Source organism: Bufo bufo, chromosome 6 (genome assembly GCF_905171765.1).
Source record: "Bufo bufo chromosome 6, aBufBuf1.1, whole genome shotgun sequence".
Lineage (NCBI taxonomy): Eukaryota > Metazoa > Chordata > Amphibia > Anura > Bufonidae > Bufo > Bufo bufo.
Window position 1 is genome coordinate 222293249 of NC_053394.1, and position 1153433 is coordinate 223446681.

Here is a 1153433-nt window from a genome sequence, read left to right on the forward strand (position 1 = left end):
GGTGATCAGGGAGTCTATATGGGGTGATCACCACAGTCATTGATCACGCCCCTGTAAGGCTTCATTCAGACGTCCGGATGCGTTTTGCGGATCCGATCCATCTATCAGTGCATCCGTAAAAATCATGCGGACATCTGAATGGAGCTTTACAGGGGGTGATCAATGACAGGGGTGTAATGAATGACAGGGGGGGTGATCAGGGAGTCTATATGGGGTGATCACCACAGTCATTGATCATGCCCCTGTAAGGCTTCATTCAGACGTCCGGATGCGTTTTGCGGATCCGATCCATCTATCAGTGCATCCGTAAAAATCATGCGGACATCTGAATGGAGCTTTACAGGGGGGTGATCAGGGAGTCTATATGGGGTGATCACCACAGTCATTGATCATGCCCCTGTAAGGCTTCATTCAGACGTCCGGATGCGTTTTGCGGATCCGATCCATCTATCAGTGGATCCGTAAAAATCATGCGGACGTCTGAATGGAGCTTTACAGGGGGGTAATCAATGACAGGGGGGTAATCAATGACAGGGGGGTGATCAGGGAGTCTATATGGGGTGATCACCACAGTCATTGATCACGCTCCTGTAAGGCTTCATTCAGACGTCCGGATGCGTTTTGCGGATCCGATCCATCTATCAGTGGATCCGTAAAAATCATGCGGACGTCTGAATGGAGCTTTACAGGGGGGTGATCAATGACAGGGGGGTGATCAATGACAGGGGGGTAATCAATGACAGGGGGGGTGATCAGGGAGTCTATATGGGGTTATCACCACAGTCATTGATCATGCCCCTGTAAGGCTTCATTCAGACGTCCGGATGCGTTTTGCGGATCCGATCCATCTATCAGTGCATCCGTAAAAATCATGCGGACATCTGAATGGAGCTTTACAGGGGGGTGATCAGGGAGTCTATATGGGGTGATCACCACAGTCATTGATCATGCCCCTGTAAGGCTTCATTCAGACGTCCGGATGCGTTTTGCGGATCCGATCCATCTATCAGTGGATCCGTAAAAATCATGCGGACGTCTGAATGGAGCTTTACAGGGGGGTAATCAATGACAGGGGGGTAATCAATGACAGGGGGGTGATCAGGGAGTCTATATGGGGTGATCACCACAGTCATTGATCACGCTCCTGTAAGGCTTCATTCAGACGTCCGGATGCGTTTTGCGGATCCGATCCATTTATCAGTGGATCCGTAAAAATCATGCGGACGTCTGAATGGAGCTTTACAGGGGGGTGATCAATGACAGGGGGGTGATCAATGACAGGGGGGTAATCAATGACAGGGGGGTGATCAGGGAGTCTATATGGGGTGATCAGGGGCTAATAAGGGGTTAATAAGTGACGGGGGGGGGGGGGGGGTGTAGTGTAGTGTAGTGGTGCTTGGTGCTACTTTACTGAGCTACCTGTGTCCTCTGGTGGTCGATCCAAACAAAGGGGACCACCAGAGGACCAGGTAGCAGGTATATTAGACGCTGTTATCAAAACAGCGTCTAATATACCTGTTAGGGGTTAAAAAAAACACATCTCCAGCCTGCCAGCGAACGATCGCCGCTGGCAGGCTGGAGATCAACTCTCTTACCGTCCGTTCCTGTGAGCGCGCGCGCCTGTGTGCGCGCGTTCACAGGAAATCTCGGCCATCGCGAGAGGACACGCCGGCGCGTCCACTCGGAATGAATCAACCACCTCCAGGACGCGTCTGTGCGTACAGCGGTCCGGAGGTGGTTAAACACTCCTCCAACCTTCTAGCCATCTTTCTCCCCAGCACAGCTGCCCCTTCCCCATTGAGGTGCAGCCCGTTCCTACGATAGAGCCTGTAGCCGATAGAAAAGTCGGCCCAGTTCTCCAGGAACCCAAACCCCTCCTTCCTACACCAGTTCTTGAGCCACTTGTTAATCTCCCTAATCTCCTGCTGTCTTTCTTGTGTGGCTCGTGGTACAGGCATTATTTCGGTAAATACTACCTTTGAGGTCCTTGCCCTAAGCTTTTGACCTAAATCCCTGAAATCATTTTTAAGGACTCTCCACCTACCTCTAATTTTGTCATTGGTTCCGATATGGACCATGACTACTGGATCTTCTCCAGCCCCTCCCAGTAATCTTTCAACCCGATCCGCGATGTGTCGAACTCGGGAGCTTTGGGATGATCTGGTTCAAAATTGGATCCCTTTTTAGTATATGCCAATGTTTCTCTAAGATGGCTTTAATAGACATGTGATTTTGATTATATGTAGTAATAAAATTATAACTATATCTATCACTATTACTGTATTTTTTTTTTCTACTGGCTGTAATAAGGCAATCGTCTTGGGTGAGCTTGGTGGCTTTGGATCATGCGCCAGATATAATGTTAAGAGGATAACCTTTTTGGCTAAAAAAACTGTTGGATAAAATCTTCTTCAAGGGTACAGTTTCGCCTCAGTCACTTGAATTGGCTGAATGGGATATTTGATTTCCATTTTCTGTAGTGTGTACTCTTAAAGTCCAAGTAGCTATTACTATCAACTTTTTTGAAGAATGTACTGGTATTAATTTTATTGTTCTGAATAAATAATAAATAATTTTAGGGTCTAAAAACTCAATTTTTGTCTTGTCATATGTTCGAGTAAAGGAGATTCCCCAATCATTGTTATTGAGATCTAAAATGAATTTTTCAATTGATGATGGGTTCCCATTCCAAATGAAGATTAAATCATCAATATACCTACGAAAGCAGATGATGTTCTTATCAGCCCAGAAGCTTGAACCATTAATGAACTCCTCCTCAAAAGCTCCCATGAATAAATTAGCAAAACTGGGCGCAAAACGCGTCCCCATAGCGGTCCCTCGTATTTGCTTGTAGATTCCATCTTGGAACATGAAAACATTATGTGTAAGAATAAACTCAATTCCCTTCATAATGAAAGCCTTTTGTGGGGCAGGCATTTTTTCATCTTTGTCTAGGAAACTAGATGTACATTTCATACCTAGATTATGGGAGATGTTTGTATAAAGTGCCGAAACATCCAAGGTCACCCAATAGAAGCTATCTTGCCATACTATATCTTTCAAAAGAGTGATAAGAGAAGTTGAGTCTCTGAGATAAGATTTGAGATTGACAACATATTTCTGCAGGTAAATGTCAATGTAGTGTGATAGATTACGAGTAAGGGAGGACACCCCCGAAATGATAGGTCTGCCCGGCGGATTCTGGATGGTTGAAAAGTTGATATTCCACCTGGGGTGAGTAGTGGGGTCTGGAATACCGAGATAGGGGACTCCAGCAAATGAGTAGGTGTATCCAGATTGTGCACGTTATTGCAAGGGGGTCTAACGATGGGTGTGAGGCAGACCTCATGATGTGCATTCTTGTAGGTAGGTCTAATGATAGGTGTATGACAGACACTATTAGAGGTGTAGGGGATGGGCAATAGGGGATCTGGATGGGTGGTGATAACATTGTTAGTTGTTTTATGGTAGTATTGGGATTTATGTTGTCTTTGTGGTCCTACATGATTATTGTGTTTATTGAATCTATTGGAATATGACACCCAGGGTCTATGTGGTATGTTATTTTTGTGGTTGTACTTGTGAATAGAAGAAAGGCGTGTCCGGGTTACGCCATTATCATTGTATAGCGTGGCCGGATCAATAGTGCTATTGTTGTCTATAGTGTTGGCCTCTGTATTGGTGTTCCCAGGGCAGGGATTCTTCTGGTGTTCTATTCCGAGCCTGGGGTTTCTAGTTTTCTGCCAAAACTTGATGTTATTAGTGGCAAAATCGTGTCTATCTCTCTTGAGCTTGTTACTTTTTTTTATATAGTGTTTCTTTTTTGACTGATAGAATTTCCAAATCGTAGTCTAAGACCACGTGGAACAATTTGTTCTTCTAGATAAATTTCTAGGAAGTTTGCATCTAATTGATGCTGTATTTCGTCCGACATAAGTTTTTCTTTCCCCCACTCTCTTTATTATTAATAACAAATACTTCTAATAGGGGCGATCCTTTTTACCCACTATTTCAGACCAGCAGAGTACATCCTTCACATCAGGCTCGGCATTTACGCACTCAGGCGTCTGGGTTGCCATGGACACAGTCATGTAACCACTAAGTTGCGATCACATGACTCTTTTACTGCCGGATATCTGTGGATAGCCGGAGCGCATGCGTCAGCGCTCCATTGCCAGGGATCCTTTGAGCCGGCCCGCCCCTATCACGTGACTACAGAGAGGCGGTCATGTGACCCTCTCTTGCGATTTACAAATACATTTATTATCCACATTTTCATATCGTTTCAACTAAGGGATGAGTTTATTAAACTAGTGGGACAACAAGATCCTTCCTTTTGTTTAAAATTGTGTGTTTTTTTATGTAATACCAGCACACCTGGGACTAGCCCCTCCTATGTGTGTCCTCCCTTACTCGTAATCTATCACACTATATTGACATTTACCTGCAGAAATATGTTGTCAATCTCAAATCTTATCTCACAGACTCAACTTCTCTTATCACTCTTTTGAAAGATATAGTATGGCAAGATAGCTTCTATTGGGTGACCTTGGATGTTTCGGCACTTTATACAAACATCTCCCATAATCTAGGTATGAAATGTACATCTAGTTTCCTAGACAAAGATGAAAAAATGCCTGCCCCACAAAAGGCTTTCATTATGAAGGGAATTGAGTTTATTCTTACACATAATGTTTTCATGTTCCAAGATGGAATCTACAAGCAAATACGAGGGACCGCTATGGGGACGCGTTTTGCGCCCAGTTTTGCTAATTTATTCATGGGAGCTTTTGAGGAGGAGTTCATTTATGGTTTAAGCTTCTGGGCTGATAAGAACATCATCTGCTTTCGTAGGTATATTGATGATTTAATCTTCATTTGGAATGGGGACCCATCATCAATTGAAAAATTCATTTTAGATCTCAATAACAATGATTGGGGAATCTCCTTTACTCGAACATATGACAAGACAAAATTGAGTTTTTAGACCTCAAAATTTTTATTCAGAACAATAAAATTAATACCCGTACATTCTTCAAAAAAGTTGATAGTAATAGCTACTTGGACTTTAAGAGTACACACTACAGAAAATGGAAATCAAATATCCCATTCAGCCAATTCAAGCGACTGAGGCGACACTGTACCCTTGAAGAAGATTTTATCCAACAGTGTGATGTGTTAGTCTCCAGGTTTAGCCAAAAAGGTTATCCTCTTAACATTATATCTGGCGCAAGATCCAAAGCCACCAAGCTCACCCAAGACGATTGCCTTATTACAGCCCCTAGAAAAGAAAAATACAGTAATAGTGATAAATATAGTTATAATTGTATTACTACATATAATCAAAATCACATGTCTATTAAAGCCATCTTAGAGAAACATTGGCATATACTAAAAAGGGATCCAATTTTAAACCAGATCATCCCAAAGCTCCTGAAACTAACATATAGAAGAGCACGTACCCTAAAAAATATCCTTGCACCAAGTAAGCTAAACTCAGTTGTACCTCGTTCACAAGGCCATGATGGGGAGCTCAAAATGTTTTCACAAAAATGCTTATGCTGCTCATAGATATGCCAGAAATCATTTTTTTGTAGTCATGTTAGCGGAGAGTCCTTCTCTATTCTAAGTAGTCTCAACTGTGAATCCAACTTTGTTATATATCTTCTGGAATGTCCATGCCACCTACAATATGTTGGGCGGACTATCCAAACACTACAAAACAGGCTCAACAAACATAGGTCGAACATTAAGAAAAAGTACCTAAAACATAGTGTATCTAGACACGCGACAGAATATCACGAGGGGAGCTCAGTTGGGTTTATTGTGACACAAATCGAACATATCCCAATCCATTTACAAAAGGACATCCAGTACATTAGACGTAGGGAAATGTACTGGATTTTTTAATTAAATAGTTTGACCCCTTATGGTCTAAATGAAGCATTTGAGATGAATTTATAAGGATTTTTCTTTTTTTATTTCTATTTTTATATATACATTTCCCTGTCTAGACAAAAAAAATATTTGCGTGATCCAACAGTTAGGCTATAAAATACAATGGATTTCCTTTTCTTATATTCTCATCACTGTAAAGTAATTTTATTACTATTATTTCAATGTATAATACCATATTAATTAGGTCTTACATGTGTGTTTTATTAATTAATTTATATATTTTTTTTATGTATTTGTTTATGTATAATTTATCATCATGATTTCATTTTTTGTGTTTTACACATTTTTATATATTTATATATATTTTATATATTTATAGTTATTATATGTACCTATTTAATTATCTATTACATATGAACTTTTATTTTGTGGCTCCTGTAATATTAATGGATGTTAATCTCACCCATTTTTATGTATTTCATTTTTTTCTCCCTTCCCCCTTATACCATATAGGGGACTGTTAGAGTTTAGTTTCCCCTGCTCCTCATTAACATACCATATCATATTATTATTCATTGAGACCAAACCCCCATTAGTATCACTATATTCCTTTTCCTATAAATATAGGACAACTTCCCCTTTCCATCCCCCCTCCCCCTCTCTCCCCCCTCCCCTCCTTCTAATATGCCCATCACTACATATAGTTTTATAATATTTATAACATTGATTACATTTGCATGGAGGTCACCTTTTTTACATGCATGATTTATCATCCTCTCCTCCCTTATTTCATTTTATTTCCTAATAACAAATACTTCTAATAGGGGCGATCCTATTTCCCCACTATTTCAGACCAGCCGAGTACATCCTTCACATCAGGCTCGGCATTTACGCACTCAGGCGTCTGGGTTGCCATGGACACAGTCATGTGACCGCTAAGTTGCGATCACATGACTCTTTTACTGCCGGATCTCTGTGGATAGCCGGAGCGCATGCGTCAGCGCTCCATTGCCAGGGATCCTTTGAGCCGGCCCGCCCCTATCACGTGACTACAGAGAGGCGGTCATGTGACCCTCTCTTGCGATTTATAAATACATTTATTATCCACATTTTCATATCGTTTCAACTAAGGGATGAGTTTATTAAACTAGTGGGACAACAAGATCCTTCCTTTTGTTTAAAATTGTGTGTTTTTTTAATGTAATACCAGCACACCTGGGACTAGCCCCTCCTATGTGTGGGCAGTCTCCAGGTATGCTGTTTTTTGGTGTTTTTTTTCTATTTATATAAATATCTGACTGCTATCTGTTAAACTATTACCTATTAACCTGATGAAGGGGACACTTGGAGACCCGAAACGCGTTGTTCTTTGTACACATCCATGGTATTCATGCAATAAAGAAGATTTATTTACATAAAGACCAACTCTACCAGTGATTTGCGCCTGATCAGAACCTCCTACTCTACTTTGTATAATGTGGTTGAGGGGCTCTGACAATAAAATCTTTCAGTCCTCTTCCAGGACGGACCCCTTCTGAGTTTGGGCTGCTTCCCCTTCTTTCACTATAGCTACGCCCATGGCTTGTATTTTAATGGAGAAATAAAGAGAAGATCTTTTTTATGGCGAGTGCCTCATTCTTTGGAATTTTTTTTGTTACACATAAAAATGCACACACTTTAACATTAAGAGCAGGAAAAAATACTACAGTGCTCCTATAGCAGAGGAGAGTACGGAGTAGCTCCTCTGTCCTTTAGGTTGGTTACAGTCCTCATAGCACAGGCTGGATATTATACTTTTTAATTTATAAATTATACTGAGCATCTTTGCATGGATGTGCATTTGGCAAATTGTGCATACTGCATTCATTTCATAAGGGGAACCCATTACCTTGAAAATCCAAGGTCTGGGGCAGACTGGTCATAGACCCTACAGGAAAATTTCCCGGTGGGCGGATGCCCAGTGGGCTGCCCAAGTCTTCCTCCGAAAACATAGTGATCTGATGCTCTCGGCACTAATTGATGCTAGAAGCATCTAGTACTTATGCCGCTTTTAGATTTTTTTTCTAGAGCCACTTTAAGTTCCTAGCAGTGGCGGACTGACCATTCGGGCACTCGGGCATGGACCAAGGGCCCGCAGCCACTAGGGGGCCCCGTGAGACTCAGAGGCTCCTCCTGCATGGTCTACTAACTGTACTGTACTACTCACGAGTCGCTTCACTAAAACTATCAAAGTAGCGCAGCACTAGCAGGCAGGCCTGGCCAGACGGCAGCGTAAGCGGTAACGTCACTCACTTGTCACATGCGCCTGCTCCGCCTGCTTCATTAATAAAGTGGGAGGAGCAGGCGCATGACGTAGCGAGTGACATTAGGCTGCCGTCCGGCCGGCTTGCTGCTACTCACAACGCTAGTACTGAGAGTGAGTAGGGTATATTTAATGTCAATGTCGAATTCATTATTAAATCATTCAAAACGGGTCAAAAACCTCTTTCACCAGGCGGTGTGTGACAATACATGAGCGCTGACCATGCTCCCGGACAGGAGATGGCACAGGTGGATAGTGGATTGGATATGTATTAGCCCTAGTATTAAACATCACATAACTGCTTCTTCAATGCACAAGCCTCATATAGGGTGACATGTTCTATAGTTAACTGATGGTGCTGCTGCTACACTTAGACATTTTGTAGAGCAGCGCCAGCTTTCCATCTTTGAAATAGGGCTGCAGCTGCAGTCCGTGACCCCATTAGTAATCCTGCTACCCCCACTAGTGACCGTGCTCCCCCCTTCTTCTCCTCCTCCTCCTGTCACCCCACTAGTGACCCTGCTCCCCACTCCTCCTGTCAGCCCACTGGTGATTCTGCTCCTCCCACCTTCTGTCACACCACTAGTGACCCTGCTTTCCCCTCCTCCTATCACCCCACTAGTAACCCTGCTCTCTCTCACTAGTGACCCTGCTCCCCCTCCTCCTGTCACCCTACGAGTGACCCTGCTCCCCCCTCCTCCTGTCATCCCACTAGTGACCATGCTCCCCCCTCCTCCTGTCATCCCACTAGTGACCCTGATCCCCCCTCATCCTGTTGCCCCACTAGTGATCCTGCTCCCCCTCCTCCTGTCACTCCAGTAGTAACCCTGCTCCCCCCCACTAGTGACCCTGTGTGTTCCTGTACAGAGAGGAGCCTGGCTGGAGTATGATGAGGCCTAGCTGTGTGTCTGTTCCTCTGTGTGTATGTGTCTGTCCCTGTGTGTGGGTGTCTGTCCCTGTGTGTGTGGGTGTCTGTCCCTGTGTGTGTGGGTGTCTGTCCTTGTGTGGGTGTCTGTCCCTGTGTGTGTGTGTCTGTCCATGTGTGTGTGTTTCTTCCTGTGTGTGTCACCATCACCATGCCCACAGTGTTCCTATGTCTTGACGCAGCTGCATCAGGACGTTCTGTGCGGGGCAAGAAGAAGATGGAAGAGGCGGCAGCGCCGCCAGCATGGAGTCTGTGGGAGAGACACAGGGAGGCACACTAAGGACGTAGGTAACACTACCAAATGATCTACACTAGTGTTATCTGTGGTTTTACAGAAGACTGCCGGTAACGCTACCACATTATCATGACTAGTGTTATCTGTGTTTTTACATAGGACTGCAGGTAACACTACATCATTATCAGGACTAGTGTTATCTGTGTTTTTACATAGTACTGCAGGTAACACTACCACATTATCAGCACTAGTGTTATCTGTGGTTTTACATAGGACTGCAGGTAATACTACCACATTTTCTGTACTCAGATAGCCATCACTGTGTTATCTGTGTTGTTACATAGGACTGCAGGGGACATCTACTATATTATCTGTACTCAGAGAGTTATCAATGTATAGGGGGGCCCACTGAGACTTTATCGCCCAAGGGCCCACATGAGCCTGGAGCCGACGCGGAGCGATATGTGTGTGGGGCTGTGTGTGGGTGTGGCTTTAGGGTAGGCGGGACACAGGGGCCCCATAATCTCCTATTGCCCGGGGCCCCATGAGTTGTCAGTTCGCCCCTGGTTCCCAGTCCATTCAAGGTTATACAACAGGAGATGATAAACTATTGATACATAGTTTTGTAGAAAAAGATTCTAGGAAGGCGAGTTTCATGCATCTTTGCTGTTTTCTTCTGGACGATTCCTGGCATATTTGAGGAATGTGGCCGGATCTCCGCCGGACCCCATTATAGTTAATGGGGCTGGACAGAGACTTAAAAGCTCACGGCAATGCCGGAATGCAGAGCAAGCCGGCAGGCTGTTCCCTACCAAAAAAACCTGCCGGATTGCTAGCTCTAGTGTGAAACTAACCTTACTAGTAATTGTAGAGTGAGAATGCTGGTCCTGCTTTGCAGCAAAGTGCAGCTATACCACAATTCAATAGCCAAACTCCATGCCAACACTGAAGTCAAAAACTGTACTATTAAACTTTTAAACAAAAAAATAAAAGAAAACAAGGCTGCACCCCAAAATTTAGGAAAATGTAAATTTGCAATTAGTGTTAAGCAAACCAGAACTTTAAAGTTCGGGTCCGTATCAAACTTTGCTAGTTCGGGTACCTGGACCCGAATCCGAACTTTGCCGGAAAAGTTGGAGTTCGGTGTTTGGGCATTTAATAAAGTTTTTGAAAGGCTGCAGGGCAGCCAATCAGCAAGCTTTTAAGCTGTGGGCACTTAGAAGCCATCACAGTCATGCCTAGTAATGACATGGCTGTGATTGGCAAGTGCATCATGTGACCCAGCCTCTATACAAGCACCGCCCATCAGTAGTGCAGGGACAGGAAGCAGGCAGCTGAAGCGAGGGAGAGTGTTAGAAATCTGGCTATTTGTTTTGTTGGTGACCTTTTAATGATTTTTTGTGGGTGCAATACACCAGCTTTGCACCTCTGACACAGAAATATAATAATAAATCTGGCTATTAATTCTGTGGGTGCAATGTACGCCGACACAAAAATATAATAGTTAATCCGTCTGTTAGTTTGGCCGGTGACATATACGCATTTTTGGTGTGAGGTATACCTGCACTGCATATGTGACAGGTAGTGTTGATCGAGCAACAAAGTGCTCAGGTGCTCGAGTAGAACACCTCGGGATGCTTGGGTGCTACCGAGCACCCAAGCACAATGGAAGTCAATAAGAGAGCCCGACCATTAAACCAGGCACCCCCTGCTCTGAAGAGGGGAGGGTATCTGGTTCACATGAAAAGGTCAGAAATTGATGGAAATGCAGTGGCCAGGTACGAGTTGTTTGATATTCTGTATTTGTCAATACGCCAATTACCCCAGGGCCCTTCCAAGGTGTTTTAACTCCCAGATTAGGAGTGCCTGAGTGGTGTAATGGCTTATAATGTCCCTATAGGTGGTGATAATTGTGTCAACGGTGTCTCCTAAATGGGTACAGCTGGACTCCTGGCTCCTAGCTCACTTACAATAAATTTGAGTGCAGTGATAGGAGGAGTAATAGAGGAATTTTGCAGCAGAAATGATGTCCAGATCTTTAGATGAAGTTCAAACTTTTCTTTACTGAAGATAACTTGTATCCAAACAGTATGCAGCTTTGGTCTTTGGTCCCAGCAGGTTTTGGCAATGGTTGGCAGGGATAAATGCTTCTGCTTTGAACTGTACCTTCTGCTTGGTGGGGAACGACTAGCTGAGGAGGACTGGCTTCTCCTAGGTCTCTGGACTTGACTCATAGATATATTCTCAGGGGATGCTTTCTTCCTGGGACTGGAGGTTGTCTGTAACTTTCTGCTTTCTTTTCATCCAGTTGAGCTGCATGTCACGGCGGATGTGCACTCAGTATAAACGATAACACACCAACCAGGCTCTGGACGAGAGACAGGGGAAGGGTCACCTCCTAGTTTCTCCCTGACCTCTTTCCCTGCACTGCTCAGCCCACAGGCAGACCTTGAAGGTAGGTGTGCTGTGTCCACCAGCCTGGACTGACAAAACCCTGAACTCCCTGAGATGGTGAAGTGGGGAGAAAGGAGCAGCCTGCTCGCACAGAACCTGGATGGGCTAGATGACACAAACAACCAAACTAGAAATGCCACTTATCTCTGAGAGCAGGAACTGACAGCCAACCTTTCCTCCAAACTTCCCAGACCCAAAATGATCAGTATAATCCGCTCAGAGCACTTAGCTGGAGGCCATTTAAACTAATGACTCCACCCAGTGCACCTGATGAGAGGCGGATCCAGCACAACACCAAAACAAATACTAAACTCGTGCTGCTATCCTGGCCGACCTCCGCACATCGTCAGAGTGGGGCATGACACTGCAGAGCTCAGACTGGGAATTTTATCAAGTCTCAGAACGAGACTTGGTCCTTGCTGTCTTCCCTATGCAGGGGAAACTAGAACTGGATCTAACAGTTTTTTTCCCTCCCTTGCTGCAGGAAGCCGGAAACCTCCACTTCTCTTCAGCACGGGGGCAGAATAGAACAGGATTGGTCCACTCTGAACGGCCATAACATTAAGACTATCTCTACCAATGATGCTGCCACCTGCTGGTATACCAGGAAAATGACAGGAAACAATTACATTTAACATGCAGGTTTATGCACATTTGTGGAGGCATAATATAACTTATATCTGATGACTATATACAGGCTCTTAACAGATAGTAGCAGGGTAGAGGCTTGTAGTAACACAACTCTGGGGTGTTACAGAAACACCACTGAAATGGTTCGGGAACAGCATGGGGAGGATGTCTGGATGAATCTTGGACTCCCAGGTCGCTGCTGGGAACGATGTTGTCCAAGTAGTACGCCGATTTTACAGACTGACAATAATGTGCACAAAACCAAAGATAAAATCAATTTTAGAGGAAAAATTGTTAGGAAACATTCTTTCCTGTATATTTACTTGTATATAAACTGCAGGTGCTGCCAAAAATTACAAGGCACTCTGATACAACCTGGATATCACATAAAGGAGGGACTCATTCACATTGTGGTACAATTGTTCAGGGAGTGGGACTCCTACACTCATAAAGCCTATGCACTAAGTGAAAGGGCTGCCAAAACTTACAAGGAACCGGCACTCCAAAACACCCTTTATTACACATAAAGGAGGGCATCATAAACACCCTTGAAAAATTATGTTTTATGGCCTGTTGGTGACCCTCAAAAACATTTGGAGCAAGGGCCTGCTGGTGACCCTCTAAAACAGTGGCCCCCAACTGCCGGGCCGTGGCCCAGGATCGGGGCCTGCAAGACTGTTTGCTGGGCCGCGGTAGTACAGAGGAGCGGAGATGCCAGGCGGCCGTACAGCGGGAAGGAAGGAGAGCGTTCCTTTCTTTCAACTGTGATCCCGGCCAGCCACTGCCACCAATGAGGAGAGACTGGGCGGAGGAGGGGAGGAACTGTGGCCACTGTGCCACCAATGATAATTAACCAGAGGACCTTTCATGGGTCCGGACTTTATTAACTAAGTAGTAGGGTATGTAGAGCGGCACCAAGGTATCTCCCTGCACTTACTATTATTCCTGGGCGCCGCTCCGTTCACCCGCTGTGGCCCCCTTTACCGTCTCCCGTACTGTATGCTAATTACTACTATGGGAACATCAGGGAGGAGACATCAGCTTCTCTCCATGGGTGTTCCTTCTCCCTGGCTGTAGCGCTGTCCAATCACTGCACATAGCGTCACAGCCAGGGAGGAAAAAAAACTCACCTTCTCCCTGGCTTTGACGCTTTGCGCTGCGATTGAAAAAAAATTTCCCTGTCACATGTGCAGTGCACGTGTATCTCACTCCAAAAATGGGTATATGTCACCCACCGAACTAACAGACAGATTAACTATATTAATTTCCCTGTCACATATGCAGTGCAGGTGTACCTCACACCAAAAATGGGAATATGTCACCCACTGCGCAGAGCATCACAGCATCCATGCATCAGCTGTGACTCTCCAGACTTGATAAAGGGGTCTTGTACCCTGAAACGCGTTGTCTTTGAATAAACCAAAACCCGTTTTGATACCTGGTTGTGATATTGCGCTCCGTGTTGTCTATAAGTCCGCTTGATTCCCATGGTCTAGCGCTCCTACAGTACCTTTGTTTACCTGAGTGGCGGTTTGGCTCCCGCCTAAGGTGATTGGACAAGTCCGGCTGCACCAACCAACAATTACCTCTATCCAGGTATTCATTGTGGTTGCACCCAAATAGGTGAGCAAACCATCTCTCCTGTGTGAGGCAATATTACCTAACTTATTTACCCTATGAGAGCCTTTCTCTTCTTTTTGCCACTATTTGCTCCAGAAGTGGAAGAGATTGAGTGCACAGATGCCCAACCACTTTTGTTTTAGGATGTGGACATGGGAGGACAACCGCAGCAAGTCTCTGATGATGATGACGAAACACAGGTGCCAACTGCTGCGGCTTTCTTCTGCGTGCAGACCGGCAAGGGGCGCAGGGGTGAAGATTGAGTGGAAGATGATATGGAGGATGATGAGGTCCTAGACCCCACATGGAATCAAGGTCATGCAAGTGATGTGTGCAGTTCGGAGGAAGAGGTGGTGGTCGCACAGCGCCAGCCGCACAGCTAAAGAGGGAGCAGGTTGCAAAAGCAGAGTGGCCATCCCTTAGCCAGTATGCCTGCTACTGCCACCGCACCCAGGGACTGATCACACCAAAGCCAGCTCCATGGAGTTCCCTGGTGTGGCAGTTCTTCAGATAATGTGCTGACAACAAGACACAAGTGGTTTGCATGCTGTGCAATCAGAGCCTGAAGCGAGTCATAAATATTCTAAACCTGAGCACCACCTGCATGACCAGGCATCTAAATACAAAGCACGAGCAGTGGCGGCTGGGCCTAAGGCAGATAGCAGTGTGGCACATGTCCTACCACCACTGAGGATTGCAGGGCATTTCTCGTTGCCTCCTGTTGCCTCCTCCTCCTACTCCGCTTCCTCCTCTACCGCCTCCTTATCCGGTCAGCATAATACCTTCACCACCAACTTCAGCAGAGCCAGGTGGAAACGACAGCAGGCTGTTTTGAAACTCATGTATTTGGGGGGGAAACCCCACACCGCGCAGGAGCTATGGACGGGCATGGAACAACAGACCGATGAGTGGTTGGTGCCGCTGAGCCTCAAGCCTGGCCTGGTGGTGTGCAATAAGGGTCAAAATCTCGTAGCAGCTCTGGGGCTAGCCGGTTTGACGCACATCTCTTGACTGGCACATGTGCTGAATTTGGTGGTGCAGAGGTTCCTGAAAAATTACCGCAATATGTCAGAGCTGCAGCATGATTTCGGCCTTCCCGCTCATCGCCTCATATGAGACGTACCCACAAGGTGGTACTACACCTTGTGCAGCAGAGGCGCAGCACGCACTGTTTTAAGATGAGATAAGTATTGGTTGTCGTGATGCCAGTTGCAATGAAACAACAAGGGCACAGGGCCCCTTTTAGTTATGTAGTATATGGTATCCAGGTGTAGGAATGCCAGAGTGGTGTAGGGTAGCCTACAATGTCCCTTAAGGTGTTGTGCATGTGTCACGGTGCTCCTACCTGGATACACTGGAACCCCAGACGTTGGCTCTGAAGCAGACAAAGGGAGTAACTGAATTGTGGGATGAAGAAATAAATTGAGTCCAGACCTTGTGATGAAGTTGATAACAGCTTTACTCTCAATAAACGTTTCTATAAACGATTTACAGGCTTTATCTTGGTTTCCAGCAGGCTTTGGCATTAACTGTGGCAGGCAAACTCCTCTCTGCTACATCTGCAGCTCTATGGCTCTGCTCTACTGACAGGCTGGCTATAGAACTCAGCTTCTTCTTTAGGTTGTACTTCACTTTGTAATGTGCTCTGTCTCTGACTTTGTCCAGAGAACACTTTACTCCTGCTCTCTGAGGCTTCCAGCTTCTGCCTCCATGTCCAGCTGAGCTGAAGGTGCTCCAGCTGGCCTAGATAGTTCATCCAACAGGGACGTGTACCTGCTGCCTTCCCCTATCAGGGGGTAAAACTCGACCTTCCCCTAGCAGGGGGTAAACTGAACTCACTCCTAACTAGAACTCCACACTTCCTGCAGCAAGTGGAACATGCACACCACACCACAGAGGGGGGGTGGGGGGGGGGGGGGTTAGAATGGAAAGGAAAGCTCCATTCTATTTACCTGTAGCTCTGCCATTTATGCTGCCACCTGCTGGCGAACCAGGAATATTACACGGGAACAGTTACAAAATAAGAAATAGGAATACACATTTTGCAGGACCTGAAAATAAATACGTGGGATAACGTGTGGTTAACCATAGGAAATAGTGGCAAGGTTCAAAGGTGGTAACGGCACTCTGGGGCGTTGTATACCCCTTTACTTAAAAGTCAAGCCGCCCTCGGCTTGTGCTTAGGGTATATATATATATATATATATATATATATATATACACACACACTCACCTAAAGAATTATTAGGAACACCATACTAATACGGTGTTGGACCCCCTTTTGCCTTCAGAACTGCCTTAATTCTATGTGGCATTGATTCAACAAGGTGCTGATAGCATTCTTTAGAAATGTTGGCCCATATTGATAGGATAGCATCTTGCATTTGATGGAGATTTGAGGGATGCACATCCAGGGCACCAAGCTCCCGTTCCACCACATCCCAAAGATGCTCTATTGGGTTGAGATCTGGTGACTGTGGGGGTCATTTTAGTACAGTGAACTCATTGTCATGTTCAAGAAACCAATTTGAAATGATTCGAGCTTTGTAACATGGTGCATTATCCTGCTGGAAGTAGCCATCAGAGGATGGATACATGTTCTCATTCTGTTTACGCCAAATTCGGACTCTACCATTTGAATGTCTCAACAGAAATCGAGACTCATTAGACCAGGCAACATTTTTCCAGTCTTCAACAGTCCAATTTTGGTGAGCTCATGCAAATTGTAGCCTCTTTTTCCTATTTGTAGTGGAGATGAGTGGTACCCGGTGGGGTCTTCTGCTGTTGTAGCCCATCCGCCTCAAGGTTGTGCGTGTTGTGGCTTCACAAATGCTTTGCTGCATACCTCGGTTGTAACGAGTGGTTATTTCAGTCAACGTTGCTCTTCTATCAGCTTGAATCAGTCCTCTAGCATCCACAAGGCATTTTTGCCCACAGGACTGCCGCATACTGGATGTTTTTCCCTTTTCACACCATTCTTTTAAACCCTAGAAATGGTTGTGCGTGAAAATCCCAGTAACTGAGCAGATTGTGAAATACTCAGACAGGCCCGTCTGGCACCAACAACAATGCCACGCTCAAAATTGCTTAAATCACCTTTCTTTCCCATTCTGACATTCAGTTTGGAGTTCAGGAGATTGTCTTGACCAGGACCACATCCCTAAATGCATTGAAACAACTGCCATGTGATTGGTTGACTAGATAATTGCATTAATGAGAAATAGAACAGGTGTTCCTAATAATTCTTTAGGTGAATGTATATATATATATATGCTCTAAGGGTACCTGGGAAAATGTTAAGTACTGCATGAAAATACACATACATAGAAGACAGCTACCTATGGGTTCCTGCCTAAGTAGGATGTCTAACCACGTTTTTCTCTCTCGCAGCAAACCGATAAACCAAATATACTACACTAAGCGCTCACTACTCCACGATGTGGCCATAGTCGTATATGAAGCATGGGGGTGTGATATACTGTAATCCCTCAACATGTCATGATACGCCCGCAAACAGAAGGGTGGCTTCATCCTGTATTCCCTTCCAAGCACCAAGGTCTTAAAATGCTTTACGCTTCATCACCTTGATGACTGACCAGGTAGCTAAATATTTTCCTCTGGCTTGGCTAGGCACAAGATCCAGGGATATAAACAACTTTGGCTAAGCACAAGGCCTTAAAACATATAACAATTAGGAGGATAAGGCCAAGCTCTCTAATCTTTCCAGACACAAATTAGCAGCGGGTTACCCTTGACGATCTTAGATCTGCCTGTGACTTACCACTTGGTTCCTTGTGTAGCAATACTACTAACACAAGGTCACATAAGAACCATTAGTATTTAATGTCCTTAGAGGCAGTCAATAATGAGCAATAGTGATGTAAGACTTGCTTGTGACGTACCAGACGTCCTCAGAGGCAGTCCATAATAAAGTAGTAAGGTGCTAACCATCTGGCTAACTATGTAAAGTCCATATAAAAAGTGCATATGATCAGCAAGGGAGGGGGCCCATCCCAGTGCCAGCAGAGGCGTTTTTGTTTATCTTATCATATTTTTCATGCCAACAGGGTAACCTGGGCACCTTGGTGTGGAGGTCGGGAGGGGGTTGAGTTTGGGGGTGCTGATTAGCACTTACTGCTAATCTGCTGTCCATTTGTGTCTACTGTACACTCCATAGCTGAAGGACCTTCGATGACATCATAGTCATGTGATCTTTTCAGCAGTGGAAGTGGAGGTGGGACCTGTGATGAGGTCACTGTCATGTGACCAGTGCAGAAAGAGGCAGCGCTCAGCAGTGGAGACCTGTGATGCCATGGAATGAATGTAAGTGCCAGAGAAATGCTGGGAGACGCGGTTCTCCCCATTATACCTCTGTTGGTTGTGCACTCCTGATTAACCTGTTTGCCCTATAGGCTGATTTTAATTAGTATAGCTATAAAGCTGTAGCCAACTTTCCCTGTATGTATTGGAGGCCATTTGGCACCAGGTAAGGTGGAATACAGAGTGGGCTCAGCATGCTAGTGGAATCTGCATTCCTTGAACAAAATGGAGGCCGGCACCAAAGAGGTATTATATAGTGTGGGCTCGGCATGCATGTGGAACCTGCATTCCCTGAATGTAATGGAGGCCAGCATAGCACCAGTTTACTGAGATCGCCTTGACGTTTGGCAGACGGGCCGAAATAATTTTGTACAAAATGATTTGCCAAGCATCTCAAATTTGCATTTGCACCAGAATACTTTCTATCATTGTGGCATTATTGTACTTTATTTAGTTTTGCAGAGTGCTGAGGCATTGTATTTTTTTTGCCTTTGTGCTTTCAGCCATGGCAACGCGCACCTGCACACTGGATGTGCTGACTGACCCCCAATTTTTTTTGTAGTCCCCATTATACCTCCTCCCTGCTTAGTAGGAGGGAAATATGTAATTTAACTGGGACACTATGTTAGAGGGGCTGAAGGGAGGGGAGGGGTGTCAGTCACATAGGACTGTATGTTATAGAAGACTATAAGAAAGATATGTTTTTTACATGGGACTGAATGTTATAGAAGATTAGAGGGAGATGAATGTTGTTATTTACATGGGACTGGATATTTTAGAAGACTGAAGGGTAAGGAGTGATGTTATTTATATGGGACTATGTGTTGGATGGGGTTGAAGGAGGGGATTTAAGTTATTTACATGGGACTGTAGGGAGAGGACTTGTGTTATTTACATGGGACTGCATGATATAGAAGACTGAAGGGAGAGGAGTGAAGTTATTTATATGGGACTGCATGGTATAGAAGACTGTAAGGAAGATAGGTTATTTACACGGGACTGCATGGTATAGAAGACTGGAGGGAGAGGTCGGGCATTATAATTTATGGGGGCACTACATAGAAGATTATAACTCCGGGGGTACGGCAGGAGGTATTATAATTACAGGGGGCACTACAGAGAACATTATAAATACTGTGGGCAGTGGTGGAGGACATTACTACTACTGAGGGCTCTATAGAAGTGCCTTATAGATTATAAGAGGTTCCCTACAGGGAGGCCTTATTAGTACTGAGGGCACTGTAGGGAGCCTTATTACCACTGGGGACGTAGGCATGTGCAGCCTATTGCATTAGGGTGTTCACCTTAAAGCACAAACACAATCCGCGTGTGTGTGTGTATGTGTATGTGTGTGTATGTATGTATGTATGTATGTATATATATATATATATATATATATTATATACACATACACACACACATATATATATATACATATATATATATATATATATATATATATATATATACACACAAATACACTAATGGGTATCAGGGTACATTATTTTACAGGGGTAATATAACTAAGGGGTATCAGGGTAAATTATACAGGAGTAATATAACTTATATTATATAAGTTATATTACCCCTTTATCATGTCCCCTGAAATAGCCCTCCTCAGTTATAATACCCCTGTATAATAATGTACCGTGAAACCCCTTAGTTTTACCCCCTGTATAATTTACCCTGATCCCTCAGTTATATTACCCCTGTAAAATGTCCCCGATAGCCCTCCTCAGTTACATTACCCCCTGTAATTTACCCTGATACCCCTCAGTTATACGGTATCATATAACTGAGGGGTATCGGGGTACATTAAACAGGGGTATAAATGAGGAGGGGTAGCAAGCAGCAGGGAACATATTTTATGCGTTAACTTAACGTTATATGACTAACATATATGGGGGTAACTCTCAGCCAGGGCAGAGTTCCAGTGGTGTAGCGTGGGTTGCCAGCTCCCGGGGCAAGCCAAGTATTGCCCCCCCCCCCCAACCTGTGGACATGCCCCTTTTTACAAATACTGTAGTGCATGTCACCTACAGTCCTATGTAACACCACAGATAACTCAGTGATAACTCTGAGTATAGATAATGTAGGATATATTACCTGCAGTCCTATGTAACACCACAGATAACAGTGATAACTGAGTACAGATAATGTAGGATATATTATTACCTGCAGTCCTATGTAACACCACAGATGACAGTGATAACTGAGAAGAGATAATGTAGTAGATGTCACCTGCAGTCCTATGTAACACCACAGATAACAGTGATAACTTACTGAGTACAGATAATGTAGTAGATATCTCCTGCAGTCCTATGTAACACCACAGATAACACAGTGATAACTCTCTGAGTACAGATAATGTAGTAGATGGGTGTGAGGCCCCAGAATTCAGAACACGTACAGTGTGACCTGAAGTCTGGAGCCAGGCTTCGGCAGTGTGGGCTAAATCCTATAGCCATCCTCCCGCCAAACAGATATGTGGATGGACATTACATATAATGGTAAACACTATACAGTAGAATACAGCAGCACATACCTGTTACATCCAGTGACGTCTCCTGTGATGTAGTTTTTCCTCAACGTCTTCATCCGGAGATAAGACCGCCATGATACCTTCTTTCAGCCGCGTCTCTGCAGAGTTTCACAGATTTTTTTTTAGATTTATCACTTTACTATCATCCTCAGATAACAGACCTCCCCTCCACCCATAGTGCCCATGAGGGTGCGGGTGCCGACCCATGCATTTTCTATGGGGATAGAATGGATGCGGAAAGCACACAGTGTGCTCTTCACATCCGCATTTCCGGAGCGGCCTGCCAAACTTCCGGTCCGCGGCTCTGGAAAAAAATAGAACATGTCCTATTCTTGTCCACAGCTGCGGACAAGAATAGGCTGTTCTATGGGGGTGCCGGCTGGGTGTATTGCGGACCCGCAAAACACCACGAACATGTGAATGGACCCTAATAGTAATAATTATGGCGCCCTTCAGCCCCTCTAGCATACAGTCCCATGTAAAAATACATCACTCCCTGCCTTCAGCCCCTCCAACATACAGTCCCATGTAAAATACAAAACTCCCCCTGCCTTCAGCCCCTCCAGCATACAGTCCGATGTAAATAATATCACCCTTCCTCTCTTTGCCGCCTGCCTTCAGCCCCTTCAGCAGACAGTCCCATGTAAAATACATCACTCCCCACCTTCAGCCCCTCCAACATACAGTCCCATGTAAAATACAAAACTCCCCCTGCCTTCAGCCCTTCCAGCATACAGTCCCCAAGTAAAATAATATCACCCCTCCTGCCTTCATCCCCTCCAGCATACAGTCCCATGTAAAATACATCACTCTCTCTGCCTTCAGCCCTCCAGCATACAGCCCCCATGTAAATAATATCACTTCACCCCCCTCTCTTAAGACCCCGCTAACATACAGTCTCAAGTACAATGATTATTCCTCCTCCCTTCAGCCCCTGCAAAAAGCCCCCCAAGTACACATAACAGTCAATCTTCTCCTCCACATACTGACCTGCAGCTTCAGCTCCTCTCTCCAACAACATGCTCTGTTGAATCTCCTGCACATCTTGAGGCCCGCCCCCTGTATGATAAGACTCCGCCTCTTCCTCTGACATCATACCTCCCTGGAGCAACTCCATTCTAGTGCTCTACTGTCTCATAGGCTTCAGACACTGAAGCCTATGTGTAGAGTTGGCAGAAGGCAGTGCAGCATGGAGGCGATGATTAGGGTGTGCCCCAACGAATGGGCATCCATTCGGGACGTGTGTGCCGTGTTGCGCTGTTTTGAGTACTCCACCAACATGGCCAGTGCCGATGAAGCAGTCCTCAGCGTTAACATCCCATTTCTATGGAGGAAGAGGGATTATTTCCACGGTTATCAGGCCAGTCATTCACAAGTGGCTTGGAGGGTGGGTTCCTGCATTAACAGAGGCCAGGTACACAACTTTCCAGCCAGGGCACAGTTCTAGAGGCTGAGGAGAGTGATGATGAGGAGGAAACGTGTTCACAGAAGGGTGGCACCCAAAGCAGCTTATGGGCATCAATGGAGCATGGCTGGAGAGATTCAGAGGACACCGATGATACACCTCGCACAGCGGACAGCTTGTCGTTGCCTCTGGGAAGCCTGGGACACATAAGAGACTACATGCTGCAGTGCCTGCGCAACAATCGCTGAGTTGCCCACATTCTAACCGGTGCTGATTATTGGATGGCTACCCTGCTGGATCCCCGCTACAAGGACAACATGCTGTCTTTAATTCTGTCATTAGAGCTTGATCAGAAGATGCGAGAGTACAAGCGCACGCTGGTAGATGTGCTGCTGATGGCATTCACACCATACAGTGGAGGCTCAGTGGCACTATTTCAGCACCATGGTGGAACAGTACTGGGTCTCCAAATTGGACACATGGCCTAAGCTTGCCCTTTACCCCTTGGAGGTGCTGTCCTGCAGCAAATGTATTGTCCAAACGTGTATTTAGCACGGCAAGGGGGTAATCACAGACAAGCGCAGCTGCCTGTCCACAGCCAACGTGGACAAGCTAACATTTATTAAAATTAACCAGGCATGGGTCCCACAGGACTTGTCCGTACCTTGTGTTGAGTAGACAAGTTTACCGGCCACACCCAGGCATTGTTATACTCCAGCACACTTTCTCTTTGCATTCTCTTTTCTATTTCCCAATGTTTTGGGGTCTTCCCAAATGTATAAAAATAAATAAATAAATAAATAAAAGGAAAATAAAAATAAATAAAAAACAACAAAAACAGTGTTGGCTACTTCCTCCTCCTTCTCCACCGCCTCTTCCACCTACACCGCCATGTCCATCGACTCCTCAAATTCCTACTCCATTTTGACCTCTGCCTTCTAGTTCAAGATTAATATTTATTTATTCCTAAATTTACTTATTCCTACATCAGCCATAACTAATATATGTAATTCAATATCAATAAGATGGGAGCCTTTATTATTCCGATGCCAGCGTGCCAACCAATACCATCCAGTCTGCACCCCTTAGAGGTGCCAGGTCTTAATGATGACCATCCTCATCTTTTAATGACTTTACTTCTCCAAATAATCCTTCAAAGTCTCCATGTCCTAGAAAAACCAGCAAGATGCAGAGAGAGGAGGAGCTGAATGTTCCTGATGACATATTCTCATTGATATTAGATGATGTGGAAAAGGAGGAAAAGCAGATGTCAAAAGAAGGGCTCCCCCCTGTAGGGCAGGAGAGCGCTGGGGTTGGAGAAATGGGTACGCCAGAACTGGTTAATATTCTGTGTTTACTATCAAATAACCTGCAGGAGATTACAGGCAAGAACAGCAATATGCATAGTGTCCCCCCCTCCTAACCAGCCAAACCCCATACCAGCAACAGCCCCTGTTTTAAAGGTGTCGCACGGCCATTAACAATGAAGAAGGGCTATACAGTGCAGTTTTTTTTATTAAATGAAAGTCTGCTGCGGGCTAAATGCCCGGGTGGTTATTCACCACGACATGGCCACAACTTGCCCACAGCATGGCCACTCCACGTGCCCGTACCCTAAGGCTACTTTCACACCTGCGTTCGGGGCTCCGCTTGTGAGCTCCGTTTGAAGGGTCTCACAAGCGGCCCCGAACGCATCCGTACTGCCCTAATGCATTCTGAGTGGATGCGGATCCGCTCAGAATGCATCAGTCTGGCAGCGTTCAGCCTCCGCTCCGCAAGCGGACACCCGAACGCTGCTCGCCTGGTAATGCGGAGGCAAGCGGATCCGTCCAGACTTACAATGTAAGTCAATGGGGACGGATCCGTTTGAAGTTGACACAGTATGGCTCCGTCTGAACTACTTTCACACTTAGAATTTTTTTTAAACTATAATGCAGACGGATCTGTTCTGAACGGATCCAAACGTCTGCATTATAGGAGCGGATCCGTCTGTGCAGACATCAGACAGACCCGCTCTGAACGCAAGTGTGAAAGTAGCCTAAGGCAGAGTGGCCTGGGTATGTCTGATTTATAGAGATTCTTGGTTAACTTGGGCGAAGTTGCTGAATAGAATAAAAAAAAAAAAAGGTATCCCAACAGAAACTTAAAAGGGTTTATCTGTCCATCTCTATCGATGGCCTATGTTCAGAATAGGTCATCACTATCTCATCAACGGAAGTCCGACACCTCACACCTTCCAGCAATCAGCTGTAAATCAATGAAGGAACTATAGCTCCATCCATTGTACTGCAGTGTTGCTCCCATTGAAGAGATTGCCCTGCAGTAAGCAGCTCCATTACATTTAATAGCTAATACAGCTGCCTATGAATAGATGATGATTTTTTTTGTCATTACATATACTCCTGCAATCTTAATCCTGCTTTTTCATTTGCATATAATTTGGCCTTCATGCTTTGTGTAGAACTGTATAGCGTGTCCTAGTAATACATGGCCATGGTTACTGATCAAATGAACACATTACCCAGATTACTGAATCTCACATCATTTTAATAAAATGATTCTGTCGGCATTTCCTGGATTTATCACATGGAGTCAGTGTGACTTTCCAATAAAATAGCAGACTCTAAAAATGTATCTTTCTCCCTGTAAATGCAGTCTGTACTGGGTTAATATCTGTTATATGTATCATCCTTTTCTAACAAGCATACACTAAGTTAGCTTCATTATTATTGAAAGAAGATGGAATTTTATATTTATTCTATGAAAAGATCTGTATCAAAAAATAATTAATGAGACATGAAAAAAGGCATCCCGAGTATACAAAAAGAAGCAAAGTCAATTAATTGCTGCCTTGCGTCAATCAAAAATTAATTATACATGGAACATTTTGCTATGCTATTGCATTGTATTTACTAATTATTTTCTGTTCAGTAGCAGCCTCAGAAGATGAAGGCAGACATTAATATCTGTGCTCTCCTCCTCTGTCATGACATTTTTCTGAGAGGTTTACCACTTTTCTCTTGTAACATATACTTTCAAGAGCTGTACTCTGTTGACTAGGTCAAGCTGTACTCTGGTCACAAATTGGTGCCACAAAGTTATGGAGGAGAAATGATTATAACAGAGTTTATTTATGTGTATGTGATGGGGGGTGTAATGAAAAGGCAGTTCCATAAGCAGAAATATAAATAATTGTTAGACTGTTTTTGAGTAAATGTAGTCTTATTAGAGTGCTGTATTTCATAAGCTCGTAACATTGAATAAAATTAATTTGAGGTCCGATTCTAACAAATAGGTAAAAAAATGTGATTCGGTTTGGTGTCAATTCCACCAGAATCAAAAGTGTGCCAACTGCACTGAAAAAAGGGGTATAGTACTCACTGGACTGGATATTTTGTTCTCTTTTGTCTTTTTTTCTTTTTTCAAATTATTTTCTCTTCCCCAACCCCCCTGTCTTGACAACAACAGTAAATAATGTGTCAAACTGACATATATATCTAATGATAAAACCTGACTTTCTACCTATTAATTCAATCTACTAAACTAAATATATCACAACACTGTCCCTGTAAGACCCTAAGATAGCTGGCTTGTGTCTGTCACAGACATCACAGACACATCTTCTCTCATCAGTAGCTGAGCTCACAGTGGTTTCTGTGCTTGACAGCTAGAGACTATAATAACCCAGCCAATATCCTCCCTCCTGATTGGCTGTCAGGCTGCCTGCAAAGCACGGTGCCCCACCTGGGATCAGGTGATCCTCCATCCTTATCCTCCCTGCCCCATTTCTCTCGCTAGTGTACCAAATTTAAAAAATCAAATTGGAGAGCACAGTTTTCTATAGGTTAGTTTGTCATAATAAATTTTTTTTGCTAAATTTGTGATGAACTTGATTAGGTTAGAATCAATTTACTCATCTCTAGTACAGATATAATTACTAGGACGATACATCATAATCAAGTATAGACGTACTCAAAAGTTCTATCATCTTTTTCTGTCAAGAAATGAAAATGGAGGAAATAGGTAAACAGTTCGTAGACCAAATTTTTGAATTTGAAAGAATATTTCCAGGGAATATTATGGCTTGTTATACAATTCTATGACCTATGTTCTTATGAATTATGTAAAAGCATACTGCCAGTATTATTTCTGGGCACCTGATATGTAGGGAACTACAATACCACTACTTTCACTTGACCATCACAACTACTACAACTACTCCTCAGCTTTTTGTGTATATGGTCATCACAGTGAGGTTCCCTAATTGTCACACATATAGTTTGTTAAAAAAAAATATTCTGTCACAACTTTTGGAGTAGAAACTGGTCTAAAATTTCTATATAGGATATATACTCATCCTTTTACTTACTCTAAAGAATAGAATACTAGATTCTCTGAGCATATGAAAATAATTGTGCTGCACATCTGTTGCAGAAACTGGGAATAGGATAGACCTTATGCGCCTATGGTGGATTAGAGATGGACATACAGTACCAGTAAAAAATGTCTCTCCTCTTTTCAGCTCTGTCGATGCTCCCCCTGATTCATAAATGTCGCCAAAAAATGGACCATAACTTTCACAATTATGAAAATCGAAAAGCTTTATTAATGATATATAATAAATACATACATGATAAAAGGCAGCACAAAGGTGGAACACACAGATCCCCGGAAGAAGCCAGGTTACTGGCAAAACGGCGTTGGGTCAGGAGGCGGCTGAGAGATCGACACACCATTCAGGGTATGCTCATTCTGTTTATTCACCAAGTCTTATTGCCTCACATTTGCCTCCATTGTAGCTTGTTTGGGGCTCATTGTCCAGAGGTGCCTTGGTGTTTTTCATTTACTTTTTACATTTCTTCCCTGTTTTCTGGTGTGCTGACCTCTCGACCCCTCCTTGGGTCCTGTTCCTCATCTATGTGTTCCACCTTTGTGCTGCCTTTTATCATGTATGTATTTATTATATATCATTAATAAAGCTTTTCGATTTTCATAATTGTGAAAGTTATGGTCCATTTTTTGGCGACATTTATGGCTCCTTGTGGGTCGTTTTTTTTTCGAGATTATTTCTGTCCGGTATCAATGGGTGACCCTGATTCATAAACTAACAGTCTCTCAGAATTTCCTGCTAATTCTGTCTTGTGAAACCAGGACGGGATGTTGGCTCACTGTAAGATCAGACTACAATCTCCCATAAAAGTCTATCGAAAGTTGAGTGGAATGTAGAGTTAGCTTCAGAGAGGCAAAGACTGGGATGCTGCAGGAACTAATAGCTCTAACCCTCTATTCACATCAGTACTGTTTAGTTCTTCTCTATAATATCTGAGTGCTAGAGAGTTAGGAAGTAGAATGTCCTGTCACTATGTGTATTCTATGAGCAGACATCAAGCAGCTAGTCTCCACCTACCAGCCCAGGGACAACTGAGCATTAGCGATGGAAACTGAAGCGGGGAACTGCTAAAGAATAAGCAATATAATTAGAGATGAGAGAATTGAAGCTGACGAAGTGGAATTCGATCTGAATTTCAGGAAAAATTTGATTTGCAACGAATGCGAATTTCCTTGCACTTCGTGGAAATTGCAATTTTTCCTAAAATAACGGCTACACATGTGAGGACATGGGGAAAGGAACTCTGGGAAGGCGGGATGACCTATAATGCCATGCATGCAGCCAATCAGCAGCCAGCCAGCCTTGTGATGCCACAGCCCAAAAAATACGGTGGCCATCTTGGATTCAGACATTTTCCAGCGTTCTGAGTGCAGAGACAGACGTGAGGAGGCGCTAGGGACAGCAATAGGAAAAACCTCATTGTGAAAAAAAAACTGAAAAAACTATTTATAAGTGCAGGAAAAGGATAAGGAGGAATCATTTTACAGCATTAGAGTTGAGCGGACACCTGGATGTTCGGGTTCGATGGGGGTGGCCGAACTTCACAAAAAAGTTTGCGTTCGGGACCCGAACTTGACCCCGAACCCAATCCCCATTGAAGTCAAAGGGGACCCGAACTTTTGAGCACTAAAATGGCTGTAAAAAAGTCATGGAAAGATCTAGAGGGCTGCAAATGGCAGCAAAATGTGGTTAAGAGCATGGCAAGTGCTCTGAAAACAAATGTGGATAGAGAAATGACTTAAAATAACAAAATACGTAAAAATTAAAAATAATAATCTTAATCTTGGAGGAAGAGGTCCATATGGAGTAGGAGGTTGAGAGGTGGATGTGGCGGTGTAGGTGGAAGCGGCGGTGGAGGATGAGGAGGTAGCCTACACTGATTTTTAGTTTTATTTGTTATTTTTTATATCTTTTTGTTTAAATTAGGGTACACCCCAAAACATTGGGAAATATAACCTGTGATAACCCCCTCCAGCCGTGCTAAACAAACGTTCAGACAATACACTGGCTGCAGGGCAGGCCAGCACCTCCAATGCGTAAAGGGCAAGCTCAGACCATATGCCCAATTTGTAGACCCACAAGTTGAAGGGGGCGACCCATCAGTCAGTAGGTGTAGGTGTGTGCACACATACTGCTCCACCATGTCGCACGTCTCCGTGATGTCCACGATCCAATTGAATATCTGCTCTATCAACTTTCGATGTTCTTTTCTGCGCCTACCATGTTGATCACGGTTAGCGGCGAATCAGGGTTCCATGCCGGAGAGGGAGCGTGAGAAAGGGATATACATCCAAGGGAGGTCAATGTATGAAATTAAATGTGATTGAGCGTAAATGTGGGAGAAGTTATCAAAGCAGAAGGATCAAATAAAAGGAGGGGGCACACGGCAATTGCCCACTCCCGACTCGGGGAGGTAGTGACGATAAACAACAATACAGGACTCTTAAGATGCCCTGTTATTGGAATGATTAATAAAACATTATAGGGAATGTCACTGGGGTATTTTGGATTTGGAAGCTTTAGACAGGAGAGGCCCTGCTGCCGCTTTGTTGACTCTAGATAACTTCTGCCTGATCGCATGTCCCCGTGACATCCACGATCCAATTGGATATCTTCTCTATCAACTTTAGATGTTCTTTTCTGCGCCTACCATGTTGATCATGGTTAGCGGCGAATCAGGGTTCCACGCTGGAGAGGGAGCGTGAGAAAGGGAGACCACATCCAAGGGAGGTCAATGGCTGCAATGTGATCGAGCGGAAATGTGGGACAAGTTATTAAAGCATGAAAGGGCCAATTAAAGATGAATTTTAGAAATTTAAGTCCCTGTCACCTATGCAGAGCAAGGGTTTTTCATCGCCAGAAATGGGTTAATGTCACCCACCAATGGAACAGAGGATTTTTAAAAATTTTGGTCCCTGCCACCTATGCAGAGCAGGGGTTTATTCACGGCAAAAATGGAAAAATGTCACCCAAGAATAAAACATAATGAGTATATTTAGGACAAAACCTGGGTAAGGTATTATAATAACTAAATTAACTAATGCCAACCAAGGCAATGAGACCTATCTTGACCCAGGTGTTACTTAAAACTTCACTTTTATTTCTGAGTATACTAAAACCTAAATCGCAATAGGTGAATGAAAAAAATGCTTATCTTTATTAATTTTCTACAAATCAAAAGCCTAATGTTAAAATTACAGTCTCAACTTCACAGGAATGGACTTGATGATTGAGGAGAACCGGGAGAGTGCACTATCTCCCACCTTCTCACTGATAGATCACAGTGTCGCCGTCTGCAGGGCTGATATTAGCTCTATACTGCTGTCCGTGGCAATGTAAAGCAGAGGGGACTTAAGCGACGTCAACCCTCTATAAAGGGAGAACGATGACTCCCATACACACAGCTGATCAGCTAAAAATTAAACAGCCAAAAGCACCACAGTTCCGGCAACCACTCTTAGATGTGTATCAAAATTGATTGATTGATAACTGTGCTAGTATGCTAGTCCTTTCGGACAGCCACAGTTTAAACATTATGAGGAAGGAGACTGCACATTAAAACAGGGGGCAGTTTCCTGTTTTAATGTGCGGTCTCCTTCCTCATAGTGTTTAAACTGTGGCTGTCCGAAAATACGTACAAATAATAAAAAAAATATCTTAATGTATGAGGTGGAGGTCCATATGGAGTAGGAGGTTAAGGAGGCGGTGGACTTAGCGGTGTAGGTGGAAGCGGCGGTGGAGGAGGACGAGGTAGCCAACACTGGTTTTAGTTTGAATTTATTTTTTTGTTTAAATTAGGGTACACCCCAAAAGAGTGGGAAATATAAAAAATACAACAATGAGCAATTGCGCTGTAGTATAACAATGGCTGGGTAAGGCCGGTACATGTCTATTCTGCACAAGGTACGGACAAGTCCTGTGGGATCCATGCATGGTTCATTTTAATAAACGTGAGCTTCTCCACATTGGCTGTGGACAGGTGGCTGCGCTTGTCTGTGATAACGCCCCCTGCTGCGCTAAACACACGTTCAGATAATACACTGGCTGCAGGGCAGGCCAGCACCTCCAAAGCGTAAAGGGCAAGCTCAGGCCATGTGCCCAATTTGGAGACCCAAAAGTTGAAGGGGGCAGACCCGTCTAGGCGTGTGCACACATACTGCTCCACCATGTTGCTGAAATGCTGCCTCCTGCTAAGACGTTCCATATCAGCTGGTGGTGATGGCTGTTGTGGTGTGCTGACAAAGCTTTTTCACATTTCAGCCATGCTAACCCTGCCTTCTGAGGTGCTAGTTGTGCCCCAGCTGTGTTGGCGACCTCTTCCTCCTCCTCTGCCTTCGCCTTGTGCTTCCACTGTTCCCCCACTGTCAGATGGGAATGCCACCAGCAGCGCCTCTACCAGCGTGCGCTTGTACTCGCGCATCTTACGATCACGCTCGAGTGACGAATTGAGGACGGTACGTTGTCCTTGTAACTGGGATGCAGCAGCGTGGCCACCCAGTAATCAGCACAAGTTAGAATGTGGGCAACTCGGCAGTCATTGCAGAGACACTGCAGCATGTAATCGCTCATTTGTGCCAGGCAGTGGTGTATCTTGGTTTTGTGCTGCCCTAGGCGACACTAAACTCGGGCACCCCCCCTAATATAAATTTGACCCACCCCTTCCTGTCATGGCCAAACTCCTTCCTTTGTAAACCCCACCCCTTCCTCTTTAGGCTCCACCCTTTCCTGTTTTGCATAACAATATTAAGAAATTTATTGCGATAACGATATATATCGCGATAAATACCTGTTTAAAAGAAAAAAAACACAAGGAGAGATTATACTGTATGGGGCAGCCTCAAGGAGACGTTATACTGTATGGGGCAGCCTCAAGGAGACGTTATACTGTATGGGGCAGCCACAAGGAGATGTTGTACTTCATGAAGCATCCTCAAGGAGACGTTGTACTGCATGGGGCAGCCTCAAGGAGACCTTATACCGTATGGTGGCAGCCTCAATGAGATGTTATACTGTATGGGGCAGCCTCAAGGAGACCTTATACTGTATGGGGCAGCCTCAAGGAGACCTTATACTGTATGGGGCAGCCTCAAGGAGACCTTATACTGTATGGGGAAGCCTCAGGGAGACATTATACCGTATGGGGCAGCCTCAAGGAGACGTTATACCGTATGGGGGCAGCCTCAACGAGACGTTATACTGTATGGGGCACTGGGGCAGCCACAAGGAGACATTATACTGTATGGGGGGCGGGGGCAGCCACAAGGAGACACTAAACTGTATGGGGGATTGGGGGCTGCCCGGCTGCGGGAGGGAGGAGGTAAGTGGTAAGTCACTCCTTCACTATGCGGCGCCGGCGATGCTGCCGCTCGCAGCGGCATAGTGAAGGATCGGATCGAGTATTTGTGTACGTTAACTAACTAGGCAAACAAGGCATTTTGCCGCCCCATTGGCAAGTGCCGCCCCAGGCAAATGCCTTGTTTGCCTCGCGATAGATACGCCTCTGGTGCCAGGCTGCCCAGAGGCAACGACAAGCTGTCCTCTGTGGGAGGTGTATCGTCTGTGTTCTCTGTATCCCCCCAGTCACGCACTAGTGATGATGGCCATGAGCTGGTTTGGGTGCCACCCTGCTGTGAACACGGGTCCTCCTCCTCATCCTCCACCTCATCATCCTCCAGAACTGTGCCCTTGCTGGACAAATTTTGTACCTGGCGTTTGTGGGTGCAGGAACCCACCCTGGCAGCCACCTGTTAATGACTGGCCGGAAACCCTATGAAATGATCCCTCTTCCTCCTCCTCCTCCTCCTGTGCCACATCCTCTTCCATCATCGCCAGAAGCAATTTTTCAAGGAGGCATATAAGTGGGAACACTGAGAATGGCGTTATCGGCACTGGCCATGTTGGTGGAGTACTCGAAACAGCGCAACAAGGAACACAGATCTTGCATGGAGGCCCAGTCATTGGTGGTGAAGTGGTGATGTTCCGCCGAGCGACTCACCCGTGCGTGCTGCAGCTTAAACTCCACTATCGCCTGCTGCTGCTCGCACAGTCTGGCCAGCATGTGCAAGGTGGAGTTCCACCTTGTGGGCACATCGCATATGAGGCGGTGAGCGGAAAGGCCGAAGTTACGCTGCAGCGCTGACAGGCGAGCAGCAGCAGGGTGAGAACGCCGAAAGCGCGCACAGACGGCCCGCACTTTCTGCAGCAGCTCTGACATATCGGGGTAATTTTTAAGGAACCTCTGCACCACGAAATTCAGCACATGCGCCAGGCAAGGGATGTGCGTCAAACCGGCTAGTCCCAGAGCTGCTACGAGATTTCGCCCATTATGGCATACCACCAGTCCGGGATTGAGGCTCACTGGCACCAACCACTCATCAGTCTGTTGTTCCATGCCCATCCACAGCTCCTGCGTGGTGTGGGGTTAGTCCCCCAAACAGATAAGTTTTAAAACTACCTGCTGTCGTTTACCCCTGGCTGTGCTGAAGTTGATGGTGAAGGTGTTACGCTGACCGGATGAGAAGGCGGTAGAGGATGAGGAAGCGGAGTAGGAGGTGCAAGCAACAGAAGTCAAAATGAAGCACCCTGCAATCCTCGGTGGTGGAAGGACATGCGGCAAACTGCTATCCGCCTCAGGCCCAGCCGCCACTGCATTTACCCAGTGTGCTGTTATGGAGATATAACGTCCCTGACCATGCTTACTGGTCCACGTATCCGTAGTAATGTGGACCTTGCCACAGATGGTGTTGCGCAATGCACACCTGATTTTGTCCCCACTTGGTTGTGCAGGGAAGGGATGGCTCACCTCGAAAAGTAGTGGCGACTGGGCACAACGTACTGTGAGACAGCCACCGCCATAAGGCTTTTAAAACTCTCTGTCTCCACCAGACGGAATGACAGCATTTCAAAAGCCAGTAATTTTGAAATGCTGGCATTCAGGGCCAGGGATCGCGGGTGGGTAGGGGGGTACTTCCTCTTCCTCTCCAGTGTTTGGGAGATGCAGAGCTGAACGCTTCCATGGGACATTGTGGAGATGCTTGGTGACCCAGGTGGTGGTGTTTCTGGCAGATCCTCTGTTTGCAGGGTGGCAGGTGCCACTGTCACTCCAGAGGTGGAGGAAGACGTGGTTCAAGGGGAGTAATGACTGGGATATATCAATACCAGGGTTCTCTCTATACAGGAAAGACAGAGAAGGCAAGAAGGGGGGAGGGGTGGCCCTGTATGTGAAAGATAACATAAAATCTAATTTGATACAAGTTAGCGAGAACAATTTAGAGCCAGTTTGGGTTGCCGTGCAGCTTGATAATCATAAGGTAACTCGTGTAGGTGTGATATATAGACCACCTAGCCAAGTCAAAGAATTAGATGATCTACTAGTTGAGGAAATAGCTAAAATGACATTGAAGGGGGAAGTTATCATTATGGGAGACTTCAATCTTCCAGATGTAAACTGGAAAACCAAAATAGCTAGTTCTGTCAGGAGTACAGATATTCTAAATTCCCTACTGGGATTATCTCTACAGCAAATAGTGGAGGAGCCAACCCGGAAGGAGGCCATTTTAGATTTAGTATTCACAAATGGGAATTTGGTATCTGATTTTACTGTAGGGGAAAGCTTGGGATCTAGTGATCACCAGTCAGTGTGGTTTACTATAAGTACAGTGACTGAGTCACACCACACAAAAACAAAAGTTTTAGATTTTAGAAAAACAGACTTTTCTAAAATTAGATTAGTGGTATATAAGTCCCTATCAGACTGGAACAGTTTCATTGGAGTCCAGGAGAAATGGGACTACTTAAAAGTGGCACTATTGAAGGCAACAGAAAATTGCATTAGGCTTGTCAGTAAAAGCAAAAAAAGGAAGAGACCACTGTGGTACTCAGCAGAAGTGGCCAAAATCATTAAAAACAAAAAGATAGCATTTAGAAATTATAAAAAAAAACAAAAAAACGAGGATGACAGACAAATTTATAAGATTAGGCAGAGAGAGGCCAAACAAGTTATAAGAGCTTCCAGAGCACAGGCAGAAGAGAAATTAGCTCAGTCAGGGAAAAAAGGCGAGAAGGCATTCTTCAGATACATAAATGAAACAAGGAAACTAAAGCAAGGAATTACAAAATTAAAAACAAAAGAAGGAAGGTATATGGAAGAACATAAAGAACTAGCTGACTGCCTCAATGAATATTTCTGTTCAGTTTTTACAAAGGAAAATGAAGGAGAAGGACCTCAGTTAGGAAAGAAGACTAATGAATCTTTTGATGCATGTGTCTTTACAGAGGAAGAGGTTCTAAGTCAGCTGTCTAAAATTAATACAAATAAGTCACAGGGGCCTGATGGGATACACCCAAAGCTATTAAAAGAGCTCAGCGGTGAACTAGCAAAACCATTAACAGATTTATTTAACCAATCACTGGCAACAGGAGTCGTCCCAGAAGATTGGAAATTAGCAAATGTTGTGCCCATTCACAAGAAAGGTAGTAGGGAGGAATCGGGCAACTATAGGCCAGTAAGCCTGACATCAATAGTGGGGAAATTAATGGAAACCATACTTAAGGAGAGGATTGTGGAACATCTAAAATCCCATGGATTGAAAGATGAAAAACAGCATGGGTTTACTTCAGGGAGATCATGTCAAACTAATCTTATTGATTTTTTTGATTGGGTGACTAAAATAATAGATGGAGGAGGTGCAGTAGACATCGCTTATCTAGACTTTAGTAAGGCTTTCGATACTGTCCCACATAGAAAGCTTATCAATAAAGTGCAGTCTTTGGGCTTGGACTCCCATATTGTTGAATGGATTAGGCAGTGGCTGAGGGACAGGCAACAGAGGGTTGTAGTCAATGGAGTATATTCAGACCAAGGTCTTGTTACCAGTGGGGTATCTCAGGGATCTGTTCTGGGACCCATATTGTTTAATATCTTTATCAGCGAAATTGCAGAAGGCCTCGATGGTAAGGTGTGTCTTTTTGCTGATGACACAAAGATTTGTAACAGGGTTGATGTTCCTGGAGGGATACACCAAATGGAAAAGGACTTAGGAAAACTAGAGGAATGGTCAAAAATATGGCAACTAAAATTTAATGTTGATAAGTGCAAGATAATGCACCTGGGACGTAAAAACCCAAGAGCAGAATATAAAATCAGTGATACAGTCCTAACCTTAGTATCTGAGGAAAGGGATTTAGGGGTCATTATTTCAGAAGACTTAAAGGTAGGCAGACAATGTCACAGAGCAGCAGGAAATGCTAGCAGAATGCTTGGGTGTATAGCAAGAGGAATTACCAGTAGAAAGAGGGAGGTGCTCATGCCGCTCTACAGAGCACTAGTGAGACCTCATTTGGAGTATTGTGCTCAGTACTGGAGACCATATCTCCAGAAGGATATTGATACTTTGAAGAGAGTTCAGAGAAGAGCTACTAAACTGGTACATGGATTGCAGGATAAAACTTACCAGGAAAGATTAAAGGACCTTAACATGTATAGCTTGGAAGAAAGACGAGACAGAGGGAATATGATAGAAACTTTTAAATACATAAAGGGAATCAACAAGGTAAAAGAGGAGAGAATATTTAAAAGAAGAAAAACTGCTACAAGAGGACATAGTTTTAAATTAGAGGGGCAAAGGTTTAAAAGTAATTTCAGGAAGTATTACTTTACTGAGAGAGTAGTGGATGCATGGAATAGCCTTCCTGCAGAAGTGGTAGCTGCAAATACAGTGGAGGAGTTTAAGCATGCATGGGATAGGCATAAGGCCATCCTTCATATAAGATAGGGCCAGGGGCTATCCATAGTATTTAGTATATTGGGCAGACTAGATGTGCCAAATGGTTCTTATCTGCCGACACATTCTATCTGTTTCTATGTTTCTATGTCTCAAAAGTGTAAAATAGCCGAAACACCAAAAAACATGGATTACAAGACCTCTTTTATCACAACTTTTAACCCTAACCATGAAATTCTAAGAACGATTTTATCAAAGCACTGGCACATACTCAAATGTGATCCATATCTAAAAGATACCATACCTAAAAAAGCGTGCATCATCTTCAGGAAAGCAAAATCCCTGAAGAACACGCTTGCACCAAGCAAATTGAAGAAAAAGAAGAAGAGCACTAACATAATTTCAACTGGTGCAATAGGCCATTTAAAAATCACAGGCACCTACAAATGTAATCATAAACTATGCAAATGCTGTAATAACATCTCAAATCGGAGACAGTCATTTAAGAGCAACGTGACGGGGGAGGAATACCCAATTAAAAGCCTTCTGAATTGCTCATCTTCCTATGTTATCTATGTGATGGAGTGCGAGTGTGGTTTACAATATGTAGGCCGCACCATCCAGTCGCTTAGAGAAAGACTAAATAAACACCACTGGAACATCTCACGGGGCTACCTTAAACACAGTGTGTCCCGCCATTTCCTCACCTCTCATAATAAAGACCCATCCGGATTGACAATTACACCCATCAAAACCATTGCAGAAACAACGTCGGATAGATTTAGGACCTTACAGAAGAGAGAGATGTTTTGGATTTTTAAATTACAAACCCTTGAACCCCATGGACTCAATGAGTCCTTGGAGAGCAAATGTTTCTGAACAGCTCTCCTCCAAGCATTCAGATGGAAGGAGATTTTTTCCTCTCAATTTATTATTTTTTTTTAAAATTATTTATTTATAATAATTTTTTCTTTCTCCGCACTTTTTTGAGCTATGGCCTGCAAGTATAGTCAGGACATCCGTCTCCACCTGTGAGACCCTCTTCACTCCTTTCTGATGGTTCTCCATCGTATGACCCCCCCTCCTCCCCACTACAACCATTTTTCCAGCTCCCATCCATCTGTATACTCCTTACATCCAATTGTCGCTTTTCGGCATCTTCATTCAAAAGACAGCCACATTCCGGTCCCATCATATGTATTTTTCGATCCCCCCAACATCAATATCCTTATATACATCAGTGATGTCCCCTATACCCCTAAAGGCGCTTCACTTTCCTTGCACATCAATTTAGGTCAATAATACTCAATCACCATCTACACCCATCCAAACATCATTATCATGAGTCATATACATCTCCATATATATACATTTATACATATTTAGTCTCCCATCCTTCTCCGATATGATGACTGCAGCCCCCTAATTCCCCCGTGCAATGTAATTCTGCCTCCATCCCTTCCAACAGTTCTCAGTCCTTTCCCCAAGCGCTACACCTAACCACGCCCCCATATGAACTCGCTGCCCACTAACTCAGATCGATATGCCTTCTCTCTGGGTCCGTCCCTCACAAGCCGACTGCAGCCCCGGCCCTCCATGCGTTTTAGCTTCGCCCCATTTCTTTTCACCATCCCCGATACTCTCCAGACACTCCCTTCTACCACGCCTCCATACGAGCTCCCCACCCGTGCACCAGGAAAAGACCTCCTTATCACCGCCCTCCCCAAGCTCCGTTTGCGTTCCCCAACCACACCCCCGCATGGAGGCCACTCCTATGGACCCGGCCAGCTCCTCCCACCCACTCCCCTTTTTTCTTCAGCAGCGCGGGCACTCAAGAGGTCAGCGTCTAACACGCGCCTCTCCAGACGAGCAGTGACACTCTCCTAGTCTCCCGGCTCAGGTAAGATGCCCTAAGGCTGAAAGACTACATGTCTTCCTTTTCTTGCAAACCACATCATTAACATCCACTGTCGGCTAATAGATAATACACCCCCCAACACTCTTCCAGTAGACACATCACATCTGCTAACCACATCTGTTAGTGCTCTTTCAACCATATGTTTTTTTTTTGTTTTTTTTTTAGGTCACCTGCAACTATATTTAAGAGTCTGGTCCCGGATTTGTTTTTTAGTTACTGCAGTATTGTGGCTAATATAATATCAAGCCCGTTTTTATAACAGATATTTTATTATAAATACAGCAGCATAGATAAAACATGGTTTTAAACTAGAGACCGAGAGATTAATTGCCAAAGAGAGTAAAACTAACCCTAAAATGTTCTTCAATTATATAAATGTTAAAAAGTATAAATCTGAAGGTGTCGGCCCTTTAAAGAGTAATGAGGGGGGAGTCGCAGAGAGTGACGAGGAGAAAGCAAAGCTGTTAAATATTTTTTTCTCCAATGTATTCACTGAGGAAAATAAACTGTCAGATGAAATGCTGAATGCTGAAATAAATTCGCCATTAAAAGTGTCCTGTCTGACCCAGGAAGAAGTACAACAGCGACTTAAAAATATCAAAATAGACAAATCGCCAGGACCGGATGGCATACACCCCCGTATCCTAAGGGAATTAAGTAATGTCATAGCCAGACCCTTATTTCTGATATTTGCGGACTCTGTACTGACGGGGAATGTCCCACAGGATTGGCGCATGGCAAATGTGGTGCCAATATTCAAAAAGGGTCCAAAAACAGAGCCTGGAAACTATAGGCCGGTAAGTTTAACATCTGTTGTGGGTAAACTGTTTGAAGGTTTTCTGAGAGATGCTATGTTAGAGCATCTTAACGGAAATAAGCAAATAACGCCATATCAGCATGGCTTCGTGAGGGATCGGTCATGTCAAACTAATTTAATCAGTTTCTATGAGGAGGTAAGTACTAGACTTGACAGCGGCGAATCAATGGATGTCGTGTATCTGGACTTCTCCAAAGCATTTGACACTGTACCTCATAAAAGGTTAGTATATAAAATGAGAATGCTCGGACTCGGAGAAAACGTCTGTAAGTGGGTAAGTAACTGGCTCAATGATAGAAAACAGAGGGTGGTTATTAACGGTACATACTCAGATTGGGTCACTGTCACTAGTGGAGTACCTCAGGGGTCAGTATTGGGCCCTATTCTCTTCAATATATTTATTAATGATCTTGTAGAAGGCTTGCATAGTAAAATATCAATTTTCGCAGATGACACTAAACTATGTAATGTAATTAACACTGAAGAGGACAGTATACTACTGCAGAGGGATCTGGATAGATTGGAGGCTTGGGCAGATAAGTGGCAGATGAGGTTTAACACTGACAAATGTAAAGTTATGCACATGGGAAGGAATAATGCAAGTCACCCGTACATACTAAATGGTAAAACACTCGGTAACACTGACATGGAAAAGGATCTAGGAATTTTAATAAACAGCAAACTAAGCTGCAAAAAACAGTGTCAGGCAGCTGCTGCCAAGGGCAACAAGATAATGGGTTGCATCAAAAGGGGCATAGATGCCCGTGATGAGAACATATTCCTACTACTTTACAAATCACTGGTCAGACCACACATGGAGTACTGTGTACAGTTCTGGGCTCCTGTAAACAAGGCAGACATAGCAGAGCTGGAGAGGGTCCAGAGGAGGGCAACTAAAGTAATAACTGGAATGGGGCAACTACAGTACCCTGAAAGATTATCAAAATTAGGGTTATTCACGTTAGAAAAAAGACGACTGAGGGGAGATCTAATTACTATGTATAAATATATCAGGGGGCAGTACAGAGATCTATCCCATCATCTATTTATCCCCAGGACTGTGACTGTGACGAGGGGACATCCTCTGCGTTTGGAGGAAAGAAGGTTTGTACACAAACATAGAAAAGGATTCTTTACGGTAAGAGTAGTGAAACTATGGAACTCTCTGCCTGAGGAGGTGGTGATGGTGAGTACAATAAAGGAATTCAAGAGGGGCCTGGATGTATTTCTGGAGTGTAATAATATTACAGGCTATAGCTACTAGAGAGGGGTCGTTGATCCAGGGAGTTATTCTGATTGCCTGATTGGAGTCGGGAAGGAATTTTTATTCCCCTAAAGTGAGGAAAATTGGCTTCTACCTCACAGGGGTTTTTTTTTGCCTTCCTCTGGATCAACTTGTAGGATGACAGGCCGAACTGGATGGACAAATGTCTTTTTTCGGCCTTATGTACTATGTTACTATGTTACTTATTTATCTTATCATTCATGATTATTATTATTTATTTCTATATATACTTTTAATCCTCTCTGTTTGTGCACTTTTGTGAGACCCACCATTTTATCAGTATATACTTTGGTATCTATATTTACAGCTATCCATACCTATTTATTTCTTTATTTATTTATTCATTCATTCTGTTTGTTATACAGAATTACCATAGGGAAGCACAAAATTTATGTTTCCATACATATGTTTTTCCTTTCTTACCTAACTTTTCTTTTAGACTTGATAAAGGGGACTTTAGCACCCCGAAACGCGTTGTCTTACCAATAAATGGAACATTACTGAAACTAAAATACTGTCTTTGATCGGTTGTTTCGTGCGCCCCCAGCAGTCCACACGCTCCACTTAAGGTTCAGCGTACTCTCTTCAATTTTACTACCCTAGTGGCAGGGTGGCTCCTGCCCAAGGCGTTAGGACGAATCTTGGCTGCACCAACCATCTCTTATCTATACTCGATCTCCATTGCAGTTGCATCCAAGATAAATTTCTTTAAATTTCTTTTATTAGAAATTTGTTTTGTTGAATTTACTTACCCTATGAGCGCATTCTCTATCCCATTGGCCATTATCTGATGAACAGAGTAGTGGCAGAGGCCTAAATGTTTTTGGTGCAGGCACAGGTCGCAGCAGAGTAAGGGGGCGTGGCAGCAGGAGTCACAGCGAGATCCTTGAGCTGCCGGTGTCATCTACTGGTCGTGTCTCGAAGCAGCAACCCAGTGGTTCTTGATTGGTTAACTCGGTCAACCACTTAATCCCAAGTGACATCAGACACCCGCATCCAACAGTTTTTCAGACACAACCCTTAGTTGGCATGGCCTGGGAGCAGGCCCTGTGCCCTCATCTGTCCTCAACCTGCCTCTGTCCTTTGCTGTTCCCTCAGTCACAGAAGTATTGTATGCTGTGGGCTCAGCTCCACTATTCAGCGAGGACGAGCTACTAGAAGACAGTCAGCAGCTACTGCCCAGCTAAGATCTGGAGGAGACATCCGCAGCTTCCTCCGCTAGGCGGGCAAGTAGTGATGAGGAGAGTGGCATGCGAGGTGGTGTTGCAAGTGGTCAGGCTCCTGATCTACAGACCGTTGAGGGGGACATCAGTGACGTGCAGACACTACTCGATGATGATGAAGCTGATCGCACTTGGGAGCTGGATGCAGAAGGGGCTTCATCATCATCAGGAGAAGAGGGTGACAGCTGGCCAGTGAGGCAGCGGCTGAGCCAGCAAGGTGGTAGCATGGCTGTGAGTCAGAAGGGTGGCAGCAGTGGGAGGTCGGGAGCCAAACGTGCCCTGGGTAGACCACCTGCTTCGCAGCAGTCTACCTGCCTGGGAAGTAGTGTTTCAGGAGTTCACGGAGGCAGCGGCGGTAGCAGTGAGTCAGTTGCGGACTGTTGGGGGGGAAAATCACCTACTCAGCGGTGTGGAAGTTTTTTATTAAGCCGCCGGAGGAGGTTAACATGGCCATTTGTAGAATATATGAGCAGAAGGTGAAGCGTGGCCAGGGTGCCAATGTTGGCACCAAGGCCCTGCCTCAACATATGCAGCGTCACCATAAAGTGGCCTGGGAGAACCGTGGCTCCGATGTTGTGGTCCAGCCTGCAGCAGCAACTGCTCCATCACCCAGTGGCACGCACGCGGTTTCAGGCAGTCAAGGCTCCACCACCTGAGCCGAACGGAGCTTTCTGCCATTCCCATCTTCTGCTGGTCCAGATGCTCCGAAGCGATTGCCAAGAGACAACAGTATGCGTGCACTCATCTGACGGCGCAGAAGTTGAATGTGCTCCTGGCCAAGTTGCTGGTGCTGCAGTCCCTCCCTTTCCAAGTGCTGGACTCTGCACCTTTCAGAGAATTGATGGCTTGTGCCTAGCCTAGGTGGAGAGTCATAAGCCGTCATTTATTTGCGAAAAAGGCAGTACCAGCCCTGCACAAATATGTAGAACAGATGGTGGGCCAGTCCTTGAGTCTGTCGTTGTCTGCCAAAGTGCACAGCAGCGCCGACATGTGGAGCTGTAACTACGGTCAGGGACAATACATGTCCTTTACGGCCACATTGGTGATTAATAGACGTAAACCTGAGTAACGTAACAGGCAACAGACATTGGTAATGAATAAACGTAAGCCTGAGTAACGTAACAGGCAACAGACATTAGTGATTAATAACGTAAGCCTGAAACGTAACAGGCAACAGACATTAGTGATAAATAACATAAGCCAGAAACGTAACAGGCAACAGACATTAGCAATCAATGAACGTGAGCTTGAATGACATAACAGGCGACAGACATTAGTAATTAATAAACATAAGCCTGAAACGTAACAGGCAACAGATATTAGTAATTAATAAACGTAAGCCTAAATGACGTGATAGGCAACCGACCCTAGTAGTTCAGAACTTGTTATTATTTTTTATTTTTATTTTTTTTGTTGATATGTCATTCACCTATCAAAAAAAATAAAATAATAAAAAAAAAATTATTGCTGATTGGCGGCTGTACTTACTCTTTTTGGACTGGAACCGCCGAACAACTGACCCTGGTGGTCGGCACTGGCAGTGGAGTTAGTGGCCGGTCCCCCTGATAAGGCTTTTGACTGCCTCCTGCCTAGATACCTGACTTGGTCTACCCAATTGACAATAATCAGACTGAACGGAACCCCCTAAATCGGGAAGGGGGGTGAACCTGAAGCCTGAAAAAGACAATTGGGTGTTAAGCAGCCCGGGCCGAGTTTGAGCAGAGCAAAGGAACATGGTTTTTTTTTTATATTTTTTTTTTTGTGCATCGGTCATGCTGATTCGTATAAGTGCGTTTAAGTTTTTCTCCCTCCCCTTGAGCATGGTGAATGACAAATTTGAGCCGGTGCAGAGGATCTTATGGCGCAAAACACACCGCCACACCGGCAGACGGACACGTGCCACAGAAGCACAGCCCATGCACAGCAACGACCGGACCCCCCGACATGCGTGGTGCACCAGGAGGACACCCTCTGTTATGCCGCCCGTAACACCCCTGCACATGCACAGCGGCGGCACCCAGCACATCAGTCTCCAGTCCTCAGCAAACACTGCCCCGCGGGGCCCACCACCACGGTGCGTGCGATGTGGATCCGGCCACGAGCCTGTCCTCCCACACCGATAGCACGCGGCAGCAATGACAGACCCCATAGCGCACTTACGCAACAGCACAAGACGCCCTGCAGAGGGAGCCCCCATGCAACAGCCGCCCCAGGCAACATAGAAAGAGGCCAGAGCCCGCAAGGAGCAAGACGGCCAGAAGCAGGAAAGCCGAATCCAGCCCCCAACCCCATGTGGGCTGCGTTGGCCCGTGCAGCCCGAAAACACTCCGCCACGCTGGCTGACAGAACTGAGAGGGAGCAGCCGTGGAGGGCGAGCTCATGCCGTCCTGGTTGTGGGAAGAGCACCGGCCGGCTTTAGAGAGCTGCAGCCCGTTAGTACTTACGTGACCCGCGCGTGCCTCGGTATCGCTGCTGCCGGCATCGAGGATGATGACACGCTTGATCCTCCGGAGTGAAAAGGTGGTAGGAAAACTCCCGCCAATGATGTGGAGCTCCTGCACCTGCAACCAAGAAACGCGCCCCCCCCCCCCAGACACCTGGAGCGCACAGGTGACAGGTGAGGCCGTGCGTCCGTATTTATGAGGCCTTTGCCCCTCCCACAAATGCAGGCTGACTTATCAGCCTTACCTATATACAGTATATAGCAGCGAAATAGTGGCAGGACGGACCTGACAGGGTGAATGGCCTGTCGGATCTGTCCTGCCGCAAGTGTGAAAGTACCCTTAGTACTGCCCTTCACTGTAATGCAGTAGCCATGTTGGTTACTGGCATTACAGTGATTGGCTGGCCGGAACGCGTCATCGGGTGCTATATAGCACCCGATGACACGTGTTCAGCTCAGCGTTAGTGAGGGAGAGCTGTGCTGAGGAAGGGAAAGATAGTGTAGGGAGTGAAAAAATATATTTCTGTAGAAAAACTTGTCAGAGACCCCAAAAGTCCTTTTAAGACTATTGTTGTGTGTGGCAGCAGCAATATATATTTTTAACACAACATGCGCTAAGTTGCTAAAATTTTACAGGCCCAAAAGTCCTTTTAAGGACTATTGTTGTGTGTGGCAGCAGCAATATATATTTTTAGCGCATCCTGCACTAAATAGCGTGCAATAGTTAGGCCGCTGCAGACAGCGACATTATCTGTGCTAAATCTCCTGTGTAACATGTGTGCATCCCAAAAATATCTGTGACATCGACTGTACTTTTTCCGTAGATGGTGTCCGCTGCGGACAGTGACATTAGTTGCGCTACATCTCCTGTGTAAAGTGTGCAAATTCAATAAATATCAGTGACATCCAGTGTACTTTTTCCGTAGACGGTGTCCGCTGCGGACAGTGACATTACGTGGGGTACATCTCCTGTGTAACGTTCCCACAACCCAAATACCTGTGAAATTCCCTATAATTTTATATTAGCCGCTACGGACATCAGCGACATTATCTTCGGTATTTCTCCTGTGTAACGTGTGCGCATCCCAAAATATCAGTGACATTCCGTGTACTTTTTCTGTAGAGGATGTCCGTTGCGGACAGTGACAGCTGCGCTACATCTCCTGTGTAACGTGTGCACATCCAAAAAATATCAGAGACATCCAGTGTACTTTTTCCGTAGATGGTGTTCGCTGTGGACAGTAACATTACCTGGGGCACATCTCCTGTGTAACGTGTGCACATCCAAAATACCTGTGACATTCCCTGTATTTTATATTAGCCGCTGCTGACATCAGCTACATTATCAGCGGTATTTCTCCTGTGTAACGTGTGCGCATTCCAAAAATATCAGTGACATCTAGTGTACTTTTTTCGTAGGCGGTGTCGGCTGCGGACAGTGACATTAGCTGCGCTGCATCTCCTGTGTAACATGTGCACAACTGCACATCCAAAAAATATCAGTGCCATCCAGTGTACTTTTTCCGTAGACAGTGTCCACTGCGGACAGTGACATTACCTGGGGTACATCTGCTGTGTAACATTTCCACATCCCAAATACCTGTGACATTCCCTGTAATTTTATATTAGCCGCTGCTGACATCAGTGACATTATCTGCGGTATTTCTCCTGTGTAACGTGTGCGCATCCCAAATACCTTTTTTTAATTTTTTTGCGCATACACTTGCAAATCCTACGCTACTGTACATGTGACATACTTTCAAGCATAGATAACATTTATTATGAAGAAGGCGAGCAGTAAGGGACAGGGAAGTGGCCGTGATGCTGATGGTGCACGCAGAGGCTGTGGCCCTGGGCGCGTTGAAACTGTGCCTGCTGCCAGAACACAAGAAAAACAATCATCCACCATACCTAGCTTCATGTCCCAGTTTGCAGGACGGCACAGGACAACGCTCTCAAAGTCAGACTAGTGTAACCAGGTGGTCGGTTGGATTGCAGCAGATAATGCTTCCAGTCGGTTAAGCACCACCCTGTCTTCCACCAACTCCAGTGTCAGTAGCCTGGTCAACAGAATCCTCACCCTGATCCTCCTTCTTCCCACCATGGAGAGTCTTGCCAAACAAGTGATCCCACACTCTGATATCCCGAGGAGCTCTTTTCAGCGCCATTCCTTCATATGGGCCCAAACTCTTGAGCATCCACTCAAGCTGGAAGCTGGTAGCTGGAAGCAGTGTAGTACTGCAGTGGGGAAGAGTCAACAGGCCGTGCTTAAGCTGATCTGCTTAGGTGACAAAAAGCACACCGCCGCAGAGCTGTGGCAGGGGATAAGAGACCAGAATGAGCTGTGGCTCTCGCCACTCAGCCTACAACCAGGCATGGTTGTGTCTGATAATGGCTGTAACTTGGTGGCGGCTTTGGAGCTTGGCAAGCTCACACACATCCCATGCCTAGCCCACGTCTTCAACTTAGTGGTTCAGCGGTTTCTAAAAATCTACCCTAATTTGCCTGAGCTACTGGTGAAGGTGCGCCGTATGTGTGCTCATTTCTGCAATTCAACTTCCAATATAGCTTCCGCCGGTCTGTCAACGCTGCAGCAGCGCTTACAATTGTCAGCTCACCGACTGTTGTGCGACGTGAGCACGCGCTCTGACTCCACGTTCCACATGTTGGCCAGGCTTTGTGAGCAGCAGAGGGCAGTAGTGAAATAGCGCTACAACATGGTCGGCGCCATTCCAGTCAGCTTCCACTCTTCACAAGTGAGGAGTGGGCATGGATGTCTGACCACTGTGAGGTTTAAAGAAACTTTGAGGAATCAACACAGATGGTGAGCGGCGATAACACTATTATTAGCGTCATCATTCCACTTCTGTGTCTACTCAAATGCTCGCTGCTCACAATTAAGGCGGATGCTTTGCATGTGGAAGAGGTGTAAATGGGGGAAGACATTACACAGAGTGATAGCCAGACCACCGTCAGTTTGTCTTCTCAGCACAAACTCGATGATGATGACGACGAGGAGCAGGAGTAGCAGGAGATGGTTGCCTCCGCTACAGAGGGTAGTTTAATTCCATCTGTTCAGCTTGGATGGGCAGAAGAGGAGGAAGAGGATGAGGAGATTGAGAGTCATCCTTCTGATGACGACAGCAAAGTCTTGCCTGTTGGGACTCTGGCACACATGGCTGACATAGCAGTTCCAACAGAGACAGGGCAACACTCTCCAAAGCCTGGGACAGTTTCATGACACCCCACCAGCACCCTCACCCTGATGCGCGGCGTAGTGTAACAAGGAGGGAAAATTTTTGGAAGATGGTGAAGGAGTACATATAATACAGTGTCAGCATCCTCAATGATCCCTCAGTGCCTTACAACTACTGGGTGTCCAAGCAGGACACGTGGCACGAACTTGCGCTCTACGCCTTGGAGGTGCTGGCCTGCCCTGCTACCAGCATTTTGTCAGAGTGGGTATTTAGTGCTGCTGGGGGCATAATAATTGATAAGAACATCCACCTGTCAACTGAAAATGCTGATAGGTTGACTCTTATAAAAATGAACAAGGCCTGGATTGCCCCTGACTTCTCTACTCCACCAGAGGAAAGCAGCTGAACATAAAGGCACTTTAAATGGGTTTTTTTTTATAATTACTGAATAGTGATGATCGAGCACCAAAGTATTCGGGTGTTCGAACACATTGCTATATTCGTGTGCTCGACTGAGCACCTGAGTATAATGGAAGTCAATAGGAGACAACCAGGCACCCCCTGCTCTGATGAGGGGAGGGTGCCTGGTCCATTGGAAAAGGTCAGAAAGTGACAGAAACACTACCGAAATGGATCGGGAACAGCATGTTGACAATGTCTGGATGCATCTTGGACTCCCAGGTCGCTGCTGGGAACCATGTTGTCCGAGTTGTACGCCACTTTTACAGACTGACAAAAATACGCACAAAACCCCCCAAAAAATTTCAAGGAAGCAGCACTACAATACACCCTTTATTACACATAAAGGAGGGCATCAAACACACCCTTAAAAAATTATGATTGGTGGCCTGCCGTTTGGAGCAAGGGCTTGCTGATCTGACCATCCAAAACATGAGGGGCGAGGGCCTGCTGCTGAGCTTACCCTTTAAAACATTAGGGACGAGGGCCTGCTGGTGAGCTGATGCTTAAAACATTATATGCGAGTGCCTGTTGGTGAGCTGACGCTCTAAAACATTATATGCGAGTGCCTTCAGGTGAGCTGATGCTGTAAAACATTATATGCGAGTGCATGCTGTTCAAATGATGCTCTAAAACATTATACGGTATGCGAGTGCATGCTGTACAACTGACGTTCTAAAACTTTATTTTCAAGTGCATGTTGTTCAGCTGATGCTCTAAAACATTATTTGCGAGTGCCTTCAGGTGAGCTGACGCTCTAAAACATTATATGCGAGTGCATGCTGTTCAAATGACGCTCTAAAAAATTATATGCGAGTGCATGCTGTTCAGCTGATGCTCTAAAACATTATATGCAAGTGCATGCTGTTCAGCTGACGATCTAAAACATTATATGCGAGTGCATGCTGTTCAAATGACGCTCTAAAACATTATATGCGAGTGCATGCTGTTCAAATGACGCTCTAAAACATTATATGCGAGTGCATTCTGTACAGCTGATGCTTTAAAACATTATATGTGAGTGCATTCTGTACAGCTGATGCTCTAAAACATTATATGCAAGTGCATGCTGTTCAAATGACGCTCTAAAAAATTATATGCAAGTGCATGCTGCTCAGATGACGCTCTAAAACATTATATGCAAGTGCATGCTGTTCAGCTGACGATCTAAAACATCATATGCGAGTGCATGCTGTTCAAATGACGCTCTAAAACATCATATGCGAGTGCATTCTGTACAGCTGACGCTCTAAAACATTATATGCGAGTGCATGCTGTTCAGCTGACCCTATAAAAAAATTTGAGTTGAGGGCCTGCAGTTGAGATGAACCTATAAAAAAATTGGGAATATATACAAAATGGATGAGGAGTAGGAGGAGGCGGAGAAAACAAGATTCAACCATATACTCTTTTTTTTGCGATGGAAAAGGTGCATGGGAATACACTACAGTAGACTTAGTACGTTATAAATGATAGATTGAAATTGCCTTTATGTTCATCATCAGCTCAGCTTTCCTCTGGTGAAGTTGAGAAGTCAGGGGCAATCCAGGCTTCGTTCATTTTTATCTCAGTCAACCTGTCAGCATTGCCAGTAGACAAGCGGATACGCTTATATGTTATAATGCCACCAGCAGCACTAAATACACGCTCAGACAAAACGCTGGCGGCAGGGCAGGCCAGAACCTCCAAGGTGTAGAGCGCAAGTTCGTGCCACATATCCAGCTTGGACACCCAGTAGTTGTAAGGCACTGAGGGATCATTTAGGATGCTGACATGGTATGCTATGTATTCCTTCACCATCTTCCAAAACTTTTCCCTCCTTGTACAACTAGGCCACGCTTCAGTGTCAGGTTGCTGGCAGGTGTCATGAAAGTGTCCCATGCCTTGGAGAGTGTTGCCCTGCCTTTGTTGGAACTGCTATGTCATCCCCTTGTCTACCCTCCTTTGTTGCCTAAGGAAGTACGGACTCTGCCGGCCGCGTTGTCAGATGGAAAATTTTGGAGCAATATCTTACAAGTACCTTCTGGTATTGCACCGTTTTACTTGTCCTCTACACCACAGGAATAAGAGATGAGAAGTTCTCTTTGTAGCGAGGATGTTATCTAAAATGCGTATAACGCGAGGGTCGCAGGAAAGGCAGCCTAACATGAAGTCAGCCATGTGTGCCAGAGTACGAACAGGCAAGACGTTGATGTCGACATCAGGATGACTCTCCATCTCCTCATCCTCCTCCTCTTCTGCCCATCCACGCTGAACAGATGGAATTAAAGTTCAATGCGTACTACCCTCTGTAGCAGAGGCAACTCTCTCCAGCTCCTCCTCCCTCTTCATGGTCCAATTTGCGCTTAGAATACGAACTGTGGGTGGTCTGGCTATCACCCTGTATAATGTCCTCCCCCATTTCCTCATCTGCCACATTCAGAGCGTTGTCCTTAATTGTGAGCAGCGATCGTTTGAGTAGACACAGCAGTGGGATGGTTACGCTGATAATAGCGTTATCGCCACTAACCATCTGTGTGGATTCATCAAAGCTTTTTAAATCCTCACTGAGGTCTGACATCAATGCCCACTTCTCGCTTGTGAATAGTGGCAGTTGAATCGAAAGGCAATGACCATGTTGCAGATAATATTCCACAATTGCTCTCTGCTGCTCACAAAGCCTGGCCAACATGTAGAACGTAGAGTTCCAGTGCGTGCTCACGTCGCACAACAGTCGGTGAGCTGGCAATTGCAAGCGCTGCTGCAGCGTTGACACACTTGCTGAAGCTGTGGACGACTTGCGGAAATGGGCACACATGCGACGCACCTTCACTAGCAGCTCTGGCAAATTGGGGTAGGTTTTGATAAACCGCTGAACCACTAAGTTTAAGACGTGGGCTAGGCATGGGATGTGTGTCAGGTTGCCGAGCTCCTAAGCCTCCACCAAGTTAAAGCCATTGTCAGACACAACCATACCTGGTTGTAGGTTGAGTGGCGAGAGCCACAGCTCGGTCTGTTCCCTTATACCCAGCCACAGCTCTGCAGCGGTGTGCTGTTTGTCCCCTAAGTAGATCATCTTCAGCATGGCCTGTTGACGCTTACCCACAGCAGTGCTACACTGATTCCAGCTAGCTACTGATGGCTGACTGCTGCTGTAGGTGGAAGTGGAGGAGGAGGTGGCGGTGGAGGAGAAGTAGGGGTTGGAGCCAATAACATAGGTGCTGGCGAAGACCCTGATGAAAGTAGGGCCTGCAATTCTTGGCATGGGTAGCACCTGTGCCATCCCAGGGTACGACTCACTCCCGGCCTCCACAACATTCACCCAGTGTGCGGTCAGGGAAATATAGCGTCCCTGGCCACCAGCACTTGTCCATGTGTCCGTGGTGAGGTGGACCTTCCCAGTAAGTGCGTTGAACAGGGCAAGGGTGATGGTTTGGGACACATGCTGGTGTAAAGCGGGCACGGCACTTGGTGAAAAATAGTGGCGGCTGGGGACTGCATACCGAGGGACGGCCGCCGACATCAGGCTGCGGAAGGCCTCAGTGTCCACAAGCCTAAATGCCAACATTTCAAGGGCCAGTAATTTCGAAAGTTGCGCATTTAGTGCTATCGCCTGTATGGGTATTTGCGCTTGCGTTCAAATGACTGTGTTATGGACATTTGGACGCTGTGCTGGGACAGGGAAGTGGATGTTGTTGATGATGGTTCATGCGAAGGTCCAGGTGCAGGGCGAGGGGCATCTGGGCCTGCGCCTTCGACAGGGAATTGGCCAGCAGTGCGTAACACAGGGGAAGAAGAGGCAGTGGTGTGATCCGCAGACCCAGATTGTGGACCCAGGCATTCGGCCCACTTATTAGGGTGCTTGAATGCCATGTGGCGGATCATGCTGGTGGTGGTGAGGTTGCTAGTGTTCACGCCCCTGCTCATTTTGGTACAGCACAGGTTGCAAACTACCACTCATTTTGGAGGAAAGTGCACACGACAAAAGTGCCATACTGCGGAACACCTACCCCTTGGCAAGGTAGATTCACGCATGGTGGTGCTCGGTGTAATGGTTGCGGGCCTGTTTGGTGTGGGATGACTTCTCCCTTTTGCAACCCCACTGCCTCTTCCAGCCTGTTGCGGTGCTGCGGATCTCTCCCCCTCTGTACTGCTGTCCTCGCTTGGCTTTTCATCTTCTCATGTTGGGTCAGTGACCGCATCATCCACCACCTCCTCTTCCACTTCCTCACTCTGCTCATCCTCCTGACTTGAACCACAACCTCAGTGATTGACAACTGTGTCTCATCAACCACCTCGTGAATGAATGATTGCCATTCACCACCGTCATCTTCTTTGGACTGTGAAGACTCAAGAGGTTGGGAATCAGGGCACAATATCTCAGGTCCCTCTTCAAGCGTGCTGGGCGCAAGGGCCAAATGTAATAGTGGCGCTGGAAAGAGCTCCTCAGAATATCCGAGGTGGGATCACTCATTTGGCAAGCCTGTCCATGGTAGGAGGAAGGATGATCAGAGTGAGGATTCGCTTGACCAGACTCTTGGCTACAGAGTGGTGCGTAACCGACTGGAAGCATTATCTTCAGCAATCCAACCGACCAACTGTACGAACTGGTCCGACTTGGACAGTGTTGTCCTGTGCCGCCCAGCTAAGTTGGACATGAAGCTGGGTACAGTGGATGTTTTTTTTTTTTCTGGTGCACTGGCAGCAAACACAGTTTCATTGCGCCCAGGGCCACGGCCTCTGCGTGCACCATCAGCATTACGCCCACTTCCCCGTCCCTTAGTGCTCGCCTTCTTCATATTAATGGTTTTGTCACTAGATGTGGCGCATATTGTTTTACTGTCCGCTAAAGACACAGTTTTCGAATGCAGGACAGTATATGTCACAGAAACTCCCAGAATATGGACACTATATTAGGCCCAGATTATTGAAATTCGCAATACAGACACTGTTTTCTGATGTAGTACAGTATTGGTTACAGAACACCACAGATTATGGATAGGGATGAGCGAACCCGAACTGTATAGTTCGGGTTCGTACCGAATTTTGGGGTGTCCGTGACACGGACCCGAACCCAAACATTTTCGTAAAAGTCCGGGTTCGGGTTCGGTGTTCGGCGCTTTCTTGGCGCTTTTTGAAAGGCTGCAAAGCAGCCAATCAACAAGCGTCATACTACTTGCCCCAAGAGGCCATCACAGCCTTGCCTACTATTGGCATGGCTGTGATTGGCCAGTGCAGCATGTGACCCAGCCTCTATATAAGCTTGGGTCACGTAGCGCTGCACGTCACTCTGCTGATTCAAGCATAGGGAGAGGTTGCTGCTGCGACGTTAGGGCGAGATTAGGCAGATTAACTCCTCCAAAAGACTTCATTCTGTGATCGATCTCCAGCTGTGGATCATTGAAGTGCTAATATCGAATTGCTCACTTTTTTTAGGCTGCCCAGAGCGTTTTTATATCACTTTTTTCTGGGGTGATCGGCGGCCATTTTGTGGCTTGTGGTGCGCCAGCACAAGCTACCACCAAGTGCTTTTAACCATCAATAGTGTGGTTATTTTTTGCTATATCCTACATCAGCTGCAGGCTGAGCCTGTGTCACCGAAGTGCATTTAACCATCAACAGTGTGGTTATTTTTTGGCCATATACTACATCAGGTGCAGGCTGAGCCTGTGTCACCCAAGTGCATTTAACCATCAACAGTCTGGTTATTTTTTGGCCATATACTACATCAGCTGCAGGCTGAGTCTGTGTCACCCAAGTGCATTTAACCATCAACAGTGTGGTTAATTTTTGGCCATTTACTACATCAGGTGCAGGCTGAGCCTGTGTCACCCAAGTGCATTTAACCATCAACAGTGTGGTTAATTTTTGGCCATATACTACATCAGGTGCAGGCTGAGCCTATGTCACCCAAGTGCATTTAACCATCAATAGTGTGGTTATTTTTTGGCCATATACTACATCAGGGGCAAGTTGAGCCTGTCACCCAGCGCCTAAAAAATAGACCTGACATTTATATTCCTCCAAATCAGTACTGTTTTAGCTGGTCAAGTTATTTGTAGTGACCGTAAAAGCACCGTTTTTGTTCTGGGTTGAAAAACTATTCCCAAATTTGCCATTCTCAAAATTAGTAGTTTCTGCTATATCAGGCCTACTTTAAATCTATCCCAAAAAGGATATCTTAGATTCAAGGTGCTGATAGTGTCATTCAGAAAAACGTAACACACACGCTACCGTGCAGATACAAGTCTAATTCTGTGATTAAAGGTATATCTGTCACACAGCGCAAAAAAAATAGGCCTCACATTTCTATTCAACCAAATCTGTACTGTTTTAGCTGGTCAAATTATTTGTAGTGACCGTAAAAGCACAGTTTTTGTTCTGGGTTGAAAAACTATTCCCAAATTTGCCATTCTCAAAATAAGTAGTTTCTGCTATATCAGGCCTACTTTAAATCTATCCCAAAAAGGATATCTTAGATTCAAGGTGCTGATAGTGTCATTCTGAAAAAATTAACACACACGCTACTGTGCAGATACAAGTCTAATTCTGTGATTAAAGGTATATCTGTCACACAGCGCAAAAAAAATAGGCCTCACATTTCTATTCAACCAAATCTGTACTGTTTTAGCTGGTCAAATTATTTGTAGTGACCGTAAAAGCACAGTTTTTGTTCTGGTTTGAAAGACTATTCCCAAATTTGCCATTTTCAAAATTGTGGTGAACGGGAACAATGAGGAAAACATCTAATAAGGGAAGCGGACGCGGACGTGGACATGGTCGTGGTGGTGTTAGTGGACCCTCTGGTGCTGGTAGAGGACGTGGCCGTTCTGCCACAGCCACACGTCCTAGTGAACCAACTACCTCAGGTCCCAGTAGCCAGCAGAATTTACAGCGATATTTGGTGGGGCCCAATGTCGTTCTAAGGATGGTAAGGCCTGAGCAGGTACAGGCATTAGTCAATTGGGTGGCCGACAGTGCATCCAGCACGTTCACATTATCTCCCACCCAGTCTTCTGCAGAAAGCGCACAGATGGCGCATGAAAACCAAGCCCATCAGTCTGTCACATCACCCCCATGCATATCAGGGAAACTGTCTGAGCCTCAAGTTATGCAGCAGTCTCTTATGCTGTTTGAAGACTCTGCTGCCAGGGTTTCCCAAGGGCATCCACCTAGCCCTTCCCCAGGGGTGGAAGAGATAGAATGCACTAACGCACAACCACTTATGTTTCCTGATGATGAGGACATGGGAATACCACCTCAGCACGTCTCTGATGATGACGAAACACAGGTGCCAACTGCTGCGTCTTTCTGCAGTGTGCAGACTGAACAGGAGGTCAGGGATCAAGACTGGGTGGAAGACGATGCAGGGGACGATGAGGTCCTAGACCCCACATGGAATGAAGGTCGTGCCACTGACTTTCACAGTTCGGAGGAAGAGGCAGTGGTGAGACCGAGCCAACAGCGTAGCAAAAGAGGGAGCAGTGGGCAAAATCAGAACACCCGCCGCCAAGAGATTCCGCCTGCTACTGACCGCCGCCATCTGGGACCGAGCACCCCAAAGGCAGCTTCAAGGAGTTCCCTGGCATGGCACTTCTTTAAACAATGTGCTGACGACAAGACCCGAGTGGTTTGCACGCTGTGCCATCAGAGCCTGAAGCGAGGCATTAACGTTCTGAACCTTAGCACAACCTGCATGACCAGGCACCTGCATGCAAAGCATGAACTGCAGTGGAGTAAACACCTTAAAAACAAAGAAGTCACTCAGGCTCCCCCTGCTACCTCTTCTGCTGCTGCCGCCTCGGCCTCTTCTGCTGCTGCCGCCGCCTCGGCCTCTTCCTCCGCCTCTGGAGGAACGTTGGCACCTGCCGCCCAGCAAACATGGGATGTACCACCAACACCACCACCTGCGTCACCAAGCATCTCAACCATGTCACACGGCAGCGTTCAGCTCTCCATCTCACAAACATTTGAGAGAAAGCGTAAATTCCCACCTAGCCACCCTCGATTCCTGGCCCTGAATGCCAGCATTTCTAAACTACTGGCCTATGAAATGCTGTCATTTAGGCTGGTGGACACAGACAGCTTCAAACAGCTCATGTCGCTTGCTGTCCCACAGTATGTTGTTCCCAGCCGCCACTACTTCTCCAAGAGAGCCGTGCCTTCCCTGCACAACCAAGTGTCCGATAAAATCAAGTGTGCACTGCGCAACGCCATCTGTGGCAAGGTCCACCTAACCACAGATACGTGGACCAGTAAGCACGGCCAGGGACGCTATATCTCCCTAACTGCACACTGGGTAAATGTAGTGGCGGCTGGGCCCCAGGCGGAGAGCTGTTTGGCGCACGTCCTTCCGCCGCCAAGGATCGCAGGGCAACATTCTTTCCCTCCTGTCTCCTCCTCCTCCTACTCAGCTTCCTCCTCCTCTTCTTCCACCTGCTCATCCAGTCAGCCACACACCTTCACCACCAACTTCAGCACAGCCCGGGGTAAACGTCAGCAGGCCGTTCTGAAACTCACATGTTTGGGGGACAGGCCCCACACCGCACAGGAGTTGTGGCGGGGTATAGAACAACAGACCGACGAGTGGTTTTTGCCGGTGAGCCTCAAGTCCGGCCTGGTGGTGTGCGATAATGGGCGAAATCTCGTTGCAGCTCTGGGACTAGCCACTTTGACGCACATCCCTTGCCTGGCGCATGTGCTGAATTTGGTGGTGCAGAAGTTCATTCGCAACTACCCCGACATGTCAGAGCGTAACTTCGGCCTTCCCGCTCACCGCCTCATATGCGATGTGCCCACCAGGTGGAACTCCACCTTGCACATGCTGGACAGACTGTGCGAGCAGCAGCAGGCCATAGTGGAGTTTCAGCTGCAGCACGCACGGGTCAGTCACACTGTGGAACAGCACCACTTCACCACCAATGACTGGGCCTCCATGCGAGACCTGTGTGCCCTGTTGAGTTGTTTCGAGTACTCCACCATCATGGCCAGTGGCGATGACGCCGTTATCAGCTTTACAATACCACTTCTATGTCTCCTTGAGAAAACACTTAGGGCGATGATGGAAGAGGAGATGGCCCAGGAGGAAGAGGAGGAAGAGGGGTCATTTTTAGCACTTTCAGGCCAGTCTCTTCGAAGTGACTCAGAGGGAGGTTTTTTGCAACAGCAGAGGCCAGGTACAAATGTGGCCAGACAGGGCCCACTACTGGAGGACGAGGAGGACGAGGATGAGGAGGAGGTGGAGGAGGATGAGGATGAAGCATGTTCACAGCGGGGTGGCACCCAAAGCAGCTCGGGCCCATCACTGGTGCGTGGCTGGGGGGAAACACAGGACGATGACGATACGCCTCCCACAGAGGACAGCTTGTCCTTACCTCTGGGCAGCCTGGCACACATGAGCGACTACATGCTGCAGTGCCTGCGCAACGACAGCAGAGTTGCCCACATTTTAACGTGTGCGGACTACTGGGTTGCCACCCTGCTGGATCCCCGGTACAAAGACAATGTGCCCACCTTACTTCCTACACTGGAGCGTGATAGGAAGATGCGCGAGTACAAGCGCACGTTGGTAGACGCGCTACTGAGAGCATTCCTAAATGTCACAGAGGAACCAGTGGAAGCCCAAGGCGAAGGCAGAGGAGGAGCAAGAGGTCGTTAACGCAGCTGTGTCACGGCCAGCTCCTCTGAGGGCAGGGTTAGCATGGCAGAGATGTGGAAAAGTTTTGTCACCACGCCACAGCTAACTGCACCACCACCTGATACGGAACGTGTTAGCAGGAGGCAACATTTCACTAACATGGTGGAACAGTACCTGTGCACACCCCTCCACGTACTGACTGATGGTTCGGCCCCATTCAACTTCTGGGTCTCCAAATTGTCCACGTGGCCAGAGCTAGCCTCTTCCAGTGGTGGGTGACGTGAAGCCTGATTCTCTGCTATGACATGAAGACTGATTCTGTGCTGACATGAAGCCAGATTCTCTGTTACGGGACCTCTCTCCTCTGTCTGGGTGTCGGGGCCTAAATATGTGACAGTGGCCTGTTCCAGTGGCGGGTGACGTGAAGCCTGATTCTCTGCTATGACATGAAGACTGATTCTCTGCTGACATGAAGCCTGAATCTCTGTTACGGGACCTCTCTCCTCTGCCTGGGTGCCTGGGCCTAAATGTGTGACAGTGGCCTCTTTCAGTGGTGAGTGACGTGAAGCCTGATTCTCTGCTATGACATGAAGACTGATTCTGTGCTGACATGAAGCCAGATTCTCTGTTACGGGACCTCTCTCCTCTGCCTGGGTGCCTGGGCCTAAATATGTGACAGTGGCCTGTTCCAGTGGTGGGTGACGTGAAGCCTGATTCTCTGCTATGACATGAAGACTGATTCTCTGCTGACATGAAGCCTGAATCTCTGTTACGGGACCTCTCTCCTCTGCCTGGGTGCCTGGGCCTAAATGTGTGACAGTGGCCTGTTCCAGTGGTGGGTGACGTGAAGCCTGATTCTCTGCTATGACATGAAGACTGATTCTCTGCTGACATGAAGCCTGAATCTCTGTTATGGGACCTCTCTCCTCTGTCTGGGTGCCGGGGCCTAAATATGTGACAGTGGCCTGTTCCAGTGGTGGGTGACGTGAAGCCTGATTCTCTGCTATGACATGAAGACTGATTCTCTGCTGACATGAAGCCTGAATCTCTGTTACGGGACCTCTCTCCTCTGCCTGGGTGCCTGGGCCTAAATGTGTGACAGTGGCCTCTTCCAGTGGTGGGTGACGTGAAGCCTGATTCTCTGCTATGACATGAAGACTGATTCTGTGCTGACATGAAGCCAGATTCTCTGTTACGGGACCTCTCTCCTCTGTCTGGGTGCCGGGGCCTAAATATGTGACAGTGGCCTGTTCCTGTGGTGGGTGACATGAAGCCTGATTCTCTGCTATGACATGAAGACTGATTCTGTGCTCACATGAAGCCTGAATCTCTGTTATGGGACCTCTCTCCTCTGCCTGGGTGCCGGGGCCTAAATATGTGACAGTGGCCTGTTTCAGTGGTGGGTGACGTGAAGCCTGATTCTCTGCTATGACATGAAGACTGATTCTCTGCTGACATGAAGCCTGAATCTCTGTTACGGGACCTCTCTCCTCTCCCTTGGTGCCTGCGCCTAAATATGTGACAGTGGCCTGTTCCAGTGGTGGGTGACGTGAAGTCTGATTCTCTGCTATGACATGAAGACTGATTCTGTGCTGACATGAAGCCTGAATCTCTGTTACGGGACCTCTCTCCTCTGTCTGGGTGCCGGGGCCTAAATATGTGACAGTGGCCTGTTCCAGTGGTGGGTGACGTGAAGCCTGATTCTCTGTTATGACATGAAGACTGATTCTCTGCTGACATGAAGCCTGAATCTCTGTTATGGGACCTCTCTCCTCTGCCTGGGTGCCTGGGCCTAAATATGTGACAGTGGCCTGTTCCAGTGGTGGGTGACGTGAAGCCTGATTCTCTGCTATGACATGAAGACTGATTCTCTGCTGACATGACGCCTGAATCTCTGTTATGGGACCTTTCTCCTCTGTCTGGGTGCCGGGGCCTAAATATGTGACAGTGGCCTGTTCCAGTAGTGGGTGACGTGAAGCCTGATTCTCTGCTATGACATGAAGACTGATTCTCTGCTGACATGAAGCCTGAATCTCTGTTACGGGACCTCTCTCCTCTGCCTGGGTGCCTGGGCCTAAATATGTGACAGTGGCCTGTTCCAGTGGTGGGTGACGTGAAGCCTGATTCTCTGCTATGACATGAAGACTGATTCTCTGCTGACATGAAGCCTGAATCTCTGTTACGGGACCTCTCTCCTCTGTCTGGGTGCCTGGGCCTAAATGTGTGACAGTGGCCTCTTCCAGTGATGGGTGACGTGAACCCTGATTCTCTGCTATGACATGAAGACTGATTCTGTGCTGACATGAAGCCAGATTCTCTGTTACGGGACCTCTCTCCTCTGTCTGGGTGCCGGGGCCTAAATATGTGACAGTGGCCTGTTTCAGTGGTGGGTGACGTGAAGCCTGATTCTCTGCTATGACATGAAGAGACTGATTCTCTGCTGACATGAAGCCAGATTCTCTGCTATGGCATGAAGAGACTGATTCTCTGCTGACATGAAGCCAGATTCTCTGCTATGGCATGAAGAGACTGATTCTCTGCTGACGTGAAGCCTGATTCTCTGCTATGGGACCTCTGTCCAATTGATATTGGTTAATTTTTTATTTTTTATTTTTTTTTAAATTCATTTCCCTATCCACATTTGTTTGCAGGGGATTTACCTACATGTTGCTGCCTTTTGCAGCCCTCTATCTCTTTCCTGGGCTGTTTTACAGCCTTTTTAGTGCCGAAAAGTTCGGGTTCCCATTGACTTCAATGGGGTTCGGGTTCGGGTTCGGGACGAAGTTCGGGTCGGGTTCGGATCCCGAACCCGAACATTTCCGGGAAGTTCGGCCGAACTTCTCGAACCCGAACATCCAGGTGTTCGCTCAACTCTAATTATGGACACTATATTAGGCCCACATTATTGGAATTTGCAATAAAGACACAATTTTCTGATGTAGTACAGTATTGGTTACAGAACTCCACAGATTATGGACACTATATTAGGCCCAGATTATTGGAATTTGCAATACAGAGGCAGGGTGACGTGAAGCCTGATTCTCTGCTGACATGAAGCCTGAATCTCTGTTACGGGACCTCTCTCCTCTGCCTTGGTGCCTGGGCCTAAATGTGTGACAGTGGCCTCTTCCAGTGGTGGGTGACGTGAAGCCTGATTCTCTGCTATGACATGAAGACTGATTCTGTGCTGACATGAAGCCAGATTCTCTGTTACGGGACCTCTCTCCTCTGTCTGGGTGCCGGGGCCTAAATATGTGACAGTGGCCTGTTCCTGTGGTGGGTGACATGAAGCCTGATTCTCTGCTATGACATGAAGACTGATTCTGTGCTCACATGAAGCCTGAATCTCTGTTATGGGACCTCTTTCCTCTGCCTGGGTGCCGGGGCCTAAATATGTGACAGTGGCCTGTTTCAGTGGTGGGTGACGTGAAGCCTGATTCTCTGCTATGACATGAAGAGACTGATTCTCTGCTGACATGAAGCCAGATTCTCTGCTATGGCATGAAGAGACTGATTCTCTGCTGACATGAAGCCAGATTCTCTGCTATGGCATGAAGAGACTGTTTCTCTGCTGACGTGAAGCCTGATTCTCTGCTATGGGACCTCTGTCCAAATGATATTGGTTAATTTTTAATTTTTAATTTTTTTTTAAATTCATTTCCCTATCCACATTTGTTTGCAGGGGATTTACCTACATGTTGCTGCCTTTTGCAGCCCTCTAGCTCTTTCCTGGGCTGTTTTACAGCCTTTTTAGTGCCGAAAAGTTCGGGTTCCCATTGACTTTAATGGGGTTCGGGTTCGGGACGAAGTTCGGGTCGGGTTCGGATCCCGAACCCGAACATTTCCGGGAGGTTCGGCCGAACTTGTCGAACCCGAACATCCAGGTGTTCGCTCAACTCTAATTATGGACACTATATTAGGCCCACATTATTGGAATTTGCAATAAAGACACAATTTTCTGATGTAGTACAGTATTGGTTACAGAACTCCACAGATTATGGACACTATATTAGGCCCAGATTTATGGAATTTGCAATACAGAGGCAGGGTGACGTGAAGCCTGATTCTCTGCTGACATGAAGCCTGAATCTCTGTTACGGGACCTCTCTCCTCTGCCTTGGTGCCTGGGCCTAAATGTGTGACAGTGGCCTCTTCCAGTGGTGGGTGACGTGAAGCCTGATTCTCTGCTATGACATGAAGACTGATTCTCTGCTGACATGAAGCCTGAATCTCTGTTACGGGACCTCTCTCCTCTGTCTGGGTGCCGGGGCCTAAATATGTGACAGTGGCCTGTTCCAGTGGTGGGTGACGTGAAGCCTGATTCTCTGCTATTACATGAAGACTCATTCTGTGCTGACATGAAGCCAGATTCTCTGTTACAGGACCTCTCTACTCTGTCTGGGTGTCGGGGCCTAAATATGTGACAGTGGCCTGTTCCTGTGGTGGGTGACATGAAGCCTGATTCTCTGCTATGACATGAAGACTGATTCTGTGCTCACATGAAGCCTGAATCTCTGTTATGGGACCTCTCTCCTCTGCCGGGGCCTAAATATGTGACAGTGGCCCATTTCAGTGGTGGGTGACGTGAAGCCTGATTCTCTGCTATGACATGAAGACTGATTCTCTGCTGACATGAAGCCTGAATCTCTGTTACGGGACCTCTCTCCTCTGCCTGGGTGCCTGGGCCTAAATATGTGACAGTGGCCTGTTCCAGTGGTGGGTGACGTGAAGCCTGATTCTCTGCTATGACATGAAGACTGATTCTCTGCTGACATGAAGCCTGAATCTCTGTTATGGGACCTCTCTCCTCTGCCTGGGTGCCTGGGCCTAAATATGTGACAGTGGCCTGTTCCAGTGGTGGGTGAGGTGAAGCCTGATTCTCTGCTATGACATGAAGACTGATTCTCTGCTGACATGAAGCCTGAATCTCTGTTATGGGACCTTTCTCCTCTGTCTGGGTGCCGGGGCCTAAATATGTGACAGTGGCCTGTTCCAGTAGTGGGTGACGTGAAGCCTGATTCTCTGCTATGACATGAAGACTGATTCTCTGCTGACATGAAGCCTGAATCTCTGTTATGGGACCTTTCTCCTCTGTCTGGGTGCCGGGGCCTAAATATGTGACAGTGGCCTGTTCCAGTAGTGGGTGACGTGAAGCCTGATTTTCTGCTATGACACGAAGACTGATTCTCTGCTGACATGAAGCCTGAATCTCTGTTACGGGACCTCTCTCCTCTGCCTGGGTGCCTGGGCCTAAATATGTGACAGTGGCCTGTTCCAGTGGTGGGTGACGTGAAGCCTGATTCTCTGCTATGACATGAAGACTGATTCTCTGCTGACATGAAGCCTGAATCTCTGTTACGGGACCTCTGTCCAATTGATATTGGTTAATTTTTTATTTTTTATTTTTTTTTAAATTCATTTCCCTATCCACATTTGTTTGCAGGGGATTTACCTACATGTTGCTGCCTTTTGCAGCCCTCTATCTCTTTCCTGGGCTGTTTTACAGCCTTTTTAGTGCCGAAAAGTTCGGGTTCCCATTGACTTCAATGGGGTTCGGGTTCGGGACGAAGTTCGGGTCGGGTTCGGATCCCGAACCCGAACATTTCCGGGAAGTTCGGCCGAACTTCTCGAACCCGAACATCCAGGTGTTCGCTCAACTCTAATTATGGACACTATATTAGGCCCACATTATTGGAATTTGCAATAAAGACACAATTTTCTGATGTAGTACAGTATTGGTTACAGAACTCCACAGATTATGGACACTATATTAGGCCCAGATTTATGGAATTTGCAATACAGAGGCAGGGTGACGTGAAGCCTGATTCTCTGCTGACATGAAGCCTGAATCTCTGTTACGGGACCTCTCTCCTCTGCCTTGGTGCCTGGGCCTAAATGTGTGACAGTGGCCTCTTCCAGTGGTGGGTGACGTGAAGCCTGATTCTCTGCTATGACATGAAGACTGATTCTGTGCTGACATGAAGCCTGAATCTCTGTTATGGGACCTTTCTCCTCTGTCTGGGTGCCGGGGCCTAAATATGTGACAGTGGCCTGTTCCAGTAGTGGGTGACGTGAAGCCTGATTCTCTGCTATGACATGAAGACTGATTCTCTGCTGACATGAAGCCTGAATCTCTGTTATGGGACCTCTCTCCTCTGCCTGGGTGCCTGGGCCTAAATATGTGACAGTGGCCTGTTCCAGTGGTGGGTGACGTGAAGCCTGATTCTCTGCTATGACATGAAGACTGATTCTCTGCTGACATGAAGCCTGAATCTCTGTTACGGGACCTCTGTCCAATTGATATTGGTTAATTTTTTATTTTTTATTTTTTTTTAAATTCATTTCCCTATCCACATTTGTTTGCAGGGGATTTACCTACATGTTGCTGCCTTTTGCAGCCCTCTAGCTCTTTCCTGGGCTGTTTTACAGCCTTTTTAGTGCCGAAAAGTTCGGGTTCCCATTGACTTCAATGGGGTTCGGGTTCGGGACGAAGTTCGGGTCGGGTTCGGATCCCGAACCCGAACATTTCCGGGAAGTTCGGCCGAACTTTTCGAACCCGAACATCCAGGTGTTCGCTCAACTCTAATTATGGACACTATATTAGGCCCACATTATTGGAATTTGCAATAAAGACACAATTTTCTGATGTAGTACAGTATTGGTTACAGAACTCCACAGATTATGGACACTATATTAGGCCCAGATTATTGGAATTTGCAATACAGAGGCAGTTTTCGGATGCAGGACAGTATATGTCACAGAAACCCACAGAATATCGACACTATATTAGGCCCAGATTATTGGAATTTGCAATACAGACACTGTTTTCTGAGGTAGTACAGTATTGGTTACAGAACACCACAGATTATGGACACTATATTAGGCCCAGTTTATTGGAATTTGCAATACAGATACAGTTTTCGGATGCAGAACAGTATATGTCACAGAACACCACAGATTTTGGACACTATATTAGGCCCACATTATTGGAATTTGCAATAAAGACACCGTTTTCGGATGCAGGACAGTATATGTCACAGAAACCCACAGAATATGGACACTATATTGGGCCCAGATTTTTGAAATCTGCAATACAGACACTGTTTTCTGAGGTAGTTCAGTATTGGTTACAGAACACCACAGATTATGGACACTATAATAGGCCCAAATTATTGGAATTTGTAATACAGACACTGTTTGCAGATGTAGTTCAGTATTTTTTTTACACAAAGCCACACACTGTGGACACTAGATGTAACCCAGATTATTAAAGACACAGTCTGCGGATGATGTACAGTATATGTCACTAATAGGTATAAAATAAAAATATCTTGCTGCTGTCAAACACACACAGTGGTCCATAAAATGACTTTGGGGTCTTTAAAAAGCTTTTGGTAGTAAAAACAGCAAATTTCTCTCCCTGCACTATGTGTCCCTTCCTCAGCACTGTCCCTGAGACTGCAGGTAAATAGATTGCTCGCTCATCACTAGTACTGAATACACTGTATTCCCATGCACCCCTTCCACCACAAAAAAGAGTATATGGTTCAATCTCCCTTTTCTCGCCCTCCTCCACTTCCATCATATCAACATGCTTATTAGTCTGCCCTCGCTCCTAATGTTGTAGAGGGTCAGCTCACCTGCAGGCCCTCGCATGTAATGTTTTAGAGCAACTGTCCCCAACCGCCGGGCCGCGGCCCAGGACCGGGCCGTGGAGGATTGCTAGCCGGGCCGTGGCGATCAGGGCAGTCTTTAACTCTGTACTAATGAAGCGCTTCCATTATGGAAGCGCTTCATTAGTACAGAAGGACCAGGGAGCGGTGAAGGATCTGTACTCACCGCTTCCTGGTCCTCGGCTCGGCTATCGGCTGTGCAGGGCTGCGCACAGCGTGAGGTCTCTCTGTGACCTCACACTGTGCGCCGCTATACACAGCCAGCCGACAGCAGAATGAAAAGGATCGCGATGGTGACCAGGAGCAGGAGAGGTAAGTGGTTGACATGAGGGGCTAATGGGGGCTTATGGCTGACATGAGGGGCTAATGGGGGGCTTATGGTTGACATGAGGGGCTAATGGGGGGCTTATGGCTGACATGAGGGGCTAATGGGGGGCTTATGGCTGACATGAGGGGCTAATGGGGGGCTTATGGCTGACATGAAGGGCTAATGGGGGGCTTATGGCTGACATGAGGGGCTAATGGGTGGCTTATGGCTGACATGAGGGGCTAATGGGTGGTTTATGTCTGACATGAGGGGCTAATGGGTGGCTTATGGCTGACATGAGGGGCTAATGGGGGGCTTATGGCTGACATGAGGGGCTAATGGGGGGCTTATGGCTGACATGAGGGGCTAATGGGGGGCTTATGGCTGACATGAGAGGCTAATGGGGGGCTTATGGCTGACATTGGGGGGCTTATGGCTGACATTGGGGGGGTTTATGGCTGACATTGGGGGGGGTTTATGGCTGACATTGGGGGGTTTATGGCTGACATTGGGGGGTTTATAGCTGACATTGGGAGGGTTTATGGCTGACATTGGGGGCTGATAGATGGCTAAAGGTTTGGGGGTTGATCTGAGCCATTGTGGGTCTGATCTGAGGTCTGATTAACATTGGGGGTCTGATTGCTGGTCTGACCTGAGGTGTAATGAAATTTTTTTTTCTTATTGTTCTCCTCTAAAACTAGGTGCATCTTATAGGGCGAAAAATACGGTACAGTGCAGCAGAGACCAGTGCAGCAGAGACCAGTGCAGCAGAGACCATAGTCAGTTTATATAGTCATTATATAGTGTTATATATTTTAATATGCACCTTGTGTTTTGTTATGCACGTGAATCAGTCAGCCCCCCCACCCCCTAAGCCCCGCCCCAGAACCCCCGCCCCCTTCCCCCCCCACCCGGTCCCTGGGAAAATTGTCTTGCATGAAACCGGTCCTTGGTGCAAAAAAGGTTGGGGACCACTGTTTTAGAGGGTCAGCTCATTAGCAGGCCCTCAACCATAATGTTTTACAGGATCAGCTCACCAGCAGGCCCTCACCTACAATCTTTTAGAGGGTCAGCTCACCTGCAAGCCCTCAAATATAATGTTTTAGAGCAGGGGTGTCCAAACTATTTTCGAGGAGGGCCAGATTTGATAAAGTGAACATGTGCGAGGGCCGACCATTTTGCCCAACATTCTTTGAACCATTAAAATTACATGCAAATTAACTATTTTATGCAAATTTTATTGCAAACGGCATACCTTTCATTTTGTGACTTGGATGACAAATCTAAACAGGTGTTAAATCCCTCTGCCTTCAATATAAAAAACAGGAGGCAGAACTATGTACATTACAAGGTTGTCTGTTAACTTTTACATTTCAAAAATGTGAACAGGAACATAACACCAAGTATACACATATGTTCAAATATATTTATAACTGATTGACCAACTGACATTGAAGGGAACCTGTTATCAACTTTATTCCGCCCATACTATACTAAAGGCAGAATAAAGTAGAGACAGGTGAGTTGATTTCAGCGGTCTGTCAAGTTAAAAGTAAGTGGTTGCCGAGAACCAACATCACAATCATGGCAGACTGGGCCTGGAAAAGAGTCACGGCCTCCTGAGAAGAGTCCTGGTTATTCATGAATTCCTGCTCTCCTGCCCACCTGCTGATGACTGAGTCTTCTACCTAGTTTTCTCCCTTTCTCACTAGGAGAGAACTGCCAATCATCAGCAGATGGACGGGGAGAGCAGGAGATTATGAATAACCAGGACTCTTCTCAGGTAGATTTGACTCTTTTCAAGGCCTGGGCTGCAATGATTATGTTGGTGGTTCACAGCAACCACTTACTTTTAGCTCATGAGGGGCACACCGCTGAGATCATCATTTCTGTCACTAATTTAGGCTACTTTCACACCTGCGTTAGGTGCGGATCCGTCTGGTATCTGCACAGACGGATCCGCACCTATAATGCAAACGCTTAGATCCGTTCAGAACGGATCCGTTTGCATTAACATGAACAAAAAACAAAAAAACTAAAATCTTTTTTTTTTTGTTCATGATAATCCAAACGGATCCGTTTTGACTTTACATTGAAAGTCAATCGGGGACGGATCCGTTTGAAAATTGAGCCATATTGTGTCAACTTCAAACGGATCCGTCCCCATTGACTTAGGCTACTTTCACACTAGCGTTCGGAGCGGATCCGTCTGATGTTTCATCAGACGGATCCGCTCCGATAATGCAGACGTTTGCATCCGTTCAGAACGGATCCATCTGCATTATTACTTAGAAAATTTTCTAAGTCTGAAAGTAGCCTGAGCGGATCCGTTCAGACTTTACATTGAAAGTCAATGGGGAACGGATCCGCTTGAAGATTGAGCCATATAGTGTCATCTTCAAGCGGATCCGTCCCCATTGACTTACATTGTAAGTGTGGACGGATCCGCTCGCCTCCGCACGGCCAGGCGGACACCCGAACGCTGCAAGCAGCGTTCAGGTGTCCGCTCACTGAGCGGAGCGGAGGCTGAGCGGAGGCTGAGCGGAGGCTGAGCGCTGGCAGGCGGATGCATTCTCAGTGGATCCGCCTCCACTGAGAATGCATTGGGGCCAGACGGATGCGTTCGGGGCCGCTCGTGAGCCCCTTCAAACGGAGCGCACGAGCGGACACCCGAACGCTAGTGTGAAAGTAGCCTTACATTGTAAGTCTGGACGGATCCGTTTGCCTCCGCATGGCCAGGCGGACACCCGAACGCTGCAAGCTGCGTTCAGGGGTCCGCCTGCTGAGCGGAGCGGAGGACAAACGGTGCCAGACTGATGCATTCTGAGCGGATCCGCCTCCACTCAGAATGCATTAGGGCTGGACGGATCCGTTCGGGGCCGCTTGTGAGAGCCTTCAAACGGAACTCACAAGCGGAGCCCCGAACGCTAGTGTGAAAGTAGCCTAATGCTGCCCTCAGTGAGGTCAGCATAAAGTTGATGACAGGTTCCCTTTAACTGAGATTTTACAATGTATTCATCTCAACTGAAAAAAATCTTGCCTGCACTAATGTGAAGGGTGAAACTGAGATCTGGACTGCAGCAGATAGGCTAGATCTGGTTCAAAGGCTGTGGTTTTGATGCGCAAAATATCACGCAAGTGAGAGTCACTTAGTCTTGTCCGCATGCGATTCTTGTTAAGGTTCATAACAGAGAATGTCTTCTCACACAAATATGTTGAGCCAAACAAGCTCAGCATTTTCTTTGCCAATGTTAGAATCTCTTTAAAACGGCTCTTATCCAGTTGGCTGTAAAATTTCACAAGAGAGAGCTGTTGGTGCCGACTGCGTAACTCACTGTCACAATGCAGGTCAATGAGCTCGAGCTGCAGCTGATCTGGAGCATTGTCGGGGTCAACAGAGAATGGAGAGGAGAAAAGGGTGATCTCCTTTTCAATAGCTGCAAAATCTTGGAAGCGCCGTCTAAACTCCCCAGCAAGAGATACGATGTCTGCTGCATACCTGCTAGTTTGCACACTGATATCATCCTGTGGAAAACTGTTCATTATTTCCTGCAACGCTGAAAAATGAATGGTATTGGGCGGTGTTTGTGACAAATGCTTTTGGAAAAGTTGCAGCTTTGTTCCAAAGGCTTTGAGGTGTGAAAAAGCTGGTTCACCGCTGCATCTTTGCCCTGAAGACTCGTGTTCAGTACATTCAGATGCTTTGTTATGTCGACTAGAAACCCTAAATCAGCCAGCCAAATAGGATCAGATAGTTCTCGCATCGGTTGTCCCTTTGTTTCCAAGAATTCTCCAATTTATTTTCTGAGAGAGTAGAAACGCTGCAGTGCAGACCCTCGAATGATACAATGCAGTTTAATAGCTTTGCCTCCTTCTTCGATCACCTTGTTACAGATTAGGGTTGATAATCCACTTCGTTCACCAGCCATGGCAGGTGCCCCATCAGTAATTATCCCAGTAACTTTGTTCCAAGGCAGTTTCATGTCATCTATGGCAGAACTAACAGAAACAAATAAATCTGTTCCTCTTGTTTGGTCCTTAAGGCTCTGGAGGTCAAGTAGCTCTTCAGTCACATTCATTTCATCGTCCACCCCTCTCAGAAAAATCAGCAACTGAGCTGTGTCGGAGAGGTCCTATGCTTTCATCACAGGCTATTGAAAAGAAGTCAAAATCAACTCCTTTTGACGTTAACTGTCTCTTAATATCTGATGAAATTTCTTCTACTCTCCGTGCTACAGTGTTACGAGCCAGGCAAATTTTGGAAAACTCGGACTTCTTCTCGGGACAGATATTCTGCACCATTTTCATAACGCAGTCTTTAATAAAGTCACCCTCAGCAAAAGATTTGCAATTTTTAGCAATTAATGTTGCTACCTCATAGCTAGCCCTTGTGGCATTTTCATTTGACTCACGGGCTCTTGTAAAAAATCGCTGTTGAGACATTAAAACAGCTTCAAGTTGCTTCACCTTGTCACTGCGGTCGCGCCCTGGTAGCTTGACGTATATGCTGTGTCTCGACTGGTAGTGTCTCTCGACATTAAATTCCTTATTAACAGCCACAGTCTCTTGGCATATTAGACAAACACAGTGATTCCGTATTTCAGTGAAAAAATGTTCCACTTTCCACCTGTCCTGGAAGCGGCGTCCCTCACTGTCAACTTTTCGTTTCTTATTTGTAGTTGCCATTATAAAAATTGGCCAGATGGGGAGAAGTTATTTGTAGAGAGTGCTAGGAGCACAATCAGATAATCAGATTATAGCCCAGTGACGTACAGTGAGGGGTTAATGAAGGGTATGACAGCTTGCTACCACTGATTCGGATTATGCCCCCTTTTCTGCTTTAGTTCACAGCCCAGCCTGCAAGTGTGTGTTTTTTTCCCTCAATAGACTCAAATAGGCTCAATAGCCCTTATGGTCGCTCTGGCCTTGTGGCTGTAAGTGTGGAGGCGCAGGGAGAAGGAAAGGCGACGTTAATTGGTGATGATTTTGATTATTATGTTTGGACCTGGAACTCAGCTCTAGAACGCAGCCAGAAATGTTTTAATAATTTTTTTCTTCTACATTTGGGACCTTCACACTGTATAAATGTCCTCTGGGGGTAATGTGACCGTGGAGGTAGGAGACCTCAACAAACTGCAACTTAATCGATCACAATTATATGTTATGTGCAGTATGACCGATATTCTGGCCTTACAAGAGTAGAAAAGCCGAGATCTCGCGATGTCCGAGATCTCGTGACGTCAGAGATCTCGTGACATCTGAGATTTGGACTTTCCTTCTCCCTGAGCCCAAATCCCGCGAGATCTCGGACGTTGTGAGATCTCGGCTTTCCTTCTCTGTGAAGGCAAAGACCAAATCTCGCGTGATCTCGGACGTCGCCGCGAGATTTGGCCTTTGCTGATGCAGCCTCTTCCTGTAAAGCTGGCGGTGACTGGTGAGAGGGGCCGGGGGCCGGAATACCCACAATTTAATCAAACCTCTGGGGGGCCGTTTTACTCCGGACCGCGGGCCGGACTTTGGACATGCCTGTTTTAGAGGGTCAGCTCACCAGCAGGCCCCCATCTACAATCTTTTAGATGGCCAGCTGACCTGCAGGCCCTCGCATATAATGTTTTAGAGGGTCAGCTCACTAGCAGGCCCTCACCTAAAATCTTTTAGAGGATCAGCTCGCCTGAAGGCCCTCACATATAATGTTTTAGAGGGTCAGCTCACCAGCAGGCCCTCACCTACAATCTTTTAGAGGGCCAGCTCACCTGCAGGACCTCACATGTAATGTTTTAGAGGGTCAGCTCACCAGCAGGCCTACAACCATAATGTTTTACAGGGTCAGCTCACCAGTTGGCCCTCACCTACAATCTTTTAGGCCCTCACCTACAATCTTTTAGAGGGCCAGCTCACCTGCAGGCCCTCGCATGTAATGTTTTAGAGGGTCAGCTCACCAGCAGGCCCTCACCTACTATCTTGTAGAGGGTCATCTCACCTGCAGGCCCTAACATGTAATGTTTTAGAGGGTCAGCAAACCAGAGGGCCCTCACCTACAATCTTTTAGAGGGTCAGCTCACCTGTAGGCCCTCGCTTATAATGTTTTTGAGGGTCAGCTCACCAGCATGCACTCGCCCATAATGTTTTACAGGGTCAGCTCACCTGCAGGCCCTCGCCCATAATTTTTTTAATGGATAGCTAAGCAGCAGGCACTCACCCATAATTTTTTCGATGCTCAGCTCTGCAGCAGACCCTCACCCCTAATGTTTTAGATAGTTAGCTCAGCAGCAGGCCCTTGCTCCTAATATATATATGAAAGAATGTTCCTAACAATTTTTCCTCTAAAATCGATTTTATCTTCGGTTTTGTGCGCATTATTGTCAGTCTATAAAAGTGGCGTACTACTAGGACATCATCGTTACCAGAAGCGACCTGGGAGTCCAAGATGCATCCAGACATCCTCCCCATGCTGTTCCTAAACCATTTCGGTGGTGTTTCCATCAATTTCTGACCTTTTCATATGAACCAGACACCCTCCCCTTTTCAGAGCCGAGGGTGCCTGGTTTAATGCTCAGGTTCTCCCAATGACTCCCACTATGCTTTTGTGCTCGTTAGAGCACCCGAGCATCCCGAGGTGTTTGACCCGAGCTCCCGAACACCCGAGCACTTTGGTGCTCAATCAACACTAGTGTTCATCGCAGATCAGCTGATGTAGAGTGCCAGACTACACTGTGTGATGAATGTGCTTAACATTATTCAATAGCGGCCAACTGCATACGTGTTGAGACATTAAAACAGCTTCAAGTTGCTTCACCTTGTCACTGCGGTCGCGCCCTGGTAGCTTGACGTATATGCTGTGTCTCGACTGGTAGTGTCTCTCGACATTAAATTCCTTATTAACAGCCACAGTCTCTTGGCATATTAGACAAACACAGTGATTCCGTATTTCAGTGAAAAAATGTTCCACTTTCCACCTGTCCTGGAAGCGGCGTCCCTCACTGTCAACTTTTCGTTTCTTATTTGTAGTTGCCATTATAAAAATTGGCCAGATGGGGAGAAGTTATTTGTAGAGAGTGCTAGGAGCACAATCAGATAATCAGATTATAGCCCAGTGACGTACAGTGAGGGGTTAATAAAGGGTATGACAGCTTGCTACCACTGATTCGGATTATGCCCCCTTTTCTGCTTTAGTTCACAGCCCAGCCTGCAAGTGTGTGTTTTTTTCCCTCAATAGACTCAAATAGGCTCAATAGCCCTTATGGTCGCTCTGGCCTTGTGGCTGTAAGTGTGGAGGCGCAGGGAGAAGGAAAGGCGACGTTAATTGGTGATGATTTTGATTATTATGTTTGGACCTGGAACTCAGCTCTAGAACGCAGCCAGAAATGTTTTAATAATTTTTTTCTTCTACATTTGGGACCTTCACACTGTATAAATGTCCTCTGGGGGTAATGTGACCGTGGAGGTAGGAGACCTCAACAAACTGCAACTTAATCGATCACAATTATATGTTATGTGCAGTATGACCGATATTCTGGCCTTACAAGAGAAGAAAAGCCGAGATCTCGCGATGTCCGAGATCTCGTGACGTCAGAGATCTCGTGACATCTGAGATTTGGACTTTCCTTCTCCCTGAGCCCAAATCCCGCGAGATCTCGGACGTTGTGAGATCTCGGCTTTCCTTCTCTGTGAAGGCAAAGACCAAATCTCGCGTGATCTCGGACGTCGCCGCGAGATTTGGCCTTTGCTGATGCAGCCTCTTCCTGTAAAGCTGGCGGTGACTGGTGAGAGGGGCCGGGGGCCGGAATACCCACAATTTAATCAAACCTCTGGGGGGCCGTTTTACTCCGGACCGCGGGCCGGACTTTGGACATGCCTGTTTTAGAGGGTCAGCTCACCAGCAGGCCCCCATCTACAATCTTTTAGATGGCCAGCTGACCTGCAGGCCCTCGCATATAATGTTTTAGAGGGTCAGCTCACTAGCAGGCCCTCACCTAAAATCTTTTAGAGGATCAGCTCGCCTGAAGGCCCTCGCATATAATGTTTTAGAGGGTCAGCTCACCAGCAGGCCCTCACCTACAATCTTTTAGAGGGCCAGCTCACCTGCAGGACCTCACATGTAATGTTTTAGAGGGTCAGCTCACCAGCAGGCCTACAACCATAATGTTTTACAGGGTCAGCTCACCAGTTGGCCCTCACCTACAATCTTTTAGAGGGTCAGCTCACCTGTAGGCCCTCGCATATAATGTTTTAGAGTGTCAGCTCACCAGCAGGCCCTCACCTACAATCTTTTAGAGGGTCAGCTCACCTGCAGGCCCTTGCATATAATGTTTTAGAGGGTCAGCTCACCAGCAGGCCCTCACCTACAATCTTTTAGAGGGCCAGCTCACCTGCAGGACCTCACATGTAATGTTTTAGAGGGTCAGTTCACCAGCAGGCCCTCAACCATAATGTTTTACAGGGTCAGCTCACCTGCAGGCCCTCACATATAATGTTTTAGAGGGTCAACTCACCAGCAGGCCCTCACCTACAATCTTTTAGAGGGCCAGCTCACCTGCAGGCCCTCGCATGTAATGTTTTAGAGGGTCAGCTCACCAGCAGGCCCTCACCTACTATCTTGTAGAGGGTCATCTCACCTGCAGGCCCTAACATGTAATGTTTTAGAGGGTCAGCAAACCAGAGGGCCCTCACCTACAATCTTTTAGAGGGTCAGCTCACCTGTAGGCCCTCGCTTATAATGTTTTTGAGGGTCAGCTCACCAGCATGCACTCGCCCATAATGTTTTACAGGGTCAGCTCACCTGCAGGCCCTCGCCCATAATTTTTTTAATGGATAGCTAAGCAGCAGGCACTCACCCATAATTTTTTCGATGCTCAGCTCTGCAGCAGACCCTCACCCCTAATGTTTTAGATAGTTAGCTCAGCAGCAGGCCCTTGCTCCTAATGTTTTCGAGGGTCACCAGCAGGCCATCAATCATAATTTTTCAAGGCTGTATGATGCACTACTTTATGTGTAATAAAGGGTGTATTGGAGTGCCGGTTCCTTGTAATTTTTGGAAGCCCTTTCACTTAGTGCATAGGCTTTATGAGTGTTGGAGTCCCACTCCCTGAACAATTGTACCACAATGTGAATGAGGCCCTCCATTATGTTATATACAGGTTGTATCAGAGTGCCTGTTGAGTGTTATTTTTGGCAGCACTTGCACTTTATATACAAGTATATATATATGAAAGAATGTTCCTAACAATTTTTCCTCTAAAATCGATTTTATCTTCGGTTTTGTGCGCATTATTGTCAGTCTATAAAAGTGGCGTACTACTAGGACATCATCGTTCCCAGAAGCGACCTGGGAGTCCAAGATGCATCCAGACATCCTCCCCATGCTGTTCCCAAACCATTTCGGTGGTGTTTCCATCAATTTCTGACCTTTTCATATGAACCAGACACCCTCCCCTTTTCAGAGCAGAGGGTGCCTGGTTTAATGCTCAGGTTCTCCCAATGACTCCCACTATGCTTTTGTGCTCATTAGAGCACCCGAGCATCCCGAGGTGTTTGACCCGAGCTCCCGAACACCCGAGTACTTTGGTGCTCAATCAACACTAGTGTTCATCGCAGATCAGCTGATGTAGAGTGCCAGACTACACTGTGTGATGAATGTGCTTAACATTATTCAATAGCGGCCAACTGCATACGTGTTCCTTCAAGGTCCCCAGGTGCAGACACGCAAAACATTTGAATATACTAATATATTTTGAATCATTAAATCTAAAAAAAAAAATAACAAAGTTTTTTCCTCCAGGGGGTAAAATGTTCATAATAAGAGAAGCCTTTTTTTTTTTTAGATGCATAAAAGTTAATTGTACTAGCCCAAGACTTCAGTGCAGATGTTGAATTAATTCTGTTTATAGATGCTATATTAAAAACTATAAGAAAAACTTTACAGTCTATTATATATAACTACTGCCATCTGGAAGAATCTGGAAGAAAGAACTTCTGAGTGACCTTAAGTTATCTCAGTATCACTCATGCCTTGCAGTGATATGAGTGACAAATTCAACTGTCATCCTGCGCTATATATTTTAATCACAAGATGTTTCATTTGTTTGAGTCATGATGGGGACACTTTCAGAACGCAGAAAAAAATCGACTTTGTAATATTAATTCTTATTTTAAGACCATACAATTTCTCAAATTACAAAACCTCTATTTTGCATGTTTTTTTAACCTTCCAATGAAACCTTGAAAATGCAAAATAACAGGAAATGGAGGATAATTGTGAAGGGTCTGTTCAACAATAAAGGAGTTGTCCTTGTTCAAGTAGCCTATTCCATATTACCTAATATTATTTTATTTATTTATTTTACTCACTTTTATAGTACTACTATATTCAGCAGCACTTTACAGATATTAGCATCACACTGTCCCCAATGGGGCTCATAATCTAAGTTCCTTATCAGTATGTCTTTGGAGTGTGGGAGAACATGCAAACCTCACGCAGATGTTGTCCTTAGGAGTTTAGCGGGGGTAGGAGGAGCAGGGTTTTGACATGCCAGGCTAGGACTATTGTACCAGATAAAAAAATAAAATAAAAATGTGCAGTATATTCAGTTATATTTCTTGCAAACCAAAATAGCTCAAAAGAGCAATAAATAATAAAACATTGTAAGATTTAATGTGAAAATGTTTGTTTTTATATGCCATCACTGCCTACTGTATTCACATTGTGCAAAAAATACAATGGACTCTAGAAAACTCTTCATGGTCATTTATTTTTTATTTTTCTTGAAACAGTAAAATTAAGTGATATAAATTATAACAAACTGGGTTTATTATGAATTTCACAAATATGTACACGTATCTGTCAAACGGACTGGAAGCTCTTCAGGTTCGCATCGGGTGAACCCAGTAAAACAGCAAGCAGCGCCATTTTACTGAACATGTTGTCAAACAAAACCATCATGGATGAAGAAGGATGCTTACATGACCCTTGTAGGAATTGGAGACAGGGCTGCCTTGATTGTCTTAGAGGTTGAAAAACAGCCTCATCAGCCAATCAAAAGTTTCTGCTTAGGATTTCACTAGCTTATTGCCCGCACAGCACCTCAATAGTATTCTGCTGCAGAGCAACTGAATTTTTTTTTGCAAATTATTTTCTTTTTAAACACGTTGCATTACAGCAAAAGCTTTTTTATGGTAATAACACCATTTTTATACCAGCGAAATTAAGTGTAAATTACACTATAGGCTGAAATATAACTGCCTTTCCTGCATCATTATAGGTTAACTACTGACTAAATATTTGTTACTGTAGCTAACAATTTTCAACCCTAACCCCTTTATTAGCATGGATGGTCCAGCCAGACAAAAAATCAGCTATCAATCATCACTGTCATAACAGGGGGAACAAATGAACGCTGGGCACTAGTTAAGGTTGCCACCTTGCTGGTAAACCACCAACCCGGCTGGTATTAAGAGCAGGAGGCTGTTACTTATATTTCATTTATTCATTATTTGAAGGTAAATTACAGTAGCCTAGGTTGTATAAGATACCTAAGTTCTACTAACGACTATATCTTAGAATATTTAGCAAATCTAGTTATGAGCTTGGTCATATTGCAAATAGGGATGAGCGAACCCGAACTGTATAGTTCGGGTTCGTACCGAATTTTGGGGTGTCCGTGACACGGACCCGAACCCGAACATTTTCGTAAAAGTCCGGGTTCGGGTTCGGTGTTCGGCTCATTCTTGGCGTTTTTGAAAGGCTGCAAAGCAGCCAATCAACAAGCGTCATACTACTTGCCCCAAGAGGCCATCACAGCCATGCCTACTATTAGCATGGCTGTGATTGGCCAGTGCAGCATGTGACCCAGCCTCTATTTAAGCTGGAGTCACGTAGCGCCGCACGTCACTCTGCTATGATCAGTATAGGGAGAGGTTGCAGCTGCGACGTTAGGGCGAGATTAGGCAGATTAACTCCTCCAAAAGACTTCATTCTGTGATCGATCTGCAGCTGTAAATCATTGTAGTGCTATTATTGACTTGCTCACTTTTTTGAGGCTGCCCAGAGTGTTTTTAGATCACTTTTTTTCTGGGGTGATCGGCGGCCATTTTGTGACTTGTGGTGCGCCAGCACAAGCTATCACCAAGTGTATTGTCACGGAACCATGAACCAGACGTACAACAAGAGATAAGTGAAAATAAGAAGGCTTTATTGAAAATAAAGCTGTAAAGCAAAAGTCCAAACGGATGGTGAAACCGAGCAGAGTCTTTGCGAAGCCAGAGGTCAGGAACCAGAAGGGTAGTCAGACGAAGCCAGGATCAGGAACCAGCAGGGTAGTCAGACGAAGCCAGGATCAGGAACCAGCAGGGTAGTCAGACGAAGCCAGGATCAGGAACCAGAAGCAGCAGCAGTCTTAGAAGCATGTGAACACAAGAGGACCAAGCAAGGAACTGAAGCCACAGACCTCCTATATATATGAGCTAGGCATCCAGCTCCTCCCAGGGGAAGGAGGAGCCGCAGGGTGGAAGGCTACAAGAAACCCAGAAACCAAGATGGCCGCCAGCACATGTCAAACGAAGGAGAGCAGCAAGCAGGTAAGACCATGACAGTACCTCCCCCTCAAGGGCCCCTCCTCCGCGGAGCACAAAACGGTTTCTGAGGGAAGCGTGCGTGGAAGGCTCGGAGCAAGGCAGGAGCATGGACATCTGCGGAGGGAACCCAGGAACGCTCCTCTGGACCATAACCACGCCAATGGACCAAAAACTGCAACCGACCGCGGACCAGGCGTGAGTCCAGGATATTGCTCACCTCATATTCCTCACGATTGCCCACTTGGACCGGACGAGGCCGAGGAACCGAGGAAGTGAAACGATTACACACCAGTGGCTTCAACAGGGAGACATGAAACACGTTGGAGATCCGCATGCCAGGAGGAAGCGCAAGGGCATAGGCTACCGGGTTTACCCTGCAAAGCACTCGGAAGGGACCAACAAAGCGAGGCGCCAGCTTGGGAGTGGGCACTCGAAGGTTGAGGTTGCGGGTGGACAACCATACACGGTCTCCGACCTGGTAGGAAGGAGCAGGCGCTCGTCTGCGATCAGCCTGGAGTCTCTGGCGCTGCGCAGAGACCTCAAGAGACTTCTGGATCTGTACCCAAGAAGCACGTAGGACGGAAAGGTGATCCTCCACAGCCGGAATATCCTGGGGAGAGAATACCTCCGGTAACACGGCAGGTTGGAACCCATAATTGGCCATGAAGGGAGACGTCCCAGAGGAAGAGTTCACCGCCGTGTTCCTGGCAAACTCAGCCCAAGGCAGGAGGTCAACCCAATTGTCTTGGTGATCGGAGACATAGCAACGAAGGAATTGCTCCAAGGCCTGATTGGATCGTTCTGCGGCCCCATTGGACTGAGGGTGGTAGGCCGAGGAGAAGGAGAGATGAATCCCCAACTGGGAGCAAAAGGCGCGCCAGAACCTGGACACAAACTGACTCCCCCGATCCGACACAATCTCCTTAGGCAAACCGTGCAACCGGAAGACCTCCCTGGCAAAAATCGTGGCCAACTCTTGTGCAGAGGGTAACTTCTTGAGAGGAACACAGTGGCACATTTTGGAAAACCGATCCACAATCATGAGAATGACCGTATGGCCTCGGGATGCAGGGAGGTCCACAATGAAATCCATCCCCAGGTGTGACCATGGGCGCTCCCCGGTGGCTATGGGTTGCAGAAGGCCCAACGGAAGGTGCCGAGGGGACTTACTCTGGGCACAAACGGAGCATGCCACTACATATGCGGCGATGTCGGAACGTAGGGAAGGCCACCAGAACAGACGTGAAACAGCCCAGGACAGCTGATTCTTTCCAGGATGCCCCGCGGTCTTGGAGTTATGGTAGGTTCGCAACAACCGAGTGCGCAACTCCTCAGGCACAAAACATCTGCCGTTGGGTCTCCCAGAGGGAGCACCAGATTGAGCCGCCAAAATCTGCTCACCCAGGGGAGAGGTCAGGCTGGTGCGAATGGCGGCCAGGATCTGATTCGGAGGTATGACCGAAGTCGGAATCGACTCCTCCCTGGACAGCTCGGAGTACTGCCGTGATAAGGCATCCGCCCTGATGTTCTTGGAACCGGGTAGGTAGGAGACCACGTAATTAAAACGTGACAAGAACAGGGCCCATCTGGCCTGACGTGGTGTCAATCTCTTGGCCTTTAGAAAGGTAGGTCAGATTCTTGTGGTCCGTCAGGATGAGAACCGGAACCACCGAACCCTCGAGCAAGTGCCTCCATTCTTTAAGGGCCTGCACGATGGCCAATAACTCCCTGTCACCAATCTGATAGTTGCACTCCGCGGAAGACAGTTTCCGGGAGTAAAACCCACAAGGAAGCAGAGGACCCTCTGGTGTTCTACGCTGAGACAGAAGGGCGCCTACTCCCGTCTCAGACGCGTCCACCTCGAGGACAAAGGGCAACCCAGGGTTGGGATGCGACAGAATCGGAGCCGACACAAAGGCGGACTTTAGGGCCTCAAAAGCTCGGATGGCCTCGAGCGGCCAGACCTGGGAATTACTGCCCTTCCTGGTCAGATCCGTGAGAGGCTTGGCCAGCATGGAAAAGTCCCTGATGAACTTCCGATAATAATTGGCGAAGCCCAAAAAGCGCTGCAGGGAACGAAGACCACTGGGCTGGGGCCACTGTAAGACAGCCGAAACCTTCTCAGGATCCATGGAGAACCCCTCAGCGGAAATAATGTAACCTAAGAAGGTTACCTGGGATCGGTGAAATTCGCATTTCTCAAGCTTACCGAACAGCTTGTTCTCTCGTAACCGTTGCAACACTCGTCTGACATCCAGAATGTGGGCCTCCATGGATTCAGAATATACCAAGATGTCATCCAAATAGACTACCACACACTGCTGCAACAGGTCACGGAAAACATCGTTGATGAATTCCTGAAAGACTGCGGGCGCATTGCACAACCCAAAGGGCATAACCAAGGATTCGTAATGACCGGTCCTGGTGTTAAACGCGGTCTTCCACTCATCGCCCGCCTTGATCCTTACCAGGTTATATGCCGCCCTCAGGTCGAGTTTGGTAAAGACCGTGGCCCCTTTAAGGCGATCGAACAGCTCGGAAATCAAGGGTATCGGGTAAGCGTTCTTGATCGTGATGCGATTAAGACACCTGTAATCGATGCAAGGCCTCAACTCACCGCCCTTCTTTTTCACAAAGAAAAATCCAGCCCCTGCCGGGGACGAAGATTTGCGAATGTGTCCGCGTGAAAGCGCCTCCCTCACGTACTCCTCCATGGCCTCATTCTCCGCTACCGACAGTGGATAGACTTTGCCACGAGGAGGAACGGCACCAGATTGTAACTCTATGGCACAATCGTATGGGCGGTGCGGAGGTAGGGCAACCGCGCGCACCTTATCGAATACATCCCGGTACTCCTCGTATTCAGGAGGCAACAGAGAGTCCGAGGAAGTACACAGCAACTTGACAGACCCATGGATGCAACTAGCCCCACACTGCGGTGACCACGAGAGGATCTCGACCGATCTCCAATCGAAAGTCGGATTATGCTTCTGGAGCCAGGGGTACCCCAAGACCACCGAGTAGTGTGGAGACGAAATAACCTGGAGGCAGACCGACTCTCTGTGAACGGCACCAATGGCTATCCCCACTGGAAGGGTCTCATGAGTCACGTGTGGCGGCAGAAGGGGTCTGCCGTCTATCGCCTCAAGAGCCAGTGGGGAACCTCGAGCCTGCAGAGGAATGGAATTGGCGGCAGCGAACACACTATCAATGAACAAACCACCAGCACCAGAGTCCACCAACGCCTGGGTCGTCACCGAGCCCCCGACCCAGGAGAGGACAACAGTGATCAGTGGTTTGTCAACACGGGAAACCGGGGACGAGGAGACTCCACCCAAGATCTGCCCCCGACAGGATCTCAGGGTACGAGCGTTTCCCGGACGGTTCGGACATGCCAACCGAAAATGCCCACCGAGACCACAGTACATGCATCGGCCCTCGCGTCTCCGGAGTGCCCTCTCCCCCTCGGACAGGCGAGCAAACCCTAGCTGCATGGGTTCACCCCCAGACAAGTCATCCCCAGGAGGCGTGGGAGGAGAGGGAGGCACGGGTGGGACAGCAAACGTAGGCACCAATCTGTTAGAAGACCTCCGCAGGTTCTCCTTAAAGGAAGGTCTCTCCCTGAGTCTGGTGTCAATCAAAATCAGGAAAGAAATAAGAGACTCAAGCTCAACTGGTAGGTCCTTAGCTGCAACCTCATCCTTCAAGGCATCCGAGAGACCATGAGAGAAAGCAGCGACCAGAGCCTCATTATTCCAGCCCACCTCTGCTGCCAGGGTACGAAACTCAATGGCGTATTCAGCTACGGATCGTGAACCCTGTCTGATGGACATAAGGAGCTTCGCAGCAGAGGCAGCACGAGCCGGCACATCGAATACCTTCCGAAGAGAAGCAACAAAACCGGAAAACTCGGCAACCACCGGATTGTTGTTCTCCCATAAAGGGCTGGCCCAGGCCAAGGCCTTGTCCGAGAGCAGCGAGATCAAGAAGCCCACCTTTGATCTCTCAGTAGGAAAGGCATGTGGCAGCAACTCGAAATAAATGCCCACCTGGTTAAGGAAACCTCGGCACTGAGTTGGCTCTCCCCCAAAGCGCTGTGGAAGAGGGGCAGAACCGGTCATACCCCGAAACACCGCAGGCGCAACAACAGGTGTCGGGGTAGACTCTGGCGCAACAACCGGAGCGGCAGTAGGAGCGAGCCCAGGAGCGACAACCGACCCATCGGCAACGGGAGCGAAATGAGCCGTGCGTTCAAGCAGGGTTTGCAACGCCACAGCGAACCGACCCAACAGGTGATCCTGCTGATCAAGTCTGGCAACCAGCGTGGGTAGCGAGGATGGCCCTGTACCGTCAGAATTCATGGCTTGGTCCTAATGTCACGGAACCATGAACCAGACGTACAACAAGAGATAAGTGAAAATAAGAAGGCTTTATTGAAAATAAAGCTGTAAAGCAAAAGTCCAAACGGATGGTGAAACCGAGCAGAGTCTTTGCGAAGCCAGAGGTCAGGAACCAGAAGGGTAGTCAGACGAAGCCAGGATCAGGAACCAGCAGGGTAGTCAGACGAAGCCAGGATCAGGAACCAGCAGGGTAGTCAGACGAAGCCAGGATCAGGAACCAGAAGCAGCAGCAGTCTTAGAAGCATGTGAACACAAGAGGACCAAGCAAGGAACTGAAGCCACAGACCTCCTATATATATGAGCTAGGCATCCAGCTCCTCCCAGGGGAAGGAGGAGCCGCAGGGTGGAAGGCTACAAGAAACCCAGAAACCAAGATGGCCGCCAGCACATGTCAAACGAAGGAGAGCAGCAAGCAGGTAAGACCATGACATGTATTTAACCATCGATAGTGTGGTTATTTTGTGCTATATCCTACATCAGCTGCAGGCTGAGCCTGTGTCACCGAAGTGCATTTAACCATCAACAGTCTGGTTATTTTTTGGCCATATACTACATCAGCTGCAGGCTGAGCCTGTGTCACCGAAGTGCATTTAACCATCGACAGTCTGATTATTTTTTGGCCATATACCACATCTGGTGCAGGCTGAGCCTGTGTCACCCAAGTGCATTTAACCATCAACAGTGTGGTTATTTTTTGGCCATATATTACATCAGGGGCAAGTTGAGCCTGTCACCCAGCGCCTAAAAAATAGACCTGACATTTCTATTCAACCAAATCTGTTCTGTTTTAGCTGGTCAAGTTGATTGTAGTGACCGTAAAAGCACACTTTTTTTTCTGGGTTGAAAAACCATTCCCAAATTTGCCATTCTCAAAATAACTAGTTTCTGGTATTTGAGGCCTACTTGAAATCTATCCCAAAAAGAATATCTTACATTGAAGCTAGTGATGGTGTCATTCAGAAAAACCTAAGACACACGCTAGCGTGCTGATAGAAGTCTGATTCTGTGATTGAACCTATACCTGTCACACAGCGCAAAAAAAAAACAGGCCTCACATCTCAATTTAACCTAATCTGTACTGTTTTAGCTGGTCAAGTTATTTGTAGTGACCGTAAAAGCACACTTTTTCTTCTGGGTTGAAAAACCATTCCCAAATTTGCCATTCTCAAAATAACTAGTTTCTGGTATTTAAGGCCTACTTGAAATCTATCCCAAAAAGAATATCTTACATTGAAGCTAGTGATAGTGTCATTCAGAAAAACCTAAGACACACGCTAGCGTGCTGATAGAAATCTGATTCTGTGATTAAACCTATACCTGTCACACAGCGCAAAAAAAAACAGGCCTCACATCTCTATTTAACCAAATCTGTACTGTTTTAGCTGGTCAAGTTATTTGTAGTGACCGTAAAAGCACACTTTTTTTTCTGGGTTGAAAAACCATTCCCAAATTTGCCATTCTCAAAATAACTAGTTTCTGGTATTTGAGGCCTACTTGAAATCTATCCCAAAAAGAATATCTTACATTGAAGCTAGTGATAGTGTCATTCAGAAAAACCTAAGACACACGCTAGCGTGCTGATAGAAATCTGATTCGGTGATTAAACCTATACCTGTCACACAGCGCAAAAAAAAAACAGGCCTCACATCTCTATTTAACCAAATCTGTACTGTTTTAGCTGGTCAAGTTATTTGTAGTGACCGTAAAAGCACACTTTTTTTTCTGGGTTGAAAAACCATTCCCAAATTTGCCATTCTCAAAATAACTAGTTTCTGGTATTTGAGGCCTACTTGAAATCTATCCCAAAAAGAATATCTTACATTGAAGGTACTGATAGTGTCATTCAGAAAAACCTAAGACACACGCTAGCGTGCTGATAGAAATCTGATTCTGTGATTAAACCTATACCTGTCACACAGCGCAAAAAAAAACAGGCCTCACATCTCTATTTAACCAAATCTGTACTGTTTTAGCTGGTCAAGTTATTTGTAGTGACCGTAAAAGCACCCTTTTTTTTCTTTATTGAAAAACTATTCCCAAATTTGCCATTCTCAAAATAACTAGTTTCTGGTATTTGAGGCCTACTTGAAATCTATCCCAAAAAGGATATCTTACATTGAAGGTATTGATAGTGTCATTCAGAAAAACCTAAGACACATGCTACCGTGCAGATAGAAGTCTGATTCTGAGATTAAACCTTAACCTGTCACACAGTGCAAAAAAAAACAGGTCTCACATTTCTATTCAAGCAAATCTGTACTGTTTTAGCTGCTCAAGTTATTTGTAGTGACCGTAAAAGCACACTTTTTTTTCTGGGTTGAAAAACTATTCCCAAATTTGCCATTCTCAAAATAACTAGTTTCTGGTATTTGAGGCCTACTTGAAATCTATCCCAAAAAGGATATCTTACATTGAAGGTATTGATAGTGTCATTCAGAAAAACCTAAGACACACGCTACCGTGCAGATAGAAGTCTGATTCTGAGATTAAACCTTAACCTGTCACACAGTGCAAAAAAAAAACAGGTCTCACATTTCTATTCAAGCAAATCTGTACTGTTTTAGCTGCTCAAGTTATTTGTAGTGACCGTAAAAGCACACTTTTTTTTATGGGTTGAAAAACTATTCCCAAATTTGCCATTCTCCAAATAACTAGTTTCTGGTATTTGAGGCCTACTTGAAATCTATCCCAAAAAGGATATCTTACATTGAAGGTATTGATAGTGTCATTCAGAAAAACCTAAAACACACGCTACCGTGCAGATAGAAGTCTGATTCTGAGATTAAACCTTAACCTGTCACACAGTGCAAAAAAAAAACAGGTCTCACATTTCTATTCAAGCAAATCTGTACTGTTTTAGCTGCTAAAGTTATTTGTAGTGACCGTAAAAGCACACTTTTTTTTCTGGGTTGAAAAACTATTCCCAAATTTGCCATTCTCCAAATAACTAGTTTCTGGTATTTGAGGCCTACTTGAAATCTATCCCAAAAAGAATATCTTACATTGAAGGTATTGATAGTGTCATTCAGAAAAACCTAAGACACACGCTAGCGTGCTGATAGAAATCTGATTCTGTGATTAAACCTATACCTGTCACACAGCGCAAAAAAAAACATCCCTCACATCTCTATTTAACCAAATCTGTACTGTTTTAGCTGGTCAAGTTATTTGTAGTGACCGTAAAAAGCACACTTTTTTTTCTGGGTTGAAAAACCATTCCCAAATTTGCCATTCTCAAAATAACTAGTTTCTGGTATTTGAGGCCTACTTGAAATCTATCCCAAAAAGAATATCTTACATTGAAGCTAGTGATAGTGTCATTCAGAAAAACCTAAGACACACGCTAGCGTGCTGATAGAAATCTGATTCTGTGATTAAACCTATACCTGTCACACAGCGCAAAAAAAAACAGGCCTCACATCTCTATTTAACCAAATCTGTACTGTTTTAGCTGGTCAAGTTATTTGTAGTGACCGTAAAAGCACACTTTTTTTTTCTGGGTTGAAAAACCATTCCCAAATTTGCCATTCTCAAAATAACTAGTTTCTGGTATTTGAGGCCTACTTGAAATCTATCCCAAAAAGGATATCTTACATTGAAGGTATTGATAGTGTCATTCAGAAAAACCTAAAACACACGCTACCGTGCAGATAGAAGTCTGATTCTGAGATTAAACCTTAACCTGTCACACAGTGCAAAAAAAAACAGGTCTCACATTTCTATTCAAGCAAATCTGTACTGTTTTAGCTGCTAAAGTTATTTGTAGTGACCGTAAAAGCACACTTTTTTTTCTGGGTTGAAAAACTATTCCCAAATTTGCCATTCTCCAAATAACTAGTTTCTGGTATTTGAGGCCTACTTGAAATCTATCCCAAAAAGAATATCTTACATTGAAGGTATTGATAGTGTCATTCAGAAAAACCTAAGACACACGCTAGCGTGCTGATAGAAATCTGATTCTGTGATTAAACCTATACCTGTCACACAGCGCAAAAAAAAACATGCCTCACATCTCTATTTAACCAAATCTGTACTGTTTTAGCTGGTCAAGTTCTTTGTAGTGACCGTAAAAGCACACTTTTTTTTCTGGGTTGAAAAACCATTCCCAAATTTGCCATTCTCAAAATAACTAGTTTCTGGTATTTGAGGCCTACTTGAAATCTATCCCAAAAAGAATATCTTACATTGAAGCTAGTGATAGTGTCATTCAGAAAAACCTAAGACACACGCTAGCGTGCTGATAGAAATCTGATTCTGTGATTAAACCTATACCTGTCACACAGCGCAAAAAAAAACAGGCCTCACATCTCTATTTAACCAAATCTGTACTGTTTTAGCTGGTCAAGTTATTTGTAGTGACCGTAAAAGCACACTTTTTTTTTCTGGGTTGAAAAACCATTCCCAAATTTGCCATTCTCAAAATAACTAGTTTCTGGTATTTGAGGCCTACTTGAAATCTATCCCAAAAAGAATATCTTACATTGAAGCTAGTGATAGTGTCATTCAGAAAAACCTAAGACACACGCTAGCGTGCTGATAGAAATCTGATTCTGTGATTAAACCTATACCTGTCACACAGCGCAAAAAAAAAACAGGCCTCACATCTCTATTTAACCAAATCTGTACTGTTTTAGCTGGTCAAGTTATTTGTAGTGACCGTAAAAGCACACTTTTTTTCTGGGTTGAAAAACCATTCCCAAATTTGCCATTCTCCAAATAACTAGTTTCTGGTATTTGAGGCCTACTTGAAATCTATCCCAAAAAGAATATCTTACATTGAAGCTAGTGATAGTGTCATTCAGAAAAACCTAAGACACACGCTAGCGTGCTGATAGAAGTCTGATTCTGTGATTAAACCTATACCTGTCACACAGCGCAAAAAAAAACAGGCCTCACATCTCTATTTAACCAAATCTGTACTGTTTTAGCTGGTCAAGTTATTTGTAGTGACCGTAAAAGCACCCTTTTTTTTCTTTGTTGAAAAACTATTCCCAAATTTGCCATTCTCAAAATAACTAGTTTCTGGTATTTGAGGCCTACTTTAAATCTATCCCAAAAAGAATATCTTACATTGAAGGTACTGATAGTGTCATTCAGAAAAACCTAAGACACACGCTAGCGTGCTGATAGAAATCTGATTCTGTGATTAAACCTATACCTGTCACACAGCGCAAAAAAAAACAGGCCTCACATCTCTATTCAAGCAAATCTGTACTGTTTTAGCTGCTCAAGTTATTTGTAGTGACCGTAAAAGCACACTTTTTTTTCTGGGTTGAAAAACTATTCCCAAATTTGCCATTCTCAAAATAACTAGTTTCTGGTATTTGAGGCCTACTTGAAATCTATCCCAAAAAGGATATCTTACATTGAAGGTATTGATAGTGTCATTCAGAAAAACCTAAGACACACGCTACCGTGCAGATAGAAGTCTGATTCTGAGATTAAACCTTAACCTGTCACACAGTGCAAAAAAAAAAAAGGTCTCACATTTCTATTCAAGCAAATCTGTACTGTTTTAGCTGCTCAAGTTATTTGTAGTGACCGTAAAAGCACACTTTTTTTTCTGGGTTGAAAAACTATTCCCAAATTTGCCATTCTCCAAATAACTAGTTTCTGGTATTTGAGGCCTACTTGAAATCTATCCCAAAAAGGATATCTTACATTGAAGGTATTGATAGTGTCATTCAGAAAAACCTAAAACACACGCTACCGTGCAGATAGAAGTCTGATTCTGAGATTAAACCTTAACCTTTCACACAGTGCAAAAAAAAACAAGTCTCACATTTCTATTCAAGCAAATCTGTACTGTTTTAGCTGCTCAAGTTATTTGTAGTGACCGTAAAAGCACACTTTTTTTTCTGGGTTGAAAAACTATTCCCAAATTTGCCATTCTCCAAATAACTAGTTTCTGGTATTTGAGGCCTACTTGAAATCTATCCCAAAAAGAATATCTTACATTGAAGGTATTGATAGTGTCATTCAGAAAAACCTAAGACACACGCTAGCGTGCTGATAGAAATCTGATTCTGTGATTAAACCTATACCTGTCACACAGCGCAAAAAAAAACAGGCCTCACATCTCTATTTAACCAAATCTGTACTGTTTTAGCTGGTCAAGTTCTTTGTAGTGACCGTAAAAGCACACTTTTTTTTCTGGGTTGAAAAACCATTCCCAAATTTGCCATTCTCAAAATAACTAGTTTCTGGTATTTGAGGCCTACTTGAAATCTATCCCAAAAAGAATATCTTACATTGAAGGTATTGATAGTGTCATTCAGAAAAACCTAAAACACACGCTACCGTGCAGATAGAAGTCTGATTCTGAGATTAAACCTTAACCTTTCACACAGTGCAAAAAAAAACAGGTCTCACATTTCGATTCAAGCAAATCTGTACTGTTTTAGCTGCTCAAGTTATTTGTAGTGACCGTAAAAGCACACTTTTTTTTCTGGGTTGAAAAACTATTCCCAAATTTGCCATTCTCCAAATAACTAGTTTCTGGTATTTGAGGCCTACTTGAAATCTATCCCAAAAAGAATATCTTACATTGAAGGTATTGATAGTGTCATTCAGAAAAACCTAAGACACACGCTAGCGTGCTGATAGAAATCTGATTCTGTGATTAAACCTATACCTGTCACACAGCGCAAAAAAAAACAGGCCTCACATCTCTATTTAACCAAATCTGTACTGTTTTAGCTGGTCAAGTTCTTTGTAGTGACCGTAAAAGCACACTTTTTTTTCTGGGTTGAAAAACCATTCCCAAATTTGCCATTCTCAAAATAACTAGTTTCTGGTATTTGAGGCCTACTTGAAATCTATCCCAAAAAGAATATCTTACATTGAAGCTAGTGATAGTGTCATTCAGAAAAACCTAAGACACACGCTAGCGTGCTGATAGAAATCTGATTCTGTGAATAAACCTATACCTGTCACACAGCGCAAAAAAAAAACAGGCCTCACATCTCTATTTAACCAAATCTGTACTGTTTTAGCTGGTCAAGTTATTTGTAGTGACCGTAAAAGCACACTTTTTTTTCTGGGTTGAAAAACCATTCCCAAATTTGCCATTCTCAAATTAACTAGTTTCTGGTATTTGAGGCCTACTTGAAATCTATCCCAAAAAGAATATCTTACATTGAAGCTAGTGATAGTGTCATTCAGAAAAACCTAAGATACACGCTAGCGTGCTGATAGAAGTCTGATTCTGTGATTAAACCTATACCTGTCACACAGCGCAAAAAAAAAACAGGCCTCACATCTCTATTTAACCAAATCTGTACTGTTTTAGCTGGTCAAGTTATTTGTAGTGACCGTAAAAGCACACCTTTTTTTTCTGGGTTGAAAAACCATTCCCAAATTTGCCATTCTCAAAATAACTAGTTTCTGGTATTTGAGGCCTACTTGAAATCTATCCCAAAAAGAATATCTTACATTGAAGGTACTGATAGTGTCATTCAGAAAAACCTAAGACACACGCTAGCGTGCTGATAGAAATCTGATTCTGTGATTAAACCTATACCTGTCACACAGCGCAAAAAAAAACAGGCCTCACATCTCTATTTAACCAAATCTGTACTGTTTTAGCTGGTCAAGTTATTTGTAGTGACCGTAAAAGCACCCTTTTTTTTCTTTGTTGAAAAACTATTCCCAAATTTGCCATTCTCAAAAAAACTAGTTTCTGGTATTTGAGGCCTACTTGAAATCTATCCCAAAAAGAATATCTTACATTGAAGGTACTGATAGTGTCATTCAGAAAAACCTAAGACACACGCTAGCGTGCTGATAGAAATCTGATTCTGTGATTAAACCTATACCTGTCACACAGCGCAAAAAAAAAACAGGCCTCACATCTCTATTCAAGCAAATCTGTACTGTTTTAGCTGCTCAAGTTATTTGTAGTGACCGTAAAAGCACACTTTTTTTTCTGGGTTGAAAAACTATTCCCAAATTTGCCATTCTCAAAATAACTAGTTTCTGGTATTTGAGGCCTACTTGAAATCTATCCCAAAAAGGATATCTTACATTGAAGGTATTGATAGTGTCATTCAGAAAAACCTAAGACACACGCTACCGTGCAGATAGAAGTCTGATTCTGAGATTAAACCTTAACCTGTCACACAGTGCAAAAAAAAAACAGGTCTCACATTTCTATTCAAGCAAATCTGTACTGTTTTAGCTGCTCAAGTTATTTGTAGTGACCGTAAAAGCACACTTTTTTTTCTGGGTTGAAAAACTATTCCCAAATTTGCCATTCTCCAAATAACTAGTTTCTGGTATTTGAGGCCTACTTGAAATCTATCCCAAAAAGGATATCTTACATTGAAGGTATTGATAGTGTCATTCAGAAAAACCTAAGACACACGCTAGCGTGCTGATAGAAATCTGATTCTGTGATTAAACCTATACCTGTCACACAGCGCAAAAAAAAACAGGCCTCACATCTCTATTTAACCAAATCTGTACTGTTTTAGCTGGTCAAGTTCTATGTAGTGACCGTAAAAGCACACTTTTTTTTCTGGGTTGAAAAACCATTCCCAAATTTGCCATTCTCAAAATAACTAGTTTCTGGTATTTGAGGCCTACTTGAAATCTATCCCAAAAAGATATCTTACATTGAAGCTAGTGATAGTGTCATTCAGAAAAACCTAAGACACACGCTAGCGTGCTGATAGAAATCTGATTCTGTGATTAAACCTATACCTGTCACACAGCGCAAAAAAAAACAGGCCTCACATCTCTATTTAACCAAATCTGTACTGTTTTAGCTGGTCAAGTTATTTGTAGTGACCGTAAAAGCACACTTTTTTTTCTGGGTTGAAAAACCATTCCCAAATTTGCCATTCTCCAAATAACTAGTTTCTGGTATTTGAGGCCTACTCGAAATCTATCCCAAAAAGAATATCTTACATTGAAGGTATTGATAGTGTCATTCAGAAAAACCTAAGACACACGCTAGCGTGCTGATAGAAATCTGATTCTGTGATTAAACCTATACCTGTCACACAGCGCAAAAAAAAACAGGCCTCACATCTCTATTTAACCAAATCTGTACTGTTTTAGCTGGTCAAGTTATTTGTAGTAACCGTAAAAGCACACTTTTTTTTCTGGGTTGAAAAACCATTCCCAAATTTGCCATTCTCAAAATAACTAGTTTCTGGTATTTGAGGCCTACTTGAAATCTATCCCAAAAAGAATATCTTACATTGAAGCTAGTGATAGTGTCATTCAGAAAAACCTAAGACACACGCTAGCGTGCTGATAGAAATCTGATTCTGTGATTAAACCTATACCTGTCACTCAGCGCAAAAAAAAACAGGCCTCACATCTCTATTTAACCAAATCTGTACTGTTTTAGCTGGTCAAGTTATTTGTAGTGACCGTAAAAGCACCTTTTTTTTTCTGGGTTGAAAAACTATTCCCAAATTTGCCATTCTCAAAATAACTAGTTTCTGGTATTTGAGGCCTACTTGAAATCTATCCCAAAAAGGATATCTTACATTGAAGGTATTGATAGTGTCATTCAGAAAAACCTAAGACACACGCTACCGTGCAGATAGAAGTCTGATTCTGAGATTAAACCTTAACCTGTCACACAGTGCAAAAAAAAACAGGTCTCACATTTCTATTCAAGCAAATCTGTACTGTTTTAGCTGGTCAAGTTATTTGTAGTGACCGTAAAAGCACCCTTTTTTTCTGGGTTGAAAAACTATTCCCAAATTTGCCATTCTCCAAATAACTAGTTTCTGGTATTTGAGGCCTACTTGAAATCTATCCCAAAAAGAATATCTTACATTGAAGGTATTGATAGTGTCATTCAGAAAAACCTAAAACACACGCTACCGTGCAGATAGAAGTCTGATTCTGAGATTAAACCTTAACCTTTCACACAGTGCAAAAAAAAAACAGGTCTCACATTTCGATTCAAGCAAATCTGTACTGTTTTAGCTGCTCAAGTTATTTGTAGTGACCGTAAAAGCACACTTTTTTTTCTGGGTTGAAAAACTATTCCCAAATTTGCCATTCTCCAAATAACTAGTTTCTGGTATTTGAGGCCTACTTGAAATCTATCCCAAAAAGGATATCTTACATTGAAGGTATTGATAGTGTCATTCAGAAAAACCTAAGACACACGCTAGCGTGCTGATAGAAGTCTGATTCTGTGATTAAACCTATACCTGTCACACAGCGCAAAAAAAAACCAGGCCTCACATCTCTATTTAACCAAATCTGTACTGTTTTAGCTGGTCAAGTTCTTTGTAGTGACCGTAAAAGCACACTTTTTTTTCTGGGTTGAAAAACCATTCCCAAATTTGCCATTCTCAAAATAACTAGTTTCTGGTATTTGAGGCCTACTTGAAATCTATCCCAAAAAGAATATCTTACATTGAAGCTAGTGATAGTGTCATTCAGAAAAACCTAAGACACACGCTAGCGTGCTGATAGAAATCTGATTCTGTGAATAAACCTATACCTGTCACACAGCGCAAAAAAAAACAGGCCTCACATCTCTATTTAACCAAATCTGTACTGTTTTAGCTGGTCAAGTTATTTGTAGTGACCGTAAAAGCACACTTTTTTTTCTGGGTTGAAAAACCATTCCCAAATTTGCCATTCTCAAAAAAACTAGTTTCTGGTATTTGAGGCCTACTTGAAATCTATCCCAAAAAGAATATCTTACATTGAAGCTAGTGATAGTGTCATTCAGAAAAAACTAAGATACACGCTAGCGTGCTGATAGAAGTCTGATTCTGTGATTAAACCTATACCTGTCACACAGCGCAAAAAAAAACCAGGCCTCACATCTCTATTTAACCAAATCTGTACTGTTTTAGCTGGTCAAGTTATTTGTAGTGACCGTAAAAGCACACCTTTTTTTTCTGGGTTGAAAAACCATTCCCAAATTTGCCATTCTCAAAATAACTAGTTTCTGGTATTTGAGGCCTACTTGAAATCTATCCCAAAAAGAATATCTTACATTGAAGGTACTGATAGTGTCATTCAGAAAAACCTAAGACACACGCTAGCGTGCTGATAGAAATCTGATTCTGTGATTAAACCTATACCTGTCACACAGCGCAAAAAAAAACAGGCCTCACATCTCTATTTAACCAAATCTGTACTGTTTTAGCTGGTCAAGTTATTTGTAGTGACCGTAAAAGCACCCTTTTTTTTCTTTGTTGAAAAACTATTCCCAAATTTGCCATTCTCAAAAAAACTAGTTTCTGGTATTTGAGGCCTACTTGAAATCTATCCCAAAAAGAATATCTTACATTGAAGGTACTGATAGTGTCATTCAGAAAAACCTAAGACACACGCTAGCGTGCTGATAGAAATCTGATTCTGTGATTAAACCTATACCTGTCACACAGCGCAAAAAAAAAACAGGCCTCACATCTCTATTCAAGCAAATCTGTACTGTTTTAGCTGCTCAAGTTATTTGTAGTGACCGTAAAAGCACACTTTTTTTTCTGGGTTGAAAAACTATTCCCAAATTTGCCATTCTCAAAATAACTAGTTTCTGGTATTTGAGGCCTACTTGAAATCTATCCCAAAAAGGATATCTTACATTGAAGGTATTGATAGTCTCATTCAGAAAAACCTAAGACACACGCTACCGTGCAGATAGAAGTCTGATTCTGAGATTAAACCTTAACCTGTCACACAGTGCAAAAAAAAAACAGGTCTCACATTTCTATTCAAGCAAATCTGTACTGTTTTAGCTGCTCAAGTTATTTGTAGTGACCGTAAAAGCACACTTTTTTTTCTGGGTTGAAAAACTATTCCCAAATTTGCCATTCTCCAAATAACTAGTTTCTGGTATTTGAGGCCTACTTGAAATCTATCCCAAAAAGGATATCTTACATTGAAGGTATTGATAGTGTCATTCAGAAAAACCTAAGACACACGCTAGCGTGCTGATAGAAATCTGATTCTGTGATTAAACCTATACCTGTCACACAGCGCAAAAAAAAACAGGCCTCACATCTCTATTTAACCAAATCTGTACTGTTTTAGCTGGTCAAGTTCTATGTAGAGACCGTAAAAGCACACTTTTTTTTCTGGGTTGAAAAACCATTCCCAAATTTGCCATTCTCAAAATAACTAGTTTCTGGTATTTGAGGCCTACTTGAAATCTATCCCAAAAAGAATATCTTACATTGAAGCTAGTGATAGTGTCATTCAGAAAAACCTAAGACACACGCTAGCGTGCTGATAGAAATCTGATTCTGTGATTAAACCTATACCTGTCACACAGCGCAAAAAAAAACAGGCCTCACATCTCTATTTAACCAAATCTGTACTGTTTTAGCTGGTCAAGTTATTTGTAGTGACCGTAAAAGCACACTTTTTTTTCTGGGTTGAAAAACCATTCCCAAATTTGCCATTCTCCAAATAACTAGTTTCTGGTATTTGAGGCCTACTTGAAATCTATCCCAAAAAGAATATCTTACATTGAAGGTATTGATAGTGTCATTCAGAAAAACCTAAGACACACGCTAGCGTGCTGATAGAAATCTGATTCTGTGATTAAACCTATACCTGTCACACAGCGCAAAAAAAAACAGGCCTCACATCTCTATTTAACCAAATCTGTACTGTTTTAGCTGGTCAAGTTATTTGTAGTGACTGTAAAAGCACACTTTTTTTTCTGGGTTGAAAAACCATTCCCAAATTTGCCATTCTCAAAATAACTAGTTTCTGGTATTTGAGGCCTACTTGAAATCTATCCCAAAAAGAATATCTTACATTGAAGCTAGTGATAGTGTCATTCAGAAAAACCTAAGACACACGCTAGCGTGCTGATAGAAATCTGATTCTGTGATTAAACCTATACCTGTCACTCAGCGCAAAAAAAAACAGGCCTCACATCTCTATTTAACCAAATCTGTACTGTTTTAGCTGGTCAAGTTATTTGTAGTGACCGTAAAAGCACCTTTTTTTTTCTGGGTTGAAAAACTATTCCCAAATTTGCCATTCTCAAAATAACTAGTTTCTGGTATTTGAGGCCTACTTGAAATCTATCCCAAAAAGGATATCTTACATTGAAGGTATTGATAGTGTCATTCAGAAAAACCTAAGACACACGCTACCGTGCAGATAGAAGTCTTATTCTGAGATTAAACCTTAACCTGTCACACAGTGCAAAAAAAAACAGGTCTCACATTTCTATTCAAGCAAATCTGTACTGTTTTAGCTGGTCAAGTTATTTGTAGTGACCGTAAAAGCACCCTTTTTTTCTGGGTTGAAAAACTATTCCCAAATTTGCCATTCTCCAAATAACTAGTTTCTGGTATTTGAGGCCTACTTGAAATCTATCCCAAAAGGATATCTTACATTGAAGGTATTGATAGTGTCATTCAGAAAAACCTAAGACACACGCTACCGTGCAGATAGAAGTCTGATTCTGAGATTAAACCTTAACCAGTCACACAGTGCAAAAAAGAAACAGGTCTCACATTTCTATTCAAGCAAATCTGTACTGTTTTAGCTGCTCAAGTTATTTGTAGTGACCGTAAAAGCACACTTTTTTTTCTGGGTTGAAAAACTATTCCCAAATTTGCCATTCTCCAAATAACTAGTTTCTGGTATTTGAGGCCTACTTGAAATCTATCCCAAAAAGGATATCTTACATTGAAGGTATTGATAGTGTCATTCAGAAAAACCTAAGACACACGATACCGTGCAGATAGAAGTCTGATTCTGAGATTAAACCTTAACCTGTCACACAGTGCAAAAAAAAACAGGCCTCACATCTCTATTTAACCAAATCTGTACTGTTTTAGCTGGTCAAGTTATTTGTAGTGACCGTAAAAGCACCTTTTTTTTTCTGGGTTGAAAAACTATTCCCAAATTTGCCATTCTCAAAATAACTAGTTTCTGGTATTTGAGGCCTACTTGAAATCTATCCCAAAAAGGATATCTTACATTGAAGGTATTGATAGTGTCATTCAGAAAAACCTAAGACACACGCTACCGTGCAGATAGAAGTCTGATTCTGAGATTAAACCTTAACCTGTCACACAGTGCAAAAAAAAACAGGTCTCACATTTCTATTCAAGCAAATCTGTACTGTTTTAGCTGGTCAAGTTATTTGTAGTGACCGTAAAAGCACCCTTTTTTTCTAGGTTAAAAAACTATTCCCAAATTTGCCATTCTCCAAATAACTAGTTTCTGGTATTTGAGGCCTACTTGAAATCTATCCCAAAAGGATATCTTACATTCAAGGTATTGATAGTGTCATTCAGAAAAACCTAAGACACACGCTACCGTGCAGATAGAAGTCTGATTCTGAGATTAAACCTTAACCTGTCACACAGTGCAAAAAAAAACAGGTCTCACATTTCTATTCAAGCAAATCTGTACTGTTTTAGCTGCTCAAGTTATTTGTAGTGACCGTAAAAGCACACTTTTTTTTCTGGGTTGAAAAACTATTCCCAAATTTGCCATTCTCCAAATAACTAGTTTCTGGTATTTGAGGCCTACTTGAAATCTATCCCAAAAAGGATATCTTACATTGAAGGTATTGATAGTGTCATTCAGAAAAACCTAAGACACACGCTACCGTGCAGATAGAAGTCTGATTCTGAGATTAAACCTTAACCTGTCACACAGTGCAAAAAAAAAAACAGGTCTTACATTTCTATTCAAGCAAATCTGTACTGTTTTAGCTGCTCAAGTTATTTGTAGTGACCGTAAAAGCACACTTTTTTTTCTGGGTTGAAAAACTATTCCCAAATTTGCCATTCTCCAAATAACTAGTTTCTGGTATTTGAGGCCTACTTGAAATCTATCCCAAAAAGGATATCTTACATTGAAGGTATTGATAGTGTCATTCAGAAAAACCTAAGACACACGCTACCGTGCAGATAGAAGTCTGATTCCGAGATTAAACCTTAACCTGTCACACAGTGCAAAAAAAAAACAGGTCTCACATTTCTATTCAAGCAAATCTGTACTGTTTTAGCTGCTCAAGTTATTTGTAGTGACCGTAAAAGCACACTTTTTTTTCTGGGTTGAAAAACTATTCCCAAATTTGCCATTCTCAAAATTGTGGTGAACGGGAACAATGAGGAAAACATCTAATAAGGGACGCGGACGTGGACATGGACATGGTCGTGGTGGTGTTAGTGGACCCTCTGGTGCTGGGAGAGGACGTGGCCGTTCTGCCACAGCCACACGTCCTAGTGTACCAACTACCTCAGGTCCCAGTAGCCGCCAGAATTTACAGGGATATTTGGTGGGGCCCAATGCCGTTCTAAGGATGGTAAGGCCTGAGCAGGTACAGGCAGTCAATTGGGTGGCCGACAGTACATCCAGCTCGTTCACATTATCTCCCACCCAGTCTTCTGCAGAAAGCGCACAGAAGGCGCATGAAAACCAAGCCCATCAGTCTGTCACATCACCCCCATGCATATCAGGGAAACTGTCTGAGCCTCAAGTTATGCAGCAGTCTCTTATGCTGTTTGAAGACTCTGCTGCCAGGGTTTCCCAAGGGCATCCACCTAGCTCTTCACCAGGGGTGGAAGAGATAGAATGCACTAACGCACAACCACTTATGTTTCCTGATGATGAGGACATGGGAATACCACCTCAGCACGTCTCTGATGATGACGAACCACAGGTGCCAACTGCTGCGTCTTTCTGCAGTGTGCAGACTGAACAGGAGTTCAGGGGTCAAGACTGGGTGGAAGACGATGCAGGGGACGATGAGGTCCTAGACCCCACATGGAATGAAGTTTGTGCCACTGACTTTCACAGTTCGGAGCAAGAGCCAGTGGTGAGACCGAGCCAACAGCGCAGCAAAAGAGGGAGCAGTGGGCAAAATCAGAACACCCGCCGCCAAGAGACTCTGCCTGCTACTGACCGCATTAACGTTCTGAACCTTAGCACAACCTGCATGACCAGGCACCTGCATGCAAAGCATGAACTGCAGTGGAGTAAACACCTAAAAAACAAGGAAGTCACTCAGGCTCCCCCTGCTACCTCTTCTGCTGCTGCCGCCTCGGCCTCTTCTGCTGCTGCCGCCGCCTCGGCCTCTTCTGCTGCTGCTGCCGCCGCCTCGGCCTCTTCCTCTGCCTCTGGAGGAACGTTGGCACCTGCCGCCCAGCAAACATGGGATGTACCACCAACACCACCACCTGCGTCACCAAGCATCTCAACCATGTCACACGGCAGCGTTCAGCTCTCCATCTCACAAACATTTGAGAGAAAGCGTAAATTCCCACCTAGCCACCATCGATCCCTGGCCCTCAATGCCAGCATTTCTAAACTACTGGCCTATGAAATGCTGTCATTTAGGCTGGTGGACACACACAGCTTCAAACAGCTCATGTCACTTGCTGTCCCACAGTATGTTGTTCCCAGCCGCCACTACTTCTCCAAGAGAGCAGTGCCTTCCCTGCACAAACAAGTGTCCGATAAAATCAAGTGTGCACTGCGCAACGCCATCTGTGGCAAGGTCCACCTAACCACAGATACGTGGACCAGTAAGCACGGCCAGGGACGCTATATCTCCCTAACTGCACACTGGGTAAATGTAGTGGCGGCTGGGCCCCAGGCGGAGAGCTGTTTGGCGCACTTCCTTCCGCCGCCAAGGATCGCAGGGCAACATTCTTTGCCTCCTGTCTCCTCCTCCTCCTACTCAGCTTCCTCCTCCTCTTCTTCCACCTGCTCATCCAGTCAGCCACACACCTTCACCACCAACTTCAGCACAGCACGGGGTAAACGTCAGCAGGCCATTCTGAAACTCATATGTTTGGGGGACAGGCCCCACACCGCACAGGAGTTGTGGCGGGGTATAGAACAACAGACCGACGAGTGGTTGCTGCCGGTGAGCCTCAAGCCCGGCCTGGTGGTGTGCGATAATGGGCGAAATCTTGTTGCAGCTCTGGGACTAGCCGGTTTGACGCACATCCGTTGCCTGGCGCATGTGCTGAATTTGGTGGTGCAGAAGTTCATTCGCAACTACCCCGACATGTCAGAGCTGCTGCATAAAGTGCGGGCCGTCTGTGCGCGCTTCCGGCGTTCACACCCTGCCGCTGCTCGCCTGTCTGCGCTACAGCGTAACTTCGGCCTTCCCGCTCACCGCCTCATATGCGACGTACCCACCAGGTGGAACTCCACCTTGCATATGCTGGACAGACTGTGCGAGCAGCAGCAGGCCATAGTGGAGTTTCAGCTGCAGCACGCACGGGTCAGTCGCACTGCGGATCAGACACACTTCACCACCAATGACTGGGCCTCCATGCGAGACCTGTGTGCCCTGTTGCGCTGTTTCGAGTACTCCACCAACATGGCCAGTGGCGATGACGCCGTTATCAGCGTTACAATACCACTTCTATGTCTCCTTGAGAAAACACTTAGGGCGATGATGGAAGAGGAGGTGGCCCAGGAGGAAGAGGAGGAAGAGGGGTCATTTTTAGCACTTTCAGGCCAGTCTCTTCAAAGTGACTCAGAGGGAGGTTTTTTGCAACACCAGAGGCCAGGTACAAATGTGGCCAGACAGGGCCCACTACTGGAGGACGAGGAGGACGAGGATGAGGAGGAGGTGGAGGAGGATGAGGATGAAGCATGTTCACAGCGGGGTGGCACCCAAAGCAGCTCGGGCCCATCACTGGTGCGTGGCTGGGGGGAAACACAGGACGATGACGATACGCCTCCCACAGAGGACAGCTTGTCCTTACCTCTGGGCAGCCTGGCACACATGAGCGACTACATGCTGCAGTGCCTGTGCAACGACAGCAGAGTTGCCCACATTTTAACGTGTGCGGACTACTGGGTTGCCACCCTGCTGGATTCCCGGTACAAAGACAATGTGCCCACCTTACTTCCTACACTGGAGCATGATAGGAAGATGCGCGAGTACAAGCGCACGTTGGTAGTCGCGCTACTGAGAGCATTCCCAAATGTCACAGGGGAACCAGTGGAAGCCCAAGGCGAAGGCAGAGGAGGAGCAAGAGGTCGCCAACGCAGCTGTGTCACGGCCAGCTCCTCTGAGGGCAGGGTTAGCATGGCAGAGATGTGGAAAAGTTTTGTCACCACGCCACAGCTAACTGCACCACCACCTGATACGGAACGTGTTAGCAGGAGGCAACATTTCACTAACATGGTGGAACAGTACCTGTGCACACCCCTCCACGTACTGACTGATGGTTCGGCCCCATTTAACTTCTGGGTCTCCAAATTGTCCACGTGGCCAGAGCTAGCCTTTTATGCCTTGGAGGTGCTGGCCTGCCCGGCGGCCAGCATTTTGTCTGAACGTGTATTCAGCACGGCAGGGGGCGTCAATACAGACAAACGCAGCCGCCTGTCTACAGCCAATGTGGACAAGCTGACGTTCATAAAAATGAACCAGGCATGGAACCCACAGGACCTGTCCATCCCTTGTGCAGATTAGATATTAACTACCTCCCCTTAACAATATATTATTGTACTCCAGGGCACTTCCTCATTCAATACTATTTTTAATTTCATTTTACCATTATATTGCGGGGCAACCCAAAGTTGAATGAACCTCTCCTCTGCCTGGGTGCCTGGGCCTAAATATGTGACAGTGGCCTGTTCCAGTGGTGGGTGACGTGAAGCCTGATTCTCTGCTATGACATGAATACAGATTCTGCGCTGACATAAGGCCAGATTCTCTGTTACGGGACCTCTCTCCTCTGCCTGGGTCCCTGGGCCTAAATATGTGACAGTGGCCTGTTCCAGTGGTGGGTGACGTGAAGCCTGATTCTCTGCTATGACATGAAGACAGATTCTGCGCTGACATAAGGCCAGATTCTCTGTTACGGGACCGCTCTCCTCTGTCTGGGTGCCGGGGCCTAAATGTGTGACAGTGGCCTGTTCCAGTGGTGGGTGACGTGAAGCCTGATTCTCTGCTATGACATGAATACAGATTCTGCGCTGACATAAGGCCAGATTCTCTGTTACGGGACCTCTCTCCTCTGCCTGGGTGCCTGGGCCTAAATGTGTGACAGTGGCCTGTTCCAGTGGTGGGTGACGTGAAGCCTGATTCTCTGCTATGACATGAATACAGATTCTGCGCTGACATAAGGCCAGATTCTCTGTTACGGGACCTCTCTCCTCTGCCTGGGTGCCTGGGCCTAAATGTGTGACAGTGGCCTGTTCCAGTGGTGGGTGACGTGAAGCCTGATTCTCTGCTATGACATGAAGACAGATTCTGCGCTGACATAAGGCCAGATTCTCTGTTACGGGACCTCTCTCCTTTGCCTGGGTGCCTGGGCCTAAATGTGTGACAGTGGCCTGTTCCAGTGGTGGGTGACGTGAAGCCTGATTCTCTGCTATGACATGAATACAGATTCTGCGCTGACATAAGGCCAGATTCTCTGTTACGGGACCTCTCTCCTCTGCCTGGGTGCCTGGGCCTAAATGTGTGACAGTGGCCTGTTCCAGTGGTCGGTGACGTGAAGCCTGATTCTCTGCTATGACATGAAGACAGATTCTGCGCTGACATAAGGCCAGATTCTCTGTTACGGGACCTCTCTCCTCTGCCTGGGTGCCTAGGCCTAAATGTGTGACAGTGGCCTTTTCCAGTAGTGGGTGACATGAAGCCTGATTCTCTGCTATGACATGAAGACAGATTCTGCGCTGACATAAGGCCAGATTCTCTGTTACGGGACCGCTCTCCTCTGTCTGGGTGCCGGGGCCTAAATGTGTGACAGTGGCCTGTTCCAGTGGTGGGTGACGTGAAGCCTGATTCTCTGCTATGACATGAAGACAGATTCTGTGCTGACATCAGGCCAGATTCTCTGTTACGGGACCTCTCTCCTCTTCCTGGGTGCCGGGGCCTAAATGTGTGACAGTGGCCTGTTCCAGTGGTGGGTGACGTGAAGCCTGATTCTCTGCTATGACATGAAGACTGATTCTGCGCTGACATGAAGCCAGATTCTCTGCTATGGCATGAAGAGACTGATTCTCTGCTGACATGAAGCCAGATTCTTTGCTATGGCCTGAAGAGACTGATTCTCTGCTGACGTGAAGCCAGATTCTCTGCTATGGGACCTCTGTCCAATTGATATTGGTTCATTTTTATTTTTTAAATTTTTATTTTAATTCATTTCCCTATCCACATTTGTTTGCAGGGGATTTACCTACATGTTGCTGCTTTTTGCAGCCCTCTAGCTCTTTCCTGGGCTGTTTTACAGCCTTTTTAGTGCCCAAATGTTCGGGTCCCCATTGACTTCAATGGGGTTCGGGACGAAGTTCGGATCGGGTTCGGATCCCGAACATTTCCGGGAAGTTCGGCCGAACTTCTCGAACCCGAACATCCAGGTGTTCGCTCAACTCTAATTGTAAACCTATGAATATAAGGATAGCAGGATTGTGGTGCTTACCAGTATACATATATAAACTTAAGAATCTGTGTCAACAGTTAGATCTATCTCTGGTTGTATAGCTTATCTCTGATGCAGATGTAAATTAATCAATCCACCCCATCAATAAGAGAACTCTTGCTCTCTGATTGTCACATATGGGGGTCTTTCTTTCTAAAAGTAATGAGTAGATGAATGCTTGCCATCTAATCACCGTTCTGCTCTGAATAAGGCTGTTTATTTATGCCAGAAACCTAAATATTTAACAGCAGCCAAATTACACCATCAAATTAGTTGCACTGAGCACTTGTACCACACACAAACATCAATAATATTTAGATTTGACACTGTGTCTATACCTAGTCTTTAGCCTAAAACATGCAGACTGCTTTTATAACGATACCTCTTACATGCTGCAGTAATAGTGATTACAATTTATCACTAGTATTATTACTAGAGTTAACACTAAAGATGAATAGTCAGAAGATAAATTTTCTATCACTGAATATCACCATAAATGATCATTTTCACTTAATTTTACAAAACAAACCTGACAATATGACACACCTGAGCAAACTAGACTCCTGTTTAGAGGCAAAACTGAAATAATTTTATTAAATTTTTTCCCCTTGTTTTCTTGATTATTTGATTCGCCCAAAGGAGCTCATTCTGTTATACCCTTTAACTGTCACTGCCAGTTCTGTGAGAAGGTCTGACAGACGTTCTTCTCTACCTCTTGTATGACGTTCTTTGTTTTGGTTTCACTTTGTCATCTCCTTTCCTTCTGCCAGGTGTCGCTTATTTAGATTAATTGTCTTCCTTCATATTCCCTCCCATACTGCCTCACTTTGCGGTTTATACTACTTCCTGGATGAAGTGTTCACTGCTGGAGGCTGCTGCTGTTGTTTGCTCAGATAAGTCTTTTCCTTTATTGTGTTTCCTTGCTGGCTTGATTCTATGTGACCCTAACTCCGCCCGTATTAAGTGCAGGGAGCCGGTGGTCGTGTCCCCTCACTATTATAGGGTTTTCAGGTGTCACACAGTCTTAGGTATGTGGGCAAGCAATCGTCTACCATTGAGACCCTTGCATGTGCTTAGCAATCAGGGAGAGCTCTTAGGGTTTTATAGGGCTCACCTATATGCTCCTTAGTTTGGGATCAAGCCAGTCGGTCGTTTATTTATAAGTTCCAGCTATCTGCAACTTCACCCGTTACATTAACACAAGATGCTTCTGTATAACTTTTGACAGGATTTTAATTAAAACACAATAGGAAAAAAATAGTTTAAAAAAATGCCACAGAATTCTAAAAATGATCATTTTCCATGTTAAGCCACATCCCTAAAACCACACCCTCTTTTAACCCATGTAAGGGCTCTTTCACACTTGCGTTGTTCTGTTCCGGTATAGAGTTCCGTCGTCGGGGCTCTATGCCGGAAGAATCCTGATCAGGATTATTCCCATGCATTCTGAATGGAGAGAAATCCGTTCAGGATGCATCAGGATGTCTTCAGTTCCGGACCGGAAAGTTTTTTGGCTGGAGAAAATACCGCAGCATGCTGCGCTTTTTGCTCCGGTCAAAAATCCTGAACACTTGCCGCAAGGCCGATCCGGAATTAATGCCCATTGAAAGGCATTAATCCGGATCCGGCCTTAAGCTAAACGTCGTTTCGGCGAATTACCGGATCCGACGTTTGGCTTTTTCTGAATGGTTACCATGGCTGCCAGGACGCTAAAGTCCTGTTTGCCATGGTAAAGTGTAGTGGGGAGCGGGGGAGCAGTATACTTACCGTCTGTGCGGCTCCCGGGGCCGATCCGTCTTCAAAATGCGTTCAGTGTTACTATGGCAGCCAGGACGCTATTAAAGTCCTGGTTGCCATAGTAGTAGTGGGGAGCGGGGGAGCAGTATACTTACCATCCGTGCGGCTCCCGGGGCGCTTCAGAGTGACGTCAGGGCGCCCCACGTGCATGGATGACGTGATCGCATGGATCACGTCATCCATGCGCATGGGGCGCTCTGACGTCACAATGTCCACTTGCATAGATTTTTTTAAATATATTTTACTTGTTACTTGTCATTTTTTTCCATCTGAAGTGAACACTGTTCACTTCAGATGGAAAAAAATGACAAATATTCTAAAATATGAATATAGGTGGGGTGGAGCAAGATGCACGCCTGAAGCACGGCTCTGCAACCAGCGTTTCCCTGATAGCCTGGTAAATACAGCTAACCGGACCCAGCATAGTCAAAATCTGAGGATCTAAGCCTGCAGAACCTTCTGGTCACACCTCAACTCTGAATCAACCTGGAGAGATGGAGAAGTTCATCAAAACAGCAGTGCAAAGCTATGTGGCCAGAGAAGCCAAGATGGCACCCGGAACACCACGAGCGGCAGGTCACAAGCAGAAGGAGGAGAAAGGCGCAGAGAAGGTGAGAGAGGATCCCCAAGGGGTAGACAACCTTCCCATATCCAGAACCTACCTTAAAGGGATTCTGTCATGAGATTTTACCCCTATAACCTAAACATATGCTCATGTACGCAGTAATAAGAATAATCCTAGGCTGGCCTTATTAAACTTCACTGTGGCTCTATTTGCCCAAAAAACTGATTTTTATAACCTGTCAATCAATCACTTAAGGTGCCCAAGGGGAGGTCCGTTAATACAGGGTGCCCGGCCGCACCCCTCGCCTTCCGGTGCCCAGCGCTGCCTTCGCTGTCTTCTGCGCCACCTTCTACAGCTCACCGCCGCCTCTGCAATCCTACCCGTCCCTCTGCCAGATCCCGCTCCTGCGCATTAGGCTCAGCCTGATGCGCTGCCGACTCCTGGCAGCGGCTTCGTTGAGCAAAGTGCGCATGCGCCAGCCTGATGCGCATGCCCCCTATCTCCCCTTTTATTTGTTCTTGTTATGGAAACCCTTCTCCAAGCAATTAGAAAGCAAAATCAGATTAAAGGCTTCTAACTAGGGGCCCAAGATCATAAAGTCGCAGCATTTGCAGATGACCTACTTATAAAGTCTACTAACCCAACCACAGCCCTCCATTTTATCTACAAAATATTAGAACAACTTAGCACCATGTCCAACTTTAAAATAAATATCAGTAAATCTCATATACTTAGTGTTGGCCTCACAGAACAAACCAAGAGGGACTTGATGCCTGTCTCTCCTCTTAACTGGAATGCCCCCTATATTACATATCTGTCACGGTGGAGAGTAGGGGAAACTCCCCACCGTATAGTGGGAACTGTTACTAGGCCAGACTACAGTGAAGGGAGCAGGCGACAACCGCTCTAATCCTGACCCTGATCTCCTGACCGCATGAGCAAACCCTGAAGGTGGGAGGGCTCATGCACTGGAACCTGGATCCTGCTGACCCTGACGGTCCCTGGCATAGGGGTCAGGAATAGGAGACAACCGGTTCCTCAGGGACTCAGACGAACCAGAGTCTCCAGCTGCCTAGTAACAGGTGGAAGGGAAAAGACCATATGCAGCAACTGAATCGGCAGGTAAGAACACCGGAAAACTCACTTACCTGCCGCTGCCATCTGTGCATACGAACCGGAGCCCACACACCAAACAGGGCACAACACAAACAACACATACAGGACACCAGCATACCAGTTACTGCCTGGACCCCCATGCAGCAAGATGCACGGCAGCTCCAGATTGCGCTGCATACAGGCTTATGGTTCACCCCTCTGGGAAACCAGCCCCCTCACAGAGGTACAACATACAACAGGGGAATATCTAGCAGACATGCTGGAAATAACATAAACAGACCAGTCACAACCAGTGTTCCCTCTAAGCTGCGCGGGTGGGCGGCCGCGCAGCAATTATTGTGGCCCCGCTCACAATTTTATAACGCCCGCTCACTCAGCTGTGCCGGCCCCCAGCTGATTCCCCTGTCTGTTTTGCAGGCTGACACCGCCCGCCGCACGGTCAGTTCATTTACAATACCTGACTGTGGGCTGCCGGTGGGCGGTGGCTAGTATTCAAATAGGGGGGCGGAGTCCCGGACCCGGTGGAGGCAGAGAGGGAGTGCGTGCTGTGCGGCGCAGGCTATGTTGACGTCACGTCACGTCACGTCGCATCTGATCTGAGTACCCTGCGCACCTGGCCGTCTGCTAGCTGGTGAGGTGAGGGCATATAAAAAAAGAAGTATGTACCCCCCCTGTCCCACAGTGCTACGAATCCTCTGTTGTCCCCTGTATTACCCTGATACCCCTCAGTTATATAATATATCTGAGGGGTATCAGGGTAAATTATACAGGGGGTAATATAACTAGGGGTATCAGGGTACATGAGGGGTAATATAACTGAGGAGGGCTAGACTACTATCAGACATTATACAGGGGTAATATAACTTATCTTACCCCTCACCCCTGTATTATGTCCCTGATAGCCCTCCTCACTTATATTACCCCTGTATAATGTACCCTGATAGATACCCCTTAGTTATATTACCCCTGTATAATGTACCCTGATAGATACCCCTTAGTTATATTACCCCTGTATAATGTACCCTGATAGATACCCCTTAGTTATATTACCCCTGTATAATGTACCCTGATAGATACCCCTTAGTTATATTACCCCTGTATAATGTACCCTGATAGATACCCCTTAGTTATATTACCCCTGTATAATGTACCCTGATACCCCTCAGTTATATAATCTAACTGAGGGGTATCAGGTTAAATTATACAGGGCGGGGTAATATAACTAAGGGGTATCAGTGTACATTATTATACAGGGGTAATATAACTAAGGGGTATCAGTGTACATTATTATACAGGGGTAATATAACTAAGGGGTATCAGGGGACATTATTATACAGGGGTAATATAACTTAGGAGGGCTATCAGGGGACATTATACAGAGGTAATATAACTTATATTACCCCTGTATAATGTACCCTGATACCCCTTAGTTATATTACCCCCTGTATAATTTACCTGATACCCCTCAGTTATATTACCCCTGTATAATGTCCCCCATAACAGTGTGTCCTCCACAGGTCCCCCATAACAGTGTGTCCTCCACAGGTCCCCCATAACAGTGTGTCCTCCACAGGTCCCCCATAACAGTGTGTCCTCCACAGGTCCCCCATAACAGTGTGTCCTCCACAGGTCCCCCATAACAGTGTGTCCTCCACAGGTCCCCCATAACAGTGTGTCCTCCACAGGTCCCCCATAACAGTGTGTCCTCCACAGGTCCCCCATAACAGTGTGTCCTCCACAGGTCCCCCATAACAGTGTGTCCTCCACAGGTCCCCCATAACAATACCCAAAGGAAAAAAACTATTTTAAAAACCTGCTGTTTCTCTAGATGGCCTTATGTTTATGGTAGTGGTAATAGAGTCTCAAGGGTCTATAAAAGCAGCTACACTATTTTTACAGACCTTTGAGACTCTATTAACACTACTATTAACATAAGGTCATCTAGAGGAAAAGCAGGTTTTTAAAATTCTTTTTTTTTCCCCCTTTAGGTGTTAGAGCAATCTAATGAAAGTTATGTTTTAACACCTAAAGAGATGAAAAAATAAATAAAAACCTACGGTTTCTCTAGATGACCTTATGTTGATAGTAGTGTTAATAGAGTTTCAATGGTTTGTAAAAATAGTTGCTTTTATAGACCCTTGAGACTATTACCACTACTATCAACATAATGTCATCTAGAGAAACAGCAGCTTTTTTAAATTATTTTTTTCCTTATTAAAGCAATCAAATGAAAGTTATGTTTTAACATAAGGGTCAGAAACTGGGTTTTGTTTAGCCTCTTGGTTATTAGTTTTTCTATGTAAGTTCTCTGGATCAAAGATTTTTTTTCCCTGTATGGTTTATATATGGAGAGCAATGTCCAGTGATAACACAGAGGACTATACTGTATTGTACGGGATGGTGCAGGGGTTTGTATGCTCTTTGAAGTGACAATTATCTTAGGTTTTCCTATCGCCCACCTTTGATGGCGCTGTGCCCAGCTCTGAGCCGATCCCGCTCAGCAGCTGCGAAGGCTTAGAGGGAACACTGGTCACAACACCAGTCATAATACACCACGGTGATAAACCATGTGATTGGACCATGTGATCTGACGTCACCACAGGTCCTTTAGCCGGCAGCTCATGATTAAAGAAGTAAGAAGAGACCGGCCGCTACGCGATCAAGAGGAAAAGGTGAGTTAATTATTATTATTTTTTTAACCCTCAATTGACCACCTACTAAGCATTCTGTATTAAAGAATGCTATTATTTTCCCTTATAACCATGTTATAAGGGAAAATAATAACATCTACACAACACCGAACCCAAACCTGAACTTCTGTGAAGAAGTTCGGGTCTGGGTACCACAGTCAGTTTTTTTATCACGCGCGTGTAAAACGCACTGCACCCGCGCGATAAAAACTAAACAACAGAACGCAATCGCAGTCAAAACTGACTGCAATTGGGTACCTAATCACGCGGGTTTGCCGCAACCTATCCGGACCTTATCCGGACACGCTCGTGTGAACTTAGCCTAATACAGGTTATATTAATCGCATTGCGAATTCAACTTAGAGCTGGGTTCCTAAGCTGCATACAGGCTTATGGTTCACCCCTCTGGGAAACCAGCCCCCTCACAGAGGTACAACATACAACAGGGGAATATCTAGCAGACATGCTGGAATTAACATAAACAGACCAGTCACAACACCAGTCATAATACACCACGGTGATGAACCATGTGATTGGACCATGTGATCTGACGTCACCACAGGTCCTTTAGCCGGCAGCTCATGATTAAAGAAGTAAGAAGAGACCGGCCGCTACGCGATCAAGAGGAAAAGGTGAGTTAATTATTATTATTTTTTTAACCCTCAATTGACCACCTACTAAGCATTCTGTATTAAAGAATGCTATTATTTTCCCTTATAACCATGTTATAAGGAAAAATAATAACATCTACACAACACCGAACCCAAACCTGAACTTCTGTGAAGAAGTTCGGGTCTGGGTACCACAGTCAGTTTTTTATCACGCGCGTGTAAAACGCACTGCACCCGCGCGATAAAAACTAAACAACAGAACGCAATCGCAGTCAAAACTGACTGCAATTGGGTACCTAATCACGCGGGTTTGCCGCAACCTATCCGGACCTTATCCGGACACGCTCGCGTGAACTTAGCCTAATACAGGTTATATTAATCGCATTGCGAATTCAACTTAGAGCTGGGTTCCTAATGGTTGCATTGCTAGAATATAATGAAGATTGAGAATATAGTGCTATATTCGTTATATTTGTCAATTCTAGCAATACAACCATTAGGAACTTAGCTCTAAGTTGAATTTGCAATGCAATTAATGCAGGTTATATTAATCGCATTGCAAATTCAACTTACCACACTCTGCGTCAACTACGTAATTTTCCATGGGAGTTTTTCCATGGATCCCCCTCCGGCATGCCACAGTCCAGGTGTTAGTCCCCTTGAAACAACTTTTCCATCACTATTGTGGCCAGAAAGAGTCCCTGTGGGTTTTAAAATTCACCTGCCTATTGAAGTCTATGGCGGTTTGCCCATTCGCGAACATTTGCGGAAATTCGCGTTCGCCGTTCGCGAACGGAAAATTTTATGTTCGCGACATCTCTACTGCTCATGAGACCCTGCTGTCGTTTCAAGAACTGGTTCACATTTCCCATCTTCAAGAATGCCGCACTGTGATTGATTCTTTGCCTGTTAATAATTTTTCTCATAACTTTGTAACCCACAATCGTGATTTCTATCCCGTACAGTCTCGTTCCCCGGCTATTGACCAGCTTCAGGAGTTGGTTAAGCGAGATCTGTTTTTGAAGGATACGTGCAATATAGCTGCTAAATTCACTTCTCATTGCAATTTATCTATTGCTCTTAAGGAGCTTGAGAACATGAAAGATGTCATTATAAAGCAGGCGGATAAAGGGGGTTTGGTGGTGGTCATTGACCGCTCTATATATGCGTCCCAAAATCTTCTCATGCTAGGGGATTTGGACACATATCTGGAGCTGTCGCATGACCCCATCCCGCAATACCAAAGTGTTTTACTTTCCTTGTTGTCCTTGGGAGTTAAGAGTGGTTTTATAGATCAAAAGCAAGCTGACTTTATTTAGGTTCCGCATCCCATTATCCCAATATTCCGCTCTTTTCCCAAGATCCACAAGGTTGGTTTCCCTCCGTCTATGCGGCCCATAGTGGCCGGCATAGGTTCTTTCACGGAGCGGCTATCTGCATGGGTTGACAGTCTATTGCAACCACTGGTCCAGACTATTCCGGGTTTCCTTTTAGATACTAGAACTGTATTACAGTCTTTTTACAGGTTCCCGTGGAAACGAGAATATGCCTGGATCACTGCGGATGTGACATCTTTATATATTGTCATCCCTCACGATCTAGCCATTTCCTCTTTGCGATGGTTCCTGAGCATTTATGTGGATTACAGCATTGAATTTCAGGACTTCATCTGTGATGTTGTCTATTTTTTATTAGAGCATAATGTGTTCATGTCTAACCATCGCTTTTTTCTACAACGCACTGGTGTTTCCATGGGGGTGAAATTTTTGCCCTCTATGGCAAACATCTACATGGCGTGATGGGAACATCACCATCGCTTTTCTGAAAACAACATATGGGCATCTTCCCTACAGTGGTACGGTCGTTATATTGATGACTTATTGTTTATCTGGTCGGTTGACCATGCTGCCCTGACAGTTTCTGAATGACAACTCTATGAATTTGAAATTTACTATCTACTTTCACCCTACATCTATTCCATTTCTGGACCTTACCTTAACGGGTAATGTCATTGAATCCACTATTGTCACATATACTTACCGCAAAGAGACTGCTGGCAACAGCACTCTTTTTGCCTCATCATGTCATCCTGCTCATGTTGTCCACAACATTCCTAGAGGCAAATTCATACGCCTCAAAATAAATTGCTCTAGTGACGAGGGTTTTCAGAAAGAACTAAACATAGCCGCAGACCGTCTTGCCATCCCCGGTTATAGTGACAACCTTCTGAAACAAGCTGGGGCATCAGTTAAAACCAAATCACGGCCAGATTTAGTTTTTCTCAGATTGTTGAGAAAGATGCAGATGGAAAGTTATCTGTAGAGCTGTACGACGGTAACCTGCAGATTAATGCAGCCCTCAAATGCAAGTTGGGTTTGTCGGTTCCAAAACCTAAATTTGATTGTGGGGCAGGTGATCAGTCCAAGACCTTCAAGCAGCAGCAGCATGATGATAAAAATGAGTGGCAAGGTGACATAGTGTGCAGATGGCAGCATGAGGAGGCCACTTAGTGGCATGGTGACAGTGTTGAGATGGCAGCAACAGCAGCAGCATGATACCACAGAGTGGCAAGGTGACATAGTGTGGAGATAGCAGCAACAGCAGCAGCATGATACCACAGAGTGGCAAGGTGACATAGTGTGGAGATGGCAGCAACAGCAGGAGCATGATACTACAGAGTGCAAGGTGACATAATGTTGAGATGACAACAACAGCAGCAGCATGATACCACAGAGTGGGAAGGTGACATAGTGTGGAGATGGCAACAACAGCAGCAGCATGATACCACAGAGTGGCAAGATGACAGTGTGGATATGGCAGAAACAGCAGCAGCATGATACCACAGAGTGTCAAGGTGACATAGTGTGGAGATGGCAGCAACAGCAGCAGCATGATACCACAGAGTGGCACAGTGACATAGCATGGAGATGACAGCAATAGCAGCAGCATGATACCACAGAGTGGCATAGTGACATAGCGTGGAGATGGCAGCAACAGCAGCAGCATGATACCACAGAGTGGCAAGGTGACATAGTGTGGAGATGGCAGCATAAGCAGCAGCATGATACCACAGAGTGGCAAGGTGACATAGTGTGGAGATTGCAGCAACAGCAGAAGCATGATACCACAGAGTGGTATGGTGACAGTGTGGAGATGGAAGCATCAGGAGGGCACAGAGTGGCATGGTGACATGGTGTGGAGATGGATGATCTAATCTGCTGCCTCAGGCATCGGTGGGTGGAAATCCTTGTCGATCCACGCCTGATTCATCTTGACAAAAGTAATTCTCTTCACATTTTGGGTGGACAGGCGAGTTCTTCTTGGGGTAACTATGGCCCCTGCCGCACAAAACACCCGCTCTGACAGGCGAGTTCTTCTTGGGGTAACTATCGCCCCTGCCGCACAAAACACTCTGCCAGTTGCAGCCACAAATCCAGTTTGGCTACCCAGTAGTCCAGCGGATCTTCAATGTGGGGTGGCAGGGTGCTGTCCAAGTATGCCACCACCTGCTGGTTCAGGTCCTGCTCCAGGTTTTCCTGCTGCTGCTGGTGAGTAGTTTCTTCGCTATGCGGGTGAAGAAAGCTGCTCATCATGGACTCTAGACTCAGGCTGCTGCTGTTGGAGGTGTTACTGTTCCTGCCACTGCACCCCTCCCCAGTAGCCATGGCAGTGGAATGTGAGCGCAGAGGGCCCCTCCGGTCAGATCTGCGAGAGGATGGATGATGGCGCAGATAGGCAGAGGCCAACTGACTACATAAGATGTCTCTGTAGTACTTCGGTTTGTCCTCCCTCTCAATGGGTCTAAAAAAGGCCCCCATTTTAGAACGGTAGCGAGGGTCCAACATGGTGGAGAGACAGAAGTCGTCCCTCTGCCGAATAGTGACAATTCTGCTGTCGTTACGCAAACAGGCAGCGGGCCATTTGTGCAAGTGACTCTGAGGGATTCCCTGCATCCATCTCCACTTCATACTGCCACGGTGTGTCTGGGTCCCCTGTGTCGTCTTCCTCATCGCCCTCTTGCTCCTCCAGCTGCTCCTGCTCCTCCTCTCCTGTCACCACAGTAGAAAAACCACTCAATTGGCTACATATTGCCTGTGCTCCAATGTCCTCCTCCCCTCCTCCTCTTCCAGTTCAGCCCCCACAGGGCTCACGTGGCCGTGAGATCTAGGCTCCACGTCTCCAGTCCCCTGACAAGCCATATTCACCAGCATCTGTTCCAGGAAATGAAGCAGTGGAATGACGGCGTTCATCCCGTAGTCAGGCAACTGACAAATAATGTGGCCTCCTCAAAGGGCTTGAGCAAATGGCAGGTGTCATGCATGAGCTGCCTCTGGCTGACATCGAAGTTAGAAAGGTGAGTACTCCTATCCGTTTGGATCATCAAGAAATCGTTGATGGCCTTTCTCTGTTCGTACAGTCGGTCCAACATATGGAGGGTGGAATTTCATGGAGGGTGGAAATGTCGCATATCAGACTATGTTGGGGGATGCCGTTCTGCCACTGCAGCTCAAGGAGGGTGTGCTTTGCGGTGTATGAGTGGCTGAAGTGCATGCAAAGTTTCCTGGCCATTTTTAGGATGTCTTGCAGATGGGTGGAAGACTTCAGGAACCGCTTGACAACCAGATTGAACACGTGTGCCATGCAGGGCGCATGGCTCAACCTTCCTTGACGCAGCGCCGACAACATGTTTTTCCCGTTGTTTGTCACCATGGTTCCGATTTTCAGTTGTCGCGGAGAAAGCCAGCAGTCGATTCCTTTCTGAAGGACATGGAGCAGTTCCTCCCCTGTGTGACTATGTTCGCTCAGACAAACCAGGTGCAGAACCGCGTGACACTGCCGTGCCCTGCACATGTGGAATGCTGGAGGGGCACCGTGACATGTCCCTGCAGTGGAGGCTGAGGACATGGTGGAGGATGAGGAGGCAGAGGTGTACATTGTCGCAGGACAAATGGTGTGACAATGTCGAGGCGGAAGCGGCGTCACCTGGCCAAGTTGCTGATGTGGCTGTGCAGAACCTCATTTACCCAGTGGGCCATAAAGGACATGTATTGTCCCTGACCGTAGTTACAGCTCCACACGTTTGCGCTACCGTGCACTTTGGCAGACACAGACAGGCTCAAGGACTGGCCCACCTTCTGTTCTACATACAGTTGTGTTCAAAATAATAGCAGTCAGACATCACTAATCGGATCAATCACTGTTTTTGGTAGAAATGATATTTCTACATGGCAAATAATTTACTAGCAGGTGTAGTAGAGTAATAGAAACCCAACAGACCCAACAGTCATGACATGCATGATGCTGATTCTCTATAATTCAATCACTTATTGAAAGAAGCATGTTCAAAATAATAGCAGTGTGGAGTTCAATGAGTGAGGTCATTCATTCTTTGAAAAACAGGTGGCAATTATTGCCCTTATTTATGGAAGGAAGGCAGCAAATGTTGTGCATGCTGGTTACAGTGCATTTCTCTCTGAAATTCTGAGGAAAAGGGGTCATTCCAGACATTGTTCAGAAGAACAGTGTACTTTGATTAAAAAGTTGATTGGAAAGGGGAAAACATATAATGAAGTGCAGAAAATGATAGGCTGATCAGCTAAAATGATAGCAAATGCTTTAAAATGGCAACCAAAACCTGAAAGACGTGGAAGAAAGCGAAAAACTACCATTCGAATGGATAGAAGAATAGCCAAAATGGCAAGGACTCAGCCAACAATCAGCTCCAGGAAGATCAAAGAAGGTCTAAAGTTACCTGTGAGTACTGTTACAATTAGAAGAAGCCTATGTGAAGCCAAGCTATCTGCAAGAAGCCCCCGCAAAGTCCCACTGTTGAAAAAAAGACATGCTGAAGAGCTTACAATTTGCCAAAGAGCACATTGACTGGCTAAAGAGACATTTTGTGGACTGATGAAAGTAAGATTGTTCTTTTTGGGTCTAGTGCCCGGAGACAGTTTGTCAGATGACCCCCAAACACTGAATTCAAGCCACAGTACATTGTGAAGACAGTGAAGCATGGTGGCGCAAGCAATCATGATATGGGGATGTTTCTCATACTAAGGTGTTGGGCCTATTTATCGCTTACCAGGGATCATGGATCAGTTTGAATACATCAGAATACTTGAAGAGGTCATGCTGCCTTATGCTGAAGATGAAATGCCCTTGAAATGGGTGTTCAAACAAGACAACGACACCAAACACACCAGTAAACGTGCAACATCTTGGTTCCAGACCAACAAGATTGATGTTATGGAGTGGCCAGCCCATTCCCCGGATCTTAATCAAATAGAAAACTTGTGGGGTGACATAAAAAATGCAGTTTCTGAGGCAAAAACAAGAAATAGAGGGATCGCATGGCTTCATGAGGGATTGGTCATATCAAGCTAATTTAATCAGTTTCTATGAGGAGGTAAGTTCTAGACTTTAGCAGCGGCGAATCAATGGATGTCGTGTATCTGGACTTCTCCAAAGCATTTGACACTGTACCACATAAGGTTAATATATAAAATGAGAATGCTCGGACTGGGAGAAAACGTCTGTAAGTGGGTAAGTAACTGGCTCAGTGATAGAAAACAGAGTGTGGTTATTAGTGGTACACACTCAGATTGGGTCACTGTCACTAGTGGGGTACCTCAGGGGTCAGTATTGGGCCCTATTCTCTTCAATATATTTATTAATGATCTTGTAGAAGGCTTGCATAGTAAAGTATCAATTTTCGCAGATGACACTAAACTGTGTAAAGTAATTAACACTGAAGAGGACAGTATACTACTACAGAGGGATCTGGATAGATTGGAGGCTTGGGCAGATAAGTGGCAGACAGGGCCGATGCAAGGATTTTTGCCGCCCTAGGCAAAGATCCATTTTGACGCCCCCTCATGTCACTCACTCACTGACAGACACACACACACACACTGACAGACAGACACGCACTCAGACACTCACTGAATGACGTACACAGAAACTCACTGACAGACATACTCACTGACAGACACACATACACTCACTGACAGACACTCACTGACAGACATACACCTACCCACTGAAACACACACACACACGTAAACTTACTGACAGACACTCACTCACTGGCAGACAAACACACACATATACACTCACACAGACACTCACTGACAAACACACACACACACACACACACACGTAAACTTACTGACAGACATTCACTCACTGGCAGACAAACACACACATATACTCACTGACAAACATACACATACTCACTGACAAACACACAGACACTTACTGACCGACAGACATCCACACTCACTGACATACACTCACTCACTGACATACACACACAGACACTCAATGACAGACACACATACATTTACTGACAGAAAGACAGACATACATACACTCACTCACTGACATAAATACACAGGCAGACCCTCACTCAGTCAAACACTTAAACACTCACCTCCCTGGGGTCCAGTGTGGTGCAGCTCCTCAGTCCTCCAGCGCGCTGTTTAGCATGCCGGGGCAAGGAATGACGTCATATTCCGACATCACAGAGGGCGCACGAGGGAGGAGTGGGAAGCTGCTAGAACAGCCTCCCTTGCCGCCCACCTCCTCTCTTCCGGTAATTTACTGGCAGAGCAGATACCTGCTATTAGGGTAAGCAGATGCCTGCTCTGCCATATTTAAGAAGGACCTCCACCTCCTGACCCCCCTGTAACGGCACTGGGGGCGGCTCAAGAGCCGCTCACCCAGGGCTGCAGCCCCAATCAGGGGGGGCCCACCAGGGCTAGTTCGCCTATATGGTTGCGCCGGCCCTGGTGGCAGATGAGGTTTAACACTGTCAAATGTAAAGTTATGCACATGGGAGGGAATAATGCAAGTCACCTGTACATACTAAATGGTAAAACACTCCGTAACACTGACAAGGAAAAGGATCTAGGAATTTTAATAAACAGCAAACTAAGCTGCAAAAACCAGTGTCAGGAAGCTGCTGCCAAGGCCAATAAGATAATGGGTTGAATCACAAGGGGCATAGATGCCTGTGATGAGAACATAGTCCTACCACTTTACAAATTATTAGTCAGACCACACATGGAGTACTGTGTACAGTTCTGGGCTCCTGTGAACAAGGCAGACATAGCAGAGCTGGAGAGGGTCCAGAGGAGGGCAACTAAAGTAATACCTGGAATGGGCAACTACAGTATCCTGAAAGATTATCAAAATTAGGGTTATTCACATTAGAAAAAAAGACGACTGAGGGGAGATCTAATTACTATGTATAAATATATCAGGGGTCAGTACAGAGATCTATCCCATCATCTATTTATCCCCAGGACTGTGACTGTGACGAGGGGACATCCTCTGCGTCTGGAGGAAAGAAGGTTTGTACATAAACATAGAAGAGGATTCTTTACGGTAAGAGCTGTGAGACTATGGAACTCTCTGCCTGAGGAGGTGGTGATGGTGAGTACAATAAAGGAACTCAAGAGGGGTCTGGATGTATTTCTGGAGTGTAATAATATTACAGGATATAGCTACTAGAGAGGGGTCGTTGATCCAGGGAGTTATCTGATTGCCTGATTGGAGTTGGGAAGGAATTTTTTATTCCCCTAAAGTGAGGAAATTTGGCTTCTACCTCACAGGTTTTTTTTTGCCTTTCTCTGGATCAACTTGCAGGATAACAGGCCGAACTGGATGGACAAATGTCTTTTTTCGGCCTTATGTACTATGTTACTATGTAACTGTGGAATGTAGTCCAATCATCCTGGGCTGAAATACCTGTTCACAGGTGCCAGAAGTTGGCTGACTCCATGCAACATAGATGTACAGCAGTTCTCAGAAACAGTCGTTATACAACTAAATATTAGTTAAGTGATTCAAAGGAAAGCAAAATCTTCAAACATTTTTCAGTTTATATAGTGAATGTTTGAGTTTGTAAAGAAGAATACAAACACTGCAATTTTTTTTAACAATCTAATATTCACTTTTCTTTTTTTTTTTGAGGAACAACACAAATTTGATATATTTTTCTTCATATTTTGATTTGGAATAGAATGTGTAGTGTTCCCAATGCATTTGTCTATATGGAAATAAAAGGATTTTGAGCTTTATTAACTTTTTTTAAACGCACTGCTATTATTTTGAACACAACTGTATGTGTACAGGGCTGGTACTGCCTTTTGTGAAAAAAAAATGATGACTTGAGACTCTCCACCTCGGCTCGGCACAAGACATCAGTTTTATCAAAGGTGCAGAGTCCACCACTTGGAAATGGAGGGACTGCAGCACCAGCAACTTGGCCAGGAGCACGTTCAGCTTCTGCGCCGTTGGATGCGTGCATGCATACTGCTGTCTCTTGGCAATTGCTTCAGTAATTGACTGCTGGCGAAATAACTGATGAGTAGTAGAAGGAGTAGGAGCAGGAGCTTCCGGACCAGCAGACGATGGGACAGACAGACAGCTCCCTTCTGCTGAGCCGGTGGAGCATTGACTGCCTGCAATGGGGTGCGTGCCACTAGGTGATGCAGCGGTGGCTGTGGCAGGCTGGACCACCACATCAGAGCCACGATTGTCCCAGGCCACTTCATGGTGTCGCTGCATATGTTGTCGCAGGGTAGTGGTGCCAACATTGGCCCCCTGGCCACGCCTCACCTTCTGCTCATAGATTTGACATATGTCCATGCTCACCTCCTCTGGAGTCTTGACTAAAAACTGCCACACCCCCGAGTAACTGATTTTCCCCCAACACTCTGCACTGACTGACTGTTGCCGCTGCTTGCCTGAGACTCGTGCACCACTCCTTTCCGGGCAGCTAGGCTGCTGCGAAGCGGGTGGTCTACCCCGTGCCTGTTTGGCTGCCGACCTCCCACTGCTGCCACCCTGCTGACTCCCAGCCAGGCTACCATGTTGCTGGCTTAGCCGCTGCCTCTCCCGATGATGATGAAGCCCCTTCTTCACCCAGCGATCGGCTTCATCATCATCGAGTAGTATCTGCAAGTCACTGGTGTCCTCCTCAACGCTCTCTGGGTCAGGAGCCTGACCGCTCACAACAGCACCTCCCACGCCACTCTCCTCATCACTACATGCCCGCCTAGCGGAGGAAGCAGCGGATGTCTCCTCCAAATATTGGCTGGGCATTAGCTGCTGACTGTCCTTAACCACTTCAGCCCCCAGTGCTTAAACACCCTGAAAGACCAGGCCACTTTTTACACTTCTGACTTACACTACTTTCACCATTTATTGCTCGGTCATGCAACTTACCACCCAAATGAATTTTACCTCCTTTTCTTCTCACTAATAGAGTTTTCATTTGGTGGTATTTCTTTGCTGCTGACATTTTTACTTTTTTTGTTATTAATCGAAATTTAACGATTGTTTTGCAAAAAAATGTCATTTTTCACTTTCAGTTGTCAAATTTTGCAAAAAAAACTACATCCATATATAAATTTTGCTCTAAATTTATTGTTCTACATGTCTTTGATAAAAAAAAAATGTTTAGGTAAAAAAAAAATGGTTTGGGTAAAAGTTATAGCGTTTACAAACTATGGTACAAAAATGTGAATTTCCGCTTTTTGAAGCAGCTCTGACTTTCTGAGCACCTGTCATGTTTCCTGAGGTTCTACAATGCCCAGACAGTACAAACACCCCACAAATGACCCCATTTCGGAAAGTACACACCCTAAGGTATTCGCTGATGGGCATAGTGAGTTCATAGAACTTTTTATTTTTTGTCACAAGTTAGCGGAAAATGATGATTTTTTTTTTTTTTTTCTTACAAAGTCTCATATTCCACTAACTTGTGACGAAAAATAAAAACTTCCATGAACTCACTATGCCCATCAGCGAATAACTTGGGGTCTCTTCTTTCCAAAATGGGGTCACTTGTGGGGTAGTTATACTGCCCTGGCATTCTAGGGGCCCAAATGTGTGGTAAGGAGTTTGAAATCAAATTCAGTAAAAAATGACCTGTGAAATCCGAAAGGTGCTCTTTGGAATGTGGGCCCCTTTGCCCACCTAGGCTGCAAAAAAGTGTCACACATCTGGTATCCCCGTACTCAGGAGAAGTTGAGGAATGTGTTTTGGGGTGTCTTTTTACATATACCCATGCTGGGTGAGAGAAATATCTTGGTCAAATGCCAACTTTGTATAAAAAAATGGGAAAAGTTGTCTTTTGCCAAGATATTTCTCTCACCCAAATGGGTATATATAAAATGACACCGCAAAACATATTCCCCAAATTCTCCTGAGTACGGAGATACCAGATGTGTGACACTTTTTTGCAGCCTAGGTGGGCAAAGGGGCCCATATTCCAAAGAGCACCTTTCGGATTTCACAGGTCATTTTTTACAGAATTTGATTTCAAACTCCTTACCACACATTTGGGCCCCTAGAATGCCAGGGCAGTATAACTACCCCACAAATGACCCCATTTTGGAAAGAAGACACCCCAAGGTATTCCGTGAGGGGCATGGCGAGTTCCTAGAATTTTTTATTTTATGTCACAAGTTAGTGGAAAATGATGATTTTTTTTTTTTTCATACAAAGTCTCATCTTCCACTAACTTGTGACAAAAAATAAAAACTTCCATGAACTCACTATGCCCATCGGCGAATACCTTGGGGTCTCTTCTTTCCAAAATGGGGTCACTTGTGGGGTAGTTATACTGCCCTGGCATTCTAGGGGCCCAAATGTGTGGTAAGGAGTTTGAAATCAAATTCAGTAAAAAATGACCTGTGAAATCCGAAAGGTGCTCTTTGGAATGTGGGCCCCTTTGCCCACCTAGGCTGCAAAAAAGTGTCACACATCTGGTATCCCCGTACTCAGGAGAAGTTGAGGAATGTGTTTTGGGGTGTCTTTTTACATATACCCATGCTGGGTGAGAGAAATATCTTGGTCAAATGCCAACTTTGTATAAAAAAATGGGAAAAGTTGTCTTTTGCCAAGATATTTCTCTCACCCAGTATGGGTATATATAAAATGACACCCCAAAACACATTCTTCACCTTCTCCTGAGTACGGAGATACCAGATGTGTGACACTTTTTTGCAGCCTAGGTGGGCAAAGGGGCCCATATTCCAAAGAGCACCTTTCGGATTTCACAGGTCATTTTTTACAGAATTTGATTTCAAACTCCTTACCACACATTTGGGCCCCTAGAATGCCAGGGCAGTATAACTACCCCACAAGTGACCCCATTTTGGAAAGAAGACACCCCAAGGTATTCCGTGAGGGGCATGGCGAGTTCCTAGAATTTTTCTATTTTTTGTCACAAGTTAGTGGAAAATGATGATTTTTTTTTTTTTCATACAAAGTCTCATCTTCCACTAACTTGTGACAAAAAATAAAAACTTCCATGAACTCACTATGCCCATCGGCGAATACCTTGGGGTCTCTTCTTTCCAAAATGGGGTCACTTGTGGGGTAGTTATACTGCCCTGGCATTCTAGGGGCCCAAATGTGTGGTAAGGAGTTTGAAATCAAATTCAGTAAAAAATGACCTGTGAAATCCGAAAGGTGCTCTTTGGAATGTGGGCCCCTTTGCCCACCTAGGCTGCAAAAAAGTGTCACACATCTGGTATCCCCGTACTCAGGAGAAGTTGAGGAATGTGTTTTGGGGTGTCTTTTTACATATACCCATGCTGGGTGAGAGAAATATCTTGGTCAAATGCCAACTTTGTATAGAAAAAGGGGAAAAGTTGTCTTTTGCCAAGATATTTCTCTCACCCAGTATGGGTATATATAAAATGACACCCCAAAACACATTCCCCACCTTCTCCTGAGTACGGAGATACCAGATGTGTGACACTTTTTTGCAGCCTAGGTGGGCAAAGGGGCCCATATTCCAAAGAGCACCTTTCGGATTTCACAGGTCATTTTTTACAGAATTTGATTTCAAACTCCTTACCACACATTTGGGCCCCTAGAATGCCAGGGCAGTATAACTACCCCACAAGTGACCCCATTTTGGAAAGAAGACACCCCAAGGTATTCCGTGAGGGGCATGGCGAGTTCCTAGAATTTTTTATTTTTTGTCACAAGTTAGTGGAAAATGATGATTTATTTTTTTTTTCATACAAAGTCTCATCTTCCACTAACTTGTGACAAAAAATAAAAACTTCCATGAACTCACTATGCCCATCGGCGAATACCTTGGGGTCTCTTCTTTCCAAAATGGGGTCACTTGTGGGGTAGTTATACTGCCCTGGCATTCTAGGGGCCCAAATGTGTGGTAAGGAGTTTGAAATCAAATTCAGTAAAAAATGACCTGTGAAATCCGAAAGGTGCTCTTTGGAATGTGGGCCCCTTTGCCCACCTAGGCTGCAAAAAAGTGTCACACATCTGGTATCCCCGTACTCAGGAGAAGTTGAGGAATGTGTTTTGGGGTGTCTTTTTACATATACCCATGCTGGGTGAGATAAATATCTTGGTCAAATGCCAACTTTGTATAAAAAAATGGGAAAAGTTGTCTTTTGCCAAGATATTTCTCTCACCCAGTATGGGTATATATAAAATGACACCCCAAAACACATTCCCCACCTTCTCCTGAGTACGGAGATATCAGATGTGTGACACTTTTTTGCAGCCTAGGTGGGCAAAGGGGCCCATATTCCAAAGAGCACCTTTCGGATTTCACAGGTCATTTTTTACAGAATTTGATTTCAAACTCCTTACCACACATTTGGGCCCCTAGAATGCCAGGGCAGTATAACTACCCCACAAGTGACCCCATTTTGGAAAGAAGACACCCCAAGGTATTCCGTGAGGGGCATGGCGAGTTCCTAGAATTTTTTATTTTTTGTCACAAGTTAGTGGAAAATGATGTTTTTTTTTTTTGTTTTTTTTTTTCATACAAAGTCTCATATTCCACTAACTTGTGACAAAAAATAAAAACTTCCATGAACTCACTATGCCCATCAGCGAATACCTTGGGGTCTCTTCTTTCCAAAATGGGGTCACTTGTGGGGTAGTTATACTGCCCTGGCATTCTAGGGGCCCAAATGTGTGGTAAGGAGTTTGAAATCAAATTCAGTAAAAAATGACCTGTGAAATCCGAAAGGTGCTCTTTGGAATGTGGGCCCCTTTGCCCACCTAGGCTGCAAAAAAGTGTCACACATCTGGTATCCCCGTACTCAGGAGAAGTTGAGGAATGTGTTTTGGGGTGTCTTTTTACATATACCCATGCTGGGTGAGAGAAATATCTTGGTCAAATGCCAACTTTGTATAAAAAAATTGGAAAAGTTGTCTTTTGCCAAGATATTTCTCTCACCCAGCATGGGTATATGTAAAATGACACCCCAAAACACATTCCCCACCTTCTCCTGAGTACGGAGATACCAGAAGTGTGACACTTTTTTGCAGCCTATGTGGGCAAAGGGGCCCATATTCCAAAGAGCACCTTTCGGATTTCACAGGTCATTTTTTACAGAATTTGATTTCAAACTCCTTACCACACATTTGGGCCCCTAGAATGCCAGGGCAGTATAACTACCCCACAAGTGACCCCATTTTGGAAAGAAGAGACCCCAAGGTATTCGCTTATGGGAATAGTGAGTTCATGGAAATTTTTATTTTTTGTCACAAGTTAGTGGAATATGAGACTTTGTATGAAAAAAAAAATAAATAAAAATCATCATTTTCCACTAACTTGTAACAAAAAATAAAAAATTTGAGGAACTCGCCATGCCCCTCACGGAATACCTTGGGGTGTCTTCTTTCCGAAATGGGGTCACTTGTGGGGTAGTTATACTGCCCTGGAATTTTCCAGGGGCCCTAATGTCTGGTAAGTAGGTAAATGACCTGTGAAATCCGAAAGGTGCTCTTTGGAATGTGGGCCCCTTTGCCCACCTAGGCTGCAAAAAAGTGTCACACATCTGGTATCTCCGTACTCAGGAGAAGGTGGGGAATGTGTTTTGGGGTGTCATTTTACATATACCCATGCTGGATGAGAGAAATATCTTGGCAAAAGACAACTTTTCCCATTTTTTTTATACTAAGTTGGCATTTGACCAAGATATTTATCTCACCCAGCATGGGTATATGTAAAATGACACCCCAAAACATATTCCCCAACTTCTGCTGAATACGGAGATACCACATGTGTGACACTTTTTTGCAGCCTAGGTGGGCAAAGGTGCCCAAATTCCTTTTAGGAGGGCATTTTTAGACATTTGGATACCAGACTTCTTCTCACGCTTTGGGCCTCTAAAATGCCAGGGCAGTATAAATACCCCACATGTGACCCCATTTTGGAAAGAAGACACCCCAAGGTATTCAATGAGGGGCATGGCGAGTTCATTGAAAAAAAAAAATTTTGGCACAAGTTAGCGGAAATTGATTTTTTTGATTTTGTTCTCACAAAGTCTCCCTTTCCGCTAACTTGGGACAAAAATTTCAATCTTTCATGGACTCAATAAGCCCCTCAGCGAATACCTTGGGGTGTCTTCTTTCCAAAATGGTGTTATTTGTGGGGTGTTTGTACTGCCCTGGCATTTGAGGGTCTCCGCAATCATTACATGTATGCCCAGCATTAGGAGTTTCTGCTATTCTCCTTATATTGAGCATACGGGTAATGAGATTTTTTTTTTTCGTTCAGCCTCTGGGCTGAAAGAAAAAAATGAACGGCACAGATTTCTTCATTCGCATCGATCAATGTGGATGAAAAAATCTCTGCCAAAAAAAGAAAAAGGAGGGGAAAGGCGTCTGCCAGGACATAGGAGCTCCGCCCAACATCCATACCCACTTAGCTCGTATGCCCTGGCAAACCCGATTTCTCCATTCACATCAATCGATGTGGATGAATAAATCATTGCCGGGATTTTTTTTTTTATATATACAAAGTGTTAGCCAAAGTATATGAACACCGCCACCTCCTCAGCTCATATGCCTCGGCAAACGTATCTTTTACTGCAGAGGAGAAATCTCGTCTTGCAGCGCCGCATACACCGACTTGCGTGTAATCTGACAGCAGCGCAATGCTTCTGTCCGAATGCACATCAGTGCTGCAGCTGGTCGATCGGTTGGTCCACCTGAAAGGTAAAAAAAACAAAACAAAAAAGAAAAAACCAGGCCGCAAAGCAATAACTTTATTAACTGTTGAACAGAACATAGAAACTTTTTTTAAACTTTTTTAACTGAACGTTTAACTTTTTTACTTACCGGTATTTTTTTTTTTGTTTAGTTTTTTTTACCTTTATAGAACAAACCTCTCCTTCCCCATGGGACAATGTGCAAAGCGCAAATCGCCCAAAGATGTGGCGAAGTACGTTATGCACTTTATCCCAGGTGAAAGGAGAGGTTTGCAGCAGCTGTGAGTGAATGGGCCCTAATAGCCCTGTGTGCCTGTCCTGGTGAGATGTGATCCCTATGCTAGGTGTACCTGTGTGTGGTACTTCCGGAAACACTCTCCATAGCATAGGGCAGGGTGGTCAGCACAGTCAGGACAGAAATAGCGGGTGTCACGCCTTATTCCACTCCTGCTACAGACACAACATCTTTTTCGGGGTGACGGTTGGGTTGAGGTACCAGGAACGACACTGGGGAAATGTCGCTCGTGTAGACGGCTAACTACACTGGTGGATGGGGCCACGGAACCTCCTGGGTAAAGGAGGTTCTCGATGATCTCTTCCTGGAATTTGAGGAAGGATCCTGTTCTCCCAGCCTTACTGTAGAGAACAAAACTATTGTAGAGCGCCAATTGAATTAAATATACAGACACCTTCTTATACCAGCGTCTGGTTCTGCGGGAAACTAAATACGGAGACAACATCTGGTCATTGAAGTCCACCCCTCCCATGAGCGCATTATAGTCGTGGACACAGAGGGGCTTTTCAATGACACGGGTTGCTCGCTCAATTTGGATTGTCGTGTCTGCGTGAATGGAGGAGAGCATGTAAATGTCACGCTTGTCTCTCCATTTCACCGCGAGCAGTTCTTCGTTACACAAGGCAGCCCTCTGCCCCCTTGCAAGACGGGTGGTTACAAGCCGTTGGGGGAATCCCACGCGACTAGTTCGCGCGGTGCCACAGGCGCAAATCCGTTCTAGAAACAAATGCCTAAAGAGGGCCACACTTGTGTAGAAATTGTCCACATAAAGATGGTACCCCTTGCCGAATAAGGGTGACACCAAGTCCCAGACTGTCTTCCCACTGCTCCCCAGGTAGTCAGGGCAACCGACCGGCTCCAGGGTCTGATCTTTTCCCTCATAGATCCGAAATTTGTGGGTATAGCCTGTGGCCCTTTCACAGAGCTTATACAATTTGACCCCATACCGGGCACGCTTGCTTGGGATGTATTGTTTGAAGCCAAGGCGCCCGGTAAAATGTATTAGGGACTCGTCTACGCAGATGTTTTGCTCGGGGGTATACAAATCTGCAAATTTCAGGTTGAAATGGTCTATGAGGGGCCGAATTTTGTGGAGCCGGTCAAAAGCAGGGTGGCCTCTGGGACGGGAGGTGGTGTTGTCGCTAAAATGCAGAAAACGGAGGATGGTCTCAAATCGTGTCCTGGACATAGCAGCAGAGAACATGGGCATGTGATTAATTGGGTGCGTTGACCAATATGACCGCAATTCATGCTTTTTTGTCAGGCCCATGTTGAGGAGAAGGCCCAAAAAAATTTTAAGTTCGGAAACTTGGACTGGTTTCCACCGGAAAGGCTGGGCATAATAGCTTCCCGGGTTAGCGGTTATAAATTGTGTGGCATACTGGTTGGTCTCTGCCACGACTAAGTCCAAGAGCTCCGCAGTCAAGAACAGCTCAAAAAATCCCAGGGCCGAACCGATTTGAGCCGTCTCAACCCGAACTCCAGACTGGGCGGTGAAAGGGGGAACTACTGGTGCGGCTGAAGTTGGTGACTGCCAATCAGGATTTGCCAGCACCTCAGGGACTCTAGGGGCTCTACGGGCCTGTCTGTGCGGTGGCTGCGACGGGGTAACTATTGCACGTGCCACCGTACCAGCTTCAACTGCCCTTCTGGTGCTCGCTACTTCACCAGGTTGTACGGCAGTGCTGGTACTAGGTCCAGGAAGGGCTGCGCTGCTGGTGTATGCCTCACCACGTGATCCGGCAGCGACAGCCCCACTCTGCTGCTCTTGAAGCGGATCCTGCGTAACCTGTGGTCTAGCGACATGGGGCCGGGTACGTCTGGTGCTGCCAGGGACCTCCACCTCCTCGTCCGAACTTTGGGTCAGAGAGCCACTGCTTTCCACAGGTTCATATTCTGACCCGCTAGATTCGTCAGATGAGGGTTCCCACTCCTCATCCGACTGGGTCAGAATCCTGTAGGCCTCTTCAGAAGAATACCCCCTGTTTGACATTTTGGACTACTAAATTTAGGGGTATTCCCTGAGACTACCCAAGAAAAAAAGCAAACCTGTCTTACAAAGGGGAGGCTAGCGAAGTACCGGAGGCCGCTGCGGTTGATAAAAAATATCAAAACTGATTTTTTTATCGCCGCAGTGCGTGTAAAATGAATGTGCAGTGATCAAAAAATATATATTTTTTGTCACTGCGGTGGGGCGGGCGTGGGTGAACGCACGTGTGGGCGACCGATCAGGCCTGATCGGGCAAACACTGCGTTTTGGGTGGAGGGCGAACTAAAGTGACACTAATACTATTATAGATCTGACCGTGATCAGTTTTGATCACTTACAGATACTATAAAAGTACAAATGCTGATTAGCGATACGCTAAACAGCGAATAAAAGTGACTGCGGTGCGGTGGGGTGGGCGCTAACTGACGCTAACTACCTAACCAAGGGGCCTAAACTATCCCTAAAACCTAACAGCCAATACCAGTGGAAAAAAAAAAGTGACAGTTTACACTGATCACTTTTTTTCCTTTCACTAGTGATTGACAGGGGCGATCAAAGGGGTGATCAAAGGGTTAATTGGGGTGCAGGTGGGTGATCTGGGGCTAAGGTGTAGTGTTGGTGCTACTCACAGTTCAGTCTGCTCCTGTGCTGGATCCAACCGACGAAAAGGACCAGCACAGGAGCAGACAAGCCATATAACAGATCATATTTACTAATATGATCTTTTATATGACTTTGGATTGGATTTTTTGAAAATCGCCAGCCTGCCAGCCAATGATCGTTGCTGGCAGGCTGGTGACGAAATACTTCTTTTAATTTTGCCGGCCCGCGATGCGCATGCGCGGGCCGGCTTTGAGCGAAATCTCGCGTCTCGCGAGATGACGCGTATATGCGTGACTCTGCGCAGCGCTGCCACCTCCGGAACGCAATCCTGCGTTAGGCGGTCCGGAGGTGGTTAAGTAGCTCATCTTCGCTGAATAGTAGAGTTGAGCCCACAGCAGATAGTACTTCTGTGTCTGAGGGAACAGCAAAGGACAGAGGCAGTTTGAGGACAGGTGAGGGCACAGGGCCTGATCCCGGGGCATGCCAACTAAGGGTTGTGTCTGACGAACCCACGAGTGTTGGCTGGGGGTGTCTGATGTCACTTGGGATGAATTGTATGACCGAGTTAACCAATCAATAACCGCTGGGTTGCTGGTCAAGACACGACCAGTAGATGACACCTGGAGCTCAGGCGTCTCGCTGCGACTCCTGCTGCCACAACCCCTTAATCTGCTGCAACCTCTGCATGCGCCAGAAACATTGCAGCGTCCCACTAGTGTACGTGGGCACTGCAAAAGCTTGTCATGTCATATGTTGTATCATGCTGTATTTTATTCTTATGTGAAATCCCTGTTACCAGACTGCCAGGTGCACTACACACATTCCACCACTAGATGGGGATTGCACCACAGTATATATATCACAGTTCAGGCCTAGTTAGGGTAGTTTTTAGAGTGTGGGAGTTGAAGAAGGAGATGGAGTAAGGAGCAAGGAGGAAAGAGAGGACCCCTCTCCTCTCAGCTCTCTCTTGGGCTCAACGGCCCAGAGGAGCCAATTAATATCTCAGTGTCAAGCCAGGAAAATAGGCAGAGGTGGTCTGTATTCTACCGTCTACTCTTCCGGAGTGTCAAGTGGATTTTGCTAAGTTGATTGTGGAAAAAACAAAAGATGGACAATAGCCATTATTCTAGTCTCTAGGCGCCTTTGTATCCAGGTGAAGGACTAATTAGCTTCTGGCAGCCTCACCGTTATTTTAAGGAGAGATAAAATATCTGTTACATCACTTGTGTGTAGAAGATAAAGACTTGAACTACCTCTACTGAGACTGAAGCAAGGCAAAGTGCTGAAAATCTGTGAGTACATAACTACCTACGATAACTTGAGACATAACTACATGTACAGCCTGTTACTGGGATTCACCACATCCCATCTGCATGTTTATAAGAGACTGTTTCATAACTGGATGTAAACTGTTGTCAAGATCCTGGTTACAGTAAAGTTCTTAGTTGGATTCAACCCTGCCTCATTCTTCTATCTCCATATCACCACTACTCTCATCATTTTGCACCATCAAGGTGCTGGCGTCACGACATTACATAAGTCAGGGGCCCAGCCGCGCAAGCACTCAGAAACCCAATCACCATCAAGGGCACCTCGATCACTCACCACCTGGCCGGTGTCCCCTGTAATAGAGTGTGCCCTGGAGAATTTGATGCTGTTCTCGCCTTCACTGCACTGCTGACCCAGAGAGGCATCTGCTAACCGAGTACCCGGTGAACCTGCGGACCAGCACGTTGCAACATTTATGCCTTTGCCACTCCTCTGTGCATGTCCTGGCACTTCTCTGTCTGACATACTTTTAGCTGAACTAAAATAATTAAAAGCAAATTAAAACAACCCTAAAAGCCCAGAATATATTTCTCTTTTTGGACAGAAATAGGCCATTTACCACTTTTAGCATAAATACAGGTAAACGTGAACTGCCTATATATTTCTCGTTTTGGACTGAAATAGGCCACTAAATTATTATAGCGGAAATAAATTTGACTGAAAAGGGCCAATAAATTATTTTAGTGTAAATAACAGGGAAAGTTAACTGCGTATATTTTTCACTTTTGTTTCTTACATATGGCAATAAATGCTTTTAGCGCAAATAACACCAAAATGTGAACTGCGTATATTTTTCTCTTATTGTACTGAACTGGCAATAAATGGTTTGAACGCAAATAATACCAAATGTCAACTGTGTGTATAAAATACCTGCAGAAGTGACCTGAGTAAAAATATTTCCTGTTGAACTGAAATAGGCCACTATACGCTTTCACCAGAAATTACTGCAACAGTCTAGTGGGTATATATTTTTCTTGTATTACTGATATAAGGCCACTATACACTTTTTCCAGAAATAACTGCAGAAGTGCCCTGAGAAAATATATTTCTTGTTAGACTGAAATAGGCCACTATACGCTTTCACTAGAAATAACTGCAACAGTGTTTCTGTACTGAAATACGTCCCTCTACGCTTTCAACGCAAATAAATGCAACAGTGCAGTGCGCATCTATTTTTCTTTCTGTACTGAAATACGTCCCTCTACGCTTTCAACACAAATAACTGCAACAGTGCAGTGCGTATCTATTTTTCTTTGTTTGCTGAAATACGTCCCTCTACGCTTTCAACAGAAATAACTGCAGAAGTGACCTGAAAAAGAATTTTTCGTGTTGGACTGAAATAGGCCACTATACGCTTTTACCAGCAGTGCGTATATATATATATATATATATATATATATTTTTTTTTTATGAAATAAGCCCCTATACTTTTTCACCAGAAATGAATGCAACGGTGCAGTGCGTTTAAATGTTTTGTGTATTACTGAAATACCGCCCTATACTCTTTCACCAGAAATGATTTTAGCATAAATAACAACAAAAGTTACCTGCGTATATATTTCTTGTATTGTATTGAAATAGGCCACTAAATAATATCAGCGCAGTTAACAGCAAAAGTGACCTGCGTATATATTTATTTTTTCCTCAGATAGAAGCCACTAAAGGCTTTTCAACATAGCAGTTGTGCCCCAGTAGCTAATTGCTGGAATAACAGAGGTATTATGAGACTATCTGGATCCACATGTAATGTTTCCCTGCACTTGTAAATCGATTGTTTTCACTAGGGTTGTCCCGATACCACTTTTTTAGGACCGAGTACAAGTACCGATACTTTTTTTCAAGTAGTCACCGATACCGAATACCGATACTTTTTTAAAATGTCATGTGACCGTTTTGGGGGATCTGTGGATCTGTGGATGACGCACTGTCATGTGGGGGATCTGTGGATGGCACTGTTATGGGGGACCTGTGGATGGCACTGTTATGGGGGATCTGTGGATGGCACTGTTATGGGGGATCTGTGGATGGCACTGTTATGGGGGATCTGTGGATGGCACTGTTATGGGGATCTGTGGATGGCACTGTTATGGGGGATCTGTGGATGGCACTGTTATGGGGGATCTGTGGATGGCACTGTTATGGGGGATCTGTGGATGGCACTGTTATGGGGGATCTGTGGATGGCACTGTTATGGGGGATTTGTGGATGGCGCTGTTATGGGGATCTGTGGATGGCGCTGTTATGGGGGATCTGTGGATGGCACTGTTATGGGGGATCTGTGGATGGCACTGTTATGGGGGATCTGTGGATGGCACTGTTATGGGGATCTGTGGATGGCACTGTTATGGGGGATCTGTGGATGGCACTGTTATGGGGGATCTGTGGATGGCACTGTTATGGGGATCTGTGGATGGCGCTGTTATGGGGATCTGTGGATGGCACTGTTATGGGGATCTGTGGATGGCGCTGTTATGGGGATCTGTGGATGGCGCTGTTATGGGGGATCTGTGGATGGCACTGTTATGGGGATCTGTGGATGGCACTGTTATGGGGATCTGTGGATGGCACTGTTATGGGGATCTGTGGATGGCACTGTTATGGGGGATCTGTGGATGGCGCTGTTATGGGGATCTGTGGATGGCACTGTTATGGGGGATCTGTGGATGGCACTGTTATGGGGATCTGTGGATGGTACTGCTATGGGGTGGGATATCTGTGGATGGCATTGTTATGGGGTGGGGGGATCTGAGGATGGCATTATTTGGTGGGGGATCTGTGGATGGTGCTGTTATAGGGGATCTGTGGATGGAACTGTTATGGGGAGGATCTGTGGATGACACTGCTATATGTCATCCACAGATCCCCCTCATAACAGTGTCCCCCAATACACCGGGCCCCGCCGCTCACCGAAGTATTTATAAACGTGAATCCTTATCCTGTTATTAAGTTGAACTAACGCTGCCCTCTCCCATGTTCCCCTGTATCCCCCTGTATCCCCACAGCACTTACTTAAGCTTCCATAGCAGGCAGAGCGGACGGCACCAGTAACGTCACTCACTGACGTCGCGCGTCTGCTCCGCCTGCTTCACTCATAAAGTGGGCGGAGCAGGCGCTCTACGTCAGTGAGTGACGTTACTGGTGCCGTCCGCTCTGCCTGCTATGGAAGCTTAAGTAAGTGCTGTGGGGATACAGGGGGGACATGGGAACATGGGAGAGGGCAGCGTTAGTTCAACTTAACAACAGGATAAGGATTCACGTTTATAAATACTTCGGTGAGCGGCGGGGCCCGGTGTAAGAGTACAGTGACTGCACCGGGCCCCGCCCATAGTTACGCCCATAGTATTCTATTTATGTATCGGGGCGGGGTATCGGCGGCTGAGTACCGCCGAGAAAACTCGGAATCGGTCCCGATACCGATACTAGTATCGGTATCGGGACAACCCTAGTTTTCACAATAAGGATTTTACTATAACTTTCCCTAGCATCTGCACACGTCTCTCTCTGCCTGTGAAATGATTCCTCTCACTATCCTTTCAATGCACTAGTAAATCGCTTATTTCCTTTTTTTTTTTAACAAATAGTTTTCCTTTCACTCTCCCTAGCGTCTGCATACACGTCTGTCCCTGACCAATTTACGATGGTGAATGGCAGCATCTAAGATGGCCGCCGTATTTATAGGGCTGGCTGGCTGCTGATTGGATGTATGCATGGCATTATGGGTCATCCCGCCTTCCCAGAGTTCTTTGACCCATGTCCTCACATGTGCAGCTGCCATTTTAGACGCCCGACATTGTAGGACATAATGCGATTCGTTACCAAGACGCATGAGGAAATTTGCATTCGTTCAGTGTCAAATTTTTCCTTAAATTTGGAACTAAATCGATTTTGTCAACTTCGACATCTCTAATTATAGACAACACATTTATAGTGCCTTTGTGTTTAGACGCTTTCCTCTGGTGGAGTCGAGAAGTCATGGTCAATCCAGGCATTGTTCATTTTGATAAGGGTCAACCTGTCAGCATTTTCAGTTGACAGGCAGATACACTTATCTTTTATAATGCCACCAGCAGCACTAAATACCCGCTTAGACAAAACGCTGGCAACAGGGCAGGCCAACACCTCCAAGGCGTGGAGCGCCAGTTCGTGCCATGTGTCCAGCTTGGACACCCAGTAGTTGTAAGGCACTGAGGGATCATTGAGAACACTGACACCGTCTGCTATGTACTCCTTCACCATCTTCCAAAATGTTTCCCTCATTGTGACACTAGGCCGCGCATCAGGGTGAGGGTGCTGGCAAGGTGTGTGGGGATAGGCAGGTTAGCGGACGCAGATTTGAGGCACCAACCAGTTTTTAAACCAAAAGTTCAGTGTTTATTCACACATTAGAAACTTCACAGAACAAAAAAAACTCTTTCAAGCAAAAATTTTACCTTGCAGTATTGGTGTCAGTTCACACAATGCGGCCTGTTCTGCCAACAAGAGTCCAACAGCAGGCTTTAGTCAGCCTGTTTCCCCTCACATGGGTCTCAGCCCTCCACAAGCCTCAGATCCCAATACAGAGAGCCCCTCTGCATGAACCCAGCTGTCTTTTAACGGCAGCTAGGTGTTAACAAAAACTCGGACCGGCACCTGCTACCCAGTCCGGTGTTTGACCTTACCTGACTGCTAATTAGTCCAGTAGCACACACTGGCAGGAAAATACCTGTCTCCACATACTGTACAATTTCCTTTACTGTGTCACATACCCCCCCTTTGTTCAACCTTGAGGGGGTGAACACATGCATAAACAGTGCACTCGGGACAGTGCCTCCACGTTTCCCTACAACCGGCCTGCTTTGTGCTCCACCATGAACTCAATGTTCTGCAGTGACCAGAGCCATCTGGTGACTCGGGACTTCCTCTCTTTGTCCAGGTAGTGGCAGGCACGGCCAACCCCGTATCGCTCCTTCAGAGACCGTTTGTCGCCGAGCCACAGGCACCCGATACGGCTTTAACCAGACTTTTGCCTGGGGCTCAGTGACAATATCACGGTAGGGTACGTACGGAAGGGCGTTCAGGGAGGTCAGAGAACATAGATGACACAGTGTGAGAGAGGCTGTCCGACAGCCGATCTAATTACTCAGTAGTCTCAACAATTTTTACATAATAAACTGAGTGTACCTTTGTGAGAATGAATAATACGTAACTATTATTATTCCCGTTAAAATAAATGAGACAAAGTTAATAAAATTTCTTGTAAACGCACTGCTGGGCGTACTGCTTTTGGAAGGAGATGGGAATTGAATGGTCTATTGCCCTACTTAGGGCGAAGGTAATGGTTTATGGTGGGGGTAGCTTCTCCACGTAAGTATTGTGTGGTGTGCTCCCTACTTGCTTCTCAGCTATGCCTAATTGTTTCTGACCTTCATACTCTAATCTAGAATGGGGAGAAAGGCTAACTGGCTGTAGTCTGAGCACTCGCCCTGAAAAGAGCGACCCCCAGCAGCAGGAAACTCGGGCCTGACCTAGTCGTCCCTCTCCTTCAGCTGCCTACAAGCACCATCCGACGCGTTTCGCCATAATACAATGGCTCATCAGGGAGCGATTTGAACCTTGCAGAGCGTCTGTGCAGTGGCAAAGTTTCTTTATGAATAATGGCAGTGGCAGCTTTCTAATAGAATATGTCTCTTTTTATGATCAAAACTCTGCCCACCTAGATCAACGCTCACCAATCCCTAGGGAGCAAAGGAGGGCCAGAGGGCAGGGATTGTTGCCATGGGGATCTGGAAGCGCATCCCCGGCCGTGAACCTCGCCGCTCACTTCCTGTTTATGCCGGCGCTTTCAACCTCCTGACACTGCAAGTAGCAATTAATACTTATTTACAGTTCCAATGCTGCTTAATCATTTGTATGCGGTATTCATTACGATCAGTAGTGTGTAAGATTGATGTATACAGTGACTATATTGTCTTCTGATTTTCCTTGATCATCACTATATGGGGACATACTTATAAACTAGTATTGACTAATTGGGATTGCTTAATCAGACCTATTTCTTTTAGAGGGGATGAAACATATTTATTAGCCCTTAGATATTAATCAGGCTAGATAATTGAGCATTCTTCTGTGAACATGTCTCTTCTGCCAATAAATAGCATATCTGTTACATATGCATATAGTATAAATGTGGCAGCCCCTACCGTATAGTATCGCAGTAACATCTGAGTGACACTAGATGCTTAATAGTTAATTCTTCTTCATGTACACAACAATTATTCTGCCTATAAACAGAATATCTATGGTAAAATGTGACAGCCCTTGCAGTTTAATGGCACAATTAAGTGTGAGTGACAGACGATGGCATTCCACAGAATAACAGAACGGGAGGGTTTAATTTTGGGGCATTTTGCAACTTTAGTATTTTAAAAATATTCCACATCCGAACGCTCAGAAGTCAGATTTTAATTCCTCCCTGAATCGGGGGCGGATCCCTGTAATTAATCGTAGGTAGAGCCAGATGGTATACACCCTAGGCTTCACCTCTGGACAAGGGGTTCGTCACCAGGAGATAAGTCCTCTATTGTAGAAATGGCTTGAATGAGAGATATTCATTCAAGCCATTTGGCGTGACCGATTTCTATTTAAAAATCCATTTTGCCTCCACCTTCAGGATCTTGTTATCCTAGTCAGCCCCTCTTTTGGTTGAGGAATGTATTGAATGCCTACAAATTTAAGGCAAGATGCATCACCCCTATGCACTTGGATTACGTGTCTTGCCTCTGAGGTGTCCTTTTCATTGGCAATGTCATTATAATGGTCTCTCATGTGACATCTACCCTCTTTGTTTTTCCCACATAGTCTAGAGGGCAGCTACATTGTGCCAGGTATACTATTCCCGCAGTTATACAGTTTATAAAATCACAGATATCATACTCCACACCTGTGTGGGAGCTCCTGAATTTTTTAGTAGTATTTACCTGGCTACAGGACGTGCATTTTCAGCATCTAAACATTCCCAGTGGCCTTCTATCCAACCAATTCCCCGTTGGTTGTAGGGGTTGGAAGTGGCTGTTTACAAGCCTGTCCCTTAGACTCTGCCCCTTTCTATAAGTAATTAGTGATGTCGCGAACATCAAATTTTCCGTTCGCGAACGTGAATTTCTGCAAATGTTCGCGAACGGGCGAACCGGGCGAACCGCCATAGACTTCAATATGCAGGCGAATTTTAAAACCCACAGGGACTCTTTCTAGCCACAGTAGTGATGGAAAAGTTGTTTCAAGGGGACTAACACCTGGACTGTGGCATGCCGGAGGGGGATCCATGGCAAAACTCCCATGGAAAATTATGTAGTTGACGCAGAGTTGGATTTTAATCCATAAAGGGCATAAATCACCTAACAATCCCAATTTTTTTTTGAACAACGTGGTTTAAAACATCCAGTGTGTGTATACGATCAGGTATGATGTTGTATCGATCAGGTAGTGTAAGGGTTACGCACGCTTCACAGACATTGACAGACCAAACTCCCCTTTTAATGCACCGCAAACAACCGCAAACAGTCCATTTGCCCAACCGCAAACTCCCCATTTGTTCAAGGTTGGATACCAAGCTAGCCATGTCCCGTTGATGTCATTGAAGGTTTCTTCCTCCACCCAGCCACGTACAACACCAAGGGTCCCCGAAAGGTGAATTGAATTGATTTTTCGAACGGGGAGATGGTTAAAAAAACGCTGGCTCCCCTTTGTTTGAATCCACGGTCACTGCGTCTGCGCCGTGCAATTTACTGCCCCACCCGATATGAGTGGTATTTTCTGTAGTTCTCTCTTCTCATCAGTTTAATCGCTGTTACGTCCCCAATCTCAATCTGGGGTCAATTTATTAAATAGATTTTTCGAACGGTAGATGGTTAAAGAAATGCTGGCTCCCTCCCCTTTGTTTGAATCCACGCCACGGTCACTGCGTCCTGGCCGTGCAATTTACTGCCCCACCCGATATGAGTGGTATTTTCTGTAGTTCTCTCTTCTCATCAGTTTAATCCCTGTTACGTCCCCAATCTGGGGTCCATTTATTAAATAGATTTTTCGAACGGGGAGATGGTTAAAAAAATGCTGGCTCCCTCCTCTTTGTTTGAATCCACGTCACGGTCACTGCTTCTGCGCCGTGCAATTTACTGTCACACCCGATATGAGTGCTATTTTCTGTAGTACTATTCTCATCAGTTTAATCCCTGTTACGTCCCATATCAGGGTGAAAAATTTAGGCCGGGTACCTTCGACTGCCTTCACAGTGACAGACCAAACTCTGATACACCAAAATGAATTGATTTTAGGAACCGGGAGATGGAAAAAGCAGCTTGGTCGGTCCTCTTACTCCCAAGTTGGGGCACTGCACGTGCGTGGAGCAATGTGCTGTGACACCCTATATGAGTGGTGTCTTAACTAGTACTATTCCTATCAGTTTAATCCCTGTTACGTCCCCTATCCGGGGACGTGTGTCGAATTGATTAACCATTGTCGAATTAACGAACCATTACGACATCCTGGAATAATTTTGTTCTGAGCTTTGTACTTGCTTTGTATTGGAATTGATGGGGATTTTTTAAATTGTCTGCATTATTTCTAATAAACTATTAAGAGACTTTATTATGATTTTTTTATTTTATGTATTAAAAACCCACCCATACAACTTAAAAAAAATATAAAAAAATGTATGTTTATTCTATGAAAAATTATCCAGCCGATCGCTTTTGGTCTGATCATAATGAAGCAATGGCCTTATCATCTGGGGTGTGGCAACATTGCCAACACACTCATAGAGGTGATATGCAAGCCCCTTCACCACAACAAGGTAACGATCACGAAGGGGAATTGACACTTGTATGTGCCTTTTTGTTTTGTTTTTGCAGCCACAGTGCAGCACCAGAGGCCAGAAAAATTAGGCATGTACACATGCCTGAAAAATAATGTTATTGTTGCAGCCGCTGTTGTAGCAGCGGACGGAAAAATTGATGTTGAAAATTGAAAGGTGACTAAAACATTGCGTTTTGAACCCTAGTTGGTGGCGGAGAATTCACGAAAGTCATCCGGTATGCAGACATTAAATACAGCAGCGTGGGGACCATTTTGAGGCCAAGGCATGTCATCAGGCCCTTTGTTAGTCAAACGTATCCCCCACTGTCAGTCCCTTGGGGATCCATGCCTCATTCATCTTAATGAAGGTGAGGTAATCAACACTTTTTTGACCGAGGCGACTTCTTTTGTCAGTGACAATGCCTCCTGCTGCACTGAAGGTCCTTTCTGACAGGACACTTGAAGCGGGGCAGGTCAGAAGTTCTATCGCAAACTGGGATAGCTCAGGCCACAGGTCAAGCCTGCACACCCAGTAGTCATCTGGGTTCATCGCTCCTCAGAGTGTCGATATCTGCAGTTAAGGCGAGGTAGTCTGCTACCTGTCGGTCGAGTCGTTCTCTAAGGCTGGATCCCGAAGGGCTGTGGCGATGTGTAGGACTGAAAAAGCTCTGCATGTCCTCCATCAACAACACATCTGTAAAGCGTCCTATCCTTGCCGCCGTGGTCGTGGTAGGAGGAGGATTACTTTCACCTCTTCCCCTGTTAGATTCCCGTTGTGCTGTGACATCCCCCTTATAAGCTGTGTAAAGCATATTTTTAGTTTTGTTTCGAACTGCTGCATCCTTTCTGACTTTCGGTAAGTTGGTAACATTTCCGCCACTTTCTGCTTATACCGGGGGTCTAGTAGCGTGGCCACCCAGTACAGGTCGTTCTCCTTCATCCTTTTTATACGAGGGTCCCTCAACAGACATGACAATGAAAGACCCCATTTGCACAAGGTTGGATGCCGAGCTACTCATTTCCCGTTCCTCGTCCTCACTGATGTCATTGACGGTCTGTTCTTCACCCCAGCCACATACAACACCACGGGTCCCAGATAGGTGACAACAACGAGCACCCTGGGATGCCTGCTGTGGTTGGTCTTCCTCCTCCTCAAAGCCACATTCCTCCTCTGACTCCTCTTCCTCAGACTCCTCTTCCAGCGTTGCCGCAGGTCCAGCAAGCGATGATGACAAGGTTGTTTCTGGTGGTGATGGTGACCACAACTCTTCCTCTTCACGCTCATCTACAGCCTGATCCAGCACTCTTCGCAGGGCACGCTCCAGGAAGAAAACAAATGGGATGAGGTCACCGATGATGCCTTCGGTGCGACTGACTAGGTTTGTCACCTCCTCAAAAGGACGCATGAGCCTACAGGCATTGCGCATGAGCGTCCAGTAACGTGGCAAAAAAATTCCCAGCTCTGCAGAGGCTGTCCTAGCACCCCGGTCATACAAATACTCGTTGACGGATTTTTCTTGTTGGAGCGGTCGAACATTAGCAGTGTTGAATTCCAACGTGTCGGGCTGTCGCAAATCAAGCGCCTCACTGGCATGTTGTTTCGGCGCTGAATGTCTGAAAAGTGCGCCATGGCTGTGTAGTAACGCCTGAAATGGCCACACACCTTCCTGGCCTGCTTGAGGACGTCCTGTAAGCCTGGGTACTTAGACACAAAGTGTTGTACGATGAGATTCAACACATGTGCCATGCACGGCACATGTGACAACTTGCCCAAATTCAATGCCGCCAACAAATTGCTTCCATTGTCACACACCACTTTGCCGATCTCCAGTTGGTGCGGGGTCAGCCACTGATCCACCTTTACGTTCAGGGCGGACAGGAGTGCTGGTCCGGTGTGGCTCTCTGCTTTCAGGCAAGTCAATCCCAAGACAGCGTGACACTGTCGTATCCGGGATGTGGAATAGCCCCTGGGGAGCTGGGGGATTCAGTTGATGTGCAGCCAGACGCCGCAGCAGAAGAGGACTCAGCCGAGGAGGTTATGGAAGAGGATGGAGTAGGAGGAGTAGAGGAGGTGGCAGTAGGCCTGTCTGCAAGTCGTGGCGGTGTCACCAACTCCGCTGCAGAGACACGCATTCCATGCTTGTCAGCCATCAGCAGGTTGACCCAATGCGCTGTGTAGGTGATATACCTGCCCTGACCGTGCTTTGAAGACCAGGTATCAGTGGTCAGATGGACCCTTGCCCAAACACTGTATGCCAGACATGCCATGACTGTGGGATGAGATGATGAGATGGAACTGCTGAAGGTGAGAGGCAGAGTGGCGGGTGGTTGAGAGGGGGCAAGGAGGACAGCAGTGGTTGATGTGGCTGAAGATGCTGGACCAGGAGGAGGATGGTGGCTTTGAGCTTCTGTGCTGCTTCTACTCGTCATCATGTGTTGATCCCATAGGCGTTTGTGATGTGCGATCATGTGCCTTCGCAAAGCAGTTGTACCTAGGTGGGTGTTGGATTTCCCACGACTCAGTTTCTTTTGGCACAGGCAGACACACAAAAAAAATGCCACACTGCTGAGCTTTGCAATGATGGCATTCTGGTGGTGGCAGCAGCATGTGTTGATTGGCGTGCTGTCTGGCTGACCCCGGGTGCCGATACATGCTGTCTGACTGTGCCACTAGCTCCTTGCGACGACCTCCCCCTGCTTCCAACTCGTCTCCTCCTTCTCTCTGTCTCCCCTTCTGAACTTTCCCCCTCTTCTTCTTCTCTTCGAGCATGCACCCACGTGGCATCTACGGACACATCGTCATCATCAACCAGCAGGTACAACATCATCATCATCATCATCATCACACTGTACGTCCATGTGTGTAATGCTGCCTGACTGAGACATATCCCTGTTATCTACATCCTCTGGCAATAATGGTTGCGTATCACTAATTTCATCCAAATGATGTGTAAATTATTCCTCTGAGGGATCAAGTGAAGCGGCTGTGGTGGGTGTGGTGGGTGTGGTGGTAGTGGCGGTGGTGGCGGTGGGCGGGAGAGTTGTAACTTGAGAGCAGGTGACCAAAGCTGAGCTGGAGGAGGATGGTGCGTCAAGGTTCTTAGCAGAAGCTGTTGAAGATTGGGTGTCCTGTGTAAGCCAGTCAACTATTTTCTCAGAATTTTTTGGGTTCAGGGTACGTGGCCTCTTAACACTGGGCATTATTCCAGGGCCAGTGGAAATCACAGCACCACGAACACGACAGCCCCTGCGGCGTGGCCTGCCTCTGCCTGTCATTTTTTATTAGATAAGTGTTACTATGCGTGCAAGGTACTGTGCCACCCTATATAAGTGGTGGGCAGTGGGCACAGTACAGTCTGTGTGGGCCTGACACACACTGGCTTGCAACTGTGATTATATCAAAGAAAAATATTAAATAGATTTTTTTTTTATCTGCGTGGTATTTGTGAGTAAATGACACCCTGTAACAGTATAAGTGGAAGTCTAGCCACTAGCCAGTGGCCACAATACAGTCTGTGTGGGCCTGACACACACGGGCTTGAAAATGGGATTAGATCTCAGAAAAAAAATTAAATACAATTTTTATTTATCTGCGAGGTATTTGTGAGTGAATGACACCCTGTAACAGTATAAGTGGAAGTCTAGCCACTAGCCAGCGGACACAATACAGTCTGTGTGGGCCTGACACACACGGGCTTGCAACTGTGATTAGATCACAGAAAAAAAAAAAAATATCATTTTATTTTCTTCTGCGAGGTATTTGTGAGTGAGTGACACCCTGTAACGGTATAAGTGGCGGTCTAGCCACTAGCCAGCGGACACAATACAGTCTGTGTGGGCCTGACACACACGGGCTTGCAACTGTGATTAGATCACAGAAAAAAAAAATATCATTTTTTTTTTTTCTGCGAGGTATTTGTGAGTGAGTGACACCCTGTAACGGTATAAGTGGCGGTCTAGCCACTAGCCAGTGGCCACAATACAGTCTGTGTGGGCCTGACACACACGGGCTTGCAAATGGGATTAGATCACAGAAAAAAATTAAATACAATTTTTATTTATCTGCGAGGTATTTGTGAGTGAATGACACCCTGTAACAGTATAAGTGGAAGTCTAGCCACTAGCCAGCGGACACAATACAGTCTGTGTGGGCCTGACACACACGGGATTGCAACTGTGATTATATCACAGAAAAATATTAAATATAATTTTTTTTTATCTGCGGGGTATTTGTGAGTGAATGACACCCTGTAACGGTATAAGTGGAGGTCTAGCCACTAGCCAGTGGCCACAATACAGTCTGTGTGGGCCTGACAAACACGGGCTTGCAAATGGGATTAGATCACAGAAAAATATTAAATAGAATTTTTTTTATCTGCGAGGTATTTTCTGTCACACCCTGTATGAATGGTGTGCACACAGTGCTGTCTGTGACTGAGCCTGCAGCCTCTCGCACATGGGTAGGCAACTGCAATATATGTATATATAAAATAAAATAAAAAAAGCAGACTGATGTACCAGCCCTGAAAAGGGCTTTTTGGGGTGCTGTCAGGACGCTGTCCTTACAGCAGATGAGTCTGTGGACACAGAACACTGCCCTAGCTAACGCTTTCCCTATTGAATCAGCAGCACTTTCCCTCCTCTCACTGAGAATGCAGATTCCGAATGAATCTAAAATGGATGCTGTCCAGGAGGTGGGAGGGTCTGGGAGGGAGGGTCTGCTGCTGATTGGCTGAAATGTGTCTGCTGACTGTGAGGTACAGGGTCAAAGTTTACTCAATGATGATGTATAGGGGGCGGACCGAACATCGCATATGTTCGCCCGCCGCGGCGAACGCGAACAGGCTATGTTTGCCGGGAACTATTCGCCGGCTAACTATTCGGGCCATCTCTATAAGTAATCTGTGGGTATGCCCCAATTACCTCTTCAAGGTCTGGATCAGCACAGAGAATGTCCCAATATTTGGTAAGTGTTTGTCTGATTTGTAAATGTGCATTGTCATATGTACCAATAATTCGGATCTAACTATTAGATGATGGTTCAGTATCTACTTTTTTTGGATACCAAAAGCATCTCTCTTTTCGCTCTGCAGGCTGCTTCGAACGCAGATCTGAGGATACCACCAGGATAACCTCTGTCCCTGAATCTGGTTCTTAGGTCATTCGCTTGCATTTTGAATTTATTCATGCTGGAACAATTGCGATGTAGCCTCAAATATTGGCCTTTCAGTATGCCTTTACGCAGGGAATAGGGGTGTGCACTCTCCCAGCGAAGTAGGCTATTCGTCGCAGTTGTTTTGCGAAAGACTGATGTCCTGATGTTATTATCAAGGCCCCTCTCAATTAATACATCCAAAAAGGAAAGGGATCTAGGGTCACATACAGAGGTGAATCTCAGTCCTACATCATTAATATTAATACTTTTTACAAACTCAGTAAAAAGACTGTTCTGTTCCCATCCATAGTAAGAAAACATTATCTATGAATCTATACCATAGAGCTATACTTTCATGCCACTGATTTAGATGTTCTGACCAGATGTAATTGGCCTCCCACCAGCCCAGGAGTAAATTTGGGTAAGATGGCGTGCAGGGACTTCCTATCGCGGTACCCCTGAGCTGATGGTAGTAGTGGTCATTGAAAGTAAAATAGTTCCTGGTTAGACAAAATTGTAGAAGATCCAGTATGAATGCATTATGTGATGCTAGTCTTGTATCCCTAGTGGATAGGTAGCTTCCCACAGATCTCAGGCCTAGATGATGGTGATAATTGAGCTGTAGAGAGCTTCCACATCTATGGAAGCAAAGATAATTGTCTAATCAATACATATGCCATTCAATCGCAGGAGCAAGTCTGCTGTATCTTGAATGTATGACGGGTGAGCTTCCACAAATGGTCTAATCATTTTGTCCACATAAATGCCCACATAAACTCCCTACTCCTGACACAATAGGGCGTCCCTTAAATGGTGGTGTACCCCTATGTATTTTGGGCAGGGAGTAAAAGGTAGATATAGATATAATCTGGTTTTCGGGCAAAAGGAAATCGTATTCTGATTTATCAATCAGTTTACTTTTAAATCTGTCCTCCAAGATGTTTTTTTAACTCCTTCAGGAAGACTGGACCTGGGTCATTTGTGAAAATCGTATATGACTGTTTATCGTTGAAGATGTCTAGGCACATTCTTTTATACGTCACATGGTCCATTAGGACTACATTGCCCCCTTTATCAGAGGGCTTTATGACCACATTTCAGTCCCTTTCCAGCTTTTTTAGGGACAGATATTCATCCTTGCTCAAGTTGTTAACCCCTTTAATTTTTAGGCTTATCTGTTCCAGATGTCTAGAGACCAATTTGTGGAAGATGGATATATGTGAGTCAGGGAGAGGGGGAGGCATTTGTGTACTTTTTTATTTTAATGTGGTGAAGGGACCCTTTGCTCTATTTCTTTCTCCTTCTCCATCAGTCCTACCAGGGTTCTCATTGCTGTTAGATCACTAACATCCATATTTAATTAATCACATTTTTTCTTATCTTGCAGTCTGAAGTGTTTGTGCCACTGTAGTTTACGTATAAAGAGGGCAATATTTTTTCTCCAGTCAAAGCAGTCATATTGGACAGTGGGAACATATGATAGTCCTTTATTTAGAAGTGAATCATCTTTATCGTGATTTCATCATAAGACGATAAGTTAATTATTTTAAATTTGTTCTCAGTAGTCATTAGGTCTCTAAACCTCCCTGGGTCTTGTTTCTCAGCTGATAGGGTGCTATCGTGGGTGCCTGAGCTAAAAAAGACGAGGCAGAGGAGGAAGACGCTGTTGTATGGGTAGATGTGGCATCTCCCATGCCTAAAGTATGCAAGACTGCAGCCAAAGACAAAAAGGAGAAGGTGAGGATTGATAGTAAGCAGCTGTTGGTGGGCGATTCCATCATAAGAGGTGTGAAGCTTGAGGAGAATGGTGTTGTAAGATGTCTCCCTGGTGCTACCGCTAGCAGGGATAGACGACGGATCCTTAATATTGTTAGGCAAGCAAAACAGGAAAGGGAAGTGGATGTTATTGTCCATCTGGGGACAAACGATCTGGCTTGCAATGAGGTTTCAAAGGTGAAAGAAGCTTTTCACACACTTGGAAAGGATATACGGGAGGTTGCATCAACTGTTTCATTCTCTGCAGTTTTGCCTGTGCATAACCTTCAGCATGACAGGAAGATGCGCATTAAGGAATTCAATGTATGGCTTGGAGAATGGTGTCGGAACCAAGGGTTTGGCTTTGTATCTCATGTTAGCTCTTGTTGGAATGGAAAAGAACTGTACAAGAAAGATGGTTTGCATCTTTCTCTCAAAGGAACGAATGTCCTCGGTGAACAGTTCCAAGTATTTGCTAAGGAGCATTTAAACTAGGAAAGGGGGGCAAAAGAGTTATAATCCAGCAGTCAGACTGCCCCCCGGAACAACGCCAGAAGATGCCAGTAGCATAAAGGTTAAGAAATGACAAGCTCAGATTCTTATCTACAAATGCTCGCAGTTTAGGGAATAAGATCAATGAACTTGAGGCTATAATGGCATCTGAGAATATAGATGTAGTGGCTGTTACTGAGACGTGGTTCAAGGGGAGTAATGACTGGGATATATCAATACCAGGGTTCTCTCTATACAGGAAAGACAGGGAAGGCATGAAGGGGGGAGGGGTGGCCCTGTATGTGAAAGACAGCATAAAATCTAATTTGATACAAGTTAGCGAGAACAATTTAGAGTCAGTTTGGGTTACCTTGCAGCTTGATAATCATAAGGTAACTCGTGTAGGTGTGATATATAGACCACCTAGCCAAGTCAAAGAATTAGATGATCTACTAGTTGAGGAAATAGCTAAAATGACATTGAAGGGGGAAGTTATCATTATGGGAGACTTCAATCTTCCTGATGTAAACTGGAAAACCAAAATAGCTAGTTCTGCCAGGAGTACAGATATTCTAAATTCCCTACTGGGATTATCTCTACAGCAAGTAGTTGAGGAGCCAACCCGGAAGGAGGCCATTTTAGATTTAGTATTCACAAATGAGAATTTGGTATATGATATTACTGTAGGGGAAAGCTTGGGATCTAGTGATCACCAGTCAGTGTGGTTTACTATAAGCACAGTGACTGAGTCACAACACACAAAAACAAAAGTTTTAGATTTTAGAAAAACAGACTTTTCTAAAATTAGATTAGTGGTATACAAGTCCCTATCAGATTGGAACAGTTTCATTGGAGTCCAGGAGAAATGGGACTACTTAAAAGAGGCACTATTGAAGGCAACAGAAAATTGCATTAGGCTTGTCAGTAAAAGCAAAAAAAGGAAAAGACCACTGTGGTACTCAGCAGAAGTGGCCAAAATCATTAAAAACAAAAAGATAGCATTTAGGAATTATAAAAAAAAAAAAAACGAGGATGACAGGCTAATTTACAAGATTAGGCAGAGAGAGGCCAAACAAGTTATAAGAGCTTCTAAAGCACAGGCAGAAGAGAAATTAGCTCAGTCAGGGAAAAAAGGCGATAAGGCATTCTTCAGATACATAAATGAAAAAAGGAAACTAAAACAAGGAATTACAAAATTAAAAACAAAAGAAGGAAGGTATATGGAAGAAGATAAAGAACTAGCTGACTGCCTCAATGAATACTTCTGTTCAGTCTTTACGAAGGAAAATGAAGGAAATGGACCTCAGTTAGGAAAGAAGACTAAGGCTACTTTCACACTAGCGTTTGGGTGTCCGCTTGTGAGCTCCGTTTGAAGGCTCTCACAAGCGGCCCCAAACGGATCCGTCCAGTCCTAATGCATTCTGAGTGGAGGCGAATCCGCTCAGAATGCATCAGTCTGGCAGCGTTTGTCCTCCGCTCCGCTCAGCAGACGGACACCTGAACGCTGTTCATGGTAATGCAAACGGATCCGTTCTGAACAAATCTAAGCGTTTGCAGTGTAGGAGCGGATCCGTCTGTGCAGATACCAGACGGACCCGCTCTGAACGCAAGTGTGAAAGTAGCCTAATGAATCTTTTGATGCATGTGTCTTTACAGAGGAAGAGGTCCTAAGTCAGCTGTCTAAAATCAATACAAATAAGTCACAGGGGCCTGATGGGATACACCCAAAGCTATTAAAAGTGCTCAGCGGTGAACTAGCAAAACCATTAACAGATTTATTTAACCAATCACTGGCAACAGGAGTCGTCCCAGAAGATTGGAAATTAGCAAATGTTGTGCCGATTCACAAGAAAGGTAGTAGGGAGGAATCGGGCAACTATAGGCCAGTAAGCCTGACATCAATAGTGGGGAAATTTATGGAAACCATACTTAAGGAGAGGATTGTGGAACATCTAAAATCCCATGGATTTTTTTGATTGGGTGACTAACAATAGATGGCGGAGGTGCAGTAGACATCGCTTATCTAGACTTCAGTAAGGCTTTCGATACTGTCCCACACAGAAGGCTTATCAATAAATTGCAGTCTTTGGGCTTGGACTCCCATATTGTTGAATGGATTAGGCAGTGGCTGAGGGACAGGCAACAGAGGGTTGTAGTCAATGGAGTATATTCAGACCAAGGTCTTGTTACCAGTGGGGTACCTCAGGGATCTGTTCTGGGACCCATATTGTTTAATATCTTTATCAGCGAAATTGCAGAAGGCCTTGATGGTAAGGTGTGTCTTTTTGCTGATGACACAAAGATTTGTAACAGGGTTGATGTTCCTGGAGGGATACACCAAATGGAAAAGGATTAAGGAAAACTAGAGGAATGGTCAAAAATCTGGGAACTAAAATTTAATGTGGATAAGTGCAAAATAATGCACCTGGGGCGTAAAAACCCAAGAGCAGAATATAAAATCAGTGATACAGTCCTAACCTCAGTATCTGAGGAAAGGGATTTAGGGGTCATTATTTCAGAAGACTTAAAGGTAGGCAGACAATGTCATAGAGCAGCAGAAAATGCTAGCAGAATGCTTGGGTGTATAGGGAGAGGATTTACCAGTAGAAAGAGGGAAGTGCTCATGCCGCTCTACAGAGCACTAGTGAGACCTCATTTGGAGTATTGTGCTCAGTACTGGAGACCATATCTCCAGAAGGATATTGATACTTTGGAGAGAGTTCAGAGAAGAGCTACTAAACTGGTACATGGATTGCAGGATAAAACTTACCAGGAAAGATTAAAGGACCTTAACATGAATAGCTTGGAAGAAAGACGAGACAGAGGGGATATGATAGAAACTTTTAAATACATAAAGGGAATCAACAAGGTAAAAGAGGAGAGAATATTTAAAAGAAGAAAAACTGCTACAAGAGGACATAGTTTTAAATTAGAGGGGCAAAGGTTTAAAAGTAATATCAGGAAGTATTACTTTACTGAGAGAGTAGTGGATGCATGGAATAGCCTTCCTGCAGAAGTGGTAGCTGCAAATACAGTGAAGGAGTTTAAGCATGCATGGGATAGGCATAAGGCCATCCTTCATATAAGATAGGGCCAGAGGGTATCCATAGTACTCAGTATATTGGGCAGACTAGATGGGCCAAATGGTTCTTATCTGCCGACACATTCTATGTTTCTATGTTGAGTACCCTGTGTTACTATCAGTCCTATTTGAGCTGGTTCTGTTGTAGTGACCTCTTCCTGCTCTCCCTCTACCTCTGCGTCCTCTCCCTCTGCTTCTCCCACCTCCCTATTTCGCTGTCTGACCCCTCTGCTTCGGAGGAGGAAATTTCACTCTGTGCCTCCTTCTGTTGTGTTTTATGTAAAAATAGGTAAGCTCTATTTTCCTTGAATTCTATGGAGTCCCTCACATATTGCTGGGGTTTACGCTCACGGACAGTGTACTGAAATCGATAGATCGAGTTCTATAAGAGCTTTTCTTTTTTCAAGAACCGAGTTCCAAGCCTGTTGAGAGTTTAAAGCCTGTTCTCTCAGATTATTGACCCATTTCTGTTTATGTTCAAAGGTCAGCTTTTCTTCTTTTAAGAGTAGGCAGATAAATCTTTGGGAGCTCATGGTCGCTTCTTCTTTCCACTTTTTGATTAAACTAATGTTCCTCAGTCTATCTGCTGGAGTTAGATTGATCCTCAAGCCTTTGGGCACAATTTTCTCTCTTAGGTAATGTTCAAGTGACTTGATTTCCCACCAGGATATAATCAGATCTTTATTTGCTACTGTAAGATCTTTAAACACGTTTTTAATACTGTTTGATTAAACTGTTTGAGTATATTCGCTTTCAGAAAATATGCCCCTGGCCTCATTGGCCCAGGATTCTAGATTTGGAGCTACGGAGAGGAATCCTGCCATTTGCGCTCACAATTATGAAATAGGATATAGATGACAGAGAGTGAGAGAGGCTGTTGGATCTGACAGACTAATTACTCAGTAGTCTCAACAATTTTTATATAATAAACTGACTGTACCTTTGTGAGAACTAATAATATGTAACTTTTATTATTCCCGTTAAAATAAATGAGACAAAGTTAACAAAATTTCTTCTAAACGCACTGCTTTTGGAAGGAGATGGGAATTGAATGGTCTATTGCCCTACTTAGAAGGTAATGGTTTATGGTGGGGGTAGCTTCTCCACGTAAGTATTGCGTGGTGTGCTCCCTACTTGCTTCTCAGCTATGCCTAATTGTTTCTGACCCTCATACTCTAGTCTAGAATGGGGAGAAAGGCTAACTGGCTGTAGTCGGAGCACTCTCTCGGAAAAGAGCGACCCCCAGCCGCAGGAACCTCGGGCCTGACCTAGTCATCCCTCTCCTTCAGCTGCCTACAAGCACCATCCGACGCGTTTTGCCATAATACAATGGCTCATCAGGGAGCGATCTGTGCCTTGCAGAGCATCTGTGCAGTGGCAAAGTTTTTTCATGAAAAGCGGCAGTGGCATCTTTCTAATGGAATCTGTCTCCTTTTATGATCAAAACTCTGCCCACCTAAATCGACCAGCCCTGCCTTCTGGGTGTGACACACGCTAGGCGGTGGGATTATTGCCATGGGGTTCTGTTATTCTGTGGAATTCCATTGCGTGGCATTATTTGTCACTCAGACTTAAATTGTGCCATTAAACTGCAAGGACTGTCATATTTTAACCATAGATATGCTGTTTATAGGCAGAATAATTGTTGTGTACATGAATAATTAACTATTCAGCATCTAGTGCCACTCAGATGTTACTGCGCTACTATACGGTAGGGGCTGCCACATTTATACTATATGTATATGTAACAGATATGCTATTTATTGGCAGAAAAGGGGACATGTTTACAGAAGAAGGCTCAATTATCTATCCCGATTAATATCTAAAAGCTAATAAATATGTTTCAACCTGTCTAAAACAAATAGGTCTGATCAAGCAAGGGTTAATAAATGTGTCTCAACCCCTCTAAAAGAAATAGGTCTGATTAATCAATCCCAATTAGTCAATACTAGTTTATAAGTATGTCCCCATATAGTAATGATCAAGGAAATCAGAAGACAATATAGTCACTGTATACATCAATCTTACACACTACTGATCGTAATGAATACTGCATACAAATGATTAAACAGCATTAGAACTGTAAATGAGTATTGATTGCTACTTGCAGTGTCAGAAGGTTGACAACGCCGGCATAAACAGGAAGTGAGCGGCGAGGTTCATGGTCGGGGATACGCTTCCAGATCCCAGAAGGCAGGACTGGGCGGGCCAGGGCAGCAGAGCGCTGCCCTCTGGCCCTCCTTTGCTCCCTAGGGATTGGTGAGCGTCGATCTAGGTGGGCGGAGTTTTGATCATAAAAGGAGAAAGATTCCAATAGAAAGCTGCCACTTCCCTTTTTTTTATATAAAGAAACTTTGCCACTGCATAGATGTTCTGCAAGGCACAAATCACTCCCTGATGAGCCATTGTATTATTGTGAAATGCGTTGGATGGTGCTTGTAGGCAGCTGAAGGAGAGGGACGACTAGGTCAGACCCAAGGTTCCTGCGGCTGGGGGTCACTCTTTTCAGGGAGAGTGCTATGACTACAGCTAGTTAGCCTTTTTCCCCATTCTAGACTAGAGTATGAGGGTCAGAAACAATTAGGCATAGCTGAGAAGCATGAGTAGGGCAATAGACCATTCAATTCCCATCTCCTTCCAAAAGCAATACACACAGCAGTGCGTTTGGAAGAAATTTTATTAACTTTGTCTCATTTATTTTAACGGAAATAATAAAAGTTAGGTATTATTAGTCCTCACAAAGATACACGCGGTTTATTATATAAAAAAAAAATCTTTGTTCTGAATAACCTGAGTCTGTTTAGCGGAAAAGGCTGTCAGTAATCTTTTCTGTGGCAGCCGCTTCCCCTGTAGCAGAGGTACCGGAATCTCTTCCCCTAGATAAACCGGCTGTGGGCTGTTCTCAGTACAGGTCTCCCTAACCTTCCAAGGTTTTAGTAAATTGACATGGTAGACCTGCTTCAGCTTTTGCCGATGTGGCTGGCATATCTTGTAATTTGTGTCTCAAACTTTTTGTGATGTTTTGTAGGGCCCCTGCCACCTAGTGAGGAACTTACTGTCGACAGGAGGCCCAAAAACCAAAATCGGATCTCCCCTTCTACAGTTATGGATCCCAGATGCTCAATTATAGGCCCGATTTTTGGTTGGCTGAGCTATCTTCCTATGCTCCCTACCTATCCTATTCAGTGGGATTGTCTCCCCCTCACCCACCGCCTACCGTGGGCCCCTCCGCCTTGGGTTTCTGGTGTTCTAATGTAAGGGTCAGCCCCTAGAATACTGTTCTTTGCACAGATATCTACAATATGGTGCTACATAGACTGTAATGACTTATTTCAGCCACTAGAGGAAACTGTGGCTCTGAGAAAGAGGAAGCTGAACTGTTTCTGAGATACACAAGAGGTAGGAGGAGCCAGAAGTTCCCGGGGTTTGAGTCCTGGCTAGAGGTGGGAGTGCCCTGAGAGCTGGGAGAGGATGGCTGCCATGTTAGGAGCCAAGTAAAGGCTAGTGATGGGACATGGAGCCTGACTGATGGAGTCCTGAGAAGCTGGCTGTGCTGGAGACAGTCCAAGATAGAATCTGAACTGAAGTGCTGCAGCTGTGACCCAGAGAAAGAGACTGCACAGTGTGTTAGAGAGGAGTGGGCTGCATCTGCTGTAACCAGAGAGAGAAAGACAGACAAGCAATCAACCGGACCTGGAGCCTGTCATGGTCTTACCTGCTTGCTGCTCTCCTTTGTTTGACATGTGCTGGCGGCCATCTTGGTTTCTTGTAGCCTTCCACCCTGCGGCTCCTCCTTCCCCTGGGAGGAGCTGGATGCCTAGCTCCTATATAGAGGAGGTCTGTGGCTTCAGTTCCTTGCTTGGTCCTCTTGTGTTCACATGCTTCTAAGACTGCTGCTGCTTCTGGTTCCTGATCCTGGCTTCGTCTGACTACCCTGCTGGTTCCTGATCCTGGCTTCGTCTGACTACCCTGCTGGTTCCTGATCCTGGCTTCGTCTGACTACCCTGCTGGTTCCTGATCCTGGCTTCGTCTGACTACCCTTCTGGTTCCTGACCTCTGGCTTCGCAAAGACTCGGCTCGGTTTCACCATCCGTTTGGACTTTTGCTTTACAGCTTTATTTTCAATAAAGCCTTCTTATTTTCACTTATCTCTTGTTGTACGTCTGGTTCATGGTTCCGTGACATTAGGACCAAGCCATGAATTCTGACGGTACAGGGCCATCCTCGCTACCCACGCTGGTTGCCAGACTTGATCAGCAGGATCACCTGTTGGGTCGGTTCGCTGTGGCGTTGCAAACCCTGCTTGAACGCACAGCTCATTTCGCTCCCGTTGCCGATGGGTCGGTTGTCGCTCCTGGGCTCGCTCCTACTGCCGCTCCGGTTGTTGCGCCAGAGTCTACCCCGACACCTGTTGTTGCGCCTGCGGTGTTTCGGGGTATGACCGGTTCTGCCCCTCTTCCACAGCGCTTTGGGGGAGAGCCAACTCAGTGCCGAGGTTTCCTTAACCAGGTGGGCATTTATTTCGAGTTGCTGCCACATGCCTTTCCTACTGAGAGATCAAAGGTGGGCTTCTTGATCTCGCTGCTCTCGGACAAGGCCTTGGCCTGGGCCAGCCCTTTATGGGAGAACAACAATCCGGTGGTTGCCGAGTTTTCCGGTTTTGTTGCTTCTCTTCGGAAGGTATTCGATGTGCCGGCTCGTGCTGCCTCTGCTGCGAAGCTCCTTATGTCCATCAGACAGGGTTCACGATCCGTAGCTGAATACGCCATTGAGTTTCGTACCCTGGCAGCAGAGGTGGGCTGGAATAATGAGGCTCTGGTCGCTGCTTTCTCTCATGGTCTCTCGGATGCCTTGAAGGATGAGGTTGCAGCTAAGGACCTACCAGTTGAGCTCGAGTCTCTTATTTCTTTCCTGATTTTGATTGACACCAGACTCAGGGAGAGACCTTCCTTTAAGGAGAACCTGCGGAGGTCTTCTAACAGATTGGTGCCTACGTTTGCTGTCCCACCCGTGCCTCCCTCTCCTCCCACGCCTCCTGGGGATGACTTGTCTGGGGGTGAACCCATGCAGCTGGGGTTTGCTCGCCTGTCCGAGGGGGAGAGGGCACTCCGGAGACGCGAGGGCCGATGCATGTACTGTGGTCTCGGTGGGCATTTTCGGTTGGCATGTCCGAACCGTCCGGGAAACGCTCATACCCTGAGATCCTGTCGGGGGCAGATCTTGGGTGGAGTCTCCTCGTCCCCGGTTTCCCGTGTTGACAAACCACTGATCACTGTTGTCCTCTCCTGGGTCGGGGGCTCGGTGACGACCCAGGCGTTGGTGGACTCTGGTGCTGGTGGTTTGTTCATTGATAGTGTGTTCGCTGCCGCCAATTCCATTCCTCTGCAGGCTCGAGGTTCCCCACTGGCTCTTGAGGCGATAGACGGCAGACCCCTTCTGCCGCCACACGTGACTCATGAGACCCTTCCAGTGGGGATAGCCATTGGTGCCGTTCATAGAGAGTCGGTCTGCCTCCAGGTTATTTCGTCTCCACACTACTCGGTGGTCTTGGGGTACCCCTGGCTCCAGAAGCATAATCCGACTTTCGATTGGAGATCGGTCGAGATCCTCTCGTGGTCACCGCAGTGTGGGGCTAGTTGCATCCATGGGTCTGTCAAGTTGCTGTGTACTTCCTCGGACTCTCTGTTGCCTCCTGAATACGAGGAGTACCGGGATGTATTCGATAAGGTGCGCGCGGTTGCCCTACCTCCGCACCGCCCATACGATTGTGCCATAGAGTTGCAATCTGGTGCCGTTCCTCCTCGTGGCAAAGTCTATCCACTGTCGGTAGCGGAGAATGAGGCCATGGAGGAGTACGTGAGGGAGGCGCTTTCACGCGGACACATTCGCAAATCTTCGTCCCCGGCAGGGGCTGGATTTTTCTTTGTGAAAAAGAAGGGCGGTGAGTTGAGGCCTTGCATCGATTACAGGGGTCTCAATCGCATCACGATCAAGAACGCTTACCCGATACCCTTGATTTCCGAGCTGTTCGATCGCCTTAAAGGGGCCACGGTCTTTACCAAACTCGACCTGAGGGCGGCATATAACCTGGTAAGGATCAAGGCGGGCGATGAGTGGAAGACCGCGTTTAACACCAGGACCGGTCATTATGAATCCTTGGTTATGCCCTTTGGGTTGTGCAATGCGCCCGCAGTCTTTCAGGAATTCATCAACGATGTTTTCCGTGACCTGTTGCAGCAGTGTGTGGTAGTCTATTTGGATGACATCTTGGTATATTCTGAATCCATGGAGGCCCACATTCTGGATGTCAGACGAGTGTTGCAACGGTTACGAGAGAACAAGCTGTTCGGTAAGCTTGAGAAATGCGAATTTCACCGATCCCAGGTAACCTTCTTAGGTTACATCATTTCCGCTGAGGGGTTCTCCATGGATCCTGAGAAGGTTTCGGCTGTCTTACAGTGGCCCCAGCCCAGTGGTCTTCGTTCCCTGCAGCGCTTTTTGGGCTTCGCCAATTATTATCGGAAGTTCATCAGGGACTTTTCCATGCTGGCCAAGCCTCTCACGGATCTGACCAGGAAGGGCAGTAATTCCCAGGTCTGGCCGCTCGAGGCCATCCGAGCTTTTGAGGCCCTAAAGTCCGCCTTTGTGTCGGCTCCGATTCTGTCGCATCCCAACCCTGGGTTGCCCTTTGTCCTCGAGGTGGACGCGTCTGAGACGGGAGTAGGCGCCCTTCTGTCTCAGCGTAGAACACCAGAGGGTCCTCTGCTTCCTTGTGGGTTTTACTCCCGGAAACTGTCTTCCGCGGAGTGCAACTATCAGATTGGTGACAGGGAGTTATTGGCCATCGTGCAGGCCCTTAAAGAATGGAGGCACTTGCTCGAGGGTTCGGTGGTTCCGGTTCTCATCCTGACGGACCACAAGAATCTGACCTACCTTTCTGAGGCCAAGAGATTGACACCACGTCAGGCCAGATGGGCTCTGTTCTTGTCACGTTTTAATTACGTGGTCTCCTACCTACCCGGTTCCAAGAACATCAGGGCGGATGCCTTATCACGGCAGTACTCCGAGCTGTCCAGGGAGGAGTCGATTCCGACTTCGGTCATACCTCCGAATCAGATCCTGGCCGCCATTCGCACCAGCCTGACCTCTCCCCTGGGTGAGCAGATTTTGGCGGCTCAATCTGGTGCTCCCTCTGGGAGACCCAACGGCAGATGTTTTGTGCCTGAGGAGTTGCGCACTCGGTTGTTGCGAACCTACCATAACTCCAAGACCGCGGGGCATCCTGGAAAGAATCAGCTGTCCTGGGCTGTTTCACGTCTGTTCTGGTGGCCTTCCCTACGTTCCGACATCGCCGCATATGTAGCGGCATGCTCCGTTTGTGCCCAGAGTAAGTCCCCTCGGCACCTTCCGTTGGGCCTTCTGCAACCCATAGCCACCGGGGAGCGCCCATGGTCACACCTGGGGATGGATTTCATTGTGGACCTCCCTGCATCCCGAGGCCATACGGTCATTCTCATGATTGTGGATCGGTTTTCCAAAATGTGCCACTGTGTTCCTCTCAAGAAGTTACCCTCTGCACAAGAGTTGGCCACGATTTTTGCCAGGGAGGTCTTCCGGTTGCACGGTTTGCCTAAGGAGATTGTGTCGGATCGGGGGAGTCAGTTTGTGTCCAGGTTCTGGCGCGCCTTTTGCTCCCAGTTGGGGATTCATCTCTCCTTCTCCTCGGCCTACCACCCTCAGTCCAATGGGGCCGCAGAACGATCCAATCAGGCCTTGGAGCAATTCCTTCGTTGCTATGTCTCCGATCACCAAGACAATTGGGTTGACCTCCTGCCTTGGGCTGAGTTTGCCAGGAACACGGCGGTGAACTCTTCCTCTGGGACGTCTCCCTTCATGGCCAATTATGGGTTCCAACCTGCCGTGTTACCGGAGGTATTCTCTCCCCAGGATATTCCGGCTGTGGAGGATCACCTTTCCGTCCTACGTGCTTCTTGGGTACAGATCCAGAAGTCCCTTGAGGTCTCTGCGCAGCGCCAGAGACTCCAGGCTGATCGCAGACGAGCGCCTGCTCCTTCCTACCAGGTCGGAGACCGTGTATGGTTGTCCACCCGCAACCTCAACCTTCGAGTGCCCACTCCCAAGCTGGCGCCTCGCTTTGTTGGTCCCTTCCGAGTGCTTCGCAGGGTAAACCCGGTAGCCTATGCCCTTGCGCTTCCTCCTGGCATGCGGATCTCCAACGTGTTTCATGTCTCCCTGTTGAAGCCACTGGTGTGTAATCGTTTCACTTCCTCGGTTCCTCGGCCTCGTCCGGTCCAAGTGGGCAATCGTGAGGAATATGAGGTGAGCAATATCCTGGACTCACGCCTGGTCCGCGGTCGGTTGCAGTTTTTGGTCCATTGGCGTGGTTATGGTCCAGAGGAGCGTTCCTGGGTTCCCTCCGCAGATGTCCATGCTCCTGCCTTGCTCCGAGCCTTCCACGCACGCTTCCCTCAGAAACCGTTTTGTGCTCCGCGGAGGAGGGGCCCTTGAGGGGGAGGTACTGTCATGGTCTTACCTGCTTGCTGCTCTCCTTTGTTTGACATGTGCTGGCGGCCATCTTGGTTTCTTGTAGCCTTCCACCCTGCGGCTCCTCCTTCCCCTGGGAGGAGCTGGATGCCTAGCTCCTATATAGAGGAGGTCTGTGGCTTCAGTTCCTTGCTTGGTCCTCTTGTGTTCACATGCTTCTAAGACTGCTGCTGCTTCTGGTTCCTGATCCTGGCTTCGTCTGACTACCCTGCTGGTTCCTGATCCTGGCTTCGTCTGACTACCCTGCTGGTTCCTGATCCTGGCTTCGTCTGACTACCCTGCTGGTTCCTGATCCTGGCTTCGTCTGACTACCCTTCTGGTTCCTGACCTCTGGCTTCGCAAAGACTCGGCTCGGTTTCACCATCCGTTTGGACTTTTGCTTTACAGCTTTATTTTCAATAAAGCCTTCTTATTTTCACTTATCTCTTGTTGTACGTCTGGTTCATGGTTCCGTGACAGAGCCAGACTGCATTTTATGGGATCCAGGAGAATCTGCAGAACTGTGAGTGGCACCGGTGCTGATCTGTGATAGGTTATAGAGTCAGGGACTTAGTCAGTGAGCTGCAGAAGCGTCCCCTGGGTAGCAGGGCTAGATAGGAGTATACTAGCTGAGTGTAGCCTGGACTCTGATGTGTATACTGTGGAACGCATTTATTCTAACTCGTGTTCATGTAATCTGTGTAAACCTGTTTATACTGTTAATCCGATTTTCCGGCAGTTACATCTGGTTCTTTAATAAAGCCGGTTTTTGCTTCAGTCTCCTTGTCTGCTGTACTGTACTTGAATCCTGCTTTGCGGCCTCTCCCTCCTCTGACCGCTACAAGTGGCGCTGCGAGCAGGGTACAGTCACAGAGATGGAGGCGGCTGAAGGCAATGTGCATAATGCTAATGTGAGCACCTCAGGCAATGGTGGAACCCCTGCAAGGGCCCTCCCTATGGGCACGTTTAACTTGCTACCCAAATTTGATGGCCAGAATATGTCACTGTCGGACTGGGTGATAAGATTACGGAGCGCTGCTAGGATTTACAATGTCGGCCCAGAACTCCAGGTGGAAATCGCGTTGGCCGCCTTAGAGGGTAAGGCCCGGAAGACTGTTTTCCTACAACCAGAAGCCACCTGTAGAACATTAGAAGAGATTGTGCAATTTCTAGAAGAAATATACGGTGAGACGACTAGTGCGGGGCACCTCCGGGCAACGTTCTTTTACCGGATTCAGCGAGAAGAGGAAGGGGTCTCACAATATGCGATGGCGTTACAGGGAATATTGGCCGAGATACAGAAAAAAGAGGCAGATGGAGTAACCGGCCTGGGGCCCGTAGACCGGATACTGCGGGAACAATTCATTCTGGGACTCTACAGCACTCCCCTGAGACAGGCCCTGCGGGAACGAGTCAGGATGGACCCTGCCCTAACCTTTTGGCAAATATTGACAGAGGCTGTGGCACGGAGTAAAGAGGAAAGTTATGCGTCCGGAGTGATACGGACCCAGACCGTCACACCGCACGGGGTTACAAAGAACGAAGAGGTCCTAGTCAGAGTGGTACAAGACTTACAGAGCGCTCTGAGTGCTATGCACGAAAAGTTGATGCACCTGGAAAAACGGATGGAGTCGTGCTATCTCCCTGAGGCGGCCTGTCCGGCCCAACAACAAGCCTATCAGGCGACCCTGCAGGTTCCTACACCAGATCGTCCTCACCTTAAGTTGCCTCCCCATCAAGTTCTAGGGGCACCTCCCGCACGCAGGCGGAAAGGGGGCCGTCAAAGGGCACAGTGTTGGCGGTGTGGAAATATAGGACATTTCGCCAGAGAGTGTTGGAGTAAGCCGTCTGGACAACCAGAACCTCTGGATTATTGGGAGCGAGCCACTCCACACAAACCTACCCAGACAGCATTTCAACAGCGGATCCGATTTTGTGGGACCCGGAAGAGAGTCCCAGCACACCAATCTGTGGTAATTCCGCGAGAGAAACATCCCAGAGGCGATTTGAGCGAGTGTTGGAAGGTACGGCCATACAAAGTGAGCAAGGGAGTGTATCCCGATGGTCCGGCTTACAAAGTGCAGGTTGAAAAGGAGGAGTTTGCCTCACGGACTCTACATAGGAATATGCCACGGCCATGCCAGTCTGAAGAACCCGCAACCACATCCAGATCTCCTGTCCAGGAAGAACCCAGGTTAACAGCTACCAGTGGAGAAAGTCAGGTCCTAGCAGATAGTCAAGACCTCCAGAGATCCAGTAGGTCTACTGCAGGGGTTCCACCAAACAGGTACACTGCTGATGAGTTCATTTGGTCTGCCTGTAGGTATGGTGGACAATGTTGTACTGCCGTTTAAATGTTCCATTAACCCCTTTGTATTCCATGGACTATATAGCGAGGCCGAGGACGGCCGCCTTTAAATTGGGGGGGCATGTAAGGGTCAGCCCCTAGAATACTGTTCTTTGCACAGATATCTACAATATGGAGCTGCATAGACTGTAATGACTTATTTCAGCCACTAGAGGCCACTGTGGCTCTGAGAAAGAGGAAGCTGAACTGTTTCTGAGATACAAAAGAGGTAGGAGGAGCCAGAAGTTCCCGGGGTTTGAGTCCTGGCTAGAGGTGGGAGTGCCCTGAGAGCTGGGAGAGGATGTCATGTTAGGAGCCAAGTAAAGGCTAGTGATGGGACATGGAGCCTGACTGATGGAGTCCTGAGAAGCTGGCTGTGCTGGAGACAGTCCAAGATAGACTCTGAACTGAAGTGCTGCAGCTGTGACCAGAGAAAGAGACTGCACAGTGTGTTACAGAGGAGTGGGCTGCATCTGCTGTAACCAGAAAGAGAAAGAAATTATAATACTGGGGTCTCGCTGGCTCAGCCAGATTAAACTCCCACTGATGCACCCGCTGGGCCCGGACCAACACATTCACCCCAGTAGTTTGCCGCTTACTCCTCCGGTAAATCAAAGTAAACCTGTTGGGGTCCTGATGCCAGGAACGGAGCGATGACCTCAGCCCACTGGTCTCGGAGTAGACTCTCCCTCACGGCCACCTTCTCGAACACCGCCAGGTAGGTTTCGACGTCATCCGTCGGTGCCATCTTGGGGATACTCCTGTCTTCTCTAAGCCCATCACGTTTTGCAGCAGCTGCTGGTTCGTTTCTTGCTGTCGCTGATTAGCCTCTAGCAGTTGACTGTTAGTCTCCTGCTGCTTCTCCATGGCCTGTTGTTGTGTTAAGTTGGCCTGCACCAGCTGCTTCATTATCTCCTCCATCTTGTCCCGTGATGCTGGTTGCAACTCAGCAGATGAATCCAGGACATACAACAGAGCCCGAAAGAAATGTGACAAAAATATTTCGGCTTTACTCCAGCCTCACTTTGATTGCCCTCTCCCAGCCACCAAATGTAGGGATTCGCTTTGATAGGCAGGTTAGCGGGCGCAGTATAGAGGCACCAACCAGTTTTTAAACCAAAAGTTCAGTGTTTATTACCACTTTAGAGTTCACAGAACAAAAAAACACTTTCAATCAAAAAAGTCACCTTGCAGTATTGGTGTCAGTTCACACCATGTGGCCTGTTCTGGTAACAAGAGTCCAACAGCAGGCTTCAGTCAGTGTAATGACCGGCGTCACACAAAGGGTGGGAAATGGGAAGGCCCTGTTCAAGGGAGAGGGAAAGGTGGTGACCCCTGACTCACCTTGCGGCTGGCACCTGACTGCCCTGACGTCCCTAGACGGGTTCCTCACCCGTACGCCGATCACGTGCCTAAACCCTGGCTTTCCCTAAGATGAGCCCTATGTAGTGAATGGGGCGGTGGGATCACTAGTCCGCACCACTGACACTAAGAGGAAAACACCAAGGAGAGGACAGACAATACAGACAAACATATAATCCCAGGTGGGCGACAACAGCAGACCACCAAGGCCCAACAGGGATCTGGAGGGTAACGTTCTGGAACAACAACCAGGGAACACAGCTACACAGCTCCAGTGGGTCAGTATAGAAGTCCAGGCAGGAAGCTCTATATCTGGCAACCAGAGAAGTGAGAGATGGGAATATAAGGAGGTTAGAAGTGCTGGACAAGAAACAGCTGAGGAGAAGAAGCTACGGATCCCTGAGTGAGCCAAAAAGGGTTGCAAGGCAAACCCAGAAAGCTACCATTACGAAACAGCACTGTCTTTGTACATAGAACGCGCAGCCACCCGCTGCGACTTCCTGACCCCGGGTATAACGGAGTCAGACGTGGCTCTTGACACCCTCGTGACAGTCAGCCCGTTTCCCCTCACATAGGTCTTAGCCCTCCAAAAGCCTCAGATCCCAATACAGAGAGCCCCTGTGCATGAACCCAGTTATGTTTTAAATGCAGCTAGGTGTTAACAAAAACCCGGACCGGCACCTGCGATCCAATCAGGTGTTTGACCTTACCTGACTTCTAATTAGTCCAGAAGCACACCATGGGAGGAAAATACCTGCCTCCACATACAATTACCTTTATTGTTTCACAGGTGTCATGAAACTGTCCCAGGCTTTGGAGTGTTGCCTTGCCTCTGTTGTTAGTGCTGTGTGTTCTCCTTGTCTCCCCTCCTCGGTTGGCTCAGGAACTATGGACTCTGCAACCAGCGTTGTCAGCTGGAAATTTTCGGAACAATTTTCCAACAAAGATCTTTTGGTATTGCACAGTTTTGCTCATCCTATCCACCAGAGAAATGAGAGATGAGAAGTTCTCTTTGTAGCGGGGGTCGAGAAGGGTGAGCAACCAGTAATCCGTGTTTTCTAAAATGTGGGAAAGGCAGCCTAACATGAACGGCCGCGGAACACGGCTGTGTGCATGAGGCCTCAATCTCCACATACACATCCTCCTCTTCTGCCCATCCACGCTGAAAATATGGAATAAACCTGCTATGGGTACTACCCTCTGTAGCAGAGGCAACCGTCTCTTGCTCCTCCTCCTCATCATCATCCAATTCGCGCTGAGAAGACGAACAGAGGGGGGCCTGCCTATCACCCTGTGTACTGTCTTCCACCATTTCCACCCCTTCCACATGCAAAGCGTCCGCTTTCATTTTGATCAGTGAGCGTTTCAGTAGACACAGAAGTGGGATGGTTACGTAATAGCGGCATCCCCGCTGACCATCTGTGTTGATTCCTCAAAGTTGCGTAAAACCTCACAGAGGTCAGACATCCATGCCCACTCATCGCTTGTGAAGAGCTGAAGCTGACTGGAAAGGCGACAACCATGTTGCAGCTTTTATTCCACTACTGCCCTCTGCTGCTCACAAAGCCTGGCCAACATGTGCTCACATCGCACAACAGTCGGTGAGCTGGCAATGTTGCCAGACCGGCGGCAGCTGTAGATGACTTTCGGAAATGGGCACACGGGCCCACCTTTGCCAGTAGCTCAGGCAAATTGGGGTAGGTTTTGAGAAACCGCTGAACCACTAAGTTTAACATGTGGGCTAGGCATGGTATGTGTGTGAGCTTGGTGAGCTCCAAAGCCGCCACCAAGTAATGGCCATTATCAGACAGAACCATGCCTGGTTGTAGGTTGAGTGGCGAGAGCCACAGCTCAGTCAGGTCCCTTATACCCTGCCACAACTCTGCAGCGGTGTTTTCACCTAAGCATATCAGCTTCAGCACGGCTTGTTGCCACTTTCCCACTGCAGTGCTAAACTTCTTCCAGTTACCGAATGATGGCTGACTGGTGGATAGAGGATAATTCTGAGGTGGAAGTGGAGGAGGAGAAGTAAGGGTTGGAGCCACTAACGTAGGTGGTGGGGGAAACCCTGATAGACGTAGGGCCAGCAATCCTTGGCGTCGGTAGCACCTGTGCCATCCAAGGGTACGACTGGCTCCCGGCCTCCACAACGTTCACCCAGTGTGCTGTCAGGGAAATGTAGCGTCCCTGGCCGAATGCACTTATCCATGTGTCCGTGGTTAAGTGGACCTTCCCAGTAACTGCGTTGGTCAGGGCACGGATGATGTTACTGAACACATGTTGGTGTAAGGCAGGCATGGAACACCATGAAAAATAGTGGCGGCTAGGGACTGTGTAACCGAGTCCTCCCGGTTCCTTATGATCTCCTGCATCAGGCCGTGATCAAGGTCCTAATAGGACTGAAACGTTACGTTGGCCAATTGCAATATATAAACAAGATCCTTTTGGGATGGACAACAAATAAATGAATTGAATTTTGAAAAACGACTTATCGAGTGCCGTGGTTTCTATATTTATTTTTATTGACCCCTTCCACTGAGCACCGCACATCATACCCAGGAGTGCCATCCACTATAATTAACACATATACTGTGTAATGAGGGACGGCTGCCGACATGAGGCTGCGGAAGGCCTCAGTTTCTACAAGCCTAAATGGCAACATTTCCAGGGCCGGTAATTTGGAAAGTTGCACATTTAATGCTATGGCCTGTGGGTGGGTGGCTGGGTATTTGTGCTTGCGTTCAAATGCCTTGGGTAAGGACATTTGTACGCTGCACTGGGACACGGAAGTGGATGTGGTCGCTGATGGTGCTTGCAAAGGTTTAGATGCAGGGCGAGATGATTCCGGGCCTGCGCCTTCGACAGGGGATTGGCCAGCACATAACACAGGAGAAGAGGAGGCAGTGGTGTGACCCTCAGACACAGATTGTGGACCCAGGTGTTCGTCCCTCTTTTTACGGTGCTTAGATGGCATGTGGCGGATAATGCTCGTGGTGGTGAGGTTGCTAGTGTTAACACCCCGGCTCATTTTCGTATGGCACAGATTTTAAACTTCTATTCTTTTGTCGTCCGCACTTTCCTAAAAGAAGCGCCATACTGCGGAACATCTACCCCTTGGCAAGGGAGATTTCTGCGAGGGGTTGCTCCATAGAACATTTGCGGGCCTGTGTTGTGTGGCCCACCATCTCCCTTTTGCCACCCCACTGCCTCTTCCAGCCTGTTGCGGTGAAGAAGATCCCTTCCCCTCTGTACTGCTATCCTCGCTCGGATTTCCACCTTCCCAGGTTGGGTCAGTTACCTCATCGGCCACCACCTCCTCTTCCACTTCCTCACTCTGATCATCCTCCTGATTTGTTGACCTAACCACAACCTCAGTGATTGACAAATGTGTCTCATCCTCTCCATCAACCTCTTGAGACAGTAATTGCGGTTGACTCATTGGCAACTGTGTCTTATCATCATCCACCTCATTAAACACTAATTGCCGTTCCCCACCATCATGTTCTTGTGACTGTGGATGTTCAAGAGGTTGGGAATCAGGGCACAAGATCTCATGTCCCTCTTCAAGCGTGCTTGGCGAGGGGGCCAAATCAAGTAATGCCGATGAAAAGAGGTCCTCGGAATATCCAAGTGTGGGATCACTTGTTTGGCCAGACTGTAAATAGTTGGAGGAAGGAGGATCAGGGTGAGGATTGTGTTGACCAGACTCCTGGCTACTGAGACTGGACTTGGTGGAAGACAGGGTGGTGCTTAAACGACTGAAAGAATTATCTGCTGCAATACGACCGATCACCTGGTCGCACTGGTCTGACTTCAAGAGTAGTGTCCTGCGCCAACCTGCAAACTAGGACATGTATTTTGGTGATTGTTTTTCTTGTGCTCTGGCAGCAGGCACTGTTTCTCTGTGCCCAGGGCCACGCCTCTGCGTGCACCATCAGCATCACGGCCACTTCTCCGTCCCTTACTACTCGCCTTCTTCATTTTAAATGTTATATATGCTTGAAAGTATGTCATATGTACAGTAGCGTAGGATTTGGAAGTGTATGTGCAAAAAAATTCACAAAGATATTTGTGATGAGGAAACATTATACAGGACAGGTACCACAGGTAATGTCACAGTTCGCAGTGTCTGCAGAAAAAGTTCACTGGATGTCACTGATATTTTAGGGATGCGCACACTTTAAACAGGAGATGTGACACCGATAATTTAACTGTTCGCAGCGGACACCATCGACAGAAAAAGTGCACTGGATGTCACTGATATTTAAGGGCTCTTTCACACTTGCGTTGTCCGGATCCGGCGTGTACTCCACTTGCCGGAATTACACTCCGGATCCGTAAAAACGCAAGTGTACTGAAAGCATTTGAAGACGGAACCGTCTTCAAAATGCTTTCAGTGTTACTATGGCACCCAGGATGCTATTAAAGTCCTGGTTGCCATAGTAGGAGCGGGGAGCGGGGGAGCGGTATACTTACAGTCCGTGCGGCTCCCAAGGAGCTCCAGAATGACGTCAGGGCGCCCCATGCGCATGGATGACGTGTCCAATGCGATCACATGATCCATGCGCTTGGGGCGCCCTGACGTCACTCTGGAGCGCCCGGGGAGCCGCACGGACGATAAGTATACTGCTCCCCGCTCCCCACTACACTTTACCATGGCTGCCAGGACTTTAGCGTCCCGGCAGCCATGGTAACCATTCAGAAAAAGCTAAATGTCGGCTCCGGCAATGCGCCGAAACGACGTTTAGCTTAAGGCCGGATCCGAATCAATGCCTTTCAATGGGCATTAATTCCGGATCCGGCCTTGCTGCAAGTGTTCCGGGTTTTTGGCCGGAGCAAAAAGTGCAGCATGCTGCGGTATTTTCTCCGGCCAAAAAACGTTCCGTTCCGGAACTGAAGACATCCTGATGCATCCTGAACGGATTTCACTCCATTCAGAATGCATGGGGATAATCCTGATCAGGATTCTTCCGGCATAGAGCCCCGACGACGGAACTCTATGCCGGAAGAAAAGAACGCAGGTGTGAAAGAGCCCTAAGGGATGCGCACACTTTAGCTGCGCAACATCTCCATTTTAAAGTGTGCGCATCCCTAAAATATCATTGATATCAAGTACACTTTTTCCATAAACTGTGTCTGCTGTGGACAGTTTTATTATCCGTGCCACATCTCCAGTTTAAAGTGTGCGCATCCCTAAAATATTAGTGACATCCAGTGTATTTTTTCAATAGACGGTGTCCGCTATGGACAGTGAGATTAGCTGCGCAACATCTCCAATGTAATCTCACTGTCCATAGCGGACACCGTCTATTGGAAAAATACACTGGATGTCACTAATATTTTAGGGATGCGCACACTTTAAACTGGAGATGTGGCACGGATAATAAAACTGTCCACAGCGGACACAGTTTACGGAAAAAGTGTACTTGATATCACTGATATTTTAGGGATGCGCACACTTTAAAATGGAGATGTGGCGCAGATAATTTTACTGTTCGCAGAGGACACCATTGAAGAAAAAACTGCACTGTATGTCACTGATATTTAAGGGATGCGCACAATTTACACAGAAGATGTGGCGCAAATAATTTAACTGTCCGCAGAGGCCTATTACACTGTATTTTGCGCAGGATGCGCTAACAATATATATTGCTGCTGTCACACACAATAGTCCATACAAGGACATTTGGGTCTATGAAATGTTTTTGTAGAAAAATGTAATTCAATTACACTCCCTACACTCTCTGTCCCTTCCTTTGCTCAGCTCTCTCTGACTTAAATGAGCCGAACATGCGTCATCAGGTGCTATAATAGCACCCGATGATGGGTTCCGGCCAGCCAATCACTGCAATGCCAGTAGCCAACATGGATACTGGCATTACAGTGAGGGCAGTACTTACCTGCACGTTTATTGGCTGCTTAGCAGCCGCGAAACGTGTGGGGAGGAAACTCGAGCATTGCCATGTGCCAAGCATAGCGATGCTCGAGCCGAACTGGTATTTGGCCGAAAATGCTCTCTCCACACTAATTCTAGGCCATATGTTTCCCTCAATCTTACAACCTGATAAAGTAAATTTGTTGACTTTTCCATTTGATCATTTCTACTACTTACCAGTATTGATGAAGAACTGCTTGTGTCTTGAAAATTCTGTTATGTTCTTATATGTCAAAATTATGTTCTCTTGATATTTCTGCATTAGAATTACTGCATACACAATGTTGGGTCATGTATGGAGCTATTTGCTCCTAATACTTCCATACATAAAAGACATCAGATAAAACATACCAGAAAACAAACGTTGTATTCTTCTATATAAAATTAGAGGCGTACAACAGTCCAAAAAAAAACACAAGAAACTCTATTGGGGCCCTATTAAGGCTTTTATACAAAACAAAGCTGTAATATGGCCATGTGCATGGAGCCTATGGAATTTATCACTGTATGTAGATAGTTGATGAATAAACAATGAATAAGCAATAATGCATACCTATCAATGTTAAAGTTATTTTCCTTTGTGCAGTCTTAAGTATTTGACCTATATTTGTGGTCTGTGGCAAGGTTGCATAAATTAGTTAAAAAATTCCTCTTAGAACAGGAATCAGCAACCCTCGGCACTCCAGCTACTGTGAAACTACAGCTCCCAGCTAGCAAACATGCTCGGCTGTTCTTTTAACTCCCATTGAAGTGAATGAAGCATTCTGGAAGTTGTAGTTTCTGAACAGCTGGAGTGCCAGAGGTTGCTGATCCCTGTCTTATAATATGTATGATGTGTGCATAGCCCAGCACGCTATTGCTAATTGGATATTCATATATTCATAATGTGGCATGAGTTACATGAGTAGCATGAAAGAGTCAGACCAGTACCAAAAAGTAGTAAATGAATGAGTGGTTGGCTCTACACCTAGTGGCTATGACGAGTGCTGCTAGCTCAAAATCGGGTGCCCGACCCAATAAAAATAGATAATGGGAAGCAAGGGAGTGAGCACTCACAACACCTGGACCATAGGGTGCAATATTGATATTTATTCAGATAGGACCTACCAAGTCCAATAAGTATTAAAATATAACAATCACATACAATATAAAATATGACAATCACAAATCACATACAATATAAAATGGTACCAATAAACTGAGGTATAAGCCGTGTTAATACATCCTAAACAGGAATAAGACACTTGAAAAAACCGCATGCAATGGTAGTAGTATCAAAATCTGCAGTCCATAATGTTATCTAATTTCTAGAAATGGACGGTCACAAGCAATGTAGGCACTAATAATGTTCATTATGCCACACACCGCAACTTGTTTTGAAATGTCTCAGTGATATGTGTCATAAATCACTCCAAGTACTGGTTTAAATGGTGACCAGTTTCGGCATCAAAGTATAATAAATCACTCCAGAATGTAATCCTCTTCTTATCATTAGTATAACCGCCCTGAGCGGAGAATTCACTGATATTCAGATTTAACAGTCCAGGTTCCTACCTGAATCCTGGCACCGCGTCCTGCTGTCAAACCTCCCAGCGCTTCCACGAGGTGCGTACAATGTTTGTCGCTTTCGGTGTCCCGCCTTGCACGTCTCAGGCGGATGACGTCACGTTATCGCGGGGCTGGATATGCAGGATCGGTGCTTTGTACAGTGATGTCCGTACTTGTATACCAGGGCGGTATGTTAAAGCGGTAGTCGTACCTAAGGAGTCTTCTATCGCATGGCCATGCAATTTAGTAATAGATGTTGAATGAGCGCTTCTTCCTGACCCCAGACGCGTTTCGGGGCGTCTACACCCCTTCCTCAGTGGTTGAAGCGCTCTACATCCCACTCCTCCTTTTATACTGCATTCAGTAATCTGGAATTTCCGGATTCTGGATCATTTCAACATAATTAATTCCATTGCGGTTTTAGTGCGGTATAGTTGCGGTTTTTCCGATTTAGATGCGTTTTTATTAAAAATGTAGCCAACATACTATAAAACTATGCCCTACTTGATTTTGGACATGAAAAACATTTTATTACATGTATATTTAAAAGAATATAATATAAAAGTCACAATATAAAAATATAAATAAATAAATATATTGGAACACACGGATCCCTTCTGTGGGCCGAAGGTCTTTAAAAATCACAAAGGGAAACTGCAGAAATATGGAGAAGGGTAAATAAATATATAGACCAGTACCAGTATGTATGAAAAGGGAGTTCAGGTGCATTGTACATTTGCTTTGTATATTTGGGTGAGTGACTTCCCCTATATAGATTGTGCATTCCCACCCAACTGTTAAGTGCTTTTAATCAGAGTATCACATAGCTCGATTCTATATTGCCTTAAATTTTGTAGGTCAAAATCCTAAGAGAGCCAAGTCTTTTAGTGTAAGTCCAATCTATTAGAAGCCACCTTGTCAACTGGTAAATGGGCCTGACACAGTTTTGCGCTAATAGCTTCTAATTTTCATATAGTAAATATAGCAGTAATACAGTTTACATTTATAAATGTTTTCCATGTTTGCATGTGTCTTTGTGCATGAAGCAGTGTGTTGCAACATGTAGTCCTTGTTTGCTTATCTGGAATATTTTTATTTACAGCCAGCTTCTCTACCTAGGTTTGCATAGTTATTTGGCAACAATAACAGTTCCCAGTTCACCATAATAAAGAAAAACAGAGACCAAAGAATGTAAAATTCCAGTTTACAGATCCAACATATTAACTTTCAACATTGTTTCTCCCAAACATATATAACTAAGGTTGAGCTTCACATTGATATATTCAGGACTTAAATTACAATTGCTTGAGGAAACATGAAGAAAAAGTATGAACTATTATTCCAAGTGACTACAGTGTAAGGACTGTGCATGACAGTAACACCAGTGAAATAATCACAGTTCCATGCTCTATCTACTTGGACACCCCCCACCCCCACTTTTCTCTTTGTTTAGTATTAATTGTGCTTGTTTTTTGTAACATCACTTTCTAAAACAGACCATTGACCTTTACTGACCACCAGTCAACAGGTGACTATGTGACTTGACCACCTTATTGAATATCTCCAATGCCTACTGCTGCTACATCATCTACCACTTTGCGATTTATTAAAGGTAATTATGATAATGATCTGTAAAATCAAACCTTTCTTCCTCACAGTGTATATCAGATTGCATCATTTGACATGTCTTTCATTTCAGAAGATCCAGTAAAATATTTGTGTTTAAAAACCCTTGTGAAATTGTCTTAGTATTTTGAGCTAATAGGGATGATTTCTTGATCAAGCCCACCTCTTTCTTGGTTAAAGATATGGCTTATTTTATATTGAAAGATCAAGATCTGCCCTAGACAGTGGCCCACAGCGGCGCACAACTGGTTGGCAGTCCCTTCCTGAATAAGTGCAGTAATCTTTATGGGAGGGAAGACCAGGAGGAAAATAAACTAGTGATAGATTGGTTGCCACAAGAACAGGAGTATGACGGAAGCAGACAAGCAGGGTCTAAACTGAAAGAGAAAACTAAACTGAATCAGAAACTGTATATCAGAGTCAGAACTGCACCAAAGTCAATGCCAGGAAAACAGGGAAAACCAGGAAATAGACAAACCAGATACAATACAAAGCCAGGGTCAAAACCAGGAAAAAATGGCAGGGTCCAAATTGTTAGGTCAAGGTTAGGGTCCAAATCAGACATCAAGGAATGTGGAGATCTAGGAAGAAGAACATCAACCACAGGCAACCTCTGGCTAGCAGTTTGCCTGCTTAAATGGGCCATGCCTTCTAGTCACATGATGTAACAGTGATGTCAGTGCGCCGGCTTAGATTCTCATTGGCTGACACTCTAGCCAGGGAGTGCCCAGCCTGGTTACCATGCTAACTGGACGCTGCTGACGCTGCCTGCAGAGGAGAATGCCTGCCGGCCCCGTAGCGGGCATTACATTTTCTTTACATCTGTCACTATATTTCACCTGCTATTTGGCTAATGGGGCAGTGGGGTGGTTTTGTCTAGGCGGAGAATTTGGTACATGGATCTAAGAGCCCCTAACTAGCTGTATGACAATAGGTTTTAATGAAAATAATCTCACTTACACTTAATATGTTTTAGAATAAGTATTTATGGTAATTACAGAAGAACAATCATGGAATACAGGAAAGCTAAGCAAGGGGAAAAAAATAGCAATTTTCAGATAGTTGATCCTTCTTCCAGGGATTATCTCCCGAAAATGTATTATTTAAAATATTCAGCTATATTTGCAATGGAATATTACACTATTATGTGCAATGCTGTTTGTTTTCTTGATTTACTTATGGTACACAGTATACTGGTCCTATCCCTTTTGTACTGTCTATGGCATGTGTAACAACATAACTTCCTCTAGAGGGCACCAAAGACTATGTAATGTTTCTTGCAGACCTCACAAGGAAAAAAGCAAAATGTGCTGCTTCTCCATCAACAAAAGAAGGTTAATTTTGCCCTTGGTGTATCCCTGCTTGCATTTTGTATTGTGCTTTAGCAGGATACAAAATATGTCATAGAGAAGAAGCTAAACCGTCAGTGATTGTGCCAGACCTCGCAGCATTATAACCTGCTTTGACTTTTGATTTTTTATATTTTTTTTTGTTGTTGTTCCTAAGCAAGTCCAATAATAGCTGGGTGCACAAATTAGTGTCCTCTTGTCACAGTTTACTAGCTGTATTTTTATATAACATATCTTGTGTTTGTAAAATGTGTGTTTAATGGCAGAGCTTGGGAATTGCTCAGCTCTACAGAAGAACTTGACACTCATAAATATGCTTTAAAATGGACCTTGGTAGTGTACTGCAGGTGCATCATTTTGTCACCTAGTTTCATTTCGTCGCCTTGAATGTGATAAAAGTAGTCTAGAGTCTTTGTGTTTACGATTGTTATGGTTTGCAGATCAAGAGACAAATTTATCAATGTGCAAAATATGCACCTTTGCTTTTAATATGCTATGGCAGGGGCGTAACTATAGGCTCATGGGCCCTGGTGCAAGAGTTCCGACCCTTAATAACCGTTTCCTAACACCACCAGACCCCTGCACGCCCACCATGCCAAATGGCAGAACTAAATTCTCACTGGGAAAATACATTTTAATCCAATGAGTGCATAATAATAAGGATGCCATCTATATACTATCATACTCTGCAAAAAAGAGGACAGAACTAGTATGTTATTAACCCTTCTGTGCCCATCATAAGAGCATGAGCATAAGACCCCCTGCCCCCAGGAGATGGTGCTGCCGCTTCACAGCTCAGCAGCTGGGCAATAGCTGCCGTACCAGTGCCCTACCATGCCAATAAACACTGCCACCAGCCTGCTGCCAGATACAGGTCACCCCTGACCTGCCATACTGAGGGGGGGGGGTCCTCAGCTCTGAAGCCTGGGCACTGAGGACTGGCATGCCAGCCACCCATCAACAAAGGCGCCAGCCTGCTGCCAGATCCGGATCAACTGCCAGGCACCAGCTCCTACCCTCTGAGGTGGGCACCGATCACCTGGTCTGTGCCCACCCACAACTAGCCCTGCAGTATGCACAGCAGTACAGAGGCTGGCCTGGTACCCACCAGCAGAGAGGGTAAGGGAGGAGCTGGGCACCTGCGCCTGAACGAATACACGCTCTGCCTCTGCCCCCACCCTACGTGAACTTACTTAGCCGCCCGCAGCCAGTATTGTAAATCACTCAGGCTTTACTCAGTCTCTGACTTAGGCACCTGGTCGCAATTGCGACCGCTGCAACCCACTGATTCAGGACAGTAATGTGCAAAGTACAGTATACACAGCAAAAGTCAACGACTTCTGAAAATTTAACAAAGATGCCCTCTCTCTTTGGCACTAAGCATGGAGGGGCATTGTGTTTTTTTTTTTATGAATACTGTAACTTGACAGCCCCCTTGTAGCAAGTGTCATATGTATTTAACTTAATCTGTGCATAAAAATTAGACAATTGTTGGCATATCTCACTAATGGCAATAATTTAATGTGTATGAGGGCAGCACCATTGTCTGTTGCTGGGGAAAACCAGGTCAGCATGTTGGATTTTAACATACTCAGTCCATTGATTAACTATGAGATAAGCTGAGCTTATAACCATAAAAATGCAGTTAGGTCTGCAGATGGACATAACTTCTCCAAACATGCAAAATAGAGCTTTGAAGCTTAGCAATAAAATCTGCATAATCACTTCAAATTCTCATATCTTGCTACTGGGGCCATTTTTTTCATGAAATATGCCCCCACTGGGAAGTTTTGGAAAGTGGGGTGATGACTGTTTTGAAGTTATCATGAGTTTTGTAACTAGAACAACAAGCAGAATGTTTAGCAACTCAAGGACATTAGTGAATGACATTAGTATAGTTTACAGGGAGAGGCAGAGCCTCAAGAATATGCACTATTTGTTTGAAAGTTAAAAACCTGCTGGCTGAGGATATACCACATGTTATTGGACCTTTTTGCTGAGGGGGCCACCTCCAATTTAAAAGGAGTATCAGAGGCAAAGGGAAATTAGCGATCACTGTGTACGATTGAAGGGGAGAGAGATCCTGAGCTTGTAGGAAGCAATGATGGATGTGTATAATATGTGTAAGCTGGTCTAAAGCTAGTGGTCCCAGCATTATTGAAGGGGGCTGTTGCATGGCACCAAAACTACGATTATTATATTTGTAATCTGTACATAACAAAATACCCATTTCTCACCGCTGATCCTTGGCCATTACTCACTGTCCCCTATTCCATGGCTGGGTTCCTGCAGGTGGATGCTGTCCTGTTCTCCTGCCTCATTGGGCGATTGTGTAGCCTTTTTTATTCTTACCCATTAGCTTATCCAGTTCTGAGCAGTGCGGCCATTCCAGACAACAACCTTTCTGTTCCCAGAAGTCCCTGCATCAGGTTGCCTGGCAGGGTGATGTTGGCTGACCTGTCAGGTAGTTTTAAGTATTGTCTTACATCTAGAACTAGTTGGTGTTTACGGTAAAAAATGTTATAGCCTCCTGGATGGGAGCATATGTTGTTCTAGAACCTGAATATATTTTTCTGCATTGATGGTGCCTTTCCAGACATGCAAGCTGCCCATGCCACACGCACTCATGCAACCCCATACCATCAGAGATGCAGGCTTCTGAACTGAGCGTTGATAACAACTTGGGTTGTCCTTGTCCTCTTTGGTCCGGATGACATGGCGTCCCAGATTTCCAAAAAGAACTTTGAATCGTGACTGGTCTGACCACAGAACAGTCTTCCATTTTGCCACACTCCATTTTAAATGATCCCTGGCCCAGTGAAAACGCCTGAGCTTGTGGATCTTGCTTAGAAATGGCTTCTTCTTTGCCTTGTAGAGTTTCAGCTGGCAACGGCGGATGGCACGGTGGATTGTGTTCACTGACAATGGTTTCTGGAAGTATTCCTGAGCCCATTCTGTGATTTCCTTTACAGTAGCATTCCTGTTTGTGGTGCAGTGTCGTTTAAGGGCCCGGAGATCATGGGCATCCAGTATGGTTTTACGGCCTTGACCCTTACGCACAGAGATTGTTCCAGATTCTCTGAATCTTGGATGATGTTATGCACAGTTGATGATGATAGATGCAAAGTCTATTGCTCCACTATATTTCTGCGCAACATTGTGGGAATTGGTGATCCTCTACCCATCTTGGCTTCTGAGAGACACTGCCACTCTGAGAAGCTCTTTTTATACCCAATCATGTTGCCAATTGACCTAATTAGTGTTAATTGGTCTTCCAGCTCTTCATTATGCTCAAATTTACTTTTTCCAGCCTCTTATTGCTACTTGTCCCAACTTTTTGGGGATTTGTTGACACCGTGAAATTTTGAATCAACGTATTTTTCCTTTAAAATGATACATTTACTCGGATTAAACGTTTGATCTGTCATCTACGTTCTATTACAAATAAAATATTGACATTTGCCATCTCCACATCATTGCATTCAGTTTTTATTCACAATTTGTTTAGTGTCCCAACTTTTTTGGAATCCGGTTTGTACTTATAGTAATTCCTGAATTTTGTTAGTCTGAAAAAAAGACATATGTCTACCTAGTTCAGCATATTACCCTTCAAAGTTTATCCAGAGGAAGGCAAGAAACCCATGAGGTAGAGGCCAATTTTCTTTAATCTTTGGGGAAAAAAATCTCCCAAACTCCAAATCTGGACATTAGAATTACTCCCTGGATCTCTTCTCCTTAAATCTAATAGCTGCTGTACGGCTTGAAAAACTGTTACTGCAGTGCCTCAGATCAGATGGTTTCTGCAAATAGTTTTTTCACTTTTTTTATAATTTTATGTGGATGGCGAAATGTAATTTTATGTGGATGGCGCAACGAGAGGTAATACTCCTGTTTCAGTCCTTTGCAGGAACTTGGGTGTGGATCCATGATCTGCCTCCAGCTCAGTTAGTCAATCTAGACTGCAGTTGTGAAAGAGAGGAAACTGTTGTCTCATGCACATTCTTCTTAGGCCCAGAAAGCTTCAGAGACTAACACTTCTTTTCAAGACCTACAGAAAGAGAGAAAAAAAGGAGAGAAAGAGAGGAAGATATAGGAGAACTTACAATCTGCATGGCCAAACATAGGAGTCAGCTAGGTAACCTGCTAGGTAACTCTTTGCTGCAGTGCAGAACACTGTGAAGACACCCTTCACACCTGGACATGACCTGGCCAGTTATTCTTCTACCTGTTGCCTAATTTTCTGACATTTACATCTTGGCCACTCCAACTACCATTAGGCAGGAGCCCCAGAACCAGGGTGTGCAGTTGTAGAAGATAGATTGCACCCTCCATTCACTGCATGGCATTATGGACTAATGGTGTGAACACCTACCACTCCTATCCTCCACTTTGGCTCCACCTAGGCTTGCTGCATTACACTCTTTTAGTGAGTTTACCATCACGTGATCCTCTAACAGAGTTCCATAGTCTCACTGCTCTTACAGTAAAGTATCCATTTTATTTTGGTGTAAAAACTGTCTTATTGTAGTCTGTAGCATGATTCCAAAATTGTTTGTGTCTATGCTGTTTGACGTGTCAAGGTGTGAAAATTTTTATTCAACCATCCTCACTATGTAAATTGAGGTCTTGAAGTCAAGGGGACAGCAGCTTTCTTGCTTGAATTCAAGCTTGTCGCGCCACTTTTCCTGCCCCTTAACGTTTAATTGATATCATTCCGTTAATGCAGGATCCCAGAACATAGTGTCGCGATTGCTCCATGTCCCCACGATTCTTGCACCGTATTGATCCCCGCCACTGTGAGCTACTTTTCAGCGACTGAACGCGCAGGCTCAGTATCGAATGCGAGAGCACGCCTCTAAATATTAAAGCTGGGTCCTGTCTCAGAAGAGGCATCCTCATTATGTATGGGCATAAAATGATTTTGTTCAAAATATATATGCTAAGTACCATATACATATTCCATATGCTAAGTACCATATACCATGTACATATTCATTTATATAGTGGGCAGCACAGTGGCTCAGTGGTTAGCACTGGTGCCTTTGTATGTTCTCCCCCTGTTTGCATAGGTTTCAAGGTTTCCTCCCACACTCCAAAGACATACTGATAGAGAATTTAGATTGTGAGCTCTACTGGGGGAAGCTTGATGCTAATGTCTGTAAAGGATTTGGGAGAAATACTGCAGCACTCAATGTCTTCAATGCAATTCCTAATTTATATACCAAGAATGCAACGTTTCGACTACAATGAGTCTTTTTCAGCATCGAGTCCTGCAGTATTTCTCCCAAATCCTTGATTATCAGTAGCCTGCTGGGTTAAGGCATAACACTGCTGGCACCGCCAGTTCATGGACTGTCTAATTATTGCTGCTTAACTTTGGATACTACCGCTAATGTCTGTAAATCGCTGCAGAATATAGCAGCTCTCTATAAGTGCATAAAATAAATAAATAGTGAATATAGCATTAAAATCCATATATTTAATGTTTGCAGAGTACTATTGCATTGTGTTTGTTGCCTCTGGGCTTGACTTTGACAAATCTTAAAAAATGCTTTTGTATTATCCCTTGGCCTGATTCACCCCGCCTGCCTTACTGGTTATAAACCCCAGTTCTGTTCCTGGCCATGCCATTCAGTCTATAGCATTACTGTCCTTAACCACTTCCCGCAACTGTAACACCGAAAGGAGTCATTGCTGCGGCTCTCCCAGGCTATGCTAACGCCGATTGGCGTCATCTCGCGTGAGCCGAGATTTCCTGTGAACGCGCGCACACAGGCGCGCGCGCTCACAGGATCGGAAGGTAAGCGAGTGGATCTCCAGCCTGCCAGCGGCGATCGTTCGCTGGCAGGCTGGAGATGTGATTTTTTTAACCCCTAACAGGTATATTAAATGCTGTTTTGATAACAGCGTCTAATATACCTGCTACCTGGTCCTCTGGTGGTCCCTTTTGTTTGGATCGACCACCAGAGGACACAGGCAGCTCAGTAAAGTAGCACCAAACACCACTACACTACACTACACCCCCCCCTGTCACTTATTAACCCCTTATGAACCACTGATCACCCCATATAGACTCCCTGATCACCCCCCTGTCATTGATCACCCCCCTGTCATTGATCACCCCCCTGTAAGGCTCCATTCAGAGGTCCGTATGATTTTTACGGATCCACTGATACATGGATTGGATCCGCAAAACACATACGGACGTCTGAATGGAGCCTTACAGTGGGGTGATCAATGACGGGGGTGATCACCCCATATAGACTCCCTGATCACCCCCCTGTCATTGATCACCCCCCTGTCATTGATCACTCCCCTGTAAGGCTCCATTCAGACGTCCGTATGTTTTTTACGGATCCACGATTTACATGGATCGGATCCGCAAAACACATACGGACATCTGAATAGAGTCTTACAGGGGGGTGATCACCCCATATAGACTCCCTGATCACCCCCCTGTCATTGATCACCCCCCTGTAAGGCTGCATTCAGATGTCCGTATGTTTTTTACGGATCCACGGATACATGGATCGGATCCGCAAAACACATACAGACGTCTGAATGGAGCCTTACAGGGGGGTGATCACCCCATATAGACTCCCTGATCACCCCCCTGTCATTGATCACCCCCCTGTAAGGCTCCATTCAGATGTCCGTATGTTTTTTACGGATCCACGGATACATGGATCGGATCCGCAAAACACATACGGACATCTGAATGGAGCCTTATAGGGGGGTGATCAATGACAGGGGGGTGATCACCCCATATAGACTCCCTGATCACCCCCCTGTCATTGATCACCCCCCTTTCATTGATTTTTTTTTATTACAAAGTCTCATATTCCACTAACTTGTGTCAAAAAATAAAATCTCACATGAACTCACCATAAATTTTTAGACATGCTGGGTGAGAGAAATATCTTGGCAAAAGGCAACTTTTCCCATTTTTTTTATACAAAGTTGGCATTTGACCGAGATATTTATCTCACCCAGCATGGGTATATGTAAAATGACACCCCAAAACACATTGCCCAACTTCTCCTGAGTACGGCAATACCAGATGTGTGACACTTTTTTGCAGCCTAGGTGGGCAAAGGGGCCCACATTCCAAAGAGCACCTTTCGGATTTCACCGGCCATTTTTTACAGATTTTGATTTCAAACTACTTTGCACGCATTTGGGCCCCTAAAATGCCAGGGCAGTATAACTACCCCACAAGTGACCCCATTTTGGAAAGAAGACACCCCAAGGTATTTCGTGATGGGCATAGTGAGTTCATGGAAGTTTCTATTTTTTTGTCACAAGTTAGTGGAATATAAGACTTTGTAAGAAAAAAAAAAATCATCATTTTCCGCTAACTTGTGACAAAAAATAAAAAGTTCTATGAACTCACTATGCCCATCAGCGAATACCTTAGGGTGTCTACTTTCCGAAATGGGGTCATTTGTGGGGTGTTTGTACTGTTTGGCCATTGTAGAACCTCAGGAAACATGACAGGTGCTCAGAAAGTCAGAGCTGCTTCAAAAAGCGGAAATTCACATTTTTGTACCATAGTTTGTAAACGCTATAACTTTTACCCAAACCATTTTTTTTTTACCCAAACATTTTTTTTTTATCAAAGACATGTAGAACAATAAATTTAGAGAAAAATTTATATATGGATGTCGTTTTTTTTGCAAAATTTTACAACTGAAAGTGAAAAATGTCATTTTTTTGCAAAAAAATCATTAAATTTCGATTTAACAAAAAAAGTAAAAATGTCAGCAGCAATGAAATACCACCAAATGAAAGCTCTATTAGTGAGAAGAAAAGGAGGTAAAATTCATTTGGGTGGTAAGTTGCATGACCGAGCAATAAACCGCTAAAGTTGTGAAGTGCCGATTTGTAAAAAAGGGCCTGGTCACTAGGGGGGTATAAACCTGTGGTCCTTAAGTGGTTAAAGGAGTTGTCTTCATTCATCAAAAGGCATTTATTATGTAGACAAAGTTAATACAATGCACTTACTATTGTATTTGTATTGTATTGTCCATATTGTCTCCTTTGCCGGGTTGATTCATTTCATCCATCACATTACACACTGCTAGTATCCAATACAAACACCCTGTAATTCAGCAGCGGTGACCGTGATTGCACACTATAGGAAAAAGTGCAGGTCTATGCACACCTATAGTGTGCAAGCACGGCCATCAGTTCTGGATTACAGGGTGGTTGCAACCATGGAAATAAGCAATGTATAATGTGATGGAAAAATGAATCAAGCCAGCAAAGGAAGCAATATGGACAATCAGAAAACATAAGTGTACTAACCTTTGTCTACATGATAATTATCATTTGATCAAGCGAGACGACCCCTGTAACCGAGACTACTCTGGGAGTTACAATCTGAGGATTTCTTGCAGTGAGGTTCATATCCCTGTATTGGCATTAAAGGGTGAATACCGGCGAATGCCTTACACTCCACTTTGCGCATCCATGGGTCCACTTTTCTAAATTTTCTGCGTGAACAACAAAATTGACATAAATTAATATAAAAACAATAAACCAGAGATTTGTCAAAAATATTAGCATACTGCTACTACACTATGACCATACACACCAAAAATTATATAATATCTAAGATATAAAATAAGCCAAGAGGAATCCCCGGAAGAAGCCAGGTGTGGCGAAACAGCATTGGGAGGAGGATGCTGCAGGGTTGGTTTGTCTCTCGGCTTATTTTATATCTTACATCTAAGATTGGTTGGTCCTTTTTACTTAATTCACTGGGGTTATTTATTCCCATATGCATATTCTGTTATGATGTCTGACCTCCATATTTCTACTAGTAGATATTGTGGCTGAGATGGCTGTCTGGCTCTGCTGCACCCTCTATATCATCTCTTTGGGGTATCCACTTGCTGCTAGTTCTGATAATCCATATGTCAATTGTGTTTTTTTTTTATATGTCTAAATAAAGTATATACACTATAACCACCAAAGGTATACAAACAAAATAATATTGGATGTTGACCATTTAACAAAAGCATGATTAGTTATTTTAAAATAATCTCATATTTTCTGTCTTATCTACTTCTCTGTGCATTTATCATAATATACTAATCATTGGCAGATGTATCATCTCTCTTTACTTGAAGTTTTTTTTTTAATTTTTACAACATTTGGATATAGGTTTGTATTTTAATCTGTTGAAAACTTTCGATTTTAAGTTTGTGTGTGGGATATTTTATTGCCACATATTCTTGCAATCTTTATTGCTAAAAGCTTGTAGGTGTTTTTTAAGACAAGTCTGAGTCTGATAACTAACAATAAGACATTCCAAAATATACAACCCCTCGTCCAAAGGGCATGAACTTACAACCCATGATATTAGAGCATGGTATCTTGATAACATTAAGTACAGCTTGCTCGGCTTTGTTACAGCACATTATGGGTAACTTCAGCCAAAACCTTCTTAACTGATTCCCCAGAAACTTCACCAGCTGTCAGTGTGTAGCTACCTACTTGTGAGGAGTATCAAATGCTGACTGACAGCACTATTACCCACAATGATGGCTCCTTAGGAAACATAAGATTAATGTGCACTGTCTGATCCTGACTTATCTCTCCAATGACTCGTATGTTCCTGGCTTTGCTGTACTAATGATATTTCCTGTTTTACTCAACTGGCTCTTTACAGGTAGTAAACATATTTTATAATATTTGTAGTTGAAACAGTAAATTGGCTTTCTAGACTACCAAAGAAAATAGTTAATCTATGTAGGGTTTCATTTATTCTTTTTTGGATTATGGTGACAGTAAATAGGCTTATACAATTGTTAATAGTCTGATCAGGTGGCCAGTCGAGAATAATGGTGTTTCAGGGAAAGGGGTGAAACTAGCACCTAAATATAGATCCCTCTTTATTCCTAGTGACAGACAGAAAAAATTGCAGTGCCAGCAGCAAGAATTAAATAACACCATGTGCTATGTTGGAGGGTCGAAAATCGTACTCAAAATACCCATCTATTAGCAAGACGAAAATTATATGCTGCTGGCATAATTGTTGGAGCACTACTAGAGCAGGTGCCCAGATGTAGGGCCTTTACATTTGGTTAGCACCATTGTAAGGAGACTGTGCCAGCCAGGAAACTAACAATTCAGCTTCTTAAAATCATAGTAAAAGCTCCTGCAGATGGATGAGCAATAAGGTACGAGTGTGTGGATATTACTGTTAAAATAAAGTCTATTTAAAATGGGATCAGTTTTGACAGATTAATCTCACCACTACACGGGTGATGCTCAGTCTCTCCTCCTGATAAGCCGGTCTGCAGTCACTTCGGCAGTCCAGTCGTCTTTATAGCTTATTCCTTTTGTGCATTCAGTGTGGTAATCCACCCTCGTCAGTTATGCAAACTCTAAGATGACGTCACTTATGGTTATTTTCCGGACCCTTGTGCAAAAGTGGCAACTCAGAAGAAGAAATGAAGAGAAAACACCTTGTGCAGGACATAACAGTAAAATAATTAGTTTTATTTGGTTATACTCACAAAGTTAAAACTTTTAAGAAACATATCATGATAGAAAGGCAGATCCCTCTGCCCGACCTGTGTCGCCAGTAGCGGCTTTCTCAAGGGCTGTTTGCAATCCAGTAAAACCCTCCCCCCCCCCTTTTATCCAAAAACACTCACAGGAAACAATTCAAATCTAGCTCCACATTTAACCCATTGGGGACAGGGAATTGAGGTTAAATATATATTCTGTTTCTTTTTGGGAAATGGACTTTATCACATCCTCCCCTCTTAAATTCCTTTGGCGTTGATACACAGCTAAAACCTTCACAGCTCTTGGATTGCAATGATGCAATATCGAAAAGTGTGAAGACAAACTGTGTATTCAGGCCTTTTTTGATGTTCCTAATGTGCTCGCCCAGTTTGACCTTTAATTTCCTCCCTGTCCTTCCCACATATTGTTGTCCACCAGGATATTGTATCAGATAGACAACATTTGACTAATCATAGGTGATGAGCTGTTTTATATCATATATTTTCCGTCTTTGTAATAAAAATGATCCTGCTTCAGCATTTTGACAGTTTTGCAGGCTATAGATTTTTCTATTCTTTTTTGCGCATGATTTTCTCCTCCAATGTGGCCGTGGACAAATCCAATCCTTTATCGTCCTTGCTCTCCTAGGCACTATTTTTGGGGTAATATTCTACCTAAAATGGGGTCAGATTTTAAAATCAGTCCGTTTTTTGTAGGGATCTTTTAATCCATTTTAAATCCCTTGAAAAACCAGTAATAAAAGCAGGGAGGTTTTGTTCTTCACCAATTTTTACTTCAGTTTTTTTTTTTTTTATTGTGCTCTCTCTAATCCCTTTATCGCTTCTATTACTCCATCTAATTCTACCGGATCATCAACTCCTTGAGAGTCCCCGCTTGTTCCATATATTTCTCACATTCAGTGCAATTCTTTTTTAATCTCATAAATTTTCCCTTTAGGACATTTTCTAAACATGTAGAAAAATGACAGCTGCTTTTTTCTATGTAGCTGTTCACATCAGTAGGTTTAAAATATTTTTGGTGTGAAATCTGTTTTTTCCTTTGTAAATAATACGATCCAAAAATTAATACTGCATATTGGGGCAATATCTCAAGTTAAACTTATGCCCCAATCATTCTGATTTAAATAGGTAAGGACATTTTCTAGATTCCCCACCCTTGAACCTCTCCATAGCAAGAGACAGTCATCTATATAACGCCATCATTTATCTAGACCCTTAGGTGGCGCCATATAGATGAGTGTCCATTCCCATAGGGCCATATACATATTTGCATAACTAGGTGCAAATTTTACCCCTATGTCCACGCCTGTCTCCTGTAGGCAAAAATTATCATTCTACCAGAAATGGTTATGGTAAAGGACATAACGTATACGTTCCAAAATATAGATCCTCTGCATCTTTCCAGGTCTCTAGAAAACAGTTCAGACACTGCATCAATTCCTCTCTCGTTTGGTATACTTGTGTATAGTTAGGAGACGTCAGCTGTGCACAAAAGCATCTGTTCACAGCCTTCAATCTCCTCTAGTTTCAGTATCACCTGAGTGGAGTCTTTAATATAAGAGGGCATGGTTTAACATGTTTTTGTAAATAAAAATCAATGCATTGTCCAATTTTAGCATGCAAGGAACCTAGCACTGAGGCTATAGGTCTGGGTGTGGGATCCTATTTATCTTTATGGACTTGGGTAAAAAATATATTACATGGATTTTTGGGTTCTTGTTCTCTAAGAATCCATATTCTTCATCATCCAATATTTTTAGATCCTTCCCTTTTAAAAAAAATATATATTTTTTTAAATATATTAAGTTGTTGCATATACTTCTCAGTGGAATTGTTTTTCTCTTTCTGGTATGTTTTTCTATCTCCAAACATTTTGCCCATTTTTTATTTATTTATACCATCCTGCCCCCATCACTAACACCCCCCTTCCCCAGCCCTTATCAGTAGGTTTCAAAACCAATTTATTTTTATTTTCCTATATTTATCAATGACTCTTTCGTTTTGTAATCAGATTACATTCAATGTTTTTTTTCTCCTATCTTTGCAGATCTTTTAATGGCATGCCTTTCAATACTTCAAAGGCAGGAGATTTAGCCTAAGGAATTAAAACTGGATGGTTTCTTCAATCCAGTGTGAATATACTCCAATCTTCTGGGCTGTATTTCAGCTATAGGAGAGACTCCTGCAAAATGTCTTTCAATATATCAATAAATGTTTCAAATGTATTCAGTCTTGTACCTGGGGCATATTTTATTTCCTTCCTAACCAGATCTATAAACTTTGCGTTAAGTTCCCCACCGGATAGATTCAAAACTGGAGTTTTTTCATCTTTATTCTGTTCTTTCAATTCTGGGCTATTTTGTGTCTTGTTTTAGTTTTTTTTGTTTTTTGGGGGGAAGGTTCCTATGTCTCCCTCTTCTTCTTCTTCTTCTTCTTCTTCTTCTTCTTCTTCTCCTTTTTGGGCTCTTTTCCTCTTTACCCTTTCTATCGTCTCCATATTTGTCGCTGTTGTTTGGTTCCTTCTGCAAATCTTCCGGGAGGTTCTCTAATACAGAAAATCTATTTGTGTTAGGAATTTCTGTTATTTCTTTACATTTTTCTACTGTAACTCTCCAGGGTTCCTTGTCTTGTTCTTTGGTGGCTACTTCTGTAATAGGGGGAAAAAAATCCCTACTATTGTCTCTAGCCAGCACTTTAAAGTGAGCTGTACTACTAGATCTCACTATGTTTGATCTTTTTACCAATTTTATATTTTATTTTTGTGTTATTGGGTAAGAATTAAAGTATCCATATTGTCTAAAACCTTGTATATCATCCTGTGTTCTGGCCCTCACATTAGTTCTCTGTTTTTCTTTGCCAGGGGTAAAATATTGTTTGGTAATCTCAGGGGTATATTTATGGTGGATTTCATTATTTAGTGGTGATATTACCCTATGGTTTAATTCGTGTTGTTTTGTACATGCTCTTTGTGTGGCTGTGGAAATAGAGGATGTATATGCATCTTGTATTCCTATAAAATTTGGTTGCCATTTGTACACTACCGATCTATTGAAATCTCCCTTGTCTCTCAAATATTTCCCATGTTTTGTTAATAATGTCCTTTTCTTATTTCTCTAGTCTCTCCACTGCTTCCATGGAAAGCTTTTTATATGTGTCATGATGATTGCTTTCACGTTTTCCAGTTTTCTATTTCTTCTATTTTACTATAAAAAAAATGTCATCTTATTTCATCTGGCTAACAGAATTAATTTCATAGCCCATGGATACATTATAGATCCATTTTGTACAGAGCAATAATAGGACATTAAAGTGTACAGGCATTTTGCCTATATTTACTTCTGATTTTATATGTAGTTTTCCCTGTTGGATGCCATACTAGTCTAACAGAATAAAAAGTGTCATGCTCCATTGGACTCTGTATGTACAGAGTAGAGATGAAGGAATCTATTTGTCTCATCGTCAGACAGCTACTCCATCTGTTAGTGGCTGTCCTTACAGGTAAAGAAGTGCCCAATTGCTGCTAGATTGGCAAGGCTGAACAGTTAGCCTGTCCCTGGCAACTTCCTGTCCCGCTGCTCCAATTGGTAGCCAAGGCTTTGCTTCTGCTTTGGAGCAACATCTGCCCTGTTGATGAAACAATTTATCCATCTCTTGTACAGAGCCTTTACTCCCCTAAAAGCAACAGCAGTATATGGAGGTGGCACTGCCATACAGACTCAGTGTGGACAGCCCCCAAGGCTAAATAGTTCTATGCCATGGTGCTGTTGCTAACTCGGCTGCTGATTTTTATGCCATAGTAATAGATGATGAGACCTGCACTCAATGACCTGTTGTGGGTGCTCATAGAGGACTTGGTAGTAAGATTCTAAGACATTGAAGTAATTTCACAATGCTTTATTAAATCCTATATAATGCAAATATACAGGAAGAGTTACATCCAGGATATATACATGCAACAGAGCCAGTTTTGATAATCCAGATGTTTAACGTTGTACCTGTGGCATCATGAGATAAGAGAAGGGCTGGATATCCATGTAATATATTGGATTAAATAAAGCATTGTGAAATTACTTCATGTGGGAGTGCCATAGATTCTTCACATCTTATTTTTTCTGCCATGGCTAAGTCTATTAGAAAAGCAAAGTCAATGAGTTTTATAAACCTAAAAAAGAAGGCAAAACGTAAGCAAATTAGTCTGACAATAAATGGTCTTATTGATTAACGCCAGCATCTCTGCTATGATTTAGTAGCTAAATAATAGACTTTCCTCCTCTACAAATGCATCTGACCTTAATTCAAACACACAGTATTGTGCCTGTTTAACCTAACTAGATTTCTAGTAGTAAAAAAAAAAAATCTACTTAATCAAGAGGAAAAAGAAGCAAAGGGCAGCCTATTCTGTGGAGAGCACATTAATCGGTGTGAGGAGACTTATAGGCCAGTGATGGCGAACCTATGGCACGGGTGCCAGAGGCGGCACTCAGAGCCCTCTCTGTGGGCACCCACACCCTGGAGAAAGTCTATGGTGTACCAATATGCCTTAGACTTTTCCTGCCATTCATCAGTACAGGACATGCTATGAACAGCACTGGCAGCGCACTGAATGTAGGCAGGTTATTATAGCTAAATGATAAAGTACATGGAAGATATATGATATTGGTGTTCAGGTTAAATTGCCGTGTTGGCACTTTGCGATAAATAAGTGGGTTTTGCGTTGCAGTTTGGGCACTCGGTCTCTCAGAGGTTCACCATCACTGTTATAGGCCATTCATGCTTCTCTTGAATTCCGGGAAGAAGGGATGCCTCTAATGCCACCAGATGTAAGGCAGCTATCCTTTAAATCAATGTTTGACTCTTTAAATAGGCCTTGAGACATGACATATCCTCTTCCCAAAATACATATAGGAATGTACAGTACATTGCATATCCAGCAAGCCCCTGAGGAGCTGGTGCAAAGAATGGAAGTGATAGTGGCCCTGATGAGATGTTGTGTCATGGTGTATCCCTTCAGACCCTGGGATTGACATTGTTCGTGCCAACCATACCCCCTAGCTGGTGAACAGGGCATAAACATAACATAAACATGACATGATGCAGTGTCCCACTCTGTAATAGTAGTGGTGCCCTGTAAACATAAGGGTATTTGCAGAATGTCATTTTATAACATATATGTATATTGCTGTAATTCCTTCTAACAGGCTGGTGTTCTTATATTTAGACACACCCTGTCACCCCTAGGTGTTGCTGGCTAGGGCTGGACCTGCTGAACCAAGAAGTAAAGGAGAGCTGACAAGTAACCTCTCTGTGGTGTGTGCCGACCAAGGGTAGGACTCAAGAGAGGAATAACAGAGGAGTGTTGAGCAGTATAAGGAGAATAGTGGAAACGAGAATGTTACCTCTGCCTATAGACTCCATTATCACCCAATGTGAGACAGGAATTAGCCTATGGTGCCTGTTCACAGTCTACAGTGAAGTACAAGCTGTAGGGAGAGCCGCATTCGTCTATGGACGGTGTAAACATATTATTGAAAATTGTGAGTAAGCCAGGAAGGCAAGATATATGTTCTGGCCGTGTGAGAGAAGTTATTGATGTATACTCCACACCTGCAAGATAGACAGTCAGTCATAAGTTACAATAGCCTGAGTGTGACCAGAGTCAGTACCTCACCAATAGCCTATTAGGATTACAGATTCAACTAACTTGTGATGTCCTTGGAATAGATTATAACTTCCGCTTTGAATTGCAATAGTCTGTATATCTACCTCAAGGCAAGTGATTCTCAGTAAGTGTTACATTTATTTATTCGAAAGGAGTCCTTGTAATTTTACCACCTCATTTGCACTAAAGAGTGCTGGCGTCAAGACATCAGGGACCCTGCCTTCCCTGCACCTTAAACCCTATACCATCAAGGGCACCTCAACCAACACCAGACTGTGCCCCAAAGGAATCCGGTGCCTTCCTTCTCATCACTGCACGCCAGCCCAGGGAGCTTTTCAAAACCAACTACTACACCCATTAGGCCACCACACTCACACTTGCCCCCAGCTCAGTCACTGCAATAGCATTAATAATGCTTATAAAGCAATTGCAGATACCCCCAGGTCTCGAGTACTGTACATAGTGTTAGAAATTTAAGCAAACTTGTCAGCTGACTTCTACTTCCTTATCTGAGAGTAGGCATGATAGGACAGAAGCTGAATTGTGATATATAGGCTTATGTTTAGGTTTACATTTGTTTTAAGGTTCCCAAAAATTAATTTTCCAAGTGAAGCCAAAGGAGGTCATTTACCATTTGAGGTTATTTTTGTGTCAATTTTAAGTATGGCTATGCTTTGTGTGCCTACACCAAATTTATGAAATGGTGCACCTTAATAATATATCTGGTGTGAGTGCAATGTGGTTTATACCTTTATGTGTAAAAGTAGCCCAGGTGGTTTCCTGGCATAGATTGCAACATTTTGGTCATTTTTGCAAAAGTTGCCATAATCCAGGTCTAATATCACTTTTATTTCTTAAACACTGTAAAAAGTGGCAAGGATCACAAAATTCTCAAATTGAACCAACTGTTGCAGAAAATGTCACAGTTTCCATAAGTTGAGACTTTTATAGACTACAAAACTGACATATCTGATTTGCTCAGTGTCCCTCAAAGTTAGTATGAATTGCTCAAAATGGCGCTTGCCATTTTACATATCATGGTACAGATGTGAGTGCAGCAGGGCAGAGAAGATAAAGATGGCACTATGGCATATGCTCTATGATCTCAAACAAGGAAACTATGCAATTGCATTCTTGGACATTGATGAGGCAGGACTTCTCTGCCACACATAAGTCATCTTTAGACACACAACCAATATAACCAGTTCAGGGTTTCCTAGGGAAAGATTTAGGAATTTAATTAGATTGATTTTATTGAAATAGAGAGAGCAAGAGAGATTTTAGCTAGGGACAGGACGACAAGGGTCATTTAGTGTATTTTGTGTTACTTTTCTGCAGCTAGCCATTAACAATCTTGTGTTGCATTGCTATTTAATGATACAGTACTCTTTTTTTCAAGCATGCAGGAGCTAGATAGCTAGCAGACCATTTATTGGCTGCTGATTTTTTTAAAATCAAATTTGCATGGTTTTTCAAAACCTTTGTTGCAAAGTTTCTTCAATTGTCTTCAGTTTTGCATTGTCCAAGTGTTGAAAATATTATCATAAAAATTCCATTCAACACAGACAATTTACCACCTAACATATTTTTCTGCATCATAGCTACTGTATATTGTAGTGGACTTTGTCCAATTGACAATTTTTTTCTAAAACAAATTGTTGACATTCCTTCCCCTCTTTGTCTTTCCTTCCCCCCCTTCTCTTCCTTCCCCTCTCCCCCCCTCCTTCCCTTTCCCTTCCTTCCTTCCCCCCTCCCCCTTTCCCCCCTCCCCCTTTCCCCCCCCTTTCCTCCCCCCTCTTGCCTTTATGTACCTTGTCACCATATTCTCTTTATTGTCACTTCGGTGACTATATATATATATATATATACCTACCCTATGGTGTTATCGTCGCACTGCTCAATCTTAGACTGATGTATACACCGTATACTTTATGTAATTTGTCTCTTGCACTTTGCACTTTATAAATCATGGATTCATTGGTTTCACTATAGTATTGTATGTGTATGTCTTCTAAATTTCACCAGTACTGTATGTTGTCATTACTACAATCATGGATTTAATTATCACTGTGATTATATATACACTGCTCAAAAAAATAAAGGGAACACTTAAACAACACAATGTAACTCCAAGTCAATCACACTTCTGTGAAATCAAACTGTCCACTTAGGAAGCAACACTGAGTGACAATCAATTTCACATGCTGTTGTGCAAATGGGATAGACAACAGGTGGAAATTATAGGCAATTAGCAAGACACCCCCAATAAAGGAGTGGTTCTGCAGGTGGTGACCACAGACCACTTCTCAGTTCCTATGCTTCCTGGCTGATGTTTTGGTCACTTTTGAGTGCTGGCGGTGCTTTCACTCTAGTGGTAGCATGAGACGGAGTCTACAACCCACACAAGTGGCTCAGGTAGTGCAGCTTATCCAGGATGGCACATCAATGCGAGCTGTGGCAAGAAGGTTTGCTGTGTCTATCAGAGTAGTGTCCAGAGCATGGAGGCGCTACCAGGAGACAGGCCAGTACATCAGGAGACGTGGAGGAGGCCGTAGGAGGGCAACAACCCAGCAGCAGGAGCGCTACCTGTGCCTTTGTGCAAGGAGGAACAGGAGGAGCACTGCCAGAGCCCTGCAAAATGACCTCCAGCAGGTCACAAATGTGCATGTGTCTGCTCAAACGGTCAGAAACAGACTCCATGAGGGTGATATGAGGGCCCGACGTCCACAGGTGGGGGTTGTGCTTACAGCCCAACACCGTGCAGGACGTTTGGCATTTGCCAGAGAACACCAAGATTGGCAAATTCGCCACTGGCGCCCTGTGCTCTTCACAGATGAAAGCAGGTTCACACTGTGCACATGTTACAGACGTGACAGAGTCTTGAGACGCCGTGGAGAACGTTCTGCTGCCTGCAACATCCTCCAGCATGACCGGTTTGGCATTGGGTCAGTAATGGTGTGGGGTGGCATTTCTTTGGAGGGCCGCACAGCCCACCATGTGCTCACCAGAGGTAGCCTGACTGCCATTAGGTACCGAGATGAGATCCTCAGACCCCTTGTGAGAGCATATGCTGGTGCGGTTAGCCCTGGGTTCCTCCTAATGCAAGACAATGCTAGACCTTATGTGGCTGGAGTGTGTCAGCAGTTCCTGCAAGACGAAGGCATTGATGCTATGGACTGGCCCGCCCGTTCCCCAGACCTGAATCCAATTGAGCACATCTGGGACATCATGTCTCGCTCTATCCACCAACGTCACGTTGCACCACAGACTGTCCAGGAGTTGGCAGATGCTTTAGTCCAGGTCTGGGAGGAGATCCCTCATCAGGAGCATGCACAGGCATTTTAGGGAGGTAATACAGGCACGTGGAGGCCACACACACTACTGAGCCTCATTTTGTCTTGTTTTAAGGACATTACATCAAAGTTGGATCAGCCTGTAGTGGGTTTTTCCACTTTAATTTTAAGTGTGACTCCAAATCCAGACCTCCATGGGTTGAAAAATTTGATTTCCATTTTTAATTTTTGTGTGATTTTGTTGTCAGCACATTCAACTAGGTAAAGAACAAAGTATTTCAGAAGAATATTTAATTAATTCAGATCTAGGATGTGTTATTTTTGTGTTCCCTTTATTTTTTTGAGCAGTGTATTTATTTATTTTATTTTTTGATGTGTATATTATATTGTATAACAACTAGTGCCTCTAACACAATCATGGATTCTATATAGGTGCGCATTATGCTGTATGTATGTTACGCTGTATTGCTACATGTATATATGATGGTTCCCGGCGGAGACAATCAGGTCTTTTGATGGGAGGAACATTGTTACGTTGATGCCCTGGTTCTCCTCCTTTTTTTGTGATGTGTGCGCGCGTCATCCAGCACCGCCTCCGGCACCTCGCGCCCGAGCGTCCTTACGCCGCAGCCGTCCGTTCATGTGACTTCGTCACGTGATGGGGGCGTGCCGGCGGGATGCCGGCCGCGGGGCAGCTGGATGCGTCTGTGCTGGATTCTCGCGCGCCAACCAACATACACATCTGGGGACGAGTGAGTATTTATCTCCTATTGGCTGAGAGAGGCCATAAATATCAGATTCACAGTGATGGCGTTACCCCCTGACGAAGGCACGCCGAAACACGCGTTGGGGTAGCGCCATCCTGGGTTGTTCAGCACACAGTCCTTTTCAGCTGAGACTTAGTCTTTGCTATTACCTCCACGGTATTTTGACTTCGGTGTCTCACTACACCGGGCCTCTATTTTTTGGTTTGTTGCTTACTTTTTATCTTTGCATTTGCTATACAAACCATGCTCTATTGCCGTGTGGGGTCCCTTGCTGACTATTGACTCACCCATGCACTTTAACCTGTACTTGGTTCATAGGCTGGTCATTGTACTGAGTATTCTTTTATGATCCATATGTAATGTTGTACTATTGACCTGTGTGCTTACCCCAGGGTGGCTCTTTTTCTCTTCTTTCCTCTGCCCTTATTTGCTTTGTCAATTTCATCACATTTACTGGCTTCTTTATTTATGTATTTTTAATCATGTCTCAATAAAATATATATTTTTATTCTTTGGTACTATGAGCTCTACTTTCTTGTTTTTCTGCTATTGTATATTGTAGTGGACTTTGTCCAATTGACAATTTTTTTCTAAAACTAATTGTTGAAATTTTTTTTAGAAAGGCTTTTATGTTTTAAAGAACTTTGTTATACAGACTAATGTACTACCTGACTTATTTTCCTGCGTGACAGTTGCCATATTTTGTAGTCCCTGTCCTATTGACCATTTTACAGACTAGCATAGACTAGTATATTACCTGATGTATTTTCCTGTGTCAGTCACCATATATTATAGAGGACTATATCCAATTGCACATTTTTTCTAAAAATAAATAAATTAATTAAACATGATAAAAATGGCATTTAGCACAGGTTACTGTACTACCTTATATATTCTCCTGTGTTATAGCTACTGTATATTGTAGTGGACTGTGTCCAATTGACCATTTGTTTCTACAAAACTGTTACTCATGAGCCAGGTGGTGTCCTCAAATTGTCCTCCACAAGTATGATAAACATTAAATGTGTGAAGGAATCATGCAAGGATGCCAATGAACAGGTTTGCCATTACTGACCGTGTCTATCACCAGCCTAATGATGCCAGTACTACTGTCTGCCTGTCCATCATGTTACATACTGTACTGTTGCTGCAGCTACTACTACCTCTACTGCCACTACAACTACATAGTCACACATCCCATATTAGATTCCATACTGTACTGCTGCGGTTACTGCTTCTGCTAGTACTAGATCTAAATAGTAGCACATATCCTACCTTGTCTGTCAGGTTCCATACTGCGGGGCTGGTGCCATGGCTACTACTGCCACTTCTGCTATCCTAACACAGCTACACATTTCCTGCCTTTTCCGCCAGGTTCCTTATTGTACCATACCATCCCAAAAAGAGAACATTTTTGGACAACTTGTTAAGGACTGATTTTTTCCGATACTGCTGTGCATGAATAAACACGGGCAGCCATCTGCCCCCATTCAAAGAGGATTTTTGGACCACTTGTTCCAAACAAGCCTTTACTTTTTTCGATATCACTACGTGTATAAACACTGGAAAGCAGATGCCCCCAAAACAGATGATTTTTAGAATGTTTTTATTTTATAAAGCTTAAAAAAAAATCTGTGCAGTGTGTTTTAAACAGGCTGTTTGGTACCAATGGAAAACATGAGGGCCATTTATTAAGCTGAAATATGCCTTAGGCGTATTTCATCTGCAGATTGTGGCACAACAGCTAGTTGCACCACAATCTGCAGCTTTTTCCTGGTCATGCCAGGTCTAAATAAGTGGGCGTGGTGCAGGCAGGGAAGGGCTGGTAGGCCCATCTCATTTACCATTTTCTACACCTGTTTCAGGCATCGAAAAAAGTATAAATGTAGGACAGCTAGGAAGCGGTCTTACATTTTAACACTGGCACCTTTTCAAAACTTCGGTGGAACCACCACCAGCTAAGGCGTTTATTAAGACCAGTGTCTAAAATATCAGTCTTAATAAATGGGCCCCCATGTGTTTGGTCACAGCCATATATGTCACTGTTACTTTGAAATTACATACTAATGCTGTCTTTGCTTTAAAGAGCTTGGAATGGGTTGGATACCCTGCTAGGAGACCTGAGAGTATCATACACAACTTAAGAACTTATGAGCACTTTTAGTTTTGTTTGAATTTATTTGTACCTGAATCAGATCTGATATATGATTATTTGGAATCGAACCCAAAATCTATTTAAATAAATTAATCTTTAGTAAAAAAAAAAAGAAGCATAGTACCCTACCCATGCAGCGTCCCACTACGTGTGTGTGGGCACTGCTTAAAAACACTTTTTATCTTCACAATTGTATTGTGCAGTATTGTATGACTTTGTATTAATGTATCTGCAAAATCCCTGTTACCAGGCAGATTAGGTGTAATTTATACATCCCACCACTAGATGGGGATAAAACTTAGGTTCCATATATACCTAGGTCAGGCCTTGTGAGAGGAGGAGGAGATCAGACCAGAGTGGAGTTCAGGGTTGAGAATGGATGCAGATCTTAGGAGATCAGATTAGATTAGTGGGAGAGAATGTAGAGTGAAGACTCCATGACACAGATTAGTGAGTGGAGCCAACTTCGATATGAGGTGATACTAAGATGTGAGCCGCAGAAGAGCGTTTTCCTTCTGTGGCCGGACTATACACTTGCATCCCTGACCAGTAGGAGAGAGTTTGCCTCCCTGGAACAGAAACAAGCTTCCTAAGGAATCATCGGTGATAAGAGCAATTATTGAGGGCCAGACACCTTTGCGCATGGGGGAGGACTTATAGCTTCTGGCAGCCACACCATTCTTCTGAGAGACAGATGAGTTTACCTGTCCCAATGTTCAGCTTGTAGAGAAAGGACAAGGAATAGGACTGAGCACATCAATAGGAACAAGGTACACCTTACCCACAGCTCCAAGTCAAGCCTAAAAAGCCTAGAAACAGTGGATTTGCAGAATCAACTCTGTTAACATCAAGAGACTGTATTTTTGTACTGCTGCAACCAAAGTCATCAACAGTAAAAGTTGTGAGTTGCATCTTACCGCTGTCTACCTCAATATTACCACTATTGGTTGTACCACCATTAACGGTACTGGCGTCACGACAAAAACCATCAAGGGACTCAGCCGTAACAATCACCCTAAGCACTCCTAACATCAAGGGCACCTCAACCACCATCTTTTTTTTTTTTTTAAACATGAAAATTTTTATTACGTTTTTTTCCAAATATTTAAGGAATAATGACATCGGTACAAATCAAGCATTGATTACATACAAAGTCATGAGAGAGTTTTTGGAGGGAAGAAGTGGGAGGGGGGTAGATAAGGGAAAGGAAGGGAGGTAATGGAGGGGATAAAAATGTAGGATAAGGGAAAAGGGGGAGGAAGAAGGGGAGGAAGAAGGGGAGGAAGAAGGGGAGGAAGAAGGGGGGAAGGGGGGGGGAGAGTGAGGGAGAGGAGGAGGGGCATAGGATAATAAAATAATACAGAATGAACGAACCAGATATACTGATAATACCTATTGTAAAAAGTACAATTTCACATAAGAGATCAGTATTTTAGTGGTAATACTAAAAACAAGATTGAGTAAATACAATAACGTAAGGTAATGTAAAGTGGTACATTAATGTGGATATTCACAGGTATTTATTATATCTCAAGTGTGACAATTGCAAAATAATATAAACAGGCTGTGAAATCTTGTTGTGAACCAGTTAGAGACTAGTTATATGGGTAGTGAATTTGCTATATTGGAATTGGCGTGAAAACTGCTCTTCAACCATATACCCCATTGTTTATAAAATTTTCCTTTTTTTAAAGAGAGCGGAAGCAGCTACACCTTCATACCAACAGTTTTCTTCGACCATTTTAATAACATCAAGGTTGTTGGGAATCTGATTAGATTTTCAATGGGCGGCAATAAAGTGGCGTGTTGCAATACATATTTGACCAAAAACAGTTCTAAAATCAAAATGAATTGTCTCAATACCTATAAAAAGAAGTGCCAATTGTGGTGAGGGTGCAATTGGAAATTGACAAAGATACTAAATGATCTCTGCCAGAGGGAATTAATCGGGGGGCAATCCCACCAGCAATGAAGGAAAGATCCTTGTAGGTGACCACATGTCCAACATTCCGAGGATGTATCTGGGAATATTCTATTTAGTTTCATCGGGTGATAATACCATCTGTATAGAATTTTCCTAGATGTCTCTAAATGAGATGCATCTTGAAATATTAAATATTGCATCAAGTGCAGATGACCACTGTTCTGTAGGTAAATCAATGGAGGGGTCTTGAGACTTTTGGACTTAATCATTTGTAGAGGGTCTTCTGATGGTATGATAAGAACCTTGTATGATTTAGATATCCCTTTACTATTAGCGTTATGGTTTAAAAGCCATTTTGTGAAAGGAATTGAGGAAGGGTTGTCATTATTACGTCTAAGAGGTTGTGTAAAAATGGTATTAGCAATAGCGTGTCTGATTTGGAGATATTTATAGAAATCTCTTGTAGGGAGACCGTAACACTGTGAAAGTTCCAAAAAGGGTTTAAGAATGTTATTTGTGAGGAGATCATTAATATAACATAGACAATTCTTTCTCCAAGCGGAGATGTCTAAATCTGGGATATAATATTCTAGAATTGAGATGCTGTAATCTTGAAGGGGTATAGCAAATAGGTGACGTGTGGTGGCAACAACGTCCCAAATGTTGAAGATGGCTTTAATGGTGGCCAAAGTGCTGTTCAGAATAAACTTGAAAAGAGACATGGCTGTAAGGAGATCCTTTAAAGAATGTTTCCCAAGAGAAAAATTTTCTATATGAGACCATTCTTTTTGTTGGTCACTATGCCATAAATGTTTTAGTTGGTCTAGGATTGCAGCTCTATAATTTTACAGTTTAAACCGCCTTCTTTTTTGGGAAGATATAGTATATCTGCTTTTATTCTATGATATTTGCCTCCCCATATAAAATGTAAGAGGGGTTTTTGCAGATCCTTGAGGTATTTGATGGGTATTGGAATAGGTAGGTTTCTGAAATAATATAAAATTTTAGGCAGGATACTCATTTTTATAACAGCGATTTTGCCTAACCAGGAAATGCCTTGTGTTTTGAAGCTAGCCAGTTTAGACTTGACGTCTTGAAATAAAGGGATATAGTTAAGGGTGAACGTTTCACTCGGAATTGCTGTTAGGTAGGGGATTGATTTTTTAACCCAGTTAAATTGAAAGGCTAGTTTTAGGGACTTTACAGTTTTTTCCGGAATTCCCAGGTTTAGGATTTGAGATTTTGTAGTATTAATTTTGTAATAGGATGCCTTCGTAAAAGATGAAAGTATATTACAAGTGTGAGTAAAAGAGGTGGCTGGGTTAGATAGTAATAAAAGAACGTCATCCGCAAATAAACCTATGCGGTGGTCTTTTCCTAAAGTTGAGATACCAGTAATGTGGGGGGATGATCTAATATGGGTAGCAAGTGGTTCCATTATTAGGGCGAAGATTAAAGGGGATAGGGGGCAACCCTGTCTAGTGCCGTTTGAAATGGGAAAAAAGTGGGATTTAAATCCAGAAGAGTAAACAAAAGCTTGGGGGGAGGAATATAAGTTTAAAATACCAGATAATAAGGGGCCGTTAAATCCAAATTTTTCCAGAACAGAACGAAGAAATCCCCAGGGAACCCTGTCGAACGCCTTCTCCGCATCCAGTGAAAGGAGCATGGAAGGCGCTCGACGGGTATGGGCTATTTCAATCAGGTCCAAGAAACGTCTTGTCCCGTCTGATGTTTGTCGGTGTTTGACAAAGCCTACCTGGTCAGAGTCTATCAGACTTGGTAGTATGTCTGTCAGACGGTTAGCTAAGATTTTGGGAAAAAAAATAAAATCAGTATTTAAAAGGAATATCGGTCTAAAATTAGCTGGTGTGTTGGGGGCCTTTCCAGGTTTGGGTAAGGTAATTATTATTGCTTGGAGCATTTCTGTGGGAATACCCTTATCAAGCATCATATGATGAAAGCAAGACAATAGATGGGGAGTTAAAATATAGGAGAAGGATTTATAATATTAATTTATAAAACCGTCCGGACCCGGGGATTTATTTTTTTTAAGAGTAGAGATTGTATCAAGTATTTCTTGTGGAGAAATGGGTTTGTTTAAAAGAGAAAGTTGAGCTGGGGATAAGAGGGAGAGTGATATGTTGTTCAAAAATGAGTTGATGTCTTCTGCGGTTGGTTGGTGAGAATTTGGGTCATTTTTGAAGTTATAAAGGGAGTGATAATATTTGGCGAATTCCTCAGCAATTTTAAGGGGGTTTATTATTTTGTTCTTATTGGTGGACCACAGGAAGGGAATTCGGGTGTTTGCTGCTTTAGTTTATTGGCTAACATTTTGGACGCTCTATTTCCTTGCCTGTAGAATTGTGCCTTGGATTGTCTAAGGTGTCTTTCAAAATTATTTTGCATCAGGAGATATATTTCATGTCTAGTGCTGATAATTTTTTGAGAGATATGGGGAGTTGGGTATTTTTGGTTTTCTATTTCCAAGGTTCTGAGTTTTTTGTGTAGTTCTTCTAACTTAAGTATTCTTTTCTTTTTTTCTTCTGAGGAATATTTAATAAAGAGACCTCTGATTACCGCTTTGTGAGCGCACCATAGTGTTGTTGGATTAATCTCTGGGTTAGTGTTGAGTTGGAAATATTCTGTTAGTGCCTTTGATATTAATTCCTTGTAGTGTTTATTCGATAATAAAAGGTTATTTAACCTCCATGGAGAAGAGTGTTTGAGGTTGAAAATCTCTTGAATGGATATTGTAATAGGGGCATGATCGGACCAAGTAATCAGGCCTATCTTGGAGTCCACCACTTTTTGAAGTAACCATTTGTCAACCAAAAAGAAATCTATCCGGGAATATGAGTTGTGTGGATTAGAAAAAAAAGAGTAGTCTGTTTCAGAGGCATGAAGCGACCTCCATGCGTCAAACAGCTCTTCTTTGTGGCATAAATCTTTAAGTTTATAGTTATCTTTTTTACTTACAGGAGAGGATTTGTCAATACGAGGGTCCATTACCAGGTTAAAATCTCCACAGATGATGGTGGAACCTTTCTTTTGGGTTGAAACAGACTCCAAGATAGACCTAATAAAACTTAAAGTTCTAGAGTTAGGGGCATATAAAGACACTATAGTATACGGTGAATTATTAACCAGACATGTAACAATAATAAATCTACCCATAGGATCTATATCAAGAGATAAATTTTGGAAGGCGATAGATTTTTTTATAGCGATTAAAGGCATGTGAAAAAAGGATAGTGGGAAAGTCCTTATGGCTGACTCTGGAGCTGTCTGCTTCATTTAGATGCGTTTCTTGAACGCAGAGTATATCACATCCCAGTCTGTGGGCTTCCTTCCATAAAAAAGAGCATTTGGCTGGGCTATTAAGGCCCTTAACATTTAAGTAGGCAATTCGTAGAACCATAGTGCATTAGAGGAAAGAAGTGCGCAGAGGGGATATAATATAGAGTATACCTGCAATGGTGAAATATTCCATAGACTACCAATGTACCACAAACAAGTAGTTTTAAACAGAACATTAAAATAAAGTAAAACCAAAAACATAAAGAATTTAAAAGTGATAAAGTAAAGTCCGGTTCTAAGTGAACCAATGCGACCCCAGGTCGCTAGCATGACATGGGAGGTGGTGGTAAAAATTAGAATGATAATCTACTTCTAACATTATCACACCAGTCTGATACTATTTGGGTCAGACTGAAAACAGAACCACTATCTAGGTACTAGCCAGTATTGAAGTAGTTGTTTATCTGGGAGAGGTATTAGCTTTAGGAGAGCCTACTACTGTCCATTCATGGGCAAGTGTGTGGTGTTTTTTCTTTGGAGGGCTTCTTGGTTCTTCTGAATCCTTGATGAGAGCGTTCTTAGATAGGAAGTTCATAGCTTCTTTAGGAGAAATTAACACCGCAGTGCGACCATTGTAGTAAACCATGAGTTTGACTGGGAAACCCCACTTGTAGAGGATTTTTTGCTCTCCTAATATTTGTGTGATTTTAATGAATTCCCTGCGTCTGGCAAGAGTAGCAGGTGAAAGATCTGTGAAAAGTGAGATTTCTTGAAACCGTTCAGGGAGATCCGGCTTTTTGGCTGCAGCTTTAAGAATCGAATCTTTGATGTGATAGTAATGGATCCTTGCTATAGTGTACCTGGGCAGGGAAGCTGGGATAGATTTAGGTTTAGGAAGTCTGTGGACTCTGTCTATTCGTAGGTCTGTATTAGAAGCTTGAGGTAACAGAGCTGAAAACAGGTCAATCAAATAGTCCTGCAGTTGTTCGTCCTGTACTGTTTCTGGTATATTCCTAAATCGGATATTGTTCCTTCTGGATCTATCCTCAATGTCTGCCAATTTTAGCTTAATAGCAGCTATGTCATCCTCAGCAGAGTTATGAGCGTCCACAAGACAGTTATGAGCATTTGTAAACTCCTCCATTTTCTCTTCTAGATGGGCTGTGCGGTCACCTATGGCAGTAATGTCTGCCTTTAATGAAGAGAGAGCTGTCTTAAGGTCATTGTTAAATGAAGATTTTAGATCAGACAGTAGCTCTTTCATAGCTTCAAACGTTATAGGATCCGCATTAGGAGTTTTCCCTGCGCCCATAAGATCTGGGTGTACAGGGGATGGAGAGGAGAAATGCGACTTGCCTTGTGATTTGTCCGATGTACAGGATGGTGAACTGTCGGCTGGTGAATTGTGAAGAGATCCGAAGGCAGGAGCAGCTTCCTCACGCACAGGAGATGTAGGTTCCCGCGCACCGGCGCCATTATGGAGCGATGCCGGACGGAAGAAACTGGTGAGTTTAGCTGGGGTTCCTGGTCTTCTTTTGCCCCTCGGCATCTTGAGCATGATGGTTCAAGCCTTTAGATGTTAGAGAAGAAGTTAGGCTAGTAAAAACTTCTGTAAAGGAGTCCTATGAGCCGCTTTGAGACTGTGAGTAGCGGAGCTACAGAGACATGCGTCCGCTCTGGTGCACTCCAAGCCATGCCCCCCCCCCACCATCTTGACTGATGCTTCCCTACACAGAGCGTGCCCCGGAGGATTTCGTGCTGTCCACCTCAACACTGTGCTGCCAGCCCAGGGAGGCTTTCTGCTAACCGTGAGTAAACTGATAAACTGTGTGTTATAATTTGGCCCCTCATCGGTCCACCGTGTACCTCACGTGTTGCCCCTGCGCTACTGGCTGGCTGCATCCATGTACAGTGATTGACAACAATCTGTGTGCACACATTGATTAAGGGAACATTGTCGATCACGATTTAATAATATACCATTAATTCACTCTGCTCTTTATACATTATTTCCCATATATTTGGAGTAATAGTTGAGAATTTATGAAGCAATCTAGGAGTCACATAAAGCCGATGTAAAATCATGAACTGAGTAGCTCTTTGAGAAGGAATTCTCAAGTATTTACTCACTAACCAAAAACTCTTCCATTGCTCCTCCGTTAAGGGACCTATATCGGACTTACTATTGCACTTCATCTCTTTGCTTATTGTTTCCCTTATTTTTATATATAAAGTTGGCACTAACCTATGACTACCCTTCCACCATATAATATAATTCAACACTTCATGGGAACATAGTGGCAAAACAATCTTATTGTTGACTCCTTTCAAAATTGCAGATAATTGATTATATCTAAAAAAAAATTACCCCATCATCCCCTAAATTCCCTAGTAACTCTTCCATTGATTTGAATTCCCCCATCCTTAATACTGTATTGTACTATAAACCACAATCCCTTTCTAATCCAATACCTAGCTTCCCCCAAAAAAGTGAATACCCCCTGTGACCTATTATACCATAAGGGAGTCATGTTTCCACCAACATCTTAACCATGGAGAGTCTATATACCGTACTCCCTTACTATACAGTTGTTCTGATTCAAGCAGTGCAACACTGTATGAAATCCACCTGCTCCCAGTTCATTATTAATGCTAAATTAGCCGACAGATAGTATAATTTCATGTCCGGCACTTCCAAGCCGCCATGTTCATAGGCCCTAGTGAACAAAGATAGCTTTTTCCTAACTCTTACCAACCCATATTAACTCATTCAACAGTTTCTCCATTTCTTTAAAAACGGTATTACCAAATAAAATAGGGCAATTCTAAATAACATGTAGTAATTGAGGTAGCAAAAACATTTTTATCAAAGCTATCCTGTCCGCTTTACTTATGGGAAGCGTATTCCATTTCGTAATTCTCTCCTTAATCTTACAAAACAACGGAACCAAATTTAACTCAATAAATCTAGAGGGATCTTTCACTATTTCTATTTCCAGATATTTAAAACTATCCTGAGGACACAGTATCCTTAAAGGGGTTGTCCGGGTTCAGATCTGAACCCAGACATACCCATATTTTCACCCAGGCAGCCCCCCCGATGTTGGCATCGGAGCATGTTATGCTCCGATGCGCTACCTTGCCCTGCGCTGGATTGTGCAGGGCAAGGGCTTTTTATTTACAATAATACACTTCTGGATCAAAGCTTCCGCCCAGCAGTGTGTTTAGTGATGTCACCGGCTCTGATAGGCTGGCTTTAGCGCTGCTCTAGCCATTTTACAGGCTAGGACAGCGCTAAAGCCCGCCCATCACTGCCGGTGATGTTACCAGACACACTGCTGGGCAGAAGCCTCTGCCTGGCAGCCCTAAGGAGAACCCGGTACGTCACCAGATCTCCTGAAAATGCCTTTGCCCTGTGATTTATTGCAGGGCAAAGGAGAGCATCGGAGCATGAAATGCTCCAATGCTCTTGTCAGGGGGGGGTGAAAATATGCTCTGAACCCGGACAACTTCTTTCAGTTATTATCCTCCTCCGTTACTTTCTCACTCGACAGAAGTAAGATTGATTTGCTCCAATTAATTACTATACCTGAAAAGTTACCGAATTCCCCTAATACTGACATAACATACCCCAGATCCCTATTAGTGTCACCTAAAAAAAAAGATCATCTACATAAAGTGATATTATGCACTAATTTCGGAATTACCCCTTTTAGTCTCTTTGCCAGGATTCTAGCCAGTACTTTACAATCATTGTTAATTAAAGATATCGGACGATAAAACCCCAGGTCCATACTGTCCTTGCCTACCTTTGGAATTAATATAATCGTTGCTTCCCCCATAGACGTAGGTAAACGACCCACTTGGTTTGAGTATGAGAAAACCTCCATTAATCTTTTCGCCCAGAACTCTTTATCTCTTTTATAAAATACTGCAGGCAAACCATCTGGGCCTGAGGCTTTACCAGGTGGAGTTTCATCTATTGCCGCTATCACCTCCTTCATTGAAATAGGACGATCTAACTCTACCTGTTGGGTAGAGCTAAGTTTAGGAAAATTAATATCCTGCAAAAAACCTAAACAAACAGTCATAATCTAATAAATCTGTGAGGAGTACAAATGCTTATAGTATTCCCTAAACACTCCTAATATCTCATCTGGATCATTGTGAATTATACCCTCATTATCACGACTCATGGGAATATTTACAACGGCACGCATATTTTTAATATTCCTGGACAGGTATTTACTTGGTCCACCTCCTTCCCAATATCTTCTAGAATTAACAAATAGGTCCGTTTGCTGTGCTGTTCCCCTAAGATAATTATTATACTTATTGGTCACCAGCAACCAGGCTTCTCTTGATTCCTTCCTTCTTTGTTTACTCATCCTTTGCTCCATATTTGTCAATTCTAACATTAAATCTTGCTCCGTTCTCTTAATACCTTTTTTTAACTGAATAATCTTTTTTTTTTTTTTTAACAGTTCTCTTACATAGGCCTTGGCTGCATCCCAGACCATATTCACTTCCGCTAAGTCCTGGTTTATTTAAAAAAAGAGAATAAACTCTTTCAAGTTCTCCTCATGCTCCATTAGGTCAAGCCAAACAGGGTTAACCAAATAGGGCATAGGAGCAACCCTCTCTTCTTCTATACTAGACATACCTTATATAAAACTGGGGAATTATCTGAGATGCACCTCGGCTCATACGAGACTGTCCCTTTCTTCTGAAGTCGCGTGGTTATTGATTGCCAAATCGATCCTGGAAAAGGAACCACAGTTTTTTATTGTAGCGTGAAAATTGCTTCATTAACCGGTTCCATATATCCCACCAACCAAATTCTTGCATCAGCCTCTTTATTTTTCTCCCTATTTTTCAATCTCGCCTTGTTAGCCTACCTAAACCCTCATCCACAGTACAGCAAAAATACCCCAACAAAAGCAATGGGCAATTAGATTTGTCCTGAAGAAACTCATATAATCTTAACAACAACTCATGCTAGTAAGGTGGAAGGTTATATTAAACCCCTGCTACTACACATCTTATATTCTCAAATTCTCAAATTGTCCATACAGAAAGACGTATCGTCCCTCTGCATCCACCTTATGGGAAACTATGGAACAGAGTACATCCCTATGTATTAGGATGCTAACCCCTCTGCTGTACCCACTATGAACAGAGTGGAACTGATAGGCTATCCATTTCCTTTAAAGATACCTAGTCTCTCGCTTAACATATGATCTCCAACAAACAAACTATTGCTTGGAGATATTTACCAACAACTCTAAATACAGCAAAGTTCTTTACCTTATCTCCCAAACCCTCTTAAGTTCCATGATACTAACTTAATTATTGTTAACCTTTGTTTTTAGGTGCACAGCAGAAATGGATAGAAGAAGAAAACAACAACTCTTTATTAAGATATCTTGCTCCAAATCATATGAACCTATACACTTCAGTGCTCAACTTTTCTCCTTCTATCATATACAGAATCTCACAAAAGTGAATGCACCCCGCACATTTTTACTAATATTTTATTATATCTTTTTATGGGACAACACTGAAGATATGACACTTTGATACAATGTAAAGTAGTCAGTGTACAGTTTGTATAACTGTAAATTGGTGTTCCCTCAAAATAACTTAATACATAGCCGTTATTGTCTAAACTTCTGGCAACAAAAATGAGTACACCCCTAAGTGAAAATGGCCAAATTGTGTCCAATTAGCCATTTTCCCTCCCCGGTGTCATGTGACTCGTTATTGTTACAAGGTCTCGGGTGTGAATGGGGAGCAGGTGTGTTAAATTTGGTGTTATCGCTCTCACCCTACAGCTTAATATGACCTCACAGCACATGTCGACGTTTACTATATTAGTGAACTAACCAGTGGTGGTCCAACCGGACTTATCTACGTCTTTTGTCATGTGCTGTTGTGTTTCAATAAAACATCACTTTATTTATCATTTCCCTTTAAAAACACGCATAAGTTAATACTGATCAAACTAAGACAGATTAAAACTATCAGTGGCCTGGGTCGCTCCCTCATTTCCTCTGTATACCAATATTGTTACTGTTACTTTACAGCAAGTGAATTGTATCAATGTCAACTGCAGGCTAGTGTCACACCTTGTAGTTATCTTACTTCTTAATCCTATACTGACTGTAATTCACTCCTATTATGGAGTTCCCTCACTGCCACTGAGCCTAAAACACAGACACTCATACACCCTGCATCCCGACATGTTTTGCTGGTCACCCAGCGTCTTCAGGGGATCGTGCAGGTATTAGTGTTGGGGGGCGGGGACCATCTCTTAAAGACTCGTATTCCAGTTGACGTAATTCGGACTGCCTATACTATAATATTTCATCATGCGTTCCTCCCCTTGTACCACGCTTCCCTCATTTCTATAGGTTTGCGTGTACTGGGAGTCACTCCTCCGGGATCGTCTCAAGTCTTGCGATATGTCATGCGAGTTCACGCATGCGCACCATCTTGGGAAAAATTCTCTCCCCTCGGTACATGTTCAGAGGTAAGATTGCACAAGCTTGCGGACTTAGAGAATTTTTCATTCCTATAAGATGTCAGAGCGCATGTATTTCCACTTAGGAATTCTTTCTATCATCCTTCGGAGTGTGCAGGCGCAGCAACTTAGAAATATTATTTATCTGCCTTCAATAGGGTGAGGAGCATGCGCGATAACTTAGAAAATATACATGTTTAATGACATTCTGATGAAGTTTGGGTATTTCATAATGGATGGATGTGGAAATTTGTATCTAACTTCATTAGGTATACACTTAACCATATGTAAGCTTTGTATCCTCCAACTCAGTCAGTGAAGATCGGAAGTTATCTCTGTGATTAAACGTTATTATTATCTATAAATTTCATATCTCTATCCTGCCTATTCTCTAGATCTATCCCACCGAGATGCACCGCAAATCCCACCCACACAGGGAGAAAACGCACAGCCACCGCCATGGTAAGTATTATATTTTTTCTCACTGTATTCCATGTTATCATATTGTATCATTTTTATATATATATGTTTTTTCCTTTTAATTTTCTTTTTTTTTTTTTGTCTTAACCTTATCACTTATTGTCGCAATGGTCCTTTATCTGTCTATATTAGTTGTGAATATCAATTATTTCCTATTATGTTCATTTTATTTTTATATTATGTCATTTATTATTATGTAGATTGAAGAATTGCTGTTCTGTTATCTTACAAAAATGGCGAAAAGGTAAAACCTTCATTTATTCCAGTTGGTGACTTTAGGCGATAGATCCATTTAGTCTCCTCCTGCTGCAATTTCTTGTCAATAGCTACCTGTCTCGGGCCTACTCTTACTTTCTGTATACCCCAGATTTTAAGGCCTGCGGGACTGCCTCTGTGGTACTTGTTTATGTGTTTTGACAGAGGTGTTTCTTCTTTTGTATTCAGGTTACTGAGATGTTTGGAGATTCTCCTTCTCAATTCCTGAATTGTCTTCCCAACATAAATGTTTGGGCATTCGCATTGGATCGCATATACTACTCCAGTTGTTTTACAGTTGATATAATCCTTTATGGTGAACATCTTCCCATCAGTTGGATTGTCAAATTCATTTTTAGAAGACATACATTTACAAAATGTGGACCCTCCACAGGGAAATGAGCCCTGTGTTCTTAACCAGGTTTTTGTAATATAAAATCTGAAAATGACTATGTAACATGATCTCTTTTAGGTTTTTCCCCTCCTATAGGTTATTGATTGATTGATGGGTACCACTTCTCTAAGGTCCTTATCCGATCTCAAGATATGCCAGTGTCTTTTAAGAATTCCATGTACTCTTTGATATTGGGAGTCATAGGTTCCTATACATCTTATTATTTTTTCATTTTTCAGTTCTTTCCTCCAAAATAGACTATCTCTCTCTGTGTTTTTTGCTCTGTTATACGCCTTATATAGCGTATTTCTAGGATAGCCTCTAGCCAGGAAGCTTTGATACAGTAATCTACTTTCCTCCTAAAATGCTGATTCGTTTGTACTATTTCTTTTGGCTCTCAAATACTGGGCTACTAGTATACCTTTTTTGAGGTGCTGTGGATGACAACTCTCCCAGTGGAGAAAATTGTTAGTTGCCGTTGGTTTCCTATATATCTCAGTATTTACTCTGCCATCAGATCCTAGATTTATTTTTAAATCAAGAAAATTCAGACTTTTCTTCTGGATCTCTGCTGTGAATGATAGGCCTATAGCATTCATGTAGAGGTTATCAGTGAACTGAACAAAATCAGATTCCGTGCAATCCCCAAAAATTTAAATGTCATCTATGTACCTTCCCCAATATAAAATGTGATCTGTATACTGTGAATAGTGCTCGGCGAAAACAAATTTATCTTCCCACCACCCTAAAAATAAATTTGCAAAACTTGGTGCACAAACCATCCCCATTGCAGTACCTTTTGTCTGTAAATAAAATTGTCCATCAAACATAAAAAAGTTGTGAGTGAGTAGAAATCGCAAAAGTGCGATAACAAAATTATTGTGTTTGTAAAATTGAGTGCCCTTGGTGTAGCGGTAGGATTCTACCGCTTTAATACCTAAATCATGGTGTATAATGCCTCAACCTATAGGCTGCCTATGAGAGTGTTCTCATTGACATGTATGTCCTGTAACTTAAGAACAGTGTCACTGGTTTCTTTAAGAAAAGATGGAAGAGTCTGTACAAATGATCTGATGATGGCATCTACATAAGTTATTGTTTCCTGAGATGATCGGCCTTCCTGGTATGGGTTCTTGTTTTTTGTGGATTTTCAGCAAAGCATAAAATGTCGCGATGGTTTGATGTAATCTATACAGAACTTTATATTCTTCTTTAGTAATGAGTTCTCTCTCTTTTGCCTCTGTCAGTATATTTTTTAGTTCTTTATTATATTTCTCGGTTGGATTACTCTCTAATTTTTTATAGGTAGTTTTATCATCCAGTAATCTCACCATCATCCTACATAGTCATCTCTGTTCATCAGAACTACGTTACCTCCTTTATCAGAGGGTTTTATTATAAGAGCATATCTCACAGTGAGTTCATCAATAGCTCTCCTCTCATCAGGGGAGAGATTTTCACCCACCTCATTTTCCTTCCTTTTTATTTTTTCAAGGTCATCTGTCACTAGGTTCACGACCGTTTGTATGTTCGCAAACCTTGAAAAGGGAGGAGTATACTTGGATTTCGGACTTATGTTACTAAACAGGGCTTTTGGTCTTAGAGTTTTACCTGCTCCTTCTCTAGATAGCTCCTCTAGAGTCTCTAGGGCTACTCTTTCTTTATTATCTGTTTCGCCATATCGATAGTCTTTGATCTTAAAGTCTTTATGTAACACACAAGGAAAAGAGTGAGCGACCCAGGCCCCTGATAGTACTGATCAAACTAAGACAGATTAAAACTAACTTGTGTGTTTTTAAAGGGAAATGATAAATAAAAGTGATGTTTTATTGAAACACAACAACACATGACAAAAGACGTAGATAGGTCCGGTTGGACCACCACTGGTTAGTTATCTAATATCACTCTCACACTCTCTCATACTTTTCACAGGATGTTCAACATGGCAACTAATGGCAAAGAACTCTCTGAGGATCTGAAAAAAAGAATTGTTGCTCTATATAAAGATGGCCTAGGCTATAAGAATATTGCAAACACCCTAAAACTGAGCTGCAGCACGGTGGCCAAGATCATACAGCGGTTTAAGAAGACAGGTTCCACTCAGAACAGGCCTAACCATGGTCGACCAAAGAAGTTGAGTGCACGTGCTCAGCGTCATAGCCAGAGGTTGTCTTTTCAAAATACATGTATGAGTGCTGCCATCATTGCTGCAGAGGTTAAAGGGGTGGGGGTCAGCTTGTCATTGCTCAGGCCATACGCCGCACACTGCATCAAATTGGTCTGCATAGCCTTCGTCCCAGAAGGAACCCTTTTCGAAAGATAATGCACAAGAAAGCCCGCAAACAATTTATTGAAGAAAAGCAGACTAAGGACATGGATTACTGGAACCATGTCCTGTGGTCTGATGAGACCAAGATAAACTTATTTGGTTCAGATGGTGTCAAGCATGTTTGGGGGCAACCAGATAAGGAGTACAAAGACAAGTGTGTCTTGCCTACAGTCAAGCATGGTGGTGGCAGTATCATGGTTTGAGGCTGCATGAGTGCTGCCGGCTGTGGGGAGCTACAGTTCATTGAGGGAACCATGAATGCCAACATGTGCTGTGACATACTGAAGCAGCGCATGATCCCCTCCCTTCGGAAACTGGGCTGCAGGGCAGTATTCCAACATGATAATGACCCCAAACACACCTCCATGACGACCGCTACCTTGCTAAAGAAACTGAGGGCAAAGGTGCTAGACTGGCCAAGCATGTCTCCAAACCTAAACCCTATTGAGCATCTGTGGGGGATTTTCAAATGGAAGGTGGAGAAGCGCAAGGTCTCTAACATCCACCAACTCCTTGATGTCGTCATGGAGGAGTGGAAGAGGATTCCAGTGGCAACCTATGAAGCTCTAGTGAACTTCCTGCCCAAGAGAGTTAAGGCAGTGCTGGAAAATAATAGTGGCCACATAGGCCACATAAAATATTGACACTTTGGGCACAATTTGGCCATTTTCACATAGGGGTGTACAACACTTTTGTTGCCAGCGGTTTAGACATTAATTGCTTTGTGTTGAGTTATAGTGATGGACGAACATCTGCCGGGACGGTTCGCGAACGCGATCGCGCGAACACGATAATATGTTCGTGAACCGCAAGTTTGCGGCGGGTCCCATTTATTTTAATGGCAGGCGAACCTGAAAAACCTTCAGCTTATATTTGCAGCCAAGAAATAATTACTAGAAGTGCACAAATAGTCCCACAACATGGACAGTGACATACCAGATGTATTATTCAAATTTGCGATCTCCATTCATTATTTTTTTCAATGAAAAATATCGGCAATATAATTTTCGCGTACGCACATGCACAAATCACTATACAGTACCCAAATGCACTATAAAGAAAGTATATTGGTATATAATACCCCGCTTCAAGACGTTTTTTTGTGGGGTGACTGATATATCACACATAGTAGAAATTATTAGTTCCAATAACGCTTGTCCCTCTTTATACCTGCAGTATCGCAGCAGAACCGCACACAACTGCCGCACAATACAAATGCACTATAATATACTTTCTAACATATATAAGTATATTATAACATTGTACACGGAAGGCAATCCATTAGAATATACATAAAGATAAAACGTAACCTTTAATAATGTTACTATGAGGGTCCATTCACACGTCTGTAAGTGTTTTGCGGATCCGCAAAACACGGACACCGGCAATGTGCATTCTGCAATTTGCGGACCGCACATCGCCAGCACTATTATAGAAAATGCCTAATCTTGTCTCCAATTGCGGACAAGAATAGGACATGTTCTATTTTTTTTGCGGAAACGGAAGCACGGATGTGGAAGTGCGGATTTGCAAATGCGGATGCGGATCCGCAAATGCGGTTGCGGACAGCACATTCCAGCCCTATTGCAGAACGGATGCGGACCCATTTTGCGGACGTGTGAATGGAAAAGATATCCCTCAAAATGAAAATAAATTTAATCATTAAAGTTAAGGAAAAAGCATAGATGTGATAGGCAATAACAAGTGCTCAGCGGCACTAAATCAGGTGCTCGGCGGCACCAAATCAGAAACCATATGTCCTCCCACAATCCTGGGGGTTCCAGTGCACATCCATGAATCCCGGAGCGAAAGCAAACACCACCTGGGCTAGATGATGATGTGGTATTGAAGGACAGGGTGGGCAAAGAACTTTCCCTGATATTGCCCTACAGGGGAGTGCTATTCTGGCCCTGATAGCCTAACCACAGACAACCTGCCCTGATAAGAGCGACCCCGTCCGGAACATTACCCTATATAAAAATTGCCCTAGTAAGCCCATAGTCCCTAGGCCCCTGACTTCCAGGTGATCACTATATAGACCTATGTGTTTTTGACTCATTATAAAACTATATTATAAGTATATTTCACCCCTCTGTGTATCACACCTCTCGATAGCACACCTATACCAGTCCTTAAAAGGACTTTTGTGGCCCTATTAGCTAGCGTTTGGTGTCCCTAACAGCCTGTCCGTGCTCCACACAGCAACCTCTTCCTACACTGGCAAAACACTGAATGTAATATGGCAGCCAGATCAGGTTTATTTATAAGGTAGGGGGTTTATCTATGTGCTGAAACGTCTCAATTGGCTGCCCTGTACCACCTGATGAATGTGTAATGGGTCAAAGTTCTTCACAATGTAAAAGAATATGGCGGGCGCGAATATCTCCATATGTTCGTATGTTCTGCGAATAGCGAACACACAAAGTTCGCCAAGAAACGACCGCCGGGCGAAACGCAAGGCCATCTCTATTGAGTTATTTTGAGGGCACAACAAATTTACATTGTTATACTTTACATTGTATCAAAGTGTCATATCTTCAGTGTTGTCCCATGAAAAGATATATTAAAATCTTTACAAAAATGTGAGGCATGTACTCACTTTTGCGAGATTCTGTGCTTCTATCAGAGAGGGACATATAAATTACCTGATAGATTGGCATTCGATAATTTAATTAATTTGGTTAGAAAAAAATACTTGATATATGAAGTTGAGTAGTGTTGATCGAGCACCGTAGTGCTTGGGTGTTCGGGCCGAACACATCGGGATGTTCGGGTGCTCGACCGAGCATCTGAGTACAATGGAAGTCAATGGGAGAACCCGAGCATTAAACCAGGTACCCCCTGCTCTGAAGAAGGGAGGGTGCCTGGTTCATAGGAAAATGTCAGAAATTGATGGAAACACCACCAAAATGGTTCTGGAACAGCATGGGGAGGATGTCTGAATGCATCTTGTACTCGGAGGTTGCTGCTGGGAACGATGTTGTCGGAATAGTACGCCACTTTTACAGACTGACAATAATATGCACAAAACCGAAGAAAAAAAATCGATTTTAGAGAAAAATTTATAGGAAACATTCTTTCCTGTATATATACTTGTATATAACGTGCAAGTGCTGCCAAAAATTACAAGGAAGAGGCACTCCGATACAACCTTTATATCAAATAAAGGAGGGCCTCATTCACATTGTGGTACAATTGTTCATGTAGTGGGACTCCTACACTCATAAAGCCTATGCACTAAGTGAAAGGGCTGCCAAAAATTACAAGGAACCAACACTCCAATACACCCTTTGTTACACATAAAGGAGGGCATCATACACAGCCTTGAAAAATTATGATTGATGGCCTTCTGGTGACCCTCAAAAACATTTGGAGCAAGGGCCTGCTGATCTGACCATCTAAAACATTATGGGCGAGGGCCTGCTGCCGCTTTGGTGACTCTAGATAACCTGGGGATAATTGCACGTCCCCGTGACAGCGACAATCCATTCGGATGTCTGCCCTATTAACTTCCGATGTTATTTTCAGCCCAAACCATCTAGACCATGGGTAACGGGGGAATCATGGTTCGATTCTGGAGAGGGAGCCTGAGAAACAGCTACGGCTACCACATCCAAGCAAGGCAGCATGCGTGCAAATTACCTATTAGGTATGATTACTGTAGGTGCCTGCTGGTGAGCTGACCCTGTAAAAGATTGTAGGTGAAGGCCTGCTGGTGAGCTGACCCTGTAAAAGATTGTAGGTGAAGGCCTGCTGGTCAACTGACCCTGTAAAACATTAAATGCGAGGGCCTTCAGGTGAGCTGTCCATGTAAAACATTATATGCGAGGGCATGCAGGTGAAATGACCCTCTAATAAATTAAATTAGAGGGCCTTCAGGTGAGCTGACCCTGTAAAAGATTTGAGGTGCGGGCCTGCTGGTGAGCTGACCCTGTAAAAGATTTGAGGTGCGGGACTGCAGGTGAGCTGACCCTCTAAAAAATTAAATGCAAGGGCCTTCAGGACAGCTGAGCCTGTAAAAGATTTAAAGTGCGGACCTGCTGGTGAGCTGACCCTGTAAAAGATTGTAGATGAAGGCCTGCTGGTGAGCTGACCCTCTAAAAGATTACATGCGAGTGCCTGAAGGTGAGCTGACCCTGTAAAAGATTGTAGGTGAGAGTCTGCTGGTGAGCTGACCCTCTAAAAAATTATATGCAAGTGCCTGCAGCTCAGCTGACCCTCTAAAAAGTTATATGCGAGGGCCTGCAGCTGAGCTGACCCTCTAAAAAATGATATGTGAGGGCCTGCATGTGAACTGACCCTGTAAAACATTATATGCGACGGGCATATATGCGAGGGCATTATATGTGACGAATAAGCATGTTGCTATGATGGAAGAGGAGGAGGAGGATGAGAAAAGGAAGATTCAATCATATACCCTTGTTTGTGGCGAAAGGGGTGCATGAAAATTTAGTGTATTCAGTACATTATAAACAACACATTTAAAGTGCCTTTATGTTCAGCCGCTTTCCTCTGGTCGAGTCGAAGTCGTAGTCAATCCAGCCCTTGTTCATTTTTATAAGAGTTAACCTGTCAGCATTTTCAGTGGACAGGCAGATACGCTTATCTGTTATAATGCCACCAGCAGCACTAAATACCCGCTCAGACAAAATTCTGGCAACAGGGCAGGCCAGCACCTCCAAGGAGTAGAGCAGCAGTTTGTGCCACGTGTCCAAAATTTTCGGAGCAATTTTTTAACAAGGATCTTCTGGTATTGCACCATTTTGCTCATCCTCTCCACCAGAGAAATGAGAGATGAGAAGTTCTCTTTGTAGCGGGGGTCGAGAAGGGTGAACAATCAGTAATCCGTGTTGTCTAAAATGCGTATAATGCGCGGGTCGCGGGAAAGACAGCCTAACATGAAGTCAGCCATGTGTGCCAGAGTACCAACAGGCAAGACTTTGCTGTCATCATTAGGAGAATCGCTCTCAATCTCCTCAACCTCTTCCTCCTCTTCTGCCCACCCACACTGAACAGATGGAATTAAACTTTCATAGGTACTACCCTTTGTAGCGGAGGCAACCGTCTCCTGCTCCTCCTCCTCCTCTTCATTGTCCAATTTGCGCTAGGAAGACAAACTGAGGGTGGTCTGGCTTTCACCCTGTGTAATGTCTTCACCCATTTCCACCTTTTCCACATGCAAAGCGTCGTCCTTAATTGTGAGCATCGAGCGTTTGATTAGACACAGAAGTGGGATGGTTATGCTGATAATAGCGTTATCGCCGCTTACCATTTGTGTTGGTTCCTTAAAGTTTATAAAAACCACACAGAGGTCAGACATCCATGCCCACTCCTCGCTTGTGAATAGCGGAAGCTGACTGGAAAGGTGACGACCATGTTGCAGCTGGTATTCCACTACTGTCCTCTGCTATTCACAAAGCCTGGCCAACATGTGGAACGTCGAGTTCCAGCGCGTACTCATGTCGACCAACAGCTGATGAGCTGGCAATTTCAAGCGCTGCTGCAGCGCTGACAGATCGGCTGAAGCTGTCGGTGACTTGCAGAAATGTGCACACACGCGGCGCACCTTCACCAGTAGCTCAGGCAAATTGGGGTAAGTTTTGAGAAGCCTCTGAACCACAAGGTTGAACACGTGGGTAAGGCATGGGATGTGTGTGAGCTTGGCGAGCTCAAAAGCCACCACCAAGTTGCGGCCATTATCAGACACAACCATGCCTGGTTCGAGGTTGAGTGGCGAGAGCGACAGCTCAGTCTGCTCTCTTACCTCCTGCAACAGCTCTGCGGCGGTGTGCTGTTTGTTCCCTAAGCATATCAGCTTCAGCTCGGCCTGTTGCCGCTTCCCCACTGCAGTGCTACCAACTGATGACTGACTGGTGCTGCAAGAGGATAATTTGGAGGTGGAAGTGGAGGAGGAGGCGGAGGAGGAGAAGTGGGGGTTGGAGCCACTAACGTAGGTGCTGGCGGAAATCCTGATTGACGTAGGCCCCGCAATCCTTGACGTCAGTAGCAACTGTGCCATCCCAGGGTACGACTCGCTCCCGGCCTCCACAACGTTCACCCAATGTGCCGTCAGGGAAATGTAGCGTCCCTGGACGAATGCACTAATTACTGGGAAGTGGACCTTCCCAGTAATTGCATTGTTCAGGGCACGTGTGATGTTACGGGACACATGTTGGTGTAAGGGGACACGGCACACCGTGAAAAATAGTGGTGGTTGGGGACTGCGTAACGAGGGAAGGCCGCCGACCTCAGACTGCGGAAGGCCTTACTGTCCACAAGCCTAAATTGCAAGATTTCCAGGGCCAGTAATTTGGAAAGTTGCGCATTTATTGCTATGGCCTGTGGGTGGGTGACTGGGTACTTGCACTTGCGTTCAAATGCTTGGGGTAAGGACATTTGTACGCTGCGCTGGGACACAGAAGTGGATGTGGTCGTTGATGGTGCTTGCAAAGGTCCAGGTGCAGGGCGGGATGCATCCTGGCCTGCGCCTTTGACAGGGGATTGGCCAGCATGTAACACAGGGGAAGAGGAGGCAGTGATGTGACCCACAGGCACAGATTGTGGACCCAGGTGTTCATCCCACTTATTACAGTGCTTGGATGCCATGTGGCGGATCATGCTGGTGGTGGTGAGGTTTCTAGTGTTCACGCCCCGGCTCATTTTCATATGGCACAGGTTGCAATTGACAATTCTTTTATCGTCCGCAATTTCCTCAAAAAAGCACCATACTGCGGAACATCTACCCCTTGGCAAGGGGTTGCTCCATGGAACAGTTGTGGGCTTGTGTAGTGTGGCCTACCATCTCCCTTTTGCAACCCTACTGCCTTTTCCAGACAGTTGCGTTGCTGCAGATCCCTCCCCTTCTGTACTGTTGTCCTCACTCAGCTTTCCACCTTCCCAGGTTAGCTCAGTGACCTGATCGTCCACCACCTCCTCTTCCACTTCCTCACTCTGATCATCCTCCTGATTTGTTGACCTAACCACAACCTCAGTGATTGTCAACTGTGTCTCATCCTTTTTATCAACCTCTTGAGACAGTAATTGCGGTCGACTCATTGGCAACTGTGTCTTATCATCATCCACCTCATTAAACACTAATTGCCATTTCCCACCGTCATGTTCTTGTGACTGTGGATGTTCAAGAGTTTGGGAATCAGGGCACAAGTTCTCATGTCCCTCTTCAAGCGTACCCGGCGAGAGGGCCAAATCAAGTAATGGCGATGAAAAGAGGTCCTCGGAATATCCAAGTGTGGGATCACTTGTTTGGCCAGACTGTAAATGGTGGGAGGAAGGAGGATCAGGGTAAGGATTGTGTTGACCAGACTCCTGGCTACTGATACTGGACTTGGTGGAAGACAGGGTGGTGCTTAACCGACTGAAAGCATTATCTGCTTCAATCCAACCGACCACCTGGTCGCACTGGTCTGACTTCAAGAGTGGTGTCCTGCACCGCCCTGCAAACTGGGACATGAAGCTAGGTATCTTGGATGATTGTTTTTCTTGTGCTCTGGCAGCAGGCACTGTTTCTCCACGCCCAGGGCCACGGCGTCTGCTTGCACCATTAGCATCACGGCCACTTCTCCGTCCCTTACTGCTCGCCTTCTTCATTTTAAATGTAATATATGCTTGAAAGTATGTCACACGTACAGTAGCGTAGGATTTGGAAGTGTATGTGCAAAAAAATCTACAAAGGTATTTGTGGTGAGGAAACATTATACAGGACAGGTACCACAGGTAATGTCACAGTTCGCAGTGTCTACGGAAAAAGTGTACTGAATGTCACTGATATTTTAGGGATGCGCACACTTTAAACAGGAGATGTGGCGCGGATAATTTAACTGTCCGCAGCGGCCCATTACACTGTATTTTGCGCAGGATGCCCTAAAAATATATATTGCTACTGTCACACACAATAGGACTTTTGGGTCTCTGAAAACTTTTTTGTATAAAAATCTTCATATTACACTCCGTACACTGTCTGACCCCTTCCTTTGCACAGCTCTCCCTAACACTGAGCAATTTAGCGCAGGTTGCGCTACAAACATATATTGCTGCGTCACACACAATAGTCCTTACAAGGACTTTTGGGTCTATGAAAAGTTTTTGTAGAAAAATTCTATTCAATTACACTCCCTACACTCTGTTTCTTCCTATGCCTAGCTGTCCCGCCCTGCCCTGTGGGTGTTCTGACGAGATCTGTCAGAGTTGCTGCACGTGACTCGATCTGACAGTTTGTTTTGTTGTGGGTTTGAGCAGAATCCCACCTCCTCCCAGGTGTTGCTCTTTAGGTAATTGGTGAGGCTATTTATTCCTCCCTCTCCCTATAGCCTTTGCGGGTTATAGTTCTGCCTTGTGTGAGCTCTGGAAGTTTGGTGGATCGTCTGCTCCAACACATCTCTAGATAAGTCCTTTTCCCTTGTTCCTTCTGTGTCTGTTTTAACTAGGCCTCTAAGGTGACGCTAGCTCCTTCGGTTGTTGAAGGAGCTGGGTGCCTCTTTTCCTCTTCCCTACAGCTGATGGTTTGGTTCAGTGTGTTATAGCTATAGGTACGTGGGCATGTGCATATCTACCATCGAGATGTTTTAGGGATTGCTAGGAGGTGACCCCTTTGTTCCCTAGCATTTGGGGCCTAGTCAGTTGTTTTGTTTGCTTTGCCGTGTTCTGTTTCCTTCCCTTATCTTACCTACCATGACACCAGCTCTCCTTGACTTAGAATGAGCTGAACATACGTCATCGGGTGCTATATAGCACCCGATGACTCGTTCCGGCCAACCAATCACTGTAATGCCAGTAGCCAACATGGCTACTGGCATTACAGTGAAGGCAGTACTTACCTGCATGTTTATTGGCTGCTTAGCAACCGCAAAAAATGCGGGGAGGAGACTTGAGCATTGCGCTCGAGCACATGCGGTACTCGGCCGAGTACCGCCATGTGCCAAGCATAGCAATGATCGAGCCAAACTGGTATTCGGACGAGCATGCTCGCTCAACACTAAAGGTGAGCACATATCCCACTAACCAAGCTAAACTGATGCACCGGGGCATTTAGACAAGTCTGTTTAGTAATGCTTATGGCTGTACATCTTAGTCATTAATGCAGAGTTTGACAAAATCTCTGTCACAACATATATTCTTTTGAGAACCATGAACAAAAAAAGGAGGTATCCAAGTTGTCCTACAGAATATGAGAAAGTTAGAGATGAGCAAATTTCTCAAAAATTAGATTCTGCCGATTCGCCGAAATGTCCGAAAAAATTTGGATCAATCCGAATTTATTTGCGGCAAATCGTGTTAAAAAAAACGTCTATTTCCTGGCTGCAGAGAGCCTTTATAGTGGTGTAGAGCACTGTGCCTTGAAGTAACATGCATAGGGAGTCTTCTGTGGTGGTGAAACAATACTATGAGTCAGTATGACATGCAGATGACAGGCCTTGCTCTTAGAATCACTGGACAATTCACTAATTTGGGCAGTTACAGGGCCCAAAACTGACCAAATATTTTAAGTGCGAACTCAGCCTTACAGGTCAATGATGGCATCAAGAAGAAGTGCACTTGTTTTACACCGTTGGCAGCAGATTCCACATAGATGTCTACAGAACCTGTTCTATTAACCACTTATACAAGTAGAGCGCCCTTGACAGAGTGGAGAGGGTGTCAACAGTAAATTTTGATATTACAGATTATTTTTTCCCTTCCTCTGATCCGTCAGAACTAGGGATGAGTGAATCGACTTCAGATGAAACATCCAAAGTCGATTTGCATAATAGTTTGTTTGAATACTGTACAGAGCGAGTGCTCCTTAAAGTATTATAATTTATTGGCTCCTATGAGCCGAAGTTATTACTTTGCGAAGTCTCGCGAGACTTTGCATAATAATTAAAAATAAAAATTTCTACTCAAAAAAAACATTTCCTGAACTCGGATTCGGTTCCCACGTACCACTAGGAACCGAACCAAAGTTCAGGAAATGTTTTTCTTTACAGTAGAAATTGATTTTTGAAGTTATTATGTGAAATCTCGTGAGATTTCACGAAGTAATAACTTCGGCTCATAGGAGCTAATACATTCTAATATTGTACGGAGCGCTCGCTCTGTACAGTATTCAAACAAAGTATTATGCAAATGGACTTTGGATGTTTCATCCGAAGTCGATTTGCTCATCCCTAGTCAGAACAATAACCCACAAAAAACTGATCCTGTCTGTGGAGCATCCGCCTTCACTTGGTCAGCATTTGGTCAGTGATCCATCAGTATTGCTAAAGCCAAAAAAACTGGAGTGGATCCAAAACAGAGATGGCATGTGAATGGAATATTTGTCTTCTGTGTTTTGTACCCACTCTTGCTCTTGGCTATCAAATCATAAGCCAATTCTGATGCAAATAAATGATGATGTCAGCCAGGCCGAAAGGAAAAATAGTGGCCCAGTCATAAAGTGGTGAGGTGGAAGAAGCATTGGGGGACCACAGAGTGGGCCAATGACAGAGTCTGGAGGTGGCAGCAGCACCAGGAGGAGGCCACAAAGTGGCACAATGATAGTGTGGATGTGGCAGCAGCAGCATCAGGAGTAGAAATGAGCGAATCGAATCAGACGAAGTGGAAATCGATCTTAAGTTCTGGAAAAATTTGATTCGCAACGAATTAGAATTTTCTCGCGCTTTGTGATAACGAATCGCAATTTTTCCTAAAATGGCAGCTACAATGGCGGCTTACACATGTGAGGACATGAGGAAGGAACTCTGGGAAGGCGGGCTGACCCATAATGCCATGCATGCAGCCAATCAGTAGCCAGCCAGCCCTGTGATATTACAGCCCTATAAATATGGCAGCCATCTTAGAGTCAGACATTTTCAAGCGTTCTGAATGCAGTTACAGACGTGAGAAGGCACTAGGGACAGCAATTGGAAAAACGTCATTGTGCAAAAAAAAAAAAAAACTGAAAAAACGATTTATAAGTAGAGTAGAGAAAGAAAAAATATACGCACTTCACTGGTGCGCTTATTTGTGGCAAAAGGGTTTAGTGGCCTATTTCAGTACAGAAAGAAAAAAATATATGCACTTCACTGGTGCACTTATTTGTGGCAAAAGCGTTTAGTGGCCTATTTCATTATAGAAAGAAAAAAATATACGCACTTCACTGGGGCAGTTATTTCTGCTAAAACCGTTTACTGGCCTATTTCAGCACAAAAAGAAAAATATATTCTCAGTTCACTTCTGCAGTTATATGTCTTGGAAGCATTTACTGGCCTATTTCAGTACAGAAAGAAAAATATATATGCATTTCACTGGTGCATTTATTTCTGCTGAAAGCGTTTCCTGGCCTATTTCAGTTAAAAAAGAAAAATATATTCTAATTTAACTTCTGCAGTTATGTGTTGAAAGCGTACAGAAATAGAAAAATATATATGCACTTCACTGGTGCACATATTTGTGGCAAAAGCGTTTAGTGGCCTATAGTGATGGACAAACATCGGCTGGGATGTTTTTCGAACGCGCGTTTGCGATCAAATGGCCCCATTGACTTTAATGGCAGGCGAACCTGAAAAACCTTCAGGTCATATTTGCAGTCACCAAATACTTACTAGAAGTGCACAAATAGTCCCACAACATGGACAGTGACATACCAGAGGGGGATCATTGGCAAAAATTCCCACAAATAATATGTACTTTAATCAGGGGCCATTTTTATGCGTCTTTAAGGGAAACTCTCAAAAATGTGCCCTGCTGGAGCCTACAATTTTATTTTAGGCCACGGGAGTACAAGCCCCAAAAATTAGGCATTCACCTGACAGAAAAGAACTTGTGATTATGTGGTTGAAGGTACATTAGGCGGCCACTGGCTAAAAATGTTACTGCAGGCCAGTACAGGCCCAAAAAATTAGGCATTCACCTGACAGAAAAGAACTTGCGATGATGTGGCTGGAGGTACATTATGCGGTCACTGTATAAAAATTTTACTTTAGGCCACTGGAGTATAGGCCCCAAAAATTAGGCATTCACCTGACAGAAAAGAACTTGTGATTAGAGTTGAGTGAACCCGAACTGTAAAGTTCGGGTTCGTATCGAACTTACATTTCAGTAAAAGTTCGGGTTCGGTGTTCAGCGATTTCTTAGCGCTTTTTGAAAGGCTGCAGGGCAGCCAATCAACAAGCATTTAACTGTCTGACCTTAGTAGCCATCACAGCCATGCCTACTAATGGCATGGCTGTGATTGGCCAGTGCAGCATGTGACCCAGCCTCTATATAAGCTTGAGTCACGTAGCGCTGCACGTCACTCTGCTGTTACTAGTGTAGGGAGAGGATGCTGCTGGTGATTTCAGTGAGAGAATAGGAGAGAATCTGTGATCAGAACTCAAATCTAACTCAGCGATCTACATAAATTTAGTTGTGTGGGTGCAGGGCACAATCTTTTTACCCTGCCCTGAGCCCAGTGACAGAGAAAAAGAACTTTTATCAGTCTGCTAGTTAGGTGGGCGGCGGCGGCCATTTTATGCAAGCTCAGTGCACCAGCACTGCATCTGAGCTTTTGTGACATTCAAATCCAAGCTTGAATTACTGCACTAATAATCTGGTTTTAAAAAATCACCCTTTTTTGTCAATATACAACATCTGGTGCATTTGCAGGATTAGTCAGTGTGCAATTTAATCTAGAAATACAGCCATAATGTTCAGGGTTTTTCAAAACACACTTTTTTTGCCAAAATACACAATTTTACAGCCCTTGCAGCATCAGCACGTGTAAAATTCAAGGGTTATATACAGCTTTTATATTCTTTTAGTAAAAAAACACACTTTTTTGGCAATATCCAACATCTGGATTAGTCAGTGTGCAATTTAAGCTAGAAATATAGCCATAATTTTTTGGGTTTTTAAAAACACCCTTTTTTGGCAAAATCCAATATTTTATAGATCTGCACATGTGAAATTCAAGTTTAATATATACAGCTTTCATATTCTGTTACTAAAAAAAAAACACACTTTTTTGGCAATATACAACATCTGGATTAGTCAGTGTGCTATTTAAGCTAGAAATACAGCCATAATTTTCTGGGTTTTTAAAAACACACTTTTTTGCCAAAATACACTATTTTACAGCCCTTGCAGCATCAGCACGTGTGAAATTCAAGGGTTATATACAGCTTTCATATTCAGTTAGTAAAAAAAAAACACATTTTTTTGGCAATATCCAACATCTGGATTAGTCAGTGTGCAATTTAAGCTAGAAATACAGCCATAATTTTCTGGGTTTTTAAAACACACTTTTTTGCTAAGATACCCAATTTTTACAGCCCTTGCAGCATCAGCATGTGTGAAATTCAATGGTTATATACTGCTGTCATATTCAGTTATTAAACAAACATCCGTTTTGGGCAAAAAAAGTTTATTTTGCAGCCTTTGCTGCATATGTCATTGTGAGATACACCCTTTACATACTGTGGTTCTATTCAGTTATTTGAAATACAGCCATTTGGGGCAAACAAATTTAATTGCGGCCTAGTCTGGATCAGTTGGTGTGAGATACACCATTTATATACTGTGGTTATATTCTTCTATTAATAAAACAACCTTTTTTTGGCAAAATACAAAATTTTTCTGGCCTTGCAGCATCAGCACGTGTGAAATTCAAGGGTTATATACTGCTGTCATATTCAGTCATTAAACAAACACCAGTTTTGGGCAAAAAAGTTTAATTGTGGCCTAGTCTGGATCAGGGCTTGTGAGATACACCATTTACATACTGTGTTTCTATTCAGTTATTTAAAATACAGCCCTTTTGGGCACAAATCTTTAATTGCGGTCTAGTCTGGATCAGGGCGTGTGAGATACACCCTCTACATACTGTGGTTCTATTCTGCTATTAATTAAACACCCATTTAGGGCAAGATCCTAAATTTGAGAAATATGAGGAGAGCTTCAAATAAGGGACGTGGCCCAGGTCGTGGTGTTGCTGGTGGAGCTCCTGTTGCAGGGAGAGGATGTCGATCTGTGCCAGCTATATGCACAAGTGAAACCCCTTCCTCAGGTGCGAGTAGGCGACAGAAACTGCAGCGGTATTTGGTCGGGCCTAATGCGGCTTTACGAATTGTGAGGCCTGAACAAGTACAGGCGATAATAGATTAGGTTGCTGACAATGCCTCCAGTTCCTTCACATTGTCTCCCACCCAGTCTCCTGCTGAAAGATCAGAGTTGCCACTTGCAGCCGATGTCCATCAGTCTTTCACCTCGCCCACTTGCAAATCAGCCAAGCAGTCTGAGCCCCAAGTCATGCAGCAGTCTCTTCTGCCTTTTGATGACTCTGTTAGCAGGGTCTCCCAGCGCCATCCACCTATCCCTGCCCCAGAAGTGGAATAGATTGAGTGCACCAATGCCCAACCACTTATGTTTCAAGATGAGTACATGGGAGGACCATCACAGCATGTCTCGGATGATGACGAAGCATAGGTGCCAACTGCTGGGGCTTTTGAAAGTGTGCAGACCGAAAAGGAGGGCAGGGGTGAAGACTGGGTGGAAGATGATGTGAAGGACGATGAGGTGCTCGCCCCCACATGGAATCAAGGTCACGCGAGTGACCTATGTAGTTCGGAGGAAGAGGTGGTGGTCGCACAGAGTCACCAGCACAACAGAAGAGGGAGCAGGGTGCAAAAGCGGAGCGGCCGTCCTCTAGACAGTACGTCTGCTACTGCCCACTGCAGCAAGGGACCGAGCACACCAAAGCCAGCTTCAAGGAGTTCCCTGGCGTGGCAGTTCTTCAGACAATGTGCTGACGACAAGACACGAGTGGTTTGCACACTGTGCAATCAGAGCCTGAAGCGAGGCATAAACGTTCTCAACCTGAGCACAACCTGCATGACTGAGCACGAGTTGCAGTGGAGTAGACACCTCAAAAAACAAGAAATGTCTCTGCCTCCTCCTGCTTCCTCTTCTGCTGCAGTCTCGGCCTCTTCATCCACCTCTGGAGTGACAGTGCCACCTGCCACCCCGAAAAACAGAGGATCTGGCAGCAACACCACCACCTGGGTCACCAAGCATCTCCACAATGTCCCACGGAAGCGTTCAGCTCTCCATCTCCCTAAAACTGGAGAGGAAGAGGAAGTACCTCCCTACCCACCCGCGATCCCTGGCCCTGAATGCCAGCATTTCTAAATTACTGGCCTTTGAAATGCTGTCATTTCGTCTGGTGGAGACTGATAGTTTTAAAGGCCTTATGGCGGTGGCTGTCCCACAGTACATCGTGCCCAGCCGCCACTACTTTTCCAGGCGAGCCATCCCTTCCCTGCACAACCAAGTGGGGGACAAAATCAGGTGTGCACTGCGCAAGGTGCACCTCACTACAGATACGTGGACCAGTAAGCACGGTCAGGGACGTTATATCTCCATAACAGCACACTGGGTAAATGCAGTGGCGGCTAGGCCTGAGGCGGATAGCAGTTTGGCGCATGTCCCTCCACCACCGAGGATTGCAGAGCGCTTCAGTTTGCCTCCTGTTGCTTCCTCCTCCTACTCCGCTTCCTCATCCTCTACCGAATCCTCATCCGGTCAGCGTAACACCTTCACCACCAACTTCAGCACAGCCAGGGGTAAACGACAGCAGGCAGTTTTAAAACGTATCTGTTTGGGGGGCAAACTCCACACCGCGCAGGAGCTGTGGACGGGCCTTGAACAACAGACCGATGAGTGGTTGGTGCCAGTGAGCCTCAAGCCCGAACTGGTGGCGTGCGATAATGGGAAAAATCTCGTAGCAGCTCTAGGACTAGCCGGTTTGACGCACATCCCTTGCTTTGCGCATGTGCTGAATTTGGTGGTGCAGAGATTCCTTAAAAATCACCCCGATATGACAGAGCTGCTGCATAAAGTGCAGGCCGTCTGTGCGCGCTTTCGAACGTTCTCACCCTGCTGCTGCTCGCCTGTCAGCGCTGCAGCATAACTTCGGCCTTCCCGCTCACCGCCTCATATGCGACGTGCCCACAAGGTGGAACTCCACCTTGCACATGCTGGCCAGACTGTAGGGGATAGTGGAGTTTCAGCTGCAGCACGCATGGGTGAGTTGCTCTGGGGAACAGCACCACTTCACCACCAATGTTTGGGCCTCCATAAGAGACCTGTGTTCCTTGTTTTGAGTACTCCCCAACATGGCCAGTGCCGATAACGCCGTTCTCAGCGTAACTATCCCACTTCTATGCCTCCTTGAAAAAACGCTGCTGGCGATGATGGAAGAGGATGTGGCAGAGGAGGAAGAGGGATCATTTCGTAGGGGTTCAGGCCAGTCATTCACAAGTGGCTCCGAGGGTTGGTTCCTGCACCCACAAACGCCAGGTACACTATTGTCCAGCCAGGGCACAGTTCTGGAGGATGACGAGGTGGAGGATAAGGAGGAGGAGATGGAGGAGGAGGAACCATGTTCACAGCAGGGTGGCACCCAGACCAGCTCATGGCCATCACTGGTGCATGGCTGGGGGGATACAGAGGACACAGACGATACACCTCCCACAGAGGACAGCTTTTAGTTGCCTCTGGGCAGCCTGGCACATATGAGCGATTTACATGCTGCAGTGTCTCCGCAACGACCACCGAGTTGCCCACATTCTAACTTGTGCTGATTACTGGGTGGCCACGCTGCTGTATCCCCGTTAGAAGGAAAACGTACCATCCTTAATTCCTTCACTGGAGCGTGATCGTAAGATGCGCGAGTACAAACGTACGCTGGTAGACGCGCTGCTGGTGGCATTCCCATCTGACAGCGGGGCACAGTGGAAGCACAAGGCGAAGGAAGAGGTCGCCAATGCAGCTGGGGCACCGCCAGCACCTCAGAAGGCAGGGTTAGCATGGCCAAAATGTGGAAAAGCTTTGTCAGCACGCCACAACAACCAGCACTTTCACCAACATGGTGGAGCAGTATGTGTGCACACGCCTACACGTACTGAATGACGGGTCTGCCCCCTTCAACTTCTGGGTCTCCAAATTGAGCACATAGCCTGAGCTTGCCCTTTACGCCTTAGAGGTGCTGGCCTGCCTTGCAGCCATTGTATCTGAATGTGTGTTTAGCAAGGCAGGAGGCGTCATCACAGACAAGCGCAGCCGCCTGTCCACAGCCAATGTGGACAAGCTCACATTCATTTAAATGAACCAGGCATGGATCCCACAGGGCTTGTCTGTACTTTGTGCAGAATAGACATGTATACCGGCCTTAACCAGCCATTGTTATACTACAGCGCAATTGCTCATTTTTGTATTTTGAATATTTCACACTCTTTTAGAGTGTACCCTAATTAAAAATAAATATATTAATTAAAACCAAAAACCAGTGTTGGCTACCTCGTCCTCCTCCACCGCCGCTTCCACCTACACCGTAGCGTCCACCGCCTCCTCAAACTCCTACTCCATATGGTACTCCACCTCATAAATAAAAAATAATAATTTATTTGTACGTATTTTATGTCATTTCACTACTTTGTCTGTTACATGTTCGGGTGATATTCACTAATTTTTGGGTGTGATGTACCACTGCTGTACCTAGTAGACAGGTTTAAAAAAATAAAATAAATTGTCTGTTACATTTTCAGGTGAAATTCGCCTATTTTTGGGTGTATAGTACCACTGCTATACCTAGTAGACAGGTTTAAAAAAAAAAAAAATTTGTCTTGTCCCACATTTGCGCTTTACTAATTTGTCCCACATTTGCGATTCAATAATTTGTCCCACATTTGCGCTTCAATAATTTTTCCCACATTTTCGCTCCATCCAAAAAATATAATTTTTTTTATTTATCTCCGTTGGATGTTGTCTCTCTTTCTCACGCTCCCTCTCCAGCGTGGAACCCTGATTCGCCGATAACCGTGATCAACATGGTAGGCTCAGAATAGAACATCTCGAGTTGATAGAGAAGATATCCAGGCAGAAGTTAGCTAGAGTCAACAAAGCGGCAGCAGGGCCTGTCCTGGCTAACGTTTACAAATTAAAAATACCACAGTGACATTCCCTATATTTTTTTATTAATCATTCCAATAACAGGGCATCTTAAGAGTCCTGTATTATTATTTATCGTCACTACCTCCCAGAGTAGGGAGTGGGTAATTGCTGTGCGCCCCCTCCTTAACTTGGAAGCTTATGCTTCAATACTTTGTCCCAGATTTTTGCTCGGTTACATTTAATTTCATCCATTGACCTCCCTTGCATGTGGTATCCTTTTCTCATGCTCCCTCTCCGGCCTGGAACCCTGATTCCCCGCCACTAGAGATGTCGCGAACATAAAATTTTCAGTTTGCGAACGGCGAACACGAATTTCCGCAATTTCGCGAACGGGCAAACCGCCATAGACTTCAATAGGCAGGTGAATTTTAAAACCCACAGGGACTCTTTCTGGCCACAATCGTGATGGAAAAGTTGTTTCAAGGGGACTAACACCTGGACTGTGGCATGCCGAAGGGGGATCCATGGCAAAACTCCAGTGGAAAATTACGTAGTTGACGCAGAGTCAGAATCACCTAACATTCCTAAATTGTTTGGAATAACGTGCTTTAAAACATCAGGTATGATGTTGTATTGATCAGGTAGTGTAAGGGTTATGCCCGCTTCACAGTGACAGACCAAACTCCCTGTTTAACGCACCGCAAAGAACCGCAAACAGTCCATTTGTACAACCGCAAACTCCCCATTTGCACAAGGTTGGATACCAAGCTAGCCATGTCCCGTTCCTTGTCCTCACTGACGTCATTGAAGGTCTCTTCCTCCACCCAGCCACGTACAACACCAAGGGTCCCCGAAAGGTGACAACAAGCCCCCTTGGATGCCTGCTGTGGTTGGTCTTCCACCTCCTCAAAGCCACCTTCCTCCTCTGACTCCTCTTCTTCAGACTCCTCTCTCTGCGTTGCCGCAGGTCCAGCAATCGACGATGACAAGGCTGCTTCTGGTGGTGATGGTGACCACAACTCTGCCTCTTCATGCTCATCTACGGCCTGATCCAGCACTCTTCGCAGGACACGCTCCAGAAAAAAACGCATATGGGATGAGGTCGATGATGTTGCCTTGGGTTTGACTGACCAGGTTTGTCACCTCCGCAAAAGGCCGCATGAGCCTACAGCCATTGTGCATAAGAGTTCAGTAACGCGGCCAAAAAATACCCAGCTCCGCAGAGCCTGTCCTCTTTTTTTTTTTTTTTATTAAAAAAATGTATTCTTACCAGTTTAATCTCTGTTTTGTCCCCTATCAGGGGCCGGTGTATGGAATAGATTTTAGGAACCGGGAGATGGAAAAAGATGCTTGGTCGGTCCTCTTACTTCCAATTTGGGGCACTGCGCGTGCGCCGTGCAATGTACTGTGCTACCCTATATGAGTGGTATGTTAAGTAGTACTATTCCTATCAGTTTAATCCCTCTTACATCTGCTATCAGGGGCCGGTGTATGGAATAAATTTTAGAAACCGGGAGACGGAAAAAGATGCTTGGTCGGTCCTCTTACTTCCAATTTGGGGCACTGCGCGCGCGCCGTGCAATGTACTGTGCCACCCTATATGAGTGGTATGTTAAGTAGTACTATTCTTATCAGTTTAATCTCTGTTACGTCCCCTATCAAGGGACGTGTATGGAATAGAGTTTAGACAACCGCAAAGAGTTGTAAATAGTTGACACACTCATGACATAAATTTTATTTCTCTATGCGTCAATCTTGGTGTAGTGATGACTGTGCTCGTGCGCACGTTTGGGAGATTGCAGGCGATGGCGGTTTTTCAAAGCCAATGCTCGTGCTGAGGCAGTTCAGTGACAGTTAAGTGACCCAGAAAACAATGATTCTGCAGTGTGGGCCCATTGTTGGCCTAGTAGGCTTTAATGATCACCTTAGATGATCACAAAGAAAATTTATGTTTTTTCTTTGCAAAATATCCAGCCGATCGCTTTTGGTCTGTTCACAATGAAGCAACGACCTTATCATCTGGGGTGTGCCAACATTGCCATTGCCAACACACTCATAGAGGTGATCGCTTTATTGTGATACGCAAGCCCCTTCACCACAACAAGGTAACGATCACGAAGGGGAATTGACACATGTATGTGCCTTTTTTGGGGTTTTGTTTTTGCAGCCACAGTGCAGCACCAGAGGCCAGAAAAATTAGGCATGTACACATGCCTGAAAAATTTGGTATTGTTGCATCCGCTGCTGTAGCAGAGGCCGGAAAAAATTGATGTTTTCCAGGCAGAAAGTGCACTAAAACATTGCAGCTTGAACCCTAGTTGGTAGCGGAGAAGTCACGCAAGTCACCCGGCATGCAGAGATTAAATACAGCAGCGTGTGGACCATTTTTAGCCCAAGGCATCTCATCAGGCCTCTTTTAGTCAAATGCATCCCCCACTGTCAGTCCCTTCGGGATCCATGCCTCATTCATCTTAACAAAGGTGAGGTAATCTAGACTTTTTTGACCTAGGCGACTTCTCTTCTCAGTGACAATACCTCCTGCTGCGCTGAAGGTCCTTTCTGACAGGACACTTGAAGCGGGGCAGGCCAGTTCTATCACAAATTGGGATAGCTCGGGCCACAGGTCAAGCCTGCACACCCAGTAGTCAAGGGGTTCATCGCTCCTCAGAGTGATGCAAAGCGTCTGCAAAGCGTCCTGTCCTTGCCGGCGTGGTCGTGGTAGGAGGAGGATTACTTTCACCTCTTCCCCTGTTAGATTCCCATTGTGCTGTGACATCACCCTTATACGCTGTGTAAAGCATACTTTTTAACATGTTTTGGAACTGCTGCATCCTTTCCGACTTTTGTTAATTCAGTAACATTTCAGCCACTTTCTGCTTATACCGGGGGTCTAGTAGCGTGGCCACCCAGTACAGGTCGTTCTTCTTCAGCCTTTTTATACGAGGGTCCCTCAACAGGCATGACAGCATGAAAGACCCCATTTGCACAAGGTTGGATGCCGAGCTACTCATGTCCCGTTCCTCTTCCTCACTGATTTCATTGAAGGTCTGTTTTTCCCCCCAGCCACGTACAACACCACGGGTACCAGATAGGTGACAACGAGCACCCTGGGATGCCTGCTGTGGTTGGTCTTCCTCCTCCTCAAAGCCACATTCCTCCCCTTCCTCAGACTCCTCTTCCAGCGTAGCCGCAGGTCCAGCAAGCGATGCTGATAAGGCTGTTTCTGGTGGTGATGGTGACCACAACTCTTCCTCTTCCTCTTCACGCTCATCTACGGCCTGATCCAGCACTCTTCACAGGGCACACTCCAGGAAGAAAACAAATGGTATGATGTCGCTGATGGTGCCTTCGGTGCGACTGACTAGGTTTGTCACCTCCTCAAAAGGATGCATGAGCCTACAGGCATTGCGCATGAGCGTCTAGTAACGTGGCAAAAAAATACCCAGCTCCGCAGAGGCTGTCCTAGCACCCCGGTCATACAAATACTCGTTGACGGCTTTTTCTTGTTGGAGCAGGCGGTCGAACATTAGAAGTGTTGAATTCCAATGTGTCGGGCTGTCGCAAATCAAGCGCCTCACTGGCATGTTGTTTCGCCACTAAATATCGGAAAAGCGCGCCATGGCCGCGTAGGAACGCCTGAAATGGCCACACACCTTCCTGACCTGCTTGAGGACGTCCTGTAAGCCTGGGTACTTATGCACTAAGCGTCGTACGATCAGATTCAACATGTGCCATGCACGGCACATGTGTCAACTTATCCAAACTCAATGCCGCCAACAAATAGCTTCTGTTGTCACACACCACTTTGCCGATCTCCAGTTGGTGCGGGGTCAGCCACTGATCCACCTGTGCGTTCAGGGCGGAGATGGGTGCTGGTCCGGTGTGACTCTCTGCTTTCAGGCAAGTCAACCCCAAGATGGCGTGACACTGTCGTATCCGGGATATGGAATAGCTCCTTGGGAGCTGGGGGGGTGCAGTTGATGTGGAGCAAGACGCAGCAGCAGAAGAGGACTCAGCCGAGGAGGTTGGAGAAGAGGATGGACTAGGAGGAGTAAAGGAGGTGGCAGCAGGCCTGCCTGCAAGTCGTGGCGGTGTCACCAACTCCTCTGCAGAGCCACTCATTCCATGCTTGGCAGCCGTCAGCAGGTTTACCCAATGCGCAGTGTACGTGATATGCCTGCCCTGACCGTGCTTTGCAGACCAGGTATCAGTGGTCAGATGGACCCTTGCCCCAACACTGTGTGCCAGACATGCCATGACTTCTTTTTCCACAATAGAGTACAGGTTGGGGATCGCCTTTTGTGAGAAAAAAATTCGGCCGGGTACCTTCCACTGCCATGTCCCAATAGCTAAAAATGTTTTGAAGGCCTCAGACTCTACCAGCTTGTATGGTAAAAGCTGGCGGGCTAAGAGTTCCGACAAGCCAGCTGTCAGACGCCGGGCAAGGGGGTGACTCTGTGACATTGGCTTCTTACGCTCAAACATTTCCTTGACAGACACCTGACTGTGGGCAGATGAGCAGGAACTGCTGAAGGTGAGAGGCGGAGTGGCGGGTGGTTGAGAGGGGGCAAGGAGGACAGCAGTGGTTGACGTGGCTGAAGATGCTGGACCAGGAGGAGGATGGTGGCTTTGAGTTTGTGTGCTGCTTGTACTCATCATGTGTTGATCCCATAGGCGTTTGTGATGTGAGATCATGTGCCTTCGCAAAGCAGTTGTACCTAGGTGGGTGTTGGACTTCCCACGACTCGGTTTCTTTTGGCACAGGTTGCAAATGGCATCGCGGTTATCAGAGGCAGTCACACAAAAAAAAATGCCACACTGCTGAGCTTTGCAATGACGGCATTCTGGTGGTGGCAACAGCATGAGTTGATTGGCGTGCTGTCTGGCTGACCCCGGGTGCCGATACATGCTGTCTGACTGTGCCACTAGCTCCTTGCGACGACCTCCCCCTGCTTCCAACTAGTCTCCTCCTCCTCTCTGTCTCTTCATCTGAACTTTCCCACTGTTCTGCTTCTCTTTGAGCGAGCACCCACATGACATCCACGGAAACATCGTCATCATCAATCGCTTCACTTGTATCTGACAACTCAGCAAAGGAAGCAGCAGCGAGTACAACATCATCATCATCACATCGTACGTCCATGTGTGTAATGCTGCCTGACTGAGACTTATCCCTGTTATCTACATCCTCTGGCAATAATGGTTGCGCATCACTCATTTCTTCCAACTGATGTGTAAATAACTCCTCTGACACATCAAGTGAAGCGGCTGCGGTGCTAGTGTTGGTGGTGGCGACAGGGGGGCGAGTGGTAACTTGAGAGGTGCCCGAAGCTGAGCTGGAGGTGGATGGTGCGTCAAGGTTCCGAGCAGGAGCTGTAAAAGATTGGGTGTCCTGTGTTAGCCAGTCAACTATGTCCTCAGAACTTTTCGAGTTCAGGGTACGTGGCCTCTGAACACTGGGCATTATTATAGGGCCAAAGGAAATCACAGAACCATGACCACGATGGCCCCTGCGGGGTGGCCTGCCTCTGTCTGTCATTTTTTTTTAGATTAGTGGTACTATGCGTGCAAGGTTCTGTGCCACCCGATATGAGTGGTGGGCAGTGGGCACAGTACACTCTGTGGGCCTGACACACACTGGCAGAAAACTGCAATTATATTACAGAGAAAAAATTGTTTTACTGTTTTAACTGCAAGCTACTGTGCCACCAGATATGAGTGGTGGGCACTGGCAGTGGGCACAGTACACTCTGTGGGCCTGACACACACTGGCAGGCAACTGCAATTATATTACAGAGAAAAAATTGTTTTACTGTTTTAAATGCAAGCTACTGTGCCACCAGATATGAGTGGTGGGCACTAGCAGTGGGCACAGTACATTCTGTGGGCCTGACACACACTGGCAGGCAACTGCAATTATATTACAGAGAAAAAATTGTTTTACTGTTTTAAATGCAAGCTACTGTGCCACCAGATATGAGTGGTGGGCACTGGCAGTGGGCACAGTACACTCTGTGGGCCTGACACACACTGGCAGGCAACTGCAATTATATTACAGAGAAAAAATTGTTTTACTGTTTTAAATGCAAGCTACTGTGCCACCAGATATGAGTGGTGGGCACTAGCAGTGGGCACAGTACATTCTGTGGGCCTGACACACACTGGCAGGCAACTGCAATTATATCACAGAGAATTTTTTTTTTACTGTTTTAAATGCAAGCTACTGTGCCACCAGATATGAGTGGTGGGCACTGGCAGTAGTGGGCACAGTACACTCTGTGGGCCTGACACACACTGGCAGGCCAGACAACTGCAATTATATTACAGAGAAAAATTGTTTTACTGTTTTAAATGCAAGCTACTGTGCCACCAGATATGAGTGGTGGGCACTGGCAGTGGGCACAGTACACTCTGTGGGCCTGACACACACTGGCAGGCCAGGCAACTGCAATTATATAACAGAGAAAAAATTGTTTTACTGTTTTAAATGCAAGCTACTGTGCCACCAGATATGAGTGGTGGGCACTGGCAGTGGGCACAGTACACTCTGTGGGCCTGACACACACTGGCAGGCAACTGCAATTATATTACAGAGAAAAAAATGTTTTACTGTTTTAAATGCAAGCTACTGTGCCACCAGATATGAGTGGTGGGCACTGGCAGTGGGCACAGTACACTTTGTAGGCCTGACACACAATGGCAGGCCAGGCAACTGCAATTATATTACAGAGATTTTTTTTTTTACTGTTTTAAATGCAAGCTACTGTGCCACCAGATATGAGTGGTGGGCACTGGCAGTGAGCACAGTACACTCTGTGGGCCTGACACACACTGGCAGGCAACTGCAATTATATTACAGAGAAAAAATTGTTTTACTGTTTTAAATGCAAGCTACTGTGCCACCAGATATGAGTGGTGGGCACTGGCAGTGGGCACAGTACACTCTGTGGGCCTGACACACACTGGCAGGCAACTGCAATTATATTACAGAGAAAAAATTGTTTTACTGTTTTAAATGCAAGCTACTGTGCCACCAGATATGAGTGGTGGGCACTAGCAGTGGGCAGTACACTCTGTAGGCCTGACACACGCTGGCAGGCAACTGCAATTATATTACAGAGAAAGAAAAAAAAAAAAGCAGACTGATGTACTAGCCCTAAAAAGGGCTTTTTAAGGTGCTGTCAGGATGCTGTCCTTACAGCAGATCAGATGAGTCGTTGAGGACTGCAGTGGACACAGAATACACTGGCCTAACTATCGATTTCCCTATTAATACAGCAGCAGCAGCACTGTCCCTGCTCTCACTAACACTGCAGTTTCAGAATGAATCTAAGATGGATGCTGTCCTTGCTTTTTGATAGGAGGCGGGAGGGTCTGGGAGGGAGGGTATGCTGCTGATTGGCTGGAATGTTTCTGCTGACTGAGGTACACGGTCAAAGTTTGCTCAATGATGACGAATAGGGGGCAGACCGAACATCGCATATGTTAGCCCGCCGCGGCGAACAAGCGATGTTCGCCGGGAACTGTTCGCCGGCGAATAGTTCGGGACATCTCTACCCGCCACCCGTGATCACCATGGTAGGCGCATAAAAGAACATCGAAAGTTGATAGAGCAGATATCAAATTGGATCGTGAACATCACGGGGACGTGCAACATGGTGGGGCAATAAGTGTGCACACGCCTACACGAACTGACTGACAGGGGTCAGCCCCTGCAACTTCTGGTTCTCCAAATTGAGCACATGGCCTGAGCTTGCCCTTTACCACTTGAAGGTGCTGGCCTGCCCTGCAGACAGTGTATTGTCTGAACGTGTGTTTAGCACGACTGGAGGGGGTGTAGAGGGAAGTCAGATGGGCGTATGTATATGGATATACATACGCCTTTATATGGCCAATAGGGATATATATTTCCTGTATGGCCGTGTATATATTGGCTCTGTATGGCAAGTGGGGACATATGTATGTCCCCTGTATGTGATGCCCCAGGTATATGCGAGTGTATGTGTGTATGTGGATACATCTGTGGATATATATATATATATATATATATATATATGTATATATAAAAATATATATACAGTACACACCTTCTCATTCAAAGAGTTTTCTTTATTTTCATGACTATGAAAATTGTAGATTCACACTGAAGGCATCAAAACTATGAATTAACACATGTGGAATTATATACATAACAAACAAGTGTGAAACAACTGAAAATATGTCATATTCTAGGTTCTTCAAAGTAGCCACCTTTTGCTTTGATTACTGCTTTGCACACTCTTGGCATTCTCTTGATGAGCTTCAAGAGGTAGTCCCCTGAAATGGTTTTCACTTCACAGGTGTGCCCTGTCAGGTTTAATAAGTGGGATTTCTTGCCTTATTAATGGGGTTGGGACCATCAGTTGCGTTGAGGAGAAGTCAGGTGGATACACAGCTGATAGTCCTACTGAATAGACTGTTAGAATTTGTATTATGGTAAGAAAAAAGCAGCTAAGTAAAGAAAAATGAGTGGCCATCATTACTTTAAGAAATGAAGGTCAGTCAGTCAGCCGAAAAATTGGGAAAACTTTGAAAGTAAGGGCTATTTGACCATGAAGGAGAGTGATGGGGTGCTGCGCCAGATGACCTGGCCTCCACAGTCACCGGACCTGAACCCAATCGAGATGGTTTGGGGTGAGCTGGACCGCAGAGTGAAGGCAAAAGGGCCAACAAGTGCTAAGCATCTCTGGGAACTCCTTCAAGACTGTTGGAAGACCATTTCAGGGGACTACCTCTTGAAGCTCATCAAGAGAATGCCAAGAGTGTGCAAAGCAGTAATCAAAGCAAAAGGTGGCTACTTTGAAGAACCTAGAATATGACATATTTTCAGTTGTTCCACACTTGTTTGTTATGTATATAATTCCACGTGTTAATTGAATGATTTTCCTAAAATATGACGTAAAGTCATGATTTTATGAAAGACACGGAGGCGAGTATTGCTTAACCCTTTCTTTACTTTACACAATAGCAGCAAAGAATTAAACAACAAAATCCACCAATGGGCATACAGCCCTCCCCCTAGTCACAGTATAAAGGGAACATCCCATAAGTCCTTCCTCCTCTTTCTTTGTCTTTATAACTTCACCAACGAACCAAACTGTAACCGGAACCAGGAGAACTCTAACCGGAAGACCAACATGTCTTGAACCACCGACTTGCGGAAAAAACGGCAAACAGAAATTGAAGAAGATCCTCTCCATTCCTCAACGAATCTGATGAGATCAACCTTAAAAAGAGATAGAAAAACAAACAGATAATCTCCAGCAACGTCAAAGCGTTAATCCTATTGATGTGACATAGCGTCAGACAAGGTAAGAAAAGTTAATAATTCAACAATATCCACAATCGTCATAAATAACAATAATGACAGAAAACATTTATAAAAGAAATATATACATAGCAAATAAACCCCAGGGAGGGACAATACATGGGAGGGGCAATACTCGCCTCCGTGTCTTTCATAAAATCATGACTTTACGTCATATTTTAGGAAAATCATTCAATTTTATTTCAAGACACGGAGGCTTCATATTGCTAGTTTAAAGTCGATTCACAATAGAAGCGAAAACATGTGAATCTGGCCTAAAATAAAATTCCCTAAACGTGGAGACACGCGACCAGTCTGCCAGCTTCATGACGTCCTCAAGGCGCGCACCGGACAGAGTTAATGAAGTTGCGGAAGCGCCGCGAACAGAATGTGCCGTAAAAATGGAAGTATCTATACCAGAGAGAGACAAAATCCACTTCACCCAACGCGACAGAGTTACCGCGGCAACCGGAGCAAAGGGCCTACGGAAAGAAATAAACAACTGGGAAGCAGAGGATGACCTTAAAGACCGAGTTCTGGACTCGTACTCCTTCAGACATGTAACTGGACAGACCGCCACAGCAGAAGGAAAAGAGGGATAAGATACCGAAGTGATATTTGTTTTTGTACGTCGGGAAATATTGAATGTTACCCCTTCAGGAGTAAAGGACCGGGCGTCATGATCTAATGCCCGGACGTCCGAAACCCTTTTACAAGAGATTAGGCAAAAAAGAGTAACCAATTTAGCCGATAACTGGCGCAGGGATAAATCTTCATTGGAATGCCAAGATGACAGGAAAGATAAAACGGACGACACGTCCCACGAGCTAGAAAACCGAGGCCTGGGAGGACGCGCAAAACGGGAACCCTTAAGTAACCGGCACACCAAAGGGTGACGTCCCGCAGAACAACCGTCAAAGCCCCTATGTCCGGAAGAAATAGCCGATCGAAAAACATTTATAGTCCGATAAGCTTTACCTTCTTCATAAAGAGAACTAAGAAATTGAACCAGATTGCCTACAGCGGCCGTAGTGGGATCCAAGTTCCGAAGGCTGCACCAACCAGCCCAGGATCGCCAAGCTGTCCGATAGGCTCTTCTGGTCCCTGGGGCCCATGCGCTCTCCAATAGGAAAATAGCTGTCTCCGAAAGTCCCTCGGTCTGCCAGGACAACCCGACACTCTGCACGCCAGAAGACGTAGGGACCCCTCCAGTACCAGCGGATGAGGATGGTTCAGCGGATCCAGCAGTAGCGATGACCGGAGAGGAAGTAACCTGGGGATCTCCACCAGAATTTCCAACAGTTGCGGAAACCACGACTGTGTGCTCCAGAAAGGAAGGATCAGCACCAGCTCCGAAGATTGAAGACGTATCTTGGCCAAAGTCCGAGGAATCATCGAGAACGGTGGAAATGCATACATCACGTCCTCCGACCAATGTTGGAGAAAAGCATCCACTGCCTCCGCGGACCGGTCCGGTCTCCAACTGAAGTATCTGGGCAGTTGGGCGTTCCAGCGTGATGCAAAGAGGTCGATCGAAAACGGGCCCCAGAGAGATTCGATGATAGAAAATATCTCCATGTCTAACCTCCAGTCGCTGGCGTCTGAGATGTAGCGAGAGTTCCAATCGGCCAGCGTGTTGTGTAGTCCCGGCAGGTACTCCGCCACTACCGAAACTCCATTGGACAGGCAATAATCCCAGAACTCCTTGGCCAGGTGTGTCAACATCCTCGAACGGGTACCTCCCATGGAATTGATGTACCGGACTGCTGAGATATTGTCCATGCGAAGGCGAATACAGGCCTTGGCCCTCCCACCGGTGAAGCTGCGGATGGCAAAAGAACCCGCCAGAAGCTCCAGAGCATTGATGTGCAAGTGGGACTCTACTGTGGACCAAGGACCTCCTGTGGAAACACCCTCGCAATGGGCACCCCAACCGTGAAGGCTGGCGTCCGACTCTATCACCATATCCGGGTGAGGGCCGAAGAGGGCCCTGCCATTCCAGGCAGAGAGGTTGGCAATCCACCATTCCAACTCGTCTCTCGTTTCCTGATCTAGAGAGATCAGGTCCGCATAAGAAGCACCGGCATGCAGGTGCGCGATTTTGAGGCGCTGCAGGGCCCGATAATGGAGGGGAGCCGGAAAGATAGCCTGAATGGAGGATGACAGTAGACCTATCACTCTGGCCAAATGACGTAGAGACATCTGCGGGAGGGATAGAGTGCGACGCAACTCCTTGCGGATCGAACGCACCTTCGAATTGGGAAGACTGAGGGTCAAGGACAGAGAGTCCAGTTGGAATCCGAGAAACTCCATGGACTGAGAAGGAATTAGGCAAGACTTCTCTCGGTTGATAATGAAGCCCAGAGCTGAAAGAAGATGAATTGACATCTGCAGGTGGGACAGCAGAGAGGGACGGTCCTCCGCCATAATCAGAATATCGTCCAGATAGATTATGAGTCTCACCCCCCGATAGCGGAGCCATGCCACTACCGGACGCATCAGTTTGGTGAAACACCAGGGGGCGGACGAGAGACCGAAGGGGAGGCACGAGAAGCGCCAAACCGTCCCCTGCCAATGGAAACGTAGCAGATCCCTGGAAGGAGGAGAAATCGGAACCGTCAAGTAAGCATCTTTGAGATCTAACTTGGCCATCCAGTCCCCGGGCAGTAGCATGTCCCTTAGAAGATGGATGCCCTCCATCTTGAAATGTCTGTACCTGACGAATACATTCAGTGCCTTGAGATTGATAACGGGACGGAACTGGCCTCCTTTTTTCTCCACCAGAAAAATACTGCTGATTACCCCTTCGTGATCGAGAGGGGCCGGTTCTACTGCCCCCTTGAGATACAAAGCCCGTAGCTCCACATTTATAAGGTTTTGGGATTTCTGTGAACGGACTGTGGGATACAGTGGGGATGGAAGCATCGGCGGAGCGACTAGCTCTATGTGGAACCCCTGAACCGTGGACAATACCCAGGGGTCGTTGGTAATGAGCGCCCAAGCATGAATAAAATGTTGGAGTCTGCCCCCTACACAGTTTTCCGAAAAAGGAAGAAGGGGAGGTAGACTTACCGAATGGGCGTCTGAGGTTTGGGTTTCCTCTGTAAGGTCTTCCCCGTCCGGAAGCACCACGGGAAGGGAAGAAGGACGGTTGATGTCTCTGTTCATGGGTAGGCGGTCGGTATGACGAGAAGGAGCCTCGACCCGAACCTCGGGTCTGGAAAGAGGAACGGCCGGACAGGCGGCCCCTGATACTGCCGGCCCTGGTGGAAACCCTACCACTGAAAACCCTTCGCATCGATGTTTGGGCTTTATCCAATGCGGTAAAGGTCCCTACGAACTTTCCTAGTTCCTTAATAAAGGGATCCCCAAAGAGGAAACCCTGGGCATCCTTGCCGGACTCCGACAAAGCCATATTGGTCAATTTTGGCTCAATTTTTAACAAAATGGCTTTACGCCGTTCAATACTGAGGGAGGTGTTTGCATTACCTGCCATGCAAATGGCTCTTTGGGCCCAACCACGGAGTTCGTCCGGGTCGACCATTTGGCCTTCAGCCTTGGCGGATTCCGCCAAATCAAAAATCTTTGTTAAGGGCCCCATAATATCAAGTAGCTTGTCCTGGCAAGCTTTTAGGGCCGAGTCTAGGCCTCTTTTGGGGCTAAATCCTGTTTTGGACAGGAATTGGACCATCTTTGGGTCCACGACCGGCGTTTCGCATACCTTATTGGGTATCGCTGGGCGAGGGCATTCTGCCCGGAGCTTGTTCCGTGCCTCCTTGCTGAGGGGCTTACGGACCATAGACTCTAAGTAATTAGAGATGTGGGGGGCTGGAAGCCACTCTGCGGACCTGGGGTGGTGTAAGGAGTCCGGGTCAAAAAGAGCCTCCCCTGCCGGATCCATAAGGGAAACGGAATGGGTCGGGTCCGCCGGGTCGACCTCTACCGGTCGCCGAGGCAAGGATGAAAAGGAGACAGATGTCCCCTGAGCAGGTGACACATCATCATCAAATTCCTCTGAATCATTATAGGATTCAATCAAAGCCTCCTCCTCAGATTCACCGTTGGAATCAGAATCTAGCTCGGGGTGGGACCGAGCAGACTTCCAATGCCGTGCTTTTTCTGCCTGGCGCGGACAGGCTCTTTTGCGCGGCCGAGGCGCGCTGTCATTGGATGGAACCAGGCCATCAGTCATAACAGTTCTGGAGGCATTAGGGGCCGGTATAGGCATGGGATTAGGGGCCACCGAAGATGAGGTATTGGCTATTAGGACCTGGGATATAGAGTGTGTTAACACTGATGACATAGAGCCCATGGCAGAGATAATGGCCTCAGAGATGGATCTCTGCAGAGTCAGGGCCTGCGGGTCAGATGGTACCGGAGTAGCTACCCCTGTACATGGGATAATCCCCATGTTCTGTGGGAGACCAGGTGAGTCCCCATGAGAGGGGGTCCCAAGGGCCGCAGGTGGAGCCTTCTGGGCTGACATAATTCTGCACAGTAAACAGGGGATAATGGTCCAGGGAAAAACTACCTGAAACTAACTAAAATAACCTAACCAAAGGGGCTGACCAGGAGAATGCTCAGAGTTAGTCACCCTGTAGCAGGAGGAGCCGCCGTTCCGGACTGCTGAAGGAGAGGAGAGACCGCAAGCCGAAAGAATGCAGCAGTGCGGCTCACCTCAGAAGACGTCCGAAATCCCGCTTAAAGTAACGCGAGATCTCGGACGTAGCAGCCGGAGTGGCGGGAACGAGCGGTAGGAGAAGAAGAGATGGCGGCCGAGATCCCGCGAGACGCCGCGAGATCTCGGACGCGACAGAGCGGCGGAGGATAAGGTAACCGCCGGTATAGAGTAAAGGAGGAAACACACCGAAATTAGTCACAACAAACCCCCCGATCCTAAGGGGAGGGAAAGGAGGGGGGAAAAAGGGGGGGGAAACAGATCGGAGCCTGTAAGGAAAAATGGCAAGACAAAAACCTGCGCAGCAAACAGTCAGGACAGACAATAAACCATAAGGGGCAATAAATCACCCTATAATGTAATAACCAGTAGAATTATATATATAACCGTAATACCACCACCCCTGCAAGCAGGAGGGTGGAATACTTATCTTGTGCAGCAGCAAAGAAAGAGGAGGAAGGACTTATGGGATGTTCCCTTTATACTGTGACTAGGGGGAGGGCTGTATGCCCATTGGTGGATTTTGTTGTTTAATTCTTTGCTGCTATTGTGTAAAGTAAAGAAAGGGTTAAGCAATATGAAGCCTCCGTGTCTTGAAATAAAATTCATAGTTTTGATGCCTTCATAGTCATGAAAATAAAGAAAACTCTTTGAATGAGAAGGTGTGTCCAAACTTTTGGTCTGTACTGTATATGTAGAGGGAAGTGGTATAATTGTGCATACGTGTGTATATGTATATATATGTCTAATATATATATATATATATATATATATATATATATATATATATATATATTTTGGCCCTGTATGGCCAGAGGGGGGAAGGTCATAGTGTTATGTGTGTATATGTGGATATGTCTGTATGCCCCTGTATTTACACACATGTCCATATATACTTACATTAGAGTTGGGTATATATAATATACACTGACCTAAAGAATTATTAGGAACACCTGTTCTATTTCTCATTAATGCAATTATCTAGTCAACCAATCACATGGCAGTTGCTTCAATGCATTTAGGGGTGTGGTCCTGGTCAAGACAATCTCCTGAACTCCAAACTGAATGTCAGAATGGGAAAGAAAGGTGATTTAAGCAATTTTGAGCGTGGCATGGTTGTTGGTGCCAGACGGGCCGGTCTGAGTATTTCACATTCTGCTCAGTTATTGGGATTTTCACGCACAACCATTTCTAGGGTTTACAAAGAATCGTGTGAAAAGGGAAAAACATCCAGTATGCGGCAGTCCTGTGGGCAAAAATGCCTTGTGGATGCTAGAGGTCAGAGAAGAATGGGCCGACTGATTCAAGCTGATAGAAGAGCAACATTGACTGAAATAACCACTCGTTACAACCAAGGTATGCAGCAAAGCATTTGTGAAGCCACAACACGCACAACCTTGAGGCAGATGGGCTACAACAGCAGAAGACCACACCGGGTACCACTCATCTCCACTACAAATAGGAAAAAGAGGCTACAATTTGCACAAGCTCACCAAAATTGGACTGTTGAAGACTGGAAAAATGTTGCCTGGTCTGATGAGTCTCGATTTCTGTTGAGACATTCAAATGGTAGAGTCCGAATTTGGCGTAAACAGAATGAGAACATGTATCCATCCTCTGATGGCTACTTCCAGCAGGATAATGCCCCATGTCACAAAGCTCGAATCATTTCAAATTGGTTTCTTGAACATGACAATGAGTTCACTGTACTAAAATGGCCCCCACAGTCACCAGATCTCAACCCAATAGAGCATCTTTGGGATGTGGTGGAACGGGAGCTTCGTGCCCTGGATGTGCATCCCTCAAATCTCCATCAACTAGAAGATGCTATCCTATCAATATGGGCCAACATTTCTAAAGAATGCTATCAGCACCTTGTTGAATCAATGCCACGTAGAATTAAGGCAGTTCTGAAGGCAAAAGGGGGTCCAACACCTTATTAGTATGGTGTTCCTAATAATTCTTTAGGTGAGTGTATATACAGTCAGGTCCATAAATATTGGGACATCAACACAATTGTCCGCTTAAATTTGAGGGTATTTACATGCAAATCAGGTGAACGGTGTAGGAATTACTACAGTTTGCATATGTGCCTCCCACTTGCTAAGGAACCAGAAGTAATGGGACTATTGGCTTGTCAGCTGTTCCATAGCCCGGTGTGTGTTATTCCCTCATTATGCCAATTACAATGAGCAGGTAAAAGGTCCAGAATTCATTTCAAGTGTGCTATTTGCATTTGGAATCTGTTGCGGTCAACTCTCAAGATGAGATCCAAAGAGCTGTCACTATAAATGAAGCAAGCCATCATTAGGCTGAAAAAAAACAAAACAAACCCATCAGAGAGATAGCAAAAACATTAGGCATGGCCAAAACAACTGTTTGGAACATTCTTGAAAAGAAGGAATGCACCGGTGAGCTCAGCAACACCAAAAGACCCGGAAGACTACGGAAAACATCTGTGGTGGATGACCGAAGAATTCTTTCCCTGGTGAAGAAAACACCCTTCACAACAGTTGGCCAGATTCAAGAACACTCTCCAGGAGGTAGGTGTATGTATGTCAAAGTCAACAATCAAGAGAAGACTTCACCATAGTGAATACAGAAGGTTCACCACAAGATGTAAACCATTGGTGAGCCTCAAAAACAGGAAGGCCAGATTAGAGTTTGCCAAACGACATCTAAAAAAGCCTTCACAGTTCTGGAACAACAACCTATGGACAGATAAGACCAAGATTAACTTGTACCAGAGTGATGGGAAGAGAAAAGTATGGAGAAGGAAAGGAATTGCTCATGATCCTAAGCATACCACCTCATCAGTGAAGCATGGTGGTGGTAGTGTCATGGCGTGGGCATGTATGGCTGCCAGTGGATCTGGTTCTCTTGTATTTATTGATGATGTGACTGCTTACAAAAGCAGCAGGATAAATTCTGAAGTGTTTCGGGCAATATTATCTGCTCATATTCAACCAAATGCTTCAGAACTCATTGGACGGCGCTTCACAGTGCAGATGGACAATGACCCAAAGCATACTGCAAAAGCAACCAAAGAGGGAAAAAAGTGGAATGTTATGCAATGGCCAAGCCAATCACCTGACCTGAATCCGATTGAGCATGCATTTCACTTGCTGAAGATAAAACTGAAGGGAAAATGCCCCAAGAACAAACAGGAACTGAAGACAGTTGCAGTAGAGGCCTGGCAGAGCATCACCAGGGATGAAACCCAGCGTCTGGTGATGTCTATGCGTTCCAGACTTCAGGCTGTAATTGACTGCAAAGGATTTGCAACAAAGTATTAAAAAGTGAAAGTATGATTATTATTCTGTCCCATTACTATTGGTTCCTTAACAAGTGGGGGGCACATATGCAAACTGTTGTAATTCTTACACCGTTCACCTGATTGGATGTAAATGCCCTCAAATTAAAGCTGACAGTCTGCAGCTAAAGCACATCTTGTTAGTTTCATTTCAAACCATTGTGGTGGTGTATAGAGCCCAAAATGTTAGAATTGTGTTGATGTCCCAATATTTATTGACCTGACTGTAGATATGCCCCAATTGTCTTAGATGTACTCATACATGTGGCCAGTTATGTCCCCCCCCCCCCACGCCTCCTCCTGCATACCTGCGGGTGATGGCACCAGATGGCTAGATTGTCCAGCTTCTGGTCACTTCAGAAGATCAATAGATCCTTTTGAAACATCCCCAGCAGGGCTCCCCACCTTCTGTTTAAGGGACTGATTATGACATGGGTGTGTGTGTGGTGCCATGGTGTCTTTGGCTGTACAGATTCTGAGCCTCAGGGGGCCAGTCAGTTATCTGCTGCAGTCTGAGTGCATGCATTCCGTCACACGCACACGATGATGTCATATCCCTGCTCCTTGGATGGGGGAAGGGGGGGAGTGAGGGTGACTTATATATCAGTCCAAGACAAATGGAAGATCTGTTGGAACTGAACTACAAGGAGAGACACATGGGAGAGAGCAGCTTCATGACGTGCCCCTGGAGAAGGCCTAGTAACCCTGAAAGGGCTAAGTATACCTCTGCAGCAGTAACCCTTTCACTGCTGCCCTGATTAACCCCTACCTGTCTAGCCCCTACCTACCCCTCACATCCCCCCTATATCCCCAACAATAGTAACCCCTTCCCTGCCACCAACACATCAATCCCTATCCCTGCAGGCCCTGTCCTACATTACATCTTTTACCCCTGCTGCTGACCTCCTGCAGCATTAATCTCAGCCCTGTCTGCCTCTGCCCATATCCTTAACTCCTGCATTCCCGGTGTGCAGCCCCAGCATACCCTTGCTGGCCTGTAATATCCTGGTCCCCTGTAATAGCCCCAATACCCCTGACCCAGGTAACCCTGGGTTTACCCCTTTATGTCCATCATCCCCTGCACTGTGATTATCCCTACATTGCAGTGATTGTGTGGTTTACAGCCCAGCTTTAACCCTTGCAATGCTGGGCTGTATTAACCATGTATTCCCTAAACCTGTACCCCTGCCTATATTTACCCTTACAACCTTGTGTCCGTGGCCTGCATTCACCCCTGCAGTGCCACCGTTCCCTGTAGGGATAGTTTTTAGTCCAGGTTGGGTGGGCTGCTAATGTATGTGTGTGTGTACTGTATAGTTAGTTTGTGGGTGGAACTTGGGATTGAATAGTATATTCAGTGCTGTATTTATGGTGCTGTATTGTGTGTATTGTGCATTGTAAGTTGATAAATATATTGTATTATTTGTATTATACCTATCGTGCTACGTGTGTTTATTAGCGGTGGCTAGCTCAGTTAGGCGCTTGCTGCTAGTTTAGTGATTAGCGTAAGGCAAGGTGAAAGTGTTATTAATATAAAGGTATAAATAGGCGGAGTCATCGGTAGACGGCTCCTTCTATTTATGAATATTAATTATTGATATTTGTATAAATATTGGTAATTAATATTCCCACTTTACAGGGGGATATCACAGGTTATAGTTCCCAATGTTTTGGGGTGTACCCTAATTTTAAAAAATAAAAATAAATTTAAAACCAAAAAGCAGTGTAGGCTACCTCCTCCTCCACCGCCGCTTCCACATACACCGCCACATCCACACCCTCCTCAACCTCCTATTCCATATGGACCTCATCCTCCTAGTTCAAGATTATTATTTATTTATTTTTTACGTATTTTATGTAATTTTTAAGTCATTTACCTATCCACATTTGTTTGAAGAGCACTTGCCATGCTCTTAACCACATTTTGATGCTTTTGCAGCCCTCTAGCCCTTTCCACTACATTTTTACAGCCATTTTAGTGCTCAAAAGTTCGGGTCCCCATTGACTTCGGGTCCCGAACTCAAACTTTTTTGTGAAGTTCAGCCGAACCCATCAAACCCGAACATCCAGGTGTCTGCTCAACTCTACTTGTGATGATGTGGCTGGAGGTACATTAGGCGGTTACTGGATACAAATTTTACTGTCGGCCAGTACAGGCCCCAAAAATTAGGAATTCCCCTGACGGAAAAGGTCTTTTATGCCGCTGTATATACATAAGACAAGGACCATTCTTTGTCCTGGCTTGTGGCGGATATGTGTGGGCTGGCATGAGGAAATTCAATTTCACGTGGTCGTCACAGGTGTTGAATTTCTCAGAGATCCATGCCTCATTCATTTTTAGAAATGTGTGGTAGTCCACACTGTCGTAAGCTAGGCGAGTGTGCTTCTCCTTCAGTATCCCCCCTGCTGCGCTTAACGTCCTTTCGGACGGGACACTCAACGAGGGGCAAGCCAAGAGTTCCATGAAAAATTGTGCCAGCTCTGGCCACAGGTCAAGCCTGCACACCCAGTAGTCCAGGAGTTCCTCGCTTCTCAGAGCATCCACATCGGCCGTTAACCCGATGTAGTTGGACACCTGTCGGTCTAGGCATTCCCTGAGGCTGGATCCAGAGGGCGGCTGTGGATGGGTTGGCTGAAAGAATGATCTCCAAAGTTGTTCCAAAGTGAACACCACATCTTCAAACTGCCCTCTTCTTGCAGCCGCGGTAGGATTGGTACCCGCACCTGTTTCACTGTGGGTGGAAATTCCTTTGCCAGCGCCCACAACAGAAAAATGCAGCATCTCTTGCAGCAAGGCCTAGAAATGCTTCATTCTGCCAGCCCACTGTGATGCTGGTAACATATCCACCATTTTGTGTTTGTACCGGGGGTCTAAGTACATTCCCACCCAGTACTAGTCCTTGCCCTTTATGCTTTTTATACGGGGGTCCGTATAAAAATTGCACTAAATTGGAAGCAATGGAGCGCCCTTGCTCATCGCCCAGGAGAATGTCGTCCTCGGTCTCCTCCCCCCACCCACGGACAACACCAGGGATCCCCGAAAAGTTTAAAGTCCCCCTCAAAGCCTGCTCTTCTTGCTCCTACTCCTCCCCCCAGCCACCATCCTCCTCTGACTCCTCTTCAGACTCCTGCTGACTTGTCTAAGATGGAGTAGCCCCCCTGGGAATACATTCAGCATTGCGACTTCCTCATCTTCCAGCTCCTGCTCCTCAACAGCTTGATCAATGACACGATGCAATGCACGCTCCAGAAAGAAGGCGTTCGGTACGATGTCACTGATGGCGCCCTGGCTTCGACTGACTAGTTTAGTAATCTCATCAAATGGCTGCAGAAGTCTGCATGCGTCGCGCATGAGCAGCCACTGGCGCGGTGAAAAGAAACCAAGCTCCCCAGAACCTGTCCTGCTGCTGAGTTTGTACAGGTAGTCGTTAATGGCATGTTGCTGCTGGAGCAGCCTATCAAGCATATACAAGGTGGAGTTCCAGCCCATCTGGCTGTCACAAATCAGACGTCTGATGGGCAGGTGGTGTCGCCGCTGAACGTCAGCAAAGCGAGCCGTGGCCCTGTAAGATTATCTAAAATGGCCAGAGATTTTCCTGGCCTGCCGCAAGACGTTCTGGACCCCAGGGTATTTGGCAATGAATCGCTGCACGTGTGCCATGCACGGCACGTGTGTCAGTTTGCCCTGTATCAGCACGCTCAGCAGATTGGCACCGTTGTTGCACACCAATTTACCAACTGTCAAATTGAGCGGGGTTAGCCACTGATCTTCCTGTGACCGCAGAGCTGAAAGCTGTGCAGGACCGGTGTGGCTCTTGGTTTCCAGGCAGAACAGCCGCAGCACAGCATGGCATAGTTTCACCTGGCACGTCAAATAGGTCTTGGGGGGTGCAGAGGAAGAGGCGGTAGCAGTGGAAAAGGAGGAATCAGCCGAAGAGTAGAGGGAGGATGGAGTAGGACGAGAAGAAGAAAACGCAGGCCTGCATGCAATCCGTGGTGGGAACACCAAATCCACACGGGAGCCTCGGGTTGCATCCTTGATGGCCATCAGAAGGTTCACCCAGTGGGCAGTAAAGGTTATGTACCTTCCCTGCCCGTGTTTGCTAGACCACATGCTTGTGGTCAGATGTATCTTTGCACCGACACTGTGTGCCAGAGATATATTCACTTGCCGCTGAACGTGGCCATATAGCTCTGGCATGCCCTTCTTGGAGAAATAATTCCTTCCGGGTACCTTCCATTGTCCACCAGTTTATATGGCAGTAGTTGGCGGGCTAGCAGCTCCGACAATCCAGCGGTCAGCCATTGGGCAAGAGAGCTTTCCGGCGTCATAAACTTTATACGCTCGAACATTTGGGCCTGCATTCTGCCAGATGAACGCGACGACAGCACGGTGGAAGGTAGAGTGGAGGAGAAATGGGAGGAGAGAGGAGAAGAGTCAGGATGTGGAGCACCGGGAGTGTGGCTTTGTGGGTTCTGACAGCATTGCTCCCACTCGGCTTGGTGATGGGAGGCCAGGTGCCTTCTTAAGGCGGTCATCCCTAGGTGAGTTTAGGGCTTACTGCGACTTATGCGTTGACAGCACAGGCTGCAGATGGCAACACTATTGTCAGCAGCTGACACATTAAAAAAGCCCACACTGCGGAGCCATGTGCCGGCATCCTGGGAGCACCAGATATGAGCGTTCATGGTGGATGGCTCGCTCCAGATACATTTGCAGTCTGCTTTTTGCCTCCTGTGTTCTGCAAGCTCTGCCTGTTTCTCCTCCTTCTCCTCCCTCTCTGCTGCTCTGTATCTCCCTCTGAACTCCCCTCCTCTTCCTCTCTTGTGGGCACCCATGTGACGTCCATCACCTTCACCTTCACCTCCACTGACATTTGGGATCTCGGAGTAAGCAGCAACAGTGGGGACCTCTCTCCTTGGGATGATCTGGGTACCGTCGTTAGACTGCTGGGTGGTGGCCGTTGCTTCCTCCTCTTCCTCATCCGATGTCAAGAATGGCTGCGCATCGGTAAGGTCTGGGAATGGATGGGAAAATAATTCCTCTGACTCGAGTGGAGGGGCTATGGTGGTGATGGTGGTGGTGGTGTCTTTGGGAGTGCACATAGAAGAGAGTGTTCCAATAGTGCTTGTCCCTCTATATAACTGCGGTGTCGCAGCAGAACCGCATAAAACTGCTGCACAATACAAATGCACTATATACTTTCTATGTTAGAAAGTATATTATAGGTATATCACACCCCTCAATCAGTTTTTTTTGGGGGGCAACAGGTATATCACACGCGTTGCAATTAGTTTTTCCAATAGCGCTTGTTGTTATTGCAGCAGAACCACACTCAACTGCTGCACTGTCACGGCTCGTCAGACCGCTGGGTGGCTGCCGTTGCTTCCTCCTCTTCCTCATCCGATGTCAAGAATGGCTGCTCATCGGTAAGGTCTGGGAATGGATAGGAAAGTAATTCCTCTGACTCGAGTTGAGGGGCTATGATGGTGGTAGTGGTGTCTTTGGGGGTGCAACATAGCAGAGAGTGAGGAGGGTGCAGATACAGAGGATGAGGAGGGTGTAGAAGCGGAAGGCTGAATGAGCCACTCAACGAACTCTCTGTATAGTTCGGGTTCGTACCGAATTTTGGGGTGTCCGTGACACGGACCCGAACCCGAACATTTTCGTAAAAGTCCGTGTTCGGGTTCGGTATTCGGCGCTTTCTTGGCGCTTTTTGAATGGCTGCAAAGCAGCCAATCAACAAGCGTCATACTACTTGGCCCAAGAGGCCATCACAGCCATGCCTACTATTGGCATGGCTGTGATTGGCCAGTGCAGCATGTGACCCAGCCTCTATTTAAGCGGGAGTCACGTAGCGCCGCACGTCACTCTGCTATGATCAGTGTAGGGAGAGGTTGCAGCTGCGACGTTAGGGCGAGATTAGGCAGATTAACTCCTCCAAAAGACTTCATTCCGTGATCGATCTGCAGCTGTGGATCATTGAAGTGCTATTATTGACTTGCTCACTTTTTTGAGGCTGCCCAGAGCGTTTTTAGATCACTTTTTTTCTGGGGTGATCGGCGGCCATTTTGTGACTTGTGGTGCGCCAGCACAAGCTATCACCAAGTGTATTTAACCATCGATAGTGTGGTTATTTTGTGCTATATCCTACATCAGCTGCAGGCTGAGCCTGTGTCACCGAAGTGCATTTAACCATCAACAGTCTGGTTATTTTTTGGCCATATACTACATCAGCTGCAGGCTGAGCCTGTGTCACCCAAGTGCATTTAACCATCAACAGTTTGATTATTTTTTGGCCATATACTACATCTGGTGCAGGCTGAGCCTGTGTCACCCAAGTGCATTTAACCATCAACAGTGTGGTTATTTTTTGGCCATATATTACATCAGGGGCAAGTTGAGCCTGTCACCCAGGGCCTAAAAAATAGACCTGACATTTCTATTCAACCAAATCTGTACTGTTTTAGCTGGTCAAGTTATTTGTAGTGACCGTAAAAGCACACTTTTTTTTCTGGGTTGAAAAACTATTCCCAAATTTGCCATTCTCAAAATAACTAGTTTCTGGTATTTGAGGCCTACTTGAAATCTATCCCAAAAAGGATATCTTACATTGAAGGTACTGATAGTGTCATTCAGAAAAACCTAAGACACACGCTAGCGTGCAGATAGAAGTCTGATTCTGAGATTAAACCTTAACCTGTCACACAGTGCAAAAAAAAACAGGTCTCCCATTTCTATTCAAGCAAATCTGTACTGTTTTATCTGGTCAAGTTATTTGTAGCGACCGTAAAAGCCCTATTTTTTTTCTGGGTTGAAAAACTATTCCCAAATGTGCCATTCTCAAAATAACTAGTTTCTGGTATTTGAGGCCTACTTGAAATCTATCCCAAAAAGGATATCTTACATTGAAGGTACTGAAAGTGTCATTCAGAAAAACCTAAGACACACGCTAGCGTGCAGATAGAAGTCTGATTCTGAGATTAAACCTTAACCTGTCACGCAGTGCAAAAAAAAAACAGGTCTCACATTTCTATTCAATGGTCTGCCGGGTGTTCACTCCAAGGTCATGGAAGTCACGCCTGCGGCCACCCCGTTCTCCGAGGGATATGTCCTGAAATCCAGCTGAAAGCTGCAGAACATCAGTCGGAGGTCTCTCCACTACTGGCGGGCCTCTCTGGCGCCCTCTTCCCACAAGCAAAGGCTCGGCTGGTGGCTGCTGGGGTCTTTCAATGCGTCTAGGTTCTTGAGCCTCTTGCTCCTGTCCAGGCTGTCCTTGGCTGGGCTGCCCCCTGGCACGTGCTCTTCCGCGGGCTCTGGCTCGTCCACTCATCTTCTATTCCTGAGAGGATATAAACCGCTAATAAGGTCAATCTGCCGCCTAGCAGCTCCGCCGTGGCACAATCACCTCAGAACTCGCACACTGGTGACTTTAGGTATCTTCACTGGTCACTTTGAGCAGAATGATGACATCCAAGTCACGGCACCAAATGTAACCCTCTTTTCCTTGCACCATCTGCGACACCTCCAGCTTTCACACTCACTCGGTCACCAGCTCCTCCAGGCATAAACTCTAAGTGGACTCTAAGGGACGACACTCAGGTCTTCTGTGGTTTAAAGCTTTATTGAGGTGGAGTGCACTTGGCTGGAGCCTGTAATACAACAGGGAAACACTGCCACTATGTGGTATACAGCCAGGTCACCAGCCCACCTATATCATAACAGGCAGTCATTATATTACATTCCCACATACATGTTACAGGATATAACAAAGCATACAGAAAAATGAACAAGAGAAAATCATTTACAAAGATATTGCAGCAGGGTGACCTGGAATACAGCATGTCTTGCAGCCATTTTAGGAAGAACACATGTCTCTTTAACTGTACATCATCTACTCAGCCTAGCATGTGCTGCAGGGTTTAAAGGCTGCTAAAAAAACATACAGTCACCTCTTTACATTCTACAGAACTATTATGGGTATATATTATAACTTTTTACAATAGATAAATGAACTTTAGCTTTAGAGAACTTAGACAGAGATCCTACCTCCTTCAAAGTAAATGTCTGCACTGAGGAGACCAAACCAAGTAGCAGAATACACAGAAGGCTTTCTGGAAGAGTCCACTGCAAAGACTCTGTCTGTTAAAACTTTCCTCAGTTATCTAATAGCACATTTGAAGAGGTTTATTTAGCATGTCCTGACTCTCTGCTAACAGCCTATGAATATATGGAACTATATTTAACAAGTGATCATTGCTGCAGCTCCTGTATATTGGTATGACCCTATTGCAAACCTGCAGACTGGATATTTGGTGAAACTTCATGTGGTTCATATCGACTGTACTACACCACTGACTTGGTGCCTGGGCCTAAATATGTGACAGTGGTCTGTTCCAGTGGTGGGTGACGTGATGCCTGATCTCTGCTATGACATGAAGACAGATTCTGTGCTGACATAAGGCCAGATTCTCTGTTACGGGACCTCTCTCCTCTGCCTGGGCCTAAATGTGTGACAGTGGCCTGTTCCAGTGGTGGGTGACGTGATGCCTGATTCTCTGCTATGACATGAAGACAGATTCTGTGCTGACATAAGGCCAGATTCTCTGTTACAGGACCTCTCTCCTCTGTCTGGGTGCCGGGGCCTAAATGTGTGACAGTGGCCTGTTCCAGTGGTGGGTGACGTGAAGCCTGATTCTCTGCTATGACATGAAGACTGATTCTGCGCTGACATAGGGCCAGATTCTCTGTTACGGGACCTCTCTCCTCTGCCTGGGTGCCTGGGCCTAAATGTGTGACAGTGGCCTGTTCCAGTGGTGGGTGACGTGAAGCCTGATTCTCTGCTATGACATGAAGACTGATTCTGCGCTGACATGAGGCCAGATTCTCTGTTACAGGACCTCTCTCCTCTGTCTGGGTGCCAAAGCCTAAATGTGTGACAGTGGCCTGTTCCAGTGGTGGGTGACGTGAAGCCTGATTCTCTGCTATGACATGAAGACTGATTCTGCGCTGACATAAGGCCAGATTCTCTGTTACAGGACCTCTCTCCTCTGCCTGGGTGCCTGGGCCTAAATGTGTGACAGTGGCCTGTTCCAGTGGTGGGTGACGTGATGCCTGATTCTCTGCTATGACATGAAGACAGATTCTGTGCTGACATAAGGCCAGATTCTCTGTTACAGGACCTCTCTCCTCTGTCTGGGTGCCGGGGCCTAAGTGTGTGACAGTGGCCTGTTCCAGTGGTGGGTGACATGAAGCCTGATTCTCTGCTATGACATGAAGACTGATTCTGTGCTGACATGAAGCCAGATTCTGTGCTATGGCATGAAGAGACTGATTCTGTGCTGACATGAAGCCAGATTCTTTGCTATGGCATGAAGAGACTGATTCTCTGCTGACGTGAAGCCAGATTCTCTGCTATGGGACCTCTGTCCAATTGATATTGGTTCATTTTTATTTTTTTAATTTTTATTTTTATTCATTTCCCTATCCACATTTGTTTGCAGGGGATTTACCTACATGTTGCTGCCTTTTGCAGCCCTCTAGCTCTTTCCTGGGCTGTTTTACAGCCTTTTTAGTGCCCAAAAGTTCGGGTCCCCATTGACTTCAATGGGGTTCGGGTTCGGGACGAAGTTCGGGTCGGGTTCGGATCCCGAACCCGAACATTTCCGGGAAGTTCGGCCGAACTTCTCGAACCCGAACATCCAGGTGTTCGCTCAACTCTACTCATCAGTATTTGGTGGAAACAGGTATATGCAACCCCTTAATCAGCACTTTGTGGAAGCAGGTATATTGCAGGCTTCAATCAATATTTTGTGGAAGCAGGTATATCCAACCCCTTAATCAGTATTTTGCGGAAGCAGATATCTAGCAGGCCTCATTTAATATTTTGTGGAAGTAGGTATATCAATCCCCATAATCAGTATTTTGAGGAAGCAGGTATCTCTCAGGCCTAAATAAGTATTTTGTGGAAGCAGGTATATCAATCCCCTTAATCAGTATTTTGTGGAAGCAGGTATATTGCAGGCCTCAATCAATATTTTGTGGAAGCAGGTATATCAATTCCCTTAATCAGTATTTTTTGGAAGCAGGTATATCACAGCCCTGAATCAGTATTTTGTGGAAGAAGGTATATCAATCCCCTTAATCAGTATTTTGTGGAAGCAGATATATCACACCCCTCAATTATTATTTTTTACCACAACAGTTATATCACAGCAACCTGTTTATTTGTGACAACAGGTATATCACAGCCCTCAATCTGTATTTTGTGGAGGAAGGTATATCACACCCCTCAATCAGTTTTTTTGGGGGCAACAGATATATCACACGCATTGCAAATAGTTGTTCCAATAGCGCTTGTCCCTCTATAGAGCTGCGGTATCGCAGCAGAACCGCACACAACTGCTGCACTGTCACGGGTAATGTGGATAACACCAGATAAACAGAGAGCATAGGATAACAGTGTAGGCCTAGAAGCTAGTGAGGGAGAGATGGTTACTTCCTAGCAATCCCTGAGTCTCTCCCTGATGGTGGAGAGTCGAACACATACACATGTACCTAGACCTTGCTAATATTGTAGTAAACCCTAGATTAGGGAACGGGGAATTAGACTGCCGATACCTTCCACAGTGAAGGGTCCAGCGTCTCCTTGAGACCTAGACTGACACAAACAATACAGAGCACCTTAGCTTGGGAAGAGTGAGAAACAAGGGATCCACAAACAAACAGCAGGTACTCCAGAAGGAAATATCAACCACATGGTGAGAAGTCAGAGGCACACTAAAATAGAGCCTCTAACTAGCAAACGAGCTGAACCTGTGGAGATGTGGGATCCCATCCACAACAACAAACTGAAAGGAAACAGCTAGAACCTGTCAGACTCACGTGCAGCAAGTCTATCTGATCTCCTCAGATCTTTCACAGGGCCGGCAGTGACAGTACCCCCCCCCCCCTTCTACGGGTGACCTCCAGGCACCCAGGCCCGACCTTATGGGTCCTGTGAAAGTCCTTAAGAAGGCAACTGGCACTGACATCATTCGCTGGAACCCACTTTCTTTCCTCTTGTCCGCAAACCTTCCAATGTACGAGGTACTGAAGGGACCCCCGAAGAACATGTGAGTTAATTATTCTGGAGATTTCAAACTCCAGATTACCATCCACCAAGACAGGAGGAGGTGGCAAGGGAGATGGTTTAGCATGTTCAACATAGTTTTTCAACAACTACCTGTGGAATACATTATGGATTTTCCAAGTCTGCGGAAGTTTCGAGACAAAATGCAACAGGATTAACAATGGCAGAGATTATGTAAGGACCAATAAATCTTGGGCCTAACTTCCAGGAGGGTACCTTCAACCTAATGTGGACAACCACACCAAATCACCCACACAACGACCAAACATACGTTTATATCTTTCGCCCATTTTTTTCAAATTGGTTTGAATCTTCCGCTAGATAGATGACAAAGAGGAAGAGAATCTTTCCTCTTCAGGTATACCAGAGGACTCAGTCCCCGAAAAAGTACCAAACTGAGGGTGAAACCCATATGCACCATAAAATGGTGACTTATCAGTGGACTCCTGTCTACGGTTATTTAAAGCAAACAAAATGAAGACCACTCCTCCTGATTCTCGGAGACAAAACACCTCAAATAAGTCTCCAGGTTCTGGTTAGTGCGTTCAGTTTGTCCGTTCGACCGGGGATGGAAAGCCGAAGAGAAGGACAACTGAACTCACAGACGAAAAGAGAATGCCCTCCAGAACCTGAAAACAAAAATGCGTCCCACTATCCGACACCACATCAGAGGGAATGCCATGCAATTTCACAATGCTATCATTAAACACTTGTGCGAGAGTTTTGGCATTAAACAAAGCTAATAAAGGTATAAAATGCGCCATCTTACGGAAACGATCCACCACCACCAAAATCACTGTCTTCCCAGAAGAACTAGGAAGATCAGTGATGAAGTCCATGGACAAATGCATCCAAAGATGGGATGGAATGGGATCGACAAACGAAGAAGAGATTCTGAAGGCCGAGTATGAGTCACCTTGGCACGTGCGCAGGTCTCACAAGGTGCCACATAGCCCTCCACACTTTTACGTAACCTTGGCCAACAGAATCTCCGGGAAATAAGATCCACTGTGCATCTACTCCCAGAGTGTTCTGCAAGGACGGTGTCATGATGTTCCTTGAACACTTTGCGCCGTAGCCCAGAAGGAACAGATAACCTCCCTGGGGGACAGGAATCAGGTGCCTCACCTTGAGCATCCAACACCTTAGCCTCAAGTTCAGGATACAGAGCTGACACCACCACCTCATCAGCCAAAATCGGAGCAGGATCCTCCAAATCTTTCCCCCCAGTGAAGCTACGCGACAAAGCATCCGCCTTGACGTTTTGGCCCCAGGGCGATAAGTGACCACAAAATTAAATCTGGTAAAAAACAATGACCATCTGGCCTGCTTTGGATTAAGACACTTTGCCGATTACAGGTAAGCCAGATTCTCATGATCAGTATATACACTAATGGGATGGATCGCTCCTTCCAACCAATGGCGCCACTCTTCAAAAGACAATTTAATGGCCAGCAACTCTTTATTACCACCAACATAATTTCTTTCAGCAGAAGAGTTTTTTAGAAAAGAAGGGCGCCATTTGCTAGGAGAGGGACCCTGCGACAAAACTGCTCGGACTCCCCCTTCTGGCGCATCCACCTCCACAATGAAAGGTTGAGACACATCAGGTTGCACCAGAATAGGAGCCGCAGTGAAACACTTCTTTATAGTAGAAAAGGCATGCAATGCCTCATGAGACCAGACTGGGAAATCAACACCTTTCTTGGTCAAATCGGTCAAAGGCTTAACTACAGTAGAATAATTCTGGTTACATTTTCTGTAGTAATTGGTAAACCCCAAAAACCGCATCAATGCTTTCTGATTCTCAGGTCGATCCCAGTCCAATACTGCATGGACCTTTTCTGGATCCATACGAAAACCTGAGGAAGAAAGCAGGTAACCCAGGAACTGCGGCTCCTGGACTGCAAACACACATTTTTCCAACTTGGCATATAACTTATTCTCCAGGAGGATCAATAATACTTGTCTTAAATAATCCTGATGAGTCTCCATATCGGGTGAGTAAATTAGTATGTCATAAAGGTATATAACAACAAACCTCCCCACCAAGTGATGAAAAATGTCATTAATAAAGTGCTGAAAGAGCGCCGGAGCATTCATCAACCCAAAAGGCATTACCAAGTTTTCGAAGTGACCCTCAGGTGTATTAAATGCCGTCTTCCATTCATTTTCTTCCCTGATTCTTATCAGATTATAAGCCCCTCTTAAATCCAATTTGGAGAACACCTTGGCTCCGACAATCTGATCAAACAAGTCCGGAATCAAGGGAAGGGGGTATGGATCACTGAAAGTGGTAAGATTGAGCTCACAAAAGTCTAAACATGGTCTAAGGTTCCCATCTTTTTTTTTTCTATGAAAAAGAAGCCTGCAGCCACCGGTGACTTAGAAGGTCTTATATGTCCTTTTGTCAAACTCTCAGCAATATACTCTCGCATAGCTACTCTTTCAGGTTGAGAAAGATCATACAACCGAGACTTTGGCAATTTAGCTCTGGGAATCAAGTTGACCGGACAAGCATACTCTCGGTGAGGGGTTAACACCTGATCTCCACCCTCAGAGAATACATCAGCAAAATCATTAAAAAAGGGGGGTAACACGTTAGTGGATATCAGAGAAAATGATGCACCAAGACAGTTGTCAATACAGAAATCATTCCAATTACTGATCTGTCTTGTTTGCCAATCTATGGTAGGATTATGTCTGGTCAACCATGGTAAACCCAGCACTAGGGAAGCAGGCAGACCCTTCAGAACAAAACAAGAAATGGACTCAAAATGGGAATCACCCACCCTCAAATAAATATCATGCACCATATGAGTCAGACACTTTTGTAAAAGGGGGGCAGAATCAATAGCAAACACAGATATCATCTTGCTTAATGCACTAGTTTTAAAACCATGATTCTGAACGAATTGATAATCCACAAGGTTCACCCCTGCCCCACTGTCAATAAATACTTCCAAATCAATATTTTCTGAGTCTAGCCCCACCATGGCAGGCAGGAGAAATTGTGTACTACAGGCAAACAACAAAATAATTTCTCTGGTTCTCCACCCACACTGCCAAGAGTAAGAGCGCTAAACCCCTTAGTTACAACCCCTTTTTCACCCTGAGTTTTAATATAAGGACATACATTAACACAATGTCCTTTACCGCAAAAGAAACAAAGTCTTCTCAGGACCTTGAGTTTCCTATTATCAGGGCAAGAAGAGATCTGTCCTAATTGAATAGGTTCATCACCTGACACAAACTCTGATGTCTCTGAACCCCTAGGAACAGAAGAGGCAGTCTCTCCATATGATAATGCATCCAGAGTGAGGGGAACCTTGCACCTCTCTCTCAGGCGTCAATCAATCCAAACGGCCAGGGACATAGGGCATCTTTTAGTCTCACAGACAACCCTTGACAGAATTGACTGCGGAGTGCTTGATCATTCCACTTCGAAACAGTCGCCCATTTCCTAAATTCAGAGCAGTATGACTGCAGAACGTTCTCCCTGGCTCAAGCTACACAGCTTAGATTCGGCTAAAGAAACCCGATCTGAATCATCATAAATCAGGCCCAGGGCTCTGAAAAATTCATCCACCGATCGGAGTGATTGAGAGCCGATCGGTAGAGAAAAAGCCCATGACTGATCATCACCTTTTAGCAGAAACATAATAATCTCCACTCTTTGATTTTCATTCCCCGAAGAGAACGGACGCAGACGAAAATACAGTTTGCAAGATTCTCTGAACCGAACAAAATTATCTCTCCCTCCAGAAAACCTATCTGGGAGAGCAACTTTAGGTTCAAGGCTAACCTGGTTCCCACTGACCGAACCAGACGCCAGAGAATTCTGAAACTGAGCAACAGATCCACGGAGGTCAGCTACCTCCAAAGATAATCCCTGCATGCAAACCACCAATGCTTCAACAGTATTCATATCTGCACACAGCAAGGAAAATAATGACGGTGTTGGCGGTTGATAATGTCACGGGGTAATGTGGATGACAGGTACACCAGATAAACAGATAGCATAGGATAACAGTCTAGGCCTAGAAGCTAGTGAGGGAGAGATAGTTACCTCCTAGCAATCCCTGAGTCTCTCCCTGACTCCTGACAGTATGTGCAAGCCCTGTTGGTGGACGAACACATACACTCATACCTAGACCCTGCTAATACTGTAGCAAACCCTAGATTAGGGAACGGGGAATGAGACTCCCGATACCTTTCACAGTGAAGGGGCCAGCGTCTTCCTGAGACCTAGACTGACACAAACAATACAGAGCAAAAGCGGAACTTAGCTTGGGAAGAGTGAGGAACAAGGGATCCACAAACAACCAGCAGGAACTCCAGAAGAAAATATCAACCGCATGGTGAGAAGTCAGAGGCAGACTAAAATAGAGCCTCTAACCAGTAAACGAGCTGAACCTGTGGAGAGGTGGGATCCTGCCCACAACAACAAACTGAAAGTAAACACCTAGAACCTGTCAGACTCACGTGCACCAAGTCTATCTGATCTCCTCAGATCTCTCACAGGGCCGGCAGTGACATGCACAATACAAATGCGCTATATACTTTCTATGTTAGAAAGTATATTATAGGTATATCACACCCCTCAATCAGTTGTTTTGGGGGCACCAGGTATATCACACCCGCTGCAATTAGTTGTTCCAATAGCATTTGTCCCTCTGTATAGTTGCTGTATCGCACACAACTGCTGCACAATTCAAGTGCACTATAATATACTTTCTATGTTAGAAAGTATATTATAAGTATATTACACCCCTTAGTATATCACACGTATCGATAGGACACCTATACAGTCCGTAAAAGGACTTTTGTGCCCCTATTAGCTAGTGTTTGGTGTCCCTAACAGCCTGTTCCTGCTCCACACAGCAACCTCTCCCTTCACTGGCAAAACACTGAATATAAAATGGCGGCCAGATCAGGTTCTGTGATAGGGTGGGGGTGTGTCCAATTTGCTGTCCTTTCCCACCTGATCAAAGTTCGGAGCAATGCAAAAGAATATGGCGCCGGTGCACATCGCCGTATGGTTTGCCACGAAAAGGCGGGCAAACCGCAAGGCCATCTCTACTGGCCTACTGTATTTCATTATAGAAATAAAAAAATATACGCACTTCACTTGTGCACTTATTTGTGGCAAAAGGGTTTAGTGGCCTATTTCAGTACAGAAAGAAAAATATATACGCACTTCACTGGTGCATTTATTTCTGCTAAAGGCATTTACTGGCCTATTTCACTACAAAAAGAAAATATATTCTCAGTTGACTTCTGCAGTTATATGTCTTGAAAGCGTTTACTGGCCTATTTCAGTACAAAAACAAAAATATATTCTCAGTTTGCTTCTGCAGTTATGTGTTGAAAGCGTACAGAAAGAAAAAAATATACACACTTCACTGGTGCACTTTTTTGTGGCAAAAGTGTTTAGTGGCCTATTTCACTATAGAAAGAAAAAAATATACGCACTTCACTGGTGCAGTTATTTGTGGCGAAAGGGTTTAGTGGCCTATTTCAGTACAGAAAGAAAAATATATTCTCAGTTCACGTCGGCGGTGATATGTGTTGAAAGCTTGGCTGGGAGTCAGCAGGGTGGCAGCAGTAAGTCTGGAGGGTGGCAGCAGTGGGAGGTCGGGAGCCAAACATGCCCGGGGTAGACCACCTGCTTTGCAGCAGCCTACCTACCCGGGAAGTAGTGGTGCAGGGGTTCACGGAAGTAGTGGTGGTAGCAGTCAGTCAGTGCGGAGGTTATATGTGTTATTTTGTATTTCAGTACAAAAAGAAAAATATATTCTCAGTTCACTTTGGTGTTTATTTGTGTTTGAAAGCGTTTAGTAGCCTATTTCAGTACAAAAAGAAAAATACATTCTCAGTTCACGTAGGCGGCAGTTATATGTCTTGAAAATATTTAGTGGCCTATTTCAGTACAGAAAGAAACATATTCTCAGTTTACATTGGCGGCGTTTATATGTCTTGAAAGCTTTTAGTAGCCTATTTTAGTACAAAAATAAAAATATATTCTTAATTCACGTCAGCAGTTATGTGTGTTGAAAGTATGGCTAGGAGTCAGCAGGGTGGCAGCAGTGAGGCAGCAGGGTGGGAGGTCGGGAGCCAAAAGTGCCCGGGGCAGACCACCTGCTTCGCAGCAGCCTACCTACCCAGGAAGTAAGGGTGGAGGTGTTCACGGAAGTAGCATCGGTAGCAGTCAGTCAGTGCGATGGTTATATGCGTTATTTTGTATTTCAGTACAAAAAGAAAAATATATTCTTTGTTCACTTCGGCGGTAATTTGTGTTGAAAGCGTTTAGTCGGAAAACCTGTGCTTTCCCTTAGTGCTGGATGCAGTGTTTTTTTACAAAAATAATAACTACTGATGTCCAGAGGACTAATATACACTTATTAATCCAGCACCTATTCCAAGTTACCTAATACTTAACTTTTATTTGTATATTAGTAAAACGAATTGCTACCTTAACTATATCTTAAAATTGCAGTGCGTTACAGTCCTCACTTATCTATTAGAGTGCTATAGTGTTGTGCAGCATCCCCTTAGTGTGGGATACAGGACACTCCTAATCACCACTGATGCTGCTGGCTGCGCGCTGCCAGCATGCTCAACATTCAGTGTGCGATTCCCCTTATGCTGTTTGGGGCTGTAAACTGCACTGTATTAAAACTAGAGCCTCACGCTGCCCCCCAACATGTTTCGCCGTTACCGGCGTCTTCAGGGGTTAGGGCAGAGTGTGCGCGTGTCTCCTCCCGGATGGTTTATAAGACCTTTGTTGATGATGTCATCAATGTGTGTTTCACTTGTGGGCGTGATTGAAACCTCTGATGCGGCTCTGTTAGGTGTATTGCCGGACCTACTTCCTTCCGGTGACTCCTCCCATCCACATTTGACCCGTGATTCGCATGTCATCATCTCAGCGCGCCGCGTCTGTGCTAGGGGCCAGGGTTTCCCACTGCGCATGCCCGTGGACTTAGTTCGCGGCATCTAAGGTACAGCATGGCGCATGCTCAAGAACATAGAAAGTTAGTGGAGCCTGTTTAACTGCGCATGTCCGTCGGTTTCATACATCGGCGCTCCGCTTCCGCCTACTATACTTGCCACGGCGCATGCTCAGGGACTTAGAATTATGTTGAGTCCACCCTATTGTTTTGGTTATGGTTGCGCTTGTCACGGTGGATGCTTGGGGACTTGGTCATCGGCGTTATGGATCCTGCTTTGCTCATCTATCCTGGCCAACCTACTATGTAAGTCAAGACCCCTGTCGTTTTTCCTGCTATGGCCCTATATATTACCTTATATTCACACTCTCCTGATGCTGATCCAATTCCCTTCTATGTTTTTTAGCCCATCCTACGTTGGCACTTCTCACCATACTCATCCCGATACTTTAACCTTCAGGATGGTGATATTGTGGTTCATGTCCCAGTCATCAATGACATTCATCTATTATTTTATATTTTATTTATTTAGTATATGCTCATTGAGAAGTTCTGCCCGGTGGTAGTGGGTTCGCGTTTAATTGTATAGTTTGCCAATCGCAGTCATTATTCTACGGTCTGGTGGGTGGACGTTTATACTGGTGAGCTATGTGTTTCCCAGCCTCCATTGGGTTCGTCCCTCTACCCATACTCACCTCCTAACTTGTACGCTAGATACATAGTGTTGGTGGCCAATCACTATTTGGCCTCTCTCAAAGTCATGTTATAGCCCATCAGTTGCTCTAGGTTTTTGCCTCCCTAGAGGCCCCCTTATTTTTGTTTAATACTATTATTTAATGATTTCTAGGTCTTCCATCCGGTGGGTTGCTCCATTCGCTTTTATATATTTTTCTTCTAACTTGGTACATGTATAATTTGGATTTTAATTTATTTGTTTATCATTTTTTTCTAGGTCGGTTCCTATCTACAGGAAGGACGAGTACGTGAACCCTTCGTTGAGGCCTTTAGGAGCCAGGCTGTCAAGCAGGTAAATCCACTTTGTCTCCTCCTGTTGGAGTTTTTTGTCTATATCTCCTTTTCTTGGGCCTGATTTCACTCTCATCAGTCCCCAGAATTTAAAGTCTGTACTTTTACCTCTGTGTTTCTCTCTCATGTGTCTGGCTAGGCTGGTGTCTTCTCCACTATTGATGCTGCTCAGGTGTCTCGAGATACGTCTTCTTAATTCCTGAGTTGTCTTCCCAACATATAGTTTGGGGCATTCGCATTTGATAACATACACCACTCCTTTTGTTTTGCAATTGATGTAGTCTCTTATTTCATAGTTTTTTCCATTCGTTGGATTTGTGAAAGTTTTTGTCACTTTCATCCGACCGCAAAAAGTACAGTCTCCACATGGATATGATCCCTTGTGGTTCAACCAGGTGGTTTTGGTAGCTGTTCTATTGGATTGATAGTGGCTGTGGACTAACATCTCTCTCAGGTTGCGTCCTCTTCTATATGTTACTGCTGGATATTCTGGTATCACTTGTTTTAGATCAGTGTCAGCTTGCAGAATGTGCCAGTGTCGTCTCAGGATTTGTTGTATGACTCGATGTTCCGTATCATAGGTTCCTATGCAGCGTATGATCTTCTCACCTTGTTGTTGGGATTTCCCTGCCAATAGGTCTAGCCTAGCTATCTTTTTTGCCTTATTATATGCTCTATGCAGGCATTTCTTGGAATATCCTCTGTCATAGAACCTTGAGTATAATACCCTGCATTCTTTTTCAAATGCCTCCTCTGTGGAGCAGTTCCGCCTGGCTCTGAGGTACTGCCCCACAGGGATTCCTTTCTTCAGGGGTTCCGGATGAAAGCTTTGCCAGTGTAGCAGGTTATTTGTCGACGTCGGTTTGCGATATATTTCCGTTTGGATACTGCCGTCAGGTTGCAACGTGAGTTTGAGATCCAAGAAGTTCAAAGTGCTCGTGTGAATTTCAGCTGTAAATTTCATACCAATTTGGTTGTCATTGAGTTGACTAACAAATTGGTGAAATTGTGTTGCAGTGCCATCCCAAAAAATTAAAATGTCGTCTATGTAACGACCCCAAAATAATATGTGTTGTGTATAGTGTTCCATAGTGTCCGTGAATACTACTCTGTCCTCCCACCACCCTAAGAACAGATTAGCAAAGCTAGGTGCACAGGTCGTGCCCATAGCGGTCCCAGTGATCTGTAAATAATATTTACCATTGAACATAAAATAATTGTGCTCCAACAAAAACTTTAGTAGTGAAATAACAAACTCATTGTGCTCATAAAACTGTGTGCCTTTAGTGTTGAGATAGTGTTGAACTGCTTGTATTCCCAGATGGTGTTGGATACTCGTATATAATGCCTCTACATCGAGACTAGCAATAAACGTACGTGGACCCACTTGGATCTCTTGCAGCCTGACGACAGTATCCTTGGTGTCTCTGAGGTACGACGGCAAAGTCCTCACAAAGGGTGAAATGACCTGTTCTACATATTCGCTGATATTTTCGCATAGGCTTTGATTACCAGAGACTATGGGTCTCCCAGGGATAGGTTCCCTTTGCTTGTGAATTTTTGGGATAGCATAGAAGGTAGCTATAGTGGGCTGTAATCTTAACATAACCTTAAATTCTTCTTTTGTGATTAGATTCCTATCCTTGGCATTTTTTAAGAGTTTCTTTAGTTCCAGCACATATTTTACTGTGGGATCTGTACTCAGTTCTTTATATGTGCCTTTCTCATTAAGCAATTTCATTATCATCTGTTCATAATATTTTCTCTCTAGGAGGACAATATTCCCTCCTTTGTCCGAAGGTTTGATGACAAGGTTGTCATTGTCTATTAGATCCCTCATTGCTTCCTGTTCTTCTATAGAGAGATTGCTATGCATATTTCTTTTTGATGCTTTGATCTTTTTTATATCCCTAGTGACCACGTCTACAAAGGTTTGTATGTTTGCATACTTCCCGAATGGGGGGGTGAATTTAGATCTAGGTGTCAGGGTACTAAAAGGTGGCGTGGGGGCTATTAGTTCGCCTTCCCCTTCTCTCATTAGTGACTCAAGGGTGTCAACTGCTGCTCTTTTACATCTCTGCATTCTTTCAGTTGCATGCTCACTGGAATTAAATTCCTTGTGCAGGGCTAGTTTGCGGGCGAACAAATTAATGTCTTTGATCCATAGAAAACAGTTGAAATATGGTGCTGGGGTGAATGACAGCCCCTTTTGTATAAGACTTATGTGTGCTGGTTTCAATACCAGCTCAGTTTTATTAATGATCTGCATAGCTCCCTCACTGTTGGTACTCGATGTTGAATTGACACCCAGATCTCCATCCTCCAACTCAGCTATTATTACATTTAGATTTTCTGATTGTAACCCCATTTCTCTCTGTCTCTCAGTTGGACTCCCATTCCTAAAAAACCATCTGATGTTAAATTTTGGGGTGGTTGAGTGATACTTGTGGACGTGGTCAATGAGGATAATTGCGGAAACTGTGAGTAGTATACTGGCAAATGTGACGCCTGTTCTTGATTCACAGGACATGTTGGATTCAGAGTGTTACTGGGATTTGTATTGCTGTTGGAGACAGGGTTTTTTGAGGGATTTTTCCTCTGTGAGTATGTTGGTCTACTTTTAGGTTTCCTCTTTGTATTGGTTTTGGCTTGTATATAATTCCCTTCTGCTTCAGAAGCCTCTGACTCCGATATGTCTGTATACTCTCTCCAATTGTCCCTTTGCTTATATGGGACCCGTCCCCCTTGTTTTTTGGGGTAGATATTCCCAGTATCAAAGTCTTTCTTGTCTCTATTGTATTTCCTATGCTTACGTTCTTTAATTTCTCCTTGGAGACTCTCTACATTTTTTTGCAATCTCTGTTCGAACTCGGTAAATTCGGGTTTGTTCCTGAATATTTGGATCTCTTGGATCTCCTTTTGTAATTGTGATGTTATCCGTGCCAAGGATTGTTGTTCGTACTCTAATAGGTACGCTTGCATCCGCAAGGAATTTTCGGTAAGAAGAGTTTCCCACCCCTTTATAAATTCACTATCTTCTTGGTGGGAATTAGGTGTTATGTTAATTCTCATCCCCCTGTATACAATTTTTTGTTGGATATATGTATCCAGACTGGCTGTTTCCCAAATTCCTCTGATATATCGCTTATATGTTTTATTAATTTCTTGAAATGCCTGCACAACATCTAGACAGTCTACTGGTAAACTGGCAGTGGAGAACACCTTGCCTGCCTCAGCCAGAAACATTTGCGTCGTAGTTGGATTAGAGAGAAATCCTGCCATCTAGGTGGTAGGTACAGGTAAGTGGGTGACTGTGTTATTCGCCTTCCTGTAGATATTCCCCTGAATAGTGGGAAACTAATGGGATTGTTATCCCTCTTTTAAACGGAAAACCTGTGCTTTCCCTTAGTGCTGGATGCAGTGTTTTTTTACAAAAATAATAACTACTGATGTCCAGAGGACTAATATACACTTATTAATCCAGCACCTATTCCAAGTTACCTAATACTTAACTTTTATTTGTATATTAGTAAAACGAATTGCTACCTTAACTATATCTTAAAATTGCAGTGCGTTACAGTCCTCACTTATCTATTAGAGTGCTATAGTGTTGTGCAGCATCCCCTTAGTGTGGGATACAGGACACTCCTAATCACCACTGATGCTGCTGGCTGCGCGCTGCCAGCATGCTCAACATTCAGTGTGCGATTCCCCTTATGCTGTTTGGGGCTGTAAACTGCACTGTATTAAAACTAGAGCCTCACGCTGCCCCCCAACATGTTTCGCCGTTACCGGCGTCTTCAGGGGTTAGGGCAGAGTGTGCGCGTGTCTCCTCCCGGATGGTTTATAAGACCTTTGTTGATGATGTCATCAATGTGTGTTTCACTTGTGGGCGTGATTGAAACCTCTGATGCGGCTCTGTTAGGTGTATTGCCGGACCTACTTCCTTCCGGTGACTCCTCCCATCCACATTTGACCCGTGATTCGCATGTCATCATCTCAGCGCGCCGCGTCTGTGCTAGGGGCCAGGGTTTCCCACTGCGCATGCCCGTGGACTTAGTTCGCGGCATCTAAGGTACAGCATGGCGCATGCTCAAGAACATAGAAAGTTAGTGGAGCCTGTTTAACTGCGCATGTCCGTCGGTTTCATACATCGGCGCTCCGCTTCCGCCTACTATACTTGCCACGGCGCATGCTCAGGGACTTAGAATTATGTTGAGTCCACCCTATTGTTTTGGTTATGGTTGCGCTTGTCACGGTGGATGCTTGGGGACTTGGTCATCGGCGTTATGGATCCTGCTTTGCTCATCTATCCTGGCCAACCTACTATGTAAGTCAAGACCCCTGTCGTTTTTCCTGCTATGGCCCTATATATTACCTTATATTCACACTCTCCTGATGCTGATCCAATTCCCTTCTATGTTTTTTAGCCCATCCTACGTTGGCACTTCTCACCATACTCATCCCGATACTTTAACCTTCAGGATGGTGATATTGTGGTTCATGTCCCAGTCATCAATGACATTCATCTATTATTTTATATTTTATTTATTTAGTATATGCTCATTGAGAAGTTCTGCCCGGTGGTAGTGGGTTCGCGTTTAATTGTATAGTTTGCCAATCGCAGTCATTATTCTACGGTCTGGTGGGTGGACGTTTATACTGGTGAGCTATGTGTTTCCCAGCCTCCATTGGGTTCGTCCCTCTACCCATACTCACCTCCTAACTTGTACGCTAGATACATAGTGTTGGTGGCCAATCACTATTTGGCCTCTCTCAAAGTCATGTTATAGCCCATCAGTTGCTCTAGGTTTTTGCCTCCCTAGAGGCCCCCTTATTTTTGTTTAATACTATTATTTAATGATTTCTAGGTCTTCCATCCGGTGGGTTGCTCCATTCGCTTTTATATATTTTTCTTCTAACTTGGTACATGTATAATTTGGATTTTAATTTATTTGTTTATCATTTTTTTCTAGGTCGGTTCCTATCTACAGGAAGGACGAGTACGTGAACCCTTCGTTGAGGCCTTTAGGAGCCAGGCTGTCAAGCAGGTAAATCCACTTTGTCTCCTCCTGTTGGAGTTTTTTGTCTATATCTCCTTTTCTTGGGCCTGATTTCACTCTCATCAGTCCCCAGAATTTAAAGTCTGTACTTTTACCTCTGTGTTTCTCTCTCATGTGTCTGGCTAGGCTGGTGTCTTCTCCACTATTGATGCTGCTCAGGTGTCTCGAGATACGTCTTCTTAATTCCTGAGTTGTCTTCCCAACATATAGTTTGGGGCATTCGCATTTGATAACATACACCACTCCTTTTGTTTTGCAATTGATGTAGTCTCTTATTTCATAGTTTTTTCCATTCGTTGGATTTGTGAAAGTTTTTGTCACTTTCATCCGACCGCAAAAAGTACAGTCTCCACATGGATATGATCCCTTGTGGTTCAACCAGGTGGTTTTGGTAGCTGTTCTATTGGATTGATAGTGGCTGTGGACTAACATCTCTCTCAGGTTGCGTCCTCTTCTATATGTTACTGCTGGATATTCTGGTATCACTTGTTTTAGATCAGTGTCAGCTTGCAGAATGTGCCAGTGTCGTCTCAGGATTTGTTGTATGACTCGATGTTCCGTATCATAGGTTCCTATGCAGCGTATGATCTTCTCACCTTGTTGTTGGGATTTCCCTGCCAATAGGTCTAGCCTAGCTATCTTTTTTGCCTTATTATATGCTCTATGCAGGCATTTCTTGGAATATCCTCTGTCATAGAACCTTGAGTATAATACCCTGCATTCTTTTTCAAATGCCTCCTCTGTGGAGCAGTTCCGCCTGGCTCTGAGGTACTGCCCCACAGGGATTCCTTTCTTCAGGGGTTCCGGATGAAAGCTTTGCCAGTGTAGCAGGTTATTTGTCGACGTCGGTTTGCGATATATTTCCGTTTGGATACTGCCGTCAGGTTGCAACGTGAGTTTGAGATCCAAGAAGTTCAAAGTGCTCGTGTGAATTTCAGCTGTAAATTTCATACCAATTTGGTTGTCATTGAGTTGACTAACAAATTGGTGAAATTGTGTTGCAGTGCCATCCCAAAAAATTAAAATGTCGTCTATGTAACGACCCCAAAATAATATGTGTTGTGTATAGTGTTCCATAGTGTCCGTGAATACTACTCTGTCCTCCCACCACCCTAAGAACAGATTAGCAAAGCTAGGTGCACAGGTCGTGCCCATAGCGGTCCCAGTGATCTGTAAATAATATTTACCATTGAACATAAAATAATTGTGCTCCAACAAAAACTTTAGTAGTGAAATAACAAACTCATTGTGCTCATAAAACTGTGTGCCTTTAGTGTTGAGATAGTGTTGAACTGCTTGTATTCCCAGATGGTGTTGGATACTCGTATATAATGCCTCTACATCGAGACTAGCAATAAACGTACGTGGACCCACTTGGATCTCTTGCAGCCTGACGACAGTATCCTTGGTGTCTCTGAGGTACGACGGCAAAGTCCTCACAAAGGGTGAAATGACCTGTTCTACATATTCGCTGATATTTTCGCATAGGCTTTGATTACCAGAGACTATGGGTCTCCCAGGGATAGGTTCCCTTTGCTTGTGAATTTTTGGGATAGCATAGAAGGTAGCTATAGTGGGCTGTAATCTTAACATAACCTTAAATTCTTCTTTTGTGATTAGATTCCTATCCTTGGCATTTTTTAAGAGTTTCTTTAGTTCCAGCACATATTTTACTGTGGGATCTGTACTCAGTTCTTTATATGTGCCTTTCTCATTAAGCAATTTCATTATCATCTGTTCATAATATTTTCTCTCTAGGAGGACAATATTCCCTCCTTTGTCCGAAGGTTTGATGACAAGGTTGTCATTGTCTATTAGATCCCTCATTGCTTCCTGTTCTTCTATAGAGAGATTGCTATGCATATTTCTTTTTGATGCTTTGATCTTTTTTATATCCCTAGTGACCACGTCTACAAAGGTTTGTATGTTTGCATACTTCCCGAATGGGGGGGTGAATTTAGATCTAGGTGTCAGGGTACTAAAAGGTGGCGTGGGGGCTATTAGTTCGCCTTCCCCTTCTCTCATTAGTGACTCAAGGGTGTCAACTGCTGCTCTTTCACATCTCTGCATTCTTTCAGTTGCATGCTCACTGGAATTAAATTCCTTGTGCAGGGCTAGTTTGCGGGCGAACAAATTAATGTCTTTGATCCATAGAAAACAGTTGAAATATGGTGCTGGGGTGAATGACAGCCCCTTTTGTATAAGACTTATGTGTGCTGGTTTCAATACCAGCTCAGTTTTATTAATGATCTGCATAGCTCCCTCACTGTTGGTACTCGATGTTGAATTGACACCCAGATCTCCATCCTCCAACTCAGCTATTATTACATTTAGATTTTCTGATTGTAACCCCATTTCTCTCTGTCTCTCAGTTGGACTCCCATTCCTAAAAAACCATCTGATGTTAAATTTTGGGGTGGTTGAGTGATACTTGTGGACGTGGTCAATGAGGATAATTGCGGAAACTGTGAGTAGTATACTGGCAAATGTGACGCCTGTTCTTGATTCACAGGACATGTTGGATTCAGAGTGTTACTGGGATTTGTATTGCTGTTGGAGACAGGGTTTTTTGAGGGATTTTTCCTCTGTGAGTATGTTGGTCTACTTTTAGGTTTCCTCTTTGTATTGGTTTTGGCTTGTATATAATTCCCTTCTGCTTCAGAAGCCTCTGACTCCGATATGTCTGTATACTCTCTCCAATTGTCCCTTTGCTTATATGGGACCCGTCCCCCTTGTTTTTTGGGGTAGATATTCCCAGTATCAAAGTCTTTCTTGTCTCTATTGTATTTCCTATGCTTACGTTCTTTAATTTCTCCTTGGAGACTCTCTACATTTTTTTGCAATCTCTGTTCGAACTCGGTAAATTCGGGTTTGTTCCTGAATATTTGGATCTCTTGGATCTCCTTTTGTAATTGTGATGTTATCCGTGCCAAGGATTGTTGTTCGTACTCTAATAGGTACGCTTGCATCCGCAAGGAATTTTCGGTAAGAAGAGTTTCCCACCCCTTTATAAATTCACTATCTTCTTGGTGGGAATTAGGTGTTATGTTAATTCTCATCCCCCTGTATACAATTTTTTGTTGGATATATGTATCCAGACTGGCTGTTTCCCAAATTCCTCTGATATATCGCTTATATGTTTTATTAATTTCTTGAAATGCCTGCACAACATCTAGACAGTCTACTGGTAAACTGGCAGTGGAGAACACCTTGCCTGCCTCAGCCAGAAACATTTGCGTCGTAGTTGGATTAGAGAGAAATCCTGCCATCTAGGTGGTAGGTACAGGTAAGTGGGTGACTGTGTTATTCGCCTTCCTGTAGATATTCCCCTGAATAGTGGGAAACTAATGGGATTGTTATCCCTCTTTTAAACGGAAAACCTGTGCTTTCCCTTAGTGCTGGATGCAGTGTTTTTTTACAAAAATAATAACTACTGATGTCCAGAGGACTAATATACACTTATTAATCCAGCACCTATTCCAAGTTACCTAATACTTAACTTTTATTTGTATATTAGTAAAACGAATTGCTACCTTAACTATATCTTAAAATTGCAGTGCGTTACAGTCCTCACTTATCTATTAGAGTGCTATAGTGTTGTGCAGCATCCCCTTAGTGTGGGATACAGGACACTCCTAATCACCACTGATGCTGCTGGCTGCGCGCTGCCAGCATGCTCAACATTCAGTGTGCGATTCCCCTTATGCTGTTTGGGGCTGTAAACTGCACTGTATTAAAACTAGAGCCTCACGCTGCCCCCCAACATGTTTCGCCGTTACCGGCGTCTTCAGGGGTTAGGGCAGAGTGTGCGCGTGTCTCCTCCCGGATGGTTTATAAGACCTTTGTTGATGATGTCATCAATGTGTGTTTCACTTGTGGGCGTGATTGAAACCTCTGATGCGGCTCTGTTAGGTGTATTGCCGGACCTACTTCCTTCCGGTGACTCCTCCCATCCACATTTGACCCGTGATTCGCATGTCATCATCTCAGCGCGCCGCGTCTGTGCTAGGGGCCAGGGTTTCCCACTGCGCATGCCCGTGGACTTAGTTCGCGGCATCTAAGGTACAGCATGGCGCATGCTCAAGAACATAGAAAGTTAGTGGAGCCTGTTTAACTGCGCATGTCCGTCGGTTTCATACATCGGCGCTCCGCTTCCGCCTACTATACTTGCCACGGCGCATGCTCAGGGACTTAGAATTATGTTGAGTCCACCCTATTGTTTTGGTTATGGTTGCGCTTGTCACGGTGGATGCTTGGGGACTTGGTCATCGGCGTTATGGATCCTGCTTTGCTCATCTATCCTGGCCAACCTACTATGTAAGTCAAGACCCCTGTCGTTTTTCCTGCTATGGCCCTATATATTACCTTATATTCACACTCTCCTGATGCTGATCCAATTCCCTTCTATGTTTTTTAGCCCATCCTACGTTGGCACTTCTCACCATACTCATCCCGATACTTTAACCTTCAGGATGGTGATATTGTGGTTCATGTCCCAGTCATCAATGACATTCATCTATTATTTTATATTTTATTTATTTAGTATATGCTCATTGAGAAGTTCTGCCCGGTGGTAGTGGGTTCGCGTTTAATTGTATAGTTTGCCAATCGCAGTCATTATTCTACGGTCTGGTGGGTGGACGTTTATACTGGTGAGCTATGTGTTTCCCAGCCTCCATTGGGTTCGTCCCTCTACCCATACTCACCTCCTAACTTGTACGCTAGATACATAGTGTTGGTGGCCAATCACTATTTGGCCTCTCTCAAAGTCATGTTATAGCCCATCAGTTGCTCTAGGTTTTTGCCTCCCTAGAGGCCCCCTTATTTTTGTTTAATACTATTATTTAATGATTTCTAGGTCTTCCATCCGGTGGGTTGCTCCATTCGCTTTTATATATTTTTCTTCTAACTTGGTACATGTATAATTTGGATTTTAATTTATTTGTTTATCATTTTTTTCTAGGTCGGTTCCTATCTACAGGAAGGACGAGTACGTGAACCCTTCGTTGAGGCCTTTAGGAGCCAGGCTGTCAAGCAGGTAAATCCACTTTGTCTCCTCCTGTTGGAGTTTTTTGTCTATATCTCCTTTTCTTGGGCCTGATTTCACTCTCATCAGTCCCCAGAATTTAAAGTCTGTACTTTTACCTCTGTGTTTCTCTCTCATGTGTCTGGCTAGGCTGGTGTCTTCTCCACTATTGATGCTGCTCAGGTGTCTCGAGATACGTCTTCTTAATTCCTGAGTTGTCTTCCCAACATATAGTTTGGGGCATTCGCATTTGATAACATACACCACTCCTTTTGTTTTGCAATTGATGTAGTCTCTTATTTCATAGTTTTTTCCATTCGTTGGATTTGTGAAAGTTTTTGTCACTTTCATCCGACCGCAAAAAGTACAGTCTCCACATGGATATGATCCCTTGTGGTTCAACCAGGTGGTTTTGGTAGCTGTTCTATTGGATTGATAGTGGCTGTGGACTAACATCTCTCTCAGGTTGCGTCCTCTTCTATATGTTACTGCTGGATATTCTGGTATCACTTGTTTTAGATCAGTGTCAGCTTGCAGAATGTGCCAGTGTCGTCTCAGGATTTGTTGTATGACTCGATGTTCCGTATCATAGGTTCCTATGCAGCGTATGATCTTCTCACCTTGTTGTTGGGATTTCCCTGCCAATAGGTCTAGCCTAGCTATCTTTTTTGCCTTATTATATGCTCTATGCAGGCATTTCTTGGAATATCCTCTGTCATAGAACCTTGAGTATAATACCCTGCATTCTTTTTCAAATGCCTCCTCTGTGGAGCAGTTCCGCCTGGCTCTGAGGTACTGCCCCACAGGGATTCCTTTCTTCAGGGGTTCCGGATGAAAGCTTTGCCAGTGTAGCAGGTTATTTGTCGACGTCGGTTTGCGATATATTTCCGTTTGGATACTGCCGTCAGGTTGCAACGTGAGTTTGAGATCCAAGAAGTTCAAAGTGCTCGTGTGAATTTCAGCTGTAAATTTCATACCAATTTGGTTGTCATTGAGTTGACTAACAAATTGGTGAAATTGTGTTGCAGTGCCATCCCAAAAAATTAAAATGTCGTCTATGTAACGACCCCAAAATAATATGTGTTGTGTATAGTGTTCCATAGTGTCCGTGAATACTACTCTGTCCTCCCACCACCCTAAGAACAGATTAGCAAAGCTAGGTGCACAGGTCGTGCCCATAGCGGTCCCAGTGATCTGTAAATAATATTTACCATTGAACATAAAATAATTGTGCTCCAACAAAAACTTTAGTAGTGAAATAACAAACTCATTGTGCTCATAAAACTGTGTGCCTTTAGTGTTGAGATAGTGTTGAACTGCTTGTATTCCCAGATGGTGTTGGATACTCGTATATAATGCCTCTACATCGAGACTAGCAATAAACGTACGTGGACCCACTTGGATCTCTTGCAGCCTGACGACAGTATCCTTGGTGTCTCTGAGGTACGACGGCAAAGTCCTCACAAAGGGTGAAATGACCTGTTCTACATATTCGCTGATATTTTCGCATAGGCTTTGATTACCAGAGACTATGGGTCTCCCAGGGATAGGTTCCCTTTGCTTGTGAATTTTTGGGATAGCATAGAAGGTAGCTATAGTGGGCTGTAATCTTAACATAACCTTAAATTCTTCTTTTGTGATTAGATTCCTATCCTTGGCATTTTTTAAGAGTTTCTTTAGTTCCAGCACATATTTTACTGTGGGATCTGTACTCAGTTCTTTATATGTGCCTTTCTCATTAAGCAATTTCATTATCATCTGTTCATAATATTTTCTCTCTAGGAGGACAATATTCCCTCCTTTGTCCGAAGGTTTGATGACAAGGTTGTCATTGTCTATTAGATCCCTCATTGCTTCCTGTTCTTCTATAGAGAGATTGCTATGCATATTTCTTTTTGATGCTTTGATCTTTTTTATATCCCTAGTGACCACGTCTACAAAGGTTTGTATGTTTGCATACTTCCCGAATGGGGGGGTGAATTTAGATCTAGGTGTCAGGGTACTAAAAGGTGGCGTGGGGGCTATTAGTTCGCCTTCCCCTTCTCTCATTAGTGACTCAAGGGTGTCAACTGCTGCTCTTTCACATCTCTGCATTCTTTCAGTTGCATGCTCACTGGAATTAAATTCCTTGTGCAGGGCTAGTTTGCGGGCGAACAAATTAATGTCTTTGATCCATAGAAAACAGTTGAAATATGGTGCTGGGGTGAATGACAGCCCCTTTTGTATAAGACTTATGTGTGCTGGTTTCAATACCAGCTCAGTTTTATTAATGATCTGCATAGCTCCCTCACTGTTGGTACTCGATGTTGAATTGACACCCAGATCTCCATCCTCCAACTCAGCTATTATTACATTTAGATTTTCTGATTGTAACCCCATTTCTCTCTGTCTCTCAGTTGGACTCCCATTCCTAAAAAACCATCTGATGTTAAATTTTGGGGTGGTTGAGTGATACTTGTGGACGTGGTCAATGAGGATAATTGCGGAAACTGTGAGTAGTATACTGGCAAATGTGACGCCTGTTCTTGATTCACAGGACATGTTGGATTCAGAGTGTTACTGGGATTTGTATTGCTGTTGGAGACAGGGTTTTTTGAGGGATTTTTCCTCTGTGAGTATGTTGGTCTACTTTTAGGTTTCCTCTTTGTATTGGTTTTGGCTTGTATATAATTCCCTTCTGCTTCAGAAGCCTCTGACTCCGATATGTCTGTATACTCTCTCCAATTGTCCCTTTGCTTATATGGGACCCGTCCCCCTTGTTTTTTGGGGTAGATATTCCCAGTATCAAAGTCTTTCTTGTCTCTATTGTATTTCCTATGCTTACGTTCTTTAATTTCTCCTTGGAGACTCTCTACATTTTTTTGCAATCTCTGTTCGAACTCGGTAAATTCGGGTTTGTTCCTGAATATTTGGATCTCTTGGATCTCCTTTTGTAATTGTGATGTTATCCGTGCCAAGGATTGTTGTTCGTACTCTAATAGGTACGCTTGCATCCGCAAGGAATTTTCGGTAAGAAGAGTTTCCCACCCCTTTATAAATTCACTATCTTCTTGGTGGGAATTAGGTGTTATGTTAATTCTCATCCCCCTGTATACAATTTTTTGTTGGATATATGTATCCAGACTGGCTGTTTCCCAAATTCCTCTGATATATCGCTTATATGTTTTATTAATTTCTTGAAATGCCTGCACAACATCTAGACAGTCTACTGGTAAACTGGCAGTGGAGAACACCTTGCCTGCCTCAGCCAGAAACATTTGCGTCGTAGTTGGATTAGAGAGAAATCCTGCCATCTAGGTGGTAGGTACAGGTAAGTGGGTGACTGTGTTATTCGCCTTCCTGTAGATATTCCCCTGAATAGTGGGAAACTAATGGGATTGTTATCCCTCTTTTAAACGGAAAACCTGTGCTTTCCCTTAGTGCTGGATGCAGTGTTTTTTTACAAAAATAATAACTACTGATGTCCAGAGGACTAATATACACTTATTAATCCAGCACCTATTCCAAGTTACCTAATACTTAACTTTTATTTGTATATTAGTAAAACGAATTGCTACCTTAACTATATCTTAAAATTGCAGTGCGTTACAGTCCTCACTTATCTATTAGAGTGCTATAGTGTTGTGCAGCATCCCCTTAGTGTGGGATACAGGACACTCCTAATCACCACTGATGCTGCTGGCTGCGCGCTGCCAGCATGCTCAACATTCAGTGTGCGATTCCCCTTATGCTGTTTGGGGCTGTAAACTGCACTGTATTAAAACTAGAGCCTCACGCTGCCCCCCAACATGTTTCGCCGTTACCGGCGTCTTCAGGGGTTAGGGCAGAGTGTGCGCGTGTCTCCTCCCGGATGGTTTATAAGACCTTTGTTGATGATGTCATCAATGTGTGTTTCACTTGTGGGCGTGATTGAAACCTCTGATGCGGCTCTGTTAGGTGTATTGCCGGACCTACTTCCTTCCGGTGACTCCTCCCATCCACATTTGACCCGTGATTCGCATGTCATCATCTCAGCGCGCCGCGTCTGTGCTAGGGGCCAGGGTTTCCCACTGCGCATGCCCGTGGACTTAGTTCGCGGCATCTAAGGTACAGCATGGCGCATGCTCAAGAACATAGAAAGTTAGTGGAGCCTGTTTAACTGCGCATGTCCGTCGGTTTCATACATCGGCGCTCCGCTTCCGCCTACTATACTTGCCACGGCGCATGCTCAGGGACTTAGAATTATGTTGAGTCCACCCTATTGTTTTGGTTATGGTTGCGCTTGTCACGGTGGATGCTTGGGGACTTGGTCATCGGCGTTATGGATCCTGCTTTGCTCATCTATCCTGGCCAACCTACTATGTAAGTCAAGACCCCTGTCGTTTTTCCTGCTATGGCCCTATATATTACCTTATATTCACACTCTCCTGATGCTGATCCAATTCCCTTCTATGTTTTTTAGCCCATCCTACGTTGGCACTTCTCACCATACTCATCCCGATACTTTAACCTTCAGGATGGTGATATTGTGGTTCATGTCCCAGTCATCAATGACATTCATCTATTATTTTATATTTTATTTATTTAGTATATGCTCATTGAGAAGTTCTGCCCGGTGGTAGTGGGTTCGCGTTTAATTGTATAGTTTGCCAATCGCAGTCATTATTCTACGGTCTGGTGGGTGGACGTTTATACTGGTGAGCTATGTGTTTCCCAGCCTCCATTGGGTTCGTCCCTCTACCCATACTCACCTCCTAACTTGTACGCTAGATACATAGTGTTGGTGGCCAATCACTATTTGGCCTCTCTCAAAGTCATGTTATAGCCCATCAGTTGCTCTAGGTTTTTGCCTCCCTAGAGGCCCCCTTATTTTTGTTTAATACTATTATTTAATGATTTCTAGGTCTTCCATCCGGTGGGTTGCTCCATTCGCTTTTATATATTTTTCTTCTAACTTGGTACATGTATAATTTGGATTTTAATTTATTTGTTTATCATTTTTTTCTAGGTCGGTTCCTATCTACAGGAAGGACGAGTACGTGAACCCTTCGTTGAGGCCTTTAGGAGCCAGGCTGTCAAGCAGGTAAATCCACTTTGTCTCCTCCTGTTGGAGTTTTTTGTCTATATCTCCTTTTCTTGGGCCTGATTTCACTCTCATCAGTCCCCAGAATTTAAAGTCTGTACTTTTACCTCTGTGTTTCTCTCTCATGTGTCTGGCTAGGCTGGTGTCTTCTCCACTATTGATGCTGCTCAGGTGTCTCGAGATACGTCTTCTTAATTCCTGAGTTGTCTTCCCAACATATAGTTTGGGGCATTCGCATTTGATAACATACACCACTCCTTTTGTTTTGCAATTGATGTAGTCTCTTATTTCATAGTTTTTTCCATTCGTTGGATTTGTGAAAGTTTTTGTCACTTTCATCCGACCGCAAAAAGTACAGTCTCCACATGGATATGATCCCTTGTGGTTCAACCAGGTGGTTTTGGTAGCTGTTCTATTGGATTGATAGTGGCTGTGGACTAACATCTCTCTCAGGTTGCGTCCTCTTCTATATGTTACTGCTGGATATTCTGGTATCACTTGTTTTAGATCAGTGTCAGCTTGCAGAATGTGCCAGTGTCGTCTCAGGATTTGTTGTATGACTCGATGTTCCGTATCATAGGTTCCTATGCAGCGTATGATCTTCTCACCTTGTTGTTGGGATTTCCCTGCCAATAGGTCTAGCCTAGCTATCTTTTTTGCCTTATTATATGCTCTATGCAGGCATTTCTTGGAATATCCTCTGTCATAGAACCTTGAGTATAATACCCTGCATTCTTTTTCAAATGCCTCCTCTGTGGAGCAGTTCCGCCTGGCTCTGAGGTACTGCCCCACAGGGATTCCTTTCTTCAGGGGTTCCGGATGAAAGCTTTGCCAGTGTAGCAGGTTATTTGTCGACGTCGGTTTGCGATATATTTCCGTTTGGATACTGCCGTCAGGTTGCAACGTGAGTTTGAGATCCAAGAAGTTCAAAGTGCTCGTGTGAATTTCAGCTGTAAATTTCATACCAATTTGGTTGTCATTGAGTTGACTAACAAATTGGTGAAATTGTGTTGCAGTGCCATCCCAAAAAATTAAAATGTCGTCTATGTAACGACCCCAAAATAATATGTGTTGTGTATAGTGTTCCATAGTGTCCGTGAATACTACTCTGTCCTCCCACCACCCTAAGAACAGATTAGCAAAGCTAGGTGCACAGGTCGTGCCCATAGCGGTCCCAGTGATCTGTAAATAATATTTACCATTGAACATAAAATAATTGTGCTCCAACAAAAACTTTAGTAGTGAAATAACAAACTCATTGTGCTCATAAAACTGTGTGCCTTTAGTGTTGAGATAGTGTTGAACTGCTTGTATTCCCAGATGGTGTTGGATACTCGTATATAATGCCTCTACATCGAGACTAGCAATAAACGTACGTGGACCCACTTGGATCTCTTGCAGCCTGACGACAGTATCCTTGGTGTCTCTGAGGTACGACGGCAAAGTCCTCACAAAGGGTGAAATGACCTGTTCTACATATTCGCTGATATTTTCGCATAGGCTTTGATTACCAGAGACTATGGGTCTCCCAGGGATAGGTTCCCTTTGCTTGTGAATTTTTGGGATAGCATAGAAGGTAGCTATAGTGGGCTGTAATCTTAACATAACCTTAAATTCTTCTTTTGTGATTAGATTCCTATCCTTGGCATTTTTTAAGAGTTTCTTTAGTTCCAGCACATATTTTACTGTGGGATCTGTACTCAGTTCTTTATATGTGCCTTTCTCATTAAGCAATTTCATTATCATCTGTTCATAATATTTTCTCTCTAGGAGGACAATATTCCCTCCTTTGTCCGAAGGTTTGATGACAAGGTTGTCATTGTCTATTAGATCCCTCATTGCTTCCTGTTCTTCTATAGAGAGATTGCTATGCATATTTCTTTTTGATGCTTTGATCTTTTTTATATCCCTAGTGACCACGTCTACAAAGGTTTGTATGTTTGCATACTTCCCGAATGGGGGGGTGAATTTAGATCTAGGTGTCAGGGTACTAAAAGGTGGCGTGGGGGCTATTAGTTCGCCTTCCCCTTCTCTCATTAGTGACTCAAGGGTGTCAACTGCTGCTCTTTCACATCTCTGCATTCTTTCAGTTGCATGCTCACTGGAATTAAATTCCTTGTGCAGGGCTAGTTTGCGGGCGAACAAATTAATGTCTTTGATCCATAGAAAACAGTTGAAATATGGTGCTGGGGTGAATGACAGCCCCTTTTGTATAAGACTTATGTGTGCTGGTTTCAATACCAGCTCAGTTTTATTAATGATCTGCATCGCTCCCTCACTGTTGGTACTCGATGTTGAATTGACACCCAGATCTCCATCCTCCAACTCAGCTATTATTACATTTAGATTTTCTGATTGTAACCCCATTTCTCTCTGTCTCTCAGTTGGACTCCCATTCCTAAAAAACCATCTGATGTTAAATTTTGGGGTGGTTGAGTGATACTTGTGGACGTGGTCAATGAGGATAATTGCGGAAACTGTGAGTAGTATACTGGCAAATGTGACGCCTGTTCTTGATTCACAGGACATGTTGGATTCAGAGTGTTACTGGGATTTGTATTGCTGTTGGAGACAGGGTTTTTTGAGGGATTTTTCCTCTGTGAGTATGTTGGTCTACTTTTAGGTTTCCTCTTTGTATTGGTTTTGGCTTGTATATAGTTCCCTTCTGCTTCAGAAGCCTCTGACTCCGATATGTCTGTATACTCTCTCCAATTGTCCCTTTGCTTATATGGGACCCGTCCCCCTTGTTTTTTGGGGTAGATATTCCCAGTATCAAAGTCTTTCTTGTCTCTATTGTATTTCCTATGCTTACGTTCTTTAATTTCTCCTTGGAGACTCTCTACATTTTTTTGCAATCTCTGTTCGAACTCGGTAAATTCGGGTTTGTTCCTGAATATTTGGATCTCTTGGATCTCCTTTTGTAATTGTGATGTTATCCGTGCCAAGGATTGTTGTTCGTACTCTAATAGGTACGCTTGCATCCGCAAGGAATTTTCGGTAAGAAGAGTTTCCCACCCCTTTATAAATTCACTATCTTCTTGGTGGGAATTAGGTGTTATGTTAATTCTCATCCCCCTGTATACAATTTTTTGTTGGATATATGTATCCAGACTGGCTGTTTCCCAGCGGAGAAGACACCAGCCTCCTAGCCAGACACATGAGAGAGAAACACAGAGGTAAAAGTACAGACTTTAAATTCTGGGGACTGATGAGAGTGAAATCAGGCCCAAGAAAAGGAGATATAGACAAAAAACTCCAACAGGAGGAGACAAAGTGGATTTACCTGCTTGACAGCCTGGCTCCTAAAGGCCTCAACGAAGGGTTCACGTACTCGTCCTTCCTGTAGATAGGAACCGACCTAGAAAAAAATGATAAACAAATAAATTAAAATCCAAATTATACATGTACCAAGTTAGAAGAAAAATATATAAAAGCGAATGGAGCAACCCACCGGATGGAAGACCTAGAAATCATTAAATAATAGTATTAAACAAAAATAAGGGGGCCTCTAGGGAGGCAAAAACCTAGAGCAACTGATGGGCTATAACATGACTTTGAGAGAGGCCAAATAGTGATTGGCCACCAACACTATGTATCTAGCGTACAAGTTAGGAGGTGAGTATGGGTAGAGGGACGAACCCAATGGAGGCTGGGAAACACATAGCTCACCAGTATAAACGTCCACCCACCAGACCGTAGAATAATGACTGCGATTGGCAAACTATACAATTAAACGCGAACCCACTACCACCGGGCAGAACTTCTCAATGAGCATATACTAAATAAATAAAATATAAAATAATAGATGAATGTCATTGATGACTGGGACATGAACCACAATATCACCATCCTGAAGGTTAAAGTATCGGGATGAGTATGGTGAGAAGTGCCAACGTAGGATGGGCTAAAAAACATAGAAGGGAATTGGATCAGCATCAGGAGAGTGTGAATATAAGGTAATATATAGGGCCATAGCAGGAAAAACGACAGGGGTCTTGACTTACATAGTAGGTTGGCCAGGATAGATGAGCAAAGCAGGATCCATAACGCCGATGACCAAGTCCCCAAGCATCCACCGTGACAAGCGCAACCATAACCAAAACAATAGGGTGGACTCAACATAATTCTAAGTCCCTGAGCATGCGCCGTGGCAAGTATAGTAGGCGGAAGCGGAGCGCCGATGTATGAAACCGACGGACATGCGCAGTTAAACAGGCTCCACTAACTTTCTATGTTCTTGAGCATGCGCCATGCTGTACCTTAGATGCCGCGAACTAAGTCCACGGGCATGCGCAGTGGGAAACCCTGGCCCCTAGCACAGACGCGGCGCGCTGAGATGATGACATGCGAATCACGGGTCAAATGTGGATGGGAGGAGTCACCGGAAGGAAGTAGGTCCGGCAATACACCTAACAGAGCCGCATCAGAGGTTTCAATCACGCCCACAAGTGAAACACACATTGATGACATCATCAACAAAGGTCTTATAAACCATCCGGGAGGAGACACGCGCACACTCTGCCCTAACCCCTGAAGACGCCGGTAACGGCGAAACATGTTGGGGGGCAGCGTGAGGCTCTAGTTTTAATACAGTGCAGTTTACAGCCCCAAACAGCATAAGGGGAATCGCACACTGAATGTTGAGCATGCTGGCAGCGCGCAGCCAGCAGCATCAGTGGTGATTAGGAGTGTCCTGTATCCCACACTAAGGGGATGCTGCACAACACTATAGCACTCTAATAGATAAGTGAGGACTGTAACGCACTGCAATTTTAAGATATAGTTAAGGTAGCAATTCGTTTTACTAATATACAAATAAAAGTTAAGTATTAGGTAACTTGGAATAGGTGCTGGATTAATAAGTGTATATTAGTCCTCTGGACATCAGTAGTTATTATTTTTGTAAAAAAACACTGCATCCAGCACTAAGGGAAAGCACAGGTTTTCCGTTTAAAAGAGGGATAACAATCCCATTAGTTTCCCACTATTCAGGGGAATATCTACAGGAAGGCGAATAACACAGTCACCCACTTACCTGTACCTACCACCTAGATGGCAGGATTTCTCTCTAATCCAACTACGACGCAAATGTTTCTGGCTGAGGCAGGCAAGGTGTTCTCCACTGCCAGTTTACCAGTAGACTGTCTAGATGTTGTGCAGGCATTTCAAGAAATTAATAAAACATATAAGCGATATATCAGAGGAATTTGGGAAACAGCCAGTCTGGATACATATATCCAACAAAAAATTGTATACAGGGGGATGAGAATTAACATAACACCTAATTCCCACCAAGAAGATAGTGAATTTATAAAGGGGTGGGAAACTCTTCTTACCGAAAATTCCTTGCGGATGCAAGCGTACCTATTAGAGTACGAACAACAATCCTTGGCACGGATAACATCACAATTACAAAAGGAGATCCAAGAGATCCAAATATTCAGGAACAAACCCGAATTTACCGAGTTCGAACAGAGATTGCAAAAAAATGTAGAGAGTCTCCAAGGAGAAATTAAAGAACGTAAGCATAGGAAATACAATAGAGACAAGAAAGACTTTGATACTGGGAATATCTACCCCAAAAAACAAGGGGGACGGGTCCCATATAAGCAAAGGGACAATTGGAGAGAGTATACAGACATATCGGAGTCAGAGGCTTCTGAAGCAGAAGGGAATTATATACAAGCCAAAACCAATACAAAGAGGAAACCTAAAAGTAGACCAACATACTCACAGAGGAAAAATCCCTCAAAAAACCCTGTCTCCAACAGCAATACAAATCCCAGTAACACTCTGAATCCAACATGTCCTGTGAATCAAGAACAGGCGTCACATTTGCCAGTATACTACTCACAGTTTCCGCAATTATCCTCATTGACCACGTCCACAAGTATCACTCAACCACCCCAAAATTTAACATCAGATGGTTTTTTAGGAATGGGAGTCCAACTGAGAGACAGAGAGAAATGGGGTTACAATCAGAAAATCTAAATGTAATAATAGCTGAGTTGGAGGATGGAGATCTGGGTGTCAATTCAACATCGAGTACCAACAGTGAGGGAGCTATGCAGATCATTAATAAAACTGAGCTGGTATTGAAACCAGCACACATAAGTCTTATACAAAAGGGGCTGTCATTCACCCCAGCACCATATTTCAACTGTTTTCTATGCATCAAAGACATTAATTTGTTCGCCCGCAAACTAGCCCTGCACAAGGAATTTAATTCCAGTGAGCATGCAACTGAAAGAATGCAGAGATGTGAAAGAGCAGCAGTTGACACCCTTGAGTCACTAATGAGAGAAGGGGAAGGCGAACTAATAGCCCCCACGCCACCTTTTAGTACCCTGACACCTAGATCTAAATTCACCCCCCCATTCGGGAAGTATGCAAACATACAAACCTTTGTAGACGTGGTCACTAGGGATATAAAAAAGATCAAAGCATCAAAAAGAAATATGCATAGCAATCTCTCTATAGAAGAACAGGAAGCAATGAGGGATCTAATAGACAATGACAACCTTGTCATCAAACCTTCGGACAAAGGAGGGAATATTGTCCTCCTAGAGAGAAAATATTATGAACAGATGATAATGAAATTGCTTAATGAGAAAGGCACATATAAAGAACTGAGTACAGATCCCACAGTAAAATATGTGCTGGAACTAAAGAAACTCTTAAAAAATGCCAAGGATAGGAATCTAATCACAAAAGAAGAATTTAAGGTTATGTTAAGATTACAGCCCACTATAGCTACCTTCTATGCTATCCCAAAAATTCACAAGCAAAGGGAACCTATCCCTGGGAGACCCATAGTCTCTGGTAATCAAAGCCTATGCGAAAATATCAGCGAATATGTAGAACAGGTCATTTCACCCTTTGTGAGGACTTTGCCGTCGTACCTCAGAGACACCAAGGATACTGTCGTCAGGCTGCAAGAGATCCAAGTGGGTCCACGTACGTTTATTGCTAGTCTCGATGTAGAGGCATTATATACGAGTATCCAACACCATCTGGGAATACAAGCAGTTCAACACTATCTCAACACTAAAGGCACACAGTTTTATGAGCACAATGAGTTTGTTATTTCACTACTAAAGTTTTTGTTGGAGCACAATTATTTTATGTTCAATGGTAAATATTATTTACAGATCACTGGGACCGCTATGGGCACGACCTGTGCACCTAGCTTTGCTAATCTGTTCTTAGGGTGGTGGGAGGACAGAGTAGTATTCACGGACACTATGGAACACTATACACAACACATATTATTTTGGGGTCGTTACATAGACGACATTTTAATTTTTTGGGATGGCACTGCAACACAATTTCACCAATTTGTTAGTCAACTCAATGACAACCAAATTGGTATGAAATTTACAGCTGAAATTCACACGAGCACTTTGAACTTCTTGGATCTCAAACTCACGTTGCAACCTGACGGCAGTATCCAAACGGAAATATATCGCAAACCGACGTCGACAAATAACCTGCTACACTGGCAAAGCTTTCATCCGGAACCCCTGAAGAAAGGAATCCCTGTGGGGCAGTACCTCAGAGCCAGGCGGAACTGCTCCACAGAGGAGGCATTTGAAAAAGAATGCAGGGTATTATACTCAAGGTTCTATGACAGAGGATATTCCAAGAAATGCCTGCATAGAGCATATAATAAGGCAAAAAAGATAGCTAGGCTAGACCTATTGGCAGGGAAATCCCAACAACAAGGTGAGAAGATCATACGCTGCATAGGAACCTATGATACGGAACATCGAGTCATACAACAAATCCTGAGACGACACTGGCACATTCTGCAAGCTGACACTGATCTAAAACAAGTGATACCAGAATATCCAGCAGTAACATATAGAAGAGGACGCAACCTGAGAGAGATGTTAGTCCACAGCCACTATCAATCCAATAGAACAGCTACCAAAACCACCTGGTTGAACCACAAGGGATCATATCCATGTGGAGACTGTACTTTTTGCGGTCGGATGAAAGTGACAAAAACTTTCACAAATCCAACGAATGGAAAAAACTATGAAATAAGAGACTACATCAATTGCAAAACAAAAGGAGTGGTGTATGTTATCAAATGCGAATGCCCCAAACTATATGTTGGGAAGACAACTCAGGAATTAAGAAGACGTATCTCGAGACACCTGAGCAGCATCAATAGTGGAGAAGACACCAGCCTAGCCAGACACATGAGAGAGAAACACAGAGGTAAAAGTACAGACTTTAAATTCTGGGGACTGATGAGAGTGAAATCAGGCCCAAGAAAAGGAGATATAGACAAAAAACTCCAACAGGAGGAGACAAAGTGGATTTACCTGCTTGACAGCCTGGCTCCTAAAGGCCTCAACGAAGGGTTCACGTACTCGTCCTTCCTGTAGATAGGAACCGACCTAGAAAAAAATGATAAACAAATAAATTAAAATCCAAATTATACATGTACCAAGTTAGAAGAAAAATATATAAAAGCGAATGGAGCAACCCACCGGATGGAAGACCTAGAAATCATTAAATAATAGTATTAAACAAAAATAAGGGGGCCTCTAGGGAGGCAAAAACCTAGAGCAACTGATGGGCTATAACATGACTTTGAGAGAGGCCAAATAGTGATTGGCCACCAACACTATGTATCTAGCGTACAAGTTAGGAGGTGAGTATGGGTAGAGGGACGAACCCAATGGAGGCTGGGAAACACATAGCTCACCAGTATAAACGTCCACCCACCAGACCGTAGAATAATGACTGCGATTGGCAAACTATACAATTAAACGCGAACCCACTACCACCGGGCAGAACTTCTCAATGAGCATATACTAAATAAATAAAATATAAAATAATAGATGAATGTCATTGATGACTGGGACATGAACCACAATATCACCATCCTGAAGGTTAAAGTATCGGGATGAGTATGGTGAGAAGTGCCAACGTAGGATGGGCTAAAAAACATAGAAGGGAATTGGATCAGCATCAGGAGAGTGTGAATATAAGGTAATATATAGGGCCATAGCAGGAAAAACGACAGGGGTCTTGACTTACATAGTAGGTTGGCCAGGATAGATGAGCAAAGCAGGATCCATAACGCCGATGACCAAGTCCCCAAGCATCCACCGTGACAAGCGCAACCATAACCAAAACAATAGGGTGGACTCAACATAATTCTAAGTCCCTGAGCATGCGCCGTGGCAAGTATAGTAGGCGGAAGCGGAGCGCCGATGTATGAAACCGACGGACATGCGCAGTTAAACAGGCTCCACTAACTTTCTATGTTCTTGAGCATGCGCCATGCTGTACCTTAGATGCCGCGAACTAAGTCCACGGGCATGCGCAGTGGGAAACCCTGGCCCCTAGCACAGACGCGGCGCGCTGAGATGATGACATGCGAATCACGGGTCAAATGTGGATGGGAGGAGTCACCGGAAGGAAGTAGGTCCGGCAATACACCTAACAGAGCCGCATCAGAGGTTTCAATCACGCCCACAAGTGAAACACACATTGATGACATCATCAACAAAGGTCTTATAAACCATCCGGGAGGAGACACGCGCACACTCTGCCCTAACCCCTGAAGACGCCGGTAACGGCGAAACATGTTGGGGGGCAGCGTGAGGCTCTAGTTTTAATACAGTGCAGTTTACAGCCCCAAACAGCATAAGGGGAATCGCACACTGAATGTTGAGCATGCTGGCAGCGCGCAGCCAGCAGCATCAGTGGTGATTAGGAGTGTCCTGTATCCCACACTAAGGGGATGCTGCACAACACTATAGCACTCTAATAGATAAGTGAGGACTGTAACGCACTGCAATTTTAAGATATAGTTAAGGTAGCAATTCGTTTTACTAATATACAAATAAAAGTTAAGTATTAGGTAACTTGGAATAGGTGCTGGATTAATAAGTGTATATTAGTCCTCTGGACATCAGTAGTTATTATGAAAGCGTTTAGTGGCCTATGAAAGCGTTTAGAGCTGCTCACCGACTTGTGATTTTCCCTCCAGGGAACCCAGAAACCCCCTTCCGGAGTGGTTTATTTCAGTACAAAAAGAAAAATTATATTCTCAGTTCATGTCGGCGGCGGTTATATGTCTTGAAAGCATTTAGTGGCCTATTTCAGTACAAAAAGAAAAATATAATCTCAGTTCACGTCAGCGGTTATATGTGTTGAAAGCATAGCTGGGAGTCAGCAGGGTGGCAGTAATGAGTCAGCAGGGTGGCAGCAGTGAGAGGTTGGGAGCCAAACGTGCCCAGGGTAGACCATCTGCTTGGCAGCAGCCTACCTGCCCGTGAAGTAGTGGTGCAGAGGTTTACGGAAGTAGGGGCGGTAGCAGTCAGTCAGTAAGGTTGGTTATATGTGTTATTTTGTATTTCAGTACAAAAATTAAAATATAGTCTCATTCACTTTGGCGGTTATTTGTGTTGAAAGCTTTTAGTGGCCTATTTCAGTACAAAAAGAAAAATATATTCTCAGTTCATGTTGGCAGTTATATGAAAGCATGGCTGGGATTCAGCAGGGTGGTAGCAGTGCCAAGGAAGAAGTGGTGCAGAGGTTCACAGAAGCAGCAGCAATAGCAGTCAGTCAGTTCGGACTGTTGGGGGGAAAATCACCTACTCAGCGGTGTGACAGTTTTTTGTTAAGCCGCCGGAGGAGGTTAACATGGCCATATTTAGAATATATGGGCAGAAGGTGAAGCGTGGCCAGGGTGCCAATGTTGGCACCACAGCCCTGCGTCAACATATGCAGCATCACCATATGTGGTATCCTGATGCTGCTGCTGCTACTGCCATCTTCACACTATGTCACTTTGCCACTCTGTGGTTTCCTCCTGATGCTACTGCTGCTGTCGCCATCTCCACACTATGTCACCTTGCCACTCTGTGGTATCCTCCTGATGCTGCTACTGTCATCTCCACACTATGTCCCCTTTCCACTCTGTGGTATCCTGATGCTGCTACTGCCATCTGCACACTATCTCACCTTGCCACTCTGTGTTATCCTCCTGATGCTGCTGCTGATACTGCCATCTCCATACTATGTCACCTTGCCACTCTCTGGTATCCTCTGGATGCTGCTGCTACTGCTACTGCCATCTACACATTATGCCACCTGGCCTCTCTGTGGTATCCTCCTGATGCTGATGCTGCTGCTGCTACTGCCATCTCCACACTATGTTACCTTGTCTGACCCAGGAAGAAGTACAGCTGTGTCTTAAAAATATTCAAATAGACAAATTGCCAGGACCGGATGGCACACCCCCCGTATCCTAAGAGAATTTAGTAATGTCATAGCCAGACCCTTATTTCTGATATTTAAGGACTCTATACAGAGACAGAGAGTGTTCCACAGGATTGGCGCATAGCAAAAGTGGTGGCAATATATTTAAAAAGGGTCCAATAACAGAGCCTGGAAACTATAGGCCGGTAAGTTTAACATCTGTCGTGGGTAAACTGTTTGAAGGTTTTCTAATAGATGCTATCTTGGAGTACCTCAATGAGAATTAAATAAGCAAATAACGCCATATCAGCATGGCTTCATGGGATCGGTCATTTTCAAAATAATTTAATCAGTTTCTTTGAGGAAGTAAGTTCTAGACTTGACAGCGGCGAATCAATGGATGTCGTATATCTGGACTTCTCCAAAGCATTTGACACTGTACCGCATAAAAAGTTAGTATATAAAATGAGAATGCTTAGACTGGGAGAAAACGTCTGTATGTGGGTAAGTAACTGGCTGAGGGATAGAAAACAGAGGGTGGTTATTAAAGAGGTTGTCCGAGTTATTTTTTTATTCTATGTTTCTGTACACCAGATGTCACTGTGCTGGCCACGCCCCCCTGCACTGCTGGCTGCTGCTTATTGCTCTCTCCCAGGATTCTTAACCCCTTCAGCTACACAGACTCAGGGTTGAAGTGTTTACTGTGTAGCTGCAGGCAGTGAGACAAATGCTGGGCACAGGAGCTGAAAGAGAAGTTCTGCAGAGCATTGCAGGTAGGGGGAAGATCCTGTGTGTATTAGCAGTGTCATTGTACAGCTAGGACTTGTAGTTCTACACATACAACATGCTGCTGAGTCTTCCAGCAGGCAGACATGTCACTCAGGACAGCACTTGTATTAATTTAGGAGTGCAGGGGGAGGGGCAGAGATTGTTTTTATTGCAAGTAAACAAAGGGCCAGAAGAAAACCAGGGAAATTTTGCCTAAAACTTGCTTTGCTTAGTTATATATCGCTGACCATCAGATTTAGGCATGAACACCGACCGTGGGGCAGCCACAACGGATCACGGACCCATTCACTTTAATGAGTCCGCGATCCGCCCGTTCCGCAAAAAGATAGGACATGTTCTATCTTTTTGCAGAACGGAAGTACGGGACGAAAACCCATGGAAGCACTCCGGAGTGCTTCTGTGGGTTTCCGTTCCGTGCTTTCATTCCGCACAATTCCGCATCTCCGGATTTGCAGACCCATTAAAGTGAATAGGTCCACATCCGTGATGCGGAATGTCCACGGAACGGTACCGGTGTATTGCTGATCTGCTAATGCTTCGTTCATGTGCAGGAGGCCTCACAGTGCTATATCTTTTTTTTTCCATAACTTGGACAACCCCTTTGGGTCACTGTCACTAGTGGACTACCTCAGGGGTCAGTACTGGGCCCTATCCTCTTCAATATATTTATTAATGATCTTGTAGAAGGCTTGCACAGTAAAATATAAATTTTTACAGATGACACTAAACTGTGTAAGTAATTGACATGGAAGAGGACAGTATACGGCTACAAATGGATCTGGATAGATTGGAGGCTTGGGCAGAGAAGTGGAAGATGAGGTTTAACACTGACAAATGTAAGGTTATGCACATGGGTAGGAATAATACAAGTCACCCGTACATATTAAATGGTAAAACACTGGGTAACACTGACATGGAAAAGGACCTAGGAATTTTAGTGATCAGCAAACTAAGCAGTAAAAAACAGTGTCAGGCAGCTGCTGCCAAGGCCAATAAGATAATGGGTTGCATCAAAAGGATGAGAACATAATCCTACCACTGTACAAATCACTGGTCAGACCACACATGGAGTACTGTGTACAGTTTTGGGCTCTTATGAACAAGGCAGACATAGTAGAGCTGGAGAGGGTTCAGAGGAGGGCAACTAAAGTAATTATGGGAATGAGGGAATTACAGTACCCTGAAAGATTATCAAAATTGAGGTTATTTAATTTAGAAAAAAGACGATTGAGGGGGCATTTAATTACTATGTATAAATATATCAGCTGTCAGTACAGAGATTTCTTCAATCATCTATTTATCCCCAGGACTGTGACTGTGACAAGGGGACATCCTCTGCGCCTCGAGGAAAGAAGGATTGTACAGTCGTGGCCAAAAGTTTTGAGAATGACACAAATATTAGTTTTCACAAAGTTTGCTGCTAAGTGGTAGGCAATTAAGAGTGCCGCATTTGTGTGAGGGGAGGCGGGGCGTTCAATATTTAAACCTGGCCCTCCTCCCCCCACTTGTCGGTTCGAACGATTTCGAATCGGCTTGTGGGTTGGTGCCAGAGAAGGGCATGCGTCACTGGAGGATCGGGGGATCGGCTGCGTCGAGCTCGTCGCTACGGTGATTAGGTAGGCAGGGTGGCTTGCACACCCGTCTCGCTATGTATAACATGTGGGGCTGCCGAGCGTGCCGCCGGTCCCCAGCTGCGCTGGAGACTGCCCGCACTCCCGATCGCTTCCGGCACCCCGAGACAGGCACCCCGATCCGCTCCTGGCCCTGCGCTAAGCACCCCCGCTCCCACATGCAGCGCCCCCCAGGCAGGCACCCCTCACCTGTGGCTCAGCAGCGACGGGTCACGACGTCCGCTCGCATACCCTGAGCATCGGTCACGCCGGCCGTCGGCTCCACGACGCAGCGTTATATATCACTCACTCCCGTATCAGAACGTTCCGCCGTAGAGGAAAACGCCGTCCGCTCACACAGGGATCTATTCATTAGCTGCAATCAGTAAGCGGAGGTCCAGCTGCAGGATCAGGGGACGGAAGCCGAAACCTATAGGCGATTAATACGCCGTGGCTTTCCCTGTACAAATAGTCGATAGCGGTGGGCACGGGATGCAATGTTCCACATGGCGGAGCGCAAATCCCTCGCAGCCGATCCTGATGCACGTTCTCCTGGTAATTACAATTAGCGAGGCTGTGAAGGTGGACATGCTTATGTGACTTTCAGTCATGTCTAGGAATCCGCTGCAGAATAAACTCGTCTTCTTTACTGCGCCAAACTCAGGCAAGACGAGATAAGCAGATACTCAGACATGTGCACTGTATAACAAGTTATGATTTCAATGGTTAATTCTAACCTAGAAGGGAATCACTGGCTTGCTGCGCTCCAGCAGGTCCTGGCTTGAGAGAGGGCGGGGGATGGTCGACACCTACAGGCCCATACTGGTACTGCAGTCCAGGTGCAGGGCTCCTCTGCTCAGGCACAGTGGCTAGGTACTAAGGCAGGAGTATAAAAAAATAAAAAAAAATATTTAAATAAAATTTGGAATATGTTCAAGGATCAAATATAAAGAGGGCTTCAAGGAGGGGGGCTGGCCACGTCACTTTGCGCACGCAGCCGGGCCGCCCGTAAGCCTATACGGTCAGTCAGGGGGTTGGTTCGGGCGCAGTCACAATAATCCGGTGGTTAGCTAGGGAGCGGTGGCATGAGTGAAGTGTCGCCCAGCTGGCGTGCGCTCACTCACACGTCTGTTCTTGGTTGTTCAGGTCCACAGGTGGTGGGCTAACTTACGATACTGTGGGGTTCGTGGCTGTCATGGCCGCCAGGTGAGTCAGGGGTGGTGCATGCGGGGGCCAACCCCCTCTTTTCTTCTGCATAGGCTTGGGGGACGGGGGATGGTGGACTATTATGTCCAGGCCTCTGGCGCATCTCTTACAGGGTGGCGCCTACAGTCGTGGCCTTTGGTGGGGGGGAAAAGAAAAAAAAAAAGAAAAGAAAAAATAATAATAATGGTATAGATAGGAATGTTGCTTTGCCAGGTCTGTCACGACTACAGACTCATTATAAAGCCCTGCCACGATTGCAGGCATCAGTCTGTCACGACTACAGACCCGCTCTAAAGCCCTGCCACGACTGCAGGCAACAGTCTGTCACGACTACAGACCCGTTATAAAGCCCTGCCACGACTGCAGGCATCAGTCTGTCACGACTACAGACTCGTTATAAAGTCCTGCCACGACTGCAGGCATCAGTCTGTCACGACTACAGACCCGTTATAAAGCCCTGCCACGACTGCAGGCATCAGTCTGTCACGACTACAGACTCGTTATAAAGTCCTGCCACGACTGCAGGCATCAGTCTGTCACGACTACAGACCCGCTCTAAAGCCCTGCCACGACTGCAGGCACAAATCCGTTACGACTACAGACTCATTATTAAGACCGGCCACGACTGCAGGCATTAGTCTCATGTCAACAGACTCATGAGGTAATACTACCACGTCTACAGGCGATGGTCCGTTACCGCTACTCTCGATGTAGGGTCCCCTCACGACTACAGGGGCTAGTCGGTCACATCCACAGACTCGGTCGCACTCCCGTTAACTACAGGCACTGGGTGGGCATCTACGGGTAGTTGCGTCACAACTACGCACGTGGGTCAGCCACGGCCTGGGAGGTCAGCCTTCACGGTCACAGGTAGGTCCAGTTAGGCTTCAGTCTCCCAGCGGGTTCCAGTCACAATAACCAGCCCCTAGGTGAGGGGGGGCACTCCCGCACCGGCGCACAATGCCAGGGAGCTGTGCGGCTCCTCACGCGGCACACGGTTCAAACCAGAGGGGGCCGGGGCCCACGGTAAAGGAAGGGCTCCCTCTGATCCGGTGCACATTGCCAGGGAGTGGCGCTGCTCCCCACGCGGTACGAGTGTCCAGCCGGCGGTGGGTCGGCCCTAGCTGAGGAGGGGGGCTCCCCCGCACTGGTGCATTCTGCCAGGGAGCAGCGTGAGCTCCCCACGCGGCTGGGGGGTAAGGCTCCTCATCTTCAATAAAGTCTGGCACGGGCCGCCGTGCCGTTAGGTAGGCAGGGATCAGGGGAAGGAGTACTAGGCTCGGTCAGGGGGAGCAGATCATAGGCGGTGGCTGGCTTCCTGCTGCCGGCCGTACATTAGGTTCCAAGGGGGTTATTTAGGCACAGGATGTTAGTTAGTCCGTGCAGGTGATCTGCGTTATACCATGCTCTTCATGCTCATACTCAGAGCTGTGCCCATACGAGAGCTGCTTAAGTGGTTGATAGTGAAAAAAAAAAATACATTTTTGAGTCTCTCACGCATGGCTTCTCCGTTTTAGGTTTACACATATGACTCCGCCATCTGAGTCTCTCACGCATGGCTTCTCCGTTTTAGGCTACACATATGACTCCGCCATTAGAGTCTCTCACGCATGGCTTCCCCGTTTTAGGTTTACACTTATGACTCCGCCATTAGAGTCTCTCACGCATGGCTTCTCCGTTTTAGGTTACACATATGAATCCGCCATTAGAGTCTCTCACGCATGGCTTCCCCGTTTTAGGTTACACATATGACTCCGCCATTAGAGTCTCACGCATGGCTTCTCCATGTGAGTTTTACACATACGACTCCGCCATTAGTCTCTCACGCCTGGCTTCTCCGTTTTAGGTTGGCACATATGACTCCGCCATTAGAGTCTCTCACGCATGGCTTCTCCGTTTAGGTTCACACATATGACTCCGCCATCTGAGTCTCACGCATGGCTTCTCCGTTTTAGGTTTACACATATGACTCCGCCATTAGAGTCTCTCACGCATGGCTTCTCCGTTTTAGGTTACACATATGACTCCGCCATTAGAGTCTCTCACGCATGGCTTCTCCGTTTTAGGTTGGCACATGTGACTCCGTCATTAGAATCTCTCACGCATGGCTGCTCCGTTTTAGGTTTACACATATGACTCCGCCATTAGAGTCTCTCATGCATGGCTTCTCCGTTTTAGGTTACACAAATGACTCCGCCATCTGAGTCTCTCACGCATGGCTTCTCCGTTTTAGTTTTACACATATGACTCCGCCATTAGAGTCCCTCACGCAGAGCTTCTCCGTTTTAGTTTTACACATATGACTCCGCCATTAGTCTCTCACGCATGGCTCCGCCATTAGTCTCTCATGCATGGCTTCTCCGCTTTAGGTTTACACACAGGACTCCGCCATTAGAGTCTCTCACGCATGGAGATTAAAAAAAAAAAAAAAAAAGGGGGCCTATCACTCACCTATTGGGCTTTGTCAGGGTTTTTGCCACTCTCAATTAAACTTGTCCTATAGCATTGTTAACTATACATGGCAGGTATTCAGCACCATTGGTACAGGCTACATCCGGACCTACCGTCACTCTTCTCCGCCCACCCGATCAAAGCGGCGTTGAAGGGTTTGCGCAAGATGTCTGTTGTGAAACGACATGGGCGTCAGCCGTTTACCGGTAGCTTGTTCAGGCCGTGACAGGCAAACTGCAGGGGCAAACCGTTCGGGCCACAGGTTAGCGCTCTGGTAGAAACAGCCTTGTACCTGGCCTTCCATGGATTCCTCAGGTCAGGCGAGCTCATGGGCACCAATACGCTGGCTGGGTGCCTGCGGAAAGGTCAGCTCATCCGGCGCGGGTCCATCTATGTCCTCACCTTGGCCTCGTCCAAGACGTCACGGCCGGGGCAACCAGTGGCGGTCAGATACTTTCCCACGGACAGCAGATGGTGTCCGGTGCAGGCCTTGTCCGGTGCAGGTTAGTTGACAGGTTCAGGGGTCGGTCCTCGCTGGATCACAGGACATTCCTTCCGCATGGGCGCGGCAGCAACGGCGTCCATGCATTAGGTGCCAGTACATGTCATCAAACGGTTGGGTCATCGCAGTTCCGCGTGTTCCATGCGTAATATCCCGGATCCTTATACGAAATATCATTGGCTTTCGAGTTTTGGTCTGTAGTTTCTGTTATCAAGTTTTCTAACTCCTATGCATGGTTCTTTTGGCCCCTTTAGGCTACCCTTCGATAAGCAGTACCGGCATAACTCTGCTGCTTCTAGGTTGGGGGGGTGGAGTATAGGCTTAGGTAGGGTACCCTCTCAGCATGAGCCGATCCGAGCACAAGTGGTAGGCAATTAAGAGTGCCGCATTTGTGTGAGGGGAGGCGGGGCGTTCAATATTTAAACCTGGCCCTCCTCCCCCCACTTGTCGGTTCGAACGATTTCAACCCACCCAGGAGCCCTCCCTTCTTTCAGGTCTCATCATTGGGGTAGCCCCCTTTAGGCTACCCTTCGATAAGCAGTACCGGCATAACTCTGCTGCTTCTAGGTTGGGGGGGTGGAGTATAGGCTTAGGTAGGGTACCCTCTCAGCATGAGCCGATCCGAGCACAAACTGCTTTTAGATCTTTGTTTCAGTTGTTTCTTTGATGTAGTGAAATATAATTACACGCACTTCATACGTTTCAAAGGCTTTTATCGACAATTACATGACATTTGTGCAAAGAGTCAGTATTTGAAGTGTTGGCCCTTCTTTTTCAGGACCTCTGCAATTCGACTGGGCATGCTCGCAATCAACTTCTGGGCCAATTCCTGACTGATAGCAACCCATTCTTTCATAATCACTTCTTGGAGTTTGTCAGAATTAGTGGGTTTTTGTTTGTCCACCCGCCTCTTGAGGATTGACCACAAGTTCTCAATGGGATTAAGATCTGCAGAGTTTCCAGGCCATGGACCCAAAATGTCAACGTTTTAGTCCCCGAGCCACTTAGTTATCACTTTTGCCTTATGGCACGGTGCTCAATCGTGCTGGAAAATGCATTGTTCTTCACCAAACTGTTGTTGGATTGTTGGAAGAAGTTGCTGTTGGAGGGTGTTTTGGTACCATTTTTTATTCATGGCTGTGTTTTTGGGCAAAATTGCGAATGAGCCTACACCTTTGGATGAGAAGCAACCCCACACATGAATGGTCTCAGGATGCTTTACTGTTGGCATGACACAGGACTGATGGTAGCACTCACCTTTTCTTCTCCGGACAAGCCTTTTTCCAGATGCCCCAAACAATTGGAAAGAGGCTTCATCGGAGAATATGACTTTTCCCCAGTCCTCAGCAGTCCATTCACCATACTTTCTGCAGAAGATTAATCTGTCCCTGATGTTTTTTTTGTAGAGAAGTGGCTTCTTTGCTGCCCTTCTTGACACCAGGCCATCTTCCAAAAGTCTTCGCCTCACTGTGCGTGCAGATGCGCTCACAACTGCCTGCTGCCATTCCTGAGCAAGCTCTGCACTGGTGGCACTCCGATCCCGCAGCTGAATCCTCTTTAGGAGATGATCCTGGCACTTGCTGGACTTTCTTGGACGCCCTGAAGCCTTCGTAACAAGAATTGAACCTCTTTCCTTGAAGTTCTTGATGATCCTATAAATTGTTGATTGAGGTGCAATCTTAGTAGCCACAATATCCTTGCCTGTGAAGCCATTTTTATGCAACGCAATGATGGCTGCACGCGTTTCTTTGCAGGTCACCATGGTTAACAATGGAAGAACAATGATTTCAAGCATCACCCTCCTTTTAACATGTCAAGTCTGCCATTTTAACCCAATCAGCCTGACATAATGATCTCGAGCCTTGTGCTCGTCAACATTCTCACCTGAGTTAACAGGACGATTACTGAAATGATCTCAGCAGGTCCTTTAATGACAGCAATGAAATGCAGTGGAAAGTTTTTTTTGGGATTAAGTTAATTTTCATGGCAAAGAAGGACTATGCAATTCATCTGATCACTCTTCATAACATTCTGGAGTATATGCAAATTGCTATTATAAAAATTTAAGCAGCAACTTTTCCAATATTTATGTAATTCTCAAAACTTTTGGCCACGACTGTACACAAACATAGAAGAGGATTCTTTTCAGTAAGAGCAGTAAGACTATGGAACTCTCTGCCTGTGGAGGTGGTGATGGTAAGTTCACTAAAAGAGTTCAAGCTGGGCCTAGATGAATTTCTGGAGTGTAATAATATTACAGGCTATAGCTCGTAGAGAGGGATCATTGATCCAGGGAGTTATCTGATTGCCTGAATGGAGTCGGGAAGGAATTTTTTTCCCCTTAAGTGAAGAAAATTGTCTTCTACCTCACAGTTTTTTTTTTTTGCCTTCCTCTGGATCAACTTGCAGGATAACAGGCTGAACTGGATGGACAAATGTATTTTTTCAGCCTTATATACTATGTTACTCTGTGGTATCCTCCTGATGCTGCTGCTGTCGCTACCACCAGACTCTGTCATTGTGCCACTCTATGGCCTCATCTTGATGATGCTGGTGCCGCCACCTTCACACTCTGTCAATGTGCCACTCTGTTGCCTCCTCATACTGCTGCCAATTCCAGACTCGGTCATTGTGCCACTCAGTGGTCTCCTCATACTGCTGTCAACTCCAGACTCCGTCAGTGTGCCACTCTGTGGCCTCCTCATGCTGCTACCTCCTCCAGACTCAGTCATTGTGCCACTTGGTGGCCTCCTCCTAATGCTGCGGCTGTCGCCACCTCCAGACTCTGTCATTGTTCCACTCTGTGGCCTCCTCATACTGCTGCCAACTCCAGACTCGGTCATTGTGCCACTCTGTGGCCTCCTGATGCTGCCGCCACCTCCACAATCTCTCGTTGTCGTGCTACTCTGGCCTACTCATGCTGCTGACACCTCCACACTTTGTCTTCATGCCACTCTGTGGCCTCCTCATGCTGCTGACACCTCCAGACTCGGTCATTGTGCCACTCAGTGGCCTCCTCATACTGCTGCCAACTCCAGACTTGGTCATTGTACCACTCGATGGCCTCCTCATACTGCTGCCAACTCCAATCTCTCGTCGTCGTGCTACTCTGGCCTACTCATGCTGCTGACACCTCCACACTTTGTCTTCATGCCACTCTGTGACCTCCTCATGCTGCTGACACCTCCACAATCTCTCGTCTTCATGCTACTCTGGCCTCCTCATGCTGTTGACACCTCAACACTTTGTCTTTGTGCCACTCTGTGGCCTCCTGATGCTGCCGCCACCTCCACAGTCTATCATTGTCGTGCCACTCTGGCCTCCTGATGCTGCCACCACCTCCAGACTCTGTCATTAGGCCACTCTATGGTCTCCTCATGCTGCTTCTACCTCACCACTATGTCATAGGTCCACTCAGTGGACTTCTTATGCTGTTCCCACCCTCCCCACTTCATGACTGGACCACTATTTTGCCTTTCGGCCTGGCTGACATCATGATTTATTTGACCTTTCTTCTGATCTGTCAGAAGGAATGAAAAATGAGACGCACAGCGGATCCTGTCTGTGTAGCAGCTGTAAGGCCTGTATGGTCCCATCAGAATTGGCTTAGGATTTGGTAGCCAAAAGCAGGAGTGGGTACAAAACAAAAAAGACATGCAAATATTCCATTCACGTGTTTTCTCTGTTTTAGATCCACTGCAGTTTTTTTTTTTACATTAGCTATACTGATGGATTATTGAGCAAATGACAGGCTCTGTTTTTTTGTGGGTTATTGTTCTAACAGATCAAAGGAAGGGCAAATGAATCAGTAACGTCAACACAAACTTACTGATGACACCCTCTCCACTCTGTCCGGGGTTCTGTAGACATCTATGTGGGATCAGCTAGCGACGGTGTAAAATAAGTGTGCTTCTTCTTGGTGCTAACATCGACCTGTAAGGCATACTTGATGTTTTTGGTCAGTTTTGGCCTTGTGACTGCCCTAATAAGTGAAGTGTGCAGGGATTCTAAGAGCGATGCCTGTCATCTGCATGTCATACGGACTCACAGTATTATTTCACTACCTAAGCAGACTCCCTATACATGTTACTACAAGGCACAGTTTACTACACCACTATAATGCTCTCAGCAGTCAGGAAATAGATGTTTTTAACGTAATTTACCACAAATATATTTGGATCGAACCACATTTTTCCCAGGGTGGCACAATGGCAATGTGGAGGTGGCAGCAGTTGCATCAGGAGGCCACAGAGTGGCACAATTACCACCACATCGGAGTCATGATTCTCCCAGGCCACTTTATGGTGACACTGCATATGTTGACGCAGGGCCGTGGTGCCAACATTGGCCACGCTTCACCTTCTACAAATGGCCATGTTCACCTCCTCCGGTAGCTTAACCATAAACTGCCACATCACCGAGTAGGTGATTTTAACCCCAACACTCCTCATTGACTGACTGCTACTGCCACTGCTTCCATGAACCCCTGCACCACTACTTTCCAGGCAGGTAGGCTCCTGCGAAACAGGTGGTCTACCCCGGGCATGTTTGGCTACCGACCTCCCACTGCTGCCACCCTGCTGACTCCCGGCCACGCTAGCAACTCGCTGGCTCCGCTGCTGCCTCACGGGCAAGCTGCCACCCTCTTCTTCTGATGATGATGAAGCCCCTAATACACCCGGCTCCCAAGTGAGATTCGATGCATCATCATCGAGTACTGTCTGCACGTCACTGATGTCCTTCTCAATGGTCTCTGGGCCAGGAGCCTAACCACTCGCAACACCAACTCCCACGTTACTCTCCTCTTCACTACTTGCCTGCCTACCGAAGGAAGCGCGGATGTCTCCTCCAGATCTTGGCTGGCCAGTAGTTGCTGACTATCCTCTTGTAGCTCGTCCTCACTGTATAGTGGAACTGAACCTACAGCATATAATACTTCTCTATCTGAGGGAACAGAAAAGGACAGAGGCAGGTTAATGACAGGTGAGTGCACAGGGCCTGCTCCCGGGCCATTCCAACTAAGGGTTGTGTCTGACAAACCCACTGACTCTTGGCTGGGGGTGCCTGATGTCACTTGGGACGAAGTGCATGACCGAGTCAACCATTCAAGAACTGCTGGGTTGCTGGTCAAGACACGACCACTAGATAACACCGGGAGCTTAGGCCTCTCGCTGAGACTCCTGCTGCCACACCCCTTTACTCTGCTGCGAGCTGTGCCTGCACCAGAAACATTTAGGCCTCTGCCACGCCCCTGTGCAGGGCCTAGCACTTCTCTGTCTGACATACTGTTAGATCAAATAAATAAATAAAAAGGAAATTAAAACACCCCAAAAAAGTCTGTAAAGTCTGTAAAACACCCCCAAAAAGTCTGTTTTCTCATTTCACCACACAGCGGCTAATAAGCCCTTTTTTTCCACTAATACACACCAAAAAGGGCTTTACAACATTTAGCTGCACCGCTGAACGGCAAATAGGCCCTTATTTTTTTTCCACTTATACACACCACAAAAGGCTTTATAACAGTAAAGGGAATTGTATGTGGAGGCAGGTATTTTTCTCACAGTGTGTGCTGCTGGACTAATTAGCAGTCAGGTAAGTTCAAATACCGGACTGGATCGCCGGTGCCGGTCTGGGTTTTTGTTAACACCTGTAAATAAACACTGAACTTTTGGTTTACAAACTGGTTGGTGCCTCTATACTGCGTCCGCTTATCCTGTTTACCAGAGCAAATCCCAACAGAACATATAACTGCACCACTGAACAGCATATATATATATATATATTTTTTTTTGTCACTAATACACACCAGAAAGGGCTTTAGAACATAACTGAACTGCTGAACGGCAAATAAAATATATTTTTTTGCCACTAATACATGCCAAAAAGGACTTTAGAACATATAACTGCACCGCTGAACGGCAAATATATATATTTTTGCTGATAATACACGCCAAAAAGGGCTGTAATTTTCTTACTGTACTTCACCACACAACGGCAAATACTTTTTTGTGCCACTAATACACGGAAGAAAAGGGCTTTAGAACATATAACTGCACCGCTGAATGGCAAATATATATTTTTTGCCACTAATAAACGCCAAAAAGAGCTGTAATTTTCTAACTTCACCACACAATGGCAAATACTTTTTTTGTGCCACTAATGCACGCCTAAAAAGGGCTTTAGAACATATAACTGCACCGCTGAACGGTAAATAGGACCTTACTTTTTTCCACTTGTACACTCCACAAAAGGCTTTAGAACATATAACTGCACCGCTGAACGGCAAATAAAATATATTTTTTGCCACTAATACATGCCAAAAAGGGCTGAAATTTTCTCACTCCACCACACAACGGCTAATAAGTCCTTTTTTTCCACTAATACAAGCCAAAAAATACTTTAGAACATATAACTGAACAGTTTGCTGGAAATACAGAGCTGTATAATGGCAATTTGGATCCGCAGTCAATGCAGCAAGGTGTAATAGGATTATTCCTATTACCAGTGGCGTTGCGAGGGGGGTGCGGCGGGTGCGGACCGCACCGGGTAACACCAGTGATGAGGTGACACCAGTGACTCTGAATTTTATACTGGGACACATTATGGTGGTTACTATGGGGAAGTGGGGAGAGTAGTACTATGGGGTCATCTACGGGGGCACTAAGAAGGGGTATTTTATACTTGCAAATTATGGGGGACACTAAGGGCATCTACTGGGACACTATATATGGGGCATTTTACATTATGGGGGCATTAGGAGGAAGGGGGAGAGGAGCACTATGGGGGCATTTACTGGGGGCACTATATAGGGGTATTTTCTAGTGGCACATTATGGGGACATTAGCTCAACTGGGGACATTAGCTCAACTGCCCCTTCTCCAAATCCTTATTATGAAATCTTTCTCATTAGGATGAAAACACAACATCAGCTCCACGCCAAAATGTTGAAGTGTTGCAGTGGTGTCCGAGATCCCCAAGGGCCAAGCCAAGTAATTGTAAGATTTCATGTGAAATATGTTTATTTTATATACATATAGCATACACTGTGCCACACACTATACAGTATACCTCTACGGCAGTAGCACCCCCCATAGCCCCCATATATGGCTAAAAAATTATTGCTTCGGGGGGGTGACACTATTTTCTACCGCATGGGTGACACCAGCCCTAGCAATGCCACTGCCTATTACCCAGGCTGTAAACTCCCCTACTGAACCCTGTTCTGCTTCAATACTGTGGAATGATTCCTCCCTATCCTTTCGGTGAACTTCTGTACAGCAAAATAAGTTTGAAAGTCTTTTCTACCTAGCACCTGCAGATGTCTTTCCCTGCACTAAGCACACTAGAAAAAGGCTGAATCCAAGATGGCTGAGGCTTTTTATAGGGCTGTGACATGACAGGGCTGGCTGCTGATTGGCTGCATGAATGACATTGTGGGTGATCCCTCATTCCCAGAGTTCTTTGTTCCATATCCTAACATGTGCAGCAGCCATTTTAGAAAAAAAAATATTTTGTTACCACGAAGCGTGAGGAAATTCTGATTCGGTGCAAATCGATTTTTTGGTGAAATTCTGATCAAATTCCACTTCTTCAACTTCGATTCACTCATCTCTAGAGAGAGAGATAAGTGTTATTGCCCTTTTACATGTTCCTACGAATTCTAGTTCCCGATAAGTTCACGATGGCTCGTGTAAATGTAAAAAAAAATCTGCATTTGTCAGCAGCAGTTCTCCCTGTATAAAAAGGGATGAATTGGAATGGGAATGAAGTAAAGATCGTTCATTTCCATACAGAGGTAATGATCTGCATATAAATGCAGCTTTATGTAGATTTAACAAGCTGGCAGTGATTGGGAATGAATGGTTCACTCCCGATCAATGCCTGAATATCTGGCTATGTAAATGGCAAGCCAATTCCCACCACAATTTTTTTCACAAATCGGCAATGAATCTGCAAAGCTGAATAACCTGTTAGCGACATCAAGCCTACTGCAACATCTAGCACCTTGCTCAGATGCTGAATTTTCACACAAACGAAACACTAAACCCTTTATATTTCTGTTTTTAGCTCATATCTTTTGGTAGTGAGGAGCTTTTACTACTATTAAATGTGTTGCATCACATTTCCCAGGTAACCAGTAACATCTAAGATGAGATCATTTATATTACATAGATTTTGATGCATGGTAGCTCACATAATAATCTACATTTTTTTGGGCATTACAACGGTTAATCAATAAAGAGTGAAACCTTATACCTTAGTGCCTAGCACCAAGCTGCCCTGTGCTGTAATCGAATGGCACTCAGAACAAAACCAAGCTTTCCTGTCTGTCACCAGAGATCAGTTCTCAAAGGCCGAACAGCCTTGACATAGATATTGCTGGTGTAGCTGTTACTTTTAACCATGACATCACTCAAAACATTGTTATCCTGAGCACACATTGCTTCAAAGCCAGGAGAAAATCAACCATAGCAAAGGGTGTGATACTCGGTGTGCTGCTCTGCTGCATCTTTACATGTCTTTTCCTGTTAAGTTGAGTGCATATTTATTCAGCATTTGCTACATGTAGGCACTGCTAAAGATTATTGACCCGTATGTTGTTTCCTGCAACTTTTATCTTCTTGCAACTCTTTTATGTTCTGACCATGTTTATTCCAGACATATTGTATACCCCCTTTACAAAGCAATGAAAGGAGTTTGGTAGAATTTATTATTTTGTCTGATCTATCAAAAAAAGAGGATCGAAAGTCAACATGTTGCAACAGATTCTAAGGGACATGTACATTGATCCCGACCTTCTTGCAGAGCTCAATGAGGAGCAGAAACAAATTCTCTTTTACAAGATGAGGGAAGAGCAAATCAGACGCTGGGCTGAGTGGGACGGAAATCTAGACAAGGAGGAATCCAAAATGAAAATCAAAGCCAAGTTCCAACACAGTAAGTGCCAATAGAAAATGACTATGAGACTAAAACTAAGTAACTGAACTATGCATATTTATTGGCTATATGGAGTCATCTTATTTTTACTTGTCTGAATATTATAAAGCTACTCTGTGTTGTAAAGCTTGTCAATAATACTAAGTTTGCAGGAGTGGAACTTAAATAGTCTTAGAATGGCAGATCTCACCTAACAGAAATGCTTCAAACTTGTGTAGATAATAGCATTTACCGTAATCAATACTTTCATTGGTCAATGCTTTTGACTCTTAAATGAGTACATGGTTTTCTAAATACAGCAAAACATCTCCAAAATAATCACCTCTTTGAGATCACCCCTTTATCCGGATGAAAATGGTCAGCACCACCGTATATTGTATACTTGCCATATTCTTTGAGCTAAGCAATTTTGACAAACTAAAAAAAATATATATATATATTTTCAAATGGAAGAAATGTAGCCTTAAGAGGGCTTGTTTTTGTAGGACAAATTGTATAGATGTAATGATTGTAGACTTGAGTGTGATATCATGTCTCATCATAATATCTTATTGATTCATTTCTATTAACTTTTTTGGAGTGTAAATCGGAAAAAAAACAATTCCGGCGTATTTTGCAATTTACTTTTATCATATTCACTGTGCGGCATTTTATTTTTTTTAACTGGTCATTATTGTAGCCTTATAAAATATATATAGCTTTATGTGTTTTAACAACTTTTTCACAATAATAGAATATCTCATGCAAAGTTTTGTGTTATTTTAATAGTTTTTGATTGTTGTAGCCGTAGGTTGGCTTGTTTTTTGTGTGGAATATACCGTATTTTTCGCCCTATAAGACGCACGGCCTATAAGACGCACCTAGGTTTTAGATTAGGACAATACGAAAAATATATTTTTTATTAGACCTCAGATCAGACCTCAGCTAACAGCCCCAATTAGACCCCCAATGTTAATAAGACCCCAGATCAAACCCACAATCAGACCTCAGCTCAGACCCCAATGTGAATGACCCCCAATCAGACATCAGACCTCATATCTGCCCCCACTGCCTCCATATTAGCCCCCAGCAGATCCCATTGCATTTTATTAGCCCTCTGTAGCCCCTATTGCCTTTCATTTTGGCCCCCAGCAGCCCCGATTGCTTTATATCAGCCCTCTGTAGCCCCCATTGCCTCTCATTTTGGCCCCCAGCAGCCCTGATTGCTTTATATCAGCCCTCTGTTGCCCCCATTGCCTCTCATTTTGGCCTGTCATGTTAGCCCCCATTCTCTCAGATCAGCCCCCAGCCTCATGTTCTCTCAGATCAGCACCCAGCCTCATGTTTGATAAAATAAATAAATCACTTACCTCTCCTGCTCCTGGATGCCGCAGCTTCTCATGGCCCGCATTCTGTCTTCCTCCTCCGTCGGCTGTGCTGTGAAGCGGCACGCAGCGTGAGGTCACAGAGCGCCCTCAAGCTGTACGCAGCCACTGCACAGCTGACAGCCGAGGACCAGGATGCGGTGAGTACAGAGCCTTCGCTGCTTCCTGGTCCTCCGGTAGTAATGAGCGCTTCCATAATGGGGGAAAAAAATGCGTCTTATGGGGCGAAAAACACAGTACTTTCTATTTTGGGGTAAATGAAACTTAATGATTAAAATCAAATTTTTTTTTGGGAGGAGGGGTTCCATAGTTTTTTTGCATTTTTTAAAACTTGTTTTACTTTACATTTATAATTTCATATACAATGCATTACAGACTATTAGGCTATTTCTGTGGTACAGCTTAATCGTCATACAAACATGGCAAACTAGCTGCCATGGCAACATGTTGTCCCCCTAAAAAAAAAAGAAAAAAAAACAACAAAAAAACAACAAATGGAAATGACATCATATAGCAGAATAAAATATTCTTCCATCTAGAAAGTAATGAAGCAGCAGAATGCAGGGGGAGGGACATCATCCTACTGAGGCTGGAGAGGATGGGAGTCATGGCAGCAGCGGGTTATGGAGATGATAGTACCCATGGAGGCTATTACTCCTCACTCTAGCATTCCCTGGGCTGTGCAGTGAGAGGAGGGCAAACACTTTTTTCCATGAGGCACACCCTGGACCCTTGGGCTAGCTTGGCTGCTGGTGGTTAGGGTGCACTTAATGGTGGGTGATTAGAAGAGTGTAAGACAGGAAAGTAGGTGACTAGCTGGAATGCTGGCGAATAATGGATGGAGTCCATGACAAAGACCATTTGGTTACAATAAAGTCTCTACTATTTAGATGATGGGCGTTGCATTACATATAGTATAGCAGAAAAAGGCACAGTTTTGAAGTATATCACAGATTACGCTTTTCCCAATAGCTGTGTATAGGCAATAGCAATGATGGTAGTAGTCAGCTGAGTCTTTCTCAGTACACTTTACAGTCTTCCAAAATAAACACAAGTGTGGTGGGGCCAAAACAATATACCCTTTACACAGCAGTCAAGTCTTTTGCTAGGTTAAACAGGCTACACTGATACACTACACTGGACCAAAATAATTTGATTATTCAATTTTTAGAAGACCACTTTTCAGTGCAGATTTAGGTGGTCATGTCATAGATGTTTCACAGTATAAGGTGCTAGTAATTGGGGTTTGCATGTAGAGATGTCCCGAACTATTTGCCGGCGAACAGTTCCCGGCGAACATAGCTTGTTCGCGTTCGCCGCGGCGGGCGAACATATGCGATGTTCGGTCCGCCCCCTATACATCATCATTGAGCAAACTTTGACCCTGTACCTCACAGTCAGCAGACGCATTCCAGCCAATCAGCATACCCTCCCTCCCAGACCCTCCCACCTCCTATCAAAAAGCAAGGACAGCATCCATCTTAGATTCATTCTGAAGCTGCAGTGTCAAAAATTTGATTAAGTTGTAATCGCAATGCGATTAATGCAGGTTATATTAATCGCATTGCGAATTCAACTTAGAGCTGGGTTCCTAATGGTTGTATTGCTAGAATATAACGAAGATTGAGAATATAGTGCTATATTCGTTATATTCGTCAATTCTAACAATACAACCATTAGGAACTTAGCTCTAAGTTGAATTTGCAATGCGATTAATGCAGGTTATATTAATCGCATTGCGAATTCAACTTACCACACTCTGCGTCAACTACGTAATTTTTCATGGGAGTTTTGCCATGGATCCCCCTCCGGCATGCCACAGTCCAGGTGTTAGTCCCCTTCAAACAACTTTTCCATCACTATTGTGGCCAGAAAGAGTCCCTGTTCGCCCGTACGCGAACATTTTATGTTCGCGACATATCTATTTGCATGCTGTTTTCACCTCTCAGTATATAATATATGCTAAGATTTGGTCTCTAAAGGCTGATATTGATAAACATTGCTAAAAGTTGGCAGTGCTTAACCCTATTTAGGCTTGAGCGAATCAAGCATCGGATCATAGATCCAAAGTCAATTTGCTGAAAAAATTTGTTTGCAACGCTGCATTAAAAAGTATGGGCTCAGTGTAGCAATTAAAAGTCGGATTTGATACTGAGGTACTAGCCAGTACCAAAGCCGACTTCAGATTCCTAGTTTTAAAATGTTTTTAAATACGCAGATAAGAATACCAAAGTCATTCACAGATGTCTTGCGCAACTTTGAAGATGAGACAAAGTTTTGCTACATACAGCCCAAACATTTTAATGCTATATGGAAACAGCATTACAAACTAAGTTTTTTTACTAATCAACTTTGGATCTATGATCCGAAGCTCGATTCGTTCAAGCCTAACCATATCCCACATTTCTTATGCATTGAAATTACCTTCTATGTTTCACAAATAACCATGTAGTGCACAGCTCATAGTATGTGCTGGCAAATGCATTATTGCAGTAAAATGCGAGCACTTGTCCAAAGACTTAACTTTTTTGCTTCTAGTCATCTCACTCACATTCTCTTAAATTTCACTTGAGTTTATGATGTCATTGTTTCACATATGTTAAGTCATATAGCTTATTTGGCAGTAGCAAAACTCATGTACAGTCAGGTCTATGAATATTGGGACAGCAACACAATTCTAACATTTTTGGCTCTATACACCACCACAATGGATTTGAAATAAAACTAACAATATGTGCTTTAACTGACTGTCAGACTGTCAGCTTTAATTTGAGGGTATTTACATCCAAATCAAGTGAACGGTGTAGGAATTACAACAGTTTGCATATGTGCCTCCCACTTGTGCCTCCCATATGTGCCTCCTGGCTGCTAAGAGCCTTTATAGAGGTGTAGAACACTGTGTCTTGTAGTAACACGCATAGGGAGTCTGCTTTGGTAGTGAAAAAATACTGTGAGTCCGTATGACATGCAGATGACAGGCGTCACTCTTAGGATCACTGCACACTTCACTTATTAGGGCAGTCACAAGGCCAAAACTGACCAAATAAACCTTACAGGTTGATGTTAGTGCCAAGAAGAAGTGCACTCCTTTTACACCGTTGCCAGCTGATTCCACATAGATGTCTACAGAACTTGTTCTATTAAATGCATATATAAGTAGAGCCCCCCGCACAGAGTGGAGAGAGTGTCAGCAGTAAGTTTGTGTTGACGTCACTGATTAATTTGCCCTTCTTCTGATCCGTCAGAACAATTACCCACAAAAAATGGATCCTGTCTGTGGAGCATATGCCTTCACTCGGTCAGCATTTGCTAAAAAATTCATCAGTATTGCTAATGCCCAAAAAAAACAAGAGTGGATCTAAAACAGAATTTTTTGGGAATTTTTGCATGTCTTCTTTGTTTTGTACCCACGCCTGCTTTTGGCTGCCAAATCATAAACCAATTCTGATGGGACCATACAGGCCTTACAGTTGCTACACAAACAGGATATATTGTTCATCTCATTTTTCCTTCCTTCCATCTGACAGATCAGAAGAAAGGTCAAATAAATGTGATGTCAGCGAGGCCGAAAGGCTAAATAGTGGCCCAGTCATGAAGTGGGGATGGTGGGAACAGCATGAGAAGTCCACAGAATTAGGAGGCCACAGAGTTGCACAATGACAGAGTCTGTATGTGCAGAAGCATGAAGATAACACACAGCGGCAAGGTGGCATAGTGTGGAGATGGCAACAGCAGAAACAGGATACCACAGATTGGCAAGGTGACATAGTGTGGAGATGGTGGCGGCAGCAACATCAGGATACCACAGAGTGGCAAGGTTACATAGTGTGGAGATGGCAGCAGCAGCAAAATACCACAGAGTGGCAAGGTGACATAGTGTGGAGATGGCAGAAGCATCAGGATACCACAGAGTGGCAAGGTGACATAGTGTGGAGATGGCAGCAGCAGGATACCACAGAGTGGCAAGGTGACATAGTGTGGAGATGGCAGCAGCAGCATCAGGATACCACACAGTGGCAAGATGACATAGTGTGGATATGGCAGCAGCAGCATTAGGATGCCACAGAGTGCCAAGGTGACATAGCGTGGAGATGGCAGCAGCAGCATCAGGACACCACAAAGTGACCCGGTGACAGAGTGGGGCAGTGGGTGGTAATCCCAGTACCCGCTGAAGAAGTTGGGTGAATGAAGGAGCACTTGGCATCAGACTGGTGAGAGCATCAGAGTAGTGTTGGTGTGGAACCATAGATGATCGTCTGATGCATCAGGAATTGGTTGGAAATCCTGGCTGATCCACGCCTCGCCTCTTGACACAGGTCAATCTCTCCAAATTTTGAGCGGACAGTTCTCCTTGGGTAAACTATGGCCCCCAGCCGCACTTAACAAACGCACTGATGCCACACTACTTACTACTGGACAGGCAGGAAAGCTTTTCCGGGGCAAACTCTCCCAGTAGACCAGTGGATCTTCAATGTGGGGTGGCAGGGTGCTGTCCAAGTATGCCACCACCTGCTGGTTCAGGTCCTGCTCCAGGTCTACCTGCTGCCGCTGGTGAGTAGTTTATTCACTATGCAGGTGAAGAAAGCTGCTCATCAGCGACTGTAGACTCAGGCTGCTGCTGATGGAGCTGGTACTGCTCCTGCCACCCCACCCCTCCCCAGCAGCCATGGCAGTGGAATGTGCACAGAGGGCCCCCCTGGTCAGACCTGCAAGAGGACGGACGATGGCGCAGATAGGCAGCGGCCAACTGACTACATAGGATGTCTCTGTAGTAGTTCAGTTTCAATTTAATTTTCGACCACGGGAGTACAGGCCCCAAACATTAGGCATTCACCGGACAGAAAGCATCAAGTGATTATGTGGCTGGAGGTATATTAGACAGTCATTGGATATCAATTTTACTGCAGGTCAGAACAAATACATGTCAAATATATATGTTTAAAAGAACTAAAAATATAAAATTGGATTGAAAACATGACTAACGAAATCCCCCCTCTTGAATAAACCCCAAATGATAATAGGTGAAATTCGATAACACGTGGTCGTCATAGGTGTTGAATTCCTCTGAGGCACCAACAATTAGGCATTCACCATACATAAAAGATCAAGTGATTATGTGGCTGGAGGTAGTGTATATCAGATGGTCAATGGATATCATTTTCACTGCAGGCCAGTGGACTATAGGCCCCAAAAATTATTAATTCACTGTACAGAAAAGATCAAGTGATTATGTGGCTGGAGGTATATTAGATGGTCAATGGATATCAATTTTACTGCAGGCCAGTGGACTACAGGCCGCAAAAATTATTCATTCACCGTACAAAAAAGAACAATTGATAATGTGGCTGGAGGTACATTAGGCAGTCACCATATAATAATTTTACTGTTGGCCAGTTAGATTAGAGGCCCCAAAAATTATTTATTCACCGTACAGAAAAGAACAGGTGATTATGTGGCTGGAGGTATATTAGGCGGTCATTGGATATCAATTTTACTGCAGCTCAGAGCAAATACATGTCAAATACATTTGATTAAATTAAATAAAAAATATAAAATTGGATTAAAAACATGGCTAACGGAATCCCCCCTCTTGAAAAAACCCAAATTGATAATAGTTGAAATTCGATAACACGTGGTCGTCACATGTGTTGAATTACTCAACCCAAACATTAGGCATTCACCGGACAGAAAAGGCCTTTTATGCCGCTGTTTTTACATAAGACAGGGACCATTCTTTGTTCTGGGTGGCGGCAGATATGTGTGTGGGCTGGCATGAGGAAATTAAATTAAACGTGGTCGTCATAGGTGTTGAATTCCTCCGAGATCCATGCCTCATTCATTTTTAAAAATGTTAGGTATTTCACACTGTTGTGAGCTAGGCAAGTGCGCTTATCTGTCACGATCCCCCCTGCTTTGCTGAAAGTCCTTTCAGACAGGACACTAGACGAGGGGCAAGCCAAGAGTTTCATGGCAAATTGTGCCAGCTCTTGCCACAGGTCAAGCCTGCACATCCAGTAGTCCAGGGGTTCCTCGCTTCTCAGAGCATCCACATCAGCCGTTAACCTAATGTAGTCGGACACCTGTCAGTCTAGGCATTCCCTGAGGCTGGATCCGGCGGGTGGCTGTCGATGGGTTGGCTGCAAGAATGATCTTATATCCGAAGTGACCAACACATCTTGAAACCACCCTCTTCTTGCATGCTCTGTAGGATTGGTACCCGCAACTGTTTCTCTGTGGGTGTAAATTCCTCTGTCAGCGCCCGACACAGCAGAATGCAGCATCTCTCGAAGCAAGGCCTGGAAATGCTGCATTCTGACAGCCCTCTGTGATGGTGGTAGCATGTCCGCCATTTTATGTTTGTGCCAGGGGTCTAAGTACGTTGCAACCGAGTACTTGTCTTTGCCCTTTATGCTTTTTATATGGGGGTCCCTCTTCAAACACTGGAGCATGAAGGCCCCCATTTGCACTAAATTGGAAGTGGTGGAGCGGCCTGGCTCCTGCTCATCGCCCAGAAGAATGTCATCCTCGGTCTCCTCCCCCCATCCACGGACAACACCAGGGATCCCAGAAAAGTTTAAAGCCTGTTCTTCTTGCTTCTCCTCCTTCTACTCCCCCCAGGCACCATCCTCCTCTGACTCCTATTCAGACTCCTGCTGACTTGTCTCAGATGGAGTAGCCCCTCCTGGGAATTAATTCAGCATTGCGACTTCCTCAGCTTCCTGCTCCTGCTCCTCGACAGCTTGATCAACGACACAACACAATGCACGCTCCAGAAAGAAGGCGTAAGATACGATATCGACTGACCAGCTTGGTGATCTCATCAAATGGCTGCCATGTCTACATGCGTCGCACATGAGCAGCCACAGGCGCGGTGAAAAAAAAAACAAGCTCCCTAGAACCTGTCCTGTCACAGAGTTCGTACAGTTAGTCGTTAATCGCACATTTCTGCTGGAGCAGCCTACCAAACATATGCAAGGTGGAGTTCCTGCACATCGGGTAGTCACAAATCAAACGTCTGACGGGCAAGTGGTGTCGCCGCTGAACGTCAGCAAGGCGAGCCATGGCCATGTAAGATCTTCTAAAATGGCCAGAGATTTTCCTGGCCTGCCGCAAGAAGTCCTGGACCCTGGGGTATTTGGCAACGAATCGCAGCATGACTAAGTTCAAGATGTGTGTCATGCACTGCATGTGTGTCATTTCACCCTGCTTCAGCGCGCTCAGCAGATTGACACAGTTTTCGCACACCACTTTACCAACTGTCAAATTGAGCGGGGTTGGCCACTGATCGGCCTATGACTGCAGAACTTAAAGCAGTGCAGGACCAGTATGGCTCTTGGCTTCCAGGCACGACAGCCGAAGCACAGCATGGCAACATCTCACCTGACAAGTCGAATAGGTTCTGGGGAGCTGGGGGGAGGGTGCAGCGGAAGAGCCAGTAGCAGTGGAAAAGGAGGAGTCAGCTGAGGAGGAGACAGAGGATGGAGTAGGAGGAGGGGAAGAAGAGGCAGGCCTGCATGCAATCCGTGGTGGTAACGCCAAATCCACACGGGAGCCAAGGGTTACATGCTCGACAGGTTCACCCAGTGGGCAGTAAAATGATGTACCTTTCCCTGATGTCTGTAGTCAGATGTATCTTGGCACCGACACTGTGTGCCAGAAATACATTCACTTGCCGCTGAACATGACCATATAGCTCTGGGATGCCCTTCTGGGAGAAATATTTCCTTCCGGGGACCTTCCATTGTGGTGTGCCAATGGCCACAAATTTTCTAAAGGCCTCCGAATCCACCAGTTTATATGGCAGTAGTTGGCGGGCTAGCAGTTCCGACAAGTCGGCGGTCAGCCGTTGGGCAAGAGGGTTATCTGGCGTCATCAACTTTTTACATTCGAACATTTGGGCCACGGAAGCCTGCCTTTTGCCAGATGAACTCGACGACGGCACGGTGGATGGTGGAGTGGAGGACAAATGGGAGGAGAAAGAGAAGGAAAAGAGGCAGGATGTGGAGCGTCGGGAGTGTGGCTTTGTGGGTTCTGACGGTGTTGCTTCCACTGGGCTCGGTGATGGGAGGCCAGTTGCCTTCTTAAGGCGGTCATCCCTAGGTGAGTGTTGGGCTTACCACGACTTATACATTGACAGCACAGCCTGCAGATGGCAACACTATTGTCAGCAGCTGACACGTTAAAAAAAGCCCACACTGTGGAGCCATGTGCCGGCGTCCTGGGAGCGCCAGATGTGACTGTGCATGGTGGATGGCGTGCTCCAGATCAATTTGCAGTCTGTTTTTTGCCTCCTGTTCACTGCGAGTTCTGCCTGCTTCTCCTCCTTATCTGCTTATCAGTCTCTCCCTCTGAACTCCCCTCCTCTTCCTCTCTTGTGGGCACCCACGTGACGTCTATCAACACGTCATCATTGTCACCTTCACCACCACTGACATTAGAGATCTCGGGGTAGGCAGCAACAGCGGGGACCACATTCCTTGTGCTGATCTGGGTACTATCATCAGATCGCTGGGTGGTGGCCGTTGCTGCCTCCTCTTCCTCATCCGATGCCAAGAATGGCATCGATAAGGTCTGGGAATGGATAGGAAAATAATTCCTATGACTCGAGTGGAGGGGCTAAGGTGGTGGTGTCTTTGGGGGTGCATACAGCAGAGAGTGAGGAGGGCGCTGATACAGAGGATGAGGAGGGTGCAGAAGCGGAAGGCTGAGTGAGCAACTCAACCAACTCTGGTGCGTCCTTTGATGTAATCGCACGCACCTTCTCCAAGTTCCCGCTTATGTTCCGGCCTGCTGCACCTGCCCGACCACTACCACCCCTGCGGAATGGCCTGCCTCTTCCTCTGCCTGTCATTTTCAAAATAACCCTGTGACAAAAGTCCCTATAGAAAAGCAGAATTTGTGGGAAGCTGGTGTATCGCAGGCCTCAATCAATATTTTTTGGAAGCTGGTATATCAATACATTCTATCATTATTTTGTGGAAACAGGTATATAGAACCCAATAATGAGTATTTGCTGGAAGCGGTAAATCTAACCCCTTAATCAATATATGGTGAAAGCCGGTAGGTGTTTCGCAGGCCTCAATCAATATTTGGTGGAAGCCGGTATATCAATACCCTCTATCAGTATTTTGTGGAAACAGGTATATAGAACCCAATAATGAGTATTTGCTGGAAGCTGTTATATCAAACTCCTTAATCAATATTTTGTAGAAGCTGGTGTATCACACCCCTCAATAAGTATTTTGTGGAAGCAGATATATCGCACCCATTAATCAGTTTTTGGGGGGCAACAGGTATATCACACCAGTTGCAATTACTTATTCCAATAGCGTTTGTCCCTCTATCTAGCTGTGGCATCTCTGCAGAACCGCACACAACTGCTGCACAATACAAATGCACTATAATATACTTTCTATGTTAGAAGGTATATTATATGTATATCACACCCCTCAATCAGTTTTTTTTGGGGGGCAACAGGTATATCACACCAGTAGAAATTATTTGTTCCATTAGCGTTTTTCCTTTTTGTACTGAAATAGGCTACTAAACTCTTTCACCACAAATAAATGCAATAGTGTATTGCGTATATTTTTTTTCCTTTTTCCACAGATATAAGCCTTTTCAACATAAGGCTTTGCAACATAGCACTTGCACCCCAATAACAAGAACAAATTGCTGGAAAGCCAGAGCTGTATAATGGCTATTTGGATCCCCAAATAATATTTCCCTGCACTTGTAAAACGCTTTTTTTTTTCACAATGAACTTTTTCTAGCACTGTCCCTAGTGACTTCAGATGTCTCTTCCTGCACTAAGATGCTGTGTAATTATTCCTCCCTATCCTCTCCCTGCACTTACAGTATTAATCATTTTTTTCATTATTTGTTTTTTTTCACATTGCGGTTTTTCCTATTGCTGTCCCTAGCGCCTTCTCACGTGTGTCCCTGCACTCAGAACTCTGGAAAATGCCTGACTCTAAGATAGCCGTCGTATTTATAGGGCTTTGACATCACAGGGCTGGCTGGCTGCTGATTGGCTGAATGCATGGCAATATGGGTCAGTCCCCCTTCCCAGAGTTCCTTGCCCCATGTCCTCACACGTGTAGGCGCCATTGTAGCCACAATTTTAGGAAATGCGAGGAAATTTGCATTCGTTGCAAATAGAATTTTTCCCGAAATTCGGATCGAATTCCCCTTCGTCTGATTCGATACGCTCATCTCTAATCACAAGTATCCAATATTGCTCCTTATCACATAGATTTTTCCAGATTCTTATGATATTATGTACAGTAGATGGTAAGATATTCAAAGTCTTGGCAATATTACGTTGAACAACATTTTTCTGAAATTGTTGCACAATATTTACTGTATATGCGATTTTTAGCAGATTGGTGAACCTCTGCCATTTTTTGACTCTGCCTCTATAATATGCTCTTTTTCAAATCTAGTCATGGGACCTAGTATCAAATTATTCTAGCAGTTTGTTTTATTAGTAGTACTTACTTTTCCTGCCTTTTGTTGCCCTGTTCCAACTATTTTTTAGATATATTGCTCCCATCAAGTTCTAAATGAGTTTTTTATTTATTAAATAGCAACATATCTTACATCCAACATCTGATATGTGTTCTATTTTAAATAAAACACATGTATAAGATTTGCAAATTGTAGCATTTTGTTTTTATTCACATGTATTTACATTTATACACTGCACCGACTATTTTGGAACTGGTGTTGTACTTGATGTGTCTTTCAAGCTTCTTCTCATCGTCCTTCTACCTTCAAAAAATCCTTTAAAAAAATCTTTAAAAAAATCTCACTCACATTACTCAGGTAACATGATAGACCCACTGACTCTTTGTTAAGAAGATGTGGATACACTGTGTCTACTAAACAGATTTGGCTTGGGTCTACTGGCAAAGGCATTATCTATGCCGGCAACCTGGTTTTAACTCTTTAACCCTTATACAAGGATCTCAACTCTGCTGCAGGGCAACCACCATGCCACTACTTCTTGAAATAGTCTCTGTTCAACAGACTGCTGACCCACTGGGTTCTAGACACATAGTAATGGTGCAAAACACTGAGGGGCAGTCAAAACTGTAGTCATGCACAAGCCTATGTCAAAGCAGGCAGATTATATGTAAACTAAAGTCAGTTCAAGGGGTCAGAGAAGGAAAATCAGGATCAATAAGGAAACCAAGTAGAGGTCAGGTAAGGCAGTGAAGGGTCAAATCCAGAGATGGGCAAGAGTAAAGCAAAATAAGACAAGTAGGGAACCTTACCAGTAAACTAATACTTCACACATACCGGAAGGGCACAGCTGCGGGATGGAAAGGTAAGTATTCTCTTCTTCCCAAAAAGCACTCTCTCCCCTCTCCAGAACCTCCATTGCCATCAATGATTTTATACAGATATCCCACAGCATATTGTCAAAATCATACATTCCTAAAGGAATTCATGATTTTGATAAGACACTGACACCAATGACTGCATATAACGTATTAAAGCTGGACCACCAATGATTTTTGCGAGTCACAGCACAGACACCATTAGCAAGTGCTATTAGCCATGTCAATCAGAGGGGAGGGGGAGTGTAATGAGTAATAAGGGAGTAGTTATAGTGCTACTTGAAGCGCTACAGCCCACATCTGCTTCAACTGCCTGATTTGCATAAAGATAAATATTTTCATATGTTCACACAGCTGGGAGCTACAATGATAAATTATGATATTGTTTTAATCAGCATGATCAACCCTAAAAGACAATATGCAGACAGAGCCTCTTTAATTATTGTCATTAGACTGTCAGATTGACTAAAGTCTGCAACTTCAAAGCCTTCAAAATATAGAACATGTCCTCATGCTTCATTCTTTTTAAATACTGTTATTCTCAGAGGTAAAAATACTACGGGTGAAATTTGTTATTTTTGCTGGAGTCTGCATTGGCATACTTTTCTTCAAATGTATCAAATGGTGCATGCGGTTTAATAAATTTGGTATATCTGGAGTAACTTTGTGGCTCTTTTTAAAAAAAATAAGTCACAGTGATAATCTAAAATAAAACTCATTAACATAGCTAAACCACAAACACTTTCCCACCTGCTTTCCAAAAAAAAAGAAAAAAGTAACCCTAAAAATATTGCAAAAAAATAAAATAAAAAAATAAAGAGATGAATATAAAACGAATGCTGAACTATGATTGGTTACTGTGGGCAACAAAGAACGTTTTCATTTTAGGCAGTTTAATCAATCTCCCCCATAAAATAAATATATTAAAAGTAATTACTTAAAGGGAACCTGTCACCTGGATTTAGTGCATAGAGCTGGGGACATGGGCTGCTAGATGGCCACTAGCACATCTGCAATACCCAGTCCCCATAGCTCTCTGCGCTTTTATTGTGTTAAAAAACAGTTTTGATCCATATGCAAATGACCTGATATGAGTCCTGTGTCCGGAGATGAGTCAAGCGGAAAGGATCCCAGCACCGCCCCGCGTCCTCCGAATCTCCTCCTTGCTGGCTGACGTCACAGAGCTGGAGCGCTGAAATCTCGCGATGCGCGAGCTAGCGCATGCGTAGTTCGTTCCCTGTGCTGATGCCAGTACAGGGAATGAACATGATGCCGACACTGCATGCGTCAGCCAGCAAGGAGGAGATTCGGAGGACGCGGGGCGGTGCTGGGCTCCTTTCCGCTTGACTCATCTCCGGACACAGGACTCATATCAGGTCATTTGCATATGGATTAAAACTGTTTAACACAATAAAAGCACACAGAGCTATGGGGACTGGGTATTGCAGATGTGCTAGTGGCCATCTAGCAGCCCATGTCCCCAGCTCTGTGCACTAAATCCTGGTGACAGGTTCTCTTTAAGTCATATTTATTGAGGGCCTTGATACTTTTACCAACACAAACAGTCCTATTTGGCTGATTCATTAAAGTTTCCTTTACCAGATGCTGCTGCCATTGTTGCAGCGCCACTGATTAGATTAGCGTTAGAAAATAAACATATGTTGAAAAATAAAAAATTTGAGTATGGACTTGGGAAATTGGTATTCTGATATTTAGACTTTATACACCAAAGTACATTCTACTGCCATGTTCTACCTTTCAGAACCATAGACAGCACCATTTTTTCAGAGACTGCATGCAGTAGCAGAAGTGTTAGCAGATTGTCATTGTAGAGTATACACATAATTTCATTTAGGAGAGGTATTTTTAATTACCTTGGTGGTCCAGAAGAAATCAAGCTTCATAAAAGCAACGAGCCATTAATTTTAATTGTATTGAGTTACAATTTATTTCCAAAGACAAAAATCAGCAATTAAGAGCTCAGAATGTGAGAAAAACAATCTTTTTCAATTCCTTTACAGTTCTCCTGGCACTTCTTTATATTACTTTCTGATTGAATTCTGCGCACATTTTGTTAGGTGAATCTTTACTTTAACTTGCCTATTATCTTGACAGCCAAACTGCAGTTTAAAATCACCCCACCTTACCCTACAATTTTCTCTACAATGAGGTTTTGCCTTTAATAGCGCTAATGAGCTTCAATTCTGTGAATGAAAATGCCGCAATCAAATCAATGACTAACAGTATCATTGTTTTCAAAAGTGAGCCCCAGCTTACAATGACATGATTGGAAAATTGGCCACAGACAAGCCATAGGGATTTCCTACAGGACATATACATGGAATAAGATTTGCAAGAATAACATGGTTAAATGAAATTAGCACTTAAAATGCTAATGTTAGATTTAAATTATGCCACACTGAGTATGTCATTCCAGCCAAGCCTATTAGTGTCAAGAATGGAATGGGAAAGTACATAGAGACCACATTAGTACAATGTAAAATGAATAGTGTTGAGCGAACCTGAGCAGCAAAGTTCGTGTCCGTACTAAACTTAGCAGAAAAAGTTTGAGTTTGGTGTTCGGGCATTTAATAAAGCTTGTTGAAAGGCTGCAGGGCAGCAAATTAACAAGCTTTTAAGCTGTGGGTACTTAGAAGCCATCACAGCCATGTCTAGTAATGGCATGGCTATGATTGGCTGGTGCATCTTGTTATCCAGCCTCTAAACAAGCACCGCCCATCAGTAGTGCAGGGACAGGAAGCAGCCAGCTGAAGTGAATGAGAGTGTTAGGAATTTCATATGGCTATTTATTCTGTGGGTGACCTATAGTGATTATTTTTTGGGGGTGCTATACACCAGCTTTGCACCCCTGGCACAGAAATATAATAATTAATCTGGCTATTTATTCTGTGGGTGACCTATAGCGATTTTTTTTGGGTGCAATGCACCATCTTTGCACCCCGACACAGAAATCGAATAATTAAAGGGAGTCTGTCACCACATTTGAACATTATAGACCGCTTACATAGCGTTCTGGAATAATTTTTGATTAATTAAATGGTACCTTTGTTGCGTTCTTCTGCTGTTCACCTGCGTCAAAAACGGGCTTTTATTCATATGTAAATGAGGGCTCGCAAGAGCCCAGGGGCGGCGTTAACTTTTTTGGAGCCCAGGCTGCTCATCCTATTTGGTTAATATCCCCGCCCCAGCCTCTGCCTCTGCCCACCCTTCTCTTCCCTTGCGTCCTCCTCCTCTCCCAGCAAAATCCCGCGCCTGCGCTCTGCCTCACTTGGCCGGGGAATGCACACTGCGATGCCCACTGTGGGCACGGCATCGCTGTAGCTACTGTGCTTGCTACAGCCAAGCCATGCCCACTGTGGGCATCGCAGTGCACATGCCCCGGCCAAGCGAGGCAGAGTTTTTTTTGTGTGAGGTACACCTTCACTGCATCCGTGACAGTGAAATTAATATAGTTAATCCCTCTGTTACTTCAGTGTGTGACATATACCCATTTTTTGTGTTAGGTACACCTGTACTGCATATGTGACAGGGAAATTAATATAGTTAATCCGTCTGTTAGTTCTATTAGATTGGTGGTTGACATATACCCATTTTTTGTGTGAGGTACACCTGCACTGCATACTTGACAGGGAAATTAATATAGTTAATCCGTCTGTTAGATCGGTGGGTGACATATACCCATTTTTTGCTGCGTGAGGTACACCTGCACTACATCCATGACAGTGAAATTAATATAGTTAATCCTCCTGTTACTTCAGTGCGTGACATATACACATTTTTTGTGTGAGGTACACCTCAACTACATACGTGACAGGGAAATTAATATAGTTAATCCGTCTGTTAGTTCGGTGGGTGACATATACCCATTTTTTGTGTGAGGTATACCTGCACTGCGTCTGTGACATGGAAATTAATATAGTTAATCCATCTGTTAGATCGGTGGGTTACATATACCCACTTTTTGTGTGAGGTACACCTGCACTGCATACGTGACAGATAGTGTTGAGCGAGTATGCTCGGCTGAACACCAGTTCGGCTCGAGCATCGAGATACTCGGCACATCGCGGTGTTCCCCCGATTACCGCGTGTGCTCGAGCGCGATGCTCGAGTCTCCTCCCCGCATGTTTTTTGGCTGCTACGTAGCCAATACACGTACAGGTAAGTACTGCCACTCACTGTAAATCCATAGTCATGTTGGTTACTGGCATTACAGTGATTGGCTTACCGGATTGTGTCATCAGGTGCTATAAAGCACCCGATGACACGTCATTCGGATCAGTCTTAGTCAGGGAGAGCTGTGCTGTAGAAAGGACAGATAGTGAAGGGAATTGACTGTAATTTATTTGCGCATACACTTTAAAAAACTGTGCTACTATACGTGTGACATACTTGCAAGCATATATACCATTTAATATGATGAAGGCGAGCAGTAAGGGACGGGGAAGTTGCAAAGACTGTGGCCCAGGGAGAGGTGAAACTGTGCCTGCTAGTAAAGCACAAGAAACAAACTCAACCACGATACCTAGCTTCATGTCCCAGTTTGCAGGGTGCCTCAGGACGCCACTCTCGATGTCAGACCAGTGCGAGCAGGTGGTCGGTTGGATTGCAGCAGATAATGCTTCCAGTCGGTTAAGTACCAACTTGTCTTCCGCAAAGTCCAGTCTCAGTAGCCAAGAGTCTCATCAACAGAGTCCTTGCCCTGATTCTCCTTCCTCCCACCATGGAGAGTCTTTGCAAACAAGTAATCCCACACTCGGATATTCCGAGGAGCTCTTTTCAGCACCATTCCTTAATTTGGGCCTCTCGCCAAACCTGTTTGAAGAGGGACTTGAGGAGATGCTGTGCCCTGATTCCCAAACTCTTGAGCATCCACAGTCAGAGGAAGATGGCGGTGGGGAATGGCAATTAGTGTTTCATGAGGTGGATGATTATGATGAGACACAGTTGTCAATAAGTCAATGGCAATTAGTGTCTCAAGAGGTTGATGATGAAGATGAGATACAGTTGTCAATAATTTAGGTTGTTGTTAGGTCAACAAGTTAGGAGTAGTGTTGAGCGAACAGTTCGAGCATAGTTCGGGTCCGTACCGAATTTTGGGGTGTTCGTGACACGGACCCGAACCCAAACTTTTTCGTAAAAGTTCGGGTTCGGGTTCGTCGTTCGGCATGTATTTTGGCGCATTTTGAAAGGCTGCAAAGCAGCCAATCAACATGCATCATACTACTTGCCCTAAGATGCCATCGCAGCCATGCCTACTATTGGCAAGGCTGTGATTGGCCAAGTGCAGCATGTGACTCAGCCTCTTTATAAGCTTGTGCGCACGTCGGGACGTGCTCACTCCCGATGTGAATAGAACAGGGATAGACGCAGCTGATGCTAGGGCGAGAATAGGCAGGGATAATTGAATAACTGGAAGCAAATTTCTCTCCTCCACCTGTGATTCATCTGAACAACTGCAGCTGAGCTGCTTTTTTGATAGGGATTGGCTATTTTTAGAGTGGCCAGAGTGATTTTTCCATCCACATGTACCTGGGCTGACCGCCGGCCGCCATTTTGCGACTTGTAGTGCTGCAGCAGAAGCTGCCACAGTGTGCATTCCAAAGCTCCAAACAAGTCAGACATCTACACCTGGGATTCAGACCAATAGCGATTTAGCAGCACAGTCCAAGGCTATTTTTTTTAAAGGTTGTGCAGACCATTTTGTGGCACATGTTACTGGGCTGATAGGCGGCGGCCATCTTGGGACTAGTGCTGCAGCACAATCTCTCCCAACGTCCATTAATCACTTGTAATAGTGGTCTGTGCCATAGAAATCCTACATCAGGGACTTGGGTGTGCTTGTGTCACCCCTACTAATACCAGTCCACCTGTAATCCATACAGTGAAAAGCCATAAAGTATTCCAGTGAGGGAATTTTTTTTTTATTTAAAAAAGGCCAAGTTAGTTTATCTGGCGTTCAATATACTAGATACAGTTAGGCCTGCGTTTCATACATCTGGAATTAGCAAACTAATGTGCTGGGGTTGGGAAAACATATATGTACCCATACTAGAATCTGTCAAAGAAAGCGGTACTCACATATAACAGTCATTCCATCTGTAATCCATACAGTCAAAAGACTGAAAGTATTCCAGTGAGGGAATTTTTTTTATTTAAAAAAGGCCAAGTTAGTTTATCTGGCGTTCAATATACTAGATACAGTTAGGCCTGCGTTTCATACATCTGGAATTAGCAAACTAATGTGCTGGGGTTGGGAAAACATATATGTACCCATACTAGAATCTGTCAAAGAAAGCGGTACTCACATATAACAGTCATTCCATCTGTAATCCATACAGTCAAAAGACTGAAAGTATTCCAGTGAGGGAATTTTTTTTATTTAAAAAAGGCCAAGTTAGTTTATCTGGCGTTCAATATACTAGATACAGTTAGGCCTGCGTTTCATACATCTGGAATTAGCAAACTAATGTGCTGGGGTTGGGAAAACATATATGTACCCATACTAGAATCTGTCAAAGAAAGCGGTACTCACATATAACAGTCATTCCATCTGTAATCCATACAGTCAAAAGACTGAAAGTATTCCAGTGAGGGGATTTTGCTTATAAAAAATAATATATTTCATTGTGGTGCGAGTTGAATCGCAACAATGAAGAAAAATACTATTAAGGGACGAGGACGCGGTCGTGGTGGTGTCCGTGGAGCCTCTGTTGCTGGTAGAGGACGTGGCCGTTCGGCCCCAGGCGCACACAGTAGGGAACAAACTCCCTCAACTAGCCGGCAGAATGTACCGCAATATCTCGTGGGGCCCAATGACGCTCTTAGGATGGTAAGGCCTGAGCAGGTACAGGCATTAATCGATTGGGTGGCCGACAGTGCTTCCAGCACGTTCACCACATGGTCTTCCACCCAGTCTTCTGCGGAAAGCGCACAGGTGGCACCTGAAAACCAAGCCCATCAGTCTGTCACATCACCCCCAAGCATATCAGGGAAACGGTCTGAGCCACAAGTTATGCAGCAGTCTCTTCTTCTGTTTGAATACTCTGCTTCCAGGGTTTCCCAGGGGCGTCCACCTAGCCCTTCCCCAGTGGAGGAAGACATACCATGCACTGACGCACAACCACTTATGTCTCCAGATGAAGAGGACATGGGAATACCACCACAGCAGAGTCACCGACTCTCTGATGATGACGAAACACAGGTGCCCACTGCCGCGTCTTTTTGCAGTGTGCAGACTGAACAGGAGGAGGTCAGGGAGGGAGACTGGGTGGAAGACGATGCAGAGGACGATGAGGTCTTAGACCCCACATGGACTGAAGGTCGTGGCGATGACTTTCACAGTTCAGAGGAAGAGGTAGTGGTGAGACCGAGACAACAGCGAAGCCAAAGAGGGAGCAGGGGGCCAAAGCAGACGAGCCGCCGCCCCCAGAGTTCGCCTGCTACTGGACATCGCCAACAGGGACCCAGCCCCACAAAGGCAGCTTCAAAGAGTTCCCTGGCATGGCACTTCTTTAAACAATGTCCTACCGACAAGACCCGAGTGACTTGCACGCTCTGCCATCAGAGCCTGAGGCGAGGCATTAACGTTCTGAACCTCAGCACAACCTGCATGACCAGGCATCTACATGCAAAGCATGAACTGCAGTGGGGTACACACCTTAAAAACCAGGCACTCGCTGAGGCTCCCCCTGCTCCCTCTACCGCTGCTGCCTCGGCTTCCGCCTCGAGAGGAATGTTGCCACCTGCCGAGCAGCAAACAGAGGATGTGCCACCGACACCACCACCACCGCCACCGTCAACTAGCGTCTCCACTATATCACACAGCAGCGTTCAGCTCTCAATATCTCAAACCTTAGAGAGGAAGCGCAAATTCCCCCCGAGTCACCCTCGAGCCCTTGGCCTGAACGCCAGCATTTCTAAACTGCTGGCCTTTGAAATGCTGTCATTCCGGCTGGTGGACACAGACAGCTTCAAACAGCTGATGGCCATGGCTGTCCCGCAGTATGTGGTTCCCAGCCGCCACTACTTCTCCAAGACAGCCGTGCCTTCCCTGCACATGCAAGTGTCCGATAAAATCAAGTGTGCACTGCGCAACGCCATTTGTGGCAAGGTCCACCTAACCACAGATACGTGGACCAGTAAGCACGGCCAGGGACGCTATATCTCACTAACTGCACACTGGATGAATGTAGTGGCGGCTGGGCCCCCGGCGGACAGTTCCTTGGCGCACGTCCTTCCGCCCCCTAGGATCGCAGGGCATCATTCTCTGCCTCCTTTAGCCTCCTCCTCCTACTCGGCTTCCTCCTCCACTGCTTCCACCAGCTCATCCGGTCAGCCACACACCTTCACCACCAACTTCAGCACAGCCCGGGGTAAACGTCAGCAGGCCATTCTGAAACTCATATGTTTGGGGGACAGGCCCCACACCGCACAGGAGTTGTGGCGGGGTATTGAACAACAGACCGACGAGTGGTTTCTGCCGGTGGGCCTCAAGCCAGGCCTGGTGGTATGCGATAATGGGCGAAATCTCGTGGCAGCTCTGGGACTAGCCGGTTTGACGCACATCCCTTGCCTGGCGCATGTGCTGAACTTGGTGGTGCAGAGGTTCATTCACCACTACCCCAACATGTCAGAGTTGCTGCATAAAGTGCGGGCCGTCTGTGCGCGCTTCCGCCGTTCACATCCTGCCGCTGCTCGCCTGTCTGCGCTACAGCGGAACTTCGGCCTTCCCGCTCACCGCCTCATATGCGACGTGCCCACCCGGTGGAACTCCACCTTGCACATGCTGGAGAGACTGTGCGAGCAGCAGCAGGCCATAGTGGAGTTTCAGCTGCAGCACGCTCGCGTCAGTCGTACTGCCGAACAGCACCACTTCACCACCAATGATTGGGCCTCCATGCGAGACCTGTGTGCCCTGCTGCGCTGTTTCGAGTACTCCACCAACATGGCCAGTGGCGATGACACTGTTATCAGCGTTACAATACCACTTCTATGTCTCCTTGAGAAAACACTTAGGGCAATGATGTTAGAGGAGGTGGCCCAGGTGGAGGAGGAGGAGGAGGATGAGGGCTCGTTTCTAACACTTTCGGGCCAGTCTGTTCGAAGTGGCTCAGAGGGAGGTTTGTTTAAGCAGCAGAGGACAGGTTCACAAGTCGCCAGCCAAGGCACTGTACTGGAGGACGAGGAGGAGGAGGAGGTGGAGGGGGACGAGGATGACGCAAGTTCACAGCGGGGTGGCAGCCCAGGCCCATCACTGGTGCGTGGCTGGGGGGATACGGTGGACGATGACGATACGCCTCCCACAGAGGACAGCTTGTCCTTACCCATGGGTAGCCTGGCCCACATGAGCGAATATATGCTCCAATGCCTGCGCAACGACAGCAGAGTTGCCCACGTTTTAACGTGTGCAGACTACTGGGTGGCCACCCTGCTGGATCCCCGGTATAAAGACAATGTGCCCACTTTAATTCCTGAACTGGAGCGCGACCGTAAGATGCGCGAGTACAAGCGCACGCTGATAGAGGCGCTCTTGAGAGCATTCCCAAATGTCACAGGGGAACAGGTGGAAGGTGAAGGCAGAGGAGTGGCAAGAGGTCGCCAACGCAGCTGTGTCACGGCCAGCTCATCTGAGGGCAGGGTTAGCATGGCAGAAATGTGGAAAAGTTTTGTCTCCACGCCACACCTATCTGCACCGACACCTGATACGGAACGTGTTAGCAGGAGGCAGCATTTCACTAACATGGTTGAACAGTATGTCTGCACACCCCTCCACATCCTGACGGATGGTTCGGCCCCATTCAACTACTGGGTTTCGAAATTGTCCACGTGGCCAGAGTTAGCATGTTATGCCTTGGAGGTGCTTTCCTGCCCGGCGGCCAGCGTTTTATCTGAACGCGTATTCAGCACGGCAGGGGGCGTCATTACTGACAAGCGCAGCCGCCTGTCCACAGCCAACGTGGACAAGCTGACCTTCATAAAGATGAACCAGGCATGGATCCCACAGGACCTGTCCCTCCCTTGTGCAGAGTAGTCCTTATTAACTGCCTAAAACATGTCTTGTTGTGCTACGGGCCACTTCTTTATTTGATACAAATTTTATGAAACCCACAGTTGAATGAAACTCTTCTCTGTCTGGGCGCCGGGGCCTAACCAGATGAAAGTGGCCGGTTAAACTAACGGGTGACATGAAGCCATAACCTCTGCCATGCTACCTCTGTCTTCTGTCTGGGTGCTGAGGCCTAAGTCAAATAAAGCTGTCTTCTGCTGTGCTGGGGGATATGAAGCTAATCTCTGACCTCTCTCCTCTGTCTGGGTCCAAAGGCCTAAATCACTGAAAGAGGCCTTCTCCTGTGGTGTGTGATATGATGCCAGAATATGTGCTGTGGGGCCTCTCTCCTCTTCCTGGGTGCAGGGGTCAAATAAACTAAATTGTGGCCTACTCCTGTGGTGGTTGATATGATGCCTGATTCTCTGATGTGGAACCTCTCTCCTCTGTTTGGGTGAAGGGGTCAAAGTAACTAAATGGTGGCTTCTCCTGTAGTGGCTGATATGATGCCAGAATATGTGCTGTGGTGCCTCTCTCCTCTTCCTGGGTGCGGGGGTCAAAGTAACTCAATGGTGGCTTCTCCTGTGGTGGCTGATATGATGCCAGAATATGTGCTGTGGTGCCTCTCTCCTCTTCCTGGGTGCGGGGGTCAAAGTAACTCAATGGTGGCTTCTCCTGTGGTGGCTGATATGATGCCAGAATATGTGCTGTGGTGCCTCTCTCCTCTTCCTGGGTGCAGGGGTCAAAGTAACTAAATGGTGGCTTCTCCTGTGGTGGTTGATATGATGCCTGATTCTCTGCTGTGAAACCTCTCTCCTCCATCTGGGTGTAGGGGTCAAAGTCTTTCAAAGTCGCCTTCTCCTGTGCTGATTGATATAAAGCTGATGGTTGTGCCATCTGACATGGTTGCCAGGGTCTGATTCAATGGGGGCCTACTCCTGTGGTGGGTGATCTAAATGCCTGATTCTCTGCTGTGAAACCTCTCTCCTCCGTCTGGGTGTAGGGGTCAAAGTCTTTCAAAGTCGCCTTCTCCTGTGCTGATTGATATGAAGCTGATGGTTGTGCCATCTGACATGGTTGCCGGGGTCCCATTAAATTGGGGCCTACTCCTGTGGTGGGTGATCTAAATGCCTGATTCTCTGCTTTGAAACCTCTCTCCTCCGTCCGGGTGTAGGGGTCAAAGTCTGTCAAAGTCGCCTTCTCCTGTGCTGATTGATATAAAGCTTATGCTTGTGCCATCTGACATGGTTGCCGGGGTCTGATTCAATGGTGGCCTACTCCTGTGGTGGGTGATCTAAATGCCTGATTCTCTGCTGTGTAACCTCTCTCCTCCGTCTGGGTGTAGGGGTCAAAGTAACTAAATGGTGGCCTACTCCTGTGGTGGGTGATATGATGCCTGGTTCTCTGCTGTGGGACCTCTCTCCTTTGTCTGGGTGCTGTGGTCAAAATAATATTAAGTGACCTTCTCCATTGGTGGGTGACTTGAAGCCTGATTCTGTGCTATGGGACCTCACTCCAATTAATATTGTTTAATTTTTATTTATTTTATGTTAACTCATCATTTCCCTATCTACATTTGTTTGCAGGGGATTTAACTACATTTTGCTGCCTTTTGCAGCCCTCTAGCCCTTTCCGGGTGTGTTTTACAGCCTTTTTAGTGCCCAAAAGTTCGGGTCCCCATTGACTTCTATGGGGTTCGGGTTCGGGATGAAGTTCGGGTCGAGTTCGGATCCCGAACCCGAACATTTTTCGAAAGTTCGGCCGAACTCGTCGAACCCGAACATCCAGGTGTTCGCTCAACTCTAGTTAGGAGGATGACCAGAGTGAGGAAATGGAAGAGAAGGTGGTGGACGATAAAATCACTGACCCAACCTGGGAAAGAGGCGAGCCGAGCGAGGACAGCAGTACAGAGGGGGAGGGATCCGCAGCACCGCATCAAGCTGGAAGAAGTAGTGGGGTGGCAAAAGGGAGAAGGTGGGCCACACCTAACAGGCCTGCAACTGTTCCCCGGAGCACCCCCTTGCGGAAATCTCCTTTGTTAAAGGGGTAGGTGTTCCGCAGTCTGGCGCTTTTTGATGAAAGTGCGGACAATAAAAGAATTGTCATTTGCAACCTGTGCCGTACCAAAATGAGCAGGGGTGTAAACACTAGCAACCTCACCACCACCAGCATGATCCGCCACATGGCATCAAAGCACCCTAATAGGTGGTCCGAACGCCTGGGTCCACAATCACTGTCTGCGGGTCACACCACTTCCTCCTCTTCCCCTGTGTTATGTGCTGGCCAATTCCCTGTCCAAGACGCAGGCCCGGATGCCTCCCACCCTGAAGCTGGACTTTTGCCAGCACCATCAGCTAGCACATCCACTTCTTTGTCCCAGCACAGCGTACAGATGTCCATACCCCAGGCCTTTGAAGGAAAGCGCAAATACCCAGCCACGCACCCACAGGCCATAGCACTAAATACGCACCTTTCCATTGGTAATGTAACCATTTAGGCTTGTGTACACTGAGGCTTTCTGCAGCCTGATGCCGGTGGCTGTCCCTTGTTACTCAATCCCCAGCTTCCACTATTATTCCTGGTGTGCCGTCCCTGCCTGACACCAGCATGTGTCCCAAAACATCACCCATGCTCTGACCAACACATTTATTCGGAACGTCCACTTAACGACTGACATATGGACAAGTGCTTTTGGATGCTACATTTCCCTGACAGCACACTGGGTGAACGTTGTGGAGGCCGGGAGGAAGTTGAATCCTGGGAAGACACAGGTGCTACCGACGGCAAGGATTGCGGGCCCTACTTCCATCAGGATTTCTGCTACCACCTATATTAGTGACTGCAACCCCCCCCCCCCCTTCTCCTCCTCCACTTCCACCTCTGAATTGTCATCTTGCAGCACCAGTCAGCCATCAGTCAGTAGCTGGATGCAGTGTAGCACTGCAGTGGGGAAGCTGCAACAGGCTGTGCTGAAACATCTTTGCTTAGGTGACAAACCGCAAACCACAGCAGAGCTGTGGCAGGGTATTAGGGACCAGACTGAGCTGTGGCTCTCGCCACTCAACCTACAACCAGGCATGGTTGTGTCTGATAATGGCTGTAACTTGCTGGCGGCTTTGGAGCTCGGCAAGCTTACACACCTACCATGCATAGCTCATGTGTTAAACTTCTTGGTTCAGAGGTTTCTCAAAACCTACCCCAATTTTCCTGAGCTACTGGTGAAGGTGCACCGCATGTGTGCCCATTTCTGAAAGTCGTTTACAGCTGTCGCCGGTCTGGCAGCACTGCATCAGTGCTTGCAATTGCCAGCTCACCGACTGTTGTGCAACGTGAGCACGTGCTAGAACTCCAAGTTCCACATGTTAGCCAGGCTTTGTGAGCAGCAGAGGGCAGTAGTGAAATACGAGCTGCAACATGGTCATCGCCTTTCCAGTCAGCTTCCGCTCTTCACAAGCGATTAATGGGCATGGATGTCTGACCTCTGTGAAGTTTTACGCAACTTTGAGGAATCAACACAGATGGTGAGCAGCGATGCCGCTATTATCAGCGTAACCCATCCCACTTCTGTGTCTACTGAAATGCTCGCTGCTCACAATGAAGGTGGACACTTTGCATGTGAAAGTTGTGGAAATGGGGGAAGACAGTACACAGGGTGATAGCCAGACCACCCTCAATTCGTCCTCTCAGTGCCAATTGGATGATGATGATGATGAGGAGGAGGAGCAGGAGACGGTTGCCTCAGCTATAGAGGGTAGTACCCATAGCAGGTTTATTCCATCTGTTCAGCATGGATGGGTCGAAGAGGAGGAAGAGAATGAGGAAATTGAGAGTCATCCTCCTGATGAGGACAACCAAGTCTTGTCTGTTGGGACTCTGGCACACATGGCTGACTTTATGTTAGGCTGCCTTTCCAGTGACCCTCGCGTTATATGCATTTTGGCAAACACAGATTACTGGTTGTTCACCCTTCTCGACCCCCGCTACAAAGAGACTGTCTCATCTCTCATTCCTGTGGTGGAGAGGACTAGCAAAATAGTGCAATACTAAAAGGTCCTTGTGGAAAAATTGCTCCAAAAATTTCCAGCTGAAAACGTTGGCGACAGAGTACGTAGTTCCTTGGGCAACCAAGGAGAGGAGACGAGGGGAACACACAGCAGTTCCAACAGAGGCCAGGCAACACTCTGCAAGGCCTGATACAGTTTCATGACACCCCGCCAGCACCCTCACCCTGATTCGTGGCCTACTGTCACAAGGAGGGAAACATTTTGGAAGATGGTGAAGGAGTATGTAGCAGACCATAACTGCGTCCTCAATGAACCCTCTGTGGCTTACAAATATTGGGTGTCCAAGCTGGACACGTGGCACGAACTGGCGCTCTATGCCTAGGAGGTGCTGGTCTGCCCTGCCTCCAGCGTTTTGTCAGAGAAGGTATTTAGTGCTGCTGGGGGCATAATAACTGATAAGTGAATCTGCCTGTCAACTGAAAATGCTGACCGGTTGACTGTTATCAAAATGAAGAAGACCTGGATTGCGCTTGACTTCTATACTCCACCAGAGGAAAGCGGCTAAACATAAAGGCACTTTAAATGTGTCTTTTATGGTGTATTGAATACACTGTATTCCCATGCACCCCTTTCACCACTAAAAAGGATATATGTTTCAATCTTCCTTTTCTCGTCATCGTCCTCCTCCTCCATTATATCAACATGCTTATAAGCCTGCCTCGCTCCTCATGTTTTATAGGGTCAGCTGAGCAGCAGGCCCTCAACCATAAGGTTTTAAATGGTCAGCTCGGCAGCAGGCCCTTGCCCATAATGTTTTAGATTGTCAGCTCAACAGCAGGCCCTCGCTCATAATCTTTTCCATGATCATATCAGCAGCAGACCCACGCCCATAATGTTTTAGATGGTCAGATCAGCAGCAGACCCTTACCCCTAATGTTTTAGATGGTCAGCTCAGCAGCAGGCCCTCGCGCATAAAGTATTATTGTCAGTCTGTAAAATTGGCGTACTACTCGGACAACATAGCTCTCAGCAGCGACCTGGGAGTCCAAGATGCATCTAGGACATCCTCCCCATGCTGTTCCCGAACCATTTTAGTGCTGTTTCCATCAATTTCTGACCTTTTCATGTGAATCAGACACCCTCCCCTCTTCAGAGCAGGGGGTGTCTGGTTTAATGCTCAGGTTCTCCCATTGAACACCCGAGCACTTTGGTGCTCGATCAACACTAGTGACAGGGAAATGAATATAGTTAATCCATCTGCTAGTTCGGTGGGTGACATATACCCATTTTTTGTGTGAGTTACACCTGCACTGCATCCTTGACAGAGAAATTAATATAGTTAATCCATCTGTTAGTTTGGTGGGTGACATATACCAATTGTTTTTGTGAGGTACATCTGCACTGCATCTGTAAGAGGAAAATTGATATAGTTAATCCATCTGTTAGTTTGGTGGGTGACATATGAAATGGAATCCACGCAAGAGTTTAAGTAATCCGAAAACAGTGGTATGGCCGCCACATCACCAGACCATACAAACAGCAGGTCATCGATGTATGACCATACCACTGTATCAGACCACTAAAAGGGTGGGTGTCAATGAGGAGAAAGCATCCCTCCCACCACGCCATGAAAATATTGGCTATGGAGGGTGAGAACTTAGCCCCCATCGACACCCCAGCAATCTGAAGGTAAAAAACTGAATCAAACATGAAAAAACTGTGTTGGAGGAGGAACTCTATCACCACACCCATGTACTCTTGTAGTTTATCTGAATAGTTACTATATTTCTTTAAGAATCAATGCAGCAATATCAAGGCCAAATTGTGGGGAATACTGGTGCATAAGGCAGTTACATCTGCCGTCACCCAGGTATATTCACATTTCCATTCAAAGAGCGAAAAGGCCTGCAAAATAGACCTTGTGTCTGTTAGGAAGCCTGGAATCTGGGGAATCAAGGGTTGGTGTAGTGTATCAATCCACTCAGACAGCCTTTCCGAAAAGGAGCCAATTTCTGCTACAATTGGTCGTAGTGGGGGAGGGAAAACCCCCTTGTGAACTTTATGGAGTGCATGGAAAATACACTGCGTGCAGAATTATTAGGCAAATGAGTATTTTGACCACATGATCCTCTTTATGCATGTTGTCTTACTCCAAGCTGTATAGGCTCGAAAGCCTACTACCAATTAAGCATATTACGTGATGTGCATCTCTGTAATGAGAAGGGGTGTGGTCTAATGACATCAACACCCTATATTAGGTGTGCATAATTATTAGGCAACTTCCTTTCCTTTGGCAAAATGGGTCAAAAGAAGGACTTGACAGGCTCAGAAAAGTCAAAAATAGTGAGATATCTTGCAGAGGGATGCAGCACTCTTAAAATTGCAAAGCTTCTGAAGCGTGATCATCGAACAATCAAGCGTTTCATTCAAAATAGTCAACAGGGTCGCAAGAAGCGTGTGGAAAAACCAAGGCGCAAAATAACTGCCCATGAACTGAGAAAAGTCAAGCGTGCAGCTGCCAAGATGCCACTTGCCACCAGTTTGGCCATATTCCAGAGCTGCAACATCACTGGAGTGCCCAAAAGCACAAGGTGTGCAATACTCAGAGACATGGCCAAGGTAAGAAAGGCTGAAAGACGACCACCACTGAACAAGACACACAAGCTGAAACGTCAAGACTGGGCCAAGAAATATCTCAAGACTGATTTTTCTAAGGTTTTATGGACTGATGAAATGAGAGTGAGTCTTGATGGGCCAGATGGATGGGCCCGTGGCTGGATTGGTAAAGGGCAGAGAGCTCCAGTCCGACTCAGACGCCAGCAAGGTGGAGGTGGAGTACTGGTTTGGGCTGGTATCATCAAAGATGAGCTTGTGGGGCCTTTTCGGGTTGAGGATGGAGTCAAGATCAACTCCCAGTCCTACTGCCAGTTTCTGGAAGACACCTTCTTCAAGCAGTGGTACAGGAAGAAGTCTGCATCCTTCAAGAAAAACATGATTTTCATGCAGGACAATGCTCCATCACACGCGTCCAAGTACTCCACAGCGTGGCTGGCAAGAAAGGGTATAAAAGAAGAAAATCTAATGACATGGCCTCCTTGTTCACCTGATCTGAACCCCATTGAGAACCTGTGGTCCATCATCAAATGTGAGATTTACAAGGAGGGAAAACAGTACATCTCTCTGAACAGTGTCTGGGAGGCTGTGGTTGCTGCTGCACGCAATGTTGATGGTGAACAGATCAAAACACTGACAGAATCCATGGATGGCAGGCTTTTGAGTGTCCTTGCAAAGAAAGGTGGCTATATTGGTCACTGATTTGTTTTTGTTTTGTTTTTGAATGTCAGAAATGTATATTTGTGAATGTTGAGATGTTATATTGGTTTCACTGGTAAAAATAAATAATTGAAATGGGTATATATTTGTTTTTTGTTAAGTTGCCTAATAATTATGCACAGTAATAGTCACCTGCACACACAGATATCCCCCTAAAATAGCTAAAACTAAAAACAAACTAAAAACTACTTCCAAAAATATTCAGCTTTGATATTAATGAGTTTTTTGGGTTCATTGAGAACATGGTTGTTCAATAATAAAATTAATCCTCAAAAATACAACTTGCCTAATAATTCTGCACTCCCTGTAGTGCTATAATCTTTTTTTATAGTTGTAATTTTTTTCCAATCTGAACTTCAGATGAGAAAAAAATTACAACTATTAGACAAAAAAGATTATAGCACTATATTAGCTAAATTGCTCTATATTCGTTTTTTTCGAATATTCACTATATTGCTATATATTCTTGTTTTAGAATATTATGAATATTCGAAAAAACGAAGTTATAGCAATATAGCGAATATTCAAAAAAAAAAAGAATATAGAGCAATTTAGCTAATATAGTGCTATAGTCTTCTTTGTCTAATAGTTGTAATTCGCATATTACACGATCATTACCTTGCTGATTTTTCGAGTAAAAAAATCATAGAATATAACGAATATTCGAATTTGCGAATATTTGACGAATATTCTACAAAATATTCGCGAAATATCGCGAATTCGAATATGACCCCTGCCGCTCATCACTAGAAATGAGCACAATTTCTCTGGAAGGGTGCTGGTATAGCAAATAAACTGTCCTAATTAACTATTTTAAATTAATGGTATGGAGAGTCAGCATTAACGAAAATTGCTTTTTACAGGACATAACTGATCATAATGTATGAATAAGTCTAGGATGTCTGTTGATCAGTGGTCTAACTAAGATCATAAGTTCCCAGAGCACGTTCAGAAATGATCTCCTACCTTGTTGCTAACACAATAAATTGTAGTGATAGAAACAGGAGCCATAGCTGGGTATAGTATGGGTATAGTAAATCCATAGTTTTACTTGGGTAGTCAGCAAAGAATATTAGTGGTGCATACACTCCTTAACATTGAAATTGCAACACCAAGAAGGACAAGCCATAAGGTTAAACAAATCGAGTAAGTAACAATTGTAACTAAAGTATAAAGATGAGCAAATTTTCAAAACCTACCTCCAATTTGTGGCATGGAGATGCATAAAGCCAGATTTAAAGCAAAATCTTTTAGCCACTTAAAACCTCAAAAATCAAATCAAGTCATGTTGGATGATTCTGCAATGCCTCCAATTCGTAGACATGCCAGTTGTCACCACTTATCACAAACTGAGAAGGACAGAATCCTTGAACTGTGAGTCTTTGGTTTAGCACTGTGGCAGATCGCTATGCAACGGAGCATGTCATCACTGTTCTATGTTGCATGTGCAGTGTCCTGAAATACATGGCAAAGCACTGGAAGTGTTAAGATCACTGTATTTGATGTATTATGTGTATATAATACATATCCCATAAGGTTGTATAGAGAGATGGAAGTCCAAAGTGGCTAGTCAGGGCTGGCTCCACCTTTCCTTGCTAGAAAGACGTTTCTGGTGTCTATGGCTGTCTGCTGAGAAGTGAACACCTCAGAGCAGCAAGGACTAGATCCTCTGGAGAGATTCAACTCCCTTACAGACTACTAGCAGTTTATGTGCCTGCCATTAGAATGGGAAAGATCGACAGAAGTTTATATAACACAAAAATATTTCAGACTACTTTTGAAAAGAAGGTAAGCTGCGCCAACCTGGCTATAGCCTCCTATGCATTTGGTAGGAACACTATAAGCTACAAGCTGCCCACCATAACAGGACAGGAAGGGCCCCATGTTCAGAGACTTTATTTCTTTGGGGATACTGTGGATAATATATATATATATACACTGCTCAAAAAAATAAAGGGAACACAAAAATAACATATCCTAGATCTGAATTAATTAAATATTCTTCTGAAATACTTTGTTCTTTACATAGTTCAATGTGCTGACAACAAAATCACAAAAAAAAAAAAAAATGGAAATCAAATTTTTCAACCCATGGAGGTCTGGATTTGGAGTCACACTCAAAATTAAAGTGGAAAAACACACTACAGGCTGATCCAACTTTGATGTAATGTCCTTAAAACAAGTCAAAATGAGGCTCAGTAGTGTGTGTGGCCTCCACGTGCCCGTATGACCTCCCTACAACGCCTGTGCATGCTCCTGATGAGGTGGCGGATGGTCTCCTGAGGGATCTCCTCCCAGACCTGGACTAAAGCATCTGCCAACTCCTGGACAGTCTGCGGTGCAACGTGACGTTGGCGGATAGAGCAAGAAATGATGTCCCAGATGTGCTCAATTGGATTCAGGTCTGGGGAACGGGCGGGCCAGTCCATAGCATCAATGCCTTCGTCTTGCAGGAACTGCTGACACACTCCAGCCACATGAGGTCTAGCATTGTCTTGCATTAGGAGGAACCCAGGGCCAACCGCACCAGCATATGGTCTCACAAGGTGTCTGAGGATCTCATCTCGGTACCTAATGGCAGTCAGGCTACTTCTGGCGAGCACATGGAGGGCTGTGCGGCCCTCCAAAGAAATGCCACCCCACACCATTACTGACACAATGCCAAACCGGTTATGCTGGAGGATGTTGCAGGCAGCAGAACGTTCTCCACAGCGTCTCAAGACTCTGTCACGTCTGTCACATGTGCTCAGTGTGAACCTGCTTTCATCTGAGAAGAGCACAGGGCGCCAGTGGCGAATTTGCCAATCTTGGTGTTCTCTGGCAAATGCCAAACGTCCTGCACGGTGTTGGGCTGTAATCACAACCCCCACCTATGGACGTCGGGCCCTCATATCACCCTCATGGAGTCTGTTTCTGACCGTTTGAGCAGACACATGCACATTTGTGGCCTGCTGGAGGTCATTTTGCAGGGCTCTGGCAGTGCTCCTCCTGTTCCTGCTTGCACAAAGGTGGAGGTAGCGGTCCTGCTGCTGGGTTGTTGCCCTCCTACGGCCTCCTCCACGTCTCCTGATGTACTGGCCTGTCTCCTGGTAGCGCCTCCATGCTCTGGACACTATGCTGACAGACACAGCAAACCTTCTTGCCACAGCTCGCATTGATGTGCCATCCTGGATAAGCTGCACTATCTTAGCCACTTGTGTGGGTTGTAGACTCCGACTCATGCTACCACTAGAGTGAAAGCACCGCCAGCATTCAAAAGTGACCAAAACATCAGCCAGGAAGCATAGGAACTGAGAAGTGGTCTGTGGTCACCACATGCAGAACCACTCCTTTATTGCGGGTGTCTTGCTAATTGCCTATAATTTCCACCTGTTGTCTATCCCATTTTCATAACAGCATGTGAAATTGATTGTCACTCAGTGTTGCTTCCTAAGTGGACAGTTTGATTTCACAGAAGTGTGATTGACTTGGAGTTACATTGTGTTGTTTAAGTGTTCCCTTTATTTTTTTGAGCAGTGTATATATATATATATATATATATATATATATACATATATATATATATATATATATATATATATATAATGATAGAGAAAGTGTTTCCTTTTAGACCAGAAAAAGGAAATCTGGACAGTCTGATTGTAAGAGATAGACAAGCTAGGCTCTGTAGGGATTTGCTCTGGTAGGCATGGTAAGCGGACGCAGAACAGAGGCAAGAACACAGTAATAAAGCAAAAGTTCAGTGTTTATTCACACAAAAAGCAACAAAGCAAAAACACTGTGCAGAGTCCTGGTGTTAATTCATACCACATAAAGTCCACACCACAAACGTGTCACCTGGCGGACTGTTTTGTCCAGGGCAATCCTCATCCGTCCACCGCAGGCTTTAGGGCACCTGATTTTCAGCGTGCGGCTCTCCAGCACGCTACCGAACTGGTTAGAACCCAAACACCTCAGTGCTTCACAGATCCACTATGAAATTGCAGGGTAATCCACACACAGCTGTGACTGCTGGCTGGGTTTTTATTCCCAGCCCAAAACTTGTCCTGGACGTGGGGAACAGCCACCCACCCTGCTCTTTGGCTGCTCCCAATAAGAACCGGCCCAGATTGGCTTAACAGCCACACTGTCACTACCAGAGCTTTGAGACGTTCTCACAGCTCTGTTTCTCCACCCCTGTGATGATGTCACTACTAGAGCTTGGAGGAGTTCCCTCTGCTCTGTTTCTCCGCCCCTGTGTTGAGGTCTTTACTTCCTCCCAGCTGTCCCTCCTGTGTTTGATTTCTCTGCCTTTAAATCACCCCTCCTCCTTTGTAGGGTGTGGATTATACTTTTCATTTGAGCTGTATCTCTCGCTTGAGTATCTTCACTTGTGTGTTATCTTTCTATGGACCTAAGTTCTGCTGAAGCAAGTACTTCGGATAGTGTCTGCTGACTTTGGATCTGTCTTCACTGCTGCTGCAGCTGCTTCAGTTAAGTGTGCAGACATTGTGTGTTTCTGTTTGCTTTCTGACTGGATCCGAGGCGACCCCGGTTCCGTCCATATTCTGAGCAGGGCACCGGTGGCCGTGCCCCTTCCACTATTGTAGGGGTTACAGTGGTCATCAGCCTTAGGTACACGGGCATGTCTCGATCCACCATTTGGATCTGGACATGTGCTTAGCAGCATAGGGAGAGCTTTTAGGGTCTGACAGGGGTCACCCTTTATCCTCCCTAGTTTGGGTCCGGTCAGTAGCTTATTCACTGTGTATGCTCTTGTTGCTCACATACAGACGTGACACACGCTAAGTAAAACAGTGTCCACGAGCACTAGCTCCCGCTGACACACAAAATTACCGGTTCTTATCTCACCGAGGCCAGGGACCTTGGTGACACGTAACTTCCGTCAATGACGGATCCTTGCGCCTTCCTACATACCTCCCCCTTTGTTTAACCCTGAGGGGGTGAATACATGCCAGACAGTGTACAGTCGTGGCCAAAAGTTTTGAGAATTACATAAATATTGGAAATTGAAAAAGTTGCTGCTTAAGTTTTTATAATAACAATTTGCATATACTCCATAATGTTATGAAGAGTGATCAGATGAATTGCATAGTCCTTCTTTGCCATGAAAATTAACTTAATCCCAAAAAAAACTTTCCACTGCATTTCATTGCGGTCATTAAAGGACCTGCTGAGATCATTTCAGTAATCGTCTTGTTAACTTAGGTGAGAATGTTGACGAGCACAAGGCTGGAGATCATTATGTCAGGCTGATTGGGTTAAAATGGCAGACTTGACATGTTAAAAGGAGAGTGATGCTTGAAATCATTGTTCTTCCATTGTTAACCATAGTGACCTGCCAAGAAACGCGTGCAGCCATCATTGCGTTGCATAAAAATGGCTTCACAGGCAAGGATATTGTGGCTACTAAGATTGCACCTCAATCAACAATTTATAGGATCATCAAGAACTTCAAGGAAAGAGGTTCAATTCTTGTTAAGAAGGCTTCAGGGCGTCAAAGAAAGTCCAGCAAGCACCAGGATCGTCTCCTAAAGAGGTTTCAGCTGCGGGATCGGAGTGCCACCAGTGCAGAGCTTGCTCAGGAATGGCAGCAGGCAGGTGTGAGGGCATCTGCACGCACAGTGAGGCGAAGACTTTTGGAAGATGGCCTGGTGTCAAGAAGGGCAGCAAAGAAGCCACTTCTCTCCAAAAAAAACAGGGACAGATTGATCTTCTTCAGAAAGTTTGGTGAATGGACTGCTGAGGACTGGGGCAAAGTCATATTCTCAGATGAAGCCTCTTTCCGATTGTTTGGGGCATCTGGAAAAAGGCTTGTCCGGAGAAGAAAAGATGAGCGCTACCATCAGTCCTGTGTCATGCCAACAGTAAAGCATCCTGAGACCATTTATGTGTGGGGTTGCTTCTCATCCAAGGGAGTGGGCTCATTCACAATTTAGCCCAAAAAACAGCCATGAATAATGAATGGTACCAAAACACCCTCCAACAGTAACAATGCATTTTCCAGCACGATGGAGCACCGTGCCATAAGGCAAAAGTGATAACTATGTGGCTCGGGAACCAAAACATTGACATTTTGGGTCCATGGCCTGGAAACTCCCCAGATCTTAATCACATTAGGAACATGTGGTCAATCCTCAAGAGGCGGGTGGACAAACAAAAACCCACTAATTCTGACAAACTCCAAGAAGTGATTATGAAAGAATGGGTTGCTATCAGTCAGGAATTGGCCCAGAAGTTGATTGAGAGCATGCCCAGTCGAATTGCAGAAGTCCTGAAAAAGTAGGTCCAACACTGCAAATACTGACTCTTTGCTTAAATGTCATGTAATTGTCGATAAAAGCCTTTGAAACGTATGAAGTGCGTGTAATTATATTTTACTACATCACAGAAACAACTGAAACAAAGATCTAAAAGCAGTTTAGCAGCAAACTTTGTGAAAACTAATATTTGTGTCATTCTCAAAACTTTTGGCCACGACTGTACTCGGGACAGGGTATCCGCGTTTCCCTGTAACTGGCCTGCCCTGTGTTCTACTATAAACTCAAAGTTTTGTAGAGACAAGAACCACCTGGTGACCCAAGCATTCCTCTCTTTGGCCTGGCTCATCCATTTGAGAGGGGAGTGGTCGATCACCAGACGGAACTTTTTCCCCAACAGATAATAGCGGAGAGAGTCGAGTGCCCACTTGATGGCCAGGCATTCTCTCTCCACTATACTGTACCGGGTCTCCGCTGGAGTGAGCTTACAGCTGAGGAAGACAACAGGATGCTCCTCCCCGTTGACTTCCTGAGAAGGTACCGCACCGATACCTACTTCGGAGGCATCGGTCTGTACCACATATTTCCTTTTGAAGTCTGGCGTCACCAAAACCGGGGACCCACACAGGGCCAACTTCAAAGCGTGTTCCGCCTGGTCATTCCAGCGGACTATCCCAGACTTCCGTCCCTTTAAGAGCCCCGTCAATGGAGCCGCTAAAGTAGCAAAAAGGGGGACAAACCTCATATAATAGCCCACTATTCCCAGGAACGACTTTACTTGTCTAGAGGTGGCAGGTCGGGGCCAATTCCGTATCGCCTCTATTTTGTTTATTTGGGGTTTGATGACACCGCGCCCAATGACATACCCAAGGTATTTAGTCTCCTCTAACCCTATCGCACATTTCTTTGGGTTAGCTGTTAGACCAGCCTTTCGAAGAGAGTCCACTACGGCCTGTTCTTTGGGCAGGTGACTTTCCCAGTCGGTACTGTAAATGATAATATCGTCCAGGTAAGCCGAGGCGTACCGCCGATGTGGACGAAGAACAATATCCATTAGACGTTGAAAGTTGGCGGGGGCGCCATGCAGGCCAAAGGGTAACACCAGGGGCGTAACTAGAAGTGACTGGGCCCCACAGCAAATATTTGTAAGGGCCCCTCCAGTGCGCTTCGCACCTCCCTCCTCCTGTGTAAACCCTACTCCTTTGGCACAGTGTAGCGGTATACTGTATCTTGTGTGGCACAGTGGATGCTATATGTGTATAACATAAACATATTTCATATGAAAACGTAGTTACTTGACCCTTGGGGATCTCGGACACCACTTCAACACTTGGCCGGGGGCTCGGCGGAGCTGATGTTGTGCTTTATCCTAATGAGAAAGATTTCATAATAAGGATTTGGAGAAGGGGCAGAGGGATAGCAGAGCAGGGAGAGGCTGGTGCTGCTACTAGGGGGTCATACCATGGGGAGTAATAAAGCCCACTATAATGCCCCCCCCCAGTAGTAATAATTCTCCTTATAAAGTCCTGAAACACTCTACATATTGCTCTCAATTTTATCCTTAGTCTAGTATTCTTTGACGTGGTAAGACAGTATAGACTTAAACATAAACAACTCACGGAGGAGACTAATATCCTCCAAAAACAAAATAAACATAACAATTATCACAGGTTGTTCCCAGTACAGCTCTTCAAAGGTTGATAAAATGTAATTTGTATTCATTGGATGTCACCGTAAACTCCCGTATAGAAGTACGCGTGGTCATGATTGGATTCCGGAGGTGAATATATCATATACGTTTACCAGTCATGGCTATGGCTTATTTATATTTGTTCTTTCCCATTGCAATACTAAGCATGTTTCGGAGTGAGAGGTTACCCTATAAATTTGCTGGTAGTAAGGTACTCACAGATATACAGTTGCAAGAAAAAGTATGTGAACCCTTTGGAATGATATGGATTTCTGCACAAATTGGTCATAAAATGTGATCTGATCTTCATCTAAGTCACAACAATAGACAATCACAGTCTGCTTAAACTAATAACACACAAAGAATTAAATGTTACCATGATTTTATTGAACACACCATGTAAACATTCACAGTGCAGGTGGAAAAAGTATGTGAACCCTTGGATTTAATAACTGGTTGAACCTCCTTTGGCAGCAATAACTTCAACCAAACGTTTCCTGTAGTTGCAGATCAGACTGCACAACGGTCAGGAGTAATTCTTGACCATTCCTCTTTACAGAACTGTTTCAGTTCAGCAATATTCTTGGGATGTCTGGTGTGAATCGCTTTCTTGAGGTCATGCCACAGCATCTCAATCGGGTTGAGGTCAGGACTCTGACTGGGCCACTCCAGAAGGCGTATTTTCTTCTGTTTAAGCCATTCTGTTGTTGATTTACTTCTATGCTTTGGGTCGTTGTCCTGTTGCAACACCCATCTTCAGTTGAGCTTCAGCTGGTGGACGGATGGCCTTAAGTTCTCCTGCAAAATGTCTTGATAAACTTGGAAATTCATTTTTCCTTTGATGATAGCAATCCGTCCAGGCTCTTTTTCTCCACACCTAGTGTTGTGTTTCTTCCAAACAACTCAACTTTGGTTTCATCTGTCCACAGAATATTTTGCCAGTACTGCTGTGGAACATCCAGGTGCTCTTGTGCAAACTGTAAACGTGCAGCAATGTTTTTTTGGACAGCAGTGGCTTCCTCTGTGGTATCCTCCCATGAAATCCATTCTTGCTTAGTGTTTTACGTATCGTAGATTCGCTAACAGGGATGTTAGCATATGCCAGAGACTTTTGTAAGTCTTTAGCTGACACTCTAGGATTCTTCTTCACCTCATTGAGCAGTCTGCGCTGTGCTCTTGCAGTCATCTATACAGGACGGCCACTCCTAGGGAGAGTAGCAGCAGTGCTGAACTGTCTCCATTTATAGACAATTTGTCTTACCGTGGACTGATGAACAGCAAGGCTTTTGGAGATACTTTCATAACCCTTTCCAGCTTTATGCAAGTCAACAATTCTTAATCGTAGGTTTTCTGAAAGCTCTTTTGTGCGAGGCATCATTCACATCAGACAATGCTTCTTGTGAAAAGAAAACCCAGAACTGGTGTGTGTTTTTTATAGGGCAGGGCAGCTGTAACCAACACCTCCAATCTCATCTTATTGATTGGACTCCAGTTGGCTGACACTTCACTCCAATTAGCTCTTGGAGATGCCATTAGTCTAGGGGTTCACATACTTTTTCCACCTGCACTGTGAATGTTTACATGGTGTGTTCAATAAAAACATGGTAACATTTAATTCTTTGTGTGTTATTAGTTTAAGCAGACTGTGATTGTCTATTGTTGTGACTTAGATGAAGATCAGATCACATTTTATGACCAATTTGTGCAGAAATCCATATCATTCCAAAGGGTTCACATACTTTTTCTTGCAACTGTATGTGTATAAAGGAAAGGGTGGAAGTGGGTATAAGTGTAGGACCCAGAAACTCACTATAAGTTTATGTTTTTCTATATTCCTTCCATGGGCTCCATAGTTGTAGGAATTTGGAATGTGATCGGTTAGCCCAGCTGCTGAGTTCTTCCATGAGGTATAGTTGGTCGACTTTCACCTTCCATTGGATGATGGAAGGAGGATCTGGGTCAAGCCAATGCAGTGGGATAAGACACCTAGCTGCTTGAACAAGCCATGTGGGAAGGTCAAAAGGTTTAGGGGACCAGCCCTTGGAGGGCAACCACAATAGTACCGAGACAGAAGTAAGCTGGAGGGAGGTGCTACATATTTGATTTATTTCTGTTTCAATATGAGACCAAAAATTGGTGATTAACGGGCAAAACCAAAATATGTGGCCTAGAGTACCTTTTCCCTGAGAGCAGCGCCAGCATACATTTGTTTTTGATAAACCCATTTTGTGGAGTTTGCTGGGATCATTATACCATCTGACCATCATTTTGTAGGAATGTTCCTGTATTTTTACGCATCTAGAGAATCCATGAGATCTTAGATGTATTTGGTCTATATCTGCTGCACTGAATGATACCCCCAGATCCACCTCCCATTGGGTGATGTAGGCCGGTTTGTTCTTTTTCAATGAACCTTGCAGGTTCCTGTAAATAATGGAGATTGCTCGTTTAAGTGTCATTTGTCCCTGTACCATTTTTTCAAACCAGGTAGCTTCTTTAACTGCTGTGTATTTGTCATGTAGTTTAGAACACGTGTCTTTGAAGACTTTTATGTCTAAGAAATTAGCCTGTTTCAGGCAATGGGAACATATTGTGTTTACTGCTATTGTTGTGTTTGTAAGAGTTAGTAGTTCCTTAATATTTAAATCCTTGAATAGGTTCCAGAAATCTGATGGGTTGGTGACACTAGGATAAATTAGGTATGGACTTAGTGAAGAAGGCAGGAGTCTTGGGGGATCGGAAAGTAAGTGTGTATAGTTGGATATGGAGGTGAATACCGAATAAATCCCTTTGGATAATCCTTCTATTGGGGGGTGAGGTTTTCTAATGCCCCATAAACCCGCTAGTTGGCAATTAGTTAAGGTAAGTAGCTCTATATCAGAGCCTAAAATTCTGAGGTGAGGGATGCATAATTGCAACCACCTTTTTAATTGGATCGCCTTGTAGTAGGTCTGGGCATCAGGAAGTCCCATGCCTCCTTGTGAATGGTCTCTGATCAGTTTGTCATATGCTATATGGGATTTTTTGCCTTTCCAAAGGAAGGATGCAAATAGTGAGCGGGTGGTAGTAAAGAAGGATTGTGGTAGATGGATAGGAACCATTTGGATGAGGTATAGGAGTTTAGGCATGATATACAGGGAGTGCAGAATTATTAGGCAAGTTGTATTTTTGAGGATTAATTTTATTATTGAACAACAACCATGTTCTCAATGAACCCAAAAAACTGATTAATATCAAAGCTGAATATTTTTGGAAGTAGTTTTTAGTTTGTTTTTAGTTTTAGCTATTTTAGGGGGATATCTGTGTGTGCAGGTGACTATTATTGTGCATAATTATTAGGCAACTTAACAAAAAACAAATATATACCCATTTCAATGATTTATTTTTACCAATGAAAACCAATATAACATCTCAACATTCACAAATATACATTTCTGACATTCAAAAACAAAACAAAAACAAATCAGTGACCAATATAGCCACCTTTCTTTGCAAGGACACTCAAAAGCCTGCCATCCATGGATTCTGTCAGTGTTTTGATCTGTTCACCATCAACATTGCGTGCAGCAGCAACCACAGCCTCCCAGACACTGTTCAGAGAGGTGCACAGTTTTCCCTCCTTGTAAATCTCACATTTGATGATGGACCACAGGTTCTCAATGGGGTTCAGATCAGGTGAACAAGGAGGCCATGTCATTAGATTTTCTTCTTTTACACCCTTTCTTGCCAGCCACGCTGTGGAGTACTTGGACGCGTGTGATGGAGCATTGTCCTGCATGAAAATCATGATTTTCTTGAAGGATGCAGACTACTTCCTGTACCACTGCTTGAAGAAGGTGTCTTCCAGAAACTGGCAGTAGGACTGGGAGTTGAGCTTGACTCCATCCTCAACCCGAAAAGGCCCCACAAGCTCATCTTTGATGATACCAGCCCAAACCAGTACTCCACCTCCACCTTGCTGGCGTCTGAGTCGGACTGGAGCTCTCTGCCCTTTACCAATCCAGCCACGGGCCCATCCATCTGGCCCATCAAGACTCACTCTCATTTCATCAGTCCATAAAACCTTAGAAAAATCAGTCTTGAGATATTTCTTGGCCCAGTCTTGATGTTTCAGCTTGTGTGTCTTGTTCAGTGGTGGTCGTCTTTCAGCCTTTCTTACCTTGGCCATGTCTCTGAGTATTGCACACCTTGTGCTTTTGGGCACTCCAGTGATGTTGCAGCTCTGAAATATGGCCAAACTGGTGGCAAGTGGCATCTTGGCAGCTGCACGCTTGACTTTTCTCAGTTCATGGGCAGTTATTTTGCGCCTTGGTTTTTCCACACGCTTCTTGCGACCCTGTTGACTATTTTGAATGAAACGCTTGATTGTTCGATGATCACGCTTCAGAAGCTTTGCAATTTTAAGAGTGCTGCATCCCTCTGCAAGATATCTCACTATTTTTGACTTTTCTGAGCCTGTCAAGTCCTTCTTTTGACCCATTTTGCCAAAGGAAAGGAAGTTGCCTAATAATTATGCACACCTGATATAGGGTGTTGATGTCATTAGACCACACCCCTTCTCATTACAGAGATGCACATCACCTAATATGCTTAATTGGTAGTAGGCTTTCGAGCCTATACAGCTTGGAGTAAGACAACATGCATAAAGAGGATGATGTGGTCAAAATACTCATTTGCCTAATAATTCTGTACAGGGTGTATGTTTGTAGAAGGTTTTTTCTACCCAGCCATGAGACGAAGGGGAAAGATAATGAATTTAGTTGGTCTCAGATTTTTTTCAGTAGGAGTATATAGTTCATGGAATACAGACTCGACGGTGTGTTTGTTAGGAAAATACCCAGGTACTTATTTTTTTCCTGTTGCCATGTAAAAGGATAGGAAGAGCGTAGAATATGGTTTGAGGTGTTGGGACAGAGATGTTAAGCTCTTCAGATTTAGAGTAGTTAATTTAAAAATTTGATAGAGTTCCAAATTGTTCAAATAATGCCATTAGCGGTGGGAATGCCTGGATGGGATTTGTGATCAGGAGTAAGAGGTCGTCCGCAAAGGTGGCACATTTATGCTCTGTTTGGTTAGTTTTCAGTCCCTTAATCATTGGATTGTCTCTTATTGCCTGTAGTAGGGTTTCCATGGTGATAATCAAAAGAGTGGGGGACAGCGGGCAACCCTGGCGTGTGCCATTGCTTATGTTGAAGGGGTTAGATAATGTGCCGTTGACTCTCACTCTAGCACTAGGATGATGGTAGAGGGACATGATCGCAGTGATGAAGGGAGAGGGTATACCAAACCTATGCAGAGCCCTCTGCATATACGACCAATTGACACGGTCAAACGCCTTCTCAGCATCCGTACTAATGAGGGTGAGAGGGTGTTTCTTATCTTTTGCCAGTTTGATCGCATGCATAACCCTGCCGGAGTGAAAATTGCCTTCTCTGCCTGTCACAAATCCAGCTTGGTCGGGGTGGATTATTTTTGGGATAATTTTATTTAGTCTATTTGCTAACTTTCTGCATGACCATTGTAAATATTGACGGAGAAGGTGCTTAGTGAGAAGTCATGGTATCACTGTAACATAATACACTTTACGCATGTCTTATATAACTGGGTATGCAAGTATGTAAAGACACCCAAAGGTTTGTTGCTAATGATACGTATACAAACTGCAACCAGTGGATCCAGTTCGTATCCACAGGGTGCATTCATATCGATCATGTAGCTTTTTGCCATAGGAATGTGTTTGATCAATGGCAAGATAGGAGATAACAATTATAGGTAAGAAAAATAGGACTCAGATAATAGCAGGAGAACATGAGAATAGCGTTGGAAGCGGTAAAATATAAAATATATATGGGGAGGGGGTGGAGAGGTAGAAGTAAGATCCCATAAATGTGAGAGGGAGAGGAGGTAAGAAGTGGGGACATAAAAAGAGAGAGAAATGAAAAATGAGAGATGAGAGTAAGAGCATGATACACAGGCAATACGGCTGGCAATACGGCTTATGATTCCCAGAAGGAAGAGGGAGATCAGAAGCACATAGATGAGTAACTTCCCGATTCAGAAGCACAATACAGTTTCTTGATAGGTAAGTGTTTCCTCCTGGATCTGGATCTCGCACTCATCTTCTATTTGATCTGGAATGTTTGTTCCTTGCAGGAGTCGACCACGGTTCCATACGTGGTAGTGGGGGTAGCTGCTTGGTGGAGCTGTCTAAAGGCATCCAAGGATCAGTGTTGAAGTGGTTCCAGACTTCTGGTAAGTCCGATGGGGTTCGGATCGTGCAGCGTCTGCCATCTTTGCTGAATGTGAGACCGAAAGGGAAAAGCCACCTATATAAAATTTTCTGGTCCCGTAAATAGTCGGTCAATGGTTTCATAATCCTCCTTTTATATAGTGTACACGGAGCGATGTCCTGATACAAGGAGATTCTCATACCTTCGTACCGTAGCTCCTTCCTCTCTCTCATCGCTTGAAGTAGGGCTGCAGTGCTTCTAAAGCTAAGTAGGCCGCATATACAGTGGGATGCGAAAGTTTGGGCAACCTTGTTAATCGTCATGATTTTCCTGTATAAATCGTTGGTTGTTACGATAAAAAATGTCAGTTAAATATATCATATAGGAGACACACACAGTGATATTTGAGAAGTGAAATGAAGTTCATTGGATTTACAGAAAGTGTGCTATAATTGTTTAAACAAAATTAGGCAGGTGCATAAATTTGGGCACTGTTGTCATTTTATTGATTCCAAAAACTTTAGAACTAATTATTGGAACTCAAATTGGCTTGGTAAGCTCAGTGACCCCTGACTTACATACACAGGTGAATCCAATTATGAGAAAGAGTATTTAAGGGGGTCAATTGTAAGTTTCCCTCCTCTTTTAATTTTCTCTGAAGAGTAGCAACATGGGGGTCTCAAAACAACTCTCAAATGACCTGAAGACAAAGATTGTTCACCATCAGGGTTTAGGGGAAGGATACAGAAAGCTGTCTCAGAGATTTCAGCTGTCTGTTTCCACAGTTAGGAACATATTGAGGAAATGGAAGACCACAGGCTCAGTTCAAGTTAAGGCTCGAAGTGGCAGACCAAGAAAAATCTCGGATAGACAGAAGCGACGAATGGTGAGAACAGTCAGAGTCAACCCACAGACCAGCACCAAAGACCTACAACATCATCTTGCTGCAGATGGAGTCACTGTGCATCGTTCAACCATTCGGCGCACTTTACACAAGGAGATGCTGTATGCGAGAGTGATGCAGAGGAAGCCTTTTCTCCGCCCACAGCACAAAAAGTGCCGCTTGAGGTGGGCTAAAGCACATTTGGACAAGCCAGCTTCATTTTGGAATAAGGTGCTGTGGACTGATGAAACTAAAATTGAGTTATTTGGCCATAACAAGGGGCGTTATGCATGGAGGAAAAAGAACACAGCATTCCAAGAAAAACACCTGCTACCTAGAGTAAAATATGGTGGTGGTTCCATCATGCTGTGGGGCTGGGAATCTTGTCAAAGTTGAGGGACGCATGAATTCCACTTAGTATCAGCAGATTCTGGAGACCAATGTCCAGGAATCAGTGACAAAGCTGAAGCTGTGCCGGGGCTGGATCTTTCAACAAGACAACGACCCTAAACACTGCTCAAAATCCACTAAGGCATTTATGCAGAGGAACAAGTACAACGTTCTGGAATGGCCATCTCAGTCCCCAGACCTGAATATAATTGAAAATCTGTGGTGTGACTTAAAGAGAGCTGTCCATGCTCGGAAGCCATCAAACCTGAATGAACTAAAGATGTTTTGTAAAGAGGAATGGTCCAAAATACCTTCAACCAGAATCCAGACTCTCATTGGAACCTACAGGAAGCGTTTAGAGGCTGTAATTTCTGCAAAAGGAGGATCTACAAAATATTGATTTCATTTCTTTTTTGTGGTGCCCAAATTTATGCACCTGCCTAATTTTGTTTAAGCAATTATAGCACACTTTCTGTAAATCCAATAAACTTCATTTCACTTCTCAAATATTACTGTGTGTGTCTCCTATATGATATATTTAACTGACATTTTTTATCGTAACAACCAACGATTTATACAGGAAAATCATGACGATTAACAAGGTTGCCCAAAATTTCGCATCCCACTGTATATTAGGCGGTAACTGTATAACAATTTTATTGTTGGCCAGTTAGATTACAGGCCCCCAAAAATTATGCATTCACCGTAAAGAAAAGATTAAGTGATTATGTGGCTGGAGATTTATTAGACGGTCATTGGATAACAATTTTACTATTGGCCAGTACAAATATATGTCAAATACATATGTTTAAAATAACTAAAAATATAAAATTGGATTAAAAACATTGCTAACGAAATCCTTCCTCTTGAATAAACCCCAAATGATAATAGGTGATATTCAATAACACGTGGTCCCCAACAATTAGTCATTCACCATACAGAAAAGATCAATTGATTATGTGGCTGGAGGTATATTAGACGGTCATTGGATATCAATTTTACTGCAGGCCAGTGGAGTATAGGCCCCAAACATTAGGCATTCATGGGACAGAAAAGGCCATTTATGCCGCTGTATTTACATAAGACAGGGACCATTCTTTGTTCTGGGTGGCGGATATGTGTGGGCTGGCATAAGGAAATTCAATTAAACGTGGTGGTCACAGGTGTTGAATTCCTCCGAGATCTATGCCACATTCGTTTTTAGAAATGTGAGGTAGTTCAAACTGTCGTGAGCTAGGCGAGTGAGCTTATCGGTCACGATCCCCCCTGCTGCGCTGAAAGTCCTTTCGGACAGGACACTCGACGAGGGACTATGTTCTATGGAAAATTGTGCCAGCTCTGGCCACAGGTCAAGCCTGCACATTCAGTAGTCCAGTGGTTTCTCGCTTCTCAGAGCGTCCACATTGGCCGTTAACCCAATGTAGTCGGACACCTGACGGTCTAGGCATTCCCTAAAGCTGGGTCCGATGAGTTGGCTGCAAGAATTATCTCATATCCGAATTGACCAACACATCTTCAAACCGCCCTCTTCTTGCATACGCGGCAGGATTGGTACCCCCAACTGTTTCTCTGCGGGTGGAAATTCCTCTGCCATCATCCACAACAGCAGAATGCAGCATCTCTCACAGCAAGGCCTGAAAATGCTGCAGCCCTCTGTGATGCTGTTAACATGTACGCCATTTTGTGTTTGTACCGGGGGTATAAGTACGTTGCCACCCAGTACTGGTCCTTGCCCTTTATGCTTTTATACGGGGGTCCCTCTTCAAACACTGGAGCATGAAGGCCCCCATTTGCACTTAATTGGAAGCGGTGGAGCGCCCTGGCGGCTGCTCATTGCCCAGGATAATGTAGTCACCTGTCTCCTCCCCCATCAACGGACAACACTAGGGATCCCCGAAATGTTTAAAGCCTGCTCTTCCTGCTCCTCCTCCCCCAGGGACCATCCTCCTCTGACTCCTCTTCAGACTCCTGCTGACTTGTCTCGGATGAAGTAGCCCCCCTGGGAATTCATTCAGCATTGCGACTTCCTCATCTTCCAGCTCCTTCTACTCGACAGCTTGATCAATGAAACAACGCAATGCATGCTCCAGAAAGAAGGCGTGAGTTACAATGTCACCGATGGCGCCCTGACTGCGACTGACCTGTTTGGTGATCTCACCAAATGGCCACAGAAGTCTGCATGCGTCACGCATGAGTAGCCACTGGCACGTTCAAAAGAAACCAAGCTCCCCAGAACCTGTGCCTGCTGTAGTTCATACAGGTAGTCGTTAATGGCACATTTCTGCTGGAGCAGCCTATCAAGCATATACAAGGTGGAGTTCCAGCGTGTCGGGCTGTCACAAATCAGACATCTGATGAGCAGGTGGTGTCGCCGCTGAACATCAGCAAGGCGAACCATGGGCATGTAAGATCTTCTAAAATGGCCAGAGATTTTCCTGGATTGCCACAAGACGTCCTGGACCCAGGGGTATTTGGCAACGAATCGCTGCATGACTACGTTCAAGACGTGTGCCATGCACGGCACATGTGTCATTTTGCCCTGTTTCAGTGAGCTCAACAGATTGGCACCGTTGTCGCACACCACTTTACCAACTGTCAAATTGAGTGGGGTGAGCAACTGATCAACCTGTGACCGCAGAGCTACAAGCACTGCAGGATCGTTGTTGCTTTTGGCTTCCAGGCACAACAGCCGTAGCACAGCATGGCTACGCCTCACCTGGGACGTCGAATAGGTTCTGGGGAGCTTGGTGGTCGCAGCGGAAGAGGCGGTAGCAGTGAAAAATGAGGAGTCAGCCGAGGAGGAGACGGAGAATGGAGTAGGAGGAGAAGAGGCAGGCCTGCATGCAATCCGTGGCGGTAACACGAAATCCACATTGGAGCCACGGGTTACATGCTTGACGGCCGTCAGAAGGTTCACCCAGTGGGCAGTAAAAGTTATGCACCTTTCCTGCCCTTGTTTGCTAGACCACGTGTCTGTGGTCAGATGTATCTTGGAACCGACCTTGTGTGCCAGAAATATATTCACTTGCCGCTGAATGTGGCCATATAGCTCGGGGATGCCGTTCTGGGAGAAATATTTCCTTCCGGGGAACTTTCATTGCCAATGGCAACAAATTTTCGAAAGGCCTCCGAGTCCACCAGTTTATATGGCAAGTTGGCGGGCTAGCAGTTCCGACAAGCCAGCGGTCAGCCATTGGGTAAGAGAGTTATCTGGCGTCATCAACTTTTTACGCTCGAACATTTGGGCCACAGATGCCTGCCTTCTGCCAGAAGAACGCGACGACAGCACGGTGGAAGGTGGAGTGAAGGACAAATGGGAGGAGAGAGGAGAAGAGGCAAAACATGGAGCGTCGGAGTGTTGTTTTGTGGGTTCTGACAGCGTTGCTCCCACTGGGCTCGGTGATGGGAGGCCAGGTGCCTTCTCAAGGTCATCCCTAGGTGAGTGTTGGGCTTACTGTGACTTATGCGTTGACAGCACAGGCTGCAGATGGCAACACTATTGTCAGCAGCTGACACGTTAAAAAAAAAATCGCATACTACGGAGCCATGTGCCGGCGTCCTGGGAGCGCCAGAAGTGACTCTGCATAATGGATGGCTCGCTCCAGGTACATTTGGAGTCTGCTTTTGTCTCCTTTGCCCTGCGAGCTCTGCCTGCTTCTCCTCCTTCTCCTCTCTCTCTGTGCTCCGTCTCTCCCTCTGAACTCCCCTCCTCTTCCTCTCTTTTGGCACCCACATGACCTCAATCGACACATCATCATCGTTACCTTCACCACCACTGACATTTGAGATCTCTGAGTAGGCAGCAACAGCGAGGACCACTCTCTTTGGGCTGATCTGGGTACTATTGTCAGACTGCTGGGTGGCGACCTTTGCTTCCTCCTCTTCCTCATCCGATGTTAATAATGGCTGTGCATCGGTAAGGGAATGGATGGGAAAATAATTCCTCTGACTTGAGTGGACTGGTGGTGGTGGTGTCTTTGGGGGTGCACACAGCAGAGAGTGAGGAGGGCGCAGATACAGACGATGCACTAAAATAAAAATTAAAAGTATATGTACTGTGTCCATATGTCCACCAATGGGAGTAAGGCGTGAATGATGACAAATAAAATATAAAGTAAAAAATTAAATATATAAAAAATAAATAATAAAAAGGGGAGATGATTCATATCATTTTGAGGGGGGCCGGCGGAAGGTTGCGTTACACATTGGTGTATTAATTTCAGCGACGTGTCAAGCATTCCTGCCGCCGGTCCCATCATAGGAAACCAAAAATTTCCATCTCCGAATTCAATCCCAAAGGTGCCAAGGATCCAAATTCATACATCATTTTAGATTCACGTCTTGACGTTTTTTATGTAAAATCTCCTCCTCTCAAATCTCTCTTCTCTGACTGGAGTGCTGCAAATTTCAACCTGGCTGGACTACTGGCTACATGCAATTTAAAGAGGACCTTTTATCGGTCCACATTGCAAGATAATTATCAGGCTACATAGAGAGGCGCCCAGGAAGCTCACTGCACTTACTATTATCCCTGGGTGCCGCTCCGTTCGTCCGCTGTGTCCTCCAGTATCTTCACTGAATTGGTCTGCCCTGTTTCACCCTGGGTGTTCCTTCTCTTAGGCTGTAGCACTGTCCAATCGCAGTGCAGATCTCACAGCCTGGGAGATTTTTTTTTTCTCCCTGGCTGTGAGCTCTGCGCTGTGATTGTACACTAAAACATGATTTTTTTTGTTTCAAAAATAAAATCATTGTGTAAAACTTACATAAAAAAAATAAAAATAGTATACATATTAGGTATCGCCGCGTCCGTGACAACCTGGTCTATAAAAATACCACATGATCTAACCTGTCAGATGAATGTTGTAAATAAAAAATAAAATGGTGCCATTTCTTGTTACCTTGCCTCATAAAAAGTGTAATATAGAGCAAACAAAAATCATATGTACCCTAAACTAGTACCAACAAAATTGCCACCCTATCCCGTAGTTTCTAAAATGGGGTCACTTTTTTGGAGTTTCTACTCTAGGGGTGCATCAGGGGGGCTTCAAATGTGACATGGTGTAAAAAAAACTGTCCAGCAAAATCTGCCTTCCAAAAACCATATGGCATTCCTTTCCTTCTGCGCCCTGCCATGTGCCCGTACAGCGGTTTACGACCACATATGGGGTGTTTCTGTAAACTACAGAATCAGAGCCATAAATATTGAGTTTTGTTTTGCTGTTAACCCTTGCTTTGTAACTGGAAAAAAAATATTAAAATGGAAAATCTGCCAAAAAAGTGAAATTTTTAAATTGTATCTTTATTTTCTATTAACTCTTGTGGAACACCTTAAGGGTTTGTAAAATCAGTTTTGAATACCTTGAGGTGTGTAGTTTCTAGAATCGGGTCATTTTTGGGTGGTTTCTATTATGTAAGCCTAAAGTGATTTCAGACCTGAACTGGTCCTTAAAAAGTGGGTTTTTGAAAATTCCAGAAAAATTTCAAGATTTGCTTATAAACTTCTAAGCCTTGTAACATCCCCAAAATTTTTTATATCATTCCCAAAAGGATCCAAACATGAAGTAGACATATGAGGAATGTGACTATTTTTGTAGGTATTACTATGTGACTATGTGACTATTTTTGTAGGTATTACTATGTATTATAGAAGTAGAGAAATTGAAACTTGGAAATTTGCTAATTTTTCCACATTTTTGGCAAATTTGTTATTTTTTTTATAAATAAAAATGAATTTTTTTTTACTCCATTTTACCAGTGCCGTGAAGTACAATACGTGACGAGAAAACAATCTCAGAATGGCCTGAATAAGTCAAAGCGTTTTAAAGTTATCACCACATAAAGTGACACTGGTCAGATTTGCAAAAAATGGCCTGGTCCTTGAGGTGAAAATGAGCCCGGTCCCTAAGGGTTTAATATCATGTTAACACTCCCAGCTAAATTGTTTCCGTACCCTGTGTACTGGTGTACTGATCACCTATACACTGCGTGCAGAATTATTAGGCAAATGAGTATTTTGACCACATCATCCTCTTTATGCATGTTGTCTTACTCCAAGCTGTATAGGCTCGAAAGCCTACTACCAATTAAGCATATTAGGTGATGTGCATCTCTGTAATGAGAAGAGGTGTGGTCTAATGACATCAACACCCTATATTAGGTGTGCATAATTATTAGGCAACTTCCTTTCCTTTGGCAAAATGGGTCAAAAGAAGGACTTGACAGGCTCAGAAAAGTCAAAAATAGTGAGATATCTTGCAGAGGGATGCAGCACTCTTAAAATTGCAAAGCTTCTGAAGCGTGATCATCGAACAATCAAGCGTTTCATTCAAAATAGTCAACAGGGTCGCAAGAAGCGTGTGGAAAAACCAAGGCGCAAAATAACTGCCCATGAACTGAGAAAAGTCAAGCGTGCAGCTGCCAAGATGCCACTTGCCACCAGTTTGGCCATATTTCAGAGCTGCAACATCACTGGAGTGCCCAAAAGCACAAGGTGTGCAATACTCAGAGACATGGCCAAGGTAAGAAAGGCTGAAAGACGACCACCACTGAACAAGACACACAAGCTGAAACGTCAAGACTGGGCCAAGAAATATCTCAAGACTGATTTTTCTAAGGTTTTATGGACTGATGAAATGAGAGTGAGTCTTGATGGGCCAGATGGATGTGCCCGTGGCTGGATTGGTAAAGGGCAGAGAGCTCCAGTCCGACTCAGACGCCAGCAAGGTGGAGGTGGAGTACTGGTTTGGGCTGGTATCATCAAAGATGAGCTTGTGGGGCCTTTTCGGGTTGAGGATGGAGTCAAGCTCAACTCCCAGTCCTACTGCCAGTTTCTGGAAGACACCTTCTTCAAGCAGTGGTACAGGAAGAAGTCTGCATCCTTCAAGAAAAACATGATTTTCATGCAGGACAATGCTCCATCACACGCGTCCAAGTACTCCACAGCGTGGCTGGCAAGAAAGGGTATAAAAGAAGAAAATCTAATGACATGGCCTCCTTGTTCACCTGATCTGAACCCCATTGAGAACCTGTGGTCCATCATCAAATGTGAGATTTACAAGGAGGGAAAACAGTTCACCTCTCTGAACAGTGTCTGGGAGGCTGTGGTTGCTGCTGCACGCAATGTTGATGGTGAACAGATCAAAACACTGACAGAATCCATGGATGGCAGGCTTTTGAGTGTCCTTGCAAAGAAAGGTGGCTATATTGGTCACTGATTTGTTTTTGTTTTGTTTTTGAATGTCAGAAATGTATATTTGTGAATGTTGAGATGTTATATTGGTTTCACTGTTAAAAATAAATAATTGAAATGTGTATATATTTGTTTTTTGTTAAGTTGCCTAATAATTATGCACAGTAATAGTCACCTGCACACACAGATATCCCCCTAAAATAGCTAAAACTAAAAACAAACTAAAAACTACTTCCAAAAATATTCAGCTTTGATATTAATGAGTTTTTTGGGTTCATTGAGAACATGGTTGTTGTTCAATAATAAAATTAATCCTCAAAAATATAACTTGCCTAATAATTCTGCACTCCCTGTATACTGGTTTAATTAAATTGAACAAGTCCTAAAAATTTAAATTGCAACCTTGTGGAAACTGAATAAAAGTAAACGAACAATTGAGGCTTGCATTTGAATTTCCAGTCCTACCTTTTATCTTATATATATCCTATTTTTCGCTTTATAAGACGCACCTGATGATAAGACGTACCTAGGTTTTTGAGGAGGAAAATAAGAAAATAGTTTTGAACCAAAAGGTGTGCTTTTGGTAGGTTTTGGTCTGTGGATGACGCACTGTTATGGGGGGATCTGTGGATGACGCACTGCTATGGGGGATCTGTGGATGACGCACTGTTATGAGGAATCTGTGGATGACGCACTGTTATGGGGGGATCTGTGGATGATGCACTGTTATGGGGGGATCTGTGGATGACACTGATGGGGGATCTGTGGATGACACTGATGGGGGATCTGTGGATGACACTGATGGGGGATCTGTGGATGACACTGATGGGGGATCTGTGGATGATGTCATCCACAGATCCCCATAAGTGTCCTCTACAAATCCCCCATCAGATGCATCAGTGTGGAGGGAGGAGGCGGAGACACTTATGGCAGGGCCCGGTGCAGTGACTCTACTCTAATACACCGGGCCCAGCAACTGTTAAATACATTCAATCCGATTTATATCTACAGTAAATGTATATTCTCTGTTCGGTACTTACTGTAGTACCGTAAGTATAGCATTAAGACGGCGCAGACCGGCAGCTCCCTCGGTCATGTGCCGCATGCGCCGCCTGCCGCAGCTCCCTCCTCATGCGCCGCCTGCCCCAGCTCCCTCGGTCATGCGCCGCCTGCCCCAGCTCCCTTCTCATGCGCCGCCTGCCTGCTTATCTCACTTTATGAATAAACAGGCAGGTGGCGCATGACAGAGGGAGCTGGGGCAGGTGGCGCATGACAGAGGGAGCTGGGGCAGGCGGTGCATGACAGAGGGAGCTGCGGCAGGCAGTAAGTACCGAACAGAGCGTATACATTTAGATATAGATCAGATTGAATGTATTTAACAGTTGCATGAGTGTCCCCGCCTCCTCCCTCCACACTGATACTTCGCTGGCCACGCTGTGCAGCATAGCGGCCAGTGAAGTATCCGCTTTATAAGACGCATGGCCATTTTCCCCCCACTTTTGGGGGGGGGGGGGAGTGCGTCTTATAAAGCGAAAAATACGGTATATATACTGATTAAATTTAATTGAACAACCCTCCCAAAAATTTAATTCCAACTGTGTGTAAATGCAATTCACATAAACGGACGATTGAGGCTTGACACTCAATTTCAAGTTAACACAGTTAGATTGCTGCTATACCATGTGTTTTGCTGTAGTAATCATGTAATCACCAAATACAATTTTTATTGCAACCATGTGGAAATTAAATTCACATAAATGGACGATTGAAGCTTGATGTTCAATTTCACGTTACCACTCACAGGTAGATTGCTGTTATATCTTTTTTAATGCTGCAGTAATCACATATATGTATACTGCTTAATTAAATTGAACCCCATAATAAAAGGATTTCTGTGAAAATCGGGCAGAAAAATTCCTTGAAGTTAGCTGCTTTTGAGGTCTATACTGCAGCAGCTGTAATTCTGCTAGGTGGCATAGCCAGCAACAGCTCCTGTTTTCTCTCTCCCTCGGTCTCAACTGGTTAGCTCCTCCTTAATTTAAACAAAATTGAGACAAAACCATTGCACATTTTTATAAATTTGTGCAGAACCACATTATTTTTAGAAACAGTTATTTCTAAATTGTAGCAAGTCACATGGCAAAAAAGTTCCTGGAGGGAGGATGTGAGAAAGTGGTGAAAGGGAACAATAGGTTACAAAGGTGGGTGGTATAACCATGAGAAGCAGTATGTGAGAAAAGAGGGGGGAGGGTGTCATCTTTGGGCAAAATATGTGAGAAAAGGAGGGGACCATATAAAAAAGTGTGTGAAAAAGGTAGGTGGAACCTTGGAGAGCATTATGTGACTAAGGGGGGCCTGGGGAGCATGTTTTTTCTAGGACATGGGGAGCATGTTTGTGACGGGGCATGGGAAGATGACAAGAGGAAGGGATGATAAGCAGTCTTTATTATGAGTGATGTGGGAGTGCACTGGAGGCACATGGCAGTTGTGGGATGCTTGCCAACAGTGTGTTGTAAGGAGTGTATGAGTGTAGTATGTGCATCTGTTTTTTATGTAGTATAGTGAATATTTAATGTACTGTAGTGCATTGTCTTTGTACAGTAGTAATTAAGGGGTCTAGGATCAGTTTTTTTATTTGTTTAGATCCCATCTGGGATCTAAATTTGTTTAGGGGTTCTGGTCTGAGGTCGGAGTACTAAGGGGCATAATCAGATAAATGTTAATTTGTCATAGTTTGTCTTATGCACCACTATTGAGTAGGGGTTATATTGTGATGTGGGCGGCAAGGGATATTGTATGTGGGCTGGTGAGGTCAATGCATTTTAATCACAGTCTGGCCCTGGCTGCCTGTATCACCTGTATGAAGCCATAAAGTGGCCTGCAGCCTATTAGAGTGAATGGCTAAAAGGCTCCCTTCTCTACTGTAATATTCAACTATGTTCACGGTTACAGTTGAATGTGACATTTGCCCAGGAATCCAGGGCACGGAGCCAAGAGGCTTGTAAGACAAGCTGTGGTCACTATAACAATACACTTCTTGTTTTTCCTTTATAAAAAGCATCTGTTTGCTGTACTGTGTATATGTAGTACAAGTCCCCTTGTGTGCTGTTTACCCTCATAGATGGCCATGCTTCATATTTTTTACCTTTCACAATATTATTTGGCAAAATCCAGATGTATGTGAATGTGGTGATCTCTGGTGTAAGTTATTATCAGCTCCAATTAACAACAATCGATCTGAATGCAAACAGATGTTGAGTTTGAGAATGAACGTCTTATAACTGTTCTTGTAAAAATCTTTTTATTGAGTTTTTTCATTTTAAAAGCATCACAATTATAACATGGAAAAGGGGAAAAATATATTTTTCACAACAGTAAGTATATAATGTGCAAAAAGAAGTTATTCATACATTTTCAGCATTATTGATGAAAGTCATATATATAGCATGGGTTCTAGCTAAAAATTTAAGTTTTATTAACGTTGTGTAATCATAACTATGCTGAGAGTAGCAACATCATTGTTTAGATATATGGTATCAAATATTATAACAGTAATTAAATCAGTGGCTTGGCTTTATTAAAAGTGTGATTTTTATTAACATAGTGTATTAGATAACAACGTTTCACAGTATAGTAGTGTTTCTCAGATCATCTATATCAAATAATCAATTGTATTGATAAGCTTACTCTTAGTTATGTATGAAACATATTTTTAAAATTGCCATTATAGTTAGTACTGAAAAGTTGGTAAAGTGTGATTGTAATAGAGTAACAGAAAAAATTGTAGTAACAGTAAAATAACACATAACAGTGCAGGTTTGTCCCTTGAACACTCAAAGCTGAGAACGATAGAAAGTGCTGTCCATCCATTTATCCCATCTATAGTGGAAGGAAGGGTTTCTATTCTTTACTCGGGCAATTACCCTTTCAAATAAGCAGGTGTTGTTAACAATTTGCCAGACTTCTTGTATGTGGGGAGTATCTTTGCATTTCCAATGTCTGGTTATTACCAATTTGGTACCCATAACTATGTGTGCTATAATTGATCTATGATCCTCTGGGAAATCGTTTAATCCTATCAGGAGTAGTGCAAGTTGTGGGAATAAATTTATTTGGTATCCTAGGATGGATCTTAGCAGTGTTTTTGTAGCATCCCAGAGAGGTTTTATTGCTACGCAATCCCAAAGGGTGTGTAATAGTGTGCCCTTTTTCCTACATTGTCTCCAGCAACTGTCTGTAGTGTTTGGGAAGATTAAATGCAGTTTACTAGGTGTGTAGTACCATCTAAGGTAGGTTTTGATCAGGGCTTCTCTGTGTGTAGTACTACTGAAGTATTTGTAAGTATTCAAAAATGCAATGTGCCAATCTTGTAAATCTATTTTCAGCTGTAGGTCTTCCCTCCATTTCTCCATATAAGTGTTGTGGTTCTGCTAGTTCGTTATAAAATATTGTAATTCCTCTAGATTTTTTAAACAGGATAGAGGTCGGGGTCATGCATGGTAATTTTTTCCTTTCAGAAATCTTGTGTTTGGTTATAACTTCTCTTATGTTTAAGAACTTATAGAAATCATCTTTTCCCAGATTGAACTTAGCTTTGAAATCTGTAAAAGAGGTGAGTATGCCCCCCTCAAAAAAATCTTGGAGGGAGTTGATACCCAAGTCTTTCCATTCTGTCAAGGAAACATTAGCGACCTGATCCTGTAGAAATTCCAATGTGGAATCAGACAGGGGGGAGTGAATCTTCCCCTTTCTCTGTTTGAGGAACCATTGCGTCATCAGATATTTTTATTACATTAATTGGGGGAGAAGGAGGAGAAAAACCCCAGATATATGCCAGTAGTCTAGTTCTCTTTGAAGTTAGACCACATAAATTCTTTTCTATTTGGACCCATAATTTATTGGGGTTTTCAGACCACCAGTGTGAAGGTTGGTCTAATATTGCAGAGAAGTGATAATTTTGTAGATGTGGGGCTCCCAGGCCTCCCTTTTTGTGATGTCCTGTGATAATTCTAAAGGCAATTCTGGGTTTTTTGTCACTCCAGATAAATGACTTAAATCTTGTATTCACAGATGAAAAATAGGATTTTGGTATTTCAATTGGTAGTGATCTGAAAAGGTACAGTAGTTTCGGCAAAAGCAACATTTTATATGCCGCTATTCTGTCTAGCCAAGAATCATATTTTTGGAGAACTCAGCTATGTCTTTTGCAATTTCAGTGGCTATTTTGGGGAAGTTTGACTCAAAAAGTTTCGAGGAAGGATGCGACACCTGGATGCCCAAATATGAGATTTCTGTTTGTTGCCAGTCTAAATTGTGTTCCGATTGAAGCCTTTTTAGGAGGGTTGGGTTCAGGTTTAGTGGTAAGGCTTGTGATTTATCTTGGTTAATTTTGTAATAAGATAAGTTGCTAAAAGCTAAGGTGGTCTCATAGAAGGCCTTCAGTGAAGATTGTGGGTTTGTGAGGGTTAGGATACTATCATCTGCGAACAGAGCTAATTTATACTCATGATGGCCTAATTCTATCCCTTTGATATCTGGGTTTTGTCTAATAGCTGTCGCTAGGGGTTCCATAGATAATATGAAGAGCAAGGGGGAGAAAGGGCATCCTTGGCGGGTGCCATTTGAAATGTCAAAGCTTTCCGATAGGGAGCTATTGACATACACATTTGCAGAGGGGTTGCTATACAATGATTCAATGCCTGAATGAATGTCGCCCACTATACCAAATTCATCCAATACTTTAAAGACATATCTCCAATTGATACAGTCAAATGCTTTTTCTGAATCAATTGTTAGGAAGATGGATGGGGTTTTTGTTCTTTCACAGTTTTGAAGTAATGAGATGATTCTTCTGGTGTTATCTGGGCCTTGTCTGCCTTTTAAAAAGCCTACTTGGTCCTTACCTATCAGGTCTGGTAGTATGTTGTGGAATCTACTGGCTATTATTTTGGCATATATCTTAACGTCTACATTTAATAAAGATATTGCCCTATAGTTTTTTACTTCTGAGTCATCTTTACCAGGCTTAGGGATGGTTACAATCATTGCTCTTAACATGTCTTTGGGGAAGTTACCTGTTGTAAATGCTAGGTTATATATTTTGTGGAGGTATGGGAGTAGTATTTGGGAGAATTATTTATAATATTCAGTAGTGAACCCATCAGGGCCAGGGGATTTTTGGTTAGGGGATGAACATATAGCTTTGGTTATCTCAATTGGGGAAATTGGAAGATTTGATTCTTTGAGGTGTTTGTTTTGAATTTTTGGTAAATAGAGTTTTTTTTAGGAATTCTGAGATTTCTGATTGGTTCGGGAGTGTTGTCAAATCAGAGGCCAGGTTATATAGCTTTTCATAATAATCTTTGAATGTATTTGCAATATCTCTCGGGGCGAGTTTGACTTGTTTTGTGACAGGGTGGGTGATTTTTCTGATTTTAGTTTTTTGTATTTTGGCTTTTAATCTTCTAGCAAGTAATGCTCCTGACTTATTGTCTTGAGAATAGTAGTTAATTTTAGTTTTCCTCAATGATTTTTCATATTTATGTAGAAGTAAGTTGTACATCTGGAACCTTGCTTTTTGTAATTCTACTGTTGTGTGATAAGATGGGCTTGTTTTATTTTTGGATTCTAGGTGTTAAATTTTTTTGAGAGTGTCGTTTATGTCTTTTTCTCTCTGTTTTTTGATATAACAGCCTAATGACATGAACGAGCCTCTTATTTTAGCCTTATGGGCACTCAGGACAATGAAAGGATCCATATCCGGGGTGTCATTTATTTCAAAATATTCCTTCAGATCTTTCTCAATTGACTCTCTTAGATTGTTGTTAGTTAAAATATATGGGTTTACTCTCCATATGTAGTCATTAACCTGATGTTGGGATATTGACAGTGTAAGGTTGATTGGAGCATGGTCTGACCATACAGGGAGTGCAGAATTATTAGGCAAGTTGTATTTTTGAGGATTAATTTTATTATTGAACAACAACCATGTTCTCAATGAACCCAAAAAACTCATTAATATCAAAGCTGAATATTTTTGGAAGTAGTCTTTAGTTTGTTTTTAGTTTTAGCTATTTTAGGGGGATATCTGTGTGTGCAGGTGACTATTACTGTGCATAATTATTAGGCAACTTAACAAAAAACTAATATATACCCATTTCATTTATTTATTTTTACCAGTGAAACCAATATAACATCTCAACATTCACAAATATACATTTCTGACTTTCAAAAACAAAACAAAAACAAATCAGTGACCAATATAGCCACCTTTCTTTGCAAGGACACTCAAAAGCCTGCCATCCATGGATTCTGTCAGTGTTTTGATCTGTTCACCATCAACATTGCGTGCAGCAGCAACCACAGCCTCCCAGACACTGTTCAGAGAGGTGTACTGTTTTCCCTCCTTGTAAATCTCACATTTGATGATGGACCACAGGTTCTCAATGGGGTTCAGATCAGGTGAACAAGGAGGCCGTGTCATTAGATTTTCTTCTTTTATACCCTTTCTTGCCAGCCACGCTGTGGAGTACTTGGACGCGTGTGATGGAGCATTGTCCTGCATGAAAATCATGTTTTTCTTGAAGGATGCAGACTTCTTCCTGTACCACTGCTTGAAAAAGGTGTATTCCAGAAACTGGCAGTAGGACTGGGAGTTGAGCTTGACTCCATCCTCAACCCGAAAAGGCCCCACAAGCTCATCTTTGATGATACCAGCCCAAACCAGTACTCCACCTCCACCTTGCTGGCGTCTGAGTCGGACTGGAGCTCTCTGCCCTTTACCAATCCAGCCACGGGCCCATCCATCTGGCCCATCAACACTCACTCTCATTTCATCAGTCCATAAAACCTTAGAAAAATCAGTCTTGAGATATTTCTTGGCCCAGTCTTGACGTTTCAGCTTGTGTGTCTTGTTCAGTGGTGGTCGTCTTTCAGCCTTTCTTACCTTGGCCATGTCTCTGAGTATTGCACTTCTTGTGCTTTTGGGCACTCCAGTGATGTTGCAGCTCTGAAATATGGCCAAACTGGTGGCAAGTGGCATCTTGGCAGCTGCACGCTTGACTTTTCTCAGTTCATGGGCAGTTATTTTGCGCCTTGGTTTTTCCACACGCTTCTTGCGACCCTGTTGACTATTTTGAATGAAACGCTTGATTGTTCGATGATCACGCTTCAGAAGCTTTGCAATTTTAAGAGTGCTGCATCCCTCTGCAAGATATCTCACTATTTTTGACATTTCTGAGCCTGTCAAGTCCTTCCTTTGACCCATTTTGCCAAAGGAAAGGAAGTTGCCTAATAATTATGCACACCTAATATAGGGTGTTGATGTCATTAGACCACACCCCTTCTCATTACAGAGATGCACATCACCTAATATGCTTAATTGGTAGTAGGCTTTCGAGCCTATACAGCTTGGAGTAAGACAACATGCATAAAGAGGATGATGTGGTCAAAATACTCATTTGCCTAATAATTCTGCACGCAGTGTATAATGTTTCCAATTTTAGTTTCTGATATTGAATCTATTAGTGGCCTCTCTATTAGGAAAAAATCTATACGTGAGTATGAGTTATGTCTATTTTAGAGATGTGTGTAATCTCTTTCTGTAGCATGTTGTAGTCTCCATATATCATAGAGACCGTTTTGTTCCACTAGCTTTTGGAAGGCAGAATCTCTGTATCTACCACTATGTGTGGTGTCCAAGGTGGAGTAAAGGACTGTGTTAAAGTCTCCTCCTAATATGAGATGACCTTTTTTCATTGTGTTAATTTTCTTGATTGTTTTTCTCCGAAATTTGGTTTGGCCTGAGTTAGGAGCGTATACATTGGCTAAAGTGAGAAGTTTATTCTTCACTAAGGCCACAATGATTATAAACCGTCCTCCAGGATCAATATATTGGTCCTGGATTTCAACTGAAATGGAGTCTCTAAATGCTATCAGCACTCCTCTCTTTTTCTTTATATAGGTGGAGTATATTGTTTTGGGGAATTTTTTGTGTTGGAGTCTAGGAGTATTATCTTTGGAGATGTGTGTTTCTTGGGCAAATAGGATGTCACATTTTTGGGTCAAAGCTTCCTTCCATAATTGGCTTCTTTTGAATGGGGAATTTAAGCCCCTGACATTGATTGACATTACACTAATAGCCATTGTGTGGTGTTAGACAAAGCTGTGTACCTTTTTATCTCCAGATCACCAGTCAATTCATACTGAGGGTGGGATACATCATTCTTCTCGGATAGTTGGATGGGTTTGGGTAGATGGGTGTGGTCAAGCATCTTTGGGTATTGAGGGACTCCAGCAAAAAGGATAATTAATGAACAGTCAAATAATAAAACAATAACATTAAGTAGTAACGGTAGGGTAAGTAGCCAAGTATGAAACAAGGCAGAACTAAGTTGATGAACCGGTGTCATCAATGAGGTGGTGGGGTGGGTATTTCTGGCAAACGTGAAGTTTGCTTTGCATCCTCCACATTAATCTAAGCTCCCTGTAGATTGTTCAGGTATTGCCTCTAGTTTTGGGTGTCTTCATTTGTTCTTTGGACTGGTACGGTCTCTCTGGGTGTCGTCTCTCTTGTGGTCCTTTAGGGAATCTGTTTTGGTAGGTTTGAGGTTGTTCAATTTGAAGGTTCCAGTCCTTGAGTGTTTCCAAAGCAGATTCTGGTGTTTTGAGTACATGTAGAGTCCCATCTTTAGTAGCCAGGATTTTGACTGGGAAGCCCCATCTGTAGTTAAGATTATTAAGTCTCAATGTTCTTGTGACCACAGAGAAGTCCTTTCTGGCTTTGATGGTAGCAGCTGAGAGGTCTGTGAATAATTGTAATCCAGTATATTGTTCTGGTAGTGTGGGTTCTTTTATCATCTCCTTGAGCATTTGTTCCTTGATATGGAAAAATGTGAACCTGGCTAGAACATCTCTGGGAATGTCTTTAGGTAGATTTGAAGGTTTTGCCACTCTATGTGCCCTATCAATACTCAATTCAAAATCTCTGGCTTGTGGAACCAGGAACCTGATCAGATCGGTGATATATGGTGTAAGGACATTGTTTGTGACAGTATCAGGGATGCCTCTGAATTTGATATTATTCCCTATGCTTCGATAATTTTAGCTTGCATAGTTTCGATTTGATCCTCCATATGATTGTGTCGATCTATAACTTCATTTTGAGAAGCTGCAAATTCGCTCATTTTGTTTTCTATATGCGATACTCTATCTCCGATATCTTCGATGACTTGCTGAAATGACATGATGGATTGTTTAAAATCCGCATTAATCGAGCTACGCAGTGCTAGCAACATGTCTTTAATTAGGTTGGCAGACAGTTCTTTATCTCTTGCTTGAAAATCGGCAAAATTGTCGAATGCATTAATATTCGAATGCTCTGTACTCACTGTGTCCTGTGCTGGATCATGTGAGAGTTTGTTCTTTTGCTTCTGAGTACTCGCTGTCGGCGTATCATCCTCTTGGTGCTATGGGTTCTGAGTATTCTCCCCTTGTCTGTACTCAGTATCTTTGAGTTTTATCGAAGATTGGGGATGCGATTTGTTATTCAGCACTTTTGCGCATTCTCCCGCCCTTTTGTTAGCTTTCTCAGACGGGTTACTTAATGTCTCAAAATTGCAGTCAAGCTGCTTCTGATAAGTGCATGCAGGTCTCCCCTTCTTCACCGGGTTGTTAGGAGGCAGATGGTGTGTTTTTTCATCTGAATTAATCGGGGCAATCGGTGCCGCTTCTCTGTCTGACATGCAGGAAGGCTGGTAGCTGGAGCATGAGGAAGCGTCCGAGAGCGCTCCGGCGCCATCTTGATTTTCATGCATATGTGTCGAAAGAGACCGAAATCTTCGATTTGAGCGCTCGGTTTCTTTCAATCTTCTGGATCTCGATTGTCTGTGCCTTCTTGGACCGAAAAAGTTGTCCATCTTGAGATTTAGTCGAGTAGAAGTTGCTTTTGGAGCTATAGTGCAGAGGAGCTTCTACTTCACGCGGCCATCACAGTCTGCAGCCAAGCCACACCCCCGTCTTATAACTGTTCTTAATGCAATAATTAAGCTTTGTTTACATGCCACCAGAATTCCCCTTTAATTTGGCATTATAAGCATGCTTTGCTGTTACAAAGAGCTGTTTAAAATTAATTCTTCTCATGTGTTGGATGATTTATTAATTTTTGGATTAATTCAATGCAGCATGTAACACCCATAAAACTCAGTTTGGCGGCTGAATCAGTCATATCCATCAATTATACTTTCCTTCCGGAGAGCAGAAGTTTAGCTTTTTACTTATCTCGTAGTTTTATCTTTTTAACATTATCCTGCTCAGTACCAGAATAGACAACCATGCACACAGAAAAAACTGCCCACAGCCATAATTATATCTGGTTGTATAACTTGATCACATTTACGTAGAATGAAGTTGAACTAAGCAAAAATACTGACCTCAACTGCTCTAAGCAGTGACAGTTTTTCTATATATTTGGATGTGAATCTCGACAAGGTTTTCTATTTCGTTACATTACTCTTAAATGACCTTCTTACATCTATTGGTGCCAGCAATGGAAGATTCTTGATATTTCTTCACGTCCAAATGATCGAAAAGACAGAATAAAAAGCTGTGCATTAATAGATGTGGACAATGTAGTTGAATAAACAGCAGACAACTGTTGAATACATTAGAGTCACACTGTGTTTAATATGGTCTGTGTACAGAGAGTAGATGTGGGTATATACAGTTACATACATTCTTCATGGACCTTACACATTTTTTACAGCTATATTAGGGTAGAACCACACAGCACAGCCGTGATCCGGTCAGGTTGCAATGAAGACTGCACTGCCACGTGGTATTGAAGTAGCTATTAACAATGATGACCAACTAAATAGTATGATCTTTATTCGTTAAATGTAAGTCAGCTGTGGGCTAATTGGCCGTGCGGTTCTTGACTGTGGCACGGCTGCAACCCGAACAGTTCACGACCTCGCTGTGAACTTCCAAGCTTCTCACCATTTAGATGCTGTGGTCCCGCCTGACCACAGTATCTAAAGAGTTAAATGCCTGCTATCAGCATTGTTGCAAATCGGACATTAGCCGTGGGCCTCTGCTTTTTGAAACAACCAAGACCTGCAGGCTATGATGCCCGCTGCGCGCAAGGGTTAAAAGAAGAGTCCATTGAATTTATTACCCCCAAAATGGTACCAATAAAATCTATAGCTCACCCTACAAAAATCAAGCCCTACATAGCTCTATAAATGGGGATGCATAAAAGAAATGTATCTTCTTTTTCAACAGTAGTTACATAGTTAATTAGTTACATAGTTAATACGGTTGAAAAAAGACAAAATGAAAAAACGTCTATCAAGTTCAACCAAGGGATAGGTGAGGACGCGAATCCCAGAAGGAAGTGAGATTTCTACACGTTTTCATAAGCATTAATGTTTTTTACTTTCACAAATTCGTCTTTGAAACTGTCCACTGTTCCTGCTGTGACCGGTATTCGTATTCCAGATAAGGCCGCACCAGCGCATTGTAAAGTGGTAGTATTACATCTCTGCCCCGCGAGATGCCTCTTATCCTGGAGGCCTTAGAAGCAGTTGACTGACATTGTGTGCTGTAATTTAATCTACCATCCACAAGGACACCCAAATCCTTCTCTATAAGTGACTCTCCCAGTGCTACATCACCTAGGACATATGAAGCACAGAGATTATTACTACCAAGATGCACAACTTTACATTTGTCCACATTGAACCTCATTTGCCAAGTTGATGCCCAATCACTCAGAGTGTTTAAAGAGGACCTTTCACTACAATATAAAATCTAAACTAAGCATACAGACATGGAGAGCGGTGCCCAGGGATCTCCCTGCACTTACTATTATCCCTGGGCGCTGCTCCGTTCTCCCGGTATAGGCTCCGGTATCTTCATATTTTCGGCTCAACTGGGTGGAGCCTGCCAGCGTCTCCTTCTCCCAGGCTGGAGTGCTGGCCAATCGCAGCGCTCAGCTCATAGCCTGAGAGAAAAAAAAACCTCTCAGGCTATGAGCTGAGCGAATAAACATAAAAGTCCAGCTCACCTGCATCAGCAGTTTCAAGAGTGCATGGATGGGATGAGACCCAAACAAATGAACTTGAAGGAAAAGAAAATCCAGCACCTTGTTTTTCTTGCTTGATGGTGTTTATTCCACAAACCAAGTGTACAGCGGTAACGGAACCCTCAATGTATAAGCCCCAATGCGGTCTACATGTTTCGAACCAGATGGTTCTTAATCATGACCTCCACAATAAATTTCCAACACAGTGTATATATAGACGTGAGCATAGAAATCTCTCCCCCATTAAACTGGCAGGGCGGTGCTGGTCATCCCAGGTGTTGTAATTAGAAGTGCTGACAGAAATTTAAGTGCACAGAAACACATTAAAATTTAAAGTTAAAATCCAAAATAAGCCATTATGAACAGACATTCCATAGTATAAAATCCAGCCGGTAGGGAGGAGAAACAAAAAGAAAAGACAGCCGCGGGACATAAATAAATAAATAAATAGATATAATTGGATCCACAATTATATAAAATATTAAGGGGAGGACACAGGGTGGTATCCAAGAGACCTGCGTCTTTGGCTGCCTCCCTGTCTCCTTCTTTTTTCAGTTCAAAATCAGTGGGAAAATCACAGATTTGCTGGTTGCGATATACAGGCTTCTCACGATGTGGCAGCTCCCCATGTAGAGCCTGCAATTATGTTACCCCAAAAAAACAATTCCAAGATTCTGACGGGATTAATAAATATTATATCAAAACTTACATTAATTGCAACACATCAGGAATTATATACATTATTGAATGTGAGGAATGCCGGCTAATATATGTGGGTTGTTCAACCAGAAAATTTAAAGTGAGGTTGTTGGAGCACATTAACTATATAATAAACCCCGCATATGTTAACATCTCAAGTGCGGCAAAACACTTTATCATGGCTCATAATAGAAGTTTATCTTCATTTACAGCTTATGCCATAGAACAAGTGTTTTTGCCCACAAGAGGTGGAGACTTCAAAAAGCTTGTATACCAGAGAGAAGCTTTCTGGATTCTTAAATTGAATTCCAGAAGCCCTGCAGGATTAAATCAGAGAAAAGAACTCATGTATATCTACTAATAGCATTAAATCATACCATGTTGCAACTTTGAAGAAAAAAATATTATATAGCCTAATTGAACTGGAATGGATTGTAGCCAGCAGATATAGAGGAGTATTCAGACGGAGCGGTTTTTTTCTACAGGATATTTAAATACATTTATATCTATTTATTTATTTATTTATGTCCTGCGGCTGTCTTTTCTCTTTGTTTCTCCTCCCTACCTGCTGGATTTTATACTATGGAATGTCTGTTCATAATGGCTTATTTTTAAATTTTAATGTGTTTCTGTGCACTTAAATTTCTGTCAGCACTTCTAATTACAACACCTGGGATGACCAGCACCGCCCTGCCAGTTTAATGGGGGAGAGATTTCTATGCTCACGTCTATATATACACTGTGTTGGAAATTTATTGTGAACCATCTGGTTCGAAACATGTAGACCACATTGGGGCTTATACATTGAGGGTTCCGTTACCGCTGTACACTTGGTTTGTGGAATAAACACCGTCAAGCAAGAAAAACAAGGTGCTGGATTTTCTTTTCCTTCAAGTTTATGAGCTGAGCGCTGTGATTGGCCAGCGCTACAGCCTGGGAGAAGGAGACGCTGTCAGGCTCCACCCAGTTGAGCCGAAAATCTGAAGATACCGGAGCCTATACTGGGAGAACGGAGCTGCGCCCAGGGATAATAGTAAGTGCAGGGAGATCCCTGGGCGCCGCTCTCCATGTCTGTATGCTTAGTTTAGATTTTTTATTGTAGTGAAAGTTCCTCTTTAAGTCAGCTTGTAGTTTGTGGACATCTTCCATAGACCGTACAGTTCTACACAGCTTAGTGTCATCTGAAAAAATAGATATGGTGCTATTAATCCCATACTCAATATCATTAATAAATAAATTAAATAATAAGGGGCCGAGCACTGAACCTTGGGGTACACCACTTATAACCTGGGACCATTCTGAATAGGAATCATTGACGACAACTCTCTGGACGCGGTCCTTCAGCCAGTTTTCAATCCAATTGCAAACTATACTTTCCAAGCCAATAGACTTTACTTTACTTATTAAGCTTCTATGAGGGACAGTATCAAAAGCCTTTGCTAAATCCAGAAACACTACATCCACAGCCGCCCCTCTTTCCAGGCTACTACTCACCTCCTCATAAAAACAAATCAGGTTAGTCTGACAACTTCTGTCCTTGGTAAACCCATTCTGGTTATCACTTATAATATTATTTATAGTCACATACTCCTGTATATAGTCCCTTAAGATTCCTTCAAACATTTTTCCCACAACAGAAGTTAAACTAACTGGTCTATAATTACCTGTGGAGGACCTTGATCCTTTTTTGAATATGGGCACCACGTTTGGCTTGCGCCAATCACTTGGCACTGTATTTAACTTCTCTTGGACCATATCTACAGTTAGCTAATTGAGTATTTCACTGGATGTACTAACAACCCCGGCGCCACAGATAACATCTCCTTTTTCTTCTAAAAAATCTATTTATGAGCTAAAAAAACTATTTAGGAACTCTGCCTTTTCCTTATCTTCAGTGACTACCCCCCCTTTACCATTATTTAGGTGGCCTACCTGCTCAGACCTAGGTTTTTTATCATTTATATATTTTTTAAAAAATTGCGGATGTTTTGCTTTCTTTTGCTCCCTGCTGTTCGTTTTGTATCTTTGATAATTTTATCTCCTTTTTGCAGATTTTATTAATCCCTTTGTAATCTTCAAACGCTACAGCTGACCCCTCAGATTTGTATTTTTTTAAATGCCCTCTCTTTGTCTTTTATTGCTCTTTTTACACTAGCTGTAAGCCATCGGGGGTTTAATTTTAGCCGTTTATAAATTGTGCAATTACTCAATGTGGATTTTAAGCTCTCCCATTTATTCTCTGTATTATTATGTGAGAGTAGCTGCTCCCAGTATATGCCCTGAAATGCTGCCCTCAACCCAGGAAAAATTTGCCTTTTTGAAATTCTGTGTCTTTTCTCTGCCTGACAGAGTTTGCTTTTTATAGTTTAGCGGGAATATAATTATATTGTGGTCACTATTACCTAGTGTTTCTTGAACAGTAAAATTACCAACAAGCTCTGCATCATTAGAAATTACCAGATCCAACAGAGCATCGACCCTAGTGGGAGCTTCTACAAACTGGCCCATAAAGTGGTCCCGCAGCAAGTTGAGGAATTTTCTCCCCTTTGCAGTTGAGGCAGAACCAAGACCCCAGTCAATGTCTGGGAAGGTAAAATCTCCCATTATGACTACTGTACCAGCCTGTGCCGCCCGCTCTATTCGGTTATACAGTTGCGTTTCTATCTCTTCTGTGATGTTAGGGGGTCTATAGATTGCACCAAGTATAATATCAGCTAAAGAGGCATATTTACTAGGGTGTTCCAGCTCCAGCTCAGGACTAGCCTCCCTAGTAAACATAAAAAAATATGTTTGGTATAATAGCCAAACTGCCATATTTACTAGGGCGTTCCAGCTCAGGACTAGCCTCCCTAGTAGACATAAAAAAATATGTTTGGTATAATAGCATAAATGTTGTAATTTTTTAATGCCATGAAAACAAAATAAATCAAAATAATGGGTTTTCACCCCACAAGGAATCTTTTTCCCTAATTCCAATATACTTACAGCCTGCTTGGGGTCTGGGTCTCACAGGCTTCCATGGAAGGCAGCCCAATGCCTTTTGAAGGCATCGGACTGCCTTTAAAATCATCCGATCCATGTTATTGCAGTGCGGGGACCCGATGGGGATAGGGACCTTTCACAGACATCGCACGTGCCACGGTCAGCGTTGACTGCAGTACAGCTAGGGTTAATGCGCTGGCATCTGTATTTTCACTGATGTCGATGCATACAGCAGGGGCATGGCTAACAGGAACAGCTGGACCTCTGCAGATGAAAGCTCCTGCACCCGCCCAATCAGCCCACGTAGCTGTATGGTAGTGGGATTTAAGTCACAGTCCGCAGTGCTGAAAAGTTACGGAGGTGGTATCCTCTGGGTTAAACTTATGATATTCTCATAAACCCCTTTAAGAGTTTAAATATATGTATATATGCAACTTAATAAATTAGAATATCATCAAAAAGTTCATTTATTTCAGTAATTCAATTCAAAAAGTGAAACTTATGTATAATATAGATTAATTATACACAGAGTGATCTATTTCAAGTGTTTATTTATTTTAATGTTTATGATAATGGCTTACAGCTAATGGAAACCCAAAAGTCAGTATCTCAGAAAATTTGTATTATATATATATATATATATATATATATATATATACACACAGTGCTGCCCATAATTATTCATACCCCTGGCAAATTTTGACTTAAAGTTACTTTTATTCAACCAGCAAGTAATTTTTTGACAGGAAATGACATAGGTGTCTCCCAAAAGATAATAAGACGATGTACAAGAGGCATTATTGTGGGAAAAAAAACATTTCTCAGCTTTTATTTACATTTGAGCAAAAAGTGTCCAGTCCAAAATTATTTATACCCTTCTCAATAAGCAATAGAAAAGCCTTTATTGGCTATTACAGCAATCAAACGCTTCCTATAATTGCAGACCATCTTTTTGCATGTAACCACAGGTATTTTTGCCCATTCATCTTTAGCAAGGAGCTCCAAATCTTTCAGGTTGGAGGGTCTTCTTGCCATCACCCTGATCTTTAGCTTCCTCCACAGATTCTCAATGGATTCAAGTTTGGACTCTGGCTGAGACACTCCAAAACGTTAATGTTGTTGTCTGCTAACCATTTCTTCACCACTTTTGCTGTGTGTTTTGGGTCATTGTCATGCTGAAATGTCCACTGGTGCCCAAGGCCAAGTTTCTCTGCAGACTGCCTGATGTTGTCGTTGAGAATCCTCATGTATTGCTCTTTTTTCATGGTGCCGTTTACTGTGATTAGGTTCCCTGGTCCATTGGCTGAAAAACAAACCCAAAGCATTAGGTTCCCACCACCATGTTTGACAGTGGGGATGGTGTTCTTTGGGTTGAAGGCTTCTCCTTTTTTACTCCAAATGAAGGAAACATCATTGTGACCAAACAATTCAATTTTTGTTTCTTCTGACCATAACACAGAAGACCAGAAGTCTTCTTCTTTGTCCAGATGAGCTTTTGCAAAGGCCAAGCAAGCTTTTGTGTGCCTTATCTGGAGAAGTGGCGTCCTCCTTTGTCTGCATTGTGCAGTGTCCGTTGGATTGTCTGCCTTGAGACATTGCCACCAGCAATGGTGGTGATCCTTGGATTCTTTTTCACCTCTCTAACTATCCTCCTGGCCAGCACAGGTGTCACTTTTGGCTTCCGACCACGTCCTCTGAGTTTTTCCACAGTGCGGAACATCTTGTATTTTTTGCTGAGAAATTTGTTTTTTTTCCACAATAATGCCTGTTGTACATCGTCTTATTATCTTTTGGGAGACACCTATGTCATTTCCCGTCAAAAAATTGCTTGCTGGTTGAATAAAAGTAACTTTAAGTCAAAATTTGCCAGGGGTATGAATAATTATGAGCAGCACTGTATATATATATATATATATATATATATATATATACACTCACCTAAAGAATTATTAGGAACACCTTACTAATACGGTGTTGGACCCCCTTTTGCCTTCAGAACTGCCTTAATTCTACGTGGCATTGATTCAACAAGGTGCTGATACCATTCTTTAGAAATGTTGGCCCATATTGATAGGATAGCATCTTGCAGTTGATGCAGATTTGAGGGATGCACATCCAGGGCACCAAGCTCCAGTTCCACCACATCCCAAAGATGCTCTATTGGGTTGAGATCTGGTGACTGTGGGGGCCATTTTAGTACAGTGAACTCATTGTCATGTTCAAGAAACCAATTTGAAATGATTCGAGCTTTGTGACATGGTGCATTATCCTGCTGGAAGTAGCCATCAGAGGATGGATACATGTTTTCATTCTGTTTACACCAAATTCGGACTCTACCATTTCAATGTCTCAACAGAAATCGAGACTCATCAGACCAGGCAACATTTTTCCAGTCTTCAACAGTCCAATTTTGGTGAGCTCGTGCAAATTGTAGCCTCTTTTTCCTATTTGTAGTGGAGATGAGTGGTACCCGGTGGGGTCTTCTGCTGTTGTAGCCCATCCGCCTCAAGGTTGTGCGTGTTGTGGCTTCACAAATGCTTTGCTGCATACCTCGGTTGTAACGAGTGGTTATTTCAGTCAACGTTGCTCTTCTATCAGCTTGAATAAGTCGGCCCATTCTCCTCTGACCTCTAGCATCCACAAGGCATTTTTGCCCACAGGACTGCCGCATACTGGATGTTTTTCCCTTTTCACACCATTCTTTGTAAACCCTAGAAATGGTTGTGCGTGAAAATCCCAGTAACTGAGCAGATTGTGAAATACTCAGACCAGCCCGTCTGGCACCAACAACCATGCCACGCTCAAAATTGCTTAAATCACCTTTCTTTCCCATTCTGACATTCAGTTTGGAGTTCAGGAGATTGTCTTGACCAGGACCACACCCCTAAATGCATTGAAGCAACTGCCATGTGATTGGTTGACTAGATAATTGCATTAATGAGAAATAGAACAGGTGTTCCTAATAATTCTTTATGTGAGTGTGTATATATATATATATATATATATACTAGACATTGAGCCCGTTACAATAACGGGCGTTAGAAGTAGAACAGTAGTGCTGGCACTGTGATGGGGGATCTGTGGATGGCACTGTTATGGGGGGATCTGTGGATGGCACTGTTATGGGGATCTGTGGATGGCACTGTTATGGGGGGATCTGTGGATGGCACTGTTATGGGGGATCTGTGGATGACACTGTTATGGGGGGGATCTGTGAATGGTACTGTTATGGGGGGATCTGTGGATGGCACTGTTATGTTATGGGGGATCTGTGGATGGCACTGTTATGGGGGGATCTGTGGATGGCACTGTTATGGGGGGATCTGTGGATGGCACTGTTATGGGGGGATCTGTGGATGGCACTGTTATGGGGGGATCTGTGGATGGCACTGTTAAGGGGGGATCTGTGGATGACACTGTTATGGGGGATCTGTGGATGACACTGTTATGGGGGGGATCTGTGAATGGTACTGTTATGGGGGGATCTGTGGATGGCACTGTTATGTTATGGGGGATCTGTGGATGGCACTGTTATGGGGGGATCTGTGGATGGCACTGTTATGGGGGGATCTGTGGATGGCACTGTTATGGGGGGATCTGTGGATGGCACTGTTATGGGGGGATCTGTGGATGGCACTGTTAAGGGGGGATCTGTGGATGACACTGTTATGGGGGATCTGTGGATGACACTGTTATGGGGGATCTGTGGATGACACTGTTATGGGGGATCTGTGGATTGCACTGTTATGGGGGATCTGTGGATGGCACTGTTATGGGGGGGATCTGTGGATGACACTGTTATGGACGAACCGTGCAGTCACTGTATTGCACCGGCCCCGCTCAGAGTAGTAATACTTTGAATAACTGTAATAATAATAACGATCTTCACTTCTTCACTTACTACATGGTGAGGCAGGAGGCCGGGCGGGCGGCCAGGCACTGGCAGCGTAACTCACTACGTCATGCGCCTGCGCCGACTGCTTCATTCATGCAATGGGCGGAGCAGGGGCGTCACTTAGTGAGTTACGCTACCAGTGCATGGCCGCCCGCCAGGCCTCCTGCCTCACCATGTAGTAAGTGAGCGGGGCCTGTGCAATACAGTGACCGCCCCCCGCTGCCATTAGAATAGTATGCTGCACATGTAGTGTCCGTGGAGTGTGTGCCGATGGAGCGGCGTCTGGCCGCACTGCGCGTGTTGGGAAGCGGGCGCATGCGCAGTGCTGCATAATGAGTAAGATAGCCGGCTCTCAGTGTGGACGGCTCCCTGGGATCTGTGACGGCTACGCTGTCCCGTGTGCTCCGGGCAGAGTATAACTCTGAAAGCCGCTGTGCTCGGCTCCCAGCGTCCTCCTCCCTGAGCGCCGCTGTCCCACCGCTGTGCCGCCGAGCTCGGTTCTGCGACCTGGATTGGTCTGTGTGTGTGTGTGTCCGTCCGCTGCGCATGCGCACTTCTATAATCGGCACACACGCACGGACACCAGCCCTGAGCACGTACACAGGGCTTTTATTAGTATAGATAATATTTTCTCTTACTGTAATACTGACTTATATGTAGCTGTAATATGCGTCACTGGCACTCACTTTTGGTTGAGACTGCAGGCACTGTGACTGGTGGCTGATATGACTGCCACTGACAGGTGGTGCTGAGACCACTTGCACTGTGACTGGTGACTGATACAGCTGTCACTGACTGGTGGTGCTGAGACCACTGGCACTGTGACTGGTGGCTAATACGGCTGGCACTGACTGGTGGTGCTGAGACCACTGGCACTGTGACTGGTGGCTGATATGGCTGGCACTGACTGGTGGTGCTGAGAGCACTGGCACTGTGACTGGTGGCTGATACTGCTGGCACTGACTGGTAGTGCTGAGACCACTTGCACTGTGACTGGTGACTGATACAGCTGTCACTGACTGGTGGTGCTGAGACCACTGGCACTGTGACTGGTGGCTGATACGGCTGGCAGTGACTGGTGGTGCTGAGAGCACTGGCACTGTGACTGGTGGCTGATACTGCTGGCACTGATTGCTGGCACTGACTGCTGGCACTGACTGGTGGTGAGAGCACTGGCACTGTGACTGGTGGCTAATACGCTTGGCACTGACTGGTGGTGCTGAGACTGCTGTCACTGTGACTGGTGGCTGATACAGCTGGCACTGACTGCTAGGACTGACTGGTGGTGCTGAGACTGTGGGCACTGTGACTGGTGCCTGAGATGGCTGGCACGAACTGCTGGCACTGACTGGTGGTGCTGAGACTGCAGCTGATGGCTGAAACAGCTGGCGCTGACTGGTGGCTGAGACGACTGGCAGTGCCACGTGGTGCTGAGACTGCTGGCAGTGCCACGTGGTGCTGAGACTGCTGGCGCATTTTGGTGTCCGCCTGGCGGTGCGGAGCCGAACGGATCCGTCCTGACTTACAATGTAAGTCAATGGGGACGGATCCGTTTACATTGACACAATATTGGTGCAATTGTAAACGGATCTGTCCCCCATTGACTTTCAATGTAAAGTCAGGAGTCCCTATTTTAGGCTACTTTCACACCTGCGCTAGGTGCGGATCCGTCTGGTATCTGCACAGACGGATCCGCACCTATAAATGCAAACAATGGTATCCGTTCAGTGCGGATCCGTCTGCATAACCCCTCAGGTGCCACATTGGTGGCCAGTGCGGATCTGTCTGCATAACCCCTCAGGTGCCACATTGGTGGCCAGTGCAGCCCCCCCTCCCTCCCCAGTATAAAAAGCATTGGTGGCCAGTGCGGCCCCCTCCCTCCCCAGTATAAAAAGCAATATGTGGCCAGTGCGGCCCCCCCTCCCTCCCTGCCCAGTATAAAAAGCATTGGTGGCCAGTGCGGCCCCCCTCCCTCCCCAGTATAAAAAGCATTGGTGGCCAGTGCGGCCCCCCTCCCTCCCCAGTATTAAAAGCAATATTCGGCCAGTGCGGCCCCCCCCTCCCTCCCCAGTATAAAAAGCATTGGTGGCCAGTGCGGCCCCCCCTCCCTCCCTCCCTCCCCAGTATTAAAAGCAATATGTGGCCAGTGCGGCCTCCCCCCCCTCTAATTAAAATCCCCCCCATCATTGGTGGCCAGTGCGGACCCCCCCTCCCTCCCCAGTATAAAAAGCAATATGTGACCAGTGTGGCCCCCCCCCCCCCCCTCTAATTAAAATCCCCCCCCATCATTGGTGGCAGCGGAGAGTTCCGATCGGGGTCCCAGTTTAATCGCTGGGGCTCCGATCGGTTACCATGTAAGCCAGGACGCTACTGCAGTCCTGGCTGCCATGGATCCGTCTGGTATCTGCACAGACGGATCCGCACCTATAAATGCAAACGATGGTATCCGTTCAGTGCGGATCCGTCTGCATAACCCCTCAGGTGCCACATTGGTGGCCAGTGCGGATCTGTCTGCATAACCCCTCAGGTGCCACATTGGTGGCCAGTGCAGCCCCCCCTCCCTCCCCAGTATAAAAAGCATTGGTGGCCAGTGCGGCCCCCTCCCTCCCCAGTATAAAAAGCAATATGTGGCCAGTGCGGCCCCCCCCCTCCCTCCCTGCCCAGTATAAAAAGCATTGGTGGCCAGTGCGGCCCCCCTCCCTCCCTCCCCAGTATAAAAAGCATTGGTGGCCAGTGCGGCCCCCCTCCCTCCCCAGTATTAAAAGCAATATTCGGCCAGTGCGGCCCCCCCCCTCCCTCCCCAGTATAAAAAGCTTTGGTGGCCAGTGCGGCCCCCCCTCCCTCCCTCCCCAGTATTAAAAGCAATATGTGGCCAGTGCGGCCTCCCCCCCCTCTAATTAAAATCCCCCCCATCATTGGTGGCCAGTGCGGACCCCCCCTCCCTCCCCAGTATAAAAAGCAATATGTGACCAGTGCGGCCTCCCCCCCCCCTCTAATTAAAATCCCCCCCCATAATTGGTGGCAGCGGAGAGTTCCGATCGGGGTCCCAGTTTAATCGCTGGGGCTCCGATCGGTTACCATGTAAGCCAGGACGCTACTGCAGTCCTGGCTGCCATGGTTACTTAGCAATTTTAGAAGCATTATACTTACCTGTGCACAGTGGCGTTGCTAGGGCCGGTGTCACCCGGTGCGGTAGAAAATTGTGTCACCCCCCTATGGTGGTGCTATGGTGGTGCTACTGCCATAGGGGGCATCTGTTAGCTCAGCAGACCCCCCCTAGCAGTCAGAGCCTGGTCTCGGGAGGGGCACTTCCAGATTATTTTCTGTCCGCCGCCACAAAACAATGGTATACTGTATATTGTGTGGCACAGTGTAGAGGTATACTGTATATTGTGTGGCACAGTGTAGCGGTGTACTGTACTTACAATTACTTGGCTTGGCCCTTGGGGATCTCGGACGCCACTTCCACACTTTGGCCGGGGGCTCGGTGGGGCGGATGTTGTGTTTTATCCTAATGAGAAAGATTTCATAATAAGGATTTGGAGATGGGGCAGAGGGATAGCAGAGCAGGGAGAGGCTGGTGCTGCTACTCGGGGGTCATACCATGGGGGAGTAATAAAGCCCACCATAATGCCCCCCCAGTAGAAATAATTCTCCTTTTTAATGTGACAGTGCAAAAAATACCCCTTGTAATGCCCCCAGTTGAGCTAATGTCCCCATAATGTCCCAGTATAAAATACCCCTATATAGTGCGCCCAGTAAATTCCCCTATAGTGCTCCTCTCCCCCCTTCCTGCTAGTGCCCCCCATAATGTACCAGTATAAAATGCCCCATATATAGTGCCCCAGTAGATGCCCTCAGTGTCCGGCCTCTGATAGGCTGCCGGCCTAGTGTCCCCCATAGATGCCCCCCCCATCATGTGCCAGTATCAAGTGCCTCTCTCCTTCCCACCCATGTGCCAGTATCATAGTGCCAAACCCCCCCATGTGCCAGTATCAAGTGCCTCTCTCTTCGCCCCCCATGTCCCAGTATCATAGTGCCACCCCCCCAAAAAAAGTGCCAGTATCATAGTGCCTCCCTTCCCCCCCATGTGCCAGTATCATAGTGCCAAACCCACCCATGTGCCAGTATCATAGTTCCAAACCCACCCATGTGCCAGTATCATAGTGCCAAACCCACCCATGTGCCAGTATCATAGTGCCAAACCCACCCCCCATGTGCCAGTATCAAGTGCCTCTCTACTCCCCCCCCATGTCCCAGTATCATAGTGCCATCTCCCCCCCCCCCAAAAGTGCCAGTATCAAATGCCTCTCTCCTTCCCCCCCATGTCCCAGTATCATAGTGCCATCTCCCCCCCCAAAAAAAGTGCCAGTATCAAGTTCCTCTCTCCTCCCTCCCCCATGTGCCAGTATCAAGTGCCTCTCTCCTTCCCCCCATGTGCCAGTATCATAGTGCCAACCCCCCCCCCATGTGCCAGTATCAGGTGCCAACCCCCCTCACCCCCATGTGCCAGTATCAGGTGCCTCTCTCCTTCCCCCCATGTGCCAGTATCATAGTGCCAACCCCCCCATGTGCCAGTATCAGGTGCCAACCCCCCTCCCCCCATGTGCCAGTATAAAGTGCCTCCTGCTCCCCCCATAGCAGTAACAGTCGGGTATAAAAAAAAGCAAAAAACACTTATACTTACCTCCATGTCAGCGATGCGATGCAGCCTCTTCCTGTATGTCCATATATGGAGTCAGTGCTTGTGTATTCTAATTTAGCCTGTATTTCAGAAAAGTTTCTGCCAGGATTCGAACCCACGACCTTCTGTATCAGAGGCAAAGCACTTACCCACACAGCCATAAGAGCTGCATTGCCACTGACTGAAAAAATATGAGACTTCTACTGTTATAGCTGGCTAAGTGTACATCTATATGCATGACAGCTGCCCCAACACACCCAGCACTGCTATATCTCTATATGACAGCTGTCCCAGCACACTGAGCTCTGCTATATCTCTATATATGATAGCTCTCCCAGCACACCCAGCTCTGCTATATTTAATACACATGACAGCTGCACCAGCACACTCAGCTCTACTATATCTCTATATATGACTGCTGCCCAAGCACACCCAGATCTGCTACATCTATATATCTCTAAGTATTGCTATACAGTAGAAAGATATATAGTCATGTGTATTAGATGTAGTAGAGCTGAGTGTGCTGGGGCAGCTGTCATGTGTATAGATGTAGCAGGGCTGGGTTTGCTGGGACAGCTGTCATATATAGAGATAAAGTAGAGCTGAGTGTGCTGGTGCAGCTGTCATGTGTATTAGATGTAGCAGAGCTGGGTGTGCTGGGGCAGCTATCATATATAGATATATAGTAGAGCTGAGTGTGCTGGGACAGCTGTCATATAGAGATATAGCAGTGCTGGGTGTGTTGGGGCAGCTGTCATGTGTATAGATGTACACTTAGCCAGCTATAACAGTGGCAATGCAGCTCTTATGGCCGTGTGGGTAAGTGCTTTGCCTCTGATTCAGAAGGTTGTGGGTTCGAATCCCAGACACATCTCTCCCTCTCCTGAGGACGGCAATACAAATGACTATGCCTGGGATTTGTAAATGCCGGCCCTGCTGGTGTCACCCGGTGCGGCCCACAACGCCGCTGTCTGTGGCCGGCCAGGTGCTCCTCCTACTGGTAAGTGAAAGGTCTGTGCGGCGCATTGCTTATAGCACAGACCTTTCACTTACCAGTAAGAGGAGCGCCCGGCCAGCCACAGACATCGCAGGTAAGTATAATGCTTATAAAATTGCTAAGTAACCATGGCAGCCAGGATTGCAGTAACGTCTTGGCTGCCATGGTAACTGATCGGAGCCCCAGCGATTAAACTGGGACTCCGATCAGAACTCTCCGCTGCCACCTATGATGGGGGGGAGAGGGGAGGCCGCACTGACCACCAATGAATTTAAAACTGGGGAGGGAGGGGGGTCTGCTGCCTGGCAGCACCTGATCTCTTACAGGGGGCTATGATACACACCTGAGGGGTTAATTGTGCGGATCACAGCCCCCTGTAAGAGATCGGGTGCTGCCAGGCAGCAGGGGGCAGTTATGTACACAGTTCTTAGTACATTCTAACTTGAAGCGTCCCCATCACCATGGGAACGCCTCTGTGTTAGAATATACTGTCGGATCTGAGTTTCACGATCTAACTCAAATCCGATGGTATATTCTAACATAGAGGCATGGTGATGGGGACGCTTCAAGTTAAAATATACCATCGGATTGGAGAAAACTCTGATCAGATGGTATATAATCGGCACACACTCACCCTGCTGTGTGTGTGGAGTGTGTGCTGATTGGTTTGTGCGCTGCGTGTGTGCTGATTGGTTTGTCCGCTGCGCATGCGCACTTCACAAATCGGCACGCACGGACAACAGCCCTGAGCACGTACACAGGGCTTTTATTAGTATATATATATATATATATATATATACAGGGAGTGCAGAATTATTAGGCAAGTTGTATTTTTGAGGATTAATTTTATTATTGAACAACAACCATGTTCTCAATGAACCCAAAAAACTCATTAATATCAAAGCTGAATATTTTTGGAAGTAGTTTTTAGTTTGTTTTTAGTTTTAGCTATTTTACGGGGATATCTGTGTGTGCAGGTAACTATTACTGTGCATAATTATTAGGCAACTTAACAAAAAACAAATATATACCCATTTCAATTATTTATTTTTACCAGTAAAACCAATATAACATCTCAACATTCACAAATATACATTTCTGACATTCAAAAACAAAACAAAAACAGATCAGTGACCAATATAGCCACCTTTCTTTGCAAGAACACTCAAAAGCATGCCATCCATGGATTCTGTCAGTGTTTTGATTTGTTCACCATCAACATTGCGTGCAGCAGCAACCACAGCCTCCCAGACACTGTTCAGAGAGGTGTACTGTTTTCCCTCCTTGTAAATCTCACATTTGATGATGGACCACAGGTTCTCAATGGGGTTCAGATCAGGTGAACAAGGAGGCCATGTCATTAGATTTTCTTCTTTTATACCCTTTCTTGCCAGCCACGCTGTGGAGTACTTGGACGCGTGTGATGGAGCATTGTCCTGCATGAAAATCATGTTTTTCTTGAAGGATGCAGACTTCTTCCTGTACCACTGCTTGAAGAAGGTGTATTCCAGAAACTGGCAGTAGGACTGGGAGTTGAGCTTGACTCCATCCTCAACCCGAAAAGGCCCCACAAGCTCATCTTTGATGATACCAGCCCAAATCAGTACTCCACCTCCACCTTGCTGGCGTCTGAGTCGGACTGGAGCTCTCTGCCCTTTACCAATCCAGCCACGGGCCCATCCATCTGGCCCATCAAGACTCACTCTCATTTCATCAGTCCATAAAACCTTAGAAAAATCAATCTTGAGATATTTCTTGGCCCAGTCTTGACGTTTCAGCTTGTGTGTCTTGTTCAGTGGTGGTCGTCTTTCAGCCTTTCTTACCTTGGCCATGTCTCTGAGTATTGCACACCTTGTGCTTTTGGGCACTCCAGTGATGTTGCAGCTCTGAAATATGGCCAAACTGGTGGCAAGTGGCATCTTGGCAGCTGCACGCTTGACTTTTCTCAGTTCATGGGCAGTTATTTTGCGCCTTGGTTTTTCCACACGCTTCTTGCGACCCTGTTGACTATTTTGAATGAAACGCTTGATTGTTCGATGATCACGCTTCAGAAGCTTTGCAATTTTAAGAGTGCTGCATCCCTCTGCAAGATATCTCACTATTTTTGACTTTTCTGAGCCTGTCAAGTCCTTCTTTTGACCCATTTTGCCAAAGGAAAGGAAGTTGCCTAATAATTATGCACACCTAATATAGGGTGTTGATGTCATTAGACCACACCCCTTCTCATTACAGAGATGCACATCACCTAATATGCTTAATTGGTAGTAGGCTTTCGAGCCTATACAGCTTGGAGTAAGACAACATGCATAAAGAGGATGATGTGGTCAAAATACTCATTTGCCTAATAATTCTGCACTCCCTGTATATATATATATACACACACACAGTATGCAGAATGGGACAAACACTGAGCACTGAGCCATATTTTATACTGCAGGGGCTGGTTTTAGTTAAGTGTGTATAAAAAAATCCCATAAATGTCACTGGTGTCTAAGATATAATTTTTATGTCATGCTCTTCATAATAAATATCGCTAATACAACAGACCTTTATAAAACCAAATCAGCTCTGACCTGTCATGCCTGTGTTCAAGGGCATACATACCATAAAGATATCCCATGTGTCTGTTATATGAGCCATACAGACAAGCCTGGCCTTCCTTGATCAAATTCTTTCTGTTATCGAGTGGTTTGAACATGTGCAGCTCCTTAATTTCCGAGGACTTGAAATGTTAGAGTATGGCTACTACGGTGACACAAAAGTGTATGGCAGCATTGCGACACTTGTTGCGCGACATGAATTTTGTGCAACATTTCATATCATTTATCTCAATGGAGTCGCAATGCAACATCCGATGTGCAGAAGCTTTAACGCAACAGTCACAAGGAATCCAAGTCGGATTTTTGTATGCATAACCCATGTTGCTGTGTATCTGAACTCTTAACAAAGAAGATGGCAATTAATTAGAATTGACAGGGAAGCAGGTATCAAGCCCTTCTATCAAAACAAGCCATCAAAATGGCAGGCCCAGTTTTATCTTTATTATGGGACATGTTAATATGTCTTAAATATGCTACTGGGAAATCATATAACTGTTTGGCTATTATACCAAACATATTTTTTTATGTTTACTAGGGAGGCTAGCAGGGCCGGCGTCATAACCCGGCATCCCCGGGCAAGTGCCGGGGCCCAATGCTCCTGGGGGGGCCCACTGAGCTGCTATGAGCACTTCCATCAATACAGATGGGAGCTCTCACTGCTGTCATTTCACATAGGCAGTACCCCTCTGGTGGGCCCTCTGAGCTGCAGAGACTCAGGACACGCCCCCTCTACACAGGACACGCCCCCTCTACACAGGACACACGCTGCCTGAGGAGACTGGAGAGAGACCGCACGGCTGGAGCTGGAGCAGAGAAGTGTGGAGACAGTCTGTGAGTGAGTCTGCACTGTGACTGGCTCTTCTCTGTGGGACAGAAGGAAAGGGGGGGACACTGCTGCTTCATTCTATTTAGTTGTGTTACTGTTTTATTAAGCTGATTGTCTCCATGACACCTGCCCCCCCCCCCCCCCCCCCCCCATATCCTGTCCTATATCACCCTTATGGAGCCCCTGCTGTCTCCTTTCCTCCCTCATGTATCCAGGGCTCCTGTCCCACCCTCCTATCTCCTATTGCTGCCCTGCACAGACCTCCTGCCCCCACTACTTGTATGAATCCCCCTCAGAGCCCCTTCAACCTACTTGCTGTGTCCACCCCTCCTGTCCATCCAGGGCCCCGGGCCCCTGTCTCACTCCTCTGCCTCTCATTATGGTGGCATCTGAACCGCATTCACCATAAGGACCTTCTAACATCACAGGGTCATGTGACTGTGCCCCCCACCCCGTACTGTGCCCCTTTATACCCTGCATTGTGCCCTCTTACCACACTCTGTGCAGTGCCCATAGTCATTCCCTGTACTATGCCCTCTTATACCCTTTTATCCGGTCACTGTATGGTGGTTTTATCCTTGTATGGCGGTGTTATCACTATATGGCGGTGTTATCACTATATGGCGGTGGTATCCAATAACTGCATGGCCATAACTGTATCCCCTTCCCTGCCCACACCACTTTTTTTAGACCTGGCATGAGCGGGAAAAGATACAGATTGCGGTGTTAAGGACCTTTGCGCCACATCTGTGTCAGAAATACGCCTAATATAGACGTATTTCTATATAATAAATGACCCCCTAATCGTATGATTATTCGGGGGGTAGGGCTAATATCTGTATATTATATAGATTCTAGTGTACTATACTGTGCCCTGTATTTTCCAGTAGAAAATGATCCTTGGGAAACACAGTCCCCATCCCTGACCACCAGGACCAGTTAGCGCTCTGTCAGTACATGGCGGCCTCCTCTCTCCGCCATGCTGCTCCGCTGAGTACTGGGGCTTATTCTGACACTAGGGCTGGGTTCACATCACATTTTTGCCATCCATTTAATGCATACTGAAAATGTATGCATTGACAGATGCCTCAGACTGATGCCGTACAGTGGCGTCCGTTCACCATACAGTTCCATGGTAAAAAAACATATACGTTAACGTATGCATTTTTTACTTGACTCTGCAGGATACAAAAACGTGGAGTGCTGCACATTTGTATACATCAAACCGATAGGAAAAACGTAATGTGAACCCACATTGGGGGGGAGGGGGACGTACTTAATTTCGCTGTGGGGCCCAGTCAGTTCTAGCTCCATCACTGCACATCTCCTTCTCTCCTCCAGGCCTGGCTCACTGCTGCAGCGGGCCGCCGTAGAGAAGGAGCGCAGGGAGCTGCGGTTAGTGAATGACAGGACCACCAGCTCCCCTGCAATGATAGGTATGTGAGGGGGCCACTGGGGGGTCATTCATCACACTGTGAGGGTCCCTTACACAGTATAATGACTCCCAGTGCCCCCCATTTAGTATAATGATCCCCATTGACCCTCCATTTAGCATAATGACCACCAGATCCCCCATTAAATATAATAACCCCTCGTGCCCCCTCCATACAGTATAACCCCCAGTGTGGGGGCGACTGGGGGTCATTATTCTGAATGGAGGGTCACTGTGGGGTCATTATACTGTGAGGGCCCTTTACATAGTATAATGACCCCCAGTGTCCCCCATTTAGTATAATGATCACCAATGACCCTCCATTCAGTATAATGACCCCCAGAGCCCCCTCCATACAGTATTCCCCCCGTGTGGGGGCTACTGGGGGTCATTCAGGGCCAGCTCCAGGTTCATGTGGGGAGCTGGGAGCTGCGGTTAGTGAATGACAGGACCACCAGCTCCCCTGCAATGATAGGTATGTGAGGGGGCCACTGGGGGGTCATTCATCACACTGTGAGGGTCCCTTACACAGTATAATGACTCCCAGTGCCCCCCATTTAGTATAATGATCCCCATTGACCCTCCATTTAGCATAATGACCACCAGAGCCCCCATTAAATATAATAACCTTTCGTGCCCCCTCCATACAGTATAACCCCCAGTGTGGGGGCGACTGGGGGTCATTATTCTGAATGGAGGGCCACTGTGGGGTCATTATACTGTGAGGGCCCTTTACATAGTATAATGACCCCCAGTGTCCCCCATTTAGTAATGATCACCAATGACCCTCCATTCAGTATAAATACCCCCAGAGCCCCCTCCATACAGTATTCCCCCAGTGTGGGGGCTACTGGGGGTCATTATTCTAAATGGGGGCGACTGGGGGTTATTATTCTGAATGCAGGGCCACAGGTGGTCATTATACGGGGGGGGGGGGGGGGAATTGGGGGTTCATTATACTGTGTGAAGGGCCACTAGTAGTCATTATACTGTATAGGGGCCACTAGTAGTCATTATACCGTGTAGGAGCCACAGGGGGACATGTCAATGTAAAAAAATGCCTCATGGGGGCCCACTGGGATATATCGCCCAAGGGCCCACATGAACCTGGAGCCGGCCCTGGAGGCTAGTCCTGAGCTGGAGCTGGAACACCCTCGTAAATATGCCTGTTTGGCTGATATTAGGGATGAAAGCCCAGGGCCAGCAACACTGCAGCAGGGCATTTCTCCTAGCAACCAGAAGAATGACCACTGCAGGAAGGATGGGAAAAGGAGAGCAGCAAAGGTCAGACAGATGCTGGTGGAAGGGGATTCTATTATTAGGTGGACAGACAGGGTCATCTGTCGCCGAGACCGTGAATGCCGAACAGTGTGTTGTTTGCCGGGTGCTTGGGTTTGGCATATTGCGGATCGGATTGACAGATTGCTGGGTGGGGCTGGGGAAGACCCGGCGGTCATGGTACAGATTGGCACAAATGACAAAGTCAGTGGGAGATGGAAGGTCCTTAAAAATTATTTTAAGGAGCTAGGTGAGAAGCTGAAGTCCAGTACCTCCAAGGTAGTGTTTTCAGAAATATTAACAGTGCCACGAGCGTCACTAGAGAGACAACGAGAGCTTAGGGAGTTAAATAAGTGGCTCAGAAGCTGGTGCAAGAAGGAAAGGTTTGGGTTCATGCAGAACTGTGCCGATTTCTACAAATCCTACAAATATCCACCACTGACCCATATTCAGGAACTGTGAAGTATGGCTCCTGCAGAATTCTGTGGTTCCATATAGTGTTGATCGAGCACCAAAGTGCTTGTGTGCTTGGGTGCTCTGGCTGAGCACATTTGTATGCTCGTGTGCTCTACCGAGAACCTGAGCACAATGGAAGTCAATAGGAGAACCCCAGGCACCCCCTGCTCAGAAGAGAAGAGGGTATCTGGTTCACAAAAAAAAGGTTAGAAATTGATGGAAACCCCATCAAAATGGTTTGGAAACAGCATTAAGAGGATAGCTAGATGCGTCTTGGACTCCTATTATCTATGACATACAATAGACAACCACACAAAGGCTATATGCCAAAAGCCAGGTATGTGAAAGCCATCAATCTGTCCATGAGACAGATAACAGGCTTAGTCAGCATACCTTACAATGGCAGCCTTGTGCACTATAAGACATTCCAAACGAGTTCTCCTCTGACTCAGAGCCAGTAAGCCTCAAAGTTACTTCAGATCAGTTGGATGGCTTGGGTGGACCTGCACACCTAGATCAATATCATTAGGGAGACAAAAAGTTTTCTGATTGTCCTAACAAAATATTCAATAACCTTTCTATACAGTTTTTTCATGTAAAAACTAATTTGCATAAACATGGACATATGGGAAAGAGATGCAAATGAGCAGAATCTGCCTTGTTTTTCAGCTAAAAAACCATTTGCATGGAAAATTAGCGATCTACACTACTTATGAACAGCACCATCTATTGGTTTCATAGTCTTATGACAGGAGTAATATTTTTGTCATAAGAATATGAAACCAATAGATGGTGCTGTTCATGAGTCATGAACAGCACCATCTATTGGTTTCATAGTCTTATGACAAGACTATTAGTGTAACCTTTTGCATGGAAAATTTGCAATAAAAATTCACGATTAGAATATTTGCGATCTACACTACTCATGAACAGAATCATCTATTGGATTCATAGTCTAGTCATAAGACTATGAAATCAATAGATGGCGCTGTTCATGAGTCATTACAAGCAGGGCAATAGATACACCCTAGCAAGCTTATATTACCGCAGAAAAAAGGGCTAGAAGGTGTGTGAATGATAGCAGCAATCCGATATACACTTCAGTGTTAGCGCAGGCTATTAAAGGCTAAGTGTTACACAGTGTGTGGACTTTGTTGAGCAGTGTGCACCACTTACTAGCACCCCAACAATATGAACAGTGCCATCTATTGGTTTCATAGTCTTATGACAAGACTATGACTCTTGTCATAAGACTATGAAACCAATAGATGGCGCTGTTTGTGAGTAGTGTGATTGCAAATTTTCCATGTAAATGGTTTTTCAGCTGAAAAACAAGGCAGATCCTGCGATTTGCATGTCATTCCCATATGCCCATGTTAATGCAAATTAGTTTTTATATGACAAAACTGTATAGAAAGGTTATTGAATATTATGTTAGGACAATCAGAAAACTTTTTGTCTCCATAATGATATTGATCTAGGTGCGCAGATCCACCCAAGCCATCCAACAGATATGAAGTAACTTTGAGGCTTACTGGCTCTCAGTCAGATGAGAGCTGGTTTGGAATGTGCACAAGTCTGCCATTGTATGCTGACTAAGCCTGTCATCTGTCTCATAGATAGATAGATTGATGGCTTGCATATACTTGGCTTTTGGCATATAGCTAGGGTTGAGTGGACACCTGGATGTTCGGGTTCGGCCGAACTTCACAAAAAAGTTTGAGTTCGGGACCTGAATTGACCCCTAACCTATTGAAGTCAATGGGGACCCGTACTTTTGAGCACTAAAATTGCTCTAAAAATGTCATGGAATGGGCTACAGGGCTGAAAATGCCAGCAAAATGTGGTTAAGAGCATGGCAAGTGCTCTGCAAACAAATGTGGATAGGGAAATGACTTCAAATAACATAAAATACGTAAAAAAAATATTATGATCTTGATCTAGGAGGACAAGGTCCATATGGAGTAGGAGGTTGAGGAGGCAGTAGATGCGGCGGTGTAGGTGGAAGCGGTGGTGAAGGAGGTAGCCTACACTGGTTTTTGGTTTTAAATTATTATTATAATTTTTTAATTAGAGTACACCCCAAAAAATTGGGAAATATAACCTGTGATAACCCCCTCCAGTCGTGCTAAACAAACGTTCAGACAATAAACTGGCTGCAGGGCAGGCAAGCACCTCCAAGGCGAAAAGGGAAAGCTCAGGCCATGTGCCCAATTTGGAGACCCAGAAGTTGAAGGGGCCAGACCCCTCATTCAGTACGTGCTCCACCATGTTGCTTAAATGCTGCCTCCTGCTAAGACGCTCCATATCAGCTGGTGGTGCTGGTTGTTGTGGCGTGCTGACAAAGCTTTTCCACATTTCGGCCATGATAACCCTGCCTTCTGAGGTGCTGGTGGTGCCCCAGCTGCATTGGCGACCTCTTCCTTGTCCTCTGCCTTCACCTTGTGCTTCCAGTGTGCCCCCGCTGTTAGGTTTGAATGCCACCAGCACCATCTTATGATCACGCTCCAGTTGTCCTTGTAACTAGGATTCAGCGGCGTGGCCACCCAGTAATCAGCACAAGTTAGAATGTGGGCAACTTGGCAGTCGCAGCGGAGACACTGCAGCATGTAATCGCTCATGGGAGGCTGCCCAGAGGCAACTAAAAGCTGTCCTCTGTATTCCCCCAGCCACGCACCAGTGATGGCCATGAGCTGGTTTGGGTGCCACCCTGCTGTGAACATGGTTCCTCCTCCTCAATCTCCTCCTCCTCATCATCCTCCAGAACTGTGCCCTGTCTGGACAATTGAAATTATCCCTCTTCCTCCTCCTCCTCCTGTGCCACATCCTCTTCCATCATTGCCAGAAGCGTTTTTTCAAAGCGGCATAGAAATGGGATAGTATAGCTGAGAACAGCGTTATCGGCACTGGCCATGTTGGTGGAGTACTCGAAAAAGCACAACAAGTAACACAGGTCTCGCATGGAGGCCCAGTCATTGGTGGTGAAGTGGTGCTGTTCCGCAGAGGAACTCACCCGTGCGTGCTGCAGCTGAAACTCCACTATCGCCTGCTGCTGCTTGCACAGTCTGACCAGCATGTGCAAGGTGGAGTTCCACCTTGTGGGCACGTCGCATATGAGGCGGTGAGCTGGAAGGCCATAGTTACGCTGCAGTGCTGACAGGCAAACAGCAGCAGGGTGAGCACGCAAAAAGCGCGCACAGATGGCCCGTACTTTATGCAGCAGCTCTAACATATCGGGGTAATTTTTAAGGAACCTCTGCACCACCAAATTCAGCATATGCGCCAGGCAAGGGATGTGCGTCAAACTGGCTAGTCCCAGAGCTGCTTCGAGATTTCGCCCATTAACGCAAACCACCAGGCCGGGCTTGAGGCTCACTGGTACCAACCACTCATCGGTCTGTTGTTCAAGGTCTGCCCACAGCTCCTGCGCGGTGTGGGGTTTGTCCCCCAAACAGATAAGTTTTAAAACTGCCTGCTGTCGTTTACCCCTTGTATTCAGTATATTTACCTCCATAGTATTCAGTATATTGGGCAGACTAGATGGGCCAAATGGTTCTTATCTGCCGACACATTCTATGTTTCTATGTTTCTATGTGTGCTGAAGTTGGTGGTGAAGGTGTTACGCTGACCGGATGAGGAGCCGGTAGAGGATGAGGAAGCAGAGTAGGAGGAGGAAGCAACAGGAGGCAAACTGAAGCGCCCTACAATCCTCGTGGTGGAAGGACATGCGCCAAACTGCTATCCGCCTCAGGCCCAGCCGCCACTGCATTTACCCAGTGTGCTGTTAGGGAGATATAACATCCCTGACCGTGCTTACTGGTCCACGTATCCGTAGTTAGGTGGACCTAGCCACAGATGGCGTTGCGCAGTGCACCCCTGATTTTGTCCCCCACTTGGTTGTGCAGGGAAGGGATGGCTCGCCTGGAAAAGTAGTGAAGGCTAGGCACGACATGCTGTGGGACAGCCACCGCCATAAGGCTTTTAAAACTCTCCGTCTTCACCAGACGGAATGACAGCATTTCAAAGGCCAGTAATTTTGAAATGCTGGCATTCAGGACCAGGGATCGTGGGTGGGTAGGGGGGTACTTCCTCTTCCGCTCCAGTGTTTGGGAGATAGAGAGCTGAACGCTTCCGTGGGACAGTGTGGAGATGCTTGGTGACCCAAGTGGTGGTGATTCTGGCAGATCCTCTGTTTGCGGGATGACAGGTGGCACTGTCACTCCAGAGGTGGCTGAAAAGGCAGAGACTGCAGTAGAAGAGGAACAGGAGGAGCCAGAGACCTTTCTTGGTTTTTGAGGTGTCAACTCCACTGCACACTGTCTGCACACTTTCGAAAGCCCCAGCTGTTAGGACCTGTGTTTCGTCATCATCCGAGACGTGCTGCGATGGTCCTCCTATTTACTCATCCTGAAACATAAGTGGTTGGGCATCATCAAAAAGCAGAAGAGACTGCTGCATGACTTGGGGCTCAGACTGCTTGGTTGATTTGCAAGGGGGTGAGGTGAAAGACTGATGGACATCGGCTGCAGGTGCCAACTCTGATCTTTAAGCAGGAGACTGGGTGGGAGATAATGACAATGTAAAGTAACTGAAGGCACTGTCAGCAACCCAATCTACTAACGCCTGTACTTGTTCTGGCCTCACCATTCGTAGACATGCATTAGGCCTGACCAAATACCGCTGAAGGTTCTGTTGCCTACTCGCACTTGAGGAAGGTGTTTCACTTGTGCGTGTAGCTGGCACAGATCGACCACGTCCTCTCCCTGCAACAGGAGCTCCACCAGCAGCACCACGACCGGGGCCACCTCCCTTATTTGACGCTCTCCTCATATTTCTCAAATTTAGGATCTTTTTTAATAACAGAATATAACAGCAGTATCTAACGCGTGTATCTCACACTGACAGATGCAGCAAAGGTTGCAAATTTAGTTTTTTGCCCAAAATAGGTGTTTTTTTAAACCCAGAAAATTATTGAAGAATGTCAAGCTTTTCTTTCACACTAACAAATGCTGTAAATGCACCAGATGTAGGATATTGCAAAAAATGGATGTTTTTTTAAACCCAGATTATTATTGTAGTATTTCAAGCTTGTATTTCACACAGAAAAATGCACCATAGGCCCCAGATGTAGGATCTTGCAAAAAATGGGTGATTTTTTTAAACAAGACAAAAACACAGAAATATAGTGGCAATTCTGGCATGTGGACCGCAGCAAACGACTTTAACCAGCAAAAAATGCATACGGTGGAGGATGTCAGCGCGGTCCACATGCACCACAAGGACATCCTACACAAAACGGAGCATTGTGCGGATGTAAATACAATCATATAGCAAAAAAATGCACCACACGGATATGCCACTGACTATACTGGCCAGTCATAAATGCAGATATTAAAAGCTGAGACTTTCGCCAATATATTCCTGTCAGAAAAATATCGGAGCCCTTCATGCACCACGTCACGGTCACTCAGCATGGCAAAGGGTCCTACCACTACGCTAACTATGGAGTGAACACGGTCTGAAGGTGATGTAATCCAGCTCACAGCCAGGCTTCCACACAACCGCCTAGCAGGACAGCCAGTGCAATGTGAACAAAGCCAGACTGTGAACCACACCCATATCAGACCATGTGATGGAGGTCACCAGGTGCACAAAAGTGTTAGAATGCCAGGTAAAGGCATATACACTACATATAAAACAAGACAAAAACACAGAAATATAGTGGCAATTCTGGAGGAGCTGCTCAGCCCCTAACACTGTAGCGTGTTTTTCATTGGGGGAGCAGCCCCACCGCATGTGGACCGCAGCAAACGACTATCCCCAGCAAAAAATGCATACAGTGGAGGATGTCGGCGCGGTCCACATGCACCACAAGGACATCCTACACAAAACGGAGCATTGTGCGGATGTAAATACAATCATATAGCAAAAAAATGCACCACACGGATATGCCACTGACTATACTGGCCAGTCATAAATGCAGATATTAAAAGCTGAGACTTTCGCCAATATATTCCTGTCAGGAAAATATCGGAGCCCTTCATGCACCACGTCACGGTCACTCAGCATGGCAAAGGGTCCTACCACTACGCAAACTATGGTGTGAACACGGTCTGAAGGTGATGTAATCCAGCTCACAGCCAGGCTTCCACACAACCGCCTAGCAGGACAGCCAGTGCAATGTGAACAAAGCCAGACTGTGAACCACACCCATATCAGACCATGTGATGGAGGTCACCAGGTGCACAAAAGTGTTAGAATGCCAGGTAAAGGCATATACACTACATATAAAACAAGACAAAAACACAGAAATATAGTGGCAATTCTGGAGGAGCTGCTCAGCCCCTAACACTGTAGCGTGTTTTTCATTGGGGGAGCAGCCCCACCGCATGTGGACCGCAGCAAACGACTATCCCCAGCAAAAATGCATACGGTGGAGGATGTCGGCGCGGTCCACATGCACCACAAGGACATCCTACACAAAACGGAGCATTGTGCGGATGTAAATACAATCATATAGCAAAAAAATGCACCACACGGATATGCCACTGACTATACTGGCCAGTCATAAATGCAGATATTAAAAGCTGAGACTTTCGCCAATATATTCCTGTCAGGAAAATATCGGAGCCCTTCATGCACCACGTCACGGTCACTCAGCATGGCAAAGGGTCCTACCACTACGCAAACTATGGTGTGAACACGGTCTGAAGGTGATGTAATCCAGCTCACAGCCAGGCTTCCACACAACCGCCTAGCAGGACAGCCAGTGCAATGTGAACAAAGCCAGACTGTGAACCACACCCATATCAGACCATGTGATGGAGGTCACCAGGTGCACAAAAGGGCTCCGATATTTTCCTGACAGGAATATATTGGCGAAAGTCTCAGCTTTTAATATCTGCATTTATGACTGGCCAGTATAGTCAGTGGCATATCCGTGTGGTGCATTTTTTTGCTATATGATTTTTTTAAACCCAGAAATTTATTGAAGTATTGCAAGCTTCTGTTTCACACTGACAAATGCTGCAAATGCACCAGATGTAGGATATTGCCAAAAATGGGTGTTTTTTTAAACCCAGATTATTATTGCAGTATTTCAAGCTTGGATTTCATTGTTACAAAAGCACATATGCTGTGCTAGTGCACTGAGCTTGCATAAAATGGCCGCCGCCGCCCACCTAACTGACAGATGGATTAAAAGTTATTTTTCTGTGTCACTGGGCTCAGGACAGGGTAAAAAGATTGTGCACTGCACCCACAAAACAAAATCTAGGTAGGTTGCTGAGTTAACAAGCACTTCTGATTAAAGATTCTTTCCTATTCTCTCCCTCACAGCAGCAGCATCCTCTCCCAAACTAGTAACAGCAGAGTGACGTGCAGCGCTACGTGACCCAAGCTTATATAAAGGCTGGGTCACATGCTACACTGGCCAATCACAGCCATGCTATTAGTAGGCATGGCTGTGATGGGTTCTAAGGGCACAGAGTAAAACGCTTGTTGATTTGCTGCTCTGCAGCCTTTCAAATAGTGCCATAAAATAGCCGAACACCGATCCCAAACTTTTACTGAAAAGTTTGGGTTCGGGCCCGATTCCAAAAATCCTAAAGTTCGGTATGAACCTGAATTTTACAGTTCGGGTTCGCTCAACCCTACATATAGCCTCCTTTATGTGGTTATCTATTGTATGTTGTAGATAATAGGCGTCCAAGACGCCTCCAGCCATCCTATTAATGCTGTTTCCAAACCATTTTGATGGGGTTTCCATCAATTTCTAACCTTTTTTTGTGAACCAGACACCCTCTCTTCTTAAGAGCAGGGGGTGCCTGTTTTGATGCTCGGGTCTCCCATTGACTTTCATTGTATAAAATTGTACTCGAGCACCCGCAGTATTCGGGCCGAGCACTCGGATCTGCCGAGCATAGCTATGCTCGAGCCGAACAGCAGTTCGGCCGGGCATGCTCGCTCAACACTAGTTCCATACTATACCGTACCTCAATTTTCCTGATTTTAAATAGAGGCATACAAAAGATTTGAGTTTCTCAAGGAATTGTTGTGTACATCAAGCAGGGCTGTTTTAAACCTACCATGAAAATGGCAATCAGCAGGAAGTCTCCTGTGCATAAATCTGTGTCTATGAGCATAATACGAGTTTGCAGTTTTGCTGAAAACCACTATATAGAATGATAACCACAAACACAGATGTATGCAGGAGCCTCTTCTCTCTCTCTCTTGAGCCTTGATGTTCCTGTTGCTTAAAGGGGTTGTCTCACCTCAACATTTTATGTATTATGTACAAGCGTAATACAAGTCTCTGACCAATGTAAATACTTTATCAATAATGCCTCCTTTTGCTTGTCTGTAGGTATTACTGCCACAGCTGCCACTAAAACGAAGAATGCCAGCCTTTTTCAGTTATGAATATGGCAGTGGTCTTGATGAGTTGATGTTGTGTTGTGTCAAATGCTCCCTGGGGTTTGGTGCAGTGAATAAGTGATGTGAAGGTACCAGACAGATTATAGATCCAAGAATGTCTTTCTTTACTAAGTGCAAAAATAAATAGCAGCATATGCATGATCAGTTTGCACAAGTGCAATTTCTCTTCCCAGATAATGGAGTATGGTGGCTGGCAATGTTGCAGAAAATGCAGAAGCTTGCTAGCTGACATTGTCTCTCTCCTGATGACCTTTCCTATAGCAGTACTCTGACACCTATGTCTGTAGGTGTCCACTGTGTGATGTAAGCTTCTAGCAATGCCTGTCCTGAACTGCGGTGGTGGTGTCTTAACATGATTCTCCTCACCTTGCAGAAGAGTCTGTATAGCTTGATTGCTTGATCACTCTGATGATAAGAATATGCTGTAGTTTACAGAGCTTCTATAGCTTGGGACCCTGCAGGCTCTCTTGAATAGTGGTCCTTCCAGATGACCTGACTTTGTTATCTTTAAGGCCCAGAGAAGAGGAGACTGGATCACATGCTCCCTAACTGCTCACTGTCTTCCTCATTTTTCTCTAACTATCTCTGCCCCTCCTTTGGCAGGAAGTTGCACCAGCCAACTCTGACCAAGAGGGGATGAATGGTATAGTAAGTCCCATTATTGTTACCAACCACTGCCACCCATACCACATCTCCTGGAGTACAAAGTGTACTGTATAGCATGAATTGTGACATAACATGAACATTACAAAAGCATTACATTACAAATGATTGCAGCTACCTCCCAGGTCTGAGGTACTGCACAGGCAAGGGGCGGAATTACATTATCTTAGCTCCTCTTGCCTGAACCATCATCCAAAACAAGAGTCACCTCCCCCTGCAGCTCAGAAAGGACATCTAGAGAGCTGCATGGAAGAGCTGCAATTAGGAGGTTAGATAAGCCTTTAATGACCTGGTAAAAGTCATATGAGTATACCAAATCACATAACATGTCACAGGTCCTAAAGAAGTCACTGGAACAAAAATAGCCCATGCGGGAGGAGAAAAAGCTGCAAAAGATCTGTTTAAGGCCAATTTCACACTTAAAGGGGTATTCCCATCTGAGACAATGGGGCATATCACTAGGATATGTCCCCATTGTCTGATAGATTCGGGTACCACCTCTGGGACCAGTGCTCAGCTATTTTTTGCTGCCCCATAGAAATGAATGGAGGTAAGTGGCAAATGTTTGGTGTGCCCTCCGGGACTTTGCAGCTTGCCTTTATGAGATAGGTGCAGGTCCTAGCGGTGGAACTTGCACCTATCAGACAATGGGGGCAGATCCTAGCGATATGCCCCCAGTGTCTGAGATTGGAGTACCCCTTTAATTTATTTGGTCAGTTATTTCCATCAGTTATCGTGAGCCAAAACCAGTAGTGAAGCCGACTCAGAGAGAGGTATAATGGAAAGATTTGCGCCTGTTTGGTGTTTTTGACTCTCAACTGGTTTTGACCAAGTAACTGGAGAGTGAACTTGGTCTAAATCCTATAAATGAGAGAATGTGTGTGAAAGTGTGTGCGTTCACTGTATTTATATGTATTGTATATATGCATAGTTGTTGACTATATGCTGCTGTTCTGTATGCATAGGTTTAGAACAGCACTACTTCTGTTGTGTATACAGTTCTTGTAAAGTACTGTCCTTACTTTATAAACTGTATATATGGACACTGCACAGTACCACTTCTCCTGTCCTGTATACTAGGTGTAATTCTCAGTATCTGCTCTAATTCTGTAAATTTGAACACTGCACAGTACCACTTCTTCTGTCCTGCATACTAGGTGTAATTATCAGTATCTGCTCTTATTCTGTATATATGGACACTGCACAGTACCACTTCTCCTGTCCTGTATACTGCGTGTAATTAGAGATGGCCTTGTGGTTTGCCCGGCGGTCGGTTAGCGGCGAACTTTTCCCGTTCGCGATTCGCCGAACATGCGAACATATGGAGGTATTCGCATCCGCCAAATTCTTTTACATTGTGAAGAACTTTGACCCATGACACATACATCAGGTGGTACAGGACAGCCAATTGAGACATTTCAGCCCATGGACATACCCCCTACCTTATAAATAGACCCGATCTGGGCGCCATTTTACATTCAGTGTTTTGTCAGTGTAGGGAGAGGTTGCTGTGTGGAGCAGAGACAGGCTGTTAGGGACACCAAACATTAGCTAATAGGGCCACAAAAGTCATTTTAAGGACTGTATAGGTGTGTTATTAATAGGTGTGACTTACTGAGGGGTGTGATATACTTATAATATACTTTCTAACATAGAAAGTATATTCTAACATAGAAAGCACATTATAGTGGATTTGTATTGTGCAGCAGTGGTGAGCGGTTCTGCAGCTACACAGAGTGACAAACGCAATTAGAAAAAATTATTATAAATGTTGTGATATACCAGTCGCCCCCCCAAAAACTGATTGAAGCGGGGCGCTATATACCAATATACTTTCTTTATAGTGCATTTGGGTACTGTATAGTGCATTTGCACATGCGCGTACGCAAAAATTATATTGTCAATATTTTGCATTGAAAAAATAAATTATGGAGATCACAAATTCGAATAATACATCTGGTATGTCACTGTCCATGTTGTAGGACTATTTGTGCACTTCTAGTAAATATTTCTTGGCTGCAAATAAGAGCTGAAGGTTTTTCAGGTTCGCCTGCCATTAAAATGAATATTACCCGCCGCGAACTTGCGGTTCGCGAACATTTGATCGCGTTCGGGAACCGTCCAGGCAGATGTTCGTCCATCATTAGGTGTAATTATCAGTATCTGTTTTTATTCTGTATACCGTATGTGGACAGTGCACAGTACCACTTCTGCTGTCCTGTATACTGGGTGTAATTATCAGTATCTGCTCTTATTCTGTACATATGGACACTGCACAGTACCACTTCTCCTGTCCTGTATACTGGGTGTAATTCTCAGTATCTGATCTCATTCTGTATGTATGGACACTGTACAGTACCACTTCTCCTGTCCTCTATACTGAATATAATTATCAGTATCTGTTCTTATTTTGTACATATGGACACTGCACAGTACCACTTCTCCTGTCCTGTATACTGGGTGTAATTCTCAGTATCTGATCTCATTCTGTATGTATGGACACTGTACAGTACCACTTCTCCTGTCCTCTATACTGAATATAATTATCAGTATCTGTTCTTATTTTGTACATATGGACACTGCACAGTACCACTTCTCCTGTCCTGTATACTGGGTGTAATTCTCAGTATCTGCTCTTATTCTGTACATATGGACACTGCACAGTACCACTTCTCCTGTCCTGTGTACTGGGTATAATTCTCAGTATCTGCTCTTATTCTGTACATATGGACACTGCACAGTACCACTTCTGCTGTCCTGTATACTGAGTGTAATTCTCAGTATCTGCTCTTATTCTGTATATATGGACACTGCACAGTACCACTTCTCCTGTCCTGTATACTTGGTGTAATTCTCAGTATCTGCTCTTATTCTGTACATATGAACACTGCACAGTACCACTTCTCCTGTCCTGTGTACTGGGTGTAATTCTCAGTATCTGCTCTTATTCTGTATATATGAACACTGCACAGTACCATTTCTCTTGTCCTGTATACTGGTGTAATTCTAAGTATCTGATCTCATTCTGTATATATGGACACTGCACAGAACCACTTGTGTTGTTCTGTAAACTGGGTGTAATTCTCAGTATCTGCTCTTATTCTGTATATATGGTCACTGCACAGTGCCATTTCTCTTGTCCTACATGCTTGGTGTAATTATCAGTATCTGCTCTTAGTCTATATACAGTATATGGACACTGCACAGTACTACTTCTTCTCCTGTCCTGTATACTGGGTGTAACTCTCAGTATCTGCTCTTATTCTGTACATATGGACACTGCACAGTATCACTTCTCCTGTCCTGTATACTGAGTGTAATTCTCAGTATCTGCTCCTCTTCTGTATATATGAACACTGGATACTGCATAGTACCATTTACTTTTCCTGTATGCGGCACAGCATTTTATAGTAAAATACAGCTGTTTGTTACCAGGCAGATTGATAGGATTTCATGCTGTCTGTGGTTCAGCTAGCATGAAGCTCCCGACAGGTTACATTCAAGTGACTGTGAAGACATCAGAAGAAATGAACAATATTTGGGGTGGGGGCCTACTCATGAATCCTTTTGCACTGGACCCACCAATGAATTAAAATGTCCCTGACTCCACGCATCCCATAGTACGTAATTGTTTTCCACTAAATGCAAATCCTAGGAGATACAGAATACTGAGAACCTACTGTATGAGTTCTGGTATCAGAGACATACAAATAGGGTGTGCAGAGGTTGCAAAAGTAATGGGTCTAGGAATATGGCGATGCAAATTATGTTTTTAAGAAAAGCTTTTTTATTATTTAAAAAGTTGTAAAACAAAAACTATATAAAACTATGCTGGCCCTCTCAATAAAGTACAAATGCTATCCAATGAAACAAAACAAAAATATATGTGCCTCATAATAAATACAGACCTGAGATCAGCCCTTCAAAATTTATACAGACCAAGAGCAGACCATGTAAAAAAAAAATACAGACCCAGATCCTCTAAACAAATACAGACTCCCCTAAAAAAAGACACCCGAAACGAACCACACCCTAAAACAAATACGTAACCCAGATCAGACCCCAAATATGTACATGGCTGTTCCTCTCTCCTCCTTTTTCAAAGTTTGCAGCTCTGTTCAGTGGCTTGAGGACCTGCAAAGATCTTGTCATATGACCTTATTTGGCAAGTCCTTCAACAACACCTTATTAAAGAAAAGAATATTGCTCTTTCTTTTTCTCAGCCATGCAGATTGCGCCTGTCACGGCCACGGTTTTGGCCGTGACTCCTTGGGAGCCGCATACAGTTGCCCGCGGTTTGGGTTGTTGTTTCAACCGCAGCTTGAGGCTTGATGTTGTTTGCCTCAAGTGCGGTTGCCGCGGACAACAGGTATGTGTGCGGTCCCTTTGGAGTTTGTGTGTGTGTATGTATGCACTGTCGTTTGTCTGTGTGCACGGACACCTTTCCTGCACTGTGGTTGCCAGTGGCAACGTTTGTCGTTGTGTACATGTGGTGGCAGTGTCCCGGCCTTGGGGCTGACTCCCAGGACACGGTTGCCACCCATGTCGTTGCCTGCGGCAACAACCACAGTGTGTTTGTCGTGTTGGACACTTTCCCTTTTAGTTGGTGTTTTCCCTTTCCTGTGGTGCTGGAAGGGTTAACTCCCTTCCCAGTGTGTGTGATGTCACTGGGTGTGTCTGACCGTTGGTGTGGCCTCTTAGGCCTATAAAGCCTCTCACTTTGGCATGGCTCAGGAGGTTGCTTCAGTCATGCTTTGCTGTAGCAGCCTCCTGTGATTTCCATCTTCTTGTAAGGGCCACCCTTCCGGTCATAAGTTCTAATACCGTGATGTGTTGTTGATGTCTTGTGTCTTTGGTTTTTGTGTGTCTTCATGTGTGTGCTGTTTACCTATGTCTGTGTGGACAGCCTTTCCTTTGCACGGGTTCCAGTTAGCAAGGCTGAGACAGGTTTGTGTGGAACTGTTTGGTTCACCTGTCTTATCCATAGTCCTGTTTATGTACCCCCCTTCTTCATGCTGCTTGGCCAGTGAGACTCCTGCTCCTCCGTGCCTAGGAGGAGTGGGTTGTCTTACCCTGCTCCTGAGCCCAGGGACCGGTCGGAGGGTAAGTCAGGGATCCGAGGTTCCTGCGCATGGGTCCTCCTACCATCAAGGTCGGCCCATGCAGGTAGGAGACAGGGTCAGCGTTAGGGATGCAACAGGAGGTGACCTGCTCCCTGATTCTGTGTTCCTGGCGAGTAGCGACTGGACATCTTCCGTCACCGCACAGCTGAGGATTTCCCCCATCCTCAGCCGTGACAGTATGACCGGAAAGGCTCCTTGCTTGGAGGTTCCCTCGAAAGAGGGGGCAGCATGTACCGCCATCTACGGATGGGGTGCATGCGCGTTCTCCGGAGGGAGAGCGGTATAGGGGTATCACCGGTTACGGCGCGGTGAGTGGCATTCCCCACCATTCCTTTCTCACCGTGTCCGTGTTGGTGTCTCCTTGTTTGTCATTCCCCTCCCCCCCTCCCATTGTTTTTTGTGCCTCAACAACCTTCCCCTTTTGTTGTTGGGAGGGGCTTTGAGGGGTGGGAGTATCCGGCCCTCGAAAGAGGGTGAAGCATGTACCGCCGTCTGCCGAAGGGGTACATGTGCGCTCTTCGGAGGGAGAGCGTTCTGGGGGTTTCGCCTCTGACGGCGCAGTGAGTGGCGTTTCCCCGCCATCCCTTCACGGTTGCCTCGTTTGGCGTCCCCCTGATTTTATGGCACCGGTGTGTTTGTTTGGTGTGCGGGTGCACACCTTCGAAAGAGGGTGTAGCATGCAGTGCCATCCTCTTGTGGCCTGCATGCGCGTTCTCCGGAGGGAGAGCGTTCCGGGGGGATCTCCGTTAATGGCACGGTTGGTGGCTTTTCCCCGCTGCCTTACCTTCCGTGTCCGTGTTGGGGATCCCTCGTCCCTCTCCATGTTCCCATCTCTGGTCGTTTGCTGGCAGCACTCCATAAGTGGTCCGGCTGCGTGCTGGTTAGGAGTGTCTGCTGGCAGCGACTGGAGTGGGGACGTGTGTGGAGAGTCCCCTCGTTCATCTCTTTGTGGTTCTCCCCCTTGTGTCACTGGTGCGGGCTGCAGGCCTCGTCGGACTGGCTGAGTTGTGTGCTGGGAGAGGAAGCAGCTGACAGCGACTTTTTGGGAACCCTGTCTGAGAGTGGACGTCCCCTTCTCCCATCCCCTTGTGTGAGTCCCTCACGTGTTTTTTTTTTTTGGTGGGGGGGCTTTGAGGGGTGGGAGTGTCACGGCCACGGTTTTGGCCGTGACTCCTTGGGAGCCGCATACAGTTGCCCGCGGTTTGGGTTGTTGTTTCAACCGCAGCTTGAGGCTTGATGTTGTTTGCCTCAAGTGCGGTTGCCGCGGACAACAGGTATGTGTGCGGTCCCTTTGGAGTTTGTGTGTGTGTATGTATGCACTGTCGTTTGTCTGTGTGCACTCTGTGTAGTGTGTGGTGTGCACGGACACCTTTCCTGCACTGTGGTTGCCCGTGGCAACGTTTGTCGTTGTGTACATGTGGTGGCAGTGTCCCGGCCTTGGGGATGACTCCCAGGACACGGTTGCCACCCATGTCGTTGCCTGCGGCAACAACCACAGTGTGTTTGTCGTGTTGGACACTTTCCCTTTTAGTTGGTGTTTTCCCTTTCCTGTGGTGCTGGAAGGGTTAACTCCCTTCCCAGTGTGTGTGATGTCACTGGGTGTGTCTGACCGTTGGTGTGGCCTCTTAGGCCTATAAAGCCTCTCACTTTGGCATGGCTCAGTAGGTTGCTTCAGTCATGCTTTGCTGTAGCAGCCTCCTGTGATTTCCATCTTCTTGTAAGGGCCACCCTTCCAGTCATAAGTTCTAATACCGTGATGTGTTGTTGATGTCTTGTGTCTTTGGTTTTTGTGCAGCTATGGATGTCCTGGTCCCTGTGTGTCTTCATGTGTGTGCTGTTTACCTTTGTCTGTGTGGACAGCCTTTCCTTTGCACGGGTTCCAGTCAGCAAGGCTGAGACAGGTTTGTGAGGAACTGTTTGGTTCACCTGTCTTATCCATAGTCCTGTTTATGTACCCCCCTTCTTCATGCTGCTTGGCCAGTGAGACTCCTGCTCCTTCGTGCCTAGGAGGAGTGGGTTGTCTTACCCTGCTCCTTAGCCCAGGGACCGGTCGGAGGGTAAGTCAGGGATCCGAGGTTCCTGCGCATGGGTCCTCCTACCATCAAGGTCGGCCCATGCAGGTAGGAGACAGGGTCAGCGTTAGGGATGTAACAGGAGGTGACCTGCTCCCTGATTCTGTGTTCCTAGCGAGTAGCGACTGGACATCTTCCATCACCGCACGGCTGAGGATTTCCCCCATCCTCAGCCGTGACAGCGCCCATCCATACAGAGTATATTCAACATGAGGCAGGGAAGGGTGTGCTAGGGCACTTTTCAACTGTATCTTCAGAGGATGCAAATAAAAATTAGAAAATGGCACCACTGCCAGGGGACCCAGTGCAGGTAATCTTTTTGCCATAAGGATAATGTGGCCCTTCTAAGAGATATTTTAGACTACAGTATGTCTGTAACACTACAATTACTGGAACAGTTGTCTAGCAGGACTGTAAGTATATCCTCTAACAATTCATATGGCACTTGATTTCATGAGATCTTGTTTCTTCTATCTGAGAAATAACTGACTGCTCGTAATTAAGTGGTACATGTAGTCCTAGCCCGAAGTTAGGTAAGAGAATGTAATTTCTTACTGCAGAAGATTGCTGTTTGCTGAAAAGTATGCTGGAATCCGACTATTTATAAATATGCAGTTTGAGAATGTAATTTCTTTAGATTACAATTTTCAGTGTCTTTTTAGGTTTTGAGTTATTGCTGTGATAATTACACAAATATGTCAATTTTGAAAAATAGAAGCAAGCTGAGTAATTCTTTAAAGGTATTCTCATGTGTTAACAGGTTACACTTTTTCATGACACAAGAGAGAAAATGGACCATATACCTTAAAAGGGACTGTGCAGTTTATTTTTTTAATGTCCCCCAACTTCAGGTCCTTTGGAGAAATCCAAACCTGGTCCCGCTGCTCAGTTCCATGTCCTGGGTTGTCTTCACTGGATTTCCATCCACTGTCTGTCAACTTCCTGAATGATCAAGGTCACGTGCACCACTACAGCCAATGATTTGGCTCAGATGTGACATGTCCCTTGTGCTAGTTCTTGAACCGCTTGGGGACACATCTCCACTGACATTTAAAAAAAAAAGTGGACAACTCCGTTAAAGAATGTAAGTGTTCAGTTTGCAATATTAACTTTTACCTTTAATCGTTTAGTGAAGTTTATCTGAAGTCGTCTGGCAAATCTAAAGCCTAATTCACACGTTCATGTTTCGGGCCGTGTTATGCTATTAATGATGGTTAGTCAAAACCAGGTGCGGTACAAAAACACAGATTAGGCGCAGGTCTTTCTATAATAAAACAGCTGTGGTTCTGCCTACTGTCTGCCTTCTGTCTACTGAACAGATCTGACTTAGGCCTATGCCTAAAGGCATTATCTTGGGAACCATCAGACTACCTCTTGAAATAGTCTCTTTTCGATAGCCTGCATGGAGGTCAAGAATAACTCATGTAGAACACCAAGGGATAATGCAAACTGTTGTCAGGGACAGGCTGAGGTCAGGGTAGGCAGAGGTTTCTGCAAACCAATAAACAATCTGAGGGTCAGAGTGGGAAGAGCTGGGTCAGAGTATAAGCAAAGGTACATTCAGGCAGATAAGAGCCAAATCGTGAGTTTTATGAATGCCAACCTGATGAAGGGGACCATAGTTCCCCCGAAACGTGTTGTTTTTACTTTGTATGCATTTTTATAAAATAAAGAAGATCTTAAACTCAAGACTGAGTTTTGAAGCACCGGAGCAGGATTCTGTATTCTCTCTCAAATCTGGAGATCAGTGGATATACAAGAAAAAGTGGAGCGCCAAAGTGTAGGAAATAGATAAAAGAGTGACAAGAGGCGACGTCAACAACGGTCACTACATTTAGGTTTTAGGGAGCTTAAGGTGCACTGCCACCCTACAATTCATCCAGACGAAAAGTGCGCGTGGAGAGGCGTTAAGGACGTTAAGGACAAATCAATTAAGGATGTAGGTGTGGTATAAAGCCACATGAATAGAGAATATATAAAATTATATAAAAATAATTAGCACACCCTTTGTAATGGTGAATTTAATATAGAACAACTGCTGTGGTCTTCATTAAAATAAAATACACACAAACTTGTGTGCTGCTTGTGTCACCAGGGAGGGTGTTGCAAGATAAGCTCAAGACAGTTGACACCGGATTCTCCCTCGCCGAGGTCACCTGCAGAATGGTAGTCCCTTCAACATTCTATTGATAGATGACCCAGAAGACTTCTCAAGTAATACAAGGTGACTTTCATTAAAAAATAGCGTGACACGTTTTGGAGCTGTCATAAACCCCTTCTTCAGGAGAAAAGCATAGTGCACATACATTCACAGTTTTTTTTATACATACCCAACACATGAAAACTATTAGGTTCAGGTGGTGGGAGGCTAACTTCAGGAACCGGAAGTGAGTTCCACCCTAGGGAAACTCATACACTCAAATTTAATTAAAATACATCTAGGTATTATTGGGGGGATTATTTGTAGTCCAATATAAACTAATACGAGTACAATATAATACAAATAAATAATTTATAGGGCCGGTGTTCTGCCAGATTCCTATACCTTGGCAGAATGCTATACCCGGAAGTGACGCGCCTCACCGGAATCAGCTGGAGGAGGGTGTGTGTGGATCTGCGCACTGGATTTGTAAAAATAATTGCACCGCCGCGGGAGAAGCACCTACTTCATTTGCATGTGCGAAACCGCACCTACTTCATTTGCATGCTCGAAACCGTACACCGAGCGTGCACACTCAGAGACTGCGCGTGCGCACTCAGGGGTAGGTAGATTATTAAGTGCAAAATGTTCCATCAGATCTCCCTACCCCTGAGTGCACACATAGCAGAGCTGAGTGCAGGATATTGGGGACACCGCAGAGCTGAGTGCAGGATATTGGGGACACCACATAGCAGAGCTGAGTGCAGGATATTGGGGTCACCACATAGCAGAGCTGAGTTCGGGATATTGGGGACACCACATAGCAGAGCTGTTAAGTACTTGGGGGACATCACATAGCAGAGCTGAGTGCAGGATATTGGGGTCACCACATAGCAGAGCTGTTATGTACATAGGGGACACCACATAGCAGAGCTGAGTGCAGGATATTTTGGACACCCCATAGCAGAGCTGAGTGCAGGATATTGTGGTCACCACATAGCAGAGCTGTTAAGTACTTGGGGGCACCACATAGCAGAGCTGTTAAGTACTTGGGGGACACCACATAGCAGAGCTGAGTGCAAGATATTGGGGTCACCACATAGCTGAGCTGAGTGTGGGATATTGGGGTCACCACATGGGGGTTACCCATAACCACATGGCAAGAGGCTGGTAAGCAGACCTCTGCAACTCCCAGTGACGAAGGTGCTTTCATCACACAAAGTCTCCCCACAAAGTTCTGCACAGCCCCCCAATATAATAATGCAAAGTTTCCCCCAAAGCTCTGCACAGCCCTCCAATATAATGATGCAAAATTTCCCCCCCAGTACTGTACTCAGGGGCGGACATACTGCCTGTGCAGCCGGTTCGGCTGCACAGGGAACCAGTGCACTAGGGGGGGCCCGTGAGAGGTTCCGTGGCAATGCAGGGAGAGATGAGCGCTTCCATTGTGGAAGCGTTCATCTCTATATTCATCTATATCGCTGTCCTCAGGACAGTGATACAGATGGATGCTGCAGCGGGGCAGGGGAGAGGTGTTTCACTTACCCATTCCTCTGATAGGCTGCAGGCCTAGTGCCCGCAGCCTATCAGAGGCCGGTGCAGGCGGCACGCTGATGTCATCTCGCCGCCAGAGCCGTACAGAGCGGGACACAGGCTGGAAGTGGCCTTCACTGAGAGTGTCATGGAGATAAGTATGAGAGTTAATTATTTAATTTTTTTAACACTATGCTGTTGCCCAGAATGGGGAAGGGAGGAGAGGAGCACTATGGGGGCATCTACAAGGGGGCATTATTTACTGGCACGCATGGGAGGGAGGAGCACTATGGGAGCATCTACTAGGGGGCATTATTTGATGGCACACATGGGGGAGAGGAGCACTAAGGGGGCATCTACTGGGACCCCTATATATTAAAATACTGTCACATATGGGGGGCATTATGAATAAGTGGGGGAGAGGAGCACTATTGGGGTATCTGCTGGGGGGAATTATATAGGGGCATTTTATACTGGCACAAACTATATGTGCAATATGGTGGTGGGGATGAGTACTATAGCGGCATTTTATACTGGCATACATTATATGGGCACTATGGGAAAGGAGGGAGTGGAACATTATCGGGGTATCTACTTGGGGCATTCTACAGTCCCTGACAAAAGTCTTGTCGCTTGTTTACAAATTGACCTGAAGTGCAGCTAAAATATATTTCTAATCAAGATTTTGTTACAAGAAATGGGTCATTTTAATCCCAACAGCTTTTGTAATAATGTTTCAGTGCAAAACGAAACTGACAAAAAGTATTCTAATATTCACAGCTTGGTATTGAGTCAATTTTTGCCAAGACATAAGTGTTTTCGCCTTGTCATATGAGCTATTGAGCTTCACCTGTGACTAATAATGGATCAAATAGGTCTCAGGTGTTTTTTAAAAAGAACCCCAGTACACTAGACCTTCACATCAACTGCAAATAGACCTCTGCAAACATGCCTAAGATTCACCCGGAGACTAAAGTGTTGATTATCAAGAGGCTGAAGACCAGATCCACTGCTGATGTGGCAGACACCTTCAATGTGTCTCAGCATCAAGTTCAGAGGATAAAAAAAAGATTTGAAGAGACTGGAGACTTTTTCGATAAGGCCAGGTCAGGCCGACTCCTCAAGACAACTGCTCGAGAGGACCGTTTGTTGGCTCGAAAATCCAAGGCCAGCCCATTTTCCACTGCAGAAGAGCTCATCGAGACCTGGTCACCTGAAGTCCCTGTGTCAACCAGAACAGTTTGTCGGATTCTGTCTTGAAATGGCCTCCATGGTCGAATCAGTGCCCATAAGCCAGCCCTAAACAAAAGACAATTGAAAAACCGTGTGCCATTTGCCAAGGCCCACAGCCTGCTAAATGGATGGATGCTGGAAAAGTGGCAGAAGGTGGATTTTTCAGATGAATCTTCTGTTGGATTACACCACAGTCGCTGCAAATATTGCAGGAGACCTACTGGAACCCGCATGGAGCCGAGATTTACCCAGAAAACAGTGAAGTTTGGTGGAGGCAAAATCATGGTCTGGGGTTACATCCAGTATGGGGGTGTGCGAGGGATCTGCAGGGTGGAAGGCAACATCAATAGTCTAAAATACCAAGAAATCTTAGCTACCTCTTATATTCACAACCATAAAAAAGGCCAAATTCTGCAGCAGGATGGTGCTCCATCGCATACTTCCATCTCCACATCAAAGTTCCTTAAGGCGAAAAAGATCAAGATGCTCCAGGATTGGCCAGCCCAGTCACCAGACATGAACATCATTGAGCATATGTGGTGTAGGATGAAAGAGGAAGCATGGAAGACGAAACCAAAGAATATTGATGAACTCTGGGAGGCATGCAAGACTGTTTTCTTTGCTATTCTTGATGACTTCATCAATAAATTGTATGAATCCTTGCCAAACCGCATGGATGCTGTCCTTCAAGCTCATGGAAGTAATACAAGATATTACATTTGGATCTCACAGCACCACTACTTAATTTGCTGACATATTTTTGGATTTGCAGTAAAGTTGTTCAATTTCTGTATAGGTGACAAAACTTTTGTCTTGCCAAAATTTGACCTTTCTGTTTTGATTAAATAATAAATCTTTTTTCAGTGAAACTAATTTATTTCAGTGCATTAAACATCATTTGGGAGGGCTTTAGCTTTTCATATGAGCTATATCTAACACCAATTGATTAATTAAAAGTCAGGTTAATAGAAGGAGTTTCTACAAAATAGAGAAGCGACAAGACTTTTGTCAGGGACTGTATAGGGGCATTTTATACTGACACATTATGTCAGACACCATGGAACGGGGGGAGGAGCACTATATAGGAGTATTTTATACTGGTGCAAAATGATGGGGCACTATGGGGACATTAGCTCAACTGGAGGCACTAAGAGTTTTTTGGGGGGGCACACAGTAGGGGGCATTGGCACACATTATGAGGGCACTATAGAGACACTGGCTCTACTAGGGGCACTACGAGGATTTTTTTTTTTTTTTACTGCCACACAACAGGGAATTTTTTTGTATCATTATTTTTGGGGAACATTATGTTTATTAGTGTCAGGGACACTATTTGTTAGGCGCAGTTATTTTTTAGGGCACTGTGTGCCAATAATTATTGAAGGGGCACTATCTGTTACTGTTGTGAAAGTAGCCTTACCTTGTATGCTTTGTATTGCTGTATGTAATATTAGGAGGGAATAGGTTAAGAATTTGGCATGTGGGGTAGAGGGGCCCAGGCACATTCTTTGCACAGGGGCCCTCTGCTGTCTGTGTCCGCCCCTGACTGTACTATAAGGAAATTTAGACTAGAACACTTAGAATCACAGGTGTATGTATATTGGTGTGCAGCCATTTTTTTTTTATCAACCATGTTTGCTTAATGGATATGCACCTGTGATTCTGAATGTTCAAGTCTAAATTTTATTGCAGTATATATTGAGGGTAGCGCCTCTTTGTATAGTGCTATATATTCATTTTTTTGAATATTCGTCATTTTTTTCCATCTGAAGTCATGATTCCTACATGCTGAAGTTGCTTGTGGGCCAATGACTCATTGGCCCACAAGCAAGAAGCAGGGAGGAATCATGTGTTCAGATGGAAAAAATGACGAATATTTGATATAACGAATATATAGCATTATTTTCGAAATATTTGCAAATTCTCAAAGTGACAATATTTGAGATAAAAATTAGCTTTTAGAATATTCGTGCTCAACACTTATGTAGGGAGGATCTCCTAGACCATTATGATATCGTCTTTTACAAAAGATTTATCGATGATATCATCTTTATTTGGATGGGGGAGCCCGCCACCCTGTCCGCACTCATCCATAAATTGAATTGCAATGACTGGAATCTATCATTCACTGCCCACTCCGATCCAACCTCCATAGTCTTCTTGGATCTCCATCTTCAGGCCCAAGGAGGCAAAATTATAACAAGCACACACTTTAAGGAAGTGGATGTGAACAGCTACTTGGATTTCAGTAGCTGTCATTTCCACAAATGGAAAAAGAACATTCCCTACGGACAAATGAAACAGGTCCGGAGGAACTGCTCGAATAACAAGGTTCTAGCTAAACAATTAGCAGTACTACAGGAGATATTCATAGATAAGGGGTACCCTAAAGATTTAATACGAGACTCCAGATCCCAAAATCTGAAAGAGAGTCAGGACATCTGTTTGAAACCCAGATCAACCACTCCAAAAAATGAACCACTAGATGTACAGTACAATTTCTCTACTAAGTATAACTCTCTCCATAACTCCATTAAATCGATCCTTCAAAAACATTAGTCTATCCTTTGTCAAGATCCAATCATTGGCAAAACACTCCCCACTAAACCCAGTATTACCTATAGATGGGCCCAAACCCTGGAAAATATACTAGCACCCTCCTGCCCTAAACACACTGGCCACAATTTGGGTTCCCTGAATAGTGATCTCAATGCATTACCTAAAGGCTCCTTCCGGTGTGGCTCCAGACGCTGTATGTGTTGTCTCAGTATCTCGGACCATGTAGACACAGTCGTTGTTTCCAACACGGGTGAATCCATTCCACTTAAACACAATATGAATTGCAATTCCAGGTACGTTGTGTATATGTTGGAGTGCCCATGTGGGTTACAATATATTGGCCGTACTACCCAAACAGTGAGGGAGAGACTTAACCAACATCGTTCTAACATCCAGCGAGAATATTTAAAGCATGGGGTGTCAAAACACTTTGCTGAGGATATGGGGCCAACCCTTTTGTCCTAAAACTGACCCCCATAGATTCGGTTCCCTAATCCTACTCCCAGCTTTGCAAAATAGAAATGTACTGGATATATAGGTTTAACACGCTTACCCCTTTTGGCCTCAACAAAACTTTTGAGTATAGCCACTATTAAATGGAGTAGAAATAAAATGCCTTATTTCAACCAGACATCTATTCATGCTATCAGATGGGATAAACTTGTGGTGTTGACCCAACAGACCCAACAATATATTATTTCTACAATTCATTATCCCATTTCTGTTGTGATTTTCCACATGATTAATATGATGCCAATTACCATTTAATCCCCCGATTGTCATTCCCAACAAGTTCCCATTACGGAGTGAGAAATACGGGGCAAAGGTAGGAGTAAGAAATGGGATAGATGAAGGGGTAACCAGGAATTACATGAACCCCTCCCACACTGTTTTACACCCCTACTTCAATCCATTTCTCTAAGGGGCCCTTAATTAATTAACCACCATCATTTATTTATTTATTGATTTATTTTATCCATCAGTTGGACAAATACTTATATACGGTCCGATCTATGTACCAATGTTGGTAGAACCTCCCTCGCTTCCCATTGTGGAACGCAAACATTTACACTATTTGGATGATATCCTCCATGCGTTTCATTTTAATTCCCCTTTCCCCATTCCCCCTCCCCACTCCCAGCAGCCATTAAGTTTGACCATAAAATATGTATATTCATATTTATATTCACTGATATATTAGTTTTTTATATTTGATATTTAGATCTTTTTATATGGACCCACTCTGTGTTTTTACCCAAATAATTTTAATATATACTTTTTCATATGTGTCAATCTTACAGTGGGGCAAAAAAGTATTTAGTCAGCCACCAATTGTGCAAGTTCTCCCACTTAAAAAGATGACAGAGGCCAGTAATGTTCATTATAAGTACACTTCAACTATGAGAGACAGAATGGGGGAAAAGAATACAGGAAATCACATTGTAGGATTTCTAATGAATTAATTGGTAAATTCCTTGGTAAAATAAGTATTTGGTCACCTACAAACAAGCAAGATTTCTGGCTCTCACAGACCTGTAACCTCTTCTTTAAGAGGCTCCTCTGTCCTCCACTCATTATCTGTATTATGGCACCTGATTGAAATTGTTATCAGTATAAAAGACACCTGTCCACAACCTCAAACAGTCACATTCCAAACTCCACTATGGCTAAGATCAAAAAGCTGTCGAGGGACACCAGAAACAAAATTGTATACCTACACCAGGCTGGGAAGACTGAATCTGCAATAGGCAATCAGCTTGGTGTGAAGAAAATCAACTGAGCAATTATTAGAAAATGGAAGACATACAAGACCACTGATAATCTCTCTTGATCTGGGGCTCCATGCAAGATCTCACCCTGTGGGGTCAAAATTATCACAAGAACGGTGAGCAAAAATCCCAGAACCACACGGGAGGACCTAGTAAATGACCTGCAGACTACCCCGCCAGGGACTCACTCAAATCTTGCAGTGCCAGACCTGTCCCCTTGCTTAAGCCAGTACATGTCCGGGCCCGTCTGAAGTTTGCTAGAGAGCATTTGTATGATCCAGAAGAGGATTGGGAGAATGTCATATGGTCAGATGAAACCAAAGTAGAACTTTTTGATAAAAACTTAACTCGTCATGTGTGGAGGAGAAAGAATGCTGAGTTGCATCCAAAGAACACCATACCTACTGTGAGGCATGGGGGTGGAAACATCATGCTTTGGGGCTGTTTTTATGCAAAGGGACCAGGACGACTGATCCATGTAAAGGAAAGAATGAATGGGGCCATGTATCATGAGATTTTGAGTGAAAACCTCCTTCCATCAGCAAGGGCATTGAAGATGAAATGTGGCTGGGTCTTTCAGCATGACAATGATCCCAAACACACCGCCCGGGCAATGAAGGAGTGGCTTCATAAGAAACCTTTCAAGGTCCTGGAAAGGCCTAGCCAGTCTATAGATTTCAACCCCATAGAAAACCTTTGGAGGGAGTTGAAAGTCTGTGTTGCCCAGCGACAGCCCCAAAACATCACTGCTCTAGAGGAGATCTGCATGGAGGAATGGGCCAAAATACCAGCAACAGTGTGTGAAAACCTTGTGAAGACTTACAGAAAACGTTTGACCTCTGTCATTGCCAACAAAGGGTATAGTATTGAGATGAACTTTTGTTATTGACCAAATACTTATTTTCCAGCATAATTTGCAAATAAATTCTTTAAAATCAGACAATGTGATTTTCTGGATTTTTTTTTCTCATTATGTCTCTCATAGTTGAGGTATACCTATGATGAAAATTACAGGCCTCTCTCATCTTATTAAGTGGAGAACTTTTACAATTAGTGGATGACTAAATACTTTTTTGCCCCACTATATGTGGCTCAACTTGAATGCAAAACACATATTTATGCATATTTGTATTCAATAGTTTCATTTATGATTTATCATTTCCTATATATATTTGATACAGCGCCAGTGTGGGTCTTTAAATGACCCCAGCACTATCCTGGCCGTGGTTCACTCCGCTTGTTGAGCACACTGATTACATTGAAAATCTGGGACCCTCCTGATTGGTTCCGACGCCCATGGTGCATTCCATCGGTGGAACGCATATCCAGTTTCTAGCACCACATGGCTGGAACCCGGGCGGACTTAACAATACCTCGTCCACAGTGCGTTCCACCAGTGGAACGCACTTCGGGCTTCCTGTATCATGTGACCGGAAGTACATGTATGAGGCGCTGCTCCAAGCTCCGGCCCTATAAATTATTTATTTGTATTATATTGTACTTGTATTTGTTTATATTGGACTACAACTAATCCCCCCCAATAATCCCTGGATGTATTTTAATTTCATTTGAGTGTATGAGTTTCCCTAGGGTGGAACTCACTTCCGGTTCCTGAAGTTAGCCTCCCACCACCTGAACCAAATTGTTTTCATGTGTTGGGTACCGGTATGTATAAAACACTGTGAATGTATGTGCACTATGCTTTGCTCCAGAGGAAGGGGTTTATGACGTGTCGAGCTAATTTTTTTAATAAAAAGTCACCTTGTATTACTTGAGAATTCCTCTGGGTCATCTATCAATAGGACGTTGAAGGGACTACCATTCTACAGGAGACCTCGGCGAGGGAGGGTCCGGTGTCAAGAGTCTTGAGCTTATCTTGCAACACCCTCCCTGGTGACATGAGCGGGACACAAGTTTGTGTGTATTTTATTTTAATGAAGACCACAACAGTTGTTCTTTATTGAATTCACCATTACAAAGGGTGTGCTAATTCTTTTTATATAATTTTATATATTCTCTATTCATGTGGCTTTATACCACACCTACATCCTTTAATTGATTTATCCTTAACGCCTCTCCACACGCACTTTTCGTCTGGATGAATTGTGTGGTTGCACCTTAAGCTTCCTAAAAGTAGTGACGGTTGTTGTTGACGTCACCTCTTGTCACTCTTTTATCTATCTATTCCGTACACTTTGGCACTCCACTTGTCTCCTTTTTCTTGTATATCCACTGCTATTGCGACCTGCGAGTCAGGCCGACTTGGACCACCAGTTCCAATTAGTGTGAGCAGCCTCACCCATCTCCACTTCCTCTTGGTCTTTTTCTTGTAGGTAGACCTTGGCGCCCTATTCTTCCCTTCCCCACCCACCTTCCGTTCCCACCACCCCATCGTCTCTTTTCACCTCTTCTTTTCTTCTCCTTTCCTCCCCCCCTACCTTTGGCCTAGCCAGCCTCCTTCTCTTTTACTCTGACCATCCCCACTTACTCTCCTCTTTTTCTGTTTTTTTTATGTAAATCTGGATATCAGACTGAAGTCATTCCACAGACAGACACATGTGAAACAACACACCTTTTCTGGATGCTGGAGCATGAGAACCTGTTGCTCATGCACCTTTCCAAAGGGGAATGTGCCTTAAGTACCCCTGAGTGGTGTGCCATTGGCTGCAGAGGGTTAAGGAGCACATGCTGTTCCTTTTAAGAGCCCTTGGGGAACGTATGCATGCACTATGGGTAGAGATAAGCGAAGTTTTGAAAAATTAGACTCAGGCGATTCGCTGAAGTTCACCAAGAGATCTTATTTGTTATGGAAAAACTCATCACAATCATTATAAATCAGGTATACTCTGCCTAATCATATTATTCCCACTTGGTGGCCCAATCTCAGTGAAAAGGCTTGGAAGTTAACCCTTTCCCGACCGTCAACAGTAAATTTACAATGTGGTTGTAATTAGTTAATTCAAGTTAGCTGTGGCTCTTTTGGCCACACAGATTGCACCCATATCCCAAACGCAGCACGGTCACTCTGATTGATCGTACCTTAGACTTAAATATGCATCAAATTAAACATTGTGTGTTCTCCTAAGGATAAATCTCCTCCTTAGTTTTTGATACTCTACCATAGTGTGTAAAACTCAAGATGTTACTCTATAACAGAGGTCAGCAACCTCCTGCACTCCAGCTATTGTGAAACTAAGACTCCCAGCAGTGGCGTAGCTAGAATTGACTTGGCCCCACAGCAAATTTTTGAATGGGGCTACATCCCACAGTAATTTTTTTAGCGACCCCTTTCTTTCATGCTGCCCCCATTCCTGTGGCTAGTAAAAATCGCTCTCTCAGACCAGGGCCGGCAGCTGTTCCATCCGTTTTATACACTGTTGCAGCCAGCCAGTGGTGCAGGGGCAACACGTGAGGTGCACGGTGGACCGATGAGGGGCCAAATTATAACACACAGTTCATCAGTTTACTCACGGTTAGCAGGAAGCCTCCCTGGGCTGGCAGCACAGTGTTGAGGTGGACAACACGAAATCCTCCGGGGCACGCTCTGTGGTAGGGAAGCATCAGCCAAGATGGTGGTTGAGGTGCCCTTGATGTTAGGGGTGCTTAGGGTGCTTGTTGCGGCTGAGTCCCTTGATGGTTTTTGTTGTGACGCCAGTACCGTTAATGGTGGTACAACCATTAGTAGTAATAAGGAGGTAGACAGTGGTAAGATGCAACTCACAACTTTTACTGTTGATGATTTTGGTATCAGCAGCACAAAAATGCAGTCTCTTGATGTTACAGAGTTGATTCTGCAAATCCACTGTTTCTAGGCTTTTCAGTTTGGAGCAGTGGGTTAGGTGTACCTGGTTCCTATTGATGTGCTGGGTCCTATTTCTTGTCTTTACCCTACAAGCTGAACATTTGGACAGGAAAACTCAACTGTCTCTCAGAAGTATGGTGTGGCTGCCAGAAGCTATAAATCCTCCACCATGCAAAGGTGTCTGTGGCCCTCAATAATGGCTCTTATCACCGATGATTCCTTTGGAAGCTTGTTTCTATTCCAGGGAGGCAAACTCTTCTCCTACTGGTCAGGGATGCAAGTATATAGTCCGGCCACAGAAGAAAAACGCTCTTCTGCGCCTCACATCTTAGTACCACCTCATAGCGAAGTTGGCCCCACTCACTAATCTGTGTCATGGAGTCTTCACTCTACATTCTCTCCCACTAATCTGATCTGACTTCCTCTGATCTGCTCTCTTCTCTGACTACATTTTTACTCAACTATGATCTCAACTGAACTGACTCACTAGGCCTGACCTAGGTATACAGTACAGACCAAAAGTTTGGACACACCTTCTCATTCAAAGAGTTTTCTTTATTTTCATGACTATGAAAATTATAGATTCACACTGAAGGCATCGAAACTATGGCATCCACACATGTGGAATTATATACATAACCAAACAAGTGTGAAACAACTGAAAATATGTCATATTCTAGGTTCTTCAAAGTAGCCACCTTTTGCTTTGATTACTGCTTTGCACACTCTTGGCATTCTCTTGATGAGCTTCAAGAGGCAGTCCCCTGAAATGGTTTTCACTTCACAGGTGTGCCCTGTCAGGTTTAATAAGTGGGATTTCTTGCCTTATAAATGGGGTTGGGACCATCAGTTGCATTGAGGAGAAGTCAGGTGGATACACAGCTGATAGTCCTACTGAATAGACTGTTAGAATTTGTATTATGGCAAGAAAAAAGCAGCTTAGTAAAGAAAAACGAGTGGCCATCATTACTTTAAGAAATGAAGGTCAGTCAGTCAACCGAAAAATTGGGAAAACTTTGAAAGTAAGGGCTATTTGACCATGAAGGAGAGTGATGGGGTGCTGCGCCAGATGACCTGGCCTCCACAGTCACCGGAACTGAACCCAATCGAGATGGTTTGGGGTGAGCTGGACCGCAGAGTGAAGGCAAAAGGGCCAACAAGTGCTAAGCATCTCTGGGAACTCCTTCAAGACTGTTGGAAGACCATTTCAGGTGACTACCTCTTGAAGCTCATCAAGAGAATGCCAAGAGTGTGCAAAGCAGTAATCAAAGCAAAAGGTGGCTACTTTGAAGAACCTAGAATATGACATATTTTCAGTTGTTTCACACTTGTTTGTTATGTATATAGTTCAACATGTGTTAATTCATAGTTTTGATGCCTTCATAGTCATGAAAATAAAGAAAACTCTTTGAATGAGAAGGTGTGTCCAAACTTTTGGTCTGTACTGTATAAGACCTGAACTTTATCCCCATCTAGTGGTGGGATGTATAAATTACACCTAATCTGCCTGGAAACATGGATTTTGCAAATATAATAGTACAAAATGATACAATACCGCACAATACATTGTTAAGATAAAAAGTGCTTTTAAGCAGTGCCCACACACACGTAGTGGGACGCTGCACTGTCTATACTGTCACTGTATATAATTTCATTGTGTAATACTGTTGAGGGGGCCCTGACCAAATCCTTTAGTCCTCCTCCTCCTGGATGGGCCCCTTCTGGTTCAGGGCCCCAAAGCTGCAGCTTCCCCTGCTTCCCCTATAGCTACGGCCCTGACTCCCAGCATGTATACTTCCTCTACTTCACAACAGCTGGAGTGCCAAAGGTTGCTGTCCCCTGCTCTATAACATAAGCCTATGATTTAGGTCCTAGCATTATCAGGCAGTGACACATGCACAATAAGACAACTTGTGCATTACTGCTGTTAAATAATAAATCAAGAAGCCCTTAATGAAATTAATATAGAAAGATATAAAATATTAATGCTAAAATGCAGACCTCTATTATTACACTATACTCAAGTGGAAATTATAAAAGTACTTTCCATTAGATGTACTGTACTGTATTCACCTTGCTAGTTAATTACTATTATTTTACTGTTTTTTTATGCTACATGCTGATAAATGTAGCCTTGCCGCATTGTTATTGAAATCTTACACTCTGAATAGTGTATTGTCTTATAGTACAATATGAAATTCCTGGTGCAGTCGATATTGCACCACCACAGGACTATCCCCTTTCCAGTATACAATGGAGTTCAGGGGGAAACACACATGAGCTGCTGTAAAATAATCATGACAGTGGGAACAAAAGATGAATATTTAATGCTTGCACTAAGAAGCCAGTTCAAATAGTCATGCCCTGGAGCAAATATCATAGGACATGAACATTAGGGCTGGATGTGTAAGCAGTGTTTGTCAGGAGCCTTTGTGAAAAATAAAGCTATTTGTGTAGCAGACAAGTTATTCACAGCAGATAGGAAGCAATTAATTAGATGTATTGTTTTTCTTCATTGTAGCTTTGTCAGAAAATGCACCTTCTCCTAGTCCTGGAGTACTAGGAAAATAAGACTTTAAAGAAGCACTCCCACAATTTTATTTTATTTTCTGACCTGTTAGAAAGGTACATGATGTAAACTGTTGTGAAGGTAACGTTCTTACCAGTGGCTATATTTGTGAGTTGTAGCTAGGGTTGAACAAATCGAGCTTCTGATGATAGAGCCGAGGTTGATTCATTAAAATAGGAGCCGTTGGCCGAGACAAAGTTTTACTACACGGAGCACCTACATTTTAAGGCATCATGCACCCGACCATGTACTGGCCATGCTCATGCTGCGGACCGCAAATTGCAGTCCGCAATGCATGGGGGATCGACCGTGTGCCCGCCATCTGCGGACGTGGATCCATTCACTTGAATGGCGTCCATGATCGGCATCCGACGGTCCGCACCACAAAAAGGTAGTGCATGCAATATTGTTTTGTGGTCCGGAGGCAAGGACAGAAAACCCATAGATGTATTCCATAGTGCTTCCTTGGGCAGGAAAATGGTTTCTCTATGTATTATTATGGGGCCCCTTAATTTTAGTCGCACATGAACGAATAGAGAAGTAGCTGTGTTCCTGTCCTGTGTCAGTTGGAAATCAGAGTGCTGGTCATATGATAGCTAAGGATCAGAAGGGAGGTTATAACTCACAAATATAATCACTGGTAAGACGATTACCTTCCCTACAGTTTATATTATGTATCTTTCTAACAGGTCAGAGAATATACATTTTTCTGGGAGTGCTATTTTAAAGGGAATGCACCATTGCCACCACTTTTTTTCTGCCAGTTAAAAAAGATGGTGACTTACAGTGCTGCCCATAATTATTCATACCCCTGGCAAATTTTGACTTAGTTACTTTTATTCAACCAACAAGTAATTTTTTGACGGGAAATGACATAGGTGTCTCCTAAAAGATAACAAGACGATGTACAAGAGGCATTATTGTGGGGAAAAAACATTTCACAGCTTATATTTACATTAGAGCAAAAGTGTCCAGTCCAAAATTACTCATACCCTTCTCAATAATCAATGGAAAAGCCTTTTTGGCTATTACAGCAATCAAACGCTTCCTATAATTGCAGACCAGCTTTTTGCATGTCTCCACAGGTATTTTTGTCCATTCATCTTTAGCAATGAGCGCCAAATCTTTCAGGTTGGACGGTCTTCTTGCCATAGCCCTGATCTTTAGCTCCCTCCACAGATTCTCAATTGGATTCAAGTCTGGACTCTGGCTGGGCCACTCCAAAATGTTAATGTTGTTGTCTGCTAACCATTTCTTCACCACTTTTGCTGTGTGTTTTGGGTCATTGTCATGCTGAAATGTCCACTGGTGCCCAAGGCCAAGTTTCTCTGCAGACTGCCTGATGTTGTCGTTGAGAATCCTCATGTATTGCTCTTTTTTTATGGTGCCGTTTATTGAGATTAGGTTCCCTGGTCCATTGGCTGAAAAACAAACCCAAAGCATTAGGTTCCCACCACCTTGTTTGACAGTGGGGATGTTGTTCTTTGGGTTGAAGGCTTCTCCTTTTTTACGCCAAATGAAGGAAACATCATTGTGACAAAACAATTACATTTTTGTTTCATCTGACTATAACACAGAAGACCAGAAGTCTTCTTCTTTGTCCAGATGAGCTTTTGCAAAGGCCAAGTGAGCTTTTGTGTGCCTTATCTGGAGAAGTGGAACCCAGCAGTGTGAAGTGTTTGTTGGATTGTCTGCCTTGAGACATTGCCACCAGCAGAGCCCAGATTCACCAGGATGGCCTTGGTGGTGATCCTTGGATTCTTTCTCTTGTACATTGTCTTATTATCTTTTGGGAGACACCTATATCATTTCCCGTCAAAAAATTACTTGCTGGTTGAATAAAAGTAACTTTAAGTCAAAATTGGCCAGGGGTATGAATAATTATGGGCAGCACTGTATATCATTTTCTTATAATCAGTGAATATTTTATGATTAAGAGTTTTGTTTTTAATTTTATTTCCCGGATATGATTATGGGAGCAGCCATGTTGCCTGAAGTTTTTCAGATGCCACTATGAGCCATAGACACAATACATTGGCGGGACTCACTGACTTCTAGGCATGTTCTGTGACTTGTGCTGAGGTCATTGTACAAGGAAGAAGAAGATAAGCTATGTCCATTACCTATTGTGAATGGTGGAACCTTTGTTATTTACATATAGGTGATATATGTCATTGTAATCCTGCCTGTGATGATAATGAGATGACTGTTATCTGTTCAGTCCAAGAAGTCATACTTATTATTAGGCTTAACTGCCTGTGCAAAAAATGCAGTATTTAAGGATTTATTTTAAATAAAGATAGTGACATGAAAACTTTAAATGAACAGAACCAAAAATTATTCAAAAATATGTTTAACATAAAAAAGGTGATTTAAACAAATTAATAAACCACCTTTAAATGGGTTTTACACAGAATGGTGTGGGTCCAGGAGTTTTCCAGGACTTTTAAACTGATTGGTGTGTGTCCGACACCCAGGACCCCCACCAATCAGCTATTTAAGAAGGTAACCGCACCTGCAGTAACGCTGTGGCCTTCTCTTCGCTCACCAAGCACAGTGCCGTACATTGTATAACGGCTGTGCTTGGTATCGCAGCTCAGTCTTATTCACTTCAATGGGGCTATGTGACCAATGAACATGTCATCACTGGCCTAGGGAAAGCTGGAGAAGGCCATGACGCTACTGCATGTGCTGCTGCCTTATGAAATGGCTGATTAGCGGGGGTTCTGGGTGTCAGACCCCACCAATCAGATACTATCCAGAGGATAGGTCATCAGTGTAAAAACCCTTTAATGCACATAAAAATTCAAGTATACTGACCATATACTACTAACTATAATACCCCCAACCATGACACTCACATACCAGTCATACTGCCCACTTGATTCATACCTTAAAGGGGTATTCCAATTGTCAGATGTTTTCACCTATCTACAGGATATGGGGTAACTATTAGATTGGTGGAGGCCCTACTGCAGGGACCCCCACTGTTCACAAAAACAGGGCCCCGTACCTTCTGCAGCTCCCCCTTAAATTAACAGAGATTCCCTATGCTAGGGAAATTCTGTGGATAGCCGAGCGCTGTGGCTAGGGGGATAACTTCTAACAAACGGAATACCCCTTTAATGAAAAATAATTTATCTTCTAGATACAAGAGTAATATAATCAATCAAAATTAGTATAAAACAAGATCACCTGTAATTTAATAGCAAACTGTCACCGGGACATGCTGCAGAGTGAACTGGTGACAAAGACCCTGGTTTCAACGTAGGATCCCTTGCTTTTTTTTATGCAGTTGCTTTCTTAAAATCATTGGTGAGCAACCTGAGCACATGAGTCCTCATCTTCATATTTTGTAGCATTACCTTGCCCTCCCCACATATAATTGCCCTGCACTGTAGGCAGGTTGTGTGGTGGTGCCATAGCTCATGAACATGAAGACTCCTCCGTACATGCTCATCATTGAGCAGAGCCCAGCACTCAGGTGATAGTGCTGCTCAACAGTGATTTTAAAACTGATGATAGATTCTCTTTATCATTTGTACTGGTTTTATTAGTGAATCTTGAGCATTTCAAGAAGTTGGCCACTTTCTGGCTACTGGTGATCAATGTGTTAGTAAGATGCTAATTATGGGACTTACTGATATCACCTTACTTGGTATTCTCTGACATTTTCAATATTTCATAAGGTATGTCCCCTAGTTTGCCAAGTCTTTTGCTCTGTCCACACAAAGGTCTTGTCCATAAAATGGCTGCTGATGGAAGGTCATGAGACCAGACAAATCACCTCCATCCGACATCTCTTCCATTCAGATACACTTGCGTTACTGGGAGTTCACTTTAGGTGCAATGTATTTGAATGGAGGAGGCTGAGTAATGTGTCTGGTCACATGACCCCCCTTCAGCAGCCATTTTACGGACTGGACCTCTATTTGGACAGCACAGAAAATTTGCCCAACAAGGGGACATAGCTTATGAATGATAGCAAACAGTGCAGAATATCATATTTAGGGTTGAGCGAACCCGAACTGTAAAGTTCGGATTCGTACCGAACTTTAGGATTTTTGTACCCCGAACCCGAACATTTCTGTAAAAGTTAGGGTTCGGTGTTCAGCGATTTCTTAGCTCTTTTTGAAAGGCTGCAGAGCAGCCAATCAACAAGCGTTTAACTGTGTGACCTTAGAAGCCATCACAGCCATGCCTACTAATGGCATGGCTGTGATTGGCCAGTGCAGCATGTGACCCAGCCTCTATATAAGCTGGAGTCACGTAGCGCTGCACGTCACTCTGCTGTTACTAGTGTAGAGAGAGGATGCTGCTGCTGTGAGGGAGAGAATAGGAAAGAATATTTAATCAGAACTCCAATTGAACTCAGCGATCTACATAGATTTAGTTGTGTGGGTGCAGTGCACAATCTTTTTTCCTTGCCCTGAGCCCAGTGACACAGAAAAATAACTGTTATCCGTCTGTTAGTTAGGTGGGCCGCAGCGGCCATTTTATGCAAGCTCAGTGCACCAGCACAGCATCTGTGCTTTTGTGACAATTAAATCCAAACTTGAAATACTGCAATAATAATCTAGGCTTAAAAAAACACCCTTTTTTGGCAATATCCAACATCTGGTGCTTTTGCAGCATTTGTCAGTGTGCAATTTAAGCTATAAATACAGCTATAATTTTCTGGGTTTTAAAAAACACCCTTTTTCGGCAAAATACACAATTTTACAGCCCTTGCTGCATCTGCACTTGTGAAATTCAAGCGTTACAGTATATACAGCTGTCATATTCTGTTATTAATAAGACACCCTTTTTGGGCAAAATACATAATATTCTGCATCTGTAATTGTTAAAAACAAGTTTTAAATACCTCAATAATTTTCTGGCTTTGAAAAAACACAAATTTTTGGCAATAACCTTCCTCTTGGGCCTCTGCCGCATTAGTCAGTGTGCAATTTAAGCTAGAAATGGAGCTATAATTTTCTGGGTTTTGAGGAAGAGGCGGTGGTCGCACAGAGCCACCAGCACAGCAGAAAAGGGAGCAGGGTGCAAAAGCGGAGAGGCCGTCCCCTAGACAGTACGCCTGCTACTGCCCACCGCAGCAAGGGACCGAGCACACCAAAGCCAGCTCCAAGGAGTTCCCTGGCGTGGCAGTTCTTCAGACAATGTGCTGACGACAAGACACGAGTGGTTTGCACGCTGTGCAATCAGAGCCTGAAGCGAGGCATAAACGTTCTCAACCTGAGCACAACCTGCATGACCAGGCATCTAAGTGCAAAGCACGAGCTGCAGTGGAGTAGACACCTTAAAAACAAAGAAAGGTCTCTGGCTCCTCCTGCTTCCTTTTCTGCTGCAGTTTTGGCCTCTTCATCCACCTCTGGAGTGACAGTGCCACCTGCCACCCCGCAAACAGAGGATCTGACAGCAACACCACCAACTGGGTCACCAAGCAACTCAACAATGTCCCACGGAAGCATTCAGCTCTCCATCTCCCAAACACTGGAGCAGAAGAGGAAGTACCCCCCTACCCACCCGCGATCCCTAGCCCTGAATGGCAGCATTTAAAAATTACTGTCCTTTGAAATTCTGTCATTCCGTCTGGTGGAGACGGAGAGTTTTAAAAGCCTTATGGCGGTGGCTGTCCCACAGTATGTCATGTCCAGCTTCCACTACTTTTCCAGGCGTGCCATCCCTTCCCTGCACAACCAAGTGAGGGACAAAATCAGGTGTGCACTGCGCAACGCCATCTGTGGCAAGGTGCACCTCACTACGGATACGTGGACCAGTAAGCACGGTCAGGGACGTTATGTCTCCCTAACAGGACACTGGATAAATGCAGTGGTGGCTGGGTCTGAGGCGGATAGCAGTGTGCCTCATGTCCTTCCACCACGAGGATTGCAGGGCGCTTCAGTTTGCCTCCTGTTGCTTCCTCCTCCTACTCCGCTTCCTCATCCTCTACCGGCTCCTCATCCGGTCAGCGTAACACCTTCAACACAAACTTCAGCACAGCCAGGGGTAAACGACAGCAGGCAGTTTTAAAACTTATCTGTTTGGGGGGAAAAACTCACACCGCGCAGGAGCTGTGGATGGGCCTTGGACAACAGACCGATGAGTGGTTGGTGCCAGTGAGCCTCAAGCCCGGCCTGGTGGTGTGCGATAATCAGAGAAATCTCGTAGCAGCTCTGGGACTAGCCGGTTTGACGCACATCCCTTGCCTGGCGCATGTGCTGAATTTGGTGGTGCAGAGATTCCTTAAAAATTACCCCGATGTGTCAGAGCTGCCGCAAAAAGTGCGGGCCGTCTGTGCGCGCTTTCGGCGTTCTCACCCTGCTGCTGCTCGCCTGTCAGCGCTGCAGCGTAACTTCGGCCTTCCCGCTCACCGCCTCATATGCGACGTGCCCACAAGGTGGAACTCCACCTTGCACATGCTGGCCAGACTGTGCGAGCAGCAGCAGGCGATAGTGGAGTTTCAGCTGCAGCACGCACGTGTGAGTCGCTCGGCGGAAGAGCACCACTTCACCACCAATGACTGGGCCTCCATGCGAGACCTGTGTTACTTGTTGATCTGTTTCGAGTACTCCACCAACATGGCCAGTGCCGATAACGCCGTTCTCAGCGTTACTATACAACTTCTATGCCTCCTTGAAAAAACGCTGCTGGCGATGATGGAAGAGGATGTGGCAGAGGAGGATGAGGAGGAGGAAGAGGGATCATTTCGTAGGGGTTCAGGCCAGTCATTCACAAGTGGCTCCGAGGGTGGATTCCTGCACCCACAAATGCTAGGTATACAATTGTCCAGCCAGGGCACATTTCTGGAGGATGAAGAGGTGGAGGATGAGGAGTAGGAGATGGAGGAGGAAAAGGAACCTTGTTCACAGCAGGGTGGCACCCAGACCAGCTCATGGCCATCACTGGTGCGTGGCTGGGGGGATACAGAGGATACAGACGATACACCTCCCACAGAGGACAGCTTTCATTGCCTCTGGGCAGCCTGGCACACATGAGCGATTACATGCTGCAGTGTCTCCGCAATGACTGCCGAGTTGCCCACATTCTAACTTGTGCTGATTACTGGGTGGCCAAGCTGCTGGATCCCCGCTACAAGGACAACGTAATGTCCTTAATTCCCTCACTGGAGCGTGATCGTAAGATGCGCGAGTACAAGCGCACGCTGGTAGACGCGCTGCTGGTGGCATTCCCACCTGACAGTGGGGGAACAGTGGAAGCACAAGGCGAAGGCAGAGGAGGAGGAAGAGGTCACCAATGCAGCTGGGGCACCGCCAGCACCTCAGAAGGCAGGGTTAGCATGGCCGAAATGTGGAAAAGCTTTGTCAGCACGCCACAACAACCAGCACCACCAGCTGATATGGAACGTCTTAGCAGGAGGCAGCATTTCACCAACATGGTGGAGCAGTATGTGTGCACACGCCTACACGTACTGAATGACAGGTCTGCCCCCTTCAACTTCTGGGTCTCCAAATTAGGCACATTGCCTGAGCTTGCCCTTTACGCCTTGGAGGTGCTGGCCTGCCCTGCAGCCAGTTTATTATCTGGACGTGTGTTTAGCACGGCAGGGGGCGTCATCACAGACAAGCGCAGCTGCCTGTCCACAGCCGATGTGGACAAGCTCACGTTCATTAAAATGAACCAGGGATGGATCCCACACGACTTGTCTGTATCTTGTGCAGAATAGACATGTATACCGGCCTTACCTAGCCATTGTTATACTACAGCGCAATTGCTTATTGTTGTTTTTTTTATATTTTCCACTCTTTTGGGGTGTACCCTAATAAATAAATAAAATAATTAAAACCTAAAACCAGTGTTGGCTACCTCGTCCTCCTCCACCGCTGCTTCTACCTACGTCCACCGCCTCCTCAAAATCCTACTCTATATGGACAGCCACCTCATAAATCAAGTTTTTTTTTTTTTTTCTTTGTACGTATTTAATTTAATTTTATGTCATTTCACTAATTGGTCTGTTACATTTTTGGGTGAAATTCACAAATTTTTGGGTGTGATATACCACTGCTATACCTAATAGGTAAAAAAAAAATTCACTAATTTGTCTGTTACATTTTAGGGTTAAATTCAGCAATTTTTGGGTGTGATATACCATTGCTATACCTAGTAGACAGGTTAAAAAATAAATAAAATTGTCTGTTACATTTTCGGGTGAAATCCAACAATTTTTGGGTGTGATATACCACTGCTATACCTAGTAGACAGGTAAAAAAAAAACACTAATTTGTCTGTTACATTTTCGGGTGAAATTAGCCAATTTTTGGCTGTGATATACCCCTGCTCTACCCAGTTGACAGCTTAATAAATTTCACTCATTTTTCTTTTACATTTTCGGGTGACATTCAACAATTTTCGGCTGTGATAGACCCCTGCTCTACCTAGTAGAGAGGTTAATAAATTTCACAAATTTTTCAGTTACATTCTTGGGTTGACATTCTACAATTTTTGACGTGAATAAGCACCTGCTCTGCATAGGTGACAGGGACCGACATTTTTTAAAATAATCTATTCCATTGGTGGGTGACATTAACCCATTTCTGGCGATTAAAAACCCCTACTCTGCATAGGTGACAGGGACTTAATTATCTAAAATGTGTCTTTAATTGCCCCTTTCCTTCGATCCTTCTGCTTTAATAACTTTTCCCATATTTCCGCTCGATCAAAATTAAATTTCATCAATTGATCTCCCTTGGATGTGGTCTCTCTTTCTCACGCTCGCTCTCCGGCGTAGAACCCTGATTTGCCAATAACCGTGATCAACATGGTAGGCTCAGAAAAGAACATCGAAAGTTGATAAAGAAGATATCCAAATGGATGGTGGACATCACAGGGACGTGCGATCAGGCAGAAGTTATCTAGAGTCAACAAAGCGGCAGCAGGGCCTCTCCTGTCTAATGTTTCCTAATCCAAAATACCGCAGTGACATTCCCTGTAATTTTTAATTAATCATTCAAATAACAGGGCATCTTAAGAGTCCTGTATTTATCCTCACTACCTTCCTGGGTCGGGAGTGGGTAATTGCCGTGCCCCCTCCTTTCCTTCAATTCTTCTGTTTTAATAGCTTCTCCCACATTTCCGCTCAATCACAATAAAATTTCATCCATTGATCTCCTTTGGATGTAGTCTCTTTTTCTCATGCTCCCTCTCCGGGGTGGAACCCTGATTCGCTGCTAACCGTGATCAACATGGTAGGCGCAGATAAGAACATCGAAAGTTGATACAGCAGATATCCAATTGGATCGTGAACATCACGGGGACGTGCAACATGGTGGGGCAGTATGTTTGCACACGCCTAAATGAACTGACTGATGGGTCTGCCCCCTGCAACTTCTGGTTCTCCAAACTGGCACATGGCCTCAGCTTGCCCTTTATGCCTTGGAGGTGCTGGTCTGCCCTGCAGCCAGTGTATTGTCTGAACGTGTGTTTAGCACGACTGGAGGGGGTTATCACAGGTTATATTTCCCAATGTTTTGGGGTGTACCCTAATTTAAAAAAATAAAAATAAATTTAAAACCAAAAAGCAGTGTAAACTACCTCCTCCTCCACCGCCGCTTCCACCTACACCGCCACATCCACCGCCTCCTCAACCTCCTACTTCATATGGACCTCTTCCTCCTAGATCAAGATTATTATTTTTTATTTTTACGTATTTTAGGTTATTTAAAGTCATTTCCCTATCCACATTTGTTTGCAGAGCATTTGCCATGCTCTTAACCACATTTTGCTGGCATTTGCAGCCCTCTAGCCCTTTCCATGGCATTTTTACAGCCATTTTAGTGCTCAAAAGTTCGGGTCCCCATTGACTTAAATGGGGTTCGGGTTTGGGCAAGTTCGGGTCAAGTTCGGGTCCCGAACTCGAACTTTTTTTGTGAAGTTCGGCCGAACCCGTCAAACCCAAACATCCATGTGTCCGCTCAACTCTAATCATATTAGAATATATTATATTAGTGTTATATAGTCATCTTACCTACACAGTGGTCTGCAGTAACCAGAAAGTGGCCAACCCCTTTAACACAGAATGTAAAAGTAAGGAAGCGAGCACTCACTCTATGGCAAATACTCAGATTTAATGATAAAATGCCAATTGATCAATACAATAAAAATGAAAATAAATGGCATATAATATATAAATAGCATACAATATATAAAATTAATGGTCGACCATGTATAAACCACTTGTTGAAATAACGTATCACAGTTGGATAGAGCATAAGAAGCACTCCAATGGTGTCTTGGTGGGATAGAATGGTATCCAAATAAAGTGACAATGCAATAGTGAATACAATGGAATGTATCTCATGTAAATAAAATATATATAAGTGAGTTCATATAACCAAAAACATAAAATCTGTGCAATTCAATGTGAATAAATGTGAAAAAAGGAGGGCAAATGCACTATAAATAAGGACACCTGATGGAGCCCTATAGTACCCAATTCAACGTGCAGATACATTTGTAGTCCTTTCTGTGAAGGTAGAGACTGAAGCAATAAGTCCGCAATGAACCGCATCACATGTGCTCGGCCTATTGTGAAATGCGCTTATATAAATAGTCTAAAACAACTTCTCAACTTTCCCCTCTGTATAAAGGGTGATGTTTTTCCAAGGAGTGAGGAGTCTTACCTCCTTTAATGCCGTGTTGCACGATCTCTTCCTTGATGCGGTGTAAGAGTTTGGCTGGAAACGCCGCTCTGTGCTCACAGCTGCAGGCTGTGACGATCCGGCCCAAGTCTCGCGGTACTACGAGTGGGAATTTCGTCCGATCTCCGTACTCACTGTGTTAAGGGCTGTTCAATTGTCACAAGGTTACAAACTTTTAGTCCTTTATCTTTATAGCATGGCCATGCAAAAGGTCTTCTCTATGGAGGTTCCAGCAGAGTGTCTGATAGACCAGACGCGTTTCGGGATGATTATTAGAAGATTTAAATAAAAGAATAGATAAACTTAAGGAACAATTGGAGAAAATTCCAAAAAATGACGAATATATTATGTGGCAAGATAGAATCTGCAAGGGATTAGATAAAACAGAGACAGACATTATAAATAAAAAAAACAAAAAATACACAGAGACCCAGGGGAGTAAATATCGAGAAAGTGATTATAAACCTGACATACCAAAGACACATATTTATGTCAATGAAGATAGAGTTATTAACAGACAGGAGGATAATAGGGGGGTCCAACATGCGATACCAACTAACAATAGATATGACCTATTATCAGAACACCATTTTTTAGATCACACTCCTGCACACCACAAAACTCGGATGAGACAACGAGAACAATCACCAAGTTATTATCGCCATCAATCACCTACTCACAATTACAACCTGAGGCAGAAAAATCCCCCACATCAAATACCGAGGGAGGAGAAATTTTACCAAACCCCCCCACCCCGGAAACATTATGGGAGATTGAACGAGGAACAAATGAACAACAAGAGATCCCAACATTACAATTCGTCAGAGGAAGGAAAACTAGGAGGAGCAAAAGGAAGAGAAGGGAGATACAGGAAACATCACTAGTACCAAACAAGAATGTGATTGTGAATCTCAGCTCCACTATACTTACAGAACCACAAATCTCTATATTAAATAAGGGTTTAAAATATGCTCCTACTGTACAAATAGATAAATTTTCTACATATATAGGGATACAAAAATTTATCAGGAAGATCTGCCTGAAGAAACATTTTATTAAAAATCCGTTAGAAATCAAAGAACAAATCAAAAATGTTCCCACGCAATGAAATTAGTAAAGAAATGGCCACCTTCCAAAAATGTGTGGAGGGTGATTTAAGAAAGATGAGAAATAGGGCTAATAATAATAATTTGACTATAAGAGAAATCTCAGCAATGAAAGAATTACAAAAGAATGAAGCCATTACCATACGCCCTGCAGACAAAGGGGGGGGCTACAGTATTATTAGATACTGTTAAATATAACAATGAATGTTGGAGACAGCTGAAGGACACTAATACTTATGCGAAATTGTCGAAGGACCCACTGATACAATTCAAACAAGAATTGAAAGTGTTGTGTGAAAAAGGGTTACAAGATCAGGTGCTTCTCCAACAAGAATTGGATTTTATATTAGGCACACAGGGAAGGCTACCTGCCTTCTACTGTCTGCCTAAAATCCACAAAAATTTAGAAAACCCCCCTGGACGTCCTATAGTTTCAGGCATAAGTTCCATTACCTCAAATTTGTCTAAGTACATAGACACTCACCTCCAACCGTTGGTGAAGAAATCCCAATCGTATGTGAAGGATACCACCCACATTATTAATGTGTTGGAGGATTTGAGGGTGGAACCGGGCTGGATCATGGGTACATTGGACATCCAGTCCTTGTATACGGTGATAGATCACCAACAGGGATTGGATGCCATTCAAAGACAATTAATTAAGGACGCCTCCTTACATAATACCCAGATTGATTTTATCTTGAAAGCTATTAAATATATTTTGCAGCACAATTATTTTTATTTTGAGGGAGACTACTACCTGCAACAACAGGGCACCGCCATGGGGATTAGGTTCGCCCCCAGTTATGCCAATTTATTTTTGGCTGATTGGGAGATGGATACAATAAACCACAAACTGGGGGGCGACCTAGTCCTATGGCGGCGCTATATCGATGATGTCATTTTTATTTGGAGGGGAGACAGGACATCATTGGAAGAATTTCTGAAATGTCTGAATGAGAATGAGAAAGGCCTAATTTTTACCTCAAATATTGAAGGGAAGACAGAATATCTAGATATAGTGAAAAATAATAATGAAGCGAGCACTCGCTCTATGGCAATACTCAGAATTTATTTTTTTAAAAATGTAAAGGGATAATAATACAATCATAAAACACTGTGGTTAAACACTATAATATAATTAAAAGGTCGACCATATACCAAATACTGATGAGATTGGTACTAATTCATATAAGGGGCTTATTCAAGCATATAGGAGACTCAACCATGAGCAGTTGTACAGTGGTGTCCAAATACATAAGTGATAAAACAAGTGGTAACAATATTCCTAGTAATACAATGGTGATAAAATAATGTCCATATTAAACAATAGTGCTGACAATGTGAAAATTGTGATATATAACACGAAAAGAGGGCACCAAATAAAAAGCTGCGTGTGAATGCACGCTAATAAAGTTGTGTTGTTTCCTACAGCAACCGAAAACGTCCCGGACACTGTGTATTTCCTAAACCGCAACAAACAATATGGTCCGTTGTCTGTGCTCTGTTAGTAAAACTTCAACACAGTCTATGGTGTCCACAGTGATCTTACCTCTATCTAGAGGATGGTCTTTCCTAAACAAAGAACAGTCTTACCTCCTGTGGAGGGACTCCTTGTTTTGCACGCTGAAAGAAAGCTGATGGGGGGAGACTGCTATGCACGCTGCTGCGTCTTCACGGTCTGCAAGTTTCCAACAGTCCCGCTCAATCTCGCGATACTCCGAGTGGGACTGGTGTCCGATCCCGATGTTCACTCAGATAGTGACAGCTGTTCAATCAGTCTTCAAGGTAACGGTTCTTTGGTTAATATTTCTCTTTATAGCATGGCCATGCATGGATCCTTTTGTGTGGAGGTATAAGTGGAGTGTCTGATCGTCCAGACGCGTTTCGGGATAATTCCAATCCCTTCCTCAGTGGTAAATCTTACACTCCTAACCTCCTCCTTTTTATACGTTCTTAAGTTATACATAAATCCCGGTTTCCATAATCCAGGATTGGAATTTTTTGGCCATTTCAGCCATGTTGCGGTTTTCATGCGTTTTTGTTGCGGTTTTGCCCTTATAGGTGCGTTTTTACTTGATTATTGTTCTCATGGTTCTGCTCAATCAGTAGGCCCCGGTTAAAAGGTACATATATTTACTAATAGCTTAAAAAACTGTGTGTAAAAATAAAATTGGATAAAAACAGCACAGAATAATAAAAATCAATAATTACTGTTAAAAATGAGTGCTAGACAGTGATGTTGTGTTGGATTGGAGATGGTCGGATCTGGACAGGGTCCCAAGCCAGAGGGGGGGTCCCAGCACCGATAAACGGTAAAGCTAGGGACCTCCCGTCGGGGATGGGGCCCTGCCCTTAAATGAAACCAAACAACTCCATATCAGAATTCAGTCCAAATGGTAATAGGGAACCGAATTCATAAATCTGCCTAGATTCTGCTCTAGACATCTTCTGAATAAAATCTCCTCCTCTCCAATGTTTTTCAATCCTCTCTAATCCAACAAATTTTAGGTTATCTGGATTACTATTATGTACGTCTTTGTAGTGCTTCGACAATGAATGTTTATCATACCCTTTCTTAATGTTCGAGATATGTTCCCTAATCCTTGTTTTTAAAGGGCGTTTTGTCCGCCCTATATATTGACGGTTACAGGGGCATTGGATCAAATAAATAACCCCTGACGTATTACAAGAGATACAATCGTCTATTGTCCATTTGTATTTATTTTGGGTTGAGCCAATCTCTAGGGTTTTACGTGGTAAATTGTTGGATTTGCATCCTATGCACCTGCCGCATTTATAGAATCCTTTCATTTTCATAAAAGAACCTAATGTGTTGTCTTTTTGGATTCTATTTGGGACTGATGGGGCTACTTTTAAACCCAAATTTGGAGCTTTAGTAAAAGTAATTTTTGGTGTATGTGGTAGGAGGTGGCCTATGGTTTTATCATGTAGTAGGTGTGGCCAGTGAGACCTAATCATCCTTTGAATCTTTTTGTAATTAATGGTGAAAGGGAGCACAAGTCTGATGTCCAGAAAAGAAGAAGAAGAAGACGGATCCGCTAACTGCGGCTGTTGTTTCTCCTTAAAGAATTCCTGTCTGTCTAGTTGTCTCACATTGGTTAGGGCTTCATTAATTACTCCCATGGGATATTGTTTCTCCTCAAAGTGGGATTTCAATTTCATAGCTTCCTTCTCAAATTGTTCATCTTCCGTGCAGTTACGTTTAATCCGTCTGAACTGCCCGGTGGGAACGTTAATCAACCACCTTGGGAGGTGGCAACTGGAGAAAGGGATGAAATTGTTAGTCGCCGTAGGTTTCTGGAAAGTACTACATTTATATCTCCCATCAAGGACTTCTATTGATAAATCCAAATATTCTGTCTTATTTTTAATATTTGAGGTGAAAATCAAGCCCTTATTATTTATATTCAATTCTTTCAAAAAAACTTCCAATGTGGTCATATCTTCTTTCCAAATAAAAATCACGTCATCAATATAGCGCCGCCATAGGACCAGGTCCCCCCCCAGCTTGGGATCAATGGTGGTCATTTCCCAATCCGCCAAAAATAAGTTAGCATAGCTGGGGGCGAACCTAGTGCCCATGGCGGTGCCCTGCTGCTGCAGATAGTAATCTCCCTCAAAATAAAAATAATTGTGCTTCAAAATGTATTGTATAGCATTCAAAATAAAATCAATCTGAGTATCTTGTAGAGCAGCATCTGTAATCAATTGTCTTTGTATGGCATCTAGACCTTGTTGGTGGTCAATCACCGTATACAAGGACTGTATGTCTAATGTGCCCATGATCCAGTTAGGCTCCACCCTCAATTGCTCCAAGATCTCTATAATGTGAGTGGTGTCCTTCACATAAGATGGAGATTTCTTCACCAATGGTTGCAGGTGAGTATCAATATACTTGGACAAATTTGAGGTAATGGAGCCTATACCGGACACTATAGGACGTCCAGGGGGGTTCACTAGGTTTTTATGGATTTTGGGCAGACAATAGAAGGCAGGTAGCCTTCCCTGAGTGCCCAGTATAAAATCCAATTCTCGTTGGAGAAGGACCTTATTTTGTAATCCTTTTTGGCACAGTTCTCCCAATTCCTGTTTGAACTGTATCAATGGGTCCTTTAACAACTTCAGATAGGTGTTTGTATCCGTCAGTTGTCTCCAACACTCATCATTGTATTTCCCAGTGTCTAATATCACTGTAGCCCCCCCCTTGTCTGCTGGACGTATAGTAATTTCCTTGTTCTTTTGTAATTCCCTGATCGCAGAAATCTCCCTTGTGGACAAATTATTTTTCTTGGTATTGTCTTTCATCTTTCTTAAATCCCCTTCCACGCATTTTTGGAAGGTGGCCATTTCTTTACTGATTTCGTTGCGTGGGTACATTTTTGACTTGTTCTTAAGAGTGGTATATTGGAACACATTAGTCGGCTGACTCCTTGCTATTTCTAACGGATTTTTCAAAAAATGTTTTTTTAAGCAAATTTTCCTGATAAATTTCTGCACTCCTATGTACGTGGAGAATTTATCTGTTTTGGCAGTGGGAGCATATTTTAAACCCTTACTTAATAATGTGACTTGTGGTTCTGTAAGTGTAATCGAGCTGAGATTTACAATAACATTTTTGTTTGGTGTTAATGATGTTTCCTGTACCTCTTTTCTCCTTCTTTTGCTCCTCCTAGTTTTCCCTCTTCTGACGATTTGTAGTATTGGGATCTTTTGTTGTTTATTTGTTCCTCCTCTTGTCTGCCATAATATTTCCGAGGGGGGGGGGGGTGTGATAAAAATTCTCCTCCCTCGGTATTTGATGTGGGGGATTTTTGTGCCTCAGGTTGTAATGGTGGGTGGGTGATTGTCGACGATAATAACCCGGTGATTCCTCTCTTTGTCTCATCCGGGTTTTGTGATGCGCAGGAGTGTGATCTAAAAAATGGTGTTGTTCTGATAATAGGTCATACCTATTACTAGTTGGTATCGTATGGTGTATTTCCCTATTATCTTCCTGCCTCTCCATTAATTTGTCTTCATTCACATATGTCTGTTTTTTAGGTATGTCAGATTTATGTGCACTCCCTCCATATTTTATTCCCTGAGTCTCTGTATATTTCTTAGTTTTCTTATTTATTATATCTGCCTCTGTTTTATCCAACCCTTTGCAGATTCTATCCTGCCACATCGTATACTCATCATTTTTGGGAATTTTCTCTAGTTGCTCTCTTAATTTGTCTATTTTCTTATTCAAATCATCAAGTACTTCTGTTCTCCTTTTAACAATTAAATTCATTAAGGAAATAGACTGGGAGAACAGGAGACTGTTCCATTCGTTCTCAAAAGTCTCATTGAGGAGATCTTGTGCTGGAATTTTAATGATCTGCAGTCCTTTGGGTATTATCCCATGTTCAATATAATGTTGCAGCGATCTGATTTCCCAGAATTGCCTTAGCTGCTTCTGGAGCAGACCTTCCAGTTCCCTAAAACTCATTGTTACAGATTTATCTCCTTCTATAGATATATGTTCATCAGACATGAATCTATAGGACTCTGCCTTAAGTTTCTTACTCTGAATGTGATGCCATAGATCCATCCTACAAGCAAAAGGAGCTCACAACCAAAAGGGCATTTGAAAAATACAAATTGAATAATTGAATGGAGTGGCTCACTATTGCTAGTGGGTGGTACGGTGCTACAAACTAAAAATCGAGGACGCCCTGCCTCAAAATATTAGATATAGTGAAAAATAATAATGAAGCGAGCACTCGCTCTATGGCAATACTCAGAATTTATTTTTTTAAAAATGTAAAGGGATAATAATACAATCATAAAACACTGTGGTTAAACACTATAATATAATTAAAAGGTCGACCATATACCAAATACTGATGAGATTGGTACTAATTCATATAAGGGGCTTATTCAAGCATATAGGAGACTCAACCATGAGCAGTTGTACAGTGGTGTCCAAATACATAAGTGATAAAACAAGTGGTAACAATATTCCTAGTAATACAATGGTGATAAAATAATGTCCATATTAAACAATAGTGCTGACAATTTGAAAATTGTGATATATAACACGAAAAGAGGGCACCAAATAAAAAGCTGTGTGTGAATGCACACTAATAAAGTTGTGTTGTTTCCTACAGCAACCGAAAACGTCCCGGACACTGTGTATTTCCTAAACCGCAACAAACAATATGGTCCGTTGTCTGTGCTCTGTTAGTAAAACTTCAACACAGTCTATGGTGTCCACAGTGATCTTACCTCTATCTAGAGGATGGTCTTTCCTAAACAAAGAACAGTCTTACCTCCTGTGGAGGGACTCCTTGTTTTGCACGCTGAAAGAAAGCTGATGGGGGGAGACTGCTATGCACGCCGCTGCGTCTTCACGGTCTGCAAGTTTCCAACAGTCCCGCTCAATCTCGCGATACTCCGAGTGGGACTGGTGTCCGATCCCGATGTTCACTCAGATAGTGACAGCTGTTCAATCAGTCTTCAAGGTAACGGTTCTTTGGTTAATATTTCTCTTTATAGCATGGCCATGCATGGATCCTTTTGTGTGGAGGTATAAGCGGAGTGTCTGATCGCCCAGACGCATTTCGGGATAATTCCAATCCCTTCCTCAGTGGTAAATCTTACACTCCTAACCTCCTCCTTTTTATACGTTCTTAAGTTATACATAAATCCCGGTTTCCATAATCCAGGATTGGAATTTTTTGGCCATTTCAGCCATGTTGCGGTTTTCATGCGTTTTTGTTGCGGTTTTGCCCTTATAGGTGCGTTTTTACTTGATTATTGTTCTCATGGTTCTGCTCAATCAGTAGGCCCCGGTTAAAAGGTACATATATTTACTAATAGCTTAAAAAACTGTGTGTAAAAATAAAATTGGATAAAAACAGCACAGAATAATAAAAATCTCCAATCCAACACAACATCACTGTCTAGCACTCATTTTTAACAGTAATTATTGATTTTTATTATTCTGTGCTGTTTTTATCCAATTTTATTTTTACACACAGTTTTTTAAGCTATTAGTAAATATATGTACCTTTTAACCGGGGCCTACTGATTGAGCAGAACCATGAGAACAATAATCAAGTAAAAACGCACCTATAAGGGCAAAACCGCAACAAAAACGCATGAAAACCGCAACATGGCTGAAATGGCCAAAAAATTCCAATCCTGGATTATGGAAACCGGGATTTATGTATAACTTAAGAACGTATAAAAAGGAGGAGGTTAGGAGTGTAAGATTTACCACTGAGGAAGGGATTGGAATTATCCCGAAACGCGTCTGGACGATCAGACACTCCGCTTATACCTCCACACAAAAGGATCCATGCATGGCCATGCTATAAAGAGAAATATTAACCAAAGAACCGTTACCTTGAAGACTGATTGAACAGCTGTCACTATCTGAGTGAACATCGGGATCGGACACCAGTCCCACTCGGAGTATCGCGAGATTGAGCGGGACTGTTGGAAACTTGCAGACCGTGAAGACGCAGCGGCGTGCATAGCAGTCTCCCCCCATCAGCTTTCTTTCAGCGTGCAAAACAAGGAGTCCCTCCACAGGAGGTAAGACTGTTCTTTGTTTAGGAAAGACCATCCTCTAGACAGAGGTAAGATCACTGTGGACACCATAGACTGTGTTGAAGTTTTACTAACAGAGCACAGACAACGGACCATATTGTTTGTTGCGGTTTAGGAAATACACAGTGTCCGGGACGTTTTCGGTTGCTGTAGGAAACAACACAACTTTATTAGCGTGCATTCACACGCAGCTTTTTATTTGGTGCCCTCTTTTCGTGTTATATATCACAATTTTCACATTGTCAGCACTATTGTTTAATATGGACATTATTTTATCACCATTGTATTACTAGGAATATTGTTACCACTTGTTTTATCACTTATGTATTTGGACACCACTGTACAACTGCTCATGGTTGAGTCTCCTATATGCTTGAATAAGCCCCTTATATGAATTAGTACCAATCTCATCAGTATTTGGTATATGGTCGACCTTTTAATTATATTATAGTGTTTAACCACAGTGTTTTATGATTGTATTATTATCCCTTTACATTTTTTAAAAAATAAATTCTGAGTATTGCCATAGAGCGAGTGCTCGCTTCATTATTATTTTTCACTATATCTAATATTTTGAGGCAGGGCGTCCTCGATTTTTAGTTTGTAGCACCGTACCACCCACTAGCAATAGTGAGCCACTCCATTCAATTATTCAATTTGTATTTTTCAAACGCCCTTTTGGTTGTGAGCTCCTTTTGCTTGTAGGATGGATCTATGGCATCACATTCAGAGTAAGAAACTTAAGGCAGAGTCCTATAGATTCATGTCTGATGAACATATATCTATAGAAGGAGATAAATCTGTAACAATGAGTTTTAGGGAACTGGAAGGTCTGCTCCAGAAGCAGCTAAGGCAATTCTGGGAAATCAGATCGCTGCAACATTATATTGAACATGGGATAATACCCAAAGGACTGCAGATCATTAAAATTCCAGCACAAGATCTCCTCAATGAGACTTTTGAGAACGAATGGAACAGTCTCCTGTTCTCCCAGTCTATTTCCTTAATGAATTTAATTGTTAAAAGGAGAACAGAAGTACTTGATGATTTGAATAAGAAAATAGACAAATTAAGAGAGCAACTAGAGAAAATTCCCAAAAATTATGAGTATACGATGTGGCAGGATAGAATCTGCAAAGGGTTGGATAAAACAGAGGCAGATATAATAAATAAGAAAACTAAGAAATATACAGAGACTCAGGGAATAAAATATGGAGGGAGTGCACATAAATCTGACATACCTAAAAAACAGACATATGTGAATGAAGACAAATTAATGGAGAGGCAGGAAGATAATAGGGAAATACACCATACGATACCAACTAGTAATAGGTATGACCTATTATCAGAACAACACCATTTTTTAGATCACACTCCTGCGCATCACAAAACCCGGATGAGACAAAGAGAGGAATCACCGGGTTATTATCGTCGACAATCACCCACCCACCATTACAACCTGAGGCACAAAAATCCCCCACATCAAATACCGAGGGAGGAGAATTTCTATCACACCCCCCCCCCTCAGAAATATTATGGCAGACAAGAGGAGGAACAAATAAACAACAAAAGATCCCAATACTACAAATCGTCAGAAGAGGGAAAACTAGGAGGAGCAAAAGAAGGAGAAAAGAGGTACAGGAAACATCATTAACACCAAACAAAAATGTTATTGTAAATCTCAGCTCGATTACACTTACAGAACCACAAGTCACATTATTAAGTAAGGGTTTAAAATATGCTCCCACTGCCAAAACAGATAAATTCTCCACGTACATAGGAGTGCAGAAATTTATCAGGAAAATTTGCTTAAAAAAACATTTTTTGAAAAATCCGTTAGAAATAGCAAGGAGTCAGCCGACTAATGTGTTCCAATATACCACTCTTAAGAACAAGTCAAAAATGTACCCACGCAACGAAATCAGTAAAGAAATGGCCACCTTCCAAAAATGCGTGGAAGGGGATTTAAGAAAGATGAAAGACAATACCAAGAAAAATAATTTGTCCACAAGGGAGATTTCTGCGATCAGGGAATTACAAAAGAACAAGGAAATTACTATACGTCCAGCAGACAAGGGGGGGGGCTACAGTGATATTAGACAGTGGGAAATACAATGATGAGTGTTGGAGACAACTGACGGATACAAACACCTATCTGAAGTTGTTAAAGGACCCATTGATACAGTTCAAACAGGAATTGGGAGAACTGTGCCAAAAAGGATTACAAAATAAGGTCCTTCTCCAACGAGAATTGGATTTTATACTGGGCACTCAGGGAAGGCTACCTGCCTTCTATTGTCTGCCCAAAATCCATAAAAACCTAGTGAACCCCCCTGGACGTCCTATAGTGTCCGGTATAGGCTCCATTACCTCAAATTTGTCCAAGTATATTGATACTCACCTGCAACCATTGGTGAAGAAATCTCCATCTTATGTGAAGGACACCACTCACATTATAGAGATCTTGGAGCAATTGAGGGTGGAGCCTAACTGGATCATGGGCACATTAGACATACAGTCCTTGTATACGGTGATTGACCACCAACAAGGTCTAGATGCCATACAAAGACAATTGATTACAGATGCTGCTCTACAAGATACTCAGATTGATTTTATTTTGAATGCTATACAATACATTTTGAAGCACAATTATTTTTATTTTGAGGGAGATTACTATCTGCAGCAGCAGGGCACCGCCATGGGCACTAGGTTCGCCCCCAGCTATGCTAACTTATTTTTGGCGGATTGGGAAATGACCACCATTGATCCCAAGCTGGGGGGGGACCTGGTCCTATGGCGGCGCTATATTGATGACGTGATTTTTATTTGGAAAGAAGATATGACCACATTGGAAGTTTTTTTGAAAGAATTGAATATAAATAATAAGGGCTTGATTTTCACCTCAAATATTAAAAATAAGACAGAATATTTGGATTTATCAATAGAAGTCCTTGATGGGAGATATAAATGTAGTACTTTCCAGAAACCTACGGCGACTAACAATTTCATCCCTTTCTCCAGTTGCCACCTCCCAAGGTGGTTGATTAACGTTCCCACCGGGCAGTTCAGACGGATTAAACGTAACTGCACGGAAGATGAACAATTTGAGAAGGAAGCTATGAAATTGAAATCCCACTTTGAGGAGAAACAATATCCCATGGGAGTAATTAATGAAGCCCTAACCAATGTGAGACAACTAGACAGACAGGAATTCTTTAAGGAGAAACAACAGCCGCAGTTAGCGGATCCGTCTTCTTCTTCTTCTTTTCTGGACATCAGACTTGTGCTCCCTTTCACCATTAATTACAAAAAGATTCAAAGGATGATTAGGTCTCACTGGCCACACCTACTACATGATAAAACCATAGGCCACCTCCTACCACATACACCAAAAATTACTTTTACTAAAGCTCCAAATTTGGGTTTAAAAGTAGCCCCATCAGTCCCAAATAGAATCCAAAAAGACAACACATTAGGTTCTTTTATGAAAATGAAAGGATTCTATAAATGCGGCAGGTGCATAGGATGCAAATCCAACAATTTACCACGTAAAACCCTAGAGATTGGCTCAACCCAAAATAAATACAAATGGACAATAGACGATTGTATCTCTTGTAATACGTCAGGGGTTATTTATTTGATCCAATGCCCCTGTAACCGTCAATATATAGGGCGGACAAAACGCCCTTTAAAAACAAGGATTAGGGAACATATCTCGAACATTAAGAAAGGGTATGATAAACATTCATTGTCGAAGCACTACAAAGACGTACATAATAGTAATCCAGATAACCTAAAATTTGTTGGATTAGAGAGGATTGAAAAACATTGGAGAGGAGGAGAATTTATTCAGAAGATGTCTAGAGCAGAATCTAGGCAGATTTATGAATTCGGTTCCCTATTACCATTTGGACTGAATTCTGATATGGAGTTGTTTGGTTTCATTTAAGGGCAGGGCCCCATCCCCGACGGGAGGTCCCTAGCTTTACCGTTTATCGGTGCTGGGACCCCCCCTCTGGCTTGGGACCCTGTCCAGATCCGACCATCTCCAATCCAACACAACATCACTGTCTAGCACTCATTTTTAACAGTAATTATTGATTTTTATTATTCTGTGCTGTTTTTATCCAATTTTATTTTTACACACAGTTTTTTAAGCTATTAGTAAATATATGTACCTTTTAACCGGGGCCTACTGATTGAGCAGAACCATGAGAACAATAATCAAGTAAAAACGCACCTATAAGGGCAAAACCGCAACAAAAACGCATGAAAACCGCAACATGGCTGAAATGGCCAAAAAATTCCAATCCTGGATTATGGAAACCGGGATTTATGTATAACTTAAGAACGTATAAAAAGGAGGAGGTTAGGAGTGTAAGATTTACCACTGAGGAAGGGATTGGAATTATCCCGAAACGCGTCTGGGCGATCAGACACTCCGCTTATACCTCCACACAAAAGGATCCATGCATGGCCATGCTATAAAGAGAAATATTAACCAAAGAACCGTTACCTTGAAGACTGATTGAACAGCTGTCACTATCTGAGTGAACATCGGGATCGGACACCAGTCCCACTCGGAGTATCGCGAGATTGAGCGGGACTGTTGGAAACTTGCAGACCGTGAAGACGCAGCGGCGTGCATAGCAGTCTCCCCCCATCAGCTTTCTTTCAGCGTGCAAAACAAGGAGTCCCTCCACAGGAGGTAAGACTGTTCTTTGTTTAGGAAAGACCATCCTCTAGATAGAGGTAAGATCACTGTGGACACCATAGACTGTGTTGAAGTTTTACTAACAGAGCACAGACAACGGACCATATTGTTTGTTGCGGTTTAGGAAATACACAGTGTCCGGGACGTTTTCGGTTGCTGTAGGAAACAACACAACTTTATTAGCGTGCATTCACACGCAGCTTTTTATTTGGTGCCCTCTTTTCGTGTTATATATCACAATTTTCACATTGTCAGCACTATTGTTTAATATGGACATTATTTTATCACCATTGTATTACTAGGAATATTGTTACCACTTGTTTTATCACTTATGTATTTGGACACCACTGTACAACTGCTCATGGTTGAGTCTCCTATATGCTTGAATAAGCCCCTTATATGAATTAGTACCAATCTCATCAGTATTTGGTATATGGTCGACCTTTTAATTATATTATAGTGTTTAACCACAGTGTTTTATGATTGTATTATTATCCCTTTACATTTTTAAAAAAATAAATTCTGAGTATTGCCATAGAGCGAGTGCTCGCTTCATTATTATTTTTCACTATATCTAATATTTTGAGGCAGGGCGTCCTCGATTTTTAGTTTGTAGCACCGTACCACCCACTAGCAATAGTGAGCCACTCCATTCAATTACAGAATATCTAGACTTATTGATAGAAGCACTAGATGGAAGGTACAAATGTTGTACCTACCAAAAACCTACAGCGACCAATAATTTTATTCCCTTCTCTAGCTGTCATCTTCCTAGGTGGTTGATTAATGTTCCCACCGGACAGTTTAGACGTATCAAACGTAACTGTACGGAAGATGCCAAATTTGAGGAGGAGGCCATAAAAATGCAATCTTATTTCTTAGACAAACAATATCCCACAGGAACAATTAATGAAGCTTTAACCACTGTGAGACAATTAGACAGACAAGATTTCTTCAAAGAAAAACAACAATTGCAGATGGATGATTCATTTTTGGCATAAGATTAGTACTTCCCTTTAATAATAATTATAAGAGGATCCAAAAAATGATCAGGGCTCATTGGCCACATCTATTAAGTGATAAGGTAATAGGTCACCTCTTGCCACATGCGCCAAAAATAACCTTTACTAAAGCCTCCAATTTGGGTTTAAAGGTAGCTCCATCAGTACCAAATAAAGTCCACAAAGACAATACCTTGAGTTCTTTCATGAAGATGAAGGGATTCTACAAATGTGGAAGATGTATGGGGTGTAAACTCAATAAACTCCCACGGAAAACCCTGGAGGTTCGTTCAACCCAAAACAATTATATATGGAAAATTGACGATTGTATTTCTTGTAATACATCAGGGGTTATTTATTTGATCCAATGCCCCTGCAATCGTCAATATATAGGTCGAACGAAACGCCCCTTAAAAACAAGAATCAGGGAACACATCTCCAACATAAAGAAAGGGTATGACAAACATGCACTGTCTAAACATTATAAAGATAAACATGACAGCAATCCATACAATTTACAATTTGTTGGATTAGAGAAGATCGACCAACATTGGAGAGGGGGCGACTACATCCAAAGAATGTCCAGAGCGGAGTCTAGACAGATTTATGAGTTTGGATCCTTATTATCATTCGGACTGAACTCTGACATGGAGCTGTTTGGTTTTATATAAGGTTTGGGTCCCATCCCCGATTTCGGGTCCCAAGCTTGGCCGTTTATCGGCGCTGGGACCCGACCTCTGGTTTGGGACCCCTGCCTGATTCCACCATCTCCATGTTTATTTATGTTTATTTATTACTTCCGTAAGCCATCTGGACTGATCTTAGTGGATCTTGTTGTTATATTGAAATGAGAAAAAGGTGCAACATTATTTTAATGTTTTTATGATTTTTAATTATTTGCGATAATTTTTTATCAATTTTAAAGTCATACAGAGATGTTTTATAATCATTGGGATGAGAATTAAGCAAAAACGCATTAACCGAAAAATGGTGGAAACTTAACTGATACTCCGATCCTGGACTACAGAACCAGGACTTACAGAATACCCTACAAATGTTTAAAAGGAGGAGGTTAGGAGTGCCCGATATCACCACTGAGGAAGGGATTGGAATCATCCCGAAACGCGTCTGGTCTATCAGACACTCTGCTGGAACCTCCATAGAGAAGACCTTTTGCATGGCCATGCTATAAAGATAAAGGACTAAAAGTTTGTAACCTTGTGACGATTGAACAGCCCTTAACACAGTGAGTACGGAGATCGGACGAAATTCCCACTCGTAGTACCGCGAGACTTGGGCCGGATCGTCACAGCCTGCAGCTGTGAGCACGGAGCGGCGTTTCCAGCCGAGCTCTTACACCGCATCAAGGAAGAGATCGTGCAACACGGCATTAAAGGAGGTAAGACTCCTCACTCCTTGGAAAAACATCACCCTTTATACGGAGGGGAAAGTTGAGAAGTTGTTTTAGACTATTTATATAAGCGCATTTCACAATAGGCCGAGCACAAACAAACGGCCAGCACATGTGATGCGGTTCATTGCGGACTTATTGCTTCAGTCTCTACCTTCACAGAAAGGACTATAAACGTATCTGCACGTTGAATTGGGTACTATAGGGCTCCATCAGGTGTCCTTATTTATAGTGCATTTGCCCTCCTTTTTTCACATTTTTTCACATTGAATTGCACAGATTTTATGTTTTTGGTTATATGAACTCACTTATATATATTTTATTCACATGAGATACATTCCATTGTATTCACTATTGCATTGTCACTTTATTTGGATACCATTCTATCCCACCAAGACACCATTGGAGTGCTTCTTACGCTCTATCCAACTGTGATACGTTATTTCAACAAGTGGTTTATACATGGTCAACCATTAATTTTATATATTGTATACTATTTATACAGGGTGGGCCATTTATATGGATACACCTTAATAAAATGGGAATGGTTGGTGATATTAACTTCATGTTTGTGGCACATTAGTATATGTGAGGGGGGAAACTTTTCAAGATGGGTGGTGACCATTGCGGCCATTTTGAAGTCGGCCATTTTGAATCCAACTTTTGTTTTTTCAATAGGAAGAGGGTCATGTGACACATCAAACTTATTGGGAATTTCACAAGAAAAACAATAGTGTGCTTGGTTTCAACGTAACTTTATTCTTTCATGAGTTATTTACAAGTTTCTGACCACTTATAAAATGTGTTCAATGTGCTGCCCATTGTGTTGGATTGTCAATGCAACCCTCTTCTCCCACTCTTCACACACTGATAGCAACACCGCAGGAGAAATGCTAGCACAGGCTTCCAGTATCCGTAGTTTCAGGTGCTGCACATCTCGTATCTTCACAGCATAGACGATTGCCTTCAGATGATACGAGATGTGCAGCACCTGAAACTACGGATACTGGAAGCCTGTGCTAGCATTTCTCCTGCGGTGTTGCTATCAGTGTGTGAAGAGTGGGAGAAAAGGGTTGCATTGACAATCCAACACAATGGGCAGCACATTGAACACATTTTGTAAGTGGTCAGAAACTTGTAAATAACTCATGAAAGAATAAAGTTACATTAAAACCAAGCACACCATTGTTTTTCTTGTGAAATTCCCAATAAGTTTGATGTGTCAAATGACCCTCTCCCTATTGAAAAAACAAAAGTTGGATTCAAAATGGCCGCCTTCAAAATGTCCACCATGGTCACCACCCATCTTGAAAAGTTTCCCCCCATACATATACTAATGTGCCACAAACAGGAAGTTAATATCACCAACCATTCCCATTTTATTAAGGTGTATCCATATAAATGGCCCACCCTGTATATTATATGCCATTTATTTTCATTTTTATTGTATTGTATTGATCAATTGACATTTTATCATTAAATCTGAGTATTTGCCATAGAGTGAGTGCTCGCTTCCTTACTTTTACATTTTACTCCTTACATTGAGGTTGGGGCGTCCTCAATTCGAGCTAGTAGCACCGTACCAACCACTATCGGCAGTGAGCCACTTCATTCAATTAACCCTTTTAACACAGAATCATGCAGTTTACTGAGGTTTGTTAGAATTCAGAGATACTCTGCTAATGTGGGGATTCGCTCTGGTAGGCAGGTTATAGAGGCAATAGACCAGGCAATATAGAGGTAATAGACCAGGTTTTAAATCAATCTCATAACATAACAGAACAGTCCCTTTTCAGGCTTGGTGCTTGTTCACACACATAAAAAACTAAATAACATTCACCTGGTATCCTGGGTGTCAGTTCACACCCGGCTGAATGCTCAGCCTCAGAAAGTCCACTTGCAGGCTGTAAGGCAGCCTGCTCGCCTGACACACGGCCTTCAGCCCTTAGCGCAGAGAGCTCCCAAAACCACAGCGTCTCCACAGCTTCACTGTGAAATGGAGGATAATCCACACAGCTGAGACTGCTGGCTGGGTTTTTATATCCCAGCCAAAACCCGGCCTGGTGCGTGGGGAGAAGCCACCCACCCTGCACTTTGGCTGCTCCCAGTAAGAGCTGGCACGGATCAGCTCTACAGCCATACTAACTAACAAATAGTGTCAGTCAGTTCTAACTGCCGCTGACACTTTAAATTACCAGCTCTTACCTCACCGAGGCCAGGAATCTCGGTGACACATACCTTCCGTCAATGACGGACCCTTGCACCTTCCTACATAATATAAGATGAAAAGACTGATGTGAAATGCAATATACAAGTACTAACAAATGCATAATTGTGGCAAGTATGATAAATGGTGCTGCCATACAGTCTGCTGACCCCAGCGATTAACAGCAGCAGGTAGGATTTTTCTGAGGAACCTTTTCTATAGTTAGCCTCAGATATGCAGATGTAAACTAAATGCTTTAAAACACAGAGGGCCTACATTTTATTCTGACATGTGGATAACATATTACACATAGTTCTTGTGAAATGTTTTTTTCTTCCTTTTTATACTAATGAGAAGGATATTTCTAAGGTCATATTGTATAATAAATTAAAACATGATGAGAATTAACAATGTGGTTATACACTGATCAGCCATCTAAACTGGGTTTCCATGCAGTAGTGTATGGTGGTAGTTGGCAACGCAACACTGCAAAACCACAGCAGATTGCGATGAATTAGCTTCACCTGTACTTACTGAGAAACCAAGGCAGTTTGTGGTTTTGTAGCAACATGCCCCCGCCAACACCTTTTAGCTGGTGTGTGAAAATGCACCACTAAACCACTGACTTGATTCTTGTTCCTCATATGGAGTAATTAGTACCTACCAAAAATATGTAAGAGTCTTTGACACCCAAGGCTAATTGATGTGCGTGGGAGGTGAAGGCGATATTGTTTAGTCCAGACATGCCCAACCTGCGGCCCTCCAGCTGTTGAAAAACTACAACTCCCAGTATGCCTAGACAGTCTACAGCTATTGGGGCATTCTGGCAGTTCTAGTTTTGCAACAGCTGGAGGGCTGCAGGTTGAGCATCCCTGGTCTAGTCAAATCCCAAAAAGAGCTACTGTAAGACAAATTGCTGAGAACGTTTAGGCTGGTTAAGATAAGTGGCAGAACACACAGGCTCAGATTTCCTAATGTATCTGCACCAAAAATCCATAAAAAAAGTGGCAAAAAATTTAGTAAATTAGATGAATTTGGCACTTCTATAGTTTCTATGTCGTCGTCCCCCGACATGTCTAAAAAGGGGTGGGGCTTAGTGGAAACTGGGTAGGGCTTCATGGGAAAGGGGGCAGTCTTAAGATGCACCAAATTGTGGGCACAATTCTGGTGTAAAAATATTTCTCAAAGTAAGCCAACCAATAGATATATAGTCAGAGAAAAGTGTCTATCGGCCACACCAGATTTATTCTCCAACCTGAGCCCCTGTGATGAATCTGATTCAGGTCTAGAAAGCCTGTCTAGACTTACGCCATCTATGGGCTTAGTAAATATGAGTCATAGTTCATATTAGCTTCTTGTGTATAAAGCTCTAAAGCCACAGACCAGCCAGAATGTCCATGTTGACCTTTGCCAATGCTGAAAGCACCTACAATGTGAACATCAGAACCTGGAGCAATGGAAGAAGGTGGCCTGGTCTGATGAATCACATTTTCTTTTAACCCCTTTGGATAGCCAGATGTACGTTTGATGCTTGATGAAGAGATGACACCAAGATGTACTACGGTAAGGCCTCTTTCACACTTGCGTTGTCCGGATCCGGCGTGTACTCCACTTGCCGGAATTACACTCCGGATCCGGAAAAACGCAAGTGTACTGAAAGCATTTGAAGACGGAACCGTCTTCCAAATGCGTTCAGTGTTACTATGGCACCCAGGACGCTATTAAAGTCCTGGTTGCCATAGTAGTAGTGGGGAGCGGGGGAGCGGTATACTTACAGTCCGTGCGGCTCCCCGGGCGCTCCAGAATGACGTCAGAGCGCCCCATGCGCATGGATGACGTGATCCATGTGATCACATGATCCATGCGCTTGGGGCGCCCTGACGTCACTCTGGAGCGCCCGGGGAGCCGCACGGACGGTAAGTACACTGCTCCCCGCTCCCCACTACACTTTACCATGGCTGCCCGGACTTTAGCGTCCCGGCAGCCATGGTAACCACTCTGAAAAAGCTAAATGTCGGATGCGGCAATGCGCCGAAACGACGTTTAGCTTAAGGCCGGATCCGGATCAATGCCTTTCAATGGGCATTAATTCCGGATCCGGCCTTGCGGCAAGTGTTCCGGATTTTTGGCCGGAGCAAAAAGCGCAGCATGCTGCGGTATTTTCTCCGGCCAAAAAACGTTCCGTTCCGGAACTGAAGACATCCTGATGCATCCTGAACGGATTTCTCTCCATTCAGAATGCATTAGGATAATCCTGATCAGGATTCTTCCGGCATAGAGCCCCGACGACGGAACTCTATGCCGGAAGACAACAACGCAGGTGTGAAAGAGCCCTAACAGTGCAAGTCCCCATAGGTAGAGTAATGCTTAGAGCAATATTCACTGGGAAACATTAGGGGCTTGGCATTTATGATGATGTTGCTGTATTTTGACAGGTACCATATACACAAATGTTGTAGACCAAGTATACCCCAGTAAATATGTAAATATGATACTCTTTTTTTTTTTTTTTTACAATTTATTAATAAGGTCCTTTACGTTCCATAATTAATTTTGAGTATGCATGCCTACATAATGTACACTAAAGCTATAAATGAAAGAAAACACAGATGCAATCACTGGAAATAGTTTACCTATAGCTATCTGGGGTGCAAACGGATAGCATTTGTAGATGGATCCGGATGTGGATCCGTCTAACAAATGCATTTAAACACCGGAACTATCTCTCTGGAAAAACAGATCCAGTTTTATTTTTTTTGCCATTTTTAAACGTCTGCGCATGCGCAGACCGGAAAACCAGGTCCGTTTTGCCACAACAATACGGTATTAATACATTTCAATGGAAAATAATGCCGTATCCGGCATTCCGGCAAGTGTTCTGGAATTTTGGATGGAGAAAATACCGCAGCTTGCTGCGGTATTTTCTCTGGCCAAATACCGTAAGAGTGACTGAACTGAAGACATCCTGATGCATCCTGAACGGATTGCTCTCCATTCAGAATGCATTAGGATAAAACTGATCAGTTTTTTTCCGGTATTGAGCTCCTATATAACGTTTGCCCATCTTAAATATCTGTGACATTCAGTGTAATTTTTTCTTAGACGCTGGTGATAGCCAGTGGCGGATCCAGAGCCTGGTCTCAGGAGGGGCACTTCCAGATTATTTTCTGTCCGCCGCCACAAAACAATGGTGCTTATAGAACAGACTACACAGTGTAGAGGTATACTGTATATTGTGTTGCACAGTGTATGCTATATGTGTATAACATAAACATATTTCACATGAAAACTTACCACTGGCTGGGGGGCTCGGTGGAGCTGATGTTGTGTTTTATCCTAATGAGAAAGATTTCATAATAAGTATTTGGAGAAGGGGCAGAGGGGTCGCAGAGCAGGGAGAGGCTGGTGCTGCTACTAGGGGGCTCATACCATGGGGGGAGTAATAAAGCCCACTATAATTCCCCCCCCAGTAGAAATAATTCTGCTTATAATGTGACAGTGCAAAAAATACTCCCTTGTAATGCCCCCAGTTGAGCTAATGTCCCAGTATAAAATACCTCTATATAGTGCCCCCAGTAAATGCCCCATAGTGCTTCTCTCCCCCCTTCCTCCTAGTGCCCCCATAATGTACCAGTATAAAATGCCCCATATATAGTGCCCCAGTAGATGCCCTCAGTGTCCCCCATAATTTGCAAGTATAAAATACCCCTTCTTAGTGCTCCCTGTAGATGACGCCATAGTACTCCTCCCCCTTCCCCATAAGACCCACCATAATGTGTCCCAGTATAAAATGCTACTGTACAGACCCCCACATATAAAATACCCCTTCTTTGTGGCCTCAGTAGATGCCCCTATAGTGCCCACCAATAATGTGCCAGTAATAAGTGCCCCCAATAATGTGCCAGTAATAAGTGCCCCAATAATGTGCCAGTAATAAGTGCCCCAATAATGTGCTAGTAATAAGTGCCCCCAATAATGTGCCCAAAAAAATGTGCCCCCAATCATGTGCCAGTAACAAGATCACCCCAATAATGTGCCAGTAATAAGAGCACCCCCAATCATGTGCCAGTAAAAATAGCTCCCCATCATGTGCTAGTAATAATAGCCCCCATCATTTGCCAGTATTAAGAGCACCCCCATCATGTGCCAGTAATAAGAGCACCCCCATCATGTGCCAGTAACAAGAGCCCCCCATCATGTGCCAGTAATAAGAGCCCCCCCATCATGTGCCAGTAATAAGAGCCCCCCATCATGTGCCAAAAATAGGAGCGCTCCATCATGTGCCAGTAATAAGAGCCCCTCCCCATCATGTGCCAGTAATAAGAGACCCTCCCCCATCATGTGCCAGTAATAAGAGCCCCTCCCCCATCATGTGCCAGTGATAATATTGTACATATAAAAAAAATAAAAACACTTACCTCCATGTCAGCGATGCGATGCATGCCTCTTCTGGCCTGTGTCCCACGCTGTATGGCTCAGGTGGCATGATGATGTCATCTCGCCGCCTGCGACGGTCTCAGATAGGCTGCCGGCACTAGGCCGGCATCCTATCAGAGGAACAGGGTGGGGAAGCGCCTCTCCCTCCCCTGCCCCGCCGCAGCACAGCCATCTGTATTGCTGTTCTGAGGACGGCGATGCAGATGACTATGGAGATGAGCGCTTCCACAATGGAAGCACTCATCTCCCTGTGCCATGCCGCCGCCCCCTACTTGTGAGCAGGGCTGCACAGCCAGCTCGGGGGGGCAATTTCCCTGTCACCCCCCCTGGATCCGCCGGTGGTGACAGCGGCATTACCTGCGCTACATCTCCTGTATAACGTTTCCACATCCTAAATATCTGTGACATTCAGTGTAATTTATTTGCACATACACTTGCGCTACTGTACGTGTGACATAATTGCAAGCATATATACCATTTAATATGCTCAAGGCTAGCAGTAAGGGATGGGGAAGTGGGCGTGTTGCTGATGGTGCATGCAGGAGGCCGTGGCCCTGGGTGCGGTGAAACTGTGCCTGCTGCCAGAGCACAAGAAACACACTCATCCATGATACCTAGCTTCATGTCCCAGATTGCAGGGTGGCGCAGGACACCACTCTCGAAGTCACACCAGTGTGACCAGGTGGTCGGTTGGATTGCATCAGAAAATGCTTCCAGTCGGTTAAGCACCACCCTGTCTTCCACAAAGTCCAGTCTCAGTAGCCAAGTGTCACAGAAGGTGAGGGAATGGAAGCAAACAAAACACAACAAAATTAAACAAAACAGCAGGCTAGGTCCCACAGTTAGGGAACATGAAAAGCCTTTCCCTGACTGCTAACAACATGAGCAAATCTCAATGGTAGAAGTGTTCATGCACTCGAACCTAAGCCCTGCTGCAACTGATACAAACCCTCATCTAGGGAGCAGGCGAAAAGACAACTGGTTCCTTGCACAAGATGAAGGAATCCACGTCTACAGAAGGCCTAGCCAGAACAAACAACAGAAGGGAAGGAAGGAGGACTTAACTGAAGATGAACTGGGAGCAGGAGATCCACAAAGTACCAGCAGAGAACTCCAGGAGAAACTATAAACCACAAGGGCTATAGTGAGAGGCAGGTATAAATAGCATCACTAACAAACTAATGAGCAGAACCTGTGAGGGGGTGGGATCCTGCCCAAAGCCACAACAAAGCAATCTGTCAGATTCACGTGAAGCAAGTCTGACAGATCTTCTCAGATCACTCACAGGGCAGGGCGTGACACCAAGAGTCTGGTCAACAGAATCCTCACCCTGATACTCCTTCCACCCACCATGGAGAGTCTTGGCAAACAAGTGATCCCACACTCGGATATTCAGAGGAGCTGTTTTCATCGCCATGCCTTAATTTGGGCCTTTTGTCAAGTCCGCTTGAAGAGGGACATGAGGAGATCTTGTGCACTGATTCCCAAACTCTTGAGCATCCACATTTAGAAGAAGATGACAGTGGGGAACAGCAATTAGTGCTTCACAAGGTGGATGATGATGATGAGACACAGTTGCCAATAAGTCAACGGCAATTAGTGTCTCAAGAGGTTGATGATGAGGATGAGACACAGTTGTCAATAAGTGAGTGTCACGGTGGGGAGTGGTGTCAAAGGGTAAAAGGGTATCAGCCTCGCCAAAAGGAGTAATAAGGGAGCAGGTCACCTCCTACAGCGTCCCAAATCCTCTCCCTGACTCCTCACCGTATGAGCGGACCCTGATGGTAGGACGGCTCATACTCTGGATTCCTAGGGACCCTGAGTCGCCCTGTAATCCCTCACCAAGGAGCCGGGAAGAGACGACCTGTTCATCCCAGTCATGGAGGAGCAAGAGTCTCTATCTGAGGCCAGGCTGCAGGGAGAGGGGAACATATACAGCATATGGAGTTGGCAGGAAAGCAAAACCCATAACACACTTACCTGCCACAGACACACTGACTGGAACCCGTGCACAAGTGCTTCTGTCCACACCAACATTAAAGGACACAGCACAAACCACAACCACACAGGAACCCAGGACATCCCATAGCTGCAATAAACGTGAGATAGCCATCACCAGCCATGTAACACAACACAAGACATACAACACCCTGAACATAAGCCACGCAAACCAAAATAAAAGAAGGGAAAGAGACACCATAATAACATCAATGACCACAAGGGTGGCCCTCACTAGACCGATGATAAAAGCCAGGAACAGTGAACCACCAGCATACACCAAGGCTGGAGGAACACTCAGCTTCAGGCATCCAGCAGAGGCTAAATAGCCCAAGCAGTCACACCCACACACACATAAACCCAGTGTTCACAAAACACTAGGAAGGGAGTTAATCCTTTCAACACCAGACAGAGGAAGGAAGCCACTTAAAGGGGAAGTGCACACACAAGCATACCAAACCACACGTTACCACCGGCAACAGCATGCGTGACAACCAAGTTACGGCAATCACCCAGAAGGCTGAGACACTGCCACCGCATGCTCACACAGCAAAACGTTGCAGCGGGCAACCGCAAGTGTGGCAACAGTGTCAAAGCGCAAACCAAAGGACGTGACAGTGAGGTTCTTGTTAGATCAACAAGTCAGGAGGATGAAGTGGAAGAGGAGGTGGTAGACGATGAAATCACTGACCCAACCTGGGAAGGTGGCAAGCCGAGTGAAGACAGCAATACAGAAGGGGAGAGATCCGCAGCACCGCAACAGGCTGGAAGAGGCAGTGGGGTGGCAAAAGGGAGATGGCGGGCCACACCAAAAAGGCCCACAACTGTTCCCCGGAGTACACCCTTGCGGCAATCTCACTTGCCAAGGGGTAGGTGTTCCGCAGTTTGGCGCTTTTATGAGGAAAGTGCGGACGATAAAAGAATTGTCATTTGCAACCTGTGCCGTACCAAAATGAGCATATCCCCTGTCCAAGACGCAGGCACGGGTGCCTCCGGCCCTGCACCAGCCACCCACAGGCCATAGCACTAAATTCACACCTTTCCAAATTGCTAGCCACGGAAATGTTGACATTTAGACTTGTGGACACTGAGGCTTTCCGCAGCCTGATGGAGGCGGCCGTCCCGCGTTACTCAGTCCCCCGCTGCCACTATTTTTCCCAGTGCGCCGTCACCGCCTTACACCAGCATGTGACCCGTAACATCACCCATGCCCTGACCAACGCAGTTATTGGGAAGGTCCACTTAACGACTGACACATTGACAAGTGCTTGTGGCCAGGGATGCTTCACTTCCCTGACGGCACACTGGGTGAACGCTGTGGAGGCCGGGAGCAAGTCGTACCCTGGGATGGCACAGGTGCTACCGACACCAAGGATTACGGGCCCTACTTCCATCAGGATTTCCACCAAACCCTACATTAGTGGCTGCAACCCCCCCTTCTCCTCCTCCACCTCCTCCTCCACTTCCACCACTGAATTCTCATCTTGCAGCACCAGTCATCCATCAGTCAGTAGCTGGAAGCAGTGTAACACTGCAGTGGGAAAGCAGCAACAGGCCGTGCTGAAACTAATTTGCTTAGGTTACAAACAGCACACCGCCGCAGAGCTGTGGCAGGGTATAAGGGACCAGACTGCTCTGTGGCTCTCTCCACTCAACCTACAACCAGGCATGGTCGTGTCTGATAATGGCCGTAACTTGGTGGAGGCTTTGGAGCTCGGCAAGCTCACACACATACCATCCCTAGGCAAAATGTTAAACTTAGTGGTTCAGTGGTTTCTCAAAACCTACCCTAATTTGCCTGAGCTACTGGTGAAGGTGCTCCGCATGTGTGCCCATTTCCAAAAGTCATCTACAGCTGCCGCCGGTCTGGCAGTGCTGCAGAATTGCAATTGGCAGCTCACCGACTGTTGTGCGACGTTAGCACGCGCTGGAACTCCACGTTCCACATGTTGGCCAGGCTTTGTGAGCAGCAGAGGGCAGTAGTGGAAAATCAGCTCCAACATGGTCGTCGCCTTTCCAGTCAGCTTCCGCTCTTCACAAGCGATGAGTGGGCATTGATGTCTGTCCTCTGTGAGGTTTTACCAACTTTGAGGAATCAACAGAGATGGTGAGCGGCGATGCAGCTATTATCAGCGTAACCATCCCACTTCTGTGTCTACTGAAACGTTCGCTGCTCACAATGAAGGCAGACACTTTGCATGGGAAGAGGTGGAAATGGGGGACGACAGTACACAGGGTGATAGCCAGACCACCCTCCGATCGTCTTCTCAGCGGAAATTGGATGATGAGGAGGAGGAGGAGCAGGAGACGGTTGCCTCCGCTACAGAGCTTAGTACCCATAGCAAGTTTAGTCCATCTGTTCAGCGTGGATGGGCCGAAGAGGAGGAAGAGGATGAGGCGATTGAGAATCATCCTACTGATGAGGACAGCGAAGTCTTGTCTGTTGGTACTCTGGCACATATGACTGACCTTATGTTATTATCCTGCATTTCCCATGACTTTTGCGTTGTACGCATTTTGGCCAACACTGATTACTGGTTGTTCACCCTTTTCGACCCTCACTACAAAGAGAACTTCTCATCTCTTTTCCCTATGGTGGAGAGAACTAGCAAAATGGTGCAATACCAGAAGGTCCTTGTGGAAATATTGCTCCGAAAATTTCCAGCTGACAATGCTGCCGGCAGAATACGTAGTTCCTTGGGCAACCGAGGAGGAGAGACGAGGGGAACACACAGCAGTTCCAACAGAGGCAGGGCAACACTCTCCAAGGTCTGGGACAGTTTAATGACACCCCGCCAGCACTCTCACCCTGATGAGTAAACTAGTGTCACGAGGGAAAATTTTTGGCAGATGGTGAAGGAGTACGTAGCAGTCCGTGTCAGCGTCCTCAGTGATCCCTCTGTGCATTACAACTATTGGGTGTCCAAGCTGGACACGTGGCACGAACTGCCGCTCTACGCCTTCGAGGTGCTGGCCTGGCCTGCCGCCAGCGTTTTATCAATGCGGGTATTTAGTGCTGCTGGGAGCATAATAACTGATAAGCGCATCCGCCTGTCAACTGAAAATGCTGACCGGTTGACTCTGATCAAAATGAACAAGGCCTGGATTGCCCCTGACTTCTCTACTCCACCAGAGGAAAGCAGCTGAACATAAAGGCACTTGAAATGTAACTTTTATGGTGTATTGAATACACTGTATTCCCATGGACCCCTTCCACCACAAAAAAAAGGGCATATGGTTCAATCTTCCTTTTCTCATCCTCCTCCTCCATCATATCATCATGTTTATTAGGCTGCCCTCGCTCCTAATGTTTTAGAGGGTCAGCTCAGCAGCAGACTCTCACCCCAAATGTTTTATAGCGTCACCAGCAGGCCCTTGCCTATAATGTTTTAGATGTTCAGATCAGCAGCAGGCCCTCATCCCAAATGTTTTAGAGGGTCAGAACAACAGCAGGCACTCGTCCCTAATGTTTTAGAGGGTCAGATCAGCAACAGGCCCTCACCTCTAATGTTTTAGAGGGTCACCAGCAGGCCCTTGCTCCTAATATTTTTGAGGGTCTTCAGCAGGCCATCATTCATAATTTTTTACGGTTGTGTATGATGCCCTCCTTTGTGTGTAATAAATGGTGTATTGGAGTGCAGGTTCCTTATAATTTTTGGCAGCCCTTTCACTTAGTGCATAGGCTTTATGAGTGTAGGAGTCCCACTACCTGAACAATTGTACCACAATGTGAATGAGGCCCTCCTTTATGTGATATACAGGTTGTATCAGAGTGCCTCTTCCTTGTAATTTTTGACAGCACTTGCACTTTATATACAAGTAAATATACAGGAAAGAATGTTTCCTAACAATTTTTCCTCTAAAATGGATTTTATCTTCGGTTTTGTGCGTATTATTGTCAGTCTATAAAAGTGGCGTACTTCTCGGACAACATCGTTCACAGCAGCGACCTGGGAGTCCAAGATGCATCCAACATCCTCCCTGGTTTAATGCTCTGGTTCTCCTATTGACTTCCATTGTGCTCGGGAGCTCTGTAGAGCACCCGAGCATCCCAAAGTGTTCTACTCGAGCACCAGAGCACCCGAGCACTTTCGTGCTCGATCAACACTACTGTCTAACTAATCACTATGTCAGCTTATAATAATGATGTCATGCCGCATAAGATCTACAGATGTAGCTGAGCTGAAATTTATTCTGATAACACATCACAATGTTATCTTGGTTATCTCGTAACAAAGGCCATTGAAATCCATTTAAAATGTAGTTTTTCTTGCCATTTTTAGTTTTCAGTTTAGCTTAGCTGTATCTGTACATAAACTGAATAACAATTAATATGTGCTACCATTCATTATCATGGATCTGTAATGTGCTAGGTATCAGTAGTATCTTTAGCTTGCTATGCCAGTTTTAACCTATGATATTAGTAATGTTGATAGTTTAATGGGACCTGCAAGCTTTTACCACAACCTCTTTACCCTGAACTGGCACATGATTAAATAATATTGGACTTAAAACTGATTTAGTAGTGGCCTTTGCCCTGCATTTTCTGGTTGACCTTGTGGTCACGACCACTACACACTTTACTGTCCTTTTGCAGCTTGAATATGTTTTTATTATGGCAGGAGTTATGACTTGTTTAGATCATTTATCTTATAAATGTATTTTTATGCTAGCTATCTGCTTGTCTTTAACACGCTACAGATCTAAAAATAGCATCAAAAAACAAACATTGGAAAATAGCCTGACAGTATTTGTATTGCATAATTCAATGTGTACATCAATCCAAATCTTATACACCTATTTGTATTATGGAATAGATCTCAAAAAAATTGTACTGCACAGGGGAATTTGTAGTAACCTAGACCAGAGGGTACTACAAATTGTGTACCTGTCACAAACGTACTTGTCCAGGCTCCAACTATGTGGTCCCTGGCTGCGGCAAGGTCGCGCCGGGAGACACACGCTGCTGAACTGCACCATTCCCCCCGTGAGTCGCTGCCTGGTCAGTGGCCATGCCCTTGTTGACATTGTCAATTTCATAGCAACGGAGCTCCCTTACCAGTAGAACCCAAAGTAAAACTCCCTGATTGGTTGTCTGGTGAATGTAAATAATTTGTTATAATAAATTACTAATAGGAGTTTATTATAAACCACCTAATATACCAGGGTCCACAGAAAATCTACTACTAATCAAGATAGACAAGGCGGCAAATCATAATGAGGTGGTTATTATGTGGGACTTCAACTACCCAGCTATAGACTGGAAAACTGAAAGCTGTACTTCTCATAAAGGAAACAGGTTCTTGGCAATAACCAAAGATAATTACCTTTCCCAGCTGGTTCAGGACCCAACTAGAGGGACGGCTATACTGGACTTAGTATTAATCAATTGACCTGACAGAACAACAGATGTGCAGGTTGGGGGACACCTGGGAAATAGTGACCATAAATTAATAACCTTCCAATTATCCTTCAAATGACCGTTTCTACAGGGAGGAACAAAAATACCAAACTTCAAAAAAGCTAACTTTAGCCAACTAAGAGAGGCCATAGGCCTAACTAACTGGGACAAAGTCCTCAAAAATAAAAATACAGCCACAAAATGGGATATTTTTAAAAGCATCCTAAAATATAATTGTGAGAGGTACATACCTTATGGGAATAAAAGGTTAGGAACAAGAAGAAACCAATGTGGATAAATAGAACTCTAAAGAAGGCAATAAATGACAAAAATAAAGCATTTAAATCACTAAAACAGGAGGGTAGCGAGGAAGCACTGAAAAACGATAAGGAAAAAAATAGAATATGTAAAAAATAAATAAAAGCCGCCAAACTAGAGACCGAGAGATTAATTGCCAAAGAGAGCAAAACTAACCCAAAAATGTTCTTCAACTATATAAATGGTAAAAAGTATAAATCTGAAGGTGTCGGCCCTCTACAGAGCAATGAGGGGGGAGTTGTAGAGCGCGACGAGGAGAAAGCAAAGCTATTAAATATTTTTTTTCTCCACTATATTTCCTGAGGAAAATAAACTGTCAGATGAAATGCAGAATGTAAAAGTAAATTCCCCATTAAAAGTGTCCTGTCGGACCCAGGAAGAAGTATAACAGCGACTTAAAAATATTAAAATAGACAAATCTCCAGGGCCAGAGGGCATACACCCCCGTATCCTAAGAGAATTAGGTAATGTCATAGGCCAGACCCTTATTTCTGATATTTACAGACTCTATACTGACAGGGAGTGTTCCACAGGATTGGTGCATAGCAAATGTGGTGCCAATATTCAACAAGGGTGCTAAAACAGACCCCGGAAACTATAGGCCGGTAAGTTTAACATCTGTTGTGGGTAAACAGTTTGAAGGTTTTCTAAGAAATGCTATCTTGGAGGATCTCAATGAAAACAAGCAAATAACATCATATCAGCATGGCTTCACGAGGGGTCATGTCAAAATAATTTAATCAGTTTCTATGAGGAGGTAAGTTCTAGACTTGACAGCGGCGAATCAATGAATGTCGTATATCTGGACTGCTCCAAAGCATTTGGCACTGTACCACATAAAAGGTTAGTATATAAAATGAGAATGCTCGGACTGGGAGAAAACGTCTGTATGTGGGTAAGTAACTGGCTCAGTGATAGAAAACAGAGGGTGATTATTAACGGTACACACTCAGATTGGGTCACTGTCACTAGTGGAGTTCCTCAGGGGTCAGTATTGGGCCCTATTCTATTCAATATATTTATTAATGATCTTGTCAAAGGCTTGCACAGTAAAATATCATTTTTTTCAGGTGACACTAAACTGTGTAAAGTAATTGACATGGAAGAGGACACTATACAGCTTCAGATGGATCTGGATAGATTAGAGGCTTGGGCAGAGAAGTGGCAGATGAGGTTTAACACTGACAAATGTATGGTTATGCACATGGGAAGGAATAATGCAAATCACCCGTACATACTAAATGGTAAAACACTGGGTAACATTGACTTGGAAAAGGACTTAGAAATTTTATTAAGCAAAAGCAGTACTAAGCAAACTAAGCAGTAAAAAACAGTATCAGGCAGCTTCTGCCAAGGCCAATAAGATAATTGATTGCATCAAAAGGGGATAGATGCCCGTGATGAGAACATAGTCCTACCACTTTACAAATCGCTAGTCAGACCACACATGTAATGTGTACAGTTCTCGGCTTCTGTGAACAAGGCAGACATAACAGAGTTGGAGAGGGTTCAGAGGAGGGAAACTAAAGTAATAACTGGAATAGGGCAACTACAGTACCCTGAAAGATTATCAACATTAGGGTTATTCACTTTAGAAAAAAGACGACTGAGGGGAGATGTATTTACTATGTATAAATATATCAGGGGGCAGTACAGAGATCTCTCCCATCATCTATTTATCCCCAGGACTGTGACTATGACGAGGGGACACCCTCTGCGTCTGGAGGAAAGACAGTTTGTACACAAACATAGAATAGGATTCTTTACGGTAAGAGTAGTGAGACTATGGAACTCTCTGCCTGAGGAGGTGGTGATGGTGAGTACAATAAAGGAATTCAAGACGGGCTTGGATGAATTTCTGGAGTGTAATAATATTACAGGCTATAGCTACTAGAGAGTGGTTGTTGATCCAGGGAGTTATTCTGAGTGCCTTATTGGAGTCGGGAAGGAATTTTTCCCCCCTTAAGTGGGGAAAATTGGCTTGTACCTCACAGTTTTTTTTTTTGCCTTCCTCTGGATAAACTTGCAGGATAACAGGCCAAACTGGATGGACAGATGTCTTTTTTTGGCCTTATATACTATGTTACTATATTACCTTTCAGGAGAGCTGCAAGTTGTATTATAATGTCTCTACTTTAGGTGGACCCACAGGAATGGGCATTTTCCCTGTCGCTGCACTCCCCTGAATTGGTTTCTGTGGATCGCTTCTTTTCCTCATTAGGTCTCCTGTGTGATGAGACAGACAGTGCGGCTTATGCGGAGAGTCAGCTTCTGTCTTTGTGTCAGGGCAAACGACGGGTGGAGGAGTACTGTACATAATTCTGCAAGTGGTGTACTGCCTCAGGGTGGAATGACCCAACTCTTAGGTCACACTTTAGATTGGGCATTTCTGACACGCTGAAAGACATTCTGGTTAGTCATCCTACCCCAGGATCTCTTGACGAGGCTTTGTTTTTAGCTATTCGACTCGACAGGGAACTTAAGTGAGAGAAATATGTCTATGTCCATTTCTCTTCTCTTTCCTCTGTCCCTAAACCCTCTGTACCCAAGGTCCCTGAGGAGTCCGAGGAGCTTATTCAAGTTGGAGTCATGTCCTCTCAGCAGCAGTAGGAACATTGCCTAAAGAGTGGATTGTGTTTCTACTACAGCAGCCCTGCTCATCAACTGTGGTCTTGCCCTGTTAGACCAAAGGCAGAAAACTTTAGCATCTGAGTGATGATCAGGGAGGTAATTTAGATGCACAGGTATTTCCCAAAAGATATGATAGAGTCCTCTTGCATGTTAATTTGTTTTCACTGGGAAGGTCTGTCTCTGGTCTGGCTTTTGTTGATTTGGGGGCCGCTGCAAATTTGGTTAATTCTAATTTTGTATCTGCTTTGGGTCTTGTGGTCTATACATTACCTAAACCCATTCCGGTGTCTGGGGTAGATACCATTCTACACTGCGTGCAGAATTATTAGGCAAATGAGTATTTTGACCACATCATCCTCTTTATGCATGTTGTCCCTCTCCAAGCTGTATAGGCTCGAAAGCCTACTACCAATTAAGCATATTAGGTGATGTGCATCTCTGTAATGAGAAGGGGTGTGGTCTAATGACATCAACACCCTATATTAGGTGTGCATAATTATTAGGCAACTTCCTTTCCTTTGGCAAAATGGTTCAAAAGAAGGACTTGACAGGCTCAGAAAAGTCAAAAATAGTGAGATATCTTGCAGAGGGATGCAGCACTCTTAAAATTGCAAAGCTTCTGAAGCGTGATCATTGAACAATCAAGCGTTTCATTCAAAATAGTTAACAGGGTCGCAAGAAGCGTGTGGAAAAACCAAGGCGCAAAATAACTGCCATGAACTGAGAAAAGTCAAGCGTGCAGCTGCCAAGATGCCACTTGCCACCAGTTTGGCCATATTTCAGAGCTGCAACATCACTGGAGTGCCCAAAAGCACAAGGTGTGCAATACTCAGAGACAAGGCCAAGGTAAGAAAGGCTGAAAGACGACCACCACTGAACAAGACACACAAGCTGAAACGTCAAGACTGGGCCAAGAAATATCTCAAGACTGATTTTTCTAAGGTTTTATGGACTGATGAAATGAGAGTGAGTCTTGATGGGCCAGATGGATGGGCCCGTGGCTGATTTGGTAAAGGGCAGAGAGCTCCAGTCCGACTCAGACGCCAGCAAGGTGGAGGTGGAGTACTGGTTTGGGCTGGTATCATCAAAGATGAGCTTGTGGGGCCTTTTCGGGTTGAGGATGGAGTCAAGCTCAACTCCCAGTCCTACTGCCAGTTTCTGGAAGACACCTTCTTCAAGCAGTGGTACAGGAAGAAGTCTGCATCCTTCAAGAAAAACATGATTTTCATGCAGGACAATGCTCCATCACACGCGTCCAAGTACTCCACAGCGTGGCTGGCAAGAAAGGGTATAAAAGAAGAAAATCTAATGACATGGCCTCCTTGTTCACCTGATCTGAACCCCATTGAGAACCTGTGGTCCATCATCAAATGTGAGATTTACAAGGAGGGAAAACAGTACACCTCTCTGAACAGTGTCTGGGAGGCTGTGGTTGCTGCTGCACGCAATGTTGATGGTGAACAGATCAAAACACTGACAGAATCCATGGATGGCAGGCTTTTGAGTGTCCTTGCAAAGAAAGGTGGCTATATTGGTCACTGATTTGTTTTTGTTTTGTTTTTGAATGTCAGAAATGTATATTTGTGAATGTTGAGATGTTATATTGGTTTCACTGGTAAAAATAAATAATTGAAATGGGTATATATTTGTTTTTTGTTAAGTTGCCTAATAATTATGCACAGTAATAGTCACCTGCACACACAGATATCCCCCTAAAATAGCTAAAACTAAAAACAAACTAAAAACTACTTCCAAAAATATTCAGCTTTGATATTAATGAGTTTTTTGGGTTCATTGAGAACATGGTTGTTGTTCAATAATAAAATTAATCCTCAAAAATACAACTTGCCTAATAATTCTGCACTCCCTGTATTAGCCACGGGATTTATTGAATATCAAACTATTGATTCGAAAAATGTTCATTGTATGTTATGAATAACCTGTTATTTTGGATTTACCCTAATTGAGAAGTCCCTGTCCAGTTTTCAATTGGAGTTCTGGGGAATTAATCAAGTGGGGTCCTCAGTGTGCTAATCATTGCTAGTCTGTCCAGCTTTCTTGTCTGCAGCTGGAAGAAGGTTCTCTCCATGGGTTCATCAGGGACGTCCAGCAGGTATTCTCCAAAGGGGCTTCTGAAGCTTTGCCTCCTAATCGGGAATATGATTGCTCCATTGAGCTGGTCCCTGGCGCTAATCTCCCCAAGGGACAGCGTGAAAGACTGGCTATAAAAGACTACTGTATATTCATGATAGTCTAAAGAAAGGGCACATCCGACTGTTTCTCTGTAGGGAGCTTCTGTTTTGTTGGGACGAAGGATGGTGATTTGTGCCCTTGTATTGACTAAAGAGAGCTCAATAAAATTATTTAGTTTTATATGGAGGACCGCGTTGCTTCACTTTCCATCAAGGTACAACCTCTCCCAGTAGGATTCCTTTGCACTTTCCAAATACAGTGACATATGGATCTTTGCATTAGCTTTTACCCTCCTGGTAGATTGTATATACCTTCAAAAGGGACGTACGCAATAGTGAAGTACTGCCACAAGAGGTAAAATGTACAATTTATTATACTCACAAGCCAAGTTGCTTAAAATGCCTTAAAACAACGCTGCATAGCCTTGTGTTCATACCCGACCCGGGTTTCGCTTGACGCTTCGTCTGGGGTGAACAGACTAATGAGTTCGGAGCTGGCTGATATACCAATTAAACTCCGCCCTTTTTCTCAACAAGTTAAAAACACTAAAACAATCACATACCTAGGTTAGAGTCTTATATCAAAATCATAATAGCCGTATAATGTAACATTACAAATCACATCCACCCACACACTGGTTAACTATTAAAACCTATTATACACATCAGAATCACTCTAAGTAATGAGCCAATCCATGTTAGCGGACAGGCTTTCATTCAAAAATACTTTAACTGTCACGTGTCCACTATAAGTTTCTCCACTTTCATTCACAAAGATCAGACCAAGTCGCATGGTCCCTACCTACCAATTAGAGGTCTCTTTTTCATACCTGACTACCAAAAAAGATTGAGAGTCTCCTCCCATATCTATATCGCAACGATCTGTAAGTACTATACCAGACATGGTTTGAGATCGAAATCTACATTTAAACCTCCTGGCTGCAGGGTGGTCCGCTTGTATATCCACTCAACTTCGTGTTTGTTAATCCTAGCAATCTGGTCACCACCCCGCCAGTATGGTGTAACCAGTTCTATACCCATAAACTTCAAACCTTTGGGATTTTTTTGATGTGTAAAGTGTAATGAAACACTTTGAGTTTCAAGGCCTTTCTTGATATTCCTTATATGCTCCTGAATTCAGATTTTCAATTTGCGGGTGGTGGGCCCGACATACTGAAGCAGTCCAACAAATAAATAACACCTTCTTTTTCACAGGTGATTTCCCCATTGATTTTATGGCAATTCCCTTTAACTGTAGATTGAAATGTCTGTGCGCACCGCTCCCTATCCGTCATGCTTCTATTTTTGCATGGCAGGCAAAAGCCGCACCATATGAATTGTTGCTTATTTTTCTTTCCTTTTTTCTCCTGTATAGCACTGTGGACCAGATGGTTGCGCATATTGAGGGCTCTCTTATAAATAATGTCAGGTTGTTTGGGTATTATACTTCCCAAAATGGGATCATTTTTCAAAATAGACAAATTTTTCCAGATTGCATTTTTTATAACTCCAGCCTCTATATTATACTGTTAGGAATGAAAAGCGAAAATCCCTTTCTTTTTTCAAACCTACTATTTCTTTTTTGCCCTACCTTCTGTCATTATTTACCTGCTTTTTGCTCTCATTTATGTCTTCAATATTGTACCCCTTCTCTACAAAGCGATCTTGGATGATTTGGCTCTGTTCTTCATAAATTCCAAACATTTTTTTCCGTCATTGCCAAACCATTGACTGATTTGACCAATAAGGGGGATAATCTTTTCCATTGGTCTCCCGAGGCTCTATTCTCCTTTGAGACGTTAAAGGGGAGTTTCATTCAGACACCTGTACTCATCCAACCTGATGTTACACAACCTTTTCTCTTTGAGGAGGTAGGTGTTGGTGCTGTGCTATCTCAGGGGCCATCCTCCTTAACTAATTTAAAACCCTGCACATTTTCTTTCCCGAAAATTCTCCTCCGCTGACAGGAATTTGAACTGTTGGCCATCAGGTGGGCCGTCAAAGAATGACACCATTTCTTAGAGGGGGCTAAGCATCAAATCACTGAGATTAAGGATCACAAAAAAATGTACTTATCTGGATACAGCCAAGCACTTGAATCCCCGGCATGCGGGGATGTCATTAAAAATTTTTCAATTATACTTTTTGTCCTGGGTCTGGTAACATGAAGGTAGATGCCTTACCACATAGTTTGGGTATTGAATACTCCATTGTTACTGAACCTGGTAACATTCTGTCTCCTGGTGTCTTTGTCACCATCATTAATCTTGATCTGGCTGCTGAAATAAGACGTTGTCAGTACTTGGCTTACAATGATCTTCCTTCTGGTAAATTGCTTGAGCCTCCAAACTTTCCCCTTAAATTTCACTGTTCTGTTCTGGCAGGTTATCCAGGTATTGCGGGGACTAAACATCTGGGCTTCCAAGCCTAATGATGGCCTAATTGGTCACGCGCTGTGGGTGCCTTTGTCTCAGCATAAGATTAGTGTTGATTGAGCATGCTGAACACCAGTTCCGATGCTCGGCAAATTGAGATGTTCGGCATAATATTGCATGTGCTCGAGCGCAATGCTCGAGTCTCTTCCCCCCACGTTTATTGGCTGCTACGCAGCCAATAAACGTGCAAGTAAGTACTGCCACTCACTGTAATGCCATAGCCATGTTGGTTACTGACATTATATTGATTAGCTGGCTGGAATGCGTCATCCGGTGCAATAAAGCACCCAATGACACGTGGCTCGGCCAGTCTTAGTCAGGGAGAGCTGTGCTGTAGAAGGGACAGATAGTGTAGGGAATTGAATTTTATTTTATTTTTTGTTAGGCAGGGTTGGTGTTAGAGACCCAAAAGTCCTATTAAGGACTATTGTTGTGTCTGGCAGCAATAGATATTTTTAGAGCAACCTGCGCTAAATTGCATGCTATTGTAGAGACCCAAAAGTCCTTTTAAGGACTATTGTTGTATCTGTCAACAATATATATTTTTAGTGCAACCTGCACTCAATTCCGTGCAATTGTTTGGCCGCTGCATTACGGCCGCGACATTACCTGCGCTACATCTCCTGTATAACGTTAGCGTATCTGAAATATCAGCGACATTCAGTCAAATTTTTTTATTGCTGGTTGCAGTGACATTATCTGTGCTACATTTCCAGTATAATGTTAGCACATCCGAAATGGTGAAAGCGTCATTACCTGTGCTACATCTCCTGTATAACATTTGCCCATCCTACAAAACCTGCGCTACTGTACGTGTCACATACTTGCAAGCATATATACCATTTAATATGCAGAAGGCGAGCAGTAAATGACGGGGAAGCGGCCGTGCTGCTGATGGTGCATGCAGAGGCTGTGAAACTGTACCTGCTGCCAGAGCACAAGAAACACACTCATCCATGATAATGTAGCTTCATGTCCCAGTTTGCATGGCGGCGCAGGACGCCACTCTCGACGTCACACCAGTGCAACCAGATGGTCGGTTAGATTGCAGCAGATAATGCTTCCAGTCGGGTAAGCACCACCCTGTCTTCCACAAAGTCCAGTCTCAGTAGCCAAGAATCTGGTCAACAGAATCCTCACCCTGATCCTCTTTCCTCCCACCATGGAGAGTCTTTGCAAAGTGATCCTGCACTCGGATATTCCGAGGAGCTGTTTTCATCGCCATTCCATCGCCAAAACCGCTTGAAAAGGGACATGAGGAGATCTTGTGCCCTAATTCCAAAACTCTTGAGAATCCACAGTCAGAAAAAGATGGCAGTGCGGAATGGCAATTAGTGTTTCACGAGGTGGATGATGATGATGAGACACAGTTGCCAATAAATCAACGGCAATTAATGCCTCAAGAGGTTGATGATGAGGATGAGACACAGTTGTCAATCAGTGAGGTTGTTGTTAGGTCAACAAGTCAGAGTGAGGAAGTGGAAGAGGATGTGGTGGACGATGAAATCACTAATCCAACCTGGGAAGGTGTCAAGCCGAGCAAGGACAGCAGTACAGAGGGGGAGGGATCCTCAGCACTGCAACAGGCTGGAAGAAGCAGTGGGGTGGCAAAAGGGAGAAGGCGGGCCACACCAAACAGGCCCACAACTGTTTCCCGGAGCACCCCTTTGCGGAAATCTCCCTTGCCAAGATCTAGGTGTTCCGCAGTTTGGTGCTTTTTTGAGGAAAGTGCGGACGATAAAAGAATTGTCATTTGCAACCTGTGCCGTACCAAAATGAGCAGGGGTGTGAACACTAGCAGCCTCACCACCACCAGCATGATCCGCCACATGGCATAAAAGCACCCTATTAGGTGGGCCGAACGCCTGGGTCCAAAATCAGTGTCTGCGGGTCACACCACTGCCTCTTCTTCCCCTTTATTATGTGCTGCTCAATCCCCTGTCCAAGATTCAGGGCCGGATCCCTCCCGACCAGCACCAGGACCTTCGCAAGCACCATCAGTTAGCACATCTACTTCTGTGTCCCAGCGCAGAGTACAGATGTCCATACCCCAGGCCTTTGAACGAAAAGCGCAAATACCCAGCCACCCACTCACAGGCAATAGCACTAAATTTGCACCTTTCCAAATTGCTGGCCCTGGAAATGTTGCCATTTAGGTTTGTGGACACTGATGCTTTCCGCAGCCTGATGGCGATGGTGGTCCCTCGTTACTCAGTCCCCATCCGCCACTATTTTTCCCAGTGATCCGTCCCTGCTTGCACCAGCATGTGTGCCGTAAGATCATTCGTGCCCTGTCCAACGCAGTTATTTGGAAGGTCCACTTAATGACTGACATATGGACAAGTGCTTGTGGCCAGTAACGCTACATTTCCCTGAAGGCAAACTGTGTGAACGATGTGGAGGCCGTGAGCGAGTCGTAGCCTGGTATGGCACAGGTGCTACCGATGCCAAGGATTGCGGGCCCTACTTCCATCAGGATTTCCACCATCACCTGTGGCGAAACCAACCTCGCCACTGGGTTTTGGAGGGGCCTGTTTACCAGCCTCTTGCCCCAGGATTATGGGCCCTCTCATCAGCCAGGCCTCATTTGTTCACAAAGGACTTGGACTAACTTAAAACCCTGGTCTAATTCGTGCCATTTTGGGATGTTAAATGTCTGTGTGTATTGAAAAGGGTGGGACATTGTATACGTTGAGTAGGGAGGACTGTTCCATTGTCTCTCTGTGTGTGTTGGCGATGTCCTTTGTCCTGAGAGATAATTGAATTACGTCTCGGTTGTCTCCAGGACAGAGGATTTTGTGTATTCGCCTGCCTGTGATGATTGCATCAACCCAGTGTGAGGTAATTCTATCACGGGCAGAGGGGAGGATTTTGAGTGGGAGTGTCTGAGTGTATTGTACGTGGTTATTGGCTGTTTTTACAAAACCCTGTGGGTAGTAACCTTGTTGGAAGATGTGTATAAAATGCTTGTGTGTTAAAATTAAAGAGTTCCTGTTTTTATACCTTCATGAAGTTTTGGCTCATGTTTGGGGAATGGGATAACTACACTCTTGGGATTGCTATATCACAATACTCCCCTGAGTATAAGCTCTTGCAAGAGCTTGTTCATGGTTCCTGCTCTCTGCATTTAGGAGAGGTTCACCCACTGGAGCCTGGAGCCTTGTTGTAGGTCCAGGGTGGGTAGGAGACGGCGAGACCTCCACCAAGCTTTGGCGGTTCGTGGGGTCTGCAGTGCTGATGGTGTCAAGTGGAGTGCTTGGAGTCCTCTGGAAGCACTAGGAGCATCTATCAACGGAGGTACCCGGTCGGGGTGCTAGGCGTTCCGTTACATTGGTGGCAAGCAGTGGGATGGCGTCCTAGTGTGAGGAGAAGCAGCTCGGAGACACCGTTCGTGGAGTATATTGAGGGCAACGCTAGTATCCGTACAGTGCCCCTGGCTACAGCAATATGGATGCCGTTGGTTCCTGCACAGCATTCCATGAGGAAGATCACCTGGATTACAGGGATGCCGAGCGGAAAGGCGTATGGCACCAGGCTCTGGAGGACGTGCAGCGTCGGAGGGGTGAGAGTCTTCGCAGTGAGGAGCAGAGATTGTGAATGCGATTGGCGCTGCGACTACCTCTACTGGGAGAGCAACCATTGACGGAGTGGGTGTCAGAGCTTGAGACACTGGTATGGCAGGAAACCTGGCTGGATGATGCTTACCAAGCACTATGGTGGGACACAGTACGACAGTCTCCATGGATGGAGGAGTACGCCAAGCCCGAAGGTGAGGAATATAATTGCCCTGGTTTATTATGGGAGTCTTTTGAAGACATTGACTTTGGGAGCACAGAAGAGTCTAGATTTTGGGACATTACTGACTACAGGTTGGACTTGCACAATTGGCCTACAACTAGTGGGGTGAGGGCAGATCTGACCTTTCTGGTCCAAAGGGAGTGGGAGCTGGAGCAAGATTATCAACAGTTGTTTCGCTCCATTCAAGCCCAGCGCAAGATGCAAGACAGTTGGATACCAGGCCCAGACCTGCAGCCCTTCCCCTGGCAAGTCACAGCTGAGGTATCTCCTACTTCCTCACCAACTGTGGAGGTAGGGGACTTCATAGACTGGTACTGGGAGAAACCCCAGTCGGCAGGTGGAGATGGGACCGTAGTCACTCCACCGGCCCAACAGGGTGGCTGGGCAGGCGGCCCAGATCCCCAACTGTCACTGGGAGTACAGGGAGAGTAGATTGTTGGTCCCTCATCTCTGCAACAACCAGAATCACTGGTAGTGGAGACAGTCGGTCTCACTACCCAGCGGCAGTATACTCTACAGGGAGAGGAGACAGTTGGTCTCTCTCCCCAGCGGCAGATGGGGTATCCAGAGGAGGGAGTAAGTGATAGCCCCCCTCCACAGCTCTCTCCCAGCCCAATACTGAGGGTAGTGGGTAAGGCCTTAAACCCCACTGACCCCTCTCCAGCAGAAGAGCTGGCATCAGAGCAGAGCGCCGCTGGCCTCTGCCCTAACCGTTCATTTACTACCCAACAGGAGTTGGCACCATGCACCCCAGCTGAAGTACTGGCATCAGGGCAGAGCGCCGCTGGCCTCTGCCCTCCCCTATCCTCTTCGCCAGAGCCGGACTTTCCACAGGCTACCCCAGCGGAAGAGCTGGCATCTGGGCAGAGCACAGTCGGCCTCTGCCCACCAAGTACCTACAGCTCCAAGCTAGAGAACAACAAGGAAGCAAGGAGTCGCAGATGCCCACTCAACAGCTGGGAACATACAGAACAGAGCCAGGCCCCAAAATTTAACAGGTCCAGTATGGGGTTGTGGTTGGACTGCCAGACTAACTCAGGTACTGACCGTGAGGTCAGGTACCTGGTTAGTCTTCCCTGGGAGGGGGAGATGTGTGGCGAAACCAACCTCGCCACTGGGTTTTGGAGGGGCCTGTTTACCAGCCTCTTGCCCCAGGATTATTGGCCCTCTCATCAGCCAGGCCTCATTTGTTCACAAAGGACTTGGACTAACTTGAAACCCTGGTCTAATTCGTGCCATTTTGGGATGTTAAATGTCTGTGTGTATTGAAAAGGGTGGGACATTGTATACGTTGAGTAGGGAGGTCTGTTCCATTGTCTCTCTGTGTGTGTTGGCGATGTCCTTTGTCCTGAGAGATAATTGAATTACGTCTCGGTTGTCTCCAGGACAGAGGATTTTGTGTATTCGCCTGCCTGTGATGATTGCATCAACCCAGTGTGAGGTAATTCTATCATGGGCAGAGGGGAGGATTTTGAGTGGGAGTGTCTGAGTGTATTGTACGTGGTTATTGGCTGTTTTTACAAAACCCTGTGGGTGGTAACCTTGTTGGAAGATGTGTATAAAATGCTTGTGTGTTAAAATTAAAGAGTTCCTGTTTTTATACCTTCATGAAGTTTTGGCTCATGTTTGGGGAATGGGATAACTACACTCTTGGGGATTGCTATATCACAATACTCCCCTGAGTATAAGCTCTTGTAAGAGCTTGTTCATGGTTCCTGCTCTCTGCATTTAGGAGAGGTTCACCCACTGGAGCCTGGAGCCTTGTTGTAGGTCCAGGGTGGGTAGGAGACGGCGAGACCTCCACCAAGCTTCGGCGGTTCGTGGGGTCTGCAGTGCTGACGGGGTCAAGTGCAGTGCTTGGAGTCCTCTGGAAGCACTAGGAGCATCTATCAACACCCGGTCGGGGTGCTAGGCGTTCCGTTACATCACCAACATTAGTGACTGCAACCCCCCTTTCTCCTCCTTCACCTCCACCTCCACTTCCACCTCTGAATTCTCATCTTGCAGCACCAGTCAGCCATCAGTCAGTAGCTGGAACTAGTGTAGCACTGCATTGGGGAAGCTGCAAAATGCTGTGCTGAAACTTATTTGATTAGGTGACAAACAGCACACCACCGCAGAGCTGTGGCAGACTGAGCTGTGGCTCTCGCCACTCAACCTAAAACCAGGCATGGTTGTGTCTGATAATAGCTGTAACTTGGTGGCGACTTTGGAGCTCGGCAAGCTCGCACAAATACTATGCCTAGCCCACATGTTAAACTTAGTAGTTCAGCGGTTTCTCAAAACCTATCCCAATTAGCCTGAGCTACTGGTGAAGGTGCGCCACGTGTGTGCCAATTTCCGAAAGTCATCTACAGCTTCCGCCAGTCTGGCAACACTGCTGCAGCGCTTGCAATTGCCAGATCACCGACTGCTGTGAGACGTGAGCATGCGCTGGAACTCCACGTTCCACATGTTGACCAGGCTTTTTGAGCAGCAGAGGGCAGTAGTGGAATACCAGCTGCAACATGGTCATCGCCTTCCCAGTCAGCTTTCTCTCTTCACTAGCGACGAGTGGGCATGGATTTCTGACCTATTTGAGGTTTTACACAACTTTGAGGAATCAACACAGATGGTGAGCGGCGATGCCGCTATTATCAGCATAACCATCTAGCTTCTTTGTCTACTGAAACGTTCGCTGCTCACAATAAAGGCAGACGCTTTGCATGTGGAAGAGGTGGAAATGGGGGAAGACAGTACACAGGGTGATAGCCAGACCACCCTCAGTTCATCTTCTCAGCTTGAATTGGATGAGGATGAGGAGGAGGAGCAGGACCCCCGCTACAAAGAGAACTTTTCATCTCTCATTCCTGTGGTGGAGAGGACTAGCAAAATGGTGCAATACCAGAAGGTCCTTGTGGAAAAATTGCTCCAAAAATTTCCAGCTGACAACACTGGTGGCAGAGTAAGTAGTTCCTTGTGCAACCGAGGAGGGGAGATGAGGGGAACACACAGCATTTCTAACAGAAGCAGGGCAACACTCTCAAAGGCCTGGGACAGTTTAATGACACCCCGCCACCACCCTCACACTGATGCACCCTCACAAGGAGGGAATAATTTTGGAAGATGGTGAAGGAGTACGTTGCAGACCGTGTCTGCGTCCTCAATGATCCCTCTGTGCATTAAAACTATTAGGTGTCCAAGCTGAACACGTAGCACAAACTGTCGCTCTACGCCTTGGAGGTGCTGGCCTGCCCTGCCGCCAGCGTTTTGTTAGAGTGGGGGCATAATAACTGATAAGTGCATCCGACTGTCAACTGAAAATGCTGAACGGTTGACTCTTATCAAAATTAACAAGGTCTGGATTGCCCTTAACTCCTCTACTCCAGCAGAGGAAAGCGGCTGAACATAAAAGCACTTTAAATGTGGCTTTTATGGTGTATTGAATACACTGTATTCCCATGTACCTCTTCCACCACAAAAAATTGTATATGGTTCAATCTTACTTTTCTTGTCCTCCTTCATATCAATTATTAGGCTACCTTCACTCCTAATGTTTTAAAGGGTCAGCTCAGCAGCAGGCCCTCAACCATAATTTTTTCAATTGTCAACTCAGCAGCAGGCCCTCACCCCTAATGTTTTAGAAGGTCAGATCAGCATCAGACTCTCACCACTAATTTTTTAGCTGGTCAGATCAGCAGCACACCCTCACCGCTAATTTCTTAGATGGTCAGATCAGCAGCAGACCATCACCCCTAACTTTTTTAAATGGTCAGCCCAGCAGCAGACTCTCACCCCTAATGTTTTAGATGTTCAGATCAGCAGCAGGCCCTCGCCCCCAATGTTTTAGAAGGTCTCCAGCAGGCCCTTGCTCCTAATGTTTTAGAGGGTCACCAGCATGCCATTAATCATTACAAGGAACAGGCACTCCAATACACCCTTTATGTGTAATAAAGGGTGTATTGGAGTGCCGATTCCTTGTAATTTTTGACATCCCTTTCACTTAGTGCATAGGTTTTATGAGTGTAGGAGTCCCACTACCTGAACAATTGTACCACAATGTGAATGATGCCCTCCTTTATGTGATATGCAGGTTGTATCAGAGTGCCTCTTCCTTGTAATTTTTGGCAGCACTTGTACTTTATATACAAGTAAATATACAGGAAATAGTGTTTCATAACAATTTTTCCTCTAAAATCGATTTTATCTTCGGTTTTGTGAGTATTATTGTCAGTCTGTAAAAGTGGCATACTACTTGGGCAACATCGTTCCCAGTAGCGACCTGGGAGTCCAAGATGCATCCAGACATTCTCCCCATGCTGTTCCCGAACAATTTCAGTGGTGTTTCCATCAATTTCTGACCTTTTCTGGTGAACCAGCCACCCTCCCCTCTTTAGAGCAGGGGGTGTCTGGTTTAATGCTCTGGTTCTCACATTGACTTCCATTGTGCTCGGTTGCTCGGTAGAGCACCCGTGCATGCCGAGGTGTTCTACTCGAGCACCTGGGCACTTTTGTGCTCGATCAACACTACATAAGATGTGTGTGTCAGGGCCAAAGTACCAAGGAGATGGTCTATAGGTTTCCTTTGTCCCTTGCCCATTGCACAGAGACCTTGGGCCCACATCTCTATAGACTGCATTACGGAGCTTCCACCCTCCAGGTGTAGGTCAGTCATTTGAGTAGTCATAGATAAATTCTCGAAGATTTGTCATCTCGTGTTGTTAAAGAAACTTCCTAATGCAAAAGAATTGGCTACTTTGTTCATGGACAACATGCTTAGATTGCATGGCATACCTGAGTCGATTGTCTCTGATAGAAGTGTCCAGTTTGTCGGGATCAAACTCTCCTTCTCATTAGAGATGTCCCGAACTATTCGCCGGCGAATAGTTCCCGGCAAACATAGCTTGTTCGCGTTCGCCGCGGCGGTCGAACATATGCGATGTTCGGTCCGCCTCCTATATGTCATCATTGAGCAGACTTTGACCCTGTACCTCACAGTCAGCAGACACATTCCAGCCAATCAGTATACCCTCCCTCCCAGACCCTCCCACCTCCTATCAAATAGCAAGGACAGCATCCATTTTAGGGACAGCATCTATCTTAGATTCATTCTGAAGCTGCAGTGTCACAAATTTGACTAAGTTGAAATCGCAATGCGATTAATACGGGTTATATTAATCGCAATTGCGAATTCAACTTAGAGCTGGGTTCCTAATGGTTACAGTGGCGATGCTATGGCTGGTGTCACCCGGTGCGGTAGAAAATGGTGTCACCCCTGCCCCCCGTCCCCCCCCCGAAGCCATAATAAAGAGATAAAGAGAAAAAAAAAGAAGTCACTAAGTCAGCTCCAATCAGATATCTGCATAGACCCAGAGTCTTGGTCTATGTGCAGATATCTGATTGGAGCAGACTTCTTATTTTCTCTTTTGCACATAAACATTTAAACTATATTCCTTAGTAAAAATTACCAGTCCACACCATGTGGGTCTATATTTATGAGGGCCCCCCTGAGCAAAGATTAGTAAATGTGGCCTGGTGACCCCAGCCCACAGTTCAACCCAACCCCTTATGTCTCCTGGCCTGGGGCCATCTCTATAATAATCCACAGTAATTTATGAATTGGGTTAGGTTATTAACTTATTATTATTGGGGTATTATTAAAATAATTTGGTCTATAAAGTCAGAGCCGCTCTAAATACCTCCTCCTCCCGGCACCAGAGACTCCTGCAGGGCAGCTGCCGCGGCGCCCCACCACTCACCAGGCTGCAGTGAGTCACACCCCCGTCCCCCTTTACCACGTGATGGCGCGACCAATACAACCATTATGAACTCAGACCTAAGTTGTAATCGCAATGCGATTAATACAGGTTATATGAATAGCATTGCGAATTCAACTTACCACACTCTGCGTCAACTACGTAATTTTCCATGGGAGTTTTGCCATGGATCCCCCTCCGGCATGCCACAGTCCAGGTGTTAGTCCCCTTGAAACAACTTTTCCATCACTATTGTGGCCAGAAAGAGTCCCTGTGGGTTTCTAAAATTCACTTGTCTATTGAAGTCTATGGCGGTTCGCCCGTTCGCGAACATTTGCGGAAATTCGCGTTCGCCGTTCGCGAACTGAAAATTTTATGTTTGCGACATCTCTACTTCTCATCTGTGTTTCATCCTGAGACAAATGGACAAACCCGGTCAGCCTGAATTGGAGCAGTTTTAACTGTGTTTTGTTTCTGACTGCCAAAATGAGTGGAAAAGGAATTTGCCCTTAGCGGAGTTCGCTATTAACAATCATGTCAGCTCCTCTAGTGGCATTACATATTTTTATTGTAATTATAGTTTTAACCTGTGTTTTTCTTCCGTCTCTGGGTCCAGCTCTGTAAATCCTGCTGTGGATGCTCATTAATGATTTGTGCACAGTTTCTGCCCAGGCTCACAAAAGCCTGGAAAACGTTCAAAGCATCCAATGTGAGCAAGCAAACAGGAAGCGGTCTGTAGGTCTAAACTTTCTTTTAGCTGAGCCAATATGGCTTTCTACAAAAAATTTAAGTCTCAGGGTACTTTCACACTTGTGCAGACCTTTAAAAATGTGAAAAAGAGAAATACCGGATCCGTTAGGTTGAGGGTAATGTCACGAACGTACCTGTCCAGGCTCCAGCCCTGCTGGCGCACTTGTGCTGGGTGGCACTCACTGTTGGGACATGCCACCAGTGATGCATTTGCATCCATAGCAACAAAGCAAAATGCTCTGTTTCTCCTTGCAGAGTACGTATGCTGGGGGAGATTAGTAGGGGATTGGTTCTAGGTGTACCTGGTACTACTGGGGGCTGAGTGATTGCCCAGCCATCCTATGGATATGCAACTTGTGTTCTTGTCCTATGGAGCGCCAAGTCCATGGACCTATCAGGTTCTGATCCAGGGAATCTGTGCCCTATTTAAATCCACTGCTGGCAATACACCTTTGCCAGTGATAGTATTTGACTCCCTAGCTTTGCTCCAGGTTCCAGTTCTGTGTGTATTTGAATTGCTTATATTATTGAACTCGGCCTGCTTTGACCACTCTCTGTTTCATATTTTGGTACTGTTTTTCGTCTGGCTCTGACTTCAGCTTCGCTATTTGACCACTGACCCATTTCCATATGACTCTGTCTCTGTGTTGTTTTGTCTGTGTGTGTATATCTTGCACTTTATCAGATTAGGTAACATCAACGAGTTGCGGACTTGATGCCAAGGGCTTGCACTGCAGGTAGGCAAGAAAAGCGGGCGGGTTTCCAGTTAGGGTTTACTGTCTGTGTATTCCTGCCTACTGTGTTACAGTATCATTATTTATTGCATATTTCACTGTTTGCATCTGGCCATAGTTCCCAGCATGGAATGATTGGAAAAAGTTGGCAGTAGCAGGGTTAACCACCCTGTTCCTCCCCTAGTGGTAGTCAATAAAGTGCCAAGGGGGGCGGGCCATCCAACCCGGTTGCCCGCTGTCAGGCAGGTGTCAGAAGCAATGAGTGCGTCCATCAATACAGATGGAAGCGCTCATTGCTGGAACGCTGGGGAGCTGCGGTCCTGTTACTCACTGACTGCTCAGCTCCCTGTGCTCCTTCTCTTCTTCAGGCCGGTGTACTGTATGGTGAAGCAGGGAGCCTTCTGCTCCCCGCTCCACCATTCAGCCTGAAGACACAGATTACATGCTGGTCTGTGTGGGAGGAGCCTGCAGCCTGGGAATCTGCCTGAGTTCCTCCCACACAGTGCAGCAGAGTGATCTGTGCCTGCAGGGGAGAGAGGGATGTGAGCATCAGGAATGAGAAAGGGTGAGTAGTGAATAGAGGGCATTACTACTGTGAAGGGGGCACAGCGGGCATTACTACTATGAAGTGGGCACAATGGGCATTACTACTATGAAGTGGGCACAATGGGCATTACTACTATAAAGGGGGCATAATGGGCATTATTACTATCAAGGGGGCACAATGGGCTTTAATGCTATGAGGGGGGCACAATGGGAATTATTACTATGAAGAGTGCACAATGGGCATTACTACTATGAAGGGGGCACAATGGGTATTACTACTGTGAAGGGGCACAGTGAGCATAACTACTGTGAAGGGGGCACAATGAAGGGATAAGTACTTTACGGGGGGCACAATGTGAGTATAACTACTGTAAAGGTTGTTGCACAATGAGGGCATAAATACTGTGAGGAGGCATAATATGGGCATAACTACTGTGAGGGAGTACAATGTGGATGTTATTAGGGGGCACATATCTGAACATAACTTTCTAAATCTATGCCAGCAAGGGAGCAGGCGTAGATTTAGGCCAGCGGTGGATGCGTCTAATTTATGTACAGACCGGTGACTCTACATAACTTAAGGAGTGGGGTACCAAACTTAGAGTGGGAAGCAAAGTACCTGGTACCAAAAGTCAGTAGAGTAGAGTTGGTGCTATGCATCTTTAGGTCAGTAGTTTTGGCATTAAATTCACTAACCTGTACATTAACATTACTATATCTTCCTTCCAGGTACGGTGATATAATAGATGGAACTGTGGTAGAAGGATGCAGAAAAATATTCTAAAAATGAAAATGAAAAACTAGCATCAGAAATAAAATGTCACCAATTTGAATGCACTGTATAAAATGTCACCCATGTGGGTGCACTGCATAATAATATGCGGTTATATCTTTATTAAGGAAGCACAATCTTAGGATCCTGCCTGCTGTATTATGTAGCACATCTTGTGGCGTAATCTATCATGCTGGTAGATGGAGCTGTGGTTATTTTTTCCTTCATCTCAGCACTGACATAAATATGCAAACACATCGAAGCTTTACTAATCAATGTCTTGTGGTGATTGCTAAAAATCCTCCCCCTTGCTAGAGGTCACTTTATTATCAAGGGATTGTCTGCTCAGTTTATTCAGCTTCCTCTGTGAATTCTCTCCATAGTCAGGCAAGCATAGGCACTCCCACTAAGAAAATAGATGCTGAAATCTCCACAGAAATACAGAAATAATGGCAACTCTTTCATGTTGTTTCAAACCATACAAATAGCATCAATATTGTTCAGTCCTATTAAGCTTTTATACAACAGGGAAGGCTATGCCTTTGAATAGAGCACTATAGTAAAGATTTAGTTGCCATTAAAAGCAAAATACCAGGATGATATTTAACTAGCATTGTCTGTCATTGTCAGGTACCTGGTATTGACCACATTTCTAACCACACAGTTTGCCATTATGCTCAACAGATGAATAGATGTATATTACCATTATTTTCATCAGCTTTTGTCTGGATACAATCATACTATGATGTGTTATATTTGTTTGGCACATAACATGTCCATATTAGAGATGTCCCGAACTATTCGCCGGCGAATAGTTCCCGGCGAACATAACTTGTTCGCGTTCGCCGCGGCGGGCGAACATATGCGATGTTCGGTCCGCCCCCTATATGTCATCATTGAGCAAACTTTGACCCTGTACCTCACAGTCAGCAGACACATTCCAGCCAATCAGCATACCCTCCCTCCCAGACCCTCCCACCTCCTCCATAGCAAGGACAGCATCCATTTTAGGGACAGCATCCATCTTAGATTCATTCTGAAGCTGCAGTGTCACAAATTTGACTAAGTTGTAATCGCAATGCGATTAATACAGGTTATATTAATCGCTTAGCGAATTCAACTTAGAGCTGGGTTCCTAATGGTTGTATTGCTAGAATATAACGAAGATAGAGAATATAGTGCTATATTCGTTATATTCAGCACTTCTAGCAATACAACCATTAGGAACTCAAAACTAAGTTGTAATCACAATGCGATTAATACAGGTTATATTAATCGCATTGTGAATTCAACTTAGAGCTGGGTTCCTAATGGTTGTATTGCTAGGATATAACGAAGATTGAGAATATAGTGCTATATTCGTTATATTCGTCAATTCTAGCAATACAACCATTAGGAACTTAGCTCTAAGTTGAATTCGCAATGCGATTAATGCAGGTTATATTAATCACATTGCGAATTCAACTTACCACACTCTGCGTCAACTACGTAATTTTCCATGGGAGTTTTGCCATGGATCCCCCTCCGGCATGCCACAGTCCAGGTGTTAGTCCCCTTGAAACAACTTTTCCATCACTATTGTGGCCATAAAGAGTCCCTGTGGGTTTTAAAATTCGCCTGTCTATTGATGTCTATGGCGGTTCGCCCGTTCGCGAACATTTGCGGAAATTCGCGTTCGCCGTTCGCGAACGGAAAATTTTATGTTCGCGACATCTCTAGTCCATATATAAATCTTGATATTAAAAGGAGTTGTTCATATAGAACAATCCCTTTGTTGCGAAGCATATTTGGATCTGCTGTGCCACTTAACCACTTCACAACCGGGCCATTTCCCCTTCCTGATTTTGCAAATCTGACATGTGTCACGTTATGTGGTAATAACTTTGGAATGCTTTTACTTATCCAAGCCATTAAGAGATAGTTTTCTCGTGACACATTGTACTTCATGACAGTGGTAAATTTGAGTCGATATAGTTCACCTTTATCTATAAAATAATCCAAGATTTACCAAAGAATTTAGAAAAATGAGCAATTTTCTAAATTTTAATTTCTCTTTTTTTAAAACAGAAAGTTATACCTCATAAAATATTTATTACTTAACATTCCCCATATGTCTACTGTATGTTGGCATCATTTTGAAAATGTCATTTTATTTTTTAGGACGTTGGTAGGCTTTGAATTTTTATAAGCAATTCTTAAAATTTTTAAGAAAATTTCCCAAACCCGCCTTTTAAGGATTAGTTCAGGTCTGAAGTCACTTTGTGGGGCTTACATAGTGGAAACCAACCATAAATGACCCTATTGTAGAAACTACACCCCTCAAGTTACTCAAAACTGATTTTACAAACGTTGTTAACCCTTTAGGTGTTCCACAAGAATTAAAGGAAAATGGAGATTACATTTCTAAATTTCACTTTTTTGACAGATTTTCCATTTTAATAAAAAAATTTCTTCAACACATCAGGGTTAACAGCCAAAAAAAACCACAATATTTATTACCCTGATTCTGCGGTTTACAGAAACACCCCACATGTGGTCATAAATGATGTAAGGGCACACGGCAGGTAGCAGAAGAAAAGGAGTGCCGTATGTTTTTTTTGAAGGCAGATTTACCTGAACTGGTTTTTAGATGCCATGTCCCATTTGAAGCCCCCCTGATGCCTGATGACAGGGTAGATCATGTGTTATTTTTATAGACCAAGTAGTTACGGACGCAATGATATCAAATATGTCTACTTTCTTTGTTTGTTTGTTTCAGTTTTACATAATAATTATGTCTCCATTTTCTGAACGCCATATTTTTTTTATTTTTATGCTGATCACCTGGTATAGGGGCTTGTTTTTTGCAGGAAGAGTTGACATTTATATTGGTACAATTTTTTGGTACATAGGATTTTTTGATCATTCATTATTTCACTTTATGGGGCAAGGTGACCAAAAAATTGGTTGTTTTAGCACAGTTTTTATTTATTTATTTTTACAGCGTTCACCTGAGGAGTTAGATCATGTAACATTTTTATAGAGCAGATCGTTACGGATGTGGAAATACCTATTATGTATATTTTTGCTAATTTATTTAAGTTTTACACAATAATAGCATTTTTTTTTAAAATTATGTTTTAGTGTCTCCATAGTCTGAGAGCCATATTTTTTTTTTTGGACCGATTGTCTTAGTTAGAGTCTAATTTTTTGCAGGATGAGGTGACGGTTTGATTGCTACTATTTTGGGGGGCATACGCCTTTTTGATCGCTTTGTGTTGCACTTTATGTGATGTTAAGTGACAAAAAATTTAATTTTGGCACTGTTTTTTTTTTTTATGGTGTTCATCTGAGGGGTTAGGTCATGTGATATTTTTCTAGAGATGTTTTTTACGGCAATACCTAATATGTCAACTTTTTTATTGTATTTCACTTTAACACAATAATAGTAGTTTTGAAGAAAAAAAAACAAATTTTAGTGTCTCCATTGTCTGAGAGACATATTTTTTTTATTTTTTGACCGATTGTCTTAGTTAGGGTCTAATTTTTTGCAGGATGAGGTGACTGTTTGATTGGTACTATTTTGGGGGGCATACACCTTTTTGATCGCTTGGTGTTGCAATTTTTGTGATGTAAGGTTACAAAAAATAGCTTTTTTTGGCACTGTTCATCTGAGGGGTTAGGTCATGTGATGTTTTTATAGAGCTGGTTGTTATGGATGCGGTGATACCTAATATTTATATTTCTTTTATTTATTTCACTTTAACACAATAATAGCATTTTTGAAACAAAATAATTATATTTTAATGTCTCCATGTTTTGAGAGCTATATTTTTTTTTTAATTTTCTTATGTAGGGGCTCATTTTTTGTGGGATGAGGTGACGGTTTTATTGGCAACATTTTGTCGGACATACGCCATTTTAATCACTTGGAGTTGCACTTTTTGTGATGTAAGGTGACAAAAATGGCTTTTTTGACACAGTTTTTATTATTTTTACTTTATTGGGGTTTTTTTCGTTAGTTTTTTTTGTTTTTTTTACACTTTGCGTCCCCCATAAGGTCATACAAGACCTCTGTGGGACATTTACCTTCACTTTTTTTTTTTTTTCACCATTGATTACTCCTGTAACTGGGGCTGACATAGTAGACCCTCGGGGGTCAAAAAGCACTGACGCAAAGTACTGAGGGACCAGGAAAAACTTGTCAAGGACAGGCTAATGCATTGGAGTATATGAGAAAAGAAATCTAATGACTGCATCTTCCCTATGGGATCTTTTAAAAAGTATAAAGTTAAGTTTTTAAAAATATTAAGGAAAGATATTAAATGAATCAAGAAAGATAGTAACAACCACGATACACCTACATCCAGTTCAGCTTGTTATTCTGCAAGCTGATCATGAGGAAAGCAAAAAACTTTGTCTTTTTTCTAAATGGAATAACCCTAATTTTGATAACATTTCTGGGTTACATAGTTACATAGTTAATATGGTTGAAAAAAGACATAAGTACATCAAGTTCAACCAAGAGATAGGTGGGGACGTGAATCCCAGAAGGAAGTAAGACTCAGATTTCTGCACATTTTCATAAGCATTAATGTCATTTGCCTTCAAGAATTAATCTAAACCCTTTTTAAAACTGCCCACTGTTCCTGCTGTGACCACATCCTATTCCACAGATTCACTTTTCTTACAGTAAAGAAGCTTGGACGCTTGTGGAGACTGAACTTTTTCTTCTCCAGTCGGATGAAGTGCCCCCTTGTCTTTTGAGGGCATTTTATATATAACAGTTTTTTTTGTATGGCCCATTTATATATTTGTATAGGTAAATCCTGTCTCCCCTTAGACGTATCTTCTTAAGACTAAATACATTGACCGTATTTTTCGCCCTATAAGATGAAAATAGCAGTGCGTCTTATGGGGCGAATGCTGCATTTTGGCGATGCAGCGCGGCGGGTGTATCAGCTGAGAGGGAGGAGGGGCTGGGGGCCGGCATCTGCTTTTATAATGACAACGGGGCCCATGCAGTGACTGTATTCTACTACACGGGCCCCGCTCACTGTATATAATCGTATCTGTAATTGTTAATTGTTATGTATATAATGGGGTAATCAGCGCCTGTATTACTTACAAGCACTTGGTAGCAGAGAGGCGGGAGGAGGCAGGCCGGGAGGACGGGCGCTGGCAGCGTGAGTCACTATGTCATGCGCCTGCACCGCCCACTTTATGAATGAAGCAGGCGGCGTGGGCGCATGACGTAGTGACTCACGCTGCCAGCACCCGTCCTTCTGGCCTGCCTCCTCCCTCCTCTCTGCTACCGAGCGCTTGTAGGTATACAGGCGCTGATTACCCGATTATATACATAACAATTAACAATTACAGATACGATTATATACAGTGAGCGGGGTCCGTGTAGTAGAATACAGTCACTGCACGGGCCCCGCTGTCATTATAAAAGCAGATGCCGGCCCCCAGCCCCTGTATTGGGGGTCATTCACACTACAGGGACACTGTTATGGAGGGGATCTGTGGATGACACAGATCCCCCCATAACAGTGTCATCCACAGATCCCCATAACAGTGCCATCCAGAGACCCCAATAAGAGCGCCATCCAGAGATCCCCATAACAGTGTCACCCACAGATCCCCATAACAGTGTCACCCACAGATCCTCCATAACAGTGTCACCCACAGATCCCCCATAACAGTGTCACCCACAGATCCCCCATAACAGTGTCACCCACAGATCCCCCATAACAGTGCGCCATCCACAGATCCCCCATAATAGTGTCATCCACAGACCACCATTAGTTCAAAACCCACCAAAAGCACACCTTTTGGTTCAAAATTTTTTTTTTTCTTTTTTTCCTCCTTAAAAACCTAGGTGGGTCTTATGGGCCGGTGCGTCTTATAGGGCGAAAAATACGGTAATTATTTTAATCTTTCTTCATAGCTAAGACCCTCCATGCCTCTTATCAGTTTAGTTGCTCTCCTCTATACTTTTTCCAGCTGCAGAGCATCCTTTCTATAGACTGGTGCCCAGAACTGAACTGTATATTCCAGATGAGGCCGCATCAATGCTTCGTAAAGTGGTAGTATTACATCCCTGCCCTCCGTGTCCATGCCTTGTTTAAAGCATGACAATATCCTGGGGGGCGGAGCTAGTGCCGGAGCTGAATGGCTGTGTCTTGCTGAGCTCCGCACACTGACCTGCTGAGATACTAGCCCACGCAAGCACTAAGACCCTAAACATGGTCAAAATCAGTGGACAGAGACCCTCTGAGCCAGGCGCTGTCCCCAAATCGACGAACCCTAACTCGGGGATGGCCAAGTTTCTCAAGAAACAAGCGTCAGGTCCAGGCGCTAAAGAATCCAAAATGGCGCCGCTGAACGACCGCGCTCCTGATGTCGGAGAGGAAGGTCAGTCTGAGGGGGAAAGTGAAGCGGGTGACACAGGATCCCCCCGAGCCTTACCGATGTCCAGATGGTTCATTAAGCAAGCGTTAGCTGAAGCTTTACTCCCGCTGAAACAAGAGATATCAGTCCTGACTCAGGAAATTCAACATGTGGGTCACAGGGTTGAAACGCTGGAGACCACGCAGGCGGCTACACTTGAGCACAGCTCAGCGATGGCTCAATACCTCTCCATCTCCATCTGTCAGACGCATATCAACACACTATATGTGAATATGGAGGATCAAGAAAACCGCAGCCGAAGAAACAATCTTCGATTTTGAGGTATACCTGAATCGATCGCAAATGATGAAATCATACCTGCTATCAAACACATCGCATCCTCCCTTTTAGGGCGCGATGACTCCTCAGGCCTCATAATTGAAAGAGCCCACAGAGCTCTCAGACCAAAACCTAAAAGCACTGAGCCGCCCAGGGACATTATCTGTCGCTTCTTGAATTTTGTGGATGAGGAGAAAATCCTTACTGCTGCGAGATCTGCAAACAGCGTCTCTTTTGGAGATAACCCTGTATCGATATAGCAGGACTTAGCCCCGATTACCCTCCAAAAGAGAAAAATGCTTAAACCTCTCACAGATCATCTACGCAACTTGCGGATCCCATATAGATGGACTTTCCTCTTTGGCCTTTCCTTCAATTACGCAAAAAAATTCATCAGGATCTCCTCATACGAAGACCTCCAAGAAGTCTTATCCTCCGCGGACATTCCTCCTCTAGATATCGCCTGCTGGGACACTGTCTCAGATATCGCCTCTCTACCAGACCTACCTAGGATGACTCCGTGGGAGAGAGCCAGCACTCCAAAGCACCAATGAGCGAAGAGAAGAAATAGCCTTCTGACCCCCAAGAGGATCGCCTGGTCCACCTCGTAATACCTAAGGATAACATTTAACTGTTATAGCTAATAACTACCGTTGACCAAACATACTCATCTTCTTCCCCCCCCTGAACCCCCTTAACTATGCCACCTTTTCCTTCCACCCACCCCCTACTTCATCCCTCTTAGACCCCCCCCTTCTTCTCCCCTGCCCCTCCCTCTCCCTTCCCCCCTATAATACATTTTTGGTCTCATTAATACAACTTCTATCAACTCGTAGCAGGTCATTTTAATTGGGTTGATACCCTTTGCCCCCCCTCCTACTAGAGGCCAAAGAGCTTCTCACTAATGTCCTCATTGTTGGTTGCCTCAACTCGACCCTGGTTTTGTTATTGGTTTGTTTTCAGTTTTTGTTTTTCGTTGCTATTTTACAGTCAGAGAGTATTAATGAACTATATCTATGGCTATAAGTATGTGGCATATTGGGACCTGACTCTCCTCGAGGCGGCCTATCACTCCTATACTCCCTCTTTTAGATGGGACGCGCAAAACAGCGTTCATACCTCCCTTCACTCCCCATATAATTTCTCATGACAGATTTCAAACTTTCATCCTTCAATGTGAAGGGACTTAGGTCACCCTCTAAAAGATCCAAAATCCTCTCTCTTCTATGGAAGGAGAGCTGCTCAGTAGTTTTCCTCCAGGAAACCCACTATAAGCAGGGTAAATTCCTAGACCTCTCCCACTCCAGATTCCCAGAGTGGTTTCATTGCGGTTTGGATGGCGCAGCCTCTAGGGGAGTCAGCATTGGCTTTCGAAAAAACGTCCCATTCCAGTATTCCACCCATATATCAGACCCAGAGGGAAGATATATTATCCTGAAAGGGCTTATTGGCCATAAGATATTCACCCTTGTGAATGTCTACTCCCCTAACTCTGATCAGGTCCCGTGGCTTCTTGAGGTCCTATCTTTGGTGGAGTCCATCAGGGAAGGTATACTAATTTTAGCGGGTGACCTAAATATCGCTCTACACCCTCCCATAGACACGTCCTCTAAAAAGTCACCGATATCAGTTAAACTTTTGAAAAAGCTTAAAGGGGTTCTGCACTTTTTTTTAACTGATGATCTATCCTCTGGATAGATCATCAGCTTCTGATCAGCGGGGGTCCGACACCCGGGACCCCCGCCGATCAGCTGTTTGAGAAGGCAGTGGCGCTCCAGGAGCGCCGCGGCCTTCTCACTGTTTACCGCTGGCCGAGTGACATCACGAATAGTATCAACTGGCCTGGGAGGGGCTAAGCTCCATTCAAGGGAACGGAGCTTAGCCGCGCCCAGGCCAGTGATACTAGTCGTGACGTCACTGGGCCTGCGGTAAACAGTGAGAAGGCAGCGGCGCTGCTGGAGCGCCGCTGCTTTCTCAAACAGCTGATCGGTGGGGGTCCCGGGTGTCGGACCCCCGCCGATCAGATGCTGATGATCTATCCAGAGGATAGATCATCAGTTTAAACAAAGTGCAGAACCCCTTTAAATTCTAATTACATGTAATGGGCCTGATAGACATATGGAGATGTATGAACCCTTCTGCTATTGACTAAACTTTTTATTCAGCTCCAGGTCATTCATATAGTAGAATTGACTATATCTTCGTACCTAAGGACTTCCTGCATCAATCCTCAGACCCTCAGATTAGAAGCATTACCATCTCGGACCACTCTCCAATTTTTTGCACCTTTCATGTCCAACCAGAGACTGGTAAGCCCCCCACTTGGAGACTTAATGAGTCCATATTGAGCGACGATGGTCATATAATTCATTTCACCTCCCTCCTAGAACAAATTTTTAGGACTAATGACACCCCCGACATTTCCCCGCAAGTATTATGGGATGCCCATAAAGCATTTATCCGAGGTCACTTTATCAGTAAATGCTCCTACTTAAAAAAACAAGCAGACAAACAGTTCTCCTCATAATTAGACCGTATACACACCCTAGAAGTGTTACAATCCATTGATCCTCAACACTTATCAGATCTCTCAGCTCTTAGATCTGAGCTCAAAAACCTACGGAATAAAAAAACAGACAAGTATTACCTTTCTACAATGACCTTTACAATTTACCTCCCCCACTGCCTCCCAAACTAACATGGATGCAAATCCGCTCACCAAATCTTTTTTAGATACCCTAAAATTACCATCCTTAACCCCTTCCCAATGCGAAGAACTCTCAAAGCCTTTCACTATTGCGGAACTCACCGCAGCCCTCAAAAGCTCTCCAAAAGGTAAATGCCCCAGCCCTGATGGGCTCTCAACTATCTACTACTCTACAGTCCAAGCCACGTTAATCCCTTATTTGATACGTGTATGTAACCAAGCCTTACAAAATTGCCCCCTTTCTCCAGACATGACGAAGGCAGTGATTACTATCATACCGAAAGAGGGTAAAGATCCCACCCAATGCGCCAATTACTGCCCCATATCCCTTCTAAATATTGACTTAAAACTTCTAGCGAAGATGCTTGCATCTAGAATCCAATCCATTCTCCCAAATCTGATTCATCCTGACCAGGTGGGGTTTGTTAAAGGACGGGAAGGAAAAGATAATACAACCAAAATCCTAGACGCTCTTTATTACACCTCAATAGGGATAAGCGAACCCGAACTGTATAGTTCGGGTTCGTACCGAATTTTGGGGTGTCCGTGACACGGACCCGAACCCGAACATTTTCGTAAAAGTCCGGGTTCGGGTTCGGTGTTCGGCGCTTTCTTGGCGCTTTTTGAAAGGCTGCAAAGCAGCCAATCAACAAGCGTCATACTACTTGGCCCAAGAGGCCATCACAGCCATGCCTACTATTGGCATGGCTGTGATTGGCCAGTGCACCATGTGACCCAGCTTCTATTTAAGCTGGAGTCACGTAGCGCCGCACGTCACTCTGCTATGATCAGTATAGGGAGAGGTTGCAGCTGCGACGTTAGGGCGAGATTAGGCAGATTAACTCCTCCAAAAGACTTTATTCTGTGATCGATCTGCAGCTGTGGATCATTGAAGTGCTATTATTGACTTGCTCACTTTTTTGAGGCTGCCCAGAGCGTTTTTAGATCACTTTTTTTCTGGGGTGATCGGCGGCCATTTTGTGACTTGTGGTGCGCCAGCACGAGCTATCACCAAGTGTATTTAACCATCGATAGTGTGGTTATTTTGTGCTATATCCTACATCAGCTGCAGGCTGAGCCTGTGTCACCGAAGTGCATTTAACCATCAACAGTCTGGTTATTTTTTGGCCATATACTACATCAGCTGCAGGCTGAGCCTGTGTCACCCAAGTGCATTTAACCATCAACAGTCTGATTATTTTTTGGCCATATACTACATCAGCTGCAGGCTGAGCCTGTGTCACCCAAGTGTATTTAACCATGGATAGTGTGGTTATTTTGTGCTATATCCTACATCAGCTGCAGGCTGAGCCTGTGTCACCCAAGTGCATTTAACCATCAACAGTCTGATTATTTTTTGGCCATATACTACATCTGGTGCAGGCTGAGCCTGTGTCACCCAAGTGCATTTAACCATCAACAGTCTGATTATTTTTTGGCCATATACTACATCTGGTGCAGGCTGAGCCTGTGTCACCCAAGTGCATTCAACCATCAACAGTGTGGTTATTTTTTGGCCAAATATTACATCAGGGGCAAGTTGAGCCTGTCACCCAGCGCCTAAAAAATAGACCTGACATTTCTATTCAACCAAATCTGTACTGTTTTAGCTAGTCAAGTTATTTGTATTGACCGTAAAAGCACACTTTTTTTCTGGGTTGAAAAAGCATTCCCAAATTTCCCATTCTCAAAATAACTAGTTTCTGGTATTTGAGGCCTACTTGAAATCTATCCCAAAAAGAAAATCTTACATTGAAGGTATTGATAGTGTCATTCAGAAAAACCTAAAACACACGCTAGCGTGCTGATAGAAGTGTCATTCTGTGATTAAACCTATACCTGTCACACAGCGCAAAAAAAAACAGGTCTCACATCTCTATTCAACCAAATCTGCACTGTTTTTGCTGGTCAAGTTATTTGTAGTGACCGTAAAAGCAGACTTTTTGTTCTGGGTTGAAAAAGCATTCCCAAATTTCCCATTCTCAAAATAACTAGTTTCTGGTATTTGAGGCCTACTTGAAATCTATCCCAAAAAGAAAATCTTACATTAAAGGTATTGATAGTGTCATTCAGAAAAACCTAAGACACACGCTAGCGTGCTGATAGAAGTCTGATTCTGTGATTAAACCTATACCTGTCATACAGCGCAAAAAAAAACAGGTCTCACATCTCTATTCAACCAAATCTGCACTGTTTTAGCTGGTCAAGTTATTTGTAGTGACCGTAAAAGCAGACTTTTTGTTCTGGGTTGAAAAAGCATTCCCAAATTTGCCATTCTCAAAATAACTAGTTTCTGGTATTTGAGGCCTACTTGAAATCTATCCCAAAAAGGATATCTTACATTGAAGGTACTGATAGTGTCATTCAGAAAAACCTAAGACACACGCTACCGTGCAGATAGAAGTCTGATTCTGAGATTAAACCTTAACCTGTCACACAGTGCAAAAAAAAACAGGTCTCCCATTTCTATTCAAGCAAATCTGTACTGTTTAATCTGGTCAAGTTATTTGTAGCGACCGTAAAAGCCCTATTTTTTTTCTGGGTTGAAAAACTATTCCCAAATTTGCCATTCTCAAAATAACTAGTTTCTGGTATTTGAGGCCTACTTGAAATCTATCCCAAAAAGGATATCTTACATTGAAGGTACTGATAGTGTAATTCAGAAAAACCTAAGACACACGCTACCGTGGAGATAGAAGTCTGATTCTGTGATTAAACCTTAACCTGTCACACAGTGCAAAAAAAAAACAGGTCTCACATTTCTATTCAATGGTCTGCCGGGTGTTCACTCCAAGGTCATGGAAGTCACGCCTGCGGCCACCCCGTTCTCCGAGGGATATGTCCTGAAATCCAGCTGAAAGCTGCAGAACATCAGTCGGAGGTCTCTCCACTACTGGCGGGCCTCTCTGGCGCCCTCTTCCCACAAGCAAAGGCTCGGCTGGTGGCTGCTGGGGTCTTTCAATGCGTCTAGGTTCTTGAGCCTCTTGCTCCTGTCCAGGCTGTCCTTGGCTGGGCTGCCCCCTGGCACGTGCTCTTCCGCGGGCTCTGGCTCGTCCACTCATCTTCTATTCCTGAGAGGATATAAACCGCTAATAAGGTCAATCTGCCGCCTAGCAGCTCCGCCGTGGCACAATCACCTCAGAACTCGCACACTGGTGACTTTAGGTATCTTCACTGGTCACTTTGAGCAGAATGATGACATCCGAGTCACGGCACCAAATGTAACCCTCTTTTCCTTGCACCATCTGCGACACCTCCAGCTTTCACACTCACTCGGTCACCAGCTCCTCCAGGCATAAACTCTAAGTGGACTCTAAGGGACGACACTCAGGTCTTCTGTGGTTTAAAGCTTTATTGAGGTGTAGTGCACTTGGCTGGAGCCTGTAATACAACAGGGAAACACTGCCACTATGTGGTATACAGCCTGGTCACCAGCCCACCTATATCATAACAGGCAGTCATTATATTACATTCCCACATACATGTTACAGGATATAACAAAGCATACAGAAAAATGAACAAGAGAAAATCATTTACAAAGATATTGCAGCAGGGTGACCTGGAATACAGCATGTCTTGCAGCCATTTTAGGAAGAACACATGTCTCTTTAACTGTACATCATCTATTCAGCCTAGGATGTGCTGCAGGGTTTAAAGGCTGCTAAAAAACATACAGTCACCTCTTTACATTCTACAGAACTATTATGGGTATATATTATAACTTTTTACAATAGATAAATGAACTTTAGCTTTAGAGAACTTAGACAGAGATCCTACCTCCTTCACAGTAAATGTCTGCACTGAGGAGACCAAACCAAGTAGCAGAATACACAGGGGGCTTTCTGGAAGAGTCCACTGTAAAGACTCTGTCTGTTAAAACTTTCCTCAGTTATCTAATAGCACATTTGAAGAGGTTTATTTAGCATGTCCTGACTCTCTGCTAACAGCTTATGAATATATGGAACTATATTTAACAAGTGATCATTGCTGAAGCTCCTGTATATTGGTATGACCCTATTGCAAACCTGCAGACTGGATATTTGGTGAAACTTCATGTGGTTCATATCGACTGTACTACACCACTGACATGAAGCCAGATTCTTTGCTATGGCATGAAGAGACTGATTCTCTGCTGACGTGAAGCCAGATTCTCTGCTATGGGACCTCTGTCCAATTGATATTGGTTCATTTTTATTTTTTTTATTTTTATTTTAATTCATTTCCCTATACACATTTGTTTGCAGGGGATTTACCTACATGTTGCTGCCTTTTGCAGCCCTCTAGCTCTTTCCTGGGCTGTTTTACAGCCTTTTTAGTGCCCAAAAATTTTCCAATATAATCAATTTTTTCCAGGAAAAAACAAGGGTTAGGGCTCTTTCACACCTGCGTTGTTGTCTTCCGGCATAGAGTTCCGTCGTCGGGGCTCTATGCCGGAAGAATCCTGATCAGGATTATCCTAATGCATTCTGAATGGAGAGAAATCCGTTCAGGATGCATCAGGATGTCTTCAGTTCCGGAACGGAACGTTTTTTGGCCGGAGAAAATACCGCAGCATGCTGCGCTTTTTGCTCCGGCCAAAAATCCGGAACACTTGCCGCAAGGCCGGATCCGGAATTAATGCCCATTGAAAGGCATTGATCCGGATCCGGCCTTAAGCTAAACGTCGTTTCGGCGCATTGCCGCATCCGACATTTAGCTTTTTCAGAGTGGTTACCATGGCTGCCGGGACGCTAAAGTCCTGGCAGCCATGGTAAAGTGTAGTGGGGAGCGGGGAGCAGTGTACTTACCGTCCGTGCGGCTCCCCGGGCGCTCCAGAGTGACGTCAGGGCGCCCCAAGCGCATGGATCATGTGATCACATGGATCACGTCATCCATGCGCATGGGGCGCTCTGACGTCATTCTGGAGCGCCCGGGGAGCCGCACGGACTGTAAGTATACCGCTCCCCCGCTCCCCACTACTACTATGGCAACCAGGACTTTAATAGCGTCCTGGGTGCCATAGTAACACTGAACGCATTTGGAAGACGGTTCCGTCTTCAAATGCTTTCAGTACACTTGCGTTTTTCCGGATCCGGAGTGTAATTCCGGCAAGTGGAGTAAACGCCGGATCCGGACAACGCAAGTGTGAAAGAGGCCTTAACTGCCAAACAAAACTCAATATGGGTTGCCCTGATTCTGTAGTTTGCAGAAACACCCCATATGTGGTCGTAAACTACTGTTTGGCCAAACGGGAGGACATAGAAGGAGGGTAACACCATATGGGTTTTGCAAGGCAGATTTTGCAGGACTGGTTTTGTTTATACCATGCACCCCTAGAATAGAAATTTAAAAAAAGTGACTCCATCTAAGAAAGTACACCCCTCAAGGTATTCAAAACTGGGTTTACAAACTTTGTTAACCCTTTAGGTGTTCCACAAGAGTTAATGGCAGATGGGGAAACAATCTAGAAATTTCTATTTTTTGGAAAATTTTCCATTTTAACCCTTACTTTATTACTGGAAAAAATGGGTTAACAGCGAAAGAAAACTCAAAATGGGTTTCCCCGATTCTGTAGTTTGCAGAAACACCCCATATGTGGTCGTAAACTACTATTTGGATAAACGGCAGGACATAGAAGAAGGGGAACGCCATATGGTTTTTGGAAGGCAGATTTTGCTGGACTGGTTTATTTACACCATGTACCCTTTCAAGCCCCTTGATGCACCCCTAGAGTAGAAACTCCATAAAAGTGACCCCATCTAGGAAACTACGGGATAAGGTGGTTGCTGTTTTGGGACTATTTTAGGGGTAAATATGATTTTTGGTTGCTCTATATTACACTTTTTTGAGGCAAGGTAACAAAAAATTAAAATTCTAAAATTGTTTCTACATTCGCTATTTAGTTTTGTGGAACACCTAAAGGGTTAACAAAGTTTGTAAAGTAACTTTTAAATACCTTGAGGGGTGTAGTTTCTTAAATGGGGTCACTTTTTTGGAGTTTCTAGTCTAGGCTACATCAGGGGGGGCTTCTAATGGGACATGGTGTAAAAAAAAACAGTCCATCAAAATCTGCCTTCCAGAAACCATATGGAGTTCCCTTCGTTCTATGCCCTGCCGTGTGGCTATATAGCCATTTACGACCACATATGGGGTGTTTCTGCAAACTACAGAATCAGGGCAATAAATATTTAGTTTTGTTTGGCTGTTAACCCTTGCTTTATTACCGGAAAAAAGGATTCAAATGGAAATTTTGGCCAAAAATGGGTGTTTTGGCACCATTTTTAATTTATATTTGGTCAAATGTTATTTTTATAGGGAAGATTCTTACGGACGCGGCGATACCTAATATGTCTACATTTTAAAATTATTTGGATTTTACACTATATTATCATTTTAGGAACCAAAAAAAAATATTTTAGTATCTCAATAGCCTGGGAGCTACGTTTTTTTTTTTTTTTTTGGGCGTATATCTAATGTAGGGGCTAATTTTTTGCGGTATGAGATGGCGGTTTTATAGGCACTAATTGGGGGTGCATATGACATTTTGATCGCTCGCTATTACACTTTTTCTGATGTTAGGTGACAAACACGTTTTTTTTTTTTTTTAACGCTGTTCAATCCGGGGGGTTGGGTTAAATGTTATTTTTATAGAGACGATTTTTACAGACGCGACGATGCCCAATATGTATGGCTCACAGACTTTGGAGACACTAAGCAGGCATCCTAAAACTGCGGCCCTCCAGATGTTGTAAAACTACAATTCCCACCATGCCGTGCTGATGGCTGTAGGTTGTCTGGGCATGCTGGGAATTATAGTTTTACAACATCTGGAGGGCCGCAGTTTGAGGATGCCTGCACTAAAACTAATATTTTTTTTGGGAAAAAAAATAGTTTCCGTGTCTCCAAAGTCTGAGAGCCATAGTTTTTTATGTTCTCTAGGGGACTGTTGAAGATTATAAAAATTTAGTACTCCATGGAAGTGTGATACTCCCTGAAGCAATCGATAACGCAGAGGCCCGGATGATCGGGGCAAGTGTCACACTGAGTGGTGGTGTCCTTCCGGATCCACCTCTTGTGATAAACTCTGCATCTTTTTTGGGTTCGTCCCTTCTTTCCAGTATGGGGGACCACACCTGGAAAATGTTGGCCAGGGACGATCCGGGCGCCTCCAATTCCCGAGGTACTCCGGCCTGCTCTTTCCCGGTCCAAAAAGATCAGGTCTTTGAGGACTGCCTCATAGAATTGGAGGAATGTCCCTGTGCTGCCAGCGCTTCAGGATAGTACAAAAGAGTTGTACAAGGCAACCTGTACCAAGTAGACCGCAACTTTTTTGTACCATGCCCGGGTTTTGCGCATGGCATTATATGGCTTGAGGACTTGATCAGAGAGATCAACTCCTCCCATATACCTATTGTAGTCGACGATACAATCGGGTTTGAGGAACGTTGCCGCGGTACCTCTCACAGAGACGGGGGTGGTGCTGTTACCGTGGATTGTGGACAGCATAAGGACATCCCTCTTGTCCTTATACCTGACCAGCAACAGGTTTCCACTGGTAAGGGCATGGGTCTCACCCCTGGGGATAGGTACCTGGAGGGGATGGGCAGGGAGGCTGCGTTGATTTTTCCGCACGGTCCCAAAAGCGAACGTGGATCTGACGGCAAGGGACCTGAACAAGGGAATGCTGGTATAAAGGTTGTCCACGTACAAGTGGTAACCCTTATCCAGCAGTGGGTACATAAGGTCCCACACGAGTTTCCCTCTAACACCCAGAGTGGGGGGACATTCTGGGGGTTGAATACGGGAATCTCGCACCTCGTACACACAAAATTTGTAAGTGTACCCTGAGGTACTCTCACAAATTTTGTATAGCTTCACGCCATACCTCGCCCGCTTTGTGGGAATGTATTGGCGGAAACTGAGTCTCCCCTTGAACGCAACGAGAGACTCATCAACCGCGACCTCCCTTCCAGGTACTTAGGCCTGCTCAAATTTGGCCCCGAAGTGATCGATGACCGGCCGTATCTTATACAGACGGTCATGGGCAGGATCACCTCGGGGGGGGGGGGGACATGCTGCATTATCGGAATAATGCAGACATTTCCGGATGGCCTCAAACCGGGCACGTGTCATGACCATACTGTAGAGTGGGGTCTGGTAGAGGATGTCCCCACTCCAGTATTGCTTGACACTGGGTTTTTGCATTAGACCCATATGCAGCACGAGGCCCCAAAATGTCCTCATCTCGGCTGCACTGAGCGGCGTCCAGCCACCGGGTCTATCCAAAAATGAGCCCTGGTGCTGAGCAACGAACTGTTGGGCATACAGGTTCATCTGCTCCACTATCAGATTCACAAATGGGCTACTGAAAAAAAACTAAAAAAGTCAATTTCAGTAAACCCCACTGTGGGAATCTGGATTCCTGGATTGCCAGCAAAATCCGGAATCTCGGGCTCAAAGTGCACTGGGGGATACCAGCTAAGTTCATCGGCAGGGGGCTCCGGTGGGCTTATTTGGTGGGCCGGGAAACCAGGCTCGTACAAGGGTGGGCCACAGAATCCCTAGCATGTGGGGCGTCTCCGCTGCCTTGGGGGCTGATCGTCATCAGATGATGATGAGGAGGATGCAGATCACAAAAGGAATGTGGGGTCATCCTCATCCTCACTGGGGCTCTCGGAGTCAGAGTGGCAAGTGGCAGGGGGGGTCTGGGGTCTGAAAGCTGAAACAAAGAAAGTTTAGAATAAAAGTGCTTATTTTTTTTTTTCCTAACTTTTCCCTTCTGTCCCTGCCTAACGGTGCCTCTCCCTCACTGACCCTAACCTACCTGGAGGGCGATGGGTGCAGGAGGGTAATGGATTACGATTAGGGGGACTCAGGAGCTGGTGCTGGACGGTGCTGCAGGGTGCTCGTGCAGAACAGGAAGAGGAGGGGAGAGAGGAGCACAGGAAGTTTGAATCTTGCGCCTCTCTCCCCTGCACCAATCAGCACCCTGGACAGCAGCATTCAGCACCAGGGCCAGCACCGCCTCTTCAAATCTTCGGACTGTGATTTGTGGTGTATAATCACGCCACCGATCGCAGTCTTTTTCCGGTTCATCGGGTCACCGGAGACCCGAATGGACCGGAAACGCAGCAAACGGCAGGTCTGAATTGACCTGCGGTTTTCTGCGATCGCCGATACGGGGGGGTCAAATGACCCCCCTGGCGTTGTTACAGGATGCCGGCTGAATGATTTCCCGTTAACCCCCGCAGCGCTGGAATCGCGATTTAAAGCCATGATGTACAGGTACGTCATGGGTCCTTAAGGAATCGGGAAACATGCCGTACCGGTACGTCATGCGTCCCTAAGTGGTTAAACTCACCCTACTCAAATTCAACTTCCCTGCCCCATATATACACGCTATTTTCGCAATGTACAATAATGCTTCCGCCTCGGTTCTAGTGAACAACCGCACATCCTCCAACTTTTTGATTAAGAACGAAACCCGCTTAGGTTGCCCCCTCTCCCCTCTCATCTTTTTCTTAGTCATGGAAACCCTCATGCAAGCCCTTAGACAGGAGAACTCCATCCAAGGCTTAAAAATTGGGTCCCAAGAATTTAAATTAGCCGCCTTTGCTGATGACCTCCTAATTCTCACTACTAACCCCCTTACCTCCATGACCAAGATACTTTCATTGCTCAACAATTTTAGTTCACTTTCCAATTTTTTAATTAACCCACAAAAATCGCAAATCCTACATACTGGCCTATACCCTTCTTCCATCAAAACACTCCAATAAAATTCCCCATTCAATTGGACTGATCAACATCTAACATATTTGGGAATTAAAATAAATGCTCATCTTCCCGACCTCTTCCATCTGAATTATACTCCCCTTCTACAATCCATCGCCGCTCAATTGGACATTACCTTTCCTGGTTTGGCAGGAAAAATATGGTGATGTCGTTGGTCATCCCTAGGCTAACTTATCTCCTCCAGGTACTGCCCATCATAATTCCCAGCTCATTTTTCAGAAAACTAAACAGACTCATACGTCAGTTCTTGTGGCAAGGGAAAAAGTCTAGAATTTCTCTCTCCACTCTTATCAAACCTAAACGCTTTGGGAGTATTGGCTTACCTGACCCTGAGTTATACATGAAGGCCATCCACCTTTGTAGAGCGATTGATTGGATCCGCACCCCGCCCCCACAAAATGTGGCTCCACATTGAGAATGTTAACTTTAATTCCCCCCTTAAGTCTCTTTTGTTATCAGGCAAACCCCTAACATTCCTACCTCCAATGTCTAATCCCTTGATTCGTTCCACCATTAAAGTATGGAATTGGTTCTCTTCCAACCACAGGGATCTATTCCCTCTCTCTCTCCTCCTATAAATTAAAGATCTATATTCCCTAGCCCCTATGGAGATTAGATCTTCAGCCCCTCCAAAACTTAAAACATCATCCACCCTTATAACAGACCTCCTTGACAAAGATGAATCTGTCCTTTCTGAACTAGAACTAGCCTCCACCTTAAATATCCCTTCCACCAATTTTCTCACTCTTAAATTTCTTAGAGCTGAGTTACTCCTACATGCTAGGTCTTTACCCAACACACGCTACCCCCCTAAATTGCTACATGCTACCCCCCCAAATTGATCTCCCTTCTCTACAAAAAGCGAAACCTTCCCCCCGCAAGGGTTAAACCCGCCTTCGTAGGCATTGGGAAAAAGACTTAGACAGACAATTCTCTGACAAAGAATTGAATGCACTTCTCAATATTCCACACAAACTCTCAAGGTGCGTCCGGGTGCAGGAAAACGGATACAAAATTTTGTCTAGGTGGTATAAAACCCCTGATAAGATAGCTCTCCTGTACCCCGACGTTCCCGATACATGCTGGAGATGTGGTTCAGAGAGGGGCACTTTTATGCACATTTGGTGGAGTTGCCTTCCAATATCGATATGGTGGAGACAAATCTTCCAAATAAGTAATAGTATTTGCAATTCAGGTTCCCCCTGCACCCCTGAAATTGCCCTTTTATCGTTAGGTATAACAAAGTCTGACAAGCAAACAACGTTATTATCTTACCTGTTATCAGCAGCCCGCCTCTTGATTCCCACTAAGTGGTGATCTTCTGAAACTCCCTCCATTGAACAATGGAGAAAGAGGGTAGACAAAATTTACCGTCTTGAGGAGATTTCTAACTGGGAACTAGGAACCAGAAAGAAGTTCCTCTCTACCTGGTCCGCGTGGAAAAAATACAGAAACTTCTCCTAGCTACTGTGTACCCCAGGATCTCCCCCCTTCATCCCGCTTCCTTATCCAGAGGATAGCTTCCCCCCCCCATCTGCTTTATGTCATATTCGATGTTAGATTGATGTAAAATGAATTACTCAATGCATTCTATGCGTGCCTTACTCATATGCATATTCTGATACATGTTGAGAATAACTTGTACCCTGCTGTGTCAGGAAATACTAGATACTCATTGTACTGTAATTTTATCCTTTAATCATTGCTTTATTGTTTAAAAATCAATAAAATTGTTTGCCCAATCACTCAGAGTGTTCAAGCCAGCTTGTATTTTATGGGTACTGTAGTCCACCCATTCCAGTTATTACTTTAGTTGCCCTACCCTGAACCCTCTCTACCTCTGTTATGTCTATCTTGTTCACAGGAGCCCAGAACTATACACAGTAGTCCATGTGTGGTCTGACTAGAGATTTAAAAAGTGGGAAGACTATGTTCTCACCATGCCCATCTATGCCCTTTTTGATGTAACCCATTATCCTATTGGCCTTGGCAGCAGCTGCCTAACAATGGTTTTTACAGTTAAGTTTGCTGTCCACTAAAGTTCCTAAGTCCTTTTCATTATTAGTATTACCCAGCATTTTACCATTTAGTAAGTACTGGTGACATGTATTGTCCCTTTCCATGTGCATAACCTTACATTTGTCAGTGTTGCACCTCATCTGCCACTTCTCTGCCCATGCCTCTAATCTATAGCATACTGTCCTTTTCCGTGTTAATGACTTTACACAGTTTAGTGTCATTTGCAAAAATTTATATTTAACACTGACAAATGTAAAGTTATGCACATGGGAAGGAATAATGCAAGTCACCCGTACATACTAAATGGTAAAACACTCGGTAACACTGACATGGAAAAGGATCTAGGAATTTTAATAAACAGCAAACTAAGCTGCAAAAACCAGTGTCAGGCAGCTGCTGCCAAGGCCAATAAGATAATGGGTTGCATCAAAAGGGGCATAGATGCCCGTGATGAGAACATATTCCTACTACTTTACAAATCATTAGTCAGACCACACATGGAGTACTGTGTACAGTTCTGGGCTCCAGTGAACAAGGCAGACATAGCAGAGCTGTAGAGGGTCCAGAGGAGGGCAACTAAAGTAATAACTGGAATGGGGCAACTACAGTACCCTGAAAGATTATCAAAATTAGGGTTATTCACGTTAGAAAAAAGATGACTGAGGGGAGATCTAATTACTATGTATAAATATATCAGGGGTCAGTACAGAGATCTATCCCATCATCTATTTATCCCCAGGACTGTGACTGTGACGAGGGGACATCCTCTGCGTCTGGAGGAAAGAAGGTTTGTACACAAACATAGAAAAGGATTCTTTACGGTAAGAGCAGTGAGACTATGGAACTCTCTGCCTGAGGAAGTGGTGATGGTGAGTACAATAAAGGAATTCAAGAGGGCCCTGGATGTATTTCTGGAGTGTAATAATATTACAGGATATAGCTACTAGAGAGGGATCGTTGATCCAGGGAGTTATTCTGATTGCCTGATTGGAGTCGGGAAGGAATTTTTTATTCCCCTAAAGTGAGGAAAATACCTCACAGGATTTTTTTTTTGCCTTCCTCTGGATCAACTTGCAGGATGACAGGCCAAACTGGATGGACAAATGTCTTTTTTCGGCCTTATGTACTATGTTACTATGTTACTATTATGCAACCCTTCTACAATTACATTAATAAATATATTGAAAAGAATAGGGCCCAATACTGACCCCTGAGGTACCCCACTAGTGACAGTGACCGAATCTCAGTGTGTACCGTTAATAACCACCGGTTACTTACCCACATACGCACATTTTCTCCCAGTCCAAGCATTCTTATTTTATATACCAACCTTTTGTGTGGCACAATATCAAATTCTTTGGAGAAGTAAAGATATACGACATCCATTGATTTGCCGCAGTCATGTCTAGAACTTACCTCCTCATAGAAACTGACTAAATTAGTTTGACATGACCTATCCCTCATGAAGCCACGCTGAAAAAGCATTTTACCCTTATTTTCATTGAGATACTTTAGAATAGCATCTCTTAGAACCCTCAAACTGTTTACCCACAACAGATGTTAGACTTACCGTCCTATAGTTTCCAGGCTCTGTTTTTGACCACTTTTTGAATATTGGCACCGCATTTATTAAACACCAATCCTGTGGAACACTCCCTGTCATTATAGAGTCCTTAAATATCAGAAATAAGGGTGTGTATATTACATTACTTAATTTTCTTAGGCAACGGAGGTATTCTTCCTGGGTCAGACAGTCCTCTTTTAATGGGAAGTTTACTTTTACACTCTGCATTTCATCTGACAGTTCATTTTTTTCAGGGAATAAAGTGGAGAAAAAGTATTTTAAAGCTTTGTTTTCTCCTCATCACTTTCTACTACTCCCCCCTCATCACTCTAAGGGGCCAACACGTTCAGGTTTAAATGTTTTACCATTTATATAATTGAAGAACATTTTAGAGTTAGTTTTACTCTCTTTGGCAATGAATCTCTCTGTCTGTAGCTTGGCTGCTTTTATTTGTCTTTTACATATTCCATTTTTTTACCTTATAGTTTTTCGATGCTTCCTCACTACTTTCCGATTTAGTGATTTAAATCCTTTTTTTTTGTTATTCGTTACTCTCTTTAAATTTCTAATTATTCACATTTTTCTTGTTTTCATTTTTTCTTGTTCCTCATTCTTTTATTCTCATGCTGTATGTACCGCTAAGAATTAGGATGCCTTTAAAAATTTTCCATTTTGTAGCTATATTTCCGAGGACTTTTTCCCATTTAGTGAGGCTAATGGCCTCTCTTAGCTGATAAAATTGTGCCTCCCAGAAGAAACTTTCTTTTGAATTACATTTGGAAGATTAGTATTATTGGGAGTGTCCCCCAACCTGCACATCTGTTGATCTGTCAGGTCTATTGATTAGTAATAAGTCCAGTATGGCTGTCCCTCTACTTGGATAATTTTTATTTTATTTTTTATAAATCTTTATTGCAATTTTTACAAACATTACAAAATTTGTTCAGTATACAGTTGATACATTTATATACTTAAATCCCCACCCCCCACCCTTTGCGTGCCACTTACTCCCTCTCTAAAAGAGAAGGAGGAAAAAAAAATATATATATTCCTCTCTTCCCCACCTCTGGTCTCCCCGTCTCACCAACTCCCTCTCCCCTATCCCCTGATCCCCACTTTCCTTCCCCACGAACTACCTATTTTTATTTAACCACTCCTGCCACATCCTAGCGAATCTATATTTTTTCTTATCATCTACCAAATGAGATTCCTCACTGGCGAGCGAGACTCTAGTGGAGCTCTCCCATTCTTTAACCGTGGGGGCCTCTTCCCCCCCAGTGTCCAACAATACATTTCCTGGCCTGGAATACAAGTTTAGATACTATCGATGTTGAAGGGCATCCACACCATCCATCACCCCCAATATACATTTTTCAAATTGCCTTGACACTTTAATCCGGTGATATTACTCTATTTTTTCAATAACCTTTTCCCAGTACTCTTGGATTTTTACACATGACCATAATACATGTATATCGTCCACCCCAACCTCCCCACATTTTTGACAAGGGAAAACTTTATGCTTATAGCACTTCATTAACATCTTGGGGGAGTAGTATAGACAATACAATATATTAAATTGAATGATTCTATGTGAAAAATTCCTTGAGACCTTATTTTTTGCCTGTATGGCGAGTTCCCAAAAATCTTCCCGTTGAGGGTTTAGGTCCCTCTGCCATTTGTTCATTAAACTATCGACTGCTCTTCTCTTAGTCTTTTGGTGTAACAAGCATTGATATATTCTTGAGACCAATTTCGTAATATTAGCCAAAAGCTGCGGTAGGGCAATTATTTGTGTGCCTTTTCCTATTGACTTATTCAGTGCTTGCTTTAGTTGAAAGTAATAAAACCTCAGCTCTATATTTTTCAATTGACAGTTATCCTTACGTTTTCCATAGGGAATTATATCCCCCTCTTGCCATACCTGGCCTAATTTATATATTCCATGTTTCCACCAGATTTTTTGTTCAATAAACTTTAATTCTATGAGATGAAAATTGTCCCACATTATGGTGTCAGCATGGAAACCACTCTGGGACCACAATTCTCTTGCCTCCTTCCAATTTTTAGCCATCAACTCAAATAAAGGTGTCTTATTACATTTCTGTTGCGTCAAAATACCTGCTTCCAGTATTTTAAAAATATTACATTTTTCCAGTCTTTTATTAATCCCTGTTATTATAATCTTATATCTTTGCGTGTCACACCATGATATCATATTTTTTATATGGCCAGAAATAAAGTAAAGTTCCAAATCTGGTACTGATAAACCACCCTACTTCTCATGGGTGCACAATATTTGTGCCTTTATCCTCGTTTTTTCCACCACGCAATATTAAATCCGATAATAAGCTAGTTATTATTTTAAAAAATGTTTTAGGGATTATCATCATTGTGTATTCCACAGGGTGTAATTGAGGGCAGGTAATAGACACATTTTCACCAAAGAGATACGACCAGCCATCGAGACATACAGTCTTTTCCAGACCTCTATTTTCTTCCTAAGTTCCTGTATTTTTGGTACCACGTTCATCTGTACATAGTCCCTGGGGTTTGGAGTAATCTAAATGCCCAAATATTTAACAGGTTCATTAATCTTGATTTCCAGCAAACCCGGTCTGAAGTTGTTCAGAGGATCAATCGGGATACAAGCTGATTTAGACCAGTTTATTCTAAGACCGGCATATTTACCAAACTGGTCAAATACTTGAAAAATCCTAGAAAGTGATCCATGTGAACCCACAAATAGCATAATATCATCTGCATGCAGAGCAATTTTTTCCTCGTGAGTACCATATCTAAACCCCACAATTTCTTTGTCTTGCCTGATCATATCGGCGAGTGGCTCCATAACTATAGCAAATAGATCTTGAACCAGTTGAGAAATGTAATAGTCTTTGCTTATTGCTAGTACTGAGTGAATCGAAGAATCCGAAGTGGAATTCGATCCAAACTATAGAAAAATTAGATTTGCGGTGAATCCGAATTCCCTGGTGCTTCATGGTAACAAATCAATATTTTCCTTAAATGGCGGCTTCATGTGTTACAAAGTAAAAGTATGAAGCTCGGAACAAGAGATTACCCATAATGCAGTGCAGTCAGCCAATCAGCAGATGGCCATCCCCTGTGATGTCACAACCCTAAAAAAATCCTAATCCCTCCTGGCCTCCACCATTTTACAGTGAACTGAACATAGTGACAGATGTGCCAAGTGCTAGGGACAGTAGGGAAAGCTTAAATTGTAGAATCTTGGATAAAAAGACTACAGGGGCTGTCTAGGGAGATCATAGGGAGACTTTTTACACACTGTAGGTAGAGCATAGGGGGAATGCCGGGACAGTAAGGGCTGTGTAATCTGAATCTGAAGGGATCCATAGGAGACAGGGCAGTTTGCACCAATCCCTGGACACAGCTATCTAAATGAACAGTGTTCACCTTGTTTAATAGATAAGCACTTCCATTGCTTCTTGCTTTTCAAATCTTAAATACGTAGATAAGTAATTCTATTACACCTTTATTCCCAAGTTGGGGTGAATAGGTAATTTAACTGTTATTGGTGTGCCCACCTTGTTAAATAGATACGCAGATCTATTGTGCCTGGATTCTCAAATTGTAGTGAATAAGTAGTGTAATTTAACTGTTATTGGGGTGTCCCCTTTGTTAAATAGATAAGCAATTCTATTACGTCTTGATTCTCAAATTGTGATGTATAAACTGTGTAATCTAACCATTATTTGGGAGCCCACCTTGTTTAATAGATAAGCAATTCTAATAGGCCTTGATTCTCAAATTGGGGTGAATAACATGTCTAATATAACTGTTATTGGGGTGCCCACCCTGTTTAATAGATAAGCAATTCCATTAGGCTTTGATTCTCAAATTGGGCTAAATAAGCTGTCTAAGGCTACTTTCGCATCTGCATTTTTGCTGGATCCATCAAGGGATCAGTAAAAATGAATCCGGTCAATAATACAACCATCTGCATCCGTTCAGAGCGGATCCAGTTGTATTATCTCCAAAACGTACAAGATGTTTTTTTTTTGTGTCTGTAAAAATGCCGGCATGAAAATACAATGTAAGTCAAAGGTTCTTGCTCACTGTCCCATGATGCACACAAAAACACTGCTGGCAGTGGTTTTGTGTGCATAATGGAATGCAACGAAATGGAACAGAGCACATACTAATACACTCCATTCATGGTCGTTCAGTTTTGTACCCATTGAAAATGAATTGGGAGAAAACTGAAGCATTTTGCTGTGGTTTTTAAATCCTGTGGCAGATCTCATAACCGTACAGCAAATTTAGATGTGAAAGCAGCCTAATACTACTGTTATTGGTGTGGCCACCTTGTTAAATAGATAAGCAATTCTATTACGCCTTGATTCTCAAATTGGGGTGAATAAGCTGTGTAATTTAACTTTTATTGGGGGAGCTCACCTTGTTTAATAGATACACAGATCTATTACGCCTTGATTCTCAAATTAGGGTGAATAAGATGTGTAATTTAACTATTATCGGGATGTCCACCTTGCTAAATAGAAAAGCAAGTCTATTACTCCTTGATTCTCAAGTTGGGGTGAATAACTATCGTAATTTAACTGCTATTGTGGTTTTCATTTTATCTTTTAGATAGGTAATTCTATTAGGCATTAATTCTCAAATTCGGGTGAATAAGCTGTCTAGTTCTACTGTTATTGGGGTGCCTACCTTGTTTCATATATAAACAATCTCATTAGGCCTTGATTATCAAATTGAGGTGAATAAGTAGTGTAATGTAACTGTTATTGGGGTTTCCACCTTGTATTATAGATAAGTAAGGTCTGACCCTCTGTGCTCATGCTCCACTGCCATGACTGGTGGGGGGGGGGGGGGGGGGGGGGCAGTAGCAGCAACAGCTTCATAAACAGCCAGTTAAGTCTGGGGTCTCTGATGAGCAGTTTTCTTCATCTGTCTTCTGAAGAAAACACAGAGCAGCAGCAGCCGGATATCCAGCAGAACCTTAATCAGCAGGTGGTGGCATACTTGGACTGCACCCTGACACCCATGATCCAAAATCCCCTGGACTACTAGATGTTACGACACTCACCGCCAGGTAGATGAAGCCGCCGTTTAGTGAATAAGCCCCTTTCTCCAGAAATGCAGTTTTTAATCCAGCCGATCGTCAAACTCCCGAATGGAGCATACGAAGTGGCAACTCCCGATCAGCAATTCAGTCGAACTCCTTCCACAGCTAGCAATATACGAAAGCGCTGTCCCAATAATAAATCCCTCCACAAACGAGACCAAGCTCCGTTTTGAAAGTCAAACAGGAATCAATTTTATTGAGGGCTACCCACCCGTAATTATTTGCAGGTCTCCATCTGGTGGACACGCCCCTAGGGGACCAGAATGGAGACTGACACAGGACAGACATGCAGCACTACAGAGACAATACATCCCCCACAATGCATCATGGTCTCCTCCTCTCTGCCCTGGAGACCTGAGGAGTAATCCCATTATCTCTCAAGACAGAGGGTAACCACAATACACATGTGGGGACAACAGAACAGACATCACCATTTAAACATACAATGTCACAACCCTTTTCAATACACAGACATTTAACATCCCAAAATGGCACGCATTAGACCAGGAGTTCAAGTTAGTTTAAGTCCTTTGTGAACAATGAGGCCATTTGGGTTAACTAGCAGCACACTCTTCTCCTGGGTGGCCGTCCGTCCAGTAGTTCCAATCGGTATTTGGGGAAACACACGAACAGGGGCATACGGGCAGGAAATCCAGCGAAATGAAGGCAAACAGACGAACCAGCAATATAGGCCTATACAGATGGATCTGTCACACGGCTCCCCCCTTGTGGGACACTCCGGCAGACCCGGCTTGACCCTTTAGCAGGTAAACTTGGGGATGACCGGACTAGGAGGTAGCAAGAACGTCGGTTTGCCGGGACAATCCATCTGCATTCCCATTCTGCTTACCGGGTCGGTAGCTGATGGTGAAGTTATACAGTTGTAAAGCTAAACTCCACCGCAGCAGTCTACCATTGTCTCCTGAGACCCGGTTAAGCCAGACAAGGGGATTGTGGTCCGTCACAAGGGAAAATTCCTGTCCATACAAATAAGGGCTTAACTTTTTCAATGCCCAGACCAGGGCCAAGCATTCCTTCTCCACTGCCGCATAACTCACTTCTCTGGGTAACAGCTTTCTACTGAGATATGCGACAGGGTGCTCTCCTCCATCTTCCCCGACCTGGCTCAGCACAGCCCCCAGTCCTTACATGGAAGCATCTGTATGGACGAGAAAACGTTTGCTAGGGACTGGGGCAGCCAGGACAGGGGCATTTACAAGAGCCTGTTTGAGTGCTTGAAACGCAGCTTTACAAGCCGGAGACCACAGGACCTGCTTAGGGAGATATTTCTTGGTCAGGTCAGTCAGGGGCTTAGCAATAGTGCTGTAGTCTGGGACAAAGCGTCTGTAATACCCTGCTGTCCCTAGGAAGGCTAACACCTGGGTCTTAGTGATAGGTGTGGGCCAGTTAGCTACTGCCTCTATCTTTGCCGGCTCTGGTCTCTGGCTCCCACACCCCACTCTGTGACCCAGGTATTGCACTTCAGCCATGCCTAGATGGCACTTCTCTGGCTTCAATGTCAGGCCAGCAGCCCGAATTTTGTCCAAAACTACCCCTACATGTACTAGGTGTTCCTCCCAGGACCCACTGTAGATCGCAATGTCATCCAGGTATGCACACGCAAATTCCTGGGATCCATCGAGAAGTCTATCCACCATACGCTGAAAGGTACCCGGGGCATTCTTCATCCCAAATGGCATGACCTTAAATTGGTACAAGCCAAATGGGGTGACGAAGGCCGACTTGGGGATAGCATCCTCGGCCAGGGGAATCTGCCAATAGCCTTTACACAGGTCTATGGTGGTCAGATAGCGTCCCCTGGCAATACGATCTAATAATTCGTCTACCCGGGGCATCGGGTAGGCGTCAGTGGTGGTCCGCTCGTTGAGCCGCCTGTAGTCTACACAGAACCGCGTGGTCCCATCTTTCTTAGGCACCAGGACTACAGGCGAAGCCCAAGGACTATCGGAGTGTTCGATGACCCCAAGCTGGGTCATCTCCTGTATCTCCTTCCGCATTCCTTCTCGGACTGCTTGAGGGATACGGTAAGGGGGCTGTCGCAGGGGGTTCTGTCCAGGGGTCTCTACCTTATGTACAGTTAGGGTAGTGTAGCCAGGCTCTTGGGAGAACGTCGCCTGCTTCTCCCACAGAAGCTGTCTTGCCTGTCCCTTCTCTGTGGGGCTTAATCTATCCCCTAGCTGTACAAGACTAGTAAGGTCAGTCTGGGAGTCCCTCTCTAACAAATCGGGTAAGGGTAAACTCTCTGTATCGTCTGCAGCAGGGGCACATACTGCAGCAACATCCTCCGGTCTCTCCTGATACTCCTTTAGCATGTTCACATGAAAGAATCGCTGGATCCTCTCATCTGAACAGCTGGCTATGAGGTAGGTAGTATCACACACCTGAGCTAACACCTTATACGGGCCCTGCCAAGATGCTTGCATCTTGTTCGCCTTCACAGGTTTGAGCACTAGCACTTTCTGCCCAACCTGGAAGACTCGCTGCCGGGCACCCCGATCGTACCATCTCTTTTGTCTCCCCTGGGCCACCTGGAGATTCTCTCTTACCATCAGGGACAGTTTCTCCATGCGGTCCCGGAGTTCCAGGACATACGGTACTATGGGGGTCCCTTCCTGCTCTGCCCCCCCCCTTCCAGTGGCCTCTAATGAGATCTAGGGGTCCGCGGACCCTCCTCCCATAGAGCAACTCAAAGGGGGAGAACCCAGTAGATTCCTGGGGCACCTCTCTGTAAGAAAACAACAGATGAGGCAGGAATCGCTCCCAGTCTCTGCAAGTGTCAGAAAAGGTCCTCAACATCTGTTTGAGGGTGCCGTTAAATCGCTCGCAGAGGCCGTTAGTCTGTGGATGGTACGGGGAACTAAGTATCGGTTTAATGCCGCACACCCTCCACAGTTGCTGGGTGAGCACAGCGGTAAATTGGGTTCCCTGGTCAGAGAGAATCTCCTTAGGGAACCCGACCCTAGTAAAAATTCTAACCAGGGCATCAGCAACTGTCTCTGCCTCTATATTAGACAGCGCTACTGCCTCTGGATAGCGAGTGGCATAGTCCACCACGGTGAGAATATACTTCTTACCGGATGGACTAGCCCTGGCCAGTGGACCCACAATGTCAACGGCTATGCGGGCAAAGGGCTCCCCAATGATAGGCATAGACATAAGCCTAGCTCTTGGGTGGTCCCCCCGCTTTCCTACCCGTTGACAAGTGTCACACGTACTACAATATATCCGCACAGCCTGATTAAAATTTGGCCAAAAGAAGTTCTGCATGATCCTATAGGCTGTGCGGCGGGACCCTAGATGTCCGGCTAATGGAACATCATGCCCTATCCGCAGAATCTCCTGCCGGTATTTTGCGGGCACCAACAGCTGTCGATTCGGCGGATGGGCAACACTTTTCTGGGACGGTTTAGGGATCCTATATAACCTGTCCCCCACCCATTCATACCGCTCCCCATCTACTCCTACCTCTCCAGTATCTGCTCTGTCTCTATACTTCTGGAGAGTCGGATCTGCCTGAGTTTCCCTCCCAAACTCCTCTTAGGAATCCCAGCTAGCAAAGGTCTGTCCTAGGGTATCAGTCGGGGAATCGGGTCTTACCTGGGTCTCAGCAGCAGGTGGGCTGGTTCCAGCAGCACGGGTCTGGGCCCGGGTAGTCACTGGGTTGACATCAGCAGGTCCCATTGGAGCATAAGCAGAAACCAAAGGGGCCAGGTCATTCCCGAGCAAGACATCAGCAGGCAAGTCTTTCATAACCCCCACATTCACATGTCCAGAGCCCACTCCCCAATCCAAATGAACCCGGGCAACAGGTAGACGGAACACGGCGCCTCCTGCTACCCTCACTGCCACAGTATTTCCAGTGTGTTGGTGTTCCGAAACAAGGTTCTTTTGGAGCAGGGTCATAGTGGCTCCGGTGTCTCTCAGACCAGTGACCACTTTGCCATTTAGTCTAACGGTCTGCCTGTGTTGCTGCCGGTTATCCTGCTGGGCTGCTTGTACTGGATCCGCCTCATGTAGTATACCCCAAAATTCCTCCTGCTCAAGACAGTGAGCGGAAGACTGGGGTGGCTGCTGATGTCCGCCGGCTGGTTTTCTCCACGACTGCGCTTGGTTGTTATTGTTCAATGGGCACTCCGGTCTCTTGTGCCCCAACTGTTTGCACCCATAGCACCGGATAGGCTGAGAGTAATCCCGGGCGTTGAACTGAGCTGGCTGAACATAATTGTTCGCTGGTGGTATTGCGGGGGTGCGTTGCGCTGGGGGGTGATACAAAGTAGTGGTTGGAGGTGCTGCCGGTTTGTACTCCACTCGGGTAGGGACCTTGGCTGCTGTCTGGTCTAGCCTTCGTGCATCTGTGTATTCATTGGCCAGACGAGCAGCTTCAGGTAAGGTAGCGGGTTTGCGGTCCCTAACCCACTCTCTGACTCCTGCAGGTAACCGATCAAAGCAGTGCTCCAACAAAAATACTTGCAGCACCTCTTCCCCAGTTACCGCTTGACACCCTGCCATCAAGTGGGCTGCGTTGCGGTGTACCCTGCATCCCCACTCCACATAAGAATCGCCAGCCTGCTTGTTAGTGTCCCGGAATCGCCGCCGGTACGCCTCAGGGGTGACAGCGTATCTGGCCAAAAGGGCATCTTTTACTGCCCGGTAACTTGTAAGTTCCTCCTCTGGGATGGCCCGAAAAGCCTCACTGGCCCGGCTGGATAATTTCCCAGAGAGGATAGTGACCCATTCCTCTGTGGGTACCTGGTGTAAGGCACACTGCCTTTCAAAATCGGCCAGGAACCCGTCAATCTCTCCCTCCGTTTCCACAAAATGTCTAAATGCAGCAAAAGGTAGCTTTCTCCTTCCATTATTATTATGGGGTACCTCTGCTGCTGCAGCTCCTCTTCCCTGGAGCGCCTGTTGTGCTGCTACTGCTGCTTGCACCTGAAACACAATATCTGCTGCAGGGTTGGGGCCAAGGTGTGCCAGCCTTATCTGGACTGCCCGGTTAAATTGTACCTCCTCGGGTGTTAAATCCAGTATGCCAGGCACATTAGCTCTCTCCGTTCCCTGTGCTGCATCCATCTCCAATAATATAGAAATAATCTCTCTCTTCTTGAGATTACTCGCTGATCGTCCTCTGCGTTCCAATATATCTTTAAGGGTAGCACGCCTTAATTCCTCATACTGCATTTCCACCCTGGGATTTGTAGCTGGCCTTCTGGGCGGTGGGATTCATCCCGTTGCTTGCCACCAATTGTTAAGACACTCACCGCCAGGTAGATGAAGCCGCGGTTTAGTGAATAAGCCCCTTTCTCCAGAAATGCAGTTTTTAATCCAGCTTATCGTCAAACTCCCGAATGGAGCATACGAAGTGGCAACTCCCGATCAGCAATTCAGTCGAACTCCTTCCACAGCTAGCAATATACGAAAGCGCTGTCCCAATAATAAATCCCTCCACAAACGAGACCAAGCTCCGTCTTGAAAGTCAAACAGGAATCAATTTTATTGAGGGCTACCCACCCGTATTTATGCAGGTCTCCATCTGGTGGACACGCCCCTAGGGGACCAGAATGGAGACTGAAACAGGACAGACATGCAGCACTACAGAGACAATACATCCCCCACAATGCATCATGGTCTCCTCCTCTCTGCCCTGGAGACCTGAGGAGTAATCCCATTATCTCTCAAGACAGAGGGTAACCACAATACACATGTGGGGACAACAGAACAGACATCACCATTTAAACATACAATGTCACAACCCTTTTCAATACACAGACATTTAACATCCCAAAATGGCACGCATTAGACCAGGAGTTCAAGTTAGTTTAAGTCCTTTGTGAACAATGAGGCCATTTGGGTTAACTAGCAGCACACTCTTCTCCTGGGTGGCCGTCCGTCCAGTAGTTCCAATCGGTATTTGGGGAAACACACGAACAGGGGCATACGGGCAGGAAATCCAGCGAAATGAAGGCAAACAGACGAACCAGCAATATAGGCCTATACAGATGGATCTGTCACACTAGACATGCAAAATTGAAGTGTGGCCCCAACTGGAAAAGTAGGAGGAGAATGAGGAGCTGAAAGGCAATGAGGAAGACCAATCAGATGACCTAGAAGGACTGTGGCAGTATGCAGTGGAGATGGAGGCAGGAAGTCTATATAATTCTGTTGTGCAAGCGGCCAGATGCATGTTGAGTTGCTTGCATAGTAACAGCCACATTATCATCATTAAGCAGAGGGATGACTACTGGCTCTCAACAATCTTAGACCCTCGCTACCGGGCCAAAATGGGGTCCTTTTTTTCACCTTCTTAGAGGGATAATAAACCTAAATACTAAGGAAATCCTATGTAGTCAGTTGATCGCTGCCTATGTGCGCCATCACATATCTTCATTAAGGTTTGACCAGTGGGACCTTCTGTGCTCACACTCTACTGCCATGACTACTGGAGGAGGAAGGAGGGGGCAGGAGTAGCACCATCTCCATCAGCAGCTTGAGTCTCCAGTCTATGATGAGCATGTTTCTTCACCCTCCTACTGAAGAAACCAGCTAACAGGACATGGTGCAGAATCTGAACCAGCAGGTGTTGGCATACCTGGACTGCACCCTGTGACCCCATATCCAAGATCCCCTAGACTACTGGGCAGACAAACTTGAATTATGGCTGCAACTGACCAAGTTTGCCCTGGACAAGCTTTCCTGCCTGGCCTGTAGTGTGGTTTCAGAACGGGTGTTTAGTGCAGCGGGGGCATAGTTACCCCAAAGAGAACTTACATTTCAACAAAATGTTGAAAGACTAACCTTTATACACTGCGTGCAGAATTATTAGGCAAATTAGTATTTTGACCACATCATCCTCTTTATGCATGTTGTCTTACTCCAAGCTGTATAGGCTCGAAAGCCTACTACCAATTAAGCATATTAGGTTATGTGCATCTCTGTAATGAGAAGGGGTGTGGTCTAATGACATCAACACCCTATATTAGGTTTGCATAATTATTAGGCAACTTCCTTTCCTTTGGCAAAATGGGTCAAAAGAAGGACTTGACAGGCTCAGAAAAGTCAAAAATAGTGAGATATCTTGCAGAGGGATGCAGCACTCTTAAAATTGCAAAGCTTCTGAAGCGTGATCATCGAACAATCAAGCGTTTTATTCAAAATAGTCAACAGGGTCGCAAGAAGCGTGTGGAAAAACCAAGGCGCAAAATAACTGCCCATGAACTGAGAAAAGTCAAGCGTGCAGCTGCCAAGATGCCACTTGCCACCAGTTTGGCCATATTTCAGAGCTGCAACATCACTGGAGTGCCCAAAAGCACAAGGTGTGCAATACTCAGAGACATGGCCAAGGTAAGAAAGGCTGAAAGACGACCACCACTGAACAAGACACACAAGCTGAAACGTCAAGACTGGGCCAAGAAATATCTCAAGACTGATTTTTCTAAGGTTTTATGGACTGATGAAATGAGAGTGAGTCTTGATGGGCCAGATGGATGGGCCCGTGGCTGGATTGGTAAAGGGCAGAGAGCTCCAGTCCGACTCAGACGCCAGCAAGGTGGAGGTGGAGTACTGGTTTGGGCTGGTATCATCAAAGATGAGCTTGTGGGGCCTTTTCGGGTTGAGGATGGAGACAAGCTCAACTCCCAGTCCTACTGCCAGTTTCTGGAAGACACCTTCTTCAAGCAGTGGTACAGGAAGAAGTCTGCATCCTTCAAGAAAAACATGATTTTCATGCAGGACAATGCTCCATCACATGCGTCCAAGTACTTCACAGCGTGGCTGGCAAGAAAGGGTATAAAAGAAGAAAATCTAATGACATGGCCTCCTTGTTCACCTGATCTGAACCCCATTGAGAACCTGTGGTCCATCATCAAATGTGAGATTTACAAGGAGGGAAAACAGTACACCTCTCTGAACAGTGTCTGGGAGGCTGTGGTTGCTGCTGCACGCAATGTTGATGGTGAACAGATCAAAACACTGACAGAATCCATGGATCGCAGGCTTTTGAGTGTCCTTGCAAAGAAAGGTGGCTATATTGGTCACTGATTTGTTTTTGTTTTGTTTTTGAATGCCAGAAATGTATATTTGTGAATGTTGAGATGTTATATTGGTTTCACTGGTAAAAATAAATAATTGAAATGGGTATATATTTGTTTTTTGTTAAGTTGCCTAATAATTATGCACAGTAATAGTCACCTGCACACACAGATATCCCCCTAAAATAGCTAAAACTAAAAACAAACTAAAAACTACTTCCAAAAATATTCAGCTTTGATATTAATGAGTTTTTTGGGTTCATTGAGAACATGGTTGTTGTTCAATAATAAAATTAATCCTCAAAAATACAACTTGCCTAATAATTCTGCACTCCCTGTAAAGATAAATCAGAAGTGGTTCAGCCGGGATTTCCACACACCGGTGCCTGATGCATCAGACTAGACCATTCTTGGCAGTAATGTTCTGACTACAGTGTGCTGCCACGCCAGAACATTGTGAAAAATGGCCCGTTACTTATGGCCACATGCTTCAGCCACTATTCTGATGACACATACCTGCTGCCATCTTCTCCTACTGCCACCACCTTGTACTGTTACTGCCACTGCTGTTGTCGCCCTTCCCCACCTCCCCTCTCTGTGACTGGGCCGCTGTGTTCTCCTCATGCTGTTGCGTCAACAGTGACATCAGCACAAACTTACTGCTGAAACCCTCCACTCTATGTCATGGGGCCACTACTTTTATCACTGGCTAAGAAAATAGGTTATCTATCAATCTATGTGGAGACAGCAGATGGTGTAAAATGAGACAGCTTATACTCACTATAGTAGAATCAATGGCTAATAGAACAGGTTCTCTATCAATTAATGTGAACACCCCACAAACAGTGAAATGAGACAACTCTTTCCCACTGTATTACAATCATAAGCCACTGTGCTGTTCCTTTCATATTGAATTTCTGCACTGTATTATTTCTTCTTTCACCTATGTTGTTTAAGTCTATTGTTCTCTGCTGCCATCTGCTGGCCGGAATTTGTATGCTGCACGCCTCGTTCGTTGTCTATAAAGTTTTATTTCTGGGCGTGGTTTTAGCAGCCTTGGGCCTGGTCACTTCCTGTAGCCTTTTTCAGTGCTGCATTCTTTGTGACTGGAGACACACACCTTGGCTTGTGAAGGCATCAGTTTTTGACCAGCAGTTGCCTCAGCAGTTAGCCTCTGGAAAGACATCCACATCACAGCATCTACTGCATTCCTGTATTGCATCACCGTATGTAACTGCTCTGGATCAAATAAACCCACGTTTGATTGCATCCTCATGTCTACGTCTGGATCCATCTAACCTGAGCATCTGCCGGTCCGGTCTGCTCCACTGCTTGGATACGAAGGTAGGCCAGTCACAAAGCCATTATCAGTTACACCTTCATTCGCCTTCATGTGGGGACAGAACAGTCAAAAACTGCCTTAAAGCCTTATACCCCAGTCATATCCGTCTGAATGTCCAATGCCCGGCTGCAGGTTCCCTCAGAGCCCAGTGCCACACTCAGGAACCTCCCCTGCAACAGGCCGACTCCCAGCAAATCTGCCCGGCAACAGTGCATGTCCCATAAGCCTAAGGGGAAGCACGGCGTGTCCGCAGTAGATATATTCTCGCCTGGAAGTCCTCCACTACTCGCCAAGCCACTTTCTACATCCTATATTAACCCTTGCTCGCATGATATAAGAACTGTTCACGCACGCGGGGCCTCCCTTAAACCAAAACCCCGCAATTCACTAAAAGGACTTTGGGAAACTCATCGGGGTGCCTCATCTGAGCCGCACTGCAATTTTCAGCCCCCAATTCAAAAGTTCGATTTCTTAAAGAGACAGTGCACCTTAAATCAAAATGTCCGAAAAGGACCTTGTACAGTTCCCCAGCGATGAAACAAAGCAAATGCAACCTGATACTGATCATTATGAAGAGCTGGAGGTAGAACCCACACTTCCAGCAGACCAAGTCACGCGACCAAGGCGCTCTCTCAAACCAACTATAAAGGTCACGGAAAACTATCACACCAGGAAAGATGAGCTATGTGACAACCTGGAAGAGCTATGGGAACGAGTTTCCTCCCTCATATCAGGACTTAAGTCCTCCTCAGGCGATGCCACCAGCTTACAAGTTGCCGTCGGGCGGCTGAACGCAGCCCATGAAAGATACAAGAGACTGTCCACAAGGTATATAACCTTTCTAAAAGACTCTAATATTGAAGAAGCCCCGTCAGAATTGTGCAAGGCAGAATCAATAGACAGACAAAGAGACGCCATGGTGCTGGATGCTAAAGATAAAGTGGAACTCCGTATCTCTCATTTGCAAGAAACTAGATCACACAGATCGCATTCATCCAAACATTCCTCGCGGTCCTACAGATCATCATGCTCTAGAAGCTCCACCCTGAGCGAAAGATTACTAGAGGCCCGCATAAATGCAGAGCAATCCAAAGTGAGGCGTGCCTTCACCGAAAAAGAAGTCCTTGCGAGGGCAGAGGCACAGACGGCGGCCAAGAGGGCTGAAGCGGAGGCAGAAGCCAAGAGGGCTGAAGCAGAGGCGGCGGCCAAGAGGGCTGCAGCAGAAGCAGAAGCCAAGAGGGCAGAAGCTGAGGCTCGAATAAAGATCCTTGAATCAGAGAGGGAAGAGGAAATTGCATTAGCAAAAGTAAGACTACTTGAGCAAGCATTGAGCCAAGGCCTTGATTCAGTCTGTTTACCACCAGAGGAGATAGACGATCCAGCTGATCGCACCAGCGACTACAAACTAAAACAGTTATCTGCAACACCCCCAGTGTGCAGTACTGTCCAAGCCAACAACACTGAAACCTCCAAGTCAGCTCTACCTGCAGTGGCAGCGATACCCACAGCACCCGAGCAATCCAATAACAGTTGCCCAGACGCGCCCTCTCAAGGGCAGTTATTACAGCAAGATGGCTACCAGGTGTTTCCTGGCCTACCTCCACAGCTCAAGCAGCAGTCATCAGAATCTACAGAGGCTAGACCACAGCTCAACCCTGCAGCAACATCATTCTACCCGGAAGCATCTCACCCTTTCACGCCACGCAGCCTATACGCCCCAGGGGCATCACAAGTTGTCATGGCAACAAGCAGTGAGAAATCAGATATGTCTGAGTTTGCCAGGTTTATGGTGAGCAGAGAGCTAATTAACACCAGTCTCTCAAAATTTGATGACCGTGCGGAGAGCTACAGAGCCTGGAAGGCAACCTTCAAAGCCGCCATCGCCAACCTCAACCTAACCGCAGAGCAGGAGCTCGACCTCTTGATCAACTGGCTGGGCCCAGGCTCCACAAATCGCATCAAGAGCCTTAGAACTGTCTATGTGGGACAAGCAGAAGCAGGTCTCGCTGCAGCCTGGCAGAGACTCGAACGCACCTTCGGCAGTGCAGAAGCAATAGAGAAGGCACTATTCAGGAGACTGCAGAACGTCCCCAAGATCAGTCTCAAAGATGTCCATAAGCTTCAGGATTTAAGTGATTTGCTCATGGAACTGGAGCTCGCCAAAAGAGACCCTCGTCTGTCCGGGCTGTGCTACCTGGATACAGCCCATGGGGTGAACCCAATTGTCGTGAAGCTACCATACAGCCTGCAAGAGAAGTGGGCGGCATCAGTCTCAAGGTACAAAAGAGTGCATGACGTCACCTTTCCCCCATTTATTCATTTCTGTAGATTCATCGATGAACAGTCCCAGATGAGGAATGACCCCAGCCTCGACTTCCTGGAGTTCAATACTACAGCCTCAGTGACACCATCATCAAGGTATGAAAGTATTGTACATAAACACAGAGACTTTAAGAGCAGCGTGAATGTTAGAAAGACTAACCTACCATCATCTGCAGTTCCCACTGGTAGACAGTACACTACCTCATCAGGAGACAAGGCCTTCAATCGTGAATGTCCCATTCATAAAAAAACCACACTCACTGAACAAATGCAGAGGATTTAGATCCAAAACCATACAGGAGCGCAAGAAAGTCCTCACCGAGCTTGGGGTATGTTTCAAGTGCTGCGCTTCATTGGAGCACATGGCTAAGGACTGTAAATCCATTATCAAATGTGAGAAGTGTCATAGTGATAGACATGCCTCAGCTATGCACCCAACTACACTCACAAGGGACTCACCTGCTGCTGTCACCACCAGTCCTGCTCAAAGTCATGGCGGGGAGCCCCAGAACCACGCTAACACAGCCACTGCTGTTTCCTGCTCATGCTCGGACGTATGTGGGGAGGGCCAGAGTGAGAAATGTTGTGCCCGCATATGCCTAATCAAGGTCTACCCGGAGGGGCTACCAGAAAAGGCAGTAAAAATGTATGCCATCATTGATGACCAAAGCAACCGCTCCCTAGCAGGACCTAAATTCTTTGAAGCCTTTGGTATAAAGGGACCGTCAGAACCCTACATCTTAAACACCTGCTCGGGCCGCATAGAGACTAGCGGCAGGAGGGCACAAGGATTCATCGCTTGTTCCGTCAGTGGAAATACGGAAATACCTCTACCGACTCTGATCGAATGCGATCAAATACCCAACCATAGGGATGAGATTCCTACCCCGGAAGCTGCATTTCACCATCCACACCTAAGGCACCTATCCAACGTTATCCCACCTATGGACAACAACGCTGAGATTCTACTCCTGCTTGGCAGAAACAATCTAAGGGTACACAAGGTGCGTAAACAGTGTAATGGTCCCGACTATGCACCATACGCCCAGAGACTGGACTTGGGATGGGTAGTCATAGGAAATGTATGCTTGGATCAACCAAAAATCCGCTCATTCAAAACGTACGTGCGTGGAGATGGACGCACAACTTGCATTAAGCCTTGCCCTCATCACTATGAGGTGAAAGAGAAGCCTCCAGACCTCATACAACCACCTGACGACATTCCTCCCTTTGCCGACAACTTGGGAAGATTAGTCTTTCATACCAGCAAGGACGATGATAAAGTAGCTTTGTCAGTAGAGGACAGAGAATTTATCAAGATAATGGACAATGAGTTCCTTAAAGACGAAACCAATCACTGGGTTTCTCCATTACCCTTCCGAGCTACCAGGGTGAGACTCCCGAACAATAGGGAACAAGCTCTGTCTAGATTTAACTCTCTTCAGCGTACCATGAACAGTAAGCCTGAGATGAGAGAACACATCGTTGCCTTTATCGACAAAATATTCCGCAACAACCATGCAGAACCAGCTCCATCCTTAGGGAAGAATGACGAGTGCTGGTACTTGCCTTCATGTGGAGTGTATCACCCACGGAAACCTAATCAAATTAGGGTTGTTTTCGACTCAAGTGCCAAACATCAAGGTGTATCTCTTAATGATGTCCTTCTCACAGGTCCTAATCTGACGAATAACCTAGTTGGAGTGCTGATGAGGTTAAGAAAAGAGCTCGTTGCCATCACCGCTGACATTGAACAGATGTTCCACTGTTTCGTAGTCAGAGAGGACCACCGGAATTTCCTCAGGTTTCTGTGGTACAAGAATAACGACACCAACGCAGAGATGGCAGAATATCGAATGAGGGTACACGTATTTGGAAACAGCCCTTCACTTGCCGTGGCAACTTACGGCCTTCGGCGCACTGCATTAGAGGGAGAATCCGAGTACGGTAAAGACGCCAGAGACTTTGTAGAAAAGGACTTCTACGTAGACGATGGACTCAAATCACTACCGACTGAAGAAGCGGCTATCGATCTGCTCAAAAGGACTCAAAGTATGTTGTACCAAGCTAAACTTAGACTACACAAAATTGCTTCAAACAGCCTGGCCGTTATGAGGGCCTTCGAATCAGGCGATCATGCACCAGGATTCAAGGACATTAACTTGGGACTGGACAGTCCACCTGTGCAGAGGAGCTTGGGCCTCAGATGGGATCTCTCAGCTGACTCCTTCGGTTTTCAGATAAGTTGTGCAGACAAGCCATTCACAAAACTAGGCGTCCTATCTGTAGTAAACAGCCTATTTGATCCGCTGGGATTTGTAGCGCCCATCACCATACAAGGTAAATCTCTACTGAGACAGTTTTCTGAAACAGTCAAGGATTGGGATACCCCACTTCCCTCCGAGAAAGAGCAAAAATGGGAAACCTGGAAGCGATCTTTGTGTGCCTTGGATGAGATCCACATCCCGAGATGCTATATTAAAGCCTCACTTTCCTCTAGCATAAAGAAAGAACTCCACGTGTTCTCGGACGCCTCCACGGAGGCCATCGCAGCGGTTGCCTATCTGAAGGTGACAGAACCCAACAACCAAAACCACGTTGGATTCGTCTTTGGTAAGGCTAAGTTAGCCCCCAAGCCCGATCATACTATTCCCAGACTGGAACTTTGTGGGACTGTGTTGGCAGTGGAGATCGCGGATTTCATACAACAAGAACTGGGTGTCGACATAGCTGAAGTCCAGTATTACACCGACAGTACATCCACAATCGGACCAAGCGATTTTATGTGTACGTTAGTAACCGCATAGAGAGAATCAGGAGGTCCTCCAAACCTGAACAATGGCACTATGTACCATCCGAACTTAATCCAGCAGATCACGCCACTAGGCCTATGTCTATAGGTTCCTTTACTAACTCTACTTGGCTTACAGGTCCAGAGTTTCTGCTTGGAGAGGCAGACGAATGTGTACAGGAAGTTTTCAGCATCCAGGATCCGGATAATGATCCAGAAATCCGCGCTGAAGTTAGTGCATTAGTCACTGGAACAAAGCAAACCGCCAGCTTCGTTTGTCAGCGCTTTGAACGTTTCTCCAATTGGATGAGACCCATCGAGAACGTCCCTGATGGGTGAACAGGACTGTATCAAGCTTCGCAGATCTTCTCCATTCCAAGTTGGAAAACAGGACTATCTATGTTTGCATTCTAACATGTTTTCTTTTACAGGTTGTTTATATTTTATGGACATTCGTCATAGTGAAATCCCCAAAGTGAATTTCAGACGGGGAGTGTGCTGTTCCTTTCATATTGAATTTCTGCACTGTATTATTTCTTGTTTTACCTATGTTGTTTAAGTCTATTGTTCTCTGCTGCCATCTGCTGGCCGGAATTTGTATGCTGCATGCCTCGTTCGTTGTCTATAAAGTTTTATTTCTGGACGTGGTTTTAGCAGCCTTGGGCCTGGTCACTTCCTGTAGCCTTTTTCAGTGCTGCATTCCTTTGTGACTGGAGACACACACCTTGGCTTGTGAAGGCATCAGTTTTTGACCAGCAGTAGCCTCAGCAGTTAGCCTCAGAAAAGACATCCACATGACAGCATCTACTGTATTCCATCACTGTATGTCACTGCTCTGGATCAAATAAACCCACGTTTGATTGCATCCTCATGTCTACGTCTGGATCCATCTAACCTGAGCATCTGCCGGTCCGGTCTGCTCCACTGCTTGGATACGAAGGTAGGACAGTCACAAAGTCATTATCAGTTACACCTTCATTCGCCTTCATGTGGGGACAGAACAGCCACTGCATGGTGAAGTAACTTATACCTGATGTTAACGTTGACCTGTAAGGCTTTACAGAGTTCACACTTCAGTTATTTGTTCAGTTAATTCCAGCAGTTACTGTATGGTGAGCCAAAATCAGGATTCAATCCTACTCTCAGATAAAGAATCATGAAAAGATCTGCATCTGTTTTTGACCCATAACTGACCAAATAAGGGCTCTTTCACACTTGCGTTGTTGTGTTCCGGCATAGAGTTCCGTCGTCGGGGCTCTATGCCGGAAGAATCCTGATCAGGATTATCCCCATGCATTCTGAATGGAGAGAAATCCGTTCAGGATGCATCAGGATGTCTTCAGTTCCGGAACGGAACGTTTTTTGGCCGGAGAAAATACTGCAGCACGCTGCGCTTTTTGATCCGGTCAAAAATCCTGAACACTTGCCTCAAGGCATTGAAAGGCATTAATCCGGATCCGGCCTTAAGCTAAACGTCGTTTCGGCGCATTACCGGATCCGACGTTTAGCTTTTTCTGAATGGTTACCATGGCTGTCAGGACACTAAAGTCCTGTTTGCCATGGTAAAGTGTAGTGGGGAGCGGGGGAGCAGTATACTTACCGTCCGTGCGGCTCCCGGGGCGCTTTAGAGTGACGTCAGGGCGCCCCACGCGCATGGATGACGTGATCGCATGGATCACGTCATCCATGCGCATGGGGCGCTCTGACGTCATTCTGGAGCGCCCCGGGAGCCGCACGGACGGTAAGTATACTGCTCCCCCGCTCCCCACTACTACTATGGCAACCAGGACTTTAATAGCGTCCTGGCTGCCATAGTAACACTGAACGCATTTTGAAGACGGATCCGTCTTCAAATGCTTTCAGTTCACTTGCGGTGTTACGGATCCGGCGGGCACTTCCGGCAAATTGAGTACACGACGGATCCGGACAACGCAAGTGTGAAAGAGGCCTAAGTGATGTGTAAACTGAGCCTGAGTGACACCTGTCACCTGCCGGTCATACTGACGAACAGTAACTGTTTCACTACCAGAAAGGACTAGCTATGCATGTTTCTGTAATGCATAGTGATGTACACCAATATACACTCTACCTCCAGGCTGGGATATAGCTGATTTAACATGCTTCATGACAAATAAATTCGGAACAAAGTAAATTTTTTGGGAAAAATTTGCAAAGCGTCCGAGTCTGTGTTTTTGATCCGTAACTGACCAAATAAATGAGTGTGAACTGAGTCTAATAGTGACACACAGTCATTCTACAGCTAACACAAGTGATTTAAGGCATGTGTTTCCACTGCCACAACATGGCTTAAAAGAACCCTTTTTTTTTTTGTTCTCCACTACTTTGACACTGCTCTTTTTTTGTTTCTTTTGGTTTAGCTAGGGATTAGCTAGGACTGTTGATGGCCTGTATGACGATGCACACATCCATATACTGTATGAGACCTCCCTGTCATCCTGACGCACAGTAACTGTTTCACTACCAGAAAGGACTAACTATGTATGTTGCAGCAATGCACAGTGATGTACGCTGAGATACACTCTCCCTGCAGGCTGGAATATAGCTGATTTAACATACTTCCTAACAAATTAATTCGAAGCGAAACATCTGAAAAGAAGTTTTTGAAAGATTCACTCATATCTACCGACTATACAATGAGGCAGCTGTGGGTTAATTAGCCGCACAGTTCTTCCCTGCAGCATGGCCTCAACCCACCCGCAGCATGGCCGCTCCATATGGCCGCACTCTAAGGCAGATTGGCCTGTGTATACCTGATTTATATTGATTTGTGACAATTCAAATTGTTTGGTAAACTTTGGCGAAGCTGGCGAATCAAATTTTTCAAAACTTTTCTCATCTGTAATAATAAGTCCACAATTAAATATATAAACATATGGCACATGACAACATTTCATAGTATATCCAAAGGGGCCACCACATTCTGATCAGGAAAATTGGTTAGGGTGGGTCTTATGGGAGTTGAAACAGAATACATCAAAACTAGCCTATGGTCCACATTTTATTTAACACCCCCCCCCCCCCCCCATTAATAGAACAGTCTAACTCTACTGAGTACGTGCATGTACAGAAGTAGTAAAGACAAGATAATCTAGAGCTGCACCAAATGGTACAGTAATAAAGATCCTGTGCTCATTTACCACCCATAACTTATGATGGCTGCTAACATCTGCATACATCAACTCACTGTTGGGAGATCCCAAGAATTGAGAGATGCTGGCAGGTTGACACCTGGATTCACCTATATTAGTTTATGCAGAGGGAAAATTGGAAAGTGTCCATAGCTGAATTATTATATCAGTTTAAAGGGATTTCTGGTGTTTTATATTTTATGTAAATAAAGCACTTTCATAATATAATGATAATATCTTAATTGTACAGTATATTTCATGCTAAATACAATTCCTTAATCCCAGAACCCTCTTTTCTGGATACAATCCTAGTTTTGATTCATCCAAAAATCTTTACTTTATAAACAAGGCTCCAGACTTAAAGGGAATGTGGCACCGAAATTTTTTTTTCTGCCAGATAGCAACACATATCCATTTTTTACTTTTTTTTTTTCTGATTGTAGATTTTTTTAAATTGTATTTACTGAACATAATTATGAGGCTTCCATCTTGCCTGAGCTGTTGCTAACAGCATGTAGAGAGCATTTGAAGAATTGCTTTACAGCAGCCACATGGGCCATAGACACAACGTACAGGAAGGTAACTTAATTGACTTCTATGGAAGAGTTTACGAAGTGTGTTCTGTGACCTATGCAGAGGTCAGGAGGGAGTTGATAAGCTTTGACAATCACCAATTGTGAATGGTAGTATGTTACCTAAACACAGAGATGAAATCTGTCATTCTAATTCTGCCTGAAATGATAAGCAGATAACTATAGTAAAGCGATCTGAACAGATGACATAAGAAATGGCACCAATTATTAGGCCAGTGGAAAAACTGCTGAACTTTATGGTTTTTGTTCAAATATTGATTTAAGTATGATTCCTGTATGCTGAGTGCTTCTCCCAACCATAAGGAAGATAATTGTCACCGATATCACAGAATAGGTGATTGCTAGGGAACATATTTCAGTGTGGGTAGGTATTAAATGTATTTAGTGGGAAAAATCTTTAAACCTCTCACGGACAGGATGATTTTCCATTTTTCACTACTTGCCTTCCAGAAGCCATAACTTTTTTTTATTTTTTCCATTCACATAGACATATTGCGGAACAGGTTGCACCTTCTAATGACACCATTTTGTATTATATAGGATGTTTTGGGAAGTTGGAAAAAATTCCAAATGGGGTGTAATTAGAAAAAAAATGCTATTCCGCCATAGTTTCATGAGTTTCATTTTTACAGCGCTCTCATTGTGGTAAAACCACAGGGATTCACATTTGTACAAGTTTTCTTGTGTTTTGAAACAAAAAAAATATTTATTTAAATTTTCATCTCCATATTTTGACTCCCATAACTTTCTTATAGTTATATCTATGGAGCTATGTGGGAGCTAATTTTTTGCCGGAAGATCTGCAGATTTTATTTATGCCATTTTGGAATGTGACTTTTTGATCCATTTTTATTAAAAAAATAAAAAAATTTGAATCAGCCATTTTGATGTTTTTCTTTTCTGTTATTACATTCACCATATGGTATTTAGAGCATTTTTGGACTTGGTGATGCCAATTATGTTTTGTTTATTTATTACTATTATTTTCTTTTTTATTATGGGGTAAAGGGGGCAATATGAATTTTTATATATTTTTTATGTTTTAAAAAACTTTTTATTACTTTTTCCACTTATATTAAAGAACATGAGCATTTGTTTAAATCATGTTTTTATGTTAATGTTTTGTTATTTTTCCAAGTCATTATCTATATTTAAAATGTATAGACTTCCACAATTTCCCACTGGCCAATAAGCCTAATAATAGGAAATAATTTCCTGTGCTATATAGGTAACTTTTCAATAGCTATCTTGTTATCATCATATACATAATTACAATGACAAGTACCGTAACACATATATATATATATATATATATATATATACAGTACAGACCAAAAGTTTGGACACACCTTCTCATTCAAAGAGTTTTCTTTATTTTCATAACTATGAAAATTGTAGATTCACACTGAAGGCATCAAAACTATGAATTAACACATGTGGAATTATATACATAACAAACAAGTGTGAAACAACTGAAAATATGTCATATTCTAGGTTCTTCAAAGTAGCCACCTTTTGCTTTGATTACTGCTTTGCACACTCTTGGCATTCTCTTGATGAGCTTCAATAGGTAGTCCCCTGAAATGGTCTTCCAACAGTCTTGAAGGAGTTCCCAGAGATGCTTAGCACTTGTTGGCCCTTTTGCCTTCACTCTGCGGTCCAGCTCACCCCAAACCATCTCGATTGGGTTCAGGTCCGGTGACTGTGGAGGCCAGGTCATCTGGCGCAGCACCCCATCACTCTCCTTCATGGTCAAATAGCCCTTACTTTCAAAGTTTTCCCAATTTTTCGGCTGACTGACTGATCTTCATTTCTTAAAGTAATGATGGCCACTCGTTTTTCTTTACTTAGCTGCTTTTTTCTTGCCATAATACAAATTCTAACAGTCTATTCAGTAGGACTATCAGCTGTGTATCCACCTGACTTCCCCTCAATGCCACTGATGGTCCCAACCCCATTTATAAGGCAAGAAATCCCACTTATTAAACCTGACAGGGCACACCTGTGAAGTGAAAACCATTTCAGGGGACTACCTCTTGAAGCTCATCAAGAGAATGCCAAGAGTGTGCAAAGCAGTAATCAAAGCAAAAGGTGGCTACTTTGAAGAACCTAGAATATGACATATTTTCAGTTGTTTCACACTTGTTTGTTATGTATATAATTCCACATTTTTTAATTCATAGTTTTGATGCCTTCAGTGTGAATCTACAATTTTCATAGTCATGAAAATAAAGAAAACTCTTTGAATGAGAAGGTGTGTCCAAACTTTTGGTCTGTACTGTATATATTTATATATAGGTAAAAGGAAAATAACTGCAGCTCTTACCTGCCACCTCCCCGTGGAGCACGGATGATCAGACCTGGGCTAAGTCTGGAGCAAAATATGGAAAAAAACAAGGATTCCAGCTCTTCAAGGTAAAAAAAGGCTTTATTCGACTTCCATAAAATCCAACATCAAAAGTGACACATTTTGTTGTGACGCGTTTCGGGCTGTTACATCCTAGCCCTTCATCAAGACAAACAAATAAACTAAAAACCTCCATTTTATATACAGGCAGAAACCTGCCCACTTGATTGAATGATTTCCATCACCTGGGACAAGCACCTGGTGGCCATAGAATACTGGACATAGGGAAAACAATCCCAATCAAGTGGGACGGAGCCCTAAATAGAAGAAAATCAAATCATTTATATTGTAGGGTTAAATCATGTTTTCTGTTCAGCCCCTTAGGTATACATGTTCCAAGGTTGAACATACAGTATGTCTCTCTACTAAAAAGTTTTTGTCTGCGATCTCCCCCTCTAACCGAAACAGTAACTCTTTCGACACCTTGCAGATAAAACGCAGAGGTATCGCCCTTGTGTACAATCGCAAAGTGTGATGTGGCTGCTGAGACATTGTGCGTTGAAACATGTGGGATGTCACTGGGAATGTTTTAGAATTCTCACTTTGAGCTGATTAGTGGTGCATCCCACATATTGCAACACGCAAGTCCGACATGTGATGACATATACAACATATTCCGTGTTGCAATTAATATATTGTTGCAATTTGTGTGTACTGCCATTCGATGTAGATACAATATCTTTACTTACTGACATATGCATGCAACAAATACATTTCTTGCTTCCACATTTAAAATTTCCCTTGGTTCACACATTGCGTTTTCCAAAAATAGGCTACGGCTGACTTTTTGTCCAATGGTTGGTGCTTTCTTCGCAATGCACCTTATACCTGCCTCTGCAATATCCCCCCAACCTTCATCAAAACTTATCACTGGAAAATGTTTACGCAAAATATTGCAGACAAGGGGATACTCGGCACCATTATTTGTGACGAAAGTTACAGGTTCGCTCGAATCCTGAGTGCGGGTTTGAGCATTTTTATTTCATTTCGTTTTTTTCTTGTGAACCTGCTTCGCACTCTTGATTTGAACGAATATAAGTGAGTCTCTATCTACAGATATTGCATGTTCCTTCGCCTTACGAATATTCTCCATCGAATATCCCCTGATCCGCAACCTTGCAGAGATATCAGAGGCTTCCTTTGCAAATAGATTCAAAGAAGAGCAATTGTGCCGTGCCCTCAACATCTTCCCTTTGGGAATGTTCTTGGCTACATGAGGGGGAAGGCAGGATGAAGCATGGAGTAAAGTGTTACCCGCAGTGGTTTTACGATGTGTGCAGGTGTAAACCTTCTGGTTCTCTCGATCACCCCACAATAAAAGGTCCAGAAAAACAATCGAGAAAAAATCGCTGACCATAGTGAGCTTGATCGAGGAAACACAGCTGTCCAAATACTCCACAAATGACTTCAACTCTTTCACATCACCCTGCCATACCCATAACATGTCGTCAATAAAGCGACCATACCATTTCATAGACATCAGATATGGGTTACTGTCCGAAAATGAAAAACTGTTCTCCCACCATGCCATAAACACATTTGCCACCGAAGGCGAAAATATTGCACCCATTGAAACTTCGGATATTTGTAAATAATATGAGCCATTAAACATAAAAAAATTATACTTAAGCAGAAAATCGGTACAAATACAAATATAATCTCGGAGTTCTAAGGTGTAATTGCTAAACATATCCAAAAACCATTTCTAAAAGACAGGAAGTCTTAACATATTTAGGTCTAGCGCCAAAGTGAAAACTGCATTATTTTATACTTTTGTTTATAAAATATAGATAATGACATGGCAAAATAAAGAAATAAAAATAAAATATGCTTTACATAAAAGCAGTATTTAAATAATAGGTTATTTTCTGATGATACATTCCCTTTTAGTCCCATAGGGGACTTGAATATGTGATTGTTAGGTAATTTGTTCCATAGACTGAAATGAATTACAATTGTAGCCCATGGTACATTTAATATGTCCCTATGGAGCCCTTCCCCGCCTCAAGAATTATATTGTGGTAGTTTCAGATCCTTTAGAGGGACTGAGGCTACTACAATGAATGAATGGCTCCCCCAATCTCTGCTCAGGGGAAATTTTCAGGCCCCAGGAATGCAGCACTCCTGGGGAAAAGCTTCTCACATGCCATGGTCAAATGTGACCCTACTGATACTGCCACTACCCAATGTTTTCTATTGAATTCATTGAAAGCAGGCTTCCAATAATAACAAAAGAAATACTATGTAAATTTCCTTGATGACAAGTGTAATCTTGAGCAGTGAATTTTGTCACTTATTTTATTTTGTTGGTTTAAAATAAGGTGACCAGTAACTAAGGCACTCAATAAAAAAATGACGTCAATGGGTAATATTACCTTCTATTACATTTTTATTGCACCATAGAATTCTAGGCTAAGTGTCAGCTTAGATCAATACAACTACTGTACTAGAGCATTCATAGACAATTACTTAGAAATTGACATCTCAGATGTGATTACTGACCATAATTCCTAGGATCCTCTATACAAGTGTTTACTTCCCCAAGTAGGAAATCTAGCCCTAATCATGACAAATAGCACTGTTACTTCAGGCTACTACACAGTGCATACCCTTTCCACTTGAATGTTATATTCAAGGTTAATGTTTTTTTTTAACTTTAGTATGTCTTTTGTAGATTTTTTAAAGGGGAACTCAAAATGTCTGTTCTATAACTATCTATGCAACCTAGAAGACAAGCAGTTTTTTTTTATTGTATAAATTGAAATTAAAGGTAAGAACAATAAAAATCAGACCACCAAAACAGTCCTCCTCTCTGGTACACTGAGAGGACTGAAAATACAGTAACTTGAGGGAATTTACCCTACAGTTGAAGTTCTCCAGCAGGGATAAAAATCTTAAAGTGTTGATTGTGATGGGAGATGTGGGCCTCTGAGCCTCAACTCTACTAGGAGATGTAGACAAGTAGGAGGTGTTCCTCCGCAACCGTCTAATGAAAGTGAGATCTAAGAAGTTTCTACCTGTTTGGAAGAGACATAGAGAAAATGACAAAAAAAGAGGAGGAGAGATAGTAGGTACCAGGAAAGAACTTATTAATGCTTGGTGAGAAGATAATAGGAACTTATGAGGGGCTAAAAAGAACGGTTTCTAAAAAGACAGAATTACCCTACAAAATTACATTGGAGGAGCTCTACTGACTTTTAAAAATCAGCACCATAGAATAAGGCCCATAACTGCATGACATAAAAAGGGGTGTTGGCATTTATTATGGGGATGAATATTTGGTGAAACTTCTATTTGGGGCTTATAGATATTATGGAAGTAGCTTCTCTGCTTGGAAGCCCCCCTCTATGAGCCAGACTAGCGAGCTGCCAATAAGCAGTGATTCTTATTTTGCTTCCAATATTAACTGTGCTGTATTTCGACAGCTTTAAGTTCATATTTTTAGATTCAAAAGTGTGAAGATATTCCCTTATTCTACGTGTAAAATCCCATGTTTGTTATTTTCCAATTATTAGAAATTATATAAGGCATTTTTTACATTCCTTACCAAAGCTGCTCATAACATTCATGTGAACATATATTAACTATTTGCATGATAACATTTATCAGATTTGTGTGCCTGCTATAGAAATTGATATACATTCCATACAAAATAAAACAGAATAAACACAAATAGTGTTTTGTGTTTAGAGCTCCTGTTCAGATCTTTGTGGACCCATTGGTACAGACTACAAAGAGACCACGTGGAATCTGATCCTGCAATTATATTTCATACTTTTTTATGTACGCCAGCAAAAAATAAAAAGGAGAAGGAATATTGCAATATATGGCTCACAGATGTTTATTAAAGCAAAATCAAGAAGAGAAAGTTTGTTTTATTGAATTTCTTTTGTGTGTGTTTTCTCTTTTCTAGATAATTCCAAACGTATTGAGTGGCTAAAAAGCAGTGATGGAGAAGTATGGGTTTGGGTTATGGGAGAAGCTCAGGGGGACAAGCCTTATGAACAAATCTGTGAGGAAATTATGACAGAGAGAGCAAGAAATCAAGCTCAGAAGGAAGCAGAGGAACAATGGTGAGATAATATTAAATAGTATGGCTCATATAATAATCTTTGTTTGTGCAAGTATATGTGCAGTGCCATAGTTAGTTGCCCAAACTGCAAAGAATGTTAAGTTGCAAAGTCTTTAGAAGGTCTATTACTGTGATGGCTAACCTCCTGCACTCCAGCTTTGGTAAAACTACAACTCCCAAGATGTACACTTGCTTGTTTGTTCTCAGAACTCCATAGAAATGAATGGAGCATAGTTTTACCACAGCTGGAGTGCCGGAGGTTAGCTATCACTGGTCTATTACACAGAAGTTCAGAAGTTATGACATTTAATTTATTAGAACTTATATTAGGCACAGGTAACCTTACAGCGACTGAATATCAATGAAAAAAAATCTCCATTCTCTGTTAAAGAAAGTACAAATACCGTGGAGCTGAGAAACAGACTGACATGCTCTGGTCAGATGCTTTAACTAATAGTACTATAATGTATTGGCTCATGTGTATATATATATTGCACCCATTGAAGTTAAAGGGGTTGTCTAGAATTGGTAAAAAACTCAGCTTTTTCCAAGAATAGTGCTATTCGGGACCACTGGCTGTGTCGGTATTGGAGCTCTTTGCCATTGAAGTTAATTGGACTGAGCTGTAATGCCAGACAGAGCCTATGGACAACAATGGTGCTTCTTCAAAGAAAAGCAAATCCTAGTTTCTGACCCTGGATAACCCCTTTAATAGTGTCTATTGTCTGTTCACCCATCTGAATATTGTCCCTTTGTTGGAGACAGCAATGGTTAAAAACTTTTCTGGTCTGGTTTCTCCACCTTTATTTGTCATCTATGGAGAGCCTATGAAGAGGGACAAGCCTGTCTAAGTATAGAGAAAACATATTGTAAATGTAGCTATCCTGTTGCAAAAATAGGTCAGTGATGGATTTATGAAAACCAGACCATTACATACAACTAAAATGGTAGAAAACAAATACTTAAAAAGTGGATTCTTCAGTGCCTGACCTAAATCCAGATGGGTATAATAGGAACATACTGGCCAATCCAATTGGGTGACGCAAGTTATAGCAAGAATAAAGTTTAGTTTGCTAATGAATGAATAAAAGGAGTCTTCTGGTCTCATAGGGTTTTAATGTCAATTTGACGATTTGAAAATAAATAGGCTTAAAGGGAACCTGTCACCTGGATTTTGGGTATAGAGCTGAGGACATGGGTTGCTAGATCACCGCTAGCACATCTGCAATACCCAGTCCCCATAGCTCTGTGTGCTTTTATTGTGTATAAAAACCGATTTGTTACATATGCAAATTAACCTGAGATGAGTCAGAGCTTGAAAATATGACTCTTCTCTGGTCACACAAGTAAGATATGACTCTTTTATGTTAATTTGCATATGTATGAAATCTGTTTTTTTACACAATAAAAGCACACAGAGCTATGGGGACTGGGTATTGCGGATGTGCTAGTGGCCATCTAGCAGCCCATGTCCTCAGCTCTATACACAAAATCCTGGTGACAGGTTCCCTTTAACATGCTTAGTGATGAAAATATATTTACTATGTATGATTAGATATAAGGTAAAACAGACAAATCACATATAGAGTAGTAAAAAGTAAATAATCACCGCTGGCCTACACATACAAATATGGAGATGGCTAACACACCATGGTCATACAAGATATATGGATAGTATTTCAATCAACATCCTACCTGGATGAAGTTCCTCATTGGAGTGCCAATTAACTGTTTGTATGCAGCCAAGTTTATATCCTTTCAGCCCCTTCACCCAAAGTTGTCCAGTGTGAGATAAGCACTCAGGAATTTCTTAGCACAATGAGTGTTGGGGGGGGGGGGGGATTGTGTATGTTATCTAACTCACTACATTACAAGGAATTGTGTTACACAGAATATACAAGGGGCAGAATTAAAGGGGACAGAACCAATCGGTACTTAATTTTGGATGTAAACTACCCTTCTAACACACATAGATGCTCTGCTATTGTTGTAACAGCAGCAAGTTATTCGACCAGCTCAGCTATTAAAAGGAGTCTGTCAGCAGGTTTGCATGGTCAAATTACTGGCAGATTCTTTTGTGGTCAAATAAGTTGATAGGGCTACAATTGTAATAGGCAGGAGTAGTGATGAGCGGCAGGTGCCATATTCGATTTCGACGAAATTCGCAAATATTCAATAGAATATTCGTTTCATATTCGTCGAAATCGAATATTCGTCATTATTCTAGTTACCGCGATTATTATGCGATTTAAATAATCGCGTATTGCGATTTTAACTTAAGGCTACTTTCCTATTGGTTTGATATCTAGAATTAGCGAAGATGACGAATATGACGAATGTATTCGTCATATTCCTCAAAACAAAGATAACAAAGTATTCTACATCTTCGTTATAGCTCCATATTCGTCAACTTCGCTAATTCTAGCAATCACATAGGAAGGTTGACTATAGAGACAGCTAAGTTTAATTAGCTATGTGATTATTTAACTTTGCTTTTTTTTATAAATAGAATCATTATAATAAATTATTATAATGATTCTATTTATAAAAAAAAAAAAGCAAAGTAAAATAATCGCATAGCGAATTAAACTTAGCTGTCTCTATAGTCAACTTTCCAATTTGATTTCTAGAATTAGCGAAGTTGACGAATATGGAGCTATAACGAAGATGTAGAATACTTCGTTATCTTCGTTTTGAGGAATATGACGAATACATTCGTCATATTTGCTAATTCTACCAAGCCAACCATAGTAAACCAGGTCCAAGTTGAAATAGCAATTCGATTAATTCAAGTTATAATAATCGAATTTCGATTTTAACAGTACTGCTATATTCCATATTAGGAAAAAACTTAAATACAATAAGAACACTCTCCTGCAGCGCAATCTCTTTTTTTCCTATTTTATTGTGCGGACCATTTCACTCACTTTGTCCTGGAATTTGCAGCGCTAGAGGGAATAATATCTGAACAGGGATCGTACCTTATATTTTTGATTTGATTTGGATATTCCATATTAGGCTAGAATTAACGAATATGGAATATAGCAGTGCTAAGTTAAAATCGAAATTCGATTATTATAACTTGAATTAATCGAATTGCTATTTCAACTTGGACCTGGTTTACTATGGTTGGCTTGGTAGAATTAGCGAATATGACGAATGTATTCGTCATATTCCTCAAAACAAAGATAACAAAGTATTCTACATCTTCGTTTTAGCTCCATATTCGTCAACTTCGCTAATTCTAGCAATCAAATAGGAAGGGTGACTATAGAGACAGCTAAGTTTAATTCGCTATGCGATTATATTACTTTGCTTTTTAAAAAAAAAACTGAATAGTTAAATACTTGATTATTATAATGATTCTATTTATAATAAAAAAAAAAAAGCAAAGTAATATAAACGCATAGCGAATTAAACTTAGCTGTCTCTATAGTCAACCTTCCTATTTGATTGCTAGAATTAGCGAAGTTGACGAATATGGAGCTAAAACGAAGATGTAGAATACTTCGTTATCTTCGTTTTGAGTAATATGACGAATACATTCGGCATATTCGCTAATTCTACTAAGCCAACCATAGTAAACCAGGTCCAAGTTGAAATCGCAATTCGATTAATTCAAGTTGTAATAATCGAATTTAGATTTTAACTTAGCACTGCTATAGTCAATATTAGGCTAGAATTAACGAATATGGAATATAGCACTACTAAGTTAAAATCGAAATTCGATTATTATAACTTGAAATAATCAAATTACGATTTCAACGTAATTCTCAAATCCGACAGTACATTCTAGTATGGAGACGTTCCCATGGTGATGGGGACGCTCCATGAGCACGGAAGTCGTCAGAAGCGGCAACGGGCACTGACTGGAGCAGCCAGGAAGCCAGGAATCCTAAGGACAGGTAAGAACTACTTTTGGGAAGTGGTAAAGAAAAAAATATAACAATAAAAAAAAAAAAAAATGAATATTCGAAATATCGAATTTATAGCACTATATTCGAAATATTCGCGAATTAGCGAAGTGCCGATATTCGCGAAAAAAATTTGATATTCGAATATTCGCGCTCAACACTAGGCAGGAGATGGGGACAGAAGGACAAATATATCTTTTGTACAGATGTAGTCATAAAATTGATAGTGATGGACGAACATCTGCAGGGACAGTTCGCGAATGCGATCAAATGTTCACGAACCGCAAGTTCGCGGCAGGTCCAATTATTTTAATGGCAGGCGAACCTGAAAAAACTTGAGCTCATATTTGCAGCCAAGAAATAATTACTAGAAGTTCACAAATAGTCCCACAACATGGACAGTGACATACCAGATGTATTATTCGAATTTGCGATTTCCATTAATAATTTTTTTCAATGCAAAATATCGGCAATATAATTTTCGCGTACGCGCATGCGCAAATGCACTATATGGAAAGTATATTGGTATACACTCACCTAAAGAATTATTAGGAACACCTGTTCTATTTCTCATTAATGCAATTATCTAGTCAACCAATCACATGGCAGTTGCTTCAATGCATTTAGGGGTGTGGTCTTGGTCAAGACAATCTCCTGAACTCCAAACTGAATGTCAGAATGGGAAAGAAAGGTGATTTAAGCAATTTTGAGCGTGGCATAGTTGTTGGTGCCAGACGGGCCGGTCTGAGTATTTCACAATCTGCTCAGTTACTGGGATTTTCACGCACAACCATTTCTAGGGTTCACAAAGAATGGTGTGAAAAGGGAAAAATATCCAGTATGCGGCAGTCCTGTGGGCAAAAATAACTTGTGGATGCTAGAGGTCAGAGGAGAATGGGCCAACTGATTCAAGCTGATAGAAGAGCAACGTTGACTGAAATAACAACTCGTTACAACCGAGGTATGCAGCAAAGCATTTGTGAAGCCACAACACGCACAACCTTGAGGCGGATGGGCTACAACAGCAGAAGACCCCACCGGGTACCACTCATCTCCACTACAAATAGGAAAAAGAGGCTACAATTTGTATGAGCTCACCAAAATTGGACTGTTGAAGACTGGAAAAATGTTGCCTGGTCTGATGAGTCTCGATTTCTGTTGAGACATTCAAATGGTAGAGTCCGAATTTGGCGTAAACAGAATGAGAACATGTATCCATCCTCTGATGGCTACTTGGAGCAGGATAATGCACCATGTCACAAAGCTCGAATCATTTCAAATTGGTTTCTTGAACATGACAATGAGTTCACTGTACTAAAATGGCCCCCACAGTCACCAGATCTCAACCCAATAGAGCATCTTTGGGATGTGATGGAACGGGAGCTTCGTGCCCTGGATGTGCATCCCTCAAATCTCCATCAACTGCAAGATGCTATCCTATCAATATGGGCCAACATTTCTAAAGAATGCTATCAGCACCTTGTTGAATCAATGCCACGTAGAATTAAGGCAGTTCTGAAGGCAAAAGGGGGCCCAACACCGTATTAGTATGGTGTTCCTAATAGTTCTTTAGGTGAGTGTATAACACCCCGCTTCAATCATTTTTTCAGGGGGCGACTGGTATATCACACCAGTAGAAATAATTTTTTCCAATAACGCTTGTCCCTCTATCGCAGCAGAACCACACACAACTGCCGTACAATACAAATGCACTATAATATACTTTCTAACATAGAAAGTATATTATAACATTGTACACGGAAGGCAATCCATTAGAATATACATAAAGATAAAACGTAACCTTTAATAATGTTACTATGAGGGTCCATTCACACGACCGTAAGTGTTTTGCGGATTCGCAAAACACGTACACCGGCAATGTGCATTCCGAAATTTGCGAACCGCACATCGCCGGCACTATAATAGAAAATGCCTATTCTTGTCTGCAATTGCGGACAAGAATAGGACATGTTCAAATTATTTTTTGGCGGAAACGGAAGCACGGATGCGTAAGTGCGTATATCCGCAAATGGGCAAAGAACTGTCCCTGATATTGCCCTGCAGGGGGGTGCTAATCTGGCCCTGATAGCCTAACCACAGACAACCCGCCCTGATAAGAGCGACCCCGTCCGGAACCTTACCCTATTTATAAATGGCCCTAGTAAGCCCCTAGCCCCTAGGCCCCTGACTTCCAGGTGTTCACTATATAGATTTATATGTTTTTGACTCATTATAAAAGTATATTTTAAGTATATCGCACCCCTCTATGTATCACACATATCGATAGCACACCTATACCACTTTTGTGGCTCTATTAGCTAGTGTTTGGTGTCCCTAACAGCCTGTCCCTGCTCCACACAGCAACCTCTCCCTAAACTGGCTAAACACTGAATGTAAAATGGCGGCCAGATCAGGTTTATTTATAAGGTAGGGGGTATGTCCATGTGCTGAAATGTCTCAATTGGCTGTCCTGTACCTGTCCAGTGTCATGGGTCAAAGTTCTTCACAATTAAAAAAAATATGAATATCTCCATATGTTCACATGTTCGGCGAATCGCGAACACGCAAAGTTCCCTGCAAAACGACCGCCGGGCGAACCGCAAGGCGATCTCTAAAAATTCACTCTGATAACTGATAACACATGAGAGTGTTATTTCATGCGATATTGAGACAAAAGCCATTGAAATACATTGAAAGCGTTAGTTAACCTTTTTGTGCCATTGTTTACTTAACGCAGATAGGAGCCTACAGCCACGACGTATAAGGTCATGCAGCAGTAGGCAAGAGGTTAAAAAGTATTAAAATATAAGAAAGAAAAAAAAAGTTTTTAATCGTTCCTCTGTCTCTCAACTCCATACCTCAGTGTCCTCACAAGTCGCAGGGCTCTGTGAGTTTCAACATCATATAGAGGACTTGGAGGAGGAATAATATCAGAATCCGTGGTCTCCCAGAGCCCTCAGGGGAGGAGGACATACAGGGAATCCTGGACATGCTCTTCAACAAAATTATGGGAGACCCCCCTATCTCATACCACTAAGCTAGACAGGGCCCATAGAGCCCTCCGACCCAAAAGATCCACCCCCCAACCCAGGGACATTATTTGCTGCATTCATGACTTCGCCCGGAAAGAGGCGATGATGAAAGCCAGAGACTCCCGTTTTGTGGACTTTCGGGGGGGCAAGGTCCAGCCTTTTCAGGACATGTCGTGGATCACGCTGCACAAACGTTGCCACCTTCGCCCTCTGCTGGACACCTTGAGGGACCATCAGATCCCAGACCGCTGGGGGTTCCCTTTCTCCTTGAATGCCCGGATAAATAGCCACACTGTGGCCTTACTCTCCTACGCTGACCTCGGCCTCTTTTGTGCCGCGCTGGACTTGCCAGTACCTGACCTCTCTGATTGGGAGATTGCCATGACATCCCTGCCCACCCCTCTTGCTTGGCAGACGATGGAGGCTCACAAGAGACGTCGACTGCCCTCGCCCAAAGTTAGGTATGCTGATCCTGGGGGAGCATCCCTTTCACCGAGATTGGTATTCCCTGAACCCGGAGGAACATATCCCAATCGCTGAAGGGATCATCGGTGTGCCTTAACGTTCTCATTTTTTTTGTCTCCTTTTAGGGACTGTTTTTGCCCACTCAAGACCTAGGACGCTATGATGGTGGCGTAGTCACAATTGTTTTTCTGTTTCTGACCTATTGGTTTTGCTCAGGTTCTCTTTCCCCCCCGTCGGGACGTGACTGGTTTTGGTCCCCAGACAATGGGGCTCAAAGAGTCCACCTTGCTGGTTATTGGTCCGGTGGGTTCGGTCCCCTCTCAGACTTTTTTTTTCTAGTCTGTTTATTCTACAGATTTAGTTTACTGTTTGTTTTTTGTGAAGTCTTGTGTTGTTCGTGTCTTCCCCCACTCCCTTTCGTCCCACATCCTCCCCCTCCCACACCCCCTCCTCTGTGTCTATCCTTTGCTCACACTCTTCCTACCCCAAGAAGAGCAGCCTGGAGGAGCCCACCCCCCTCCCTGGAGTGGACACCTCCTGCGCTTCTGATACTACCTTCATAGATTGTAAGACTCTTTGCTACTCACTCCTCCTGAATGGTTAGGTGTGTCACCTTGAACGTTAAGGGTCTGGGCTCCAATGCCAAGAGGCATCTGGTGATATGGTGGTCATATGGCTTCTCCAAACATTACTACCCACACGCCTTCTCAGCCCATCATAGTCGTCGAAAGGCAGGTGTTGCCATATTGTTGTCAGCCTCCTTTACCATTTCAGTATCCTCCTCCCATATAGACGCCGCGGGTCGCTATGTCATTCTGGAAGGGATTTACCAGGGTCACCCCGTCGTACTCTGTAATGTGTATGCCTTCAACACCTCCCAACTTCTGTTTGTGTGTTGGGTTATACTCAAACTCCAAGGTCTGCCTCCAGCTGCGTGGATCCTGGGGGAGATTTTATATGCTTTTCTCTGAGAACGCGGACCGGTTGTCCCTTGTCTCCACCCCCCCCCCCCCCCCGTCTTCATCCCAGTGCCGCCTGGCTAGGAACTTTCGTAGCGTGATCAGGCGTTTTACCCTCTATGACCTATGGAGGGTGGATAACCCCTCGGGTAGAATGTTTACCTTCTCCCCCCCCCCCCCCATAAATTGCACATCCGGATAGATAACTTTTTTGCCAATGCTCTGACTCTGAAGATGATGCACAATTGGACTTATCTCATGGTCAGACCACACCCCCGTTACCCTCACCCACTCTTCTCAACCTGTACCACAACACACTTGTCATTGGCGCCTAAATGATTCCCTACTGAAATCACTGCTCACCGCGGACGTTGGGGATATATATTATTTTGCTTTACGTTCTTTAGTGAAAACACTGGCTCTGTTTCGTCCTGGACTGTGCTCTGGGAAGCCCATAAGGCGGTAGTTCGAGGCCAATGTATTGCACTGGCCTCGCAACTTAAAAAAAAACAGAACACTCTGGGATCAGGAACTTACGGCACAAATTACTTTGCTATAAACCCAACTAAGCCATAGGCCAAGTCTTTCCCTTCTCCGGGAGCATGTGGAGGCCCGTGCTAAACTAAAAGATGCCTCCATGCATACTGTGGAATTCAGCGATATTATGAAAAACGAAATAAAGCCCACACTATCTTGGCCCATCTATTACTGGATGCTGCCTCCAAATGTGCTCCCCAGGTGGTGAAAGTCACAGCTAACTGTTCCCATTACCAACCTGATGCGATTGCTCGATGTTTTCGTGATTATTACTTTAAATTGCATAATCTTGCCGAATTGCCCAAGCTCTCTCCAAAGGCAGTCGCCTCTCTGAACAGCCCTATATTAGCCGAGGAACTCAGGGATGTGATTAAACCTCTCCCCTTAGCCAAATCTTTGGGACCTGACGGGTTTACAGACCTGTACTACAAAACGTTTGAATCAGAACTCTCCTCCCATCTCCTGGCCTTACTCTAACTCATTTCTACTGGGTTCTCCAATCCCGCCATCTATGCTGTCATCCCATATTGTAGTCATCCACAAGATGGGTAAAGACCCTCAGGACTGCGCTAACTATAGACAGATCGCCCTTCTTAATGCAGACCTGAAAATTTTCACCCGTATTCTCGCCGCTTGCCTAAATGTGTGGCTCCCCAGCCTGGTGGGGTTTATCCCCTATTGACAAGGCGGAGATGACACTTGTCGGGTTGTTGACCTGATTGATGTGGCGACGCGCACCTCGACCCCCACAGTTTTTTTGAGCCTTGACGCAGAAAAGGCCTTCGACTGACTCGATTGGTCCTTCTTATTCTAAACCCTCCAATTCTTCGGTATCGCAGGTCCCTTTCTGCCAGCCATCCTCAGCCTCTACTCTGCCCCTTCGGCACTTGTCAAGTTGCCTTTCAGCTCCTCTATTCCGTTCAATATTTTTAATTGTACACGTCAGGGCTGCCCGCTCTCAACGCTTATTTTTGCATTGTGTATCGAACCCCTTGCAGCACACAAACGACTAAACCCCGACATTCAGGGACTTAAAGTACGAGACAGGGAATTTAAGATCTCCCTTTATGCGGACGATGTCCCCCTCACCCTGACCAATCCCCACATTACACTACCAAACCTACAAAAAGCCTTAACTCACTACAGCAACCTTTCAGGGTACAAGGTCAATGCTTCTAAGTCAGAAGCCCTACGTATCCTTAAACCCGCCTGTGATCTAACATTGCTCCAGAGCAATTTCTCTTATCGATGGTCAGACACCACGCTGAAGTACCGAGATTCATATTACTCCTAGGTATGCCTCATTGTACTCCAGTAAGTTCCCTCCCCTCTTTCAGGAACTTAAGTCCCTCCTCACAAAATGGAAACCCCAATACATATCATTGCTAGGCCGCATAGTAGCGGTGAAGATGTCCCTCCTCCCAAAATTGCTTTATTACTTTGAGACGCTCCCAGTACATATCCCTATGTCAGAATTACGCCTCCTCCAACAGGCCATTCTCGACTATATATGGCAATGTAAACGTCACCGCATCCCCCCTAAGGTTATGTTTGCAGCCACAGATAGAGGCGGCCTATCAGTCCCTAATGTCATACACTATTACTGGGCTTCTCATTTGTGTTCCCAACAGGCATACCACCAAATGGGTAGAAATTGAAAAACTCTGGATTGCTCCGGTTCATCCGAACACCCTGCTATGGCAGCGGGCGCCCGTAGCTCCCCACACTCCCCTCCTGGGGCCTATGGCCTTTACCTGCCACCAACGGTTTGCCTTAGCTTCTCAGAACTCCTCTATGATCTCCCTTCTCTACAACCCAGCTATTCCCTCTAGCTTGACTGCCCCCGTGGTCTGGGTCTGGTCGTCATTGGGTCTCTTCCATCTGGCGGATATTGTAGACGCCTCTACTCTGACATTGAGGTCCTTAAGGTGTCACTTCCTACCCCATTTAAGCACTTATGCAGACTGGGCACAGGGACGAGAGGTCTGATCTCTCTTATCTACCGCCTTCTAGCCACAATTGCAGAGGGCGAGACCTCACATCATGCTTACATGGAAAAATGGGCTACCACCCTTGGATCGCCTGTTTCTCGCAGTGCCTGGCAGATTGTATGGAATAGGGCAGCCCAGTCATCTATTTGCACCATGTATAAGGAGACGCAGTACAAGCTTCTAATGCACTGGTACCATACCAATGCACTCCTACATTCCATAAACCCCACTGTTCCATCTGTCCGCTGGCGGTGCTTGAACGACGTGGGTTCTATGTATAATATTTCCTGGATGTGCCCCAGTGTCATCCCATTTTGGCGGGAGGAAAGGGATGTGGCACATTCCCTTTTTTGATCCCCTGTACCGCTAGACCCAATGGTCTACTTACTTATCCTGCCACCTCCGGGGTTGGACAAGTACTCCTCCAGGCTGTTTCTCTCACTATGTACTGCAGCCAAATCCTTGATCGCTAAATCCTGGAAGCAGACTACCCCCCCACTAAGTCCATGCTTATAGCCAGGGTCCGTGACTTCAGGTCCATGGAATGTCTCACGGCGTCCCTTAAAGGGAACCTGTCACCAGGATTTTGGGTATAGAGGTGAGGACATGGGTTGCTAGATGGCCGCTAGCACATCCGCAATATCCAGTCCCCATAGCTCTCTGTGCTTTTATTGTGTAAAAAAAACAATTTGTTACATATGCAAATTAACATAAAAGAGTCATATCTTACTTGTGTGACCAGAGAAGAGTCATATTTTCAAGCTCTGACTCATCTCAGGTTAATTTGCATATGTATCAAATCGATTTTTATTCACAATAAAAGCACACAGAGCTATGGAGACTGGATATTGCGGATGTGCTAGCGGCCATCTAGCAACCCATGTCCGCAGCTCTATACACAAAATCCCGGTGACAGGTTCCCTTTAACAACACCGTGGAACAATTCCAAACAATATGGCTACCCTGGGATACATTCCTAGCATCCCCCTCATGGTCTCCCCTCCCACCCTACCATCCCCACTCTTACTCCCCCCTTACCTGTTCCTTTCCTTTTGTGTCTTGTCAGTTGTCTTATCCATAATCCCGAGTTTTACTTGTTACATCTTTGGATATAATTATGGGACCTGTACTACTACACGCGATTGCATTCATTGTGCGTGTTCCCATTTTGATGGTCTGCCAAATGACTCTGTATGAGCTATGCCATACCATTTCCTGTTTTTCCCTTTTCTTCCTTTCTGTATTATTGAAAATTTGCATGCTATGTGCTAATAAAAATCTACAGTATAAAAAAAAACAAGAAAGGACTATTTGTTTAGCAAAAATATGACTGTTATACGGCTTTGTGAATGAAAACATAAAACGTTATGGCTCTTGGAAGACATGAGTAAAAAATGAAAAAATGATAAAATGTGTTATAGGAAGGCATTAATGCAGTGTGATGCAAAGCAAATAGGCAATAAATGTGGAGTATTTTTTATTTTCATAAATAGGCACAATGGGGGAGGTTTATCATCTCCCTATGCCGTGGTTTTGGTGTCAAAATGCCACAAAACATGGCTATGTGCCTTTTTAAACACCATTCTGGCTAAATCTAATCACAACTGGAGTTTCATGCCAGCCTTGCCAGTTTCCGAAAAGGGTGAGGTGGGATCATATGCCGTGGCACATTTATCAAGATTCACAAAAAAAAAAATGGTGTAATTGATGACTGAATTCTACACCACCTATATGTTCGAGTAGATTTCAGGCTGGCGTATGAGCTGCCAGAGGAGGTATTTAATATATGACTCATTATAAATTAAATGCCTCCTCCAGCATAGCACATGCTGATCTTCATAATTCAGAGTCTATGACTTTAAATATGACTTTCCTGCTTGTCATGGAATTGGTCTTGGAAGTAGTTTGAAGGAATCTCTACCTATATACAGACCCATGCATTGTCAGAAATTCCCTTTTTGGATTTGTGGATACCAAAAAGAATGTCACGTAGTATGCAGAGTCCTGTGGGGTAAGTGTATGCTAAAGGAACATCCTTTTGGCACGAGTTCAGTAGCTTTACGTCTGGATATGGTTGCCATTGACTTTAACAGATAACCCTAATGTGGTTTTAGCGGAAAGGTGAAATTTGAAGCTCATTGGTCCCAATACAAAATATATAACAAGGCCCACTAGCTGGGCTCTAACAAGTGAGATATGAAAGCAATGTTGTTTTAACCCATTGATTCAAATGAGGAAGTCCTGCTGATTGGACAAATCAATTCTGGAGCAGTCATGTCACAATTTACTCCTTTGACTACTTTTGCAGAATTGTGGCAAATCCATGGTATTTTGACACAATTTCTTGGTTTTTACTCATAAGTAAAAGTTCTTCTGATTACAATATTTTCCAGCCTATATGGCCCAGACCACAATGGTGACTTCTTCCAGACACAATTTAATTTAAGAGAGATAGTGACCCAAACAGTAATAGTCGCCTAGATGGTAATAGTACCCCTCACTAATGTGCTTCACACAGTAATATTGGTCCCTTAATGTCTCACTAAATTATAGTATCCCATGTTAATCCCACATGCAGGCAGCAGTAATACCCCTTTTAAGCACCTAAGTAACATAAGTGTAGTTAAAAATAAGAAAAATTGTAGAAAAACAAAACAAAAAAAATCATTCTTCATTTTGGCACCAAGAAGGCTAGCCCTACTTCTGCCCACAATCTATCTTTTGACCTCCTTGGTTATCCCATTTATGACTTCAACCTCTGCACCCTACAGTTGCACTTTTTCTTTAGGGGTCACTGAGTATGTGGCTTTGAACAAGGCATGATTGTACTTGCATATGTTTCTACACAATACATTTGGATCCATTGCCCAAACATGATGTGAACAAAGGTTCGATCTGGTTTGTTTGATTATTTATGTATTTAACAATGATATCATCATTTTACAAAGGAAGCAGAAAGAGGCAGAAATTAAAAAGAAGTTCCGAGATGCCATGGCCAAAGAAAAAGCAAGAATAGTTGCTGAAAAATGGAAAGTTGAGATTGAGGATCGAAAAGCAGCAAAATTAGTAGAGATGAGATTTCAGGAAGAATTAAAGGTAAGCATGATCTAATTTTATGGCAGTGTATCAAATCCATAGAATGAAGAATAATTTCAATTAAATCCACTAGATATTAGAAAAGGTATTATTTTGTTACCTGTTGTAATAATATGATTTGGGTCCACCATTTTTATATTTTCCAATAGTTTTGGTACAGGAAATGCTAATTGCACTGTCTATAATTATATATGCACGTGATAGGCAGTATAAATTGACAATAGTAACTTATGCAGTTGAGATATCCCTTGACCTTTAATAAATTACACTAGAAGGATATTGTTCCAGCTCAAGAACACTGACCAATCAATGTTCCACACTGTGCCATGCTGGGATGTAAGTAGAAGTCTGCAGTTAACAATCTCTAAAATAAGAACTAATTTGCTCCCTGTAAACAGCTTTTCAAAACCAATGGAGTAGAACGTATATTCTTAATTAAAATCATAGATGTCAACATTTTACAGTAATTATTTCTATAAATGCAACAGAAAAAATATATTAAAGCCCATTTAAAGTTGCAAGGTTTGACATTGTTGCACTTTCATCTGTATAATGGAAATTAAATGGAATAATTCAAAAAGTAGGTTGGCAAACGGTGCATGCATTGCATTCTCTTTCTGGTTACCTTTTCTCCAATTATATTGCAGAAATAAAGAGTATGTGTATTGTACATTGTGATATAATTATGCCCCTGTATTTAAGAGCTATGCAGGTGGGTGTGGGGAGGGGGAGAGTTGGCCACCCCCGTAAAGGTAAGTTTACTTACCGGCTTCCCTGAGCTGACTCCCTCTTCTTCTCTTCCAGGCCTGAAATGCTCCACTGGGCTCCCTGGCTGAAAACATTTGGTTTGCCTGCAGCCAATCATTGGCCACAGTGCTGACCGGCTCCCCTAACGCCATGAAAAATGGTCAGATGATGCAAGGGAATCCGGTCATCGCCAGCAGCAATGTCAAACCATATAATTTTAGTCAGGAAGTCCAATGGAGCATAAAAGGCCTGGAGCAGAAGAGTGGGGAGCCAGTTCTAGTAGGTTTCCTTTATAGGTCCAGCCAAGTGTGGAGGGTTGTAAAAAAAAAAAAAAAAACATTCTTGCAAAAACTCTTTAGGCAGGGTCAGAATGGAGAAATGATTCTGAGAACCTAACATGAATTTATACATAATACCTTCATGTCCATATGCTTCCTATACTAATATTACCATTGCACATACAGTACAGTGTAATATTCAAATATATACTATGCATTCTGTAAAACTTGTTCCTAATATAAAGTGATTGACTTCAAATAGTATTATAACATGCGACCTTAGGATTCCATGTGAAAGCCCATGCCTACCAACGGATTCTCTGGAACTCTGGTGGGTACATCCAACCTTGTATTTTAATTTTTAATCAGTTTTCCCATCATGGCATTCTGTTACTCTAATTTACACGTGTTTCAGAAATGCTGAAATATTCACATTAATTTCTATATAAAAGTTCTGCTCAGAAGTGTTTTTTGATTTATAAGAAATGTTCACTTTATTGTCATAAACAGTATACAGGCATATGTTCGCAAATTTAGAACTTGCTGCAGGGGAGAAACGAGGGCACAGACATTGGGCACCAAAGCATCACCTTCAAAGCAACTGGTCTTCCCTGCTTTCCCTGCATGATCTAAATGGAGCAACACAATAAAATCAGTGCTGTGTTTTTGTTTTGGAAATTGGCATGGTCATGGGCACCTAGGCACCCACTTACATTGTATTTGGGAAGTCTCCAAACCCTTTCACTTTTTTTTACGTTTTGTTATGTTGTGGCCATGTGCTAAAATAAAAAAAAAACAACAACTTTTTCTGCACCAATATGCACTATTTGCTATGACACTTCAACATTTAGCTCTGCACAAACATCTTTCTTAGTAATCTCTGAGCGGTTTGTACATCTTCAGTGGTGTTCAGCTATGGTATACAGTATTCAGTTGATAGAGCATGATTGAAAAAGGTCTTACAGCTGGCAATTGCATGTCAGAGAATAAAAAACAAGCCACAATGAGGAAAAAAGTGCCTGTAGAACTCAGACACAAGATTATGTGGAGGCACAGATCTGAAGAAAGGAACAAACAAATTATTCTGCACTAAAAGTTCCGAAGAGCACTGTGGCCTCCAAAATTCTTAAATGGAAGATGTTTGGAACAACCAGAACAACTGACCACCCCACCAAACTAAGTAATTTGAGAAGAAAGACCTTGATAAGGGAGGTGACTAAGAACCCAATGTTCAGTCTGGGTGAGTTCTAAAGGTCTTCTGTACAGATTGTAGAAATGTCCATAAGGTCAACCATCACTGCAACACTTTACTAATCACGGCTTTATGGCAAAGTGATCAGAAAAAATAATCTTGTAATGATCAGTGGGTGCAAACCCGCTGTCCCACGTGACCAACTTCCTCAGAGGGAGATGTCTAAGTGCACTGCTCGTTCTTCATGATATCTTTGATATGGTGAGGATATACTTTCCTGAGAAGTACACCAGGGCTGGAACACGAGGGAATGGAACCTGGGTGTGGACAATGAGGTACAAGGTCAGGGGCAGGCGGCAGACAGGCATAATCCGTTAAAAAAGATGCAAGGTCCGCTACACCGTAATGGAGAGAAACACTTTCGCTAAACAAGAACTAGACTAGGCTAGGAACCAAAGTTGCCCAACTGCCTTCATGCAGAAGGATGCACCTTTAAATACATTCTGCAGACCAGCTATAGGCTGGAGAAGATAGGAGGTGTGCACGTGTTGCCTCACATAAGGAGGAGAGACATGCCCACACACATCCTATATGCATACAAAGAACTCTGAGCCAGAACCCAAGCGCTGCTCAGAGCCAGGAAGGGTATTCCGGCGGCATAAGCACAAAAAACAGCTAAGAACTCCGCTGCCCTCATCTGTCAGTATGGTGTGCCGCAGCGAGGAGGAGTGAGGAAACCTGGCGCCCATACCTGCGTGTAGGGTCAGAATCACAGGCACGGGGAGCCTGGTTAACACTTCTCCTCAGTAAAAGACACATGAAAGCCTGACTGGAATTAGCAAAAAAGCACCTAAAGGACTCTTAGATTGTGAGAAACAAGATTCTCTGGTCTGATAACACCAACATTTAACTTTTTTACCTCAATTTGAATCATCATGTCTGGAGAAAGCTAGGCACTGCTAATCACCTGCTATTCCATGTTATATACCATTCCTATAATTAAGCATGTTGGTGGCAGGGTCATGCTGTGAGGATTTTTTCCAGTGGCTGGGGCAGGTCAGGATTCAGGGCAAGGTGAATGGAACAAAGTACAGAGATATTCTTGATGAAAGGAATGGCTTAGGGACAACTCTATGAATGTCCTTGAATGGCCCAGCCAGAGCCCTGACTTAAGCCTAAACACCTCTGGAGAGACCTGAAAATGACTGTCCATCAATGGTTCCCTTCCAACTTGAAAGAACTTGAGAGGATCTGCAGAGTGGAAGAAGATCCCCAAATCCAAGAGTGCAATCTATGTAGCAACATACCCAAAAAGACTGGAGGCTATAATTGCTGCCAATGGTGCTTTGTACTGAATAAAGCAGTTAGTTTTAACTTTTTTTAAAATTAGCTAAAATTTCGAATATTCTGTTTTTACTTTGTCATTATGGGGTAGTAAGCACAGGTTGATGAAGAAAAACTTGTTTTATTATTTTATTTAAGCATAAAATAAAATGTGAAAAAAAAAATCGGACATTCTGAGTGCACTGTATGTGACTCTATGAAGCTTCTGTTGCACATGCTGAATTTGGAAAACTACTTTAAACAATAAGCTATACTTATTCATATCAATTCTATATCTGGCTATGAAATTTTAAAACAAGTATGACATTGTTTATAATAATACATGTTTTATTTCTGGTAATTTTTTGACTAATATTGTATTAATATTTTTCTGTATTTTACTTATTGTATCTGCTAAAATTCATAATGTACTGAATACAATTCCCCAAGCTCTGTGCCTTCATTAACGATTCAAAGTCTAGAATTATATGCAGAACACTTAACAAGCGTGCTTTAACCATGCTAAAATATTTAACACTCCACAAATCTCCTTCTTAAAATGATGAGTGGACCATATTTAAAGTCGAGAAAGTGTAGTTTAAAAAATGTCAAGTCCATTAAAGAGCATTTACTTTCCAGACTTATGCAAATGATTTCCTCACTATCAACCAAATGAAAACTATTTGTTTCACTTTAGTAATTATAATGACATAATATTTGACAATATGATTTCAAAATCCTTTAGCTCATAAAGAAGATTAAATAGGAAATTATTCTACAAATTTATTTTCTGCTACAGTAAATAAAATCTTACAGTAATCTGTAAAATCCCAAATTATTCTCCTACTTAATGTCTGTTGTTGGTAAACTAGAGCGTTAGTATTTTTACATAAAGACACATTCACATGATGGAAATTGCATAAGGATTTTAGTGTGTATTCCAAGTCTCAATTATGTCAAGGGGAAATCAGCATAGATATTCAATCAGTGCATATTTTTTCCAAGTGGATTTAAAAGTCACATCATGAAAAAAATACATAAATGTCACATAGTGAAGTGAATGTGCAGTGAGCCCCTGAGGTGCTGATGCAGAGGGTAGGAGTAGTAATGGCCCTGATGAGGTGTTGTGTCACAGTGTACTTCCTCAGGCTTCTGATCCCTGGAGATTGGTGCAGTGGGAAGGTAATTTGAAGAATCAGACCAGAAGTGAATGTAAAAGTCTCTCTTTTAGCTTGTGACATGTCTAGCAGCATAAAGTGCAGATTCTGGCACCAGATGAAGCAGTATGGTGGCAGGTTGGATGGCAATTGATTGGTACTAGCAGGCCATGATGGATATAGGTGTCCTCTGTAATTAGGCTTGATATTAGTTTGGCCTTCTAACAATTTAGGTGATGGATGTCTGAGCTGTAGTCCATCACCTTGCAGCAGTGTCTGTAAAGCTGTATTCCGCTGATCACTCTGTTATCTTGTCACATTGGTGCTTTATTGAAGCAGTATTCTATTATTTGCTTATCTCTCTAGAGTGTTGGTCTCACAGGAGGATAATATTTGGTTCCAAGGAGTAAGAGCTTTGACATGCACTTCCTCTCCTTTCTCCAGCTCAACTGGAAATCTCCATCTTGGCATGAAGCAGAACTAGCCCACTCCTACCAAGAGGGCAGGAACAGGGTGGTTATCCATTGCCAACTATACCTCTTCCTACTGGAATGGACAGCCAAAACAATTTGCAGATACACCCAGATCTGGGGTACTGCAAATGGCATGTGGAATCTTTAACACATATACCTCACTGTTTATCCCCATTGAATGAGGTTAATATTTGTGAATTTCTGCCATGGATTTCATGATGGATATTTCCACCTGAAAAAAAGATATTAATACCAGAAGTATAAAGAAACCCATGTGTGTAAGCATAGTATGATCCATACCTTATTTGGGTGGCTGGGCTGGTAACTTTTTTCACATGTACTCAATACAAGTTTTAGAACTCTGCTACAATCAATGGAGATTGTTACAGTAACATGCAATCATAAAACATAGGCATAACTTATTTAGTCAAATACTCGCTATTAAAAGATAAGATAAGAATATCCCTTAAAGTGTAACTGCCATTCAATATTTATTTGTGTAATGTACCATCGTGTCCAAAAGTTTTGAGAATTACATAAATATTGGAAATTGGAAAAGTTGCTGCTTAAGTTTTTATAATAGAATAGAAATTTGCATATACTCCAGAATGTTATGAAGAGTGATCAGATGAATTGCATAGTCCTTCTTTGCCATGAAAATTAACTTAATCCCAAAAAAAACTTTCCACTGCATTTCATTGCTGTCATTAAAGGACCTGCTGAGATAATTTCAGTAATCGTCTTGTTAACTCAGGTGAGAATGTTGATGAGCACAAGGCTGGAGATCATTATGTCAGGCTGATTGGGTTAAAATGGCAGACTTGACATGTTAAAAGGAGGGTGATGCTTGAAATCATTGTTCTTTCATTGTTAACCATGGTAACCTGCAAAGAAACGCGTGCAGCCATCATTGCGTTGCATAAAAATGGCTTCACAGGCATGGATATTGTGGCTACTAAGATTGCACCTCAATCAACAATTTATAGGATCATCAAGAACTTCAAGGAAAGAGGTTCAATTCTTGTTAGGAAGGCTTCAGGGCGTCAAAGAAAGTCCAGCAAGCACCAGGATCGTCTCCTAAAGAGGATTCAGTGCCACCAGTGTAAAGCTTGCTCAGGAATGGCAGCAGGCAGGTGGGAGCGCATCTGCACGCACAGTGAGGCGAAGACTTTTGAAAGATGGCCTGGTGTCAAGAAGGGCAGCAAAAGAAGCCACTTCTCTCCAAAAAAAACATCAGTGATAGATTGATCTTCTGCAGAAAGTTTGGTGAATGGACTGCTGAGGACTGGGGCAAAGTCATATTCTCCGATGAAGCCTCTTTCCGATTGTTTGGGGCATCTGGAAAAAGGCTTGTCCAGAGAAGAAAAGGTGAGCGCTACCATCAGTCCTGTGTCATGCCAACAGTAAAGCATCCTGAGACCATTCATGTGTGGGGTTGCTTCTCATCCAAGGGATTGGGCTCACTCACAATTTTGCCCAAAAACACAGACATGAATAAAGAATGGTACCAAAACACCCTCCAACAGCAACTTCTTCCAACAATCCAACAACAGTTTGGTGAAGAACAATGCATTTTCAAGCACGATGGAGCACCGTGCCATAAGGCAAAAGTGATAACTAAGTGGTTCGGGGACCAAAACGTTGACATTTTGGGTCCATGGCCTGGAAACTCCCCAGATCTTAATCCCATTGAGAACTTGTGGTCAATCCTCAAGAGGCGGGTGGACAAACAAAAACCCACTAATTCTGACAGACACCAAGAAGTGATTATGAAAAAATGGGTTGCCATCAGTCAGGAATTGGCCCAGAAGTTGATTGAGAGCATGCCCAGTCGAATTGCAGAGGTCCTGAAAAAGAAGGGCCAACACTGCAAATACTGACTCTTTGCATAAATGTCATGTAATTGTCGATAAAAGCCTTTGAAACTTATGAAGTGCGTGTAATTATATTTCACTACATCACAGAAACAACTGAAACAAAGATCTAAAAGAAGTTTAGCAGAAAACTTTGTGAAAACTAATATTTGTGTCATTCTCAAAACTTTTGGACCACGACTGTATAGGGGCAGTGATATTGACCATTTTTGTACTATACTTAAATTACTGAAATCATACACTTCTATTAGAAAAAAGTGGCCCATTTTAAGCCTTAGCAACGCTCCTCTGTCTTCTGTTTACATAACAGTGGAGACTTGCTCAACATTGACTGCGTTATGTAAACAGAAGACAGAAGAGCATTGCTAAGACTCAAAATGGGCAACTTTACAGCAATTTTTCTAATATCAATGTATGATTTAAGTAATTAAAGTATATTACAAAAATGGTCAGTATCACTGCCCCTACACAAAAAATAAAATGGCTGTTACACTATAAATGTATTTCTGTCAAGCATAGAGTAGTACAACAATAAACTAGAGAAGTATAGTATCCATGTGTAAATGTAAGAGAAAACAGTCAACTAAATCACTAAATAAATGAGCAGTAAAACAAAGCAAAAAAATAAATAAACTGAGAAGAACTTGCTTTGATGAAATGGGGTTGCTTCCGGGTTAAAATAAAGATGTCACAGTGCTGGCTCAACCATCTTTACTTCATCATTTAGTGCTTCCTACAGCAGAAACTAGATGGCAAACAGTTTAATGAGCTTGCATTTTATATGTTTGCATGTGTCAAACTACAACTACATCTGGATGAACCTTTTCTGTATCAAATAGCCTTAGAATCAGTAGTGTAAGAATTTATTTTACCAGGAGGTCATCTTGCATGACAAGTATTTTTTGGCACCAAGTAAAGCATGCAAAATGGATTTTACTAGCTACAGCTTAATCTACAGCTAGAACTTTAGTAACCATATGTTGATCCTGCTGCATTGACTGTTGAAAATATTTGCACTCAAGTATAGTATAAAGTGGCATTGTTGTCCTCTGTAATATAGTGTACCAAAGGCATATACCGTTCCAATTCCATCTAATATTCTGTGAGGTTGATCCGGTGGAAAGCAAAAAACTAAAGAAAAAGGAAAAAAACAAAAACATCTTACGAAAAGTTCCTTTCAGACTTCAAATCTGGCAATTAGAATTACTCACTGGAATCATGACCCTTTTCCAAAAATCTAGTAACTATAACTTGTAATATTATTATACTTAAATAATGCATTCAGGCTCCAATTGAACTCTTTTAGTAAGTTTTCAATCATCAGCTCTTCTGGTAGAGTTCAATAGTCTCACTGCTCTCACAATAAAGATCACTGTGCTACACTGTATACATAGCTCCCATTCACTACTGTGGGAGTTACGGAAACAATGGAACTCTGCTTACATTGGGTTATTTAAGGCCAATATGGGACATCCCCAATAACGCTTCTTGAGGTTTGATTGTTTATCACTGGAAAATTAACCTACTTAAAACTTAACTTTTATATTAGGTATTTTCTAAAATAAGTCCCACAAATAGATAAATGTTGTAGATGACTGCAATTAAATATCTGGCAAATAAACTGCCATTTATAGGTACATAGCACCACAATCACCATATAATAATGTATCTTTCAACACAGAATTTTTGTAACCACTCACGGTTTGATGTATCTTTCCTCCAGGCTGATGTGGTGAATCTGGGTCTTACGTGTTTGATGAAGATTCCTTTTGGATCCGTGGACCTTAGTTGTAGATTTGTCTGCTGTAAATAGATTCCAAAGCTTTAAGCAATATTTTTACCCCTTTTCTAAGACGAAGGTAGGAAAAGGGGGGTGGGAGATATGTCTCTATTAGTTCTATTAGGCCTTGCCTGAAAGCGGAGAGGTCTCCCGCCTAAATGCGGAAGAATAACCCCCTAGAGAGCGACCCCACTTATCGGTGGCTGACCCTGGTAATTCTTGCCCTATAATGATAACTCCCAGTGCCTGTATTCCAGATACTCCGTCTAGTATAGTCCCGACACGTTTCCTCTGTCAATATGTATTGGCAGATTCATCAGGGGATAAAAAAAAATATATATAGCTTGATAGCTCTAGCTGATGCTCCGACTGACGATGTGCAGTCCAGGGCGATATCTGGAACCTGCTCCCTAATATACCCATTATAATCAAATAAAGTTAATACATGTGTGTAACTTACATTCGTCCATAGCGTGCGTTCCACCTCCATGAAGCGGAGCCGGAAAAACTTGTCACAGTGGATCTGTAAGCCGTGTACCGGGGTGGGCTCCCTAGAATACAGCGAAGTCGCAGACAAGGAAAGCGACACTGACACCAGCTTAATATGCAAGAACAGAAAACTTTACTTAAACAACAAGTAATAACATAAGCATCACCAAAGCAATACAAACATGCATAGAAACGCTATATCCCGGACCCACAGTCAATGTCCCTGCCCACTGGACAGGCCTAGCCGATGGCGGACACAGCAGAGCCTGTAAGTCTTGCTGTGCCGCTACAGAGGACACCCCTAGCCGGTGGCAAACACAGAAGAGCCTGCAAGTCAATAACTGCGCTGCAGTACAGTACAGTACAGCCTAGCAAAACAATATAAATCCTAACTGACTAACTAATGCGAGGCCTAGGCTAGTCTCTGTAACTTCAGGCGCCACACAATATATTTCAATCAGTAACCAGGTGTAATGACCTGTGTCCGTTCTGGGCCCGAGGATGCAATCTACCAGAGATGGCCACCAACTTCTCAGCAACCATGCGGCCTTGCTTGATAGTGAGGCCTTCTGTCCACACACTGGACTGGTCTTCCTGGGACAACCTCTCTTTCAAAAGAGCTGGATACAGAAAGGATATAACAGCTACTCTCCTTCTTCTGAGTGTCCATTAACTGCCGGTCATCTGCAAGCCAGGATGGAATCGGATTCAGTCCCTCACAGCACAATCCTTCCACCATGCCAGATCAACACTTCCTGGTTCACTCACAGGCAGCAGCATGAGTCATCATCTGTTTTACATATTCAAATCTCAGAGTGTGCTGGCTGTAGCTGCAAAACAGTGGCCTCTAGTGCCCGGAATGCCAAATGACAGTTTAAGTACAGACATTATGCAGAAATAGCTGTTTCACAATCTGCGTCCGGAAATGCGTCCATCGGAAATGCGTATGAGAATTGACAGCGGTGGAACGCAGGTGGAATGCATACATATGCGCAGGCGCTTAGAGATATATTCAGCGCCTGCATGGTTCATTTGAAAAAGATTCTATGTAGCTCTCTGGCGCGTGCGGGAGCCACTTGTGTTAATGATAAACTTACTGAATAATCACTGTCTTTTAACATTCACTGGGATATAATCTATAATTTATAGTTCATAAACCATGTTGAAGTCAATTTCAATGATTATAGATATATATAAAAAAAAACACTCGAAGTCAAAAATATTAGGAGGGTAAATAATACTATATTAGGGTATATTAGAATGGGATCAGCGGTCTTTTAGAAGGGGAACCAGGTGAATAGAGAGATAAGGCTATTAGTTTCTAAAAATCAAGATATGCCCTATCTAGATGCCCTTCTTCACCTATGACTTGATTAATATTGTTCGACCTTTTTTCGGTCTGATACATTTACTTTCTGACAGGTCTAGATGTAATTTATACACAATGTACATTACTTACAGGTATATGGATACAGCGAACAATCATATAAAACATCTAAAGATAACACCTCATTGAGGCCTAATGGGCTCACCGTTTTTAGTCTGTGAGTCCACTCTGCCTCCTTTTGTAATATTTTTCTATTTAAATCTCTACCCTTGGTGAAGGACGTACAACTTCAATTACACAGAACCTCAATGATTTTTAATAGTTGTGTCTCTTTTATGTCTTATATCTCCTAAATGATCCCCAATCCTTCTTCTTAGCTCCCTTTAAAATTTTCCCACATACTGGAGTCTCCACGTACATGTACACAAGTACACGACTCCTGTTGTTTTACAATTTTCAAAATCTCTGATGGTATATGTTTTATTAGTGTTACTAGTGAAAGTTTTGGTTTGGCAGATGTGTAGGCAGGCTATGCAGGATCCACATTTGAAGGTGCCAAGAGGTCTTCTATCCAACCAGGTGCCTGATTTTTTTACAGGTGTATAGTGGATATGGACCAACCTGTCTCCTAGTGATCTACCTCTTCTGTACATTATGGCCGGATACGCGGAGAGGATATCCTTCACGTCAGGATCTATACGTAACATTTCCCAATATTTTTGTAAAATGTCTCTTACTTCCCTATTACAATTATCAAAGGTTCCCACTATTCGAAGCATAGGGTCTATTTTCTGCTTCCTCACCTTGTTAGAGGACAGTAAATCTGTTCTATTAGCATTCAAAGCGGATTTAAAAGCTGTATGTAAGGGTAGGTCTGGATACCCCCTCTGCTTTATCTTCAAATCTCTGGCCTGATTATAAAAATCATTTTTGGTAGTACAGTTTCTGCGGATTCGAAGGTACTGCCCCTTTGGAATACCACATTTTAGGTTAAAGGGGTGATGACTTTCCCATCTTAGCAAATTATTGGCTGCTGTAGGTTTCCTATAGGTTTTTGTTTTAATAATACCATTAGTCAGAGTAATGTACAGATCCAAAAAGGCCACACCTTGGTCGCTTATCTAAGAAGTAAAGTGCATGCCAATCTGATTGCTGCTTAGTTCAGCCAGAAAAGCAGAGAATAGTTTTCTGGGGCCGCCCCAGAATATCAATATATCATCGATATAGCGGACCCAGAAAACTACCCTCGACGTCCAAACACTCTCCTTGGTGAATACCACCGTATCCTCCCACCAGCCCAGGAACAAATTAGCATATGTGGGGGCACAAGCGCTTCCTATTGCTGTCCAACTGAGCTGGTGGAAGAATTTAGAGTCAAATAGAAAATAATTGTGTCGCAGGACGAAATCCATAAGTTTGAGTACAAATCGATTGTGCGCTGTACATTGAGTTGCCCTATTTTTAAAGAAATGATTCACCGCACACAGGCCCAAATTGTGAGGAATGTTACTATAGAGCGCCTCTACATCTATGGATGCCAATAAGACACCCTCTTCAAGATGTAGTCCGTCAATTTTAGTTAGTAGGTGAGAAGTATCTCTAATGAATGATGGAAGTGCCGTAACGAATGTTCTCAAAATCTTATCAATATACACTCACCTAAAGAATTATTAGGAACACCATACTAATACAGTGTTGGACCCCCTTTTGCCTTCAGAACTGCCTTAATTCTACGTGGCATTGATTCAACAGGTTGCTGATAGTATTCTTTAGAAATGTTGGCCCATATTGATAGGATAGCATCTTGCAGTTGATGGAGATTTGAGGGATGCACATCCAGGGCACGAAGCTCCCGTTCCACCACATCCCAAAGATGCTCTATTGGGTTGAGATCTGGTGACTGTGGGGGCCATTTTAGTACAGTGAACTCATTGTCATGTTCAAGAAACCAATTTGAAATGATTCGAGCTTTGTGACATGGTGCATTATCCTGCTGGAAGTAGCCATAAGAGGATGGGTACATGGTGGTCATGGAGGGATGAACATGGTCAGAAACAATGCTCAGGTAGCCCGTGGCATTTTAACGATGCCCAATTGGCACTAAGGGGCCTAAAGTGTGCCCAGAAAACATCCCCCACACCATTACACCACCACCACCAGCCTGCACAGTGGTAACAAGGCATGATGGATACATGTTCTCATTCTGTTTACGCAAAATTCAGACTCTACCATTTGAATGTCTCAACAGAAATTGAGACTCATCAGACCAGGCAACATTTTTCCAGTGTTCAACAGTCCAATTTTGGTGAGCTCGTGCAAATTGTAGCCTCTTTTTCCTATTTGTAGTGGAGATGAGTGGTACCCGGTGGGGTCTTCTGCTGTTGTAGGCCATCCGCCTCAAGGTTGTGCGCGTTGTGGCTTTACAAATGCTTTGCTGCATACCTCGGTTGTAACGAGTGGTTATTTCAGTCAACGTTGCTCTTCTATCAGCTTGAATCAGTCGGCCCATTCTCCTCTGACCTCTAGCATCCACAAGGCATTTTTGCCCACAGGACTGCCGCATATTGGATGTTTTTCCCTTTTCACACCATTCTTTGTAAACCCTAGAAATGGTTGTGCGTGAAAATCCCAGTAACTGAGCAGATTGTGAAATACTCAGACCGGCCCGTCTGGGACCAACAACCATGCCACACTTAAAATTGCTTAAATCACCTTTCTTTCCCATTCTGACATTCAGTTTGGAGTTCAGGATATTGTCTTGCCCAGGACCACACCCGAAAATGCATTTAAGCAACTGCCATGTGATTGGTTGACTAGATAATTGCATTAATGAGAAATAGAACAGGTGTTCCTAATAATTCTTTAGGTGAGTGTATATGCCTACATTCTGTGTTAGGGAATTAATCCCTGCCACTATTGGGTAAGACCCTTATGGATTTTGGGTATAGTATAAAATGTTGGAATCTGTGGGTGAGGTCTTAACATAAATTTATTCTCATCACTAGAGACTAGTTTTTCTTCAAAGGTCTCCAGAAGTAAAACTTCAAGATCAGTATAAAAATTCAGTGTAGGGTCCATCCTAAGTATATTATAAATATTTTTGTCATTAAGGATAGCATAGCACATTTGCTTGTAATCATGGTGGTCCATGACCACCAAGTTTCCTCCTTTATCTGAAGGTTTCATTATAATGTTATGGTCTGTTTCTACCCTAATCATAGCTTCTATTTCACGTTTTTCCAAATTGGATATATTCCTGCCCTTAATTTGTTTTTGTTCTAGTCTATCTAGTTCCTTGGTGACTATATTGAGAAAAAGATCTACGGTATTTGTCTCCATTTGAGGGGGGATTTAATACTTTTGGGTTTTAGATTGGTGAAATGACCCTCCCCAAGTCTCCTTTCCCCTTCTGAGAGGAGATCTGCCATTGTTTTAACCAAGGGAAGATCCTCCAATGGAATACCTAGTTTAACACTTTCCTCTAGATCATTTTGTTAAAAAAAAAATTGTCATTTTAACTTACGGCAAAATATGGATATCTTTGATCCAGAGGAAAGAGCTATATTTTGTAGTTGGTATAAAGGATGTTCCCTTGGCAAGAACAGAGATTTCAGTCTCTGTAAAAAAAAAATTGTGTTAAGTTGATGATCTGCCCTTTCTGGTTCTGATCTATTTTTCCTGTCTGGGGCGGTCCCTCAAATGATATGGGGTTCCCCCTGACTCTAAAAAACTTGATGGTAAATGTAAAGGGATAATATTAATCACCAATATTTCTGTAAATATTGATAATTAATATTCATAAATGGGAGGAGCCATCTATTGATAACTCCGCCCATTTATGCCTTTATATAATAATAACAATACTTTCGCTATGCTCTACACTGATCGCTATGCTAGCTGCATGCCCCTTACTAACTCGCTAACGCTAACAAGTACACGCTACACAAAAGGGTACAAATATAACAGTATTTATTACACCACGCAATACACTAACAATACACTACGCACGCAGTACACTACAATACACTACGCACGCAGTACACTACAATACAGCACTAAATATACAGTCCTAAACTACACTACACGTTCCCAATTCCACCCATCAACTAACTAGACAATTCACACATACAAGTAATATTAACATTGCAATAATACATTCATACACACAAATATCAGTAACCCATCCGCCTGACTAATCACTGTCCCTACGGGGTACGACGAGGGTTACCGGTGGTCTTACAGGGGTGTAAGCTGACCACAAATACAAAGGGTTAACAATGGGGATAATATCAGAACTGTACAGCAATGCAAGGGTGAATACCCTGCAAGTGTACAGTGGGGGGGGGGGGGTGTGGCAGGGTTAGAGCAGGGGTTACCACCAGGGGTTAATCAGGGTAGGGAAAGGGTTACACGGTGGAGCAAGGGTTTGGGGGATCAGGGTGTCCAGTAACATGGCAAGGGTAAGGGGTTACAGGACCAGGGGTGATATGTGAGGGGTAGGTAGGGGCTACACAGGTATACTTAGGCCTTATCCAGGTGGTCATCATGAAGCTGCTCTCTCCCCTGCATCTCTGAATCTAGTCTGGTTGCAAGAGCCCGCACCTCTGGCCGGTTCGGGGTTTTATAGCCCAAAAGCAACCCCCTCCTCCTTCCTCAGGCATGTGACATCATAGTGTCACTGTGACGTATGCCTGCCTACAATCCCCAGAGTCCTCCCCCCCCCCTAGTCCCAAAAATGCTGGGAGTAGGGACATGGAGTTTTAGCCATGGGCAGAGGTGTGGAAAAACAGGTTCTCAGGTTCTTGATGTCTCTGGTTAGAAGGTCCCCTCACAAACGGTGCCAAAGCGTCTGATTGCTTTGGGCCTGAACAAAAGGGGACTAGATGCTAATCAGCTGTTATCCTACAGGCTATAACAACTCTGATGATAACAGTTGGAATTGCATATATGCATATATATATCCACAGATGCTTGAACCGGGGGTATGAATGGGCAGCAATAAGCCCACATACATACTGTCATGCTGACATAAGTGTATATACATAGACACGTGTGCAAATACATACACACATATCTATATATACACACACCCTCGCATATATCTGGGGCATCACATACAGGGGACATATATAGGGGGGCACATATATATACTAATATAAGGGGGATTATAAGGGGGCACAGCTTCCAGGGACCACATATTTCCCACAGGGGCCACCATGAGCCCCTGGGGATCACCATGGGCATCACCCCATGATGCGGTGGTTAATGTATGCATATATATATGCACACGTCTCAACCGTTCCTCAACAATCCCCCTGTTGTCGGAATATAATACGACAATATAATGGGGGAACGGGTTGAGATATGTTTGCCCCCCTTCAACCCCATCTTTGGTGGAAGTTCAGGAAGAACTGTAGTGCACACTGATCTTTAGGTACTTAGACATCCCCAATCCAGCTTCCTCCGACCTGCCCTTCTGTCTTCTTCTTGACATCTTTAGGATACCACACACCCACAGTCTCTTGGTTAGCTGGTCTTTCTTTAACAGTCTTAGTGTCGGCCACCCCCACTTTGGAGTGACCACACCCCCACAGTCTCTCGGTAATTCTGCCGATCTTCAGGTATCTTCGCCCCCCCCCCCCCAATTCTGGAGTGGGTTCACCCTTACAGTCTTTAACTGGCCTTTCTTTAACAGTCTCTTGGTGTCGCCACCCCCACTTTGGATTGACCACACCCCCACAGTCTCTCGGTAATTCTGCCGATCTTCAGGTATCTTCGTCCCCCCCAATTCTGGAGCGGGTTCACCCTTACAGTCTCAGTCCCAACTTTCTTCTATCCAACGTCTGTTTCCATCTTGATGGGTGCAGTTCTCCCGTGGACAGATTAATAGGTCTTTACAAGGCAGGTCAAACTCTTAAGCGGTGATGTCATAGTACCTAAATTCTACTGCGGAGAACACCTCCGCCACACTACACATTCAGCCCTTCCCTTAAGAACCTCACCGTTCCAGGGTTCAAGGTGGCAAATGAGTGATGCCTGTCCCTATCGTGTCCTAATCTTATCCCCATTGACACAAAACACATGTCACATCCCTCCCAACACCACCAAAATCATTATATGTATGTGTACCCATAGAGACTCATGCAACCTGGCATATCTCTACACCTCCAAAGACACAGGTAGGTCGCAGACCCCTGTGTCAATGGGAAACGACTATAGGATGCAAATGTGTACAGCCGAATATAGGCTGTCACACATTTGTACCTAGAGTGTCTATGGGTACACCATCGAACAATAAACACAATCAATCAATAAATACAATGTGCTATGGGGTTTCAGGGTAGTACAAGTTATACGTCCCGAACCCTCATAGGAAACAAAGTGTGTCCATACAATATTTGGCTTCAGGAACAATGTTAGCGTTATGTCCTGAGCCTCCTCCTCTGGATAGTTCTGTAAAGTTCTGTCTGGTTCTGGTGTATTTGGTCAATAAGTCCCTTGACCCTCCGATTACGATGACCAGAACCAGAAGAAGTTTCACTGGGTGAAACAAGTGATAAGTTCTTCCACCCGAACGTCTCCCAAGTCTTCCTCCAGAGCCTAAATAATGCTCCCGCTGGATTGTGGCACAGTCTTCATTGCTATAACACCTCTAGGCAGAGGTCGCTTTGTTGCCAAAATCCAGTGGGATCCTCTGGAGCTTCACAACAGTGTCAGGGGGAATAGCTGGTCTCTTCTGTGGCATCTCCTAGGTTTTTCTTCCGCTCCATATAAAATCACACCTATGGCAGAAGAAACCACCAGGCGCTCCCAGGGGAATTTCTCCCCTAACAGTGCAATTAATGTGAAAATTCCCAGCACCAATACCTTTGACCCATGGGTAGAGAAAGGCATTGAGCTGCCCTTTATCTCACAGGACCCCTCGTTATCCCAACACTGGTGTCTGAACACCCTACCTTCAGAGGATTGAGTCCTCTGCTGCACATCCCTCTGCACCAACAGATAAGGATGGCCGCCCTACTAGGTTAGGATAACTGGAGTTCTGTGGACAAAGCACCATCTTGTTATTGATGGCACCGCATCCCTGTCCACTCATGTGTACCCAGGCTGATTTCCCCCTGTGATCCTGCCTTGTGGAGGCCCGCAGAACCAATGGCATAGGCATGCCCTGGCTCCCCAGGACCCCACAACACAAGAACACAGTCCACATTCTGCTGCCCAACACTCTGCGTCCAATCCCTATGAGAGCTGTGCTACCTGACCGGACTAGAATTAAGTGCGCAGCACAACATTACACCAATGTTGTCTGTCCGCCCCAGTCCCCAGCGCAACACAGCCCTACCGAAAACCTGGAGCACAACAGTGCTATCTGTATCGATCTGAGACCCTGGTTGCCCAGAATAATATCACATCATCCTTTGTGTGCTGCATGGAGAAGGTCCTTATGCCTTCTCCCGACCAGCAGGATTTCCCGTGTGATATTATCTGCTCGCAAACCTATACGTTCTCGATCCACAGTATAACACTGTTCCACTCCAAGGGGACACAGAATGAAACAAAGACAGCAGACGGGACTTACACCACTACATAAATCAGCATGGTAGAACACATCCGCAGACAAGGACTACCACCATCAACATCAAGAAAAACTTACAAACAGATAACAAAAACACACAACATGGACATACACAGGGAACACACGGTGTAACAAATAGTACAGGGGTGTCAAATGTTGCCTAGCCTAGCTTGGCCACTCTGACCCCTCAGCAGCTGGTGATGCTGCCGAGAAGTAACCCCTTTATGGCCAAGCTGACTAGACCCCACTGCCCAATTTGTTACCTGGCTGATACTGTTGGACACATTGCAATTACTTGCACCAGGGCAATTCCTTGCAATGTGTCCTTTGTTCCCACACCTGAAACACGTGACTTGGTTTCCTGTCCTGTGTGTTATGTTCCTATCTGTTTTGCAGTGTCTCGCTATGTGACCTAGGCCACCACAAGCAAAACATCTGATGTTTGCTCTGCATGGCCCAGGTCCATCTACACTGCAGCCGTGCTCCCTTCTCCTGAATTGCTCCATCCTCAGGGACGCACTCTTCACCACAGTTCTTTTTCCCAAAGTCAGGGAAAAATCTCTGTTAGTCTGGACCGGCTTGACCTGATGATTAGACCGGTCACAGACTACTCTCACCCCTTGTGGCCCTGCACAGGGCAACATTTTGGGAGATTCTGACCCTGGCTTTATGGAAAAAGAAAGGGCAGGCACCAACTTGGTGATAACCTGTTGCATGCCAGACATTAGCTGGGACCTTACAGCAACCTGAGCCTTCAATTTGGCTACCGTCACGTCAGTAGAGGCAGTCCGCTCCTTGAAGGCTTTGACTTCAGTATAAGACTGAGTCAACTTAGCCTCAATTTCCTCCTTCTGCCTCTGCAGCTCTACCAACTGTGACTCTATCCTAGCCACCTGCGCATCTCGGTCAACAGTAGACTGCACATTCTCTGCCAGCTGCGCCTGCAATGTCGAAACCTGGTCCGAATTACTGGCACAGCACTGGCAGTGAATGGCCGGAGGAATTGTCTCCGTTGACCGAGACACCAGCGCAACTTCCTTTGGCTTACAGATGCTAGCCTCAAACGTATGAACGAGTTTGGCTAGCATCCGAAGCCGTTTGGTGGCCTTGTTCAAAACCGTCCGTTTGTTAACACAAAGCTTGTCGTAACTACAAGCCTGTGCTAACAAATCGGACCACAGCATTTCTGCTGACTTGTATGTAGTGGGGAGGATGGGGTTAAATGTGCTGTGTCTGCTCAAGTGTTGCAGTGTGGGGAAGTCCATGCTCACCGTTTGATGAGTGTCCATCTTCTCCTTGGCGCCGTATTTCGCAGCTGCTTGGAAGAAGTCCATTTTCCCGGATCGCCTCTTCCCGACCAGCCTGACTTGTACGCCGCTCCCCCGAAGATGGATCTCCTTCAGTGATGTGTCTTCTCCCTTGCAATCACTTGAGCGATGCTTGTTGGTGCTGTACTTTTCCGTGTACCCCAGCGACGGTGACCGTGTAAAGCAAATACAAAAGTATTAATTCACAGAACAATTATAGATTCTCTGCAAAAGATTTTGTTTTAATTCTGGTACTCTAAGGGAAGTATCGCTTCTCCTGTACGAATTATCGGGTCCTAGACGCTCAGACACTCCGCTGACCGCGTCTCTCCTGCCCGCTAATTCACAGTACTAGCGACCCTCAACCTTAAGACCAAAAATAAGCGCAAAATCCACGCAGTGGGCCTGGCTCGCCAATGTAAAGGGATAATATTAATCACCAATATTTCTGTAAATATCGATAATTAATATTCATAAATGGGAGGAGCCATCTATTGATAACTCCGCCCATTTATGCCTTTATATAATAATAACAATACTTTCGCTATGCTCTACACTGATCGCTATGCTAGCTGCATGCCCCTTACTAACTCGCTAACGCTAACAAGTACACGCTACACAAAAGGGTACAAATATAACAGTATTTATTACACCACGCAATACACTAACAATACACTACGCACGCAGTACACTACAATACACTACGCACGCAGTACACTACAATACAGCACTAAATATACAGTCCTAAACTACACTACACGTTCCCAATTCCACCCATCAACTAACTAGACAATTCACACATACAAGTAATATTAACATTGCAATAATACATTCATACACACAAATATCAGTAACCCATCCGCCTGACTAATCACTGTCCCTACGGGGTACGACGAGGGTTACCGGTGGTCTTACAGGGGTGTAAGCTGACCACAAATACAAAGGGTTAACAATGGGGATAATATCAGAACTGTACAGCAATGCAAGGGTGAATACCCTGCAAGTGTACAGTGGGGGGGGGGTGTGTGGCAGGGTTAGAGCAGGGGTTACCACCAGGGGTTAATCAGGGTAGGGAAAGGGTTACACGGTGGAGCAAGGGTTTGGGGGATCAGGGTGTCCAGTAACATGGCAAGGGTAAGGGGTTACAGGACCAGGGGTGATATGTGAGGGGTAGGTAGGGGCTACACAGGTATACTTAGGCCTTATCCAGGTGGTCATCATGAAGCTGCTCTCTCCCCTGCATCTCTGAATCTAGTCTGGTTGCAAGAGCCCGCACCTCTGGCCGGTTCGGGGTTTTATAGCCCAAAAGCAACCCCCTCCTCCTTCCTCAGGCATGTGACATCATAGTGTCACTGTGACGTATGCCTGCCTACAATCCCCAGAGTCCTCCCCCCCCCCTAGTCCCAAAAATGCTGGGAGTAGGGACATGGAGTTTTAGCCATGGGCAGAGGTGTGGAAAAACAGGTTCTCAGGTTCTTGATGTCTCTGGTTAGAAGGTCCCCTCACAAACGGTGCCAAAGCGTCTGATTGCTTTGGGCCTGAACAAAAGGGGACTAGATGCTAATCAGCTGTTATCCTACAGGCTATAACAACTCTGATGATAACAGTTGGAATTGCATATATGCATATATATATCCACAGATGCTTGAACCGGGGGTATGAATGGGCAGCAATAAGCCCACATACATACTGTCATGCTGACATAAGTGTATATACATAGACACGTGTGCAAATACATACACACATATCTATATATACACACACCCTCGCATATATCTGGGGCATCACATACAGGGGACATATATAGGGGGGCACATATATATACTAATATAAGGGGGATTATAAGGGGGCACAGCTTCCAGGGACCACATATTTCCCACAGGGGCCACCATGAGCCCCTGGGGATCACCATGGGCATCACCCCATGATGCGGTGGTTAATGTATGCATATATATACCATACATGCCCGCACGTGTTTGCAGGCATGCATGGATATATATGCACACGTCTCAACCGTTCCTCAACAGTAAACCAGAGGATCCAGAAGGATATTGCTCCTCTGGATTTCTCTGGTCCTTTCTGGTTTGGTTTCCCCATCTTTGATTTCTGCTTCTAGATCCTCTTTGGCCCCTGTTGCCTCTATATCTGGGTCTCCCTCGAAATGAATAATCTGCCGATCTTTCTGTATCTGATGTTTCTATTTCTGATGAAGAGACTTCTTTTATAATCAGTTTATTTTTATCACTTATATGACTATAGGCTTGTTTTTCTTTAAATTCCAGTAGATCCTTTTTATATTGTTTATGTTTTCTTTCTTATATAGAGGCGTGATATTTTTCAACAGAAGTTAGTAAATTACTTTCCTTTTAAGAAAAGTCAGGGTCATTTTTAAACTTGAGTGTTTGATCTATTAGTCCCTTCAATTTAGTTGAGGTTCTTTCTAGTGTTATTCTCTATATTATAATCAAATAAAGTTTGAATTGCAGCTTGATAATCCTCTAAGGATTTAGCTACAGATCTGCAACAAATCCGTTTCAATTTCAACACAAATTATATGTCGATTTTTATGGATGTTGCTCTGGATTTCCCCATGGATTTCACGCTATTTATTGACATTCTTAATGCTTACATACTTAAAATCTGCAGCACATGTTAACTTCCACAAAGACTTCATACTAGAAATGAGTGAATCAATTCTAAATTAATATGATTCGTTATGTATTTCACAAAAATTTGCCCCAAGCTTTAACAATTGGTTTCAGACGAATTGCATATAACCAAAGTGCCATTTTCTGTGGATATTGGTGCAGAAAACCATGAAGGAGGAAAAACAACAAGGATCACATGACACTGAGAGGATATCAGGGAAGCGCGTGCCCTGATTGGCTCAGAAGATGATAGACAGCCTTATCGGCCAATTAAGGGGCAGTAGGCAGACAGGTCCTTATGCAGAGAACAAGACACATGCCATTCTGCTCTCTGCTATGGATGTGCATGTATTGTGACATCTTCTGTTGATTGCAGACACAAGCCTGTAATGCAGTGTGACAGGGACACTATAAAGGAAAGCATATATAGAGAGTGAGGGACTGATCATAGAATTGTGTGCTTAATACAGCTGCTGGCAGATTTTTCTGCCCATTACAAAGTCTGCATTTTTTATGTATGTCAATGACAGTTTATACAGTTCATCGGAGTATTAATGAACAAAATACGTACTAAATAATTAAAGGGTATACGTCCACTTATGTAATTGAGAAAAATTGAATGTGTAAAGGGAAGTTAAAAATAAAACAATTAAAAAAAAACTCAACCCCTCGGACAAGGGTGGAAATATTGTCATCTTAGGGCACAAGCAATATCAAAATATGCCCTTGTGATAGAGCTTTTTGAATTTATCTTAACCCACAATGTGTTTTTGTTTGATGGGCAGTACTTCCACCAGCTATGGGGAGTTGCAATGGGCAGTCCATGTGCCCCTACCTTTGCTAATCTCTACCTGGGCTGGTGGGAGAGAGAGATAGTATTTTCTGATGAGATGGAGCATTTTACCTCGGCAATCTCCCTTTGGATTAGGTACATCAATGATGTACTTATCCTTTTTGTTGGTAGCACCACATTTTTTCTGGAATTTGTGCCAGCCTTGAACAACAACCATTTAGGTTTGTTGTTTAAGTCTGAAATTAGTGAGAGTCACATCTCCTTTTTGGATCTCACGATCACTTTTAGCACTTCTGGACAGTTCATTATAAATTCATCCTATGGCCCTAAGAAGGGGAATACCAAAAGGGCAATATTTAAGAATCATAAGGAACTGCTCCCAGCTAGCGGACTTCAGAATGGCTGCTAGGGATTTACGTCACAGATTTATGCATCGTGGCTATCCACATCGTGTGTTAAAGCAGGCGTATCAACATTCTTTGAGTACCAATAGGGATTTACTGCTCTCCTACTGTGGAGGAGGTTGTCAGAATCATTAGGACATATGACAGTGCTCATGAGGTAGTGTGTGAGGTCCTGGCTTACAACTGGGACATTCTTAGATCAGAGCCTGATATTGGTAACTTGATTCCTTCTAAACAGGCGATCACAAATCATCGGAGTCAGAACATACGGGACCTTCAGGTGCACAGTTTGTATCAGAGTCCCAAACACCAGACCTGGCTATGGAATTCTCTCACTGGCACCTTTCCGTGTGGTACATGTAAGTTTTGCAGATACATAGATAAAAGTAAATCATTTATTGGTAGTGTGTCTGATAAAACCTATTACCCACGTTAGTAAATGCATTACTCTATCAGACAGTAGTTCAAAGACATTTTACTTCAAAAATTGCATTGTTCTACCCATGTTAGTGAACACATAGTTCAAGAAGACATTTTACCGCAAACATTGCATTGTTATACCCATATCAGTAAACACATTCTGGGTTGGATTGGCCCATGCTTTGATACCACAGTGGGCCTTAAAGGATACTGTAGGTATAAATAAACACAGCTGGAGCTGTCTTTAAATTCAATCACATACCACTAGGGTATATTCTTTTGAATCAGAACCTATTAGACTTTATTGATAATATGCCAGTTGGGCCCCAAGAATAATTTCCTCTGGCTGGCCCAAGAAACCCCAGTCCAACACTAAACACATTGCTGCATAAAATTTTGTAGCTGAAAGACATTTCACCACAAAAAAAAAATCATTTTTAAACCTCTGTTAAGGAATGCATTACTGCATCAGACAGTGTAGTTCAAACAATTTTTACTGCATTCCGTAAAATCATAAAAGCGGAAACGAAAGACCCATGCCTCATCATCCGAAAGTCAGAATGTGGGCAGTAGCAGCACCAACACAAGTAGTAGAAATAGTAGCAATGACACTTGTAGCCATGGTGACGGTGGAAGGTCAAGTGGTATGGACAGTTGCAGACGTGGGCAAATACAAAGCAGGGAATCAAAAGGGAGGCCAAGCAGCCGACAATAACTTTATCACAGTGTGATAAAAGTGGCTGGGAGGGTGAAGAAGACTATGATGATGACTGTGTGTTGGACAGGATGTAAAATGTGGATCGGGGTGCTTAGGAATAATTGACATTAGAGGAGGAGGGCGGTGGTCACGGCAGCAATAAAGAGCAGAGGCAACCTATGGCCACAGTAAAAATAAAAAATTACAGGGCCAGATCTTCTTCTATTGTGGTCAGCTTAGGAACTGGTGATGGCACTAATACTATGGGTGCAGGCTCAAAATGTACCAGACCTAGCCCAAGCTTGTCTGCCTCTAGCTCTGTATGAGCAACTCCTGTATGGTGGTTTTCTCCACAAGGCCGGCACATAAAACCACAGCCATGTACACGATACTATGACCACAAGAAAAATATTTGCGACCAGTAATTAACTTGCATTCAAGCTAAATTCTCGCCTGGCCAAGTTGCTGGTTGTGGTAATGGTGGTGCAGTTCTGTTCCTTCAACAAAATTTGTTTCTGTTCTATGATATTCATACTTCTGCCTAGCTGTCCATTTTTTTTTCAAACAAATGATTTAAGATGGCAATTCTCACTTTGCAGGAAGGTGCATGCCACTGTGGACACCTGGAGCAGCTGTTACGGGCACGGATAGTACATATCTCTCATGGCCAACTAGGTCCATGTTTTTGGCAACACTGATGAGGCAGCACTGTAACACCGAGGCTTCCTGCATGGTACCTGTGCTAAATTTATTTATGTAAGGCTTTTTCAAAAATACACTGGTACAATGGTACTGACTATGCACAGGAGAAAGTCCTTGCACTTCAACTATTTTTATGTAGCAGGCAACTACCTGCTTGACTTGAAATGACAAAACAGTCTGCCATTGCACAGGTTGATCCACAACATTCCAGCTTGGTGGATTTCCACCTTGCATATGCCAGAGCATGTGTATGAGCAGAGTTAATTGGTGAATGATTTTGTTATTCATCAGACCACGTAAGCATGTGTTGCTTCAAAGTCAGGCAGTGGAAACTCATCAGAGACGCCTGTACATTCAAGAGGCAACCAGATTTGTCAGTGTAACGGAACGCCTAGCACCCCGACCGGGTTCCTCCGTTGATAGTTGCTCCTAGTGCTTTCCGAGGACTCCACTTGACACCGTACGCACTGCAGACCCACGAACCGCCGAAGCTTGGTTGAGGTCTCACCGTCTCCTACCCACCCTGGACCTACGACAAGGCTCCAGGCTCCAGTGGGTGAACCTCTCCTAAAACCAGAGAGCAGGAACAGCTCTTAAAAGAGCTAGTAGTTATAGCCAGGGGAGTATAGCAAATCTCCCAGCGTATAGCAATCCCCAGCGTCGATCAGTTACCCAAACATCAGCCTCAACATGATAAAGGGTAAAACAGGAACACTTTATTGAGGGTTACCCGCCCGTATTTATGCAGGTCCCCATCTGGTGGACACGCCCCTAGGGGACCAGAATGAAGACTGTGACACAGGACAGATATGCAGCAATTCAGAATACACAGACACAATACATCCCCACAATGCATCATGGTTTCCTCCTCTCTGCCCTGGAGACACCCGAGGAGTAATTAAATTATCTCTCAGGACAAAGGTAAATCGCCAATACACATGTGGATACAACAGGACAGGAATCACCACCCAAACACACAATGTCACACCCCCACAGCAAACAGACATTTAACATATTCCCAGATAGCTCAAGTCTGAGTGCATATCATTAGGTGAATGGCACTCAGAATACACAAATACAATAAAATTAGCTATCTGGGTACCCTCACATAACAAAATACAATTGCAAAGACAGATTTAAGCTGTACGGCCGGTCTGTCTGCTCCTTTAAAGTTAGTATGGGCCATAATCCTGAGGCAAGAGGCTGGTAGCCAGGCCCCTCCGAAACCCAGTGGCGAGGTTGGCTTCGCCACATATCTCCCCCTCCCAGGGAAGACTAACCAGATACCTGACCTCATGCCGGTCGGTATCTGAGTTAGTCTGGCAGTCCACCCACAACCCAATACTGGACCTGTTGAATTTTGGGGCCTGGCTCTGTTCTGTATGTCCCCAGCTGTTGAGGGGGCATCTGCTACTCCTTGCTTTCTTGTTGCTCTCTAGCTGTAGGTACTTGGTGGGCAGAGGCCGACTGCGCTCTGCCCCGATGCCAGCTCTTCCGCTGGGGTAGCCTGTGGGAAGTCCGGCTCTGGAGAAGAGGATAGGGGAGGGCAGAGGCCGACTGCGCTCTGCCCAGATGCCAGCGCTTCCGCTGGGGTAGCCTGTGGAAAGTCAGCCTCTGGAGAACAGGATAGGCGATGGCAGAGGCTGACTGTGCTCTGCCCAGATGCCAGCTCTTCTGCTGGGGTAGCCTGTGGGGAGTCAGGCTCTGGATAAGAGGATAGAGGAGGGCAGAGGCCAACTGCGCTCTGCCCAGATGCCAGCTCTTCCTCTGGGGTAGCCTGTGGGATATCCGGCTCTGGAGAAGAGGATAGGGGAGGGCAGAGGCTGACTACACTCTGCCCAGATGCCAGCTCTTCTGCTGGGGTAGCCTGTGGGGAGTCAGGCTCTGGATAAGAAGATAGGGGAGGGCAGAGGCCAACTGCGCTCTGCCCAGATGCCAGCTCTTCCGCTGGGGTAGCCTGTGGGATGTCAGGCTCTGGATAAGAGGATAGGGGAGGGCAGAGGCTGACTGCGCTCTGCCAAGATGCCAGCTCTTCTACTGGGATGTAGTCAGGGAATCCTATCCCCAGGACCTTGTTGCAGATCGGCTGTGGAGAGGAGGAATCGCTTACCTCCTCCTCCTGGCATTCCTGCAGGGTTGGTGGGGGATCTGAACCGGCCATCCAGCATCTCTGTAGGGCCGGTGGAGAGACCTCGGTCCCATCTCCACCTGCCATCGGGAGGTCTTCCCAGAACCAGTCGATGAAGTTCCCTACTTTGGGAGTTGGTAGGGAAGCAGGGGGTATCGCCAGCAAGTCTTCCCAGTTGCAGGAGGGCAGATCTGGCTCTGCTTGTCGAATAGGTTGGGGATGAATGGAGCTGAGCAGGTGTTGGTAGGTCTGCTCCAGCTCCCACTCCCTTGTTACCAGGTGGGTCATGTCTTTGCTCACCTCCCTTCCGTCAGCATAAACATGCATGCCCATCCGGTAGTCGTAGATATCCCAAAACCTAGACTCCTCCGTGCTGCCAAGATCAATGTCCTCCTCCAAGGCATCCCATAGTAACCCCGATCCATCAAACTCCTCACCCTCGGGTCTGTCGTGCTCAGCCATCGAGGGGAAATGTTGAATGACATGCCACCTTAGGGCCTGGTAAGCGTCCTCTAGCCAAAGCTCCTTACATACCAGGTTCTGGAGCTCTGTTACCCAGTCATCCAGGGGCTGCTCTCCCAAGAGACCCATCCGCATCGCCACACGCTTCTGTAGCTGCTGCTCATAACTGGGGAGACTCTCACCTCGCCGCCGCTGGGCATTTTCCAGGGCATCATACCAGACTTCCTTTCTGTCTGCATCCCTGTAGTCTGCGGCTGCCTCCTCCTCCTCGTCATAGAACGCTGTCCGAAGACTAGCCTATTCCATCCTGCTGTAGCCAGGGGCGCTGTACGGATACTTGCGTTGCCCTCAATTTAGTAAATCCACGAACGGTGTCTCCGAGCTGCTTCTCCTCACACTAGGACACCATCCCACTGCTTGCCACCAAATGTAACGGAACGCCTAGCACCCCGACCGGGTACCTCCGTTGATAGTTGCTCCTAGTGCTTTCCGAGGACTCCAAGCACTCCACTTGACACCGTACGCACTGCAGACCCCACGAACCGCCAAAGCTTGGTTGAGGTCTCACCGTCTCCTACCCACCCTGGACCTACGACAAGGCTCCAGGCTCCAGTGGGTGAACCTCTCCTAAAACCAGAGAGCAGGAACAGCTCTTAAAAGAGCTAGTAGTTATAGCCAGGGGAGTATAGCAAATCTCCCAGCGTATAGCAATCCCCAGCGTCGATCAGTTACCCAAACATCAGCCTCAACATGATAAAGGGTAAAACAGGAACACTTTATTGAGGGCTACCCGCCCGTATTTATGCAGGTCCCCATCTGGTGGACACGCCCCTAGGGGACCAGAATGAAGACTGTGACACAGAACAGATGTGCAGCAATTCAGAATACACAGACACAATACATCCCCACAATGCATCATGGTTTCCTCCTCTCTGCCCTGGAGACACCCGAGGAGTAATTCAATTATCTCTCAGGACAAAGGGAAATCGCCAATACACATGTGGATACAACAGGACAGGAATCACCACCCAAACACACAATGTCACACCCCCACAGCAAACAGACATTTAACATATTCCCAGATAGCTCAAGTCTGAGTGCATATCATTAGGTGAATGGCACTCAGAATACACAAATACAATAAAATTAGCTATCTGGGTACTCTCACATAACAAAATACAATTGCAAAGACAGATTTAAGCTGTGCGGCCGCTCTGTCTGCTCCTTTAAAGTTAGTATGGGCCATAATCCTGAGGCAAGAGGCTGGTAGCCAGGCCCCTCCGAAACCCAGTGGCGAGGTTGGTTTCGCCACAGTCAGTAGGGACAACTGCAGCATAAACTATGTCACCCCTGATAATTATCTTAGAGCAGATGCTTAAGCTGATGCAAAAAAGAACAGAGGAAGAATTACAACTTATGCATATTGCTGGCTGTACTGTAGCTGTTTGGAACCCCCATGGAGAAAGTCCCATTGAGGAGGAAGTGGAGGATGAAGAACAGAAGGTGTCACTGGAAGAGGAGGAGCAGCAGGAAAAGGAAGTCAATGATGCAGGAGAACGAGGCTGGTGATGATGATGACAGCATTGGCCATGATGACCAATCATCTCAGTGGGGGGCTGAGCGGCAAAGAACTGACTTCTCGGGCATGCTCACAGATGGAAAGATGGCAAGTTTTATGCTTGCTTGCTTATATACTGACAGGCGTATCATTCACATGAAGCAATCTGATGATTACTGAATAGCCATACTTTTAAATCCTTGCTATGAAAGAAAAATGGGGGAGTGTTTTCTGTTGCTGAAATTGAGGCCAAGTAGCTTTATTACCAGGATACACTGTGTATGTAGCTTGCCACAGCTTTCAGCAAGCAGATACCTGCTGCCAACGTGTCTGACCAGGAGCGCCTCTGTCTGCCCCTTGGATGAGTCACCCACCTCCTAATGTCTCTGCTACCACCAACAGACCTCATGGACTTCTGGGCAGGCAGATTGGAACAGTGACCAGAACTGACCCAGTATGCTCTCTCTGTTCTGTCTTGTCCAGCATCCAGTGTCATCTCAGAGAAGGTTTTCATCTTGGCAGGTGGCATTGGGCCACCCAAATGGAAAAAGTTCAGTGATGGACGAACATTGGCCGGGACGGTTCGCGAACAAATATTCGCGAACCGCAAGTTCGCAGCAGGCCCCATTAACTTTAATGGCAGGTTTGTATACATCAGCTTGATGTATACAAATGTGCAGCACTCCATGTTTTTGTATCCTGCAGAGTTTATTAAAAAAATGCATACGTTAACGTACATTTTTTTTCTACCATGCAACTGTATGGTGAACGGAAGTCAATGTACGTCATCAGTCTAAGGCATCTGTTGAAGCATACATTTTTGGTATACATTAAATGGATGGCAAAAATAGGATGTTAACCCAGCCCTCGTATCAGAATAAGCACCAGCGGAGCAGTGTGGCGGAGAGGGGAGGCTGCCATGTACTGACAGAGAGCTACCTGGTCCTGGTGGTCAGGGATAAGGACTGTGTTTCCCAAGGATCATTTTCTACTGGGAAATACAGGGCACATATATAATACACTAGAATCGGTCACTGGATAAAAATGTAACGGTCGGCCAGTACAGGCCCAGAAAATTTGCCAATAGGCATTCACCTGACAGCAAAGAATTTGGATTCTGTGGCTGGAGGTACATTAGGCGGTCACAGGATGAAAATGTAACTGTAGGCCAGTACAGGCCCCAAAAATTAGGCAATAGGAATTACCTGACAGCAAAGAACTTTGTATTCTGTGGCTGGAGGTACATTAGGTGGTCACAAGATAAAAATGTAACCTCGCCACGGCACCATCCTCCTCTGACTCCTCTTCAGACTCCTGTTGTTGACTTGTCTCAGATGGAGTAGCCCCCCCCTGGGAATTCATCCAGCATTGCGACTTCCTCATCTTCCTGCTCCTCAACGGCTTGATCAATGACACGCTCCATAATGAAGGCATAAGGTACAATGTCACTGATGGCACCCCCTGGCTGCAACTGACCAGTTTGGTGATCTCATCAAATGGCCGCAGAAGTCTGCCACTGGCGTGGTGAAAAAAAAACAAGCTCCCAGAACCTGCCCTGCTGAAGAGTTCGTACAGGTAGTCATTAACTGCACGTTTCTGCTGGAGCTGCCTATCAAGCATATACAAGGTGGAGTTCCATCGCGTCGGGCAGTCACAAATCAGATGTCTGACGGGCAGGTGGTGTCGCCGCTGAATGTCAGCAAGGCGAGCCATGGCCATGTAAGATCTTCTAAAATGGCCAGAGATCTTCCTGGCCTGCCGCAAGACGTTCTGGACCCAAGGGTATTTGGCAACGAATCGCTGCACGACTAAGTTCAGGATGCGTGCCATGCACGGCACGTGTGTCATTTTGCCCTGTTTCAGCACACTCAGCAGATTGGCACCGTTGTCGCACACCACTTTACCAACTGTCAAATTTAGCGGGGTTAGCCACTGATTGGCCTGTGACCGCAAAGCTGAAAGGAGTGCAGGACCAGTGTGGCTCTTGGCTTCCAGGCACAACAGAAGCAGCACAGCATGGCAACGTATCACCTGGCACGTCAAATAGGTTCTGGGTTGCTTGGGAGGCGCGGCGTAAGAGACGGTAGCAGCGGAAAAGGAGGAGTCAGCCAAGGAGGGGAGCGAGGATGGAGTAGGAGGAGGAGAAGAAGAGGCAGGGCTGCATGCAATCCGTGGCGCTAACACCAAATCTACACTTGCGCCACGGGTTGCATGCTTGACGGTCGTCAGAAGGTTCACCCAGTGGGCAGTAAACGTTATGTACCTTCCCTGCCTGTGTTTGCTAGACCACGTTTCTGTGGTCAGATGTATCTTTGCACCGACACTGTGTGCCAGAGGTACATTCAATTGCAGCTGAACGGGGCCATATAGCTCTGGGATGCCCTTCTGGGAGAAATATTTTCTTCTGGGGACCTTCCATTGCGGTGTGCCAATGTCCACAAATTTATATGGCAGTAGTTAGTGGGCTAGCAGTTCCGACAAGCCGGCAGTCTTTTTTTGTTCAAATATTTGTGCCTTGGAAGCCTGCCTTTTTCCAGATGAACGCAACGACGGCACGGTGGAAGGTGGAGTGGAGGAAATATGGGAGGAAAGAGGAGAAGAGGAAGGAGAAGAGACAGAACGTGGAGCACCAGGAGTGTGTCTTTGTGAGTTCTGACGGTGTTGCTCCCACTGGGCTCGGTGATGGGAGGCCAGGTGCCTTCTTAAGGTGGTCGTCCCTAGGTGAGTGTTGGGCTTACCGCGACTTATGCGTTGACAGCACAGGCTGCAGATGGCAACACTATTGTCAGCAGCGGACAGAGCGCCAGATGTGATCGTGCATGGTGGGTGGCTCATTCCAGATACATAAGCAGTCTGCTTTTTGCCTTCTGTGCACTGTAAGTTCTGCCTGATTCTCATCCTTATCTGCTGCTCCGTCTCTCCCTCTGAACTCCCCTTCTCTTCCTCGCTTGTGGGCAGCCACTTGACGTCCATAGACACATCATCATCGTCCCCTTCACCACCACTGACATTAGATATCTCGGAGTAGGCAGCAACAGCGGGGACCACCCTCCTTGGGCTAATCTGGGTACTGTTGTCAGACTGCTGTGTGGCGACCGTTGATACCTCCTCTTCCTGATCCGATGCCTAGAATGGCTGCGCATCAGTAAGGTCTTGTAAAGCATGGGAAAATAATTCCTCTGACTCGAGCGGAGGGGATATGGTGGTGGTGGTGGTGGTGTATTTAGGGGTGCACACAGCAGAGAGTGAAGAGGGTGCAGAAAGAGAGGATGAGGAGGGTGCAGAAGCGGAAGGCTGAGTGAGCCACTCAACCAAGTCTGGTGCGTCCTTTGATGTAATCACATGCACCTTCTGCAATTTCCCACTTAGGCTCCGGCCTGTTGCACCTGCCCATCCCCTACCATCTCTGCAAAATGGCCTGCCTCTTCCTCTGCCTGTCATTTTCAAAATGACCCTGTGACAAAAGTCACTATAGAAGAGCAGTATTTGTGGAAGAAGGTATATCACACCCCTGCCTCAATAAATTTATTTTCGGGGGGCAACTGGTATATCACACGGTATATAACACCAGTAGAAATTATTGGTACCAATAGCATTTGTCACTCTGTGTAGCTGCGGTAATGCAGCAAATCCGCAAACAAATGCTGCACTATCTAAATGCACTATATAGAAAATATATTATTGGTATATAACACCCCTGCTTCAATAAAAAAAAAATTGGGGGGGCAACTGTTGAATCACACCAGTAGAAATTATTAGTTCCGATAGCGTTTGTCACTATGTATAGCTGCGGTAACGCAGCAGAACTGCACACAAATGCTCCACTACCTAAATGCACTATATAGAAACTATATTATTGGTATATAACACCCCTGTTTCAATCAGTTGTTTTGGGGGGCAACTGGTAAATCACACCAGTAGAAATTATTTCTTTAAATAGTGTTTTTCACTCTGTGTAGATGCGGTAATGCAGCAAAACCGCAGACACATGCTGCACTATATAAATGCACTATATAGAACGTATATTATTGGTATATAGCACCCTTGCTTTAATAATTTATTTTGGGGGGCAACTGGTAAATCACACCAGTAGAAATTATTTGTTCCAATGGCGTTTGTCACTCTGTGTAGATGTGGTAACGCAGCAAAGCCGCAAACAAATGCTGCACTACCTAAATGCACTGTATAGAAAGTATATTATTGGTATATAACACCCCTGCCTCAATCATTTTTTTTTGGGGGGGGGCAACTGGTAAATCACACCAGTAGAAATTATTTGTTCCAGTAGTGTTTGTCACTCTGTGTAGATGCGGTAACGCAGCAGAACTGCACACAAATGCTACACTACCTAAATGCACTATATAGAAACTATATTATTAGTATACAACACCCCTGCTTCAATCATTTTTTTGGGGGGGCAACTGGTAAATCACACCAGTAGAAATTATTTCTTTAAATAGTGTTTTTGACTCTGTGTAGATGCGGTAATTCAGCAAAACCGCAATCAAATGCTGCACTATCTAAATGCACTATATAGAAAGTATATTATTGGTATATAGCACCCATACTTTAATCAATTTTTTTGGGGGGCAACTGGTAAAACACACCAGTTGAAATTATTTGTTCCAATAGCGTATGTCACTATCTGTAGATGCGGTAACGCAGCAAAACTGCACACAACTGCTGCACTACCTAAATGGACTATATAGAAAGTATATTATTGGTATATAACACCCCTGCTTCAATCAGTTTTTAGGGGCGCAACTGGTAAATCACACCAGTAGAAATTATTTGTTCCAATAGCGTTTGGCACTCTGTGTGGCTGCAGTATCACAGCAGAACCGCACACAAATGCTGCACAATACAAATATTGAAGGCTGCTTGCAGCCTGTAATTGTGGGAGGGGCGCACTTACCCTATTTAAACCCCCTCCTACAAGCAGAAGGGCGCCCGTTCTTGCTTCTGCAGCATCAAGCGCCTGACGTCACTTCCGGTCGCGTCTCTCCGTCGGTTCGTCACCCCGCATCCCGTTCGTGTTGCCAGCCGCATCGTCTCTCGTGAGTATCACTGCTCTGCGGCCCGGTCAGACGCGCCTTGCCACTGGCACCTCGTGTCCCTGTTAACCGACCGGCAGCTCCGTCGGGTTCGGGGCTGGCAGCGCAGCGGCTGCCCGGTCTCCCCCGCTCTGCCGCCGCCGCGGCTGCCATCATCCCACAATTATGTATACACATGGGTTTCTCACAGATCCGCATGGTACCCATGTAGGAATGCCTAAGTGTTATTTCAGCTGTTTCATTTATGATTGTGGGGTCCGGGGCTGGCAGCGCAGCGGCTGCCGGGTCCCCGCTCTACCACTGCAGCGGCTGCTATCATCCCACAGTCTTGTGGAATCCACGTGTGATTGCAGCGGTTTTCTTTGTGAGTCGGGGGTTAATATGGTAGGCCCTCATCTCCCTCTTGGTTCATTCCGCCTTCATTCCCCTGGCTGGGGAAGTCAGCATGTGCCCATCGCGGCGGCCCCCCCTCCAGGTGCCGGTCCGGCGCGTGCGCCGCTGGCTGGGGGCGGGGGGGGCAGACCGACCGGTCGCTTACGTCATGGGGGACATGGTTCAGCCAGGGTTAGTCAATTATCGCTGCTGGCGGCGGTACCCTGGCGTCTTCCTGATGTGTTCCCGGTGCGGGGTGCCGGGCGGCGGGACTGGCAGTGCGGCAGGCTCCGTTCCTCAGCTCAATTGCCGGCTGATTCCGACTGTTGGCCTGCTGCCCTGTTAACCCCGCGCTGCTGAGAAAAAAATAAAAATAATAATTAAAAATTTAAAGGGGAACCTTTGATCCTATGCAAGGCTGGGCGCCTGACACAACAGCATATTGACTTCAACCCTGGGTGCCTGGGGGCAGTCGTTCCTGGAGGTCAGGGGTCTGTTGCCTGGCCCTCGCTGGTGCGGCTGTCCTCAGGTCTCCCGGGGGTCCAGCGCCCCGAGTCACTCTGGGTACGCCATTGGTGGTGCCATCAGGTTTGCGGGTTCCGATCTGCTCGGTGGTCGTCCCCGCGGCAACCAGGTGTCATTGTCCCCTGAATCACTCAGGTTATGTACTCCTCGAGCCACTCTGTGGGTGGGGTCCCCGGCCACTCTGTTGCAGGTTCCCTGTATCCAGGCGTCATGACCCCTGAACCGTTGTCTTCCCTGAATCGCTCAGGTACAATGTCTTCCCTGAATCGCTCAGGTGCAATGTCTTCCCTGAATCGCTCAGGTGCAATGTCTTCCCTGAATCGCTCAGGTGCAATGTCTTCCCTGAATCGCTCAGGTGCAATGTCTTCCCTGAATCGCTCAGGTGCAATGTCTTCCCGGAATCACTCAGGTACAATTTCTTCCAGGTATCGCTCAGGTGATGTCCCTGAATCACGCAGGTGTAAGGTCTCCCTGAATCACTCAGGTGCAATGTCTCCCTGAATCACTCAGGTGCAATGTCTCCCTGAATCGCTCATGTGCAATGTTTCCCTGAATCGCTCATGTGCAATGTTTCCCTGAATCGCTCAGGTGCAATGTTTCCCTGAATCGCTCAGGTGCAAGGTTTCCCTGAATCGCTCAGGTGCAAGGTCTCCCGAAAATCGCCAGGTGCTATCTCCCTGAATCGCTCAGGGCAATGTCTCCCTGAATCGCTCGGGTGTTATTTCACTGCATAAGGGACTAGCAGGTCGCGTCCCTCGCCGGGCATCGGTCAAACACAGCTTAATTTTCGTAAGCAGGGCCTCGGCCACCAGAGCTGCAAGCAAGCCACTGTCGTTGCGCCAAAGTTCCTCCCTGTTCAGGTAAGATCCAGCCACGGGGCTGTTGTTACACCCTGTCACTGCATTGGGTATTCGTTGTCACGAGCTCCCGTTCATAGGTCTCCGTCTCACTACAGAAGTCGGTAGCATGGTCCGTTTCGTTCCAGGTAAGTAGCGGACACCGCTATTCGGTCGAACCCGTTCCCCTGTAGCTCTTGTTCGGTCACCCGGGGGAGGGGGAAGGAAATCTCATCTGTCACCTTCGTACCTCCTCCATGCAGCTTGAAGATGTCACAGGCCCCGGAGTCGGATGATAATCTGTCCTTACCCGGGACCTCCGTGTCAGGCTGCGCCAGCAACTCCTCCCTGCGGAGCTGGACCGTTCCAAAGCTTGTGGCAGAGCTCAGACGAAGAGGGATTCACCATCCTGCCACCGCGAGGAAAGCGGAGCTGTACCGTCTCCTAATGACGACACCATCGGGCTCAAGTGACGAGCCATCTCCCTCGTCGATCCAGCTAACCCTCCTGCAGTTGCAGGCCACCATCGCCAGTCTGGTGGGTTCGGTTGCGGATATCCAAACTAGGATGGGGGAGTGGGAGTCCCGGCCTCCTCCGGCCCTGCCTTCCCCAGCCCTTCCGGTCTTACCTTCTACGTCCCAGGATTCGGCGCCAGGTACGGTCCGTTCCAGGCCCCAGATTGCCCCCTCGCATTACATTCCAGAAAACCTGAAAAGGGACATCCTGGCGGGGAGGGACGTCAACCTGGCGTCCATTCTCATTGCGTCGCAAGACGTATCTGAGAACAAAATCATTAATTGCGGGGAGGTCTCGGTAGTTCTTCGGGCCAAGGATACCCGCCTGAACCGAAAACTATCGGTCCCCGAGTTTGTCCTGGCATTTAGCCTCTACCGAGATACCATCTGTGGCGTCCAGCCACACAGGCGTGAGGAGCTGGACTCCTACCTGTACCAAGTCACTGACTTAGGATACAAATACGGGGGAAAAAACTTCTACGACTACCACAGGTCTTTTTCAGCCAAGGCGGCTGCCGCCCTCGCCCAGTTCCAATTTATCACGGACTGGGCGAACCTGGACATGGAGCTGTTCTGCCGCCATTTTGCCGGGTTGCAGGCCCCCACGTGCGCTGCGTGCCAGTCCATCCAGCACACGGCCAACTGGTGTCCCAATCTCCCCACCCCGGCCCGGGAAGGCTCCCAGCCAGGCCCCTCTGGCAAGCAACGGTTCCAAGGTTCCACCGACAAGCTGGGCAGGCCCATTACTTTCTTAGGCCAGAGTCAGGTCTGCAACAACTTTAACGCCTGGGGCTGTGGTTTCAATAGTTGTAGAGCCTTGCACGTGTGCTCCCTCTGCTTCAGGGCTCACCCCCGCTCCAGCTGCCCGAAGAGGCAACGTAAGACTCTATGACTAGCCAACATCAACATCGAGCTCTTGGGCGTCCTGTTGCGAGATCACCCCGATCGCCAGTCAGTGGAGTTCCTTCTCACCGGTTTCGAGAGGGGTTTCAATACGGGCTTCATTGCCCTCCCTCAAGTTTTCTGGGAGGGAAGGAACCTACAGTCGGCTAGGCAGGACACCGAGGCGGTGGCCACCCTGTTGCAGGACGAGGTTCGCAAGGGGTTCCTGCTAGGCCCGTTCAAATCCATTCCCTTTGCGGAGTGGAGGATCAATCCCATTGGTCTAGTCTCCAAGCAGGCATCCAATAAAAAGCGTCTGATATACGATTTGTCAGCTCCACACATGTCGCCGATCCCCAGTCTTAACTCCCTGATCCCGTCAGGGGAATTCTCGATGTCCTATGCATCCATCGACGAGGCCATCCAGTACATCCTGCTGGCTGGGGAAGGGGCTTGGTTGGCCAAGGCCGACATTGCGGACGCCTTTAAACTGCTCCCCATCCTTCCTCGGTTATGGCAGTATTATGGGTTGCATTGGGCAGACGGGTTTTATTTCGCTAACCGCCTCACCTTTGGGTCGAAAAGCAGCCCGTGGCTGTTCGACAGGTTCGCCTGTGCGCTGCACTGGATCCTTGTCCATCATGGGGGTATGGACATGGTCATTCATTACTTAGATGACTTCCTGATCGTCGAGAGACCCCAGGGGCCCCCATCAGGCTTGGAGAGCTTGCTCCAGCTGTTCGCCAGTCTCGAGGTCCCCGTAGCATCTGCCAAGACAGAGGGTCCAGGCACTGGGGTTACCTTCTTGGGCGTTACTCTAGATTCGGTCCGCATGGAGGCCAGCCTCCCCGCTGCCAAGCTTGCCAAGATCAAGGCCGCCGTTTCCTCCGCGGCCTCTTCTGGAGTCTTGTCCAGGCAGGAGCTATAGTCCCTGTTAGGGTTCCTTACCTGTGCCTTCAAAATCATGCCACAGGGCAGGTCCTTCATTTCTCGGCTTCTCAATCTCCTCCCGACTGCTCCGGATCAGGACTCCACCGTCCGGCTGGACGGTCCCGCCATGGCGGATCTTCAGATGTGGCGAACGTTCCTGACTGGGTCGAATGGCATTTCCTTGTTCGTGCCATCCCCGGATGCAGCATCCCCCACGGTTTACACCGACGCCGCGGCCTCCCGCGGGTTCGCGGCAATCTTCTATCTGCACTGGTTGGTCGGCAGTTGGCCGGTGGAGCTCCTGTCCGAGGCTGAGGCTATGAGGTCCTCGCCACTGTTGGAGTTATACCCCATTGTGGCGGCTGCCCACGTGTGGGGTCCGCTCTGGGCAAACAGGTCAGTCATCTTGAGGACGGACAGTCAGGTCCTGGTGGAGGTAATCTCCAAGGGGAGGGCCAAATCTCTCAGGATAATGTCCCTGCTGCGTAAGCTTGTCTGGCTGTCCTTGGAGTTTAACTTCCATGTCTTCGCTTTCCATATCCAGGGAGCGCAGAACGTGGCGGCTGACGCCCTGTCCCATTTTAACCTCAATGTTTTCTTTCAGGAACTCCCAGAGGCAGATCCCATCGGCGTAACAGTTCCACCTTACAGCGCCCTCCTGCTGGACTAGAGCCCCTGATAGCAACCGCGCAGTCACTGGTCCGGCGGTCACTAGCCACCAACACCGCCAGGAACTATGACACCGGGCTCAGCATGTTTAAGCGTTTTGCTGACACCCATCCGCAGGGGGAGGTGGACGAGGTCACTTTCATCATGGCCTTCATAGCCCATTGCCACTCCCACCGCCACCTCTCGTTTAATACCATCAAGCTGTATTTGGCAGGCATCCAACACCACCGGATGCTCAGCGACCCCTCTGCCAGATCCATCTTTTCAAATCAGGCCATCAAAGCCATCCTCAGGGGCATTCAGAAAGTCAGCACGGCAGTCCAGGTGCGCAGGCAACCGGTTTCAGGTGAGCTTTTCCGCAGGTTATCCATAGCCCTGGACGGTCTTCCTTTTGGCCAATTGGCAAGCATCGTTACAAAAGCGGCCTTGTATCTCGGGTTCTATGGGTTCCTCAGACCCGGGAAATTCACCTGCAGCGCCATCTCCCAAACAACCCTGCTGAAGCGACATCTCGCCTGGCACTCCGACCACTTCATTTTGTCCATTCCGTCCTCCAAGACCAGTCAAACCGATCCCCCCACGGAGGTGGAATTTTACCCTACGGCCAACTGTTGGTGTCCTATAAAGGTGCTCCAGGAGCTCCTGGCCTCCCTCCAATCTCCCGCTTTAGACGGCCCGTTGCTCCCGGTTAACGGTAAACCCCTGTCTTCTACCCTGTTCATCTCCAATATCCGCACCCTGGCAGCAGGGTTGGGTTACAACCCTAGCACAATATCCGGGCACTCATTTCGTATAGGGGCCGCGTCCGCAGCTTCTAGTCACCAGGTACCGGCGCACATCATTCGCAAGATGGGTCGTTGGAGGTCGTCCTGCTTCACAAGGTACATTCCGAATCCACGGGCTGAGGTATCCCGAGCCTTCTGTTCCTTGGCACTGTAGGTCACACAATGCTTCAATAAATATCTCATACCCTGCAACGTGCCGGTTCTCTTTTTGCCCACTTATTCAGGCCTTACCTCGTCACTGGCGTCGGGCACACTCCAGCCAGTTGGGTCAGGACAGTCCATAGGCATGCCTATTCTGTTCCTCGCGCAGCTCCTCCCACAAATATTGAAGGCTGCTTGCAGCCTGTAATTGTGGGAGGGGCGCACTTACCCTATTTAAACCCCCTCCTACAAGCAGAAGGGCGCCCGGTTCTTGCCCCTCCCTCCCATCCCTTTCATCATACTCCTCTTGGCCCACTTATTCAGGCCTTACCTCGTCACTAGCGTTGGGCACACTCCAGCCAGTTGGGTCAGGACAGTCCATAGGCATGCCTATTCTGTTCCTTGCGCAGCTCCTCCCACAAATGCACTATAGTATACTTTCTATGTTAGAAAGTATATTACAACCAGGGGCGTTGCTAGGGTCTGCAAACATCCGGGGCACAAGCCCACTGTATCACGCCCCCATGAAGCCATGCCCCCATTGCCTGGGGGGGGGGGCTTCACAGTAGTTATTAACCCCTTTCAGCAGTCCCCCCCTTCACAGTAGTTATTAACCCCTTTCAGCAGTCCCCCCCTTCACAGTAGTTATTAACCCCTTTCAGCAGTTCTCCCTTCACAGTAGTTATTAACCCCTTTCAGCAGCCCCCTTTCAGTGAATGGATGACTGCTGAAAGGGGTTAATAACTACTGTGAAGGGCCTAGCCGTCTGGGCAACCCCACAGATCAACAGATCATCCCTTCAGTATACCGTATCCTGCAGTAACTGAACTTTAAATCAGCGTTCATCTCATTACTTTCTTACACACTCGGCTCCGGAAACATGCAGTGCGGGTGGCGCTAGCTCACTGACGTCACGCGCCTGCGCTGCCTAGTGGGGGGAGCAGGCCCGTGAAGTCAGTGAGCGAGTGCCGCCCGCACTGCATGTTTCCGTAGCTGAGTGTGTAAGATAGTAATGAGATGAACGCTGATTTAAAGTTCAGTTACTGCAGGATACAGATTAGGATTACACTTTATAAATGTATCCTCCTGTCCTGTGAGTGGCGGGGACGGTGTAGAGTAGCGCAGGAGAGTCAGAGCGGCCGGCCATGCCAGCATAACATTCGGGGCACTGGTCAAAACCGCCCCTGATTACAACCCTCAGTATGTCACACCTATCGATAGCACACCTATACCAGTCCTTAAAAGGACTTTTGTGGCCCTATTAGCTAGTGTTTTGTGTCCCAAACAGCCTGTCCTTGCTCCACACAGCATCCTCAAACACTGAATGTAAAATGGCGGCCAGATCAGGTTTATTTATAAGGTAGGGGGTATGTCCATGTACTGAAACATCTCAATTGGCTGTCCTGTACCACCTGATAGATGTGTCATGGGTCAAAGTTCTTCATAATATAAAACAGTGATGGCCAACCTTTTAGAGACCGAGTGCCCAAACTGCAACCCAAAATCCACTTATTTATCGCTAAGTGCCAACACGACAATTTAACCTGAATACCTATATAGTATATCTTCCATTTACTTTGTCATTTAGCTATATGAATAGAAGGAAAACTCTAAGGCATATTGGCATGCCCGAGACTTTTTCCAGGGCGTGGGTGCCCACAGAGATTCGAGTGCCGCCTCTGGCACCCGTGCCATAGGTTCACCACCACTGATATAAAAGAATATGGCGTGCGTGAATATCGCCATATGTTTGCCCGAACGAGCAAAGTTTGCCGCAAAACGGCCGCCAGGCGAAGCGCAAGGCCATCTGGAGGCATGGATCAGGATTTTCACACACTTCTGGCTCAGGCCGATGAATAGATCTACCTTTGATTATGGTGCCCCACCATGCCACTGCCAATGTCTGCTTTTCTACCATCAAGTTCCACATTGTATGGTTGCTGCTGCTGCCAGCATCAGGACACTGCTGCTGTCTGCCTGCTTACTATCATGTTCCATACTTTATGGCTGCTGTCATCATGCCATTGTCACTTCCTGCCTTCCTGCCTACCATCATGCTCTCTACCATGTGGCTGCTGCTACTGCTGCCATTGTGCCCCTGCCACTGTCTGCCCACCTACCATCACGTTTTGTATTGCATGAATACTGCTGCTGCCGCCATCATGACACTGCCACTGTCTTCCTGTCTAGTATATGGCTGCTGCTGCCACCATCACAGCTGCTTCTTCCTGAAAAAGCATAACACATCTAATGCCACAGTGTGTTTTAACCCCTTCATGATGCAGCAATTTTTGGAGCCATACATGGACATATGAGGCCTTGTTTCTTGTCGGATAAGTTGCACTTTTTAATGGCACCATTTAATATTGTATATGATGTGGGGGAAACAAGAAAAAATTTCAATTGATAAGGAATTGGAGACAAAATTGCCCCATAGTTTTATGTGTTTTGTTTCTACGACATTCCCTATGCAGTAAAACTGTTACCTTTATTCCATGGGTCAGTATGATTACATCAATACCACATTTTAATAAATTTTCCTGCATTTTAATACTTAAAAATATATATATAAACTTTGCCGTATTTTGAACCCATAGCTTTCTATTTCTATCTATGAAGCTGTGTGAGGGATGATTTTTTTTTGTGGGGTGATCTGTAGTTTTTATTGATACCATTTTGGTATGACTGTTCAATCACTTGTATTAATTTTTTGATGGAGGTAAATCAAAGATAAATTTTTTGGTGTGTATTGTGGTACGGATTTTGGTGCAGGTTTCCTGTATTAAATTCCATGGAAAATTCATTCTGCAGTGGAAAATGCTGTCAAAGTCTGCAACAAAATCACAGATTTTTCTGCAGCATTTTCCACCGCAGAATTAGTTAGCCATTGAATTGAAAGGAGAGATTCTCATACAGAAAATCCACAACATAAAATGATTTACCCTGCAAAATGTCAAGTTTGCAGCAGAACACAACGTAGCGGTGGACAATCTTCAGCCTCGTAGGATGACATGTAACATGAGTGAAGTCTTCATGGTGCGGATTTTCCACGTGTGAAGTCATCAAATTTGAAAAAATATAAAAAATATACAAAAAAATATAATAATAGGAGACTTCAGAGTGTCATATACTGTACCAATTTTCTGACCAATTGGAGCATATTTGATTCTGTAGAATCAAAATTGAAAATAAAAAGTTCACTTATCTCTTTTCCAAACATTTATTTATTTATTTTTTATCCTGCATGTGGATGTGATTTTATAAAATCTCATCCATTTTGCTGTTACTGTAAATTCTATGGAATTCCATGGTTGAAAATCTGAAGCATAGTCATTTTTACATATTAGCATGGTCATTCTTACATATTAGCCACACACATACAGGGACTTAGACTGTAGTGCCCTGCCGATTCATCCGCCTAAGTTATGCAGAAGCACTGGTCTCTACATAACTTCTGCGGACTTTACACTTGTCTAAATCAGATTTAGATAATTTTTTACACCTAAAACAGGTGTAGAAAATGACAGGAACCTTGATTTTTAGGAGGGGTTCCCAAGAGATTATAGTCAGTTATGGGGTTTTATTCTTTTAGCTTTTGGAGGGAACATTTTAGTCACATGGGTTACAGGGAGGTCATCGCGGGGCAAAGTTTTCTGGGTTGGTAAAGGTCAGGGATTGGTGAGAGTTGTTGTCGGGTTTGGGCAGAATCTGCCCAAGATGATAATGGCTTTTTATTGGTTATTGTTCTGGACCAATCGTGACTGGGTCAGAATAGAGTTATCTTTCTAGCCCAGCCCTGATTGGCTAATATGTTGTCATGTGTTGTATGCTTGATGTATAAATTCTCGTGTAGGTGAGGGGCATTTGCCTTACCTATACTGGAATTGGGGTGCACGACCACCAGCCCTTGCCTTTTTTTTCAGTTATTTAATTGCCACAGCCGTTTCTGGTGACCAGGGTAAAATTTCTTAGTGATAAGAAAACTGTGATAAAGCTCGAGCTTATGGCTGAGCTTATTTATTCATATATCTGAAGTTATTGATACTTTATGGTTATTCTTATATGGTTTTATTCAAGTTTGCTGATATTATGAATAAAGTTTGGTGAGTTTATGTTGTGAATTTAAAGTAATTTTGATTTAAACTTCAAATTAGGGGACGCTCACCAGTTAACCGGTGCCTAGCCTGCTGACAAAACGTATTAATATATATGAACAAAAATAGACGGCACAGTTATTTGCATGTGCCTTTATTTGTTCTACTATCAATAAAAATATATTTCATATAATTTACAATATATTACGTACAATTCATAAACCAGTTTCAGTGAACCCAGTCCTGTAGATGCGGAGCTCACGCATGTAAAAAATATTAAAATATAAAGAAATGTGGTTGGTGCAATCTTAAAAGTCACTTGGTGTCGGCTTTATTATGATTTTATAATGTTCTTAATAGAACACAACTTAAAAGTATATTATTCTTTCATTACCTGCCAGCGTATTTTTTTTGTCAAGCATATTTTTTTTGCCAGCGCTAAAATATGGCAGATAGCTTCAAATTAACTGTTGATAGGTGTTTTGGATGTTTATAAACCCTTATATAGTTCACTTGCTATTATAGTAGGTTTTAGTTCTGCTATATGTCAGCAGTTAATTGCCCTTGAATGTTAGATGCCTCCACCTATAGTTAGTGAATTAGTTTCAGATCTGCTGTTAAAAAGAACACTTGTGCGGTCCAGTTATAGTTAAGCTGTTAGTTAACACTTAATAAGTCAGTAGGTTAGATGTCATCACATATAATCTGTTTAGCTGGTTGTGCCACAAATATGTCCGTGCAGCCTGCCGTGTATTCACACACCACCTGCTACTTTCATGCAGCCTTCATGCGGCACCTGTTTTGTCTGCACAGCGCTTACATTCATAGGTATAGCACTTGGTATTGTAGCAATCACTTTGTTCCACTTTTGGACAATGCATTCTTACTACTCACTGTTCTGTTGAACTGGTTTGTTCACAAGTTGATTGTATTACTTCTTACTGTAGTGCTCCCCGCTGGACCTGCTCGTTCACCGGCTTGGTCTTCTGTCGGACGTTCTCTGGCGCATGCGCTCAGGGATATCTGGTCCGCTGGTACTTAGCTGAAATCTGTGATCGTGGTTGGACTTCTAAGTTTCCATCCACATTGGTTCCCCACAGTCCGACACTCCACAACTGTCACCAGACGTCCTTCCTCAGTGGTATAAAGTTCAAAATTAAATGAGGTACTGGGAATTGATACTGAGATTAAATAGTATCAAGTAAAATCAAATGTCCGGACCGGATCACTTTCAAATGGAATATCGCTACTTGTATTATCTTGCCCATATCATTCACATTATGCATTTTAGTTTCCTTTTGTACCAAAATTATAAAATAAAAATAAATAAGGAGTAATAAATACTATAAGGGATAAAATTAAAAATAGAATGTAAAAATACAAATGAAAATAATAAAATGAAAAGAAAAAAAGAAAAAGAAAACAATAAAAGAAAATGTAAAAAAATAAAGATAAAAAATAGAAAATGAATAGGATATGTGGAAAATATGTATTCGATGCAGTATAGGGGTGGGAGGAAAAACACAAGAGACGCCAATGCATTGATAGCAACATAGCCTTGGTGTCTGTGTTCGATCCCCACACCCATCTATAAAAATCCAAAAATTTATAGTTCTGCATTGAGGCCCTTAGGCATCAGGGAACCAAAATTGTATATTTTCTTTGCTTCACATCAAGATATTTGAGAAATAAAATCACCCCCCCCCCCTCCAGTTTTCTCTGACTGACTCAATTGCTGAAAATGTTAAATCCTTTGAATTGCTAGCATGGTGTGTTTTTAAAATGACTGGACAGTGTATGTTTGTCATAACCTTTTTGAATGTTGTTGATATGTTCTGCAATTCTAACTTTCAAAGCCCTTTTTGTTCGTCCAATATACAGCTTTTTGCACGGGCACTCTATTAAATAAATGACTGATTTACTGTTGCACGTGAGTAATTATTTTATTTCCCACATATAATTATTTACTGTGGATTTTATTGTAGTTGTTCTCTTGGGGAATTAGTTTGTTTGCAATTCTGGCACTGTCTGCATCTGTAAAAACCACTTAGAGACAACCAATTATTTGGTATTACTTTCTTTTGTGGGTGCTTGATAGTTGGTGCTATTTTTAAACATAAATTAGGTGCTCGAGTGTATACTATTGGCAGCTGGGTGTGGAGAGTTGATCCTATTTGTTTGTCTTCTTTTAATAAATGCCAATGTTTTCGAACTATTTTTGAAACCTTTTTTGTAGTCTGTGTTACATGGCAGCACTATCTTACATGAATCTATTGTGGTTTTTACTTCAATTTTTTGTTTAGGATTAAAGAACAAGGACCTATCCATGTTTCTTACTTCACTGAGAGACCTCTCCAGTATTTCTGCTGGGTAGTGTTTCTCTAAAAACTAGATTTTTAGCTGTTCTGCTTCTCGTTCGAACTGTTCTTGGAAGATGACAGCTTGTACTTAAAATGAACCCATTTTTGGCTACATATTTTTGAAAGGTGCTGCATGCAAATTTTCCATCTTGTACATTTATTTTTAAATGAAAAAACTCAATGTCTTGGAATTGATATTAGGGGTAAATTTCAAATTAAAATGGTTGCTGTTGATTGAGTCAATAAATTCTAGGAGTGCTTGTTGTGATCATCCCCATATAATTAAAATATCGTCAATGTATCTTCGCCAGAGCACCAGGTCTGTCCCCAGCCTGGGATTGATGGTATCCTGTTCCCAAGCTGCCATAAATAAGTTGGCGTTGCTGGGGCGAACCTAGTGCCAATGGCAGTCCCCGTTGTTTGCAGGTAGTACCTTGAATTAAAATTAAAATAATTATGATGGAGCACAAAGTATATACCATCCAATATGAATTGTATTTATTCTTCTTTCAATTTGCCTTCTTGTTTTAGAATTTTGGAAGCAGCTTCTACACCTTGTTTGTGATTAATGCATGTATAAAGCGAACTGACGTCAAGAATCGCCAAAATCCATTGTTCTTTGTATATTGTGTTTACTAACAGTTTGACCACCGTTGTGGTGTCTTTTAAATGTGATGGAGTGTTTCCGACATAGGGTTGTAAGTAGTGTTGGGCGAGCATGTTCGGCCAAACAGTAGTTCGGCTCGAGCATCGAGATGCTTGGCAGATCACGGTGTTCGTCCAAATACTGCGTGTGCTCGAGCGCGATGCTCGAGTCTCCTCCCCACATGTTTGTTGGCTGATACTCAGCTAATAAACACGCAGGTAAGAACTACCATTTACTGTAATGCCGTAGCCATGTTGGCTGCTGGCATTACAGTGATTCTCTGGCCGGAAAGTGTCATCGGGTGCTATATATGTAAGGCTCAGTATTAGTCAGGGAGAGCTGGAGAGCAGAAGGGAGAGATAGTGTAGGGATTGAAATAGCAATATTTTAGTTTTTATACTTGTTATAGACCCAAAAGTCCTTTAAATTGCTAAAACTTGTTAGAGACCCAAAAGACTATAGTTGTATCTGGCAGCAATATATATTTTTTGTGCAATCTGCGCTAAATAGCTTGCAATTGTTTGGCTGCTGCAGATAGCGACATTATCTCCTGTCTAACGCGTGCGTAGCCTAAAAATATCCATGACATCCAGTGTACTTTTTCCGTAGATGGTGTCTTCTGCGGACAGTTACATTACCTGCGCTACATGTAATTTTTTATTAGGCGGTGGTGACAGCGACATTACCTGCGCTATACGCCTGTTTAACGTGTGCATATCCTAAAAATATCTGTGACATTCTGTGTACTTTATTTGCGCATACACTTACAAAACCTGCGATACTTTATGTGTGACATACTTGCAAGTATATATACCATTTAATATGCGCAAGGTGAGCAGCAAGGGACGGGGAAGCGGCTGTGCTGCTGATGGTGCATGCAGAGGACGTGGCCCTGGGCATGGTGAAACAGCCAGAGCACAAGAAACACACTCTTCCATAATACCTAGCTTCATGTCCCAGTTTGCAGGGTGGCACAGGACACCACTCTCGAAGTCAGACCAATGTGACCAGGTGGTCGGTTGGATTGCAGCAGATAATGCTTCCAGTCGGTTAAGCACCACCCTGTCTTCCACAAAGTCCAGTCTCAGTAGCCAAGAGTCTGGTCAACAGAATCCTCACCCTGATAATCCTTCCACCCACCATGGAGAGTCTTGGCAAACAAGTGATCCCACACTCGGATATTCCGAGGAGCTGTTTTCATCACCGTTCCTTAATTTGGGCCTCTCGCCAAGCCCACTTGAAGAGGGACATGAAGAGATCTTGCGCCCTGATTCCCAAACTCTGGATCATCCACATCTCTGGAGCATCATCAGAAGAAGATGGCGGTGGGAAACGGTAATTAGTGTTTCAAGAGGTGGATTATGATGATGAAACACAGTTGCCAATAAGTCAACCACAATTAGTGTCTCAAGAGGTTCATGATGAGGATATGACACAGTTGTCAATAACTGAGGTTGTTGTTAGGTCACAAGTCAGGAGGATGACTATAGTGAGGAAGTGGAAGAAGAGGTAGTGGACGATTAAATCACTGACCCAACCTGGGATGATGGCAAGCCGAGCGAGGACAGCAGTACAGAGGGGGAGGGATCCTCAGCACTGCAACAGGCTGGAAGAGGCAGTGGGGTGGCAAAAAGGGAGTAGGCGTGCCACTCCCAAACAGGTCTGCAACTGTTCCCCGGAAACAGTTGAGGAAAGTGCGAAAGTGCGGATAATAAAATAATTGTCATTTGCAACCTGTGCCGTACCAAAATAAGCAGGGCGTGAACACTAGCAACCTCACCACCACCAAAATGATCCGCCACATGGCATCAAAGCACACTAATAGGTGGGCCGAACGCCTGGGTCCACAACAAGTGTCAGTTGGTCACACCACTGCCTCCTTTTCCCCTGTGTTACGTGCTGGCCAATCCCCTGTCCAAGACGCAGGCTCGGATGCCTCCTACCATGCACCTGGACTTTCGCAAGCACCATCAGCTAGCACATCCACTTCTGTGTCCCAGCGCAGCGTACAGATGTCTATACCGCAGGCCTTTGAACGAAAGTGCAAATACCCAAAACCCACCCACCGACCATAGCACTAAATGCGCACCTTTCCAAATTGCTGGCCCAGGAAAAGTTGCCATTTAGACTTGTGGACACTGAGGCTTTCTGCAGCATGATGGTGGCTGTCCCACGGTACTTTGTCCCCAGACGCCAATATTTTTCATGGTGTGCAGTCCCAGCCTTACACCATCATGTGTCCCGTAACATCACCCGTGCCCTGACCAACGCAGTTATTGGGAATGTTCACCTATCGACTGACACATGGACAAGTGCTTTTGGCCAGGGACGCTACATTTCCCTGACGGCACACTGGATGAACATTGTAGAGGCCGGAAGCGAGTTGTACCCTTGGATGGCATAGGTGCTACCGACGCCAAGGATTGCGGGCCCTACTTTCATCAGGGTTTCCGCCACCACCTACGTTAGTGGCTGCAAATGCCAGCTCACTGACTGTTATGCGACGTGAGCACGTGCTGAAACTCCACGTTCCACACGTTGGCCAGGCTTTGTGAGCAGCAGAGGGCAGTAGTGGAATAACAGCTGCAACATGGTCGTCGCCTTTCCAGTCAGCTTTCGCTCTTCACAAGCGACGAGTGGGCATTGATGTCTGACCTCTGTGAGGTTATACGCAACTTTGAGGAATCAACAGAGATGGTGAGCGGCGATAACGCTATTATCAGCGTAACCATCCCACTTCTGTGTCTACTGAAACGCTCACTGCTCAGAATGAAGTCGGACGCTTTGCATGTGGAAGAGGTGGAAATGGGGGAAGACAGTACACAGGGTGATAGCCAGACCACCCTCAGTTCGTCTTCTCAGTGCAAATTGGATGATGAGGAGGAGGAGCCGGAGACGGTTGCCTCCGCTACAGAGAGTAGTACCCATGGAAGTTTTATTCCATCTGTTCAGTGTGGATGGGTAGAAGAGGAGGAAGAGGATGAGGAGATTGAGAGTCATCCTCCTGATGAGGACAGCGAAGTCTTGTCTGTTGGGACTCTGGCACACATGGCTGACTTTATGTTAGGCTGCCTTTCCCGTGACTTTTGCGTTGTTGTACGCTCTTTGGCCAACACCGATTACTGGTTGTTCACCCTTCTTGAGCCCCGTGTTCAAAGAGAACTTCTCATCTCTCATTCCTGTGGTGGAGAGGACGAGCAAAATGGTGCTATACCAGAAGGTCCTGATGGAAAAATTGCTCCAAAAGTTTCCAGCTGATAACGCTGGTGGCAGAGTAAGTAGTTCCTTGGGCAACCGAGGAGGGGAGACGAGGGGAACACACAGAAGTTCCATCAGAGGCAGGACAACACTCTCCAAGGCCTGGGACAGTTTTAAGACACCCCGCCAGCACCCTCACCCTGATGCGCGGCCTATAATGTTGGTCAAGCACCAAAGTGCTCGGGTGCTCAAGTAGAACAACTCGGGATGCTCAGGAGCTCTTCCTGAATACCTGAGCACAATGGAAGTCAATGGGAGAACCCGAGCATTAAACCGGGCACCCCCTGCTCTGAAGAGGAGAGGTTGTCTGGTTCACAGGAAAAGGTCAGAAATTGATGGAAACACCACTGAAATGGTTCGGGAACAGCATGGGGAGGATGTCTGAATGCATCTTGGACTCCCAGGTCGCTGCTGAGAACGATGTTTTCCGAGCAGTACGCCACTTTTACAGACTGACAATAATACGCACAATACCAAAGATAAAATCGATTTTAGAGGAAAAATTGTTAGGAAACATTCTTTCCTATATATTTACTTGTATATAAAGCGCAAGTGCTGCCAAAAATTACAAGGAAGAGGCACTCCGATACAACCTGTATATCACAAAAAAAAGGGCCTCATTCACATTATGGTACAATTGTTCAGGTAGTTTGACTCCTACACTAATAAAGCCTATGCACTAATTGAAAGGGCTGCCAAAAATTCCAATACACCCTTTATTACACATAAAGGAGGGCATCATGTACACTCTTAAAAATTATGATTGATGGCCTGCTGGTGACCCTCAAAAATTATTGGAGCAAGGGCCTGCTGATCTGACCATGTAAAACATTAGGGGCGAGGGCCTGCTTCTGATCTGACCATCTAAAACATTAGCGGCGAAGGCCTGCTGCTGATGTGACCATCTAAAACATTAAGATCAAGGGCCTGCTGATGACCCTTTAAAACGTTATGGGCGAGGGCCTGCTGGTGACCCTCAAAAACATTATGGGCGAAGGCCTGCTGGTGACCCTCTAAAACATTATGGGTGAGGGCCTGCTGGTGAACCTCTAAAACATTATGAGTAAGAGCCTGCTGCTGAGTTGACCATCTAAAAGATTTGGAGCGATGGCAGCCTAATAAGCATGTTGATATGATGGAGGAGGATGAGGAGGACGAGAAAAGGGAGATTGAACCATATACCCTTTTTAGTGGTGAAAGGGGTGCATGGAAAAACATTTAGAGTGCCTTTATGTTCAGCAGCTTTCCTCTGGTGGAGTAGAGAAGTCAGGGGCAATCCAGACCTTTTTAAAGGAGTCAACCGTCAGCATTTTCAATTGACAGTCGGATGCACTTATCAGTTATTATGCCCCCAGCAGCACTAAATACACGCTGTGACAAAACGCTGGCGGCGGGGCAGGCCAGCACCTTTAAGGCGTAGAGCGCCAGTTCATGTCACGTGTCCAGCTTGGACAACAGATATTTGTAAGATAGATCACTGAGAACGCTGACACGGTCTGCTACGTACTCCTTCACCATCTCCCCACGTTTTTCCTTCCTTGTGACACTAGGCCGTGCATCAGGTTGAGGGTGCTGGCGGGGTGCCATAAAACTGTCCCAGGCCTTGGAGAGTGTTACCCTGCCTATGTTGGAACTGCTGTGTGTTCCCCTCGTCTTCCCTTCTCGGTTGGCCATTTTGCTCGTCCTCTCCACCACAGGAATGAGAGATGAGAAGTTATCTTTGTAGCGGGGGTCGAGAAGGGTGAACAACCAGTAATCGGTGTTGGCCAAAATGTGTACAACGCGAGGGTCACGGCAAAGGCAGCCTAACATAAAGTCAGCCATGTGTGCCAAAGTCCCAGCAGACAAGACTTCGCTGTCCTCATCAGGAGGATGACTCTCAATCTCCTTATCCTCTTCCTCCTCTTCTACCCATCCACACTGAACAGATGGAATAAAACTTCCATGGGTACTACCCTCTGTAGCGGAGGCAACCGTCTCCTGCTCCTCCTCCTCTTCCTCATCCTCATCCAATTCACGCTGAGAAGACGAACTGAGGGTGGTTTGGCTATCACCCTATGTACTGTCTTCCCCCATTTCCACCTCTTCCACATGCAAAGCGTCCGCCTTAATTATGAGCAGCGAGCGTTTGAGTAGACACAGAAGTGGGATGGTTATGCTGATAATAGCGTTATTGCCGCTCACCATCTGTGCTGATTCCTCAAAGTTGCGTAAAACCTCACAGAGGTCAGACATCAATGCCCACTTGTAAATAGCGGAAGCTGACTGGACCATGTTGCAGCTGGTATTCCACTGCTGACCTCTGCTGCTCACAAAGCCTGGCCAACATGTGGAACGTCGAGTTCCAGCGTGTGCTCACGTTGCACAACAGTCGGTGAGCTGGAAATTGCAAGTGCCGCTGCAGTGTTGCCAGACTGGCAGAAGCAAAGGCAAATTGGGGTAGGTTTTGAGAACTCGTGGGCTTGGCATGGTATGTGTTTGAGCTTGCTGAGCTCCAAAGCCGCCACCAAGTTACGGCCATTATCAGACACAGCCATGCCTGGTTTTAGGTTGAGTGGCGAGAGCCACAGTTTAGTCTGGTCCCTTATCCCCTGCCATAGCTCTGCAGCGGTGTGCTGTTTGTCAACTAAGCAGATCAGTTTAAGCACGGCCTGTTGCCGCTTCCCCACTGCAGTGCTACACTGCTTCCAGCTACTGACTTATTTCTGACTGGTTCTGCAATATGATAATTCAGAGGTGGAAGTGGAGGAGGAGGCAGAGGAGGAGAAATGGAGGTTGCAGCCACTAACGTAGGTGTTGGCGAAAACCCTGATGGAAGTAGGGCTCGCAATCCTTGGCGTCGGTAGCACCTGTGCCATCCCAGGGTACGACTCGCTCCCGGCCTCCACAACGTTCACCGAGTGTGCCATCAGGGAAATGTAGCATCCCTGGCCAAAAGCACTTGTCCATGTGTTAGTGGTTAAGTGGACCTTCCCAATAACTGCTTTGGTCAGGGCACGGGTGATGTTACGAGACACATGCTGGTGTAAGGCTGGGACTGCACACCGTGAAAAATATTGACAGCTGGGGACAGAGTACCGTGGGCCACCGCCATCAGGCTGTGGAAAGCCTTAGTGTCCACAAGCCAAAATGGCAACATTTTCATCCAGTGCCAGCAATTTGGAAAGGTGCACATTTAGTGCTATGGCCTGTGGGTGGGTTTCTGAGTATTTGCACTTTCGTTCAAATGCCTGGGGTATAGACATCTGTACGCTGCGCTGGGACACAGAAGTTAATGTGCTAGCTGATGGTGCTTGCGAAGATCCAGGTGCATGGCGTGAGGCATCCGGGCCTACATCTTGGACAGGGAATTGGCCAGCATGTAACCATGTGGAAGAGGAGGCAGTGGTGTGACCCGCAGACACTGATTGTGGACCCAGGCGTTCGGCCCACCTATTAGGGTGCTTTGATGCCATGTGGTGGATCATGCTGGTGGTGGTGAGGTTGCTAGTGTTCACGCCCCTGCTCATTTTGGTATGGCACAGGTTGCAAATGACATTTATTTTATCGTCCGCACTTTCCTCAAAAAAGCACCAGACTGCGGAACACCTACCACTTTGGGAACACCTACCACTTGGCAAGGGAGATTGCCGCAACGGGGTGCTCCGGGGAACAGTTGCGGGCCTGTTTGGTGTGGCCCACCTTCTCCCTTTTGCCACCCCACTGCCTCTTCCAGCCTGTTGCGCTGCTGCGGATCCCTCCCCCTCTGTAATGCTGTCCTCACTCTGCTTGCCACCTTCTTAGGTTGGGTCAGTGACTTCATCGTCCAGCACCTCCTTTTCCACTTCCTTACTCTGGTCATCCTCCTGACTTGTTGACCTAACAACAACGTCACTTATTGACAACTGTGTCTCATCATCAACCTCTTGAGACACTAATTGCGGTTGACTTATTGGCAACTGTGTCTCATCATCTTCATTCACCTCATGAAACACTAATTGCCATTCCCCACCATCATCTTCTTCTGACTGTGCTCAAGAGTTTGGGAATCAGGGCACAAGATCTCCTCATGTCCCTCTTCAATCGGGATTAGCGAGAGGCCCAAATTAAGGAATGGCGATTACAAGAGCTCCTCGGAATATATATCTGGGATCACTTGTTTGCCAAGACTCTCCATGGTGGGAGGAAGGAGGATCAGGGTGAGGATTCTGTTGACGAGACTCTTGGCTACTGAGACTGGACTTTGTGGAATACAGGGTGGTGCTTAACCGACTGGAAGCATTTTCTGCTGCAATCCAACTGACCACATGTTCACACTGGTCTGACTTTGAGAGTGGTGTCCTGCTCCGCCCTGCAAACTGGGATATGAAGCTAGGTATCGTAAATGAGTGTGTTTCTTGTGCTGCAAAAAGACTGAATGTCGCAGATATTTTGGATACGCAAATGTTATACAGGAAATGTAGGGCAGATAATGTAAATGTAGGGCAGAGGACACAATCTACAGAAAAAGTACACTGGATGTCACAGATATTTCAGATGCGCTAACATTATACTGGAGATGTAGCGCAGGTAATGTCGCTGCCACAGCAGCAAAACAATTAGACTGAATGTCATTGATATTTCGGATACGCAAAAGTTATACAGGAGATGTAGTGCAGGTAATGTAACTGTCTGCAGCAGACACCGTTTATGGAAAAAGTACACTGAATATCACAGATATTTTTAGGCTGCGCACACGTTACACAGGAGATGTAGCGAAGATAATGTCGCTGTCTGCAGCGGCCAAACAATTGCAAGCTATTTAGCGTAGGTTCCACTAAAAATATATATTGCTGCCAAATACAACTATAGTCCTTAAAAGGACTTTTGGGTCTCTAACAATTTCAAGCAATTTTGCGCATGCTGCGCTAATAATTATATTGCTGCCAGATACAATAGTCCTTAAAAGGACTTATATTGCTGCCAGAAATGGACTTTGCCTTAAAAGGACTTTTGGGTCTCTAACAAGTTTTTTCAATAAAAATATTAGTATTTCACTCCCTACACTATCTGTCCCCTTCTTCAGCATAGCTCTCCCTGACTAAGACGGAGCCGAACACATGTCATCGGGTGCTATATAGCATCCGATGACGCATTCCCGCCAGCCAATCATTGTAATACCAGTAGCCAACATGGCTACGACATTACATTGAATGGCAGTACTTACCTGCACGTTTATTGGCTGCATAGCAACCAACAAACGTGCGGGAAGGAAAGTCGAGCATTGCGCTCGAGCACACGTGTTGTTCGGCCGAGCACCGCCATGTGCCGAGCATCGCTAGCGGCCTAGTGTGACAAGGAGGGAAACGTTTTAGAAGATGGTGAAGGAGTACGTAGCAGACCATCTCAGCGTCCTCAGTGATCCCTCTGTGCCTTACAACTATTGGGTGTCCAAGCTGTAATCGTGGCATGAACTGGCACTCTACACTTTGGAGGTGCTGGCCTGCCCTGCCACCAGAGTTTTGTCAGAGCGGGTATTTAGTGCTGCTGGGGGCATAATAATTGATAAGCAGATCCGCCTGTCAACTGAAAATGCTGACAGGTTTACTCTTATTAAGGAGGCCTGGATTGCCCCAGAGGAAAGCGGCTGAACATAAAGGCACATTAAATGTGGCTTTTTTGGTGTATCAAATACACTGTATTCCCATGCACCCCTTCAACCATAAAAAAGGTATATGGTCCAATCTTCCTTTTCTCGTCCTCCTCCTCCTCCATCATATCAAAATGCTTATTAGGCTGCCCTCGCTCCTAATATTTTAGAGGGTCAGCTCAGCAGCATACCCTCGCCCTCAATGTTTTAGAGGGTCAGCTCAGCAGCAGACCATCACCCCTAATATTTTAGATAGTCAGATCAGCAGCAGGCCCTCACCCCTAATGTTTTAGAGGGTCAACTCAGCAGCAGACCCTCACCCCTAATGTTTTAGATGGTCAGATTAGCATCAAGCCATCGTCCCTAATGTTTTAGAGGGTCACCAGCAAGCCCTTGCTCCTAATGTTTTTGAGGGTCACCAGCAGGCCATCAATCATAATTTTTCAAGGGTGTGTATGATGCTCTCCTATATGTGTAATAAAGGGTGTATTGTAGTGCCGGTTCCTTGTAATTTTCGGCAGCCCTTTCACTTAGTGCATAAGCTTTATGAGTGTAGGAGTCCCACTACCTGAACAATTGTACCACAATGTGAATGAGGCCCTCCTTTATGTGATATACAGGTTGTATTGGAGTGCCTCTTCCTTGTAATTTTTGGCAGCACTTGCACTTTATATACAGTTAAATATACAGGAAAGAATGTTTCCTAACAATTTTATTTCTCTAAAATCGATTTTATCTTCGGTTTTGTGCGTATCATTGTCAGTCTGTAAAATTGGCGTACTACTCTGACAACATTGTTCCTAGCAGCGACCTGGGAGTCCAAGATGCATCCAGACATACTCCCCATGCTGTTTCCGAACCATTTCAGTGGTGTTTCCATCAATTTCTGACCTTTTCCTGTGAACCAGACACCCTCCCCTCTTCAGAGCAGGGGTTGCCTGGTTTAATGCTCTGGTTCTCCCATTGACTTCCATTGTGCTCTGGTGCTCTGTAGAGCACCCGAGCATCCCAAAGTGTTCTACTCGAGTACCAGAGCACCCGAGCAATTTGGTGCTCGATCAACACTAATGGTTTTCTATTGGGATACAACATCTTTCATTTCCCTCATATATGTATTTTGATATTATCTCCTCAGGAGTAGACTGCACTTTACATTTGATGTATCATTTATCTTTTAAATGTCATATTGTGTATTTAATAAAGTATTTTTTTATTTGTAGCCTGTTTTGTCTCAGTTTTTTCTGTGTAGGTATATTCATTGTATGCTGAGTAGGCTTTGATTAGGGTCTGTTATAGTGCCCAATTTTATTTCTGGGCTAATATTTGACTTTAAGGTTATGTAACCAGTGTATGCTGGCCATTAATTATTAATCTGTTCAGTTATACATAGACTTACTGCACATCAGACTCATTGTCAAAAGGTAATGTAATATATAGGCAGGTTTATTTAGTTCATCTGCTGCACTATTCATACTTATTCTGTTCTGTTATACACAGACTTACTGTGCTACAGACTCAGCGTCAACAGGTGGTCTAATATATAGGAGTGTTCATCGAGTACACCTGCTACGCCATCGATAGTTACATAGTTACATTACTAATTCAGTGACTGTATAGGGATGTGTGGACACGTGGATGTTCGGGTTCACCGGGTTCGGCCGAACTTCGGGTCAAAATTCGGGTTCGGGTCAATGAGGGCCTGAACTTTGGTGCACTAAAATGGCTGTAAAATAGTCAAGTAATGGCTAAAGGGCTGCAAAAGGTAGCACAATGGGGGTAAGAGCAGGGCAGTTTCCCTGCAAACAAATGTGGATAGGGAAATGATTTAAAATAATATAGAATAGAAAAAAAATAATAATAATAATAATCTTGAACTAGTAGGCAGAGGTCAAAGTGGAGTAGATGGTTGAGGCGGCGGTGGAGGAGCAGGAGGTAGCCAAAAATAGAATTTTTTTTTTTTACTTCTGAATTAGAAAAGAGAATGCAAATAGAAGGTGTGCTGGAGTATAATAATGGCTGGGTGCGGCCGGTATACTTGTCTACTCAGCACAAGGTACGGACAGGTCCTCTGGGATCCATGCCTGGTTCATTTTAATGAACGTGAGCTTGTCCACATTGGCTGTGGACAGGCGCTGCAATTGTCTGTGATTACCCCCCCTGCCATGCTAAACACATGTTTGGACAATACACTTGCTGCAGGGCAGGCCAGCACCTCCAAGGAGTAAAGGGCAAGCTCAGGCCATGTGTCCAATTTGGAGACCCAGAAGTTGAATGGGGCAGAACCATCAGTCAGTACCTGTAGGCATGTGCACATGTACTGTTCCACCATGTTGCGGAAATGCTGCTTCCTGCTAAGACGTTCCATATCAGCTGGTGGTACTGGTTCTTGTGGTGTGCTGACAAAGCATTTCCACATTTCGGCCATGCTAACTCTCCCTTCTGAGGTGGTGGCGGTGCCACATCTGCATTGGCGACTTCCTCCTCCTCCTCTGCCTTCGCCTTGTGCTTCCACTGAGCCCCGCTGTCAGGTGTAAATGCCATCAGCAGCGCGTCTACCAATGTGCACTTGTACTCGCACATCTGCCGATCATGGTCCAGGTGAAGGATTTAAGGACAGCGCGTTGTCCTTGTAGTGGGGATCCAGCAGGGTGGCCACACAGTAATTAGCACTGGTTAGCATGTGGGCAACTCGGCGGTCGTTGCACAGGAACTGCAGCATGTAGTCACTCATGTGTGCCAGGATGCCCAGAGTCAGCGACAAGCTGTCCTATGTGGGAGGTGTATCGTCTGTGTCCTCTGTATCACCCCAGCCACGCTCCATTGATGCCCATAAGCTGCTTTAGGTGCCACCCTGCTGTGAACACGGTTCCTCCTCCACATCATCCTCCTCCTCATCCTGCTGAACTGTGCCCTGGCTGGACAGTTGTGTACCTGGCCTCTGTTGCACCTTGTGGGTATGTCGCATATGAGGCGGTGAGTGGGAATGCCGAAGTTATTATGCAGCGCAGACAGGGAAGCAGCAGCAGGGTGAGAACACCGAAAGCGCGCACCGACAGCCAGCACTTTCTGCAGCAGCTCTGACATATTGTGGTAATTTTTCAGGAACCTCTGCACCACTAAATTCAGAACATGCACCAGGGATGTGGAGATTTCACCGATTATTACACACCACCAGGCCAGGTTTGAGGCTCAGCAGCACTAACCACTCATCGTTCTGTTGTTCCATGCCCATCCACAGCTCCTGCGTGGTGTGGGTTTTCCCCCACAAAGAGATGAGTTTCAAAACAGCCTGCTGTCGTTTCCCCCTGGCTGTGCTGAAGTTGGTGGGGAAGGTGCTACGCTGACCGGATAAGGAGGCTGTAGAGGAGGAAGCAGAGTAGGAGGAGGAGGCAACTGGAGGCAACGAGAAATGTCCGGCAATCCTCGGTGGTGGTAGGACATGTGCCAAACTGCTATCCACCTCAGGCCCAGCCGCCACTGCATTTACCCAATGTGCAGTTAGCCCCTGCCCGTGCTTAGTGGTCCACATATCGGTAGTTATGTGGACCTTGCCACTGATGGCGTTGCGCAGTGCACATCTGATTTTGTCCGCCACTTGATTGTACAGGGCAGGGATGGTTCGCTTGGAAAACTAGTGGCAGCTGGGAACCACGTATTGTGGTACAGCCACCGCCATAAGGTTTTTAAAAGTCTCTGTCTCCACCAGACAGAAAGACAGCATTTTAAAGGCCAGGAATTTTGAAATGCTGGCATTCAGGGCCAGGGATTGCGGGTGGGTAGGGGGGTACTTCCTCTTTATTTCCAGTGTTTAGGGGATGAACAGCGGAACGTTTCCATGGGACAGTGTGGACATGCTGGGTGATGGTGGTGGAGGTGATGGTGTTGCTGCCACATCCTCTGTTTGCGGGGTGGCAGGTGCCACTGTCACTCTAGAGAGGGAGGAAGATTCCAAGACCGCAGCAGAAGAGGGAGCAAGAGGAGCCTGAAATCTTTTGTGGTTTCTCAGGTGTGTACCCACTGCAACTCGTGCTTTGCATTTAGATGTCTGGTCATGCAGGTGATGCTCAGGTTTAGAACATTTATGCCTCGCTTCAGGATCTGATTGCACAGCGTGCAATCCACTCGCGTCTTGTCGTCAGCACATTGTCAAAAGAACTGCCACGCCAGGGAACTTTTCGGAGCTGGCTTTGGTGTGATCAGTCCCTGAGTGAGGTGGGCAGTAGCAGGCATACTGGCTAGGGGACGACCACTCTGCTTTTGCACCATGCTCCCTCTTTTGCTGTGTGGCTGGTGCTGTGTGACCACCACCTCTTCCTCCGAACTGCACACATCACTCGTATGACCTTAATTCCATGTGGGGTCTAGGACCTCATCATCTTCCACATCATCTTCCACCCACTATTCACACCTGCCCTTCTTTGTCGGTTTGCACACGGCAGAAAGCCTCGGTAGTTAGCACCTGTGTTTCATCATCATCATCAGAGATGTGCTGCAGTGGTCCTCCCATGTCCAAATCCTGAAACATAAGTGGTTGGACATCAGTGCACTCAATCTCTTCCACTTCTGGGGCAGGGCTAGGTGGATGGCCCATGGAAACCCCGCCAGCAGAGTCAACAAAAATTATAACAAACTGCTGCATGACTTAGGGCTCAGACTACTTGGCTGATTTGCAAGGGGGTGAGGTGTAAGACTAATGCCCATGGGCTGCAGGTGCCAACTTAGAGCAGGGGACCGGGAGGGAGACAATGTGAAGGAACTGGAGGCACTGTCAGCCATCCAATCTACTACCGCCTCTACTTGCTCTACCCTCGCCATTCGTACACTGGTATTCAGGCCTACAAAATTACGCTGAATGTCCTGTCACTTACGTGCACCTGAGGAAAGTGTTTTATTTGGGTGTGTAGCTGGCACATATTGACCATGTCCTCTCCCTGCAACAGGAGCTCCACCAGCACCAGCAGTACCACAACCAGGGCCACGTCCCATATTTGATGCTCTCCTCATTCTTTGAGGTCACCCACCGAACTAACAGATAGATTAACTATATTAATTTCCCTGTCACATATGTAGCGGAGGTGTACCTCACACCAAAGATTGGAATATGTCACCCACCGAACTAACAGACGGATTAACTATATTAATTTCCCTGTCACATATGCAGTGCAGGTGTACCTCACGCCAAAAATGGGTATATGTCACCGGCCGAACTAACAGTCAGATTAACTATATTAATTTCCTTGTCACGTATAAAGTGCATGTGTATCTCACACCAAAAATGGGAATATGTCATTCACCGAACTAACAGACTGATTAACTATTATATTTTTGTGTCAGGGGTACAAAGGTACAAAAATGGTGCATTGCACCCACAAAAAATCACTATGGGTCACCCACAGAATTAACAGCCAGAATAATTATTATAGTTCTGTGTCAGGGGTACAAAGATGGTGCATTGCACCCACAAAAAATCGCTATAGGTCATCCACAGAAATAACAGCCAGATTTATTATTATATTTCTGTGTCAGGGGTGCAAAGCTGGTGTATTGGACCCCAAAAAAAATCATTATAGGTCACCCACAAAACAAATAGCCAGATTCCTACACTACTCAGAGCTGATGGGCGGTGCTACACGTGATTCAGCTTGTACACTGCGTGCAGAATTATTAGGCAAATGAGTATTTTGACCACATCATCCTCTTTATGCATGTTGTCTTACTCCAAGCTGTATAGGCTCGAAAGCCTACTACCAATTAAGCATATTAGGTGATGTGCATCTCTGTAATGAGAAGGGGTGTGGTCTAATGACATCAACACCCTATATGAGGTGTGCATAGTTATTAGGCAACTTCCTTTCCTTTGGCAAAATGGGTCAAAAGAAGGACTTGACAGGCTCAGAAAAGTCAAAAATAGTGAGATATCTTGCAGAGGGATGCAGCACTCTTAAAATTGCAAAGCTTCTGAAGCGTGATCATCGAACAATCAAGCGTTTCATTCAAAATAGTCAACAGGGTCGCAAGAAGCATGTGGAAAAACCAAGGCGCAAAATAACTGCCCATGAACTGAGAAAAGTCAAGCGTGCAGCTGCCAAGATGCCACTTGCCACCAGTTTGGCCATATTTCAGAGCTGCAACATCACTGGAGTGCCCAAAAGCACAAGGTGTGCAATACTCACAGACATGGCCAAGGTAAGAAAGGCTGAAAGACGACCACCACTGAACAAGACACACAAACTGAAACGTCAAGACTGGGCCAAGAAATATCTCAAGACTGATTTTTCTAAGGTTTTATGGACTGATGAAATGAGAGTGAGTCTTGATGGGCCAGATGGATGGGCCCGTGGCTGGATTGGTAAAGGGCAGAGAGCTCCAGTCCGACTCAGACGCCAGCAAGGTGGAGGTGGAGTACTGGTTTGGGCTGGTATCATCAAAGATGAGCTTGTGGGGCCTTTTCGGGTTGAGGATGGAGTCAAGCTCAACTCCCAGTCCTACTGCCAGTTTCTGGAAGACACCTTCTTCAAGCAGTGGTACAGGAAGAAGTCTGCATCCTTCAAGAAAAACATGATTTTCATGCAGGACAATGCTCCATCACATGCGTCCAAGTACTCCACAGCGTGGCTGGCAAGAAAGGGTATAAAAGAGGAAAATCTAATGACATGGCCTCCTTGTTCACCTGATCTGAACCCCATTGAGAACCTGTGGTCCATCATCAAATGTGAGATTTACAAGGAGGGAAAACAGTACACCTCTCTGAACAGTGTCTGGGAGGCTGTGGTTGCTGCTGCACGCAATGTTGATGGTGAACAGATCAAAACACTGACAGAATCCATGGATGGCAGGCTTTTGAGTGTCCTTGCAAAGAAAGGTGGCTATATTGGTCACTGATTTGTTTTTGTTTTGTTTTTGAATGTCAGAAATGTATATTTGTGAATGTTGAGATGTTATATTGGTTTCACTGGTAAAAATAAATAATTGAAATCGGTATATATTTGTTTTTTGTTAAGTTGCCTAATAATTATGCACAGTAATAGTCACCTGCACACACAGATATCCCCCTAAAATAGCTAAAACTAAAAACAAACTAAAAACTACTTCCAAAAATATTCAGCTTTGATATTAATGAGTTTTTTGGGTTAATTGAGAACATGGTTGTTGTTCAATAATAAAATTAATCCTCAAAAATACAACTTGCCTAATAATTCTGCACTCCCTGTATAGAGGCTCGGTCACATGATGCACCGGCCAATCACAGCCATGCCATTACTACTGTACGTTCCACATGTTGGAACTCCACTCTAAACATGAAGGCCGTGACCGATTTATTGATGATGCAGATGGACAGGACTACTCGCCGGTATAACTTTGACATTAGACAGTGGCAGTTCATGCGTAACACCTTCTGTTTGCTCAGGTCCTTTGAGGAGGCTACTTTATTTGTCAGTCTCCAGGACTACAGGATTCCACTACTTCACATCCTGGAGAGGATGCTGATAAATCTGATTGGCAAAGGGATAGAAGACATGATGCCTACATCTCACGGCACCCAAGCACTGTGTGAGTTAAACTGGCACAGGAGGAGGATGAGGGAGAGGACATAAACCCCCAGGAATTCTATACAGAACAACACGTACAGTAGATGGTTTATCTGCCCAAGCGACAGGAGAGGAGCAGGAGGAGAGGTAGGGTGACGACGAAGATGACACAGATGACCCTGACAGACCATGGCAGTATGCAGTGGATATGGAGGCAGAGAATCCCTCTGAGTCCCTTACGCAAATGGTTAGATGCATGCTGGTTGGGTACTGACAGCCGCATTATTACCATTTGGCAGAGGGATGACTACTGGCTCTCCACAATGTTACAACTTCGCTACTGGTCCAAAATGGGGGCCTTTTTTACACCTTCTGAGAGACAAGAATAACTCATCTGCTATCAAGAAATTCTTTTTAGTTGGTTGGTCGCTGCCTGTGGTGCGCCATCGCCCATCCTCATGAAGGTCTGACTGGGGGAGTCCTCTGCGCTCACTCTCCACTGCCATAACTGCTATAGGGGGTGGGAGTATTGGAGCAGCACCATCAGCAGCAACTTAAGTCTTGAGTCTCTAATGCATACTGAAGAAACCACCAAACATAAGGACATGGAGTAGAATCTGAACCAGCAGGTGGTGGCATACTTGAAGTGCACTTGAATTGTGGCCGCAACTGGCCAAGTTTGCCTTGGACAAGCTTTCCTGCCCAGCCAGTAGTGTGGCATCAGATCGGGTGTTTTATGTGGCAGCTGGCATAGTTACCCCAAAGAGGACTTGTCTTTCAACACAAAATGTTCAGAGACCAACCTATATAAAAAATGAATTAGGCGTGGATTAACCAGGATTTCCAGACACTGGTGCCTGAAGCAACAGACTAGATGATTCTGGCAGTAATGATCTTACTGTAGTGTGCTGCCACACTGGAACATTGTAACAAATGGATTGTTACTTCTGGCCACATGCTGCTGCCACTATTCTGATGCTGCCACCCATCTGATAACATATGCCTGCTGCCTCTACTGTCATCTGCTTGCACTATAATCTGCCACCATCTTGTTCCATTACTGCTACTGCTGTTGCCCCCCCCCCCCTTCCCCACTCTGTTCCGGGGACACTATTGTGACTTCATGCTGTTGCCACCCTCACCACTGTTTTCCAGGGCTAATATTGTGACTCTTCATGCTGTTGCCACCCTTACCACTCTGTTACAGGGCCACTATTGTGACTCCTTATGCTGTTGCCACTCTGTTACAGAGAAACTAGTGACCCTGTTCGGCCATGTTGACATCACCATTTAATTTTCTGTTCTAGTGATCCGCCAGAAGAATAGAAAAGTAAAAAAGGCTCCTGTCGTTTCAGCATCCATAAGGCCTCTATCACACTGTCAATATTTTGCATCTGGCTTTGATCATGATTTAGAAGCCAAAAGGACGAGTAGGTCCAAAACACAGAAGACATGCAAATATTTCCATCACATGTTATCTCTGTGTTGGACTCACTCCTGTTTCTGCCTTACCAATACTGATCAAATGCTGATGCAAAAAACTGACCAATTACTGACAGTGTGATAGAGGCTGTTAAAGCACTGCATGTAGGTCTTATTTTCCATCTGGATAAAACCGATTTCAGAAGCAAATAGCCTCTATCACATGGTCAGTATTTTGTATCAAGATTTGATCATTATTTAGAAGTAGGTCAAAAACACAGAACAGATGCAAATATTCCCATCACATTTTATCTCTGTTTTGGACTCACTGTTTTACAAAATGCTGACCAAATGCTGGCAGTTTGAAGGCTCAAAATACAGGATCCGCTTTTTGGGGCTGTTCTGATGGATCAGAAGAATGGAAAATTAAACAGTGATGTCAACACAGCCTTACTGCTGACACACTTCCCAAAGTCATGGGGCCACTACTTGAATCTTGGGCCACTACACGGTTAAGTTCACACCGATAAATTAGACCTGATGATAACATTGACCTCTATGGCTGAGTTCACAGTCCAGTTATTTGGTCAGTTATTTCCATCACTTATTGTGAGGCAAATTCAAGAGCCAAGCCTACTCTTAGATTAGATATCATGAATAGATCTGCACCTGTTCTATTGTTTTAACCCACACCTGCTTTGTGCTGAGAATAACTGATGAGAATAACTGATCAAATAAGCCAGTAGTGTGGCATCGGTCATTCTACAGCTAACAGAAGGGATTCAAAAGCATGTGTTTGCACTTCCACAACATGGATTAAAAGAACCTTTTTTTCTCCACTACTTTATTGGTGCTGCCTCCATGTCCATATTTTGTTCCACTAAAGAGTCATTGGGACACAGGGGTGTACAATGTTTTTTTCTTTACTGAAGGCTGCTGTATGCTTTTCTTTTGGTCTAGCTAGGGGTTAGCTAGGACTGTTGGTGGCCTGCACAAAGATGCACAAGTGCATATATATGACCTTTCTTTCATTCTGACACATAGTAACTGTTTCACTACCAGAAATAACTAGTGATGCATGTTGCTGTAATGCATTGTTAGATACATTCGCCCAAAATTTTAACTGCATGCTGGGATAGACCTGATTTAATGTGCTTCATGACAAATTAATTTGTAACTAAGCAAATTTCTTGTCGTAATTCAGCGAAGCGACCAAATACATTTTTTGTAAACTTGGCTCATCTGCAAACACAACCCCTTTAATGTAACTCTATTTTGTAATTAATGTAATTCAGTTTTGCTGTGTAGTAAAAAGGAAAGTTCAGCAGCTCTCACCTGCCTCCCCTCCACCTGTGAGCACGGCCCGGGTGTCAGGCCCGGGTAGTACAAATGCAAAAAGGTTCAAGGAATCCAGCTCCACTTCGATAAAGGAATCTTTATTTTGCTTGCATCCAATTGTGGTTACAAAAAGTCTTGTCTGCGCGTTTCGGGCTACCAGAAACAATTCCAGCCCTTACTCATGACACAGTAAGACATTAAAAGTGGCACTATTTATAAGAGAGACCGCACCTGTCTTCACTAATTGTGATCACATGACTGCAAATACCCTCAAAAGAGTGCCATGCCTTTGAACAACTCTTCTCATGAGAAAAAAAAAAAAAAAAACATACAATACACAATAAAAGAACCTATGCAAAAATACATAAGGTATATACTGGCTGAGGAGATAATGGGATATAATAAAATTAAAGAAAAGATTATTTTCATAAATCTGGAAGCTGCGGGGACTCTGAAGGTGTGGATTATTGTTGCAGAATTAAATCTAGACGTTTGTTCAGACCATCTGGTTGGTGCGTATTTAATGCAAAAATCCACAAGGACTCTCTATTTAGTAATTTTCTTCTGTGATCTCCTCCTCTTTTGGGCAATAAAACCCTTTCTATGCCCTGTACCACCATATCGGATATGTCCCCACCATGGCAAACAGCAAAGTGCAGACTAGCTGCAGATATATTGCGGTTGCCATGGTGGGGCACGTCAGAAATGTGTTAGCGTATTCTGGCTTTAATGGCATTAATGGTACACCCCACATATTGCAGCTTACATATTTTGCATGTAATTAAATAAACTGCATGAGTTGTGTTATGTTGGCTGGTGCAGATGATGCAGAGAATAATCAGACATATATGGATGGCTGTAGTTTACTAGGATTCATTTGTATTGAAGAGACATTGTAACGGTCGCGTACACACACACACACACAGGGGGGAGGGAAGTGACCACTGCGCTCCACCCTTACCCCTGGCCCTGCCTACTTGCCTCGCGAGTCCTAATGACAGGGGACAACTGGACGGCAATCCCTAACTTGGAGTAAGTGCAGGGATGACAGACAGACAAACAACAGGACGTGAACGGACCGAGTCAATACCAGGAAAGCTGCAAAGTACAAATGGAGCAAGCAGAGAATTGTCAGGAGAAGCCGGGGTCATAAATACCAGGAGAGCAGAGAAGTACAAGAGGAGTCCTAAGAGAGTAGTCAGGTGGGAGCCGAGGTCACAATACCTGGATGGAAACGCAGTACAGGAGGAGCAGGCAAAAGGATGGTCAGGGAACAGGATCAGGTAAGTATTCAGCAGTCCAACAAATAGCCAGGAACCTAGAAATTAACAGGCAACCTGTAGCCAGCAGGCTGCCTGTATTTATAGTGGGGAGTGAGGGTCATGTGACGTGGCCAGCGTCACATGACCGACAGACCAACCAGTCGAGCATCGAGTGATCAGCTCGGCGCTCAAGGCAGACTAGGAGCAGGGAGCCAGCCAGCTAGTAAAGCCGCCCTGGGAATGAGGTCAAACACAGAACCTCATTCCAAAAGCTAAGCAACAGTTCTGCGGGCAATGGGGGACCGAGTGCACCTTCGGAACCCTGTGACAGACATACAGCAGAGAGCATGGTGCTCATGTTAGCACAGGAGATATAGAAGAACAACAACCATAGATACCAGGAAAATGCAATAACAGATAGTCAACACATAGAACATTATGATAGAGTATTTGTGTATAGTGACATCTAGTGGTCAGACTCAATACTTCAAATACATAGGCATACAGGGAAATAAACCAAGCAATGTATAACATAGCATGAAACAATGTTCAGTCTCCAACATGTTACAATTGAGGTATTATTTCATTTGAAATACTCTGCCATTTGATGCCGAAACAAAAGTCTTGGAGATCGACATATGGGTGCAACAGATGCATCTATGATGTCTGCACCTGTATCTCCCTTTAGTCGTGTGACAAACTGCCATTTGCCACTGGGCATTGTAGAAAACTTATGGCTAGCCTCCTGCCCTACGACTATGGCCCCGGGACATATTACCTTCTTCCATACTGAACTTTCAGCTCCAGAGACTAAGTCCCGAAGATGGGACTTAGTCGTTTTTCTGCATGAAATTGACCGACCGCACAGCCCAAATCTATGGAACTGTTTTGGGCAGAAAATTGTGCTTGCAGTCGGTCATAAAGGACTTCCACTAAACTTTTGATCCGCTGGAGGGATTTGTGTGATTTTTGGAAGTGTTTATGTTTGATGTATGCTGAGTTTAAATATGTAATTTTTATGGAGATGGAATGTATGGTTTTAAAGTTACAGTGTATGTTTAAAAACTGTATTTTTACTGTCTGTGATAGTTATGTAAATCCATAATTATATCCCAGACAGAAGGGAGGATTTTGTGTATTCGGGTGGGGATTCCTCTCCTATTGTTCCCACATGTGTATTGGTGATCTCCCTTTGTCCTGGGAGATAATTGAATTGCACTTCGGGTGTCTCCAGGGCAGAGAGGAGGAAACCATGATGCATTGTGGGGACCTGCATAAATACGGGCGGGTAGCCCTCAATAAAGAGTTCAGTTCAGTTCATGTTTTTCTAACCCTTCAAAATGCAGCCTTGTCTCGTTATTGGAGGGAATTGCTGCGTCACGCTGGGGATTGCTATGCTCTGCATATTCCCTGGAGGAGAGATTTTTCCCACACGGTCCTGAATGCTGGAGGTTCATTCAGGGTGGAAGGAAGACGGCGCGGCTCCAGTTAAGCTACGGCGGTTGTGGAGTCTGCGGAGGTTATGGTGTCCAGTGCGGTGCTTGTGGTCCTCGGCGCAAGCTAGGAAGCGTCCATTAAGGGAAGGTGATCCGTTACAAGTCGTAAGCCAGACTGGCTGCGATTTTTTATTTTCCTGGTATAGACTAGGGCTGACATAGTTTGCGATGGTGGGCGCTCTTCTAGCTGCACATTTGACGCCATCTGCAACTATGTCAGTCCATTCCTTGTCATATGCCAAAACAGGAAAATGTTTTTTTATGATGTAACATATTTGTTTAAACTCTGTACTGTATTGTGTAACAAACAGATTGTTGTTGCTGTTACTATTACTTTTAGGGTTTTTATTATAATTTATATTTTTGTTCGTAACTGTACTGCGGGGTTCATCCCCCTTCAACATATTTTCCTGTCTTGGATAAACTAGGTACCCTCTTTCAATGTTTGACACCTGCCGTATTGCATCCTCAACCTGTTTTGTGGCATAAGCTCTTTTATATAATCTATTGGCAATATTTTCAGCCTCAGTCATGAAGCTTTTTTCATCCGTGCAGTTTCTTCTTGCACGCATTATCTCACCCCTTGGTATATTGGCTAAGACATGTTTGGGATGACAGGATGTAGCATGTAAAGTAGTGTTCCCTGCCAGGGGCTTTCTATAAGTACATGTGGAGACTTCATTGGTGGAGGGATCCCCCCTCAGGCGCAAATCCAAAAATGAAACCTCCCGTGTGTCATGGTGGACACTAAAGGAAATAGTGTCCACACAGGAGTTAATGTAACCACAAAAGGGTGGTATGGCCGCCACATCACCCGTCCAGACCAGGATCAGGTCATCAATGTAACTGCCATACCACCTGATGTAATGCCAGAAAGGGTGGGTGTCGATGAGGAGAAAGCTCCTCTCCCACCATGCCATGAAAATATTGGCTATGGAGGGAGAGAACTTGGCCCCCATCGACACCCCCGATATCTGAAGATAAAACTTGTTGTTGGACATAAAAAGTTGCGCCTGAGGAGGAAGTCCACCACCAAAAGCACATATTCCTGCAAGCCTGCAGTAATATTCCCATAGGTCTTTAAGAACCAAGCTAGAGATTGTATGGCCAGTTCATGCGGAATATTGGTGTATAAAGACACAACATAAGTTTTGCTGTGTGTTTTGTTTTCTTTTTGCTAGAAGAAACTCTGTGAGCTGTGGATAGAGACTATCCTGTTGTTAGAGGCAACTGTTTGATACGAGTAGACTATGGGGCACATTTACAAAGACCAGCATTTTCACGCCTATTTTCATTTACCCTTGCCCTACTGGAGGATTATCTTAATTTATAACGAGGCATGTGTTTAGTCATAAATTTGGCTAACCCTCCAGCAGTCGTGCGCCTGGGGCTGGAATTGTTTTTAGCCAACATGTATGCCTGTATCCAGATGTACATTTTTGCAAATTTGCTGCGGACTTCACTGCTCCCGTCATGTCCCTGCTCTGCCCCTGTCCCACCCAATTGTTGAAAACTCACAGCCAGTCAAAAAGGTGACTTGCAGCTATTTTTACGTCTCAAATAGTCGCAAGTTCCTTGATAAATATCAACCTATGTATCTAATCCATAGATACAGTAATGAACAGCAAATCTAGCAGCAGCCTTCGTGCTTGCACACTATAGTTAAAAGCGCCAGCCTCTCTGGTGGCTGGGATCAAGGAGCATACATAGGACAGCACTTTTTCATATAGTGTGCAAGCACAACCACCACTGATGGATTTCAGAGTGGTCATACCTATGGAAACGAGAAGTGTGCAATGCAATGGAAAAATTAAGGAGGCAATATAGACAGTCATAATACATTAGTAGGTGCCTTGTATTAACATTCCTACATGTTAAATGCCATATGGTGAAGTGAGTTAACCCCTTTAATTGTGTACCCTGTGGCTTACTGAGATACGGCATAGCGCAGTCAATGTTACACGACACGTCTGAATTTATACAATATTGCCGGTATAGAAGTACTTTTATATGAATTATTCTGTTCATCTACATGCACGTCTTTTTATGAATAATAATAAGTTCTGAGAGGAGAGCATGGAATAAACTGTGAGACCGAGGCAGTTGTAAAAAGGAAAAATGGATTAATGAGGCATAAAGCTAACGCATAGCACTTGTCAGCAATAATATTACATGATTAAAATGAGATAGTGAATATAATTTATGTATCATCCAGGCGTTTATTTACTGTTATGTGTCTGCTTGGTCGTATCTGATTGAGCAAAGGTGCGCAAGCCTTTTGAACTACATTGCTTACATTCTAGTTTTCCTAATTAAGCATTTTGCTGAGTTGTTTCATTGTGAGCCAAGCTGCAGTCTGCCCAACCCTGCTTTAGCAACTTCTGCACGTCCCATCTTGTACAGTTGTTCGGGAATTGAAAGCTTGCTGCAGCAGATCAATTAGATTTGCAATTCTCAAAGTGAAGCATGGTCAATTTTTCTCTATGCCAATATTAACCCCAACATCAATACTACTTTTCCAACTTGCACATTTATGAAGCCTGGAGAAACAAATTTGCTCATGTCATTGTCTCATAAAAAGGGTTGTTTATGTTTCAGTCCAAAACCCAGTTTTATGGGCATTGCATTTTGGATCAATTTGATTTAAGCGCAGTACATTTACCAATAGGCATCTTATAGTTACGAAAACTGAAACACAGCCAGGTCACACAAGAGCGGAATATTGATTTCTACAAATAGATAAAAAGGGTTACACATAGAGTTTCAAATTTTTATTGTGTTAGAAACATAATACAAATCAGAATTTTCTTCTGTTTTGTCAAATACTACAGTGCATTTCATTTCTGCACACTTGACTTCTAAATCTTTAATCTTGTATGCCAGTGTAGACCCAGACAGCATAGGTCCTATGTGTAGGAACAGTATGTAAGGGTAGATATGAGTGAACAGATTCTAAATGGATCAAATTCATTATGAATTTCCCCAAAAATCCGATAGCAAATCCGAGACTTTTGTGATTCATTTTGGATGAATAACTTAAAAGGACATCTGTCGTTATGCAGATCAGTGCACAATACCTCAGGGGAGGGAAGACAAAAATGGAGGATAACATGACCCGAGGCGAGTATCCCACTTGACACATTTTTCTGCATTACAGTTGCTATGTATTGTTCTGGACTTAAATTTTTGCAAAAGTTTCTTAAAACAGTTACCATGTAACTCATTGACCTAAAAAAAAGAAAGAAAAAAATAGAACACACCATCAAAGGAAACTTTATATGTGTGAAATAGTGATGATACATGTAGGTAATTACATTATTTGAACAAAAGGATGTGTTTATTGGGGAAAACTTTACAATTGAGATATGGTTGGCCATGAAGGCATGCAGGCTCCTTATTGCATCCTGCAGCACATTTTCCCACAGATGTTACACCTGGGCCTGTAGATCCAGCACTCTCATAGGTTGTCAAAGCTGGCACCCTAACTGGTCCCATAAATGCTTGATTGACGATAAATCTGGTGACAGGCAGGGAAAGTTAGCTTTGCAATCTGGCAAAGACATTCCTGAGAAATCTTTGCTGAGTGAGCAGTATCCTGCTGAAAAGTGACAGTTGAAATACCTGTCATGAGAGGCAACACATGGAGCCATAGGGTGTCCTGAACATATTACTGTCCTGTTAGTGTCACTACCACTACTTGGGGTGACCGACTATTGTATGTAATGGATTTCTAGATCATCTCACTAACAGTTGGGGTAGTGTGTTTCTCCACCTCAAAGGCAGGATTGAAGCACTCACCACAAGGCCTCCACACTCTAACCTGACCGTTGTCTGCAGCAGTCCAAGTTTCTCATTTACAACACCATTGCAGATGAAGGTAGTGGCTAGCTGTCAATGACAGACCATGTAATGGGTTTTGTGACACCAAATGTCCTTCTGCTAAGCAAATGAAGGGCCACTTGAATGTGTAATGAAGGGCCACTTGTGTCTGGATGGTGGACAATGAAACTGTGGGAGCTGTTCATGCTTGTCAGCAGATACAACAATCCTCTCTACTGGTAGTCTGTCTGGGATGTCCAGCACCTGGTCACTATGTGTGCGTGCCTGCACATAACCACTGCTTCCAACACCCTTTTAACTGCTAGGTCAGAATAGCCTAGATGGCAGGGCACTTTTGTTTCAGGTCGAATTTATTCAGTCTTTATTCAGCCCCAGATCAAACGACCAATTCATATAAATGAGGCTTAAAAAGAATTTCAAATATTTCTATGTGATCTCCAGAGTCCCAAATCAAGTGTGTGAGGAAATGAGAGAACTGACCACACTAGGCTGACTGCTATGCAGATAGTGTCCAGGGACTCTCTGAGACCCACATAGTCTAGTGCCACCTGGCTATATTTAGTACCTGTAGTGTGTCAGCTACATTTCACTAGCATGGTAGTAGTTTATACAAAGAAAAAAATATATGGGTGGAATTTATCATGAGGATAATACAGTACAGATGAGGAAACTTATTGAAACTTGTATCCTGTTTGATTCTACACAAATCAAATATGCTCCAATGGACCTAAAAATTGGTATATAACACTCACTCATAGGGCTCATATTTTTAATATTTTCAAAAAAAGTTTGCTAATTTTTGCTCTCCCTCTCTCATTCCTTTTTAGTCTTTTTAACACAATGACAGCAATAGTAAACAAGGTCAGGGTGACACTGATATACAGTACATAGCTATGGGTAAATGCATGATTGATAGTGTTACCAAACAGTGTATTTAAAACACACTGCACCATGCCCTTATGCTTTTTCAAATTAGAAACCTTCATAAAATTGTCCCTTATTGGGGCAAATGAAGCCACACAACGTAATTAGTTTGGACCAAGAATACAAAAAATATGCCTTTAACAGGGGCAGATCCCTGCCCCTGTTTATACTCAAAAACATGACACTGTAATAAAAAGTGGTTTGTTTTTCACAAAGTTCCAAAAATTAATGAATTAGTTGCGGTGGTGGCATAAGCAGCATCAGCAGCCATACAGTGCAGAACGTGATGGTAAGCAGGCAGACAGCAGTAGTGGCATGATAGCAGCAGCGGCAGCCAAACGGTAGAGAACATGATGGTAGGCAGGAAGACCACGGCAGTGTCATGATGGCAGAAGTAGCATGCATATGTAGTGTCCCACTACGTAAAGGTGGGCACTACTCAAGGGTCAATTGGGTCATGTTGTTCTCCACCTCCTATGGAACATGGTCATGGTATTTTGTATTGCATTGTAATGTGTATTTCTATGTTATCTCCTGTGTACCAGGCCTGTTAGGGGTGTAGTTTCTCCTCCCAAGCTGTAGAGGGAGCTAGGGAACCCCCTAATATATATAGACAGGCCCAGTCCATGGAGAGGAGGTGTGATCAGAAGCAAGGATTCACTTCAGCCAGGCAGTAGCTGAGTACCAGCTTCTAACATGCAGCTAGATAGCCCAGGTTCCTAACCTGCGTCCAGGAGAAGAAGGTTCCTCCTGAAGTTATCCTGCATCTAGCAAAGTACAGAGCAGTGCTAATTGTATCCAGCCAAGTAGAAAGCTGAAAGGCAGAAGTTAATTTACAGCAAGAGGATTTATACCAGAGGAAGGTTTCCCTACCCAAGGATAAAGCCAGCTATTAGGCATTCGGGCCTTGGAGAAAGTCAGACAGGATTCTGCAGAAAGTACAGCCTGATCTGTGAGTTTATTCCCTCTGAGTTACCTTGCTAGGATTCTACCTGCCATTTATGTAAAGCCTGCTTGTTACCAAATCTACTTCCTATGGAACTGTTTGAAGCTTGTATATAGTTGAACTGTTCAGTAAAGAGGAATTCTAGTTCACCACTATCGTGTGTACCTCCATTATTCCTCCTAACAAATCGGTGTGCCACCGTTACCGGCACTGGCGTCACGAACTGTAAGGGATCTTGCCATAGGCACTCTAAACTTTCAACACCCAGGGCACCTCACCTATCACCTGGCCTGGTCCCTATATCCAGAGAGTGCCCCAGAGGATCTACGTGCCAGTCTCTTCATCACTTCTGTACGCCTGCCAGGGGCGTACATAGAAATCACTGGGCCCCATAGCAAGAATCTGAATTGGGCCCCCTAACCCCGCCCACTACCCACCCCTGGTCCATCCCACCTCCTGTCCTGGCTCCTCCCCTGCCACCCCCCCCCATTTGCCAATTAAGAAATGTATACATACATTCGTACGTATTCGTACTGACCCAGAGAATGAAGGGCACAGGTCATTTTTGCGGCAAAGGGAATGTCGTAGGAACAAAACCCTGTGGTATCTGAATCTATGGGACTACTGTGGATATTCCATAAAAGTTTTATCTGCAGTCCTATGTAACATTGCAAATAACACAGTGATAACTCTCTGAGTACAGATAATGTAGTAGAGGCCACCTGTAGTCCTATGTAACACCACAGATAACACAGTGATAGCTCTCTGAATACAGATAACACAGTGATGGCTCTCTGATTACCGAAAATGTAGTAGTGTTACCTGCAGTCCTATGTAAAACCACAGATAACACTAGTGATGATAATGTGGTAGTGTTACCTGCAGTCCTATGTAAAACCACAGTGTAGACCATGTGGTAGTTTTACCTGTGTCCTTAGTGTTCCTCCCTGTGTCTCTTCCACGGAATCCATGCTGGCGGCGCTGCCTCCTCTTCCATCTTCTTGCTCCACGCAGAACGTCCTGATGCAGCTGCGTCAAGACATAGGAACATTGTGGGCATGGTGATGGTGACACAAACGCAGACACACACACATACATACCTGTCTGCTTTGGTAAAGCCGGGCATAGATGGGCTATGTCAGGTTTTAGCAGAGTGGGCACAGGACAGTGGACACAGGGCGCGATATGTATGCGAGCATAGCTGAACGAGTGCAGGGTCGGAGCCCGCATACACATCGCTCCTCCTGCCTGTGTCCACTGTGCTAAAGCCAGCCCATCCCCCACATCTTAACCCCTTTGCTACCAGCGCCATTTTGTCATCACTTCTCTTACCCCAAACCCCTTTAACTCTTTGCTGCTGATGCTGAGTGTGCACATAGTCACCAATCATATCCCCCCCCCCTCCCAAAGGTGACTGATGTGTTGGGGGATGGGTGGCTTGGGGGAATGTGATTGGTGGCTATGTGCACACTTAGCATCAGCAGCAAGGGGTTTCCTGAGTCCTCTATGAGCCCCTCCAACCCCTAATGCCCCCCAAAATTCTCAGGACAGTGTGCTTTCCTCCTACTTCTCTGCCCCCTGGGCATTTTGGGGGGCATTAGGGGTTGGGGGGCTCATAGAGGACAGTGTGCTTTCCTCCTATTACTCCACCCCCCTGGGCATTTTGGGGGGGCATTAGGGGTTGGGGGGACTCATGGGGGGAGGCTCATAGAGGACAGTGTAGGAGGAAAGCACACTGTCCTCTATGAGCCTCCCCTCCCTCCCTAGGAGTTCTCTTGCTGGCATTATCCCTTCCCATAGACAACACAACCACCAACCAATCAATCAACAGACCAGCGTCCGTGTCTGGTCAGGAGCGGGCAGTCCTTCAGTCTGGCCTTCACTCACTAGTGTCACTGCACTTGCTGTCGCCGGGAAACGGCAGGGCAGTGGCAGATGACTTTTTCAGCATGGCTTTGCAGGGGGCCGTGTTCGTCGCCTACTTGCCTTGCATGCTCACGCACTCTGTATGTATGAGCAGCGCCTTGCAGCTCCTGCTGCCTGCAATACACTTGCCAATCAGCAGCTGCCTCCTTGCGCTGATTGGCCAGTGTGAACCAAAACACGCCCACAGCCCGGCCGGATGAATTAAGAGGCAGGTCAGACAAGACTGCAGACGCTGGGGAAGGAGGGGGGGTGGGGTCTGGGGTGCAGGTGCCGCCGATCAAACGCAAGTGCCGAGGGCCCGCTGCGCCTGCACCACAAGTCTGTGTACTGTCTAAAATAAACTAAGGGGGCGGGGCCTTCTGTGTGCTCCGGGCCCCTCTGTGCTGCGGGCCCCATAGCAACGGCGTGGTCTGCCTATATTGGCGGTACGCCACTGACGCCTGCCCAGGGTATACTACAAACTGTGAGTACAAAGAGCAACCCTCGGTCTGTTAACTGACCCCCGTGACCTCACATTCGCTCACCCTGAAGGACTGGCGTATTGCATATTTTGGCGTCACGAACAGGATGCAAATATTTCTACGCCATAGTGGAATCTGAACTGTGTGCCATAATTGCCTATTAAGTGATAAATGCCCTATCTGTTTGCTTGAAAATTGGGGCCAAAGAACTGTGGAAAATCGCGGTGTGAAACTGTACATTGTGGACTGTTTGCTGTTTTCACCGCTTGCTGTCAGTGAATTTACAGCATTATGCTGCAAGATGGCTGCCTAAGCTGCTGGAATTGTTGCTGCGCCATCACTAAATTTTGTTGGCGGGAAAAATTTGGCGCCTTCTAATTGAGAGAGCGGGAAGGACTGTATGTTCGCGCCGCCTCTTCATTTAATTTACATGTATGTCGATATGGACTCCGCCTCCCCATGTTGGAGTACCTAGGGGGCGGCCTCCTGGAGCAGTGGGAGGTCCTGTGCGAAGTCCTGCATGCCGCCCTGCTGTGTGCAATAGAGGGATCGGACATCTCGCCAAGTGGAGATTCTCCTACCGGAATGGCATTACCTGCGGACAAGACCCCGGAGCCTGAGATGGTCGGAGAGGGAGAGGAACCACCCACCTACACTCCAGGACCGGAGAGGCCACCTTGCTCCCCACCGCGGTCGCAGCCCGAGCCGTGCTCTGGCTTACGCGGAGGATTCACTAGGCCTTCTGCGCAATGGCCTCTGCGCAATGGCCGAGATACGTGCTGCCGCGATTCGCAAAACAACAGCAAAGAAGATTTATTTTGAGGAGCTCGCAAAGACTGTATTCGAGCACCATGCAAATACCCAGCCCCGTCTGGAGAGAAGGATGGGAGTGGTTGTGACTTTCGATAAAGGCCGAGGTTTCGGGTTTATAAAGTACTTCTCTACCGGCCGAGACCTTTATGTAAATCGGAGGTCCGTGAAGCGCAGCTACTTGCCAGAATACCTGCATAACCTCCGAGAAGGAGAGGAAGTTGAGTTTAGCCATGCTGAGGGCCTGAGGGGGCCCTATGCGACGGCAGTAACCCGTCCCAAGCTGGAACCGGAGGACTGGGAAGTGACTGATGAGCCCACAGGTCCAGAATGCGAGCCAGAGGGTCCGTCCGAGCCAGCTCGCAGTACCTACCAAGAGAGGGGTTCATTCACAGGCCCCAACATCTTCTGGCAGCCTACGGTGTTGGAAAAGCGGGTGAGTCCATACCCTTCACCTGAATTACCTCCCAGGGAAAAGACGCAAGTAGAAATAGAAAATATGCACAAGTTCCATGAAGCCCTTGACGTCCTGCGGCGAGGAAAAAATCATGAATCATCACCTGTTCCTGCTGCGACAGCATCACAAGAGACTCTGGAAGAACAGATCGCCAGGCTAGAAGTTCACCTTGATGGCCTGGGCCAAGTTGCTGCGTCCAGAGTAGCCCAAGTACAATCGGATGATGACGATTCGTCCACGAACTCTGTTCTCCCCGGGCCTGCAACGGAGGATCCCGTCGCCATTAGTTTGGCGGCCACCATCACCGCGCCAGCCGAAAAACGTTGTTATTTCAGAAGTCAGGTTCGTCGTATAAGACAGACGACACACAGACCTATGGAGCCTCCTGTATCAATAACTTCCAGACTTGTGGAGCCTGTACAAGGGATAGGCCCATTTGCATTTCAGCTTCCAGACAATACTATTTTGTGGGCCCAGCCAAGTGTCAATCCATGTCCCAGGCCAAGACTCAGAGCGGAACCAGGCTACACCACCTCTGATGATCAGGACGAATTTGACACATACCTGTGAGTAGGCCTGCTAGGCCATGATAGCTGAGAGACCCATATAGTGAATCTAATTGTTTCAGGACAGGAGTCCTATGTTTTTGGCATAAATGAGCTGCTGCCAGTTTTTCGACGGCCCAGTGATGGTTGTAAGGCCACTGAGAATTCCATTGCTCTTCTGCCATGCTGTTTTCCAAGACTTCCTGCCTGCTTTAAGTGCCATTCCAAGTTGTTATTGCTGTTTTACACCTTACCCTTTTTAACCCCCTTTTCAGGTTGAGCAGGGATATTACAGCACCATTTTTATCTACCAGGACTTGCCAGGGGAAAGTATCCCTGAGATGTAGAGTTCTGTGCTGTGACTTTTATATGCAATATTAGTTCAAGAACTGTGCCCAGAGATGACCACAACACATGTGGACCTCTGAGATGCTGTTTTATTGGACTATTGTATTTTATTATTATGGACTATCCTGGTTATTCCTGATACGCTGTACCAGGTCAGCGCCCCCATTCCATGTACCAACTTGTGAAGAGAACGACGCCCCTTTTCATCCCACTTGTCCATTGCCAGTGGAGCTGCCTGCCAATCTCATCTCAAATGTAGTGATCATTGTATATGCCTGCTTTACATGTTTTGTCTTTCAGGTCACAGGTTCCAGCTGGGCGGGCCCCCTGTGTTGCGCCGAGGTCGGGCAACCTCAAAGCAGCAGGGTATGTAGTGTCCCACTACGTAAAGGTGGGCACTACTCAAGGGTCAATTGGGTCATGTTGTTCTACACCTCCTATGGAACATGGTCATGGTATTTTGTATTGCATTGTAATGTGTATTTCTATGTTATCTCCTGTGTACCAGGCCTGTTAGGGGTGTAGTTTCTCCCCCCAAGCTGTAGAGGCAGCTAGGGAACCCCCTAATATATATAGACAGGCCAGTCCATGGAGAGGAGGTGTGATTAGAAGCCAGGATTCACTTCAGCCAGGCAGTAACTGAGTACCAGCTTCTAACATGCAGCTAGATATCCCAGGTTCCTAACCTGCATCCAGGAGAAGAAGGTTCCTCCTGAAGTTATCCTGCATCTAGCAAAGTACAGAGCAGTGCTAATTGTATCCAGCCAAGTAGAAAGCTGAAAGGCAGAAGTTAATTTACAGCAAGAGGATTTATACCAGAGGAAGGTTTCCCTACCCAAGGATAAAGCCAGCTATTAGGCATTCGGGCCTTGGAGAAAGTCAGACAGGATTCTGCAGAAAGTACAGCCTGATCTGTGAGTTTATTCCCTCTGAGTTACCTTGCTAGGATTCTTCCTGCCATTTATGTAAAGCCTGCCTGTTACCAAATCTACTTCCTATGGAACTGTTTGAAGCTTGTATATAGTTGAACTGTTCAGTAAAGAGGAATTCTAGTTCACCACAATGGTGTGTACCTCTATTATTCCTCTTAACAAATCGGTGTGCTACCGTTACCGGCACTGGCGTCACAAACTGTAAGGGATCTTGCCATAGGCATGCTAAACTTTCAACACCCAGGGCACCTCACCTATCACCTGGCCTGGTCCCTATATCCAGAGAGTGCCCCAGAGGATCTACGTGCCAGTCTCTTCATCACTTCTGTACGCCTGCCCAGGGTATACTACAAACTGTGAGTACAAAGACCAACCCTCGGTCTGTTAACTGACCCCCGTGACCTCACATTCGCTCACCCTGAAGGACTGGCGTACTGCATATACGTTACAAAAAATGATGGTAGACAAGCAGATAGCAGTAGTGGCATGATGGCAGCAACAATAGCCATAAAGTATAGAACAGGATAGTAGGCAGACAGGGGTAGTGGTATGATGGCAGCAGCAACAATACAGTACAGTAAATTATTGTAGGCAGGCAAACTGCAGCAGTGGCATGATGTACCACCATCAAAAAGGGTATATCTATTCCTTGGCCTCAGCCAGAGGTGTGTGAAAACTCTTACAGATTTATGCCTCATTCATTTTGACTAAAGCGATATTTTGTACACTGGTGGAGGAAAACTTTGTTTGTGTGTTCCTGCTCTTAAATTCCTCTCTAAGATGGCATAGGAAGCGGGAGAAGACGGTATAGAGAGAACGTTCTGAGCCAGCTCAGCCATTTTTCCATTCTGCCTGCTCAGAAGTTGATGGGCTCAAAGAAGACAGTGTGCTTGGGAGAAAGGCCAGATTCAGGTAGTCCAGCACCTGGGTGTTCATACAGTAACTCCATTTGCTAATTTGCGTCAGCTTGACATGGCAGATTAAAAAATTGTTCCATCATGTAGATGATACTGATTTGGCTGCTCCTGCTTTGGCTTCTGCAGCTTGTAGTAGCAGATATGGCAGGAGGTGGGCAAAGAGGGGCCTCCTAATCAGACATGTGGAAGACAGGCATCCGCTCGACAAAAGTTGGGATAAGATGCGGTACACAGTGTTTCCTGGTAATAAAGGAATGTGGCCTCCATTTGGCAACAGGAAAACATTACCCCATTTTACTTTGATAGTGAGGGTCTGGCTATCCAGCAATCAAAAGATTGCTTTATGTTAAGGATACATTATCTAAACAAGCAATCATACAGCTTGCTATTCTGACCAGTGTGCCCAAAGACCCAGTTATTTCTAGCTGCACCCCCACTGAGATGATTGGTCATCATGGCCAGTGTTTTCATCATGCTAATTAGTCCCCCTGCGCAAACGAATCCTCACATTCTGCTGTTCATCACCCTCCTTTAGTGATAGCTCCACATCCTCATCCTCCACTTCCTCCACCATGGGATTTCTCTGTGTGGTCCTCAACAACTACAGGGTGGCCATCCAAATGCGTAAGCTGTTCTTATTTTACCATCTCTTTTTGCATCAATGTGAGTGCCTGCTCAGGGGTATGACATTGTTAATGCTGCAGTTATCCCTACTGACAAATCTTGTGGCCTTTTCGAAGTGCCTAAGTATGCAGCAGGTGCCTCAGATGAACTGCCATTGCCTGACATTGAAACAGCATATGCTCCCTGATGAAGTTGTCTGGTGCATGACAAAATCATTCACGGCTATACGCTGCTTGCACAGATGCTCTAGCATACTGTATGTAAGGTGTAATTCCAGTAAGTTGAAGCATCGCAGATCAAGCAGTACAATGCAAGTCCAGGAGGACAGTCCTTGCCACATAAAAAAGTCTGAATATCGAAGATAGTCTCCTAGATATGGCCAGCACTCTATGCAAGCCAGTAAACTTTGCAAAACTAAATTTATCTGGTGTGCCATGAGGTAAGCGTGTGTTATTTTCCCCATATACAGTGCAGCTATGATGTTCCTGCTTTTGATGAAGACCACATTGCCCAGTTGGCAGTGACGTACATACAGGGGTCACAGTTGCGACTGGGCCCAGCACTCCAGGGGCCCAGGGCCCGGCCGCCTGTGGACCCCCCTGGCCTCTGCAGTCAGTGTTCCCTTCCCTCTAACTAAGCTGCGCGGGTGGATGGCCACGCAGCCATAACGAGCCGCTCAAGCTGCTGGCAAAATGCCAGCGCCCAGCAGTCAGTGCAGTGAGTGTCAAAAAAATCTCCGTCATGCGCCTCCTGCCCCGTCTGCCTGCTTGAGGGAGAGATGTTAAGCTCAGCTGCCGGCACGGCGGTAAGTCTAGATGCCACGCACCGGCAGCACAGCAGCAGGGCGGGGAGTGGTGCTCTAGTTCGGCTGCCCACTGCCGGCCATGTGAGGAGTGGGAGTGGTGAAGCGGCCGCCGCTCAGGAGACTTGTGTAGCAGCAGTTGCAGTGTGGTTGGGGCTCGTCTTCCCAGCTTGTCGACCTCCCGCAGTGCATGGCCAATGTGCCCGCCCCGCTGCCCTGACAGCCGCTCACTCCACTGCCACTGCCCTGTGCTCTGCATCTCAGCAGCAGAAGAGGTGCGGGGAGGAGCTGGGCCATGACTGTGGTGCAAAATGTCCTGCAGCAGAACTCCCAGAAGGTAGGAGCTGCCCCCTGTGTGTGCACAGTGCCGGGCACTGCACCGGCCCCTCCGCAAGTGTCCCTGCCTCCTCCCTCCCCACTGATACATTACTAAAAGGCACTTATGGGGATATCTATGTAGGGCACTGTTGTGGGGAGATTTGTGGAGGGCACTGTTATGGGGATCTGTGGAGGGCACTTATGGGGAATATCTGTGGATGCCACTGTTATGCAGATATCTGTGGATGACACATATATAGCATTAGATACTATATATGTGTCATCCACAGATATCCCCCATGTGTGCCCTCCACAGATATCCCCCATGTGTGCCCTCCAAAGATATCCCCCATGTGTGCCCTCAACAGATATCCCCCATGTGTGCCCTCCAAAGATATCCCCCATGTGTGCCCCTCCACAGATATCCCCCATAACTGTGTGCCATCCACAGATATCCCCCATAACTGTGTGCTATCCACAGATATCCCCCATAATTGTGTGCCATCCACAGATATACCCCATAACAGCGTGTCATCCACAGATATCCCCCATAACAGTGTGTCATCCACAGATGGCAGTACAGCAGGATTGCCATCCAAAATCGGCCTGTCCCGCACAAAGCGGTACTGTTGGGAGGCATGTCGAGTGAATAGTAGGGGAGGAAGTGGGGGGAGGCAGGTTGGGGGGGCAGCGGCGGGTTGGAGGATGGATGGGGAGGGGGCCCCATGGATCAGGTTTGCACCAGGGCCCCATGGATTGTGTGTACGCCACTGCCAGTTGGAGTGTACAGGTGGACAGCCAGCAAGATGTTTGCTGCTTAATGCAGTTAACAACTGATTGGATGTGTGGCTACTTTTACCCAGGCCGATCAGCTGTAACACAACATGGCAAATCTTCACTTTATGCACATGAACGGACAGAGTAGAAGTTGGAGCAACACTCTGCCCTGTTCGAGACAGGAGAGTGACCATGGTGGAGGACGTGGAGAAGGTTGATTAGCACCTGCTGTCGGTACCAGACTGAGATGTGGAGATGTCAATAGGACCTGGCCTTGTTACTGCGGTGCTGCATTGCTGCTGCAATGCAAAACATTGACCCAGTGGGCCATAAAAGGCATAAACTGTCCCATAGTGGCCCATAACAGCTGCTCTAGGTTGTGGCGTGCACCTTGCCATACAGTGAAGATGGCAATTTTAAAGAATTGTTCTGTAAAAAAAAAGAATTGACAGCTGGGCAGATATATGAATAACATACAGCAGAATTAAGTGGCATAGCAGCACTACATAATTAACAGTTGGCCAGTTGGGAATTCAACTTGCAAACAAGCTAATTGCTGGTCATGAATAGTTTTCTCATGGCTGCACATTCCGTTATCGATGTCTCACACATAGGTGAAGGCGGAGTCTGAACAGGAGAATAAGCAGCTGATGATGATGACAAGAACACTGTAATGCTGGGGATGCAGCCTGTCTGACATAAAGAAGACTAGGAGAAGGAGGGCAGTTGGAATGTTGGCCATTTATATTTTCCCACAAAATCCAGTGATGCCACCTCATGTGCTGCAGTAGAACCTGGTACCTATGTTTGTGTTTAATCCTGCACAGATGTGGTTTTGTGTGCCAGCCATGTGGAGAAAAAATACCATATAGGAGTTGCTCCCACAGAGCTAAAGGCAGCCTGCCCCCACAGTATAAGTAGAATCACCAGTTCCCAAGCTGACTACAATAGAAGTAGATCTGGTCCAGGCAGTTTTTGGGAGGTTATGGCAATACAGTAGATTGTCTCTGCTATTTATTACTGCTGTAGACTCCTCTCTACTCCTCTGATGTTACCTCTTCCTCAGCTACCCGGTCTGGCTTCATAGTCCTTTCCAACACACAATCATGGCCCTCCCCACAATAATGTGATATATGATCATGGGTTCATTGTCCTCCCTCCAGATTCCCTGCTCTGTATTTTCCCCAAGTGCCACTGTTGCTACCACTGCCCCTAAAGCCACCACCATGGCTACAAGTACTGCTGGTCGGATGGCTGGTGCTGCTACTATTGCTACTACTAATATTCTCTTGAATGATGAGGCATGGGTTTTTCATTTTCCATTCTTCCTTTTTCCAGAAATTTTATTATAAGACCTATAAATAAAGTTATGGGTTTGGTACACAGATTATTAAATGGCACTAGCAACATTATAAGGCCTCTTTCACACGGGCGTTGCGGGAAAATGTGCGCGTGCGTTGCGGGAACACCCGCAATTTTTCCGCGCGAGTGCAAAACATTGTAATGCGTTTTGCACTCGCGTGAGAAAAATCGCGCATGTTTGGTATCCAAACCCCGAACTTCTTCATAGAAGTAGTTCGGGCTTGGGATCGGTGTTGTGTAGATTGTATTATTTTCCCTTATAACATAGTTATAAGGGAAAATAATAGCATTCTGAATACAGAATGCATAGTAAAACAGCGCTGGAGGGGTTAAAAAAATAATAATAATAATTTAACTCACCTTAGTCCACTTGATCGCGTAGCCCGGCATCTCCTTCTGTCTTCTTTGCTGAACAGGACCTGTGGTGAGCATTAATTACAGGAACAGGACCTTTGATGATGTCACTCCGGTCATCACATGATCCATCACCATGATAAAAGATCATGTGACGTACCATGTGATGACCGGAGTGACGTCATCAAAGGTCCTGGCTGTTCCTGTAATTAATGCTCACCACAGGTCCTGTTCAGCAAAGAAGACAGAAGGAGATGCCGGGCTACGCGATCAAGTGGACTAAGGTGAGTTAAATTATTATTATAATTTTTTTAACCCCTCCAGCGCTGTTTTACTATGCATTCTGTATTCAGAATGCCATTATTTTCCCTTATAATTATGTTATAAGGGAAAATAATAATGATCGGGTCTCCATCCCGATCGTCTCCTAGCAACCGTGCGTGAAAATCGCACTGCATCTGCACTTGCTTGCGGATGCTTGCGATTGTCACGCAACCCCATTCACTTCTATGGGGCCTGCGTTGCGTGAAAAACACAGAATATAGAGCATGCTGCGATTTTCACGCAACGCACAAGTGATGCGTTAAAATCACCGCTCATGTGAACAGCCCCATAGAAATGAATGGGTCGGTATTCAGTGCGGGTGAAATGCGTTCACCTCACGCATCGCATCCGCGCGGAATACTCGCCCGTGTGAAAGGGGCCTAAGTGTTTTTCTCTAATTTTAAGACAGAGGCACAATTAAATGTCTCTTGTCCACCTAAAAATAAAGTTCACACTGGTATTTGTTTATTTTATGCCTTTAATGTGTTTTTAAAGTACTGCATTGTCTTCTGCTTTATCATCATGATATTCCTATTTACCTACAGTATACTGTTGACTGGCCCATGAAAAAATAGCCCACCACCAGTGATAGTATGACAAGATGAACAAGCAATTATGTGGACAAGTGTAGGTAACGTGGTGGCCATAACGCCTTACTCACAGTTCGCTCCTCCGTAAACAGTTTATGAACCTGTGCCAGTGAGTTCCGTGCGGTGTGGCATGTTGCCCCATCTTGTTGGAAAAAGCAGGACATTTTTCCTTCTCCAGCATCAATGCTGAAGAGCTGCAAGTAATATCAGCCAACATAATCTGACGTGCCCAAATATTCAAAGATCATGAACGGGGACCACTTTCAGCATCTTTTGTGACTTGTGGGTAATAAAAAATAAAAAAAACAATCCACTTGCTCATTCATCTTGACATACTATCGCTGGAGGCGGGCTACTTTTTCATGGGCGACCCTGTAGTTGCATAACCTGGGACATATTGAACAAAGAGGACAGAATGAATAATCTGCAAGATGATTTTAATGCTATTTTTATGTGGATACATATTTGTTTTTTGTTTTTTCTGAAGAGACATTATTTTTGAAAAGCCCATACCAGGTTATTTACATTCTAATTCATTAATTCATTAACCACATTTCTCATCTTCTAGCAAGGTACAGCGAACAGAGTCTTAATGACATGTTCCGGAACATGAACATTTATTATTCATCCTACCTGTATGCTAGCGGGCTCTTAACCATGTTTACTCTTGCTACATAACAGCAAATTGTGCATAGCTCTGTTTTTCAGGAGTAAAAGGTTTTCTCAGAGTGAGAAACACTCTGAGGATCAGATAGAAAACCAATATCATTGCCGCAGTGTTCACGCTATTGTGATACTGCATGTCACCTACATTCTTGATATGGAAATATATTTTAACATATGCGTTTCCCAATATACTTAATGTGGCAATATGTTTTCTTCCCTCAGAGGATAGCATAAAGGGGCTCACAGGTTCCTTTTATAGAGGTCAATACAGAATTACTTATCCACAGGATAGATGAGACATGTCTGATAGTGTTCAGTGAGTTGAAGCATCGGAAGTGGACTTCAATCCGTATTTCAAGAAAAATGTTATTCTTCATAAGCCGAATTTCCTCAAATAAATTTTTTCTAAAATGGTGGATGAAAATAAAAATAAAAATTACTCAACTCCACTCACAGAGAGGCCACCTGCTCACATCTTGATTGAAGAAAACCTGCAAAAGGACCTGCATCAAGCGTGATCATGTGGCAATGTCATCACGCTCTCCGCAGGTCCTTTGGCAGGTTTCCTTCAATCAAGACAATTGCCATTTCCCATCATTGCACCCCCTCCCTAAAATGGAAAGTGATTTGTGATGAAGTAATTCGTAATTGGGGTCCATTCACACGTCCGCAATTCTGTTCTGCATTTTGCGGAACGTAATTGCGGACCCATTCATTTCTATAGGGCCGCACGATGTGCTGCCCGGATCCGGAAATGTGGACCCGCACTTCCGGGTCCACAATTCTGATCCCGAAAAAAATAGAACCGTGGATCCGCAAAGCACACACGGATGTGTGAATGGACCCTAAATCAAATTTCTTGTTGAAGTTTGGTGAAGCAGCCGCATCAAATTTTTCAAAACTTCACTCATCTCTAATGTCTGATTGGCAGAGATACTTCTACCAATCATGATTAAGAGAACGAGTGTCCCGTGCTCCCATTTTCTCCTCATTGTACCCACAACAGTAAGGAGGAACTTGAACGGAGCAGTGGTTAAGCGTGGATGAGCACTGGCAATGCTTTGAACTGTATAGCACTGTGAAGATAACCAATTTCTATACTTGGTTTCACATTGACAGTTCTTTAGACCATGAGTGAAGTGACAACGAACATGCTTAGTTGCTTCACAATTCGAGCTCCTGGTGCAATGAAAAGGAAATGAGAGCACAGAACTCCCATTATCATGATTGGTAGGGTTCCAAGTGGTGAGACACCCAATGATCAGACATTTATAATGTAAATAGGTGATACCTATACTGTAAATAGGTGATACCTATTGATAGTAGGAATAATCCTTCAAGGATAGAGTGGTTTGTAAAAATGCTTGCCACCACTTGGTGTCACCAAATGAGGCTAAGCTGTATACTGTGTTGTATTGCTTCTTCCGAAGTGAATTATTCGAAGCAGAATTCTATCCGAACTTCAGGAAAACATTCATTCGCAACAAATCTGAATGTACTTGCAATTTGTGGTAATAAATCAGTTTTTGCTAAAATGGCGGCTACACGTTTTAAAACGTGAAAGTAGGAAGTCCAGGAATGCAAGATCACCCATAATGCCATGCAGCCAGCCAATCTGCAGGTAGCCATCCACTGTGATGTCACAGTCCTTTAAAACCCTCATCCTGCACGGTCTCCGCCATTGTCCTGTGAGCTAAACATAGGGAGGGATGTGGCAGGCGCTCATGCGCTAGGGACAGTGTTGCTGAAAATGATTATTAGAAGAATTTTGGAGAGGGAGACAGCAGGTAGAGTGCAGGGAGACTTATGTTGTGTCAGTTTTATTTATTTATGCCTACATTTACTTATTCCTACATCAGCCGTAAATGTAATTCAATACCAATAGGATGGAAGCTTTTTTTTATTCCTGCGCCAGCATGACAACCAGTACCAACCAGTCTGCACCCCTTAGAGGGGGCCAAGTCTTAATGATGACCATCCTCATCTTTTGCTGGCTTCACTTCTTCCAAATCATCCTTCTTGGTCTCCATGTCCTAGAAAAGTCACCAAGATGCAGAGAGAGGAGTAGCTGGATGTTCCTGATGGCATATTCTCATTGATATTAGATGATGTGGAAAAGGAGTAAAAGCAGATGGCAGAACAAGGGCTCCCATGTGTAAGGCAGGAAAAAAGCTGGGGTTGGAGAGGTAGGTACGCCAGAGCCGCTTAATATTCAGTTTTTACTGTCAAATAACCTGCAGGAGCTTGCAGGCAAGAACAGTAAGAATATACATATTGTCCCTCCAACCTAACCAGCCAAACTCAATACCAGCAACAGCACCTATCTAAAGGTGCCACACAGCCATTAACAATGAAGACTGACTATACAGTGTGGTCTTGATTATGAAATGAGCGGGATAATTGGCCGAGCAGTTCTTCACCGCAGCATGGCTGCAACCCGCCTGCAGCACAGACTCTGTGTGGCCATACCCTAAAGCAGAGTGGCCTCGGTATACATGATTTATAGTGATTAATTAATTTGTAATGAATGAAAATTTCTTGGCGGACAAGCTGCCTAATCAAATTTTCTAAACTTTGCTCATCTCTAGTCATATTATTTGGCCAAAATCAATTTTTTACCCATAATTTTCAATTATGTTTTTTTTTTTAAATAAGCACACAACAACATCCATAGCACAATTAACCCCTTCCCGACTGCAATCCGTTTATATACGTGATATTTGCACATGCCCCGTGCAGCTACCACGTGTATAAACGTCAAGCCAGCTCTTGGCTGCAAAACGCTTGGATTAAAGTTTCTGCCCCTGCACTGCTGCTGTCATGGACAGCATACAGTTCAGTAATGCCGGCAAGGGACCAATCAGAGTGGCCCCTTGCAGGCAATGGATCCGATTGGTTAGTCTATGCAGACTAACCAATCGGATCGCGGCAGTGAAAAAATGCCGGTTGCAGGCTCTGATCTGCGCTCTGCAGATCAGAGCCTGAAATCAGGTAGTGTCCTCGTGCCCCCCGATCTGTGCCCCCTTCCTGTGCACCTCCAAGCCCCCCTTGTGTCCGCCTGCCCCAGAAGCAGTTTCCCCCGCTCATCTCCATATTCATGCAGCCTGCCTTGATGCGGTCCGCCCCCTCCCCCCCCTATACATTCCTCCTGCCCCCATTTGTGCTGCCTCCCTCAATGCTGGCCGTACCCCCCCTTTCCAGCGCTGCCCCCTGCCTCCGATGCGGTCCCCCTGCTGTGTTTGATGGCGGCGGCTCCATTCCTGAGCCGCCGCCATCAGCCGAGAGTGTCAGCTCTATGCTGACACTCTGCTGTAACCCCATAGATGCCGCGGCAGCAGCATCCATGGGGTTAATAGAGGGAGGGGGCTCCCTGTCTCCACCATCGGGGCTGCTGCGCTGCGATGGCAGAGCCCGATGGTTGCCATGGCACCTGGACGCTTTGCAAAAGCGTCCAGTCTTGCCACCTACTGGGCATCTGATAGTATTATACTTTGCAATGCAAGAGCATTGCAAAGTATAGTACAGCCATCAGCCCCACTGGATCTTCAAGATCCAAGAGGGACTTGATAAAAAAATAATTAAAAATAATAAAAGTAAAAATAAATAAATAAATAAAAATGTAAAAAAAAAAAAAATTGCCTTTTCCCATAAAAAAGAATACACATATTAGGTATCTTCGCGTCCGTAACGACCGTCTCTATAAATATATCACATGATAGACCCCGTCCGATAAACACCATAAAAATAAAAAAATAAAAACTGTGTAAAAAAAGCCATTTTTGTCACCTTACATCACAAAAAGTGCAACACCAAGCAATCAAAAAGGTGTATATCAAACAAAATGGTACCAATAAAACCGTAACCTCATCCCACAAAAAGTTAGACCCTACATAAGAAAATCGCTCAAAAAATGATTTTTTTAATTTCAAATATGCTATTATTGTGTTAAAGTGAAATAAAAAAAAAAGTGTACATATTAGGTATCGCTGAATCCGTAATAACCTGCTCGATAAAAATATCACATGACCTAACCCCTCAGGTGAACATCGTAAAAAAAAAAAAAAAACTGTGCCAAAAAAGCCATTTTTGTCACCTTACATCACAAAAAGTGCAACAGCAAGCAATCAAAAAGGCTTATGAGCCACAAAATAGTACCAATCAAACCATCACCTCATCCCGCAAAAAATGATACCCTATTTAAGACAATCGCCCCAAAAAATAAAAAAGCTATGGCTCTCAGACTATTGAGACACTAAAACATCATTTTTTTGGTTTCAGAAATGCTATTATTGTGTAAAACTTAAAGGGGTTCTGCACTTTCATTTAACTGATGATCTATCCTCTGGATAGATCATCAGCTTCTGATTGGCGGTGGTCCAAAACCCGGGACCCCCGTCGATCAGCTGTTTGAGAAGGCAGCGGCGCTCCAGCAGCGCAGCGGCCTTCTCACTGTTTACCGCCGGGCCGCCGGCCCACTGACGTCATGACTAGTATCAACTAGCGGATATCATCCAGAGGATAGATCATCAGTTAAATGAAAGTGCAGAACCCCTTTGAATAAATAAGAAAAAGTATACATATTAGGTATTGCCACGTCCGTAACGAGCTGCTCTATAAAACTGTCACATGACCTAACCCCTCAGATAAACGCAGTAAAAATAAATAAATAAAAACTGTTCCAAAACAGCAAATTTTTTGGTCACCTTGCCCCATAAAGTGTAATAATGAATGATCAAAAATCCTATGTAACTAAAAATGGTACCAATAAAAACCTCAACTCTTTCTGCAAAAAACGAACCCCTGCACAAGACGATCGGCAGAAAAATAAAAAACATATGGCGTTCAGAAAATGGACACACAAAAACATAATTTATTTTTCAAAAATGCTTTATTATGCAAAACTGAAACAAAGAAACAAACAAAGAAAGTAGACATATTTGATATCATCGCATCCATAACAACCTGCTCTATAAAAATATCACATGATCTACCCTATGCCAAAACAGCCATTTTCAGTTACCTTGCCTCACAAAAAACTTAATATAGAGCAATTAAAAATCATATGTAACCCAAAATAGTACCAATAAAACTGGCACCTTATCCCCTAGTTTCCAAAATAGGGTAACTTTTTGGGAGTTTCTACTGTATGGGTGCATCAGGGGGGCTTTAAATGGGACATGGCATCTAAAACCAGTCCAGCAAAATCTGCCTTCCAAAAACCATACGGCGTTCCTTTCCTTCTGCGCCCTGCCGTGCGCCCTTACATCAGTTTACGACCACATGTGGGGTGTTTCTGTAAACCGTAGAATCAGGGTAATAAATATTGAGTTTTGTTTGGCTGTTAACCCTCAATGTGTTAAAGAAAAAAATTTAATAAAATGGAAAATCTGCCAAAAAAGTGAAATTTTGAAATTTCATCTCCATTTTCCTTTAATTCTTGTGGAACACCTAAAGGGTTAACAAAGTTTGTAAAATCTGTTTTAAGTAACTTAAGGGGTGTAGTTTCTACAATGGGGTCATTTATGGGGGTTTCCACTTTGTAAGCCCCACAAAGTGACTTTAGACCTGAACTGGTCCTTAAAAAGTGGGTTTTGGAAATTTTCTTAAAAATTGTAAGAATTACTTCTAAACTTCTAAGCCTTCTAACGTCCTAAAAAAATAAAATGACATTTCCAAAAGGATGCCAACATAAAGTAGACATATGGGAAATGTTAAGTAATATATATTTTATTAGTTATGACTTTCTGTTTTAGAAGCCGAGAATTTTGAAAATTGTGAATTTTTTTATAAATTTTTGGTAAATTTGGGATTTTTTCATAAATAAAGGTGAAATATATTGACTCCAATTTATGACTATCATGAAGTACAATATGTCATGAGAAAACAATGTCAGAATGGCTTGAATAAATAAAAGTGTTCCAAAGCAATTACCACATAAAGTGACGCATGTCAGATTTGTAGATTTTGACCTGGACACTGGGGCATCAATTACCCTTGGTCATGAAAGGGTTAAAGAGCACTAGGCATTGGCACTCTGTTGAGAACATCCTACTGTGTGATTATTTGGCATGGCTAAGGTTAGAATGGGCAGGTGCCGCAGCTTATCTCTGAGAAGTCTTCCACGTTGCCTGCCACCTTTGCATATAATAGTTGCGCTATTTATGGATGGCATAAAACATTTTTATGGTACATGCTTCCTCAATAAGATATGATGAAGTTTGCTTAAAGTTATCTTTAAATATTTACTTGTCTAGTATGTTTCTGGCACTGTACTCCCATTTTCTCACCATACATAATTGCTTTCTCTATAATTATTACATTATTTCCTATTCTACATTTATTGAACATTTGTGTATAGTGATTTACTTCAGCAGCGTAGGTGTTAAAGCCTGTAAATGAAATTCTGTGCACTCACAGGGACCTTTCTGTAATTTCAGGGTTTAAGCACCTGCCAGCACAGTATTACAGGTCACGTTATCTCTGTCCTTTTATTACTTCAACGGTGCAGTCGACAGTCTTCTGCTCATATGAACTATTGTCATAAAACTGCCAGCCCGCCCTCTCCTTTTCTTTCTCAGTGACTTCTTACTCCTTCACATCATTAGAATCTCATTTAGTGTTCATTATAACTATGTTAATCATGTTGAACTAATGTGCTGCTAAAGTAGCACTTTCCCCAGAACCCCATTATAATTTACCTATTCATTAATGCTCCTTCCATTATTTTAAAACGTTACCATAAAATGCAGGAGAGCTTCAAGTCGTTACTTCATTTTCAATACTCTGGGATATGTTAAATATGCAGACTGTAGGAGGACGGAATGAACAGATGCAAATAAAAATCTGTTAATAAAATATAGCAAGAAGAAAACAGATGACACTTTGAGAACATTTTGGCCCATATAATAAAGAATAAATCACAGTTTTCTGTTGAGGCTTCTATAATCTACTTTTATTAATTTGTCACTTCCGTTATCTAAGATCTTAACTGTGGCATACATAGAAGAGAAGGGCTGCCATTATGATGCCACTTGGGACAGTTACCCAAAATTCACTTTGGGTATGATATAGTCAAATTGGTTTTCAGATTTGATTTGGTTCAAATAAATTCAGTACAAATTGAAAGTGCCCACATTGCCCTGAAAAGTCATCTATAGCACTCTGAGGTCCCCTAGGACTGTATCCAACGCCTTTTAAACTGTTGAATGCCAAGACAGCATTAGTGATGTCAGTGAGTGATAGCAACATATATGGCTATTAGTGTTGAGCGAATCAAATCATCCGGTGGATTTCGATGCTAAGTTTAGGAAAAATCTGGAAAAATTTCCTCTCACTTCATAGTAATGAATCAGAGTTTTTCTAAAATGGCTGCTGCAGGTGTTACAAAGTGAAATTAAGGGCTGTATTACACCAAAAGATTACCTGAGAGATATCTGACAGATTTCTGATCAATCATTGGTCTGATGACACACAGATGTTTTGTTATACACACCAACTATTGGTCTGATTGGACAGATATTGCTCAGATAATCTGTTGGAGTAATACAGCCGTGCAAGAATATAATATAGGGAGACTGCAGGGACAGTGCAGGTTGAGTGTAATAGTTGGGTGCATCTTGTTCAACTGCTGCCACAATCCCTGTTAATCTGTTTATACATAGAAATACTGTACTTCAAGCAGGCTCAGGATCAGTGCTCTGGTCAGTGGGCAGCTGGGCTCAGGGCTGGAAGTGGGCACCGCTCTGCAGTTCAGGAAGGAGACCTATAAGACATACCTAGGTTTTAGAGGGAGACAATAAGAAAAAAAGAATTTTTCATTACACCTCAGGTCAGACCCCCAATGTTAATCAGACCTCAGCTGACAGCCCCAATAAGACCTCAAATCATACCCCCAATTAGACCTCAGCTCAGACCCTAATGTAAATGACCCCAAGTCAGACCTCAGATGAGAGCCCCATGCCTCTCATCACCCCTATATCAGCCCCCATGCCTCTAATTATCCCCCATAATCAGCTCCTCTGCCTCTCAGCCCCCATTATTATCCCTTATGACTCTCATCAGCCCCTGTTATGTCTCTCAGCCCCCATTATGCCTTTCAGCCCATTATGCCTCTCAACCAGCCCCCATTATGCCTCTCAGCCAGCCCCCATTATGCTGCTTTCAGCCCCCATTATGCTTTTCAGGTCCCCCATTACGCTGTGCACATCCCTGCATAGCCGACAGCCGAGGACCAGGAAGCAGTGAGTACTGATCCTTCACTGCTTCCCGGTCCTCCGGTACTAATCAGCGCTTCCAAAATGGAAGCACTGATTAGTATTCACGGTGAGTCCTTCACTAAGCGAGCCATGCCGCTTGCATAGTGAAGGATAGTATCAGTGGCGTAACTAGACTTCTATGGGTCCCAGGGCAAACTTTCAATTGGCCGAACCCCCCTCCCCAAAATATATTTCATTTTTTGTCCCTCCCCGAATATATTTCATTTTTTGCCCCCCATATATATTTTATTTTTTGCCGCCCCCTGAATATATTTCATTTTTTGCCCCGCCCCTCATGATGTATTTAGTGCAGCGTGCCACTGTGCCACCACTGCCAGGTGCCCCCCTGTCACTGTGATATGACGCTGGTGGTGTGCACATACACTACACATACAAAAAAATACTTACCTATTGCTCCGCTCTGGACTTCAGTTGACGGGGCCACAGTCTTCTTCTTGTGCAATCCCATCATCCGGTGTGCGCCGTGTCTTCCCGTGATCTCGGAGAGGGTATGGGTGGGGACGAGGGTGGACGCGTTTCACCAGTGTAAACCTGGATCATCAAGAGTTAGGATATTTAGATATATAGATATTTACCTAATTAACTAAGACTTAACTTTTATTAATTGTTGCTAATAATACTTATATTAATAACTAAATCATTAAAACTTCCAGTAATCACTGGCCTTTGTGTATCAATTGAATTGCCCTGTCAGGATGTCACCTGACCAGGTTGCCTGCTACTAAGTAGATACACACTAGTGCCTAACTGGCTGCGCGCTGCCAGTATAGTGTATACGCACTATAGTACTAGGCTGCAGTGATATGCTGTTTTAAAATTAGAGCTTCACGCTGCCCCCCGACATGTTTCGCCGTGTACCAGCGTCTTCAGGGGTTAGGGCAGAGTAAAATACCTGATCCATTTGCTTGCGACAGGCTGGCCGCCGCTATCTTGCTTGAAGGTCTGGGGTGAAATAGTCATACGTCACGGCTAGAGATTAGCAAATTTTATGTTATGAAATTCGTTCATGCTTCGTTTGGTGGTAAAAGCATAATTGCGGGGGGCGTGGCCGAACCAACATGGAGTGAGGAAGAAGGAACGCAGTGCTCCTCCAAAATCCTGTAAATTACCCTATAAACACCTGGCATAATCAGGGTTATTTGAGCCCATACAGATAACATCAGGTCCCTTAACCATAAGGGACACTCCGCTCAGACCTGAACGCTGCGGCTTGGCTGTCGCACTGCAGGAGCTGACGCGCATAGGAGAAGAGCAGGGAGACGTGGCAGGAGGAGAGTGTGGAACGGCGCTGAGGCAGGGTTCGTCGGACCGCAAGGTGCACACTGCAGGTACGGCATCCCGACAGTAGCTGACATCTTACCTTAGGCTGCTGCCGGTGCCTGCTGGACTCACGCGACCCGCGGCTGTAGCGGAAAGGAAGTCGCGTGGTGGGCGCTATCTTGCCTATAAAGTTAGTGCGCCACAGCGCTCCTCTCTATTCCGGCAGACGAAGTGGGGCGCTGAGACAGAGTATATGAGTGTCTCCCTCCTGAAAACACTGCCACCTCCCTCCTGAAGTCCTACTGCGATACTTCTACTAGGAGACTCTGTACATAAATGATACAAGGTCTACAAAGGACTTTTTTGAAGTATATCTGAATGTCTGATGGTGGTGCTGACACACTTACCCCCCTCCCTGTGCAGTGTAAAGATTGATGACAGTCTGATTGACTGATATGCAGGACTTGCTGGATTGAATAAAGCAATTACCTGATATACTGCAGGAGTGACATACCTCAGCTAGTCTTTCAAGTTTCTGTGGACTATTTCTATGGGCCGCAAAACCTCTTCTGTGGCTCCATCAGATGTCTAACAATACATGGATGCCATGAGTCAGACAGAGCAAGAAAGTGAGGGGTCTCATGTTCCTGTTGCCTCTGCTGAAGCCTCTCAAATTATGAAAGCTATAGCAGCTTGTCAAGCTGCTCTTACATCAAAGATAGACCATCTCCAGTCTGATCTCAGCTGTTTACGGCGCAATTTTGACAAAATTTTGTGAGAGAACGTCTGCAGTGGAGCAAAGAGTAAGCGACGTGGAAGATGCATCTGGAACAGTTGGAAATGACACCAGGCAGCTGTTACAACAGGTCCAGATGCTACAAGCCAGAGCGGAAGATGCTGAAAACCGCAACAGATGCAACAACGTCCGTATTCTGGGCTTACCGGAGCGAGTGGAGGGGTCTACACCAGAAATATTTGCGGAACAACTCATAAAAGAAGTATTGCATCCTATTTCTCTTTCCAGTTGCTTTGTTGTAGAGAGGGCACATCGGGTCCCAACCAAGCCCTTACCACCGGGATCCCCTGCTAGACCTTTCATTATGAAAATCCTGAACTACAGGGATGGAGACGCTATTTTGCTAGCTGCTAGACAGAAGGGCAACATCAGCTATGAGAATATCCGCTTGTCATTTCACCCTGACTTTACTGCGGAGGTCCAGAAGAAAAGGAAGCAGTTTACTGAGGTCCGAGCGCGACTGAGAGATAAAAATGGGAAATATGCAATGATCTACACTTCCCGCTTGAGGGTGTAAGATGGAAAAACGGTCAGTTTCTTTAATACTCCTGAAGAGGCTACAGAGTGGATTGAGATTTATCTCCTTATATCAAGTCCAGTGATTATCTGCCGAGAGGTGTTTCAGATCATGCCCCCCTCCTTCTGATTTTGTCACATCCATTGGCTCCGGCCGATAAGCAGTGGCGGTTAAATCCCATGTTGTTCGAGGTCTTACCAGTGGTGAGCGATAGCCTAGACGTTATGGGAAACTACTGGACAGAAAATGAAGGATCTACGAATCCCCTGGTAGAATGGGATGCTTTTAAGTCAGTAACGAGGGGGGCATTGATTGCTGCTATAGCAACTCACATAAAGGAATTGAATATCAAGCGGATGAAACTGGAGATGGAGCTAGCTGATAGAGAGAGGCTATTTATACTAGATCCGTGTTCTGAGAAGCAGACTATGTGGCTTGATGCACAGCGTAGGTTTACTTTACATTTGACTGAATATACTCAGAAGAAACTTTTGAATCAGAGACAAACCATTTTTTCAGATGGTGATAAGTGTGGTAGTGCCTTGACATATTTGGCTAGATCTGAGACTCAGCAAACGGTGGTGGCGGGAGTTCTGAATGATCAAGGGATCTTGTTGAGGGAGCCTAGAGATGTCTGCCGCCAGTTTGCCTCCTATTATGCAAACTTGTATGCCCCCAAGACCATGTGCACCTCGGGGGAGATTGCCAATTTCTTAGTAGGTAATAATATTCCTTCTTTGGACAGAGATGATAGGGAGGCCCTAGCGTCAGATATATCTGACCTAGAGATTGAAGTGGCCATTAGCTCTTTAGCAACCAAAAAAACCCCGGGACCCGATGGATTTCCTGCTGAATGGTATAAGCGGTTTTCTAAGGACCTTGTTAATAGATTAGGGAAGCTGTTGAGATATGCGCTGGAATGAGGTTCGTTGCCTCCTTCTTTCTCGGAGGCAACAATAGTAGTGATTCATAAGCCGGGAAAACCATCTGACCAGTGTAGCTCTTATCGGCCTATCTCACTTCTAAATCTTGACGTCAAAATCTTTGCGAAGATACTGGCTTTAAGATTGAGGGGGGTAATTCTTTCCTTGGCTGGGGTAGATCAGTCGGGTTTCATGCCCGGGAAAACTACAGATATTAATTTAAGGCGATTGTTCACTAATCTTCAGGTCAACCATGACAATAGAGGTATGAGGGCTCTTGCATCCTTAGACAATGAAAAAGCCTTTGATTCAGTAGAGTGGGACTTTATGTGGGCAGTGCTGATTCGAATGGGTTTTCCTGAGAAATTTCTGTGCTGGCTACAGATGCTTTATAAATCCCCTTCGGCAAGAGTCAGGGTAAATGGATACACATCAGACTCCTTCCCCTTAGGTAGAGGCACTAGACAGGGCTGCCCTCTCTCCCCCTTATTATTTGCATTAATAATGGAACCCTTGTCGATACTCATTTCCTCTAACTCAGGTATAGAAGGCTGGGAAATAGCTGGAATATCAGAAAAGCTTTCATTATATGCTGATGATATGTTGGTATATCTAGCTGATCCAGGGAAGTCCTTGGATACCCTTTTAAATGTTGTTGATTATTTTGGTAGCTTCTCGGGTCTTCGTGTGAACTGGGCCAAGTCTAGTCTTTGCCTAATTGATGACTTTGACCCAGCTCACAATTCATTGAACAATAAGCTTCAGATTGTAGATCAATTTACATATTTGGGAATTATTGTTCATAGAGAGGTGGCAAAGTTTTATGATTTGAATGTTGTTCCTACAATGCAATCCATTACTCGTAAATTGGAAGCATGGGAAAACCTACCTTTGAATCTCATTGGGCGTATCAATATTGTAAAAATGATTCTTCTCCCAAAACTGCTATACCTATATAGAGCTGCCCCAACGCTACTTCCCAAGAAACACTTTACTACCATGGATAGAGTAATCACTCCCTTTTTATGGAACAAATCTTCTCCCAGAATAGCGAGATGCACCCTTCAGGCATCTTACCTGTGGGGAGGCCTTGCTTTACCCAACCTGTACATGTACTATGTAGCAGTGCAGTTAAATTATGTTTTGGAACCGCGCTGCTAGAGACTATGTCTCCCGGTCATCAGTGAATAAAAAAGGGTGTCAGCCCCTCTCCTCAATACCCGCCGGATCCAGTCCTCCCCAGAACTCTCTCACTGCAGGGTTGAAAGGAAATGGGCAGAATAGTGAAGCACCCTTTACACTCTTTTTATAAAAGGTTTTATTCTACTCACAAAGGTTCGTAGACAAAAGGCATAAAATCAATATCAGTCGTCACATTCCTGCCCGACCCGGGTTTCGCTACCTTGCTTCTTCAGGGGCGATAACTGCGCATGCTTGCAGTCAAGCCTCTTAAATAGCCCAGCTGATTAAATTACACAGGCCGGTCTAATTTCGGATCATCACATGATTCTAAAACATCATTAACATAACATGATCTAAAGGCATCACTCACAATTCATACATAATAAAAATACCATCAGTGATCCTTTGACACAATCACATTTCAAACATAAAAAGCATATACAATATAAAACTGCGAGAGGATTTTTTCTCTCTCTTACCAATTAATACACAAATACATATATCTCTCTACCCTTTCGGGTTACCGCAATTCCATATATTCAATCTATGTCTCTAGCCTCCTTATAGAAACTCTTATCCCATATTCTAATCATACCATCCAATATCTCAAATGTCATATATTAGGACCACAGTCTCGATATTATACCTTGATATCGGTCTGTTCTGAGGACATAGTTCCTATGTTCTCCACCCACCTCTGGGGCGTTTCTTCAGGTGTAATCCACCTACTCCCGTGGCGTCACTCGGGTGTTCCCGACCTCTCCTCCACCCAGACATCCACATCACAAGGCTCCACCGTTCAATCAGACAGTCAAGCCAAAGTGACGTCACTCGAAGGTCCTTAAGAGGTCAGGTAGGGAACAGCCAACTTCACCATCGGTGAGAACAATATTTCTCATGCATTTATCCCAATATAGGTGCCACTACTCCTTAGTTCCCCTCCCTCTCCTGGGGTACCACTTGGATGTCCTTCCCCATTATGTGTCACTCAGGTGTTCTCGACCCCGCCTCCACCCCGTCACCCACTTCACAAAGTTCCACCGTCCAATAGGACAGGCAGGCCAATACGACGTGGCTCAAGGTCCTTAAGGGGCCAGGTACAGAACAACCGGTTACTCCACTATTTGGGAACATTTTATACTAAACACTTTATACCAAACATGGTTTTAGGTCAAATTCGATGTTAAGACCACTGGGTTGTAGGGTCCCTAATTTATAGATCCACTCTACCTCTTTTTTGTTGATCTGTGCCAATGAATCCCCCCCGCGCCAGTGCGGTTTAATTGTTTCCACACCAGCAAATTTTAAACCTTGCGGGCTTTTTCCGTGCACCAATTTAAATTGTGCTGATACGCTGTGGGTCATCAGGCCTTTCTTGATGTTCCGTAGGTGTTCTTGTACCCTAACCTTCAGCTTCCTGATAGTCCTACCCACGTACTGGAGCCCACAAGGGCACTCCAGTACATATATGATGCCCTCATTTTCACATGAGCAATTATTCCTTATGCGGAATTCGGCCCCTTTCTTTTTGGATACTATAGAGTTAATACTCCTCTGTCTTTCTTTTTGATTACGGTTTTTACAGCCTGCACAAAATCCGCACCAAGTGAATTTTCCTACTTCTTTTTTCACTTTTATATTTACAGGGGGAATGGCACTATGCACAAGTTTTTCTTTAATGCTAGCCGCTTTTTTGAAGATAAAAGGGGGGTTCACTGGTATTATTTTTCCTATTATCGGGTCGTTTCTTAATACTCCCCAGTTCTTTTTTACCATTTTCTTGATGTTACCAGACATGGAACAGAACTTGGTCACAAAGGAAAACCTATAATCCCTATCCTTCTTTTCCATTTTTTCTTTTGTGTGTTCCCTTCTTCCCTCTCTTTCTCTTTCCACATTTTGTATGCACATATCTAGATTGGCCTCATCATACCCTCTTTCCACAAACCTGTTTTTGAGTACCCCACATTGTGTTCTGTAGTCACTCACTTCTGTACAATTACGGGCCATTCTCTTGAACTGACCTTTCGGTATGTTCTTGAGCCATGGGCCGTAGTGACAGCTCTTCATATCAATGTAAGAGTTTACATCTGTTTCTTTGAAGTATGAAGTTGTTAAAAAGCTACCATTTTCTATCCGAATACATAGATCCAAAAAGTTAATACTACTGTTGCTGATCTCTCCCACAAATCGTAGATTCCAATCATTGACATTCAGCTGGGAAATAAAGGACTCAAGTCCCTCTCTCTCCCCTTCCCACACTAGGAGACAGTCATCAATATACCTCCTCCAGAAGGTCAATTTGCCCCCTGGGGTATCTGCTCCTAGTGTGGGAAGGATCGAGTTTTCCTCCCAAGCCCCCATGAAAATATTAGCAAAAATGGGGGCGAATTTCGCCCCCATCGCCGTGCCAATGCACTGAACATAATGCGAGTCTTTAAACCAAAAATAATTGTAATCAAGGCAATAACTGAGGCACTCCAAAATAAAGGTTCCTTGCTGATCTCCTATTTTTTCATCCCTCATAATTCTGTTCTCCACCGCCTTCATTCCTAATTTTTTAGGGATAACTGTATATTTTGGAGTGCCTCAGTTATTGCCTTGATTACAATTATTTTTGGTTTAAAGACTCGCATTATGTTCAGTGCATTGGCACGGCGATGGGGGCGAAATTCGCCCCCAGTTTTGCTAATATTTTCATGGGGGCTTGGGAGGAAAACTCGATCCTTCCCACACTAGGAGCAGATACCCCAGGGGGCAAATTGACCTTCTGGAGGAGGTATATTGATGACTGTCTCCTAGTGTGGGAAGGGGAGAGAGAGGGACTTGAGTCCTTTATTTCCCAGCTGAATGTCAATGATTGGAATCTACGATTTGTGGGAGAGATCAGCAACAGTAGTATTAACTTTTTGGATCTATGTATTCGGATAGAAAATGGTAGCTTTTTAACAACTTCATACTTCAAAGAAACAGATGTAAACTCTTACATTGATATGAAGAGCTGTCACTACGGCCCATGGCTCAAGAACATACCGAAAGGTCAGTTCAAGAGAATGGCCCGTAATTGTACAGAAGTGAGTGACTACAGAACACAATGTGGGGTACTCAAAAACAGGTTTGTGGAAAGAGGGTATGATGAGGCCAATCTAGATATGTGCATACAAAATGTGGAAAGAGAAAGAGAGGGAAGAAGGGAACACACAAAAGAAAAAATGGAAAAGAAGGATAGGGATTATAGGTTTTCCTTTGTGACCAAGTTCTGTTCCATGTCTGGTAACATCAAGAAAATGGTAAAAAAGAACTGGGGAGTATTAAGAAACGACCCGATAATAGGAAAAATAATACCAGTGAACCCCCCTTTTATCTTCAAAAAAGCGGCTAGCATTAAAGAAAAACTTGTGCATAGTGCCATTCCCCCTGTAAATATAAAAGTGAAAAAAGAAGTAGGAAAATTCACTTGGTGCGGATTTTGTGCAGGCTGTAAAAACCGTAATCAAAAAGAAAGACAGAGGAGTATTAACTCTATAGTATCCAAAAAGAAAGGGGCCGAATTCTGCATAAGGAATAATTGCTCATGTGAAAATGAGGGCATCATATATGTACTGGAGTGCCCTTGTGGGCTCCAGTACGTGGGTAGGACTATCAGGAAGCTGAAGGTTAGGGTACAAGAACACCTACGGAACATCAAGAAAGGCCTGATGACCCACAGCGTATCAGCACATTTTAAATTGGTGCACGGAAAAAGCCCGCAAGGTTTAAAATTTGCTGGTGTGGAAACAATTAAACCGCACTGGCGCGGGGGGGATTCATTGGCACAGATCAACAAAAAAGAGGTAGAGTGGATCTATAAATTAGGGACCCTACAACCCAGTGGTCTTAACATCGAATTTGACCTAAAACCATGTTTGGTATAAAGTGTTTAGTATAAAATGTTCCCAAATAGTGGAGTAACCGGTTGTTCTGTACCTGGCCCCTTAAGGACCTTGAGCCACGTCGTATTGGCCTGCCTGTCCTATTGGACGGTGGAACTTTGTGAAGTGGGTGACGGGGTGGAGGCGGGGTCGAGAACACCTGAGTGACACATAATGGGGAAGGACATCCAAGTGGTACCCCAGGAGAGGGAGGGGAACTAAGGAGTAGTGGCACCTATATTGGGATAAATGCATGAGAAATATTGTTCTCACCGATGGTGAAGTTGGCTGTTCCCTACCTGACCTCTTAAGGACCTTCGAGTGACGTCACTTTGGCTTGACTGTCTGATTGAACGGTGGAGCCTTGTGATGTGGATGTCTGGGTGGAGGAGAGGTCGGGAACACCCGAGTGACGCCACGGGAGTAGGTGGATTACACCTGAAGAAACGCCCCAGAGGTGGGTGGAGAACATAGGAACTATGTCCTCAGAACAGACCGATATCAAGGTATAATATCGAGACTGTGGTCCTAATATATGACATTTGAGATATTGGATGGTATGATTAGAATATGGGATAAGAGTTTCTATAAGGAGGCTAGAGACATAGATTGAATATATGGAATTGCGGTAACCCGAAAGGGTAGAGAGATATATGTATTTGTGTATTAATTGGTAAGAGAGAGAAAAAATCCTCTCGCAGTTTTATATTGTATATGCTTTTTATGTTTGAAATGTGATTGTGTCAAAGGATCACTGATGGTATTTTTATTATGTATGAATTGTGAGTGATGCCTTTAGATCATGTTATGTTAATGATGTTTTAGAATCATGTGATGATCCGAAATTAGACCGGCCTGTGTAATTTAATCAGCTGGGCTATTTAAGAGGCTTGACTGCAAGCATGCGCAGTTATCGCCCCTGAAGAAGCAAGGTAGCGAAACCCGGGTCGGGCAGGAATGTGACGACTGATATTGATTTTATGCCTTTTGTCTACGAACCTTTGTGAGTAGAATAAAACCTTTTATAAAAAGAGTGTAAAGGGTGCTTCACTATTCTGCCCATTTCCTTTCAACCCTGCAGTGAGAGAGTTCTGGGGAGGACTGGATCCGGCGGGTATTGAGGAGAGGGGCTGACACCCTTTTTTATTCACTGATGACCGGGAGACATAGTCTCTAGCAGCGCGGTTCCAAAACCCTTTTGAATTGCTTATATCGGTGTGAACGACCTACCACACTACTTCGGAACCTGCAGCAGCGCAAGTAACTTGTCCGTGTTGGGACACAGGACTGACTTTCTGTTTTTTGTATCAGTTAAATTATGTGGCGTGGTGGGTACAGGCAGACTCGGGTAATCCGGTGGTAGTGTTGGAGGCAGCTTTATTGGGGTCCTATGAAGCACTTACGAACTTGGCATATAGGAGGGGGGCTGGTTCTGCAGTACATTATACCCAATCGATGGCGGTTGCAGTAAGGATTTGGGTTAAATGGAGTCAGATGCGCAACTCCGGCGAGAATAGTATTACTTGGTCGCCATATTTACCATTGTGGAAAAACAGAGTGCTACCAGAGTTGTTCTCATTAATGGAATTTGAATTCTGGCCCCAAAAATCTTACCCAACTGTATGATAAGGGCCTCTTCAGAACCTTTAACAGTTTGAAGCAGGAATTTAATCTGCCCCAACATAGTTTGTACAGATATTTTCAACTTAGACATGCCTGTCAGGCTCAGTTTGGCAGAGAACCTTTAAAGTTGGAGTGTGGCCCAGTGGAAGCAGTGGTTAGGAGGGTGGGTTCCTTTGGTCAAACCAGTGTCGGCTCTCTATGCATCGCTTATGGCGTTACAGGATTCTCCCCTTGATAACTCATTTGTCAGGTGGAGAAGGGATGTCGAAAGTTTGGACGACATGCATATTAAAGAATTTAGCCATACATGGAGATCCACAGTGGTAAGTGCTAGGGATCAATTGATTCAAGTTAAGTGGCTTCACAGGATATATTATACCCCTGAGAGATTATTTAAAATGGGTAAATTACCAGACCCTCAATGCACGAGATGTGGGCCTGAAAACGGCTGCCTAATACACATGGTTTGGCAATGTCCGGTCATTTATGGCTTCTGGGAGGAGATTCATACTTATATTAATAATAAACTAGGCTTTCTTAATGTCTGTACTGAGCTGACGAGTCTGTTGGGGATAGCCAACGAGGTTGTTCCCACCAAATTTGGCAGGAAACTATACAGAATACTCTTGTTCTATGCCAGGAAAACTATCCTCCTAAATTGGAAACCCCCTAAGAGTCCTACTGTGCAACAATGAATACATCTAGTCAATACCGACCTTGAATTATATAAGTTTGTATATGAGCGAAGAGGGACCCCTGACCGTTTCATGAAGATATGGGATCCTTGAATTGGAGCCCAAACTCTGATACCATAGGAGACAGCGGTGTTTGCTTCTGACCGATGAAGGTGTGTATGAATGTGTGTGTGTGTGCAGTACTTTTTACCATTCTGAGACATAATCTTTTGGGTGCTATTCATACTATCAAAATTGATATCCGCTTCTGACCTGAATAAGGGCTAAAAGGAGCTGCTGTGACTGATCCCATGTAATTTAATGTACTGGACTTATTTGTTGATTGTCTGTATTTGAAGTGTTTGTAATGCTTTTTGCTAAAGTTTCTGTTGTGCAGGAGAGGACTCCCCTGTATAACCGAAACAAGACGGATCAATTTTGCAGCCCATAGACTATTATGATGGAATTGAATATCAGAATGCCTTTAAAGGGCATTCTGTTATGCATTCTATCATATAATTGCGTTATGGTCCATGGTAACGGGATCCATAGGGAAATTCTGCTTTTACCACCAAAGGAAGTGTGAATGAATTTCTAAATATGAAATTTGCTCATCTCTAGTCACCGCACACAGGATTTTGGTCAAGATCTTCAAGCAAGATAAGGTAAGTATTTTTTTGTTGTTGTTTTTTTACCTTATTTTAGGGTAAATCGCCAATATCGGACATTTCTACCTGGGTGCATTCTTTTTGTCAATGAGTGTATTAACATTATTTCTTAATAGATATTGATACTGAAAGTAGTTCTAAAGTGATGCTTCTCATTTTGAAGTTATTTTTTAACAATTTTAATGTTTTCATGTTTCTGATTTGGTATGATATTTTATTGTTGGCAGTAATTCATCTATGTGGTAGACAACAGAATATGGAGCATGAAGACTTTAGGCAGAATTTGTGCTTCACATTAACCTCAATCCAGGCACAGTTCTTTGTGGTGACTCTCAACAAATGCTCAATTAATAATAATAATAATAATAATAATAATAATAATAATAATAATAATAATAACTAGAAAAGCTACAATTTCTGGGGAAATTGTGTGAAGTGTTCTTGCTTCCACCAGTAGTCTACAACTGGAGTGGGCGGAGTAACTGGGTGGAGTGGCTTGAGTAACTGTGGAAAGGCTGGACTGGGCAGAGTAACTTTATGGACTGGGCAGAGTAACTGTGTGAAGTGTTTGGAGTGAGTAAAGATAGTAAACATTACACTAACCAATTGATTGATCACATTTAAAAAGTACACATGGCAAGCTAGAGAGAGTGAGAAATGCATTTCAAATTTTATTGATTTATTTATATAGCACGTTTAATTGCAATGTTGTTGCCCAAAGTGCTTCACAGTTTCATTAAAACATACATTTACAGCAGTAAAGTGAAAGTAAATATCCCAGCATGCATTGCAGCAAGCAGAGGAGCAGTCACATGACATCTCCGCCCACCTCTGGAGCCCCTCAGACTTCTGGACAGACACAGCAATAGAAAGCACACCCCAGTCCCAGCAGTAAAGAGAGGTCACTTCACTGGCATTGCCATCTTCAAACGGTTGTAGTTAAAAAATTATAAATCCTACAGCGAAGAGTTTTATATTGTAGAATCACAAGACCCAGACCTACATTTTCATGCATAATATGTCTCTGAAAGGAAGGCACAGTCGCAGTTTAGAAATTGCCCTTCAAATTTGAGGTGACTAGAGTGGAGTTTCATGAATGTCAATGGGCGGCGTGAGTTGCAAACAAATGGTCATATTGTGAGAACTATCAGGACTATGGCTTAGCCGTTTAGTGTCAGCAGGTGGGCTTGGAAATGAGGGAGGGGTGGCAGTTTTGAAATCATGTCCTGGTTTTTCAGCTCCCACTCTAGTTTTGAAAATTCCGCCATTCATTCCTATGGGACCAATTTTGCCACAAAAACGCAGATATTTCGTGAACCATTTGGCGAAATGTTCCACAAAGTAATAGCACACCAATCGGGAATAATCCGCACGTTTCGGGATATTGCAGTCTATGTAGTGTAAAAACTGTGGGAGGAGTTAGGGTGGTAAATTTGGCTATAATAAGAATATATATGTGAGATAACAGTAAGTGGTCTTACCATGCAAGAACACTTAATGATCTTTATATAGCACCACCGTATTCCACTGTGCTTTGCAATTCAGAGGGTTCATGAAAACAAAAACAAAACTAAAGACAAAAGAAAATTACAGGGTAAAATACAACTGATACACTAGGAGTGAGGACCCTGCTTACAATCTATCAAGAAGTGGGGGATGATGGTTATATGAAGTGGTCCAGCCATCTTTGTATTGAAAGGAGTGGTGCAGGCTAAGCTGCATGAGCTAGTGCTTTAAGTGTGGGGATTGCTCTCAGAAGATGGTATTCAATTGTTGGAGGGGGTGAACGGTTAGGAGTAATTTTAGGGAACATACTAAGCCTGCCTGAAAAGCTGTGTTTTAAGGGACGTTTGAAGGTAAGGAAGTTGGGAATTAATCAGATTATCCGGGGTAGAGTAACCGCAGCTCGAGAAACGTCTTGAAGATGGCAGTGAGATGTACGAATTATGGAGGATGTGAATCTTAGATCAATGGCAGAATGGACATCACAAGTAGGGTGGTAACAGGAGATGACAGAGTATATATACGGAGATGCAGCACTGTGGAGGGCTTTGTGGGTGAGAGTGAGGAGTTTGAACTGCATTCTGTGGTATATGAGCAACTAGTGAAGTGACTGGCACAAGCTAGAGTCATCAGTGTAGCAGCGGGTGGAGAGATAGATGAGCCTGGCTGCAGCAAAGGCTCGAATGCTAGGTTGTTTTGCAAGGTAGTGTTTCACTGCTTAGACAAACTAATGGCAACTGAACATGGCGTTGCAAATAGTCTGTTTCACTTTTAGAGACCTACAATCCTGCTTACACTTTTTGCAGGGGAATGTTCATTTGACCTGCAGTCGGGTTTATTCAACCATAAGCATGTTATGCAGCACTCAGGTCTCAGTCTGTAGTGGTAGTCCTCACTTTATTTGAATGAAGGCAATCTAGAATCCCCTCTGACCAGTACTTGCCTCGCTACCTCTACAGGACCCATCCACCTCGCAGGGAACTGATACCGAACGGAGCGTATATCTTGGCTCTGCCACCCATGACCCGCCCTCTCAGAATGCTTTGTTCTGCCTCCTCCAGTGGGCGGAGTATACTTCATTTATGGCACACATGTCAATCTTCTGGCTTCTTTTTGGCAGGTTTCATCCTTACCAGCTAATTAACTATCCACTCCTGACACCTTAGAAAGGATCCTCAGCTTGTTATGGTGTCCCATACCATGTGGCTTTAGTTACACATTCCTGCCTGTTCCCTGCTGAAAGTCCTTAAAAATTATGTGTAACAGTGACAGCTAGTGCCAAGAGTGTTTTTGGGGTGGTTGGTGCCCACTACCTCTCCACTCCATTTGAAGAGCATGACCGTCACCTTGCTCACCCACTCCATTGCTCCAATTCCAGCCACTAGTTTCCTAGCTGTGCTGTGCTCTGTGGCTGTAGATTGGGTGGGGGACAGCATATTTCAATATATTACAGTCAATACAGACTGAATACACAAAGCACAGTATTAAAAGCCATCTTGAATATCTTTCTTTTAAATGGACAATGTCATGCAATTAAAGGAGGATTATAACATATCAAACATACCGGTAACATGGGTAATGCTCTGGGTGTACCCCACAACTATATGACAAGTTTTTAAATCATTAATAATATAATTTGTTGTGTGAAACTGTTAACTATAAGGTCATTTTGGTTACACAGGTAAATTACACCAAATAAATGAAAGCATTACAGAATAATTGAAATATATAGAATCATAATAGAATTTTGTCATTAATAGAAACGAGAAGATGAGGAAAGGAGAAGAGGTGAAGAGCAAATTCGCCAGAGAGAAGAGCTACGCGCAAAAGAGCTCTACCTGAGTCTAAAGAAAGCACAGCTACAAAGTCAACGCAATGAAAATGAGGAGCAAGAGTGGCAAGAACAATGTAAGTAGCATCAAAACAAGTTTTTCTTTTTTTGATGTATTTTTTTAAATAGATCTTTCACAGTTCATCTTAGATACTAAGCATCAGGGAAAAAAAATAAAGCTACCTCGACTAAAGGAAATCAATTTGTCTTAAAAAATAACCATAATAAATGAAAATAAAGTCTGCTCAGTTATTATGCTATGTTCACTGCAGCATAGTAAACTATATCTAGTTTTTCCTATTTTTATCCTACACTGGTGCTTAAAAGTTTGCAAACCCATCATCATTTTCTATATTTCTGCAAGAAAAACTACAACATATATCCACATAAGTCCTAAGAGTACATAAGATAATCAAATCAACCCAATGAGTGAAAGATATTAGACTTGGTAATTTATTTACTGAGAAAAATGATCCAATATCACATATTTGTGAGCTGCAAAAGTATGTGAACCTTTGTTTTCAGTATCTGGTGTGACCCCCTTGAGCAGCAGTAACTGCAACTACAGTAGATATTTCCGGCAATTGTTGATTAGTCCTGCACATCAGCTTAATGGAATTTCAGCTCATTACTCCGCACAAAACAGCTTCACCTCTCTTATGTTGGTGGGTTTCCTCCCATGAACTGCTCAATTCATGTCCTTCCACAACATTTCTATTGGATTAAGGCTGCGTTCACACGGGCGAGTATTCCGCGCGGGTGCAATGCGGTAGGTGAACGTATTGCACCCGCACTGAATCCTGACTCATTCATTTCTATGGGGCTGTTCAGATGAGCGGTGATTTTCACGCGTCACTTGTGCGTTGCGTGAAAATCGCAGCATGCTCTATATTCTGCGTTTTTCACGCAACGCAGGCCCCATAGAAGTGAATGGGGTTGCGTGAAAATCGCAAGCATCCGCAAGCAAGTGCGGATGCTGTGCGATTTTCACGCATGGTTGCTAGGTGACAGTCTATTCACTGTATTATTTTCCCTTATAACATGGTTATAAGGGAAAATAATAGCATTCTGAAAACAGAATGCATAGTAAGTGATCAGTTGAGGGTTAAAAAAAATAAAAAAAATTAACTCACCTTCTCCGTTTGTTCGCGTAAGTCCCGGTCTCTTCTTTACTTCTCAAAAGATGAACTATGGGCTAAAGGACCTTTGGTGACGTAAGATCACATGCTCCAATCACATGGTCCATCACCGCGGTGATGGACCATGTGATTGGAGCATGTGATCTGACGTCACCAAAGGTCCTTTAGCCCATAGTTTATCTTTTAAAGAACTAAAGACCGGGAGAACTACGCGAACAACAGGAGAAGGTGAGTTAATTTTTTTTAGAATGCTATTATTTTCCCTTATAACCATGTTATAAGGGAAAATAATAACATCTACACAACACCGAACCCAAACCTGAACTTCTGTGAAGAAGTTCGGGTCTGGGTACCACAGTCGGTTTTTTATCACGCGCGTGCAAAACACATTGCACACGCACGATAAAAACTGAACATCGGAACGCAATCGCAGTCAAAACTGACTGCAATTGCATTCCTACTCGCGCGGGTTTGCCGCAACACACCGGGACGCATCCGGAACTAATCCGGACACGCTCGTGTGAACGCAGCCTAAGGTCAGGACTATCACTTGCCATTCCAAAACTTCTACTTTATTCTTATTTGCAAAGAATTCAATTGCTCTAAAAAGGAGAATGATGTGCGAATGTCGACAGTTCCCTAACAAGGAGGAATGAAAACAGATATCTAGTGGAAGGCTTTTTTCTACAGTTTTTTGCTTTGCTTATACTACACAGTGAACTATACATGTTCTTTTTTTATATTCTGGTGACTTCTATGCTAGGCCTTGGAGGATAGCTTGTTTCTATTTGTCTTTCTTTGCTTTTTTAGTGCGCAAGTCAAAGGCTGCAGATGAAGAACGCAAACACAAAGCTCGCAGAGCAAGGGCTGAATATCATCGTCAATCTTTGCGGGCCATTCAGAAAGGAAAGGTAGCTGGACTGAGTAACTTATTCCAAAATGCCAACCTAAGCAATGGGCAAGAATCAAGTCAAGAAAACAGCAGTTTATCATCTGTTAAACTTCAAGTGCCAGTTCAGTAAGTTCTCTGTGGTACATTTTAAATACTGTTCTATAAAGCTTATACCTTCATGCATAGGTTAATTACTAATATAATTATTAACAGTACATTCAAAAAGCCTTCAGATCCTTTCACTTTTTTCACATTTTGTTATGTTTCAGCCTTTTGCTAAAGTAAAAAAAAAAAGTGGCCTCATCAATCTGCACTCAATCCCCTTAATTAAAAAAAAATCTAAAACTAAGGAAAAACTATATTAGGTTTCATAGCCGACAATGCTTATCACAGCAAAAAACAAGCCATGAGACGGAAATAATTGCCTATAGAGCTCAGAGACAGGATCAAGTGGAGACATATATCTGAAGAAGGGTTCAAAATATTTTTGCTGCACTGGAATTTCCCAAGAGCAACGTGGCCTTCATAATTCTTAAATGAGAGAAGTTTGGACTACCAGGACTTTTCCTAGAGCTGTTCACCTGAACAAACTAAGTAATTAGAGGGAAAAGGCCTTTGTAAGAGAGATGACCAAGAACCCAATGGTCAGTCTGGCTGAGCACCAATAATCCTGTGTGCAAATGGAAGAAACTTCCAGGAGGGCAACCATCAATGAAAAATTCCTCCAATTTGAGCTTTATGGCAGAGTGCCCATTAGAGAAGCCTTTCCTCAATAAAATACAAATGAAAGTTTTCAAAAAAAGCATCTGAACGACTCTCAGACTGTAAGAAACAAGTGATATTCATAATTAAAGCCTCCTACAGAGTGCTCTGGACCTCAGACTAGGCCAAAGGTTCAACATCCAGCAAGACCATGACATTAAGAGCTGTTTCACACTAGTGAGTCCATTGTGGGAATCACGCTCTGTGTGTGTGCAAGATCCTCCATTCTGGACTTGCAGGAGCACATGGCATTATCATGATTTATAATGCTATGTGCCTCTGTATGACCTTGCTTCTACAGAATTGTGGTGACATAAAGCTGTCAGTATGATTCTGTAATAAAAAGGTCAAGTAGAGGCACATAACATTATAACTCATGATAATGCTGTGACACATTGCTGTGTGCTCCTAAAAGTCCAGAACAGAGGATCTTGCTCACACATGTAGCGTAATTCCCACTATGTACAACAGCCCTAAGTACACAGTCAAGATCACTGGAGTGGCTTAGAGACAACTCTGTGAATGTCCTTGAGTGGCCAAGAAGGAGCTCTAAATTGAACTAAATCGAACATCTATGGAGACATCGGAAAATGGTTGTCCACCAACAGTCTTGAGAGGATCTACAGAGAAGAATAGCAGAAAAGCCCCAAATCCAGGTGTGGAAACCTTTTGTCATTATACCCAAGATGACCGGGGACCATAATTGATTCTAAAAGAGAAAGGAAAAAAATAAAATAAAAGAAATAAAATACAAAAGTGTTTAACCACCTCCGGACCGCCTAACGCAGGATCGCGTTCCGGAGGTGGCAGCCCTGCGCACAGTCACGCATATACGCGTCATCTCGCGAGACGCGAGATTTCCTGTGAACGCGCGCACACAGGCGCGCGCGCTCACAGGAACGGAAGGTAAGAGAGTTGATCTCCAGCCTGCCAGCGGCGATCGTTCGCTGGCAGGCTGGAGATGTGTTTTTTTTAACCCCTAACAGGTATATTAGACGCTGTTTTTATAACAGCGTCTAATATACCTGCTACCTGGTCCTCTGGTGGTCCCCTTTGTTTGGATCGACCACCAGAGGACACAGGTAGCTCAGTAAAGTAGCACCAAGCACCACTACACTACACTACCCCCCCCCCCCCCGTCACTTATTAACCCCTTATTAGCCCCTGATCACCCCTAATCACCCCTGATCACCCCATATAGACTCCCTGATCACCCCCCTGTCATTGATTACCCCCCTGTCATTGATCAACCCCCTGTAAAGCTCCATTCAGACGTCCGCATGATTTTTACGGATCCACTGATAGATGGATCGGATCCGCAAAACGCATCCGGACGTCTGAATGAAGCCTTACAGGGGCGTGATCAATGACTGTGGTGATCACCCCATATAGACTCCCTGATCACCCCCCTGTCATTGATTACCCCCCTGTCATTGATTACCCCCCTGTAAAGCTCCATTCAGACGTCCGCATGATTTTTACGGATCCACTGATAGATGGATCGGATCCGCAAAACGCATCCGGACGTCTGAATGAAGCCTTACAGGGGCATGATCAATGACTGTGGTGATCACCCCATATAGACTCCCTGATCACCCCCCTGTAAAGCTCCATTCAGATGTCCGCATGATTTTTACGGATGCACTGATACATGGATCGGATCCGCAAAACGCATCCGGTCGTCTGAATGAAGCCTTACAGGGGCATGATCAATGACTGTGGTGATCACCCCCCTGTCATTGATTACCCCCCTGTAAAGCTCCATTCAGATGTCCGCATGATTTTTACGGATGCACTGATAGATGGATCGGATCCGCAAAACGCATCCGGACGTCTGAATGAAGCCTTACAGGGGCATGATCAATGACTGTGGTGATCACCCCATATAGACTCCCTGATCACCCCCCTGTCATTGATTACCCCCCTGTCATTGATTACCCCCCTGTAAAGCTCCATTCAGACGTCCGCATGATTTTTACGGATGCACTGATAGATGGATCGGATCCGCAAAACGCATCCGGACGTCTGAATGAAGCCTTACAGGGGCGTGATCAATGACTGTGGTGATCACCCCATATAGACTCCCTGATCACCCCCCTGTCATTGATTACCCCCCTGTAAAGCTCCATTCAGACGTCCGCATGATTTTTACGGATGCACTGATAGATGGATCGGATCCGCAAAACGCATCCGGACGTCTGAATGAAGCCTTACAGGGGCGTGATCAATGACTGTGGTGATCACCCCATATAGACTCCCTGATCACCCCCCTGTCATTGATTACCCCCCTGTCATTGATTATCCCCCTGTAAAGCTCCATTCAGATGTCCGCATGATTTTTACGGATGCACTGATAGATGGATCGGATCCGCAAAACGCATCCGGACGTCTGAATGAAGCCTTACACGGGCGTGATCAATGACTGTGGTTATCACCCCATATAGACTCCCTGATCACCCCCCTGTCATTGATCACCCCCCTGTCATTGATCACCCCCCTGTCATTGATCAACCCCCCTGTCATTGATCACCCCCCCTGTCATTGATCACCCCTCTGTAAGGCTCCATTCAGATATTTTTTTGGCCCAAGTTAGCGGAATTTTTTTTTTTTTTTTCTTACAAAGTCTCATATTCCACTAACTTGTGTCAAAAAATAAAATCTCACATGAACTCACCATACCCCTCACGGAATCCAAATGCGTAAAATTTTTTAGACATTTATATTCCAGACTTCTTCTCACGCTTTAGGGCCCCTAGAATGCCAGGGCAGTATAAATACCCCACATGTGACCCCATTTCGGAAAGAAGACACCCCCAGGTATTCCGTGAGGGGCATATTGAGTCCATGAAAGATTGAAATTTTTGTCCCAAGTTAGCGGAACGGGAGACTTTGTGAGAAAAAAATAAAAAATATCAATTTCCGCTAACTTGTGCCAAAAAAAAAAAATTTCTATGAACTCGCCATGCCCCTCATTGAATACCTTGGGGTGTCTTCTTTCCAAAATGGGGTCACATGTGGGGTATTTATACTGCCCTGGCATTCTAGGGGCCCCAAAGCGTGAGAAGAAGTCTGGTATCCAAATGTCTAAAAATGCCCTCCTAAAAGGAATTTGGGCACCTTTGCCCACCTAGGCTGCAAAAAAGTGTCACACATGTGGTATCTCCGTATTCAGGAGACGTTGGGGAATGTGTTTTGGGGTGTCATTTTACATATACCCATGCTGGGTGAGAGAAATATCTTGGTCAAATGCCAACTTTGTATAAAAAAATGGGAAAAGTTGTCTTTTGCCAAGATATTTCTCTCACCCAGCATGGGTATATGTAAAATGACACCCCAAAACACATTCCCCAACTTCTCCTGAATACGGCGATACCACATGTGTGACACTTTTTTGCAGCCTAGGTGGGCAAAGGGGCCCATATTCCAAAGAGCACCTTTAGGATTTCACAGGTCATTTACCTACTTACCACACATTAGGGCCCCTGGAAAATGCCAGGGCAGTATAACTACCCCACAAGTGACCCCATTTTGGAAAGAAGACACCCCAAGGTATTCCGTGAGGGGCATGGCGAGTTCCTAGAATTTTTTATTTTTTGTCACAAGTTAGTGGAAAATGCTTATTTTTTTTTTTTTTTTTTTTTTCATACAAAGTCTCATATTCCACTAACTTGTGACAAAAAATAAAAGGTTCCATGAACTCACTATGCCCATCAGCGAATACCTTGGGGTCTCTTCTTTCCAAAATGGGGTCACTTGTGGGGTAGTTATACTGCCCTGGCATTCTAGGGGCCCAAATGTGTGGTAAGGAGTTTGAAATCAAATTCTGTAAAAAATGACCTTTGAAATCCGAAAGGTGCTCTTTTGAATATGGGCCCCTTTGCCCACCTAGGCTGCAAAAAAGTGTCACACATCTGGTATCTCCGTAATCGGGAGAAGTTGGGGAATGTGTTTTGGGGTGTCATTTTACATATACCCATGCTGGGTGAGAGAAATATCTTGGCAAAAGACAACTTTTCCCATTTTTTTATACAAAGTTGGCATTTGACCAAGATATTTATCTCACCCAGCATGGGTATATGTAAAAAGACACCCCAAAACACATTCCTCAACTTCTCCTGAGTACGGAGATACCAGATGTGTGACACTTTTTTGCAGCCTAGGGGGGCAAAGGGGCCCACATTCCAAAGAGCACCTTTCGGATTTCACAGGTCATTTACCTACTTACCACACATTTGGGCCCCTAGAATGCCAGGGCAGTATAACTACCCCACAAGTGACCCCATTTTGGAAAGAAGAGACCCCAAGGTATTCGCTGATGGGCATAGTGAGTTCATGGAAGTTTTTATTTTTTGTCACAAGTTTGTGGAATATGAGACTTTGTATGAAAAAAAAAAAAAAAAAAAAAATCATCATTTTCCACTAACTTGTGACAAAAAATAAAAAATTCTAGGAACTCGCCATGCCCCTCACGGAATACCTTGGGGTGTCTTCTTTCCAAAATGGGGTCACTTGTGGGGTAGTTATACTGCCCTGGTATTCTAGGGGCCCAAATGTGTGGTAAGGAGTTTGAAATCAAATTCAGGAAAAAATGAGGAGTGAAATCCGAAAGGTGCTCTTTGGAATATGGGCCCCTTTGCCCACCTAGGCTGCAAAAAAGCGTCACACATCTGGTATCCCCGTACTCAGGAGAAGTTGAGGAATGTGTTTTGGGGTGTCTTTTTACATATACCCATACTGGGTGAGATAAATATCTTGGTCAAATGACAACTTTGTATAAAAAAATGGGAAAAGTTGTCTTTTGCCAAGATATTTCTCTCACCCAGCATGGGTATATATAAAATGACACCCCAAAACACATTCCCCACCTTCTCCTGAGTACGGAGATACCAGATGTGTGACACTTTTTTGCAGCCTAGGTGGGCAAAGGGGCCCATATTCCAAAGAGCACCTTTCGGATTTCACAGGTCATTTTTTACTGAATTTGATTTCAAACTCCTTACCACACATTTGGGCCCCTAGAATGCCAGGGCAGTATAACTACCCCACAAGTGACCCCATTTTGGAAAGAAGAGACCCCAAGGTATTCGCTGATGGGCATAGTGAGTTCATAGAACTTTTTATTTTTTGTCACAAGTTAGTGGAATATGAGACTTTGTAAGAAAAAAAAAAAAAAAAAAAAAAAATCATCATTTTCCGCTAACTTGTGACAAAAAATAAAAAGTTCTATGAACTCACTATGCCCATCAGCGAATACCTTAGGGTGTGTACTTTCAGAAATGGGGTCATTTGTGGGGTGTTTGTACTGTCTGGGCATTGTAGAACCTCAGGAAACATGACAGGTGCTCAGAAAGTCAGAGCGGCTTCAAAAAGCGGAAATTCACATTTTTGTACCATAGTTTGTAAACGCTATAACTTTTACCCAAACCATTTTTTTTTTACCCAAACATTTTTTTTTTATCAAAGACATGTAGAACTATAAATTTAGAGCAAAATTTCTATATGGATCTCGTTTTTTTTTGCAAAATTTTACAACTGAAAGTGAAAAATGTCATTTTTTTGCAAAAAAATCGTTAAATTTCGATTAATAACAAAAAAAGTAAAAATGTCAGCAGCAATGAAATACCACCAAATGAAAGCTCTATTAGTGAGAAGAAAAGGAGGTAAAATTCATTTGGGTGGTAAGTTGCATGACCGAGCAATAAACGGTGAAAGTAGTGTAGGTCAGAAGTGTAAAAAGTGGCCTGGTCTTTCAGGGTGTTTAAGCACTGGGGGCTGAGGTGGTTAAGCTAAGTACCAAGAAATTTTCACTTTGTCATCATATGATATTAAGTGCAGAATGATGGGAAAATATTGAAATTTTAGAACAAGACTGGTACATAACAAAATGTGAAAAAGTAAAAAGGTCTGAAGACTTTCCAAATGCACTCTGTGTTTGAAATCAAATTTTTGGTTTGGATATGTTTTTTAAAGGGATTAAACACCCCAAAGAATGGTATCCTATTGCTCTTTAGAAAGGTACCTCACGTAAATTGTTCATTGTATTGCAGATAATTTTCTACTCGATGGTTGCAGTTCTGAGATCTGCTCCCTTCTGGTCTTCAGCTGTGTCATGTGACCAACATTCTGACTCTCCAACTGACACAGCATCTTATGTGTGGACATAAAGTCATTTATTCTATTCATTTCTATGAGACGGAAATCGAGGCTTCCGTTAGAATGAATGAAGCAACTTACTGACTGTCCACACATAAGACACTGGAGGACATTTATTAAAGCTTTTATGCCTGTATTGTGGCATAAAAAAGTCACAAATTATGACACATACCATATTAGTGGAGGTGCAGGGCTTCCCCCCAGATTTACTATAACTTGCACTAGAAACTGGCATAAGATATAGCACAAGTCTACGCCAGATCTAAAAAGGGCATAGAGTGCCAGAGATGCAACTGATTTATTAAGATGCATCTGCCTCTTAATAAATTAGGAACATCTTACTGCAGCTTAGGGCGATTAAGACTGGCATATGAGAATGCCAGTCTTGATAAATGTCCTTCATTGTGTCAGTTGAGTGAGAGTGTCAGTCACATGATACATACAGCTTGGACCAGAAAGGAGTAGATAGCCTCTGCCAGCCCAACAGCAGCCAGTTCCAGTCCATGGAGCAGCAGAGAGATGTGCTAGCAATGAAAGGGTGCTTCATATGAGTCCACTATCAACCATGTACATTTATGGGACCTGTCTGTGTGTTACACAGTATATCCTGCAAAAAGGAGCTGTGTATATACTGAGTGTAGGACATGTGTATATATCTTGAGTGGAGGAGCGGCGTATACACTGTGAGTGGAGACGATGTGTATATACTGTGAGTAGAGGAGATGTGTATACACTGTGAGTGGAGGAGCTGTGTATACACTGTGAGTGGAGGAGATGTGTATATACTGTGAGCGGAGGAGATGTGTATATATCTTGAGTGGAGGAGATGTGTATACAATGTGAGTGGAGGAGATGTGTATATACTGTGAGTGGAGGAGATGTGTATACACTGTGAGCGGAGGAGATGTGTATATATTGTGAGCAGAGGAGATGTGTACATACTGTGAGCGGAGAAGATGTGTATATACTATAAGCGGAGGAGATGTGTACAGTGGGGGAAATAATTATTTGACCCCTCACTGATTTTGTAAGTTTGTCCAATGACAAAGAAATGAAAAGTCTCAGAACAGTATCATTTCAATGGTAGGTTTATTGTAACAGTGGCAGATAGCACATCAAAAGGAAAATCGAAAAAATAACTTTAAATAAAAGATAGCAACTGATTTGCATTTCATTGAGTGAAATAAGTATTTGAACCCCTACCAACCATTAAGAGTTCTGGCTCCCACAGAGTGGTTAGACACTTCTACTCAATTAGTCACCCTCATTAAGGACACCTGTCTTAACTAGTCACCTGTATAAAAGACACCTGTCCACAGAATCAATCAATCAAGCAGACTCCAAACTCTCCAACATGGGAAAGACCAAAGAGCTGTCCAAGGATGTCAGAGACAAAATTGTAGACCTGCACAAGGCTGGAATGGGCTACAAAACCATTAGCAAGAAGCTGGGAGAGAAGGTGACAACTGTTGGTGCGATTGTTCGAAAATGGAAGGAGCACAAAATGACCATCAATCGACCTCGCTCTGGGGCTCCACGCAAGATCTCACCTCGTGGGGTGTCAATGGTTCTGAGAAAGGTGAAAAAGCATCCTAGAACTACACGGGAGGAGTTAGTTAATGACCTCAAATTAGCAGGGACCACAGTCACCAAGAAAACCATTGGAAACACATTACACCGCAATGGATTAAAATCCTGCAGGGCTCGCAAGGTCCCCCTGCTCAGGAAGGCACATGTGCAGGCCCGTCTGAAGTTTGCCAATGAACACCTGAATGATTCAGAGAGTGACTGGGAGAAGGTGCTGTGGTCTGATGAGACCAAAATAGAGCTCTATGGCATTAACTCAACTCGCTGTGTTTGGAGGAAGAAAAATGCTGCCTATGACCCCCAAAACACCGTCCCCACCGTCAAGCATGGGGGTGGAAACATTTTGCTTTGGGGGTGTTTTTCTGCTAAGGGCACAGGACAACTTATTCGCATAAACGGGAAAATGGACGGAGCCATGTATCGTGAAATCCTGAGCGACAACCTCCTTCCCTCTGCCAGGAAACTGAAAATGGGTCGTGGATGGGTGTTCCAGCACGACAATGACCCAAAACATACAGCAAAGGCAACAAAGGAGTGGCTCAAGAAGAAGCACATTAAGGTCATGGAGTGGCCTAGTCAGTCTCCGGACCTTAATCCAATCGAAAACCTATGGAGGGAGCTCAAGCTCAGAGTTGCACAGAGACAGCCTCGAAACCTTAGGGATTTAGAGATGATCTGCAAAGAGGAGTGGACCAACATTCCTCCTAAAATGTGCGCAAACTTGGTCATCAATTACAAGAAACGTTTGACCTCTGTGCTTGCAAACAAGGGTTTTTCCACCAAGTATTAAGTCTTTTTTTGTTAGAGGGTTCAAATACTTATTTCACTCAATGAAATGCAAATCAGTTGCTATCTTTTATTTAAAGTTATTTTTTCGATTTTCCTTTTGATGTGCTATCTGCCACTGTTACAATAAACCTACCATTGAAATGATACTGTTCTGAGACTTTTCATTTCTTTGTCATTGGACAAACTTACAAAATCAGTGAGGGGTCAAATAATTATTTCCCCCACTGTATATACTGTGAGTGGAGGAGCTGTGTATACACTGTGAGTGGAGGAGATGTGTATATACTGTGAGTGGAGGAGATGTGTATATATCTTGAGTGGAGGAGCTGCGTAAATACTGTAAGAGGAGGAGATGCGTATATACTGTGAGTAGAGGAGATGTGTATACACTGTAAGTGGAGGAGATGTGTATACACTGTGAGTGGAGGGGATGTGTATACACTGTGAGCGGAGGAGATGTGTATACACTGTGAGTGGAGGAGATGTGTATACACTGTGAGCGCAGGAGATGTGTATACACTGTGAGGGGAGGAGATGTGTATACACTGTGAGTGGAGGAGATGTGTATACACTGTGAGGGGAGGAGATGTGTATACACTGTAAGTGGAGGAGATGTGTATATACTGTGAGTGGAGAAGATGTGTATACACTGTGAGCGGAGGAGATGTGTATACACTGTGAGGGGAGGAGATGTGTATACACTGTGAGTGGAGGAGATGTGTATACACTGTGAGGGGAGGAGATGTGTATACACTGTAAGTGGAGGAGATGTGTATATACTGTGAGTGGAGGAGATGTGTATACACTGTGAGCGGAGGAGATGTGTATATATAATGAGTGGAGGAGCTGCGTAAATACTGTAAGAGGAGGAGATGTGTATATACTGTGAGTAGAGGAGATGTGTATACACTGTGAGTGGAGGAGATGTGTATATACTGTGAGCGGAGGAGATGTGTATATACTGTGAGCGGAGGAGATGTGTATATACTGTGAGCGGAGAAGATGTGTATATACTATAAGCGGAGGAGATGTGTATACACTGTGAGTGGAGGAGATGTGTATATACTGTGAGCGGAGGAGATGTGTATATACTGTAAGTGGAGGAGATGTGTATATACTGTGAGCGGAGAAGATGTGTATATACTGTGAGCGGAGGAGATGTGTATATACTATAAGCGGAAGAGATGTGTATACACTGTGAGTGGAGGAGATGTGTATATACTGTGAGCGGAGGAGATGTGTATACACTGTGAGTGGAGGAGATGTGTATACACTGTGAGGGGAGGAGATGTGTATACACTGTGAGTGGAGGAGATGTGTATATACTGTGAGCGGAGGAGATGTGTATACACTGTGAGTGGAGGAGATGTGTATATACTGTGAGCGGAGGAGATGTGTATATACTATAAGCGGAGGAGATGTGTATACACTGTGAGTGGAGGAGATGTGTATATACTGTGAGCGGAGGAGATGTGTATATACTGTAAGTGGAGGAGATGTGTATACACTGTGAGCGGAGAAGATGTGTATATACTGTAAGCGGAGGAGATGTGTATACACTGTGAGTGGAGGAGATGTGTATATACTGTGAGCGGAGGAGATGTGTATATACTGTGAGCGGAGGAGATGTGTATATACTGTGAGCGGAGGAGATGTGTATATACTGTTAGCGGAGAAGATGTGTATATACTATAAGCGGAGGAGATGTGTATACACTGTGAGCGGAGGAGATGTGTATATACTGTGAGGGGAGGAGATGTGTATATACTGTGAGTGGAGGAGATGTGTATATACTATAAGCGGAGGAGATGTGTATACACTGTGAGTGGAGGAGATGTGTATATACTGTGAGCGGAGGAGATGTGTATATACTGTAAGCGGAGCAGATGTGTATACACTGTGAGTGGAGGAGATGTGTATACACTGTGAGGGGAGGAGATGTGTATATACTGTAAGTGGAGGAGATGTGTATACACTGTGAGTGGAGGAGATGTGTATACACTGTGAGGGGAGGAGATGTGTATACACTGTGAGTGGAGGAGATGTGTATACACTGTGAGCGGAGGAGATGTGTATACACTGTGAGCGGAGGAGATGTGTATATACTGTGAGCGGACGAGATGTGTATATACTGTAAGTGGAGGAGATGTGTATATACTGTGAGCGGAGGAGATGTGTATACACTGTGAGTGGAGGAGATGTGTATACACTGTAAGTGGAGGAGATGTGTATACACTGTGAGGGGAGGAGATGTGTATACACTGTGAGTGGAGGAGATGTGTACACACTGTGAGCGGAGGAGATGTGTATATACTGTGAGTTGAGGAGATGTGTATATACTGTGAGTGGAGGAGGTGTGCATATACTGTGAGCGGAAGATATGCGGTATGTATATACAGTGAGTGGAAGATATGTGTATATACTGTGAGTAGAGATGTGTCAGGCCTAGCAGCTGAGGACCAGAACCCAGCCCTACTTCATGCTCTTGTACTAAGCCATCTGATTTCGTCCTACACTGGTGGCTAACTATAACCAATAAAAAAAGATGCAGAATGCAGTGAAGAAATAAAGGTTCTGACCAGAGGTTCAGGGCAATATTCTTGTAATCCAGGATCCAGGTCCTGGATCTACATGCCTAGCGATGTTCCTGTGTAGCAAAGTTGTATTAGTGGCAGGATCTATGTACAGTAGCAGTGTTATAGTAGACTTGAAAAGAAAGTAACCTGCTGGCGTAATGTTACAGCTGCATGTCAGTTTGCTATGAAAAACTGATGCAGAGTAGTGATGAGCGGCAAGGGTCATATTCGAATTCGCGATATTTCGCGAATATTTTTTAGAATATTCGTCGAAAATTCACGATTTTTTTTTTTACTCACAAAATCGGAAAGGTAATGATTGTGTAATATGCGAATTTTCGGATTCTAATTTTCTTATTGCAAATTTTTCAACTTACAACTATTAGACAAAAAAGATTATATCACTATATTAGCTAAATTGCTCTATTCGATTTTTTCCGACTATTCTCTATATTGCTATAACTTCGTTTTTTCGAATATTCGTAATATTCTAAAACAAGAATATATAGCAATATAGCGAATATTCAAAAAAAACGAATATAGAGCAAAATTCGCAAACACTACTACTCCTAAAGTCAAGTATATTGCAGCCTTCTTATTGGCCCACAATCATGTGTACTGATAAAAAAAAAAAAAAAAAAACGGAAAAAATTTGAATATTCGAAATTTCGAATATATATAACTATATTCGAAATTTTCGCGAATTTTCGAAGTACCTATATTTGCGATAAAAATTCGAAATTCGAATATTCGTGATCAAAACTAATGCAGAGAGGAGGCAGAGGGCCTGGAGTGAGGGTGAAATGTGGTATAGCAACAATGCCAGAACCAGGACAATTAACACTGTAGAAAATGTTGTTAACTTGTTTGGTGCAAATACAACTGGTGGAACCAGGGGCGTTGCTAGGGTCTGAAGACATCCGGGGCACTAGCCCACGTGAAGCCTTGTCCCCACCCTATGAAGCCACGCCCTCATCACCACCAGGGGGGGGGCTTCACTGGGAGGGGGGGGCCCTCACAGTAGTTATCAACCCCTTTCAGCAGTCCCCCCTTCAGTGAAAGGGGGACTGCTGAATGGGGTTAATAACTGCAGTGAAGGGCCTAGCTGCCTGGGCAACCCCACAGATCAGTGTATACACATCTCCTCCCCTCACAATATATACACATCTCCTCCACTCACAGTGTATACACATCTCCTCCCCTCACAGTGTATACACATCTCCTCCCCTCACAGTATATACACATCTCCTTCACTCACAGTGTATACACATCTCCTCCCCTCACAGTGTATACACATCTCCTCCCCTCACAGTATATACACATCTCCTTCACTCACAGTGTATACACATCTCCTCCGCTCACAGTATATACACATCTCCTTCACTCACAGTGTATACACATCTCCTCCGCTCACAGTATATACACATCTCCTCCACTCACAGTGTATACACATCTCCTCCCCTCACAGTATATACACATCTCCTCCCCTCACAGTGTATACACATCTCCTCCCCTCACAGTGTATACACATCTCCTCCCCTCACAGTGTATACACATCTCCTCCGCTCACAGTATATACACATCTCCTCCGCTCACAGTATATACACATCTCCTCCACTCACAGTGTATACACATCTCCTCCCCTCACAGTGTATACACATCTCCTCCCCTCACAGTGTATACACATCTCCTCCGCTCACAGTGTATACACATCTCTTCAGTGCCATCCACAGATCCCCCTCCCTGCTGTACACGCTCGTCTGCAAGGGGCCTTAAGCTCGGATTTAATCAAATTCTCTCTTTGCTAGAAAAGTATGGGAAAGACCAGCTCGTCCAATATCCAAGGATGTCATTGTTCGTTGGTTTAAGGAAGAACAGATTCCACGACGTGCCGGTTTGGAAAAGGATAGTGGACAAATTGCATCCTGGTTTCATGGTAAAATTTTTGTCTTTCAAACTTTTTTGATTATTGGCAAAGTTTTCTTATTTTATTTAAAAATGCAAATGTTTGGTTTCAAATGCAGTTAACATTAATGCTCATAACATAAGGAAACAACATTTATGTTAATTAAGATAATTAGTGAAACTTTAGGAGTGTAACAAGTATATATAAACATTGAAAAAGTTAGTTTTGCTCTGAAAAATTTGCTGTTTGTTTTTTTCCTGGTTTTTCTATTTCTTTTCTGTAGTTCTTGAAATATATTCTTGTACTATTTGCCACAGATCTTACCTTTGGGTTCCTTGCAGGTGAAGTGTCTGTGTATACTAAGGCTAGTTTGACTCTGCTGCTTAAAGGGGTTGTCTCATCATGGACAATAGGGGCATATCGCTAGAACATGCCCCCATTGTCCTATTGGTGCAGGTCTCACAGCTGGGACCCGCACCTATATCATGAACTGGGCCCCACAAGTGAAGAAGGACGCACTGCGCATGCGCAGCCGCCCTCCATTCATTTTCTATGGGGCCGGCGAAAATGGCCGAGCGCTGGCTCGGCTATTTCCGTCGGCCCCATAGAAATGAATGGGAGCGGGGGCCGCGCATGCGCGGTAAGCTCCCATTCACTTCTATGGGGAGCCGGCTTGGTGGTGGCCGGACCGGAGTCCTCCAGCCACCACCTTGCGGGGCTCCGTTTTCGATATAGGTGCGAGTCCCAGCGGTGGGACCTTCACCAATAAGACAATGGGGACATATCACAGCGATATGCCCCATTGTCTATGATGAGACAATGCCTTTAAAGGCTATGTACACTTTTGGGGCAATTTATTTTTATTATTATTGCATTGTATTTATTTTGAGCTAAAAATCATTTTTTCAATTAGTCTTTATTAACAATATGGAATCCCATTTTGTGTACAGAATGATTGGGACAAAGCTGCAATCACCATGGGAACGCCTCTATGTTAGAATATACCATTGGATTTGAGTTAGATCGTGAAAGCTCAGATCCGACAGTATATTCTAACCCAGAGGCGTTCCCATAGTGATGGGGACACTTCAAGTTAGAATATACTGAGAACTGTGGACATAACGGCCCCCTGCTGCCTGGCAGCACCCGATCTCTTACAGGGGGCTGTGATCCGCACAATTAACCCCTCAAGTGCGTATTTTAGTCCCCTCCCTGTAAGAGATCAGGTGCTGCCAGGCAGCAGGGGTCCAGACCCCCCTCTCTCCTCAGTTTAAAATTCATTGGTGGCCAGTGCGGCACCCCCCCCCCCTCCCTCCCCAGTATTAAATTCATTGGTGGCCAGTGCGGCCCCCTCCCTCCCGCCCCAGTATTAAATTCATTGGTGGCCAGTGCGGCCCCCCTCCCTCTCCCCCCCTAATTAAAATTACCCCCCCCCCGCCATCATTGGTGGCAGCGGAGAGTTCCGATCGGAGTCCCAGTTTAATCGCTGGGGCTCCGATCGGTTACCATGGCATCCAGGACGCTACTGCAGTCCTGGCTGCCATGGTTACTTAGCAATTTTAGAAGCATTATACTTACCTACGCTGTCTGTGGCCGGCCGGTCGCTCCTCTTACTGCTAAGTGACAGGTCTGTGCTATTAGCAATGCGCCGCACAGACCTTTCACTTAGCAGTAAGACGAGCGACCAGCCGGCCACAGACAGCGCAGGTAAGTATAATGCTTCTAAAATTGCTAAGTAACAATGGCACCCAGGACTGCAGTAGCGTCCTGGCTGCCATGGTAACCGATCGGAACTCCAGCAATTAAACTGGGACTCCGATCGGAACTGCCGCTCCACTGCCACCAATGATGGGAGGGAGGGGGGTTGTTAACCTATGGCCACTGCCACCAATGATTTTAATTAAGGGTGGGGGGGAGAGGGGGGCCGCACTAACCACCAATGATTTTTATTTTTTTGTAAATCTCTTTTTATTGTTTCAAAGCTTACAAGTATAAAAAATGTCATCATTTTCAATACTGTAAACATAAATGCGTGAACAATGTTGTTAATTACAATGTGCATATTGGTACAAATTTTTGTTCAAATACACCTTCATCACAAAGTTTTATAACCAATAAGGGAAAGAAGGGAGGGGAAAAAGTGAAAATAATACAGAGAATGAGGAACAAATAATATAAAGGAAAGTAAACAAGTAGGCTCTCCAATAGTATCTGGTCAAAACCTTAATATAGGTTAAGTCATAAAAATGTATTTATTTACAAAATACATAGTATGTTGTCACAAAATAATGTTTTGAATTAGCTAATGAAAATGAAAATGTCAAGGTCTTTCTTAACTAGCCCAAATCTGTTGTGTAAATATCTTATATCTCACTCAATGGGGCCTCCATTTACTTGTGTGGCATTGACGTCTATTGAGAGTCTCACGCCCACCCCGTCTAGAACTTCGAAGTCACTGACCTCCTCAGATTTTTTCCAAGGGAGCCAAGTCTCCAAATATCTATGCCTACTACCATGGATCCACCCCACCATTTCCTCCATTCTGTGAAGTTGGTGCATTTTGTTAAACCACAGTTTCAAATCTGGTGGAGAAGAATCCCTCCATTTTGTTGGAATAAGCAGTTTTGCTGTAGCAATCATATGCGTAGGTAGATCTGTTTTTGATGGTTTAAAGTTGGAGGTAGGGATCCATAGCAGTACAAGCTCGGGAGATAAAGTTATACATGTTGAGCAAATAGAGTTTATAGTTTTTTCAACATCTTTCCAAAATTTTTTAACTAGGGGGCATGACCACCATATGTGAATCATAGATCCTACATCTGACTGGCATCTCCAACATTGATCAGTGGGGGAAAGACCCATGGAGTATAAGTATTCAGGGGTTCTGTACCATCTAGTAATGGTTTTATATGAGTTCTCCTGATAGCGAATACAAGAAGAGAAGCCCTGCGCATGGGAGAGAATATATTCAGATTCAGTGTCTGAGAGAGTCCTTCCCAGATCTCTCTCCCACTGACATATATAGTAAGGTTTTATTACCCTAAGTTCAGTCAATAGATTGTTATATGTAACTGAGAGTGATTTCTTTAAAATTGAGGGGAGGACAGTGAAACTTTCGAGCCATGTGGGCTCCAAAAACGTGTGAGCTGATTCTTTGTCATATTTCTTGCAAATGTTTTTGAAATCCCAGCTTTGCATCATGGTAGGGGGTTTTTTGCCTAATTTATCATATGCTTCTTCTAAAGATAAGAAGCTATTCTTTTCCGTAACCTCACCTATCCTTATATCCCCCCATGAGTGCCACCAACTTTTGTCACCTCCTCCCATTTTATCAAACAGATAAGGAAGAACATTTAGTGGAGTTATTTTTGAGACTTTCTTTCCCCTCAGTGAAACTACCTTTGAGTTACGGTAACTCATCAGCATACTCTTTGTCAGAGTGCACATTTCCCGGCAGAGAGAAAGAGGGGCTACTGGAAGCCACATTAAAGCATGTCTATGTGTACCCAGAAGAGTCCTCTCTATATCTAGAAAGGGTGCTTGCACATTTTCATTCGCTAAAAGCGCCCATCTAGCCAAGTGAATAGCTTTATTATATAGAGCCATATCTGGTAACGATATACCTCCTTTATGCTTCCTCTGGGTAAGAAGTGTATAGGCCAATCTAGGTCTCTTGTTTTTCCACAAAAATGATGTGAAAATTCTCCTAATTTGTATCAGAAAGGATGTGGGTATATGTATCGGGAGAGCTTGAAATAAATATAAAAGTTGGGGTAGAACGAACGTAGCCAGCAAGTTTTTCCTACCAAACCATGACATATATGGTACTTTTAATGAAGAAATAAAGGATTTGGTCTTTGGAAGTAGCGGGGAGTAATTAATTTTGAATAACAGATTCAGGTCTTTCGGGACATTGACACCCAGGAATTTTATAGATGTAGTTGGCCATTTAAATAGTGATGAACGTTTAAGAGAATCCAGAGTCTTATTTGGGATGTTAACCTGCAGTGCTTCCGACTTAGAGAAATTAATTTTAAAATTGGAGACTACACTGTACTGGTCAAATAGAGACATAACTGTGGGAAGGGCCTCCTCAGGGTTGGAGATGGTAATCAAGAGGTCGTCTGCAAAGGCTGCAGTTCTCTGGTGGAATTGACCTAAAGAAACACCTTGAATTTTGTCTGACTGTCTAATTCTTAGAAGGAACATCTCTAAACATAAAATAAAAAGGGTGGGTGAGAGGGGGCAGCCCTGCCTAGTTCCATTTCTGATGGGGAAGGCATCCGACAGGGCGCCATTAACCAATACCTGAGCCATAGGACAGGAATATAATGAGAAAATGGCCGATACAAATATAGGAGGAAAACCAAATTTCAATAAAGTGGCTCTCATGAAATCCCAGTTTACCCTGTCGAATGCCTTCTCCGCATCAGTCCCCAGGAGCAGCAAAGGCGTGTTCTTGGCCCGGGCATTGTGGATCAGGTGTATCAATCTCCAGATATTGTGTTTCCCCTCTCTCCCAGGGATGAACCCTACCTGTTCAGGGTCTATGAGCCTGTTCAACATGGGGGAAATCCTATACGCCAGCAATTTGGACCACCACTTTAAGTCACAGTTGAGCAGGGATATAGATCTGTAGCTCCCGCAGTCCTCTGGATCCTTCCCTTCTTTGTGTAGGATGGTAATATGCGCCCTTAAGGCCTGGGGAGCCAAGGACATCCCTCCCAGCAGCGAGTTGCAGAGATCTGTAAAGTGGGGAAGCAGAATCTTTTTAAATTTTTTAAAATAAATAATAGGTAGCCCATCTGGGCCTGGACTCTTCCCTATGGGTATAGAATTAAGAACTTTCTCAACTTCTATTGTGGAGAAGGGACTGAGGAGACTTTCTTTCTCTTCTACTGATAGCGAGGGAGCCTTAATTGAGGCAAGAAATTCTTCGATCAAGGAAGCATTCGTTTTTCACCTGAATCTGAGACTATCTTCGGAGCTGGGAGATTATAGAGTTGGGAATAGAATGACTGGAAGGCTTTAGCTATAAGAGGGGTTGAAGTCGTACTTTGTGTAGGGCTAGACTTTATTGAGGAGATAAAGGTTTTTTTTCTTCTTTTTTTTTTATTAAATAGGACATCATCTTATTTCCCTTGTCCCCATGTTCATATATTCTACTCTTCAGACCCAATAGAGATCTGGCTCCTTTAATATTAAGAAGGTCCTTAACTTTGCGTCTGAGCGCAACCAAGGCAATTTTGTGAGATTCAGAATGAGTTAGTTTGTGTAATTTTTCCTGTGTTTGAATCTGGGAAAGTAGTGACATCAATTCCTTAGTGGATTTTTTCTTAACGTATGAACCCAATGCTATCAACTCTCCCCTTATATACGCCTTATGGGCTTCCCATAGCATTGGGGTAGAAGTTTCTGGCGTGGCATTAGTTTTAAAATAATTGTCTAGTTTATCTGCCAATGAGTCCACATGAGATTTTGTCTCTAAGAGCGTGGTATTCAACCTCCATGACCATGCTCTATGTGGAAGACACTGCAGAGAAAGCGACATTGTAACAGGTGCGTGATCTGAAATCACTAAATTCCCTATCTCCACGTCCTTTACACAAGTTAAACATCTATCCGGCAAAAACAGATAATCTATCCTGCTGTAAGAATTATGAACATGGGAAAAATAAGTGAAGTCTGTTTCTGCTGGATTGATGGTCCTCCAAACATCTACCAGTTGTAGTTCTGCTAGTGCCATCATCAATTTCCCCATTTGTTTCTTAGAGATGTTATGGGATCTTGTTGTAGTAATATCAAGTGACACATTAAGGTCTCCCCCCACTATTAGCATACCTTCAGAGAATTCCTTAATTTTCTTAAGAGCCTTAGTCAACCAGGGAATTTGACCTGTATTTGGTGCATACAAGTTGGCTATTGTGATTTTATAGCTAAAAATAGTGCCTTGAATAATAAGTAAGCGTCCCTCTGCATCAATAAAGGATTTATCAAGCTTAAATGGGATAGAAGAGCTGACGGCGATGGATACCCCTCTGGAAGCAGATGAATGTGTTGCATGAAACCACTGTGAATACTTTTTTGTGGGCAATGAGGGGATATGATCATGACGGAAGTGGGTCTCTTGCCAAAGGACAATGTCTGCTTTCTTTTTAAGTAACAGATTAAATATCTGACGTCTCTTTTGAGGAATATTAATACCATTCACATTATGTGACAATACATTTAGATTAGCCATGACCTATATATGGAGATGAGAGTTTTGGACCTTCAAGAGCCTCGCACAGGTAAGTAACTGGGGAAAAACACTTTTTACAAAGAACCATGGTAATAAGTAGTAGTTTGTTAACTGCTATTGATAAAATCAATAATGTAGGTGGTGACGTTCCACCAAGATCAGCCACGCCATCCCCATCTAGTGGATAGGAAGGACGGGCCAAGCCCAGTGCAACATCCCGCCCCCGCTTGGAAGGGAGGAAAGCCTTTGACATCAAGACTAACTGCCTTATTATAAATAAATTATTTTTACACCTTATTGTGTAACGGGTGAAAAACGTGTGATAATTTTCAGTAAAATAAAATAAAATATGAACCTAAGGTGGTGAAAAAGCATTAACACCAGCACTAGATTACTTTGATCATAAGTAACCCTAGGTATTTCTCCATTATGTAGAGAATGTATAGTATTAATACAACAGCTTAAACATATGCCCTCTGATGCTAGTAACATATATCAACTAACAACTTCTAACTTACATAAGCCCTCCAAGATGGTATTTGGGGGCTAATGCAAAGAACTGCTGTGATAAAAATAAGTAAATGTATGAAGACAAACAGTTCTCAGCTATTCTCAGGAGACATTTCTATTCTTAGGCGACTTTGGCTTTTTGACCACCTGCGATGTTGGAATCTCTGGCAGGTCAGGCAAGCCCAGGTCTTCTGGTACTGGCATCCATGACTGAACCTCAACAGGAGCAATACCCAGCTTTTCCCAGGCATCAGCTAAATCTTGCGGAGTCCTGATGATGATCTGTTGTCCCGCTTTAAAGGTTGCTAGGCCAAATGGAAATAGCCATCTTACTGGCAGCTTATGGGATCTGAGAGTCTCTGTAACTGGCTTCAGTGCTCTGCGCTTTGCCAGAGTACTAGACGCTAGGTCTTGAAAGAATTGAATGTGTGCACCGTTATAAGAAATGTTCTTGGCATCTCTTGCAGCTCTTAAAATAGAGGCAGTGTCCAGGAAGTTTAACAGGCCGCATATAATATCTCTAGGGGGGCCGTTCTCAAGAGGCTTAGGCCTAAGGGCTCTGTGGGCCCTCTCAATTACTATCTGCGCGGCCTTTTCTTCCCCTATTAGTGAGGCAAATATGGCGGTAACCGCGGTTGCAATTTCTCCAGGAGGGACATCCTCTGGGACCCCTCTTATGCAGACATTCTTCCGCCTACTCCTGTTTTCCTGGTCTTCCAGGTGGAGAAGCGTCGAGGTAAGGAGTGCGTTATGGCCCTGCAGGACCTTTTTAACAGCCTCTCCATGGCTAATTATAGCCGCTTGCGTTTCCTCCAGTGTTACAACGCGACCCCCAATCTGTTTTACCTCCGTCTTTATGTCGGATATATCCCTGTGCAGGGGCTGCAGCGCTTTATAGAGTGTCTTCTTGAAGAAGGCTCTGGACAGAGGTAGATCTGCAGAATCTGTTCCCTCCGACATAGCGCAGGAACTCTCACCATCGGAGTCTTCTGTTGGCGCGGCAGCTCACTGGCCACCAATGAATTTAATACTGGGGAGGGAGGGGGGGCCGCACTAGCCACCAATGAATTTAATTCTGGGGAGGGGGGCCGCACTGGCCACCAATGAATTTAATACTGGGGAGGGAGGGGCAGCCACACTGGCCACCAATGAATTTAATACTGGGGAGGGAGGGGGGCCGCACTGGCCACCAATGAATTTAATACTGGGGAGGGAGGGGCGGCCACACTGGCCACCAATGAATTTAATACTGGGGAGGGAGGGGGCCGCACTGGCCACCAATGAATTTAATACTGGGGAGGGAGGGAGGGGGGGACGCCTTGGCCACCAATTAATTTAATACTGGGGAGGGATGGGGGGGGGCCGCACTGGCCACCAATGAATTTAATACTGGGGAGGGAGGGAGGGGGGCCCCACTGGCCACCAATGAATTTAATACTGGGGAGGGAGGGGGGGCCGCACTGGCCACCAATGAATTTAATACTGGGGAGGGAGGGAGGGGGGCCCCACTGGCCACCAATGAATTTAATACTGGGGAGGGAGGGGGGGCCACACTGGCCACCAATGAATTTAATACTGGGGAGGGAGGGAGGGGGGGACGCACTGGCCACCAATGATTTTAATACTGGGGAGGGAGGGAGGGATGGGGGCCGCACTAGCCACCAATGATTTTAATACTGGGGAGGGAGGGGGGGCCGCACTGGCCACCAATCAATTTAATACTGGGGAGGGAGGGGCGGCCACACTGGCCACCAATGAATTTAATACTGGGGAGGGAGAGGGGGCCGCACTGGCCACCAATAATTTTAATACTGGGGAGGGAGGGAAGGGGGGCCGCACTAGCCACCAATGATTTTAATACTGGGGAGGGAGGGGGGGCTGCACTGGCCACCAATGAATTTAATACTGGGGCGGGAGGGAGGGGGGCCGCACTGGCCACCAATGATTTTAATACTGGGGAGGGAAGGGGGTCTGCACTGGCCACCAATGATTTTAATACTGGGGAGGGAGGTAGGGGGGGCCGCACTGGCCACCAATGATTTTAATGGGGGGGCCGCACTAACCACCAATAATTTTAATAGGGGGGTGGGGGTGGGGGGGCCGCACTGGCCACCAATGATTTTAATACTAACGAGGGAGGGGGATCTGGCCCCTGCTGCCTGGCAGCACCCGATCTCTTACAGGGGGCTGGGATCCTCACAATTAACCCCTCAAGTGCAGCACCTGAGGGGTTAATTGTGCGGATCACAGCCCCCTGTAAAAGATCGGGTGCTGCCAGGCAGCAGGGGGCCGTTATGTACACAGTTCTTAGTATATTCTAACTTAACCACCTCAGCCCCCAGTGCTTAAACACCCTGAAAGACCAGGCCACTTTTTACACTTCTGACCTACACTACTTTCACCGTTTATTGCTCGGTCATGCAACTTACCACCCAAATGAATTTTACCTCCTTTTCTTCTCACTAATAGAGCTTTCATTTTGTGGTATTTCATTGCTGCTGACATTTTTACTTTTTTTGTTATTAACCGAAATTTAACGATTTTTTTTGCAAAAAAATGACATTTTTCACTTTCAGTTGTAAAATTTTGCAAAAAAAACGACATCCATATAGAAATTTTGCTCTAAATTTATAGTTCTACATGTCTTTGATAAAAAAAAAATGTTTGGGTAAAAAAAAAAATGGTTTGGGTAAAAGTTATAGCGTTTACAAACTATGGTACAAAAATGTGAATTTCCGCTTTTTGAAGCAGCTCTGACTTTCTGAGCACCTGTCATGTTTCCTGAGGTTCTACAATGCCCAGACAGTACAAACACCCCACAAATGACCCCATTTCTGAAAGTACACACCCTAAGGTATTCTCTGATGGGCATAGTGAGTTCATAGAACTTTTTATTTTTTGTCACAAGTTAGCGGAAAATGATGATTTTTTTTTTTTTTTTTTTTTTTCTTACAAAGTCTCATATTCCACTAACTTGTGACAAAAAATAAAAAGTTCTATGAACTCACTATGCCCATCAGCGAATACCTTGGGGTCTCTTCTTTGCAAAATGGGGTCACTTGTGGGGTAGTTATACTGCCCTGGCATTCTAGGGGCCCAAATGTGTGGTAAAGAGTTTGAAATCAAATTCAGTAAAAAATGACGAGTGAAATCCGAAAGGTGCTCTTTGGAATATGGGCCCCTTTGCCCACCTAGGCTGCAAAAAAGTGTCACACATCTGGTATCCCCGTACTCAGGAGAAGTTGAGGAATGTGTTTTGGGGTGTCTTTTTACATATACCCATGCTGGGTGAGATAAATATCTTGGTCAAATGACAACTTTGTATAAAAAAATGGGAAAAGTTGTCTTTTGCCAAGATATTTCTCTCACCCAGCATGGGTATATATAAAATGACACCCCAAAACACATTCCCCACCTTCTCCTGAGTACGGAGATACCAGATGTGTGACACTTTTTTGCAGCCTAGGTGGGCAAAGGGGCCCATATTCCAAAGAGCACCTTTCGGATTTCACTCATCATTTTTTACAGAATTTGATTTCTAACTCCTTACCACACATTTGGGCCCCTAGAATGCCAGGGCAGTATAACTACCCCACAAGTGACCCCATTTTGGAAAGAAGACACCCCAAGCTATTCCGTGAGGGGCATGACGAGTTCCTAGAATTTTTTATTTTTTGTCACAAGTTAGTGGAAAATGATGATTTTTATTTTTTATTTTTTTTCATACAAAGTCTCATATTCCACTAACTTGTGACAAAAAATAAAAACTTCCATGAACTCAATATGCCCATCAGCGAATACCTTGGGGTCTCTTCTTTCCAAAATGGGGTCACTTGTGGGGTAGTTATACTGCCCTGGCATTCTAGGGGCCCAAATGTGTGGTAAGGAGTTTGAAATCAAATTCTGTAAAAAATGACGAGTGAAATCACATTTGGGCCCCTAGAATGCCAGGGCAGTATAACTACCCCACAAGTGACCCCATTTTGGAAAGAAGAGACCCCAAGGTATTCGCTGATGGGCATAGTGAGTTCATGGAAAAAAAATTTTTTTGTCACAAGTTAGTGGAATAGGAGACTTTGTATGAAAAAAAAAAAAAAAAAAAAAAATCATCATTTTCCACTAACTTGTGACAAAAAATAAAAAATTCTAGGAACTTGCCATGCCCCTCACGGAATACCTTGGGGTGTCTTCTTTCCAAAATGGGGTCACTTGTGGGGCAGTTATACTGCCCTGGCATTTTCCAGGGGCCCTAATGTCTGGTAAGTAGGTAAATGACCTGTGAAATCTGAAAGGTGCTCTTTGGAATGTGGGCCCCTTTGCCCAGCTAGGCTGCAAAAAAGTGTCACACATCTGGTATCTCCGTACTCAGGAGAAGGTAAGGAATGTGTTTTGGGGTGTCATTTTACATATACCCATGCTGGGTGAGAGAAATATCTTGGCAAAAGACAACTTTTCCCATTTTTTTTATACAAAGTTGGCATTTGACCAAGATATTTATCTCACCCAGCATGGGTATATGTAAAATGACACCCCAAAACATATTCCCCAACTTCTGCTGAATACGGAGATACCACATGTGTGACACTTTTTTGCAGCCTAGGTGGGCAAAGGGGCCCAAATTCCTTTTAGGAGGGCATTTTTAGACATTTGGATACCAGACTTCTTCTCACGCTTTGGGGCCCCTAAAATGCCAGGGCAGTATAAATACCCCACATGTGACCCCATTTTGGAAAGAAGACACCCCAAGGTATTCAATGAGGGGCATGGCGAGTTCATTGAAAAAAAAAAATTTTGGCACAAGTTAGCGGAAATTGATTTTTTGGATTTTGTTCTCACAAAGTCTCCCTTTCCGCTAACCTGGGACAAAAATTTCAATCTTTCATGGACTCAATATGCCCCTCAGCGAATACCTTGGGGTGTCTTCTTTCCAAAATGGTGTTATTTGTGGGGTGTTTGTACTGCCCTGGCATTTGAGGGTCTCCGCAATCATTACATGTATGCCCAGCATTAGGAGTTTCTGCTATTCTCCTTATATTGAGCATACGGGTAGTGAGATTTTTTTTTTCCGTTCAGCCTCTGGGCTGAAAGAAAAAAATGAACGGCACAGATTTCTTCATTCGCATCGATCAATGTGGATGAAAAAATCTCTGCCAAAAAAAGAAAAAGGAGGGGAAAGGCGTCTGCCAGGACATAGGAGCTCCGCCCAACATCCATACCCACTTCAGCTCGTATGCCCTGGCAAACCAGATTTCTCCATTCACATCAATCGATGTGGATGAATAAATCATTGCCGGGATTTTTTTTTTTATATATACAAAGTGTTTGCCAAAGTATATGAACACCGCCACCTCCTCAGCTCATATGCCTCGGCAAACATATCTTTTACTGCAGAGGAGAAATCTCGTCTTGCAGCGCCGCATACACCGACTTGCGTGTAATCTGACAGCAGCACAATGCTTCTGTCCGAATGCACATCAGTGCTGCAGCTGGTCGATCGGTTGGTCCACCTGGAAGGTAAAAAAAACAAAACAAAAAAGAAAAAACCAGGCCGCAAAGCAATAACTTTATTAACTTTAGAACAGAACATATTAACTTTTTTAAACTTTTTTAACTTTTTTACTTACCGGTAATTTTTTTTTTGTTTAGTTTTTTTTACCTTTATAGAACAAACCTCTCCTTCCCCATGGGACAATGTGCAAAGCGCAAATCGCCCAAAGATGTGGCGAAGTACGTTATGCACTTTATCCCAGGTGAAAGGAGAGGTTTGCAGCAGCTGAGAGTAAAAGGGCCCTAATAGCCCTGTGTGCCTGTCCTGTGAGATGCAATCCCTATGCTAGGTGTACCTGTGTGTGGTACTTCCGGAAACACTCTCCATAGCATAGGGCAGGGTGGTCAGCACAGTCAGGACAGAAATAGCGGGTGTCACGCCTTATTCCACTCCTGCTACAGACACGACATCTTTTTCGGGGTGACGGTTGGGTTGAGGTACCAGGAACGACACTGGGGAAATGTCGCTCGTGTAGACGGCTAACTACACTGGGGGATGGGGCCACGGAACCTCCTGGGTAAAGGAGGTTCTCGATGATCTCTTCCTGGAATTTGAGGAAAGATCGTGTTCTCCCAGCCTTACTGTAGAGAACAAAACTATTGTACAGCGCCAATTGAATTAAATATACAGACACCTTCTTATACCAGCGTCTGGTTCTGCGGGAAACTAAATACGGAGACAACATCTGGTCATTGAAGTCCACCCCTCCCATGAGCGCATTATAGTCATGGACACAGAGGGGCTTTTCAATGACACGGGTTGCTCGCTCAATTTGGATTGTCGTGTCTGCGTGAATGGAGGAGAGCATGTAAACGTCACGCTTGTCTCTCCATTTCACCGCGAGCAGTTCTTCGTTACACAAGGCAGTCCTCTCCCCCCTTGCAAGACGGGTGGTTACAAGCCGTTGGGGGAAGCCCACGCGACTAGTTCGCGCGGTGCCACAGGCGCAAATCCGTTCTAGAAACAAATGCCTAAAGAGGGCCACACTTGTGTAAAAATTGTCCACATAAAGATGGTACCCCTTGCCGAATAAGGGTGACACCAAGTCCCAGACTGTCTTCCCACTGCTCCCCAGGTAGTCAGGGCAACCGACCGGCTCCAGGGTCTGATCTTTTCCCTCATAGACACGAAATTTGTGGGTATAGCCTGTGGCCCTTTCACAGAGCTTATACAATTTGACCCCATACCGGGCACGCTTGCTTGGGATGTACTGTTTGAAGCCAAGGCGCCCGGTAAAATGTATTAGGGACTCGTCTACGCAGATGTTTTGCTCGGGGGTATACAAATCTGCAAATTTCTGGTTGAAATGGTCTATGAGGGGCCGAATTTTGTGGAGCCGGTCAAAAGCTGGGTGGCCTCTGGGACGGGAGGTGGTGTTGTCGCTAAAATGCAGGAAACGGAGGATGGCCTCAAATCGTGCCCTGGACATAGCAGCAGAGAACATGGGCATGTGATGAATCGGGTGCGTTGACCAATATGACCGCAATTCATGCTTTTTTGTCAGGCCCATGTTGAGGAGAAGGCCCAAAAAAAATTTAATTTCGGAAACTTGGACTGGTTTCCACCGGAAAGGCTGGGCATAAAAGCTTCCCGGGTTGGCGGATATAAATTGTGTGGCATACTGGTTGGTCTCTGCCACGACTAAGTCCAAGAGCTCCGCAGTCAAGAACAGCTCAAAAAATCCCAGGGCCGAACCGATTTGAGCCGTCTCAACCCGAACTCCAGACTGGGCGGTGAAAGGGGGAACTACAGGTGCGGCTGAAGTTGGTGACTGCCAATCAGGGTTTGCCAGCACCTCAGGGATTCTAGGGGCTCTACGGGCCTGTCTTTGCGGTGGCTGCGACGGGGTAACTAGTGCACGTGCCACCGTACCAGCTTCAACTGCCCTTCTGGTGCTCGCCACGTCACCATGTTGTACGGCAGTGCTGGTACTAGGTCCAGGGAGGGCTGCGCTGCTGGTGTATGCCTCACCACGTGATCCGGCAGCGACAGCCCCACTCTGCTGCTCTTGAAGCGGATCCTGCATAACCTGTGGTCTAGCGACATGGGGCCGGGTACGCCTGGTGCTGCCAGGGACCTCAACCTCCTCGTCCGAACTTTGGGTCAGAGAGCCACTGCTTTCTACAGGTTCATATTCTGACCCGCTAGATTCGTCAGATGAGGGTTCCCACTCCTCATCCGACTGGGTCAGAATCCTGTAGGCCTCTTCAGAAGAATACCCCCTGTTTGACATTTTGGACTACTAAATTTAGGGGTATTCCCTGAGACTACCCAAGAAAAAAAGCAAGCCTGTCTTACAAAGGGGAGGCTAGCGAAGTACCGGAGGCCGCTGCGGTTGATAAAAAATATCAAAACAGATTTTTTTATCGCCGCAGTGCGTGTAAAATGAATGTGCAGTGATCAAAAAATATATATTTTTTGTCACTGCGGTGGGGCGGGCGTGGGTGAACGCACGTGTGGGCGACCGATCAGGCCTGATCGGGCAAACACTGCGTTTTGGGTGGAGGGCGAACTAAAGTGACACTAATACTATTATAGATCTGACCGTGATTAGTTTTGATCACTTACAGATACTATAAAAGTACAAATGCTGATTAGCGATACGCTATTCAGTGAATAAAAGTGACTGCGGTGCGGTGGGGTGGGCGCTAACTGACGCTAACTACCTAACCAAGGGGCCTAAACTATCCATAAAACCTAACAGCCAATACTAGTGAAAAAAAAAAAGTGACAGTTTACACTGATCACTTTTTTTCCTTTCACTGGTGATTGACAGGGGCGATCAAAGGGGTGATCAAAGGGTTAATTGGGGTGCAGGGGGGTGATCTGGGGCTAAGGTGTAGTGTTGGTGCTACTCACAGTTCAGTCTGCTCCTGTGCTGGATCCAACCGACGAAAAGGACCAGCACAGGAGCAGAGAAGCCATATAACAGATCATATTTACTAATATGATCTGTTATATGGCTTGTGATTGGATTTTTTAAAAATCGCCAGCCTGCCAGCCAATGATCGTTGCTGGCAGGCTGGTGACGAACTTGTTCTTTAACTTTTGCCGGCCCGCGATGCACATGCGCGGGCCGGCTTGGAGCGAAATCTCGCGTCTCGCGAGATGACGCGTATATGCGTGACTGTGCGCAGCGCTGCCACCTCCGGAACGCGAATCTGCGTTAGGCGGTCCGGAGGTGGTTAAAGCGTCCCCATCACTATGGGAATGCCTCTGTGTTAGAATATACTGTCGGATCTGAGTTTTCACGATCTAACTCAAATCCGATGGTATATTCTAACATAGAGGCGTTCCCATGGTGATGGGGACGCTTTAAGTTAAAATATACCATCGGATTGGAGAAAACCGATGGTATATTAATAGGGACTCCTGACTTTACATTGAAAGTCAATGGGGGACGGATCCGTTTACAATTGCACCAATATTGTGTCAATGTAAACGGATCCGTCCCCATTGACTTACGTTGTAAGTCAGGACGGATCCGTTCGGCTCCGCACCGCCAGGCGGACAAGCGTATTAGCCACCAGTCACAGTGACAGTGGTTTCAGCACCACCAGTTAGTGCCAGCTCTATCAGCCACCAGTCACAGTGCCCGCCGTATTAGCACCACCAATCAGTGCCAGCTGTATCAGCCACCAGTCACAGTGCCAGTGGTCTCAGCACCACCAGTCAGTGCCAAGTGTATTAGCCACCAGTGACAGTGACAGTGGTTTCAGCACCACCAGTTAGTGCCAGCTCTATCAGCCACCAGTCACAGTGCCAGTGGTCTGAGCACCACCAGTCAATGCCAGCCGTATCAGCCACCAGTCACAGTGACAGCAGTCTCAGCACCACGTGGCACTGCCAGTCGTCTCAGCCACCAGTAAGTGCCAGCTGTTTCAGCCATCAGCTGCAGTCTCAGCACCACCAGTCCGTGCCAGCCTTCTCAGGCACCAGTCACAGTGCCCACAGTCTCAGCACCACCAGTCAGTGCCAGCAGTCAGTGCCAGCAATCAGTGCCAGCAGTATCAGCCACCAGTCAAAGTGCCAGTGGTCTCAGCACCACCAGTCAGTGACAGCTGTATCAGTCACCAGTCACAGTGCAATTGGTCTCAGCACTATTAGTCAGTGGCAGTCATATCAGCCACCAGTCACAGTGCCTGCAGTCTCAGCCAAAAGTCAGTGCCAGTGACGCATATTATAGCTACATATAAGTCAGTATTACAGTAAGAGAAAATATTATAAAATTATAAAAGTACAAGCCTATATTACTTGGACTTTTTACTAACAACATTCCACCCCAAAAAAAGGACACATCAAGTAGGACAAAAGACACAGACAATGAAACCCTACATAACCAAATTCTCCTGGAGAAGCAGTCAAGTCAGCAAGTAAAAATCAAAAAAAGAAAGGCTGAAAAACCACCCTTACAGTGGTTGACAAACTGCTAAAAGAAATAATGGATAACCAGAAACCCTTTGGAGGAAAAGTTTTATTACTTGGTAGAGATTTTCGGCAAACACTTCCAGTGGTTCCTCATGGTGACCGGACAAAAATTGTTGAGGCATGTATAAAGTATAATAAACTGTGGCAAAACTTCCAAATACTTAATCTTACAAACAATATCCGTTCAGTTGATACTGAATTCAGCAATTGGTTAATCCAAGTTGGCAATGGTGATACACCACACATTGATGGTTTGCCTGAAGACATAATTGAAATCCCTTCAAAAATTTTATGTACAGGAAATATTGTCAACAACTTTTTTAGAGAAAGAATTTTAGTTGCTGATGTCTCAAAGATAACAAAAAAATGTATTCTTTGCCCAAAGAACTCTGATGTTGATAGCATAAATGAAGAGGTGCTAAACATTTTGGAAGGAGATACTGTGACATTCCTTAGCTCAAACTCAATTGATGACTCAAATGAGGAAGATATGCAGAACTATCCTATTGAGTTTCTTAATGAGTTAACTCCAACAGGAATGCCGAGGCATAAACTGAACCTTAAAAAGGGAGCAATAATTATGCTCCTCAGAAATATAAACACTAAAAGAGGATTGTGCAATGGAACCCGCCTCTTTGTTAAAGACTTGAAAAGAAACCTCATTATTGCTCAAGTAATAACAGGTTCAGCGGAAAGGGACATGGTCTTTATTCCACGTATTGATTTAGCGCCATCCTCTACTAATTTGCCATTTACCTTAAGAAGATGACAATTTCCAGTTGCATTAGCCTTTGCCAGGACAATTAATAAAGCTCAGGGGCAAACCTTAGAAAAAGTTGGCATTTACTTGCCAGAACCAGTATTCTGCCACGGTCAGTTATATGTTGCATTATCTAGAGTTAGAACTTTTTCAGATGTGGTTGTAAAGGTTGTAGATGGTCCTGAACAAGGCAAACTGTTGCCAAATTCAGAATATTTACAAGAAATGTTGTGTGTAAAGAAATTTTATAGAAAAATTTCAAGAGGTTAAAAAATACCTTTTTCCTTAATATCTGATTCAGATATTGTATATTGCAGATTGTTACAAACTATACTTACTGTATCGTGATATATACGTTTCCATTTTATTTTTATTATTAATTTACTTTTGACTTCTTTCCAAAATATTTTTGACAAAAGAAAATAAAACAAGAAATACAATGTGGTTAAATTATCTTACTATTTAATATAGACTGTTTATACTAATGTTTATACACTATTGTTCTAGCGCCCGTTATTATAACGGGCTTAATGTCTAGTATATATATATATATCTTATATATATATAAAATAAATGAGTTTCTGTCTGTCTGTCTAGAGGTCTGTCTGGACGTTCTTTATGCGCGACCAAACGACTGGACCGATCTTTACCAAATTTGGCACACAGGTACACCAGGTGTCCGGGAAGGTTTTAGACCGGGTCTCAGCTCTCTAGAACTTACCGTTCCTGAGTTATTCCCAAAAAATTACCCACCTTAGCCAATACAAACCTGCAAGTCTTTCTCTTCAAATCCCAACTGCCATAAACACTTTTACTCCAGGTTTCCATAACAACCCAGCCATGTTTCTTAAATGCTTAAAGGGGCGAGCAGAGTGGAGGTCACTGTTATTAAAGTAGCAGGCACTGTGGATGTCACTGTTATAAAATGGGCGGGCATTGTGGAGGTCACTGTTATTAAAGGGGCGGGCGCTATAAAGGTTCCTGTTAAAGGGGTGGTCACTGTGAAAGTCACTGTTAAAGGGGAGGTTACTGTGAAAGGGGCAGTCAATGTGAAAGTCACTGTTAAGGGGCGGTCACTGTGAAAGTCAATGTTAAAGGGGCGGTAACTGTGAAAGTCACTGTTAAATGGGCGGTCACTGTTAAAAAGGCGGTCATTGTGAATGTCACTGTTAAATGGGTGGTCAATGTTAAAGTGGCGGTCATTGTGGAGGTCACTGTTAAAGGGGTGGTCAATGTTAAAGGGGCGGACACTTTGGAGGTCACTATTAAAGGGGATGGCACTGTGGAGGTCACTGTTAAATGGTCGGTCACTTTTAAAAGAGCGGGTACTGTGGAGGTCCTTGTTAAAGGGGCCGCCACTATGAAGGTCACTGTTAAAGGGGTGGTCAATATTAAAGGGATGGGCATTGTGGAGGTCACTGTTAAAGGGGCGGGCACTGTGAAGGTCACTATTAAAGGGGCAGGCCCTGTTGAGGTGTCTGCTAAAGTTGCGGACACTGTGAATTTCACTGTTAAAGGGGCGGCCACTATGAAGGTCACTGTTGAAGGGGTGGTCAATGTTAAAGGGGCGGGCACTATGGAGGTCATTGTTAAAGGAGCAGGCACTGTGGAGGTCACTGTTAAAGGTTTGGGAATTGTGGAGGTCACTATTAAATCAACTGGCTATGTGGAGGTCACTGTTAAAGGGGGGCACTATGGGGTTCACCGTTAAAGGGGCAGGCACTGTAGAAGTCACTGTTAAAGGGGCGAGAACTGTGGAGGTCACTGGTAAAGGGGTGGTCACTATGAATGTCACTGTTGAAGGGGTGGTCAATGTTAAAGGGGCGGGCACTGTGGTAGGGACTGTTAAAGGGGCGGGCACTGTAAATGTCACTGTTAAAGGGGTCAATGTTAAAGGGGTGGGCACTGTGAAGGTCACTGTTAAAGGGGCAAGCACTGTTAAAGGGGCGGTCACTGAGGAGGTCAATGTTAAAGTGGCGGGCACTGTGGAGGTCAATGTTAAAGGAGTGGCCACTGTGGAGGCCAATGTTAAAGGGGTGGCCACTGTGGAGGTCAATGTTAAAAGGGCAGGCACTGTAAAGATCACAGTTAAAGGGGTGGCCACTGTGGAGGTCAATGTTAAAAGGGCAGGCACTGTAAAGATCACAGTTAAAGGGGTGGGCACTGTGGAGGTCATTGTTAAAGGGGCGGGTGATGTAGAGGTCACTGTTAGGGGGGAAAGTGTTTATCTTTTTACGACACACGGAAACATAAAATGAAATAGATGAAATATACACATACGGAGTCGGGTCCTTCTGCTAGTATATATATATATATATATATATATCTTATATTATAAAAATGAGTTTCTGTCTGTCTAGACATCTTTCTAGATGTTATTTATGCGCGTCCAAACGACTTAACCAATCTTCACCAAATTTGGCACACAAGTACATCATGTGTCCGGGAAGGTTTTAGACTGGGTCTCTAGGACATACCGTTCCTGAAATATTCCTAAAAAATTACCTGCATTAGCCAATACAAAGCAACCCAGCCATTTTTCTAAAATACCATAAGTCAGCTTTAGGCTAGGGCTACACAAACGACAGTTCAGCAGACAGTATCACAAAATAGACTTAGATACATAGCAGAAAGTATCACACATGATAGGACTAGATACACAGCTCAACAGACAGTATCACACATGATAGGATTAGATACACAGCTTAAAAGACAGTATAACATGATAGGATTAGATGCACAGCTCAGCAGGCAGTATCACACAGGGTAGGATATTAGATACACAGCTCAGCAGACAGTGTCACACAGGATAAAATTAGATACACAGCTAGGCAGACAGGATCACACAGTATATGATTAGATACACAGCTCCGCAGACAGTATCACACAGGATAGGATTGGATACATAGCTCAGCAGACAGTGTCACACAGGATAAAATTAGATACACAGCTAGGCAGACAGGATTACACAGTATATGATTAGATACACAGCTCCGCAGAGAGTATCTAACAGGATAGGATTAGATACACAGCTCAGCAGACAGTATCACAGGATAGGATTAGATACACAACTCAGCAGACAGTATCACATAGGATAGAATTAGATACAAAGCTCAGCAGACTGTATCACACAGGATAGGATTAGATGCACAGCTCAGCAAGGATTAGATACACAGCTCAGCAGACAGTATCACACAGGATAGGATTAGATACACAGCTCAGCAGACAGTATCACACAGGATAGGATTAGATACACAGCTCAGCACACAGTATCACACAGGATAGGATTATATACACAACTCAGCAGACAGAATCACACAGGATAGGATTAGATACACAGCTCAGCAGACAGTATCACACCGGATAGGATTAGATACATAGCTCAGCAGACAGTATTACACAGGATCAGATTAGATACACAGCTCAGCAGACAGTATCACACCGGATAGGATTAGATACATAGCTCAGCAGACAGTATTACACAGGATCAGATTAGATACATAGCTCAGCAGACAGTATCAAACAGGATACGATTAGATACACAGCTCAGCAGAAAGGATCACACAGGATAGGATTAGATACACAGCTCAGCAGACAGGATCACACAGGATAGGATTATATATACAGTTTAGCAAAAAGCAGGGCTGGGACAAGGCCATTTGGTGCCCAGGGCGAAGATGGCAAACTGCGCCCCCCCCCCCCCCGTTTTTAAGAAAGAATCAATGTTGTTTCAAAACAAGAATATACTTAAAGCAATAGAACAAAGGACTGTGGGACTTTGAAAGTCACAGACACTATAAAGTTCCCCCCCATCATCATGTGCCAGTATAAAGTCCCCCCCATCATCATGTGCCAGTTTTGTAATAAGCCCCCCCAATGTGCCAGTAACACTATTGTAAAAAAAAACAAAAAAAAAACACTTATACTTACCTAAGTGTCAGCGATGCGATGCAGCCTCTTCCTGTGTCCCACGCTGTAATGTAAGGCTCAGGCGGCACGATGACGTCATTGCGCCGGCCTCTGATAGGCTGCCGGCCTAGTGCCTGCAGCCAGGGGCGTACATAAAAATCACTGGGCCCCATAGCAGGAATCTAAATTGGGCCCCCATTCCCCTTTTATAGCCCCTCCCTTTGTTCCATGAACTATTCTTGCTGCTGCGTTTTATAATTTATGCCATCAGGGCCGGAATGGGATTACAAAACAGCCCTGGCACACAAAAGAGGTATAATAGATGCAGATGTATATTATATACAGCAGTGTACAGTTATGTGAGGTACGCGGTATAATAGATGCAGTGTGTACAGGTATATAGTATATTCCCTAGTGTTCTGATATGTGAGGTACAGGGTATAATAGATGCAGTGTGTACAGGTATATAGTATATACAGCAGTGTACTGATATGTGAGGTACGGGGTATAATATATGCAGTGTATACAGTATATACAGTAGTGTAATATGTGAGGTACGAGGTATAATAGATGCAGTGTGTACAGGTATATAGTAAATACAGCAGTGTATTGACACCTCGTACCTCACATATCAGTACACTGCTGTATATACTATATATCTGTACACACTGCATCTATTATACCTCGTACCTCACATATATAGTATATACAGAAGTGTACTGATATCTGTACACACAGCATCTATTATACCTCATACCTCACATATCAGTGCACTGCGGTATATACTATATATCTGTACATATTGCATGTATAATACTGTGTAATATATGCAGTGTGTGTGCATGTATGTGTGTGTATATATATATATATATATATATATATATACAGAGCAGTGTATTGATGTGACACATAGAAGGTATAATACTGTAGATGCAGTGTTTATAGAAATATGTGGTCAGTTATGCATTATAGTCACTGTGAGGTACATGAGGTAGTGGTAACTGTCTGAAGTAGTGTACATGAGTGAGCAATGAGTAAAAACAGGGCATGGAGGGGGGGGGGGGTAAATGATGAAAAGTGGAGGACCTCCTCTTACCTCTCCATTCCAGTCTGTATGGATCAATACAGAGCTGCTTGTGAACTTTTAATACTTGCTGTTAGGGGTTGAAGGACCTGTGATGATGTCATCACAGGTCCTGGCAGATGTACCTTTGAAACCTAGGAACTACACCATTTTTGGTGCAGTTCCTTTGCTAGATTCTGCAGGACCTGTGATGTTGAAGATGATGTCATCACAGGTCCTGGCAGATGCACTGTTCTAACCTGGGAACTACACTTTACACTGTGCAGTTCCCTTACAGGACCTGTGATGACATCGTCAAAGGTCCTTTAGCTTTAGAAAGGTAAACAGGAGTAATTAGGGGGCGGGGCCTCTCCTCCACTTCGGTGCCTGCCTGCAGCCTATCAGAGGAAAGGGAAGGGACACGCCTCTCCCTCCCCTGCACCTCCGCTGGCACAGACAGTTTACAATGGAGATGAGCGCAATGGAAGCGCTCATCTCCCTGTGCCCGGCGGCGGCTGCTCACTTGGGGGGGGGGGGGGTCATTTTAGTTGGGGGGGCACATGGGGGGGCACAGCATGATGTAGGGGGGGCCGTGGCCCCCTCTGGCCCCCCCTGGCGACGCCACTGCTGCTGGCACTTCACCTGCGCCCCCCTCCTGTCCGCAAATGGTAGCGCCCAGGGCACCCGCTCCTTCGGCCCCTGCCTTGTACCAGCCCTGGCAAAAAGTATCACACAGGATAGGATTAGATACACAGTTTATCAGACAGTAGCACAAAGGATAGGATAAGATGCACAGCTCAGCATACAGTATCACACAGGATAGAATTAGATACACGGCTCAACAAGGATTAGATACACAGCTCAGCAGACAGTATCACACAACATAAGATTAGATTCACAGCTCAGCAGACAGTATCACACAGGATAGGATTAGATACACAGCTCAGCAGACAGTATCACACCGGATAGGATTAGATACATAACTCAGCAGAGAGTATAATAAATGATAAGATTAGATACACAGATCAGCAGACAGTATCACACAACATAAGATAAGATACACAGCTCAGCAGACAGTATCACATAGGATAGGATTAGATATGCAGCTCAGCGGACGGTATTGCACAGGATAGGATTAGATACATAACTCAGCAAGGATTAGATACACAGCTCAGCAGACGGTATCTCACAACATATGATTAGATACACAACTCAGCAGACAGTATCACACAGGATAGGATTAGATACACAGCTGAGCAGACAGTATAACACAGGATAGGAATAAATACACAGCTTACCAGACAATATCGCACAGGATAGGATTAGATACACAGCTCAGCAGGCAGTATCACACAACATAAGATAAGATACACAGCTCAGCAGACAGTATCACACAGGATAGGATTAGATATGCAGCTCAGCAGACAGTATTGCACAGTATAGGATTAGATACATAGCTCAGCAGACAGTATCACACAGGATAGGATTAGATACACAGCTCAGCAATGATTAGATACACAGCTCAGCAGACAGTATCACACAGGATCGGATTAGATCCACAGCTCAGCAGACAGTATCACACAGGATATAATTAGATACACAGCTTAGCAGACAGTATCACGCAGTATAGAATTAGATGCACAGCTCAGCATAAAGTGTCAAACAGGATATGATTAGATAAATGGCTCAGCAAGGATTAGATACACAGCTCAGCAGACAGTATCACACAACATAAGATTAGATACACAGCTCAGCAGGCAGTATCACACAGGATAGGATTAGATACACGGCTCAGCAAGGATTAGATACACAGCTCAGCAGACAGTATCACACACGATAGGATTAGATACACAGCTCAGCAGACAGTATCACACAGGATAGGTTTAGATGCACAGCTTAGCAGATAGTATCACACAGGATAGGATTAGATACACAGCTCAGCAGACAGTATCACACAGGATAGGATTAGATACACAGCTGAGCAGACAGTATAACACAGGATAGGAATAAATACACAGCTTACCAGACAATATCGCACAGGATAGGATTAGATACACAGCTCAGCAGGCAGTATCACACAACATAAGATAAGATACACAGCTCAGCAGACAGTATCACACAGGATAGGATTAGATATGCAGCTCAGCAGACAGTATTGCACAGTATAGGATTAGATACATAGCTCAGCAGACAGTATCACACAGGATAGGATTAGATACACAGCTCAGCAATGATTAGATACACAGCTCAGCAGACAGTATCACACAGGATCGGATTAGATCCACAGCTCAGCAGACAGTATCACACAGGATAGAATTAGATACACAGCTCAGCAGACAGTATCACACAGGATATAATTAGATACACAGCTTAGCAGACAGTATCACGCAGTATAGAATTAGATGCACAGCTCAGCATAAAGTGTCAAACAGGATATGATTAGATAAATGGCTCAGCAAGGATTAGATACACAGCTCAGCAGACAGTATCACACAACATAAGATTAGATACACAGCTCAGCAGGCAGTATCACACAGGATAGGATTAGATACACGGCTCAGCAAGGATTAGATACACAGCTCAGCAGACAGTATCACACACGATAGGATTAGATACACAGCTCAGCAGACAGTATCACACAGGATAGGTTTAGATGCACAGCTTAGCAGATAGTATCACACAGGATAGGATTAGATACACAGCTCAGCAGACAGTATCACACAGGATAGGATTAGATACACAGCTCAGCAGACAGTATTACACAGGATAGGATTAGATACACAGCTCTGCAGACAGTATCACACAGGATCGGATTAGATACACAGCTCAGCAATGATTAGATACACAGCTCAGCAGACAGTATCAAATAGTATAGGATTAGATACACAGCTCAGCAGACAGTATCACACCGGATAGGATTAGATACATAACTCAGCAGAGAGTATAATAAATGATAAGATTAGATACACAGATCAGCAGACAGTATCACACAACATAAGATAAGATACACAGCTCAGCAGACAGTATCACACAGGATAGGATTAGATATGTAGCTCAGCGGACGGTATTGCACAGGATAGGATTAGATACATAACTCAGCAAGGATTAGATACACAGCTCAGCAGACGGTATCTCACAACATATGATTAGATACACAACTCAGCAGACAGTATCACACAGGATAGGATTAGATACACAGCTGAGCAGACAGTATAACACAGGATAGGAATAAATACACAGCTTACCAGACAATATCGCACAGGATAGGATTAGATACACAGCTCAGCAGGCAGTATCACACAACATAAGATAAGATACACAGCTCAGCAGACAGTATCACACAGGATAGGATTAGATATGCAGCTCAGCAGACAGTATTGCACAGTATAGGATTAGATACATAGCTCAGCAGACAGTATCACACAGGATAGGATTAGATACACAGCTCAGCAATGATTAGATACACAGCTCAGCAGACAGTATCACACAGGATCGGATTAGATCCACAGCTCAGCAGACAGTATCACACAGGATAGAATTAGATACACAGCTCAGCAGACAGTATTACACAGGATATAATTAGATACACAGCTTAGCAGACAGTATCACGCAGTATAGAATTAGATGCACAGCTCAGCATAAAGTGTCAAACAGGATATGATTAGATAAATGGCTCAGCAAGGATTAGATACACAACTCAGCAGACAGTATCACACAGGATAGGATTAGATACACAGCTCAGCAGACAGTATCACACAGGATAAGATTAGATACACAGCTCAGCAGACAGTATCACAAAGGATCGGATTAGATACACAGCTCAGCAGACAGTATCAAACAGGATAGGATTAGATACACAGCTCAGCAGACAGTATCACACAACATAAGATTAGATACACAGCTCAGCATGCAGTATCACACAGGATAGGATTAGATACACGGCTCAGCAAGGATTAGATACACAGCTCAGCAGACAGTATCACACACGATAGGATTAGATACACAGCTCAGCAGACTATTAAACAGGATAGGATTAGATACACAGCTCAGCAGACAGTATCACACAGGATAGGTTTAGATGCACAGCTTAGCAGATAGTATCACACAGGATAGGATTAGATACACAGCTCAGCAGACAGTATCACACAGGATAGGATTAGATACACAGCTCAGCAGACAGTATTACACAGGATAGGATTAGATACACAGCTCTGCAGACAGTATCACACAGGATCGGATTAGATACACAGCTCAGCAATGATTAGATACACAGCTCAGCAGACAGTATCAAATAGTATAGGATTAGATACACAGCTCAGCAGACAGTATCACACAGGAAAGGATTAGATACACAGCTGATCAGACAGTATCACACAGGATTGGATTAGATACACGGCTCAGCAAGGATTAGATACACAGCTCAGTTGACAGTATCAAACAGGATAAGATTAGATACACAGCTCGGCAGACAGTATCACACAACATAAGATTAGATACACACTCAGCAGATATTATCACATAGTATAGGATTAGATGCACAGCTCAGCGTACAGTGTCACACAGGATATGATTAGATACATGGCTCAGCAAGGATTAGATACACAGCTCAGCAGACAGTATCACACAGGATTGGATTAGATACACAGCTCAGCAATGATTAGATACACAGCTCAGCAGACAGTATCACACAACATAAGATAAGATACACAGCTCAGCAGACAGTATCACACAGGATAGGATTAGATATGCAGCTCAGCAGACGGTATTGCACAGGATAGGATTAGATACATAGCTCAGCAGACAGAATCACACAACATAAGATTAGATACACAACTCAGCAGACAGTATCACACAGTATAGGAATAGATACACAGCTCAGCAGACAGTATCAAACAGGATAGGATTAGATACACAGCTTGGCAGACAGTATCACACAACATAAGATTAGATACACAGCTTAGCAGACATTATCACACAGGATAGGATTAGATACATAACTCAGCAAAGGATTAGATACACAGTTCAGCAGACGGTATCTCACAACATAATATTAGATACAAAACTCAGCAGACAGTATCACACAGGATAGGATTAGATACACAGCTCAGCAGACAATATCACACAGGATAGGATTAGACACATAGCTCAGCAGAGAGTATAACAAATGATAAGATTAGATACACAGGTCAGCAGACAGTATCACACAACATAAGATAAGATACACAGCTCAGCAGACAGTATCACACAGGATAGGATTAGATATGCAGCTCAGCGGACGGTATCACACAGCATAGGATTAGATACATAGCTCAGCAGACAGTATCACACAGGATAGGATTAGATGCACAGCTCAGCGTACAGTGTCACACAGGATATGATTAGATACATGGCTCAGCAAGGATTAGATACACAGCTCAGCAGACAGTATCACACAGGATTGGATTAGATACACAGCTCAGCAATGATTAGATACACAGCTCAGCAGACAGTTTCAAATAGGATAGGATTAGATACACAGCTCAGCAGACAGTATCACACAGGATAGGATTAGATACACAGCTCTGCAGACAGTATCACACAGGATCGGATTAGATACACAGCTGAGCAGACAGTATCAAACAGGATATGATTAGATACAAAGCTCAGCAAAAAGGATCACACAGGATGAGATTAGATACACAGCTCAGCAGACAGTATTACACATGATCGTATTAGATACACAGCTCAGCAGACAGTATCACACAGGATAGGATTAGATACACAGCTGAGCAGACAGTAACACACAGGATAGGATTAGATACACGGCTCAGCAAGGATTAGATACAAGGATCAGCAGACAGTATCACACAGTATAGGAATAGATACACAGCTCAGCAGACAGTATCAAACAGGATAGGATTAGATACACAGCTTGGCAGACAGTATCACACAACATAAGATTAGATACACAGCTCAGCAGACATTATCACACAGGATAGGATTAGATACATAACTCAGCAAAGGATTAGATACACAGTTCAGCAGACGGTATCTCACAACATAATATTAGATACAAAACTCAGCAGACAGTATCACACAGGATAGGATTAGATACACAGCTGAGCAGAGAAAATCACACAGGATAGGATTAGATACACAGCTCAGCAGACAATATCGCACAGGATAGGATTAGACACACAGCTCAGCAGACAGTATCACACAGGATAGGATTAGACACATAGCTCAGCAGAGAGTATAACAAATGATAAGATTAGATACACAGGTCAGCAGACAGTATCACACAACATAAGATAAGATACACAGCTCAGCAGACAGTATCACACAGGATAGGATTAGATATGCAGCTCAGCAGACGGTATTGCACAGGATAGGATTAGATACATAGCTCAGCAGACAGAATCACACAACATAAGATTAGATACACAACTCAGCAGACAGTATCACATAGGATAGGATTAGATACACAGCTCAGCAATGATTAGGTACATAGCTCAGCAGACAGTATCACACAGGATAGGATTAGATACACAGCTCAGCAAATATTATTACATAGTATAGGATTAGATGCACAGCTCAGCGTACAGTGTCGCACAGGATATGATTAGATACACGGCTCAGCAAGGAATAGATACACAGCTCAGCAGACAGTATCACACAGGATAGTATTAGATACACAGCTCAGCAATGATTAGATACACAGCTCAGCAGACAGTATCACTCAACATACAATTAGATACACAGCTCAGCAGACAGTATCACACAGCATAGGATTAGATATGCAGCTCAGCAGACAGTATTGCACAGGATAGGATTAGATACATAGCTCAGCAGACAGTATCACACAGGATAGGATTAGATACACAGCTCAGCAGACAGAATCACACAACATAAGATTAGATACACAATTAAGCAGACAGTATCACATAGGATAGGATTAAATACACAGCTCAGTAAGGATTAGATACACAGCTCAGCAGACAGTATCACACAGGATAGGATTAGATACACAACTCAGCAGACAGTATCACACAGAATAGGATTAGATACACAGCTCTGCAGACAGTATCACACAGGATAGGATTAGATACACAGCTCAGCAGACAGTATAAAACAGGATAGGATTAGATACACAGCTCAGCAGACATTATTACACAGGATAGAAATAAATACACAGCTCAGCAGACAGTATCACGCAGGATAGGATTAGATACACAGCTCAGCAGGCAGTATCGCACAGGATTAGATACACAGCTCAGCAGACAGTATCACACAGGATAGGATTAGATACACAGCTCAGCAGACAGTATAAAACAGGATAGGATTAGATACACATCTCAGCAAGGATTAGATTCACAGCTCAGCAGACAGTATCACACAACATAAGATTAGATACACAGCTCAGCAGACAGTATCACATAGGATAGGAGTAGATACACAGCTCAGCAGGCAGTATCACATAGGATAGGATTAGATACACAGCTCAGCAGGCAGTATCACACATTTTAGGATTAGATACACAACTCAGCAGGCAGTATCACATAGGGTAGGATTAGATACACCGCTCAGCAGGCAGTATCACACAGGATAGGATTAGATACATAGCTCAGCAGAAAGTGGGGCGGGTTGCTGTCGAGGTCACTGTTATGGGGAAACTGTCCATATCTTTTAACCACACACAGAAACTTTAAATTAAATAAATTAAATATACCCGTGCAAAGCCCGGTCCTTATGCTAGTCTTATTACTGACAATAATGAGTTTCTGTTTGTCTGTCTATCTGTCTGTCTGTCTAGACATTTAGATGTTCTTTATGCACGACCAAACGACTGGATCGATCTTCATCAAGTTTGGCACACAGGTACATCAGGTGTCCGGGAAGGTTTTAGACCGGGTCTCAGCTCTCGATTACGTACCGTTCTTGAGATATTCCCAAAAAATTAGCCCCCCCAATACAAGCCTGCAAGTCTTTTTCTTCAATTCCCAACTGCTATAAACACAGTTTTACTCCAGATTTCCATAACAACCCAGCCATTTTTCTTTACTGCTTAAAGTGGGCGGGCAATGTGGAGGTCACTGTTTTTAAAGGGGCGGGCACAGTGGAGGTCACTGTTATTAAATTGTCAGGCACTGTGGAGGTCACTGTTATTAAATGGGCGGGCACTGTGGAGGTCCTGTTATTAAAGGGGCTTGCGCTATGAAGGTCCCTGTTAAAGGGGCGGGCACTGTAAAAGTCACTGTTAAAGGGGCCGTCACTGTGAAAGTCATTGTTAAAGGTGCGATCACTGTGAAAGTCAATGTTAAAGGGGCGGTCACTGTGAAAGTCACTGTTAAAAGGGTGGTTACTGTGAGAGTAACTTTTAAAGGGGCGGGCGCTATGAAGGTCCCTGTTAAAGGGGCCGTCAATGTGAAAGTCACTGTTAAAGGGGCGGTCATTGTGAAAGTCACTGTTAAAGTGGTGGTCACTGTGTAAGTCACTGTTAAAGTGGTGGTCACTGTGAAAGTCACTGTTAAAGGGGCGGTCACTGTGAAAGTACATGTTGAAGGGACGATCACTGTGAAAGTCACTGTTAAAGGGGCGGTCACTGTGAAAGTAACTTTTAAAGGGGCGGCTACTGTTAAAGCGGCGGTCACTGTGAAAGTCAATGTTAAAGGGGCAGTCACTGTAAAGGGGCGGTCACTGTGAAATGGGTGGTCACTGTGAAAGTCACTGTTAAAGGGGTGGCCACTGTGAAAGTCACTGTTAAAGGGGTGGCCACTGTGAAAGTCACTGTTAAAGGGGCGGTACCTGTGAAAGTCACTGTTAAAGGGGCAGTCACTGTGAAAGTCACTGTTAAAGGGACGGTCACTGTGAAAGTCACTGTTTAAGGGGCGGTTACTGTTAAAGGGGCGGTCACTGTGAAAGTCACTGTTGAAGGGGTGGCTACTGTGAAAGTCACTGTTAAAGGGGCAGTCACTGTGAAAGTAACTGTTAAAGGGGCGGTCACTGTAAAAGTCACTGTTAAAGGGGCAGCAACTGTTAAAGTGGTGGCCACTGTGAAAGTCACTGTTAAAGAGGAAGTCACTGTGAAAGTCGCTTTTAAAGGGGCCGTCACTGTGGAGGTCTCTGTTAAAGGGGCGGGCACTGTGAAGGTCACTGTTAAAGGGGCAGGCACTGTGAAGGTCACTATTAAAGGGGCAGCCACTATGAAGGTCACTGTTAAAGGGGTGGTCAATGCTAAAGGGGTGGTCACTGTTAAAGGAGCGTGCACTGTGAAGGTCACTGTTAAAGGGGCGGCCACTATGAAGGTCACTGTTGAAGTGGTGGTCAAAGCCTAAGGGATCGTCACTGTTAAATGTGTGTCCACTGTGAAATTTACTTTTAAAGGGGCGGTCACTGTGAAAGTCACTGTTAAAGGGGCAGTCACTGTGAAAGTCAGTTTTAAAGGGGTGGGCACTGTGGAGGTCTCTGTTAAATGGGTGGGCACTTTGGAGGTCTCTGTTAAAGGGGCGGGCACTTTGAAAGTCACTGTTAAAGGGGAGGGTACTGTGAAGGTCACTATTAAAGGGGCGGCCACTATGAAGGTCACTGTTAAAGGGTGGTCAATGGTAAAGGGGTGGTCACTGTTAAAGGGGCGGGCACTGTGGAGGTCACTGTTAAAGGGGCGGCCACTATGAAGGTCACTGTTAAAGGGGTGGTTAATGCTAAAGGGATGGTCACTGTTAAAGGGGTGGCCACTGTGAAATTTACTTTTAAAGGGGCGTTCACTGAAAGTCACTGTTAAAGGGGCAGTCACTGTGAAAGTCACTTTTAAAGGGGCGGGCACTGTGGAGGTCTCTGTTAAAGGGGTGGGCACTGAGGAGGTTTCTGTTAAAGGGGCGGGCACTGTGAAAGTCAAGGTTAAAAGGGAAGGGCACTGTGAAGGTCACTATTAAAGGGGCGGCCACTCTGAAGGTCACTGTTAAAGGGGTGGTCAATGCTAAAGGGGTGGTCACTGTTAAAGGGGCGGGCACTGTGGAGGTCACTGTTAAAGGGGCGGACACTGTGAAGGTCAATGTTAAAGGGGTGGCCACTGTGGAGGTCAATGTTAAAGGGGCGGCCACTGTGGATGTCAATGTTAAAGGGGCGGGCACTGTGGAGGTCATTGTTAAAGGGGCGGGTACTGTAGAGGTCACTGTTATGGGGGAAACTGTCAATATCTTTTACATTTAAAAAATAAAATAGATTAAATATACCCATGCAAAGCCAGGTCCTTCTGCTAGTATCTTATATACTGTATATAAAAATTAGTTTCTGTCTGTTTATCTTCACCAAATTTGGCACACAGATACATCAGGTGTCCAGGAAGTTTTTAGACCCGGTCTCAACTTTCTAGGATTTACTATTCCTGAGGTATTACCAAAAATTACCTGCATTAGCCAATAGAAGCCAGCAAGCCTTCACTTAAATCCGAACTGCCATTTACACGGTCACATGTCCCTTATTAGCCAACAGAAGCTCGCCGGTCCTACTCCAGCTTGCCATAACAACTGATCAAAGGTTTTAGCGGTTGGCAGGACCTTAAATATTCAGTCGCATGATGGCACAACTACACTACTACATGCATGGGGCAGGGGTCACTGTTAAAGGGGCGGGCACTGTGGAGGTCACTGTTAAAAGGGCATGCTCTGTGCAGGTCACTGTTAAAGATGTGGTCACTATTAAAGGGGCAGGCACTGTGGAGGTGAATGTTAAAGGGGCGGTCACTATGGTGGTCACTGTTAAAGGGGCAGGCACTGTGGAGATCACTTCTGCTAATATATATATATATATATATATATATATATATATATACAGTACAGGCCAAAAGTTTGGACACACCTTCTCATTCAAAGAGTTTTCTTTATTTTCATGACTATGAAAATTGTAGATTCACACTGAAGGCATCAAAACTATGAATTAACACATGTGGAATTATATACATAACAAACAAGTATGAAACAACTGAAAATATGTCATATTCTAGGTTCTTCAAAGTAGCCACCTTTTGCTTTGATTACTGCTTTGCACACTCTTGGCATTCTCTTGATGAGCTTCAAGAGGTAGTCCCCTGAAATGTTTTTCACTTCACAGGTATGCCCTGTCAGGTTTAATAAGTGGGATTTCTTGCCTTATAAATGGGGTTGGAACCATCAGTTGCATTGAGGAGAAGTCAGGTGGATACACAGCTGATAGTCCTACTGAATAGACTGTTAGAATTTGTATTATGGCAAGAAAAAAACTGCTAAGTAAAGAAAAATGAGTGGTCATCATTACTTTAAGAAATGAAGGTCAGTCAGTCAGCTGAAAAATTGGGAAAACTTTGAAAGTAAGGGCTATTTGACAATGAAGGAGAGTGATGGGGTGCTGCGCCAGATGACCTGGCCTCCACAGTCACCGGACCTGAACCCAATCGAGATGGTTTGGGGTGAGCTGGACCGCAGAGTGAAGGCAAAAGGGCCAACAAGTGCTAAGCATCTCTGGGAACTCCTTCAAGACTGTTGGAAGACCATTTCAGGTGACTACCTCTTGAAGCTCATCAAGAGAATGGCAAGAGTGTGCAAAGCAGTAATCAAAGCAAAAGGTGTCTACTTTGAAGAACCTAGAATATGACATATTTTCAGTTGTTTCACACTTGTTTGTTATGTATATAATTCCACATGTGTTAATTCATAGTTGTAATGCCTTCATAGTCATGAAAATAAAGAAAACTCTTTGAATGAGAAGGTGTGTCCAAACTTTTGGTCTGTACTGTATATATATATTGCAAGTACATGGCCGGTTCGGCAAATTTTCTGAAAAAATTAGGTTTGATCTGAATTTATTTATGGTGAATTGTGTTATAAAACGGCTATTTCCTATAAAGGCACAGAGCCTTTATAGTGGTGTAGAACAGTGTGCCATGCAGTAACACGCATCAGGAGTCTGCTGTGGTAGTAAAACAATACTGTGAGTCAGTATGACATGCAGATGACAGGCGTCGCTCTTAGAATTACTGCACACTTCACTTATTTGGGCAGTTACTGAGCCAAAACTGACCAAATAACTCAAGTGTTAACTCAGTCTTACAGGTCAATGTTCGTGACAGGTATAAAGAACCATGCAGAACAATAACACCCAAAAAACGGATCCTGTCTGTGGAGCATCCGCATTCACTCGGTCAGCATTAATCCATCAGTATTGCTAAAGCCCAAAAAATACAGGAGTGGATCCAAAACAGAAATGACACGTGAATGGAATATTTGCATGTCTTCTGTGTTTTGTAGACCACTCCTGCTTTTGGCTACCAAATCATAAGCCAATTCTGATGCAAAATAGGGACCATATCATGCAGGCCTTACAGCTGTTACATAGATAGCATCCATTGTGCGTCTCATTTTCTTTCCTTCTGACAGATCAGAAGGGTCAAATAAATTATGATGTCATTCAGGCCAAAAGGCAAAATAGTGGCCCAGTCATGAAGTGGGAAGAGTGGGAACAGCGTGAGAATTCCACAGAGAGGCCCTATGACATAGTGGTGAGATGAAAGCATGAGGATACCACAGAGTTGCCCAATGACAGTGTGAAAGTGGCAGCAGCAGCATCATCAGGAGGAGGCCACAGAATGGCTTAATGACAGTGAGGAGGTGGCAGCAGCAGCATCAGGAGGAGGCCACAGAGTGGCACAATGACAGTGTTGGGGTGGCAACAGCAGCATCAGGAGGCCACAGAGCAGCACAATGACAGAGTGTGGAGGTGGTGGCAGCAGCAGTATCAGGAGGAAGCCACAGGGTGGCACAATGACAGTGTTGAGGGGGTAGCAGCAGCATCAGGAGACCTAAGTGGTGAGGTGGAAGCAGTATCAGGAGACCACAGAATGGCCGGAGTGGGAAGGTGGGTGGCAATACCAGTACCAGCTGAAGATGTTGGGTAAAAGAAGGAGCACTTGGCATCAGATGTTTGGCATCAGGCGGGTGGCAGCATCAGAATAGTAGCTGAGGCAGGTAGTCAGAAGAAACCGGTCTCTTTTGTCAAAGTGTTGGTGTGGCACCATGGATGATATAGTCTGATGCATCAGGCATTTGTGGGTGGAAATTCTGGCTGATCCATGCCTGATTCATCTCTCCACATTTTGGTTGGACAGGTAAGTTCTTCTTGGGGTAACTATTGCCCCCGCTGCACTAAACACCCGCTCTGATGCCACACTACTGGCCGTGCAGGACAACTTTTTCAGGGGAAACTCTGCCAGTTGCGGCAACAAATCCAGTTTGGCTGCCCAGTAGTCCAGCAGATCTTCAGTGTGGGGTGGCAGGGTGCTGTCCAAGTATGCCACCACCTGCTGTTTCAGGTCCTGCTCCAGATCTAGCTGCTGCTAGGTGGGTGAAGAAAGCCTCTCATCAGCGACTCTAGACTTAAGTTGCTGCTGATGGAGCTGGAACTGCTCCTACCCCTCTACCCATCCACAGCAGCTATGGCAGAGGAACGTGAGTGCAGAGGGCCCCCCCCCCAGTCAGAACTGCGAGAGGATGGATGATGGCGCAAATAGGCAGTGGCCAACTGACTACATAGGATGTCTCTATAGTAGTTCAGTTACTCCTCCCTCTCAAAAAGGCCCCCATTTTGGACCGGTAGCGAGGGTCCAACAAGGTGGAGAGCCAGAAGTCATCCCTCTGCCGAATGCTGACAATTCGGCTGTCACTACGCAAGCAAGTGAGCATGCATCGGGCCATTTGTGCAAGTGATTTGGGGGGACTCCCTGCCTCCATCCCCACTGTTTACTATCACGGTGTGCTTGGGTCCTCTGCCTCGTCTTCCTCATCGCCCTATAGCTGCTCCTACTCCTCCTCTCCTGTCACCTGTGTATAAAAACCACCCATTTTGCTACACTTTGCTTGTGCTCCAATGTCCTACTCCTCCTCCAATTCAGCCCCCACAGGGCTCATGTGGCTGTGAGATCTAGGCACCATGTCTCCAGTCCCCTGACCAGCCAGATTTACCAGCAGCTGTTCTAGGACATGAAGCAGTGAACTGACGTAGTTCATCCCGTAGTCCGGGTGACTGACAAATAACGTGGCCTCCTCAAAGGGCCTGAGCATACGGCAGGTGTCACGCATGAGCTGCAACTGGCTTACATTGAAGTTACACAGGGGAGTACTCCTGTCCGCTTGTATCATCAATAAATCGTTTATGGCCTTTCTCTGTTCTGTTTGTATAGTCAGTCCAACATATGGAGGGTGCAATTCCAACAGGTGGAAAAGTCGCATATCAGCATGGCTGAAGTGCATGCAAAGTTTCCTGGAAATTTTTAGGATGTCTTGCATATGGGTGGAAAATTTCAGGAAACGCTTGACAACCAGTTTGAACACATGTGCCATGTAGGGCGCATGGCTCAGCCCTCCTTGAGGCAGCACCGACACCATGTTCATCCCGTTGTCGGTCACCATGGTTCCGATTTTGAGTTGTCACGAAGACCAGGATTCGATTTCTTGATGAAGGACACGGAGCAGTTTCTCCCCTGTGTGACTCCGTTCACCCAGGCAAACGAGGTGCAGAACAGCGCGACACCGCCGTGCCCTGCACATGTGGTATTCTGGAGGGACATTGTGAATTGTCCCTGCAGTAAAGGATGAGGACACGGTGGAGGATGAGGAGGCAGAGGCGGATATTGTCGCAGGACCAACGGCGTGAGAACGTGGATGCGGAAGTGTCTGATGTCACTTGGGATGAAGTGGATCAAGACACGACCGCTAGATAACACTGGGACTTCAAGCCTCTCGCTGCGACTCCTGCTGCCCCGCCCCCTTATTCTGCTGCTATCTGTGCCTGCGCCAGAAACATTTAGGCCTCTGCCACTCCCCTATGCAGGGCCTGGCACTTCTCTGTCTGACATACTGTTAGATCAAATAAATATCCTATAACTCAGGATAGGTCATCAGTAGAGATGAGCGAATTTCATATTTTGAAATTCGTTCACGCTTCATTTAGTGGTAAAAGCAGAATTGTGTTATGGATTCCGTTATGACGGACCATAACGCAATTCTATGATGGAATGCATAACGGAATGCCTTTAGAGGCATTCCGTTATTCATTCCATCATAATATAAGTCTATGGACTGAAAAATGGATCCCCTGCATAACAGAAATGGGATGGATCCATTATACAGGCCATGGTAACAGAATCCATTATGCAATTCTGCTTTTACCACCAAACGAAGCGTGAATGAATTTCATAACATGAAATTCTCTCATCTCTAGTCATCAGTTTCTGATTAGTGAAGAGCAGCATAAGCAATATTAGTTTTTGCGATATTTTGCAAATTTTAGGCCTAATACTCGGCATAAATTAGCAAATTCTAGAATTTGTGATCTCCAGTAGAGTTGAGCGAACACCTGGATGTTCGGGTTCGAGAAGTTCGGCCGAACTTCCCGGAAATGTTCGGGTTCGGCATCCGAACCCGATCCGAACTTCGTCCCGGACCCCATTGAAGTCAATGGGGACCCGAACTTTTGGGCACTAAAAAGGCTGTAAAACAGCCCAGGAAAGAGCTAGAGGGCTGCAAAAGGCAGCAACATGTAGGTAAATCCCCTGCAAACAAATGTGGATAGGGAAATAAATTAAAATTAAAATTAAAAAATTTAAAATGAACCAATATCAATTGGACAGAGGTCCCATAGCAGAGAATCTGGCTTCACATCAGCAGAGAATCAGTCTCTTCATGCCATAGCAGAGAATCTGGCTTCATGTCAGCGCAGAATCAGTCTTCATGTCATAGCAGAGAATCAGGCTTCACGTCACCCACCACTGGAACAGGCCACTGTCACACATTTAGGCCCCGGCACCCAGACAGAGGAGAGCGGTCCCGTAACAGAGAATCTGGCCTTATGTCAGCGCAGAATCTGTCTTCATGTCATAGCAGAGAATCAGGCATCACGTCACCCACCACTGGAACAGGCCACTGTCACACATTTAGGCCCAGGCACCCAGGCAGAGGAGAGAGGTCCCGTAACAGAGAATCTGGCCTGATGTCAGCGCAGAATCTGTCTTCATGTCATAGCAGAGAATCAGGCATCACGTCACCCACCACTGGAACAGGCCACTGTCACACATTTAGGCCCAGGCAGAGGAGAGAGGTCCCGTAACAGAGAATCTGGCCTTATGTCAGCGCAGAATCAGTCTTCATGTCATAGCAGAGAATCAGGCTTCACGTCACCCACCACTAGAACAGGCCACTGTCACACATTTAGGCCCCGGCACCCAGACAGAGGAGAGCGGTCCCGTAACAGAGAATCTGGCCTTATGTCAGCGCAGAATCTGTCTTCATGTCATAGCAGAGAATCAGGCATCACGTCACCCACCACTGGAACAGGCCACTGTCACACATTTAGGCCCAGGCACCCAGGCAGAGGAGAGAGGTCCCGTAACAGAGAATCTGGCCTTATGTCAGCGCAGAATCTGTCTTCATGTCATAGCAGAGAATCAGGCATCACGTCACCCACCACTGGAACAGGCCACTGTCACACATTTAGGCCCAGGCAGAGGAGAGCGGTCCCGTAACAGAGAATCTGGCCTTATGTCAGCGCAGAATCTGTATTCATGTCATAGCAGAGAATCAGGCTTCACGTCACCCACCACTGGAACAGGCCACTGTCACACATTTAGGCCCCGGCACCCAGACAGAGGAGAGCGGTCCCGTAACAGAGAATCTGGCCTTATGTCAGCGCAGAATCTGTCTTCATGTCATAGCAGAGAATCAGGCTTCACGTCACCCACCACTGGAACAGGCCACTGTCACACATTTAGGCCCCGGCACCCAGACAGAGGAGAGCGGTCCCGTAACAGAGAATCTGGCCTTATGTCAGCGCAGAATCTGTATTCATGTCATAGCAGAGAATCAGGCTTCACGTCACCCACCACTGGAACAGGCCACTGTCACACATTTAGGCCCCGGCACCCAGACAGAGGAGAGCGGTCCCGTAACAGAGAATCTGGCCTTATGTCAGCGCAGAATCTGTCTTCATGTCATAGCAGAGAATCAGGCTTCACGTCACCCACCACTGGAACAGGCCACTGTCACACATTTAGGCCCAGGCACCCAGGCAGAGAAGAGAGGTCCCGTAACAGAGAATCTGGCCTTATGTCAGCGCAGAATCTGTCTTCATGTCATTGCAGAGAATCAGGCATCACGTCACCCACCACTGGAACAGGCCACTGTCACACATTTAGGCCCAGGCAGAGGAGAGCGGTCCCGTAACAGAGAATCTGGCCTTATGTCAGCGCAGAATCTGTATTCATGTCATAGCAGAGAATCAGGCTTCACGTCACCCACCACTGGAACAGGCCACTGTCACACATTTAGGCCCCGGCACCCAGACAGAGGAGAGCGGTCCCGTAACAGAGAATCTGGCCTTATGTCAGCGCAGAATCTGTCTTCATGTCATAGCAGAGAATCAGGCTTCACGTCACCCACCACTGGAACAGGCCACTGTCACACATTTAGGCCCCGGCACCCAGGCAGAGGAGAGAGGTCCCGTAACAGAGAATCTGGCCTGATGTCAGCACAGAATCTGTCTTCATGTCATTGCAGAGAATCAGGCTATACGTCACCCACCACTGGAACAGGCCACTGTCACACATTTAGGCCCCGGCACCCAGACAGTGGAGAGCGGTCCCGTAACAGAGAATCTGGCCTTATGTCAGCGCAGAATCTGTCTTCATGTCATAGCAGAGAATCAGGCTTCACGTCACCCACCACTGGAACAGGCCACTGTCACACATTTAGGCCCAGGCACCCAGGCAGAGGAGAGAGGTCCCGTAACAGAAAATCTGGCCTGATGTCAGCACAGAATCTGTCTTCATGTCATAGCAGAGAATCAGGCTTCACGTCACCCACCACTGGAACAGGCCACTGTCACACATTTAGGCCCCGGCACCCAGACAGAGGAGAGCGGTCCCGTAACAGAGAATCTGGCCTTATGTCAGCGCAGAATCTGTCTTCATGTCATAGCAGAGAATCAGGCTTCACGTCACCCACCACTGGAACAGGCCACTGTCACACATTTAGGCCCAGGCACCCAGGCAGAGGAGAGAGGTCCCGTAACAGAGAATCTGGCCTTATGTCAGCGCAGAATCTGTCTTCATGTCATAGCAGAGAATCAGGCTTCACGTCACCCACCACTGGAACAGGCCACTGTCACACATTTAGGCCCCGGCACCCAGACAGAGGAGAGCGGTCCCGTAACAGAGAATCTGGCCTTATGTCAGCGCAGAATCTGTCTTCATGTCATAGCAGAGAATCAGGCTTCACGTCACCCACCACTGGAACAGGCCACTGTCACACATTTAGGCCCCGGCACCCACGCAGAGGAGAGAGGTCCCGTAACAGAGAATCTGGCCTGATGTCAGCACAGAATCTGTCTTCATGTCATTGCAGAGAATCAGGCTTCACGTCACCCACCACTGGAACAGGCCACTGTCACACATTTAGGCCCCGGCACCCAGACAGAGGAGAGCGGTCCCGTAACAGAGAATCTGGCCTTATGTCAGCGCAGAATCTGTCTTCATGTCATAGCAGAGAATCAGGCTTCACGTCACCCACCACTGGAACAGGCCACTGTCACACATTTAGGCCCCGGCTCCCAGGCAGAGGAGAGAGGTCCCGTAACAGAGAATCTGGCCTGATGTCAGCACAGAATCTGTCTTCATGTCATTGCAGAGAATCAGGCTTCACGTCACCCACCACTGGAACAGGCCACTGTCACACATGTAGGCCCCGGCACTAAGACAGTGGAGAGCGGTCCCGTAACAGAGAATCTGGCCTTATGTCAGCGCAGAATCTGTCTTCATGTCATAGCAGAGAATCAGGCTTCACGTCACCCACCACTGGAACAGGCCACTGTCACACATTTAGGCCCAGGCACCCAGGCAGAGGAGAGAGGTCCCGTAACAGAGAATCTGGCCTGATGTCAGCACAGAATCTGTCTTCATGTCATAGCAGAGAATCAGGCTTCACGTCACCCACCACTGGAACAGGCCACTGTCACACATTTAGGCCCCGGCATCTAGACAGAGGAGAGCGGTCCCGTAACAGAGAATCTGGCCTTATGTCAGCGCAGAATCTGTCTTCATGTCATAGCAGAGAATCAGGCTTCACGTCACCCACCACTGGAACAGGCCACTGTCACACATTTAGGCCCAGGCACCCAGGCAGAGGAGAGAGGTCCCGTAACAGAGAATCTGGCCTTATGTCAGCGCAGAATCTGTCTTCATGTCATAGCAGAGAATCAGGCTTCACGTCACCCACCACTGGAACAGGCCACTGTCACACATTTAGGCCCCGGCACTCAGACAGAGGAGAGCGGTCCCGTAACAGAGAATCTGGCCTTATGTCAGCGCAGAATCTGTCTTCATGTCATAGCAGAGAATCAGGCTTCACGTCACCCACCACTGGAACAGGCCACTGTCACACATTTAGGCCTCGGCACCCAGGCAGAGGAGAGAGGTCCCGTAACAGAGAATCTGGCCTGATGTCAGCACAGAATCTGTCTTCATGTCATAGCAGAGAATCAGGCTTCACGTCACCCACCACTGGAACAGGCCACTGTCACACATTTAGGCCCCGGCACCCAGACAGAGGAGAGCGGTCCCGTAACAGAGAATCTGGCCTTATGTCAGCGCAGAATCTGTCTTCATGTCATAGCAGAGAATCAGGCTTCACGTCACCCACCACTGGAACAGGCCACTGTCACACCTTTAGGCCCAGGCACCCAGGCAGAGGAGAGAGGTCCCGTAACAGAGAATCTGGCCTCATGTCAGCGCAGAATCTGTCTTCATGTCATAGCAGAGAATCAGGCTTCACGTCACCCACCACTGGAACAGGCCACTGTCACACATTTAGGCCCCGGGACCCAGACAGAGGAGAGCGGTCCCGTAACAGAGAATCTGGCCTTATGTCAGCGCAGAATCTGTCTTCATGTCATAGCAGAGAATCAGGCTTCACGTCACCCACCACTGGAACAGGCCACTGTCACACATTTAGGCCTCGGCACCCAGGCAGAGGAGAGAGGTCCCGTAACAGAGAATCTGGCCTGATGTCAGCACAGAATCTGTCTTCATGTCATAGCAGAGAATCAGGCTTCACGTCACCCACCACTGGAACAGGCCACTGTCACACATTTAGGCCCCGGCACCCAGACAGAGGAGAGCGGTCCCGTAACAGAGAATCTGGCCTTATGTCAGCGCAGAATCTGTCTTCATGTCATAGCAGAGAATCAGGCTTCACGTCACCCACCACTGGAACAGGCCACTGTCACACCTTTAGGCCCAGGCACCCAGGCAGAGGAGAGAGGTCCCGTAACAGAGAATCTGGCCTCATGTCAGCGCAGAATCTGTCTTCATGTCATAGCAGAGAATCAGGCTTCACGTCACCCACCACTGGAACAGGCCACTGTCACACATTTAGGCCCCGGGACCCAGACAGAGGAGAGCGGTCCCGTAACAGAGAATCTGGCCTTATGTCAGCGCAGAATCTGTCTTCATGTCATAGCAGAGAATCAGGCTTCACGTCACCCACCACTGGAACAGGCCACTGTCACACATTTAGGCCCCGGCACTCAGACAGAGGAGAGAGGTCCCGTAACAGAGAATCTGGCCTCATGTCAGCGCAGAATCTGTCTTCATGTCATAGCAGAGAATCAGGCTTCACGTCACCCACCACTGGAACAGGCCACTGTCACACATTTAGGCCCAGGCACCCAGGCAGAGGAGAGAGGTCCCGTAACAGAGAATCTGGCCTTATGTCAGCGCAGAATCTGTCTTCATGTCATAGCAGAGAATCAGGCTTCACGTCACCCACCACTGGAACAGGCCACTGTCACACATTTAGGCCCCGGCACTCAGACAGAGGAGAGCGGTCCCGTAACAGAGAATCTGGCCTTATGTCAGCGCAGAATCTGTCTTCATGTCATAGCAGAGAATCAGGCTTCACGTCACCCACCACTGGAACAGGCCACTGTCACACATTTAGGCCTCGGCACCCAGGCAGAGGAGAGAGGTCCCGTAACAGAGAATCTGGCCTGATGTCAGCACAGAATCTGTCTTCATGTCATAGCAGAGAATCAGGCTTCACGTCACCCACCACTGGAACAGGCCACTGTCACACATTTAGGCCCCGGCACCCAGACAGAGGAGAGCGGTCCCGTAACAGAGAATCTGGCCTTATGTCAGCGCAGAATCTGTCTTCATGTCATAGCAGAGAATCAGGCTTCACGTCACCCACCACTGGAACAGGCCACTGTCACACCTTTAGGCCCCGGCACCCAGGCAGAGGAGAGAGGTCCCGTAACAGAGACTCTGGCCTCATGTCAGCGCAGAATCTGTCTTCATGTCATAGCAGAGAATCAGGCTTCACGTCACCCACCACTGGAACAGGCCACTGTCACACATTTAGGCCCCGGGACCCAGACAGAGGAGAGCGGTATCAAAACAGAGAATCTGGCCTTATGTCAGCGCAGAATCTGTCTTCATGTCATAGCAGAGAATCAGGCTTCACGTCACCCACCACTGGAACAGGCCACTGTCACACATTTAGGCCCCGGCACCCAGGCAGAGGAGAGAGGTCCCGTAACAGAGAATCTGGCCTGATGTCAGCACAGAATCTGTCTTCATGTCATAGCAGAGAATCAGGCTTCACGTCACCCACCACTGGAACAGGCCACTGTCACACATTTAGGCCCCGGCACCCAGACAGAGGAGAGCGGTCCCGTAACAGAGAATCTGGCCTTATGTCAGCGCAGAATCTGTCTTCATGTCATAGCAGAGAATCAGGCTTCACGTCACCCACCACTGGAACAGGCCACTGTCACACCTTTAGGCCCAGGCACCCAGGCAGAGGAGAGAGGTCCCGTAACAGAGAATCTGGCCTCATGTCAGCGCAGAATCTGTCTTCATGTCATAGCAGAGAATCAGGCTTCACGTCACCCACCACTGGAACAGGCCACTGTCACACATTTAGGCCCCGGGACCCAGACAGAGGAGAGCGGTCCCGTAACAGAGAATCTGGCCTTATGTCAGCGCAGAATCTGTCTTCATGTCATAGCAGAGAATCAGGCTTCACGTCACCCACCACTGGAACAGGCCACTGTCACACATTTAGGCCCAGGCACCCAGGCAGAGGAGAGAGGTCCCGTAACAGAGAATCTGGCCTTATGTCAGCGCAGAATCTGTATTCATGTCATAGCAGAGAATCAGGCTTCACGTCACCCACCACTGGAACAGGCCACTGTCACACATTTAGGCCCAGGCACCCAGGCAGAGGAGAGAGGTCCCGTAACAGAGAATCTAGCCTTATGTCAGCGCAGAATCTGTATTCATGTCATAGCAGAGAATCAGGCTTCACGTCACCCACCACTGGAACAGGCCACTGTCACACATTTAGGCCCCGGCACCCAGACAGAGGAGAGGTTCATTCAACTTTGGGTTGCACCGCAATATAATGGTAAAATGAAATTAAAAATAGTATTGAATGAGGAAGTGCCCTGGAGTAGAATAATATATTGTTAAGGGGAGGTAGTTAATATCTAATCTGCACAAGGGATGGACAGGTCCTGTGGGATCCATGCCTGGTTCATTTTTATGAACGTCAGCTTGTCCACATTGGCTGTAGACAGGCAGGCTGCGTTTGTCTGTAATGACGCCCCCTGCCGTGCTGAATACACGTTCAGACAAAACGCTGGCCGCCGGGCAGGCCAGCACCTCCAAGGCATAAAAGGCTAGCTCTGGCCACGTGGACAATTTGGAGACCCAGAAGTTGAATGGGGCCGAACCATCAGTCAGTACGTGGAGGGGTGTGCACAGGTACTGTTCCACCATGTTATTGAAATGTTGCCTCCTGCTAACACGTTCCGTATCAGGTGGTGGTGCAGTTAGCTGTGGCGTGGTGACAAAACTTTTCCACATCTCTGCCATGCTAACCCTGCCCTCAGAGGAGCTGGCCGTGACACAGCTGCGTTGGCGACCTCTTGCTCCTCCTCTGCCTTCGCCTTGGGCTTCCACTGGTTCCCCTGTGACATTTGGGAATGCTCTCAGTAGCGCGTCTACCAACGTGCGCTTGTACTCGCGCATCTTCCTATCACGCTCCAGTGTAGGAAGTAAGGTGGGCACATTGTCTTTGTACCGGGGATCCAGCAGGGTTGCAACCCAGTATTCCACACACGTTAAATGTGGGCAACTCTGCTGTCGTTGCGCAGGCACTGCAGCATGTAGTCGCTCATGTGTGCCAGGCTGCCCAGAGGTAAGGACAAGCTGTCCTCTGTAGGAGGCGTATCGTCATCGTCCTGTATTTCCCCCCAGCCACGCACCAGTGATGGGCCCGAGCTGCTTTGGGTGCCACCCCGCTGTGAGCATGCTTCATCCTCATCCTCGTCCTCCTCGTCCTCCAGTAGTGGGCCCTGTCTGGCCACATTTGTACCTGGCCTCTGGTGTTGCAAAAAACCTCCCTCTGAGTCACTTTGAAGAGACTGGCCTGAAAGTGCTAAAAATGACCCCTCTTCCTCCTCTTCCTCCTGGGCCACCTCCTCTTCCATCATCGCCCTAAGTGTTTTCTCAAGGAGACATAGAAGTGGTATTGTAACGCTGATAACAGCGTCATCGCCACTGGCCATGTTGGTGGAGTACTCGAAACAGCGCAACAGGGCACACAGGTCTCGCATGGAGGCCCAGTCATTGGTGGTGAAGTGGGTCTGATCCGCAGTGCGACTGACCCGTGCGTGCTGCAGCTGAAACTCCACTATGGCCTGCTGCTGCTCGCACAGTCTGTCCAGCATATGCAAGGTGGAGTTCCACCTGGTGGGCACGTCACATATGAGGCGGTGAGCGGGAAGGCCGAAGTTACGCTGTAGCGCAGACAGGCGAGCAGCGGCAGGGTGTGAACGCCGGAAGCGCGAACAGACGGCCCGCACTTTATGCAGCAGCTCTGACATGTCGGGGTAGTTGCGAATGAACTTCTGCACCACCAAATTCAGCACATGCGCCAGGCAAGGGATGTGCGTCAGACCGGCTAGTCCCAGAGCTGCAACGAGATTTCGCCCATTATCGCACACCACCAGGCCGGGCTTGAGGCTCACCGGCAGCAACCACTCATCGGTCTGTTGTTCTATACCCCGCCAAAACTCCTGTGCGGTGTGGGGCCTGTCCCCCAAACATATGAGTTTCAGAATGGCCTGCTGACGTTTACCCCGTGCTGTGCTGAAGTTGGTGGTGAAGGTGTGTGGCTGACTGGATGAGCAGGTGGAAGAAGAGGAGGAGGAAGCTGAGTAGGAGGAGGAGGAGACAGGAGGCAAAGAGTGTTGCCCTGCGATCCTTGGCGGCGGAAGGACGTGCGCCAAACAGCTCTCCGCCTGGGGCCCAGCCGCCACTACATTTACCCAGTGTGCAGTTAGGGAGATATAGCGTCCCTGGCCGTGCTTACTGGTCCACGTATCTGTGGTTAGGTGGACCTTGCCACAGATGGCGTTGCGCAGTGCACACTTGATTTTATCGGACACTTGTTTGTGCAGGGAAGGCACGGCTCTCTTGGAGAAGTAGTGGCGGCTGGGAACAACATACTGTGGGACAGCAAATGACATGAGCTGTTTGAAGCTGTGTGTGTCCACCAGCCTAAATGACAGCATTTCATAGGCCAGTAGTTTAGAAATGCTGGCATTCAGGGCCAGGGATCGAGGGTGGCTAGGTGGGAATTTACGCTTTCTCTCAAATGTTTGTGAGATGGAGAGCTGAACGCTGCCGTGTGACATGGTTGAGATGCTTGGTGACGCAGGTGGTGGTGTTGGTGGTACATCCCATGTTTGCTGGGCGGCAGGTGCCAACGTTCCTCCAGAGGCAGAGGAAGAGGCCGAGGCGGCGGCAGCAGCAGCAGAAGAGGCCGAGGCGGCGGCAGCAGAAGAGGTAGCAGGGGGAGCCTGAGTGACTTCCTTGTTTTTAAGGTGTTTACTCCACTGCAGTTCATGCTTTGCATGCAGGTGCCTGGTCATGCAGGTTGTGCTAAGGTTCAGAACGTTAATGCCTCGCTTCAGGCTCTGATGGCACAGCGTGCAAACCACTCGGGTCTTGTCGTCAGCACATTGTTTGAAGAAGTGCCATGCCAGGGAACTCCTTGAAGCTGCCTTTGGGGTGCTCGGTCCCAGATGGCGGCGGTCAGTAGCAGGCGGAGTCTCTTGGCGGCGGGTGTTCTGATTTTGCCCACTGCTCCCTCTTTTGCTACGCTGTTGGCTCGGTCTCACCACTGCCTCTTCCTCCGAACTGTGAAAGTCAGTGGCACGACCTTCATTCCATGTGGGGTCTAGGACCTCATCGTCCCCTGCATAGTCTTCCACCCAGTCTTGATCCCTGACCTCCTGTTCAGTCTGCACACTGCAGAAAGACGCAGCAGTTGGCACCTGTGTTTCGTCATCATCAGAGACGTGCTGAGGTGGTATTCCCATGTCATCATCAGGAAAAATAAGTGGTTGTGCGTTAGTGCATTCTCTCTCTTCCACCCCTGGGGAAGGGCTAGGTGGATGCCCTTGGGAAACCCTGGCAGCAGAGTCTTCAAACAGCATAAGAGACTGCTGCATAACTTGAGGCTCAGACAGTTTCCCTGATATGCATGGGGGTGATGTGACAGACCGATGGGCTTGGTTTGCATGCGCCATCTGTGCGCTTTCTGCAGAAGACTGGGTGGGAGATAATGTGAACGTGCTGGATCCACTGTAGGCCACCCAATTGACTAATGCCTGTACCTGCTCAGGCCTTACCATCCTTAGAACGGCATTGGGCCCCACAAAATATCGCTGTAAATTCTGCTGGCTACTGGGACCTGAGGTAGTTGGTTCACTAGGACGTGTGGCTGTGGCAGAACGGCCACGTCCTCTCCCAGCACCAGAGGGTCCACTAACACCACCACGACCATGTCCACGTCCGCGTCCCTTATTAGATGTTTTCCTCATTGTTCCCGTTCACCACAATTTTGAGAATGGCAAATTTGGGAATGCTTTTTCAACCCAGAACAAAAAGTCTGCTTTGACGGTCACTACAAATAACTTGACCAGCTAAAACTGTGTAGATTTGGTTGAATAGAGATGTGAGACCTGTTTTTTTTTGCGCTGTGTGACAGTTATAGGTTTAATCACAGAATGACACTTCTATCAGCACGCTAGCGCGTGTCTTAGGTTTTTCTGAATGACACTATCAATAACTTCAATGTAAGATTTTCTTTTTGGGATAGATTTCAAGTAGGCCTGAAATACCACAAACTAGTTATTTTCAGAATGGCAAATTTGGGAATGCTTTTTCAACCCAGAACAAAAAGTCTGCTTTGACGGTCACTACAAATAACTTGACCAGCTAAAACTGTGCAGATTTGGTTGAATAGAGATGTGAGACCTGTTTTTTTTTTGCGCTGTGTGACAGTTATAGGTTTAATCACAGAATGACACTTCTATCAGCACGCTAGCGTGTGTCTTAGGTTTTTCTGAATGACACTATCAATAACTTCAATGTAAGATTTTCTTTTTGGGATAGATTTCAAGTAGGCCTCAAATACCACAAACTAGTTATTTTCAGAATGGCAAATTTGGGAATGCTTTTTCAACCCAGAACAAAAAGTCTGCTTTGACGGTCACTACAAATAACTTGACCAGCTAAAACTGTGCAGATTTGGTTGAATAGAGATGTGAGACCTGTTTTTTTTTTGCGCTGTGTGACAGTTATAGGTTTAATCACAGAATGACACTTCTATCAGCACGCTAGCGTGTGTCTTAGGTTTTTCTGAATGACACTATCAATAACTTCAATGTAAGATTTTCTTTTTGGGATAGATTTCAAGTAGGCCTCAAATACCACAAACTAGTTATTTTCAGAATGGCAAATTTGGGAATGCTTTTTTAACCCAGAACAAAAAGTCTGCTTTGACGGTCACTACAAATAACTTGACCAGCTAAAACTGTGCAGATTTGGTTGAATAGAGATGTTAGACCTTTTTTTTTTTGCGCTGTGTGACAGTTATAGGTTTAATCACAGAATGACACTTCTATCAGCACGCTAGCGGGTGTCTTAGGTTTTTCTGAATGACACTATCAATAACTTCAATGTAAGATTTTCTTTTTGGGATAGATTTCAAGTAGGCCTGAAATACCACAAACTAGTTATTTTTAGAATGGCAAATTTGGGAATGCTTTTTCAACCCAGAACAAAAAGTCTGCTTTGACGGTCACTACAAATAACTTGACCAGCTAAAACTGTGCAGATTTGGTTGAATAGAGATGTGAGACCTTTTTTTTTTTGCGCTGTGTGACAGTTATAGGTTTAATCACAGAATGACACTTCTATCAGCACGCTAGCGGGTGTCTTAGGTTTTTCTGAATGACACTATCAATAACTTCAATGTAAGATTTTCTTTTTGGGATAGATTTCAAGTAGGCCTGAAATACCACAAACTAGTTATTTTTAGAATGGCAAATTTGGGAATGCTTTTTCAACCCAGAACAAAAAGTCTGCTTTGACGGTCACCGCAAATGACCAGCTAGAACTGTGCAGATTTGGTTGAATAGAAATGTCAGGTCTATTTTTTAGGCGCTGGGTGACAAGCTCAACTTGCCCCTGATGTAATATATGGCCAAAAAATAACCACACTGTTGATGGTTAAATGCACTTGGGTGACACAGGCTCAGCCTGCAGCTGATGTAGTATATGGCCAAAAAATAATCAGACTGTTGATGGTTAAATGCACTTGGGTGAAACAGGCTCAGCCTGCAGCTGATGTAGTATATGGCCAAAAAATAACCAGATTGTTGATGGTTAAATGCACTTCGGTGCCACAGGCTCAGCCTGCAGCTGATGTAGGATATAGCACAAAATAACCACACTATCGATGGTTAAATACACTTGGTGATAGCTCGTGCTGGCGCACCACAAGTCACAAAATGGCCGCCGATCACCCCAGAAAAAAAGTGATCTAAAAACGCTCTGGGCAGCCTCAAAAAAGTGAGCAAGTCAATAATAGCACTTCAATGATCCACAGCTGCAGATCGATCACAGAATGAAGTCTTTTGGAGGAGTTAATCTGCCTAATCTCGCCCTAACGTCGCAGCTGCAACCTCTCCCTATGCTTGAATCAGCAGAGTGACGTGCAGCGCTACGTGACCCAAGCTTATATAGAGGCTGGGTCACATGCTGCACTGGCCAATCACAGCCATGCCAATAGTAGGCAAGGCTGTGATGGCCTCTTGGGGCAAGTAGTATGACGCTTGTTGATTGGCTGCTTTGCAGCCTTTCAAAAAGCGCCAAGAAAGCGCCGAACACGGAACCCGGACTTTTACGAAGATATTTGGGTTCGGGTCCATGTCACGGACACCCCAAAATTCGGTACGAACCCGAACTATACAGTTCGGGTTCGCTCATCCCTAATCTCCAGTCATTATTTTCTTGATTGTGAAAATCAGCAATGTAATATGCGCATATTGCACACGCAATACTGGTGTGGCTCACTTTTGCTAGAGGAGTGGCCCCGTTCTGGCAGAGGTCCAGCACTGGTACCAACTCCCCTACCACGACCACGGCTGTCGACACACTTGCTTATGATAAGCAAAAAAATAATTTACAGCCAAAAATCTATACAAAGAAAATAAAGAGGGACTTTGGGATGAAATGGGGCAAAAATCGAATAAAATAGGGATTCAGAAAAACAGACAGCAGCCTTTTTCTTTTCAAAGACGAAAGACAAAGACACTAATCCTTATAACAGACAGTAATTCCTATCACAGCACACTAATCCCTATAATAGAAAGATTGCAGCACACAGTTTTTCTTGTTGCTTATTAAATTTTAATTTTTAATTTTTTATCATCACATGATCAAAGTTCCAGTGCAAATTTCACAGCTTTAATGTATAGAAGAAAATGACCAGACGTTTCGGCCTGTCACGGCCTTCTTCAGTGGTCTTAAATCTTAGGTGCTATGTTTCAGGGGTATTGCGCTGGTGTCACGGCTGTATGTGAGCAACAACAGTATACACAGTAAAAGAGCTACTGACCGGACCCAAACTAGGGAGGATAAAGGGTGACCCCTGTCCGACCCTCAAAGCTCTCCCTATTCTGCTAAAGCACATGCCCGGATCCAAATGGCGGAACGAGGCATGCCCACGTGCCTAAGACTGATGACCACTGTAACCCCTACAATAGTGGAAGGGGCACGGCCACCGGTGCCCTACTCAGTATATGGAGGGAACCGTGGCCACCTCAGATCCAGTCAGAAAATAATCAGGTACACAACAATGTCTGTACACTTAGCTGAAGGTGTTGCAGCCGCAGAGAAGACGGATCCAAGGACAGCTGGCAATATCCGGAGTGCTTGCTGCAGCAGAACACAGGTCCAGTGAACTGATAGCTACAAGTGAAGATACTAAAGCAAGAGCTACAACTGAAATGAGAACTATAATCCACGCCCTACAATAGGAGGAGGGGTGATATAAAGAGAGGGAAATCAAACGCATGAGGAACAGCTGGGAGGAAGGAAACCAAAAGTAAACAGAGCAGTGAGAACTCCTCCCAGCTCTAGTAGTGAAATCATCACAGGGGTGGAGAAACAGAGCTGTGAGAACGTCCCAAAGCTCTGGTAGTGACAGCTGGATGCATATACCCCTGAAACACAGCACCTAAGATTTAAGACCACTGAAGAAGGCCGTGACAGGCCAAAACGTCTGGTCATTTTCTTCTATACATTAAAGCTGTGAAATTTGCACTGGAACTTTGATTATGTGATGATAAAAAATTAAAAATTAAAATTTAATAAGCAACAAGAAAAACTGTGTGCTGCAATCTTTCTATTATTGGAGTGTGACTGAACAAGTCCTTGCAGGCACCAGTGAACCAAAACGGAGTGCGGTACTCCAAAACTCAACACAGCACACTAATCCCTATCACAGCACAGTAATCCCTATCATAGCACAGAAAAACAGCCAGCAAATGACTTTTTTTTTTTCAAAGACGAAAGACAAAGACACTAATCCCTATCACAGCCCAGTAATTCCTATCACACTACCTAACAGCATGCACTGGAACCTATCAGCTACACTATATCACTATCTAACCTACACTGACTCTCTCCCACTAATTATCTGTATTACAAATATATATTTTCTATAAATTATCCGCACTTTGCCTATAAATGGTGTCTGCAGTAAATGGTCACATCTGCGCTGCAAGCGCGTGTGTGTGTGTCAGGGCCAGATATTGGGAAAAATATTACTGACAACAAATATATTTTCCATAATTTATCCACATTTTTACTATAAACGGTCCCTTGTAACATATGACATTTAATATGAAGAAGGCGAGCATTAAGGTACGGGGAAGAGGCCATGATGCTGATTGTGCACGCAGGGGCCGTGGCCCTGGGCACGGTGAAAATGTGCCTGCTGCCAGAGCACAAGAAAAACAATCATCCAAGATACCTAGCTTCATGTCCCAGTTTGAAGGGCGGTGCAGGACACCACTCTTGAAGTCAGCCCAATGCGAGCAGGTGGTCGGTTGGATTGCAGCAGATAGTGCTTCTAGTCAGTTAAGCACCACCCTGTCTTCCACCAAGTCCAGACTCAGTAGCCAGGAGTCTGGTCCACACAATCTTCACCCTGATTCTCCTTCCTCCCACCATTTACAGTGTGTCCAAACAAGTGATCCCACACTCGGATATTCCGAGGACCTCTTTGCATTGCCATTAATTGATTTGGCCCTCTCGCCAAGCATGCTTGAAGAGGGACCTGAGATATTGTGCCCCAATTCCCAACCTCTTAAGCATCTAGAGTCACAAGAACATGATGCTGGGGAACGGCAATTAGTATTTAATGAGGTGAATGATAATGAGACACAGTTGCCAATGACTCAACCACAATTAATGTCTCAAGAGGTTGAGGAAGAGGACGACACACAGTTGTCAATCACTGAGGTTGTGGTTAGGTCAACAAATCAGGAGGATGATCAGAGTGAGGAAGTAGAAGATGAGGTACTGGACAACGAGGTCACTGACCCAACCTGGGAAGGTAGAAACAAGCCGAGCGAGGAGAGCAGTATAGAGGGGGAGGGATCTTCATCACTGCAACAGGCTGGAAGAGGCATTGGGGTGGCAAAAGGTAGAAGGCGGGCACCAATGAACAGGCGCGCAACTGTTCCACGGAGCACCCCCTTGCGTGGAGTAGGTGTTTGGCAGTTTGGTGCTTTTTTGAGGAAAGTGCGGATGACAAAAGAATAATAGTTTGCAGCCTGTGCCATACCAAAATGAGCCGGGCGTGAACACTAGCAACATCACCACGACCAGCATGATCAGCCACATGGCATCAAAGCACCCTAATAGGTGGGCCGAACGCCTGGGTCCACAATCTGTGTCTGCGGGTCACACCACTGCCTCCTCTTCCCCTGTGTAACGTGGTGGCCAGTCCCCTGTCCAAGACGTAGGCCCGGATGCCTCCCGCCCTGCAGCTGGACCATTTCAAACACCATCAGTGACCACATCCACTTCCCTGTCCCAGAGCAGCGTCCAAATGTCATTATCCCAGGCATTTGAGCGCAAGCGCAAATACCCAGCTACTCACCCACAGGCCATAGCACTAAATGCGCAGCTTTCCAAATTACTGGCCCTGGAAATGTTGCCATTTAGGCTTGTAAACACTGAGGCCTTTCCGTAACTGATGTCGGTGCCCGTCCCTCGTTACGCATCCCCAGCCACCACTATTTTTCAAGGTGTGCTATGCCAGCCTTGCACCAACATGTGTCCCTTAATATCACCCATGCCCTGACCAACGCAGATACTGGGAAGGTCCACTTAACCACGGACACATGGACAAGTGCTTTCGACAAGAGACGCTACATTTCCCTGACGGCACACTGGGTGAATGTTGTGGAGGCCGGGAGCAACTTGTACCCTGGGATGGCACAGGTGCTACCGACGCCAAGGATTGCGGGCCCTACTTCCATCAGGGTTTCCGCCAGCACCTACATTAGTGGCTCCACCCCCACTTCTCCTCCTCCGCCTCCTCCTCCACTTCCACCTCCAAATTATCCGCGTGCAGCAGCAGTCAGTCATCAGTCAGTAGCTGGAAGCAGTGTAGAACTGCAGTGGGGAAGCGGCAACAGGACGTGCTGAAGCTGATCTGCCTAGGTGACAAACAGCACACATCCGCAGAGCTGTGGCAGGGGATAAGAGACCAGACTGAGCTGTGGCTCTCGCCACTCAACCTAGAACCAGGCATGATTGTGTCTGATAATGGCCGTAACTTGGTGGCGGCTTTGGAGCTGGGCAACCTTAGACACATACCATGCCTTTCCCACATATTCAACCTTGTGGTTTAGTGGTTTCTAAAAACATATCCAATTTGCCTGAGATACTGGTGAAGGTGCGCTGCGTGTGTGCCCATTTCCGCAAGTCGTCCACACCTTCAGCCGATCTGTCAACACTGCAGCAGCGCTTGCGGCTTCCAGCTTACCGACTGTTGTGCGACGTGAGCACGCGCTGGAACTCTACGTTCCACATGTTGGCCAGGCTTTGTGAGCAGCAGAGGGCAGTTGTGGAATACCAGTTGCAACATGGTCGTCGCTTTTCCAGTCAGCTTCCGCTATTCACAAGCGAGGAGTGGGCATGGATGTCTGACCTCTGTGAGGTTTTACGCAACATTGAAGAATCAACACAGATGGTGAGTGGCGATAACGTTATTATCAGCGTCACCATCCAACTTCTGTGTCTTGTCAAACGCTCGCTGCTCACAATTAAGGACGACGCTGTGCATGTGAAAGAGGTGGAAATGGGGGAAGACATTACACAGGTTGATGATAGTCAGACCACCCTCAGTTCATCTTCTCAGTGCGAATTGCAGGATGAAGAGGAGGAGGTGGAGGAGCAGGAGACAGTTGCCTCAGCTACAGAGGGTAGTACCCATGGAAGTTTAATTCCATCTGTTCTGCGTGGGTGGGCAGAAGAGGAGGAAGAGGATGACGACAGCGAAGTCTCGCCTGTTGGTACACTGGCACACATGGCTGACTTCATGTTAAGCTGCCTTTCCCGCGACCCTTCTCGATCCCCACAACAAAGATAACTTCTCATCTCTCATTCCTCTGGTGGAGAGGATGAGCAAAATGGTGCAATACCAAAAGATTCTTGTTGGAAAATTGCTAGCGGGAGAGTCCGTACTTCCTTGGCCAACCGAGGAGGGGAGACAAGGGGAACACACAGCAGTTCCAACAGAGGCAGGGTAAGACACCCCAGTTTCATGACACCCCACCAGCACCCTCACCTTGATGTGCGGCCTAGTGTCACAAGGAGGGAAACATTTTGGAAGATGGTGAAGGAGTACATAGCAGACTGTGTCAGCGTCCTCAATGATCCCTTAGTGCCTTACAACTACTGGGTGTCCAAGCTTGGAGGTGCTGGCCTGCCCTGCCCTGCCGCCAGCATTTTGCCTGAGTGGGTATTTAGTGCTGCTGGTGGCATTATAACAGATAAGCGTATCCGCTTGTCAACTGAAAATGCTGACAAGTTTACTCATATAAAAATGAACAAGGCCTGGATTGACCATGATTTCTGGACTCCACCAGAGGAATGCTGATGAACATAAAGGCACTTTACATGTGTTGTTTTTCATGTAGTTAATAGACTGTATTCCCATGCACCCCTTCCATCACAAACAAGTGTATATGGTTGAATCTTCCTTTTCTCATCCTCCTCCTCCTCTTCCGTCATATCAACATGCATTACTTATTCATCACCTATAATGCCCTTGCATATATGGCCTTCAAATATAGTTTTTTAGAGGGTACGCTTACCAGCAGGCCCTCACATCTAATTTTTTACAGGGTCCGCTCACCTGCAGGCCCTCATATCAAATTTTTTAGAGGGTCAGCTCACCAGCAGGCCCTCACATCTAATTTTTTACAGGGTCCTCTCACCTGCAGGCCCTCATATCTAATTTTTTACAGGGTCCTCTTACCAGCAGGCCCTCAAATCTAATATTTTACTAGGTCCACTCACCAGCAGGCTCTCACATATAATTTTTAAGAGGGTCTGCTCACCAGAAGGCCCTCACATCAAATTTTTTACAGGGTCCTCTCACCTGCAGGCCCTCATATCTAATTTTTTACAGGGTCCGCTCACCAGCCGGCCCTCACATTTAATTTTTTACAGGGTCCGCTCACCAGCAGGCCCTCACATCTAATTTTTTACAGGGTCCGCTCACCAGCAGGCCCTCACATCAAATTTTTTACAGGGTCCGCTCACCAGCAGGCCCTCACATCGAATTTTTTACAGGGTACACTCACCAGCAGGCTCTCACATCTAATTTTTTACAGGGTCCACTCACCAGCAGGCCCTCACATCTAATTTTTTTACAGGGTTCGCTCCCCAGCAGGCCCTCACATCTAATTTTTTACAAGGTCCACTCACCAGCAGGCAAGGTGACATGGTGTGGAGATGGCACAATGACTGAGTCTGGATAAAAGATTAAGGCCACAGATTATTTAGAAAGATGTAGATGGAAATAATCTGTGGAGCTGTATGACGGTCACCTGCAGATTAATGCAGACCAGTAGCTATAGGGGAAGCATGGGAAGCTGCAGCTTTGGGGCCCTGACCCAGAAGGGGCCCATCCAGGAGAAGGAGGACTAGAGGATTTGGTTAGGGCCCCCTCAACAGTATTACACAATGAAATTATATACAGTGACAGTATAGACAGTGTATAAAACGGATGGAACAGCTGCCGGCCCTGGTCTGAGAGAGCGATCTTTACTAGCCACAGGAATGGTGGCGGCATAAAAGGAAGGGGTTGCTAAAAAATTACTGTGTGATGGAGCCCCATTCAAAAATTTACTGTGGGGCCCAGTCATTTCTAGCTACGCCAATGATGCAGCCCACAAAAGCAAGTTGGGTTTATCGATTCCAAAACCTTAATTAAATTGTGGGCCTGGTGATCAGTTTAAGGCCTTTTAAGCAGCATCAGCATCAGCATGCTGATAAAAATGAGTGGCAAGGTGACATGGTGTGGAGATGGCAGAGCACCCGAGCACAATGAATGTCAATGGGAGAACGCGAACATTAAACCAGGCACCTCCTGCTCTGAAGAGAAGATGGTGTCAGGACTCTAGTTTGGCTTAGGAGTCCCTGCTCTGACTCCAAATATAGCTATGTCTACACTCACCTAAAGAATTATTAGGAACACCATACTAATACGGTGTTGGACCCCCTTTTGCCTTCAGAACTGCCTTAATTCTACGTGGCATTGATTCAACAAGGTGCTGATAGCATTCTTTAGAAATGTTGTCCCATGTTGATAGGATAGGGTCTTGCAGTTGATGGAGATTTGAGGGATGCACATCCAGGGCACGAAGCTCCCGTTCCACCACATTCCAAAGATGCTGTATTGGGTTGAGATCTGGTGACTGTGGGGGCCATTTTAGTACAGTGAACTCATTGTCATGTTCAAGAAACCAATTTGAAATGATTCGAGCTTTGTGACATGGTGCATTATCCTGCTGGAAGTAGCCATCAGAGGATGGGTACATGGTGGTCATGAAGGGATGGACATGGTCAGAAACAATGCTCAGGTAGCCCGTGGCATTTAAACGATGCCCAATTGGCACTAAGGGGCCTAAAGTGTGCCCAGAAAACATCCCCCACACCATTACACCACCACCAGCCTGCACAGTGGTAACAAGGCATGATGGATACATGTTGTCATTCTGTTTACGCCAAATTCGGACTCTACCATTTGAATGTCTCAACAGAAATCGAGACTCATCAGACCAGGCAACATTTTTCCAGTCTTCAACAATCCAATTTTGGTGAGCTTGTGCAAATTGTAGCCTCTTTTTCCTATTTGTAGTGGAGATGAGTGGTACCCGGTGGGGTCTTCTGATGTTGTAGCCCAGCCGCCTCAAGGTTGTGCGTGTTGTGGCTTCACAAATGCTTTGCTGCATACTTCGGTTGTAACGAGTGGTTATTTCAGCCAACGTTGCTCTTCTATCAGCTTGAATCAGTCGGCCCATTCTCCTCTGACCTCTAGCATCCACAAGGCATTTTTGCCCACAGGACTGCCGCATACTGGATGTTTTTCCCTTTTCACACCATTCTTTGTAAACCCTAGAAATAGTTGTGCGTGAAAATCCCAGTAACTGAGAAGATTGTGAAATACTCAGACCCGCCCGTCTGGCACCAACAACCATGCCACGTTCAAAATTGCTCAAATCACCTTTCTTTCTCATTCTGACATTCAGTTTGGAGTTCAGGAGATTGTCTTGACCAGGACCACCCCCCCTAAATGCATTGAAGCAACTGCCATGTGATTGGTTGACTAGATAATTGCATTAATGAGAAATAGAACAGGTGTTCCTAATAATTCTTTAGGTGAGTGTATATATGGAGTCAGTGCTTGGGGACACCCAGTGTATTTAAATCTAATTTAGCCTCTATTTCTGAAAAGCTTCTAGCAGGATTCAAACTCACAACCTTCTACATTACAGCCAAGAATCTTAACCACTACACTCTAGAGCTGCAGGGCCAGTTACTTTAAAAAATAAATAAAATTTGACTTCTGCTATATAAGAATACTTACTAGTAGTAAATATTCCTATACAGCAAAAGACTCATATATATATACACTGCTCAAAAAAATAAAGGGAACACAAAAATAACACATCCTAGATCTGAGTTAATTAAATTTTCTTCTGAAATACTTTGTTCTTTACATAGTTGAATGTGCCGACAACAAAATCACACAAAAATAAAAAAATGGAAATCAAAATGTTCAACCCATGGAGGTCTGGATTTGGAGTCACACTCAAAATTAAAGTGGAAAAACACACTACAGGCTGATCCAACTTTGATATAATGTCCTTAAAACAAGTCAAAATGAGGCTCAGTAGTGTGTGTGGCCTCCACGTGCCTGTAGGACCACCCTACAACGCCTGTGCATGCTCCTGATGGGGTGGCGGACGGTCTCCTGAGGGATCTCCTCCCAGACCTGGACTAAAGCATTTGCCAACTCCTGGACAGTCTGTGGTGCAACGTGACGTTGGTGGATAGAGCGAGACATGATGTCCCAGATGTGCTCAATTGGATTCAGGTCTGGGGAACGGGCGGGCCAGTCCATAGCATCAATGCCTTCATCTTGCAGGAACTGCTGACACACTCCAGCCACATGAGGTCTAGCATTGTCTTGCATTAGGAGGAACCCAGGGCCAACCGCACCAGCATATGGTCTCACAAGGGGTCTGAGGATCTCATCTCGGTACCTAATGGCAGTCAGGCTACCTCTGGCGAGCACATGGAGGGCTGTGCGGCCCTCCAAAGAAATGCCACCCCACACCATTACTGACCCAATGCCAAACTGGTCATGTTGGAGGATGTTGCAGGCAGCAGAACGTTCTCCACGGCGTCTCCAGACTCTGTCACGTCTGTCACATGTGCTCAGTGTGAACCTGCTTTCATCTGTGAAGAGCACAGGGCGCCAGTGGCGAATTTTCCAATCTTGGTGTTCTCTGGCAAATGCCAAACGTCCTGCACGGTGTTGGGCTGTAAGCACAACCCCCACCTGTGGATGTCGGGCCCTCATATCACCCTCATGGAGTCTGTTTCTGACCGTTTGAGCAGACACATGCACATTTGTGGCCTGCTGGAGGTCATTTTGCAGGGCTCTGGCAGTGCTCCTCCTGTTCCTCCTTGCACAAAGGCGGAGGTAGCGGTCCTGCTGTTGGGTTGTTGCCGTCCTACGGCCTCCTCCACGTCTCCTTATGTACTGGCCTGTCTCCTGGTAGCACCTCCATGCTCTGGACACTACGCTGACAGACACAGCAAACCTTCTTGCCACAGCTCGCATTGATGTGCCATCCTGGATAAGCTGCACTACCTGAGCCACTTGTGTGGGTTGTAGACTCCGTCTTATGCTACCACTAGAGTGAAAGCACCGCCAGCATTCAAAAGTGACCAAAACATCAGCCAGGAAGCATAGGAACTGAGAAGTGATCTGTGGTCACCACATGCAGAACCACTCCTTTATTGGGGGTGTCTTGCTAATTGCCTATAATTTCCACCTGTTGTCTATCCCATTTGCACAACAGCATGTGAAATTGATTGTCACTCAGTGTTGCTTCCTAAGTGGACAGTTTGATTTCACAGGATTGACTTGGAGTTACATTGTGTTGTTTAAGTGTTCCCTTTATTTTTTTGAGCAGTGTATAATGAGACTTCTGCTGTATAGGAATACTTACTACTAGTAAGTCTTATTTATTTATTTTTTAATATATTTTTTTATTTATTTTTTAAAGTAACTGGCCATGAAGCTCTATAGTGCAGTGGCTAACATTCTTGGCTGTAATGTATAAGGATGCAAGTTTGAATCCTGCCAGAAACTTATCAGAAATAGAGGCTAAATTAGATTTAAATGCACTGACTTGAACATCGCGCTCGAGCACACGTGATATTGTGCCGAGCATAGCGATGCTCGAGCCGAATTAGTGTTCTGTCAAGCATGCTCGCCCAACACTAGTAAAAACCGCTTTAAAAGAAATTGGCACGTTAATTACCAACATCACCCCTCAGCCTGCCCTGCAATACCCTTAACATGACCACTTTGAGTTAGGGCTTGAGTAAGCCGCCCTGCCCTTTTCATGTCCTGGTTCTCTGGATTGTCTGCAAAATGGGACTGTTGGCAAGACTGGAAATCAAATAGATACTATTGTATTTATAGTATTGGTCATTTAATTTGATTTTGCACAATGCTAATGTGAATTTCTACTTTTTTCTACAGTAAGAGTGGCATCACAAGGTTAGTTCTACGGTCTATATGGGAATTAGTGCAAAAAGTCACTCTTTCAATAATAATGTATGCCCAGAGCTGTGAGTGTTATCCTAACCACTCTACAAGTTAAATACTTTGTCTTCTTCTACTATTACATGTCACTACACACGATGTTAAGGTCAGGTCAGTTTTCTGGTACAGGATGCTGGAGACATAGTTAGGTGTGAGAAGCAAGGCCTTTACATTACAAGATACTCAATATGACACTAAATTCCCTTGTGAATAGCCGCTATAAGCCTTTGACTGTGATAATTAGATTTCAGCTACTGTATGCTTGCTGTATGTTTTTCTCAAAGCATAAATATGAACAAATATAAAATTACAACAAGAAAAATGTTTAGCCTAAATTATTCTATATTAGTAAGATATCTTACATACCGGTATGTCATCTTTATATAGCAATCAATGTCTATTTTGGTTTGTTGCCAATAAATTTGTTAAATATCTCCCAATAGTCCAGAAATTTGAGGAAAACATACAACCCAACAAAACTGACAAAAATCACTGATGTGTAAAGATAAGTTAATCTCCAAACATTTGCTCTTGTGGTGCTTCATCAAAGAAAAACAGAGCTCCCTTTTAAAAGAGAAAGGAGCCTAAAATATGGATCCAAATGATATACCACCATTTAAGCCTCTATTGCTGTATATGCTGAATAACGTCAGTGAAATGCTAGAAAAGCTGTTCTTCTCAGATCCTTCCATCTCTGTTAGGAATGGAGGCATTGAAGAAATTAAAGGCTTGTTTACCTAGAACATCATTTTTAATACTGGTTTATTTTCTATGACCAAAAAATATTTTAAAACAATATTTACAGATTCTTTATTGATAGGCATTGTACCAAGGAACTAGTGAAAGTCAATGTGGTGCCCATTTTCAAAAAGTCTGATAGGTCTTCACTGGGAAATAGTGATGGACAATGACATACCAGAGGGGGGTCAATGGCAATAATTCCCACAAAAAAAAAGTATTTTAATCAGGGGCCATTTTTATGCGTCTTCAAGGATAACTCTATAAAATGTGCCCTGCTGGAGCCTAGAAAAAAAAAATTAGGCCACGGTAGTACGGGCCCCAAAAATTATGCATTCACCTGACAGAAAAGAACAAGCGATTATGTGGCTGGAGGTATATTAGGCGGTCAGTGGATAACAATTTTATTGCAGGCCAGTGCAGTACAGGACCCAAACACTAAGCATTCCCCACCTGACAAAAAAGAACACGTGATTATGTGGCTGGTGGTATATTAGGCGGTCAGTGGATAACAATTTTATTGCAGGCCAGTGCAGTACAGGCCCCAAACACTAAGCATTCCCCACCTGACAGAAAAGAACAAGTGATTGTGTGGCTCGTGGTATATTAGGCGGTCAGTGGATAACAATATTACTGTAGGCCAGTGGAGTACAGGCCCCAAAAATATGCATTCACCTGACAGAAAAGAACAAGTGATTATCTGGCTGGAGGTATGTAAGACTGTCAGTGGATAACAATTTTACTACAGGCCAGTGGAGTACAGGCCCCAAAAATTATGCATTCACCTGACAAAAAATAACAAGTGATTATGTGGCTGGAGGTATATTAGACGGTCTGTGCATAACAATTATACTGTAGGCCAGCGGAGTACAGGTCCCAAACATTAGGCATTCACCAGACAGAAAAGAACAAGTGATTATGTAGCTGGATGTATATTAAACTGTCAGTGCATGACAATTTTATCATAGGCCAGTGAAATACAGGACCCAAAAATTACGCATTCACCTGACGGAAAAGAACAAGTGGTTATGTGGCTGGAAGTATATTAGACGGTCAGTGGATAACATTTTTACTGTAAGTCAGTGAAGTTCAGGCCCTAAAAATTAGGCATTCAACTGACAGACAAGAACAAGTGATTATGTGGCTGATGGTATATTAGGCGGTCAGGGGATAACAATTTTACTGTAGGCCAGTGGAGTATAGGCCCCAAAAATTATGCATTTACTGGACAGAAAAGAACAAGTGATTATTTGGCTGGAGGTATATTAGACGGTCAGTGGATAACAATTTTACTGCAGGCCAGTGGAGTACAGGCCCCAAACATAAGGCATTCACTGGACAGAAAAGAACAAGTGATTATGTTGCTGGAGGTACATTAGGCGTTCACTGAATAGCAATTTTACTGCAGGCCAGTGGAGTACAGGCCCCAAACATTAGGCATTCATGTGACAGAAAAAAACTAGTGATTATGTGGCTGGAGGTACATTAGGCGGTCACCGTATAGCAATTTTACTGTAGGCCAGTGGAGTACAGGCTCCAAAATTTATGCAATCACCTGACAGACAAAAAATGCAAGTGAGTATGTGGCTAGAGGTATATTATATTGTCAGTGGATAACAATTTTATTGCAGGCCAGTGGAGTACAGGCACCAAACATTAGGCATTCACCTGACAGAAAAGAACAAGTGATTATGTGGCTGGAGGTATATTAGAAGGTCAGTAGATACCAATTTTACTGTAGACCAGTGGAGTACAGGCCCCAACAATTATGCATTCACTGGACAGAAAAGACAAAGTAATTATGTGGCTGAAGGTATATTAGACGGTCAGTGGATAACAAATTTACTGCAGGCCAGTTTAGTACAGGCCCCAAACATTAGGCATTCACGTGACAGAAAAGAACAAGTGATTATGTGGCTGGAGGTACATTAGGCGGTCAGTGGATTACAATTTTACTGCAAGCCAGTAGAGTACAGGCCCCAAAAATTAGGCATTCACCTGACAGAAAAGAACAAGTGATTATGTGGCTGGAGGAACAGTGGATATAAAAAGTCAGGTTTCTGTGCTGTAAAAAATGAGACAAAGATAAATCATTTCGGAACTTTTTCCACCTTTAATGTGACCTATAAACTGTACCACTCAATTGAAAAACAAACTGAAATCTTTTAGGTGGAGGGAAGAAAACAAACAAACTAAAATAATGTGGTTGCATAAGTGTGCACACCCTATTATAACTGGGGATGTAGCTGTGTTCAGAATTAAGCAATCACATTCAAAATCATGTTAAATAGGAGTCAGCATACACCTGCCATCATTTAAAGTGCCTCTGATTAACCCCAAATAAAGTTCAGCTGCTCTAGTTGGTCTTTCCTGAACTTTTCTTAGTCGCATCCCGCAGCAAAAGCCATGGTCCACAGAGAGCTTCCCCCATCAGAGGGATCTCATTGTTAAAAGGTATCAGTCAGGGGAAGGGTACAAAAGAATTTCCAAGGCATTAGATATACCATGGAACACAGTGAAGGCAGTCATCATCAAGTGGAGAAAATATGGCACAACAGTGACATTACCAAGAACTGGACGTCCCTCCAAAATTGCTGAAAAGACGAGAAGAAAACTGGTCTGGGAAGCTACTATGAGGCCTACAGCAACATTAACCACCTCAGCCCCCAGTGCTTAAACACCCTGAAAGACCAGGCCACTTTTTACACTTCTGACCTACACTACTTTCACCGTTTATTGCTCGGTCATGCAACTTACCACCCAAATGAATTTTACCTCCTTTTCTTCTCACTAATAGAGCTTTCATTTGGTGGTATTTCATTGCTGCTGACATTTTTACTTTTTTTGTTATTAATCGAAATTTAACGATTTTTTTTGCAAAAAAATGACATTTTTCACTTTCAGTTGTAAAATTTTGCAAAAAAAAACGACATCCATATATAAATTTTGCTCTAAATTTATTGTTCTACATGTCTTTGATTAAAAAAAAATGTTTGGGTAAAAAAAAAATGGTTTGGGTAAAAGTTATAGCGTTTACAAACTATGGTACAAAAATGTGAATTTCCGCTTTTTGAAGCAGCTCTGACTTTCTGAGCACCTGTCATGTTTCCTGAGGTTCTACAATGGCCAGACAGTACAAACACCCCACAAATGACCCCATTTCGGAAAATACACACCCTAAGGTATTCGCTGATGGGCATAGTGAGTTCATAGAACTTTTTATTTTTTGTCACAAGTTAGCGGAAAATGATGATTTTTTTCTTTTTTTTTTTTTTTCTTACAAAGTCTCATATTCCACTAACTTGTGACAAAAAATAAAAACTTCCATGAACTCACTATGCCCATCACGAAATACCTTGGGGTCTCTTCTTTCCAAAATGGGGTCACTTGTGGGGTAGTTATACTGCCCTGGCATTCTAGGGGCCCAAATGTGTGGTAAGGAGTTTGAAATCAAATTCTGTAAAAAATGACGAGTGAAATCCGAAAGGTGCTCTTTGGAATGTGGGCCCCTTTGCCCACCTAGGCTGCAAAAAAGTGTCACACATCTGGTATCTCCGTATTCAGTAGAAGTTGGGGAATGTGTTTTGGGGTGTCTTTTTACATATACCCATGCTGGGTGAGATAAATATCTTGGTCAAATGCCAACTTTGTATAAAAAAATGGGAAAAGTTGTCTTTTGCCAAGATATTTCTCTCACCCAGCATGGGTATATGTAAAAAGACACCCCAAAACACATTCCCCACCTTCTCCTGAGTACGGAGATACCAGATGTGTGACACTTTTTTGCAGCCTAGATGGGCAAAGGGGCCCACATTCCAAAGAGCACCTTTCGAATTTCACTCGTCATTTTTTACAGAATTTGATTTCAAACTCCTTACCACACATTTGGGCCCCTAGAATGCCAGGGCAGTATAACTACCCCACAAGTGACCCCATTTTGGAAAGAAGAGACCCCAGGGTATTCGCTGATGGGCATAGTGAGTTCATGGAAGTTTTTATTTTTTGTCACAAGTTAGTGGAATATGAGACTTTGTATGAAAAAAAAAAAAAAAAAAAAAAATCATCATTTTCCACTAACTTGTGACAAAAAATAAAAAATTCGAGGAACTCGCCATGCCCCTCACGGAATACCTTGGGGTGTCTTCTTTCCAAAATGGGGTCACTTGTGGGGTAGTTATACTGCCCTGGCATTTTCCAGGGGCCCTAATGTGTGGTAAGTAGGTAAATGACCAGTGAAATCCGAAAGGTGCTCTTTGGAATGTGGGCCCCTTTGCCCACCTAGGCTGCAAAAAAGTGTCACACATCTGGTATCGCCGTATTCAGGAGACGTTGGGGAATGTGTTTTGGGGTGTCTTTTTACATATACCCATGCTGGGTGAGATAAATATCTTGGTCAAATGCCAACTTTGTATAAAAAAATGGGAAAAGTTGTCTTTTGCCAAGATATTTCTCTCACCCAGCATGGGTATATGTAAAATGACACCCCAAAACACATTCTCCACCTTCTCCTGAGTACGGAGATACCAGATGTGTGACACTTTTTTGCAGCCTAGGTGGGCAAAGGGGCCCATATTCCAAAGAGCACCTTTCGGATTTCACTCGTCATTTTTTACAGAATTTGATTTCAAACTCCTTACCACACATTTGGGCCCCTAGAATGCCAGGGCAGTATAACTACCCCACAAGTGACCCCATTTTGGAAAGAAGAGACCCCAGGGTATTCGCTGATGGGCATAGTGAGTTCATGGAAGTTTTTATTTTTTGTCACAAGTTAGTGGAATATGAGACTTTGTATGAAAAAAAAAAAAAAAAAAAAAAATCATCATTTTCCACTAACTTGTGACAAAAAATAAAAAATTCTAGGAACTCGCCATGCCCCTCACGGAATACCTTGGGGTGTCTTCTTTCCAAAATGGGGTCACTTGTGGGGTAGTTATACTGCCCTGGCATTTTCCAGGGGCCCTAATGTGTGGTAAGTAGGTAAATGACCAGTGAAATCCGAAAGGTGCTCTTTGGAATGTGGGCCCCTTTGCCCACCTAGGCTGCAAAAAAGTGTCACACATCTGGTATCGCCGTATTCAGGAGACGTTGGGGAATGTGTTTTGGGGTGTCTTTTTACATATACCCATGCTGGGTGAGAGAAATATCTTGGCAAAAGACAACTTTTTCCATTTTTTTATACAAAGTTGGCATTTGACCAAGATATTTATCTCACCCAGCATGGGTATATGTAAAATGACACCCCAAAACACATTCCCCAACTTCTCCTGAGTACGGCGATACCAGATGTGTGACACTTTTTTGCAGCCTAGATGCGCAAAGGGGCCCAAATTCCTTTTAGGAGGGCATTTTTAGACATTTGGATACCAGACTTCTTCTCACGCTTTGGGGCCCCTAGAATGCCAGGGCAGTATAAATACCCCACATGTGACCCCATTTTGGAAAGAAGACACCCCAAGGTATTCAATGAGGGGCATGGCGAGTTCATAGAAATTTTTTTTTTTTGGCACAAGTTAGCGGAAATTGATATTTTTTATTTTTTTCTCACAAAGTCTCCCGTTCCGCTAACTTGGGACAAAAATTTCAATCTTTCATGGACTCAATATGCCCCTCACGGAATACCTGGGGGTGTCTTCTTTCCGAAATGGGGTCACATGTGGGGTATTTATACTGCCCTGGCATTCTAGGGGTCCTAAAGCGTGAGAAGAAGTCTGGAATATAAATGTCTAAAAAATTTTACGCATTTGGATTCCGTGAGTTCATGTGAGATTTTATTTTTTGTCACAAGTTAGTGGAATATGTGACTTTGTAAGAAAAAAAAAAAAATTCCGCTAACTTGGGCCAAAAAAAAGACTGAATGCAGCCTTACAGAGGGGGGGGGGGGGATCAATGACAGGGGGGTGATCAATGACAGGGGGGGTGATCAATGACAGGGGGGTGATCAGGGAGTCTATATGGGGTGATCACCCAACTGTCATTGCTCACCCCCCTGTAAGGCTGCATTCAGACGTCCGTATGATTTTTACGGATCCGATCAGTCTATCAGTGGATCCGTAAAAATCATGCGGACATCTGAATGGAGCTTTACAGGGGGGTGATCAATGACAGAGGGGTAATCAATGACAGGGGGGTGATCAGGGAGTCTATATGGGGTGATCACCACAGTCATTGATCACTCCCCTGTAAGGCTGCATTCAGACGTCCGTATGATTTTTACGGATCCGATCAGTCTATCAGTGGATCCGTAAAAATCATGCGGACATCTGAATGGAGCTTTACAGGGGGGTGATCAATGACAGAGGGGTAATCAATGACAGGGGGGTGATCAGGGAGTCTATATGGGGTGATCACCACAGTCATTGATCACTCCCCTGTAAGGCTGCATTCAGACGTCCGTATGATTTTTACGGATCCGATCAGTCTATCAGTGGATCCGTAAAAATCATGCGGACATCTGAATGGAGCTTTACAGGGGGGTGATCAATGACAGAGGGGTAATCAATGACAGGGGGGTGATCAGGGAGTCTATATGGGGTGATCACCACAGTCATTGATCACTCCCCTGTAAGGCTGCATTCAGACGTCCGTATGATTTTTACGGATCCGATCAGTCTATCAGTGGATCCGTAAAAATCATGCGGACATCTGAATGGAGCTTTACAGGGGGGTGATCAATGACAGGGGGGTAATCAATGACAGGGGGGTGATCAGGGAGTCTATATGGGGTGATCACCACAGTCATTGATCACTCCCCTGTAAGGCTCCATTCAGACGTCCGTATGATTTTTACGGATTCGATCAGTCTATCAGTGGATCCGTAAAAATCATGCGGACATCTGAATGGAGCTTTACAGGGGGGTGATCAATGACAGGGGGGTGATCAGGGAGTCTATATGGGGTGATCACCTCCGTCATTTATCACTCCCCTGTAAGGCTGCATTCAGACGTCCGTATGATTTTTACGGATCCGATCAGTCTATCAGTGGATCCGTAAAAATCATGCGGACATCTGAATGGAGCTTTACAGGGGGGTGATCAATGACAGGGGGGTAATCAATGACAGGGGGGTGATCAGGGAGTCTATATGGGGTGATCAGGGGTGATCAAGGGCTAATAAGGGGTTAATAAGTGACGGGGGGGGGGGGGTGTAGTGTAGTGGTGCTTGGTGCAACATATTACTGAGCTGCCTGTGTCCTCTGGTGGTCGATCCAAACAAAGGGGACCACCAGAGGACCAGGTAGCAGGTATATTAGACGCTGTTATCAAAACAGCGTCTAATATACCTGTTAGGGGTTAAAAAAATCACATCTCCAGCCTGCCAGCGAACGATCGCCGCTGGCAGGCTGGAGATCCACTCGCTTACCTTCCGATCCTGTGAACGCGCGCGCCTGTGTGCGCGCGTTCACAGGAAATCTCGCGTCTCGCGAGAGGACGCACCGGCGCGTCCACCCAGAACAACAGGACCGCCGCAAAGACGCAATCCTGCGTACGGCGGTCCTGAGGTGGTTAAAGGAGCTGCAGAAATATCTGGCAAGTACTGGATGTGTGGTACATGTGACAACAATCTCCCGTATTCTTCCTGTCTGGGCTATGGGGTAGAGTGGCAAGACGAAAGCCTTTTCTTACCAAGAAAAACATTCAAGCCAGGCTACATTTTACAAAAACACACCTGAAGTTTCCCAAAAGCATGTGGGAAAAGGTGTTATGGTCTGATGAAACCTAGGTTGAACTTTTTGGCCATAATTCCAAAAGATATGTTTGGCGCAAAAACAACACTGCACATCATCAAAGAACACCATACCCACAGTGAAGCATGGTGGTAGCAGCATCATGCTTTGTGGCTGTTTTTCTTCAACTGGAACTGGGGCCTTAGTTAAGCTAGAGGGAAATATGAACAGTTCCAAATACCAGTCAATATTGGCACAAAACCTTCAGGCTTCTGCTAGAAAGCTGAACATAAAGAGGAACTTCATCTTTCAGCATAATAACTACCCAAAGCATACATCCAAATCAACAAAGGAATGGCTTCACCAGAAGAAGATTAAAGGTTTTAAAATGGCCCAGCCAGAGCCCAGACCTGAATCCGATTGAAAATCTGTGGGGTGATATGAAGAGGGCTGTGCACAGGAGATGCCCTTTGCAATCTGACAGACTTGGAGTGTTTTTGCAAAGAAGAGTGGGAAAATCTTGCCAAGTCGAAATGTGCCATGCTGATAGACTCATACCCAAAAAGACTGAGTGCTGTAATAAAATCAAAAGGTGCTTTAGCAAAGTATTAGTTTAAGGGTGTGCATACTTATGGAACCATATTATTTTATTTTTATATTTTTTCTTCCCTCTACCTAAAGGATTTCAGTTTGTTTTCAATTGAGTTGTACAGTTTATAGGTCCCATTAAAGGTGGAAAAAGTTCTGAAATTATTTATCTTTGTCTTATTTTCTTTACATCACAGAAACCTGACATTTTAACAGGGGTGTGTAGACTTTTTATATCCACTGTATATTAGACAGTCAGCGGATAACAATTTTACTATAGGCAAGTGGAGTACAGGCCCCAAAAATTATGCATTCACTTAAAAGAAAAGAACAAGTGATTATGTGGCTGGAGGTACATTAGGCGTTTACTGAATAACAATTTTACTGTAGGCCAGTGGAGTATAGGCCCCAAAAATTATGCATTCACCTGACAGAAAAGAACAAGTGATTATCTGGCTGGAGGTATATTAGGCGGTAAGTGTATAAGAATTTTACTGCAGGCAGGTGGAGTACAGGCCCCAAACATTAGATTTCCCCAGACAGAAATGAACAAGTGATTATGTGGCTGGAGGTATATTAAGTGGATAAGAATTTTACTGCAGGCCAGTGGAGTACAGGCCCCAAACAATAGGCATTCACCGTACAGAAAAGAACAAGTGATTATGTGGCTGGAGGTACATTAGGCGTTCACTGAATAACAATTTTACTATAGGCCAGTGGAGTATAGGCCCCAGAAATTATGCATTCACCTGACAGAAAAGAACAAGTGATTATTTGGCTGGAGTTATATTAGACGGTCAGTGATAACAATTTTACTATAGGCCCGTATAGGCCCCAAAAATTAGGCATTCACCTGACAGAACAGAACAAGTGATTATGTGGCTGGAGGTATATTAGACGGACAGTGGATAACAATTTTACTGTAAGCCAGTACAGGCCCCAAAAATTATGCATTCACCTGACAGAAAAGAACAAGTGATTATGTGGCTAGAGGTACATTAGGCGGTCACAGGATAAAAATTTTACTGTAGGCCACTGGAGTAGAGGCCCCACAAATTAGGCATTCACCTGACAGAAAAGACCTTTTATGCCGCTGCATATACATAAGACAAGGACCAAGCCAAGAGTTCCATGCCAAATTGTGCCAGCTCTGGCCACAGGTCAAGCCTGCACACCCAGTAGTCCAGAGGTTCCTCGCTTCTCAGAGTGCCCACCTCGGCCGTTAACCCAATGTAGTCGGCCTAGGCATTCCCTGAGGCTGGATCCAGAGGGTGGCTGTCAATGGGTTGACTGCAAGAATGATCTCATATGTGAAGTGACCAACACATCTTCAAACCACCCTCTTCTTGCAGGCGCAGTGGGATTGGTACCAGCACCTATTTCGCTGTGGGTGGAAATTCCTTCGCCATCGCCCGCAACAGCAGAATGCAGCATCTCTCGCAGCAAGGCCTGGAAATGTTGCATTCTGACAGCCCTTTGTGATGCTGGTAACATGTCCGCCATTTTGTGCTTGTACCAGGGGTCTAAGTATTTTGCCACCCAGTACTGGTCCTTGTCCTTTATGCTTTTTATAAAGGGGTCCCTCTTTAAACACTGGAGCATGAAGGCCCCCATTTGCACTAAATTGGAAGCAATGGAGCGCCCTGGCTCCTGCTTATCGCCCAGGAGAATGTCGTCCTCGGTCACCTCCCTCCAGTCACAGACAACAGCAGGGATCCCCGAAAAGTTTAAAGTCCTCCTCAAACCCTGCTCTTCTTGCTCCTTCTCCTCCTCCTCCCCCCCAGCCACCATCCTCCTCTGACTCCCTTTTTCAGACTCCTGCTGACTTGTTTCAGATGGAGTAGTTCCCCCTGGGAATTCATTCAGCATTGTGACCTCGTCATCTTCCAGCTCCTGCTCCTCGACGGCTGGATCAATGATACGACGCAATGTAAGCTCCAGAAAGAAGGCGTAAGGTACGATGTCACTGATGGTGCCCTGGCTACGACTGACCAGTTTGGTGAACTCATTAAAGGGCCGCAGAAGTCTGCATGCATCGCGCATGAGCAGCCACTGGTGCGGTAAAAAGAAACTAAGCTCCCCAGAACCTGTCCTGCTGCAGAGTTTGTACAGGTTGTCGTTAATGGCACATTGCTGCTGGTTCAGCCTATCAAGCATATACAAGGTGGAAATCCAGTGCGTCGGGCTGTCACAAATCTGATGTCTGATGGGCAGTTGGTGTCGCCGCTGAACGTCAGCAAGGCGAGCCATGGCCGTGTAAGATCTTCTAAAATGGGCAGAGATTTTCCTGGCCAGGCGCAAGACATTCTGGACCCTTTGGTATTTGGCAACGAATCGCTGCACGACTAATTTCAGGATGTGTGTCATTTTGCCCTGTCTTAGCGCGCTCAGCAGATTGGCACCGTTGTCGCACACCACTTTACCAAATGTCAAATGGAGCGGGGTTAATCACTGATTGGTCTGTGACCTCAGAGCTGAAACCAGTGCAGGACTGGTGTGGCTCCTGGCTTCCAGGCACAACAGCAGCAGCACAGCATTGCAACGTCTCATCTGGCACGTCAAATAGGTTTTGGGGAGATTGAGGGGTGCAGTGGAAGAGGCGGTAGCAGTGGAAAAGGACGAGTCAGCCGAGGGGGAGATGGAGGATGGAGTAGGAGGAGGAGAAGAAGAGGCAGGCCTGCATGCAGTCCGTGATGGTAACACCAAATCCACACGGGTGCCACGGGTTACATGCTTGACGGCCGTCAGAAGGTTCACCCAGTGGGCAGTAAAAGTTATGTACCTTTCCTGCCCGTGTTTGCTAGACCACGTGTCTGTGGTCAGATGTATCTTGGCACCGACACTGTAAGCCAGAAATATATTCAATTGCCGCTAAACGTGGCCATATAGTTCTGGGATGCCCTTCTGGGAGAAAAATTTCCTTCTGGGGACCTTCCATTGCGGTGTGCCAATGGGGAAACACATTTTCGAAAGGCCTCCGAGTCTACCTGTTTATATGGCAGTAGTTGGCGAGCTAGCAGTTCTGACAAGCCAGCGGTCAGTCATTAGGCAAGAGGGTTATCCGGCGTCATCAACTTTTTATGCTAGAACATTTGGGCCACAGATGCCTGCCTTCTGCCAGATGAACGCAATGACAAGAGTGTGGCTTTATGGGTTCTGACGGCTTTGATCCCACTGGAATCGTTGATGGGAGGCCAGGTACCTTCTTAAGGCGGTCGTACCTAGGTGAGTGTTGGGCTTACCGCGACTTATGCGTTGACAGCACAGGCTGTAGATGGCAACACTATTATCAGCAGCTGACACGTTAAAAAAAAGCCCACACTGCAGAGCCATGTGCCGGTGTCCTGGGAGCGCAAGATGTGACCGTGCATGGTGGATAGCTCGCTCCAGATACATTTGCAGTCTGCTTTTTGCCTCCTGGTTACTGCGAATTCTGCCTCCTTCTCCTCCCTATCTGCTGCTCTGTCTCTCCCTCTGAACTCAACTCCTTTTCCTTACTTGTGGGCACCCACGTGACGCCCATTGGTGCTTCATCATCTTTACCTACACCACTACTGACAATAGAGATCTCGAAGTAGGCAGCAATAGCGGGGACCACCCTCCTTGGGCTGATCTGTGTACTGTCGTCAGACTGCTGGGTGGCGGCCGTTGCTACCTCCTCTTTCTCATTCGATGCCTAGAATGGCTGTGCATCGGTAAGGTCTGAGAAGAGGGGCTAAGGTGGTGGTGTCTTTGCGGCTGCACAAAGCAGAGAGTGAGGAAGGTGCAGATACAGAGGATGAGGAGGGTTCAGAAGCGGAAGGCTGAGTGAGACATTCAACCAACTAGAGTGCATCCTTTGACATAATCGCATGCACCTTCTCCAGCTTCCTACTTAGGCCCTGGCCTGGTGCACCTGCCCGACTCCTACCACCCCTGCGGAATGGCCTGCCTCTTCCTCTGCCTGTCATTTTCAAAATGACCCTGTGCCAAAGTCCCTAGAGAAGAGCAGTATTTGGTGGAAGCTGGTATATCGCAGGCCTCAATTAATATTTTGTGGTAGCAGGTATATTAAATCCCTTAATCAGTACTTTGTGGAAGCAGGTATATCGTAACCCTCAATCAGTATTTTGTGGAAGAAGGTATATAGAACCCCTTAATCAGTATTTTGTAGAAGCAGGTATATCGCACCCTTCAATCTGTATTTTGTGGAAGCCGGTGTATTGCAGCCCTCAATCAATATTTGGTGAAAGCAGGTATATCGCACCCCTCAATCTGTATTTTGTGGAAGCAGGTATATTAAACCCCTTAATCAGTATTTTGTGGAAGCAGGTATTTTTTACCCCCCAATCTGTATTTTGTGGAAGCCGGTATATTAAACCCCTTAATCAGTATTTTGTGGAAGCAGGAATATCAAACCCCTTAATCAGTATATTGTGGAAGCTGGTATATCGCACCCCTTAATCAGTATTTTGTAGAATCAGGTATATTACACCCCTCAATCAGTATCTTGTGGAAACAGGTCTATAGAACCCCTGAATCAATATTTTATGGAAGCAGGTATATCGCACCCCTCAATCAGTATTTTGTGGAAGCCGATGTATCGCAGGCCTCAATCAATATTTGGTAAAAGCAGGTATATAGAACACCTGAATCAATATTTTGTGGAAGCAGGTATATCTCACCCCTAAATTAATATTTTGTGGTAGCAGGTATATTAAATCCCTTAATGAGTACTTTGTGGAAGCAGGTATATTGTAACCCTCAATCAGTATTTTGTGGAAGAAGGTATATAGAACCCCTTAATCAGTATTTTGTAGAAGCAGGTATATCGCACCCTTCAATCTGTATTTTGTGGAAGCCGGTGTATTGCAGCCCTCAATCAATATTTTGTGGAAGCAGCTATATCGCACCCCTCAATCAGTATTTTGTGGAAGCAGGTATATAGAACCCCTTAATCAGTATATTGTAGAAGCAGGCATATCCCACACCTGAATCAATATTTGGTGGAAGCAGGTATATCGCACCCCTCAATCTGTATTTTGTGGAAGCAGGTATATTAAACCCCTTAATCAGTATTTTGTGGAAGCAGGTATTTTTCACCCCCCAATCTGTATTTTGTGGAAGCCGGTATATTAAACCCCTTAATCAGTATTTTGTGGAAGCAGGAATATCAAACCCCTTAATCAGTATATTGTGGAAGCAGGTATATCGCATCCCTTAATCAGTATTTTGTAGAATTAGGTATATTACACCCCTCAATCAGTATCTTGTGGAAACAGGTCTATAGAACCCCTGAATCAATATTTTATGGGAGCAGGTATATCGCACCCCTCAATCAGTATTTTGTGGAAGCCGATGTATCACAGGCCTCAATCAATATTTGGTAAAAGCAGGTATATTGCACCCCTCAATCAGTATTTTGTGGAAGCCGGTTTATCGCAGGGCTCAATCAATATTTGGTGGAAGCAGGTATATTGCACCCCTCAATCAGTATTTTGTGGAAGCAGGTATATCAAACCCCTTAATCAGTATTTTGTGGAAGCAGGTATATCAAACCCCTCAATCAGTATTTTGTAGAATCAGGTATATAGAACCCCTTAATCAGTATTTTGTAGAAGCAGGTATATTGCATACCTCAATCAGTATTTTGTGGAGACAGGTATATAGAACCCCTGAATCAATATTTGGTGGACGCAGGTTTATCGCACCCCTCAATCAGTATTTTGTGGAGACAGTTATATAGAACCCCTGAATCAATATTTGGTGGAAGCAGGTTTATCGCACCCCTCAATCAATATTTTGTGGAAGTCGGAGTATCGCTGGCCTCAATCCATATTTGGTGGAAGCAGGTATATCCTATATACTTAAAAGTGGCACTATTTAAGGCAACAGATAATTGCATTAGGCTTGTCAGTAAAAGCAAAAAAAGGAAGAGACCACTGTGGTACTCAGCAGAAGTGGCCAGGATCATTAAAAACTAAAAGATAGCATTTAGTAATTATAAAAATAAAAAAAAGAGGATGACAGGCAAATTTATAAGATTAGGCAGAGAGAGGCCAAACAAGTTATAAGAGCTTCTAAAGCACAGGCAGAAGAGAAATTAGCCCAGTTAGTGAAAAAAGGCGATGAGACATCAAGAAGGTATATGGAAGAAGATAAAGAACTAGCTGACTGCCTCAATGAATACTTCTGTTCAGTTTTTACAAAGGAAAATGAAGGAAAAGTACCTCAGTTAGGAAGGAAGACTAATGAATCTTTTGATGCATGTGTCTTAACAGAGGAATTGGTTCTAAGTCAGCTGTCTAAAATTAATACAAATAAGTCACAGGGGCCTGATGATATACACCCAAAGCTATTAAAAGAGCTTAGCGGTGAACTAGCAAAACCATTAACAGATTTATTTAACCAATCACTGGTAACAGGAGTCATCCCAGAAGATTGGAATTTAGCAAATGTTGTGCCCATTCACAAGAAAGGTAGTAGGGAGGAATCGGGCAACTATAGGCCAGTAAGCCTAACATCAATAGTGGGGAAATTAATGGAAACCATACTTAAGGAGAGATTGTGGAACATCTAAAATCCCATGGATTGAAAGATGAAAAACAGCATGGGTTTACTTCAGGGAGATCATGTCAAACTAATCTTATTGATTTTTTTTGATTGGGTGACTAAAATAATAGATGGCGGAGGTGCAGTAGACATCGCTTATCTAGACTTTAGTAAGGCTTTTGATACTGTCCCACATAGGAGGCTAATCAATAAATGTGAGTCTTTGGGCTTGGCATATTGTTGAATGGATTAGGCAGTGGCTGAAAACAGACAACAGAGGGTTGTAGTCAATGGAGTATATTCAGACCATGGTCTTGTTACCAGTGGGGTACCTCAGGGATCTGTTCTGAGACCCATATTGTTTAATATCTTTATCAGCGAAATTGCAGAAGGCCTCGATGGTAAGGTGTGTCTTTTTGCTGATGACACAAAGATTTGTAACAGGGTTGATGTTCCTGGAGGGATACACCAAATGGAAAAGGATTTAGGAAAACTAGAGGAATCGTCAAAAATCTGGCAACTAAAATTTTATGTTGATAAGTGCAAGATAATGCACCTGGGGCGTAAAAACCCAAGAGCAGAATATAAAATTAGTGATACAGTCCTAACCTCAGTATCTTAGGAAAGGGATTTGGGGGTCATTATTTGAGAAGACTTAAAGGTAGGCAGACAATGTCATAGAGCAGCAGGAAATGCTAGCAGAATGCTTGAGTGTATAGGGAGAGGCATTACCAGTAGAAAGAGGGAGGTGCTCATGCCGCTCTACAGAGCAGTAGTGAGACCTCATTTGGAATATTGTGCGCAGTACTGGAGACCATATCTCCAGAAGGATATTGATACTTTAGAGAGAGTTCAGAGAAGAGCTACTAAACTAGTACATGGATTGCAGCATAAAACTTACCAGGAAAGATTAAAGGACCTTAACATGTATAGCTTGGAAGAAAGACGAGACAGAGGGGATATGATAGAAACTTTTAAATACATAAAGGGAATCAACAAGGTATAAGAGGAGAGAATATTTAAAAGAAGAAAAACTGCTACAAGAGGATGTAGTTTTAAATTAGAGGGGCAAAGGTTTAAAAGTAATATCAGGAAGTATTACTTTACTGAGAGAGTAGTAGATGCATGGAATAGCCTTCCTGCAGAAGTGGTAGCTGCAAATACAGTGAAGGAGTTTAAGCATGCATGGGATAGGCATAAGGCCATCCTTCATATAAGATAGGGCCAGGGGCTATTCATAGTATTCAGTATATTGGGCAGACTAGATGGGCCAAATGGTTCTTATCTGCCAACACATTCTATTTTTCTATGTTTCTATATCGCACCCCTCAATGAGTATTTTGTGGAATCAGGTATATAGAACCCCTTAATCAGTATTTTGCAGAAGCAGGCATATTGCACCCCTCAATCAGTATTTTTTAGAAGCAGGTATATCAAACCCCCTAATCAGTATTTTGTGGAAGCAGGTATATTGCACCACTCAATCAGTTTTTTTGGGGGCAACAGGTATATCACACCCGCTGCAAATAGTTGTTCCATTAACGCTTGTCCCGCTATATACCTGCGGTATCGCAGCAGAACCGCACACAACTGCTGCATAATACAAATGCACTATAATATACTTTCTATGTTCCAAAGTACATTATAGGTATATCACACCCCTCAATCAGTTTTTTTTTTGGGAAACAGATATATCACATTAGTTGCAATTAGTTATTCCAATAGCGTTTGTCCCTCTATATAGCTGCGGTATCGCAGCAGAACCGCACACAAATGCTGAACAATACAAATGCACTATAATATACTTTCTATGTTAGAAAGTATATTATAAGTATATTACACCCCTCAGTATATCACACCTATCGATAGCACACCTATACTAGTCCTTAAAAGGACTTTTGTGGCCCTATAAGCTATTGTTTGGTGTCCCTAACTGTCTGTCCCTGCTCCACACAGCAACCTCTCCATACACTGGCAAACCACAGAATGTAAAATGGCTGCTAGATTGGGTTCTTTTATAGGGTGGGGGTGTGTCCATGTGCTGAAACGTCTCAATTGGCTCTCCTGTCCCACCTGATAGATGTGTCGTGGGTCAAAGTTCGGCACAATGCAAAAGAATATGGCGCATGCGAACATCGCCATATGTTTGCATGTTCGGCGAACCGCGAACGAGCAAAGTTAGCCGCGATACGACCGCTGGGCGAACCACAAGGCCATCTCTACTGTGAAATTATAGACCAGTAAGCTTAGTATCCATTGTGGTGAAAAATGTTTGAGGTTTTCTGCCGTCTTGTGCAGGGGCTCGTTTTTTGCAGGAAGAATTGACGTTTTTATTGGTACCATTTTTTGGTACATATAATTTTTTTATTTTTTTCATTCATTATTACACTTTATGTGGGAAGGTGACCAATTTTTTAAAAAATTTTGGCACAGTTTTTATTTATTTCTTTTTCCAGCATTCACCTGAGGGTTTAGGTCATCTGATATATTTATAAAGCAGATCGTTACGGACGTGGCAATACCTAATATGTATACTTTTTATTATTTATTTAAGTTTTACACAATAATAGCATTTTTGAAACCTTTTTTTGCGGGATGAGGTGACGGTTTGATTGGTAATTTTTGGTACTTTGGTGTTGCAATTTTTATGATGTAATGCTACAAAAAAATTGCTTTTTTGGCACTTTTTTTTTTACGGTGTTCGTCTTAGGGGTTAGGTCATGTGGTATTTTTATAGAGCAGATTGTTATGGACGCGGCAATACCTAATATGCATACATTTTTTTATTTATTTCACTTTAACAGTTCTGAGAGCTTTATTTTTTTAGTTTTTTTTAGGGATTTTCTTATGTAGGGGCTCATTTTTTGCAGGATGAGGTGACGGTTTTATTGGTATCATTTTGTGGGACATACGCCTTTTTGATCGCTTAGTGTTGCACTTTTTGTGGTGTAAGGTGACAAAAATGACATTTTTTGACACAGTTTTTATTTTATTTTTTTATGGTGTTTATCGGACGGGGTGGATCATGACAAATATTTATATAGCCAGTCGTTATGGACGCAGAGATACATAATATGTGTGTTTTTTCATTTTTTTAAACTTTTTATTATAAAATCAGGGGAAACGGGGCGTTTTTCTTTTTTCACTTTAAACTTTTTTTATTAAAACACTGTTTTTAACTTTTTTTTTACTTTATTTTTGACTTTTGGGGGTCTGATCCCCTCTGCAGTGCATTACAATACATCTGTATTGTAATGCATTGCTTGTTAGTGTATTACACAACCCGATGGGCTCCCTCACCCGCAGCAAACCCCTTCTATGTCACGTCAGCGCTGACCGCGGCACAGAAGGGGTTAATGTGCCGGCATCGGTGCTTTCACCAATGCCGGCGCATACAGCAGCGGTCCGGCTAACGGGAACACCCGGTCCCCTGCAGCTGATTGGGCGGGCGCAGCTCCTGCATCCGCCTGATCAGCGCGCCGTAATAGTACTGCGCTGGGCGGAAAGTCACGTCCCGCTGCGCTGTACTATTACGCGCTGGTCAGGTAGGGGTTAACTTATTCATTTATGATGGGATTAATAGTGCTGGTTTTTGCAGATAATACCAAACTTTGTAATACAGTACAGTCTAAGGTGTTAAGTTAAAAGCTGACTTGGAGAAACTTACTATTTGGGCCTCCACTTGGCAAATGAGGTTCAATATAGGTAAATGTAATGCTATGTACCTTGGGGCTAATAATGTGCATGGAGCATATGTGCTGTGGGGAGTAAAACTGGGAGAGTCACGTGTTGAGAAGGATCTGGGTGTATTAGTATATCATACACTAAATAACAGCTTGCAATGCCAGTCAGCTGCCTCTAAGACCAACAGAATTTTGTCTCATATTAAAAGAGGTATGGACTCTCATAAATAGGATGCCCCGGAGTTAGAAAAAGTGCAAAGTAGAGCAACTATACTCATAAAAGGCCTGGAAGCTATAATCAAAAACTAAATTTGTTTAGCCTTGAAAAAAGATGTCTAAGGGGGGGACATGATTAACCTGCCTGTACAAATATATAAACGGACCATACAAAAAATATTAAGGAAAGCTAGTATGTGTTAAACCCACTAAAAAACAAGAGACCACTCCCTACACTTAGAGTCAAAAAGAGTCATAAGAGTCAACAATGGAGTAGCCTGCCACATGAGCTGGTCATAGCAAATACAGTAACTGGCTTAAAAAAAGGTTTAAATGACATTTTATTTCAAAGTTACATTGAGGCTTATGACAATGTATATAAATCATGTTCTATACACCTTTTCCCTTTGAACCAACCCCTCCTTAAAAGAAAGATGGACATTGATCCAGGGATTTGTTACATAGATCAGTATAGCAGGATTACAAGGTGGGACTTGATGGACTTTAGTCGTTTTCCAACCTTAACAACTATGTAACAAAATAAATCTTTTAAATGCACAAAATGCAAGTTTGTAGACAGTTTCCAATAGTGACCATCAGAATTTTGAATGCTGCCTTGGAATTCAGGACAGCAATATAAATACTGTAGGTTGTAAGTTCGGATAAGTAATGCAAAATGTATGTTGCAGTGATAATTGTTCTTACTGGTGAATTGGTTAATCAGAAAGTGTTTTTGCAACAGTTATTTGCAATTATAACCAAGTGGCCAACGCCAACAAAGATGGTCAAAAATAAGGCATCATGCGGTTGAGTGCATGACGCTATTTAACAACAGAAGAAATTGTTTGTTTGGAGTAGTAGGTATGTGGTGCCATATGGTGCCCTGTTCATTGCGGTATTATGGCACAGGCAAACTTTTGTTTCTGTTGTACTTTTATGAAGGCAAACTGAAATAAGAACTCAGGAAATCAGATGCATACAGTGGGGTCAGTTAGGCACTATAAACTTGTTCGGGTATAGTATCCCAGCTCCATACAGCAAGTTGTATATAGTCAATAGATGGCTTGGTCCAGTGGCCGTTAGCTTTGTGAATGTCCCAAAGAGCAATAAAATAAAGTTTCTTCCAAACAAAAAATGTAAAGTTGAATATACTTTGCTAAACCTCGAAGATACTTTGATTCATAAAATGGCCAAACGTACAGTATATCACGGAAAACTTCTAATTTTTTATGTTAAATACACTGTTGAATAAAATTGATATTTTTCCTTTGAAATTATGCCGCAACAAAATGTAAACATATTCCCAGTGGTGTTAGCATTCTAGACCATAAGTATTTAATGGCTGTTTTAGCAGGAAAAAAAACATTGTGCACTTTATGGGCATTTCAATCATTCAGGTTATCTTCTTACATTATGTTGGCAGCAGCAGGAAAACAATCTTAGATTGTCAATTGTTCTTAGAATTATAGGCTATAATGGCGTGTACTACAAATGTTCGTTTTGTACCTTTTTATACCTTTGTAAAGTTTCTATGCAATAGCTATTCAATACAAGCTAAATTCCTATTTTAAAAATTGTATAGTCACTGTAGTGTGAGTAGTAAAATGGTAATTCATAAAATAAGAATAGTTATACAAGAGGTAGGGAGTCTAGGGACCATGATAAGGTGCAGAGCTTCAGCAAATATTCTTTCTAGTAATTATTACTTATTTGGTATAATATGTTATTTTTATTCATTATTAATATTATTATTAGTAGTAGTAATAGTAGAAGCAATAGTAGTAATAGTAGTATCCTTCAATGAGCATGGAGCTTAGTATTGGCATACTGGAAATCAAACTTTGATCAAGATGTTTCAGAGGTAAGGTGTGTTTAGCACATGCAAACCTGGTGTCCCATGAGACCAACTCCCTCAGAGGGCGATGTCTAAGTACACCCGTTGTTCTTCACAATACCTCCAGGTGCTACCGCTGAAGGGGGTTGGGACACGAGGGAATCAGGACCTGAGTGTGGACCCACTGGACTGACCTCTATGTAGTATGGTGCGCCAACTTTGTAAGAGTACAAAGGTCAAGATCAAGGCAGCAATGAGGCAAAGTCTGTGAACTTAGTCCTAGGTCAGGGGCAGGCAGCAAATAGGCAAAGTTTGTTTACACAAGAAGCAGGGTCTGGTACACAGTAAGGCTACTTTCACACTAGCGTTCAGAGAGGATCCGTCTGGTGTCTGCACAGACGGATCCGCTCCTATAATGCAGACGTCTGGATCCGTCTGCATTATAGTTTAGAAAAAAAGTTGTTCAGACGGATCCGTCCAGACTTTACATTGAAAGTCAATGGGGGACGGATCCGTTTGAAAATTGAGCCATATTGTGTCAACTTCAAACGGATCCGTCCCCATTGACTTACATTGTAAGTCTGGACGGATCCGTTTGCCTCCACACAGTCAGGCGGAGCGGAGGCTGAACGCTGCCAGACTGATGCATTCTGAGCGGATCCGCATCCACTGAGAATGCATTGGGGCTGGACGGATGCGCTCGGGGCCGCTTGTGAGAGCCTTCAAACGGAGCTCACAAGCGGAGCCCCGACGCTAGTGTGAAAGTAGCCTAACGAAGAATCACACTAAGCACCTCCACACAATAGGGCTAGGCTAGTAACCAAGTTGCTCAGGTGTCTTCCTGCAGACCATCCATAGGCTGGGGAAAATAGAAGGCGTGTGCGTCCTGCCTCACATAAGGATGAGAGACAAGCTCGCATACAAGGAACTCTGAGCCAGTGGCAGGAGCGCAGATCACAGTTAAGAACTCCACTGCCTGTGCCTGTCAGCCTGGCGTGCAGCAACGGGTAGGAGAGTTAGGCCGGACTGGAGCGCAGCGGTGGGGGAGGACGCGCATGAAGAGGCCGGGCGGTGAAGGACTGGTGAGGAAAGGGTTAAGTTGTTTGTGGGGGCGGTGTAAGAGGTAAGGCGGGAGTTGCCAGGACGGCGGGGGGCGTGGCCGGAGCAGTGACTGAGGAAGGAGGCGGAAGTGAGGTCAGTGCGGCCAGGGGAGACAAACGAGCAGGACGGGCCTCATGATGTCGGCGCCAGGGATGTCGGTGGAGGAGATGCTGGAGAGGCTGAGGCGAGAAGCGGAGGTGAGGGGGCCTGGCTGGCTACAGGAGCAGGTGGGCGCCTGCATTGTATCGCCTGCTCCGGTGGCTACCCCCATTGCTAGGGCTGCCCGGCTGCGGCGGAGTATCCCGCCGGCACGCCTAAGCCCTGAAATCACCCCCCGGGCCCGGCGCCGAATAGGGAGCCCCCCTGTGGACCCTCGGCGGCGGAGAGCGGCCGCTCAGCCTCCTGCGAGCCGCTCTCGCCGTGGGAGGAATCCCGATTCTCGGCGGGGCCCTGATAGGAGCGGGACGCCCCTTCCCCCGTTCCCTGCAGCAGTCGACTCGGATGCGGGACCAGGGACGGTGGACCGGCCCAGGCCTTCCTTAAGCGGGCGGTCCACTCGGCAGTCAGATAGTATCAGGGTTCCTCGGGCTGCTCTGAGGGGAGAGGAGTTCCAGGGCAGGCCCAGAGAAGATTCCAGCAGCGTGGAGGAAGATCCCCTTGCGGTGGTGGGTGCTGCGGTCTCGTCCAGGCGTCCAGCCAGCGTGGTGCAGAGGGTCGTGCAGATGGTCCAGGAGGAGCAGCCGTCGACGTCCAGGAGCTTTGAGGGTGAAGTGGCATTACGGCGGGAGTCAGGATCTACGGCAGCGGGAGTCACAGCGCCCGTGGTGCCTGGTGAGATTGGTTGGGGATCTGTTTTAGCTCAGGGTTTCCCGGGTGGGGGGGGGGGTGAAAACATGGGTGAATTTGGTAAAGGTTTGGGGCAGTTTTTGGGGGGATTGGCGGGTTGGTTGTCAGGTATGGGTGCTGGCGCTGGGTCTCCTTTGCCGGGGTGGGGAGTGGTGCCGGGGCTAGGGTCAGGGACGCAGGTTGGTACGGCAGGGGCAGGGTCGGTGTCAGTGGAGACGCAAGCGGGGGGGGAGGAGGAGGGGCAAAGGTTGGATGATAGGGCTCGGGGTGAGGTGTACGTGTGCTTTGAGGGGCCGCTGGGGGCTCATTTAAAGCAGGAAGTGAGAGAAAAGATCTGGAAGGGGGAGTATGTGGAGATATTCTCGCTGCTCCCGTTGGAAAGGTTTAACCTGGATAGGGGTAAGAAGGATGATGGGAAAAAGGAGGAAGAGGATAAGCGTAGGCATCGATTGATTCCACGTACTTTTGCTAATTGGCTACAGGCGTTTGCCATATTAGCAAGTGTCATTGGTGAACGGGCGCCGGAATGCTGTTCGGCGCTTTTTTGCTACCAGGACGCTATAGGGGAGGCTTATAGGGTGTATGGGGGTGCGGGCTGGCTCCGTTATGACGAGCAGTTCCGGCAGCGTAAGGCGGTGAGGCCTGATATCCGGTGGGATCATAAGGATATTGGGTTGTGGTTGAGGGTGACGGCGCCTCCTAGGGCTGGGCAGTCCTTTCGGGGGGAGTCCGGGGGGTCATCCCCCGGGGCGTTGGCAGCAGCATCGGCAAAAGGGTTGTGCTTCCTTTTTAATGAAGGAAGTTGCAGATTTGGTGCCAAGTGCAAATTTAAGCACGAGTGCACGGGGTGTGGGGGAGCCCATGGAGCTAACCGTTGCTTCAAAGGGGGTAAGAATAGGGGGGGTGATGGTGCTGGAAAAGGGACGGACGCCGGGGGGGGGGAAGAGATGCAGGTGTTCCTAGATAGATATCCGGATCGGGTTGCAGCCGGGTTGTTGGGGGATGGTTTTAGGTTTGGCTTTCGTATTCCATCAGTGGTTACGGCGGGGCCTACGGTTCTTAAGAATCTTAGGTCTGCGCTTGTTCACGCAGGGGTTGTGGCGGAAAAGTTAAAGAAGGAAGTGGAGTTGGGGCGGATGGCGGGTCCTTTCAAGGAGCCGCCGATTCTGGGATTGAGGGTGTCCCCGTTAGGTGTGGTGCCTAAGAAGGAGCCGAATAAGTTTCGGCTCATTCATCATTTGTCTTATCCAAAAGGTGCGTCGGTCAATGATGGTATAGATCCTGAACTTTGTTCGGTGGTATATACCTCCTTTGATGCGGCTGTAAGATGGGTGAGGCGGTTGGGGCAGGGGGCGTTGATGGCTAAGGTGGATGTGGAGGCGGCCTTTCGGTTGCTTCCGGTACACGTGGAGAGCATGGGTTTGTTGGGTTGTTTTTGGGATGGCGAATATTTTGTGGATAGGTGTTTGCCGATGGGATGCTCTCTGTCATGTGCATATTTTGAGACCTTCAGCTCGTTTTTGGAATGGGTAGTGGTGGAAGTTTCAGGTTGTTCATCCGTTATCCATTATTTAGACGATTTTTTGTGCTTAGGGCCGGCGAATTCGCGGGTGTGTTCTTTGTTGCTGCACACGGTGCAGTCGGTTTTTGCGCGTTTTGGGGTACCATTGGCGCATGAGAAAACGTTTGGGCCGGTGACAGAGTTGTGTTTTTTGGGGATTGTCATAGATACTGAGCGGATGGAGTGCAGGCTTCCGCTGGATAAGTTGGTGGATTTGCGTTTGGAGATTGATAGGGCCTTGGGCAGGGAGAAGATTAGGCTGAGGGAGTTGCAGTCATTGTTGGGTAAATTAAATTTCGCTTGTCAAATTATGCCAATGGGTAGAATTTTTTGTAGACGACTGGCTGCTGCTACGGCGGGGGTGTCAGCGCCGTATCATTTTATCAGGTTGCGCAAGGAGTTAAAAGGGGATTTAAGGGTGTGGGCGGAGTTTTTGGGTCAGTACAATGGCAGGTCTTTAGTGATGGCGGAGTTGTGTGATAGTGTGGAGTTCGAGTTGAACACCGATGCGTCGGGGGGAGTGGGTTTTGGGGCTTATTGCCAAGGACAATGGTGTGCGGGGGTATGGCCGGATTCGTGGGTAAGTCGGGGTTGGGTGAGGAACATGGCGTTGTTGGAACTTTTTCCCATTGTGGTGGTATTGTGGGGTGAGAAATTTGAAAACAGGAAGGTGCGTTTTCATTGTGACAATTTGGGGGTGGTTCAGGCTATCAACAGTTTGTCCGCATCTTCCCCGCCGGTGGTTAGGCTGTTACAGTTTCTGGTATTACGATGTTTGTCGATTAATATGTGGTTGGTTGCAGAACATGTGGCTGGTGTGTCTAATTCAGTGGCGGATTCTCTTTCTCGTTTACAGTGGGAGCGGTTTCGGCTTCTTGCGCCAGAGGCGGAACCGGAAGGTCTGGAGTGTCCGCCGTGGCTGTGGGGGATCCTGGAGGAGAAGTGATGGGGATGTTGAGGGATTCGTTGAGCCCGGGTACCTGGAGGGAGTATGGTAAGGCGTGGGGACTTGGGAATCTTGGAACGGGTCCTGGGGGGCTGGTGTAGGGGATGGTGATGTGAGGTTGTTGATGTTGTTAGGACAGTTGAAGGGTGAAGGGTGGTCGGTGTCAAAGGTGAACCACTTGATTGCGGGGGTAGCGTTTGGCTTTAAGTTGCGGGGGTTGCCGGATTTGACTAAGGGTTTTTTGGTTAGGCAGGTGTTGAAAGGGTGGCGTAGGGGAGCAGGCAGGGTGCCGGATTATCGGAGGCCGGTGTCCTTCGAGTTGCTGGTGAAAATGGGTGAGAGGTTGAGTTGTGTTTGTAGTTCCGGTTGGGAGTTAGTGCTGTTCAGGGCTGCATTTGCTTTGGCGTTTTTCGGTGCTTTTCGCTTGGGGGAGTTGGTGTGTGACAGTGTGAGGAGAGCAGGTGGACTTAGGAGTGAGGATGTTGAGTTAGCTGGGGATAGGGTGTATGTCCGGATTCGGAGATCAAAAACTGATCAGGAGGGCAGGGGGCAGCGTTTTACGTTGTTCCAGGTACCAGGTTGTAGTATGTGTCCGGTGCGGTGTGCAGGGTCTTACGGTGCGGGGCTACCGCATAATGAGGTTCCTTTCCTTAGGCATGAGGATGGCTCCTTTTTGTCCAGGTTTCAGTTCCTGGCGGTTTTTAAAAAATGTTTGAAGCTTTTGGGCGTGCCGGTCAAGGAGTATTCTGGTCATTCGTTCAGAATTGGCGCGGCAACTGAGGCAGCCAGGTGGGGCGCCAGTGAGGAGGTGATTAGGAGGATTGGGCGTTGGGAGTCGGTGCGGTTCAAATCATATGTGAGGCCAGCGTTATTGTAGTGGTACGGTTGGTGTTAGGTGGGTTTTAATTTGTTCTTTTTTGTGTGTTCACAGGTCGGACGGAGGCGGCTTTGGTATGGATTCTGGGGCACTCCTATGTGTTCTGGGGTGCGATCAGAGCAGATGTAAGGCCGAGTGGGCGACAGTTGGGTTTTAGTCCGGAGTGCGCTACGGTCAGGTGGTTAGGGGTTAGAGGGATGTTGTGGGGTGGAGTTTTGCGGGAGGTGCATCATTTAGTGCGATTGGATCGCCCTCCGGATGTGTTAGTTTTACATGTAGGGGGGAATGATTTGGGTAAGCGTCCTTTTAGGGAATTGGTCCGTGACGTCAAGTTTGACTTGCTCAGGATTTGGGCGTTGTTTCCGGGGATCATAACAGTTTGGTCAGACATTGTGCCGCGGAAGGTGTGGAGAGGTGCGAGGTCAGTGGAGAGCCTTAATAAGGCGCGGATTAAGGTGAACAGAGCAGTTGGCCGGTTTATGGCAAGGAATGGCGGGGTGGTGGTGCGGCATGAGGTGTTGGAGAAAGGCGAGGGTGCATTTTGGAGAGCAGATGGAGTGCACCTGAATGCGGTTGGTACGGATTTGTGGGCTCTGGGGATCCAGAGTGGTGTTGAAATTGCTTTGCGGGTGTGGAGGGACGCGCAGGGTTGAGGTTGTCAAGCTGCGCGTTCTTGGAGGCGGGGGAGGTCCTTGAAGTGGAGGAATATGGTGGTACCTGAGGATGGGAGGGCCCCGCGGGAGGGGCTGGACTCTCATTGAGGAGCTGGTAGGAACTAATTACGCGTTCCATCAGTTGCTGCCTCCGAGCTGGGTTCAACGGCTGGGGGCAAGATGGAGACGCAGGTGTTCCAGTGTTTATGGAGTTATTGGGGCTTCTAGGACCTCCCTCGTCAGGGGTTAACTTATGTTATTTATTTTGTATGTATTCAATAAACGGCTGCTGTGGCCGATTAAATCCAAGCAGTGGTGTGGTGTGTTTATTTCTTGGTTAGGATGTGGGGTTGGGGGTAGGATGATGGTTGAGCTAGTGGGACTGAACAAATAGCCAGTGCCCTCTTCAAGTTAGGCCGGACTGGAGCGCAGCGGTGGGGGAGGACGTGCATGAAGAGGCCGGGCGGTGAAGGACTGGTGAGGAAAGGGTTAAGTTGTTTGTGGGGGCGGTGTAAGAGGTAAGGCGGGAGTTGCCAGGACGGCGGGGGGCGTGGCCGGAGCAGTGACTGAGGAAGGAGGCGGAAGTGAGGTCAGTGCGGCCAGGGGAGACAAACGCCCACCCACCCGACCCTAGTGGAGGTGGAATGAGGAGAGCGTTGTTGTGTTATATGTCGCGGCAGTCGTGGAGGCGGGGGAGGTCCTTGAAGTGGAGGAATATGGTGGTACCTGAGGATGGGAGGGCCCCGCGGGAGGGGCTGGACTCTCATTGAGGAGCTGGTAGGAACTAATTACGCGTTCCATCAGTTGCTGCCTCCGAGCTGGGTTCAACGGCTGGGGGCAAGATGGAGACGCAGGTGTTCCAGTGTTTATGGAGTTATTGGGGCTTCTAGGACCTCCCTCGTCAGGGGTTAACTTATGTTATTTATTTTGTATGTATTCAATAAACGGCTGCTGTGGCCGATTAAATCCAAGCAGTGGTGTGGTGTGTTTATTTCTTGGTTAGGATGTGGGGTTGGGGGTAGGATGATGGTTGAGCTAGTGGGACTGAACAAATAGCCAGTGCCCTCTTCATGAGAAAACCCAGTGCCCGTGTCTCCGTGTGAGAACAGAATCGCAGGCACTGGGCGGCAAGTTAACTTAAAAGGGTTATTCAACCCCTATAATGACCCCTCCCAATGCCCAGACCCCTCATATAGATTATACTTAACCTATTCCCTGGCACCCACATTGCTCCTGTTCCCCACATGGACACCCCTGCATCTCCCCATTGCACAGATCAAAACATCCTGCAACAGGGGGAGCAGCCAATATCTGGCCACGATGCTAGCATCGCGGGTGATGCTAGGGAGGCTTGTACACATCGCAGTCTGCAATTAGCTGCACCCCCCCGTCGCCGGATGTTTTGATCCGTGTGAAGGGGAGATGCAGCGGCATCTGTGCGGGGATCAGGAGCATGGCAGGTGCCATGGAGCGGGGTAAATTTTATCTATATGAGGAGTCTGGGCATTGGAGGGGGGTCATTATAGGGGTTGGATAACCCCTCTAAGGCATACAAAATACTTTGATATAATTCTTGGCTAGGGTTACTGTTCTCCTCATGGACTTTACGCTCCCAGCTGGACAGGACTCCACACCCTATATGTGAACATATTTATGTTAGACCTCTAAATTTCACCTTCCATTTTTCCTCCCTTTCTCCTTCTCTTTTGCTTCCTTAATGGGGATTTATGTGTGGTTATATTGAGGAAGGATTATTTGTATGCATTTGTTATGCATGTATACTGTACATTCTGTATATAAACGGAAAGCAAAACAAACATGAAAAATACAAACATATTACACATCTACAGTATAAATGCAATATGTATTGAGAGGGCAGTTAAAAAACAAAACAAAAATGCAGAAACATTATACGTTATGAGAATAGTGCCTAGTCCAAAGTTGCTAGAAGTGTTGAGCGAATCGAAGCATCTGAAGTGGAATTCAATCCCAAGTTTAGGAAAGATTCCATTAGCAACGATTCTGAATTTCCTCATGCTTCGTGGTAACAATTCGTTTTTTTTCCTAAAATGGCAGCTACACATATTACAAAGTGAAAGTAGAAAGCCCGTAAACGCAAGTTCACGGCTAATGCCATGCAGACAGCCAATCTGTCATAGCCTCATCCCGTGCAGTGTCTGCCATGTCACTGTGATCTGAGCACAGGAAGAGATGTGACAGGCGCTAGGGACAGTGTTCAAGCAAGCCCTTAATTGTAGAATATTGGATAGTGAGACTGCAGGGACAGAGCAGGAACAGTGCAGGCTTTGTAATCTGAGTCAGCCCGCTTTGCATCAATCCCTGTGTAGGGCACAAAGCTATCTAATTGAACAGTGTTCAACTTGTTTAATAGATATTCAATTCCATTAGACCTTGATTCACAAATTGGGTTAAATAAGCTATGTAATTTAACTGTTATTGGGGTGTCCACCTTGTTAAAAAAGATAAGCAATTCTATTACGCCTTGATTCCCAAATTGGGGTGAATAAGCTTTCTAATACTACTGTAAATGGAGTGCCCACCTTGTTTAATAGATAAGCAATTCCATTAGGCCTTGATTCTCAAGTTGGGGTGAATAACCTGTTAAATTTAACTGTTATTGAGGTGTCCACCAGCACCAGCACCAGCTCCATCAGCAGCAACCCCTGGACTACTGGGTAGCCAAACTTGAACTGTAGCAGTAACTGGCTGAGTTTGCCCTGGGCTAGCTTTCCTTCCCAGCCAGTAGTGTGGCATCAAAGTGGGTGTTTAGTTCGCCGGGGAGGGTGGGGGGGCTTTACCCCAAAGATTACTCGCCTTTCAACACAAAATATAGAGATATTAACCTTTATAAAGATAAATCAGGCGTGGATTAGCCGGTATTTCCACACACCGATACCTGATGCATCAGGCTAGATAATTCTGGCAGTAATGTTCTGACTGCAGTGTGCTGCCACACCAGAATATTGTGAAAATGGTCTGTTACTTCTGGTCACTTCTTTCAGCCACTATTCTGATGCTGCCCCCCACCTGATGCCACACACCTGCTGTCTCTGCTGCCATCTTCACCTCCTGCCATCATCTGGTGCTGTTGCTGCCACTGCTGTTGCCCCCCCCCCCCCTCACCAAACTGCTGTTGCCAACCTTCCCACTCTGTGACTGGGCCAGAATGTTGACTCCTCTAACTTGTGCCACTGTCACCACTCTGTGAATGGGCCACTGCATTGACTTCTCTCGCTGTTGCGACCATTCCCTCTCTGTAAGTGTCCTACTATGTGGATTCGTCATGCTATTGCCACCCTCACCACTCTGTGACTGGGCCACTATGTTGACTCCTCTTGCTGTTGCCACCCTCACCACTCTGTGACAGGGCCTCTAGTGTCTCTGTTTGGCCTTGTTGACATCAGCATTTATTTTTCCCTTCTTTTTATCTGTCAGAAGAACCGAAAAATTAATAACACAACAGATCCTGTCTTTGGAGCATCCATATGGCCTCTATGACATGGTCAGCATTTTGTATTATGATTTGGTCATGATATGGAAGCCAAAAGCAGGAGTGGATCCAAAACATAGAAGACATGAAAATATTCTCATCACGTGTCATCTCTGTTTTGGACCCATTCATATTTTTTGCCTTACCAATTGTGATAGATGAACATCGGTCGGGACGTTTTGCGAACGCGATCAAATGTTCGCGAACCGCAAGTTCGCGGCCGGCCCCATTCACTTTAAAGGCAGGCGAACCTAGAATGCCTTCAGGTCATATTTGCAGCCACCAAATACTTACTAGAAGTGCAAAAATAGTCCCACAACATGGACAGTGACATACCAGATGTATTAGTCGAATTTGCGATCTACATTCATTTTTTTTTTTTTATGCAAAATATCAGCAATGTAATTTTCGCCTATGCGCTTCGCAAAATATGCACGGCCTACTACAGCAACTGGGTTTCCACCAGACCGAAGTTGGATGCGATCATAAAAGATGGTTGGCAACAATTTTCGTGACGTTGAGGAAGAATTTCTGATCACTGTAAGTAATTTGACATTAAAGCAGTGTGTTTGATTACATTTCACATGCATGTTATAACAATCCCTGTATATGCAGATCGAGTGTTTAAAAAAAGCGCCATTGCGAATATCCCTAATGATGCGATTTATTTTTTCGTGGTATACACAACTTCACATTTTATAAGGTCTCATGAGATATTAGTGATTGGTGCACTAAGTATTGTTGTGAGAACTTGCCACTCCAGTACAGGCCCCAAAAATTTGCCAATAGGCATTCACCTGACAGCACACAAGTTTGTAGGATTCTGTGGCTGGAGGGACATTAGGCGGTCTCAGGATAAAAATGTAACTGTCGGCCAGTACAGGCCCCAAAAATTAGCCAATAGGCATTCATCTGACAGCAAAGAACTTTGGATTCTGTGGCTGGAGGTACATTAGGCAGTCACAGGATAAATATGTAACTGTCGGCCAGTACAGGCCCCAAATATTTGCAAATAGGCATTCACCTGACAGCAAACAACTTTGGATTCTGTGGCTGGAGGTACATTAGGCGGTCACAGGATAAATGTGTAAATGTCGGCCATTACAGGCCCCAAAAATTAACCAATAGGCGATCACCTGACAGCAAAGAACTTTGGATTCTGTGGCTGGAGGTACATTAGGTGGTCACAGGATAAATATGTAACTGTAGGCCAGTACAGGCCCCAAAAATTAGCCAATAGGCATTCACCTGACAGCAAAGAAATTTGGATTCTGTGGCTGGAGGTACATTAGGCGGTCACAGGATAAAAATGTAACTGTCGGCCAGTGCAGGCCCCAAAAATTAGCCAAAAGGCATTCACCTGACAGCAAAGAACTTTGGATTCTGTGGCTGGAGGTACATTAGGCGGTCACAGGATAAATAGGTAACTGTAGGCAAGTACAGGCCCCAAAAATCAGTCAATAGGCATTCACCTAAAAGCAAACAACTTTGGATTCTGTGGCTGGAGGTACATTAGGCGGTCACATGATAAATATGTAACTGTCAGACAGTACAGGCCCCAAAAATTACCCAATAGGCATTCACCTGACAGCAAAGAACTTTGGATTCTGTGGCTGGAGGTACATTAGGCGGTCACAGGATAAAAATGTAACTGTCGGCCAGTGCAGGCCCCAAAAATTAGCCAAAAGGCATTCACCTGACAGCAAAGAACTTTGGATTCTGTGGCTGGAGGTACATTAGGCGGTCACAGGATAAATAGGTAACTGTAGGCCAGTACAGACCCCAAAAATCAGCCAATAGGCGTTCACCTAAAAGCAAAGAACTTTGGATTCTGTGGCTGGAGGTACATTAGGCGGTCACAGGATAAATATGCAACTGTCGTCCAGTACAGGCCCCAAAAATTAGGCATTCAATGGACATAAAAGACCTTTTATGCCGCTGTATTTACCTAAGACAGGGACCATGATTTGTTCTGGCTGGTGGCAGATTTTTGTGGGCTGTCATGAGGAATTTCAATCAAACCTGGTCAACTCGTCACATGTGTTGAATTCCTCTGAGATCTATGCCTCATTCATTTTTTGAAATGTGAGGTATTCCACACTTTCGTGAGCTAGGCGAGTGCGCTTATCGGTCACTATCCTCCCTGCTGCGCTGAACGTCCTTTCGGACAGGACACTGGACAAGGGGCAAGCCAACAGTACCATGGCAAATTGTGCCAGCTCTGGCCACAGGTCAAGCATGCACACCAAGAAGTCCAGGGGTTCATCGCTTCTCAGAGCGTCCACAACGGCCGTTAACCCAATGTAGTCGGACACCTGTCGGTCTAGGCGTTCACTGAGGCTGGATCCGGAGCACGGCTGTCGATGGGTTGGCTGCAATAATGATCTCATATCTGAAGTGACAAACACATCTTCAAACCGCCCTCTTCTTCCATGTGCTGTTGGATTGGTACCCACAACAGTTTCTCTGTGAGTAGAAATTCCTCTGCCAGCGCCCACAAAAGCAGAGTGCAGCATTTCTCGAAGCAAGGCCTGGAAGTGCTGCATTCTGACAGCTCTCTGTAATGGAGGTAACATTTCCGCCATTCTGTGTTTGTACCGGGAGTCTAAGTACAATGCCACCCAGTACTGTTCCTTGCCCTTTATGCTTTTAATACAGTGGTCCCTCTTCAAACACTGGAGCATGAAGGCCCCCATTTGCACTAAACTGGAAGTGGTGGAGTGGCCTGGCTCCTGCTCATCATCCAGGACAATGTCATCCTCGTTCTCCTCCACCCATCCACGGACAACACCAGGGATCCCAGAAACATTTAAAGCATGCTCTTCTTGCTCCTCCTCAGCCCCAGCACCATCCTCCTCCTGACTCCTCTTCAGACTCCTGTTGTTGACTTGTCTCAGATGGAGTGGCCCTCATCTTCCTCATCTTCCTGCTCCTCGACGGCTTGATCAATGACACAACGCAATGCACGCTTCAGAAAGAAGGCTTAAGGTACAATGTTACTGATGGCGCACAGGCTGCGACTGACCAGTTTGGTGATCTCATCAAATGGCCACTAAAGTCTGCATGCGTCGCGCTTGAGCAGCCACTGGCGCGGTGAAAAAAAACAAGCTCCCAGAACCTGTCCTGCCGCAGAGTTCGTACATGTAGTCATTAACTGCATGTTTCTGCTGGAGCAGCCTATCAAGCATATACAAGGTGGAGTTCCATCGTGTTGGGCAGTCACAAATCAGACGTCTGACGGGCAGGTGGTGTCGCCGTTGAATGTCAGCAAGGCGAGCCATGGCCGTGTAAGATCTTCTAAAATCGTAAAGAGATTTTCCTGGCCTGCCGCAAGATGTCCTGGACCCCAGGGTATTTGGCAACGAATCGCTGCATGAGTAAGTTCAAGACGTGTGTCATGCACGGCACGTGTGTCATTTTGCCCTGTTTCAGCACGCTCAGCAGATTGACACCGTTGTCGCACACCACTTTACAACTGTCAAATTGAGCGGGGTTAGCCACTGATTGGCCTGTGACCGCAAAGCTGAAAGGAGTGCAGGACCAGTGTGGCTCTTGGCTTCCAGGCACAACAGACGCAGCACAGCATGGCAACGTCTCACCTGGCATGGTGAATAGGTTCTGGGGATCTTGGGGGGCGCAGCGGAAGAGACGGTAGCAGCGGAAAAGGAGTAGTCAGCCAAGGAGGAGAGGGAGGATGGAGTAGGAGGAGGATGAAGAAGAGGCAGGCCTGCATTAAATCCGTGGCGGTAACACCAAATCTACACGGGTGCCACGGGTTGCATGGTTGACGGCCGTCAGAAGGTTCACCCAGTGGGCAGTAAAAGTTATGTACCTTTCCTGCCCGTGTTTGCTAGACCACGTTTCTGTGGTCATATGTATCTTGTCACCGACACTGTGTGCCAGAGATACATTCACTTGCCGCTGAATGTAGCCATATAGCTCTGAGATGCCCTTCTGGGAGAAATATTTCCTTCTGGGGACCTTCCATTGCGGTGTTCCAATGGCCACAAATTCTCTAAAGGCCTCCGAGTCAACCAGTTTGTATGGCAATAGTTGGCAGGGTAGCAGTTCTGACAAGCCAGCGGTCAGCTGTTGGGCAAGACGGTTATCCGGTGTCATCATCTTTTTTTACTCGAACATTTGGGGCAAGGAAGCCTGCCTTTTGCCAGATAAACGCGATGATGGCACGGTGGAAGGTGGAGTGGAGAACAAATAGGAGGAGAAAGGAGAAGGAGAAGAGGCAGGACGTGGAGCGCCGGGAGTGTGGCCTTGTAAGTTCTGATGGCGTTGCTCCCACTGGGCTTGGCCTTAGGTGAGTGTTGGGCTTACCGCGACTTATGCGTTGACAGCACAGGCTGCAGATGGCAACACTATTATCAGCAGCTGACACGTTAAAAAAAGCCCACACTGCGGAGCCATGTTCCGGCGTCCTGGGAGTGCAAGAAATTACTGTGCATGGTGGATGGCTCGCTCCAGATCCATTTGCAGTCTGCTTTTTGCCTCCTGTGCACTGCCAATTCTGCCTGCTTCTCCTCCTCCTCCTCCCTATCTTCTGCTCCATCTCTCCCTTTGAATTCCCCTTCTCTTCCGGGCACCCACGTGACGTCCATCGACACGTCATCATTGTCACCTTCACCACCACTGAAATTAGAGATCTCGGAGTAGGCAGCAACATCGGTGACCTCCGTCCTTGGGCTGATCTGGGATCAGGGTCTCTTCCTGATCCGATGCTAAGAATTGCTGCGCATCGGAAAGGTCTGGGAATGGATGGGAAAATAATTCCTCTGACTTGAGTGGAGGGGCTATGGTGGTGGTGGTGGTGTATTTTGGCGTCCACATAGAAAGTGAGGGTGCAGATACAGAGGATGAGTAGGGTGCAGAAGCGGATGGCTGAGTGAGCCACTCAATCAACTCTGGTGTGTCCTTTGACTTAATCGCACACACCTTCTCCAATTTCCTACTTATGCTCAGACCTGGTACATCTGCCCTACCCCTACCACCCCTGCGGAATTGCCTGCCTCTTCCTCTGTCTGTCATTTTCAAAATGACTCTGTAACAAAGTCCCTAGAGAAGAGCAGTATTTGTGGAAGCAGGTATATTGCAGGCCTCAATCAATATTTGGTGGAAACTGGTATATCAATCCCCTCTATCAGTATGTTGTGGAAACAGGTATATTGAACCCCTTAATGAGAATTTGTTGGAAGTCGGCAAATCAAACCCCTTAATCAATATTTGGTGGAAGCTGATGTATTGCAGGCCTCATTCAATATTTGGTGGAAGCTGGAATATCAATCCCCTCTTTCAGTATTTTGTGGAAACAGGTATATAGAACCCCTTTTTGAGTATTTGCTGGAAGCCATTATATCAACCCGCTTAATAAATATTTTGTGGAATCTGGTGTATCCAGGCCTTGGAATATTTGGTGAAAGCTGGTATATAACAAAAATGCATAACCAAAAATGGGCCCCATACTATATGCTCTGAAAACACTACAAACAATGAAGAACTTTCAAATACAGACTGAGAATAAATATAATAATTAAACACATTACACATTAAAATTGTAAATGACTCTGTTCTGTCAAATACTGAGAGTACAGAAATTATTTTTAAACGCTGTAGACATGAATACCTTTAAAAAAAGAATGATTTCCATATTCCAAGTGTAAAATCAAAAACTATACAAATACAGTCAGGTCCATAAATATTGGGACATCGACACAATTCTAAAATTTTTGGCTCTAAACATCACCACAATGGATTTGAAATGAAACAAACAAAATGTGCTTTAACTGCAGACTGTCAGCTTTAATTTGAGGGCATTTACCTCCAAATCAGGTGAACGGTGTAGGAATTACAATAGTTTGCATATGTGCCTCCCACTTGTGAAGGGACCAGAAGTAATGGGACATAATAATAATCATAAATAGAACGTTCGGTTTTTAATACTTGGTTGCAAATCCTTTGCAGTCAATTACAGCCTCAAGTCTGGAACGCATAGAGATCACCAAATGCTGGGTTTCATCCCTGGTGATGCTCTGCCAGGCCTCTACTGCAACTGTCTTCAGTTCCTGCTTGTTCTTGGGGCATTTTCCCTTCAGTTTTGTCTTCAGCATGTGAAATGCATGCTCAATCGGATTCAGTTCAAGGAATTGACTTGGCCATTGCATAACATTCCACTTCTTTCCCTTAAAAAAACTCTTTGGTTGCTTTTGCAGTATGCTTTGGGTCATTGTCCATCTGCACTGTGAAGCACCGTCCAATGAGTTCTGAAGCATTTGGCTGAATATGAGCAGATAATATTGCCCGAAACACTTCAGAATTCATCCTGCTGCTTTTGTCAGCAGTCACATCATCAATAAATACAAGAGAACCAGTTCCATTGGCAGCCATACATGCCCACGCCATGCTTCACTGATGAGGTGGTATGCTTAGGATCATGAGCAGTTCCTTTCCTTCTCGATACTCTTCTCTTCCCATCACTCTGGTACAAGTTGATCTTGGTCTCATCTGTCCATAGGATGTTGTTCTAGAACTGTGAAGGCTTTTTTAGATATTGTTTGGCAAACTCTAATCTGGCCTTTCTGTTTTTGAGGCTCACCTCAGAGCTTACATCTTGTGGTGAACCCTCTGTATTCACTCTGGTGAAGTCTTCTCTTGATTGTTGACTTTGACACACATACACCTACATCCTGGAGAGTGTTCTTGATCTGGCCAACTGTTGTGAAGGGTGTTTTCTTCACCAGGGAAAGAATTCTTCGGTCATCCACCACAGTTGTTTTCCGTGGTCTTCCGGGTCTTTTGGTGTTGCTGAGCTCACCGGTGCGTTCCTTCTTTTTAAGTATGTTCCAAACAGTTGTTTTGGCCACGCCTAATGTTTTTGCTATCTCTCTGATGGGATTGTTTTGTTTTCTCAGCCTAATGATAGCTTGCTTCACTGATAGTGACAGCTCTTTGAATCTCATCTTGAGAGTTGACAGCAACAGATTCCAAATGCAAATAGTACACTTGAAATGAACGCTGGACCTTTTATCTGCTTATTGTAATTGGGATAATGAGGGAATAACACCCACCTGGCCAAGAACAGCTGAGAAGTAGGGATGAGCGAACCCAAACTGTATAGTTCGGGTTCGTACCGAATTTTGGGGTGTCCTTGACACGGACCCGAACCCGAACATTTTCGTAAAAGTCCGGGTCCGGGTTCGGGTTCGGTGTTCGGCGCTTTCTTGGCGCTTTTTGAAAGGCTGCAAAGCAGCCAATCAACAAGCGTCATACTACTTGCCCCAAGAGGCCATCACAGCCATGCCTACTATTGGCATGGCTGTGATTGGCCAGTGCAGCATGTGACCCAGCCTCTATATAAGCTTGGGTCACGTAGCGATGCACGTCACTCTGCTGATACAAGCGTAGGGAGAGGTTGCAGCTGCGACGTTAGGGCGAGATTAGGCAGATTAACTCCTCCAAAAGACTTCATTCAGTGATCGATCTACAGCTGTGGATCATTGAACTGCTTCTATTCAATTGCTCAGTGTTTTTAGGCTGCCCAGAGCGTTTTTCAGTCACTTTTTTCTGGGGTGATCGGCGGCCATTTTGTGGCTTGTGGTGCGCCAGCACAAGCTACCACCAAGTGCATTTAACCATCAATAGTGTGTTTTTTTTTGCTATATCCTACATCAGGGTCAAGCTTTTATCAAGTGCATTTAACCATCAATAGTGTGGTTATTTTTTGGCCATATACTACATCAGGTGCAGGCTGAGCCTGTGTCACCCAAGTGCATTTAACCATCAATAGTGTGGTTATTTTTTGGCCATATACTACATCAGGTGCAGGCTGAGCATGTGTCACCCAAGTGCATTTAACCATCAATAGTGTGATTATTTTTTGGCCATATACTACATCAGGGGCAATTTGAGCCTGTCACCCAGCGCCTAAAAAATAGGCCTGACATTTATATTCATCCAAATCTGTACTGTTTTAGCTGGTCCAGTTATTTTTAGTGACCGACAAAGCACAGTTTTTGTTCTGGGTTGAAAACCAATTCCCAAATTTGCAATTCTCAAAATTAGTGGTTTCTGCTGTATCAGGCCTACTTTAAATCTATCCCTAAAAGGGTATATTAGATTCAAGGTGCTGATAGGGTCATTCTTAAAAACTTAACACACACGCTACAGTGCAGATACAAGTCTAATTCTGTGATTAAACGTATACCTGTCACACAGCACCTAAAAAATAGGCCTCACATTTATATTCAGCTAAATCTGTCATTACTGGTGTGCCTGTATTAGTGTAATACGGTACCTAAATAGATAGCCAGATAGTGTTAGGTGTCTGTAAAAAAAGGCCTGAATTTCAATTCAATACATTGGCCCGAATAATATTTTTCTTATTGTGGTGAACGGTAACAATGAGGAAAACATCTAGTAAGGGACACGGACGCGGACATGGTCGTGGTGGTGTTAGTGGACCCTCTGGTGCTGGGAGAGGACGTGGCCGTTCTGCCACAGCCACACGTCCTAGTGTACCAACTACCTCAGGTCCCAGTAGCCGCCAGAATTTACAGCCATATTTGGTGGGGCCCAATGCCGTTCTAAGGATGGTAAGGCCTGAGCAGGTACAGGCATTAGTCATTTGGGTGGCCGACAGTGCATCCAGCACGTTCACATTATCTCACACCCAGTCTTCTGCAGAAAGCGCACAGATGGCGCATGAAAACCAAGCCCATCAGTCTGTCACATCACCCCCATGCATATCAGGGAAACTGTCTGAGCCTCAAGTTATGCAGCAGTCTCTTATACTGTTTGAAGACTCTGCTGCCAGGGTTTCCCAAGGGCATCCACCTAGCCCTTCCCCAGGGGTGGAAGAGAGAGAATGCACTAACGCACAACCACTTATGTTTCCTGATGATGAGGACATGGGAATACCACCTCAGCACGTCTCTGATAATGACGAAACACAGGTGCCAACTGCTGCGTCTTTCTGCAGTGTGCAGACTGAACAGGAGGTCAGGGATCAAGACTGGGTGGAAGACGATGCAGGGGACGATGAGGTCCTAGACCCCACATGGAATAAAGGTCGTGCCACTGACTTTCACAGTTCAGAGGAAGAGGCAGTGGTAAAACCGAGCCAACAGCGTAGCAAAAGAGGGAGCAGTGGGCAATATCAGAACACCCGCCGCCAAGAGACTACGCCTGCTACTGACCGCCGCCATCTGGGACCGAGCACCCCAAAGGCAGCTTCAAGGAGTTCCCTGGCATGGCACTTCTTCAAACAATGTGCTGACGACAAGACCCGAGTGGTTTGCACGCTGTGCCATCAGAGCCTGAAGCGAGGCATTAACGTTCTGAACCTTAGCACAACCTGCATGACCAGGCACCTGCATGCAAAGCATGAACTGCAGTGGAGTAAACACCTTAAAAACAAGGAAGTCACTCAGGCTCCCCCTGCTACCTCTTCTGCTGCTGGCGCCTCGGCCACTTCTGCTGCTGCCGCCACCTCGGCCTCTTCCTCCGCCTCTGGAGGGACGTTGGCACTTGCCGCCCAGCAAACATGGGATGTACCACCAACACCACCACCTGCGTCACCAAGCATCTCAACCATGTCACACGGCAACGTTCAGCTCTCCATCTCACAAACATTTGAGAGAAAGCGTAAATTCCCAACATTCTTTGCCCCCTGTCTCCTCCTCCTCCTACTCAGCTTCCTCCTCCTCTTCTTCCACCTGCTCATCCAGTCAGCCACACACCTTCACCACCAACTTCAGCACAGCACGGGGTAAACGTCAGCAGGCCATTCTGAAACTCATATGTTTGGGGGACAGGCCCCACACCGCACAGGAGTTGTGGCGGGGAATAGAACAACAGACCGACGAGTGGTTGCTGCCGGTGAGCCTCAAGCCTGGCCTGGGCGAAATCTCGTTGCAGCTCTGGGACTAGCCGGTTTGACGCACATCCCTTGCCTGGCGCATGTGCTGAATTTGGTGGTGCAGAAGTTCATTCACAACTACCCCGACATGTCAGAGCTGCTGCATAAAGTGCGGGCCGTCTGTTCGCGCTTCCGGCGTTCACACCCTGCCGCTGCTCGCCTGTCTGCGCTACAGCGTAACTTCGGCCTTCCCGCTCACCGCCTCATATGCGACGTGCCCACTAGGTGGAACTCCACCTTGCACATGCTGGACAGACTGTGCGAGCAGCAGCAGGCCATAGTGGAGTTTCAGCTGCAGCACGCACGGGTCAGTCGCACTGCGGATCAGCCTCACTTCACCACCAATGACTGGGCCTCCATGCGAGACCTGTGTGCCCTGTTGCGCTGTTTCGAGTACTCCACCAACATGGCCAGTGGCGATGACGCCGTTATCAGCGTTACAATACCACTTCTATGTCTCCTTGAAAAAACAATTAGGGTGATGATGGAAGAGGAGGTGGCCCAGGAGGAAGAGGAGGAAGAGGGGTCATTTTTAGCACTTTCAGGCCAGTCTCTTCGAAGTGACTCAGAGGGAGGTTTTTTGCAACACCAGAGGCCAGGTACAAATGTGGCTAGACAGGGCCCACTACTGGAGGACGAGGAGGACGAGGATAAGGAGGAGGTGGAGGAGGATGAGGATGAAGCATGTTCACAGCGGGGTGGCACCCAAAGCAGCTCGGGCCCATCACTGGTGCGTGGCTGGGGGGAAACACAGGACGATGACGATACGCCTCCCACAGAGGACAGCTTGTCCTTACCTCTGGGCAGCCTGGCACACATGAGCGACTACATGCTGCAGTGCCTGCGCAACGACAGCAGAGTTGCCCACATTTTAACATGTGCGGACTACTGGGTTGCCACCCTGCTGGATCCCCGGTACAAAGACAATGTGCCCACCTTACTTCCTACACTGGAGCGTGATAGAAAGATGCGCGAGTACAAGCGCACGTTAGTAGACGCGCTACTGAGAGCATTCCCAAATGTCACAGGAGAACCAGTGGAAGCCCAAGGCGAAGGCAGAGGAGGAGCAAGAGGTCGCCAACGCAGCTGTGTCACGGCCAGATCCTCTGAGGGCAGGGTTAGCATGGCAGAGATGTGGAAAAGTTTTGTCACCACCACGCCACAGCTAACTGCACCACCACCTGATACGGAACGTGTTAGCAGGAGGCAACATTTCAATAACATGGTGGAACAGTACCTGTGCACACCCCTCCACGTACTGACTGATGGTTCGGCCCCATTCAACTTCTGGGTCTCCAAATTGTCCACGTGGCCAGAGCTAGCCTTTTATGCCTTGGAGGTGCTGGCCTGCCCGGCGGCCAGCGTTTTGTCTGAACGTGTATTCAGCACGGCAGGGGGCGTCATTACAGACAAACGCAGCCGCCTGTCTACAGCCAATGTGGACAAGCTGACGTTCATAAAAATGAACCAGGCATGGATCCCACAGGACCTGTCCATCCCTTGTGCAGAATAGACATTAACTACCTCCCCTTAACAATATATTATTGTACTCCAGGGCACTTCCTCATTCAATCCTATTTTTATTTTCATTTTACCATTATATTGCGGGGCAACCCAAAGTTGAATGAACCTCTCCTCTGTCTGGGTGCCGGGGCCTAAATATGTGACCTAAATATGTGACAGTGGCCTGTTCCAGTGGTAGGTGACGTGAAGCCTGATTTTCTGCTAGGACATGAAGACTGATTCTCTGCTGACATGAAGCAAGATTCTCTGTTACGGGACCTCTCTCCTCTGTCTGGGTGCCGGGGCCTAAATATGTGACAGTGGCCTGTTCCAGTGGTGGGTGACGTGAAGCCTGATTCTAAGCTATGACATGAAGACTGATTCTCTGCTGACATGAAGCCAGATTCTCTGTTACGGGACCTCTCTCCTCTGCCTGGGTGCCTGGGCCTAAATATGTGACAGTGGCCTGTTCCAGTGGTGGGTGACGTGAAGCCTGATTCTCTGCTATGACATGAAGACTGATTCTGTGCTGACATGAAGCCAGATTCTCTGTTACAGGACCTCTCTCCTCTGTCTGGGTGCCGGGGCCTAAATATGTGACAGTGGCCTGTTCCAGTGGTGGGTGACGTGAAGCCTGATTCTCTGCTATGACATGAAGACTGATTCTGTGCTGACATGAAGCCAGATTCTCTGTTACGGGACCTCTCTCCTCTGCCTGGGTGCCTGGGCCTAAATATGTGACAGTGGCCTGTTCCAGTGGTGGGTGACGTGAAGCCTGATTCTCTGCTATGACATGAAGACTGATTCTCTGCTGACATGAAGCCAGATTCTCTGCTATGGGACCTCTGTCCAATTGATATTGGTAAATTTTATTTTTATTTTTTTTAAATTAATTTCCCTATCCACATTTGTTTGCAGGGGATTTATCTACATGTTGCTGCCTTTTGCAGCCCTCTAGCTCTTTCCTGGGCTGTTTTACAGCCTTTTTAGTGCCGAAAAGTTCGGGTCCGCATTGACTTCAATGGGGTTCGGGACGAAGTTCGGGTCGGGTTCGGATCTCGAACCCGAACATTTCCGGGAAGTTCGGCCGAACTTCTCGAACCCGAACATCCAGGTGTTCGCTCAACTCTACTGAGAAGCCAATTGTTCCATTACTTTTGGTCTCTTATTAAGTGGGAGGCACATATGCAAACTGTTGTAATTCCTACACCGTTCACCTGATTTTGCTGTAAATACCCTCAAATGAAAGCTGACAGTCTGCAGTTAAAGCACATTTTGTTCGTTTCATTTCAAATCCATTGTGGTGGTGTATAGAGCCAAAAATGTTAGAATTGTGTCCATGTCCCAATATTTATGGACCTGACTGTATATACTATGAACCAGATGGTATTTCGCTTTAAATGTGTATTACGGTTAATACCAGATGGGACAAACATGGTGGATGATTCAAATATGGCCTCAGGATTATTGCCATATGGGACAGGAGCCTGAAAACTAGTAGCTCCCATATAATATGTTAGTTAAACAGTGGTTGTTGCTGATATGGGGTTTGGCTGGTTAGGTGCATGGCACAATATTCAAATTATTGATGTTGTGGCGTGCAATCTCCTTAAAATGCCCCTTTTGTATGAGAATTACATAAAGGGGCCACATGGGGACAATAATTGACCACTATACACTGCGTGCAGAATTATTAGGCAAATGAGTATTTTGACCACATCATCCTCTTTATGCATGTTGTCTTACTCCAAGCTGTATAGGCTCGAAAGCCTACTACCAATTAAGCATATTAGGTGATGTGCATTTCTGTAATGAGAAGGGGTGTGGTCTAATGACATCAACACCCTATATTAGGTGTGCATAATTATTAGGCAACTTCCTTTCCTTTGGCAAAATGGGTCAAAAGAAGGACTTGACAGGCTCAGAAAAGTCAAAAATAGTGAGATATCTTGCAGAGGGATGCAGCACTCTTAAAATTGCAAAGCTTCTGAAGCGTGATCATCGAACAATCAAGCGTTTCATTCAAAATAGTCAACAGGGTCGCAAGAAGCGTGTGGAAAAACCAAGGCGCAAAATAACTGCCCATGAACTGAAAAAAGTCAAGCGTGCAGCTGCCAAGATGCCACTTGCCACCAGTTTGGCCATATTTCAGAGCTGCAACATCACTGGAGTGCCCAAAAGCACAAGGTGTGCAATACTCAGAGACATGGCAAAGGTAAGGAAGGCTGAAAGACGACCACCACTGAACAAGACGCACAAGCTGAAACGTCAAGACTGGGCCAAGAAATATCTCAAGACTGATTTTTCTAAGGTTTTATGGACTGATGAAATGAGAGTGAGTCTTGATGGGCCAGATGGATGGGCCCGTGGCTGGATTGGTAAAGGGTAGAGAGCTCCAGTCCGACTCAGACGCCAGCAAGGTGGAGGTGGAGTACTGGTTTGGGCTGGTATCATCAAAGATGAGCTTGTGGGGCCTTTTCGGGTTGAGGATGGAGTCAAGCTCAACTCCCAGTCCTACTGCCAGTTTCTGGAAGACACCTTCTTCAAGCAGTGGCACAGGAAGAAGTCTGCAGTGTCTGGGAGGCTGTGGTTGCTGCTGCACGCAATGTTGATGGTGAACAGATCAAAACACTGACAGAATCCATGGATGGCAGGCTTTTGAGTGTCCTTGCAAAGAAAGGTGGCTATATTGGTCACTGATTTGTTTTTGTTTTGTTTTTGAATGTCAGAAATGTATATTTGTAAATGTTGAGATGTTATATTGGTTTCACTGGTAAAAATAAATAATTGAAATTGGTATATATTTGTTTTTTGTTAAGTTGCCTAATAATTATGCACAGCAATAGTCACCTGCACACACAGATATCCCCCTAAAATAGCTAAAACTAAAAACAAACTAAAAACTACTTCCAAAAATATTCAGATTTGATATTAATGAGTTTTTTGGGTTCATTGAGAACATGGTTGTTGTTCAATAATAAAATTAATCCTCAAAAATACAACTTGCCTAATAATTCTGCACTCCCTGTATACATTTTACCTAATAAAGTTATACTTACTTTAACCCTTGCATCCTAAAGCTACAGTACATATGAAGAGTACCTCGTGGTGCAGCAGATAACAGGGAATTGGATACAATAAACTGATAAAAGAGTAAAGAAAAATGGTCATGGGGCATTCCTGGGGTGACACAAGAAGAAAGGCCCTCTAGTTGCAAACCCACTCCTCCAACTTCAACCTCTCTCCTGCCCTACAGGTGGAAGAACCCTTCTTCTGCCATCTGCTTTTCCTCCTTTTCCACGCTATCTAATAATGCTGATATGTCTTCAGGAAAATCCAGCTCCTCCTCTCTCTGTATCTTGCTGACTTTCCTAGGACATATAGACTTTGAAGGATGATTTGGAATAAGTAAAGCCAGCAAAAGATGAGGGTGGTCATCATTAAAGTGCAAAGGGCGCAGCAGTTGCAGAGAGATCAGATCCTCTAGGTCTAATGGCAATGCCCCGTTGCTCCTAGATGTTTATTTGTATATATTAAAACATAATTTTTCTCAGCAATGCAAGGGACATATGAACATGGGACCAACACAAATGCCTTCAGCTGCCAAGTGCAGAGGGAGCAGGTCAGCCAGTTATCTAAGTACAAATCTGCTGAAAGATGTACCTTAACCCTTGTAAAGGGAGCTGGACTTCGCTGTAGGGAACCAGCCAAGCTCCTACCTCCTGGAGTAATCCTGGTATAGAAGACAGCTGACCCATGGGGGTCAGAGACACCGGTATGAAGCAAGCAGAAATCGTAGTCTAAACATAGTCCAAGGTCAGGGCAGGCTTAGTACCTATGTAGTCCAGGTAGCAGTTCCAAGGTCGGCCAGGCAGCAAGAAGCAGAATTTGTAGACAGGCAAGGTACGTTACACAGGTAGTCAGAAAACAGATCACACTGGCTGTTTACTAAAGACTACAAAACCTCAAAGCTCAGACGAGGAGGTGGATCCTGTAATGACCGGCGTCATGCACAGGGAGGGAAAAGGGAAAGCCCTGCCCAAGGGAGAGGGAAAGGTGGTGACCCCTGACTCACCTTGCGGCTGGCACCTGACTGCCCTGACGTCCCTAGACGGGTTCCTCACCCGTGCGCGATCACGTGCCTAAACCCTGGCTTTCCCTAGAATGAGCCCTAGATAGTGAACGGGCCGGTGGGATCGCTAGTCCGCACCACTGACACTAAGAGGGAAACACCAGGGAGAGGACAGACAATACAGACAAACACATACACCCAGGTGGGCGACCACAGCAGACCACAAAGGTCCAACAGGGATCCGGAGGGTAACGTTCTGGACCAACTACCAGAGAACGCAGCAACACAGCTCCAGAGGGTCAGTATAGAAGTTCAGGCAGGAAGCTCTATATCTGGCAACCAGAGAAGTGTGAGAGGGGAATATAAGGAGGTTGGGAATGCTGGACAAGGAACAGCTGAGGAAAAAGGAGCTACGGATCCCTGAGTGAGCCAAAAAGGGTTGCAAAGCAAACCCAGAAAGCTACCATAAGGAAACAGCCCTATCTTACATAGAGCGCGCAGCCAACCGCTGCGACTTCCTGACCCCGGGTATAACGGAGTCAGGCGTGGGTCTTGACACCCTCGTGACAGATCCAAAGCCCAGCTAAATAGGGAGGCTTATCATCACCTTATCAGCAACTAAACAGGGAACAAAATAAAAGGATTAACTCTATCAGTGCTGTAAGAAAGTTCACTGAGCACTAGTCCCAATTCCATCTTAATAGTTTGGTTTACACATATAAAGGGGTTGCGTGTAGTGATGAGCGAGCATGCTCGGCCGAATACCTGTTCGGCTCGAGCATCGCTATGCTCAGCACATGGCGGTACTCGGCCAAGTACCACATGTGCTCGAGCCCCATTCTCGAGTCTTCTCCACGCACTTTTGGCGCCTGCTAAGCAGCCAATAAAAGTGCAGGTAAGTATTGCCATCACTGTAATGCCAGTACCCATGTTTTCTACTGGCATTACAGTGATTGGCTGGCCCGAACGTGTCATCGGGTGCTATAAAGTTCGGCTCATTGCGAGTTAGGAAGGGACAGAGAGTGTAGGGAGAATTTGATTGCAAATTACTCATTTTAAAGACATTTCAAAGACCCAAAAGTCCTTTTTAGGACTATTGTGTGTGTTGGCAGCAATTTGAAAGTGCAAAGTTGCACTTTTTAATTTTTTTTTATAATTTTTTAATATTTCCCAGAATCTGACCACATTTTTGCTGTCTGCGGTTTAATCCGTTAATCTCAGTGCTCTGCATTTGGACACCGTCTGTGGTTTTCAGGGCCTTATATTGGGAAAAAGTGAAAAAAAATATTTATACATATTTCCCAGAATCTGACCGCATTTCTGCTGTCTGCGGTTTAATCCGTTAATCTCAGAGCTCTGAATTTGAAGACCGTCTGTGGTTTTCAGGGCCATATATTGGGAAAAAGTGCAAAAAATATATAATACTTTTTTTTCCAGAATCTAACCACATTTTTGCAGTCTACGGTGTAATGCGTTAATTGTGTGATCTGCATTTCAAAGCATTTGTTGGTTGTCAGGGCCTTATCCAGGGCAAAAATAAAGGTTGTCAGGGCCATATCCAGGCCAAAGATTTAAATACTGAAAAAAGTATTTTTCCCCAGAATCTGACCACATTTTTGCTGTCTATGGTGTAATGCGTTAATTGTGTGATCTGCATTTCAAAGCATTTGCTGGTTGTCAGGGCCTTATGTAGGCCAAAAAATAAAATACAGAAAACATTATTTTTTCCATAATCTTAACACATTTTTGCTGTCTATGGTGTAATCCCTGAATTGATTCATCTGCAATTCAATACCTTTTGGGGTTGTCGTGTACAGATTTTGATAACAAATATAAAATACAGAAACATGTTTTTTCCCATAATATATCCACAATTTTTATGTCAACGGTGTCTGTCGTTAATTGTCATATCTGCACTGGAATACCTTTTGTGTTTGTATGGTGCAAATATTGGAAAAAATTCAAAAAAGCTAACATAAGCTTTTCAAAGACGCCAAAGTCCTTTTAAAGACTACCGTGTGTGTGTTTGACAGCAGCAAGATATTTTTATTTAATACTTATTACTGACATATACTGTACATTATCCGCTGTGTTTTTTTGCGTGAATTCAAATAATCAGCTCCACATTTATTGTCTATAGTGTGTGCGTTTAATACACATCAGTGGCATATACAGTACTCCATCCGAAAAGGGTTTCTTTAGGTATAATTTAACAATTATGGGCCTAATCTAGTGTCCATAGCATGTTGTTTTCTGTGACATATACAGTACACTATCCGAAAAGGGTTTAGTTAGTTCAAATTTTTGTAATCTGGGCCTAATCTAGTGTCCATAGTGTGTTGTCTTCTGTGACATATACAGTACACCATCTGAAACGGGTTTCTTTAGGTCAAATTTTGCAAATCTGGACTTAACGTTCTAGTTCACAGTGTTTGTCTTTCTGTGACCAATACTGTACTACATCAGAAAAAATTGTCTGCAGTGCTAATTTAAATAATTTGAGCCACATCTACTGTGTGTGCGTTTGATCCATATCAATGACATATACTCTACTTTATCCATACACGGTATATGCTAGTCTGTGACATTATCAGGGATACATCTCCAGTGTAATGTGTTAGCATCCCAAATAGCTATTTTTCTTTATTTGCACATACACTTACAAATCCTACGCTACTGTATGTGTGACATACTTTGAAGCCTATATAACATTTGATATTATGAAGGCGGCATGTACAGGTCGTGTAAGTCGCCGTATTGCTGATGGTGCATGCAGAGGCCCAGGTCCTGTGCGCAATGAAACTGAGTAAAATAATATAGCAAAGGGAGTACAGGCGCTCTAACACTCAAAAACAAAAAAATTGAAATGGCCTTCCAGTCAACTAACCTTAAAATATATTATTTTCTAGTCCCTTCCGGTCAGCTGACCCTCTAAAACATTATATGTGAGGGCCTTACGGTTGAGCTCACCCTCTAAAACATTAGATGTGAGGGCCTGCAGGTAAGCTGACCCTACCAATCATATGTGAGGGCCTGCAGGTGAGCTGACCCTACCAATCATATGTGAGGGCCTACAGGTGAGCTGACCCTAAAAATCATTATGAGAAAGGGCTGCCTAAAACGCATGTTGATGGATGATGAGAAGAAGGACGAGAAAAGGAAGATTTAACCATATAACCTTTTTTGTGGTGGCAGAGGTGCATGTGAATACAGTGTATTCAGTACATTAAAAACACCACATTTAAATTGCCTTTATGTTCAGCCACTTTCATCTGGTGCAGTAGAGAAGTCAGGGAAAATCCAGGCATTGTTCATTTTTATAAGAGTCGACCTGTCAGCATTTTAAGTTGACAGACGGATGCGTTTATCAGTTATTATGCCCCCAGCAGCAACAAATACCCGCTCTGACAAAACGATGGCGGCAGGGCAGGCCAGCACCTCCAAGGTGTAGAGTTCCAGTTTGTGTCACGTGTCCAGCTTGGACACCCAATAGTTGCAAGGCACAGAGGGATCACTGAGGATGCTGGCACGGTCTGCTATGAATTCCTTCACCATCTTCAAAAAAAATTCCACACTTGTGACACTAGGCCGCGCATCAGATTGAGGGTCCTGGCGGGGTGTCATAAAAGTGTCCAAGGCCTTGGAGAGTGTTGTCCTGCCTCTGTTGGAACTGCTGTGTTTTTCCCATAATCTACCCTGCTTGGTTGGCCAAGGAACTACGTACTCTGCCGCCAGCGTTGTCAGGTTAAAATTTTTGCGCAATTTCATTTTGTTCTATTATTATTATTGTTTTTGTTTGTATTATTGTTATTTATTGTATTTTTTATGGTTTATGGTTGAAAAAATTATTGTTTTTATGGTTTAGGGTTTAAAAATATGTTATGGTTATTTGGTTATTTTGAAGTTAATTAACAGGCCATTCCATTGGTTTACCTCCACTCTCGAGTGTTATGTTTTTATTTATAATAATCTATAAGATTGGAATGTTTGTTGTGCGTGGGACATATAAGCTGTATGATTGCCATGTGTGTGAGCTTGCGGAGCTGAAAAGCTGCCAACAAGAAACGGCCATTATCAGACACAACAAACAACCATGCCTGGTTGTAGGTTGAGTGGTGAGAGCCACAGCTCAGTCTGGTCCCTTATATCATGTCACAGCTCTGCGGCGGTGTGTACCTAAGCAAAATAATTTCAGCTTGGCCTGTTGCCGCCTCCCCACTGCCGTGCTACACTGCTTACAGCTACTGACTGATGGCTGACTGGGGCTGAAAGATTATAATTCTGAGGTGGAAATGGAGTAGGAGTAGGAGAGTTTGTTTAAACTAATGTAGGTGATGGTGGTGGTGGTGAAAATCCTGATGGGAAGTGGGCCCACTATCCTTGAAGTTGGTAGCACCTGTGCCATCCCAGGGTATGACTTGCTCCCGGCCTCCACAAGGTTCACCCAGTGTGCCGCCATGGACATGTAGCGTCCCTGGCCAAATCACTTGTCCATGTGTCAGTTGTTAAATGGACCTTCATAATAACTGCGTTGGTCAAGGTATGGGTGATGTTACGGGAGACAATTGATGGTGCAATGCGGGGCTGGCACACCAAGATAAATAGTGGCGGCTGGGGACTGAGTAACGATGGAAGGCCGCCACCATGAGGCTGAGGAAAGCTTCAGTGTCTACAGGCCTAAATGGCAACATTTCCCGGGCCACCTATTTTTAAAGGTGTGCATTAAGTGCTATGGCCTGTGGGTGGGTGGCTGGGTATTTGCGCTTTGGTTCAAAAGCCTGGGTTAAGGACAACTGTACGCAGGCCTATTTGGTATGGCCCGCCTTCTCCCTTTTGCCATCCCACAGCCTCTTCCAGCCTGTTGCGGTGCTGTGGATCCCTCCCCCTCTGTACTGCTGTCCTAGCTTGGCTTGCCACCTACCCAGGTTGGGTCAGTGATGTCATCGTCCAGCAACCCCTCTTCCACTTCCTCACTCGGTTCATCCTCCTGACTTGTGTTGTTGACCAAACAAGACCCTCACTTATTGACAACTGTGTCAAACCCGCATCATCCACCACATTAAACACTATTGCCATTCTCCCCCTCATCTTCTTCTGACTGTGGATGCTGAGGAGTTTGGGAATCAGTGCACAAGATCTCCTCATGTCCCTCTTCAGGGAGGGTCAGCTCACCTGCAGGCCCAAACCTAAAATATTTCAGTGTCAGCTCACCGGTAGGCCCGCAACTCAATGAGTATAAGGCCCTCCTTTATGTGATATATAGGTTGTATAGGAGTGCCTCTCCCTTGTAATTTTTTTCTGCAATTACACTTCATATACAAGTAAATCTACAGGAAATAATGTTGTTGTTTTTTTTTTCATCTAAAATTTATTTTTTATTTCAAATGTGGGTGTAAAAAATTACTTACATTGTGGGCCTGGTGATCAGTCTAAGGACTTTTAGGCAGCATCAGCAGCAGCATGGTGATGAAAATGAGTGGCAAGATGACATACTGTGGAGATGGCAGGATGAGGAGGACACATAGTGGCACAATGACTGAGTCTGGATGAAAGACTAAGGCCACAGATTGATTATAAAGATGCAGATGGCAAAGGCATCTTTAGAGCTGTATGACGGGCACCTGCAGAATAATGCAGCCATCAAAATGAAGTTGGGTTTGTCGGTTCCACCGCAGCTCACCAGCAGGTCCGCAAATTTAATCTTTAAAAGGGTCAGCTCACCTGCAGGCCCAAACCGAAAATCTTTCTCAGGGTCAGCTCACCTGCAGGCCCAAACACAAAATATTTTACAGGGTCAGCTCACCTCCAGGCCCAAACCTAAAATCTTTTACAGGGTCAACTCAATAGCAGGCCCACAACTCATGCTACCTTGCTTTGAAATGGTAACCGTATTAGTTTCTCAGGCGCCCTCTCCGAAATTGAACAATGATTCTTCACCCGTGGTCACCATGTTAGGCGCATAAAAGAACATTGAAAGTTTATTATAGTGAAGATATCAAAATGGATCGTGGACGTGCGATCAGGCAGAAGTTATCTAGAGTCAACAAAGCGGCAGCAGGGCTTCTCCTGTATAACGTTTCCATATCCAAAATACCGCAGTGACATTCTCTGTAATTTTTTATTGCTAATTCCAATAAGAGGGCATCTTAAGAGTCCTGTATTGTTATTTATTGTCAATACCTCCCAGAGTCAGGAGAAATTTGCGCGCTCCCCGCTAGCCATTTGTCAGGCTGCATCTCCGGAATCAAACACTGATTCCCCGTTACCCATATTTTACAATTGTTTTAAGCTGACTATTATATGGACAGTTGATAGGCCAGACACCCGAATGGATTGTAGCTGTTAACTAGAGTCACCAAATCGGCAGCTAGCCACCTCCCATAATGTTTTAGATGGTCAGATCAGCAGGCCATTGCGCCTAATGTTTTTGAGGGTCACCAGCAGGCCATCAAAGATAATTTTTCAAGCGTGTGTATGATGCCCTCCTTTTTGTGTAACAGAGGGTGTATTGGAGCGCCGGTTTCTTGTAATTTTTGGCAGCCCTTTCACTTAGTGCATAGGCTTTATGAGTGTAGGAGTCCCACTACCTGAACAATTGTGAATGAAACCCTCCTTTATGTGATATACAGGCTGTTTCGGAGTGCCTCTTGCTTGTAATTATTTGCAGCACTTGCACTTTATATACAATTTAATATACAGGAAAGAATGTTTCCTAACAATTTTTAATGTAACATAGATTTTTTTTGGGGCGTATTTTGGTCAGTCTGTAAAAGTGGGGTACAATGCTGACAAAATGGTTCCCCGCAGTGACCTGGGAGTCCAAGATGCATCCAGACATGCATCCCCATGCTGTTTCCGATCCATTTTGGTGGTGTTTCTGTCACTTTCTGACCTTTTCCAATGGACCAGGCACCCTCCCCTCTTCCGAGCAGGGTTGCCTGGTTGTATCTCATTGACTTCCATTATACTCGGGTGCTCGGCCAAGCGCACAAATATCGCAATGTGTTTGGGACAAACACCAGAATACTTTGGTGCTTGCTCATCACTAGTTGCGTGAGTTATGGAAAAATGTGGGAAAAGGTAACATAGTTTATAAGGCTGAAAAAAGACATCTGTCCATCCAGTTCAGCCTGCTATCCTGCAAGTTTATCAAGCGGAAGGTAAAAAAAAAACTGTGAGGTAGAAGCTAGAGATGAGCGAATTTCTCAAAAATTTTATTCGGTCGGTTTGCCAAATTTTCCGAAAAGATTAGATTTGATTCAAATTAATTAGTAATGAATCACTTTAAAAAACAGCTATTTCCTGGCTGCGGAGAGCCTGTATAGTGGTGTAGAAAACTGTGCCTTGCAGAAACACGCATAGTGAGTCTGCTGTGGTAGTGAAACAATACTGTGGGTCAGTATGACACGCAGATGACAGGTGTCGCTCTTAGAATCACTGCACACTTCACACTTTGGGCAGTTATGGAGCCAAAACTGACCAAAGAACTCAAGTGTGAACTCAGCCTTACAGGTTGATGTTAGTGTCAGGTATAAAGAACCGTGCAGAGGCCCAAGATCCTACTATAGCGTGAAAGAGCACACTTCTTTTACACCGTTGTCAGCTGATTCCACATAATTGTCTACAGAACCTGTTCTATTAAGCGCTTATACAAGTAGAGCCCCCCTGACAGAGAGGAGAGGGTGTCAGCAGTAAGTTTGTGTTGACGTCATTGGTTATTTTGCCCTTCCTCTGATCTGTCAGAACAATAACCCCCCAAAAAACGGATCCTGTCATTTGAGCATCTGCCTTCGCTCAGTCAGCATTTAGTCAGTAATCCATCAGTATTGCTAATGCCCAAAAAAACTGGAGTGGATCCAAAACAGAGATGACACATGAATGGAATATTTGCATGTCTTCTGTGTTTTGTACCCACTCCTGCTTTTGGCTACCTAATCATAAGCTAATTCTGACCATACAGGCCTTACTGATGCTACACAGACAGGATCCGTTGTGTGTCTCATTTTTCCTTCCTTCTGACAGATCAGAAGAAGGGTCAAATAAATGATGATGTCAACCAGGCCAAAAAGGCAAAATAGTGGCCCAGTCATGAAGTGGGGAGGGTGAGAACAGTATGAGAAGTCCACAGAGTGTCCCAATCACATAGTGTGGTGGTGGCAGCAGCATCATCAGGAGACCACAGAGTGGCACAATGACAGAGTGTGGAGGTGGCAGCAGCAGCATGAGGAGGCCACAGAGTGGCAAGGTGACATAGTGTTGAGGTAGCATTAGCATCAGGAGACCACAGAGTGGCAAGGTGACATAGTGTGGAGGTGGCAGCAGCATCAAGAGACCACAGAGTGGCAAGGTGACATAGTGTGGAGGTAGCAGCAGCATCAGGAGAACAGAGTGACCTGGCGACAGAGTGGAGAGGTGGGTGGCACTAACAGTACCCGCTGACGATGATGGGTGCAAGAAGGACCACTTGGCATCAGGTGGGTGGCAGCATCAGAATAGTAGCGGAGGCAGGTAGCCAGAAGAAACAGGTCTCTTTTCAAGGTTTGGGTGAGGCAGCATGGATGATCCAATCTGATGCATCAGGCATTAGTGGGTGGAAATCGTGGCTGATCCACACCTGATTAATCTTGACAAAGGTCAGTCTCTCCACATTTTGGGTGGACAGGCGAGTTCTTGGGGTAACTATGGCTCCCGCAGCACTAAACACACGCTCTGATGCCACACTACTGGCCGGGCAGGACAGCTTTTCCAGGGCAAACTCATCCAGATGCGGCCACAAATCCAGTTTGTCTGCCTAGTAGTCCAGCGGATCTTCAATATTGGCTGGCAGGGTGCACTCCAAGTATGCCACAACCTGCTGGTTCAGGTTCTGCTCTATGTCTAGCTGATGATGATTAGTTTCTTCACTAGTTGGGTGAAGAAAGCTGTTCATCAGCGACTCTAGACTCAGGCTGCTGCCGATGGAGCTGGTACTGCTCATGCCACCCCCCCAGCAGCCATGGCAGTGTAACGCGAGTGCAGAGTGACCCCTGGTCAGATAGACCATGGTGCAGATAGGCAGAGTCCAACTGACTACATAGGATGTCTCTATAGTAGTTCAGTTTGTCCTCCCTCTCAGCGGGTGTAAAAAATGGCCCCCATCTTTGACCAGTAGCGAGGGTCTAACATGGTGGAGAGCCATTAGTCATCCCTCTGCTGAATGGTGACAATTTGGTTGTCACTATGCAAGCGAGCATGCATCGGGCCATTTGCGCAAGTGACTGGGAGGGATTTCCTGCCTCCATCTCCACTGCATACTGCCATGGTGTGTCTGGGTCATCTGCCTCATCTTCCTCTTGCTCCTCTGGCTGCTCCTGCTCCTCCTCTCCTATCACCTGTGTAGAAAAACCATTTCGCTACAAATTGCTTGTGCTCCAATGTTCTCCTCCTCCAGTTTAGCCCCCATAGTGCTTATGTGGCTGTGAGAACGTCTTCAGTCCCCTGACCAGTCATATTTACCAGTATCTTTTCGAGGATATGAATAAGTGGAATGATGTTGTTCATCCCGTAGTCCTGGTGACTTATTAAGTGGCCTCCTCAAAGGGCACGAGCAAACAGCAGGTGTCACGCATGAACTGCCACTAGCTAACATCGAAGTTACACAGTGGAGTACCTCTGTCCGCCTGTATCATCAAGAAATTGTTTATGGCCTTTCTCTGTTCGTACAGTCGGTCCAACATATGGAGGGTGGAATCAAATGTATGTCGGGCCCACCTACAAGGCGTCAAGGTGGCTTCCGCAGATGGGTTCCTAACACTAGTATACTGCCTCTCTTTGGACTTACCTAAGCCTACAATATTCAGGGCAGTGTAGGAACCAGCTACATAAGTACTCTGCTCAGAATGACTAGGAGGAGGAGCAGGAGCATCAGGACCAGCAGATGATGGGAAGGACAGACAGCTTCCTTCTGCTGAGGTAGTGGAGCCTTTACTGCCTAAAAATTGATGAAGATGAAGCTCCTTCATCACCTGGCTCCCAATTGCGATCAGCTACATGATCATCGAGTACTGTCTGCGAGTCACTGATGTCCCCCTCAATGGTCTCTGAGGCAGGAGCCTGAATGCTTGCAACACCAGCTCCCACGCCACTGTCCTCATCACTACTTGCCCGCCTACCGGAGAAAGCGGCGGATGTCTCTTCCACATCTTGGCTGGCCAGTAGCTGCTTACTGTCCTCTAGTAGCTCATTCTCGCTGTATAGTGTAACTGAGCCCACAGCATATAGTACTTCTCTGGCTGAAGGAACAGAAAAAGACAGAGGCAGGTTGAGGACAGTTGAGGGCACAGGGCCTGCTCCCGGGCCATGCCAACTTAGGGTTGTGTCTGACAAACCCACCGACTCTTGGCTGGGGGTGTCTGATATCACTTGCGACGAAGTCAAAGATTGAGTTAACTATTCAAAAACCACTGGGTTGCTGGTCAAGACAAGACTGCTAGCTGACACTGGGAGATCAGGCCTCTTGAAGTGACCACTGCTGCCACGACCCCTTCTTCTGCTGTGACGTGTGCCTGCGCCAGAAACATTTAGGCCTGTGCCCCTCCCCTGTGCAGGGCCTGTCACTTCTCTGTCTGACATACTGTTAGATCAAATAAGTAAATAAAAAGGAAATTAACAAATTCCAAATAGGGCTGTGATTTTCTCACTTCAACACACAACAGCTAATAAGCTCCCTTTTTCCCCCACTAATAGACGTGAAAAAAAGGCTTTAGAACATATAACTGCTGCCGAGAACTGCAAATAGTCCGTTTTTTGTCCACTAATACATGCCAAAAACGGCTGTAATTTTCCCACTTTACCACAGGGCTAATAAACCCTTTTTTCTTTTTCCCCACTAATACACGCCCAAAAAAAGCTTTAGAACATATAACTACAGCCTTGAATGGCAAAGAAAGTGTTTTTTTTTTTTTGCCACTAATACACACCAAAATGGGCTTTCGTTTTCTCACTTCACCACACAACGGCTAATAAGCCGTTTTTCTTTTTCCCCACTAATACACCCCAAAAAAGGCTTTAGAACATATAACTGCGGCCGTGAACGTCAAATAACATATTTTTTTGCCACTAATACACTCCAAAAATGGCTTTCATTTTCTCACTTCACCACACAACAGTTAATAAGCCCTTTTTCTTTTCCCCCACTAATACTTGACAAAAAAAAGGCTTTAGAACATATATATAACTGCACCGCACAAGGGCTAATAGGACCACAATAACAAGAAAGGGATCTTATTGGAATTACAGAGGTATTGCAAACTTGAAATGAGCAGCAGTATAATGGCAATTTGGATCTGCAGTCAGTGCAGCAAGGTGTAATAGGATTGTCCCTAATACCCAGGCTGTAAACACCCCTATTGAACCCTGTTCTGCTTCAATACTGTGGAATAATTCCTCCCTATCCTTTCCCTACACCTCTAAATCTCTTTCCCTGAACTTCTTTTGAGCAAAATATAAGTTTTCAAGTCTTTCCTAGCACTGTCCCTAGTGCCTGCTAACGTCTCTCCCTGCACTATGTACATTGGAAAATAAAAAAAAGGAAATTGTGTTATTCTCTTGTGCTAGCTCTTTAGCTAAAGCCCCAAAAAGGAAGGTAGGTCCTGACTTCCTATAAAACACATAAAAAGTATATGTATATATATATATATATATATATATTTTTTTTTTTTCTGAAACAACTTTGATAAAAGCTTGCACAAAAACTACAGATTTTTCAGGTGGCTGTTCCTTTTGATATTCTTTTTCCAACTCCTAAGACTATGAACCGACCATTCCTCCCCAGTATATAAATCAGCTGGCAGCAAACGTTAGCGTATGTTCCTTTAAATGAAATCAACATAGAGCAGACTCGTAGGTAAAAGCATTCAGTATACTTTATTATACTCACAGAGTTTTCCTCTTTCAACAACGCATATACAATAAAAAAGCTGCCCAGGAAAACTCTGTGAGTATAATAAAGTATACTGAATGCTTTCACCTACGGGTCTGCTCTATGTTGATTTCCTTTAAAGGAACATACGTTAACGTTTGCTGCCGGCTGATTTATATACTGGGGAGGAATGATGAATATGCTCGTTGCTAGTCGGTTCAGATTCTGAGGAGGTGAAGAAAGAAGATCAAGTGGAACAGCCACCTGAAAAATCTGTAGTTTTTGTGCAAGCTTCTATTAAAGTTATTTCAGCACGGACCAAAAAAAAATAAATATATATATACTTTTTACTGGAAAATGTCTGAATCCAAGATGGTTGAGGCTATTTATAGGGCTGTGACATCACAGGGCTGGCTGGCTGCTTATTGGCTGCATGCATGGCATTGTGAGTGATCTCTCATTCCCACAGTTCCTTGCTCCATGTCCTAACATGTGCAGCAGCCATTTTAGGAAAAAATGTGATTTGTTACCACGAAGCGTGAGGAAATTCGGATTCGGTGGGAATCAAATAATTCCTGAAATTCTGATGCAATTCCACTTCGTTGGCTTTGATTCACTCATCTCTAATAGAAGCCAATTTTCCCCACTTATGGGGAAAAAAATTCCTTCCCGACTCCAATCAGGCAATCAGAATAACTCCCTGGATCAATGACCCATCTCTAGTAGCTATAGCCTGTAATATTATTACATTCCAGAAATACATCCAGGCCCCTCTTGAACTCTTTTATGGAAACTCACTATCTCCCCAGGCAGAGAGTTCCATAGTCTCACTGCTCTTACCGTAAAGAACCCTTTTCTATGTTTGTGTACAAACCTTCTTTCCTCCAGACGCAGAGGATGTCCCCTCGTCACAGTCACAGTCCTGGGGATAAATAGATGATGGGAAAGATCTCTGTACTGCCCCCTGATATATTTATACATAGTAATTAGATCTCCCCTCAGGCGTCTTTTTTCTAAAGTGAATAACCCTAATTTTGATAATCTTTCAGGGTACTGTAGTTGCCCCATTCTAGTTCTTACTTTAGTTGCCCTCCTCTGGACCTTCTCCAGCTCTGCTATGTCTGCCTTGTTTACAGGAGCCCAGAACTGTACACAGTCCTCCATGTGTGGTCTGACTAGCGATTTGTAAAGTGGTAGGACTATGTTCTGATCACGGGAATCTATGCCCCTTCTGATGCAACCCATTATCTTGTTGGCCTTGGCAGCAGCTGCCTGACACTGGTTTCTACTGCTTAGTTTGCTTTTTATTAAAATTCCTAGGTCCTTTTCCATGTCAGTGTTACCGAGTGTTTTACCATTGTACGGGTGACTTGCATTATTCCTTCCCATGTGCATAACTTTACATTTGTCAGTGTTAAACCTCATCTGCCACTTATCTGCCCAAGCCTCCAATCTATCCAGATCCATCTGTAGTAGTATACTGTCCTCTTCAGTGTTAATTACTTTACACAGTTTAGTGTCATCTTCAAGCATTTATATTTTACTGTGCAAGCCTTCTGCAAGATCATTAACAGGGGTCGAGTCGAGGGGGAACGCGTGGGAACGGCGTTCCTGCACTTTTTTCATGGCAGGAACGCCGTTCCCTTTCAGGGCAAAAGGACCAGGAGGGGAAGCGGTGAAATCAGATTCACAGGGGGCGGAGCGGAGGCCCTGCGTGACTCGCACTGTGCAGGGCAGGCTAAGTGAGGAGGGAGGAGGAGCGGCTTCAGTTGAGGACGGAAGAGGAAGCTGTGTGCAGCAGTGCTGGGCTGGCTGCGAGTGACTCACTGACTGACTCCCCCCCCTCCTGGCTGAGAGCTCCCCTCCTCCTATCCTGACTGTCTGCTGAGGTGAGCGTGGCTGGACCATCCGACCGGACCGGGGTCCTGGTGGTCCGGTCCAGACCAGTCTAAGTGTCTGTGACTGTCCCTGAGTGAGTCCGGGGCCCCTAACCCGCCTGGTGGGAGCGCCGGTGGCCAGCAGCCCCAGACCAGACCAGTCAATACCCCCTCCTTTATCTCAGTCAGTACTCTTATCAGATGTGACTGCAGCAGCACAGCAGCAGGCCAGAAGCGATCGATCAGCCAGGATTAATGTGCACAGCCTGGGTGGGAGGCCCCCCTTACCCTGGCATTAGGCAAGTTACAAACTGCCCCCCCCCCCCTCCTCAATCTTAGGCAAGTGACAAACCCAGCTCTGCTACATCTACAATGAGCAACTACAACAAATGTAATGCCAAACTGCAGTTCCTCTATGTGATTGTGATGCCTTGGATAGCTTCCACTGGACCCACAGCCTGTAGGTCCAGTGGAAGCTATCCAAGGCATCACATAGAGGAACTGCAGTTTGGCATTACATTTGTTGTAGTTGCTCATTGTAGATGTAGCAGAGCTGAGTTTGTCACTTGCCTAAGAATGAGGTGGGCAGTTTGTCACTTGCCTAAGGGAGGCCTCCCACTGTGCACATTAATCCTGGCTGATCGATCGCTGCTGCTCTCACATCTGATGAGAGATTTCCTAAGGGGGTATTAACGGGCTGGTGGATGAGGGCAGCCACTCAGTCCTGCCTATGGATCACCCAGTTTGCACTTAGCTATGCCAGGGGGTCCCTGATGTATTAACTGACCAATAACATGGAGATCCCAGTGCCAGCTGCCTTGCTGGTGGACGATTGGCATATACTTATGCTGTGGGCCACAGCAGAAGTATATGCCATTCGTCCACCAGCAAGGCAGCTGGCACTGGGATCTCCATGTTTATTTCATGTTAATTTTGCAGTTGTTTGTGTAAACTGGCACTTTACAATAAAAGTTGCACTGAATTTTCAGCAAATTTTTTATTTTTTTTTGTGGGGGGGGGGGGGGGGGGGGTTGCAGTGGATCTTGGGTGAGTTCCCACACTTTTTTTCCCAGGACTTGACCCCTGATCATTAATAAATATATTGAAGAGAATAGGGACCAGTACTGACCACTGTAGGTAGGGTACGGTACTAAGAAAAAAACAATATTCTCCCTTTGTAGCCCTGCTGCTTCCAGCACCGCTACTTCTCTGCTTCCCTCAGGCTTTTCTTCACCTGACAGACATGATCGTATACACAAGTATCCACTACAGTCAATCACTGGCATATGTGTATGCTGCAGCCAGATAAACAAAGCCCAGAGGAAAGCAGAAGAGCTATGGTGCTGGGGCCCACTGGGAGAGCATTGTTTGTTTTTTATAATGCTGTTAAGTTCTTACCATTGTCCATTTTTCTCCATAACTGAGACAACTGAGTATAGCTAAATTTGCTACAGCGTGCATTGCAAGTCACAACCTTTTTGCAACATGGGGAGGGGGGTGATATTGTATATGGTGGTAGAATTGACATAGTGAAAGTTCTCAGTACCAGTACATATCTTGTCAACCATCGGTTTAGTTAACCCAATGGTTTAGTGGTCCTACACATTCATTATTTTTGAGGGTGGAACAACGAATGAGCAAATGACCATTTGGTGATCGATCATTTCACTGACCATATCTATTCAATGACTCCAGGCGAGGGAAGAACAGTCTTCTTGGGAACATTTTCAAAGGATGGTCTTTCATACACGACTATTATTATTATTACACAAAAATTTCAAACATGGCCAACTTTTTAGAGGAACGAGGGCGTGTCATTGGACAACTAAAACAATTGTTCATGGTGAAATTTCAATTGATGACCATTTTGACAAACTATAGAACTTTATGTGGATACCTAGAAAGGACAAAATAAAACAATGAAAAACCAGTAAAAAGACTGTTTGTATTTAGGTGATTTTCTTGCACATTTCACTTTTTTGTATGCAGAATTAATATTAAATATCTGCAGAAAGAAAAGTGTATGCTTACTGAGTCAGACTAGATATTTTTACTAGATATTTTATCTGGTCTTAAAAATAAACAGTCATTTGCATTTATCACTTTGATATGGTTGAGAGGATTTCAGAACTATGTCATGCACAATATACATGAGAAAAAGCTATCTCACATGTAGGTAATTTTATGTGACATGCAAAAACATTTCATTAGACAGGTAGAAAGAATTACTTTAAAGTATCTAATTTAATAATCCGGAAATTACATCTACACAGAAAGAGTCTATCAAAAGGATAAAATAGATACAATTTTAATCAGAATTTCATTGCATTAATTTGATAAAATCCTATATTCTCCATAATGTATGCTGACACTTAGCCATTTTTTCATGGTTTTAAAGCTGGCCATAAAGATTAACGTTGTCAGCTGAATTACTATTCAGCCGACAGCTCTATTTCCAACACCCTCAATAGCATGCTTTCTAAGGCCAAAGGGATGTATATGCTTTTCTATTGGAGGAAGGATATAAAAAAATGCCAGTACATCATATCTTGCCCAGTTTTATGGGTGCTAAATGGTTTCAATCTCTAGAACACCCCGAAGACGGGGCATACAGGAGCACCTTGAGAATATGGCAGAAAATCACATGCTCCATAGCTAACAGCAGTATTATTTTGGTGTTATATGATAATATAATTTTGCCTATATAGCAGGGTTAGCACTTAAGCTCTTAACTCAAATTGCTTAACTCATCGCGTTATCTTGAGACAAAAGCCATCGAAAAGCAATTGAAGGTGTTTGCTTAGATTAGATAACACAACTCAGAAATCTCAGAAAACAGGAGTGTTAACTCTACTCCATCCGTATACGGTAGGTCTAGCAGCAGCTATGGTAAGTATATGTATGTATATAGATAGCTGAGAGGTGTTGTTCAGGTTATAATTTAAAGTTTAAAGTGCTTTTCCAGGACCAAAAAATTTATTGATTGGGGAGGTCCGAAATCTTGCACCCCCAAAGGTGGAAATGACATGCCTTTTATATGACTTTGCTTTGCACTGATAGTCGGACACATCCTCCTCCTGATACTTCCAGCGGGATCATGTGATGTGAACAGACTGGCAGCATCAGGTTCCGCAGACCTGTACCTGCTTATGTGCTTCTCAAAGGTCATTTGCCTTGTGGCTGTGGACATAGACCTCCCTGTCATCAGGTTGCAGGTAAAATAGTCAGTATGGGCCTTGCTCAATACAGCAGTGTGCGCGGCACATCCTGATCTGGTCCCACTGTACCACAGTGCATAGAGTACTGTACAGTACAGTACTCTATGTACTATCTATGGGGCTGCATATCCTGCCACCTCCCCCTTTCCACTAGATGGCGGTGTATGAGGCAATCACCTCACATCGCCTCATTGGCAGTGTGCCCCAGCCCACAGAGCAGTTGTCAGCCGCAGATGCAGGTTCCAGAAGTAAACGGTGTCAGGCAGCAGGACACCACAGCTATGTACACTGTGTAATGGCTATTCCTGGGTAATGCAGCTGATGCTCCGATTCAAGTCATTAGATCACCTGAAGTATCCGAGAACACACACTACACAGTGTACAGAGCTGTGGTAGCCTCACTCCAAAACATGGCTCCATTCACTATTTACTTCCGGAATCTGTCTATTGATTATCTATCCTAAGAATATGTAATCAATATGTTTGTTTCAGAAATCTCCTTTAATATACATAAATGATATAGATAACTTGTATGTAGTTCTACATTATACTCAAGATCTGCAGTATTTGGCCATTTATCTTCATGTCTTTCATTTCTTGGGCTGCCAATGGGTAACATTAGGATAGTTGTAAACAGGATTTGTCAAGCAGAAATCGTCATTGCAGTGTGAACGCAGCAGTGCAAAAAATATCTTCACAGACAAAGATATGCAAGAGCTACCTCATTGGTCTGTGACCATTGTTCACAAGTCGCATTTCCTGTCATTGCTGTCAGCTAGTGTTGAGTGAAGTTATCAAAAATTCAATTCAGCTGCTTTGCAGAATTTCACAAAGAAATTTGCTTTGTGATGTATTACTTTGTCACGGAATGCATTTCCTTGTATGTAACGGGCACAATGACAGGGAACGTCGATCGCGTCTTCCACCGTCATTGAATCCCCCCCAGGTGCAGCGCTCATCACTGATCGTGGCATCTGAGATTAATATTGAGGGCTTTCAGGGGTTAATCCGGTAAAAAAAAATTTTTAGAAATTAAAAATGCCTAACTTATCCATTTCATTGCGTAGAGGCCTCCACGGCCATCTTGATTGAAGACAGCGGGAAATCTTGCATGGTATATAGATTTTTGTGCTGTCTGAGTTAATTTGTCATTCAAGGCTCCAAAAAGGAAGGTGGCATGCACACTAGAAACTGTAATAGCAATCATAACATCTTGCCCAGAAAACAAAACATACCTTTTTTCAACAGTTTGATAGAAGTAGAACCATGTGGTTTTAATTTCGTGTCAGAAGAGAAAAGGTAAAGAATGGGCATATACTGGAGATCACCTTTCTTCATTACACCACATGGGGCAGGACAACTGTTTTTCAAATTCTAAGGCTCTGTACACAATAGCCTCCATAACATATTTCTTTACAATTGGCACAATGACGGACACCATTACAGAACTTGACACATCTAGTGTGGTCTATTGTGTGATGTATCTGTCAAAGATTGAATTCCATTTTTCTGCTCCTATGAAGAAACACCAAAAACAAAATTAACAACACAGGTATGAACTCTGCTTTAGAGTGGGTTCACACATTGGCTTTTGCTGGTGTTTCTCTGCACTTTTGTGCTTTTAGTGGTATTTCTTTTGCTGTAAAAATGCCAGCTCCAGATGTTAGCTGAAGGTCTTTGGGAAATTGTAAACCCTGGAGACACAAGCATCTTTTTTCTACTGCCATTTTGGTTAAATTTTTGGAATTATCTGCTTATTTTCAAAAATGCCAATGCTGTTGGCATTTTTCAGGAAACAACATGAAGAAAACACTAATAGGCAAATTCACCTTTGGCAAAAAAGAACACAACAAAAATGCTGGTTGCTGCTAAAAATATATTTTTTCCGAAGCTCTTACAGCACAAAATGTGTGCACATGGGGAACTGAACAGGACTTTTTCCATAGCCTGCAAGAAGAATGAGTTGTATCATTGTGCTGACGCTGCTTTCTTGGTTTGAATACATTCTGGGGAGGGCAAGTTTACATGTAAGATCTCATGGCCTGCTGCACATACATGTGTTAAGATTGCATATCAGATACGCATCTGGTTAGATTGACAGGGTTGTGCTAATAAATGAATAGGTTGTGAATAAGATTATCTTCAGGATGTAACTTCAGGCATAGTTACTGTTAGTAATTGCTACAGTTCATAATCTTTTATTAGTGATGAGATGGTTTTCCCATTACCTGACGCTGCACAAGTGGCTGTAAAGAGAAGATTATTAGCAAACAAATTAAATGGTTTAGGAACCCATCCTGATCATGAGAAGAGTGGAATATTGAGGAGTGGTAATGTGAACTTGTCCATAGAAAAGAGAACAAAAACACCAGGTGTCCATGGCACGAAAGCTTAGTAACTGGAGAGGACATTGGCCTGAATAATTCATGCAAATGGGCTAATTACCAATGTGGAAACTGCCTCCTCTTCAGTTCCTGATAGTACGTCATATGCTGTGGCTTTTATCCAGCTGACAATAGCTGTCATGTAGAATGTTCATTCAGAGACTGATTTCTTTTGTCAGTCATAACTCTGGAGATTTACTTAGATATGCTGGAAACCTGGCAGTGCTGCTGTAACACTAACCAAGCCTCTGACGTCTTAATTAATGTCATTTGACATCATTAACTGTGAACTGCTCCTTTGTACTTTAGGTTAACTAAATGTAGAAAATTTATTAACCGCTTTACGTCCGCCAATAGGATATAAACGTCCTATGGGTGGACGTCTATTTCTGAAAGCACGTTTTAAAACATCTTTTCAGAAATAGCAGCTGCACGCTAATCGTGCAGCTCCTTATCGGGTTGCCCGCTGTCAGTGACAGCAGGGCAACCCTTAGAGAAGGCAGGGACAGTTCCCAGGTGTCCCTGCCTTCAGGATCGCTGCAGACACAGAGCTCACCGAGCGCTGTGTATGCAGAGAAGGAAGCGCTATGCGCTTCCTGTTCCGGCCCGGCGGTCATGTGACCGCCGTGACCGGAGTGTGCAGGAGCTGTGTGAGGTCTCTCAGAGACCTCGATCAGCCCTGCTCTGAGGCTGTACAGCGCTGGATTGCCTCTCTAGGGGTGTATTTGTCCTGTAACTGGGGCTACTATGTCAGCCCCAGTTACAGGAGAAATCAACAGTGAAAAAAAAAAAAAAAAGTGAAGTAAATGTCCCCCAGAGGTCTTGTATGACCTTATGGGGGACGAAAAGTGTAAAATAAAAAAAATAAAAATAAAAGGTTGAAAATAAAAAAATAAAAAAAAGTTTCACATGTAAAAAAAAAAAGTCCCCAAGTAAGGAATGAAAAAAAAAAGTTAAAAATAGAAAAAATAAAAAAAGTATACATATTTGGTATTGCCGCGTCCGTAAAAACCAGCTCTATAAAAATATCACATGACCTAACCCCTCGGATGAACACCGGAAAAAAAAAAAAAAAAAAACTGTGTCAAAACAAGCAATTTTTGTCACCTTGCATCACAAAAGGTGCAACACCAAGTGATCAAAAACTCGTATGTCCCACAAAATAGTACCAATAAAACCGTCACCTCATCCCGCAAAAAATGAGCCCCTACATAAGAAAATCTCACAAAAAATAAAAAAACTATAGCTCTTAGAACATGGAGACACTAAAACATCATTTTTTTTGTTTCAAAAATGCTATTATTGTGTAAAACTTTAATAAATGAGAAAAAGTATACATATTAGGTATCGCCACGTCCGTAACAATCTGCTCTATAAAAATGTCACTTGACTGAACCCCTCAGGTGAACGCTGTAAAAATAAATAAATAGAAACTGTGCTAAAACAACCAATTTTTTGGTCACCTTGCCCCATAAAGTGTTATAATGAATGATCAAAAAATCATATGTACCCAAAAATAGTACTAATAAAACTGGCACCTTATCCCCTAGTTTCCAAAATGGGGTCACTTCTTGGGAGTTTCTACTGTAAGGGTGCATCAGGGGGCTTCAAATGGGACATGGCATCTAAAAACCATGTGGAGTTTCTTTTCTTCTGCGCCCTGCCGTGTGCCCATACAGCATTTTATGACCACATGTGGGGTGTTTCTGTAAACCGTAGAATCTGGGTAATAAATATTGAGTTTTGTTTGGCTGTTAACCATCGATGTATTAAAGAAAAACATCGATTAAAATGGAAAATCTGCCAAAAAAGTGAAATTTAAAAATTTGATCTCCATTTTCCTTTAATTCTTGTGGAACGCCTAAAGGGTTAACAAAGTTTGTAAAATCGGTTTTGAATACCTTGAGGGGTGTAGTTTCTACAATGGGGTCATTTATTGGGGTATCCACTATGTAGGCCCCACAAAGTGACTTCAGACCCGAACTGGTCCTTAAAAAGTGGGTTTTGGCAATTTTCTTAAAAATTTGAAGAATTGCTTCTAAACTTCTAAGCCTTCTAACGTCCTAAAAAAATAAAATGACATTTCCAAAATGATTCCAACATAAAGTAGACATATGGGGAATGTTAAATAATAAATATTTTATGAGGTATCACTTTCTGTTTTAAAAGCAGAGAAATTGAAATTTAGAAAATTGCGATTTTTTTAAATTTTTGGGTAAATTTGGGATTTTTTCATAAATAAAGGTGAAATATTTTGACCCAAATTTATGACTATCATGAAGTACAATGTGTCACAAGAAAACAATCTCTGAATGACTTGGATAAATAAAGGCGTTCCAAAGTTATTACCACATAAAGTGAGATATGTCAGTTTTGCAAAATTTGCCCTGGTCAGGAAGGGGGCAAATGGCCCAGATGGCAGGTGGTTAAGAAAGGCATTTCTTACACCAGTCTCAATTGACCCTTTTTGACCACCAAAATGCATTTTTTTATGCTGGTCACTAAGGGGCTTTAGGCTAGGCTGTTGCCTTTTTTAGGTGGCCTAGTCAAAGCACTGCACAGGTCTCCCCTGCAGCAGAGAGCAGGAGCTCAGCTCTCGAATGACAGCCAGGCTACAGGTTTATTGTCTCTTTTAAAGGCAACAGCTTACTCTCTAAAAGGCATACCATTAAAGAAGGTTCATCCCAATCCTAAGGCCTCATGCACACGACCGTTGTTTTATTCCGTGTCCGTTGGTCCGTTTTTCGTGTTTTTTTGCGGACCCATTGACTTTCAATGAGTCCGTTGAAAACTCAGCTAATGCACCGTTTGTCATCCGCGTCCGTGATCCGTGGTTCCAGTCCGTCAAAAAAATAAAACCTGTCCTATTTTTTTCACGGAAAACGGTTCGCGGACCCATTCAAGTCAATGGGACCGTGAAAAAACGCGGAGGCACACAAGATTGTCATCCGCGTCCGCGCGTCCACGTCCTTTTTTTCCCTATCATTTGCATGGCAAACTTGACTTATATATAAAGGAAGGCACACGGAAACAAAAACGGAAACGGATCACGGAACAACGGAACCCCATTTTGCGGAACGGAACATAACAACGGTCATGTGCATGAGGCCTAAAGTGGTTGTGTTTTTGTGCCCTGAGATTTTGCAAATCAGCTATGGAGATTCACCCCAGCACTAATCCTCCATCTACACTATGTTCCTTTTGACTTCCTGTTTGGTCCCCGAACAGTAAGGACCAAAATCTAATATTGGCAAAACGGACCAGTCTACCTACTCCTATATGCTATACGCTAGTATTGTGTCTATCTACCCAAACACAAGGTGAGCAATACTCCTTATAGCAAAGGCACAATTATTGTACATTTTTACTATATGCGTGCCTTTCTTGTGTCACCTCCTTTGGCTTGCGGTGATAAAAAGCTTTTATCCTGGAAGAGCTCCTTTCAGATGTGAGGCTGGCTTAGCCATTTTCCTTGCTATGCTAAGAAGCCTGTTAAAAAGGCTGATCAATGACTTGAAAGCTATGCTGTAATTATGAAACACTCATCTTTTTTAATCCATTTGGAAAGAAAACTGAATTGTGCATGTTTTTCATGTGTGTCTCTCTCTCTCTTGATTTTTCTTATATGAATTGCAGAATTGCAAGAAAATTTAGACTAGCACATCCATAGTCACAGGTGCACATCCATAAAGCTAGCATGCAGACAGCAAACAAAAACGTATGGCAGCACACCATTACACATGCAAACAATAGAACTAAGGATCAGGGATTATTGTGGATAAAAGTGGTACAAAACCTACTATACATGAAAAATTGAAGCTCTTTGCGCACATTTTTGATCAAACATGTGTCTAGCCCATCTACTGGCATCAAGGTGGCTTCCTCAGATGGGTACCTAACACGAACAGTCTCTGCCTTTGCACGGTGGGGGGTTTTCCCCACTCCCCGCCATGACATAATAACAAATAACAGCTCCGCAGCCGCGGTGCCTTCGAAAGAGGGTGCAGCATGTTTTGCCAGCCGTTTCGGCATACATGCGCGTTCTCCGGAGGGAGAGCGTTAAGGGGTTCACCGTTAACGGCGCGGTTGGTGGTTTTTTCCCCGCCACCTTGTTAACCGTGTCCGTGTTGGTGCCCCCTCGTCCCTCTCTATGTTTCTATCTCTGGTCGTCTGCTGGCAGCATTCCTTTGGTGTTCCGGCTGTCTGCTGGTTGAGGAGTGGCTGCTGGCAGCGACCTGGAGTGGGAGCGTTTTCTGAGTCGGATGCGGTGTTCAGTGTGTCCTTCTGACTGCTTTGCTAGCTGTGGCCAGGGACCTAGGTGATGGTCTTGGCTTGCTAGCGACAGTCTAGGAGGGACATGCTGACACTGACCCTTCATTCCCTACGCCCCCTCCCATTGTTTGTTGCGCCCAACCAACTTCCCCTTTTTTGTTTGGGGGGGGGGCTTTGAGGGGTGTGAATGTCACAGCCTCGGTGTGTGCCGTGACATTTTCGCCGCGCATGCTGGTTGCCGGTGGCAACTTGTTTTAATGCATGTGTGTGCGCTTTCCCTTTTAGGATGTTTCCTTTCCCTGCTTTGGTGTGCAAGGGGTTAAGGTGTGCTTGTTAGGTGTGGTGGGTGTGACCTCAGGCCTCCTATATGTTGGTGTGGTGGAGCCTAAGTGTCAGTTTGGTTTGTTTGTCAGCTTGGTGTGGAGCTCTGCTCCTGGGCTGAATGATACTGTCTGTGTGAGCTATCCTTATTTGTTATTTTGTATTTCTTGCTTTGTCTGTTGTCCCCTCCGGTGTGTTTCTGTCATTCCTCCCCCCACCTGGTGTATGTAGTTATGGTGCGGGTTTTGTTTGGAGGTTTGATTGTTGTATGAGGCTCCGAAAAGGGCAGGCTTTCCCGGAGGGGTTTAAGCGAAGACTCACCTGTGGGCTTTTCCAGCTTGGAGCCACCTTCCATCATGGCTATGGCAGGTAAGTGAGGATTGCATAGTTATGTTACTGTGTAAATTACCTGCCGTACTGTTTAGCCCATGGCCTTCTATCCTGCTTGCCACTGGGCCGTTTGAGACACCACTCATCCGTGGTGTTGGATGAATGGGTGGTCTCTGCCCTGTCATTAGGCCTAGGGCTTTGTAGGGATAGTAGGGTCAAAGGTTGGTGAGCATGAGCCCCCTTACCTTCTGAAGCGGCTCATGCGGTAGGAGTCTAAGGTGAGTTCAGGGTGGTGACCTGCTCCCTGTTCCTTCCTATCTGGCATTGCAGTCTCTGCCTTTGCACGGTGGGGGGTTTTCCCCACTCCCCGCCGTGACAGTGAGATACACACTTTAGACACTGCTGTGCTATTCTGCTATTAAAAAAAAAAAACACACCTATTTTGGGCAAAAATCTTAATTTTGCAGCCTTTGTTACATCTGTCATTGTGAGATACACCCTTTAGATACTGTTGTTCTATTCTGCTATTAAAAAAAACACCCATTTTGGGCAAGATCCTAAATTTGAGAAATATGAGGAGAGTGTCAAATAAGGGACGTGGCCCCAATCATGGTGCTACTGATGGAGCTCCTTTTGCAGGGAGAGGACGTGGTCGATCTGTGCCAGCTACTCGCACAAGTGAAACACCTTCATCAGGTGCGAGTAGGCGACAGAACCTTTGCGGTATTTGGTCGGGCCTAATGCAGCTCTACGAATGGTGAGGCCAGAACAAACACAGGCGATAGTAGATTGGGTTGCTGACAGTGCCTCCAGTTCCTTTACATTGTCTCCCACCCAGTGTCCTGCTGAAAGATCAGAGTTCGCACCTGCAGCCAGTGTCCATCAGTCTTTCACCTCACCCCCTTGCAAATCAGCCATGCAGTCTGAGCCCCAAGTCATGAAGCAGTCTATTCTGCTTTTTGATGACTCTGCTAGCAGGGTTTTCCAGGGCCATCCACCTAGCCCTGCCCCAGAAGTGGAAGATATTAAGTGCACCGATGCCCAACCACTTATGTTTCAAGATGAGTACATGGGAGGACCACCGCAGCACGTCTCGGATGATGACTAAACACAGGTGCCAACTGCTGTGGATTTCAAGAGTGTGCAGACCGACAAGGAGGGCAGGGGTGAAGATTGGGTGGAAGATGATGTTGAGGACGATGAGGTCCTCGACCCCACACGGAATCAAGTTCATGCGAGTGACCTGTGTAGTTCGGAGGAAGAGGCGATGGTCGCACAGAGCCACCAGCACAGCAGAAGAGGGAGCAGGGTGCAAAAGCGGAGCCCACCGCAGCAAGGGACCGAACACACCAAAGCCAGCTCCAAGGAGTTCACTGGCGTGGCAGTTCTTCAGACAATGTGCTGACGACAAGATACTAGTGGTTTGCACGCTGGGTAATCAGAGCCTGAAGTGAGGCATAAACGTTCTCAACCTGCATGACCAGGCATCTAAGTGCAGAGCACGAGCTGCAGTGGAGTAGACACCTCAAAAACCAAGAAAGGTCTCTGCTTCCTCTTCTGCTGCAGTCTCAGCCTCTTCATCCACCTCTGTAGTGACAGTGGCACCTGCCACCTCGCAAACAGAGGATCTGCCAGCAACACCACCATCTGGGTCACCAAGCATCTCTACAATATCCCAAAGAAGCTTTCAGCTCTCCATCTCCCAAACACTGGAGCTGAAGAGAAAGTAACCACCTACCCACTTAACCCCCTTCTGGTGGAGACTGAAAGTTTTAAAAGCCTTATGGTGGTGGCTGTCCCACAGTGCGTCGTGCCCAGCCGCCACTACTTTTCCAGGCATGTCATCCCTTCCCTGCACATCCAAGTGGGGAAAAAAATCGGGTGTGCACTGCGCAACGCCATCTGTGGCAAGGTCCACCTAACTACGGATACGTGGACCAGTAAGCACAGTCAGACGTTATATCTCCATAACAGCACACTGGGTAAATGCAGAGGCGGCTGGGCCTGAGGTGGATAAAAGTTTGGCGCATGTCCTTCCACCACCGAGTATTGCAGGCCGCTTCAGTTTGCTCTTGTTGCTTCCTCCTTCTCTGCTTCCTCATCCTCTACTGCCTCCTCATCCGGTCAGCGTAACACCTTCACCACCAACTTCAGCACAGCCAGGGGTAAACGACAGCAGGCAGTTTTAAACACCACACTGCGCAGGAGCTGTGGACGGGCCTTGAACAACAGACCGATGAGTGGTTGGTGCCAGTGAGCCTCAAGCCCGGCCTGATGGTGTGCGATAATGGGCAAAATCTCGTAGCAGCTCTGGGACTAGCTGGTTTGACACACATCCCTTACCTGGCGCATGTGCTGAATTTGGTGGTGCAGAGGTTCTTTAAATATTACCCCGATATGTTAGAGCTGCTGCAGAAAGTGCAGGCCGTCTGTGCGTGCTTTCGGCGGTCTCACCTGGCTGCTGCTTGCCTGTCAGCAATGCAGCGGTAACTTAGGCCTTCCCGCTCACCGCCTCATATGCGACGTACCCACAAGGTGGAACTCCACCTTGCACATGCTGGCCAGACTGTGCGATCAGCAGCAGGCAATAGTCGTTTGGCGGAACAGCACTACTTCACCACCAATGACTGGGCCTCCATGCGAGACCTGTGTTCCTTGTTGCGCTGTTTTGAGTACTCCACCAACATGGCCAGTGCCGATAACGCCGTTCTCAGCGTTACTATCCCACTTCTATGCCTCCTTGAAAAAACGCTGCTGGCGATGATGGAAGAGGATGTGGCACAGGAGGAGGAAGAGGGATAATTTCATAGGGCTTCTGGCCAGTCATTCACAAGTCGCTCCGAGGGTGGGTTCCTGCACCCACAAACGCCAGGTAAATAATTGTCCAGCTAGGGCACAGTTCTGGAAGATGAGGAGGTGGAGATGGAGGAGGAGGAACCGTGTTCACAGCAGGGTGGCACCCAAACCAGCTCATGGCCATCACTGGTGCGTGGCTGGGGGGATAGAGGGGACACAGTCAATACACCTCCCACAGAGGACAGTTTTTTGTTGCCTTTGGGCAGCCTGGCACACATAAGCGATTACATGCTGCAGTGTCTCCGCAACGACCACCGAGTTGCCCACATTCTAACTTGTGCTGATTACTGGGTGGCCACGCTGCTGGATCCCCGTTACAAGGACAACGTACCGTCCTTAATTCCATCACTGGAGCATGATCGTAAGATGCATGAGTACAAGCACACGCTGGTAGACGCGCTGCTGGTGGCATTCCCACCTGACAGCGGGGGGACAGTGGAAGCACAAGGCGAAGGCAGAGAAGGAGGAAGAGGTCACCAACGCAGCTGGGGCACCACCAGCACCTCAGAAGGCAGGGTTAGCATGGCCGAAATGTGGAAAAGCTTTGTCAGCACGCCACAACAACTAGCACCACCAGCTGATATGGAACGCCTTAGCAGGAGGCAGCATTTCAGCAAAATGGTGCAGCAGTATGTGTGCACACAACCTACACATACTGAATGACGGGTCTGCCACCTTCAACTTCTGGGTCTCCAAATTGGGCACATGGCCTGAGCTTGCCTTTTACGCCTTGGAGCTGCTGGCCTGCCCTGCAGCCAGTGTATTGCACGGCAGGGGGCTTTATCACAGACAAGTGCAGCCGCCTGTCCACAGCCAATGTGGACAAGCTCACGTTCATTAAAATGAACCAGGCATGGATCCCACAGGATAGGGACATAAATTTAAAAAAAAAAGTCTGTTACAAGGTGACATTTTACCAATTTTGCCGTATACAAACCCCTGCTTTGCATTGGTGACAGGGAATTACATTTAAAAAATTCATCTTTAATTGATGCGCCCAACTCCTTTCATTCAATGCTTAAACTTTAACAACTTGTCCCACATTTGCACTTCAATAATTTGTCCCACTTTCCCGCTCGATCATATTTAATTTAAAAAAATTAACCTCCCTTGAATGTGGTCTCTCTTTCTCATGCTCCCTCTCCGGCGTGGAACCCTGATTTGCAGATAACCGTGATCAACATGGTAGGCTCAGAAAAGAACACCGAAAGTTGATAGAGAAGATATCCAAATGGATCGTGGACGTCACGGGGACGTGCGATCAGGCAGAAGTTATCTAGAGTCAACAAAGCGGCTCTCCTGTCTAACTTTTCCAAATCCTAAATACCCCAGTGACATTCCCTATAATTTTTTATTAATTATTCCAATAACAGGGCATCTTAAGAGTCCTGTATTGTTATTTATCGTCACTACCTCCCTGAGTCGGGAGTGGGTAATTGCCGCGCGTCCCCTCCTTTTCTTTGATTCTTCCAATTTAATAACTTTTCCCACATTTACGCTCGATCACAATAAAATTTCATCCATTGATCTCCCTTTGATGTGGTCTCTCTTTCTCACGATCCCTCTCCGGCGTGGAACCCTGATTCGCCGCTAACTGTGATAGAGCAGATATCCAATTGGATCGTGAACATTACAGAGACGTGCGACATGTTGGAGCATTATGTGTGCACACGCCTACATGAACTGACTGATGGGTCTGCCCCCTGCAACTTCTGGGTCTCCAAATTGGGCACATGGCCTGAGCTTGCCCTTTACGCCTTGGAGGTGCTGGCCTGCCCTGCAGCTAGTGTATTGTCTGAACGTGTGTTTAGCACGACTGGAGGGGGTTATCACAGGTTATACTGTATTTCCCAATGTTTTGGGGTGTACCCTAATAAAATAAAAAAAAGTAAACCAAAAACCAGCGTAGGCTAGCTCCTCCTCCTCCACCGCCGCTTCCACCTACACCGCCACATCCACTGCCTCCTCATCATCCTACTCCATATGGACCTCGTCCTCCTAGATCAAGATTATAATTTTTTATTTTTACGTGTTATATGTTCTTTAAAGTCATTTTCCTATCCACATTTGTTTGCAGAGCACTTGCCATGCTCTTAACCACATTTTGATGCCATTTGCAGCCCTCTAGCCCTTTCCATGACAAGTTTAGAGCCATTTTAGTGCTCAAAAGTTCGGGTCCCCATTGACTTCAATGGGGTTCGGGTCAAGTTCGGGTCCTGAACTTGAACTTTTTTGTGAAGTTCTGCCAAACCCGTCGAACATCCAGGTGTCCGCTCAACTCTAATCATGAATTCAGATGGAAAAAATGACGAATATTCTAAAAAAACTAATATATATGGTAGCACTATATTGAATACCTATAAATGCCAGGACCAAAGAATTTCCACCTGAACATTTCTTAGAGCATCACACTGGCTTGACTGCTTCTTGTGCATCCGGGTGACTTCACCAAGTAAGCAACTCGTATTTACCCAGTGATCCACATGTTGTAAAAAATATGACTCATGAGATTAATTATATTCTCTATTTATTTAGCACAACCATATTCTGCTGCGCTTCACAATTCTGAAGCTCAGAGATCATTAGACACTTTGAGGGCAGTTTCCTTAGAGTACTGGGGCAAAATCCTAATTGTATGGGGTCAACAAAATGAGTTTGCAGAAAGGTAACTTATTACTCTGCCACCCTCTTCCACTGCTATGTCGTCTAGTTCTAAGACCCACATGCTCACTTTTAGATGCTCTAGTCAGTGATGGCTAACCTTGGCACTCCAGCTGTGGTGAAACTACGACTCCCAGCATGCTCCATTTATTTCTATAGAGTTCTGAGAGCAGCCAAGCAAGCGGGGCATCTTGGGAGTTGTAGTTTTACCACAGCTGGAGTGCCAAGGTTAGCCATCCCTGGTCTAGGTGCTTGCTCATGGGTACTCTGACTGGTTTGCTGCAACGCAGCTGTGAGGTATTGTGTGTGCTGACATCTTTCTATCATAGCTAGCATTAACTTTTTCAACAATTTGTGCCAAAGGTGCTCTTCTGTGGGTTGGAAACAGGGACTAACTGTCACTCCCCACACATTTTAAGGCTTAGGCTCCCATAATCCAATTGATAGTTAATTGGTTAGCTGTAAAAATATTTGTATATAGTAACTACTGCATACCTCACTAGCCCTTTCATTTTCAATATGCCCTGAGAAAGTTATCTATCCATCACTAACCCTTTATTCCTTTGTCAAAGTTGCTCAGATCCTTATACTTGCTCTTTTTATCTGTTTCCAACATATTATATTTAGAGATGAGCACATTTTTGAAAAGTTAGATTCGGCTGATTCGCAGAATTTTACAACAAATTTTGCTTTGTGACAAATTAATTCAGATGCCGCGTTCATACATGATGGCTGCATCTGAGTGTTAAAACAGTGTAAAATTAAAGGGCTTCTGTCATATATTAGCAAATTCGTATATATTTAATATATTCTACATTCTTTTTTTTTATGTGAAAATTGGCATGGTAATGATCGCATAATATGCAAATATTGCACGCTCAATACAGGCATGGGTCAAAAACGAATATATAGCACTATAGAATATAGTGCTATATATTCATTTTTAGAATATTCTTCATTTTTTCCATCTGAACACATGATTCCTCCCTGCTTCTTGCTTGTTGGCAAATGAGTCATTGGCCCACAAGCAACTTAAGCAGGGAGGAATCATGACTTCAGATGGGAAAAAATGACGAATATTCTAAAAAACAAATATATAGCACTATATTGAATATAGTGCTATATATTAGTTTCTTAGAATATTCATCATTTTTTTTCCATCTGAAGTGAACACTGTTTTGAGGGATGTAGTTTCTAAAATGGGGTAATGTATGGGTAGTTTCTGTTATGTAAGCCCCTCAAAGTGATGTCATAACTGAATTGGTCCTTAAAGTGTATTTTGGAAATTTTCTTGAAAATGTAATAAAATGCTTTAAAAATTTGAAGCCTTCTAATGGCCGAAAAAAAAAAATAATGATTTTAAGAAAATGATGGCAACATAAAATAGACATATGGGAGATGTTAATCTAAAACTATTTTATTAATTTTCTCTATCTGTATTAAAAGCAGAGAAATGCAAATTTAGAAAATTCATTTTATTTTAATATTTGATTATTTTTTAAATATAGGTAAACTACTGTATATCTACTCAAATATTCCACTAACATGAAATACAGTTTTGTTCAAAATAATAGCAGTCAGACATCACTAACCTGACCAATCACTGTGTTTGGTAGAAATGATATTTCTACATGGCAAATACTAGCAGGTGTAGTAGAGTAATAGAAACCCAACAGACCCAACAGTCATGACATGCATGCTGCTGATTCTCTGTAATTCAATCACTTATTGAAAGGGGCATGTTCAAAATAATAGCAGTGTGGAGTTCAATGAGTGAGGTCATTCAGTCTTTGAAAAACAGGTGGCAATTATTGCCCTTATTTAAGGAAGGAAGGCAGCAAATGTTGTACATGCTGGCTACAGTGCATTTCTCTCAGAAATTCTGAGGAAAATGGGTAGTTCCAGACATTGTTCAGAAGAACAGCGTACCTTGATTAAAAAGTTTATTGGAGAGGGGAAAACATATAAAGAAGTGTAGAAAATGATAGGCTGCTCAGCTAAAATGATCGCAAATGCTTTAAAATGGCAACCAAAACCTGAAAGATGTGGAAGAAAGCAAAAAACTACCATTCGAATGGATAGAAGAAAAGCCAAAATGGCAAGGACTCAGCAAACAATCAGCTCCAGGAAGATCAAAGAAAGTTTAAAATTACCTGTTAGTACTGTTACAATTAGAAGACGCCTATGTGAAGCCAAACTATCTGCAAGAAGCCCCCGCAAAGTCCCACTGTTGAAAAAAAGACATGTGCTAAAGAGCTTACAATTTGCCAAAGAGCACATTGACTGGCCTAAAGAGACATTTTGTAGACTGATGAAAGTAAAATTGTTCTTTTTGGGTCCAGTGGCCGGAGACAGTTTGTCAGATGACCCCCAAAACATTGAATTCAAGCCACAGTACACTGTGAAGACAGTGAAGCATGGTGGCGCAAGCATCATGATATGGGGATGTTTCTCATACTAAGGTGTTGGGCCTATTTATCGCATACCAGGGATCATGGATCAGTTTGAATACTTGAAGAGGTCATGCTGCCTTAGGCTGAAGAGGAATTGCTCTTGAAATGGGTGTTCCAACAAGACAACGACCCAAACACACCAGTAAACGTGCAACATCTTGGTTCCAGACCACCAATATTGACATTATGGAGTGGTCAGCCCAATCCCCGGATCTTAATCCAATAGGAAATTTGTGGGGTGACATCGAAAATGCAGTTTCTGAGGCAAAACCAAGAAATAGAGAAGAACTGTGGAATGTAGTCTAATCATCCTGGGCAGGAATACTGTGGTTATGCAACTAAATATTAGTTAAGGTTACTTTCACACTTGCGGCAGAGAGATCCGGCAAGCAGTTCCGTCGCAGGAACTGCCTGCCTGATCGGGCAAAACGTATGCCAACTGATGGCATTAGTAAGCATTGAAATGCCGGATCCGTCTTTCTGGTGTCATCCGGCAAAACGGATCCGGCATTTACCTTTTTAACCTTTTTTTTCGGTCTGCGCAGACCGGAAGGACAGATCCGGCATTTCGGTATTCCGGCAAGTCTTCAGTTTTTTTCGCCGGAGATAAAACCGTAGCATGCTTCGGTTTTCTTTTTTGCCTGATCAGTCAAAATGACTGAACTGAAGACATCCTGATGCATCCTGAACGGATTATTCTCCATTCAGAATGCATGGGGATATGCCTGATCAGTTATTTTCTGGTATAGAGCCCCTAGGATGGAACTCTATGCCGGAAAAGAAAAACACTAGTGTGAAAGTACCCTAAGTGATTCAAAGGAAAGCAAAATCTTCAAACATTTTTCAGTTTATATCATGAATGTTTGAGTTTGTAAAGAAGAATACAAACACTGCTATTTTTTTGAACAGTCTAATATTCACTTTTCTTCAAATTTTTTTTTAGAGGAACAACACAAATTTGATATATTTTTCTTTGTTTTGATTTGCAATAGAATGTGTGGTGTTCCCAATGCTTTTGTGTGTATGGAAAAAAAGCTAGTAGAAGGATTTTGAGCTTTATTCCCTTTTTAAACACACTGCTATTATTTTGAACACAACTGTATGATGTCACAAAAAAAATAATTTCAGAATCGGTTGGATAAGTAAAATCATTGCAAAGTTATTAATACGTAAAGTGACACATGTCAGATTTGCTAAATTATGCTTGGTCCTTAAGATGAAAACTGGCTTAGTCTTAGGTTAATTTATTTTTTATTGTGTTTTTTTTTTTTTTTTCATGTTGTGATTCCCTTGTGTTTATACGAGATCTTTAAAAGGCATTTAACATTACTTTTTTATTATTGCTGATTGCTCCGGTAACTGGGGTTGATTTGTTAGCCCTAGATAGAGGGGGATACAGTATCCAGAGGCTTTACAAGGCTGTTGAACCTCACTGAAGACTCAGCAGCTCATGCAGTTACCCAGGGACCTGTTAATTACATGATTGTTAGAACAGAGTAGGAAGTGCAACTGCATCTTCCTAGTCCATATATACTGTGCTCATTGAGAACAGTGTATACAGGGATAGAGAAGTCTGGGACAGTAAAAGGAAAACATCCCTACCTTTTCTATGATGAACATGTCATTGACACTGGGCTCTCTGCTCCCACAGTTTCTTGAACTCCATGCAGCTGCTAACTCTGCGAGCACATTTAGGAAAGTCCTTGGAAAATTAAATGCAGACTGCCCAGATGTATAGTCAGCAGGCAGTCTGAAAGCAGTTAATATCCAAAAATGCAATTTCTTAACCACTAATATTAGATATAACCCTCAGGTTTTTAGAGTTTCCATTGCCATATTCCACCACCTTTGTAAAATCCTGTACAGTGTAATGCCATAAAATTAAAACATCATCTGTGAATCTTCTGCACCATCTTATGGTTGGATGAAACATGTTACTGCGATTAATCACGCATATTGCCTCCCAATCTGCCATAACTGTATTTGCAAATGAGGGGAGAATTTAGCTTCCATTGACACTCCCTTCCCCTTTGCAAATAACAATTTCAAATTGGGATTTTATACAGGGAGTGCAGAATTATTAGGCAAGTTGTATTTTTGAGGATTAATTTTATTATTGAACAACCATGTTCTCAATGAACCCAAAAAACTCATTAATATCAAAGCTGAATATTTTTGGAAGTAGTTTTTAGTTTGTTTTTAGTTTTAGCTATTTTAGGGGGATATCTGTGTGCAGGTGACTATTACTGTGCATAATTATTAGGCAACTTAACAAAAAACAAATATATACCCATTTCAATTATTTATTTTTACCAGTGAAACCAATATAACATCTCAACATTCACAAATATACATTTCTGACATTCAAAAACAAAACAAAAACAAATCAGTGACCAATATAGCCACCTTTCTTTGCAAGGACACTCAAAAGCCTGCCATCCATGGATTCTGTCAGTGTTTTGATCTGTTCACCATCAACATTGCGTGCAGCAGCAACCACAGCCTCCCAGACACTGTTCAGAGAGGTGTACTGTTTTCCCTCCTTGTAAATCTCACATTTGATGATGGACCACAGGTTCTCAATGGGGTTCAGATCAGGTGAACAAGGAGGCCATGTCATTAGATTTTCTTATTTTATACCCTTTCTTGCCAGCCACGCTGTGGAGTACTTGGACGCGTGTGATGGAGCATTGTCCTGCATGAAAATCATGTTTTTCTTGAAGGATGCAGACTTCTTCCTGTACCACTGCTTGAAGAAAGTGTCTTCCAGAAACTGGCAGTAGGACTGGGAGTTGAGCTTGACTCCATCCTCAACCCGAAAAGGCCCCACAAGCTCATCTTTGATACCAGCCCAAACCAGTACTCCACCTCCACCTTGCTGGCGTCTGAGTCGGACTGGAGCTCTCTGCCCTTTACCAATCCAGCCACGGGCCCATCCATCTGGCCCATCAAGACTCACTCTCATTTCATCAGTCCATAAAACCTTAGAAAAATTAGTCTTGAGATATTTCTTGGCCCAGTCTTGACGTTTCAGCTTGTGTGTCTTGTTCAGTGGTGGTCGTCTTTCAGCCTTTCTTACCTTGGCCATGTCTCTGAGTATTGCACACCTTGTGCTTTTGGGCACTCCAGTGATGTTGCAGCTCTGAAATATGGCCAAACTGGTGGCAAGTGGCATCTTGGCAGCTGCACGCTTGACTTTTCTCAGTTCATGGGCAGTTATTTTGCGCCTTGGTTTTTCCACACGCTTCTTGCGACCCTGTTGACTATTTTGAATGAAACGCTTGATTGTTCGATGATCACGCTTCAGAAGCTTTGCAATTTTAAGAGTGCTGCATCCCTCTGCAAGATATCTCACTATTTTTGACTTTTCTGAGCCTGTCAAGTCCTTCTTTTGACCCATTTTGCCAAAGGAAAGGAAGTTGCCTAATAATTATGCACACCTAATATAGGGTGTTGATGTCATTAGACCACACCCCTTCTCATTACAGAGATGCACATCACCTAATATTCTTAATTGGTAGTAGGCTTTCGAGCCTATACAGCTTGGAGTAAGACAACATGCATAAAGAGGATGATGTGGTCAAAATACTCATTTGCCTAATAATTCTGCACGCAGTGTACACTGTACGTATTTAAATGGTGTTTTAAATGTTCTATTGTTAAAAAAAAAATTTGTTTCAATACACTCATTTGAATACCACCTCTCAACAAACATGTCAAATATTTGGAAAATCATTGTTGGGATCTAATTTAAAGCAAACCTGTCACATTGAACATAGGGATTTAAACTTCAGGCAGAATGTTATAGAGCAGGAGGAGCAGATTGATATAGTTTAGTTTTGTTGAAAAAGTATTTTATTAGCATATTATTCAGTATAAGGGCTGTTTCACACGAGCGGATGCCGTGCGTGACATCCGCTCTGTGAATGACAGCCAAGACCCGATGCAGACTGCAGAAGCACGGAGCATTGACATGATTGATAATGATCCGTGCCTCTCTGTGATCTCTTTACTACGAAATCACAATGACAACTTTATCTCACTGTGATTTCGTAGTATAGAGATCACAGAGAGGCACGGATCATTATCAATCATGTTAATGCTCCGTGCTTCTGCAGTCTGCATCGGGTCTTGGCTGTCATTCACGGAGCGGATGTCACGCACGGCATCCGCTCGTGTGAAACAGCCCTAACTTGTATTTCATTGATTTAAATTCCTTTTCATTCTCGGTTTTGAAGTTAAGGAGGTGGTCCTGTCAGTGAATGGCAGCCTTCCCTCCATGACTGTGCATACAGAGAAAGCTGTCAATCACTGGTAGGACCACCTCCTTGACTTTATAATCCAGAATTATTAGGAATTTAAATGAATAAATTAAAATGTATGCATAATTTTTTTTCCACAAAACTATATATTTCAATCTGTGCAGCTTCTCCTTCTCACTAAGGCTACTTTCACACTAGCGTTCGGAGCGGATCCGTCTGATGTTTCATCAGACGGATCCGCTCCGATAATGCAGGCGTTCGCATCCGTTCAGAACGGATGCGTCTGCATTAAAACTTAGAAAATTTTCTAAGTGTGAAAGTTTACATTGAAAGTCAATGGGGAACGGATCCGCTTGAAGATTGAGCCATATTGTCATCTTCAAGCGGATCCGTCCCCATTGACTTCCATTATAAGTCTGGACGGATCCGCTCGCCTCCGCACGGCCAGGCAGACACCCGAACGCTGCAAGCAGCGTTCAGGTGTCCGCTCACTGAGCGGAGCGGAGACTGAACGCTGGCAGGCGGATGCATTCTCAGTGGATCCGCCTCCACTGAGAATGCATTGGGGCCAGACGGATGCGTTCGGGGCCGCTCGTGAGCCCCTTCAAACGGTGCGCACGAGCGGACACCCGAACGCTAGTGTGAAAGTAGCCTAACATGTGGCCTGTAGCTTACAATTCACTTTCATAGTCTCTAAGTTTTTCATAATGCAATGCTGGGTATCATTTAAAGGGGTTTTCCAAGATTTTTATACTGATGATCTATTCTCTGGATAAGACATCATTATCTGATCAGTGGGAGTCTCACACCTGGGCCCCCGTCAATCAGCTGTTTTGAGAATGCACTGGCGCTCCTGTAAGCACCGTTGCCTTTCCCGTGATTACCAAGCATAGTGTAGTACATTGTATAGTGACTGTGCTTAGTGGCATGCTCAGCCCCAATGACTTCTATGGGGCTAAGCGCAATGCCAAGCCTAGCCGCAATATAATGTGCGGCGCTGTGCAGCTGATCGTTATGGGTTCAGGGTGTCGGACCCCCACTGATCAAATACTAATGACCTATTGGATGATCAAAATCTCATAAAATCCTTTTAAATTCCTGCATTTAATCATTTATATTTTGGTGCATTCACACAGCCATATGTACTTTGCGGGCCGCAAAACGGGGATCCGGAAAAAATACAGATGACGTACTGTATGTGTGACATTTATGTTGCATCCATTTGTTTTGTGCACCCATTGTAACAATGCCTATTCTTGTCCACAAAATGGACAAGAATAGGACAAGTTCTGCCTTGTTTGTGGAACTTTCCACATCCGATCCTCAAAAAATGCGGACCTGATGCAGAGTAAAAATACGATCATGTGAATTAGGCCTAATACAGAAATCAAATGTACCACCAGACACCACTTGTCTACACTTTTACTGGTCAAATCAGGGTTATTCTGCAAACTGGACAGAGCATCCCATTCACATTTAGTTGTCATGCAATTCTCCCTACTCTTCCAAATCATTTTCTACCAATTCCTGGAATTAGAGTTGACTAAAAGACTACTTAGATTATCATTTGGAATCGTGGCTTGACACTTCATACTCTGCAAGGTCAACAGGTTCATTTGTTTAAGTAAATCTAAAGCTATATTCCTCAATTATCAACCAACAGTCAGTTGTATATCGTTCACACAATCATTGTGGGAATCAATCATTTTTTTGTGAAAAAAACTAAACATTTATATTGTTCCAATAAGTGGTATCTAATAATTTAAAATCTCTCCTTATACGTTTATTGACAAATAAGATTGTCAAATATAGAACTTGTTGTGATTTTCTTGGCATGGACCAATGTTCAGTGCAGAAATTTGCTCATGCAAAAGTGATTCATTTGAAAGGTCAGTGCTCAATTCTGGTGCTGCCTATGTAAAATTAGCCTAAAGACCTCCTGCCTAGATTATGCAGCCTGATGATCTGGTTGAGACATCAGTGTAAGAGCCCAGAGCTAGTCAGACCTTCATGTGAGTACTGCCCAGATTGCACAATCGGCAGCACAACAGAATGGTAACTATTGATGAAACAATCTTCCTTCCACAGGTTGTTTCGAAGCTAGAATTTAGTCACAGCCATGGAGAACCCCTTTAATGTATTCATTTGGAGTCCAATGAAAAGTCCACTCATTCCACTTTTATAGATTGGTAAAAATGCCAGTTGCTTATGTAGTACCTGAGACCTGGGGGTGCTGCAAATTGTTTGTATTTCACTATTTGTTTCCTGGCTGTTATTACCAGTAAGGAAGTTAGGCAAAGGTTGGCAGGAACAGGGTTAACCACCCTGTTCCTCCCCTCTTGGTAGGAGTGGGCTGATCTTGCATCCTGCCGCAATAGAGACAGTGTATAGAGCAGTGATGGCGAACCTTTTAGAGACTGAGTGCCCAAACGGCAACCCAAAACCCACTTATTTATTGCATAGTGCCAACACGGCAATTTATCCTGAATACTATCATGCAATATAGTATATCTTCCATGTAGTTTATCATTTAGCTATAATAGCCTGCCTACATTCAATGTACTGCCAGTGCTGTTCATAGCATGCCCTGCGCTGATGAATGTCAGGTAAAGTCTAAGGCATATTGGTACACCATAGACTTTTTCCAGGGTGCGGGTGCCCACAGAGAGGGCTCTGAGTGCTGCCTCTGGCAACCGTGCCATAGGTTCGCCACCACTGGTATAGAGGATGCATCCAGAGAGAACCATCACTAGATTGCCTAAAGTGAAGCCTTGAGAGGATAAAGACAGCAGAGTGAACTGCTATATTAAGCTTCTACAGACACTACTGTGAAGTGAGGGAATACAGCAAAGCCATCCTTCACCAAACAACTACTAGGGCAGTATCACCTAAGTACAGAATTACCACCAACCACATCTTTGCTGGAGCCAGAGCAGGCACAGGGTTAACCACATCTTTGCTGGAGCCAGAGAAGAATTGCACTAAAGCCTGCTGATACTGTATGTATTTCAAGTTCTACGTTGAAAAAGACTTTGTTAGGTTGAACTCTGGTCTCATTCTTCAGTGCTATAACTTTCACTGTAATGTATCCCAGGCAGCGATGGCTTGAGGTAGGACATTGTGACGCCACATCACTACATCAGAGCCACTACCACTCCCATCCTCTACACCGGCTCTCATGGATTCTCGCTGCACTCATGCTGCCATTATGGCCAATGTGTTTCGATTGTGGCACCAACCTTAGTCAGAACAGTCTCAGTTTGGGACTGGGCAATCATTCAGTGGATGCAACAAACATAATGCTATGTTAAGCATTACGCTTCTAAAAAAGTGATTTTAACCACCTCAGCCCCCCTAGCTTAAACACCCTTAATGACCAGGCCACTTTTTACACTTCTGCACTACACTACTTTCACCGTTTATTGCTCGGTCATGCAACTTACCACCCAAATGAATTTTACCTCCTTTTCTTCTCACTAATAGAGCTTTCATTTGGTGGTATTTCATTGCTGCTGACATTTTAACTTTTTTGTTATTAATCGAAATTTAACGATTTTTTTTGCAAAAAAATGACATTTTTCTCTTTCAGTTGTAAAATTTTGCAAAAAAAAGACATCCATATATAAATTTTTCTCTAAATTTATTGTTCTACATGTCTTTGATAAAAAAAAATGTTTGGGTAAAAAAAAATGGTTTGGGTAAAAGTTATAGCGTTTACAAACTATGGTACAAAAATGTGAATTTCCGCTTTTTGAAGCAGCTCTGACTTTCTGAGCACCTGTCATGTTTCCTGAGGTTCTACAATGGCCAGACAGTACAAACACCCCACAAATGACCCCATTTCGGAAAGTAGACACCCAAGGTATTCGCTGATGGGCATAGTGAGTTCATAGAACTTTTTATTTTTTGTCACAAGTTAGCGGAAAATGATTTTTTTTTTCTTACAAAGTCTCATATTCCACAAACTTGTGACAAAAAATAAAAACTTCCATGAACTCACTATGCCCATCACGAAATACCTTGGGGTGTCTTCTTTCCAAAATGGGGTCACTTGTGGGGTAGTTATACTGCCCTGGCATTTTAGGGGCCCAAAAGCGTGCAAAGTAGTTTGAAATCAAAATGTGTAAAAAATGGCCGGTGAAATCCGAAAGGTGCTCTTTGGAATGTGGGCCCCTTTGCCCACCTAGGCTGAAAAAAAGTGTCACACATGTGGTATTGCCGTACTCAGAAAAAGTTGGGCAATGTTTTTTGGGGTATCAAAGGGGCCCACATTCCAAAGAGCACCTTTCGGATTTCACCGGCCATTTTTTACAGATTTTGATTTCAAACCACTTCTCACACATTCGGGCCCCTAAAATGCCAGGGCAGTATAACTACCCCACAAGTGACCCCATTTTGGAAAGAAGACACCCCAAGGTATTTCGTGATCGGCATAGTGAGTTCATGTAAGTTTTTATTTTTTGTCACAAGTTAGTGGAATATGAGACTTTGTAAGAAAAAAAAAATAAATCATCATTTTCCGCTAACTTGTGACAAAAAATAAAAAATTCTAGGAACTCTCCATGCCCCTCACGGAATACCTTGGGGTGTCTTCTTTCCAAAATGGGGTCACTTGTGGGGTAGTTATACTGCCCTGGCATTCTAGGGGCCCTAATGTAAGGTAAGTAGTTTGAAATCAAAATGTGTAAAAAATGACCTGTGAAATCCTAAAGGTGCTCTTTGGTATGTGGGCCCCTTTGTCCACCTAGGCTGCAAAAAAGTGTCACATGTGGTATCACCGTACTCATGAGAAGTTGGGCAATGTGTTTTGGGGTGTCATTTTACATATACCCATGCTGGGTGAGAGAAATATCTCGGCAAAAGACAACTTTTCCCATTTTTTTTATACAAAGTTGGCATTTGACCAAGATATTTATCTCACCCAGCATGGGTATATGTAAAATGACACCCCAAAACACATTGCCCAACTTCTCCTGAGTACGGCGATACCACATGTGTGACACTTTTTTGCAGCCTAGATGCGCAAAGGGGCCCGCATTCCTTTTATGAGGGCATTTTTAGACATTTGGATCCCAGGGCAGTAAAAATACCCCACATGTGACCCCATTTTGGAAAGAAGTCACTCCAAGGTATTCAATGAGGGGCATGGCGAGTTCATAGAAATTTTTTTTTTTTTGGCGCAAGTTAGCGGAAATTGATTTTTATTTTTTTCTCACAAAGTCTCCCTTTCCGCTAACTTGGGACAAAAATTTCAATCTTTCATGGACTCAATATGCCCCTCACGGAATACCTTGGGGTGTCTTCTTTCCGAAATGGGGTCACATGTGGGGTATTTATACTGCCCTGGCATTTTAGGGGCCCTAAAGCGTGAGAAGAAGTCTGGAATATAAATGTCTAAAAAATTTTACGCATTTGGATTCCGTGAGGGGTATGGTGAGTTCATGTGAGATTTTATTTTTGGACACAAGTTAGTGGAATATGAGACTTTGTAAGAAAAAAAAAAAAAAATTCCGCTAACTTGGGCCAAAAAAATGTCTGAATGGAGCCTTACAGGGGGGTGATCAATGACAGGGGGGTGATCAGGGAGTCTATATGGGGTGATCACCCCCCTGTCATTGATCACACCCCTGTAAGGCTCCATTCAGAAGTCTGTATGTGTTTTGCGGATCCGATCCATGTATTCGTGGATCCGTAAAAATCATACGGACGTCTGAATGGAACCTTACAAGGGGGTTATCAATGACAGGGGGGTGATTAATGACAGGGGGGTGATCAGGGAGTCTATATGGGGTTAATAAGGTGTTAATAAGTGACAGGGGGGAGGTGTAGTGTAGTGGTGTTTGGTGCTACTTATTACAGAGCTGCCTGTGTCCTCTGGTGGTCGATCCAAACAAAAGGGACCACCAGAGGACCAGGTAGCAGGTATATTAGACGCTGTTATCAAAACAGCGTCTAATATACCTGTTAGGGGTTAAAAAAATCGCATCTTCCACTCGCTTACCTTCCGATCCTGTGAACGCGCGCGCCTGTGTGCGCGCGTTCACAGGAAATCTTGCGTCTCACGGGAGGACACGTATATGCGTCCAGGAGGAATGAATCAACCACCTCCAGGACGCGTCGCTGCGTTCGGCGGTCCGGAGGTGGTTAAAGGGATTCTGTCATGACATTTTAGGCCTATAACCTAAACATATGGCCAGGTCCGTACTAATAACCTGAATCCGAAACTGTCCTTATTAAATCTGCCTGTGGCTCTATTAGGTTATAAAAACCTGTTTTATGTGCTGTCATTCACCTACCTAAGGTGCTCAAGGGAACGTCACTTCATACAGTGTGTCCGCTGCACCCATCTCCGCCTGGTGCCCAGCGCCGCCTTCCTCACCTCAGCCCCGCCTCCGCAATCGTCCGGTCCCTCAGGTTATGGCTAGTGCGCATGTGCGCGATCTGGCAGAGGGACCGGACGATTGCGGAGGCGGGGCTGAGTTGAGGAAGGCGGCGCTGGGCACCAGACGGAGATGGGTGCAGCCGGGCACCCTGTATGAAGCGACATCCCCTTGGGCACTTTAAGTAGGTGAATGACAGGTTATAAAAACCAGTTTTATGTGCTAATAGAGCCACAGGCAGATTTAATAAGGACCGTTTCGGATTCAGGTTATTAGTAGGGACCTGGCCATATGTTTAGGTTTTAGGCCTAAAATGTTATGACAGAATCCCTTTAAGGGTATTTTAACACCTGGAGGATACACAGCGGATTTGCAGTCGTAGATTTTCATGCGACAAATAAACATTTTAAGAAATCTTATACACATACTGCATAACAAATCCACTGTGTAAATTGACCTAATGCATGGATTTGAAATCTGTAGCATGTGAATTTATGCTGAAGATTCCCAGAGCGGATTTGCAAAGTAGAGAGTGAGACTTTTTTGCTGTTTTATGTCTGTCATTATGTGGACGTACCATCAGACTAACACTTCTTTTGAAAATGCTATTCTTTTAAAGACTCGAATACCCTTATACCAAATATGAAGACATCAATATTCTACTAAGTGGTGCATGTTAGGCAGGGGCTTTGTTACAAATTTTGCATTAGGGCTTGAAAATTTTAAGTTAAAAGAAAAAATAAAGATATAAAAAAAGACATAAAATACAGTACAAAGCCTAAAAAGAAATGACTGAAACTACCAAACTTAGTTTATAATTTAGATATGACTCTTTCCTACATTTTACCATTAAGATTTTAAACAGTGTGAGGTAATTGGTGCATGTAAAATTGATGTGCTTGTGGTCCTAGGGGAAGGCATACATTCATAGAGAGAAAGTGAGCATTCCATTAAAACCTGCAATGTTTATTCTTCTGGGAAATGGCAAACCTGCTGAGCTTCTGACTATGACTGCGGCAGCTATTTGTTTGGTCTTCCAGCTCATTAAAGAGCCATGTTTACCGCGGCAGAGGCCATAATCAATAATCCAGTTGGAAGATGTAGGTTAAGATCAGGTCAGCCTAAGTCAAGGGTTGCAATAAAAGCATGTAAAACAATGTGAGATCTGCACATTAATAGCTATTAGGCATTCCCTATAGAATTCATTCCTTTTTCAAGCTATTTGACAGCAGAAAGTATTCACCTCCAAATGCAATAAATAACTATTTACTTTGTAGCCTAGCTAGTACTTATTCATCACACAACGAATGTGTGTTTATTTATAGTCATCGAAAAATCACTGCAACAAAGTAACAGCCCTTTTTGATTCTTTCTCTCAACGGCCCTCTCCAATACTAGTTTTATCTCTATATTTATTATATAGCTCTACTACTTTTAAAATATGACTTTAATCGCTTTCTAAAGGGCTTCTGTCACCCCACTAAACTCATATTTTTTTTGTGTACTTATAATCCCTATCCTGCGATATATCTATACATTATGTTATTAATCATTTTCGTTCAGTAGATATGTAAAAAAACGTACTTTTATAATATGCTAATTACCTGTCTACCAGCAAGTAGCCACCCTGTCAGCATTTCAAAAATCGCGATCCTGTTTTGATTCGGCGCAGGCGCTCTGAGATAAGGAGGCTCGCCTCCTCAGCACTCCCTCAGCACTCCCTTCTCTTTCGGTGACGTCATCGGCGCAGGCACACTGTCCCTCAGGCGAGCCTCCTTATCTCAGAGCGCATGCGCCGAATCAACACAGGCGCGCGATTTTTGAAATGCTGACAGGGCCAGTCGGAGAAGGAGATCGCTGCTGGCCCAGTCAATCAACAGGAGGAGGGGGCGTATTTTTGCGGCTGCTACCAGCAAGTAGACGCCCTACTTGCTGGTAGACAGGTAATTAGCATATTATAAAAGTAAGTTTTTTTACATATCTACTGAACGAAAATGATTAATAACATAATGTATAGATATATCGCAGGATAGGGATTATAAGTACACAAAAAAAATGAGTTTAGTGGGGTGACAGAAGCCCTTTAAATACTAACAGGCAACAACTTTACACAAGGGTCTATTTACACGTCTGTAGAATGAATCCGGACCCATTAATTCTCTGAGGCCGGAAGAGATGCGGACAGCACAGTGTCCGATCTTCCAGTCCGCGTCTCCCGAAAAAAATAGAACATGTTCTATTCTTGTCCGTCAATTGCGGACAAGAATAGGCAGTTCTGGGGGTGCTGGCCGGGTGTATTGCGGATCCACAATTTACGGATCAGCAATACACTACGGAAGTGTGATTGGACCTTTAAAGGGATATTCCGATTCGCATCAACATCAATTGTGATTTTCGAATGTATTTCTTTTACCTGTATTGGTCCTATCTTATGGTCTGAGATGTGGTCACATGACCATGTCCATGCAGTACTTTCTTATTTACCGTGATGTTATGTCAAAGCAGCAACAATAGCAGTGATAGGGGAATGTCCATGTAACTAGCTGGTTGGTAGGAGGTATAAACTAGCTTGACGTTGTTAGCAGTGGTACTAGAGGTGTGGCAGAGTAAGGAGAATTGCATCATGGGTTTGGCCGGATACAGCAACAAGTGCTGCATACAGGCTGTAATTAAACTAGAGCGTTTACATGGTGAAAATGGGTCAGGAAAGTCCAAACAGAAAGCAAAATAGCATGGGGATGATATACAGTATATGAGGTGCAGTGGTCCCTCAAGATACAATGGCCTCAGGATACAATATTTTCGACATACTATGGACTTTTCTGACCCATTGTAAGGTTGGGTTCACACCAGCGTTAGGGATTCCGTTATGGCTTATAACATATATAAGATGGAAGTGAAAACGGAAGACTTTAAGAGGCATTCAGTTTTGATCCATCTTAAAAGAAGTCTATTTGCAATCATTAGGGATCCGTCTGGTTCCCGTTATGCCATACGAAAAACAAAGTCCTTACCCTTATGATTCCCATAGATTAGTATTATGATGGAATGCAAAACGGAAAGCCTTTTAAAATCTTCAGTTTTGCATTCTGTCATAATACATGTCTATGGGCAGCAGAACGGATCAGTCCTGGTTTCCATTATACAGGACTGGACATCTGCATGATGGAAACCAGGATGGATCAGTTCTGCTGCCCATAGACTTGCATTATGAAGGATCAAAACGGAACGCCTCTTAAAGGCTTCCGTTTTTAATTCCGTCTTATGATTTCCGTTATTTTCAATTATAACCATGTCATAACAGAAAGCCATAACGGAATCCCTAGCGCTGATGTGAACCCCACCCTAAGTTGAAACCAGACTCAACATGCAATGCCTCACTCAGATCCAACCAATGAAGGCATCTTCTCTGGTAAAACTAGCTGTATTATTCCTGACTTATATGTAAGGACTTATTTGATCTGTCTTATTTATCTACTTATTTTTTCTTAAATCTTAAATTTCTCTTATCTTGGATGACATTTTAAGAGATGGACGGACATTGGCGGGTCCCATTTACTTTAATGGCAGGCGAACCAGAAAAACCTTCAGGTCATATTTGCAGCCAGCAAACAATTACTAGAAGTACACACATAGTCCCACAACATGGACAGTGATATACCAGAGGGGGATCATTGGCAAAAATTCCTACAAAAATATGTATTTTATTCAGGGGCCATTTTTATCGTCTTAATGGGAAACTCTCAAAAATGTGCACTGCTGGAGCCACTGGGTTTTGGAGGGACCTGTTTGCCAGCCTCTTGCCTCAGGATTATGGCCCATATACTAACTTTGAAGGAGAAGACAGACCGGCCGCACAGCTTAAATCTGTGGAACTGTTTTGGGCAGGAAAGCCATGCTTGCGGTCGGCCAAATGTGACTTCTATGGAATTTGAGAACCCCTGCTCGGATCTGGGTGATTTTTAGATATGTTGTTCACCCAGATCAGAGCTATTCATGGATGTATACATTATGGGGATATGTGGGGTTTTGAGGTGTTTTCTGTGTTTTGGGAAAAATTTGTGTTTTCTGTCTGAGTGATTAAGTTAGCCCATTATGTTTGGTAATTGTATCACAGGCAGAGCCCAATGTGTTTTAGTAATTGTATTTTGTTGATTGCGTCAAAGACAATGGCATTGTGTTTGTTGAATAGGGTTAGTTTTGTGTTTAAACTGTACAGGATTGGCTGCTATGTCATGTCCTCAGTATGTCATGTGTATATAAGTTAATTCTGTGTGTTCAATAAAGAGTTCCTGTTTTACATTCAACATAGAGCCTCGTCTCATGTGTGTGGGGATTGCTATATGTGTATACTCTCCTGGCTATTACTCCTAGCTCTTGTAAGAGCTGTTCCTGGTTCCTGTAGTGGTATTGGTGTCGAGTGGAGTGCTTGGAGTCCTCGGGAAGCACTGGGAGCATCCATCAACGGAGGTACCCGGTCAGGGTGTCAGGAGATCCTTTACACATACATTTTTGGTATGCATTAAATGGATGGCAAAAATAGGATGTGAACCCAGTGCTAGTGTCAGAATAAGCACCAGTACACAGCAGAGCAGAGTGGCAGAGAGGGGAGGCCGCCATGTACTGACAGAGCGCTACCTGGTCCTGGTGGTCAGGGATGAGGACTGTGCTTCCCAAGGATCATTTTCTACTGGGAAATATAGGGCACAGTATAATACACTAGACTCTATATAATGTAAAGATATTAGAACTACCCCTGAATAATAATACAATTAAGTGGTCATTTATTATATAGAAATACATCTATTTTAGGAGTATTTCTGACACAGATTGTGGCGCAAAGGTCCTTAGCACCTCAATCTGCATATTTTTCCAGGTCTACAAAAGGATGGAATGGGCAGGAAAAGGGATACAGTTATGCCCATCCAGTTATTGGATACCACTGCCATACATTGACCGTATAACACCTCTGTACAGTGATCGGATAACACCGCCATACCGTGACCAGATAAAAGGGTATAAGAGGGCACAGTACAGGGGATGACTAGGGGCACTACACAGGGTGTGGTAAGAGGGCACAATGCAGGGTATAAGGGGGCACAGTACAGGGTGAGGGGGCACAGTACAAGGTGGGGGGCACAGTCACATGACCCTGTGACATTATAAGGTCCTTATGGTGAATGTGGTTTATACGCCACCATAATGAGAGGCAGAGGAGTGAGACAGGGATGTGATTATGTGGCTAGAGATAAAAACTTTAACTGTTGGCCAGTACAGGCCCCAAAAATTAGGCGATGGGCATTCAACTGACAGCAAAGAACTTTGGATTCTGTGGCTGGAGGTACATTAAGAGGTCACAGGATAAAAATTTAACTGTCGGACAGTATAGGCCCCAGAAATTAGCCAATAGGCATTCACCTGATAGCAAAGAACTTCAGATTTTGCGGCTGGAGGTACATTAGGCAGTCACAGGATAAATATGTAACTGTCGGCCAGTACAGGCCCCAAAAATTAGCCAATAGGCATTCACCTGACAACACAGAACTTTGAATTCTGTGGCTGGAGGTGCATTAGGCGGTCGCAGGATAAATATGTAACTGTCGGCCATTATAGGCATTCTCCTGACAAAAGGCCTTTTATGCCGCTGTATATACATAAGGAAAGGACCATTCTTTGTTCTGAATGTTGGCTTATATGTGTGGGCTGGCATGAGGAAATTCAATTACACATGGTCATCACAAGTGTTGAATTCCTCCGAGATCCATGCCTCATTCATTTTTAGAAATGTGAGGTAGTCCACACTGTCGTGAGCTAGGCGAGTGCGCTTATCGGTCACGATCCTCCCTGCTGCGCTGAACGTCCTGTCGGACAGGACACTCGACGAGGGTCAAGCCAAGAGTTCCATGGCAAATTGTGCCAGCTCTGGCCACAGGTCAATCCTGCACACCCAGTAGTCAAGGGGTTCCTCGCTTCTCGAAGCGTCTACATTGGCTGTTAACCTGATGTAGTCGGACACCTGTCGGTCTAGGCATTCCCTAAGGCTGGATCCAGAGGGCGGCTGTCGATGGGTTGGTTGAAAGAATGATCTCATATCTGAAGTGACCAAAACATCTTCAAACTGCCCTCTTTTTGCAGGAGCAATAGGATTGGTACCCGCACCTGTTTCGCTGAATGCAGCAGAATGCAACAACTCTCGCAACAAGGCCTGGAAATGCTGCATTCTGACAGCCCTCTGTGATGCTGGTAACATGTCTGCCATTTTGCGTTTGTAACGGGGGTCTAAATATGTTGCCACCCAGTACAGGTCCTTGACCTTTATGCTTTTTATACGGGGGTCCCTCTTCAAACACTGGAGCATGAAGGCCCCCATTTGCACTAAATTAGAAGCGGTGGAGCGCACTGGCTCATTGCCCGAGAGAATCTTGTCCTCCGTCTCCTCCCACCAGCCACAAACAACACCAGGGATCCCTGAAAAGTTTAAAGCCTGCTCTTCTTGCTCCTCCTCCTCCTCCACCCAGCCACCATCCGACTCTGACTCCTGCTGACTTGTCTCAGATGGAGTAGCCCCCTCTGGGAATTCATTCACCATTGCGACTTCCTCATCTTCCAGATCCTGCTACTCGACGGCTTGATCAATGACACGATGCAATGCACGCTCCGGAAAGAAGGCGTAAGTACGATGTCAGGGATGGAGCCCTGGCTGCAACTGACCAGTTTGGTGATCTCATCAAATGGCTGCAGTAGTCTGTATGCGTCGCGCATGAGCAGCCACTGGCGCGGTGAAAAAAAAACAAGCTCCCCAGAACCTGTCCTGCTGCAGAGTTTGTACAGGTAGTCGTTAACGGCACGTTTCTGCTGGAGTAGACTATCAAGCATATGCAAGGTGGAGTTCCAGAGCGTCGGGCAGTCACAAATCAAACATCTGAAGGTCAAGTGGCCGTGTAAGATCTTCTAAAATAGCCAGAGATTTTCCTGGCCTGCCGCAAGACGTCCTGGACCCCAGGGTATTTGGCAACGAAGCGCTGCACGACTAAGTTCAGGACGTGTGCCATGCATGGCATATGTCATTTTGCCCTGTTTCAGTGCGCTCAGCAGATTGGCACCGTTGTTGCACACCACTTTACCAACTGTCAAATTGAGCGGGGTTAGCCACTGATGGGCCTGTGACTGCAGAGCTGAAAGCAGTGCAACAGCCACAGCACAGCATTGCAACGTCTCAGTTGGCACGTCGAATAGGTTCTAGGGAGCTTGGGGGGTGCAGCGGAAGAGGCGGTAGCAGTGGAAAAGGAAGAGTCAGCCGAGGAGGAGACAGATGATAGAGTAGGAGGAGGAGAATAAGAGGCAGGCCTGCATGCAATCCGTGGTGGTAAAACCAAATCCACAAAGATGCCACGGAATACAAGCTTGACGGCCATCAGAAAGTTCACCCAGTGGGCAGTAAAATTATTGTACCTTCGCTGCCCGTGTTTGCTAGACCACGTGTCTGTGGTCAGATGTATCTTGTCACCGACACTGTGCCAGAGATTTATTAACTTGCCACTGAACGTGGCCATATAGTTCAAGGATGCCCTTCTCGGAGAAATATTTCCTTCCGGGGAACTTCCATTACAATGTGCCAATGGCCACAAATTTTCTAAAGGCCTCCGAGTCCACCAATTTATATGGCAGTAGTTGGTGGGCTAGCAGTTCCGATAAGCCAGCGGTCAGTCGTTGTGTAGGTGGATAATTCTTAATCATCATTTTTTTACACTCGAACATTTGGACCACGGAAGCCGGCCTTATGCCAGATGAACACGACAATGGCACGGTGGAAGGTGGAGGACAAATGGGAGGAAAGATGAGAAGGAGAAGAGGCAGGACGTTGAGCGCCAGGAGTGTGGGTTCTGACGGCTTTGCTCCCACTGTGCTCGGTGATGGGAGTCAAGGTTCCATCTTAAGGCAGTCGTCCCTAGGTGAGTATTGGGCTCACAGCGACTTTTGCGTTGACAGCACAGGCTGCAGATGGCAAAACTATTGTCAGAAACTGACACGTTTAAAAAAAGCCCACACTGCAGATCCATCTGTCGGTGTCCTGGGAGCGCAAGATGTGACCGTGCATGGTGGATGGCTTGCTCCAGATACATTTGCAGTCTGCTTTTTGCCTCCTCTGCACTGCGAGTTATGCCTGCTTTTCCTCCTTTTCCTCCCTATCTGCTGTTCCATCTCTCCCTCTAAACTCCCCTCCTCTTCCTCTCTTGTGGGGACCCATGTGACATCCATCGACACATCATCATCGTCACCTTCACCACCACTGACATTAGAGATCTCGGAATAGGCAGCAACAGTGGGGACCACCCTCCTTGGGCTTATCTGGTTACTGTCGGCAGACCGCTGGTTGCGGCTGTTGCTAACCTCCTCTTCCTCAACTGATGCCAAGAATAGATGCATGTCGGTAAGGTCTGGGAATGGATAGAAAAATAATTCCTCTGACTCGAGTGGAGGGGCTGTGGTAGTGGTGGTGTCTTTGGAGGTGCACACAGCAGAGTGAGGAGGGTGCAGATACAGAGGATGAGGAGGGTGCAGAAGCGGAAGGCTGAGTGAGCCACTCAACCAACTCTGGTGCACCCTTTGAAGTTATCGCACGTGCCTTCTACAACTTCCAACTTCCCACTTAGGCTCCGCCCTGGTGCACCTGCCCGACCCTACCATCCCTGCGGAATGGTCTGCTTCTAAGTCTGCTTGTAATTTTCTAAATTACCCTCTGCCTAAGTCCATAGAGAAGAGCAGTATTTTTGGAAGAAGGTATATCGCAGCCCTCAATCAGTATTTGGTGGAAGAAGGTATATAGCAATAGCACCCCTCAATCAGTATTTTGTGGAAGGTATATGGCACCCCTCAATCAGAATTTGTCAGAAACAGGTATATAGCAATAGCACCCCTCAATCAATATTTGGCGGAAACAGGTATATGGCACCCCTCAATCACTATTTTGTGGAAGCAGGTGTATTAAAGCCCTCAATCAGTATTTCGTGTAAGAAGGTATATAGCAATAACACTCCTAAATCAGTATTTTTTGGAAGATGGTATATAGCAACCCTCAATCAGTATTTTGTAGAAGCAGGCAAATGGCACCCGTCAATTAGCATTTGGCAGAAACAGGTATATTGCACCCCTCAATCAGTATTTGGCGGAAACAGGTATATGGCACCCCTCAATCAGCATTTGGCAGGAACAGGTATATAGCACCCCTCAATCAGTATTTGGCGGAAACAGGTATATGGCACCACTCAATCAGTATTTTGTTGATGAAGCTATATAACACCCCTCAATCAGTATTTGACGGAAACAGGTATATGGCACCCCTCAATCAGTATTTTGTGGAAGCAGGTGTATCGAAGCCCTTAATCAGTATTTAGTGGAAGAAGGTATATAGCAATAACACCCCTCAATCAGTATTTAGTGGAAGAAGGTATATGTCACCCCTCAATCAGTATTTGGCAGAAACAAATATATAGCACTTATCAATCAGTATTTGGCGAAAACAGGTATATGGCACCCCTCAATCGGTATTTTGTGGAAGCAGGTTTATTAAAGCCCTCAATCAGTATTTAGTGTAAGAAGGTATATAGCAATAACACTCCTAAATCTGTATTTTGTGAAAGATGGTATATAGCACCCCTCAATCAGTATTTAACGGAAACTGGTATAAAGCACCCCTCAATCAGTATTTTGTAGAAGCAGGCAAATGGCACCCGTCAATCAGCATTTGGCAGAAACAGGTATATTGCACCCGTCAATCAGTATTTGGCAGGAACAGGTATATAGCACCCCTCAATCAGTATTTGGCGGAAACAGGTATATAACACCCCTCAATCAGGATTTTGTTGATGAAGCTATATATCACCCCTCAATCAGTATTTGATGGAAACAGGTATATGGCACCCCTCAATCAGTATTTTGTGGAAGCAGGTGTATCAAAGCCCTCAATCAGTATGTTGTGGAAGAAGGTATATAGCAATAGCACCCCTCAATCAGTATTTAGTGGAAGTAGGTATACAGTACAGACCAAAAGTTTGGGGACACCTTCTCATTCAAAGAGTTTTCTTTATTTTCATGACTATGAAGGCATCAAAACTATGAATTAACACATGTGGAATTATATACATAACAAACAAGTGTGAAACAACTGAAAATATGTCATATTCTAGGTTCTTCAAAGTAGCCACCTTTTGCTTTGATTACTGCTTTGCACACTCTTGGCATTCTATTGATGAGCTTCAAGAGGTAGTCCCCTGAAATGGTCTTCCAACAGTCTTGAAGGAGTTCCCAGAGATGCTTAGCACTTGTTGGCCCTTTTGCCTTCATTCTGCGGTCCAGCTCACCCCAAACCATCTCGATTGGGTTCAGGTCCGGTGACTGTGGAGGCCAGGTCATCCTGCGCAGCACCCAATCACTCTCCTTCATGGTCAAATAGCCCTTACTTTCAAAGTTTTCCCAATTTTTCGGCTGACTGACTGACCTTCATTTCTTAAAGTAATGATGGCCACTCGTTTTTCTTTACTTAGCTGCTTTTATCTTGCCATAATACAAATTCTAACAGTCTATTCAGTAGGACTATCAGCTGTGTATCCACCTGACTTCTCCTCAACGCAACTGATGGTCCCATCCCCATTTATAAGGCAATAAATCCCACTTATTAAACCTGACAGGGCACACCTGTGAAGTGAAAACCATTTCAGGGGTCTACCTCTTGAAGCTCATCAAGAGAATGCCAAGAGTGTGCAAAGCAGTAATCAAAGCAAAAGGTGGCTACTTTGAAGAACCTAGAATATGACATATTTTCAGTTGTTTCACACTTGTTTGTTATGTATATAATTCCACATGTGTTAATTCATAGTTTTGATGCCTTCAGTGTGAATTTACAATTTTCATAGTCATGAAAATAAAGAAAACTCTTTGAATGAGAAGGTGTGTACTGTATGTCACCCCTCAATCAGTATTTGGCGGAAACAAATATATAGCACCACTCAATCAGTATTTGGCGGAAACAGGTATATGGCACCCCTCAATCAGTATTTTGTGGAAGCACGTGTATCGCAGCCCTCAATCAGTATTTGGTGGAAGGTATATAGCAATAGCACCCCTCAATCAGTATTTTGTGTAAGAAGGTATATGGCAACCGTCAATCAGTATTTGGCAGAAACAGGTATATAGCACCCCTAAATTAGGATTTTGTGAATGAAGGCATTTAGTACCCCTCAATCACTATTTAGTGGAAACAGGTATATGGAATCCCTCAATCGGTATTTTGTGGAAGCAGGTGTATTGCAGCCCTCAATCAGTATTTGGTGGAAAAAGGCATATAGCAATAGCACCACTCAATCAGTATTTGGCGGAAACAGGTATATAGCACCCCTCAATCAATATTTGGCGGAAACAGGTATATAGCACCCCTCAATCAATATTTGGCGGAAACAGGTATATAGCACCCCTCAATCAATATTTGGCAGAAACAGGTATATGGCACCCCTCAATCAGTATTTGGCAGAAACCGGTATATAGCACCCCTCAATCAGTATTTTGTTGAAGCAGGTGTATTGCAGCCCTCAATCAGTATTTTATGGAAGAAGGTATATGGCACCCGTCAATCAGTATTTGACGGAAACAGGTATATTGCACCCCTCAATAAGTATTTGACGGAAACTGGTATATAGCACCTTTCAATCATTTTTTTTGCGGAAACAGGTATATGGCACCCCTCAATCAGTATTTTGTGGAAGCAGGTGTATTGAAGCCCTCAATCAGTATTTGGTGGAAAAAGGTATATAGCAATAACACTCCTCAATTAGTATTTTGTGGAAGAAGGTATATAGCACCCCTCAATCAGTATTTGGCGGAAACAGGCATATGCCACCCCTCAATCAGGATTTTGTGGATGAAAGCATATAGCACCCCTTAATCAGTATTTGGCGGAAACACGTATATGGAACCCCTCAATCAGTATTTGGTGGAAGAAGGTATATAGCAATAGCACCCCTCAATCTTTATTTTGTGGAAGAAGGTATATGGCACCCCTCAATCAGTATTTAGCAAAAACTGGTATATAGCACCCCTCAATCAGGATTTTGTTAAAGAAGGTATATCGTATTCCTCAAGCAGTTTTTGGGGGGGCAACAGGTTTATCACACCCGTTGCAATTAGATACCCCAATAGCTTTTGTCCCTCTATCTAGCTGCGGTATCGCAGCAGAACCACACACAACTGCTGCACAATACAAATACACTATAATGTAATTTCTATGTAAGAAAGTATATTATAAGTATATCACACACCTCTATATCACACCTATCGATAGCACACTTATACCAGTCCTTAAAAGGACTTTTGTGGCCCTATTAGCTAGCGTTTGCTGTCCCTAACGTCCCTGCTCCAAAATGCAACTACTCCCTACACTGGTAAAACACATAATGTAAAATGGCTGCCAGATCGGGTTCTGTTATAGGATTGAGGGTGTGTCCATGTGCTGAAACGTCTCGATTGGCTGTCTTGTCCCACCTTATGAATGTGTCATAGGTCAAAGTTTGGCGCTATGCAAAAAAATATGGCGCGTGCAAATATCGCATGTTTGGCCAATCGCGAACGAGCAAAGTTCACCACGAAACGACCGCCGGGCAAACCACAAGGCCATCTCTACAGTGATTACTATGTATACAAATAATAAAACTTATGTGAGCTAAACTGCTTGGAGTCCTTGCTGACGCTAAATATTTTATGAACACTGTTACACTGCAGCAAGCCTTTAGAGCAATAGGAAGTTTTATGCTGTTTAAGTAGTAAACAAGGAAGAAGTCACTTGATTTTGTTTTTAAACGGGTGATGTAACATGCAAAAATTCCTACAGACACACTTCAAAATCTTGTATTTATTTATTACTTTTTTATGCACTTATATAGCTCTACTATATTCCGCAGTACTTTACAGACATTAGCATCACTCATTCTGCAATGGCGCTCACAATTTAGGTTCCCTATCAGTATGTCTTTGGAGTGTGGGGGGAAACCAACGCAAACATGGAGTGAACATACAAAAACTTCATGCAGATGTTGTCCTTGGTTGGATTCGAACTAGGACCCCATCGGTACAAGGCTAACCACTGAGCCACTGTGCTGCTGAAAAACTTCCCAGGAGATTGGAAACTGTTTTAGATGTAACTGCATATTAATGCCTATGGAATTCTAATTGGATGTTGCTAAAGTTTCTGTAAGTGTAATGTTGTGTATCACGGACTACCACTATTTAAAACATAGCCATTAATGTTTCTATTAAAATAATTATATAGGTAAGGAACAGGGTATCTGATAAGGGGAATACTAACCCTATATATTAAATACCCTGCCTAGAAATAGAGATGTCGCGAACATAAAATTTTTCGTTCGCGAACGACGAACACAAATTTTCGCAAATGTTCGCGAACTGGCGAACCGCCATAGACTTCAATAAGCAGGCAAATTTTAAAACCCACAGGGACTCTTTCTGGCCACAATATTGATGGAAAAGTTGTTTCAAGGGAACTAACACCTGGACTGTGGCATGCCGGAGGGGGATCCATGGCAAAACTCCAGTGGAAAATTACGTAGTTGACGCAGAGTCAGAATCACATAACATTCCTAAATTGTTTGGAATAACGTGCTTTAAAACATCAGGTATGATGTTGTATCGATCAGGTAGTGTAATGGTTACGCCCGCTTCATAGTGACAGACCAAACTCCCTGTTTAAAGCACCGCAAACAACCACAAACAGTCCATTTGCACAACCGCAAACTCCCCATTTGCCCAAGGTTGGATACCAAGCTAGCCAAGTCCCGTTCATTGTCCTCACTGATGTCATTGAAGTTCTCTTCCTCCACCCAGCCACGTACAACACCAAGGGTCCCCAAAAGGTGACAACAAGCCCCCTGGGAACGCCTGCTGTGTTTGGTCTTCCACCTCCTCAAGCCACCTTCCTCCTCTGACTCCTTTTCTTCAGACTCCTCTCTCTGTGTTGACTCTCTCTGCATTATTATAAGGTGTGTTAAGTAGTACTATTCTTATCAGTTTAATCCCTGTTACGTCCCCTATCAGGGGACGTGTATATGGAAAGATTTTAGGAACCGTGAGATGGAAAAAGATGCTTGGTCGGTCCTCTTACTTCAAATTTGGGGCACTGCGAGTGCAATCTAATGTGCCACCAGATATGAGTGGTGTGTTAAGTAGTACTATTCTTATCAGTTTAATCCCTGTTACGTCCCCTATCAGGGGACGTGTATGGAATAGATTTTAGACAACCACAAAGAGTTGTCAATAGTTGACACACTCATGACATAAATTTTTATACCTCTATGCGTCAATCTTGGTGTAGTTATGACTGTGCTCGTGCACACGTTTGGGAGATTGCAGGCAATGTTTTTTTTTTTAAAGCCTATGGTCATGCTGAGGTAGTCAGTGACAGTTAAGTGACCCAGAAAACAATGATTCTGCAGTGTGGGCCCATTGTTGGCCTAGTAGGCTTTAATGATCACCTTAGATGATCACAAAGAAAATTAATGTTTTTTCTATGCAAAATTATCCAGCCGATCGCTTTTGGTCTGTTCAAAATGAAGCAACGACCTATCATCTGGGGTGTGCCAACATTGCCATTGCCAACACACTCATAGAGGTGGTCGCTTCATTGTGATACGCAAGCCCCTTCATCACAACAAGGTAACGATCACGACTGGGAATTGACACATGTATGTGCCCTTTTTTTTGTTTGGTTTTTGAAAGCCACAGTGCAGCACCAGAGGCCCAGAAAAATTAGGCATTGTTGCAGCCGCTGCTGTAGCAGCGGCCAGAAAAATTTATGTTTGTTTCCCAGGCAGAAAGTGCCCTAAAACATTGCGGCTTGAACCCTAGTTGGTGGCGGATAAGTCACGCAAGTCATCCGGCATTCAGAGATAAAATACAGCAGTGTGTGGACCACTTTTAGCCCAAGGCAGCTCATCTCATCAGGCCTTTTTTAGTCTAATGTATCGCCCTCTGTCAGTCCCTTCGGATCCATCCCTCATTCATCTTAATAAAGGTGAGGTAATCTAGACTTTTTTGACCTAGGCGACTTCTCTTCTCAGTGACAATACCTCCTGCTGCACTGAAGGTCCTTTTTGACAGGATACTTGAAGCGGGGCAGGCCAAAAGTTCTATCGCAAATTGGGATAGCTCAGGCCACAGGTCAAGCCTGCACACCCAGTAGTCAACGGGTTCATCGCTCCTCAGAGTGTCGATATCTGCAGTTAAGGCGAGGTAGTCTGCTACCTGTCGGTCGAGTTGTTCTCTGAGGTGGACCCCGAAGGGCTGTGGAGATGCGTAGGACTTAAAAAGCTCCGATGTCCTCCATCAACAACACGTCTGTAAAGTGTCCTGTCCATGCCGGCGTGGTCGTGGGAGGAGGAGGATTACTTTCACCTCTTCCCCTGTTAGATTCCCGTTGTGCTGTGACATCACCCTTATACGCTGTGTAAAGCATACTTTTAATTTATATTGGAACTGCTGCATCCTTTCCGACTTGCGATAATTCGGTACATTTCAGGCACTTTCTGCTTATACCGGGGGTCTAGTAGCGTGGCCACACAGTACAGGTCGTTCTCCTTCAGCCTTTTTATATGAGGGTCCCTCAACAGGCACGACAGCATGAACGACCCCATATGCACAAGGTTGGATGCGAGCTACTCATGTCCCGTTCCTCGTCCTCCGTGATCTCACTGAAAGTCTGTTCTTCCCCCCAGCCACGTACAACACCACGGGGTACCAGATAGGTGACAACGAGAACCCTGGATGCCTGCTGTGGTTGTCTTCCTCCTCCTCCTCCTCCTCAAAGCCACATTCCTCTCTGACTCCTCTTCCTCACACTCCTCTTCCAGCGTTGCAGCAGGTCCAGCAAGCGATGCTGATAAGGCTGTTTCTGGTGGTGATGGTTACCACAACTCTTCTTCTTCACGCTCATCTACGGCCTGATCCAGCACTCTTCGCAGGGCAACGCTCCAGAAGAAAACAAATGGGATGATGTCGCTGATGGTGCCTTTGGTGCATACTGACTAGGTTTGTCACACTCTTCAAAAGGATGCATGAGCCAACAGGCATTGCGCATGAGCGTCCAGTAACGTGGCAAAAAAATTCCCAGCTCCGCAGAGGCTGTCCTAGCATGTGGCGGTGTCACCAACTCCTCTGCAGAGCCACGTATTCCATGCTTGCAGCCGTCAGCAGGTTTACCCAATGCGCCAGTGTAGGTGATATACCTGCCCTGACCGTGCTTTGCAGACCAGGTATCAGTGGTCAGATGGACCCTTGCCCCCAACACTGTGTGCCAGACATGCCATTACTTCCTTTTGCACAATCGAGTACAGATTGGGATTGCTTTTTGTGCAAGAAATTTCAGCCAGGTACCTTCCACTGCGGTGTCCCAATAGCTACAAATTTTTTTAACGCCTCAGACTCCACCAGCTTGTATGGTAAAAGCTGGCGGGGCTAAGAGTCCAGATAAACCAGCTGTCAGACGCCGGGCAAGGGGGTGACTTTGTGACATTGGCTTCTTACGCTCAAACATGTCCTTGACAGACACCTAACTGTGGGCAGATGAGCAGGAACTGCTCAAGGCGAGAGACGGAGTGGCGGATGGTTGAGAGGGGCAAGGAGGACAGCAGTGGTTGACGTAGCTGAAGATGCTGGACCAGGAGGGGGATGGCGGCTTTGAGTTTGTGTGCTGCTTGTACTCATGTGTTGATCCCATAGGCGTATGTGATGTGCGATCATGTGCCTTCGCAAAGCAGTTGTACCTAGGTGGGTGTTGGACTTCCCACGACTCAGTTTCCTTTGGCACAGGTTGCAAATGACATCGCTGTTGTCAGAGGCAGACACACAAAAAAAATGCCACACTGATGAGCTCTGCAATGACTGCATTCTGGTGGTGGCAACAGCATGCGTTGATTGGCGTGCTAACTGGCTGACCCCGGGTGCCGATGCATGCTGTCTGACTGTGCCACTAGCTCCTTGCGATGACCTCACCCCTGCTTCCAACTTGTCTCCTCCTCCCTCTCTATCTCCCCATCTGGAACTTTTCACTGTCTTCTTCTCTTCGTGCGGGCACCCACGTGACATCCACGTACACATCGTCATCATCAACCGCTTCACTTGTATCTGACAACTCAGCAAGGAAGCAGCAGCGGGTACAACATCATCATCATCACACCGTACGTCCATGTGTGTAATGCTGCCTGACTGAGACATATCCTTGTTATCTACATCTTCTGGCAATAATGGTTGCGCATCACTCATTTCTTCCAACTGATGTGTAAATAGCTCCTCTGACAGATTAAGTGAAGCGGCCTGTGGTTGCTAGTGTTGGTGGTGGCTGCAGGCGGGCTGAGTGGTAACTTGAGAGGTGCCCGAAGCTGAGCTGGAGGAGATGGTGCGTCAAGGTTCGAGCGGAAACTGTAGAAGATTGGGTGTCCTGCGTTAGCCAGTCAACTATGTCCTCAGAACTTTTCAAGTTCAGGTATGTGGCCTCTGAACACTAGGCCATTATTCTATGGCCAAATAGAATCACAGCACCACGACACAAGGGCCCCTGCGGGGTGGCCTGCCTCTGCCTGTCATTTTTTTTATATTCGTTAAGTTGTACTATGCGTGCAAGCTACTGTGACACCAGATATGAGTTGCGCTGAAGTGACACTATGCACTTGCAGCTGGGCCTTAAACACACCAACACGTGTGTGCAACTGACTGCTATTTATTCACAGTCAAAATTGTTTTTCTTTAAATGGAATCGAATGTGACACCAGATATGAGTTGCGCTGGTGACACTGTGAACTTGCAGGGCATGAAACACACGCGCGTGTCGGCAACTGACTGCTATTATATTACAGTCAAAAAATTATATATATATTTTTTTAAATGCAAGCTACTGTGACACCAGATATGAGTGGTGGCACTGGGCAACTGGGCACAGAATACGCTGTGAGCCTGACACACACGCTGGCAGGCAGTCAACTGCAATTAGATTACACAGTTAAAAAATAAATAAAGAAGACTGATGTTCTAGCCCTAAAAAGGGCTTTTTGGGGTGCTGTCCTTACAGCAGAGATCAGATGAGTCTTTCAGGACTGTAGTGGACACTGAATACACTAGCCTAGCTATCGATTTCCCTATTAAATCAGCAGCAGCTACACTGTCCCTCCTCTCACTAAGAATTCAGCTTCCGAATGATTTTAAAATGGATGCTGTCCAGGAGGTGGGAGGGTCTGGGAGGGAGGTCTGTGCTGATTGGCTTGAATGTGTCTGTGTAACGGTCAGTCCACACACACAGGGGGAAGGGTAGTGACCACTGCGCTCCACCCTCACCCCTGGCCCTGCCTACTTGCCTCACGAGTCCTGATGACAGGGGACAACTGGACGGCAGTCCCTAACTTAGGATATGTGCAGGGAAGACAGACAAGACAAAATACGGAACATGAACGGACCGGGTCAGAACCAAGAGAGCTACGCAGTACAACGGATTAAGCAAAGAATGGTCAGGAGAAGCCGGGGTTCAAATACCAGGAGAGTAGCGAAGTACAAGAGGGAGTCCAAAGAGAGTAGTCAGGTGGGAGCCGAGGTCACAATACCAGGATGTATGCGCAGTACAGGAGGAGCAGGCAGAGGATCGTCCGGGAACAGGATCAGGTAAATATTCAGTAGTCCAACAAAAAGCCAGGAACCTAGAAATTAACAGGCAACTTGTAGCCAGCAGGCTGCCTGTATTTATAGTGGGGAAGTGAGGGTCATGTGACGTGGCCAGCGTCACATGACCAACAGACCAACAGTCGAGCACCGAGTGATCAGCTCGGCGCTCAAGGCAGACTAGGAGCAGGGAGCCACCCAGCTAGTAAAGCCGCCCTGGGAATGAGGTCAAACACAGAACCTCACTCCAAAAGCTAAGCAACAGTTCTGAGGGGAATGGGGGACCGAGTGCACCTTCGAAACCCCGTGACAGCACCCCCCTTTTACGAGGGGCCACCGGACCCAAGACTTCAGGCGATAGCTTTTCAGGGTGTTCTAAATGAAATTTACGAACAAGTCTAGGAGCATGAACCTCCCTGGCAGGTACCCAAGATCTCTCTTCAGGTCCATACCCCTTCCAGTGAATCAGGTACTGCAAGGAATTACGCACCTTCCTGACATCCACTATTTTAGACACCACATACTCGACAGCATCATTAACAAGAACTGGCGGAGGGGAGGCTTTTGATAGTACTACCGGTTCAAAATATTTTTTAAGCAGAGATTTATGGAAACACATTATGAATGTGGAATGACTCGGGCAGCTCCAACCTAAAAGATACCGGGTTAATCACTTCCGTGATCTTATATGGTCCAATAAAACGAGGAGCAAATTTTTTAGAAGTTACCTTGAGAGATAGATTCTTGGAGGACAACCATACTTTATCCCCAACCTGAAAGTTTACCCCCCCTTGAACGTCTCCTATCGGCCTTGAGTTTTTGAGAACATTGAGCCTTTTCTAGGTCGATTGAACCCGGGCCAAACTGTGCACAGTTCGGAGGAGAGTTTATCAGCTTCAGGGTTAGAGGAGGAGACGGACGACCCAGAATGAAAACGGGGATGAAAACCATGGTTACAAAAGAAAGGGGAGACCCCAGCAGAAGAATTGACACTGTTATTCAGAGCAAATTCAGCCAACGGAAGGAATTTGACCCATAATTGCTGGTCATCAGCAACATACAACCTCAGGAATTGTTCCACAGACTGATTAAGGCGTTCAGTCTGCCCATTACTCTCAGGATGGTAGGCGGAGAAAAAGACAACGAAATTTTACATCTTTGACAGAAGGCCCTCCAGAATTTGGACACAAACTGCACACCCCTGTCCGAAACAATATTTTCCGGGATGCCATGTAAACGAACAATCTCTCTCACAAAATAGACGCCAGGGTTTTAGCATTGGAAGTTTAGACAGGGGAATGAAATGAACCATCTTGCTAAACCTATCGACCACTACCCAAACCACAGTCTTACCCTCGCCAGCGGTAGGTCAGTTATAAAGTCCATCGTGATATGGGACCAGGGTCTACTGGAAATGGGTAGGGGTCGTAGGTTACCAGCAGGGCGGAGTCCTAGGTGTCTTAGACCTGGCACAAACCTCCCAGGGCTGACACGTAGGACTTGACATCCCTGGTCAGAGTGGGCCACCAATAAGATCTAGAAACCAGATCCTTAGTGCCCTCAATACCCGGATGTCCACAAAAGGCAGAATCGTGACACTCACCCAACAGCTGGAGACGAAATTGTACGGGAACAAACAACTTATCTGTTGGGGTGGATGCCGGTGCCAGATGTTGTTCAGCCTTAATGCGAGCCGAGATATCCTGGGTTAGAGCCGCTAAGAAGATGTTTGCTGGTAGGATGGATTCAGGCGGCGTCTCAGTGGGTTGGAAAGCATGGAAGCTCCGCGATAATGCGTCTGCCTTCACATTTTTACTTCCCGGCCTGAACGTAATGGAGAAATCAAAACGGGTAAAAAACAGAGCCCATCGGGCTTGTCGGGGATTCAACCTCTTAGCGGACTCGAGAAACATTAGGTTTTTATGGTCAGTGACAACAGTTACTCGATGCCTTGCCCCCTCCAAAAAATGTCTCCACTCCTCAAATGCCCATTTAATGGCCAACAGCTCCCTATTCCCTATGTCGTAGTTTCTCTCCGTGGGAGAGAATTTCCTAGAGAAGAAGGCACACGGTCTCAGGTTAGTGAGGCCAGCAGGACCTTGTGAAAGGACTGCTCCTGCGCCGTCCTCGGACGCATCACCTCCACAATAAGGGTCTCTCCTGATCAGGCTGGATCAGAATGGGAGCGCTACTAAATGCCTTTTTAATGTTTCAATTGAAGATATGGCCTTGGTAGACCAATTCTCCAATCCGCCCCTTTCTTAGTAAGGTCGGTCAATGGCTTAGCAATTACAGAAAAATTCATGATAAATTTACTGGTAGTAATTAGCGAAACCCAAAAACCGTTATAAAGCCTTTAAGGATGAAGGCCTTACCCATTCCTTAATTGCTAAAACCTTACCAGGATCCATCTTAAAGGCTGTGAGGAGTCAAAACATGCCCTAGAAACAGTATCTCCTGTACACCAAAGACACATTTCTCTTGCTTAGCGGATAGCTGGTTCTCCCTCAACACCTCTAATACTTGTTTGACATGGGACACATGAGATTCGAAATCAGGAGAGAATATCAAAATGTCGTCAAGATACACAATAATAAATTTACCTAAGAATATCGTTCATTAAGTTTTGGAACACAGCTGGGGCATTGCTGAGTCCAAAAGGCATCACCTGATATTCAAAGTGTCCTATCGGAGTATTGAACGCTGTCTTCCATTCGTCTCCCTCCTTGATTCGGATTAGATTGTATGCCCCTTTTCAGGTCAATCTTGGAAAACCAGGTTGCCCCCAAAACCTGGTTAAAATAAATCCGGAATCAATGGGAGAGAGTATCTATTTTGGACAGTGATTTTATTTAATCTCCGGTAATCAATACAAGGTCTAAGACCACCATCCTTCTTTTTAACAAAGAAAAACCCTGCTCCCATAGGAGAGACTGAAGGTCTAATATGCCCTTTAGCAAGGCTCTCCTTAATATAATCTTCCATAGCCTTGCGTTCGGGCCCTGAAAGATTATAAATTCGACCTTTAGGAAATTCGGCACCCTCAATTAGCTCTAAGGCGCAATCATTAAGGTCTATGGGGGGGTAGAACCTCTGGAGTAAGGATGAGAACACATCAGAATATTCCTAATAACAGAGGGTAATGTATTAGACCTTACTGAAACCCCAGCCTGGACCACGGACAAGCATGAGTCACACTTTGGTCAAAGGAGAGTTGGTGAAATGGGGACCTATCAATTGTGGGGTTATGTAAACGGAGCCAAGGCAACCCTAGTACCACCTCAACCGGTAGGTTCTCCAGGACTAGAAGAGAACATCTCTCAGAGTGGCACACACCCACGGACAGAGAATTTCAGAGGTACATGACCTCACCGTACCACCAATCAGGGGAGTAGCATCAATAGCCATGACATGGATAGGTGTAGGTAAAGCAAACAATGGAATACCCAATTTACAAGCAAACTCAAAGTCCATAAAGCTGGCCGCTGAACCGGAGTCAATAAAGGCCTTACCGGCCACTTATTAACCCCCAGAGAAATTGTTATGGGTACCAAAAGCTTACCTTTAGAAAAATCAGGGTGTACCTGGTCTTTAGGTTGTCTTGCCTTAGAAGACTTGTCAGAGAGAAACCCTCTTAGGACACTTGTTGATCCAATGGCCAGGATCTCCACAGTAGAAGCACTCTCCGCGTCTGCGACGAAGATTACCCCGGGTCATGCCAACCTGCATGGGTTCCTCGGTGGAGACCTCAGTGTTGTCCCTGGAAAAGGCCTCTGGCTGGACCACCATCTGAGAACAGAACTGTCGTTCTTGTCGTCTCTCTCTAACTCGTCTGTCAAGTCGGACAACTAGGGTCATCATCTCCTCTAAGGTCTCAGGAATTTGGTAATTGACCAATAGATCTTTTAAATTTTCAGATAGACCAGACCTAAACTGACTCTTCAGGGCTGGTTCATTCCATCCTGAGGGGACACACCACCGTCTGAATTGGGTGCAATACTCCTCCGCAGGGAGATGGCCCTGAACCAGTGCCCTAAGAGCTGTCTCGGCTACCAGGGCCCTGTCTGGTTCGTCATAGAGGGTACCCAGGGCCTGAAAAACCCCTCCACAGAAGTTAGACAACTGGCCCCAGGAGGTAACGAAAATGCCCAGTCCTGGGGATCACCCTGTAGTAGAGAAATGATAATCCCCACGCGTTGTCTCTCAGGACCAGAGGACACGGGGCGCAAACGGAAGTAGAGTTTGCAATTCTCCTTAAAGGAGAGAAATCTCTTCCGGTCTCCAGAAAAGGGTTCTGGGAGCTTGATCTGGGGTTCAAAATATGACTGGAGGACAGAGGAGTGGAAGAACCTTGCCCTAACTCACAAGAACGGAGTTTCTCTCCTAGCTCCTGCACCCTCTGTGTCAAATTAGAGACATGGTCAGTCAGGGTAGTAAGAGGATTCATGATACAGTGGTTATTGGGCCTGTTAATCTGTAACGGTCACGTCCACACACACACAGGGGGAAGGGTAGTGACCACTGCGCTCCACCCTCACCCCTGGCCCTGCCTACTTGCCTCACGAGTCCTGATGACAGGGGACAACTGGACGGCAGTCCCTAACTTAGGATATGTGCAGGGAAGACAGACAAGACAAAATACGGAACATGAACGGACCGGGTCAGAACCAAGAGAGCTACGCAGTACAACGGATTAAGCAAAGAATGGTCAGGAGAAGCCGGGGTCAAATACCAGGAGAGTAGCGAAGTACAAGAGGAGTCCAAAGAGAGTAGTCAGGTGGGAGCCGAGGTCACAATACCAGGATGTATGCGCAGTACAGGAGGAGCAGGCAGAGGATCGTCAGGGAACAGGATCAGGTAAATATTCAGTAGTCCAACAAAAAGCCAGGAACCTAGAAATTAACAGGCAACCTGTAGCCAGCAGGCTGCCTGTATTTATAGTGGGGAGTGAGGGTCATGTGACGTGGCCAGCGTCACATGACCAACAGACCAACCAGTCGAGCACCGAGTGATCAGCTCGGCGCTCAAGGCAGACTAGGAGCCACCCAGCTAGTAAAGCCGCCCTGGGAATGAGGTCAAACACAGAACCTCACTCCAAAAGCTAAGCAACAGTTCTGCGGGCAATGGGGGACCGAGTGCACCTTCGAAACCCCGTGACAGTCTGCAGACTATGAGGTACAGGGTCATTAGGAACCCAGCTCTAAGTTGAATTCGCAATGCAATTAATATAACCTATATTAATCGCATTGCGATTACAACTTAGATCTGAGTTCCTAATGGTTGTATTGCTAGAATTGACAAATAGAACTAATATAGCACTATATTCTCAATCTTCGTTATATTCTAGTAATACAACAACCATTAGGAACCCAGCTCTAAGTTGAATTTGCAATTCTATTAATATAACCTGTATTATTCGCATTGCGATTACAACTTAGTCAAATTTGTGACACTGCAGATTTTGAATGATTCTAAAATGGATGTTGACCAGGAGGTGGGAACGTCTTGGAGGGAGGGTACGATGCTGATTGGCTGGAATGTGTCTGCTGACTGTGAGGTACAGGGTCAAAGTTTACACAATGATGACGAATAGGGGGCGGACCGAACATCGCATATGTTCGCCCGCCGCGGCGAACGCCAACAAGCGATGTTCGCCGGGAACTATTCGCCGGCGAATAGTTCGGGACATCTCTACCTAGAAACAGAATGGCAGCCCGGATAGGGGCGATCCTGTGTCAGGAACCTCCTGTACAAACTAGGATGGCCCTGATCAGGGGATGGAATGTCGAAATAAAAAAAAAATGGTTTTAGATATCATTTACAAGGAATAAAAAGCAGAAGTTTATATTACCTTCTGACAGGTTATTGGTCAGAAGTGTGATTCCTATATGTGTAATGTTGTTAAAGCTTCTGTAGGTGTAATGTGTAGGAGTTCCAATACTTTAATCAGTATACTGTATATACAGTAAATGAAAGATGACCAATTCTGTTAAAATTATTTTATTTGTATTTTATTTGGATTTTTTGTAATTTACATCTGCATTTGGATCTAAATAGCAAATTATCCTGAAAACTGTTTAAATTCATTTGAGATTATTATTATATTTAATATTTTGCATTCCTTTTGAATTTTTTTTATCTATCATTTTATTCAGCTTCATATTGGCATTAATGTATTTTAGCATGCTGTAATATATTCCACTTTGCAATAACTAACTACTTGATGTGCTTTAAAAATCACAACTACTGCAAACTGGCACATGTGCTTTAAAACATTATTCCCTGACACTTGGTTAAAGAATTCATAGATCAAATCATTTATGGTCTGTCACACTGCTAGTGATTTTCTTTGCTGCTCTGCAGTTTTAAGGAAATGTGGTATAACAGGACTGGCCTTGACATTAAAAAGATGGCCATTCTGCCATGGTGATTTAGTGTTAGCTGTGGCATGTGTTATACAATATATTCACTCAGTGATGCCTTTGTCTACTGTGGTATTTTGTGCAGAGAATTGATTGAGGTGATGCGATCAGGTAAGATGTCACATTGTACTATTTACAGTAAATATCTTTTTTGATAGTCGGAGAAAGCATGTATGGCATATGCAGTACTTATTACAGTATTTTAAAGATTACGGGGGGCTGTCTCTGCCTCCTTAACAACGTTATTTAATCTCATGTCTGTTGTATGTACGTACTGAAACTGTACTGTATACTAAATATACACCTACTCAAAAAAATAAAGGGAACACTTAAACAACACAATGTAACTCCAAGTCAATCACACTTCTGTGAAATCAAACTGTCCACTTAGGAAGCAACACTGAGTGACAATCAATTTCACATGCTGTTGTGCAAATGGGATAGACAACAGGTGGAAATTATAGGCAATTAGCAAGACACCCCCAATAAAGGAGTGGTTCTGGAGGTGGTGAACACAGACCACTTCTCAGTTCCTATGCTTCCTGGCTGATGTTTTGGTCACTTTTGAATGCTGGCGGTGCTTTCACTCTAGTGGTAGCATGAGACTGAGTCTACAACCCACACAAGTGGCTCCGGTAGTGCAGCTTATCCAGGATGGCACATCAATGCGAGCTGTGACAAGAAGGTTTGCTGTGTCTGTCAGCGTAGTGTCCAGAGCATGGAGGCGCTACCAGGAGACAGGCCAGTACATCAGGAGACGTGGAGGAGGCCAACAACCCAGCAGCAGGACCGCTACCTCCGCCTTTGTCCAAGGATGAACAGGAGGAGCACTGCCAGAGCCCTGCAAAATGACCTCCAGCAGGCCACAAATGTGCATGTGTCTGCTCAAATGGTCAGAAACAGACTCCATGAGGGTGATATGAGGGCCCTGACGTCCACAGGTGGGGGTTGCGCTTACAGCCCAACACCGTGCAGGACGTTTGGCATTTGTCAGAGAACACCAAGATTGGCAAATTCGCCACTGGCACCCTGGGCTCTTCACAGATGAAAGCAGGTTCACACTGAGCAAATGTGACAGATGTGACAGAGTCTGGAGACGCCGTGGAGAACGTTCTGCTGCCTGCAACATCCTCCAGCATGACAGGTTTGGCATTGGGTCAGTAATGGTGTGGGGTGGCATTTCTTTGGAGGGCCGCACAACCCTCCATGTGCTCGCCAGAGGTAGCCTGACTGCCATTAGGTACCGAGATGAGATCCTCAGACCCCTTGTGAGACCATATGCTGGTGCGGTTGGCCCTGGGTTCCTCCTAATGCAAGACAATGCTAGACCTCATGTGGCTGGAGTGTGTCGCAATTCCTGCAAGACGAAGGCATTGATGCTATGGACTGGCCCGCCCGTTCCCCAGACCTGAATCCAATTGAGCACATCTGGGAGATCATGTCTCGCTCTATCCACCAACGTCACGTTGCACCACAGACTGTCCAGGAGTTGGCAGATGCTTTAGTCCAGGTCTGGGAGGAGATCCCTCAGGAGACCGTCCGCCACTTCATCAGGAGCATGCACAGGCGTTGTAGGGAGGTCATACAGGCACGTGGAGGCCACACACACTACTGAGCCTCATTTTGTCTTGTTTTAAGGACATTACATCAAAGTTGGATCAGCCTGTAGTGTTTGTCCACTTTAATTTTGAGTGTGACTCCAAATCCAGACCTCCATGGGTTGAAAAATTAGATTTCAATTTTTTTATTTTTGTGTGATTTTGTTGTCAGCACATTCAACTATGTAAAGAACAAAGTATTTCAGAAGAATATTTAATTAACTCAGATCTAGGATTTTTTGAGCAGTGTATGTGTGTATGTGTGTATATATATATATTTACAGTGCTGCCCATAAATATTCATACCCCTGGCAAATTTTGACTTAAAGTTACTTTTATTCAACCATCAAGTAATTTTTTGACGGGAAATGACATAGGTGTCTCCCAAAAGATAATAAGACGATGTACAAGAGGCATTATTGTGGGGAAAAAAAACATTTCTCAGCTTTTATTTACATTTGAGCAAAAAGTGTCCATTCCAAAATTATTCATACCCTTCTCAATAATCAATAGAAAAGCCTTTATTGGCTATTACAGCAATCAAAAGCTTCCTATAATTGCAGACCAGCTTTTTGTATGTCTCTACAGGTATTTTTGCCCATTCATCTTTAGCAAAATTAAGAGATTAGCAAACATGTCCCACCAGGAGGATATGTTTGAGCCCGAGCACCAACTTGAGAAACCTTGGCTAGTTGCTCGGGCTCAGACATGTTCTCCTGGTGGGACATGTTTGCTAATCTCTCAATTTATAGGAAGATCGCAGAGTGCACCCGTCCTTGTTGTTATTGTGCCGGCATACATACATAATTCCTCTGGGTATCCATCTTGTATGCTTCTGGCCTATGTAAAAAAAACCAGTGAACTCTCATCTTCCTGAAGCCTGGGTCACCTATGATATAGATGGACACTTTTATTACCACTACTCTGTGAGGCCGGCTATAAAAGGTCATAAAGGCTATACCAGGCCCAGCTCATCCTGTCGTATAAGATAAAGATCAGCTCGCTGTCAAGCCTGGCTGGAGCGTGACGTCATTAATTTCCAGGTCTGGTTTGAGGAGAGCTAATAGCCCTTAATTAGCTCTGGGCATAAAACCAGTCCACTTTCATATTTCATTTATGAATCAACTTATGCCCTTTCTGACACCAGATCCAGGCTCTACAGAGTATTGTGGTTAATTGGGTATCAAATATGACCAGAGGATGTGATTCTGTAGCTCACCTATGGGTGGTAGAAGAACTACAGGTCCCAGCATTACCGTGTGTGGTCTCATTCTGTATGTAAATAAATAAGGATTGCAAATATGTATTCTGTATAAAAATATGCCGATGTATCAGGGAGATACGGGCTTAAGTATAATCCTCATTGTAGGAACTGAACTTTGATGGGGTCATAAAACCCTTGGAGGCCAATCCCTAGGCTTCACAGTCACTCTGCTGCCATTGGCTGACAGGAGTAAGTCTCCTGCCCATGGCAGAGTTCATAAAGATCCGTGCACAAGGACAGAGAGAGAGACCCATGGAACATCACCAGACACTTAATTGGACATTGACGGCATATCCCTGTATCAGAAGAACTTTGAGGGTCTCCCCTGATACATACTGAACGGGGTTTGCAAGGATTCAAAAAGGTCATATGAACAACCATCTGAAACCCTCCAGAGAAACTAAGTATTCTTTCATCTTTTTCCCTTTCATTTGAACTGTCGTGATTATTTATATTGTTATTATTATTCTGTAGATTTATAGTCATTTTCATTAGACTTGTATGCACTGCTTTTTACCTCTTATTAAAGATTATAAAATCTAAGTGGCCAAGTCTTCCATATTCTAAGCTGCTGAACAACGTACCTTGCCTTTGAAGAGACGTTACCAGGTAGTTAGTTAAATTGCATTTAGGAATTGTAGCTGGGGGTGATTGACTGTGGTTGGTCAGTAAATGATATCCGGTTCATCCACTGATCTGTGTGATAGTGAATGACCCGGATAGTCGGCTCGTGGACCGGGAACCCACGTGGTGGCAGTTACCGAAGTGTAGTGGGGGGGTGTTAGCCGAATGGTAATACCCCTGTCACGTGAGGTCTCTGTGTGTGCGCAGACTCCGTCACAGACCACTACGTCACAGCTGTGGGACCCGGAGCGATCGGATCCATAGTTCGTGACAGTTATGATCTGCATTATCACAGAAATTAGCCCCAGGTGTCAGCTGTTTAAAACAGGAAAAACCCAATGGATATAGTCCGCACTGCACTGTTGAGTTGGTGACATTTTTAAAGACTTGACTTTTGCTGTACATGTTAGGCAGATGTCCTTAAGGAGTTAAATAGAGCATACAACTATAAAATCTCCATAATCATTGTGGTGGTAGTATAGATAGTAGGGTTGTCTTGATACCAACATTTTGATTCGGTTTCGATACCATAAAAAAGTATTGCGATACTCGATACCATTCAATACCACGCAAAAAAAATTTAAATACAAAAAAAGCTGCGTGCATTCCGCATTTTTTGATATGTCTGGCCCATTTTTTCTTTTACAACGTTCACCGTTTGGACTTTTCGGATGTGGCGATATGTAATATGTTTATTTATTTATTGTTTAGATATTGTATATGTAAAAATAACACTTAATATTTTGGTGTTTGTTTTTATTTATTTTTTTACTTTTTATTTACTAACTATTTGCCCCCTTAGGGGCTGTAACCCTTGTTCTATTCACCCTAATAGAACTCTATTAGGGTGAATAGGATCTCACACTCTCCCTGCTGCCCTATGCATAGTTCACACAGCAGCAGGGAGCTTACCATGGCAGCCAGGGCTTCAGTAGCATCCTGGCTGCCATGGTAACCAATCAGATCCCCAGGATTACACTGCTGGGGCTCCGATCAGAAGCTGCCACTGCAACACCAATGAGGAGGGGGGGACCCTGTGGCCACCGCCACCAATGACTTTAATACTGGGGTTGGGGGTGACGAACTGCACCACCAATGTTTTTAATACTAGGGTTGGGCGGAGGGGGGGGGCACACTGCGCCACCAATATTTTTAATACTGGGGTTGGGGGGGTGCACTGTACCACCAATGAAAATAACTCGCCCATTAAGGGTCCATTCAGATGTCCGTAGGTGTTTTGCGGCAGTGTGCGTTCCGCAATTTGTGGACTGCCCATCGGTGACACTGTAATAGAAAATTGATGAGAGGTGCGGCACCTGAGGGGTTAACTGCCACTTATTGCAGCTACCTGTCATAGAGGTCGGGAGCTGATTATATGATTCTGCAGCCAGTACCCACCTCCTGTATTTGAATTAATTAGTGAGTTAACTTCATTGGTGGCGCAGTGGCCACAGTCCCTCCCCTCTTCTCCTCTCATTGGTGGCAGCGGCAGCAGTGGCACAGGGGGCAGAGCGGGACTGCTTCCTTCTCCCCTGTGCTGCAGAGGGAACATGGCGCACGCTGAAAGCAGCGAGCCCCATGTTCTTGATACTAGGCTGCGCAGTAGCACAGCCTAGTATCGGTAAATGGCAAATCCTAGTATCGAAACCGATACGGGACAAAAGTATCGATTGGGTATCGATAATTCTATACCCAAGGCAACCCTAATAGAGAGGCCATGTAAACTCACAGAGCATGACATTCTCCTATCCTATGTTGCATCACTCACTTCAGAGTTTCAAACTGCACCAGAAAGTAACATCAGCAAGATTTCCATAGTCGAGGAACTAGCCTAAGATTACTATGCAAAATGCCAAGCCTCTGCTGAAGTTTTGTAATCACATACTTGGCAGTCAAAAGGATTAATCTGGATTTGCTGGAAGCCCAGAGAATTATATCCGATGGAATTACATAGTGTTTACTGCAGAATTTATATACAATACATATGTGTACTGTATTTTTTTCTCTATGTTATATCATAAGGTGTAAGTATTAATAAATAGGGATGAGCGAACCCGAACTGTATTTTGGGGTGTCCGTGACAGGGACCTAAACCCGAACATTTTCGTAAAAGTCCGGGTTCGGGTTCGGTGTTCGGCGCTTTCTTGGCGCTTTTTGAAAGGCTGCAAAGCAGCCAATCAACAAGCGTCATACTACTTGCCCCAACAGGCCATCACAGCCTTGCCTACTATTGGCATGGCTGTGATTGGCCAGTGCAGCATGTGACCCAGCCTCTATATAAGCTTGGGTCACGTAGCGCCGCACGTCACTCTGCTGATACAAGCATAGGGAGAGGTTGTTGCTGCGACGTTAGGGCGAGATTAGGCAGATTAACTCCTCCAAAAGACTTCATTCTGTGATCGATCTGCAGCTGTGGATCATTGAAGTGCTAATATTGACTTGCTCACTTTTTTGAGGCTGCCCAGAGCGTTTTTAGATCACTTTTTTTCTGGGGTGATCGGCAGCCATTTTGTGACTTGTGGTGCGCCAGCACAAGTTATCACCAAGTGTATTTAACCATCAATAGTGTGGTTATTTTGTGCTATATCCTACATCAGCTGCAGGCTAAGCCTGTGTCACCGAAGTGCATTTAACCATCAACAGTGTGGTTATTTTTTGGCCATATACTACATCAGGGGCAAGTTGAGCCTGTCACCCAGCGCCTAAAAAATAGACCTGACATTTCTATTCAACCAAATCTGTACTGTTTTAGCTGGTCAAGTTATTTGTAGTGACCGTAAAAGCACATTTTTCTTTCTGGGTTGAAAAACTATTCCCAAATTTGCCATTCTCAAAATAACTAGTTTCTGGTATTTGAGGCCTACTTGAAATCTATCCCAAAAAGGATATCTTACATTGAAGGTGCTGATAGTGTCATTCAGAAAAACCTAAGACACACGCTACCGTGCAAATAGAAGTCTAATTCTGTGATTAAACCTATACCTGTCACACAGCGCAAAAAAAAAACAGGCCTCACATTTCTATTGAACCAAATCTGTACTGTTTTAGCTGGTCAAGTTATTTGTAGTGACCGTAAAAGAACACTTTTTGTTCTGGGTTGAAAAACTATTCCCAAATTTGCCATTCTCAAAATTGTGGTGAACGGGAACAATGAGGAAAACATCTAATAAGGGACGCGGACGCGGACATAGTCGTGGTGGTGTTAGTGGACCCTCTGGTGCTCGGAGAGGACGTGGCCGTTCTGCCACAGCCACACGTCCTAGTGAACCAACTACCTCAGGTCCCAGTAGCCAGCAGAATTTACAGCGATATTTGGTGGGGCCCAATGCCGTTCTAAGGATGGTAAGGCCTGAGCAGGTACAGGCATTAGTCAATTGGGTGGCCGACAGTGGATCCAGCACTTTCACATTATCTCCCACCCAGTCTTCTGCAGAAAGCGCACAGATGGCGCATGAAAACCAAGCCCATCGGTCTGTCACATCACCCCCATGCATATCAGGGAAACTGTCTGAGCCTCAAGTTATGCAGCAGTCTCTTATGCTGTTTGAAGACTCTGCTGCCAGGGTTTCCCAAGGGCATCCACCTAGCCCTTCCCCAGGGGTGGAAGAGAGAGAATGCACTAACGCACAACCACTTATTTTTCCTGATGATGACATGGGAATACCACCTCAGCACGTCTCTGATGATGACGAAACACAGGTGCCAACTGCTGCGTCTTTCTGCAGTGTGCAGACTGAACAGGAGGTCAGGGATCAAGACTGGGTGGAAGACTATGCAGGGGACGATGAGGTCCTAGACCCCACATGGAATGAAGGTCGTGCCACTGACTTTCACAGTTCGGAGGAAGAGGCAGTGGTGAGACCGAGCCAACAGCGTAGCAAAAGAGGGAGCAGTGGGCAAAATCAGAACACCCGCCGCCAAGAGACTCCGACTGCTACTGACCGCCGCCATCTGGGACCGAGCACCCCAAAGGCAGCTTCAAGGAGTTCCCTGGCATGGCACTTCTTCAAAAAATGTGCTGACAACAAGACCCGAGTGGTTTGCATGCTGTGCCATCAGAGCCTGAAGCGAGGCATTAACGTTCTGAACCTTAGCACAACCTGCATGACCAGGCACCTGCATGCAAAGCATGAACTGCAGTGGAGTAAACACCTTAAAAACAAGGAAGTCACTAAGGCTCCCCCTGCTACCTCTGCTGCTGCTGCCGCCGCCTCGGCCTCTTCTGCTGCTGCTGCCGCCGCCTCGGCCTCTTCTTCTGCCTCTGGAGTAACGATGGCACCTGCCGCCCAGCAAACATGGGATGTACCACCAACACCACCACCTGCGTCACCAAGCATCCCAACCATGTCACACGGCAGCGTTCAGCTCTCCATCTCACAAACATTTGAGAGAAAGCGTAAATTCCCACCTAGCCACCCTCGATCCCTGGCCCTGAATGCCAGCATTTCTAAACTACTGGCCTATGAAATGCTGTCATTTAGGCTGGTGGACACACACAGCTTCACACAGCTCATGTCACTTGCTGTCCCACAGTATGTTGTTCCCAGCCGCCACTACTTCTCCAAGAGAGCCGTGCCTTCCCTGCACAAACAAGTGTCCGATAAAATCAAGTGTGCGCTGCGCAACGCCATCTGTGGCAAGGTCCACCTAACCACAGATACGTGGACCAGTAAGCACAGCCAGGGACGATATATCTCCCTAACTGCACACTGGGTAAATGTAGTGGCGGCTGGGCCCCAGGCGGAGAGCTGTTTGGCGCACGTCCTTCCGCCGCCAAGGATCGCAGGGCAACATTCTTTGCCTCCTGTCTCCTCCTCCTCCTACTCAGCTTCCCCCTCCTCTTCTTCCACCTGCTCATCCAGTCAGCCACACACCTTCACCACAAACTTCAGCACAGCCCGGGGTAAACGTCAGCAGGCCATTCTGAAACTCATATGTTTGGGGGACAGGCCCCGCACAGGAGTTGTGGCGGGGTATAGAACAACAGACCGACGAGTGGTTGCTGCCGGTGAGCCTCAAGCCCGGCCTGGTGGTGTGCGATAATGGGCGAAATCTCGTTGCAGCTCTGGGACTAGCCGGTTTGACGCACATCCCTTGCCTGGCGCATGTGCTGAATTTGGTGGTGCAGAAGTTCATTCGCAACTACCCCGACATGTCAGAGCTGCTGCATAAAGTGCGGGCCGTCTGTTCGCGCTTCCGGCGTTCACACCCTGCCGCTGCTCGCCTGTCTGCGCTACAGCGTAACTTCGGCCTTCCCGCTCACCGCCTCATATGCGACGTGCCCACCAGGTGGAACTCCACCTTGCATATGCTGGACAGACTGTGCGAGCAGCAGCAGGCCATAGTTGAGTTTCAGCTGCAGCACGCACGGGTCAGTCGCACTGCGGATCAGACACACTTCACCACCAATGACTGGGCCTCCATGCGAGACCTGTGTGCCCTGTTGCGTTGTTTCGAGTACTCCACCTCAATGGCCAGTGGCGATGACGCCGTTATCAGCGTTACAATACCACTTCTATGTCTCCTTGAGAAAACACTTAGGGCGATGATGGAAGAGGAGGTGGCCCAGAAGGAAGAGGAGGAAGAGGGGTCATTTTTAGCACTTTCAGGCCAGTCTCTTCGAAGTGACTCAGAGGGAGGTTTTTTGCAACACCAGAGGCCAGGTACAAATGTGGCCAGACAGGGCCCACTACTGGAGGACGAGGAGGACGAGGATGAGGAGGAGGTGGATGAGGATGAGGATGAAGCATGTTCACAGCGGGGTGGCACCCAAAGCAGCTCGGGCCCATCACTAGTGCGTGGCTGGGGGGAAACTCAGGACGATGACGATACGCCTCCCACAGAGGACAGCTTGTCCTTACCTCTGGGCAGCCTGGCACACATGAGCGACTACATGCTGCAGTGCCTGCGCAATGACAGCAGAGTTGCATACATTTTAACGTGTGCGGACTACTGAGTTGCCACCCTGCTGGATCCCCGGTACAAAGACAATGTGCCCACCTTACCTCCTACACTGGAGCGTGATAGGAAGATGCGCGAGTACAAGTGCACGTTGGTAGACGCGCTACTGAGAGCATTCCCAAATGTCACAGGGGAACCAGTGGAAGCCCAAGGCGAAGGCAGAGGAGGAGCAAGAGGTCGCCAACGCAGCTGTGTCACGGCCAGCTCCTCTGAGGGCAGGGTTAGCATGGCAGAGATGTGGAAAAGTTTTGTCACCACCACGCCACAGCTAACTGCACCACCACCTGATACGGAACGTGTTAGCAGGAGGCAACATTTCACTAACATGGTGGAACAGTACCTGTGCACACCCCTCCACGTACTGACTGATGGTTCGGCCCCATTCAACTTCTGGGTCTCCAAATTGTCCACGTGGCCAGAGCTAGCCTTTTATGCCTTGGAGGTGCTGGCCTGCCCGGCGGCCAGCGTTTTGTCTGAACGTGTATTCAGCACGGCAGGGGGCGTCATTACAGACAAATGCAGCCGCCTGTCTACAGCCAATGTGGACAAGCTGACGTTCATAAAAATGAACCAGGCATGGATCCCACAGGACCTGTCCATCCCTTGTGCAGATTGGATATTAACTACCTCCCCTTAACAATATATTATTCTACTCCAGGGCACTTCCTCATTCAATACTATTTTTAAATTCATTTTACCATTATATTGCGGGGCAACCCAAAGTTGAATAAACCTCTCCTCTGTCTGGGTGCCGGGGCCTAAATGTGTGACAGTGGCCTGTTCCAGTGGTGGGTGACGTGAAGCCTGATTCTCTGCTATGACATGAAGACAGATTCTGCGCTGACATAAGGCCAGATTCTCTGTTACGGGACCTCTCTCCTCTGCCTGGGTCTAAATGTGTGACAGTGGCCTGTTCCAGTGGTGGGTGACGTGAAGCCTGATTCTCTGCTATGACATGAAGACAGATTCTGCACTGACATAAGGCCAGATTCTCTGTTACGGGACCACTCTCCTCTGCCTGGGTGCCTGGGCCTAAATGTGTGACAGTGGCCTGTTCCAGTGGTGGGTGACGTGAAGCCTGATTCTCTGCTATGACATGAAGACAGATTCTGCGCTGACATAAGGCCAGATTCTCTGTTACGGGACCTCTCTCCTCTGCCTGGGTGCCTGGGCCTAAACGTGTGACAGTGGCCTGTTCCAGTGGTGGGTGACGTGAAGCCTGATTCTCTGCTATGACATGAAGACAGATTCTGCGCTGACATAAGGCCAGATTCTCTGTTACGGGACCTCTCTCCTCTGCCTGGGTGCCTGGGCCTAAATGTGTGACAGTGGCCTGTTCCAGTGGTGGGTGACGTGAATCCTGATTCTCTGCTATGACATGAAGACAGATTCTGCGCTGACATAAGGCCAGATTCTCTGTTACGGGACCTCTCTCCTCTGCCTGTGTGCCTGGGCCTAAACGTGTGACAGTGGCCTGTTCCAGTGGTGGGTGACGTGAAGCCTGATTCTCTGCTATGACATGAAGACAGATTCTGCGCTGACATAAGGCCAGATTCTCTGTTACGGGACCTCTCTCCTCTGCCTGGGTGCCTGGGCCTAAATATGTGACAGTGGCCTCTTCCAGTGGTGGGTGACATGAAGCCAGATTCTCTGCTATGGCATGAAGAGACTGATTCTCTGCTGACATGAAGCCAGATTCTTTGCTATGGCATAAAGAGACTGATTCTCTGCTGACGTGAAGCCAGATTCTCTGCTATGGGACCTCTGTCCAATTGATATTGGGTCATTTTTATTTTTTTTATTTTTATTTTAATTCATTTCCCTATCCACATTTGTTTGCAGGGGATTTACCTACATGTTGCTGCCTTTTGCAGCCCTCTAGCTCTTTCCTGGGCTGTTTTACAGCCTTTTTAGTGCCTAAAAGTTCGGGTCCCAATTGACTTCAATGGGGTTCGGGTTCGAGACTAAGTTCGGTTCGGGTTCGGATCCCGAACCCGAACATTTCCGGGAAGTTCGGCCGAACTTCTCGAACCCGAACATCCAGGTGTTCGCTCAACTCTATTAATAAATCATTTTTAAACTGTAACTTTAGCCAAGGTGTCTCAAACTTGGAGAAATATATGGGGAACACATAGAGAAAATTTCCAGTTGATGGTCCGCATTCATTTCAAATAAAATAAAATGGAAAATTATATTTTCAATATTATATACCTCTTTCAGCCGCTTCTCGTCTCTACAGGATTTGGCACACAGACAATAATGTGGTCACAAACACCAGTGTCCTGACAAAGGCATTTGTGACCATACCATCATGCTGCCTGAGACCTGGTGCAGGTGGCCGTGATTTCATTGTGAGATGAACAACAATGAGATTGTGGGCCAAGCCCTCTCATTCAACAGCAGTGTCTCAACTCACAATTGCTGTCTGGGATACCCTTACTTCATGGAAATCACGGACTTGAAGATGGCGGCGCATGCACCACATGAGGCTCAGCGTCTCCTCAGATTTTGAAAGTTAGCAGTGTTATTCCTGCTTCGCTTTTAAATCTTTTGCAAGACATTCTTCCGATACATAAATGGAAAAAGGAAACTAAAACAAGGAATTACCAAAATAAAAACAAAAGAAGGAAGGTATATGGAAGAAGATAAACAACTAGCTGACTGCCTCAATGAACACTTCTGTTCAGTTTTTACAAAGGAAAATGAAGGAAAAGGACCTCAGTTAGGAAAGAAGACTAATGAATCTTTTGATGCATGTGTCTTTACAGAGGAAGAGGTTCTAAGTCAGCTGTCTAAAATTAATACAAATAAGTCAAAGGGGCCTGATGGGATACACCCAAAGCTATTAAAAGAGCTCAGCGGTGAACTAGCAAAACCATTAACAGATTTATTTAACCAATCACTGGCAACAGGAGTCATCCCAGAAGATTGGAAATTGGCAAATGTTGTGCCCATTCACAAGAAAGGTAGTAGGGAGGAATTGGGTAACTATAGGCCAGTAAGCCTGACATCAATAGTGGGGAAATTAATGGAAACCATATTTAAGGAGAGGATTGTGGAACATCTAAAATCCCATGGATTGAAAGATGAGAAACAGCATGGGTTTACTTCAGGGAGATCATGTCAAACTAATCTTATAGATTTTTTTGATTGGGTGACTAAAATAATAGATGGCGGAGGTGCAGTAGACATCGCTTATCTGGACTTTAGTAAGGCTTTTGATACTGTCCCACATATAAGGCTTATCAATAAATTACAGTCTTTGTGCATGGACTCCCATATTGTTGAATGGATTAGGCAGTGGGTGAGGGACAGACAACAGAGGGTTGTAGTCAATGGAGTATATTCAGACCATGGTCTTGTTACCAGTGGGGTACTTAGGGATCTGTTCTGGGACCCATATTGTTTAATATCTTTATCAGCGAAATTGCAGAAGGCCTCGATGGTAAGGTGTGTCTTTTTGCTGATGACACAAAGATTTGTAACAGGGTTGATGTTCCTGGAGGGATACTAGAGGAATGGTCAAAAATATGGCAACTAAAATTTAATGTTGATAAGTGCAAGATAATGCACCTGGGGCGTAAAAGCCCAAGAGCAGAATATAAAATCAGTGATACAGTCCTAACCTCAGTATCTGAGGGAAGGGATTTAGGGGTCATTATTTCAGAAGACTTAAAGGAGGTGCTCATGCCGCTCTACAGAGCACTAGTGAGACCTCATTTGGAGTATTGTGCGCAGTACTGGAGACCATATCTCCAGAAGGATATTGATACTTTGGAGAGTATTCAGAGAAGAGCTACTAAACTAGTACATGGATTGCAGGATAAAACTTACCAGGAAAGATTAAAGGACCTTAACATGTATAGCTTGGAAGAAAGACGAGACAGAGGGGATATGATAGAAACTTTTAAATACATAAAGGGAATCAACAAGGTAAAAGAGGAGAAAATATTTAAAAGAAGAAAAACTGCTACAAGAGGACATAGTTTTAAATTAGAGGGGCAAAGGTTTAAAAGTAATATCAGGAAGTATTAATTTACTGAGAGAGTAGTGGATGCATGGAATAGCCTTCCTGCAGAAGTGGTAGCTGCAAATACAGTGAAAGGGTTTAAGCATGCATGGGATAGGCATAAGGCCATCCTTCATATAAGATAGGGCCAGGGGCTATCCATAGTATTCAGTATATTGGGCAGACTAGATGGGCCAAATGGTTCTTATCTGCTGACACATTCTATGTTTCTATGTTACAAGCTTCGCTTTTACATCTTACACCCGACAAGAGCTTTTGGATATAGGATTCCACAACTCCGACTGTTTTATCAGCAACCTTCAACTCATCTCTCAAATAAGAAGAACACCCGACGCTTCGCAGGCTACTCGGCCGACCGGAATTGCTTGAAGACGGTGCAGCGACTGCAAACAAAAGAGGGGGAAGCACATCGGGCTAACAGCTAAGCTAAGGCTAACACCGCACCAGCTTTCTTTACCCAGCATTTTCCTTGCTAATGTGCGGTCCCTGGTGAACAAAATGGATGAGTTACGACTTTGGATCACTGAAAACAGGACACTTATGGATTGTAATGTCATGATACTCATGGAAACATGGCTACACAGTGGAATATCTGACAGTGCTGTCGACTGGTCGGATGCCATACTCTCCAGGTGGACAGAATAGCAGATGATTTCCTGTAAGACAAGAGGCGGAGGACTGTGCATTTATGTTAACAAGGCTTGGTGTACGAACTCTGTCATTGTTGGAAAATTCAGCTCAGCTGACCTAGAGTATCTCATGCTTAAGTATAGACCGTTCTATCTGCCGAGGGAGTTCACCTCCACTATAACAACAGCTGCATATATCCCACCGGATGCTAATGCCAAGCTTGCTATGAATGAACTTCATGCGGTCATCAGCAAACAACAATCTGCACACCCTGAGGCTGCATTTATTGTAGCGGGTGACTTTAATCACTCTAACCTAAAGTCAGTGCTACCTATATTTCATTAACATCTCTCCTGCCATACCAGAGGGGATAAAACCTTGGACCATGTCTATACAAACATTGTTGGAGCCTACAAGGCAATGCCCCTCCCCCACCTGGGACAGTCTGATCACCTTTCTTTGTTTCTCACCCCCAAGTATTCACTGCTTATCAACCATGTGAAATCATCAGTGAACACAATCAAAGTGTGGCCAGCGGGGGTAGATTCTGTACTCCAGGACAGGTTTAAAGACACGGACTAGAGCAGGTTTGCCTCTCAGGCCTCCTGTGGTTCTCACACTAACATGAACTCTTACACATACTCAGTACTGGAATACATCAACACCACAGAATGACAATGTTACCACAGAAAAGCAGATCACAATGTACCAAAATCAGAAACCATGGATGAACAAGGAAGTGCGGCTTCTACTAATGGCACGTAACAATGCCTTCAGATCAGGTGTTGCTCAGGCCTACAGTACGTCCAGGGCAGACCTGAAGAGGGGCATCAAGAAGGCCAAGCACAGCTACAAACTGAAGGTGGAGGAACACTTTGTCAACTCTGACCCACGAGGAATTCAGGTGATCTCTGACTATAAGCCCAGCAATTCCACACAGACAGCCATGAATGTGTCCTCCCTCAGTGAGCTAAATGATTTCTACGCTCATTTTGACAAGGAGAACAAGGAAAATTTAGTCAAAACCCTCTTATGACCTTCACTCTCACTATTATAGATGTCCATAACACACTGAGCAGCATCAACGGTCGCAAGGCTGCTGGCCCTGACGGCATTCCTGGATGTGTGCTTCGAGCATGTGCTGAGCAGCTTGCAGGGGTCTTTACTGACATCTTCAACCTATCGCTCTCCCATGCAGTAGTACCAGCGTGCTTCAAACAACCTCCATTGTGCCAATGACGAAACACTCATCACCAATGCGCCTGAACGACTACTAACCTGTAGCACTCACGCCTATAGTTATGAAATGCTTTGAGCGACTGGTCCTGGCACACCTCAAGTTATGCTTGTCCCCCACACTGGATCCTCACCAATTTGCCTATTGAAGTAATAGGAGTACAGAGGTCACTGTATCTACAGCGCTTCACTGTGTACTCTCACACCTGAACAACAAGAATTCTTATGCAAGAATGCTGTTTGTTGACTTCAGCTCAGCATTCAATACAGTCATTCCCTCCAAGTTGATCACTAAACTTGTGGATCTTGGAATCAGAAACCCTATCTGTAACTGGATCATGGACTTTCTGACCAACAGGAAATAACTGCTCCACCACCATCACACTCAACACTGGCACTCCACAGCACATGACACCATGGTGATCAGTCTCATCAGTGACAATGATGAGTCTGACTATAGGGAAGAGGTAAAGCACCTAGATGTGTGGTGCGCTGACAATAACCTGCTCCTGAATACAAGCAAGACAAAAAAGCTCATTGTGGACTTAAGGAAGGAAAAGAGGAACACCCATGACCCCATCCACAAAAATGGCATGGCACGGGTTTCCAGCTTCAAGTTCCTGGGACCCACATCTCTGAGAATCTGTCCTGGTCAACCAACATATCCAGCCTGGTCAAGAAGGGACACCAGTGCCTCTTTTTCTTTAGGACACTGAAGAAAAAACACCTGTCTGCTGACATACTGGGTAACTTCTACTGCTGTGCGATAGAGAGCATCCTGACCAACTGTGTCACAGTCTGTTATGGGAATGGCTCTGTTGATGACCGCAAGGCACTGCAGCGGGTGGTGAAAACCACCCAACGCATCACAGGAACTCCACTTCCTGCCATTGAGGATGTTCACAAGAAGAGATATCAATGCCGGGCAACCATCATTCTTAGGGACTCCTGTCATCCTGTCAATAAACTCTTCCAGCTCCTCCCCTCCAGTAGGTGCTACAGGTCCCTTCAGACTAAAACCAGAAGGTTTAGTAACAGCTTCTTCCCCACAGCTGTCACCCTACCAAACTCAGTCCCCAGTTGAACCTTCCCATCCACCCTCTACACTTCTCCTCCCCTCCATCCTCCCAATGACCATGATCATGACTGTAATTCATTCTCAACATTCACTGTAAGTTCACATTGGTTGCTGCTATAGTTTGGGACACTTGCTATAGCAATATAGAACAGTTGATCTGTATATATGTTTACATCAGCACATCTGCATATCCGTATATATGTATACATCAGCACATCTGTATATTTGTCCATAGTACATTTGTATATTTGCTCTCTGTATAGCAATATAAACACCTGTATATTTAACTTATTTGTAACAAAATCTGTACATAACTATTCCCACCTTCTACACTACCCTTATCTGTAAATAACATGTTTTTATTGCACTTGCTGCTTTTTGCACTTTTGATTAGAAGCAAACTGCATTTTGTTACCCTGTATTTATACATGTGTAATGACAATAAAGTTGAATCAAATCAAAATCAAATCAAATAAATGGGCAAACATTTCCACATACACAGTTCAAAATCTTTTAAAAAGCCTTCTCAGAAGAGTTGAAGCTGTTTTACCTGCAAAGGAGAGAACAGTGCAAAGCCTATGCATTTCAAATGAGATATTATAAAAACCTTAAAATATTTTTGTCATTGAAATCAATTATTTGTGGTGTCATTAAAGGGGTCTCCAGGAATTAATAAAATGAAATCACTGAAAATACCTAAATATTACTTTATTATGAACTTTCCCAAATATCTTTTATTATTTGTAATGGCGTCAGGGGAAATACAATGGGGATGAGAGGGGATACTTAAAAGCTTCAATGTAGTTAGCTAAAGAGCTTTCTCAGCTCTCCTAACTACTCATGCCTTCACAAATTATGATCTTGCATACAACATTGTCGGCAGGATCTTCTTTTCCATCCTTGTAGAATCCGCCGAGCTTTAGGGTGCCAGTTAATTATAAATTAACAAAAATAGCTGCTGGATCTTTAAAAGGGGATTTATTATTAGTACAGGGAATTATAAATGAAAGGTTTACTATCTAACTAAAGGTCAGGAACAAGGGGAACATACAGGTCAGGGGGAGGGAAGGAAATGCCTAACTGGCTATCTGTGTACAGTCTTATATACTAGCCATACATACACATACACATAGCCCATACAGTGCCCATCCCTGGAACACATCCCAGATACTGTCTTAGCCAATCAGCACAGTCCATTTATAGTCTGTAGATATAGTTGTAGAAGTTAACACCTTCCTGTAGGTGGCATCCTTGAATCCAGAGCTGTCCTTCATCTAAAGAACAAACAGACTTGCAGAACAGGTCACCACAGGCAGTGGCTCCAGCCAGGTCTGAAAGCATCATAAATCATGTTTTCAAAGGTGTGCTCCTCAGGGGGCAAGGTCCTGTATTGTCTCTCGAGCATGGTGACTCTTGATTTCCCTGATAAAACAGCAGTGTCTATTGTCTGTTGAGCAGATATGACTTGTCCACCGCAATTGCTTTGTGGGAGAGTTGCTTAGGTATTTGCGGCCTAATTCCACTTTGCTTTCAACAGTCCTGCATAACGGAAATCAGACGGATCCGTTATGCTTACCCATAGACCTCTATTATGACGGATCAAAACGAATGCCTCTAGAGGTTTCCGTTTTGAATTCCATCTTACGAATTACGTTATTTTCTGTTATAACCATGTTATAACGGAAAGCAATAACGGAATTCATAACATTCATGAGAACCAGCCAGATCATTGCTAACAAGCATTACTATGAAGTCTCATTAGTGATCATCTGTCTAAGGGCTCATACACACGACCGTATGTATTTTGCGGTCTGCAAAAAATACGTATGACATCTGTGTGCATTCCGTATTTTGCAAAATGGAACAACTGGCCCTTCATAGAACAGTATTATCCTTGTCCGTAATGTGGACAATAATAGGACATGTTCTATTTTTTTGCGGAACGGAAATACGGACATATGGAAACGGAATACACATGGAGTAACTTCTGTTTTTTTTGCGTACCCATTGAAGTAAATGGTTCCACATATACGGTCCGCAAAAAAAACTGTAACGGACACTGAAAGAAAATATGCTTGTGTGTATGGGTTCTAATACAGCGTTTACCAAGCACAGTTAATATTGTATCAGTTATAATTGAAAGCTTTGAAGTAAATAACAGAAAACAAGAAAAAAAAATAATTAAGACCTGTATTTTGAGCATCCATAAAGCTTCTTTAAGACGGACAGTATTTGAACAGTGATTGTAAGCCAAAAATAGGAGTGGGTCCAAAACAGAGATAAAATGCAATAGAAATATTTGCATCTCTTTTGTTTTGGATGCACTCTTCTTTTGGCTTACAAATACTGATCAAATACTAATACAAAATGATGACCGTGTAAAAGAGGCCTTATGCTCAATTTGCATCCGTTTTGGCCATTTACTGTACATTTGAAATCAGTTTTTTTAACAAACAAAAAAGTTCTGCATGCAGAACTAATGGCCTATTTCACACGGTCATTAATTGGTCAGTATTTTGAATCAGTATTTGATCAGTATTTGTAAGCCAAAAACAGTTGTGGGTCCAAAACAGAGATAAAATGTAATGAAAATATTGGCATTGCATCTGTGTCTTGAATTCACTCCTGCTTTTGGCTTACAAATACTGATCAAATACTGACCAAATTCTGACTGTGTGAAAGAGCCCTTGCAGGTGAGCAGAAGTAACGGCCCATTTTGCAGAATATTCCGATTTGGCAGCACATGACAATATGATCATTAGTGGCAAAATGATTTATTCCATTGCACCAGGCACCAGCGTCTGGAAATCCGGGTTGATCCACGCCTGATTCAACATTTTAGGAGGAAAGGCGAGTTTTCTTAGGGGTAACTATGCCGCCGCCACACTGAACACCCGCTCTAATGCTACACTACTGGCTGGGAAGAAAAGCATGTCCATGGCAAACTCGGCCAGTTGCGTCCATACTTCAAATTTGCATGCCCAGTTGTCCAGGGGATCTTGGATCATGGGTGAAAGGGTGCAGTCCAAGAATGCCATCCCCTGCTATTTGAGGTTCTGCTGCATGTCCTGCTGCTGCTGCTAGGTCATGGTAAGGTTACCAGTCATGGTAAGGTTACGGCCACAGGGTGAGAGAGGCACTCATAGGGTAAATAAGTCAAGATACAACAGCTTCCTTCAAAAACAGGTGGATAAAATCAGGTGCAACCGTATTGATGGTAGGCTGTGAGATTTGTAGGTAACAGGTTGGTGCTGCCAGATGTGTCAGGAAACCCTTGGGGCGAAGGCCAGGTCGCCACTCGGGTGAAAATTTTAAAATGTATCTCAGCTTGTCACGGTGGAGTGATCCAGCTAATAGACGATCGTAAGGCGCATTACCACAACCGTGATAAGCTGAGATACGTTTCCCTACCAGTCATGACAGTGGACCGTGAGCATAGAGATCCTCTTTCCCGATCAGACCTTCCTGAAGATGGGTGATGGCGCTCGTAGGCAGAGGCCAACTGACCACACAGCATGTTTCTATAGTATTCCATTTTTGCATCCCTCTCAGAAGGTCTAAAAAATGTCTCCAGTTTTGACCGATAGCAAGGGTCTAATAATAGGGATAGCCAGTAGTCATCCCTTTGCGACTGTCACTACACAAACATGACAGCATGCATCTGGCCATTTGCGCAAAAGACTCGGAGGGCCTCCCTGCCTCCATCTTTCACATGCACCATCACAAGCTCTGCTGCCCCGCCCCCCACATCCCTTTACATAGCACAGCTAGCAGCCACTTACATATAGGCTGCTGGAACTTGTAAGATTTAATTCCAATCCACAACATGGTGAGTCTTACAGTATGCTACAACCTGTAATCAGCAGATCTGTCGATCACTTTCCATTCTGTAGAAAGTCCATTATTTGTAGACACAATAGATATTTCTGCTGATAACATTAGTGCAGCGATCTACAGTCAGAACCACGGTGTTATAAGCAAGATATAGATTTCATTACTGACATCTCTCAGTACATGCACACTCTTCTGAATACATTATTGTGTGCAGTCCGCACAGTGAGCGGTCACTTGTCCCACACAGATTAGTATAGTGTGATGACACACAATGCTATGTACACATATAAGTACATGGGGGGAGATTTATCTAACTGGTGTAAAGTAGAACTGGCTAAGGCCTCTTTCACACTTGCGTTGTCCGGATCCGGCGTGTACTCCACTTGCCGGAATTACACGCCGGATCCGGAAAAACGCAAGTGTACTGAAAGCATTTTAAGACGGAACCGTCTTCCAAATGCGTTCAGTGTTACTATGGCACCCAGGACGCTATTAAAGTCCTGGTTGCCATAGTAGGAGCGGGGAGCGGGGGAGCGGTATACTTACAGTCCGTGCGGCTCCCGGGGCGCTCCAGAATGACGTCAGAGCGCCCCATGCGCATGGATGACGTGATCCATGTGATCACGTCACCCATGCGCGTGGGGCGCCCTGACGTCACTCTGGAGCGCCTGGGGAGCCGCACGGACGGTAGGTATACTGCTCCCCCGCTCCCCGCTACACTTTACCATGGCTGCCAGGACTTTAGCGTCTTGGCAGCCATGGTAACCATTCAGAAAAAGCTAAATGTCGGCTCCGGCAATGCGCCGAAACGACGTTTAGCTTAAGGCCGGATCCGGATCAATGCCTTTCAATGGGCATTAATTCCGGATCCGGCCTTGCGGCAAGTGTTCCGGATTTTTGGCCGGAGCAAAAAGCGCAGCATGCTGCGGTATTTTCTCCGGCCAAAAAACGTTCCGTTCCGGAACTGAAGACATCCTGATGCATCCTGAACGGATTTCTCTCCATTCAGAATGCATTAGGATAATCCTGATCAGGATTCTTCCGGCATAGAGCCCCGACGACGGAACTCTATGCCGGAAGACAAGAACGCAAGTGTGAAAGAGCCCTTAGTTGCCTATAGCAACCAATCAGATTCCCCCTTTCATTTTCCAATGAAGCTGTGAAAAATGAAAGGTGGAATCTGCTTGGTTGCTATGGGCAACTAAGCCAGTTCTACTTTACATCAGTTTGATAAATGACATATATATATATATATATATATATACACTGCTCAAAAAAATAAAGGGAACACTTAAACAACACAATGTAACTCCAAGTCAATCACACTTCTGTGAAATCAAACTGTCCACTTAGGAAGCAACACTGAGTGACAATCAATTTCACATGCTGTTGTGCAAATGGGATAGACAACAGGTGGAAATTATAGGCAATTAGCAAGACACCCCCAATAAAGAAGTGGTTCTGCAGGTGGTGACCACAGACACTTCTCAGTTCCTATGCTTCCTGGCTGATGTTTTGGTCACTTTTGAATGCTGGCGGTGCTTTCACTCTAGTGGTAGCATGAGACGGAGTCTACAACCCACACAAGTGGCTCAGGTAGTGCAGCTTATCCAGGATGGCACATCAATGCGAGCTGTGGCAAGAAGGTTTGCTGTGTCTGTCAGCGTAGTGTCCAGAGCATGGAGGCGCTACCAGGAGACAGGCCAGTAAATCAGGAGACGTGGAGGAGGCCGTAGGAGGGCAACAACCCAGCAGCAGGACCGCTACCTCTGCCTTTGTGCAAGGAGGAACAGGAGGAGCACTGCCAGAGCCCTGCAAAATGACCTCCAGCAGGCCACAAATGTGCATGTGTCTGCTCAAACGGTCAGAAATAGACTCCATGAGGGTGATATGAGGGCCCGACGTCAGCAGGTGGGGGTTGTGCTTACAGCCCAACACCGTGCAGGACGTTTGGCATTTGCCAGAGAACACCAAGATTGGAAAATTCGCCACTGGCGCCCTGTGCTCTTCACAGATGAAAGCAGGTTCACACTGAGCACACTTGACAGACGTGACAGAGTCTGCAGACGCCGTGGAGAACGTTCTGCTGCCTGCAACATCCTCCAGCATGACCGGTATGGCATTGGGTCAGTAATGGTGTGGGGTGGCATTTCTTTGGAGGGCCGCACAGCCCTCCATGTGCTCGCCAGAGGTAGCCTGACTGCCATTAGGTACCGAGATGAGATCCTCAGACCCCTTGTGAGACCATATGCTGGTGCGGTTGGCCCTGGGTTCCTCCTAATGCAAGACAATGCTAGACCTCATGTGGCTGGAGTGTGTCAGCAGTTCCTGCAAGACGAAGGCAATTCTAGCAATCAAATAGGAAAGTTGACTATAGAGACAGCTAAGTTTAATTCGCTATGCGATTTATATTACTTTGCTTTTTTTTAAAAATAAATAGAATAATTATAATAATTATCAAGTATTATAATTATTCTATTTATTTTGGAAAAAAAGTATTATAATCGCATAGCGAATTAAACACAGCTGTCTCTATAGTCAACCTTCCTATTTGATTGCTAGAATTAGCGAAGTTGACGAATATGGAGCAAAAACGAAGATGGAGAATACTTCGTTATCTTCGTTTTGAGGAATATGACGAATACATTCGCTAATTCTACCAAGCCAACCATAGTAAACAAAGTCTAAGTTGAAATCGCAATGCGATTAATTCAAGTTATATTAATCGCATTGCGATTACAACTTAGCACTGCTATATTCCATATTAGGCTAGAATTAACGAATATGGAATATAGCAGTGCTAAGTTGAAATCGCAATTCGATTATTATAACTTGAATTAATCGAATTGCGATTTCAACTTAGACCTGGTTTACTATGGTTGGCTTGGTAGAAATAGCGAATATGACAAATGTATTCGTCGTATTCCTCAAAACGAAGATAACAAAGTATTCTCCATCTTCGTTTTAGCTACCTATTCGTCAACTTCGCTAATTCTAGCAATCAAATAGGAAAGTTGACTATAGAGACAGCTGTGTTTAATTCGCTATGCGATTATATTACTTTGCTTTTTTTTAAATAAATAGAATAATTATAATAATTATCAAGTATTATAATTATTCTATTTATTTAAAAAAAAAGCAAAGTAATATAATCGCATAGCGAATTAAACTTAGCTGTCTCTATAGTCAACTTTCCCATTTGATTGCTAGAATTAGCGAAGTTGACGAATAGGTAGCTAAAACGAAGATGGAGAATACTTTGTTATCTTCGTTCGGAGGAATATGACGAATATATTCGTCATATTCGCTAATTCTAGATATCAAACCAATAGCAAAGTAGCCTTAAGTTAAAATCGCAATACGCGATTATTTAAATCTCATATTAATCGCGATAACTAGAAAAATGCCGAATATTCGATTTCGACGAATATGAAACGAATATTCTCGCGAATATTCGCGAATTTCGTCAAAATCGAATATGGCACCTCCCGCTCATCACTAGTGATAAAAAATTGCTTTTTTGGCACATATATTATTATTATTTTTTTTACGGCATTCACCAGATGAGTTGGATCACATGCTATTTTTATAGAGCAGGTTGTTACGGACACAGTGATGCCTAATATGTGCATTTTTTTACATTTTTATTTTACACAATAAAAACATTTTTGAAGCAAGAAAAACATGTTTTAGTGTCTCCATTTTCTAAAAGCCATTTTTTTAAATTTTTTGGGCGATTGTCGTAGGTAGGGGCTCATTTTTTGTGGGATGAGATGACGGTTTGATTGGTACTATCTTGGGGTACATATGACTCTTTTGATCACTCTTTATACCATTTTGTGGGAAGTGTGGTGGGCAAAATTGTAAATCCATCATAGTTTTTTTTTTTTTTTGTTTTATGCCGTTCACATTGCGGTAAAAGTACGTGATCCTTTTAGGCCTTTTTCACATGAGCGTTACAGATTAGGTCTGGATGCATTCAGGGTGCGTTCAGTGAAACTCGCACCATTTTACAAGCAAGTTCAGTCAGTTTTAGGCTACTTTCACACTTGCGTTCGGGGTTCCGCTTGTGAGCTCCGTTTGAAGGCTCTCACAAGCGGCCCCGAACGCATCCGTCCAGCCCCAATGCATTCTGAGTGGATGCGGATCCGCTCAGAATGCCTCAGTCTGGCTCCGCTTGGCCTCCGTTCCGCTCAGCAGGCGGACACCCGAACGCAGCTTGCAGCGTTCGGGTGTCCGCCTGGCCGTGCGGAGGCAAACGGATCGTCCAGACTTACAATGTAAGTCAATGGGGACGGATCCGTTTGAAGTTGACACAATATTGTGCAATTTTCGAACGGATCCGTCCCCCATTGACTTTCAATGCAAAGTCTGGACGGATCCGTCTGACTAACTTTCACACTTAGATTTTTTTGTGAAATATAATGCAGACGGATCCGTTCTGAACGGATCCCATCGTTTGCATTATAGGAGCGGATCCGTCTGTGCAGACACCAGATGGATCCGCTCCGAACGCAAGTGTGAAAGTAGCCTTATCTGTAATTGCGTTCAGTTGTTCAGTTTTTTCAGTGCAGGTGCAATGCGTTTTGATGCATTTTGATGCGCATGTGATAAAAAACTGAAGGTTTACAAAAAACATCTCTTAGTAAAAACAAAAATGTCACTAAATACGTAGCTGTAGGTTTGCGCTGCAGATCTCCGATGTGATGCGGGTAGATATCACAGAATCTAATAAATAAATAGCAAAGAAGATTGCGCTGCTTTCAAACACCACCTCCTTCCTCAGTAAAGGGTTAAAATGGAAAAGACACGAAGGAAGGGATCACAAGATTTCACACAATAGTATCCCTCCTATGGTCGACACTCCCATAGATAATTAAACAGATGCAGCCATAGTGAAGTCCTGACTACCACCATATATTCAAAGGGTTTATTGTACTTACAAGTGTAAACTTGTTAAAAGCATAAAAGTCAGACGTGCCATGCACAGAAATCGCCCGACCCGGGTTTCGCTTACGCGCTTCTTCAGGAGCGATACAAAACATAATGCAATCCCGCCTTATAAAGTGCATAAAATCCCACCCATTGCTGACATCATCCTTGAGGGAAATTTAACCCTCTATAGTGTATCAGCGCAGATTTTTCATAAAAACACAAAAACTATAACACAAACCAACCCCAAATCCATAGACATAGTTTAACAAATTATTGCTGGCTACTATTGATGTGGCTTCGCTATATACCGTTATCCCTAAGACATTGGGTCTCAGGGGAGTTGAGGAGGCTCTGGAATTAGACCCTGATATGAGCCCGGCCCATAGGGCGTTTATCCTGGATTGCATAAACTTTTGCCTTTGTCACAACTATTTTGTATATGAAGATACGTATTTCCCCCAGTGCACCGGGACGGCGATGGGGGCGAAATTTGCCCCCAGTTTCGCCAATCTTTTTATGGCATCCTGGGAGAGAGATCATATCATCCCGGTACTCAATAAGGAAACAGAAAAAGGAGAATTGAGGATTTGGCATCGTTATATCGACGATTGTTTGTTGGTGTGGAAAAGAAGTAGGCGGGGATTAGAGGAGTTTATTGTGGGACTAAATGTGAATGAGTGGATCCTAAAATTCACTAGTAACATAAGTGATACCTCTGTAGATTTTCTCAATTTGACAATCTATATAGAGGAGGACCGTTTTAAGACCAAGACGTTTTTCAAAACCACTGACGTAAATGCCTATATGGACACTTCAAGTTGTCATTTTAAACCATGGCTTAAGAATATCCCGAAGGGACAATTCAAAAGAATTTGCCATAATTGTACAGATGAGAAAGTCTTTTGTGAGCAAAGTGAGACTATAAAAGAATGTTTCTTGGAAAATGGATGCAATGAAGAGGCTCTGAATAAATGTCGAAAAGAGGTGACAGAGGGTACATCAGTTAATACTGCTGGAAATATCGAAAGGAATAGTGATTTTAGATTTAGTTTTATAACCCAGTTTAAAACTAATGCGGGGAAAATGAAAAATACGAGAAAATTGGGGAGTTTTGAAAAATGACCCCGTTTTGGGGAGTGTTCTCCCAAAATCCCCCCCCGTTATTTTTAGAAAGGCACCCAACCTCCGACAACATTTGGTGCATAGCGCAGATTGTAAATCAGATACTAAAAAAAGAACAAATAGTTTCACTTGGTGTGGTTTCTGTTTGCCCTGCAAGAATAGAAGGAATAAGGATAGAGTAAGAACAATGCAAATAGTATATTCAAAGAAAAAACAGTCCTTCAAGGTTACTAGAAACATTACATGCGAAAATACAGGTGTTATCTATTTACTGGAGTGTCCTTGTGGCCTCCAAGGCCAAGGGTAGGAAGAACAACTAGGAAATTGAAAATTTGTATCCAAGAGCACATTCGGAACATAAAAAAAGGGCTAGAAACGCATAGTGTGTCTATGCACTTCAAAAGATATCACCAGAAGGATCCGAAGGGATTGTGTTTCATGGGCGTAGAATTGGTTAAAATGCACTGGCGGGGGGGGGGGGGGGGGGATTATAATGATAATGATTAATAAAAGAGAAGTTGAACTCAATATTGAATGTGACTTGAAACCCTGTTTATTCTAGGTTTTATTATGCTATATATATTACATATCGTTAGGTGGATGAGGTAGAACCTGTAAGAAGTGGTGGAGCCCGTTCGTGATTTGAGAGAGGACCCTGTGTGATTCTGATCAGATGGCCGGTCATGTGACGGAGTCTCAGGCGTGGCTTTGATCAGCCATCCGGTCATGTGATAGAGTCTTAGGTGTGGCTTGGACCAGCTGTCCGATCACGTGATGGAGTCTCGGGCGTGGCTTGGATCAGCTGTCTGGTCATGTGATGAAACTCCTGGCGTGGCTTGGATTAGCTGGCCGCTCATGTGATGAAGTTTGTGATGTGACAGAGATATAATAGGAGGTTGATTGTATATTCTCAGCGTCTTTTACGTAATATATTTTATGTATGTATTTTAATTAAGGATGAGTTAATTGTTAAACTATGTCTATGGATTTGGGGTTGGTTTGTGTTATAGTTTTTGTTATTGTTTTTATGAATAATCAGCGCTGATACACTATAGAGGGTTAAATCTCCCTCAAGGATGATGTCAGCAATGGGTGCGATTTTATGCACTTTATAAGGTGGGATTGCATTATGTTTTGTATCGCTCCTGAAGAAGCGCGTAAGCGAAACCAGGGTCGGGCGATTTCTGTGCATGGCACGTCTGTGACTTTTATGCTTTTAACAAGTTTGCGCTTGTAAGTTGTAAGTACAATAAACCCTTTGAAAATATAGTGGTAGTCAGTACTTCACTATGGCTGCATCTGTTTAATTATCTATGGGAGTGTCGACCATAGGAGGGATACTATTGTTTGAAATCTGGTGATCCCTTTCTTCGTGTCTTTTCCATTTTAACCCTTTGCTGAGGAAGGTGGTGGTGTTTGAAAGCAGCGCAATCTTCTATGCTATTTATTTATATCTTAGCAACCATCAGTGAAAAATGCATTGCATCCGCACTTGCTTTCGGGTGCAATGCGTTTTCCACTGAAGCCCCATTCACTTCTATGGGGCCAGGACTGCATGAAAAATGCAAAATATAGAACATGCTGTGTTTTTCACGCAAAGCCCAACTGATGCGTGAAAAAAAACCACTCGTACACAGACTCATTGAAATTGATGGGTCGGGATTCAGTGCGGGTGCTATGCTTTCACATCAAGCATTGCACCCGCGTGGAAAACTCACTCGTGTGAAAGAGGCCTTATAGATCAGGTCGTTACGGATGTGGAGATACCAAACATGTTTATTATTATTTTTTTTTACATTTTTAACCAATATGTGCGGATATAGGAAGAAGTTCGATTTATTATTTTTTCCTTTTCTTTTTTTCTTTTCTTTTTTTCACACTTTTTTGACTCAGACCCACTTGGTTCTTGAAGATCCAGTGGGTCTGATGCCTCTATAATACACTGCAGTACACTGTATAATGTACTGAAGTGTATTGTCATTCACAGTAAGCCTCATCAGGCTCAGCTATACCATGGCAATCCGGATGCCTGTGAAGGTGTCCGGTTGCCATGCTAACCATCAGGATGCTGCCACACCAGCGCAGCGGCCCGATGGGGGAGGGAAATCCCTCCCTTAGTTTACCCTTCAAGCATCGGGCTGCTGCCACAGCAGAGAAGTGGCCCGATGGTTATCCCCTCCATGCAGCGGTCCCTAAGGACTGCGACATGGAAGGGGTTACACGGTCGACATTGGTGCCAGCACCGATGTTGGCCATTTCAAGCAAAGTGTCAACTGTATGTTACAGCTAACACTCTGCCCCGCTGCCACTCTGCAAACCTTGACTTGGGTGGGGCAAGGGGGGCTTGTTTATTCACCGGCCACCCTGAAGAGAGGGCTTGTTGCCTCGCCAACCATCCTGAAGGAAGGGGGTGGGGGCGGGGGTGCTTGTTGCAGCGCCGGCCAACCTGAAGGGGAGGGGGGGTGATGGCTTGTATGGAGGTGAGGACGGCCATCCTACATGGCAGCGGAGGGGGGGAGAGGGACAGCATCGGGCCTCTGCCACAACAGCAGAGCAGAGGCCTGATGGTTAGCCCCTTCCATACAGCGGTCCCGAAAGACCATGGCATGGAAGGGGTTATGTCTGCAGTTTGAAGCAGACTATCAGCTGTATGTTACAGCTGACAGCAGAGGTCACACTACATTTTTTTCAGAAGAGTAAAAATACTCCTCTTAACAATTTTGAGGAGCATTTTTAGCCAAGGAGGAGTACAAATTTTGCTGTAATTCATATATATAATGCATAGTCCCACATAACGTTATGAGGCTGATATTTCTGCAGGGAAACCATTTCTAGTCTCCCATGCAGAAATAAATGTAGACAAGCTTACATTTATCCAGCATCATACACTAAACATAAGACCACTGCTGCCATACTCAGCACCCACCTGATGCTGCCATACTCAGCGCCCACCTGATGCTGCCATACACAGCGCCCACCTGATGCTGCCATACACAGCGCCCACCTGACGCTGCCATACACAGGGACCACCTGATGCTGCCATATACAGCGTCCACCTAACACTGCCATACACCGCACCCGCCTGACGCTGCCATATACTGTGCCCCCCTGACACTGTCATACACGGCGCCCACCTGACGCTGCCATACACAGTGCTATTTACAATCGGGACATGACCTGGGTAGGGTTTATTGAATAGTTTATTTACAAATGCCTATACAGGCGTTGAACCTATCTTGCCCCAGGAGAAAATTAATACTTCACTTTTGTTGTTACTGATTAAAATCTAAACTTGTGCTCAGTACCTTTAATTGAACTTAAACTATTAGACCAAAAATCAAATAAGTTAAAAATACAGTCACCACTCCACTGTGATATCTGAATGATATCTGAATATTTGAAGTCAGTGGATCAAGAGGGAGATCAGTGCACTTTCTCTCACCCCCGTCACTTAAATGGCAAAATGCTGCCAGTAGTCAGCTTACAGTGCCACTAAACACCTAATCAACCCACTGAGACCGCAGCACACTAAGTGTTGCATGTGCTGTCATGCCAATATATATATCCTATTGACAGTGGCCACTGCAAACGGGCAAGGCTCAGCTTTGATGCCGTGTCTAACTGCTAACACATGCTAGCACTGATAAGTAGGCCGGCTGGACTACTTCTAACTGTCTAACAGTGGAGTGATTTACTGGATTAAAAACAGGGTCTGCCCCCCAACATGTTTCACCAGTAAACCTGGCTTCTTCAGGGGAATGGGCAGCAATGAGTGACCTTGACCTGGTGGAAGTATATATAGGTCATGCTTTGATTGACAGACTAGGCATCCAATGAACTCTGTGACACAATACCTGTCAGCAGGTAGCGTCATGGATCCCACCCCCTAAAGAGGTGTGTCGCACCCATCGTACCTTACTAGCTGGTTTTCCATCCAGGGCACACCATCATGATGCAGGTCGCAGAGGTCGGACGTCAGTGACGTCCTGCCCAGCCGGTGGCTGCGCCGGCACTCTGAGCATAGGATCCGATATTGTTGGACTACGCATGCGCACAGACTTAGACTCCAGAAGGGGGAAAGATACTGTGCGTACTGCGGCTGTGCAGGCACTTAAAACAGGAAATCTCATTTTCCTGAACTGCGCATGCGTGCCGACTCGGAAAAAAACATGCATACACGATTTTAACCCCAATTTAACTAAGGCTACTTTCACACTAGCGTTCGGGGCTCGGCCCGCAAGCTCCGTTTGAAGGGGGTCACAAGTGGCCCCGAACGCATCCGTACTGCCCAAATGCACTCCGAGTGGATGCGGATCCGCTCAGAATGCATCAGCCTGGCAGCGTTCAGCCTCCACTCCGCTCAGCAGGCGGACACCCGAACGCCGCTTGCAGCGTTCGGGTGTCCGCCCGACCGCGCGGAGGCAAACTGATCCGTACAGACCCACAATGCAAGTCAATGGGGACGGATCCGCCCAAACCTGACACTATATGGCTCAATTTTCAAACGGATCCGTCCCCCACCGACCCCCAACGCAAAGTCCGGACGGATCCGTCTGAAGCTACTTTCACACTTAGAATTTTTCTACAATATAATGCAGACGGATCCGTTCTGAACGGATCCCAAGTCTGCACCATATGAGCGGATCCGTCTGGACAGACCCTAGACGGATCCGCTCTGAACAGTAGTGTGAAGGTAGCCTAAGCTGCGCATGCGCGCAGTCTTTAACTCCAACCGGAAAGGATTCACTGCGCGATCATCTGCTGCGCAGCCACTTAGACCTAGGCCCAACCAGTGCATCTAGTTTATGCCCTGTGTTAGTACTACACTGTGTGGGATTTTTGACATGCTAGTAGCTGCATATGCTGCGGAGTATGTGAATGATACTTTGCCCAGGTGACTAACATATTAAACACTACTGAGATATTATGTGACACATGCAGCCACCGTTGCCACACAATCCCTATGTATAATAACACATCCACACAGTTGAGGGCATGGCATTGTTGTTATGCATGACAGTTATTGCTGATTGTTATTGGAAGGATGCATTCATATTATTGTCACCAATACAGATGGACGCGCATTCATATTATTGTCACTAGTACAGATGGACGCGCATTCATATTGTTGTCACTAGTACAGATGGACGCGCACACTAAGTGTGCAAGAATAAGACGTATCTAATACTCTAAACCAGTGTCTACGGTTCTCAGAATTCAGAACGGATCCGTCTGCATTATATTGTAGAAAAATTCTAAGTGTGAAAGTAGCTTCAGACGGATCCGTCCGGACTTTGCGTTGGGGGTCGGTGGGGGACGGATCCGTTTGAAAATTGAGCCATATAGTGTCAGGTTCGGGCGGATCCGCCCCCATTGACTTGCATTGTGGGTCTGGACAGATCCGTTTGCCTCCGCGCGGTCGGGCGGACACCCGAATGCTGCAAGCAACGTTCGGGTGTCCGCCTGCTGAGCGGAGTGGAGGCTGAACGCTGCCAGGCTGATGCATTCTGAGCGGATCCGCATCCGCTCGGAGTGCATTAGGGCAGTACGGATGCGTTCGGGGCCACCTGTGAGCCCCTTCAAATGGGGCTAGCGGGCGGAGCCCTGAACGCTAGTGTGAAAATAGCCTTAGTTAAATCGGGGTTAAAATCGTGTATGCATGTTTTTTTCCGAGTCGGCACGCATGCGTAGTTCAGGAAAATGAGATTTCCTGTTCTAAGTGCCTGCGCAGCCGCAGTACGCACAGTATCTTTCCCCCTTCTGGAGTCTAAGTCTGTGCGCATGCGTAGTCCAACAATATCGGATCCTATGCTCAGAGTGCCGGCGCAGCCACCGGATGGACAGGACGTCACTGATGACGTCCGACCTCTGCGACCTGCATCATGATGGTGTGCCCTGGATGGAGAACCAGCTAGTAAGGTACGATGGGTGTGACACACCTCTTTAGGGGGTGGGATCCATGACGCTACCGGCTGACAGGTATTGTGTCACAAAGTTCATTGGATGCCTAGTCTGTCAATCAAAGCATGACCTATATATACTTCTACCAGGTCAAGGTCACTCATTGCTGCCCATTCCCCTGAAGAAGCCAGGTTTACTGGTGAAACATGTTGGGGGGCAGACCCTGTTTTTAATCCAGTAAATCACTCCACTGTTAGACAGTTAGAAGTAGTCCAGCCGGCCTACTTATCAGTGCTAGCCTGTGTTAGCAGTTAGACACGGCATCAAAGCTGAGCCTTGTCCGTTTGCAGTGGCCACTGTCAATAGGATATATTGGCATGACAGCACATGCAACACTTAGTGTGCTGCGGTCTCAGTGGGTTGACGGCTCCGCGCTCCCACAACTTAGATTAGGTGTTTAGTGGCACTGTAAGCTAACTACTGGCAACATTTTGCCATTTAAGTGACGGGGGTGAGAGAAAGTGCAATGATCTCCCTCTTGATCCACTGACTTCAGATATTCAGATATCATTCAGATATTACAGTGGAGTGGTTGTATTTTTAACTTAATTGATTTTTGATCTAATAGTTTAAGTTCAATTAAAGGTACTGAGCACAAGTTTAGATTTTAATCAGCAACAATAAAAGTGAAGTATTAATTTTCTCCTAGGGCAAGATAGGTTCAACGCCTGTATAGGCATTTGTAAATAAGCCATACACAGTGCCCACCTGACACGCCCATACATAGCGCCCACCTGACGCCCCCATACACAGCGCCTACCTGATGGAATCCATAACGCAATTCACCTTTTACTAGTAAACGAAGCATTAACAAATTTCAAAATATGAAATTTGCTCATCTCTTACTACTATATACATATTACATACATAGCTCTACCACATGCCCATTGCACAGATAGTTTACTATATACAAATTGCACACACAGCTCTGCTACATATCTATTACACAGATAGAACTACTGTGTGCATATTACACACAGAAAACTATACAATAGACTGGTTACACTTACATAGCCCTGCTTTATACACACCTTCCGCACATAATGTACCTCTGTATTCCTACACAGAGCCTGTGTTCCCCTAACTCCTCCTACACACATGGCTGATCAGATGACTGTGACATCACCACAGGTCCTGTGACCATAATGTAGTGTTTAGTTCAGACTCTGGAGCTGTTCCTGGTGAGAGAGATTCGGAAGATGGACAAGGATTCATGTGTGCCAGACCTGGCAGCTTCTGATACAGCGCTCCTGACTAAGGAAGGTGGGGGGGAGGGGAGACAGTGTGCGCTCCCGTGTGCACACAGGAGGAGTTACAGAAAATCTATCAGATAACGGTTCTCTGTAAACTCACTGGCTGTAGAACAAAAACGAAAAAAGATAGATAAATAGAATCAATTGGAGAAATTCTTTTCTCCACAAAATAAATAAATTAGTGTAAATATATATATTTTTTTTTACAAAGGTGTCCATATCCTTTAACCACCTCAGCCCCCAGTGCTTAAACACCCTGAAAGACCAGGCCACTTTTTACACTTCTGACCTACACTACTTTCACCGTTTATTGCTCGGTCATGCAACTTACCACCCAAATGAATTTTACCTCCTTTTCTTCTCACTAATAGAGCTTTCATTTGGTGGTATTTCATTGCTGCTGACATTTTTACTTTTTTTGTTATTAATCGAAATTTAACGATTTTTTTGCAAAAAAATGACATTTTTCACTTTCAGTAGTAAAATTTTGCAAAAAAAAACGACATCCATATAGAAATTTTGCTCTAAATTTATAGTTCTACATGTCTTTGATAAAAAAAAAATGTTTGGGTAAAAAAAAAATGGTTTGGGTAAAAGTTATAGCGTTTACAAACTATGGTACAAAAATGTGAATTTCCGCTTTTTGAAGCAGCTCTGACTTTCTGAGCACCTGTCATGTTTCCTGAGGTTCTACAATGCCCAGACAGTACAAACACCCCACAAATGACCCCATTTCTGAAAGTACACACCCTAAGGTATTCGCTGATGGGCATAGTGAGTTCATAGAACTTTTTATTTTTTGTCACAAGTTAGCGGAAAATTATGATTTTTTTTTTTTTTTTTTTTTTCTTACAAAGTCTCATATTCCACTAACTTGTGACAAAAAATAAAAAGTTTTATGAACTCACTATGCCCATCAGCGAATACCTTGGGGTCTCTTCTTTCCAAAATGGGGTCACTTGTGGGGTAGTTATACTGCCCTGGCATTCTAGGGGCCCAAATGTGTGGTAAGGAGTTTGAAATCAAATTCTGTAAAAAATGACCTGTGAAATCCGAAAGGTGCTCTTTGGAATATGGGCCCCTTTGCCCACCTAGGCTGCAAAAAAGTGTCACACATCTGGTATCTCCGTACTCAGGAGAAGGTGGGGAATGTGTTTTGGGGTGTCATTTTATATATACCCATGCTGGGTGAGAGAAATATCTTGGCAAAAGACAACTTTTCCCATTTTTTTATACAAAGTTGTCATTTGACCAAGATATTTATCTCACCCAGCATGGGTATATGTAAAAAGACACCCCAAAACACATTCCTCAACTTCTCCTGAGTACGGGGATACCAGATGTGTGACACTTTTTTGCAGCCTAGGTGGGCAAAGGGGCCCATATTCCAAAGAGCACCTTTCGGATTTCACTCCTCATTTTTTCCTGAATTTGATTTCAAACTCCTTACCACACATTTGGGCCCCTAGAATACCAGGGCAGTATAACTACCCCACAAGTGACCCCATTTTGGAAAGAAGACACCCCAAGGTATTCCGTGAGGGGCATGGCGAGTTCCTAGAATTTTTTATTTTTTGTCACAAGTTAGTGGAAAATGATGATTTGTTTTTTAATTTTTTTTTTCATACAAAGTCTCATATTCCACAAACTTGTGACAAAAAATAAAAACTTCCATGAACTCACTATGCCCATCAGCGAATACCTTGGGGTCTCTTCTTTCCAAAATGGGGTCACTTGTGGGGTAGTTATACTGCCCTGGCATTCTAGGGGCCCAAATGTATGGTAAGTAGGTAAATGACCTGTGAAATCCGAAAGGTGCTCTTTGGAATGTGGGCCCCTTTGCCCACCTAGGCTGCAAAAAAGTGTCACACATCTGGTATCTCTGTATTCAGGAGAAGTTGAGGAATGTGTTTTGGGGTGTCTTTTTACATATACCCATGCTGGGTGAGATAAATATCTTGGTCAAATGCCAACTTTGTATAAAAAAAATGGGAAAAGTTGTCTTTTGCCAAGATATTTCTCTCACCCAGCATGGGTATATGTAAAATGACACCCCAAAACACATTCCCCAACTTCTCCCGATTACGGAGATACCAGATGTGTGACACTTTTTTGCAGCCTAGGTGGGCAAAGGGGCCCATATTCAAAAGAGCACCTTTCGGATTTCACAGGTCATTTTTTACAGAATTTGATTTCAAACTCCTTACCACACATTTGGGCCCCTAGAATGCCAGGGCAGTATAACTACCCCACAAGTGACCCCATTTTGGAAAGAAGAGACCCCAAGGTATTCGCTGATGGGCATAGTGAGTTCATGGAACTTTTTATTTTTTGTCACAAGTTAGTGGAATATGAGACTTTGTATGAAAAAAAAAATAAAAAAAAAAATAAGCATTTTCCACTAACTTGTGACAAAAAATAAAAAATTCTAGGAACTCGCCATGCCCCTCACGGAATACCTTGGGGTGTCTTCTTTCCAAAATGGGGTCACTTGTGGGGTAGTTATACTGCCCTGGCATTTTCCAGGGGCCCTAATGTGTGGTAAGTAGGTAAATGACCTGTGAAATCCTAAAGGTGCTCTTTGGAATATGGGCCCCTTTGCCCACCTAGGCTGCAAAAAAGTGTCACACATGTGGTATCGCCGTATTCAGGAGAAGTTGGGGAATGTGTTTTGGGGTGTCATTTTACATATACCCATGCTGGGTGAGAGAAATATCTTGGCAAAAGACAACTTTTCCCATTTTTTTATACAAAGTTGGCATTTGACCAAGATATTTCTCTCACCCAGCATGGGTATATGTAAAATGACACCCCAAAACACATTCCCCAACTTCTCCTGAGTACGGCGATACCAGATGTGTGACACTTTTTTGCAGCCTAGATGCGCAAAGGTGCCCAAATTCCTTTTAGGAGGGCATTTTTAGACATTTGGATACCAGACTTCTTCTCACGCTTTGGGGCCCCTAGAATGCCAGAGCAGTATAAATACCCCACATGTGACCCCATTTTGGAAAGAAGACACCCCAAGGTATTCAATGAGGGGCATGGCGAGTTCATAGAAATTTTTTTTTTTTGGCACAAGTTAGCGGAAATTGATATTTTTAATTTTTTTCTCACAAAGTCTCCCGTTCCGCTAACTTGGGACAAAAAATTCAATCTTTCATGGACTCAATATGCCCCTCACGGAATACCTGGGGGTGTCTTCTTTCCGAAATGGGGTCACATGTGGGGTATTTATACTGCCCTGGCATTCTAGGGGCCCTAAAGCGTGAGAAGAAGTCTGAAATATAAATGTCTAAAAAATTTTACGCATTTGGATTCCGTGAGGGGTATGGTGAGTTCATGTGAGATTTTATTTTTTGACACAAGTTAGTGGAATATGAGACTTTGTAAGAAAAAAAAAAAAAAATTCTGCTAACTTGGGCCAAAAAAATATCTGAATGGAGCCTTACAGAGGGGGGGATCAATGACAGGGGGGTGATCAATGACAGGGGGGGTGATCAATGACAGGGGGGTTGATCAATGACAGGGGGGTTGATCAATGACAGGGGGGTGATCAGGGAGTCTATATGGGGTGATCACCACAGTCATTGATCATGCCCCTGTAAGGCTTCATTCAGACGTCCGGATGCGTTTTGCGGATCCGATCCATCTATCAGTGCATCCGTAAAAATCATGCGGACATCTGAATGGAGCTTTACAGGGGGGTAATCAATGACAGGGGGGTGATCAGGGAGTCTATATGGGGTGATCACCACAGTCATTGATCATGCCCCTGTAAGGCTTCATTCAGACGTCCGGATGCGTTTTGCGGATCGGATCCATCTATCAGTGCATCCGTAAAAATCATGCGGACATCTGAATGGAGCTTTACAGGGGGGTGATCAATGACAGGGGGGTGATCAGGGAGTCTATATGGGGTGATCACCACAGTCATTGATCATGCCCCTGTAAGGCTTCATTCAGACGTCCGGATGCGTTTTGCGGATCGGATCCATCTATCAGTGCATCCGTAAAAATCATGCGGACATCTGAATGGAGCTTTACAGGGGGGTGATCAATGACAGGGGGGTGATCAGGGAGTCTATATGGGGTGATCACCACAGTCATTGATCATGCCCCTGTAAGGCTTCATTCAGACGTCCGGATGCGTTTTGCGGATCCGATCCATCTATCAGTGCATCCGTAAAAATCATGCGGACATCTGAATGGAGCTTTACAGGGGGGTGATCAGGGAGTCTATATGGGGTGATCACCACAGTCATTGATCATGCCCCTGTAAGGCTTCATTCAGACGTCCGGATGCGTTTTGAGGATCGGATCCATCTATCAGTGCATCCGTAAAAATCATGCGGACATCTGAATGGAGCTTTACAGGGGGGTGATCAGGGAGTCTATATGGGGTGATCACCACAGTCATTGATCATGCCCCTGTAAGGCTTCATTCAGACGTCCGGATGCGTTTTGCGGATCGGATCCATCTATCAGTGCATCCGTAAAAATCATGCGGACATCTGAATGGAGCTTTACAGGGGGGTGATCAGGGAGTCTATATGGGGTGATCACCACAGTCATTGATCATGCCCCTGTAAGGCTTCATTCAGACGTCCGGATGCGTTTTGAGGATCGGATCCATCTATCAGTGCATCCGTAAAAATCATGCGGACATCTGAATGGAGCTTTACAGGGGGGTGATCAGGGAGTCTATATGGGGTGATCACCACAGTCATTGATCATGCCCCTGTAAGGCTTCATTCAGACGTCCGGATGCGTTTTGAGGATCGGATCCATCTATCAGTGCATCCGTAAAAATCATGCGGACGTCTGAATGGAGCTTTACAGGGGGTTGATCAATGACAGGGGTGTAATCAATGACAGGGGGGGTGATCAGGGAGTCTATATGGGGTGATAACCACAGTCATTGATCACGCCCCTGTAAGGCTTCATTCAGACGTCCGGATGCGTTTTGCGGATCTGATCCACCTATCAGTGGATCCGTAAAAATCATGCGGACATCTGAATGGAGCTTTACAGGGGGGTAATCAATGACAGGGGGGTGATCAATGACAGGGGGGTGATCAGGGAGTCTATATGGGGTGATCAGGGGTGATCAGGGGCTAATAAGGGGTTAATAAGTGACGGGGGGGGGTGTAGTGTAGTGTAGTGGTGCTTGGTGGGACTTTACTGAGCTACCTGTGTCCTCTGGTGGTCGATCCAAACAAAGGGGACCACCAGAGGACCAGGTAGCAGGTATATTAGACGCTGTTATCAAAACAGCGTCTAATATACCTGTTAGGGGTTAAAAAAAACACATCTCCAGCCTGCCAGCGAACGATCGCCGCTGGCAGGCTGGAGATCAACTCTCTTACCTTCCGTTCCTGTGAGCGCGCGCGCCTGTGTGCGCGCGTTCACAGGAAATCTCGCCCATCGCGAGATGACGCATATATGCGTGACTCTGCGCAGGGCTGCCACCTCCGGAACGCGATCCTGCGTTAGGCGGTCCGGAGGTGGTTAATGATGATGTGGAGAAGTTCCTCCCCGTTGTGGCTATGTTCTCCAAGGCTGATCAGGTGCAAAACAATTAGTGATGGACGAACATCAGCCGGGACGATTTGCGAACTTGATAAATTGTTTGCGAGCCGCAAGTTCGTGGCGGGCCCCATTCACTTTAATGGCAGGGGAACCTGAAAAACCTTCAGGTCATATTTGCAGCCACCAAACACTTACAAGAAGTGCACAATCATCCCACAACATGGACAGTGACATACCAGAGGAGGATCAATGGCAATAATTCTCCCAAAAAATATGTATTTTAATCAGGGGCCATTTTTATGCGTCTTAAAGGGAAATTCTCAGAAATGTGCCCTACTGCAGCCTAGAAAATTATTATTTTAGGCAACGGGAGTACGGTCCTTAAAAATTAGGCATTCACCTGACATAAAATAAATTGGGATTATGTGGCTCGAGGTACATTATGCGGTCAATGGATAAACATTTTAATGCAGGCTACTGGAGTACATGCCACAAACATTAGGCATTTACTGAACAGAAAAAGTAATTATGTGGCTGGAGGTATATTAGACGGTCATTGGATATCAATTTTGCTGCAGGCCAGTGGACTACAGGCCCCAAACATTAGGCATTCACTGGACTGAAAAGAACAAGTAATTATATTGTGGTTGGAGGTATATTAGACTGTCATTGGATATCAATTTTACTGTAGGCCAGTGGACTACAGGCCCCAAAAATTATTCATTCACCATACAGAAAAGAACAATTAATAATGTGGCTGGAGGACTTTAGGTGGTCACCGTATAACAATTTTACTGTTGGCCAGTTAGATTATAGGAGCAAAAATTATGCATTCACTGTACATAAATGATCAAGTGATTATGTTGCTGGAGGTATATTAGACCGTCAATGGATGTCAAGTTTACTGCAGGCCAGTGGAGTACAGGCCCCAAATATTAGGCATTCACCGTACAGATAAGAACAAGTAATTATGTGGCTGGAGGTATATTAGACAGTCATTGGATATCAATTTTACTGTAAATTTTACGACCAGTACAAATAGATGTCAAATACATACAGTCAGGTTCATAAATATTGGGACATTGACACAATTCTAACATACACCACCATAATAGATTTGAAATGGAAAGAACAAGATGTGCTTTAACTGCAGACTCAGCTTTAATTTGGGGGTATTTACATTCAAATCAGGTGAACGGTGTAGGAATTACAACAGTGTGCCTATATGCCTCCCAGTTGTTAAGGGACCAAAAGTAATGGGACGGAATAATAATCATAAATCAAACTTTCACTCAGTATGGTGGCTCACTCCGTCGATAACTATGGAATGGGTGCTGCAAAGCCTAATGACTCACCCAGTCAGAAAAGAAATGTGACATAAATATTTGTAAAGGCTGAGCACTCGCCACCTGGGCCACAAGGAGAATAAAAGTTGCCTGAGTTATAGTTGAACACCTAAGTAGTTTATTATTAAAAATTCAGATATATGACATAAATTAATAAATATTTTAAAACATAAACTATACAAAAAATTGCAATAAATGTAGTAAAGTATAAAATCGCAAATGAAGCTGAGGTAGTTGTATATAGCAGCAGTATATAGCAGCAGTATATATTGAGAGCGTGGAATTAATACACATGCATTGAATCACTGCCTCATAGTGGAGCAGTGTATATCTTCCAATTTGTTATTAGAATGTTCAGTTCTGAAACATCGATTTTGGATGGTAATTATGATCGTAACTTATATCCCAATATGGTATTCCCGGCTTAGGATTAGGCATAAGATCACTGACTTGTGTGTTGTAATTACACTCCCCAATGCATATGTAATCTGGTTAAAGAGTTAGAGGTAATTAAGTTACACAGTGGCGTCCCAGGTGGCTGCAATGTCGGATACAGCGGTACCTGGTTACAAGTAGTCAGCTGGAACGGCTCGAGCGATTTGACGGTAACTTGTCTGTACGGTCTCCAGTCACCTTCTGGACTGTCTCCAACCGTGGGGATTATTCAGGTAGTATCTCCCAATTTGTCAGGACTGGATGTTCAAATCATAGCATTCCATATATGCTAAGTTGGAATAAAGCCGGCCTCTATAATGTTGAACCGTAAATAGATAAGGGTCCAAATCCAGAATAGATAGATAGGTAAATGTCCATCAGCTGATGTGCAGGTCTCTTAACAACCAGACGCGTTTCGGGGTCTATTCCTGGCTCCTTACTCAGTGATAACCCGCAAAAGTGATCTATCCCCTTTTATAACCAGCATTCATTGCATTCAGTAAATCCTAAATTACGAAGTGGAGTCAGATTAGAGGTAAACCCGGACATGGAATCTTCAAAATTCGGGAAAGACATGTGGAGAACTTATTAAAAACATATATAATAACCTAAATATCTGCACAGAAGTTGTATAATAATATTCAATTCAACATGAGCTATTAAATTTTATCATTTGTCGCCATAAAATGTACCATGCTATATTGATGCGATTGTTTGTCTCATAGGTGCGGTTTTTTCCAAAAGTGTGTTTTATTGCTCTTCACTGCTGAACAGGCAAGGTAAGTAAAGTCTATGTTTTGTATTTTAAAAAATTTCACTCCATCATGTTTAAGCAAGCGTTTTTGAGCAAACATTATTAAGCAAACATCTTTGAAAGACAGCACCCACGGCACAAAATTTTGTCTTATTTAGCAACCTTATGTGTTCAACTCAGTTGTTGGTGACTATAATAAATATTTTTGATTACATAAAATCAAATCATGTTAGTGTATATCTATACTAGAATGGAAATATATAAAATATGTATAACGAATAAAAAAAAAACATAACATGAATACAAAGTGTTGAGGGTATGTATAATAAAACATATACCGTATTTTTCACCTCATAAGACGCACTTTTTCTCCCCCCAAAATGGGGGAAAAATGCCCCTGCGTATTATGGGGCGAATGCTGGCAGTTTTACATCGCAAACTGCGATGTACGAGCGAGCGGGGACTCGGGGAGGGACTGGGAGGAGGAGCTGGGGGCCGGCAATAGCGGCGGGGCGGTGCAGTCAGTGTACTATAGCCCTGCCCCGCCGCTCCGGTATACTAATATAAGATGTCTTATTCAATTAATAGGTATTAAACATGCCCCCTCACTCCTAATAGTACCTTACATCCTAACAGCTTCAGTAGAATGCCGGCAGGCAGGCCGGGCGGGCGGCAGCGTAACTCCCTGATGGCACGTACCTGCGCCGCCTACTTTATGAATGAAGCAGGCGGCGCAGGCAAGTTACGTCAGTGAGTGACGTACCGGCCGGCCGCCCTGCCTGCCTGCATTGTACTGAAGCGGTTAGAATGTAAGGTACTATTTGGTGTAAGGTACTAATTGCACTAATAATGATAATTTCGAACAAGAAGCAGAAGTTCTAAAATCACAGCTCATTGAGAAAAAATATCCTATAAGATGTATTGAGGACTCCTTAAATAGGATAAAACAGCTGTACAGACAGACCTTTTTTAACAAAAATCCAAAAAATACTGAAAATCTTACAATATGTAAAAGCACTTCACAATTATAACAGACACATATTGTCCTTCCTTTTAATGTACATCATAAAAGGATTGAGAAAATCATCAACAAATATTGGCACTTCATCCAAAAAGATAAAACAATAGGATAATTATTGCCAAGTAAGCCCACTATAGTTTACACTAGAGCGTCTAATTTAGGTGTCAAAATTGCTCCAACTGTTAAGTCAAATAGGATCCCTCCATACACAAATGGCTCAATTTAAAAGTTTTTTTAGGTGCAATTGTTTCCCTAATTGCAAAAAGACAAATTTTCCTAAAAAAACAACAAAAATATCATCCACTTCTAATTCTTTCACACATGAGATACGTGATTTTTTGACATGTAATAGCAAAAATTTTATTTATATTCTTTAGTGCCCGTGCAACAAGTAGTATATAGCAGTGTTTCCCAACCAGTGTGCCTCCAGCTGTTGCAAAACTACAACTCCCAGCATGCCCGGACAGCCTTTGGCTGTGCTGGCATGCTGGGAGTTGTAGTTTTGCAACAACTGGAGGCACACTGGTTGGGAAACACTGGTATATAGGTCGCACCAAAAACCTTGAAAGAAAGAATTTCTGAACATTTTACCAAGATTAAAAGTGGATCAAACAACCATACAGTCTCAAGACATTTTAAATTATATCATAATCAGAATCCTAATTGCCTTTCTTTTACTGCCGTTGAAAGTGTGAAATCCCATTGGAGAGGCGGCGAATTCATTAAACAAATGTCCCGTGTGGAATCCAGTTTCATTTTTTACTTCAACTCAATTATACCTATGGGCCTAAACGCCGAATTTGAGCTCTTTGGCTTTCTTTGAGGCGGATCCTAGGGTGGGCGCTGTCCATCTGACGTCGGCCCAGAGGTGGTTTGTTTTTACCCACTCTGGTCCCCCTTGGTTGGAAGGTCTCCACCCATTTTCCTCCTTTGAACAGTCATATCATCAACTAAGCTATAATCTGATGCGAAATATGCCGTTGACTCTACACCATATTTTAATATTTTACATATATGTTTTATTGTACATACCCTCAACACTTTGTATTCATGTTTTTATGTTCTTTAAAAAAAGTTGTTATACATATTTTATATATTTCCATTCTAGTATAGATATACACTATAACATGATTTGATTTTATGTAATCAAAAATAATATTTATTATAGTCACCAACAACTGAGTTGAACACATAAGGTTGCTAAATAAGACGAATATTGTGCCGTGGGTGCTGTCTTTCAAAGATGTTTGCTTAATAATGTTTGTTCAAAAATGCTTGATTAAACATGATGGAGTGAAATTTTTTGAAATACAAAACTTAGAATTTACTTACCTTGCCTGTTCAGCAGTGAAGAGCAATAAAACGCATTTTTGGAAAATAACGCACCTATGAGACAAACAATCGCATCAATATCGCATGATACATTTTGATAAAATTTAATAGCTCATGTTGAAATGAATATTATTATACAACATCTGTGCAGATATTTATGTAATTATATATGTTTTTAAAAGGTTCTCCACATGTCTTTACCGAATTTTGAAGATTCCATGTCCGGGTTTATCTCTAATCTGACTCCACTTCGTAATGTAGGATTTACTGAATGCAATGAATGCTGGTTATAAAAGGGGATAGATTACTTTTGCGGGTTACCACTGAGGAAGGAGTCAGGAATAGACCCCGAAACGCGTCTGGTTGTTAAGAGACCCGCACATCAGATGATGGACATTTACCTATCTATCTATTCTGGATTTGGACTCTTATCTATGTACAGTTCAACATTATAGAGGCCGGCTTTATTCCCACTTGGCATATATGGAACGCTATGATTTGAACATCCGGTCCTGACAAATTGGGATATACTACCTGAATAATCCCCACGGTTGGAGACAGTCCAGAAGGTAACTGGAGACCTTACAGACAAGTGACCGTCGAATCGTCGTTCCAGCTAACTACTTGTAACCAGGTACCGCTGTATCCGACATTGCAGCCACGTGGGACGCCACTGTGCGCAAGCACTGTGTGTGCAAGTCGTACGGTAACTCAATTACCTCTTACTCTTTAACCAGGTCACATATGCATTGGGGAGTGTAATTACAACACACAAGTCAGTGATCTTATGCCTAATCCTCTATTGCTACCATATCGATGGTAAATAACAAAGCTGGGAATACCATATGTGATATAAGTTACGATCATAATTACCATCCAACATCGATGTCTCAGAACTGAACATTCTAATAATAAATTGGAAGACATACACTGCTCCACTATGAGGCAGTGATTCAGTGCATGTGTATCAATTCCACGCTCTCAATATATACTGCTGCTATATACAACTACCTCAGCTTCATTTGTAATTTTATACTGTACTACATTTATTGCAATTTTTTGTATAGTTTTTTAATATTTATTAATTTATGTCATATATCTGCACTTTTAATAATAAACTACTTAGGTGTTCAATTATCACTCAGGCAACTTTTATTCTCCTTGTGGCCCAGGTGGCGAGTGCTCAGCCTTTACAAATATTTATGTCACTTTTTAATACTCGGTTGCAAATCCTTTGCAGTCAATTACAGCCTGAAGTCTAGAACGCATAGACATCACCAGACGCTGGGTTTCATCCCTGGTGATGTTCTGCCAGGCCTCTACTGCAACTGTCTTTAGTTCCTGCTTGTTCTTGGGGCATTTTCCCTTCAGTTTTGTCTTCAGCAAGTAAAATGCATGCTCAATCAGATTCAGGTCAGGAGATTGACTTGGCCATTGCATAACATTCCACTTCTTCTGGGTCTTTTAGTGTTGTTAAGCTCACCTGTGTGTTCCTTCTTTTTAAGAATGTTCCAAACAGTTGTTTTGGCCACTCCTAATGTTTTTGCTATCTCTCAGATGTTTTTTTTTTTTCAGCCTAATGATGGCTTGCTTCACTGACAGTGACAGCTTTTTGGATCTCATCTTGCGAGTTGACAGCAACAGATTCCAAATGCAAATAGCACACTTGAAATTAACTCTGGACCTTTTATCTGCTCACTGTAATTGGGATAATGAGGGAATAACACACACCTGGCCATAAAACAGCTGAGAAGCCAATTGTCCCATTACTTTTGGTCTTTAACAACTGGGAGGCACATATGCAAACTGTTGTAATTCCTACACCGTTCACCTGATTTGGATTTAAATACCTTTAAATTAAAGATAACAGTCTGCAGTTAAAGCACATCTTGTTCATTTCATTTCAAATCCATTGTGGTTGTGTATAAAGCCAAAAATGTTAAAATTGTGTCGATGTCCCAATATTTATGGACCTGACTGTATGTTTAAAAGAACAAAAAGTATAAAATTGGATTAAAAACATGGCTAACGAAATCCCCCCTCTAGAAAAAAAAACAAATGATAATAGTTGAAATTCGATAACACGTGGTCGTCACAGGTGTTGAATTCCTCCGAGGTCCCAAACATTAGGCATTCACCGGACAGAAAAGAACAAGTAATTATGTGGCTGGAGGTATATTAGAAGGTCATTCAATATTAATTTTACTGCAGGCTAGTGTAGTACAGGCCCCAAACATTAGGCATTCACCGAACAGAAAAGAACAATTGATAATGTGGATGGAGGTACATTAGGCGGTCACCGCATAACAATTTTACTGTTGGCCAGTTAGATTACAAGCACCAAAAATTATACATTCACAGTACAAAAATGATCAAGTGATTATGTGGCCAGAGGTATATTAGACGGTCAATGGATATCAATTTTACAGCAGGCCAGTGGACTACAGGCCCCAAACATTAGGCATTCACCGGACAGAAAAGCACAATTGATAATGTAGCTTGAGGTACATTAGGCGGTCACCGTATAACAATTTTACTGTTGACCAGTTAGATTACAGGCGCCAAAAATTATGCATTCACCGTACATAACACACAAAGCTCTCTACAAAACAGGCCCCATTTATCTGCAAAAAAAGATAACACGTTACCATCCTCCTAGAGAACTGAGATCCACCTCAGCCTCCCTTTTGTCGGTGCCAAGAACCCGCCTCAAGACAAGGGGGGACAGACGTTTCTCAGTATTTGCTCCCAAGATCTGGAACTCCCTCCCAGAACATATTAGAACTATACCAGATTACCTGGAATTCAGGAAGCTGGTTAAGACCTGGCTATTTGTGTAGGATGACGTAGGGGCCCACCAATATAGCCGTCCACAAGCGCTTCGATCGGATTGAGTTCCGCTAGAGCGCTATACAAGGACTTAGTAACATAACATAACATAACATAACATAAATGATCAAGTGATTATGTGGCTGGAGGTATATTAGACAGTCATTCAATATCAATTTTACTGCAGGCCAGTGTAGTACAGGCCCTAAACATTAAGCATTCACTGGACGTCTCTCCCTCTGAACTCCCCTCCTCTTCCTCTCTTGTGGGCACCCACGTGATGTCCATCGACACGTCATCATTTTCACCTTCACCACTACTGACATTAGAAATCTTGGAGTAGGCACCAGCAGCGTGGACCACCCCCCTTGGCCTGATCTGGGTACTGTCATCAGACCGCTGGGTGGCGGCCGTTGCTACCTCCTCTTCCTCATCTGATGCCAAGAATGGCTGCGCATCAGTAAGGTATAGGAATGGATGGGAAAATAATTTTTCTGACTCGAGTGGAGGGGCTATGGTGGTGGTGGTGTTGTCTTTGGGGGTGCGCACAGCAGAGAGTGAGGAGGGTGCTGATACAGAGGATGAGGAGGGTGCAGAAGTTTGGTGTGTCCTTTGGCGTAATTGCACGCACCTTCTCCAACTTCCCACTTAGTTTTCAGCCTGGTGCACCTGCCCAACCCCTACCACCCCTGTGGAATGGCCTGCCTCTTCCTATGCCTGTCATTTTCAAAATGACCCTTTGACAAAGTCCCTATAGAAGAGCAGTATTTGCGGAAGCAGGTATATATCGCAGACCTCAATCAATATTTTGAGGAAGTCGGTATATCAATCTCCTCTATCAGTATTTTGTGGAAATAGGTATATAGAACCCAATAATGAGTATTTGCTGGAAGCCGGAAAATCAAACCACTTAATCAATATTTGCTGGAAGCCGGTGTATTGCAGGCCAATCAATATTTGGTGGATGCTGATATATCAATACCCTCTATCAGTATTTTGTGAAAACAGGTATATAGAACCCAATAATGAGTATTTGCTGGAAGCTGGTAAATCAAACCCCTTAATCAATATTTGGTGGAAGCCGGTGTATCGTAGGACTCAATCAATATTCAGTGGAAGCAGGTATATCAATCCCCTCTATCAGTATTTTGTGGAAACAGGTATATAGAACCCCTTAATGAGTATTTTCTGCAAGCCGGCATATCAGACTTCTTAACCCCTTAAGGACTCAGCCCTATTTCACCTTAAGGACTTGGCAATTTTTTGCAAATCTGACCAGTGTCACTTTAAGTGCTCATAACTTTAAAACGCTTTGACTTACCCAGGCCGTTCTGAGATAGTTTTTTCGTCACATATTGTACTTCATGACACTGCTAAAATTTTTACCAAACATTTTGAAAAATTACCAAATTTCAAAGTTTCAGTTTCTCTACTTCTGTAATACATAGTAATACCTCCAAAAATTGTGATGACTTTACATTACCCATATGTCTACTTCATGTTTGTAGCATTTTGGGAATGATATTTTATTTTTTGGGGATGTTACAAGGCTTAGAAGTTTAGAAGCAAATTTTGAAATTTTTCAGAAATCTTCAAAATCCCACTTTCTATGGACCAGTTCAGGTTTGAAGTCATATTGTAAGGCTTAGATAATAGAAACCTCCCAAAAATGACCTCATTCTAGAAACTACACCCCTCAAGGTATTCAAAACTGTTTTTTCAAACTTTATTAACCCTTTAGGTCTTCCACAAGAGTTAATGGCAGATTTAAAAACAATTTTGAAATTTTCTTTTTTTGGAAAATTTTCCAATATAATCAATTTTTTCCAGGAGTAAAACAAGGGTTAACTGCCAAACAAAACTCAAAATGGGTTTCCCTGATTCTGTAGTTTGCAAAAACACCCCATATGTGGTCGTAAACTACTGTTTGGCCAAACGGGAGCACATAGAAGGAGGGGAACACCATATGGGGTTTGGAAGGCAGATTTTGCAGGACTGGTTTTGTTTATACCATGTCCCATTTGAAGCCCCCTGTTGCACCCCTAGAATAGAAATTTCAAAAAAGTGACTCCATCTAAGAAAGTACACCCCTCAAGGTATTCAAAACTGGGTTTAAAAACTTTGTTAACCCTTTAGGTGTTCCACAAGAGTTAATGGCAGATGGAGAAACAATTTTGAAATTTATATTTTAACCCTTACTTTATTACTGGAAAAAATGGGTTAACAGCCAAACAAAACTCAAAATGGGTTGCCCTGATTCTGTAGTTTGTAGAAACACCCCATATGTGGTCATAAACTATTATTTGGCTAAACGTCAGGACATAGAAGAAGGGGAACGTCATATGGTTTTTGGAAGGCAGATTTTGCTGGACTGGTTTTTTTACACCATGTACCCTTTCAAGCCCCCTGATGCACCCCTAGAGTGGAAACTCCATAAAAGTGACCCCATCTAGGAAACTACGGGATAAGGTGGTTGTTGTTTTTTGACTATTTTAGGGGTAAATAGGATTTTTGGTTGCTCTATATTACTCTTTTTTGAGGCAATGTAACAAAAAAAAAAATCTAAAATTGTTTCTACATTCGCTATTTAGTTTTGTGGAACACCTAAAGCGTTAACATAGTTTGTAAAGTAACTTTTGAATACCTTGAGGGGTGTAGTTTCTTAGATGGGATCACTTTTTTGAAATTTCTATTCTAGGGGTGCAACAGGGGGCTTCAAATGTGACATGGTGTCAAAAAAAAAACTGTCCATCAAAATCTGCCTTCCAGAAACCATATGGAGTTCCCTTCGTTCTATGCCCTGCCGTGTGGCTATATAGTCATTTACGACCACATATGGGGTGTTTCTGCAAACTACAGAATCAGGGCCATAAATATTGAGTTTTGTTTGGCTGTTAACCCTTGCTTTATTACCGGCAAAAAGGATTCAAATGGAAATTTTGCCCAAAAATGGGTGTTTTGGCACTGTTTTTATTTGATATTTTTAACACCGTTCATCCGAGGCATTTGGTCAAAAGTTATTTTTATAGCGACGACTTTTACGCACGCGACAATGCCCAATATGTATGGCTCTTAGACTTTGGAGACACTAAGCAGGCATCCTAAAAACTGCGGCCCTCCAGATGTTGTAAAACTACAATTCCCACTGTGCCCTGCTGATGGCTGTAGGTTGTCTGGGCATGCTGGGAGTTATAGTTTTACAACATCTGGAGGGCCGCAGTTTGAGGATGCCTGCTCTAAAACTAATATTTTTTTTGGGAAAAAAATTGTTTCCGAGTCTCCAAAGTCTGAGAGCCATAGTTTTTTATGTTCTCTAGTGGACTGTTGGGGATTATAAAAATTTAGTACTCCATGGAAGTGTGATACTCCCTGAAGCAATCGATAACGCAGAGGCCCGGATGATCGGGGTGGTGGTGTCCTTCCGTATCCCCCTCTTGTGACACACTCTGCATCTTTTTTGGGTTCGTCCCTTCTTTCCAGTATGGGGGACCACACCTGGAAAGTGTTGGCCAGGGACGATCCGGGCGCCTCCAGTTCCAGAGGTACTCCGGCCTGCTCTTTCCCGGCCCGAAAAGATCAGGTCCTTGAGGACTGCCTCATAGAACTGGAGGAATGTCCCTGTGCTGCCAGCGCTTCGGGATAGTACAAAAGAGTTGTACATGGCAACCTGTACCAAGTAGACCGCAACTTTTTCTTACCATGCCCGGGTTTTGCGCATGGCATTATATGGTTTGAGGACTTGATCAGAGAGATCAACTCCTCCCATATACCGATTGTAGTCGACGATACAATCGGGCTTGAGGACCGTTGCCGCGGTACCTCGCACAGGGACAGGGGTGGTGCTGTTACCGTGGATTGTGGACAGCATAAGGACATCCCTCTTGTCCTTATATCTGACCAGCAACAGGTTTCCACTGGTAAGTGCACGGGTCTCACCCCTGGGGATAGGTACCTGGAGGGGGTAGGCAGGGAGGCTGCGTTGATTTTTCCGCACGGTCCCACAAGCGAACGTGGATCTGGCGGCAAGGGACCTGAACAAGGGAATGCTGGTATAAAAGTTATCCACGTACAAGTGGTAACCGTTATCCAGCAGTGGGTACATAAGGTCCCACACGAGTTTCCCGCTAACACCCAGAGTGGGGGGACATTCTGGGGGTTGAATACGGGAATCTCGCCCCTCGTACACATGAAATTTGTAAGTGTACCCTGAGGTACTCGTACAAATTTTGTATAGCTTCACGCCATACCTCGCCCGCTTTGTGGGAATATATTGGCGGAAACTGAGTCTCCCCTTGAACGCAACGAGAGACTCCTCAACCACGACCTCCCTTCCAGGTACGTAGGCCTGTTCAAATTTGGCCCCAATATGATCGATGACCGGCCGTATCTTATACAGCCGGTCATAGGCAGGATCACCTTGGGGTAGACATGCTGCATTATCGGAATAATGCAGACATTTCCGGATGGCCTCAAACCGGGGACGTGTCATGGCCATACTGTACAGTGGGGTCTGGTATAGGACGTCCCCACTCCAGTATTGCCTGACACTGGGTTTTTGGACTAGACCCATATGCAGCACGAGGCCCCAAAATGTCCTCATCTCGGCTGCACTGACCGGCGTCCAGCCACCGGGTCTAGCCAAAAATGAGCCTGGGTTTTGAGTGGCAGGGGGGGTCTGGGGTCAGATAGATGGATCAAAGAAAGTTTAGTGTAAAAGTTTTTTTTTTTTCCTAACTAACTTTTCCCTTCTTTCCTTTCCTAACGGTGCCTCTTCCTCACTGACCCTAACCTACCTGGGTGGTGATGGGTGCAGGAGGGTGATGGATAACGATTAGGGGGACGCAGGAGCTGGTGCTGAACGGTGCTGCACAGTGAGGGTGCTGGACAGGAAGAGGAGGGGAGAGAGGAGCGCAGGAAGTTTGAATCTCGCGCCTCTCTCCCCTGCACCAATCAGCACCCTGGACAGCAGTGTTCAGCACCAGGGCCAGCACCGCCTCTCCAAATCTTCGTACTGCGATTGGTGGTGTGTAATCACGCCACCGATCGCAGTCTTTTTGCGGTTCATCGGGTCACAGGACACCCGAATGGACCGGAAACGCAGAAAACCGCAGGTCTTAATTGACCTGCGGTTTTCTTCGATCGTCGATACGGTGGGGGGGGTCAAATGACCCCCCCCTGCGTTGTTACGGGATGCCGGCTAAATGATTTCAGCCGGCATCCCGTTCCGATTAACCCCTGCGGCGCCGGAATCGCGAATTAAAGCCATGACGTACCGGTACGTCATGGGTCCTTAAGGATTCGGGACCCATGCCATACCGGTACGTCCTAAGTCCTTAAGGGGTTAATCAATATTTGGTGGAAGGCGGTGTATCACAGGCCACAATCTATATTTGGTGGAAGCCGGTGTATCACACCCCTCAATCAATATTTTGTGGAAGCTGATGTATCACACCCCTCAATCAGTTTTTTGTGGAAACAGGTATATTGCACCCCTTAATCCGTTTTTTGGGGGGCAACAGGTATATCACACCAGTTGCAATTAGTTATTCGAATAGCGTTTGTCCCTCTATATAGCTGCAGTATCTCAGCAGAACCGCACACAAGTGATGCACAATACAAATGCACTATAATATACTTTCTATGTTAGAAGGTATATTATAGGTATATCACACCCCTCTATCATTTTTTTTGGGGGGGGGCAACAGGTACTGTATATCACACCTGTTGCAATTACTTATTCTAATAGTGTTTGTCCCTCTCTAGCTGCGGTATCTCAGCAAAACCGCACACAACTGCTGCACAATACAAATGCACTATAATATACTTTCTATGTTAGAAAGTATATTATAGGTATATCACACCCCTCTGTATGTCACATCTATTGATAGCACACCTATACTAGTCCTTAAAAGGACATTTGTAGCCCTATTAGCTAGTGTTTGGTGTCACTAACAGTCTGTCCCTGCTCCACACAGCAACCTCTCCCTACACTGGCAAAAATTTAAAATGGCTGTCAGATCGGGTTTATTTATAGGGTAGGGGGTGTGTCCATGTGCTGAAACTTCTCAATTGGCTGTCCTGTCCCACCTGATGGATGTGTCATGGGTCAAAGTTCGGCACTATGCAAAAAAATATGGCGCGTGCGAATATCGCCATATGTTCAAATGTTTGGCGAATCGCAAATGAGCAAATTTTGCAGTGAAACGACCGCCGGGTGAACCGCAAAGCCAACTCTAATGAGGAGGCAGGAGAGGTCATTGGGCAGAAATCCCAGCATTACAGCAACCCAGCAACTTGGCCAGCTTCTGCGCCATTGAATGAGTGCACAAAAATTGTTCTCTTTTTGCAATCGCCTCGGTGATCAATTGCTGTCTAAGCAAGTGACGAGGAGTAGTAGGAGGAGCATCATGAGCAATAGACAACATTTAAGTTGATGGGAAGGAATGACGTCTGGAAAGGGGATAGAAGCCAGTGGGAGATGCAGCAGTTGCTGCATCAGGCTGTAATACATAATGAGTAGCACAGTTTTTCCACACCACTTTTTGGTGATGCTCCATGTGTTGATGCAGGTCCGTCATGACAACATTAGCACCTGGGACGTGCCTCACTTTCTGCTCACATATCCTGCATACCGCCATGCTATCTTTCCCCAGCGACATAGAGAAAAACTCCCACTCTGCCGAGTATGACATTTTCCCTGCATGCTACATGCCGCTGCTTTTATGAACCCGTGCACTTCTGGTGTGTTCCTCACTGGTAGTCTTCCAAGCAGCAGACAGTGTAGCCCTCCTGCGTTTGGCTGCAGATCTCCAACGGCTTCCACCCTGCACTCTCACAGGAATGCTTTCCCCCTGCTATCTTACAGGCACACTTCCACCCTTGCCCCCTGATAATAATGATGCACCCTCTTCACCCAGTTTTCAAGTGTGACAGACTACATCATCATCTACATCAGTTTGTTTGTCACTTGTGTCCCCCTCACCTGTTTCTTGCTAATGTCCCTTACCTCTTGCAACATTTGCTTCCACCTAACTTTCATCCTCGGTTCTTGAGAGTCTAGAGAAGTACACAGCGGACCTCTCCTCCAAGTCTGTGCTGACCTCTAACTGCTGACTGTCTTCACAAAGCTCATCTTCGCTGAAAAGCGGAGCAAAGCTGGTGGCTATCATCACTTGGCTGGCAGAAGGAGCAGTAAAAGCAAGAGGCATGTTCAGGACAGGTCAGGGCAAAGAGGCAGTTCCTGGGCTATGCCAAATAAGCATGGTGTCAGAGAAAGTCACCGATTCCTGGCTGTGTGTATCTGTTGTCACTTGAGATGATGTTGAAGAGCGAGCTGATGTTGCTGCGGCTGTTGCTACTACTACCCCTTCTTCTGCTGCTACTTTGGGCAGCTACAGAAACATTTTTGCCAAAGCCCGTTCCTTTGGAGGGCCCAGCAAACTGTAACCTGTATTAGTAATGTAACCGATTAACTATGAATGTCGCAGCAATTGAACAAGATAAACTCAGCAATATATTAGACAACCCTTTAATACTGAAGCACGGTAATTCTATGTATAAATTAACAGAGTAACAGGGATTGTGGCTGCAGTTGAAAAAGATGCATGGGGTGATATCTTAGACCTCCCTTTAATACTGAGGCCCAGTAATTCTATATATAAACTATCAGATTAAAGGGGGTTGTGGCCGCAGTTTAACAAGATAAATGCAGTGATATATTAGACCCCCCTTTAATACTAAGGCACAGTAATTCTATGTATATACTAACAGCTTAACTAGGATTGTGCCAGCAGTTCAAAAAGATGCAGACGGCAATATATTAGACCACCTTTTCATACAGAGGCACAGTAAGTGTATATATATTAACTATCAGATTAACAGGGGTTGTGGCAGCAGTTGAACAAGATAAACACGGTGATATATTAATGCTAAACCATAGTAATTCTATGTTTAAAAATTATATGTTTAAACTAACAGATTAACTGCAAATGTGCTAGCATTTAACAAGATGCACATGGCGCTATATAAGACCACCCTATAATACTGAGTCACAGTAGTTCTATATATAAACTAACAGATTAATGGGGAAATTTTGCTCGTTCGCAGTTCGCCGAACAGGCGAACATATGGCCATGTCGGCCGACACCATATTCTTTTGCATTGTGCAGAACTTTGACCCATGACACATCCACCAGGTGGGACAGGACAGCCAATTAAGATGTTTCAACACACGGACACACCTCTTACCCTATAAATATGCCCAATCTGGCCGCCATTTTACATTCAGTCTTTTGCCAGTGTAGGGAGAGGTTGCTGTGTGGAGCAGGGAAAGACTGTTAGGGACACCAAATGCTAGCTAATAGGGCCACAAAAGTCCTTTTAAGGACTGGTATAAGTGTGCTATCGATAGGTGTGACATACTGAGGGGTGTGATATACATATAATATACTTTCTAACATAGAAATTGCAACTGGTGTGATATACCAGTTGCCCCCAAAAAAACTGATTGAGGCAGGGGTGTGATATACCTATAATATGATTTCTATATAGTGCATTTGTATTGTGCAGTAGTTGTGTGCGTTTCTGCTGAGATACTGAAGCTATACAGAGAGACAAACACTTTTGAAACAACTAATTGCAACTGATATGATATATCAGTTGTCCCCCCCAAAATTACTGATAGAGGCAGAGGTGTGAAATACCTATAATATATTTTCTATATAGTGCATTTGTATTGTGCAGCAGTTGTGTGCGGTTCTGCTGCGATACCGCAGCTATACAGAGGGACAAACGCTATTGGAACAACTAAATGCAACTGGTGTGATATACCAGTTGCCCCCCAAAAAAAACGATTTGAGGCAGGGGTGTAGTATACCAATATCCACAGTGTGGGCTTTTGCTCTCCTGCCATTTGTCCTTTACTCCACCTTCCACTGTGCCGTCGGCACGTTCATCTGGAAAAAGACAGGCTTCCGTGGCCCAAACGTTCGAACATAAAAAGTTGATGACGCCGGATAACCCTCTTGCCCAACGGCTGACCGCTGGCTTGTCGGAAATGCTAGCCCGCCAATTACTGCCATATAAACTGGTGGACTCGGAGGCCTTTAGAAAATTTTTGGCCATTGGCACACTGCAATGGAAGGTCCCCGGAAGGCAATATTTCTCCCAAAAGGGCATCCCAGAGCTATATGGCCATGTTCAGCGGCAAGTGAATGTATCTCTTGCACACAGTGTCGGTGCCAAGATACATCTGACCACAGACACGTGGTCTAGCACACACGGGCAGGGAAGTACATAACTTTTATTTGCCACTGTCAAGCATGCAACCCGTGGCACCCGTGTGGATTTGCTGTTACCGCCACGAATTGCATGTAGGCCTGCCTCTTCTCCTCCTCCTCCGTCTCCTCCTCGGCTGACTCTCCATTTTCCACTGCTACCACCTCTTCTGCTGCACCAACCCAGCTCCCCATTATCTTTTCGACGTGCCAGATGAGACGTTGCCATGCTGTGCTGCGGCTGTTGTGCCTGCAAGCCAAGAGCCACACCGGTCTTGCACTCCTTTCAGCTCAGTGGTCATAGGCCAATCAGTGGATAGAAGTAAATAGAAGGTGAGTGAGCACTCACAACATTGGCACCATAATGAAAATATTTATTAGAAGGTTACAGATAAAATAAAATATTACACATAAAATAAATACAATATATATACACAACAATAGCCTAAAATTATAAAACCATTCAAATGATCCCGAGGAATAAATTCACTCAATATAGCGTAGTATGGAACGCTCTGCTCTGCACGATATATACCAAAAGTCACTGGTATGGTTGCAAAAAATCACTTTAAGGAACTTGCTCCCTGTCTTAGAGTGAGCGGTTCGTATTAGTGAGTCAATGGTACTTCAGTCCACCAGGCTTAATGTGGGATTGCCTCTGAACACAAGGTAATACTTAAAAAACTATTCTCTGTTTATTTCTTTTGCAGGTCACACTTGGTTGTTCCACCAGTGACTGTTGTAAATACACGGTGGTAGATGGTAATTATTATATATAGATAGTGTGAGATTATCAACTGCAGCCTCTGTTCCGCTGTCGTAGCCACAACAAGAGTCAGTTCTCTAGGACAGGTTATTTCATCCTTATGTCCACCTTTGTCGGTGACTGATAGTCACTAGATGTTTAAGTTATTAGCTGTAATAGTTCTCAAGTTCCTACCTGACTCCTGCTGAGACGTTCACGCTCTTGTAACACGAGGGATGAGCGGTGCAGGAAAACAAACAAGCGTCTCGCGTCGCACACCTCGGACTAGCAGCGTCACAGTATCGCGGGATTACGCGGTCAGGTTATGTACCTTATCGGAGGCGGGTGCTCCTTGGGCAGGTTCGGATATTCCGATATCTTGACTTTAAAGTTGCTTTTGCATGGCCATGCAATAATAGAACAATGATGTTAGTGGAGGTCTTTTTGGTTTGATGGGCGCTTCTCCTGTACACCAGACGCGTTTCGGGGCGTTCTACACCCCTTCCTCAGTGGTCAAGCGTATACCATCCTCCCTCCACCTTTTATACTCCACTCAGTCTGCCCTAAGATCCGGACACAGGATAACAAAAGCGCAACTTTCTGTTGCGTTTTTTCATGCGATAAGGTTGCGTTTTTTTCGTATTGCTGCTTTATTTAGGGTATATGTCTAACCCATTGCGGGCTTCCCTTCTATTGAATCATTTGAGTTATTATAACCCCATAAAAACATACATTTCAAAAACATTATAAAATAAATGAAACTAAGTGTTAATAAATTGTAGCCATTCTAGCAGACTACAGACATTGATATTGTAACCATCTAAAATAGTTTTTGGCAGAGTGGGAATCGTCCACCATCGAACCTAGACTGGGGGCGGATCTGGTCCTATGGCGGCACTATATCGATGATGTGATATTTGTTTGGAACAAGGGAGAGGTAGAGTTAACAAAATTCCTAGAAGAGATCAATGTTAACAATTTGAATCTAATTTTCTCATCCAGTGTGAAGGAAGAAACTGAATTTTTGGATTTACTAATAAAAAAAGATGGAAATCGCTATTCTTGTAGTACTTATCAAAAACCAACTACCAAGAATAGCTTTATCCTCTTTAATAGCTGCCACCTGCCCAGGTGGTTGATAAATGTCCCATCTGGGCAATTCCATAGGATTAAAAGAAATTATACGGAGCCAGAGAAATGTGAGGAGGAGGCAGCTAAAATGAAGTTACAATTTTTAGATAAAAAATATCTAGTCACAATTGTAGATAAATCCTTAGACAAAGTGAGAAAAATGGAGAGAAAGATGTTCTTTGAAAAAAGAAAAGATAAAAAACAAGATAACGCTACTCTTGATATTAAGATGATTTTTCCCTTTAATAGTAATTATAAAAAAAATCAATACCATCATAACCAAACACTGGTATCACATTCTGAGTGACAAAGTAATAGGTTCCCAATTGCCTAATATACCTCAGATAGTGTACACAAGAGCTCCAGACCTTGGACTGAAGATAGCTCCATCAGTTAAAGAAAAAAGATCTATAAATACTGGCTTGGGATCCTATATGAACCTAAACGGGTTTTTCAAATGTGGCAGGTGCATAGGATGCAGACTAAGTAAATAAGAAAGAAAAACACCTATAGTACGTTCAGCCCATAACTCCTTTATCTGGGAGATCAACGATTGTCTCACATGCCATTCCTCTGGAGTTATTTATTTGATACAGTGCCCTTCTAACCGCCAATACGTTGGTAGAACTAAACGATCACTGAAAACAAGAATAAGTGAACACATATCAAATATTAAAAAAGGCTACATGAAACATTCACTCTCCAAGCATTATAAAGAAATACATAATAGAGATCCATCGAATCTTATTTTTGTGGCACTTGAAAAAATTCATAAACATTGGAGAGGGGGCGACTATATCAAGAGGATGTCCAGAGCTGAATCAAAACATATCTATGAATTTGGCTGTATGCTACCAGCAGGATTGAATTCAGATCTGGAGATCTTAGTTTTTTTGTAGGTTGGTGGTCCCGTCTCCGACGGAGGGTCGCATGTCTGGCCGTCTATCGGCACTGCGACCCCCCCTCGGGGTAGGGACTCCCATCCCCAATCCCTGATCTCTGAAACCTACACAATTCTATTCATTACCAGAATTTATATGTTTTGTGGAACTTTTAAGTGACAGAGTAGCTGTATTGAATCAACATACTTTTGCTAGAATCTATATAAGTCAAGTATCATTTTAACTACCCACCAGGATCTTGTATAATAAGATCAAAGATTGGAATACGAATATATACATGAGTACCTATTCAGGTATATCAAGCCATCAACCTTACGTTATTATTATAGTAAGGATATTTTAGATGGTTATAATATCAATGTCTGTGGTCTGCTAGAATGGCTACAATTTATTAACACTTAGTTTCATTTATTTTATAATGTTTTTGAAATGTATGTTTTTATGGGGTTATAATAACTCAAATGATTCAATAGAAGGGAAGCCCGCAATGGGTTAGACATATACCCTAAATAACGCAGCTATACGAAAAAAAAATGCAACCTTATCGCATGAAAAACGCAACAAAAAGTTGCGCTTTTATTATCCAGTGTCCGGATCTTAGGGCAGACTGAGTGGAGTATAAAAGGTGGAGGGAGGATGGTATACGCTTGACCACTGAGGAAGGGGTGTAGAACGTCCTGAAACGCGTCTGGTGTACAGGAGAAGCGCCCATCAAACCAACAAGACCTCCACTAACATCATTGTTCTATTATTGCATGGCCATGCAAAAGCAACTTTAAAGTCAAGATATCGGACCATCCGAACCGGCCCAAGGAGCACCCGCCTCCGATAAGATACATAACCTGACCGCGTAATCCCGCGATACTGTGACGCTGCTAGTCCGAGGTGTGCGACGCGAGACGCTTGTTTGTTTTCCTGCACCACTCACCCCTCGTGTTACAAGACCGTGAACGTCTCAGCAGAAGTCAGGTAGGAACTTGAGAACTATTACAGCTAATAACTTAACATCTAGTGACTATCAGTCACCAACAAAGGTGGACATAAGGATGAAATAACCTGTCCTAGAGAACTGACTCTTGTTGTGGCTACGACAGCGGAACAGAGGCTGCAGTTGATAATCTCACACTATCTATATATAATAATTACCATCTACCACCGTGTATTTACAACAGTCACTGGTGGAACAACGAAGTGTGACCTGCAAAAGAAATAAACAGAGAATAGTTTTTTAAGTATTACCTTGTGTTCTGAGGCAATCCCACATTAAGCCTGGTGGACTGAAGTACCATTGACTCACTAATACGAACCGCTCACTCTAAGACAGGGAGCAAGTTCCTTAAAGTGATTTTTTGCAACCATACCAGTGACTTTTGGTATATATCGTTGGGAGCAGAGCGTTCCATACTACGCTATATTAAGTGAATTTATTCCTTGGGATCATTTGAATGGTTTTATAATTTTAGGCTATTGTTGTGTATATATATATTGTATGTATTTTATGTGTAATATTTTATTTTATCTGTAACCTTCTAATAAATATTTTCATTATGGTGCCATTGTTGTGAGTGCTCACTCACCTTCTATTTACTTCTATATTACTTCACTTTGGGGTAGGGCACCCCTGCTGTGAGTTAGTAGCACCCTACATAGTCACTAGGTGAGACCCAACCCCTTGTACCACATTTTTCGATCAGTGGATAACCCCGCTCAATTTGACAGTTGATAAAGTGGTGTACGACAACGGTGCCTGACAACGGTGCCTATCTGATGAGCGCGCAGGAACAGGGCAAAATGACACACGTGCCGTGCATGGCACACGTCCTGCCCTTTAATACTGAGGCACAGTAATTTATTGTATAAACTAACAGCTTAACTGTTATTGTGGCAGCAGTTCAGGAAGATGCACACAGCATGAGATAAGGCTTTTTATAGGGCTCTGACATCACAGGGGATGTTCTGATTGGCTGGCTGCTTGGAATTATGGGTCCTATCACGTTCAGCATCCTAATCGTGCAGCGATTCGTTGCCAAATACACCAGGGTCCAGGACGTCTTGCGGCAGGCCAGGAAAATCTCTGGCCATTTTAAAAGACAGGACTTTCAGCGGCGACATCACTTGCCCATTAGACGTCTGATTTGTTACTGCCCAATGCGCTGTAACTCCACCTTGTATATGCTTGATAGACTGCTCCAGGAGAAATGTGCCGTTAACTACAACACCCTTTACGAACTCTGCGGCAGGACAGGTTCTGGGAGCATGTTTTTTTTTTCATGAAGACTTTTGCAGCCATCTGATGAGATCACCAAACTGGTCAGTCGCAGCCAGGGTGCCATCAGTGACATTGTACCTTACGCCTTCTTTCTGGAGCGTGCACTGCATAGTGTCATTGATCAAGCAATCAAGCAATCGAGGAGCAGGAACAGGAAGATGAGGAAGTCGCAATGCTGAATGAATTCCTAGGGGGGGTACTCAGCAGCAGTCTAAAGAGGAGTTAGAGAAAGATGGTGCCTGGGGGGAGGAGGAGGATAAGGAGCAAGAAGAGCAGGCTTTATACTTTTCTGGGAGGCCAGGCCGCTCCACTGCTTCCAATTTGCTCCAGTGTTTGAAGAGGGACCCCCCTTTAAAAAGCATAAAGGGCAAGGACCAGTACTGGGTGGCAACGTACTTAGACTCCCGATGCATACACAAAATGGCGGACATGTTACCAGCCTCAGAGGGCTGTCAGAATGCAGCATTTCCAGGCCTTGCTTCGAGAGATGCTGAATTTTGCTGTTGCTGGCGCTGGCAGAGGAATTTCCACCCACAGAGAAACATTTGCGTGTACGAATCCTACAGCGCATGCAAGAAGATGGCGGTTTGAAGATGTGTTGGTCACCTCAGATATGAGATAAATCTTGCAGCCAATCCATCGACAGCCGCTCTCCGGACCCAGCCTCAGGGAACGCCTAGACCGACAGGTGTCTGACTACATCGGTTAACGGCCGATGTGGAAGCTCTGTGAAGCGAGGAACCCCTTGACTACTGGGTGTGCAGGCTTGAACTGTGGCCAGAGTTGGCACAATTTGCCATGGAACTCTTGGCTTGCCCCTCGTCGAGTGTCCTGTCTGAAAGGATGTTCAGCGCAGCAGGGGGGATCGTGACCGATAAGCGCACTCGCCTAGCTCACTACAGTGTGGACTACCTCACATTTCTAAAAATTAATGAGGCATGGATCTCGGAGAAATTCAACACCTGTGACGACCACGTTTAATTCAATTTCACTGAATACCATTTGGGGGGTTTTTCAAGAAGGGGGGTTTCTTTAGCCATGTTTTTAATCCAATTTTATATTTTTTGTTCTTTTAAACAAATGTATTTGACATGTATTTGTACTGGCCTGCAGTAAAATTTATATCCAATGACCGTCTAATATACCTCCAGCCACATAATCACTTGATGTTTTCTGTCCGCTGAATGCCTAATGTTTGGGGCCTGTACTCCACTGGCCTGCAGTAAAATTGATATACAATGACCGTCTAATATACCTCCAGCCACATAATGACTTGTTCTTTTCTGTACGGTGAGTACATGATTTTTGGGGCCTGTAATCTAACTGGCCAACAGTAAAATTGTTATATGGTGACCGTCTAATGTACCTCCAGCCAAATAATCACTTGATGTTTTCTGTACGGTGAATGCCTAATGTTTGGGGCCTGTACGCATATGGCCTGCAGTAAAATTGATATACAATGACTATCTAATATACTTCCAGCCACATAATCACTTGATCTTTTCTGTTCGGTAAATGCATAATTTTTGGGGCCTGTAATTAAACTGGCCAACAGTAAAATTGTTATACGGTGACCGCCTAATGTACCTCCAGCCACATAATGACTTGATCTTTTTTGTGCAGTGAATGCATAATTTTTGGGGCCTGTAATCTAACTGGCCAACAGTAAAATTGTTATATGGTGACCGCCTAATGTACCTCCAGCCACATAATGACTTGATCTTTTTTGTGTGGTGAATGCATAATTTTTGGGGCCTATAATCTAACTGGCCAACAGTAAAATTGTTATATGGTGACCGCCTAATGTACCTCCAGCCACATTATCAATTGTTCTTTTCTGTACGGTGATTGAATAATTTTTGGCGCCTGTAGTGCACTGGCCTTCAGTAAAATTGATATCCATTGACCGTCTAATAAACCTGCAGCCACATAATCACTTGTTCTTTTCTGTCCGGTGAATGCCTAATGTTTGGGGCCTGTACTCTACTGGCCTGCAGTAAAATTGATATTCATTGACCATCTAATATATCTCCAGCAACATAATCACTTGACGTTTTCTGTCTTGTGAATGCCTAATGTTTGGGGCCTGTACAACCGTGGCCTAAAATAAACATTTTCTGGGCTCCAGCAGGGCACATTATTGTTTCCCTTTAAGATGCATAAAAATGGCCCCTGATTAAAATACATATTTTTTGTGGGAATTTTTGCCATTGATCCCCGTCTGGTATGTCACTGTCCATGTTGTGGGATGATTTGTGCACTTCTAGTAAGTATTTGGTGGGTGCAAATATGATCTGAAGGTTTTTCAGGTTCGCCTGCCATTAAAGTGAATTGGGCCCGCTGCGATCTTGCGGTTCGCGAACATTTGATCTCTTTCGCGAATCGTCCCGGCCGATGTTCGTCCATCACTTCCCGACACACGTTTGATCAAAAATATGCTCAAAGAGCTTCTATTTTTTTTCATTTATAGTAGGTATAATACCACTTTAATTTACAATGGTCCCTGTTCCCAGTTTTATTGTTTGTATGTGAAATGTTGTTTGTTTGTTTCCTGCATGCTAGCTTTATGGATGTGCACCTGCGACTATGAATGTGCTAGTCTAAACTTTCTTGTAATGAAAAGAAGAAAATAATTTTTTTTCAAGGTTTTATTTTTTTTCAGTATTAAAACGCAAGAAAAACTATACATATTATCACCATAATTATACTGACTCAGAGAATGAAAGTAACAGGTTAGTTTTACCGCATAGGGAACATCGTATAAACAACTATGGTTGTATTGCGTTTTTTTCCAATTTCGCCCAATTTGGTATTTCTTTCCAGCTTTCCACTACATTGTACACAATAATAAATGGTGCCATTGAAAAATAAAAATGTTATAACCCCGTAAAGGCCTGGAGTGAAAAACGAAAAAACCTTTGGGGCTGAAAAGGTTCATATATGGATAGCATAGAGGTCACTATAATATTCCCGTAATATTATTTCGACAATGTTCACTGTAAACTGTCTTTACTGACTTTAAAACATTTGCATTTTTATATGTCTAATTTTTATTTCATTTCAACAGGAATCATAAGCCGTGAATCTGCAGAAAAGTTGCTAATGAACATGCCTGAGGGTTCCTTCCTTGTTCGTGTTAGTGAGAAAATCTGGGGTTATGCTTTGTCTTATCGACATCAGACTGGCTTCAAGCATTTCCTAGTTGATGCTTCAGGAGATTACTACAGTTTTCTTGGTGTTGACCCAAACAGACATGCAACTCTTACTGATCTCATTGATTTTCACAAGGTATTTATCTCAAATAAAGTGCTTTGAAATCTGATAAAAATATCCAATACTGCTAACATCCACAGATGTTCAGTTTGACAAATATCTGAGGTTTAATATGAAATCAATTTGTTCATGCCCCAGGGGATGAATTTGAGGCAACTTTTGAAGTTGTAAACTGGGCTGGAAAATAACAGGCAGCATATACATGTCCTATTGTGCACCTGTCTTAAAGTAAACCCAAGAGGTCATGCCTTGGGGATTTCCTTAAGGCCTCTTGCACACGACCGTAAGGCATTTTCAGTATTTTGCGATCCGCAAAAAACAGATCCACAAAAATACGGATGACGTCCGTGTGCATTCCCTTTTTTTGCTGAACGGAACAGCTGGCCCCTGATAGAACAGTACTATCCTTGTCCGTTATGCGGACAATATTAGGACATGTTCTATCTTTGAAGGCAACAGAAAAATTAAAATACGGAAATGGAAGGCATACTGAGTACCTTCCTTTATTTTGTGGATCCATTGAAATGAATGGTTCCGTATACGGTCCATATACGGAACGCAAAAAACGGAACGTAAACGGAAAAAAAACGTTCGTGCGCAAGAGGCCTTATGCTGGGTAGTTGGTTTAATTTGTTTTACAAAATCAGTAATTGCTATATGTGTTTTCTTTATGAGCAATTTTAAAATGGGTTTTCCTAGACTTTTATACTGATGACTAGAGATAAGCGAATTTTTAAAAAATTCGATTCTCCGGTTTGCCAAATCTTTCAAGAAAAATTCGGATCGATCCAAATATATTTGTGGTGAATTACGTTAAAAAAAAACAGCTATTTCCTGGCTGCTAAGAGCCTTTATAGTGGTGTAGAACACTGTGCCTTGTAGTAACACACATTGGGAGTCTGCTTTGGTAGTGAAATAATACTGTGAGTCCGTATGACATGCAGATGACAGGCTTTGCTCTTAGAATCACTGCCCATTTCACTTATTAGCGCAGTCACGGGGCCAAAACTGACCAAATTACTCAAGTATGAACTCAACCTTACAGGTCGATGTTAGTCCCAAGAAGAAGCACACTCTTTTTACACAGTCACCAGCTGATTCCACATAGATGTTATCAGAACCTGTTCTATTAAACGCTTATACAAGTAAAACCCCCGCACAGAGTGGAGAGAGTGTCAGCAGTAAGTTTGTGTGGACGTCACTGATTAATTTGCCCTTCCTCTGATCCGTCAGAACAATAACCCACAAAAAAAGGATCCTGTATGTGGAGCATACGCCTTTACTCGGTCAGCTTTTGGTCAGTAATCCATCATTATTGCTGATGCCCAAAAAAACAGGACTGGATCTAAAATAGAGATGACACGTGAATGTAATATTTGCATGTCTTTTGTGTTTTGTACCCACTACTGCTTTTGGCTACCAAATCCTAAGCCAATTCTGATGGGACCATACAGGCCTTACAACTGCTACAAAGACAGGATCGTTGTGAGTCTAATTTGTCCTTCCTTCTGATACATCATAAGAAGGGTCAAACAAATGATGATGTCAGCCAGGCTGAAAGGAAAAATAATGGCACAGTTATGAAGTGTGGAGGGTGGGAACAGCATGAGGAGACCACCGAGTGGCACAATGACAGTGTGGAAGTGGCGGCAGCATCAGGAGGCCACAGAGTGGTACAATGACAGAGTCTGGAGGTGGCTGCAGCAGCAGTAGCAGCATCAGGAGAAGGCCACCGAGTGGCACAATGAACGAGTGTGGAGGTGGAAGCAGTATGAGGAAGCCACAGAGTGGCACAATGAAAGAGCCTAGAGGTGGCAGTAGCAGCAGCATCAGGAGGAGGCCACAGGGTGGCACAATGACCAAGTGAGGAGGTGGCTGCAGCATCAGGAGACTACAGAGTGGCACGTTGACATAGTGTGGAGGTGGTGGCAGCATCAGGAGGCCGCAGAGTGGCAAGGTGATATAGTGTGGAGGTGTCAGCAGCATGAAGAGGCCACAGCATGAGGAGGCCACAGAGTGGCATGATAATGAGAGGATTGCGGAGGTGGCAGCAGCATGAGGGGCCACAGAGTGGCACGATAAACGAGAGATTGTGGAGGTGGCAGCAGCATGAGGAGGCCACAGAGTGGCCGCTTTGTCTATTCATTTATACGGAATATAGGACAGAACAGAAGGTTAAAATTTCTCAACTTTATAAAGTATTGCTTAAAACACGATTTATTAATGCACGTTTTCCGGCACAAAAGGCTTGGCAAATTGATTGTCCGTGAATTTCCCTCGAAGATTGGGATAATATATTGGCGAATTTAAGTTTACTTTCTTATAATTTTAATCAAGTTTTGGTTCAATTTAATATTCAATATTTAATAAATTTAATAATAAAAAATGTTGCCTAACACAGGAGAGAATCCGCCAATCTTCAGTTTATTCGACGACGTGGTGCAATGGAGAAAGCATTACAAAAAACTATTTCTCTCCACCTGGAGACAAATCCTGTCAATCTTTATGCATGTGTGGTATCGGCTGCTCATCGACCCAGATACTTCTGGGGGAACCTGCCTGGCATGAACAGGCCTCTAATAGCTACAGACAATGAGAAGACAAAGCATCAAGATAGCTTTGAGCCCGGAAGAGACGCGAATTTCCTCAAAATATGTCACTAAAAATTTCACCGCATATAACAGGAGCGCTGACCACTGAATACATTTGGTTTTTCGACCGAAATACGTCACAAAAGGTTTTACCACATATAACTGCAGCGCTGAACGCTGAATTAATTTTTTTTCTACCGAAATACATCACTAAAGCTTGGGACTATCCATCTCGGCTAGCCACAAGCCATCAGTTCTCTGAAAGGTGCAGAGTCCACCACTTGGAAAGGGAGGGACTGCAGCACCAGCAACTTGGACAGCAGCACGTTCAGCTTCTGAGCCGTTGAATGCGTGCACGCATACTGTTGTCTCTTGGCAATCGCTTTGGTGATCGATTGCTGGCGGAATAACTGACGAGGAGTAGGAGGAGCAGGAGCATCAGGACCAGCAGACAATGGGACAGACAGCTCCCTTCGCCTGAAGTGGTGGAGAATTGACTGCCTGAAACTGGGTGCGGCGTGCCACTGGGTCATGCAGCGGTTGCTGCGGCATGCTGGACCACCACATCAGAGCCACGGTTCTCCCAGGCCATTTTATGGTGATGCTGCATATGTTGACGCAGGGCCGTGGTGCCAACATTAGCACCCTGGCCACGCTTCACCTGCTGCCCACAGATTCTACATATGGCCATGTTCACCACACTGGAGGCTGTACAAAAAACTGCCACTGCAGAGTAGGTGATTTTACCGACAACACTACGCACTGACTGACTTCTACCGCCACTGCTTCCATGAACCTCCTTAATAAGGATACATTTTTATAGGAATACATTTTTCATTTTCTACTGAAATACGCAACTAAAGGCTTAACCACGTATATCTGCGGCGCTGAACGCAGAATAAATGTATTGTTTCTACCGAAATACGTCACTAAAGGTTTTACCACAAATATTACTTTGTTTTTCGACCAAAATAGGTCACTAAAGGTTTTGCTACATATAACTGCAACAGTGAACGCTGAATATATTTTGTTTTTCTACCGAAATACGTCATTAAAGGTTTTACCACATATAACTGCAAAAGTGAACGCTGAATATATTTTGTCTTTGTACTGAAATAATAATAATTGCAGAAGAGAAATGCGTATATATTTTTCGTTTTGCACTGAAAAGGGCCACTAAACTTTTTCACCACAAATAAATGCAACAGTGAAGTGCATATATTTTTTTTCCCTTTTTGTACTGAAATAGGACACTGAACGCTTTCACCACAAATAACTGCAGAAGTGAAATGCATATATATTTTTACTTTTTGTACTGAAATAGGCCACTACACTCTTTCAACACAAATAGTTGAAGTGAAATGCGTATATATTTTTCTTTTTCCACAGATATAACCCAATAAAGGCTTTTCAACATAGCACTTGCACCCCAATAACAAGAACAAATTGCTGGAATGCCAGAGCTGTATAATGGCTATTTGGATGCCCAAATAATGTTTCCCTGCACTTGTAAATCACGTTTTTTTCACAATGAGGTTTTTCTAGCACTGTCCCTAGTGACTTCAGACGTCTCTCCCTGCACTAAAATGCTGTATAATGATTCCTCCCTATCCTTTTCCTGCACTTGTAAATCGCTTTTCTGGCACTGTCCCTAGTGCCTTCTGATGTCTCTCCCTGCACTAAGATGCTGTGAAATGATTCCTCCCTATCCTTTCTCTGCACTTATATATCAGGTTTTTTTTCACAATGAGATTTTTCCTATTGTTGTCCATAGCACCTTCTCACGTGTGTCCCTGCAGAACGCTGGAAAATGTCTGACTCTAAGATGGCCACAGTATTTATAAAGCTGTGACATCACAAGTCTGGCTGACTGCTGATTGGCTGCATTCATAGCATTAGGGGTCAGCCCGCCTTCCCAGAGTTCCTTGCCCCATGTCCTCACATGTGTAGTCACCATTTTTGGAAAAATTGCGATTCGTTACCACAAAGCGCGAGGAAATTCGCAATTGTTGTGAATCAAATTTTTCCTGAAATTCGGATCGAATTCTACTTCGTCTGATTCAATTCGCTCATCTCTACTGATAACCTATCCTCTGGGTAGCTCATCAGTATTTGATAAATGGTGTTCCCACACCTGGTGCCCCCACCAATCAGATGTTTGAGAAGGCACTGGTGCTTGCAGTAGTGCAGCGGCCTTCTCACAGCTTAGCCTAGGCCATGTGACGTCACATTTATTGGTCACATGGCCTAGGCACTGCTCAGCCCCATTGAAGGGACTGAGGCTGAGCTATGAAACCAAGCACAGCCATTGTACAATTTATGGCACTGTGCTTGGTGAGCTGAGAGAAGGCCACCTTATCAAATTGCTGATCAGATACCAATGACTTACCCAGAGGATAGGTCATCAGTATAAAAATCTTGGAAAATCCCCTTAAGCATGACTTGTTAGAATTCCTTCATGACTGGCTTTGGAAAGCCTGTCTTATTGTAATCCCTTTCCATCATTCTACCCAGCCAAATAATATGTTTAGCTACATGTTTAACTACACCTGACTAGCACATTAGGGGGCTCTTCATGGCCACATTTGTGCCTGTGAAAGACGTTTTGTTTAGATTGATAAAAATGTGTCTTTATGCCACTTTGTTTGTGCTGATAATAACATATGGTTATTAATATTTTGCATTTATTGGTAATGTACGGCTGTACATTTTCTTTATTCTTTGGCAGGAGGAGGTCATTACAAGTTCTGGAGGAGAGGTGCTGGTGGAACCATGTGGACAAGCACAGTCCCCACCTGACTTTAGTATATTATTTGAATGAAGCTCCTGCCACTAGTGTCCTCATAGAGCATGGTTAATGAGTACTGATTATTTATTTCAACTACAAAAAGAAAGGAACATTTTCACTTTTGGAAGAGTGTCAATGACTTCAGATTTGAAGATCTAGTTTCTCAGTTCTATTTTTATGCTTTTAATATTATGGCCTTTTTATTTACTGCAGAGTTTTAAAGAACACTTTGAAGACAGATGTGCAACTGCTGTACATTAAAGCATATTTCCCTATTTGGCTTGCCTCTACTTTGTTCTTATTTTGTGCATATGCATTATTTAACATGATTTTATGTCATGTACTATTGATAAGAATTTCCGAATATGTAATTTATAGATTAGTGAGAAATATCTAAAATGAAATGCATTCCATCCATAAGAGTGTAAGAAGCAAGCTTTTGAGAATACTATGACATCAATCGCATATTGAAACTTATAAATTTTAAATTATTCCTAGCTTTCAAAGAAACACTTGCCAACTGCCATCACTTTGATATTTTTTCGGTAGCTTATTTAATTAAAACAAGGTTGATATCAGCAGATTAGCTAAATTTAACCATAAATTAATCTAAATAGTTCAATATCTGATCAACTTAAAAAATATGGACCACATTTATCAAACTATTTAGGTTTGCTAGTTTTTGGCATAAATGCAACTTTTGGCATAAATGTTTCTTGCTTTTGTTCTGAAAATTTTAAAAAGTGACTATAAGGCCTCATGCACACGACCGTATTTTTTCACGGTCCGCAAAACGGGTTCCGTTGGTCCGTGATCCGTGACCGTTTTTTCGTCTGTGGGTCTTCCTTGATTTTTGGAGGATCCACGGACATGAAAAAATGTCGTTTTGGTGTCCGCCTGGCCGTGCGGAGCCAAACGGATCCGTCCTGAATTACAATGCAAGTCAATGGGGACGGATCCGTTTGACGTTGACACAATATGGTGCAATTTCAAACGGATCCGTCCCCCATTGACTTTCAATGTAAAGTCAGGAGTCCCTATTATACCATTGGATCGGAGTTTTCTCCAATCCGATGGTATATTTTAACTTGAAGCGTCCCCATCACCATGGGAACGCCTCTATGTTAGAATATACTGTCGGATATGAGTTAGATCGTGAAACTCATATCCGACAGTATATTCTAACACCGAGGCGTTCCCATAGTGATGGGGACGCTTCTAGTTAGAATATACTACGAACTGTGTACATGACTGCCCCATGCTGCCTGGCAGCACCCGATCTATTACAGGGGGCTGTGATCCGCACAATTAACCCCTCAGGTGCTGCACCTGAGGGGTTAATTGTGCATATCATAGCCCCCTATACGAGATCAGGGGCAGCCAGGCAGCAGGGGGAAGACCCCCCTCCCTCTCCAGTTTTAATTTCATTGGTGGCCAGTGTGGCCCCCCTCCCTCTATTGTAATATCATTGGTGGCCAGTGTGCGGCCCCCCCGGCCCCCCCTCCCTCCCTCTATTGTATTATCATTGGTGGCCAGTGTGCGGCCCCCCCCCGGCCCCCCCTCCCTCTATTGTATTATCATTGGTGGCTAGTGTGCGGCCCCCCTCCCCCCTCTATTGTAATATCATTGGTGGCCAGTGTGCCCCCCCCTCCCTCCCTCTATTGTAATATCATTGGTGGCCAGTGCGCCCCCCCCTCCCTCCCTCTATTGTATTATCATTGGTGGCCAGTGTGCGGCCCCCCCGGCCCCCCCTCTATTGTATTAATATCATTGGTGGCCAGTGTGCGGCCTCCCCTCTCCCCCCCCCGATCATTGGTGGCAGCGGAGAGTTCCGATCGGAGTCCCAGTTTAATCACTCTGGGGCTCCGATCGGTAACCATGGCAACCAGGAAGCTACTGCAGGCCTGGTTGCCATGGTTACTTAGAAATATTAAAATATTAGAAGCATCATACTTACCTGCTGCGCTGTCTGTGACCGGCCGGGAGCTCCTCCTACTGGTAAGTGACAGGTCTGTGCGGCGCATTGCTTAATGATCTGTCACTTACCAGTATGAGGAGCTCCCGGCCGGTCACAGACAGCGCAGCTCGCAGGTAAGTATGATGCTTCTAATATTGTAATATTGCTAAGTAACCATGGCAACCAGGCCTGCAGTAGCGTCCTGGTTGCCATGGTTACCGATCGGAGCCCCAGAGCGATTAAACTGGGACTCCGATCGGAATCTCCGCTGCCACCAATGATCCGGGGGGGGAGAGGGGAGGCCGCACACTGGCCACCAATGATATTAATACAATAGAGGGGGGGCCGGGGGGGGCGCACACTGGCCACCAATGATAATACAATAGAGGGAAGGAGGGGGGGCCGGGGGGGGCGCACACTGGCCACCAATGATAATACAATAGAGGGAAGGAGGGGGGGCCGGGGGGGCCGCACACTGGCCACCAATGATAATACAATAAAGGGAGGGAGGGGGGCCGGGGGAGGCCACACACTTGCCACCAATGATATTACAATAGAGGGAGGGGGGACCGGGGGGGCCGCACTGGCCACCAATGAAATTAAAACTGGGGAGGGAGGGGGGTCTGCCCCCTGCTGCCTGGCAGCCCCTGATCTCTTATAGGGGGCTATGATACGCACAATTAACCCCTCAGGTGCAGCACCTGAGGGGTTAACACGGACAGGAAACACGGATCACGGATGCGGCTGCAAAATGGTGCATTTTCCGATTTTCTACGGACCCATTGAAAGTCAATGGGTCCACGAAAAAAAATGGAAACCGACACAACGGCCACGGATGCACACAACGGTCGTGTGCATGAGGCCTAAAGAAACATATGGTCTCTATGAAATGCATTTTGAGCCACATTTTAACTATAAAAGGGCAAGTGGGCACAATTTATGGCACAAACCTACATACATTATTTTGCCTGTCTAAAAGGTTCAAAAGTCGAGTTGAAATCGAGAAAGCTGTTACATTACAGTGATAGTCCCTATAAAAAACAGGTAACTTTCAGAAGAATCTTAAACTAACAAAATCAAGAAGAGAGAAAAGAAGAGAGAGAGGACAGCGCCTCATGTGTTGTATTTCTGACAATATTAATGCATATGCGTTTAAAATTCGCCTACCAGAGGTTGTTATGAGATAGTCACAACAGCTGTATAGGCTCTCGCCGGTGTATATCCCAACCAGCAAATGGGTGCTTGGCTGCAGCCTGAGTTCCTGCCTGCGCCCAAAAACCGTACGGGTGCTGGAGTGGAAGTAAAACTTGTACCGAATAAAAACTGATGAACCTCTTCTACGGACGCTGCCAAGGATACCATTTAGATAAGGCGTATAGTTTAAAATGGCTTTAATTGGTCTACGTGTTTCAGGGGTGATTCACCCCCTTCATCAGGACAGTAAAACAAGTTTAAAAACAAACAGAACATATATACACTCACCTAAAGAATTATTAGGAACACCTGTTCTATTTCTCATTAATGCAATTATCTAGTCAACCAATCACATGGCAGTTGCTTCAATGCATTTAAGGGTGTGGTCCTGGTCAAGACAATCTCCTGAACTCCAAACTGAATGTCAGAATGGGAAAGAAAGGTGATTTAAGCAATTTTGAGCGTGGCATGGTTGTTGGTGCCAGACGGTCCAGTCTGAGTATTTCACAATCTGTTCAGTTACTGGGATTTTCACGCACAACCATTTCTAGGGTTTACAAAGAATGGTGTGAAAAGGGAAAAACATCCAGTATGCGGCAGTCCTGTGGGCAAAAATGCCTTGTGGATGCTTGAGGTCAGAGGAGAATGGGCCGACTGATTCAAGCTGATAGAAGAGCAACGTTGACTAAAATAACCACTCGTTACAACCGAGGTATGCAGTAAAGCATTTGTGAAGCCACAACACGCACAACCTTGAGGCAGATGGGCTACAACAGCAGAAGACCCCACCGGGTACCACTCATCTCCACTACAAATAGGAAAAAGAGGCTACAATTTGCACGAGCTCACCAAAATTGGACTGTTGAAGACTGGAAAAATGTTGCCTGGTCTGATGAGTCTCGATTACTGTTGAGACATTCAAATGGTAGAGTCCGAATTTGGCGTAAACAGAATGAGAACATGTATCCATCCTCTGATGGCTACTTCCAGCAGGATAATGCACCATGTCACAAAGCTCTAATCATTTCAAATTGGTTTCTTGAACATGACAATGAGTTCACTGTACTAAAATGGTCCCCACAGTCACCAGATCTCAACCCAATAGAGCATCTTTGGGATGTGGTGGAACGGGAGCTTCGTGCCCTGGATGTGCATCCCTCAAATCTCCATCAACTGCAAGATGCTATCCTATCAATATGGGCCAACATTTCTAAAGAATGCTATCAGCACCTTGTTGAATCAATGCCACGTAGAATTAAGACAGTTATGAAGGCAAAAGGGGGTCCAACACCGTATTAGTATGGTGTTCCTAATAATTCTTTAGGTGAGGGTATATATATGCTTTCCTGGTTATGTTTTGGCGCCAACAACTGTGGGGGGGAGTGCGGGGGGGGGGGGATTTTGGAGAAGCTGTGTCCACAGGAGGGGTGCCCCAGGAGTGACAGTACTGATAGAGAAGTTCCTGATCGCATCAGGGCTGTATTGATTGTTTTGTTTACATAGATCAAAGCTCCACGGCGCTTGGAGTGTGGGGGGGGGGGGCATGGTGTGAGACAGGTTTCTCCTGTATCTTGCTGGTGTGCTCGGCCGGTAGAGGGGGCGTGGTTTAGAGTCCAGCCTTTCTTCTGGGAGAGCGCAATTGGTTGAGGTTCTTCCCAGGGGTGACGTCATGGGAACGCCTCCAGCTAAGGTTCGGAGCCTGTGGTGTGTTTGCTGCGCTGCACTACCTTAGGCCTCATGCACACGGCCGTGTTCCGCGGCCGAGAGCGGTCCGTGTTAACCCGGCCGGAATTCCTGCTGACAGCAGGAGCGCATGGCGTCATAGCAACCATCGCCTAAAAACTGAAAAAAACTATGGCTCTCAGACTATGGAGACACTAAAACATGATTTTTTTTTTGTTTCAAAAAAGATATTATTGTGTAAAACCTAAATTAATAAGAAAGGTATACATATTAGGTATTGCCACGTCCGTAAGAACTTGCTCTATAAAAATAGCACATGATATACCCTGTCAGATGAACATGGTAAATAATAAAAAATAAAAACGGTGCCAAAACAGCAATTTTTTGGCAAATTTTCGATTTTAATCCTTTTTTTCCCGAAACAAAGCAAGGGTAAACAGCCAAACAAAACTCAATATTTATTGCCCTGATTCTGTACTTTACAGAAATGCCCCATATGTGGTCGTAAACTGCTGTATGGCCACACGGCAGGGCGCAGAAGGAAAGGAACGCCATATGGTTTTTGGAAGGCAGTTTTAGTTGGACAGTTTTTTTGACACCATGTCCCATTTGAAGACCCCCTGATGCACCCCTAGATTAGAAACACTAAAAAGGGACCCCATTTAAGAAACTACACCCCTCAAGGCATTCAAAACTGATTTTACTAACTTTGTTAACCTTTTTAGTGTCCATAAGAGTTAATGGCAAATGGAGATTAAATTTCAGAATTTCTATTTTTTGCTACTTTGCCTCACAAAAAGTGGTAGTAGTTTCCAAAATGGGGTCACTCTAGGGGTGCACCAGGGGGCTTCAAATGGGACATTGTGTCTAAAAAACAATCCAGCAAAATCTGCCTTCCAAAAACCAAATGGCGTTCCTTTCCTTCTGTGAACTGCTGTGTGCTCTTACAGAAGTTTATGACCACATATGGGGTGTTTCTTCAGAATCAGAGTAATAAATGTTGAGTTTTGCTTGGCTGTTAACCCTTCCAAAAAAGTGAAATTCTGATATTTTATTTCAATTTTCCATTAAATCTTATGGAACTCCTAAAGGGTTAATAAAGCTTGTAAAATCAGTTTTGAATACCTTGAGGGGTGTAGATTCTTAGATGTGGTCAATTTTATGGAATTTCTACTCTAAGGGTGCATCATGGGACATGGTGTCAAAAAAAAGGCCATGAAAATCTGCCTTCAAATGGGACATGGTTTAAATAAACCAGTCCAGCAAAATCTGCCTTCCAAAAACCACACGGCACACCTTTTCCTCTGCGCACTACCGTGTGCCCGAAATGTTATCTCCATTTGCCATTATCTGTTGTAGAACACCTAAAGGGTAAACAACGTTTTTAAAATCAGTTTTAAATACCTTGAGGGGTGTAGTTTCTAGAATGGGGTCATTTTTGGGTGGTTTCTATTAAGTAAGCCTCACAAATTGACTTCAGACCTGGACCAGGAATTAGGACGTACCGGTACGGCATGGTTCCCGAGTCCTTAAGGACCCATGATGTACCGGTACATCATGTGTATTTCCGATCACCGCCGCCCGGTGGGCGGGGATCGGAACCGGCACCTTAGCTAAATGCGCGAAGTGCCCCTTGACCCCCCCGTGTCGGCGATCGCCGCAAACCGCAGGTCAATTCAGACCTGCGGTTTGCGGCTTTTACCTATTGCAGTGGCGGCGTGGCAGTGCCATCGGGTCCCCATGCGGCTGTAGGGGGGACCTGATGGCATGGAAGGCAGCTCAATGCCTAAGGAAGGCATCGCGCTGCCTTCCGGTGACGAGCCTGTGAGATCCAGCCCCCTGGATCTCACAGGCCAGAAGCTGTATGAATAATACACACAGTATTACTCATACAGACAATGCATTCCAATACAGAAGTATTAGAATGCATTGTAAAGGATTAGACCCCCAAAAGTTCAAGTACCAAAGTGGGACAAAAAATAAAGTGAAAAACAAAAGTTGAAAAAATAACGTTTTCCCCCAAATTTTTTTAAGTTTTAAGTAAAAATAAACAAAAACTTAATTTTCCCCAAATAAAGTAAAAAAAAATGGTAAGAAATAGGGGGGGGGGGGAGTATACATGTTGGGTATACTAAAACATAATTTGTTTTAAAAAAGCAGTTATTGTGTAAAACTTACATAAATAAAAAAAAGTATACATATTTGGTATCGCTGCGTTCGTATAGACCGGCTCTATAAAAATATCACATGACCTAACCCCTCAGATGAACATCGTAAAAAATAAAAACTGTGCTAAATAAACCATTTTTTGTCACCTTACATCACAAAAAGTGTAATAGCAAGCAATCAAAAGCCATATGCACCCCAAAATAGTGCCAATCAAACCGTCATCTCATCCCGCAGAAAATGAGACCCTACCTAAGATAATCGCCCAAAGACTGAAAAAACTATGGCTCTCAGAATATGGAGACACTAAAACATGATTTTTTTTTGTTTAAAAAATATTATTGTGTAAAACTTACATAAATAAAAAAAAGTATACATATTAGGTATCGCCGTGTCCGTATCGACCGGCTATATAAAAATATCACATGACCTAACCCCTCAGATTAACACCGTAAAATATATAAAATAAAAACTGTGCTAAATAAACCATTTTTTGTTACCTTACATCACAGTGTAATAGCAAGCGATCAAAAAGTCACACGCACCCCAAAATACCAAAATAGTGCCAATAAAACCGTCATCTCATCCCGCAAAAATCATACCCTACCCAAGGTAATCTCCCAAAAACTGAAAAGAATTATGGCTCTCAGACTATGGAAACTATATAGTCTATATATAGCTTGCTGCTTTTCCAAGGCTGCTATTTCAAGTGCTGCTGTTAGAAGTGCATTGGAGATATTCAGTAGATACTCAGGGGGTAATCTGGAGGTGGATACAATCTAAACAAGTAAGATTTGTTTGTTTAAAATCTTTCCCCTCTTTACAATGGCAGATCTGGTTCTGTGCAGGAATTGTTGTGCTTTTATTTCAGGTTCCACTCTTCAAAGGTTTGGATACTGTCTGATCTGTAGACAGCTCTCCATAATGCAGCAGGAAATTAACTTTTTGAAATATGAGATTTTTAAATTAACCACTAAACAAACTCAGGCTGAGAACATTGCAATGCCACTGCCACAGAGGCCACCTAGAAATGGAAGATGAGTTACTGTAGGTTCAGATAGACTGAGAGTTGTGGATAGAAGGCATGTCCCACAGTCTGTGGCTCTCCATAATTTATTTGCAGCACTTTCAGAGTGCAAGAGCAACATGGAGGATGGCTCAAGCACAGTGGGTGAGAAACAATTATCTCCCATGCCTAAAGTATGTAAGACTGCAGCCAAAGACAAAAAGGAGAAGGTGAGGATTGATAGTAAGCAGTTGTTGGTGGGCGATTCCATCATAAGAGGTGTGAAGTTTGAGGAGAATGGTGTTGTGAGATGTCTCCCTGGTGCTACCGCTAGCAGGGATAGACGACGGATCCTAAATATTGTTAGGCAAGCAAAGCAGGAAAGGGAAGTAGATGTTATTCTCCATCTTGGGACAAACGATCTGGCTTGCAATGAGGTTTCAAAGGTGAAAGAAGCTTTTCATACACTTGGAAAGGATATACGAGAGGTTGCATCAACTGTTTCATTCTCTGCAGTTTTGCCTGTGCATAACCTTCAGCATGACAGGAAGATGCGCATTAAGGAATTCAATGTATGGCTTGGTGAATGGTGTCTGAACCAAGGGTTTGGCTTTGTGTCTCATGATAGCTCTTGTTGGAATGGAAAAGAACTGTACAAGAAAGATGGTTTGCATCTTTCTCTCAAGGGAACGAATGTCCTCGGTGAACAGTTCCAAGTATTTGCTAAGAAGCATTTAAACTAGGAAAGGGGGGCAAAAGAGTTATAATCCAGCAGTCCGACTGCCCCCCGGAACAATGCCAGAAGAGGCCAGTAGCACAAAGGTTAAGGAATGACAAGCTCAGAGTCTTGTCTACAAATGCTCGCAGTCTAGGGAATAAGATGAATGAGCTTGAGGCTATAATGGCATCTGAGAATATAGATGTAGTGGCTGTTACTGAGACGTGGTTCAAGGGGAGTAATGACTGGGATATATCAATACCAGGGTTCTCTCTATACAGGAAAGACAGAGAAGGCAAGAAGGGGGGAGGGGTGGCCCTGTATGTGAGAGATAACATAAAAACAAATTTGATACAAATTAGCGAGAACAATTTAGAGTCAGTTTGGGTTACCTTGCAGCTTGATAATCATAAGGTAACTCGTGTAGGTGTTATATATATAGACCACCTACCCAAGTCAAAGAATTAGATGATCTACTAGTTGAGGAAATAGCTAAAATGACATTGAAGGGGGAAGTTATCATTATGGGAGACTTCAATCTTCCAGATGTAAACTGGAAAACCAAAATAGCTAGTTCTGCCAAGAGTACAGATATTCTAAATTCCCTATTGGGATTATCTCTACAGCAAGTAGTGGAGGAGCCAACCCGGAAGGAGGCCATTTCAGATTTAGTATTCACAAATGGGAATTTGGTATCTGATATTACTGTAGGGGAAAGCTTGGGATCTAGTGATCACCAGTCAGTGTGGTTTACTATAAGTACAGTGACTGAGTCACACCACACAAAAACAAAAGTTTTAGATTTTAGAAAAACAGACTTTTCTAAAATTAGATTAGTGGTATACGAGTCCCTATCAGACTGGAACAGTTTAATTGGAGTCCAGGAGAAATGGGACTACTTAAAAGTGGCACTATTGAAGGCAACAGAAGATTGCATTAGGCTTGTCAGTAAAAGCAAAAAAAGGAAGAGACCACTGTGGTACTCAGCAGAAGTGGCCAAAATCATTAAAAACAAAAAGATAGCATTTAGAAATTATAAAAAAAAAAAAAAACGAGGATGACAGACAAATTTATAAGATTAGGCAGAGAGAGGCCAAACAAGTTATAAGAGCTTCTAAAGCACAGGCAGAAGAGAAATTAGCTCAGTCAGGGAAAAAAGGCGATAAGGCATTCTTCAGATACATAAATGAAAAAAGGAAACTAAAACAAGGAATTACCAAATTAAAAACTAAAGAAGGAAGGTATATGGAAGATGATAAAGAACTAGCTGACTGCCTCAATGAATACTTCAGTTTTTACAAAGGAAAATGAAGGAGAAGGACCTCAGTTGGGAAAGAAGACTAATGAATCTTTTGACGCATGTGTCTTTACAGAGGAAGAGGTTCTAAGTCAACTATCTAAAATTAATACAAATAAGTCACAGGGGCCTGATGGGATACACCCAAAGCTATTAAAAGAGCTCAGCGGTGAACTAGCAAAACCATTAACAGATTTATTTAACCAATCACTGGCAACAGGAGTCGTCCCAGAAGATTGGAAATTAGCAAATGTTGTGCCCATTCACAAGAAAGGTTGTAGGGAGGAATCGGGCAACTATAGGCCAGTAAGCCTGACATCAATAGTGGGGAAATTAATGGAAACCATACTTAAGGAGAGGATTGTGGACCATCTAACATCCCATGGATTGAAAGATGAAAAACAGCATGGGTTTACTTCAGGAAGATCATGTCAAACTAATCTTATTGATTTTTTTGATTGAGTGACTAAAATAATAGATGGAGGAGGTGCAGTAGACATCGCTTATCTAGACTTTAGTAAGGCTTTTGATACTGTCCCACATAGAAGGCTTATCAATAAAGTGCAGTCATTGGGCTTAGACTCCAATATTGTTGAATGGATTAGGCAGTGGCTGAGGGACAGGCAACAGAGGGTTGTAGTCAATGGAGTATATTCAGACCAAGGTCTTGTTACCAGTGGGGTACCTCAGGGATCTGTTCTGGGACGCATATTGTTTAATATCTTTATCAGCAAAATTGCAGAAGGCCTCAATGGTAAGGTGTGTCTTTTTGCTGATGACACAAAGATTTGTAACAGGGTTGATGTTCCTGGAGGAATACACCAAATGGAAAAGGACTTAGGAAAACTAGAGGAATGGTTAAAAATCTGGCAACTAAAATTTAATGTTGATAAGTGCAAGATAATGCACTTGGGACGTAAAAACCCAAGAGCAGAATATAAAATCAGTGATACAGTCCTAACCTCAGTATCTGAGGAAAGGGATTTAGGGATCATTATTTCAGAAGACTTAAAGGTAGGCAGACAATGTCACAGAGCAGCAGGAAATGCTAGCAGAATGCTTGGGTGTATAGCAAGAGGAATTACCAGTAGAAAGAGGGAGGTGCTCATGCCGCTCTACAGAGCACTAGTGAGACCTCATTTGGAGTATTGTGCTCAGTACTGGAGACCATATCTCCAGAAGGATATTGATACTTTGGAGAGAGTTCAGAGAAGAGCTACTAAACTGGTACATGGATTGCAGGATAAAACTTACCAGGAAAGATTAAAGGACCTTAACATGTATAGTTTGGAAGAAAGACGAGACAAAGGGGATATGATAGAAACTTTTAAATACATAAAGGGAATCAACAAGGTAAAAGAGGAAAGAATATTTAAAAGAAGAAAAACTGCTACAAGAGGACATAGTTTTAAATTAGAGGGGCAAAGGTTTAAAAGTAATATCAGGAAGTATTACTTTACTGAGAGAGTAGTGGATGCATGGAATAGCCTTCCTGCAGAAGTGGCAGCTGCAAATACAGTGGAGGAGTTTAAGCATGCATGGGATAGGCATAATGCCATCCTTCATATAAGTATATGGGCAGACTAGGGCAGACTAGATGGGCCAAATGGTTCTTATCTGCCGACACATTCTATGTTTCTATGAAACAGTAAAACATGATTTATTTTGCTTCAAAAAAGAAATCATTGTGTAAAATTTACATAAATAAAAAAAAATTATACATATTAGGTATCGCCGCATCCGTGACAACCTGGTCTATAAAAATATCACATGATCTAACCTGTCAAATGAATGTTGTAAATAACAAAAAAGTAAAATGTTGCCAAAACAGCTATTTCTTGTTATCTTGCCTCACAAAAAGTGTAATATAGAGCAACTAAAAATCATATGCACCCTAAACTAGTACCAACAATACTGCCACCCTATCCCGTAGTTTCTAAAATGGGGCCACTTTTTTGGAGTTTCTACTCTAGGGGTGCATCAGGGGGGCTTCAAATGGGACATGGTGTCAAAAAAACCAGTCCAGCAAAATCTGCCTTCCAAAAACCGTATGGCATTCCTTTCCTTCTGCGCCCTGCCGTGTGCCCGTACAGCTTTTTACGACCACATATGGGGTGTTTCCGTAAACTACAGAATCAGGGCCATAAATATGGAGTTTTGTTTGGCTGTTAACCCTTGCTTTGTAAAAGTAAAAAAAATATTAAAATGGAAAATCTGCCAAAAAAAGTTAAATTTTGAAATTGTATCTCGATTTTCCGTTAATTCTTGTGGAACACCTAAAGGGTTATCGACATTTGTAAAATCAGTTTTGAGGACCTTGAGGGGTGTATCTTCTTAGATGGGGTCACTTTTATGGAGTTTCTACTTTAGGGGTGCATCAGGTGGGCTTCAAATGGGACATGGTGTAAAAAAAAAAGTACAGCAAAATCTGCCTTCCAAAAACCCTATGGCATTCCTTGGAAATTTCCAATTTTTTACACATTTTTGGTAAATTTGGTATTTCTTTATAAATAATTATTTTTTTTTACTTAATTTTACCAGTGTCATGAAGTACAATATGTGATGAAAAAACAATCTCAGAATGGCTTGGATAAGTCAAAGCGTTTTAAAGTTATCACCACATGAAGTGACACTGGTCAGATTTGCAAAAGATGGCCTGGTCGTTAAGGTGAAAATGAGCCCGGTCCCTAAGGGGTTAAAGGGAACCTGTCATCCACTTTATGCTGCCCATACTAATGGCAGAATAAAGTAGAGACATGTGAGTTGATTTCAGCGGTCTGTCATTTATAAGTTAAAAATATCAAGAACCAACATCACAATCATTGCAGACTAGGCCTGGAAAAGAGTCATGGCCACCTGAGAAGAGTCCTGGTTATTAATAAATTCCTGCTCTCCCTGCCCACCTGCTGATGACTGACAGTCTTCTACCTAGTTTTCTCACTTTCTCTCTAGGAGAGAACTGCCAATCATCAGCAGGTGGGCAGGGAAAGCAGGAGATTAGGAATAACCATGACTCTTCTCAAGTAGATGTGACTCTTTTCAGGGCCTGTGCTGCAATGATTATGATGCTGGTTCTTTTAGCCCATAAGTGACACACCGCTGAAATCAGCATTTATGTCACTAATTTATGCTGCCCTAAGTGAAGTCAGCACAAAGTTGATGACAGGTTCCCTTTAGGGTTTGCATGTTAGTATCTTTCCCTCATGCTGTCTTTTTTTGTGCTGTTTTGGTTTGCTGGGGGCGATGACACTCTTAATGGTGGGTGCCCACCTATAGGGGATCCTAGGTGTCTTAGGTAGGTGCTTTGCCAAATATGGATCATGAAGTAGTATGTGCCAGTGTCGCCTGGATGTATTTGTTTGAAGTGCTGTATTGGGTAATGAAGTTTATATGATCCAATCCTTCTTGTTTTTTCGGGGCTGTGCTTAGATGTTCTATCTGTGTTTTTGACATACACCTATCTGCTGCATTTTTGATTAGTTGCTTTGGATATCCTTTTTCTGCAAACCTCTTTTTGAGTATTTTGGCCTGTGTTAGAAAGTCCTCATTGTTAGTGCAGTTACGCCGGATTCTCTTATATTGGCTATACGGGATTTTTAGCCACTTTTTATGATGAAAACTGGTGAAATGGATGTAACTGTTGGTGTCGACTGGTTTGAAATAAGTTCAGGTGGCTAGAGAATTGTTGGTGTTAGTAACAATGATGTCTAAAAGCTCAATTTCTGTTTTATTGAAAATGGGGGTAAAAGTGATTTCCCAGTCTGTGCAGTTCAGAGACTCGCTGAAAGATTTGGCCGATATTTTGTCCCCATCCCAGATAATAAAAATGTTGTCTATGTATCTTTTGACGTGGATTATTTGGTCCTTATATATTGGATGGTCCTTAATATGTGTTTTTTCAAATTTACCCATAAACAGGTTTGCGACAGACAGTGCTACGCGCGTCCCCATCGTGGTACCCTTGCATTGATGATATGTGGTGTTATTGTATATAAAAAAATTGTTTTCTAAAATAAACCGTAAGCTGTCAAGTAGAAAATGTGTTTGTGGGGGTTTTAATGTGTAATCTCGTTCTAGTACAGTCTTGATGCAGTTAATACCTAGTTCATGCTGAATATTCGAGTATAGTGCTGTGACATCTAGTGTAAGAAAGGCATACGTGTCTTGCCAGTCGATTGTTTACAGTTCTCTAAGTAATTGGCTGGAATCATGGAGATAGCTGGGCAGTTCTTTTACGTACAGTTGGAGATATAAATCAACAAAATGAGATAAATTGCTAGTGGCACACTTGGTCTGCCAGGGGGCTTGATGACGCTCTTATGTATTTTAGGGAGGTGGTAAAAATAAGGGTTGCAGGGGGTACGTGGTAATAGAATTTTTTTTTTCTTTTTTGTTTATATATTGTTTTTCATAGGCGGACTTTATTAGATCCTTTAGTTTTTTATTAACTTTAGGGAATGGGTTATGTGTGACCTTGGTGTAATAAGATGTGTCACTGAGGATCCTTTGGGCCTCCAATTCATAGTCATTGTAATTCTGAATTACAATGCCCCCCCCCCCCCCCCCCCTTTGTCTGCTGGGCGTATAATCAGTTTTTCATTGTTCCTTAGTTTTGTTGAGTGCTTTATGTTCATGTATTGTGAGGTTTCCTTTATATTGGAGCACATTTGGCTCTTTTGGGGCCCTTTTTAAATCTGTAGTGACGAGGTTAAAGAAGGTGGGGATGCAATGACCCTGGCTTTGTACTGGAAAGAAATTTGATTTGGGGTGGACATCTTGATGTTTGAACTCCTCCTTTCAACCTCTGAGTGATAAATTCTGACTGTTAGTGGAATCAAGATCAGTGTCTCCTTATAGTGAGGTTGCGTCTGATTTTCTGAATGTCAATAAACAGCTCAAAGGGGTTGACCTTATTGTATGGGCAAAAGGAAAGTCCTTTCTGCAGTAGACTTATTTTCAGATGAGGTCAGTATATGACTGGATAGATTATATATTTTTACAGTTTCCATGGGATTATTCATTGCGGGTTGTGACCCTTTATTTAGTTGCTTGATAGGGAGCTTTTTTCTAGCTTTCCTATTTTGTTTTCCTCTTGTTCCACAGGTTCTAATTTTCTTTTTTGTGTCGTGGATTTGAAATGTTGTGTTATGCGTGGGTACCCTTTTATCGGTGGAGGTTCTTTTGCTTTGTCTAATGCTAAAAAAGACATCCTTGTGGCAGGGGAAGTGTTTTTTTTCCCCTTGGCAATTAAAGTTTGAAAGGGCACAAGTCCCTCTGCCACGGATTCAGTGTTGTCTATGGTGGTAATGTTCTTGTTTTTCTGGTGGGTGTGTTCACCTCGGGTGAACTGTAGGACTGTTTTGCGTAGGTGACAGATGTATAGAAAAGTCCACTATTGTCGTGGAATCTTTCTTGGGTGTAAGTTCACCATCAGGGGTAAGAGAAATGAGGTTAATGCTCTCATTTCCCCCAGAGTTTGTATTCTGGCGTTTTGCTTTATACTCAAGGTATTTTTACTTTAATGCTCTAAAACGCTCCTCATTAATCTGTCTAGTGGGGGTTGGGTCCAGGCTTTTGGGGCCGGGTACTGTATGGATGTGTGTTTGATCATTAATTCAAAGGCTGGGGTTGGGGTAGAGTGTGTGAGCAGGATTGGGATCTGAAATGGGAGATGAAGATGTTATTTGGTATTTGGGTCCTGTAACATGGTCTATTGCAGGTCCTGTACAACCAGTATTTTTAGTATGAGTGTGAGACGTAAGGGTAGGGGCTGGTTCTTTGGTATACTTATATTTTTGATTCCTAAAGGAGCGGGTTTTTTTCCTTTGGTAGTTGCTATGATGAGTGGTTTTTGGTCTTGTTTGTTCACACTCTTCACAGGTGTAATTTGTTGTCGTTTTTGTTTTTGGGGGTATTGTCAGAATTGGCGGCTTGGTTTCCATCCTCTTTTTTCTTTTGTAATCGGTAGGGCCCCTGTTCTCTGTCTAATCTATCTCTCTGAAGCTTACGTGATATATTGAGCTATGATAACCTGTTCATTCTGATAAACTCTATTGGTGAGGTTGTGGTTAATATTGCTGAAATCAGGGTGTGTGCTGAAAAGTTAAAGTGAGTTGATATCTTTTTCTATTTCTTTTGTGTATATATCGGTAAACTGTTCTCTTTTGTTAATAATGAGTCTGATTATCCCCGCCGCACACTGGTCTAAGTAGTCATTCCATTCATATACAAATGTTGGATCATCTGGGAATGTTGGTGTAATTGACATTCTCAGGCCTCTTGGGGAAAGGTTTTCAATCAGATAAATGTTCAGGAATGTTGTATCCAATTGGTGGAATAGTTCATTTCTTAAATTACTTTCTAGGGACTTGAATAAGTCTAGCATTTGTATAGTTTCTTCTTTAGTATAACTTCCCATGTTGTTACCTCCAGGGTTCTTCTCAGTTTGGGGTGTGCTACTTCTAGCTGTATATCGTGAAACCATAGTCTTACGTTGCTGTAGGCGATTTGTAAAATATTCCATATGTCACCGCTATTTCTTTGGGTCAGCACCGATCACAGGGCAGCTTATTTCAACCTCTGCAGCTCATATTGTGGACTTTATTGGTTCTCCGGTATTCGATGGCGAATAGGCACCGCTCCGGATTATACAAATGAAAGAAGAGAGAAAAGAAGAGAGATAGGACAGCGCCTCATGTGTGGTATTGCTGATAATATTAATGCATATGCGTTTAAAATTTGCTTACCAGAGGTTGTTGTGATATAGTCACAACAGCTGTATAGGCTCTTGCTGGTGTATATCCCGAACAGCAAACGGGTGCTTGGCTGCAGCCTGGGGGCCTGCCTGCGCCCTAAAAGCGTACGGGTGCTGGAGTGGAAGTAAAACTTGTACCGAATAAAAACAGTGAACCTCTTCTACGGGCGCTGCCAAGGATACCATTTAGACACTATGCAAAACACAGTCTGTCCAGACACTGTACGTCCACCCTAGAGAAGGAAAAACACTCAATCCGAGTGACACCCATCGAACAAATACCAGAAAACCCCTTCAATAGGTTTGATAATTTTCAAAAAAGAGAAGTCTTCTGGATCTATCAGTTGGACACATTAGCCCCGTATGGGCTAAACGAAATAAACAAAAGTATACTATAAAACCATCCATGATGATTCGTATATAGACCCAGATAAAGGCACCTTACCAGAGCCAGACAATTCCTATATGGACTCCACCATTGGTATTTTTATCTTCATTTATTACCTATTATCTTACATATATTTTGTAGTTATACACCACAATGTAAAAAAGCAGTGGAGAAATCTGTGAATTAATCTACAAAAACTCATGAGCATTTGTTACAGATTTTGCAATACTATACAAAGAGTAAAATCTGCCGTGGAAACCTATTGCTTAAATTGAAATCTTTAATTCTGTCTTGGAATGTGCAGACACACATAGTTAATTTGATCTGTGTAATCATGCATCTGCTGCCTACAAGCAATGAATCTGTATGGGGGACAAATTATTGTATTAACAAATATTAGTTCAACCGGTGAGTGGACAATGATCAGGAAAGAAAACACTTCAGAAGTGGTATGTTGCTTTTTTGAAGCATTTTTAGCAGTGTTCACCATTAAAGGGAAAGGGAAAGGGTTAAAAAAATTGAGACGTCGGAGGAGGATTTGAAGTTTAATTATTAGTAGAGATGAGCGGACACCTGGATGTTCGGATTCGGCAGGTTCGGCCAAATTTGAAAAAAGTTTGGGTTCGGGACCCGAACTTGACCCCGAACCGAACCCCATTGAAGTCAATGGGGACCCGAACTTTTGGGCACTAAAATGGCTCCAAAATAATCCTGGAAAGGGCTAGAGGGCTGCAAAAGGCATCAAAATGTGCTTAAGAGCATGACAACTGTTCTGCAAACAAATGTGGATAGGGAAATGACTTAAAATAACATAAAATACAGAAAAATTAAAAATAACAATCTGGATCTAGTATTAGGAGGTTGAGGAGGCGGTGTAGGTGGAAGCGGCGGTGAAGGAGGAATAGGTAGCCAACACTGATGTGTTATTTTTTATTTTTAAATTGGGGTATTCCCCAAAATATTGGGACATATAACAAAATAAAACAAAGAATAAGTGCACTTGAGTACAAGAATGGATGGTTGAGGCTGGTATAAATGTCTATTCTGCACAAGGTACGGACAAGTCCTGTGGGATCCATGCCTGGTTTATTTAAATAAACGTAAGCTTGTCCACATTGGCTGCGGCCTGTGATAATGCTCTCTGCCGTGCTAAACACACGTTCACCCTATACACTGGCTGCAGGGCAGGTCAGCACCTCCAAGACTGACAAAGCTTTTCCACATTTGGGCCATGCAAACCCTGCCTTCTCAGGTGCTGGTGGTGCCCAAGCTGCGTTGGTGACCTCTTCCTCCTCCTCTGCCTTGGCCTTGTGCTTCCACTGTGCCCCCGCTGTCAGGTGGGAATGCCATCAGTAACAGATGTTTTTACTAAATTTAGTTCCCTGTCAGCAATGCAGAGCAGGGGTTCATTCACAGCAAAACGGGGTTCATATCACCCAGCAATAGAACAGAGGATTTTGAGAGCTTTAGGCCCCTGTCACCCAGGCACAGCAGGGGTTCATTCATGGCAAAAGGGGGTTCATGTCACCCAGCATTAGAACAGAGGATTTTGAGAGATTTAGGCCCCTGTCACCCAGGCACAGCAGGGGTTCATTCACGGCAAAAGGAGGTTCTTGTCACCCAGCAATAGAACAGAGCATTTTGAGAGATTTAGGCCCATGTCACACAGGCAAAGCAGGGGTTCATTCACGGCAAAAGGGGGTTCATGTCACCCAGCAATAGAACAGAAGATTTTGAGAGATTTAGGCCCCTGTCACCCAGGCACAGCAGGGGTTCATTCACGGCAAAAGAAGGTTCATGTCAACCAGCAATATAACAGAGGATTTTGAGAGATTTAGGCCCCTGTCACCCAGACACAGCAGGGGTTCTTGTCACCCAGCAATAGAACAGAGGATTTTGAGAGATTTAGGCCCCTGTCACCCAGGCACAGCAGAGGCGGAGGAAGAGGCAGAGGCAGCAGCAGAATAGTGAGCAGGAGGAGCTTTTTCTTGGTTTTGAAGGTGCTATTCAGTCTTTGGCTGTTGCGGTAATCGCGAGACTTGTTGTTCTCGCGCATGCGCAGTTTTTGAATGGAGACGCCACTGAACACGATCTATGCCGCATACAGTTTCCCACCGGACAGTGAGTTTTTAATTCACCTCATCAGGATAATCACCTGCACTCATTATGTTTCTTTCCACAGTAAGCACGATATGCTGCATTAATGTTTTATAATTTTTTATGCACTATATCCGCCGGATCTCGGCAGTTTATCACATGCAACTTTTGTAACCACATATAATTTCTATGTCCTGTATTTTCACTATATTTTATTCAATTGATGTTAATACATTGTGGATTGATATCCTTATTTAAACCATGCTTGTAACACGTGCACTATGCTTGATAAAGACAGCAACAAGCTGTTGAAACGTCGCTTGACTTTGGGTCTAATAAACCACCGTTTGCTTTTGACATCCTGGAGTGATGCTGGCTATTTTTCTACCTTTTCCTTCAGTGATAGCTCTCCAAAATCTCATCCTCCTCCTCTACACCACTTTGTCTGTGTGGGTCCCCAAGAGCTAAAGGGTGGAAACCAAGATCCAAAACTGTTCTTCTGCCATCCCTTGTTGCATCAGCTTGAGCATCTGCTCTAAGATAAATATCAGGGGGGTGGCATTGTTGATGCCACAGTTGTCTTTAAAGAGCCTGATTATGCAACATGCTTCTCAGATGAGTGCCACTGTCTGACCTCAAAATAACATATGTTCCCTGCTGTGCTGGTCTGGTGCCTTGTCATTCACTGATTTACACGGGTCATAAAAAAAGAGTATTAAGCATAAAGCAGTCACCTAAAATCTGTACTTTATACTGACATTAAAATACAACAGCCATTTCGTATATACTAAAGATAAATCCCAGCAGCTGTGTCTTTCAAATAAGCTTCTTTTTTATTTTTCATAAAGCAGAAAGTCCTACAATCAGGACGCGTTTCGGCATGCAAGCCTTTTTCAACAGGTACATCCATAAAATAAATCAAAACTTATATATAGGGTCTAGTTCAACCCATTCATGACGTCTCCACCCAGTGGGTGGTATTTTAAATGAATAATTAATCAATCAATTAATGATAGCAGGTGAAAAAAGCAACATATGTCATGGGTTATATTCTACCTTATTGGAGAATCTATATATCCTTTTCATCACATGGCAGCGGTCTAAAAAGAATACATGAAAATATAATAAATGTATCTATATATTTCAAATATTATGCAACAACAAAATCTCATAAATGTGCGACCTCATACTCCCTATTAAGTCCCCTTGGATGCAGTGTATCCAGGGTATGGTAAAAGTTTTGGAATAAAGGTTTTTTTTACCTGTGATTCCGCAAATGTTATATACCTTATTAAATGTCCTTGCGGCCTATTATATGTGGGTGAGACAATGCAGGCAGTGAAGGATCGCATCAGTAAACATAAATCTGATATCAGGACAAAAAAACTCATGTTACCGGTTCCATGTCACTTTGAGGAATACAAACATACGGTTGCACAGTTACGTTTTCAAATATTAGAACAGGTAAAGAGACCAAGGAGAGGGGGGGATGTCAAAAGGCTTCTCCTCAGAAGAGAGGCTTTTTGGATCCATACCCTGGATACACTGCATCCAAGGGGACTTAATAGGGAGTATGAGGTCGCACATTTATGAGATTTTGTTGTTGCATAATATTTGAAATATATAGATACATTTATTATATTTTCATGTATTCTTTTTAGACCGCTGCCATGTGATGAAAAGGATAAATAGATTCTCCAATAAGGTAGAATATAACCCATGACATATGTTGCTTTGTTTTTTCACCTGCTATCATTAATTGATTGATTAATTATTCATTTAAAATACCACCCACTGGGTGGAGACGTCATGAATGGGTTGAACTAGACCCTATATATAAGTTTTGATTTATTTTATGGATGTACCTGTTGAAAAAGGCTTGCATGCCGAAACGCGTCCTGGTTGTAGGACTTTCTGCTTTATGAAGAAAAAAAATAAATAAATAAATAAAAAATAAAAAAGAAGCTTATTTGAAAGACACAGCTGCTGGGATTTATCTTTTGTATTTACTGGAGATTGCTCCTTTCCCGTACAGCGTGCACCTAAAGGTGAAGTGCCGACCTGTTTCCTTGAATTTCGTATATACTGACATTAAAATACAACAGCCATTTCGTATAGGTCCACACTTTCTTTGGCCTATAAAGCTGTTGCCTAATGCTATATCCTGCAAGTTGATACCCATTGTATTTTAATATTGGAATGGAATTGAATGAATATTCTGTTAGAGGAGGAAAAGTCACAATGGGAAGGTAGAAGTTGCAAACTAGAGGAAATAGGCCCTTAAATTAAAGGGTGATCTTCAATTCGAAAACACAGAATCTACCTTTCAGGGCACTATAGCATGAGTAGTAAGGAGATACAGTTTCCATCAAACTCAAAAGTGACAGGTGCCATGCCCCTTTTCAGCCCTGTGACAGCTGTTCACAGACACGTCAGTGTATGTTTAAAAATAGCCTGGCCAAGTTCTGAAATAGCCAGGCTACTGGATAAGCAGCTGTTCACTTACTGTATCATTCTCTTAGAGTTTATAACTCTAATATAGTTATATAAATAAGTTTAACATGTTTAAAAATAAAATGATATTAAGCTTATATTAACCAATATATGTATTAAAACAATTATAAATATTAACAATGCTGATAGAACATTCAATATAACTATCTATCTATAGGACTTTTTAATTATATATTATTAAATACAACATGCCCCTGAACATAAATATCTATTTATATAAAAATATATAAAACTAATTTAAAAACTAATATCTATTTTATATATTTATCTACCTATCTATCTATTGATCTACTATCTACCAATGTATCCTATAAAAAGCCTATAAACCCCTATCAAGCTATTAAAACGAATAAAAATCCTAATAAATCCCTATAAAAATCCTATAAAACCCCTATCAAACTATTAAAACTAATAAAAATCCTAATAAATTCCTAAAAACTCCTATAAAACACCTATGAAGCTTTTAAAACTAATAAAAATCCTAATAAATCCCTATAAAAATCCTATAAAACCTCTATCAAGCTATTAAAACTAAGAAAAATCCTAATAAATTCCTATAAAAATCCTATAAAACTCATATCAAGCTATTAAAACTAATACAAATCCTAATAAATCCCTATAAAAACCCTATCAAACGTTTAAAACTAGTAAAAATCCTAATAAATTCCTATAAAAATCCTATAAACTCCTATGAAGCTATTAAAACTAATAAATATCCCAATAAATTCCTATAAAATTCTACAAAACCCCTATCAAGCTAATAAAAATCCTAATAAATTCCTATAAAAAAATCCTATAAACCCCTATAAAGCTATTAAAACTAATAAACATCCTAATAAATTCCTATATAAATTCCTATAATATTCTATAAAACCCTATTAAGCTATTAAAACTAATAAAAATTATAATAAATTCCTATAAAAATCCTATAAAACCCCTATCTGGCTATTAAAAACATAATAAAAATATCGAATATACATATATGACTTCTAATGACATACGAGCCCTTGGTGATCTGGCTTCTGACCATAGCCTCACCATCAAGTCTTCTGACAAGGGTGGTGGGGTTGTGGTCATGGACACAGATTACTATGTACGGGAAATTAAGTCACAGTTGGCAGATGGGATGGTTTATCAGAAAGTCCAACATGATCCAACGTTTGGACTGTTGAAGAAACTTAGAGATTTATTGATTTAAGCCAGGGATGGCGGTATTATAGATGAAAAATTGTTCACCTATTTGTTTTGTGATAAACCAACGACGCCTATATTATATACCATCCCTAAAATACCTAAAAGTTTGACGGCCCCTCGCGGTCGGCCAATTGTGTCCAGCAGGGGCTCTTTATTTTGCAATTCAGCTGTCTTCCTGTATAGGATCTTGCGGCCATTTGCAGTGTCCGCTAGATCCTATATCAGGGACACTTGCGATTTCTTGTCCAAAATTAAGGATTTGAGGGTTTCTGATGATGCCATTTTGGCATCTTTTGATCTGTGTAGTCGAGCATGAGTTGGGGCTCCAGGCTGTTCATTAGTGCTTGCATTCTACTGATCATACATAGGAATGCAAAACATTTTTGATCACATTGTTGAGATTCATTCTAACTAGGAATTACTTTTTATTTCAAGATGACTATTATGTTCAGCTGAGGGGGACCGCTATGGGGTCCAATGTGGCGCCCACTTATGCAAACATATATATGACACACTTGGAGGAGTCATTCGTCTATGGGTGCCGCCACTTCAGCCAAGTGCTGACAACATTTTTCTGGTATGGATGGGCGCCACAGAGGGCCTCATGGCGTTCCACTCTTTTCTTGACGAGATTGATGCTAGTGTCAAGTTTACTTTGGTACACTCTAAAGAAAAACTACAATTTCTTGATACAGATATTTCTATATGTGGGCATCAGTTTGTCACTGATTTCTATGTGAAACCCACCGATAGGAACACTCTGCTGAGATACGAAAGTCATCATCCACGATCTATGATTAAGTCCCTTCCTCTGAGTCAAATGTTGCGGGTAGTGAGGATAGTAGAAACGGGTCCTACTAGAGATATGAGATTAGCAGAAATGGCAACAAAATTTCAGACTAGAGGATATCCCAAAAGTTTGGTATCTGACAGCATATGTAAAACTAAAAGAAGAATGATGAACGAAGACCCAAAGATATCTAAAAATGCTTTGCCCAGGATTCCATTCATTACTGATTATAGTATTGATAGCCCACAGGTGTCATCTATTGTCAGGAAACACTGGTTAATTTTGGCCAGTGGTTTTGACAATATAGATGAATTCAGGTCTCCTCCACTTTGCTCCTTTGCTCCTTCGAGGAGTCGAAATTTAGCTGATAACATTTAGGTTATAAATTAGTTTGGTCAGATGTTGGATCCTCTAAAGTAAGTTGTAGCACGTATTTTGGCTCCACTCGGAAGGGCTGCTATCTGTGCTACAATTGTATTAACTGCCCCTATATGATACGGGGGGATTACTTTTTAAATCCTGCCACTGGTAAGACAATGAGAATCAAACAATATTTGACATGTGATTCTGCGTTTGTGATTTACTTGCTATTACGCCCGTGTAATCTGTGGTACGTAGGGGAAACGACGTGGGACGTTAAGACACATTTAAACCAGCACAGGTATACTATTAGGAAACAGAAGTTGGACTTACCTGTGTCCAAACATTTTAAAGATGCAGGTCATACTGAGCGTGATTTAAAATTCAGAATATTGGAACAAATACACGTACCTTTGTCCAGAAGAGGTGGAGATAGGATTATGCGTTTTAAAACCAGAGAACTTTATTGGATTTTTGAGTTACAGACTCTCAAACCCAGAGGTCTCAATGTTGAATTTAGGGTAACATGACATTTTTCTCCTATCTCTTCTTCCCGTTCCCCTCCCCCATTTCCCTCCTCTTCCTTTTTCCTTTTCCTCTGTGAAATTCTCTCCTTTACTCTCTCGTATAGGTGTTTTACATGTGCAACTGTTTGATTTATTCTAATAATGTATTATGTTTTTATACAGATGGATACACAAATATTGATAATAATGGACTGCATCCTTGGAAGCTACAAGACAGCAGGACCGGATAGGCGGATATGGACAATTATAATGTTTTAATTTGTCTTTGTGTGCTTTGCGCATGTATCTCTATTAGGACAGGTTCCACACATGTATCTGTATTTCAGGTTCCACTCGTCAGAGGTTTGGATACTGTCTGATCTGTAGACAGCTCTCCATAATGCAGCAGGAAATTAACTTTTTGAAATATGAGATTTTTAAATTAACCACTAAACAAACTCAGGCTGAGAACATTGCAATGCCACTGCCACAGAGGCCCCCTAGAATAGGGAGATGGGTTACTGTAGGTTCTGGTAGACTGAGAGTTGTGGATAGAAGGCATGTCCCACAGTCTGTGGCTCTCCATAATTCATTTGCAGCACTTTCAGAGTGCAAGAGCAACATGGAGGATGGCTCAAGCACAGTGGGTGAGAAACAATCATCTCCCATGCCTAAAGTATGTAAGACTGCAGCCAAAGACAAAAAGGAGAAGGTGAGGATTGATAGTAAGCAGCTGTTGGTGGGCGATTCCATCATAAGAGGTGTGAAGTTTGAGGAGAATGGTGTTGTGAGATGTCTCCTTGGTGCTACCGCTAGCAGGGATAGACGACGGATCCTTAATATTGTTAGGCAAGCAAAGCAGGAAAGGGAAGTGGATGTTATTCTCCATCTTGGGACAAACGATCTGGCTTGCAATGAGGTTTCAAAGGTGAAAGAAGCTTTTCACACACTTGGAAAGGATATACGGGAGGTTGCATCAACTGTTTCATTCTCTGCAGTTTTGCCTGTGCATAACCTTCAGCATGACAGGAAGATGCGCATTAAGGAATTCAATGTATGGCTTGGTGAATGGTGTCTGAACCAAGGGTTTGGCTTTGTGTCTCATGTTAGCTCTTGTTGGAATGGAAAAGAACTGTACAAGAAAGATGGTTTGCATCTTTCTCTCAAAGGAACGAATGTCCTCTGTGAACAGTTCCAGGTATTTGCTAAGAAGCATTTAAACTAGGAAAGGGGGGCAAAAGAGTGATAATCCAGCAGTCCAACTGCCCCCCGGAACAATGCCAGAAGAGGCCAGTAGCACAAAGGTTAAGGAATGACAAGCTCAGAGTCTTGTCTACAAATGCTCGCAGTCTAGGGAATAAGATCAATGAACTTGAGGCTATAATGGCATCTGAGAATATAGATGTAGTGGCTGTTACTGAGACGTGGTTCAAGGGGAGTAATGACTGGGATATATCAATACCAGGGTTCTCTCTATACAGGAAAGACAGAGAAGGCAAGAAGGGGGAGGGGTGGCCCTGTATGTGAAAGATAACATAAAATCTAATTTGATGCAAGTTAGCGAGAACAATTTAGAGTCAGTTTGGGTTACCGTGCAGCTTGATAATCATAAGGTAACTCGTGTAGGTGTGATATATAGACCACCTAGCCAAGTCAAAGAATTAGATGATCTACTAGTTGAGGAAATAGCTAAAATGACATTGAAGGGGGAAGTTATCATTATGGGAGACTTCAATCTTCCAGATGTAAACTGGAAAACCAAAATAGCTAGTTCTGCCAGGAGTACAGATATTCTAAATTCCCTACTGGGATTATCTCTACAGCAAGTAGTGGAGGAGCCAACCCGGAAGGAGGCCATTTTAGATTTAGTATTCACAAATGGGAATTTGGTATCTGATATTACTGTAGGGGAAAGCTTGGGATCTAGTGATCACCAGTCAGTGTGGTTTACTATAAGTACAGTGACTGAGTCACACCACACAAAAACAAAAGTTTTAGATTTTAGAAAAACAGACTTTTCTAAAATTAGATTAGTGGTATACAAGTCCCTATCAGACTGGAACAGTTTCATTAAAGTCCAGGAGAAATGGGACTACTTAAAAGTGGCACTATTGAAGGCAACAGAAAATTGCATTAGGCTTGTCAGTAAAAGCAAAAAAAGGAAGAGACCACTGTGGTACTCAGCAGAAGTGGCCAAAATCATTAAAAACAAAAAGATAGTATTTAGGAATTATAAAAAACAAACAAAACGAGGATGACAGACAAATTTATAAGATTAGGCAGAGAGAGGCCAAACAAGTTATAAGAGCTTCCAAAGCACAGGCAGAAGAGAAATTAGCTCAGTCAGGGAAAAAAGGCCAGAAGGCATTCTTCAGATACATAAATGAAAAAAGGAAACTAAAACAAGGAATTACCGAATTAAAAACAAAAGAAGGAAGGTATATAGAAGAAGATAAAGAACTAGCTGACTGCCTCAATGAATATTTCTGTTCAGTTTTTACAAAGGAAAATGAAGGAGAAGGACCTCAGTTAGGAAAGAAGACTAATGAATCTTTTGATGCATGTGTCTTTACAGAGGAAGAGGTTCTAAGTCAGCTGTCTAAAATTAATACAAATAAGTCACAGGGGCCTGATGGGATACACCCAAAGCTATTAAAAGAGCTCAGCGTTGAACTAGCAAAACCATTAACAGATTTATTTAACCAATCGCTGGCAACAGGAGTCGTCCCAGAAGATTGGAAATTAGCAAATGTTGTGCCCATGCACAAGAAAGGTAGTAGGGAGGAATCGGGCAACTATAGGCCAGTAAGCCTGACATCAATAGTGGGGAAATTAATGGAAACCATACTTAAGGAGAGGATTGTGGAACATCTAAAATCCCATGGATTGAAAGATGAAAAACAGCATGGGTTTACTTCAGGGAGATCATGTCAAACTAATCTTATTGATTTTTTCGATTGGGTGACTAAAATAATAGATGGAGGAGGTGCAGTAGACATCGCTTATCTAGACTTTAGTAAGGCTTTTGATACTGTCCCACATAGAAAGCTTATCAATAAAGTGCAGTCTTTGGGCTTGGACTCCCATATTGTTGAATGGATTAGGCAGTGGCTGAGCGACAGGCAACAGAGGGTTGTAGTCAATGGAGTATATTCAGACCAAGGACTTGTTACCAGTGGGGTACCTCAGGGATCTGTTTTGGGACCCATATTTTTTAATATCTTTATCAGCGAAATTGCAGAAGGCCTCGATGGTAAGGTGTGTCTTTTTGCTGATGACACAAAGATTTGTAACAGGTTTGATGTTCCTGGAGGGATACACCAAATGGAAAAGGACTTAGGAAAACTAGAGGAATGGTCAAAAATATGGCAACTAAAATTTAATGTTGATAAGTGCAAGATAATGCACCTGGGACGTAAAAACCCAAGAGCAGAATATAAAATCAGTGATACAGTGCTAACCTCAGTATCTGAGGAAAGGGATTTAGGGGTCATTATTTCAGAAGACTTAAAGGTAGGCAGACAATGTCATAGAGCAGCAGGAAATGCTAGCAGAATTCTTGGGTGTATAGGGAGAGGAATTACCAGTAGAAAGAGGGAGGTGCTCATGCCGCTCTACAGAGCACTAGTGAGACCTCATTTGGAGTATTGTGCTCAGTACTGGAGACCATATCTCCAGAAGGATATTGATACTTTGGAGAGAGTTCAGAGAAGAGCTACTAAACTGGTACATGGATTGCAGGATAAAACTTACCAGGAAAGATTAAGGACCTAAACATGTATAGCTTTGAAGAAAGACGAGACAGAGGGGATATGATAGAAACTTTTAAATACATAAAGGGAATCAACAAGGTAAAAGAGGAGAGAATATTTAAAAGAAGAAAAACTGCTACAAGAGGACATAGTTTTAAATTAGAGGGGCAAAGGTTTAAAAGTAACATCAGGAAGTATTACTTTACTGAGAGAGTAGTGGATGCATGGAATAGCCTTCCTGCAGAAGTGGTAGCTGCAAATACAGTGGAGGAGTTTAAGCATGCATGGGATAGGCATAAGGCCATTCTTCATATAAGATAGGGCCAGGGGCTATCCATAGTATTTAGTATATTGGGCAGACTGGATGGGCCAAATGGTTCTTATCTGCCGACACATTCTATGTTTCTATGTTTCTATGTCTATGTTTCTAGGACATGGGATGCCTCAAACAAGAACAGACCATCCAAAAATCTTTGTTGGTGATTGGGTTCATGGACACAGTGGACATTTTCCTGCTTTATTGTGGGTGATGCCACTGTGTCCTTTGAACCCAGTATTTACCATATAGCTATGTAATGCTGGATGGTGTGTTAGAATGATTCAGGAGAGGGGTTGAAGTGCGGGGTCGCGTAACTGCGACACCAACATCCCATTTACCCAATAGGGCACATTGTTCCCAGCCAGGTGACCCCTGGGGGAGGGGGGTCTTTGTGCCCCCTGGATAAGTATGTTACCGTTTATGGTGAGTGTGCTATGATGTTTTATACATTGAATATACAACCTGGTATTAATGAATTACTGATATTTAAGGTTATGAGGGCGAGCTTTTGAGGGTGATAATGGCGGGATGCCATCAGCCCGATTTATATTGCAGACCAGTTTCCTTCTTAAAGTTTATACTGTGGTATGTATGGTTCTGTTTTGAATGGCGGTCATGTGACAGGAACATGTGACCGGCAGATTGCATCCACCTCCTTATGGGTCTGAGCATGCTCAGTTAACATTTACTGTCGGTTCGCCATCTTGTTTGTGGTCTCGTATGTTCTGTATGTGAATTGTTAATCCTGCAAGATGAGAAGTACTCTACGCCTGTGCAGTATGGTTTCTTTGACGCCGAACAGGTCCTGCCGTCTCAAGCTACAGAATTTTTGTTAATTAGCTATTCATTTTTAATACACATAATCATGTACACCTGAGATTGGATGTTGGCTAATCAAGGGTCTTTTAGGATATGTACTGTAACACATAAATCTATGTATGTATTATTGGCACATTGCACTTTATGTTCGATTATTTGGATATATTCGATCTTGAATAATGTACACTTTGTTTATATCACTTTGAATTATGGATTTTTAAATTGTTTGTATGGATATTGACACATAATCATGTAATCACCATGTTAATTATGTATGCTTTATAAGCACCTGATTTTGCACAATGTATTATGGCTTGACAAAGGCTCCATGGAGTGAGCTGAAACGTTGCTGCTATCACATGGGTTAATAAATTGCCCACATTTTACACGGATACCTGTGTGCTGCCTTAGTTTTTATTTTTTGTAGATAGAAAGATAGATAGAAATATAGATAGATAACTGATAGACAGATACATAGACAGATAAATAGACAGAAAGATAGATAATTGTAGAAATATAGCTAGATAATTGATAGAGAGAAAGATACATAGATAGATAGATAGATAGATAGATAGATAGATATTGGGATTTATTAGGATTTTAATAGCTTGATAGGGGTTTATAGGATTTTATAGGAATTTATTAGTATTTTTATAATGTTTTTAATAGCTTGATAGGGGTTTTATAGGATTTTTATAGGAATTTATTAGGATTTTTATTAAAATAAAACAGAAGGTGCTGGAACCTGCACCTTCTGTTTTATTTTGATATTTAGGAGACTGAACCTACTCCCTTAAGGGTACCGCTGCTGTCAGTCCAATTTCTTCATACCAGATAACGTTTATATATTTTCTCCTCCTAGGATTTTTATTAGTTTTAATAGCTTGATAGGGTTTTATAGATTATAGGAATTTATTAGGATGTTTATTAGTTTTAATAGCTTGATAGGGGTTTTATAGAATTTTATAGGAATTTATTGGGATATTTATTAGTTTTAATAGCTTCATAGGGGGTTATAGGATTTTTATAGGAATTCATTAGGATTTTTACTAATTTTAAAAGCTTGATAGTTTTTATTTTTTTTATTTTATAGGGATTTATTAGGATTTGTATTAGTTTTAATAGCTTGATAGGTGCTTGACAAAGGCTCCATGGAGTGAGCTGAAACGTTGCTGCTATCACATGGGTTAATAAATTACCCACCTTTTACATGGATACCTGTGTGCTGCCTTGGTTTTTCTTTTTTGTATATGCAATGTACAAAATTGTCTTTTTCAAGGTATTGCACCACCTGTTTGTTTGTGTGCTGCTCTTCAATTCTTTTTTTACATATCTTTCTATCTATCTTCCTATCCACCTATCTATTTATCTATCTCTATTTCTATCTACATATCTATCTATTATAAATGTATCTTTCTATCTATCTTTCTTTCTATTTATCTATCGATTATCTATATATTTATCCATCTATCTATCTATGTATCTAGACATCTATCAATTATCTATCTATCAATTTACCTATCAATCATCTATCTACCTATCTAACTATCTATCTATCTATCTATCTATCTATCTATCTATCTATAATCTTTCTATCTTTCTATCTACCTATCTATAGTCTATCTTTTCATCTATCTATCTATCTATCTATCTATCTTTCCATCTATTGATCTATCTATATAACTCTCAATATCGCTAACACTTGACTTGTTAATTTTGACCACGTAAAAGACCTTGTGACGGGTTACTCACGCAAATCTGACCCCGAGACGCGGAAAACAATAGGTATAGAGCAAAACAACATTTTCAGAAATAGGAAGCGCTTCCATTTTGACCCTATTTTTTGGTCACGACGGCCATTTTCTCAAATACAACGCCCATTTTGCGAATTGTGTCAGGGTATGTCCGAGCATGTCAAAGGCATGTTCTGGCATGTCCTAATGGTTATTTAGGAGCTGTGAAAGCATTTTTGTTGCATTAGGAAATTTGCTTCGTTACGTAATTATGTTTACTAAAAATCTAAGGCGTACGTAATTTAAGCTATTAATAAGGGCAATTTAATATTTTATCAGCGCATCTAGAGCAGATACGTAACATTTATAATTGATACGTCTAACTTCCTAAAACGAAATGACCAGCGGTACACAACTTTTTCGGGGGTCCGATAACATCTAGCACACATGTCCATCTTTTGTCCCGTCACACCCACGGTAGATGCGACAGAAACAACAGAATTCTGTAACAAAGATATGCAAAACTTCATAGTAAAGTTACAACGTTAACCAAAGTTCCTGTAACAAAGATATGTAAAACAAATAAAAATGTAGGCAGTTTTTCTTTTGACGGTAAATACACTATCTTAATTAGTTAAAATTACATAAACTGCTAGGACATACTGGTGATAGCAGATACTTAAAAATGACGGCAAGCGCTAATTTGTGTTAAGGAGGTCTTGCTATATCTCATAAAGTATCTTTTTTTACTGAATACTTGTATTCCTCATAAAATAACAAGGCTGACACAAGAATATCAGCTGTTTGTACCTACAATTACATATTTATAAATAACTAGAAATTATGCCTGGCACAATAACGGATGTTAGAATTGGCCGGCACGCAGAGCAATCATCACACCACGCTCCGACTGATCGACGCCATTTCCCACACACTGTCCCCACCGGCCACACCGACCTCGAGCGCCAGCCGATCAACGCCGCCCCACATGCCGCCAGCGCCGTACATGGAGTGCGGTGTGATGATTGATCTGCGCGTCGGCCAATTCTAACATCCGTTATTGTGCTAGGCATAATGTCTAGTTATTTATAAATATGTAATTGTTATTTCATGAGGAATACAAGTATTCAGTAAAAAAGATACTTCATGAGATATAGCAAGAACTCTTTAACACAAATTAGCGCTTGCCATCATTTTAGCAACATTTTGAAGTATCTGCTATCACCGGTATGTCCTAGCGGTTTATGTAATTTTAACAAATTAAGATAGTGTATTTACCGTCAAGAGAAAAAATGGCCTACATTTTTATTTGTTTTACTTATCTTTGCTACAGAAAGTTTGGTTAACGTTGTAACTTTACTTTGAAGTTTTACACATCTTTGTTACAGAATTCTGTTGTTTCTAATTCTGTTGCATCTACCGTGGGTGTGACGGGACAAAAGACGGACATGTCTGCTAGATGTTATCGGACCCCCGAAAAAGTTGTGTAATAGGGGTTTTATAGGATTTTTATAGGAATGTATTAGGATTGTTATTAGTTTTAATAGCTTGATAGGGGTTTTATACAATTCTATAGGAATTTTTTAGGATTTTTATTAGTTTTAATAGCTTGTTAGGTGTTTTATAGGATTTTATAGGAATTTATTATGATTTATTATTAGTTTTAATAGCTTGATAGGGGTTTATAGGATTTTTTTACGATAAATTGGTAGATAGTAGATAGATAGATAGATAGATAGATAAATAGATAAAATAGATATTCAATTTTTAAATTAGTTTTATATATTTTTATATAAATAAATATTATTTTATTATAAAAATTTCATCTTTGTTCAGCGGCATATTGTATTTAATAATAGATAATGAAAAAGTCCTATAGATAGATAGTTATATTGAATGATCTATTAGTATTGTTAATATTTATAATATTTTTAATACATATATTGGTTAATATAAGCTTAATATAATTTTATTTTTAACATGATTAACTTATTTAAATAACTGTTATAAACTCTAAGAGAATGTTATAGTATGTGAACAGCTGCTTATCCAGTAGCCTGGCTATTTCAGGACTTGGCCAGGCTATTTTTAGACATACACCGACGTGTCTGTGAACAGCTGTCACAGGGCTGAAAAGGGGCATGGCACCTGTCACTTTTGAGTTTGATGGATACTGTATCTCCTTACTACTAGCACGTCTTCAACACACCATAAGTTTGTCAGGGATTTACAGGAATTTAAGGATAATAGTTCATATATCTTTCTTAATAAATCAAAGACTAAATCAACACATACGGTGATATCATCATCCCAGACTGAGGTCTCTGATCTTGAAGGGGGAACCAACAGTGACAGTAATGGCCCATGACACAGTAGGAAGGGTAGAAGAAAATATTGAGTTGCACTCAATGTCCCAGATTTTGGGGTGCAATGTGTAATCCACAGTAACAATAGGGAGGGTGTCAGCAACAGCAGTGATGCACACAGCCTTATGACACCTGTCTTTAATACTGAAGCACCCTAACCAAATGTCAGTTCGGTGCACAGGGATGCACACAGTGACACCTGCCATTAATATTGAGGCACAGTATCTGCATCCCCAATATAAAGAGATTAACTATGAATGTTGACGCAGTGCACAGTGATGTACACTCTCACTAATGTCTCCCTACACTCTCCCTCTCTAATCTTGTCCTATTAACAGTTTCTAGCAATATTGTGCTTGTCATGTCTCTCCCTATGCTCAGCTGACAGGACAATAGTAAAGACCGTGCAGGATGAGGGTTTTTTTATGACTGGGACATAACAGGGACTGACTACCTGCAGATTGGCTAGCTGCATGGCATTGTGGGGGATCTCGCGTTTCCTGGCTTCTTACTTTCACTTTGTTACACATGCAGCCGCCAATTTTGGAAAAACTGATCTGTTACCATGATGCACGGGAAATTTGGCTTTGTTGCGATTCAAGGTTTTCCTAAACTTTGGACCGAATTCCCCTTTGGATGCTTTGATTCCCTCAAACCTAATGATAATCTGTGTAGGAAACACAATGTTGAACCCAGTGACTTGCAGGCTGTGAGAACCCTGGATGAACTCCATTATGTGAATGATAGGGGACCCGAGGCACCATTTACTTCCTTAAAAAAATAAAAGTGACAAATTATATCCACCAGTACATAATTCACATGTCGAGATTTTCCAAGATCTGATCACACATGAACTGGCAAATCTAGCATTCCTCTATGGACAGTGTGGACATATTATTGGCAAAAGGGGGTTCATGTCACCCAGCAATAGAACAGACAATTTTGAGAGATTTAGGCCCTTGTCACCCAGGCACAGCAGGGGTTTGTATACGCCAAAAATGGTAAAATGTCACCGTTGACATTGAAAATAAGAATTTTATGCACCTATGTACGTGTAATCACAGATGTGCAGTATATGAAAAAAACGTGTTTTTTTAACAACAGTAACCTAATAGCTGTATTTGGGGACTAAATGTGACAGACACCTATGCACGTGTAATCACAGATGTGCAGTATATGAACAAAAGGTTTTTTTTCACCATAGTATCCTAAAAGCCTTATTTGTGGCCTAAATGTGACAGTCACCTATGCACGTGTAATCACAGATCTGCAGTATATGAAAAATATATATTTTTTTTAACAACAGTAACCTAATAGCCGTATTTGTGGCCTAAATGTGACAGTCACCTATGCACGTGTAATCACATATGTGCAGTATATAAAAAAACGTTTTTTTTTAACAACAGTAACCTAATAGCCGTATTTGTGGCCTAAATGTGACAGTCACCTATGTATGTGTAATCACAGATGTGCAGTATATGAAAAAAATGTTTGTTTTTTTCACCACAGTATCCTAAAAGCCTTATTTGTGGCCGAAATGTGACAGTCACCTATGCACGCGTAATCACAGATGTGCAATATATGAAAAAATTGTTTTTTTTCACCACAGTATCCTAAAAGCCTTATTTGTGGCCTAAATGTGACAGTCACCTATGCACGTGTAATCACAGATGTGCAGTATATGAAAAAAAGTATTTTTTTTTAACAACAGTAACCTAATAGCCGTATTTGTGGCCTAAATGTGACAGTCACCTATGCACGTTTAATCACAGATGTGCAGTATATGAAAAAAAAAAAGAAGTATTTTAAGTTCTTAATCAGACGATACAGGCAATAAAAAAAATGGGACAAATACGTCCCTTGGTCCTCAAAGGGTTAAAGCCTTATTTGTGGCTTAAATGTGACAGTCACCTATGCACGTGTAATCACAGATGTGCAGTATATGAAAAAAAGTTTTTTTTTTAACAACAGTAACCTAATAGCCGTATTTGTGGCCTAAATGTGACAGACACCTATGCACGTGTAATCACAGATGTGCAGTATATGAACAAAAGTTTTTTTTTCACCACAGTATCCTAAAAGCCTTATTTGTGGCCTAAATGTGACAGTCACCTATGCACGTGTAATCACAGATGTGCAGTATATGAACAAAAGGTTTTATTTACCACAGTATCCAAAAAGCCTTATTTGTGGCCTAAATGTGACAGTCACCTATGCACGTGTAATCACAGATGTGCAATATATGAAAAAAAGTTTTTTTTTACCACATTGTCCAAAAAGCCTTATTTGTGGCCTAAATGTGACAGTCACCTATGCACGTGTAATCACAGATGTGCAGTATATGAACAAAAGGTTTTATTTCACCACAGTATCCAAAAAGCCTTATTTGTGGCCTAAATGTGACAGTCACCTATGCACGTGTAATCACAGATGTGCAGTATATGAACAAAAGGTTTTATTTCACCACAGTATCCAAAAAGCCTTATTTGTGGCCTAAATGTGACAGTCACCTATGCACGTGTAATCACAGATGTGCAGTATATGAACAAAAGGTTTTATTTCACCACAGTATCCAAAAAGCCTTATTTGTGGCCTAAATGTGACAGTCACCTATGCACGTGTAATCACAGATGTGCAGTATATGAACAAAAGGTTTTATTTCACCACAGTATCCAAAAAGCCTTATTTGTGGCCTAAATGTGACAGTCACCTATGCACGTGTAATCACAGATGTGCAGTATATGAACAAAAGTTACTTCAAGGCAAGTGATTCTCAGTAAATGTTTCAATTGCTTATTCAAATGGACTCCTCTTTATTTTACTACCTCATTTTCACCCAAGGGTGCTGGCATCACAACATCAGGGACTCTTCCTTCCCTGCACCTTAAACCTTATCAAGGGCACCTCAACCAACATCTGGCAGGAGATCCCTCAACACCAGAGTGTGCCCCGAAGGAATCCGGTGACTTCCTTCTCATCACTGCATGCCGGCCCAGGGAGCTCTGCTAAACCATGAGTACCAAATGCTTCACCCATAAGGCCACCACACGCATGTGCGCCCCTGCGGCTTGGTCACTACAGTGGCACTTCTCAGGATGGATGATTAAAGAGGACCTTTCACTTGTATAAACTATGTAAACTGAGTATGCTGCCATATAGAGCGGCGCCCGGGGATCTCGCTGCACTTACTATTATCCCCGGGCGCCGCTCCGTTCTCCCGTTATAGGCTCCGGTACCTTTGCTCCTTAAGTTATAGTAGGCGGGTCTTCCCTTGTCCTGTGGGCGTCTCCTTCTCCTAGGCTGCAGTGCTGGCCAATCGCAGCGCACAGCTCACAGCCTGGGAGAAAAAAAACTCCCAGGCTGTGAGCTGTGCGCTGCGATTGGCCAGTGCTGCAGCCTAGGAGAAGGAGACGCCCACAGGACAAGGGAAGACCCGCCTACTATAACTTAAGGAGCAAAGGTACCGGAGCCTATAACGGGAGAACGGAGCGGCGCCCGGGGATAATAGTAAGTGCAGTGAGATCCCCGGGCCCCGCTCTATATGGCAGCATACTCGGTTCACATAGTTTATACAGGTGAAAGGTCCTCTTTAAGTCTGACTGTACGGCTTAGAAAATCACCTGTTGTAGACAGCTAGGGATGTCGTAGTGACCCTGCTTTGCTGCTATTTAAGGAACAATATTTGAATTTGGTTTTATTACAAAGTTCATTTTTTATCCAATAAATGGTAAATAAATGTTATGTTTTAATTACCATGTTAGCTGCATGCTCCCACTCGGTATTTTTTGTGGTTCTAAGCTGGTAACATGCCTCAATAGGACACACGTATCATTATAAGATTTTTCTGCCCTCCCTTTGCATAATCCTAATAGGGACATCTAGGGGATAGAGTCTCTTGGATAAGGCCAGCGCTCTCTGAAAGCCTTAACACTCTTTCAAAAATCTTTACACAATTGTCTCTCACCCAGTCCCCTGCTGAAAGATCAGAGTTGGCACCTACAGCCCATGGCCATCTGTCTTTCAACTCAACCCCTTGCAAATCAGGCAAGCAGTCTGAGCCCCAAATCATGCAGCGGTCTCTTATGCTTTTTGATGACTCTGCTGGCAGGGTTTCCGTGGGCCATCCACATAGCCCTGCACCAGAAGTGTAAGAGATTGAGTGCTCTGATGCCCAACCACTTATGTTTCAGGATGAGGACATGGGAAGACCACCGCAGCACGTCTCTGATGATGACGAAACACAGGTGCCAACTGCTGAGGCTTTCTGCAGTCTGCAGACCGACAAGGAGGGCAGGGGTTAAGAGTGGGTGAAAGATCATGTGGAGGATGATGAGGTACTAGACCCCACATGGAATCAAGGTAATGCGAGTGACATGTGCAGTTTGGAGGAAGAGGCGGTGGTCGCACAGAGGCACCAGCACAGCAAAAGAGGGAGCAGGGTGCAAAAGCATCTGTTACATTCTTGGGTGACATTTTACCGTTTTTGCTGTGAATAAACCTTTGCTCTGCATAGATGACAGGGACCTAAATTTCAAAAAATCGTCTGTAACGTTCTCAGGTGACATTTTACCATTTTTGCCGTATACAAACCCCTGCTCTGCATAGGTGACAGGGACCTAATTTAAGTAAAATCGTCTGTTCCATTGGTGGGTGACATGAACCCAGTTTTGCCGTGAATACACCTCTGCTCTGCATAGGTGACAGGGACCTAAATTTCTAAAAATCGTCTGTTACATTCTTGGGTGACATTTTACCATTTTTGCCATATAAAATCCGCTGCTCTGCGTAGGTGACAGGGACCTAAATTTCTAAAATTTGTCTATTACATTGATGGTTGACATTAACCCATTTTTGCCGGTAAGAAACCCCTGCTCTGCATTGCTGACAGGGAACTAAATTTAGTAAAAACGTCTGTTACTGATCGGAAGATGCGCGACTACCAGCGCATGCTGGTAGACGCGCTGCTGGTGGTATTCCCACCTGACAGCGGGGGCACAGTGAAAGAACAAGGCGAAGGCTGAGGAGGAGGAAGAGGTCGCCAACGCAGCTGGGACACCGCCAGCACCTCAGAAGGCAGGGTTAGCATAGACGAAATGTGGAAAAGTTTTGTCAGCACGCCACAACAACCAGCACCACCAGCTGATATGAAAGTCTTAGCAGGAGGCAGCATTTCAGCAACATGGTGGAGCAGTATGTGTGCACACGCTTACACGTACTGACTGATGGGTCTGCCCCCTTCAACTTCTAGGTCTCCAAATTGGGCACATGGCCTGAGCTTGCCCTTTACGCCTTGAAAGTGCTGGCCTGCCCTTCAGCCAGTGTATTGTCTGAACGTTTGTTTAGCACAGCAGATGGGGGTTATCACAGACAAGCGCAGGCGCCTGTCCACAGCCAATGTGGACAAGCTCACGTTCATTGAAATGAACCAGGCATGGATCCCACAGGACTTGTCCGTACCTTGTGCAGAATAGACATGTATACTGGCCTTAAACAGCCATTGTTATACTACAGCGCAATTGCTCATTCTTGTATGTTGGATATTTCACACGCTTTTGGAGTGTACCCTAATAAAAAAAAAAATATGTAAACTAATAACCAGTGTTGGCTACCTCATCCTCCTCCAACGTTGCTTCCACCTACAATGCTACGTCCACCGCCACCTCAAACTCCTACTCCATATGGACCTCCACCTCATAAATCAAATTTTTCTTTTTTTATTTGTACGTATTTTATTTTATGTCATTTCACTACTTTGTCTGTTACATTTTCGGGTGAGATTCACCAATTTTTGGGTGAGTTATACCACTGCTATACCTAGTAGACAGGTTAAAAAAATTCACTAATTTGTCTGTTACATTTTCGGGTGAAATACACCAATTTTTGGATGTGATGTACCACTGCTATACCTAGTAGACAGGTTAAAAAAATTCACTAATTTGTCTGTTACATTTTTGGGTGAAAGTCACCAATTTTTGGGTGTGATGTACCACTGCTATACCTAGTTGACAGCTTAATAAATTTCACAAATTTATCTTTTACATTTTCGGGTGACATTAAACAATTTTTTTTCTGTCATAGACCTCTGCTCTACCAAGTAGACAGGTTAATAAATTTCACCAATTTTTCTGTTTTGGACGTGAATAAACCCCTGCTCTGCATAGGTGACAGGGAATAAAATTTCAGAAATTCTTCTTTAATTGATGCGCGCCACCTCCTTTCATTCAATGCTTAACCCCTTCAGGACACAGCCTTATTTCACCTTAAGGACCAGGTCACTTTATGTGGTGATAACTTTAAAATGCCAGGCCATTATGAGATAGTTTTTTCGTAACCTATTGTACTTCATGACACTGGTAAAATTGAGTCAAAAAAATAAATTTTTATTTATAAAAAAATAACAAAATTTACCAAAATTTTTGAAAAATTTGCACATTTCGAACTTTCAATTTCTCTACTTCTACAATACATAGTAATAACTCCAAAATTGTTATTAATTTACATACCCCATATGTCTACTTAATGTTTGGATCATTTTGGGAATGATTTTTTATTTTTTGGGGATGTTACAAGGCTTAGAAGTTTAGAAGCAAATCTTGAAATTTTTCTGAAATTTTTAAAACCCAATTTTTAGGGACCAGTTCAGGTCTGAAGTCACTTTGCGAGGCTCATACAATAGAAACCACCCAAAAATGACCCCATTATATAAACGACACCCGTCAAGGTATTCAAAACTGATTTTACAAACTTTGTTAAACCTTTAGGTGTTCCACAAGAATTAATGGAAAATAGAGATACAATTTCAAAATTTCACTTTTTTAGCAGATTTTCCATTTTAATAATTTTTTTCCAGTTACAAAGCAAGAGTTAACGGCCAAACAAAACTCAATATTTATGGCCCTGATTCTGTAGTTTACAGAAACACCCCATATGTGGTCGTAAACCGCTGTACGGGCACACGGCAGGGCGCAGAAGGAAAGGAATACCATACGGTTTTTGGAAGGCAGGTTTTGCTGGACTGTTTTTTTTTGACACCATGTCCCATTTGAAGCCCCCCTGATGCACCCCTAGAGTAGAAACTCCATAAAAGTGACCCCATCTAAGAAACTACTCCCCTCAAGGTATTCAAAACGGATTTTACAAACGTCATTAACCCTTTAGGTGTTCCACAAGAGTTATTGGCAAATGGAGATGAAATTTCAGAGTTTCAATTTTTCAACAGCCAAACAAAACTCTATATTTATGGCCCTGATTCTGTAGTTTACATAAACACATACCATATGTGGTCGGAAACTGCTGTACGGGCACACGGCAGGGCGCAGAAGGAAAGGAATGCCATACGGTTTTTTGGAAGGCAGATTTTGCTGGACTGTTTTTTTTGACACCATGTCCCATTTGAATTCTAAGAGAATTCTATAGAAGAAAGTGAACCCATTTTATAAACTACGGGATAGGGTGGCAGTATTGTTGGTACTAGTTTACACTTTTTGTGAGGCAAGGTAGTAAGAAATAGCTGTTTTGGCACCGTTTTTATTTTTTGTTATTTACAACATTCATCTGACTGGTTAGATCATGTGATATTTTTATAGACCAGGTTGTCACGGATGCGGCGATACCTAATATGTATACTTTCTTTTATTTCTGTAAGTTTTACACAATGATTTCTTTTTTTAAACAAATAAAATCATGTTTTAGTGTTTCCATAGTCTGAGAGCCATAATTTTTTCAGTTTTTGGGCGATTACCTTGGGTAGGGTATGATTTTGGCGGGATGAGATGACAGTTTTATTGGCACTATTTTGGGGTGCGTGTGACTTTTTGATCGCTTGCTATTACACTTTTTGTGATGTAAGGTGACAAAAAATTGTTTATTTAACACAGTTTTTATTTAAATTTTTTTACGGTGTTCATCTGAGGGGTTAGGTCATGTGATATTTTTATACAGCCGGTCGATACGGACGTGGCGATACCTAATATGTATTCTTTTTTTTATTTATGTAAATTTTACACAATAATATCATTTTTTAAAACAAAAAAAATGATGTTTTAGTGTCTCCATATTCTGAGCCATAGTTTTTTTTTATTTTTTGGGCGATTGTCTCAGGTAGGGGCTCATTTTTTGTGGGATGAGGTGACGGTTAGATTGGTACTATTTTGGTTGGCAAACACCTTTTTGATCGCTTGCTGTTGTACTTTTTGTGATGTAAGGTGACAAAAAAATTGTTTATTTAGCACAGTTTTTATTTTTAATTTTTTTACGGTGTTCATATGAGGGGTTAGGTCAAGAGCCGGTCTATACAGACGCGGCGATACCTAATATGTATACTTTTTTTTCTCTTAATCTTTTACCAATTTTTTTTTACTTTTTTGGGGGAAAATTACGTTTTTGTTTATTTTTACTTGAAACTTTTAATTTTTTGGGGGGAAAACTTTATTTTCTCAACTTTTTGTCACTTTATTTTTTGTCCCAGTTTGGGACTTGAACTTTTGGGGGTCTAATCCTTTACAATGCATTCCAATACTTCTGTATTGGAATGCATTGGCTGTATGAGTAATACTGTGTGTATTACTCATACAGCTTCCAGCCTGTGAGATCCAGGGGGCTGGATCTCACAGGCTCGTCACCGGAAGGCAGCGCAATGCCTTCCTTAGGCATCGCACTGCCTTCCATGCCATCGGGTCGCCCCTACAGCCGTATGGGGACCCGATGGCACCGCCGATTGCCGCGGAAAACCGCAGGTCTGAATTGACCTACGTTTGCAGCGATCGCTGACACGGGGGGGTCATGGGACCCCCCCGCGCATTTAGCCAAGGTGCCTGCTCAATGATTTGTACGCCCTGTGTACTTAAGTACCAGGACATCAGGGCATACCGGTACACCCTGTGTCCTGAGGAGGTTAAACTTTAACAAATTTTCCGACATTTGCGCTTCAATAATTTTTCCCACATTTGCGCTTCAATAATTTGTCCCACATTTGCGCTTCAATAATTTGTCCCACATTTGCGCTTCAATAACTTTTCCCATATTTCCGTTCGATCAAAAACATTTTTTATCCATTTATCTCCCTTGGATGTGGTCTCTCTTTCTCACGCTCCCTCTCCGGCGTGGAACCCTGATTCGCCGATAACGTGATCAACATGGTAGGCTCAGAAAAGAACATCGAAAGTTGATAGAGAAGAAATCCAAATGGATGGTGGACGTCACGGGGGCACCTCTGCATAGGTGACAGGAACATAAATTTTAAAAAATCGTCTGTTACATTGTCAGGTGACATTTTACATATTTTGCCGGATAGAAACCCCTGCTCTGCATAGGTGACAGGGAATAAAATTTCTAAAATTCTTCTTTAATTCATGTGCGCCATCTCCTTTCATTCAATGCTTAAACTTTAACAAGTTGTCCCACATTTGCGCTTCAATAACTTTTCCCATATTTCCGCTCGATCAAAATAAAATTTCATCCATTTATCTCCCTTGGATGTGGTCTCTCTTTCTCACGCTCCCTCTACGGCGTGATCAACATGTTAGGCTCAGAAAAGAACATCGAAAGTTGATAGAGAAGATATCCAAATGGATGGTGGACGTCACAGGGACATGCGATCAGGGAGAAATTATCTAGTGTCAGCAAAGCGGCAGCAGGGCCTCTCCTGGCTAACGTTTCCATATCCAAAATACCACAGTGACATTCCCTATAATTTTTCATGTCCTACATTTGCACTTCAATAATTTGTCCCACATTTGCGCTTCAATAACTTTTCCCATATTTCCGCTCGATCAAAATTAAATTTCATGCATTGATCTCCCTTGGATGTGGTCTCTCTTTCTTACGCTCCCTCTCCGGATTCGCCGCTAACCGTGATCAACATGGTAGGCGAAGAAAAAAACATTGAAAGTTGATAGAGCAGATATCCAATTGGATCGTGAACATCACGACATGGTGGGGCAGTATTTTTGCACACGCCTACACAAACTGACTGATGGTTCTGCCCCCTTCAACCTCTGGGTCTCCAAATTGGGCACATGGCCTGAGCTTGGCCTTTACGCCTTGAAGGGGCTGGCCTGCCCTGCAGCCAGTGTATTGTCTGAATGTGTGTTTAGCACAACTGGAGGGGGTTATCACAGGTTATATTTCCCAATGTTTTGGGGTGGACCCGGATAAAAAAAAATAATATTTAAAACAACAAAGCAGTGTAAGCTACCTCCTCCGCCGGCCATGTGCCCACCGCTTCCACCTACACCACCACATCCACCGCCTCCTCAACCTCCTACTCCATATGGACCTCGTCCTCCTAGATCAAGATTATTAGTTTTAATTTTTACGTATTTTTTTATTTAACCACTTGCCGCACACGTAACGCCGACAGACATCCGGGCGGTGGCAGTCTCAGCGACGCCTATTGGCGTCATCTCGCGTGAGCCGAGATTTCCTGTGAACGCGCGCTCACAGGACCACGCGTTCACAGGATCGAGAAGTAAACAAGTTGATCTACAGCCTGCCAGCAGTGATCATTCGCTGGCAGGCTGTAGATGCGATTTTTTTAACATCAGAAAGGTATATTAGACGCTGTTTTGTTAACAGCGTCTGATATACCTGCTACCTGGTCCTCTGGTGGTCCCTTTTGCTTGGATCGACCACCAGAGGACACAGGCAGCTCTGTAAGTAGCACTAAGCACCACACTACACTACACACACACACCCTGTCACTTATTAACCCCTTATTAACCCCTGATCACCCCATATAGACTCCCTGATCACCCCCTGTCATTGATCACCCCCCTGTAAGGCTTCATTCAGACGTCCGTATGTGTTTTGCGGATCCACAAAACACAGGCACCGGCAATGTGCTTTCCGCATTTTGCGGATACGCACATTGCCAGAACTATATAGAAAATGCCTTTTCTTGTCCGCAATTGCGAACAAGAATAGGACATGTTCTATATTTTTGCGGAACGGAAGTGCGGACCCGGAAGTGCAGATCCGCAATTCCGGATCTGAGCGGGACAAAGTCTGTCCCCATAGAAATGAATGGGTCCGCAATTCCGTTCCGCAAAATGCGGAACAGAATTGCGGGAGTGTGAATGGGGCTTAAGGGTCCCTTATCACCGCCAGTTTACTTAGCTACTTGTTAGGTAGTTAGCGCCCAGCCCACCGCACCGCAGTCACTGATTAGTCGCTGATTAGCATCATCGCTGTCGCTAATCAGCACTAGTACTATATAGTATCTGTAAGTGATCAAGACTGATCGCAATCAGATCTATATCAGTACATTAGGGTCACCTTAGGCTCTACAAAAAACGCAGTGTTTGCCCGATCAGGCCTGATCTTGTGCGCACACTTGCGTTCAGTCCGCCCCACCGGAGTGACAGAATTTTTTTTTTCTGATCACTGCAAAAACACTGTAAAATCGCTGCGGCGCTATAAAGATCACTTTTGAGCTTTTTGGATCTTTATTAGCGATCGCAGCTTTTTTTTCTTTGCACATTTTTTGATGTGAATGAAGAAATCTGTGCCGTTCATTTTTCTTTCAGCCCAGAGGCTGAACGGAAAAAAAAAATCTCATTACCCGTATGCTCAATATAAGGCCTCATGCACACAACCGTGCCGTTTTTTGCGGTCCGCAAACCGCGGATCTGCAAAAAACGGAAGGCGTCCGTGTGGACATCCGCAATTTGCGGAACGGAACTGGCGCCGGCAATATAAATGCCAATTCTTGTCCGCAAAGCGCGGATAAGAATAGGACATGTTATATTTTTTTGCGGCCCCTTTGAAATGAATGGGTCCGCATCTGAGCCGCCATGAGGCCTAAAGAGAATAGCAGAAACTCCTAATGCTGGCCATACATGTAATGATTGCGGAGACCCTCAAATGCCAGGGCAGTACAAACACCCCACAAATGACCCCATTTTGGAAAGAAGACACCCCAAGGTATTCGCTGAGGGGCATATTGAGTCCATGAAAGATTGAACTTTTTGTCACAAGTTAGCGGAAAGGGAGACTTTGTGAGAAAAAAACAAAAAAAAAAATCTATTTCAGCTAACTTGTGCCAAAAAAAAAAATCTTCTATGAACTCGCCATGCCCCTGAAGGAATACCTTGGGGTGTCTTCTTTCCAAAATGGGGTCACATGTGGGGTATTTATACTGCCCTGGCATTTTAGGGGCCCTAAAGCGTGAGAAGAGATCTGGAATCCAAATGCTGGGTGAGAGAAATATCTCTGTAAATTGACAACTTTGTATAAAAAAATGGAAAAAGTTGTCATTTACAGAGATATTTCTCACACACAGTATGGGTATATGTAAAAATACACCCCAAAACACATTGCCCTACTTCTTCTGAGTACGGTGATACCACATGTGTGACACTTTTTTGCAGCCTAGGTGCGCAAAGGGGCCCAAATTCCAATGAGTACTTTTAGGATTTCACAGGGCATTTTTACGCATTTTTTGTCACAAGTTAGTTGAATATGAGACTTTGTAAGAAAAAAATAAATAAATATCAATTTCCGCTAACTTGTGCCAAAAAAAAAATATCTTCTATGAACTCGCCATGCCCCTCACAGAATACCTTGGGGTGTCTTCTTTCCAAAATGGGGTCACTTGTGGGGTATTTATACTGCCCTGGCATTTTAGGGGCCCTAAAGCGTGAGAAGTAGTTTGGAATCCAAATGCTTAAAAATGCCCTGTGAAATCCTAAAGGTACTCATTGGAATTTGGGCCCCTTTGCGCACCTAGGCTGTAAAAAATTGTCACACATGTGGTATCGCCGTACTCAGAAGAAGTAGGGACAATGTGTTTTGGGGTGTATTTTGACATATACCCATACTGTGTGTGAGAAATATCTCTGTAAATTATAATTTTTTTATTTTTTTTATACAAAGTTGACAATTTACAGAGATATTTCTCTCACCCAGCATGGGTACATGTAAAAATACACCCCAAAGCACATTGTCCTACTTCTCCTGAGTACGGCGATACCACATGTGTGACACTTTTTTGCAGCCTAGGTGCGTAAAGGGGGCAAAAGGCCAACGAGTACCTTTAGGATTTACAGGGTTGCTCACAATTTACACACCCCACAAATGACCCCATTTCGGAAAGTAGACACCCAAGGTATTCACTGAGGGGCATAGTGAGTCCGTGGTAGATTTTTTATTTTTTTTTGCCAGAAGTTAGCAGAAATGGAAACTTTATTATTTATTTATTTTTCCTCAGAAAGTGTCATTTTCCGCTAACTTGTGAAAAAAAATTAAACCATACATGAACTCACCATGCCCCTCCGCGAATACTTTGGGGTGTCTTCTTTCTAAAATGGGGTCATTTGGGGGGTATTTATACTATCCTGGCATTCTAGCGCCTCAAGAAACATGACAGGTGCTCAGAAAGTCAGAGCTGCTTCAAAATGCGGAAATTCACATTTTTGTACCATAGTTTGTAAACACTATAACTTTTGCGCAAACCAATAAATATACACTTATTGGATTTTTTTTATCAAAGACATGTAGCACAATAAATTCTTTTTTTGTATTAATAATTTTTATTTTCATAAAAAACATACATGTAGAAAGAACATATAACATGTAACAATACAGGTACATATATCTCATGCACAAAATGGTTTTAAGAGAATTCAGTGAAGTAGAGACGTTGTCATCTGTATACTACTACAGTAGTACTGGTGGGTCAGATATTGAAGAAACAGCACAGTACGTATAAGTCGGTCGACATAGTGATCAAGAGGAGGGGGGGGTGAAAGGGGAGGTAAGAAGAATAGACAGGGGGACAAGGGGAGGTAAGGGGAGGCAATTCCATGGTAAGATATATCATATACTCATTTGAGAAACATTATGAGAAATGTCTGAATTCCTTCCACGGGTTCCAGATTTTTAGAAAAACAGATCTTGTTCTCAGTTCCCAATGGGAGATTTCCTCCATTCTATATATTTGGTCTATCTTAGCAAACCAACTCTCGTGGCTGGGAGTATCTTGTGTAAGCCATAGTTTTGGGAGAAGTAGTCTAGCTGCGCTTAACATAAGTAAGAAGAGAGAGGCTTTATATTTAGGGATTTTCTGGACTCCCAGAGAGAGAAGGGTTATTTCCGGGGTACAGGAAATATTAGTCTGGCATATTTTGTTGATGGTCCTCAGTATCTCTTCCCACCATCCCCTGACTACACCACAAGACCACCACATGTGGAAATAAGAACCCCTCTCTGATTGACATCTCCAACAGAGATCTGAAGAGTCCCTGCTGTATAGGCAGGTTTTGTCTGGGGTTTTATACCAGCGTGATAAAATCTTATAGCTATTTTCTTGGGCTCGGGTACATCTAGAGATTTTATGTGGGGAGATCAGCATGGAGGAAATTTCAGCTTCTGATAGGGAGCGTTGTAGATCTCTCTCCCATAGGCCTACTATAGCTGGCTCGGGATCAGAAACTGGGCTTTTTAGATTCCTATATATTGTGGAGATAGTCTTGGGAGGGTATAGCTTAGTATTTAAGAGTTTTTCAAACCAGGAGAGTTCAGTATGGGTCGGAGTGCTTTTGAGTAAAGAGAGAGTTTCTGCTTTCAAAAAGCTCAGTGTGATGGTGTTGCTGAGCTTAATTTTTAGGAGGTCACATAACTTTTGGTCAGGTAACAAGGTCCCCTCTGTGTCTACCAGTATCTCTATAGGGGAGTCAGAGGTGTGCAGGGAGGGGGGAAAGCTATCTCTAAGTTCTTTCGGAGCAAGGGAGATTATGTCTTTAATAAGTAGTAAGGGGGAGGGGAGGGACATGGAGCTTTTATTAGCTATAAACCAGTTCCAGGTTTTCAAAGTATTCCTAATCACAGTATTAGGAATAGAGCGCAGACCAGGGAGAGGTTTTCCTGATAATAAAAGGGCCCTTAAAGGAGTGGTTAGGTATGAGTTTTCCAGTGTAACCCATGTTTTGGAGGGGGGGGATCTAATCCAATCTATAATCCTACAGAGGAGAATAGATCTCATGTATATTTCAGGGTCAGGCAACCCTATTCCTGCAGCTTTTTTTGGTTTGGAAAGGGTATATAAGGAGATACGGGGAGCCTTGCCTTGCCAAATAAACTTACGTATTAGTTTGTTCAGGAGAGTAAAGAATGACCTGGGTAATTCTATAGGGAGAGTCTGCATTAGGTATGTAAGCCGTGGCATAATGAGGGACATTAGAAGGTTTTTTCTCCCAAACCAAGATAGAAAGGGGAAGTCAAGTGAGTCTAATTGGGCAGTAATGGATGATAATAAGGGTTTAAAATTTAAGGCATAAAGGTCGGTTCAAAAGGGGGTAAGTTTAACACCCAAGTATGTTAATTGCTGGGTATTCCAGTTAAAGGGGGTGGAAGCTTTGAGGGAGGAGAGAGTCGCGCGGGGCAGACCCATGTGTATCACCTGGGATTTAGTGGGGTTAACTTTAAAGTTGGATATGGACCCAAATCTGCTCAAAAGCGAGAGAATTATGGGCATGGATTTCAAGGGGTTAGTAGTGATAATCAAGAGGTCGTCCACGAAGGCAGCCAACTTAAACTCCAGTCCCCCTACATGAAGGCCTTGGATGTCTCTCTCCTGCCTCAAAGCCTGCAGAAGTGTTTCCATAATAAGGACAAAGATAAGAGGAGAAAGAGGACATCCCTGTCTAGTCCCATTGCTAATTGGGAAGTTAATGAGAGGATTCCATTGACCGACACGGGCGCCGAGGAGTGGGTATACATCGAGAAGACTGAGTTGACAAAAGAGTCTGGGAATTGAAATTTTTGCAGAGTGAGACGGATATATGACCAGTCCACCCTGTCAAAAGCTCTCTCGGCGTCCGTGCCGATCAAGATTAAGGGTGAGGATCTGTAAGAGGCGTAGAAAAGCGAATTCAGGACCTTGGCAGTATTGTCCTTGCCCTCTCGGCCCTTAACAAAACCAACCTGGTCCGAATGGATCAGTAAGGGAAGGTAGTTGTTCAAACGAAGGGCGAGCATTTTAGCTAAAAGCTTTAAATCCACATTAAGTAGAGAAATGGGACGATAGTTGGAACAGGAGGAGGGGTCCTTCCCGTCCTTAGGGATTATAGTGATGGTGGCCCTAGTCATGTCGGAGGATACTGGCTTACCCTCCAGAGAGGAATTGTAGATTGGGAGAAGGAAGGGGGTCAGAATGCTCTGAAAAGCGGAATAGTATGGAATCGGGAGGCCATCCGGACCTGGGCATTTCCCATTGGGGGTAGATTTTATGGCTGATTCTAATTCCTGGGTCGAGAAGAGCCTAGTGAGAGACTCTTTCTGGGAGGGGGTTAGGGTTGGGAGAGTGAGGGATTCCAAAAAGTGGTTGATACGGGGTATTTTCTCCTCAGGGGAGTATTTTAGCTCCTGGGAGGGGAGATTATATAGTGACTCATAAAAGAGTTTAAATTGGTCCGCGATTTCCTCAGATTTAAACAAGGACGAGCCCTGGGGGGTTTTAATGCATTGGACAAATCGGGACTCTCTCCTCTGTTTAATCCTCCTCATCATGTACTTAGAAGCTTTGTCGCCATGAGCGTAAAAATTCTGCTGGGAAGATAAGAAGTATTTAGCAGAGCGTTCATTCAGGAGATTCTTAAGTTCAGTCCTTAGAGAAAGGAGTTCCGATAGGTGCAAGGCAAGGTGAGATTGTTTGTGTTTCTTCTCAATAGTGTGGATCTGAGACAGAAGGAGATTCTATTTTTTCTCTGCTTCTTTTTTGAGGAATGAGCAGAGGCTTATGAGTTTGCCCCTGATATAGGGCTTGTGGGCATCCCATAACGTTTGGGGGGATATATCTGGGGTGTTATTAATAGAGAAGTACTCTTCAAGGTGGGAGGCTATCTGGTTTTTATGAGAGGTATTGCTAAGTAGCGATTCATTAAATCGCCAGATTGGGGATCTAGGAGGGGAGGATAAAAGATGCAGTTCACATGAGATTGGGGCATGGTCAGATAATGTAATGTCACCAATCTTGGCTAGCTTGCATAATTGCAGTTTTTCTTTAGGTAGGAAGATATAATCAATCCTGGTGTAGGTGTCATTTGCTGCCGAGTAAAAGGAGAAGTCTAATTCGTCTGGGTGTAAACACCTCCAGACGTCTACCAGGCCCAAATTAAATATTTTGACTTGGAGGGATCTAAGGCTTTTATGAGAGATTGAGGACTTTTTTGAAGAGGAATCCAGAAGTGGATTTAGGGTAAGGTTAAAATCCCCTCCCAAGATTAAAGAGCCTTCTACATGATCCTATATTAGGTTAAGGAGGGAGAGAAGCCACTCCACCTGACCTGAGTTTGGGGCGTAGACATTCACCAGAGTGACGGTTTGCTGCCCAATTGTGCCCTTCAGGATAAGGTATCTACCTTCTGGGTCCAAAATTTGTGAAAGGAGGGTGAAAGGAAAGTTTTTACGGAATCCTATGCTCACACCCCTCGAGGCAGCACCACTAGCCCCACAATGGAACCAAGTGGGATATTTGGCATAGGAGAGATTGGGATAGTGGCCGTGTTTAAAATGGGTCTCCTGGAGGAAAATAATAGAGCCATTAGCTTTTTTCAATAGTGAGAATATTCTACATCTCTTAGAGGGGGATCTCAGACCCTTGACATTGTAGGAAATCAGGTGGACGTCCGACATCATCATTTATAAAGCGAGGCAAGGGAGAGATTAAAGGACGCCAACCTGGTTCCCCCAATAAGGGTGCTGCCTGTCAAGGCGAGGGGCCAAGGACCAGCAAATAAAACAATAAAAGACCTGTTTGAAGAGGAAAGAAGACCATGAGTATGCGACAGCATTCTGAAATCTTGCGTCTACAAGGCAGCACCGGGCTATCCTGTGGTTAGAGAAGGAGTACCTGTCAGAAAATAAAAAATTGAGAACAAATAACAAAAAACACAACATAAGCTTGAGATCAAGCCCAAACCTGAGATTACTGTTAACGCATAATAGAGCAAAATACAGTAATTTTAACAGTGACATTGACGTCAGGGGGGGAATTAGACTAAACGTCATGTAATTATGTAGATAATACCCTTAGAGGGCCAATACTACTGGATAGCTAGATAATAGGGGGGAGGGCAGATAATCATTTATCTGGCAGAGAGAGTCTCTTAGGGGTAGAAGCAGGATAGTTCTTCTTGGTCTTATGCGATCTTGGGGTGCGCAAGGTCTCCCAGGAAAATATCGCAGGTAGTGAGGTTAAAGGTGGGAGGCTCTGGACCATCTCCCAATTTTCTATTTCCAGAGGAGGAATTTTCAAATGGGCATAGACCTTTTCTAAGTCCCCATAGGAGGAGATGTTGACCCGTCGTCCTTCATATGCAAAAGACAGACCAAATGGAAAGGTCCATCTGTATATGGTGTTATGTTGACGGAGCCATTCCGTTAGTGGCTTCAGGGAACGACGCTTCTTCAAGGTAGACTGTGATAGGTCTTGAAAGACTGATATATGGTTGTTTTCCCACCTCAGAGGTTCGGCTTGCCTGGCTCCGGATAAGATGGCCTCCTTGACAGGAAAGTGCAAAAATTTGCAAATGACGTCTCGGGGAGGCTCAGAGGCTTGTGGCTTGGGACGCAGGGCTCTGTGGGCTCTCTCTATGACCACTTCATGGACCGAGTCTGGGCCCAGGATTTGCAGGCAAATTTGGGTGACTGTGTGTGGCACATCCACTGGGGACACAGACTCAGGGATCCCACGAAATCGCAGGTTGTTCCTCCTCCCTCTGTTTTCCTGATCCTCAACGGCTGCATATAGGGAGTTAAGGTGGTTCTGGCATATCATGAGGCTATTTGCTGCCTCCGATTGGTGACTGATGATGACCGCCTGATTTTCTTCTAGGCCCTCCACTCTTCTGCCTATGTGGCGGACGTCCTCCTTAATGGAGGCTAAATCCAGGCTGATGGGGCCCAGGGCATCTAGTAAGGCTTCTTTAAGATAGGAGCGGGATATGGGGAGGCTATCGGGGTCAGGAGAATCATCTCTTACCCCATCAGATTCGGCCGCCTCTCTGGCTGCTCTGATGTTGCCGCTCCTAGGAGTGCCGGGCGCCATCTTGGGCTCTCTATTCACAGCAGCAGCCGCTGCTTTTCTGATAAAGCGATCCATATCGCCAGGTTGACTGGCGGAACGAGCTTGACCTGCTTGGGCAGAAGGCTTTTGGTCACCTATCTTGACCATTCTGGCTATCAGTGAAGCAGTAAATCCAGGATTTTGGGGTATATCTGCAGGAGAGCAGCGCTTCACATGTCCGCTCTGTTTCGGCGCTAGCTCCGCCCCCCGTAGCACAATAAATTCTGACACAAACTTGTATAGAAATGTAATTATATTTGAACAATTTGACCAGAGAAATTTAAAAATACACTTTTTTTTTGAGAAAATTGCAATCTATTTTGATTAATATCAGAAAAACGAAAAATCTCAGCAGCAATCAAATACCACGAGAAGAAAAGGAGGTAAAATTCATTTGGGTGCCAAGTTACATGACCGAGCAATAAACCGTTAAAGTTGTGAAGTGCCGATTTGTAAAAAAGGGCCTGGTCACTAGGGGGGTATAAACCTGTGGTCCTTAAGTGGTTAAAGTCATTTCCCTATCCACATTTGTTTGCAGAGCACTTGCCATGCTCTTAACCACATTTTTCTTGCATTTGCAGCCCTCTAGCCCTTTCCGTGACATTTTTAGAGCTATTTTAGTGCTCAAAAGTTCGGGTCCCCATTGACTTCAATGGGGTTCGGGGTCAAGTTCGGGTCAAGTTCAGGTCCCGAACTCAAACTTTTTTGTGAAGTTCGGCCGAACCCATTTAACCCGAACATCCAGTTGTCCGCTTAACTCTACTTATCAATAAAGTTATTTGTTGTTTTGTTTTAATCGTCCTTCAGGCAGTAAGACATTTATACTAGTACGGTAAACACAAGAGGAGTTGAGCAGATTGATGTATAGGTTCATGGGTAAATATTCAGTATAACATATTTCATTCATTTAAATATCTGCTCCTTTTAAGCTTTGAAGTCAAAGAGGCGGTCCTATCAGTGACACAGCTATCTCTCTGTATACACAGTGTGGGGATTCGCTCTTTGAGTGGACGCAGTACAGAGGCACAAAAAACTGTTCTTTACCAGACTTCAGTGTTTATTCACACTTGGCAAGCATCACAAAGCAGAAAATAACTTCACCTTTGTTTTAAGTCCTGGTGTTCAGTTCACACCATGCTGCGTGTACCACGTATAAAATTTAGAATTTTGGATCATGTTCCACCGTTAAAAGAGGGGGTGATAGAGAATTAATTCTAAAGCAGAGGCAGCTCCAATGGATCCATCGTCTACAGACTCTCAAACCTAGGGGCTTGAACACTAAGTTCAAGTGGAGCCTCTTTGATTGATAGATTGGGTTTCACTATAGTATCCTGTGGTTGAATTTCCTCATCATGACTAACTGTAGGAAATTGTAAATGATATCATTTTTTTATATTTAGTTACTAATGTTCCTTTTTTTCTTTAGAATCATTCCATCTTTGTCATTTTTGTCACCTCTACATCATGATGGTTTCGTCTTGTGATCAAACGTTATCAGACACTTTTCATCTATTTAATATGGCTTTCTGGGAATTCTTAGAACAACATATATTATTACGCTTTTGTTTTTTATTATTAATTACGTCTTTATTTTTATTTTTTTTGTGTAACCAGGGTTTCTAGTTGTGTGTAACCACCTTGAGTAGGTGAATTTACTTGAATTTACATAGGGAGTTTGGGATTAGATCTTGGTCCCACGACGAGGGACATGAATTTGTGCCCTTCTCCTTGGGCCCATAACAGGTGGTGCAGATGTGGCCATTGTTGTGACACATCTGCACAGCCAATCCCGATGCCCCTTATATACACTATAAGTAGGAATTTCTTGGACAGTGACCCTGTTCAGCATCTCCCTCTTTTCTACGCTGCCCGTTTTGTAATGGACACATATAGACACATATATACATACATGCATACATATAAATACATGCATACATATATACACTGCTCAAAAAAATAAAGGGAACACAAAAATAACACATCCTAGATCTGAATTAATTAAATATTCTTCTGAAATACTTTGTTCTTTACATAGTTGAATGTGCTGACAACAAAATCACACAAAAAAAAAAAATGGAAATCTAATTTTTTAACCCATGGAGGTCTGGATTTGAAGTCACCCTCAAAATTAAAGTGGAAAAACACACTACAGGCTGATCCAACTTTGATGTAATGTCCTTAAAACAAGTCAAAATGAGGCTCAGTAGTGTGTGTGGCCTCCACGTGCCTGTATGACCTCCCTACAACGCCTGTGCATGCTCCTGATGAGGTGGCGGACGGTCTCCTGAGGGATCTCCTCCCAGACCTGGACTAAAGCATCTGCCAACTCCTGGACAGTCTGTGGTGCAACGGGACGTTGGTGGATAGAGCGAGACGAGATGTCCCAGATGTGCTCAATTGGATTCAGGTCTGGGGAACGGGCGGGCCAGTCCATAGCATCAATGTCTTCGTCTTGAAGGAACTGCTGACACACTCCAGCCACATGAGGTCTAGCATTGTCTTGCATTAGGAGGAACCCAGGGTCAACCGCACCAGCATATGGTCTCACAAGGGGTCTGAGGATCTCATCTCAGTACCTAATGGCAGTCAGGCTACCTCTGGCGAGCACATGGAGGGCTGTGCGGCCCTCCAAAGAAATGCCACCCCACACCATTACTGACCCAATACCAAACCGGTCATGCTGGAGGATGTTGCAGGCAGCAGAACGTTCTCCACGGCGTCTCCAGACTCTGTCACGTCTGTCACATGTGCTCAGTGTGAACCTGCATCATCTGTGAAGAGCACAGGGCGCCAGTGGTGAATTTGCCAATCTTGGTGTTTTCTGGCAAATGCCAAACGTCCTGCACGGTGTTGGGCTGTAAGCACAACCCCCACCTGTGGATGTCGGGCCCTCATATCACCCTAATGGAGTCGGTTTGAGCAGACACATGCACATTTGTGGCCTGCTAGAGGTCATTTTGCAGGGCTCTGGCAGTGCTCCTCCTGTTCCTCCTTGCACAAAGGCGGAGGTAGCGGTCCTGCTGCTGGGTTGTTGCCCTCCTACGGCCTCCTCCACGTCTCCTGATGTACTGGCCTGTCTCCTGGTAGCGCCTCCATGCTCTGGACACTAGGCTGACAGACACAGCAAACCTTCTTGCCACAGCTCGCATTGATGTGCCATCCTGGATAAGCTGCACTACCTGAGCCACTTGTGTGGGTTGTAGACTCCGTCTCATGCTACCACTAGAGTGAAAGCACCGCCAGCATTCAAAAGTGACCAAAACATCAGTCAGGAATAGAGTTGAGCGAACACCTGGATGTTCGGGTTCGAGAAGTTCGGCCGAACTTCCCGTAAATGTTCGGGTTCGGGATCCGAACCCGAACCGAACTTCGTCCCGTACCCGAACCCCATTGAAGTCAATGGGGACCCGAACTTGTGGGCACTAAAAAGGCTGTAAAACAGCCCAGGAAAGAGCTAGAGGGCTGCAAAAGGCAGCAACATGTAGGTAAATCCCCTGCAAACAAATGTGGATAGGGAAATGAATTAAAATTAAAAAAATAAAAATGAACCAATATCAATTGGACAGAGGTCCCATAGCAGAGAATCTGGCTTCACGTCAGCAGAGAATGAGTCTCTTCATGCCATAGCAAAGAATCTGGCTTTATGTCAGCAGAGAATCAGTCTCTTCATGCCATAGCAGAGAATCTGGCTTCATGTCAGCGCAGAATCAGTCTTCTTGTCATAGCAGAGAATCAGGCTTCACGTCACCCACCACTGGAACAGGCCACTGTCACACATTTAGGCCCCGGCACCCAGACAGAGGAGAGCGGTCCCGTAACAGAGAATCTGGCCTTATGTCAGCGCAGAATCTGTCTTCATGTCATAGCAGAGAATCAGGCTTCACGTCACCCACCACTGGAACAGGCCACTGTCACACATTTAGGCCCCGGCACCCAGACAGAGGAGAGCGGTCCCGTAACAGAGAATCTGGCCTTATGTCAGCGCAGAATCTGTCTTCATGTCATAGCAGAGAATCAGGCTTCACGTCACCCACCACTGGAACAGGCCACTGTCACACATTTAGGCCCAGGCACCCAGGCAGAGGAGAGAGGTCCCGTAACAGAGAATCTGGCCTTATGTCAGCGCAGAATCTGTATTCATGTCATAGCAGAGAATCAGGCTTCACGTCACCCACCACTGGAACAGGCCACTGTCACACATTTAGGCCCAGGCACCCAGGCAGAGGAGAGAGGTCCCGTAACAGAGAATCTGGCCTTATGTCAGCGCAGAATCTGTCTTCATGTCATAGCAGAGAATCAGGCATCACGTCACCCACCACTGGAACAGGCCACTGTCACACATTTAGGCCCCGGCACCCAGACAGAGGAGAGAGGTCCTGTAACAGAGAATCTGGCCTTATGTCAGCACAGAATCTGTCTTCATGTCATAGCAGAGAATGAGGCATCACGTCACCCACCACTGGAACAGGCCACTGTCACACATTTAGGCCCAGTCACCCAGGCAGAGGAGAGAGGTCCCGTAACAGAGAATCTGGCCTTATGTCAGCACAGAATCTGTCTTCATGTCATAGCAGAGAATCAGGCTTCACGTCACCCACCACTGGAACAGGCCACTGTCACACATTTAGGCCCAGGCACCCAGGCAGAGGAGAGAGGTCCCGTAACAGAGAATCTGGCCTTATGTCAGCGCAGAATCAGTCTTCATGTCATAGCAGAGAATCAGGCTTCAAGTCACCCACCACTGGAACAGGCCACTGTCACACATTTAGGCCCAGGCAGAGGAGAGAGGTCCCGTAACAGAGAATCTGGCCTTATGTCAGCGCAGAATCTGTCTTCATGTCATAGCAGAGAATCAGGCTTCACGTCACCCACCACTGGAACAGGCCACTGTCACACATTTAGGCCCAGGCACCCAGGCAGAGGAGAGAGATCCCGTAACAGAGAATCTGGCCTTATGTCAGCGCAGAATCTGTCTTCATGTCATAGCAGAGAATCAGGCATCACGTCACCCACCACTGGAACAGGCCACTGTCACACATTTAGGCCCAGGCAGAGGAGAGAGGTCCCGTAACAAAGAATCTGGCCTTATGTCAGCGCAGAATCTGTCTTCATGTCATAGCAGAGAATCAGGCATCACGTCACCCACCACTGGAACAGGCCACTGTCACACATTTAGGCCCCGGCACCCAAACAGAGGAGAGAGGTCCTGTAACAGAGAATCTGGCCTTATGTCAGCACAGAATCTGTCTTCATGTCATAGCAGAGAATCAGGCATCACGTCACCCACCACTAGAACAGGCCACTGTCACACATTTAGGCCCAGGCACCCAGGCAGAGGAGAGAGGTCCCGTAACAGAGAATCTGGCCTTATGTCAGCACAGAATCTGTCTTCATGTCATAGCAGAGAATCAGGCTTCACGTCACCCACCACTGGAACAGGCCACTGTCACACATTTAGGCCCAGGCACCCAGGCAGAGGAGAGAGGTCCCGTAACAGAGAATCTGGCCTTATGTCAGCGCAGAATCAGTCTTCATGTCATAGCAGAGAATCAGGCTTCACGTCACCCACCACTGGAACAGGCCACTGTCACACATTTAGGCCCAGGCACCAAGTCAGTGGTTTAGTACAGTCGATATGAACCACATGAAGTTTCACCAAATATCCAGTCTGCAGGTTTGCAATAGGGTCATACCAATATACAGGAGCTGCAGCAATGATCACTTGTTAAATATAGTTCCATATATTCATAAGCTGTTAGCAGAGAGTCAGGACATGCTAAATAAACCTCTTCAAATGTGCTATTAGATAACTGAGGAAAGTTTTAACAGACAAAGTCTTTACAGTGGACTCTTCCAGAAAGCCCCCTGTGTATTCTGCTACTTGGTTTGGTCTCCTCAGTGCAGACATTTACTGTGAAGGAGGTAGGATCTCTGTCTAAGTTCTCTAAAGCTAAAGTTCATTTATCTATTGTAAAAAGTTATAATATATACCCATAATAGTTCTGTAGAATGTAAAGAGGTGACTGTATGTTTTTTAGCAGCCTTTAAACCCTGCAGCACATGCTAGGCTGAGTAGATGATGTACAGTTAAAGAGACATGTGTTCTTCCTAAAATGGCTGCAAGACATGCTGTATTCCAGGTCACCCTGCTGCAATATCTTTGTAAATGATTTTCTCTTGTTCATTTTTCTGTATGCTTTGTTATATCCTGTAACATGTATGTGGGAATGTAATATAATGACTGCCTGTTATGATATAGGTGAGCTGGTGACCTGGCTGTATACCACATAGTGGCAGTGTTTCCCTGTTGTATTACAGGCTCCAGCCAAGTGCACTACACCTCAATAAAGCTTTCAACCACAGAAGACCTGAGTGTCGTCCCTTAGAGTCCACTTAGAGTTTATGCCTGGAGGAGCTGGTGACCGAGTGAGTGTGAAAGCTGGAGGTGTCGCAGATGGTGCAAGGAAAAGAGGGTTACATTTGGTGCCGTGACTCGGATGTCATCATTCTGCTCAAAGTGACCAGTGAAGATACCTAAAGTCACCAGTGTGTGAGTTCTGAGGTGATTGTGCCACGGCGGAGCTGCTAGGCGGCAGATTGACCTTATTAGCGGTTTATATCCTCTCAGGAAAAGAAGATGAGTGGACGAGCCAGAGCCCGCGGAAGAGCACGTGCCAGGGGGCAGCCCAGCCAAGGACAGCCTGGACAGGAGCAAGAGGCTCAAGAACCTAGACGCATTGAAAGACCCCAGCAGCCACCAGCCGAGCCTTTGCTTGTGGGAAGAGGGCGCCATAGAGGCCCGCCAGTAGTGGAGAGACCTCCGACTGATGTTCTGCAGCTTTCAGCTGGATTTCAGGACATATCCCTCGGAGAACGGGGTGGCCGCAGGCGTGACTTCCATGACCTTGGAGTTAACACCCGGCAGACCATTGAATAGAAATGTGAGACCTGTTTTTTTTTTGCACTGTGTGACAGGTTAAGGTTTAATCACAGAATCAGACTTCTATCTGCACGGTAGCGTGTGTCTTAGGTTTTTCTGAATGACACTATCAGTACCTTAAATGTAAGATATCCTTTTTGGGATAGATTTCAAGTAGGCCTCAAATACCAGAAACTAGTTATTTTGAGAATGGCAAATTTGGGAATAGTTTTTTAACCCAGAAAAAAAATAGGGCTTTTACGGTCGCTACAAATAACTTGACCAGATTAAACAGTACAGATTTGCTTGAATAGAAATGGGAGACCTGTTTTTTTTTGCACTGTGTGACAGGTTAAGGTTTAATCTCAGAATCAGACTTCTATCTGCACGGTAGCGTGTGTCTTAGGTTTTTCTGAATGACACTATCAGTACCTTCAATGTAAGATATCCTTTTTGGGATAGATTTCAAGTAGGCCTCAAATACCAGAAACTAGTTATTTTGAGAATGGCAAATTTGGGAATGGTTTTTTAACCCAGAACAAAAAGTGTGCTTTTACGGTCACTACAAATAACTTGACCAGCTAAAATAGTACAGATTTGGTTAAATAGAGATGTGAGGCCTGTTTTTTTTTGCGCTGTGTGACAGTTATAGGTTTAATCACAGAATGACACTTCGATCAGCACGCTAGCGTGTGTCTTAGGTTTTTCTGAATGACACTATCAATAACTTCAATGTAAGATTTTCTTTTTGGGATAGATTTCAAGTAGGCCTCAAATACCACAAACTAGTTATTTTCAGAATGGCAAATTTGCGAATGCTTTTTCAACGCAGAACAAAAAGTCTGCTTTTACGGTCACTACAAATAACTTGACCAGCTAAAACTGTGCAGATTTGGTTGAATAGAGATGTGAGACCTGGTTTTTTTTGCGCTGTGTGACAGTTATAGGTTTAATCACAGAATGACACTTCTATCAGCACGCTAGCGTGTGTCTTAGGTTTTTCTGAATGACACTATCAATACCTTCAATGTAAGATTTTCTTTTTGGGATAGATTTCAAGTAGGCCTCAAATACCACAAACTAGTTATTTTCAGAATGGCAAATTTCGGAATGCTTTTTCAACCCAGAACAAAAAGTCTGCTTTTACGGTCACTACAAATAACTTGACCAGCTAAAACTGTGCAGATTTGGTTGAATAGAGATGTGAGACCTGTTTTTTTTTGCGCTGTGTGACAGTTATAGGTTTAATCACAGAATGACACTTCGATCAGCACGCTAGCGTGTGTCTTAGGTTTTTCTGAATGACACTATCAATAACTTCAATGTAAGATTTTCTTTTTGGGATAGATTTCAAGTAGGCCTCAAATACCACAAACTAGTTATTTTCAGAATGGCAAATTTGGGAATGCTTTTTCAACCCAGAACAAAAAGTCTGCTTTTACGGTCACTACAAATAACTTGACCAGCTAAAACTGTGCAGATTTGGTTGAATAGAGATGTGAGACCTGTTTTTTTTTGCACTGTGTGACAGTTATAGGTTTAATCACAGAATGACACTTCGATCAGCACGCTAGCATGTGTCTTAGATTTTTCTGAATGACACTATCAATAACTTCAATGTAAGATTTTCTTTTTGGGATAGATTTCAAGTAGGCCTCAAATACCACAAACTAGTTATTTTCAGAATGGCAAATTTGGGAATGCTTTTTCAACCCAGAACAAAAAGTCTGCTTTTACGGTCACTACAAATAACTTGACCAGCTAAAACTGTGCAGATTTGGTTGAATAGAGATGTGAGACCTGTTTTTTTTTGCGCTGTGTGACAGTTATAGGTTTAATCACAGAATGACACTTCGATCAGCACGCTAGCATGTGTCTTAGGTTTTTCTGAATGACACTATCAATAACTTCAATGTAAGATTTTCTTTTTGGGATAGATTTCAAGTAGGCCTCAAAAACCACAAACTAGTTATTTTCAGAATGGCAAATTTGGGAATGCTTTTTCAACCCAGAACAAAAAGTCTGCTTTTACGGTCACTACAAATAACTTGACCAGTTAAAACTGTGCAGATTTGGTTGAATAGAGATGTGAGACCTGTTTTTTTTGCGCCGTGTGACAGTTATAGGTTTAATCACAGAATGACACTTCGATCAGCACGCTAGCGTGTGTCTTAGGTTTTTCTGAATGACACTATCAATAACTTCAATGTAAGATTTTCTTTTTGGGATAGATTTCAAGTAGGCCTCAAATACCACAAACTAGTTATTTTCAGAATGGCAAATTTGGGAATGCTTTTTTAACCCAGAACAAAAAGTCTGCTTTTGCGGTCACTACAAATAACTTGACCAGCTTAGGCTACTTTCACACTTGCGCTTGATCGGATCCGTTCTGAACGGATCCGATCATATTAATGCAGACGAAGGCTCCGTTCAGTACGGATCCGTCTGCATTAATAACTTAGAAAAATTTCTAAGTGCGAAAGGAGCCTGAGCGGATCCGTTCAGACTTTCAATGTAAAGTCAATGGGGGACGGATCCGCTTGAAGATTGAGCCATATGGTGTCATCTTCAAGCGGATCCGTTCCCATTGACTTACATTGTAAGTCTGGACGGATCCGCACACCTCCGCACGGCCAGGCGGACACCCGAACGCTGCAAGCAGCGTTCAGCTGTCCGCCTGGCCGTGCGGAGGCGAGCGGAGCGGAGGCTGAACGCCGCCAGACTGATGCAGTCTGAGCGGATCCGCATCCATTCAGACTGCATCAGGGCTGGACGGAAGCGTTCTGCTCAGCTCGTGAGCCCTTTCAAACGGAGCTCACGAGCGGACAGCAGAACGTTAGTGTGAAAGTAGCCTAAAACTGTGCAGATTTGGTTGAATAGAGATGTGAGACCTGTTTTTTTTTGCGCTGTGTGACAGTTATAGGTTTAATCACAGAATGACACTTCGATCAGCACGCTAGCGTGTGTCTTAGGTTTTTCTGAATGACACTATCAATAACTTCAATGTAAGATTTTCTTTTTGGGATAGATTTCAAGTAGGCCTCAAAAACCACAAACTAGTTATTTTCAGAATGGCAAATTTGGGAATGCTTTTTCAACCCAGAACAAAAAGTCTGCTTTTACGGTCACTACAAATAACTTGACCAGCTAAAACTGTGCAGATTTGGTTGAATAGAAATGTCAGGTCTATTTTTTAGGCGCTGGGTGACAGGCTCATCTTGCTCCTTATGTAATATATGGCCAAAAAATAACCACACTGTTGATGGTTAAATGCACTTGGGTGACACAGGCTCAGCCTGCAGCTGATGTAGTATATGGCCAAAAAATATTCAGACTGTTGATGGTTAAATGCACTTGGGTGACACAGGCTCAGCCTGCAGCTGATGTAGTATATGGCCAAAAAATAACCAGACTGTTGATGGTTAAATGCACTTCGGTGACACAGGCTCAGCCTGCAGCTGATGTAGGATATAGCACAAAATAACCACACTATCGATGGTTAAATACACTTGGTGATAGCTCGTGCTGGCGCACCACAAGTCACAAAATGGCCGCCGATCACCCCAGAAAAAAGTGATCTAAAAACGTTTTGGGCAGCCTCAAAAAAGTGAGCAAGTCAATAATAGCACTTCAATGATCCACAGCTGCAGATCGATCACAGAATGAAGTCTTTTGGAGGAGTTAATCTGCCTAATCTCGCCCTAACGTCGCAGCTGCAACCTCTCCCTATGCTTGAATCAGCAGAGTGACGTGCAGCGCTACGTGACCCAAGCTTATATAGAGGCTGGGTCACATGCTGCACTGGCCAATCACAGCCATGCCAATAGTAGGCAAGGCTGTGATGGCCTCTTGGGGCAAGTAGTATGACGCTTGTTGATTGGCTGCTTTGCAGCCTTTCAAAAAGCGCCAAGAAAGCGCCGAACACCGAACCCGAACCCGGACTTCTACGAAAATGTTCGGGTTCGGGTCCGTGTCCGTGTTACCACCTGCAGAACCACTCCTTTTTTGGGGGTGTCTTGCTAATTGCCTATAATTTCCACCTGTTGTCTATCCCATTTGCACAACAGCATGTGAAATTGATTGTCACTCAGTGTTGCTTCCTAAGTGGACAGTTTGATTTCACAGAAGTGTGATTGACTTGGAGTTACATTGTGTTGTTTAAGTGTTCCCTTTTTTTTTTTGAGCAGTGTATATAGACACATATATACATACATGCATATATATTGTGAGAAAGCACAAGGTGCCATAGTAGACGATAGATGCATGCCATTGAGGTGCCTGGCCTCGGTGAAATGAACCGGTAACATATTGTCAGTAACCCTAGCTTCCTGACACTTGTTAGTAGTAGTTTAGCTGCTGGCTACAGCTGATCCGGGCCGGGTTTGATTGGAGTAGTCAAAGAGCAGGTTGGGTTGGGATGACTACTCCAACGTATCCAGACCAGGTGGTGGCTAGCCTATATAAGCTAGGAAGCCCAGGAGAGCTGAGGGTATGGTTCCTAATATGGAAGTGTGATAGACTGGGAGTACAGCTGTGTGGAGGGTTTCAGCGGAGAAGCCTGCTATTGTTAAGTGTGTGTGTTTACATGCTGAAGTAAGCGAGTATTTGTTGAATCTGTTTTGGACAAAATAAAAAAGTCTATTGTTTGAACTATATCTGAAGTCACCATTTGAGTTGATCGCCACAAATTGGTGGAAACCCACGGACAAACTACATGTCCTGAGTCAAAGCTGCAACCTAGAGCCAAACCAATTCAGCCGCCATGGAGGAGGTGATTAAGAACCTGGTGCAGGCAAACTTGCAGCAACAGCAGATGAGTGCCCATCAACATACAGAAGCCATGCAAGCCCAGCAGGAGACCAACAAGCTGCTCATCCAGCAGATGGCCGTCCTGACCGACGCCGTTCGCGCCCGGGAGAGTTAAACTCCGCCCACTCCGGATGATGGTCATTGTGTCAGGAGGCCTGTGAAGGAAGCCTTGCAGAAGATGACCCTGGAGGATGACATTGAGGCTTTTCTCACTGTGTTCGAGCTGGTGGCTGACCGGGAAAAGCTACCGCCGGATCAGTGGGCCTACGTCTTGGCCGCATATTTAACTGGGGAGCCCCAAAAGGCATATTATGATCTTGCCCTGCAAGACGCTAAAGAGTACCCTAAATTAAAAGCTGAGATCCTGGCACGGCTTGGCGTCACCTTGGCTGTGCGGGCCCAGAGGGTACAGTACTGGGCCTATAGCCTGGACAAACCACCAAGATCCCAGCTGTTTGACTTGCTACATCTAGTCCAGAAGTGGTTGCAGCCAGAGATCTGCTCCACGGCTGAAATGGTGGAGCATGTGATCATGGACCTGTTCATGCACTCCCTTCCCCAACCCATCCAGTGCTGGGTTGCATAGGGTGACCCCCAGACGGCAGATGACCTGGTGGAAAAGATTCCATGCTTTGGAGAAGTCCCTGGGCAGTCTAGGGAACCTGAAGTCACCCTGGGGGTGCCCAGAAGGACTCAGACAGTCAGAGACTGGGGGTCAAGCCCACTCGAGAGGGTCGCGCCAAGGCCAGGGGGATGCCAGAATCAGTGACCAAAGGAATTCCATGGGAAATCATTTGCTGGAGATGTCGGGCCCAGTGTCCCCTCACCACAGAGCCCATGGATTCTTCTATGGGCCAGCATAGTACCCACTTTGCGCAGCCAGCTTGCAGCGCTGTACCAACAAAGGGGGAGGGACCCCTGATGTGTACACTAATAATCAATGGGATTCTTGTCTCAGGACTGTTGGACTTGCTCACTCTTATTTCAGCCTCTCTTCCCCATGTGTTGGCCCCCGGGAAAAATCTGGGGGTTATGTGTATTCACGGGGACACCAGAGTTTACCTGATGGCCCAGGTTATTCTGGAGACACGCTGGGGTACCCTGACGCACAATGTGGGGGTGGTGAAACTCTTACTGCATGATGCTATTATTGGTCGTGACTGCCCCCTGTTCTGGGACCTGTGGGCAAAGACGGCTATACCAAATCACCCAAAAGGTCCAGGCAACCTGGTGGGTGGAAGTCCAGAGGTAACCCAGGAGTTCTCTCTGACTGTCCTGCTAGGGGACAATGAGAAAGAGACTACCACAGAGGAAAATGTCCCCGACTTGGAGGTGTCCAAGGAAATTTTGGTATGGCCCAACTCCGAGATTTGACCTTGAAAAGGGTACTACAGAATATGGTGGTCCTTAATGGGATTCCCCAGGAGCCTGGAGATGACCAATGATTTCCACACTTTGCCCTGAATCAGAACCTTTTATACCGGGTGACCAAGATACGGAAAAAAGTGGTGGAGCAGCTACTTACATATGGTTATGGATATGGCCCACTCCCATGTGTTAGTTGGTCACCTAGGGGCAAACAAAACACTTGAGAGGGTCGTACAACAATTTTATTGGCCAGTGTGTTACTAAGAGATTAGGGATTTCTGTCAATCTTGTCCAGTTTGACAGGTCACTTCCCCGGTAGCCCACTACCTTAGCCCTCTGGTCTCATTACTAATCGTTGAGGTCCCCATTAAAAGTATAGCAATGGACCTGGTAGGGCCATTGGTCAAGTCAGCCAGCTGTTACCCCAAGGCTGTTCCCCTACGGAACCCCTCGTCCAGAAATATTGCCCGGGAATTGTTCTCACAGACTAGGGAACCCTGTTTATGTCAAAGCTGATGAGGGAACTATGCAAAATTTTAAGAGTCACTCCGCTGTGTACATTAGTATATCATCCTCAGGCGGATGGCCTTGTGAAGTGATTTAATAAGACCCTAAAGGCCATGCTGAGGAAGGTGGTAGAGAAGACCGGGATCGTCAAACGGTGTGTTGTCTTCCTGGCGCTTGAGTTTGACACATGGTGGATCCGGTTGACAGATTACTGGAAGGGGCTGGAGAAGATCCATATCGAAACCAATGACAAAGTTAGCGGTAGGTGGAGCGTCCTTAAAAAAGATTTTAGGGATTTAGGTCAAAAGCTTAGGGCAAGGACCTCAAAGGTAGTATTTTCTGTAATACTGACGGTACCGTGAGCCACACAAGAAAAGCAGCGGGAGATTAGGGAGGTAAACAAGTGGTTCATGAACTGGTGTAGGAAGGGGGGGTTTGTGTTCCTGGAGAACTGGGTCAAATTCTCTCTCGGCTACAGGCTCTATCATAGGGATGGGCTGTACCTCAATGGGGAAGGGGCAGCTGTGTAGGGGGGAAAGATGGCTAGAAGGTTGGAGGAGTGTTTAAACTAGGGACTGGTGGGGGGGTAATTACGTTATAGGAAGGGAAGATAGAGACTGGGGGCAAGGTAATGGGACTGTGGGAGGAATGGATGGAGGGACTAGAACATTTTAGAAGGAAAGGTGTAGGGTAAAAAAATATACATAAACCTCTTAAATGTATGTTAACTAATGCCAGAAGCCTGACTAATAAAACTGGGGAACTGGAATAAATGATGTGTGAGGAGGACATAGTGGGAATAACTGAGACATGGCTGGATGATAGCTATGAATTGGCGGTTAATGTACAGGGCTACAGTCTGTTTAGAAAGGATAGCCAAAACCGGAGAGGGGGAGGGGTCTGCCTTTAGGTAAAGTCCTGTCTAAAGCCCACAGTCTGATAAGATATAAGTGAGTGACATGAACATGTGGAGTCACTGTGTGTAGAAATATATGGAGGCAAAAACAATAATAAATTATTAACAGGAGTTTATTATAGACCACCTAATATACCAGAGTCCACAGAAAATCTACTACTAAACGAGATAGACGAGGTGGCAAATCATAATGAGGTCATTATTATGGGGGACTTGAACTACCCAGATGAGGACTGGGAAACTGAAACCTGTACATCTCATAAAGGAAACAGGTTCTTGGCAATACCCAAAGACAATTTCCTTTCCCAACTGGTTCAGGACCCGACTAGAGGGACGGCCATATTGTACTTAGTATTAACCAATAGACCTGACAGAACAACAGATCTTCAGGTTGGGGGACACGTGGGAAATAGTAACCATAAAGTAATAACCTTCCAATTATAATTCAAAAGAGTGTTTCTTCAGGGAGGAACAAATCTACCAAACTTCAGAAAAGCTAAATTTAGCCAACTAAGAGAGTCCATAGGCCTAACTTACTGGGACAAAGTCCTCAAAAATAAAAATACAGCCACAAAATGGGATATTTTTAAAAGCATCCTAAAATCTAATTGTGAGAGGTACATACCTTATGGGAATAAAAGGTTAAGGAACAAGAAGAAACCAATGTGGATAAATATAAATGTAAAGAAAGCAATAAATGACAAAAAGAAAGCATATAAATCACTAAAACAGAGGGGTAGTGAGGAAAACTATAAGGAAAAAAATTGAATATGTAAAAAAACTAATAAAAGCGGCCAAACTAGAGCTTGAGAGATTAATTGCCAAAGAGAGTAAAACTAACCCTAAAATGTTCTTCAATTATATAAATGGTAAAAAGTATAAATCTGAAGGTGTCGGCACTTTACAGAGTGATGAGGGGGGAGTTGCAGAGAGCGATGAGAAGAAAGCAAAGCTACTAAATATTTTTTTCTCCACTGTATTCACTGAAGAAAATAAGCTATTAGATATAATGCAGAATGCAAAAGTAAATTTCCCATTAAAATTGTCCTGTCTGACCCAGGAAGAAGTACAGCGGCATCTTAAAAAGATTAAAATTGAGAAATCACCAGGACCAGAAGGCATACGCCCCCGTATCCTAGGATAGGCGCATAGCAAATGTGGTGCCAATATTCAAAAAGGATCCAAAAACAGAGCCCGGAAACTATAGGCCGGTAAGTTTAACATCTGTCGTGGGTAAACTGTTTGAAGGTTTTCTAAGAGATGCTATCTTGAAGCACCTCAATGAAAATTAGCAAATAATGCCATATCAGCATGGATTCATGAGGGATCGGTCATGTCAAACTAATTTAATCAGTTTATATGAAGAGGTAAGTTCTAGACTTGACAGCGGCGAATCAATGGATGTCGTATATCTGGACTTCTCCAAAGCATTTGACACTGTACCGTATAAAAGGTTAGTATATAAAAGGAGAATGCTCGGACTGGGAGAAAACATCTGTATGTGGGTAAGTAACTGGCTCAGTGATAGAAAACAGAGGGTGGTTATTAACGGTACACACTCAGATTGGGTCACTGTCACTAGTGGAGTACCTCAGGGCTCAGTACTGGGCCCTATCCTTTTCAATATATTTATTAATGATCTTGTAGAAGGCTTGCACAGTAAAATTAGAATTTTTGCAGATGACACTAAACTGTCTAAAGTAATTGACCCGGAAGAGGACAGTATACTGCTACAAATGGATCTGGATAGATGGAGGCTTGGGCAGAGAAGTGGCAGATGAGGTTTAACACTGATAAATGTAAAGTTATGCACATGGGAAGGAATAATGCAAGTCACCCGTAAATATTAAATGGTTAAAAACTGGGTAACACTAACATGGAAAAGGACCTAGGAATTTTAGTGAACAGCAAACTAAGCTGTAGAAACCAGTGTCAGGCAGCTGCTGCCAAGGCCGATAAGATAATGGGTTACATGAAAAGGGGCATAGATGTCCGTGTTGAGAACATAATCCTACCACTTTATAAATCACTGGTCAGACAACACATAAAGTACTGTATACAGTTCTGGGCTCCTGTGAACAAGGCAGACATAACAGAGCTGGAGAGCGTTCAGAGGAGGGCAACAAAAGTAATTACGGGAATGAGAGAATTACAGAACCCTGAAACATTATCAAAATTATGGTTATTCACTTTAGAAAAAAGACGACTGAGGGGAGATTTAATTACTATGTATAAATATATCAGGGGTCAGTACAAAGATCTCTCCTATCATCCTCAGGTCTCCCTGACTTAGAATGAGCCGAACACGCGTTATCGGGTGCTATATAGCACCCGATGATGTGTTCCGGCCAGCCAATCACTGTAATGCCAGTAGCCAACATGGCTACTGGCATTAGAGTCATGGCAGTACTTACCTGCACGTTTATTGGCTGCTTATCAGCCGCGAAACGTGCGCGGAGGAGACTCGAGCATTGCGCTCGAGGACATGCGGTACTCGGCCGAGTACCGCCATGTGCCAAGCATAGCGATGCACAAGCCGAACTGGTATTAGGCCGAACATGCTCGCTCAACACTAGTAGATAGGTCCAATATGCATACCTGGTGAGAAGTTTGGCCCTTGTATTGCCTGTGCCTGCTTTGTTGAAGGATCAGTGGCCTGTTCTTTCACTGAATGAAATCGGAATGCATTTACAATGCTTAGGCTATCAGTGTCACGGCTTCTCTTCATGCCAGCTATGATTTTGTAAAAAAGTCAACAATGACTGTCAGGGTTCTGATTTATTTGTTGTAGTAGTATGGCACTGCAGGCTGCTATAGTCATTTATAGAATTTCAAATGTTGGAAATGGTGATCGAAACACTGTCAGAGACTTTGGACACCAGTAGCAACACTGAAATAATCCAATATGTGGACTCATTACAAACGCCTGAACAAAATTATTTCCCATAGGTAAAGATAGGTCAATTTCATTGTTAATTACATGTGAATTGAAGACTATCCCTGATGCTTTAGCTTTAAAATGTAAACCTAAAAAACAGGTGGAAATGAATCAGTGTCCAGGACTGGTTATTTGATATTTGTTGCAATTTTTATTACATTTGAAATGAAGAGGAAAGCACACCTTCATGGAAGTTAAACAAATTCACATGAGAACTCATCATTTTGTTGGTAAAAAATTAATTGCAGCAAACTTGCCTTGGGATGAAATACTAATAAGATCTGTAAGCTTTGCAAAATGGTGCACTTAGCTAATGTCATAACTGAGATTTTTTAATTCTTATATAATACACTACTGGTCTGCTATATTAAAACCGTGGTGACTTTCCTCTTGCTATGAGCGTTAAATGCTCTCAATTATAGACCCTTTGAGACTCCTTGAACATGTTTAGAATCAGTCAATGTAATTAACTGCCCTCCTTTCCGATGGCCCTTCTGGTAACATAAATTTGAATTTTCTGTTGCCGTTCTGCAGATTTCTTTCACTAATCAATCATGAGGGATCATGTCACACAGTCCAAGAAATTCCAGCAGCTGGGGACTCCAGGAAGCGTGCTGGGTTAATGGGCACAAGCAAATCCAAATACTTCTTCTAATTGACTGGTCACTAGCTCTCTCCATGAAATATTTGGCTGAACCTTAAATGATTCAGCAGCATGGACCCTGCAATAGTTATAAAGTGAAAATTACACAACAATAAAGGCAGTTCCCTTGGAACCATGGTAGAAATAATCTCCTTAAAATGTTATGCTGTAATGCAGTGCAAGCTATCCATCTTCAGACACTGACAGCACATAAATGAAAATATATTGCAGCACTTATCTTACATGAATGATTTGTTTTCATAGGACATAACAAGGAAGACTGACAACTAGCTTTCTCTCTGTTTTCTGCCATAAAACATGTGACTCCAAAGCACTTTTATGTGGGCAAGTAATTAAAAATGCCTTATCAAGCAATTCTAAAGATTAAACTTTAATGCTACTATATTTATATTCAAATACTGTTAAGATAGACAGCTGCTGAATGCCTTGCCCTAAACTAATGGAAAATTGACTATTAACCCCTTCACTATTTATGCATCATATGGCAGCATTATTTGGACGCTGAATGGTTCTATTGTCTGGGAAATATATGACAGCACTATGTACAGTAAGCATTATTTAATAGTAGTATTTTGATACTATACTATCATTTATGCTTTGTCTGTTACTATTATTCAAACATTGATTGGGAGTAAGTGTGGGCATTACATGCTAGAATGTTTTGGAATTGTATGCCAGTTTTCGGGTATAAGCATTTGGGTAAAAAGTACACATATACCTGTGTTTTATACATTTTAAAATTAAGAGAACAACTAACATCTAAAAATGGTCACTGGGTGGAGATCAAGTTTCGGATGTGGCTCAGGTTCTCTATAAATAGATAGATATAGATGGGGTATTTACAGTTGTCAGGAGTGGTACAATATCCTCTTTAAAGGAGTTGCCCCCAGGGCCATATTTACAATTAGACACCTGAGGGCATTTGCTTAGAGCGGAGTTGAGCAGGAAGGGCTCAGCGCCCCCCCCCCCCCCCCCCCCTTCCCCCTGACACTGGTAACCTGGTCAAGAGCAGGTAGGGTCAGGGGGCTGTGGAGAGAAGTGGTAGTGAAGGACCTGTGTTGATGTCACTGTCATATGATACGTGCAGGAATGACCAGGGCTCAGCAGTAGAGAACTGATGAGCATGAGAAATGTTTGGAGTAATAGTCCTCTGCTCTTAAACCACCTCACTGAAATATCCTCTGTTATCCCATAATAATAGCTTGAAAATTCTGGGATTTGTAGTCTTCTCTTCTTATACCCTCTCCCTGAAATATTGTCTGATATCCCATAATAACTGCCGGGACATACTAGGAGTTGTAGTCCTCTCCTCTTATGTCCCCTCACTGAAATCTAATCCGATATCCCATAATAATGACATGGATGTGCTTGGAGTTGCAGTCCTCTCTTCTGCCCATCTATGAGAGCAGCCGCCACCTCCTTTCCCTGGCCTCTGGCTAGTATAGACTTGAAGCCCAAACACTGCAGCAGCCACACCTCCCTCCGAAGTCAGACAAAGAGACCTGAAGAGATCTGACTCCTGTGGTACGTCTCCCTGGGGGAGGACTAATTTGCCATGTGCACAAAGAGGTCTGCAGTGTATATTCTCATCTGCAAACTGCATGGTATAACTACACATGAGATTACCCAGATTATTTGCAGATTACCAGAATTTTTTTCTAATGATATGACATATAATGAAAATAATTTCATTCATATTATATTAATTGTTTGGATTTATTGCAAAATATCAAAGGTAGAAGTGCCTTACTTGTTAAAGGGGTTCTCTAAGATTTTTATATTGATGAGTTATCCTCAGGAAAGTTCATCAACATCAGATCTGCGGGAGTCTGACACCTGGCTGTTTGAAGGAGCCAAAGTGCTGCACCCTTCTCCTAGGCTAGGTACATCATATTCATCAGTGATGTGACCACAGTGTAGCTCAGGCTCATTCTTGATAAGTTGTGAGGAGGCCGCAGTGCTCACTGGAGTGCTGCAACCTCCTCAGACAGTTGATTGTCATGGGTCTGGAGTGTCAGACCCCCACCAATCGGATAATTACCTACAGTGCTGCCCATAATTATTCATACCCCTGGCAAATTTTGACTTAAAGTTACTTTTATTCAACCAGCAAGTAATTTTTTGATGGAAAATGACATAGGTGTCTCCCAAAAGATAATAAGACGATGTACAAAAGGCATTATTGTGGGAAAAAAACATTTCTCAGCTTTTATTTACATTTGAGCAAAAAGGGTCCAGTCCAAAATTATTCATACCCTTCTCAATAATCAATAGAAAGCCTTTATTGGTTATTACAGCAATCAAACGCTTCCTATAATTGCAGACCAGCTTTTTGCATGTCTCCACAGGTATTTTTGCCCATTCATCTTTAGCAATGAGCTCCAAATCTTTCAGGTTGGAGGGTCTTCTTGCCATCACCCTGATCTTTAGCTCCCTCCACAGAATCTCAATTGGATTCAAGTCTGGATTCTGGCTGGGCCACTCCAAAATGTTAATGTTATTGTCTGCTAACCATTTCTTCACCACTTTTGCTGTGTGTTTTGGGTCAAATGTCCACTGGTGCCCAAGGCCAAGTTTCTCTGCAGACTGCCTGATGTTGTCGTTGAGAATCCTCATGTATTGCTCTTTTTTCATGGTGCCGTTTACTATGATTAGGTTCCCTGGTCCATTGGCTGAAAAACACCCCCAAAGCATTAGGTTCCCACGACCTTGTTTGACAGTGGGGATGGTGTTCTTTGGGTTGTAAACAAGGCTTCTTCTTTTTTACGCCAAATGAAGGAAACATCATTGTAACCAAAAAATTTTATTTTTGTTTCATCTGACCATAACACAGAGGACCAGAAGTCTTCTTTGTCCAGATATTCTTTTGCAAAGGCCAAGCAAGCTTTTGTGTGCCTTATCCGGAGAAGTGGAACCCAGCAGTGTTGGATTGTCCGTTGGATTGTCTGCCTTGAGACATTGCCACCAGCAGAGCCCAGATTCACCAGGATGGCCTTGGTGGTGATCCTTGGATTCTTTTTCACCTCTCTAACTATCCTCCTGGCCAGCACAGGTGTCACTTTGGCTTCCGACCACATCCTCCGAGATTTTCCACAGTGTGGAACATCTTGTATTTTTTGCACAAATGTAAATAAAAGCTGAGAAATGTTTTTTTTTCCCCTCAATAATGCCTCTTGTACATTATCTTATTATCTTTTGGGAGACACATATGTCATTTCCCGTCAAAAAATTACTTGCTGGTTGAATAAAAGTAACTTTAAGTCAAAATTTTCCAGGGGTATGAATAATTATGGGCAGCACTGTATCTTGAGGATAGATCATGAGAACATCAGAATCACAGAACACCACTTTAGGGGACATCCAGACGACCGCATCCATTTTGCAATCCGCAAAATACAGACGTGGTCCTTGTGCACCCCACATTCTTCATGAGCCCCATTGAAAAAATGCCTATTCTTGTCTGCAAGACAGACAAGAATACAACATGCTCTATAATTTGCGGGACAGTGTTGGGCAATATACTCTCTTGCCTAACGTGTCCCTGACACATGATTTCGGTGATCAGCTTGAATTAAGTCTATCCGGTACCGGGAGAATGAATCAGATGAGCACTGAACACATGTCTGGTTCCAATCCATTCTGGTTTATTTCACAGTTGGCAAACAGTTATAATAGAGGGGGTTGAGCTTCCTTGACATCCAATCATATGTTAGCATTTGTTTGACCTATGGTATGATCACACATGAGCTCGGCATTAACATAATAGATGACTCATAGTAACAGCATTTGACCAATCAGTTATATACACATAGGCCAGCAGACACTTGAGCCAAGATGACCTTATATGGTAGGACTGTTACAAACTAAGGAATGTATGGGTATCTCGAAACCACACAGGAAGTTTCTCACATTTCAAAAGGGGGAAGGGAGAAGGGAGATTTTGTAAGTGCACTGACCAAATGTAATACACGTTGCTGACAGGACAAAATGGAGTTACTTATACCCCATCAATCCCCTCTAAGAACCTTATATATATACCTTATACTATATGGTTCTTTCTCTGCTCTTCCTTTGTTTGCTTGCAAGCCTTTAGGTATTCCATATACCCTTCAGGAGTATAATCCTCAGGCTTTGTTGGGGTTGTGTTTGCCTCTTCTACCTCTACCGGAGTATAGAGGAATGTCGAGTGTACCCCTCTTTCGGCCACCTTTTGACATATGGCTATAAGTGAGGGCACACACTGCAGACAACAGCAGAGACACACTATTGCAGCGACCACGGCGAGTACCACTCCTAAAACATATCTTATTTGACCAAAGTCAGGTATTCAGCCAAAAAGCCAGTCCCACCAACCTTGGTCAACATCTTGTTTTATATGTTTTCTCATCTCCTCTAATTGGCCTATTTTATCTTTTTTTCCACGGGAGTGATCTGATAAATTGAAACAACACATCCCTGCGAACGCTGAGCGTCCTATACCATGTTGGAGCAATAAATAGTCAATAGTTGCCCTATTCTGCAAGATAGCCTTTTTATACGATTGTATATCCAGCAGCATATCTTGCAGAATTGCACTAGTGATATTTATCTGTTTTACCATAAAACAGGCAAGTTTTGATATTGTCCTGTGGTTATATATGGCCAAACCTGGTACTCCTATCAAAGACATCCCTAAACTCATATATTCTGATCTAGAGAGGAGATTCACATTATAATCACAATTTTCTGGTAACTGTAGGGAAGTGTCTCTCGTGTGTCGCGTCTGTATTGCTGGGAATAGTGGTATCATTGCTAATGTCAACCTAGCTATTGTACAGGGTCCCTCTGTAATATTGGCTGGTATGTATGTGTAACTAGTATTTCCACAGGCCAATACCCATCCTGCTGGTAGAGGTACATGTTTGTCTAGGGATGGTACTGTTTTTGTAATATTACATTGCATATTTTTTCCTGATACTATCTTTTTACAACTACCTAAATCTCTATCACAAATATTTGGTTTAGTCTTATTCTGAATTTTTGCTTGTATGCAGGGAGGCAATAGTTCCTCATCACAGGTGAAGTTATAGTCTTCTATCATTGGCCTAAGTCCGTCAAGTTTCTCTTTTGACAGCGGGTATTGTTTCTGGAACACTGAGATGACACCTGGTTTCACAGTAGCTTTGTAATGTGTGCAATCTATGAATCCTGTGTCATATTCATTTGAAGACCATAATGCAGGGTTAATGTTATTAAGTTCTGGGTGGTCCTGTATGTTTGCAAGAATCAGTAGCACTGGTGTAGAGACTGGAATGAGACCTGGGTGTACTTTTATGTCCTGATTCTTTGCTGATACCTGCAAGTCAAGCTTAATGAACAAATCTCTCCCTAGTAGGCTGACTGGGCAATCTAGTATAATGCTAAATACATGATCTGTGATGTATTCCCTGTCCATGGTCTCGAGTAGTAGTGAGTCAGTTTTGAATTTTTTTTTTTTCTTCAAAACCCCTTTAATTCACATAGAAGGCTCACACTTCCTTCCTCCCACTCTGAGTCATCTAAGTCCACCCCTTTTAGTAGGACGCTGTGGTCCTTCTTCTGTCTGCCATTAGTATCCTAGCTGTCCATACGAACAGAGCTCTGATGTTAAGCACAACACTTAACATGTAACATGTAACTGCAAACATTGAAACGAACAGATCTGACAATACAGACATGAACACAAAAAGGGCCCATAAAAACTTTTCATTGACTTCAATAAATAAAAATGTACAGCTTGATCAATGCTGTTGGTACCAATAAAAACCAAAAACTTCCAAGAAAAATAAAATAAAATTCTCAATGCGCATATTTAAAAACAAATATCGTACTCCATACGCATTCATATACATTTTTCATGTACTCATTTTCATTAACAACTCATAACCACGCCCTTACACATAAAATATGAATTGCACACACAGCTCTGCTACAAACATACAACTCAGAGCCACACCCATTCACATTCCACTGAATCATGTATCTTTCACCCAATCACACAATCTCTTTGTTACATTCCAAAATTTGCAGCACAGACAAACACAGCTTTCCTGGAAACAGATAGCCACACCACACCCAGAATAGCTGATGGTCTGTCGCTGTAAAACAATATACATGTTATAATCATACAGTCATTTTGTTAAAATTCAAATCATCTTATATGCCATGTAGTTTTAGTTTAGTGTTACACACATCGCCACTTATTCTATATAATTACCCTTCCCCCATTTCCTTTGCCTTGCGTCTCTTATTTCAGGAATGTTCAAACAGGGGAAGTAAAGCAATCAATCACAGGACGTTCAACTGTCCCAAATGTTCCTCAAACTTTTACTCATATCTGAATAAGGACTTAGAATGGGTGCAACCTTAGATTGATAGGATTGGACACTTTAAACCATAACTCAGTATGCACCAGCCTATTATTATCCTTCAACAACTTCTCTGTTCAATTATCAATACACTTATGCATTAACTGTCCATCTTTTAGTGCTGTAATCTCTAATTCTAGGGCCATGAATCGTCCCTATTTAAACACACACATATCATTAGGGCAACAAAACTTAACCAGTTCATTTCTGAACGTTTAACACAAGCCCTTTCTGATTGCAGACACTGGGGCACTTTTTTTTTTTTTTGCCATCAAATAACTTCCTGACACTGCTCTGCTTTCTCACTCACCATAGCCCCCCTTTCACCATCACAGGAGTTCTGATGTAACCAGTCTGTAAGCTTCCAACTTCACAGATTTTTGCAGCTTTTCATCCCTGTTGCCAGCCGGGCATAACATTCTGTTTCATATTTTCATTCTACTTGTACTGCGTGTAATATAACTAGTATGCGGTGTGCCAGTATTTAGACTGCGCTCTATTATGTTTCCAAATGTTGGCGTTGGGGGTCGGTATTTTTCTTCTAGTTTTAATGGTATAACCGCTGTTACAGCATCTTCCTCAATCTGAGTCAGAACTGGGTACAGAGGTGCCGTGGGGGTGGATTTATTATAAGGTGGAGGGGATTTCTGACTTCTCCTCTTTGTGCCTACCTCCTGTTCTATTTCATGTAGAGACCTATCATTTTTGGGACTTTTTAGATTCTTATTCTTCTTGCTATTACCTGCATCATACCAGTGGGGGGCTATTTCCAGCCACTGTTCTCCTCCCCTGGACATGTACTCCATGTCCCAGGAAGGATCCGCATCGAAATGCGGCCAGGCTGTTTTATCACCTAGACATAGTCCTTTGACCATATCCATATGATAAATGCTATTATCACCGTCCCTGGGGAATGGATCTGCAGCATCCATTACCTCAGTCCAGCCCGCTAGATTATCTACCCATGGGTTGATCAGGTAATAGTTTGTTGGACTAACACGGGCTACATAGATTTTGCAAGTTTCTCCTGGTTCTGGTTTAGGGAATTTAGTTTTAGACCCTTGTCCTCCCATGTTAGTATTTATAGTTCAAAGAATAAGTGAGACAATCACTGTCAGGACTGGCTGTACTGCACTGAAATAGCGCCGACAAGACCTGTCAACTGATCAGCTGATTTGTATCTTAATGTCTCTCTATACTCTTTGGACCCCTATCGACTATTGTTGTTTCGGACAGCCACTTGCGTTCAAATTTTCCGGGTCAACAGATTACTCTTAGCCGAAAAAATGGGGCGTCTTGCGGTCCTCCACAACACAAACAATTTTACACATTAACAGTAGTTAACCCAAAATACATCAATTTGACAATAACAGTGGGATGTGACCATACACTTACCACCCGGTCAGTATCTCACACAAACAGATAAGATTATTACTTCTAAAATACTTATACTATATATATATGTAAGAGTTAATCCAAGCTTGTAACCTTCTGTTCCCTGAACAGATATATTCATATAGTGCACTTTTATCTAATGATATGGACTCCCTGAGCCTCTTACAATCAACAAGCTCCCAGAGCTTTTGCATGTCCCGGACACCGCAATCCACCAAAATCATAAATAGATGGTTCGACTTACTTGATTCGAGATTTTGGTCAGTGCCTCCAGGTCTGAAGAAGACAAAAATTGATGTCTCTTGCAACAGACCCAAAGATGACCCCCTCGATCACGAACCGAGCCCCCAAACTGTTGGGCAATATACTCTCTTGCCTAACGTGTCCCTGACACATGATTTCGGTGATCAGCTTGAATTAAGTCTATCCGGTACCGGGAGAATGAATCAGATGAGCACTGAACACATGTCTGGTTCCAATCCATTCTGGTTTATTTCACAGTTGGCAAACAGTTATAATAGAGGGGGTTGAGCTTCCTTGACATCCAATCATATGTTAGCATTTGTTTGACCTATGGTATGATCACACATGAGCTCTGCATTAACATAATAGATGACTCATAGTAACAGCATTTGACCAATCAGGTATATACACATAGGCCAGCAGACACTTGAGCCAAGATGACCTTATATGGTAGGACTGTTACAAACTAAGGAATGTATGGGTATCTCAAAACCACACAGGAAGTTTCTCACATTCCAAAAGGGGGAAGGGAGAAGGGAGATTTTTTAAGTGCAGTGGCCAAATGTAATACACGTTGCTGACAGGACAAAATGGAGTTACTTATACCCCATCAGACAGCACATGGATGACATCGGTGTGCTGTCCACATATTTTTGTGGACTTATAAAAATTAGTGAATGAAATCGCACTGTGGCGAAAAAATAAATAAATGCAATACGGCCGCATTGTGCACAGCCTGCCTTACACTACCTAATTATTATTACCATTGCTTAGAAACAAATTAATCACAATGATTATTAGTGAGTATAAAAGCTTCTTTACTTGAGGGGGATGCATTCAGTCCAAGTGCCTACAGCAGCATGAGCTGTAACTATGGCCCTGGTTGTCCCATTAAGACAATTTATCTCCTATGCACAGGATAGGGGATGTGTTTAAATAGGGGGGCTCAGAACGCTGAGTCCCCTGCTAATTGCGCATGCATGTCTGCTGCTCCATTCGATTCTCTCGGACTGTCAGAGATACATGACTACAAGCACTGGGCTATATCTGGAAGTCTCATAGAGCTGAATGGAGCAGTAGCGTGTATGCATACTTGCTGCTCCATTCAGTCCCTGTTTTCATGATTAGTGGGGAATCCAGTCATCGTACCCCAGCTGATCAGACACAGACTAGGAGATAAGTTGTCTCAATAGACAGGGCCGGTATCAGCCGGGGCCCACTGCTCCTGGGGGGGGCCCACTGTGCCCACTCACTCTTGCAACTGTGTCCTAGTCCTGTGTCCTGTCCTGTATTAAACAGCCTGTTCTGAATTCTAGGGCAGCTTACCCCAGCTTTCCCCGGCCCCAGGACTCAGAACAGGGTATATGGAGTTTCCTACCGGGCTAAAGGACCTTCCTGATGTCATCCGCCCATGTGACAATCCGCCCATGTGTGGGGGAGGAGCCGGAGAAGCAGAGAGCTCTGTTCCTGTACAGAGAAGAGCAAGGCTGGAATTTGGTGAGGCCTAACTGTGTATTTCTGTCCCATTATTCTACAGAGCACACAAGCACAATGGAAGTCAATGGGAGAACCTGAGAATTAAACCAGGCACCCCCTGCTCTGAAGCGTTGAGGGTGTTGGGACTCTAGTTTGGCTTGCTCTGACTCCATATATAGCTATGTCCATATACAGGTTCTTCTCAAAAAATTAGCATATTGTGATAAAGTTCATTATTTTCTGTAATGTACTGATAAACATTAGACTTTCATATATTTTAGATTCATTACACAAAACTGAAGTAGTTCAAGCCTTTTCTTGTTTTAATATTGATGATTTTGGCATACAGCTCATGAAAACCCAAAATTCCTATCTCAAAAAATTTGCATATCATGAAAAGGTTCTCTAAACGAGCTATTAACCTAATCATCTGAATCAAATAATTAACTCTAAACACCTGCAAAAGATTCCTGAGGCTTTTAAAAACTCCCAGCCTGGTTCATTACTCAAAACCGCAATCATGGGTAAGACTGCCGACCTGACTGCTGTCCAGAAGGCCATCATTGACACCCTCAAGCAAGAGGGTAAGACACAGAAAGAAATTTCTGAACGAATAGGCTGTTCCCAGAGTGCTGTATCAAGGCACCTCAGTGGGAAGTCTGTGGGAAGGAAAAAGTGTGGCAGAAAACGCTGCACAACGAGAAGAGGTGACCGGACCCTGAGGAATATTGTGGAGAAGGACCGATTCCAGACCTTGGGGGACTGGGTCTGGAGTAGAAGCAGTGGACTGAGTCTGGAGTAGAAACATCCAGAGCCACCGTGTACAGGCGTGTGCAGTAAATGGGCTACAGGTGCCGCATTCCCCAGGTCAAGCCACTTTTGAACCAGAAACAGCGGCAGAAGCGCCTGACCTGGGCTACAGAGAAGCAGCACTGGACTGTTGCTCAGTGGTCCAAAGTACTTTTTTCGGATGAAAGCAAATTTTGCATGTCATTCGGAAATCAAGGTGCCAGAGTCTGGAGGAAGACTGGGGAGAGGGAAATGCCAAAATGCCTGAAGTCCAGTGTCAAGTACCCACAGTCAGTGATGGTCTGGGGTGCCATGTCAGCTGCTGGTGTTGGTCCACTGTGTTTTATCAAGGGCAGGGTCAATGCAGCTAGCTATCAGGAGATTTTGGAACACTTCATGCTTCCATCTGCTGAAAAGCTTTATGGAGATGAAGATTTCATTTTTCAGCACGACCTGGCACCTGCTCACAGTGCCAAAACCACTGGTAAATGGTTTACTGACCATGGTATTACTGTGCTCAATTGGCCAGCCAACTCTCCTGACCTGAACCCCATAGAAAATCTGTGGGATATTGGGAAGAGAAAGTTGAGAGACGCAAGACCCAACACTCTGGATGAGCTTAAGGCCGCTATCAAAGCATCCTGGGCCTCCATAACACCTCAGCAGTGCCACAGGCTGATTGCCTCCATGTCACGCCGCATTGAAGCAGTCATTTTAGCAAAAGTATTCCCCACCAAGTATTGAGTGCATAACTGAACTTAATTATTTGAAGGTTGACTTTTTTTGTATTAAAAACACTTTTCTTTTATTGGTCGGATGAAATATGCTAATTTTTGGAGATAGGAATTTTGGGTTTTCATGAGCTGTATGCCAAAATCATCAATATTAAAAAAAGAAAAGGCTTGAACTACTTCAGTTGTGTGTAATGAATCTAAAATATATGAAAGTCTAATGTTTATCAGTACATTACAGAAAATAGTGAACTTTATCACAATATGCAAATTTTTTGAGAAGAACCTGTATGGAGTCAGTGCTTGTGGACACCCAGTGTATTTAAATCAAATTTAGCCTCTATTTAGTTTAGTTTCTGGCGGGATTCTCACTCGAAACTTTCTAAATTACAGTGAAGACTCTTAACCACTACACTATAGAGCTGCATGGCCAGTTACTTAAAAAAATAAAAATAAATTTGACTTCTGCTTTATAGGAATACTTACTAGTAGTAAGTATTTCTATACAGCAGAATTGTCAAATTTTATCTTTTTTTTTTTAAGTATCTGGCCATGCAGCTCTAGTGTAGTGGTTAACATTCTTGGCTATAATGTAGAAGGTTGTGAATCCCTTCAGAAATAGAGGCTAAATTTAGTTTAAACATATATACTATATATATACTGTATATAACAGAAAAAAACACTGGCAGCACCACCCAAAAAGAAATATATGGAAAAAGGCGGGTGCAGGGTCCAAATATGGCAACAGGCGCTTACCCACTTATAGAGAGCAAGGCTTGAGAAAGGCTAATGTATGAGCCGAAACGTCGCTCTTTGCCACCAAATGGGTGAATAAAAACACACTGTTTTACTGAAGAACCGTCTGGAGTGCAGTCCAATTTTTGCTCTACTAAATATATATATATGCAAAAAAAGGGGGTTAGTCAGCACCTCCCAGTGCGCAGGTGCACGCCGCCATGGCAAAGTCCTAGAGGGAAAAAAAGACAATGCAGCAGCACCCTGCAAATCAGATAAAGTACAATAATGCCAAAAATTATAGTGCTAATGCTGCGCTTATTTATAAAGTGAGATGCTTGGCAAATGCATTTTGTACAAAACCATCTGAGCCCGTCTGCCGTACGTCAAGGCGATCTCTGTTAGACGGGTCCTAACACTAAATACTACCTGTTATGCGCCATAATGACCGCCATAAAGTTCAGGGAGTGTTGGATCCACATGCATGCTGGATCCACTCTGCTTTTTACAATTTTTGGTGCCATAATGGCCTCCATTACAAGGGATGCATTACAAGGGATTACAAGGGTGTGCACATGCTTAGGCAACCATAATATTTTATTTTTAGATTTTTTCTTCCCTCTACTTTTATATCCACTGTGTGTATATATATATATACACTCACCTAAATAATTATTAGGAACACCATACTAATACGGTGTTGGACCCCCTTTTGCCTTCAGAACTGCCTTAATTCTACGTGGCATTGATTCAACAAGGTGCTGATAGCATTCTTTAGAAATGTTGGCCCATATTGATAGGATAGCATCTTGCAGTTGATGGAGATTTGAGGGATGCACATCCAGGGCACAAAGCTCCCGTTCCACCACATCCCAAAGATGCTCTATTGGGTTGAGATCTGGTGACTGTGGGGGCCATTTTAGTACAGTGAACTCATTGTTATGTTCAAGAAACCAATTTGAAATGATTCGAGCTTTGTGACATGGTGCATTATCCTGCTGGAAGTAGCCATCAGAGGATGGATACATGTTCTAATTCTGTTTACGCCAAATTCGGACTCTACCATTTAAGCGTCTCAACAGAAATCGAGACTCATCAGACCAGGCAACATTTTTCCAGTCTTCAAAAGTCCAATTTTGGTGAGCTCGTGCGAATTGTAGCCTCTTTTTCCTATTTGTAGTGGAGATGAGTGGTACCCGGTGGGGTCTTCTGCTGTTGTAGTCCATCCGCCACAAGGTTGTGTGTGTTGTGGCTTCACAAATGCTTTGCTGCATACCTCGGTTGTAACGAGTGGTTATTTCAGTCAACGTTGCTCTTCTATCAGCTTGAATCAGTCGGCCCATTCTCCTCTGACCTCTAGCATCCACAAGGCATTTTTGCCTACAGGACTGCCGCATACTGGATGTTTTTCCCTTTTCACACCATTCTTTGTAAACCCTAGAAATGGTTGTGCGTGAAAATCCCAGTAACTGAGCAGATTGTGAAATACTCAGACTGGCCCGTCTGGCACCAACAACCATTACCTTTCTTTCCCATTCTGACATTCAGTTTGGAGTTCAGGAGATTGTCTTGACCAGGACCACACCCCTAAATGCATTGAAGCAACTGCCATGTGATTGGTTGACTAGATAATTGCATGAATGAGAAATAGAACAGGTGTTCCTAATAATTCTTTAGGTGAGTGTGTATATATATATATATATATATATATACCCTGAACAAAAATATAAACACAACACTTTCGGTTTTGCTCCCATTTTGCATGAGCTGAACTCAAATATTTGAAACATTTTCTACATACACCAAAGACCCGTTACTCTCAAATATTGTTCACAAATCTGTCTAAATCTGTGTTAGTGAGCCCTTCTCCTTTGCTGAGATAATCCATCCCACCTCACAGTGGGCTTTTATTGTGGGCAGTCTAAGGCACGCCTGTGCAATATTCATGCTTTCAAATCAACACCTTGATACGCCACACCTTGTGAGGTAGGATAGATTATCTTGGCAAAGGAGAAGTGCTCACTAACACAGATTTAGACAGATTTTTGAACAATATTTGAGAGTAATGGGTCTTTTGTGTATGTAGAAAATGTTTCAGCTCTTTGAGTTCAGCTCATGCAAAATGGGAGCAAAACCGAAAGTGTTGCAATTATATTTTTGTTCAGTATATATATATATATATATATATATATATATATAGTGGATATAAAAGTAGAGGGGAGAAAAAATCTTGACTTAGCAAGATTTGCCCACCCTTCTTTGCAAAAACACTCCAAATCTGTCTTATTGGGAGGGCATCTCCTGTGCACAGCCCTCTTCAGATCACCCCACAGATTTTCAATAGGATTCAGGTCTGGGCTTTGGCTGGGCCATTCCAAAATCTTCTTTTAGTGAAGCCATTCCTTTGTTGATTTGGATGTATGTTTTGGGTCGTTGTCATGCTGAAAGATGAAGTTCCTCTTCATGTTCAGCTTTCTAGCAGAAGCCTGAAGGTTTTGTGCCTATATTGACTGGTATTTGGAACTGTTCATAATTCCCTCTAGCTTAACTAAGGCCCCAGTTCCAGCTGAAGAAAAACAGCTCCAAAGCATGATGCTGCCACCACCATGCTTCACTGTGGGTATGGTGTTATTTTGGTGATGTGCAGTGTTGTTTTTGGGCCAAACATATCTTTTGGAATTATAGCCAAAAAGTTCAACCTTGGTTTCAGCAGACCATAACACCTTTTCCCACATGCTTTTGGGAGACTTCAGATGTGTTTTTGCAAAATGTAGCCTGGCTTGGATGTTTTTCTTTGTAAGGAAAGGCTTTCGTCTTACCACTGTATCCCATAGCCCAGACAAATGAAGAATACGGGAGATTGTTGTCACATGTACCACACAGCCAGTACTTGCCAGATATTGCTGCAGCTCCTTTAATGTTGCTGTAGGCCTCTTGGTAGCCTCCCAGACCAGTTTTCTTCTCATCTTTTCATAAATTTGGGAGGGACGTCCAGTTCTTGGTAATGTCACTGTTGTGCCATATTTTCTCCACTTGATGATGACTGTCTTCATTTTGCTCCATGGTATTTCTAATGCCTTGGAAATTCTTTTGTACCCTTCTCCTGACTGATACCTTTTAACAATGAGATCCCTCTGATGCTTTGGAAGCTCTCTGTGGACCATGGCTTTTGCTGTGGGATGTGACTAAGAAATTTTCAGGAAAGACCAAATAGAGCAGCTGAACTTTATTTGGGGTTAATCAGAGGCACTTTAAATGATGGCAGGTGTATGCTGACTCCTATTTAACATGATTTTGAATGTGATTACTTAATTCTGAACACAGCTACATCCCCAGTTATAAGACGGTGTGCACACTTATGCATCCACATTATATTAGTTATTTTTTTTGTTTTCTTCCCTCCACCTAAAAGATTTCAGTTTGTTTATCAATTGAGTGGTACAGTTTATAGGTCACATTAAAAGTGGAAAAAGTTCTGAAATGATTTATCTTTGTATCATTTTTTTACAGAACAGAAACCTGACATTTTAACAGGGGTGTGTAGACTTTTATATCCACTGTATATAAGTGGATATTTTTTTTTTGTAATTACAAGTTTTTTACAATTACAAAAAAAAAATATAAATTTAATTTAGCCTCTATTTCTGAAAAGTTTATGATGCGATTTGTACTCTAAACCTTCTACATTACAGCCCAGAATGTTAACCACTACACTACAAAGCTGCATGGCCAGTTGCTTAAAAAAAAAAAAAAGAGACTTCTGCTAGCTATATATATATATATATATATATATATATATATATATTTATTTATTTATTTTTAATTAGTAACTGGCCATGCAGCTCTATAGTGTAGTGGTTAGCATTCTTGGCTGTAATGTAGAAGGTTGTGAGTTTGAATCCTGCCATAAACTTTTCAGAAATAGGCTAAATTAGATTTAAATAAACTTGCATGCTCGCCCGATGCTAATTATTAGCACAAGTGTCAGCTGTGGTTTTACATAGGACTTCAGGTAACACTAACACATTATTAGCACCCTTGCCATCTATGGTTTTACATAGGACTGTAGGTAACACTACCACATTATTAGCATTAGTGTCATCTGTGATTTCACATAGAACTGCAGGTAACACTAGCACAATATTATCTTTATTGCAATGCCCAATGGACCACATGAACCTGGAGCCAGCCTTGTTAATAAGGCAACCTCTTTAGCATATCATTCACATGATGTTTGTGGCTTAAAAACTATAACTCAATATACTATTCAATACACAAATGTTTCCTGGGCAATGTGGATTGGGTGCGGAGTGCTATGAATTTCCTTTTCAAAGAAACATATGAAGATAGCATGGAGATTAGCATTCATTAGACTTTTATGTTTTCTCTTTGAGCATACATAAAAGGAAATCATTACTTGCTAGTGCAGTAAACAAATTATTAAAACAGAAGTACTTTTAACAAATTTTGAGCTTGAAAAGTTACTCATTGATAATTATCAACTGCTAAAAGGACACTCAAGCAATTATGGCAATTTTTATACCTGTTGAACAATTTTATAGTCTTCTGGGGAACTTATAACAGTGCAGAGGTACTTAAATCAGGTCAAAAGCTATATCCCTTTGTCATTTTTAAACACAATACCATCCCCGTAACTAGAGCAAATCAAAGTTGACAAAGTGGAATTCGATTTGTCCTAAAGTTGCATTTCCTTGCGCTTCATGGTACTGAATCACATTTTTTCTAAAATGGCCGCTGCACATGTTTGAACGAGGAAGCAAGAAGCCTGAGAACGAGGCATCACACACAATTCCATGCATGCAGCCAGCCAGCCAGCCAATCAACAGCTAGCCAGCCCCTATGATGTCACAGTTCTATAAAAAGTCTCAGCCTGCTCGGGCTCTGCCACTTTACATTGACACAGTGCAGGGAGAGATTTGACAGGCAATAGGGACAGTGTTGAGGAAACAATTTATTCACAAAAAAAATAACTATTGAGCAGTTCAGGGAAAGATTATTCATAGTATAGAGAAAGGATAGGGAGGCATTATCCACACTGTAGGGAGAGATTAGGGACCAATTGGAGACTGTAAAGCATGGGTAATAGGAGCTATTACTATTACACCTTGCTGCACTAATTGAGGTTACTAAAAGTGCTCTATTACTACAGATTTTAGGTTGTTTCCATTCTTTGATACATCAGTAATTCCTGTAATCCTTGCTTCTGTTATTGGGGTGAAACTGCGGTCTGATACAACCAGTTTTGGAGTGTATTTCGTTGATATATAAGTACGCCCATTCCTACTTAATTCGGGGGTGAAATTGCAGTCTGATACAAACAGTTTTGGGGTGTTTTTATTTTATCTATTAGTGTTGGGCTCGAATATTCAAATAGCAAATATTAATCACGAATATTGGCACTTCGAGAATTTGCGAATATTTAGAATAAAGTGATATATATTAGTAATTTTAAATTTTCAAGATTTTTTTTCAACAGTAACCTCCCTTCTTGCTTGTGGGCCATGTGAGAAGGCTGCAATGTCTTTGTCTGAGCTTAGCAACATCCCTAGCAACCAATAGGAAAGTTGCCTACCCCTTACTATATAAGAACCTCCCCAGCAGCCCTTGTATGTAGTATTTTGCAAATCTGAGAGAGACAGCAGTGTTATTGCTGTGCTCTCTGCTTTCCTGTGCCATTACATTAGATAGTTAGCTTATATACACTCACCTAAAGAATTATTAGGAACACCATACTAATACGGTGTTGGACCCCCTTTTGCCTTCAGAACTGCCTTAATTCTACGTGGCATTGATTCAGCAAGGTGCTGATAGCATTCTTTAGAAATGTTGGCCCATATTGATAGGATAGCATCTTGCAGTTGATGGAGATTTGAGGGATGCACATCCAGGGCACGAAGCTCCCGTTCCACCACATCCCAAAGATGCTCTATTGGGTTGAGATCTGGTGACTGTGGGGGCCATTTTAGTACAGTGAACTAATTGTCATGTTCAAGAAACCAATTTGAAATGATTCGAGCTTTGTAACATGGTGCATTATCCTGTTGGAAGTAGCCATCAGAGGATGGATACATGTTCTCATTCTGTTTACGCCAAATTCGGACTCTACCATTTTAATGTCTCAACAGAAATCGAGACTCATCAGACCAGGCAACATTTTTCCAGTCTTCAACAGTCCAATTTTGGTGAGCTCGTGCAAATTGTAGCCTCTTTTTCCTATTTGTAGTGGAGATGAGTGGTACCCGGTGGGGTCTTCTGCTGTTGTAGCCCAGCCGCCTCAAGGTTGTGCGTGTTGTGGCTTCACAAATGCTTTGCTGCATACCTCGGTTGTAACGAGGGGTTATTTCAGTCAACGTTGCTCTTCTATCAGCTTGAATCAGTCGGCCCATTCTCCTCTGACCTCTAGCATCCACAAGGCATTTTTGCCCACAGGACTGCCGCATACTGGATGTTTTTCCCTTTTCACACCATTCTTTTTAAACCCTAGAAATGGTTGTGCGTGAAAATCCCAGTAACTGAGCAGATTGTGAAATACTCAGACTGGCCCGTCTGGCACCAACAACCATGCCACGCTCAAAATTGCTTAAATCACCTTTCTTTCCCATCTGACATTCAGTTTGGAGTTCAGGAGATTGTCTTGACCAGGACCACACCCCTAAATGCATTGAAGCAACTGCCATGTGATTGGTTGACTAGATAATTGCATTAATGAGAAATAGAACAGGTGTTCCTAATAATTCTTTAGTTGAGTGTATATATATATATATATATATACAGTACAGACCAAAAGTTTGGACACACCTTCTCATTCAAAGAGTTTTCTTTATTTTCATGACTATGAAGGCATCAAAACTATGAATTAACACATGTGGAATTATATACATAACAAACAAGTGTGAAACAACTGAAAATATGTCATATTCTAGGTTTTTCAAAGTAGCCACCTTTTGCTTTGATTACTGCTTTGCATACTCTTGGCATTCTCTTGATGAGCTTCAAGAGGTAGTCACCTGAAATGGTCTTCCAACAGTCTTGAAGAAGTTCCCAGAGATGCTTAGCGCTTGTTGGCCCTTTTGCCTTCACTCTGCGGTCCAGCTCACCCCAAACCATCTCGATTGGATTCAGGTCCGGTGACTGTGGAGGCCAGGTCATTTGGCGCAGCACCCCATCACTCTCCTTCATGGTCAAATAGCCCTTACTTTCAAAGTTTTCTCAATTTTTCGGCTGACTGACTGACCTTCATTTCTTAAAGTAATGATGGCCACTCGTTTTTCTTTACTTAGCTGCTTTTTTCTTGCCATAATACAAATTCTAACAGTCTATTCAGTAGGACTATCAGCTGTGTATCCACCTGACTTCTCCTCAACGCAACTGATGGTCCCAACCCCATTTATAAGGCAAGAAATCCCACTTATTAAACCTGACAGGGCACACCTGTGAAGTGGAAACCATTTCAGGGGACTACCTCTTGAAGCTCTTCAAGAGAATGCCAAGAGTGTGCAAGGTGTTTACTTTGAAGAACCTAGAATATGACATATTTTCAGTTGTTTCACACTTGTTTGTTATGTATATAATTCCACATGTTTTAATTCATAGTTTTGATGCCTTCAGTGTGAATCTACAATTTTCATAGTCATGAAAATAAAGAAAACTCTTTGAATGAGTAGGTGTGTCCAAACTTTTGGTCTGTACTGTATATATATATATATATATATAACAGATAATTAGTGGGAGATAGTCAGTGTAGGTTAGATAGTGATATAGTGTAGCTGATAGTTTTGCTGTCCATACATACATGCTACATACATAGTGCTGTATGTATGCTACATACATACATACATAGTGCTGTGATGTCACAAGTTCATGACAATACTTAGTGCACCAATCACTAATAAGTAGTCAGACCTGTTAAAATGTGAAGTTGCACGTATATGCCAAAATATTCGCATCATTGGTGCCGATTTCGCAATCGCAAATATATTGGAGCACTCTATCTGCATATAAAGCTGCTTTAATGTTCTGCCATGCCAACCATTTTCTTCAGTCTCAGGAAACTTCTAGCAGCATGAATAATGTAAAAAGGGGAAAAGTAAAAGCAGCACGCTGTATTATGTGGGTGCAAATCCGGCAAAGACTAGCGATCCAAGGTCCAAAACTATATGTGAAGAAACATAGAAACATAGAATGTGTCGGCAGATAAGAACCATTTGGCCCATCTAGTCTGCCCAATATACTGAATACTATGAATAGCCCCTGGCCATATCTTATATGAAGAATGGCCTTATGCCTGTCTCATGCATGCTTAAACTCCTTCACTTCTGCAGGAATGCTATTCCATGCATCCACTACTCTCTCAGTAAAGTAATACTTCCTGATATTACTTTTAAACCTTTGCCCCTCTAATTTAAAACTATGTCCTCTTGTAGCAGTTTTTCTTCATTTAAATATTCTCTCCTCTTTTACCTTGTTGATCCCCTTTATGTATTTAAAAGTTTCTATCATATCCCCTCTGTCTCGTCTTTCTTCCAAGCTATACAGGGAGTGCAGAATTATTAGGCAAGTTGTATTTTTGAGGATTAATTTTATTATTGAACAACAACCATGTTCTCAATGAACCCAAAAAACTCATTAATATCAAAGCTGAATATTTTTGGAAGTAGTTTTTAGTTTGTTTTTAGTTTTAGCTATTTTAGGGGGATATCTGTGTGTGCAGGTGACTATTACTGTGCATAATTATTAGGCAACTTAACAAAAAACAAATATATACCCATTTCAATTATTTATTTTTACCAGTGAAACCAATATAACATCTCAACATTCACAAATATACATTTCTGACATTCAAAAACAAAACAAAAACAAATCAGTGACCAATATAGCCACCTTTCTTTGCAAGGACACTCAAAAGCCTGCCATCCATGGATTCTGTCAGTGTTTTGATCTGTTCACCATCAACATTGCGTGCAGCAGCAACCACAGCCTCCCAGACACTGTTCAGAGAGGTGTACTGTTTTCCCCTCCTTGTAAATCTCACATTTGATGATGGACCACAGGTTCTCAATGGGGTTCAGATCAGGTGAACAAGGAGGCCATGTCATTAGATTTTCTTCTTTTATACCCTTTCTTGCCAGCCACGCTGTGGAGTACTTGGACGCGTGTGATGGAGCATTGTCCTGCATGAAAATCATGTTTTTCTTGAAGGATGCAGACTTCTTCCTGTACCACTGCTTGAAAAAGGTGTCTTCCAGAAACTGGCAGTAGGACTGGGAGTTGAGCTTGACTCCATCCTCAACCCGAAAAGGCCCCACAAGCTCATCTTTGATGATACCAGCCCAAACCAGTACTCCACCTCCACCTTGCTGGCGTCTGAGTCGGACTGGAGCTCTCTGCCCTTTACCAATCCAGCCACGGGCCCATCCATCTGGCCCATCAAGACTCACTCTCATTTCATCAGTCCATAAAACCTTAGAAAAATCAGTCTTGAGATATTTCTTGGCCCAGTCTTGACGTTTCAGCTTGTGTGTCTTGTTCAGTGGTGGTCGTCTTTCAGCCTTTCTTACCTTGGCCATGTCTCTGAGTATTGCACACCTTGTGCTTTTGGGCACTCCAGTGATGTTGCAGCTCTGAAATATGGCCAAACTGGTGGCAAGTGGCATCTTGGCAGCTGCACGCTTGACTTTTCTCAGTTCATGGGCAGTTATTTTGCGCCTTGGTTTTTCCACACGCTTCTTGCGACCCTGTTGACTATTTTGAATGAAACGCTTGATTGTTCGATGATCACGCTTCAGAAGCTTTGCAATTTTAAGAGTGCTGCATCCCTCTGCAAGATATCTCACTATTTTTGACTTTTCTCAGCCTGTCAAGTCCTTCTTTTGACCCATTTTGCCAAAGGAAAGGAAGTTGCCTAATAATTATGCACACCTGATATAGGGTGTTGATGTCATTAGACCACACCCCTTCTCATTACAGAGATGCACATCACCTAATATGCTTAATTAGTAGTAGGCTTTCGAGCCTATACAGCTTGGAGTAAGACAACATGCATAAAGAGGATGATGTGGTCAAAATACTCATTTGCCTAATAATTCTGCACTCCCTGTACATGTTCAGGTCCTTTAATCTTCCCTGGTAAATTTTATCCTGCAATCCATGTACCAGTTTAGTAGCTCTTCTCTGAACTCTCTCCAAAGTATCAATATCCTTCTGGAGATATGGTCTCCAGTACTGAGCACAATACTCCAAATGAGGTCTCACTAGTGCTCTGTAGAGCGGCATGAGCACCTCCCTCTTTCTACTGATAATTCCTCTCCCTATACACCCAAGCATTCTGCTAGCATTTCCTGCTCTATGACATTGTCTGCCTACCTTTAAGTCTTCTGAAATAATGACCCCTAAATCCCTTTCCTCAGATACTGAGGTTAGGACTGTATCACAGATTTTATATTCTGCTCTTGGGTTTTTACGCCCCAGGTGCATTATCTTGCACTTATCAACATTAAATTTTAGTTGCCAGATTTTTGACCATTCCTCTAGTTTTCCTAAATCCTTTTCCATTTGGTGTATCCCTCCAGGAACATCAACCCTGTTACAAATCTTTGTGTCATCAGCATAAAGACACACCTTACCATCGAGGCCTTCTGCAATTTCGCTGATAAAGATATTAAACAATATGGGTCCCAGAACAGAACCCTGAGGTACCCCATTGGTAACAAGACCATGGTCTGAATATACTCCATTGACTACAACCCTCTGTTGTCTGTCCCTCAGCCACTGCCTAATCCATTCAACAATATGGGAGTCCAAGCCCAAAGACTGCAATTTATTGATAAGCCTTCTATGTGGGACAGTATCAAAAGCCTTACTAAAGTCAAGAAAAGCACAGTAGCACTCCAACGTAGCACATAAAACTGTGATTTATTCAATCCAGTTTCAGCAACATTTCAACTGCTTGTTGCAGTCTTTCTCAAGCTATACAAACATGTGTAGCAATGTGATATATATAGGTGTATTCAATTACATCAATACTAACAGAATTACTACAATAAATAATCCAAAAAATAGATAAAAAGCATATATAAAAATGTATACATAATCCAGTAATAAGTGAATGAGTGACATAATCGAAACATGTACCGTTCATATAATATAAAAATGTGTATTTCATATACTACTATAAAAAGCATTAAAGCTTAAAAAATGTAGCTATAGTGACCCACACTTGTATTTTGAGTGCATTACACAAATATTACATTGCCGATTTTTTGCGATCAAGAAAATAATCTCGAATTTGCGAATTCTAGAATATATGATGAATATTCTACCAAATATTCGCAAAATATTGTGAATTCAAATATTGCCCCTGCCACTCATTACTATTATCTATAAGCACATCCATTCTTTCTTGATTCTGGGGTGAAATTGCAATCCGATACAAACAGTTTTGGGGTGCAGTTAGTTGATATGCAGTGACCGGGTTTGTGGGGTGACCCCAACGCTCCGCTCGGTCCCCTGGACAATGTTGAGGTGTCACCACATTTAACTGCTCTCTGGAAGGGATGGTAAGGCGTGGTACACCCCAATGGGAAATAAGTCGAGAGAGTCAGGGTCTGCAACAACCCAGGGTGCCTCTTTACTCAAGGAATTCAGGTGCAAAACAATATAGACAAGGCATTGGGCTGGCATCTCCAGCCTCCTACCTGGCAGAAGAAGGGTTTGATGCTGAGGAAATACCTGAGCTAGCTGCCCCCCCCCCTCTCTCAGAAGGCTAGCATCCTGGTTAAAGGCCTACAGTCTGTAGCTCGCTAGTCTGGGTCGCTCCTTGGTTACAGGGCTCAGTGTCTTCTTCTGGTCACTCATGCAGGCTGGCATGAGTCTTCCCCTCCAAGCACTGGTCCCTAACTCCAGAATAGTAGGGGCTCTGACTTCTCTCCTTAAATACAGTTTTAGCCAGACTAGAACCTTCTAGTGGGAGGGGTGGATTGGAGAAGCTCAGCACAAACATATACATTGTAACACTTTATATCTCTCATAAACTTACATTAGAGTTTCAATGATACTCCATGGCAATGACACAGCAGTTTTTCCACACAAAAACAAGTTTCCAGACATAACAGCAGAGCTAAAACCAGACATTCACAAGATCAGGCTGTCTGGGTTTGGGAGTAAACAATGTCTGTTTTTATAACCTCCAAAACATGCTCTTCTTTAAACTGTGGAAAATTACCAGTTTCTCATTCAAAGTCCTAACAGTCTCTCGGTATTCATTAACACTTTCCACAGAGACTTGCAAATACATTGAAAATGAACAGCATATATCACAACTTACATATAAAATGCAGTAAAACAGTAATAAACAGTATAAGTTAACCTTTTCAAGAGAATTAAAGTAAGAAGTTTTAACTTTGCATAGGGGAAACAGACAAATGTTCGCAAATGTCCAAACATCAAAGTACCCCCTGCTCCAGGGCACTACACTCTCCCCTACTTTAACTGTGTATCCCCGATACAGACACGACTCTACTTAAGAAAGACACTTTATGCAACAAGCACAAACTATGTACATAGGGTTTAAGATAGTCCAGCTCTAGGGGGCCTTCAATGTTCCCCTAGGGTGCAGGCTCTTAAATGTTATGAACTGGATTCAGCATGGGCATAAGTCAACAGCAGGACTTGTTTTGTTCCACTTTGGATTGGTGAGCTGTTGATGCTATAATCCACTGACAACTGCTGATGCATCTTGGTAGCTGGTTCTATGGAATATGTGGGATGCATAAGGACAGGATGCATGTGGCTGATCAAGGCTGTGGTCATTAAGCTGGTTATCAGAGGTCAGCCAGCTGGAAGTTGGCAAACTTCAGTAAAGTCATCAAAATGGTCATCACTGGTCACCAAGTCACAAATGCTTTAATGGAGCTAGTTCACCTCAGATACGGGCTAGGGCATTCCTGTAATCGACAATGGCTGTTTTAAGCTACTGGGGCTGGATCCACAATAACTCTACTGGTGCTAGACTGGATCCCGTTTGTGATGCCAAATTGCAGTGGCCGGGTTTGGGGTGGCCCCAATGCTATGCTGGGTCTCCCGGACATCGTTGAGGTGTCACCACGTATTGCCGCTCTCCGGAAGGGATGGTAAGGCGTTGTGCACCCCAATGGGAAATAAGTCAAGAGAGTTTGGGTGGTTTGCAGTAAACCAGGTTGCTTCTTTACTGATGGAATGCATGTGAAAAACAATACAAGCGAGGCATTGGGCTGGCTTATCCAGTCTCCTCCTTTTAAGAAAAAGGGTTGTATGCTGAGGAAAGGCCTGAGCTAGTTGTCCCTCTCTCTCTCAGAAGGCTGGCATCCTGGTCAAGAGCCCACGGTCTGTAGCTCAGTAGTCCGGGTGGCTCCTTGATCACAGGGCTATTGACCCATTGTATGTGGCTCAGTGTCCCCATCTAGGCATCTTCTTCTGGTCATTAATTCAGGCTGGCACGAGTCTGCCACTCTAAGCACTGGTCACTAACTGCAGCACACTAGGGGCTCTGACTGCTCTCCTTATATACAGTTTTAGCTAGACTAGAACCTTCTAGTGGGAGGGGTGGAGTGGAGAAGCTCAGCACAAACAGATACATTGTAACACTTTCTGTCTCCCATAGACTTACATTAGAGCTTCAATTATACTCAAATGGCAATGACACAGCAGTTTTTCCAGACAAAAACAAGTTTCCAGACATAATAACAGCAGAGCTAAAACCAGACATTCACAAGGTCAGGCTGTCTGGGTTTGGTGGTAAACAATGTCTGTTTTTTTCCCCTCCAAAGCATGCTCTTTAAACGCTATGGCAGCTGTGGTAAATTACCAGTTTCTCATTCAAAGTCCTAGCAGTCTCTCAGTATTCATTAACCCTTTCCACAGAGCCTTGCAAATACAGTGATAATCAACAAGATATATCACAACATATATATATAATGTAGTAACACTGTAATAAACAGTATAAGTTAACCCTTTCAAAAGAAATAAAGTAAAAAGTTTTAACTTTGCATAGGGGAAACAGGCAAATGTCCACAAATGTCCAAACGTCAAAGTACCCCCTGCTCCAGGGCACTACAGATATATAAGTACATACATTCCTCCTTGATACTGGGGTGAAGTTGAAATCTGATACAACCAGTTTTGGGGTGTATTTAGTTGATATAAAAGTATTTCCATTCATCCTTGATTTTGTAACGAAAGTGTGATCTGATACAACCAGTTTTGGGGTATATTTAGTTTATAAATAAGTAATTCCATCCATCTTTGCTTCTGGAATGAAAGTGCGGTATGGCATGCTGCACGGGTGAAGAAAGCACGCTCCTCGGGCTTAAAAAAAAATACTACAGGTGATCACACCATAAAGGTCAAGAACAAATAACCCAAAAAGGGTTCGCCGTTGAGGCCACAATTCGCTGAAGCAGAACACTTCTCTACACACTTTTAGGGTGTTAAAATTATTTTACACTTAATTTGATGCGTCAATCAGTAGTTCAGGAGTTGGTGTGAAACTGCGGCCTGATACTATTGCTCTTTTACCCTTGCAGTTAATGTTACAATTAGAGTTGAGTGGACACCTGGATGTTCGGGTTCAACGGGTTCGGCCGAACTTTACAATAAAGTTTGAGTTCGGAACTCGAACTTGACCCCGAGCCCCATTAAAGTCAATGGGGACCCGAACTTTTGAGCAGTAAAATGGCTGTAAAAAAGTCATGGAAAAGGCTAGAGGGTTGCAAATGGCAGCAAAATGTGGTTAGGGAAATGACTTAAAATAACATAAAATACGTAAAAATTAAAAATAATAATATTGATCTAGGAGGTGGAGGTCCCTATGGAGTAGAAGGTTGAGGAGGCGGTGGATGTGGCGGTGTAGGTGGAAGCGGCGGTGGAGGAGGAGGAGGTAGCCAACACTGGTTTTAGTTTTTATTTTATTTTTGTTTAAATTTGGGTAGACCCCAAAACATTGGGAAATATAACCTGTGATAACCCCCTCCAGCCATGCTAAGCAAACGTTCAGACAATACACTGGCTGCAGGGCAGGCCTGCACCTCCAAGGAGTAAAGGTCAAGCTCAGGCCATATCCCAAATTTGGAAGGGGGCAGACCCAGAAGTTGAAGGGGGCAGACCCATCAGTCAGTACGTTTAGGCGTGTGCACACATGCTGCTCCACCATGTCGCACGTCCCCATGACGTCCACGATCCATTTGGATATCTTCTCTATCAACTTTCGATGTTCTTTTCTGCGCCTACCATGGTAATCACGGGTAGCAGGGAATCAGGGTTCCACGCTGGAGAGGTAGCGTGAGAAAAGGATACCCCATCCAAGGGAGATCAATGGCTGAAATGTGATCGAGCGGAAATGTGGGACAAGTTGTTAAAGTGGAAAGATCGAATGAAAGGAGGTAGCGCGCGTCAATTAAAGACGAATTTTAAAAATTTCAAAGTCCCTGTCACCTATGCAAAGCAGGGGTTTTTCATCGGCAAAAATGGGTTAATGTCGCCCAGCAATGGAACAGACCATTTTTAAAAATTTCAGTCCCTGTCACCTATGCAGAGCAGGGGTTTGTATACGGCAAAATTGGTAAAATGTAACAGACGATTTTTTGAAATTTATGTCCCTGTCACCTATGCAGAGCAGCAGTTTATTCACGCCAAGAATGTAACAGACGCTTTTGCACCCTGCTCCCTCTATTGCTGTGCTGGTGCCTATGTGTGACCACCGCCTCTTCCTCTGAACTTGACAGGTCACTTGCATGACCTTGATTCCATGTGGGGTCTAGTATCTCATCATCCTCCACATCATCTTCCACGCACTCTTTACCCCTGTCCTTCTTGTCGGTCTGCATACTGCAGAAAGCTGCAGCAGTTGGCACCTGTGTTTTGTCATCATCAGAGACGTGCTGCGGGGGTCTTCCAATGTCCTTACCCTGAAATATAAATGTTTGGGCAAATTATTGAAGCCGAAGTGGCAATTACCCACTCGGGGAGGTAGTGACGATAAATAACAATAGAGGACTCTTAAAATGCCCTGTTATTGGAATAATTATAAAAAATAATATAGGGAATGTCACTGTGGTATTTTGGATTTGGAAACGTAAGACAGGAGAGGCCCTGCTGCCGCTTTGTTAACTCTAGATAACCTCTGCCTGATCGCATGTCCCCGTGACATCCACGATTCAATTGGATATCTTCTCTATCAACTTTTAATGTTCTTTTCTGCGCCTACCATGGTAATCACGGGTAGCAGGGAATCAGGGTTCCACGCTGGAGAGGTAGCGTGAGAAAAGGATACCCCATCCAAGGGAGATCAATGGCTGAAATGTGATCGAGCGGAAATGTGGGACAAGTTGTTAAAGTGGAAAGATCGAATGAAAGGAGGTAGCGCGCGTCAATTAAAGACGAATTTTAAAAATTTCAAAGTCCCTGTCACCTATGCAAAGCAGGGGTTTTTCATCGGCAAAAATGGGTTAATGTCGCCCAGCAATGGAACAGACCATTTTTAAAAATTTCAGTCCCTGTCACCTATGCAGAGCAGGGGTTTGTATACGGCAAAATTGGTAAAATGTAACAGACGATTTTTTGAAATTTATGTCCCTGTCACCTATGCAGAGCAGCAGTTTATTCACGCCAAGAATGTAACAGACGCTTTTGCACCCTGCTCCCTCTATTGCTGTGCTGGTGCCTATGTGTGACCACCGCCTCTTCCTCTGAACTTGACAGGTCACTTGCATGACCTTGATTCCATGTGGGGTCTAGTATCTCATCATCCTCCACATCATCTTCCACGCACTCTTTACCCCTGTCCTTCTTGTCGGTCTGCATACTGCAGAAAGCTGCAGCAGTTGGCACCTGTGTTTTGTCATCATCAGAGACGTGCTGCGGGGGTCTTCCAATGTCCTTACCCTGAAATATAAATGTTTGGGCAAATTATTGAAGCCGAAGTGGCAATTACCCACTCGGGGAGGTAGTGACGATAAATAACAATAGAGGACTCTTAAAATGCCCTGTTATTGGAATAATTATAAAAAATAATATAGGGAATGTCACTGTGGTATTTTGGATTTGGAAACGTAAGACAGGAGAGGCCCTGCTGCCGCTTTGTTAACTCTAGATAACCTCTGCCTGATCGCATGTCCCCGTGACATCCACGATTCAATTGGATATCTTCTCTATCAACTTTTAATGTTCTTTTCTGCGCCTACCATGTTGATCACGGTTAGCGGCGAATCAGGGTTTCACGCCGGAGAGAGAGCGTGAGAAAGGGATACCACATCCAAGGGAGGTCAATGGCTGCAATGTGATCGAGCTGAAATGTGGGACAAGTTATTAAAGCAGAAGGATAGAATGAAAGACAAATTTTACTAATTTAATTCCCTGTCACCTATGCAGAGCAGGGGTTTTTCATTGCGGTGGACGTAGCAGTGTAGGTGGACGCGGCGGTGGAGGAGGACGAGGTAGTAAACACTGGTTTTTGGTTTCAGTTTTTTTTATTTTTTGTTAGGGTACACCCCAAAAGAGTGGGAAAAGTTAAAAGTATTTTTGGTAAAAATGTGTAAAAGTGGCACTACTGCGTCTGGTCCCCCGGATGGGTGCTCACATCCAACAGATTCACCCAATCTATAAAAAAGCAATAATAAAGAAAAAGCTGGGCACTCACAATTACCTGATGTGGGTGGTACTTTATTGATAAATTGTAGTATTAGTGGTATACTAAAACATTTAAAAACTCTAAAATATCAATACAATAAATAGTCTGGCCAGACTTTAAAATACAGCAGTCCACTCTAATAATCTCTTGTGCGGAATAGATATAGAGTATTGCAAAGGATTCGTTCAATCCACCATAAAACTAATCACACTGCAATTTTTCATCCAATCAATATAATAATCGCAATTTTCAGATAATGTTTGCATCAAAAGTATATACAATTCCACAATATAGTATCAGGAATATTCGTGGTATTCTAACTCACATAGCCTTAGAATCGTATCTAATCAGTTCTCATATTGAAAACAACTTGTGTAAATATGAAAAATCGAACACCACAACCATCAGATAGTTTACGTTTTCCTCTGCACGGTAGTTATACTCACAAGCCTGGATCGATCACGGGCGGAATTCGGTGTGTATATCGCGGAGTTCCGCGTGGTAGCTGCACCGGGCCCCGCACTCCTGCTAACTTACGTGAGTGTCAAATATTTCACCAGAGGCACATATTAAGTCGATATATGTTGGTTCGAACTGTGATGTCGAAAGTTCCAAGACTATCTTGGTTTGTATATTCTTTGCCGACGTCTGCTTTATACACGTGTTTTCCCAACTAGCGTCAGTGCTTTCATTCGTAGTTCCGGATCATAGATTATCACGAACTTTAAAATAATTCCTGTAAGTTGCGATTGCCTTTATGTTCAAATGGAGAATTCAAACCTAAACGCATTTCGGGACTCTGAATGGTCCCTTCCTCAGTGGTTAACTGTCCTCCATATCTGTGCCCTTATATAGGGGATATAAAAATTTCCAAACTCAGAGATGCAATACTTGAAATTACTTTCAAATTCAACCCATAAGCAATTGTTTTCTCATTTAATTTTCCATCCAACATGGTAATAGGGTTGTCAATAAATTAATCCACCCAAAAACGCAAAAAACGCACCTGCGGTATTGATGCGTTTCTATTGCGTTTTTTGTTGAAACCATATAAAATCAACACAAATGCTTTCTTAAACCTAAATCAATGTGATATATATATAAAATGAACAGTTTTTTTTAAAAACATTTTGAGTAAAAATCACTTATGAATAAAACATTTTAAATATTCTATAAAAACTTATACAAATGTTGTAGTCTTCACCAAAATGAAGAAAATACTCAAAGATGGGAAACACTGGAAGTCTCTATGTATAATAAATTCTCAATGTATGCAAAAGTACAACAATGAGCAATTGCGCTGTATTATAACAATGACTGGGTAAGGCCGGTATACAGGTGAAACTCTAAAAATTATAATATGGTGCAAAGTTCATTTATTTCAGAAATGCAACTTAAAAGGTGAAACTACTATATGAGATATACTCATTACATGCAAAGCAAGATATTTTAAGCCTTTATTTGTTATAATTTGGATGATTATGGCTTACAGCTTGTGAAACCCCAAAGTCTCAATTTTGAGGTACCCTTTGCTCAGGGTGTATGGATTAATTAGCTGACTAGAGTGTGACACTTTGAGCCTAGAATATTGAACCCTTTCACAAAATTCTAATTTTAAGCTGCATTAATGCAATTCCTTTTAATTTGCATTACTGAAATAAATGGACTTTTGCACAATATTCTAATTTTTCGAGTTTCACCTGTACATGTCTATTCTGCACAAGGTACGAACAAGTCCTGTGGGATCCATGCCTGGTTCATTTTAATGAACGTGAGCTTCTCCACATTGGCTGTGGACAGGCGGCTCCACTTGTCTGTGATAACGCCCCCTGCCGTGCTAAACACACGTTCAGATAATACAATGGCTGCAGGGCAGGTCAGCACCTCCAAGGCGTAAAGGGCAAGCTCAGGCCATGTGCCCAATTTGGAAACCCAGAAGTTGAAGGGGGCAGACCCGTCATTCAGTACGTGTAGGCGTGTGCACACATACTGCTCCACCATGTTGCTGAAATGCTGCCTCCTGCTAAGACGTTCCATATCAGCTGGTGGTACTGATTGTTGTGGCATGCTGACAAAGCTTTTCCACATTTCGGCCATGCTAACCCTGCCTTCTGAGGTGCTGGTGGTGCCCCATTTGCGTTGGCGACCTCTTCCTCCTCCTCTGCCTTCGCCTTGTGCTTCCACTGTGCCCCTGCTGTCAGGTGGGAATGCCACCAGAAGAGCGTCTACCAGCGTGAGCTTGTACTCACGCATCTTACGATCACGCTCCAGTGATGGAATTAAGGACGGTACGTTGTCCTTGTAACGGGGATCCAGCAGCGTGGCCACCCAGTAATCAGCACAAGTTAGAATGTGGGCAACTCGGCGGTCATTGCGGAGACACTGCAGCATGTAATCGCTCATGTCTGCCAGGCTGCCCAGAGGCAACGACAAGCTGTCCTCTGTGGTAGGTGTATCGTCTGTGTCCTCTGTTTCCCCCCAGCCACACACCAGTGATGGCCATGAGCTGGTTTGGGTGCCACCCTGCTATGAACACGGTTCCTCGCCCTCCATCTCCTTCTCCTCAACCTCCACCTCATCATCCTCCAGAACTGTGCCCTGGCTGGATAATTGTGTACCTGGCATTTGTGGGTGCAGGAACCCACCCTCGGAGCCACTTGTGATTGACTGGCCGGAAACCCTATGAAATGATCCCTCTTCCTCCTCTTCCTCCTGTGTCACATCCTCTTCCATCATCACCAGAAGCGTTTTTTCAAGGAGGCATAGAAGTGGGATAGTAACGCTGAGAACAGCGTTATCAGCACTGGCCATGATGGTGGAGTACTCGAAACAGCGCAACAAGGAACATAGGTCTCGCATAGAGGCCCAGTTATTGGTGGTGAAGTGGTGCTGTTCCGCAGAGCGACTCACCCGTGCGTGCTGCAGCTGAAACTCCACTATCGCCTGCTGCTGCTCGCACAGTCTGGCCAGCATGTGCAATTTGGAGTTCCATATGAGGCGGTGAGCGGGAAGGCCGAAGTTACGCTGCAGCACTGACAGGTGAGCAGCAGCAGAGTGAGAACGCCGAAAGCTTGCACAAACGGCCTGCACTTTCTGGAGCAGCTCTGACATATCGGGGTAATTTTTAAGAAACCTCTGCACCACCAAATTCAGCACATGCGCCAGGCAAGGGATGTGCGTCAAACCGGCCAGTCCCAGAGCTGCTACGAGATTTCGCTCATTATCGCACACCACCAGGTCGGGCTTGAGGCTCACTGGCACCAACCACTCATCGGTTTGTTGTTCCATGCCGGTCCACAGCTCCTGAGCATTGTGGGTTTGTCCCCCAAACAGATAAGTTTGAAAACTGCCTGCTGTCGTTTACCCCTGGCTGTGCTGAAGTTGGTGGTGAAGGTGTTACGCTGACCGGATGAGGAGGTGGTAGAGGATGAGGAAGCGAAGTAGGAGGAGGAAGCAACAGAAGGTAAACTGAAGCACCCTGCAATCCTCGGTGGTGGAACGACATGCGCCAAACTGCTATCCGCCTCAGGCCCAGCCGCCACTGCATTTACCCAGTGTGCTTTTATGGAGATATAATGTCCCTGACCGTGCTTACTGGTCCACGTATCCGTAGTTAGGTGGACCTTGCCACAGATGGCATTGCGCAGTGCACACCTAATTTTGTCCCCCAATTCGTTGTGCAGGGAAGGGATGGCTCACCTGGAAAAGTAGTGGCGGCTTGGCACGACGTACTGTGGGACAGCCTCTGCCATAACGTTTTTAAAACTCTCAGTCTCCACCAGACGGAATGACAGCATTTCAAAGGCCAGTAATTTTGACATGCTGGCATTCAGGGCCAGGGATCGCAGCTGGGTAGGGGGGGTACTTCCTCTTTCGCTCCAGTGTTTGGGAGATAGACAGCTGAATGCTTCCATGGGACATTGTGGAGATGCTTGGTGACCCAGGTGGTGGCGTTGCCCAGAGGGGGATTAAGAGGCCGAGACTGCAGCAGAAGAGGAAGCAGGAGGAGCCAAAGACCTTTCTTGGTTTTTGAGGTGTCTACTCCACTGCAGCTTGTGCTTTGCACTTAGATGCCTGGTTGAGAATGTTTGTGCCTCGCTTCAGGCTCTGATTGCACAGCGTGCAAACCTCTTGTGTCGTGTCATCAGCACATTGTCTGAAGAACTGCCACGCCAGGGAACTCCTTCGAGCTGTCTTTGGTGTATTCGGTCCCTTGATGCGGTGGGCATTAGCAGGCGTACTGTCTAGGGGACGGACGCTCCTCTTTTGCATCCTGCTTCCTCTTCTGCTGTGCTGATGGCTCTGTGCGACCACCGACTCTTCCTCCGAAAAAGACAGGTCACTCCCATGACCTTGATTCCATGTGTGGTCGAGGACCTCATCGTCCTTCACATCATCTTCTACCCAGTCTTCGCCCCTGCCCTCCTTGTCCGTCTGCACATTTTCGAAAGCCACAGCAGTTGGCACCTGTGTTTTGTCATCTTCCGAGACGTGCTGCGGTGGTCCTCCCATGTACTCATCCTGAAACATAAGTGGTTGGGCATCGGTACACTCAATCTCTTCCACTTCTGGGGCAGGGCTATGTGGATGGCCCTGGGAAACCCTGCTAGCAGAGTCATCAAAAAGCAGAAGAGACTGCTGCATGACTTGGGGCTCAGACTGCTTGGCTGATTTGCAAGGTGGTGAGGTGAAAGACTGATTGCCATGGGCTGCAGGTGCCAACTCTGATCTTTCAGCAGGAGACTGGGTGGGAGACAATGTGAAGGAACTGGAGGCACTGTCAGCCACCCAATCTTCTATCGCCTGTACTTGTTCTGGCCTCACCATTTGCAGAGCCGCATTCGACCCTACCAAATAACGCTGAAGGTTCTGTCGCCTACTCGCACCTGAGGAAGGTGTTTCACTTGTACGTCCTCTCCCTGCAACAGGAGCTTCACCAGCAGCACCACGACCGGGGCCAAGTCCCTTATTTGACGCTCTCCTCATTCTTTGCGTTCACCCACCAAACTAACAGATGGTTTATGTCAGACAACAATGTAACCGCCAATAGTCAACAATTAAGTTCACTGAGAGTAAGGCAGTGCCGATGTCATAAAGAGGAAAAATGTCTTGAGTTCACACAGCAGTGTGACAGGCAAATTTTATACAATTACTTCACGGTCACAAAAAATGTTAATTTGTCAGCCAACAATGTAACTGCAGTATTGACTGGTTGTATTTGACTGTGACAAATGCAGCAAAGGCTCCAAATGTCGTGTCTTGCACAAAATGGGTGTTTTTTAAAACCAGAATATAACTGCAGTATTTAAAGTTTGTATGTGACTGTCACAAATGCAACAAAGGCCGCAAATGAATTGTCTTACCCTATATGGGTCTTTTCTTAATACCAGAATATAACAGCAGTGTACACTTGTATTTGACTGTGACAAATGCAGCAAAGGCCCCAGATGTAGGGTCTTCCAAAAAATGGGTGTTTTTTTAAACCCAGAATATTATTGCAGTATTTAAAGCTTGTATTTCACTGTGACAAATGCAGCAAAGGCACCAGATGTAGGGTCTTGCAAAAAAATGGGTGTTTGTTTAAATCCATAATATAATTGCAGTATATAAACCTTGTATTTGACTGTCACAAATGCACATATGCTGTGCTGGTTCACTAAACTTGCACAAAATGGCTGCCGACGCCCACCTAACTAACAGACGGATAAGAGTTATTTTTCTCTGTCACTGGGCTCAGGGCAGGGTAAAAAAAATGAGCACTTCTGATAACAGATTCTTTCCTATTCTCTCCCTCACAGCAGCAGCATCCTATCCCTACACTAGTAATAGCAGAATGACGTGCAGCACTACGTGACTCCAGCTTATATAGAGGCTGGGTCACATGCTGCACTGGCCAATCACAGCCATGCAATTAGTAGGCATGGCTTTGTTGGCTTCTGAGGGCACATGAGTTAAACGCTTGTTGATTGGCTGCTCTGCAGCGTTTCAAATAGCGCCATTAACTCGCCGAACACCGAACTCGAACCCGAACTTTTACTGAAAAGTTCGGGTCCGGGGTCCAAAAATCCTAAAGTTCGGTATGAACCCGAACTTTACAGTTCGGGTTCGCTCAACCCTTGTTACAATACATTCTGTCCGACAGACAGGTGAGGAAGAGAGATCTGTCAGAATGTCACATTCATTTAGGTAAACAGTCAGTTCTTGAATATAATTAGAGATGAGCAAACCAGGATAATTTCAATTTGCTTCGAAGCCGAATTTCCTCGTGCTTCGTGTTAGCGAATCGATTTAACCTGAAATAATGTAAAAAACTAAAAATATCATACTCGCCTGCTCCATTTGCTCGCGACGGGCCGCCTGCCTCCCTCTTGATTGAATATCTCCGCTAAAATCCTGTGCGTGGTGACGTATGACGTCACAACTAGTGTTAAGCGCAAATATTCAAAAAACTAATTTTATGTGCGAATATCTCCACTTTGAGAATTTGCAAATATTTTGAATATAGTGCTATATATTCCTTATATCGAATATTCGTCATTTTTTCCATCTAAACACATGATTCCTTCCTGCTTTTTGCTTGTGGGCCAATTAGTCATTGGCCCACAAGCAACTTAAGCAGGGAGGAATCATGTCTTCAGATGGAAAAAAAATCACGAATATTCTAAAAAACAAATATATAGCACTATATTCAACATAGTGCTATATATTTGTTTTTTAAAATATTTGTCATTTTTTTCCATCTGAAGTGAACAGCAATGCGTCTCTCCCAGCGTGGCTACACCGAGTATGAGAATCTCAAAGCCCGGACAGTGACATTTCTTACAGGAGGGTTGTAAAGCATTTTTTCAGAGAAAAGTATCCCATCTATATTCCCGGCTATAGACTTCTCTGTACACTGGTGGGAGTGATAAACTTCATGCTTCTGAACATATCAGAAAGGCGGAAAAGGCCCTTTGTTCAGAGATTATATTCCTCTGAGGATACTACAGAGATTCATATAGTGAGATAGATCAGTTGTACACCTTGTTTGATTTGAGAAGATTGTGCAGACCACAGGGAAGATATTCTATCTCCTGTTTACTGCCTTGGTTATTGCATATGAAAACTGTAAAACCTGCCAGTGTTTGTGTGAACCATTTATTGAACAGGCTCAGTGAAGTACAGTGGACTTGTTGTATAAGACCTGGCTTCATCATTGTGGGTACTAACAACACCAACATCACAGTGCATCATTGCCCCAAGTTTCAGGGAATTGTGCTTTATAACTCAAAATCTAACATCACCATCCCAAAGCCAGAGAATGTCTCAAAGGGAAGAAAGGTGCACCCTTCTCATCACTGTACGACCCAGGGAGTGTCAGAGTGAGTAACTACAGCCTCCATTATTGCTACTACTACTGTTACTATTCTCTCCCCTCCTCTGGGCACACTGCACAAAGTTAGTATTATGAACAGGATCATATCTTTGTGTCTTTCAAGAGACTGTTACTCAAAACAACTGTTATTTTACATCTGTGTGTGCAAGAAAACTGCTTGCTGTGGGCTTATCACAACCTTTATTGCTCTGAAAGAAAATTCATAAAATTCACCAAACTTTGACAATAAATTTGATTCATTCCGAATTCATTCGTCACGAATTGTGAAAAATCATATATACCCAGGCTACTCTGCCTAATCATATTCATCCCACTTGGTGGCCCATTCTCAGTGTGAAGGCACGTAAACTGCATTACGTTCTAGTGCACCCACATTCATAGTTAATCCGTTCTGTAGGTACTGTGCCGTACCGTCTAAATCACTGTGTTCAGTGCACCAAAATTTATAGTTATTCCCTTCTGTTAAACAAAAAGAAAATCATACAGCACCCTTTAGTAAAGCCAAAAACCTGTGTGTGCCCCTCAGGAGCTATGTCAAATGGCACCTTAGTGGAACAAAGTCAAGAAATAGAGTCAGCGCCAATAAAGTTGTGAAGAAGAAAAAATGGTTTTTAATGCATGTTGTGGCAGGCCAAACACATGCTTTTTAATCCCTTTGGTTAGCTGTAGATTTACTGGCATCAGTACAGCTATGTTAGCTTCAGGTCTAATTTATCGCCATGGACTTAGCCATGCAGTGCCAAGAGATTCAAGTAGTGGCTGGGTAAACAGTGACAAAAGTGGGGATGGGGAAAACAGCAGCTCCATGACAGAACAGGGAAGGTAGCAGCAACAGCAGAGGCAGTAAACAGTGACAAAAGTGAGGATGGGGGCAAGTAACAGAGAAAATAGAGGCATCATGACAGAGTGGGGAGGGGGGCAGCAGCAGTGGCATACAGCACAAGATAGTGGCAGATCAGAGTAGTAGCAGCACCTAACAAGAGCAGTGTGATAGTAGCAAGGCCCAGTGGCATGCATATTCTTTAAAAAAATTTACATGTACATATCAGTAGGCCAAGAATCCCCATTGTATGAATGGCAGCAGAGGCAGGAGGCAGGTGGCATCAGGCAGTGGCAGCATCAGAATGGTGGCCAGCAGGACATGTCCGGAAGTAACAGACAATTTTTCAGAATATTCCGTTGTGGCAGTAAACAGTATGATCTATTCTGTTGCATTAAACACTGGCGTCTGGAAATCCTGGTTGATCCATGCCTAGTTCATTTTTATGAAGGTTAGTCTCTCAACATTTTGGGAGGAAAGGAGAGTTCTCTTAGGGGAAACTATGCCCCCTGCCAAACTGAACACTTGCTGTGATGCCACACTACTAGCCCACGGCAAAATCGGCCTGTTGTTGCCACACTTCAACTTTGCATGCCCAGTAGTCCAGGGAATCTTGGATCATGGGTGACAGGGTGCAATCCAAGTATTCCACCACCTGCTGGTTAAGGTTATGCTGCATATCCTGCTGCTGCTGGGTGGTTTCTTTAGTAGGAGGCTGAATAAAACTGCTCATCATAGACTCCAGACTAAATTTACTGAAGTTAGAGCTGGTGCTGCTCCGCCTTCCCCCCAACAAGTCATGGCAATGAAGCATGAATGCAGAGGATCCCCCTGGTCAGACCTTCCTTAGGATGGGCGATGGCGCTCATAGGCAGCGACCAACTGACTACATAGCCTGTCTCTATAGTAGTCCATCTTTGCATCATTCTCAGAAGGTCTAAAAAAGCCCCCATTTTTGACAGGTATTGAGGGTTTAACAACGTGGATAGCCAGCAGCTATCCCTCTGCTGAATCCTGACAATGTGATTGTCAGTACACAAAGATGACAGCATGCCTCTGGCCATTTGTGCAAGGGACTCGAAGGGCTCCCGTGCCTCCATCTCCTCATACTGCCATGGTCTGTCGGGGTCATCTGCGTCTTCTTAGTCGACTCCCAAAAGCTCCTTGTGCCCCCTCCTGATCCTCTCCTGTCGCTTGGGCAGATAAACCACCTAGTTTTGTATAAAAATCCTGGGGATTTAGGTCCTCATCCTCTGCCAGTTAATCCTCCTCAGGGCTCAGGTGGCTATGAAATATAGGTGTTACGTCTTTTGTCCGCTTACCAACCAGATTTGTCAGCATCCCCTCCATGTGAAGGAGTGGAATGACATCATTCATCCCGTAGTTCTGCTGATTGACAAATAAAGCTGCCTCCTCAAAGGGCCTGAGCAAACGGCACGTGTCACACGTGAGCTGCCATGGGCTAATGTGAAAGTTACATCGGGGAGTACTTGTCCATCTGCAGCATTAATAAATCATTGACTGCCTTCCTCTGCTCGTACAGAAAGTCTAACACATGGAGAGTTGGGTTCTAATGGATGGAAATGTTGCATGTCAGGTGATGTTGACTAAAGTGCATGCACAGTTTCCTGAACATTTTTATCAGCTCTTGCAGTTCAGTGGAAGACTTGAGGAACTGGGTGACAATAAGATTGATTCAAGATGTGCGCCATGCAGGGCGCATGGGTCAGCCCTCCCTGATTCAGTGCAGACAAAATGCTCTTCCCATTATCAGTAACCATGATTCTATCCACAGAATGCCAATGGCCAGTTAGCAAGGAGACAGTTGGTGTTTCTTTTCTTTATTGATGACGAGGAGCAGTTCCTCCGTGGTGTGACTTCATTCGGCCAGGCTGACGAGGTGCAGAACCGCATGACAACACCTAGCTTTGCATAAATGATATGATGGAGGACCATTGTTAACTGTGCCTACAGTGGAAGCTGAGAACAAGGTGAAGGATGTGGAGGCAGAGAAGGAATTTTGCGCAGAAATCCCAGCATTATAATGAGGAGTCGGCATTGGCATCACCTGGCCATGTTACTGGTGTGCTTGGTCCAGAACAACATTTACCCAGTGGGCTGTGAACGACATGTATTGTCCTTGACCATAGTTACAACTCCATACATCAAGGCTGGCGTGAACTCTTTTAGACACCAAAAGGCCCAGGGACTGACCCACCTTCTGCTCAACTTACATGTGCAGGACTAGTTGTCACGACCGCTATCCCAGCAGCAGTCGTGTCGCACCAGACGGAGGGGAAGGGGGACCCTTATCTACGGATGGGAAATAGAATGGCCACCCCTGACTAACCCTAAGCTGGCACCTGTCTGCCCTGATACCCTAGACGGGGTGTGAACCCGTGTGGCGAGCAGGATGCCTAAACCCTCAGTCGCCCTAACAAGACTGGACAGGGGAAAGGCCGATGGGAGCGCTAGTCACCATCACTCACGTCTAGGAAAACAACAGGGGAAGACAGCAACAAACAAACAACAGCAGAGATAGACTTATCCAGTCACGAGCAGAGAAGGCGATCCCAAACATGACAGTCCACGCCGGACAAGAGCTCCACAGTGACACCATCAAACGATCTCCTTCCAAGGTCAGAGTAGCACTGGAAGTAAGGACTATATCTGGCAATGACTGCAAGTGAAACTAAAACTAATATAGTAGCTGGGAGTGGCAGACAGGACTCACCTGAGAAGGATGCCTACAAACTCCCAGTCAGGACAAAAAGGTTCACAAGGCAAAACCCAGATGACATACCCTGAACCACGGAGCAACCTCACAAGCTATCGCAAGTAGCAAGTCGCTGCAACCTTCTCCTCCCAGACCTGTCTGGATCAGTCACAGTCGTGACACTAGTACAGCTTTTTTTAGAAAAGAAATGTTGGAGGATAGGTCATCATTATAAGAAAAGCAGACAACCCATTTAAAGAGCCAGTTAAAATGCTATCTGTCCTTCATCCTGATACTTCCTTCTTGGATTTCAAAGAATTGGCCATTGGCATTCTGTGGATAGACCCTAAATCAGATGTTACGGATCAGTGAGTGTGGACCCACTTTAACAACTAACTGATTTAGCGTAGAGTTAAATCCTAAGGGCATTATTCTGGCGCTCCACTTGTATTCCCCCTTTAATTCCTGCACATGAATCTGGACTTTGCCATAGGTGAACAACCAGACTGCTACCTCATAGGATAGTCCCAGTATAGTTGGCAGCTGACCCATCGGGGCCAGGGACTCTAGTGCAAACACCAGGAGCTCAAGATAACAAGAACTGCACCAAAACCGTAAGTATGGTCTGAATAGTCACTTAGACTGCTGGTTTTGAGCTTTCCTACCAACTGCTTTGATGGCATGGAAAGACCAATTTGCAGGCACTGGTACAGAAATAGTCATGTGGGACAGCAGTGTTGGCTATTCAAAAGGGCTTCCCTCAAGATCAAGGACCTCCCTTGGGAGGAAGAATTACAGGTCCGGCAGAACTAGTCTACATAGCCAGGTATGTAGGACCCCATACTGGAGTGGTCTTCTGGATCAATGGGGTTCCCATTGTCAGCTTCCTGGACATTGACTCGTAAGTCACTAACATCCTGCAAGCCACATTTGAAAAATACTGGGACAGTCAACTGCTTTTGCAGCCACCATAATCCTGGCTGAACACTATGGCTAGCGATGGCAAACCAGTGCTCGTGCATCCATACTGGGAACCAACTCTTCAAGTAGCAGACACAAGACTGCCACAGTAAGGCATCATTGTGGTTCAAGACAATACTTTTTCAATAATGCTTGGAATGAATGTCCTCAGAAACTCCTATGGAGAGATACTAGATGCCTGATGCTGGTCTCTGCCTACACCCTCCCATGTCACTAAGAAGATAATCCTACAGACAATCCATGTGCTGAGTGCTCAACAGAAGTTTGCCAATGCAAAAAGGGAAATATGTCGTCCTCGCATAACCATCCAGTAAGGCTACATGCACACGAACGTATTTTGTTTCCATGTCCATTCCATTTTTTTTGCTGATAGGATGCGGACCTATTCATTTCAATGGGTCCGCAAAAAATGCTGACAGCACACCGTGTACTATCCGCATCCGTATGTCCGTTCCGTAGCCCCGCAAAAAAATAAAGCATATCATATTCTTGTCCGTTTTGCGGACAAGGATAGGCATTATTACAATGGATCCGCAAAAAAAAAAAATGGATGCCATATGGATGTCATCTGTTTTTTTTGCGGACCACAAAACACAAACATTCGTGCAAATGTAGCCTAATCCTGAAACCTATTACAGAAACCCTTCCGTGGTGCTGAGCCTGCCCAGGTATCCAAGGCCAAGACTACCAGGCCCTATTATAACCCATCCATCTGGAAGAGCAACTGTAATGTTATGTTACAAAACTCTTTTACCCCGCTACAACCTGTTAAGTGTATCTGCATTATCATCCTGTGTAATTTAAAATCACATCCTCACTAATGTGCATTGGAAGCCTTGTAAATCATATATTGCTGTAATTTCAATGTTCACCAGCAGGTGGCAGCAATGTGTTTTCCAGGGACTTGGAGACAGTTTAGTGTTGCTGAACTGGAATAGTTCATTCCAGTTTATCTTCCCCCTCTTTGAGGAGGTGTGGAATGTTCACACATCCTGCCTCATGGGTGGGGAAGGAAGTTCAGTTAGTGTGTCAGCCACCCCTGCTAGGGGAAGGCTGTGCAAGTAGGAGCTCACAGATATAGGGATCCAAGCCAGCATCTTGTCTTGGCTGAGACAAAAGATCATCATTTCCAGTCTGAGCCCTTCAGCCTCAGCTGGTGGAAAGCAAGCAGCCATCTCCAGAACTCCAGGAAGAACCATACCCTGTGAGCACAACTGTGAGTACCTTCCAGAGACCAGGAGAAGCCAAATTCCTCCTCAGCTAGTCAGTCCCCAATACAGCAGAAGACAGATAGCGCAGAAGATATAGATTCCTGCCACATTACAGAGCCACAAGCAGACGACTTATCCTGCAAGAGAGCTCCAGGCACATGATAGAAGCAGAAGATAGATTCCTGCCATACATTGCCAATACCTGCTGGGACTTCAGACTATTGCTGTATCTCATATGGATTACTGCTGCATCAAGTAAAGACCAGTTTGAATTATATTCCAAGTCTGGATCTCAATTATTGCTACCAAATCCCTCAATTACTCCTACTAGCAACACTCATTTTATTGCAAGTGAGCCAGGATCCAGGAGTCCAGCCGTACCAAGGTAGGAGACACCGTTGACACTATACCTACTACTACACAGAGACATTACCGCACTCTGGCATTCCTAACCTGGTACGTGAGTTGCAACACCTTAAAGGGCCCTGCGACTGTACCCTGCACACGCTGCAATTGGCGTTACGAACAAAAACTATAGACTTCTATACCCATATCCGGACCCACTGCATAATTTGGCGTCCACGTAACCGTACCACGGTCCTGCTCATTGCACAACTTCTGCTAGTAGCAGCAAAAAGCTTAGTGACTGCCTCTCAAGGCAAAGTACCAATTTGCTTTCTGAACCTAAGAAATAACAGAGTGACCATAGAAAAGCACTACCCTGTTGCCCAATTGCACCTTCCAAGATGTTGTGAGTGTACCAGCAGCCACTGCCCAACAGTCTTCTCGGAAGCAGACAACCTAATAAGAGGTTAGATAGTACTAAGCTGTACTGTGGTGGGCGGAACTTAATGTAGTAAATACGTAAGACCACATCTGCTGATCAAATTCAAGGAGTGCGGAAGGTTGTTAAAGAAAATCACCAAGCCTTCAGCAAGCATCCCTTGGATTTTGGGAAAGCCAGCTTAGTCCAACACACCATTCCTACTGCATCTCATCATCTGTACGAGGCATGTACCAACTAGGCATAAGTGAAGGGAGCTTTGGATCTGAGGTCTGAAGTCACTTCGGTCCAAAGTTTATTTTAATGCTGATTGAGATCTGTCTCCGAATAGCATTAAAATGTCATTGAAGTCTTGTGAAACTTTGGTGAATAACTTCCGCATTTGATTATTAAACTTGAAAAACATTTCCAAGTCCCGCGAGATTTCATTGATAACTCACTTCGCCTTGCTGGAGTACATCCATTTTAATGCTGTATGGAGTCAGATCTCTGTACTGCATTAGAACAAAGTTTGGATATTGGATCTGAAGTTCGCTTCGCTCATCCCTAGTACCAACCTGTCAAAAGATGATCCAATATTTGAAAGATGCCAAACTCATTAGAGACTGCTACAGTTTGTGAGCTGCACCCTTAGTCCTCATAAAACAAGACGGTAGCATACGGTTTTATAAGAAAAACTATAGAAAAAATAACAACATAACTCACTAAAATATCAAAGTCCCTAGTAGAATTAGAATCAGCTGCCTACTGACTTAACAAGCAGATACTGGCATGAACCTATGGCCCCAGAAGACAGAGAAAAGGCTTTTCAAAACCCCCATGGGCCTATTTGAATTCCATTACATGCCCTTTGGACTTTGTAATGCAAAGTCTTACAGACTAATGCAACACTGCTTGAACTACCAGAACTATGAAACAGTTTTTCTGTGCCTAGATCATGTCATCATGTAATCCAAGCTCAGCTCCAACACCTGTCTAAACATTGTTGCAGAGCGCAAGATACAGGGTACAGCAATGGGCACACCCGTGTCATGTACCTTTGCAAACCTGTATCTGGCGGTATTTGAGGAGACGTACGTTTTCTCCTTGGGTAATCCCTTTCTCGCATACATCCATAGGTTCCTTAGATATGTGGATGATGTGTTCCTGGTCTGGTCGGGCAGCGAAGAGCAGTGTGGGTTTTTTGTGCAGTACCTCAATGACACTAACAATATGAACATGAAGTTCACTCTCAACTTCGGGGGCAGATGTCTGGATTTTCTTGACGTACATGTCTCCGTCGTTGATGGTCAGCTGCACACTACAGGTTTCCGTAAACCCACTGCCACTAATTCGCTGCTCCACCAGAGCAGTTTTCATCCCCCTGCCGTCAAAGACGCGGTGCCCTATGGACAGTTTGTCCGGTTGCGTAGAATCAACAGCACCGACGCCGACTTTCTTAAGCAGGCACATCAACTTATGGATAGGCTGCTGGAGAGGGGTTACCCAAGGAGGACCATATTGGATGCATTGCATCGAGCGGCTTCACGCCCTCGTTCTAGTCTCCTCAGTGACAACATAGGTGACGATAAAGACGATAAATTTGCTTTCGTCTTTAAGTACAGTCCTGCAGAAGATATTATCAAACGAGCAGTGCATAATAACTGGGACCTCTTGAAGCATGAATTGCCTCTGGGCACAGTAGTCTCTAGCAAGCCTCTTATCACTTTTAGGAAATGCCATACCTTAAGGGACAAATTAGTCCATAGCGTTCTTCGGCCACCGAAAGGGTCCAATTGGTTACAAAGCAGAATCCCCATAGGTAACCACAAATGTGGAACGTGTTCATTTTGTCATTTGAACTCCCAAGTGAAAAGTCTGTCCCTAGGGGGCGTCACACACAAGGTCACACAGTTTATTAACTGTCGTACGACTTTCGTGGTATACGTAATTTCATGTCGTTGTAACATGTTCTATATCGGAAAAACAATCAGGCCTTTGCGTGAACGGGTGCGTGAGCACATCAACTCCATTCGTACTGGACGAGGCTCTCCTCGCCTCATTGAACACGTTCGTTCAACCCACAATTGTGATCCCTCTGGCCTCTCCTTTGCTGGCATTGAGGCGGTGGGACCCATCCTTCGGGGAGGGGACCGCCACCGCCTCTTGCTGCAACTGGAGGCCAGATGGATCATCACGACCAATGCCATGGGACCCCATGGACTTAACGACAAGAACGACATGGCTGTCTTTCTGTGACCGTAACATCTCGCCACTTACCCACGGCCGCCACCTCTATCACATTATTTCCAATATATTGGACATTCATAGCATTTTTTTGACATTTTTCCCATATAGTCTCCATTCCATGTAAACCACCTACCTTTATATGGTATTCATCTATCTCTCTGTGTCCTTACACTGGTCCGGCACCTGGAATTTGTCGCCCAATTTAAGAATGAATATTTATTTTTTGCACTATTTTTTGCATAGTTTTGCTATTTGACACTTTCTGTGATACTCATACTAATGTCTTGTGTCTCTGTTGTATTTGTTCCGCAGATGCACACAGGGGAGGTTCGGGATCACCATAGTGACGCCCAGCATTTTTCCCTTCATAAAGGTTTGTCCGTGCACCTGCACGTCATATCCGGCCTGAAGAAGCGCGACTTCCGCGCGAAACGGCTGTCGCCGATGCACATTGTGCCCATCCCGCTCCCCCGCCTGCGCAGTATGCTGCTTGACCTGCAATAAAGCAACCAGCAATAACCACTGGTGAGTGCCGCGTCTCTCTCTACTTATCTACTGTGAACCCCATTCATCACGCTGAGCACCACCACTGTATGGTTTCAATAGACGACTGCAGTCTTTGGATTTTGTACGGATGCATGATACACATAGGTGTACTTACGTAGTGCCGCTGATTTTCCCTTTTCCTCTCCTTCCGTGCAGAGCAAGTATTACCCTAATAGCAATGGTGTCCCCTAATAGTGATGAACAGCATAGGCAATATTCGAATTTGCAATATTTCTCAAATTTTTAGCTGAATATTCACCATAAATTTGCGATTGCAAATATCGGCAATGTAATATGCACGTATTTCACGTGAAATTTTATTAGCTACAACATATAACAAACAATCACACAAAGGCTATATGTCAAAAGCCAGGTATGTGCAAGCCAACAACCTATCCATGAGACAGGAACAACAAAGTACAAAGTCCATACCTTACTAGTTCATGATTCAAGAAGCTCAGATCACAAGTATGCTTCAGCAACACACCCACCCTCCTCCATAAGTTCTGTGCATACTTACAATTTCACATTACATGGAGAGTAGAGTTGAGCGAACACCTAGATGTTCGGGTTCGGAGAGTTCGGCCGAACTTTAAAAAAAAGTTCGGCTTCGGGACCCGAACTTGATCCGAATTTGTACCCGAACCCGAACCCCATTGAAGTCAATGGGGACCCGAACTTCACTTTATTATTTTCCGTTATAACATGGTTATAACGGAAAATAATAGTATTAGCTTTTTCAGATCTGAGTTTTCACGATCGTGAAAACTCAGATCTGACAGTATATTCTAACACAGAGGCGTTCCCATGGTGATGGGGACGCTTCAAGTTAGAATATACTAAGAACTGTGTACATAACTGCCCCCTGTTGCCTGGCAGCACCCGATCTCTTACAGGGGGCTGTGATCCGCACAATTAACCCCTCAGGTGCCGCACCTGAGGGGTTAATTGTGCGGATCACATCCCCCTGTAAGAGATCGGGTGCAGGCAGCAGGGGCCAGACCCCCCTCCCTCCCCAGTATTAAAATCATTGGTGGCCAGTGCGACCCCCCCACCCCCACCCCCCTATTAAAATCATTGGTGGTTAGTGCGGGCCCCCCCTATTAAAATCATTGGTGTCCAGTGCGACCTCCTCTCCCCCCCACCCCTAATTAAAATCATTGGTGGCAGTGGCCACAGGACCCCCCTCCCCCCCATCATTGGTGGCAGCGGAGCGGCAGTTCCGATCGGAGTCGCAGTTTAATCGCTGGGGCACCGATCGGTTACTATGGCAGCCAGGACTCTACTGCAGTCCTGGCTGCCATGGTTACTTAGCACTTTTAGCAGCATTATACTTACGTGCGCTGTCTGTGGCCGGCCGGGCGATCCTCCTACTGGTAAATCACAGGTCTGTGCTATAAGCAATGCGCCGCACAGACCTTTCACTTACCATGTAGGAGGAGTGCCGGCCGGCCACAGACAGCGCACGTAAGTATAATGCTGCTAAAAGTGCTAAGTAACCATGGCAGCCAAGACTGCAGTAGCGTCCTGGCTGCCATGGTAACCGATCGGAGCCCCAGCGATTAAACTGGGACTCCGATTGGAACTGCCGCTCCGCTGCCACCAATGATGGAGGGGGGTTGATAACCAATAATTTTAATTAGGGGGGGGGAGGGGAGGCCGCACTGGACACCAATGATTTTAATAGGGAATAGGTGGGGGTGGGGGGGCACCTGAGGGGTTAATTGTGCGGATCACAGCCCCCTGTAAGAGATCAGGTGCTGCCAGGCAGCAGGGGGCCGTTATGTCCACAGTTCTCAGTATATTCTAACTTGAAGCGTCCCCATCACTATGGGAACGCCTCTGTGTTAGAATATACTGTCGGATCTGAGTTCTCACGATCTAACTCAAATCCGATGGTATATTTTAACATAGAGGCGTTCCCATAGGGATGGGGACGCTTCAAGTTAAAATATACCATCGGATTGGAGAAAACTCAGATCCGATGGTATATTAATATTACCCGAACACCGAACCCGAACTTTTACTGAAATGTTCGGGTTCGGGTGCCGAACACCGTAAAGTTTGGTACGAACCCGAACTTTACAGTTCGGGTTCGCTCAACCCTAGTGGAGAGAGGTTTCATCCATAACACAGTCACTTCTTGGACACTTTGCCGTTGACACCAGTCCTTAGAGATGGCCTTGTGGTTCGCCCGGCAGTCGCTTTGCGGCGAACTTTGCTCGTTCGCAATTCGCCGAACATGCAAACATATGTCGATATTCACACGCACCATATTTTTTAACATAGCGCCAAACTTTGACCCATGACACATCCATCAGGTGGGACAGGACAGCCAATTGAGATGTTTCAGCACATAGAAACACGCCCAACCCTATAACAGAACTCGATCTGGCAGCCATTTTATATTATGTGTTTTGCCAGTGTAGGGAGAGGTTTCATTTTAGAGCAGGGACAATTAGGGACACCAAAACTGGCTAATAGGGCCACAAAAGTCCTTTTAATGACTGGTATAGGTGTGCTATCGATCGGTGTGATATAGAGGGGTGTGATATACTTATAATATACTTTCTAACATAGAAATTATATTATAGTGTATTTGTATTGTGCAGCAGTTGTGTGCGGTTCTGCCACGATACTGCAGCTACAAAAAAGGACAAACGCTATTGGAGTAACTAATTGCCAAGGGTGTGATATACCTGTTGCCCCAAAATAAACTGCTTGAGAGCTGCAATATAAAGTCTTCCACAAAATTCTGATTAAGGGGTGTTATATACCTGTTTCCGCCAAATACTGATTGAGGGGTGTTATAATTTTTTTTTAGCAAAATACTAATTGAGGTGTGCTATATACCAGTTTCCACCAAATACTGATTGAAAGGGGCTATACACTGCGTGCAGAATTATTAGGCAAATGAGTATTTTGACCACATCATCCTCTTTATGCATGTTGTCTTACTCCAAGCTGTATAGGCTCGAAAGCCTACTACCAATTAATCATATTAGGTGATGTGCATCTCTGTAATGAGAAGGGGTGTGGTCTAATGACATCAACACCCTATATTAGGTGTGCATAATTATTAGGCAACTTCCTTTCCTTTGGCAAAATGGGTCAAAAGAAGGACTTGACAGGCTGAGAAAAGTCAAAAATAGTGAGATATCTTGCAGAGGGATGCAGCACTCTTAAAATTGCAAAGCTTCTGAAGCGTGATCATCGAACAATCAAGCGTTTCATTCAAAATAGTCAACAGGGTCGCAAGAAGCGTGTGGAAAAACCAAGGCGCAAAATAACTGCCCATGAACTGAGAAAAGTCAAGCGTGCAGCTGCCAAGATGCCACTTGCCACCAGTTTGGCCATATTTCAGAGCTGCAACATCACTGGAGTGCCCAAAAGCACAAGGTGTGCAATACTCAGAGACATGGCCAAGGTAAGAAAGGCTGAAAGACGACCACCACTGAACAAGACACACAAGCTGAAACGTCAAGACTGGGCCAAGAAATATCTCAAGACTGATTTTTCTAAGGTTTTATGGACTGATGAAATGAGAGTGAGTCTTGATGGGCCAGATGGATGGGCCCGTGGCTGGATTGGTAAAGGGCAGAGAGCTCCAGTCCGACTCAGACGCCAGCAAGGTGGAGGTGGAGTACTGGTTTGGGCTGGTATCATCAAAGATGAGCTTGTGGGGCCTTTTCGGGTTGAGGATGGAGTCAAGCTCAACTCCCAGTCCTACTGCCAGTTTCTGGAAGACACCTTCTTCAAGCAGTGGTACAGGAAGAAGTCTGCATCCTTCAAGAAAAACATGATTTTCATGCAGGACAATGCTTCATCACACGCGTCCAAGTACTCCACAGCGTGGCTGGCAAGAAAGGGTATAAAAGAAGAAAATCGAATGACATGGCCTCCTTGTTCACCTGATCTGAACCCCATTGAGAACCTGTGGTCCATCATCAAATGTGAGATTTACAAGGAGGGAAAACAGTACACCTCTCTGAACAGTGTCTGGGAGGCTGTGGTTGCTGCTGCACGCAATGTTGATGGTGAACAGATCAAAACACTGACAGAATCCATGGATGGCAGGCTTTTGAGTGTCCTTGCAAAGAAAGGTGGCTATATTGGTCACTGATTTGTTTTTGTTTTGTTTTTGAATGTCAGAAATGTATATTTGTGAATGTTGAGATGTTATATTGGTTTCACTGGTAAAAATAAATAATTGAAATGGGTATATATTTGTTTTTTGTTAAGTTGCCTAATAATTATGCACAGTAATAGTCACCTGCACACACAGATATCCCCCTAAAATAGCTAAAACTAAAAACAAACTAAAAACTACTTCCAAAAATATTCAGCTTTGATATTAATGAGTTTTTTGGGTTCATTGAGAACATGGTTGTTGTTCAATAATAAAATTATCCTAAAAAATACAACTTGCCTAATAATTCTGCACTCCCTGTATACTTGTTTTCACCAAATGCTGATTAAGGGGGGCTATATACCTTCTTCTGCCAAATACAGATTAAGGGGTTTTGATACACCTGGTTCCACAAAATACTGAATAAGGGGTGCCATATACCTGTTTCCGCCAAATACTGATTGAGGGGTGCTATATACCTATTTAAACCAAATACTGATTGAGGCGTGCTATATACCTTCTTCCACCAAATACTGATTGAGGGCTGTGATACACCTGCTTCCACAAAATACTAATTGAGGGGTGCCATATACCTGTTTCCGTCAAATACTGATTGAGGGGTGCTATATAACTGTTTCTGCCAAATACTGATTGAGGGGTGCCATATACATTTTTTCACAAAATCCAGATTGAGGGTTGCTATATACCCGTTTCTGCCAAATACTGATTGAGGGGTGCTATATACCTTCTTTCACAAAATACTGATTGAGGGGTGCTATTACTATATACCTTCTTCGACCAAATACTGATTGAGGGCTGCAATACACCTGCTTCCACAAAATGCTGATTGAGGGGTGCCATATACCTGTTTACGCCAAATACTGATTGAGGGGTGCTATATATCTGTTTCCGCAAAATATTGATTGACGGGTGCTATATATCTGTTTCCGACAAATAATGATTGAGGGTTGCCATATACATTCTTCCACAAAATACTGATTGAGGGGTGCTATTGCTATATACCTTTGTCCAACAAACACTGAGGGCTGCGATACACCTGCTTCCACAAAATACTGATTGAGGGGTGCCATATGCCTGTTTCTGCCAAATTCTAATTAAGAGGTGCTATATACCTGTTTCCGCTAAATACTGATTGAGGGGTGCCATATACCTTCATACACAAAATACTGATTGAGGGGTGCTATATCTATAAACTTTTTTCCAAAAAATACTGATTAAGGGCTGCGATACACCTAGTTACACAAAATACTGATTGAGGGGTGCCATATACCTGTTTCCGCCAAATAATGATTGAGGGGTGCTATATACCTGTCTCCGCCAAATACTGATTGAGGGGTGCTATATACCTTCTTCCACCAAATACTGATTGAGGGCTGTAATACACCTGCTTCCACAAAATACTGATTGGGGGCTGCAATATACCTGTTTCCGCCAAATACTGATTGAGGAGTGCCATATAACTTTTTTTTTACCAAATATTGATTGAGGGGTGCCATATACCTTCTTCCACAAAATAGTGATTGAGGGGTGCCATATATCTGTTTCTGCCAAATACTGATTGAGGGGTGCTATTGCTATATACATTCTTCCACCAAATACTGATTGCGGGCTCTGATACACCTGCTTCCACAAAATACTGATTGAGGGGTGCCACATACCTGTTTCCGCCAAATACTGATTGAGGGGTGCTATATAACTTCTTCAACAAAATACTGATTGAGGGGTGCTACATGCCTTATTTCACCAAATACTGATTGAGAGGTGACATATACCTTCTTCCACAAAATACTGATTGAGGAGTGCTATTTCTATTTACCTTTTTCCAAGAATTACTGATTGAGGGCTGCGATACACCTGGTTCACAAAATACTGATTGAGTGGTGCCATATACCTGTTTCCGCGAAATACTGATTGAGGGGTGCTATATACTTGTTTCCGCCAAATACTGATTGAGGGGTGCCATATAAATTCTTCCACAAAATCCTGATTGAGGTGTGCTATATACATTTTTCCGCCAAATACTGATTGAGGGGTGCTATATACCTTCTTCCACCAAATACTGATTGAGGGCTGCGATACACCTGCTTCCACAAAGTACTGATTGAGGGGTGCCATATGCCTATTTCCGCCAAATACTGATTGAGGGGTGCTATATACCTGTTTCCACCAAATACTGTTTGAGGGGTGCTATATACATTCTTCCACAAAATACTGATTGAGGGGTGCTATTTCTATTAACTTTTTTCCAACAAATACTGATTGAGGGCTGCGATCCACCTGGTTCCACAAAATATTGATTGAGGGTTGCTATATACCTGTTTCCGCCAAATAATGATTTAGGGGTGCCATATACCTGTTTCCGCCAAATACTGATTGAGGGGTGCTTTATACCTGTTTCCACCAAAATCTGATTGAGAGGTGCCATATACCTTCTTCCACAAAATACTGATTGAGAGGTGCCATATACCTTCTTTCACCAAATACTGATTGAGGGGTGCTATATATCTTCTTCTACAAAATAGTGATTGAGGGGTGCTATTGCTATACACCTTCTTCTACCAAATTCTGATTGAGGGCTGCAATATACCTATTTCCGCCAAATACTGATTGAGGGCTGCAATATACCTATTTCCGCCAAATACTGATTGAGGGGTGCAATATACCTTCTTACACAAAATACTGATTGAGAGCTGCGATATACCTGCTTCCACAAAATAGTGATTGAGGATTGCAATATACCAGTTTACGCCAAATACTGATTGAGGGGTGCTATATACCTGTTTCTGCCAAATACTGATTGAGGGTTGCTATATACCTACTTCCACCAAATACTGATTGAGTCCTACGATACACCTGCTTCAACAAAATACTGATTGAGGGGTGCTATATACCTGTTTCTGCCAAATACTGATTGAGGGTTGCTTTGTACCTTCATCCACAAAATACTGAATAAGGGGTGCTATTGCTTCATACCTTCTTTCATCAGATACTAATTGAGGGCTGCGATACACCTACTTCCACAAAATACTGATTGAGGGGTGCCATATACCTGTTTCCGCCAAATACTGATTAAGGTGTGCCATATACCTTATTTCACAAAATACTCATTGAGGAGTGCTATTGCTATATACCTTCTTCCACAAAATACTGATTGAGGGCTGCAATACACCTGCTTCCACAAAATACTGATTGAGGGGTGCCATATACCTGTTTCTACCAAATACTGATTGAGGGGTGCCAAATACCTTCTTACACAAAATACTGATTGAAGGGTTCTGTTGCTATATACCTTCTTCCACCAAATACTGATTGAGAGGTGCGATACACCTGCTTCCGCAAAATACTGATTGAAGGGTGCCATATACCTGTTTCTGCCAAATACTGATTAAGGGGTGCTATATATCTGTTTCCGCCAAATACTGATTGAGGGGTGCTATATAACTTCTTCCACAAAATACTAATTGAGGGGTGCTGCATACCTTTTTCCACCAATTACTGATTGAGGGGTGACATATTCCTTCTTCCACAAAATACTGATTAAGGGGTGCCATATACCTGTTTCCCCTAAATACTGGTTGAGGGGTGCTATTTACCCGTTTCTGCCAAATACTGATTGAGGGGTGCTATATACCTTCTTCTACAAAATTCTGATTGAGAGGTGCTATTGCTATATACCTTCTTCCACCGAATACTGATTGAGAGCTGTGATACACCTGGTTCCACAAAATACTGATTGAGGAGTACCATATACCTGTTTACTCCAAATACTGATTGAGGGCTACAGTACACCTGGTTCCACCAAATACTGATTGAGGGGTGCTATTGCTATATACCTTCTTCCACCAAATACTGATTGAGAGCTGCAGTACACCTGCTTCCACAAAATCAGATTGAGGAGTGCCATCTACCTGTTTCTGCCAAATACTAATGGAAGGATGCCATATAACTTCTTCCACAAAATACTGATTGAGGGGTACTATTTCCATATACCTTTGTCCAACAAACACTGATTGAGGCTGCAATATACCTTCTTCCACAAATACTGCTCTTCTCTACGGACTTAGGCAGATGGTCATTTATCAAATGACAGGTAGCGGAAGATGCCAGAGCCTAAGTGGGAAGTTGGAAAAGGCGTGTGCGATAACTTCAAAGGGCGCACCAGAGTTGGTTGAGTGGCTCACTCAGCCTTCCGCTTCTGCACCCTCCTCATCCTCTGTATCTGCACCCTCCTCACTCTCTGCTGTCTGCAGCCCCAAATACAACACTACCACCACCATAGCCCCTCCACTTGAGTCAGAGGAATTATTTTCCCATCCATTCCCAGACCTTACCGATGGGCAGCCTTTCTTGGCATCGGATGAGGAAGAGAAGGTAGAAATGGCCGCCACACAGCGGTCTGCCGACAGTACCCAGATCATCCTAAGGAGTTTGGTACCCGCTGTTGCGGCCTACTCCGAAATTTTTAATGTCAGTGGTGGTGAAGGTGACGATGATGATGTGTCGATGGATGTCACATGGGTCCCCACAAGAGAGGAAGAGGAGGGGAGTTTAGAGGGAGGAAAAGGAGGAGAAGCAGGCAGAACTGGCAGTGCGTAGGAGGCAAAAAGCAGATTGCAAATGTATCTGGAGCGAGCCATCCACCATGCACGGGCACATTTGGCGCTCCCAAGATGCCGGCATATGGCTCCACAGTGTGGGCTTTTTTAAACATGTCAGCTGCTGATAATAGTGTTGCCATCTGCAGCCTGTGCTGTCAACGCATAAGTCGCTGTAAGCCCAACACTCAACTAGGGACAACTGCCCTAAGAAGGCACCTGGCCTCCCATCACCAAGCCCAGTGGGAGCAACGCCGTCAGAACCCATAAAGCCAAACTCCCGGCCCTGCACATCCTCCTCTTCTCCTCTCTCCTCCCATTTGTCTTCCTCTCCATCTTCCACCATGCCGTCGTCACGTTCATCTGTCACAAGGCAGGCTTCCGTGGCCCAAATGTTAAAGCGTAAAAAAAAAATGATAACGCCGGATAATCCTCTTGCCCAACAGCTGACCACTGGCTTGTCGGAACTGCTAGCCCGCCAACTACTGCCATATAAATTGGTGGACTCAGAGGCCTTTAGAAAATTTGTGCCCATTGGCACACCGCAATGGAAGGTCCCTGGAAGGAAATATTTCTCCCAGAAGGGCATCCCTGAACTATATGACCACATTCAGCGGGAAGTTAATATATCTCTGGCACACAGTGTGGGTACCAAGATACATTTGACCATAGACACCTGGTCTAGCAAACATGGGCAGGGAAGGTACATAACTTTTACTGCCCACTGGGTGAACCTTCTGAGGGCCGACAAGCATGTAACCCGTGGTACCTATGTGGATTTGGTGTTACCACCACAGATTGCTTGCAGGCCTGCCTCTTCTTCTCCTCCTCCTCCTATTCCATCCTTCATCTCCTGCTCGGCTGACTCCTCCTTTTCCACTGCTACCGCCTCTTCCGCTGCACCCCCCAAGCTCCCCAGAACCTATTTGACGTGCCAGGTGAGATGTAGTTTGCTCTGCTGTGGCTGTTGTGCCTGGAAGCCAAGAGCCACACCAGTCCTGCACTCCTTTCAGCTCTGCGATCACAGGCTGATCAGTGGCTAACCCCACTCAATTTGAAAGAGGTTAAATTGGTGTGCGACAACGGTGCCAATCGTCCAGAACTTAGTCGTCAAGGGATTCGTTGCCAAATATCCCGGTGTTCAGGATGTCTTGTGGCAGACCAGGATAATCTCTTGCCCAGACAACATGAACATGTGGAGTCACTGTGGGTAGAGATGCATGGATCTAAAAACAATAATAAATTATTAATAGGAGTTTACTATAAACCACCTTATATACCAGAGTCCACAGAAAATCTACTACTAAACGAGATAGACAAGGTGGCAAATCATAATGAGGTGGTTATAATGGGGGACTTCAACTACCCAGATATAAACTGGGAAACTGAAACTTGTAAACCTCATAAAGGAAACAGGTTATTGGTAATAACCAAAGACAATTACCTCTGCAAACTGGTTCAGGACCCGACTAGAGGGACGGCCATACTGGACTTAGCATTAACCAATAGGTCTGACAGAACAACAGACATGCAGGTTGGGGGACACCTGGGAAATAGTGACCATAAAGTAATAACCTTCCAATTATCATTCAAAAGAGCGTTTCTACAGGGAGGAACAAAAATACCAAACTTCAAAAAAGCTAAATTTAGCCAACTAAGAGAGGCCTAACTAACTGGCACAAAGTCCTCAATAATAAAAATACAACCACAAAATGGGATATCTTTAAAGCATCCTAAAATCTCATTCTGAGAGGTACATACCGTATGGGAATAAAAGCAATAAATGACAAAAAGAACACATATAAATCTCTAAAACAGGAGGGTAGCGCGGACGCACTGAAAAACTATAAGGAAAAAAATAGAACATGTAAAAAACAAATAAAAGCGGCCAAACTAGAGACCAAGATATTAATTGCCAAAGAGAGTAAAACTAACCCTAAAATGTTCTTCAATTATATAAATTTTAAAAAGTATAAATCTGAAGGTGTCGGCCCTTTAAAGAGTAATGAAGAGGGAGTCGCAGAGAGCGACGAGGAGAAAGCAAAGCTGTTAAATATTTTTTTTTCTCCAGTGTATTCACTGAGGAAAATAAACTGTCAGATGAAATGCTGAATGTAAAAATAAATTCCCCATTAAAAGTGTCCTGTCTGACCCAGGAAGAAGTACAACAGCGACTTAAAAAGATTAAAATAGACAAATTTCCAGGAACGGTTGGCATACACCCCTGTATCATAAGGGAATTAGGAAATGTCATAGACAGACCCTTATTTCTGATATTTGCAGACTCTATACTGACAGGGAATGTCCAACAGGATTGGCGCATAGCAAATGTGGTGCCAATATTCAAAAAAGGTCCAAAAACAGAGCCTGGAAACTATAGGCCGGTAAGTTTAACATCTGTTGTGGGTAAACTGTTTGAAGGTTTTCTAAGAGATGCTATTATAGAGCTTCTCAATGGAAATAAGCAAATAACGCTATATCAGCATGGCTTCATGAGGGATCGGTCACGCTAAACTAATTTAATAAGTTTCTATGAGGAGGTAAGTTCTAGACTTGATAGCGGCGAATCAATGGATGTCATATATCTGGACTTCTCCAAAGCATTCGACACTGTACCATATAACAGGTTAGTATATAAAATGAGAATGCTGGGACTGGGAGAAAATGTCTGTATGTGGCTGAGTGATAGAAAACTGGCTGAGTGATAGAAAACTGAGGGTGGTTATTAACGGTACACACTCAGATTGGGTCACTGTCACTAGTGGGGTACCTCAGGGGTCAGTATTGGGCCCTATTCTCTTCAATATATTTATTAATGATCTTGTAGAAAGCTTGCATAGTAAAATATCAATTTTTGCAGATGACACTAAACTGTGTAAAGTAATTAACACTGTAGAGGACAGTATACTACTACAGAGGGATCTGGATAGATTGGAGGCTTGGGAAGATAAGTGGCAGATGAGATTTAACACTGACAAATGTAACGTGTGACGAGGGGACATCCTCTGCGTCTGGAGGAAAGAAGGTTTGTACACAAACATAGAAGAGGATTCTTTACAGTAAGAGCATTGAGACTATGGAACTCTCTGACTGAGGAGGTGGTGATGGTGAGTACAATAAAGGAATTCAAGAGGGGCCTGGATGTATTTCTGAAGTGTAATAATATTACATGCTATAGCTACTAGAGAGGGGTCGTTGATCCAGGGAGTTATTCTGATTGCCTGATTGGAGTCAGGAAGGAATTTTTTATTCCCCAAAAGTGGGGAAAATTGGCTTCTACCTCACAGTTTTTTATTTTTTTGCCTTCCTCTGGATCAACTTGCATGATGACAGTCCAAACTGGATGGAAAAAAAATCTTTTTTCAGCTTTATGTACTATGTTACTATGTTACTTTAGAAGATCTTACACGGTGATGGCTCACCTTGCTGATGTTCAGCAGTGACACCACTTGCCCGTCAGACGTCTGATTTGTGACTGCCCGACGCACTGGAACTCCACCTTCTATATGCTTGATAGGCTGCCTTAGCAGAAACGTGCTGTTAATGACTACCTGTACGAACTCTGCGGCAGGACAGGTTCTGGGAGCTTGATTTCTTTTCACTGCGTCAGTGGCTGCTCATGCGCGAAGCATGCAAACTTCTGCATCCATTGGATAAGATCAACAAACTGGTTAGTCGCAGCTAGGGCACCATCAGTGACATCGTACCTTACGCCTTCTTTCTGGAGCGTGCAATGCATTGCATCGTGTCATTGATCAAGCCGTCGAGGAGCAGGAGCTGGAAGATGAGGAAGTCGCAATGCTGAATGAATTCCCGGGGGGGTACTCCATCTGAGACAAGTCAGCAGGAGTCTGAAGAGGAGGAGGAGGATGGTGGCTGAGGGGTGGAGGAGGAGGAGGAGGAGGAGCAAGAAGAGCAGGCTTTAAACTTTTCGGGGATCCTTGGTGTTGTCCGTGGCTGGTGTAAGGAGACCAAGGACGACATTCTCCTAGGCGATGAGTAGGAGCCAGGACGCTCCACTGCTTCCAATTTAGGGCAAATGGTGGCCTTCATGCTCCAGTGCTTGAAGAGGGACTCCTGTATAAAAAGCATAAAGGTCAAGGACTTGTACTGGGTGGCAACGTACTTAGACCCCCGGTACAAGCATCACAGAGGGCTGTCAGAATGCAGCATTTCCAGGCCTTGCTGCATTCTACTGTTGTGGGCACTGGCTAAGGAATTTACACCTACAGCGAAACAGGTGCTGGTACCAATCCTACCGCACCTGCAAAAAGAGGGCAGTTTGAAGATGTGTTGGTCACTTTGGATATGAGATCATTCTTGCAGCCAACCTATCGACAGCCTCTCTTCGGATCCAGCCTCAGGGAACGCCTAGACTAACATTGGGTTAACGGCCGATGTGGACACTCTGAGAAGCGAGGAACCCCTTGAATACTGGGTGTGCAGGCTTGACCTGGCACAATTTACCATGGAACTCTTGGCTTGCTCCTCGTCACGTGTCCTGTCCGAAAGGATGTTCAGCGCAGCAGGGGGAATCGTGGCCGATAAGCAGACTCGCTCACGACAGTGTGGACTACCTCACATTTTTAAAAATGAATGAGGCATGGATCTTGGAGGAATTTAACATCTTTGATGACCATGTGTAATTGAATTTCCTCATGCCAGCCCACACATATCCGCCACCACACAGAACAAAGAATGGTCCTTGCCTTATGTATATACAGCAGCATAAAAGGCCTTTTATGTCAGGTGAATGCGTAATTTTTGGGGCCAATACTGGCTGACAGTTACATATTTATCCTGTGACCGCCTAATGTACCTCCAGCCACAGAATCCAGTTCTTTGCTGTCAGGTGAATGAATATTGGCTAATTTTTGGGGCCTTTACTGGCCGACAGTTACATACTGTATTTATCCTGTGACCACCTAATGTACCTCCAGCCACAGAATCCAAAGTTCTTTGCTGTCAGGTGAATGCCTATTGCCTAATTTTTGGGGCCTATACTGTCCGACAGATAAATTTTTCATCTCTAGTCACATAATCACACCTCTGCCTCTTATTATGGTGGTGTATGAGCCGTATTCACATTAAGGACCTTCTAATGTCACAGGGTCATGTGACTGTGCCCCACAACCCCTACTGTGCCCCTCTCCCTGTACTGTGCCCCTTAATACCCTGCATTGTTCTCTCTTACCACACCCTGTACAGTGCCCCTAATCATTCCCTGTACTGTGCTCTCTTATGCCCTTTTATCCAGGCACGGTATGGCGGTGTTATCCGGTCAATGTATGGCGGTGGTATCCAATAACTGGATGGTCATAACTGTATCCCTTTCCCTGCCCACGCCATCCTTTTTTAGACCTGGCATGAGTGGGAAAAATATGCAGATTGCGGTGCTAAGGACCTTTGCACCACAATCTATGTCAGAAATACACATAACATAGACTTATTTCCATCTAATAAATCAGGACCAAGTAGCGCTATGACAGTACTGTGTACTGGTGCTTATTCTGATACTAGGACTGGGTTCACTTCCTATTTTTGCCATCTATTTAATGCATACCAAAAATGTATGCATTAACAGATGCCTAAGACTGATACCGTACAGTGGTGTCCGTTCACCATACCGTTCCATGGTAAAAAAAAAAAATTACGTAAATGTATGCAAAGTCAATGGGTGTGAAGCGAATGCGCAGTTCGCGAACATTTGATTGTGAATGCACGTTCTCGATAGCGAATCGTCCCGGATGATGTTTGTCCATCACTACCAGTCCTCTCCTGTGCTTAAAGGCTCTCATCGGTAGACAATCCTACATTACCATCCAGGCTAACTCTTTTAAACAGTTCGAGAGGTAAGCGCAATTACACAGCCTCCAACATTCCAAAGACTTGGCTTCAGTATAATTTAAGACTGTACAGACTTGTTCCTCATTATTCAGATGTTCTATTATTTTTTTAGCATTATCCAAACAGTCCCTTTTAGAATTCTCTAGAGAGTACTGTTGAATGATATTCTCAATTAATACAAGGAATTTGTATCCATTGGCATTTCCAGAACAAATGTCCTGCTGCATACTTTAGGAAAAAAGACAAAGTATTCTCAGTTATTTTAATCATCCTGAAGCACAGGGAAAAGAAATGCAGGGACAGAGTTTTCCTAATATTAGGTATTCCTTTGCCTCCAAACTTTTTTTGTTTATACATTGTCTCCCTGTTGAATGTCTCCATTTTCGAGCTCCAAAAAAACTGAAAGATTACTCTCTGAAGATATTTCAGACACTGATCACTTGGAGGGAAGACTAAATTCTAATACAATAGAATTGGGATTATTAGGGCTTTAATAATAATTTTTTCCCTTCTATTGTTAATTTGCACAGCTTCCAAAACTCTACTTTCTTTTGGACTTTTGCTTTGACTTCCTCCCAACTCTTTTGACCATTGTTATTGTCATTGAAAATTACTCCAAATATTTTTATTTGCTCTTTTTGTATTTTTAGATATGGGATATTTGCTTCTCTCCAGTCTCCTATAGAAAAGCAATCACACTTTGTTCTATTAAGACGAAAGGCAGAAGCTTGGTAAAAGAATTTCATAATTTGTACGGCTCTTCTCAAAGCAGGTATTGGTGTACACAAGATTGTGACATCATCCATGTAGGCCCCTGTTTTAACAGTTAGTCCATTACCACCAGGTATAAAGACACCCTTGATTACCTTGTCTTTTCGTAGTAGCAAAAGTAGTGGCTCCAAAAGACAAATAAACAGAATGGGTGACAAGGGGCAACCTTGCTTGACTCCAGAAAACAAAGTGACTTTTCCAGACAGAAAACCATTAATAAGAATTTGGCTGAAGGATTCTTTGTAGAGCAATGATATCTGTTTTATCACAACATCTGGAAAGTTCACTTGCTTCAGCACCAACCAGCTTGTTTTCTAAAGAGTTTAAGACATCTTCAACAAAGGCTTTATCTGTTTTTTTTTTTTTAAACAGCTCTTGATAGAATTGTTTGAATTTTTTAAGCATTTCTTCTTTCTTTGTTTCACGACCGATATTTGATATTACAGTTTTTTTGCCCAGTTGTTTTTATGAAGTATAATCTTGTACATTTTTCATCAGCTTCGAGCTGTTTCACCTTGGTATTAAATATAATTTTTTTGCCTTTCTGGTAAATTGCCTTTTTAATTTCTCCTTTTGTTTTCTCTGTCAGGTCTGAGACATAAATGTCTCTAGTTTGGTATTAAGATTTTTGTACCACTGTTTTTTCTCATTTGCTTTTTTAATACCAATTTTGAGGAAGAATTCTTTAGTTTTGGTTTTTATATATTCCCACCGTAGCAATATTGATGTGAACTTTTCTTTACAACAAGTCTATTTATTGTAGTTTTGAACAAATACCTTCTTTACCTCTTCATTATTCAATAGATCCACATTTAGCCTCCATACGTCTTTGCCTTTTCCACCTTCAGTTACTAGAATTTGCGCTAGAAGCAACTTATGATCAGAGAAGATATTACCCTCCAGGGACATTGTCAGAGGCTTCAGGACTTTTGAAATGAAGAAATTATTCAGCCTTGATTGAACTAAAGAGTTACTCCTTGTGTATCCTGGGCCATTGTCCTTTACATTACTCCAAATGTAAATTAAATTAAAGTCAAAAATCATATTTTTAAGTTGCTGCACTGTTTTTTCCCCTTATTCGTACTTGCTCACCAGTTCTGTTTTCCTCTTATGGCACAATTAAAGTCTCTGGCCATAATCATTGATGATTCACCAGCTAGGAACGGTTGTATATCCTCTAGCATCTCAGCTCTTTCATGAAGTTCAGGTGAAGCAAATACATTTAGTAATTTGATTTCTCTGCCATTAAAGTTGATATTTATTAATAAAGCTCTTCCTGGAATCAATTGCATGTATGAAATGATTTGGCAACTATTTCCTTTGAATAGTATTCCAACTCCAGTAGCTTTATTATTGTTGTCTCCAGACCAAAATGAAGGGCCCTGTGTCCAACTTTCTCTTAGGTCTGCATAGTTTGGGGAGTATTTGAGATGTTGCAGTTGACTCCAGATAAGCCAAAAGAGCAGCTCTCTTAGATGCTCCCTTAATACTCCTGTCGCTCTCAACTGCACTTTGACGGGATGCTCTTTTGAAATTTGTGTAAAGTGCCAACAAGCAGGGCAGCAAGAAGTGCCAACAACAAGGAGTGCCAACAATAGCACTAACTGTCAGAATGTGATTATATGTAACCTGTGTAGGGTGGAAGGCCATGCCTTTAAAGACTGTCCAAAGTGGGGTAGAGATCGGTCCTATGCAGATGTTGCCATAGGCAAGGGACCTACAAAAGAACCGGAGACCCCCAAAAAGGCTGGAGCTGCACCCGCTATGAAATAACCAGAGAAACCTGAGACTATGAGCGTCCCTGGAACATCCATGCTGATGAAGGAGAAAATGATCGATCCTGTGAAGAGTGCTCCTGGAAAATCTGTTCTTGCAAAGGTGGCAGGGGAACTTCGGGACCTACAGACAAAAGAAACAAAAAGAAAAGTGAGTGGTTATGAAGAACAGATTCTCAGTGTCAAAAGAGCATCCCGTCAAAGTGCAGATGAGAGCGACAGCAGCTTAAGACCAAGAGTGACCTTATCTGATCCTTTGCACATTCTTCAGTTTCAGAGCTTAGCATCACCATAGCCATTAGTTCCATTTATGTCAAGTAGCTTATCGGATGAAATGACCTGATGCGCAATGCTTTCCTACAAATTCATCTCACAGAAAGTGAGAAATTTCGAGAGAGCTCAACAAAGAGAGCTGCTTTTGTATGCAGAGAGGCTTTCTGTTATCTGAAGTTTTTCTTAATGGACAATGTCTGATACACTAAAAATCCCCTCCCTTAATGTAAGGAGTATTAAGGGAGCACCTAAGAGAGCTGCTGTTTTGGCTTATCTGGAGACAGTCAACTGCAACATATAGAATACTCCCCAAACTATGCAGACCTAAGGGAAAGTTGGACACAGGGCCCTTCTTTTTTGTCTGGAGACAACAATAACAAAGCTGTTGGAGTTGGAATACTGTTTAAAGAGAATAGTTGTCAAATTATTTCATACATACAATTGATTCCAGGAAGAGCTTTATTAGTAAATATCAACTTTAATGGCAGAGAAATCAAATTACTAAATGTATATAATTCACCTGAACTTTATGAAAGAGCTGAGATGCTAGAGAACATACAACCTTTCTTAGCCGGTCAATCACCAGTGATCATGGCTGGAGACTTTAATCGTGCCATAAAAGAGGAAGACAGAACTGGTGAGCAAGTAAGAAGAAGGGACAAAACAGTGCAGCAAAAATATGATTTTGGACTTTAAATTAATTGACATTTGGAGTAATGTAAAGGACAATGACCCAGGATACACAAGGAGTACCTCTTTAGTTCAGTCAAGGCTGGATTATTTCTTCATTTCAAAAGTCCTGAAGCCTGTGATGATGTCCCTGGAGGGTAATATTTTCTCAGATCATAATTTGCTTCTAGCGCAAATTCTAGTAACTGAAGGTGGAAAAGGCAAAGGTATATGGAGGCTAAATGTGGATCTATTGAACGATGAAGAGTTAAAGAAGGTATTTGTTCAAAACTACAATAAATAGACTTGTTGCAAAGAAAAGTTCACGTCAATATTGCTACGGTGGCCATATATAAAAATCAAAGCTAAAGAATTCTTCCTCAATATTGGAATTAAAAAAGCAAATGAGAAAAAACTGTGGTACAAAAATCTTAATACCAAACTACAGACTTAGGCTACTTTCACACCTGCGTTAGGTGCGGATCCGTCTGGTATCTGCACAGACGGATCCCCCCCTTTAAATGCAAACGCTGGTATCCGTTCAGAACGGATCCGTCTGCATTATTCTGTCCCAAAAAAAAAACTAAGTCTAACTCTTTCACACTACCGTTTTTTTTTTTCGTTTTGCGGGCCGTTTTTTGCGTTCTGTATACGGTCCGTATACGGAACCATTCATTTCAATGGTTCCGCAAAAAAAACGGAATGTACTCCGTATGCATTCCGTTTCCGTATTTCCGTTTTTTCCGTTCCGTTGAAAGATAGAACATGTCCTATATTTGACCGCAAATCACGTTCGGTGGCTCCATTAAAGTCAATGGGTCCGCAAAAAAAACGGAACACATACGGAAATGCATCCATATGTCTTCCGTATCCGTTCCGTTTTTTGCGGAACCATCTATTGAAAATGTTATGCCCAGCCCAATTTTCTCTATGTAATTACTGTATACTGTATATGCCATACAGAAAAACGGAACGGAAAAACGGAACCAAAACGGAAACACAACGGAAAAAAAAAAACTGAACAATGGATCCGTGAAAAACGGAACGCAAAACACTGAAATCAACATACTGTAGTGTGAAAGAGGCCTAAGTGTAAGTCAAACGGATCTGTCCTGATTTACATTGAAAGTCAATGGGGGACGGATCCGTTTACAATTGCACCATATTGTGTCAATGTAAACTGACCCGTCCCCATTGACTTACAGTCATGTGAAAAAATTAGGACACCCTTTGAAAGCATGTGGTTTTTTGTAACATTTTTAATAAATGGTTATTTCATCTCCGTTTCAACAATACAGAGAGATTAAAGTAATCCAACTAAACAAAGAAAACTGAAGAAAAGTCTTTTCAAGATCTTCTGTAAATGTCATTCTACAAAAATGCCTATTCTAACTGAGGAAAAAGATAGGACACCCTCACATGTATTCCCTCTTAAATTGGCTCAGATCTCACACAGGTATATCACACCAGGTGCACATAATTAGTAGATCGTTACTCTGCATGTTGAATGAGGCTTGCCCTATTTAAACCTCAGACATTTAGTTTGGTGTGCTCCTGACTGTTGAAGTGAGAGTGAGCACCATGGTGAGAGCAAAAGAGCTGTCAGAGGACTTCAGAAAAAAGATTGTAGCAGCCTATGAGTCTGGGAAGGGATTTAAAAAGATCTCAAAAGATTTTGAAATCAGCCATTCCACTGTCCGGAAGATAGTCTACAAGTGGAGGGCTTTCAAAACAACTGCCAACATGCCCAGGACTGGTCGCCCCAGCAAGTTCACCCCAAGAGCAGACCGCAAGATGCTAAAAGAGGTCTCCAAAAACCCTAAAGTGTCATCTCGAGAACTACAGCAGGCTCTGGCTACTGTTGATGTAGAAGTACATGCCTCTACAATCAGAAAGAGACTGTACAAGTTTAACTTGCATGGGAGGTGTGCAAGGAGGAAACCTTTGCTTTCCAAGAGAAACATCGAGGCCAGACTGACATTTGCCAGAGATAAAGTTGACAAAGACCAGGACTTCTGGAATAATGTTCTTTGGACAGATGAGTCCAAAATTGAATTATTTGGACACAACAGCAGAGGACATGTTTGGCGTAAACCAAACACAGCATTCCAAGAAAAGAACCTCATACCAACTGTGAAGCATGGAGGTGGAAGTGTCATGGTTTGGGGCTGCTTTGCTGCAGCAGGACCTGGTCAGCTCACCATCATAGAATCCACGATGAATTCTACTGTGTATCAGAAGGTGCTTGAAGAACATGTGAGACCATCAGTTAGAAAATTAAAGCTGAAGCGGAACTGGACCATGCAACATGACAATGACCCAAAACATACTAGTAAATCAACCAAAGATTGGCTGAAAAAGAAGAAATGGAGAGTCCTGGAATGGCCAAGTCAAAGTCCAGATTTGAATCCCATTGAGATGCTGTGGGGTGACTTGAAAAGGGCTGTACGTGCAAGAAACCCCTCAAACATCTCACAGCTGAAAAAGTTCTGCATTGAGGAGTGGGGTAAAATTTCCTCAGACCGATGTCGAAGACTGGTAGATGGCTACAAGAACCGTCTCACTGCAGTTATTTCAGCCAAAGGAGGTAACACTCGCTATTAGGGGCAAGGGTGTCCTATCTTTTTCCTCAGTTAGAATAGGCATTTTTGTAGAATGACATTTACAGAAGATCTTGAAAAGACTTTTCTTCAGTTTTCTTTGTTTAGTCGGATTACTTTAATCTCTCTGTATTGTTGAAACGGAGATGAAATAACCATTTATTAAAAATGTTACAAAAAACCACATGCTTTCAAAGGGTGTCCTAATTTTTTCACATGACTGTACATTGTAAGTCAGGACGGATCCATTTGGTTCCGCATTGCCAGGCAGACACCAAAACGCTGCAAGCAGATTTTTGGTGTCCGCCTCCAGGGGGGAATGGAGGCGGAACGAAGGCAAACTGATGCATTCTGAACATATCCTTATCCATTCAGAATGTATTGGGGCTAAACTGATCCGTTTGGGGCCGCTTGTGAGAACCTTGAAACGGATCTCACAGGCGGACCCAGAAACGGCAGTGTGAAAGTAGCCTTATCTGAAGCTGAGGAATGGAGGCATTGATGTCTCAGATCTGACAGAGAAAACAAAAGAAGAAATTAGAAAGGCAATTTACCAGGAAGGCAAAGAAATAATATTTAATACCAAAGTGAAGCAGCTTGAAGCTGATGAAAAATGTACAAGATTATACTTCATAAAAACAACTGGGCAAAAAACAGTAATATCAAATATAGGTTGTGAAACAAAGAAAGAAAAAATGCTTAAATTAAAACAATTCTATCAAGAGCTGTTTAATAAAAAACAAACAGATAAAGCCTTTGTTGAAGATGCCTTAAACTCTAGAAAACAAGATGAGAAAGAGGAGCAAGAAAAGCTCTGCAAGGACATCTCGCTAGAAGAATTGCATGTTGTTTAAAGGTTTCGCAAAAAATAAAACCCCAGGGTCTGATGGACTTACTTAACATTTTGGAATGTATTGAAAATAGACCTGATGGCTATCCTCAAGGAAGCTTTAAATACAGAAGTGTTGCCAGAATCTTGGAGGAAAGTTATCGTGACATTACTATACAAAAAAAGGCGACAAATCGCAATTTGAAAATTGGAGACCAATAACACTCCTGAATACGGATTACAAAGTTATGGCCAAGGTGCTTGTGAACCAGATTAAAAATTTAATTGGCAAAGTGATACATAAAGACCAAGTATGTGCAGTCCCAGGTAGATGAGTATGGGAAAATCTCAACATAATAAGAGACTGTATAAGGTATCAGAATGAGAGAAAACAAGATCTAGCCAGACTATCCTACTGTCACATGAGTTTCTGTGGTTGGTGCTGAAGCAAGTGAACAGATATCATTGCTCTACAAAGAATGCTTCAGCCAAATTCTTATTAATGGTTTTCTGTCTGGAAAAGTCACTTTGTTTTCTGGAGTTAAGCAAGGTTGCCCCTTGTCACCCATTCTGTTTATTTGTGTTTTGGAGCCACTACTCTCGCTATTACGAAAAGACAAGGTAATCAAGGGTGCCTTTATACCTGGTGGTAATGGACTTACTGTTAAAACAGGGGCCTACATGGATGATGTCACAATCTTGTGTACAACAATATCTGCATTGGGAAGAGACATACACATTACGAAATTCTTTTGCCAGGCTTCTGCCTTTCATCTTAATAGAATGAAGTGTGATTGCTTTGCCATAGGAGACTGGAGAGAAGCAAATATCCTGGATCTAACAATACAATAAGAGCAGATAAAAATATTTGGAGTAATTTTTGATGACAATAACAATGGTCAAAATAGTTGGGAGGAAGTCAAAGCAGAAGTCAATAGAAAGCAGAGTTTTGGAAGCTGTGCAAATTAATAATAGAAGGGAAAAATTTGATCATTAAAGCCCTAATAATCCCAATTCTACTGTATTTGAATGTAGTCTTCCCTCCAAGCAATCAGTGTCTGAAATATCTTCAGAGAGTAATCTTTCATTTTATTTGGAGATCGAAAATGGAGAATGTCAACGGGAGACAATGTATAATTGTACATTTCTTTTCCCTGTGCTTCAGGATGATTAAAATAACTGAGAATACTTTTTTTTTTTCCCTAAAGTATGCAGCAGGACATTTGTTCTGGAAACGCCAATGGATACAAATTCCTTTAACAGTACCAGTGTTGCTTGTCCCACTAATGCAGTATGTATTAATTGAGAAGATCATTCGACAGTACTACATAGAGAATTGCGAAAGAGACTGTTTGGATAAAGCTGAAAAAATAATACATCTGAATAATAAGGAACAAGTCTGTGCAGTCTCAAATTATACAGAAGCCAAGTCTTTGGAATGTTGGAGGCTGTGTAATTGTGCTTACCTCTCAAACTGTTTAACCCCTTAAGGACCGGGCTCATTTTCACCTTTAGGACCAGGCCATTTTTTGCAAATCTGACCAGTGTCACTTTCTGTGGTGATAACTTTAAAACGCTTTGACTTATCCAGGCCAATCTGAGATAGTTTTTTCGTTAAATATTGTACTTCATGACACTGGTAAAATGGAGTCAAAAAAATTCATTTTTATTTATAAAAAGATACCTAATTTGCCAAACATTTTGAAAAAATTGCAAATTTCCAAGTTTCAATTTCTGTACTTCTATAATACATATTAATATCTACAAAAATAGTTATTACTTTACATTTCCCATATGTCTTCTTCATGTTAGGATCATTTTGGGAATGACATTTTATTTTTGGGGGACATTACAAGACTTAGAAGTTTAGAAGTAAATCTTGAAATTTCTCAGAAATGTTCAAAAACCAACTTTTTAAGGACCAGTTCAGGTCTGAAGTCACTTTGTTAAGCTTACATGATAGAAACCACCCAAAAATGACCCCATTCTAGAAACTACACCCCTCAAGGTATTCAAAACTGATTTTACAAACGTCGTTAACCCTTTAGGTGTTCAACAAGAATTAATGGAAAATAGAGATACAATTTCAAAATTTCACTTTTTTGGCAGATTTTCCATTTTAATATTTTTTTTTTCTAGTTACAAAGCAAGGGTTAACAGCCAAACAAAACTCATTAGTTATGGCCCTGATTCTGTAGTTTACAGAAACACCCCATATGTGGTCGTAAACTGCTGTACGGACACACGGCAGGGTGCTGATGGAAAGGAATGCCATACGGTTTTTGGAAGGCAGATTTTGCTAGACAGTTTTTTTTTTTACACCATGTCCCATTTGAAGCCCCCTGATGCACCCCTAGAGTAGAAACTCCAAAAAAGTGACCCCAATTTAGAAACTACGGGATAGGGTGGAAGTTTTGTTCATACTAGTTTAGGGTACATATGATTTTTGGTTGCTCTATATTACACTTTTTGTGAGGCAAGGTAACAAGAAATAGCTTTTTTGGCACCGTTTTGTTTTGTTATTTACAACATTCATCTGACAGGTTAGATCATGTGGTATTTTTATATAGCAGGTTGTCACGGACGCGGCGATACCTAATATGTATAATTTTTTTTATTTATGTAAGTTTTATACAATGATTTCATTTTTGAAACAAAAAAAATCATGTTTTAGTGTTTCCATAGTCTGAGAGCCATAGTTTTTTCAGTTTTTGGGCGATTATCTTAGGTAGGGTCTAATTTTTTGTGGGATGAGATGACGGTTTGATTGGCACTATTTTGTGGTGCATATAACTTCTTGATCGCTTGCTATTACACTTTTTGTGACGTAAGATGACAAAAAATTGCTTTTTTTACACCATTTTTATTTTTATTTTTTTACAGTGTTCACCTGAGGGGTTAGGTCATGTGATATTTATATAGAGCCGGTCAATACGGACGTGGCGATACCCAATATGCATACTTTTTTTATTTATGTAAGTTTTACACAATGATTTCATTTTTGAAACAAAAAAAATCATGTTTTAGTGTCTCCATAGTCTGAGAGCCATAGTTTTTTCAGTTTTTGTGCGATTATCTTGGGTAGGGTATGATTTTTGCGGGATGATATGACGGTTTGATTGGTACTATTTTGGCATACATGCAACTTTTTTGATCACTTTTATTACCTTTTTTGGGAAGTAAGGTGTGCAAAATTTCAATTTCCTCATAGTTTTTATTTTTTTATTTTTATGGCGTTCACCTTGCGGGGAAAGTAACATGACCGTTTTATATATCAGATCGTTACGGACGTGGCAATACCTAATATGTGTAGTGTATTTTATTTTTTTTATTTTTATTCATTGATAAATGTGTTTTTTTTATCTTTACTTTTTTCACATTTTTTTTAAACATTTTTTTGACCCAGACCCACTTGGTTATTGAAGATCCAGTGGGTCTGATGTCTGTATAATACAGTACAGTACCCTATATAGTGTATTGTACTGTATTTTACTTACACTTTGTCTGAACAGATCTATTCCTTTAGCATAGATCTGTTCAGCACCATGGACAGCAGGATGCCTGAGAAGGCGTCCTGTTGCCATGGGAACCTTCCCCGTCTGCCACAACTGAGCAGACAGGGAAGGGGAAGGAGGGGGGCTCCCTCCCTCTGTGACACCATCCTGTCTGGGGGGCTGCAAAGCTCCCTGACTGTTAACCTTTTCCATACAGCGGTCCGTACGGACCGCGGTATGGAAAGGGTTAAATTGCTGACATCACAGCACAGATGTCAGCCATTTATACCAGAGTGTCAGCAATGTGCTGACACTCTGGTATACCCACTGGACGCCAATGAATATTCAAGAGGAGGCGGGGGATCGCGATCCCACCTGTCACACCGCCCGCCTCCCGCACCGCCCGCACCACCTGCAACCCCCCCCTCCTGCACCACCCGCCAGCATAAAATCATTCAGGGGTGCAGGGGGAGTGCAAAACTCTTTATTTTGGGCATTTTAAAGTTTCTGATCTCTGCGGTCAGGGACCGCGGGGATCAGAAACTGCAGAAAGCGCTGCAAACCGCAGGTCTGAATTGAGGTCAGGCAGAGACGAGGTCAGGATACAGGGTAAGGTCGGAGGCAGGATAACAACACAGGAACAACGAACTGGAACCTTCGCTCTAGAAAACTACAATATTGCTCAGGCATCACAGGAAGGGGGAAGCACCCTTATAAAAGTGGTGCCTGGCCGGGATTGGAGAGAAGGTGGAATCGGGAGCGTGCACAAATCCTTAAAGAAACAGGACGCGTGCGGCTCCTACAAGGTGCAACTGAAGCTGTCGCCGCCTGCGACAGTGCAGGAAAGCGGGTCCGGAGCCTGCAGCGGAGAGGAGAAGCCTTGTGTGCAGTTCGACTGAGGTACATAGCAGGATGCGCTGCACGCTGACGGCTTCCAACTGCCATTGTTACAGGATCCCCCCTCTCACACCCCTTGTTCTTGGTCCTAATGTGCTGAAAAAAACTTTTGAGAAGATTTGGAGCATGTACATTTTCCTACGACTCCCAGGAACGTTCCTCAGGACCATAATTCTTCCAGTCTACAAGGAAGTACCTCTTGCCACCAACTACCTTGAAATCGAGGATGTTCTGTACTTCAAATTCAGATTCTTCGCCAGTAGGAACAGAAGTAGTCGTGGAGGGGGGTCTGGAAAATGAGGACCCATGGTTTCAGGAGAGATACATGGAAGGAGGCAACTTGAGTTTGTAGAAAACAAGGTTGATGCGCTCTAGGATCTCAAACGGGCCCAGAAACCGGGAAGCAAATTTGTAACAGGGTACCTTCATGCGCATGTTCTGGTAGGAAAGCCAGACTTTGTCACCAGGAGAGAACTGAGGAGGTGGTCTACATCTGGTATCTGCATTCTTCTTCATACGGGTAACTGCCTGAGAGATAGCGTCCTTAGTCTGTCTCCAGATGCTGAGGAAGTCTCTGAACAAAGAATTAACAGCTAGTAACTCAAAAGATGCAGAAAGGAGCACAGAGATAAAGTCCATACACTATATAGAAGGGAGAAGAGCCCATAGATTCTCCGGAATGGCTGTTGCAAGAGAATTCCGCCCAAGGCAGGAGCCGAACCCAGTCATCATGCTGAGCACAGACAAAGTGACATGGGTAGTTCTCCAAGATCTGGTTAATTCGTTCAACTTGCCCATTAGACTGAGGATAGTAACCAGAAGAGAAATCCAACTTGACCTCAAGTAGCCCAACTTAACACCAGAATTTGGAAGTGAATTGTACCCCGCAATCAGACACAATGTACAGAGGTAGACCATGAAGGCGGAAGTTGTGTTCTATAAACAGACAGGCCAATCGATTTGCAGAAGGCAATCCAGGAAGCGGAATAAAATGTGCAATCTTGGAAAATCTGTCTACCACTACCCAGATTACGGAACAGCCAGCAGAGGACGGGAGACCTGTGATAAAGTCCATAGCGATGTGCTGCCCGGGGACTTCAGGAATGGGTAACGGTAGTAGCAAGCCCGTGGGTTTGGTTCATGAAGCCTTGTTGCGGGCACAGGAGGTATAGGCAGACACAAACTCCCAGACGTCTTTGGGAAGGGTCAGCCACCAATATTGACAGGACAGCAAATCAAGGGTCTTACACACCCCAGGGTGACCAGCATACTTGGAACAATGTCCCCAAGAAAGAATTTTACTCCTCTTGGCTTGCGGAACAAAGATATTCACCAGAGGAATATCTCTCACACGGACTGGCGCCACAGAAACCAGACAAGACTGTTCTGTGATATGTTGAGGTTCTTCAATCTGATCCGCTAGGTCGAAAGAACGGGAAAGTGCATCAGCCTTTACATTTTTATCAGCTGGTCGGAAATGCATAAGGAAATTGAATCTGGCAAAGAAAAGTGTCCATCAAGCCTGACGTAGATTTAGACGCTGTGCAGACTGTAGATACGCCAGATTCTTGTGGTCAGTGTATATCACCACAGGATGCATAGCCCCCTCCAGAAGGTATCTTCATTCTTCCAAGGCCATCTTGATAGCCCGCAGCTCTCTATCACCGATGGAATAGTTTCTTTCCACAGAAGAGCTTGGAGAAGAAACCACACAAGACAAATCTCACTTTGGAGTTATTCTGTAGCAGGATGGCACCTGCTCCAATAGAGGAAGCATCCACTTCAAGGACGAACTGTTTGGAGATATCCAGATGACGGAGAACAGGAGAAGCGGCAAAGCAGTCTTTGAGATGCAGGAAAGCAGACTCAGCTTCAGAGGCCCACTTCTTTGCATTCACCCCTTTCTTCGTCAGAGCAGAAATAAGAGCTGTGAGGGAAGAGAAGTTTGGTATGAACTGTCTATAGAAGTTGGCAAACCCCAGGAACCTTTGAATGGCACGGTGACCTTGAGGACGAGGCCAGTTCAGGACGGCTGAGACCTTGTCGGGGTCGATTTGCAGACCAGAGCAGGAAACAATGTATCCCAGGAAGGGAAAGGTGGACTGCTCAAAGACACACTTTTCAAGCTTAGCATACAGACCATTCTCCTTTAATCGCTGCAAAGCCAGGTGCACTTGCTTCCGGTGAGTGATCAGGTCAGGGGAATAGATGAGAATATCATCGAGATACACCACTACACAGTTGTACAACAGGTCCCGGAAGATATCGTTCACAAATTCTTGAAAAACTGCAGGAGCATTGCTTCTAGGTACCAGGTACTCATAATGACCATCACGGGTATTGAACGCCGTCTTCCACTTTTCGCCTTCACGGATTCGGATCAGGTTATACGCACCGCGCAGATCTAACTTAGAAAATATCTGGACGCCTCGGATACGGCCGAACAGAAATCAGAGGCAGAGGGTACTTGTCCTTGACCGTGATCTTGTTCAGCCCACGATAATCTATGCACGAACGGAGTGACCCGTCTTTCTTGTCCTAAGAGACTTCCAAGTGTCATATATGAATTTCCAGGCCAATTGGAGTATATTTGACTTGTGAAGAATCCACAACTGATTCAAGTCTTTCTGTTGCCAGCCCTACCCTCATGTCAAATTCTCAATCCAATTCCTCCCTGCCAGCTCTACTGTTAATGACATATGTAGATGAACATGACATACAGGTAGTGTTAAGCGTATAGAAGCATCCGAAGTGGAAGTCGATCTGAATTGCAGGAAAAATTTGATTAGCTGCAAAGCCGAATTTCCTTGTGCTTCATGGTAACAAATCATTTTTTTCTGAAATGGCGGTAAAACAAAAAAAGGATGCCTCAGCCATCTGGATTGTAGAAACCGTGCAAAATCTCACGCGGGTGAAATGTGGCGTCACCTTGCTGTCGGGCTGGTAAGCACGATGAAGTCATCAGTGATGACGTTACAATGCCCTGCCAGGGTGATGATATCATCACGTATCTTACACGATGTCTTCAATCAAGATGGCCACGATGGCCACTAGCGAGCAAATGGATAAGGTGAGTATATTTTTTTACCCTGATTAACCCCTGAAAGACCTAAATTGTAGCCTCAGTTGCTGTGATCAGCAATGAACGCAGCATTTGAGGGGTTCAATGATGGGGAGGCGGCACGATCGCCGCTCCCCATCATTGCGTCCGCTTCATACAAAGAAATGCACTTCACAACGAAGTTATTCGTCACAAATCAAATTTCTTTGTGAAATTCGGCAAAGCAGCCAAATCAAATTTATTATAACTTCGCTCATCTCTACATGCTGCGCTATAAGGCCTTGTTTTTTGCGGCATCCGTTTTTTTTGGAGGATCCGTTTTTTCCCACAGATCCCTTGTAATAAATGCCTATCCTTGTCCGCAAATGTGAAAAAGTAGGACATGCACCAGTCGTGGCCAAAAGTTTTGAGAATTACACAAATATTGGAAATTGGAAAAGTTGCTGCTTAAGTTTTTATAATAGGAATTTGCATATACTACAGAATGTTATGAAGAGTGATCAGATGAATTGCATAGTCCTTCTTTGCCATGAAAATTAACTTAATCCCAAAAAAAATTTCCACTGCATTTCATTGCTGTCATTAAAGGACCTGCTGAGATCGATCAGTAATCCTCTTGTTAACCCAGGTGAGAATGTTGACGAGCACAAGGCTGGAGATCATTATGTCAGGCTGATTGGGTTAAAATGGCAGACTTCACATGTTAAAAGGAGGGTGATGCTTGAAATCATTGTTCTTCCATTGTTAACCATGGTGACCTGCAAAGAAACGCGTGCAGCCATCATTGCGTTGCATAAAAATGGCTTCACAGGCAAGGATATTGTGGCTACTAAGATTGCACCTCAATCAACAATTTATAGGATCATCAAGAACTTCAAGGAAAGAGGTTAAATTCTTGTTAAGAAGGCTTCAGGGCGTCCAAGAAAGTCCAGCAAGCGCCAGGATCGTCTCCTAAAGAGGATTCAGCTGCGGGAACGGAGTGCCACCAGTGCAGAACTTGCTCAGGAATGGCAGCAGGCAGGTGTGAGCGCATCTGCACGCACAGTGAGGTGAAGACTTTTGGAAGATGGCCTTGTGTCAAGAAGGCCAGCAAAGAAGCCACTTCTCTCCAAAAAAAAACATCAGGGACAGATTGATCTTCTGCAGAAAGTATGGTGAATGGACTGCTGAGGACTGGGGCAAAGTCATATTCTCCGATGAAGCCTCTTTCCGATTGTTTGGGGCATCTGGAAAAAGGCTTGTCTGGAGAAGAAAAGGTGAGCGCTACCATCAGTCCTGTGTCATGCCAACAGTAAAGCATCCTGAGACTATTCATGTGTGGGGTTGCTTCTCATCCAAGGGAGTGGGCTCACTCACAATTTTGCCCAAAAACACAGCCATGAATAAAGAATGGTACCAAAACACCCTCCAACAGCAACTTCTTCCAACAATCCAACAACAGTTTGGTGAAGAACAATGCTTTTTCCAGCACGATGGAGCACTGTGCCATAAGGCAAAAGTGCTAACTAAGTGGCTCGGGGACCAAAACGTTGACATTTTGGGTCCATGGCCTGGAAACTCCCCAGATCTTAATCCCATTGAGAACTTGTGGTCAATCCTCAAGAGGCGGGTGGAGAAACAAAAACCCACTAATTCTGACAAACTCCAAGAAGTGATTATGAAAGAATGGGTTGCTATCAGTCAGGAATTGGCCCAGAAGTTGATTGAGAGCATGCCCAGTCGAATTGCAGAGGTCCTGAAAAAGAAGGGCCAACACTGCAAATACAGACTCTTTGCATAAATGTCATGTAATTGTCGATAAAAGCCTTTGAAACGTCTGAAGTGCGTGTAATTATATTTTACTACATCACAGAAACAACTGAAACAAAGATCTAAAAGCAGTTTAGCAGCAAACTTTGTGAAAACTAATATTTGTGTCATTCTCAAAACTTTTGGCCACGACTGTACTCTATGTATTTTATATTTATTTGATTAAGTATTTAGTAGTCATACTAGATATGCATATTTCATTAGGGCAGCTGGTCACATACAACTTGTTTATGCTTCAGGACTGCATACAGGCACATCAAAAAGGTGCAATCTCTAACCCAAAGCAACCATAGAGCTACCGCTTTCTTTTTTAACAGCCTCACCCAAGTAGGAAATAAAGTCACTAATAATTAAGGTGAGGCGATGCTAGGCGTAGGCCACAGCATTTCTTTAATACTGAATAACAGAAAAGTTAATTACCATAAAATCTACAAGTGATAACTTAATTTTGAGCATCTGTTGACATTACCATAATTTCAAGCTACCCATAAGGGGAACATGTGGTACTGTAGCTTAAATTACTCATTGCAAAGGACTGCACCTGCTGTGATAGCTGTAAAACAGAATACAGAAAGAAGCACATAAAAAGGGGCTGAAGAGTCACAATTTTTTCCCGGTGAAGAAGCGTAGTATAATGAACAGGAAGCAACACTCGCATGGAGCTCCGCCTCCTCTTTAAAAAGCCGATTGGCAGGGGTACTGGGTGTCATACCCCCACCGATCCTGAGGATAGGTAATCAATATTTATATGGCCTGCACAACCCCTTTACCTGATTTCACTGGACACTATTTTGGCACTATGTTTGGTATGAGCTTGGTACTTTATAATCCTGATTTATTATTTGGGTATTATATGGTCAAATTGTGTGGGCTACACATAGCGGTGTTACAAAGACAAGACGCATCTTGGTGTATTTATATTTATCTTATGTGAATTTTACGGCAATGGTTGGATAATAAGTAGTGTAGTGTTTTGCTGCTATACGTTGGTATCATCTAGGTATTGTTTATGTGGGAAATGTCTACAGCTCCATATTATGAAGTAGGGGTATACTGTTTCTAGGACTCAACATGGGAAAGGGAGGAGAGGAGACCCACCCATTGCCTGAAAGGGGCCCCAAGTTCAGGTAATGCCACACCATGACCACTTATAGTGAAATAGTAAATGATAGTGCCTCTCATGGCCCACAGACAGTTGCCCCCAAAAATAAATAAATAAACAAGCATTGCAATCACCTTACATAGATCCCCTAATAAGTAAGATAAGTCATCTTTGGACAGTTAGCATCCTGGCACTGTGACATTGGTGCCCTGTGTGTGCTCCTGCATGCCGTAGGACACAGACCTGAGGTAGTCTGTGGCTTCCAAGTGCAACAGGGCAGGTGTCCTGTGGCTCCCTGCTCTACCACAGGTTTCAACACTTGAGAGTGGTTCTCACCACCATTGGCGGACTCCAGACGTTACTTCCCCTGAACTCCACTAGCTACGTCTTTAGTATGGCATTACAAGTCTGTTTACTACCGTAAAGGCTTCAATTACACACACCTGCAATATACAAATTCAGTTTCATTCATCCTTAATAGTATTTGTTTTGGAGACAGGCATGTGGATTCCTGCAAGAAAGGCAGCAATCATTTGTCTACTTGCCATGTACAATTTGTTGTTTTCCATTTTTAAAAGAAATACATGCTTAAAATGAAAATGGTCGTTGGTGCAATAATAGCAAAGAAAATGACCACATACTATGGTAAAATTCAAAAGTTCAAACTTGAAAGGAAAAGAAAACCTATTAAAACTGAGTGCTGGAATATGTAACAAAGATGTTAAATTATCTCCAGAAAATTGCGCTGCCTGGCCAGTCAACGTCTCCATTTATGCTGACTAAATTAGAAGAATCACTTAGCGATGTGTATGTGCATTTAGCCCAACACAATCCAAACGCATTTTTTATTGCGCACTGCAGCCTTGTCAAGGCTAATTTATAGACATAATGGCCTGAATGGAACTGCCTTATTAATCACTTTTGCTAATTATGGAAATTGCTCTATGTTTCTTTTTTTTTCCTACTTAAACCAACAGGGACAGATTATGCCGTTCTGACATTTTTCTGAAAAGTCTACTTTAAAAACAATTAAAGTTTCAATAATTATCCTGAGAACCTGGGAATAAACACATAAATGTCTGCCTCAGAGCATATACAGATTTTTCCAGTTTTTTTTTTATACTTAACTAGTTTTGCACTACAGGAAGGGGGATAATTCCTTATTGATTTGCTTAGCTGTTCATTAGAGTTATGGCCATGGTTTGGTCTGTAGCATTGAACAAAAATAATCAATGGTAAATAGTTCAGAGTATCAATGCTGCAGGGAAGCTGAGCTATGAGATTGCAATAAGGTTGGAAATGCTATGCTAACAAAGCAGTGCAAACAAAACCTAGTTCAGTTTAAAGGGGCAGATTCATAAGTATCAGTATTTTCACAATTTTCACTTGAGCTTTACAGGGATGTAGCTTGTTTGTTACAACTTTATTCTATAATAGGATTCCTAGACAAGCAAGTTTGCTACAAAATTCTCGTCTACATCTGAAGTTACTGTGAACATACCTTAAGGTCACTCTCACACATTCAGTATTTTGGTCAATATTTTACATTTGTATTTGTAGGCCAAAACCAGGAGTGAAACTGATAAAAAATGGAAATATTGATCTCTTCTATGGTTTAGACTCACTTCTGGTTTTGGCTTAAAAATACTGAGATACAAAATACTAACTAAATACTGATCATGTGAAAGTTGCCTTAAGGAACGTTCACACTTGAGGTAAACACTGCCGATTTTGTGAGTGGCAATCGGCAGCATTTTACAGTAGTAGCAAAGTCGATGAGAAATTGCATCCACACACTGCAAGAAAAAAAAATCCACAATGTATTGTGTGACCTGTGGTGCAGATTTTAAATCCATAATATGTCAATTTATGCTGCAGATATCTACCACAATTTTCACCCTTTGTGATGCATAGGAAGAATTTATTTTATGTTTTGCTTTTGCACAATAAATACACTTTTGTAAAAAAAAATCATTTGTTTTTGTGTCACTGTACTTTGAAAACCAGAATACAGATACACATTAATTCTGAATTTCTTAAGATTTGTTTTAGGCAAATAAGACTAAATCAGTAAATAAAGAAAAATCTGAAATTATTGCTCTTTACCAGAGCAGAAAAAAATGAGGTTAGCTAGGCCTTTGTTGGAGTCTGGGGGAGGTGCACTTTTTCATGATGGAGAGTGCCTAGTTTGCGTGAGGAGTGTGGTGGGCCAAGAAATGCTCATCTGGGTTTCTAGGAAAAAATATTCAAATTACAGTAGCATATCTTACATCTAGTAATTGATTTTAAAGGGCTTCTGTCACCCCACTAAACTCATTTTTATTTTTTTGGTGTACTTATAATCCCTATCCTGCCATATTGCCATACATTATGTTATTAATAATGTTTGTTCAGTAGATTTAGCAAAAAACGTACTTTTATGATATGCTAATTACCTTTCTACCAGCAAGTAGGGCGTCTACTTGCTGGTAGCAGCCGCAGAAAACCGCCCCCTCCTTCTGTTGATTGACAGGGCCGGCAGCGATCTCCTCCTCCGGCCGGCCCTGTCAGCATTTCAAAAATCGTGCGGCTGTGTTGATTCGGAGCAGGCACTCTGAGATAAGGAGGCTCGCCCCCTCAGCACTCCCTCAGTGCGCCTGCGCCGATGATGTCACCGAAAGAGAATACGTCATCGGCGCAGGCGCACTGAGGGAGTGCTGAGGAGGCGAGCCTCCTTATCTCAGAGTGCCTGCGCCGAATCAACACAGCCGCACGATTTTTGAAATGCTGACAGGGCCGGCTGGAGGAGGAGATCGCTGCTGAACGAAAATTATTAATAACATAATGTATGGCAATATGGCAGGATAGGGATTATAAGTACACAAAAAAAATAAAATGAGTTTAGTGGGGTGACAGAAGCCCTTTAAATATGCAGATATAAATACAGTAGTAATTCACAGAAGTCTCATGTGACTTTGGGCAAGACGAAGTATTGGAGTCAATACATTTTAAAGCTCTACGGAAACAGCATTAACCCCTTCCTGACTGCCATACGGCTATATATGTGCTAGCTGCACATACCCTGTGCAGCTAGCACGTGTATAGACGTCATGGCAGTTCTTTAATCCAAGCGCTGCAAAACGATTGGATTAAAGCTTCTGCCCCTGCACTGCTGCTGTCAGTGACAGCATACAGTGCAGTAATGCCGGCAAGGGACCAATCAGAGTGGTTCCTTGCCGGCAATCGATTCGATTGGTTAGTCTGTGCAGACTAACCAATCGGATCGCGGTAGTGAAAAAGTGCCTATTCCAAGCTCTGATCTGCGCTCTGCAAATCAGAGCCTGAAATCAGGTAATGTGTCCTGGTGCCCCTCGATCTGTGCCCCCCCATGCGCCTTCAACTCCCCTGTCCCTAACTGCCCCTGATGCAGTTCCCCCCGCCCTATCCATATCCCGCCCCTGATGCGGTCCGCCCCCTCCCCGAACCATACATTCATCCTGCCCCTATCTGTGCCCCCTCAATGCTGGCCATACCCCCCCCCTTTCCAGCGCTGCCCCCTGCCCCCAATGCGGTCCCCCTGCTGTGTTTGATGGTGGCGGCTCCATTCCTGAGCCACCGCCATCGGCAGCGAGTGTCAGCTGTATGCGGACACTCTGCTGTAACCCCTTAAATGTCACGGAAGCGGCATCCATGGGGTTAATAGAGGGAGGGGGCACCCGATGGTTGCCATGGCAACCGGACGCTTTGCAAAGACGTCCGGTGTTGCCACCTACAGGAAATCTGATTAGCAAGAGCATTGCAAAGTATAGTACAGCCATCAGCCACACTGGATCCTCAAGATCCAAGAGGGACTTGATAAAAAAAATGAAAATAATAAAAGTAAAAATAAATAAAAATGAAAATTTAACCCCTTAAGGACTCGGCCCTATTTCACCTTACAAACTTAGCCATTTTTTGCAAATCTGACCAGTGTCACTTTAAGTGCTGATAACTTTAAAACGCTTTGACTTATCCAGGCCATTCTGAGACAGTTTTTTTGTCACATATTGTACTTCATGACACTGGTAATATGAAGTAAAAAAAAATCATTTTTATTTATGAAAAAATACCAAATTTACCCAAAAAAATAAAAAAATTGCAAATTTCCAAGTTTCAATTTCTCTACTTCTATAATACATAGTAATACCTCCAAAATAGTTATTACTTTACATTCCCTATATGTCTACTTCATGTTTGGATCATTTTGGGAATGATATATTATTTTTTGGGGATGTTACAAGGCTTAGAAGTTTAGAAGCAAATCTTGAAACTTTTCAGAAATTTTCAAAAACCCAATTTTGTCCCATTTGAAGCCCCCCTGATGCAACCCTAGAGTATAAACTCCCTAAAAGAAACCCCATCTAAGAAACTACACCCCTCAAGGTATTCAAAACAGATTTTACAAACGTCGTTAACCCTTTAGGTGTTCCACAAGAGTTATTGGCAAATGGAGATGAAATTTCAGAATTTAAATTTTTTGGCAAATTTTCCATTTTAATCCATTTTTCCCAGTAACAAAGCAAGGGTTAGCAGCCAAACAAAACTCAATGTTTATGGCCCTGATTCTGTAGTTTACAGAAACACCCCATATGTGGTCGTAAACAGCTGAACCGGCACACGGCAGGGCGCAGAAGGAAAGGAATGCCATACGGTTTTTGGAAGGCAGATTTTGCTGGACAGTTTTTTTTTACACCATGTCCCATTTGAAGCCCCCCGATGCACCCCTAGAGTAGAAACTCCAAAAAAGTGGCCCCATTTTAGAAAATACAGGATAGGGTGGCAGTATTGCTGGTACTAGTTTAGGGTACATATACATTTTGGTTGCTCTATATTACACTTTTTGTGAGGCAAGATAACAAGAAATAGCTGTTTTGGCACAGTTTTTATTTTTTGCTATTTACAACATTCATCTGACAGGTTAGATCATGTGATATTTTTATAGACAAGGTTGTCACAGATGCGGCGATACCGAATATGTATACTTTTTTTATTTATGTAAGTTTGACACAATGAAGCAAAAAAAGCAAAAAAAAATCATGTTTTAGTGTTTCCATAGTCTGAAAGCCATATTTTTTTCAGTTTTTGGGCGATTACCTTGGGTAGGGTATAATTTTTTGTGGGATGAGATGACGGTTTTATTGTCGTTATTTTGGGGTGCGTGTGACTTTTTGATCTCTTGCTATCACACTTTTCGTGATGTAAAGTGACCAAAAATTGTTTATTTAGCACAGTTTTTATAAAAAAAATTTTTTTTACGGTGTTCATCTGAGGGGTTAGGTCATATGATATTTTTATAGAGCCGTTCGATACGGACGTGGCGATACCTAATATGTATACTTTTCTTTTTATTTATGTAAGTTTTACACAATGATTTCATTTTTGAAGCAAAAACAAATCATGTTTTAGTGTCTCCATATTCTGAGAGCCATAGTTTTTTCTGTTTTTGGGCGATTATCTTAGGTAGGGTCTCATTTTTTGCGGGATGAGATGACGGTTTGGTTGGCACAATTTTGGGGTGCATATGACTTTTTGATCGCTTGCTATTACACTTGCGATAACTTTGTGATGTAAGGTGACAAAAAATGGTTTATTTAGCACAGTTTTTATTTTACATTTTTTACGATGTTCATCTGAGGGGTTAGGTCATGTGATATTTTTATAGAGCTGGTCGATACGAACGCGGATATACCAAATATGTATACTTTTTTTTATTTATGTAAGTTTTACACAATAACAGCTTTTTTAAAACAAAAAAAAATATGTTTTAGTGTCTCCATATTCTGAGCCATAGTTTTTTTATTTTTTGGGCGATTTTCTCAGGTTGGTGCTCATTTTTTGCGGGATAAGGTGACGGTTAGATTGGTACTATTTTGGTGGGCAAACGCCTTTTTGATCGCTTGCTGCTTGATGGTTTATTTAGCACAGTTTTTATTTTTTATTTTTTACGGTGTTCATCTGAGGGGTTAGGTCATGTGATATGTTTATAGATACGGTCGATACGGACACGGCGATACCTAATATGTATACTTTTTCCCCCCCTATTTTTTACCAATTTTTTTTTTTTTACTTTATTTGGGGAAAATTATGTTTTTGTTTATTTTTACTTGAAACTTTTAATTTTTTTGGGGGAAAACTTTATTTCTTCAACATCTTTTTCACTTTATTTTTTGTCCCACTTTGGGACTGGATTTTTTGGGGGTCTAATCCTTTACAATGCATTCCAATACTTCTGTATTGGAATGCATTGGCTGTATCAGTAATACTGTGTGTATTACTCATACAGCTTCTGGCCTTCCATGCTATCGTGTCCCCCCCACAGCCGCATGGGGACCCGATGGCACCGCTCTCCGCAACTGCAGATAAAAGCCGCAAACCGCAGGTCTGAATTGACCTGTGGTTTGCGGCGATCGCCGATATGGGGGGGGTCACGGGACCCCCCCGGCGTTGTGACAGGATGCCCGCTGAATGATTTCAGCGGGCTTCCTGTTCCTATTAACCCCCGCTGCGTCGCAATATTTTTTTAAACTTAGGACGTACCGGTATGTCCTGAGTCCTTAAGGACTCGGCAAACTTGGCGTACCGGTACGTCCTAAGTCCTTAAGGGGTTAAAAAATAAATTGCCTTTTCCTATAAAAAAATAAAAAATAAAAAAACTGCACATATTAGGTATCACCGCGTCCGTAACGACCGTCTCTATAAATATATAACATGATCGACCCCGTCCGATAAACACCATAAAAAATAAAAACTGTCATCTTACATTACAAAAAGTTCAACACCAAGCGATCAAAAAGGCGTATGTCAAACAAAATGGTACCAATAAAACCGTCACCTCATCCCGCAAAACATTAGACCCTACATAAGAAAATCACTCAAAAAAAAATAAAAATCTATAGCTCTTAGAACATGTAGACACTAAAACATCAATTTTTATTTCAATTATGCTATTATTGTGTTGAAGTGAAATAAATAATAAAAGTGTACATATTAGGTATCGCTGCATACGTAACAACATGCTTGATAAAAATATCACATGACCTAACCTCTCAGATGAACACCGTAAAAATAAAATATATAAAACCAGTGCCAAAAAAGCAATTTTTGTCACCTTACATCACAAATGTGCAACACCAAGCAATCAAAAAGGCGTATGCCCCCCAAAATGGTACTAATCAAACCATTGCTTCATCCCGCAAAAAATGATACCCTATTTAAGACAATCGCCCAAAGAATAAAAAAGCTATGGCTCTCAGACTATGGGGACACTAAAACATAATTATTTTTTGTTTTAGAAATGCTATTATTGTGTAAAACTTAAATAAATAAGAAAAAGTATACATATTAGGTATTGCAACGTCCATAACGATCTGCTCTATAAAACTGTCAGATGAACGCTGTAATAATAAATAAATAAAAACTGTTCCAAAACAGCCAATTTTTTGGTCACCTTGCCCCATAAAGTGTAATAATGAATGATAAAAAAGTCTATGTACCCAAAATAGGCACCAAAAAGAACCTCAACTCTTTCTGCAAAAAACTAGCCCCTTTACAAGACGATCGGCAGAAAAATAAAAAAGATATGGAGTTCAGAAAATGGACACACAAAAACATAATTTCCTTTTCAAAACATAATTTTCCTTTTTATTATGTAAAACTAAAACAAACAAAGAAATTAGACATATTTGATATCCTTGCATCTGTAACAACCTGCTCTATAAAAATAGCACATGATCTACCATGTCAGATGAATCTTGTAAAAAATGAAAAATAACAAAACCGTGCCAAAACTAAATTAAAATTAAAAATCAGATGTAATCCAAATTAGTACCAATAAAACTGGCACCTTATCCCCTAGTTTCAAAATAGGGTCACTTTTTGGGAGTTTCTACTGTAAGGGTGCATCAGGGGGGCTTTAAATGGGACATGGCTAAAACCAGCCCAGCAAATTCTGCTTTCCAAAAACCATGTTGCAGTCCTTTCCTTCTGCGCCCTGTCGTGTGTCCTTACATCAGTTTATGACCACATGTGGGGTGTTTCTGTAAACCGCAGAATCAGGGTAATAAATATTGAGTTTTGTTTGGCTGTTAACCCTCAATGTGTTAAAGAAAAATTTTTTATAAAATGGAAAATATGCCAAAAAAGTGAAATTTAGAAATTTCATCTCAATTTTCCTTTAATTCTTGTGGAACACCTAAAGGGTTAACAAAGGTTTGAGTAACCTGAGGGGTGTAGTTTCTACAATGGGGTCATTTATGGGGGTATCCACTATGTATGCCTCACAAAGTGACTTCAGACCTGAACTGGTCCTTAAAAAGTGGGTTTTGGAAATTTTCTTAAAAATTTTAAGAATTGCTTCTAAATTTCTAAGCCTTCTAACATCCTAAAAAAATAAAATGGCATTTCCAAAGTGATGCCAGCATAAAGTAGACATATGGGGAATGTTAAGTAATAAATATTTTATGAGGTATCACTTTCTGTTTTAGAAGCAGAGAAATCGAAATTTTGAAAATTGCAAGTCTTTTTACATTTTTGCTAAATTTGAGATTTTTTCATAAATAAAGGTGACTCAAATTTATGACTATCATGAAGTACAATGTGTCACGAGAAAAAAATCTCAGAAGTTTGGATAAGAACCTTACAGCTGGTGGTGAAAGATGCTTAGTTTGCTTTTCCTTATGGAAGAAAAAAATTATATACTTGTTGCTTTCACATAGGAATTTTATGTATTGTTTGACAGAACCCTGAAAAATTCTGATTCTAACTAACTTGCATTCCTGTTAAATTCAGAATTGATAGAATTGATTTGCTAATCTCTATACTGTGAATATGAGATCATGTAAATATGACCTTGCAATGACTTAACGGTGAGTATTACATCACTTTCACTGTGCAATGACATTAATTTCATAATGTGATTATATCATTACATCACTGTGATAAAGATGAGCAAATTTGTTCACACTCATTTTGTGTTAATTTACCTATATTTGCAAATAAGTTCAATTTTGGCAGAGAGAAAATAGGCCAACCAACAATGTTTCTCTGGAAAACAGATATACAAATCAGATTTTTTTTACAAATTGAAAAAAAATCATCATCTCAAAACATCATATGTAGGGATGAGCGAACCCGAACTGTATAGTTCGGGTTCGTACCGAATTTTGGGGTGTCCGTGACACGGACCCGAACATTTTCGTAAAAGTCCGGGTTCGGGTTCGGCGCTTTCTTGGCGCTTTTTGAAAGGCTGCAAAGCAGCCAATCAACAAGCGTCATACTACTTGCCCCAAGAGGCCATCACAGCCTTGCCTACTATTGGCATGGCTGTGATTGGCCAGTGCAGCATGTGACCCAGCCTCTATATAAGCTTGGGTCACGTAGCGCTGCACGTCACTCTGCTGATTCAAGCATAGGGAGAGGTTGCAGCTGCGACGTTAGGGCGAGATTAGGCAGATTAACTCCTCCAAAAGACTTCATTCTGTGATCGATCTGCAGCTGTGGATCATTGAAGTGCTATTATTGACTTGCTCACTTTTTTGAGGCTGCCCAGAGCGTTTTTAGATCACTTTTTTTCTGGGGTGATCGGCGGCCATTTTGTGACTTGTGGTGCGCCAGCACGAGCTATCACCAAGTGTATTTAACCATCGATAGTGTGGTTATTTTGTGCTATATCCTACATCAGCTGCAGGCTGAGCCTGTGTCACCGAAGTGCATTTAACCATCAACAGTCTGGTTATTTTTTGGCCATATACTACATCAGCTGCAGGCTGAGCCTGTGTCACCCAAGTGCATTTAACCATCAACAGTCTGATTATTTTTTGGCCATATACTACATCAGCTGCAGGCTGAGCCTGTGTCACCCAAGTGCATTTAACCATCAACAGTCTGGTTATTTTTTGGCCATATATTACATCAGGGGCAAGTTGAGCCTGTCACCCAGCGCCTAAAAAATAGACCTGACATTTCTATTCAACCAAATCTGCACAGTTTTAGCTGGTCAAGTTATTTGTAGTGACCGTAAAAGCAGACTTTTTGTTCTGGGTTGAAAAAGCATTCCCAAATTTGCCATTCTGAAAATAACTAGTTTGTGGTATTTCAGGCCTACTTGAAATCTATCCCAAAAAGAAAATCTTACATTGAAGTTATTGATAGTGTCATTCAGAAAAACCTAAGACACACGCTAGCGTGCTGATAGAAGTGTCATTCTGTGATTAAACCTATAACTGTCACACAGCGCAAAAAAAAACAGGTCTCACATCTCTATTCAACCAAATCTGCACAGTTTTAGCTGGTCAAGTTATTTGTAGTGACCGTAAAAGCAGACTTTTTGTTCTGGGTTGAAAAAGCATTCCCAAATTTGCCATTCTGAAAATAACTAGTTTGTGGTATTTGAGGCCTACTTGAAATCTATCCCAAAAAGAAAATCTTACATTGAAGTTATTGATAGTGTCATTCAGAAAAACCTAAGACACACGCTAGCGTGCTGATAGAAGTGTCATTCTGTGATTAAACCTATAACTGTCACACAGCGCAAATAAAAACAGGTCTCACATCTCTATTCAACCAAATCTGCACAGTTTTAGCTGGTCAAGTTATTTGTAGTGACCGTAAAAGCAGACTTTTTGTTCTGGGTTGAAAAAGCATTCCCAAATTTGCCATTCTGAAAATAACTAGTTTGTGGTATTTCAGGCCTACTTGAAATCTATCCCAAAAAGAAAATCTTACATTGAAGTTATTGATAGTGTCATTCAGAAAAACCTAAGACACACGCTAGCGTGCTGATAGAAGTGTCATTCTGTGATTAAACCTATAACTGTCACACAGCGCAAAAAAAAAACAGGTCTCACATCTCTATTCAACCAAATCTGCACAGTTTTAGCTCGTCAAGTTATTTGTAGTGACCGTAAAAGCAGACTTTTTGTTCTGGGTTGAAAAAGCATTCCCAAATTTGCCATTCTCAAAATTGTGGTGAACGGGAACAATGAGGAAAACATCTAATAAGGGACGCGGACGCGGACGTGGACATAGTCGTGGTGGTGTTAGTGGACCCTCTGGTGCTGGGAGAGGACGTGGCCGTTCTGCCACAGCCACATGTCCTAGTGAACCAACTACCTCAGGTCCCAGTAGCCAGCAGAATTTACAGCGATATTTGGTGGGGCCCAATGCCGTTCTAAGGATGGTAAGGCCTGAGCAGGTACAGGCATTAGTCAATTGGGTGGCCGACAGTGGATCCAGCACGTTCACATTATCTCCCACCCAGTCTTCTGCAGAAAGCGCACAGATGGCGCATGAAAACCAAGCCCATCGGTCTGTCACATCACCCCCATGCATATCAGGGAAACTGTCTGAGCCTCAAGTTATGCAGCAGTCTCTTATGCTGTTTGAAGTCTCTGCTGCCAGGGTTTCCCAAGGGCATCCACCTAGCCCTTCCCCAGGGGTGGAAGAGATAGAATGCACTAACGCACAACCACTTATTTTTCCTGATGATGAGGACATGGGAATACCACCTCAGCACGTCTCTGATGATGACGAAACACAGGTGCCAACTGCTGCGTCTTTCTGCAGTGTGCAGACTGAACAGGAGGTCAGGGATTAAGACTGGGTGGAAGACGATGCAGGGGACGATGAGGTCCTAGACCCCACATGGAATGAAGGTCGTGCCACTGACTTTCACAGTTCGGAGGAAGAGGCAGTGGTGAGACCGAGCCAACAGCGTAGCAAAAGAGGGAGCAGTGGGCAAAATCAGAACACCCGCCGCCAAGAGACTCCGCCTGCTACTGACCGCCGCCATCTGGGACCGAGCACCCCAAAGGCAGCTTCAAGGAGTTCCCTGGCATGGCACTTCTTCAAACAATGTGCTGACGACAAGACCCGAGTGGTTTGCACGCTGTGCCATCAGAGCCTGAAGCGAGGCATTAACGTTCTGAACCTTAGCACAACCTGCATGACCAGGCACCTGCATGCAAAGCATGAACTGCAGTGGAGTAAACACCTTAAAAACAAGGAAGTCACTCAGGCTCCCCCTGCTACCTCTTCTGCTGCTGCCGCCTCGGCCTCTTCTGCTGCTGCTGCTGCCGCCTCGGCCTTTTCCTCCGCCTCTGGAGGAACGTTGGCACCTGCCGCCCAGCAAACATGGGATGTACCACCAACACCACCACCTGCGTCACCAAGCATCTCAACCATGTCACACGGCAGCGTTCAGCTCTCCATCTCACAAACATTTGAGAGAAAGCGTAAATTCTCACCTAGCCACCCTCGATCCCTGGCCCTGAATGCCAGCATTTCTAAACTACTGGCCTATGAAATGCTGTCATTTAGGCTGGTGGACACACACAGCTTCAAACAGCTCATGTCACTTGCTGTCCCACAGTATGTTGTTCCCAGCCGCCACTACTTCTCCAAGAGAGCCGTGCCTTCCCTGCACAAACAAGTGTCCGATAAAATCAAGTGTGCACTGCGCAACGCCATCTGTGGCAAGGTCCACCTAACCACAGATACGTGGACCAGTAAGCACGGCCAGGGACGCTATATCTCCCTAACTGCACACTGGGTAAATGTAGTGGCGGCTGGGCCCCAGGCGGAGAGCTATTTGGCGCATGTCCTTCCGCCGCAAAGGATCGCAGGGCAACATTCTTTGACTCCTGTCTCCTCCTCCTCCTACTCAGCTTCCTCCTCCTCTTCTTCCACCTGCTCATCCAGTCAGCCACACACCTTCACCACCAACTTCAGCACAGCACGGGGTAAACGTCAGCAGGCCATTCTGAAACTCATATGTTTGGGGGACAGGCCCCACACCGCACAGGAGTTGTGGCGGGGTATAGAACAACAGACCGACGAGTGGTTGCTGCCGGTGAGCCTCAAGCCCGGCCTGGTGGTGTGCGATAATGGGCGAAATCTCGTTGCAGCTCTGGGACTAGCCGGTTTGACGCACATCCCTTGCCTGGCGCATGTGCTGAATTTGGTGGTGCAGAAGTTCATTCGCAACTACCCCGACATGTCAGAGCTGCTGCATAAAGTGCGGGCCGTCTGTTCGCGCTTCCGGCGTTCACACCCTGCCGCTGCTCACCTGTCTGCGCTACAGCGTAACTTCGGCCTTCGCGCTCACCGCCTCATATGCGACGTGCCCACCAGGTGGAACTCCACCTTGCATATGCTGGACAGACTGTGCGAGCAGCAGCAGGCCATAGTGGAGTTTCAGCTGCAGCAAGCACGCACGGGTCAGTCGCACTGCGGATCAGACCCACTTCACCACCAATGACTGGGCCTCCATGCGAGACCTGTGTGCCCTGTTGCGCTGTTTCGAGTACTCCACCAACATGGCCAGTGGCGATGACGCCGTTATCAGCGTTACAATACCACTTCTATGTCTCCTTGAGAAAACACTTAGGGCGATGATGGAAGAGGAGGTGGCCCAGGAGGAAGAGGAGGAAGAGGGGTCATTTTTAGCACTTTCAGGCCAGTCGCTTCGAAGTGACTCAGAGGGAGGTTTTTTGCAACACCAGAGGCCAGGTACAAATGTGGCCAGACAGGGCCCACTACTGGAGGACGAGGAGGACGAGGATGAGGAGGAGGTGGAGGAGGATGAGGATGAAGCATGTTCACAGCGGGGTGGCACCCAAAGCAGCTCGGGCCCATCACTGGTGCGTGGCTGGGGGAAAACACAGGACGATGACGATACGCCTCCCACAGAGGACAGCTTGTCCTTAACTCTGGGCAGCCTGGCACACATGAGCGACTACATGCTGCAGTGCCTGCGCAACGACAGCAGAGTTGCCCACATTTTAACGTGTGCGGACTACTGGGTTGCCACCCTGCTGGATCCCCGGTACAAAGACAATGTGCCCACCTTACTTCCTACACTGGAGCGTGATAGGAAGATGCGCAAGTACAAGCGCACGTTGGTAGACGCGCTACTGAGAGCATTCCCAAATGTCACAGGGGAACCAGTGGAAGCCGAAGGCAGAGGAGGAGCAAGAGGTCGCCAACGCAGCTGTGTCACGCCCAGCTCCTCTGAGGGCAGGGTTAGCATGGCAGAGATGTGGAAAAGTTTTGTCAACACGCCACAGCTAAGTGCACCACCACCTGATACGGAACGTGTTAGCAGGAGGCAACATTTCACTAACATGGTGGAACAGTACCTGTGCACACCCCTCCACGTACTGACTGATGGTTCGGCCCCATTCAACTTCTGGGTCTCCAAATTGTCCACGTGGCCAGAGCTAGCCTTTTATGCCTTGGAGGTGCTGGCCTGCCCGGCGGCCAGCGTTTTGTCTGAACGTGTATTCAGCACGGCAGGGGGCGTCATTACAGACAAACGCAGCCGCCTGTCTACAGCCAATGTGGACAAGCTGACGTTCATAAAAATGAACCAGGCATGGATCCCACAGGACCTGTCCATCCCTTGTGCAGATTAGATATTAACTACCTCCCCTTAACAATATATTATTCTACTCCAGGGCACTTCCTCATTCAATACTATTTTTAATTTCATTTTACCATTATATTGCGGGGCAACCCAAAGGTGAATGAACCTCTCCTCTGTCTGGGTGCCGGGGCCTAAATGTGTGACAGTGGTGGGTGACGTGAAGCCTGATTCTCTGCTATGACATGAAGACAGATTCTGCGCTGACATAAGGCCAGATTCTCTGTTACGGGACCGCTCTCCTCTGCCTGGGTGCCGGGGCCTAAATGTGTGACAGTGGCCTGTTCCAGTGGTGGGTGACATGAAGCCTGATTCTCTGCTATGACATGAATACATATTCTGCGCTGACATAAGGCCAGATTCTCTGTTACGGGACCTCTCTCCTCTGCCTGGGTGCCTGGGCCTAAATGTGTGACAGTGGCCTGTTCCAGTGGTGGGTGACGTGAAGCCTGATTCTCTGCTATTAGTATTGAGTTTTGGAGTACCGCACTCCTGTTGGGTTCACTGGTGCGTGCAAGGACTTATTCAGTCGTACTATAATAGTAAGAAGATTGCAGCACACAATTTTTCTTGTTGCTATTAAGTTTTAATTTTCCAAAAAAATCTTTTTCATCACATAATTAGAGTTCCGGTGCACTAATCACAGCTATGGGCATAGAAGAAAACGACCAGACGTTTCGGCCTTTCACGGCCTTCCTCAGTGGTCTTAAATCTACAAAGATAATGTATATTTGTCTGAGTTATATAATATATGCATTGGGATCTTCGTTATACGACGAAAAAATTATTATTTAGAGAGAGTTTTTTTATATACATACATTTGAACATAAGGGAAAAATTATTTACAAAGAACATAGTATAAAAACAATTGACAGCTCGTTGTCATCTGGAAGTAAATATGATCTAATCAGCGATTGTGGTTGAAGCCAATAGTCTTTAGTATACTACTGTTGGTAAATGGATTAATACATGTGGTGTATCGCAGTCTCATGGTTGCACCCATGGGGGGAGCCTGTCCAGCGTGGGACACACTGGCACTAATGTCAAGGCATTTATTATAGATGATCCAAAATAGGTCAAGGGATCATATGAAGTATCTGTATATATATTGTAAGCCATATATAGGGTCAGTGCAATATGTCTATGGCTGGGCAGCCCCATGAGTGCATGAAACCTGGACCATTGTGGAGAAATCATACAATTGTTATTGTTGTTGCCAACATCCCCAGCGTCCTGATTAAGCATGTAAAAGCCCCATGGGAATACATATCCTATCCAGACACATAAGAAAACAATATCACCAAAATAGGATAGAGATTCAGTGGTTACCTTTTGTGCTGTGTGTCAGGGGTTCTGCGCCGGATGCACTGCAAAGGCGCTAGCTTGGCGCCTTATAAAGTGGCGAGGAACGCCACTGATCTATGGGTCATGGAGTATGTCCGGTCACATGACCTTGTTGGGGTGTGTGCGTGCGTTCCACTTGCGTGCCAGGCACGCAGATCGGCCGTTCGCTATGTTGTAGTGCGCGTGCGCGAGCAGAGTGGAACTGTTATGCGTTCCACCTGCGTGTCACTCGCTAACTCCGTGCATCTATTTGACAGTCAAGGGGCGGAAGTGTTATGTCATGTGACACTGTAGTGTATTACGGAGCAGGGCTGCGCTAGACACCCTTAAGTGTCCAGATAGTGGGGGCCTGATATATACTATTATTATATTATTATGTATTGGTACAGATACTTAGTGGAACCAGTGACTGGGGATGAATTGGCACATTCAAATACACTGAAATACACGGCGGTGTACCACATATAATACCAGAGTATACTTATATAGGAATGAAATCAATATCAAGACATATTGGTTTGTGGTTAATCTATAATGTCCCTGACGTAATTGATGGTTAGTGGGGTGGATAACGGGAAAGGGGGGGGGGAAATAGGGAAGAGATCAGGAGGGGGGAGGAAGGACAGGGAGGGGAGAGAGGGAGGGAAAGGGAAAAAAAGGGAGGGTGGGGGTTGTGGGGGGGGGGGGGGGTTTGGTTATCTCACCCTCGCAGGTCGTAATATCAACGGGTCTGTAAGGAAAGATAAAACTTTGTTAATCACACATAGAAATGGTAATCATCACTGTTATACTAGACATTAATAGAAAAATCACATTCCCGATTGAGGCCATGTGGTGAGAGAGTCCCGAGTGTGTGGATCCAGTACGCCTCTCTTTGTTTTAGATGTAGGATCCAGTTTCCGCCGCGTCTTGGAGAATCGACTTGTTCCAATACCTGGAACCGTAGTTGCGATACCCGATGGTTATTTTCGTTAAAATGGTATGGGACGGGTAGCAGGGTCTGTTTGAGTCTAATGGTGGATTTGTGTTTGCTTACACGATCGCGAACATGTTGGGTTGTCTCGCCCACATACGCCAGTCCGCATGGGCATTTCAGTACATAAACTACAAAGCTGGAATCACATGTAAAAAATCCCTTGATCTGGTATAGTCGTCCAGTTCTTGGGTGGGTAACGTGTTCGCCTCTAGTCACACTTGAACATTGTGAGCAATGTAAACAAGGAAATGTCCCTTGTCGTTGACTCTTTAGGAAAGTTTGTTTCGGTAGCTTAGTAAGGCTACCTATGTCAGCTTTGACCAATTTGTCTCTGACATTGTGGGGTCTCTTATAACAAGTAATTGGAGGTTCACTAAATTCCGGAATGTTGGGGTATGCCTTTATGAGTACTGACCAGTGCTTTCTCAATGCCTGATGGATTTTAGGTATCAAGGGATGGTATGTAGTAACGCAGGCTAGCCTTTTAGGTTCCTTTTTACGTGGTTGGACTATCTCAGTGATGTTGTTTAATGTGGAGTCAAGAAGTGTTTGTGGATAACCTCTTGTCTGGAATTTCTCAGTCATCTCCTTCAATCTAGTTTCTCTCACATCAATGTCGGTGACAATACGGTTGACCCTTATAAACTGAGATTTGGGCAGAGAGTTTTTTGTGGCCCTGGGGTGACAGCTGTTATAGTGGAGGAGACTGTTACGGTCGGTTGGTTTATTGTATAGATCCAATGTTATGTTACCTGCTGGGTCAAGTTTGACTATTGTGTCTAGGAAGCTTATTTTTTCTTTGCTTGTCTGTATGGTAAAGCATAATTCTGGATAGACAGAATTGAGGTCCTGAACAAATTTGTCAATGGCGGTGGCGGGGCCCCCCCATATGCAAAAAATATCATCAATGAATCGTAGCCACGTAATTGAAAATTGATTGAACAAGGGATGAGTGTATACGTGATCTTCCTCAAAGGCTATCATGTAGGCATTTGCATATGGTGGGGCCACATTCGATCCCATAGCGGTACCTCTTTTCTGACCGTAATATGTGTCCCCAAACATAAAGTAGTTTTTTGTCAGTATAGTTGTCAATAATTCTATACAGAATTCCTGTTGTATCATGTCGAGATTTGAATGGGTAAATAGTAATCTGGCTGTAGCTTGAATACCCTTTTCGTGTTCGATCGATGTGTACAGGCTATTTACGTCTAAAGTGATTAATGTACAATCAGGTGGTTTGTCTATCTGTTGTAATTTGGAAATGAAATCTGTTGTGTCGAGGAGAAAAGATCTGGATGTTTTTGGTGATATTGTTTTCTTATGTGTCTGGATATGTATTCCCATGGGGCTTTTACATGCTTAATCAGGACGCTGGGGATGTTGGCAACAACAATAACAATTGTATGATTTCTCCACAATGGTCCAGGTTTCATGCACTCATGGGGCTGCCCAGCCATAGACATATTGCACTGACCCTATATATGGCTTACAATATATATACAAATACTTCATATGATCCCTTGACCTATTTTGGATCATCTATAATAAATGCCTTGACATTAGTGCCAGTGTGTCCCACGCTGGACAGGCTCCCCCCATGGGTGCAACCATGAGACTGCGATACACCACATGTATTAATCCATTTACCAACAGTAGTATACTAAAGACTATTGGCTTCAACCACAATCGCTGATTAGATCATATTTACTTCCAGATGACAACGAGCTGTCAATTGTTTTTATACTATGTTCTTTGTAAATGATTTTTCCCTTATGTTCAAATGTATGTATATAAAAAAACTCTCTCTAAATAATAATTTTTTCGTCGTATAACGAAGATCCCAATGCATATATTATATAACTCATACAAATATACATTATTTTTGTAGATTTAAGACCACTGAGGAAGGCCGTGAAAGGCCGAAACGTCTGGTCGTTTTCTTCTATGCCCATAGCTGTGATTAGTGCACCGGAACTCTAATTATGTGATGAAAAAGATTTTTTGGGAAAATTAAAACTTAATAGCAACAAGAAAAATTGTGTGCTGCAATCTTCTTACTATGATTCTCTGCTATGACATGAATACAGATTCTGCGCTGACATAAGGCCAGATTCTCTGTTATGGGACCGCTCTCCTCTGCCTGGGTGCCGGGGCCTAAATGTGTGACAGTGGCCTGTTCCAGTGGTGGGTGACGTGAAGCCTGATTCTCTGCTATGACATGAAGACAGATTCTGCGCTGACATAAGGCCAGATTCTCTGTTACGGGACCGCTCTCCTCTGCCTGGGTGCCTGGGCCTAAATGTGTGACAGTGGCCTGTTCCAGTGGTGGGTGACGTGAAGCCTGATTCTCTGCTATGACATGAAGACAGATTCTGCGCTGACATAAGGCCAGATTCTCTGTTACGGGACCGCTCTCCTCTGTCTGGGTGCCGGGGCCTAAATGTGTGTCAGTGGCCTGTTCCAGTGGTGGGTGACGTGAAGCCTGATTCTCTGCTATGACATGAAGACTGATTCTGCGCTGACATGAAGCCAGATTCTCTGCTATGGCATGAAGAGACTGATTCTCTGCTGACATGAAGCCAGATTCTCTGCTATGGGACCTCTGTCCAATTGATATTGGTTCATTTTTATTTTTTTTATTTTTATTTTAATTCATTTCCCTATCCACATTTGTTTGCAGGGGATTTACCTACATGTTGCTGCCTTTTGCAGCCCTCTAGCTCTTTCCTGGGCTGTTTTACAGCCTTTTTAGTGCCAAAAAGTTCGGGTCCCCATTGACTTCAATGGGGTTCGGGACGAAGTTCGGTTCGGGTTCGGATCCCGAACCCGAACATTTACGGGAAGTTCGGCCGAACTTCTCGAACCCGAACATCCAGGTGTTCGCTCAACTCTAATCATATGTAAAGGAGCCATGCAAAGTCAACACCATTTTAAACAGGCCTTATCTTATCTGTGTACAGCTTTTTCAGAGTGATTACCCTTTATTATAGGAGAGAAATTAGGCTTAGGCCTCTTTCACACTTGCGTTGTCCGGATCCGGCATGTACTCCACTTGCCGGAATTACACTCCGGATCCGGAAAAACGCAAGTGTACTGAAAGCATTTGAAGACGGAACCGTCTTCCAAATGCGTTCAGTGTTACTATGGCACCCAGGACGCTATTAAAGTCCTGGTTGCCATAGTAGTAGTGGGGAGCGGGGGAGCAGTATACTTACAGTCCGTGCGGCTCCCGGGGCGCTCCAGAGTGACGTCAGAGCGCCCCATGCGCATGGATGACGTGATCCATGTGATCACGTGATCCATGCGCTTGGGGCGCCCTGACGTCACTATGGAGCGCCCGGGGAGCCGCACGGACGGTAAGTACACTGCTCCCCGCTCCCCACTACACTTTACCATGGCTGCCAGGACTTTAGCGTCCCGGCAGCCATGGTAACCACTCTGAAAAAGCTAAATGTCGGATGCGGCAATGCGCCGAAACGACGTTTAGCTTAAGGCCGGATCCGGATTGATGCCTTTCAATGGGCATTAATTCCGGATCCGGCCTTGCGGCAAGTGTTCCGGATTTTTGGCCGGAGCAAAAAGCGCAGCATGCTGCGGTATTTTCTCCGGCCAAAAAACGTTCCGTTCCGGAACTGAAGACATCCTGATGCATCCTGAACGGATTTCTCTCCATTCAGAATGCATTAGGATAATCCTGATCAGGATTCTTCCGGCATAGAGCCCCGACGACGGAACTCTATGCCGGAAGACAACAACGCAGGTGTGAAAGAGCCCTTAGCTAGCTGAGGGTCTGATGTTTACTCTTTCTCCTTATGGAGATTGCCTAGCATGCATAAGGAGTATTTTAGGCCAGGAATCACTGCTCTGCATTTCTGGAAAAAATATTCACAAATCAGCATATCTTACATAAGGTACCGTACCTTTACTCGTTTCTTGGTGTAGTAAACAACTCGACAATGATGTAATTATGTCACTGCACATTTTGCAGGGTGTCTTCAATTAAGATGGCCACAACGGTTTCTATGTGTGGAGGACCAAAAGCTGAAGCCCCATTTTTCAAATCTGATATGTGTCACTCTATGTAGTAATAACTTAAGAATGTCTTTTATTTGTGACACATTGTATGTCACGGCCACGGTTTTGGCCGTGACTCCTCGGGAGCCGCATACAGTTGCCCGCGGTTTTGGTTGTTGTTTCAACCGCAGCTTGAGGCTTGATGTTGTTTGCCTCAAGTGCGGTTGCCGCGGACAACAGGTATGTGTGCGGTCCCTTTGGAGTTTGTGTGCGTGTATGTATGCACTGTTGTTTGTCTGTGTGCACTCTGTGTAGTGTGAGGTGTGCACGGACACCTTTCCTGCACTGTGGTTGCCCGTGGCAACGTTTGTCGTTGTGTACATGTGGTGGCAGTCTCCCGGCCTTGGGGCTGACTCCCAGGACACGGTTGCCACCCATGTCGTTGCCTGCGGCAACAACCACAGTGTGTTTGTTGTGTTGGACACTTCCCCTTTAAGTTGGTGTTTTCCCTTTCCTGTGGTGCTGGAAGGGTTAACTCCCTTCCCAGTGTGTGTGATGTCACTGGGTGTGTCTGACCGTTGGGTGTGGCCTCTTAGGCCTATAAAGCCTCTCACTTTGGCATGGCTCAGTAGGTTGCTTCAGTCATGCTTTGCTGTAGCAGCCTCCTGTGATTTCCATCTTCTTGTAAGGGCCACCCTTCCGGTCATAAGTTCTAATACCGTGATGTGTTGTTGATGTCTTGTGTCTTTGGTTTTTGTGCAGCTATGGATGTCCTAGTACTGTGTGTCTTCATGTGTGCGCTGTTTACCTTTGTCTGTGTGGACAGCCTTTCCTTAGCACGGGTTCCAGTCAGCAAGGCTGAGACAGGTTTGTGTGGAACTGTTTGGTTCACCTGTCTTATCCATAGTCCTGTTTATGTACCCCCCTTCTTCATGCTGCTTTCCCAGTGAGACTCCTGCTCCTCCGTGCCTAGGAGGAGTGGGTTGTCTTACCCTGCTCCTTAGCCCAGGGACCGGTCGGAGGGTAAGTCAGGGATCCGAGGTTCCTGCACATGAGTCCTCCTACCATGAAGGTCGGCCCATGCAGGTAGGAGACAGGGTCAGCGCTAGAGACGCAACAGGAGGTGACCTGCGCCCTGATTCTGTGTTCCTGGCGAGTAGCGACTGGACATCTTCCTGTCATTGCACGGCTGAGGATTTCCCCCATCCTCAGCCGTGACATTGTACTTTGTTTGTAGTAAATACTGCCCAATATGTTTTACATTTCTTTATAAAAAATGCTAAATTTACAATCTTTTTTAAAGATTTAGTTTTCAAAAAGGCGTATGCCCCCCAAAATGGTACCAATCAAACCATTGCTTCATCCCGCAAAAAATGATACCCTATTTAAGACAATCGCCCAAAGAAAAAAAAAAGCTATGGCTCTCAGACTATGGGGACACTAAAACATTATTTTTTTTTGTTTTAGAAATGCTATTATTGTGTAAAACTTAAATAAATAAGAAAAAGTATACATATTAGGTATTGCAACGTCCATAACGATCTGCTCTATCAAACTGTCACATGACCTAACCCCTCAGATGAACGCTATAATAATAAATAAATAAAAACTGTTCCAAAACAGCCAATTTTTTGGTCGACTTGCCCCATAAAGTGTAATAATGAATGATAAAAAGTCTATGTACCCAAAATAGGCACCAAAAAGAACCTCAACTCTGTCTGCAAAAAACTAGCCCCTTTACAAGACGATCGGCAGAAAAATAAAAAAGATATGGAGTTCAGAAAATGGACACACAAAAACATAATTTCCTTTTCAAAACATAATTTTCCTTTTTATTATGTAAAACTGAAACAAACAAAGAAATTTGACATATTTGATATCCTTGCATCTGTAACAACCTGCTCTATAAAAATAGCACATGATCTACCATGTCAGATGAATCTTGTAAAAAATGAAAAATAACAAAACCGTGCCAAAACTAAATTAAAATAAAAAATCAGATGTAATTCAAATTAGTACCAATAAAACTGGCACCTTATCCCCTAGTTTCCAAAATAGGGTCACTTTTTGGGAGTTTCTACTGTAAGGGTGCATCAGGGGGGCTTTAAATGGGACATGGCTAAAACCAGCCCAGCAAAATCTGCTTTCCAAAAACCATGTTGCAGTCCTTTCCTTCTGCGCCCTGTCGTGTGTCCTTACATCAGTTTATGACCACATGTGGGGTGTTTCTGTAAACCGCAGAATCAGGGTAATAAATATTGAGTTTTGTTTGGCTGCTAACCCTCAATGTGTTAAAGAAAAAAATGGAAAAAAATGGAAAATATGCCAAAAAAGTGAAATTTAGAAATTTCATCTCAATTTTCCTTTAATTCTTGTGGAACACCTAAAGGGTTAACAAAGTTTTGAGTAACTTGAGGGGTGTAGTTTCTACAATGGGGTCATTTATGGGGGTATCCACTATGTATGCCTCACAAAGTGACTTCAGACCTGAACTGGTCCTTAAAAAGTGGGTTTTGGAAATTTTCTTAAAAATTTTAAGAATTGCTTCTAAATTTCTAAGCCTTCTAACATCCTAAAAAAATAAAATGGCATTTCCAAAGTGATGCCAGCATAAAGTAGACATATGGGGAATGTTAAGTAATAAATATTTTATGAGGTATCACTTTCTGTTTTAGAAGCAGAGAAATCGAAATTTTTTAAATTGCAAGTCTTTTTACATTTTTGCTAAATTTGGAATTTTTTCATAAATAAAGGTGACTCAAATTTATGACTATCATGAAGTACAATGTGTCACGAGAAAAAAATTCTCAGAAGTTTGGATACGAACCTTACAGCTGGTGGTGAAAGATGCTTAGTTTGCTTTTCCTTATGGAAGAAAAAAATTATATACATGTTGCTTTCACATAGGAATTTTATGTATTGTTTGACAGAACCCTGAAAAATTCTGATTCTAACTAACTTGCATTCCTGTTAAATTCAGAATTGATAGAATTGATTTGCTAATCTCTATACTGTGAATATGAGATCATGTAAATATGACCTTGCAATGACTTAACGGTGAGTATTACATCACTTTCACTGTGCAATGACATCAATTTCATAATGTGATTATATCATTACATCACTGTGATAAAGATGAGCAAATTTGTTCAAACTCATTTTGTGTTAATTTACCTATATTTGCAAATAAGTTCAATTTTGGCAGAGAGAAAATAGGCCAACCAACAATGTTTCTCTGGAAAACAGATATACAAATCAGATTTTTTTACAAATTGAAAAAAACTCATCATCTCAAAACATCATATGTAAAGGAGCCATGCAAAGTCAACACCATTTTAAACAGGCCTTATCTTATCTGTGTACAGCTTTTTCAAAGTGATTACCCTTTATTATAGGAGAGAAATTAGGCTTAGCTAGCTGAGTGTCTGATGTTTACTCTTTCTCCTTATTGAGTGTCACGGAACCATGAACCAGACGTACAACAAGAGATAAGTGAAAATAAGAAGGCTTTATTGAAAATAAAGCTGTAAAGCAAAAGTCCAAACGGATGGTGAAACCGAGCAGAGTCTTTGCGAAGCCAGAGGTCAGGAACCAGAAGGGTAGTCAGACGAAGCCAGGATCAGGAACCAGCAGGGTAGTCAGACGAAGCCAGGATCAGGAACCAGCAGGGTAGTCAGACGAAGCCAGGATCAGGAACCAGCAGGGTAGTCAGACGAAGCCAGGATCAGGAACCAGAAGCAGCAGCAGTCTAGAAGCATGTGAACACAGGGGGACCAAGCAAGGAACTGAAGCCACAGACCTCCTATATATATGAGCTAGGCATCCAGCTCCTCCCAGGGGAAGGAGGAGCCGCAGGGTGGAAGGCTACAAGAAACCCAGAACCCAAGATGGCCGCCAGCACATGTCAAACGAAGGAGAGTAGCAAGCAGGTAAGACCATGACAGTACCTCCCCCTCAAGGGCCCCTCCTCCGCGGAGCACAAAACGGTTTCTGAGGGAAGCGTGCGTGGAAGGCTCGGAGCAAGGCAGGAGCATGGACATCTGCGGAGGGAACCCAGGAACGCTCCTCTGGACCATAACCACGCCAATGGACCAAAAACTGCAACCGACCGCGGACCAGGCGTGAGTCCAGGATATTGCTCACCTCATATTCCTCACGATTGCCCACTTGGACCGGACGAGGCCGAGGAACCGAGGAAGTGAAACGATTACACACCAGTGGCTTCAACAGGGAGACATGAAACACGTTGGAGATCCGCATGCCAGGAGGAAGCGCAAGGGCATAGGCTACCGGGTTTACCCTGCGAAGCACTCGGAAGGGACCAACAAAGCGAGGCGCCAGCTTGGGAGTGGGCACTCGAAGGTTGAGGTTGCGGGTGGACAACCATACACGGTCTCCGACCTGGTAGGAAGGAGCAGGCGCTCGTCTGCGATCAGCCTGGAGTCTCTGGCGCTGCGCAGAGACCTCAAGGGACTTCTGGATCTGTACCCAAGAAGCACGTAGGACGGAAAGGTGATCCTCCACAGCCGGAATATCCTGGGGAGAGAATACCTCCGGTAACACGGCAGGTTGGAACCCATAATTGGCCATGAAGGGAGACGTCCCAGAGGAAGAGTTCACCGCCGTGTTCCTGGCAAACTCAGCCCAAGGCAGGAGGTCAACCCAATTGTCTTGGTGATCGGAGACATAGCAACGAAGGAATTGCTCCAAGGCCTGATTGGATCGTTCTGCGGCCCCATTGGACTGAGGGTGGTAGGCCGAGGAGAAGGAGAGATGAATCCCCAACTGGGAGCAAAAGGCGCGCCAGAACCTGGACACAAACTGACTCCCCCGATCCGACACAATCTCCTTAGGCAAACCGTGCAACCGGAAGACCTCCCTGGCAAAAATCGTGGCCAACTCTTGTGCAGAGGGTAACTTCTTGAGAGGAACACAGTGGCACATTTTGGAAAACCGATCCACAATCATGAGAATGACCGTATGGCCTCGGGATGCAGGGAGGTCCACAATGAAATCCATCCCCAGGTGTGACCATGGGCGCTCCCCGGTGGCTATGGGTTGCAGAAGGCCCAACGGAAGGTGCCGAGGGGACTTACTCTGGGCACAAACGGAGCATGCCGCTACATATGCGGCGATGTCGGAACGTAGGGAAGGCCACCAGAACAGACGTGAAACAGCCCAGGACAGCTGATTCTTTCCAGGATGCCCCGCGGTCTTGGAGTTATGGTAGGTTCGCAACAACCGAGTGCGCAACTCCTCAGGCACAAAACATCTGCCGTTGGGTCTCCCAGAGGGAGCACCAGATTGAGCCGCCAAAATCTGCTCACCCAGGGGAGAGGTCAGGCTGGTGCGAATGGCGGCCAGGATCTGATTCGGAGGTATGACCGAAGTCGGAATCGACTCCTCCCTGGACAGCTCGGAGTACTGCCGTGATAAGGCATCCGCCCTGATGTTCTTGGAACCGGGTAGGTAGGAGACCACGTAATTAAAACGTGACAAGAACAGAGCCCATCTGGCCTGACGTGGTGTCAATCTCTTGGCCTCAGAAAGGTAGGTCAGATTCTTGTGGTCCGTCAGGATGAGAACCGGAACCACCGAACCCTCGAGCAAGTGCCTCCATTCTTTAAGGGCCTGCACGATGGCCAATAACTCCCTGTCACCAATCTGATAGTTGCACTCCGCGGAAGACAGTTTCCGAGAGTAAAACCCACAAGGAAGCAGAGGACCCTCTGGTGTTCTACGCTGAGACAGAAGGGCGCCTACTCCCGTCTCAGACGCGTCCACCTCGAGGACAAAGGGCAACCCAGGGTTGGGATGCGACAGAATCGGAGCCGACACAAAGGCGGACTTTAGGGCCTCAAAAGCTCGGATGGCCTCGAGCGGCCAGACCTGGGAATTACTGCCCTTCCTGGTCAGATCCGTGAGAGGCTTGGCCAGCATGGAAAAGTCCCTGATGAACTTCCGATAATAATTGGCGAAGCCCAAAAAGCGCTGCAGGGAACGAAGACCACTGGGCTGGGGCCACTGTAAGACAGCCGAAACCTTCTCAGGATCCATGGAGAACCCCTCAGCGGAAATGATGTAACCTAAGAAGGTTACCTGGGATCGGTGAAATTCGCATTTCTCAAGCTTACCGAACAGCTTGTTCTCTCGTAACCGTTGCAACACTCGTCTGACATCCAGAATGTGGGCCTCCATGGATTCAGAATATACCAAGATGTCATCCAAATAGACTACCACACACTGCTGCAACAGGTCACGGAAAACATCGTTGATGAATTCCTGAAAGACTGCGGGCGCATTGCACAACCCAAAGGGCATAACCAAGGATTCGTAATGACCGGTCCTGGTGTTAAACGCGGTCTTCCACTCATCGCCCGCCTTGATCCTTACCAGGTTATATGCCGCCCTCAGGTCGAGTTTGGTAAAGACCGTGGCCCCTTTAAGGCGATCGAACAGCTCGGAAATCAAGGGTATCGGGTAAGCGTTCTTGATCGTGATGCGATTGAGACCCCTGTAATCGATGCAAGGCCTCAACTCACCGCCCTTCTTTTTCACAAAGAAAAATCCAGCCCCTGCCGGGGACGAAGACTTGCGAATGTGTCCGCGTGAAAGCGCCTCCCTCACGTACTCCTCCATGGCCTCATTCTCCGCTACCGACAGTGGATAGACTTTGCCACGAGGAGGAACGGCACCAGATTGTAACTCTATGGCACAATCGTATGGGCGGTGCGGAGGTAGGGCAACCGCGCGCACCTTATCGAATACATCCCGGTACTCCTCGTATTCAGGAGGCAACAGAGAGTCCGAGGAAGTACACAGCAACTTGACAGACCCATGGATGCAACTAGCCCCACACTGCGGTGACCACGAGAGGATCTCGACCGATCTCCAATCGAAAGTCGGATTATGCTTCTGGAGCCAGGGGTACCCCAAGACCACCGAGTAGTGTGGAGACGAAATAACCTGGAGGCAGACCGACTCTCTGTGAACGGCACCAATGGCTATCCCCACTGGAAGGGTCTCATGAGTCACGTGTGGCGGCAGAAGGGGTCTGCCGTCTATCGCCTCAAGAGCCAGTGGGGAACCTCGAGCCTGCAGAGGAATGGAATTGGCGGCAGCGAACACACTATCAATGAACAAACCACCAGCACCAGAGTCCACCAACGCCTGGGTCGTCACCGAGCCCCCGACCCAGGAGAGGACAACAGTGATCAGTGGTTTGTCAACACGGGAAACCGGGGACGAGGAGACTCCACCCAAGATCTGCCCCCGACAGGATCTCAGGGTACGAGCGTTCCCCGGACGGTTCGGACATGCCAACCGAAAATGCCCACCGAGACCACAGTACATGCATCGGCCCTCGCGTCTCCGGAGTGCCCTCTCCCCCTCGGACAGGCGAGCAAACCCCAGCTGCATGGGTTCACCCCCAGACAAGTCATCCCCAGGAGGCGTGGGAGGAGAGGGAGGCACGGGTGGGACAGCAAACGTAGGCACCAATCTGTTAGAAGACCTCCGCAGGTTCTCCTTAAAGGAAGGTCTCTCCCTGAGTCTGGTGTCAATCAAAATCAGGAAAGAAATAAGAGACTCGAGCTCAACTGGTAGGTCCTTAGCTGCAACCTCATCCTTCAAGGCATCCGAGAGACCATGAGAGAAAGCAGCGACCAGAGCCTCATTATTCCAGCCCACCTCTGCTGCCAGGGTACGAAACTCAATGGCGTATTCAGCTACGGATCGTGAACCCTGTCTGATGGACATAAGGAGCTTCGCAGCAGAGGCAGCACGAGCCGGCACATCGAATACCTTCCGAAGAGAAGCAACAAAACCGGAAAACTCGGCAACCACCGGATTGTTGTTCTCCCATAAAGGGCTGGCCCAGGCCAAGGCCTTGTCCGAGAGCAGCGAGATCAAGAAGCCCACCTTTGATCTCTCAGTAGGAAAGGCATGTGGCATCAACTCGAAATAAATGCCCACCTGGTTAAGGAAACCTCGGCACTGAGTTGGCTCTCCCCCAAAGCGCTGTGGAAGAGGGGCAGAACCGGTCATACCCCGAAACACCGCAGGCGCAACAACAGGTGTCGGGGTAGACTCTGGCGCAACAACCGGAGCGGCAGTAGGAGCGAGCCCAGGAGCGACAACCGACCCATCGGCAACGGGAGCGAAATGAGCCGTGCGTTCAAGCAGGGTTTGCAACGCCACAGCGAACCGACCCAACAGGTGATCCTGCTGATCAAGTCTGGCAACCAGCGTGGGTAGCGAGGATGGCCCTGTACCGTCAGAATTCATGGCTTGGTCCTAATGTCACGGAACCATGAACCAGACGTACAACAAGAGATAAGTGAAAATAAGAAGGCTTTATTGAAAATAAAGCTGTAAAGCAAAAGTCCAAACGGATGGTGAAACCGAGCAGAGTCTTTGCGAAGCCAGAGGTCAGGAACCAGAAGGGTAGTCAGACGAAGCCAGGATCAGGAACCAGCAGGGTAGTCAGACGAAGCCAGGATCAGGAACCAGCAGGGTAGTCAGACGAAGCCAGGATCAGGAACCAGCAGGGTAGTCAGACGAAGCCAGGATCAGGAACCAGAAGCAGCAGCAGTCTAGAAGCATGTGAACACAGGGGGACCAAGCAAGGAACTGAAGCCACAGACCTCCTATATATATGAGCTAGGCATCCAGCTCCTCCCAGGGGAAGGAGGAGCCGCAGGGTGGAAGGCTACAAGAAACCCAGAACCCAAGATGGCCGCCAGCACATGTCAAACGAAGGAGAGTAGCAAGCAGGTAAGACCATGACATTGAGATTGCCTAGCATGCATAAGGAGTAATTTAGGCCAGGAATCACTGCTCTGCATTCCTGGAAAAAATATTTACAAATCAGCATATCTTACATAAGGTACCGTACATTTACTCGTTTCTTGGTGTAGTAAACTAATCAACAATGATGTAATTATGTCACTGCACATTTTGCAGGGTGTCTTCAATTAAGATGGCCACAACGGTTTCTATGTGTGGAGGACCAAAAGCTGGAGCCCCATTTTTCAAATCTGATATGTGTCACTCTATGTAGTAATAACTTAAGAATGTTTTTTATTTGTGACACATTGTACTTTGTTTGTAGAAATACTGCCCAATATGTTTTACATTTCTTTATAAAAAATGCAAAATTTACAAACTTTTTTAAAGATTTAGTTTTCAGAATTTGAATATCTCTGCGAAGACAGTCATATTGCATAAAATAGTTAATAACTATCAATCTGGGCATAATTTTTTAAACATCCTTTTATTTTTTTAGGATGTGAACGGGCTTATATTTTTAGCAGCAATTTCTCACATTTTCAAGAAAGTTTTCAAAACCTATATTTTGGGGACTAATTCCGTTCAAAAAGGGCTTTAAGAAGCTTAAATATTAGAACCCCATAACTAACCACATTTTAAATTTGTCACCATTTTAATTATTCAAAAAGTCATTTAGGAAGTTTTGTTAACCCTTTAGGTGCTTCAGGTGAATTAAAGCAATATGGACGTGAAATTTAAACATTTAGAGGGACATTTATTATGAATTATACACCACTTTTTGGCATATTAATGTTGCTGATTTTGTTGCAGTGGTTTTTACGTCTTTTGGGTAGGAAAGAGGGCGGGCCTGGAGTTTTTGGCATGGAAAATGACTTAAATCTATGCCAGAAAGAAGGCTGGGTAGATTTTAGTATGTCTGCGCTTCCACATAACTTTGGTGCATCCACCGGCAGAACAGAGGGACTATAACGTCTAAATTGTGGTTCTTAACCACCTGCCATCTGGGCCATTTGCCCCCTTCCTGACCAAGCCAAATTTTGCAAAACTGACATATCTCACTTTATGCGGTAATAACTTTGGAACGCCTTTATTTATCCAAGTCATTCAGAGATTGTTTTCTCGTGACACATTGTACTTCATGATAGTCATAAATTTGAGTCAAAATATTTCACCTTTATTTATGAAAAAATCCCAAATTTACCCAAAAATTTGAAAAAATTCGCAATTTTCTAAATTTCAATTTCTCTGCTTTTAAAACAGAAAGTGATACCTCATAAAATATTTATTATTTAACATTCCCCATATGTCTACTTTATGTTGGCATCATTTTGGAAATGTCATTTTATTTTTTTAGGACGTTAGAAGGCTTAGAAGTTTAGAAGCAATTCTTCAAATTTTTAAGAAAATTGCCAAAACCCACTTTTTAAGGACCAGTTCAGGTCTGAAGTCACATTGTGGGGCCTACATAGTGGATACCCCCATAAATGACCCCATTGTAGAAACTACACCCCTCAAGGTATTCAAAACCGATTTTACAAATTTTGTTAACCCTTTAGGCGTTCCACAAGAATTTAAGGAAAATGGAGATCAAATTTTTAAATTTCACTTTTTTGGCAGATTTTCCATTTTAATCAATTTTTTTCTTTAACACATCGATGGTTAACAGCCAAACAAAACTCAATATTTATTACCCAGATTCTGCGGTTTACAGAAACACCCCACATGTGGTCATAAACTGCTGTATGGGCACACGGCACGGCGCAGAAGAAAAGGAACTCCACATGGTTTTTAGATGCCATGTCCCATTTGAAGCCCCCTGATGCACCCTTACAGTAAAAACTCCCAAGAAGTGACCCCATTATGGAAACTAGGGGATAAGGTGCCAGTTTTATTAGTACTATTTTTGGGTACATATGATTTTTTGATCATTCATTATAACACTTTATGGGGCAAGGTGACCAAAAAATTGGTTGTTTTAGCACAGTTTCTATTTATTTATTTTTACAGCGTTCACCTGAGGGGTTCAGTCAAGTGACATTTTTATAGAGCAGATTGTTACGGACGTGGCGATACCTAATATGTATACTTTTTCTCATTTATTAAAGTTTTACACAATAATAGCATTTTTGAAACAAAAAAATTATGTTTTAATGTGTCCATGTTCTGAGAGCTATAGTTTTTTTATTTTTTGAGAGATTTTCTTATGTAGGGGCTCATTTTTTGCGGGATGAGGTGACGGTTTTATTGGTACCATTTTGTAGGACATATGCGTTTTTGATCACTTGGTGTTGCACCTTTTGTGATGCATGGTGACAAAAATTGCTTGTTTTGACACAGTTTTTTTTTTTTTTTTTTTACGGTGTTCACCCGAGGGGTTAGGTCATGTGATATTTTCATAGAGCTGGTTTTTACGGACGCGGCAATACCAAATATGTCTATTTTATTTTATTTTTTCTATTTTTAACTTTTTTTTTCATTCCTTACTTGGGGACTTTTTTTTTTTTACATGTGAAACTTTTTTTTATTTTTTTATTTTCAACCTTTTATTTTTATTTATTTTATTTTACACTTTTCGTCCCCCATAAGGTCATACAAGAACTCTGGGGGACATTTACTTCACTTTTATTTATTTTTTTCACTGTTGATTTCTCCTGTAACTGGGGCTGACATAGTAGCCCCAGTTACAGAAGAAATGCACCCCTAGAGAGGCTGTACAGCAGCAATCCAGCGCTGTACAGCCTCAGAGCAGGGCTGATCGAGGTCTCTGAGAGACCTCACACAGCTCCTGCACTCTTCGGTCCCGGCGGTCACATGACCGCCGGGCCGGAACAGGAAGCGCATAGCTGTGTCTGCAGCGATCCAGAAGGCAGGGACACCTGGGAACTGTCCTTGCCTTCTCTAAGGGTTGCCCTGCTGTCACTGACAGCGGGCAACCCGATCAGCAGCTGCACGATTAGCGTGCAGCTGCTATTTCTGAAAGGACGTTTTAAAACGTGCTTTCAGAAATAGAGGTCCACCCATAGGACGTTTATATCCTATGGGCGGACGTAAAGCGGTTAATAAATGCCCCCCTTAATATATTTTTTGCATATTTTCAATTTGAATCATTATTTCTATAACACAGCATTTTATACCAAATAAATAAAACTCAACATTTATTACTCTGATTCTGCAGGTTTTCTTTTTAAAATGTTTCATATGTGACCCTTGCCTGCTACTGAACTTAAACACAGACCACATAAATAAAGTAGCACCTTATAGATTTTTGTAGATGTCACGACTGTTACTGATCCAGACAGGTCTGGGAGGAGAAGGTCGCAGCGACTTGCTACTCGCGATAGCTTGTGAGTTTGCTCCGTGGTTCAGGGTATGTCATCTGGGTTTTGCCTTGTGAACCTTTTTGTCCTGACTGGGAGTTTGTAGGCATCCTTCTCAGGTGAGTCCTGTCTGCCACTCCCAGCTACTATATTAGTTTCACTTTCACTTGCAGTCATTGCCAGATATAGTCCTTACTTCCAGTGCTACTCTGACCTTGGAAGGAGATCGTTTGATGGTGTTACTGTGGAGCTCTTGTCCAGCGTGGACTGTCGTGTTTGGGATCGCCTTCTCTGCTCGTGACTGGATAAGTCTATCTCTACTGTTGTTTGTTTGTTACTGTCTTCCCCTGTTGTTTTACTAGACGTGAGTGATGGTGACTAGCGCTCCCATCAGCCTTTCCCCAGTCCAGTCTTGTTAGGGCGACTGAGGGTTTAGGCATCCTGCTCGCCGCACGGGTTCACACCCCGTCTAGGGTATCAGGGCAGACAGGTGCCAGCTTAGGGTTAGTCAGGGGTGGCCATTCTATTTTCCATCCGTAGATAAGGGTCCCCCTTTCCCTCCGTCTGGTGCGACACGACTGCTGCTGGGATAGCGGTCGTGACAGTATATCTGGCCTTTTTAATAAAAATAAAATAAAAAAAGTGACATTTCTTTTCTTTTTTTTTTTCTTTCTTTGTTGCTTGCTGTTTTGCTTTGTATTTTGTCTGTTCCACTATGGATCCGGTTTCAGTTTTGGCGAAACAATTACAGGGGTTATCCCTTGAAGTGGCAGGATTAAAAGCAACAGTGCTGCAGCAGTAATCCTTGGGTTCCACCGTTGCTACGGGAAACAAAGGTACTCCTGAGCCAAAAGTGGCTTTACCTGATAGGTTCTCTGGAGGGAGAGACCAATTTGTAACCTTCAGAGAAGCTTGCAAATTGTTCTTCAGGTTACGCCCTAGATCCTCCGGCGGTGAGGAATAACGGGTGGGCATTGTAATTTCTCTCCTGCAAGGGGATCCACAGGCTTGGGCTTTCTCCCTACCATCAGACTCTCCGGCCTTACGATCAGTGGAGGAGTTTTTTGAAGCCCTGGGTCTCGTCTAAGCTACGTAGACTTCGGCAAGAGAACCGGTCTGCTGAACTATATTGTTCCGAATTCCGTAGGTGGGCTACTGATACGTTATGGAACGACTCGGCCCTTAGGAGTCAGTTCTGTCAGGGGTTGTCTGAAAAATTAAAAGACGCGCTGGCGGTATACGAGGTCCCTGGGTCTCTTGAGGCTGCTATGTCTCTGTCCATAAGAATCGACAGACGACTCAGGGAGAGACTATAAAATTTTACGGAGGCCTCTATAGGGCAGGGATCGGTCTGTTATGGTCCAGTCAAACCAATGCAAATAGGGGGCGCCACTAGACGGGTGAATCCTCCTAAGTTCCGCCGTAGGTCAGAGGTTTGTTTTCGTTGTGGGGGGAGGGGTCATTTTGTAAAGGTTTGTCCCTCAGAACCCAAGAGACCACAAACAAAGGAGCCGCCGGAAAACTAGAGTCCCCAGATTGTGCGGAGGAAAACAGTCTGGGCGTATTCGTTTCCTCCATACGCATGTCTCAGTTTTTGTTGTCCGCTACCGTTGAGGCGGGCAATAAAACTGAGATCTGTTCCGTCTTTTTGGACAGTGGGGCGGGGGTCAACTTGGTGGATTCACGGTTTGCTCAGGCTCTGGGTTTTACTCCGGAACCGGTATGCAGAACTATTCCTGTGTTTGCCATCGACTCCTCCCCTCTTACTCAGAGAGAGTTAACTCAGATCATCCATAATATCCATCTGCAGGTAGGGAACCTCCATAAAGAGCATATCTCGTGTTATGTCCTGGACGGTCTTCCGGCTCCTATGGTATTGGGGCTTCCCTGGCTGGTGACTCACAATCCAGTGGTGGATTGGCAGGCCGGGGAGATTGTGGAGTGGAGTGAACATTGTAAGGACAACTGCTTGAGTAGTAGGTGCTCTACACTCTCTGTAACATCTTTACCTGCCTTTCTGTCAGATTTTATGGATGTGTTCTCTGAGAAGGGTTGTCAGGGGTTACCACCTCATCGTCCATATGATTGCCCGATTAATCTACTACCTGGGGCCAAACTACCTAAAACCCGGTTATACAATCTTTCCGGCCCGGAGAGGAAGGCTATGAAAGATTATATTTCGGAGAGTTTGGCTAAGGGACACATCAGACCCTCTTCTTCACCTGTGGCTGCAGGGTTCTTTTTCGTTAAAAAGAAAGATGGGGGCCTACGTCCTTGCCTGGATTTCCGGGAATTAAACCGGATAACTATCCGAGATCCCTATCCTCTTCCTCTCATTCCCGACCTCTTTAATCAGGTTGCTGGTGCTAAATGGTTCTCCAAATGGATCTCAGAGGAGCCTATAACCTGGTTCGCATCAAAGAGGGGGATGAGTGGAAGACGGCTTTTAACCACCTCCGGACCGCCTCCGGAGGTGGCAGCCCTGCGCACAGTCACGCATATATGCGTCATCTCGCGAGACGCGAGATTTCCTGTGAACGCGCGCACACAGGCGCGCGCGCTCACAGGAACGGAAGGTAAGAGAGTTGATCTCCAGCCTGCCAGCGGCGATCGTTCGCTGGCAGGCTGGAGATGTGTTTTTTTTAACCCCTAACAGGTATATTAGACGCTGTTTTGATAACAGCGTCTAATATACCTGCTACCTGGTCCTCTGGTGGTCCCCTTTGTTTGGATCGACCACCAGAGGACACAGGTAGCTCAGTAAAGTCCCACCAAGCACCACTACACTACACCCCCCCCCGTCACTTATTAACCCCTTATTAGCCCCTGATCACCCCTGATCACCCCATATAGACTCCCTGATCACCCCCCTGTCATTGATTACCCCCCTGTCATTGATCAACCCCCTGTAAAGCTCCATAAGACGTCCGCATGATTTTTACGGATCCACTGATAGATGGATCGGATCCGCAAAACGCATCCGGACGTCTGAATGAAGCCTTACAGGGGCATGATCAATGACTGTGGTTATCACCCCATATAGACTCCCTGATCACCCCCCTGTCATTGATTACCCCCCTGTAAAGCTCCATTCAGATGTCCGCATGATTTTTACGGATGCACTGATAGATGGATCGGATCCGCAAAACGCATCCGGACGTCTGAATGAAACCTTACAGGGGCATGATCAATGACTGTGGTTATCACCCCATATAGACTCCCTGATCACCCCCCTGTCATTGATTACACCCCTGTCATTGATTACCCCCCTGTAAAGCTCCATTCAGACGTCCGCATGATTTTTACGGATCCACTGATAGATGGATCGGATCCGCAAAACGCATCCGGACGTCTGAATGAAGCCTTACAGGGGCATGATCAATGACTGTGGTTATCACCCCATATAGACTCCCTGATCACCCCCCTGTCATTGATTACCCCCCTGTAAAGCTCCATTCAGATGTCCGCATGATTTTTACGGATGCACTGATAGATGGATCGGATCCGCAAAACGCATCCGGACGTCTGAATGAAGCCTTACAGGGGCATGATCAATGACTGTGGTTATCACCCCATATAGACTCCCTGATCACCCCCCTGTCATTGATTACACCCCTGTAAAGCTCCATTCAGATGTCCGCATGATTTTTACGGATGCACTGATAGATGGATCGGATCCGCAAAACGCATCCGGACGTCTGAATGAAACCTTACAGGGGCATGATCAATGACTATGGTTATCACCCCATATAGACTCCCTGATCACCCCCCTGTCATTGATTACACCCCTGTCATTGATTACCCCCCTGTAAAGCTCCATTCAGATGTCCGCATGATTTTTACGGATGCACTGATAGATGGATCGGATCCGCAAAACGCATCCGGACGTCTGAATGAAGCCTTACAGGGGCATGATCAATGACTGTGGTGATCACCCCATATAGACTCCCTGATCACCCCCCTGTAAAGCTCCATTCAGATGTCCGCATGATTTTTACGTATCCACTGATAGATGGATCGGATCTGCAAAACACATACAGGCGTCTCCCTGGAGCCTTCCAGGGGGAGTGATCAATGACTGTGGTGATCACCCCATATAGACTCCCTGATCACCCCCCTGTCATTGATCACCCCCCCTGTCATTGATCACCCCCCCTGTCATTGATCACCCCCCCTGTCATTGATCACCCCCCTGTAAGGCTCCATTCAGACATTTTTTTGGCCCAAGTTAGCGGAATTATTTTTTTTTTCTTACAAAGTCTCATATTCCACTAACTTGTGTCAAAAAATAAAATCTCACATGAACTCACCATACCCCTCACGGAATCCAAATGCGTAAATTTTTTTAGACATTTATATTCCAGACTTCTTCTCACGCTTTAGGGCCCCTAGAATACCAGGGCAGTATAAATACCCCACATGTGACCCCATTTCGGAAAGAAGACACCCCCAGGTATTCCGTGAGGGGCATATTGAGTCCATGAAAGATTGAAATTTTTGTCCCAAGTTAGCGGAACTGGAGACTTTGTGAGAAAAAAATAAAAAATATCAATTTCCGCTAACTTGTGCCAAAAAAAAAAATTTCTATGAACTCGCCATGCCCCTCATTGAATACCTTGGGGTGTCTTCTTTCCAAAAAGGGGTCACATGTGGGGTATTTATACTGCCCTGGCATTCTAGGGGCCCCAAAGCGTGAGAAGAAGTCTGGTATCCAAATGTCTACAAATGCCCTCCTAAAAGGACTTTGGGCAGCTTTGCGCATCTAGGCTGCAAAAAAGTGTCACACATCTGGTATCGCCGTACTCAGGAGAAGTTGGGGAATGTGTTTTGGGGTGTCATTTTACATATACCCATGCTGGGTGAGAGAAATATCTTGGTCAAATGCCAACTTTGTATAAAAAAATTGGAAAAGTTGTCTTTTGCCAAGATATTTCTCTCACCCAGCATGGGTATATGTAAAATTACACCCCAAAACACATTCCCCAACTTCTCCTGAATACGGCGATACCACATGTGTGACACTTTTTTGCAGCCTAGGTGGGCAAAGGGGCCCATATTCCAAAGAGCACCTTTAGGATTTCACAGGTCATTTACCTACTTACCACACATTAGGGCCCCTGGAAAATGCCAGGGCAGTATAACTACCCCACAAGTGACCCCATTTTGGAAAGAAGACACCCCAAGGTATTCCGTGAGGGGCATGGCGAGTTCCTAGAAATTTTTATTTTTTGTCACAAGTTAGTGGAAAATGCTGATTTTTTTTTTTTTTTTTTTCATACAAAGTCTTATATTCCACTAACTTGTGACAAAAAATAAAAACTTCCATGAACTCACTATGCCCATCAGCGAATACCTTGGGGTCTCTTCTTTCCAAAATGGGGTCACTTGTGGGGTAGTTATACTGCCCTAGCATTCTAGGGGCCCAAATGTGTGGTAAGGAGTTTGAAATCAAATTCTGTAAAAAATGACCAGTGAAATCCGAAAGGTGCTCTTTGGAATATGGGCCCCTTTGCCCACCTAGGCTGCAAAAAAGTGTCACACATCTGGTATCTCCGTACTCAGGAGAAGTTGGGGAATGTGTTTTGGGGTGTCATTTTACATATACCCATGCTGGGTGAGAGAAATATCTTGGCAAAAGACAACTTTTCCCATTTTTTTATACAAAGTTGGCATTTGACCAAGATATTTATCTCACCCAGCATGGGTATATGTAAAAAGACACCCCAAAACACATTCCTCAACTTCTCTTGAGTACGGAGATACCAGATGTGTGACACTTTTTTGCAGCCTAGGTGGGCAAAGGGGCCCATATTCCAAAGAGCACCTTTCGGATTTCACAGGTCATTTTTTACAGAATTTGATTTCAAACTCCTTACCACACATTTGGGCCCCTAGAATGCCAGGGCAGTATAACTACCCCACAAGTGACCCCATTTTGGAAAGAAGAGACCCCAAGGTATTCGTTGATGGGCATAGTTAGTTCATGGAAGTTTTTATTTTTTGTCACAAGTTAGTGGAATATGAGACTTTGTATGAAAAAAAAAAAAAAAAAATCATCATTTTCCACTAACTTGTGACAAAAAATAAAAAATTCTAGGAACTTGCCATGCCCCTCACGGAATACCTTGGGGTGTCTTCTTTCCAAAATGGGGTCACTTGTGGGGTAGTTATACTGCCCTGGCATTCTAGGGGCCCAAATGTGTGGTAAGGAGTTTGAAATCAAATTCTGTAAAAAATGACCTGTGAAATCCGAAAGGTGCTCTTTGGAATATGGGCCCCTTTGCCCACCTAGGCTGCAAAAAAGTGTCACACATCTGGTATCTCCGTACTCAGGAGAAGTTGGGGAATGTGTTTTGGGGTGTCATTTTACATATACCCATGCTGGGTGAGAGAAATATCTTGGCAAAAGACAACTTTTCCCATTTTTTTATACAAAGTTGGCATTTGACCAAGATATTTATCTCACCCAGCATCGGTATATGTAAAATGACACCCCAAAACACATTCCTCAACTTCTCCTGAATACATAGATACCAGATGTGTGACACTTTTTTGCAGCCTAGGTGGGCAAAGGGGCCCATATTCCAAAGAGCACCTTTCGAATTTCACTCGTCATTTTTTACAGAATTTGATTTCAAACTCCTTACCACACATTTGGGCCCCTAGAATGCCAGGGCAGTATAACTACCCCACAAGTGACCCCATTTTGGAAATAAGAGACCCCAAGGTATTTCGTGATGGGCATAGTGAGTTCATAGAAGTTTTTATTTTTTGTCACAAGTTAGTGGAATATGAGACTTTGTAAGAAAAAAAAATAAAAAATCATCATATTCCGCTAACTTGTGACAAAAAATAAAAAGTTCTATGAACTCACTATGCCCATCAGCGAATACCTTAGGGTGTGTACTTTCCGAAATGGGGTCATTTGTGGGGTGTTTGTACTGTCTGGCCATTGTAGAACCTCAGGAAACATGACAGGTGCTCAGAAAGTCAGAGCTGCTTCAAAAAGCGGAAATTCACATTTTTGTACCATAGTTTGTAAACGCTATAACTTTTACCCAAAGCATTTTTTTTTTTTACCCATACATTATTTTTTTTATCAAAGACATGTAGAACAAAAAATTTAGAGCAAAATTTATATATGGATGTAGTTTTTTTTGCAAAATTTTACAACTGAAAGTGAAAAATGTCATTTTTTTGCAAAAAAAATCGTTAAATTTCAATTAATAACAAAAAAAGTAAAAATGTCAGCAGCAATGAAATACCACCAAATGAAAGCTCTATTAGTGAGAAGAAAAGGAGGTAAAATTCATTTGGGTGGTAAGTTGCATGACCGAGCAATAACTGGTGAAAGTAGTGTAGGTCAGAAGTGTAAAAAGTGGCCTGGTCTTTCAGGGTGTTTAAGCACTGGGGGCTGAGGTGGTTAATACTCCGGAAGGGCATTATGAAAATCTGGTCATGCCATTTGGTCTTACTAATGCGCCTGCGGTATTCCAACATTTTGTCAACGATATTTTTAGTCACCTTATCGGGAGATTTGTTGTGATATATCTTGATGACATCCTGGTCTATTCCCCGGATCTGGATACACATAAGATCCATGTGAGACAAGTGCAGCAGATATTAAGGGCCAACAAATTGTTTGCTAAGTTAGAAAAATGTGTGTTCGCCGTAAAAGAACTGCGATTTCTGGGGTATGTGTTGTCAGATTCAGGTTTCCGCATGGATCCAGAGAAAGTCCGGGCGATTATAGACTGGGATCTGCCTGAGAACCTGAAGGCATTGCAACGCTTCCTGGGGTTTGCCAATTTTTATAGAAAGTTTATAAAGAACTATTCCTTGGTGGTCAAACCACTGACGGACATGACCCGAAAGGGATCCGATTTTTCCAAATGGTAACATGCAGCCAAAACTGCCTTTGCATCTCTGAAGGAGAGATTCACCTCGGCCCCTATTCTCGTACAGCCAGATGTCTCGCTTCCTTTTATTGTAGAGGTTGACGCATCAGAGGTGGGGGTGGGAGCGGTACTATCTCAGGGCCCGTCCCCTGGTGAATGGCGTCCGTGAAATTGTCTACTGCAGAAAGGAACTATGATATTGGCAACACGGAACTTTTGGCTATTAAGTTGGCTTTTGAGGAGTGGCGTCATTTTTAATAATAAACGGCGTCATTTTTATAATAAACGTATTATATCTGGAGTCTGCTAAACGTCTCACCCCTAGACAGGCTCGGTGGTCGTTATTTTTTACTAAGTTTAATTTTGTAATAACCTATCGCCCGGGGGCAAAAAATACTAAGGCGGATGCATTGTCTCGAAGTTTTCCTGGAGGGGGTGAAGTTGAGGTACCAGAGCCCATTTTGCAAAAGGGGGTGGTGGTCTCTGCATTACACTCAGGTTTGGAGGGGAGGGTGTTGGAAGCTCAGGGGGACGCCCCGGCCTCCTGCCCCTCGGGTAAACTGTTTGTGCCAGAAAATTTACGACTGGAGATACTAAAAGAACACCATAACTCCACACTGGCAGGGCAACCTCTGAGTTAGTGTCTCGTCGGTTCTGGTGGCCTAAATGGCGCCAGGAGGTGTTGAATTTTGTGTCTGCATGTGCTACCTGTGCTCGTTCTAAGGTAGATCATACTCGTCCGGCAGGGCGTCTTTTACCTCTGGCCATCCCCAACAGGCCTTGGACGCACCTGTCAATGGATTTCATTACGGATCTACCAGTATCAGCGGGGAAGACTGTTATTCTTATTGTTGTTGACAGATTCAGTAAAATGGTGCACTTTATTGCTCTTGCCGCATTGCCTAATGCTAACACACTGGCTCAGGTTTTTATTGACCACATCGTGAAGCTTCACGGGGTCCCTTCCGATATTGTTTCGGATCGTGGTACCCAATTCGTTTCTAAATTTTGGAAAGCTTTTTGTTCTCGTTTAGGGGTTCATCTGTCGTTTTCTTCATCTTTCCATCCACAGTCCAACGGTCAGACTGAACGTACCAATCAAAACCTAGAGACATATTTGAGATGCTTTGTTTCCGAAAATCAGGAGGAATGGTCATCTTATTTACCGTTAGCCGAGTTTGCCATCAATAATCGTCGTCAAGAATCCACCGATAAGTCACCATTTTTTGGTGCGAATGGTTTCCATCCTCAGTTTTGTACGTTTAGAGAGGGGGGGCCGTCTGGGATTCCCGAGGAGGAACGATTTGTGTCTTCACTTTCTTCAGTGTGGCAGAGTGTGCAAGAAAGTTTGAAGAGAATTGGTGGTAGATACAAATGTGCGGCTGATAGGAAGCGCTCTGAAGGTCCGGACCTTGGGGTGAATGACTTGGTGTGGTTGTCTACCAGAAATATTAAGTTGAAGGTTCCCTCGTGGAAATTAGGTCCGAGATTTATTGGTCCTTATAGGGTAATTAAGATCATTAACCCGGTGGCTTTTCGTCTGGAGCTACCTCAGACTCTAAGGATCCATAATGTCTTCTACAGATCTCTGCTTAAGAGATATGTAGAACCTCCTGAACCATTTCCACTACCACCTCCACCGGTGGTTGTTGATGGCAGTCTTGAGTTTCAGGTAGAAAAGATTGTTGATTCACGATATGTTCGCCGCTCTCTTCAGTACCTGGTGCACTGGAAAGGTTATGGTTCCGAAGAGAGAATGTGGGTTCCAGCATCAGAGATTAAAGTGGACAGACTCATTCGGAATTTTCATAGCTCCCATCCGGAGAGGCCTGGTCTTGAGGGTCCAGGGGCCCCTCGTAGAAAGGGGGGTACTGTCACGACTGTGACTGATCCAGACAGGTCTGGGAGGAGAAGGTCGCAGCGACTTGCTACTCGCGATAGCTTGTGAGTTTGCTCCGTGGTTCAGGGTATGTCATCTGGGTTTTGCCTTGTGAACCTTTTTGTCCTGACTGGGAGTTTGTAGGCATCCTTCTCAGGTGAGTCCTGTCTGCCACTCCCAGCTACTATATTAGTTTCACTTTCACTTGCAGTCATTGCCAGATATAGTCCTTACTTCCAGTGCTACTCTGACCTTGGAAGGAGATCGTTTGATGGTGTTACTGTGGAGCTCTTTTCCAGCGTGGACTGTCGTGTTTGGGATCGCCTTTTCTGCTCGTGACTGGATAAGTCTATCTCTGCTGTTGTTTGTTTGTTACTGTCTTCCCCTGTTGTTTTCCTAGACGTGAGTGATGGTGACTAGCGCTCCCATCGGCCTTTCCCCAGTCCAGTCTTGTTAGGGCGACTGAGGGTTTAGGCATCCTGCTCGCCGCACGGGTTCACATCCCGTCTAGGGTATCAGGGCAGACAGGTGCCAGCTTAGGGTTAGTCAGGTGTGTCCATTCTATTTTCCATCCGTAGATAAGGGTCCCCCTTCCCCTCCGTCTGGTGCGACACGACTGCTGCTGGGATAGCGGTCGTGACAGTAGATCTTTGTAATAGGTTGTTTTCCAGGCACCACTATAGATTTACAGAGGCCTTAAGGTGTCAAAACAAAATAATTTCTCCCATATGACCTCAGTTTGAAAACTACATACCTCAAGGAATTTATCTAGCGGTATAATCAATTTGACCCCACAGGTGTGGCAGAGAACATTTTATATTGGGTTAAGAAAATAAAAAATCATTTTTTCCCCTTCAATAATATGTTTTAGCCCCAGTTTTTAGTGGTAATAAAGTAAAAAAAATTACTCCAGCATGGAAATACCCTGTATGCGGTCATAAACTGCTGTTTGGGCACAGAGCAGTTCTCAGAAGGTGAGCTAATAGACTTCGTAGGTCAAATTTTGCTAAAATGCTTTTGAGACACCATGTTGTATTTACAGTGACCCTGAGTTACCAGTAAAATCTTGCTTTATCTCCTCATGTTATATTTTCACAAAGGGTAACAGGAAAAAATGAAACCCACAGTTTGTTACAAGTATAGCAATACCCCACATGTGGTCATAAACTGCTGTATGGGCACACAGCAGGGCTCAGAAGAGAAGGAGAGCTATTAAGCTTTTGGACAGCATATTTTGCTGGAATGGCTTTCAGATACTATGTCGCAATTGCAGATACTCTGAAGTAACAAAATAGTGGAAGTTGCTACATTTTTCAAACTACACCTCTCAAGGAATTTAACTTGGGATGTAGTAAGCATTTTGACTCCACAGAGTTGTTCCAGAAATAAATATACAGCTGAAATATGGTCATTGGATATCAATTTTACTGCAGGCCAGTGTACTACAGGCCCCAAAAATTATGCATTCAGCCTACATAAAAGAACAAGTAAGTATGTGGCTGGAGATAGATTACACGGTCATTGGTTATCAATTTTACAGCAGGCCTGTGGACAAATGGCCTCAATAATTATGCATTCGGTGTACATAAAAGAACAAGTAAGTATGTGGCTAGAGGTAGATTACACGGTCATAGGATATCAATTTTATAGCAGGCCAGTGTACTACAGGCCCCAAAAATTGTGCATTCTGGGTACATAAAAGAACAAGTAAGTATGTGGATGGAGGTAGATTACAGCAGGCCAGTGGAATACAGGCCCCAAAAATTATGCATTCAGCGTACATAAAAGTACAAGTAAAAGAACAAGTCATCACGTTCTGCGTGTGAGCAGTGTGGTGGCACGGACGCGCTGAGGGATGGTGCCGCGCATGATGCCATCATGATGGTGGTAGTGCGCCCGATCGGTGGGAGCGCATGTGTCTGCAATTAAGGTAATTCACCCACTTATTGATCCCTATATATATCCTGTATCTCTATATTTCTATACCTCCTGACGAAGCCGTTGAGGTGAAACGCATGTCGAGGTCTTGCAATTGGGGCTCCTTTACCTTCATTGGTCAGATTATGTCTTCAGGTATGTCCCTCGTTAGATGTGTCTATTAAGATACTGCTATGTCACAGTGTTCATATTAGGCCTATGATATATGCTGAGGCAGTTAGTGAATTAACTATTATTCACTGGTATACATTGTTTTACATGGTTACTGGGGGCTTATGCTGTGGATCTCATATTGAATGGTGATTATTATTGGGTTAGTAAATAGAGTCATACAACATATTCCCCTATAGGGGTGGGTGATATGTACTATTACCATGGTTGTTGTGCATATACTCTTCTAATTAAAAGACTTACTACCATTTACTGTGAGACACAGTATATAGCCTGGTATCCGGAAATTGCTGTTATAGCTCTGTGGAGGTACATCCCTGTCCAATGAGGTGTTGCCCTTTGCTTCTCTGTATATCCTTTTCGAGCTTGCCTTTTTTTCTTCCATATTTTTTATTATAATAAAGTTGATATCATTTTTGATAATTAGTTCCACTGGCTTTTTTGTTAAGAGATCGCGGAGTAGGCAGCAACAGAGGGGACCACCCTCCTTGGGCTTATCTGGGTATTGTCGTCAGACTGCTGGGTGGCGACCATTGATACCTCCTCTTCCTGATCCGATGCCAAGAATGGCTGCGCATCAGTAAAATCTTGTAATGGATGGGAAAATAATTCCTCTGACTCGAGCGAAGGGGATATGGTGGTGGTTGTGGTGGTGGTGTCTAAGGGGTTTCACACAGCAGAGAGTGAACAGGGTGCAGAAAGAATGGATGAGGAGGGTGCAAAAGAGCCACTCAACCCGATCTGGTGCACCCTATGACTTAATCGCATGCAACTTCCCACTTAGGCTCCGGCCTGTTGCACCTGCCCGACACCTACCACCCCTGTGGAATGGCTTGACTCTTCCACTGGCTGTCATTTTCAAAATTACCCTGTGACAAAAGTCCCTATAGAAGAGCAGTATTTGTGGAAGAAGGTATATCACACCCCTGCTTCAATCAGTTTTTTAGGGGGGCAACTGGTATATCACATTAGTAGAAATTATTTGTTCCGATAGCGTTTGTCACTCTGTGTAGCTGAGGTAACGCAGCTAAACTGCAAACAAATGTTGCACTACCTAAATGCACTATATAGAAATTATATTATTGGTATATCACACCCCTGCTTCAATCACTTTTTTTAGGGGGCAACTGGTATTTCACCCCAGTAGAAATTATTTGTTCCAATGTCGTTTGTCACCATCTGTAGCTGAGGTAACGCAGCAAAACCGCGAACCAATGCTGCAATACCCAAATGTACTATATAGAAAGTATATAATTGGTATATAACACCCCTGCTTCAATACATTTTTTTGGGGAGCAACTGGTATATCACATCAGTAGAAATTATTTGTTCCAATGGCGTTTGTCACTCTGTGTAGCTGAGGTAACACAGCTAAACCGCAAACAAATGCTGCACTAGCCAAATGCACTATATAGAAAATATATAATTGGTATATAACACCCCTGCTTCAATGAAAAATTTTAGCGGACCACCGGTTATTTCACACCAGTAGAAATTATTTGTTCCAATGTCGATTGTCCCTATCTATAGCTGAGGTGACTCAGCAAAACCACAAACCAATGCTGCACTACCCAAGTGTGCTATATAGAAAGTATATTATTGGTATATAACACCCGTCATTCAACCAGTTGTTTTGGGAGGGCAACTGGTATATCGCACCCATAGAAATTATTTGTTCCAATGGCATTTGTCACTCGGTGTAGCTGAGGTAACGCAGCAAAACTGCAAACAAATGCTGCACTACACCGTACCAAAATGCACTATATAGAAAGTATAATATTGGTATATAACACCCCTGCTTCAATCAATGTTTGGGGGGGAGCAACTGGTATATCACAACAGTTGAAATTATTTGCTCCAATGGCGTTTGTCACTCTGTGTAGCTGAGGTAACGCAGCTAAACAGCAAACAAATGCTGTACTACCCAAATGCACTATATAGAAAGTATATAATTGGTATATAACACCTTTGCTTCAATCAGTTTTTTGGGGGGGCAACTGGTATATTATTCCAGTAGAAATTATTTGTTCCAATAGCGTTTGCCACTATCTGTAGCTGCGGTAACGCAGCAAAACCGCAATCAAATGCTGCACTACCTAAATGCACTATATAGAAAGTATTTTATTGGTATATAACTGTTGAGGAAGGGTTGAGAGTGAGACACATGCATATATATATATACATATATGCATGCAAACACGTGCATGCATGTATAATATACAGTACAGACCAAAAGTTTGGACACACCTTCTCATTCAAAGAATTTTCTTTATTTTCATGACTATGAAAATTGTAGATTCACACTGAAGGCATCAAAACTATGAATTAACACATGTGAAATTATATACATAACAAACAAGTGTGAAACAACTGAAAATATGTCATATTCTAGGTTCTTCAAAGTAGCCACCTTTTGCTTTGATTACTGCTTTGCACCTTCTTGGCATTCTCTTGATGAGCTTCAAGAGGTAGTCCCCTAAAATAGTTTTCACTTCACAGGTGTGCCCTGTCAGGATTAATAAGTGGGATTTCTTGCCTTATAAATGGGGTTGGGACCATCAGTTGCGTTGAGGAGAAGTCAGGTGGATACACAGCTGATAGTCCTACTGTATAGACTGTTAGAATTTGTATTATGGCAAGAAAAAAGCAGCTAAGTAAAGAAAAACGAGTGGCCATCATTACTTTAAGAAATGAAGGTCAGTCAGTCAGCCGAAAAATTGGGAAAACTTTGAAAGTAAGGGCTATTTGACCATGAAGGAGAGTGATAAGGTGCTGCGCCAGATGACCTGACCTCCACAGTCACCGGACCTGAACCCAATCGAGATGGTTTGGGGTGAGCTGGGCCAACAAGTGCTAAGCATCTCTGGGAACTCCTTCAAGACTGTTGGAAGACCATTTCAGGGGACTACCTCTTGAAGCTCATCAAAAGAATGCCAAGAGTGTGCAAAGCAGTAATCAAAGCAAAAGGTGGTGTCATGGATGGTGTACAGGAAACAAGACAATGCAAAATAATCTATGCCTCACTGGATCCACAACTAAGGAACAAAAGGGAGACCCCTGCATGAGACCTGGCACACTCTCCCTGACTGCTCAGCCTATGCGAACACCCCAAAGGTGGATGGTCGCATATCCACGTACCTTGACTATCTAACACCTGAAGACCCTACAATAGTGAGGGGACACGACCACCGGCTCCCTACACTAGACACGGAGGGAGTCAGGGTCTCCTAAGATCCAGCAAACAGAAAATCACAAATAAATATACAGCACTTATCTTGCAGAAGACTGGGATATAGGAACAGCATGCACACACACTCCAGGAAGTTGTATAAGCCGCACACTACTGCATTATGGGGAGGAATTTAAAGGGAAGCAATCAGTCCAACTGCATGACAGCTGAGAGAGGCTAAAGAGATGAGGAACTGAAACCAAAACAAAGAAAACTCAAGGAGGAGGTTCTGAAAGGCTTCTGTCAGAGCTTCTCAGCTGTCTGGTTGTGACAGGTGGCTACTTTGAAGAACCTAGAATATGACATATTTTCAGTTGTTTCACACTTGTTTGTTATGTATATAATTCCACATGTGTTAATTTATAGTTTTAATGCCTTCATAGTCATGAAAATAAAGAAAACTCTTTGAATGAGAAGGTGTGTCCAAACTTTTGGTCTGTACTGTATATGCATGCATTAATGGTCACTTTATAGGATGATGTGCACTGATGTGCCAAGCATCTGCACACATCTGCCCTTAGTGGCCCACAGGAGCTCATGGTGGCCCCTGTGGGAGAGCTGTGCCCCTTTATGATGTAGGGGCTGTGCCCCCTTATGATGTAGGGGCTGTGCCCCCTTATAATATGAAGCTGTGTCCCCCTTCATAACATATATGCCCCCTGATGTATGTATATATCAAGGTATACATGTGTATGGATGTGCCCCAAGCATCCATACACATGTATATTATATATATATCCCCCCCATCTCCATAGGCTGAAACCAGGTGCATCGGTGTGAATGGGCCCCAAGCATTCACACCGATGCAATCTGGCTAATTGCATCAGAATGACCGGAAAAGGGTCCTGATGGATACAAAGAGCTCAGATTCCCGGGAGTGCGGGCTGCAAGGTTTAAAGCCCGGCATCCCTGCACTGAGGGAGAGACCCCTACCGCCCCCTTCCTGGAGGAGAGCGTAGCCGGCGCTCTGGGAGAGAGCCGGACCGGTCCCCCCCTGAAGGAGAGCGCAACCGGCGTTTAGAGGAGGCGACCGGACCCCCCCTGGACAAACGAGCATAAGTATCACCCCCTTTACTATCCCCTATCCCCTGATCCCCTACCACTATTCCTCCCCTTGTTAACCCTGTAATCCCTGACACTATACCCCTTACATTATAGTGTTCTTGGTTGTGCCCCTGATACTGTGCCCCTGATTTACCCTAGGCCCTGGTTGTGCCCCTGATCACCCTTCCCTTTTAACCCTGTTAAACCACACCCCTGATACACCCCCTCACTGTACACTTGCAGGGTATTAACCCTTACAGTGCTGTACAGTCCTGATCACCTCACCCCTATACTCACTTGCAGGGTATTAACCCTTGCATTGCTGTATTCTACCCTTGTGTTGCTGTCCGCTCTGTATTTGTGTCTGTGGCCTGCATACACCCCGGCAGTGCCACCGTTTACCCTCGTCGTACCCCATAGGGACAGTAAGTAGAACCAGGTGGGTGGGTTGCTAATATTTGTGTGTATGTATTGTATAGTTAGTTTGTGGGTGGAATTCGGGAACCGTGTAGTGTAGTTTAGTGCTGTATTTATAGTACTGTATTGTTAGTGTATTGTGTGCTTAGTGTATGGTTGGTAATAATAAATACTGTGTTTTATATATAACTATCTGTGTAATGTGTGGTTATTAGCGATAGTTAGTTTAGTAAGGCGCATGCAGCTAGTTTAGTGATTAGCGTAAGGTAAAGGCAAAGTATTGTAATATTGTTATATAAATGTATAAATGGGCGGCGTTATCAATAGACGGCTCCTCGCATTTATGAATATTAATTATTAATATTTGCATAAATATTGGTGATTAATATTCCCCCTTTACATTGGCGAGCCAGGCCCACTGCTTAGATTTTGAAATCTGTGTTTGGTTTTGAGGCTAGAGGTCCGTTAAACTGTGAATTATCAGGCAAGAGAGACGCGGTCAGTGGTTTGAGCGTCTAGGACCTGATAATTCGGACAGGTAACACGACTCTTCCTTATGGTGTTTGAGGCTAGAGGTCGGTTATACTGTCAATTGTCAGGCAAGAGAGACGCGGTCAGTGGTCTGAGCGTCTGAGACCTGATAATTCGGACAGGTAACGCGACTCTACCTTACAGCACCAAACACAGATCAAAATCTTTAGCAGAGAATCTATTGTCTATCTGTGAACTAATATTTTGCTATTTGATTTACACGGTCACTGCATCGCTCGAGTGATTGAGAGGGAGAAGAAGACACGTCACTGAAGGAGATCCATCTTCGTTGGAGTAGCGTACAAGTCCGGCTGGTCTGGAAGAAGTGATCCGGAAGAAAAAGGACTTCTTCCAAGCAGCTGTTAGGACGAAGAGGTACGGCCCCAATGAGAAGATGGACGCTCATCAAACAGTGAGTATGGACTTACCCACACTGCAACACTTGAGCAGACACAGCACATTTAATCCCATCCTCCCCACTACATACAAGTCAGCAGAAATGCTGTGGTCCGATTTGTTAGAACAGGCTTGTAGTTACGACAAGCTATGTGTTAACAAACGGACTGTGTTGAACAAGGCCACCAAACGGCTTCGGATGCTAGCCAAACTTGTGCAAACATTTGAGGTTAGCATCTGCAAGCCAAAGGAAGTGGCGCTGGTGTCTCAGTCAACGGAGACAATTCCTCTGGCCATTCACTGCTGTACCAGTAATTCGGACTAGGTTTCGGCATTGCAGGCACAGCTGGCAGAGAATGTGCAGTCTACTGTTGACCGAGATGCGCAGGTGGCTAGGATAGAGTCACAGTTAGTCGAGCTGCAGAGGCAGAAGGAGGAAATTGAGGCTAATTTGACTCAGTCTTATACTGAGGTCAAGGCCTTCAAGGAGCAGACTGCCCCTACTAATGTGACGGTAGCCAAATTGAAAGCTCAGGTTGCTGTAAGCTCCCAGATAATGACTGGCATGCAACAGGTCATCACCAAGTTGGTGCCGGCCCTTTCTTTTCCCGTAAAGTCAGGGTCGGAATCTCCCAAAACTTTGCCCTATGCAGGGCAAAAAGGGGGGAAAGTAGTCTGTGACAGGCCAAATCACCTGACCAAGCCTGTCCAGACTAACAGAGATTTTTCCCTGACTTTGGGGAAAAGAGAGATTGTGAAAAGTGCCTCCCTGAGGATGGAACAATTCAGGGAGCGCGGTTGCAGTGTGGACGGACCTAAGCCATGCCGTGCAAACATCAAATGTTTTGCGTGTGGTGGCTTGGGTCATATAGCGAAGAACTGCAAAACAAGTGAGAACATAACACACAGGACAGGAAACCAAGTCACATGTTTCAGGTGTGGGAACAAAGGACACATTGCAAGGAATTGCCCTTGTGCAAGTAATTGCAATGTGTCCAACAGTAGAATTAGCCAGGTAACAAATTGTGCAGTGGGGTCTAATCAGCTTGGTCATAAAGGGGTTACCTCTTGGCAGCATCACCAGCTGCTGAGGGGTCAAAGTGGCCAAGCTAGGCTAGGCAACATTTGACACCCCTGTACTATATGTTACACAGTTTGTTCCCTGTGTATGTCCATGTTGTGTGTTTTTGTTATCTGTTTGTACGTTCTTCTGGATGTTGATGGTGGTAGTCCTTGTCTACGAATGTGTTCCACCATGCTGATTTATGTAGTTTGCATTTCTTGCTGTAAGTCCAGTCTGCTGTCTTTGTTTCATTCTGTGTCCCCTTGGAGTGGAACAATGTTATACTGTGGATCGAGAACGTATAGGTTCGCGAGCAGATAATTTCACACAGGAAATCCTGCTGGTCGGGAGAAGGCATAAGGACCTTCTCCATGCAGCACACAAAGGATGGTGTGATATTTATTCTGGGCAACCAGGATCTCAGATCGATACAGATAACACTGTTGTTCTCAAGGTTTTCGGTAGGGCTGTGTTACACTGGGGACTGGGGCGGACAGACAACATTGGTGTAATGTTGTGCTGCGCACTTAATTCTTGTCAGATCAGGTAGCACAGCTTTGATAAGGATTGGACGCAGAGTGTTTGGCAGCAGAGTGTGGACTGTGTTCTTGTGTTGTGGGGTCCTGGGGAACCAGGGCATGACCCATGCCATTGGTTCTGCGGGCCTCCACAAGACAGGATCACAGGGGAAAATCAGCCTGGGTACACATGAGTTGACGGGGATACGGTGCCATCAATAACAAGATGGTGCTTTGTCCACAGCACTTCAGTTATCCTAACCTAGTAGGGTGGCCATCCTTATCTGTCGGTGCAGAGGGATGTGCAGCAGAGGACGCGATCCTCTGAAGGTAGGGTGTTCAGACACCAGTGTTAGGATAACGAGGGGTCCTGTGAGATAAAGGGCAGCCCAATACCTTTCTCTACTCATGGGTCAAAGGTATTGGTGCTGGGATTTTGACATTTAATTGCACCGTGAGGGGAGAAATCCCCCAGGAGCGCCTGGTATTTTCTTCTGCCATAGGTGTGTTTATATGGAGCAGAGGAAAAACCCATATGACGCCACAGAAGAGTAGCTATCCCCCCTGACACTTTTATGAGGCTCCGGAGGATCCCAATGGATTTTGGCAACCAAGCGACCTCTGTTCAGAGGTGTTCTAGAGATGGAGGACTGTGCCACAATCCAGCGGGAGCATTATCTCAGGCTCTGGAGAAAGACTTGGAGACGTTCGGGTGGAGGAGCTTATTCATCTACATTAGACTGTGTAATCGCTTGTTTCACCCAGTGAAACTTCTTCTGGTTCTGGTCATCGTTCAGAGGGTCAAGGGACTTAATGACCAAATACACCAGAACCAGACAGAACTTTACAGAACTAACCGGAGGAGGCGGCTCAGGACATAACTCCAATTTTGTCCTGTAGCCAAATATTTTATGGACACTTTGTTTCCTATGAGGGTTCGGGATGTATAACTTGTGCTACCCTGAAACCCCATAGCACATTGTATATATTGATTTTGTTTGTTGGTCAATTGTGTACCCATAGACGCTCTAGGTACAAATGTGTGACAGCCTATACCCAGGATTTGATTGTACACATTTGCATCCTATAGTCGTTTCCCATTGACACGGGGGTCTGCGACCTACCTGTGTCTTTGGAGGTAGAGAGATAAGACAGGTTGCATGAGTCTCTATGGGTACACACATTTAATGAAATTTGGTGGTGTTGGGAGGGATGTGACCTGTGTTTTGTGTGAATGGGGATAAGGTTAGGACACGATAGGGACAGGCATCCTTTGTTTGCCATTTGCCACCTTGAAACCCGGTACGGTGAAGTTCTTAAGGGAAGGGCTGGATGTGTAGTGTGGCAGAGGTGTTCTCCGCAGTTAGAATTTAGGTTCCATGACATCACCTCGCTAAGACCTGCCGTGTAAAGACCTATTAATCTGTCCATGGGAGAACCACACCCATCAAGATGGAACAAAGAGACGTTGGACGAAAGTCGTGCTTGTAGAAAGTTGGAGACGGAGGTTGTGAGGGTGAACCCGCTCCAGATTCTTGGAGGCGGGCCATACCTGAAGATCGGCAATGATACCGAGAGACTGTGGGGGTGTGGCCACTCCAATTGGGGGTGGCCGACACTGGAAGATTACTTGAAAGAAAGGTAAAGGTTGTGGGGGTGAACCCGCTCCAGATGCCTTGGAGGCGGGCCATACCTGAAGATCGGCAGAACTACCGAGAGACTGTGGGGGTGTGGTCACTCCAAAGTGGGAGTGGCTGACACTGGAAGACTTTTTCTTGAAAGAAAGGCCAGTTAAAGGTTGTGAGGGTGAACCCGCTCCAGATTCCGTGGAGGCGGGCCATACCTGAAGATCGGCAATATTGTCAACAGACTATGGGGGTGTGGTCACTCCAATTGGGGGTGGCCGACACCGGAAGATGTTTACTTGAAAGAAAGGCCAGCTAAAGACTGCGAGAGTGAACCCGTTCCAGATTTGGGGGACAACGACGATGACACCTGAAGATCGGCAACTACCGAGAGACTGTGGGGGTGTGGTCACTCCAAACGTGGGGAGTGGTCGACTATGTCAAGAAAAGTTCCCGCGAGAAGAAGACGGTGTATCCTGTGGATGGAGGAGTGGGTTACAGTGAAGGGCAGGTCGGAGGAAGCTGGATGAGGGATGTCTAGGTACCTAAAGATCAGTGAGCACTACAGTTCTTCCTGAACTTCCACCAAGGATGGGGTTGAGGGGGGGGGCAAATATGTCTCAACCCTTTTCCCCCAAGATATTGTCAAAATTCCGACAACAGGGGGATTGTTGAGGAAGGGTTGAGACACATGCATATATAAACATATATGCATGCAAACACGTGCATGCATGTATGATATACACTCACCAAAATAATTATTAGGAACACCTGTTCTATTTCTCATTAATGCAATTATCTAGTCAACCAATCACATGGCAGTTGCTTCAATGCATTTAGGGGTGTGGTCCTGGTCAAGACAATCTCCTGAACTCCAAACTGAATGTCAGTATGGGAAAGAAATGTGATTTAAGCAATTTTGAGCGTGGCATGGTTGTTGGTGCCAGACGGGCCGGTCTGAGGATTTCACAATCTGCTCAGTTACTGGGATTTTCACGCACAACCATTTCTAGGGTTTACAAAGAATGGTGTGAAAAGGGAAAAACATCCAGTATGCGGCAGTCCTGTGGGCAAAAATGCCTTGTGGATGCTAGAGGTCAGAGGAGAATGGGCCGACTGATTCAAGCTGATAGAAGAGCAACGTTGACTGAAATAACCACTCGTTACAACCAAGGTATGCAGCAAAGAATTTGTGAAGCCACAACACGCACAACCTTGAGGCGGATGGGCTACAACAGCAGAAGACCCCACCGGGTACCACTCATCTCCACTACAAATAGGAAAAAGACGCTACAATTTGCACGAGCTCACCAAAATTGGACTGTTGAAGACTGGAAAAATGTTCCCTGGTCTGATGAGTCTCGATTTCTGTTGAGACATTCAAATGGTAAAGTCCGAATTTAGCGTAAACAGAATGAGAACATGTATCGATCCTCTGATGGCTACTTTCAGCAGGATAATGCACCATGTCACAAAGCTCGAATAATTTCAAATTGGTTTCTTGAACATGACAATGAGTTCACTGTACTAAAATGGCCCCCACAGTCACCAGATCTCAACCCAATAGAGCATCTTTGGGATGTGGTGGAACGTGAGCTTTGTGCCCTGGATGTGCATCCCTCAAATCTCCATCAACTGCAAGATGCTATCCTATCAATATGGGCCAACATTTCTAAAGAATGCTATCAGCACCTTGTTGAATCAATGCCACGTAGAATTAAGGCAGTTCTGAAGGCAAAAGGGGTTCCAACACCGTATTAGTATGGTGTTCCTAATAATTCTTTAGGTGAGTGTATATGCATGCATTAATGGTCACTTTATAGGATGATGTGCACGGATGTGCCAAGCATCTGCGCACATCTGCCCTTAGTGGCCCACAGGGGCACATGGTGGCCCCTGTGGGAGAGCTGTGACCCTTTATGATGTAGGGGCTGTGCCCCCTTATAATGTAGGGGCTGTGCCCCCTTATGATGTAGGGGCTGTGCCCCTTTATAATATGAAGCTGTGTCCCCCTGCATAACATATATGCCCCCTGATGTATGTATATATATCAAGGTATACATGTGTATTTATGTGCCCCAAGCATCCATACACATGTATATTATATATATATATCCCCCCCCATCTCCATAGGCTGAAACCAGATGCATCGGTGTGAATGGGCCCCAAGCATTCACACCGATGCAATCTGACTAATTGCATCAGAATGACCGGAAAAGGGTCCGGTCATCCTGATGGATACAAAGAGCTCAGATTCAACAGAATCTGAGGCCTTTGTTCTAATTATCTCCAGCGCGGCTGGAGATAATTATGCATGATAGAAGGTAGGGAGAAACCTCCCCTCCTTCTATTATGCACATTCCGACAGCGCGATCACTATCGCGCTGTCCGGAATGCCAGGTGCTGCAGGCGGGAGATCAAAGGCTTCTCCCACCTGTCTGTTAGAGGCGCGGCCCTGCTGTGCGCGTGCAGGGACGCGCGGGCTGGCGCGGTGACGTCATATCGCCGCGCCGGCCCACGTGTCCTTACCGGTGATGTGCGCGCACAGCGCATGCGCCGCGGGAGTGCGGGCTGCAGGGTATAAAGCCCGGCAGCCCTGCACTGAGGTAGAGACCCCTACCGCCCCTCCCGGAGGAGAGCGTAGCCGGCAGTTTGGGAGAGAGCCGGACCGGACCCCCCTGAAGGAAAGCGCAACCGGCGTTTAGAGGAGGCGACCGGACCCCCCCTGGACGAACGAGCATAAGTATCACCCCCTTTACTATCCCCTATCCCCTGATCCCCTACCACTATTCCTCCCCTTGTTAACCCTGTAATCCCTGACACTATACCCCTTACATTATAGTGTCCTTGGTTGTGCCCCTGATACTGTGCCCCTGATTTCCCTGGTTGTGCCCCTGATCACCCTTCCCTGTTTAACCCTGTTATACCACACAAATATTCACAATAATCTAATAAAGAAGTTTTACGCCCAATATTACATAAATTTATCTGCCTGAGTAGACGTATGAGGATAAAAAATAATAAAGGATTTATTAAATATAAATAGGGAAAACTGAATATCACGTCTGTGACAATCAGGCTTCCAGACTCCAATGGTGATGTAGGAGAGGGATTAAATCCACACCACTATAATAGAGTCCGGACTAGAATCCTATACAGCTAGCACTGCAGTGCTAATATAAGCTGATCAGGAAATTGCACACGGCTCAAGGGGTTAAACCAGGCACAGGTTTGTCAGGTGTAGATCAACCTGGCTGGGCGATGTGGGATAGCTGACAAGTGAATCAAGCCCCCTTGGGGTAAAGCATCCACCAGGTGCCACAATATTGTGGACGCTCACTCAGCCATCTCCATCAGCCCAAACAGCCAAGGTGTAATGATGATCACAAACCCTATGTACACAAGTCAGCTGTAGCGCTGCCTGAGTCAAGCACACACCCTGCCTAAAGAGCCGTGTAACAAACACAGGATCACCGGCTCAACGCGTTTCCCTATGGCCATATGAGCCACAATTCATCAGGAGCGAAGCGAAGTGTTTAAACAGTATTAGCCTGTGGAGCAGAACCGCCTCACACTGTTGTGTGTAGAGGCATTCGGCGCTGTGATGGCCGTACGCGGCCGCATGAACGCCGGCCAGATATCCAGTCAGCCCCGTCTACAAAGGGGGCGTGTGTTAGTGCTCGGCCGAATCAGAGCAAGGTGCGTCATCTGACCTACACCCCCGATCCGCCCAGAGCCCTCCTTACATCACACACCTCCATGCTGACACATCAAGTGCCCATGTATACAGGAGGAATCGAAAGTCGCGGCTATATGAGATATGTCACCTATACGCCTAGCACTGGTGTCAGCTATGCTGGAGGAGCCCAAATTGGTGACATCAAGGAAAATGTAAGTGCATCCCTAAACACAACCTTATACAAAGCGGCATAAATTAAAAGACAGTGACAAACATAATGACATGCATACAGAGATACACCCCTCCTCCATAAATCCAATATGTCCATACCAGCAAGGGAGGAAAGGGGGAAATCATAGAGATACATCAAGCATTTATAGCTTATATAGTGGCCAAGGTCTTGAGACAACCACATGCACACAAGAACCAGTAAGGTATCCATATAGTGGTATGACTCAAATGAAGCATGAATACGAAATTGCTTTATTTAACCCATTAGGTTGAATGGTTTGCAATCTGAAGATCCACATCGCTTCTTTTTGGAGCAAGAGTGTGTCCATATCCCCACCGCGTATGGATCTTTTGGGCATAACAATACCCTGGACCCGCAGAACATCCGGATTCCCTGCGTGCATTTCCCGCACATGACGAGACACCGTAGTGTCCCGTGAATTCCGGATGTCTGATAGATGTTCCCCTATCCTGCGTCTCATTTCTCGCTTTGTCTTGCCCACATACTGGAGCCCACAATTACACGTGATAAGGTATATTACACCCACTGAAGTGCATCTAATGAAGGACCGGATCTTATATCTTATTCCACTACTTACACTAGTGAAAGAATCTCCTTTGGTAATAAATTTACATATGATGCACGAACCACAGGGGAAATTTCCTTTCGCAGAATTTTTGAGCCATGTTTCAGGAGTGGGCCGAGTGTAGAGACTATGCACCAAACGGTCACGTAAATTGGAACCACGTCTGTACGTGACCAATGGGCGATCGGATAGGGATGATCCAATGTCAGGATCCGACTGAAGAATGGACCAATGGTTCTGGAGGATTTCTTGAACTTGACGGTGGGCTTTGTCGAAATTAGCCAGGATACGTGGTGTCATATCAACATTGTCCCTATTTCTAGGGGTCAGTAACTGGCTACGGTTTGTGCTCATGGCGTGATGGTACGCCTTTTTCAGGGTATACTCTGGGTAACCCCTGTTTGTAAACCTGTGTTTCAGATCTAAAGCTGCGGCCTTAAATTCGCCAAGCTCGGAACAATTTCTCCTGGCCCTGAGATACTGTCCTTTAGGGATACCCCTTCTCAGGGCCAGGGGATGTCCGCTCTCCCAGTGTAGGAGACTGTTGGTCGCCGTTTGTTTCCTAAACAGCTTGGTAGTGATACGTCTATCAGCACCTATTGAGATGCTGAGATCCAAAAACGTAATTGCGCTCTCCTGTATCTCAGATGTAAAAAAGAGGCCAATTACGTTAGTGTTTAGGACCTCCACAAATTCAAGAAAACCCTCTCTGGTACCATTCCACAATATCAGAACATCATCCAAATATCTAATCCACAATTGGATGCAAGATGTATATGGATCCATAGATTCTGAGAAAACCACCTCTTTCTCCCACCAGCCCAGGAAGAGGTTTGCGAAAGTAGGGGCACAGGGACTGCCCATCGCAACCCCCCTGAGCTGGTGGTAGATACATTGGTCAAAAAGGAAGATGTTCCGTGTCAGGATAAAATCCAACAATTGCATAACCAAGGCATTATGGCGGCGACACTGGTCCCCTCTCTGCCAGAGGAAAGTCTCCACCGCTTTTCACCCCAACTCGTGTAGTATAGAGGTGTAAAGGGCTTCGACATCCAGACTAGCCAACCATATATCCTGATCACAGTATATGCCGTCCAGTCTCTGTAGCACATCCATAGTGTCGCGGGCATACGAGGGCAGACTCACCACAAATGGACGCAGGATGGTATCCACATACGTACTTATATTTGCAGTGAGGCTGCCCATGCCCGAAACAATGGGTCTGCCCTTTACAGGAAGACCCTGTTTATGTAGCTTGGGCAGGCTGTAGAATGTAGCAAGAACAGGGAATTTAGGTAGTAAAAATTCGAACTCTGCTTTGCTAATTAATCTTTCTTGTAAAGCATCCTGCAGTATTCCTGCCAATTGGGCCTTAAAGGTCAATGTGGGATCCGAACTCAAGGTATTATAGGTTTTTTTTATCTTCCAAGAGTCTCAGGCACATGGAACGGTAGTTTTCTTGGTCCATGACAACAATGTTGCCGCCCTTATCAGAGGGCTTAATGACAACACTGCTGTCATTTTCCAGCTGTTCCAGTGCCAATCTTTCCTCAGGCTGCATATTATCATGCCCCAGGCTCATCCCATCAAGTTTCTGGAGATCCCGGATCACCACATATAGAAAGGTGTCAATGGGCGAATTGTCATTGAGGGGTGGAAATAATTTAGACGGATTCTTCAAGTCCGTATATGGACCGTCCCCTATATTCCTATCCCCCTCCTCTGACAAGCCCACCAAAAGGTTAAGATCCTGTAGGTCTTCTAAATTAATGCCCAGTTCCAGACACTGTCGTTTGTTATGCAATGAGAAGACTTTTTTCCACTTGAGCTTGCGTGCATATAACTGCAGATCCTTGATCCAATAAAATAAATTAAACTTTTGGAGGGGTACAAACGATAAGCCTTTTTGAAGAACCTCTGTTTGTAATGGAGAGAGAACTTTTTTGGACAGATTAACAACCTGTAGTTCCTCTACTTTGGATCTACTGGGGGTCTCTTGTAACGTAGTAGGTAGTCTGATACCGGTGGGGTCTGATCTAAAAAACCCCCACGTGAGCCTCTTCCTCCTCTACCTCCCTGTTTAAGTCCCCGTGATCCCTGAGGTCTTCTATTCGTGTTAGCTCGTCCACGAGATGGTAAGACGGCTCGTTCACCGTCTGTATCACATTCCGAGGACGACAAATCAGTATCTAGCTCAGAAGTTGTCTGGCGTTTTGGGCCAAATTCAAGTACTCGCCCCTCTTTGAAGTCATTAGTGTCTCTATTATATAGAAAGTGTTTCCTCTCTTTAATTTGAGCAGTGAAACGCTGTATATTTTGCTGTAAAAGTGTTTCTTTTTTATTAAAGTCACTATGTTCACTGAATTTCTTTGCCTGTTCAATGCTTTCCTTTAGTTCTGTCTCGCTCACTGATAGTAATCTTCTCTCTTCATCTAAAAGTAACCGCATTAAGCGGAGGGAGCCTGCAATGGATTCTTGCTCCCACTTTTTAAGGAACTCATTTGAAGGTACACGCGCTGTAGGGAGGATAGGACTTCTAAGACCTCTTGGAACTATATTATTTTTTATATAGGTATCCAGGGTCTGAACCTCCCACCAGCACCGAACATGATCTTTATAAATACGGTTCAGATGTTTAAAGGATGCAGTAATGCTAATTTGAGCTGTCTGTGAAGGCAGCTCCTTTTCCGTGAACACCTCCCTGGGATCACCCAGCCAACACTCAGAGCTCAGATCGTTGGACAAAAAGCCTGCCATTCCCCACCTAGGGATATATTCAACCAAATAAATATTCACAATAATCTAATAAAGAAGTTTTACGCCCAATATTACATAAATTTATCTGCCTGAGTAGACGTATGAGGAGAAAAATAATAAAGGATTTAATAAATATAAATAGGGAAAACTGAATATCACGTCTGTGACAATCAGGCTTCCAGACTCCAATGGTGATGTAGGAGAGGGATTAAATCCACACCACTATAATAGAGTCTGGACTAGAATCCTATACAGCTAGCACTGCAGTGCTAATATAAGCTGATCAGGAAATTGCACACGGCTCAAGGGGTTACATTTTCCTTGATGTCACCAATTTGGGCTCCTCCAGCATAGCTGACACCAGTGCTAGGCGTATAGGTGACATATCTCATATAGCCGCGACTTTCGATTCCTCCTGTATACATGGGCACTTGATGTGTCAGCATGGAGGTGTGTGATGTAAGGAGGGCTCTGGGCGGATCGGGGGTGTAGGTCAGATGACGCACCTTGCTCTGATTCGGCCGAGCACTAACACACGCCCCCTTTGTAGGCGGGGCTGACTGGATATCTGGCCGGCGTTCATGCGGCCGCGTACGGCCATCACAGCGCCGAATGCCTCTACACACAACAGTGTGAGGCGGTTCTGCTCCACAGGCTAATACTGTTTAAACACTTCGCTTCGCTCCTGATGAATTGTGGCTCATATGGCCATAGGGAAACGCGTTGAGCCGGTGATCCTGTGTTTGTTACACGGCTCTTTAGGCAGGGTGTGTGCTTGACTCAGGCAGCGCTACAGCTGACTTGTGTACTTAGGGTTTGTGATCATCATTACACCTTGGCTGTTTGGGCTGATGGAGATGGCTGAGTGAGCGTCCACAATATTGTGGCACCTGGTGGATGCTTTACCCCAAGGGGGCTTGATTCACTTGTCAGCTATCCCACATCGCCCAGCCAGGTTGATCTACACCTGACAAACCTGTGCCTGGTTTAACCCCTTGAGCCGTGTGCAATTTCCTGATCAGCTTATATTAGCACTGCAGTGCTAGCTGTATAGGATTCTAGTCCGGACTCTATTATAGTGGTGTGGATTTAATCCCTCTCCTACATCACCATTGGAGTCTGGAAGCCTGATTGTCACAGACGTGATATTCAGTTTTCCCTATTTATATTTAATAAATCCTTTATTATTTTTCTCCTCATACGTCTACTCTGTTATACCACACCCCTGATACACCCCCTCACTGTACACTTGCAGGGTATTAACCCTTACAGTGCTGTACAGTCCTGATCACCTCACCCCTATACTCAATTGCAGGGTATTAACCCTTGCATTGCTGTATTCTACCCTTGTGTTGCTGTCCGCTCTGTATTTGTGTCTGTGGCCTGCATACACCCCGGCAGTGCCACCGTTTACCCTCGTCGTACCCCATAGGGACAGTAAGTAGAACCAGGTGGGTGGGTTGCTAATATTTGTGTGTATGTATTGTATAGTTAGTTTGTGGGTGGAATTCGGGAACCGTGTAGTGTAGTTTAGTGCTGTATTTATAGTACTGTATTGTTAGTGTATTGCGTGCTTAGTGTATTGTTGGTAATAATAAATACTGTGTTTTATATATAACTATCTGTGTAATGTGTGGTTATTAGCGATAGTGAGTTTAGTAAGGCGCATGCAGCTAGTTTAGTGATTAGCGTAAGGTAAAGGCAAAGTATTGTAATATTGTTATATAAAGGTATAAATGGGCGGAGTCATCAATAGACGGCTCCTCCCATTTATGAATATTAATTATTGATATTTGCATAAATGTTGGTGATTAATATTCCCCCTTTACAATAACACACCTGCTTCAATCAGTTTTTGAGTGGGGCAACTGGTATATCACACCGGTAGAAATAATTTGCTCTAATAGCGTTTGGCACTCAGTGTAGCTGTAGTATCGCAGCAGAACCACACACAACTGCTGCACAATAAAAATGCTCTATAATATACTTTCTATGTTAGAAAGTATATTATTATAATATTACACCCCTCAGTAAGTCACACCTATCAATAGCACACGTTTACCAGTCCTTAAAAGGACTTCTGTGGCCCTATTAGCTAGTGTTTTGTGTCCCTAAGAGTCTGTCTCTGCTCCACACAGTAGCCTCTCCCTACACCTGCAAAAGACTGAATATAAAATGGTGGCCAGATCAGGTTTATTTATAAGGTAGGGGGTATGTCCATGTGCTGAAACATCTCAATTGGCTGTCCTGTACCACCTGATGCATGGGTCAAAGTTCTTCACAATGTAAAGAAATATGGCGTTGGTGGACATTACTATTTGTTTGCCCGTTTGGCAAACTGTGAACGAGCAAAGTTCGCTGCAAAACGACCGCCCGGTGAAACGTAAGGCCATCTCTACCTATCAATCCTCTTAATCAGTATTTTGTGAAAGCAGGTATATCACAGGCCTCAATCAATATTTTGTGGAAGCAGGTATATCAATCTCCTTAAAGGGTTTCTACCACCTCATTTGGACCTAATTAGCTGTTAGACACTAGCGATCTGCTAGTGTCTGCTCTACCTAACCATGCTATTCTAAGACCTTTGTGTGTAGCCGTTACATTAAAAAAACAACTTTTATTGCTATGCAAATGAGCCTCTAGGTGCTATGGGGGCGTCTTTTCAGCACCTACAGGCTCCGTCTACTCACTCTGTATTCCGCCCCGCTCGTCCGTCAAGCCCGCCCATCTCTAGATTGCCAGCCTCCATCTCATCCATCGGCCGAATTCTCGCGCCTGCGCCGTGTGCGTCTGTATTCGGCGCAGTGACTGTCTGAACGGCCGGGCATCGTCTGTTCCTCTGAGCACTCTGACATAATCGGCACAGGCAGTGGAGATGCCGGCGCAGGGAGCGATCAGACAGTCACTGCGCCTGCGCCGAATACAGATGCACACGGTGCAGGCGTGAGAATTCGGCCGATGGATGAGATGGAGGCTGGCAATCTAGAGGAGATGGGCGGGCTTGACGGACGAGCAGGGCGGAATGCAGGTTGAGTAGACGGAGCCTCTAGGTGCTGAAAAGACGCCCCATAGCACCTAGAGGCTAATTTGCATAGCAATAAAAGTTGTTTTTTTAATGTAACGGCTACACACAAAGGTCTTAGAATAGCATGGTTAGGTAGAGCAGACACTAGCAGATCGCTAGTGTCTGACAGCTAATTAGGTCCAAATGAGGTGGTAGAAACCCTTTAAGGAGATTGATATACCTGCTTCCACAAAATATTGATTGAGGCCTGCAATATACCTGCTTTCACAAAATACTGATTAAGGGGATTGATATACCTGCTTCCACAAAATACTGACTGAGGGTTGTGCTATACCTGCTTCCACCAAATATTGATTAAGAAGATTGATATACCTGCTTCCTCTAAATATTGATTGAGGCCTGTGAGATACCTGCTTACAAAAAATACTGATTAAGGTGTTTGATATACCTGCTTCCACCAAATATTGATTGAGGCCTGCGAGATATCTGCTTCCAAAAAATACTGATTAAGAGGTTTGATATACCTGCTTACACAAAATATTGATTGAGGCCTACGATATACTTCCTTCCACAAAATACTGATTAGAGGGATTGATATACCTGCTTCCACCAAATATTGATTGAGGTCTGCAAGATATCTGCTTCCACAAAATACTGATTAAGGGGAATTATATACCTACTTCCTTACAATATTGATTGAGGCCTATGATATACCTACTTTTACAAAATTCTGATTAAGGGGATTGATATACCTACTTCCACCAAATATTGATTGAGGCCTGCGAGATATCTGCTTCTACAAAATACTGATTAAGGGGATTGATATACCTGCTTCCACCAAATATTGATTAATGGCTACGATATACCTGCTTCCACAAAATATTGGTTGAGGCCTGCAATATACCTGCTTTCACAAAATACTGATTAAGGGGATTGATATACCTGCTTCCACAAAATACTGATTGAGGGCTGTGATATACCTGCTTCCACCAAATATTGATTAAGAAGATTGATATACCTGCTTCCTCTAAATATTGATTAAGGTCTGTGAGATACCTGCTTACAAAAAATACTGATTAAGGGGTTTGATATACCTGCTTCCACAAAATATTGACTGAGGCCTTCAATATACCTGTTTCCACAAAATACTGATTAAGGGGATTGATATATCTGCTTCCACCAAATATTGATTGAGGTCTGCTAGATACCTGCTTCCACAAAATATTGATTAAGGGATTTGATATACCTCCTTCCACAAAATACAGATTGAGGCCTTTGATATACCTGCTTCCACAAATTACTGATTAAGGGGTTTGATATACCTGCTTCCACATAATATTGATTGAGGCCTACAATATACCTGCTTCTACAAAATACTGATTAAGGGGATTGATATACCTGCTTCCACCAAATATTGATTGAGGCCTGCAATATACCTGCTTCAACAAATCCTGCTGTTCTCTAGGAATTTAGGCACAGGGCCATTTTGAAAATAACAGGCAGAGGAAGAGGCAGGCTGTTTTGCAGGGGTGGTAGGGGTCGGGCAGGTGCACCAGGCAAGTGGGAAGTTGGAGAAGGAGCGTGCAATTACTTCAAAGGAGTGGCTCAATTAACCTTCCGCTTCCACACCCTTCTCATCTTCTGTATCTGCACCCTCCTCACTCACTGCTGTGTGCACCCCCAAAGACACTACCACCACCACCTTACTCGAGTCAGTGGAATTATATTCCCATCCATTACCAGACCTTACCAATGCGCAGCCATTCTTAACATCGGATGAGGAAGAGGAGGTAGCAATGGCCTCCACCCAGCGGTCTGACGACAGTACCCAGATCAGCCCAAGGAGGGAGGTCCCCGCTATTTCTGCCTACTCCGAGATCTCAAATGACAGTGGTGGTGAAGGTGACGATGATGACGTGTCGATGGACGTCTAGTGGGTGCCTACAAGAGAGGAAGAGGAGGGGAGTTCAGAGGGAGAGACGGAGCAGCAGATAGGGAAGAGAAGGAGGAGAAGCAAGCAGGGCACAGGCGGCAAAAAGCAGACTGCAAATGTATCTGGAGCGAGCCATCAACCATGTACGGTCACTTCTGGCGATCCCAGGACTCCGGCACATAGCTCCACAGTGTGGGCTTTTTTTAACTTGTTAGCTGCTGACAATAGTGTTACCATCTTCAGCCTGTGCTGTCAACGCATAAGTAACGGTAAGCCCAACCCTCACCTAGGGACAACCCGCACCTAGCCTCCTGTCACTGAGCCCAGTGGAAGAAAGGCTAACAGATTCCACAAAGACACACTCCCGGCGCTTAACGTCCTGCCTTTTCTCCTTCTCCTCTCTCCTCCCATGTGTCCTCCACTCCACCTTCCTCCGTGTCATTGTCGCGTCATCTGGCATAAGGCAGGCTTCCGTGCCCCAAATGTTTGAGCATAAAAAGTTGATGACGCCGGATAACCCTCTTGCCCAACAGCTGACCGCTGGCTTGTCGAAACTGCTAGCCCGCCAACTACTGCTATATAAATTGGGGAACTCGGAGGCCTTTCGAAAATTTGTGGCAATTGGCACACCGCAATGGAAGGTCCTTGGAAGGAAATATTTCTCCCAGAATGGCATCCCAGAGCTATATGGCCACGTTCAGCGGCAAGTGAATATATCTCTGGCACACAGTGTCGGTGCCAAGATACATCTGACCACAGACACGCGGTCTGGCAAACACGGGCAGGGAAGGTACATAACTTTTTCTGCCCACTGGGTGAACCTTCTGACCGCCGTAAAGCATGTGGCCCGTGGCTCCCGTGTGGATTTGGTGTTACCCCCACGGATTGCATGCAGGCCTGCCTCTTCTTCTCCTCTTCCTACTCCATCTTCCGTCTTCTCCTCAGCTGACTCCTTCTTTTTCCACTGCTACCGCCTCTTCAACTGCACCCCCCAAGCTCTCCAGAACCTGACGTCTCAGGTGTGACATTGCCATGCTGTGCTGCGGCTGTTGTGTCTGGAAGCCAAGAGCCACACCGGTCCTGCACTGCTTTCAGCTCTGCAGTCATAGGCTGTTCAGTGGCAAACCCTGCTCAATCTGACAGTTGGTAAAGTGTTGTGCGACAACGGTGCCAATCTGCTGAGTGTGCTGAAACAGGGAAAAATGACACACGTGCCGTGCATGGCACACGTCCTGAACTTAGTCGTGCAGCGATTCGTTACCAAATACCCCAGAGTCCAGGACGTCTTGCGGCAGGCCAGTAAAATCTCTGCCCATTTTAGAAGATCTTACACTGCCATGGCTCGCCTTGCTGACATTCAACGACGACACCACCTGCCCGTCAGATGTCTGATTTGTGACAGCCCAACACGCTGGAACTCTACCTTGTATATGCTTGATAGGCTGCTCCAGTAGCAACGTGCCGTTAATGACTACCTGTACGAACTCTGCAGCAAGACAGGTTCTGGGGAGCTTGGTTTCTTTTCACTGCGCCAGTGGCTGCTCATGCGCGACACATGCAGACTTCTGCGGCCATTTGATGAGATCACCAAACTGGTAAGTCACAGCCAAGGCACCATTAGTGACATCGTACCCTATGCCTTCTTTCTGGAGCGTGAATTGCGTTGTGTCATTGATCAAGCTGTCGAGGAGCAGGGGCTGGAAGATGAGGAAGTCGCAATGCTGAATAAATTCCCAGGGGGAGCTACTATATCTGAGACAAGTCAGCAGGAGTATGAAAAAGAGTCAGAGGAGTATGGTGGCTGAGAGGAGGAGGAAAATGAAGAGCAGGGTTTGAGGGGGACTTTAAAATTTTCAGGGATCCTTGGTGTTGTCCATGGCTGGGAGGAGGAGACAGAGGACGACATTCTCCTGGGCGATAAGCAGGAGCCAGGCCGCTCCACCGCTTCTAATTTAGTGCAAATGGGGGCCTTCATGCTCCAGCGTTTGAAGAGGGACCCCCGTATAAAAAGCATAAAGGGCAAGGACCAGTACTGGGTGGCAACGTACTTAGACCCACGGTACAAACACAAAATGGCGGACATGTTACCAGCATCACAGAGGGCTGTCAGAAAGCAGCATTTCCAGGACTTGCTGCGAGAGATCCTGCATTCTTCTGTTGCAGGCGCTGGCAGAGTAATTTCTACCCACAGCAAAACAAGTGCGGATACCAATGCTACCGTGCCTGCATCAAGAAGATGTGTTGGTCACTTTGCATATGAGATCATTCTTTCAGCCAACCCTTTGACAGTCGCCCTCCAGATCCAGCCTCAAGGAACGCCTAGACCTACAGGTTTCTGACTACATCGGGTTAATGGCCGATGTGGATGCTCTGAGAAGCAAGGAACCCCTAGACTACTGGGTGTACAGGCTTGACCTGTGGCCAGAGCTGGCACAATTTGCCATGGAACTCTTGGCTTGCCCCTCATCCAATGTCCTGTCCAAAAGGACATTCAGCGCAACAGGGGCGATTGTGACTGATAAACGCACTCGCCTAGCTCACGACAGTGTGGACTACCTCACATTTCTAAAAATGAATGAAGCATGGATCTCTAAGGAATTCAACACCTGTGACGTCCATGTGTAATTGAATTTCCTCATGCCAGCCCACACATATCCGCCACCATACAGAACAAAGAATTGTCCTTGTTTTACGTATATACAGCAGCATAAAAGACCTTTAGGTGAATGCCTAATTTTTGGGGCCTGTACTGTCCGACATGTAAAATTTGTATCCAGTGACCGCCTAATGTACCTCCAGCCACATCATCACAAGTTATTTTCTGTCAGGTGAATGCCTAATTTTTGGGGCCTGTACTGCCCGACAGTAAAATTTTAACCAAATGACCGCCTAATGTACCTCCAGCCACATCATCACAAGTTCTTTTTTGTCAGGCGAATGCCTAATTTTTGGGGTCTCTACTCCAGTGGCCTACACTAAAATTTTTATCCAGTGACTGCCTAATGTACCTCTAGCCACATCATCACAAGTTATTTTCTGTCAGGTGAATGCCTCATTTTTGGGGCCTGTACTGGCCAACAGTAAAATTTGAACCAAGTGACCGCCTAATGTACCTCCAGCCACATCATCACAAGTTCTTTTTTGTCAGGTGAATGCCTAATTTTTGGGGTCTCTACTCCAGTGGCCTACACTAAAATTTTTATCCAGTGACTGCCTAATGTACCTCTAGCCACATCATCACAAGTTATTTTCTGTCAGGTGAATGCCTCATTTTTGGGGCCTGTACTGGCCAACAGTAAAATTTGAACCAAGTGACCGCCTAATGTACCTCCAGCCACATCATCACAAGTTCTTTTTTGTCAGGTGAATGCCTAATTTTTGGGGTCTCTACTCCAGTGGCATACAGTAACATTTGTATCCAGTGACCGCCTAATGTACCTCTAGCCACATCATCACAAGTTCTTTTCTGTCAGGTGAATTCCTAATATTTCGGGCCTCTACTCCAGTGGCCTACAGTAAAATTTGTATCCAGTGACCGCCTAATGTACCTCCAGCCACATCATCACAAGTTCTTTTCTGTCAGGTGAATGCCTAATTTTTGGGGCCTGTACTGGCCTACAGTAAAATTTTTATCCAATGACTGCCTAATGTACCTCTAGCCACATCATCACAAGGTCTTTTCTGTCAGGTGAATGCCTAATTTTTGGGGCCTGTACTGGCCTACAGTAAAATTTGTATCCAGTGACCGCCTAATGTACCTCCAGCCACATAATCACAAGTTATTTTCTGTCAGGTAAATGCCTAATTTTTGGGGCCTGTACTCCCGTGGGATAAAATAAATTTTTTCTAGGCTCCAGCAGGGCACATTTTTGAAAGTTTCCCTTTAAGACGCATAAAAATGGCCCCTGATTAAAATACATATTTTTTGTGGGAATTTTTGCCAATGTTACCCCTCTGGTATGTCACTGTCCATGTTGTGCGACTATTTGTGTACTTCTAGTAAGTATTTGGTGGCTGCAAATATGACCTGAAGGTTTTTCAGGTTCGCCTGCCATTAAAGTCAATAGGGCCCGCCGCGAACGTGCGGTTCGCGAACATTTGATCGCAAACGTGTGTTCGGGAAACGTCCCGGCCGATGTTCATCCATCACTATTGAGTAGTAAACTCAACTGCTGGGAAAGAAGCGTTGTCTGTGTCTGTGTGGCATCGTATATCCTCTGTATCTGTGGGCCCAGCCCTCTGTCTTCTTTCATATTACTTAACATTCCCCATAGGTCTACTTTACGTTGGCATCATTTTGCAAATGTCATTTTATTTTTTAGGACGTTAGAAGTCTTAGAATTTTTGTAGCAATTCTTACAATTTTTAAGAAAATTTCCAAAACCCACTTTTTAATAGTGATGAGCGGCATACGCAATATTCGTTTTCATGATATTTCGCCAATTTTTTACATAATATTCACAATAAATTCGCGAATTCATGAACTCCAGTCATTATTTTAGCGATTGCGCAAATCGGCACTAATGATGCGCATATTTTTTGCGCAATACATGCAACTTCACATTTTATCAGGTCTGAGTAGATATTACTGATTCCCTTACGTCCTACCAGCAGCACAGATGGGGTTAACTGCCCCCGTGGACTGGTAGGACCGGCGAAATTTTTAATGAGCCCAAAGAATAACCAATAGAAGAACTCCAGTATCACGGTCGGCGTGACTATCACATACGTGACACAGAGGGAGGGAACAAGGAAGGCCCTGCCCAAGTGAGAGGGAAGGTGGTGACCCCTGACTCACCTAGCGGCTGGCACCTGGCTGCCCTGACGTCCCTAGACGGGTTCCTCACTTGTACGCCGATCACGTGCCTAAAGCCCTGGCTTTCCCTAAGCTGAGCCCTAGATAGTGAACAGGGCGGTGGGAACACTAGTCCGCACCACTAGCTCTAAAGGAAAACACCAAGGGAAGGACAGACAATACAAACTCAACATATAATCCCAGGTGGGCGACAACAGGAGACAACAAGAAGCCCAACAGGGATCCGGAGGGTAGCACTCTGGAACGACAACCAGGATTCACAACTCCAGTGGGTCAGTATAGATGTCCAGGCAGGAAGCTCTATAACTGGCAACTAGAGAAGTGTGAGGGGAGAATATAAGGAGGTTGGGAGTGGCAGACAAGAAACAGCTGAGGAGGAGAAGCTACGGATCCCTGATTGAGACAAAAAGGATAGCAAGGCAAACACAGAAAACAATCACTAAGAAACAACGTGATCTTTAGATATAGAGCACGCAGCCACCTGCTGCGACCTCCTGACCCCGGGTATAAGGAGTCAGACGTGGCTCTTGATACCCTTGTGACAGTACCCCCCCTTTCACGAGGGGCCTCCGGACACTCAGGACCAGGTCTCTCAGGATGAGAGGGAAGGAAAGCCTGAATTAACCTGTTGCCGTTTACCTCTGACGCTGGAACCCACATTCTTTCCTCGGGACCGTAACCCCTCCAATGCACCAGATACTGAAGAGAGCGGCGGACCCGACGAGAATCAACAATTCTGGCTATTTGAAACTCCAGATTACCATCCACAATAACAGGAGGAGGTGGCAGCGGTGATGGTTCTAGATGTGGAACATACTTCTTGAGTAACGATTTATGGAAGACGTTATGGATCTTAAAAGTCTGAGGTAGCTCCAGGCGAAAAGCCACAGGGTTAATGACGGCTACTATTTTATAAGGACCAATGAACCTAGGGCCCAGTTTCCAAGAGGGAACCTTCAACTTAATATTTCTAGTAGACAACCACACATAGTCATTCACCCCTAGGTCCGGACCTGGTGACCGTTTCTTATCGGCCATGCATTTATATTTACCACTCATCTTTTTCAAGTTAACTTGCACCTTCTGCCATACCGATGAAAGAGATGAAGAAAACCTTTCCTCTTCGGGAACCCCAGAAGACCCCCCCTCTTTGAAAGTACAAAATTGGGGATGAAAACCGTATGCACCAAGGAATGGTGACTTGCCAGTGGACTCCTGATAATGATTATTTATGGCAAACTCAGCTAACGGTAAATATGATGACCACAACTCTTGGTTTTCAGACACAAAACACCTTAAATATGTTTCTAGGTTTTGGTTGGTACGCTCAGTCTGTCCATTCGACTGAGGATGGAAAGCTGAGGAAAAGGACAAGTGTACCCCCAAACGGGAACAAAAAGCTTTCCAAAACTTAGAAATAAACTGGGTTCCCCGATCCGAAACCACATCGGAAGGGACCCCGTGAAGCTTCACGATTTCACTGATAAACACATGAGCAAGAGTTTTAGCATTAGGAAGTGCGGGTAGCGCAATAAAGTGTACCATTTTGCTAAACCTGTCTACTACTACCAAAATAACTGTTTTACCCGCAGACAACGGTAAGTCAGTGATGAAATCCATTGACAGATGTGTCCATGGCCTATTGGGGATAAAAAGTGGCAATAAAGACCCTGCTGGACGTGTATGAGAGACTTTCGCGCGTGCACAAGTAGAGCAAGTAGACACGAAATCCATTACATCCTGACGCAACCTTGGCCACCAAAAACGACGAGATAATAGCTCCAAGGTTGCTTTACTACCCGGGTGCCCAGCAAGTGCCGAATTATGATGTTCTTTTAATAATTCAAGACGCAGGTTTAACGGTACAAACAATTTCTCTGAGGGGCAAGAGGCCGGGGCGTCCCCCTGGGCCTCTAACACCTTTCCCTCTAGAACAGAGTGTACAGCAGAGACAACCACTCCTCTTTGTAAAATAGGTACAGGATCACTAACATTACCCCCTCCAGGGAAACTACGAGATAACGCGTCTGCCTTGGTATTTTTTGCCCCAGGACGATAGGTGATTACAAAGTTAAATCTGGTAAAGAATAGCGACCACCTAGCTTGTCTAGGGGTGAGACGCTTAGCCGATTCTAGGTACAGAAGGTTTTTGTGATCCGTAATCACCGTGACGGGGTGGATTGCTCCCTCTAAGAAGTGACGCCACTCTTCAAGCGCCAGTTTAATCGCCAACAGTTCCCTATTTCCAACATCATAGTTCTTCTCTGCAGAAGATAATTTTTTGGAAAAGAAAGCGCAAGGGCGCCATTTGCCAGGAGACGGACCCTGAGACAATACAGCCCCCACTCCCACCTCTGACGCATCTACCTCAACAATAAAAGGCTGGGAGACATCAGGTTGAATTAGAACAGGTGCCGAGGTAAACCTCTCTTTTAGAGAGGAAAATGCATTTTTAGCGGCGTCAGACCATTTGGAAAAATCAGTTCCCTTCCTAGTCATGTCGGTAAGGGGTTTAACGATCACTGAATAATTTTTTATGAACTTTCTATAGAAATTTGAGAAACCCAAAAACCGTTGTAGGGCTTTAAGGTTCTCAGGAAGATCCCAATCTAAAATTGCCTGGACCTTCCCAGGATCCATACGGAAACCTGAAGCAGATAATAGATATCCCAGGAACTGTATTTCCTGAACGGCGAAGACACATTTTTCAATTTTCGCATATAATTTATTCGTCCGTAGGACCTGCAGTACTTGCCTGACATGCACCTCATGTGTTTTCAGATCAGCCGAATAAATTAAGATATCATCTAGGTATATGACTACAAACCTGCCGATGAGATGACTAAAAATATCATTAACGAAATGTTGGAAGACAGCGGGGGCATTGGTCAGACCGAAAGGCATAACTAGATTTTCATAATGCCCCTCAGGGGTGTTAAAAGCTGTCTTCCACTCATCCCCTTCCCTGATACGAATCAGATTGTAGGCCCCCCTAAGATCAAGTTTGGAGAACCACCTAGCACCCGAAATCTGATTAAAAAGGTCAGGAATGAGAGGAAGAGGGTATGGGTCTCGGATGGTTATCTGGTTTAGCTCATGGAAATCTAGGCAAGGACTCAGGCCCCCATCTTTCTTTTTAACAAAGAAAAACCCTGCAGCCACGGGTGAAGAAGAGGGTCTGATGTGTCCCTTAGCCAGACTCTCGGAGATATAATCTTTCATGGCTTGTCTCTCGGGACCCGAAAGATTATACAACCTGGACTTGGGTAATTTTGCACCGGGAATCAGATTAACCGGGCAATCATAAGGACGATGAGGTGGTAGCTTCTGACAACCCTTTTCAGAAAAAACGTCCTCAAAGTCCGAAATAAATGTAGGTAGGGAAGCTATGGAGGCGATTAAGTAATTGTTATTTAAGCAATTCTCTCTGCAATGCTCACTCCACTCCAATATCTCCCTGGCCTGCCAATCCACCACTGGATTGTGCGCTACCAACCAGGGAAGACCCAATACCACAGGAGAGGGAAGGCCCTCCAGAACGTAACATGAAAGACACTCATTATGGTGGTCCCCTACCCGAAGGTGTAAATTATGAACAATGTGGGTGAGGTTTCTCTGAGACAGAGGAGCCGAATCTATAGCGAATACGGGAATAGGTCTCTGCAGCGTACAGAGAGACAAACCCATAGTGCGGGCAAAATGGGCATCTATCAAATTTACCCCTGCTCCACTGTCTAGAAAAAAAGAAATAGACTCCGTCTTAACACCAAAAACAATAACCGCTGGTAACACAAATTGAGATGTTCGTATGGAGGAAACGTATACCCCCCGGCTGACATCCTCCGCACAGCCTGGGGTTAGTAGTTTTCCGACGGTCTTTTGTTTTTGAGAAAGGAGGGACAGACATTAATGAAATGACCCTTCCCCCCACAGAAAAAACAAGCCCCCCCCCTACGGCGAACCTCAGGAGGACGGACCTGACGAGAAGTTCCGCCTAGCTGCATAGGCTCATCTAAGTCAGTACAGACTAATTGTTGCTTGGGAGAGGTAACCAATTGCTCAGGAATTTTCGATCTCTCCCTAAGACGCCTATCTATTCTGATAGAGAGAGACATAACAGCATCAAGGGAAAGGGGGGTCTCATACAGCGCCAGTGCATCCTTAACCCTTTCAGATAACCCAGAGCAGAACTGACTCCTGAGAGCCGGGTCGTTCCACTGAGTATCCGTAGCCCACCTACGGAACTCTGAGCAATATTCCTCTGCTGACCGATCTCCCTGTAGGAGTCTCCGTAACTTCGACTCAGCCGGGGCGACTCGGTCCGGGTCATCATATATGAGACCCAAAGCCCCAAAAAATCCCTCCACTGACCGGAGAGCCTGGGAACCAGGGGGTAACGAGAACGCCCAGGATTGTGGGTCCCCCTGAAGCAGGGAAATGACAATCCCTACCCGCTGTTCTTCATTACCTGAGGAGTAAGGGCGCAACTTAAAGTATAATTTGCAGGCCTCACGGAACGTCGCAAATTTGTCCCTTCCCCCAGAAAATCTGTCAGGAAGAACAACCTTGGGTTCTGTAACAACCTGGTTACCCATAGCAACCACTAGGGGTGCGGTCTGCTGCATTTGCTGCTGTTGTTGGAGGACAGACGACTTCAATCATGCCACCTCCAAAGACAGACCTTGAAGCTGTTTTGCCAAGGCAGCAATAGGATCCATATTGGATTCTAAGTAGAGAAAAAAAAAAACAACAAAAAGAAATTATTATTATATTTTTTTTTTTTCTCAAAAAGTAATGGCCAGTTATAATATCACGGTCGGCGTGACTATCACATACGTGACATAGAGGGAGGGAACAAGGAAGGCCCTGCCCAAGTGAGAGGGAAGGTAGTGACCCCTGACTCACCTAGCGGCTGGCACCTGGCTGCCCTGACGTCCCTAGACGGGTTCCTCACCCGTACGCCGATCACGTGCCTAAAGCCCTGGCTTTCCCTAAGCTGAGCTCTAGATAGTGAACAGGGCGGTGGGAACACTAGTCCGCACCACTAGCTCTAAAGGAAAACACCAAGGGAAGGACAGACAATACAAACTCAACATATAATCCCAGGTGGGCGACAACAGGAGACAACAAGAAGCCCAACAGGGATCCGGAGGGTAGCACCCTGGAACGACAACCAGGATTCACAACTCCAGTGGGTCAGTATAGATGTCCAGGCAGGAAGCTCTATAACTGGCAACTAGAGAAGTGTGAGGGGAGAATATAAGGAGGTTGGGAGTGGCAGACAAGAAACAGCTGAGGAGGAGAAGCTACGGATCCCTGATTGAGACAAAAAGGATAGCAAGGCAAACACAGAAAACAATCACTAAGAAACAACGTGATCTTTAGATATAGAGCGCGCAGCCACCCGCTGCGACCTCCTGACCCCGGGTATAACGGAGTCAGACGTGGCTCTTGATACCCTCGTGACATCCAGCTCCCTTAAAGGGAGGGGTTCGCCCCCCAGCCCACCGTGTTTTTTTCTGTCCTTTGGACAGGTGGACTGGCGAAGCTCTCCCTTTTTGGGATTTGGAGACCATTATCAGCTATGTCTGTTTGGTCTCTTTTCTTTTGTCATCTAGCGCTTATCTCTCTGCGCTTATTTTTTTCAATTTTTCCCCCAGTTAGCTACCTAAGCGATACCTGGGGGCGATGTGTCCCTTACTTCTGCCGAACATGAGGACCCTCCCTTGGGGATTCTTCTTGCTATCTCCCCATCTGTGCTGCTGGTAGGACGTAAGGGAATCATTAATTTCTAACGATAATTTTTTTCCCTTAGTCCTAACAGCAGCACACAAATTTCCCACCCTAAAAGTACTTTCTTGTTATAGACACGGTGGGCTGGGGGGCGAACCCCTCCCTTTAAGGGAGCTGGAGTTCTTCTATTGGTTATTCTTTGGGCTCATTAAAAATTCCGCCGGTCCTACCAGTCCACGGGGGGCAGTTAACCCTATCTGTGCTGCTGTTAGGACTAAGGGAAAACAAATTATCGTTAGAAATTAACGATTGGTGCACTAGGTATTGTTGTGACAAAACAGCACTATGTCTGTAGCATGTATGTATGGACAGCAGTAATTCCTATCACACTACCTAACACCCTGCACTGGAACCTATCAGCTACATTATATCACTATCTAACCTACACTGACTATCTCCCACTAACTATCTGTATTATATATATATATATATATATATATATATATATATATAAAAAAGAAAAAATAATGGCGGCACTGGAAACAGGTAGTATGGGTGCTACGTCCAGGGATATAGCTGCTTACCCCAAATAGACAAAGTGGAAACACGGACAGCACTCCAAGTAGAAAAGTGGTATTAAATCACCCATGCAGATGGCATGGGTGATTTAATACCACTTTTCTACTTGGAGTGCTGTCCGTGTTTCCACTTTATATATATATATATATATATATATATATATGCTAACTATCTAATGTAATTGGATAAGGAATAGGATCCAGATGAAAGCACAGAGCACAGCAATTTCACTGCTCTCTCAGAACTGCAAAAAACAGCAGAAAATGTCTACTGGGGAGTTTTTTTTATATAGTAAAGGGGTAGGCAAATTTCCTATTGGTTGCTAGGGATGCTGCTAAGCTCGGACAAAAATATTGCAGCCTTCTCATTGGCCCACAAGCAAGAAGGGAGGTTACTGATGAAAAAAAAAAAAATCTAGAATATTCTCAATTACGAATATATAGCACTATATTCTACTTCTTTGTGAATTCTCGAAGTGCTGTTATTCACAAGAGAAATTCATGATTAGAATATTTGCGATCAACACTACTTTTTAAGGACCAGTTCCGGTCTGAAGTCACTTTGTGTGGCTTACAAAGTGGAAACCACCCTATAAATAACCCCATTGTAGAAACTACACCCCTCAAGTTACTCAAAACTGATTTTACAAACTTTGTTAACCCCTTTAGTTGTTCCACAAGAATTAAAGAAAAATGGAGATGAAATTTCAAAATTTTACTTTTTTGGCAGATTTTCCATTTTAATCCATTTTTTTCTTTAACACATGGAGGGTTACCAGCCAAACAAAACTCAATATTTATTATCCTGATTCTGCGGTTTACAGAAACACCCCACATATGGTCATAAACTGATGTAAGGACACACGGCAGGGTGCAGAAGAAAAGGAGTGCCATATGGTTTTTGGAAGGCAGATTTTGCTGGACTGGTTTTTAGATGCCATGTACCATTTGAAGCCTCCCTAATGCACCCTTACAGTAGAAACTCCCAAAAAGTGACCCCAGTTTGGAAACTAAGGGATAAGGTGCCAGATGTATTGGTACTATTTTGGGGTACATATAATTTTTAATTGCTCCATATTATGTTTTTTGTGAGACAAAGTAACCATAAAATGACTGTTTTGGCACCGTTTTTATTTTTTACAACATACATCTGACAGGGTAGATCATGTGCTATTTTTATAGAGCAGCTTGTTACAGACACAATGATATGAAATATGTCGACTTTCTTTGTTTGTTTCAGTTTTACATAATAAAGCATTTTTTAATTTTTTTTATTATGTTTTTGTGTCTCCATTTTCTGAACGCCTTAATTTTTTATTTTTTTTCCAATAGTCTTGCGCAGGGGCTGGTTTTTTGCAGGAAGAGTTGACGTTTTTATTGCTATTATTTTTGGGTATATATGATTTTTTGATCATTCATTATTACACTTTATGGGGCAAGGTGACAAAAAAATTGGTTGTTGGATGTTTTTATTTATTTATTTTTACAGCGTTCACCTGAGGAGTTAGGTCATGTGATATTTTTATACAGCAGATCGTTACGGACATGGAAATACCTAATATGTATACTTTTTCTTATTTATTAAGTTTTACACAATAATAGCATTTTTTAAATTTAAAAAAAATTATGTTTTAGTGTCTCTATAGTCTGAGAGCCATAGCTTTTTAATTTTTTTTAACGATTGTCTTAGTTAGGGTCTCAATTTTTGTGGGATGAGGTGAAGGTTTGATTGGTACTATTTTCTGGGGCATATGCATTTTGGATCGCTTGGTGTTGCACTTTATGTGATGTTAGGTGACAAAAAATGTCTTTTTTGGCACTGTTTTTATTTTCTTTTCTTACGGTGTTCACCTGAGGAGTTAGGTCGTGTGATATTTTTATAGAGCAGGTTGTTATGGATGTGGCAATACCTAATATGTCTATTATTAATATTTTTTCACTTTAACACAATAATATCAGTTTTGAAGCAAAGAAAAAAATCATATTTTATTGTCTCCATTGTCTGAGAGTCATAGGTTTTTTTATTTTTTGACTGTCTTAGGTAGGGTCTGATTTTTGGCAGGATGAGGTGATGGTTTGATTGGTACTATTTTGGGCGGCCTACGTTTTTTTGATCGCGTAGTGTTGGTTTGTAAGGTGACAAAAATGGCTTTTTTTGACACAGTTTACATTTTTTTTTTTTTTTACGGTGTTCACCTGAGGAGTTAGGTCATGTTATTTTTTTAGAGCTGGTTGTTGCGGACACGGCGATATCTAATATGTATACTTTTTTTTATTAATTTCACTTTAACACAATAATATCATATTTGAAACAAAAACATGATGTTTTAGGCCTCTTTCACACGGGCGTTTCGGGAAAAGATGCGTTGCGGGAACATGCACGATTTTTGCGCGCGAGTGCAAAACATTGTAATGCGTTTTGCACTCGCATGAGAAAAATCGCACATTTTGGTACCCAAACCCGAACTTCGATCGGTGTTCTGTAGATTGTATTATTTTTCCTTATAACATGGTTATAAGGGAAAATAATAGCATTCTGAATACAGAATGCATAGTACAATAGAGGGGTTAAAAAATAAATAAAAAAATATTAAACTCACCTTAGTCTACTTGATCGCGCAGCCCGGCTTCTCTTCTGTCTCCTTCTTTGCTGATTGCAGGAAAAGGACCTGTGGTGACGTCACTCTGGTCATCACATGGTCCATCACATGATCCATCACCATGGTAAAAGATCATGTGATGGATCATGTGATAACCGGAGTGATGTCACCACAGGTCCTTTTCCTGCAATCAGCAAAGGAGACAGAAGAGAAGCCGGGCTGCGAGATCAAGTGGACTAAGGTGAGTTTAATTATTATTATTTTTTTTTAACCCCTCCAGCCCTATTTTACTATGTATTCTGTATTCAGAATGCTATTATTTAACCTTATAACCATGTTATAAGGGAAAATAATAATGATCGGGTCTCCATCCCGATCGTCTCCTAGCAACCGTGCGTGAAAATCGAAAAGCGATTTTCACGCAACCCCATTCATTTCTATGGGGCCTGCGTTACGTGAAAAACGCACAAAGAGGAAAATCACCGCTCGTGTGCACAGCCCCATAGAAATGAATGGGTCATGATTCAGTGCGGGTGCAATGCGTTCAACTCACGCATCGCATCCGCGCGGAATACTCGACCGTGTGAAAGGGGCCTTAGTGTCTCCATGTTCTGAGAGCTATAGTTTATTTTTTTTGGGAGCGATTTTCTTATGTAGGGGATTATTTTTTGTAGGATGAGGTGACAGTTCAATAGTTTTTTTGTGGGACATATGCCTTTTTGATTGCTTGGTGTTGCACTTTTTGTGATGTAAGTTGACAAAAATGGCTTTTTTTGACACAGTTTTAATTTTTTTTTATTATGGTGTTTATCGGACAGGGTGGATCATGTGACATATTTATAGAGCCAGTTGTTACGGACGTGCTGATACGTTATACATATGTGTGTTTTTTCTATTTTTTTCTATTTTTTATTATAAAATTAGGGGAAAGGGGGCGTTTTTTCTTCTTTTACTTGAAACAATTTTTTTTTATAAAAAACACTTTTTTTGCTTATTTTTAAGCTATATTTATTTCCCACTCTGGGGCTTCAACTTTTGAGGGTCTGATCCCCTCTGCAATGCATTACAGTACTTCTCTATTGTAATGTATTGCCTGTTAGTGTATTACACTAAGTAATCCACTAACAGGTTGCTTATGAGACCCAGCCTGGGGCTGGATCTACTCGCACCCCGTAGAAGGCAGGTCCCGATGCCGTGCAAGGCATTGGACAGCCTCTGCACAGCATCGGGTTTCCTTGTCACCAATCGGGACCCCACTACAGCAGTGCGGGGACTCAATGGGTTCCTTCACCTGCCGCAAACCCCTTTCATGCAGCGGTCAGCACTGACTGCAGCATAGAAGGGGTTAATCCACGGATACAAGAGGGGCTCGGCTATCAGCGACTGCCAGGCCCCTGCAGTGATTGGGTGCGCACCGCTCTGGTGCCCACCCGATCACCATGATGTAATAGTACATCAAAATGCGGCAAGTCACTTGCCGCCATGACGTACTATAAAGTCATATGTCGGGATGGGGGTTAAACAACCATCTTGTTTAATAGATGAACAATTCTATTAAGATTTTGATTCTCAAAATGGGGTGAATAAGCTACCTAGTTCTGTTATTGGGGTGTCTACCTTGTTTAATAGAAAAGCTTGACTCTCAAATTTCCCTGCAGATTTATGCACATTTTGCAGCATATCTGCACGAAAATCCACAATGTCTAACAGCGGTTTTTGTTGCAGGTTTGATATGGTTTTGACGCAGATCTCACCTTTCCATTAAAAAGGGTAAAATCTGCAGCTAAAACCACAAACATAACTGACATGCTATTTATTTTGAAATCCACTATGCAGGTCAATTTTTGCTTAGAAAAAATCTGCAAAGTGTACATGAGATTTGGTACTGTAATACTCTGTGGTTTTTCTACATGGAAAAACTGCACATATTCCACAACATGTATACGGTGGCCTAAAGGTGCCTGACGCCAGGGCCGTCTTTAATATTGATTGGACCCTGGGCAAGAATTTACTTGGGCCCCCTGGATCCCGCCCCCCCCCCCCCCGCACTTTGCTGTACTTGCTATACAGCAGCACTTACCTGTCACGTCCAGAGCCTCCAGGTGACGTCTCCTCTCTGTCATCATCTTCTCTGTAGATCTTCTCTCTCATCATCTTCTCCACTCGGTCTGGACAACTTCTCTCAGCCGCCTCGTCTCTGCAGAGTGTGACACACAGATATCTTAGCTTCCTCACATTCTATCATTATCCCCCAACTGGAGTCCCCACAGTGTTATCCTGCTGCTTGCTTTGTCCCCCCCCCCAGGGGTGTAGCTATAGGGGGTGCAGAGGTAGCAGTCGCTACCGGGCCCAGGAGCATGAAGGGGCCCAAAGACCCTTGTGCCGCATAAGAAGACACACAAAGCACTGAGGGAAGAGGGGCCCAAGCTGAACTCTTGCACCGGAGCCCATAAGCCTTTAGTTACGCCCCCCCCCCCCAAATACTATCCTGAAGAAACATTACTGCCCCCCATAGTAATAGTGCTCCTCATAGTCCCACCAATAGTAATTCCCTTCTAGAATGCCCTCAATAGTAACACTGCCCCAACCGTGATAATGCTCCTCAACAATGCCCCCATTATTAGAAGAGCCCTCCCATATTAATAATACCCTCACAGAGTCCCCAGTAGAAATAAGGCCCCCTATTGTTCCCCCAGTGGTAATAAAGCTCCCTACAGACCCCTCAGTAGTAATAAGGCCCCCATAGTGCGCTTAGTAGAAATAAGGTGGATCTATAAGACCCACCTATAGAGCCCCCAGAAGTAATAAGACCGCCTATAATGTCCCCTGGATCTGCAGTGCCCCCTGCAGTTATAATCCTCCCCCCCACCATACAGTCCCATGTAAATAACATCACCTCCTCCCAAGCCGCCTCCAACACACAGTCCCATGTAAACATCACCCCCTAAGGCTACTTTCACACTTGCGTTCGTGCGGATCTGTCCTGTACTTGTACAGGATGGATCCGCACCGATAATACAAACGAATGCATCCGTTCAGGACCGATTCGTTTGTATTGGATTTGAATTTCTAAGTCCCAATACGGATCCGTCCTGACTTACATTGAAAGTCAATGGGGGATGGATCCGTTTACAATTGCACCATTTTGAGTCAATGCAAAGGGATCCGTCCCCATTTACTTACATTGTCAGGACGGATCCGTTTGGCTCCGCAAGGCCATGCGGACACAAAAACGCTGCTTGCAGCATTTTGGGGTCCGCCTCCAAAACGGAACGCCGTACGGAGCCGAACGAATGCATTCTGAATGGATCCGCATCCATTCAGAATGCATTGGGGTTAAACTGATGCATTTGGGGCTGCTTGTGAGAGCCTTGAAACGGATCTCACAAGCGGATCCCCAAACGCAAGTGTGAACGTAGCCTAAACATTAAGTCCCATGTACATAAACATCATTCCCCCCCACCATCCACTTTCAACATACAGTCCCATGTAAATAACATCACTCCCTCCCTCAGCCACCTCAAGCACACAGTTCCATGTCAATAACATCCCTCCCTTCAGCCCTAACATACATCCCAGTTAAATAACTACAACTCCCAGCATTGCTCTGCCTCTCCCTGTCCCT

The 1153433-nt window shown here is 44.3% G+C and overlaps 1 protein-coding gene across 1 annotated transcript; it reads left to right on the forward strand.

Moving 5' to 3' along the window:
* Positions 1–305526: 305526 nt before the first annotated feature.
* Positions 305527–921546, forward strand: SH2D4B (SH2 domain containing 4B). The gene is made up of 8 exons (XM_040438405.1): positions 305527–305570; positions 536067–536226; positions 550072–550219; positions 660293–660440; positions 662313–662520; positions 676070–676197; positions 915929–916149; positions 921454–921546. Exons 1-8 carry the CDS (start codon positions 305543–305545, stop codon positions 921544–921546), a joined length of 1134 nt encoding a protein of 377 aa, XP_040294339.1. The 5' UTR covers positions 305527–305542.
* The last annotated feature ends 231887 nt before the right edge of the window (positions 921547–1153433 follow it).

What these genes read in the sequence shown, in the direction of transcription:
- SH2D4B (XM_040438405.1), top strand. Translation starts at nt 305,543, where the DNA reads ATGAAAATCAAAGCCAAGTTCCAACACA. An exon ending in GCAAGAGTGGCAAGAACAAT is followed by an intron (nt 660,441 to 662,312) that starts GTAAGTAGCATC and finishes TTGCTTTTTTAG; the next exon opens with TGCGCAAGTCAAAGGCTGCA. An exon ending in ATCTCATTGATTTTCACAAG is followed by an intron (nt 916,150 to 921,453) that starts GTATTTATCTCA and finishes ATTCTTTGGCAG; the next exon opens with GAGGAGGTCATTACAAGTTC.